At 40.7% G+C, this 1,144,016-nt stretch overlaps 57 protein-coding genes, 3 long non-coding RNA genes and 1 other non-coding gene across 114 annotated transcripts; 27 read left to right on the top strand and 34 right to left on the bottom strand.

Annotated features, from left to right (window-relative positions):
* The first annotated feature begins 12,208 nt into the window (after window positions 1-12,208).
* adssl (adenylosuccinate synthase, like) lies at window positions 12,209-19,797 on the top strand. Its single transcript, XM_026328093.1, has 13 exons — window positions 12,209-12,493; window positions 13,496-13,598; window positions 13,977-14,045; window positions 14,550-14,600; window positions 14,677-14,743; window positions 14,872-14,979; window positions 15,185-15,266; window positions 15,736-15,862; window positions 15,948-16,102; window positions 17,351-17,475; window positions 17,621-17,718; window positions 18,678-18,827; window positions 18,936-19,797. Exons 1-13 carry the CDS (start codon window positions 12,266-12,268, stop codon window positions 18,986-18,988), a joined length of 1,416 nt encoding a protein of 471 aa, XP_026183878.1. The 5' UTR covers window positions 12,209-12,265; the 3' UTR covers window positions 18,989-19,797.
* Window positions 19,798-25,967: 6,170 nt separating this feature from the next.
* On the top strand, window positions 25,968-37,356 carry kcnk4b (potassium channel, subfamily K, member 4b). The gene is made up of 8 exons (XM_026328092.2): window positions 25,968-26,223; window positions 27,602-27,722; window positions 28,014-28,290; window positions 33,060-33,174; window positions 33,284-33,444; window positions 33,544-33,730; window positions 35,906-36,048; window positions 36,134-37,356. Exons 3-8 carry the CDS (start codon window positions 28,102-28,104, stop codon window positions 36,740-36,742), a joined length of 1,404 nt encoding a protein of 467 aa, XP_026183877.1. The 5' UTR covers window positions 25,968-26,223; window positions 27,602-27,722; window positions 28,014-28,101; the 3' UTR covers window positions 36,743-37,356.
* A 3,553-nt stretch (window positions 37,357-40,909) lies between these two features.
* On the top strand, window positions 40,910-55,927 carry esrra (estrogen-related receptor alpha). 2 transcript variants are annotated; one of them, XM_026328305.1, is made up of 8 exons: window positions 40,910-41,168; window positions 42,725-42,826; window positions 47,208-47,591; window positions 50,102-50,218; window positions 50,362-50,475; window positions 51,419-51,586; window positions 52,102-52,371; window positions 52,900-55,927. In XM_026328305.1, exons 3-8 carry the CDS (start codon window positions 47,213-47,215, stop codon window positions 53,151-53,153), a joined length of 1,302 nt encoding a protein of 433 aa, XP_026184090.1. In that variant the 5' UTR covers window positions 40,910-41,168; window positions 42,725-42,826; window positions 47,208-47,212; the 3' UTR covers window positions 53,154-55,927. The 2 variants fall into 2 exon arrangements, with proteins under 2 accessions (XP_026184090.1, XP_026184093.1); XM_026328308.1 differs by lacking the exons at window positions 40,910-41,168; window positions 42,725-42,826 and adding an exon at window positions 43,862-44,013.
* Window positions 55,928-56,815: 888 nt separating this feature from the next.
* Window positions 56,816-59,435, top strand: prdx5 (peroxiredoxin 5). The gene is made up of 6 exons (XM_026328413.2): window positions 56,816-57,079; window positions 57,825-57,959; window positions 58,046-58,177; window positions 58,370-58,408; window positions 58,496-58,560; window positions 58,975-59,435. Exons 1-6 carry the CDS (start codon window positions 56,993-56,995, stop codon window positions 59,078-59,080), a joined length of 564 nt encoding a protein of 187 aa, XP_026184198.1. The 5' UTR covers window positions 56,816-56,992; the 3' UTR covers window positions 59,081-59,435.
* Window positions 59,436-60,125: 690 nt separating this feature from the next.
* On the top strand, window positions 60,126-64,038 carry banf1 (barrier to autointegration nuclear assembly factor 1). The gene is made up of 3 exons (XM_026329081.1): window positions 60,126-60,265; window positions 61,244-61,403; window positions 62,376-64,038. Exons 2-3 carry the CDS (start codon window positions 61,278-61,280, stop codon window positions 62,520-62,522), a joined length of 273 nt encoding a protein of 90 aa, XP_026184866.1. The 5' UTR covers window positions 60,126-60,265; window positions 61,244-61,277; the 3' UTR covers window positions 62,523-64,038.
* A 1,150-nt stretch (window positions 64,039-65,188) lies between these two features.
* On the bottom strand, window positions 65,189-69,011 carry gng3 (guanine nucleotide binding protein (G protein), gamma 3). Its single transcript, XM_026329026.1, has 3 exons — window positions 68,260-69,011; window positions 67,336-67,435; window positions 65,189-65,823 (listed from the first exon to the last, which is right to left on the bottom strand). Exons 2-3 carry the CDS (start codon window positions 67,432-67,434, stop codon window positions 65,695-65,697), a joined length of 228 nt encoding a protein of 75 aa, XP_026184811.1. The 5' UTR covers window position 67,435; window positions 68,260-69,011; the 3' UTR covers window positions 65,189-65,694.
* Window positions 69,012-78,793: 9,782 nt separating this feature from the next.
* On the bottom strand, window positions 78,794-93,544 carry LOC113143417 (uncharacterized). The gene is made up of 4 exons (XM_026329025.2): window positions 93,240-93,544; window positions 79,949-82,044; window positions 79,257-79,559; window positions 78,794-79,059 (listed from the first exon to the last, which is right to left on the bottom strand). Exons 2-4 carry the CDS (start codon window positions 82,026-82,028, stop codon window positions 78,794-78,796), a joined length of 2,649 nt encoding a protein of 882 aa, XP_026184810.1. The 5' UTR covers window positions 82,029-82,044; window positions 93,240-93,544.
* An 8,776-nt stretch (window positions 93,545-102,320) lies between these two features.
* On the bottom strand, window positions 102,321-115,371 carry slc8a4a (solute carrier family 8 member 4a). Of its 8 annotated transcripts, none has more exons than XM_026328309.1 (7): window positions 114,028-115,371; window positions 113,349-113,866; window positions 106,075-106,181; window positions 105,671-105,789; window positions 104,514-104,613; window positions 103,472-103,744; window positions 102,321-102,700 (listed from the first exon to the last, which is right to left on the bottom strand). In XM_026328309.1, the coding sequence occupies exons 1-7, from the start codon at window positions 115,369-115,371 to the stop codon at window positions 102,321-102,323; spliced, it is 2,841 nt and encodes a 946-aa protein (XP_026184094.1). The 8 variants fall into 8 exon arrangements, with proteins under 8 accessions (XP_026184094.1, XP_026184095.1, XP_026184098.1 ...); XM_026328310.1 differs by having other exon boundaries at window positions 105,671-105,814; window positions 106,040-106,181; window positions 114,028-115,203; XM_026328313.1 differs by having other exon boundaries at window positions 105,671-105,784; window positions 106,043-106,181; window positions 114,028-115,203.
* A 10,332-nt stretch (window positions 115,372-125,703) lies between these two features.
* On the top strand, window positions 125,704-135,155 carry cnih2 (cornichon family AMPA receptor auxiliary protein 2). Its single transcript, XM_026328769.1, has 7 exons — window positions 125,704-126,142; window positions 127,176-127,272; window positions 129,185-129,253; window positions 132,552-132,599; window positions 134,664-134,776; window positions 134,855-134,998; window positions 135,128-135,155. Exons 1-7 carry the CDS (start codon window positions 126,027-126,029, stop codon window positions 135,153-135,155), a joined length of 615 nt encoding a protein of 204 aa, XP_026184554.1. The 5' UTR covers window positions 125,704-126,026.
* Window positions 135,156-144,004: 8,849 nt separating this feature from the next.
* tm7sf2 (transmembrane 7 superfamily member 2) lies at window positions 144,005-152,927 on the bottom strand. Of its 2 annotated transcripts, none has more exons than XM_026327935.1 (11): window positions 152,647-152,927; window positions 151,010-151,092; window positions 150,129-150,325; window positions 149,961-150,015; window positions 149,297-149,491; window positions 148,636-148,739; window positions 147,191-147,310; window positions 146,923-147,091; window positions 146,758-146,838; window positions 146,489-146,611; window positions 144,005-144,724 (listed from the first exon to the last, which is right to left on the bottom strand). In XM_026327935.1, the coding sequence occupies exons 2-11, from the start codon at window positions 151,080-151,082 to the stop codon at window positions 144,564-144,566; spliced, it is 1,278 nt and encodes a 425-aa protein (XP_026183720.1). In that variant the 5' UTR covers window positions 151,083-151,092; window positions 152,647-152,927; the 3' UTR covers window positions 144,005-144,563. The 2 variants fall into 2 exon arrangements, with proteins under 2 accessions (XP_026183720.1, XP_026183719.1); XM_026327934.1 differs by having other exon boundaries at window positions 151,010-151,089.
* Window positions 152,928-152,976: 49 nt separating this feature from the next.
* Window positions 152,977-161,870, bottom strand: vps51 (VPS51 subunit of GARP complex). Its single transcript, XM_026327932.1, has 12 exons — window positions 161,767-161,870; window positions 159,025-159,232; window positions 158,406-158,535; window positions 158,150-158,296; window positions 157,829-158,048; window positions 156,511-157,429; window positions 156,070-156,285; window positions 155,768-155,851; window positions 155,526-155,660; window positions 155,297-155,418; window positions 154,029-154,116; window positions 152,977-153,944 (listed from the first exon to the last, which is right to left on the bottom strand). Exons 1-12 carry the CDS (start codon window positions 161,799-161,801, stop codon window positions 153,684-153,686), a joined length of 2,565 nt encoding a protein of 854 aa, XP_026183717.1. The 5' UTR covers window positions 161,802-161,870; the 3' UTR covers window positions 152,977-153,683.
* frmd8 (FERM domain containing 8) lies at window positions 160,129-168,946 on the bottom strand. Its single transcript, XM_026327933.1, has 11 exons — window positions 168,598-168,946; window positions 167,579-167,676; window positions 167,217-167,384; window positions 166,833-166,934; window positions 165,527-165,585; window positions 165,271-165,437; window positions 164,274-164,489; window positions 163,880-164,003; window positions 163,607-163,756; window positions 162,688-162,916; window positions 160,129-162,604 (listed from the first exon to the last, which is right to left on the bottom strand). The coding sequence occupies exons 2-11, from the start codon at window positions 167,667-167,669 to the stop codon at window positions 162,492-162,494; spliced, it is 1,419 nt and encodes a 472-aa protein (XP_026183718.1). The 5' UTR covers window positions 167,670-167,676; window positions 168,598-168,946; the 3' UTR covers window positions 160,129-162,491.
* A 1,812-nt stretch (window positions 168,947-170,758) lies between these two features.
* Window positions 170,759-173,846, bottom strand: rom1a (retinal outer segment membrane protein 1a). Its single transcript, XM_026328746.1, has 4 exons — window positions 173,697-173,846; window positions 171,665-172,095; window positions 171,277-171,523; window positions 170,759-171,007 (listed from the first exon to the last, which is right to left on the bottom strand). The coding sequence occupies exons 1-4, from the start codon at window positions 173,844-173,846 to the stop codon at window positions 170,792-170,794; spliced, it is 1,044 nt and encodes a 347-aa protein (XP_026184531.1). The 3' UTR covers window positions 170,759-170,791.
* An 11,532-nt stretch (window positions 173,847-185,378) lies between these two features.
* On the bottom strand, window positions 185,379-189,309 carry zfpl1 (zinc finger protein-like 1). The gene is made up of 8 exons (XM_026327509.1): window positions 189,165-189,309; window positions 188,438-188,545; window positions 188,234-188,345; window positions 187,870-188,063; window positions 187,621-187,699; window positions 187,288-187,479; window positions 187,008-187,131; window positions 185,379-186,892 (listed from the first exon to the last, which is right to left on the bottom strand). The coding sequence occupies exons 2-8, from the start codon at window positions 188,537-188,539 to the stop codon at window positions 186,706-186,708; spliced, it is 990 nt and encodes a 329-aa protein (XP_026183294.1). The 5' UTR covers window positions 188,540-188,545; window positions 189,165-189,309; the 3' UTR covers window positions 185,379-186,705.
* Window positions 189,310-203,183: 13,874 nt separating this feature from the next.
* Window positions 203,184-237,050, bottom strand: flrt1a (fibronectin leucine rich transmembrane protein 1a). 2 transcript variants are annotated; one of them, XM_026328667.1, is made up of 3 exons: window positions 236,498-237,050; window positions 214,840-215,086; window positions 203,184-205,588 (listed from the first exon to the last, which is right to left on the bottom strand). In XM_026328667.1, exon 3 carries the CDS (start codon window positions 205,503-205,505, stop codon window positions 203,445-203,447), a length of 2,061 nt encoding a protein of 686 aa, XP_026184452.1. In that variant the 5' UTR covers window positions 205,506-205,588; window positions 214,840-215,086; window positions 236,498-237,050; the 3' UTR covers window positions 203,184-203,444. The 2 variants fall into 2 exon arrangements, with proteins under 2 accessions (XP_026184452.1, XP_026184453.1); XM_026328668.1 differs by lacking the exon at window positions 236,498-237,050 and adding an exon at window positions 215,454-215,551.
* A 19,544-nt stretch (window positions 237,051-256,594) lies between these two features.
* Window positions 256,595-268,986, bottom strand: rps6ka4 (ribosomal protein S6 kinase, polypeptide 4). The gene is made up of 18 exons (XM_026328105.1): window positions 268,044-268,986; window positions 266,971-267,042; window positions 265,375-265,442; window positions 265,116-265,266; window positions 264,813-264,928; window positions 263,799-263,906; window positions 263,570-263,650; window positions 263,138-263,241; window positions 262,888-263,038; window positions 262,630-262,791; window positions 262,346-262,471; window positions 261,892-262,025; window positions 261,680-261,773; window positions 261,390-261,560; window positions 259,797-259,988; window positions 259,500-259,659; window positions 259,152-259,315; window positions 256,595-259,032 (listed from the first exon to the last, which is right to left on the bottom strand). The coding sequence occupies exons 1-18, from the start codon at window positions 268,129-268,131 to the stop codon at window positions 258,820-258,822; spliced, it is 2,355 nt and encodes a 784-aa protein (XP_026183890.1). The 5' UTR covers window positions 268,132-268,986; the 3' UTR covers window positions 256,595-258,819.
* Window positions 268,987-270,608: 1,622 nt separating this feature from the next.
* Window positions 270,609-278,170, bottom strand: stip1 (stress-induced phosphoprotein 1). The gene is made up of 14 exons (XM_026328964.1): window positions 278,025-278,170; window positions 275,669-275,878; window positions 275,438-275,579; window positions 275,060-275,201; window positions 274,512-274,677; window positions 274,277-274,403; window positions 273,799-273,901; window positions 272,709-272,829; window positions 272,502-272,598; window positions 272,279-272,403; window positions 272,132-272,168; window positions 271,916-272,019; window positions 271,229-271,401; window positions 270,609-271,129 (listed from the first exon to the last, which is right to left on the bottom strand). Exons 1-14 carry the CDS (start codon window positions 278,031-278,033, stop codon window positions 271,057-271,059), a joined length of 1,629 nt encoding a protein of 542 aa, XP_026184749.1. The 5' UTR covers window positions 278,034-278,170; the 3' UTR covers window positions 270,609-271,056.
* Window positions 278,171-280,666: 2,496 nt separating this feature from the next.
* Window positions 280,667-284,194, top strand: spata22 (spermatogenesis associated 22). The gene is made up of 7 exons (XM_026329028.1): window positions 280,667-280,706; window positions 281,803-281,940; window positions 282,315-282,504; window positions 282,791-283,142; window positions 283,270-283,390; window positions 283,474-283,571; window positions 284,003-284,194. The coding sequence occupies exons 1-7, from the start codon at window positions 280,667-280,669 to the stop codon at window positions 284,192-284,194; spliced, it is 1,131 nt and encodes a 376-aa protein (XP_026184813.1).
* Window positions 284,195-284,539: 345 nt separating this feature from the next.
* lhfpl7 (LHFPL tetraspan subfamily member 7) lies at window positions 284,540-373,196 on the bottom strand. Its single transcript, XM_026327552.1, has 4 exons — window positions 373,060-373,196; window positions 372,422-372,891; window positions 351,229-351,367; window positions 284,540-286,960 (listed from the first exon to the last, which is right to left on the bottom strand). The coding sequence occupies exons 2-4, from the start codon at window positions 372,767-372,769 to the stop codon at window positions 286,734-286,736; spliced, it is 714 nt and encodes a 237-aa protein (XP_026183337.1). The 5' UTR covers window positions 372,770-372,891; window positions 373,060-373,196; the 3' UTR covers window positions 284,540-286,733.
* Window positions 373,197-375,403: 2,207 nt separating this feature from the next.
* On the bottom strand, window positions 375,404-388,410 carry akap10 (A kinase (PRKA) anchor protein 10). 2 transcript variants are annotated; one of them, XM_026329092.1, is made up of 15 exons: window positions 388,184-388,410; window positions 385,006-385,053; window positions 384,319-384,504; window positions 381,759-382,250; window positions 380,814-380,912; window positions 380,644-380,728; window positions 380,349-380,472; window positions 379,743-379,879; window positions 379,085-379,229; window positions 378,498-378,665; window positions 378,159-378,268; window positions 376,823-376,905; window positions 376,265-376,317; window positions 376,012-376,104; window positions 375,404-375,928 (listed from the first exon to the last, which is right to left on the bottom strand). In XM_026329092.1, exons 1-15 carry the CDS (start codon window positions 388,203-388,205, stop codon window positions 375,923-375,925), a joined length of 1,851 nt encoding a protein of 616 aa, XP_026184877.1. In that variant the 5' UTR covers window positions 388,206-388,410; the 3' UTR covers window positions 375,404-375,922. The 2 variants fall into 2 exon arrangements, with proteins under 2 accessions (XP_026184877.1, XP_026184878.1); XM_026329093.1 differs by having other exon boundaries at window positions 378,159-378,265.
* Window positions 388,411-389,354: 944 nt separating this feature from the next.
* On the bottom strand, window positions 389,355-392,121 carry c14h11orf54 (chromosome 14 C11orf54 homolog). Its single transcript, XM_026327494.1, has 8 exons — window positions 391,708-392,121; window positions 391,511-391,609; window positions 391,289-391,362; window positions 391,093-391,194; window positions 390,488-390,664; window positions 390,058-390,207; window positions 389,858-389,974; window positions 389,355-389,742 (listed from the first exon to the last, which is right to left on the bottom strand). Exons 1-8 carry the CDS (start codon window positions 391,772-391,774, stop codon window positions 389,569-389,571), a joined length of 960 nt encoding a protein of 319 aa, XP_026183279.1. The 5' UTR covers window positions 391,775-392,121; the 3' UTR covers window positions 389,355-389,568.
* Window positions 392,122-392,296: 175 nt separating this feature from the next.
* On the top strand, window positions 392,297-397,072 carry pho (phoenix). Its single transcript, XM_026329419.2, has 5 exons — window positions 392,297-392,741; window positions 392,844-393,126; window positions 393,222-393,349; window positions 394,106-394,148; window positions 394,232-397,072. Exons 1-5 carry the CDS (start codon window positions 392,560-392,562, stop codon window positions 396,719-396,721), a joined length of 3,126 nt encoding a protein of 1,041 aa, XP_026185204.1. The 5' UTR covers window positions 392,297-392,559; the 3' UTR covers window positions 396,722-397,072.
* A 1,493-nt stretch (window positions 397,073-398,565) lies between these two features.
* Window positions 398,566-406,320, top strand: aspa (aspartoacylase). Its single transcript, XM_026329400.2, has 6 exons — window positions 398,566-398,904; window positions 400,849-401,044; window positions 401,640-401,733; window positions 401,892-401,999; window positions 404,943-405,052; window positions 405,228-406,320. The coding sequence occupies exons 1-6, from the start codon at window positions 398,663-398,665 to the stop codon at window positions 405,417-405,419; spliced, it is 942 nt and encodes a 313-aa protein (XP_026185185.1). The 5' UTR covers window positions 398,566-398,662; the 3' UTR covers window positions 405,420-406,320.
* On the bottom strand, window positions 402,348-405,045 carry LOC117152722 (uncharacterized). The gene is made up of 3 exons (XR_004463218.1): window positions 404,909-405,045; window positions 402,772-402,812; window positions 402,348-402,563 (listed from the first exon to the last, which is right to left on the bottom strand). It is a non-coding gene; the product is annotated as an uncharacterized LOC117152722 (long non-coding RNA).
* A 2,613-nt stretch (window positions 406,321-408,933) lies between the features above and the next one.
* On the top strand, window positions 408,934-520,159 carry abr (ABR activator of RhoGEF and GTPase). Of its 4 annotated transcripts, none has more exons than XM_026327748.1 (23): window positions 408,934-409,699; window positions 450,896-451,077; window positions 458,293-458,391; window positions 460,049-460,234; window positions 465,003-465,110; window positions 466,129-466,189; window positions 471,007-471,059; window positions 471,761-471,901; window positions 472,043-472,164; window positions 474,681-474,849; window positions 476,416-476,535; window positions 476,797-476,872; window positions 476,986-477,090; window positions 480,035-480,109; window positions 485,045-485,142; window positions 485,245-485,376; window positions 514,207-514,266; window positions 514,571-514,680; window positions 514,882-515,021; window positions 516,073-516,207; window positions 516,365-516,470; window positions 517,173-517,326; window positions 518,559-520,159. In XM_026327748.1, the coding sequence occupies exons 1-23, from the start codon at window positions 408,934-408,936 to the stop codon at window positions 518,646-518,648; spliced, it is 3,288 nt and encodes a 1,095-aa protein (XP_026183533.1). In that variant the 3' UTR covers window positions 518,649-520,159. The 4 variants fall into 4 exon arrangements, with proteins under 4 accessions (XP_026183533.1, XP_026183534.1, XP_026183535.1 ...); XM_026327749.1 differs by lacking the exon at window positions 408,934-409,699 and adding an exon at window positions 427,241-427,589 and having other exon boundaries at window positions 518,559-518,648; XM_026327750.2 differs by lacking the exons at window positions 408,934-409,699; window positions 450,896-451,077 and adding an exon at window positions 455,231-455,564 and having other exon boundaries at window positions 518,559-518,648.
* On the top strand, window positions 510,779-510,851 carry trnav-aac (transfer RNA valine (anticodon AAC)). The gene has a single exon. It is a non-coding gene; the product is annotated as a tRNA-Val (tRNA).
* A 575-nt stretch (window positions 520,160-520,734) lies between the features above and the next one.
* Window positions 520,735-523,919, bottom strand: timm22 (translocase of inner mitochondrial membrane 22 homolog (yeast)). Its single transcript, XM_026328593.2, has 4 exons — window positions 523,646-523,919; window positions 522,285-522,481; window positions 521,307-521,379; window positions 520,735-521,225 (listed from the first exon to the last, which is right to left on the bottom strand). The coding sequence occupies exons 1-4, from the start codon at window positions 523,917-523,919 to the stop codon at window positions 521,149-521,151; spliced, it is 621 nt and encodes a 206-aa protein (XP_026184378.1). The 3' UTR covers window positions 520,735-521,148.
* Window positions 523,920-524,596: 677 nt separating this feature from the next.
* specc1 (sperm antigen with calponin homology and coiled-coil domains 1) lies at window positions 524,597-589,135 on the top strand. Of its 3 annotated transcripts, none has more exons than XM_026327950.2 (15): window positions 524,597-524,791; window positions 537,908-538,089; window positions 538,236-538,371; window positions 555,748-557,303; window positions 558,701-558,908; window positions 559,453-559,526; window positions 560,880-561,055; window positions 565,083-565,246; window positions 565,981-566,081; window positions 566,177-566,252; window positions 566,714-566,858; window positions 568,695-568,797; window positions 581,942-582,058; window positions 584,492-584,551; window positions 587,456-589,135. In XM_026327950.2, exons 2-15 carry the CDS (start codon window positions 537,931-537,933, stop codon window positions 587,543-587,545), a joined length of 3,165 nt encoding a protein of 1,054 aa, XP_026183735.1. In that variant the 5' UTR covers window positions 524,597-524,791; window positions 537,908-537,930; the 3' UTR covers window positions 587,546-589,135. The 3 variants fall into 3 exon arrangements, with proteins under 3 accessions (XP_026183735.1, XP_026183736.1, XP_026183733.1); XM_026327951.1 differs by lacking the exon at window positions 524,597-524,791 and adding an exon at window positions 524,847-524,986; XM_026327948.2 differs by lacking the exon at window positions 524,597-524,791 and adding an exon at window positions 534,236-534,560.
* Window positions 589,136-592,284: 3,149 nt separating this feature from the next.
* adora2b (adenosine A2b receptor) lies at window positions 592,285-603,593 on the top strand. Of its 3 annotated transcripts, none has more exons than XM_026328838.2 (3): window positions 592,285-592,557; window positions 592,710-593,184; window positions 600,708-603,593. In XM_026328838.2, the coding sequence occupies exons 2-3, from the start codon at window positions 592,856-592,858 to the stop codon at window positions 601,435-601,437; spliced, it is 1,059 nt and encodes a 352-aa protein (XP_026184623.1). In that variant the 5' UTR covers window positions 592,285-592,557; window positions 592,710-592,855; the 3' UTR covers window positions 601,438-603,593. The 3 variants fall into 3 exon arrangements, with proteins under 3 accessions (XP_026184623.1, XP_026184624.1, XP_026184622.1); XM_026328839.2 differs by having other exon boundaries at window positions 592,707-593,184; XM_026328837.2 differs by having other exon boundaries at window positions 592,285-593,184.
* zswim7 (zinc finger, SWIM-type containing 7) lies at window positions 594,991-615,840 on the bottom strand. 3 transcript variants are annotated; one of them, XM_026328842.2, is made up of 6 exons: window positions 615,718-615,840; window positions 614,098-614,119; window positions 613,308-613,410; window positions 605,697-605,801; window positions 604,007-604,124; window positions 594,991-595,080 (listed from the first exon to the last, which is right to left on the bottom strand). In XM_026328842.2, exons 1-5 carry the CDS (start codon window positions 615,791-615,793, stop codon window positions 604,014-604,016), a joined length of 417 nt encoding a protein of 138 aa, XP_026184627.1. In that variant the 5' UTR covers window positions 615,794-615,840; the 3' UTR covers window positions 594,991-595,080; window positions 604,007-604,013. The 3 variants fall into 3 exon arrangements, with proteins under 3 accessions (XP_026184627.1, XP_026184626.1, XP_026184625.1); XM_026328841.1 differs by lacking the exon at window positions 594,991-595,080 and adding an exon at window positions 602,587-602,691; XM_026328840.2 differs by lacking the exon at window positions 594,991-595,080 and having other exon boundaries at window positions 603,547-604,124.
* A 1,220-nt stretch (window positions 615,841-617,060) lies between these two features.
* On the bottom strand, window positions 617,061-664,815 carry ncor1 (nuclear receptor corepressor 1). Of its 5 annotated transcripts, none has more exons than XM_026327705.1 (46): window positions 664,678-664,815; window positions 661,016-661,207; window positions 658,527-658,621; window positions 658,121-658,328; window positions 657,620-657,802; window positions 656,263-656,376; window positions 653,880-653,936; window positions 653,677-653,729; window positions 652,865-652,931; window positions 650,984-651,156; window positions 649,774-649,888; window positions 649,112-649,290; window positions 648,907-648,961; window positions 648,447-648,548; window positions 641,062-641,192; window positions 640,019-640,314; window positions 637,655-637,720; window positions 635,298-635,434; window positions 635,134-635,227; window positions 633,295-633,742; window positions 633,028-633,151; window positions 632,620-632,797; window positions 631,787-631,954; window positions 629,316-629,479; window positions 628,416-628,530; window positions 627,629-627,711; window positions 627,334-627,502; window positions 627,125-627,250; window positions 626,959-627,042; window positions 626,603-626,853; window positions 626,135-626,444; window positions 625,294-625,521; window positions 624,872-625,072; window positions 624,176-624,325; window positions 623,272-623,448; window positions 622,995-623,130; window positions 622,262-622,743; window positions 621,948-622,058; window positions 621,414-621,562; window positions 621,102-621,319; window positions 620,875-621,024; window positions 620,503-620,648; window positions 620,216-620,269; window positions 619,917-620,120; window positions 619,642-619,818; window positions 617,061-619,544 (listed from the first exon to the last, which is right to left on the bottom strand). In XM_026327705.1, the coding sequence occupies exons 2-46, from the start codon at window positions 661,124-661,126 to the stop codon at window positions 619,288-619,290; spliced, it is 7,296 nt and encodes a 2,431-aa protein (XP_026183490.1). In that variant the 5' UTR covers window positions 661,127-661,207; window positions 664,678-664,815; the 3' UTR covers window positions 617,061-619,287. The 5 variants fall into 5 exon arrangements, with proteins under 5 accessions (XP_026183490.1, XP_026183493.1, XP_026183489.1 ...); XM_026327708.1 differs by having other exon boundaries at window positions 622,478-622,743; XM_026327704.1 differs by having other exon boundaries at window positions 621,414-621,586; window positions 649,774-649,864.
* A 499-nt stretch (window positions 664,816-665,314) lies between these two features.
* pigl (phosphatidylinositol glycan anchor biosynthesis, class L) lies at window positions 665,315-676,511 on the top strand. Its single transcript, XM_026328320.2, has 7 exons — window positions 665,315-665,666; window positions 666,397-666,496; window positions 672,130-672,220; window positions 673,277-673,344; window positions 674,431-674,462; window positions 675,757-675,890; window positions 676,087-676,511. Exons 1-7 carry the CDS (start codon window positions 665,417-665,419, stop codon window positions 676,213-676,215), a joined length of 804 nt encoding a protein of 267 aa, XP_026184105.1. The 5' UTR covers window positions 665,315-665,416; the 3' UTR covers window positions 676,216-676,511.
* Window positions 676,482-679,909, bottom strand: cenpv (centromere protein V). 2 transcript variants are annotated; one of them, XM_026328322.2, is made up of 6 exons: window positions 679,593-679,681; window positions 677,585-677,731; window positions 677,404-677,496; window positions 677,187-677,256; window positions 676,998-677,112; window positions 676,482-676,666 (listed from the first exon to the last, which is right to left on the bottom strand). In XM_026328322.2, exons 3-6 carry the CDS (start codon window positions 677,493-677,495, stop codon window positions 676,518-676,520), a joined length of 426 nt encoding a protein of 141 aa, XP_026184107.1. In that variant the 5' UTR covers window position 677,496; window positions 677,585-677,731; window positions 679,593-679,681; the 3' UTR covers window positions 676,482-676,517. The 2 variants fall into 2 exon arrangements, with proteins under 2 accessions (XP_026184107.1, XP_026184106.1); XM_026328321.2 differs by lacking the exon at window positions 677,585-677,731 and having other exon boundaries at window positions 679,593-679,909.
* On the top strand, window positions 679,889-685,307 carry ubb (ubiquitin B). The gene is made up of 3 exons (XM_026328510.1): window positions 679,889-680,025; window positions 680,646-682,253; window positions 684,549-685,307. Exons 2-3 carry the CDS (start codon window positions 680,654-680,656, stop codon window positions 685,244-685,246), a joined length of 2,298 nt encoding a protein of 765 aa, XP_026184295.1. The 5' UTR covers window positions 679,889-680,025; window positions 680,646-680,653; the 3' UTR covers window positions 685,247-685,307.
* Window positions 685,308-686,762: 1,455 nt separating this feature from the next.
* p2rx5 (purinergic receptor P2X, ligand-gated ion channel, 5) lies at window positions 686,763-692,480 on the top strand. Of its 2 annotated transcripts, XM_026329009.2 has the most exons (12): window positions 686,763-687,105; window positions 687,889-688,039; window positions 688,357-688,428; window positions 688,562-688,637; window positions 688,936-689,020; window positions 689,187-689,267; window positions 690,243-690,384; window positions 691,339-691,472; window positions 691,585-691,678; window positions 691,770-691,835; window positions 692,010-692,098; window positions 692,204-692,480. In XM_026329009.2, the coding sequence occupies exons 1-12, from the start codon at window positions 686,897-686,899 to the stop codon at window positions 692,475-692,477; spliced, it is 1,473 nt and encodes a 490-aa protein (XP_026184794.1). In that variant the 5' UTR covers window positions 686,763-686,896; the 3' UTR covers window positions 692,478-692,480. The 2 variants fall into 2 exon arrangements, with proteins under 2 accessions (XP_026184794.1, XP_026184795.1); XM_026329010.2 differs by lacking the exon at window positions 689,187-689,267.
* A 1,029-nt stretch (window positions 692,481-693,509) lies between these two features.
* Window positions 693,510-695,522, bottom strand: emc6 (ER membrane protein complex subunit 6). 2 transcript variants are annotated; one of them, XM_026329011.2, is made up of 2 exons: window positions 695,391-695,522; window positions 693,510-694,360 (listed from the first exon to the last, which is right to left on the bottom strand). In XM_026329011.2, exon 2 carries the CDS (start codon window positions 694,324-694,326, stop codon window positions 693,994-693,996), a length of 333 nt encoding a protein of 110 aa, XP_026184796.1. In that variant the 5' UTR covers window positions 694,327-694,360; window positions 695,391-695,522; the 3' UTR covers window positions 693,510-693,993. The 2 variants fall into 2 exon arrangements, with proteins under 2 accessions (XP_026184796.1, XP_026184797.1); XM_026329012.2 differs by having other exon boundaries at window positions 693,510-694,357; window positions 695,391-695,513.
* Window positions 695,523-695,684: 162 nt separating this feature from the next.
* shpk (sedoheptulokinase) lies at window positions 695,685-699,691 on the top strand. Its single transcript, XM_026328404.2, has 7 exons — window positions 695,685-695,962; window positions 696,031-696,172; window positions 696,719-696,893; window positions 697,002-697,154; window positions 697,333-697,508; window positions 697,952-698,152; window positions 698,600-699,691. The coding sequence occupies exons 1-7, from the start codon at window positions 695,825-695,827 to the stop codon at window positions 698,992-698,994; spliced, it is 1,380 nt and encodes a 459-aa protein (XP_026184189.1). The 5' UTR covers window positions 695,685-695,824; the 3' UTR covers window positions 698,995-699,691.
* A 2,443-nt stretch (window positions 699,692-702,134) lies between these two features.
* Window positions 702,135-711,621, top strand: trpv1 (transient receptor potential cation channel, subfamily V, member 1). The gene is made up of 16 exons (XM_026328808.2): window positions 702,135-702,343; window positions 703,983-704,213; window positions 704,343-704,500; window positions 704,584-704,736; window positions 704,916-705,053; window positions 705,573-705,871; window positions 706,204-706,380; window positions 706,467-706,622; window positions 706,710-706,805; window positions 706,925-706,995; window positions 708,418-708,583; window positions 708,669-708,735; window positions 708,949-709,283; window positions 709,363-709,484; window positions 710,083-710,195; window positions 710,292-711,621. The coding sequence occupies exons 2-16, from the start codon at window positions 704,005-704,007 to the stop codon at window positions 710,384-710,386; spliced, it is 2,355 nt and encodes a 784-aa protein (XP_026184593.1). The 5' UTR covers window positions 702,135-702,343; window positions 703,983-704,004; the 3' UTR covers window positions 710,387-711,621.
* fam222ba (family with sequence similarity 222 member Ba) lies at window positions 711,603-742,958 on the bottom strand. Of its 9 annotated transcripts, XM_026328811.2 has the most exons (5): window positions 742,898-742,951; window positions 742,278-742,392; window positions 726,682-726,741; window positions 720,916-721,043; window positions 711,603-715,175 (listed from the first exon to the last, which is right to left on the bottom strand). In XM_026328811.2, the coding sequence occupies exons 4-5, from the start codon at window positions 720,995-720,997 to the stop codon at window positions 713,485-713,487; spliced, it is 1,773 nt and encodes a 590-aa protein (XP_026184596.1). In that variant the 5' UTR covers window positions 720,998-721,043; window positions 726,682-726,741; window positions 742,278-742,392; window positions 742,898-742,951; the 3' UTR covers window positions 711,603-713,484. The 9 variants fall into 9 exon arrangements, with proteins under 9 accessions (XP_026184596.1, XP_026184597.1, XP_026184595.1 ...); XM_026328812.2 differs by lacking the exon at window positions 726,682-726,741 and having other exon boundaries at window positions 742,278-742,396; window positions 742,898-742,958; XM_026328810.2 differs by lacking the exon at window positions 726,682-726,741.
* A 475-nt stretch (window positions 742,959-743,433) lies between these two features.
* On the top strand, window positions 743,434-748,992 carry eral1 (Era-like 12S mitochondrial rRNA chaperone 1). 2 transcript variants are annotated; one of them, XM_026328819.2, is made up of 11 exons: window positions 743,434-743,676; window positions 744,354-744,512; window positions 744,692-744,819; window positions 744,922-744,999; window positions 745,101-745,147; window positions 745,248-745,309; window positions 745,409-745,521; window positions 746,359-746,664; window positions 746,818-746,967; window positions 747,118-747,198; window positions 748,251-748,992. In XM_026328819.2, the coding sequence occupies exons 1-11, from the start codon at window positions 743,571-743,573 to the stop codon at window positions 748,371-748,373; spliced, it is 1,353 nt and encodes a 450-aa protein (XP_026184604.1). In that variant the 5' UTR covers window positions 743,434-743,570; the 3' UTR covers window positions 748,374-748,992. The 2 variants fall into 2 exon arrangements, with proteins under 2 accessions (XP_026184604.1, XP_026184605.1); XM_026328820.1 differs by lacking the exon at window positions 743,434-743,676 and adding an exon at window positions 743,742-744,138.
* A 1,138-nt stretch (window positions 748,993-750,130) lies between these two features.
* Window positions 750,131-750,798, bottom strand: LOC113143280 (uncharacterized). The gene is made up of 2 exons (XR_003297017.1): window positions 750,642-750,798; window positions 750,131-750,468 (listed from the first exon to the last, which is right to left on the bottom strand). It is a non-coding gene; the product is annotated as an uncharacterized LOC113143280 (long non-coding RNA).
* A 3,288-nt stretch (window positions 750,799-754,086) lies between these two features.
* On the bottom strand, window positions 754,087-770,354 carry LOC113142704 (flotillin-2a). Of its 3 annotated transcripts, none has more exons than XM_026327855.2 (11): window positions 770,167-770,354; window positions 767,844-767,925; window positions 764,718-764,808; window positions 760,457-760,580; window positions 759,706-759,824; window positions 759,456-759,569; window positions 759,242-759,361; window positions 758,940-759,154; window positions 758,325-758,508; window positions 757,836-757,985; window positions 754,087-756,861 (listed from the first exon to the last, which is right to left on the bottom strand). In XM_026327855.2, the coding sequence occupies exons 1-11, from the start codon at window positions 770,213-770,215 to the stop codon at window positions 756,811-756,813; spliced, it is 1,299 nt and encodes a 432-aa protein (XP_026183640.1). In that variant the 5' UTR covers window positions 770,216-770,354; the 3' UTR covers window positions 754,087-756,810. The 3 variants fall into 3 exon arrangements, with proteins under 3 accessions (XP_026183640.1, XP_026183639.1, XP_026183638.1); XM_026327854.2 differs by lacking the exon at window positions 764,718-764,808 and adding an exon at window positions 764,088-764,178; XM_026327853.2 differs by lacking the exons at window positions 754,087-756,861; window positions 764,718-764,808 and adding exons at window positions 756,936-757,763; window positions 764,088-764,178 and having other exon boundaries at window positions 757,798-757,985.
* A 13,662-nt stretch (window positions 770,355-784,016) lies between these two features.
* LOC113143040 (sodium- and chloride-dependent GABA transporter ine) lies at window positions 784,017-790,950 on the top strand. Of its 4 annotated transcripts, XM_026328496.1 has the most exons (15): window positions 784,017-784,227; window positions 785,305-785,427; window positions 785,845-786,002; window positions 786,425-786,559; window positions 786,640-786,844; window positions 787,597-787,729; window positions 787,815-787,949; window positions 788,456-788,559; window positions 788,667-788,791; window positions 789,019-789,131; window positions 789,252-789,392; window positions 789,472-789,571; window positions 789,705-789,805; window positions 789,891-790,058; window positions 790,153-790,950. In XM_026328496.1, the coding sequence occupies exons 3-15, from the start codon at window positions 785,876-785,878 to the stop codon at window positions 790,285-790,287; spliced, it is 1,722 nt and encodes a 573-aa protein (XP_026184281.1). In that variant the 5' UTR covers window positions 784,017-784,227; window positions 785,305-785,427; window positions 785,845-785,875; the 3' UTR covers window positions 790,288-790,950. The 4 variants fall into 4 exon arrangements, with proteins under 4 accessions (XP_026184281.1, XP_026184279.1, XP_026184282.1 ...); XM_026328494.1 differs by lacking the exon at window positions 785,305-785,427; XM_026328497.1 differs by lacking the exon at window positions 785,305-785,427 and having other exon boundaries at window positions 785,820-786,002.
* On the bottom strand, window positions 790,810-805,011 carry dhrs11a (dehydrogenase/reductase 11a). Its single transcript, XM_026328498.2, has 7 exons — window positions 804,628-805,011; window positions 793,932-794,141; window positions 793,007-793,101; window positions 792,488-792,617; window positions 792,245-792,337; window positions 792,085-792,150; window positions 790,810-791,960 (listed from the first exon to the last, which is right to left on the bottom strand). The coding sequence occupies exons 1-7, from the start codon at window positions 804,757-804,759 to the stop codon at window positions 791,919-791,921; spliced, it is 768 nt and encodes a 255-aa protein (XP_026184283.1). The 5' UTR covers window positions 804,760-805,011; the 3' UTR covers window positions 790,810-791,918.
* Window positions 805,012-806,031: 1,020 nt separating this feature from the next.
* ggnbp2 (gametogenetin binding protein 2) lies at window positions 806,032-811,969 on the bottom strand. The gene is made up of 14 exons (XM_026329257.1): window positions 811,855-811,969; window positions 810,961-811,087; window positions 810,514-810,594; window positions 810,111-810,364; window positions 809,647-809,745; window positions 809,042-809,155; window positions 808,682-808,891; window positions 808,347-808,521; window positions 808,054-808,242; window positions 807,800-807,932; window positions 807,551-807,676; window positions 807,321-807,466; window positions 807,027-807,236; window positions 806,032-806,810 (listed from the first exon to the last, which is right to left on the bottom strand). The coding sequence occupies exons 2-14, from the start codon at window positions 811,051-811,053 to the stop codon at window positions 806,607-806,609; spliced, it is 2,034 nt and encodes a 677-aa protein (XP_026185042.1). The 5' UTR covers window positions 811,054-811,087; window positions 811,855-811,969; the 3' UTR covers window positions 806,032-806,606.
* A 204-nt stretch (window positions 811,970-812,173) lies between these two features.
* pigw (phosphatidylinositol glycan anchor biosynthesis, class W) lies at window positions 812,174-814,362 on the bottom strand. 2 transcript variants are annotated; one of them, XM_026328415.1, is made up of 2 exons: window positions 814,292-814,362; window positions 812,174-813,840 (listed from the first exon to the last, which is right to left on the bottom strand). In XM_026328415.1, the coding sequence occupies exon 2, from the start codon at window positions 813,835-813,837 to the stop codon at window positions 812,350-812,352; it is 1,488 nt and encodes a 495-aa protein (XP_026184200.1). In that variant the 5' UTR covers window positions 813,838-813,840; window positions 814,292-814,362; the 3' UTR covers window positions 812,174-812,349. The 2 variants fall into 2 exon arrangements, with proteins under 2 accessions (XP_026184200.1, XP_026184199.1); XM_026328414.1 differs by having other exon boundaries at window positions 814,208-814,349.
* A 2,771-nt stretch (window positions 814,363-817,133) lies between these two features.
* On the bottom strand, window positions 817,134-819,298 carry znhit3 (zinc finger, HIT-type containing 3). The gene is made up of 5 exons (XM_026328671.1): window positions 819,123-819,298; window positions 818,556-818,587; window positions 818,351-818,416; window positions 817,714-817,791; window positions 817,134-817,582 (listed from the first exon to the last, which is right to left on the bottom strand). The coding sequence occupies exons 1-5, from the start codon at window positions 819,188-819,190 to the stop codon at window positions 817,410-817,412; spliced, it is 417 nt and encodes a 138-aa protein (XP_026184456.1). The 5' UTR covers window positions 819,191-819,298; the 3' UTR covers window positions 817,134-817,409.
* Window positions 819,299-821,733: 2,435 nt separating this feature from the next.
* On the top strand, window positions 821,734-829,037 carry vkorc1l1 (vitamin K epoxide reductase complex, subunit 1-like 1). Its single transcript, XM_026329421.1, has 3 exons — window positions 821,734-821,994; window positions 824,440-824,549; window positions 828,706-829,037. The coding sequence occupies exons 1-3, from the start codon at window positions 821,771-821,773 to the stop codon at window positions 828,930-828,932; spliced, it is 561 nt and encodes a 186-aa protein (XP_026185206.1). The 5' UTR covers window positions 821,734-821,770; the 3' UTR covers window positions 828,933-829,037.
* A 4,535-nt stretch (window positions 829,038-833,572) lies between these two features.
* Window positions 833,573-843,684, bottom strand: gusb (glucuronidase, beta). Its single transcript, XM_026329171.2, has 12 exons — window positions 843,410-843,684; window positions 842,090-842,275; window positions 841,733-841,914; window positions 841,213-841,355; window positions 840,848-841,035; window positions 839,683-839,835; window positions 839,329-839,507; window positions 837,729-837,875; window positions 837,418-837,502; window positions 836,154-836,330; window positions 835,790-835,925; window positions 833,573-834,974 (listed from the first exon to the last, which is right to left on the bottom strand). Exons 1-12 carry the CDS (start codon window positions 843,677-843,679, stop codon window positions 834,823-834,825), a joined length of 1,998 nt encoding a protein of 665 aa, XP_026184956.1. The 5' UTR covers window positions 843,680-843,684; the 3' UTR covers window positions 833,573-834,822.
* A 2,606-nt stretch (window positions 843,685-846,290) lies between these two features.
* Window positions 846,291-848,849, bottom strand: LOC113143346 (uncharacterized). The gene is made up of 4 exons (XM_026328926.2): window positions 848,731-848,849; window positions 848,284-848,499; window positions 846,933-847,271; window positions 846,291-846,741 (listed from the first exon to the last, which is right to left on the bottom strand). Exons 2-4 carry the CDS (start codon window positions 848,378-848,380, stop codon window positions 846,551-846,553), a joined length of 627 nt encoding a protein of 208 aa, XP_026184711.1. The 5' UTR covers window positions 848,381-848,499; window positions 848,731-848,849; the 3' UTR covers window positions 846,291-846,550.
* A 3,001-nt stretch (window positions 848,850-851,850) lies between these two features.
* Window positions 851,851-854,145, top strand: LOC113143340 (Fc receptor-like protein 4). Its single transcript, XM_026328912.1, has 6 exons — window positions 851,851-851,881; window positions 852,493-852,528; window positions 852,775-853,035; window positions 853,114-853,359; window positions 853,435-853,629; window positions 853,839-854,145. Exons 1-6 carry the CDS (start codon window positions 851,851-851,853, stop codon window positions 853,946-853,948), a joined length of 879 nt encoding a protein of 292 aa, XP_026184697.1. The 3' UTR covers window positions 853,949-854,145.
* A 25,795-nt stretch (window positions 854,146-879,940) lies between these two features.
* On the bottom strand, window positions 879,941-887,150 carry ca4a (carbonic anhydrase IV a). The gene is made up of 8 exons (XM_026328970.2): window positions 886,877-887,150; window positions 883,893-883,937; window positions 883,212-883,376; window positions 882,986-883,131; window positions 882,510-882,602; window positions 882,346-882,412; window positions 882,094-882,257; window positions 879,941-881,581 (listed from the first exon to the last, which is right to left on the bottom strand). The coding sequence occupies exons 1-8, from the start codon at window positions 886,938-886,940 to the stop codon at window positions 881,402-881,404; spliced, it is 924 nt and encodes a 307-aa protein (XP_026184755.1). The 5' UTR covers window positions 886,941-887,150; the 3' UTR covers window positions 879,941-881,401.
* A 6,775-nt stretch (window positions 887,151-893,925) lies between these two features.
* mtmr4 (myotubularin related protein 4) lies at window positions 893,926-930,599 on the bottom strand. Of its 4 annotated transcripts, none has more exons than XM_026327944.1 (20): window positions 930,536-930,599; window positions 926,971-927,059; window positions 913,940-914,029; window positions 909,396-909,512; window positions 908,400-908,429; window positions 907,729-907,811; window positions 904,853-905,019; window positions 904,643-904,739; window positions 902,649-902,762; window positions 902,361-902,560; window positions 901,438-901,566; window positions 900,571-900,682; window positions 899,892-900,087; window positions 899,618-899,803; window positions 899,296-899,466; window positions 898,720-898,874; window positions 897,128-898,541; window positions 896,864-896,974; window positions 896,520-896,608; window positions 893,926-895,757 (listed from the first exon to the last, which is right to left on the bottom strand). In XM_026327944.1, exons 2-20 carry the CDS (start codon window positions 926,971-926,973, stop codon window positions 895,580-895,582), a joined length of 3,642 nt encoding a protein of 1,213 aa, XP_026183729.1. In that variant the 5' UTR covers window positions 926,974-927,059; window positions 930,536-930,599; the 3' UTR covers window positions 893,926-895,579. The 4 variants fall into 4 exon arrangements, with proteins under 4 accessions (XP_026183729.1, XP_026183730.1, XP_026183728.1 ...); XM_026327945.2 differs by lacking the exon at window positions 930,536-930,599 and adding an exon at window positions 930,131-930,274 and having other exon boundaries at window positions 895,580-895,757; XM_026327943.1 differs by lacking the exon at window positions 930,536-930,599 and adding an exon at window positions 928,041-928,175 and having other exon boundaries at window positions 895,580-895,757.
* Window positions 930,600-932,582: 1,983 nt separating this feature from the next.
* On the top strand, window positions 932,583-938,886 carry hpda (4-hydroxyphenylpyruvate dioxygenase a). Its single transcript, XM_026328289.2, has 14 exons — window positions 932,583-932,680; window positions 932,887-932,913; window positions 933,104-933,166; window positions 933,654-933,758; window positions 933,877-933,919; window positions 934,025-934,107; window positions 935,145-935,234; window positions 935,325-935,434; window positions 936,433-936,510; window positions 936,794-936,956; window positions 937,187-937,258; window positions 937,399-937,521; window positions 937,605-937,721; window positions 938,400-938,886. Exons 1-14 carry the CDS (start codon window positions 932,678-932,680, stop codon window positions 938,511-938,513), a joined length of 1,191 nt encoding a protein of 396 aa, XP_026184074.1. The 5' UTR covers window positions 932,583-932,677; the 3' UTR covers window positions 938,514-938,886.
* A 414-nt stretch (window positions 938,887-939,300) lies between these two features.
* LOC113142923 (E3 ubiquitin-protein ligase RNF43-like) lies at window positions 939,301-1,018,118 on the bottom strand. Of its 2 annotated transcripts, XM_026328287.2 has the most exons (12): window positions 1,017,636-1,018,118; window positions 1,017,135-1,017,480; window positions 1,016,835-1,016,926; window positions 1,016,377-1,016,727; window positions 966,408-966,521; window positions 945,095-945,169; window positions 944,821-944,955; window positions 944,477-944,578; window positions 944,174-944,344; window positions 943,974-944,076; window positions 942,271-943,770; window positions 940,564-941,868 (listed from the first exon to the last, which is right to left on the bottom strand). In XM_026328287.2, the coding sequence occupies exons 1-12, from the start codon at window positions 1,018,116-1,018,118 to the stop codon at window positions 941,843-941,845; spliced, it is 3,498 nt and encodes a 1,165-aa protein (XP_026184072.1). In that variant the 3' UTR covers window positions 940,564-941,842. The 2 variants fall into 2 exon arrangements, with proteins under 2 accessions (XP_026184073.1, XP_026184072.1); XM_026328288.2 differs by lacking the exons at window positions 1,016,377-1,016,727; window positions 1,016,835-1,016,926; window positions 1,017,135-1,017,480; window positions 1,017,636-1,018,118 and adding an exon at window positions 1,013,239-1,014,775 and having other exon boundaries at window positions 939,301-941,868.
* A 2,319-nt stretch (window positions 1,018,119-1,020,437) lies between these two features.
* On the top strand, window positions 1,020,438-1,021,692 carry supt4h1 (SPT4 homolog, DSIF elongation factor subunit). Its single transcript, XM_026328689.1, has 5 exons — window positions 1,020,438-1,020,587; window positions 1,020,855-1,020,961; window positions 1,021,044-1,021,099; window positions 1,021,239-1,021,292; window positions 1,021,380-1,021,692. The coding sequence occupies exons 1-5, from the start codon at window positions 1,020,519-1,020,521 to the stop codon at window positions 1,021,445-1,021,447; spliced, it is 354 nt and encodes a 117-aa protein (XP_026184474.1). The 5' UTR covers window positions 1,020,438-1,020,518; the 3' UTR covers window positions 1,021,448-1,021,692.
* Window positions 1,021,693-1,029,760: 8,068 nt separating this feature from the next.
* On the top strand, window positions 1,029,761-1,030,965 carry LOC113142720 (uncharacterized). The gene is made up of 2 exons (XR_003296980.1): window positions 1,029,761-1,029,890; window positions 1,030,558-1,030,965. It is a non-coding gene; the product is annotated as an uncharacterized LOC113142720 (long non-coding RNA).
* A 104-nt stretch (window positions 1,030,966-1,031,069) lies between these two features.
* Window positions 1,031,070-1,093,744, bottom strand: tspoap1 (TSPO associated protein 1). 8 transcript variants are annotated; one of them, XM_026327883.1, is made up of 34 exons: window positions 1,093,532-1,093,744; window positions 1,091,905-1,092,887; window positions 1,067,514-1,067,621; window positions 1,067,116-1,067,244; window positions 1,066,357-1,066,533; window positions 1,065,374-1,065,556; window positions 1,059,772-1,059,873; window positions 1,057,732-1,057,899; window positions 1,055,780-1,055,863; window positions 1,055,545-1,055,634; window positions 1,055,150-1,055,272; window positions 1,054,962-1,055,066; window positions 1,054,662-1,054,712; window positions 1,053,882-1,053,914; window positions 1,051,720-1,051,900; window positions 1,050,827-1,050,916; window positions 1,050,175-1,050,380; window positions 1,048,622-1,048,728; window positions 1,048,420-1,048,529; window positions 1,047,456-1,048,331; window positions 1,045,629-1,045,780; window positions 1,044,995-1,045,474; window positions 1,044,501-1,044,884; window positions 1,043,680-1,043,835; window positions 1,042,539-1,043,369; window positions 1,041,765-1,041,861; window positions 1,039,641-1,039,783; window positions 1,039,118-1,039,286; window positions 1,038,326-1,038,394; window positions 1,036,672-1,036,719; window positions 1,035,813-1,035,922; window positions 1,035,643-1,035,714; window positions 1,034,836-1,034,955; window positions 1,031,070-1,034,232 (listed from the first exon to the last, which is right to left on the bottom strand). In XM_026327883.1, exons 2-34 carry the CDS (start codon window positions 1,092,763-1,092,765, stop codon window positions 1,033,870-1,033,872), a joined length of 6,978 nt encoding a protein of 2,325 aa, XP_026183668.1. In that variant the 5' UTR covers window positions 1,092,766-1,092,887; window positions 1,093,532-1,093,744; the 3' UTR covers window positions 1,031,070-1,033,869. The 8 variants fall into 8 exon arrangements, with proteins under 8 accessions (XP_026183668.1, XP_026183669.1, XP_026183675.1 ...); XM_026327884.1 differs by lacking the exon at window positions 1,038,326-1,038,394; XM_026327890.1 differs by lacking the exon at window positions 1,042,539-1,043,369.
* LOC113142719 (scavenger receptor cysteine-rich domain-containing group B protein) lies at window positions 1,093,275-1,109,581 on the top strand. Its single transcript, XM_026327892.2, is given in 11 exon segments — window positions 1,093,275-1,093,429; window positions 1,100,256-1,100,395; window positions 1,101,272-1,101,304; window positions 1,102,620-1,102,658; window positions 1,103,652-1,103,962; window positions 1,105,614-1,106,004; window positions 1,106,443-1,106,511; window positions 1,106,798-1,106,866; window positions 1,107,011-1,107,325; window positions 1,109,021-1,109,104; window positions 1,109,213-1,109,581. Coding segments are annotated over 11 exon segments (1,779 nt in total). The 5' UTR covers window positions 1,093,275-1,093,418; the 3' UTR covers window positions 1,109,530-1,109,581.
* Window positions 1,109,582-1,112,427: 2,846 nt separating this feature from the next.
* Window positions 1,112,428-1,129,398, top strand: ywhag1 (3-monooxygenase/tryptophan 5-monooxygenase activation protein, gamma polypeptide 1). Its single transcript, XM_026328157.1, has 2 exons — window positions 1,112,428-1,112,662; window positions 1,127,919-1,129,398. Exons 1-2 carry the CDS (start codon window positions 1,112,576-1,112,578, stop codon window positions 1,128,570-1,128,572), a joined length of 741 nt encoding a protein of 246 aa, XP_026183942.1. The 5' UTR covers window positions 1,112,428-1,112,575; the 3' UTR covers window positions 1,128,573-1,129,398.
* Window positions 1,129,399-1,137,023: 7,625 nt separating this feature from the next.
* hspb1 (heat shock protein, alpha-crystallin-related, 1) lies at window positions 1,137,024-1,140,833 on the bottom strand. Its single transcript, XM_026328159.2, has 3 exons — window positions 1,140,331-1,140,833; window positions 1,138,409-1,138,472; window positions 1,137,024-1,137,796 (listed from the first exon to the last, which is right to left on the bottom strand). Exons 1-3 carry the CDS (start codon window positions 1,140,701-1,140,703, stop codon window positions 1,137,640-1,137,642), a joined length of 594 nt encoding a protein of 197 aa, XP_026183944.1. The 5' UTR covers window positions 1,140,704-1,140,833; the 3' UTR covers window positions 1,137,024-1,137,639.
* Window positions 1,140,834-1,144,016: the final 3,183 nt, after the last annotated feature.

The raw sequence follows: 1,144,016 nt of genomic DNA, 5'->3' as shown, positions 1-1,144,016 counted from the left end.
CATTTGCCCCTTATGATATCGACTATCGGACCATATTTGTGGGTCCCCCTACTTTCAGTTTGTCCCATCCCTGATGGACTAAAAGTACCTCAACACAGACTATCTGCGGAGACGATCCTGAGTCCCGGACTCTTACGTCTAGGATCGAGTAGACTACAGCTGGAGGTTCCAAACCCCTTATTTAAATCTACAGCTGTTTAGACCCGTATTCTAAGGATAACACTAAAGCGCCTGGGTTCCTAACCCAATTCCTGACCCAATTGGCTTTAGATTGAAGGTTCCTAACCTAATCATCTTAGAGTACTGACTGTGAGAATGATTGTTTCCCCCAACAGGACAAAAGTAGTGACAAAACAGTTTTTCTTTTTTTTTCTTTAAATTAATATTAGAGGAAACTGCGTGCAGATAAATCACTTTGGATAAAACACTTTCAGTTGTCATATGCCACACTAAAAAGAAAGGTTTTTAGCTTGGACTTAAACATTGCCAGAGATGAGGCTTGTCTAATATCATCAGGAAGACCATTCCAGGTTTTAGCTGAATAGAACTGAAGCAACACTTCTCCCTGTTTAGTCCTGACTCTGGGCACGAGCGGAAGGCCTGTCCCTGATGTTCTCAGAGTTTGAGATGGTTCATAGGGCATCAACATGTCAGAGATGTAATGTGGTGCTGAGGCATGAAGAGACTTATACACAAGCAGTGCTGTTTTAGTCTATTCTCTGAGAGACAGGAAGCCAGTGCAGCAATCTGAGAACAGGAGTAATGTGGTTGTACTTCCTGGTTCTAGTCAGGACCCGAGCAGCAACGTTCTGAATGTACTGTAGCTGCCTTACAGCTTGTTTTAAGAGCCCCGTGAGCAGGCCATTACAGTAGTCTAACCTGCTGGGGATAAATGCATGGATGAGTCTTTCCAAGTTTGGTTTAGACATGATCCCTTTGATTCTGGCAATGTTTTTGAGATGGTAAAATGCGGGCGATGTTATTGATTTAATGTGCTGTTAAAATTCAAGTCTGATCCATGATTCCCCTTAGATTTCTAACTTGATTTTTAAATTTTAGAGAGACTCGAGGTGACTGCTGACACTTTCTCTTTGTTTCTGAGGCCCAAAGATTTCAGTCTCGTCACTGTTTATTTGGAGAGAGTTGTTTTGCATCCACAGAGTGATCTGTTGCACAGTGAATCGACTGGTCCATATTCACCGGCTGTGAGTGAAATGTAAATCTTAGTGTCATCTGCATAGTTATGGTAGGACACATTATTGCTGCATATTAACTGACCTAAAGGAAACATGTAAAGATTGAACAAAAGGGGTCCCAAGATGGACCCCTGGGGGACCCCACATGTCAATGCCATTTAGTCTGAGACACAGTTACCAACTTCAATGAAATACTTCCTGTCTTCAAGATAGGACTTAAACCATTTACCAGTACCAGAGATGCCTATCCAGTCCTCTAACCTTTCTAACAGGATCACATGGTCCACTGTGTCAAAAGCAGCACTTAGATCCAGCAGTACTAAGACAGAGACTATATCAGTGTTTCTTGGATGGCTGCAGAGTTGGTATCTGCCTTGTGCAATTTATTGTTTGTTTAATACCCTGAATCTTGTCATTAAAAAATAATGCAAATTCATTACATTTAGATGTTGAAATTAGTTCCAGTGGCAATGGAGATGGAGGGTTTGTTAATCTACTCACTGTAGCAAACAGGACACGTGAGTTGTTACTACTGTTGATTTCAGAGAAATACATTTCTCTCTTTCTATGTAGAGTTTCATTGAACACACACAACATCTGCTTATAAATGTCACAGTGAAGCTGCAGCTTTGATTTACGCCATTTTCGTTCGGCCTTCCGGCACTCTCTTTTCTGTGCCCTGACCGAGTCATTTCTCCACGGTGGCTTTTGCCTGTTCCTGATTAATTTATCTTTAACAGGAGCAATCACATCTATGACATTTAGAACACTTGAAGTATATGAATTCAACAAATCTTCAACATGAGAGAAAGTGGTATTTTCAAACCTAATCATCTCCATAAACAGTTTCCTGGTGTTATCATTTATGTGTCTTTTCTGAATAAGTGTAGGTCCAGTTGTATCTTTGGGAATTATGGACAGATCAAAAAAGACACAAAAATGATCAGACAAAGCAACATCAATCATAGTGACATTAGAAGCGTTAACACCCTTAGTAATGACAAGGTCCAGAGTGTGACCTCTGGTATTGGTCGGCTCCCTAACATGCTGACTAAGTCTGTACGTTTCAAGGACGGCAGAAGGTTCTTTGGCATATCTGTCACAGGTCTTATCCACGTGAATGTTAAAATCACCTGAAATAACCAAACAGTCAAACTCTGTGAGGACAACTGAAAGCATCTCAGTAAATTCATCAATAACATTTTGACAGCATTGGGGAAGTTTGTAAATGATTATAAAAAGTACAGAGGGAGATAATTTTTGCTCCATTTTAAAAGATACATGCTCAAATGATAAGAACTCCCCAAATGACAGCCTGTGGGGAACCATATTATCCCTAAAAAAGGCACAGACGCCACCACTTTTTTTGTTTTCTTGTGTTTCTGATAGAAATGTAAAATTAGGTGGAGTGGATTCAATAAGAACTGCATTTGCTGTTCTGCTATCTAACCATGTTTCTGTTAAAAACAAAAAATCAAGATTGTAAGAGGAAATAAAATTATTGATTAAAAATGATTTGTTGCATAATAACCTGACATTGAGCACTGCAAGTTTCAAATTAGTTTGAGTAGGAGTTTGAGTTCTATCTGTCTGCAAAGGATTTGAATTAGATTTCTCTGACATAAATTTGCAGAATGCATTGGGTAAATCTTATTTCTCTGTATTTACCAAACTTTTTCTGTTACCTATCAAGACTGGGATTGAAACAGCTACTTGCATACTGGGCCCTGGCTTTTCCTGGAGAGTGCCATGACTAACAGTATTGCAGCCTGGACCCAGCACATATCAGTTCGAGCTTACTGTGCTGTTATCAGGCTGTGGAGAAAAAGAATGATTTCGGTGACGGCGTGGAGAAGGGGGTGGTCGATGCTGCAGTTGTAATTATTGAAGCAGAGCTTGCATGCCGCTTTGATGGGCTTCTGGGTGTGAAAATGACACTGGGGGAGGAGGTCAGTTTGGGCCCAGTAGTGATGTGCTTCATCAGGTTGGCGAGGTTCTTGGTGATAGGGAATAGGATGCCCCGGGAAGATGGTGAACTAGGTAGGGTTTGCGGGGTTGTGGAAAGTGAATCCTCACAGACAGTGTCTGCTGGTGGAAGGGGTGTGGCCTCCTCATCTTTGCTCTGACTTCTCTCCATGTGAGAGTGTTGGTTCTGGATGTTTTGGTGTTTCTTCGTTTTGTTTAGATTCCCCTCGTATCTTGTCCTTGGCAGAGGGAAGATTGTGGTCAGGAAGAAAAATAGGTTGGAGGTGAAAGCTTTTACTCCTGATTTATTTAGGGACAATCCGTCTCCCTTAAAGAGATGCCTGTGATCCCAGAAATTGTTAAAATTGTCAATAAAATGTACTGAATGGACATCACATGCCGTTGTAGCTGTCAGTTCCTCCTCTGACTGGTGGTAGAGGTCCACTGATAAAAACTTCTGCCTTTAGCGACCTTACTGTTTAGCAGATTATTAATGTCCTTTTTGAGGATTTCGGACTGCTGCTTCACAATATCACTTGCCCCTGTGTGTAGTACGAGGTTTTTCACAGTTGGGTTTTCTGCAACAATGCTCAGGATTTTGTCAGTAGTGTCAGAGACCATATCTTTTGCGAAATACAGCACTTTTGTGTTGTTACTGCACATCCGTCTCACATCTTTTATGGCAGAGTCGCCCACAATCAGAGTCTGAGGCCCTGTTTGCTTTCTGTCTTCTGATGTGCTTTCAGACCTTACCCCTCTCTGTGGATATGGGGGATTGTCCAAGTGATCAGATGAAGATCCAGGGTCCTGCAGTAGTGGAGCGAATCTATTTTGTAGCTATACAGTTGGTTCCTTAGCAGTTTTGTTGCTCTTTTTCCCTTTGGCTGTTATCCATGGCTGTGCTTTCCTCTGCACAGGAGTTGAGGAGGATGATAATGATCTGTCGCATCACAGATCTCTGGGTGCTGAGTTCTGCCTGTTGCTTGTCCTCTCATGTCAGAGGGAAGTGATTTAGTCTTTGGCTTTGCCCCCAGAGAGCGTTCCAGGGAGGACTGATACCAGTAGTTTTATTTACCCGGACACAACCCTCCTGTTGCTCGGTCTTGTTAATGCTAGTTAGCTGTATACTAGCATGCTCTTGTCTGCTACTATGATAGAGTGGTAGAGAAGTGTCCTCTTTCCCAAATAGTCCATCAATAGTTCATCTCTAAGGATCATTTTACAGTTCAGAAATAAACTTGGTCTTTGTTAAACTACAGTGTTTCTAAATTGCATTTTATGTTTGTGGCATTACAGGATTTATGTTATTTGTCTGGATAAGGCAGCTGTGATAATAAGTAGTAATAATAATAGCAGTGCAACAATGAATATTTTTTTATCTTTCACTTTTTCCTGGAGGTTCTGCAGGGACTCTGATGGCAGATACAGCTGTACTTGAAATTATTCAACCCCCTTTGCAAATTAGGTGTACTGACAAAATGTGCAAACCTTCAGGTGTTTGCATTGAAGAAATCAAACAAGAGCAAATTAAATAGCTCAGCTAATGTTACAAGAGCGAGTTAAATATTACAGCTATAAGCCAGAAAATAAAGCTACAGGATGAGCAAATCTGCGTGAGAGTGAACCAGCAGAGAAAACAGACACATCCTGAGGGAAATTTTTTATGAAGTCTCCCTCCATGAATACTAAAACTGTTTATTTTGTTAAAACAGCAGCATCTGAGAATGAGGTAAAAGGGAAACGAAAGGTCGTCTCCATTTGGAAGAATCACACTGTCACCCAGAAGAGCTGAGGAGGCAAGGGCTTGGTTTAGAGTGTTTTGTTTAGAGTTTGAGAAAGAGAAGAAGGAGATGATGAGGTGTAACGGCAGGGCAGAGGAGCACAGTATCAGATACAGAAGATTGGAAAGTGAAATAATGATTAAAAGTTAGGCTTGGGAGCGCACAGTGACACATCACAGTATGATTTGTTTGGATGGAATATATATCACATACATATGCATCAGAGGCCTGCTGCTGTTGTTGTAATGCATGCTGGTCACCTATGGAAGGTGCCACAGGTCAAAATACATCTTTGAAGTCTGACGTGAGATCATTTCAGCTTCAGAGGATATCTCTGAGAGGAGCAGGAGAGAGGTTCTTGCTTTCATATCAATTCAACCTTTTTTTTTTACATAACACAAACAGCGGGCAGCTGAAAATAATCTGTTCAGCAAAAGACAAGTTTAATTATACTAAGAAATAAAATCCACTATACATAAACAAGTCTTTACTTTTTTTATTTAACTAATATTTATTCCCTTCACAGCAAATCCATAGCTTACAGTGGGTACATTACTTTTACGCATATGAACTTCCTATGTCCCACCCTGACTCATGGTCTGTATTTTTCTTACAAAAATGAAAATGTATTATATCTTTCAGTTGTTGTCTTTGCTTGCAGGAAGAACATAGTCTCATAACTGTTATATATAAGTTTTTTTTCCCATATAGATTTATTGGCAGCTGTTATGTAAATGTCATCCAGGAGACGTTCATGTCTTCTTCTTCTAAACATCTTTGCTTGCTGTATTTCAAGAAAGGTGAAATAACACGAAGACAACTCAAAAAGAAAAGTATAGATTAGTGAATACTGAGATTAGATTAGATTTAAATCCTAAAGATTAATGCCCTCGCTGATAATGGCCTTGTAGGAGATTTGCAGGTGTTTGGCGTTCTGTGCCACTGTGTACATTTTGAATTGTTCAAATACGCAGCGCTGGATATTAGCAGATAGGGTGCGTAAACTGCAGAGTTGCTTGTTGTTGGTTTTTGTTGGTCTTACATATGCATCAGACGTGGTCACACACAAATAAATGTCTCATGAACAACAAAGATGACTTGCCTTCATATGTTGGTGTTTTTCTCATTAAAAAGTCAGGACTAAAAAATGTTGCGACATTCATGTTTACTATTGATTTAGGAATTAAATACTAATCCAGTGTCGAAAGCAGAAACGTGTAGGTGTGTGTTGGATTGGAGTTACCTGAGAAAAACAAAACCATACACTCATCAAATTCTGATTCAAATGTTGCTACGTCCTGATTGGTGTGTGGATGTCTTCTGACGTCAGCTGTTTCTCAGCAGAGCCCGCCCCCTGCAAATCAGAGCGAAGACAAAGAAATGAAATACACACGAGAAAGTTGAACAACTCTTCCAACACTGGCAGAAAATAGCTTTATCATATAGAAACCCATTCTTCTTCTTACAGAGTATCTTACTGAAGGTTGTGTTTTCACATACAAATAGGCCGCTGTGATGATCCCAACATTTCAGCACATAAGAATATGAAGAAATATGGATTGCTCTAATATGATGTCTTATAGATTTATCTTGACTTAAGGATAGAAACACTGAACTAGTCAACTAAAATGTGAAACCAATCCTGTTTGTTCTTTATCTGAGAAACATTAGTCATCAGATATCTGAGGCCTGGCTGTGTAAAGTACAAATGTGTTCAAAAAGGCTTGAAGAAGCAAACAGGCATCGTATGCCGCCACAAAAACGAAACGACAAAAGGATCTAACTGACAGGAGCTACAGATTGATTCAATCTGAAATTAGATTGACAAACTCAGAGAACACAAACGTTAAAAAGAACAAGATCTAGTCGAACATTTCTAAAGTGAAACAAGCCCAGCCTCTGTCTGTGTGTGACCTTGTGCGTGAGATAATGTCATCCTCAGCAGATTGGTGTAGTTATCTGATCTAAATTGCAGCTGAAATTATTATGACCGTCGAGTCAAAAGGAACAAGAAACAACTTTATCTGCCTGTCAGATTAATACTGTGCACATATTCTCCGTGTTACAGACACTGGACTCTGCACTCAGGCACACCAATCCCTTCAGCGTCTCAGATAAGAGAGCTGGAGTATAAGAATCAAAGAGGAGGCAGAACATATAAAAATGCTGTGACTTAGAAAGAAATTGTTTAATATTTCATATTTATGCTGCAGTTTCATAGTGTCCTGCTTCGATACATTGTTTTCCTCAAAAACCTTTACACCTGTTAGATCCACGGATGGCATCTTTATCTTCTGTTTACTGCAGTTTACTACAAGTAATTTGTGTCATATGTCATGTGCCGTGATAGCCCTGTTTATAGTTAAAGAATGACACGTCTGGTAGAGTTTATCCTTCTGCCTCATTTAGCACTTATTCATTTGTTGCCTGTGCCTGTGTTTTCATCCCTGCCTGTTGCAGTTGAAGTTGAATGCAACAGTAAATGTAGACTGGATCCTCATGCTGATACTTCAGGCCGGAGCTTGTGTCATGTTGCGTTTTCAACACAAACACAGCACAAAAAAAAAAAAAAAAAAAAAAGATGTGTAAAGAGCAAAATATGTTTTAGGTTTCAGATTGTACAGGTTGGTACGTTCCAACTTCAGGAGAGGTGGTTTTCCAGCAGCTTTAAGGACACATGCTGAGCACTACTTGGCAAGGTTTCCTTCACTCTGGGGTCCAACTCACACAGAACCGTCTTATTCGAATTCAGGTCAGGTGATTGTGGAGTCATCACCCCCCTTCTTAGTCAAATCGGGCTTATAGAGTCTGGATGTGTGTTCTGGCTCATTGTCCTGGTCATACTACCCCCAACCTCAAGTCTGTACTCTTAAAGCTCAAAGGACAGATTTCCCCTGATCTAATGTCCATTCCTTGTGTTTCTTGGGCCAAGCAGTTCTCGTCTTCTTACTCGCCTCCATCAGCAGTTGTTTCTTAGCAGCAGTTTGCCTGTGAAGGCCTGATTCATGGAGTCTCCTCTGAACAGTTCATGTTGAGCTGTGTCTGCTGTTTGAACTCTGAGGAGCACTGATGTGGCCTCTAATCTGACATGCTGTTTGTTGGTGATTTCAGATTTCTACTCTTGGTCTTTCTTTCCTGGGGCGACCGTCACGACAGCCTGTTTCATCGTAGCATTTGATGGGTTAGAAAATCATTGCAGGCGACCACATCATGGCGCTGGTAAAGATGATGTCAATGTTATCTCTTAGGTACTTTGAGGAAAATCTAAACTATGAAACATATTTTACTACATGTTTTGCTTACCATATAATCACAAATGTGTTAGAAAACAATACAAACAAAGAAAAAGCATTGACTGATACTGTAGATTTCATTAATTTGTAAAAGTAATGTCTAGTTATGATGTGAATGAGCTGATGTTTTTCATATCCCATGTAAGTCTCAGAAAGAGTCCACCTCACAGGGGCTGCACTGGGTTTCTTTCTATGAGCCATGTGAGGCACTGGATACATATTTTGTGCATGGGGACAAAGGAGAGCGACACTGGCCCTACCCTCTGTGTCAGTCAATGTGGAATCAGGATGTTGGACTGAGGGGCAGGGCACTAGGCCTGTTAAATATTGACTGCGAGTGTAATAATTAACCTTCCACCAACTCCAGCTCTCTTAAACTGGCAGCTCTGCCTCTCTGCCAGTTCTTCTCTGCCACTTCTCACACTCACATCAGAAATGCGCCTCTCGTAGTTTGCCGTTTGCTGTCAGTGTCACCCTCTGGGTCTTCACCGGTCTTGGCCTTGCCTGCTGTGTTTCTACTTGTCTGAACTATACTCCCCCCCCATACCCTCTGCTGCTCTGTGCCAGCTGCCCGTGTCACGACACCCTGCTGCTCTTCAAACCTTTGGCCTCGTCCTGTGAAAACCACTTGGTCATGCACCTAAAGGTGAGTATGGCTGACAAGTGCACTGTAACACCTCCGATTTACTTTTTCTAAAGAATATTTACAAAATTCAAGTGATAAACAGCAAAAACATGTTTTTTACCTTTTGTATTTGATTTACCGCATGAAAAAATGTTCTTTGCAGGGAAACACATTCTGTACACATTTTGTAAAATTAAATATTTTTTAACTTTAATAGTGCACAACTAAACATTTATGCTTTTTACTCCTTTATAATATGTGTATTTGGCAGACTGAGACTATTATTAGGGTCTCTTAGAGCAGTGAGTGAATAAAAGAAATGAATTGTAAATCCAGTTATTTTTGAATTTGTAGAGGTAGAAAGTGATGGATACAGCCTGATTGGTCTATTCAACAGAATAAAAACCAACCAAGTGCAAGCAGAGATGGCCTGACGGAGCTGCTAGTCATTTAATTGCTTTATTGTTCTGTTTTTTCTGGGGTTTACTGCAAGGCAAAGTCTACGGTGTCATTACTCTGCAAGCTAAACCAGACAACAAAAAGATATTTCAGAATTTTAAAAAATCACTGACAAAGTATATGAAGCTGATCTTTAACTAATTATTAGGACAAATGTCAGTGTAATCAGGAAACACAGGACACGCAGGTACACATTTCAGGCACACCCATATAGTCACATATTGAAAAGCAGCCTCATGTTGACAGCCACCATAAAATCTGTGTTATCTGTACAGGCCTTGGCCCTTTGGCCGTGCTGTTGGAGGAGTGATGCCGTCTCTTCAGGCAATAAAACTGGGAGGAGGAAATTTCTGGGTCAAAGTCACTTGCAAGTGGAGACTCTTCATATACAAAAGCACCTGCCAGCAAGTCCAGATCAGGACTTAACTTGAGTCTAGTCTATTGTTCAGTTTCTCCTCTCACTTTTATCTCAGGTACATTTCCACACCAGCACCAAAACACCTTGAGGAAACTGGAGGTGAGATCTCATCGTAGGTTTGTCCATTTTTAACATGACTGATCTTAAGAGCAACTGGTGACGCAGCAGGGTTCACGACTCTTCTGGTGCTTGCCGGATGTAACAGCAACTCCATGTGGAATCTGTGCTCGTTCCAGTGGAGCTGCTGTTACTTGTGGAAAGCCACTGAACGCAACAATAATCTGGCACTCTAATGATGTTTCTCTTGCTATTTTGTGGATGAATAGCAAAGCTCACTGTGAATGTGTGCAGTGGTTTTTATGTGGAAGCAGCTGAAGAGCAAAAGGGAACAAGGTGATGACCTATGAATTGACAGCCAGTGACTGTCCCATCTGCCTGTCAGTTCTGTAGGCCACTGCTGCGTTGGTCCCTCTGAACATCTACAAGTTTTAATTTAGTGTATCTATGAGTCAGCTGTCACTTTTGTTCCTTTTATAAATAAAGTCTGAGAGTGTTGCTCCATGCATGGATGAGTCTGCCATTTGTCTGCTGTTAAATATGATTAATGTTACAATTACAAACAAATGCAGTTAATAACTAACCTACGTGCATAAACAAACACAACGATGCAGGGGAATAGTTAAGGTTTACAAATTCTTACACGACGATGTTACTTCAACACAAACATTTATGTGGCTTTGTGTTATGCAGAAACACTACAGAAATTGAAATTTCCTCATTGTGTTTAAATGAACTGGGTTGAGGAAGTGCAGACACCACAGCCTCATAGAGCCAAGTTCATGCTGTCTGCAGCAGACTCCCTATAATTAGCTTCATGTGAGAATGACACATAAGATACATGACTTTGACCGTGTGCAGTTTATACTGTATTGTATATGTTTTCTATCCAGCACAAAGTTCGATAGGATATTTCTTAATGTGCGTCTCATCAGTAGATCAATACTTAATCAATAGGTGACCTTGGGTGACCAGAAAGGCGCCTATATAAATAAAATGCATTATTAAAATGAAAAAAAAAAAAACTATAATAAACAAAATGTTAAGTTAGGGTCCATCCATGAAGATGGTAGGATCATGAGGAGGCTCACGCTGCAGTTTTAAACCAGTATTGTATTAGCTGTAGACCTGAACACACAAAGGTCACTTAGGTCAGCATGAAAGTAGATTAGATTAGATTAGATTAGATAAACTTTATTGGTCCACAAGGGAAATTACTTGGTCACAATAGCTCAGTTACATACAGACACTCTTGAAAACTATGAAATAATAAAAATGAAAAAGAATAGAAAAATACGAGCAGAAAATACAGCATTTGAATATGTACAATATACACAGTAATCTACAATTACTCTTAACATTTTGACACAGGGCCCCATAACAGGACAGGAAGACTCCAAATGCTGATTCACAGGTTAATAAGGACCAAATAATTTCTCTTTGTGTGCACGTTACCATCCACATTACTATAAATCAGTCGACATGACCATGGCTGTTGCAGCCTTGTCAGGTAAACATAATAATTTAATTTGAGCTGGTTAAAGGAAAAGTAAAATATGAAATAAGGAATAATAGTGAAAAGGTTTCCAAACCTACTCTGTATGAACGGTGCATAGAAATGAGCTTTTGCTCATGTTAATGACTGTGTCATTATTAATCAGTGAACATCCTCATATGACGGTGCTGTTTGTGCTGCTTTTCAGGGCAAATGGCTTCAGTTAATTAATTACAGCATCTGTATCCTATTGCAGTGTTTGCCCATTGGAGCAGAAAAACACTTAGTTAACACCCTTCATTGCCACCAATACCAGAAATGTGTAGAAAGCCCATGTTATGAGGATTTACAATGCAACCATGGGCAGCATATCGGGGTGGGGGACATCTGCAGAGACCTAGAACTAACAGGGGCCCTTGAAGAGTGTATTCAAGATTATGTAGAGGGCCCAGAATTACATTTTTACTGGGGCCTAAAATCAGCCATGATGCCCAGGATGACCACAGGCAATAAAAATGCACCGACAAACGTCAAAACAACCAAAAACAAACCCACGAATGCGACGTATAACATCAATAATATGATTATTGTGTGTTTATTGGTAGGAGTCTAATCATTTTAGTCTGATCTCTATACAAAAACAAGTTTTGTAGTCTACGCGTGAGAGAAAGCGAAGCCGGAAGTGGAGTGGAGTGAAACATGTCATAGTCGTCTACTCTTGGCTAATCGTAGCGTCTCTTACAAATCATCACTTATATGCAAAAAATCAAGGACTTAATAAAATATTCAAGTAGCTATTATAATACAGCCAGTCTAACATATTTATGTTGAGAATAAACCGGTGTGTTCCTACAGAGAAGCAGGTTTATAAAAGACAAACACTGTCGCCCCGTGGTGAGGCGGTAGAATAGTATTTCCTGTGACGCACCCTAACGCGGTAAAACGATTTTCCGGGTTGCAGAAGCACCGCAGCAGCATGGCATCCAACGACAACACGGATAATGGACGGGGGGCCGTGTCCCTGAATGGGGAGCCGGTCGTTAAGCGGCCGCGAGAGAGTGTCTCAGAGGAGTCGTCGCTCCGCGTCCCGAAGGAGCCTCACAACAAAGTCACCGTGGTGCTGGGAGCGCAGTGGGGCGACGAGGGCAAAGGGAAAGTTGTGGACCTGCTCGCAATGGATGCGGATATCGTGTGCAGGTGTCAGGTAGCTGAGTCTGTCCAGTTAGCTTCACACTCTTCACTCTGACTGGCTGTGTCACACCTGCGGCTGTCGTTAGTGTAACAAAGGGGATCACAAGGCGGCATTTTGATGAAAGTCGCCACTGTTCGCTACTCCTAAATATTCATGACGTAATTCATACGTCAGCAGTCTGGTCTGAAGCTCCCGGATGTGGAAATGCTAATCTTAGCTTGATGCTAGCGAGAAGTGCTAAATGGTTTCTCTCGGGGTTTTTTAAATTAAATTAAATTCCCCGATTTCACACACTGATGACAGTGAATGTGTCTTCTAGACTCTTACATTCACATTCGGTTTCCTACGCAGCTAGCTTTCTTCCTCTTCGCAGTCAGCCCAGTGGCGTTTAGCGAACAAGTTTCGTCTTGTGCCCCAAGCCCAGTGAAAACACTGACCGTGGCCCCTCGGTGCACACAGACACTCTGACCGTGGCCCCTCGGTGCACACAGACACTCTGACCGTGGCCCCTCGGTGCACACAGACACTCTGACCGTGGCCCCTCGGTGCACACAGTCACACTGATTGTGGCCCTCGGTGCACACAGACACTCTGACCGTGGCCCCCGGTGTGCGCAGACACACACACACACACACACTGATCGGTGCACACAGACACTCTGACCGTGGCCCCCGATGTGCGCAGACACACACACACACACTGATCGGTGCACACAGACACTCTGACCGTGGCCCCCGATGTGCGCAGACACACACACACACACACTGATCGGTGCACACAGACACTCTGACCGTGGCCCCCGGTGCACACAGACACTCTGACCGTGGCCCCCGGTGCGCGCGCGCACACACACACACACACATACACTGATCGGTGCACACAGACACTCTGACCGTGGCCCTCGATGCACACAGACACTCTGACCGTGGCCCTCGATGCACACAGACACTCTGACCGTGTCAATTTTTGCTGTTGTGTTTCTTGCCAGAAAATGGGATGTTTTGCTGTTTGCAGGGAGGCAACAATGCAGGTCACACTGTGGTTGTGGACTCAGTGGAGTATGATTTCCACCTGCTGCCCAGTGGAGTGCTCAACAAGAAGGCTGTATCCTTCATCGGTAGGACTATCCCTGTGCTTTATGATTTCAAAGATTTGGACGTGTGGTGGGATGACAGAGATCCTAATGAAGCAGCTAAAAACTGAACCTTGTAACCTTAAATGTGAAATGTAGCTAATAAACTGGAAATACATATAGAAGATGATTTCCTTGCACTGTTACTCTTCCCTAGTCTTAGTTTTACTTTGGCACTCAGTCTTAGTTGATGTCTTTGTCTTTGCATTTCCTCTTTTTAGAGGCTATTTTTCAATATCACGAAAACGGGAAGTGAGGAAACATTAATGTGGCCTACCAGCAAAAACCTCACTCATTAGAAGTGTTTTATTTGTGATAGAAATTTCCTATGAAGGTTGTCAGAGGTTTCATTGTACATTACAGGCAACGGAGTGGTGATACATCTTCCAGGTCTGTTTGAGGAGGCTGAAAAGAACCTGCAGAAAGGCAAAGGTAAGGTTGTCTGAACAGGAACACTGAAGTCATGTTGGCAGGTTGTCCCTTTCAGTCCAGTTGGTCTTTTTTTTTTTATAGAAGACATTTCATCATGTCATAGTGGGAAAGCACAGGTGTAAATAATAATGTTTCAGAACCCTTGTGTTGTGCATACTGGCTCACTGTCTCAGTCTCATGTCTTACTGAGACAGTGAGAAATAGAACAGAGCCAATGTTATTGTTGCTGGGATCACACATGGTCTCTACACTTCAATGTCTGCTGTAAATAAAAAAAAAAAAAAAAAAAGCTGGAAAGCTTAGTTATCGGATTTATTTTTTCTCGGTTATTTATCAAAAGAGGGATATCCAATAAGGGTTTTTGTATTCGCATTTTCTGTAAGATAAAAATAGGGACTTGCATGTTGACCTGCAGATAACATGCAGTACAGCCTGATAGGTGGATGGGGCAGAATAGATTTCAGATGCAAACACGTGATAAGGGACTTATTTTATCTTGTGTAGGATTGCAAGGATGGGAGGGGAGATTAAAGATTTCTGATCGAGCCCACATTGGTGAGTAAGATTTTTTTGTTGAAGTTCTTCAATTAGAAACATCACCTTATTGACAGTCCCCTCCATCCTCCTCCAGTGTTCAACTTCCATCAAGCTGTTGATGGAATCCAGGAGCAGCAGCGACAGCAGCAAGAAGGGAAAAAGTAAAATCTGTTCTAATTAGTTCAAACACTGTATTAACCTTTAACCCAGTTCTCGGGTGGGACTGAGAATAATGCTCCTAAATGGATGGCTAATTATTGCTATTAACTTTGTGTTATTTGCACTGTAGTTTGGGAACCACTAAAAAGGGCATCGGTCCGGCCTACTCCTCCAAAGCGGCTCGGAACGGTCTGCGAGTCTGTGATCTTGTCTCAGATTTCAAGGTTTTTGAAGAGAAGTGAGTGTTGGTCATTTTCTCTTGTAATAACGTGCTAGGACTGCTGATGGAAACCACAGATCAGTGATTGAAAGCACTATTACTCAAATATAAATTCTGTACCTTATCCTGCCAGTAGGTGGCACCGAGCAGTAGTACATGCAGAAACTGCTGCCATTCTGCTTTCGTGAAATGAATTTTTCACTCAACATTAAACTCCCTGCAGGTTTCGGATGTTGGCAGAACATTTCCTGACCATGTATCCAAACCTTAATGTCGACATCAAAGGTGAATTGGAGCAGCTGAAGGTGAGGACACGTTATCATGTGAAGCCACGGCTGCCAATCGTTTGTGACTCAGCTGCTTATTATTACTTGTCATTACATGTTACTATTAATACATGTCAAAGCAAGAATTGCAGAGGAGTAAAAAAGAAAAACTAATCAGTGAAAGTTTGTTTCCATGTTACTGCTTTGATTTTGTTCACTGTAACTAAAAAAAGCACAAAACTGTTATTATATGTAGTAACAGCTGTGCTTTCCTACTATGCCAGTATGTCTGCTGTGGAAAAGGTCTGTTTTATGTGAAAGTAATTGAACTTACATTTTAGATGACTAATCTAGTCGTTTGGGGAAAATAACATCTGTAATAGCTTAAAGGTTCCTCAACTGTAATGCAGCTTTTAACAGGCTTTTAAGGCAGAAAAGCTTGTTTTTGTTTTTGTTTTTTTTAGTTTTGAAATTTTTTTAAGAATTTCTCTCTGCGGCTGTTTGCCAGGGATATGCTGAGAGACTGCGTCCTCTGGTGACTGATGGTGTGTACTTCATGCACAAAGCTCTTACTGGACCCAGTAAGAAAATCCTGGTGGAGGGAGCGAATGCTGCTCTCCTGGATATTGACTTTGGTGAGCAACAAGGGGTTTTGTGGTTGATTCTGAACGTGGATGGATGTTTTTGCCTCCTCTTGTTAACAGATGTTCCTCTCCTCAGGGACGTATCCTTTCGTGACTTCCTCAAACTGCACCGTGGGAGGAGTGTGCACCGGCCTTGGCGTGCCGCCATCGTATGTTGGCCGAGTATATGGTGTCGTCAAAGCGTACACCACCAGGGTTGGTGTTGGTGCTTTCCCAACAGAGCAGGATAACGTGAGTAAAACTGAGGTTAAGGAGAAAGGTCCCACTGAATGAAGATAAATGTTGAGATTAAAGAACCAAATTCATAGGACTGGCTTCTTGGGTGTTCAGCAGCGGCTTGTTTTTACAAATCAGCAACACACTCCTCTGGGCTGAAAGAGATACAGCATGTGCTGTTATTGTCAGGTTAATTTTAAATGTCAGCACAGCCGATCTCACAGGACCGATGCTGTCATTAGACTGTATTTTGGTTAATTCATCAAGCAATGAAGTGATTTAAAAATATAAGGCAGTGGCTTGGTTCTGTCAGCAGTTTAATGTCACAGAGATTTCTGCCTCCCTCCCTCCTCACTTATATATATTATGTGTAGTGTGTGTAAGCGTGTCTATCACCATCACTGCATAGCACACCACCACTGTCAAGATTATCAGATGGACAAGGGAGCGGTTCTGACGCCATGCAGCCATGCGATTTTGACAGACCATAAATCCCACTTAACATCTGTCGAGTCTTCATTGGGTGGCAGGAACAGGATGTTTTCACATCTGTCCTTTGTTTTTTCTGTGAACAGTTAGTCACATGGCGTAACATGGCCCTGTCGTTTGTTGAAACAGAGACACAGGGTTTGTTGTATGGGAGTGATTAATAATGCAACCTATGTTTTTTAAAACACAAGTTTTTAAGACTTGGAACAAACTTTTACTAAATAAGGACACACTGCTGCAGACAGATGGTGAGGAGATCGTCTCCTGTTTGTCAGCTTTAGGATTAACAGGCTACACACAGGACCCAGCTGTCTCAGCGCTGCGTCTTGGATTGAGTGTTTTCTCAGTGTTCTCAGGTTAAAATGACGCCCTCTCACATAAAGGGCGTGTAAGTTCCAGTAATGCAGAGTCTCCCATAGGCCCAGCCGGCCTCAGTGGCTCATCAGTTGTGCAGGTGCTGTGGTCAGCTCCAGACTTGTGGAAAAAAAGCCAGACTTGTGGTCAGACTTAGGTCAATTCATATCTCTGGGATTGCTCAGAAAACCTTTGTGGGGATGGTGGGAAAAAAGATGTCTGCTAGTGATGCATCCTTTGACAAGACACTTTAACCCCAGCTGCTGTGGTCAGGCTGCTCAGTGGTGGAGCCTGGTCACAGAATGTTCCTGAAAAAATGGCTTTTGTGCTCAGATGACTTTTCCTATATTATTAAAGGTGTCAGAACCAAACTCCTGAGCTATGTGTCCATTGGCCATTTTTTTTTTTTTTTAATTTCAGGAGATCGGGGCCCTGTTGCAGTCCAGAGGGAGAGAGTTTGGTGTGACAACGGGCAGGAAGAGGCGTTGTGGTTGGCTGGACCTGATTTTGGTCAGATACGCCCACATGGTTAATGGCTTCTCTGCGTAAGGAACCATCACTCTGTTTCATATAATTACCTTCAGCCGCTGATGTATTTATTGGATTTTTGCTGTTACTGTGTAGAAATCAGCTTCATACTATGCTCTACCTTGTCATGAGAGTTGAACACAAGGATTTCTTTCTTTGTAGAATTGCTCTGACAAAGTTGGACATTTTGGACACACTGCCTGAGATTAAAGTTGGTGTGGCCTACAAGGTTGATGGACAATCTCTGCCAAGTTTTCCCGGTATGTTTTATAGATCTGCTCAATACACTGTTGCTTTGAAGACAATATGTTAATTAGTTTAAACAGTTCGGATTTGTCTTAGTGTTGCCCTAAAGCAAAGGCCAGGGTGTGATGACTGTAGGGTTGCAGCATTTATTATTTTTATTCTGTCATTTAGTTTTTGAATTCATTAATTTAAACACCTGAAAACAGAAGTAAATGCACTTCAAATGTTTCTGGAACTCACTGTAACATCTTTTAAACCACATTTTGTGTCTGATCCACAATAAAAAGCAGAAAATACAGAAATTTCAGAACAATAATATATACATCATAAAACAGTGATACTACAGCAGCAAATCTTCACATATTTGAAAAGCTAGAACCAGTAAATGTTAACATTCAAAGCTGCACATCTTCCCATCGTGTTGTAATACGTTTATTCAAAATATGAATTAAAAAAATTCTGTCAGCAGTTTCAATACCAGTAACATAATTTACTTATTTTACAGGAGAACCTCAGCTTGTTTAAATGTGTATTAGAACTACTACTTTGGTTTAGTAAAAGGCAAACAATCCTTGCTGAGACGCTCCTTAATGTCTTTTTTTAACATAGGTCAGCTTTTACACACAGGAAATGCAGCTTGAGTTTTGTAAAAAAAAAAAAAAAAGAAAAAAAAAAAACCTGTTTCACAGCACGTCTGAAGAGGCATTATCTTCTGTACGTTTCTCTCTGGGTGTGGAGCCAAATGGGGCAAATTGATTTAAGCTAATGAACCAGAGGATGATAAAACAACGTTTTTCTCTGCTCCTCATGGCACTGCAGCTGCACACAACCAGCATGTTTACACTCATTATACATTTATCATTGTTGTACTCGGTTTGAAGGGGCTCTTTTCCTGACTCAGGTTTAATTCTGCTCTGTGGTTGAACTGCAGTGGTTTCTGTTTCTCATTGTTACTGATCTGCTTCTGTTGTAGCAAACATGGACGTTTTGACGCGGGTGTCGGTGGAGTACGAGACGTTGCCCGGCTGGCGCTGCAGCACCGAGGCAGCTCGGAGCTTCGAGGAGCTGCCGTCACAGGCGCAAAGTTACATTCACTTCATCGAAAACTTCCTGCAAGTGCCAGGTCTGTAAAGAGACACCTGACTGTAATGGAAAGACTCCAGCCAAAGTGTTTTCATTTTGCCAAATCTGCCAGCCACACCCTAACATTCTTTTTTCTTTTTTTTTCCAGTGAAGTGGGTCGGAGTTGGCAAGTCCAGAGAGAGCATGATCAAATTGTTTTGACCCGTCTGCATTTTCCACATCTGTAGTCCTCCTCAGTGACCTCTCAGACAATAACTTCAGGTTTTCATACATCACCAGAGGAGTTTAAAGTGCAGGAAGTCACCCTCACTTCACCAGCTGAAGGATGTGTGAAACATTTACTTGCTGCTTGAGCTTAACATTTATGGTTTTTCATCGATACGCTTCTTGCATTCCAAACATTGCTTTCTATATTTATTAGGGAGTTCATTTTTAAAACCAGGTGTAAATGAGTTGATCATTCTTCATGCATTCCAAAGGAAAGCACACTGTTTATTTTTTTTAACATTTGAAGCAAATTAATCTTGACATTTGTTTTGTTTTTTTTTTGTTGTTTTTTTACAGATATTTAAAAACCAATTGATGAACTGATGTAGAAGCCTTCATGTTAAAGAGTCTCCCAGATTATTTTTCAGGATTTGCAAAGAGATGGAAAAATGATTTAAAGCCATTGTACAGTCTGTACGATTGTAAACTTTTCTATTGAACAGTTTTAAGCCACTTAAAATACATGAATGCTTCTCAGTTAAGTTTGTAACAGTATTTTCATAATGATTGTTGAAATAAACATAGTGCTTTTTAAATAATCCTTATGATGGATGAATCAACACTAAAGAATTTTCTTCATAATTGAAGAAAAGTGGAAATTCCACATTCACACAGACAGTGTTTTACATGCAAAGAAAAAGGCACACGCATTATCAATATGTTTTATGACCTTTCATTCATTCTGTCAATAATGTAAAAGACTAATTCGACTGGATATTATGAATAAAGGGTAACTAACATTAGTGTTTGGTTAATTTTGTTACTCTCACCCAGTAAATAGTTTTTGAGAATGTAAAACAATTCCTCTTTCTTAGGTTCTAATGTGAGGTTTAAGGTGTTGTGTTACAGAAACATCCTTAGATTCCTCTTATTTGATCTCTTATTTATAGGTTACACATATTTGATTCTCTAGTTCTATGTCTCTTAAAAAGTTGTCTGTGTCAAATTGGACTATTGAGAAATCCACCCGTGGATATGTGTAGTGGCCCATTTGAAATCTGCACGTTTAGAGATGTGTAATGCCAAGACATTTTCAGAGCAGGGTACTGTGTAGCTGGGAAACCTGTCAAACATATTGTTAAGCAGGTACAGTATAATTGGCATTTCTGTACTGCAGTATCTCGTTGCCCTGCATATATGCCAGTATAATAAAGAACATAGAAAATGCTCCCACACTGAGGCTTCAGTGCAGGCTAAACATCAAGCATCCTCTGATTGTGACTAATATTCTTGGTAATGTTAGTGTATTGAGGAGAGAAGGAATAATCTCATCAACCTGAAGCTTCCCTGACTCTATTCTACTACTAATAGTACTACTACTACTTTTACTACTACTACTAACAGTATTCTGACTGAACTGCTTGCACAGGTGTGAAACGCTGTCTGCAGAAACATCACTTGCTGAATTTGGACAGAGGGCGTACAGCAGAAATTATATCTCTATATTCACACACCTCTCAGGCAGTTGTCTAATGTTTTTCTCTCTCTTTCTTACTTTTCACCCTTCTAAGTTCATTTGACTTCCTCTCACAGTTTAAAAGCTTTTCAGGATCAGATTAGTGTAAAGTGGATTCCTTGGCAAATCAATTCGAGGTGTAACAGTGTACTGGAGCTTCTCTCTTATTCAGTCTTTTTAATGTGTTAGAGGCCCTGCACAGCCACACAGGTGTTCTCAGCTGATTCGACCGCTGATAGGGATGGTGCTGTGCTATGCTGGGAAATGGCATGAGGTCATCAAGGTCTGCAGGATATACTGATACCAATGGTAATAAATTGCACCAGTTTAGGAAACACTGTCTATACATGTCCACATAGTCCTGACAAAAGGTAAATATTAAGAACATACCTAATGTTTATTGGGTCTTTAGGTATTTGGGGTTTGTCTTTAAACAAATTTAAACTTCAATTAAATTCAATCAGGTTAAAATCTGAACCTGCAAAACTAAAGACACTCCCATCAGTCAGTACACAACACAACTGATAAAATCAAGATTATTGCATTACCTCAGCTACTACTCAAATAGACCTTTTTCAGTGCATTTTATACACTGAAGAATATTTTAGCAGTGTCAGTGGGAAGAGGTAATGTCATCGCTCGAGTGCATTAACATCAGAGCTGGTCTACTCAGCATGTTTTCTTTATATCAGCATGAATGAAGTCTCTTTCAAATAAAAACTGATTATATCCTCCTCTGAAGTAAAGTTTTAAATCACCACCTTAGTAATATATAGTTACTATATGCTTAATGTAAAAATATGAAAAATGAAAACAATGAATGGCTGTCACTTCACATTGCCTAAAATTTAGACAATGTGAAGAAAATTAAGTAAATGAAGCAATTTTGATTAAGACTCTAAAAATGTATTAATGTGCAGATGTTTTAGATTCTTATCACACAACACCATCAGGTGTCTGATTGATCCCAGGGCCCTGGGAACTGGTTTAAGGGCAAAAGGGAGAGCCCTAGATTTAGGTTTTGTTCCCTTTACTGCACTATGTATGACGTTAATTGATAAATAAAATTATTTATGTAATTAATTATTAATTAAAAGAAGCATCCCCTGTGTATTTTTAGTGTCTAAAACTTTTGCACAGTGCTGTATATCAGAGAAAGTAACACGTACCACTAAGTCACCACGGACCAACTGAAGCTCTGAATCATAAATAATAAAACGTGACCATTAGAACAACAGCTGTCTCTTGTGCTGCCTTTCTGTTATTTGCTGTGTCTTCTCTTTGTTTATTGTGTGTTGTGTTATGTGTAGTTTGGTTTGTTGCTAATTTTTTTTCCTGTGGACTCAGTGTCCCTGTCCTTGACATTGACCCTGTCAAAGAAATGCAGACCATTTAGCTGTTTTTGTCTCATGTCATTCATAACACAGCTTGTTTTTTTTGTTTTGCTGCTGACTGGTAAATTACAAAGGTTTTTTCAGATTTTTTTTTTTTTTTACTGTCCTGTACATTGAAAATGCATCTTCCCTTAAATGAGCAAAGTTGCCGACGTTTGCTAACCAGTCAATTTCCAGTCCAAGAAGTCCCTGCATCATCAAAAATGGCAGAAAGTGGAGCTTACAGTAGATGCAAGAAGGCTTAATTGAAAATAAAGTGCTCATAATAGCAGCATAGTCCCCCTCCTCCTTACTCCTTCTCCCTGTCTGTCCCCTCCCTCCCTTTAATTTACAACCACCTTCCTTTACTTGTAATTGTGAGCAGGTTAATCAATCTGGGCGTTTTGTTTCAGAGCAGCTTCTGAACAGATGCTCATCTGTGATCAGATGTTCTTCAACACAATCATTTTTTCTCCCCAGAATGGATCTTAATTAATCTACATATCGCAAACAAAACCACACCTAAAATTAAAAGGACACCTGGAACTGAAACTGCTGCTCATCAAGAAGTAAGGATTTTTCTAAATTTTACATTTCTTTGTGTGGATGAATGACTGTGTGACTTTATTTTGTGGATGAAAAACAATGACACGATGAAGAAATGTTGCTTTTATTTGTTGAGGATATCAGCTTCTCTGGCTGTGACTGATGCAGAAGGAAGACAACATTTTGTGTGACCAATGCATTAACAGCCAAGGTTTTACTTTCCCTGCAGCATTTCTCTCTCTGTATGCCACAGAGCTTTCTCTTAACACTGACGACTCACAATAAGTAATCATTCCTTTATCCGTTTCCGTAAACCATGCTCATACTGCACTGTGTCGTGATTTATGTGGCCAAAGTAATAAGACACCTGTTTCATTGCAGTTGGACTGTGTTCAGTTTTCATAAGAACAGAGACAGCAGCTCTCACACAGATTGAATTTGAGGAGCTAAATGTATTTAACAGTTTATTTGGTGAGTGCATAAAATAAATCCAATTCTGCTGCAGGTACAGATGAAGTACAAAGCATCTGCAGTAAAAGATGGAAAAAGACATGTCAGGCTCTATCTCACTGCAAACTACATATACCTATTTGACACATGCATCAGAGTCTATAACAACGTAATGTACTTGTCTCATGCAATGTCTTTCTCTGCTTCTCATTTGTTACTTAAACTCATAGCTACAGTAATGTGTGGTTTGTGATGCAACACTTTAAAGGAATTTGGTAATAGGCAACATGTGGACTATATACAAAGCTAGTAACGAATATAATGGAAGCATATACACAATATATTACATAAAATACATAAAATACATGTTTTTATATATGTTTATACATATATAAAAACTTCCTTTTCTACCCTACTCAGTCAGTATCTGTTATTACATGCCAAATGCTGATCAGAAGAACAACATGACGTATAACATGGGATAGATATTAGATGAATGGATGGATAGTGTGGATTAGATCGGTTTGGAAAAGTTACAAAGTTTTTTGATGGGTAATTGTATAGTGCACATGCAAACATACTTGCTACTTTAACTGTCTTCCAGTTTCATGGTATTTAAATGTAAATGTTAATTTATGTAAAGAATTTGTTTGAGTTCGGTCCCTGAATCAGACTTGAGATGTATAATCATACCTGGATTTTTAATAAATTAAATTATTAGGCAAAGTGTATAAAATCTGTAAAGTTCAACTTCACACAACTCTTTGACATTATTTTTACATCACCAAATGGAAGTGACTAGATGTTGAACATTAAACTGATGAGAAGAATCTGAAAGCAGATTTCCACTGCAGATGTTTTGTTGACAGCTTCAAAAGGCCCAAAAAGACAGTTGCAGTGACACAGCAGAACAGCTGCACAATCTCATCAGTCAGGAACGTCAACCTCACCATCGACCGCCACATCACTAAGCTAATGGGGTCACTCCGTCTGTTCAATCCCAACAACCTGCTCCATTTTCTTGGCCTGTCATGATCACTGCCTCCCACTTCACGGGTTGAACGTCACAGTCATTCAAATCACTTTCTATCTTTCCTCCAGCAGCTATCCGATGTTTGACTTTCCTGAACTCCAGCTTCTCTCAGCTGTTTCTCCAGGTTTCTCTCTCCTCAGAGCTAAAACTGACAATATTGTTCAGCCATGGCTGCCAGGGACTCCAGCAGACTATCAGCACAGCTTCTGGGCTGAAAAGCATTTGCCAGGACAGTATATCAGGCGAAATAAAATGAACTGAGTCATTGTTTAGAAAGGAACTTGGACTTGGATTCGGGGTGTAACAAGTAGCAGTACAAGACAATCCATAAACCTGTGAATACTTCCAATACTGATTAAAATGACCTTTGCTGAGAGAGTGTTATTACCGCTTTACTGATTCTGTCAGATCTAGCAGACCTGTCATTTAAAATCAAACGTTATATGCTACATGTTATGACTGACTGCATTCAAGAAATGTAGTGGGCTGTTTAGCATCAAGCGTCAGTTTGTGTTTTACTTCAATGTGCTTGTTTAGCTGAATATCACATTTGATCCCTGCAGACACTGATTGTTGGCTCTGATTGAACAGCACAAAAGCATCTCGAGTGTTTGCCAACTTGGCTTTATAATCTTATTTTCTGTCGTCCACCTGTCACTCTTTCAAGCAACAACAGTTTGTTCTTTAGTTTTTGTTTAATTTTTCTTGTTAGTTAAATATATATATAATTAGTTTATTTATTTCAACTTCAATGTTATTGCCCCCAAGGGTAAATTTGTCAGACAGCCCAGTAAAACACTAAGAATAAACTTAACATGCAATACATAAATAAAAACCACATAATAAAGATGTATCCAAAAAACAAATGCAGAGTCAACCTGAGCATTGCTCAGTTTGGTAACATGAATTGTTCACCTTCTACTCTTTGGTACTCTGAAAATGAAATATTTATGCAATGAAAGCAAATATTACATAGTATCTTTATGTATGATAATGTAACATAAACGCAGCTACAGTTGATATAACTGCACGACACTCTCTCTATTTTGTTTTTTCTTTGCAGTTGGAGAACATCTGTCCCCGGATGCAGGGACTGGAGTACAGTCAGTCAGTGGCTCTGTCACTTCACCTTTTTATTTAGCAAACACCTGCACATGTTGCACGTGTTAAAATGCTAACCAACCAAATTAAGATTGTCAAAATGGTACATCATATTTGCTTGTTATTAACATATTAGCATTGTCATTGAAAGCATGTTGATGCTGATGTGGACATCTGGCTAAAAACTGCTGTGCTGGAGTAAGGCCTCACAGAAATGCTGGCGTGGCTCTAGACTCCTCTCTTTTCTCACAAGTTACACAATAACCCGAGGATGATCATCTTACCGATATGGATGGAATGAACCAAATTACACTATTAAGCTTTGAAAGCAGGAATCTGAAATGTGTAGCAGAAATGTCCAGACCTGACTGATACTTATGATGTTGGACAGGAACATGTGGAGAGCTCCCTGCCTGAGAAACCTTAACCCCACTCTGTAACCCACACACACGTTTGTCATTCTATAGTTGTGAGGGTATTCGTGTATTGAATGCATCTGCTCGCCCTTTACCCAAACCTTAACCACCACATTTAAATGAGTAACCCTCACCCTAACCTAAATCCTAACCTCTAAAACCAAGTCTTAACCGTCAAACAGCCTTCTGAATTGTGAGGATCAGCAGAAATGTCCACACATTAATGGGTTCAAAGTATTTGCCCACACAACTGTACAGAGACATGTACACACACAGGCACACAGGCACACACACACTCACAGAAAGGGAGCAGCAGCAGTTCTGTCAAGCACCTTGTGAAAGGAAGATGGGATAGTGAAAGTGGGGTGACGGCTGACTGAGCTGGCTTCCCTCAGCTGACTCGGCAGTGTAACAGCAATCAGATCTCAATGAATCGTAAAAATTGATCTCATGGAAATATCAATAGCAATGTAAAGACTTCATATGCTATGGCTGTATGTTGTACAGTTTAACACTACTTCAGAGGAGAAGACAAAGGTCCATCTGAAAACCATCTCGTCTAACTGGAGTCAAGCTTTCATCACCATCTCCACCTTTATCTGTGCTGCTCTCTCCCTCCCTCTCTCCCTCTTTCACTCCCTATTTAAGGTCAGCTTGACTGAGTATCTTCTTCTCAGCCTCCCTCCTCACACACCCCTGCTCACACACACTGTCTCTATGCAGCTGGCTGAACTCATGAAACACTCTGCATGAGGCGACTGCCACTTTGGATTTTTATGACCCTTTATTTTGAGGTAAGCACACAGCAGCTGGACTGTCTGGTGCATTAGTAGGTACCATACGTCTTATGGATCCAGAGGGAATCTAAATGGTAATAAAACGGGATCACTATGGCTCAGCAGCGACAGCAGCAGCAGCAGCAGCAGCAGCAGCAGCAGCAGTAGCAGTACTACTGTTGGCACTTAATGCAAGCCATGTTACAATTTCCATTTGTCTAGTGGTGTGTAATCTGTCTGGCTTTCTGTAGGTCTGTCTGAGGTAGGTGCACAGCTGCATATTAACTGTTTGTGTTTGTTTGGTCTATGCTGGTAGATGATGGATGAACAGTTTGCACATTCAGATGTTTGTGTAGTTTTATCAACATATCCATAAAACAAAAATGTGGATCCCAGTGAATTCCAGTAACATACATGTAATGATCATACGTGTATGTTAATCCTACTTTTTATTTTGTGTGAGTGAACTGAACAATCTTACGTTGCGTGAGAGACTTCTGTAATGTAGGTGTGTGTACATACACATATACTTCTAATTTCTGGCTATGATGTGTTCAATTTTGTAAGTGGACAGTGTTTTTTTGCTTCCCAGAAACTGTAAAGCTGTTTTAAAGCTAGTGTATATTTTGCTGTCATTGTGTGTTTTATTGGATCAATAGCAATTACTCTGCTGACTGAAGAACTGCAGTCAACAAACTAACAACGGATCATAAAAATCGTCCATGTTAAATCATTTCTCAAATTTCCAGGACAAAGGGCGTGTTTGACACATCCTCAGCTCCATTTCTTTAACAAGATAAAGATGATTCACTGTGCAAAGCCTTGGCTCCAGTTTCAGTTTGAAATGAGAATACCTTCTTGGATCGAGCTGACAATGTCCAGCATCATCACAATGAATTGGGTTTCACAGCTTGACAACACTCATCCACTGCTGCTCCTTCTTTAACAGTCCATATCTGGAGGTACCTGCCCTTTATTATAGTCCTTCTTCGACTGGTGATTAGCATAACCCAAAGGCGTTGTTTTCTTCCAGAGGTCTTTTCTTCATCCACATTTTAGTTCTGTGTGTGTGTGTGTGTGTGTGTGGGCGAACAACAAAACTGAGCTGTCTCTCATCACAAACTCAAGCCTTTCATGCATGGATACAGACTATGTCATAAAAAAAAAAGAAAAAAGACCAACCAACAGGTGGCTTTGGTTCCACAGCATTAACATCTCTGTGTGTGACTCTGCCACGCCTGACAGCATCACCTTGTTGTTCACTGCTGCCTGCCAGGGAGGGTTTTTGACAATGCTGATAGCTTTTGTGTTTGTTCTGTTCTTCTTTCATTTCATATGATTGACGTATATGTTATGAATACTGAATTGCATGTTAAAATGTGTGTGTCCCCTCTAGTGTCCCCTCCTTCAGAGTGTGAGGTGGACGGGCTCCCCGCTGGTTACGGATCCAGGGACTCCATCCTCAGACCGGGTGCCAAGAGGGACTGGAAAAGACGAAGGCGTGGGCACATAAACAGGTGAGCTCAAGTGTTATGGGTGTGTCCTCATGTGTATAAATGACATGGGTGATTTATGTTTTATAGCCTTCTACACAGTCACATCAAAGTGTCAGGCAAGATAGACGACAGGTGTTTGATCTGGCATGTTGCATTTACTGAAAGTCAGCAGTGTGGTGAGGTCTGAGTCCATTTAATACCCCATGTGCAGCTGATAGGCCGACTGCTGCAGACGTGTGTAGAGCCTGTGCCTCTGTCAGGCACTGCAGTCAATATTAAACACTTGTGTTTCTGTGGTGGCTGATGTTTCAGCTGCAGCAGCTGGGATCCAGGTTGCCCCAGTGCTGAGCCTGGCAGAGGGAAACAGCAGTCTGCATTTGCACTGAGTGGAGGTGCAGCCATGCGCTGCTCCACCCTTCTCGCTATCTTCACGGGGGTGCTTCTCTACTTGGTGCTGGGTGCCGTGGTGTTCCGCGCCCTGGAGGCTCCACAAGAGGAGGGGAAGCACATGCAGCTGCAAGACACGCGCCGGGTCTTCCTGCTGAACTTCACCTGCATTGACCCTGACAACCTACAGACCTTTATAGAGGTAGAGCAGGGGGCAAGAGGCACTTATTACCTGGCTTTTATTAACAAAAAAAAACTGAAAGTGTTTAACAACCACCCGTCAACAATTTATTCCCTTCGGGGCAGCTTTTCCTCTGTGTTACAAAATTTTTCAATGGGCGGGGCATCAAGATGGGCAGATACTTATGTTCTGAGTCTATAAATGGACTTTATTATATCAGTGACACCGCGTTTACATCAGTTTTGACTGATTGTTTGACTGATCTGTTTGTGATGTCTCATCACAGTTCATTGCCTTGACATGAGCAGTTCAGCCACACAGTGCTTTTCCTTTCCTGTCATTTGAAGGGTTTTTACAGGCCTTCAGAGGTAAAAGTAAAGGTAAAGCTTAAAAGCCAAATTTGTCTATCAACCCCCAATGTCTTATTATTGGTCCCTTCGCTGAGAAGTAATCTAAACACAACCTGTGGCTGAGCATGACGCTGCATTAGCTCGTTTATTTCATTGTGCAAACTTCATAGATGTAGATGACTTTGCTCGCTAAAAATAGTTGCTCTTCTCTTATTTTTATATGCTAAATGAGCATCCAAGCAATGAAATTAATACCTGAAGTAGAATTTGGTGCTGATAATTTTAATGAACATTTTGATTGAAATTACACTGAGGGGGAATTTTGTGTCCACAATTTTTTCACTGTTTGCTCCCAAAATTATAAATGCAAAAATCTTGCAGGCTGTTCTTTTTTTATAAGTTAACAAACACCAAAGGGAATCTGAAGCTTACAGACTGACCACTAGCTAAAAATACACTTTGGCTGTGTGTCTCAAACATAACTGTCTCTGATTCTTATTTTATACTGATTTTGAGTCGAACAGTCCATCTTATCGTTCACTGAATCTTTTTTGTGGGTCCTGAGGGTGACCTTTCCGATGTATGTAGACTGTGGTACAGCGCGCCTGCCGGCCACATGACTGGTGTGGTCAGAGCAGCTATGTAATGATGGACCAGGTCTAGTGTGTGTATGTGTGTGCATGAAAGCTGAGCCATGCACAGGTTTAGTGTTATGAGCTGGCAACCATGCTGGGATCCCAAGATGTTTGTCCTTGCTCCAGAATGAACGTTGTAAATTACTGTTCTAGGCTGCAAAGTGATCTACAGATGCAGGGGCTGACATTTGTGAAAAGGTTAAAGGGGCTGAAGGACATAACAGAGGTAATGGTCTGGTCCATTTTTCAAGCAGGACATATTCCTATCCTGTTTTGAAAAAGACAGGAAAGATCATGAGAAGATAAGTATTATTATTCACAGTATCAGCAGTGAATTGACAGACATAATAAAATAAACAATTATATTAATAAATTATGTAAGATATGTAATATATAAAAATAAATGAAGCAATAGTTGGGAAATGATAAGATAAATTATTAATTGTGTTATTTCATCATTAATTGGTTTTAATCTTCTTCTTCTCCTTTGGGCTGCTCCCTTCAGGGGTCGCCACAGTGAATCATCTGCCTCCATTTAACCCTATCCTCTGTATCCTCCTCACCCACACCAACTATCCTCATGTCCTCCTTCACTACATCCAAGAACCTCCTCTTTGGTCTTCCTCTAGGCCTCCTTCCTGGCAGCTCTAACCTCAGCATCCTTTTACCAATGTATTCACTGTCCCTCCTCTGAACATGTCCAAACCATCTCAATCTGGCTTCCCTGGCTTTTTCTCCACCTGGTCCCTGCTCTCACTACAGATGACAATGTCATCTGCAAACATCATGGTCCACAGAGATTCCTGTCTAACCTCATCGCCCCACCTCCACCTTGAACTCCTCTGTCACCCCTACAGCACACCTCACCACTATCTTACAGCTCTCATACATGTCCTGCACCACTCGAACATACTCTGCCACTCCAGACTTCCTCATACAAAACTACAGCTCCTCTCTCAGCACCCTGTCATACGCTTTTTCCAAATCTACAAAGACACAATGCAGCTCCTTCTGGCCTTCTCTGTACTTCACCATCAGCATTCTCAAAGCAAAGGGTCCGATCCGAGGACCTCACTAAACCATCACTTCTGACCTCAGCCTAGCCTCCACTACTCTTTCCCATAACTTCATTGTGTGATTCATCAGCTTTATCTCCATATGGAGATGGAGCTTTATCTCCATCTACATATCTGCTTTCCTCTTTCCAGATGACACACCAAATACCCTCCTACCTGTCTCCCTGATCACTTTAGCTGTATCTGTCCAGTCATCTGGAAGAACCTCCTGACCTCCCACAGAGCCTGTTTCAGCTCCTCCCTGAAAGCCACACAACACTCTTCCTTTTTCAACTTCCACCACTTGGTCCTCTGCTCTGCCCTTGTCCTCTTCATCTTCCTCACCACCAGAATCATCCTACACACCACCATCCTATGCTGTCTGGCTACACTCTCCCCAGCCACTACTTTGCAGTCACTGATCTCTTTCAGGTTGAAACGTCTGCACAAGATGTAATCAGCTTGTGTGCTCCTGCCTCCACTCTTATATGTCACCCTATGCTCTTCCCTTTTCTGGAAAAATGTGTTCACTACAGCCATTTCCATCCTTTTTGAGAAGTCTACTACTTACCCATCACTTCCTCGTCACCTCTGTTTCCCTCACCAACATGTCCGTTGAAGTCTGCCCCAATCACCACTCTCTCACCACTAGGGATACCCTGATTCACCTCATCCATCTCCCTCCAGAATTTCTCCTTCTCTTCTAACTCACATCCTACCTGTGGGGCATAACCACTGACAACATTCAACTTCACACCTTCAACTTCCAGCTTCAGAATCAAAAAAAGGTTAAACAATACAATACTTTTTTATCTAATTATTACAGTAATAGAAATAAGCTCATGTAATAAGCACCTAGTTATTTGATGTCATCCACTACTGGGTGTTGTCAGAAAAAATATGGTAGAAATAAGCAGAAAAAGTAGAAATCCTTTGGAGTGTTTATCACTAGAGCACACATAGTGGACAGTTTACGTAAGACGTGCAGTCATCTTACTCAGGACTGAGGCAGTCATTCCTCAGATGTCGTGCTGTACAATAAGCAGCATTGTGGTCAGGTTTCATTGAACCGGTGCCAGCTGAGATTTCATCAGGTCTTCTAGAACTTCACAGTCTTCCTACTACAGTGTGTTCTTGAGTAATGTGAGATGTTAGATACCACATGCTGATGCCACTGGGGTATTGCTTGGTACATTTTCTGGTTGGTACAGTACTGATGTGGTAGACTTTCTGACCCAAAACCAAAGAAACTGATACACTTGGGAGACAGATAAAAGAGAGAAGTCTACAGCTGGACTGATCAGTCAGTTTATGCATTAGTGAGCACAAAATTAAATGTATCATCAACAAATGAATTGTCTAAGTCAATTATAACACAAAAATGACGTTCTCATGTTCCAGCTTTTCTCAGTCAGAGCTGGCTGTTGTTCCTCTGTCTTATGTCTTTGTGAAGTGAACACACTGGAGTTTTGGACTGTTGGCCTGACAAAACCAACCTGTCACCTAAACATGAGACTTTTAGCTCTGGTACAGGAAAGACAAGGGGCTTTTAAAAATCAATTAACATTATTATCATACTACATTTATATATCAAATGAAAAAATTAAAGTGGTCAGGCTGAATGCTGTTACAACATTGGTGTATTTTTGTAATTCTTTGTATTGTTACATCTGTGACTGCATGCTTAGATACTTAAACATGTAGCCATGCAAAGACAAAGTGCACTGCTCTCGCCTATGATTAGTGATATGTTCTACAATCTTATCTTCTCAGTCCTTTCTCAATATTATTGCACTAAAAGTCTACATAGACAGAGTCGTGAAAAAGGTTTGTTTTCCTGACACCAGATAGTTCAGACAAATTCCCTTCAGTGGTGAACAGACTACATGAAGGCTGAGGAGCAGATGACAAACCTCTAAACCTAACCACTGAACTAGAGGTCTTTAAAATTACCTTGAGCCAGCTGAGGAGTAAAAATAGCTTTCATTACAATTTACTGAACCATTTGGCTGTTCCTCTGGATAATGCACTCCTGTATTTACTGATATGCACATAACTACATGCACAGAGACCCCATTACTTAATGTCTTTCTCTTGTATAACAGTCAGCATTGCTGTTTAGTAATGAAGCTGGACAAACCATTGGCCATGCTTCCACTAATTTAGGCTTTCAGAGATTCAAGTTAATGCACAATTAGAATTGGAAAAGATAGAAATAAATCAATATGTGTCCAATCAGCTGGGAGAGACAGTTTTGGCAGTGGCATCAGTCCAACAGACAGGATGAAGCAGGCACAGTCCTGTCTGTGTAACCAGTGGCTTCTGATTTATTAGAAATAATGATGTCTACAGAGACCACGTTCAATCACAACTTCATCATATCAGCTTTAAATTCACAGTTAACAAATGTCTTCGAGTACCATCAGACACTAAACAGATAATTTGATCAGGGAATTAGATTATATGTGCTGCCTCTGGTTCGATATACTTGGGACAGAATGGAGTCATCACAGTTGAACATCACCAGTCACCTGCTAATTGTGACGGCTCATTTTCTGCAGAATTTCCAGCTGCCCTGCAACGACTTGTGAAATAACATACTGAGTAATATTTATTTGGACAAATAGTTAATTTATTCATATGTTTTTGGCTAATCCCTCTTTTAGTAGTCTAATTAAATAGCAAAGCTGTTGATATTTGTTTGGAGTAACCAATAAACTCTTTCCTTCTTCTCCATCATCCCATTCCAGGAGGTGGCGGAGGCCCTTGGTGCAGGTGTGGACCCCAGCAGCAACTCCACCTTTGTTAGCCAGTGGGATCTGGCCAGTGCCTTTTTTTTCTCAGGAACAATCATCACAACCATCGGTGGGTGTGTAGCAGAGCCATTAAGGCAACTAAATGTAATTCTTGTGATGTATTTGTGACTGGAATCTGTTTAGATTTTGTGTCTTTGACCTCTGACCCCATTTGTCAGGTTTTGGAAACATCTCTCCCAAGACAGAAGGAGGGCGGCTGTTCTGTATTTTCTATGCGCTGGTGGGAATCCCAATGTTTGGCATCCTGCTCGCTGGGGTCGGAGACCATCTGGGTACTGGCTTGAGGAAAGCTATTGCCAAGATAGAGACCCTCTTTCTGGTCAGACCCTTAAACAAAGCTTTCCGTGTCTTCTTTGTTTGCACTGTTCATGTACTTCCTTTTGTCTCATCCCACTGTGTTGTTTCGCCCTGCTGACAGAAATGGCGTGTTAGTCCCACTATTGTCCGAGTGATCTCAGCCGTCCTGTCCATCCTGCTGGGTTGCTTGCTTTTTGTTGCAGTGCCTATTCTAGTTTTCCAGGAGGTGGAGGGGTGGACTCTTCTGGAGTCGGCCTACTTTGTAGTTATCACCCTGACAACAGTGGGCTTTGGAGACTATGTTGCAGGTATACAACAGTTAATCACCACACAGTTATTGACATAGCTTGCAGTAGTGTGCACAGTTTCTGGAAAAAGAAGAACTTTGTCATTAGACAAGGTAGGTGATTGCATGAGGTGCCCAAAGGAGGTCCATAATTGCTGTAGTTAAAATAACAAACAATTATATGAGGTGAGAATGTGAATGTGAATGTGAATGTTTGTTTGTCTCTATGTGTCGGTCCTATGATAGACTGGTGATGTGTCCAGGTTTTACCCTGCTTCTCACCCAGATTGGCTCCAGCTCCCCTGTGACACTGGGTGTTCCAGGATGAGTGGTGGATGATAAATTGATGGATTGATATTTCCGTGCTAACACAATGCATATTTACACCGATCAGCCTTAACATTATGACCACCTTGTGTCACCCTTCACCTCACTGTGCATCTTCTGTGAATCTGTTCGCTTTCATGGTTCTACCGTCAGGAAGAGAAACACATTTGTCCATCCTTCAGTGAAAAACGTATCAAAAGGAGTGAAAACTGTGATCATGAGGACAAGTTAGATATGATTTTTTAAAACAAATTCAACATCCTCCCCACTCTAGTTATTATATCGCAACCACAGCCACTGAAGGTTTCTCTTCATAGACTTCAATGTGCACATTTTCAAACACTGCAACAAAGATTCAAACAAAATGGGATTTTTTTTAAAAGTCTAAATGAAATTTGAAAGTTTAATCAACAGTAGGTTAACCTCATCATCAGTGAGCCTTGGACACCCATGACCCTGTCGTCTGTTCACTGTTTGTCCTTCCTTAGACAACTTTTGGTCGGCACTAACAACTGCAGACCAGGAACATCCCACAAGACCTGCGGTCTGGGAGATGATGTGACCAAGTCATTCATCCATCACAGTTTGCTCCTTGTCAGATCCTTACATTTCTGCTTTTAACACATTAGCTTCAAGGACTGAGTGTTTACCTGCTGCCTAATATGCCCCATATACTGGCAGGAGCCACTGTAACAAGATAATCAGTATTATTCACTTTATCAGTCATCGGTCATAATGTTATGACTGATCGGTGTATATTATCTACTATAAGTTAGAAAATGCATATTTTTTGTCAATGTCTCTGAGCGTGCCACTGTCTACCTAAACCTGAACACTGCATCCCTGGTGTTGAAGCATGTAGATGCAACACACTGTTCTACATGACATCAAGAACTGACATAGAGTGACCTTGTCAGCTATTACAGCAGAAAATACTCTAGGGAGAGTGCAGCAATAATTGCAACACTCTCTGAGCTGACCCATGTATCCATTGCCAATATCATCTTAACATATTTTCCCTGCAGCATTGACTTAAAGCCGCCATTTATACTGCACCTCAGAGACAATTATGAAAGTACACAAAAGCAATAAAGAGGAAGAGGAAGAAGAAAGATGGTACAGTCTGTTCTTAAGTACTTCATTTGAGTAAAAGTAGGCTAAATTCCAAGTCCTACATTTTTCCTGAGGAAAAGTACAAGTGCTGTCAGCAAAATGTACTGAAAGTATCAAAAGTTGCCCATTCATTATGTAGATTGCACTCCGTCAAAGTGGGACAGGCAGCTGGTTGAGAGATTAAGCGTATTTCTACTACTTTATGTGCTGCTGTGGTATTTAGGCTCGATTGGTGCCTCATAAACAGAGCAAAAGACTATTATTTTTATGTGACTACAGTTGTCAAACATAATGGATTAGAAAGTGTGGAAGAACAGTAAAGGAATATTTTCTTTGAAATTGTTTAGTATAATGGGGTAGTGGTTTTAAATGGAAAGTACAAGTACCTCAAAATTTTACTCTGTGTACATGACCAAAGTGAAAACATAGTTTCTGTTCTTCTGCGCCTGTTTTTCTATATTTTTGCATTGAATTTATTGATCTGTAGATGAACTGCTGATAAGATATTAGACATTCATTAATTAGACATTCATAAATATAACTGTCAATTGCATTGCATTAAGTTCACTTAGCATGGACAATTTTCATTTACCTCATAAATTATTCAGGATGATTTTCTATGCTAAGAGAAAAATTATTGATTCTCTTATCTGCTATTTAGTATCTCCTGTCTTAAATGTTTATTTACTCTACAGAAAAGGATGAATGGACATCAATGTGTTGAACATTGGGTACTTGTCTTTGTGTTTTCTCAAAGGGGATTCTGGATTTGCGGGTAGTGACCACTGGTACAAGCCTTTGGTGTGGTTCTGGATCTTGCTGGGTCTTGCCTACTTTGCATCTATCTTGACAATGATTGGCAACTGGCTTCGAGTCTTTTTTAAGAAGACCAGAGCTGAGGTACTTCTTCTTTTCTGTCATCTGTTGCACTATGACTGGTCTCTACCATTCCCTTTCCATCACCTGTGGTTTTATTTTCTTCTAGATGGAAGAACTGCGGGCCCACGCCACCGACTGGACTCAGAACATCCAAAACATGTCAGTGGATTTTCGCATTCCAGGAAAAATTGACGACCCTTTTAAACGGCGTCGGCGAAAGCACCGTCATGGCTCTCGCAGCCATGGTCACAGCGTGTCAGCTACAGGGGCCCCCGAGGGGAAAGAAGATCTGCATGAAGGTCAAACAGATTCTGGATCTTACTCTTCTTCCTCTTCATCCTCTTCTAACGAATCAGGGTCTGGATCAGAAACAGACTCTCAGGTCACTCAGACGGAGCAGGTGCCTGAAGAAAAATGTGCAGACCTTGAAAAGGAGGAGGCTGCTCCAGATCCCCACCTGTCCCAGCCTCTGGATTACTTTGGAGAGAACCTTGCATTTATCGATGAGTCCTCAGATGCTCAGAGTGGTAAACTACATTTGGATCCTTTGCTGGATCCAACACAACCCAACTCTGAACATTCACGTCAGCCAAAGAGGAGGCGCCACAGAAGGCCTGTTCCACTGAGAAGCCCCAAAATGAACTCCTCCAACTCTAACAAGAAGGAGCCTAATGGAAACCCCAAACCACTTCCAGATCTGCCACTGAAGCCTTAGGATTTGAGCTGGTTTCAGAAACTCCACTGCTAGCACAAGTATGGACTTTAGAGATATGAGATGTGCTTAAAATCTGAGATTTTCAATTTAGCAATCTATGTATGTATATGTACTGCTTACTTACAGACACTTAAAATGAAAACATATTGTGGATGCCTTAGCCACTTCTGGTTTGCATTTAAAGCTCTTAGCATGTGAGTGTGTATGCCTCAATCAGATGATGAAATGTTTTTTATACCAATAGTACCTTTACTGTCTGAGGAGTTACTGCTCTCTAGTGGGGCAAGAAAGAAATACACTCAGGCTTTCTCAACATGAAGGTTCCCTGAACTGTGCCAGAGGCAAGAGAGACCAAACAGAGCCCATTTGGTCAGAGCATTGCCACAGCTTCATGTTGAAGAGACGTTGCTTTGGCCCGAGACAGTTACTCATGACTCATGCCAACAATTAAACAAGTACCAAACACACTCTGACATGTTTGGTATGTAAGGACACTTTTTTAAATACTTTGTGCAGCCATACTATTTGCATTTTGATGGCCAAATGCATCCATCCTGCTATACTGCATATATGTAATAATCCTTTTTAATAAAAGCAGCACTGTCTTACTAGCATGTTTAGCTTATTTTCACTAGTAGCTTATTCCAAAGATGCAGTTCCAGCCCATAAGCTACTCTGAGAAACATGATAATACAAGTTTCATGATCACATTCTGGGTTATTGTCCTGTTGCAACAGGATCAACACACGCTTAATGTTCTTATACGAAAAAGTAGGTCAATATTTATGATAATGCTGGGGTCAAGCACAATAACACAAACAGCCACTGAAAGGGAGAATCTGACTCCAGGACATGTGCCAAATGCATTGAGATTTGGTTTCAGTGCTCAGGGACACCAAACATGAAACCTCACTGGTTTATGTCTGCTAAGGGACCCTTGTTGCATGACATTCTCCAGCTCTCTCTCCTCATTTCATGTCATTTCTCTACTTTAGCAAAATGTAATCAAAAGACACAAATTCCCTAAGAAGAAATAAATAAAAAAATGCAGTGACTGCAGTGTTGAAACAATAGAATTTAACACAGAACCCTACGCACATACAGCATACAGCGCCACTACACAAAGTTTGTCTGCCCTGTATCAGATTGAATTACTCATGTCAAATTTATTTGGATCACCAAGCTGAGAAAAGTTCCACCTACATTTTTAGGTAGTAGTATGAGTGGTGTCCAAGACTGAAGCTTTAAATAAAATGTGCCTGAGGAGAAGAGGCAGGAATGTCTTCATTTCAATGCGAGGATATAAACATTCATTTAACATTTAAGCTTGTGCCTCAGCTGCTCAGCTGAAAACTCTACCTTGAGCTTTCAATCTCAAAATGGCTCCAAGGACAAACAAGGTGCAGCAGGAAGTTCTTTATTTTTTAAACAGCAAATGTGCCTCAATGTTAGAAAATATCTTATACATAAAATTGTTTAATTTGCACCTCTAAATAAATAAAACACAACCAGCAGATGGCACACACTGACACATTTTCCTACCTGCATCATTCCAAGACCTAAGTGGACAGTACAGCTCATTGTCTCTATGGTCTGTGACTGAAATTTCAGTAGACTGACATTTGTTTTTTGTGAAATTAGTCAAACTGTTGTCATGTTTTTATGTTGAGTGGGCAAAAGGCAGTGTTCTGGCATTGCGATCAGGAAGTCAGTGATGATGTGCAGTGGCAGTGGGTGACCTTTTACTGGAGGACACACACTCAGCTGCTCTAACGTCATCTGCACCGCTCTACTGCCGCTGGAGGGGGCCATAGAGTGCTGATGGTGGCTACGCTCCTAACCTGCAATTAAATGGAAAATCTATCCTAAAATAGAATTCAAACATGTCATTTCTACAGTGTCGTAGTCCAGATTTGAAGTAGTAATTTCATCAGCTGCATGGCAGAGACAAACTGCAGTGATCGTGTTATCCAGGAGTTGTTCCATAATGGAGAGGTTTACTACTGCACAGAGCTTAGCTTAGCTGGATGGATGGATCTTAGAGAAAACATCATAAGATTGTGGAGAATTTCAGCAGCAACACAGACATTAAGCTTTTGTTCCATTTCGCTCCTCTCAGTGTTTACTGCTGAGACATGTTCACCCATCTGTCAAGCCTTGTCTTATGGACCAAAACTAACTGAAGCCTGCCATACTGTTTAAATCCTTGAACTCATTAATAGTACCCAATGTAATATTGATAATGGTGTTTGTAGTATAGGTGGATACTATTTTCCAACGCTTGTGTTATCTATGACTCAGTGCATGCACTGCACTGATCCAATACCCAGTACTTTTTTGTATGCCTATAGAGCCAATGGAGCCGATCAGGGAACACCTGTCTGAGGTCACGACCTGCTGTAAGGAGCACCCTATGGACCCCAGCGCTGTGTTACTACTCTCTCACTATTCATCCTTTAAACACAGCATCGGCAGCTGCGCACATTCATTTCTTAGACAGTTACTCATGATACGGTAAGTCTGCAAACATAGCGTCTTTCTAATAAATCCAATTTTCTGCTTTCTGGGTGAATCTAATGAATAAGGTAGAGCATGGTCGGTTTCGCCTGTAACACGGTGATAATGCAGACTCTGCACCAGTGTGATGCAGCCCCGCAGAATTGCAGTGTCTGCAGCACAGACTCAATGACCTTGCTCCAAGGTCGCAATGACACTGCCGTCAGTTTTTCCTCTCATGCGCACCCCACGGAAATCCTGTCCCGAGCCCCGAGCCACATCAAGACGTAAACACACAGTTTGTCCTGCTTTGCTGACACAGTGAGGACAATGCAAATGAATCTTTAATGGTTTAAACGGACTAGACTAACATTTATTAGTCTGTAACGCTATAGGGTCTTTGGGGAGAGCAGCAGCAAATTACCCCAATCAAACTACATCTACTGCATTAATTTTTTTATCCAACCGTCCTGACTTTAATTATCGTTCTCTCTCTCTATTTGATTTTTTTTTTTTTAAGTCAGCGATCATGGCTGTCATCCTGTGTATTTCAACTTCTCTCCTCTCTGTGCCAGCTGTTACCAGGCGTGTTGGAGAGCAGGGGAAGCCTATTTCGAGAATCAGCAGGCTAGACAGAAAAGTGACACAGAAAAAAAAATCATTTAACCATTATCTGTAGGTTAAACACAAACAGAAACATAAACAGGATACACAGATGATGTCTCTGTTTGCTTCATAAAGCAGCTGACTGTCTGGTTTGTAGTTTACTGATCATTTTTCCCAGTTAAAATCCAGGAATATTTCACTCTCTCCTGTGGTTACAGCGCTCTCTGACTTCCTCCTAATTGGCTCCTGTCCTGGGAGCCGGGTCAGTGTCACAAGACGGGCAGCATGACTACATTTTCCACAGTGCGCTGCAAGTGACTCGCCTATTGTTTTGCAACAGTCTCCTGAAGATTTTGGTGTAATTTACATAAAACTCTCTTTGGGAATTATTCAAACTTTTGTGGTATTATGAGAGAAACTGCTACAACAACACTTCTATCCTATTAGTGAAATAAACATGTGCAACAAAGCGAAGAGATGCATGTGAACGTATAAAATAATATTAGTTAATCCCTCATTCTCTTTTGGTTTTGTTTCAGCAACATTTCCTTATTTTGTCTAGCTGCACGACATACTCGAAAACTGGTGTGAAAACGCGTTGCAGATGAACGAATAAAGACAAACTACATTTGGATTAGCATAGACTGGGTCGTATTTTTCACGATTTGCAGTCCATTATTATAATACCGATGACGCTGGAAGGTGCACACGGACGTAACGGAGACACAGCGGACGCAAACTGGGCAGAGGGAGGAGACAAGACACGGGATAGACAGCTACGTCACTGCGCTGCGTCAAGTTACCGAGAGAGAGCCAGGACGGAACCGGAAGTTACTCAGTTTGAACCGGTTAAAATAAAACCGCGTTTGTGTTCATTTAAGTGACACTAAGTGTAATTTGCTTCTGGGCAGTATCTGGATTTATCAATTCGTAGAGGGACGCTCTCTCATGCAGGAGCTCGTTTCGCTTTGGGGCGCTGTTCAGTGCGAGACAAGTTTAAATGTGATGTGAGTAGACATTGTTTTATTGTGAAACGATTTTCTTACCGGACATTCCGGTGATTTGACGCTGATATTCACGGACAGCCTCGGTTGTGAGGGCTGAAGAGGAGAAATTATAACACCAGTGTACGGAACCGAACAGGGGGATAAGACAGCGAGCCGCCGGTTGACGTTATGACCTTATTACACGGTGACGTAGCGATGCGAAGACAGACACCGTGCGAGGCTCGGACGGCGCCGTTAAACCGACTGTGAACTTGCCAGCTGCAACTTGACCGACTTCAGCTTCAAAAAACAACCCTGCGATGCGTTGACGTTTCCCAGTAAGTAGCTTTTCTCAGCCCGCACCGCAGAGCCCCGCACACCGCGGCTCTGGGCTGTTGTCAGTGTCGGTGCCGAGATGTCCGCGTCGGTAACGGTAACCTGGTGTGCGCGCACGATTCGCCCGGTAGAGCTAAGTTCGCGTGACCGTGCTATTGGGGGTAGAGGCACGAGCCGCTGAATCAAAATTTAGTACCTTGTGTAATAATGTGCAGCGCGAGCCTCCTGTCCAGGTTACACTCGGCTCATGAACTACCCTGGCTATGTGTTGTTAAATGTTGTTAAACGCTGTATTACTCTGTCATGATTAACGCTGTAGTCACCGGTAAATGTGTAAATAACCAGGATGGGTAGTTATTGTGTAAAAAATGCAGAATGCAGGGACAAGGTGGAAAATAAGATGCAGCTGCTGTTTAGCCCCCCCCCCCTCCACCTCTACCTCTAAACTTGTTCTTCTTTGTCTTAACACACTGAACTATGCTCGTCACCGAGTCTGCTGGACCTGGATTGAGATCACTGATCTTAAGGCATAATCCATTTTGGCAATTAACCTCTCACCGGTCCCAGATCAGTAGGCAAGGTCACCCCTGGGTGCTGTTCTCCCCGTCTCCACAGTGCACTGCTTTTAAAACCCTCAAACTGACTTTTATGTACAGTGTTCAGGGTGATGCATTATCGGTGACCAAATCCACTGGAGCTCTCTAACAAAAAGAAAGCTTTAAAACCATTTAAGAGAAGAAATGATCAACTGGTTTATGTGCCAGCAGCTGAGTTGTCATTTCTGGGTAAGACGTGATACAAATAATACAGAACATTGTGTAAAATGACTTATTTCAGTTTCACTTTCTATGTCTGATTTAAATGTCATTTTCTGATCACTAATAAACAGTATGACTAAACAAAATTTGTTTTAGATATTACATTGTTGCTCAAGGTTAAAGTAACTTCAAAAAACTGAAGAGGTCCGTCTTTGCTCCAGTTTGGCATTTAATGTTTACTTTATAATCTATCCAAAACTTGTATAATATTTGCATTTTAAAGAATAAAAATGTTTTTTTTTAAATTAAAACTAGTCCCCTTAATTATTTACAAAGAGTTATCACCAAACTTCAGCTTGTGACTTTGTATGAGTGAGACACAAGGTGTTGGCTTTACTCTGTCTGTCCTTCAAGCATTCCTGTAGCTGTGACCTTTGGAGTGTGTCATGCAGTGTAAGGGGGAGGGTACTCAAGCAGCGTGCAGAAATCTGGATAGATACAGTGAGTTATGTATTTTCAGAAGGAAATGTCAGTGTTATGAGTATACTCAACTTACCACAAAGAAAACAAAAATATTGCTAATATTGAAGTTTTCTCTGGCACACGTGAAGAGTGTCTCTGCTATTATTCAAAGAGCTTTTCAATAATTTAATATGTACAGCTACTTGTCAGACATTGTGGCCATTATGAGATTGGACACAATGTACCCATTGGGGTTTGGCCATTAAAATAACAAATGGAAGTTTTGGATTTCCTGTAAGTTCTGTGATGGCACTCAAAAAACTCTGCTTACCTTGCAGGTGTCCTGATAACTGCAGATATCAACCCAAACAATTGCACTTCATTGAGCTGCCACTGGGAGTGAGTGATATATAGGCGTCAAACTCCAGTTCACCAAGCAGGTAATCTGTTCACATATCACCTTTTATGTTGATGAAATATTACACTATTATGCTATACTTCAACTAGGGTTATGTCTGTTATTTGTGGTCTGGAGCCAGCCGCCTCACCTGCCTGACAGTTTATTCTTGTAAGACTGAGATGGACTTTAATGTCCTCTTTAGAAATACTCACAGGAGGGATGTAGATGGAGAACTGTGATTAAAAAAAAGTTATAGAGAACAGTTTTGTAGGTGTGGGTTCCTCGTTTCACATACAAAATATCAGGGGGGGCTACTAATAGAATATAACTTCCATGATTATGTTGCAATCATGCAATTTACAGGACTGTTTGTAAAAAGACCACAGATATCTGTTGTTCTGAAATGACTGTGCATGGACAGACTAGAAGCTTGAAAGAATGGGCTGTGATTGTCTGGCAAACCCAAACAGGACAAAAGTGGGCCAAGTGTTGGATGGATGTGAGTAAAGATTAGCTTTAGCCAATCGGTGTGAGAATGTCCAAAATCCTGTGTGAGGAGAAAAGAGCAATCAAGGTTCTCACTCTGTGATGCCTTAACTTTAAGGGCCTTTGTTCTGGGGATACTGTATTCAATCAGGGGGGAAATAAAAGCCTTGTGCAGCAGTTTCAGCTAAAATGAAATCAACATTTGTGCCTGAGCCAGTATAAAAGCACATTTCCTAAATGGCTGTGTCCCAAAATAAATGCCCAATTAAATTAATACCAGCCAGCAGTTAAATGTGTGTTGGCACTCATAAGGACTCTCTTTTGTATTAAGTCAGGTAAAATAAGTTAAGGCGTTGGATTTGTGTCTAAAACACTGACCATAACACCTCCTAACAACAAAGTTTTGTGATGTTCCTCCATCAAAAATGACAGTATGTTTTTCTGAACTCCTAATTCCCAGGTGTGTGACACAATTTAATGTCACAACTCCCCTCTATTAAAATGCCTGCCAACAGCTAGTTCATTTGGCAGCTAAGCAAAGATAAGGTGTATTTTGTGGGGTAACTAATGTGCTGTAGCTACAGCATGTCCACCCTCATCGTAGCCCGGCCCATCTGAACACACTACAGCCAACACGAGCTAGCAGGCGCTGCCAGTGTGGAAACTGATTTTCTGTCACACCTGTGCCATGTTCTCACACCTTAGAGAGACTTAAGTGCTGTCATTGGTCACCGTTAGCAGGTAAGACGCAGTCGAGTCCGGGTTAGAGAGCCAAAAATAAACCTCGGGCCCGGGAGGAGAGAGCTGGTCAGTCAGGATTAACGCTTGCTAGTGCTAGCTCAGTTAGCCAAAGCTAGCTAAGCCGCAGTTATCGTGATGTGTTGAGGCTAATGCTAACGCTAACCCAAAACATGCAGGCACATTAGTTTACAGTACACATGACACATTTCTTTGGTGAGCTAGATGGAAAACTAAACCCTTTAGCCGACCTCAGCTGCTTTTACGCGGAGTCTAATCTGCTTTAGCAAACAAAAAAGTGACAATATGAGTGAGGGTGATCGTTTGGTTTTCAACCCTTTCTTTACTGTTCATCGTTTGTCAGGACAGATGTCAAACTGGCCAGCGGTGCACAAAGCCTGAGCAAACTGAATAACGCTCTTGATTTCCTGGCTTCATGTACTAGTCCTGGTGTATTGGCCGATCCCGTTGTCTGACCTCATAAAGTCACTCCAAGTCAGCTAAACTTTAGACAGGCTATAGTTACTGTGACCCCCTGTTTCTTTGCTAAACAGTGCTACAATCAAGTCCAGAGGGGGCAAACTCCAAAGTATACGACTGCCAGCTACTATAGGACTGAATTATCTGCTTTAGCAATAAATATGATAAAGGCATACTTAGTTCGCAGTGAGTATTACCTGTTTAGTAGTAGGAAAGAAGTCTTTATGTATAATCACACTACTCTTTACTACATATTGTACTATATATATGTAAAGCACTGATACTTTCTCAGTGGCTGCCAGTTAATACACCTGATATTGATCAGCTTTGATCCCGTTGATGTGTATCTGGATGTAAAATTGTCAGTAGAGACCTGGTCATTATAGATGGGTGTTATAAACTATTAATTCTGCTGACTGACACTGACAACCAGCAGACAGCACAGGTCAGGGCTGAGCACTTATTGATTATATTCTATAAACTCACAGACAGTTGATAATTTTCTCATCAGGGTGGTAGTTCATGTGTTTAGAGAGTGCATGCCAATGTTTACCTTTAGTTATCTGGGGTGAATAAATTTGAAAATAAATCCTGAGTTTATCGGGCCAGCATTGTCCCTTTATCCCCCACTATTTTAGTATGTATAGAACATACACGTCTGTAATGTTGACACTGCAGGCGGGGTGAGGGATTACAAAACCTAAATGTACAGGCTGCAACTACATTGTCAGTCCACCTGATACACGAAAAGGGGAAAATTGGTGGTAGCTGCAGTGGACTGCCAGTATATGTGCATGAGAAAATTACAAGTCACTTTGGGTCTTAACTGGATTGAGGGTATTTAGACTGCAGAGATCTCATCTCATTGTACTCACACTGTGATCTGTTAAGTTGGAGAGCACAATTATTCAACTAAGGCTCTGCAGAAGTGTATCCACTGATGTGTTGAAACCAAGATACAGTCATGGCACAGGCATGCACCTTCTGTGTTGATCACACCATTTTTCAGCCCTTGAATGATATTCATAAAAATTAATTTTACAACAATGAAGGCTTTATTTCTGTCATCATATGCTGAGAAACCTAAAAAAACAAGTTAGCGTTAGACACCATCACAGAGCATGAACAACTTGTCTTTGTTTACATACTCAGTGTACCGACTGGGTCTAATTACAGGAGGCTACACCTACATTTCAAATGAATTATCCAAATTTGGGCAGGGTAGAATAGTAGTTACTTTGCTCGCACAACTATCCACCAACCATAATTGTGGTTGTTAGGCTATTTGACATATATTAAATGTACACAGTGTATGATTGACATTAAGGATTTAGTCATTTGGAATTTGGCTTCCTCTAAGTAAGTGGAAGGTGATGTTCACATTAGACCACTTTTCAGATCTGGTAACAGTTGGTAACACTAATCTTCAGACTGTGGTCATTGTATGTATTGTCTTTACTTCCAGGTTAAGGACGTATGTGAAACATCTACATTTTACATTTTGTAGTCGCCAGCATTGTCTACTGTCATGGCAGCAACAGAGGTTGTAGCCCACTATAACTTCACTAGGTGGCGGATACATACAACCACGAAGCAGTAATTCTTGTTTCTTTTTTTGATGATTCATGGATTAGCACTAAATCAGATTAGGTAATAATAAAAATTGCTAATAGTAGCTGTAATTTGGAATCATAAACACTTCACACATTTCATCACAATCATTGTTTTTTGTGGTTGTTTTCTTTGTTCTTGTTTTTCTATGGTCGATGGCCATAGCTTCTGTAATTACATTTAGAACTGCAGAAAGCAGGCCAGTAGTTTGATGCAGGGCCCTCAGTGTCTGACCTGAGGAAAAGTTGTGTCTCAATAGGGAAAAATACATTCTATTTGTGACTATGACTTCTTCCAGGTCCCCTTGTCTATTTTAAAGTCAAGAAATGTCACAGACAAAGCTGGGGATGATTCAGGGACTGCATGTTTTTTTTAAGGGATGAAACATTCTGCTTTGGTAATTATAAAGTGTTTCTGAAAGCTTAAAATGGAGCTGAGGAAAAAATAGCACACTCTACACATAGACTAAGTTCTGCTAAAGAACAAGAGAGGGAATAAGCAGGCCTCTGTAAGTAAAATTAAAATGACCATGATTTTATTGTGAATTAATCTCAGCGATTCTTAATTAGCTGCCACTTTTGACAGCATACTGTAGGTTAGTTGGGATTTAACCTGAGGCTACGGTTTGGTCTAATTGTACCAGTACATTTGTTTTCATCTGCATTAAGACACCACATACACTTCAGGTCAGATTTTTTTTCTTGTATCCATTATGTTTACACTCAAACTAGCCCACATGGATAAACTATAGGCTTAAGCACAAACAGTAATGGTTGGCACAAAAAATTGACAACTTCAGCATTTAGAGGGTTGGCTTACTGGTACTTCACCACCATGGTCTAGTAAAATGCCAAATAGCAAAACTATTGAATTATATAGACTGTGTTTATGAAAATATGAGATTCACTTTTTTTAAACTTATGTAAAAACCCCAAAACAGATTGAAAATATGAGATTACATATTCTCTTTTCTGTTGATACATAATTATAATACATATCTGACTGTCAGTTTTATTTAGTGGCAGTTTAAAAGACAAGGATTTGAGGTAGAGGTTGTACGCCTTTATTTGTTTGACCTTCCCTTGTCTGTATTTTTTCCCCTGCAGACACCATGTCTTCCAGGGAGCGTCGGTCAGACGTGTACATAAAGGCAGAACCGAGCAGTCCAGAGGGAGGCGGGGGAGGTCGGACCAGCCCTGGTGGGGCTTCCTCAGACTCGTCTCAAAGTGGAGGCGGAGGAACCAGAGGGGACAGCGCTAAACGTTACTCGCCCCCACTGTACACCCCAGCTCTGCGTTGCCACTTTAAAGATGAGGGTGGTGATGGAGCAGAGGAAAGCTCCACTGGAAATGGAGCAGGGCGCTGCAAGTACGCCCTGAGCACGCTACCCAAGCGACTGTGCTTAGTATGTGGGGATGTGGCTTCAGGTTACCACTATGGTGTGGCATCATGTGAGGCCTGCAAGGCATTCTTCAAGAGAACCATCCAAGGTGTGTGTTGTGGTGACACTTATGTGTGTGCAAAGCAGAAAAAACAGTTTACAGTAAATGTTGTCCTGTTACACCTTCTGTAATGTAACAGTTTGATGGGATCAACTCAGGTTAATTCAGGTTAAAAGTGACGCTGACTGCTATTCTTTCTAACGAATATTTTTGTCTTCAAAGAAAAAAAAAAACTGTGATTCTTTACAGTGGGTACGGAAAGTATTCAGACCCCTTTAAATTTTTCACTCTTTGTGTCATTGCAGCCATTTGCCAAAATCAAAAAAGTTCATTTTATTTCTCATTAATGTACACTCAGCACCCCATCTTGACAGAAAAAAACAGAAATTTTTGCAAATTTATTAAAAAAGAAAAACTGAAATATCACATGGTCATAAGTATTCAGACCCTTTGCAGTGACACTCATATTTAACTCACATGCTGTCCATTTCTTCTGATCCTCCTTGAGATGGTTCTGCTCCTTCAATGGAGTCCAGCTGTGTTTAATTAAACTGATTGGACTTGATTAGGAAAGGCACACACCTGTCTATATAAGACCTTACAGCTCACAGTGCATGTCAGAGCAAATGAGAATCATGAGGTCGAAGGAACTGTCCAAGGAGCTCAGAGACAGAATTGTGGCAAGGCTCAGATCTGGCTAAGGTTACAAAAGAATTTCTGCAGCACTCAAGGTTCCTAAGAGCACAGTGGCTTACATAATCCTCAAATGGAAAAAGTTTGGGACGACCAGAACTCTTCCTAGACCTGGCCGTCCAGCCAAACTGAGCAAACGTGGGAGAAGAGCCTTGGTGAGAGGTAAAGAAGAACCCAAAGATCACTGTGGCTGAGCTCCAGAGATGCAGTAGGGAGATGGGAGAAAGTTCCACAAAGTCAACTATCACTGCAGCCCTCCACTAGTCGGGGCTTTATGGCAGAGTGGCCCGACAGAAGCTTCTACTCAGTGCAAGACACATGAAAGCCTGCATAGAGTTTGCCAAAAAACACATGAAGGACTCCCAGACTATGAGAAATAAGATTCTCTGGTCTGATGAGACCAAGAACTGAACTTTTTGGCGTTAATTCTAAGTGGTATGTGTGGAGAAGACCAGGCACTGCTCATCCCCTGCCCAATACAATCCCTACAGTGAAACATGGTGGTGGGAGCATCATGTTGTGGGGGTGTTTTTCAGCTGCAGGGACAGGACGACTGGTTGCAATTGAAGGAAAGATGAATGCGGCCAAGTACAGAGATATCCTGGAAGAAAACCTCTTCCAGAGTGCTCAGGACCTCAGACTGGGCCGAAGGTTCACCTTTCAACAGGACAATGACCCTAAGCACACAGCTAAAATAACAAAGGAGTGGCTTCGGAACAACTCTGTGACCGTTCTTGACTGGCCCAGCCAGAGCCCTGACCTAAACCCAATTGAGCATCTCTGGAGAGACCTGAAAATGGCTGTCCACCAACGTTCACCATCCAACCTGACAGAACTGGAGAGGATCTGCAAGGAAGAATGGCAGAGGATCCCCAAATCCAGGTGTGAAAAACTTGTTGCATCATTCCCAAGAAGACTCATGGCTGTACTAGCTCAAAAGGGTGCTTCTACTCAATACTGAGCACAGGGTCTGAATACTTATGACCATGTGATATTTCAGTTTTTCTTTTTTAATAAATTTGCAAAAATGTCTACATTTCTGTTTTTTTCTGTCAAGATGGGGTGCTGAGTGTACATTAATGAGAAATAAAATGAACTTTTTTGATTTTGGCAAATGGCTGCAATGACACAAAGAATGAAAAATTTAAAGGGGTCTGAATACTTTCCGTACCCACTGTATATGCTTTTGAGAAACAGAATGACCATTAATATTCTAGAAAATGTGGCGCTGTGTCTGCATACAGCTTTACACTGATTGGACTGTTGTAGTCCACTAAAGCTTTCATTGACCTTTTTACCTTTCAAACGTAACAGTTACATTTGTTAAACCTGTAACTATGTTGTAAGTAATAAGTACAGATTTAAAATGTTTTTTTTAATTGTCAATGTGACGGTTCACTCATCTGAAAATATCTTGTATCATTGTACTCATTACATATTGTCCTTGTGTTTTAAGAGACCATAATAGGATCTTTATTATACCTATATGAGGGCTGCTGTAGCTGTAGTTGAGCTCATAAAAATAAACAAAGTATCCTACATTGGGCTGGCCCTAATTAAAACATACTTTCATCACCTTCAAATTTAATCTGCTGGAGATGTTCCTTGTCTCCGTTGTGTTGAAAATGTGAAATGCAGGAGTGATTATGGACCCACATGACATCCCAATGGTGTTATTCTTTAACATGCTTCAGTACATTATCACTACCACCATCCCATCTGGTTTTTACTGGTCTGTTAAACAAGGATGTTGTCCTGCATGGATGCTGGAAAACTTCAGTGAGCTGTGTGATTTTTGCTCATTTGTCTGTATTTCTTAATCATCTTCCAAACTGTTAAATGACATATTCTCTTATCGCATAAAGGTAACATTGAATACAGCTGTCCAGCATCAAATGAGTGTGAGATCACCAAAAGGCGCAGAAAGGCTTGCCAGGCATGTCGCTTCACCAAGTGCCTCAAAGTAGGCATGCTGAAAGAGGGTGCGTGTTTATGCTGTGCAGCAGTGTTCTAGCCAGTTTTTCATATTATATCTAAAGGCCGTTATTCTGGTCATTTAAATATGGTGTTTCTACTTTGTCTTTTCCCAGCATAAATCACAGTTACTTTATGTTGCCCACTATAGGCGTTCGTCTTGATAGGGTCCGAGGTGGAAGACAGAAGTACAAAAGACGCCCAGAAGTGGAGAACGCGACATATCAGAGTGCCCCACTACCACTGACAAAGGAGAGTGAAAAAGGTGAGAGTTAAATTCATGTCTTGTCATCAGTTTCTTGTTCTTTCTAATAGTATATTCTTGATTGATTTGTGCAAAAGAGGTGAAAAGTGGCTTTTTTGTTTAACTGTTCAATGGCAGCTGTCAGCCAAAGCTGTGGGTGCTGTATGTTGCTGTAGCAACTCTGTAAAGGTGTAGTTCACCACATCTGACACTAGGTTCTCATTAATGTCTGGGAGAGTTGTGCCTTGAGAGGCATTTATCTACTGGTAGACAAAACATAATTGGATGTACTTTTCTTCTGTAAACTGAATGTAACTAACAGCAGCAGCTACAGTATGCAGTATGTTTGGTCAAAAGCACAAGAATTAAGGAGAAATCTAAGCCTTCAGCAGCTGTTGATTTGTGAGGTCCCCTCCTTCATACCTCAGACTGGAGCTTTTTATATATTTTTTAACTTGAAGCAAAATGCAACATATGTTAGATAGTTGCAATATGAGATACCCAGACAATAGAAGTGAAAATGCTTCAAAACCATTAGAAGTGATGAACAGCGCTCTCTATTGGCAAGAAATTGGTAAACTATGATTGCTTATGTTTCAGTCATCTATAAAAAAGTGAAATATTGTAATTGTGCACATTTTAACAAATTTAGATAACCAAATTTAGAGTTCTTAAGACACGAAAACTGGCTGAGGAGTAGTTCAAAGAGCTTTCACAGAAAACAAGAATATGTATCTGTAAATAACAAGTTAGTTGGTCTTAGGACTTTATCGGAAAACGGGATATAGAAAATTGCACCATGGATATAGTGTAGTAATAACGTTATCACAAGCACACATCAGTATCTCATATTAAGCAAAATTTTAATTTACAAATGTAGATCATGACAGAGGATATTTTGGATTTAGATTTCCATGTGTGCATCATATTGATCCATTATTTGGTGTCTGTGTTTTGGACATAGGTTCCTCCAACATCATTGTGTCCCACCTCCTAGTGGCAGAGCCAGAAAAGTTATTTGCCATGCCTGACCCTCTGCAGCCTGACACAGCCCAGCGGACGCTCACTACCCTATGTGACCTTGCTGATCGTGAGCTGGTTGTGATCATTGGCTGGGCCAAACACATTCCAGGTAAGAGATTCGGAGGACAAAGGAGGAGAGGAGAAGCAATGATAGCGTGGTAACAGTGGAAAAAATGCAGTGATCTCATTGACCAGGAAGAAACATGTGTCATGTTTCACTCAGGCCCTGACTTTTGGATTTATTTTCACAGAAATAGATAACTGTTCATGATAAATGGGCAGTGTGAGCCTGATTCTAATGGCTCAACAGTTTGCTTTGTAGATAACAACAAAATTAATTGGTAAAACAAAATGTGTGGAATAAACCACATACTGTAGTCAACACTAATTATATTAATTGACTGGTGTACATGGTATATTGAGAGGTTTAACTGAACTGAGTCTGTCCATACCGTGACACAAGCTAGAGCTGCGTCACCAGCTACCAACATTACATATATTTACCCATTACAAAGACATGGGACCTGTATTTGTTGTCAGTTGACACCAAAATTGTGAACCCATTGCCAGTTTGCCTCCTCTGCACTGAAATTCTTATCTCTCTGCCTGTCTGTTCCCTTGCAGGTTTTCTGTCGCTATCCCTAGCAGACCAGATGTCTGTGCTGCAATCTGTTTGGCTGGAGGTGCTGGTGCTGGGTGTAGCATATCGCTCACTTGGCTGTGAAGACGAGGTGGTGTTTGCAGAGGATTTTGTCCTTGATGAAGAGATGTCACGTGTTGCAGGACTGACAGAGCTAAATGCAGCAATTAGTCAACTTGCTCGTCGTTTCCGAGCACTAAATGTGGACCGAGAGGAATTTGTCATGCTGAAAGCCATCGCACTCACTAACTCAGGTACTTACAATTGTGTAGTTGAAAAGTTGTGAAGACATACAGATTATACTGAGTATTATGACAATTCAACAGTTACCTACATCATGGACAACTGGTATTGGTTGTATGTTTCCATATCAAGTGCAATGGTTAGACCAAACAGACTGATTAGAAATGTTCCAGTGGTATTAATTAAGACACGCTACTCGATATTAAGAGGAAAGTTTAAAAAAATCTAATTATCTATTAGTCTTTGGCCAGCAGATCAACAATAAAACGTACATACAGTGTAGAAGCAATGAGTCCAGTGGCCACTTAAAACTCTTAGAGACCTGTGTTGAAATTACTCTAGATATGAGATAATCTGTCAGTTCCTGCTTGTGCTACAGCTTAAGCTCCACTGTTTGATTCAATGTAAAGCTGCCATTAGTGTTAATTTAATATGATTTTATTAGTTAACTGTTTGTGTTGAGTTCTTTTTGTGACAAAATCTGAGAAAACTTCAACACCCTACACTGTTTTAAGCCATATTCCCTGCTGTTCTGTCAGACTCTGTTTACATCGAGGACATGGAGGCTGTGCAGAAGCTACGGGACCTCCTCCACCAGGCCCTGCTGGAGCTGGAATGTCAGCGACGCCCAGATGACCCCCAGCGGGCAGGACGTCTCCTTTTAACATTGCCTCTCCTCCGACAGACTGCTGGTCGTGCTCTTACAACCTTCTACAGCATCAAGACCCGTGGAGGTGTACCCATGCACAAACTATTCCTGGAGATGCTGGAAGCCATGATGGACTCTCCCTAAAGTGGAAAGTAGCAGAAGTAAAGAGGATGCAGAGAGTCCTGATACACATCTAGTACAGTAGATAAGTGGTTTATGGGAAAGGACAGATTTTATTAGAGTTATTTGAGGAAAATGGTCCTTTTACCCTTTAGGCTAACTGAAGAAAGAATATGAGAAAAGAAAAAAATCATGTATTGTCCCTAATTGGGAATTGGTTATTGACAGCAACGTGTAACTGCCAGACGTCAGGAAAAGGTTCCAAGATCCAAGAGTTGAAAACATTTAACATGAATGCCAGAATACTTCTCAGTTTCAACTTGCCATGGTGTGTTCCATTACAGCATCCGTCTGCAGTTGCATAACCACTGAAGAACAACATTTAGGTAAATAAGAGCAGAGAGCAATCATGTGGCTTTTGAACTTTCTAAAATAATGCAACATCTACTCATGAAAGCCATAATAACATATCCGGCAAAAGACTTGTGGGTCCAGTAGAAGGTCAGATTGACATGCACACTTGCTTGTATTCACTATAGTTTAGTGTGCCACTGTAGGCAAATTTATAGGAATTACTTGCAATATGTTAAAAGCAATATAATGACTCGTTAATATTCTGTCACATTAAAAATGTGGATGAAATGGCATCTAGTTGTGTTTGAATATCAGTCGTTCTTCACTCTCAGGACCCCAAGTGCTATTTTGTTTTAAAGTCTGGCTTCTAGTAGAGACTGGGTTGGATTGAGGGTACCAGGGAAGTAGATTTAGTAACCTGGTAGTAAAAACAACCAGCAGCACTTTGGGAGTTGAACACTGGAGTTGGGAACCACTGGTGTGCATAGTAGGTGCAGGATTCTTTATAAAAGGTTGTGTAATTGATTTGTAGTCCAGGAGAGGAGCATATTAGGATTGTGCGCTCTGCTTGGAAGGTAATATATTCAGTGTTGTATGTAAAGCCTATTGGCACACAAAAACTGGCTTCCACATAAGCAAGCATGTGCAGTCAAAACCAGTGCATTACACTGAGATCAGGGAAGAACGCAAGTCTGACATTAAAGCCAGTCTGGCAACATCTGTGGTTAGAAAAGAAATGCATATGCCTCATCTGCTTTTTATACTATCCTCCACTAGATCTAACCACTGTTTTTAACTTCAGCAGCTGTAATACTGGTCTGACATATTTGACCTGTTTCATTTGTGGGCTGTAATGTGTAACACTAATCCATATGTACAATTGAGAAGTTTATAATGAGATATTGCTGCATTTTCTGCAGTAATGAAGAATGTTGCATAAAAGATCTCACTTGTTTAATTGTGAGATCTCTTCTTTCTGTATGTACATGTGTTAAAATTAAACTTGCCCATGAAGGGCTCAGGGCAACATGTAATGCAACATATGCAACATTTTTCTTTTGAATGCTGAAACCATGTGTGAAGGCATCTTAAAAGTCCTACTAATTATTCAGTAGGTCTGTATAGTTACAATATTAATGATCATTATAGTGCGCTTCACATGCAATGCAAAGGTACAGTATCTGATGTCAAAATCAGCTCCCTAAAAATAATATTTAGTGGCCAAAAAGCCATTAATCTTTTATCCATGTACAGTTTCATTTAAATAAACAGAAACATGCAATTTATAGTGGAACATAATAAAGCCAGCAAATGTGATATAAATTCCCCATTACAATTATATTTGTGCAGCTCACAGTGTATTCAAATTTGTAGACTTGAAACTTGCTTTTTCATACATCTTCCTTTCTAGTATTTAGGGTATTTTATCAACATTGTGACACACTGTTGTGGGTTTGGTCTTGGAATGAAGCATTCATGACATGAATGCTAATTGTTTTTTAAGTAAGCAGTTGTGTGTTTTCTGAAGGTGATGATTGTTATTTAGGGATCAATTTCCATGGCTCTATAGATCCAGCTGCATGGTGATGCTACAGAGGGCTACCTCAGGAGGCAGAGTAAGCCAGATGGCCAAATAACTAGGCAAATGTAATCCTTGAGTTTTTGATTTGTCAAGTCAAGTTTAGGTATTGGGTATATTGAATGTTCAGCATTTGTGCAGAAAACAGATCAATTTTTCTGTCTTCATAATTCTAGGTGCAGGTGTATATGGCTCATTAATCATGCTTAGTAATATGCCTCATGGTACCAAGTGTCTTGCACTGGTGGAGTCTGGATTCACAGGATTGATAGTGCAGCTTGAAAACACTGGCGGTCTTGACAACATGCATGTTATTTTAGCAACAACTAGCACTGTGGAGCAGGGATTGATGTATTAGGTACAATGTGACAGATTCATCTTTGGCTTTGGTTTCATATGTTACAACTTACAAATTCATGTCATCTAAAGGTCTTTGGTCTGTTTTTTTTTTTTTTTTTTTTAAACTGACCTAACTTTTCAAAACGTAAACAGATTTCTGAAGTGACTAGAGAAGCCTTGGCCAAGAGCCGTTAAAACTTCATTTACATATAAAGGTACATTTGTTTTCATAAGCATACAGGTATGTTTTGGGTGCAGTGGGTTGTTAGGAGGAAGGAAGGGTTATTTAAAGTGTCACTGTTAAAAATATACAGTCATTTGTAGTTTCTATTAAATATATGCGCATTAATATAAATGAGCAATACAATAAATTACCAAACCTCACATTTCCTTGTATAGCCACAGTGTACATTTAACATTGCCAGTTATGATGAATAGCTACTAAACGCTATATTATTTAGAGGTTCAAATCAATGTTTGTATTTTGAAAGACTATTTAAATGATTAAATTCTATTTTTTACTCAATTTACTGTTGTTTGTTGACACTGTTTTTTTTTTTTTGTGTGTGATTTTGGCTGTGAATTTCTGTGTGTAGGCTTTTTTTCCCATTTAGATAAAAAAAAGTTTGATGTCCTTGTCTAAACATGTCCATATAAAAATCACTGTGAAAAAAGTGAGATCTTCCACTGTCTGACACATCAGGGAGTGGATTACTGTAGGTGCTTTGTGTTGTGTAATAAACGAACACACCACCACCACCACATATCATTGGTCTCATCTCTTCCTGTGGATGTTTATGTGTTTGTTTTAGTGTGTGTGTGTTTTGCATTACATGGAGATGGGGGCTGTTTAGTGAAGTCTGAAAGTTCTCAATGCACATTTATCACTTTTGAATACAGTCTTAACTGTGACAGTGAGGGACTGTCACTCACAGCCTGTGCTACACCCAAATACTGAACACCCTTCACATGTAGCTCCTTACAATAATCACTTATAAAGATGGCCATATTATCTTTACCAACAATTCGCCACCAATTTGTGTTTGACTGCAGTGTCAGTGTCAGTGTGGTGAAGCTTAACCCTGAAGGACAACATTACCCTGAGGAGTCTTTATAGTTGCAATATGTTTTAGCTTTGGTATTAGGGTCACAGGTGAGTTAGCCAACCAGCATTTACAACCAGCTCTATAATGATGTTTTGTTTTTTTTTTTTTAACATTTCCACTACAGTGCAATATTTGATTGAAGCTCAGTGAGGCAGGCCAATTTTCTTTAATCAATCTGACAGGCTCCACCTGCACATCATAAATAATATGATATGGTTCGGCTTCAGTCCACAATCCTAGCACCCAGTCAGACGGTCTACATTATATATATGCTGCTAGCAGATGCTGTGTGGGTAAAGATTTAACAGGCCCAAATGTGGAAGCTGCATTCAAAAGCCAAACTAAGTGTGGGACAGCAGAGTAGGTGCCTGTAGTAAGCTGAAGGGGCAGTGACGTTAGGTCTGGCTGAGGTGTGTAAGTGTGTGTCATCTTACAAATCCTCCGTAGAATATTAGTTACTTAACACGGAACCAGTGGGAGCTGTGATGTTTTTCATCACAGCCAGTGTCATACGAAGCACCCGGTGTGTAAGGCGGCTACACATTTCAACAGCCATTGCAATGCCCATCAAGGTAAGGCTGCTTTAGCTCATGTTAGCCTCAGCTGCTACACAGCTTACGTCGTTTGTGGTAGTTTGCTGCGAAGCTCCTAAACTACACAGCTCAGGGTTTTCTCTGTAGCTCGTCGAGCTAACAGGCCCGTGTTGGGTCTGTTACGGCCCAGACCTCAGCTGCTGATTCTTCCACACCTGCTCGACTTCATGAAGCAACCTGTCAAAGATTAGCTACTCTGGTTACACACTGGCCACAGCCACAGACCCGTGTGGTGCTTATTTATTTTGGTATAGCGTTAACTCAAAATACCTTATTATGCACATAGCAAGTTACTTTAAGGCACGGGTGTATTTGGTAACTAACGCTGTCAAAGCGTAACATATATTACACATTGTTGAAACACCTCCTAACCACTCAGTGTGTCATAAGTTTGTTAATTATTAGCCTGATAATGTCGGCTATTTATTAATTAAAGGAAAATAAAATCAGTCATTCGGCCATTTTAATGAGAGCTCTGCATATCTTGGTGATTTGTCGCCCTCCCGTGGCCATCGACCTACACATATCAATCCTGCAGCGTGGCCTAAATGGAGAGTAAATGTAGAATTGAGAAGTGTGTTTATCTTTCCAATCGATTCAACTATTTACACGGCCGTGCACCACCTTAACAAATTTAGTTCTGATGCTTTACTCATCATATGACATGTGTAATTTGAGAAAGTAACTCTGCTTCCTTGTGTATTTTTGTATTCATCCCCATCAGGTTGGAGAGCATCTTCCTGCTGTTGAAGTCCAGGAAGGGGAGCCTGGAAATAAGGTGGCAATGGATCAGCTCTTCAAGGGGAAGAAAGGAGTGCTCTTTGCTGTACCTGGAGCTTTCACACCTGGCTGTTCCAAGGCGAGTTCAAGCTAACTCTGCTTGCCATGGCTTGTGCACAATGGTCTCTGCATCAGTTGACCTTATGTTTCTATTGCTTCTTTCAGACTCACCTCCCAGGTTTTGTGCAGCAGGCTGGAGACTTGAGGAGCAAAGGCATTCAGGAGGTTGCATGCATTTCTGTCAATGATGCTTTTGTCATGGCTGCGTGGGGAAAAGAGCATGGAACAGATGGCAAGGTCTGTACTATAATGGTTATGTATAAGCCATTTCTGTGAAAACAGACACAATAGAGGCATTTTAGAATCACTCTGAGTTTATCATTCTGTATACGCTCAATCACATTATCCTTGTGTCTGGTCCTGAAGGTACGACAGACATTGATATGTGAATTTTAAGAGTATTTCATATAATTCTGTGTCCTGCTGCAGGTTCGAATGCTGGCTGACCCAACTGGAGCATTTGCAAAGGTAAAATTAAATTTTTGGTATATATTTAGTATTGAAGTTACCTGGCTGTGTGTACTCATCAGTTTTTTTTTTTCTCTGCTTCTTAAGGCAGTTGACCTTTTACTTGACAATGATCAGATTGTGCAGGTACTTGGGAACAAACGATCCAAGAGGTAATAATTATTTTACCTATTTTAAGTTTTGCAGTAATAGGTTGTTTTTTTTTGTGTTTTTTTTTTCCAGGATTTCTTTTTTCATCATTTGAATCAAGATGAAACACTTTGACTTCGCTATAATTGTACACAATATTAAGTGTTATTTGAATATCTTAATTCTGCTTTACATTGTACCCTGAAAATGTCCTGCATGGGAATGTAGAATGGGGTGTTTTCTTCTAACAATCCCGGTATGCAATGCAATTTTATAGATTGGAGTGGGGGAGGTGTGGCTACAACTTGGATTATCTCTAAATGCAGAAAATAACGATAATGACAGTGTCATTTTTAAAAGTAGTTATATTAGACAGAGTCACTGTCTGGCTTTTGCTTAGATGTTCATAGCATTTTGTATGTTATCTTTTATTTCAGGTATGCCATGTTGGTGGAAGATGGCATTGTGAAGAAGATCAGTGTGGAGCCTGATGGCACCGGGCTGACCTGCAGTTTGGCTTCCAGTATTCTGTCTGAGCTGTAGACCTATTCAGAGCTCATTGAACCAAAATTCAAACCTCTAGTTACTGTAAAAGTTGCACTAAAAAAGCTAGGCACCAAGCAGCTTAAGCTTCCTCCCTTTCCCAAAGATGGATGCACATATGATGTGGATGTTAATGTGAAAAAAGAGCTCGAAGGTAATTAATGCGCCCAACTATGACATGAATGGCAGTCTAAAGTCACTTGCATCAATGTCTGTGTACTGTATGTGAGTAAACAAAATTCACCCTGAAAGCAGTAATCGGCAATTTCCTGTATTGTTCATAATGCGTTTAGCATTATTAGTGTATCAATAGTATAAAGCAGTGGTCTTATAATGAAAGATTCCATAAGACAAATTCCTGGTGTCATAATTTTATCATCTTTTGATTTACACTACACACAAGACATTTTGATGCATGATATAGATATAATCCATTAATTCATTCACTTTCTATACCTGCTTATTCTATTAACAGGGATCTGCTGGAGCCTATCCCAGCTCTCTTTGGGTGAAAGGCAGGGGTACACCCTGGACAGGTCATGAGTGCATCACAGGGCCCATATAATCCATCCTGTTAAATATAATTACAAGAAGCATCATGCTGAAATTCTTTCTTGACTGACTCTCACTGAGTTTGAGCACCAGACATGTCCTGCAATATATCTGGACTTATTTTCAAAGTTACAGTCTAACTTTAGATATTTGTAGTTTTCAAGATCATATAGTCAGTTGTATATATGATGATGAATGTTCTCACAGATATATGCAAATTTTGGATATGTTGTAAGATCACAATGTAGATACTGAGCTATCTAAAATGGACAGTGCAGATTAAAAGCTTTGGGTAGGGTTAGGTATTTACTGTATATGTAGAAACTTGAAGTCTTATTTTTAATTAATCACTTTTAAGTTAATCTTAGGTAACAACTGTTGCAGCTAACAGATTGATCACGTAAGTGACTCAAAGCTAGTAGGTCTGGACTGTTTATCCTGAGAGTCCACACTCAGGGTCAAAACCACAGTGGTACATAAAAGGAACGACACCACACGTCACACGTTGACGTCAGGACGCAAGAGGCGGCGCATTGCATTGTGGTCGCCGCCGGTGCCTGGGCAGAAACTGAAAGCATAGCGCGGCTCAACAGCTAACTACAGTAATATTCAGCGGGAATACGACTTTAAACGGTAAGTTAATACGCAGTCATAATGTGGTTGTGATTTTCCAGAATAGTGCATAAGAAAAACAGTAGCGGGGAATGTTAGAAAGCTGCAAAGTTAAAAGTAATTAGGTAGCTAACGTTTAGCTACATTAGCTTTAAGTTGGTGTCGATTGGAATGCGCCTATATTTTGAATTGTTACTCTCTTCATATCGCTAACGTCAGCTTCACAGATTGTGCTCACGTCAAGAGTATTTTGGGAACACTTCAAGCGAACACGTCTACTAACAATCACTGGCGGCTCGTATGTAAATATAGCTGTGCTACTCTGAAGCTAGTGCTAGCTAACTAGTGGCTAATGTTAAAGCGTAACGTATAGCCAGGGCTGCGCGCGCAATTCAACAGTGAGGTGACGATACGTTTACACGCGATCACATAGAAATATTACTATATTATCAATATTGTGTTGGCTGCTGGTGTTGGACACATGTTTTAACGTGAGGTTGTCAACTCTTTAGGGATGTAGCATTTAATCGTGTGTTTTCAGCTGTTGCTCAGCCTCTTTTTTGCAGTAGGCATGGTGTGCCACACACAGTGTTGTTATTCAGATCAGTCAGTGTCATACATGATTTAATGCTCCTGAACTTAGACGTGGAATTTGCAGTGAAATGAAAACTATTCCCAGAGAGGATCTCCAGAGTCTGCTGGGATCTGTGAAATGTATATTAGTCGCAAAACTTAAAGTCAGCAGTTGATTAAGATTTATTAATTTTATTTTATGTCAACATGTCCAGTGACCGTCTGTTTACGTTTAAAACTGCTACGTCGGTGGGTTAACGATTAACCCACCCCATAAGCCAAAAAATAAAACAAAACAAAAAACCCTCAGTTAGACAGGGCGTAAGAAAAACACTCCACGGCTGGAAATTTAAACTTTATTTCTATTTCTGTAGCATCACTTTTACTGCGTATAATTTCAGTTGTTGTCTTTGTCTTGCATCTCAGTTGTTGGTGATCTGTGACAGTCTACAAAGCAGCCATGTCGTCAACATCCCAAAAACATAAAGATTTTGTGGCCGAGCCTATGGGTGAGAAGCCTGTGATGGCTCTTGCAGGCATTGGAGAGGTCCTTGGCAAGAGACTGGAGGAGAAAGGTTTCGACAAGGTGACATATTTACATTTTTTTTTTTTGTGATAATGTAATGTGTAGCTATATTGGTAAAATACACTTGAAAGACATCATGTAAGACTAACATTTCCACTTATAACCAAATAACAGTTATTGTTAAATGAATATTATCTAGTCACAATACACTTAAATGTTACATAGGTCAACCATCAGTGACACTGGGCTGTAAATACAATTATAAGATGTTTTACTGTTATATAGCTATGTATCAATTTGGGTAATATGTTATTTCCTTACTGTAACATTGCACAGTAATGTCTACATGTAATGCAGCATGTCTGAACAAAAATATTACGTATTTACAAAAAAAAATGCAGAAAAAACATGCAGCTTTTTGGATATTTGTTGTACATGACACACATCAGACTGTAAACATTTAAATCAGTGTGTTGTAGTGCTTTGGCCCAAGCGTTAAACCCTGCTGTATGTTTAACAGTCCAACAGGTGTCACTGTTTGGGGCCCTAAAAGCTTTGAATATTTTTTTTGGCATAATGTTGTAAAGTCCTAAATCTTCATGAGACTTCATCTGCCCAATATTTTATTTATTTTATATATATATATATATATATATTTATTTTTTTTTTAACTGCTTATTTTTATTTTTTTTAATGACCTTGCAAAATTGCAATTTCCAGTAACATTGCTTCACTGTATGACTAACAGCAAGTACTATATCTGGGTGTCATTTTGTCATATTTTGACGTGTGTTTGTATATAAGTGTATGTGGCTAATTTTTATGGTATTCTGTCAAACCACCCATCAGTCATCACTGTAGAGTCATTAAGAAATATGTCTGGGGAAGAAAAAAACAAGCAATACTTGTCAGTGCTGTTTTTCAAGTTCTGATTAAAGCTCAAAGGACATCCCACATCAACGGCCCTGTGGGATGTCTTTGATGCTTACTTACCCTTCTTGCTTAGATTTGTGTGTTCCTCCACCTCCACAGGCATATGTTGTCCTTGGGCAGTTTCTGGTGCTAAAGAAAGATGAGGAGCTTTTCCGAGACTGGATAAAGGACACTTGTGGGGCAAATGCCAAACAACAAGGTGACTGCTATGGCTGTCTTAAAGAATGGTGTGACGCCTTCTTATAAAGCACTGTCATTGTTTTCTACTTCTCAAGTCCAAACTGTACACCACCTCTTCAGTGATTTTGATTCAATTCATCTATACCATATATATTTAAAAACCTACACTGTAGACACTGAGGTTTACTATTGTCAGCTTGTTTTTACTACACTGTAAGCTGTCATTTTGCTGAAGCCCTACAGTCCCCCCAGATAGAATTCACACATGCCCTTGGCATGGTCTTTGATGAGTAGCTTTAGAGTAATTGGAAACTTTCTCTCTCTAAATTGCCATTACATTTGTAAGTTGGCTGAATAAAATGTAACATTTACTCACTGTCATTAGACCTTTTCACTTATAGTTGTAAAGACACAGTTGTTACTCAACATTATTGATGGCTTCTTTCCATTTAAGTTTACCATTGAGTCATGTCACAGAGCCAGCATGCACAGTAGCGGGCTGTGACACTAGGATACCTAAATGTAATTCAGCCTTTTTTAATGTTATTACATCTGTGTTTGACAAGTCAGTTTGTGTGCTGTGAAAAGTTTCTGTAAAGGATTTGTGTGAAAAAGCTGCTGATGTTCATAATGTTAATTCTGCCCAAAATCATTGTAATATGATGTTTATCGTCTAAGATCAAATTTTAAATGTATGGCTCATTCATTGTTGGCCATGAAGAGATAGGCTACGATTTTTAAGCTCAGCATTGGCCTTCATCCCTTTGGCTCCTTACCCTGTTGCCCTGTTTTTAAAGCCATTGGAAAGTTTTTACAAGCTGTATTTTTTTAAATAGAACATTTATCACAGTTTACCAACCTATACTCAACTCCACCAACAGTGTAAGTGATGTCTTAAAGAGGTGGATTGTCTGTTGGATGTGATGTGATTGTGTCTAATGTGCTACTAAACAAAGTAAAGTAAACCTGAAAAACTGAACCTGATCTTTCCACAGATGTGTTCAAATGTCAAAATATATCACAGACATTTAGGTTGATGTGATTAGTTGGTGTGCTGAAATATACTGTGATTTACGGAAGGCATGAATTCTGCTTGAATTTAACAAGTTATATGGAAAGCATCCAAATAAAATGTCTTTCACCTCTAAATTGGACAATTTTTGATCTGAGCTTCCAGTGGCTTTAAATAAAGGTAGAACACAGTAAAACCATCAAAGCCTGATTTAGGTCAGGTCTTCATAGCTGAGCTTGATAATATCTTTGACTGTGAGATGCCTTAATGCATGCTAATTTAAATATTTTATTCAGTCAGAAAAGCTATAGTAGTGCATGTCTAGGATGCATTCACATCTTCCATTCACTGTTTGTACACCCTAACCACCAGCTTTATAAAGATGTAAACCATTGTGTTGCTAAAACATTGGCTGGTAAAAACTGTACAAACTTCAGTTTTTATATTGCTCTAGTTATTTAAAATAAGAGGCAAGTATCAGATTTGGACATGCTTTTTTTTACTACATGTTCATTAAATATTCGATTTTTCAAATAAAATATTCAAATAAAATCACAAATGAGAAACTTTGATGACAAGGGGTTTTATTTCAGTGTGTCATATTTCAAGTGTTTTTTTCTGCCAAAAGCTCCAAATTTGATATTTGCAAATACATTGAAATTGTACAGAGCAGAGGTTCCCAAAAACTTTATTTTGTCAAAGATGCTAAAAGAAGTACAGTTTGTAGGATATGACTTGGAAAGAGCTAAAGATTTGCCTGTATTGTAGGTGGAAAACTAACCATGGATAAAGTTAAACTCTTCATTATAATGTGAATTTCTGCATTGTTCTAGTCAGGCCTGTTTTCATAGGACTAAATGGGGACATTTGGTTGATTTTTGTACACCACTGAAGGACCTCACTGCTCTGGAGAACCTCGCTGATCTGATCATGTCAAACTGATGACGTATGCTCTGTAAAACACAGTAAAACATCTGTATTGATTGTTTTACTTTAAAGAAATAGAAAATCGTTCCTGACCAGACTACAATAACTGAATATGTGAATTTTGCTCCAATGACTTTGATTCTATACTGAATGTCTGTAACCCCTGGAATGTTTTTTTTGGGTCTGTGTGCTATTGAATTATAAAATCTTGATATGACAGTGATCAGATGCTCAGAATTGTTGCTTAGATTTCACATTAGCACCTATGCACACACACACACACATTTTCACATTCACACTACAGCAACAGTGTAAAATGCAAAATGCTAAAATCCTAATAAAACCTTGAAATAAACTGAGTATATGATTGTAATCCACTCATAAACAGCTGTTGTCCTTGGTAGATACAAGTAAGTGCCAAAACAGAGGAAACACCAGTGAATACAAAATATTTTAACAACACATGAGATGTGCCTCTAAAGGACAATCTAAATGTTGATGAAAGTATGAAGTATGATGATGCCCAATTGTAAGTGAAACATTTCAATTCTGATGGAAGAAGGCTATTATTACCTCCATCTACAAGGAGTCAACAGATGGAAACAGTGTCATTTATGGGAAATGGCATACCTAACATAGGCTTGTCTTTTTCCTCATACGTTTGAGTTGCCAGATCTCAAATGTATGGACAGTTTATATGGGAAGAACTGACAGCTCTGACCTATCAGAGCAGCATCTGAGGCATGTAGCACCACCATAATCCATAGACCTGTTGTAGGAATTTAGTGTCCCAGTTAAACGTTTCAAATGCTGCTGAATCCGTATGAATGTGTTCCTGTGGCTGGTGGAGCCTGTTTAGACACATGATGCTCAGAATGTCATCCTTTTTGGCAGTTACCTGTGGTATATGTGTATGAGCATGAGAGGCATGTGTATTCAACCAGATGGTAGCGCTTTTTAAAAATTATTTTCTTTAGACTGCTAGTCTTGTTTTTTTTTTTTATGGGCGGGGGGTCATGATAGTGACAACCAATTATTTATTTGAAGTTAAGATTTTGTTTCAGATTCCGATGTTATTTTTGTTCTTCCCCTTTACCACTGAGATAAGATTTTAGCAGTTAACGAATTTAGTTCAATACATTTCGTAGTTGTTGCTTATGTACTGTACATCGGCAGCTTTTATGCAAGGTTACTATAGTACATTGATGTCTTATTTTGATTGGAAGTACATGTGCACACTGTACATACATGTACATACTGTACAGTTGTACTTTTAATCACAACAATCCCTGATTTGTCTCAAAGCAGAGCGCAGAAGAATTTCTTCTCCCTGAAAGGGTTCTCTGAGGTGGGCACGGGCGTGATCAGGGGGTCATCACAGGCATGTGCGTCGCAGTATGCCATCAGGTCAGCCGCTGCTTTTGATACCTGGAGGTGAGGAGGATGATCACATTTAGAGCATAAATACATTACATAAAGTCAAAATCAAAATTCATTGTTTGTATTTTAATACTGTATATGTGGATAGATACTTGAACTACCCTCACAGGGGACCATTAGGGCACTGTATTACAGCTGTATTAGGGCTGGATATTATTTTCCACCTGATTCCCTTACTTTTCTATATTTTGATATATTTTTGCCAGCATAGATTCGTTTGTTTTTGTGTGATAGCCATTCAAGTCACTGTAATAGCCTTAGCTATTTGATTTTTATACATACACTCTTGAGTTTCAAGCATTGGGATCAGGATATCATGTGTTTCAGTGATATGGCTCAAATTTGATTCATAAAGAGCGAAAAGCAAGAAGATTACTAAAACTAAATTGCGTACTGTACATCACTCAAAACTGAAAATCAAATTAGATTGATGTTTCTCTACCATAGCTTGATAAAAATGAGAATGGACATGCTATTATAAATAATTCTAACAGGATGAGAGGATGAAACGTATTGATCCATTCCAAACCGGATGTCTGTGGCTGAGGTGGTATCACAGTACAGCCGTGAACACGGCTAACAGAACACGAGGACAAAAATAGACAATCACGACAATAAGAGAAATCAGTGACACACTGAGTGCAAAGTATGGCAAGCAGTTGGGATTACATAATTATGTAGAAAGTTTAAGTCAAAGAATCTGTTTTTGCTTCATAAAAGTATGTATTTTATATACATGTACATATTGTAGAGAGTTCTACAGTTGTATTTAAAGATTCACATTTAGTGGCTGATACATGTTAGACATTTATTCAAAGTCCACTCATCATCTTTAAAAGTCTATTACTCGATTCAGAGGGGAGTCTTATAAAGTTTTTGTTAACAGAAGAGAGTATCTTTCCAACAAGCTTCTCTCATTCAGAACTCTTAGCCCAGATTTTACCGTAAGGTTATGCTTTGCCAGAGGTGACAAGGGCTGGAAAAAAAGCACATTATTACTATTATAAGGTCCTGATGAACTGTTCTTCTTAAAGAGGCAAGGTGCCTCTGTGAAGCGGCTTTGAGGCCATTAGGAACATGAGAGAAGTCATCACCATTTGGAAACTCTCCAATGAGAAGCATTGACTTAAAGTGCATTTGTGAAGGTCACTGGTGCTTTTCTACATGCAAACTGATGTGGATGATGTTTGTCAGTACTGTTCTTTCAGCTTTGATTTGAAGCTTTATATGTAGAAAACAGGAGCAACTGCAAAATAAAATGTCTCCTTTAAAAGGATGGCAGGTTTAGTTTGTTATTACATCAACCTGTGCTTGTCAACATTGGAACATAACACATAAGATTTCAGTGTTGGAGACAAATTAAGGTGGAATATGATATTTACTCCGCTGCATTGCTTTTAGTTATCAATTGCTCCTGTTTCGCCTTTTGAATCACATGTGTTTTAGAGCATTGTGCTGTCATGTGTCATGTTTGAATCGGAGGCGTTCAGCTTATCGTACCTTTATCCTGCAGAAACTGGCCTCTATCTTCAGTTGCTCCACCAGTTTCCTGGCTTGGCCGACACTCATGGTGCTGTTCACTGGGGTGTCTCCTTTCATCCTGGCCACAAGCACAGTAACGTTTATGGATTTGAAGTAGATGGAAGCACAGTCTGTCATTTTTTTTAAAATTTTTTTTGCATTTCTTTCATTGAATAAGTTGTCGCACTGCTTCCACAGTGATTGATCCTCTACTCTTTGCTGTAGAAATACAATACTTCACATTGAATGTATTCCCATAACACTAACAATGGTAAGCTAACATGTATAGGTTCCATTAACTCATGGCTAAAATGTGTATTTCCTTTTCATGCACCTGGGTTTACGGAAAGCAAAACTAGCTTTGTAAAACACCACATGTGATTGATCAATATGTGAACTGTAACGGTTTAAAGATGAACACATTATATATTCTATAATATCAAAGCCATGTTCAGAAATGATAATATTGCATTGCTTATTTATATGTTCTGGCATTTTGGGATGCACAGCAAGCATGAAACCAGAAGTATAAATATCCATTAAGTCCATTTGGTGTCACAGAACTAACACAGCTATTACATTATGCCATTATATTTTTTCAAAGAAAGATGTAAACTGGGCCATACGGTTCAGATTTATTCACCATGGCCCACCGATTCTCCCACTGCGAGCAAGAATCTACAGAAATATCAACTGTGGACTGAAACCAGCACTGCAGCCAGACAGACGTTTATGAAATGATGAAGAAATATGCACATCACTGAAAAGATATGTCACAGATGGAAAAAGAATCAACAAGGGAAAAAAGCAGAGCAGCAAAGGAGCAAATCTATCTGAACCATTCTGGACCTTTCCCTATTGTCTTTTTTCCTTCTCCCTCCATCCACCCCCTTTTCTCCTTACCCGTATTATATTCTTCTTCAGGTACAATCTTCCCCCCTCTTCTCTTTTTTCTCTCCCTTTTTCTGCCTCTCTGTGTCCCTCTGAGAGCTTATGCTTGGTGGTATCAGTGTAGCCGGACCCCACCCCTCACAGACAACAGCCTGGATGGTACCCTGCTCTGTACAGTCCAGTGCACTGCAATTCTGCCACAATGAGCACTAGATTTGTGGTGGATGGATAGGATCACCCCCTTGGCAGTGAGTGGTACCTGCCAGACGGAGGGAGGGGGAAGCCACCGCTGAAGGCTTTCTCATCGGTGTGGACTGTACCATATTTGCTTTTGGGAAACTGGGGCCAGTGAGAATCTCACTGACACAGAACAGCATTGTCTTTGGGGTGTGTGTGGTTTTGGTTTTTAGTGCTAAAAGATTAAAAATAGCGTGAGATGTGAACTCCAGGGGTCTAATTGATTCCGTGTCTCTGTGCCTGTGATGTCCACCCTCTCCTCTGTTGCTATGGGGACTGCTGCAGTCTGCTGTGGTGGTTGACATCACAGATTAAATGGGAAAGTCCCTGCTGGTATACACATATTTGTACGACAGAATCAAAGAAAGCCTATTATCTCACACTGAACAGAAAGAAAAGCGAAACGTCTGGAAGGGAAAAGTAGACTGGATGTATTTTCGTCAATGGCAGGCTGCTATGACGCTCTCAGACCAAAGACCCTGTGGAGGAAAGAGAGGTCGCCATTAGCACTACATCTCCGCCTAGGTCGAAACGCCTTTTTCAAACAAATAGTAACCATTTGTCTGTGTTTGACTGTTTATTTCAAGCTTAATTACAAAAATACACTGCAGTAAATCAGATTCATACCATAATAGATAACTGAAGCCTCAAAAATGGCGCAACGCCATTTTTGCTAAGATAGTGTTTCATTGGCTTTAATGGCGCTACGCTGTTGTTCCTCCCGTCTCTTTTTAGGCGGTGACCTATCTTCTGCTTTTATTATCTTTGGTAACGAAAACGCAGTTTCGCGTTACTGCTAAATTGTCCTTTGTGCTTGCCGTAGTGTGATTCAACGCCTCACTGAGGCAAGACCATAGCCTGTATTAGTGTCATGGCACTTAGTGTCATGTGTTTCATTTAATTATTTAATCTCTTTTAAACACATGCCCAGGCCTTTATAATACCAGGATTGATTATTGTCTGCAGCCTAAACCAGGGGCGATTCTAGGATCAGACTTTAATGGGGGCTCAGCTCCTAAGCTGAATGTGACATTAATACACAGTGTCTGATGCCCAGTGCTGTTTCTGCTGACTCCATCCTGCTCCCTCTTTCTGCTGCCAACCAAATAGCTAAGTTAACATTCAATCACAGAATCTATAATCTAATAAGAGGTACAGTATAAAGGAATCCATATTGATTTATAACATTATTCTAGTTGAGTTATAGGCAATGCAGTCAGGTAATGTCATCACTTTTTCACCCAAACCTGTCTGTTTTCTTAAAAAAAAAAAAAAAAAAAAAAATCTATGGAAGAACAGATTTCCAATTAGCGAGGATCTGCTGAACACCACTAAAAAGTGTCTAAAATTGCCCCTGGCCTAAACATATTTTTCAGGAAAACAAAAAACACCATAGACTGCACACTTAGTTGATCAGGTGCACCTAACTCAAACTCAGCCTTTTTAAACCAACAGTCCTGCAGTAAATCCTCCTTCATGGAGGTGATAATGTTCAGTTTGTGCTCAGTTTCAGAGAGCTGTTGATTCAACTGAATGATCATTTTGGAGGTTGTGCTGTCTGTGTTGCAGCTGAACTGTACTGCATTACACAGGGAGTTGTTACTAACCTCACTGATATAATTGGGCAGAATATGTTTAATATCATTATACAATAAAAAAAAAAGAACAGAAAAATGCTCAGTTATTAGGATTGTGCACACTTTCTTAAATACTTTATTTTTTATGTGCTTATAGGAGTTGTTTGTTATTTGTGACAATAATTGAAGTGGAATGAAGTCCGGTGAATATGAGGCATGGATTTTCATGCTACTCCAGTCTGATTAAAAATAAACTTTTCCAGTGTGCTGTGAACATCAGAGAGCAAAACTCAGAGTTTTGGTTTTTACAGTTTGGACACGACTGACTTTAGTGTTGCTTATCTTGAATTGCAGATGGACCTTGTGAGGACAACTGAACAGCAGATTTATCTTTAGAAACTGCAGCTGTAGTATAAGGACTCCATCTGCTGGATGATGCTGAAATGTCTGGCTGCATCACATGTGTGAGGAGATATGGTGGGGACCTCCTTTGAGGTAAATTTGAATGAAATTCTCCTATGCTATGAATAGCTTGTCTAAAAGATCAAAATTAATCTAAAATGTAAAGAACATAATCACGTTTGAATCTCATGTGACTCAAGTGAACCTCAACTTCTGTTTTTAAAGGGTGCAGTTTGGCAAATCTACTATGGGCCATGCTGGTCTCCCAGTTTGACACAGTTAATTTTAAACATTCAACATTCAAAATTATTCATTTATTATATAAAACTATTCAAAAAACACTCAAAAAAGTGCTGTTTATAAATTATGAATGACAGAATCCCTGAAAATGAAAATGTAGACAAAATACCAGAGAAAAACAACAGCTGAAACCTCTTGGAGCAGCCTACAGCCACTCCATGGCAGGACATGGCCATGTTACCACACTGTTCACAGAACCTCAGTCAGCACTGCTAAGATAAATTCTAAACTACTTAGAGGCAAAATATCTGAAGTGTAAACTCACATTTTAATTCAACAGGGACTGTTGTCACATTGCTTATAATTTGTTATCCAGTTTTAATCCTTGTGAACTATTTTTTGTCCTGGCACAAATTCTGAAAACAGTGATAGCATGTACAAGTGCATTAATGGATGAGCCATGTCTATAATCCACGTGTATCCTCCTATAATCTATAATCTTTGCAGGATATGATGAGTTGTACTGTAATTAGTGTGGAGACATGGCATCCAGCAAATAAGTCATAATGATAATGTTAAAAGTGTAAAATATAAAGCAACACACAAATGAAATGTGGAAAAATAATGTGTTATATAGATATAAGACAAGTAAAAATGTTATATAAAAAAGAAAAAAATAAGAACATAATAGAGCAGTTTTACTCAGTCCTATGCATAATTATTTTTGAGCTATAAATATTATATTAATTACAATCAGTTAACTCTTATTACATTTCCTTTAACTTAATTAAGCTGAAAGTAATTACTGCTGTGGCACACTGGGGCCTCAGGAACAGCCTGAGTCTTCTCACCTGATTTCACTGACTGAATTTAAGACAATATGTTTTAGCCTGTGATTTAAATACCAAGGAACACAGGTACATTTGACAAGTGTTACTAACTAGAATGTTTGTATTTTCTCATGCAACATAGTGTACTACTACATTTAGTGTATTCAGTTCAATTCAATTCAATTCAATTCAGTTCAATTCAGTTCAATTCAGTTTTATTTGTATAGCACCAAATGACAATTCAGACATCGCAAGGCACTTTAGAAAAAGAAAAAGAAAACCCAACAAATCCCTTAAGAGCAGCACTTGGCAACAGTGCAGAGGAAAAACTCCCTTTAAAAGCAAAAACCTCCAGCAGAACCAGGCTCAGTTTGGGCGGCCACCTGCCTCGACCGGTTGGGGTGAGTGGATAGAGCAGAGAGAAAAGAACAGCAACAATAAACAACAAATAGACACTGAAGGTTGGTGGGGCCAGTAACTGCACATCAGGGATATACAGCTCCAGGACCAGGGACACCTGCAGAAGGTACAGAGAGAGAGAGAGAGAGAGAGAGGGAGAGAGAGCACAAACTAGGGGAGAGAGAGAGCACAAGGTTAGTGACATTCAATGGTGGAATATACATGTAAGGAGCAGAGGAGAGGGGGAGGGAAGGGAGGGGAGGGTTAGGGTAGGGGATCTCAGTGCACCAATGGTCCTCGGGCAGTCTAGGCCTATAGCAGCATAACTAATGGATGGTTCAGGGTTGCCTGAAGCCAGCCCTAACTATATGCTTTCTTAAAGAGGAAGGTTTTAAGTCTAGCCTTAAAAGTACAGAGAGTGTCTGCCTCCTGAACCCAGACCACAGGAGAGGAGCTTGATAACTAAAGGCTCTGCCTCCCATTCTGGTTTTGGAAGCTCTGGGAACCACAAGTAGACCTGCACTGTGAGAGTGAAGTGGTCTATTGGGATAATGAGGTCTTTAAGCTTTGAAGGAGCTTGATCATGAAGGGATTTGTATGTGAGAAGAAGGATTTTAAATTCTATTCAGGATTTTACAGGGAGCCAATGAAGAGAAGCTAATATAGGAGAAATATGATCTCTCTTGCTAGTTCCTGTCAGGACTCTGGCTGCGGCATTAACTGGAGGCTTTTTATGGAGATACTGGGACATCCAGATAGTAATGAGTTACAGTAATCTAGCCTTGAGGTAACAAATGCATGGACTAGTTTTTCATTTTGAGACAGGATGTTTGGGGATGTTAAGGCAATATTGCACAAGTGAAAGAAGCCAGTTCTAGAGATTTGATTTATGTGTGAATTAAAGGACATATCCAGGCCAAAAATAACTCCAAGGTTTTTCACAGTAGTGCTGGAGGCCCAAGCTATAGTAGCATAAAGTAGCTATAGTGTTAGAAAAGCTATTTCTGAGGTTTTTAGGCCCAAATACAATAACTTCTGTTGAATCATAATATGTCTGGAGGAAATGCCACTGGTACAATCAGATACATTACGGGTGATGTCTTACAACTTTATCTAGAGGTGTCCTTATCCTGTTAGAAACATACTGTTACCTTGGTAACGTTACCTTTGATCAGTGTAGCTGCTCTTTCAAATGAGTTGCTATGCTAAAATTATATCATTTGACAAAAAGATGGAGCTAGTGAAATACAAGGTTTAGACTAAAAAGGAAAATCTTGAGAAAAGTTATTTACTCTTAAATTTTCAAGTTCAAGAATGAGGAGTCATGAAGATATACTGGCCCACACTGCTAATGCCTTTTGTTTGCCAGCCAGATGCTGAGTTTGTTTTAGCCTCTTTGTGATTGATCCAGCCCTGGTTGCTCCACCACACTGCTGTGAATTTTCAAACATGTGCTTATGTAACAATAAGCAAAGCGGATCTGGGTGGGGTGATCATCTGAATCAGTCGCAATTGTCTGTTTGTATCGACAGTAATGCAGCTGCTCAATATTTTCCAAACGGACACTACTGACACCATTCAGTTGGAAGAGTGAGCCGTGAGTGAGATGTTTGAATTTGCCGAAGCGTTCAGCACATTCACACATCACAAATTAAAACAGATGCTTTCGTAATTGTTTCTCAGCTTTTTTAATTAAAAGAGCCAGTTCCAGTGTTTACTAGAAATTAACATAGAGTACAACTTCACAATCCAGCCATCAGGTTTTGTACTGCACACTTTAGGATGCTATTATTGTAACATTATCATATTTAGCTATAACCAACAAAAGAAAAGACAAGACAGCAATTAAATCACTTGATGGAGGTTCTTCAGTCATTTCACCAACACAGGAACCAGATTAATCAGATCTGCTGCTACATATGTAAGAAATGGAAGGGTAGGTACATGTGTGAACTGAGGTTGTCACTCATGCAAAGCAGTCACTGTCCACCGAGCACTTCCAGACAACATCTTGTTTTTCAAACCTCTTTATGCAGATAATGCGCCTATGTATCGCACTGTTCTGCCTGGAGCGAGGTTTGACATGATGACAACAAAGTTGACCTGACATGACTTTCCTTGACAAAGTATAGTCACATCTAAACCAATGGTCAATTTCATCTAAACCGATCATCAGTTTCTTTCTTTATGGGACGCCCTGGAAGCACAGAAGGCCTGTGTATTTGTATAATATTTGTATTTGTATTTGAGATAATAGTCCTGACACTGGATGACTTGCTACTTCTACAGATTCTCTGAAGAGTAATGCAATACAACTCCACTTCATGTTTTGCATAATATTTTGTGCTACAACATTATTTAGAAGAGCATTGTTTTACTTCAATGACTGGGATCTACTCGCAATTCTCAAGGTTTATAACCCTTAATGTTATGTGTACAGAGGCACGATAATCCAGGTCCAAACATATTCTAGTCTGTATCACTGACATATTTACTGGCAATATTGTTGTTTAGCATTAATTTTGTCAACCAATTTTATTTTAAAATGAACTATTATTACATCAGATCAACTGCATATACAATATAGATGCTATTAAAAAAAAAAGTTTGGTTAAATGTCAGTGTTGACGTTAAAGAATTACTTCTGGCAGATTGTTGCTTGATCAATCAGTCAAACCAATCACAGTAAGCAGTTTTATCTTAGCTAAAATCAACTTAAATGGTAAAAATAAAATTGTTGTGTAAGTATGGTAAAATCTAACATTTGTATCATACTAACGTTAATATGCACAGCGAAATTTGCTTGACAGAAATATCTAAAATTAATAATGCTGCAGATAAAGCAAACCCACAGTTTTATTTCCCCACAGTGACCAGTAAGAACGGGTTTTGTTTAAATACATTACTGCTACTTTTTACACTCTCTTTTCTTTCTATCATGCTTGTAAGGAAGACCAACAGGAACGGCTACACATCTTACGGTTGTGCACTAGTCACTCTGAGATTACCACTGCACCAAGGCAGCACAGTGAAGCCTGGATTGAACTGGAACAATGTAAGCCCATTTTGTATCCGTCATCTACTGATACCACTTTGCATCTGCAAAATGTGACGTACAAAATAAAAGTCCTTGTGATATAGCAGCATTGTATTAGTCACAGTGCACCTCAAAGAATTATGAAGAGTATACTTACTACATAAAGATGAAAATGTTGTCTAACTACAAGTTTAACTACAATATGAAAATAGTACATTTGTTTCAGAGAAACAATCCATTATGAAAAGGGAGGTGGCGACAGAAGAGCATCACAGGTTAAATAACATGAGTGTTTGGGTTTTGGGAGTAGGTGGGACAACAGTGTGGAACAGCACAGCATTACTATGATAGTCATACCTGAAGAGTTCTTACCCCCTTTAGAGAGGAAGGAGGTGATCTGCTTTTTTACTTGAATCATCTCATCATCATCACTCCTATGATGTATCATCTTTAAATTCAATATTTGGTACAGGAAATAACACAGTTTTTAAAAATGAACAGTAAAATACAAACAGGAATAATTAAGTTCCCACAAATATGCAATGCACAGATATACAGTATTCTCAAAAAGTTATCATACACACAGTAACAAGGTTCCCTTTTCAAGTGCAAAACACAGAAGATATTTTACACAGTTCACACACTTGAGTTTATATCAATTAAAGAGAAAGTGTTCAATTTCCTGCAATGTGTCTCTCAAGTACAAACGTCTGAGGTTAGCACTGACTCAACTGCACAGCGAGCCCCTACCATGTGGAATTAAAGAAATTGCTTCAACAGCCATTTTGCATATAAAGTCTGTATAAAATCAAGGAGAAATTGCAACAGGCCCTCTTCAAAAGTTAACACTACACCTACTTTCAGATGCACTGGAGTTTCTCCAGCTGAAATAAAGGCGGGAGATGAAAACAAGAATATGGCATGTTGACCCACATTTACTGAGGTGGAATAACAGTGAAAGTGTAATACTGCAACCCAAAGCACGGCTCAAGATCTAAACTGTCACTGCAGCGCTGGAAGATGTCATTCTGTACAAGCCTTTCATATAAAACAAAGAGTCATGTAAAAAACGGTAAATACACATATGTGCATACCCAACATGATGAAGTATGACTGTAGAAAAATATATAGCCTTTATCAAAGTCACTTAGCCAGAAAATAAATCCAACAAGCAATATTCAGCATCATTTTACAAAGTCATATTTATAGTGACAACACTGGAGGACCAAATTACACAAGGCATTTTGGCTTTAGAAAACTCTAGCAGGGCATTTTGTTAAGCATGAGTTAAAATCCAGAAAAAAGGGCAAACTAGGATTTGGTTAAACTTACAAGAAAGAAAAGAGCAACCATCACAAAACCTTGTCGAGCCTTAACTCAGGTATAGTTTTCAGTCACATACACTCAGCTTTTGATTTGTGTTTTTATAGCAACACAAGCCGGTACCTTCCCTCTTTAACGTGGTGTTGTCAAATCATAGATAATGGTAGTGTACCGAATACTTGAAATTACCCACAATTTGCCCACATACCCCATTGACTTTGCCCAACCATTTTATTTCCTCTGTTTTTTAAGGACTAAGAAAACAAAATAAATACTACTTCCCAGTGCACGTCATATTTGACACAGTTTTATAACTGATGCGAGCAAAAACATTTTTTAATATCTAAGAGTTATCTCACTGAATACATTAACAGCATGTTATCAAAAAATGTGAATGGCATCAGTTTAGAAAATGTGCAAAATGACTTTCATCCTACTAATAACTAATCAGCCATTCGTCACTAATTAATTGATATTATATGGATTGTAATGGGAAGCTATGATGCTATTAAAAATCCTGCAGATGAAAGAGGGATAAACTGCAGTTCGCATCACGTCGTTTCACACCATTTATAGCCCCAAACATAAGAGATTGCTGCACAACATCGAAGGCAATTAGCACTCTCGTTGTACAATATAATAGTGAATACCTTACATATTTCATCATTTTGTGAATGTTTTACAACAAGAAGAAACAAACTAATTTTCTTGAAGACAATCTAAATTGTTTCACATCTTTTTTTTTTTATGTCCAAACCTAACACAGAGGATTTAGTACAGGCTGGGCAGGACCCATAGGTGTTGCTGTATACTGGATAGGACCCAAGCTTGATCCATTGGAGAAAGAGTTCACAGTGAATCAAGTAAGCTTCTCTAATGAAACCAAAGCTTTCATAATAAAAATAATGCATAGTCATGAGGGGCACAGGTAAGGAGTTCAGTAGAGACAATAAGGCAAAAGAACAATTGGGAAGTAACAACAGACATCAGCTAAGACATTACTACCCATGAAAAACAGTGATGCTTTTTGACCCCTTCACAAAGGTATTAAACTAATAAAATAGAAAGCAGATTTGGACGCACGAGTATTTGTGATTAAGGTAAAACAGTGTAAAGTCATGAAAAAATACATTTTCTGCAGTAGTCCCTTTCTGGTTCTGTAAATTTGGGAGATAACGCTTGCAATCTGTTAAAGGACGTTAACACAAAAACAAAGATTAGTAATTAAGAGTTACAAAATTAAAGCTTATTGTGTCACACAGTTTTTTCACCACCAAAATAAATAGTTTGGCTCTTTGTTCCTGACCAGACAGATTAAGCAGGATGTTAAAGTTTATCTCGTTCTGTGCCATCTCCAATAAATACAACTACCATGTGCTCTTTAAACTTTAAGAAAAGTCAGTCCATGCACCATAACAGGACTGTCTCATGCTGAACATTAAACAGTTTTTTTTTACATTATAAAAGATGAATAAAATAATACATTTCTTCTATGAATAAACCATGAAATAAACAGTGCACAGTTGGAGAAGGTCTGTTGGTTTAAAGCACATTATAACAGCAGGACAGTACCTGCCAACCCAGTCAAATATACTGTAAATCATAGTGTGTATAAAAAAAATCTCAGAAAATTCTGTTAAGTTGTGGTTTCAGCTCAGTGGTAAATGTGTTTATGTTAAGTTTATCTCAGTGTATTAACCTGTGAATGCCTCACCCACGAGAGTGCACAGCACTGTTTTTTGACTTTTTCTTTGCTAATATACAGGCTGTTTCACTGAAATAAAACCGTCACAAGATATTTCTGGGAGCTGGTTGTCTGTTTTGAAATAGTTTTCCCAGGTTACTGCGATCCACATCTTTACTAGGTCCATGCTGCTCTATTGCACAGTTCCCAGATGGGAAAATAATCCATAGATGTGCCAAGATTAGCCGAAAACAGTGACTGAGGTCTGTGCGACAAGTCTTCTCTTCCTTGTGACATTTCAGTTGGTAATAATTAACTTTAAAAAATACATGGGAAGTAAAGTGCATTGCAATAACCTTTGTGTTGCTACATGTGGTTGACGCATCAAAACGATGTTGTAGATGAAATAGGACATTACCAGTCAAACCTTTCCATGTTTGCGCTCTTATTCTGCATGCATTCGTGATTAATGGCTACCGTGTTTCTGTGAGCGTCTGTGAATGTAAACGATGGGAACAAAAAGTAAGAGGCATCAGAAAAATAAAAAGAAATTAGATATCTGAGAGTAATGTTGGATCTATACAAAATATTGGCACATTATCTTATAAACAGTATACTGGATGAAGATCAAGTTGCCTAAGAGTTACTACTTAAACCATCCAGTCTTTTATCTCTTGTTTCACAGCATAAAAAGTGTACTAACATACCATCACTTTCCAGTTGTAATATTTATCACCTCTTTACTAAAATGTGCTGCACACTTTCTTTCATCCTTTTTAATGCCACTTTAATCTCTCAAGTTTCTGCTTACATGCTCTCACACTTGTGTCTCCACACCGTTAAGTTTAGGCATCAGGATGCGAGGAGTCACCCCAGAGTTGAGGTCCCTCTCGAACTCCAATAGCTGGCCCATGAAGTTTAGATTAGGGGACACCACGGGACGACGGCTCCGCACGTATTTGTAGGCATCTGTCATTGTCATGAGAGTGTGCTTCATAAGGTAGGCAATGACAATGGTTGCGGAACGGGACACGCCTGCCTGGCAGTGCACCAACACTCCCTGCCCACTCTGATACGCTTCCTCTGTGGAGGAGAACATACACACAGATGATGAGAAGCAGGAATTCACTTCAGACAGAGTGACATAGTAGTTAGCGCCACAGCTTGTTTTTCAACTATCCCTGCCAATACCTACAGTGGCCCTTGATAACCAGGATTGGGCAACCCTGCTGTACAACATACCATATATACAGCGCTATATATAAGAAGTGAGGACTCACCAATAAACTCAAAAACCTCCTCAAAGTACTGTCGCAGGTTTTGCTTGCTGTTGTCAGTGGCTGGCAGCCTTTTGTAGCGCAGTCCAGAGTTGACATGGTAGAGGGGCAGGTGTGTGGTCACGTTGACCACATAGCCAATGTTAAGGCGCAGCAGGAGGTCCAAGTCTTGGGCATCTCTCTCGTTCCCCAGAAACAGGAAGGGCAGTATAGGACTAATAACGGCATTTTCCGCATCAGGAGTCATCACAGTCTCATCGGACAGAGATGCCGGCAATGAAGAAGAGAGTGGCAGAGAAAGGTGCACTGGAAGAAGATATGACATGTTGATATGCTGATATGAGAAAAAATGTGGAGACAGACATTAAAGTTTAAAATACTGTTCCAGAACATTGAAAATATGAAAAGACAAAACAGCAAACAAAATTCGGTGTAAAAAAAATCACTAATAAAATCACTAAATCAAAAGCGGGCCATTTTATTCTGAGACATACCCACCAGTATTGATTCATATTTCAGTCACAGACAATTTGCACTCAAACAAGAAAACAGCAGTCACAAGTTGAAACTAGTTTGTGATGAAGGACTGAAAAATACTGTTTTAAATGGCAATCAACCTAACATGACTGAGCTTTATGTCAGTGATTGCTCTGGAAATTTAGCAACTTCATCATTATGTATATTTTACCACTTACTTCTGCTGTTCTCCTCATCTTGCTCTCGGTTCAGGGAGTTCAGGGCCAGGTGAAGTGACTGAGCTGATGGCAAAGAGTGCCCACCCTCCCGGTCTCTCTGCCAGGGTTTGGGCTTGATGAGTGTGGTAGGGGCGGAGGGTGGAGGTGAAAAGGACACAGGTGATGGTGGGGAGGCAGACCGGGGAGAGGGGGAACCAGGATATGCTACATCTCCATCTTGCTGCATGCCATCACCCATTCCTCCATCTTCCGTTTTATTCAACAGCCTCTTCAGAGAGCTCCGACCTTCGTCATACCCAGATCCTGACCTGCAGCCCATAAAATCAAGGGCAGACATTTTGCCCTGCTGGAGCCGGCGCCGGCCAGCATGGTCTGTTAGCTGAGGCTGTGCATATTCCTGGAGGTTTTGACAGTCCAAGAGAACAAGGCCTGTTCCGTTGCTGCCATTTTGGGCCTGGCTTGAGCAAGCCTTGCCAACTCCTGCTCCCATTGCTGCACAGTGATTCTTCTGGGCTTTGGAATAGGTCATCTTCTTGGCCAGTTCTTCAGGCCAGATAGTGCGCACACTGTAGTCATCATCATCAGCCTGGAACATACCCATTGTATGAGCTGCTCCAGCACCTCTTCCTGGGGGTTTTCCTCTGCGAGGGTTGAATGTCACCACTATGGGGTCACTGCTGCAGTAGCTGCAGGTGGAGCTGCCTGTCTGAGAGGCTTTGGGGTTGCAGCCCATGACACAGCTCTGTATTGCCCGGAGAGGGGCTGAAGAGGACAATGGGGTACAGGGCAGGCATCCTCCTACCAGTTTTTTGCGAAGAATAGCAGGACTCTCAAAGTTTCCAGCCTCACCGGAGCAGGAGGCACAGCGAAGAGGTTTGAATGGGTTTGCTCGGCAGTCAGATACGGTGCTATTCGAAGAGGAGGTGTTGGAGGTGGAGGCGGTGGAGAGACACCCACCAAGATTTCTCAGGCCCATGTCTTTGCTTCCTCTCTTCACTCCTCCAACATTGTGAACGCAGGAAAATGAGGTGGAAGAGCTTCCTCCACCTCCTTGGCAGCTAGCAGAGTGGGCCTTACACCTTCTGCATCTTACCAACCTCCAGCAGCCACAATTAAATGGGTGGGTGCAGTCAATGGTGCAGGTATGGTCAGGGCTGGGGAACCCTCCGGCATGGGAGGAGCAGGGGGAGAGGGGTAGACCATGAAGAATGTGGGGGTGGTGATCCCTGGTGTGAGACAAGTGTGACTGGCTGACTTGCTGAAATAAAATGGGGGTTTGGGAGGGAGCGGATGAGGGATAGTTGGAGTTTAGGATGGCAGCATGGGGCACAGGAACAGAGTTGTGGTGGTACGGCAGACTACGACTATTATGGCTTTGGTGGACAGTTCCCAGTTTGGAATTCTTCTTGTTTCCTAAAGAGGAAAATTCACTTCTGTTCAAAAAACTAGCATCTTCCTTCTCTTTCTCCTCCCTGAACTTATGCTGCTGCGCCTGAGCAGGGATGAATTGTAGCACCCCTCCAGGAGAAGATGACAGCTGACTATGGCGACTTCGATGCAACTTGTGTTCAGTTCCACCTGGTCTTCCTGTAGTTTCAGTTCTTTCACGTTGTCCTTGATCCAACTGTGAAGAGGCACATTTCCCTCTGCCACCCTTTACACTTCCGCTGCGCCCTAATGAGTTACTGAATCCTCCTGCTCGTCCTCCTTTGTCCACTGTCACCCTGATATCAATCGTATGTGTGTGGGAGGGCAGCCGTGGGCACAGGGTCACTGTTCCATTGCTATGACAGTGGCTAGGGATGTGTCTGACACCAGCTGGGATGAAAGGCTGGTCGCCCTTGATTTTCTGCGTGCGGGCAGATCTGCGCTTGCATTCCAGAGTCAGAGATTTACAGGAGGGTGAAGAGAAATGGGACTGAGAAAGGTGGAGGTGAGGAGGGTGGGCAACTTGTCCATTGGAAGAGGCTGAAATTTGAGAGGAATGCTGTGGAATGGTTTGTGGGGAAGCCTCACACAGGGCTAAGTTTTTAGGGCGCTGAATGACCACTATGCGCTCGTCAAGAGGGAGGGGAGGCATCTGGGTTTATGCAAAGCTGTGCATTGAAACAGAGACAGACAAACAGAAGAGAGGAGTCAGGAAACTTGCTGTAATTGCACAAACACCGAACATGTGGGGCACACTTTACATTCCATCAGGTCAGATATGAGCACTCTGATGCAAAACTGCCTTTATATGAAGCAGTGCACACACATAACCAACATTATATCTAGTAGAAATCACATTTTAAAAGAATGAAATCAATACTTGGTGAAATGTAAAGTAAAACCCCAAATCCACCCACTATAACATCACATGTTCACAACAACAACAGATTTTGATGTTTTGTATATTTTTCTAAGTCACCCATAAGGTGTCTTTTGCATACCAAAACATACTAAGAACAAATACAAAACCAACAACCAATAATGCTACATTTTTAACAGGTCACACATACTTCCTTTCACATTTGCTGCAAATGAAAGGAGAAATCATTTAAAGGAATTACCCACATTGTTTAAACATGCACCTCAGTTTCCTGCTTATACCAGGGCAACCTGCCAGACTTTGAATGCTCATCTATATTTATAGGAGTTTGACCTTTATTATATACTGCTCCCCAGTAATATCTTTGCCACTGGTGTTTAAAATTCAAAATCTTAAAGTGCAGAGTGTGTACCTTTTTGCTGTTAGAAGTGAATAATCCCAGCTAACCCTGATGGCAATGAGGCTTCAGAAAGCCCCGTCACAAAGGCTGCATCAAATGAGCTGCAACAACCGCCATCCCTCTTCTGAGTCCTCATTCTTCACAAGACGCGTTCAGTCACACGAAATAATAAGCCAGGTCATAGCTGATGGTAAAAATAGCTAAATATACGGCAAAATATTCTACTTGCAATGGATGCTTAGCCCTAATTGACCTTTTACACATTGAACTACTTATGTAAATGTTTTAGCATTGTGTGCAGTTTATTTATTTATTTTTTTTATATTAACCTTGGTAACGTTTTGCATTGCGGCTTTTGTACTGTTTTGTGCAAAAACAGCTCGGTTGAATTCTTCACTTTAAAGATGCTGAAGAGGATGAAATGAAACAGCTCCTGCCCTCAGCCATCTAGCCTGATCATTCTGCCTTTGGTATAAATGACATTAACTGAATCCTTTGGGCCAATTATAAATGAGCATTTGTCCAGGCCATGGTATAAACAGAAGGTCACCACATACACAATAATACAACTCAGCTGGAAACATTTGTCACCATGAAAAGAGATTAACTGAGCGTAGCTCATAAATATGCATGTTGTTGTGAGATAAATAAATATATTTTTTCACTGCATTAGCTTCATGATTAATGTTAAACTACCAGTAATTCCTGTATTTTTATTTTATTCATTTTTGTATTCATTTGGTACTAATTATCAATATGAGGCCACTCTCAAACATCAAGATGAAATATTATTGTGATTAAAGTAAAATCCACCCTCTGATACACACTGTTAAATACAATAACCCTGAGATGCTCAGTGAACCAAGAGCTTCTTTGGTTGATGAAGTACTTTAATTTTCTTTTTGCCAGTGGAATGGCCACAGAGAGGGCTATACGGGGCAACTGGGAGGATGTCAGCTTGTTGATATTATCATTCAGAGCACTTGTGTTTGAAGAAGAGTACGAGATTGGGCAAGAGAGAGGCAACACAGTCAGTCTACAGCTTGTTGAGCTTACATCAGACTTATCTGAATCCCTGTGTTATGCTTGATATCCTCACCTTGTGACTGTGGAGTTAAATGGAGAGTTCATGTTTCAAAGACACATGTGGGCCACCATAGAGGCATGCTCTAGGGATGACAATTTTCTCTGTCAGTGGTTCTTTCCAACAAATTGAGGTTCCCACTGACTTAGGTGATTCCTTGATTTCTCATCTAGCACCACTAGTAGCTTGACCTGTGGTTTTGACTGATGTCTTGGGCAACTATTGGACAGATTGCTGTGAATTTCCTTCATGTTCCCCCAAGGATGAGCTGTATTAATTTGGTGAACCCATAACGTTCGATCTAGCATTACCATCCAATTTTATTATCCAATACTTTAGTTTATAACTGTACACCCGCTAAACTAAAGACTTTCCAATCAGCCTCAGCACAGTGTGTAATCAGTGTAAGTATTAACATTAACATTATGCCTGCATAGCAGATTCACATTACAAAACAACATATTGTTCAGGCACTTCTGCTGATACCTAGTTATACAGATATTTTCTGCTTTTTTTGGTTCAGGATTTGAGGGCTCAGTTTCTGAGATTTATGTTGCAATCCCAGTGTTCAGGAGCAATGTCTCCAAAGCACAAATCTCAGAGATGGATATCTCATATCCTAATCTCTAAAGCAAAACCTACTTGAGATACCACAGGCTGTTGTTGCCATTTAGATAAAACAATCCCAAAACACCACTAAAAAAATATTTTTTTTATCCTTTGCGTATTACACACTATTTGTTAGGGTGGATTTTATTTAGATCAAGCTCTAAGACATATTTATCAAGAATCCCTTAGGGAGTGGAAGACCAAAAGGTTTAAAAGGTGACTGGGGGGAACAGATACTGAGGACAACACTGGTTGACAGAAACAAAGTAAAACACAGGAGGGCAGACCATAACGTGACACTGTAAACCACAGACTGCATGGGAGGACTGTCAAAAATAATCTGGGGATGCCTTCAGTCCCAGCACAACACAGATACCGACCCATGGAGAAAGCAAACCACGCTCCAGTGTCCCCATGCTTATATCCACGCACAGAGTCTGGTGATGGTATCCTCATCTCTTTTTTTTCCTTTTTCAGCCTTGCCTGTGGTGGAGGGGGGTGGGGGTTACATTGACCCAGTTTTATCATGGTGGAAGTCACTATCACTCTGATCACTTTTGGCTCACACACTATAAACTGAAGGCTTGCTAGTGGTCTTTTCACTCACTCATTGTCATGGCTTCAGCAGACAGTAAAAGCCACAGAAGATAAAGTTTCAGTGCTACATTTAACAAATTTCACAGCAACAATGAACCTATATCATCTGCTGGAAAACATACAAACAGGAAAGGCACTTATATACAGTCAAATCTGCAAAACTAAAGGACAAGCATAACAATTGTCTGTTTTGTCATTTCTGTTTGACAATGTTCCAGTCAAACATTGTGTCAAATCTTCATAATTAATCTCTGAGGTACAGTACTTTACTTACTGCTCAATACATTCTTTAGTTATTTGCTAAACATTATATATACTCCTACTCCTGGAGTAAGTAATCAAAACGTATTTGATTGAGTAATACTGCACATTTTACTGCACTAGAAAGATTTTGGCTAAAAACTATTTATAATAAAAAATTAAAAAAAGGATTCATTCCTTGGCTTCCAGTCTTTTGGCTTGTGATGCCTTATGACAAAGAAGTGACTGGTTGGGGAAACATTTCAGTTTTTCTCCAGTGGACTTATGTGTCAGCTGTGGGGATGTGCTTTAGCTTGGAGACAATAAAAGTATTTGATTGAATAATGCAAATATTCTGACTCCCATTTGCATTTGTTCTCTGTCGCCACAGTGCAGTTGCTTAGAGGATTCACCTGTGAGAATAAAATGTAAAATGATGAGAACACAGTTTATTTAAAGGCTAATTGAAACTGTGTTTATATGAAACCACCCCAGTTGGTTGATCCTAATTAATACGTCATCCTAACACATTAATAGAATCTGTTAAAAGGCTTTAAGCTACCTGCTCTGCCAACACAGTACATGCTGACTGCTGTTGTTTGCACTGTCTTTCAACAATGAGTTGCCTCCGTCTGCTTTACTTGGATGATACACTTAAACACTACAAAGTATATAGGCTTGTTTGGCACTTGTCAAATGAGGAATCTGTCACTTGTATTATCAAAGAAACAGACTTGTTCTTTACAGTTTCTCATTTGAGAGATTTCATTATCACCCCCCCTTGTTAATATCTTCAATTGCCAGATACCAGATTGCCTCGGAGGTGCGAGGCAATCTGACAACTCATTAAAAAACCACAACAGAGAGCAGAGTGTTACTGTAAAGTGGCAGAGACACACAGAATGAGTTTAATTCTGACGGAAAAATAGCTCTCCATCCCTATTAGAAATGTTTTAAGACATAATAAACATATGCAACTTGAGTAGTAATTTCTATCTGACATAGTTTTCCAAGACGTTTGATTAAAAATTCTTAATCATTGACAATGCAAATTTTGTTAATTTCAAATGTTCAATTATGGTCTATATGGTGCACGTCAGTAGGTTGTACACTGGGTCACGACTGGCTTCTAAACTAGTTGTGATGTTACAAAATCAGGCTGCATGTTTGCTCCAGTACTAAACCTACTGTATGTATGTCCATACCTCAGAGAGCTGATCCATTTTTAAGCTTTGAGTACATAACCGCAGCATATTATATATAGGACAATACATATTAATATCCAAGACTGCACAATATCTATGGCCTCAGACGTAGCCAGTAAAATGTGAATGAGTTTGAGAGCTTTTCATGGAAACTGAGATGTGACAACTTCTGAGGATTTGTTATAAAACTTTCAGGTTTAGTTCACCACTCAGGCAGAATAGAAAATGTTGCAGGTTGTATCAAGGAGAGGTGAGACAAATATTTATGCATGCTTAGGGATGTATTAATATTTAAACAAAAGGCTTACTCCTGCTGAATGTTGCAATTATGTTAGCTGCTTCAGAATTCATACATATGAATGTGAAAGGATGAAAAGATAAAAGGATTTACTAGCCCACACCTAATACCTCACTAATATCAGCATAGTTTTGTCATCTCATTTCTTCTGCTTAGCACCACTATACTGCTTAATGTTTTCTAAAACCAAATTCAGGAAGATTAATTTTATATATAAATAAACACATTTTGTCCTAAAAAGAGACAAAAACAACACAATACGTACAGATGCAAATGTATTGATGGGGCCTCACATACAAGACCCTATAAAAATATGACTACACACTACAGTAATCAGTCAGAGTGCAGGTTTTGGCAGTGTGGTGTACAGTCCGTCTCCAGCTGCAGAGGCGGTGCAGTGAGTGTTTTTGGGGACAAGCTGTTGAGGGGGCTGGTGTTTCTGAGAGCAGATGGTTGTCTGGCTGTGCAAGATTGATGGCAATCTTTCTGTTGCCTCTCTCCGCCCCAGCTTTCTGCAGCTCCTTCATCAAAAAAAGCACCTGACAGCCAAAAACACCCACACAGCAGAGCGGACAACACCAGAGCAAAAACCAAGCAATAACAAGAGGAGGTGCTATTCAATTCTTCTTCTTACTTGTAACTTTGCTTGACTTATAAAATTTCTACATGAAAAATATTTGTTTTGCATTATAATAAAAAAAACGATAGTGGACTGCTGAAGGCCCTCAGTCAAAGGACAATTCACACCTCCACATTTTTGTTTGTGCTTAGCCCTGAGTTGGCATCAAAGGCCAAAATGTGGTACACTTCTCTCTTTATGTGGTAATTCACATACATAACCAAACTGACAGAGCCAGATCTATGGGTGCCGGTCACAAAAGAGACGGGTTTTAGGATGTTAACAATAATAATATTAGCACGGAGGGCCATAGATCCCACAGGTGCTTCCACATCCACACACAGACTCAGGAGGCCTCCCACAGAGCTGCTGATGTGACAGAAAATCAATGAACACATTCCTACAGAAAAGACCACAGTGTCAACAGGTTTTGAGTGTAAAAAACTCTGTTGACTAATGTACAGTGTCAGCAAAGTAACCATGATTAGAGATTGGACAATAAAACACAGGAATGTAAAAGATGCTGTCTGTTGTTAAAGGTCATTGCACAGGGCTCTAACTACTGTAACATGGTCCACAGTAAAACTAGTGAAATCTTAATAAACGTCAGAAGTAAAGTGTGGTAGGTAGACACATGACCAGCACCCTTCCTAACTTAATGCCAACTGTAAGGAAGAACTGGAAAAGTTACTGTGCATGCTGTGACTGGAGGCTGCAGCTCTAAGCAAACATTAGTCTCATGAATGGAAAGGAAGACTTTCCTGGCCCACACAGATGCTGATATGAAGTAGCCAAATCTCAAATCAGCAGAGAGGCAGATTATCAGGATTTAAATACTCAAGCTTGATTTGGCATCAAACATAATAAACATTAGGAAACATATTCTCTAATGTATTTCAAAGCTTTGTGGGTAGCATTCAATTCAGAAACTAAGTACCACATCTTCAATTAAGGCTGAAGTCTACTTGTAAGAAACAAAATACTGCGTGTCCTTTGCAACATGTCATGAGTATGCATTGATGCTGGTGTCACAGCTGCATGAAGACTCTTCCCTTTGACAGCCACTTACTACTTATAGCTGCAGCAGAATAGGTTGTAGATTGGAAAAGGCAGTGGAGTGAAGTGTCTCCTGTCCATCCCAAATCGTCACTAAAGCATGTTGTACAGATGGCTGCTTACCAAACAAATGAAATTCAGCTTTGAATGGGACATTTAGCCCCAGATGTCTAACCTGAACCATTCAGTGAGGATGTAATAAGTAGTAATAAGACCCTGTAAATGTGAATGTCACATGACTCTGACAGAACCTCGTATGATCAACTTTATATAAATCAAAATTTAGTGAATAGTTATACCCACACTGCAGCTCTCAAATTAGACCAAGACCAGTTACACACTGAAATACTTGAAAAATAGAACAACTGGTTCCCCATTAAGATCTGAAGCATGTTTTGTATATTGTGTTTACATGTCAGGTGTTGCTATAAAATACCTTAAAGCTGAATATAGTCTTCTTAAAAATCTGGCCATTAGTGTGGAATTAGCAGAAAATAACAACCATTGTGTTTTCTTAACCTTAGAATGAGCCTTTTAAATCTACATAGGGAGCAGGTCTCCTTTCACAGAAGCAGCCATGTTCTGCCAACATGTTTCAACAGTAGCCCAGAAGAGACAAACCAAACACTGGCTCTAGACAGGGAATTGTGTTTTGCTTTAATTTGACCTGACACCTCACAGCCACAGTGTGGTGTCAGGTCAAATGCTAGATGCTGCTAAGCCTTTTGTATTGTATACATCTCTCCTTTAAAGGAAAATGTGAAAATGGGTGGAATTGTCGCCTCACAGCAAGGAAGTTCTGGGTTCGACTCCTGTTCGACCCTGGAGGTCTGTGTGGCATTTGCATGTTCTACCTGTGGGTTTTTTCTGGGTACTCCAGCTTCCTCACACAGTCCAAACACATCAGTTTGGAGTTAGTTTAACTGCTGACTTTATATTGCCCATAGGTCTGACTGTGAGTGTTGGTCTGTCTCTATGTGTCAGCCCTGTGATAGACTGGTGATCAGTCCAGGGTGTCCAACTCTTACCCAAAGTCATCTGGGATTGTCTCCAGCAACCCGTGACTCTGGATGTACAGAATATGTGTTAGATGATGGATGGAACATGTGAAAAAAGATCTGAATTGATATGAAGTGGATGTCATGTATAAACAAAATGAAATGAATATTACATGAATCCCACCACATGGAATGGGACAGCAGAAAATGAATAACAATAAATAAGCAAAGAATAAATCTGGTCAAGGAGAATTGCTTTGCCTGATAAATGAACAAAGGTGTGGGCTGAGAACATTATGACTCACTCTTCTCAAGCTTAAGTCACACATCTAATGACAGATAGGAAAATGACCTGCAACCTATGTGATGACTTAGCTGTGACTCAGATGCATAAATGAGAGGGTGTTTTATCAACAATAGTATGATAATGGTGCAATGATGACACACGAGGATGGGCCTTGTCTGTAAGCAATCCTAAATGGGACTTTGTTGTTTGTCTAAAATGACAGTCTAGTTCATTTAGTCTACTTGACTCTGACTGTATTTATCCTAAGTTATGTGTGAATTTCAATGAACCTATATGTTTTCTTTGCTAATCTGTCTTGGCCTATTTTGACATTTATTTTTTTTAGTGTAATCTACTTAGTTTGACCATCCCATCAGAGCTCACACCACTACAGGCTAGAGAGGGGAAGTCAAAATAATTACATCACTTAATCTCCACAGTCAGCGGACAGAAAGTGATGGAAGCAGCAGTATGAGCTGGCCAATCAGCAGGCAGCGTGGTAAGACATGTTCAGCAACTCCTTCTGTCCCTCCACTGTTCAGTCAGACTGATTTAACATGAGACAGAGACCTGACTGTAAGGACACGCAGTAATATAATCCCCACACATTATTATGTTTATTTCATTATTTTAGAGGTGAAAGATGGGGTCAAATATTTTATTCGAGGAGCTGAACCAATGAAAATTAGTTATGAGCAGCACATCTAATAAAGCAATAATATGTATTACTGTTTATTAAGAAAGCTATGCCAGGGCAATCTAATATTTCAAATGAGATGGGGGTTTAACCTCTGCATTTTGATAAGAAAGCCAAAAAAGAGACTTAAATCTTAAAATATAGTATTAAGAATAGAGACTGGCAGATTGTGTGGTTGATTGAGATTTGTGCCCTCTGTCACATAAAGATAAGAAAAGCAGCACTGTGCTTTGAATACATTTTCAAATCTTTGAGGAATGATCACTGCCATGATTGCTATGGAACTGCAATCAGCTGACAGTGGAAATACAAGAGCTGACCACCGTGGTCTGCTGCTAGTGCCAAAGCATTTCTGCTCACCAGACGTCATCCCAAACTGGATATATCTCACATACTGGATCTGGCAAACAAACTGTCAAAAGGAGACAGACAGGCTGGAAAAACAAAATCATTCTGATTAACCAGAACAGGCAAAAACTGATCAAACGTCTATTATTACACACTGAAAGCCCCTGTGACTTTTCTTTGGCAGCATTTGATCAGTGCTCGTTTCAGTGTATTTTGGGAAAGAGGAGGTGGAACTGCTTAAGAACTCAGATACACATAAAGTCCAGGATCTTGATGGATCAAACAAACACGGGTCTAAAGTTCCTTGTTGTTTCAGTCCCCAAACCATTTTGTCTCCTGCAGATCTTTGAGAAAAATAACACCAAAAATAACCTGACACTACCTTGACATGGGGTTGTTCAACTTGAGCAGAAAAACAGCTTTAACATCTGTTAACTGCAGTGTGGTAAGAACAACCTGTTTCTATTTCCCCTATGGAACTTATACCAAACCATATTTTCCTATACTTGGAAAAAAAATCTCAAAGAAAGTATGAAGAAAGTATGCAGACTGAGCATGGAAACAACAATAAACCTGAGGCTGTTGCAACTTTTCTGTCAGCGTCACTGCTGGCCTGCAGCATCAACATTTAGCAGAGGGGATGCTTAATGAAATGAACATTATTAATGTTCGGAGTTTGGACTAATTTAATATTTTATCATTCAAGAGCCTGCCAATGGCAGTTTTCCATCCAGGGTGGCATAACAACATGTTTGCATGTGTAAAATGCAATGCATTGTGGGATTATAACAGACATTGTACTGTACAAGTCGTGTACAATTTTGTTAGAGCAATATATGGAGCACAAATGCAGTGCAATATATATGAGGTGAATCTAGTCCACTTTGGACACAGCCAGAGTCATGTAGGGCATGCAGCACATTTTCCCAGCATGCAATGGGTAATGGTCAGGGCACTAGGTTATCACATGGCACACATAAACAAACACAGTTTATTCTGCAGGCAATTTCAAGCTTCTAATCTCCTGCCCTGTGTGTCTGCAGACTGTAGGAGTGAACTGGAGCCCTGAGAGATAAAAGTACAAAATGCAAACTAGAGCTGGAGCAAAAAAAAAAAAAACTTTACAAAAATTATGATGTGGCAAAGATTTTGATATTTCTCAAACATGAAGACATGCTGTTTGGACTAATTAAAATAATTTGCTGCCTTATTTCAAACTCTCCACAGAGAAGATCAAGGCTTATAATGTCTTGTTGACAACCTATAGTCAGACTGTTGCATTGTAGCTAATCCATTATGTCAATTTCCAAACATTGTCTTTGCAATCATGTAAACCCTGATAACATACAACGAATCTCTGCTCATAGGACCAGTCAGTTTAATCATTCACACTGAAGATTGAAATACTACACCATCATTATCATGGCTGCACATGGTTTTATGTGACAGAAGGCACTGAGTCAACTCCAACTATAAAGTAAAAGCAGCTTTAACATCTGAGCTGGATGATTAGTCACAACACTTGATTCTGTCTCATTGCAGAGCCACATTAACACTAACAACATTTGTAAATGAGGGTTGAAAGTGTTTTGTTCCTACATTGATTGGTTCTAAAAAAAAAAAATTCTTCCTGAAAATGCACTGCAGTGAATCTTCTGCATGTCTTGCCTTCAAAGTTAGAGCCTCTACATGAACAACCTGCCTGTTTCTCAGTCTAGTCATACTTCATATTTTCAGTTTTTCTGCTTTTTGAAAAAATAAGGAAGCTTCAGTATCTCTGTGTTTAATTCACTGTAATCCTCATCCATTTACTTTAACAGCTTTTGTTTTCTGCTGCATTTCCACACAACAGAGACCTGACAATGAAGTGTTTGCACTGACAGCAAATCACTGGCTATTTAAAATGTGTACAATATGGTGAGGTGCTGCATACCTCCCCGGATCTGCCGCTCACTGGCATCTCATCGAGCAGACACGGTGTATACCAGCTATCACTATTTACATTCGTCCTCTGCATTGTTGTGTATAGGGCTAATCTGCAGGCCGCTTAAGGAAAACCTGTCAGTTCCTGTTTGTAGAGTCGCTAGGTGGCGCACTGCCTGATTTCTATGTTTTTTTTTAAGCGCATCTCCGTATGACAGCGTTTGAACCTTTACTATGATGAGAAATAAAGCCGCTGTGGGCGACAGGGCCGAGCCATCAGGCCTGTACCTCCACCTGCTCATTCTGCTCAGGTGTGAAAACGTAGAGCTACGACTGGTGTGTTGTTGTGTACTTGGCACCGTCATGTCTGCAGTTGTTTATATCTCTGAAGCCAAAATTACACACGCGTTAAATGACCAGCGATGCTGACTGCTGACATCCTCTGGGCTGCGGTGAATAAGACGAGGATGAAGCGTTTTGGTTTTAACATGTGCCGGACATTTCGCTGCAAACGCAAACACACGAGAAGCATCATTCAGCAGGCGATTGGTCTGCGCTCCAAAACAGGCCAACCTGACCGAGCGTCACGATAAGTAACGTTAGTGAAAAGAAACATCACTTACATCAAGAGCGGCCGTCCCGTAGCGTGGTCATCATTTATGCGCAGCGCAATGAGAAATCCTCATGTCTGTGGTGGCCCGAGTAGCGCGGCCCGATGTGTGGCTCTGATCCAGATGTGTAACACCTTCCCTGCCTGCTCGTTTGTTCATGGATTTAAAAAAAAAAAAAAAGCAAAAGACTTCTACAGGACCTGGACTGGGTAAAAGCTGCACAGCTCTGCCGGGCTTCAAATAAACAGAGAAATGCATAAAAGTGATCGGAAGTGCTTGGTTAACTCAGCTGGCGTCACGTCTGAGCGTGTGTGACTCTGAGCTGCGATACGTGTGTGTGTGTGTTTGTGTGTGTGTGTATGTGTGTGAGGAGACACCGACGAGAGGGGGGGTGGGCTCTATTGTCTCTACTGTGGATGACATCATCCCAGACCAATGGCGACACACACGGGATGAAGGGCTCAGGGGCGAGCACGGAGCACGTGCGGCCTGTTGGGGGAGGAGGAAGAGGAGGAGGAGGAGGAAGATGTAATGATGATCACCCGACATACATCACTTTAACTTAGACAAAGTTTGCATGAGACGTCACATCGTTAAATCAAAAGACCTCATAGCTGACGATAGATGATTATTACGTATCAGTACGTAACCAAGCGCGTCAGAGCAGCCTATCAGCGGTGGAGGATGTGTTCAGATCCATTAGTAATAGTACAAATATATGAATGTAAAAATATTCTAATGCAAAAAGTCCTGCAGTCAAAATCATAAACGACCTAAAATTACAGATTGTATTTTACAGAAGTATCAGTAAACAAAGTATTAGTATGCAAAAAAAAAAAAAAAAAAATGAAACAATGTATCTAGAAAACCTATCAAATAAATATAAGGTAAAATATTTCCCTGTGAAATGTAGTGGGGTGAAATGGAAATAAAAGTAAATTACCTCCAAATTACACTGCAGGCTATACGGTACTTGAGTACAAATATATTTTATACTACTTTACACCTGTACCTCCATTGCTGTAACATAAAACACATTTTTATAATGATGGTAATTTTTAATAACTTGGGTTTTTAAAATTAGTTTACATAAGTTTTATAGCGGCATGGTGGGGCAGTGGTTAGCACTATCACTAAAACTCTTAGGGGGTTCAGCCCCTGAGGAGAATGTGGTATTTATACAGGACCCTATGTTCTGTAACCAGATGTAACCAAACAGCAAACTGAACTTCCAGTCATGCAAACAATAATCTAATAAGCAGCACGAACGGATCCATATCGATTTCTAACCTTATTCTAAAGGAATATTGGGTTGATATGAGCAATGCAGTCAGGTAGTGTTGTTTTGACCTCACTTTCTCACCTAAACCTGGTTGTTTTTGTTGGAAAAAAATCATATATTCATCTATGGACGTTCACCCAGCTCACAGTGCTGTCCACCTGTCAGTGGATCACCAGCTTCCTGACTGACACAAGGCAACAATTTCCCGGGACTTAAAAAGGACCTCCCACATAGACCACATCCACAAGAAGGCCCAGCAGAGACTGTATTTCTTGCAGCAGCTCAGGAAGTTTAATCTACAGGAGCTGCTGGTCACCCTCTTACACTGCCATCATACAGTCTGTCCTCTGCACCTCGATCACTGTCTGGTTTGGATCGGCCACCAAACTAGACAAGAACAGATTGCAACAAACAATCTTCTGATCGGCCCCAATGAACCTCTCTGCAGAGGATAATTGGGGTCGATCTTCCCTCCATCCAGAATTTGTACCGGTCCATGGTCCGGAAACGGTGAAGGAGCATCTCTGCAGACCCCTCACATGCTGAACACAAACTGTTCAGACTCCTTCCCTCTGGTAGGTGCTACAGAGCACTGTACGCCAAAACCACCAGGCACAGAGACAGTTTCTTCCCCCAGGCTGTCACTCTCATGAACTCTGATGTCATATAGTGGCAGAGATAACCACTGTACAATAATCACTGCATAGATACTTGCACATCTGCACCTTTATAGTTAAATCCTTGCACTGCTACTGCAATAGTTCCCACATTGTATACATTGTACATATTAAAATATAATTTTTTTTTGCCTTTTTTATTTTTATTTATTTAGTTTTGCCTTTTTTAATTTCAAACCTACAGTACCATCTTCCTTTCTTAAAAAGATGAACTTTATTTAATTCTTGTACATAGAGAGCCCTGTGATAGACTGGTGATCTGTCCAGGATGTACAGGATGTACCCCGCCTCTCGCCCAATGTCAGAAATTCATTCAGCAAATGCAGGGCACGATAACATGCTTTGTTACCTTAGGAATAAGTAACATTAGCTAGTGTTACGTTAAGGAAGTCAATATATGTGACACACCACCCACACATAAGTAAAAGTACTTGTTGTGCAGCATAGTGGCCCATTTAAGTCATACTAGTACAGAATTATATTAAACACTATATCCATGAAGACCGGGATTGGCAGACCGGGGTGGTGGTTCCTCTTTTTAAGAAGGGGGACCGGAGGGTGTGTTCCAACTACAGAGGGATCACACTCCTCAGCCACCCGGGGAAGGTCTATGCCAGGGTGCTGGTGAAGAAGATCCGGCCGGTGGTCGAACCTCGCATCCAGGAGCAACAATGCGGGCTTGGAACACTGGACCAGCTCTACACACTCTCGAGGGTGCTCGAGGGTTCATAGGAGTTTGCCCAACCAGTCCACATGTGTTTTGTGGACTTGGAGAAGGCATTCGACCGGGTCCCTCGTGACATCCTGTGGGAGGTGCTCCAGGAGTATGGGGTCCGGGGCCCTTTGCTGTGGGCTATCCGGTCTCTGTACAAACGGAGCAGGAGCTTGGTTCGCATTGCCGGTAGTAAGTCAGACCTGTTCCCAGTACACGTTGGACTCCGGCAGGGCTGCCCTTTGTCACCGGTTCTGTTCATTACTTTCATAGACAGAATTTCTAGGCGCAGACAGGGGCCGGAGGGAGTCCAGTTCGGGGACCACAGGATTTCATCGAGCTCCATCGCTCCATCGAGCCTGAACCTCCAGCGTGCGCTGGGGCGGTTTGCAACCGAGTGTGAAGCGGCTGGGATGAGAATCAGCACCTCCAAGTCCGAGGCCATGGTACTCAAAAAGGTGGCTTGCCATCTCCAGGCCAGGGGAGAGATCCTGCCTCAAGTGGAGGAGTTTAAGTATCTCGGGGTCTTGTTCACGAGTGAGGGAAGGACGGAACGTGAGATTGACAGACGGATCGGGGCAGTGGCAGCAGTAATGCTGTCGGTGTACCGGTCCGTTGTGGTGAAGAAGAAGCTGAGCCGGAAGGCGAAGCTCTCGATTTACAGGTCAATCTACGTTTCTACTCTCACCTATGGTCATGAGCTCTGGGTCATGACCGAAAGGACAAGGTCTCGGATACAAGTGGCTGAAATGAGCTTCCTCTGCAGGGTGGCCGGGCGCTCCCTTAGAGATAGGGTGAGGAGCTCGGTCACCCGGGAGGAGCTCGGAGTAGAGTCGCTGCTCCTCCACATCGAGAGGAGTCAGTTGAGGTGGCTCGGGCATCTGTTCCAGATGCCTCCTGGGCGCCTCCCTGGGGAGGTGTTCCGGGCATGTCCCACCGGGAGGAGGCCCCGGGGAAGACCCAGGACACGCTGGAGGGACTATGTCTCCCGGCTGGCCTGGGAACGCCTCGGTGTCCCACCGGAAGAGCTGGAGGAAGTGTCCAGGGAGAAGGAAGTCTGGGTATCCCTGATTCGGCTACTGCCCCCGCGACCCGGCCCCAGATAAGCGGTAGAAGATGGATGGATGGATGGACTATATCCATGAATGTATAAGCAATATTTTAATGTTTAATGCAGCTGGTGGTAAATGTCCATTGCAATTTATCACAGACCAAAGTAATAAAAGGAATTGGTCTCATCAGCAAAATAATAAACAAAGAGCTAATAAATCACTTGTCATCAGTTTAGCATATTAGCATCCTAAAACTTTCTGTCAGCTGATAAACTAATTACATTGGCACTCATTATACACTTGATATTGGGAATATTTATGATGTGAAAAATACACAGGTAGGCGTACATGTCACCCTCACTCTTTCTTCAATTTGACTTCCATTACTAATCTTCTAAAATATGCACAGACACATTCACACCATTAGCTGTTATTTCTGGCAAAGTCGATTTAGTTTGACTAAAAATCCACAGAGAAGATGACTGACGTGTGTCACGGTGACTAGGAAATTATCTTCTCATTGTGTGAAATTATGGACCCACCAATTACAGACAAACTTTAACAGTGAAAGCCATTTTAGCTGTCACTGTGCTGATGAAGGCAGCAAGCAGAGACATCAAGTCATGCCAGCAATAATACATTCAGATCTGATAAATGCTGGCTTGATAAAGACTTTAAAAAGTGTTGCCAAACAACAACTTTGGCAAACTGTATTGTAACTAACCAGCACTGTGAAGGCCTGTGCCCATTCGTAGCCCTTGAAAAAAGCCCTGGCTGAGGGTCACAGGGTCTGGCCCAGCCCATGCTAATATCTAAATTTACACCTCCCTATAATCAGAGCAGTCATTAACCGAGAAGCTGTAAAACATCTCCCAATGTCCCCTTTTGTAGCGTTTCCAACGTAACTTCTGAAATGTGTGAAATGAGAAGAATCACAGCTCATCCTCGCTACTACAAATAGTACACTTCACCCACCAGCCGGCCTCAATTCAGATCCATTTGCTGCAGTGACTCTAATATGTAAAGAAAGGTCTTCTAGATCCCCAACACTTAGTAACAGACTTATACCTGCTGCACTTGGTAATGTAATGTATATATCTGATCATCATATATTAACATTTGTTAATATATGTATTTTAAAATATTGTATTATTTTTGTAATATTTGTAATTATTATTGTAATATGTAATTGTAATTATTATTGTAATATTTTGTCTGAAATGTCTTGAGTAATAGAGGTTTTAATAGTGAGTGGTTCATATTTCTCTATTTCAGAGCAGCAAGAATGAAGGGAAAGTGTTGAATTTCAAGAGGCATCTCTAACGTCTTTTTATCTGTTCCTTCATCGTCTGCTGATGCATTCAATCCGTGAGGTGTCACTTACACTTCCTGTAAGCCTGTTGATTTAGCAGAACAGATCCTGTGTCAAGGATGTATGAGCGTCTTTGTGATGTTAACACTGAAACCAGTCCAGTCTTTCTCCGTCTCCAATCAACCCTACAGTGCAACAAAAAGAAACACTGTCTGAACCCAGTGGTATGCTAAGTTAACACCAGCAGCTCCTTAGTTTTGCACAATAACTGCAAACACAGGTAGCTGGGCTCTGTCCAAAGGTGACAACATATGTGCAAAACTATATCTCAGTTTGTCGAGATACCTTTGTTATCACTGTTGCCAGATTTGCCCCTTAAAACCATAATGTGTTATTTTTAAATTTGGTTTGGCTGCACAATAAACAAGATAAAATGTGTTAATTATGGAGCTTTAGATGTGCTAGTGAGAAAATGTTGCTATCTTTAACGGAGCTAGGGTTGGTGCTTCCTGCAGGTTTTCAGTCTTCATCCTTACCAAAAGCTTCTGCCTGCAACACTAGCTTTATTTAAAGATACGGACTTGACATGAACTCAATCTTTTTATCTCGCTCTGTTCAAGAAAGTAAAGAAGCATTTTCCCAAACTGTAAAACAATTCCTTTAAGCAGTGCGACGAGCTGTAAACACAAATACTGATGATCTTCTTTTAAAGCTGTTGTTGTGAGCTTGTTAGGAAACACAAACACAAACATCAGAAACAACAATATCATCATCTGAATTCGTGTCGTGCTTCTACCTGATGAACATACAGTAAGTCCAGTATTCATTCACACATTTAGATTGTGATATTTTATTTATGGGACAGAAAATTAGTGCTATAATTAAATAGGCTAAATGCAGCACTTTACTGCTGGAAATTGATGCTGTTTGTTGGTTTTGTTAAACCAATAGATTCTCAGGACTAATGCAATAGAGAGGAAATTCATAGGAACAAGTTCTGCAGCTTCATCTGCTCAATTGTTATTCACACCCACATTCAGGCCTCAGACCTTCATTATATACTGCAGGAGTGACCTTTTATACAAACCCTGCTAGAGAGTTGACAGTGTGTGGCATTCCTGTCTAGTTGTCCATAAAATGAAAACCTCATTTTTGAGTTACTGACCACAGCACAAGGTAGTCTCACAGTCCAGACATTTACAAAAGCAACTGTATTCCTATAAGAAATACTAATAAACTCTTGCAATACTGATGTTCTGTTCCCCACCAGTGTATTTGCAATTAATGCACCTTTATTTTCAGAATAAAACCAATAAAATGATTGAGATACAGTGTAAGCTCCAGTGAGGACAGTAACAAAATCATTTTTGTATGAATCTTCAAAGCCCTTTTTTCTTTCACGTTACCTTCTGTAATTTAATGCTGCTGCTAAACCTCAGGCTAAACAGTCATCAACATGATGAAACCAAACTCTAACTTTATTAAAAAGAGCTCAGACGTCATTTTCCTCAGCGACACACCTCAGCAGTGGCGCTTTCACTGACAGTAGTGTCACAGGAAGTGTTCGTTGAGCGATGGTTTCGCTCAGTGTCCATCATGTCTTACAGTTTCTCAGGAAAGTGAAATATTCTGCAATAATATTTTATTATTATATATTATTTGATGTGGCATCCAGCAGCTCACACTCAGAGATCTTTCCATGAGTGTGTTTATGCTTTACTGTGTCTGTGTTTCTATTATAGTCAATAGTCGGGAAAACAGAAAAAAAAAAATGGTTCTACTACAAATACCAGTGAAGCTTATTATTGCATTTCAGAGTGCAGTGGTGGAAAGTACCTAAATACATTTACACAGCTACTGCACTCTATGTTTGTACAGTTTAAATGTAATATAATATAATTTCTATCTATACTAGAATATACATTTTTTTATGGTATTCTACTTCACTACATTCTTTAGAGAAATATTGAACTTTTCACACCATTACATTAATTTGACAGTTACTTTTCAGAATATACAGCCCAAAAACTACAAAACCTTATTGTAGATCAAACCAGTTGTACCTGTCTGTTGTTGATGTCTGTCAGCTGTTGACAGGAGTTTGACCAGAGAGTGCTTTTAAGCTCTAAACTTCTCACGTGGTTTAGTAAAAATAACTATTCAGAGTGGCTTTCCAAATTTCCAAAAATATCCATATCCAAAAAACTGAATACAAATTTGTGTAGCAGAACGATCATGTTATGATCTACCTATCAGACATATGACATTGTGGAGGGGCCTGATCCCTAAGTTTGAAACAAACTAGCTCTGCAATAGTGAAATTATCATTAAATGGATCAGTATTAATAATCTAACCATGTAAACCCATAAACACAGATTTTTTGCAGGATTAAGGTGAACTCCAGAGCCGTCTGGTTGAATAACACTACATTTTTGGAAATTCCTGTTTTTGTGTTTATTCATGTCAAGGTCTGTGCTTAGTTTTCCAAACAACCAGCCAGCTGGTATTGTAATACCTCACACTTTTTTATTTTTCTGATGAGTCTCTAATTCTCCAAGGTATGTGTTTTAGTGTTGTGCAGGGATTGAGCCCCTCAAAATAGCAGTTTTTTTCTCACCATGTAAGATTAAGACAACAAAGCATCTTATGGCATCATAAATCAGCAACATTTATTTCCACTTTTTTTACATTAAACGTGCATATCAATAAAATTAAAAATAATCATATAAATATCTCTACTGTAATACCATTACAATAAATATGGCTCTAAGGATTCTAGGTTAAATAAAAAAAAGACTTCAATATCAACTGCTGTGCAACACAAGGAGACACTCAGGAAATACTGTACATGTCTTCTCTTTTAGCACATTTTTACCTCAAATATAATGGACCTGTTTGGCAACTGTGCTATTATAAGGACCTCACTCCTCCTTCAATCATTTGTAAAGTGAGCATTTGCTCTCTGCTGTGCTTTTTCTAAAAGTGTTGTTGAAAAATGTTCACAGTGTCAGCGTGACTGATAAGAAAGCCGGTGTCCTTTCCGTGTCCACACTCAGACTGCACCTTACCGTTTGTGGAGTCAGTGATGAGATTGTGTCATGCGTTTGACAATTTGTGCTGGAGAACAGAGGCACGCGCACACACACACACCACATACCGAACACACCTCACATATGCAAGCGCGCAAAAATCAGAAATGTGCTCAAAAAACTTCATAATACAATTAAAGGTTGACTTATGTTGGTTAAGAAAAGGTGTTTTTTTGTTTTGTTTTGTTTTGTTTTTTCAAACCCTGTGGCTATGTTGAACATGACATTGATTGAGAAAGCTTTGTGGGAAAGGGAACCAGGCAGTGAATTTGATACATGTACAGGAACACACCAACACATCAACAGCCATGTCAAAATATTACATACAATACTTTAAAATAGATTACCATTAAACTCTGCTAACGTGCAAAAATAAACACACCTACTCTTTCACAAAACTCCCACGCACGATTTTCATCTTTTACATGATATACAATGAGTAGTTAATGTGTAGATTGAGTAATAAATATCAACGCACAACTATGTTTTACAGATCATTTCCACCAGTCTCTTTTCTTTTATGTAAATGTCAAGTATAATGCCATCCCATGCACCATCTTTACTTTTCCTTAAACACCCTTCAAATCTTGCTTTAATCATGTGCTTAAAAACTCAAATAATTGTTATGATGAGGTTTTACTGTACATGTCAAGTGACAGAAAGGTTTGACGTGGTTTATGTTGATAACAACGATTAGATAAATGTTCAGTGGAATATACTGTTTCAAAAAAGGAAGAAAAGTTGAGAAAAAGTTCAATTTCAGTGGCTAAAGCTATCCTTCACAGCACTGTGGATGGTAGCATAGTTCCAAAATCCAAAGATTGAAAATCAGTCAGATATTGTGCAGTATCAATAATAACTAATGATACAAATAGTTATAAACGTTTGTGAAAAGAGACCAAAAACAGAGAGAAAACAATTCAGCAGACTGTAAAAACAAGGAGAGGAGTCATGTCTGTGCATTTCCCTCAGAAACCAGGCACATGGCAATACGCCTCCAAGGAGGCCAACAGGATGTAGATGAACCAGAGGGAGAGGAAGAGGAGGAAGGTGATGAGCTTGGCTGTCCGTGGGCCCCCGAGCTCTCCACCTGACACGCTGGAGCGGCGGCGGTACAGCAGCACCAGCACAACCAGCAGTGCCATGATGGTGAAGAGGGTGACGGAGAAGGCCAGGGAACCCGGGTGTACCTTGAACACCTTTCCTTTGGTCTGCCAGTAAACAGCGGCGATGGTCCACGCCACCCCGATGCCCAGGAACACATTCACTGCGTTACTGCCCGTCACGTTTCCGATGGAGGCGTCAGCATATTGGTCCTGGATGGCAGCCACTTTACTTGCAAATGTATCTGTAAAAGACATAGATATCAATTATAATATAATAGTATTAATTATATTCTAATATTACTGGTAGTGATCAGTGGTGTACACTGACTCTGACAGGGACAGAATTCTCTTAAGGCCCCCAGTTACAGCCCATCTCTACCAGGGACCTTTGAACAAAAATGAGGTATTTAAGTTCTTGCAACATGAAATTAAACAACTTTCAAATGTCCCTCTGAGTCACAAAAGATGCCACACAATTTAAAGTAAAATTCAGACACAGTGAAAGCTGGTGGTTAACAGTGCTATGGCTAATGGCTTTAGATTTTAAATTTTTAAATAATTTTATCATTTTGGAACAGCAACAGTAGGGAGAGATTAGTAACACAGATGTCCAGCCAGACTCAAACCAGGCACATTGTGATTCTCAGCATAACTTGTCTGCCAGCTTGAAGGATTGCGTGAAGCTCATTGACTGATTGTGTGGGGCTTACTGAGCTAAAACCTGCCAAAACCTCATTTTCATGCTCTTGTTTGTTCCTACGTGTGGCAGTGTTTAGGGTCATAAGGAAATAGAAATCAATTGGGCTGCATGGAAAGAATAACAAGTGAACCAGTGTTTGTCTTTGTTTACAGCTCGTAAACGTTCAAGACTAGAGCTCTGGAGAGAATTTCTCTGAAAGCACAGGTGGAGGCTTTGTGTTCCCAAGCAGCTGTTTCTACAGCACAGACAGGTTACCCAGAGGAAACCCAGGATAAGTGCGGTGTTAGAGATGGTAGACAGCACACATGCCCACCTGGAACAGAGGTACCGAGGGCTACGAACACCACAGCAGTGACTGAGTCTTTGAGGCCGATGGTGCAGCCGAAATGAGATGCCAAGTCCCCGGTCACAGCTGTTAGAATGCCAATGAGGGAAATGGACACAAAGAAGCAGGCCCAGCCATTCCAGTACTCAGTGGGGGGGACAAAGGCGAAGAGGACTTTCCAGAAAACTGTCAGGAAGTGCATAATGTAATCAAAGCAAGATGGCAAGCGCTCCTCTCCGCTCTCCTCTTCATCATCATCACCTGGCAAAAACACAAAAGAGATGCGTGGTTTGCAGAACACAGGCACAGAATTGCTGCAACTGCAGTATAATCCAGCCGGGACTGTACTAACCCCCAACACACTGAGGCCGGCCCTGTGACAAATATGTGGGTGCTAACCTTTTCAAATCATTACATTAAACCTGTAAATATACAGTCGCTATGACTCAGTGATGGTGACATACTTATTGGCAGGAAGCATACTTTCTATTTCTATATACATTCTCTGTGTGTAGCTGAGTGACCTCGACCAGAGAGAACCAGAGAAAAAAGAGCATATTAACAAAGTGACACATTTCTGTTGTGAAGGCCAACTATTAGCACAGATGCATATGCACATGTGCATTACCAAGTCAAATGCAAGGTTTTTGAGTTCAACATGCCATGTTGACATAAATTCTTCAGGCTGGCCACTTTAGTGAGCCACATAAGGATTTCACTGAGTCATTTATTTTTAATAAACTCAATAACAAGTAGGCAGCAATTAGCACAGAATTGCCAGGATATATCAAAACAGGCTTTCACTCATTATCTGCCTAATTAGGCTTTTTAAAATTCAGCCAATGGCAAATTGTAGCATTTGGGATTTTTTTAAGGAGGTATCTAAAATGCAGTACAAAACAAAACAGCAGAAACAGCGAGGCTGGTGAGCGGCAGCAGGTGGGCCAGATCCAGCCTGCAGGCTCAATCTTCCACAGGTCTGGTCTCAAAGCGATGAACAGATGAGACATTTTAGAGCACCACGACTCACCTGCGCTTACAGTGACGGCACTGACAAACTGCTCTCTCCAGCTGCTGCTCCCCACCACCAGAGCCAGGTTCGTCTTCTTGATCAGCTTGTCCACTGTGCTCTGCACACAGACCAAAAGATGAACAGCACAGGTTGGTGGTAGCCGTTTTTCTGTTTACATGTATTATTTTATCTCCATTTTACCTCTCCTATGACACTAGTCACTTATATGGTAAATTAAACTGGAATTGACTGTCTCTCCTCCCACTGTAGTGCACAGTGAGTCACCAAAAGGGATGTGGATCTTTGCCAGCCTAAAGCTGCTTTACAGCAATGCAAAAATGCAGCCACAATGAATCAGGAAATCATACTGCAGACCTGAATATCAATAATATCATGTAAAAAGTAGAATGGTTTTAAGGAGTACACATCACCAATTTCATACATGAAGATCAGTTTGCTCAGTTACTGCATGAGTTTTTCTTCATGGGTTTTTCTTCTGTGGCTCTTGACCATTTACAAGTCTGATGAATGAACTCTAATACCCTATAGACAGAGTCTAATGAAACACACTCTCAGCGTGTATTAAGGGAAACGTAGGATGCAGCATTAACTGGGGGTTCTTTCAGGATATTTCAGTCTCCCCTGCATCAGTTTTGATCTTTGTATGTTCCTTTCTGTCTTGTCATGTCATTTTATGGCAGTCTAAGACAGCACCGGTTTAGTACCCCTTTAAAGCTGTGTTACATTTATATTACACAAATTTCTCAACTTATTTTGTTATTAAAGGTGAAGGAGATGACAAGTGACTTACTCTACTGGCAGAACCATTAGTTGCATGCATAAAGCTAATAATTTATCACTCATTCCAGGTCAGATTAAACTTTAATGTCCAATACTTGTACTCAAAATAATATGAAATGACAGAAAGCAGGAGGTGCTGGTGGAGAAATATTGTTGTTTTTTGTCAGTAATAACCATGAACAAACCGAAAGTAAAAAACAACTTGCTGGGAAATAATTCAGACAGAGTCCAAATACAGAACTGATTATTAAGCGAACAGGTAAATCTAAATTCTGGGGTTCATCAGCTCTAGTTTGCTTATGAGATGTTCTAAAACAAACAAAAACAATACAATACCATGTGGTTTTTGCGTAAATGCAGTTTATTTGAATTACCTTGAATTCATAGGACTCCTCAATTACCACCTCCAGCTTAGTGTGCTCTCCCAGACAGGGGCAGCCCATCTTTGACACATCCTCAGGTCCCACCGCTGTCTTATTGTCATTAGTGTCTCCTGCAGCAGAGGAACAAGTGTGTAACCACCAGCCAGTATTTAGGAGGAATTTTATTACTAAATACGATACAGTAAAAAAGCAAAAGGGTGTTTTAAAATAACACACAAATGTTTATTTCATTGGCCTTATACCTTGAAATGTGAGAATTTGTGTTAATTAATATACCTTAAGAATTTAGGTAGAATATAGGAGATAGTGGATGCGGACTAAAATCTATTTTAAGCCATAAAATAATGAGAAAAATGACTCTATTGCTTGCTCATGCAGATGTGTCCTTAACTCACCGTGTCTTTGTCCCACCTCCAGCAGGATGGGTTCCTCCAACACGATGGTAAAAGTTTTGTTCTTCTCATACTCTTCATCATCGATGATCTTCACATTCAGCAGCTTCCTAAAAGTAAAAGAGCCAAAGAAGAGGGAACCAATGAAAGGTGGATGAATTAATTAATTCATTCATTTATTTTGTTTTATTTGGAAAATAAAAGCAGCTGTCTAATGAGCTAACCTGCAGTAAGCCTTTGTTACCTAAAATTACAAAAACATCACAGGCAACCAGCAAACGCAAATAAGATAATGCTTATGCTTCTTTCCAAATTCACATAAAGCCAGTGTAGCCAAGAGGTTGACTGCCTACACAATGAATCATGAATCAGAGCTGTTAGATAAGGAGATGGCAGCTCAGTATTTTAACAAACTAATATCCTGTAGTGCAGAACAGAACACTATGCACAATATTGAAGCATAAAATGTTTTTTTTCCAGCAGCCCACAAGAGGGCGGACTCCTTCTACAACATTAAATCCATTAGAGTACCAGTATAGTGGAATAACCCACACTCTTCCCACACACACAAGTTATAAGTCATAGGAAATTGATTTATTATTGTCTTGTTGTCTGAGGAATTTAAGCACTGCCTAAGAATGCATGCACATTAAAACAAACTCTTAAGACTTATTTAGAAATACAGTGGTACAATATGTGACCGACATATTTTAGTCAGCCTGCCTCATTCTCTTACACTGTCACAGTGAGTCTTTCTCTCCCTCTCCCTCCATCTCCCTAATGATATGTGGGTGGCTGTCTATTTCTGTCTACACACTCAGGATTCGACAACATGCAGGCAGAGCTTTTGCTTGCAGAAGAGAAGAAGTTTATTTTAAACATGAATCATACGTCATCGACTGTCTAACATCAGGTTAAGTCATGGCAGGAGGAGCAGAGGGAATTGCAGCGCCGCCTAAAGTGGAAACCAAAGCGCTTATTGTTTAAACAAGAGGTTATTTCAAGGGTGACGTGTACAGGAACATACTGAGCATCATGGAGAGGCCTTAAAATAAAATCAAATGCTTAGTTGGTATTAACTGTATTCACAGTATCTGCAATTTGATATTACATCACTCTTAGGGCAAATACTGTTAGTCCTGCTACGTAAATCAAGATGTACAGGATATTTCCATAGATGTGTAATACATCCTGGATGTAACTGCTCTGGATCAGAAAGAAAGAAAGGTAATGGTACGCCATGGACAGGTCAGTAGTCTAACACAAGGCTGATACAGACAAGCCCTTACACCTATGGGCAGTCACCAGGTAACCAAACCTGCAAGTCTTTGGACTATGGGAGGAAGGTGAAGTACCACGAGAGAACCCAATCAGTATCTGCAAAAACAGAAAAGCCCTGGTTTGCAGGTTTAAACCCAGACCCTTTTTGCTGTGAGGTGACAGTACTAACTGCTGCACATTCAGCCATGTTTAGACTTTATTTGACATTTTCAGCTAATTTGCATGAATAATAAGTTAACCTGGTTGCACCATAAATGTAACAAATGAGCAATATCTGGTTCAAAAAATAATCAAAAAGCCTCAATCCAACCAGTCCCTTGGTCAGGGTACATGAGCATTGCAGACTAAATAAATACAGAAGCTTAAATTCTGGATATGTTTTGAATCGATACAAATCAATGTGCATCAAGTGTAACCTCACAACAATGTGGAATTCATGGGTAGTGCACAGTGCTCTATAAAGCACAATTCAAAACACCAGACTAGTTACTGTTGAATGACCTAATTACCTCCTTTGTGCAATTACATTGTGGAACACAATGGTATAAAAAAAAATGCAATTCCCTGTCTAGAGCCAGTGTTTGGTTTGTCCATTCTAGGCTACTGTAGAAACATGGTAGTGCAACATGGCTGCCTCTCTGGAAGGAGACCTGCTCCCTATATAGATTTAAAGGTCTCACTGTAAGATTGAGAAAATGCAGCAGTTCATATTTTCCAGTGATTACAATACAATATCATTTCTGTTACTAGATCATACTAAATATTACGCACTGAACATTCAATTGGGTTTCTCAGATTTCATACATCTGTTTGGTTTGAGGTTTGGCCTAGTTCGCTGGTGATCTGGTAGCTAATAAACTAACAAAGTGCTTAAATCTAGACTGACACCTGTACACAAACAAAGTGCTGCCATACAACCTCAAGATGATGAGACTCCAGCAAGTCTCTGACCTGACTAATTATATTTCTATCATACAGGCTCCTGTCTCCTTACATATGAGTTTAAATCACCACCACCATAGCAGAACCAAGTTCTATTTTGTGAGCTCCTTATCTCTGTAGTTCATTGACACAGTTAAACTCTATTAAGACTGTAAAGCTATTGCCTGTTAAATATCAGATTTCTGTGTATCGACTCTCTCTTCATTCCTCAGATAGCTTCTGTGAAGTTAAAGTGGCTACCATGCCATGCTATATTATCTGTCACACAGAAACATCGAGGACAGACTGATCTCTGAAGACTGATCACTGTTCCACATGAAACAAACTGCTGCATGTGTGGAATACCTTGCAGACTGCAGAAAGGCTGGATGACTATAAAACTGTAGAGGGCATGTCACATTTTCAAATACTTTGTCTGTAAATGAATTATCTGGATTAACATGGATTAACCTGAGAAAAGAGAATATCAGCTGGGGTCCTCAGGCTGGTATGACTCTGTGACTGAGACTGTCAGCACTAGAAAGGAGGCAATTTAAATATCTCTTTTTTATTTTTTCAATTTTTTTCTGTTTGGAGTTTCCCTCTCCTCCACATTCTCTGTTGGTTTGGTAAGGATGCTCCAGTTTCCTCCCACAGTCAAAAGACATATAGAGTGGAGACTCCTCGCTGCTACAGGCAGCCTGGGTGATTTTATGCCTCTGTGTTCAACCTGGGAGAGAATCTCTGCTCTCTCCCCTCTGCATGCTGCAATAGGCTCCAGCCCTCTAGAGACCCTGACAAAAATGAAGCCAAGGGACAATAAGTGAACACATTTATGCATTACAGTATGTCAAATGCCTATGGCTGAGAGGGGCACTGCATTCACTTAAAGAACCATGGATCAAACTAGGGTGCAGTGCTGAAGTGTCCTTGAGCAATAATCTCAATTTCTACCAGCTCCAGAGAAACTGCAGTGTAGCTGAATATAAACACAAAGCTGCAGCATTGTGAAGAAATATGTTTTCCAATCTACAGCACATAAAATATGAACATTATTTTGGCTCCTCATTAATGTGTTCCTTGGTTATTATGTGCAGCATATTTTTATGGAAAATGAGAAAACGAGGGATTGTGACACTGATAATGATGGATACTCCAACCTTTGATAATGTGTATATGGCAAAACAACAGAGGACTGCTTAAAGCCATCTGAATGAATGAGTACAGGAAATGATGAGTGAGATGAAGAAAAATTCAACATATAAAACAAAGGCCTGTGCTTTAATTAGGCATGGTGGTAACATCAGCATGTTAACATGCTTGTACAGAAAATGCTAACAGGCTCATGTTTGGCAAGTATAATGTTTACCATGTTGAGTGTAGTTAATTTAGTGTCTTAAAATACTAACACAAAACCACAACAAATAGCATGAAGAATGAAAGTTGACCTGATACTGATGCTAGAATATTCATTCATTCATTCATTCATTCATTCATAATGCTTTATTTAGTGTTATACTACTCTGTAACCATGCAGTGTAGGGGGTTATGGGTAAGCACTGTTCACTGACAGTCACAGACAAGCCGACATGCACATCTCCAAAACCTTAGCTACATGTCTTCTGTGCATACCAATAGGCTGATTCCACTTCCTGTTGGGAGGCAAAACACCATTTTAAATTACCTATTAATTTAAGGGGACATTAATGTTTGTACCAAATTTCATGGTAATCCATTTGATATTTGTTAAGCTTCTTCATTCAAAACCACAAATGTCATGGTTGCACTGGAGAAAAGTCATAACATCAAAGCTGTAAGGAGTCATTATCTGGGAACCATGGATGCTTGTAAAACATGGCAACCCATCCAATAATTGACAGTCACAACTTCATCCAAGTTGGTGTGATCTACTCATCCATGCTAATGTACTGTAGCTAGAAGGTGTAGCCTCATCCTGAATAAAAAAAATAAAAAGAACCTCATTCAAATTCTCACTGCTGTGTTGAACTGTATCACAGACATTCATCTCGCAACACAAGAGGCAGGTCCATGAGCAAGTTGAGGAGTCAGAGCTAATGCAGACATGTCTGGAATAACAGCAGGACTGAGAAAACTTTTTCAACAACCAGAAAAATTAAAATTTCCATAGAGAAAGGAACATTAGTGAGTTCTATGGACATGGACGAAACCAAGTTACAATCAGAAAGGAACCAGTGGATGGTGTTAGAATTTGTCAACCTCAGGATCTCGAGTTAAAGAAGTGGAACAGAGGCCATGAAGTCGTGACTTTGACCCTATATCATGACACACAGTAATGAGATGAAAACGCAAGAATGGATGATCAACAACACGAAACCTCATATTATTGCTGCTTGAATGAAACACACCTTATCTTGTTGTTGTACCTTGATGAGTCTACAGAGGAAGCAAACACCTAACACCTCCATATGTGTTACCAACCCTGATTCTACAGCTCCTTTTATCCAGGTTTGTCAGAAAGTTCAGGATGTTACTGACTACGTTGGGCATGCGAAATAAAGACTATCATAGTATAGATTTCCCCTTTTCAGAAATGATCCCTCCATCCCTTTTATCTTAGCTTATGTAACTGCCCCCATTACCCACCTCAGCCTCCACTAGTGTATAGTGCCACACATTTGGGGGTGCTAACAAAAACCAATACAAGAGAAAGCTACACACAAACATCAAAGAGCCGATGCAGATTTTCCTTCAAGCCATAAACACAGAATGTAAAATGGTTCTCTATATCAGCCTGTCAATTTGGCTCAGAGGTTTGTGTCTGTACATCATAATCTATTTACTGCAGTGCAGAATGTAGAAGATAAATCATTATTTAACTGCACGCCTAGATTTTAAACCATTCCTGCTGGCGTTATGTTAAAAGCTTAAAAATGTGGCTCCCTCCTTCTTTTGCTCCTCTGCATACTCAAACATTGGCTGGGACAGGCAGACACACAAAGAAAGAGACACTTTAACAAATACAGACACACACAAAGACACAGGGGTGCCTGGAGGACTGCTGCTGAGTGTCAGCTCTTTGTCCTGAATGCCCAGAGAAACACTTGAGTAAGAAAAGCCAGCTCTCGTTGAAGGATGAACTATGGCAGCCTTACTGAGCAGTAAGGAGCACTGATATACATTTAACACGGAGCATGTGCAAGCTGATCTACTCAGCGACAAAAATACACACATAGATACATGCCAGCAAATCTGAATTGTTCTAAAGCAAACCCACATCAATGGGGTTTCACCTGCATCTTTTAACAGGATTGACTGAACAGTCCAAATTAAACAACCTCATAAAAAATTCAGTCTGACTTGAGCATCTGAGCAGCATAAAACAGGAACAAAATGTGAGCTTGCTAGAAGACATCTGTTCAACTGGGGAGCTCTGGCTCGATGGTGCCACACCAGCTTTGATAAATACCTTTACAGTAACAGATAGAGAGGATCGCGGCCCCATTTCTACAAGGACTTTCTCTAACAGTAGTCAGATCTTTTTACCGATGATCACAGTATTCCTGCATTCGCATTGAAGTTCTTGGTTGCTATTCAAAGAAGCACTGGAGCAGCTGCACACAGCTTTGGCATTTCCTGTTGTATTCAGGTTTTCCTTTCATCAGTTTTATGGTTAACAGACTGGTGCAAACTGCCCTTCCTCTCCTGTTGCACGGTAACTGTCGCAGGAATTCATGACTCCAGAAAATATAAAGCATGCAAATGTTTGTGTCATTATCAGCTTGCTACAGTGTAATGACCAGAGTCTTGGCTCAGTAGGTGGAAATATTGTCTAATGATCAGCCTCTATTTGAATGCAGATACAAGCTGCCTGCCTCTCATCTCACACTGCTACAGTATGTACTACTGTCTCATTAACTGTAGCTTCTTTGGCTCTCCGAGCTCTGTTGAAAACTTAGGGGACTCATTTAACCCCTCTTCACTCTCTATAATTGCTTTGGATGCTTAAGAAGCTCTTTTTAGTTCCCCTTTGGAGCATCATTTTGTTTGATGTGGGTGTAGTGGATCGAGGCACAGGCACACACCCATGTACACCCTCGAATTGCACACAGAGAAAAGCGAGCAAAAGCACAGATAAATGTGCAACAGCAAACTGACAAACACACAGACAAATATATTTAAATCTCACCTGCACCATGAGGCAAGAAAAGACGAATATCTGCATTCTCTTTGACACCATGTATTCACCTGCATTTCCTCCCACTCAGCCGTCCTACACAATACACCTACACACGAGCCCTGAAATCCTACTCGCACAGTTGGATTCATCTGACACATTTAATCCTTTGTTTGGTCCTCATCATTTTGTGATGAGTTTGATGTGGTTGGGGGCATTTTCAGTTTTGGAGTAAGAAAAACATCACCTCTGTGGATAATTGGCAGATGCATCTCATCATAAAAAAGTGTACTCATCATTCAGCCAACTCATCCACACAACAACTGAAAAACATCACACTTTCACCCTTCCTCCCTGCTCCTTTTTATCTGCCTCTGCTCTATCTATGAATTCTTTTGTTGAAATTATCACAGAAGCTTCATAGCATGTTTCAGTAGCAGCTCAGTTCTCCTCCCCTATTGCTACTGTGTAAGTCAAATGTCTGATTTTCTTTCCTCCACTCTGTTGCTCACACACACTTCCTTTGTTTCATGCAGTGGAGTTTTCAGTGCTATTTAATACAATGAACTCTCATGCAACCTCTATAAAATCTCAAAGGGCTGTGTGTTAATTCTGCAGTCATTCATATAAAACTGCTTCTCTGCATCTTCTTCTCCTTGTTCTTGTTCCTTTACATTTGCCACAATGTTTCATTATCTGCCTTACAATTATATCTTCTTATCCACCCACATCATCGCTCTGAAAGATCTAAACTTCTCAGTGAGCATATCTATGACTCATAAAAATAGTCTTTTTGTCCTTTGGAGTGGATAGACAACCTACAGTAAACTACCAGGACTGTTTAACACATCAACATGTGGGCTGTGACGTCTGATCAAATGATGAGAAGCAACGAGACATTACATCACACACCACTCACATGGTTTCATCATTTTGAAACTCCAGCTTCCCGGACACTTCCTCGTAGTCCTCCCCAGCCTTAGCGGTACCCTCGATGGTGTGGTAAGGCACCGCCACCTTCCCCCTCGCCCCGGACGTCCTGTGAACCTTCACCTGCATGTTGCCGATGCTCTCGCTCACCCTCGTGGAGTTACTCTCAAATGTGAAAATTCCAGCGTGGTCATCGTCGTAGATGGTGACTGTGGCGGTGTGAGCGTTGCCCAGGGCTGCCTTTGGAGGAATGTGGGGGGAGATGCCCACCATGCTGTTGCTGGAGGTGATAGAGCTTGGCTCTAGGATCGAGACCTCAGCTCGGTGCACAATACGTGGGTTACTAAGGCGCACATAGAAGTGCTCGTCCTCTTCAAAAATGTCATCATCAATGACGCCAACAGTAAATTCTTTTGTCGTCTCACCAGGCTTGAAGACCAACGTGCCCTCAGCAAACTCATAGTCCGAGCCCGCATTGGCAGTCCCATCCTCTGTCCGGTAGTCCACCTGTGTGGCACAGCCAAAGAAGGAAGGTTAATTAAATATTTAATGACTGGAGTTATAATAAAATGCTGAATTATTCATGTTTTTATCCCTCAAACTATTAAGGTAGATTTTAAATTGACCTCCAGCATTTACAATATTTCTATCATTAATTTACTGCTTACCTTCACAGTGCAGCCACTTTCTCCTCCATGCCGGCTCACTGACAGCTTTAATGAGCCACAGTTCTCAAAGCACTGGTAATGAGAGGGGTCAAACTGCAGGTAGATGGTGTTGGGATCTTCCTCTTGCCCACTGGCCTCATGACAGCTAACCACCTTCCTGGCCTGGTCAGCAGCATGCTTTTTCAGGATGTTCCCAGCTCCAATCATCATGCGGGTGGCCTGAATGCGATAGAAGGCCCGGCTCTTCTGTTGCTGGACCAGTACTTGGTAGTTTGCCATCTCAATCAGCTGCTCCATGTCCTTCTCTGGGTGCCTCTGTTTTAACTCTTTCAGAGTACGAGCCATCTCCCGTCGGGCCTCTTCCTCTTGATCTTGCTCTGTGGTCATCCCTCCACCTTCTTCCACCCCCTCCATCATCCCATCCAGAGCCTCTTTAGGGTGAGTGTGGGAGTTCACACCCTGGCCGTCCATCTCCAAGTCCATTTTAGTGAACATGGCATCACCCTCTGACTCGATGATAATCCCACGGGTCTTGTCAGCACGGTAACGCTTATGGACATACTTGTAAAAGAGCAGGCGTCTGTCTGCAATCCAGGCTTGCAGCACACAGAGAGGGAAGAAGAGGAAAGTGAGGACAGCCTCCCAAACCTCCACCTCCCCAGGGGAGAAGACAGATAGGATGAGATACAGCCAGATGTAGGCAAACACGCTCCAGGCTGCAGTGACAAAAAACACCCGTAGGTGCTTTATCTTGCGGGTTTCATTTTCTGGCACCACATTGACACAGATAGCGATGATGATGAACATGTTGAATGCAGCACTGCCCACAATGGTGCTGGGACCCAGAGATCCAGCCTCAAAATTATGGCCGACCACTTCAATGACAGACAGCAGAATCTCTGGTGCTGATGAGCCCAGTGCCATCAAGGTCAGGTTGGATACTGTCTCATTCCAGATGCGCACAGTAGTTGTTGTTGTCTCACCATTGGGCTTCTTGATTGTGATCTCCTTTTCCTGTGAGGTGATGACCTCGATAGAAGACATGAAGCGGTCTGCAATGATGGACATGCCAAGGAACATGTATATAAGTGCTGCAAAGTAAACAATGGCTCGCGCCACCTTGTCACCCACTGCAGGGTTTTGGGGGTTCCACATGGGCAACACCACACCATCAGAGCAGTTATCTTCACTGGAACAGTTGCCCGATGTGGTACCAGCATCTTCATGGTTGGCGCTGCCCTGGGAGAAATGAGTGACTCCTGGGAGCAGAACCAGTAGAAGAGAGATGAACGTATATGGGGTGACAGGTGGAGTGCAGTTCAGGATACGTTTGTGCAGTAACATGGTGAGGTGATGATTCTTCAGGTCTTCTGACGTTCAGTCCACGTCACATGTGAAAGTTCAAACCTCTGAGAGACAGGAGGAAAAGAAATTTGCATCGAGGATCAGATCATCACTCTGGTTACATCAGATTTGCATCCTTCAGATTTTTATTCTTTAAGTAACCTCTGCAAGGAAAGTGTTAACATCAGAAAGGTCCTCACAGTCATGCTCTTGTGTATGCTAATGATGTGGGATCCAACTATTAGGCTGATCTGAGTTTGGAAAGCCAAAAATATTGGCACCTACTAAATGCTGAATCACTAGTATTGAACTACCCTGTTGAACTCCCACACATATGATGTGGCCATTATGTGCTAAGCAGCAGTAAAAATGTCACCCTTTCTACCTGTAGTGCTGGGAGAAACACTGACTCAGTTCACCATGTACTGTGAAGTTACATGGGATTCCAAAAATAATCTTCACTGACACTCTGAGTAAAACAAGACGAAAGCAGTAATTCTGAGATCAGACCTAAGATTATTTAAGGAGCAACAACTGTGCAGTATGTCACACAAATTTAGTCTCTATTACACTGTTTAAAGCTTAAGTGAACATTTCAGGGTGTACAGGTCGGTGCTGTCCAGAGGACTCACATCTGCAAGAGCGTGAACAGAGAAAAAAGAAAATAAATGCCCATGTAATGTAATGTAGTGCATCCTAATTACAACTTTAAGGCCATCTCTGTGTCAAAAATAGGTTGCCTACCTACAGCAAAGAGATGAGACACAGCTTGATGTACAGCACATGCTCTCATTGACATGCAGCAGAGAAGAGCTGTAATCTCTAGTCTGAACCTCATAACAGAAGGGCACAGTTTCCATCAAGGCTATACAAGGTGAAGCAGCATGGCACAGCTGTAGTAATTAAGTTTTTTGTTACCTTATGAATAAGTGACAAACATATTGTATTTGTGCAGCCACAGCTTTATGCATTTACTCTGCACCTGTGTGTTGATTAGATTGGGGTGAAATCAGCAAGATCAGCACCATGGACAGAGACTCCAGCTACACGGCCATCCCATATTTAACAAAAACATGGCAGAAACCCCTGAGAGAGAGTCTGAAGCTTTTAAAGCTTTGAGAATAATCCCCCTGAAGTCCACAATATTTGAGCCAATTCATATGCAAGACTGCGTATGAATTATTTAGAAAGGGGTACCAGGGCACTGTCACATGATATCATTGATTCCTTCAACAACAATAAAAATAATTTAATATCGCTTTCCTCTAGCAAGCAATGCTGTACAAATTTTGAGTGGGTGACGTTTCTATGGCAAAATGAGCTCTCCAGCTGGTGGGGATGCAGGAATAAAACACGTTTTTTGACAATATTACAGAATGAAGACAGCAGATGTCTTTTTTACTGGTCTCATCTGTTGTTCACCAACATGCATTCCCCACTGAGATCACCAGGTAGCAACAAGCTAACAAGGTAACTTGGTATTAGTGGTAATCCCTGAAGAATACAGGATTTTTTTAGTGAACACAGCTCTAAGGCTGAAAGTTTTTCACCTCACTTTGAAATTTTGAGTCTTACCAAAGATAGATTCACAGCTACAGGTCCCTGCACTGCTGATTAACATCTGTTCTTCCTTTAAGGAACAATCTCAGTTCAGCTACCAACGATCTTCTGTTTCATGCAGTTATTCATATAGTCGGCTGTGACTCCAAAATTAACCAAATGTTTAAAAAACATGTCTGACTTGAATAAAATGTTCATGATTTAATCCCCAAATGTGTTCCTGTTGGGCAAGCAGAGGTCTCTGCTTGACAAGGAAACACTTGTACACAATGGAGTCACATTTTGATGCCAGCACTTTTTTTTTGTGAGAGAAGGTGTATTTCTTTTTTTCAAATGGTGTCAGTCTAATGAGACTCCTCATAACTGTCATTTGTAGTATCCTGGGAATCAAAAGTCCTAACAATGACAAACACAAGGAAAATGAAAGAGAAAAGTCCTGTAGACAGAAGAGGAGGCTGGCTGTTAGCACACACCAACCTGTGTTGAACAAAAAACACAACCAATAAGCTGAAATCTAGAAAAGAGTCCAGGTCCTGCAGGTGTGAGCTTCAGGTTGATGGGAAACCCCAAAGTGCATACTCAGGTATCAGCCTTGTTTTGGTAAATATTTCCCCCGTTTTGAATAAATCTAAGTAACTGCATTACTCACCTGGGTGCAGTTGTCAGCGAGCCAGCTCAGTGTGGAAGTTGTAGCCTCAGGAGATGAACTTGTCTTTCATATTGCTCTGTGGAAAGATGGGTTATCTTAAATTAACCGATTGTAAGGAGAGTTTTAATGCCACAGCGAAACAAGCCGGACATCAGGGAGTTTTAAGAGCCAGATGTGTAGGCCAGTAGATTTAGCAAATGGAATAAAAAAAAAATATATATCACTGTTGCAGAACAAATGCGACTCAAAATGTGAAGTTACAAATGGATTCTGAGACAACTCGATTATTGGAAATTATAGACGCAGGAAAAAGCGGTTATCCCATTAGCAGGCTGTTCACGGGGGGCAAATAGACTGGTCCGTTTGGTGCGCACAGCAGTCCCACAGATACTCCCAGAAATCCCTGGACCCTGGTCACAGCGCGGCTACCCTGCACCAGCACAACAGAAGAAGACAGCCCGTGTGCCAAGCACATCAGCAGGCTGGTGTAATGGTGCTGGCTTGTTGCGCTGGTGTCTTGGATATGACGCGTAGCTTTCTACGGTGCTTCTTCGCTATTTTTCCCTGACAGGTAAACCCTAACCTCAGCAAACTTAACACTGTCGGATTAGTTCCCTTTATTCCCCTCGTCCCACGCCGCCGACACGCAAACCTAAGCAATTGTTCAAAAAACCACGATGCGTTTTCAGGTTTATCCTCTCCGGCTACGTGCGCTTGTTGATGCATAAAATAATAAATTAATTTAAGGTCTCTGTCTTCATTCGTCCCGCTTGTACCAGTCAGAAATTCTTCAAAACTGTCTATTGGTAAAAGCCTTTAAGGGTGTTTTTTTTAAAGTGGGTGAAAAAAAATTCCCTTGCTTCTCTGGATAACGCACAGAACCAAACAGGACTGCACATGAGAGTAGGCGTGAATGAATGGTGAATGATTGAGAGGACAAACCACACATGTACACGGATCAGGACAAGATGAATATCGAGGAGAGGGATGGTGGCAGACGAGAAAGAGTGGTGTGTGGTGCTATGCAAATGGAAGTCTTGTCTTACTCTTGCGGTGGGCAGCACTGGCACAAGAAACGATGAGCGGCAAGGAAAAGCAGTAACACTGCAGAAACAGGGGAGGAGACGTTCAGAAACAGCGCTACACGCACGGCTGGTCCTCCTGACTGCGCATCAGAAGTGCAGGATAAATGACCATTTGACTCCTAAATCCTCTAATTCGCTCATTATCGCCGTCACTCATCGGCGCAGATGCAGCTGTAAGCAAAAGGCTACACATCCGCAGTTCGGTTTGAGACTCTTTTGTGGGTTGGAGGTTTGGTTTTTAGTTCAGTCTGGATGGTTATAGACAGAAATGCACTAGAGAAAAAAATGCACTCCTAAAGCTTTAACTGCACATACTTACACGTTTTACTCTGAAAGCATTTCTGCTTTGTGAATTCATGATACACATTATTATGAAACAAGTAGAAGACAAGAACAGGACCCAAACAAAAGTATAAGCTACCCTTTAGAAAATAGAAGGATAAAAGTGTGTCAGCCAGTTTCAGCAGCCTCATCCATACTGCTGATAAAGATTCTTGGACTCGGAGAAATGAAGAGGCAACTTTGCCATACTTTCCTCTAGTCAGTCTCTTTGTGTGTCTGCTGTGGCTCCTACAGCTTGTTCTAGTCTGACAAGACAACCCTGATGATGCCACAGTGATGGCATTGAGGTTTGTTGAGTTGCTTCACTTGAGACAAATACTTGACAGAAAATCTGTTGTAAACGGAAGAGATGAAAATTGAAAGATGAAGGCAAAGATCTATTGAAAGATGCTCCTGAGTTGCATTATGGGAATTGTAGGACCCAATGGTTTTGGCATTTTAACTGTATTTATGTCCAGTCAGGATATCCAGGAGTAGTCTCCAGAGTAATTAACCAAAAAACATTAATCTGTATTGTCAGACTTGACTACAATAACTAAACTACACTATGCAGTATTAAACTGTTTGAGCTAAACTACACCTTTCACATTATCCTAATGTTAGAATGCTAATATGTCCACAGGTAAATGTAAATGTATATTAACATTTACAATCATTCAATATAAGCATTTAGCATGTGACATTAATCACATTCGTTTCAAACTATGCTGGCTCTTTAGTCGTTTCTTTCAACATTATACAACTGGACCTGATGATCTGTCAGTAGTTCACCAGCCCTGTGGGTGCAGTCATCTACTAGCAGCACCTACTAGCTGTGAATTCTGTTGGACTACAGTGTGACAAAGCAACACTGGAATCCCTCTAGCCTCATTGCTAGCAAAGCAAAAAAAAAATATATATATAGCTTTCGTTTAGATAAAATTCATTTAGGTTTTATTGGTGGATGATTGCCTGTAATAATGGTGGAATGGAGGCTGTAGATTACCCACCTGAAGGGATGATCATGGAAAAACCTCAGAGAGAAATAAAAGAGATTAGACTGAGATCTCGAGGGCAGAAAGCAACAAAGGAGGAGAAACATCCTAAATACTATAAGAAGAAACAGCAGTGAAATGTTCTGCTCCTGCAGAGCAGACTCATATTATAACCACAAACTGAAACTTGAGGAATAAGCGAGTATAGATAATAGATGGATGGATGAAACTTGTGTTGGGTTATTTGTGTAGATGCTTCACTTAAATAGATCATTTAACTCACTTAAATTGCTTCCTATTCCAACACATAACTATCAAAAAGGTCATGGTCACCTAAAACCTTCTTTAACTTAACCAACTCTTAAAAAGTATATGTATAAGTATCACTCTAGATATTTCATTTAACATAGTCATAATCAGACAGTGATACTATGTCGTGTCCATAGATTAAGAGTTCAGTATGCTTATTATAACCCCTAGCATGGATGAGTCTTTAATAACGTCACCACCTATTCTTCATGTGATCACTGACATTCAGCACCACGGACTGTGCCGACTGGAACCCAGCTGGAAATGACAACAAACCTAAGAAAGGCCTGAAGTATAAAAAATGATAAAAGGGATTCATTTGAGTTCACTTACCTTGGCAAATGTGATGACCTCTCTTGTTTCATTATTCATGAGGGAAAGGTTTCTTCGATGTTAAAGATGTTTTAGGGGGCAGCATGAACGTCCAACAATTATCGTCCCCAGTTTTCTGCTATAGGAGAAATTCATGATGTTGTAGCCAGAAGAAGTGAGTCGTTGTCTATAAAGCAGCTACTTGGCCTGCTGTGATTTCTCCTCCTGCACCCTGTGGCCATGGACTCTGATACATTTTGTTGGGTTGCTCTTTGCATCAATAAAATAACATTGTTAAAAATGAATGTGTTTTCTCTCACTGACTGATACAGTCTGGTCATTTGGAAAAAACCTTTGGAAGTGATAAACATGTTTAAAAACAACTTCTCCTTACAGTGTTTGATGGTTTTTCATAATAAGGGTTTGGCTTCTTATGGATTTGGCAATATTCTCAAAATTCAAGTTCATTTTTTTAAGTGATACATAAACAATCACTATTCAAACCTAAGGAAGGCATAAAATGTCTACATTCCCCTGAAAACCCCTTTGCTTTCAAACACTTTCTTATTTTTTAAGTTAGTAACAGCCTCCTGGTGGGATGGAAATTAAATGTAATTATGAAAGTAATTACTATTTGTCTGGTGGAGTCCATAGGGTTCACTGTGGTGGTTGTTATTTTTAGAGAGACAGGAGCTGAAATGTATTTATTATTAACGCACGTTGTGATAATATGCATGGCGTTAGAGTTCCTCAGCCTCAGTAAAACGTGCTCAGGTTTTTTAGTGTTGTCTGGTTTTTTTCCAACTTATTGCACACCATTTTTTTATGTTGAAAAAAAAAAAGTCAAGCATTGTAACAGAGGAGACATCCGTTTTCTATAAAACAGTATAATTCCCCAAATTTCAAAACCATAAGTAGTGGTACCAAAGAGAGGCCACTGCACAACAACACTGACAAGAGAAAACATGTCAAGATGATCTGTACTGTATTTAAGAGGAACAAAACATTTGATTTCTGGTAAGAGGCTGAAAAACAACCCTACTGGATTTGTTTGTGTTGCTATGGTAACTGTTCATCGACATGGTATCCGTGGATGTCGAGGATGTTTTTATGGTTGTGGCCCTGCTGAGCTACTTGGCAGACACATGTACATTTTGTAGCTTGCAATAAATGAATCGAACATGAGAAAATGTGAACTGCTCTTGCTATTATGGATCGTTGTTGTTGTATCATTCTTTCACTGAAAGCTGCCTTTTACCTTTCATCTTTATGGTCAGTATGATCGACATAAAAGTGCTGCAGCCTCTTTGCTGCAAACATGAGATGACAGACACCACTAATGACATGATTGCTAGTTTTTGGCACGACGACCCAAAAGGGCATCATCTGCTAACTTGATGAGTAACCTGGTCAGCAGTACATGTGGCATCCTGTCGGACAGGAAGCACCATGATGTTATCGACCAGCAGACGCCGCACTGTTAATGCAAACATCTCCTCAGTCACAATATGGAGCTGTTTGGTGTTGAGCTTGTCAGTGAGGTGCTGTAGGAGAAAAAGTATACATTAGGTTTTAATGCCACATCATGCCCTTTGGGTGCTCCTTTCACTTACTTTGATTTTTTATTCATTGTTAAAGTGATCAATAAAGCTTTTAGGAAAAAAAAAAAACATTTCATTTAGGCCCAAAGGGCAGGAGACATGAAATTGATCCCACCTTGTTTTTATTGTAATGGTAGCATAGCTGATGATTTCCACACCCTTCTTACCCTTGGGATGGTCTCAATATCTAGTAATTGCTGCTATATCCCACTAAACACTGTCCTCAGCTGTTCATTGCATTGCTTCATCTGCGGCCAAGCTGTGCCTTAATTCCCACTGAGGTAATGTTGCTGGGGTTAATGAGTTATCAGGCCACACTGCATCCATAATGCTCCTGCTGTAGAGCTTTTAATGAATGATTTGACCTTCAATTTTTTACACTTAACAGTTGTTTTCTCTCAGTTTCTCTTCTGGATTATCAATGAAAATACCTTTTCTCCATCAAATGAATTAACAGGGGTGCCTCAAAGCCTCCATGCACATCAGATAAAACTAGTGGAGGAACTTCTGTTGAGTGAGTAATTTTGACATCAGTGCTGCTGTTGGACACCTAATGTGACCATCTGTTGCCACCTCTGCCTTTCATATGTTGCCATCTTGTGCTCAATTTAAAACCTGCCTGTCTTCATTTGCACTAATACCGCAATTACCATGTTCTTGGGTTCACACATACGGATGTGAACCATATGAGTTAAATGGATTATAATGTCAGTCTTCATTGCTGTAGAAGCTGTTAACAGTCCACACACAGGTAATTTTATATTATCATATTTTTAAGATCTGTATTTGTTGAAAAGCTGAAAAGCTCTGGTCAGTGGTGATTAGTAGATGCATGGTAATATGAAGAGTCACAGTAACGTTTTATTTCTAATACACAATATTTACATCAGCTTTAGTTACATGCTGCATTTTAATAAAATAAAAATGTATACATTCATATGTTAAGAAATATATTTTAAAGTATTTCCCTCTCATCACTGAAATATGAAAAATAAAAACATTGGTAATTTAATTATAGCTGTGATGTACATTGTGGTGGCATTTACATAATGTATTTGAGGGTTTGATGTGTCATGCCTTTGCAGTGTGACAGACAGGACTGTAAAACAGTTCAGGATCTGTAGTGTGTTACCATCACCACTAGTGGGCAGGCTAAATCCAGCCATGAGAGAACAGCAGGTTTCTATCCTCCTTCAAGGTTTCAGGAGGTTTTATTACTGTTTGTTTTGAAATAACATCTATTGCATGTAGTAAATTATGCACTGTCCTGGGAGTTTTCACATCCATATAATAACATAATATTCTTCTTTTGACCAGGGCACATTTTTCAGCTATCTTGCCTTCAGCAAGTCTGGCATCTGAGGCAGTTTTCACTTTTGTTAAACAGCACATTGTTCGGTCATGTGGCCAATAAATTACAATTACCTTCATCTTTATTAAACACGTTTTATAAAATATTATTCATTCTCAGTGGATGCAGAAACAAAATAAATATAAATGACCATACATGTAAAACATATGTGATATTGATACTTTCCATCCATCCATCATTCACTGCTTCTCCTCACACATTTAGGGTCATGTGTTGCTGGAGCTGACACTGGGTGAGAGGCAGGTTACACCCTGGACACTGGCCTATTACAAGGCGACACACAGAGAAACACCTACAGGCAATTTATAGTCACCAATTAACCTAACCCCAACCTGCATGTAACTGTGGGAGGAAGCCAGAGTACCTGGAGAAAACCAATGCAGACAAGGTGAGAACATCCAAACTCCACAGAGAAAGGCCCTGGAAAAAGGGGGGCTCCCCACTAACTTTATAAAAATTCAAACAATAACATATAAAAAAAAGTCCACGCTCACACTACATAGAAGCATATGTTTTAGGATGATAATAGCAGCCATCATGAGATCAGCAGGTGTGGATGTTGTTTTGGTTTATTTCTAACAGAAAATATGACAGTACCTTATCAAAGAAATCCACAAACACTGGCAGAACACATTTTAAATGGTTTAGTGTAGTTAAGAAATGTGGCTGTACATCAAGCATGATAGCTTTAATGAGAGCAAACTCAGGAGGTAAAGTCTGAGAGCCAGAAGACTAATCATCTTGGACATCTTTAGATGGTTTTGATCCAGGCACACACTAGATGGAGCCAAAGCCTCTTAGGCCTGGGCTGCCTGACAGCTCTCAGCACCTGTGGCGTCTAATTGCAGCTCATATGAAGAGTGAGGCCCCTCTCTCAGTTGTCAGACACAAAAACACTGAAGAGAGACTGACTGTAACTGATGCCAAATGATCAGCACAATATGACACAGGTGTTATATAGCTCCTGTTTTATTGTGGGTTTTATAGTTTAGCAGCACCAATTGATTTAGAAATAAAACATTTAAGGATGTGCTTTACATTAAAAATAACAACCTGACACAGTTAGACCAGACTGCCAGGAATCCCCAACCACTAACAACAAAGTAAACCACAAAAATAGACCACAACCTCTGCTTAACCATCAGATTGCTAACATACTAACCTAGATTGCTGAAAAAACACCCATTCACTGCTCTGTGCTACAACCCAGATTGTGTTTTCTATGGCATATTTCCATTTTTACATTGGAAATCTAAAAACCAATCACACATACCACACTAGCACATCTTAATTAAATATGAAAACAAACCTGCCTATCAATGTCCTTTTTATTTCTCAATTTTTACTATTTTTATTATGGTAATATAATCATTTGTTAAACTATATATAGCTATATATGTAAGTGAATTTATCACTACTGTTTGTCTATTACATTATTTTTATTAGCTAATTATTAGCTACTATTTACTAAACTCATTTAATAAGTAATGAATAAACTAAGAAAAAAAAGACCCAAAACTTTAAATCTTTGTTTGTGCATTTTATGTTTTTTGTGGTGCAGTTGATCCTCAGTGATTTTGGTATCTGTCAAACAAATAATGTGCAGAACAACGTGGAGAATCAGTGATAATTTTGGATAATTTAACAAAAGCACAGTAGATAGATGTTTTTGTGGGGTTAGAAAAATGTTAGAAAATGAAAAGAGTGAAATTCAGCAGTTTAACAGATGTTGAGAATGAGAGAATTGAATGAAATGACAGGTGAGTGAAAGCAACAACCTCGAAGAAACAGACATAAATTTCATAAAATGACAGATGACTGAGGCTTTAGTGAGAAGGCTTGATCGAGGGAGGGAGAGAGGTGGAGAGAGAGAGGTAGAGACAAAAGGAAAAACATTTGCTGCCTGCCCTGCCCCCTCATCAGTCTCTGGGGAACAAGGGATTATGGAAATATATAAAGGCAAGAGAGAGGGAGGCTGACAGACAGAGAGGAGGTAGAGACAAAGAGAGGGAGGAAGGAGAGAGCAAATAAGAGAGGGAGGGAGACAGAGCGATGCTATTGGTTGGCTGCTATAACATCAAGCGTGATAGAAATATTTCTCTCGGAGTCTAAGAAATAGGAGAAGAGACAGAGACTCCAGACTCAGGAAACACATTCAGGTCTGTTTTCAAAATCTGTGGAAGAGATTCAAAGACAGGGGACTTTAGGGAGACAAAGAGGGGCAAATGGGAAGGTGGAGACAATAGAAAAGTGGACTAATTAACTTGTGGCTCCTCCGTATGAGGGCTGTTGGTTTTTTTGCTTAGGAACAGAAAGGATTTCAAAATCAGAATAAATGCATCTCATCATGTAGATGTGCTGCAGGACTCTGGTTAAATTTTCTCATAATTAAATTATTTAGCCTGCACGTCTGCAAAGGCAAATCTAAATGTTTTTGGAGAAATCTGAGGGATGCGTCTGAGACAAAGATGCAGAGCAGAGAATTCTGACATGGTGCCGGCCCAAATTGACAGAGACGAGGACAGAGTGGACTGTTCAGTGGCAGACACGTCTCCAACCAGACACAGGTATTCTCTACTCGATATTAACAGCCGTCAAGATATTGACGTTATGCTAACTGAAACTGCCATCAATATTGTACTCTGATCTTGTATTTGTAAGTCCTCTTGGATGTGTAATATTGGAATTGTTATTTTAAATAGTTGTTCATTTGAACCTAATTCCAATATTTCTGGCTGAGTGATTTCTACTTCATTTTTTATTGCAAAACCAACAGGAGCAAACTAATCTGCTTTTTGAAAACTGACTAACGTGCAGAGCAATATCTTGCATCTTCAGCAAATTATAAGATAAATACGAAGGTAAATCATTTTTCAAAAATGTATCAGTAAAATCAGTAACATACCAAAAGACTGTCTCTATAAATAATAACTCACAGCTAATCTGCACATTGTGGTTGTTTACATATGTGTTAAATAAGATTTAGAAACATGCGTCATTAATGGTGTTCTTGAATTAGAGCAACAGATGAACTGAAAGCCATATGACAAAGTATTGAACTATCACAAGCCATAACCATCTTAGACTGTATTTATACGACACTGCCGTGCTTCGTATCGACAAGAATCCTGTGCTTCTGTTGTCAGCGTGTCAGTTGGACAATTTGTGGTTTGCATTACTGTGAGAAAAAAAAAATGTGTAGGTTTTGTCTAAAGCGAATGTACAGGGAGGAGGAGGAGACAGACATTTTGCCTGTCAGAGACTGAAAAGAGGAGCATCAGGCCAACGACAGACAACTGTGGCTGTGAACAGACTTGTAAGTGCTTCCTAAATCAAAGTGAGAAAGGGGGTCGTTCCTGCTGTCTGAAACACAAAAAGAAACAAAGACACAGCATGAGAGGAAACACTGAAGCCAGAGCTCAAGCTGATTATTGATTGTTACTAAAACTGAGTGCTTTACCTACCTGGACGAAAGAGACTCAGCTTGAAAACGGATAATAACCTCCACTAAAATAAAGAGGGAGAGTGAGCAATAGTCAGAGAGCGGCAGAGAGCAGGGGGAAAGTTTTCTTTCTCTGTCTCAACCCGTCTCGTTGTCAGACTGGCTGGCACAGCCATGGCGTTCACCTTTGCGGCCTTCTGCTACATGCTCACCTTGGTGCTGTGCGCCGGTCTCATCTTCATCGTCATATGGCAGGTGAGTAGACACCAGAACCACTGCACACACTGAGACTAAAATGGACACATGTATGGCCTGCAAACATCCACACTCCAGCCCACATAGGCAGTGAAACACATCCACCTACACACAGTTGTACAACACTGACAGGAACAAAGCATACACACACCTTGCCCAGGTCCTTTAGGAGTAGCCTAATGATAAGCACCAATGTGCCAGCTGAAGTAAACAACGTTCATGTATGACTTTATCATACTATAAATCACCTCTTAAAGGCCACCAAATGACATCTTCTCATTTTCAAACACCATGTGAAGACTTAATTAGCTGGATAGGTGGATGAAACGCCACAGTCAGAGTCAGAGGAGATGTATGAGCCTGTATGAACACAGGATGCTCAGATGAATTTGTGCAATTTTTTCATCCATTTCCACAGAGTGACTTTAAGTGACCTGGTTACTTGATAGATTATCACTGGTATAATTAAATAGAAATCATCTGACTCATTACTGCACAAACAAAAAGACAAATTCCAGCCAGCTCCATTGCTCAGCATTAAAGAAACGCATGAGTCCAGAGTGCTGAAAGTAAACAGTTCCTCTAACAAGATGTTCAGGCTCCAGAACTGCATGTAATGAGTAGAAGGAGGTGAAGAAAACACAATGTGCATAAATCTCTCTGCCACCAGACGTTTGTGAATCTGTCTTCCTGTGGCATTTTGAGAGGAATTTGCACAGATATCGCTGGAGACCACAGCTGGTTACTCAACAAACTCTAAAGCTTTGATCACACACCTTTAACATTCAATCCACGGATGCAGAAAAAATGTGAAATACAAAACACATCATTATAACATAAGACTTGAAATGACTAATGTACCAATTGACTAAGTGGGTGAGACTATATATGAGTCAGTCACTGTGTCTGTGTGTGAAAGGGATGGGGAGAATCATGTGTCTGGCTCAGCATTCACGCATGTGATTGAAGTGTTATCAGTTTTGCTCACCCGTTCCCCAAGTCTGCCTCCACCCAGAGGCACAGCCCCCTAATTCTAGGTGGCTCTCCACCAATCAGAACATTTGTTCACTGCTATAGTAACCGTGGTTCCCATTTAGGGGATAACCAAGTCACCATGGAAACTGCATCTGTTTACAACAGAGCTAAATGTGAAAGATGGGGGACAGCCCTATAAATTCATATGGAGAAATGACCACTGGAACTGGATCTGATTCAAACAGATACACAGGAGTTTCTTTTGTATTATCATCCATGTTGATGCAAGTCAGATGCTGATGCTCACTTATTTGCAAATAATGCCATTTAAAAAAAAAAAGCTTTTCAATGAGCTGTCAGAGTCAAACTCTGCTGTTTAAAAGCAGAACTGATGATAAGCACAGCAGGTGGCCTTTAGGAGGCAAATTATTTGTATTTTCATAGAGCTGTTAATCAGGGAGCTGGTGAGAAAAAGTATCACTTGTACTCGCCTCACAGAGAGCAGTTAGAGTGCTATCAGTGCAGTCTGAACATCGACATTGTTCCCTGTTTATTTTAATGTTTTGCTCAAAAGGCCAAAGAAATTAAATTACACAAGATTTTATAAAAACTTTTGGTATATGCTAAATGTCTTAAAAACATCCATCCATCCATCCATCCATTATCTATGCTGCCTTATTACTATTTAGGGTCACAGGGATCTGCTGGAGCCTATCCCAGCTCTCTTTGGGTGAAAGGCAGGGGTCCACCCTGGACAGGTCACCAGTCCATCACAGGGCCACATGTACACATTAACCATTTAATTGCACTGCGTGTTCAAGCAAAGGAAGCACTGTGGCTGCAGCAGTGTGATGTGTGTATACAATATGTGCATTCATTGGTGTTTTAAACATCATGAAAGGAAAACAAAGTCACTCCTGTCCTTTTTTTTTTTCAGATCATTGCATTTGATGAGCTTCGCACAGACTTCAAAAATCCCATTGATCAGAGCAATCCGACCAGAGCGGTAAGAACCCTGCTGTTTCACTTCTTTTCAAGAATGATCAAACAAATGATGTGCACGCAGAGAGAAACCCCTTCTTTTAGGGTTCAAGATCATTCAATCATTTACACAGCAAAGACAGACAGAAAATGAAGGGTCTCTCCCTAAATTTTTCACATGATCAATCACTGTTATTAATATTCAAACCACAGTTCATAAACTCAAGAGTATTAAAACAAATCAGACATTACATTATCCTTTACATAATAATCAGAAAAGCAAGCATCTTTTTATCGAAATAATTGTTTTGAGAATTTGTTTTTGGAATAAAACCTTATAAACGTTTTATCCAGCTACATTTTGTCTGTCAATTAACATCAAATATTTGTAGTGCTTTGAAAACAGCTCCTACTAATCCAAGCTCCCAGGTGATTGCAACAGTAGCACCCAGGCAGTGTTTTCCTTGAATACTCATTTGTATGCAGATTGAAGTAATCAGTCTTCTACAAAGATGCTGGTTCGTTGGCTTAATCAATTAAAGAGATTAATGCAAATTAAGCCACCACTTATACAGTGTGATTCTGTGCTGCTGCCACAATAAAAGCACACATACAAGTAACAAGCAACTTATTCACCTAAATCATATTTGAAAATTCATCCCATGCTTTAAAAGTGAAATAAACATTAATAATAAGTGGTCTAAAATAAGCATTTGTCTTCCAACAGTGGTGATCCTATGGATACGTTTTCCTTAGTGGTTTAAACCACATGCAGTAAAGTAACATTATTATGAGTCGGTAATGAGCGCCATTATTCACTTAGCAAGTTAACAGCAGCTGTGAATGTCTTTTTCACAAGTTAGCTAATGTTCTAGCTATCATGTGAACCTGCATCTGAACTGCAAAGTGAGAGTGATGAGGAGTGGGAGAGGAAACTGTGAAAGCAGACTGTGGGAGTGTGGAGGCATGCCAGCTACTGGGGGTGGACACAATAACTGCAACACCTGCATATGCAATAATCAAATACAGAAGCTGAATGTTCAGTTCATAGTGGAAGTGTTATTTCCCTCCTTCAGATGGCAGAGAGGTGGTTTCCCTGACAAACGCGTCAACAAATACTGAACATTACAGGAGTATTTTTATCAAGGCTTTGGCTCGCGGTACATTGCACAGGTGTTTTTTTAAATCTATAACGAACAACTTGTCATCTTATCTGATGTCAACATGTCAACACTTACTCAGAAATCCCACGGTCTGCCAGGAAATGATGCTGCCAGTCTCTCCCAAATTCAACAAGCAGCAGAGGCACAAGAAGACTTTCTGTTCTTCGTCACAGCCGTGGAAAATAAACAGCAATTACTTCTGATGTTAGCAGAGAGCAGTGCATGTTCGCTCAGCTGCCAGTGTCTACAGAAACAAAGCAGTTTGTCAGGAAGAGAGAAATTACAGAGGGTAAAAAATGGAAGGGACTGAAAGTGTTTCCAAATCAGGTTCATGAATCACAGTTTCATTCTCTAAAGTAGACATATCATCACTGTATAAAACACAGTGACTGACTGGCTGACAAAAAGTCACTTTGTTCTTGAAATACCTCAAAAGTTGAATAACTCCATAAAGAGCAAGTGGATTCTCACCATGAACACGTTACAGAACTCATCTTCTTGACATTTCTTTTATTTCAAGCCTTCATGAATGTTAATGGTTATAGAAAAATATAAGGCTGTTTGTCAGTGAAATCCATTATGTTATTATTAGCTGCTACAATATTTCAACTCCATGGTTCAGTGATTCAACTTGCATCTACATACTTGACAACATTCTTGTATTTGTTCTGTATAATGTGAAATGTCTGCTCTGCCTTTGATTAATGATTTCAGTTTCTCTCACTGGAACAATTAAATATTCAGAGTGAATTGGATGACCTGACATAAATTGGGGGCACCTCAGGGAGGCCGCAGGCTGTAGAACCCAATAGATTTACTGCAGGACAACAATTTATATGTGCAATAACAAACCACACGGTGTATAGTACAGTAGTGGCAGGTCCAGTACTGTGCTGTTTACATTTTAAAAGTCAGTGCAGTGAAAAATGTGGTGCACAAAGCAAAGTAAAAAAAAATACATAGACCAAACTAACAACTGCAAATAAACAGTGTCTGCCTGTAGATTCAGAGCTAAGTCCACTTTCAGGTCACCATGGGAGTTTATGGCCACGTATTAATAAAAGGTGCAGCCAGTGGCTCTGACTAAAATGAATGAAACATCCCAGAAGCCTAAATACTGGAAGCAATTATCCCGTAACCTGTAACCTGTAGCCCCCAGGTGCCATAAAAGGAGTATGAGAGTGTTTCCTGTTCGAGCATTATTGGATACACAGAAAAGAAACTGTGTGGTTTATACATGCTGGTGTGAAGCCCTTGACACTTGCCACATTCAGGCTGCTTACCTTATGAATGGTTCATAAAATAAATGAGGCAAAACAAATAGTATTTATTTGTACTTTTGTTTACCTGCTCGGTTAGCCTGGTGATGGAAGCAAAGTACTCTGAGAGAATGAACTACAGCAAAGTAGGCAATCCTATTTACCTCGCTAGCTAATCAATGCGCACCCAAATAAAACATCACCATCACAGACCATCGGCTGCTGGTGAGTAAATGCAGTAGAAGATGGATGGCTTTCATTTATAAGATTGATAATTGAGTCTTTCTTCATGGCTCACAGGAGACTTCATGGGTTTGTGCAAAGGGCTGTACCAGACAGCACTGGGCTAATTGCTTTGTTTTGGTAGTGATGAATGGTGTCAATCATTTAAGTTTTTTTTTTTTGTTTTTTTTTTTAGCTCACACTATTTTTCATATCTCTAAACACAACAAAACACATAAAATACATATTTTATATATATACAATGGAAAACAACTCAAGAGTTTCAGATAGAAATTGTTATTCAATTCAATCATAAATTATTAGCTACCAAGTTCTTTTCTATGCCAGTATTGTGTAAGGCAAATTAAAAAATTTAATATATGGTACTGATACGTGAATCAGAACCCAAACACTTTCTAATTAACCAAGAATATCTCTACTTCAAAGTCCTTCTCAGGTCTGCATCTATTTGTATTTCTGCTTTTGTTCTCTAAATTTTGTTATTAGCGTCATTGCAATGTGTCAAACGTCATCAGCTAAAGTCTGTCAAAACATAAATTTCTCAAACCAGAAAGTGTGTAATGCCTGCATGTGATTTATTAGTGTTAGACATGGCAGGAATAAAGGCTGTAGAGATGCACAAAGTTTAACAAGACTTTCTTTTATCCTATTCTCACAGAGGGAAAGGATTCTCAACATTGAAAGAATCTGCAACCTGCTTCGCAGAGTGAGTAATAGCTGTTTTAATGGATGTTTTTCACCTGCTGCTGGTGAATGACTAATACAGAGGTGCTTCAGACAACCACCACCGTTCCTCTTTCTGAGCATAGTGAGGATCACGATGCACATTTATTCATTTAACATATTTCAAGTAGCCTCTCCCCGCAGCTCACCAACCCTGCTCTGCTGAGACACAGCTAGGTTAGGTTTTGTGTGTGTTGTGACAATTTTTTAACATTTCAAGGCTTTTAGAAAAATAATTCAATGTTGAGGAAATCTATCATATTTTAGAGGCCATTTCTTGAACATGTGTGTTGGGAGTTAGTCAATAGCAGCTGGGTACCACAGCAGCAACAGTTAATACAATAATAAATAAACAAAGCAAAATTAGTGGTTTGATATACAACAGAAGGTAGAAAAATAAATGTGCTACCAGGGCCTGTTTATTCATGCAGTGAGCATTATTATCTTCAAGCTTTGGCTGGGTTCATATGGAGAGATAAAGAGTTTTTCATCTGTGAAAAGATAAATGTTTTATGACTCAATGAACAGCTAGTCAGTTCTGAAGGGCCGTTATGGGAATAAAGTCTATTAGGTTCAAAAGGAAAATGTTTTTTAGATTTTTGTAGTTCGTGATTGCAGAGGTTTTATGTTGATTGATAGTTTGATTTATTAATTATTTTTCACACTGGTGTACTACAAGGACCTTAACAGCCTCTGATACAGGTCCACTCCATCATCATATAACTGAAGAGGAAATTGGTTGATATATATATTTCAATATCTTTGCTGTATTCCGATGTCATTTACCTGCTGCAGAGATGCGTGGCTTTCTGCTTCAGTGTGCATTTATTAAGCCAAAACTATGAGTGTGCCACTTTATTTCACTTCATTATTCAGCATGACAGGTTGTTTATGCTAACACAGTCTGGAGGGATATTTTGCCCTAACCAATCAGTCGAAACCTACAGTATGTGTCCTATCAACGACATCTTCATTTAACATAGAAGCCATGGAGCACTAGAGGCCATCATGCCCATATGCTAATTCATCCATCCATCCATCCATCTATACCCACTTATTCCTAACCAGGGTAACAGGGATCTGCTGGATCCTATCCCAGCTCTCTTTGGGTGGAAGGCAGGGGTACACCCTGGACAGGTCACCAGTTATGTTGATTCAATTGTTGTTATTTCTTTAAAGCAGCTGTAATAAATATAATCACCAGAATAGTTCCCTGCAGCTCTATGGAGCCTTATGAACAATTTTAAGAATTTTTATTCACTCCCACTGCTTCCAATGCACAGTTTCTGACTACTAGAGGACATCTTCCTTTTCAAAATAACAGCCTCAAAAAATTAACACCTGCCTGACCAACAGAAAAAGTTTGCAACTGACTGGTGAACAAAGAGCATGTAGCAGCTTACATAAAGATCTAGTGATTTTTCTCTAGAATTGGTGAGAACTAAAAACTAGAGCTCTACAGATACTGGACCTAGATTTATCAGACTGGCATAAATACCGCTCTAACTCAAATGCAGCTTGTTTGCATGGAAAATAAGAGTTATTGCAGGTTCGAGGGCACCTACCGTATATAGGTGTGTCAGTTTTATTCACACTGGTGAATATTTTTCTTCCAGAAATTTCATTTCTTTGGCACATGAATTCCAGAAACAACCATCAAGCCCAATACCAGATCTATTACATTCACTAAAAAAAATAGCAGTGATTCAGAGATCTGGATCTGAGCAATTCGAACCATCTACATCAGAATACATTAAATTCTATTAACATCTAAAAACCCGTCTAAACAGTGTGTGTTTAAAACTGTACTGTGCCTGCACTAGTAACAGCAGCGAGCCATGAGTAACATTAACACCTTCTGTGTGAAAGTGTTTGCCTCGCAGTGTGATTTTGGTTGCGTAGATTGTAGTTATATCACATCATGAAACCTATGACTCTTTTAGCGTTTTCAGGAGACTTGCTGCAGCGTGATCACTTAATCATTTCACTTTGTAAATAATATGCAGGCTTCCAGTATGACCTGATTCCTTGTGTCTGTTCTGGTTAGTTGGTGGTACCGGAGTACTCCATCCATGGCCTGTTCTGCCTGATGTTCATGTGTGCTGGAGAGTGGGTCACGCTTGGCCTAAATATCCCGCTGCTCTTCTACCATCTGTGGAGGTACAGTCCCATAACAGATGTCTGACGAACTTCTGCTGGCGCGGTGGCCGAATGAGCCAAACATCTCTCCTTTTTCAGGTTTTTTCATCGGCCAGCTGACGGGTCAGAGGTCATGTATGATCCTGTCAGTGTGATGAATGCTGATATTCTCAACTATTGCCAGAAGGAGTCTTGGTGTAAGATGGGCTTTTATCTGCTCTCTTTCTTCTATTATCTCTACAGGTAACTATAAATTGACAAACTTTTCAGTTACACTATACAGTACCTTAGAGACTTGTTGCAAAAAATAGTGCAATTACTGTTTTCTCTCTATTTTTTTCATCTGTTGCCATGGTCTATTTCCTACTGAAGTATGGTCTACGCATTGGTGAGCTTCTAACACACAGGAGATTTGGAGGCAATATAAAACGAAATATCTGTAAGAAAGACTCAGAAGAATGAATGGAGACCTCAACTCTTCCTCTCTCCGTGTATCCTTCCCATCACTGGTTTGGGTTTTCAACAGTCTAACTTTGGACACAAGAAGAAGACCAATCTGAGTGATAATGTGAATGTAAACTAGTTGCCTCTGCTTGATTATATTTCTCTGTCCCAGACACTTCTGTCGGGTACCTGCTCGAATGTTTTCACCCCTTTAAATGGTCGTTGTTGGTCTGCCAGGGGGACCATTGATATGGATTATTAAGGCCCTATTTCACTACTTAGTCAGCTCAGTAGGCATCTATCAGTGACTCGGTGGGCCATGTACATTACAAGAGCATTGTCATTGTGGTTACAATGATAAATGTGGAGCATGCCAGATTTAGGCTGACAAGCTGTTTGGTTAGGTTTAGGGACAGCTCATGCTTTGGGTTAAAATAAGTAGGAAATGGTAAATAGGGCATCCTGTGTAAAAGTCCTGTGTTTCATTGCCCAATCTGGCAACCTGGCTGACGTCTTCACTATGTGCTGTTTTGTGCACTTTATACCAGTTACCAACAATAACTTTTACTCTGGTCATAATTACTATGGACAAGAGAGGTCATGTAATTATGACATGCTGGTTGGTGCAGTTTGCCCCTTCTGAAGCATAGTTGAGGCTGTGATAACAATTAATAATGGCCATTTAATGGGATGATAGCATTGCTAGCTGTGTTGATGGCTGGACAAAGCTTTGAAGGATTTCAATGACACAGAAAGAGGATGCAGCAGGTGTTTGTGTTGCCTTTGACGCATTATACGATTTAATATATTTTTGAAGGGCTGGAGTTTTCCCATGCTGCTTTTACTGATCCAGTTGCTCAGTTCACTGTGAATGTCCAAACACTGGAAAACAAAATTATACGTGTGTATTCTTTGACTGATGTACTACGAGAAGGATAGTTTTGGTATCATTCCATGTATATAAGGTGATATCAAACCAAACTTTGATTGTGTTACAGGTACATAAAACTGCAAGAACCAGTTTAAATTGTGCAGGAGGAGAACTTTAAAGTCTTCTAAGAAATGCAGGAGACATGGCACAGAAATACAGATTTTAACCAGGAACAGGAAAAAGCATAGACCAACACATCATCTGCCAAAAGTCAAATTTCACACTGTAACAGAAACAACAAAGAATGAATTGCTTTGACTTCAAGGGTTTACGCTCAATGTATTTTATGCTACATGCTAGGTTCTTGCTTTCCAGAGCTTTGTGCTCAGAAATGTAATTCCAGACGTTTCTATCTGAAAAACATTGTGCCACATTAAAAAGCCAATTAGGACGAGTGAAAAGAAAAGAGATGAGGTTGGAAGGTGCCTGCAGTATCAACATCTGCAAACTAGGGCACAAGTTTTATTTTCACTTTGTTTAACATATATTTGATTTTGGCACAATGTTTTTTTGTTTGTTTGTTTGTTTTTTGCAAAAAAATAAACAACAGAGTTCTGTGGTATGTTTCTAGTGTGCAGGGTGCACCTTATTTCTATTTCCAATGATGTTTACGCTTACTCATCTGCATCTATACTATAGTCATTTTAGCACAGCAACTTTTCTCTGGTCTGAAGTAGAATATAGAAATGCCATGTACAAAAAGCAATTAAAAACAGCAAACTATCAGTGTAATATGATTCATGGGACATATCAATGCAGTGTTATTCAGTGTATGTTATAACAGTGAGTGCGACACAAGTGGCATATGAGAAAATAATGACTGTGACAGTGTTATTCTAGAAGTGTAAAGACAGAGAAGTCATCTCAATATGTCTACGAGCATATACCACAGTTTCAAAGGGACAGACGTAATAAGATGTTAATGTTGCTGATGACCAAGATTTGTAAACAGCAGCCTTTCCTCAGCTGGTGCTGCCTGTGCTATCGTGCATTCATTAGTTTAATTTATTAGTAGATAAGTAATGGTTCAAGTGTGTGATTTTAACATCAGTAGAAAAACAGAAACTCTGGAGCCAGAGAACAAACTGTGATGGTTGTCATGCACTGACTCCACGTGTAGTAAATAGTGGCGCTGATACGGTCGATAAATAAACTGAGTAGATACTGATATTCATATATGGTTATTCCAGGATTAAAGGATGTGGCTGGCATGGTTCTGTGTTTTTCTTATGTAAACAGATCCAATGAAAAGACCAAACTCAATCTGTTACTTTGTCAATACTTTCTAGTTTCCCTATAGTACTCAGCCCCAATTCTATACATTGAACATGTAAATCTTTAGGACTGGGTCCCTAAAGGTTTCCCTAAAAGACTGAGCACTATAGTGCTATTAATCAAATGGGAGAAGAAACTGCTTTTCTTGGGGTACTACTTTCATCAATGTGTTAAATCCATTCGTGAAAATAGTTCCCAGTACATGTGGGTATACTTAAAAAAAAATTACTGTGATCTGATTGATCATCACCAGGGAACATGTCACTCAGTGCACCAGTGGCCATAGTTTATTTGACAGGAGCACAGCAGGAGTCCCTATAATAACAACCCATATCATGATCCAACCAAACCTTAGCTGCTGTCGTCACATCATCAGCAGCTATTTTGAAAAAACATAGAAAATGCCTGTCGTCCTGTTGGCCGAGGTGTCCAGTCAGAAAACACGTGTCATTTCAGAGGTCATGGGCAAACAACATATTTTATTGTTTGATTTGGCCACACAAGTAATTCTTAGTAGAATCACTTTAATGGATTTGCTCACAATAGCAAAAATGTAGATCACCACACCTGATTTTATTCCTAATATAAAACTGTAGTGATAACTTTCAAAACGATGTTTGATAGGATAAAACTATCTTTAATCTGTGTTCATACAGTACCTAACATGCTGTATGCTCTACATTTCAATAAGCTTCTTTTTGTCTTATTAAATTAAAGTATCGTGCAATAGCTTCACCCCAAAAACATTTTCAATTTAAAAAACTTTTGTCATGTAATTGCTGATTCAATGTGCTGAACCGCATCTGTATGTGACAAACTGTCTTGAAAAGAAATGCTCTGTGCTAGAAATTCACCACATACTCATGCGTTCACACATCTCTTGTGTCAGTCACAATCCTTTTAATGTCTGGTGGCTTTGGGGCTTAGAGGAAGCGACTGGCTGTGTGGTTTGAATTTGAACTAAATTGTTACCTGTACATTTACATGACTGAAGAAACTTTAACTTCAGTGCTCTTGGAGACACACACTAGACAGTACATGTCGTGCCAAATTACATTCCAGTGTAAGCTTCACAGGACAAAGCGACCCTAAGACTGCCAACAATGTGAGCGTGTCGAGTCTGGACAATCACCATTAAAGCACAGGAACACGAGGAAAGGAGGAGAAATACAGCTCGGTTGAATGTTATTATGTAGTTGCTCCAGATGAAACATTTTAGAAAACTGTATTTAAATATATCTCTTTGTATTAGTCTTTTATACATTTATCATCAATGTATGCTACAGTAAATTTGGTGGATTACTTTATATTAGATTACATGATGTACAATTAATAAACAGCAATTCACATGCCATATTCTAATAAAACAGTAATGACAAAATGATGATCTTCAGGTTTCTTATTTCCTGCCTGCTGAGGGTCAGTATTTTGCCCATCTGTGAGGAGCTGTGCAGACACGATGCTCTGCCAATACTGGAGATGGACAAGAGGAGAGAAATACTATGAAGGATAATAGGGAGGAATTTATAAGCAAAGATAATGGAGTGGTGCATTAGAGTATAAAAGAGGAGCTGCCACATTGAAAGCTGTCAAAAAAAACAGCTGCATTTAGAAGCAGTTTCAGAGACATTCACACATCCTCTTCACAAAATATCTGAAATCCATGGAAATGCTTTGAAAATGCAGCAAAGAGAGTATGATAGCCTTTAATTAAAGTGTGCACCTCCAGAATACTAACATATAAAATTATAGAGCACTGGATGCCTATTGGATTGCATGACAGATTTCATCTTCACAGGAAGAGATCGCCGATAAAAATGTCACTGCAGCTGTAAGCTGCAGATATAATTTTAACATGTGTGGCATTTTTTCCTTGCATTTTCTCTTCTGAAGCTGTGGGGGTATGGCTGGAAGCTAGCTCAGGGACTTATTTGTAAGGTTTGTAAGGCGTACTAGGTCATCACTTGTCTAAATAATGATTCAGGGAGAACAGAGCAACAACAAGGTTTCAAGCTGGCGTTTTCCCCTCTGTTTGAAGAGGACATATAATTCCCTGCTGTCACCATGGAAACTAAATTGTATTAGAGATTCCTGTTGACTCATGCTGAGACTCGCACTCAAAACACAGAAAAATCCATTTCAAGTTGGTTAACCATACTTTTTTTTTTAATTGACACATGTATGTAGCCCCAGCACTTCTATTCATGGCAGCCGCTTATCCCAGGATTTGGACACACACACACACAGACACACACACACACACACACACAGCAACATGCACACACAAATGCTTGCTCACACACAGCACATGCATCTGTTTCTCGTTCTATCGCATCCCACGGTTCACACTGTTTCACACTCATCATCCTGGGCTCTTCCTATTTCAGTACCCTCCACCACGATAATTGTCTCAACTCCTTTCCCCTCTCTCCTACGTCTGTGCTCTCAGAGAGATGTTGCCATGGAAACTGGCTACAACTGATGGGACTGAAACGTCACGATTGGCATACATAATTGGCAAGCACATGCACACGCAAAGGTGCATGTGCTAACATACACACACAAGGACACACATTTTTCTCATTCATTATTATGCAAGGCTTTTTAGATTGTGTTGTGGTTATTATGGCTGCACAGGCATGTATGCACAGGAAAGCCATAAGGACAAAAAGTATAAGGTCACACACTTGATAAACATGTAATTAAAGTTTCATGTTGAGTCTTATTGGCAGAATACCACAGCAGTGACAAAAAGACAGGACATACTGAGACATGATATGATTTCACTTCCACGTTCTCCAGCTGATTTATTTGCCCAGCAGCATCAGCAGCTTTCAGCAATCACACTGCATTTTCTCCAGGAAATTTTCTTCTGTATATGTACTGATGCGTTACTAGTCCAAATTGCTTACAGCTCCAGACATGTTTCCAATCATAAATCTTAGCCAAGACTGGGAGAGTCCTGCTATTACTTTTCATGCCGATATCTGGGTGATTTTTTTATGAATATTTGTATAAACACAAATTTTAAATGCTGGCCTAAAATGATAAAAATGATGAACACCATACTTCACAGTCTCAACAACAGCAGGAATAGGGCCACCATGTGGTGGGATATTGGTAAGAATGCCAAACCTTTTTGCTAATATCTAAATATGAGGCGCAGCAGGAAGCATCTGGTGGTTAACGATCTGGTGCATGATTCTGAAGAGATGTAGGCTCCACCCCTTTTCTGCCATTTTGAATTTTTCCCAAACACATTTTTTGCATCCTATTCTACATAGGCTATTTCTTCTGATCTCTACCAAACTTGGTATATACCATATTTAAATGACCCTAAATACTATCCATGCCTTTGATTTAGGATATCGCCAACGGTCTTTAATTGGTTGGCGAATGTTTGTGGGTAAATGTAAACAAACTCCCCTAGCTCTTGATTGGTTCATCCAGTTGAAGCAAAATTTGACTCACATGTACAAAACTGGAAGTTGAATGAGTCAGTACATTTTCATTTTGTTCCAAAACTAGGGTATGTTTAAAAATATAAAAAAGAAAAAAAAAACTAAATTAGTGACAACAAATCACTACAACTCCCATATACTTGCCTACATCTAGAAACATGTTTTCACTTGTAACATGTTAACCATATGTAGGACATATTCAGCTTGGCACAGTTGTGGTATTTCAATAAATATTTTGTTTCAGTAGTGGTAAACCAAAGAGTGCATTTCTTATGCTAAAGAAATCTTGCTTGGTACACAGATGTACTATGGGGAAGTGCGTAACATGTAACATTACAAATGTCTACACCTGTTAATTTTCAGTAATTTCATAGTCGCATATGCTTACATCTGGAAATATGCTTTCTTTAGGAAATATAGATTCTAGTTCTCATTTCTTTTTCTGCATTCTTTGTTTTTCCATTTTTCTTTTCATCCACTGAGAAAGGAGCAGATGTGCTTTCTTAACAGTGGCTGTCTCCAAGAACATGTCAAACCGTTCACACTTATGTTTTTATTTGGACTGTGGATTGTCCGTCCAGACACACATTTATGTGTGACTCACTGTGATTCTCAGCGGCTGTCTCATTTCTAAAAATATCCATGCTTCCTTCTCCAGCTAAATACCAACTTTATTTTCAATTAATGGTCTAATTTATTCCACAATTTGACCTTCCAAATGTCTTTTTGCCAACCAAATAATTAATAAACTGTGGTGGAAAAAATCATATTTGTCTATAGTTATACTGGTGTTTTTATAGACTTCTGTAACATTATGTGGAACAAGTCAAATAGTGGCTGATGTTATATTATTGTTGATATATGGTCAAATTCCTGAGGTATTTTTACAGTTATTTAATAAAAGAATCATTATTCAATTGTAATGGTCTTTTTAATCAAACAGGTCTGCTCACAACTAATTTTAAAATTAAATTTTAAGATCAAATCACAGTATATTTTTTATGAATGAGCCCCTGAGGCTTTAATATCTGCTGTTCTCCTTCTTCTCTTGTTAATGACCATCCATCCATCCATTAGCCTACTCCCACTTATCCTTTAGAAGACAACGAGGAAGGGAGGGGGCTTATCCCAGCTTACATGAGTGATAGACGGGGTACACCCTGCAGAGTCCATCTATCACAGGGCCTGTAATCAATCATGACAGTCTAATTTTACTCTTGCTGTAATTTAACTGGTTCAAGTGACACATGTTGGACGTTGAATTTATAGAATATTTAGGTAACAGTGTTATGTGGAGAATAAAAAAGGGGGTAGCCTTTCCTGCATAGTCTTTAGAGTTTTTGTTACGAACTATGAAAAATACCCCAATACCATTAAAAGTCTTGCACTCAAAATAATAGAGTGAAAATCATATTATCAGCAAAATATACTTAAAGTATCAATTAAAAGCACCAATTCTGCCGATAAATCCTTGTGACTGATCTATAACTCTATACAGAAATATTAGATTATTAAGACTAAGCTTGTGTAATAAGCTTGTGTAACTAATTTTGAATGCTTCACATACAATTTAGTTATCCCAGTGGTTACCAGCATTGTGTCACACAATCTTATGAGAACAGAGATGCAAATTTGTCGTAGTGGTCTCTCTGTGGCCCCAGTTCGGACTGAAATTCACACACAGTCTTTCTAAATAAAATTATTTTAGAGAGTTTTACACTGATGCACCTGATAAACTGAACTAAATGTTGAGAATACTACTGATCTGTAAGAAATCTCTGATGGCAAAATTTTTAACTAGTGAACCTAGAGAACTAGACAAACTGGATTACATTTCAACCTTCAGGTCAGACTTTTTTGTTTTGTTTATGAGAATTATTTTTTTTCCCCCCTTGTTTGTGTTTAGATGGTGTTAATTTTGTTTATGTAGTTTTTTCCCCCATTCTTAAGAATAATAATACGGTCTTCTTACAAACTTTTCTTTGATTTGATTATGAATTATGGACTATTTGACCAAGTAAAACAATTAGAAACTTGATCTTTACAAAGATATGAAATTTATGATCTTATGTTTTTAGTGTAAAATCTTAAGAAATCTTAATCTTAAAAGCAAATAGTATCTATAGGTAAGCAGGATAAATCAGCATGGAATAGCAATAATATAGAATAGAATTAAATTAGGTCAAGTACCTCAAAACTGTGCACTTAAAGTGATACATGAGCCATAAAATGAATCGACTAAAGGGGAGAGTGGGGGGGCGACATACATACATACACACATAAAGCCAATGAAGCTTATGTATTCAGCAATGGAGCATTAATCCAGCCACCATGTTGACAGCTATGGTATTATACAAACATCGTCCTAATTAGCACTTACCATATGAAAAAAAAAAAAAAACACAAAATAGCTTGAGCGCTGTGTAGGCGAGGCCGGAGGCCAGCCGCACTATAAATGGGCTTAAAAGGTGAAAAATGAAGCGGTGCATCTCAGAGGGGTCTGTCATTAGTATGCACAGACATGTCAGAGGAATATTGCTTACAATGTAAATGCAGGGTGCTTTATAACTGAAAGGGGCAAATATAATGTACATCATTTTCAGACAAACTGCACCGTCTCCTAATAGAGCTGGGGTGTAAAAGCTGTTTGAAAAAGAGGCAATAAACAAACAATCTGCAGCATTAAAATGCCATATGCATTACATTGCTGGTCATAAAACAGTCGAACGTGGAACAGTTTCTACACAGTGACCACCTGTTCAAAAACCTTTGCTCAAAGAGACATAGCAATCTATTCAAAATATGACCACGCTAACTTTTTCAGAAACATTCTGAGTAATCTGATTACTCACTTTACTTTTAGCAAAGGTGAACCCTGACATATGTTAAACAGGCCCAGAGGCTTGGTGAATATCTGCTATTAATCCCTGTATGCTGCAAAGAGAATCCATTTAAACAGGATAATGATAACAGGTTGGAAAAGGATATTAAACCCAGCTATTAGCTGCCATCTTCACAGACTAATAGCTGTTCTAGTCTTTCAGCTGCCTCTGTCATAGCTGCAAAGGTGTAGATTAAAGTCTTCATACAATGAAAAAAACATTTTCTCTGCATATAAAGTAATTGAGATCCATGATATCAAATCAATATCATTTTCTCTTTGTCACAATGTTCAGAGTGCTTATTTGTCCAGTAAATGCAATGTCGATGCATGGTCAATTGCTGCTTTGTATTTGTCTATTTCAAATGTGTTTCACATGTAAAAATACACTTCAGAACAAAGTCAGTGTAAAAAACATGGTAAAATGATGTGACCCAGTCTATTTCACTTTTAAGAGAAAAGAATCATTTTGTTTTAGACATGCAGTTTCAGCCTTTCGTGTTGGAATGTTTTAGCTGTGGAAACAGGAAAAGATCCATGTGCCATGTAGACTTACTTCACTTACAGTACATCAGATTGCTGTGAGCTTTCAAATTCAAAATGCAAGCAAATAGAAGTAGTGATCCATCAGCTTGCAACTGGACTTAGTCTTACAAATGAAAGGCGATTAAATCCTAAGCTCCTGCAGATCCCCAGTAGCACCACTTGCTGTTATGGATCCACACGCTGATTGATTTACATTTCAGGATTTTGTTGGGTTTGTGTGGAGGGTACTGTGTGACAGCTTGTTCCCATTCAACCAACCGGCTTCCTTTTTCAGTATATATAAGGGAAGATCCGGTAGGGGACGCGTCGACAGTAGGTGTCCCACGCTAGTCCATATTTGGCCCTGCACTGTCTCTCATCACGGGCCTCTCTGTGAATCAGCAGCACGGTGAAATATATAACATAGAAGTAAGGTAGAAGATGTGAGAACCCTGAAGAAAAGAAAGCATATATAAGCAAGAGGAAACGTGCATAAATTATAATTATTATATTCATGACTCACTGATGAGATTATGAATTTCAAATGCTTATCAAAACAGAAAACACCTTCTATTACTGACATCAATGTTTATGATGTGAATTGCATCAAACAGGCTGTGGTTCTTTTAAATTTCAAAACTCAGCAGTGAATACCACTCTGATTATGCTCATAATGCTCCGAGCGTCATCTCGATGGTTATTTTCTGAGACCACACATTACAGGTTGGAGCAAACACCTTTTCGTCTTTCTGTCATGTTTCCTCAGTCAGGGTCTACATGTGACCACCTTCCTCTTTATCACCAGCTTTTATCTGTCCACAATATGCCATAATGATTTCCTTTTGAGTGCATAATTTAGCCATTTGTCACTTTTGGTGCAGTAATTAAAGCAGAAACTACTGCACGTCTCAGTTACAAAGGCAGCTACACAAGTGAGTCACATAAAGTTGAATATCAATGAGAACTATGTGTCAGCCATAACAAAAGTCTGACAGTCACCATTTCCAGAAGTGAGTTTTCAAGGGAACATGAGGCAGTTTACAGAAGAACAAAGACAGACTGTTGCTGCCTTTACTGAAGCTACATCACATGATAACACGTTATAATCACAGTGCTAAGGACTGGAAACAGTCAATCATTGTCAGTATTGGAAGTTGCCAATAATTAGTGAACGTTGGTGCTGAAAGGTTAGTCAGATTTGCAATATTATTTCATTATTTTTGGCCATGCCAGCTGCTCTATGGATGAAAACCCTGATCTGTGACACGCTCAGTCCACCACTTTGGTCCAGACTGTACTTGACTTTTCCTATAGCGCCCCCTTTAGGTCAGCAAATATGGATTGCGTCAACACCAATTGGAAGAATTTCTGTGAAGTACTGTTTATCATGTTCGCCACAGGGTGAATGGAAACTTTTAGCTAGGTTAAAATTTCAGTCTGTCAGTAAAAATTATGACACTCTCATCAGCATCATGTAATTACATTACAGTTATTTTATTTTCGGTAATATTATGAAAACTCAATTATAGCTCCTCACTTTACCTAAAAGACACTTATAAGAATATTAACTTAATAGAGCAAACCACTGACTGTAAAGAAGAAGAAGAAAAAGAAGAAGAAGTACTTTATTACTCCCCAAGGGGAAATTCAATCGTTACAGCAGTTATTCTAATTTAAAGTTATTAAATTTAGTATTATTTAAATTATATAAATTAATAGTAATTAATAAAGTGATTAATAAAGTAATTAACTTGTATGTAGAAAAGTAAAGTCATTATTTATTTTTGGGGGTTTGTGTGTGTGTGTGTGTGTACGTGTGTGTGTGTGCGTGCACGCATGTGTATGTGTATGTAGTGTGTGTGTGTGTTATTGTTTATATTGTAAAATTATAGTCTTAAAGTGAATACGTAAACGTAGAGTGGTGACCATAGGATCTACAGACCGGTACATGCACACTTCTTAAAATGTGCTGTAGTCCAGCTGGACAGCAGGCACCAATCAGAGTGAACTAATATGTAATTCAGGTAAAAATGTGCAGCTCATATTATTAGAACACCAATGTATTCTGTGATAGATATGGCTGCAGATGATTAATACTCAGCCTGACATTCAGCTCTTATCAATATCACTTCATCCACATTTAATTATGTAATTGTGTTACGTCGCTGTGGCCTGCATGTAAAACAAGCCTTGCGGTGGCCTTTAAGCTGTCTTACCACATGGCAGGGACCAAGCCAGGGCCATGAGGAGGTCACCGAGATAATTGGGATGTCGAACGAGACCCCACCAGCCTGATACCAGCAGCCGCTTTCCTGTTGCTGTAGCGATGGTCTCTAGTCCTGCAAGTAGGCAGGCAGGACAAAGATAGTATTGAAATTTAGTCATTTTACAGATCAACTCCCTGTTTCCTCCTCTTCATACATGCAGCAGGAGTTGAGATTATTACATTATTAGAAAAGGGAAATTTTTTTGAGAAATTACTAACTTGCAACACTCGGATGTGTAGGGTCTCGTCTAAACTGGTTCTTCTGTGAGTTGGATTTCCTGAAAATATAATATCCAATACCTGATGGCCAAGAGAAGATGTTAACATCACCATGTTTTACCATGAAACATGGCACGTAATGAAAAAGAGCCAACACATGATTACCATTCAGTACAACTATAGTTGAGGCTCCAAGTGAACTTAGAGCTTGTGGGTGCATGACCAGAAAGGCTGCCTGCAGGCCATATGTGAAGGGAACCCAGGCCAGGTCTCCAAAGACCAGCATGAAGCCAAAACCATCATGTACAATGTCCATGGTAGTCAGCACAGCCTCCTGTTAGTTAAAAATTCAAAATTCGCTCCAGCTCCTTTCTTATTTTTTATTCAATGTTTGTGCAGCTAAAATGACAACTGAGGTACGTGAACCTCTCACCTCGTTCCACAGTGCATCCGCCACGTACAGCAGCTGGAAACCATTGACCAGTATCATGGCGAGGGAGGGGGAACCTCGAAGCTCCACCTCTTTCATCAGCATGCCGAAGTTTATGAGCACCTGAGGTGAAAAGGGGAGAAGTGAATACATTAATAAATCAGTAGTCAGGCACCTATACTTTCCACGTACTGCCAGACAAACTCATGATACAATCAAATCACTCAGAAATAGAAAAAGTAATTATTGATTAATTTGCTCTGTAAATTTGTTTTCTCCATGAAAAGTCAAAAAATTGTTTAATTTCCATAAAATCCATGTTGTCAAATTCAAATGTCATGTTTTGTCAGAGCAACAAAACTCAAAGTTTCTAATTATAGAGGTCTAAGAAAACCAGAAATTACATTTTGGGGCATTCTACCCTAAATAATAATAAATAATAGAAAAAGATGCAAATCAATTTTCAGCCAAATAACAAATCCATAAAGCTCTACATGTCACCTGTATCTCTTACGTCATGAACAAAAGTGCTAACAACGGTTTTGTCTAGTTGAATAAATGATACATTCAAATGCCCTGAGACAGTAAATATTTATACTCATCTGAAGAGGACTGAAACTCACACTGTGATCTTGGTTGCGAAGTTGAGAAAACCTATTTGGAGCAATCGTTCAATAATTTAAGACTCTTAAAATCCCTTAAAATATTTCATCATTTGGGAGATTATTAGGAATTGTAAGATGCTGAATGTTCAAAGTAAATAGTTTTAAGATTCACGAGGAAACCAGGAAAATCTCCTACACAGTGTCTGTAGCCAGCTGGTGGAGGCTTTTTCTGTCCTCTCCTACGCACATGGCTTTAAAACATTCAGATGTGCAAAGGTTTACTGTAAATACAGAGAAGGAAAAGTGCTTGCAACAAAGGAGCCATAATAACATTTCTCAATATGATTTGATTCCTTTACTGTCTCTATATTGTTTTTTACGTCTAGTAAAGATAGAGAGAAACTTTGTGTAATTTCAGGAAGAATTATTCTCATTGGAGGTTTATATTTTGTTTTCTTTCATCAGACGGATGATGATGTGCACTCCTGTCCTCAAACAGATCTCTCACTGTGTCAGGTCATCAGGGAGAAGTTTCTGATTCTGTGTCAGACTCACAGACTACAGATGATTGTGGACAATCAGAGGAGAACACCGCCACCTGTTGGCCATGGCTGGTTCTCATCACCGTTAATACATTTAGTGTTGTATGTGTCCTTAATAATTCAGAGGACTTACAAATAAGGCCTGATAAAATAAAAAGACAAAAAATAACCATTCCAGTGATATATTGTTTGTGCATCAGTCCAAGCCATGTGGTTGTGTACATGACTTTGAATGGAAAAATAGTTAGGACATCCCACGGGCGGGACAGATTGAATTGTTCCCTTCTGCTGGTCAACTCACCCAGCCAATCAGACCCGGTCTGAGCTCACAGAAATATTTAAGGTCAAAGTTTCCAATCCGGGGGTTCAGCTCCCGTCCGATGAAGAAGTCATACAGGGGATTACCTACACGGAACAGGTGCATCAGGTACATTTTTGAAATTTAAATACAATAAATTCACTATTATCACTTCATCTTCATGACAGCTATAGATCATTTTATTTTGATACTGATAAAAAATTTTAATTTAAAAGTTATCAAGATTATGGATTTACATTTTTTTTGACTGATTTGTGAAACAAATAGCAATGTTTTTTATTAAACGTAAATATTTAGGGGGGCTACTAGCTCATGTTTCCTTTTCACAAACTGGAATGAACAATCATCAGCTAGCAGAAGCTGAATCACAATACTGGCTGCTCTCAGGTCTCCACATTCAGATGCAGCAGAGCACAGTGTAGACACTGTAGCAGGGTCATTTTACTTGAAAGCGCATTTTCACTTTATGCCTGATGCCTGCAGGCTCCAGTAGAGCTTGGTTTTTAGATAATTACCCACAGGAATAGTAAAACCTCCACCAAACAATAAAACCGGCCTACAAATGTACAGTACATCACCAGTGGCTGTTGTAAAAAGTATTTTAGAGTGGATTCGTCCTTTAATGATGAATCATGACTCTCACCTGTGTTGCCCCCCAGAGCTAGAGTATGGGAAGGAGCCCAAAAAGAGCGGATGTAGAGGTAGATAGAGAAGAGGAACGACACTGCTATTGCACACACAGCCAGAGGCAACAGCAGCTCAAACAGATACCCCAGAGGAGCTCCGAGACCCAGCAACAGCATCAGCACCACACCGCTGATGCACAGGCCATGAAAACCTGAGGGGGAGAAACAAACAGAACTAAATGTTGTTGCAGAATGGCAGTGGTACCTTCAGGTTGTGCTACTTAAGTAAATTTTAGTTCAAAGTCAGAACAGTCAGAAAGTAGATGTTGAAGTTAAATGAAAAAAAAAACAAACATAAAAACGTGACTTTTGGATCTTTCCTAAAATAAAATGTCACAGCAGGTGAAAATGGGTGTCAAACTAAAGCTATAAAATATTACAAGCCATTTTACAGCACTACAGTACTATAATCAATAATGTTCCTGAGCACAATAATCCTCCATTATTCACATTTAAAAACCTGACATTTAAGCTATGACTCAAATGTAAAGCTGCTCCTTTAACTAATACCGATGCAATCCTAAAAATATATCATTATTATTTAAAAAATAAGCCACGATGTCATGTTTTACTGATCAACATCATAAAAGCAGATTATTGTGCCCCCGAAACCAACAGTACCATTTATGGGATACTTGAGGCGCGTTCCATCCCTCAGCACTAACCCTTCAGACACCTGCAGGAAAATATACACAACACACATAAGACAAAGTCCTCTCTTTATATTAATAACTGGAGCACAGCTGTACTTGAGTTTAACCTCACACCAGCCTGGTGAACATGTTATACCTTTCCTAATGGGACCATATAGAGGAGGGCGTGCAGAGCGATCCAGCCCAGCAGAAGCACGGGGGCCAGAGGTTCCCACAGCTGACCGGTGGAGGGGAGGGGAGGAGGCCACTGCAGCACACTAGCCTCAGGAGATTGACTCACACAGATCAGGAATAGCACCGTCAGTGGAAGAAAGATGGGAATGCATACAGCACCTGGGAGACGAATAAAGATTAAAGTGGGATTGAGAGCAGTAACCGCAAGCACCAAAGATATAAAAAAGAAGCAAAGCAGAGAAAACATAAGGGCAGAGCATGTCTGACCACTGAGATCATCTAATGCACTGCATCGTAGTGTAACACATTGCAACCATGAAAAACTAAAGCACCTGAAATAATTATTTAGCAGAAAAACAATAAAATGATCTATCAGTGTGGGTGTAATAAAACCTCTGGTGTATTTCAGCATTCACAGTTGTTTTAAAAACAACGGGAGAACAAATTGGATGTGATGATCAATTAATAGACCGCAGCACATAATGACTCACCACACACAAACACACACACACACACACACACACACACACACACACACACACACACCAGGAAGCTACGATGACTTTGTTTTCTCACTTTATTGTCTGCAACAAAAACATCAGAGCAGAAACAGCATGAAAACGAGCACTTAATTATTTTCTGTTCAACTGCAGCAAATGTTGATTGTTTCATTTAGTGCTACTGCTGCATATTCGTGTGGCTTGAATGAGTTGTTAGTAATCCGATGGCAAATGTTGCTATGCAAAGTAATGCTCATGATAATGCGAAGGCAAAGTGTTTGAAATAAAATGAAAGTGGGAGCTCTGTGGTGACGTCGGGGTCGGACGTCCTGCTGTGACTCACCCAGGGATCCTCCAAATTCCTTCTCTGTGTCCTGTAAGGATCTGTGCTTCAGTGCTTTACTGTTGGGCCTCATTATTGGTCTGCTGGGAAAATATCAGGGTAGGTGTATTTCAGTCAAATTAAAGACCACTGAGAAACTAATATATGGCAGTAATTAGATGGTACAGCCAATTAGTAAAACCTGACAGGAGAAACGCCAAAGTACCAGCATCTTCTGATCATTTTGGGCTGTTATTTGTTACAAATGCCACATACAGTATCATTTATTGCAATTAAATGAATCTTATACATAAATAATATATTTGACTTCAGCACAGCATAAACCTACTTACAGATGATGCCAAATCCTTGTTAAGAATCATGTGCTTATTGGATAAATGCAACATAGAGATAATTTACAAGAGAAAGATCTGGCATGATTGTTTACTGCACCACTGTTCCTAAGCTAAAAGTTTTAGAGGAGTTGTCTCATAGGGATAAACATATTTCTTTCATCTCATATTAACAGCTGGGAACGAGGTGTGATCTGGTATCCTCTATAGTGTATAGTGAGGTGTATCCTCTATATCTCAACTGAAATGTTAGGCACAAGCCAGAAATGTATAATGTTAATTTTTCCTATGGACATTTTTTTTTTTGTATCTAGGTTCCCAAAAGATTAGGTTCCCAAAAGTTAAGAGACAGGTGTGGACTGGAGCACTGAGGAGAGAGGGCGCTGACCCATATGACCTGTGTTTGCTGCTGTCATTAGAAGACTGACAGGACTGACAACATGTTAAAAGCAGCGTTTACACCATCTTTGCAAAGTTAAGAGTATTTAGCTGCAAGATTGCTTCATCAGAACAAACAAACCCTCCTCATACACTGCACACTGTATTTAAAAATCGCATCTAAAGGAACTGAAATAGCAAAATGACCATTTCATCAGAATGTAATTCAATAGATAATTGAATATTAACATGTTTAGCATATGTTGTATTATGTATGCTTTATTCACTCCAAAATTACATGTGCACTTCTCTTAGGGCAGCCATGCTACAGTGCAATAAGAACAAAAGATTGTACCTTTTTCAAATTAAAGCAAAAAAGCATTTTTGTTTTGTATTTTAAAGTGAAAATAAGAAAATAATAATTTGTTGACATGAATTGTGAGAACTAACTAGAAGTTTGTAGAGAGCTGACTTTTCACTGAAACCAAAGTCATTATATTACATTAGTTTCAGGTTTATAGGACTCCACTTCTGAATGAATCGAAATCACAATGTCAAATTAATTTATTCAGTTTAACAATCCCCAATTAAGTTGAGCAATTAAAATTCAATTGCAAGTTATTTTAAATTATTGTTCAAATATTTCTGGCCATAGGGAAAGCCCTATGTCTTAATTTCCATTATACCATTTTTAAGATTTGGTGAAACTGTGTTGAAGTGTTGAATTACTGCGATCGCTGCCATAAATCACCGAGTCAAAGGTAACTGCTGTTATTTATTGTGTCCATGCAGGGACGCTTCTGTTGTCAAACCTGAGACTAAAGGCCGGTCAGTCATACTGTCCCTTGTCTGAACAAACAGAGGCTTTGCAGTAAAACAGTCTGTGTAAAGAGCCGAGCTGTTAGTGTTGTAACGCAGGAGGCTTACCGCTGTATGTCACGCAGCTTCACACAGGAGTGTTGGCATTAACGCAGCTCTGTGCATCCGTCCACCAGCTCGCGCATAGAAACGCCCCGAGCTACTTTTGTCAAACAGGAAATGGTCCCTCAGCCAATCAGATCGCTCCGCGGTCATCAGAAGAGGCTGGAGAGAGGAGGGCTCAGCCAATCAAATGAGGTCTTCAGGTGGCGACAGTGAGCTGTACAGCAAAGGGCTGAACTATGGCTGCGAGGTGTTGCGAAACTCACCTGGATTACAGCCTGTCTGTGAACAACGTTGTTACTGTGCGTTTATACAAGAGGAAACACACATCTGCAGCTCACTTGCACACGTTTATTGTAGATGCATACATTTAAACCACTGCTAACCACCTGACGCGCAGGACACAGGATCAGCTGCTGCAGTTTATCTAGTGTTAAATATCAATTACACAATCAGATAACATTCAGACTGCAAATTATTCAGTGAATGAGCCCTAACAGAATTTATGAATACATGAGATTTCATCATACATGAGATTTTCTTGTTAGTCATTCATATTCTGCATTCACATTAAAACCATGGACGCACTAAGAAGTCTAGTCTTTATCATGGATTATTTGTCTTTGCAAATAACGCTTTCCCCTCTTGAAACTGAAACTGAAGTGCACTTTGTATGCTGAATGCACTGCAATGTAATTCAGATCTGCCCCAAATTCACATATCAGTCAATGACGATGAAAATCCAAATATGATTGTGTTTCATTTTCTTTCCATTGTGTTTTAGCTGACTTGTGACAGATGTACTGAGATCCTCACAAATCTTAATGAGCATGTGTGCACACATACTAGTAGTATGATTTAGACCCCGTAGACAGAGTTTTAAGAGAGAGTTTTTTGAGTCTAATAAATAAATCTGACATATAATAGTAATTGGGTTAGGTGTGTTTAAAATAAATGCACAATTCCTCTGTATGTGGTAATTCTGTTTGTATTTGTGATATGGGGCTTTACATGGACTTTCTGCCCGTGTTGCACTTTGAGCCTTAACCCCGTTCACAGATGACCTCGATCACACTCTGCTCCATCGGTGCAGGATCCAGACAGCGGTGGGCGGAGCTCCCCACTATCTCATCCAGCAGGAAGTGAACGAGGTTCTCGTCAGAGACAAAACGCCACAGGTACATTTGCAGGTAGTGGCAGTCCACCTGGATCTGCTGCAGCCCGTAGCGGCCAAAGGTGCGCAGGCGGACACACTCCAAGAATGTCTTTAAACTGATTTTTATGATTCCTGTCATCACTGAGACCTGTGACAGTGGAGGGAGGTGTGAGAGATATTTTTCTTTGAAGACTACACTTAAGATCTGATACAACGAAAAATCTGCACTTACCTTGTTGAACTCCACTGAGCTGAAGATGTCAATCCTCTCAGAAAACAGTTTGTGTATGTTACTTAGTAGATTGGTATCCATGGGAGCACTGCAAGCAGACAAAAGACAAATCAGTATGATTAGAGGCTGTCTAGTAACACTGCCCCCTGCCATGAAAGAGAAGGAGATAATACAAATTAGCTGCATGTGTCTACTTGCCAGTCACACAATATTTTAACAAACCGCTTCATTGGACTGTGTCATTAAAAATCGATCAAAAAGGAGAATGTGAATATTACTATAATTACATGCACATCATGTGTGAGAGGAATTTTCACGTAGACACAAGATGCCACTTCGTTCCTTCTGCCCCACTCTAAGAGTTCTAACTCTTCATGCAGACATTTGTAGAAAAAAAAACATGGTTTCAGCCACAAAAAAGGAATTTTACACATGGACTTATAACTTCATATATTTTGAGCTTCTATACATTACGTTAGTGCTCAATATACCCTGATTAAGGGTTAATTTGGGATATGCACTGGAGGCAGGAGATGGATCTCAGTTCCTTTAACTCATTGTTCCTGACTTGACCCAAAAGTCATTCCAGTCCTCCACAATGGAGGACGTTCCATTTCCATTACTGTTGTTCCAAGGAGTGAGGAGGCTGACTGTAGGAGACATGAGTGAGAACACAAGAGACCATCCTTCATGGAAGTCTTAATGGACTGACGCACCTCTTTAAAAAAAAAAAAAAAAAATCATCTGTGATTAGATACCTAAGATTAGATGCCCTGACAAAGATGATGGTTGGGGGAAGGTCATTTTATGTCTTTAAAAACTCTGCCTCATATTTTTCCTTCCCACGTCAGATGCAAGGAAAAATGCAAGGAAAGAGGAATCAAAGAAAGTTTCTTCCAAGAATCAAGTGAGCATAAATGCAGGTGCAAGTAAAGAAACTGAAGATGTACTCAGTATAGAGATGGAGTAAAGATGGATCATGGCTTTAGATTTGGAAAAGAGCTTGTGAGATTAAATTTAACACACTTTCTATCTCAAACTATGTATGTATTACACATCGGAGAAATAAGAGAAACTCACTCAAGTGTGCCAGACATCTGGAGATGCAAGACAAAACAGCAACAGCTAGTAACACCAATATTTGATCACTGTATTGCTGACTAGGTGTGCATGTTACAAATGTATTACAAATTCGTAATTAAAAACAAAACTACCAGATGGCTTTTCTGTGTCTCATCACTTCACCAGCCAGCGTGCAGCTTATTTACCTTGGAGTGTAGCTGGCAGCGTAGCGAGCTTGCTGCCTGGAGCTGCTGTAGACAGAGAAAGTCCTTTTGCTGGAATCACTGCTGTGTGCTTTCCTCACACCTTCTTCATACAAAAGACCCACCTACAACAGAGCCCACGATGCACATTACACAACATGATCCCACATGGGGATAAGAACACAATAACTGGACATACTGTAATGCGGGTAACAGCACTGTGACCATCCACCTGCACATCAATCGAGGTGGTGTCCTCTACTACTCTCTTCATCACAGCACGGACGTTTCGTGGCTCAATGGTGTTAACCCAGTCCCGTGTTTCGACGCTCTTTCTTAGCATCTGGGAGATGATCAGGCCTTGGACCTGCAAAAACACATGACAAAATCAGTGCATTTGTAAAAGTACTTTCCTGCACTGATGTGTGTTTTCCCTCAGTAAGAAAAGTAAATTGGTTAAAGGTGAAAACCTACTTTGACATAATGGTTGAGTAATTTCTGTGCTGCCTCTCTGGCTTCTGCACATAAAGTTGTGACGGGTGTTACGGGACTGTGGTGCTGAAAAGTATAAGAAGTAGTAGACATGTAGCAGTGACACTGGTTATCTTCAGGAGTAAAATATGTTCACTTCAAAGAGTTTAAGGCTTAACATTGTATTCTTATTTCTCAGGACTGACGGAGTAAAATGTAACATTCAAGAATCTATCTAAGTAAAGAAAACTCTAACTTGCTCATTTGTGCATGGTGCTCCATTTATAAGGTCAATAGCCATTTACCTGCACCAGAAACTGCTCATCTGTGAGAGTGAGTATGTAGGAGATTGTAGAGGTTTCATAGTCCAAGCAGAGGCGAGACAGCAGCAACAGAAGGGCTGGAGGAGTGGAACCTCCTTTGTCTCCTGCGCTCTCACAAAACTGGCGAGAAGATTGGCACACAAACTTTATAAAGCTCACAACCAGGCTTTCACGTACGCCCTGGCTGCAGAATTCACCCTACAAGGAGAGAAAGACAGTCAGACACGATCATTGTCACTGTGCAGAAGCAAAACACAATTAAAGAATTAGTTCATATTTACTACATACTTCGCTATTATGAAAAATCACTGATTTAAGCAGGCCCTGTGTGTGTTCACTAGTGAAGTTAATTAATAATGCAAAAAGATTTTGGATGGGGCAAACTCTTACTGTATTGGCAAATAAACAGTAAAAATAATTCACCTTGAAGTACGGCTTGTTGGAGAATGTAATGTCCTTAGCTGTGAATAGATGCACTGATGCCAGCACTGACTTAATCTGATTGAGAATCGAGGCCGACAGAGAGGAGAGGAGCTCTGGTAGGCTGGTTGGGGTATCTCTAACCGAAGCCGGCCCGCCAAGGAGAGCTCCGCCTCCAGCCACTGAAGCACCACCGGTCACAGAGAGTCGAGGCGTCGCCAGGGCCTGTCTCACATCTGTCAGGCTGTCCATGTAGAAGCTCTGCAGAGCGGAGAGGTACTGTTTGACTCGCTCTGTTGCTGCTCGTATCACAATCTCAGTCCCCCTGTTTGGCACGGCAGAGCCTGGCAGCAGTTTGGCCACAGCTTGAAGTCTGCGGTGGAAGCGGTCAAGCGCGCGGACCAAGAGGGAGTTATCTCCAACTCCTTTCTCCTCTTGTATCCTCCGCTCCACAAGCGAGAAATAATGAGCTGCTAAATCATCCACAAAGGCATGCAGCTTGCCAGTTGCCATCTGTGGGATATTTTTGGACACCAGCTCTCCTGTCTGAGCATTGTTGATAAAAAGTTCTTGATAGGATGTAATTACTAAACATAAGCTGCTGACAAATTCATTGCAGCCTCTGTCAATGAATTCCAGGATGTCAGTGTTTGAGGTGGGAGAAGTTAGAGTGGCAGCTTTAGGGGAGTTATCAGTCGAAGATCCAGCAGCTGCAGGAGATGACAGCCTGCGTGCAGAAGCATCTTTCACGGCTGAGGCGGAAGGGTACGGTCTTATCTCGGCTTCCAGACCATGGAGGTCTGATTCGAGTCGACATCGTGCATGGCTCAGGAATTTATCACAGAGCTCTTCTGCTGGCTCATCCAGCTGTAGCAGCAACTCCACACACTCGGATAAATCTTTGGCACTTGATCCACCATCTCTATAAGACAACAACAAAACAGGTAGAAACAGTCAATCTACAGAACATGTAAAAATTTCTATCTACGCAATTTAATTTAAATTTAAAACAGGTACAAAACATGACACAAATTATTTGTCAAACAACCTTCTTGTGGCCTTACTTGCAATACAGCAAATGCTGAAGTAGACAATAGAAAGACATTTTTATGGCCAAATTTCCATTGATATATTAGTGAAATGTCATTACAACATTACAGTGAAATAATGGGAATAGTCTGAAAACACAAAATGTAATGTTTATTTCTGTGGTTTACAGAATCTGGGTGTACTCTTGTCAAGCACATATTTTTCTAGGTGTAAACAGAAGCCTTTGGTGTGATATCTTTAATCTGAATATAGGAATATAAAAAATTCCCACCTGAACTTCTGTCGAAGCTCCTGGGCCAACTTTTCCATGATGGCATGACAATCATCCTGGATTCCCTTGAAGGAAGGCAGGTGGCTGTACTGCTGCAGCACACAGCGGGCACGACGGTGGGAGCTCACTGCCTGAGCATAGGCCTGCAGCTCCAGACACTTATTCAGTCTAGCAGGCAACTCAAACAGAAACTGTAGCTTTCTTAGCAGAGTGTGAACCCCTGAAGTGAAACATGGCAAAACAAAAAAAAAAAAAAATCATAATGGCCACAAAGCCCCCCAAGGCTGCATCAACAAAACAAACTGCCAGTTTTGATCTCACCTGAGAGCTTTGTAATCTGAGCGTGCTGATCCTGAAGAGTACCACTGATACAAGCACTGAAGTCAGTGATGGCCGCCATGTTGGCAGACAGGCAGTCCATTTCATCTTCCATCTTTTTAAAATCATTCTTCATTTTTCTTATGGTGTCTGGAAAAACATGAAAGAATTACTTAACTATCAGAGCATGCAGCATTCAGCAAAATCAACAATAGCACATTTCAACAGCAGTTCAGCCGTGAGTGAGACGCTCCCTCACCTGTAGCAGATATGAATTTGTTGTAGTTTTCATACACCAGTGTCTGCATGTCACTGTCCAAAGAGCGGATCTGCTTGACCATGCAGGTCTCCTGATCCATCAACTCCGCAAGAGAGCACTCCCTCCTAAGCTGCATTTGGAAACAAAACAGAGAAGGGTCACTGTCACGCTTAAAAACAATACAAGATCAAATTATTAGACACAACCAGGAGATGTGTGAACATTCAATAACTACCAAAGGAGTCCACAATATGTGGAAATAATGTATAAATTACTGTATGAACACTGGTCATTTATCAGAATCCTTTGAATGTGATGCCCAGTTCAGTTAACTAACATTAACTTTACTTAATGTGTGTATCTAAGAACTCAAACAACTAGAATCACACACATCCTCACTGGTGTTTCTGTCACACTGATATTATCATAATACAACAATACAGCACTCTGGGTGTTGTTATTTATATACAGTGATGGAAACAACAAAAGACACTCATCTGGATTCTAATGGAAAAAGCAGGTCCATGTAAGACTGAACCTGACTACAGCTTTGACAGAGTGCAGAGGTCATTACATGGATAGTATGACAGGGTACCCAGCTGACAGCAGCGGTCCTCACCTTGTTCAGGAAGAGCTCGGGGTCAAAATGCGGCCCATTGATGTCGCAGGGATCCAGGGACTCTTGCTGCTCCGCGGCCTTTCCTTCCTCGTTCAGGCCGTAGTAGAGCTTTAGCATGCCGTGCACCCTGCGCCTCCTGCCGGGGTCGGACCCCTCCGACACCGTCACCGAGCCGTCGGCTTCTCCGTCCATCAGGAAGTCCGGCCAGCTGAGAAAGGTACAAATGGACACGACGGTAAACAAAGACGACGGAGGAGACAAGTGTCTGAACACGGTAGCGTCTTTGCCTTAAGTAACTGTCTGAGGTCCACGCAGCTTTGCTGTCTGTTCGTGACCACACGGTGCTTCAGAATAATTCATTAGACAATGTAAATGTCTCCTAAATACAAGCAGGTTGCTTAAAAACCATCGTAAACGTTTCTGCTTCCGGGTTGGTAGCCTATCAGGTGGTACGTCATCGAAGAGTGTCAGTAGTCAAGAGAGTTACCGGATGTACGTTGTTGTTCCGGTTTGACAGACGGGAAGTACAACACTGCGCATGTCAGTGTATTAACTAGGACAGTTAATAGGACCGCCGAAAAATCATTATTCTCGATTTATAAATCAATGTTGGTGTTTTTTTGTTTCTAGATGTTCGAGAGGTGACTCCAATAAAACTGGACTGAATTAAAAATGAACATACAATCGAAATGAAACATTTGATGTCAGACAGAAACAAAGCTAAACAAAGGTAAAAAGCAACAGGTTTCAACGTCAATGAAAAGAAATAGCATTTTATTGGTCAAGGATTCAAAGTCTGACAAAAGTAGATATACTGCATTACGGACAATACTGTAACAGTGGGTTAGTATCCTGCGATTTTGTATATGCAAATGACTGGCATTTCTAATACATAAAATTATTTTAGGTGCATATAAAACAATTTCCACAATTGTGTATTGTAAAACTACAACACACTGCAAATCCAAGAGGTTGTTGCTTTAACTGCTAATTGCAGAACATATGGAACAGTTTAATGCTCAACACAAACATGTTAAAATGAGTATGGCTTCAGAACACTTAGGGTGTAGGTAGTGAAGTAGTAAAAACAGCTTTTCACAGATATTCTTTGAGAAACGGCCCCTTTGCATATGTTTATTTAAAAAAAACAGACATATGGAACCACAGTAGCATAGTGGCCCAACATATCAATACACTGACATCAGGTAGCAAAGGTGAGATGCAGTGTCAAGTCAAAAAATATGGGTAATGCATTACAAAACACAATTCAGTTTTTAAACCATAGCAATACCAAAATTTCTGGTTTCCAAGCACCAAGAAATGCCATTTTAGTACAAACAAAAAGGCACTTCATGCTTCTGCAAAGTGACTGCTTGAGTAGATGATGCTTAAAATGACCTACTTCTTCATACTAGTGTACAAACACTCACAAGTACATGAAAAAGAAAGTAAAAACTTCCGTAAAAGCCAACAAACATATACAAAAATGTTGCAGATGTAAAAGTTTATAAACAGTGTATTAATATTAATAGTGCAGTATCACATGATGTTTAGTCGGAATGCCTATTCTACAGTGTGACATGCATAGCACAAGTTAGCTAGTTAATTTACTGGACTGGGGCAGTCAAGTTACAGACAGTAGCTGATATACAAGTCAAAGCATAGTACAGTAAGAACATCCTGCTCTTTGCATGCTCAGAATCAGGAAGAATACAAAATGCCACCACATCTCACATGAGGACATACATTCATTTGGAAGGCTGTGTTTTGTAGAGATGAATATGTTGTTTGATGGCCATTAGTGAGGTGCGATTGTACAGCAAAGACAGAAACTGCCTGGATTAGGTGAGAACATGTGTTGAGGCTCTCTGTCTCTGGAGTGTTAAGGTACTGTAGCATACCGTGTTGCAGCATGATACACAGGCTTGCTTTGGTGTACTCTGAGATTTCAACAGCATAGTCGCATTTGTGAGTTGCTGTTCTACTTTCTGCCATTACTACTTAAATGATTTTCTCCAGAATAAACACACGGTATTTGAGAATATCATTTGTCACAAAAACTGGATCTTCTTTCAAATAATGTCATCTATGACTGTGGTTGCAATGAGCATGACCATTTTTAAATAGACCCAAACTGAAGACATGTAAGTTGCACTTGGTTTGTTTAGAGCTGTTAACAGTTAAATAGGAAGGCGTCTTTCATTACAGCCTCTATCATTTAAGGAGCAGCACAATTTCAGAACTGCATCAGTTTTGCTCAGGTCTGACCGAGCCAGTTATAGTCAGGTCCAGAGCTGTGCATTAATGTCACTTGTGGGGCTCATCTGGAGGTTTAACTGACTGTGACGCACTAACCAGACAACAACTACACACTGTTTAGTGGCAGGAATAACAGCATGGTATAATCACTGCCTCAGATGAAGATTTTATTCAGTTATATTAACTTACTAAATAGTCTACATAGTTTTTACTTTAATCTAATTGGTGAAAATCAAGTTCAGCTCCACAATGAGAACCTCTTACTGTGAACACACAACTTAGGCTTCTATAGTTGGATGCTGTAAATTGTTTATATTATAATTTTACTGAATTTGCACTATCTTGCTTTTACAAATAACAATGATATATATATATATATTTTTTGTTTTAAATGTGGGCTATGCCACCTGCACTGTCTTTCCATGATAACCAGCTGCCAATATCAGCACAGAGTATGCCAAACTCTTAAATACATGTACTTACAAGAAGCTTCCACAACACAGCCAGTGTGTTCCCATGCAGACTTTTTGTGATGAACATCCAATTTCTATCAGTACTTTTCTGAAGTGGCTCTACCCTTGTGTGAGAACAAGGCACTGGCGGTTTGAAAAAGCAGAATACAGAAAATACGCCCATAGACCGCCCCCCTGAAAATGTTTGTCATGCTGACTGTAAAGAGTTTGTGGTAACTCTTAACAGTTCTGAGGAGTAATGCAATGGTTAGTGTCAAGTAGGGGCAGATTGCAATGTTCTTGGTTTTTCAAACCTCCCAAGAAGAGTTAAGGTAAAAAGAGGTAATGCAGCAGTTTAACGTTTTTTGAATAATAGCAGTAAACCCTTGCCCAGAAAGGTTAAAAAGGTTATGAAATATTAGGCAATCATCGTCTGAGGATTTCTCTAAGGCTCATATCAGAGTTAAGCAGGAGGTCAATCAAGTGGTGCTCAGAGAATATTTTCTCTAATTAGTAGCCACTTCAGTTTAACTATGGAAGCATAGCTGTTAATAGATTATTTTGTTTTCACATTACTGTACTCTCTTAGTATACACAACTTCAGAAGATAAATATCATCACTCACACTTAGATTCCTTACTTGGTCCTTTGCATGTTTATATATCATCAAATGTCTCAAGCTTGTCTTTTAATCTCAGTGTAAAATGTTGCCATGTTTGGTCTCTGAGAGGAACGGGGCAGAGCTAATCAGCACATTTAACCCTGCTCCAGACTCTCTGTCACTTGCACAGCAGAGTATGTGGGTGCAGACGCCTGTCGGGTAAAGAACGATGCTGCCCTTTTTGGCTTCAAGCGCTTGATTTCTTTTCCTGAAAGACAAAAATGGACAAACATTTAGAAGGGGTTTATAGTCCAGGTGAGTGAGAACTGTTAAATACAACCATTAACTCACCATTGTCAACATAACTAATGGTATTAAGTGAATGGACCCGGCTGCACACGACACTGCTTTGCCTGCGCAACATGCCACGCCGTCCGCCACGTCCGTTCTTGTTGCTGCCGTCCTGCGCAGTGGGCTGCTGGGATGCACTCACTTCACCGTCTGTGTCGGCTGCAGCTCCTCCCTCAGACGCAGACTTCAGCTCCACACAGAACTCGATGAAGCCACTCATTAGTTCTGCCTGGTACCAGAGGGGAAAAAAAAAAGTCTGATCCTTAGAGCTACATGAAACAAACAGCTGTACTCTGCTTTTTGATGGTCCATTAGTGAACCGCAGGCATATAAGGATCATTGCCAGCCTTCTGCTAGAGCCTGGTGTGATTATGTGTGACTGCCTCCACCATGTATCATCACTTCAACATCTGGTGGCCCAAACAATCTTTTTCAACCCATCACTGTACATAAAATTATTTGACATCTTAACTCCAATATCTTATGCTTCACTAAGAACAAATGCGAACCACCGCTGCACCCAATCCAGAATCTCTCAAAAATACCAGGTGCAGTGCGCTCCATAGGGATATATCCTCCCTCCTTGTTGAAAACATTCAAAGTGAGGCACACGTAAGAGGACTACATCTGTCGCCTTGTCCAGCAGCAAGACACTGTTTAAACTGCAGCAGATATATGTCAACCAGGTCAGGACAGGTACAATCAAAAGACAATTAACTCTCCAATTAATACAGCAAATCCAACCTTTCTTGGGCAAGCTAAAGCCACAGTATAGTTGCTTGTTTGTCAGCTTCACCATACAAGTTTAAATGCATGTATAAATAAACAGAATAAAACAGAAACAATAAAACAAGAACATATAATACTGTATAAATTACATTGTGTGTTTTAATCAATTTCACATCTGACATTTTCTTACTTGTTTTGAGTAGATCTTTAGCAGCTTGTTGACAGGAGTTCCATCTTCCTCTCCATCAAACTCCAGCCACAGAATATGAGAGTCACCCTCCTCCTCGGGGTAGCTGTGGTCCCAGGAAAGCTCGCTGAAACGCAGGCCGAGCAGCACATGCTGTAGGAAGACACCAAATGAAAACTGCTTTCAACATTTCTGCAGCATGGACAATGATTAATGCACACATGCAAAGAACATGGCTGTCTCACACAGGTGTCAACAACAGAGACCTGTACTCACCTTCTCTTTGACATCCATCACATAAACTCCCTCCAAGCAGATCCCGACGTTGACAGCTTTGCGTTTTCCCCTTTGGAGGATCCCTTGCACCGGTTTGTCAATCTCCCCAAAAAAGAAAGCGCACCTAAATGTGCAGTTAATGTCAATTGAAAAATGAGTTTTATGAAGGTATGTCAAATATTTGAGGTACAGTGACTTTAGAAAGTCTAAATTGTAACCCACCATGCATGTGGGTTATTTATGTAAAGGTCCTTGGGGGGGGGGGGAAATACTATAGAGTGTAATGATCTCAGACTGGGGTGACAGCTCACCTAGCAGCACAACAATGACCTGAAGCAAATAATAGGGGTCTGGATACAAAATAACAAAAATAAGAGCATAAATGGCTCATTACCCATAATAAGGCAGAGTGTGGCACATGTTGAGGTACAGGTGCAGGAGCTGTGTGGACTCGACAGGGTTTCCAGAAGATGTGCTGATCTTCCTGTACTCCTCCAGCAGGCTCTGCTCCAGCCCTGCTTGGCGGCTCGACTTCCCTCTCAGAGTGGAGAGCAAACCACCACTCACCATGACAACGTGTGCAGGCAGGAAAGAGGACAACTTCTTTTCTCTGTCCAGGGCAGATGGGAGGAGTCTGTTTAATTTTCTGAACTTTTGGAATAAACAGTAACTACACTACAGTGTTGCAGCATTATATGTACACTGTACTGTATATTTTCAGCCTTTAATCACAATCACAATGTCTTACAAGGCTTTAAAGCGAATGAAGAAACAAGACTCCTACAATCATCCAACTCGAATCAAAACTGTCACTTGGCAATTACAAACCAACAAGTAGCTGAAAATGCCTGCAGTGGCACAGTGTGAGTGTTACTAACATAAGAACAAATGAAAGCCTTTTCAAACAAAAGAAGCGGTGTTGACCATTTTCACAAAGCCTGTGGATTTTCATCAAATTGCAGTGTGTCGTTGCTGATTGTGCTGAACTACTCAAAGCTGCTCCGTCAACCAACTGCCTTTTAAAATACGATGACTGAGTTGTGCTTTTTATAATGTTGCCTTTTTTTTCTAGCACATTAAGCTGCAGCGAGGTGTCGCCCCACCATTTGATAAAATCAACAGTAAAGCAATGTCGTGCGTCCTCATTTTCTCAAAGTGTGAACATCACAAAACGATATTTTAAGCAACTGCCAGAGTTAAACAAAAAGTCAAGTATGGTCAAATGATTAAAAAAAAAAACAAAAACAAAAACGTAAAATTATTTCCATCATGCAAAGTAATAATGATCTCACCAGGAATCAGAAGTGAAAACAAGTGAAAACTACAAAAAGCAAATAAACCAAACACGCAGAGTTTGGCCATTCATTTTTTAGCCAACCTGTTTAACATACCTCATAATAGCAGTACACTGTTGTCTGTCCAGACCAGTTCCCTCATCAAGAGCAAGGGACAAGGCTCCGAGGGCTGTCCAGTGCTCAGGATCACAAGGGTATCGACCTGTGAGGATGTTGCTCCTGGCCTCCTCATACAAGAGTTTCAGGACTCCCTCATCCTCTATCTGCTCAAGAGTGAGACAGTGAAGAGGAAAGTTGGCTCAAAGATGTTTCTGTTTTGTTTCTGTTTTGAGAATTTGAGTTTGAGTATTACCTGCAGTTCTTTGGATTTTGGATAAAACACATTCCGTCTGTATTGGAGACACGGTTCATCTGAAGAACAAGCAGAGGACAATGACGCATTAAGGTTAGGAGACAGTCTGCACTTTCAGCTCATTCAAATTGAAGAGATTCAGCCTCATCACCCAGAGTGGAGGAGTGAGGTTACAGAGAAAAAACACTGTGGTAGATCTGGGGGTAACATCAACTGTAACACTTGAGCCCCCTCCAACCCACTCTGCTCTGGCTCACAGTCTGGTACTGTGGGTGGTATCCCTACCTACTCTACAAAAACACATAACACCATTTATGTAACGCATGTTTGGCCCAAATTTGTCCTATTAGTAGCAAGTTGTCATTGTGTCACCAGTTCTAAAAAACACACGGCAGCGTGGGCTGGTCTACTTTGACTGGCATCCTAATGACTAACGCCACCAGATTTTCAGGAAGTCCCTGACACCTCATGTACAAAGCATGTAAATGGTGTTACGCTCAGCCCATTGTGGGTGATCATTTTCACAGAGCATTAACCAACAGTTCACTGAGAGTTGTACAGTACTTCTCTTCTGTGTCAACTCAGGTCTGTTGTCCTCAGTAATAATGTCACATACTAGTATCTTCTGTTTAAACACTAGAATGTAAACATGTCTAACTTCTGGGCTTTCTACTGTGGATAAGCTGACTACACATCCCTCATCATAAAACGCTTCAAAACAATATTTATATGATGTGAAAGACCTAAGGTTAAAAATCTCTGGGTGTAGTTTCACTTTCTACATGTTCCAGTCTTTTTTCCTGGTGCCAACTAACTTCCTTTTCCTTTTAGTTTTCCCAAACAAATGACAGCACATTTAACCATTGTTTACCCTGAATAAGCTACTCAGCACCAACAACTTATAAGTAAGTGACAAATCCTGAGGGAACAGCTGCAGAAAAAGAAACAGGATTTACTCTGACTCAACTGTGTTTTGACACGAGGAAGCAAATTCACAATTAAGGCAAGAAATGGAAAAAGCACAACTCGATAACCTTGTTGAGACCATATTTTACATACTGTAGTTGCTCTATATGGTGCAGCCTTGTCTCCTAAAATGCCATGTATGTACACGTTTAACTGAAATGTGAGCCACAAAGTGTTGCAATAACAAAGTCATTTGTGCATTAAATCATGCAATTTTGTCCAAACCTGCCTGGTGACTATAGGTTCCTTCCAGCTTGTTTAGGTGCTATGATTGTAGCAGACTATGTGAATGTTGCCTTTTTACTGCATGTGAACAGCAACATGCAGCCCAAACTCTCACCTTGTGAAATGTCTTCCTCAGAGGCCTCAGTGAAGCGATACAGCAGGTCCTGCCACTGCCGACACAGTTTGTAAGGTTGATGCCTTGTCTTTAACTGCAACTCTGAGGAATAATGAGCAGAAAAGACTCAGTGTGATGTGCCGGTTTCCCTGCTGATTATTGTACTATGCTGTATATATGGTCTATATGATTTGTGCCGAGTCATGTAGACACATATACTGCTGAACACCCTGCCCAAAATATAATTCATTACATAATATCAGGTAGACACTTCTATAAAGAAGCCTGTATATATACACACATGAACATCATCCTAACATCAGTGATAGTTTACCATGTGATCAGACAGAGTCACCTAAAGAGTGTGGGGAAAAACGTTCTTACCGAGCAGTGGAGAAGACAACCAGAAGGCAAAAGCATCCTGTGCAGACTCAGGAATATGGAGAGCCTCACGAACAATACGGCCCAACTCCTGCACGGTGATGCTGCCAAGCCCTTCTACAGATAAATGCACTGCGCTGTCGCCAAACAGGTATATAAGCACATCTTGAGCTGTGTGAACAATCACAATAATAGAAAATTAAACTAAATAAAGCAGCAATACAAAAACAAATTAGCTGAAGAGAAACATCTCATTGAAAGTAAAACTTTTTTCAATTAAATTTTCTACAAAAAATAATAATAATGTTGGAAAGACAGAGTGATTTTATCATGCATGAGTTGCGTTACTGTTTGCTGGAACGTACCACGGGAAAGTGTTGCAGAAGAAGCTACACTTCCTCTTTGTGAATGATCGTCTGATGAATCTGGAGGAAAACTGCAGTCATCTCCATCCATCTCTACTCTGAAAAACAAATGGCCAAACTATCACAGTATGTAGACTGCAACATAACATTTAAATTATATACATATACATATTTTAGAAAAAAAAAATCTGAAAGAGTCTGTAAGCCTGGATTGGAAAAGTAGTCCCCAGCTAATTTAATGTGTGAAGTGGATGAAAAGAAACTAACCTTTGCTTCCTAACCATAACTGAAGGGTCCTGGTCATAGGACCTGGAAGGACTACTCTGATCTACATGTGTTATTTAGTAGATCTAAGTTATCTCAGTGGTGTGTGTGTGTATGAGGCGCTCATCCTATTCATAGACCTACTGCCTCAGTGCCTTTAGCCTCGTGTACCTCAACATAAAAGCTTAGTAAAGGTGACCAAGCTGATTGTCTGGCCTTTCTCACTGACACACGTCTGCCAGCTCATGCCTTCTTTAGTCATGTTTCAGTAAACAAGCAACCAGGCTTCCACTCGTGTGCACCAGCGCCACCATGTGGTCTTAGACCGGAAACACCAGCAGCACATCCCAGTCGACTCCTGTTGACCCATTATCATTTATATTTATCCTCACCTCGGCGCTTACTATTATTCGGCCCCGTGTATCTGATATAAATCGGGCGTCGAGCCCTGCTAACAGCACAGAGCTACATACTGAGCTACAACAGCTACATCCCGAGGCCCATGAGGCGAAGCTCTGCTAACCGGACTGTCTTACAAATCCACATAATCCAGGGAACGACTGAAGGGAATCAGCCTCGTGACTATTACTAAACATTACTCTCACTGTGTTACTTTTCGACGCATTAAAACGTTTTAGTCAAGAGCTGGAAACGTTTTGGTAACTAAACCAGTCTGGTCAGGGGGCTAACTGCGTCCAAGGTCCAGCTAACGCTCCTGTTAGTCCTGGAGCCCAGTGTGTCTGTGGTCCACCTACCTGCTTATCCCAGACAGGGTCCTGCTAACTCTGTAAACACCGCCGCCAAATGCATGAGCTAATGGACGGTTCCCTGTTATTTCCCTTCCTGTGACTAGCCAGCTGCTTTCCGGGCAGCTGATACAGTGACAGAGTGCGACTGCGGAACGATCCGGTTTTCCTGACCCCTCTTAACTGGGCGTGACAGGACGTCTGGAGGATCTCAAACCCCTCATTAACGCCACCATTCACGACTGGTGCATATATTCATGTGTGTTCGTGTGGGGGCTCATATTAAATTAGACCTGCTGGAAGACTTTTACATTTTGAACGTATTAACACCGGACGACCTCGGAAAGTCTCGATCTCGAGTCGAAACGTACACGAGAAGTGGAGAGCGCCAGGTTGTCACGTGACCCAAGCGTCATCGCAGCTGTAATTACGCAGGGAGCGGGTTCGTGTTGCTTCAACCATGTTTAGAAATAGAAATTTGAATATCAAAATGTTAGTGAACAGACTCTGCTGTCCAGTTTTCCTTTGTTACAAGTACATTTTAGTAAACTGAGTCATGGTGATGTTTCACTACTGCACCACAGTGTGGAGATAACTTATAAAAGACATATTTATTGTATAGCTCTGAAATGGCTCAATTTGTGTTACTGTGTTATTCTAAACAATGATTCACAGCCACCATATGCAAATATTACATACCTTGACATTTTAAACAACAGCAATGAATGGGTTTCACTCTACAGTACACTGTACAGTGTAACCAAATGATGTGATGATAGTAGACATCTAGTGGTGAGCAAAACTAACACCCCTTATAAAATAAACAAAACAGTGCATAGGCTATATAACAGTAATTATTATAAACCTGATATCCTTACCAGTGTTGATGATCAGTTTTGACATAAATCTATCCTATAACAGCATTACTGGTGACCCTCATTTTACATTTAAAGGCAATACTCTTGTTTGTTTTGTTTGTTTTGTTTTTGTGTTTTTGTTTATCTGTGAAGGCCCAGAAAATTACTCTATATGTCCTCGTGTTTTTAAAAGGACATTTAATAAAGCTATTCACATGGATACACGTAGATTCCACAGATGAACCAGTTGTTTGTCTGATGTAGCTAATTAAGTAAGTATAAAATTTTTAAAACTTTTATGTTTAATGATTTACCCTGGGGCATGTCCAATTGTTTTTCAGTCTCCATATTATTATTTTTTTTCAGCATTTGAATTTTTATAAGCAGTCATAGTTCACTGCATCTTACGTCATGCATCTCACTGCAAGCTCAGCAGACAGAGAATTAGGAATAGGATTAACAGCTTTGACAAAGGTGTCCAAACAGAGGACACACTTGATGGCTTTCACTGCATTACTGACATCGATTAATCAGTCTTCTTAATCCTTTTCCCTTCGCTGGCAAGGAGAAGCGAGGTAAAAGGGAGAAAGTAGCTTCTTGAAGCGCCTATTTTGCAGAGGGACACATGAATTTTAATAATGTCTGCATGCATTGTATTTACAATAGAAAAGGAATAAGTGACTCCACTCCATAAGGCAATTAGTAACTTCAAACTTTACTAAGTCAATTTATTATATTAAGTGATAGTTCTGTTGTGCAGTAGAGCATTGTGCCTCATGCCTCTCTACAGTCAGCTTTACATCCTCGTTTTTCTAGGACCGTAAACCTGTTTTGTACACTGCCTCGTGAAATACTGTTTACCCTGTGATTGATTGATGACTGTTTCATTGCTTTTGACACAGACAATATCATGGGAAAGACAATGGCAATGCATGTCACGTCCAAAAGTAAAGCTGTGATATTGTGTATTTGTGGAACTGTAAAAAATATGACAATAAGTATTTTATCATTCATGTAAATAACAGGAAAGAAAAACTGAAAAGCAATAAAAAATAAAGAATTTGCTCAATTGTTTTGAGAATATTTTTCGTTGTAAAGAGTGCTAAAATATCTCAAAGAAAGTAAAGATATATCAGGGGTATCAATTTGCCTTTGGGATTTTAATGTGAAAATACAGCAATATCAACATTTACTTGTAATGGTGAACTGGCAAAAAAACAAACAAAAAAAAAACTCTCCCTGAAATTCATTATAATTTACATTTTAGGTTATTTTTCCAAAATGCATGATTGTTGATTTATGTTCCTCTGTGTAAAAACTATTTATATGTGTGTACATCATATAGTTTAGGCAGTAGCTGGGGCTGCAGCTTCTTCAGGACTACCCTCCTCCACCTGGTTTGTAAGGAGGAAGAACTTTAACACAGGGTTGAGGTACTCCATGATGGTGTCTTTCACACTTTTCTCCAGCAGGTAACCTTCTGTCTCGATTTCTGTATTTTCCTTCCCTGCCACCGCGTCCATGGCGGTCTGTAGGAACCGTAAGCTCACCAGCACAGAGCCCTAGAAAGAAAGAAGGTGAAGGAAAAAAAGGAAGAAGGTGGAGAAATGGGGCAATCGGTAGAGCCGATTCAATTAGATAGATTTCTCTAGAAGCACCAGGACTACCAGACAAAAGTGGTAATTGGATTGGTTGATATGCTCCCAGACATCTTTAAATCATACAACTCTAGAAACTGCATTTTTAATATGACACAGTGTTAAATTTTGCAGTGCTACGAAAACCTAAAAAGCCAATATTATACCTGAACAATCCTTCAAATGAAATATACCTGTAAGAGGAAGACAGAAAGTACTCCAGCCCCGATGGTGTTCATTAGTCCCATGTAGTAGTTGACCAGGGCCTCTCTGCAGCCTCGAAGGTAGATGTTGAGCTCCTCAGTCTGGTAGTCGTAGTTATAGTGAGCTGTGTTGTTGGTGAGCTGATACTGGATGCATGGGCGTGGAGAGCTGGGGTTGCAGCAACTGAATGGGACGCCATCTACCAAGTAACGGCCATCCACATTGCTTTTGATGCGACTGAAGAAACAAGTAAAAAATGTGTTCTGCTTTATGATTTAGGCACGGTAGTTAATCAGATACATTTGTTTTTTCATAAATAAGGACAGACATGAAACCCACTCCACTACAGTACATCCTGTAACACTGCCAACAACTTACTCTTTCACTTCCTTAGAGCTGAAATCAAGGTAGCGGTTGCTGATCCACTGGATTTCAAACCAGTCCCTGAAGTCATTGTTTCCACAACACTGAAACTCCATCTGCAGGCGATCGATGTTCTGTTTCTGGAAGCAGCGGCCTGGAGTGTCTGTGTCCTTGTAGAAGCGGATCCCGTTCCGCAGACCAACCTTCAAGGAAGACTCCAGACTGCCCTTCATTGCATAGCTCATGATGACAGCAAGCAGCATGAGGACAGTGAAGAAACAAGAGACAGCAAAGTAGGGCTTCAAGAAGTTCTTCCAGCGAGGAAATCGCCCAGCATCCAGGGCGTCCTGACAGATCTTTGAAGCAAAGTAGTTGATTCCCAAGGAGGCAAGACCAACTATCATGAGGGTATTGGGCACAACATGTATGTCAGTGTTATCCATTACCTGCAAGCAAGTCACAAGTCACAAATTGGTTTGACATGGAAAAAATACGTCAAAGTGAATCTTGTTTAAAGCAATCCACTAAACACATTATGTATTAATCCCTGACTAATGTATTTGCATAAAATTATCAGAAAATTTTAAATTCACTTGGAAATTTATGATAAAAGCCACAAACAAAATACAACCAAGTGTTCACTGGAAATATTTTCAGAAGCAAATTATGTTTTTTATTGTGGTTGCAGTTTTAAATGTATTTTCATAAGACACTTTTATTTCTAAATAGAAGATCTCCTAAATGCACATATAATTTTCATCATCAGTATTAGTCTGCCACAAATAGGTCCAATGAAGAGTTTCTTAGTTTAATCAGTTTCAGCCATGCCACTGTGCTTAAATGTGATGCAAACACACACCTACAGTCACTGAGGAGGCAAAACACGTCATTCACTTAGTTCCCTGTTAAATATGGTAATACCCTATGAACTGATAGAGTATATGAGACTTTTCATTGTGTACAAGTGGTTTTTGATTCTAGTTTTGTGTTTTTTTATGATTGCAGAACTGAAACAGCTAAAATGGATTAATACCTATAGTAAATATTCAGCAGGAAATCTGCATGCTCTACAACATTATTCTACTTTTGGCACAAGGATGGGATGAAAATATGTGACCTAAACCCCACTGAAATATAGATAATGGTGTATATATAATATGTCATGCAGATGCTGTAGTTAGTAGTAGCCTATGTATGTTATATGTATTATGCATTTAAGCATATGCCTTTCAGTTTCTTATTTTTCTATTTCTATTCAATGTGCACATCCATTTTCACTTTTTACAGCCATTACAGTGTGCAGACAAAACACTTTCTTAACCCCAGCCATCAAAGGGTGACATTATCATGTATGTCCAATAGTGCGCTTCTGTTATCAAAATCTTACAATTGGGAAAACTATTTTGTTACTCTGAAATAGTACGAAACAATGTGAATATGGACCACAGTAAGAGCTGGAATTGAATAGTTGATGCTGTAAATGAAGAAATTGTGCTCACTATTTAAATGTGAGAATAGCTCTTTTAGACTGTGGTTGTGATCACAGCCTGCAAAAATGGGGATTAGAGAGATTGAGACTGACAAAGCCTTGTTTATCAGATGATGAGTCACAGGTATATCTGCTGTACCTTTGGCTAGTCTCTAATTAACAAGGACATTTCTTTGACTCTGTCTGATATAATGAATCTTTTCACATTATTTCACATTATCATTCAAAATTATTTTGCCATCAAAAGTGAATGAACGCAGGTGGCATTCGCCTGGTGTAATTGATGCTATTCATGTAAATCAGTACATTAATATGTAATCAACATCACTCATATAATCAGGCCAAAGATAAAAAGGCATTTTGATTTCCTTCCCAGTATGAGTACAGTTTAATCACACATATTTCTATTACACAGAAGTAATATCATTACAAACAGTTTTAATAGCAATTACAATCATTATAAGTTTCTGTTAACTCATATGTGAAAAAATTGTCCAAAGCAACAAAACTATTGAAGTATGAGGGTCAAAGTCCGAGCATTTCAATTTTGAAAAGTACCTCTGCCCTCCTGCGGAGCTCCGTCTTGAGGATACAGCCCAGGGTGAAGGTAATGGCACCGGCCACAGTTGCACACCACGAAAGGAACCACAGTCCCTGGGCTAGCTTCACCCTTTTTTGAAAAGGGAACTTCATTTTCATCACCACCATTGTTGCAGCGAAAGGGTCTGAGTCTCACCGGGGGAATAGGGGAAGGAGAGTGATGAAGAAAACAACGGACAATGCTGTGCTCTCTCTGCGAAGGAGAAAAAGAGGTTGAAAGGCAAAGGCTCAGTGATGGAGATTACAAAAGTGAACGTCAGTACTCTGTTTGAAAAATAAAACATTAGCATTGGAAAAAGTACAATTAAAAACCCACTGAAAATAAATTCATTTTTGTGCTTTGTAAAATAAAAAAGTAAAATAGAAGGGAGAATAAAGTTTTAACACTTTATTCAATTGGTGCATCTTCAGTTTAACAAAGTTTACTGTGTCAAAGTTCACCTTATTTGTCTCCCCAAAAAGTGCCAAAAAGTCCAGTTATCTCCCGCGTACTGTCCAGTGTGCCACACAGTGGATTTGGCACACTGGATTTGGCAAACCTGGATGGCGGGAGCGTCTTACCATTAATGCCTACCTATCCTATTAAACTGGTCTGTGAATCCAGGCCATTGTCTGCTCAGCACACATCACTCATGCAGAGGGACATGGATGACAAAACTAATTGAACCTGACAGGGAGATAAATATATTTATAACACACTAACTGTGTAACACATATATCCTCGTAACACAAATTCCAATACACACATAAACTGGAGTACATTTGAGAGTAAAAGAAAATTAGGAGAAGTATATCAATGATGAATCTTGATAAATATCAAAGTCATTTTTTTCAGCTTACATTTCTGATTCTAATAAGCATATTTTAATTAAGAGGCAACATTTGAAAAAATCTATGGTCAGTGAAATAAAATTACGTTGATGAAATGTTCCTCTTCAGCGATGGCAGAAAGGAATGTAGCAGTAAGGGTACATGCTGATTATCCTATAATACCCAGAGTAACACAGATGGATATATATAACTGTGGTCCCTGTGATGGTCATACAGTGGGGTTGTCTGCAGAAGTTAAGAGCATTTAAGGTAAACCAGGGCCACAAGTAAACGATTTTTTGTAATCTTGAATCTATGCACAGGACAGCACAGTGCCTTGGTGGTTAGCACTGCTGCCTCACAGCAACAGGTTTACAACTGGTTTGAAACCCATCAGAGGCCTTTCTGTGTGGAGTCTGCATGTTCTCCCTGTGCTTGTGTGGGTTTTCTCCAGGTACTCTGGTGACTCTAAATTGCCCATAGGAGTGAGTGTGAGTGTGTGAGGTTGTTTGTCTCTATGTGGCCCTGTGATGGACTGGTGACCTGTCCAGGGTGGACCCCCCCTTTTGCCCAGAGAGAGTAAGTCCAAAGTACTATGAGGTCACCTGACACTGGCCCTCATGCACTGTGTAGGAGCACTGCGAGTAAATATGAAAATCACTTTGCTGATCAGACTCATTTCAGGTCATTTTAGATTTTTTCAATGACTACCCAATGTTCTAAGCTAAGTGTTTGTACCACTGTTCAAATGCAACACATCACCAGTTAAATGCACCACAGTATCCTCTACAGTTTACAGCAGCGGTTCCCAATCCTGGTCCTCAAGGTACACTGCTCTGGTTGTTTTCCAACCATCCCTGCCCTTCGCAATTCTAATTGTCTGAACACACCTGATCCAGGTAATCAGCTGTGGGTAGGGATAGAAAAGAAGGGCAGTGCAGGGCTGGGAACCACTGGTCTACAGCATCACCACTGATTCCAGCGCTATACTCATGTTGCAGATTTGCTGATAAAGATGTCTTTGTAATGAATGCCTGCACTGTGTGGTCATTACACTGCCTGACCAGTGCATCAAAATTTGCTTCTTTTTTTTTGCATTTTTGTCCAATTCTTTCAAACACATGGGCAGAACAGTAGCTAACTCTCATGGCATAAATATGAGAAAGCTGCTCTGCAAACTTGAAACAAAATTCATTCCTGAGCTACAGGAAAAATCCTGACATCTTTCTCTGCTACAATCACAGTGATCACCTTTAAGATGTCTGCCGTCTGAGCACATGGAGCCTTAGGTCATATCAATTGCAATAGCCTGTCAGTGTTCCCGAACTCCTATCTGACCCAACTTTATCTACTGCATATCTGCCAATCTTTAAAGTGGGCTAATTTAAAATGAAAGAAGTGCAGACAACAGAAACAGTCTCATTAATTCTTTATTTGGTTTATTAGAAGTTACAGTAAATGTACACAAGCTTGTGGAACTCGTTCAGTTACAAATCATTCTTTTGACAGGTTAATTATTGTTTCCTGAAGAAATAAATGTTTTTCACAAACACAAGACAATAGCTCTACACACACTTAATGCTATATCATAGCTATACTTTAAAATATACATATGTAGTACATGCCTACTGAGACTACTTTTAACAGAAGGAAAATTAACAGGAAAATGATTGTAAAACAATGTTTTGAGATATTTTTACATGTTCATAGCTTTAGAATATATATTCAACAATGCCCAATTGTCGCTATCTACATAAGTATACCTTACACAAATACATTATATTTAATAAATAAAGCAAAGAGAAAAACTACTTTTTGTTTTCAGCAGAGATACAATATCAAGAAAGGAAATGCCTAATTTGCTATCTACAGAACAGCACCTTTACATTTTACCATTAAATGAACAAATTTAAGCCGTAGAGGATGTTACAAGGTACAGAAAACTATTGTTTAGTTTTACCTAAGAGAAATTTGTTTTTGAGTGAGACTGTGTTGAATATTTTTAATGTGAATGTTCTTTTGAGTGTAGATTCCTGTAAAAAAAACAAAAACTTACAGTTTGAATTCAAAAGCTGAGTCTCCTCAAAACCTGTCAATTAATGAGCAAGTGAAAAAAACATCACTGAAACATCATAACGAAAGTAAATTATACAATTTCAGTGAACAATGTGCTTGTGTCACTGTCACAGCTGCGTGCGCTCCCCTTTCAACACTTCATCTGGAATTCCTCCTTTCCAGCCGCTTCCCTCACTGGACTGTGGTTCACATATTAAATGGCTGAGTATCTGTTCAGCTGACGGCAGGCAGGCCAGGCTGCTGTCCACTTCTGACATTCTGCTTTCTATTGGCCTTCCAGTAATGGCTTCCCTGTTGTTGCTTGTTCTCCAGTGATGAATGATCTCATTATCTAAGTCCTCAACAGCTTCATCCCTGGGGTGGTGCAGGTCCATCATGGCCTCTGTGCCTCTTAGCTCCATTTGCATGTGATGGCATGCCAGAGGAATTTCTTCCAGGCTAGCTGACCTGATCAGGATGGCAGAGCCAAGGTTCGGACTTGTGGTGATCCTGTAGTTAACCTCACTTGTCATGCCATCAGACAGATTCTTGTAGCCAGAGGGGCAAGCCTTGGATTGGGGAACCGGTATGATGTCATGGTGAATGTTGAACTGGAGATGGGGTATCTGGCGTGGCCGTGGAGAGGGTTGCCTGATCATTTCCTCACCTCCTGACTCACTGTCTTTGTCCATGTCTCCTGCTCTGTGTCTCCAGGCCTGACTTCTGTTTGACCCTGTCAGTATAAATCGTGGTGTTTCTTCTCCCATCTCTGACCCGTCAGATTCCTCCTCCTCTGGAACTGACCCCAGACATTGATCCTGCCTGCAGATGTTGGGCTTTTCATAGTTATGGCTGTCCATAAACTGAGCCGGAGGTGGTGTGATGGGGAGAACTACTTGATTAGCAGCATCATCTGACTGAAAATGGAGGTCTGTTTTGTGCAGCACTGATGTTACCTGCAGTAAGCAGCAGTTACAAAGTGTTCAATTTACATAAGTTTTGTATTAATAAAAAATACTGTTCTCCATATGCATTAAACAATTCCACAAATAACATTGTTTAATTTCATGTAGTTGGTTTGCCTATTCCATATTTGCTAACATTAACAGTAAGTAACATTATTATTACTAAAATACAGTATTTTTTTAATCATTATGGCAGTGACTTTTTCTGGCTTTCATCTGCTTCTGAATATCTTTGAGCAGCCATTGAGGGAGGTAAAGGCTTACATTGAATGTTTCCAAGTTGTTTGCATATTTTGCATCAGCAAGCTGCTCCATCAGTGCTGAAATACGTCTGTTTAACCTCTCACGTTCTTCTTCCATACTCTTAGCCTGATGCATGAAGCACATAAAGCATGGTTGTCATAGATATACTTTAAGTGGGAACTTTAATATGTCACAGTGACCCATCCAAACATTTTAATAAATTATAAGCCTCCTATGTATGTCAATATTTTTTCTATGTATTTATATTCATGCTTTTAAAAAATTAACAAAGGTACTTACATTTTGTAGCACATGTAAATGAAACAATAATGCATGTGATCTCACCACTGAGTGAAGCTTTTTCTCTAAAAGATTGTTGGTCTGTTGTGTGGAGGAGCAATTATCATGAAGTCTAAGGAAGAACCGACAGAGAAATGTTATTCATCAGTAGTATGGTATATTGCAGTATATATTCCATGAGATTAAGTAACATAAACATGCAGCTCATCATTGGCAGCAATCATCTTAAAAGTAAAACTGCATTTTTTTTACCCCTTTAATCTCTCTGTGAGGTTACTGAGCTCCATACGTGTCCTCTGAAGCTCTGTCTCCAGAAGCTTTTGGTTGCTCATGAATTCTTCTCCTAAGCACTCCATCCTCACTGCTGTCTTCAACAAACTTTGATGCAGGCCTTCATTCTGGTCCTGTAGTACTCTATCCCAGTGCATACACAAAATAGAAGCAAAAGACAGGATTTGTGAGCTTTGAATAATTTCTTTAATAAAATTCTTTCATTATTCTCATATTAAATATTGGGTGTAAAATTACACAGAACAGTTTTCCACAATATTTGATATATTATTGTAATGTGTACATGATAAGTTAATGATAAGTTAATGTACAATAATCTGGTCATGGTTGTCACACTTACATGATTTGACCCAGACCATGTGCCTTTTCCTGTATAAAAAACAAAATTTGTTTGACGACAAAAAACACATTCAGAAATATTGATACCAGAAAATATAGTTAAAACATTATCTGAAAAATGAAAGGAAAAAGAAACATTAATTAGGAAAGCCAATTTCACTATCAATAATTTGTGTGGGATGTCTAATCTATTGTTCTGTTATGACCAATCTATTGTCCACAGTGACATTTGCCCGGGTATCCAAATCAATAGGCAAATGAGTGGAACATTATTGCATAACCTATTAATTATGCATGTTAAACACAGGCTTTTATCGACCTGGCAATCATTTTCTAATGAACATACTGTAATAGGTGCCTTCATGAATAATATAGTCTTAAGTGTAATGCCATACTTTATGCAATGATGAGCCAGTGAAGCTTGTCTGGTCCTCATCCTGACTGGATGGGCCGCTACTATTCCTGGATGGATCCACCTTGCTGGAAAGAGACTTTTGCTCCCTGTGTGAAGGTAGACTGCCAGAACAATGCAGCTTTAAATGAGTTTGGTGGTCATCATGGCCAACATGATCAAAATCATTGGTTTTGGAGTGAGATTGATTGAGATGTTCAGGTTGATGTCCTTGGTGGTGACTAGTATTATAGTAATCTCCAGGATGCTGATAAAGTTCACTCAGGTGGTCTCCGAGGTGATGAGAGTCACTTTGGTGGTCTTCATGGTGATGCTTATGAGACTGATTTTGGTGATCTCCATGGTGATATTGTTGGCTTGGACTCTGGTGGTCTCCATGCTGATGCTGGTGGTCCAGAGTGTGGTGGTCAGCATGGTAATGCTGATGGTCTGAAGTTTGGTGCTCTCCATGGTGATGCTGATGAGACTCATTGTGGTGATCTACATGGTGATATTGTTGGCTTGGACTGTGGTGGTCTTCACATTGATGCTGGTCCAGAGTGTGGTGGTCTGCATGGTGAGGCTGATGAGTTTCACGGTCTCCATGTTGATGCTGATGGTCTGGACTTTGGTGGTCTCCAAGGTGATGCTGATGGCCTATACTGTGGTGGTCTCCATGGTGATGCTGATGAGAATCACTGTGGTGATCTCCATGGTGATGTAGATGGCCGGGACTGTGGTGGTCTCCATGGTGATGCTGGCGGTCCAGAATGTGGTGATCCAGACTGTGGTGGTCTCCATGTTGACGCTGATGGTCTGGACTTTGGTGGTCTCCAAGGTGATGCTGATGCCCTATACTATGGTGGTCTCCATGGTGATGCTGATGGGACTCATTGTGGTGATCTCCATGGTGATGTAAATGGCCGGGACTGTGGTGGTCTCCATGGTGATGCTGGTGGTCCAGAGTGTGGTGATCCAGAGTGTGGTGGTCTGCATGGTGAGGCTGATGATTGTCATGGTCTCCATGTTGATGCTGATGGTCTGGACTTTGGTGGTCTCCGTGGTGATGCTGATGGCCTACACTGTGGTGATCTCCATGGTGATGTAGATGGCCTAAACTGTGGTGGTCTCCATGGTGATGCTGATGAGGCTCCCTGTGGTGGTCTCCATGGTGATGCTGATGGCCTAAACTGTGTTGGTCTTCATGGTGATGCTGTTGAGGCTCACTGTGGTGATCTCCATGGTGATGATGATGAGGCTCACTGTGGTGATCTCCATGGTGATGTAGATGGCCGGGATTGTGGTGGTCTCCATGGTGATGCACATGAGCTTCACTGTGGTTGTCTTCATGGGGATGCTGATGAGGTTCGTTATGGTAGTGTTCATGCTTATGCAACTCACTGTGATGGTCTCTATGGTGACGCCTATGGTCTGAAGTTTGGTGGTCTCCATCATGGTGGTTATGGTCTGGACTGTGATGATCTCCATGCTGATGAGAGTCATGGTAGTGATCTTCATACTGAGGATGATGGCCTGAATTGTGGTGGTCTCTCTGATGATGTTGATGAGATTCCCCGTGGTTGTCTCCATGATGTTGTTCACGTCCTGGACTGTGGTGGTCTACATGGTGATAATGATGAGCTTCACGTTGACGATGATGGCCATAGCTGTGATGTTGTACAAGACTATGGTGGTCTCCATGGTGATGGAGATGTGTTGGGTTGTGGTGGTCTCTATGTGTATGATCACTGGATAGGCTGTGGTGTCCATGGTGGCGTGGTGTATTATGGCGGTCAGTGTTTGGGTGGTAGTTATGGTGGTTGTGACCTGAACTGTGATGGTCTCCACAGTGATGTGATGGGGTGGGATGACCTTCACATTGACTAACTAAACTGTGGTGGTCTCCATGGTGATGGCGATGAGTTATAATATTGTGATCTCGATGGTGATGCGCATGACCATGACAGTCTCCATGGAAAGGTTGACAAGCAGGGCCAGGATGGTCTCCATGGTCATAATGATGAGGTGCAATGAGGTGCTTCCCTTGGTTGCGTTGGGTTGGGTTGTAGTAGTCTCCATGATGACAGTCTCTATACTGATTGTGGCCTCTGTGTTGATGAGAAGTATTGCTATGGTGGTATGTGGGGCTATGGTGATTTCCATGATTGTAGTCTCCATGGTAATGCTGATGCTTTGTTTTGTGGTGGTCCTTGTGGTGATGGTGATCATTGGCCCTGTTGGAGTCTTCATGGTGATGATGATGGATACTTGAAGTGTGGCCTCCCTGGTGATGGTGGTGGGAGTGCTTATTAGAAGGGGAACAGGAGTGATGCTGAGGAGTTTGAGAACATGAGCGATGTCTTTTCAAACAGCCAGGATCTGTGGAGCTTCTGGACCTGTGACACATGTGATGACGTGAGTCTGTAGAATGGTGACTGTGATGGTGGTGAAAAGATTTGGAGTGAGAGAGTCGAGTAGTGTGCTCGCTGTTATGGGAGTACTTGCTGGCACTAACTGAGTCTCCACTAGTCGGCCGACTCCTCTGCTGTCCGTGTTTCTCAGTGCTACTGTCCTTACTGGATTTAATGGAGGGCTGTTGGGGGCTGCAGGGTCTTTGAGGATCTGTAACCCCAAGAGTGGTGAGTCTCATTGGGCTGAGCACCTGGCGAGTGATCTCATTAAGGAAGGCAGAGAACTTCATTTTTTCCTTCATTAAATTCTTCCTGGCTTCAATTTTTCTCTTTTGTTCATTTTCATCCACATTTCCATCCTCTTCTCTTTCTTTGGGTCTAGGCAGGGCCTCCATTGATTTGGCTTTGCGGAAACTTCCATCTTTTTCTGAGCCTCTTACTAGTGTCTGTGCCTTCCTCAAAATACCCTGGGTAGGGCCACTATCAGGGGACTTGCCTTTTTCCCTCTTCTTTTTAGCTGAGACACTGGAACCTCTTTTATCTATTAAAGGGGCTGTGTCATCTGCTTCTTCATGGTACCTGTGTTTCCCAGAAATGTCAGTGCAGGACTGTGAATGCTGAGGCTTCCTAAGTGGATATCTTTCGAAACACACACTGCTGGTCTCAGAGGACAGACTAGAGGAAGAGGAAGATGATGAAGATGAGGAAGAAAAGGAAGAGGGTGAGGAGGAGCAAGAAGATGAGGAGGATGCTGATGAAGAGGAAGAAGAGCAGGAGGAGGAAGAGGAACTTCTTGAGGAACTCAAGGTTTCTGAAAGAGAGACATGACGGTTTTCCTTGTGATGGTGATAGTGAGAGCGAGAATGATGAAACCTGTTGTGATCACACTGATGATGGTTGGAGTGATGATCACTGAAAAGGCTGTCATCTGCTGTTGAATGAGTGCTATTTAAAAAAAGAAAACATTGACGTAAATGTCACACTGGAGACTAAGATTTACTGTATTAACCTTCTCATGTAAACACTAAAACTAAATAAATACAAAATGTTGGCATATCCAACTCTACTGACAAATTAGACAGATTTCATAAATGATTTGGAGGACAGACATGTAATTACAATAGAATAAAATGTCAAACTTACTCATGGCTCTCATTGTCATCTGACTGATGTAACTTTTGCTGGTAATACTGATGACGATGGCCTTGATTTTGATGGTGATGCTTCATTTGTTGAGATTTGGAGTTAGACATTTTTCCACACTTCTGGTCTTTGTCTTGCTGGTCACACATTTCAGAGTTATGACCTTGCAAAGGTTGCAAAGGCCTGAAATATTTTTCCATCCGCTGAGAGACGTCCTCTAAAACTGAGAAAAACCCTGAGAAAGTATTTTATTTCTTTAAGCACATAATCCAGTCTGCCACAACTATTTCACTGTTTTTCAAAACTCAAAACAAAAATAAAACCATGGCAATGCCTTAAATTCATAAAATATATTTAAGTACTCATAATTATAGCTGTTTCTAGTTCAGAGCACATTTACAGAGAATGTAATGCTGATATTTAATAACAGCCAATATCTGTACTCACCTTTTCAAAGACGTCCCGGCAATGACACATGCAGAGATGTTCATTGATGTTGTGTACCAGAAACACACTGGTTGTCTCTCTGCAATGCACTTTCTAATTAAACTGTGAAGCACATGTCAAACACCCACAATCATACATCAATATATACTCGTGTCATCCAATGACAGATGGGCAGTTGTTGCATGCAACTACTTTGTACGTTATATGGAAACATAATATAGTGCAGTGCGCATAAGCACACACTAAGCATTTATACAGTTCTTTCTGTAGCTTCTGGTTGCACATAATAGTTAACATAAAAATATAAAGAGTAAAATATGCTTTCTTTAGAGCAATCCTTGGATAATGCTGCAGATATAGAGATCATTCTGTGGTTTTATTCAGTTAACCACTGCGACATCATGCCAGCATGATTTAATTTACTAAAGCAGCCAAAAAAACACTGGCTTCAAACACCATCCCTCAACACGTACAGGACTGCCTTCATGGTGGCACATAAAAATGAATAATACAGTGGCAGAGGTAAAAATGTTAAAGGTTAACTCAGAATAATTGAGGAAGGGTAGTGCGTGGGCAGCAGATGTCACCCACTATTCTTGTGTTACATACGTTTTTAGACCAGTACTCTCCAACTTGGAGGAATATGTGACTTTTGCTTTGCTCATGTGAAAATACTCCTGTGACAAGGCAAAACACTTTGGATTAGAAGGGCACAAAAATCCACTTCAGATGTAAAAGGCTCATTACAAAGATTTTTCTTCCACCAGTGATTGTCATTCAAGTATAAAGAGGTACATACTGTAAAAACTCTGCTGCTTACAGCATGCACGCTAACTACAAAGTTATTGATCAGGATGTCCCTATTGTGTCAGTGCAATGGGCAATATAAGAGTTACTGAGAAATACATTGAACTCCAATAGAGTGACAAAGTCAATTAAACATCATGACATAATGTCATATTAAACAACTTACAACTTAAGCCACTTTCAGATGTCAAGAAATACACCACACAATAAACAAATAATATATTTGGGGTTTACAGAAGTATAAGATCTCTCATATACATTTTAACTTTAAAGCATATTTAATCTTCATTGCCAACGGCAGCTTTCCCTGCATCAATATGGCTCAGATCCACTGACAATCAATGGAAAACCTAAGCTGCTGTGACTGTTTGGCAAATACAGTGGAAAGGTTAGAGGCACTAACACTCACATGCAAACATGTGACATATTGGTGAATATTTTTAACACTGATATCTATACTTGAAGGGGGTTATTAGGGGGATTTCCAAGAACAGCATGTGACAAAGTCCTAAAAAAATATTATAGGCAATTACAAATGCAGTAGCCTTCGTGCTGAAAGATGGTCATTGCCCTGTGGAATTACTTACTTACTGAATACATTTTAATAAAATTATTCTGTTTCTTTAAAGTAAAATTTGTGAGTAGGAAATATGACCACTACATGTATGATGTAACTTATAAAAGGGGCTTAGTGCACCACAGATGAAGCACAACAGCAAAAATCATACACCATCAAAAATAATGAGGAACCTCCACAATGGATCGACCATGTTTTCCATGGGTAGAACTTAAACTGTAAACTGAAGTGGTAAAAGTGAACTGTTCTATTGAGCTAATTCTATTATTGATCTGTGAGGATTTAAATGCCAGCTGTCTGTGACAGGCTCATATGATAAGAGCCTAAAAACAGGCGTTGTGAAGTATGAATAAAAACACAAAAAGTTAAACCTGTCTAAAACAAAGATTATTTTCTTAGGTTTAGTCATGCATGTTGAGTATTGTGCACCACAGTGTTATTAACAGAATGACTAGAACATATTTATTCTCCAAAATATGTATAGGAGACTATAGCCACTGAAAATGAATACAATGCAACCACTGCAGAATGTTGTGTGTTAAGCAGTTCAGAATATGACCACAGACTGCAGCCCTATTGCCACTGCCAACAGTGACACTTCTTCCACCAACCTGTCCACAAAGCTGTCCATGCCCTCTATTGCATTGCTGAACTCGACTTCAGCGCAGGATATTACAGAGCTGGATGCACTACCACTGGAGGTAGTGTCCAAAAATATTTGTAGTGTCATCAAAGAACACCGCTGTGAGTCCATTCATCGGGCTATATCTGGGGGGGCACATTAGATGTTTCTCTATTTACACTCCACTCTTCAACCTTTGTGCAATAACTTTAGATACAAAATATAACAATGTCACATTATGCACCAAAAATTATTTTTATGTCATTTGTTGTTTACACTTGAATAGTAAAGATATTTCTCATAGTTTCTCTTGCACTCTAGTTCAACACTGCACCTTTTGAAACTGTAGGCAATCTAAACACTTGAAAAGATTTTAAGACTGAACTGAAAGTGGGACTGCCCTTTACATAACAAGCAAAAACTTGACAACAAATAAGTCATGATGAAACTGATCTTATCTCAAGATGACAGGCCATTTTTCACATTAATGCAAATATTGCTCACAGCTATCAATCATATATACACCTGGCTGTATGTGAGCTTATATTTACAGCACAGCATTGTAGTTATTCAGAGATGGTCTGAAGTTATTCTGACCTGTGTGGTCTTTGTGTGATTTTGATAAATTATTCATACACTTTGTCACTTTTGGGCAAATATTGCTTTGAAAACAAGTGAAACTATTTACTGTGCACCCAGTTTGCAATAAGTTTATGCTCTCAGTTTTTACATTTCCAATTGTTTCACTATTTTTTGCATTTGATAATGATCACTAATCACGGTTTTTAAAAAGCATTAAAATGCTGCAATTCTGTAGGATTTCCATTTAATAGAAAGTCAAAAAACATCAGGAAAGTGTGCATACAGCATGTGTGGAAAATCTAAAAGCAATGCATTCAATTTCAGAAATAATGCAGACACCCATAAATAGTTGTGTATTAATTATGCACAGAAAATATTGGATTCCAGTTTTAGGGCCACCTCTTCTTTAAATGAGAAATGCACAAGGCCACTCAATTCTAATCTGCAAGTGGAAGCAGTTTTTAACCGTGTAAATGTTACTGAACCATTTGTTGTTTGTACACATTCTGACATTGCTGCCAGTGAAAGATGTTCTTTCAACATCAACAGCGTTTATTTACTTTATACTGAACTTTAAAAAAAAAATAACTTAGAAAGATTACTGACAAGTGTTAGCTGGAATTGTAAATATGAATTGTGCCCCTCTTTATCAATACATATTCAAAGCAACAATTACTGGATCTTTCGTCAACATATATATGTTGGGCCTTTGAAAGGCATTGAAAACCATCAGAAAACCCCCTGAATGTTGAGATATTTTGATGGTCTGTGAAGGACCCTGGTATGTTTCTAATGCCTGATGGAAATTAATGGAACTAGGAATTGCCTCCATTCTAAAGAGGTGCAGCTCCTCTTTCTTTTCCTTTCAAGTGGGATAAGCAGCTCCCTCTGTTGGGCTAACCATGAATTGGAAAGTCCCATTTCAGCTTGCTCTACACAGGCTTATTTTGTGTAACACAGAAAAGAAGGAATCAATGATGATTATCAGTTTTTCCCCACACGAATGTTGGGGTTAAGAAGGGGATCTAAATTTGGGTCTGAGCCAGCTGAGGCACGTCCAAGTTTAGCCATGATGATTATCAATGTAAAGAATCCCAGGACGCCAACCAGAAGAAGCATGAAGACCCTCTGTTTCCACGACAGAGATGACCTCTTTCCACCTGTGCGGTTCCTAAAAAAAAAAAAAAAAAAGTTTTAAAAATCAGAAATAAATTATATTCAACTATTTCTTATATTAAAATAGAAAAGAAAGCTCCAATTACACAACATAGTATCATAATACTAACTTGAGAATTTGAGCAAACCAGCTTAACGTTGGTCGTCGCCGGTACTTGTCGTCATCAAAGTCAATCTGTGTAACAGAGCTGTGACCAATGTCCCGTGTGTCATAGATTTTTCTTGGTGATGATGCTGGAGAAAAAAGCAAATTGTCTTGTTATTCTTCCAAAAAAGAAGGACACAATATGTTAAATATTCAGCACGTGCAAAAAGATGGCTTTTCTTCTGGATGTTTTGGGCTACATATAGAAATACAAAGCTCCACTTAGAGGGCATTTATTACCATACCTGTGTGTATTGTAATTGTGTCACCGGGCGTGGCACTGGTGAAATTAATCACAGAATGCTCCTGCATGTTTGGATCCCCATTCTTATGAGGATCTCCAAGCTCCACCTGCGCTGGAGGTGAAACAGAATTCGGTGGTGGGCTGAGATTAGTGTTGTAAGAGTGGCTGGGGTATATGCTGCTTTGTTCTCGTGCTGCAGACACAAAAAAAAGAGAGTTTGATTAGCTAAACATGTTGTGCACATCTTAATCCACTTATAGAAAATTGTCTAAATAAAACAATAAATATGCATAAATGTAATGTAATGTACTGAAAAGTAATCATTAAGGCTCACCTTCAAACGCTGACCAGTCAGTGTAATCTGTGACATCATTAGCTGTGCTCTCATCAAGTACCCCAATGGGCTCTTCAATCTGTCAGTCAAAGATCACATTTTGTCTTAGAACTCAGGACACTTTGCCTTTAAACACATCGGAAAATGCACAGTTCTGACTCTGTAATGTGTTCTCACTTTATTCTTAGTAAAACTGACTAATGGTTGCAAGACCACCAAAGAAGGCATTTAACAATAAAAGGGCTTTACCAGCGGCAGGCCCAAACCAGCTCTAGCCCAGTTAACAGTTGAAAGCTGCTGTTTCAACACATCAGCAACTGGGCTCGCAAGGTTTGAAGGGGGAAACACTGGGCCCTGACAGGTGGGACACTGATATCCTGCTGGGGCTGTATGGAGGGGCAGGCGAGATGCCAAGTTATTAAGACAGGACCAGTGGAACACATCTGTCAAAGAAAAGAATAAAATATGTTCTTTAATCACAGAAACATGGATGGGATGTCATTTTTCAGTGTAAGCACAACTAGCAAAATTCCACTCATCTACTTTGTTTTGTATTTCTAGATACAATTATGGGTAGATGAAAATATAGTCTGTGATTTATCTGAACTCTTACCATAGCAGATGAGTCTGACCGTGTCTTGAAGACTCAGAGGATTATTACAGAGAGCACAGTTAGGGTTGTAATCGCTGTCCTGAAGCCATTGCAAATATGACTGTACGATACACTGAAGGGCAGCAAGTGGAAATAAAAAACGTTAATGTAATGTCACAAGGTTTGTACAAATATTAATCATGTGATCCCTGTTCACCCACTGACCTTATTGTGGTTGGAGACAAGGCAGTGCTCACACACGTTTACACGATGTTCAAAGCAGAACAAATTGGTCACCTTTCTCTTGGGACACTTGCAGAGACCCATAGCCACCTGTGGTGTGACAACAACAAAACTAATTCAGGATGTTGTGGATGTGTTTAATATGAGCAATCAACAAGAATGTGTCAATGTTTACTAGCAAAAGTAAGTGACATTAAAAGATGTTCAGTATATCCTCTGGTCCTGAGGGCAATATTCTCTTTATGTCCATTTATATGTAAGTCTCATAGCACAGGTTGTCCTTCCCGAGCTTATAGGCTTATTAATCTTAAGTGACATTTGTTCTATCCAGGTTAAATGAATTACACGGGTCTTTTAATGGATGTTCATCTTATCCACTACACTAACGGCACCTTATTAGGTAGAGACAGGAGCCGCAGTTATTATTCTCCAGCCATGAATAAAGACAGAGCTGTGCTGCCATGCCAGCGTGTTATTAATGGCACTCAGCTCCAGATGCTCCTCATTTACAGTCAGCACCGCTAATGTTGTCGCCCTACACGTGTTAAAGGTCGTAGGTCAGCTTGACGACATGACTTAGTGTCAGCTCCAACTCAACAGCAGCTGTTAGCTTAGCTTCACTCAAGTTACCAACTGCGATAACGTTGGAGAGCTAATGTAGCTAACGTCAGCTAAATTTGCGTATACACCGACACAAATGATGAATTACCTGTCACGCAGACTTTACTGAAGTCCTGTTGGTTTCCGGTAGGAGCGTAGGGCTGTCATTTAAGCTTACATTGACAAGTGACTTGTGCTGTCAGCAGTAAAACTGCTGGTTAGCTACTTCCTTCTTCTGTTTATGTGCCACGTCTCTTCCGCCACTGCGTCTTCTTCGTGTCCTTTTCAACGAACCAATAAATGCTTTCTGCCACCTACCGCATCGGGGTGTATGTTCCTTAGATAGATGTTTTTAAAAAGGTAAGGTTAATATTATTTGCTTTAGCCCTTGTCTTTTACTATAGAAGTGACATGGTCTAGTTTACATCATTACATTTTGTTTTGTTTGTATAATGTTGAGTCCACAGCCTGTCCTTCTCTGTCACCATCCGTCCATCCTTCAGCTGTAGCCTGTATCCTTGAGATCTGTATCCTTCCACCAGGACAGGTCGCCAGTCAATCACAGGGCTGACATGTAAAGACATAAAACCATTCACACTCACACCTCTGAGCTGTTACACAGGTGCTTAATAGCATCCAGACTGTCTCTGCCAGACATGCAATGGCAGATGAGTTAAGATGTCATGCAACCTCCTATGTTTTGTGCTTCAGTCTGTCTTATAATAAAAGAAATGTGTATAACCCTCCATTGATTGAAGGCCTACCCCCTCATTAATATCTAGGACTAAAAGGTAGCCTGTTTACAAGGAATTCAATTATTCTAGTGGAGGTTACCTTCATTTTGCATTGTTTTAATATTCCTGTCTTGTCCTCCTATCCTAGACTTTAAGCCACATACACATACACATCATTGTTGTAATAAATTGACTCTAAAATGTTTATTTTCCTCCTTGGCATCCGTGCCCCTTTTCTACCTTGATCATGTTTCCTTTAAGTCAACTCATATTTAAAGACTTGTAACAGCTTCTTAAAACAACTATGTGCTTCATAGCAGCAAAGGGAAGTACAAAAACAGAGGCTACTGTAAATAAGTGACCTGTTTTATTCTGTAAGCGCATATAGCCAATAGTATACAATTTGTAGGTAGCATAAACAATAACAAAATATACATTTTTTGTAAATAGTTCTAGTCATCGTGATTTGTTGTAGAGAGATATCAAAGCTGTCATGATTTTCTGTTTTTTTATTCAGTCCAATGCGTTCACATTTTTTTCCTTTGATACAGCAGCAAAAAGCCTCCTTGCTTTGCTGGCGTCTTCCCTTTTTGTACTTGGCACTGTTTTGTCTGGCTGCAGTGAGTGTACTTAGACAGCAGATGGTGTACAAACTGATAGCCAAGAACACGTTGGCCATTATCAAAACAAAAATACTGGATTCAGTCAATCATTAAGGAGATAAAGATGTTAACCTTTAATCATCAGAACAGGCCACAAAATGCAGATGCAGATCTTATAGTCTATGTGTGGATTTTCTGACTAGACTTCATTAAAGGTAATAAATCATACAGAATAACAGATGTTATGGAATTCCTTCTGCACTTGTAACCACTGGAATGATTTGATTGCAAAAGAATGTGTTTTTCATTTAATCTGATGGTGTTAACGAGCAACATTTGAAGTCCGTCTGGAAGAGAGCGTATGCCAGATGTCATAAATGCACATTTAAATTGGCAAAAGGAGATCATAAGGTATTGTAAATATGGGAAATGACTGCCATAAAAACCTTGGCCATCCTTGATAGACATCAACATAATTACAATAATTAAGGGCCTCTTCTTTCCACAGTTAGGAGTTCATGACGTACACATGACTGCCATGTTCCCCATCCAGCCCCACACACAAAGCATTTTTAATTTTAAAGACCACCACCAGCAATAACACCAACAACAATAATAATACAAATACTAATACTAATACCATCCATCATCTATACCCGCTTATTCCTAACCAGGGTCACGGGGATCTGCTGGAGCCTATCCCAGCTCTCTTTGGGTGAAAGACAGGGGTCCACCCTGGACAGGTCACCAGTTCATCACAGGGCCACATAGAGACAAACAACCTCACACACTCACACTCACTCCTATGGGCAATTTAGAGTCACCAATCAACCTGACATACATGTTTTTGGACTGTGGGAGGAAACCAGAGTACCTGGAGAAAACCCACACAAGCACAGGGAGAACATGCAGACTCCACACAGAAAGGCCCCTGATGGGTTTCAAACCAGGTACCTTCTTGCTGTGAGGTAACAGTGCTAATCACCAAGTCCTCATGCTGCCTGTTACTAATACTAATAATAATGATGGTTATCATTATAATATACTGCCTTTATACTATGCATGTGTGCTTTGGTGTGTAAATGGCCATGGATGTATTTCAGAATCAGCGTACAAATGTTTTCCTTCACAGTTCACCGCACATTTGAATTGTATGTGAAAGGAAATGATGAGAGAAAAAAAGGGTAAAACAGGAAATAAAATAAGAAGCACCATCAGTTCTAGACATGGACCAACCACATCTATAAGGTCTTATGAACTGAGTCAGATTATGCTGCATGAAACAAAAAAGTTGTTTAATCTTGCATTGGTTGTGAAACGTTCTCATTTTTAAATGTAATAACTTTAACAAGTGGAGTGTACCAGTAGTGCAATTCAGTCTCATGGTGCAATTCAGTCTCATACATTTTTGCAGTAGATACATGTGGGATGTCACCCCCAGTGGTAAATTGTTTAATTTCTTAGAAGGAAAATATGAATATTAGACTAAATGACTTTGAGCACATGCACTTGTAGAGTCCTCAGTGATGACCAGGCACACATATAAATCACTGACAGTGGGTTAGGGCATGTGGAAAGGGCATTTGAAATGCACTGGAGCTATCAGATGGAAGGAAAATCTAAAGATAAATGACAGAGGCATTGGAGGACAAATCAGCCCTGGAAGTGAGGGCGCTGGGTCTGAAACACCAACTGGAGAGGTTGTCGGGATGGGCTGGGAGACATTGATTGATTGAGTCTGGCAACTATTGATCAGCTATCAACTCTATCTGTGAGGGAAAGCGTTAAGATTAAGGCATGGCTTGCTTAATGCATTAGTTTCCTGATGTTACTATAAAGAGACAGGCCTGTAAATCAGAGGGGTGCTGAAAATCCAGATAGTCTGTGGTGGCTGTTGCCTGCTTGAGTTATGACATTTTGGTCCATGATACCTTCCAGAGGCGTTGTATTTACAGTCCTGAAAAAGAAGACAGTAAGAACTCTAGACACTGTAAAACCATAGGCTGGCATCTACACCCTGTACTTTAGTTAGTTTTATGATTCAAGCCTCTTCACATTATTTTATGGCGTATTTTTAATTTACTGTATGAATCAGGTCCTAACATTTAGGGGCTCCTGCGGGTACTTAAATGTATTGGTACAGTGGCAGAAAACAAGGAGAAATGAATATACTCCTAAGCTAGGCTCCTTCAGGGTATAGTACTGAGAAGCAACACAACTGACTTATTAAAAATAAAATGTACAATACATTAATATTAGAAAAGTGCCATATCTGAGTACATAGCAACATAGAGCTGCTCTGGGGCTCCCAGTCTCTGAGGTAAAAGCTACTGTGTTCACACCATTTGACAATGAGCTTGAACATCTTTGTTTTTCTACATTTGTCTGAATGTGGTTTGTTGTTCCTCTTGTATTTTTGTGTGTGATAATTGAAAATGAAGTAAAATCCAATCCATGGTCATAACCACATCATCTAATTTGGAATGTAATTACTCTGTGGCTACTGTTACTTTATCAGGATGGTGACTCAGAAGCAAATCCATCAGGCTTTGCTCTGAATGAAATTGGACTAACTGATTGATTTATGTATGTCAAGTGAAGGGCAAAGAGACGAACACAAAGAAACCACAGTGTGAGAGTGGGTCAGGGGAGGGGAGTCGCAGATATATGTCTGAAGCATGGTCCCCTTATGGGGGAAGGAGAGTATTGAATCAGACAGAGACAAATGAGGTGTGAGAGACAGAGAGAAAGAAATTCAGACATATGCCTGCTGACCTCAACCCTTTTTTTCAGCAAATCGATAGATGGAAATGCACATGTGTGTTTGGGTGTGAGTGTGTGTGTGCGTGTGAGCTTGTTTGGAGGGAGGTTCGGTCTGTGTCACTCCTAATAAAGATCAGGAACACAGTGACATTACCACAGCCCTGTCTGAATGCTCCCTGGCCTTCCAACCTTTGCACATGCTTCTATTTAATTTTGGACCCTCTAATCATATAAGAGACTGAAAGGTCTGGAGCACTTAGACTTCTCCTCATCACTGAGCGCGGAAAGTGGGAGATAGAAAACATAAAACACCACTGCTTCCTCAGGTCATGCAAATAATGTGCATATAATCTGTATTTGTGCAAATATTTTTCTTGTGTTTCATTTGGTTTAACAAATAGACTGTGTTGCACTCTGGTACAAGATGATTAATAACACAATAAAAATGAATGGTTGGTTATTAGGTGTTTTTGTCTGACTGCCAGACTCTCTCCCCTGATTTGCTTCCAAACAAACACACGCTGGCAGAGAAAAGGCACCATCATTTTCAAAGGAATGATTTTCTAAGGAATCATTTCCTTGACAAGTGCCTGCTGTATTACTGTCCATTGCTCTGAACAGCACAGTTTCCAAGCAGAGAAATGAGCAAAAATGTCCTAAATTCCACCAAGGAACCTCCCCCTATGCGCTTTATTAATGGCTCCTCCTGCTGTATTCCATGCACATCTTCAGCCAATTAGAAAGAAACCTCAGCATGGCATTATTCAAATCCAAACTGCAGAAAAACCAGATCAACCCAACATTTGATGATACTGACTTCCTGAATTGACAGAAAAAATGTCAGCTTTGTGGATAAAAATGGAGACACTTTTTCCTGTTCTTTCTGTCAGATCAAGGCAGGAGACACCAGAACAGCAGCAGGGATCAGACAAAACAATGCATGGTGTTTACAGTGAAGCCTCATCCATGAAGGCAGAGAGCATCCAGGCAAAGATTAAATGCTCTGGCTGAAAGGGAGTGAAGGTTTGCAGAGGATGAAGGTATCCTCCTCCATCCCAGCTCTCAGCTGTTATTGGTTTTCTAGATGACTTGCTGTCATCGTTAACATCTCGATGGACCCTGCTTTATGAGACAGTAAATTAAATTGACACTCCCCAGTGTGATATTCTCAATAAGCATGAACAAAACTGCCATGAAGATCTCATGATGGACAAAGAAGACCTTAAATAGCAGTAGGTTGTCACAGACTGGGGCCCTTCCCAAGTGAGACTGATGGCTAACAAAATAAAACATAAATAGGAATACAATAAGACTATTTCAGTGAAAGACTGAACTTGTGCAGTTTATCATCAGTTTTTCAATTTACCATGCACATGTGTTACCATGTATTTGCTAATTAACACACATTAACAAACAAAGTAGGTTCCAACTGAGCCTGACAGTGGTCACAAGACTGTTAGTGCTGCAGGGGCAGACTGAGGCTGAAGAGCAGTCCTGAATTATGACCCAGCCCAGTGCAGCCTAACCCAGCTATGGGTTTTCCTTTGTTGGCTTGGAGTGTGTAATTATCCTAAAAGATGATGACAAATTCTAAAAAAGAAAAATGAATGATACATGCGTGGCATCTGTCAGCCACACTGGACTACCGGCTGTTCTGTGACTCTCCAAATTTCTACAGATGGCCAGTCCACCCGTGGATATTCAGCCATCAAAATTTTTATTTGTTGCAGTATTTTCATCCACACCTTGGTTAGGGTTATGTAACAAAGTGCTTTGATGACAGTGATTTTAACAAAATGTAAACAAACATATCGTGATTGAAGTCACTGTGACCTTCCGTTCATCCATCTATTTTCTATAGCACTTATCATGGAACATCCAGGGCTGCTTGGGGGTTGGAGACAATCCAGATGACTTTGGGTCAGAGTTGGGCTACACCAGTCTATCACAGGGCTGACACATAGAGACACACTCACATTCACACCGACAGACAATTTAGCATCAACAGCTAAGCTAGCACGGATGTGTTTGGACTGCAGGAGGAAACTGAAATACCCAGAGAAAACCCACACAGACAGTCCAACCTGGACCCCTCCTTTCACTGTACACCTTTTCTATATTAAACCAGAACAGCATATTTCCCTAAATAAGTACTGAGTGTCCAAATATAATCATTAAAAAGTTTAATAACATTGAAGTTACTACAAATGGACATTGTACAGTGAAATGAAATATTTTGGCAGAAAGTAAATGCACTCAGACACATAGACACATCTCAATGTCCTCATCACATTACACAATCTGGTTGCAATTACATTTTCTCATTAAATTATTGCTGTTGCAGTCTATGCTGCCATTATTCACAGGAGACACAGTTGGGATGAGATGTACCACTGGCTTCTTGATTTCTTCACACTGTAGTTTTACTCATGTGTTGGAAAGAACACATGCTGTGCAGAAGCTCACCAAAAAGACCCTCTGTTTCTATTTACTGTAGTGCTATTTCTGTCACATGAATCACAGTTTGTATCTTTTTATCTAGTTGCTGGGCACTGAACTTAAAAGATGTTTCTTATCGTGTAAGTACACTGGTACAGAAGCAATCGCTGCTTCCAGTGAATGTTCTTTCTACCTTTCAATCCACATAATAAATTTAAATTGGCTTCCAAAGGTTTTGTTCAGCCACTTCCTTTTTCATTAGTCTTGTTGTTGAAGGTGTGTAGTGACTCACACTCTGGAAACCTGTGTGCTTGATAAAGTCTGATCCTGATCCGTCAACAATCGGGCCAACGGTTTGAGCCCAGGTTTCTAAAGCAGGTTTCACCACCATGGTTGCTTACAGGTGAGGATGAAGAACAGAGGTGGGTTCTATTGATTATTACAATGGTTGCGTTGCTGTATCTCATCCTATATGACACAGTAGGAGCATTCAGAGCTTTGCTGACTGTGAATTCTCTGGTTGGGTGTAATGTCCAGCAGCTGTCTGTGAGTTAGTGAGCCATCTGTGGCTCACATCATACAGGCTCAGTTTAACCAAGCATAAATTGTACTTGACTATTCAATGTCAAACCGCAGTTCAAACATCAAAGACATCTGTCAAGCTAAAACCCCATTCATTTGTTTCAATACCATACACACCTTCTGTTGTTTAATGCAGTGTGCAGAGAGTAAAGGAGGAGAGGCCAAACCAGGGCTGAAGTTGTTTTTAGCATAGCTGGTGTAATGGATATGTTCAGTCAGTGCAGAAGGAGATGAAGTAATTTATCAGTCTCACCTACCTTTGAGGGCGGTTTGTTGACAATATCAGAGCATCATTCAAATCTCAAAAGACTGAACTTGGACCGGAGCTGTCTTGGATTGAATAACCTTTAATATAAAAATAAACATTCACTACAAATTTGTCACAACTATTTATAATAGCCTGTTTATCTCCAATGATATTTTGAATGGTGTTAAAACCTGTTAAAAATGTACATATATATACGCCTTTTAGATTTACAATGAATACAATCTTTTTAAAACACTGAGAAGAACAAGTCAGAGCCTAAAACTCTGGTATACAGTTTCAAATGGAAACAATTTGTTTTATTTTAGATATCCACTGCAGTTCACTCTCATGTCGAACACGACTGTTTGGAAGAATAATTATACTTGAATAATTTCAAATTTCTATCTGTGTTGGAACATACAAGAAATTAATAATATTAATAATAATAATCTCACAGGCTTGGTGAATTCCCTTGATTGTTCTTCTTATTCCCTAAAGCATTATCATATATGCTTATCAAGAATGAATAAGCAATTAATAAAACATATATAGTACTATATAATAATAAACTTACTGCATAGGTTAAGAGTCTACAGCCATGCTAAGCACCATTAAGCTATAATGTTAACATGCCGGTTTATAGCATGAGCCTGTATAATTGTTTAGCCCCTCGACTACTTTTATTTAGCAAGTCAACATGGTAACATTTGCATGACTGAAATCCATAAATATGAAATTATCATTAACATGTGTTGAATTTCCTCAGGATTAAACTTTGAGTGCTAAATTTCAGCTAACATTTATATCATAATTACAGTCGCATAGCAAGAAGACATCCTTTCTACAAAATATTTATTTTTCCCTTCAGTGTCACACAGAGTCCAACAAAGGGAGTCATTTACAAAAACACACAAGAAAATATGGTTGGACAAACAACATAAAATGATGACTTCCTAACATTCACATAGGCCATCTTTTTAAAGTTTGAGGGAAACTGTTGTCATCTGTCTGACTATTGAAATCACAGTCCTTTGACTGTGAGCTGTGGGTCGTCTGTGTGGAATGTGGAACACAAATAAAGACGTGACTATGACAGTGATGTGCATCGTCTCATAGAAATATTTTCAGATTGATACCAGCAGTTTGCTTCATTTGTGCTCTTCACTGTATTTTGGCCACAAATATGCACACACACACACACACACACACACATTGATTTTCATTCTTTATGGAGACATTCACTTCTTTAAGACTTACCCTAACCTTAACTATAGCCACTATCTGCCTAAACCTGGACTTTCATACCTTCAAACTGGAGGTTTGAAGTGTTCAAGTTGTGCAAATACTGCCAGCATCAACAAAAACATCTTTTTTAATGGTGTTAGTTTTATTTAAGTGGCTTCTGTAATAATGTAGGTCTGAGTCCATCCAGAACAACTGCATTAGTGAGATCGCTGTGATCTAATTGTAAAACAGCTAGACTAAATTGGTTTCACAAAATGTAATTTTATTCTAGTCTGGAACACCACCTCAGCAATTTGAGCCACATCACGGTGATTACTTCCACTTCAGAATAAATAGCACACTTCATAGAGATGTCAGGTGAGTACCTACAGTAGATTTGTGCCACAACAAATTCGTCTTTGATAGTACTCTGCCTGAATCCACTTTTGGAAAAAATCTCTCACACCTACACACCTACTGTTTCTCTCCTACATTAAAAAAAGAATGCACCCTTAATGAGAGAAAATTAAAAAAAAAATGATAGTGTTCGACTGTAGGGTTACAGCCGAACATGTTTCTGTAAAGCTCTGCTATGGACAGACTAATAACAGGACTAGGATGGTACAGTATTACTGTAGGATCATTGTGCAGTATTAAGATATCCCAGCCAAATGATGCTGAGGAAACACATAAAGACAGTAGAGTCACAGGCTAAAATAGTGAAAATACATACTGTAAGACCTTTAAAAATAAAAACTGCTTTATGGGTCTCTTCCATCTGGATGACTATGCAACTTTACTGATAACACAACTTCACACAGACTATAGTAATTAAAGCTTAGTTGATGCTTCAAAGGTTCAAGAGTATGTACTTTAATTCTTATATACATCACTGAGGTCCACTCCCTGCTCCAGTCACACCAATGAGCTCCAGCTAACAAGCACAGCTATGTCTCTCAGGGACAGGGATTATGACTAGCTTTCAATCTGAAGGGGCCGATTTGCGCACAGCTACCAAGGCTGTTGGTGCATAGCCAGTGTCAAAGAGTGAAATGGCAGTTCAAAGGGTAACATTTTAGTTTTGCTATGGCCATTGTCATGACTGGCACTTCTTCCTGCCTCATCCATCATTAGACTCAAAACAGAGGAAGTAGCTCCTCTAATGTTCTTCCATTCATATTTCTTTACAGATTTTCTTCCTGTTCAGTCTCTTACATGTATGTTTGTGCAATAATTTCCCAAGTGGCTTAGGAATATTTTTGAGACCTTGAATTGTTATCTCTGTTTAGACTGCAGGGTATTCTGAATGCTTACATAAAAATGTGTTACTTTGCTACAAGACAAAAAAGGGTCTCTACATGATATATAGCTACGAGTATTGGCTCAGAATGGCTTCTACTTCACAAAAACCCCGTACTGTTAGGGATTGTGTTGTGAATGTGGTCTATGCGGACTTCTTGGGATTTAAAGGGCCCTGACAAGATGTCCCTTCCTCGAGTATTATATGACGCTTATCCAAGATTATCAGATTGCCAGCTTATCAACCCAAAACTGTTGAAATCTTGGAAAAACATTAATAAACCATCTGTGTTAGAAACCAAGCAAGCCCATCTGCTGTGAGACTCCTCAGTGACTCCCATAGTTAACATCACCACAATCTCTCATTTCCAATATTGTATCTCTCATATTTCATTCTCCTCGTCCTCTTTTGCACTGCACAAAGCAATTTACAGGGGACAGTCTTAAATCGTCCAGGAGCGAGGCAAGAAATAGGTTACTGCCCAACCTTCAGGTCACAGTTATTTCAGCTGTGATCCAGCTGGCCATGACAATAGGATACTTTTTCATTTCTCAGAGCACAAAAGGTACTAGAGTGAGGGAGTGTGCTGTCTAGGAGCAGCAGAGACATACTGACTGTAATGCTGCCACTGAAGCTTTCTACAGTGACCATGAGGCTAGAGAGGAGACTTTTCCTCTAGACAAATGCTGCAATAAGCAAAGAATCGTCTTTTTTTTTAAGCTATCCTTCTTGATGTAATCTCAGTTTACAAAGTCCACCTCTCCACAGTGAACTGTGATCACTCTATTCAAGTGGACACATTCTTCTCAGTCTTTTCTAAACATTTTTGATTTACAAGTACCCACAATAAATCGGTGCTTTTAGAGAAAAAACTATGCTTATCCTTGTTTTCATTTCTGTGACATAAAAGATTTCACATGACATTGTCAGACTCACAGTACACAGTTAAAAAATATATCAGAACAGATGCAGCAGCATAAGAGATACCATCTCTTTAAGTTTTTACTATACATGACTAGTTATTCTTAAAACATGGTGCTCACATTACCCACACTGCAAATCTACAAACTGACCTGGAAAGTGGGACACTTGGGTGTTTTATGCTAGTAGTAGCCTTGCACCCCTAGCATCAAGCAAAAATGGAGCCTGGACTATGGAGGTCTTTTAAAGTAGTTATGTAGGAGAAGATACCTGCAGGTTGTAAAAGCATTCATGTATTTCTTTATACAGGCAGTTTTACTTCTGCAGACATGCTCAAAAGTATAGTGAAGACATGATGAAATGCTTCCAGGTGTCTTGGCTTTCAGTCAGAGTGTGACAACAACAGTATGTATAAACTTTATGTATTTCAATCACCCATGTGTCGGGGTTGACTCACAGCTCCAGCATGCTGAGTGGGGGTCTAATCCAATCAACTTCTGTTGCTCTGTCTGGGGAATTCAGTTGTCGTTACAAACTGTTGACAAGGCTTTGCAGCAGCAGTTACATTGTTGGTCTGGGGTGATACTCATTAAATCTCTCACAGACCCACCACACTCCCTAGATAGTAAAAACTGGCAACACATTGCAGTTCTATGGTAATTAAATGTGCGATGGCAAGAAATTCAACTTTCACTGAAGAAGGAAAATGAAACTGAACCAAACAAAACAAGATGAGTAAAGTAATAGAAGTTCACAGGTGGTGGTTCTCATGAACAGCTTTTCAGTCTAGCATGCACTATTTCTACTGTCCAGCCCACAGGCATTAGAACTAAGCTTTCCTCTGACACAATCAGACACAGCATGACTGAGGATGCTCAAAGGCTGCCAATAGATTCTCCAGTTCTACTTAATTAGTCTTCATTGTTTAGCAGGAGTTGTTTCTGTGGTGTACATCTTGCAATGACGTAACTGACAAATCGCTTTGTATCAGGTTATAGCAAAGAATGAATTGTGATAGTTTCATTACACATTAGTTAGTGCATCTGTTTTTTTGTTGTTTTTTTTCAGGCAAATTCTTCATTCCACTTAACAAGAGATTGAAATACACACTGTCACAGACAAATGTGAGGATCTGTATACTAGTTTGTTTAAAGAGTCATTTCAGCTCCGGTTTAAGTCCTGCTTTTTTTGGAGTAGTGTATTAGTGTATTGACTTCTCAACTTGACATACAGTAGACGTCAACTCCAGGGTGTGGCAGCACACTCAAGCGTTTGGCCTTAGGTTAGGGCTGGTTGTGGTTTATCCAGTGTTGTAGGTCTATCTGCTACCAATATCTCAAAGCTATTTTCAGTTCAATTATTATACTGGGATGGAAAATCAAACATATCTCATTTAGCATGTGGTGAAATGACAGGTTATAATGATAACAAGATTATAAAACTTTTTATTAAGCCCCTCTGAAGATGAATTTATGAAGCAAATTCCACAAATATCTCAGGTTTACATATTTTTTAAGCAAAGGTATGGCACCATTACTTTCTATAATTTTGACCAAAAAATATTCATGTAGCTGTGGTCATGGATTTACTTCTACAAATGATGTGGAACTACATGTCTCAAATATATTCACTGTAAAATAGCAATTACATTATATCAACATTTCCCAAAACAAAATTAGCCAGGCCATTAAGATGTTATTTGTTTAAACCAATGACTTTGGGTGCAACATAAAATATACATTCCACTGACATTTCTTCTGACACCAGTGCAAACCTCTGGCGGACAGAACAGTCAAGGAAGCACAATTGGTTTCCCCCTTTGGAAGCAACATAGTGGTAAACAACTGATGGACAATATTAAACCCAAGGGAAGAGAAGCTGAATATGAAAAACAAGATTTATGCATGGGTGAACTCCACTGTGCCACAGCCATCAATTCTGTATCTTTCTCAGTGCCTGGAGATCTTTCTCTACCCTTCGCAGGCCGTCATTGCATTTATCCCTGTCCTCTGCTAAGTGCTAATACATTTACATTTTTAGTGCTGCTCAGTAATAAAATAGGTGGAATGAGTGGAGGCCTTTTACCACTGCTTAAACAAACATCAATGAACTTGCCTCACTGAGGAGTCACTACACGTCCAAAACCAAAAAAAACAAACAAAAAAACTCCCCCTCTAGTCCATCCACTCACAGCCCCACAGTGCAGGTCGACAGTGTTGCGGTTTGAGTCTCCTCAGTTGCACTCACAGTTCTCACCCTCATTTCAAGGTTCACCCACAAGAGTCTGCCTCACACAAGAGGCTCCATGTTAATAATTTGTCCAGTCTGGATTCTCTGTGAACGTTGCCATCACTTTAAAAACATGGAGGAAACATTTTTTAACAAGAGTCAACAACTGAAGTCACACGTTATGCACACAGGCACAAAAGACGGGAAAAGGGGATTAAGGTTAGGCTCTATCTTTCATTGGACTGTCTTTGGGTGGGGTCAAATTTTCAAAATGACATATTATAAACACTTTTACTCAAGAATTCTCTGCTTCGTTTAAGAAAGCATGAACTTGGAGCCAGTCATCAGGATATTTTTTTCATTTTCATATTTTGCTGTTCAGATGAACCATATCCACTGTCTTCATCAAAGCTGGATTTCATCAGTAATGACAAACATGAGGGCGAAAACATAAAAGCCATTTTAGCAGAGACAAAAACATCACATAAGGAATAAAATAAATAAATAAGGAGAGCTGTGGATGTCATTACTAAACAAACCACTGATAAAAATAGCAAAGCATTTTTCAACCACAGCCCAGTCGGTATCTAAGTAAATTATCTACACGCTTGTGCTGCATCTCATCTGATGCAGCACTACAATGTTGATCTCAGGTGAATTATCTCAAGAGGTATAACCAAGGCCAACCAGCCCTGATAGGTTCTTCAACCTGCTAACTAATGAATAAGGTAATAATAACAAGCCTACTTTAAGACAAGTGGTTATTTGATCATTTGAAATAGAACAATTCACAGCTTTACAAAGCCCTTTCCTTGGATAGCTGGTAGGGCACATCAATATAGTTGAGGCATTTGGAACAATGAATTGATAAGACTACATACTGTGTATGACCAACGAGCAGGAAATGAGTACCAAACATTTCAGTTCCTCTGTCATTTCGTTCCACTTTGAGTTGACTACTGTGACTCCTGTATGTGAAAGAAGAACTCTGTCCGTACCTACTCTAGGTCTGACCTTTCCACAGTGAATACATTCTTTGTTTACATTTCACAAAGAAAGGGTTTAAAAGAAACATACACAAGCCATTACTAAGAGGGTGAAGAAACAGTCAGCTGTGCATTTACACCTTGGACATTGGCCGCTGCTTCCTGCAGTGAAAGGCTTCCACACAGTTTCAGTTCCAGGTAATCACATACAGTACTTTCAGTGCAGTGAACAGCAGGTCATTTGGAATGGGTGACCAGAAGAAAAAGGCACAGAGGGGTGCTTCAGAAGTGTCCATGCGAAGGGAAATTGTGCATCTATACAGTTTACCAATAACACTTTGAGCAGGATCTGGTATAGTACATCATGTGTAACAGTAGTCTATATCTGGGATTCCTCCTTCTCTATAGCCACGGTTGGTGCCATGTCCTGCATTAGAAACATGGTTGACACCTTTGTACAGGCCTGTGCCATTGGACGGGAATATGGTATGGATGATATAGTCCTCTCGTAGGGGTTTAGGCTGCATTGGCTGGCAAGCTGCCATAGGCGTCATCTGGAACCCAGGACCACGAATCTCCAAAATGGTATTGTCCTTCTTGGTGCCCGACTCAATGTAATCATCATAGTTTTTGCTTTTTCGAGAGCTGCTGCGAGTATAGTGATCACGGGAACACAAGTGTCCAGTTCTATGTCCATACCAACAGAAGATGCCAAAAATCAGAGCCAAAGATACAATGGCAGTAGCCCCACCAATAATCCCTGCCAAGGGTAGCACAGTCATCTGCTGTGGGTCTTCATCCTCTTCCTCCTCCTCCAATGGGCTGAGGTCTGACGTTTCAGCTTTTGCACACACAAGAGCTTCATCAGAGTCAGGATCTCCAGAAATTGCACCTTTGTTTTCTGAACTGGCAGGCAGGGGCACCATGCAGATGATGTAGCTTGAGCGTGGTTGCAATGAGGTGAGCAAGTACTCCCGACGATCACCTCGGACCAGCGTCTCTGTGATTGATCCCATGGCATTTCCAGTGCCCAGACGAAGCCAGCTGAGCCTAAAGGAGGAGCTGGGCTGGGCCACACTCCAGGTAACACGAACACTGCTGTGAGAGAGGGGCTTCACATTCAGAGCCAGGCTCTTCCCCACACCACTGCTGCTAAGAGTATAGTCTAAGCCAGAATCAGGAAACCCCAGGCCAGGCCGCTTTGAACGGAGGGTAAAAAGGGAGCCCTGTGGAGGGGTGTGGGTAGTGGGGCTATCGACTCCACCTCCACCCACTCTGTCTCGGGTCCCTGCTGTCCTTACCACTTCACATTCCTCCATCTCGCTGGTCAGTTCTGTCAAAGCCATGTCTCGCACTCTGTCAGGTCCATGGCAGGTGAGACCTCTGACAGTGATGGAATTACCACGGGCATGGAGCCAGTCATATAACCAGCGTAAATTACAGCCACAGTGCCAAGGATTACCTCGCACCAGCAGCTGACCCAGGCTGTCCAGGTCTTTGAACAGTCCCCTTGGTAAGGTAGTCAGGTTGTTTCCTGACAGATCTAGCCTTTGCAGTCGGCGCATGCCATCCAAAGAACCACGTGGCATATGAGTTAGGGCATTGTCCTGTAGCGACAGGCGCTGCAGATGAGCACTGGGCAGATTGACAGGTGGAGTCTGGAGTGAGTTACGAACTAGGGACAACTCGGTTAAGTTAGAAAGGCGGGAGAATGTGTCATCAGCAATGCGCTGGTTTGCCAAAAGGTTCCCATCCAGAACAAGACATCTAAGTGAGGTGAGGCCACGGAAAGCATGGGTTGGGATAGTGGAGATCCGGTTGTCATCCAGACGAAGTTCTTCCAGGGAGGCAGGGAGTCCTGAGGGGATACTCGACAAGTGGTTGCGTGAAAGGAAAAGCAGGCGCAACCGTGGGTTGTCAGCAAAGGCCTGATCCTCAATGCTGACAGTAGAAATAGAGTTGTCGTCCAAGTGCAGCTTCTCTAGCAAGGGCATTCGAGCCAGCGCGCTACGAGGAATAGTGCGGATGTTGTTGTCCTGCAAATGTAGTTCCCGTACAGATGGTGGAAGGTGCATGGGGAATTCATCCAGTTCATTATCATAGAGGTAGACCACACGGACAGCAAGATGGCGCTCCAAGGAGGTGGGCAAGCCTGGGTTGTTTATGTGGTTGTTTTGAAGATACAGAACGGATGCAGAAGGAGGCAGAGATGGGATGGAGTTCAGGCCACGATCATTGCAGTAGATAAAGTCCTCATCACACCTGCAAACAGATGGGCATATGATGTCCCTGTCTCCAATGTACCCTTGTATCGTGGCTGCAGCAAACTGAAGCATGTCGGCACGTAGTGTCAGCCAAAGAAACAGCAGGAAGAGCCGAGCCTGCAGTTTGGCCATGCCTACAGTTGCCATCATGGTGCACATAAGCACTGTCTCTGTTTCGCTTTTCCAGGTCTGTGGTTAATCCTCAAATTGTTCTAGTAAGCTGGAATCCTGTGACCTCCACCCTGAAAGAAAAGTAGAAATTAAAGTCAGCATTGATGATGAGAGAAAATCAGGCTGATTTCAGGAGAATTTGTATGAGCTGAAATATTTAACACACATCTCAGCGTACTTCCTTATGTCAAAACAATATTATAATCTAAGAATATTATATCTATCATATCTAAACAGAACCAACGGAGACATATTATATCTATCATATCTAAACAGAACCAACGGAGACATATTATATCTATTATATCTAAACAGAACCTACAGAGACATATTATATCTATTATATCTAAACAGAACCTACAGAGACATATTATATCTATTATATCTAAACAGAACCAACGGAGACATATTATATCTATTATATCTAAACAGAACCTACAGAGACATATTATATCTATTATATCTAAACAGAACCTACAGAGACATATTATATCTATTATATCTAAACAGAACCTACAGAGACATATTATATCTATTATATCTAAACAGAACCTGCAGAGACATATTATATCTATTATATCTAAACAGAACCTGCAGAGACATATTATATCTATTATATCTAAACAGAACCTGCAGAGACATATTATATCTATTATATCTAAACAGAACCTGCAGAGACATATTATATCTATTATATCTAAACAGAACCTGCAGAGACATATTATATCTATTATATCTAAACAGAACCTGCAGAGACATATTATATCTATTATATCTAAACAGAACCTGCAGAGACATATTATATCTATTATATCTAAACAGAACCTACAGAGACATATTATATCTATTATATCTAAACAGAACCTGCAGAGACATATTATATCTATTATATCTAAACAGAACCTGCAGAGACATATTATATCTATTATATCTAAACAGAACCTGCAGAGACATATTATATCTATTATATCTAAACAGAACCTGCAGAGACATATTATATCTATTATATCTAAACAGAACCTGCAGAGACATATTATATCTATTATATCTAAACAGAACCTGCAGAGACATATTATATCTATTATATCTAAACAGAACCTGCAGAGACATCTTGCACTCAAAACAAAATTGTTTTTTTCACAGTTAATAATCATATCATCAGGGGAATGTGCATGCATGGGTGGATCTGTGAGAACTCCCATCACAGCCTCTCACAACATTCTGCCATCCAGTCAAAGCCAAAAATACACAAAGATAACTGTACAGCCAGCAATCATTATGTTGAATTAGCAACCGTAATCCAAGATTACAGAAAGTTATAAAACTAAACTTTGGCTGTTGTACTGTACTGAATGTTCAAAGCAGAGTGAATATTTAGTCTTAAGAAAAGCAACTCTGGAACTGACAAATCCAATCTGACATTTAGAATTAAGACATGGATAAATATGAAGACTAGAGGATACTCCCCACTTCTAAATTATTTAAGAGACCTTGAGAGGCTCCTTAACTCCATTAGGAGTTGCCAGCAGATGGTTGCATTAGCCAGACAGAACTGAAGATACTTTTCATTATCAAAAAGAAACATGTTTTAGCTCAGAGCTGTTGTCTTGAAGAGCTAAATTCTCATCACGTAACCAGGATGGCACTATAAAAGTTCATAAAAACTACTCTACAAATCACTTCTTCTTTATTTAGTCTCAAATTTAAAAAGTACAATAAAACAGTAATGGAAAGTAATAATCTTCTGTCAAATGCAGATTAAGTGACAACCATCACTATTGTGCCGCATAAGTCTACTTGAGTTGTACTAAGAACTTGACTAATCGTGATTTGTTGCTGTTACTGATTAAGCGAGGGATGCCATAACATTAAGTAGACTATTGACTACTGAGATTTGGAATTGTAACACTCTGTCAGTGACAACTTCAGCCCATCGCAGTCCTCAATAACCAGGGCCATTAGACAAACCGTTAAGGCCCACTCGGCAGCAAACATAGTCAGGCAGGAATATTGATTTCCTCACAAATCCGAGATGATCTACCATAGCCAGTCGGCTCTCGTACAGATTATAGGATTCCCAGGAGTGTAAATTAGACAACACAATAATTAACCAACGAATGGAGTTGACTGTGTTAAATATATATTTGCAAATATTATGCTGCATGCACTTCTAACCAAAATATTGAATATTAGAAGAGCAGAACCAATGCAAAATAAAAACCACCAAATACCAACAGTTCTTCAGCTGTGACATTTAATGGAAAAGTAATTACTGTCAATCATCTGTCAATCAAAAGGTTTTGAAAAATAGTGGATGCTTCTACTCTCCACTGAGAGTTCATGTGGACATATTAATAATTCACTATCATGTTGAATTTGATTTGAGTGATATGTTAAAATTGATTAGAGTCCAACCATCAATCCTATCTAAACTTTTTATGGCTGATGGTCATAGCCATTAGATATTTCCACTAAAAAACAACATGTGTAGACAATGACAGTCTGCTGAGCCCTTAAGCATAAATATTCTCATCAAGATATAACACCGAAACATTACAGAAGGTGAAAAATGATTATAATCATACTGACACTCTTCTTCACGATCATGTAGTATTAATATATTTACTCACTGAATATCAATCTTGGGACTTCAAAATAACACTGACATAATGCAGATGTTATCAAATGTCATCATTTCATCATGCAAGTTAACACCTTCTATTATATTTATTGTTAAATTTATTTCCAAACAGCTTCCAACTCAGAGATCTCTGATCTCAAAACTCAGATCATAAGTAAAAGTAACATCTGCATTTTGTCTTGCAACCTCTACAATCTATTCACATTCAGTGTTAAGTATGTACAGAACAACCCACTAATCCTTTTTTTGTGTCGATTTCCACTTCAGTCCTCTTGATGCACTGCGGTGGTGTCAGTGAAACCTGGAGAATAAAATCACTTTAAAAAATAAAGAGCTCATATTGTTACATTCAGCAGTTTGATATTGACTCATTTTATGAATAGGGAAACTATTCAAATTATCCCACTGTGTTCAAGTTTGTGTGAGGCTGAGTGGTGCTAAAGAATGGATGACTTTTGACTCCCAGGAGCTTCAGCAGCGAGTCTCTCGAACACTGGAGGATTTGGGTCAGCCTTTTTAAAAAAAGATGTGGTATGAGATTGAAGTGGTGCAGAGAGCCAGAGGGATTAATAGATCATATTGAGCTGTGATTGTCCAGATTAAGCAGGTGCTACAGAGAGTACCAGACTGACATTTCAGAATTTTTTTGATTAATGGTTGATCATATTTCTTCCTTTATTACAGAATGAGTGAAAAGTATAAAGGGTACATGGCCTTTATGCTAATGTGTATGAATGTTTTTGCTTGGGAGGGACTGTGTGTTTGTCTGAAACATCAACCCATATGTGGACAATCTGTATGGTCGCAAGCTACAGTTCAGTTATCTGTAGAAGGGAGTGAAGAAGTGGTGTTGGGTAGTGTGTAAGCCAGACAGCTATTCCCCTCAGGCAGAGTACAGTACACACAACAACCCCCAATTCAATACTGAAACCCAAGACTGGATCGATTTACATAAAAAAACATGGAGGGAGAGAGAGAGCGAGAGTAGCAGAAAGGCAGCTTTAAATCCCACCTCCCCATTAAGACCCCCACACAGGAATAGGACAGGGAAATTTAGAAAACCAGATTTTGGATGACCAAAGGGGCTGCTGATGTATCAGAAAATCCACTTTACTGATGGGAGGGAAAAGATAATAGTGGCCCACGGCTTATCTGACATCCCATTGCCATGAATCATATTTTAGATTTGCAGATTGGACATGTGGAAACGATGATGCCAAACATGATGGTTACAGTGACGACAAAAATAAATCGAGGGATCTCAGAAAGGAAAAAAAATACAAAGCCAGACAAGCATGGCCTTTTCATTATGGTTAATCTTAATGTTGGAGGTGGTTAGAGTCATAAAGTGGTGGACTTGTATTCAAGACCCTGTCTTTGCAATAAAATACCGTAATCTTCAAGCTATTAAAACAAATAATCTCCAAAAAGAAGCCACTGTGCTACATGTCATGAAAAAAACATCATCTCTATTGGCATTACTGTCATCCACACAATAATGTTCAAGTGTTCACAATAATGCCATCTGTTTTCACTATCTGACAGATTTTTCAAACCAAATTAGTCTGTGCTTTTGTGGCTCACAAAATGTTATAATTGCAATTATTTGATGTACCGATACATTACAATCCTTTTAAACCTCTCCTCTTCTTGTAAACATGCCATGTAGCCGAAGAAGAAGAAGAATATGATGTTAAAAGCAAAATAAGTAATGGATTCGCCTCCATACTAAGTCAGTTCTTTTCTTGGTTTATGCATCAATTTCCTGGCATGAAGAAGTGATTGGATTTGCACTGAGCATTTTCTCATCTCAGCTGCTGACACAAAGACCTGGAATATGTGACATATATAAAGATTTATTTTTATATATATATGTTCATATAGTTTGTCATATAGTCTATATCAAAGATCTATATTTATTCTTCAGATTCACTTTTTTTTAACCAAGCGATTCAATACTTCAATTACATGTACAAATTTGATTCAATAATACATGTATAGTTGATAGTACATGGATCCAGATTACATCAAATACTTTCAAAATACATATTTAACTGTACATATACTTTCAGTGACCCTGCATGTTTGCATTTGCTTCCCATGCAAATATTAAAGAAAACAGATCATCAAATCAAATGAAGAGCATGATAAAAATATTAGAATAGCACACCTACAAATTCACAGTTCATAATATATACTATATCCAATAGTGCTTTGAAAATATGTGTAGCCAAAGTAATAGAGATAGTACAGCATCTGTGGAGAGCTTCACAATTCACAGCTGGGAATTCAGCTTTTGGGGGTGGGGGGTTGTTTGCTGGTGGATATGCTGCTCACAGGGAACTGAAGTGACTTGATATATAACAGTACAGCCCAATAACATGTTTTATCTTTACGACGCTATAATATCTTCTGTCATGCTACCAGTCTAATTCCCTGTCCTCTCCACTGCAGCTGCTTCTGCCCCTGTGTGCCTTTAGCTCAGTGTTTCTTCCTGAAGACAGACAGATTACAGGTAAATCCTTTCAGCCTTACACAAAAGGACCACAGCTCCTTGAAGCAGTGATCTCCTGTACTGTACACAAAGGTAAGGGTTTTGTGGAGGTTATCCCAAAATTTGCTCAAATTGCTCACATGGACCCTGATCAAGAGTGCAATGCAGCATGTTTCTCATGTTAGTGCAGTAATAAAATAAGTCATCTTTATTGAGCAAGAGAGGCCTATCCTTAACTCTTCAAGAAATAACATTTAAAAAAATAACAACAACTGGTAAACATTAAACCTGTCATCACTATGTTCATTGTACGGATGGCTACATCTGGAAAATACTGTTGTTGCATTTAGCTGCACTCACTAGAGATGGTAGCAGGGCTCTTATTTCATAATCAATTTCTAGAATTGATTATAATCAGAATTGATTTTAATAATAATATATAATAATCTCTCATATCAAACACTTGATTTTCTCAACCAAGCAGTCCCTGCTATTTGCTAATTAACAAAAAAAAAACAACAAACCTTCATGTCTACATATGTGATATGTAGTAGTGAGCCTGGCAGACTAGCTGGCAAATACAACTAAGATGTGTTACTGTGTCAGTGGTTATAATGCAGGCTTTGATCAGTGCATAACTGGCTCCTGAAATCACATGCACTGTGCTGTGTTTTCCCAGTAATGTTGTTAGCGTACAATACTGGATAGGGTTACATAAACAGAGGAAACGCTTTATTCTCAATAGGGTCTAACTTTAGACAAAAAACAACATACTTGATCATTTTGAATAGAACTTATAAAAGCAAATTTATCTACTGCCTTTAAGTCTTGGAGTCAGACTGTGGTTGCCACGCTTCAGCTAGGACTCTGATTGGATTTTTTTTTATTTGTGCGAAAAGGAGCGAGGGAGGTCGGTTAGCTTAATTGGTTAAGTTTGAATTCAAGCTTGACAAGTTGTAATATAAACACAGGACTGTGAGAGGCCCAGGCAGCTGAGTCACAAGACAACACTGTGCTCTCAAGGTGAAAATTAACCTCTGAATCAAAGGAACAACAGAGACAAGAGAAAAACGATACCATCAAACCTCTCTGTATCCCCGACACTTTCACAGCCCTGTTGAGTTATGCCCAGCAGCAATGAACACCAAAATAATGTGAGCACAAGTGTATGTGGACATCTGAGTGTGACCTGATCAATTTATTGCTGCTTACTGTCAGCACCAGTCAGTAGTTAAAGAGTAGCTAAATAAGTAAGCATCTTTATTTTTATTTTTTTTTTTAGGTGTTTTTGTAATTTATTTATGGGTTTTTATTCTTTTATTTCTGTCTGTTCCTATTTGCTGCTATATAATCCAATCTTACAGTTGCTTTTATTTTGTTTTAAATTTAACATTTACTCTTCCTGAAATTGATTTTTTATTTTAGGTTCACTTCAAGTCTGTATTATTTGTTTTCTGTATCTGGAATGAAAGTTAACATGCTTTGTACTTTTTCCATTTGAGGAGCACAGACGTTGTTTGGTTTGCATTTATGGGCTGAGTTCAGCTGAAACAGTTTTGGCATTATAATGACAATGAACAAAGGGGAAATGTGTTTTTTTTTGTTTTAACAACCAACATTTTATTACAGTTATTCTTTTAGGAAAGTTCAAGTTTGATGTTACACAGCTTTACACATAAAACCACAACATCTTAATCCAAACTAGTGACAACAGTGTGAGCAGTACAAATCCAGTATTGGCTGGGCTCTTGTGCGTTAAGGAAGTTCAAGTAACTATCAGTGTAAACTCCAGCACCTCCTCAAAATTGTAACTACTGTACATATTGAGGCTACGACGGCCATGATGACATGTGGGGACACAAGAATTATCATTGCTTCTGTTTCACTGCAAACCTTATAATCATTACTTTCTATGAATTAAAGACTGTAAACATATAATAGAAGTACTGCTTGTGCATAGCCCACAGTCCCTCATGATATGGCTCAGTCCCATTTGTACATGTCCTCTGCTATAAACGACCATGTCAGTTGTGTGTCCCCGCTCTCAGGTTTGACCCATAGGCGCGTACCAGCAACAGACTTAATGGACTTCTGTTGTCACAGTAACAGTAATACGACCCATAAGGACGCACCCACAGCAGGGGACCTGGTCCTACATTAGTTAGCTTTAGGCAAAAACAAAAGCTTCTTCATGGTTGGTGTTAGGGCCGTAAAGGTTAGGTAAGTCAGGTATGGTTACAGAAATGAATATGAAGTTAGAAGGCTGTGATGCCATCCTAGATACAAGAAACAAAACAGGCTAATAGTCTTACATGGCAGACATACAAAGTCCTGGCAAAGTCTTTGCCACCTAGTCCTAATTACTGTGGCCTTTGAATGAAATAATTAATGTCAGTTAAATCCACTTCTGTCTAATAAAATCTGATCCAAAGGAAAATTACAGCAGTAATGCAACTTAGACAATGATTTACTACAGAGCCATTAAGTAAATCTAATTTAAGTAAATGTGAGGAAACGTCTCCTCGTGCGATGGAATTGTACTCTTGGTTTTGAAGGCACCAGTGTATGCATGCAGGCTTCTGTTAATAATGAAATGAATGAAATAATTAAGTAAATATATGTTTTTGCACACATACAGTACATATAAGGTGCCTGCAGGGCTCAGAAACGATCCTGTGCAATGTACACTTGAAACTGACTTCTCAGCGTGTGTGGGTTTCTCCTGCATGAACTGGCAGCTGTAGGAGTGTTTGGATCCTAAGCAAAAGTTGGTTTGAATCCAGAGACACCTCACACAGTTCACACAATCTTTTGTCTCTTATGGCTCCACACTGAACTCACTTTCACCTCTGATATTGCAGTCAGACTTGGGTTCAAAATGCAGAAACAGCCATTATTCTTAGACAGATCTATGAACATGATGTATTGGTATCATTTTCCAAATGTAACCTTCCAAAAGGATTTGTGGTTTATATTTGGAAACCAGTAATACAGGAGGAAAAATGGCAAATCCAGCCTTTGTGAACAAATAGGTGTTGGTTTTGGAGCTGGAAAACAAACTGAGGCAGTCATGGTTTCAGTTGGTACAGTCGAGTTCAAAGCATTGACCAACAGCAGAGAGTTAGCATAGTTCATTAATGGGTGCTGCCTTTTAAAGCAACCTTTACTGATTGTTTTCTGTGGTCTCCTGCCCTAACAGAGAAAATGAGGGGGATAATCAGGCTTTGCTGTTTACTGTTAGGCAGTTAATAACTGTTAGTTTTCTAAATGGCTTCATTTATCTTTCATTTAATTACAGCCACATTTGAGAACCAGGTACAGTCAGGTGTTTTTTTTTTTCATTTGGTTTAGATTTGCTAACATCTTGTCATTTTTAGGTGAACCAGAGTGGTTCTTTTTTTTTTCCATAAAAATGCTCAAAGAGGCACACAGTCTTCTACACTTCTAACGAATAATTTCATTGCATTTTGTGCATTTCATTAAAGTGGGCCTGTTGTATGCTAATGCATTTGAGATTCTAATAGCCATGCACCTCATTTATAACTGGTTTAAAACACAGCACTTCTTCCTCTGAAAAATAGTCTGAAAATCCACGAGCAATATGGATATAAAGTTGTTCAACAACACGACTTCCAGACTTCCCCCAGCCAGGACTGCTCTAAGCATTTGGATCCTGTTTGCTGTTTTGTAAACCAGTATAATAAGTAGTATACTTAAATAAAATCTAATTTGAAACTGTGTGGCATATTGTACAAACTCAGCAAGAAGACGTCTTTCCGGCTTTGGACTGAGATAGACACAATCTCACACACACACATACAATTGAGCAAAAGTGTAAAAATCTTTGTTGTACAGTGGATATAGTACTTTTGCAGCCAGTTGGACAGTCTCTGGGAATATAATCAGAAAGCTCTTAACTGATGTTGCTGCATTTTTCAGAAGTCTGCAGGTCTTTATTTTTCTGAAGAAGTTACGTTTAGACTGAAAAGCAGTGGTAACACATACTGTAGAGACAGCACAAGGAAACATACATACATACTCAGTGACAATTTCAACCACAGAAGAAGAGACTTTGAATACACTACAGTTTAATCACATGGCAAAACATAGAGCATAAACTGCTCAAATATTCCCAATAAACAGACTAAAGCAAAGACTAAGTGAAAAAATCCATATTATAAGCTTACTTTCTGCAGTGGGGCTGACAGGGAAGGAGGTGCTGTGACACCATTTGCACAATTCTCCGGCACGACGTCTTCAGAGTGTGCAGACTGTATTTTGTCCAGGTCCTGTTGACATGCAGTCCATAAGCGGATGCTGGAGGTGGTGCGTAGGGCTGTGTTCTTAGCTTTCTCAGGAACAAGTCCGTCTTCTGTGGTTTTATGTTCAGCTTTAGTGTAGATTAGTTGTCACCTCTGGCTTCCGATTTATTCTCTGCAGAGAAGCAGACATAAAAATCACAAGGCATCAGCAGATGACCATCAATATCATCAAATGGAAAGATGTCACAGTGTCTGATTAAACTGTAATGGCATTTAAAAGTTTTTTCTACATGACTGTGTGTTGTTACTGTATGTCATGTATAGTATTCCACTTCTATTTTTATTGCTTTTCTTAATCTACTCTTGCTTAGAGGATTATATGATTTATTCTTCTTACCAAACTTTCATTACATGTATTCAAACTAAAAGCAATGCTTCTCACTCCATTTACTGACAATATTAAAAACACACAAGTCAGCATACTTTAGAGACCCATTACGTTTCCCCTGATGTCTTTTATTTTTGATTTAGTCACATACTTGGAAAAGAAAAGAGGTAAGCACCATCCACCTCTATTGTCCTCCCAGATGAGGCTCTGCAGCCTCTTCCAGCAGCCTCTTCCAACCCAATCTGACTGTCTTTCCTTCACATCGATGCTGGTCAGGTCTCCTTGTGGCAGCTAAAATGGCCTGCTCTGTGACATGACACAATGCTCCATCTTGTTTTGAGTCAGCTTAAGTTACTCCTCTTGTGGAGAAACCAAACCTCAGTACCTCAGGGGTTTTCAAATCCTGACACCCCCACTCTCTGACAAAACAACTGTGCCCCCCTCCCATTGCCCTCCTGTCAAATTGACCATTAAAAAATATGTTGAATAACCTTTTAGAAGTTCAGGGTGGTTTATTAGCCAGGGACATTACATGTAATGATATCCTTTGGAAGTAAACGTCATACTGAATCTAAACATCCATGTATCATGTCTGTTTGTATTCATTTGCCTGAGCTATAGCTCAGAGAAGGAGCACGGCTTTTTACGCTAATTGCAGCAGTCGGGTGCTTATGGTTTTAAAATACCTTAACTGCCTCCATGAGCTGCATGTCACAGCTGCTGCTGCTGCTCCAACTGCTGACTGTGTCGATAAGCAGGCCAAATCAGCCAGCCGGACTGCAATAACTACCTTGCCGCTTTCAGAACACCACCATGCCCCCTTTCCTTTTGCCTCATGCAGCATCTTTGTCATGTCTCTACCTTCGTGCTACCCCTGCAATTCTCCTGCACCCTGCAGGGAAAAGCATCTCACAGTTTGTAAACCTGTCGATAAATACTTAACACAGATGTTATGTGTGAATGAAAATCGGTGTTTCGAGTTAGACATATCATCTTGCCATTGGACTGGAACTGAAACATGTGCAATAGTTGCTAAATATGTTCGTGCTGAGCACACAGTGGGTTATGACTAAACAATCTGCCACGCCACGTGTCAGTGCAGCATACTGAGTCAAATCAAAGTGGCACAGGGACAAGATGATAACCTAGTTAACATGATACTCATGTTCAGCTTATACACCAGAGAAGAAAGTACCATTTTAGATAGACACAAACTAATGCAGAAACAGTTTCATTAACAATAGTGGCCGTAAAGAAGAGCACCTCTAATTTATTTCCCCTAAATCAGCACAGTGGCAGACTGTAGGAAGACACAGCAGAAGCAAGACATACAGTCCACTTCAACTTATTTCCCTAAAGTGCAGGTTCTTTTGTTTGAAGTAGAGGTAACTGTTTTGAGGAAAAAATGGAGACGGATTCGACTGGTGTTTTCTAGCAATCAATACAGCAATCAGGTTCAAGAGAATTGATTGAAGGCATGGTGCCGTCTGTCCAGCCACTGGCCACTGCTTGTGGAAAACATTGGAAATCTTTATTCAGAACAGGTATAAGATATAATGAAAAGAGAGCGCAGCTTCCTGTCCAAGGAGGTCCATAGGGCCAAACCCTCTTCTTTCTCTACAAAGAAACTCTTGGCTCTGTCACCACATCCCATAATTTTTCCTATCATTGCTATGACACGTAACTGACCTTTTGAGTCCCAGCTCTGACACAGAGGTTGAGTTGCATATCTCCAATTGTCTAGCTAAAATCTCATATTGGATGCCTGCCAACCACCTCCTGACTGACCTTGACAAGACTAAGCTGCTGTTCTCCTCTCAGAAATCCTGCCCTTAACAAGGACCGTCAATCACCATAACGCCCGCGCCTTCACTCCCGCCTAGACTGGCGTTTAGTTTGATCTAGCAGCCACAGCCACAGCTGCTACAGCAGATTTGCTCTGTGTAAAATCTGCTGACTCAGACCCAGATGCTTGTACAAACACTCTTTTGTCTCCCATCTGGACCGCTGCAGCTCAACCTGAAAATAACTACAACAAGACAGTTGTCACACCAAACCTCAACATGTACACAATTTTACTGTGTGCAGGTCTGATTGTTTGACGGTTCAGTCACTATGTAATTATTTAAGATGCCAACCATCTCTGACTTTTAATACTGGAATCACATTACATCTACATCTATGTTTGCTATTCCCTGCCAGTTTATTCTCTTTCTTAAACGCTAATTTCAGAGTCTGTGTTAACCAACAATAGCTGTCAACTGGACCTGACATAGTCACAAAGAATCGGTACATCACTAAGTAGAGGCTACCTCAAAGAAATCTTTATGCAAATGATAAAAAGCTCCTACTTTAATTACAGTTGATTTACTTGATCAAATAGCCAAAACAATCCAGATGTACTCAGATGTTAAAAACCAGTAGTACAGAAATAATCAACCAGATATTTCTCCTCCTGCTCTGTTTTGGCTAAATATCCAATCCCAACCTGCTTGGCATCTGAAAATAAAAATCCAAAAATCTCAAAAACAGTGTTGAGTGTTCAGACACTGGACTGTTCCCATGATGATCAATAACTGGAGTATCGACTATACTGCTGGTCAGGTGTCAAAGCCCCGGGCCTGAAGAGTATCCAGTTTTCCCATCTGATCCAGTGCCTTCTGTCAGAGTCCAGTGCTTCCTGTTGCTGGTTCAGCTTGTTGCATGTAGTAGGCTTTGTGTCTAGGTGTCACACCATACGTCCAATTCAAGCAAATCATATGTTCCTGATGCGCTTTTACCTCAGTCATTATCTGATATTTTGCTAATCATTGCAATGTTGTCATTGTATTTTTCATTGAAACGCTTCCCCTCAGCCTGGGCAACTTCCTGTCCAGGCTCTATTTTCACTCCGGCACATTACCTATTTTAAATCAACTCTTTAACACTATTCATTTTTATAAACCAGTCATTTTTTCTAAGACATCATCATCACCACTTTCAATATGTTTTTCTAGATTAAGCTTCAATAGCAGCACGTCCGATCATTAATCAGGAATCAGATTTCTTCCAGACTATAACACTTCAGTTATTAACATTAATATTGCACTTACATATTGCTTTTTCATTTTTCACAAATTATTTTCCAGTTTACCCTCTATGTCCCCTTACTGCTGTTTTCCAAGTGACATTCCTTCTCTTCCTCAGGACACTTTATGATCTTAAGGCGGAGATTCGGTGCTTAGATAGGCTGAAATTTCTCCACAAACACAGTGATTCACTATGTTATGAAGTGATGAATGTAAAATAAAAATAGTGGGGAAAGGAACTACCATACAGTTCACTGTAACAAAGAAACCAACTCTCTTTCCTGACATCTTCTGACTGAATGTCAATGTTAAGGAGAAAAAAACCTCTACTGATCATTTCCATAATCAAATTCAGCAAGAAATTCTAACTGCAAGTTTAAGACATGATGATATGTAAGACCAATTTCAGTTTTCTCAGCATAGCAAACAAGCCTACTTTAAAAAAGGAATAAAAATAATCAATAAGGCCATAATCTGTACATGCAAGCTTATGCATGTCTTGCCTGTGTGGAAGCTTCTGATGAGAACTCATAGCCTAAAAAATATCAGGCTTCCATGTTGATGCTCAGGCTTTGTCTCCTATTCATTGCTTTAGCACATCCATAAGTTACTGCCACTATGGAGGTACAAATAAAAGATTCAAACGAATGTGTGGGTGTGCACATTTTAAATTGTTTACACCTTACTGTGATTTAATAGTGAAAGACAGCAAAGGTGCAGAACCTGGCACTGAAACGATCTGACACACACACACACACACACACACTACTCTCACACACGGATACCCTACGATGTGATCAGACTTTCAATGCAGCTGCACATAATGTCTCTTCACTGACAGGGAGGTGGTGGAGAGCAGCATAGGGTGGGATGACAAAGACGACAGATAACTGAGACAAAACACACCAAATGAGATGATTTCACATGAGCCGTCAGGTCAGACTTTTCTTTATCGTCGTCCCAAAGTTGTCCTCGATCTTTTCCATTCAGTGCTTTGCTGTTTCACTTCTTCCTTTGAGGCCCATCTCAATGACAACTGAAAGAGCGTTCTCTCTTTCCTTGTTAAGTGAGGAGTGCATCAGTCCTAATAAGAAAGCTTTTACACGGTTAATTAAGAGACACTGTAATGCTGTATGTAATGCTCAATTTACTCTATCTCATTCTCCCCCTCGTCCTCTTTAATTTCATTCAGAATCAATCTGTCCGACTCTCTTTTTTCTCTATTATCTGGACTTTTCTACATCAAGACCCACTTCTGTGCTTATGACTGTCTAATTTGCTCGGCCAGCTCCATTTTGAGCCTTTCCAATAGTTTCCTCTTCCACTGTGCTCTCTGACTGGCCATTTTATTTCATTCTCAGCCTTGATGTTGCTAATTCGGGGCAGAGGGGAGGGGAGAAAAGGGACAGGAGGAAAAAAAATGGATATAGGAAAATAAATGAGCTGGTTGGGAGAGATATTAAGATGATAAAACGCTGGAAATCAGGGGTGGCATTCACCACAACACAAACACTGGAAGAGGCTGAGCCACAAGGAATTGTCAGTGAAACTAATGTAAACATGGAGGGAATATAGAGTGGAGAGGAAAGGGGAAGATGTGAAAATAAGTGTGAGATAGTGCTGAAGAGAAAGAGATGACTAAAGAAACCAACCACACATTTAAGGACCAAGAAGGAAAAGAAGAGAAGAAGGTGTGAACATCAGAAGTAAGCAAACAGAGCAGACACTTGAGAGCGGTGACTGTTTTAAAGGTCTGCATGTTTGAACATAATTAAAAGTTATCCACTGATGAATTGCCTTGTGATGAATTGTTTCCCTTACCATAAAAAACTGTGCATGCACCCCAGAGGGATAGAGGCAGGCCACTAAATCTGTCTTCCATGTTTTTCATGCTCTCTGCTTTTGACACTAATGAGCCAGGCCAGTATGATTGGCTGTTCGGGGGCTGATTAAAAGTAGTTTCTTCTAATACATGGATTTACTTTGACATTTCCTACACAGGAAACCAAATGGCTTCATAACAGTGATGAAAGTAATCATAATTTTAATCAACCATTCATCTCTTACTTCTTGTTTGATTAATAAATTAATCTTTTATTGTGAAAAATAACCAACGCAGTTTCATGAGCCCAAGGTGAACAGCCATAGATGATATTTTTATATAAGGAATTAAATTACGCGACTATGAGAAGGATCACGTACGGTGCCAAGCCAGCAAAGAATTATCAACTCAATCTGCATCCCCCCTCCGCTTTATGGCGCTTTACTGTGAGATGCAGATTGTTGTTTAGCAGTTCAACAACTTTTCTGTTCTGGTTCACTATCACTGCTCTCATAGTGTTGTTTTCTGCCCCAGCTACAGCTGTCTTAAGGGGAAAAAAAACACTCTACCTGCTCAGAAACACAAAGGCAGACAGTTAGCAACAGTTGACAGCATTTAGAAGCTGTGGAGGAAGATATTTCCCTCAGGAGGCGGTAGAGACCAAAAGCAGAGCTAAAAGTGATTTAATATTGGACTTAAATCCACCAGGTGGCCGGAAAACATCTGAAAATGAATGCTAATTTTACTCTGCAACTGCTGGGTGTGTGCTGACTACTTTACCATATTAATTTAGGATAAGGCCAGTGATTTTCTATATTGTTGTTATTGTGAAAATATCCTATGAAAACAGCAATGAAAGTATCCTTCTGTCTTCTAAATACCATCTGTGTAACCTGAACCTGATTTAATTTATTCATGGAGCTCCATTGTTGTCCAAAAACCATTAAAAATACATCAATGAGCCACACCATTACACTGGGTGACATGTTCTTCACGCCACATACTGTGGTATTGAAAGGCAAGGGCCCGTCCAGTACCTAAACAGACTGAAGTGGCATTTGCAGGTACGTTTACATGCCATTTAGTGTGCCGCAGCTGAGCAGCTAATTAGCTATCCAGCCTGCAATCTGACATTAACAGTTTCCTCAGTGAATGTTTGTTTGGCTGCTGGTTCTAAGCTACGGTGCAGGGTAACATGAAGGTTTGTACATTAGATAAGAAAAACACATTGGCTGGGTTGTTGTTCAGAGTCTGTTTGTTGTGTAGCAGGCTTCTGTGTGTGTGGCTGTTAATCAGTCTAATTAAGAAAATGAAGCAATTTGATTGGCTGCATAGACATACAGTAACTCAAGTTCTCCATCTACGTAGATGGCAATTTGATCAATTGACAGGTCAAATGACAGAAAATGACTACACCATTAATGGTTTGAGTAAAGCACAGTAATACAATGAATATCTCAGACACTTGGACAAAAACAGACATTTGAAGACAACAACTTAAACCGTGAGAAATTCTAACCAGATTTTTTCAGTATTTCCGGACATCTCAGAATCAATATGATACATCACTTATTCGAGAACATAATGTGGCAGATTAATAATCAGTAGTTGTCGCCCTACAGTTGACTAATCAATCAATCACCATTTCATTTCAGCACTTCTGTATGTCTGTCCCAGAGACACAGCTCTCCTGAGAAGAGTTTTTCCCCAACAAGCTTTTCTCTCTGCATTTAAAGCAAAATCACAGAAGTCACGTTGTATCTTTCTCCTATAAATAACCTTGTCCAGTAAATGTGTCAGTTTCTAACATCTCACAATTCATGAATTCAAATATACCTCGCCACAGGAGGCGTATTTCAGAAACGCACAAGGCAAGACAGTCGTGTATGTTGCTAATGTGCACGCAGGAGCCACACCAAGGCTGTTATATGACACGAAGTGGGAGACAAATTGCAGCGTTGCAGGCCCAAATGGTTCATGGCCTTAGCTGAGTCTGATAAATTCTGCCCGCTGAGCTCCACTAATCACTGCAGCCTGTCACAGAAACGCCCCTCTTCCCCGCCGATCACGCTCCTGATCTCAGGGCAGCCACTGGCCAACCCCACATCACACACACTTACGGACACACCCATGCAGCTCCATCCACACACACACACACACACACACACACACACACACACACACACACACACACACACACACACACACACACACAGACGTGCACTCTTTATGCATGAATTCACTGATTGTCAAACGGATCACAATCAAAATACAGCTTGAGGTTCTTTGCTTCTCTCCCTCCTAACAGAACATTAAAAAAAATCCCCCTGTGTGTTTTTGTGACCCATATGAAGCAGGAAATTGCAAAGTACAGCACAAAAATTTCTATATCTGACATTCTTAATTGTCTCCCTATTCCGCCCCCATCCCCTACATATAAACACTCAGCACACTCGTTTGTAAGCTGCATCAGTGTAATTGATGCATTGACTGGAAATAAACAGGCAATTTAAGTGCTGGACACCTCACTGCTCTCTCTCTCCTTCTCACCTCTTTGTCCCCTCACACACAGCCACACATACACACTTGGACTATCTCACTACTGAACAAGTTGGAATAAGGGACAAGGTCAGCATGCTGGAGAAAAAATGTATGAGACAGAGAGGAAATTAGGCAGAATAATAAAAGAGAGAGACAGCAGGCATGCAAAACAACTATTCTCACAGATGACGCATGTCTGGATAGACTAAAGACAAATTTGCAGCCCTCTCAGAGGGAGCTACAGTCCACGTTATTGCAAGCCCAACTACATTTTTAACAATTTTCTGTTTTTTCCAGCTTTGACCTACTGCCTGTTCATTCATGTTTGTCAGAAGCCTGCAGCTCACAGGAGGTGGAGTTCAGCAAGCGCTTCCACCTTACCAAAATGTTTCCTCTAAAAAGTCTTCTCTGTTTGCGTGATTGGTTGACCTCGCTCGACCATTCAGACGGATGTACAATGTTCCAACCTCTCCTGCCTGCAGCGAGCTCAGACCAAAGAAAAGACAGAAATAGCCCAGGCTGAGCCAGCTGGCCATGTCAATCTGACCAGACTGCTGCAAAACCACGGATTGTATCTTTTGACCGTTCACACTGTTCCACTGCAGTCCACCATACACAGCACCTACACACTGACCCATAACAGCACGACTTCTCAAGAAGCTGCATGTCAAAATGTGAACATACTTGTCTTTCCCTGCACGTACACATGACAGCATTAGTCCACTTGGTCCTGTTAACATCAGTTGGGAACAGTCATGATGCATGAATATTAAAAGGCTGCAGCCAATTGTGTATGCTACAGTGTTAATAATAAACGAGGTCTAATAATTTAATGGGTTTGCATGTTGACATATCCCATGGGCTGCCATACGGTCTGTACTCGAGGTAAAAAGAGATTAAGCATAAAATCATGGAGCAGGACCTGTCAAATGGAGAGTGGCAGAAACAAATAACACAAAGAGAGACACAGGAGGGCCAATTTCATCTCTTCCTTGAGACTTCCTCCATCCTTAATAGGAAAAACCTCTAGAGAATCCTCACATGACCCTGGGGACCCTAATTATACATACAGTATCAGACATGAAATACTTAGTTTAATCACTGTTTGCTTCACTAGGATTTGCATAGTATATGCTAAGTTCTTGAAGGGGTCAGTGTAGATGCACAGAGTGGACAATGGCAGTTGCACTGATGGTCATTGAATCACTAGAATTTGATAATATTCCCCCTGTAGTATAATATACTCACATATACTTTAAAATATTACTGTTTCTCCAACCATATGTACATATAGACATCTTACATGAGCATTCAATTCATATTTGTATGGCTGAACTCCAGTGTATTCAAATTCAAAATGGGAATAATTCATATGAAACCACACACCTAAGTCACAGATAATGTTTTCCACTGATTCTTATAGGTTTTTGAGAAAAAAAAAACTTAATACATGTTTTTTTGTTTTTTTTTTAGTGCGATCAATTTCACACTGAGTCATGCATAATTTAGTTTTCATTTTGGTCTTTTGCAGGTTTCCTTCATGTTATTCTTGATACTTTCTATTCCACTTTTCTCTCTCTCTCTCTCATCCTACTCATTCTCCCTTCAAAGTCTTAACCTCTTGATGGCAGCATTATCGCCACAACCTCCTGAAAAACAAACGCTGCTCGTACAACAAAGCACACTAATACACACACACAGCCGTACACGCTGTGTGCGTTTTCTGCAGTGCCTCTACCTCATTGACCACAGTATAATACTTCATTAGCTCTATAGCAGATTTTACCATTCTAAGTGAGATTAGCTTCCTTTGTCTCCGTTTAGCCTCTGAAAAGCTCCCTGCCATAAACCTTCTCCCGTCACAAAGCCAATAACCTCAGTGTCAAGAAATTTTATGTTTTCCTGGCATTTTTTTATTCGCACTTCACTCCTTTATTCTCAGAAAGTATGTGTGCTGGATGTGATCCATGGTCAGATGACGGATTGTGACTCTGACACTAAAACTGTGATGCTGTAAAAATACAAATGAAGGACTCAGAGGGCTCCAAAGTGCCTGCTGCATTACTGAAAAACACAGAAAATCCAAATACTTGCATAAAGAGGTTCCTAAAAAGATGCAGTTTTAAAAGAAATTGTAATATGTTTGTATATTTACCAACTATGTTGTATAACACTAAACACCTAGTGTAAATATTCAAACATATTATAGGTGTTTCATAAAGGGCAGCCATTTGTCTTTCTGCACATTAAAAAATTCAGGAGGCAGACCAGAGCACAGAACTCCATTTTAAACCTTCAGAGAAATTTTCAGCGCAATTGATCATCACACCTGATTTCACAAAGCACAAAGCCTGAAGTGCAGGGAGAGGACTGCTCAGCGGCAGGAGGAGGGAAGGAAATTAGAAACAGTAAACCTGTCCATCTGGGCCCCGTGTGTGTGGGCTGCCGGTTACTGCACCCTGACAGGGACGTCCACACTGCGAGCGGCTGGCGTATCGCTGTCATCTGACCTAGAGTGGGTGGTGCAACAGGCTCTGATTGCTTTCATGTTCTGGTCTCATGCAAACACAAAGTTTAGAACAGGCAAATTAATAATGTTTTTTTTTCCAGCTTTATCATAGCGATTACCGCCACTGAATAGACTCAAGCAATAAATTGGAACAAAGAATAAAATAAAGAAAATATAGCCTTGAGCAGATGTTTTTAACAAAAAAAAAATGTAAGACAGGAATAAATCTAAGAGCTACAAAATAATAAGGCAAGGTATCAAAACATATCAAAACATACTGAAAAACCTTCTACTAATGTTCACAGGTAGAGTAGTTTGGAGGTGTACTCCTTGCTCAACAAACTCTTTTTATAAAATTTGGATATTTTTAAACCTATTTAAGTTTTACCCAAAGGCCAGGACGGTTGAAAATGATTTGGGATGTGATGGCCTCAGTTCTGAGGCCTTTCTGGTCTGTGAGCCCGTCAGAAGAGACTTCATTCCCAAACAGGAGGTGCGTCACTTCCCTGAGCAGAGTAGTATGGAAATATTTTTCAGCGCATTTTCCCAAGAACATTTAAAGGTATTCAGTGGGTTGCATGACTAGACTGGCATTAGCCTTTATCATGTTAGAGCTCAGTAATAATCCTAACATTTTATTTTTATTTCACTGGATTAGCATATTAGTTTTTGGTATGATAAAATAAAAATAATCCTTCCTCCTTTTTCTGTCCCTTTCAGAGAAACTGCAGTGCACACTAAATATGCAGTTTTCTCTCAGCACTTTCTATAATTCTCCTCTCCTAATGTTGGTCGGTTAACATACAAAACCCTAAAACCTGGCTTAATATATTAATATAATTATTTTATAGAAAATATCCATGAAACATAAATTGGCAACAAAGTGAAAAATAAATCTTTGGATGTTATTTATTGACAACTTAAATCTAATCTGGTTCATCGCAATTCCCCAACTCTGAAAACATTTAGCATGCAGTATATTGATCAGACTTTGAAATAAACCACGCTATGTAAATCAGTTTGGCAGTTGAACAGTTGTTGACTCATTGGCCAAACAAACAGGTTTCTGTTGATCGTGCTGCTCACACGCCGACTGAACACGACACAGATGTTCGCATTGCTTTTAGACATTTTCCGTCTCATCTAGTTATAGATTTTTGACTGACTCCATTCAGGTCCTCTTGCACTTTGAGGGCGGCACCGAGCTTGTGAGCCATGTCCCTGAGCTTTCACTGATGGTTTGGGAATTATTCACTTAAACAGGGTATTGAATTACAGGACTGATTGATCACAGGGCCCATAAAAAGGAATCCCAGTGATCACTGAACCCTAAGTGTGACTTAAATGAGCAGAGGGCGGAGCAGCCTCAGCACGACAACATGCTCACTGCAGCATCACTTTCACTGCATAAAATCACATATACAGTGGTTGATCGCTGGGGACTAAGACAAAATCGAGAGAATGGACATCTGATGAAAATATGATGTGGGGATACCTTGAATGCTTCATGTTTTATTTTGCAGCATCTAATAAAAAGTATAAAAAAATGGCAGACACACTGGGCCTTGTGCTTCTATTGAAAAACTGTCACTTTACTGAAGAAGATAATGATCGGGGCTGCAGCCAGCCGTTATTTAAGGACAAATTAATCTACTGATTATTTTCTTGATGAACATATTAATTGTTTAGTCTATAAACTGTCAGCAAATTTTGATAAATGCACAACACTATCACTGAGTCCAAGATCTCAGTCAAATGACTATTTTTTTCTAAGAATCAGTCCAAAACCCCAAAGATATTCAGTTTACTATTACAGAACCCAAGAAGCCCAAAAAAGAAATATCTGAAAAGCTTTTACTTTAAAAATGAATGAATGAATTAACATTATTGACTAGTTAAGATAAATTAACAAATTGCTGCAGCATAACTTTTGTGCCTTCACAGGAAAAAATACTCTCTTCCTGCCCTGTGCAAACAACCACCAGTCCTCTATTTATGCTTCATTAATTAATTTAGTTTTCCAGCAAAAAGCCATGGCACATAACGTCATCTGTAGATTAAAGGCTTCTTGGTGGCTGTCCCATTTGTTCTGTTAATGCAACAAACGTCTCAGCTAATGGTAGAAATCACTGTTATGATGCTGCTGTTAACACCTTTAATGGTGCTAATACTACAGCGACTACAACATTCACGTAGAGAAGGGTGTTTTATAGAAACGTTCGTGAACTGTCTGGTGTTTCCAGGAGACTGTTGCTGGTGTTTTTGTCTCAGACTGTGATTCTCCCTTTTTGTGTGTCTCCTCCATCAAAGCAAAACAACAAATCTCTGTCTCCCTGATTTTTCATTACACCCTGTCTTGCTTTATCCCTTAAGGTTCAAGGCTGATGCTTGTGTTTTGTCTAGTTCTCTTCTCGATTTATTCATGAAATGCTGGTCGTGCCCTCACTGTGTACTGAAATAATCCCAGATTACACATAGATATTCAGTGCGTGTATATGCATGGCCTTCTATGGCACACATGTTGCTTTCTTTTAACTCTCTATGTATGTTTTATGTAATCTCATGTCCTGTAATTTCCTCTTTGCAACCACTGACCTCTGCACCTGGATAAATTGTAAAATTCAGCAATCCAGCCTCCAACAACACACTAATCAGATATTGGATTTTCAGTGCTGTTGTTCAGTCCACATCAGCTAGAGAACCTGACCTAAATGTCACTTCTCATTTAGGGTGGGGGAATGGAAAAAAAAAAAGCTGTCCTCCATTGGGAAGTTCTTGAAAAAATAGGTGGAAATTATAACAGAATGATCGTGGAAACTACTGCTCCTGTTCCATGTCTGGTCTTCCAGCAGCCCTTCATCGGGCAGAATTTCACATATTCAAGACTCTGCGCTGAACCGACTGTGCTGTAAGTAGTGGGACACTGAAGAATTTATATATGTCTGTGAGTGTTTTTGCACAGGGGGGAGCAGGAAGACACCTGCTGTTTGTATAATAAAAGATGCTGTTTGCATATTGCAGAGTCATTACAGGACATGTCTTCCTTTTCCTGTGTGATATAAAGCCCCTGAATTTAAAGGCAAAGCACCAGATGCCTTTCTAAGGAGAAGAAAACATCATCAGAATATTGTAATACATAGAGAATGGATTTAGAATATCTTAACATATTAAAAAACAATCTAAATTAAAAAGTCAGTCCACATTATAATTGCCTTTTTTCTAATCAGTTCTTCTACACGTACTGCTGCTTTCAATGATTGATTTTATGGCAGCTGCCTGCTTGGCCTCTGCCTCGCGCCTGTCCCACTGGATTCATTTACAGGCCTTGTATGAACGTACTGTTGCACGTTTTAATGACCACAAAGCTCCGTGGGCAGCAGGGAATGTAATGTGTGCTGCATGTGTTTCCGCTACCAAAAACACAGCAACAATAGTAGTCACAGTGCTACGACACGTTGGTGTTAGTCACATTCAAAATTTGTATTTTCTGAAGTCAGTTGGCAAATATCTGCATTTGGGTTGGCATGCCCACTGTGCCCTACTGGCTGCCAGCTGTCACTCAGGAAGACAAGAAAGATGGAGGATAGAGCATGAGAGGGTGGTGAGGAGAGAGAGAGATAAAGGGAGTGGTGATGATGTGAGGACATGAGCCCCGAGGCTTTCATTCTCTCTTGTTTCTCATTTGTCTCTCTGATGATAACAAAAAACATGGCAGCTTGAAAGAAGAGAGGTCGACATCAGTGGGAAAAAAGGAAGAAACTGCTGAAAGAAAAGAAAGAGAGAGCAAGTGCGATATGAAAAAGAAATATGACGACCCATTTTTCATGTTGATAGCAAAATTAGTAAACATGCAAGCCACAACATACACATTGCATTAGGCTAAATGAGTGTATCCCAGGATTCCCCATGACATTTACCATCCACAGCAACATGGTATTTTACCCATACTTTGACTAGCTTTGTTTGCAGAGGGGTACAGGTTTACCCTCCGCCTATTGCAGTATTCATTACACTGCTCCTCTGACTAATTAGGACAGACTAGGGAAAAATAAAGCTGCTCTGTACAAAGAGGGGGTCCTCATACAGGAACAAAAACAGGCATATTTTAGCCTGAACACAAAAACAGACAACCTTTTGGGTATAGGTTCATTTTTTCTCTCCAGTTATGGAGGCCCCAACTTATTATTCCTGTGATTAAAAAAAAAATTTCAAAATGTGATGAAAACACAAATTCATCAGTATAAGGGAAAAATGTGACAGGAAATATGTCTTTTTGGTGCAACATTTGGCCGTGCATCCAAGCAGACCACACAGGCTCCATGCAAATGGAGTCATTCTGATCATCCAGGTTTTTGTAGGTTTACTGTGCCCATTACCATCCAACCGCATGTAAACTACAATTACAGGTAAACAGCAGAAAAACAAACAGTCCATTTGGAAGAAAAGCTTTTCTACTCTTATATGACAAATGAAGACTGCTGCACACCCCTAATGGACCCTGCTGCACTGACAACACACTGTATAAAATCTGATGTTGTGACTTTTGGCTTTGGGACCATCAGTCAACCGACCGTATAGTCACAACGCTGCACAAAGAGAACCTCAGCTTAGTTACTCGAAGCATCAGCAGCGTGTGTGCAGGGGTTTGGGCTGAAAATCCTGTCTGTCGGCACACACTGTACATTGTGTATGACTTGAAGGTACTTTGAATTCTGTGCTCTACAACAGATTTACAGATTAATAGATTTCTTGAAGCCTGTTGTGTGACTGGGCATGATACAACTTGCTCATATTCCACCTCATGGGAAACATTAATATTTAAGACTTTGGCTCTTACTGAGCAGTGCCCTGTAGCTTGGACAATTCTTAACTTTTTTTTTTTTTTTTTTAATTTGTGGATATATTTTTGTCAACAACTGTCACATACGCTCTCTTACTAACAAGGCAAACTGAGTCTTAAAACAAGAGATCAGTAAATCATTAAAAGACAAGGCAGTGTCTTAGCTGGATTTAAACGTGTTAGTGTCTTTAAATGTCAATATTGGGCCTCAGAAAATCATCCTTTATGTCTCATTCAGAGTGTTAACATAATAAAGGCAAACCATCATTACTGTAAGTGCTGGCTATAGTTTTAGATGTGAAAGGTCTCAGCCTTTTAAATGTCTCTGTTTTTAAAATAAGAACACTGGTAACTTTCAAATGTATTCATGCAAATAATAGTTAGCAGCATGTAAGCTTTGCTTTAGAGTTCAAGATATTACAGTAACGACATTAGCAACACAAATCCACTCAGCATGTACATGCACAGGTTTGAATGGACATTTTTTCAAGGCTATGAGAGCATTGATGTTGGAGTACTTGCTGTAAATAGACAGTATTTTCTTGCAGCAGTTGAGCTTCATGATGTATAAAGTTATTAACTACATCTTGCTTAAAAGAAGCCGGTGTGTGTTGGACACATTAAATCAGGTTCACGTGTCATAAAACATATTTCCAATGGGAAAACGGTGCTCAGACAATAAGGCTCAAGGTTAGATTTTTATTACTGCATACATTTTCAACATTATATCTCCTGCACCTGCGTAGCCACATCCTGTTAGGAAAATGAAGGACAAATGAAAATTGAGAGAGGGTGTAGTTTGCTTTTTCAGCCTCTCAACGTGCCAATGTAATGTATAAAGCAGGAAATAATATTGTCTGTGGTAGAGCAACACAGGCTTTTTTGAGACAGACAAATTGTGATTTTATTCCAGCTCACTACCCTCTCACAAGCAGCTCCAAGCTATTGATGTCTGTTTCTGCAACCATTGTTATTCACCATTCACTTCAGGGCCACTAGGATGCCACTTTGTAAAGTAAATTCAGATATTGGACAATGTCAGTGCAATGGTGACCCCACATCCTCACATGGCTTTTATCCGCACATGGCTTTCATCTCTGGGTGAACTGGTCATTCTGCGATGTACAGTGGAAGAAAAGCATTTCTGCTGCTCATGGCCTTAAACCAGCTTTCTGGTTAAAAAAGAAAAAACTGGGACATAGATAAATTTTATTTTATAGCCTACACACTATTCAAAAAACACAATTAATGCAGGAAGCTAGGTTTCCTTACCCTGAAACCACAGTAAATGGTTACATCAGCATCACAGCTGATGTAATCAGCCAAAGATATGCACTGCACACACAGCGAGACTGAAGCATAGCAGGGGAGGAAGAGCAGTTCCTGTCTGGTCTTTTTAGTGATATCATAAAATTGTCAGTCTCTCATCTTTGCACCTGCACAGGCTTAGATTTGATTTTAGAATGCAAACCAAAACCTGACTTCTTCTTTTGCATATTCACAAAAGCCTGATATTTGATCATCAGCGTGTATATCTAATGTAGGGCTGGCTGTTAGAGTCAACGCTGTTGCTTCATCTTTTATAGCCACAGATCTGCAAGATGAGCTCAGGTACGTCTTCACCTGCCAACATGCCCCATGTGTTCATCTGTATTACAGGATGACGGTAGAAATTGTTCAACCTTATATCCATTACTTTTAGCTAAATATTCCAAGTGTTTATCCATTACTTTTAACTATTATTACTACTCATTTATTATCACCTTTACCTTATATATCTGTATTGGGCAGAATCCTATGCTTTTTTTATTATGTTGAATAACTAACAAACAATTTAATATTATATCATATGACAGTTACTAAACTAATATATTGTTGGGTATGCAGCAACAACAAAATCATAAGTTACTAGCCTATATAAATATTTTAAATTGATATTTAATAACATGGTATAGTATTTTCAGGTCATTGTTAGTTACTCAACTGGACCACAGTGTTGACAGAGCTATATTAAGAATAGTACTGTAATAGTATATGGGTCTTAAACAGATCAACTCAACTGGGTTCCGTTTTTTTATGATTCAGTAGACGCACTTTTGAAAATTTCCATATCATTTATAAACTATTATTGGATTTAGGCTAAATAGAACAAACAAACAAAGCTCTGTGCCCATTCTGTGAGTATAGGCCTGAGCCAGAACCATTTAAAATGAAAAAACAAAGCCAACACAAGAAAAGCACAAACCTGTGGTACTAACGTGAGGGTGTCCACCTTCAGATGTTTGACATTTCATTGTCTGGCTAGGGCTCTTAATACATTGAGAAGCTTGGCGCTCCCGCTGTTCACGCTGCCATCTTAATGAACTGATTTCCTGTTTATCAACACACATTAGGCATTGAATGAGAATGTTAAAATAAAGATGGCTTGTGTTTTTCTGTGTGCTATAACTGACTGTGGGGAATATTTTTATTATGAAACTGTTGATTCAAAAGCTGCATCTGCACTGATGAACATCGTGTCATAAGTGCTTGCACACTCTGCTCTGAATGTCCACTTTAGGAAGCTGCTGGAATATTTTGTTTTTATTTTTTACCAAAACCACTATTTTTATGAATTATTATTCAAAACTGATATAGTGAATACTTCTTGCTAATATGCAGTCCACATTACAACAATCAACAGCAATTAGAGAACAATTTGAAATGTTTTTGTGTCCATTTGTATTTTATTTGTCTTGGAAAGATTTGGGTTTGGAGAGTATGTGCTGATATCGCCATTCCTGCTCTGCCAAATAAATAGAGCTCATAAAACTCAGGCGTCTGCTGCACAGGATGGCAGGAAGTTTACAATAAATGTCTGGATAAATCCATGAAAGACAGTGTTGCCAACTCTTTGTCAATGAAATACACTAATGGCCGCTCAAAAAGTCACACAAAGAAGATGATGCAATACCATAATTTACATGTAAATTGAGTTAACATGTATTTATTACCAGAATACTAGAATTTACGACATGAAAAACAGAAAGATGGATGTTATGAGCTGGAGATGGTGCTAGGACTGGGCTATGAATATGCCCTTGCTCATTTAACTGGAGGTAGAACACATCCTGTCACAAGCTGCCCCTCTCTTGTCTCCCAGCCAGCTGACTGGTCCAGTGAACCTCAGATTTGTCAGCAGTAGTTCAACGTGCTGTTTACCCTGCAAATGTACAGCTAATTAATTTGCGGTCATGGCCAAAGATAGAGGCTGTCCAGCTCAGCGCAGGCCTGTGGCAAGGGTACCAACACTGAAGGCCACACTGGTTCCAGAAAGCCCTCCCTTCACCGCCTTTCCTTCCCTTCCTCCCCTCTAATGCTTTCACTGGAGAAGAGAGGGACAGTGTTCCTGTTCCTGGAGCTACAAATGGCAAGTGGCTCAAAAATGGCTTTCATTGAAACAGCAACACAATGGAGGCAAAATGCATTTTAACTATGATGTATTTAATTATGATCCATTCCTTAAAACTACTGCATGTCCATAGAAATTACATTTCTAAAAGAGGATGAAATTTGTCACCTGTACTGTTTCACCAGATAAACGTAGCTGTTTACTGTATTTGATCACAGGCATTTCATGTTTATACCTATCTTTTAAATATGTGCTCAAACATTTTCCATTTTCTTATTGAGTAGCACTCAAACATTTCCTTAATCAGCATTGTTATCCTCACTGTGGTGAAAATAACACACAGGGGGACTTCTTGGAATGACCTACCTTGCAAGTAATACCACAAGTCAATAGTGAGTATAGGTGATTTCCATCAAAATCAATCAGAATTTATTTTTTTGAGCCGTTTGAATCCTGTTTCTCAGTCCACCTCCAGTGTGTTCTGACAGGTTTCCACCTACTGCCCAACATCTGTGCAAACCATCAATGTTTTTAACTGTAACAGCAACAATGGGTAGCGGGAAGGCTGTCATTCCCTATAATGACTGTGCTGTCATGAATATAATGGCTATGCTGTTATGTTTTATAGACAAGAAGTTCACATATTCCCAGTGTGAGCAAAAAGTGCTGTAGCTGAGGGCAGTTAACTTGACTGGGCTGAAACTGCGTCGCCTGTCTTATTTCGGTTGTTTTGTGGCAACACTCAGCAATTCATGATGATTACAAAGAAAAAAATATTATGAAGTACAGGTGATCTGTTAGACTGTTGTAAGATTTCTATATGCAAATGTCATGCTGATGTTACAGCATGTGACGGATTTACAACTAATCTGTCCAATGACAAAATAAAATAGTCAAATGTCTATAACATCAATAGGTCAGATGTCATGGAGGAATATTACGTTGCATTCACAGCCAATTGAAATGACTAATAATGATTTGGGAGTGGCTTAACTCTGGCACCAAAAAGCTGAGTCCCTGATTTGCTACAGGTTGCCAAGTAAGGCCCATTTACAAAGAGCTGGCATTACTGAAAGTAAGCCCTAAGGCGAAATGCAATAATGAATGACTCCCTATACATTATCCTGCATATTACATAGCTGCTTACATAAATCATCTGACACTATATACAGACTTTAAATGTTTTCCCGTAATACAATAAAGTAATTAAGAAGGCAGATCAGTAGTGCAGCCAGAGAAATGTTTGTACTGTAACTGGTAACATGGATACACTGTTAAAGAAGTGAAGCACAACAGCAGCAGCACAGACAAATCCAGCACTGCTGTGATCTACAAATGAAACCTTCCAGCATTTCAAATCAATAAAGTGATTATAAAAAACGCCAGACAAAGGCCCTTAAAGTACAAAGTCTCCACTACCGGTCCACTATTTAAAACCATGTTAATGATATGATATCTAATGGTGCTGGAAGAGGCTGCATTGTTCCTGAGCTGGTCATCCAACTGCAAATCTCAATTGCTTGCATATCTTTTGATGTATGATGAAACCATGCAAATCAATTCAGTAACCCTCTGCAAGAGTGCAACTAGAGCTACAGTGCACCTAGAATGATTTTGGAGTGCGCCTACTTATTTATGTATCTATTTATTTGGTGGGTGGGGGTGGGAAGATGGAGCGATGTAATCAGTGAGTCCATTCACCATGACTGCCATCATTACTGCCAGACACAGGCCTCGGTGCCAGCAAGTCAGAGGGTAGCCCATCCAAGAATATCTCTTCCAAGTTTCAGATGAATTCCTTCGGAGATGCCATCTGTTTGTCTGTCACCTGTGTGCCATGGGCACAGGTTAGATAAGTTATTGCAGCAGGCGGATCTCAAGCCTCTGCAGTTCCTAATTCATATGAGTCTGCATCACCGTTTTGTTTCACCTCTATGAAGTGCCCCTCTGGGCTTTTGCAAAAGGTTACTCACGCCAAATCTACCTTCATTCTGATATACAGCACTTGAGATTATTCACTGAGCTGCAGTGGAAATGTGGCTGGGTTAGGTTAAGTACTTGAAGTCAACATCATTGCCCCAAATCCTCCCATGTTCAGAGAATTATGCCTGAAATGTGGTTTTCGTGGAGGCCAGTGGCATGGGCAAAACATCTACATGGAAGAGGTGCAAATTATGACACATAGCAAGATGCTGCAAAAGGATCTAAATGTTTGATGTTTTGTTTTTCTACATCATATTACCAATCTACAGCTATATGAGCAATTTCCCTGTTAGTATGAATCACAGCGTTTCTATTTACTTGTTTAAATTTGCTGCGTCTTGTCCTAATTACATGTGGTTCTCTCTAATGACAATATAATGTGCATTTCATTGAGGAAGGCGCTGCAGCAGGAGCAGGAGTGATATAAGCAGAAAGTCTGTCCACAGGTCTTTGTCAGACAAGTCAGTGGAAACCTACTAATGGTGGAGGGATTGAGGGTCAGCGTCACTCACCTACAAATCACAATGCTGGTTATTTAGGATGTAAACACCTGACGCTTAATAACAGACTGATGTTGTCCATTAAATACAAATTACACCTGCAAATAGGTCCATGTTGGATATATTGTAGTTATAAACTTACAATGTGCGGCTTCAATTCCTGCCATGGAGACATGCGCTAATAAATGTCTAATCCCCGTATATTTTGTGATGTGTCTTCTCCTTTGTTTGAATTTATATCCGGACTGGGCCTTCGAACCAGAATCCGCTGCTTACAGCCTGAATATCTGACTGCCAGCTATTCACTGAAACCCGCATCCTCAATCAAGTGGTTTGGCATTTGCAAAGAGTCGATTGTATTGTTTCTCAGACAGACCTAATTGTCTCTTGAACCGTGCCATAAACACAAGATCAAAAAATCTCAAACAGCCTACTTGTTGGGCTATAACGCGCGTAAAACCTCGATGAGCAGAGCGTTTTGCCAGATCGGATGATGAAAAGCATATTGGCAGTCCGTGCACATCAATCAAGGCTCACCTACCGGATGGTGCTTCGGGTGCCACGCTTTCTCTCTCGGCTCTGTTTGATGCAGGGTCCCTCGGATTTGGCCGCCGTGTCCCCGCACGGGTGCACCGGTGTCCTCCAGAACCAGGTGTGACCACAGTCTCGCCTTGTTGTATTCCCATATGTTGTCGCCAGCGCAATTATGAATGCTCCAGTTGATCAGTGACTGGGTAGCCTGTGCGATCATGTGCTGCCAGCTCCTCTCTCCCCCTCTCTTCTGTCTCCTCTCTGTAACTGCTCCCTCCGCCCGATTATCTCCCCGCTGCGGCACTGGCTACATGGTAATACGGAGAAATAAAACGTGTCTGACTCGCTGCCGAACTTGTGCGCTTTTTTATGGTAATTAGTCGCCGGACCGGTCCATACTTGCTCATCGCGAACCTTTGGAAATATGTTGGCTCCCAGCTCTGTCTATTTGCACTGAATAAATTGCTCCTGAGACGCTGAAACGTGTTTTATTTGCTCAAAGAGAGAAGGGGGGGAAAATCCCCAATCTGCAGACTGAGGCTGGAAAAGAGGAGAGAAGGACTGAGGCGAGAAGGATGGAGCGGATTGCAGGACGAGGAGGAGGCTGGAACACATTTGTGAAAACCTTTCCTCTATATGTCCTTTGGATAAGAGCGAGCTGTACGGCGCATAGTTCCCAAATGTGCCTCCACCCCCTTCTCTCTGTCTCTGGCTCCATTTCACTCAGCTGTTCATTTTGACTGTTTTGTGAACTTGTGCAAAAAAATCAAATGCAATAAAATGATTCGTTCACGCCAGTGTTGAAATTAACATTCAACTTTCTATCTATCTTTAAGAGAAGTCTCCTGCCCTGAACAAACCTGCACAGTATTTTTGTCTAATATCACATTGCTCTAGTTGGTTTCAGTGTGTGTGTGTGTGTGTGTGTGTGTGTGTGTGTGTGTGTGTGTGTGTTCTAATTAAAGCTCCTCGCAGCTCAGTGCAGCATGTTGGACAGGTTATGATTCTGTCCAATCATGGCAATGATAGTCCAGAGCCTTGACAGAGAGTGTTTTCAAAGCAGTCCTCAAATTAGTTGGACATCTGCTACAGTCCCCAGAGTGATTTGGACCGGTTCCTCCCACAGCGAGCCGTGTGAGGACTGAGTGTTGTGAATCCCACCGGTGGGGCTGAGCCCAGACCAGCTGCTTACATTTCAGCTGTGCATCAAAACCCAATACTTGTCAGCTTGAGAGCTTTGCAGAAATCAGCTGGGGTGATTACACGTGGCACAGCCTCAGTCCCTCTTTCCCTACCTACATAAGCACAAAACGTGATGCTTCTACTGATTTGGTCTGTGTCATGCCCATCCAACATGCTCTATGAAAAGCCAGGTTGTGATTTTTGTTCAAAAGCAAATTTTTATACATATAAGACAAAGGTGTAAGCAAAGATCCGTGGCTCCTGCAAGGGAGAGCATCAGCTTATCACAGTAATGATTCAGCAGGACCTTGAAAAATGTAAAGTGCAGTTACTCATAGTTTTCCATGCCATCATAGACTCTGGCAGTGCATTTGATGCAATTTTCTGCTCTTCAGCTCTGTCAGTGTTTCTCAGGGAAACAATTACTGTAACATCAGAGTGTTTCAGTGTGAACCTAACCTTTAGCCATTTGATCAGACAGAGGAGGTGACAGGATGTTGGGAGTAAGTTACCAAGTGCGGCTCCTCTCACTGAGAGATTATGCCTGACAGAAATCGTGGAGGTCTGTAAACTAAACCGAACCTGTTGGAGCAGTGTTGTATCAGCTTTGTCTCGTCACAGCCACCGCCTGCACGCATGGGAACGTTCAGCCTATACAGTTCCTAATCTGAATGATGTGCACCAAAGAGCCACTAAACATTTTAATTCGTCTGCCATGATTCCACTGGTGATTTTCATGTTTTGGTGTGTGAGTGGGGAGGCACGCTGGCAGCTGTTAGTTACATGTGGAAGGTTGCATGCCCCTCAAAAATCTGTGTGACATCAGCGCTGAGCTGCACATTTCTTAGACGCACAACAAGTAAGTGTTGCACTTAGTACAACACAAGTAGCATACCACACTATCAGAGGGGCTATCTGCCATTATGTGCATGCTGGTGTGTTTTGTTGTATAGTGGCTAATGTCAAAAACCTTGTTTGGGTGCGTAGCTCGCTGTCCGCTGATGCACGGCTGCAGGAGAGTGAACATTTTCAGAGGTGTTAATGAAATTTGCCTGGTTCTCATAATCCAGCCTAACTGTGATCTGTTAAATGCTCAGGCTGATGATGTTGCTCTATCTGGCTATTGTTACACTTTTACAATCTTTTGTGATAAAGTGCCTCTCAGTCTGTCCAATTAGCTATTATTCTGCTAAATGTGATTAGCCATTACCATGGCCATATTGTAATTAGACCGCAGATTGTGTGAGAGGTTAAATGTTTTTCACATTTTTCTGGAAATGAAAATGCACCAGGTCCAAGGGCTCAAACATTTTCCCAACTTTTCGACAAAGCATGCCTAACAAACTGGACTGAGGTAGCAACCTGTAACTCCTTAGAAAAGCTTTGCAGTATTTTAGAATTAGTTTGCAGTATTTTGCTTGATGTCATTAAGAGGTAATGAACGATACTGAGACCATGAGGTTCAAAGTCACCTTTCCCCCCTGCCTGTAGGAGTGCCTGGACCCCCTTTGTGACATTTTGTTCATCTTTTCTGCCTCCCACTGCCACTGCTCTCCATCTATGCTGCAGTTCTTTCCTTATCCTCCCTTTCCATGGCATCTCAGTGGGAGTGGAGTGTAATTATGGAGTCAGACAGTGTTTACAGACGCAAAAGCGCCTTAATTTATTCCAACAGTTAGCAGTAATTCCCCACTTTAATTTATAGCTCCTCCACCCAGTGGGAAAATGAAAGAAGCAGATAGTGAGAATGAGGGGAGAAGTAGCATATAGGCAATATATTACAGAACGGAGTTGAGCACAACTGGCACCACAAGGCGTCCGCTCACATGATAGCCATCACCGGCGGTTTTACTGCAGTCGGTGGTGGGTTTTAGATTTCTCTATGGAAGGAAGGCAAATAAAAAAAGATGTTCATGGCCGCTTTATTTGTAGCTGAAAATCATTTGCAGCGCTGCTGTTGGGTTATCATTTTCATCCTGTTCTTTTTCAAAACCACTCAGCAGACAGCCCACAGTGATATTCATATCAGGGCAGGCTGTAAACTATGGACCATGAAGGAGTGACGGGTGGTTTAGGCTGTCTTTACTCTCATTTAATCAGCACAGTGATGGGTAATGATTCACCTTTACCACTGTGTTACACGTCCCTTCTTGTAAACAGGTCTCAGCCTGTTTTGGTTGTGGATTAACACAAATAGAGAGTGAACACTGGTGCGAAAACTCACATTGATTACATTCATACTTTCACTTCACAACAGCTACAGTGGTTGTTATTGACTTTTAGGAAACCACTTGAGAGAAGATACTCACCTTAATGACCACACCAAACAACTTATGTCAAGCTACCCAAGAAAAACAACATAGGAAAACAACTGCAGCTGCTCGCTGTGGAAACATGCATCTCCATCCGCAGCATTGGATGCAGCTTTTGACAGTAATTTGAGAAAGGAAAAAGTTAGAATGGATAGAATGGCTACTGATTCCAGCATTACTCTAAATTGCATTCAGAATAATGCTAGAATAAGCTTAAAGTCCTGGAAGGCCACCACTAGAGCTCAGCATGAATAAGGCCGTTAGTAATGACAGAGTCAAAGCCACCAGGGCCCAATGATGAATATAACAAATCTTCCTGTGTAGCAAGAATGATCATTTTTATTAGAGGAACACTAATTAAAGAAACAAGGATTTCTGAGTGCAAGAGGCAGAGAGAGGATACACACAGCCAAGTGGGGGTGCCTTAGAGAGAGGACTGTAGTCAAGTGGACATGAGGTTCTTAGATTTTAGGTGAAAACAGAAAAAAATGATGAAGCACATGAAGCTGACTCCACGAACGAAAGCCTGATGTGATGCTGGATAGAGCCCTGGGTCTGTCACCAGCACCAGGTGCTAATCAAAGAGCAGACACACAAACAAGTCAGGTTCTGTATTGAAATAATCCTGCACTTCAGCAAATGAAATGCACCATGGGTCGCATGTGTCAACAGCAACATATCACATTATTAGTCAAGGAGTCAGCTCATCTGGTGTGTGTGTGTGTATTAAACAGATTTTTGTGCCTAACTAATAAACCTGTCAACATGGAGAGGAGAACCCAGGAAGAGACATGGGAGAGGTGAACACTGATCCATCCATCAGCTACACTGCTTATCCTGCAGAGGGCTGTGTGGTGGCTGGAGCTGATCCCAGCTGACACTGGGCAACACCATGCAGAGCTTGTCCATCACAGGGCTGTTAAACAGAGACAGAAGAACACTCACATTCACACCTATGGGTAAGTTAGAGTCACCAGTCAACCTAACCTGCATGTGTTTGGACTGTGGGAGGAGGAAACCCACATGGACACTGGGAGAATCTGCAGACTCTGCACAGGAAGGACACCAAGTCTGTTTTTTATATATAATATTTGCCATTAAAATCTTTTCCCCATTTGAATGATTTATTGCACATGAATATTTAGAAATTGAATCTAATAAAACAAACACACTAATTTCTGCACATTACATTAAAGAACTTTGTGGAGACTTCAGTTCTAAAACTTTGTTCATCTGATGAAAAACGACATGACTGAAGTCGATCGGTTCCTGAACATATTGGTGATACTGAACAGGAACACTAGACTCATTTTACAGAAGCCCATAAAAACTGTAGAGATTGAGTAGGATGAATCTTTGTGTCCAAGATTTAAATCGAAGATGATGAAACAAGGTTTTGCATATTGCGTTTCTAATTTTTCTTAACAGCCTTTTAGATGAACTCAGAAATTCGATAAAAAAAGAACAGGTATAAATCATTGCAGTCAATTTCCACAAACCCCCCTCAAGACCTGATGCAAGTACCTCATAAAACACAATCACAGAATAGTTTGTGGATAATAAATTTAGTGTAGAGTCTGGGAAGCTTGCGGCAGTGAGCCATATCACAAGCAGTTTTACTAAATGGCTCAAACCTTTCTTCATCCTATACACATTTACATATTCAGAATTGCTACAATATAAAGATTAAAGAAGTGAAAGTTGCTATTTCCCTACCTGTCGCATTATCCAATTTTAAACGATCAGATAAAACTCAAGCATGTAATGTTCAAAGGAGTCCTAATAACCACTGGAAATTTTACATTCATGAAAATAAATGGGTTTTGTGAGAACTGTAACAACGTCAGCTTTCCAGCCATATCACTTTTCTATAGAGCATCAAACTATAAATGCAGTTTTCCTGTCTGTCATTCACATGCTGTTCAAACCAATCATCTGGCTACATTTTCCCTTAATAGACACATAAAGTAAGCAGTCGGTGGGTAAACCTTGTCAGTCGGCAGAAACTAGAAGAATAGGAAATACATTGAAAAGAAGCATTGACAGAGCTGAGCAAAGAGTTAAAATGTTGGTTTTAGACTTGAATCTCCTGCCTTTTCTATTCATGCAATCAACAAACCATCTAACCGCACTGCAAAGGTTAGTGATCCATTACAACATGATAACAGTCATTTTGACTAGATGAACTGAATCAGAGCACTCAACTAAACCAGAAGCAGCTGTCAAGTTCCACTCAAGTGACATGGCCTGCTAACTAATAAATCCTAACACCTCAGTCGATTTTGTTTGTCCTTGTGTATAATTTAATTATATTTATAAAAGTGATGTCGGTCTCGTTCATTACATCTGTCCTCATTTGCCCTTCTTCCCTAAATACTCCTTTCCTGCCGGTGTTGTCAGGGGAGGGGAATTACTGTCACGCCGGACTCCTTCAATTTGCAGTGGGGGGGGTTACTGTCAAGAGTCAGTGCTCTGGTTATTATGCGTCAGAGTGGCATTTTCCCCCAGGAAACAACGAGATACAACCAAATATTTACATTCTTAAATCTGCATGGCAGCCATCACTTGGACCTTGCAAAGGCTTTCTTGGCACAGAGCAGGTTGGCACAGCCAGATGAGTGGAGGGAAGTGAAAGGAAGGGTAAGAGCAATTCAGGATTAAGGTGTTTGGGCGCAGCGTCAACACATGTAGGAGAGTCTTTAGCAGGAATAAGTCTGGTTTTAAGATTCTTAATTTTGTTTTCAACAAATGCTATGAAAAGACTAAATCCATAAATGGATTGCTCAAATTAAATACAGTATTGCCTGTGACTTTTTAAAAGAGTTAGATCTACAGGAATGTGTTGGCTTTGGACTGTTTGCCACAGACAAAATGGAGAAGTATATTATAGAGAGAATTAGACTAACAGATTGTTGGTTTTATTTTGTTCATGGGATTTGACAGAAAAAAAACCACACACACACAATATCACCAGCCTTATCCATTAATACACCATAGCGGGTGAGTAATTCTCAGCATAAGGCTCATCCCCCTCAGGCTTGTTAAATTACTTATCAAAGATACCTTGTTGATGATTCCCAATTAATGATCTAATTTTCCACACCACTGGGCTGCCTTTCTCTGTCCCACAGCATATGGGACAGAAATACTGGAGGCTGGGAACAGAGACAAAATCACCACAGATACATAATATTAGTGGGGGGTATAAACAGTACTGTCTGCACCACAGCATGAAACAGCAAAGAGAGGAGAGTATCCCACACAATACTTTTTACACATATGAACTACACAAACAAAAGGGAATCACTTAAATCACCCATTATATCTTTATGAACAAAATAATATTATTCAAGTTGAAAAATCTTTTCTATCATACATTGCATCAACTTCATCACTGCAACTCAGAATATGACTCAGAAATGTATATGGCCCCTGCCTGCCTGTACACACTCCAAGCAACATCTAGACAGTCTCCTGGTGAGTCAGCTTGCCGGTGAGTCCCAGTCCTGGATCAGGGCATCAGTGAGCTCCTGGACAGTCTGTGATAGTACTTGGTGGTGGATGTGCTGAGACAGAATGTCACATAGGTGTTCAGTTGGATTTAGGTCAGGGGAACATGAGGGCCAGTTAATGTCATCAATGCCTTCATCAGCCAGGAACTGCCTACACCCTCTATCCACATGAGGCCCAGCATTGTCCTGTCCCAGGAGGACCCAGGGCCCACTGCACCAGTGCCAGGTCTGACAGTCACTGAGGATTTTATCCGGTTACCAGTGATTGGTTGTTAAAAGTTCAAAAGTAAAGCCAGTGTTTACAGTTTCTACTATGTACTGGTGCAGATAATGTGGTGGTGGTAGTACTAAAACAACTGATTCAAGAATAAAAGTGAATTAGTTCAAATCTGACAAAAATGTAAGTAATTTATCAATTGAGTCGCCATCAGGGAAGAGTTGATTTTCTGTTTTATGTCATTAAAAACTGAAAGTATTGAGGCCTATGGCTGATGGAAAAGTTTTCTCAGATATCACCCTGAACTCTTGTAACTTGTGATGAGCAAACAAAAAAATCAAAAAAATATCTGAAACGCACAGATGGAAATATCTACATCAACTATTCTCTCACACAAAAGTGAAAACACCAAACATTCATTTGCTAAAGATGTACAAATCTAGTAATTAGAGATTAAGTTAAAAAAAATACTTTTGTCAAAAGCAAATATATTTTTACTTTTTATTTTAGTTTATTGTTCATTAACTTCGGTGCCTTATTTCTATTTTCTGGCCTTTGGACTAAAAGAAAGCAAAAGCAGAGAACTATCAAGGTTATTTGTACAGTGTGTGAATGAAGTAATGTTTGGCAAAAGAAATCATGAAAGTGGTCACAATAACAACCAATATAAATTATTGGTTACCCTGAGAGAAAGAGGGCACATTTACAGCAGAAACAGTAAAAATGAGTCCTGGGTTGCAGGTGATTGAAATATTAGCACCTTTAAAACTGCTTCATTTGAGGGAATAGTTTCAGTGTCACTGACAACCCTCACTTTTCCAGCGTGTGCCATGAACGGGAGAAAGCGACAGCATCTATTGCTCCAGCAATCTGTTCTGCATGCGGGCTGGGAGTCAAGAGTGCAATACAGTCCTTTATTTCTACTAACCTACATAAAATGGTTTTTATGGCAGAAGGAAGCAGAAAAGCCTCAGAGTCTGCACAGAGGTCAGAGCTGCGTCCAGCTCCCTGGTGCAGTAAGTGGCTTCACGCCAAGCTGTGAGAGCAGCCCAGTTGTTCATTTTCTGACAAATCTTTCACATCTGTCCTGCCCACTGCAACATTTGCCAAAATCTTAACAGGATCAGAAAGGTCATCAGGGACAGACGTTCCCCTTTTTATACCTGAGCATTTACAGTAAACACCTTTTTTTGCTGATACTGTGCACAATGTTGACTTTGCTAACTGGACTTTTTAAATTAAATTAATAATGACAAACGATAGAGAGGTTAGCCATTGTTCCCACAGCAATATAACATGAGGCTGCCATTGCCCAGTATGTTTTATACTGTCAGCAAAATGTTTGTGGCACTAAAGCACATTTGTTTTTACTAAAGATGTAAAGCCTTAAAACTAGAAATGTATAGTTTCATTAAAAAGGCTCAGGATAATTTTTTAGACAGCTGGGTATAATAACTCTTTAGGCAGTATCACTAAATTGTGCATTTCCTGGGGACTAATTTCAGCTGTGGATTCATACGTAACAGTATGTTTGTCTTTTCAGCTGCAGGACACCACATGTAGGATTGTTTTAAAATAAAATACAATGCACATTTCAATCATAATGAAACAACATGTCACCCTGTGCAACCATGTGGTCCACTGAAATGTTTCAGTCATTTTTAGACAAGAGAATAGGACAAATAAGTAACTTTATATTGGACTGTGGCTACACAAGGAATATTAAGACAAACCAGGCAGAGGGAGGATGTAAATGCTGACCCTCAGACAGACAGGTAGGTAGATAAAGCTTATCAGTTTATTAACAGAAAGGGGAAAACAAGACCTACTTAGTGTCCAGGCAAACAGGAGCAGGAAGGGATAACCAGAGCCTGAGTCTGTGTCCAAATGAAGGTCCAAGGCATACAAACGGTTCGTGCTTAAGCAATAAATCCAAAGGAATGGGCAAGAGTCCAAAACGAGCTGAGTCAGTACACGGAAAAAAAAAAACAGCAGGTGGCAAGGACACTGAGGCAGAGAAACAGAGGCTATAGTGCCCACATTAGATAGTCTGGGAACAAAACAAAGAAACAGACCAGTATATATATGATGGGAGAGTAGTTTGGTGATTTTGCGCATGCATGGTGTGAATTGCACCTGCATGTGCGCGTCCGTGAGTGTGCTTGTGAGTATGCACGTCCATGCATGTTTTAGCTATTTCCAATGGTGTCCAATGGGCTGAGTGGTTGTTACTAAGGGTGTTACTGTGGGTGGTTCCTAGAGTCTCCTAGAGAGTTCCTAGAGAGTGTGATATCTGGGTGTTGGCAATGTAGGCTGGTGTGATATCTCACTACTGCCTATATAGTGCCCTATTTAGGGAGCACGCCATTTTGTAGGGATGTCACAGGTTCCCGGTAGGGTGGGATCAGAGCAATATCCACCATCCCAAGAACATAGTAACATTCAGGTGGGTACAGGAGGGGAATAACTAAAGGGCTGTTCTACAGAGCCCTCACATCATGCACAGAACCAGGATATCCAACAAAAATGTCAAACTGACTCTGATGGTCACACACTGCTTGCATTTGTAATTAATAAAACAATTTCCTGTCAAAATAACACTGGGCATCTTTACTAGGGGGCTTAATACTGATGTGGCATCCTTCGACGCTGCCCACAACTCTGGTGAAAGCTCGAGGCCCAGCAAGGCGCTCAAACCCAGTGCTGATTGTTTTGAGATCCTCAAATGGTGGAAATGGACGGTTCTTGACAGCTGTGGAAGTTTCCAGTTGGTATAACCACGCAAGGTAAAAATCAATTCTCTCGTTAGCAACACTGAACTTACAACAAGGGAAACAGAAGCTGGAAAAACGCTGTATTGCAATATGGACCCAAATGTACATTTGGGGTAACTATTTGCATTATCGGTAACAGTGCATTTAAATTTAGGTCCAGTATTTCGCTTCCACTGGCAGCATGCATTTGGGTGGAGGAAGGTGGATTTATTTATGAAGGGGGAGGTGGGGAAGATGGAGTTTGTGAAACAACAGTAGCAGCATCGTGGCTGTCGGAGCCACTAACAGACTTCCTTATGGGCACCAATAATCTATGCATTGCACGCAAATGATGCTAAACCCACCCTTGCCCATGCCTAGATCCGGCCCTGGGTGGAAAGTGGACCGCCAGCACTTTGTCTGCAACCTTGTGGAGAATGTCATTCACAAAGGAGCATAGGAGACCAAATGCTTGGGACACAACTCTGCATGAGGCAGCACTGGCCAGCCAAAAGAGGAACATCAAAACATACAGGGCATGGCCCCAGCCATAATCCTCTGAGGAGCGCTGGATGTGGATGAGGTGTGTGATGGTGGGCCTGGACTGCCGAAGATTCTGTGACCCTGAGGTCACTTTGACCACTTTGAAGGCCAGCGGTGGAATTTGGTGGTTGACCCTGCAGTATTTTGTTTGTTCATGCTTGTGATGGCCACATGTGCTGCCACACCATAAACTGAATGTCTGTAACCCTCATACACTACACCTGAGTTTCTCTAGTTTACAAATGAGCTAGTTTCTTTCAGTTATGTTGACTATAAGTGGTGCACTTTGTTTCATTTTAGCACACAAAAAAAATTACATATTTTGTTTCAGGTAACATATTTGGTTTATTTGGTACTGACAGTACATTCATTTCTATGTGTACAACTCTAAATTTAGTTTACTATTGTACAGTCACATATTTGTTGTATTTTTAATTTGAGTAAATTGAATTATTTCATTTAAGTTACCAGTGCTGAGGTTGCTGGTCGGTGCTGCTGCTGGAGCGTCTTGTGGGGCCTGAATAAAAGACGCCATCCAGGAAGCAGAGGTTTTAAATACAGGAAGTGGCCAACAGACTGCACCAAGAGGGATTGAATATTTTTTGTTTTGGAAAATTGTTATTTTTATAGGTTATATTAGTATTTTCGTGTACTTGGTTTTGTTATTTGATTGTGCATTGTGTCTTTGCAACTGAAGGACTAGCTGTTATGTGTGTTTATAGTTTGTTAGTAATCTTTGTTTTGAGTTGCTCCCCTGTGTCTATAATGGTCTGATCAGCCATTATATATGTTCCCCTTTGTGTTTAGGTGGCAGCTCAGTTTGTCTTTATTAGTCAGTCCATTAGGTTAAATTAATTTGCCTGCTTTTGTTTTGTTGACCTCTTTTATGGGCCCAGTTTGAATGATTTGCCTCTTTTCTGTTAATCTACCTTCTCTGTGAGCCATGCAGTGTGAAGGAAGAGGTACGAGAAGTCGGACTGAGAACAAAGAGATGAAGAGACGTGCACTGGATATGGAGACCATGTGGAGAATGAAGAGGAGCAGGGGCCTGGAGCTTCAGGTGTGGCTATACAGGTACTGAGGGTGAAGAGATCAAGGTATCAACATTGAAAGATTGGACTGGTATTCTCCAGGCCTTAATTGGCAGCAGGAGGCCCGAGAGATGCAACTTCAGAAAGAAACAACACGGCAAGAGCATCGGTTTAAGGGATTGCAACATCAATTCCAGCTCCTGCAGATGGAAGTACAGGACCCAATCCTCTGGAGACTTCTGCATTGGATAACCAGCATCAGCAGGTTCAAATAACACCTTCACCAGAAAGTACACTGCCAGTTCAAGTAACAACAGGTCAGTCTCGCTTCACTATTAATCCCAGGTTAGAGAAACTCACAGAAAATGATGATGTTGAACATTTTACTTATTACATTTGAGAGGAGTGCAACAGCATGTAAGTGGGCAAAATCTCACTGGGTTTTTCGTCTCATTCCACTGCTCACTGGTAGAACTAGAGGCACCTATATGTCAATATGGACATAGATGATTCACTGGACTATGATAAAGTAAAAATGGCTATTCTGCAAAGATTTGACATCAACCCTGAGTCTTACAGGCATTTCACTCCTTAGAAAGCCCCAAGGAACTGTATCCCAGACTGAAGGAGCTGTATGATAAGTGGATTGAACCCAAAGGTAAAACAATCAAAGAGATTGGTGAAGTAATTATCATGGAACAATAGCTTCAGGTCTGGATAAAAGAACATGGACCTAAATCAGCAGCTGAGGCTGCCACACTGGCTTAAATGGAGTTGAAAAAAAGAAAAAACAATACATAGAGTTCACTCTGGACTTGTCTTCCAGAATAAAATACATGGATGTAATTTTTCACAAGAAATTTGTTTATTTTTGGGGTGAATCTAGCACTGTCTGGTGGGTTCCAAAACTGTCAAAGAAGTATCTGTACTTGTCACCTGTGAAATAAGCAGGCAGCCAGTGTTCGCCTGGTAATTATGAAAGATCTATGTTTACAATCAACATAGCAGGGTATTTAGTTATTTTGAGCTTTGCAAACTGATCAGAGGCTAGAACCTCCAGAAAATCTGTGCCCTTTATAATTCTTCTTTAAACAATACTAGTTAATTCAATAGTATTAATGATGTGTTTCATCAGATGTAAAATCACCTCAAAGATTCTGTCGTTATCCACGTGAATTCCATTTGCACGAATAAAGCCAGAAACTCCAGGTATAAAATTGTCTGACCAGATTCTCTTCATTACCAGATCAAAACAGTTCATGAGAAAGCCTGAAGGAAACATGGATGGATGAGATGGATTCATGGCCATCTTGCAATGGAGGCTCTGTGGAGCAAGCAGAACACCACACATAAACAATTTCAGGAGGCCCTGACTGCTCAAATTCCAGGCAGATCACAGGCAAAAAAGTCGCCAGTCTTTCACCAACATGTTGTGCGATCCACCAACCCCCCAACACTAGCCATCACTAACAGTGTAACACAGCGTAACTTTCCCCTCACAATACTTACATACCTGCCTGCACCCGTGAACACTTTCTCATATTGCAGCACTAATTTAGTCTCTACACGTCTGGCTTTGCGAGGATATGAAGGAGCGTTACCCCTCACAGTGCTTCCAGACATACTTTGTTATCCATGATCTCGTGATGGACGACGCACTCGCTGCTACCCATGACTGACAGTTACATGATAGACGACATAGCTTTTTGACAAAAAAAGCTTTAACTGAAGAGAAAATTCAACAGCCTTAATCCATCTCACAGGACCAGTAATACAGCCCATTTCACAGCCCATATGACCAATCGCTGCAGACCACACCCAGGACAGCACCCAGATATCATACCTAGGACTCAGCCACAGTAACAAGCACTCACCCCATTAGACACCATTGGACATACCCACCACATGCACGGATGTGCGCGATCATATGTACACTTGTGGATGTGCACATGTATGCGCATTTCACGCCACACACACATACTAGTGCTGGAATTATACTACTTGGGAGCTAACTAAGAGAGTGGAGACAAGTGTTGTGGGTGTAGTGGACAGGTACAGAGGAAATGGGAGGCAGGTGTGATGGGTCAGAGGGAAACATCAGGAACACCTGGATACTGGATTGGGACTGACAGTGCACAGAAAAGTCCAGAAGGTAACAGGCCCAAGAAAACATGAATTAGAGACAGGGGCTGTGACACAGTACTTTGCTACAAGGATTCGAGTTATTGTTGGTTTTAGTCAGATATATGATAAATAGCTTTTAAGCATTCTTTCAGATTTCAAGTGCTGCAGTGTGCAGTTACAGTTTTCTTAGCCAAATATTTGACTTTGACAAGCAAGCAAGCTACTGAGCATTCTGAATACTAAATATATATTGTCATCCTCAGTTTGGATGAGGACAGTGTATGTGTTTGTACTATCTCTGCAAGAAAGTCCAGGAACAATACATGAAAATAACTGTGAGGCGACATATAAACAGGGACTAAATTAACAACACTGCTATCCTAACACAATTTTCATCCTCCATTGTACAACTCCAGTATCAATTATTTTGCCATTGCTGTTTGTGCATAAGGGTCGTGTCCTTCTGCAGCACATACTGTATACTGCCTGTAAATGTGTTGCTGCTGTGAGGCTTGAGCAATAGCTCTAGGCACTCTGATAGTTGCCATACACATCCCCATCAGCTAAGAGAAATTTAGAGACCGTTAATAAAGAGCAACACACACTCCACAATAAGACTAGATTCTGTTTCCTCTGAAATGGGGGTCCTGCCTGTCATATGTGGCTTTTGTGTGCGCCTGCATTGTAAGGGCTTGACCCAGATCACAGATAGATGTAATAATGCATGACAGGTTGTCCTTTTGAAAGCTCTGTGTCCTAAAAGGCAGACTGGCCACTCACAGCCTCTGCGTCTGATACCCAGATGACAAAAGAAACAGTCTGCTATAAACATTGAATGAGAGCATAACCTGTCAGACAGTATATGATGCTTACTTTAAGTGAAATATTAAAACCCACCACACCATGTTTTTTTATTGCTGCACCATTACACGAAATGGAAGTCGATGTAAATGCCTTAAAAACATTTTCCTTCAAATCAGAATATATATTGTATCCTTGAGATCCATTGTAGTACATAAAGTAAATTTACATAAAGCCAACCTGGATGCTCACAACGAGCTTTTTAAAGGAGAGTTTAAGACAGAGCACAGAAATATATCCTCATATTAAGCACTAACATGGAAGATGTGTGGCTTTGACTTTGAACATGTAAACATAATAATCACAAAAAGCCCAGCCAAGATCTCATTCCACGTACAAGAAGCACTAAAAATACTCCTGGCATGTCAGCATGTCAACTTAAGCACAGTTTCCATGGCATCTGTGAGCGTATTGAGATTGTATTTATTCATAATACATGGGGAGCACTATATTAAAGATGCATATGACTTTAAAGACTTTAAAGGCACTCCATACCAAACAAACAAAGACGATGTATTATTCAACCACCCTCATGTTGTGAAACTGTACCAGAAATTCCTTTGCTTAGAGTTATTAATCGTTGATGAGGCTGAATTTATCCTCTGAATGGTGTCATCTGAAGGACACATATTCCATGTTGCATTTTATGGATCACGTAACACTGCAGCTTTGATGATCTTTAGTCAGCAGGATAGTAGTTATTTTGATTTTATGCCATTGTTAAAATCGAGGGCTAGTGGTGTAGAAATACCAGCAGCGACAGCAGGCCTGCATGGCAGCTAATATTAGAGGCCTCGGAGCCAACTTCTCTGGAGGTGCAGCCAGCATACATGGAGAGAAAGGCGTTCTGCTGAATGGGAATCATTTCAGATTCAGCTCATTGAAATGCTGAAGCTCAAACATTACAGCAGCTTTACTGTAATTTTCAATCAGCTGTTGTGCCTGAATATAGTGCAATTCAAAGGATCAATCACATGGCAGGCCACAGCTCTCATACCCAGCTGCTATTAGCTGTCTGGAATAACTGTAAACATAAACCACATTTATCCATGACTTTTCCTGATGCTCCAGCTGAATCTACTGTACTAGTTAATATTCATATCTCTCCATAATCGAGTCTCCTCTAGCGTTTAACCTTGTCAGAGATAGGCTGGGATCCATTAAGATTTCCTGAAAGGGTTGAGCATTACGGGCTCATTTAGAATGACTTCCATTTTTAATAAACTGCTCACAGCCATGCAGATCTGATACCAAGGAGGTGCACTTAACAATGCCGGAGAGATAGATACGCTTCATAATTTATATTACACAAAAGCTTCAGAAATCTGCACCCTTTTCCACCACACATATTCAACATGTTTAAAAGGCTGCCCTATCATCTTGTCAGGTTTTCTATGGTGACTTGATGTCTTTATATGTTGTAATAGTGTTTACCTTTTTTTAACAGACTTGGATTATTTGTTTGCACATTGCATCGCTGCTGCCAAATGACTCTATAACAGGCTTGTTAAAGAGGACTACTGGCAGGGAAACTGTCCTGCAGATGTTGCCGCAGGTGACTGTATGTCTTTTACAGGGCACTGAAGATTACAGTGGTATTTGTATCACTACACAATAATTTCTAAATATGGGTGTCTTTGGAAAGGTAATGATAATTCCATCACTGAACTAGAAATGATGAGATGAGAATAAAGTGGACGGGGTTAACGGACACTGAGAGGGGTGATGTGTGCCAGAGGGGAGGGTGAGGTTAATGGATTTGGTGGGGTAAAAAAGTGTAGGAGAGGCTCTTTAAATGGAACATGGATAGAAAATGCCTTTTAGATGCTGAATCAATACAGTTTATCTGTTCTGAGAACCTGTCAGTCAGTGAAGGCTCTTCTACTACAGAAGTGAGGGAGGTGTACGGCAGAGACACGCAAAGTAAAGACCTTTCTATCTACTACTACCAACTTATCCACTCAGAACAGAGATCCTATTGTGTCAACACACTCATAAGGCAGCTCAAGTTCACTCTCTTCCTTCTGTCATAGATCTAAATATGACAACTCCATTACTATTCTCCCAATTTAGCAAAGAAATATGCTACTGCAAAAATAGATTTCATCTTTCCCACATCTCTTGGATAGACCTGCATGATTAAGGGAAAGCAGTCCTGTGTGCACGGCATTAGTCAGTTTTCTGAGGTCTATGCACGACCCTGCTGCAAAATTAAAAGTAGCCTATGTAAATGCCACTGAGTGCAGGACGAAGGGAAGAGGGAGCCAGTAGACACAGTCCACACAACAAAGGATCGTTCTTAACTCGTTCTCAGACACAGGGTTATTGAGCTGCTGATGCATACATACTGCTGTTAATTTACAAACTGTCACTACCAGGTGAAAGCATCTCAAAGGGTTATTTTTAATTTCCATTAAAAGAAGCTATAAGCTGTGAAAGTGCATTGACCCCAGGGTTAATGAAACTTCAACATAAACTTAAATAAAAATGTATAAGGTCCACTATCTACTTCCAAACTTAGTCCCTGACATTTTGGTCACTATTTGACAGTGGTAATGTAAACAATGTGACGCATTTAATGTTCTTCCTTGTTTTCATGATCAGGGATTCATTTGTCCTAGTAAAGCAAAACTTAGAATAAATAAAACAGAATATGTTTTTTAAAATCTTATATTTTAATCATTTTTTCGTGTGCATCTGCATCATACAGTATGAGTCAATATAGTGCCATGATGCCCTTTACCTCACCCATGGTGATAAACAGCTCAATACAATATTGAGGTGTTTAAAAGAAGAAAAAATCTGTATGTATGATTTGCTCCTGAAATCCTTCAGCCTGGTGATTTTGCTGCTAAATGTTTCCCTCTTTTATGTGAGTGCACTGCTGACTGCAGGAAGTGCACTCAGTTCTTGGGCCACTTCCAAGCCACACAGATTGTAATTGACGATTTTGAGCAAGTGTTCTACCCAGATCTGGCTTTGTCATGCTCAATATATTACATTTCTTCCATGCAAATCATCCACCCAGGGATTGATCTGATTGATGGTTCAGTGACACATTGCATTCATGTTATCCATTGCTTCTCAATGGCTAACTGTGGCTCCTGTGCAGTCAGTTCCAAGAGCCCTACTGACACCAAGTGGTGTGGAACCTATGGTGCAGTGTTCAGGACCACGGACAGCGTCAGCTCATAAAACGTATCAGTGACTCTGTGACACATGTATCATAATGAACCATATCGTTTATTGCTAATGGCTATTAAATAATTCACCAAGCGTTTTCTTCACTTAAAAACCTGCACAGTTTTTAACATAAAGCTTAGTGCCTGTATTCAGTGCAGAACTGTAGGCTTGAGTGAAGCATCACATAACATTGCTTTATTCTTTAAAACTGCGAGGTCTCACACAATAAGGCAACGTAACACATTGCAGTGGAAGGTATTTTATGTTTAATACACTGCAGCTTGTAAGTCAAACGCTAGTAACAGCTTTTATTGCACATTGATGGGTGTCTGTAGAGCTGTTAATATGGTTAAGATTTTCTTATCATTTTTTTTTATTCCTTACTAAGTCTAAATACAATTTCAATTTACCATGCCAACAGTTTGCTGGCTTTGTTCTGTATGAAAGTGTGATTTTATGAGTAAACATTGGCTTCTTCCTTCGGAGACAAAATTCCTGCCGTTCAGAAAGTGCAGCTGTTTGTAAGCGATGCGATGCCAGTAACATCAGCCTGTGCTGCAGCACAGTCTGTAGAATATGTGAAGCGAAGAGTTTGATTAGCCCAGAGGCTCAGCAGGGGATTCATCTGCTGCCAGCGATCGATAAGCAGCCTGCAAAGCATGCCAATCAGTTTTATTGGTCTCTTCTTGCTTCTGTGTTATTACATGCATCGGCACCTCCAACATAATACCACCTCCACGGTGGTTATGTGAGTCTTTCAATCCAATATGTGGTTATGTGAGTCTGTCAATCCAATATTTCCAGATGGAAATATAACAACAACTGTTGGATTGATTGGCATGAAATTTGCTACATAAGTTTATGTCCCCAGAAGTAATAAATTAGAATAATTTGATTTCTTGACTTTTACTGTAGTGTCAACATTATGTCAGAATTAATTACTCCAATACTTTATGACCAAATATGTGAAAAACATATAGTGTTCTATTTGACTTAGCTTTACATTAGCTAACTAAACTAAGATGGGAAACATTATATATTCATATTAGCATTGTCATTATGAGCATGTTAGCACTTAGCATTTAACTGAAAGCAATGCTGTGCCAAAATACAGCCTCACCCATCATGACTACAGACGCCAACACAGTGCCATCAGCCTTTGTTTTCATCATTTCTCTCCGACCTTCAAACCTCATACTGTATAACACAGATGAATGAGGGATCAAAAGTTAGTGGGAAAATGTAAATTAGTGTAACAAAGGTCTTGTATCTTCAGGTAGATGCTGTGTCCTGTGCTGTTAATGAGCCTCCTCCTAGGCAATGTTTCAAACATTCATATGACCTAATGGGGAAATGTATCATGTAACGCTGTCACAGATGCGTCATGTAATACATCAGTTAGATTAGTACATGTATATAATGACCAAGCCTTTCAAAACCACATACATTGGCTTCCTATTGAGCACACAGGTATTTGAGTATCTTTCATAAATGATGAGGGAGGAGACACCTGATATGATACAAGATGCAGGGACAGATAAAGCCCACAGCAGCCATCTAATGGCACAATAAACTCATTACACAGAATAAGATCTTTTTAGCTACAGAGCAACAGAGAAACTGACTAAGAAACCACAGGATCATCAGGTCATCTGTGCCTACAGAAAAACCACCTGAGCGTAGTGTTCAAAGATTTCCTGTTTGTGCCACCAAACATATTCATGCTACACAATATTTTTGTTTTTAAAGATTAAAACAGTCATGAGGAAGATTAAGGTTAAAGAACGGGGATGAGGGTGTAGAACAAAGCTTATATTTGACTCTGGATAAAAAACAAGCAGCTCCATCAAAGAGGTCTGAGGTTGGTGAGTGTCAGAGGTAGTAATGTCGTTGGGGACAAAGACGAAGGAGCTGAAAGTAACACAGACTGCCTTGTTTATCGGAAAACATCTTTTATTGCAAACAAATATTGTTCAGCGCCTTGGGTAGGGAGTGAATTTGAAAAACACAATAGATACAGATTTTTAATGGCTGCACAATCTGAGTAACTGGTTGTACTTGTGCTAAAAATCTCCATCCTAGCAATTATATGATCATCATTTCAAGAGCAGACTGTTAAATTTTTATGTTGTTTTGACACTAAATGTCATTGTATTATAAACAACTCTTCCCTCCTTCTGTTAAGGAAATGGTATATTTGTCATGACTTTAGTCAAAACATTATGCGTTAATGTTATCCAACATTGGCACTTATATAGGTGTGTTTGTGTTTACCACCAATAATTCTCACCATCAGTATTCACAAATGTGGATCTCAGTGCTTACAGTGCTCAGACTAAACACAACCCAATCACAGTCATTTAATCACAACTTAAGACAAACACCGCCATCTATTTAAAAGTAATGTTTATTTTGCACCAAACAAAAAACTGGTGCAAAAAAATAAAATCCCAGTTACGACATCAGTGACAGTGCATCTCAGTAAAATAGTAATGCTCAACAAAAAAGAGAAAGATCATTTACTACACCAAAAGAATATCAACACCAATAAAAAGCAAAGTTTCTGAAGTAAAAATTCAATGTTCAAACACAACCAATTTTTATCTTTACACAGACAAAGGCAGCAAACATCAAAAAAATAATACAGTGACTAGTAATAACGCTTCATCTGGTACAGAAATATCAGTACAACCAATCCTCCCAAGGCTAATCATGCTTTCACACACACACGCACTCTCTCTCTCTCACACACACACACACACACACACACACACACACACACACACACACACACACACACAAGGTGTTGGTACACACCAGGAGCCAAATTATCTTAATCCCATTACCACAGCATTAAAATCAATTACATGTAATAAATATCGGTGAAAGCCCCTTTAAAGCTGAAATATGTTTAATTGATCAACTGACTGTGCAAGATGTAAAAAAAAAAAAGTTCAATACAAACATAATTACTTCAGGAGATTATTATACCATAAAAACAGTCAAATTTAAATCAATACATGTATCATTTTTTGCTCTTAATCAAGGATAAGTATTTACAAAACAGATCTCATTGGATGGCCTCCAAAGAGCCATTTTAAAGTCATGATTAAGTGTCTCAGTCTGTAAAATATTTAGCAAAGCCATACAATGTTTTAAAACCACTTCTGTAAAAAGACAAGTGACCTCTGTGGTCCAGGTGACAACAAGCTGAGCTCAACATCTAATCAGATTGTATTTGTCGTAGCTGCATATGGTGCTGGTCTGACGGGCCAACAGAAACTGCAAAGCCCTTTTAAAATTCACAAGGCCAAGGAAATGTGCACTCAAAATCACCAAAATTGATTTCACACCAATCTACACTTAGGGTGCATTTAGGAGCATAAAAAATACAATCTGAGTGACATTTCCTTAAAAAGACCAAGACACCAAAATATAGAAAAACATTCTTTATCAGCACAACAAATCAGCATGCTAGACGTTTTCAGACCGGCACAATAATGCAAGTAATTTACAGCAAGTGTGACAATAAAATCAGAGTGTGTATCATGACTGCATCTATGCCTTCATCTCTTTTTACAGGTGCTACTGTTGGACACGTGCTTAGTACTGTGACCACTTCAAGTCAAACTAATTATGAGAGCCACCTATCAAAGCATGTGTTCCACATGTTGTTCAGTGGGATCTGTGGCGTTGGTAGTGTACTGATGGTGCAACTACTCTGCAAAGACGTTTGGACTGAAGCTCTAGACCCAGTCAAATCTATATCAAATAGAGAAGATTTCCACTGTGCTGTTATTCATCCTATGTGATCTCCTATACACATCACAAGCATCCCCCCTTGCACTCTGTCTTTCAGAAATTTGCTTTTTTGACAATTTGATCATTCGCATTCTCTGCAGAAAGTGTAAACTTTAAGGATTCTGTGTGAACTAAGGATTCTGTGTGACCTAAAGAAATTTTAAAAAGTAGATTTAAACAAAACTGCTATCTTTACATAACACAGTGCCTACTTAGGCACAACACTTGTGGCCAAACCTTTACTTCTTTCTGCCAATCATTTCCATGTGTGAAAGTGAAAAATACCACAATCAAATGATTAGGTCTACCTGGAAAAACTGTTCATTTGCTATGTGCAAATCCATGGGTATTCACCATAGCCCAAATAAAAGACTCACTGCTTTGCTGTAGATATGGCTTCTGTTCAATTATGGCTCCTTTTTCCCTTTATCCCTATATAGGCACAGTTTCTTACCTTAGTGTGTGATGTCACCAAATTATGGTGAGTGAATACTGAATAAGTACTATTTTTAGAAATACCTCAGATTTCATTATATCCTGCCTAATTAGATTTCTACCATCTTCATTCCCACCCGCTCAAGGAAAATACATGTTTGGTTTTGGGTAGAATATAACATGATGAATGAAGATGTTCTGCAGTTAAAAAGTGGAATTCAATTTTGTATTGAATCTACACCAGTCTTTTGGTTTTTCAGTATGTGTTTTTTTTTTTTTTTTTTTTGGAACTGGGTGGCAATTCCCACTGGAGGGCTTCATGTTGCTGTATAAACACATACCACTTCAGTATTCTTTCTCTCTCCCATGCCGTTCAGGCTAGCTCTGCTTTGGGGCCACAGTTTGCTTTGGCTGTGTTTTGGAAACTGTTGCAGAAGCAGAGGAGGAAGTGGAAGAAGAGGAGGAGGAAGAGGATGAACTCCATCGGGTCTCTACACCGGTGCTTGTCATCTTTAGCTTCCGTCGTTTTGCAAGGGGAGCATTGTCGACGCTTTTCAAAAAGAAGCCCTCTCTCTTGCCCCGGTTGAAAGCCTGGTGGGGGAGGAAAACAACACAAGAAACAGGAATGACAATAAGTTGAAACACACTGAGTACATGAACCTCACATCTATTTTAAAAGCTCTAAGAAGGTTTGTTCGAAGTGCTATTACCTTGTATGTAGCATTGACATAAGTGCGGACAGTAGGCCCACTGGACTCTAAAACATCTGGAGTACACAAAGGCGTGGTGGACATGGATGCCCCACCCTGTAGCCAGCTGTTCTCTTTCAGATCAGAGAGTTTCAGACGCCTCTCTGGATCCACTGTCAGTAGGCCTTGAGTCACAAAGTGAGCAAATAAAACAGGAAAAAGGACACAAACCAGAAAATAAGTGGGGACGTGGAAAAATGTTTCTAAGTTTTCAAAAACAGTGGGATGCCCATAAATCATTACATCATTACACAGTGTGGTCCTTTAACAAAAACTAACATGTCAGTTAAACTAAAGCACATCCCACACCTTTAACAAGTTCTTTGGCATCCTCCGATACACCTTTCCAAGCCTCCCCATCCAGTGAGAAGTCTCCTTCTTTTATTTTTTGCATGATGTCAGCAGCAAATGATGAGGTCATCCCACGCTGCTCACTCTGAAACGGCACCTGGCCTGACAGCATGGTGTACTGATGTAAACACACACACACACACACACACATGCACGCACACACACGCACGCGCGCGCACACACACACACACAGTTATTAATACTTCAGACAGCGTAAAAGATGTGACTGAACGAACTGCTTTAAGCTGGAATTACCAGGATGACCCCAAGACTCCAGAGGTCACAGGCTTTGTCATATCCTGCACTCTCGAAGAGTTCAGGTGCAGCGTACTGCAGCGTGAAGCAGGGAGTCTGGAGGGGGGCGCTCCCTGCAGGGCACAGCCGGGCAAATCCAAAATCTATTACTTTCAGCATGGAGTCCTCTCCTTCATCTGCAAACAGCACGTTCTGTAACATAAACAACATCTATCATCACCCTTTTCTGTTTTTTTACACTCAGGATTCAATTTTCCTGCCAGAGCAAGGACTACCACTAGTAAGTACTATTACTTTTATTAATTACTCCAAGTAGGTATGTTCCTGAGTGTGATATATGCTGTGCATAGGTTGGAATAAAAGGCAAACAGATTCAAATGACACAATACAGATAAATTGTGGATATTTTGATGAAAATGTGATAAGATGCCAGTGGACAAGAGCTATGTCCCATCACTCATCTGACCATGCTTCATGATGCTGACTCTGACAACAAGCACCAACTCAATACTTAGGAAGAAGTGTGCAAAAACTGTGTTATAACGTAGATAAACAGTTCTGACCAAACTCTCTCTCCAACAAGTGAAGTGTTTATATAGGCCCCAGAAATAAAAGTGTTTTGCGATTAAGACAAGCATCTCAGTAAAACACTGTGCAGAACTATAAGTCAATGGGTGATTCTTGCCTGTCATTCACAGCTGCTTTCCACTATATGAAACCCTTCTCCTTCAGTTAATTAACTCCCACAGTGATCTGTATTTAGCAGGATACATTTGTGATAAATCTGCAGCCTTCATTTTGAAAAGTGCACCACTGAGACATTATACACCGCTGTCCAACTTTACTCAATAATAATTTCACACACCATGTCTTCTTTCCTACCTGCAAATGTTTAATTTTTTATTTGTACTGTAATTCTAATTGGAATGTGACATTACAGAATTTGAACTGTAATAGACTCATATGTGCTCCAGCAGATCCCTGTGACCCTGGTTAAGAAATAAGCGGGTATAGATAATGGATGGATGGCCTCATATGTGTCATTTCGTTGAGTAGTCACTAGCGTTAGATGATTTAACTGAAGATAATATCATACCACTGGAAAAGGTAAAAACAAATGAAAAAAGAAAAAGAAAGAGGTATACTACAGATTTCAAAGTGCAGGTAGTAAAGTCTGCAGCTTAAACAAAGTTTGGACTGAGTGTTGGCATTCAATCCACCTGAGAGAGGAGGAGGACACGCCACTTCACCTTCCCCCCAATGTTGGCACAGTTGTTTAATTTTACTTGACATGGATGAATGAATTTTATAATGCACATCTGCTTGTTGTTCTGCCTAGCTTATGTTCTTCATAGGCTAATTTGGACTATAATTAGTATAATTAGAAATGTAACTTATACACCTAAGCAAGTTTTTTTCTGTTCAACAAGAACATTTTTTCCTAATACTCCAGTGCAACTTATAGTCCAGAAAATACAGCAATTCTTTTTTTTTATGAAAACAGCACACCTGTGCACAAGATGCAGCTTGAGGTAAATGTGTTATTGAAGTGAAGGATTCTGTATATTTTCGGGAGGTACACATATAGCCCACCTCTGGTTTGAGGTCCCTGTGCACGACTCCTGCCTCGTGCATGAAGCTGACTGCCGAGACCAGGCTCTGTAACAGCTGACTGGCCTCTGCCTCACCAAAGAGTTTCTTCCTCTTGATCCTTTCCAGCAACTCTCCACCTCGCAGAAGCTCCATCACTAAATATGTGTGGTACTAATAGAGGGTGAAAACACAAGGGTTTATAGGACTACACAGTTGTTGTGCATGGCTTAATATACTACTTTGTTTTACTACTTGTATTCATGATGTGTCGTAATTGAATTTCATTGTACCTGATCAGTATATACTTCATGCAGCTGGACAATGTTGGGGTGAGTCTCACATTGCCTCAAAGCAGCAATCTCTCTCTGAGTGTTTGCCTCCATTCTAACACAGAAGAAACATCCAACATTAAAAAGGATGTTCTGCGAGTTAGACCATCAGATGACGCAGTGACACAGTCAAACACACAAACACACTGTAGCAGCATCACATCTTTACTCACCGGCGGCTCACGATCTTCACTGCATACTCATGACCACTTTGCTTGTGTCTGCATTTCCTGCACACGGAGAAACTACCCTCGCCTAGGGGTGGCCCATTTAGATACAGCTCATAGTGCTGAAAAAACTGTGATTCCTGAACAAAGAATGGGTGGTGTGAGTCACTGAGTTTTTATTGTCTAAGTCATGATAAAATTTTATAAAAATGCTGTTAAATTAGGTCAGCCAAATCTGGTTAATGACCTTGGCTAAATAAACTAAACTGTCTTCCTTCCTGCATGTCCTGATGTATGTCCAGATACTGGCACATGAGACACTTCATATTGGAGAGGCAGTCTTGGAAATCATTGTAAGAATAACCCTCCGCCATAAAGTAAACAACTTTTGCATAAGTCACTTTAAACCCCAACCAAAAGCAGCCTTATAAACCAACATCCTCTGGGTTAAGATCCGTACCTCCAACATTGCACTGCGTTGGACTGAGGCTGACCCTGGTCGGTCAGCACCAATCTGGGATTCTACAAAGTCTCCCATGACCGCATTCTTATTGAACAAGATGGAGGGAGCAATAAAGGAATAACCCTAAAAAAAAAAAAACAAGAAGAGTTGTTCTGTGTAATATGAGGAAATAGATTAGACCAGTCTATGGTCTGAGGTAGAGGGAAAGTGTATTAATAGGAAAAACATTTTGATGTTACTTCATTTTTATAAAGGTCAAGGGTGCGGAAGCAAGGACTGACCTGGAATAGCCGGTCAGTGCTTGGGGGCGTGCTTGCTGGAGAGTAGACGGGCTCCATCCCGGTGAACTCCTCAGCAAAGTTCCCCACATCAAGTTCACTCTTCAGCTCTGGCTTGAATGGACTTTGCACCTTCTTCTGTGCTAAGTCAGCCCAGTTCAGTCCCTGTTACAGGAAACACAAAGCAGATGGAAAGCGTTATGGATGAATAAAAATAACAACAGGACAAGTGACATATCTGAGTCAATGATAGCTAAGGACCTTGAAGAAGGAATGTGCCTTGATGTCTTCAGCTCCTCGTGGTCCAGAGCCCAGCCGCTTGTGAGGATCTTTTACCAACAACTTTCTTAGCAGGTCCTGGGCAGTTGGTCGAATTATAGAGGGGAACGGTGGATCACAGTGCAAAATACGTCTGAGTGAAGAAGTATAGAGAAGATGGAGAAGGAAATACAAAACTCCAATAAGGACGATTTATAGAACACTTTATAGCAATGGACTCAAAAGCACTTACTTTGACACCTCGCTCTGGGAGTTCCTCTCTCCCTCCAAGGTAAAAGGAGACGCTCCTGTCAGCAGCTCAAACATCAGGATCCCAAGACTCCACCAATCAACAGACTGCAGGAGGAGATAAGTTCAGAAACATTACATGACACTGAAATTGATAGTGAACATTCATAATTTTTTTTTTCTTAAATATGGTGCATCTGCCCATACACTGATGAAAGCACATTAGTTACTCAAAGTCAAGAAGCTTACAGCACTTAGTGTTTAACTTCAAGCTAAATGTTCAAGTCATAAGAAAGCTCCTTGTCATGCTGAAACACCCAAAAATATGGGATATAGAATTACTACATCACTTTACAGCTCCTAGTACATTACACTCCTGTAATCTTTAATATTACTAAAATTATCAGAACACTCAACACAACTCCTTGTTGTTTACTTTGCCATGGCCTGCTTTCCCCCTGATGATTTCAGGTGCCATGTACTCAATGGTGCCACAAAAAGAGTAGGTCCTTTCCTTCTGTAATGAGGAGAAACGGGAGATAAAGTATATTCATAAGTACAAATCTTATATGACCAAAATATTGCTATGATTTCAGGAACAAAGAACATACATTAAATGTATCACTGAAATAGACACATTTTTATCTCGTCTTGTTTAAACGTACCTCTTCCTCTAGAAACTCTTTACTGAGCCCAAAATCTGTCAATACCACGTGGCCTTCGCTGTCTAGAAGAATGTTTTCCAATTTGATATCTCTGTACACGATCCCAAGCTGTATAAAAACATGGTGAAAAATTGTCACATTCATGGTAAGTGCGGATGTTATGCACTATACACATAGTAAACATTTTCATAAACAAAGAGAGAAATGTGCTGTTGTCTACTGGTTATTTCCAGTTATCAAAGCAATTCAAAGCCTATTTAGTAATTCTAATCTTCTGTAGCTCTAATCCCTAACAAAAAAAGACAGACGGCAACACAAACTGAAGCACAACCCTTAACTGCAACAATACCACAGGAAATGAGAATACTTCTCACAAAGGTGCTGTTCCTTTGATTGTTTTATTTGATGCTGTCCAAAGGAAAATTGTGATTTTCAGCCTATTTGGACAGTTTATGTAAATTTTCTCCAAGCTGCAAGAATCTGCGACTAAAACAGGGTTTCCAGAAGAAAAGCTTTTCTTTAATGTACAGTGAATATGGTTGACCTGCACTGACAGATGCCTTATAGAATCACTGCTCACCTCTGGTGTGTATGCAATATGAAAATATAAAATGTGCACATTCTACCCTGCTTCCATACAACACACATCATGTAAGAATACAAGGATCTTTCAGTGCTGTAGTTGCAGTTCCGAATAAAATCAACAGCTACAGATAATTGTGAAACATTATTAGGTAACCACTAAGCAATGTTAGTGTGCTAAGAGAGTATTTCAGGCAGTAAAGTTAAAGCCCAGATGGGGGTTCCTCTTCAGGACCAAATGACAGACAAGGTTCCTGGTTATCTAAAGAAGGGAGCTGGTAGCAACTAAATCAGAGATAAAAGGTGTAAACGTCTTTCCACTTTATAAGGCGACATGTTAATTCGATCTCTTTAAGCTGGCTTTGTCTTCCTTCCTCCACCTAAAGTTCAGATATTAATAAATGTGGCTTTAAGTTATAGAGCAACACTCACTTTGTGCAGGTGCTCCAGAGCCAGGATTATTTCCCCAATATAAATCCGCACAGCATCCTCAGGAAAGTGATCCCGCTGGTACAAATGAGTGAACATTTCCCCACCGCTCACATAGTCTGTAGTCACATACACAAGATAGAGCTTAGATAGACATATTACAAAAATAACACAAACACACATCGTGCACAAATGGCCAACAGACCAACATACATTTTTAGAAACATAAAGAGGAAATCGACTCAGCTCTTCAAGAATGAAGAGACAGGAAGTTTCCATGTTGGGTACTTAGGTCCCACCACTTACCCAGGATTAGGTGTAGTTTGCTCTGCGTCTGGAAGGCATAGTGCAGCGTCACAAGGAAGGGAGACTGGCGGATGTGCTCCAGCACCTGCCTCTCAGTCCTAGTATGTTCTGTTGTCTTTGCTTTTTGGACAATTGCTGCTTTCTTTAATACCTACAATAGTAGTTAAATAAACAGAATTAAAATTTAAATATCCTGAATGGAGTTCATTCTAAAGATGAGATGAAGTAAAGTACTACACACATAAACTAACAGTCTTACCTTCATAGCATATAGCTGGCCCACATCATGACCACTGTTCTTCCTGACTAAAAACACTTTTCCATATGCTAGACAAAGACAAACAAATATTTCCTCATTTGAGTCATTCAAATACTGCTAATAGGAAGACAATCAAAAATATCAGGGAACAAACACCAACAGAATTATGCCCTAATGTAGACTGGGCACACTGAAAAACAGGTGCAAAAATTATTCCAGTGTCTGAAAATCAACAGAATATATGTAAAAACCACCCTGCACACAACATTTAATCAGAAGTTGTTGCGTTAATAGAAACAGCTTTTAGGATCTCACACAGGTAGTGAAAATGGATTAGATTAGACAGAATAATTCCAGCATGAAACCCTCTTTTTGAAACATTCAGATGATACTCATGCTGCCTTGACCTGAAACTTTCAAATCAGAAAATTAATGTAAACAAATGTTTTACTTAGAAATCCCAATAATTATGCAATCAATCAATGAACTTAATCAATTCAAAATATATTAACCAACTATGCAGAATAAGAGGACGACATAGATGGAAGAAAATGTGTTGCAGTTTGGTGTAGTACCTAGCTGCTCCACAAGATGGTGCCTCTTACTGTTTAATGTGATAATTACACATTTGCTGAAGGCTTATGAAGGCCACTCAAAATACAATAAATGAACCTCTTTGCCATCAAAAAAAAAAACAGACAGCAGTGCAGCCTTCTGTGTTCACTGTGGACATCAATTTGATGAATGCTGCAGCTTAAGTTATGAAACCTGGAGAGAGTCTGGCAGCTATCTGGTTTTAGCTAGATATCTGCGGTTTGTTCAGGACACACAGTACTCTGATTCAACATGTTTCAACATAATCAGCACAAAACTGATGAACAGTAGAAGTGACACCACCCTGTTCTGAGTGTAGTTATATTTCACCGGCGGCAGTAAATGTTGACTGATTTTTTTGGACTAAAAGTTGCTGCGACAGCATTTGTGCATCTGCATGACATCTGTCCCAGGTGAGCAGGTGCTTCCAACATCTGCATCAATTTGAAGGCTATAGCACTTTTGATTAATGAAAATGGGTCAGGCTGTATTTTAATGGTTGGCTACATTCCCCATGTTTAGTCTGATCTACTATAAAGTCTCCACTGAATCCTGGAAGTTGTACAGCACTATCTGCTGTGTTTAATCTGTGAATAGCAACAGATGTCAATGGAAGCTCCACAGTTTAAAACAAAGTCATTATTTTGTGTTGTTTAAATTCTAACTCACTTCACTAGGTATTTAAATGATGTGTTCTTCCAATTCCTAATTTACTTGAATTTTGCTGCCAACATAGATCACATCAGTAGTTAAACAGCTTCATTAAAGAGAAAGAGCACTGCATCATTGTTAATGTGATGGACTATCGATTAGGGAAACTTAAGGGCCACTTTCTCTTTATATGCTATGAACATCAATTAGAAACACAATGCTGTCAAAATATTTAACCATCTTGATAATGCATCCTGTCTGCTTAGTTTATACCTCATAATGACCTTCACTCAAACTGACTTCATATTTGACAGATGCATCATATATTTCATGAACCATGTAGACACTTACCTCCAGTGCCTAAAACTTTGAGCAGCTCAAAGTTCTCCATCCCAACCCTCTCAGTGTGTCCTGTCAAGTTCGCTAGTGACAGAAAGAAAACACATCAATTTAAACATTCAGTATACATACGTGCATTTTTTTGTGTTAAAAAAGGACAGACACATTTCAGAAATGCACATCGCTTAAAATATGCTCAGATCTGCGACGAACCTGAAATTTTCATCCCTGCACAGGAATATACCACAACAGTTCTCTGTGTAATGTGATTTTGTGTAGGTTTTCTTTATAAATTTACACTAGCTATAAATTATATTAAAGGATTAAGTATCCCTAAACAAACTACAAGGCAACAACAAATCTGGACCAAGTGATCCAACTTAAATGAGAGTAAACACATCATAACCACAAGCCTACTGTAGATTCCTCATTTAACAAAAGGATTATGCACTTTAGCTTACGCTGTATATATATTTCTTGTTTTAGTTTTACACACTATAATTCCAAAGTAATTAGAAACACCACTTCATATTATTACATTCACCGCTCCAACAGCAACAACACAAAATCCTCCAGTGATTTTGGCAACATTTCTTTCTGAAATTACTGCACATACCCATAGAAAACCTGAAAGGTTGTGGGTGATTAAGATATTTGCAAATGAGTTGCTTGAGTTTATACAAAAGACCATCAAGTCAATGAGCTAGAAAAGATAAAACAGTTTCACACCACATACACACACCTGCTAGAAACTTTTTATTAGAGATATTACTTTGTGTGTAAAAAAACAAAAGTAAAAGGGGTTAATATTATTTTTTACACTTTATAAAGAAGCAAACACTAGACAAATATTAAAAAGGGTGAATTCCAAAACCGCATTAGCAAAACTAAGCATCATAAATTAGCAGATGGTAATATTTAATTCAGCAGATTTGAACCACCACATCTGGCAAGGCTTCAACGATTAGAAATAAATGATTTATAGATGATGTGGTAATTACATGATGGAAATAAATATGTACAAATGTTTCTAGCTTCCGATTACGCGATGCGTGACTACAAGCAGCACCGTACAGTTGACTTACCATTGGTGATCTGATGCTTGACTGTGCAGGCCTTTTCATTTGTCTTTGCATCGGAGTCATCACTACTATCTGATGCGTCCCCAGGCATAACTTCAGAAAAATAGACAACAGCCTATACAGACTGTTTTAGATGCAGTGGGTAGGCAAATTGCTCGGTACTTACGAGATGTTACACTAAAAGCTTAGTAATAAAAAAAAAACCATCTATTTTAGCTGCATTAAGAATACAAGGATTATCGGTCTGACCGGACAGCTGTGTTTTCTAGACAATAACGCTGCCCTAACGTTAATCCCCATCCTGGGGTTTGGCATTGTTTACCTCGTGTGATTAATCACAAAACAGACGTATCTATACAGGCTCCAGGTGCTCACTGTTGTGTGCTTTATTTCTCTTTTAGCTGAAAGAAAATATCTTGAAACGATCGTAACTGTGTAGCTCAGTTACAGTGAAGTGTCAACACAGTTTAAGTGACCACCGTTAGCATTAGCTGCGGAGCACCAACGTTATTCATACTCATATTTGGGCTGATGTGACCGAGTAACAACATTAACGCCAGCTAAACGTGAATGACCAGTAGATAATGCGTTGTTAGTCGGTGTGTAAACAGCTGTAACGTTAGTTAGTTTGCGACGGCAACAATACATGTTATCTAGCTAACCGGTATGATAGTGGTACATCTGCAGACTAGCGGCTAACGCTAGCTACACGTCAAAGTTTGAACGCTGCTAAACGCTAAATTATAGTTAGCAGTGGTAACTAGCCTCTTCAGACAGCAGCTATCAGACCATGTTGGAAAAGGGCAGTTTAGGTAGTTCCTTATCTTCTTAGCTCCCACTACAGTCGAGTTAATGATTCGTCCATGATGAAAATATTTACACCCCACTTTGTATTTTTGTCAGCAGCTAGCTAACTGCTAACCAGGATGCTTTCCACACAACCTGGGCGACGGTCAGTCACGTGAGCCCTCTGAGGGGGCGGGCGACGTTGCCCGAGACCTGGTGTCTCATTTAGTCCAGTTTGTGCACAAACTGTACGTTTCTAAACAAATATTTACCTATATGGATGTCTTCATGGCTCACAAACAATGTAATGCGTACATAGTGCATTTCTAAGCAAAATTATTTAGATAAATCTGGATGATGAATCTCTTCATTGTACCTTTATCACTCCGTGTGCAATGCAAGGTGTTACAATCACTAAGGTCCACCTATAAAATATATGCCATTGGGTCAATGTTACCATTATCGATCTTGTGGGGAAAAAGCCACCACTGACCTTTAAAGTACATTCAGATACTGTATATTTCACAGTACAGCAGGTATCCATTAGTATATTACACTTCTTGGAACAGTTTCTTTCACATCATGAGTCCTCACATTTGTTACATGTAGTCCATGACTGCTAGATTTATTAGATAATTCCTGATACAGCAATTACACTGTAGAAACATGAAAACAAACGGTGCTACAATTAATTTCTAAGATTTTTGAGTCCCTTTTGGAAACCATAGCACAGAGCTACTATGACATTGTTTTGACTGAATTATCTTTAGCCACATGTGGCATAATGGATAAAAGCAATATTAACATATTGTAAGCATTTTGTCCAAAAACAGAAGGGGAGCAGTATGTTGCTGTGGGAGGACAATTTCTTTCACCATGTGAGAAGCAAACGATAGAATTTATACCAGAAAGCCTGGCACGATTCACCAATCGCTTTGCTTTTGTGAAACATGTTAGGATGAAGTTACAGGTAGTACTGGGTCTTCCATATTCCTAAGACAAGCAGATGGACATTAAAAATGCTGCAATAGCTGAGACTCCAATTACTCAACAAATAGTTGCAAGCTATGAGAGTAAATCTACCCCTTTACCTATCACAGTATTCATATTGTCTTAAAACACATAGACCAACCAAGTCTGGGGCTGACCAAAAGTTTCTCCTCCACTCTATTCCAGGGGCTAATTACTGTTTCACCTCTTCAACAATGCTAAAACCTGACCACCATGTGGGGACTGCTGTGCAAGGTCAACTTATCACACTGCTGCTTGCAGAATAGTGCATTACCAGCATTACTGTTGTGACATTACTGACAAGATGTGCCTAGCACAAATGCTCTGACTCCAGGTTTTACATAATTAACTAAGAGAGGCAAGAATGTGGCTGCTTAAATTGATTTCTGAACTTATTTAATAAATCATTATGGATCAATCGTTACTAACCTTATGGGAAAAAAAAAAAAAACATCCCCTTACTCTCAAAGCAAATTAATGGTATACTTCAATTCCCAGTTAAAAGTCTAGATCCATCCTCTCTCCCCTACAATCAAGAAAATGTGTTCCTGACATGAGCAGTACAGAAAAAATATTAACCAAACAAGGCTCAAAACAAATGTCAAATATTTTAAATAAATATAAAAATAACTAACATGCTTTGCACCTGAGGTGTGGGAGATGACCAGAGACCAATCACCCAGGAAAATAATTGTTACAATTCAAATTTAAAGCACCATGTTTAGTCAAGCCTGAAAGACAATTTCATAAACGTTAAGAAGAATGGTCGTGTTGACATTCAAAACTCTACAATCTTTATTGTGAGTGTAGAAATGACTTTTTGTTTCATTTCCTTAAACCACTTTCCATGAACCAATAGGAATATGTGAACCGCTTTAGGGTGGACTTCCCCTTTAAACACTTGAGCATGCTGGTGCAATGCACTGTGAACTTTTATTTTCAGATGTATTTCAAGCATCTGTACATAGGAACCCTTCCTTTTCGGAGAAAGATGTCTGGAGTCCTGATGTTTTCCTGATAACAACAAGATTTCTTTGATAAAATGTAAAAGTCATGAACTTAAAAAATATAACATACACACAAAGTCTCAGTGAGACTAAGGACAATATAATTTGAATGTGAAGGCAAGAAAAGAGAGGATGTAATATTTTGGTGGGATTTGCATGTTGTTCCACTGTAGCCTGGAGAATTTTTTCACACATCTGGCGCTTGTCTCTCATCAGCGTATGGCTATCAGCCCGACATCAATCAGTTTTTGAATCTTCTGGGCAATAACTGGATTCTTCAAGTGGCTGAGGATCAAATGGCAAAATACATTCAATTTTCTGCTCATCTGCACAAAAATGACTGCATGCAGAGAGAGAAATTGACACACAAGTTGGTAAACTTACTCGCTAAGTGCCTGAGGGTCTTTCTGCATTTGCTCAAGGATCATGCGCATTGCTGGGTCAGTCATAATCTGCTGCACCTCAGGATCGGCCATGGCCCTTTTCTTCACCTCCTCAGGACTGTCATTTCTCATGGCCTGACTGACCATACAGCGCTGCATGCCTTCTGTGGCTTCCTGAAGTCCCAAAATGTTAATGATTAAAAAAAAAAAGAAAATCTATCAAGACTTAATACACCATTTACACAAAATTTCAAAATGTCATGTTTTTTCCCCTAAGTTACTGGGTTTTGTGCTCAATATCTGGTCAGAGTTTGCCTCATTTTACCTCTAACAAAGCTACTGATACATAACTACCATGTCACAGTACTAAACAACTATTCTTTACATATGCGATCAAAAATTGTCACTACATTTAAGTTGAGCAGGGATAGCACAACTATCAAAAAGATGAAACTCAATCACAACACAATACAACTAATAAAAATCAAGTCATGCCTTATTGCTATACCTGTGATTAAACCAGAAACAGTTACGCCTCGTTTTGTATCAGGGAAATATAACATGGTAATATCAGTATCATGTACACTTTTCTGAAATTCTTTGTCACATATTTAAACTTTACAAGATACCAGTATGTCTTCCTTTTCTTTCTAGACTTTTCTGAACTCTGTAGAAGCCTATAAAATACCTTAGAGGAAGACTCAAGCTCCAGAGCCTTCTGGTATGCATCCATAGCTTTAGAATAATCTTTCATGGCCTCCAAAGCAGCGCCTTTGCGAGTGTAGCCTTTTACTGTGGAAATATATTATTAAAATGTTGCAAAATCAGAACAAGAATATAACATTAGCATATTTTACTTGCTTAAGTTAAAGGCAATAAAAAAAAAAAAACATTTACTACTTACTGAAGGTAGGCTCAAGTTTGATGCACTCTTCACAATCCTCACAAGAAAAAATTAAAAGGGATTTTATAAACATGCATTAAAATACAGGGACTTTTGTCAAGCTATAATCTCTACTGATTTATAAAAGTGCTGGCAAAAATTAACTACCTTAAGGGCAAGTTGAAACTCCAACAGCTTTGTGTAGCAGGCTGCTCTGTTACTGAACAATTTGGCATCATTGGGGTTTCTCTTGATGGCCTCGGTGTAATGTTTCATAGCTAAGGGATAGTCGCCTGTGGACAAGAAAAGGACTTCAGCTTCTTACAATTTTAAAAAAAGAAGAATCAAACCCAATCAATTAACAAGTGCTACAAATATTACGCATACACACCTTTCTGGAAGGCATCATTGCCCTTGTTTTTCTCTTCCAGGGCTAAGTCTGGGTTGATGTAGGCCAGCTTCTCCTGCTCCTTTAGTATCTTCTCAGCCTGTCAAAATAATTAGAATATTATCATCAACTGTCCACGCACCGATCTAATTCTGTTTAAAGGTCTGCATATACACAGAGCTGATATTAGGAATATCAAATGCACTGCACCTGTTGACACTTCTTCAAGACGTCAGGAGTACGATGTTCCGTTAAACTTTTGTTGAAATACTGAATTGCTTCTTTATATTTTTCCTGCTTGAAGTATGAGTTGCCAATCCTAGCCAAGGCCCTATAAAAAGCGTAGGGGAAGACAAATGAAGATTAACATGCTATTATAGCAGATGATCGGACATCAATGATTTTCTTAAACTAAAAGACGACAACTTCAGCAAAGAGAAACTGAATGGAGTGCGATTTATTTTTATTTATAAAAGAAATAAGACAAATTGCAGACATTTAAACACCTTTGTGAACTTGAAAAACATTCTTACGTAGAACAGACTTGTTGCCTGTTCACAAGGATCAGGGATGGATGTGCAGCATTGCGAGTAGAAAACACATTTCCACAGAATCATATAGCTTGTATATGGATAATTTCACCCATGACATTACTTTGCAGCATCAGCTCAGACACTGGATCATGGAAAGAAACTGTTACACCAGTTACATTTTTTTCTCCAGAAAAATGAAGTGATGTGCCTCATTTTGCTTATCTATCATCTATCACCTTCTTCCAAACTGAAACTCAACATGCATGTCAAACAGAGCCTTAACAATACCCACTATGAACATTTATTCCTGCAGTTTCGAAACTGAACTTGCTTCATAAAATGACGAGTTCTGACCAAATCATTGGAGCTAACAACTAAGCACACACAACAGGTGTCCTTCTTATGATATTGAATTTTTTCAACCTGTGTAGTTTTCAACACAGAAACAACTTTTCATGTTGATATTCCTACACACACACAGACACACACACACATCACAGAACCTATCAGACACACAGATCATTATGGCCTAACTTCACATCACTTCATCAAACTTGTCTGTTTCAAAGTGGAAAGCAGTAGAGCTACAACGCCACCTGGTGGGTCTTGTATACCACAGGAGGTGACCATTGTCAAATGCTTTTCAAGGTGCTCCAGAGGAAGAGCATCATTAGCTGTATGAATTTTCACCCAGATTAGAGGTATTTGCTCTGAATCCACAAAATGCAAAACCTGTCAGGGCAATTATGTAACCTTAAAGATCTCACTTTGCAATTTGTCGGTAGTCTTCACGGTTCTCTCTGCCAACGTCAATGGCCTTCTCACACAGCTCTCGGCACTTCTCAAAATCTCCCTTCTCAAAATACACAGCTGAAGGGAGAGCAAAAATTAAACAGGAGTACACATATAAAATACACAGTACACATCAGGTGAGCCAAGCTGTCATCAATAAAGGAGGACTGTTAGGCCTGTATTTCCATATTCAGGACTTATTTATGGTGTTCATCCCAGTGGTAGGGGACTCAAACATGTAACATTTGAAATTCTGAAAATACTGTTCTACAGTCACAACCAGGCTGATTTGGTCAGTCATTTTTCCATCCAAGAACCTTTCTGGGTGGATCAACCTAATTAGCACTTAAAATGTGGTGTATGAGGAATAATCTCTTTGGAGATTTTGTGGGTCAGTGAACTCAAATGTGTGAGTCTAAGTAATTTTGTTTCCCAGTATTTCATAATACATACCTGCTTGATTAGAAATGTAAGTCATGTTGGTGGGATCATGTTTGATTGCTTCTTCATAGTGTTTCAGTGCCATTTCAAAATCCTTTTTCTTATATGCAGCATTCCCAAGTTCTTTTTCCTTCAAAGCCTGTTAAGATTAAAATGTAAATGCTGGTTAAGTTTAACAAAAAAAGTACAATGACACATGAGAACAGGTAAAACAACTGAAAAAAGTAAATATAATGAACTGATTTACATTTCTCTTGTTTTCAGGAAGGTCTTCCTCTTTGGGAGGAGGTGGCTGAGTCTCTTTGGGCTTGGGAGGAGGAGGTGGAGTGGGCTCCTCCTCTTCTTCCATCTCAGATAAGTTCAGTCCCAGCAGCACAGAGAGTGTGGTCATCACTCTGGGATCCTGCAGCTTCCTATAAAACAGTCAAACAAATGTATTTATAAAATACTACAGTGTCTGGGGTTATTGCACATTTTCCAAACACATTTGAGATTTGTCACTCAACTTCATACATTCTATTTAGCTTTTGGGTCCCATCATTAGCAACAACAGAGGTGTTCTTTCAGAATATAAAATATATAGAATGGTGCTGCCTGGAGTGATGTGGCTTTCTGAAAATATAATGCAGTCATGTGCTCATACAATGCAGAAACATTCCTCATAACTTTAAGCACATTCTGTGTAGTTAGCAAACTAAAATTAGATACCTCTGACTCTCAGACCTTAATCTTGTCGCTATTTATTCCAGCCTCAAGATATTCTTATCAGAAAATGATTTTTAACAATGCACATACGTGCCAAGCTCCGATGGTTTGTTCCTGAGCTGCTCCAGCAGTTCCCTGTAGCTGGGATCTGACAAGAGTTCACGTGTCCGAGGATCACTCTCCAACTTCTGAAGCAAGTTGGGCATGGCAAAAGGGTTCATCATTGTTTTCTCTGGTTAAACAGAAATTGATGTTTATTAGTTTCACAAAGAAGCTCTCAAAATGCCCACCCACCCTGTACTGGTGCAGGATTCAACAGCATAGAGACTGTAACCGGTACTACTGTCTGAATGATTCACAGCACTCAAAACCCAAGTGGACTGCCTACTCGTCTTCTGAAAACTTGAACACAGTGTGATTTTGCTTTGATCCTATCAGCAGTCATCACTGAATCCTCTACCCACGTACCTGCAAGCCGAGCCTCAATGTTCTGTAAACCCTCCTTCAGCTGTTGATTGTTTGGCTCTTGCCGGAGTCCCTCCTGGTAAGTTGCTTTAGCGTCCTCAAATCGGCCAAGGAATTCCAATGCTGCTGCTTTACGGGAGTAACCCTGGTTGATCAAAATTGAAAAAACTGTAAACTGCAGTTTGAGGTTTAAATACAACATGCCTCGTCTACTGGATAAAAACACAATCTCACCTTGCCCCAGTCAGGCTTAATCTTGATGGTCTGACAGGCATCCTGGAGAGCATTTTCATAGTTGCCTTTCTTGGCATAGGCAGCTGAGCGGTTACTGAACAAGACATGGTTTGTGGGGTCGAGAGCCAAGGCTTCAGTGTAGCAACGTACCGCCTCGTCAATGTTTCCTGCACTTAGAGCCTTGTTGCCCTGGTCTTTCAATGCTGAAACCTATGCACCAGAAATATACAGTCAACAGAAAAACGTTCAATACTACAGCTCTACATTATCTGTCGCTCCAATACATGCTCAAACACACAAGCCGCAATATAAGACAGTCTACAGAGAAGACATCTGTGGCAGCTGCCACATGCAGAACTGAAATAGGAAATTGACATCCACTCAGCTGTTCATGTCAGACAGGTGTTAGAGAAGGAAGTAAAGGATGACAAAAAGGAGAGTATGCAGACTGTTTTCCAGCACCAGTGTCACTTGTTAAGTGTGATGTAGATTGAATAGTTATCATGCTGGGGTGCTATAGTAAGTGACAGAATCAGTTGAACATTGAGCAAAAAGATGCATCAGTGTGTTCTAAAAAAACTGACCCCCCATCTCTACCAGCTGCTTTTGATGATTGTGTGTTTGTGCTGATTGGAGTGATGTGGCTTTCCCTCCATAGTTAACAATCCTAATCCACTCTGAACACTTAAAGATTTGAAAACATACAAGGGAAATTTTTGAGTAAATGCTATTGTTTGACTAGTATTAGTAAAAAAAATAAAACTGTTAAAAGCTTATAACGTTTCTTGTACAAGTGCTGTATATTTCACAAGTCTTAGCTTAATAACTTCGAGACTATAAATCACTAAATTAAGTCACAATTAGTCTGATCCAAGCTGCTTATTTGGAAAACCAGGGCTGTATTCAAAAACATTATGAGAATATAATATAACAATATGTCGTTTAAAAATTCCAGCAAAGAGTGATTCAGAGAAGTTCTCAGATCAACTCAAAGGTTGGACAAGAACGTATCTCTCATTAAGGTGTGGTTTTTGATTGTTTATTTTTAGACATAGGCACTGATGTATTATGAAACCTAAGCACACTCCTAGAAACATACACACAATCAACAGCTTCAGCCAGAAGTGAAATTCGAGCATGTGAGGTGTAGTTATAAGACTATTGCACTATATATTGATGAGAACATGCTGGTCATGGAGACATGGTGGGTGTGTATAAAGTTCAAGCTGATCAGATTCAGTGAAATCCTATATGTGACCACGTTAAACGCGTTATAACTTTAAGATAACCACTGTCATAACGAGGCAAAAGTATATAACAACAGGCAGACCCAACACTGTTATTCTACTTGTTTGTTTTAGTAAACAACATTAAAACACAGAATTCCCCTCAGCAGCTGAATAATCCTAACAGGCTGTGCCCTCTTTTGACCTGAAAGGAGTAAGTTTAGGGCTAGTGGAGTTTCCAGAGAAGTTACAATGAGTGACTAACACAGGCATGACAATAATATCAGAAACATATGACCTAGCAGAGGTATTTATCACGGGTGAACCGCCTAAAGCACAGGGACTGCAGCAGACTGTCGGAAGCTGGAAATGACTGTAGCCATGACAGCGGCGCCGCGTGCATCTAGAAGGATCCTCGGTCAGAGAGCAGCTCGTGAGGACTCCCGCACCATGTGCCACACTGCCCGCACATTTTATTAAACTGCTGTAATTACTGCCTAATTCACGGTCAGTCGTCTTATTCACGAAAGCGTTCGGGCTGGGAGCTAATGTTAGCCGCTAACTCCGAAGTTACTTGTTAGGGGTGTTTGAGCCGTAATTTGGTAAAGCTTAGCGAAAAGCTTTGTCGTGTGGGTGCAGAGGGGAGAGCTACAGTGCGCAGTCAACCCGTACCGTGTCATTTCATTGATAAAGCTGCTGTGAAATGTCAAAACGTAACGTTACACGTTAGCTCAACCGCTCGCTAACTTCACCCTGTCGTGTAGCATTACAATCACAAATTAACCTTAGCCTCGACCGCTGACCAAACAGTTAACCCAGGCTAATGTGCATGTTTATATAACCACCTACGCTGCTAACTACTGCCGGGAAAACGCCGTGTGTGAGAAACATGAAAAAGCCCGAGACCATATCAAGCAAGCGTTACAACACATCGAACCGAGGCTACGGCAACAAGCTAACGTTAGCTAGCTGTCTGATTAACAGTGAAGTGCCCATGAAGAGAGGTGGCTTATTACACTGGCATTGACCTCCAAGCTGTAACTGACAACACTATCAAAGCAACGCGTCAATATTTCTTAGACGTGTAGCGTTAAATATGTCGATTATAAAGAGAGTTGCAGAACACTCACTTTCTCCATGGTGCAAGCATGAGGTTCCTTCCAGAAACTACTGCGGACTAGCGCCTCCTCTCCGACACGCAGGTTGCCAGCTACAGTTCTAGAAAATCCGTAATCAGCGTTCAGACTTACCCGTGAGGGTTTTTCGTGGGATAATTTATAGCTTGATAACTGAATCTTCCAGAAAATGAAGGAAAACCCAAGGACCTTTTACACAGGGTGTGGGAGCTGGGGAACTGGCTGACTGCTAACGCGTTAGTTGGAGACAGATGAGTTATCCTGGTCCGTAGCTCAACATCTTAATGTCAAACTATCTTATTGAGGTCAGTCAAGTCTTCAGTGTTGCAAGAGTTATGGTGACTGAGGCTTAATACATTCATGAGTAAAACCGATAAAATCTCAGAGCTGTTAAGCCAAAGCCACACGACAATATATGCGGACATTTGCAAATGAATACATCATTTATAATGTGAATTCAGGCAGCATAGGTCAGCACCTCCCTTGGAAAAAACAACTAGGGAGCAGATAAGTTTCATCCCACCACCAGTTTTGATTATTTCATTTTGTTTCTTTTTATCAGACAAACAGTATAAAAGATGTTGCTTTTACCTTGTCATGCTTCCTCAGAATATACATCTCCTAGACTATTTGTCTGATAAAAAGAAACAAATAATCAAAATAGAAGACAAAATGAATGTGCTTGATCTGCCAGTTTTGAGTTCTACCAAACTAAATCTTACCCTACTTATTAAAAACTACAGAATGCTACATGAACAGTTTTATTTGTGAAGATGCCAAACAAACCCCATAAAATGTCATATTTCTGATTTCAGGACATAAATTGTACTACTGCGATCAGGATTCAGTCACTTCATTATGGAGTCCAGAGCAGAGGTGAAAAAGGTTCAGAGGACGACACTGAGAAGCTGAAAGTGCTTCTTCTTTCCTCTTTTCCTTTGGGCTGCTCCCTTCAGGGGTCGCCACAGCCAATCATCTGCCTCCATTTAACCCTATCCTCTGTATCCTCCTCACCCACACCAACTATCCTCATGTCCTCCTTCACTACATCCAAGAACCTCCTCTTTGGTCTTCCTCTAGGCCTGCTTCCTGGCAGCTCTAACCTCAGCGTCCTTTTACCAATGTAAAGTTTTGCTTTTTCATCTGCAGTGAAGTTCAGTAAACAAAGCAATGTTTGTTGATCCATAGTTTTTTGTTTTGAGCCAGTGTAGGCCATTCGTACTGCTGTTGCCATGGATTCACAGACCTAGGAAACATGATTGTGTGATCGTGTCACAATCAAAGATTAGCCTCTCAGCAAGGACGCCACACAAACCCACAAAACAAAAGGCCGAGCTGGTAGTTCTGTACTCTTGCCCTTGGCTTTCCTTATAGACACATCAAGACAGACTCATCTATATCCACTTAAGTTTATCCCAGGAGAGAGGTAAATATTTTGTATTGCAGCTACACCTGAAGCTTGTAACATTTGACTGTGTTCTTAACGGATTTTACTACATGCCAGTTTTTTAATAAGGATTTGCAAGTGTGGGGTTGCTTTTAGGGATGAGTGACAGGGACTTGGGAACTTGATTGTGAAATCTCATAAGGAAGAAGGTAATGGTTTTCTCTCATTAATCTATCTCTTTCTATATTCTCCACTTTAAGAGCTTAGGAGAACTTATTATATTTTTCAGTCTCTTTTTTTCTGTCCTTGTAAAAGTCACATTTGAATAAGTGCTAATAGTGTGTTATTATTCTAGCATTTTCCCTCACACACAACTCCCACCTATTGTATTAAGATAGCAATTACACCTTTTATCAGACCCATGTTGTTTTCCACAGTCAAGTTTATGCCTCTTCCTCTTTTACAGTCATAAAGAGATGGCAACACTGCAGCTGTTGTAATATTGACAGCATTTTTCCATGTGCAGAATGAAACTCAGCATACCAAATCTTTAGGCAAATCACTCAGAGCCAGCACATTATGCTGTGAGACACACTCCTCAGACACATGATTCACATGCAGTAAAATGTGATTTCTGACAGTTCAGGTAAACTGTAAAGTTTTGTTATTCACAAGTAAGAAGAAAACGTGGTCACTGGTTATACATATTGAGTCTGTGTCTCATATGTTGAACGTACCACAAACAATTTCTGTGAGTCCCAAAAAGTCTGTCCTTATTTTTTTAGGCATAAACTTTTGATCTTCGACTTTACTGCGGGAACGTGAAGGCAACATCCGTTACCGCCGAGGTTTTGGCGCGCGTCTTTTTCCGAGGTGCTCAGCTGGACTTTTTTTGTTGGTTTGTGGTAGGTTTTGCTAACTTTCGCAAAGATATATGTACTAGTAACCAACTTACAGTAGTCACAGAACACAAATTGGTTCAGCAGCATATTACAGCTGTAACGACATGGTCGCCTCTATCCTGTCCTCTGTGCTGTAGCTAATGTTAGCTAGCGAGCTAACTTCGATTAGGTGCTTAAAACATATGAAAACACCAAAGCTGAGTTATGTGTACACAGGTGTAACTGGGCAAGTCTTTCCTAAAGAGTTAACCTTTCATTTCAACACTAGCCACGAAATGAGTTGTAAGAGCTTGTAATGTGGTTAATCTCTCCATGTAGCTAACACAAAGTGCTAAACTGGATGAACAATGAGGAGGCTGGAGCCCCAGGCAGCCAGGCCAGCTGCAGGTTGGTGACAGTATTATCATCCATTTGGTGTACTGGTGTGTTGTTTAGATTTCTGCCAGTTACAGAGGGGAAATAAACAGTCTGACAGGTTGGTGCACAGACAATAACCTCACACTGAATATAAAAAAGTCTAAAGACTTCAGGGGACACTGTAAGACTCAGACTGCTCTTACCATCTGAGGGGAGGAAGTAGAGGGAGTGTCCAGTTTTAAATTCCTCAGGACGTACATCACAGAGGACCTCACATGGACCATGAGCTCCACTGCCCTGGGAAAACAGGCTCAACAGCAGCTCTGTTTCTTGCAGATGATGAAGAAGGACAATCTGTCTGCTAAGAGCCTTTTATCACTGCTGCATAGAGAGCGCGTTGGCAGACTGCATAACAGCTTGGTATGTTAACTATACAGAGGCAGATCGGAAGAGTCCAAAGAGTCATAAACACATAAAACAATAACTTGACTCACACTGCCCTGTTTGAATGACATCTTCAGGACCACCACCATCCTAAAAAATGTTACACACCCCTGTCACCATCTTTGTCTCTGCTACCTTCTGGAAGCTGCTTCAGAGCAATAAAAGTGCAAACCTCCAGACTTAAGAACAGTTTTTTTTCCCCCCAGAGCCATCACTGTACTGAACTCTCACAATTTTGTTCTCTCCCTTTGTGGTAATAATAGGACTATATTGTGATAATTACACAATAACATTGTGGACATCATGTGCAATTCTTGTCTTAAATTATACAGTGTATTTATTCTTTTTAATTCAAGTTAAAGTGTGAATTTGTATTAGCCTATTTTACAAATGGATATTTTTAATATGAGGATTATTTCTCATTGAGAATGCATATCAAATTTCGTTGTACTTGTGCAATGACAATAAAGTTTAAATTTAATAATTTTATATAAAGTTTAAGATTAAAGACTAAAATCTGTTTGGTCTGTAAAATATGTAGTATAGCTCATATATGTGTGTGTGGGTGTCTATAGTGGTTCCTATTTGCAGAACCACATCCAAAGGTAAACATAGATCAAGTTTATGACATAATGTTGGTAAATCTTCAGTATATGTTCAGTGTGTTTCCTGTTTCCACCAGGCTGCCTCTCTGTCCCACTATTTAACCAGAAGAAAAGAAACAGAGTCCCTCTGACATCTGCTCCCTCTGAGAATGAATTCTTTTCCCACAGTGAATACATGACAAGCAGCGGCTCAGCGACACCTCACAGTACACCAGGTGAAGCACTCACTTAGGCTCTATAAGCTGCTACTGTTTTTTCGACACTAGGTGGCAGAACACCCAAAGAAAAATACACATGCATTTAAATAAATTACTTTCAACAATGCTACTGTGGGTTTGAGATGTTTTTATTCCAAGACTGTTCTAAATAACTTTCACTAGTGTAGCATTTAAATAAACTCAACTTCAATACTGTTTCATGTTTAATTGTTCAAAACAAAATCTTCTGCTGAATCACAGAACTGAGATAATTTTACATTGAACAAAGGACAACATTAGAAATTGTTTCACCATGAATTAGGATAGCTATTCACTGCTTAGACAGTGAAGGTTGCTGTAACATTTTCCATTGCAAATGTATCTTTATTCAGGTACCTATGGATGTTTCCAGGCCTCTGGCTCATTTTCTAGTAACCCGCAAAACCACCAGTGGAACAGACAAGGTATTCGACAAGAAACTCAGCCTCAGCAGTATGGCGGCACAAGACCTGCTCCTGGACCTGCCCCTAGGATGACGACCTACACACCCATGCCACATCCATACAAAGCTGGAAGCACAGGGTTCTGTATACTTTGACTTCTATTATAATGGTAGTCTGTTGTTTGACACACCTGTTACACTTAAAAAGGGAAACAGCTGAAAACCTTGAAGTGGCAAAGTCCAAAAGCTGTCTAAATTTGATTGTTTTTATATTTTGGTATTTCCCTGTCTTAAAGCGGTAGCAGTACACAAAACATGGACACCACTGAGTCATAAGTTTCAAATATCATCTCAAAAGCTTTCTGGTGTTAGTTTTTAATTTTACATATGTGAAACGTGAAAACAGGAACTTTTTTCTCATTTCAGTTCTAAGGTGGGACAGCCCAGCAACCCAGTCAGACAACATGATCCCAGACAGAACAAGTGTCAAACTCCTCACAGCACTGGAAGTGCTCAAAGCAAGCCCACACCTCATACTGGGTTCTCTCAGATCGGTCAGCAGGCATCTTACAGACCCACCAATCCCACACATCTGTATTCACAGCAGTCTAGACCATTGCCTCCTCCTCTCCCAGCTCCCAGTAGGAGCTCTGTTCCTGCAATAAAACCACAAGACACCTCCTGGAATTTCACTAACAGCTTTGGGCCACAGAGATCCACCTTCGAAGGAAAAAGGAACTTAAGTCAATCTCAAACTCCACAAACAGTCAAAACTCAGGTTGAGATCATATTTATAAATATATAGTATATAAAATCTACATTTATATACAGAGATTTAAAAAATTCCCATCAGTGTTTCATAGTATTGTTGGTAAGGAGTAATCATTAATACTTGTACTCAGCAGGAAACATTTCCAGTAAAACCAGCTATTGAGAACTCATTGAGGATTCTGACTGCAGTTATTGATGGCATGAGACACTGGAGCCAGTTTAAAGACAAAGTCTCATACTTATTTGAGATATTTGGTGAGTTGATTAGGAACTGTCTTTGTTATATAGTCCATCACTTTCAAAGAATATTCATCTGACAGGCCGTACAATTCTTCCAGCTACTCTAGACTCTGCAGTCACACTGGGTCGTCACGGAGCCAAGAACTTTCTCATGAGAAACGGAAAAACGGTTGTGCAGTGTGTCTTCTATGAAAATGTGAGGAAAAGAAATGTTTCCTTTTAAGAAGAGAATTCCAATCAATGTATTCTGAGTTTATTAAAGCCAATGACTGTCTTACTCTGACTCTGCTCAAAAGTTATAGCTTTTCATTAAATATTATGTATTATTTGTTCAGTATGCTGATGATAGATAGATAGATAGATAGATAGATAGATGATAGGTAGATAGATAGATAGATAGATAGATGATAGATAGATAGATAGATAGATAGATAGATAGATAGATAGATAGATAGATAGATAGATTTTGAATTTACAAGCTTTTTACATCTATCTAATCAAACTCAAAAACCTGGAGTAATTACTACATAGTGGCATTGCAGAAAACGTAAAATATTGCCAAAAACAAAAAATGACACAGGAATCATCTAAACTGAAGTTCATCTTCATATGTCTCCTCTCCAACAGGAACAGAAACTGCCCCGTCTCATTCGTGGTCAACTGCATCGCTGTGTGGGTAACTATGATCGCAGTAGGGATGTCCTGATGTGTGTGTCCATCAGGCCTGGCCTGCCCTCAGAGCTGCAGAATGCCCAGGAAGCTGTCAAAGCCTGTGATGCAGAAATGAGGGCGCTGGTCAAATCACTCAATGAAGTTTGAGTAGGTATCTTCAGCAGTATATGACTGACAGGATAAAAGTATACCTGTATTTGATGAGAGCGCAAACATGAGAACGAGGCTTAGAGTTCTATACTCACAGATAACTTGTTTTTGACCAGTAAAAAAGGCACTGTTGCCATGAGGTTATTGTATTGTAAAAAATCTACTTGTTCTTGTTGAATTCACTTACACATTCAGGTGTAAATGGTTTTGTATTTATTTGAAAGAAAGAAATATGTTGTTTCGTTTAACCAAACCGAAAGTAAAGCCTCTTTTTGCAATTTCTGAAATATTTTTTATTACAAAGGAAGTTCACAGGACAGCAAACACTGTTTAAGGGTTAAATCTCAAAATATATCTTTAAAAAATGGAGCAATTAGGAATAATGTGATATCAAGTACAGTTAGTTTATTTACAGTCAAACATCACAATGGAAAAAACAATAATTCTACTCTACCAAAACAGTTTCACCAGTGCTGAGACTTTACACACAATGGTTCAACAAATACAGGGAATAAGTCCAGTGCAGTCACGCCAGTCATTCCCCACAGTCAAGCACAGTATGAGGTCCAGTACAATACTAACATTTGTCTCCTGACCTTCTTTCAAAGATGGCAACATAATCACAGTAATGTCAGAATATGTTATCTAGGAACCAAAATGTTGGAAATACTTAAAGTTGAATCCATTAGTAGACTCCAACTCATTATTAAACACTAATACGCACATAAACACCCACTAGAAAAGGGAGCCGAGCTTGATGAAATTGGCAGTGTACAGGGAGACGTGGAGACGTAGACACTTTGTCCTTGGAACATGACAGGAATGGTGCCAGCGCTTAAAAGGAGTAGTGGTTTGACAAAAACACACCAACACATGAGCTTAATTCAGGAGCTAATTATTTTAAGCCACGTTTTACACATAATGTGAATAATGTGTCAGCTCAGTACAGATAACAAAAGGCGAAGTTCAATTTGTACAGCTCCTGCCACTACCACTCAAAGTCTAAATCTCATAAGACAAGAATGCCAGGAATTAATCTATTAGCTGGATGTCACAACCTTTTAATACAGTGAATCAAGTGAGTTAGCTCTTCTAGATAATTTGCAATAATGTTTCAGGGAATAATTGAACACATGTACATTGCTTTCCTTTTTTTGGTCTCCCTGCAATTACCTCCAAGGAGTAGAAGCCATCATCTTTATTTCCTCCAGAACATTTTCTCAAGTTAATGAGATCGAGCTGCATCAAGTACAGGAGACATACTTTACCACCAAAAGGAAAAACTATATTAGGAAAAATACACAGTTTTTCAGCAGAAAAAGATGATAACCTGATAATTATATTAAACACTTGTCTTGGTTGTGTTAAAAGGCACAAGTTGGTCAGATCATATTTAAATTCTAGATCAACAAAGCCATTAACAAAGCCCATCTTAACATGCCTTTTTAACAAAATTCCTACAACCCCTGCCTTCTGCAATCAATTTTTTCCTGAATTACAGTGTTTTAGTACCATGTGTCGTAGACAGAAAAAAAATTTACAAGCAAGTTACATTTTACAAACAATTTTGGGGAAAAGGTAAAAAAAAAACAAATGTAGTTCCCAACATCAAAATTTTTTCAGCAACACTGCTCTGGACCACTACATATTACTTTAAGTCACTTCATTATGCACCTCATTATGGGAAGAGATTTCCATTTATCATCTTGGGAGGGTTGATGGTGTGTTTATTGGCCTTTTCTTTGAGACAGGTACTAAGAGCCATGCCATCTTCTCAACACCCACTGGTTCACTGCCTGGCCACAAGATCGTGAGACAAAAAAAATGTCTGAAGAGCAAAAATCCTTCAAAGCGCCAGTTGTCTTTTTAATGTGTCATTTTCAGCTTTATTAATTCCAAACCATATGTACAGTCTAAACGCCTCAGCACAATAAATTGTTACTAGATGCAGCTCCTTGAGATGCACTTTGATCGCTTAGAGTTCTCTGAGTCTAAAATTGTTCAAAACCTCTTACTGAAACATCATTTGATCAGTCGACTCATACGGCCACATAATCGCATGCTTCCACTGTCTGTGCAGACAACTTCCAGTCTGTTTTGGAATGTTACACATTGTATGTTGACTTGTGTCCACAAAAGAAAGTAAGACTAAAATAATTTAAAAAATTAGGAAGTACTTAAGTTTGTAGTCATTTTCTGAAATCGTGAAATCAGTTGATCAGTCCTTGCATCATCTCCAGGGCTGACTCGAAGACAACAGGTCAAACTGTAAAAAGCTCATGATAGATTTGAAGGTAACAATTAGAACCACGTAGATTTATTATAACATAAATTATTCCACTTAAATGAAACAAATTCAAATTAATTACATAACATACGGGAAGACAGTGTTTGTTGTTGAGTGTCAGCTTCAGTTCTCACTGAGTGGGGCTTCCCAAACAGCATCGCCTTTAAAAATGGGATGCAGGTCTCTTCATGACATCAAGCCGAGGTTAGAAAGAATGGTCGAGGGTAAAAACAAGACTATTTCAGTGCACTATAACAGTGTGGGCAAAGGGGTGGGGGACAGCTGCTCCTTCGGTGCATATTTGGCAAAAAAGGGCAAGAAGACGGTGAGCATGACGCCAACAATAGCCAGCATGTAGCCCCAGCCGATCTGGCACTCGCCGGCATAGTAGATGTCAGAGTCACCGCAGAAGGACCTGACCAATGAGGAGTTTAGGCCAAAGGGGTAGACCAGTAGTCCGGCAGCCATGATGAACACTGCAGAGAAGATGAAAGTTGGAAAATGTGATTAAAAAACACAAGACGAAATGATGCTGAAACATCCTGTTTGACATCCTAATGGCCAGACATGTGTACTGTACTGATGTGCCAACTGAGAGCCACTTGGTGGCAGTAGAGGTTTAGCAGAAAACCAAATAGTCTGACTCAAAGTCATGTGTAATTTAGATCCTTCCTCAGTGCTGGAGTACCTCAATTTGCATTGAGACTTTTGATTTATTGCCTTGTGTTACATGTATAAACCTAAATCATGAAGTTGATAGTTTTATAAGTCCAACAGCTGCAGATCAGAGCTTGAAATTTATTGAATAACAAAAGCACTCATGACCTGTAATTACAACAAAAATAATTCATCCTTGCACTCGTCATTTCAAAACCGCAGGGGGTCAAAAAAAGGAGCTTGTTCTGCACTTCCACAGTGATCAGATTTCTTAGACACCATGCTCAGTGCCCATGCAACTCATTTTACAAATTGAGTCAAGTCACCCAGCCCACGTTGCCAAACAGTTATCGACTGTGCTACAGCCTATCGGTGCTGCTGTTAGTCATTCTGAGCGCCAGCTGGATTTCTATTACAATGCCAAGTGTCAGAGTTGTTTTAGCTTTGGAGAACCTGGGTTTCTGGGAAAACTTGAAGTTTTTATAGTGCGACCCTCTTTTAAAAAACACAACAAACATATCTTTTATTACGCTGTATTGACTTCAGGAGATGTTAGATTTCCTGCTTTCAAGGACATGTGCTTCATTGTCAGCAGGACATTGTGCACATATGAGAGTTACAATGCAATTGCTGTATGGGTATTGGATCGATGGCTGTGTGGGCAATGAAGGATTGACTTAGTTGAGCTTTCACTGATGTTCCAGTTGGAGACTGTGGGGACGACTGTTAGCTAGAGGAAAGCAAAATGGTGGCAAAGAACCAGAGAATTCTGTGTGAATAGGTCAAGGAGAGGTATCTCTTGAGAGTGGTTTGTCTAGCTGCCCACAGTGTCTCTCTGTGCAGTTCATTAAGTCTGGTCTTCATCTCAGCCTTGTATATCCATCCCTGTAACCACACCTCCCAGCTCTCAAAGCGGCCCCATGTTTTATCTGCACAGGCCCAGCACCTCAAAGCCCACTGCCTAATGACACTTTAATGACCTTCTTTATCAAACTATCCCCGGCTACTGTGGAAGAAACACAAAGACACAGGCACACAACCCAAGACCACGTCCCTCTCACATTGAAATAATGGTATTCAAAGCAAACTTGGGCACAAGACTATAGTGGGTAAATGATGAACAACACAGCGCAAACTCCACATCATCAATATAGGTATGGAATCTAGGCAGCTGTCTCTAATAAGTGTCAGGTAAGCAGGGTCAGGGTTGGATTTTATCAGTCAGACCTGGAAGATATGCAGGGAAGTTGTCTGGATCAGATAAGCTGTGGCTCAGACTGACTGGATCTCTGCAAGCCTTTAATGAGAGGTGACCTGTTGAAAAACTAAAATCGACTTTATATCAGAAACAAATCAATATTATCCTTCATATATTAGAGGGATGAATCCGAGATGAATTTATGTCTTTAAGAGGAACTCAATTTTGCACATCAAGTCTTTATCCAGGTTTCAGGGAGTGCATATATGAAAACTGTTGTATAAAGCCTTTTGTGGCTCCAAAGGGAGCTGTGTCACATGATGTCGCTTGAGTCAATGTCTGCTGACACTGAAGACAACAACTTTGGAAAAAATCTGGAGGTGTAGAGTTAGAAATAAGTGAGGTAACCAGACCTCTCTCCCTCCACTCCTTGTCTCTTCTGGAGACCAGAGGCTCCAGGCTACATTAGCCACTACTAGCATTACACAGTCTAATCTCTGGTGTCAAGTTGCATTGTAGCCAATGTATGATCATGGAAGAGCATGTGGAATAAAAAAGGGACTCTCTGGTTCTCCATGTTGATCACTTTTAACTATTGCAGGAGGAAAACGGAGTGAATAAGTGTGTTGGATTTCAGTTTTATCCAGCAGAGGGCAGTGTAAACACGACAAAATGAGGGCATGCACATATTTTGATATATCACCATTCAACCCTGCTGACAATTTTCCCAGTGGTCATTTCTGGTACTGCCACAGTGCAGGTTAAAAATATCTTCACAGGACACCTTAAACTACAAACAAGATCAATGATCACTGTTTTTATTATGAACAAAATTTATATTAGCTTTATATTTGTAAAATATTAACAGAATCATGGCCCAGGTGACCAATTTTTTATTCAAATGGGTGCTGTCTGAGTCTAATGTCCAGCTCCTATGATATATCCAAGATCAATAGGTGACAGAGCTAATAGCATCTATGTCAGGCAGCCTTTCCCACTAAAACAGATTCCCGTGCTACTTCTATTGTTTTAACTACTGTAGTTTAAAGAAATGCATTGTGCTGAGGCAGTACAAACACACATTTACAGGGATCATCTTGGCTAAATTCTCTCTAAGTGCAGATTATGAAGCTAATTAGTGCTAGCTGGCTAGCATAAGATTACAACAAATAGCTGCTTTAATGGACAATTGAGGAGTTAATGATGACAGATGTGTGCATGGTAGCTAACCCGGACAGATAGCTGAAGGGCTGGATGTGAGACTACAGGATGGATGAACGTTGCAATGCATAAAGTTACTATCTACTACTCAGGGCAACAATTCAATTACGAAGGACAAGAGCCTAAGTAATTCTCATTTAATATAAGTTTATTCATTTCATTATGACCAAATAAAGCAAATGCAACTCTATTTCACTTTATTTCTTCTGTTTGATTCTGTGTTTAATTTCAGATCTTACGTGTCTATGTCTTGTGGCAGATTTTTAATTAAGACCGGGAAAACATGAAGCAGGAGTCTAGTTCCCACAGCAGGGTGGACAAGCTTAATGTTAACAGTGTCTTACATGGCTTGCTGGTCTAATCCCATGGGGAATGGACAGAATGATGAAACAGGCTGACATGACACCAAGATCCCAAACAGGGAGACTGAAGCGTTAGATGTGTAACCAGAAGAGCAATATGCAAGTGGACGATCACTTAAAATGGCAACGTGCATGCCTCTGTGTTGTTGACATCAGTGACTAAGGTAATAAAGGGGTGACCATGCAGAGTTAGTAAGCAGGCGATGGCACATGCAAGTTAAATATACAAATAATTTGTCAGTATTATTGACATTTAGAAAAACAACTGAAAAACAATAAGATTGAGTTTGATATAGATGTATTAAAATAAGTACTGAGAGAAAAGAACGGGCTGGTCAGCACAGATAGACTTCCTCATTTAAAGGCAGTTAGGGGAGTTTTAAAGCGCTGTCCACGCTGCAGCCACCAGGCAGTAAAACAACTTCAGAGTGCGTCCATCATTTACCTCTTAATAGACCCAAGTATCAACCAGTTTTCTAATCTTCCAACCCCACAATCAGCTCTGACAGTGAGGACAGTCTAGCTTGGCCAGATCTTTCTCCACAGAGAGGAATAAAAGTGAAGCGTCTTGGGCGAGTGTGTCAACCCCAATCAGATGAGTGCCGTTGAGTACATGAGGCTACCATAATAACTCAGCAATGATGAGACAGTGAATAATAGAGATTCCTCAAGTCAGCCGGGCACTAATGTGTCCCACTTTTATTGCAAACTTTCTGCACAGTGCTGGAGAGGGGAGTTACGGACTTTTAGTGTGTGGTAAAATAGTTTCATATTTCAACCTGACACAGACATGAATCTAAATATGTTGATGTTATGAGAACCAACATTTGTTTCGAATGAATTTGTCACTCATACTTTAGTCCTTTAACATATGTACATTTTGTTCAAGCATCCTTGACTTTCCTTGTGGATTTATAATAACTGACAACCTGTTTGAGTGCGCACTTCGGAGGTCTTTGAGCATACACAGACTTCAGAGTGAGAGCAAGGTATCGATTTGGAAAGACAAAACAGTCAGAGTTTTCAAAGACAGATGCAAGGTTGCAGACGTCTTTGTGTACACTAATGAATAGAAAATGTCTTTATAAAGGTGTTTATGCTGTGTGTGTGCGTGTGTGTGTGTGTGTGTAGGAAGAAGCAAAATTAAATATAACAGGAGAAAGTGTTAAAGCACCATACAAAGACTCAGTGTAGCTCTTACCAACTAAATGAACTGAATTAACCTTGAATCACTTTCTCAGTGGTGTAGGAAAAAAAAAAAAGAAAAAAAAAGGAAAGCTGCTTACAGGGAACCAGGTTCACAGCAGTGAGAATGAGGCAGAGGGAGATTGAATAAATTTGTGGGCCAGGATGGTGGGTGATAACCCGCCGTCCAAGCGTAACACTGAATCAATTTCATCAGACACGTCTTACACAGAAACACACAAATCACGAGGATTACTCATGTGTCATATTTCAGTGAGAATGCCTGAGTTCAGCTGTAGAAATACATCAAGTCTGGAACTACTCTCGTCAGAAAATGTCAGAACTCCAATATACTGTAGGCCCAGACATTCACACTCGCTGTATCTATTCCTCAATTTTATTCCTCCCAAGATATTACAACAAAAAAAAATCCAATTCTGTGAGCTTGGAGCCCGTTTCATTACAAGGCTAAGACCTCTGCTCTGGTTCAAACTCAGCTGTCACCCTGTGCTGTCCGTCATATCTCTGTTAGCAACTCAACAGGAAATGGGTGGCTCTCCTGCTGTCCATGCATCTCTCTTTAAATCCTATTTTGCAGTGGTGTCATCTGTCTGTTTTCTCCTTCTGGCAGTTACGTAAAATCTATTAAATGCAGTGGTTATTGTTACCCAGGCCCAGACAGAGAGAGACGCCCGTCTACAGCAGATAGCTACCAGCCTGTGAAACCTGGAGCACAGTAGCCTTGTACCAAAGCAGAGTGACTCACTGTCTAAACAAGCTGGTATTGTTACAACTTCAGATAAGTGTGAGGAGGAACAGCAGCTCAGTTCACTGACATGCCGTCTCTGTGTTCTTCTATTGAGGACAGGCTATTTAAAGTGATTTATAATGAGAAGTCAGCAAGAGGAAGACACTGACATTGAAAAATAAGCCAAGACAGGTTATACAATATACATTCAAGTCTTACAGCCAGGAAAAAAAACAGAATATATTAGAAGAGACTAATGCCCTGCTTATCTTCTTTGACCTACGAGCAGGAAAGCCAGTCAGGTGGAGTCCACCAGCCCCACTGGGACGAGAGCAGTCAGACGTGTAAATACAAAAACATTAAGAAGAGGCACAGCACCACAGTGGACCTTTGGGTGTTGCTTGCATCCTCCATGTCACCAGCACCCACCGCTCTCTCTTTCTTACTCCCACTCACCAAAAGAAATATCTCATGTGGTGTGAGTCCAAACGGGGACATTATCTGCAGCTACTCCTCACTTCAAAGCTACATGAAAGCGCGCACACACATTAGACTGTGGCCTTACATAACCACAGACCTGTTTGATGTCACATTACCTCGCATGGTAATGTGACATCAGCCAGAGGAGAGAAAACACGTATTTTTGTTTTGTTCTAATGTCTTGCCTTGTTCCAGGTAAAGTTGCAGGCAAATGCAAAATAACAACAATAAATCTTGATTTGCCAGCACACCGCTTATTTGTTTGTGTTGCCGGCCATGTTTGTTATTGATGAAACTCAGTGACAGGAAACATATGCTGCGAAAAGCTAAGAAGTATTGCTTAATTACAGATGCGGGCCCAAAGCTATACATCAGAACCACTGCTCTTCTGCGGTGTCTTCCTCCACCATGTTCTTCATCATCTTGTCTCCACTTTTCCTTTTCCGTAAGCAAACATTTTCCACGAATAGAACAGGTGAGCTGATCTCTTGCTCCCATGTAGATGATAATAACCCAGATGTTTGGTGTAAATGAACTGCTGGTTCACAGGAACAGCCCAAGGCAATAAGCACTGACTGTGACCCACATACACTCATTGTTACATTGTGTATACAAAAGCAGATACAATTATGCATAGGCCTTTGCACATACACATAAATACATCCCACTCCTGGGGGAAACACCTGGGCGGTGGGGGGGTAAGTGCTTGGCTCAGTGGTGGTATCCTCCAGTGTGACCATGTATGTGTGTAATAATGAAAGCATAACAAAGGGCAGTACATAACAGTGGTGGGTCTCTAGGAAATTGGCTTTTCAGTGGCCACACACAAGAACTATTTCCATTCTCCCCTCTAACTACAGGCAAATGGAAATGAGGCCAGATAATTTCTGTTTCTCTCACACACTTGTGAACACACACTTTTTCCTCGACCTATAGTGAGGCAGCGTGGGGACGGAAGCAGAGAGACGTGAAGTGACAGTGCATTAAGGAGAGACCACAGTTAAAGATAAAGGAATGGGGAACAGGGAAATGAGATAATGTAGTGCCCCATCTGAAAAAAACCATCATCTTAAAGGAAAACGAGTCGAAATAACAGTGAGCAGTGTATACAGGCTGCAACAAATGGTCCACCAGAGAGCCCGGTGTTACGTGTGTGCATCGAGTTTTCTCCATCATTTGAAGCCCTCGCTGTGCTCAGGCTGAGGTATTGTAGCATGGAAGATGAAACTTCCTGAGTTGTTGGGAGTTGAGGTGTGCCAGCAATGAATCTCCAGGTAGTCAGCTGGGACCTGGTGGAGCGTGGGCATAAACAGCAGGGACTCCATCCTAATGTGATGAGCTGTGCTCTAGTCTGCATACAGCAATGTTGATAATTAGGCTCAGTGCACCTCTGGGAAATTATGCTAATGACGCTCCTCCAACTACCTGCATTTCTCGAAATGTTTGGCTTAAGGTGATCACATACACAGCAGCAACTAAAACACAACTCCCTAATAAATGTTTGTGGAGAAAGATTAAATGGAGAAAAAGGCGGCAGTGGGGAGAGAGGATGAGATTATGTGAAGTAGTTGTTGGAAAGGTCTGTAATTGCTAATATGTTCAGTACTTTATGTTTTTGAGCAAATTAAGAATGGTCCGACTGGAAAAGACACTATGAAGGGTGGAGGCTCAAATTGTTCGGGGAGAAATGCTCAGAATGTCTATGAGGCTGGTCTGAAACCATATGCGAGTTACTTGTCAGAGTCCATGTAAAAGTGACTTGTGAAGGAGGAAATCAAACAAATGGTCCTCTACTGTCAACGGAAGCAAAAACCTGTTGACCTTGAGAGATGCACAAAAAGAGATAAACGAGTGAGAGAGGCAAGGAAAGAGAAGTGAGGAAATAAAGTATGGGAGTTGGGAGAGATTAGCTGGGCAATAAAATAGCTTCTGCTATCTTTAGAGTGAGAGGGTCTGCCTGTGGACTGGTCAATCAGAGCTCAGTAATAGGTCTGTTTATCACTGAGTCATTCAGACTGCCCTAAGCTCACACAGAGGAGTGCAGGTGGGTAAAGCCCCTGGACCAGCTAGTATGTGAGGGTAAAAATACACTGCTTGTTTTCTACACATATAATGTTTTTAACATATACACACGTTAGATTCCCTGGAGATTACATTAGGTGATTGAATGGAGGCTTTAATAATTCTTTGTGTTGCAATACAGTAACAAACAAATCAGCATTTAAAGGATAAAAGTCCCATTTTTGCTTGGATTTGTGCTGAGATTTAGGTTAGAAGATCAATACATCCCCTGTATATGTTCATTAAAAATGAAGCCAGCAGCTGGTTAGCTTACAGTATCTTAGCATCACGACTGGAAACAGCTGGCCTGGTTTTGTTCAAAGGTAATAAGATCTGCCAACACCTCTAAATATCACTAATTACACTGTAAATAAAATGCAGTGTTACAGGGGGACTGTTTTTTTATTTCTGTTTCTTGGCCAGATGCAATGAATTCCTATATGAAAACCATTTAAACCACCAATAATCATCTTTACATGTTGTTTTTGCATAATTTAAATGTAGGTCTGACTGAACCAGGCCAGCTGTTTCCAGTCTATGTTAACACAACCTAATCATTTTTTGGTTCTGGCTTAAAAAAGTAATATCCATTTTCTCTCTAAAAAAGAAAAATTAGTAAGCACGTTTGGTTCATTCAAATTCAAATTACGTTTACAGTTCCTACCACAACAAACTATTTTTTTTACTGTTTTCTAGAAACAAAAACTGTTGACAGTGAGGTCAGTGGATTGTCCTCAGTAAGAAAAGAGAGATACTGCTGCTGAATTTTTCAACAGTAGGATAATGTTTGCCAATTACTGTGTGAGAATACAGGAAGGGACAGAAAACCACAAAAGAAACAAAATAATGAAAAGAGAAAACAGCATGTAGTTAGCTGAGGACTATTTTCTCCAAAACAAAATGACTTGTGCCTCTCAGCTCCAGGTGCATGCTGAGCCATCTAAACCCATGCTTATAACTGTGGATCTCCATCCTGGGAGCACTGTAGCGATGACACATGAATCTCACATGCTGCATCCAATCTATCATTTTAATTACTCCCATTTCCATATCCCCATCAATTTTTTTCATGTTGCAAATTAATTTACACCTCAGACAAATTGCTTGTCCTTGACTTCCTTATCCCTTATGAAGCAACACACGGTGCATGAGGGGTTGTGTCAGAGTACAGTCTAACCAAACCTAATCTGTCGCTTAATCCATCCATTCCACCTCGCAGACTGAATTAGCGTGGGAGACAAAATGCCTCACAAGCATGGACAGGACAATAAAAAATAATAATACAAGGCAGAAAGTGGCGATTAGATTGAGGACATCAATCAGCTGTCAGAAATTGTGCTCCCTGTGATGACGGCGTGCAGTGTAAGGAAACAGGCAATGAAGAAACAATGGCTTATAAGAAGGTCTGTCCCTGTGGTTACGGGCATGTGGACTGTGGCTAAAGGATCTGTCTCTGTCTGTGTGTGTGTGTGTGTGTTGTGTGTGACATTAACCTCATGATTGTGTTGACAGCCTCTGGCCCTGAGGCTAAACCCTTGAGCTGCACATCCCCTGAGCTCTGTAGCTGCCTCAGGTCCAACAGGGAATGTCAGCTGTGAAAGTCAGAACAACACGGCGAGACAGGTTGGTGCGTTGTTCATCCAGCTGTGCTTTGGCATCATATGTCACATCTGTGTGCCATAGACTCAGTTAGGAGAAAGGATGTAAAGTGGATGAAAGCTACTTATTAAGGAACTAGTTCAATGTTATTCAGGTTCTTTAGTAGTAATATACATTTTATTATTGACAAGAAGCAGGATTGAGTCCTAACACATTTTACAAATGTGCCCCCCTCTCTAAAACTGCAGGAGTCTGGCAATGCCCCCATTCAAAAGTTTGGAACCCCCCCCGCTAACCACGTGCATGAGAACAGCAGAGAAGATTTAATGAATCTTGTTGAATAAATTTACATTTATGCATAAACAGAGTACAGAGTGACAAAGAGGGTTTGCACACCAAAATCAATGAGATGTTCATGGATCCTACGTCAACCGCCCCTTTTTCATCTCTGGTCGAGTGCGACGTTCTTTAGTGCCACATAAACACAGTAACGGCACCAGCTATTTGATAGAATATACTGTAGAACTCATAACCTCGTACAGAACACCACGGGGATAATGAGAAGTGCACAATGCATGAATTCATGAGGAGAACTAAAAACGGGATACTTATTTTCCAAATGACTGCCACATAGAATATATTCTGAATAGGTTTCCTCTGTCCTGGTGTTATATAGCTCATTCAGTGCACAGACACCTCTGTAACTCAAGTGAGAAAATATGAAAAGACTTGCTACAGAAATCCATCTTTATTGTGTAAATTAATTTTTGCATCCATAGACGGTTTTAAAAAGTGTTGGCTTGGCAGCGCATTGTTTATAAAGCAGAGATTAAGAGAGAAAGGGGAACAGTATCAATGTGACATGCACAAGGCTGCAGTAGACAAAAGAAGATCAGGAGCCCTGCACCTGAACACAGCAACTATATACAAACTCCCACTAAATCAGTTGGTGTTGCAAATATGCTTCTTTGTGTTGCTTGTGTAATCTGTGCATATAACATCTGAAAATAATAAATGAATGTTGCTGTGCGTGAATCTAGATCGCTATCTTTGTACTTGTGTGTTGCTGTATGTGAGTGTTTTTCTGCTGGTGGTGCTGTTAGAGAAAGACAGTGCTGCTACGCACAGAAAACTGACTATACATGTGAAAAAGCTGATGCAGAAATGTGTTTTCAGGACTATGGATTTTTATGAAATATTAAGGGGCTTTTACAGTTCTGAAAAGATCTTTCCGATGTTGAGCCATCTAGGCACAATAAATAGAGAAAACCTTTATTTTTGCTTTGTCTGCAAGAGTTTAGCAGGTGGTGTGCCTGCTGTGGAAATGAATTGTGGCTGTTTTTAGAGTGAAAGGCCCAATCCAATAATGGTCCTAGACTCAGCAGTGTGCACAGACTTGCTGAGTGAAATTTTAGGGCACTGGCCACTTCTACGTTACAATGCTGTAAAGTATCATGTGATGAGCTGTGTTGTTGCATCGAAAACTGAAGAAGTTGTTTTCTGCTTTTAGTACAAGCCAATCAAACCTTAAAGTCTGAAAATACAAATATGGTTGGGCATTTTCTAAAAAAAAAAGCCATGAAGAGGAAGCTGCAGCCTCACAGCACTGAAGACCCTTAAGATACAAATGTAGACGATCACAATAAACACAAAATGATATGAAGAGCGCAGGATGTAGCTGGGTTGTGTGTGGGGGGTGGCAGCAACAACATAATGAATCCCTACAGGAGACATGGGGCCCTGCTGGGCTGCTGTAATGAAGCTCTGCCCTGCCGTTGCTCCCTGACCCACTGGCATTAAGGAAAAATGGAAACTATTACCTTCAGCCTTCACGACAACAACCTACCAAGTGGGAGAGCTAGAGCTGACACAGGTCTGTGTGTGTGTGTGTGTGTGTGTGTGTGTGTTGGTTGGGAATGCGAAGAAGAATAGGTAGATGCAGAGACAAGGCACAGCACGGTATGCAGAGAGCAGACAATACTCCTACCTATAAGAAGATTATATCTGTCACACGATTGAAGGCGACAGTCTAGTGTAGGTGAGTGTGTGCCATGTTAAACAAAGTCAAATAAGCCTGAGAAAAAGATATGGAAAAACAACTTTAGCCTGGTTTTAGGTGTTTTTTTCAAACACACACACTAGAGATGCAGAGGAAACATTTTAAAGACGACTAGATGTTGCTCCTCAATCACATTCCAGCAAAAGTCACTAAAACTGCCCAGGGATCTTAACAGCTTTGTGTGTGTGTGTGTGTGTGTGTGTGTGTGTGTGTACCCTGTTAAGCTTGCACTTGGTTCAATGCATCTTATTAAGAACCGTATTTGTTTCCAACTTCAGTGTGTGTGTGTGTGTGTGGTGACTTGGTGGTTCCTACTGCAGTCCTTCATATCACATTTCTCAGCTGCTACTACAAGCCATTGTTCAGAAGTCTAGAAATCAACACCACCCCAAGGGAACAAGAACAAAAGGGAGGCTTTTGTTTTAATTTTCAACAAATTATACTTTGTGGGTTTCGTGTGTCAATTGTAGCTGCGTCCTCCACTGTTGGCTGGTCTCTCAACTTGGAGTGCTACTGGCTGGACCTCATTTGATCAGCAGAACACTGGGATCACATTTATTACAAGAGATGGAGCGGCACGGCAGGCTGCCACAGATGAACCTTTTCGATAAGATGGGCTTCTTTCCTCCTGGCTCTACTTTTCCTTCCTTTATCTATTCATTAATCTTCGCTTTCCACTTCTCCTCCTTGTGTTAGTGTTTAAAAGGTTGAATGAGGCAATGAGAGAACAACTGATTGCTTAACAGGTGACTAACAAAACCCAGACTGTTAGTCATTTTATTCTGGACTTATATTTTCACATTTTACTACATTTACTTAGATTGCACATTTGAATGTAATACATCTCACATATATCTAATGTCTGGTAGTTGTAATGATAAAAAGTAGGATTTATATAATGTACATTTTTATAATGCTGACATAATTTAACCCATGCCACCCATTGATGATTTTGGGACACGCTGTTCATTTCTCTCTGTGTGTAGAGCCTTGGGAAGCAGTATTTATGCTACATGCTGCAGTTTCACATTGAAATTCTATGCATCATGGTAGATAGAGAGACTTCACAGATGTCTCTTAAAGCAGCTTGTAGCGAAGTATTTTAATAATACAACAATGAGTGCTGCATGCAAATTAGTCTCTAAAAAAATGGGTACTTTTTAATAAAAGCTATCAGGGCAAGTTGTCCTGGTGTTTGTAATTGGGAAAGTCTCTTTAATTTTCTTCATGGTTTGAATGAGCAGGAAAATACACTGGTTGAAATCGTCAGTCCAAAACACTGAGAACTACATTAGAGAACAACATTAGAACTGCTACATTAATAGTAGGCTGACAGTGTCAGCCCATATACAGTACATTAAAACTTAATGTAGAATTTAACTATGACTCTAATGGTGTATTTTGGCGAGAACACTGAATCACTTAAGTTTCTATGGGAAATTCGATAATACAGTCTGCAGTCTAAAAGAGTTCACTTTTAAATTTAACATTTAAATTTAACATTTACAGTATGTGTTTCTTTCTCAGTGTCTTTTCAGTTTGTCATCACGTGGCTCTGACCAGCCTGTTCTTCATGGCAACAGCAGCCAAGGCTCATGGGTACTGTAGGATTTACACCATGAATGTATCAATTGAACTCGATATGGCGACGCCACTAAGACCTGACCACTAGTTTTTTTTCAGTGGCCACATGTGGTACTGCAACAACACAATCCCCTGCAGTCCAAAAAGCATTTAGAGGTTTTATGTTTGTAGAAGTTCCCAGGAGGCTGTTATTGTGATTTTTATTTTTGTGACATTATTACAAAGTGTACAGCAGGAACGTGCGTGTGTGTGGAGAAACACTAATCCACACAGCAATGAAGCAAACCGACAAATTAGGACAAAAAAATGCTAATGAGCCAAGCGAGCAATTAAAATGAGTGGGCACCATATTTGAGTCCGGTAAGACAAACCCATGGGGCAGTTTCAGTTCTCATCGTGAGATAAACGTGAGCTGGTGTCTCAGTGGGTCCTTTTAAAAACTATTTGCTCTTTCATCTTTTACATTTTTAATGAGCATCTCCCCCTGTCAACATGAGTGTAGCACAAGTGGACACACACAAACACCAACACACCCAACCTGAAGTGCTGCCTGTGCTAATGGAGCAATAAGGAACAGGATCCGTTCCTCTCACCCTCACCCGCTGTCATTTATTGGACTTGTGAAGTTTCTTTCTAAAAGCAAAATGTTTTGCAACTACTCACATCTTTTCTTTAATCTCAGAGCCAATAAGAAATCTACCTTTAGCTCCTCTATGCTGATAAAGGGCTTCCATCTCCCCTTCGATCGATCACATGCTTTCAGATCTGTAAATGAAGACTGGGTAACAAGCATGTCCAGAGAGGTAATCAAGAAGACCACCGAGACACACGAGAGACGAGTGCTAATGTGGTGAAAGCATTTTCTTGGTTTCAGCAGCCTTTATGAAAGCAGCTGGAGCAGTGATGGTTGAGCCACACACACACACACACACACACACACACACACACACACAAACCTCTGTGTGGCTGTGTGACATTTGGCCCTTGGTAACAACAGTCTGCCTCACTCTCCTTTATTTAATCCTTTGTCATTTCCGTCACACACACACACACAAGCAGGGTGTCAGTGGCCAGGGTCAAAGTGTGACCTCTGTTCATCGAGGCGTGACTCTGGGTTTTTTTTTTTTAAAACATATTTATTGTTTCACCATCTAAGTATCTATCATAGAAAAAACAACAGCTCAGAAGACATGAAAGTGTCTAGAAATGGTGGCAACTCAGGAAATGCACACTTGGAAGTAGAGGTGGGAATAAATGTCTATTATTATTATTTATCGGCCATGTAGTTGAAGTTTGATGTTGCATTATTATGAAAATTTAAACACCTTTTACCGATTCAGTATCCTGATCTGCAATTTTGCTGACAGCTTACTTATTCTTCTTGAGTGTTAAGGGGAACTTAATGGCATCATTAATCATTTATAGTATTATATGTCAACACATGCACACATACAAGCGGGTCCAGTTCAATATCAAACACCACAGGCCTTTGATCGGTTCCACCCCTCTGGTTCACCCTACGAGGTTTTAATGCCCAAATTGAGCATGTTGTCACATCCCCTGACAAACACTCACAGACATGGCTTTGGCTCACAGCGATCACTACACACTGATAGGTGGAGTGGTCTCACTGTGAGAGGATGGGAGACTGCAATGGTTGTGTAGTCACAACAAGTTTGAGATCTTCATTCTCTTGAGTAGTAGGTCACACTGCCTTCTTCCCATCACATTTATATTTCTATTTTGACTATGTCTGATTTTCATGCAGGTCCAGACATGCAAAAAAAAAAATGGTATAGTGTATATAACCAGCCACCATGAAACACAAGCTTCAGTGCACTTGCAAGAATATTTGGTGTGGAAACGGGTGCAATCAATTTCTGTGATTCTCACCGCCTCTTGTCCAGACTGGCCTGCTGAGCAATTTCTCAGGAGAAGGAGAGGAACTCATCATCATCGCCCTGGGGATGTGAGGCCAGAGAAGTGAACTGGGTGGGTGGGAGACTGCCAGGTGTTAACACTGGGGATCAAAACCAACAGCCTGGCTGCAGAATATCATTTTTAGCCCCCTGCCTCCAGCTTGAATCCTACTGATCTTCCAAATCTGGATTTGGTTTCAAATGGAAAATAATGTGCTACAATTGCTTTGTATTTTTGTGGTTGAGTACAGATTTCCACTGGTTGCTGCTGGCACTGGATGCTCAACTATTAAAAGTTATCACAGAAAAAATGGTGAGGCAAACAGGGACGTGTAAGTGGAACTGTTAATCTTCCCCAGAAGCTGGGAAACAGTATGTGTTTTTATGACTGTACACAAACTGCACACAGAAGTTATGATACAAAACATCTAAATGCATGTATCCTGGATTGGATCTTGTACCTGCAAACACACTCAAAGAGACTGGAGGGCAACGTGGTCTCTGTGAGTATGAATAGGCAGAAGAGCCAGGTGCAAAACTGAGTGGTCACCCTTTAAAAACGAGGTGTAGACCTTGTTATTATGGACTTAAATCACTACTTTTCTACTGTGTACAAACATCCTCTCATCCCAAAAGCATCTCAAGCATGCCTGGAAGAACCACTCTGTGTGAGGATAGTGACGGCAAACCAAAAAAAGGTACACACACTCAAACCATATAGACACAATTGTACCCTACACACGTAAATACTATGCTGGACTCCCTGGAGTCCGATTGTTATGATAACTGGGACATTCATCACATGGCCAAAAGACTGGTTAACGTCTTCAGTGGTGACTCTATTAACAGCTTTATTGCTAAGCAACAGCAGAAAAAACCCAGACATACACACAAAAGCCAAGGGACACACACACTTTAAATGTAGTTGTGCTCTGTCTAATTTGGAGGGTGTTTGACAGACAGCATTTTAACAACCCAGAGCCTGGGTGAGGACTTAAGCTGACAGAAGCATATATGGCCTCTATCATTTCAGAGAAAAAGACTAAACCATCAAAAAAATAAGAAAAAAAAAAAAAATCATCTACAGAGTGAAATGGGGGTTATTATGCCACCATTACATCCAACTGCTGTGAATAACCAGCTAATACAGTTAGTGCTCAGAGGAAAAAAATACATAAAAGTACAAAGAATAAACTGGCAGATACAGTACTGAAAGCAAAGCCAGGCCATCTCCCCATCTGCAGCATAATGGTATGGCACTTTGGGAGTACTGAGTAGCATGTAATGAGAATAACCATGCCGCTTTAGTCGTGAAATGCCTAATTAGCCATTAGCATGCACTAAAAGCAGCTACTGTATGAGACCATCACTGTCGCTCCTTCTCAATCCCCCACTGAGCTGATACGATACAGCACAGACTCAGAGGACTCTCACTACTGGGAGACACTCAGCCTATCAGATGTCTCCTTCCTCAGTTCAGGTCCCAGCGAGGAGACCACAATAAGGTTTGCCTTTCATAGCAACGGTCCAGAACCCCCACACAAACTGTGCCCTCCTACTCCTCTAATTTTGTGGGTTAATTAAACTGAAGCTGCCCACTGTTTACAGGAATACAGCCATATGTAGACCAGATTATGTTCATCAACACTTTGTATTAGGAAGGATGGGCTTTAGCTAAACACACACAAAATATATGTGCGCACACAAAGTCACACACAAGTGTTTGTACGCATGCTCTGTTGTAATGTGGATCGGCTTTCCTGTCATTAGCAATTTTCTCCTTGCTGCGTTTTGGGATAATTAAGAAGCTCAATTTGGTGCCCATCTTGGCTAATGAGAGGCGATGTGCTGAGACTGTGCATGTGCAGGGAAGATTATAATAGGCAACACAAATCTATTATTGTGTCAAAATAATACCATTATCCCAAAAGGGAAGTGAACTTGTCTTTTCTTCCCACATCCACACGGAAGTCAGAGGTCAGGCTCAGGGCTGGCAGTCCTGTTCAAGGACAGTACGGCAGTGAGGATGTTGGTCCAACCGAATCCTGACCATCTGGATGTGGGACTATACTCCTCTGAGCTCACCGTTCCACCTTTCTGCCCTCCAACATTTCAGCCGGTGTGTGTAGGTTTACTCTGACTACATTTACATTCATTAGTGTTGACATTTGCAATTCTGGGGCATTGACTTGGCGTTTGGCTTGTGATTAGTTTATTGATGTCTGAGTTTGGGAACGACTGAGTGTGTGTGTTTTGTCTGTAATGACAGTGTAATTTTGCAGGAGCAAAAGCAGACAGAGGTGGTGATGGACTGATGCATCAGAGGTGAAAGACCCTGCCAGCACTGCCATTGATTGAACAGCAAAAATAAACTGAATATTCAGACCTGCACTCAGAGATCTGGACAGCAGGGTGTGATGAATGTGTGAACTAAATATCACCATAAAACCATCTGTAAAGCCCATCACTGTGAATGACCGGCCAATAACTGCCTGGCTGGATTCTTCTGTGCGAGTCAAACTAACTGAGCTCAGTTGGTATGAAAACTGACGTCATTTACACATTCAAGCCATAACTACGCATTTGTCAAACATTCATCCGAATTCATTTACTTGTAATATTTCAGTAAGCAAATGTTTGTTGTATGTGCTCCACTCCATTTCATCATTTCAAGTCCAGACTGTCAGAGGGAAGTGAGAGATTCCAAGGGGGAAATTTGACTGTGCCATGCTGAGTACAGTTTTCAAAGAACAGCCGTTGTAGTGTGCTAAACTCATACATATACCGTATTTTCCAGACTATAAGTAGCGATTTATGTGTTAATTTATTGTCATTTTGTTGAGTTGTCACTAGGGTTAGATGTCACTCTTGACTCAACTCAACATTAGAAAAAGCAAAAAAAAACTTATGTTGACGCTAAACTACATCTCCTAATGTAACACAAGTGAAAATACCACCCAAAGAAAGAGCTATACTGAAGACTTCAAACTGCAGGTCAAGTCTGCAGCTGAAACAAAGTTTGGACTGAGTGTTGGTGTTCAGGTAACATGAGAGGAGGAGGACACGCCGCTTCATCTTCTCCCCACCTCAATGTTGGCACAGTTGTTTAATGTTATTTGACACAGACGAATATCATAATCCACTTCTGCTTGTTGTTATGTCAAGCCTATGTGACTTATTGTCCAGAAAATACAGTTTTCTTACCATGTCTACACTGGGACAATTAGAACAATGATTAGACATTAGTCCTATTGTTTATACAGAGAAATATTAATTGAATGTCTTAATTATGAATTGACTGGTTTGTTCTTGTAGAAGAGGTTTATGATGTATAAAGTCAGAGTCAGAAGTTCTGCAGTTTGCTTGCTGGATGCCTGCTGCTGTGGCCTGTTTTGGCATTACTCTGTGTCCTTCTAAATTCATTCTTGTTTTGGGTTATTTTTTTTGGCTACAGTTTCCCCACAACCTCACCACAGCCAGTCTGAACTGTTTTGTCTGGTGAAAACTACAAATAAATCTCATAGCAGTCATCCACTGCTCGACCGATGAATGAGCAGTGTCTGAAGCATTCCAGATCATGGTGAATATTTTGTCAAACCACTTATGACAAGGCAAAAAAATTCTGTCGTGCTAGACCATGGGCCTCATGAGGCATGCTATAATATAATAGTTTGTTTTTGTCACAGTGCACAGGATTAAAGGACAAAAAGTAATTCCCAATGATGTTTGCCTGTTGGATAGGTCGATACTGTGTAGTCTGATCCCAGATTCACTCTGAAACTCTCCACAGGCTACCAATTCCCACATCCCCCGTATGTCTAGCCCTATAAAGTCACCCAAAATGCACATTCATGCTTCCCACATTACACTCCCTCACAAAGTAAATATGATGAGTATGCCCAGCACAAGCCAAAGCATGTCTGTGTGCTTCCATCACCCACATCACTGCCCATGCACATCTCATGCCCAGCCTGTACCCACGCATTGTACCATCTGTCTTGGCAGTCAGATTCACCAGACCAGACGAGACCATTGCTCCAAAGAGAGGTGGGTCAGTGAGGTGGGGGGGGGGGGGGGGGGCACCAGATGCTCTGAAAATACAGCTGTAGCCTGTTGCAATGTATACAGCCTGATGGCACACCTCTGGATTAATGTGCCCCCACACCCCACACCCCACAACACACACACCCCTGCCTCCCTCCTCTGCCTGCTCCTTGGGCTTCTGTCCCACTATCTGTGTGGTGCCTGCCAAGCCCATTATCCATGCACGGTTTAAGTCAAAATGCCACACGCTCACTAACTGATCGATGGGGTCTTAAACAGTGGGGAGCCATTTAAACAAGGAGTGGGGGTTTATGTGTGTGTGTGTGTATATGTGAAAGAGAGACAGTTTTCTTGCAGCCTAGGTTCCCGCTGCCATCACATCTTTCCCAACCATCCGTATGGATGTATTTCGGCTGGCCTGTGGGCCAGATTCCATCAATTACAAACAGCCATCCAATCCTGCTGACAGACAGCCTGGTTGAGGGCACACCTTGGCTTTTAATGTCCTGCACATGTTCTCATGGAAAGCAAAGAATTGATAGTGAAAATACTAAAAAAAAAAATACACACAGATTCCCAGCAGGCAGCCACTGTTACCTTGTGTATCTGCATAATGAGACAGACAAAGACATAGACACAGACAACCTCGAGTAGTCACAACACCACCACACACACTCACAGAACAAAAAAAAAAAAGCTTTTTTTTTATTTAAGCCTGAGCTTTCTTCTGCTTTTCCCTCTTCATGTGTGTCTCTGCTTTTCTGGTGGGGTAAGAGGCCCCTTAAAAAATGCAAATGACCTTGTCTCATCTCGAAGCAAACACTGGGAAATTAAATTAAAGTTCCCTGCGACTTGCTGTCGACTTATATTTGCTTTTTATGTGTGTGGGGATGGGTGGGTTACCCAGGCTGTGAGGACGTTTCTTAAAACCTTAACACCTATTTCACTTGTATAATTCTTTAAATTAGTATGAATAGTGATCAAATTTGGTCCAACAAAATAACATTTTCCAAAAATGTATGTCTTGTGATTATGAGAAAGCTTTCAGTACATCACAGCTGCTTCTCTGCTTTCTGCTTTGTGTGTGGGTGCTGTCTGTGAACCTACCTCTTTGTCTGGCCTGCTCCATTGTCACAACCACTAACAGGAATTCACAGCCATTTAATAATTCACACAGAGGTAGGCGGCTACAGTAAACTGTCAACAACACAAGCTCCTACTGAAATCCCATTAACTGCCAATGAATTATTCCCATATTACATCTGTCCATGCTTTCATATACACAAACACACATGATAAAACACAGATGTACATGTATCACACTTCCTCACATCATTCCTAACGGCCTAACACCGAGCAGGCTAAACCTGGAGGTCTCACAGGGCTCTGAGGCACTTTCCATTATTAAGGCAGTGAAATGGTGCCCCCACTGGGATGGGGTGGTAATGTGATGATGATAATAGGGATTGCGTGAAGAGTTGATGATCAGCCATACAGGCTGATGTGTTTTTGTGTCTAGTAATACAGTAACAGGTTAGGTTCACTGTTAATTTAATGTCATCTCATAGGTTTTGATTTATGACTGACTTTTTGGGAAGTGAGGAAGAAGAGCGACAGAGGGCAGGTGGCCATCTGAAGTGCAGGATAGAAGAGATTAATGTTTTGTGTTTGCACAAATGTTGACAAAATAAAACCAAATAAAACCAGTCATTAAATTTAATATTTATAAATCACTTTTCTCATTTCCAATTTTCTCAAGCAGTCAACATATGTTTAACTACTACCTGTATGATTTCTCGTATGATTGTATTATATTGTATGTCTGTTTGCTTGTCCTCCCCGAATGGCTTAGGTAACCTCTACTGTCTGGCTGAACTTTCATTATGTATACCAGCTTACATTGTTGTTACTGTAGTAAGTTTTAAACCCAACTAGAAAGTGGAATAGAGCCCAACTCATCCATATCTGTGGTTCCAATAACAACAGATAAAACCATTTAATATAGCATAATAGCATTGGAATCAGGCGCATTAGACACAAAGGAAGGAAAGACACCCTATGACATTGAGATGTAAATGCTGACCTCACAGGTCAAGGTTCTAGTTTTGAGTAGAGCTGAATGTCAGTCCCTCCTTCAAAACACACAGGCTGTGGAAAGGCGTGTTTCTGATATTGCAGCATGTACTGTAGTGATGCATATTTATGTAAGAAAAATCTGCTCTAAACGAACACAACAGCTTTCTAGCTATTGTCCACTTTTGGCGGACTGTTAGTCAGAAGTCAGAAGAACAAAAACCTTCATTATTAGTTGTTGAGAGAGTTGCTACCTATTCGAATTTAGACATTAGACATTGTGCATCACAGTTCCAGATATTAAAAAGTGCCCCATGATAGAAGAATAACAATAAAATGTCATATATTACATTCCCTGTGCTGTGGAATATTATTTTATTTTAGGAGACACAGCTGCAGTGTTTCAACATGGTGTGCATCTACACAACAGCCTTCAACAACCAGCAGGGAGTGGCTCTTTGTCTGTGTGTCTGCATTTAGCTCGCTGAGTTACAAATACACACACACACACGCGCGCACACACACACACACACACACACACACACACACACACACACACACACACAGTCACACATTAAAAACACTCCTCTGGCAGACAGACAACAGCCTCTATTTGTCAGTGAATCAGATTATGCGATTCATCAGCAGCCGTGCAGAGCTGATGTGAAAGCAATATGGATTTCTGTTATCAAACACGTAACGGTTCAGATACTCCTGGTTGCTCATGTGGAAAACTGGAAATGTTTGGAGAACCCTTCATTCCCCTTTCATCACTTGAAGGTAGATTAAGATATTTCAAAATCTCAAACTGGCACTGTACAACACTTTGGTTAAACCTTTTTCATTTTCAGTAATTGCTAATAGGGACCAAGCTATTAAGATGCTGCAGCTAAGCATTGAAATTAAATGTGTTTTATAATGTAACCAACTGCTTCGAAAGCCAAGAAATTCCACAATAACACAGTCCATTTACTGTAACTAACTGCATCAATTGAGATAATGGAGCAGAGGTGGAGGGGCAAGTTAACAGCCACCATCACAACACGTAGTCTCCCTGCAAAGACACCAAAACCTGTTTTCTTCAGCCGTTACTTAACATTTTTAGCCATACTGGCTTTTATTTTGGCTCATTTCAGTAGCTCTCCAAGGTCATTCACACAGTCTTTCCATTATTACTTTGGTTTATAGTCAGTGGGTGAGGTCTTAATGGACCTTGCAAGGCTGGTTTGGAAAATAAGCTTCACACGCTGTTTTAAGGATCAAGCAGAATCCAGAAGTGCATAGTACATACTTTATACATACACAGAAGCTGAAAATCAGCCTGGTACTTTAAAGGACTTGTACATTCTTAAAAAGACGAACACTACGGTTATAAGCTTGAAATGTGGTTATCCTGCCAACTAAACCTGCTGGAGCTGTAAAGAACCCACAGTTAAACTAACATAAATGCTGGACCTGCTGGCTTGCTGGAGGGTTTTGGTGACCCGGTCATAGCGTAACCTTTCTCTTTCTGTTACGGTTGACAAATCTCTCTGCACTCTACCCTGGGGCTGTTAGACATTTGTCACCCACCCTACCATGTTATGAAAAAGCTCGCTTTAGAGCAAACATGTAAAGCGTGAGCTGCTACCCTGTCAGGCAATCTCCACTCTCCGGTGACTGCAGCACAACATTAGCAACCATCTTTATTAGTGCTATTAGCACACGAGGCATTTTTCATATCCAGGCTGTGTTAATGTGAGGTTAGATTGATGAAGATGATGATGTTTGGCATGGAGATTTTGCATCTGATGACAATGAGGGCTTCATTTCCATAATGAATCCTCAGCACCTCTTTGATGAGCTGTTGACAGAGAAGAAAACAACAAGTGTCTTGGCTTCCCTAGATAAATAATGGAAGAGTGGGAAATGAGCCAGTCCAGTAAATGACTCCATCAGCACTTGTGTTTTCTTTTTTTCTTTCTTGGCTTACTAGTTTAACAAATTGTAACAAATCTAACAGAAGTTTAAAGGTTCCCGCTTACGGTCACAACTATTCAGCCTAAAGCTTTCTGTCAAAGAAGACAAAGCCTCGTCTCTCATCCACACATTTTTACGCCACCCTCCCCATCTCTGAACAGCCTTCCTTCTAGCTTTATTGCCAGAGAGCAACTCTGGCTAGATGAGATCCCCACACAGCTTAACATCTGGGCGCTTTGCCGCTGATGCCCTCATAAATAAAAGATAACTCCTGCCTACCGCGCACAGTCGCACTGGTATAAATCATGTATATGGATTTTCACTTGGCTTTCACCCGCTCTTTCTCTTACAGTCTTTCAACCCCCTTCCTTCATTCTTTTCTTTTCCATAATTCTTCCCACTCTTTCTGTCTTTACAACACACTGTGAAGTCCAAGGCACAAAGGAAGATGGCAGGTAATTAGAATCTGCATGATGTTGGGGAGAGAAGAGACCCTGTCCTTGTCCAGCTCTAATTCAAAATCATTACAGTTTGCTCTGTGGCCAGGATGCCTAAGGACTGCTGTTTGCATTCCAGGTGTAGCATCTTCAAATGAAGTTTGAAACAACATGAAAAAAATGTGGAAGTTTGTAGACTTCAATGCATGCAAGCAATGTGTAACACTGCTGGTGCAATGAAAGGTTACATGAACACATAAACAAGTAATATACTCTGTGTCTCAACACAGCACCCTCTCATAAAGATGTGTTCAAGGCATCCTGACAGACAAATAGTGTAATAAATCCCTCATAAATCATTCCAGTCTAACAAAAATAGTCCACTTCGGAGATGGGGGGAGTCTCAAAATGCTGTTGAGTTGCATTATGGGAAATAAGGACCCTGAAATTTTGGATTTTGATCGATCAATCAGAATAACTTGGCTTCTTCTGCTGTTACTGTGATTTGGTCTCACAGTATGACTCTTGGCCTCCAGAGTGATCTGTCCAGGCTTTACCCCTCCTCTCATCCGAGTCACCTGAGATTGCCTCCAGCACCCACCACAACCCCCAATAAGAAAATAGTGTAGATAAAGGATGGACTGGTAGAGCTGATGAAGACCAAAACCAAAACTAAAAGGAGAATGAATTATTATATTATACATTTGCAAATAGTATAACGACTGACATTCATCAAACACAATTCCAAATGAATGCTAATGATGCTCTGTGTCCACTTGAGGTGTAAATAAGCATGCGTTAGATTTGTATCAGCTAACAAATTTGGCAGCCTGATGTATTATCAACCTCACATCCTCTGATGTTCACGGTTTGTTTCTTGTAATGTGTCAGTTATTGTGGCTTTAACAAAGAAATGATGCTGGTAAAATCATCGAAGCTTTTATAATAGGTAATGGCTGTTAATTATGGGCAGTTATAGAAAATAGGCACTACAGAATTAAATTGTAAGAATGAGTTGGATTGTGTTTAGTAATAATAATAATAGGGCAACATGCAAATTTTTAAACATAAGAGCACAACAAAATAAAAATTGATTACTGCAGATGACAGCTATGTTGAAGGCTTTAAAAACATTTCTGGATGTAATATTTTACAGGAGTTTTAGGGCTCAGGTTTGAGACATGAGAACATATTACATGTCCATTTGAAAATGGAAACGTGAAAGTCACAAAGATGAACTATTGTGAAAATGATGACTGAGTAATGGGGCCTTGCCATTAATACCACAGCTTTTTTAATGTATGGCGTAATACTTTATTAATGCCTGAGGAGAAATTCTTTTTCCTTTCCATGCCCAAGCACTCAGACAATATGACTGTAGGCATGGAAGCATTGTATGTCAGGTCATGAAGACACAACACATACTGAAAAGTTTAAATGACAGGAGACAAGTGAGTGTATAAATTAAATCCCAAAGGACAGGAAGGCAAATCAGCTTCAAACAAAAAAAAAAAAAAAACAAAAAAAAAACATAATTATGTCAAGTCTCCTCTAGTTGATGATAAAGGATAATTACTTTTTTATCCCCCCTGCTAAGGCCAAATACGTTCCCTCAGATATGGCGACGTAACCTTTAACGCACACCACATGATTGATGAGACGCCTCATTTCCCCCCTCCAAATGATTACCGATCACTGTTTCCTCCTTACACACACCCACACACAATCTATTCTCCGTCTCAACCAGTTACAAACAAGTTTGTGCGTGACACTTGAAAAAGGAAAACATCTCATTTCAGGACTTTCATTACTCATATCTGATACTTACATCTCCAGTGCATGGAGACAGAATACAATTACAGAGGGAAGAGAGAGGGGGCTCTGCTTTATCTGTCCCGGGAATGAGACACATTCACATCCACAATGCTCGTGTCTGACAACGGTGTCAGCCTCAGACAATACTCTGCCATATCTATCTGTCTCTAGCAGAGAGACGCTCGGACAGTGGAAGCCAGTGATAAATGAGACATCGCCTTGTTTCTGATACATATTTCTCATTACCAGACCAAACAATACAGACATCTGAAACATATATTGTCAGATGAAGGAACAGGCAACACAGTTCACTTGGCAGGCAGGAGGAAACAGACAATTTGTACTCAAGATGGGCTTGATCCTATCCTATATCGGTATCGGGTCCGATAATGACATCATTTGTTCATGGGCTATCAGACAGACGGGACCGATCCACCGACCGATCCACATTCCAGTCCACAGCCTGCACTGGACCACGAACCCATCATAGCCTAACATACCTAACATGAGATATATCGCCATATCTAAATTCCACATCTCACCATAAACCAGTGGCAACTTCAATCTGTAACCAACATTAGCTGTTGGTTTGGAGATATTTTAGCCTGGGGATGTCAAAAAGCAAAACAGCTGGTTGCAATATGTCTAAAGCCAGTGTGCCGATGGGTTGAGGTACGGTTGCTGAGTAATTGGTACTGGTACTCTTTCACGTGGCAGGAGTTCAACCTAAAGAAAAAGAAGACACCACCAAGCAGCAGACTCTCACTGAGCCTTTCCAGAAAGGCAATAAACTTATAGCAACTCAAAAGCTACAGGAACTACAGAGAAGTTGCCTAAGTTCACTGGACTTATAACAAACCACTGTTTGTAGTGGAAACTGTTGGGGCATTGAGAGGCCATGTATAATCAGCCATGCAGCAAATACATTTCAGAGACCTGAACAATACTACAACCAAGTGTCATCACAGTTAGCAGCACAGTTAGCTAGAATGTGTTGGTAAAGAATACAATACTTCAATAAGACGTGGTGTGTGGTTTATTTGCACATTATGCTGTAACCTTGAGCACAATACTTCAACAACAATAGTGAAAATATTGAAGTCGAAAGAGCTCTTGTATCAGAATCTGTATCGGTATCAGCAGTTGTATAAGAAAACACTTCCTCTAATCTCTTCCACATTCTAACAGCGACACAATAATCAGTTTTTGGTAATCACACTCATGACAGTGGGTTGTTGTGACCCCGTTTCAGTGTTATTTGCCCAACCTATAATATAGTACTTTCAGTATGATTGTCAGCCTGATTTTTGGTGTCAGCGAACTAGTAGCAGCACTCAGAGAGATTACCTCCCTGATCCCTTTACACTTAAAATCTTCATTTCAGCTTAGGGAACCCTATTTACTTGTATTTCCAGCCTGACAGTAAATTAAATGAGATGGCTCCCCCCTCATCCTAACAGTTTGTGTGAATTCCTGTGAGACTACAGGGAGAGTGTACATGTATATCTGATGTTTGCACCTCAGCCCTGACACTTGACAAATGTGGTGCTCCCCTCTAAACCTGGTTACTAGCAGGTTGTCCAATGACAGCGGATATTTGCTGTTTAATGCCACTAAAATCCGATTATTTCCTATGGGGTTGCACTCTCCAGTCGACAGAGATGAATAGAGATTGTAAAGTAAGACCTGGCCGAGTAGAACATTTTTAAAAGGTTACAAAAGACATAAAAACAGCAGCACCCAAAGATATTTGTGCTTAAATAACCCAGCACCCAAGGTCAGCAATGAAGCAAGGCAGGCTTCTGGTACTTCATCCAACACCAGCCATAACTTCAGGAGACAGAGACCCTTATATGATGGACATACATCTTCTTCTGTCAGTATTTCCATGGTCAATATAAGTATGATCACAAAGAGAAAAAGGTAAAGAAAACGAGAAGAGGGGTAGACTTTTAGCAGGTGGGAGGTCTGTTTTCCAAAAGAAAAATCCACTGAGTCCTGGAAAGTTCATTAACCAAAGTAAGTTTGGCTCCAGGTGGTTAAATGAGCTAGAATATCACAGAAGTAAATACAGATTTCTATCATGGATCAGTACAAGGTAATCAAAATGTAAACATGACCATGGCTAAGACATTTTAGAGCTGAGCTGCGTATAACAGATTCATCCTTTGAATGTTGCACCACCACAAACTCAGCCAAGACAGTATCAGTTTCTCAAAACACCAGTGAACTCTTTCAACTCTGTGTTTGCCAACACAGTTTACTCTCTGGGAAAGAGATCCAATCCAATAATCACATTCCTCCTCTCATTTTGTCTTTCAACTAGGGCCCATTCAGAAACCAGGGGCCATTCTACTTTATCCTGAAAGGCTCCAAACCTGTGCCTCCACTCTTCAATGGCTGAGAACAGCCCGGCTTGGGTTTTCTCTGGGTAACACAATTAGCCATGGAGTCCGGCCTCCTTCACATTCAGCGTCTGTTTGATGGCCAGCCAGCCCCATGACTTCATCCATCTATTGCCATGCAAAACAGCAGTGTCTTCTCTAGTCCTGCAGCATCTCACATCGCAGCCTAAAAGAGGTCCCCCTCTTTAGGCCTGCTTTGTGCCACAGCTACTAAGGCGTGTAATTTTTGTGCGAATGAGGAACAGAGACTGTGAGCAAACACACCTCTTTCAGCTGGTGCTATTATAGGATTTAGCCCATGTGGTGGGAGGCAGATTTGTAATTGTGACCCACTGGGGAAACAGTGGGAAAACAAGGTTATAGAGAGAATATGGGAGGGCTGAGGAGTTTGTGGAACTTAGTTTATACTCACATTAGCCAGATTTCAACGTGTACACTAAACTGCCAGACAATTTCATGACTTTCAAGACCTTCAAGAATGTAAATACCTATAAGCCATTACACAAAAGTATGTGGTGGAAAGTATGTTCTAATATTGTGCAATAAGTGAAAAAGCTGAGACATAAGTTCTTCTGTCTGGAGGAATATAAGCTTTGAATCGTCAAGAAGTTTTCACTTTAAAGTGCTCACTGTCCCTCGTTCTCATAAAATATCCACATGATTCAAAACATTATTTCAGGCTCAGCAGCAAAGTGAGGCGTACAATATAAAGCCTGCATGCCTTCAGTAAAGGGCCAAGCCAGTTTCATATGATTAAAATTGACTGGCACATGGTACAGGCCTCCACACCCACCCATAATAGATTTTGAAGACCCCCCCGGGAGGACAAGCAGCCAGGGGCCTCCCTTAGCGAATGAGACAGGTTTGTAAAAAAGCACGAGGATGCCGCCACAATCAATTCTCTTACATTCAGCCCAAACGTGTGTGTTTTCTGAGTGTGTGTATATGTGGTCTGCCCTCGTATCACGGCACCAGTCACCAATTCCATTTATGTTAGCTCCTTAAAAACCACTCAAGCCCTCCTCACCATACCTCCCACCTTCTCCTCAAGAGGCATGGAAATACATATTTATCACATCACAGGAAGAGAGGAAGCTGGACAGAGAGGCAGGCAGAGCAAAACAGCAAAACATGAACAGAGAGAGAGAAAGCCAGAGACACTTGTGGTTATGATAACACACTTGGCTGAGGACAGAAACTGATGGAAATGGAGCAGATTAAAAAACAATGAGGAACAAGAAAATGGGCTGTGAAAAGTGGAGGGGGAGGAAAATAACAGCCAAAGCCTCAAAAGGTCCCCAGTGGTGGTCAGCGCCCATCTGGGTAATATGGACTCTGGTCAACTCCCCTCACTGAATTCTGGGAAAACAGGGTGATTTTCAGTTTAACTCGCTAAAAAAATGTCACAATACTGAGAACAATTTCACAGCTCACATTCCACTCACCTCCTCCACTACCAACAGAGAAATTCAAATAGTCCCTTCCACTGCAGACATCATAATACTAGCTGCTGTATTTAATAGTGTCTAGCAAGGAAGGAGAGTGATATTTATATAATAAAAGATTGTGTGCACAGCATAGTAATACTCAAGGTTACGGTGAATGCTGAGGATTTATAGGTGAGAAATCCATTTAGGATTCAATCAGAGAGGAGGATACACTGGAGCAGACCATGGAGGCTCCACAGGACACACTTAAAGCAGTCGTAAAAGAGATGTCCCTGGATGGTGCACCGACAGTAAACATTAGACATGTCCTCTGTCCTATCAGCGGGAGCACACACTGCAAACTGTCATGAGGCTGAGGGTCATGGGGATGTGACTGACTCACTTTATTTTAATGTCTATATATCATTTAGTCACATGCCACAGAGTTAATCTACGTTTGTAATAATGAATCGATTATTGATCGATGACATTTATTAGGCAAATCTGCCAAAAATATGACTATTTCTTTGCTTTTACATTGAATTGCGAACTGAATATTCTCTCACTTTGAACTTTGGGATGGACAAAAAAAAGTAATCTGAAATCATCTCATGAGGAGATGTAAGTCAAATTGCATTTGTAATCTCTTGAGTCCTCCAGCTTAATGGGAATGCAACGCTAGATCATTGGATTACCCGTTTAAGAGACTAGCTGATTAATTAATCAATAAAATAAATAAAGAATAATCAAAAATTAAAATAATCCTTAGCTCCAGCCTTGGTTTATTTTACTCACACTCACTAATTTATGCAAACAGATTAACATCTCTGCAACAGAAAATGTCTGAAATCACTTTTTGGTTTGATGAATTTCCATCATTGAGTTTGCCTGTCCCTTCAGGGTCTAAATCCCCTTTTATGTTAATAGACACTCTTCCTTTCTGTCTTTAATAGGGGCTTCAATAATGCAACAGTATTCCATGCAATTCTGTTAAATTCCATTGTGCAAATCATAGCCTGCAGCTTTCTTTTCCACGCACTTCTTCTCACTCCGGGTAGCCAACCTGGAAAGGTCTTTGGCAGTTGTATCCATAATTCTACAGTGGCCGTAGATAAAACCATTATCTCCTGCATTTGATCCACCTAAATCCTCTCTCAATATTATATTTCCTAATTAAGGAAGGTGTGGGGGAGTGCAGAGCTTTCCCTTCGGTCTTTTTTCTGGCTCAATTTCTTTTCTCTGCCATTATTTTACCTCCATCCACCGTGTCGCTGCATGTCTGTTTCATCCATACACATCAGTCTTACTTTCCTTTCTCCTTTGATGCTCTATTTGTCTGTTTCCTGTTCTTTATCACTCTGCCCAATAATCATCCATCTTTTTTGTGTCTGTCTACATCTTTTCACTTTCACTCCCACTTCCTCTATGTCTCTGCCTCTCTCTCTCTCTTTCAGGGGCAGTGGGTTCCAGAAGAAGAGCGGAGGAAAATTGTAAATCCCAGAGAAAGCAGCAGTGGAGCTGACATGGGTGGCAGGAAAGATGGAGTGATTTGGAGAGGAAAAAGTAGAGTGGGAGAGAAAACCCTAAAGTTCAATTTGCAGTAATTCTGTTATCTGTGTCAGGCAGGGCTGGGTCACGACTTCAGATACAACAGGTCCACTTAGTCCCGTGTTCCCCATGTCCAACACTCCACCTCAGTCTTACAACTCACTGCATTTATTTGTGTGTGTGTGTGTGTATATGTGTACATGAGCCCCTGTTTGTGTGCTTATTTGTGTCTATGTACAGGATAAGGATTCCCCTGGCTATCACGGTAATCCTCCAGAGCAAGGGTTCTGTCAACAACAAGAAGCAATGTGACAGAAGAGGCAGCTATTAGCAGTAATAGGACTATTCAGTCTTTTCAAAAATGAGATGTATATTTGGAGAAGGCACAGAGTATGCACAACATCCACCCCCATTGGGGCTGGGTGATATGGAAAGAAATCTTATCAAGATAAGTGTTTTCATATCAGTTAATATCAATATATATCACGATATAAACCAAAACAGTATTTCAGTGAAACTTAAAGGTTGTGCTCCTAATGATATATGATTAATTTAGATTTAAATATTATTTATTTTCTTTTAAAAATTGAACATGACAAACATAGTACATTATACAACTGTATTACAAAGAAATAAAATAGTTATATATAATAAACTAAAATCTTTATTCTTAACAGTCAAAACTTTAAGTGATACAGGAGAACACACTAAATCTGGTCAACTCCAAATAAATAAAACAAAATCTTATTTCTTATATCTTGAATCTACAACAAAAATGTTAAAGCTTTTATGTTTTACAGGAGAACAAAAACTAAATTCTTTGGTCACTTCCATATAAATAAACTAGGTCTGTTCTGCAGCAAATGTCACTCTTGTTTTAAGGGACCACCAACACTTGCTTGGGTCTGGGACTATAAAGTCTTGCATTGAATGAGGATGGCACAGCTTTAGGTAGTAAAAAAGATTGGTGGTATTACCTGTTTTTAGTGGAACATTTGTATATTCTTATCAAATATACATCTGTGATTTGCAGCGGATGCTACTCTACTTCTTGTCTGAAATATCTCCACACCACTGAAGTCCTCAGACCCTCGCTCCAACAATGCTCTAGTCTTTGGAGCCCTGGGCTGTGTTCATTTGGGTGTTTTCATCATTAACGCTGACACTTGTTGTCATCAACATGTTCTGTTCTGTTCATCTTCTCTTTAATCAGACCCCACTCCTGATGTACTGGCTTACACAGAGAGAGCAGCCCAAACATCAGCATGTGAGCTGCTGCTGGCTTCAGCGTGGCACTATTTTCATTATCATTGGCTGTTTCTGCTTTCTGTCAGAACAATGATGGAATGAGTTGTTACAGGGGTGTAACTTGGGTGGTAACTGTAAACACACTAAACTTGTGCCTCGCTGCTCAGTCTTGCTGCATGATTGGCTGGAATACCTGTCCATATCGAAGAAAAAATGGCCAGCTCCTATTGAGATTAACCTTAATCTTATTGCAGTGCAACATAAAATCCAATATTTGGCACAGCCCTAATTTGCAGATACTTATTATCATTGTAAGTTTAAAATTAAAAAGCTTATGCTTTTAATGAAGCCATAACCCATGTTATACTGCTCATGGTCGACAGTTCTTCTGCAATAATTACGACCCCATGTGGTTATTTTTATTGTTAGCGGCAGCGTCTGCCATTCCCACATTGGAGTCACACATATAAGGGATTCACATAGGAAACAAAGCATCCATGTAATACAGCCTAACTGTGCACAATATCATCTCCCTGCTAATGCTGTAAGTTCAACTAGTGAAACATGTGGCGTCTTTAATTGAATTACTGATTACTGATATCTCTACTGATTAGACGAAGCCAGAGAAAACACAAAATATTTGTATCTCAGTTCGCCGTGGCGTTTAAAAACAAGCATTTAAAAACACATACACAGAGCAGGACGAGGGTCATTTTAGGCAATTTTTGACAGCTTTGCATTTAAAGAAGCACTGAAACAAGAAGAAGCAGCCACAGTGAGCTGTTAGATAAAGAGCTATGGACAACGGGCTGCACACATCCAACGTCTCAGTCAGGCACTGTGTGTGGGAACAGCAGCATGAGATCAGACTGCCATTGCTAATAGGATGATGTAAAAAAGGTGATTATTGGCTCCAGATTTATTGTTGGTTTGGCTGCACTGTAAAGACATACACCAGTTTCCTATCTGTTGTATATCTGACAAACTAGCTGCAAAAGATGTTTTTGCTGTCCCCAGAATATTGGGACCAATAAGGGTGCTGTTACCGTGGTAACCACAGGTGTTGCCAAATCATCCAGGACTGAAATTTTTATGAGATACGCCAACAATTTTGCACTGAAAACTCATAAAGCCAGGGGGACTCTGGGAGTTTTATTACAAGTCAAGCACCAAAAAGCCCTTTGTTGCCAGTTTTTAAAAAAAAAATCTGTCCTACATCCAAGTTGAGATAACTCCTAATGAAGTCACTAGGTCGTTTTCTCAGCCTTGATAAAACTCATACAACAGGAAGGGCAGATCTAATCATATCATAAAATTATTTTGATGTGTGAAACGGGTGGAGGTAACCTTTGGAGATGGTACTGTAGTACAGTTTGTCCTGAAAGCAATGATGGAGAACAAATGTAAGTTCCACAATACACAGATCATCATTGTCTACAAGGTACTCAATAACCGCAATTGCTGTTTCTGAATTACATTCTTTCTGAATATGGTTATAGCTTTCATTAAGCCAGGCAGCCAACACAAAGGCACAGTATGACCTTCAATTACTCTTTTCCACTCCTCAAATTAACAGTTTTTAGCAGACAGTAAGAGAGAGAGAGACCTACATACAAAGAACAAATAGACAATGAGATACAACTATGCAAAAGTACAAAATCACACACAAATCAGTTTAATGCCTTAGTTCGTAGGCAGGCTTTAATGAGTCCAGGAATAAGCCATTTATATTTTAACCAGCAGGTCATAATTACAAAAGAGGCAGAGCTGTTAAATAAACAAATTAATAATTAATATAGACACAATGAGAATTTTTAAATGCATCACTATCGACCATATTTCCAACTTTCCTTTTTCTTTTAAATGTGTGTATCTCCATTTCAAGAAAAGATTCAGGGCCAGTCTTGAACCCATCAACTACAACCACACAAACAGGCCCACTGTGTTTTGAAGGTGGGGCAGTGTGAGCTTAGGGCAGCCTGGGGGTGTAGAACTGAGGCCTGGCTGGCCTGACCAATGTGTTGGAAAGACAGCCCACTGTGGAGCAGGGATTATTGAAATCTTCTCAGGCAGGACTGTTTTAAATGGGAAAGGAGCTGCTGGTGCTGATGCTGTATGTGTGTGTGTGTGTGTGTGTGTGTGTGTGTGTGTTTGGACAAGTCACAGACAAGCCTGAACGCTGCGGTTGATGACACCTCCATGAATGAGTAAATCTGCCGCTATCCCCTCTTCACATCACTGCTACTATACTTTTACTAGGAAGTGGAGGGGTAACAGCTGGTGCACTTCTCTCTCTGACACACACACTCGCACGGATACATGCACTACTGAGGGGGCTGAAAAAGCTGAAAATGACGGTGTGCAAGCTGTGACGGTGAACATTAATGGGGACAGCAGCTGTGGAATTAATGTGGCACATCTGGGAGGACGGAGCAGAGAGAAGACAGTGTCTCAGAGAAGGAGTGATGAGAGAGATACAAGCAGACAGACAGAGAGAGGGAGAGAAGGAACGGATGGTGGAAGTATGTTTGACTTGACTTTTAATGAGCTTCTCGCATCACTCTCTGTTGTCTCTCTTGCATTTTAGCATCTGGCTGAAGCAACAGATTTCTCAGACCTTCTTGTCCTTGAATCACCTGATAAAATAGTTTGATCGCTGACTTTTACTCATTTAATAAAACTGATCCAATACAATGACTCATTCATTAATTAATTTAACCATGCTAACATTCCCTAACCTGGACCTGCCCTCTTTGACCTCACCCTAACATAGCACCCCCCAAGCATTTTGCTAATGGTTTCACCCATTCCAACTTACAATAAATGTGGCAGGATAATAAGATATAAATCAATACACGAGGAGAATTGTAAAAAGCCTTGAAAATATGGCCATGGACAGCGTTTTTCAAAGGATGCTACAAAAAATAGAAAAGACTGCAACAAAATAATGTTTAGATAGAATCAAAAGGTGGGAACAGATTCATAACCAATATCACCTTCCTTTTACAAAAGCACAACTTCAGGGCAAGGTCTTCCTCTATCATACTATATACTAATACTATCCTGGAGCTGCATCGAACTGCATCGATGGGGGCGGCCTTGTAAGTCTCTTCTGCCTCTTGTCTTCCGGTCTTAACAGCTTCATTGAGCGCACTCAAAAGCAAGAGCAAGCTAGCTCCCTCTGCTCAGGATAGACACCTCTGCAAGATTTTACTCGGAGTTTATCGACACACAGACAGGCTTCAGCAGCCCACCAGTTGAAAGAACAAGGAAAAAGCTGCCTGGCTGTCTGTGTAATATATGTGTGCTCTATGAGAACCCACCACCATTCCTATCAGCCAGCTGAGGCACTTCTACAGGATTGGAAGAGCTCTGTAATGAGCCATCACAATCTTGGACATCCACTTCACATTTATAGCTGAGAATATGAGCTACAGGAGAGAAAGACAGAGAATGAGACAGGGAGTTGTCGATTGCCACAAAGAGAGAAAAACCATAAAATAAACTGCCGACAATCTCTAGATGCCCTTCAAAACAAAACATACGGCCTGATGTTGTTCATCAGCACCATGATAAATGAATAAGTCTCTTTATTGGATGCTCACAAATGCTCAGTATTCATCTCAGAACCCTCTGTACTCATTAAATTTTCACTCTGAGGCTGAACATGATTGATAAGAAAAAATTCAAACCAGATGGCTTGTACACAAAGTAAATGTCTGTCTTCCTGCAAAACAACAGTTTGAACCAGGACTGTCTGACTGAAGGATGATTTCTACAGCCATTGTCTGCAATGCATGGTAATACGTTTTAGTACAATGAAACAAACTAGCCAGCTTTACGTAATCTCGAGAGCAACATACAGTAGTGTAGCACTAGAAAATTTAACACTAAGACGTGAAAAGGGTACCAATGTTCTTGCTGTGCTGCATTAAGTTGATCAAAGGGCCGACTTCCAAAACCTCGGGGTTTGTCTTTAATATAGAGAAGAGTGCAGAGGAGGAGGATGAACTGAGGAATCACTCCGATTAAGACTTTGATTTTCCGACACTTGTCTATTTCCTTTTGGAGAGAAATATTGACACTAACGATCAAGTTAGTTATGAGGCATCTGCACAATTAAAACTGAGAAGAAGATATAGGAAGATGAACCTTACTAATGCTTTTTTTAATTGGCTGATTGTCTCTCAGACCTGACAAGGGGCTGCCATGAAGGCAAGGGGAGATGTTAGCAGTAAAACAAGCTGATATCCATCCTTCACACAGAGCTGAGGATAGAAATAGATGACCTCTCTCTTCTCTCCTGCTCTCTTTTCTCAGATATATTGCGCCATCAATCCCGCCGCAGTGGAAGCTGCACTAGGAAGATGAATAAATTAATCTGGAATAAATGGCCTCCTGCTTGACACATAATCACAGATTAGGTCGGTTCGGCTGGGAGTGATGGGCTGAACCAAGCTGGTGGGCAGTGGTGGTGAGGAGATGGAGGGCTGAGAGAGCAGAGGGTCACCAATGAGCTGAGAAGTGATTTAAGCAGATCTGGGGGCTCGTCCCCGAGGTGCGATTTTAATCATGTTAGGCTGTAGCTAATTGGAGGGTCAGCCCTTTGGACTAAACCATGTTAACTCTTTACTCTGCTACGACAAACTGTTGTTTGAATGACCCTGATAAAGGTCGATTAAACTCATCTCAGCACACTGTGCTGGTTCATACAGTTTAAACACATAAATCTCCGCAAGATGTATTGTCTATATCACAAAACAAAGCCACAACATTAAAATGGCAACAAAATCACAAATAAATTAAATTAAAATATATTAGTACAAAACATCAATTAAATAATGCACCAACAGGGTTGATCCAATAGCCCAATATCGTAGTAATACTGCATCTACATTTACCTTACAACAGATCTTTATTACAAAACATAAGCATTATCAGAATTAACAATACAGTACATAGCAATAAACTTACTGCTTAGATACATACTGCTTTCTAAAAGAACTCATGTTTGCATGAAATCTTGCATTTTGGCTTACAGAGTAAAAAAAAAAATTTTCCATGTAAAATATTTTTTCCAGCATGTTTCTTTCTCAATAAATATGATGCACATAAAATCCAATCAATAACAACTATGGTACATCACCTTTCCAAATGAGCAAAAGCATCCAACAGCGCCCCTGTCTGATTTTCTGCTGAGCGAAACACAATTAAGGTGAGCAGAGAGATTCGTCATGTTGATTTATCCCACACCTCACCTAATGAAATTTTCTCACATTCCCTTTTGAGCAAGTGGCTAAAGGGAAGGCGGGGGAAAAATGAGAAATTGAAGATGGGACGGCCCTCCGCACCCTTCTTTCCTCTATTTAGATGAATGAATCGTACCGCTGTCCCTTTCATTTTTCTCAATTAAGTGTTTGCCATTTGGATTGCTTCCCAGCTTCATGATCATTAAAACCTTTGCATGTCAGAGGAGGCAGAGGAGGAGGAGAAAAGGGGGGATTGAAGCCACGCTTAATTCAATTTCATGGGCAGAGAGAATGTGAGGGAGGGATGGTTGAAAGAGAGAGATAAATAATGGCAATAAACACACTATGCATCCGAGGGCAGCTGGCAACATGAAAAACTCTTAACAACAGTACAAATCGGTCCTACTTTGTCTGGTGATGAATCTTATAATTTTCTAAAGACAAGTGAAAACAAATCATATCATCTGAAGGTCAAACTTTTTTTTTTTAAATGACATTTCTACAGGGGTGACATAAAAAAAAGAAACATCTTCAGGTTAAACAAGTAGATTTTTTTTTTCAAGATGTCAAGATGTTAGAAATTCAGTTGAGAGGGAGGCATAAGGAAGGGCTTAGCCAAACATCCCTCTTCCTCAAAATCAGAATGGACTGTGCAGTTTCTTTATCTGCCCACTGATGCTGCACTGACCACTGCATAAACCCCTGACCAGGCCTGCTTCAGCAGTTAACATGATATATGCTTGTGTCAATAGCAGGAATGCAGGGGAGAAAATCAATGCTGATATAATAAACTCACATTAACATGGGGCAGGACAGCAAGGCTACTGAGGAACCCACACCACCCCCACCCCGCATGGAAAATGTCACATTCCTTCATAGTTGACATGTAGTGCACATATAGCAGATAAGAAAAAAAAGCTATGTTTATTCCACCCAATCCTCAAACATTTCAATTCCTGTGCAATAAAGGCTCTTCCAGGCAAGAGGTGTAAAATGTTGAAGAAGTGAATGGCTGTAGGCTGAATGATTATCATATCAAACAGAAAGCAGCAACTTATAATGAATATTTAAAATCTTGTGTTGTATGACTAATTATGTGTTTACACCAAAAGAGTGAGCTTATCTTTCAGCAAAGGGCTTTGAGTCCCTGAAACAGTGGCTTGTAAAATCCTTAAAAACTTTAGAGGGGGATGCAGTTCAAGCCAGTCAAACCAGGAAATGAGCGATATCCGTGGCTGCTGCAATCTCAATATCATCATGATCAGAGGAGGAGGTAACAGACAATCACAGTCACGGTTCTCAGCGTCAGCAATTTACAGCAAGTTGGCTGTTTGTATGCATAAGAGTGGTTTAGGTTAAAAACATCAACATGATAATCATGACATGCTCTAATGCTAATGTTCACAGGGTATAATGCTTAACATGTTTGTCCTTTGAGTTCAGCATTTGCTAATTAGCACTAAGTACAACAAAGGCTGCTGGGAATGCCATTAGTTTTGGCATAAACCAAAAACTGGAGTAACTGAAGGTTTACCCTGATGATGGTGTGAGAGAAGAAAATTTCAGTTCATCCTGGGTGGGACATGAATATCTAATATCTAAGTTTGATAATCCATCCTTTAATTGTTGGTGGCTCTATAAGAAAAATCACCAAAACCAGCAGGCTTTATCTTCTGGGTATCATGTCACAAATGCCGTGCGTGTCCACCTGGTAGATGTTGAGTGATTTCTGTGTATATGTGAGAAATTTAATCTGCTAGCGGTGCCCAAGAAAATGTCAGGGGATTGCCAAAATCAATACGCTTCTTCCACTGGGAACATAAATATATCCCCTGTAGACATATTTCAGTCTGTAGTACAGTGGACCAACTAGCAGTGTCCTCCCTCAGTCTGTGCTGCTTGGACCTGGCAAAAGCACATTATGCTGAAAATGAGGTGTACAAAAAGTCTCTCATCAAAGTTACTGCTTCTTGCTACAATTGTAAAGCATTTTTAAACATTTAGAGAGAATGTGGAGCAGTGACAACATATTTTTACACAGTCAGTGTATGTCCATGTAACCAAGGTGCATCTGTTATCGGTCCATAGTCAGACCTGCTGTCTGTTCAGAGGAGGAAAAAGTAAAAAAGATAGTTGTTTTGAGTGTATCAGCTTGATCCCAATGGGACTAAAAGTGTTTTGGAAGGAGACAACATAATGTGTCTGTTTCTCTTCTCACCGGGACCAACTCCAGTATCGAACGCAGTCACCCTGCCCACGTCAAGCCATTGATTTTTACTTTCACCCCCCCCCATCTTCTCCGCTCCTCTCTCCATCCCTCCGCCCTCCCCAGATGACTATACATTGGTGCTGTTGCCCGGGACGTGGATGGACTCTTAATACACGTCACACACACACCAACACGCTCAACACTCTCCCCACCAGGTTTGATTAATTTGGCTCGTAACGCATGTGAGCAGAGCTATCACCAGCATCCAGATGTTGCCTTTTTCTGTCTGCACCGCCACTACAAACACACACACTCCTCAAACACACATGTTGGGTACACACCTGCTTTCATCCCCTCCCTTTGCCTCCAGTAGTCGAGGATGTGATGCAGCATGTAGCATGCTGTTGTTTAATTATTTCTCCTTTGCTTCTCTGAGCTCTCTGTGAGCTGTGACTATCTGCTCTGCATCAGAAGAAGAAAGTGTGTTTTCACAGAGTATTGGGGAGATCGCATCAATGACCTAAAGGTTGTTATCAAAAGGAAAGAGGTGTTTTGTAAATACAACACACAAGCACACTCAAGCACAACTGCACATGCCTTCTCCTTCACCACAGTCGCCAAAAATCACACCCAGGCATCCTCATCCGCCGCAGAGAGTGGAATGTAAACTAACAAGCACAAAGTAAGACATGTTGAGGAGCAGGAGAGGATGCCTGAATCCAATTTCCCGGCTCTCTCCCTTAGAGTGGAGGAATAAAAGCAGCCAGCCAACCATAGTGAGTGCTGGCAGGGATCCTAAGACTATTCCTCACCTATGAACCTGCTCTTATCACACACCTAACTACCTCCACCTACAACCTCCCAGTTTGACCAACCCCAAAACTGAGGGGGAGTCTGGGAGTCTTGTTCATTTCCTTTACAGTGTGATTTGACTTCTTATGTGGTGATACTTCCTACTCATTTTTAAACAAGACAAAAAAAAAGCCTCCTGTTCACATAGAACAGAAAATGTTGCTTTGCTTTTCTACATGAACTGCTGTTCAGAACAGCAGTTCATGCAGGCAGCAGGCAATGAAAATGTCAGCTAGTTTAATTTGTGCTTGACTAAATAGCTTAATGCCCAAATATGTAATTTAGTTGACCACAAATGGCAATTCACATGACTTATAAATGGCAAATATGCACCCTGGGTGTGTTTCTCAACTGCCTATGAGCAACAGAAATTTGGCCTGTACATTCGTAAATAATGTTTTCAACAGTGAGTAAACAGGCAAAATATAGGCTTCATTTTTCTTAATGGGCCCACCCAAGCAGGACCAGGTCCAAATTATACTTGGGTATGATTGTTTTACTTCCACGGAGCTCAGGTCACATGGTGCATTACTGCAAAGAGAGAGGAAATCAATAGCCCATGTAAAAGATTTTTAATATTAAATTAAAATTATATTTTAGAATTTGAATTACAGATATTATATTGATTAGAAAATTATTATTTTCTGTTCATCTATACTCCAGCTGGCTACATGTTTAGTGTTGTTGGTGTATAAGGTCACTAGGATTTGTGGCGATGATGCCGTCAACATGGGACTGCATTACATCCCTTGTCCCATCTACATTACATCAGCTCAACTCAGCAGGGACTTACACGAGGATCCTGTTTGTGGACTTCAGTTCGGCGTTCAACACCATCATCGCTAAAATCCTCCACCAGAAGCTCGCAGTGCCTGCCTTCACCTGTCAGTGGATCACCAGCTTCCTGACTGACAGGAGGCAACAGGTGGGGCAGGGGAGCATCACATCCAGGACCTGGACCATCATCACTGCCATTCTCCCTCTGTACTAACAACTGCACATCAGGAGACCCTTCTGTGAAGCTCCTAATGTATAAGGATGACACCACAGTCACTGGTCTGATCCATGACAGTGATGAGTCCGCATACAGGCGGGAAGTAAAACCATCTCAAGACTGTGGAGATGATAGTGGACTACAGGTAAAGCACCCTGACTCCCTCCTCTCTCACCATCCTCAGCACCACTGTGGAAACCTTCAGGTTTCTGGGATCCACAATTTCCCAGGACTTGAAAAGGATCTCCCACATAGACAAGAAGGCCCAGCAGAGACTGCATTTCTTTGCAGCAGCTCAGGAAGCTTAATCTGCTACAGGAGCTGCTGGTCACCTTCTACACTGCCATCATACAGTCTGTCCTCTGCACCTCGATCACTGTCTGGTTCAGATCAGCCACCAAACTAGACAAGAACAGACTGCAATGGACAATCCAGTCTGCAGAGAGGAACATTGGGGCCGGTCAGGAAATGGAGAAGGAGCATCTCTGCAGACCCCTCACAGCCTGGACACAAACTGTTCAGACTCCTTCCCTCTGGTAGGTGCTACAGAGCACTATACGCCAAAACCACCAGGCACAGAGACAGTTTCTTCCCCCAGGCTGTCACTCTCATGAACTGTGAACACTCTCTTTCTCTCTCTCTCTCTCTCTCTCGATATATATATATATATATATAAAAAGGTGTTATAGTTAAATCCTTGCACTCCATTTTTGCACTAGTTCACAGATTATGTATCTATATAATATATATATATATATTTTTTTTTTTTTTCTGGTCTTTTTTTATTTTTTGCTTTCTTTTAACCTCCTTTTTTTGATTTATGAAGTTCAACTTTTATGTAAATTTTTGTAGATAGAGCGCTTAGTGAACTGGAGCCAAATTCCTTTGGAATTTTGTGTGCACAAACATGGCCAATAAAGTTGATTCTGAAATTAGTCAGTGAAGGACATACAGTCATTTTTGGATTATGTTATGTGATTTTAGTATTTCAGATTGGTTCTCTCATTTAAAAACTATTTATGCGCCACACCACACCACTAACACATGCAAGTGTGTTAGTGCTGTGGTGTGGTTCTAATATGGAAACACACACACACACACACACAAACATGTGAAGAAACCAACAGACCCTCACACAAATCCATGTACATATGCCCACACCCTCAGGGTATTTGCGTTTTGGAAACATATGCTTCCTTGTTTTTACCAGTTGCAGTTAATACGGCTCTATATCTCAATAAGCAGCTTTAGTCTGTTCTCTGACGATCTGAGGAAAACACTCATGATTAACATACAATAATGTGTGTGTGTGTGTGAAGCAGGGAGGGTGTGTAATTTTCTTAAATACAGATAAATACAAGGTCTCGGACCTTCCCTGTCTGTTTTTTTTTTTCAAGCAGACACAGAGAGAGGAGGTTAATCAGTGTGTTCATTGGGAAACAGTTGTCTTGACAGTAACATCTTGCTGCTTTAAAAGCTTTGCTGTTTGTGTGTGTTTGCATACAGAGCACACTGAAGCTTCCACAGACTGCAGCATTTACACAGATCCAAGGCAGCAAACATTAAGAGTCCCTGAATACACAGCGTGTTCATGTGTGGGCTGATTCTGAGACAAACCTGGGAACACACATCACGATGTGGCGAACAAATGTAGGCGCACACATTTGCTCACATACATAAACACACGCACAAGCAAAGGATGATGTGTGAAGCACAGCTTTACCATGAGTTATTTGTGTGACGTGTGAAAAGACTAAACCAGAGTCATGCCACCATCTGTCCTCCAGTTGGTGTTGGTCATCTTGAAACGAAATCAGTTCTGGTAATGGACTGATTTTGAGTCATTTGCCTTCTGGTTTCTGAAGGGTTTAAAAACAGGAATTAAAAAATAAGAGTGGATTTGACTCTACAGATGAAGAAAATTTGATTTGAGGGAACATACAGATATAAGAGTAGAGCTCCTCCATAAAAGTTTTTTGGTTTATTTCAAATTCATAAGGTCTCAGAAAACACCAAGTGTGCCAGCTAATTACTCAGTTGCATTAAGGAGGAAAGATTCACTGTATGAGGAAGGTTCTGCCAGTGGCTGCTTCTTCAACTAAATATTTAATTTGGTCCATGTCTTTATCTCCAACTCTGTTTCAGGTGTCCCCATTGAAGGAGCTCTAACTTAATCTGGAAATTAAGCAGCAGTTAGTTGCCAATGCCAATGTAATCAGCATTACCAGGACATTGTAGGAGCTATACAAAAGATTCTTTAAACGCTTTAGATGTAGGATCTTTAGTGGAAATAATTCATGTGAAGTCTTCTGGGAATCCCATATTGTCATGAACTTAATTTCACTGACAAAGAAATGGAAATAAAGCTGCAGAGTGGGGTAGTCTCATTCATCTTCTAGCATGGACAAAAAGCCTTCAGATGACCATCAGTTCTTCCAAGACTTGGACAGGCATGAAAATGTCCCATTTTAATCATCAGCGATAAGCGACTGCATTAAAAGTCACTGCCAAGGAGCACTTCAGCAGGAACTCTCTCTACCTTTAGATTCTGTTATGTGTCAGTGTGCCCAGTGGAAGATAAAGATTAAGCTTCATACCGATAAAACAAGATGTCTAGATTGTTAGTGCAAATAAATGTACCTGAATTGTCAATGTGTGTGTGTGTGTGGGAGGCGGGTGTAGAGATCTGTAATTGGTATGCTGTATATCGGACGTTGTTTGAAGTGTAGGTCATGCTGAGTTGATGGGGAAAAAATCATTACATACAGTAGACAACAAACATAGATGTGTACCTGTGTGAGTTAATACTGACAGATGGGGTGTTTTTGTTGGATGAACTGTGTGCAGCCCACACCAGGGCCCAAACAAAGGAGAGCTATTTATCCATCTTTGCTGTATAGACACTTCACTGCTGCACAATGAAGCTGCAATGGAAACTTACATTCAAACACACACACACACACACACACACACATCCAGAGAATACTGATCCGGTTGTTAAGTGCTTCACAGCCTTGGCACTGTTTGACAGGGAAAGTGTGTGACTGGCTTTGACTGTACATGACAGAGAGAATTTGCGTCACTGCCATAGCTGGGATGGGAGAGCATGTGTGTGTGTGTGTGTGTGTGTGTGTGTGTGTCCATATTTTTACAGCAATATTATACAACTCAGTCATTACCTGCTCACCACTCTGCGCTTCTCTTTTTAATATAAATGCTGATTTTACTCACTAATTAATTTCAGCAGCAACAGCACCTGCAGAACTGAAACCCAAGCTGGGCTCCGTGCACGGTTAGTAATAGCCAGTCAAGTGAGTGCTGCTGCAGGGGATTAGTGGAGTGAGTGCAGGAGCGCTGCAGGATTCAAGTATAAGGCCTCTTAAGACTTCATGTTACTGGAAACCAAGTGTATGCTGTGGCCTGTTACAGCTGGTACAGCCATAATGCTCATTGGAAATTAAATCCCATTGACCTGACAACAAATCATTGAACCAGACCTACCTGTGCTGCCAACAGCACAAGCTGAAGCTGGATTTCCTATATCGTAAATAGCAGCAAGCAGGCAGAAACAAGTGGGTTGCTAAGTCAGCACCAGAGTTTGACTGACAGCTTTCACATCAGCTTGGATGAAATCAAATAGGGAAACACAGCTGAGTTCATTAACTATAAACCACACCACAGTGGTCAGGACCCTGTAAGCACCCCGAGAGGCTTGCGGCAGGTCAATAGCTGCTGTAGTCATTTTACTTGGCCCCTGTTCAATTTTCATTGTGTGTGTGTGAACATCCCAGGTGAGGCAGAGCAAGACGGAGGATGCAGTTATACAGCCTGACACACACAAACTGATGAAGTTTTCCCACCTCATTACCCCTTTCAAAATGAATTTGAAACACACAACAACCACAACCACACACACTGAGCCCACAAACCACACATCAAGTCCTATTATTTACACTAAAACCACAGCCTTACACCTTAATGGAGGCCCTCACAAGCAGAAAAGCCACTCAGAGAGAAACTATGAAATGAAGCCTGCCGACCAAGTGAGAACAGTGTGCAGATCGCCTGTGCATGTGAGAAAACACACAGAATGAGGCCGAGCGATGCACCAAAGTAGAATAAACAAGAATAAAGCTTTTTGATCAATAACTCAAAGTTGGACAGAGAGAGCGAGCCAACAGGCAGTGAGAGGGTATAAGTTGATTATCTGTGAGCTTGGGGATTATCCCGCACCATTCATCCTCTGTAGTGAGCCCTCGTTACCTGGATAGAGAAATAACTGAGAACAGAGAGAGTGAAAAAAGAGCTAATCAACTCCTATCTAGGATTCAGATCTCGGAAGCAAACCACGGTCCTGTCTGCCTTTTGTCTCTCTGTGCTCTCCTTTATGTCGCAAATGTCTTTGTTGCTCTGTATTTTGTTTCTACCCACCCCTCCATCTCTCTCTCCTCAGGCTGGCATGGGCAGTAGGGAGGTTCAGATTTCAGATTGCTGGCATGACAGTCACATCTAGGCTGTGCCAAACCCACTGTGCCTCCAGTCATCAGGGGGAGAGAGTGAAGGGATACTGGCAGTGACACACAGATACACACAGTTCATCTATACACACACACACACACACACACACACACACACTAACACAAAAACAAATATGAATGCAAAGAGAGGGACTAAGACTATTTGAACTAGTAGTGAGTTTGTGTGTATGTGTGTGCGATGCATGGCTCAGCAAAGGAGTGTGTTTGCCAGTCATATTGCAGGGAGCACAGCTGTCCCAAACCTGCTAGCATCGCCTGACATCTTTATCCATGCAGCCTGCCCACCTCACCCAGTCTGCAGGGAGCTCATGTATCAGTCCTTCAAAAGTCAAAATCCCTATTGAGGAAATTCCTACTGAAAAATTACAGTTAATAGTTTATGGCTATTCTTGCAGCAAGCTGAAACAATTTGACTAGCTTGAAGGACTTTGGTATTAGCTATTAATCATGAAACGTTTAATCAGTAAACCCCACAGCTGACATACCGTATGAACATTCACTGTATACAGTTGATCAGTATAGTGTGAGGTCTGCATGCTCACCGCTACACTGCTGCCAGGGTTTATAAAGTTACTTGTCTCCATCTCACCAACATTTCAATACACTCTATGTCATTTTGAATATTCTTATAATGTTTACATGCTTATTAAATATATCTCAAGTCCTGCCAGGAGTATAACCCCATGCATGAGGAAGCATTGACTATGAATGATGAAGAAATGTCTGTTTTTTCTATTTTACATGAGACAGGACTAAAATGTTATTTGCCAAATATAGGACATTCAAATAGGCTTTATGGTCAGTCTACACTTAAGCAGTGCATCGATGTCATTGGACTGGGTAAGAAACGCATGCAGATGGGATCTGAGAAAGTCGACAGTACCATTAACAGCAGAGCTGCGAGCGGAGGACAGTTACCTGGATTCTACTCCTGTAGGAAGAAATGGCATTTTGACTAAAAGTGATGACTTTAAACTAAAACCATGAAAATGACTAAAATGTGAATTATCTACAATTTGCTGCCTAAATTAGCACTGCTACATACAGTACAGTCAGTGCACAAAAAAGATCACTGATTTACTTGTCTGGTGTGCAGACCCCTGCAGACATGTTAGGCACAAAGTGGCCTTAAGTGCAACATTAATTTACGATAAGAGTGGACAAAGCAGGCGTATGTCTGTCTGGTGCAGTTTGAAATGATGTTCACTGTAATTATTAGAGAGAACACAAACATGGTCAGCAGCTGGTCATTAAAATGATGTATCAACAACAGGTCTGAAAAGAAAGACAGTTACTGAACATCTGCACTGCTTTAAATGCTTGTGGTTTGCTTTCACTGTCAACTCATCTATGAAATAAACGGAGGTGTGGCAGTGCAAGGTACTGATTAAGAAGCTGCACAAGGTCACATGGCGAAGCACCTTGTGGCTCAGCTGACACACCTGTGTACATGTATGAAAGACCTACGGGCAGACATGCACAGAACCCGCAGCACTGAGGCGTACAGCTAACACATTCCTGCACAGTATCATTTCTGCAGCAGCCAGAGACACGTAACGACCTGACACACTGTAGTTTGACACATAATTGTAAGCATAAAAGTTGATGTTTCAAAAATAAAAAACAACCCCAAAAATCTTTCACTTAGACTCACTTCATTGCTCTTAATCACAGCTCAGCTGCTAAAACTGCTGAAACAATTGAGGCCTATGAAGCAGTGAGGTTGGATTCTCACTCTAGAGAAGACATTAATTACACTGGATCCCTCTAATAGAGTCACGCTGCACCAATTAAAGACAACAGAGACGCAGTGTGGATGTACAGACCTCATTACTCACACAACCACAGTTCTCATGGGACAAAAAGCACAAGCACTCCTCGTCCATAGCACATGCACAGTGTTTCTGTGGCGCAAATGCTCGCAGTGATGAAAGTGAAAACACTAGGACTAGGACACCCTTGCAGACAAGTCAATAAAAGAGAAAAGAAGTAGGCTTATTTTCAGTCTTTTGTCCTTGTTGTGGGGCAGGTCACCACAGCTATTAGTTTCAGAGGATTTCAAAGATTCTTGGAGGTGAAGGGGCGGTGAGGGAACAGAAGAGAAGCAGGGGTTAAAAGGAACAAAAGAAAGAATTGATCACAGAGGTGGCACATTTTTGAGAAAATTTTATGCCTGCATTATTTTCTTGTTACATTTCTCTTTGAGGAACAAGAAAGTCATTGTGGCAGTAATTGCCTCCACGCTCTTGATGTCATGGTTCTGGCCTCTCGCATGTCACTGCCATTTCACTTCCTCTCCGTCCAGCTATCGAGTGGAGGCCTGCTGTTGTAGAGACGAAGCAGAAAACATTATCAGGCCGCGTGACAGAGAAAACAACCCTCTTCTCTCACTGAAGGCCGACTTAGGCTGTTTCTCCTTTTTTCATTTTTGACAGGCTGCAATTCTACTTTAGGACATGAAAAAATGCTGCACCAAGCTCAGCAGTAGTCACTTTTTTTTCTGATGTCAGGTAAGTATTTCTACGAGGACTATTTCATAATCAGATGAAAATCGGGTCTCTCCTTGGTCATACAAAGGGCGGATTGTCCTCATGACCTCTCATGAGAGTCGCTGATTTCATCTGGTCTCTGCATGCCCAGACTGTGTTTAACAGCCTGGCTATAAAGGCAAACCAGAGATGATGATGAGAGGGATTATGGTCTCAGTGTCACTGCTGTGTCCCATCAAAAGCCTTATCTCCACTGCAGAAACCCCTGTGTTTGCAGGCGGACAACTAGCCACATACAGAATAATTCTTACATCAAATAAGTAAATCTGTCACAAACCATCATGATGTCAATTTTTTTTGTAATCATTGTGGAGTAATATTTTATTAAAATAATGTTGATGCCCTAGTTTTAATCTTTTTTTTTATTTTGCATCATATTTTTTTTATTACTGTTTACTAATTTATTACTGTTTATTACTGTAATTGGGAAATCTACCATTAAAAAATAAAAATCAAACATTTCATGTGTATATAACAACACAATATATTTTAAAGTTTTCCACTTTTACCTACACTCCTAACATGTTGTTAACATGCTGCTAATATGTTTTAGCAGAGTAAATATGGATTCATGTAAAAAGCTTTAGCACCTTTGCATTATAGCAAGCAATAAAATAATCCAACTGAACTGTCCTTGTTTTTGGCCTGGCTTTCAGCACTAGACAGTCTCCTTTCTCTGTTTAACTGTATTTTGGCCCAACTTGGAGTTGCTGATAAAGTGCTATATAAATAAAGACTGATTTGATTTAGTATTTACCAAGACCTTTCTTTTTCACATCAAATTGTATTATTTTCATGTGGCAGCATTAGTGTATGATTATGGCTGACACTTCTTGTCATATCAGAATAGAGGACAGAAATTGCCAAAAAAAAAAAAAAAATAGACAGCTTTTGCATGTCTCATAGAAAAAAGAAAACTTATTTTAGTGTGAGATCTCTATGGTGTGGTTGAGTGTGTGAATGTGTGGTGACAGATTGAGGGTGCTGGGACACTCTGGGCCGATGACGCTTCTTGCTCCTATGGCTCCTGCTGAATGTCAGCTGCACACTCAGATATGGCCGTCTCTGCCCCCAGCAGGAAGAAAAAACAAGATCGCACAGCTCTCCTAAATTTGACACTCTGCCTCTTTTCTCTCTCTCTCTCTCTCTCTCTCTCTCTCTCTTGCTCTGAATTGGTTTCCCCTGTTTGTCTTCCTCATTTGTCTTCTCAAAAGAGACAACTTGTATCACATAGATGTCTACTGACTGAGAACCTCTCTGGCATTAAATTGCTTCTGTGACAAAGAGAAAGGGGAGCAATTTGTAGCCACTTTCTACAACTCATATCTCATCACAAGAAGAGTAAAAGTACTGAATTTTTTGATAAAATGTGCGTTCTGTAAGAAACGCTACAGTGTAAGGCTGAGTAACTAATCCTTCTCTGTAAGTTTTACTTTTACAGTTAGCATCTGAATCAGCAGTCGTTCTGACATCTGAACAGCAGTGATTAATTGTCTGCTTTTACTCAAATTTACACTATCCTGGGTACTTACAGGTTGAAATTCAGGTCAAGGGTTCTGTTTGTACTCCAGCTAAAAACTCAGAAATTCCCCAGAAATGATCTTAAGGCTCTGAAGATGAGCACTGTTCAACTGCATTGGTCTGACAAGAGAAGAATGACAGCCTGTGTTTGAAATCTGCCAAAAATATACTTTTCTCTCCGTACTTCCCAACTCTTTGACACACTTTGGTTAGAAGTTGAGAACCAGGGGAATTCCAGCCATGATGAAAGGTTGCAGCTAACTCCAGAGTAAACAAGGCTCGACCGAACCAAGAAACCCGAGAGACAGGAGGAATCATTAATGCATCAAAGGCTGTCAAAAGAATACAGTGAAACCCTGAAAGTGTCAACACAGCAGATGATGAGCATCTCATCCTTGGAAGGGCAATTCAGCCCTGCTGACACAGTGTTAGCTCCTGCTTAGGTTGTTTGTATCTGCCCGTCAGTGAGAAGAGATAATGGAGAAAATAGCTGGACAGCTTGTGATTTAAGGCCATGAAGTCTTGACAAGAAAATCTGCGATTAACAAACATTCAGAGTCTCCAGCACCTCATCACATAAGAAAAGTGATTGATATTGCTATTACATTCACTCTCCGCACAAGAAAATCCTGGTTTATAAACATCTGTCTCAGTGTTGTAGTTTTGACCATAATTCCTTTTAGCATTGATAGTGTTGCACTCACCAAAGTAAATGCTGAACTCTGGAAACATGAAAACATATTTTCGTGAGGGAGAGAGGAGGGGGGGGCTTTGATGAGTGAGTTACTTCTCTGAGCTCAGACACTGACGGTCCAGGGGGTGGACCATCAGTGTGACGTCACCCATAGAATGAAGCCACTTCAGCCGCCATTTTCAGCCGTTATGGACGTCACCATGTTGCTTTTGTGGAGCCAGAAATACTATATTTGGACAAAAAGGTCAGATATTGTTCCCATGGCGACCAGTGAGCCAATCAGCAGCGAGCTTGATCAACGTACACAGCCCCCGGAGAGAGCGGCTCCTACCACGGAGGAGCAGGTAGCCTAAAGCCATAATGTGTATGGGTAAAGCAACCTGTCAATCAAACCTGTCAATAATCCCAACGTGGATAAAAAGGAGGCAGCTGATTGGTCAGTTATTTATCCTAATATCTTATGTTACAGAGCAAATATCGACATGAAAATTAGGAATATTCAGAGCGTGTTCAAACAAAGACAACAAATTTACAATGATTACTGTGGCAAGAATAGTGATGTAGTGATTGGCTCAGATTTTTCACTGGAAGTCAACAGGAGCCAGGGCTCGTTGGAGCCAGCAGCTACTTCCTATATGGTTTCAAACCTAGTGGTATGTCCACCCCTTCTACAGTCATTGGTGAGCACACCAATATTCACTGGCACCATACAGACCACTGTCAATTTTGAATAAACACACACCAAAATGTACAAATAACAGGCAGCCTCACTCCCATTACCTAATGCATCTCCCTTTTTTCCATGAGTATTTGGCACAACAGAGCTGAAGGGGCAGGTACAAAACAGACATGATACAAAGAAAGTGTGTGAGGTGAAAGAGAAAACAACAAGAAGTTATGTATTGTAGCTTGGCCCACTAATTTGGCTTCCAATACAACACAGTCAGCAGTTGCAGCTGCAGCAGTGACTGTGACACCCAGCTCAGAGCCAAGGTCTGCCAAGAATAAACGTCCATAGAGCTACATAAAATCATACAAAAATACGCTCCTAATATTTAGAGCTAATAATTAATTAGCCAATACAAGAAATGTAGGCTAAACTCAAAGTTAGGGGTGAGGCCCACAGTGTCAGACTATGGCGTTAAATCAACATCAAAACCAGAGGATGCAAAAACACAGGATGAAAAATGTAGACCTGCACGTTTTTACAGTCTGCGAGTGCAAACATCCCACACGGGTGCAAAAGTGAAATTTGCACACACAGAAAGAAGAGCTGCACATATGTTTAATAACATCATGCTCAGACTTTTGTATTTTTTCCTCCCCAAATGCTTTTTCCCCTCGACTGCTCTCTGTGCTCGACTGACATTTTTCTGCACAACATAACATGAGCAGCGGTTTTGACAGTTTGAGGGTGGGCTCAGGGATGATTCTGTCAGAAGGTCCTCTGTCTTCATCTTCTTCTTATTCTTCTTCTCCTTCTTTGGTGTTTAAAATCATTGTTACGAAGTACTGAAACAACAGTAGATTATTCAATAAGGTGATTAAAACAACAAATCAGAAGAATCTGCTGATAATTAACTAATTTATTCCCAAAAGCTAAATGATAATTAATATCTCTTCTTTTTGGTCTTTCAGTCTATTTATCCATCTTCCCTGCTGATGTCCTCTTAAACTTTCAGTTGAGGTCTCTGCGTGCTATCTAAGGTAGCAGCCTTAATCAGGCTTGGGCGGCCATGAAAGATGCATGTGGGCACACACTCGACACACAGTTTCCCAGTTACACACCCACGGTTTCCCAGTAATTGATATGTCCTGTGCATGTTGGGCTGCTCACGTGGCTCATGTTGATTGATCTGCTGATGGGGTGGATGCGCTTAAGCTTATGATCTGATCTGTTACAGCGAAGAAGTACACACATACTGAAGATAGAGAGGACAGGATGGAGAAGGAGTGAGACAGATATGCACCTTGTCTCTTCTCTCCCAACACATCCCTCACCTCACTCGCCTCTCTGTGATTACAGTTTAGAGAGGGCACCTCACAGGAGCAGACAGTCACGGGAAGAAGACAGATGGGGCGAGCAGTCAGTCTGGGACCAAACAGATTAAAGCCTCGTCTCCCCCGCCACTTTAACATGTTCATTTTACTTCTTTCACCGTGTGACTGCTGGGTCAAGACGAGGCTGTCGGACAGGAAGCGAAGCATAAATAAGATGGGATCACCTTGATGGACACATTCCTCATCCACACCCCTTACTGTCTGATTAGTCTTTGCACCAGACTGGCTCAGCTGTCACTTTGAAACTTGAGAGTTTCTACCGTTCTGAAGCTACTTTGGCTTAACGTCTTCAGTCATATTTGATTTTTAAAGGATGTTTCTGATTTATTACAACTTGGGCCTTGTTTCTATGATTTTCTCCATAATTTCTGTTGGTATTAAAATTATTATACTCTCTTATGATTAGTGACATTTGTTCACTTGCTCCCTAATAGGAAACATAATTTAACTTTTTTTTTTTTTTTGTGGATTCATCATTATATTTGAAGCACGCATGCATTATTCCATTTTATTTTGATCATATCACTCCATTACTGCATCTGAACTGAAGTGATCCCAAAAGTGTAGAAAATAGGATGGTGGTATATTATTCAGGGATCAGTTGGCAGTAATGCAACTTAAGGATGCCAGCTACCATTAATCACACACTCTGTAGCTAAGAAAATAATGCGATTTTCTTACTGACTGCAAAATAAAATAAATATAATGGACATATCATTTTCTAACTTCATACTGTAGCCTACATGTCAATTTTATGCAAATAACACATCTTCACGTACTGTACATCCAGAGATCCAGATCGATGACATAGGGCAGGGCGGATCAGCAGGTGAAAACACGAGCACAGACTGTATTAGGAAGGATCGATCAAATCAATAGATAATGTTTGTGTGTGAGTGCATGTGTATGTGCTGTCTGTGTAAGTCTGGTCATGATGGAGGATAAAAGATGTATCCAGAAATGAATCCTTTTATGACACTGATATGTCTGTGTGTGTGTGTGTGTGTGTGTGTGTGTGTGTGTGTGTGTGTGTGTGTGTGTGTGTGTGTGTGTGTGTGTGTGTGTGTGTGCATTTCAAGGACATGCACCTTTGCAGTTTTTCAATGGACAGAAAAGACAGAGCTGTATGTTAGAAACTGACATGGGGCTCCTAAAAATACACCTAAACTCCAGATTCAGTCAGCATCTATAATTTTAAAAAGCCACCTTTCTTTGGTGTCGTATACCACATCACCTCTCCATCCAAGAATGACTGGTGCACTGTGAGCTTTGTATGGAAACATAAAGACAGCAACTGTTTGCCATTTTAAGTGAAGTATCTGGTGTGTTCATGGAATCAAGTGAAGAGTTCTCAATGCCAAATTTAAACCAACAGCCTTAACAGAGCTGATAAACACTAGTCAGACACACTTGCATTAACGAACTGACAAGTTAGAGCAAACTGCTATAGCGTTAGATTTAGAGGGAATCTTTTTGAGAAGACCCCAGCAACAAATCATTCAGCTGGAAGAACTAAAACCTCTGTGGACAACAGTAACAACAACAGTAAAACTGCATAGCATAAGGAGAAGGTTGATAACTATAGGCTACAGCTGTCTTTAGAAAGTCATTAAATGCACCACAGGAAACAGAAGTCTGTCTGCTCAGTGAGATGCTCAAGTTACTGTGTCAATTGGCCTGAGAACTGAAAACATTTTACAGGATGACTGATTATCTGACAACATAACAGAAAAACTAGAGCAAGAAGGCTCCACCACTTTCCACATAACTGTAAAAACTGTTCAATTATGGAAAACGTGACTTTCACTCTTGTCCTCTTCTGCCATTTTCGTCTCCACAACTAGTCACTGTGTCACCACGTGCCGTTCCTAACAGCTACATCACTAAACCTAACTAAATACATTTGCTGCCAACTATTTTAATAATCGATTTTAATAGGTTAGTTGTAGCAGCCCTGTGGATTGGATCAAGATTGTACGTAACACAGCAAGTGACACAACATCAGCATCCAATTAAAAATAAATCAAGGTAATAAATGAACAAAGACTCATTAAGTGTAAACAGAATTTTTCAAATGATCACAGTTTATCATTGATGTACTCATGGGGCAAACCTCGGTGTCTGACTCAAAAGGCTCTTGTCAGTCCTGCGTTGTCTATACTATGATCCCATTACAGTATGTACTTTATATAGTGTATGTAATAATATATAGTGTGCACATAATCCCCAAAATAACATAGTTTATAATTTATCTCAGACTATGTAAATTTTTCATACATCTTGATTCATTACAAAATCAAAGGATTTTATAATGTTATCTTACGCAGCTTGGGTTTTGGTTCACTCCCACAATGAGAGGGAAAGAAACCCTGACCTGCTTTTGCTGCTGATCTGAAACTGACCACTGTGTCCACTTGCTCTTCAGCAGTCTCACTGAATCTACCTGATATGTGCTCTTAACCAGCAGACTCTGAATGTAGAGTCAGTTCCCAGCCACCCTGCTGCTATTGATATCCTTGTGAGAAAATATTCCCTCTGCTGTTTTCTCTGCCTTTGCTGCAGACATCTGAAAACTCAAACATGTCCAGGATCACTGCTGTTCTTTCCTTTTCATCTGTGCAGACCTGCGGGATCAGCATCTCTACATGCAGAGAATACAGTCCCTAACCAAAATGTTATTTTTTTTTAGATTGTATACATTTTTGCAGCAATTACTGGCAGTACAGAACTTCCAATAATTGCTGTTTTGAAGATGTAACTGTTTTGTATAGTTAACATAAATAGTACCACGTTTTGTGAAGCTTATTTGCTTTCTTCCCAAGAGTTAGCTGTAAAGAATGATACCTTAACCACTCTTACCACCTTGAAAGGTAAATATGAAGCTACAGCAGCAGCCAGTTAGCCAGCTTAGCACCAAAACTACAAACGGGTAAATAGCTAGCGTACAAATTGTAAAATAAATAAATAAAAGAAAAGAAAATAATTTGTTAGCTGAGAGTGGTAGCTATCATAAAATGTCAAACTATTCCTTTAAAATAAAAAATAAGTTTAGACTTTTGTCTAAAGGCAGATTATACTAAAACCTTTGAATTTCTTGAAAAAGCTTCTGCAAAGCTGTAAATGTCAATGAGAAGTTGACTTGAGCATGAACTGAAGTCTTTTTCAGCCTTTTGTTCCACAACTTGATTTTGACATACAGTATGTGTACAGGAATCCACAATCGGCTGGTCAGCATACATGTATGTACACGCCTTCACAAAATCCTCAGCTGAAGCATTTTAATTCTCTTAGTAGAGCAAACACATTAATTTCCCTCATGCAAATGAGAAAGTCATAAACACAAGCAAAGCAATAGCAATCGAGCAGCACTGCCTAATCAATCATGGTGCATGTGTGACAAGTACTCACAGTCTCAGCCCTTCATACTGCCTACAAAAACTAATTCCAAACTATACAGATGGCACAAACGAAAACATGACAACACAGCACAGGCTCTCACTCATCACCACACGCTCAAGAGCAGCCTCTGAGCAGAGGATCAATCACTGCATGAGAGGGAAGAGGACAGAACGACATAAGAGAAATGAAACTGAAAGGAAAACATGCATAAACACACAACACACCAACACTCATCCAAGTGTGTATTTACAGCTGAGGGCCCACTGCGGAGGACTAAAACAGCTGCAGTACGACAGACACAACAATGACTCATCCTGGCTGTTATTCTCATCAAACAGGCACTTGTGGGAATTCCTGGAAGACACACACACACACACACACACACTGTTAATTTGTATTACTGTGACTACAACAGATCCAGTCTGCTACTATGACATAGACATATGTCATATCTCATCCATCCATATATAATCTATACTGCTCATCCTGCAGTTGCAGGGGGGAGCTGAATCCCACCTGAGACTAAGCGAGAGACAGGATACATCTTTCACAGGGTTGACACATAGAGACAGACACACAGACACTCACATCCACACCTACAATCAACCTAACCTGCATATGTCTAGACTCTGGGAGGAGGTCAGCGTACCACAAAGACAGGACGTGGACTTGAACCCAGATAATTACTGCTGTGAGGCAACCACTGATGCCACACCATTAAACAGAGAGAAAACAGAGGGGCTCCAAGAGCTTCTGTGACTGGAAAGCACTAATTTCAGATTTGTTTTCTGACTGTAAACTATTTCCGACATGACAGCGTGCTATTAAGGTGTAAGGTATAAATGGTTCATATCCAGCCATCATCATTTGTCGCAGGTCTACCCTATTTCTTTCTTTTTGCACAGAGACTGTGCTAACTGCTGTTTGGCATACCAGTAAGAGTAAAACTACAGTAATACCTTCTTTTTGTACAGAAGGGTGAGGCAGAAAACTGGTATCAAACCGTCACCTTGAGTGGGTAGGGTAAAAGATGAGTAACATAATGTTAACACTTTCAGTGAAGCTAAGGAGAAGACATGCAGAGCAACACCAAGTAAGCAGGGATTACAAGATGGCAAACCTGCAGAGCTAAGAGAGACAAACACATCAACAGGCAATGGATTTCCTTAATTTCCTGGTCTCACCTGTGTAAAATCATTACAGAAATACATGAATTACATACAAGTGTTTTAAACCGCCGCACACAGCAGGAAGTCACAGGTCTCCTATAAACATCAGATGTTGGTTTCTGCAGTAAAGTGAGGAAACGGCCCTTAAGTGCAGGATTTGGCTTCCACCTCATCATCTCTGATGCAAGTTGCAAAATGAAAAAAGCAGAGAGGCCTTCAGAGGTGCAGGACTCATGTAATATGCATAGCCACTGCTTCTTTATGTGTGTTTGTGTGTGTGTGCCTGGTATTACTCACATCGTAGAGACAAAACTGGTTTAAACAGGACTCAGCTGTCCTCATGGGAATCAGGTTCTGGTCCCCTCCATGTAAATTATTGAATTTTAAGGTGACGATTTGGTCTCCAGGAAATGAATAGTAGTCAGTGTAAAGTTCCCACAAGAAATGAAAACAAATATATTTGAGGGTGTGTGTTTTTTAGTGTTTTCATGGCAGAATGACAGGGGAGCAGGAAGAGACGGAAGACAGAAGAAAAATAAATTCAGAAGATAGGTTAATTAATATTGTAAAAAAAAAAAACATTATCAGAGGAGAAATCTTTGAAACACACTGGTATTATTGCCTCATCACATTTGATGAGGAGGAAAATATCAAAGCACAAACTTTCAAAAAGCAAATTAAAGATAAAAATGATCTCAGATGGCTGCCTTAACACACAGTCTATAAGAGAACTCTTCTGTAAATAACATGAGGACAAGATGAAAATTCAACCTTTATTACAGTCCTGCTCTAATGGACTGGTAGGCCAATTACTGTGTTTTATTCTGAGCAATATATGAGCCAAGTGCTACTGTGCTCGTAATTACAGTAGACACCAGATTTGACCACTAAATGAGCTTAGCATATGCGAATACATACATACATACAGATATTAGGATGAGTTCAGCCATTTGGGTTTCCAGATAAGAGATGCTGCAATCCAAGAGCAGAACATACTAATAAACCAAACGTTTGCATGCTTGAAGATGCTTTGTCAAGTTTGCAAACTGACTAAGTAGTGTTTATCCACTAAATACTAAGAATTTCTCTGTAAATTTGCTGCTGTCCTGTTTAATTAATGAGATGCGACCAATCAGATGCAAATGTATAAAAAAGGAAAAACTGAAATATCACATTTACACAAGTATTCAGACTCTATGCAACAACATGAGAAAATTAGTTCAGGCACCTCCTATTTCTCTTGATTGTTGCTGAGATGCATCTACACCTTGATTGGAGTCCACCTGTGGTAAATTAAATTATATTTTTATTACATATCAGAGCAAAAACCAAACCATGAGGTCAAAGGACCTGCCTGCAGAGCTCAGAGACAGGATTGTTGCACTGGACTCCTGCTGCACTGAAGGTTCCCAGGATCACAGTGGCCTCCATAATACTCAAATGGAAGAAGGTTCACCTTCCAACATGACATCGACCCTAAGCACACAGCCAAGACAACACAGGAGTGGCTTAGGGACAACTGTCCTATAGTGGCCCAGTCGGAGCCCTGACTTGAACCCTGTTGAACATCTCTGGGGAGACCTAAAAATGTCGGTCCACCAACAGTCCCCATCCAACCTGACCGAACTTGAGAGGATTTGCAAAGAGGAATGGCAGAAAATCACCCAATCCACACGTGCAAAGCTTGTTAGATCAGACCCAAAAAGACTCGAGGCTGTAGTTGCTGCCTAAGGTGCTCCAACTAAGTACTGAGTAAAAGGTCTGAATACTTATGTAAATGTGATATTTGAGTTTTCCTGTTTAATAAATTTACAGACATTTCTATAATTCTGTTTTCACTTTGTCGTCATGTGGTACAGAGTGTAGATTATTGAGAAAAAAATTAATTTAAACAATTGTAGTATCAGGCTGCAACATAAGAAAATTGAAAAACGTGCAAAGGGTCTGAATAGTTTCTGAATGCACTGTATATAAAAGGTGACATACCTACATGCACAAATACTCTGACAAGACACACATCTGGTATTAGTGCTCAGTGCACTGTGAACGGCAAAGGAGAAGAGGTAACAACATCAGGATCACACTACATCTAACCCAGGTCACATGCCTTTAACACACACACACACACACACACAAAGAGAAAAAAAAATCATTGCAGGTATTCATGTGTAGACGCTAAATCGAATTTTCTGTCTCTGATTTCTTTGGGAGATTGGTAAGATTCTGTGGTGAACAAGTTCTTGCTGCAAAAAATGTACTTTTGAAGCATGCAACAGCCTCAAGCCAGCCAACTCATGATGAAACAGAATGAAATATCAGTAATCGACAGAAAACAAGAAAGAAAAAGAGGTTTGGGGCTCTGATTGTGATAAAGATGTACTAATGGGGAATGCTTTGCAAGAGGTGAGGAGCTAAGAGAAAAGAAAATGAAAGAAACTGGATGGAAGATAGAGGAGTGAGGGGTCAGAAAAGGGAGCATGGATTTACTACAGAGAAAAGTGGAAAACTGGACAGGAACGGCTACATTTTGTGCCTAGAGGCAGCTGGAAGGAGTTCAAAGATGGTAGAGATAATCAAACAATGTTTCAGTGATGTTTGCTCTCTAAGAAAAGTACTCTTAGTCTCAGACTTTGTCAAGGGCGACGCTCAGAATACTAATGGTGGTACGACTGATGGTCGTGCAGTGATGAAAGAAAAACTCACAAAGTGTAATTTAATTGTTGGAGGGATACGTTCTGCTAATAGAGTCTGCCACTCTAATCCAGCCTGATATGGAAAAACGTATTCATCTGTATCAGAGAAATGATTGACAGCTGGCGCAGGTACCATATGGGCTCTGGCAGCAACAGCAGAACTGAAATAACACAGCAGGTGCTTTGATCAAAGCAACTTCCTATTTTCATCACTATGCTTCAGAGGACATCTGCATAGCAGCTTTGCCCAAGGGAACGCTGACACAGCAGGCCAGGCTTCCTCAGCATCAGCACAGTGAAACTGGAGGGTGAATATGTTGGCAAGGGAACACACACACACACACACACAGGAATACACAGGAATACACACTCCCTTTCCATCGTCAAGCAGCCAGGGTCAGGAAAAAAAACACAAAACGACTCTCTGATGGAGATGCAGATAAGAGGGCACAGTTTCACAAGGATGCACAGGAGGAATCTTCAAAAGGAAATATTCATTGGGTACACTGGGTTGGATGGAGTTCAGCTGCAAATTAGAAACCCATTTTCAACCAGAAATTGCTCCACTGAGCAAATGATAACATTCCTTCACAGAATAATTTCCATTCATTCTGCTGTGACCACAAACGTCGTTCATTTATTGCAAAGCACAGCCAAAGTGGCACAGGTTGGATTGAAATACAGTCCTGAGGATGAAGTATAGGTCCTGTATAGCTCCGGTCACATTGTTGTGCTCACAGCTTGAAAAACTGCTGATTTCTGTGAGTTAAAGGGATTTCAATCGGATCTTGAAAGTTTGAAGAAAAACTAGAAAAATACCGCATCCTTTCGTAAAATAAAAATACCCACACATCATTTTGGCCTATAACTTTATAGTTATATATCTCAAAAACATCAAACATTTCTACCAACTTTACTTCTCAAAGTAAACCCAGATTTCACTTGTTGCTCTCCATTTACTGCTGAGTGACATACCTGTTCATTTATTTCTCCAAGTAATGAAAAACCACAAGCTGCTGCTGCTGCTCTAGACAGAGCCACACAAACATTGCAGACTGTAGAGGTAAGGAAAAAAAAAAAACACTCTGTGGTTCACATTTCTTTGAAGAGCAAGAAAACATAGCTTCAGGTGTATTCCTTTCAAATGTTCAACCCATGGAACTCCAGAAGAACATTTTGAAAAACCTTTTTTTGAACTTCAACGCTGCTCACTTGCAAGACAAATCAATAAAGAGAGAAAACAACATACAATCACTGTAGCGCATATAATCTTCAGGATATTTTTATGTAAGGACACAATGTAAATGAGCTCCATATGTTAGTTTGGCTACAACCCTGCAGGAAAACATCTGAGATTCAGCGTGTATGTGCAGTGAATGCTCCCTACACTCAGTGGTGTGTGACATGTCTTTAGTCATGAACAGATAACGGTGCTGTGACAATCTGCCTGAGCACTGTTGCACAACTAAACTCCAACACGGTCTTCAGCTTCTGTTTCTGGATCTGAGTAAAATGGACTGAAATCATAAGCAAGAATAAAGGTAACGCTGTTTTTCATTAACATGTTAGTTTGTCTGTCTGTGTGCACATCTTCTTCTAATCTCTGTCTCTCCACTCGCGCACATACACACACACACACACACACACACACACACACACCACCTGACCAAAGAGCTGTCCAATTCAATGGATCCTGACCACTAAAAAGAACAGGCCAATGAAATATGCATGGCAGGCTCTCCGCCTTAGCACACAGAAATGTTCTGCCTCCCTCTCTCGGAGTGTAAAACATTGATGGTGGCAGAGCTCTGTGGCTGAACCACTGGATGGAGCGCTGAGCTGAACCAGTAGAGGGTTAGCAAGTTCATATGTAATTTTGGACTTCCCCTACTGGGACCACCGGGCTGAGCTGACCAGAGCTGAGCAGTTTTACCTGGAAAAAGCCCAGCCCTCAACTGTGTGCGTGTGTTTGTACTGTATGTGTACACTGTATGTGTACATACTGTGTGAATGCATGCTTTAGAGAGAAAGATAATGATTGTCAGTCTGTCAGGGATGTCTGAGGAAACAGCTCAGTCATGAAGTCATTGGCAGCCACTAGCTCCCTTAATTATGGCTGAACAGGAATAGTGGAAAGAGTCAAAATCCTCAAGCGTCATAGAGAGTTTGTGTGAGCAAAATTTGCAACGTACAGTACATACATATTGTATCTACATAACATAAACACACAACCAGGGCAGTTGTACTGCTGTACTGAGCTGACTACCCAACAAATCTCATTTCATCTGGTGACATTTTCATTGTAAAATGTGAACTGTCCCTCTTGTTTCTTATCAGTGTGTGATTGTGTCATCTAACAAATTTCTAAGCCAATACTGGCCTAGTATCCAACTTGCACAAGTGTGATCTGGAAACTGCTGGGGGTTTTCAATAAAGTATGAGATGCTTTTTTTACATCGACACATACAGTACATAGATTCTTCAGTTAAAAAACAACAACACAAATTAGTTGAAGCAGAAAATTCTGTTGCAAAATCTTACTGGATGTTTAATCCTGCAAAAACTTATAAATACAACATACCAGAGTGCAACATTAGCTGTTTTTTAACTGTGTATATATATATATTTTTTTTTTCATTTTTAATATATTTTTATTGTAAATATGCTGTTGTTTTTTTTCTATTGTGCTCTCATTATTTTTTTTTTTTATCTTTTGCCATACTTGCTGCTGTGACAATGTAAATGTGGGACAAATAAAGGTATTTCTTATATTATCTTATCTTAAGCGGCGTTATATATGATGTTATATAGAACGTGTTTGTAGATCTACTGTCACCAGAATTGCAAGACTGAAGTTTTGAGTTCAGAGTGTTCAGTGCAAATAAACTGTCTACCCCATAAACCTGTGCCATTCATTTGTCTCCCTTGTCTTTCCAAGATACCGTAGAAAAAATAGGCATCAAACCAGGAGTCACTTCTGCCTGAAAAGGGGAAAAGAGACAAGCAGCTTCTCGTCAGCAGTTCATTTCACCCAATCTGCTAGAAAACACACACCTTTAAACACGATACAGATAATATGCAGACCACAAAGAAAACCATTGTTCTTAATCTGCTTGTTTCAGTTTATCAGCCCTCTTTGAAAGCACTCTCTCAACACACACACACGTACAAACTTGCAATTCTGGGAAAACAAACACTCCTCTGATCTGCCCTCCTCTGGGCTTTGTGGGCTCTCCGTCTATCTAGACAAGAGTCGACCTGGAAACGGAACAAAGGCCTGGCTCTTCATTTCACATTGTTATTTAGCAAAGCCTGTCGCCATGAAAGACACGCACACAACAGGATTTCACACAGTGAAGCGCACACACAGGAGGCTCAGTACTCTTGCTTTGCCACAGACGCCTTCTCATCTTCCCAAAGCCACACTGATTTGATTCTGAAGTCAGACAGAGAAGTATAAGAGTCAAGCTGTAAGCAGTAAGTGCCACTTTAAGCACATCGTTAACCATGCCCGGTGAAAGTTCCAGCTTTGTCAATAAAGATTTGACCTGCACAATGAATTCGGTCTCTAATTACACTTAGTTAAATGCCACATGCAGGGATTTAAATTAGCTACTCAATATGCTCAGTGATAGAGACTACGTAATTGCTACTGACACTAAACAAGTAAGAAAGGATAAAAAAAAAAATAATAAAAAAACAATTGAATGTTTGTGGCTTAGATGACCTGAACAATAAAACAGGCGAATGAAGTGACTTGATACTTACTATAGTAAAATGGCAGAAGAAGTGCTGGAAGAGATTCAGGCAGAAACAACAAAACCACGAAGCCGTACTGATCTGACTGAGCTGACATCAGCAGGCGAACACAATCACAGTGACCACTAACCTTTTCCCTGCTGTTTAGCACAGTCACCATTTTAGTTTGGTGTGTTACCATGCTAACATTTGCTTATCGGCTTTTAAAAATCATATTTTCATCTTGTTAAATTAGGGATTTGTTAAAGAGCCGTGTGCTTAAGCTGCCCTTTGACAGCTCTACACGCAGGATTATGTCATATTACCTTTAGCAGTGAAAATACGTAGTAGGAACACAGTGGTAATATAGTGGGAAATGGGAAGGTAAAAAAAATATATGTTGCTGTGACTAAAGCAGACATGAACCCTAACCTGGCATATAACAACAGAAAAATGCTTCACATCTGTACCAACTGCCATTAAAATGCTCCAGCGCACAAAGCAAGAGTGTGAAGGCCGGTACTGAGCAGTGACATGAGCCGTGGTGTATTATGGGTTTTTAAAGCCCAAGTGCTGACAAGACCACGCTTTGTTTACGAGACTACTTCTCTGTTTGAGTGAAAGCGGCAGCCTGATAAGTCACATGTAGCCCTGAACCAATGACCTGTGTTAAGGAGGCGTAATTGTCTTTTTACAGCAGGCTCTAAATCTATCCTCGCCTTCCCTTCACTGGTTCACCCCTACAAGTGCCATGCAGGCTCTGGTTGCCTAGCAGCAGCTATCCTCGAGTTGTTTCTTTTGTTTTTGTGTTTTTTTTTTGACTGATGGGCAACAAAGTCAGCTCCTTTTTATAGGTCTGGTAATAGGCAGAGCAATCAGCGGTTGTTGAGAGTGGCTCTAATGGTGAAAGGCAGGAAAGTGAAGAATGTCTTACAGTTAAGAGGCACATGGAGAGTGCAAAAGACTGTGCACTGCTGCAGAACTTTAGAAATTAGAAATATTCAACATATTAGCTGTTTGCGAGAAGGGTGTCAGCTATGTGTACCAACCTGCAGCCATCTGCATGTATCCAGCCAGGGTGCAGATCCTCCTCTCACATCCTCCACTGGGCAGGAAGATGGTGATGATGGCCAACAGAGAGCTGACAGCCAGCAGAGCGCAGCCTCCTGAGCACAGCACTGCGCTGGTCTGAAGAACACAAATACACACACAGAGCAATTCCATTTTAGTTTCACTGAAAGGAGACCAAACACAAACCTGAATAGCACCCATTCAGTTGCACATACATACAAAAAAAAAAAAAGCAAAAGAACATAAACACATGTAAATTGCATGTTTTCCTTGCAGTAGTTCTTCTGAATGTAAAGATTCATGATTCATTGCAATATTTGAAAACCCAAAAGTCAAATGTTTGTTCTCTGTTCAGGTCAGACCATGTAATCTCACAGTCGATCCTCCTCACAGGTTAATGGCTCTCTCAGCTGGAAAACAGCTCTCCACAGCCAAACAACAGCGACTGTCCCTATTGATTACATCCGCGATTATTCACACACACATGCTGCAAGCGTTCATTCATATTTTTCCTGTTGTGCTATGACTGCATCCATTTAACCATACTGGTAAATTTGTACAACATTCAGAATATGTAATTCTCCAGCTGTGAGGAAGTTACTTTACACTTTTTTGCCAGTGCTACATATTCACTCAAAGTTCGCTCTCTTCATCAAAATTGCCAGATTGGCCTCAAAGTGACATTGCAAAAGAAATGTGATTCTGAGACGTCTATTCTCAGTGCACCCAAATACCAAAAACTGGTTTCATGCTGCCTCATTTGAATGAGTCTCCCACCTGTTTGCACCTCTCCTCCCACCTGTACTCCATCCAGTCCGTGTTTGGCACCGGAATAACACACAGACAGGCAAAGTAAATTTCAAGGTCAGAAAAATGCAAAACAGACCACTGCTTGTGATGCGTTTCCCACAACCTGTGTGCCTTTGTGTTGTCTAATCTGTGCAGCCTCTCATTCTGACTCTTCAGCTTCAATAACTCTGCCACACATCCTCCTTGACTAATTTAAAATGTGTCCTTCTTGGACACAGTTAGAAAACAGTGCCACATTAATGATTAGTATGCAGGCAGGGGCAATCAGAGAGAAATGTCTAACATGCACAAGGGAATTACAGCCCTAAAACACGTGTCATTATGCATGTCCCTGATGTGACTGACGTGAATGAAGGGAGGATGAAAGCAGAGTGATTTCCATGCCTGACAGAAAATTTAATTAGCTTGTTCTGGGTGTTTGGCAGAAAAGCAGAGCAGAGCAGGGAAATACTGAAGTGCCCTTATGTTGGTGGCAATGATGATGATTATTCTTTTGACCTTTATTTGTCCAGGTTTGCTGAACATGTGTGGTCTTCTTCACCCACATATATAACCATTCCATATACGCACATTTACATCTAGGTTACAGATCAGCTCTTTGGTAACTGCGGAGAATTATGTCAATTGCACAAGGGCACTTTGGCCATAACATTTAAGCAAGGAATGAGCATGTGCAGAATAGGATCAACTCTTTCAGCAAAGTGATTTTATTGCTAGCCATTTTGAGAAAGGTTATAGGTTTAATTTGACTTAATTTATGATTTAGAGGTCATTATTATTCACCACAGTGAATGTTTCACAGTCCTTTAGCTGTACAGTGTCTGGTCACATTTTTGATGGCTGCTGAGCTAGTAACTAATAAAGCTGTGCTGAGTGGTGGTGAACCTCAGTATAAATTAATTTTAAAAAACTTTGTAATGTGTCCATGTGTTTTTAGTGCTAACTACTAGATATTGGCCATTCTCTCCATGACAAACTGAGACTTGAGCGTCATGGGGGCGGAAGAAACAAACTGATCACAACACTCATATCATCATTTTATTTTACTTCACATGGCGAAAATGTTAAATGATAAATGGATTGCACTTAAATGGACCAAGTGCTTTACAGTTTTGCCTTTTAATCTGCCATTCACACACTCACAGACAACAGAGGTGCCATGCAACGTGCTCGGCTCAGAGTTTAGTTCCTAATACATCCATGGTGTAGTGTCTTTTGGGTCACTTGATGAACTTAACTCTAAAAATCCACTCTCTTTTAGCTCTGTTTTTGGTCTCCATCAAAATAACAAGCCCTTTAGCTGCTAATGTACCAATATATTCACCAGGGATGAGTAAATTATGAAAAAAAACTGCATATTTTGGTATGTAGATTTTCAATATGAGTCACCCTTCACAGTGATCCATTGTTAACATAAAATATAGATTATAGCCACTTCAACATACCATAACAGAGACCTAACAATGAAATAAACATGCTGTTCATAAGTCCTCTTATTTCTCCTCCTGTCAGAGCTACTTTTTTAAAAATGTTTTAAACAATTACAAAAAGACACAGAAGCTGGAGAAATGCACTTCGAGATACAGAAAAGCCATTAACTTTAGTGGTCTTTGTTCTCCTTCCTCACTCACTAGAACAATATTCATGTATGCACAGTAATGTCTGCTTTCTCTCGACCGCTTGATCTTGGCGTGCCTTCTGGGCTCCCAGTGTGCCGCCTACCTCCCACCCTGATCTTCTCAATTCACTTTGACACATTAAAGGTACATCATGTGTCATATTGCAGTGAGGTGTTAGACAGGGACAACACAGCCATGTTCAGTGTGATAAAACAATAAAAGACCTCTTACAAGACACATCAGCTTAGACAAGTTCAATGATGATTAGCGACTAGAAAGTGAAAACTACATTTTTGCAAATGGCTGTAAATTTAAATATTTCCATATGTAAGCTTTAAATCTAATAGGTTTTGTATATTCTGTCCATTTTCCAGGCACTTAATTATCTCCAACAGTAATAGATTTATCCACATGACATTTTCTGTGTGCCATTTAAACACAGCCCAAGAGGCGTACAAAGGCCATTGCTACTCAGCTACAGAAAACAACCAACATTTCCATTAATGGTGTCCTAATCAATCAACTCCCAGCATTACGTCTGTCTGTGTGTGTGTGTGTGTGAGTGTGTGTGTTCAGATAAAACAAACTCATAATCGGCAGCAGTTTTACTTATAAACAGAAAAACTTCTTTCTTTGTCTTCAACAGTGTTTGTGCTGCTTGGAGCACAAGTTAATTTAGTAGAAAATGAGCCGCTAACAGCACTGGTCCTTTCAGTGATCATTCTAAATAGATTGTAATTATGTGTGAATAACTGGTTGAGCCACTGCAACAGCTGGAGTCAGAGAGAAAGCGGGGTGTGCTGAAATAGTGGAAAATTGTGAAGAGAAAAATATGTTTGTTGTTTTTTTTTTTAAGCAGGAGACAAAATGAGGCAGTCAGACTTGACTTAATCTCTTTGCCTTTCACTTTGATGCAGTTTGAGAACTCAAATTAGGAGGTAATCGTCTCAGGATATTGTGGTTTAAGGTATGCTGAAGCACAGAGACACCTCTTTTACAGCGCCACCATAATTGATACAGACAAATAACTATATAACACCATTTAATCCCACAATGCTAGCAAGGTAAGCAACACAAGTGCTGTTAAAACTGTAGGACTACCTGACTCAGGACCAGCTGCTTTGAGTAAGAAAGGCACAGTCTGAAGGTGACTTTTTTACTTCCAATTATATTAAGGAAGTCAGAGATTACACTGTACGGACCAGTGAAATTTCCCTGTCTCCTCATTTGGGAGTCACACATTGGAGATGGCAAGGAATGTCTCATTAAATGCACTTTGCCTTTCCAAGCCTGGACAGAATGGCTGAATATTTCAATGCAGGGCTGTGAAAAATTGAGAGTTTCTGCTCTTCAGAAGTACCAGGGAGAGGAGACAGTTAATGCTCATCACCGGCCCTTGACAGAAATAACCCCACCACTTTACAATCCAATGCCTCGCCTTTATGGAGGACAAGAGGTGAAGTGAGAGCATTGCAGATCCACCGATAACCAGACGTGACGAGTTTGTCGCATTGCTAAATGTGTGTAAGAGTGTGTGTGTGTGTGAAATTGTTTTAGTCTACATTGTAAATGTGGACAGGTCTCCCATATGCACACAACACTGTCTCATCTTCTATTTGCTTGCCTCAGCCCTGCCATCACTAATCAGCATTCGGCAGCATGAGAGCCCAGCGGTCAAACTGAAGCGCCAGCCTTGACATGTTCTGCTACTTGAAGCCCATTAGCACCATAATACAGCTCCCCAGAACATCTCTCTGAGCCACCAGAGGTGTTCCTGCTCCATCCACCTCACACACATACAGAATCAGCTGAAATTTGCCTGTAAACTATTTCCTTCCTCCTGTGCTCTTCCTCACTCGTAATGTCATCACCTTTCAGAGAAATGATAGGGATCCTTCTGTATCGCCCCCACTTCAATCCCTATATTCATATGAATGTGCTGAATAACACATCCGTCTTTCTCATTGATCTTCACTGGGAGGAGACCAGGAGAGAGAGTGTCGTAAGGATAAGCGGGCAAGTACGTGTATGTGTGTGTGTGTGTGTGTGTGTGTGTGTGTGTGTGTGTGTGTGTGTGTGTGTGAGAGACGGTCTTCTGAAGCTGCGTGTACAGAGTGAATACGAGATAGAGAGGAGATGACGGAGCTAGAGTAGCGGAGATTAATCACCTGACAAGTGGATGGAGTGTCCATTTGTGCCTTGGGGACAGGCTGCAGATAGGATGTGACATTCAGGAGCACTTAGGAGGACATGGGAACGCTAGCTGTTCACTCTCAAACGCACACAGGGACGCACATACAGAGGCACTCAGCGTTAGCATACAAACACATGTATATTCAGGGACAAATTCCTATTACTGCAACTCGTAAGGATATAAGGTTGTGACACAGTGTGAAATCCCTCAATCCCAGAGGGACTCATGCTGTGAGCAGTGATGACAGTCACCAGTTAGTGCCTTTCTTAAAATACTTTTAGTCTAGTAGGAAAACCCTCACATGTCATTTTCCTTAATTTCATGGTGTCAAGGTAAGGTAAGTAGCTTTTTAATATCATTGTGTAGCTTCTTTAATTATTATTAATTAGTAATGATCAGAAATGATCAAAAATCTGTGCTCTTTGGGATCAGAACATTGCAGAACATTTTAGAAGTCTAACAAAGTCAAATTTCTACATTAATCTCACCATATGGGCTCATGTACTGCAGCTGCTTTAGCCTCATGCTACTTTATCCCTGATGCTTGTTCTGCCAAATGCCACACAGACGGTACACGTCCTGCAGAGGGACATAGTGTAAATATTTTTACCATTGTCTTGAAATAACCTCTAACACAAACTTCCATTCTGTTTGGGTCATGGATTGTGACATTTCTTTTATTGCTTAAGTGTAAGTCTCTAAATATGTGCCCCATAAGAGCCAGGTCACAGTAGCATGAGAAAATCCCTTACTGTCATCAGACATACAGTTTCTTCCAGGATGCTCCTTTGATGCAGCGCGGTGCCTTAATGTGGTGTTCTCTGGTGTCTTGTCAAATGAAAACAAATTGAGAATCTCTTGTACAGACAAGGTTGCTGTGTTCACATGCACAGCTGTGACAGCTGAATGAAAGAGCAGGAATGCTCATGCAGGAAACACATCGCACTCGTGAAACGTGCACACCTTTGTAATGTACTTTCTGAGGCGTGTAATATATGCAGCATTCAGGGCTGTTTGATTTGGATCACAGTTCAGGAAGTTGGTTGAGAGTAACCAGAGGAACCGTTGACACCATCGCAACCTGTCATTTCTAGTCTTTCTCCAACTGCGCTCGGGTAGAGTGTATTTACCAACCACTCACAGCTTTGTTGTGTTTGGATCTGAAACAGAAACTGCATTGTGTATGAACATCCTTCCAGGCTCTGTCTACACAACCTATTGTGGAATACAAACTGCCCCGAGACACTACATTCACCCCATATGAACTGCTTGTACATAATTTGATTAACTGCACATTAATTTGCACCTCTGAAGTACGACATAAACTATGGGGGGCCCTTCATTACCTAATCTTAAGGCTGTTAAGCTGTACTCAAAAAACACCCTTGAATTAGCTCCTAACAGTCCACTTTAGGAGAAACTCAGAAATACAGGGTATGTCAGCCAAAACTGATAAACTCCTGTCAGTAATTTGGAAAAAAGGACTGTCCCCATCCAATGGAATATACCGATCAAAGGATGAAAAGGATGCTAGACAAGCCAGTACTTTACTTTGTATGACAGTTAAAAAAGATCTAAACATCTTAAATAAAATCTTTCCATTCTATTTTAATTTATTTTAATATGATTTGTGCATTCATATCTTGTGTTTTACAGGGATTTTCCCCTTTGTGATCTTCTGTGAATACAGCTGCTGGTTTTGCACGGAGGTGCTGTCAGAATCTAGCTTTTAAAATGTATTTTCAAAACTGTGTTTAATAATACTGCTCCAAAGTAACTGACACACAGAAAACCCAGAGCCAGGAAGTATTACTCCAGCATAGGATTACTGGTTGGTTTCAGGTGTACAAAGATGTATTATATAGTTTGTGTCAGTAGGGGCTCAACAAATTTAGCAGGTTAATCCAGCCATGCTCACGGCACTCCAGAGTAACTATCCTGATTCCAGTTTGTCCAGATCTGCAGACAGCTCCCTCCCTGCCAGGCTGCTAACTGCCACCTGCTGCACCACCTGGAGACCAGAGGGACTTCACTCTCACTTCAGGGCTCCAGGGTGATAAATAAACTCAACCTATACTTGATCAATGAGCCAAAGCTACACCATGACCTGTTGCTATGAATAACTCACTGTGTTTTCACTTATAGCAGCCACTGCAATGTCTCCTATGGAAATTAGCCCTGTGATTCAGTCAACTGTGAGTTGATTATAGCTGGTCACTGTGCAAATGCCCTTAATCAGAAATGTATGTGCAGACTGTGTAACTGTTTTACTGTTACCCTTTACTGTTAACTTGTTAGGGATCAGGCACTAATGTAGGTTTACTGATTAGCCATTTGTCATTATTCTGCAGGTTCTGAAGTCTACTCTCTGTTTGTTGCTATTTCTGTCTGTATCGGGTCTTCTTTTATGATTTTCAACATAGATTCTGCTGTTGCAACAATGCAGTTTCCCCATAGAGCTCATTAAAGTTTCTTTCATATCTTATCTGCTTTTAAACGAACTGTGCAGGCACAGTAACTGTGATGTGAAGGGCATGCAGAAACATTACAGGGCTGTTTACTGGTGGTGTTTAAAGGTAAAATTGCAGCCTAAATGTTTCCAGACCAACAAAAGGGAAAATGAGACCAATGATTACTCCTCAGAGAAATTACAAAAGCTTTCTGCACAGTAAAATCCATTATGTTCTATCATATTCTCCATTTCAAACAGACATTTAGAATAAGATTTATTTCATACTATGAATAGACACTGGATAAATATAAACTGCCTGAGGTACCTGCAAACCTGCCAAAAAACTTCAGTGAGACTGTGGTCCCAGAACTGCTGGAAGAATACATAAACCAGAGCTCTAGTTTCACATCAGCTGCGGTGCAGGAATGGGAAATAGATGCACGCTAGTATCGTCCCAAAGGAGAATCATCTTTATGAAACCCTCAGGTAGAGCAGCACCAACAATGACTCATATAGAGGAGACAGTTATGGAGGGCTATAGGACACAGACAAAAGCTTCTATTTTAGGCACATTGTTCTGAGAGAAACACCTTCCTTTTAAAACAACATAAAGCACTGTGGTCCTGCAGTTCCACTGATCCATATCAAAATAAACACTGAAAATCAAAAGCTAGAAAAACTGAAAGTGACAGGTAACCTCCCTCCATGAATTACTGATGATGATGATGATGATGACGACGACGATAATGATGATGAGGCCTTAAAGGGTTTTCTTTATGCTGTAATCGATAATTGTAGGAGCCCGGTTGGCATTGCTGAGCACCACCTGCCCACACACACACACACACACACACACTGCAGCAGTAAATGGCCAGTTCCTACTGTTCTCCCACAGTGCAGAGATTAGAGCAGGAGGCTTATCCAGAGCTGATATTCATAGCTAAACCTGACCAAAGCCAAGCATTTGCAGAGCTTCTGTATCCTCCAAGCTACAGCCTCAGATCTGAGTCCGATTCTACCTTGGGGCAATGCATCCAAATAGCAACCAGCTACACAAAAGTCTTTTATCCTGCTTCTCTTTATTTTTCTCTGCTCTTGATTAACAGGATGCTGATGTCCTGGGGGCGAGGGAAAGGGATGAAGGGGCGTACAGTGCTTCTCTCCATCACTCCCCCTTGTTCATAGTAGATCACAAAAATGGATAAGATCAGATAGAAAGCTCAAATAACTGAAATAAAATGTACAGGATGCCTCACAAGCTGGTTTAATGATGACATCCTCAGAAGCATGCCAGAGGTTTTTATTCAGCCTGTATAATAGGCTGCTGGTGGTGGGGGCTGATGGGTAGTCAAAAGAGGAACCCCAGGCAAAGTTTCTCCTTTCTCTTCTCTTTCAATAGATAGTGTAATTGAATTATAGTGCAAGTGATACTTTTGTATCCGACCTCTCCTCCTCCACTCTTCCCCATGTGAGTCTCTTCAAAAGATACCAGCTATTGAATTTGTCTTGTTTTGTTTCTTGGCTTTGAAACCAAATGCTAATAAAAATGGCTGAAAAGCATAATGTTAAAATTTGTAATGAAGTGGGAGAGGTGGTAACTGTTAATCAGCAGATTCGCTCATTAGAACGAATGTAAGTTTGGCATCCCAACAAACAGCAGAGCTTAATTAATGTGCAAAGAGGCCCGGTTCAGAATTACAGTTGATCTTTTTTACATCAAAAACTAGAGCACTGCAGAAGAGGGAGAGGGAGATCTGAGGGAGAAGCTGTGAGTGTGAGGGAGGGAGGAGCCCTCTGCCTTTTCAAAGTGAAAGAGAAATACTGTACTCCGGCACGCTGGTATAATCGCACTACAGTAAGGCTGCGTTTGTAGGTGTCTCACTTAGCCCTATTTGCAGGTAAACACAATGCATAATGAGTCAAGTCTTACCAATAAACCGCATCCACAGACTTACTGTCACAACTAAGAAAAAAAATGTGAGAAGCATGAAAACTCCACATTTATCTTTTTCTGTAAACTTTAGAATCTGTGCTGTAAACCGAACGCAAATTTGCAATTTCACAAATTCCAGCACCATTCTTATATATAAGATTTTATAGGCCTGCTTTAATATGCTATTATATAATTCAAAATTATATAGTCATGATTTTATATGAGAATAAACAAAGAAAGAGAGCTGTCAGTGTAGTCATTACAATGTAATTTTAATCATGCACACCCACTAAGACCAAATTTTCTGAAAAATATGCCTGCAATTAAAAGAATACATTTTGGAAAATAATTTTGACAAATAAGTATCTAATGTGAATATTTTAGGGCAGCGCTCACAGCAAGAAGGTTCCTGGCTCAAAACCCATCAGGGACCTTTCTGTGTGGAGTCTGCATGTTCTCCCTGTGCTTGTGTGGGTTTTCTCCAGGTACTCTGGTTTCCTCCCACAGTCCAAAAACATGTATGTCAGGTTGATTGGTGACTCTAAATTGCCCATAGGAGTGAGTGTGAGTGTGTGAGGTTGTTTGTCTCTATGTGGCCCTGTGATGGACTGGTGACCTGTCCAGGGTGTACCCCTGCCTTTCACCTGAGAGAGAGCTGGGATAGGCTCCAGCAGATCCCTGTGACCCTAAAGAGCAATATAGATAATGGATGAATGGGAACTTTTTATCCACTCACCCCAACCGGTCGAGGCAGATGGCCACCCAATCTGAGTCCAGTTCTGCTGGAGGTGTCTTTTGTTAAAGCAGGTTTTTCCTCTCCACTTGTTGGTTTTCTATGTAAAGTGCCTTGAGAGGATTGTATTGTGATTACAAATAAAATGAATTGAAATGAACATCCAGTTAGCTTAGCTTAGCAATATGGATGTAAACAGCTAGCCTGGCTGTCTCTTTTAAATTTACGCCTTATATACCATTTATAGCAGCCTTGATACTGGGACCAGGCTACATCTCTTATTAAAATGTGACACATCTGGCTCTCCAAAGCTTTCCAAAAGGACAGCAGTATTGCATTGTTGTCCTTCATTTACACTGCATTTCATTTACATTGACTCGTTATTGTAAGTCTGTTTTTAAATTTTATCCTAATAATATAATGTTTTCAGGCTAGACATCACAGTCTAGATAAATTCAGCTACATTAAAACAACAGTGCTGCTGCCATGTTGCCAGAAAACCATCACACAGCATTAGAGTGTAAAAAAGGGAAAGATTAATATCCTGAGAAATATTTATTTAGAAAATAGTGTGAAAGTGATTTAGTCTGTGTTTTGTAGAGAAGATAATCTTTTGCCAATAACAATCCAGTTTGCACCAGATTTGTGAGTTTGCAGAAAAGGAGGTAATTGAAATGTCATATATATGGATCTGGAAAATTTGTTTTGCTTTCAATTACAGACCGACTCCCAGTTTAAAAACATCAGTTTGATTGTGGTACAAATTCTAACGTATATAGGATGTTCAGCCTCCTGCACCTGTAATAGGAAAGTTGGAAGCTGAACATGTGGGCTTCAGTCAATCTCTCACACACACAAAAACTCACACAACCCAGCTTGCTCTTGCATTTATGCATGATCTGCACTACTGCTGGTCCCAAGTGCACATTTCATAATTCATGCATACTGTACTGTAGCAACTGGAAATGCTACTATCTCTGCCTCCACCACTCTGCTTCATTTCAGCAGTAAGTCAGACTGATCCATGTAACAGATGTTAGCAAACTCCCCATCCCCAAAAATGGACACGTACATATACAGTGATGTTCAAAGTTCTTTAGTAGTAAACCTTCTTAGTTTTTTTTTTCTCACTAATAAAGAAGTTGATTCCCACAGGGCTAAAAAATAAAGTGTGTTACCAGGTTTTGATCAGAGTTGCATCAGTCTGCAATATAGCATCATCGTCATGGTAGAAAGACCAGCTGTTGCATATTAAGGAGCACAGAGTCTGGTCTGTTGGGGATCAGGGTGAGAATGACGTAACTGGACAAAACCATGTTGCTGATCTGCTCCATCTTACATGATGACAGTATCATTACACAGCAGGTAACTAATTAAGCTCAGTTTTCACTGATGACTGTCAAGTGAGCTCAGCTTGTGTTTAACCATTAAATGTGTTTTCTTTAATGAGAACTCATTACATAACTCTGGAGATTTCATTTGCAAAGTAACCAACCTGCTCCTGTGGTTTAGAAAGGAGTTTTACAGGAATAATGTGGATCTGAACTGATCAACTGGAAGCTACTTTTTTTTTTTAAATAATTACCAAATGACACACACTTCTGCATTTATAAACACAAAGTCTTAAAATTAGAAATCCAGATCTTTATCTGATATTACACTGATGCAGAAATTGACTTACTAAATTACTTTGTTGTACATCTGCCTTTACCCATATCCTGCTGCATGCTCTCATCTTGTCTTTCCGCTCTGTAGAGCTGTGCACTAGCACAGCAGCAGCAATTCTTCACTTTGCAGAGGAGGAAATTAGATTTTTAGTGAGGAATATTTTTACCTCCTCAGCTTGTTTTAGCAGAAAATAAAGTGTGATGTAATAATGAAAAGAACAGCATTCAGTTATAGTAATACCTACTGTTGTCCATTTTTAAAAGCATAAGGGATAGAAAACTACAGAAAGATCAGATAATCTCATTAGATGTTGTACTTCCCTAAAGCTAAACAGAAACACTGGCAATTTATGTCCCAACCAGTGGCTATTTTTCTAATATCTGACATTTCTAAATTGCCTGAGAGCTTATAACAGTAAGATATGGAAAAGCTGAAATTCAGTGACATTTCCTTTTATGTAACACCAAAAAAACATCTACACACTGGGACTTGTGGATTTTCTTCTCTGAAGCTGCACAACTCACTTTGGGATTCGGCAGACATGTTATGTTTGGAAGCTTGGCTGGATCCCAGGAGCTTTATGTTCTAATGTTGCAGGCCTTGCAACAGTAGAGAAAAAGTGGAGTGGTAACACTAAATCAAGACAACAAGAAAAAAAAAAAAAATACAGTTGAGTTCATCAAACCACTAAAAATGTTCACTAGCATCATTTCCTTTACAGAATGTCAGCTCAAAGAAGTGAAGCAGACGTGGATTGAACATATTAAAATGTTGTTCTGTGACCTTTGTGCTTCGACTGTCGATGGAGACTGGTTTACATGGCTACAACCAGCTTCTGTGCATCAAGCCAAGTGAGCCATCATTTATGTTAAAAAATGGAGAAAGGCACCCTGTTAAATCAATACATAAACTACCCGCAGGATCCACAGTGTAGGCAATGGAAGTGACAGGTCGCTTAACAAATGGACGACAGCCTCCCAGAGCCCGCTGACTCAGCAGTACGTCAGTGGAGGAAACACTGCCCCCCCCCCCATATCAGTCAGTCCAGCTCACTGTGTCTACCTGGGAACTGCTGATCAGAGACTCTTAAATATCACCAAAGCAAAAAGTATAATTCATAAGAGAGATAAACACTCATGCTGTCAATGCATGTGCTGCTACTGGGAATTCAGCCAGTATCTGAATAAACATCCCCTGACTGCTGGTGCATTATATCATATTTTTGACCATCAGTATTTTTGAAGGTGCACATCAACACAGTCAGTGTTTTGGTGCACCCACTGCTTTGTGAATATCAAATATCAAGATATAAAAAGGAGCAGAAAATGATCACACACCGCAGGTAATGTTCATCCGTCAAAGCTGATGAGACCATAAATCCTTCTCCTCTTCAGTCCAACTGATTTCCTCTCTATTTCATCTAGATGGGTATAAAATGCAGATCAACATGTTCCCCCCTCCTCTCTCCTCCTCCTCATCTCTCACTTGCCACCTGTTCTATCCATCATCTGGACAGCTGTTCCTTTGCACTTTCCATTCCGCCCCTGTCTGCAGCAGTGACCTCTTGACCCCTGCTGCGCCAGTCGACACACTCCCTCTACAGCGTCCGACGCACGCTCTCCAAAGTCTTACAACTGCAAAGCAGGGACAAAACCTACCCACGCAGAGGATTTAATTTGCCATGAGGTATAGAGCAGATCCTGGCTGGAGGCAGAGAAGTAGTTAAGACCTAAAATATTAATATGTAGTTTTTTCTTCTCTGAGTATTCTATTTTTGAATCGTGGAAAAACCTTTAAAACATTTAGTGGGCGACTGCTGCTCAGGTGGTAGAGCGGCTCAGCCATTATTGTAAGGTCAGTCTCCACCTCCACATGTCAAAGCGTCCTTGAGCAAGATGATGACTGCCATAATAATCCCAATGTGTGCAGGTAAAAAAAAAAAAAAAAAAAAAAAAAAAAAAAAGGTGCTGCTTTCGACAGAAGCAACCGCCAAGTCACTGTAATATGTTTTTAAATCACAAGCCACAGTTGCTCTCTACAGCGAGCTTTGCAGCAGCCAGGCAGCCAACCAAACGTCTTTCTGGGTCCCATTTTTCCTCCCTGTGTAACTGAGTTTTCCAGATTAGAATCTGATGACTTCAAAATGGGACTTTTTTTCTACACAGCTTTAAAATGTGTCTGGAACATTATTGTTCTCCAGACGCTGTACTTCAGCACCTTCAATTCAAAATAAATAACAGAGCATTTTAAGTGCTGAGTGTCAACTTTAATTTCAGGAGGTCTACATCGAAATCAAAAGAACAGGTCATCAGTCAGACGTGGTGCTGGTTCTAACACAGCCCGGACATGTGTGGTTGCCAGAGGATCTGGGCCACTGGCATTTATGGATGATTTTGCTGCTAATGGAAGCAACAGGATGAATGCAGAGGTTTACAGGAGCTTTCTGTGTGCTCAGATTCAGACAAGTGCATCAAATCTCACAGTCCCTGCAGAACTGTAAAGCATAAGAATAGACATTTATCAGAAACTATATGTTGTCATGCAAAAACTACCAAATGGATGTGCAGAGATGGACTGAGTGAATTTGGTTGTTTTATGGATTAAAACCGTCTTCTGATCAGCAGCCAACTGAGATGTCACAGCATGCTTGAAGGCAGCAGCATGGAGAGCTTTGATAAAAGTCCCTGTTTGCAACTATACTTCCACATAATAATATAACTCAATCAAAAATAATTAATATCAGTAAAGAGACTGATTTCTCACTAATGTGAATTTAATTTCACAACAGGTATCATGTCGCTGTATGCAAATAATGTCCTGACTGAAACCAGCTGCCTAAATTAAAGAAAATCAGCTTGAAAACTCATGCTGTGCTTTTAACAATGGATTGCAGGTATATTAAGAATGAGTCATTTGCACCTATGCTGCAATAAACAAATTAACACTAAATACCAGCCTAACATATCAGCATAGCACATACTTCTAACCCATCCCAATGGACTGTTATCAAATTGCCTTATATGACTATAAACACAGGGGGAGTTTGGAAGGGGTTTTAGCTGAAACAAGACAAATTGTTGCTTGTGAAGGACTAAAAACGAGAATTGGGATGCCATCCAAATGGTTCATTCATTCCCAAATCTATCACTGTAAAATGCACCTCTGTATAAACACTGCCTACCATTAATTTTCTCAGCAGACAGTGGCCTTGAAGTAAATATGCGCTGTATGATAATAAGCCAGCACAACACATTTCATGCAACACTAGCTGTCAAAGCACTAAACATCTATCCATCTTTCCTGTTCCAGCACTTTGCTGCTCCTGCTCTTGTGTTTTTTGCAGTTAGTCTATTTATGTACATGGAATTACTCAAGATGAACCAAATACAAAATACTGCAAATTTATACCTGGGCAGCAGCTGTAGGCTTTTTTTTGGGCAGCAAACCACCAGCAGCAAAAAAAAAAAAAAGATGTGTAGCTCTGCTCCAAACCAGCCACCTGCAAAACAGCTCAGTGGAAGAGATGGTAGTAAAACACAACTCCTGACCTCCCCTTTCCATACACTTCGCTCTTTTCTTTGTTTCCTTTCTCTCTGGTTGCAGTGTGCAGTGAACAAGATGCTGGGCTAAAGGTCATGGGGAACCAGAGTGGGGAAATAGGCTGAGGTGGGCTCAGCATCATTACAGGTGGATTTCCTGTTATGATACCAGCTGAAAGGAAACTCTGTTCCATTTATTACTGTGAGTGTGAAAGTGGATGATGGCTGCTTTGTGCTGTGGGTGGGGGCAGTTCGCTCTGGCGCTGAGTTTGAGTGGATTAACTTGTTTTAGCATATGCGATCTCTTATAGGTGGGGCTTTTTCAGAGGGTATCAGCAGGGCTTTTATTGAAATAACTCACCGGGTTTACTTCTACTCTTCCTCTCCGCTCCACAACGTCCCTCAGCCTTCCCTCCCCCGAACCACCACTTACTGCATCAGTGCTGACATGGACAGCCACCGTACATCACATCAGTGTCACTTCTGATCCCACTCTGATGATGGAAGGATATTGTGTGTGTGTGTATGTGTGTGTGTGTGTGTATGCGTGTCACCCTACCTCTTCTCATCTCACTCTGTGCATGCGAAAAAATGGAATACATGGGTGTAAGGGTGTGCCACATCACTTTGTGAGCTGTAAAAAAATACTTGTGTGTGGTAAATGTGCGTCTGTGGAAAGCAGTGTAGTGAAGCTCTAAGAAGAATGAGGTCGGCAGGAAAAAGCAGCCAAACAAGTCTGCCTTTTGTCTCTCACGCACGCTGGGCAGTGGTGCCCCCACAGGAGAAGCAGGAATACATCATGTGCATTAGACCCCATAACATCATTTATAACAGTCCGAGACACTTCCATACAAATGGCTTTCACCACAGAGGTTCACCATTAGCATTAAAGGAGAGAAGCTGTGAGAGGCAGGGAGGGGAGAGAGCAGCTTTACTGCCACAGTAAATCTAAGGAGCGGCTCAAGCCTGCATCAAGGACAAAATGACGGCTTTCTGTTCAGTGGAGATTTCACAGCCCTCTGCAAGTCTGTTGAGCTGCTGTATTTGTCAGAAAGTGGCAGGGAATATATTGAGTCCCTCAGGAAAATGTGTGCGCGCGCCATTGGACCTTCTGGCCCCTGCAGTGGAGGTCGACTCACAGAGCAGACCCACCATTTGTCTCTCCCGTTGTTCAGACAGATAAAGACCAGACCTTGTCCATCATTCTGTTATTAGGGAACACACAGCCCGGTCAAACCCTGCCTGGACCTGCTTTCCTCTGAACACATACCATCATGCTCTGCTTGTCTTTCCTGGTTAAAGAAAAATACTTAATAATGCCACATTCTCATCATTGATCCCGCTGGAACTGATGTTTCTTCCTGGACTGAAATTATACTATTAAAAAATATGTTATGAAAAAAATGATATGGCAGAAATCGTTACTGTGTACACTGATATAAACTATATCATTGTAACTGTATCACAATGTGCAGGTTAATAAAGGCCTGACACAGAGACAGAAGTGTTTTTTGATATAAGTACACAGGAAATTTGAAAAGATGAGGAAAAAAAACCCTGCTCTCCCCAAAAAAGTTTGACTGCGTTAATACAAAGAAAAGCATGTCATTATTATTGTAATCGATTTTTATATAAAATAAAATCCTAACGGGGACTATGACGAACGTTTTCCTATTAACCTTTTTTTCACAGCGTAAGCTAAGGCAGAGACAAACAAAGGAATCATGAAAGGATTTCATTAAATGAGTTATCTATCTACGTAAAACTAGTTCTGGCTCAGTGAGTGGTGAAATGACATTTGGGGCATCTAGCAGAGTTTATGCACCAGTAAGTGTTCTTCATAGGTAGCTGGAAATTAGACTTAGTAAAACATCTCCAGTAAAGTCTACAATTCATCTTCTTGGCATGTGGCAAAGACAACATGGGCTGATTGTTTTGTCTCATGTGTCAGAGGATTTCAATGGAAGACAATCACATCCCATTTTTTCACCGCCCAGAATCTCCGCCTTGACGGACTGCCATTTTCTGTACAGACACACAAAAGATGTACACCAAGTCATACATTTTCCAAACAGCATTCCTGGACGATGGCCATGACTCATTTAGCCTACAGCACGACCTTGACATTCACTGGGCATGTACTGTACGAGAAGCCCGAACACACATGTACCACTACAGTGACGGCAAAACACATAGAGTGCATTCCAAGAGCACCCAGATACACCACCTCCTGTGTGCACACATACACGCCACCTGTCTGTATCTGAGCTGTTGGCTGGATACTGCAGAGGCCAAGCTAATCCAGTGCCAGTGTTTAGAGCTGTGAAGCAGCTGGAAGCACATAAGCTGTTAACAAGTTAAGGTGAAAATGTTTTCTGGCAGGTGCCTTCCCTCTCCTTCACACTTTACCTAGCAGCAGCTCACAGCACACCTCCTCCATGAACACGTCCAACCTGGCAACTTCTCACACTTCAACCGGCTTTTGCACACACATGCATGTGTACTCATGTGTACACAAACAAATGTTTTCACATTATTATCACTCTACAGCTGTTCTGACGCAGAAACAAACATAATCAATACAAGGAATAATTTATGTGGAAACCGCCACGTAAAAGAAGGGGACATTCAAGATACCCGAAGAAGGTTTACTTCAGCATAGGAAGAACTGCACAGGACATATAGCCCTTCAAACACACAGAGTGTAGGGGGTGAAAAATAACTGGACAGATTCACATGAAGTCAAACAATCATCTTATTTGATATTTTGTGGAAGGTTCTTTGCAGCACTGGCTGCCTGAAGTCTTCTACCCACAGACATCAGGCACGTTGTATCATCCCCTGGTGAAGTGTTCACTGCAGCCACCTTCAGCTCTTTTTGTTGTGGACTGTCTTTGCCTTTAGTCTGGTCCTCAGCTCGGTCACAGTCGGATCAGGTGGCTGACCCGCCCAGTCAAGGATATTTCACCTCTTCACCCTGAGAGGTCTTTGGCTGCATTGGCCGTTTGTTTCAGATGATTGTCCTGCTCAATGATTAAATATTGTCCAATGACACTTCAGTGTTTGGCTGAATCTGAGTGAACAGAAAGCTCTTGCAATCCTTGACATTCATCCTGCTGTTTCTCTCAGCAGTCACACATATCATCAATGAATTCCAGTGTGCTATCATTTTTATCAAGGTTGATCTTTGTTTCATCAGTTGACAGAACTCTCTTCCACATCTCTGCAGTTTTCTTTTTGTGTCTTTGTGAGCTGAAACTGGGCCTTTGTGTTTTTGAGGTCTGTGCCTTGGGCTGAATCCTATGAGGTTCCTCTCATGAAGTTTTGTTTTGATCATTGAATCTTCGAGGGCATTCTTGACTTGCTGTGCAGTCATACAGGAGTTTTTTTTTTAAACCAGATGGTTTTCTGCAAGATTAATCCTTCTGAGTCCATCAGGTTCTTTATTATTTTCTAGTTTCCCACTGTGTACCTGCTTTTTCAGAATGAACCCAACAGACCTTCGCTGATATCTCGTATTTATTTGCTTATTTTTCAGCCTTCTGAACTTATTTACTGCTATTGCAGCCTCTTTACTCCTCATGCTGATAGACAACACTCAGTCACCTGTGAGCCACGTGTGAGCTCTTTTGTGTGTGAGGTAACAGTGAAACAACACACAGCTGCACAATAAACATTCAGCAGCCAAATGTCCAAATACTCTGAACCCTTGCATTTTGGGCACTATTTGTTCAAATGGCTATGTCTCCCATGCCGTTCATTCAATGTTGATGTAAAAACTGTGTAGACCTTTCCCTTAAGTGTAATAGTCATTATTTTATTTCATATTGAATGTGCTGAAGCAAAACATGTGTAACTATCCTAATACTTACAGTCTTGACTGTACATGCAGATGTGTACTTAGTAGCTAGCTAAAAATAAATACTCCAAAATGTGTAGTATAATATCTGCCTCTAAAATGTACTACAGCATAAAGAATAAAACATAACATGGAATTACAAGCACGTCAAGACTGTATTTATGTAAATTATTTGGGTAAATGTACTTTCCACCATTGTTTAATTTTAAAATGGACAGAGATGCATAAAAGCTGTCATTTAGCAGTCTAATAGGAACAAATGACACAATGTAAAGGCTTTTGTGGCGTAAACATGGGCGACCTTCCCTTCTCAGCCACTCGTCCTACGTGACAGGAACATGGCATAGGCCCATGATTGTTCGCCACCCTCTTTAACATCTCACATGGGTTTCTGTCTGTGTCTGTGGCTAAACTGAGGCCCTGCCAGCCTGGCGATGGCCCACAGCACCAAGCTCCAGAGCGCCAGCAGTACTGGAAGGCAGTGCAGTCCAAGCAAAAGCTTTTCACAACATGTAGTGACAACAAAAAAAAACCCATAGAAACTACAGCACAAGTAGGCCAGCCTCTCAGGGAGCCTCTTCTTCTTCCTCTTCTTCCTCCTCCTCCTCCTATCCTCCTCCTATCCTCCTGTCCTTCCTCACACAGCATCAGCTCAGCTCAGCTCACACTACCTCACAGTGAGTGGAAGAGACCGCAGAGTTCAATATACAGCTAGAGCACAGCTTCTACTCCAAACACTAACGGCTGCACACACGTACACACGTGTACTCACAACCCTCCATGTAGAAAATTGTTGCTTAAGCTCATACTCACATATGTACTGTGCAGGTCTGTTTTTCTGTGTGCAGGTCTGTTGATAAAAAACAGAACGCATCAGCAAAACGATGCCTGCACCAGTGAGGAGTGGTTATAATAAAGTGGCTCTGATGAAAACTTAATGGCCCCTTCACCTTTATTAATGGCTCTGGGAGCAGGATCGCGTGCTCGGGTTCACCACCGTAATAACATGCGCAGCACTGCACAGGAAAACAGCTCCATCAGCCTCACACTCACTGAGCTAATAACTGGGAGAAAGACCCACAAATTAACTCACTGACAACTGGCTAACTGGCAAAATGACTCCTGGTTTAGCTCAATCAGCCTTAAACTACCACACTTGTGTTCAGTAAAGGGCACTCACTAGTTCACGTCTGAATATACATGAGATGAAACACACATGTAGAGATCCCCAAATCTGTTCTGTTTACTCCATCTGTCAGGTTTCAACACCTGTGCTTCCCTGTGAAGAGAAACCCAGACACTGCATTCTTCCCTCTTTGCAGATACTGGCAAATAATCACAGAAGCAGCCACTTATTAATATCTGTCTTTCAAATGCTAATTCTCTTTCATACATAAACCATAACTCCAGAGGCAGCTCATATTCTATAGCAGGCTTTTTAAAGATTATAAACACCAGTTGTTTTGCTTACAAGCTCACAAACTATATTTACCACAGTCAGAGCAACAATCTGTAACAACGCAGTCATTTCCAAACTTTCCTTGCAGATCCATTAGGCCTACCAGGGCTGCTGTGATGAAGTTCACCCTCAGTCCAAACCTGATGACTAGGTTCCTTTTGATGGAAAGATAGAAAATGGAAATTGCTGTTAGCAGGGAGCCCAGATCTGTGAGCCAAACTGTGCCACTTTCACAGCTTTGATGTATGTCTGCCATGCTGTGCTGCAGATGCTGCCCTGTAGGAAACGCCCCCCAGATCACGTCTGGTGACTGATCATGTTATGCCTTCACCACGTCACGTCTTCATGACTGACAATACACTGCATCATTGATAAAAAGGAAAATGAAAACAGTCAACCAGAGCCACAGCACGAGTAAGGTCATTCAGTTGACAATGACACGTGCGGCGTCTGTGGCCATACAGCTGCATCATGTAGTGTCAGTGACCCCTGAAGTCAGTCACTCCAGCTTTTGTCAGCTGCCACCAGCACTTCCAAAAGTTGCGCAGATGCTATACATGGAATAAAAGCTTCTGGATGAGTGGATATGCTGAAATGTAGAGTATACCAAGTCATTTGGACTGTTTTAAGGTCAGATTTGAAAGCTAAATGCTGTATTGTATGTGACACAGAGTAAATCTCTCACATCCAGTGTGTATCTCTTGAATGGGGTGTGACTGCCCTGGGTTTATTGCTCAGACTTCTTCATTTTGGCTGTTTAAAGATACTGCCCAGCCCATTCAGTCCTGGATCCTGTGATGCCCCACATGCTCTCACCGCCCACAGACAGACATGACAGTGTGTGTGTGTGTGTGTGTGTGTGTGTGTGTGTGTGTGTGTGTGTGTGTGTGTGTCTGGTGAGCTACCTGCCAGGAGCTGGAGGGGATCTCTGCAAATTTGCCCAGTCCTCCAAAGGTGTAGCATCGGTACATGTGATCCAGAGACTCCGAGCAGTGCCACAGCAAGCCGAAGCTCACCGAGTCCTTGTTGTTGTGGTGCTGGTGGTTGTTCCTCATCTGGTCCTTAACAATCCAGGCAGGAGAGATGAAGCTGAAACTGCAGACGGCGACCAGAGCGGAGGAGAGGAGCACCCAGAAGCAGCCCACACAGCTGAACATGGTGGCAGCTTGGGGCAGAAAGCCCGCAGACAGACCCAGATCGATCCCAAACCCGGCTTCTTCTTCTTTCTTCTCCCGGCCCAGGAGCGAATGCATTTGGAGCTCACGCCTTCAAGAGCAAGACTTCAACTTCAGCCCCCGACCCGCACTACACCAGCAAATAAATCACTTGACATCCGCAGCGGCTGCCCTGTACGTGTGCGTCCCGGGCATCTGGTCTGGAAAGACACAGCACTGAGAAAACGTCCAAAACACATCAGAAAGAAAGAGGGTGAGGGTACAGTAAAGTCAGGTCATCGGCGCGGGGGGCGGGTTGGGGGAGAAAAGCCCAAACCTGACAGACAAGATGTTTGTCACACCCAAAACTGGAGGCGCAGCAGTCATACCAGTGCAGGTGGAGGGGCGGTGTGGTTCAGAGGCATGACCCGGGGCCGCTGCTCCTCTCTGCTCCTCTCTGCTCCTCTCTGCACTCAGACACCAACAGCAGCGCACTGGGCATTTCAGAGAGTGCGGCTGGACCAAGTCGACCCCACTGAGGTGAGAATGAGGACATCCGGATGTGATTTTCAAAATTAAACCTTCGGTGAAGCTGGTGCTCTGTGTATACGACAACCTCACAATAGAACAGTCATCGTAGTTATTCTGTGCAGTATGTGGGGTGTGGGAAAGTGGAAGATGTGGGTTACACCAAAACCCAAACAGTAAAACAATACCGCCATGTGAGAATTTAACCATGTTTTCAGATCTATTTAAATAAAACCTGACTCGTCAAGTTTAAAAAAGCAAAATGAACTTGTTTCCAAAATGAATGTTTGCATTCTCCGTAGATTAGATGAAATTATTTAGTATGGTGCATGAATACACTACATGACCAGTCTATAGTATCAGTGCGTTAAGATGAGTTAAATGGTTGGATACATTATCATAACATTTTATCATAACATTATCCAGGTAGACAGGGTTGTTTTTGTGGATACAAAAACACAACATTGGTGATATTAACACTTCATCTTTAAGAATATGGGGTTGCATCTGTTGTAAATGTCAATAGTTGCGTTTGGACTTGTAGATAAAAATAACCAGTAAAAACAAGTTTCTAAGCCTAAGGCTGGTTATAACTTTTATTGTGAAGGCAAAGGCGCAGTCTTCCGGTGTTTCGCACGGTCTCTGTAAACTTGACAGTAACTTTGTTAACGCACTTCACGTGAATGGACCTGACTTTTACAGAGACGACAAAACACATCATTAACAAGTAGCTGTTAAACATTTAATGTTACTCTCCTCCTGTCACGACACCTTCGCACCGTGAAAAGTGGATTTTATAACTATTGATCAGGTACAGCTCTGATTAACCTCTCAGCCAATGAGAGCTCAGGGCGGGAACTCTCAGGCTGTCTCGAGGATCAGGTGAGCTCACCGTGGGAAAGCGGAGACGTCAATTAGTTACACAGCAAAACTTCACACAATGTAACATCTACCCTCTGCTGTCTCTAATACTACAACCCTGACACCTACAATTACATACAGCAGATAAATGAAAATGATTTAGACTGTACTAAAGGTGATATTTCAGCTCTTAAGAGTTGATCAATATAATATAATGTTGTGTTTGTTCCTGTAAAGCTGGTAGAAGAGAAGCCAGAGTAACTTTATTGTATAAAATATAGATGTGAGATAAAAATTTACTGAGTCAAATATTTTCTGCATTTTACCCTAACATCTAACATAACACAGTAAAACACTCAAGGACGCCCCCGCCTGGTCAAACCCTGAAGCTGTGGGCACTGGGCTCGTCACTTTGGCCATATTAACTACAATAATTCTGAAAATAATCATAAACTATTCTGCCTATAAACATTTTTCTGTATCAAAATAACCACAGTGGATTGAAACCACTATACTCCAGCACCTCAGCTAAAAAATATCAGGAGGGGGGGTAAAAAAAAAAAAAAAAAAGACAGGCCAGACCATGACATTTCATAATATATGTATTTAAATCAAACACAATTTAAATATATTATAGATTAATTACACATACATGTCAGAAAACATTAGTGGTACATAGTACCAAGAGTCTTTCCTGGTTCTTTTTCCACATGTTGGTAAGGCTCAAAAGAAAAACGTTTTAAAAAGTTGACTTCACTGAGCTCACCTTCCAGTTGAACAGCCCGGTCAATCACTGACATTTGTTTCAGCGGTGCTTAAAAAAAAAAAAAAAAAAAAAAAAAATATACAGATCACCATAAAAAAATGACTAGCTTCAATGTACGGGATAAACCAGAAATCTATATATACATATATATGTGTGTATATATATATCTATATATATATCTATATAGATATATAGATATATATATCTATATATATATCTATATAGATATATATATATATAGATATGTATATATATATAGATATATATATACATACACAGAACATTTATGACATGACGTCTGGAGTTTTCCAACATAACTGGAGCACTTAAGTAGAGAGTATTTCTTCAACACTCTGTGAAGGTGCCAGGAGGTTTGCAAAGGAGGTCAGCCAATCCATGAACTGAACCAGATCCTCTTCCTTTTCAGTGTCACATTTCCAAATGTTCTACAGTACGTAAACAGCCACGAAGGGACGACAGCTCACATGAGTGAACAGACAAAACTATTCCAGGCAGGCTGAGGAAAGCAGAATTAAAAACTTCACGATACTCCAAACCAATGATTTTCATCTGCCTGATCATTAAGCGTCTGACCCTTAACACAGAATTTAATCGAAGTAAAAAAGGAATGGTTATAAAAGGTTCGGGAGGCATGGGGTTTGAAGATAATTCAGTCTTTGTCATGTCCTCCATAAATCCAAACCATTTTTCTAAGTGGGACAGTCCTGACTGCTGCTGTGTTTTCATGCCAGTTTTTTCCAGCGTCACACGTCCTCTGGTCTGGTGCAAGCAGTGGACTTTCTCTTTTTGGAGACTAAATTTGTACCTTTATAGTGTTTTGGACTTAGAAGTATGGAACGATGATATACTTCAAGTTTTCCATCAGCCCATGCGTGAACACTCACTCAACCAAGCTCGTAGCAGCGCGCGCGCACACGCACACACACACACACACACACACACACACTGGGGAGATGATAAAACACCTTCTTCGCTCTCAGAGTAATGCATTTCATTGCAGAGTGAAAACTGTGCAGTTTGTCACTGGCTTGGTCAGCGACTACAGGGAGTGTAGGTCCTTTGGTTGCTCAGCAGGGTCATAGCTGCAGACAGACGAAAGCAGACATTCAGATAAGAACAGCAGTCATCCCACACATGAACCAGATTACCGGGTGAGGTTTTGTACCTTGGTGGCCTTGCTGGGGCTGTCATGATTTGACTGCTGGACGACATCATTGACAATCATCTTGGCAATCTGCCATGCCATCTCCTCCTGGGCCTGGTTAGCAAGAGTCAGAGCGCAATCAAAAACCTCAATTCATATCAAGCAATTATTTATATTTAAAGAAATCATATGTCATGAAGCGACATCACAAAGTGAGTATGAATACATGCCGCTGACCACTGTGCTGTGTGCCACTAACATCTTGCTTCCTCACCTCATCTGAGTTCCCTTGGACCCATTTCTTCATGGCTTGAGAAAACATTGAACCTAAATGAGAGGAGAAGGGAGGCTGACACAAATCATAAACATCACAGTTCACGGTTCTTTTAATCAAGTAGTTTGTTTTTAGACATTTGCCTCCATTGTTAAGTGGCTCGTGGCAACGTGCGCATGTACACAGTGCACCACCAAAACCAGCCGGTCATCAGGGCACCTGTCCTTTGTTCCTTTAACAGAACAAATGGCTTTAAATTAATGTGTATTCTGACAAAACATCTGATACTCTGTGCTAGACAGATAAATCGTTTTAGAAAGCATGACAAATATATTTTCTTTAAGTTTCTACATCTACAGAGTTTTTTTTTTTTTTTTAACATATTTCAGGAGACTGAGCTATAAGGAGAATGGAGGCAGCCACTGGATGAGGTTAATGATTGTGGGCACAGACAAGATGTTTTGAGCTGGCAAGATGAATGAGATAAAATCAAATTCCAAAAGACAAATGAGACAGGTGGAGGTTAAAGAGAAGACAGGAAGTGTGGGTGTAACGTGCCTTTGGATTTCTTCACATCCGGCTCTGGCTCTGCCTCCCTGATAAACTGGCCCAGCTCATTCACCTTCCCAAATGTCATCTTTCTGAGCAGACAGAGGAGAAGAGACGAATGAAGACAACAAGCTGAGCAAATGGGACAAACACTGCTTTGTGTGTATCCACTCAGTGACTGCAATTTCAGGGAGAGGGGGGGGCGACACTGCAGCTTTGTCTTTCAATAAAATCATTCCCCTGAATTATTTCTGGACATAATTTTTCAAAGCGCACTCATAAAAACACTTTACGACTCAGTCAATAAAAACTGAACCGATACAAGCATCGATTCCAAACGCCACTGTGGGCAATCAAAATAACATAAAAGAGGAACACAAATGTAAAAGGCAACAAGGAAACTTCAATGGAAATTAAAGCATAAATTAGATAAGAGCAATTCTGTGAAAAGTATATTTTAGGAGATGATTTAAAACAGGTGTAGCTAACTCATCAGCTACAAATCACACAATGTATATTCTTTACAGCTGACCATTTTAAGAGCAATCCATATATTTTCAGGCTCTCTACAGGTAGAAACAAGTTCAATTCAAGATTTTAAGACCTTTTTAATACCACTTTAAATGAGATCTAAGACCAAAGTTACGATGGAAATAAAAGCTACCAAAAGTGAAAATACTTCCATGTAAACACACTGAGATCAGTCCAAAAAGAATAGGACAGCAGGAGTTTAGGAGCATTGTCCAAATGTGTTTAATGTGAAAGGACAACCCCATTATTATTTCTGTCATAAAAGACAATACTCTCACAATATTAATTATCAACAGAAAATAAACTACTAACAGCCTAATATGTTCTATGAAGGAAAAATACTCAACAGATTGATATATCTTTTGTTCAGAACATATACTCCATTTTAAGCGATGCTTTTTTCCATTTGTTTCTTGTGTTTAACAATAGGCTTTATTCTCCAGTCCTGCACCAGACAAAACAATATTGTAGGTTTTTGGACGTAAATTTCGTTTCTCCTTGCAAGCTCCTTTCTGTGCTCTTTATAAACAAAGTGCTTATGATACAACTTGTTGTTACACTTATATAACTGGTTTATATAAAATAAAGACATTTTTGTGTTGACATAAATAAACAAAAAAGTTAAGACCCACACAATCTGAACTGACTGATTCGGACCCTTTGGACAATCATTGGTTTCATTTCACTACTACATATATGAGCTCCAAACATCTATGCACAGTGTAATGATTTCCATTATTTCTATTTTCTAATGATTTGTATTTATCCATTTTAAAGTAAAAAAAAAAAAAAACATTAACGCCACAATACTCACCCAGCATAGGGCCGCTGGTACAGGGACTCAGGGTCCAGGCTGGCAACGTCCACCGTAATAGCCTCGTCGAAGTTTTTCAGGATCTTGATGGCTGCCTTTCTGGCACCCTGCTACAGTGAAGATACCATGAGCTGAATGTTTAACAGCATTACAAGTCACTTAATTTTTTTTTTTTCTCTGAAGACAACTGAACGACAGGAATGATCACGACCCTTTGGCATTAACAAAAATATCTTCATTATTATTTCGTAATGAGATGGAGCAGGTATAAATGTCAGGAGACAGAAGAAAACCGCCACATGGGCTGAGGATGGGGGTTAAATTTGAGGGGGGTGTCACCTGAGTCTGACAGCACTCGCTGGCATTTGAATTGGAGCGGTCGTTGTCCGCAGGCCCACTCTGACCTGGAGTGCTGACATTCACAAACTCATCCGCTCGCACCGAGTTGATGAGGTCACTCAGGTATTTGTAGTAAAGGTTGCTGGACAGGAAGCCTGGCATGTAGACCTGAACAAATGCAAAAAAAATAAATATAAAAATTAAAAAAAAAATAAAAAAAACAGGGTCAAGTCTGTTAGAAAATAATGAGCTCTCTGATATATTTCTGGGCACCACTTACAAAAGCTTGTTTCTGACCTTTATGTGCTAACAGCACTGTAGAGCCTTTATTTCATTAATTTCAGCTAGGTGCATTTGTCAGTTGTGTAATAGGATAATTTGTCAGTGACTTACAACACAAAACCTTTAGGAGGACCTTATTAAACTCAACACAGCACTGAACTAAAGCCTTCATATTTCTGTGTCCTGGGGTCCTTTATCCCATACAGCCAACCATTCTGCATTCACTCATACAGTAAAACAACATGAGAGACGACCCACAGTAAATATTAAAGAGCCGTGGGCGGGTGGCTATCAGAGAACCTGACCTTCTCCATGGTCGTCCAGGCCTGTCTGAGTGGAGTGGTGAAGCAGTCGGGGAGTGGTCCTCCCTCCCGGCAGATATTCGACTCTATCTCCATCCGCACAGAGTCGCCGAAGCCCAGAGGGTTGGTGGCTTGGAGTGAGAAATACCTGGAAAGGAAACACAGAACTGATGAATGGCTGAGTTCAGATGAAGGAACCTGAAAAAAACTATTTAATCAATGTCCTTAATGCAATTTCTGGAGAAGCAAAAATTCTCTTACAGAAAAAAAAGTTAAAAAAAAAATGAATACAATGAAAAATAATATCACTATGATGGGTGATTGGGGATGTTTTTACTTGTTTTAAGAAAAGCTCTATTTGGAGAGCACATAATTGACTTATAAACACCATAGCAACTAATGATTATTTCATGAGCAATTAACTGAGTCTTTGGAGTATAAAGAAATGCACAAAAAGTCCATCACAATTCCAGTGGGATGACTTCAAATTGCTTCTTTTTTTCTAACCAAGAGTCTAAAACATAAATATTCAATTTTCTGACTTTTTTAAGAAAGAGGGGAAATTGTTATACTTGATTTTTTTTTTTTTAAACAAAAACATTAACAAAACAGCAGCTGATACGTGTCTGTGTAATTGTTTCAGGTCAAATGAAGTTCCTACTTGTCATAGAGGATCATGGCATCATTCTGGGCCTCTTGGCCATCATACTGCCCCTTTTTAGCTGCTAGCTGGTTCTGGAAGTTGTCTGCTGCCAACCAGAACTGCAGTACATTCATCGCCTCCTCCTTTTCCATGTACTGCAGGGGGGAAGACACAGAGTACAGGACAATTTAGCAAAAAGTCCCTGTGTGTTTCCGCAACATCTTTGTTTTATGATTGACAGAATGTCCTGTGTGACAGAAATTGTACTGTGGAGAGTTGAGTTTGACAAAACTCTGACACTGCTTGTGTACGTCAGTAGGTGAAGAGGAAAATACACACAGTTCTATGTATTTCATTATATTCCCCATTTCACCACTGTGCAGTTTTATTGCAGCTGTGACAGTAGAATTCCCGTGTAGAGTTTGTAAGTAAACTAACAGAACCCGTTTTGTAGTAGTGTCAAGAGGGGATAAGTGTATAACAAGCAGTCAAGTAGAGGCACAGATTGTGTGTGAAATAACAAAAAAAAAAAAAACCTTTAACACAAACAGTGAAGGTACGGTCTGTGTTTGTGGTGAGCCATCACAAATAAATAATGGTTCAGGAACCATCGAGCCCACTCACCTCAGAGAAGTAGAAGAGAGCTGACTCACAGAATAAGATGTCAGCCAGGAACACAGAGCCGCTAGTCAACACTTCAATCTGGTATTTACAGAAATGATGGCTCCGCAGGAATTCACTAAAGTGCCTGCAAATGAAAGGCCAAGTGGAAGATGAATGCAGCTGCTACTGGGAATGTTTAGGTGGAACCATGAGAAGGAGAACGGCAGCTATGCTTTAATCTTAATGTCAAAACACGGCAACGGGGAAACCTCGCAGTGGGAGTTAGACACGAGGAAACTAACAAACAGAAACTCACTGTTGTTCCAAGATGGCGAAGGCTACCGACTGTGCAATGACGAAGCAGTTTGGGTCGACCATGCCATCCTCTCCACATATCTTAGCTACACAAAGAAGGGCAGAGAGATTACAGCACAACAGTAATTCATTTCAGACTGATGGTCTACAGAGTCGGCACCTGTATCTTACCAACAATGTCGTTTCTGATCTGTTCTGTGATGGGGATGGGCCTCACAGCGTCTGGAGAGATGTACTTGGTGAAGATGGTAACCGCATCTTTCTCTATGCCTGACACACACGCAGAGACACACACACACACACACACACACACACACACACACACACACACACACACACACACACACACACACACACACACACACACACACACACACACACACACACACACACACACACACACACACACACACACACAGATCCATCCAGTGATGCTTTAGAAGAGTTTTAAGATTAACCGGCAGACAAAGTCGTGGCAACCTGACATGACATCATTTAAACACACCAGCCAATCCTTAACCAGCAGGACACAGTGTAGAAACAATAATGAAAATATGACATTTGTGTTGTTTTCATGTATTTGCACCACACAGCTGCCACACTTTTTGTGCTGTCATAGGAAGCAGGATGTTTAAATCGTGCCTCGTGTGTGACACTGAAAGCTTATTTAGGCCCCATGAGGTAAAACTAAACTCACCACTTAGTGACAGTTTGTGCATATTCACAACAAATCTGTCATAACATGAATATTTGCCCCTTTTTTCAGTTTCACACTCACAATTTTTTTCTTAGTGACTGACCCAATAGCGAAACAGCTCATAGAAGTCTGTTGTCAGGAAGGGCAGTAAGGTTTTCCCTGCTGACAGACAGAAGGTGCATGCTCAGTAGTGTGTGGCAGCAGTAGTTGAAGGTGGTGGTGGGGGTGTTTCTTGTCAGATAACATCTTCGTGACCCCACAGACAACACTGTGAGGAGCAGTGCTGGGTCACAGCCAAGGGGGGTGGGAATTACTGATTTAACATGTAATAAATGAACTTAGTTTGGTCCATTAAATATGTAAAACATCAAAACAATTTCAGAAATATAGATAGAAAAGACTGTTTAAAGCTGACTCACTTTTCATGAGTTTGTCTGAGAGGTCCCGCAGGGTGTTGTTTGACTGCCCCTTATAAGGAGTCGCTGTCCTGGACGGTGTCTGCCTGCTGGGGGTTTCTGCTCGAGGGGTGCTGGGTCTCCGGTCGGCTGCTGTGCTGGAGGAGTCCCGCCGCTCTGACGGCGCTGCAGGGCCTTCGTCGCTGCTGTCCCGGGTCAGGGAGTTATGCGAGTCTGGAGCTGTCTCCCAGAGCTCTCGGCCATCTGGAGAGGCAGGGACGGGCTCAGCCAACGAGCTGTGTTTGACAGAATTTAGGCTGTGCGCTCTGACTCGTGACCAGCTGGTGGAGCGGAAACTCTCGGCCTCCAACCAGAACCGAACCAGATGGTCGGCGCCCCGTAGTTCCATGAAATGCATAAAGTGGGGCATCGCCACGTTGTCCTGAAGGACCTGGTCCACTGTCTTAGACAGCCGAGAGCGGGTTTCCTGGGGCTGATAGTTCACACTGGAATGACCTGGAGCATAAAAAATAAACAACACACAGCTGAGGAATCCACTTAACTTAACATACAGTATCGGTTTCACACCGAAACACAGCATTCAAAACATTAAGGGGCTTGCTGGATGTGATTTGCATTGAGGCACAAATTTACAACAATTGTCACCAGTCTATCTCAATTATTAAAAGAAAGTCGGTGTGAAAGATTGAGTAAAAAGGTAAACACACAGATTTCATATAATTTAGGTACTTTTTCTGAAGGTTTGTACTAGAGTGTTACACCAGTTGTGTTAGACAAACTTCAGCAGGAATCAGAATTACAATTAGATTTACACTTTTTCTAAGTGCACATTAAAAGTATTCACCAATAATAGCAGGCTGAGCAGTACACTTTCGTTAGTGACAGCTTTCCACTGCCAAGCTAAGGAAGATAAAATGTGTTGGTGTGGGAAAATAAAATGAAAGATGTTTTTTTTTTGTTTTTTTTCCCCGTGAGTGGAATTCAAACTCCTAGATATTTGCTTTGAAGTATTGTAACCCCCAGCTCTCTGTCTTGTCTAAACGTGGCCTGAGACTACGCAATTTCACAGATGATTTAACCCAGAGAAACTTTTTTGAATCACACGTCAACAGCATCTGAGTGTCCTGTCCACCCTGGCATTCATGCGTGTATGAAGTGGTCAGCAGCGACGGTGGCACTCACAGCAACCTTAAGTCTCCAAACACCGGCTGTGTCTGCACACTGAAAGTAAAAAACTAAAATCCCGACTCCTGTAGGGATGGAATATTATTTTAATAAAGGATTTCTCAAATAGAGAGACTGCAGCTGCCAACAGGCACACACGCACAAAACAAAAACAACAGTGTGCTCATTGGCTACAAACACTTGCTGGATTTGGAATCAGAGGACATCATCTGCAGCTAGACCGAACCCACTGAGGCTTTGTGACGTTTGTTCAGGGTACGTTTGTGAAGTGCTTATCAGTCAGCCTCTTCACATGCCTTGAGCTCACACAGTTGAGGCCTTGTGAATTTTGCGATCTGTTATGGTCTGTACTACAGTACCAGTGCAGCATCTGTATGACCAAAGAATATTTTTCGCACACATCCACCAACACACGCATCAGCTGCTCTAAACTCTTGCAACAGCTATGAAGAGAGACCACGGAAATCAGACCATGCTCAACACTTCCTCCCTTTCTCTTCCTTATGTTACAAACGAGAGATAAGTGGCACCTGGTGAGTTTCATTCAGATTTTTTTTTTTTTTTTGTCTGGGCTGCAGCACAGGTTCCTCCACCTCCATCTGCCACACCCCAGATATCCCCAGGCTAACCTGCTCAAACAGTTCCTGTCACTGCCGTCACTCCAGACAATCAGCCACGCAACTTATCATGGCTCCTGCATTCACACAGAGGATCTAATTTTAGAGCCCTTCAGATAAATGTCTGTGAGACTAACTTCATGACAGGCTTGGGAATGTTTATAAGTTTGCTGAAACTGATGCGTGAAGCCATGCGAGGGCCTCACATGGGAACGGTGGCGAAGTGTTCAGTACTTGCATAAGACAGTCGGCTGTTTAAGCCATTTTAGTGATGCAAGAGTCACAGTCAGACACGCTGTAGCCACAGAAGACTATTACATGAAATGTAATTATCCCCATGAGATTAAACAGGAGCTTATGATTTAAACTTCTGGCAGATTAATCAATGATGACAATAATTAGTTGCAGCCCTACTCATTTTGCTTTGTTTCTCCCCTGCTGCTGTAACAACCATACTTTATTTTAATCAAACCTAAGACAAATGACTGCAAATTAAACTGGTAGTTCCACATGTAAACACAATGACAGCTCCTGTGCAAAACTCACATCTTTCACTCACTTTCTATCACAGGTCACAGATTCTCGTGAAACAAATAAATCTAAGCTAATAATGCACTCCTACATACTGAAGGATTGTAAACACTGAGGTAAACCAGATTAAGATTTAGAATTACAATCCATTTATAAAACAAACTCTAATCTACCTCACAGTTACAGTATATGGTCAAATATCTTGGCACTTGGACTTCAAATGTCATTACCAAGATCACCAAAGTGTGCAGCCTCCATATGGCTTGGCTGCTTCTTCAGGATGGCTGTGCGACCGCGGGCGAAGGAGTCCATGTTGGCAGAGATGGCGCTGATGGCCACATGGCTGGGCCCCGCCGCTTCCAGGATGGCATGGTGGTTCCTCTGTCCTGGTAAAGGAGACTGAGGGCTGACTGGAGCTGGGAGTGGAGAGTGAAAGGGCAGAACAAGAAGAAAGAGCACAATGATATTAAAGCTGTCTGGCCTGAGTGTACAGTAACCCTAGTGTGACTTCATGAAAAGGCCCTTTTATTGTTAGCTTCTGAAAGAGCTCCCAGCTGGTGTATAGAGGACTCAGGGTGTGAGACGTGTTGGAGAACACAGACTGATCACTGTTTATTTGACTGGGAGCTGAATGTGTTTCACTTAAGGTCACAACTTTGGTCCTTGTGACTATACATGCAGCAATGATTAAACAGTGAGAGCCAATTGAAGCACTGTATGAATCCCTTCCTTAAAAGGCTGCTGTTAGTTCAATGAGGACATATAAACGTGGCAAAAAGTAGAAAAAAATGCACCAATAATAATCACACTATTTCACATGAAACACCCATGTACATTCATAACATTTCAGAAGTCATTGGAACAAGGCATTTTCAATTCAACACTGTGTAACACTTCAGAGGTAAATGTGAACTAACCTTTTCTGACTTTAACATCTGCCACTCTCTCAGGTTCTTTGCTTTTGGCTGTGGGGAGAAAGACGAGTGCAAGGTTGTAACAGGTGCAGCACACAGTATATTTATTACAAACACAAAGCAAGAGCAACACGCCAAAAAAAAAAAAAAACTGACTGAGGGTTTAGATAAAGGGGTTCTAGCGTCACTGGACAAACTGAAAACCACAACATAGTTGCACAATGACATAATAAGAAAACTGATATACACTAGAAAAGCAAGAGTGATTAACTACACTATTCAAATAATTTATCGTAGGCCCTGCAGATGCACAGGAAAGCTGGTTTCTGATAATGCGTCTCAGCCCTGCTCATTATAGAGTTAGTCACTGATCTGTTATCTCGACTGGGTCAAGGCTTTTTAAAGTAAGATTTTGCTTTAGCTGAATGAGGCGGACTGCCTAACAGCTCAGACCTGACACCCACTGAGAGATCCTAATTGTTTGTTTAAAATGGCTGCAAATCGTGGACTGAACCAAAAGCATTTAACACCACAAATTCTTACTGCTGCTCCCAAAAAGATAATAATGAAATAGCCTGCAGCAATGGCAACCGTTAATATCTTCAGATAAGTCTGCTGCCGCAAACAGCAATCAGGCCAAGTATCAATTTCAAACACTGACGTTGCAAAACGGACTGAGAGGCCTGGACAAACGGTCCAGAAGATGCTCTTACGACAAGACATTTTGGACAGTGCTCCTTCTGAAAACATGTGTCAGCCAAGAGTCTGACTCAGCTGGCATTGACAGGCTGGCGGAAAAGAGTTGTCAGTTTTTAAAATTGTGAACTCCAAAAACCTCTGCTGAACCAAAGCTAGGCATGGAACAAGTAAGTCTTAGATCTAATACATTTTATGGTTATGAAAAAACTGGATGAACTACCAGACGTGTGGATTCATGACGAAACTGATAAAACTTGAAACTGTGACTCCTAAAACAATTAATGAACAAGGCGTAATAAGCCAATGTTGTAATGCTGAAAATATCTTCAGTGGCAAATTTCAGTAAAGATCTTGTCTGTGCATTTCAACAGTGCAGGTTTTAAGGAACACACTCACTTCCTGTCCGTCCCGTGTGTCATCCTACTTCAGAGCATTAGAAAAGCACTCTAACATTTCCTCTTTTTGGATAGCTGCTGTGTCAGCTGCTTTGACTGCTGCAGCGTAGGATGAACAACAAATCTAAAGATGAACAAACGCAAGGCCAGATTGGACAAGTACCTGTGATTTCAGTTGAAAATCCTTTTTGCAGTCACTGTCTCTCCACTCTGTCATCAATGTGTTTACTCTCAGTCAAAACTATGTACTTGTATGAGACGTCGCCCAGTTGTAATTTTACGAGGAAGCTACAGTATGTAAATGTGGTGCTTCTTCTTCAGACTCCAGTGTCAGTTTGTTAGGCTGACCTGGCTGAAACAAGTGCAGTCTACAGCACCTTGCCAGAAATACATGCTGCCTTCATGACGGATACAATGTCCAGTTTTGCTGAAAGTTTTAGAGGGGTGTGGATTTGACTTATGGGGAATTATATTATGTCGATGACCTTCAGATCTACTTTTCTTTGACACCCAGTGACGGTCATTCTTTTAGCTTTAATGGACTGCCTTAATGATGTGAAAATGTGGTTGTCTCAAAACTTCCTCAATTTGAATGAAAGCAAAACCGAATGCATTCTCTTTGGAAAACTTGACTCTCCTCCCCATTTGGATTTCAATTTCAGTTTAGTAGTCAAAAACATAGGTGTAGTTTTCAAAACATATTTTTTTAGTTCTGGTTGTTAATTTTTACCTTTTATGCTGTACTTTCTCTGTCTTTACTGTTTTTATATGATGAAGCACTTTGTTCAACTTGTGCTGTTTTAAGTGTGCTTTATAAATAAACTTTTATTTGACAACACTGAAGCATTAGACTGCATCAGTTTTATTGGGTCTGGAGCTACATACATTTCTTTATGATAGCTGACTAAATCTAAACCTGGGTCAGACAGCTATCAGCTTTATGATTAACTAAAACTAAACCTGAGTCAGACAGCTATCAGATTTATGATAAACTAAAACTAAACCTGAGTCAGACAGCTATCAGCTTTATAACTAAAACTAAACCTGGGTCAGACAGCTATCAGATTTATAATAAACTAAACCTGAGTCAGACAGCTATCAGCTTTATGATAAACTAAAACTAAACCTGGGTCAGACAGCTATCAGCTTTATGATAAACTAAAACTAAACCTGAGTCAGACAGCTATCAGCTTTATAACTAAAACTAAACCTGGGTCAGACAGCAATCAGATTTATAATAAACTAAACCTAAACCTGGGTCAGACAGCTATCAGCTTTATGATAAACTAAAACTAAACCTGAGTCAGACAGCTATCAGCTTTATAACTAAAACTAAACCTGAGTCAGACAGCTATCAGATTTATAATAAACTAAACCTGAGTCAGACAGCTATCAGCTTTATGATAAACTAAAACTAAACCTGGGTCAGACAGCTATCAGCTTTATGATAAACTAAAACTAAACCTGAGTCAGACAGCTATCAGCTTTATGATAAACTAAACCTAAACCTGGGTCAGACAGCTTTCAGCTTTATAACTAAAACTAAACCTGGGTCAGACAGCTATCAGATTTATAATAAACTAAACCTAAACCTGGGTCAGACAGCTATCAGCTTTATGATAAACTAAACCTAAACCTGGGTCAGACAGCTATCAGCTTTATGATAAACTAAAACTAAACCTGAGTCAGACAGCTATCAGCTTTATAGCTAAAACTGAACCTGAGTCAGACAGTTTATTTGCTAACACCACCTCAGCTAGCAGCCACAGCACAGATCAGTACAGTTATCATGGACAACAGTGGTCCTTGTGAGTTTTTAACATTAACACAGTATCATGCCGACACCACCGTAGTGATGTGCCTAATCTAATCGATGTATTGATGATACTGAGATATGCTGCAGCGGGCTAACATTAGCAGGCCGGCGCTGAGCTAACCAGTCCCTGCAGAGAAACATCGCGGTGTCTTGTCTCATCACTAGCGGCCTCAGTCTCGACCACATTAGGGACATGCTGTCCAGAACCAGCGTGTCCTCTGCTGGGCCCTGTGCTGCAGGGTTAGCTGTCGCTGACGGGACTCCTCCTCACCTTTCCTCTTGAAAAACGACATGTCGGGTTTCACACTGGTCGTTTCCTCAGCTCACTGACACCATCCCGTGGATTCACGGCTGGCTTCATTCAAATGCATCTGCTCTGTCCACTTCTGAGGGGGAAACGGGTTATGGTCGCAGCCCCGGTCAGTGCTGTCAAATTCAGATTTTCTCCAAATCCTGATCCAGCTCGGTGGCCATATTGTCAATAAACGTCTTACTTCCGGACTGGTGCGGCAGCAAGCATTGTGGGAAATAATGTATTACGCGCTCTGGTCCAAAGAGGGCGCTGTTTCTCCAAAAGCAGCATTAGAGATCACAGCATGTTGAAGACCAATGTATTTAACTGATTATTTCATTAGAGCATTGTATGTCCAGGCCTCCACTGTCATCAATAGCTAATATTCATTTCTATATTTCAAAGTCGAAAAATCCTTCAGCCACATTATTTTTATAATGAATTAATTTACACAAGTGCAAATGCACACAAGTAAACAAACACGCACAGGTCTGCTTAAACATTTTCAATAACCTTATTGATTGTGTTGTAAAATCCAAAGGATTTGGAAAGGTTTTGTTTTCAGTGAGAATAAGAAGTAAGGCAGCACAGTGAATCTGGGTTTATACTGATTTATCAACAAAAGTAAATCTGTCACAAGGGTAAACAAAACCACAGTAGTTACACATTGTCATGTCAGTGTAGATGTCATCATTTTCTTCTGGGTTCACACTTCAGAATGAGAGCAGGGCTTTGATCTATACAACTGTGGCCTGTTCTTTTCAACTTTCAGCTTCTTAATTAGCACCTAAGGAGTTTTCACTTCTGGTTGATAAAAACTTTGTTGCCAACCTCAGTAAGTCTGTGAGAGACATCAGGCACTTTCTGTTAACGCCTCATTGAAAGAAAGACATCAAATCAATAAAATAAGTGAAACCTCCCATCTGTGTGTAGCAAGATGATATCAGGCCTTTAAAAGTCAATGCAAATAGAGAATAAACATTCCTACTGTCTGGTCCGGTCTATCTTATACATTTTTTAATCACAATAGATTTGGAAGGCACGTCTGTATTTAAAGGTTCCAATCTTACTATTTATTTAGCAGTAACCCATATTGCCAGTAAGAACTGCATCATTAAAAGAAGAAAGATGTAAAAGACCTCAGAGAAGCTTTCTTACATAAAATTCAGTGATTTTATTGATAAGACCTGTTGCTTATAAGAAATGACAGATGTGATTTAAGAGCAAATGTTAAAACGCAAATCATTTTCAGTGTAAAATTGAGGTTTTGCAGGGTGTTAAAACATGTAAATCTTCACACAAATGACTGCTTGGTAAATTTAGACGCTCTGCTGCAAACATGACCTATTGATTACTTCAGTTTTTCAGTCTCGTCCAACTCTGTGGGTCTCTTTGGGTCTGTCGATGCGGTAGACAAACTGTGCAGGCATGAAGTAGCCCAAGTACTCTACGCTGTCTGGTGTGGTGTCTATGTAGTAATGGCCGCCTTCACCGTGGTGACTGAAGCAGTGAGTGTGCTCCACACGTAGGTCCAAACCCTTAAAATACACAGCAGACAAGTAAACAGGGCCATTATAAAACAGCGTACTGCTGAAAGGTGCTGATAATGTTTCATCTATCACACTGAGATGCGACTGTGTTTGTTTTACTTACTGGATCTCTGGACACAAGCACTGACTGGCAGATTAGTGGAGCGCTGACCTCAAAATGTTTGAGCCAGTTGTTGACCTCATCGTTGGTGTTGAGGGGGCAGACTGAGAACTCTCTTGGCTATGGAAAATCCAGCACAATGAAAATAAACAAACATATGGATCCTGACAATAACACTCAGATTGTCAACATCCAACATTTACCATGATGTGGATCTTAGCTTTCCCTTTCTGGATGACGAAGGTGCCTCCCAGAGCCAGGCTTTTATCAGGGTAGTGGTCTTCAAGAGTCTTCCTCAAAGCCGTCACAAGACTGTGACCTCCTGTTCTCTTTTTGGCCCTCACCTCTATGACCTGGAGGGCCACACAGGTGAAGAGGACGTGAAAGGTCAGCTTGTGTCGTCACTGTTTATTCTTTCAGATGTTAGGAGCACACGTGATATAGGGCTCAGGTTCATGTGCAAAAACAGTCAATAACTTTCAGATAATTGTGTTTAAGTTGATATATGACAGGGAACATTCATGATTTGCCAAAAGAAAAAAAATGAGAGTATTTTATAAATATCCCTAATGTAAGCATCATTGTTTGAGGCCAAAGGCTGCAGATTTTGTTTGATCAGATAAGACCGATTACCTTCCCTGCCTTCCCTTCACAAGCATACAGATTGCCCAGCAGTCCAAAGTTGCACTCGGAGAATTTGTCACTGTATTTTTCTTGCAGACACTGGCCATCAACTGGATTGATGGAGGAGAAGTAGCTGCTGTTCACTGCAGGTCTTCCCTCCGCTTCAGTCAGAACCAGAGGCATCAACTGTGGAAGAGAATATTGATTCTGTCTACATCTGTGTCACAACAACTTTTCTCAGTCTGCAATGACAGAATGACACTTAGCTGTAGGGAAATCCACTGATTTATTATCCATCCTCAGCGGAGACGATCAATGATCAGCATCTTACCAACAGACAGGATCAGTGAAAGAGACTTTTAACAATACACCTCCAAACCACTGTACATCAGGTTACAAGCTGTGGATATGCTGAAAGCCCAATTCCACATAGTTCAGTATTCGGAGAACCCACTGGTCTACAAGAGGAATACCTTGTCTTGCACATGAGCATCTTGAAAGTCTTGCTGTGTTCTAACTGAGGAAATTGTCAAGATATAATGGTTTGATCAAAGCTTATTTGGTTGTGGTTGTATATAATGTATATGTATATCATCTATGGTAAAGTGCATAACCTCTGCATTCATTCCAATGATCCTGGAGGGAGCAGCTGCTGCACCAAGGATGAAGGCTCCTGGCAGCTCCAGCTCCTTCGAAATAGTGTTCATGTTGTATTCCTAGAAGAAGAACATAATAATCCTATATACTTCAGGTTATGTCAGGTTATCTCTGTGCAGGAGTTTCATACAATGCACTGGATGAAAAAATTACCTTGTGCTTTTGGACCAAGGGAACCAGGTATGGCACACCACCAACATCAGTGATTCGAGGATTTCCACACAAGCCTAGAGTAAGAGTGTGGAGGTGACAAAAAATGACAAGTTCAATTACACCTCAAGTCATATTGTTTCATGAACTGACCATGCATCTCCCACCCAGGTGTAGAGTGTATATAGTTATTTGCCATGTGGATTGTGCATAATGGACTCTTACCTTTGACAGGAAACTGGAATGGCTCTTTGGTGAGATCTGGGCAGTCCACAACACTCACATGAACCTCTGCGAAGTTACTTTCCAGTCCGGCTTGCAATACTGCAACCAGCAAAAACGACTCTCCTTTTATGACCACCCTATTTTATAACCATGCCTTCTTTGCCGCTTTGCCTGTATATCACAGCGGAGGCTCTTACCACCACTCAGTTCCTGTAGACCTGGGCTGTGCAGCTGAACCCTCTCAGTTTTGCTGACATCTGCCATAACTGCACTTCTGAGTGAAGAGATGAACACACTGTTACCAACGCAGGAAAAGTCGACTGGCGAAGCTGGCACAGCTGGCACAGCCCGTGTGCTTAAAGTACAAACAAAGAGTAAATAGTGACAAGATAGTTCATTCCCCAGAGGAGGTTTTCTCACCCATGCAGCTAGTTTGTAAATGCTACTAATTTAAATAACTGTATTTTGTTATTGGCTAGTATTTTAATGTCGGTCTTAAGGAAGTAAACGTATTTTAAAACTTTGAATTTTTTTTTTTGATAGATGAAATATGAAATTAATTTGTAAAACGGTGTGGGAGTGTAGAGAATTATAGCCATATTAAATTAAAAATAAAAACTCAGTCCAGACGGGTAATAGCAATCATTTTCAACAATACATCTGTTATATGAACAAACCGACTGACAGGAAATCGCTAGAGCCGAAAACGGAAGTACGAAGAGTGAAACCTATTGTTTCCATCAGAGATTGGTCAGATGACTCTTCGTCACGTTGATGACGTTTAAACACTTCCTGGTTGGCTCGAAACCACATGTCCTCGCTTTATATATGTTGATTTTGGCACCACTAGTAAGATGTTTAGCAGTAGCTATGATGTTTAGCCAATATAATGATTATGGATCGACACCGGACCTTTAATCAAACAGAATCAACACTTCTCCACCATCCATTTGTCTCAGTCACACAGAGGATTCAGTGTTACACTGTTTCTGTTTGTTGACAAATACGGTCTCAGCTAACGCGACTTCAGTGGTTTGCTAAGCTGCACGATGACAGGAATGCATAACAACTCTCTAAACTGGGCTGCTGCCATAGAAGAGGTCGCCTCAGCAGAGTCGTGCCACTTCGTCCTGGAAACATCCCCTCCAGACTATGTGTCGAAGATATCGCGGTATCTGGGGTCACCTGTGGGACAGAGTGGGCAGGGTAATGACGCTGCTGGAGCAGAAAGGTAAGTGTGTTTCTTACATGTGACTGTGATGATTTAACAGCAGCAAAGGAGATGCTCCTGAACATGCCCCAGTTTGCCTTTCTAACTTCCTAATCTGTGCAGTGATTCAGGAGACAGCCTGTTCATCACTCAGAAGCCAGTACCCAAGCCTGTGAGATCAGGAAAACGGCAGCGCTACAGTGTGAGGTCAAGCTCAATATCTCCCAGACTTGTGGAAGAAAGTGAAGATGACCTGTCATCGTCTTCTTCCCCCGATGAATCCAGCACTGACAAAAAGAGGAGAAGAAAGAAGTTCAGACTACCAAAGTACAGCTTCCCTTTCCTCCCAGAGAGGAAGTGGAAGCTCAGTAGCACTCTATCTGTCCAGCAGAACATAAAGCTTCATGTAAGAACAAGCAAACCTTCAATACACTTTTTTTTTTTTTTTGCTGGCTGCTTGTAAATGTAATTTAGTGCTGTAGTCTTTTGTTCTTCGTACAGAATTCTGTGATGGGAGGCTTCTTTAAATGTGTCCAAGAGCAGCAGCTGGACCATCAAAGAGGACATGATCTGCAGCCTTCTCTACCAACACTGGACCAGGAAGGAGAGTGCTTATCTCCTTTGTCAGAGTAGGTTTATTTCAAGAGATAATTATTTGAAATCAAACGTTCAGTATAATTTTTTTTAATTCATTACCAATACACAACCACAAACTAGTTTTTTGAAATAGACTGATCACATTAGACTGACTGGGAATAGTTTTCTGCTGGTTATCTTTGTCAGAGCAAATGATAATGTTTCTAAACGCTCAGTGGGGCTCCCCAAGGATCACTTTATGGGCCTCTACGTTTTAATCTGTTCATCAGCCTTGTGTTCCCATAGATATGCTGATGGCAGCTTTTTTGTGACCCTGTCTCCTCATGACACAGGACTAGTTGAAGCTTTTTTTAAAAATGTATTTTAGATACGTGTGCCTAAATGTCACATAACGTTTTACTGCTCAAGCTGCATAAAACTGAATTTCAAGGTTATGGCTCAGGTAAAGAAACTGATGGCAGCATTGAAATTTCTAGGACTTTCCCTGAACTAGTCAGTAAAAAATAGCTCAAAACTCTACTGCTGTTGTGCCGACTATAGGACCAGAAGGAGAGCACACATTACGCATATTTTAAAGCTCTGTTCATTGGTTGATTTTGCACCAGCTCACCAAAGTGTGGGACAAAAACATTTGGTGAGGCATCCATAATATATTTATTTTATTGGTATCATTGCTCATGTGCATGTGTTTTATTGTACTGTCATTATATGTTTGAATTGCATTAGTATGTTTGAAATGAATGTATGGTTGATCGATTGGTGGTAAAAACACATGTATTCTATAATAGGGAAGAAGAAGAAAGATCAGAAGATGAGGACATCAAAGTGGTGGTAAGCATTCTGTCCAAACATGAAATAATGAATATCAATATCTCAGCTATAATTGCGAGCTTGACTGGTCTGTGTGTGTACAGGAAAGGAGAAGTTTTTTGGCACGATTGAAGGCAAAGTGCTCGAAACCTTGGTACACTCCAGAGGAGACAGACACGCGGGTGAAACAGCAGAGGAGGATGAGAGTTAGTAATGCCAGCCAAGAAATGTCACAGGGAAAACAAAACAAGGTGCTGCAGGAAACATCAACTAGGGCACCTATATCGAAGGTTACACTGTCTTCAGATACAGGGAGCTCCAATGATGTAGATCCTGTGTGCAGGGTTCCACCTAAGAGGGGAACCAGAGATAAATGCCTGACAAGTGACAGGAGCATCCCTGCCCACACTGAAACAGAGAAGATAAAGCCACATCTTACCAGAGGAAGCCAAAAGGGTCTTTTTCAGGAAGAAAAGTTGTGCAGTGACAGTGACAGCGATGCTACCGTGTGTGCGCCACTGCAAGGAAGTCCAATGGAAGACACACAGAATGGCAGCCGGGCTGTAACAGAGGCTCCAGCTGACGATCTAACACAGACAGGGGTACAGGATGAACCTGAAAGCCAGAATCTCACCCAAAGTTTCCCAGACGTTGCTAGTGATAATAACAGTGACAGTGTATTTAATAAAAAAAGGGTGAAGAAAAAGAACAAAGAAAAAAGACATTGTGAGTACGCAGAAGAAGAAAAGGGTCGGAGTTATGATGAGCCAGAGGGACTTCATGCTGCAGCATCTGTGCATGCTGAGGCAGAAGTGACCCCCAGCCCATGTGGGGATGATAAAGCAGACCCTCCGGCATCACAGGCCAGTGATGAGCCAGAGCTTAAAGACGGAAACTGGTCAGAGAACAGGTCACATGATGATAACATCCTGAGACAGGAGGAGAGAGTCATTTCTGATGCAAAACATATGAAAAAGAAGAGAAAACAAAAGTCTGCTGCAGAAAATGTTAGTTCAGGGATGGATGGAAACTCAGAGTCTGATGTGAGATTGGAGGATTTAAGCGTGAAAAAGAAGAAGAAGAAGAAAAGAAGTGCTGAGGAGGAAGATGGTGTTGAGCAGCTACAGTCTACCGAAGCTGCCGAACTTCTAAACCATGATGCTGAAACACAGAGGAAAAAGAAGAAAAGGAAAAAAGAGAAGAGGATAGACGTTACAGAGGCACATGAAGAAGAGGAAGCACCAGAACAGTCTGAAGGAGCTGGAAATATTTTAGAAAACACTGGAGCTTGTCATGAAACATCCAGATATGAAAAGAAAAGAAAAAAGCACAAAAAGAAGAAACACTCAGCTTCTAATGATGCCGCTCAAGTTGGAGAGGAAGACAGTCAAGACGTGAGCTTGTCTAATGACTTTGGAACCTTGGAAGAAAATACAGATTTTTCAGTAAAAAAGCAGAAGAAGAAGAAAAAACATATAGATATCTCTTACACTCCTGACAAAAACGTAGACAATGCAGAAAATTCCCAGGAAACAATGGAGGACCTTAAACAAGACACTGAACTGGTGCCTAAGAAAAAGAAGGAGAGAGGGAAAATGAGTGAAATGTACAGCAGAAATGTCTCAGAGGACGCCGCGGCACAAAGCGACCATTCAGTGTCTGTATGGAAAAAGGAAAAGAAGAGCACCTCCTCCTTCCTTGTCACTGATTCAGAAGAAGGAGCTCAGTCACACCATGATCAACGCTATCCTGCTGGATCTGACAGTGCGGAAAAACCTGATGCCAGCGCTGGTGAATTTGACACTGGATCAGCAGAAACCGCTGGAAGGTCTTGTGATGGGGGCAGGAAAAAGAAAAAGAAAAGGAGGAAGATGGAAAGTGTGGAAAAAGGCCTGAAGCCAGATTTTGAGGAACCAAGCAAAACCTGTGAGATTGCTTTGCCTGATGGAGCTGACACAGAGGTAAAGAAAAAAAAGAAACATAGGGGAACTGAAAGTGAGTCTGTGACCCCCATGGAAGGACTGGACAACACAGCTGACGCAGGATGTTTTCAAACTGATGAAGCTGTGATGGTAAAAAAGAAGAAGAAGAAGAAGAAAAAGTGTGAGGATGAGCCCTGCCCTGAGATACAGGAGAGTCCATCAACCGCCACTGAAGGTGCTGAATCAAAAAGAGCTACACTAAATGCAAATAGCTCAGTATCTGCAAAGAAAAAAGGTAAACTGCTAACCTCTCCTTTGGCTGCAAATGGAAAACATGATCACAGAACTACAGCGTCCCATGAGAGCAGCCAGGAGCCACTGAGCATCGCTGAGCATCCTTTGCCAACTTCAGAAACACCTGGAAATCAGGAGTTAACTGATGTGAAAGACAAGAAAAAGAAGAAAAAAGCTAAATCTATTGATGATGTTTTGTTGTCAGAATCTGCTGGACGTGAGGTCCAAAGTACCAAAAAGAACAAAAAGAAAGAGCGAAATAATCCAACAACTGTTCCTGAAATGTTTCAAACGTCCTCTTCAGACAGCGTCCTGAAAAAGAAGCCGCACAAGGCCAAGCGGAGGCTTCTCAATCCAAGTGAGGATTTCCTCACATAATGTTAATATGAACTCACTGTTGGGAGTTTGAGATATTTTCAACAGAGACGTAAATACACAAAGTAACTTACAGCTGCAGCTACAGCTATGGCATGAAGCCATCAATGTTTTTAAACTGAGTGCTAATGTCACAAGCAAAAATGTGACTGTGAGGCTTTCACAATTATTTATACATCTTGTTTTGTATCAAAGCATTTTTACATTTTTACTTATATGGTTCTCAGAGCCTCGTTGGACTTGAGAAAGATTGTGTGAATGTACAAATATATAGTTTTTTAGTAATTCCCAATTTGGGAACATTATATGAGTTACAGCTGTATTAAATAATTATAATAAATCTGTTAGTGAACACACTTTAGAGAGATGTATTTATTTGTAATTTGAATTTACACACATAGGAAACTACAAATTTGACTGGTGACCCTGCCTTTCACCCAAAGAGAGCTGGGATAGGCTCCAGCAGATCCCTGTGACCCTAAAGAGGAAGAAGCAGGTACAGATAATGGATGGATGGTCATGGATGGAAACTATAAATGTTTTTTCTCACCATCAGTAAGAGAAGACACGTTTACCCTTATCTGTTTGTTGCTTTTTGTGAAAAGTGAAGTGAAAGTGACTACTATTGTCAAGTATGGTGACCCATACTCAAAATTCCCCTCCGCATTTAACCCACCCAAAGTGCGCACACACACACACCCGGAGCAGTGGGCAGCCATTGCTGTGGTGCCTGGGGAGCAGTTGGGGGTTCGGTGCCTTGCTCAAGGGTCTCACGTCAGTCGCGGTACTGAAAGTGGAGAGAGAGCGCTGGCTGTTCACTCCCCCCCACCGACATTTCCTTCCGGTCCTGAGACTCGAACCCGCAACTTTGGGGTTACAAGTCCGACTCTCTATCCTTTAGATACTGCATTCAGCTGTTCCATTCATCTAAACGGCACACTCAGATTCAAAGTGAAAGTCCAGTTGCCATGACTTGACCTTTACATAACTTCACCTGGACGACGGAGAATCTTCACAGACATTCAAAGTTGTGTATAAAAGTTTCAATATTGCATCAGTAAAAAATGCTTTAGGGTTTTACATCATATTTACCCTGCAAAGGAAGTGCTGGTAGGATTCAGTCTGAACATTGATATAACTTCTGTAAATTACACAAAGAGCCAATGTTTCATTTTGTTTTCACTGTTTTTTTTTTTGTTTTGAATACAATTAGCCACATAGAGACAAACAACCACACACACACTCCTATGGGCAATTTAGAGTCACCAATCAACCTGACATACATGTTTTTGGACTGTGGGAGGAAACCAGAGTACCTGGAGAAAACCCACACAAGCACAGGGAGAACATGCAAACTCCACACAGAAAGGTCTCTGTCTGGTTGTGAACCCAGTCCCTTTTGTTATGAGGTAACAGTGCTAACCACTCAGCCACTGTGCTACATACATCAATCACTCATAATTTTAGATAATTTTCACGTCTGCAAATCAGATGCACTGGTTTCACTATATGGCCCTTCATTAAAAATTACCAAGCAAAACTATATTTTGACTGAATGTAACTTAATCTAAAACAGACATTGATGTTTAATGCGTTGTTGTCATGGTAATGGCTGTAGCTCTTTACTGTTGTAGGTAAAGGAGTTTTGGGTTGGGGGTATGTGGCAACGTTTTGTTTATTTATTTATGTTGTTTATTTTGAAAACAAGAGTTAATACGATGTTAAATCACAGCGGTGGTTAAAGTGTTGACGGAAGCTCGTTAACGTAGAGGTCAAGATGACATGCGCATCGCGCTTTACGCACGGTGTCAGCCTACGGGGGGGCGCGTTACGTAAGCGCGCAGCTACTACAACAGGCATTTAAACACAGTGAAGGCTGCGAAGCTCCTGTGCAAACTTTGTCTGTGCTGCTCTGGAACACCTGAGGCCCGCGGGACTCCAGACATGTCTTCCCACAGCAGCACTGCGCGCTTTGCCGAGGCCCGGAGAGTCGCTATATTCGGAGGGACGCACGGAAACGAGATGTCAGGCGTGACGCTTGTCAACCTGTGGATGAAGAACAGCACCGAGATTCGGAGGAAAGGGGTCGAGGTCAAACCCTTCATTACCAACCCGAAGGCTGTGGAGAAGTGCACCAGATATGTAGACACGGACCTGAACCGAGCCTTCACCCCTGAAAACCTCAGGTAAATACATTAGGTGTCACACAGGTCGAGGGGATGTTTTTACCTTGAATGGATCGACATTTAGCAAAACACTGATGACATTCTACAGGTTTGGGTTCAAGGCATGACCCATGTTCGCATTTGTACCTAAAGCTGTGACCTTTGTTGTTGTGGCTGATGTTTTGAGATCGAAGTGACAAAAAAATCGAACGATTAGACTCGAGGAGCGATTGTGATCCAGTGTTTGATCCTTGAAGATCAGGGTTACAGTGAGTGGAGATGTGTGTGTAATGTCGTGACATTACGTAAGAGAGAGAGAGAAATTAGGGAGATGTCAAAGGATCCCTTGCTTGGAGGACACATGACTGGAACCAACGCGGTCTGAACAGATGCCTGAGGGTCATACAGGATCAGCACTGATCGCCTCTGGATTCCCGCAGGAAGACGGTCACGTTGACATTTCCATCGGTCTGTTGTGACCACAGGTAGTATGTGTGTGTGTGTGTGAGAGTGTTTGTGAGTATGTGTGTGTTTACCGTCAGCGTCAGCCGTGTCTTCCCCCCAGCCCCTGTGCCAATAACAGCGGAGCAGCGCGGCCCCAGCTGTCAGCTACAGCCTGTAGGGGAAAACGTGAGCGAAACGTGACCGAGCAGGTTTTTTTTTTTTTTCCCCAGTATTTCTCTTTCGTGTGCAGTGTAGTGGAAGATAAAGTCTTACGCAAACGCTGGCTCATATACTTACTGAGCGTGCATGAAAGACACACAACAACCCACTAATGTGGTTAGATAACACCATTGTCTCCCAGCGCTCCTAAATCATTCCAGGGGTCCCCGGACATTCCCAGGGTTCCTGCAGGGTGTGTGGTGTGTACTCAGGTTACTGTACCTGTGAGGTTCTTTTCTCCATTGTTCCTACATGTTATACTTCTGCTAGTTACATAACAGGGGCTGGGTTACAGTCCACTGTGTTTATCTGACAGATATGCTTACTTTAAACCAACAGCACTGATAGTCACCATTTTCTACTGTTTATATATTAATATGTAAATCGTAAAGCTCAGATTGTACTGTGTTTCAGCATGCAGGTTTTTAAATAATATTTAAATATATAAATTCTCTTCAGCTTACAAACTGTGGTTTCTCTAAGGGCAGCATATAAGAAGATTAAGCACTTTCTAAAAATAGCTAATGGTGTCCTTTTCTTTAACCTAAATAGACTGACAGCTCTGGATTTCACCATATTTAGTGTTTGTAATGAATTTAGTATGTTGACTCTGCTTTGTCAGCTGCAGTTCACACTATATTGATGAAAATGGGATGTAAAAGCAAACATGAGAGAGGTGAGACAAAAATGCACAGCAGAGGCACTATTTAGTTTGCAGCAGCTTGGAGAACAGCCTACACTAATGGTTGTTTTGAAATGTCTTAATAGAGCTAAGAGAAAAAGGGGGGCAGCTCTCATTCTCTGCACAGAGCGTCTAGAACATCTGTCTGGGGGGTGAATAAAGCAAGTCTAGCCTGGGGACAAAACAAAGCTCACAGTGCAGACGTGTAAGGAACATGAATTCAGTTTCTTCTCAGTGCTCACAAAAGGAAGCCACTGTTCGGCTGAATCCAGCTTTTGTACTCCTGAAACAACTTAATAGCCACAATGACTGTTCACATCAGTAAAATAGGTTGTATCATGATAATCATTTGCAGGTACTAATATATTTCCATTATCCACATGTGGAGAACTGTAGTAAAGATGAACCACATGTTTACCACAGAAACAGAAAATATTGTTTTCCAGCTTTTGATACAAGGTGCACATAGTCTTCCACTACCGCCCACACTTAGGGCATGTAGAACACATTTGTATAAATCATTAACATGTTTCATAACCAATTATTCCTTTTGCTGAATTTGATCAACTTTGAATGTGCTGTTATCTGACTTGCTTTCTAATGCTGTGTGTGCCCCGCAGCACCATGGGAGAACATGACCTGCCCTACGAGGTGCACAGAGCCCAGGAGATCAACAAGATATTTGGCCCTAAAGGAAGCCCAGAGGCCTACGACGTGATCTTTGACCTCCACAATACGACGTCCAACATGGGCTGCACTCTGATTCTGGAAAGCTCCAAAGACCATTTCAACCTGCAGATGATGAACCACATCCAGGTGACACTGGATTTTACTGTGTTCCATGTGTTACACATATTACACACACAGCACTGTATGTGCACATTATATCAAGAAGGAGTTTGAGGCTGAATTGTAAAAATAAAAGAAAATAAATGATGGTGAACAGGTGTTAGGTTTCTTTAAAGGTTCAGTTCACCTGTGTCAATAACACAATGATCTGTTTATGTTGAATAACTGTCCAAAAACAGCAGAGGGGCAGCTGTTTAGTTTAGTTATCTGCTTTCAGCCTCAAATTCCTGCTCAACTTGAGACAAAACCTTCTTTGGCCGTTTTAATTAAGAGATGTGTTTCTAACTTTTAGATTAAAAATGTTGTGCAACATTACATGGATAAATGACTGATTTTAGGAATGACCCACTAACCAGCACAGTGTACTATCAGCAAAGACCTGTGCTGCAAATCAAACTGAACTTTGAGTTGTGTGACTGACTTTCTACTGTCAGCAGTAGTTCTTCAGTTCAGAAACTCACCCATGCTGAACCATCAGTAATGATTGAACAGCTTTTTGCAGAGCAGAACCTTAAAGCAGGCCCTCACAGTTTGGTCTGTGTTCGTTGGTTTTGTGTTACAGAAAGCCATCGCTCCAGCCAGTTGTCTTGTTCTGCTGAATGAACATCCTCTTCTCAAATATTCCACTTCACGCTCTGTAGCCAAACACCCTGTGGGTGAGTGCAGCCAAATTTCTGTGGAGCTTTTATGCTCAGTAATTCTCCCATGATAATAACATCTACCTATCTTTCCTGACTCTGGTGGGCTGCGGGGGCACCAAAACAGATTCAGTCAGGTGGCAGAACATACGTGTCTTCTGATTGTTTAATTGCAGGTCTTGAAGTGGGTCCACAGCCTCAAGGTGTATTAAGGAGTAACATCTTTGAAGCTATGAGGGTAATACTCAAACATGCTCTGGACTTCATCGAACTGTTCAATGAAGGTAAGTGCAGCTGAATGTGAAACATACATAACCACTGAATTAGTCCAAGGAGCTCAAAGATTGCAGGAAAGTATCTGTAGAATTTTGATTAGGGAATATTGTTATTATGACTTCTAACATGTTATGTAATGTTGTAATGTTTACAGACAGTCTGCCTGCTTGTTAACATCCGAATGTCAAGTAATGAATTGTGACAACATGCCCATGGGTGCTTCATCCAAAAGTACCCACATCTAAGTCTCTGAATGTATCTGGGTCACGCTCATCACGCCACCGCTCTGCCCCTTGTCTTCCCTGAGGCGTGCAACCGTGTGTGCGATGTTTGTGAAAGGCAGCTTTTCCTTCCTCTTTTACGTAAACAAGCAGCCTGTGCCAAGTGTGAGTTGCAGTCTGTTAGTTTCCCCTGGCTGGCCTGCGGTTGAATGGCCTGCTTGTTGGGTGTTGGTCGGGTTCCATGTCATTAGAGTCTGGCTGCCAATGCTGTGGTAATCTTCTGCCGTGGGGTCACACTGCTGCTCATGAAAGTTTGGGCCCAGTGATGAGCTGTGTTCCTGCATGTCGAAGCTGAGCAGCGTGAAGAAAGAACTGGTTTTAGCAGTGATCGTTATTACTGTTAAATATGACTTTCTCTGAAGAATAATCATCATAGGGATTCAGTGGGAAAACTACGGTGACCACTGGAAGACTCTTCCTTTTTGCCTTGTTATGCAACTTGTATATCAATCCATCTTAGTGGTCTGAGACTCACAGGCTAATTTGAGCATCTACTCACCTCATGTCCAAGCTCTGCCAAGAACCACTTCCTCTCTTGTTCTGAATAAGCTGAATAAGCAGAATAAGACCACTTTGGCAGTTTGTAGCATCTTCTAGTTTCTTATTCTACAGACTTACTGTAATGTAGGTATACAGTGGGTACGGAAAGTATTCAGACCCCTTTAAATTTTTCACTCTTTGTGTCATTGCAGCCATTTGCCAAAATCAAAAAAGTTCATTTTATTTCTCATTAATGTACACTCAGCACCCCATCTTGACAGAAAAAAACAGAAATGTAGAAATTTTTGCAAATTTATTAAAAAAGAAAAACTGAAATATCACATGGTCATAAGTATTCAGACCCTTTGCAGTGACACTCATATTTAACTCACATGCTGTCCATTTCTTCTGATCCTCCTTGAGATGGTTCTGCTCCTTCATTGGAGTCCAGCTGTGTTTAATTAAACTGATTGGACTTGATTAGGAAAGGCACACACCTGTCTATATAAGACCTTACAGCTCACAGTGCATGTCAGAGCAAATGAGAATCATGAGGTCGAAGGAACTGCCCAAGGAGCTCAGAGACAGAATTGTGGCAAGGCACAGATCTGGCCAAGGTTACAAAAGAATTTCTGCAGCACTCAAGGTTCCTAAGAGCACAGTGGCCTCCATAATCCTCAAATGGAAAAAGTTTGGGACGACCAGAACTCTTCCTAGACCTGGCCGTCCAGCCAAACTGAGCAATCGTGGGAGAAGAGCCTTGGTGAGAGAGGTAAAGAAGAACCCAAAGATCACTGTGGCTGAGCTCCAGAGATGCAGTAGGGAGATGGGAGAAAGTTCCACAGAGTCAACTATCACTGCAGCCCTCCACCAGTCGGGGCTTTATGGCAGAGTGGCCCGACGGATGCCTCTTCTCAGTGCAAGACACATGAAAACTCGCACAGAGTTTGCCAAAAACCACATGAAGGACTCCCAGACTATGAGAAATAAGATTCTCGGGTCTGATGAGACCAAGATTGAACTTTTTGGCGTTAATTCTAAGCGGTATGTGTGGAGAAAACCAGGCACTGCTCATCCCCTGTCCAATACAATCCCTACAGTGAAACATGGTGGTGGGAGCATCATGTTGTGGGGGTGTTTTTCAGCTGCAGGGACAGGACGACTGGTTGCAATTGAAGGAAAGATGAATGCGGCCAAGTACAGAGATATCCTGGAAGAAAACCTCTTCCAGAGTGCTCAGGACCTCAGACTGGGCCGAAGGTTCACCTTTCAACAGGACAATGACCCTAAGCACACAGCTAAAATAACAAAGGAGCGGCTTCGGAATAACTCTGTGACCGTTCTTGACTGGCCTAGCCAGAGCCCTGACCTAAAGCCAATTGAGCATCTCTGGAGAGACCTGAAAATGGCTGTCCACCAACGTTCACCATCCAACCTGACAGAACTGGAGAGGATCTGCAAGGAAGAATGGCAGAGGATCCCCAAATCCAGGTGTGAAAAACTTGTTGCATCATTCCCAAGAAGACTCATGGCTGTACTAGCTCAAAAGGGTGCTTCTACTCAATACTGAGCACAGGGTCTGAATACTTATGACCATGTGATATTTCAGTTTTTCTTTTTTAATAAATTTGCAAAAATTTCTACATTTCTGTTTTTTTCTGTCAAGATGGGGTGCTGAGTGTACATTAATGAGAAATAAAATGAACTTTTTTGATTTTGGCAAATGGCTGCAAAGACACAAAGAGTGAAAAATTTAAAGGGGTCTGAATACTTTCCGTACCCACTGTATGTAGCTATAAGATTAACTGTACTATATTAGAGACAGTCAGTCCCAAGAGCTTAACACGTACACATAGAAATAGGAGGTAAGAGAGAGAGATGCGTTCTTCACACAACAGAAACTTCATAAATAATTCAAATATGTTGATTTGAGTGCCTGATGTTATGTGCGTATAAAAATTGTACTCAGAGGTATTATAGCTACTTTAGCGTTAGGGCCGAGATTGCTTAAATCTTTTTTTTTTTTTTCCTAATTTCTTTTATTTTTCTTGATATTGGAAAACAATCATGCATCTTTGAACATTATTATTATAAGTCACATTTTTAATCAGTGGCCTCAACAGTTTATGCTATACAGGATTTTTCTTGATACTCACACTAATGGGGATGTTGTTGTCTGTGCATTTCTAGGCATGGAATTCCCTCCATGTACAGTGGAGGTCTTTCGGGTGTCAGAGAGGGTCGACTACCCCAGAGATGCCAATGGAAACATCATTGCAATGGTGCACCCAAATCTTCAGGTAAAAAAAAACAAACAAAAACAGTCTGAATTATCCTTGACTTCACTCTCTTTCTGATGTGTTGACCTGTAAATATGAGGTATGATGAAAGTGAAACCAAGATATATTTAAGTTTGAGCCACATACTGAAATTACAACACCCCCACCAAGTGTTTACTGCTTGTTGTTGTTTCAGGACTGTGACTGGGAGCCACTGAACCCCGGTGACCCTATGTTCCAAACATTTGACGGAAAGACCATCCACTACCAAGGCTCAGGCACCGTCTATCCCACTTTTATTAATGAGGCAGCCTATTATGAGAAACAACAGGCGTTCGTAACTACCAGGCGAGAAACCTTGGTAGCAAGTGCCCTCAGAAAAGCATGAGAACTGCTTCGTAAGGCTAGTGTATGTTAGCCCCAGGAACAATCTGTGTATAAGTTTTGCACTTTGTTCTGTTAGCAGATGACCGGTTTTATCCACACAATGACTAAATACAGTCTTTCACACAGTGATTTAGTTTTTTATGTATTTACTATCAGAAAATAATTTAACTATGCAAAGAAAAGTCATGTTAACAAAGAGTCACTGTGAAAGTCTTCGATCTGAAGATCGGTATACTGTTGTGGTACTGTAGGTATTTATGATACAGTTCTTCTTTTAAAATCTATTTACATTAAATCACCTTTGTTTTTATAATATGAAAGACCAGGCCTAATCATTGATGGCTTATGAATCACTATCTTTAAGTTTCTTACTACTCCTCAGGAAGGTGAAAATTTTGACCCAAAACTGTAGTTTGTCGTCTTTTCAAAATATATTTTTAACATCTTTTGAAAGGTGTTTGTGGCCTTTGATACTACCTACCTGTAACTTCACTGGTTGCATCGGTGGTGCTGTCCTATCTTTGCCTTAATAGAGATATCAGAGGAAATTGCACATGGACTTGTGAGTGGAATTTATAGATTATATATGTTGAATAAGAGGATATTTTGATAAGAAATTGTATATGTTTTGTTCCTCTGCACAATTAATACACTTTGAAACATGTTTTATAATGATATATTTGTGTCTATTTTGACATACTTGTGCCCGTGTTTGGATTTAAGTGATGTAGGACATGTCAAATTGTGGAAAGCATATGTACTTTCTAATGTTTTTACTTTATCTTTGTCGTCTCAGTGTATGGCATACTCTTTTGGTAGCACCATTTACACATTTAATAAAGGTCACAGTCCTTGACACCCTGTGGAAATGATCCAGTTAATAATAAAGTACTATGCTGTACTTGGCTATTTTACTGTTTTCTGATGCACTGTACTAGTCCTCATGCTTGTTCTGTCTGCAGCCACAAGAGGGCATCGAACAACCACTGATAGAAGCCTCACCCTGCTGCAGCATAGCACAGTATATGAATACTAGAATAGCCATGTGCAGATTCAGACTGCCGTGTAAAGTGTGCTATTGTACTGTAACAATGAATGAAAACATTTTGGGAATAAGCTCTAATTACCTTTTAATTATTGAACATCTACCAAAATGCTGTTTGTGCATAAAGACCCATGTACTGTTTCCCCAGTCAGCCCCCATTATGTTTGCACTAAAAACTTCCCTAACTAAACCTAGATGCTACATTACTGTTTTGCTCAAACAATCATAAGGGTAAAGAATGAGAAGCATGACTTAGTCACGCTCAGACTTCTCCATTTCGCAGGCAGACTGTAGCCTGTTGACCACTTGTAGACTAACCACAGATGTCCTTGCATCAGTTTCATGACTACAGGCTGGTCATAGCCTTTGTCTATTTATTAAAGTAACCCAATCAGAACTCACAGGCTAGCAAGGGAATCAATGACTCCTCCTGGCTACTGAAAGCTTTTAGGCAGACAGTGTTTTTGTTCTGGGCAGGAATCCAAATGAACACTCAAAAATACCAAGCGCCCATCTGCACCTCCACCCTCCCCAGTCATTGTCTGCCTGTAGTGATAGCTTTCTGCTCTGCTGTATAGCATTACAGCTCTGTTTTACTGGAAGGCTACTGCTTGGCTGCTTACCAAGTTTTATCTGGGCGCAGCTTGTATCCTGCTGAGATTAAGGTGATTGGGTTTTAGGTTTCTGTATTCATCAGTCGTGAATATCACCATGTAACTACTTTTCCCACTGCAAAATTTAAAAATGTTGGGACTACTGAATGTGAAGTGCCTGTCTGGTGTGCTATAAATCAAGTGGCTAAAAAAAGTTGAGCAAGAGTGACAGCAAATATCAGCAAATATTATTTTGCAATGATAAAATATTGTGCATCTAAACATGCAAGAGAATGGAGATGAAGATGTGTTTATCCTCTGTGAGTTATGACATATGCGTGTGCCCAATATGTACACACAAATGCATGTCCAAAGCACTAATGTGACAAAGGTGTTTCTAGGGCCAGCTAAGTGCTCTCTCAGTCCTGACAGCTGGTAGCCTGATAAATTAAAGCACAATCAAAACTAGTCTGTTCCTTAATGTCAAACCACTAAAACCACCAGCTGGAGGAAAGGAGAATGGTGTCAGACTCCTGTTTTGCAATAATGCAAGTTGGCAAATCACTACTCTGGGAAATGTTTGTCCTTATTGTGAAGAGACGTCTCTTAAAGTCACTGTCATAGTTTTCATTCTTCACTGAATATCATAATATGGGTATCCAAAAAGCCCTGACAAAAATCATCTGTGTCACTGTGTCAATAGGTAATGTACTACAAATATTAACCTGACTGTTGTAATGGATAAGTTCACTTCTTCTGTGCCTTCTGTGTTACTTCAAATTCTGGCTTTTCCCTAATGATGCAAAATCATTGGACACACACACACACACACACACACACACACGCACCATAAAATAGTGCATGCTTCAGGGCAATACAAAATTACAAAAGCAAACACGGAATTTGCTGATGGCAGTTAAATTAACAGTGATCATAAGACTAATGTTTGGCGTTTGGCTTTTAAAACGCTCTGTACATCCAAACAAAGAAGTAGACCTTGCAGCCTAATATTCAATATTATCTTTGAACAAATATTTATATATTAATATATACATTTATATTTATATATTAATATATTAATTAATTAATATTTCTATACTTCCCAGTGAAAAGACTAATTCAGCAGTCTACAGTTGAATCTGTCATTTACATGTGTACTATATTCTTTTCCAAAAATGTGAATAAAAGTGACTTGAAACAAACCAGGTGTGATCATTTAAGCACAAAGCCTGTTTGATTATTGACAGCGGAGGACGGCTGCAACTCCGCTAGGTGTAGTTGCATTCACTCACTGTCCGAGTTTTTATATTTAGCATGACGAGTAATTTTTTGTGGTAAAGTCATATTAAATAGTTCATCTAGGCGTACTGTAGAAATCAGAGTTTACACTAAATTATTATTGTATTTTAAGTTTCTATTTTGTGGACGATTGAATTTGTTTTCTCTTATGTATTTTAATTTAATTTGCAATTTGACCACGAACAGATCAGGCTACCATGCTAATCTAGGTAGGCACAAAGTAGGCACTGTCGTCAATTTATAGACCATAACGCTACTGGAGCACTGTCAGTGTTTTCTATTTTTTGCTTTAAAATCAGCTTCAGCGATTGTATTAAAACGTCATGTAACAGTCAAAACTCACTTTGTCCGAGCAGCACCTGAATGCAGCACGTCTCAATACAGGAAGTCTCGAAAGTTTTCAGCGCAGGGGTAAACTTGTAATCCGCATCACACGCACGGCACACACGTACGCTTGCTGTTTGTATGCGTGGGAGGCTGAGGATGGTGTGAAAGTGTCCGACTCAGTACCGACCGGCTGTTTGTTTTGGGCCAGGAGCCAGGAGAGATAGCTTCAGCTGCCCGGTGTGAACGGCGACATGTGGGAACAGGAGGAATTTGCGAAACACTGGAGGAACGAGTTTCCTGACGGAGAGGTGCCGCAAATGGACTTGCACTCGGTGGAGGACATCGAGTCGGAGCTGGAGACATGTAAAGCCAACCTGAAGAGGCTTCAGAGGGCTCTGGCCCACGAGAAATTTAAGATGATCTACCTGCAGACCACCGTGGCCCGACAGAGGAGAAACGAGCCGCAGGGGTTTGGAGGAAAGGATGAAAACTTCAACGCGGACTCGTTTGGCTTTTCCAAGACGGCAAATATTAGGACCAAGGCGGCCGACTCTGGAGGCGTGAAGCCTCATATCGCGGGGACCACAATGGGGTTAACCAGCTCCTTCGGCCAGGAACGGAGCAGGTTTAGCGGCAAGACAGGTAAACCAGTCCCCATCCCGGTCCCCCCACCGAAGTACATCTGCCAGAAAGCGGACACGGCCCCTGCCTCCATCCCTCGACCCAATGACAACGAGGAGAACAGCGACCGGGAGTACGAGGACGCCGAGCTGAACGAGAATTTCGTCAGGAATAACTTGCTGGCACCAAAGCCCATCTACAGGGACAGCCACAGGACCCCCCGGGACGCCCGGCGGCCTTTCCGTAACAGCAGGGACTTTGACTCCGGGGACGACGGCAGGCTGTCTCCGTGCTTCCAGGTTAACCGCAGAACCTCCCGGGGCTCCGGGTGCAGCACCCCCGACAGGAGAAGCGATGGGTACCTGAGCTCCGACCATGAGGACTCCTCATCTGCAGGTAATGTCAGCACCGCCCCTGCTACTGGTAATAAGGTGAGAAACAGCCTGTTTTACTAGATAGCAGGACATAGCATGGCATGACGGGATACAACACACCACAGGAGTGAAATCAACGACAGTGACCTCAATTCTAGATAATGGAAAAGTCAGAAAGGCCCTGGGTAAGGGTCTGAAGTAGAGCTACTGCAGTGTAATGATGGCATTAAAACATCTTTACATACTGCAAAGTGTTTTCATAGACAGGATGGGTTTTATCAACCAACGCAGTCTTGCACTGTGACTTTGACCACCTCAGTGTGCACAGAGCGACCATCTGGTCAATATATTCACTCTGCAGTACAGTCATTTTATTTGATGTGTGTTAGACGGCTTGTTTATTGCTGTTTGTAAAATGTTTCCTCCTGCTGTGAAGAGACAGAACCCCCATTTGGATTGGACATCATGAAAGGCTCCTAAGTTTGGCTCGGGACCAGACCTGAAGTGAACTCAGTGCTGGTGATGGTGTAGATATCAGACCCAAATGAACAAACACATTATCACACAGAACAAGTTACATTTCCGAGAGGGGCAAAACAGGAAAGTGGGCAGGAACTGCAGTGCAAACGCTGCTATAGCATTGCTTTTTCAATCACATAGATTAGTGGTTTACCTCAGACTAGGCCCAGGTATTGTCTATGTGCTCCTGGTGCAGTTTGTAAACAGAAAACTTAAATGAACCTGCATTAGTGTTTTTCTACAAAAAAAAAAACCCACATGCAGCCTGATCTTTTCAACACATTATCCACGTTCATATGTTTTGAAATATTGTTCAGATCGCATTTGTTGCCAGGTGAGTCCTTTTTTAATTATCAGATTAAAAGTGTTTCATCTGCATAATATGATGTTACGTTCAGCGGCCAAGAAATAGTCCAGCACTAGAGAAATGCAGCATGTTAAGCAGTGACTTTCCTGTTAGGGCGGACATTAATACTTTTGCACACAGCTTGGCTACATATAGTTTTACTCTCACTACCACCGTCAATGGTATCAGTCCTCTGTTATAGTTCTTGGTAAATATAGTTTTTAATATATTGAACTAATCCAGGAAATAGGATTCATAGAAATGCTGTAGCATAACCTTAAGACCTGAAGATTGTGTGGCAATATTGACTTTGTGTGCATGTCATGAGTCAAGAGTGAATGACTAAGTCGAGCATGTGAATAGAGGTAGGAAGGTGTTTGAGGAAACTGAATGTCTTTTGTGACCCGTTCTGGTCTGCTTTGTCCTTTTAATATCCGAGGGTCACGGTTGGCTTTGTGCTGATAGTTACCTCATGGTTTCATTTGTGGCTCTGTTGATGAATCACTGAAGTGACTTGCTGAATATCAACTGGTCTGATTTGACTTTTGAGAATTGGCAGGTTTAAATTGTAGGTGTTGAACCTCGACACACAAAAAGTCCAATAATGGCAACAACCAGGCACCAGTGAACTCTGACACTCAGAGGCCTTTTCTTCATGTGAAGGAGACAGAGGAAGGAGTGCAGTCTGATGTTGAAATCATGTATGTATGTACTATGTCAGGGCTGACACACCTTTGTGGAAATGTTTTTTTTTTTTTTAAATCAAGGAAACCTGAATGGCTTTGAAATTGTTTTACAAAAAAGTTATTGGTCATGATTCAATGTGGAAGTGTCTTAATCCTCATATTTCAATTCCCAAACTGGGGGAACCAAGGAAAAGTAGATAAAACGTCTGATGTGTTTCCTAATCAGGGACCACTCTTTGCTCTGCCATAGAAGTGGATGTATTTTCCCGTAAACCTGAAGGTCAGTGTGGATAAACACTTACACCAAGTCTCTTAATCTGTTCCATCTCTGTTGTCCAGCAGGATATTGATGTTTTGCTCTGACAACTGGGAAAATCAGTGGAAAGACTTGATTGTGGTTCAAACAATGGAGGGTGTGTAAAGCTGTGGGAAACAGACATTTTCAGTGCACTTGGCTTTAGTTGAAGTAACAGCAGTTATCTTGGCTCTTGGTCACTTGGCATTATGGGATGTGGCCCCCTCTTACTCCCACATGGACATAGACCCCAGCAGTGGACTCATGCCAGAGGTGTTGTGTAATGTGCATTGGCTGGGAAGAGGTCGTCCATCAGGTCATGTGAGTGTGAAGCCATAGGTCTGGCCTGTCTGTATGGTTCCTGATTCAGCTCTGATTCACAGCACAGTCTTGGCTAAATCTGGAGCAGTCCATTGTTATTGAGAGACTGCTGTAATAAGCTTCCTGTTGTTTTTAAAATGATTACATACTGCAAAATGTTTTCATAGACAGGATGGGTTTTATCAACCAACGCAGTGTTGCACTGTGGCTTTGACCACCTCAGTGTGCACAGAGCGACCATCTGGTCAATATATTCACTCTGCAGTACAGTCATTTTTATTTGATGTGTGTTAGACGGCTTGTTTATTGCTGTTCACACAGTGCTAGCCCAGTGCTAGAGAAATGCAACATGTTAAGTTGTTGTTGGGTGGACATTATACACACAAATGTATTATTATTATTATTATTAATACTTTTGCACACAGCTTCATCTCTCACCTCCAGTGTCAATGGTATCAGTGAATCTGGAACTGAGTAAAGTTTTCACAGGATTTTGTTTTGTGTTAGTTTGGTCATGCAGTCACGTTTAATAGCAGCGTACCTCAAACAGCTATTAGGAATAATGGACGGACTCTAGTTTTCAGCTATTCTAGCTATTGCAAGTATTTTGATGGAGAAATACCTTCCCTCTTTTTAACCCATAGGAATATAAATTAAATATGAAGTCATGCAGAAAACAGACATAAGCAAGGCTTAATATAGTGGTTATTTGAAAACCCTTGTAGGCAACATGTTAGGTTGAGTCACCACGTAAATAACGATAATTATAAGAGATAATTTGTGGTAACAAGTATTTTGGTTCTAAACTATGGAAGTATCATTTTGGACTTAAAGTCTTTGGTGTGAAGGCCTTGTCAAAACATAATTAGAGAACAATGTGTTCAATGTTAGCACTGCAGTCTATAGGTTATGTTTGAATAGTCTTAAAGAAGGCATATAGGTACGTGCACAACAGTACTTTTGGCCATGATGAACTACTGCTGTTGTTTACTAAATAAAACTGCTAGCAGACAAGCTTGACAGTGCCTGTCATAGGCTCAGTTTAATGTCTTTGTATATTGCAGACATAATGAAAAAAGAACATGCAGATTATTTTTATTTAAGCTGTAATAACTCGGCTTGATAAAGAATTATGTCAATGTGCTGACAAAGAAGAAGACTACTCAGTGATTATTAAATATGAAACACCACAGCTTGAAATTAACTCTGTCAATGGTATGTACTGCAGTTACTCCCACTAGCCACTGTAGTGTTTTGGATTTTGTATATATTTTTAATTGTAGTCTTCCCTTAAGGCATCTGAAACAATAAACCAATTGCTCTCTGACTCTACAATTCCCATGATCACTACCTGCTTGTAGTGTTTGTTCATTCATGAAGCCAGTTGTTCCGACAACACCTGACACTGTAAACAAGTCGTGCGTGAGGAGAACACCCGAGCAAACTTTCACCTGATTCAACCAGTCATGGGAATCGCTCTGTTTACCATCCAACCAGGAGTTATTTTAAAACATTTGAATGCTCTTAATAACTTCAGTCAAAAAATTACATATATTTTCATATTCATGACCTAAAGAAGCATCTAATATGATATCACACAATCTATCTATCTATCTCTCTATATATATATATATATAGAGAGATAGATAGATAGATAGATATATATATAGATATATATATATAGAGGTGGGTACGGAAAGTATTCAGACCCCTTTAGATTTTTCACTCTTTGTGTCATTGCAGCCATTTGCCAAAATCAAAAAAGTTCATTTTATTTCTCATTAATGTACACTCAGCACCCCATCTTGACAGAAAAAAACAGAAATGTAGAAATTTTTGCAAATTTATTAGAAAAAACTGAAATATCACATGGTCATAAGTATTCAGACCCTGTGCTCAGTATTGAGTAGAAGCACCCTTTTGAGCTAGTACAGCCATGAGTCTTCTTGGGAATGATGCAACAAGTTTTTCACACCTGGATTTGGGGATCCTCTGCCATTCTTCCTTGCAGATCCTCTCCAGTTCTGTCAGGTTGGATGGTGAACGTTGGTGGACAGCCATTTTCAGGTCTCTCCAGAGATGCTCAATTGGGTTTAGGTCAGGGCTCTGGCTGGGCCAGTCAAGAACGGTCACAGAGTTGTTCCGAAGCCACTCCTTTGTTAGTTTAGCTGTGTGCTTAGGGTCATTGTCCTGTTGAAAGGTGAACCTTCGGCCCAGTCTGAGGTCCTGAGCACTCTGGAAGAGGTTTTCTTCCAGGATATCTCTGTACTTGGCCGCATTCATCTTTCCTTCAATTGCAACCAGTCGTCCTGTCCCTGCAGCTGAAAAACACCCCCACAACATGATGCTCCCACCACCATGTTTCACTGTAGGGATTGTATTGGGCAGGTGATGAGCAGTGCCTGGTTTTCTCCACACATACCGCTTAGAATTAACGCCAAAAAGTTCAATCTTGGTCTCATCAGACCCGAGAATCTTATTTCTCATAGTCTGGGAGTCCTTCATGTGTTTTTTGGCAAACTCTATGCAGGCTTTCATGTGTCTTGCACTGAGGAGAGGCTTCCGTCGGGCCACTCTGCCATAAAGCCCCGACTGGTGGAGGGCTGCAGTGATAGTTGACTTTGTGGAACTTTCTCCCATCTCCCTACTGCATCTCTGGAGCTCAGCCACAGTGATCTTTGGGTTCTTCTTTACCTCTCACCAAGGCTCTTCTCCCACGACTGCTCAGTTTGGCTGGACGGCCAGGTCTAGGAAGAGTTCTGGTCGTCCCAAACTTTTTCCATTTGAGGATTATGGAGGCCACTGTGCTCTTAGGAACCTTGAGTGCTGCAGAAATTCTTTTGTAACCTTGGCCAGATCTGAGCCTTGCCACAATTCTGTCTCTGAGCTCCTTGGGCAGTTCCTTCGACCTCATGATTCTCATTTGCTCTGACATGCACTGTGAGCTGTAAGGTCTTATATAGACAGGTGTGTGCCTTTCCTAATCAAGTCCAGTCAGTTTAATTAAACACAGCTGGACTCCAATGAAGGAGCAGAACCATCTCAAGGAGGATCAGAAGAAATGGACAGCATGTGAGTTAAATATGAGTGTCACTGCAAAGGGTCTGAATACTTATGACCATGTGATATTTCAGTTTTTCTTTTGTAATAAATTTGCAAAAATTTCTACATTTCTGTTTTTTTCTGTCAAGATGGGGTGCTGAGTGTACATTAATGAGAAATAAAATGAACTTTTTTGATTTTGGCAAATGGCTGCAATGACACAAAGAGTGAAAAATTTAAAGGGGTCTGAATACTTTCCGTACCCACTGTATATGACCCTGAGTACTCATTTATGAAAAGCTGTGAACATTCCCAAACCCACAAACATCTTTACAGTATTTACTGCTGTTTGGAGTGTGTTTTTTGTGTCTAAGTTATTTTTTATTTTGTTTTTATCTTCATAATTAATCTTCCACACCCCTGCACTGCTGTTTACACTAAGAACCCACTCTTTTTATGTTGCTGTCTTAATAGACTGCATGTTTTCATAAAAAGCAGATTTATACACAACCTTATCAGAGCTAAATATTTGCTAATGACCTATAGTGTTAAACAGTTTATATAGCCTTGATTTTGGGTGTAGACAGTGGTCATTTGCTCTTACAGTGGTTGTAAATCTAGTTCAGGTGTTCAAATGTTAGCATTCTGTCGACATCTTTATTCTTTAAATGCAATTTCCCAGCAACAAAACTGTGGCTGGTCAAAATGCTAGTGGGTCATAACATTTGAAAACCGTTAACTCAGTTTGGTGAACAAAAAAATGTTAGTATCGAGTCCTGTCACACACATATTTCTCCTTTCCTCTGGGTAGTCTCTTTCTTCCCCTAGATAATCAGGGCGTGCCGAGGCCTGCCGTGAAGGTGCAACAGTGGAACTATGTGAGCTTGTCATATTGGTAGCATTTCAGGATGTAGAAATATTTGAAACTGAAATGCTGTTGTAGTTTTAATTTGATTTATTACGCCTTTGGAAAACATCCTGTGAGCTAGTGGGATCATTGAGAGTGTTTTTCACAAACATTTAATCTAAAACCTCTTAAAAGCCAAGGCAATAAAACTACACATGGCTTTAGATCCTGAAAACGAAAATGGTTTTTATTGTCTGAGTCATGTTACTTAGGAGGTGAACGTGTCATGGCAGTTTAGCGGGGAGTCAGACAGGATGTCACTGTTAGAAGAGGAGCAGGAGTGTTATGTGTGGTAAACAGTTGACCTTGCTTCTACACTAGAGGTGTGATGTGTAAGATGAGGAGATGCAGTGGAATGACGTGAGCTTTAAAGTTGTCTGGTGCTCTCTTATCTTGTAGGCATCTGCAGTAGCAGGCATGTGCGCAGTCACGCAAACAAAAAGCATGGCCAAGTGTTACTTCTCAGTTTGTTACATATGCACCTGCATGCCCTCTTTCCTCTAAAGCACTTGGAATCTACAGCTATAGCAATAAACTTGACTTGACCTGATGACCTGAACAAAAGTGTGGTTTCTTAAATCATACCAGGATTTCCCTTAGTGCAGTCTCAGGCTCACAACACTCACTGTGATATCTGTTTCTGAGTTGCGTCGCGTCTGGTGATGTAGACCTCAGATAAACTTTAAACATTCAGTCTATTTAGAGTTTAATTACATTTACTGCTAAGCAGAATAATAAATATTCTGACAATAAGGTTAGTCACTTCATCAAAGTACAATTAATGTGCTTGATAACATTATGAACTTAAAGCCATAAAAAGACATTAACTGCACTTGATTTCCCTTCATCTAATTGTTTAGTGGATATTGGCGTGCTGCCCTGTGTGTGTGTGTCTTTTCCTAGAATCAACAAAGGCAGGGACCTCCCTGGGGTTCATGATAAAAGTCATAGATGTGCTGGAAAGGTTTTCACGTTAACAGGAGCTGGGAAAGGCACCCGGTGACAGGAGGTAACGTCATCTAGACACAAACATGTACTCTGCATCCACTAACAAAACAAAGGCTGGACAAACAAACAGCAGCTATCTCATATTATGTGTTTCTAACAGATTATGGGTTGGAGGTAGGATTTTACATGGGGGCACTCAGCACAGGAATGGCAAACTTATTTCTTAAGGTGAAATTCACTCAGTTGAAATCAGGTGGAGATACGCAGCTGCAAGATTAAGAGGTGTCTGAGACTGGTGGTTTTCCTGTCAGTTAACTTATTCAAAACCTCTTGTACCGCTCTGCTAAATGAACAAACCACATTTTACATTAAAGCGTCATCAGTATCTTCATCTCACTGTAAGTCTCACATGTCACTGAAGAGAGCTCTCGCTACCCTTGTTAACCTACAAAAGAGACAAGGAAAGTAATGGGAAACATTGGTCACATTTAGCTACAACAATTCTACCACTGCTCTTCCCTTGCACTCAAAGAGAGAGAGAGACCCACTTCATCTTGTTCCCTCTAAAAGGTTTCCAGGTTGTATTTCCCCCTTGGGCTGCTGTTTTGGTTGCTAATAATGTGGCAACGATCTGTTGATATTTCACAATCCTACTCTTTGTAACTCTTTCTGCAACTGAGTCTCACCTACAGATTTATGATGAAAATGCTAAATGTGAATTCTTTTTCTAAGCCCAATTCAGTTCGTTTATTATGTTGCAGTTATTAATTATAGAGACATAAATGCACCTTGCATGCACAGAGTTATTTTTCCATTGTTGTTGACATTTAGAAAAGCTTCCTCTCCACTGTGAGGGCAGAGAAAACACCAGACCACTGCTCATAGGCTGATTGGTGACTGTGTGTATCTGTGTGGTAAAGAACTGGGGGTGCATGTGTGTGCTGCACAGACAGGCCCACAAGGTTCTGCATTTCATTACTGTCAGTGGGTATGCATGGGCAGATAAAGTGTTGGATCAAAATCATTTATTATCCTTTTTTTTTTTTTTTTTTTTTTTTTTTTTTTTAATTGCCCAAAATGCCAAAGATCTGTTTTTATTTCATAATAGTATTTTTTTTTCTTACCTTTGTTTCATGGTAAGGTTTCTTTAATAATCTTTTATTACGTAATGTGACTTTTCATGACTGTGGTCAACAACGGAAACCAGCCGTCTTAAATTAACAAGCTGAAACAGTAGGGCTATTAACTAATTGTTAAAATAAAATAGTTGGCAGTGAACACATTGAGTAGTTAGGTCTAGGGATGTAGCTGTTTGGTGACGCAGTGAGCAGCTACAAAGATGAAAATGGCAGAAACAGGAGTGAAAGTCATTTTTTCCATAATTAAACAACTGTTACACTGTTATGTGGAAAGTGGTGGAGCCTTAATTTAGTTTTTCTCTTATGTGGTCAGACAATCAGTCATCCAGTAAAATGTTTACGCTTCTCAGGCCAATTGATGCAGCAACTTGAGCATCTCACTGAGCAGACAGACTTCTGGTTTTTCTGATGTCAGTCTCAAGACAGGCGTTGAGACCTATGTCACCTCGACCTCCACGTTTTCTAGGCTTCACATCTATATTTCCTCTGGCACATTTAGTGAATTTCTAATTGCTTTAATTGCTAATTGTCCTGTGACAATGAAAACACACACATACACACCGCTGATGTGACCGACACAAGTCGGAGTTGACGTGGATTAAATGTTTCTGTTTTCACATAAAAACAATGTCATGAGAATCATGTCCAGAGACAGTCTGGAGTTGTTTCATTAACACAGTGGGAGATTGTCTGAGATGGGGTCTCACATGGGGAGAAAATCCAGTAGATTTCAGGAACTGGCAGTGTTGCCAGCTGGCAGACAGGATACAGCAAACCTTTAACAAGGGAGTAATGTCTGGTCTATGTTCATTGGACAATTACGTTCTTATAGGCAGCTCACCAGGATAATGTCTAGCAATGTTCAATTGCATTTCTAAAAGCATGTCGCTCCTTTAGGGTTAATAAGCCACTCATTTTTAATTTAAGTGTGAAGCTCCAGTAAACAAGTGCCTTTTTTTTTTTTATTGTAATAACATTTAAAATCTATTTAAATGTCCTCACACAAAACATTATTTGAGTTCATTTTATTTTTTATTGCATGTGTAGCAATAAAGTGTGAAATAGACTTTCTCTTTATCCTTTTTAAAAGTGCAATTAATAGAAAACATAATCAACTTATTAATCAATTATTAAAATAGCTGTTTGTTCCACCTCTACTCAGCAGCCAAATTTAGCCAGTCGGCACCTATTAGAAGCAGCAGTGTTAGTTCTTAAATAACATGAAGCTGCTGCTGTGGGCAAACACAGTACACACAATGTAACTAAACCTGTTTGGCTTTATTAGGCTGCATACTTCCTTCCTCTATCAGATGCTAACTGACCTACTGAAAGGTGAGAGGGTGGTGACAACACCTTCTTCCTGAAAAGTGTCAATATCCAATTGTTTTTAACATGAAATAAAAACTGATTTGGAGAAATGTCATTTAAAATAGAATAATTGTAGAATAATAAAGTTATGAACATGAGTGATGAAATAACATTTTAAAATAAGTTTTATTAATTGTTAGACCAATTTCCACATTTAACCACAGATGGTCTCATTTCCTAAACAATGTGTAATTAATGCATCATCCATGCAGTCCTTAAGCTTCTGTTTGAAGGTGTGAGCCTGAAATCTTCAGTACATTAAGAAGACATCAGAGCGGTGTAATGAAATGGTAATGAATGCAATTCATGACGGTACTGCAGTAAACTTCGCCAGAAAGAGGCAATAGTTGGCCAGTGCTGACTGCGGCTGGAGAAGTCCATTAAACCCCATCACAGTCCTAAACCATGATGATGTTAAATGACTTGCATTATTTGGTCTTATTTTGTCCCCCAGTGTTTTGCTCTTCTCACCCGTGCTGGTGTGTGAAGTTCTCATTGGTGACAGTGTTGCAGTGTCAGATGGCAGCAATGTTCAGATCAAAGCAAAATGTCGTCTTGGGCTGACCATCACTTCTCTCCAGGATGTATTGTCATCGACTAACTTTCTTTTGTCATAAACGCAGGTATTTTTTTTTATCAGCACTAGAAGTCATAATTTCTTTGTTGCTCTTTCCCTTCAGTGTCTTTATAAAGAAATCTATTTCTGTTATTGCCTGCACCTTTGGGAATAAATGGAAATGAGGTCTTCACTGAAGTATAACAGTTTTAAACACCTGTAAGGCATCATAGTTTTGTGTGCCCTGGTTTTCATCATTAGGACAACCTTTTTTACTCTCACCAGTTTCAGTTCCTCTTTCTTGGGGGGTAGAATCATAAACAGATGTACAAGTAATTAACCGGATTGAAAGTTTTGCTTAAATTACCTAATAATTTCCACAACATAGTCACAGTATCATGTATACTCTGTACTAACACAGTCATTGTCAGAGAGAAAGGAAAGAGGTGTTTGAGTTTCAGGTCACTCAATACTCCACATGGCGTATTGAGTGTTATTGTGTGTGTAATGGAAACATTAGCTACAACACAAAGCCTGTAAGTCAAAGGTTGAAAGCATATGCATAGCATTATAGATCATTCAAGTAGAAAGCTTCTATGAAGGACTTATTATATAGGATCACTGTTGGTTTTTTGGGGCACTATCATAACTGCTTTGTAGCCACCAGACCATGTCAAATGAGCTGAGGGTAATGCAAGGCAGTGCTCCTTGCTCTGAGGAGTTGATTTTAGGCCACAACAATTGTGCAGCTTTCACTGGCTTTGCTTAGTGTTGGAAACTAAACCTTCATTCATACTGACTGCAGTTGCAAGCATGACATGTTCTTAAGATACTTGAAGATCTTAATGCAAAAAATTATCATTCAAGCTGTGTTTTAGCTTGTTTTTGTATGTTTAAGGAGAACTGTAAAGGTGGTAGTAAGTGTGAGAAGTTCCCTGCTCTGGGGTTTTTAACAGGCCTTTCTGGGTCTGAGACAATCCATGCATTTAATAACAAGCTGAAAACAGATGTGGATTAATGGAGAGATCTGCCTCTATAGAGCGGCTTTTACTTTCTCGTGTGTGCAGATGATACAGTCACCCTGACATGGCAGTTGTGCCAACTGGCCGATCAGTCCCTTTGCAGCTCTGGCATCAAGCTCACTCACCTGTACTACATTTCAGTAGTAGAATTACCTTTTTAAATTTGAGCATTACTTTGACAAAGTACAAGGAACTGATCACATCTATTAATAAGATCTATTATTAACTTGTCCTTCCTTCCGTCTTCCACCGTGTCCCTGTTACTTTCAAGTTCCTCACTGTCCTGGAGTGCATCCAGGGTGATTGTGGGATGAGGAGATGGACACAGCACCCTCATGTGGAGATTTGTAACAGTGATTCAGATATTCAGAACTTTCATTATAATGGTTTGTGGATGTGATGTAATGATTTGGATTATGATCTATGGCCTAGAGCAGTGGCCTTTAAACTTTTTTGTCCCAGGCACACCAAAGGACAAGCCAAAATCTGAAGGCAGGACTGTATTCATTTAAAATATTACTGTTGCTTATGATTCTGTAAACATTTATATTTATTTACTAATGCCAAATAAAGTTTGACAAATCACTATGTTAGTCATGAAACATTTAAAAAAGTAATTCAAGAATTGATGTGAAATATCAAATCTGGAACATATAAAATTTAACCCAGACAGGTCACAACATTAAAGCTTAATGGAGCTGAAAAGAGGGAGAAATGGCATTGTAAAATGATGTGTGGTTGTCACAAAAGCCCATGGCACACTGTTTGGGAACTACTGGTCTATATAGTCAGGCAATGCCACTGCCTCCTACTTTTGATTTTGATCAGTCTTTTATTTTTCTTGGCAGCTGCCCATCTTTATGGAAGTGCTAAACAATATTGCTGGAGTGCTCCTTTAAGATAGTGTGTAAGCAGGACAGTATATCAGGAATTTGAGTGGAGCGTCTCATCCGGCTTTATAACTTTGTCCACTACACACACAAAATCTTTGCTTGATCCCTGTGTGCTTGTGTTGACAGACATGAAACACTAGAGTGCAGTAGTCCTTTATCTAGACATCAATGGCTTCAGTGTATTTCCTGTCCAGCTTGTTAAAGGTGTGTGTGTGTGTGAGAGAGAGAGACTAATACTTAACCTACTTAACCTTATAAATCAGAAATATGTTTGTGAAGTGGAAACTGTTTCTTTATTGCCTTAGTGTTCAGTTCAGACAGAAGCAGAGCACCAGACAAGCTCCCTGTACTGGTGTGGATCTTTGAAAAATAAAACTGGTCTGGGCAAGGAACAAACCATGAGCAAACAGCATAAATAATATGAGCTGGTTTACACACAGCCCTTCTTATCTGGTGTCTGTCCAATCACAGCATGACTCAGATGATTTCCACATTGACCTCAATAGATCAAAGTGAATTTAGCTGGCATGGGATGAATACACACTCTCTGTCTCTCTCTATTGCGCGCGCACACGCACACGCACACGCGTATATATATATATATATATATATATATATATATATATATATATCGTACATGCATATTCCTCATGTTCATCTCTTTGTGCCTTCCTTTGTCTTGCCCTTGACATAAAACAGGGAAGGAAAGGTTTGCATTTTAGGAGGGCCTGTGTTATCATAAATCAGAAGCTGGTTAAAAATATAGAAACACCAGACACACGCAGAGATATGTCACAGTGGTTGGCTAGACCTGATCGATCCACATAATTGGATGGTGAAGGTGTTAGGGTGGAGGTCCAGGGCAAATGAGGCGAGAGGGCATCTCGCCTGCCAGAGCATATGATGTGATGCACACACGCACCCGCACACAAATCCAATAAAACAGCTTGATGGTGAGAGTGTAATGGTCATAGGGAAGTGCTAACAATTGAAGTCTATAAAGAGCATTATTTTTCTAATTATTTTCTCATAGGAGTAGCTATAGAAGAAATCAGAGAACCAGGGTAGCAGTAATTGTTAGATGAATGAGTCACCTGTATTTTACCATTGATAAAACCCAATACATGGAACAGAGAGAAATTATTCAGATGAAATAAAAAAGAAAACCCAGGGGGCTTTTTACATCATTTCACTTACAAACACACACACACACACACAGAAAATAGCAGCCAAAAAAAAAAAAAGTCTCAGATGATTTCAGGCATTCCCATTTAACAGACAGACATTCATCACTGGTGCACTCAGGGCTTTTTAATAATGCATAGTCATTTTCTCCCTGCTGCCACCCCCCCCCAGCCCCCAAAATAAAGGGATATGTCAGAAAAACACAGATATCATCGTGAGTGACAATACGGTTAAATTCAGTTTGGCATTTCTGTTCTTCAGTTTTTTGATTCCTTTAGTGACAAGTATCACAATGCTGATGTATTGGTCTAGCTGTAATAAATCATTGTTGGTGGCACTGGTCTGATGCACCAAGTATCAAGGTCAGAATTTAGGATTGTCTCTTTGATATTTTACATTTCCTATTTCATGTTTTGAAGGACAAACCTACTTCAAGTTTACTATTTCAACAGCCGAGGGTGTCTAATTTTCCTATCTCACTTCCGTCCTTGTTGTTTTTGGTTAGCCTTACTTCATTTGTATATCTGTAATTTCTAGTGTTTTGTTAGGCTTTTCTGAAGCTACTCATGTGGAAACACATTCTACTTCCTGTCTGTGCAGCCTAACGCTCTCTGTCGCATACAAACCAACCAAACCAGCAGCGTTGGAAAACATTTTGAAGTGTGAGGTCATACAGGAGGTAGAAGGGACACACCATGCTTTTAACATTTGCAGTTTACTTTATTTTCATGTTCCATCTACTGTGGATGCTGAGATGGAGTGGGGGGTGGTGACTCCTCCCCCCTCCCACCCCATCCCATCAGTCCCCAGGCCTGTGTTTGGAGAAGGGCAATAGGGGTAAGTGGGTGGGGTGGGGTTGTAGTAGCGAGGTGGGGCAGGGGTATCTGGGTAGAATAGAAAGGATGAAGGAGTGGGGGTGTGTTGGATGGCAGTTTGATTGGCTGATGGGTGGCTCTGCTGCCCAATTATACAAACACAGACACACACTCGCACCGATTTGTCAATGACCACCCCACCTTCCTCCAGCCTGTTTGCCAAGTTATTTTACTTTGTAAAAATTTAATTCAGGCTTCGTTTTCCTTAAATAAATGTCTGTTTCCATCCATATTTGTTTGTTTATCTGTTAAGTATTTTAACGTGTTTGCGAAACACTGCTGCCCTGAACCTAGTGTTTGTTTCTGTTGCTATTAGGGACACAGAACATGTTTACTCCCTTTTTATTGTGTCTCCCTCAAGCAGAGGCAGGTTTTTAAATTCACCAAGCTTATTTGGTGCTCTTTCAGGAGAAGCACTGGCGAGGATAGTTTGATTTCCTGTATGAGTGGGTGGTGCAGAGAAAGACCTCTGACTCAAGTTTGAACTTTCCTTTGAGCATCATGCAGTCCAGTAATGCCCTCTTTTTCATGATCAGAGACAAGCATTGATTTATGGCTTATTTTTGTGCTCTAGTTCACATTTCTTGCTGTACTCACTGTTAATGTGTTGGCTTTGTGATGTGGGCATAAAATAGCCAGACAGACATACAGCTTGACTGCTTGTTAATTTTTGATAAATGCAGGTTTGTCTAACATCACCTTGGTGTGTTTGTATGCATTGTATGCATTGTGTGTGTGTGTGTGTGTGTGTGTGTGTGTGTGTGTGTGTGTGTGTGTGTGTGTGTGTGTGTGTGTGTGTGTGTGTGTGTGTGTGTGTGTGTGTGTGTGTGTGTGCGTGTGTGTGTGTGTGCGTGTGCGTGCGTGTGCGTGTGTGTGCTCTTTGTTTGGCTCTGCCCCTTGAATGATGAGGTATTTAGGCAGGGAAGGAAGTGGGCAGCTTTGCTCTCAAAACCATGAAAGACAGGTACGTACACACAGAGCTGCACACAATAAAAGTGCTGTGTGTGGGTGTAACGAAAGTGAGAGAGAGAAACACCCTATTGTCCCAGATTTAGGACAAAGGATGTGTAAAGCTGTACAGTAGATAAATCAATTTTTGATGAAGTGCCACTTGCCAGCCCTGTGTCTCTCTTTGTCTTTTGGCTTTCCATTTACTGAAATGTGTGTGTGTGTGTGTGTGTGTGTGTGTGTGTGTGTGTGTGTGTGTGTGTGTGTGTGTGTGTGTGTGTGTGTGTGTGTGTGTGTGTGTGTGTGTGTGTGTGTGTGTGTGTGTGTGTGTGTGTTTTTTCAAAGCTTGAGTTTCTGCATGTTTTTGTCATGCCAGTGTGATATTTCCTCTTTCATAATGAGCTTTTTCTATTCATTTATAACACTGACATACATCAACACACACAGGCTTACATTAAATGCCTCAACACACACTCACACACACATGCACATGTACACAGATATAACCTCTGGCTAGATGAGCTCTGGGGTTGCCCTGTCGTTGAGTATGTGTGTGTTTCCTCCAGCTGGCACATTAGAGCTCTGTAGCCAGACAAAGAGCAGTGCTGAGGGCCCGGTGCTCTGCGTGCGGGGGGGGGGGGGTGCGGGGGGGTGCAGGGGTTCCTCCTGTCAGCCTTTGTGTCCTAATTGAAGTTTTTCTGCCTCTCAAGCCTCCTGTCTTTCCTCCCCCATGCTGGTTAGAGGCACCCGAAGGGGGAGGAGTGGACCTGACAGCGGTTTGAGGGGAGAATTTCATATCATGCCTTGTTGCTGCTGTCATGATGTTGGCCTCTGATTGCTCTCCACATGTTCATGAGCACAGAGATCTGATTAGCTAAGTCTCATGAAAAGGCTGTTGTATGATTATGCTCTCAGCTGTGTTTCTGGAAATAGGGCACAGCAATAAAAGCTAACGTGTTAAATGGGCTAATGTGCCTATTAAATCTTAAGAGTTAATTTGAAAATCAATAAAGGAGACTGGAATTCTTCTTAAATTGGGTAATGAGTGTTTTCTTGAATTTTTGACTTGATGTTGTACTGTAACTTAATTCATGTGATGTTTTAATGCATTCAATAATAAATAGAGAGAAGCATAATAACTAGCAGTGCTGATCCTATTTCCTTTATTTTCCTGAAGATTACGCTTTCAGTTTCAGAGTTTTATTTTCTATAAATTAACCTGCTGACCTTTACTGGTAGTGTGCGTACTGTGGTACTACACAATACACATTTGTGGCACACAGAATCAGACACTCCGTCGTTGTCCAGGGTGGTTTTCACATTTACCAGGCCATACTGTGCCGTATCAGTTTTCTAACTCGGTACATTCACACATGCTCATGTTTGTGTGTCCCTGTTTTTGTTGTTCGAAAATGAGTCTGTGTAGATGAGGGGGGCAGAGCAAGTTGCCACGGGAACAGAAAGCTGGCATTACTTAAAACAGGACATCTGAACCAGTCTCCTCTCTCTCTCTCTCTCTCTCTCTCTCTCTCTCTCTCTCTCTCTCTCTCTCTCTCTCTCTCTCTCTCACTGAAAGACTGACTGTTGCACACACAGCAGCTCATTGTTGTGTGTGTGTGTGTGGCCGTCAAGAGGCAGTGATCTCGAACTCATCATGTAGTTCATTTCCTTCCATTGTGCATCTGAAGCCCTCAGACAAACTCCTCACTGTCCCCAGAAAATGAAGCCTTTTGTGTGATTAATACAGTTTCTCACTCTAACATACAAATTATGTTTCTGAAATCAAAATAAATATGTTGGGTTAGATTTCTGGGTTGGTTAGTTTAACTTTTAAGTACGCTGCCCTTTAAACCTGGAACAACGTACAGTACCACAGGGCGAAGGTTTTAAAGAATCTGGAAACTTAACTCACATGTCTCTAATTTATCTATTTCTTAATTTGAATAGTTCTCAATAATTCATATACTGTACTTGTGTGTCTTTTGTAGCATCTTTGCCTCACAGGATGAGGTTATACATTGGCATTTATTTTTACAGTTGTGTCTTTGTTCTGCATTTTTTTTTTGTCAAGTATGAATCACAATCTCTTCAACTAGTTTAAAAAAAAAAAGAGAGAACTGTAAGAAAATAGGAAGCAGTGACGGGAAACACAAAAATGGAGAATTTAAACTAGTTGTTAAATCAGTTTTACATGTACTTTACATGTAGAAAGGGAATTCAGTCAGTGTATTTAAGAGAAGAGCAGAAAGAGTAAGTAAATTCATATTTGACACAAGCTTTGTTTATACAGTCATCATGCATCGCTCCAGATTTTTTTTTTTTCTTTGCCTTGAAGACAGAAAGAAAGAAAGAGACATGTCAGGAGAGAGAGAGAGAGAGCCTGATGAGCCATTTGTGCGGAATTGAGAGAGAGAGAGGGGGCGTGGATGTGAGTGAGCAAGCCAAAGAGAGAGAGAGAGAGAGTGAGTGCTTCTCCCTTCCCCTAGCAACGCTCAGCGCTGGTTGTCTCCAGCCTGTTGTCTGTTCTCCATCTCTTCTATACACAGACACACACACACATACATACACCACTCTCTCATCCGCTCCTTCTCCGGCTCTTTTGCTCGCTCGTCTGCCTGTTGGACCCTGCGGTGTCTTTTGATGGTTTTTTCCCAAATGATCCTCTTTGCTTCTTCCTGCGAGATGAAGGCTGTTTTTCAAGGATAAGTACGAGAAAAGAGGTAACGGGGAAAGCAGCAACAGGAAAGGACAGAAGAAATAAGAAAGAAGCAGAGTGACTGAGACTGGGAGAGAAACAGAGGATGGAACCTCTCAGTGCTCGTGGCCTGCCCCGGCTCTCCTGGATCGACACCCTCTACAGCAGTACGTATCCCTCCATACGTCCGTTTACTCTCCTCCACACATCGCTTCCCATGTATCTCTCCACTCATCTTTAGCCTTTTTTACCCAGCACCCCCTTCCCTCTCCATCTCACTGGCTGCCCGTTTGTGTTACATGCACACAGTGAACACTTTGCATTTTGTCAGGATTTCCAATTAGAGTGCATCACCGTGGCTGTCCATAACAAGATGCGCAAACCTCCCACCCCTGATTCTTGTTTTAGCTTTCATTCTTCGATAGTGGTAACAGCTCTGGTCTGCCGTTGCCTGGCTGTTTGCTGGCCAGCGGGCACAGCAGCAGGGGGAAGTCTGGAGATATAGTGTACAGTACGGGAGAACGTGAGTCATGCTTACAACCTGAAGGTAGAACTTCATGTTCCAGCCTTTTGGGGGCACAGGCTGTCTGATGTTGAATTTTAAATTCATTATTTATTTATGAGCTTTATGCTGCGCTGCATACACAGTCATACTTTAAGTTGGTTCACTTTGGCTGTGTTTTCAGATCAAGCGTCCACAGTGCTTTCAGGATGAGAGACAACGAGTTAAAAACAATTCCCCTTGCATTCCCTCCTTAATATTTTCCTTTTCTGTTCAATAGAGATGATTTGCATACACACAGTGAACAATGGGGTTATGCTGTATTTCAGAAGTCAATAAGGAGTCAGTCAATACAAACATCCTGTCAAGTGCAACTGTGACTTCTGGTTTGTATGTGCATGTTGAAATACTGCGTGTGCGTTAGGAGTTTTGGACACATGACACAGCCTTCTGGGATTTGCTCTGCTTTGTTACCATTGTTGCCGTGCCTTAATCTGCAGAGAGGGAGGCAGTAGCAGAGGAAGAGGGAGTTGGTCTGGCAGTGTGTTTTGGAAGTACAAGTGTATTGTCAGTAGTGTATTCAGAGGGCAGCTGTTACTTAAGTGAGTCTCAAGCCTCACAAAGACACCAGAGAGAAATGTCTGCACTCATCTGCCCATGCATTTGGTAATTACAATAATCAGCGCAAGTGCTTGACTTTTAAAAAAATTGTGTAACATTGTGATGCACCTATTCTGCTGAGTGAAGTATGAAAATGCATAATTGCAAGATAAATCTGTGCGTGGTGTTCAGAATATGGATTGTACGTGTATTTTGCATGACAGGGATTAGCTGTTTCATCTCTAGAAAGTGTTTAAAAGAAGACTGACTCTTCTGGGATATGCTCATATATATTCACTTTCTTCAAAAGACATAGATGAGAAAATTGATACCACTCTCATGAAGCTGGAACCAGCAGGAAATTAGTTTAACTTAGAACAAAAGACTGGAAATAAGAGAAGCTTGCCTGGCTGCTGGTTTAAAAAAACAAAACAAAATGCCTTACAGCACACCTAAACGTGACTAAACTGAGCTTCAGCAGTTTAACCTTGTTCAAAGTGAGCTAACCTACTTTAGCTCTGTTTGGCCCAGCAGCAGTGATGCACTGAGACAAGTGCATTGTAAAGCCAACTTCAGCTCTGTTCTCAGATCCATCACCCTTTTCTTCTCATGGGACTTTGCAGGCCTGACGGCAAGACTTGTTATTTAACCTGACTATTTCTGTAATCAACCTTTTAATTGTGATTTTTAATCATTTAAAATCAGTGTCAGTGATGTGTTTGATCCACGTCAGAGGTCGACCTCCTGGGAAACTCAGGCCATTCAACATGGCAGCATTCACAGAAACTGGTTTTAAATGGTGAAAAAATTAATAAAACTCTTAAAATGGAGCAGATAACTGGCAAATAATCTGTTTTCATATTTAACATGCAGATATTATATTAGCTATCTCTAACAAAATGAATTGATGTATTTTCTTAGTTATCCGCTGTTCACTTTCTTTGTCTTATGGTTTAGTAGTGTTTCACCTAGACCCAGTATTTGAATGCATCATACTGTACATGTAGCACTGCATTGTCTCAGAATTTATGGATAGTCCACTTTATAAAAACGGACCATGGCAATGTAGAATACTGAACTGTAATCACCAGGTGATGTTTCCCTAATCCGTGTACTATTTTTAAATTACTATTTTGGTTCTGGTGTTGCTGTGAACAGAAGCAAAATACATCATAACACAGTGTCTAATGTGCTTTAACACATTTGAAATTCTGTGAGAGGCTGGGTGTGTACAATAGGAGACTATTAACATTACAAGAGGCTCAATCCAGCCTTTACCATGAGCTCCTGGGAGAGAAAAGGGCACAATTCTTTTATGCACCTGTCATTTCATCATCCCTCTGCTTTATCCTGCTCCAGTATGTGTGTGTGAGTGAGTGAGTGAGTGGTGGGGGGGTGGGGGGGTTAGTAGTGTGTGAGGACCTAGTCCCACCCTTCCTAAACCACAATACATCAGTACTAAAACGTCCTTGTTTATGTAGCCGATTACCAGACATGGGACTGTAATTGCATCCTTTCTCCTCAGCCACTAAAACTGTGTTAATGCAGTGACCACACATCCTTAACTTGCTGAGTAAAGTGGGAGTGACTGCTCAAAGCCACAGTTGTGTGAGTCCCCTAAAGAGACTCACAGCTTTCTGTTTGTCTCCACTGTTTGTATCTCTGTTCCTCATTGTCTTCTTGTAGCATTTTTTTTTTTTTTGTTGTAACAAGACGATCACACATTTTGCTGCATATACACTGCAATATCTAAAAAAAAATTAGCTTCTTGCCTGCACATGCTCACATCAGTGTAAGGACACAAACATATTTCCAAAGAAAATCATCAGCCCAGACCTCTTAATAGTCATCCTCTTCCCCACTTGTCTAGTCAGCAGCCTAAGTGGCCTGAGCACACAGCTGCTTGTGTGTGTGTGTGTGTGTGTGTGTGTGTGTGTGTGTGTGTGTGTGTGTGTGTGTGTGTGTGTGTGTGTGTGTGTGTGTGTGTGTGTGTGTGTGTGTGTGTGTGTGTGTGTGTGTCAGTTACAAATTCTTCAACAAAGCCCTCTTATGTTGGCCCTTTTCGTCTTTGCTCTTGTATTGATCAAAGTAGTTCAGCACTTTTTCCTCGAGTGGACTGCCTGGTTGGCTCTGAGTAAAAGAAAAAATATAGGTCAGGCGAAGGAAGGCAATAGTACTTGAGAAAGTGGTTGGTATTTAAAATAACATTAGGCCAGTACCTTAGTGCAGTGGAAGCATCTCAGCAATCCTCCAAGTTTAGGGGATTTTGTCAGGACTAACATGGATCAAAATGAAGGAGCGCTGAAGTGTAGGATCTTCAGTTGTAATGTGGAATATGTGTGTATGTGTTACATACTGTAAATAAACTGTGGTTGTCCTAAGGTGTGTTTTAGTCTCTAGTGTGATCCCAATTGCCTTTGATAAAGCTTTAAGCTGGCTCCAACTTGACCAACTACAGCAGTAAAATGCTACATACACGTTGTGTAATATGTAATAGTATAGGATACAGGGAGCACTTTTACTAGTAACAGAGTGTTTTTATAAAGCAGTACTGCAACATTTAGGGTTTAAATGGTTCCTTCAGCACTAATGAAAATATTTACCTGTTATACTTTGGAATAAAACTGCTATCTAACTTTTTGCTTGTGTCATTCACTCCTTCTGGCGATGCTTCTCCTTATAGCTCCCGTCATCTCTGTAATTGTTGTTTTTACTCGTCATTTGTTCTTCCGAAGTTTTGCCCTTCTTCCAGCCCTCCTCCCAGGCTTGGTGCAGAGTTAGGGTATTTGTGTTGCTTGTGTGGAGGCAAGGCCCTGAAGACTAAAGTCAGGGAACAAAAATCTTCTGTTTGTAATAAATGTGACCGCACAGAATACCACAGAATATTGTGGTATTTATTATGAAAGTCTTATGTTACAGTCTTTCATAAGTCTGTAACATTTTTGCCTGTAGCCTGCAAGATGTTCACTAACGTGGAGGTGTAGCAATTTTTAGTTGTGGGTATACATCCTATACTTGTATAAAAAATAAACCTGCGTTTTTGTACACTTTTACCCTATTACCTGTGTAAACTCACTGAATCACCTAGAGAGTTATTTTAGTTTTGCCTATTTTCTTTTTCCACATTAAATCTATGAGCTTTCAAGTACACATTTGCCACCAAGCTGATAATGTGTCTGCAGTGTTTCTATAGCCTGAGTGGCAGACTGACCCTGAGTTATGCCGTAACATTAAGAGAATTAGCCAGACTCCTTTCTGGCTTGCCTCAGTGCAACGTGATGCTGAAGCAGCATCAAAGGCAGGCTAGGTTATGTAAGAGAGAATATGGGCATTTTGGCATGGCAGAGCAGAGTTGTCACGTGCACATGCAGAGATTCAACGCATGCATGTACAGTATGTCAAAGTGATTTTCTGTAATCCTAGTCACAGTGAGGAAGGCTTTGTATGCTGCTCTGAGGGAGCATAAAAATTATCTTCATTTCTGTACACCCTGTCAGTACAGAGATGAGTTTGGAGAGTAATTCACATTCCACAGTGTAAGCCACTTACCAGGTTATAAAGGGTTAATTTGTGCTACACAATTCCCACTTTCTGCTGCCAGTGTTTGCCATTAGTAATGGGGACTAAACATGTTTTTCCATGAGAAGTAATCTGATGTTGTCATCGAATGGGGCTTTAATAATAAACTGTATGAAATCATGAATGTGCAATAGTATTGATACTACTCAATGATGTTATGAAACCTGCTGAGAAAACATGAGTCACTTTGAGGCACGCACAGTAGAGTTATGAAATTGTTTTAGGGTGAGAGGTAGTGGTTTAGATTTATCTAATACAGTAGTATAATTATGTGGAAGAGCAAATTTTGCTAGTAAACAAGCAGACCGTCATTGTGACCCTTGTATGATGGACAGATTGGCTGATGTGTCAGTGAACCTGTGACCTCCTGGGTATTGCTTGTGTTGACTTAATCTTTTAGACTGTTCTTATTTCCCATGAACCACGCTATGGAAATGGACCAGATTCTTTCCCGGTTCTGCCTCTACATTTCACCACAAAGTAAAGCGGGTTTATAGGCTGACAAACATTTTTTTTGTGTGGTTCCACTTTTTCCCTCTGCACATAAAGTGTAAAGAATGGAGCACATTTCACTGGTGACTAGCTGCTCCTGGCTGACTTCAACACAGTCCCAATTCTGTCTTTAAATGTTTAATGGTAGTAGTTAGTTGACTGTCACATGGCCTGCTTTAGCAAACAGAGGCACAGCAAAGTGATTGTGGATGACTTCCCAGCAGGTTGTCATAGGGGAGCTTAATACAACTAGGGATGTGTCATTTATCACACCTCACAAATCTATTTTGACCAAACAACCCACTTTTTGCTTCCTTTCTCACTCTGAAAAACTAATGACTCTACCCTCAGTGCCAACAGAAACGGGTCCAGATCAATCTGATCAATCTCCTACACTGAAGTAGGCGCTAAAAAGGTCCCCTAAAATGGCGTTTTAGAACGATTGTAGTTGTCGGTTCTCGCGTTCGGTTCTAAGAACAATGAAATTTTTCCCCTGACTGAAAGTGTCTATAGTCATTTATGTCAGAAAACATTCAGAGCCTAGATCTCTATGGATGGAAGAGCATGAATGACTGTGATTATAACATGATTAATCAATTAATTGTTAATCACTAGTCCTTCTACCACATCATGGCACAGTCAATAAAATAGTATTAATGTAGTCCACTAAATGTTGAAATGAGAATCGGTTTTGCTTTGTAGGAAGGGATGTTGTGTAATTGAGTTTGTGCAGCATGTGAAGTCTTGAATCACTCTTCTCCCACTATACAAGCTCCTGTGTTATTCTGATCAATAGATGAAGCCGTTCCTTCCCTTCTCCCTTCCTTCCCCGTATTATAGCTACAGAAACATTAAATCTGCCCTCACACAGAAAAGCAGAAAGATTCTGTCCAAGAGTCTGCCCAAAGCTCGCCCATGCTATGCCGCTCTGTGTGCTGCTCAACTGTCTTCCTCCCATTAGGCCAGTTAAGGGCTTCATGTAATGTAATGGGCTTCATACATTTCTGTCAGGAAACAGTTGTATAATGCTACTGAACAAAATGCTTAGCAGTCGCATATCTGATATAAAGAACCTTGAAAGTAATGAAGAATAAAAATTAGAATAAATATGTGTTGATATGGTTAACATCTCATTGCTTAAGTGATCAAAATTCATTTGAGTGAGTGATAGATATTTGGCACTAAGTCATAACAGTAACTCACCTACATCCCGCTGGGGTTCCTCTGAACCAGGGCCGCCCGGGTTCATTCACTGACATCCTCGTCAATAATAGATGAAGCTTTTGGCTCATCTGAGGATGTTGTTGTGGTTCCTTCACACACAGCAAACAGAGCAAAGATCTTGTGTGTTACTGTGACTGAATGACTTGGGGAAAGATTAGAATGTGTTTTAATCAATATTACAGTTGTAAAATATTATTTTGCCTTCATTAAAGTCCTTGCTACGTAGTTTTATAGCAACAATGACAAATTGCCACTTTGTGAGTAGCCTTACTGTAGATAAATGGTATTGCTCATCATGTTAGCTTCTAAACATAGTTTAAAAGTTAGACATCATTTTTGGGTGATACTGTGCTTTATAGTATATTTTGCAAGTTAAAAACAACCTGGCTACTTTCTGAAAATGATGTGATGCCTGTTTGCATAACTTAAGTTTAATGATAAGCCCGGCAAAATATTTCCAATGTCTTGGTATGTTTTGAATACTGCACAATCCACCCTATCTTCAATATATACTGTAGTTTCTTAAAGGAACATGTAATAGCCCAGAAGTCAACATAGAGCATGCTGAATGTTTCAGTAGCTAAACGCTTGTCTCTTTAACAGGCGAGCGAATCCTTTCTCACTTTTTAACTGTTGCTGTACTTTGTTGGTGATTGTGCTCATTTAGTTTACATTGCAATTTTGATATAAGAGAAAATGTGAGTTTGGTCCCAGGAAGTCACTGTGTGGAATTGGGGTTAACTCATCTGATCATTCCTCTGATCTTGTGTCTTAATGGGACTTTCCTGGCTAATTAACGGATAAATGAATAAATGGTTGGCTGTGTGTTTACAGCTTTTCTGTGCAGGTTTTTGTAACAATATTTTTTGTAGTCTGTTTGACCCTGAATCAATTGTGCAGTTATCGTTTTGAGTAGAAATGAATAAATTATGCATACTGAGCCTGAGTGTCCTTTTTAACATGAGAATCACTGCTTTAAGCTGAGCTATCTCATAGCTGTGAAACCTCAAATACCACCTGGTTTAGTGTTAAAACTCTTGCTATCTTCAAATGGATGAGGCAATAAAAATCCTTTGTTGTACTTGATATTAGAGGGTGTGTCGTGTGTCTGAGTGTGTTTGTGTTCTGTGAGGTCTGTGGGGACCTACATCATGTCCTGAGGGGCTAGAGCTGTGTGTGTGTGTGTGTGTGTGTGTGTGTGTGTGTGTGTGTGTGTGTGTGTGTGTGTGTGTGTGTGTGTGTGTGTGTGTGTGCGTGCGTGTGCGTGTGCGTGTGCGCGCGTCTGTCGGGTGTGTCACTATGGACAGCAGTCATCCTGTAGGGCGGTGGTAACCACCAACGGCTTCGTTCTCTGCCGCTCATGCTCCCTTCCCTTCCTCCAATCAGCGCGGAGTAACCCCTTTGCCTTGGCCAATGGTGATGCTGGTATGTTTACGTGCTCCCGGAAGGCAGGGGCCATGATTAAACATTCAGGTTAGTCGAGTGGAAGAGAGGAGAAGAGGGAAAAAAAAAGAAGAGAGGGGGAGACAGGAAACAGAGATGAGGCCATTATTGGTTGAGAGGGCAGACAAATGCACTCAAACAACGACCAGTCACCCAGACACACTGAGGTGAACAAACACACACAAGTTATATATTAGCTCAGGGTCGTCACATGGGCTCATAACACATTCCTAAATGTCTGATTGCATGTTTACTCTCTGTTTTAGAAGCTATCACAGTTAACCTGCAGGCCTTTGTCTGTCTCTCTGTTTTATGTGTGTGTGTGTGTGTGTGTGTTTACGTTTACATGTATGCTCTGTGTGTATCATTAAATATTAATGGCCCTGCTAAAGTTGGCCTTCTGATCGTGATACAGTAGGTTGTCTTTCTGTGGGGGTTAAATGTTGATCTTCATAATCAGTTTTTCCTTTGACACTATTGACACCCTCAGAGTGAAGCACAAACATCCAGGCAAGAGGACAGTTTGATACATCTGTTGAGAGATGGGAGCTGTGTGGATTACCGTGTATAGGGATGGAAATTTGGGACAATAGGGAAAATGGTGTATATTTTCAGCAGATGCTTATAGAGCTTGTAACCAACAGGATAATGAAATAACTGAAAAACTCATAGTGATAGCAGATGTTTATTTCTTTCCTCTACAAATGTAAGAGATAATTGATGTACATTTGTGAAGTTTATTAATTCATGGTTGCCCGTCATCTCACTGTTTTGTTTTATTTATTTTTTTCACTCTCCCTCTCTATAATATAAATAGGATGTTGTCACCATTACAGACTATAATTGCCTTGGCATGAGCCACTCTTTTAAATCACTGTCCACTTTTTATTCACCACTCAACTGTGACCTTTTGTAGATGGACCAAGCTCAAAATCAATGTAGTGATATCCACAAGGTCTCTCTCCACTCTGTCTGCCTGCCACATGGCCTTGTGGCTCTGAGTGCTCTCTGTTTATCAGGCATCGTGCTGTATCCCCCTTTTCTATCTTATGTCTCCTGTCAGTCGTTCCAAGGGCTCATTTAATGGCAGTCTCTTAAAATACACCTCTAAAACAAACACTGAGGCCAACCTCATTGTCTGTAAAGTCTGTGTGTAAAAACATGAAAACAAGAAGGCTGGTGACGCTCACAACACTTCAAAGTTTTTACTGGTTTTTGGCCAATGCTTGGTTAATATGAGAGATCAGTAAACCTTCACTGTACAACACTCTGCAGACAGGCCCATTTCCAATTAGGTTCACATTTTCCCTAGAAAAGTCATATTTATCTAGCTAATTTTCCCTTATGCAGGTGCGGCCCTCTACATGTGCACTATTGCCATTAGTTCTCCTGGGAAAGGGAACATGGGAGTGTCCCCTTTGTTTCTCAATACCATATGGGTTTTCTCAACTTGGTTTTTAATTTTATTCACTGTTGGATTAAGTATCTATTAAAATGTACATTTATTTATATTTTTTAAACCTTTATTTTACCAGGAAGTCCCTTGAGATTGAATCTCTAGTCCCTTGAGATTGAATTATTGCAGTTGTGTATTCAAAGCTGTTTCATTTGACAAGCTGGCACTAGCACAACTAAATGGGTTTTTTTTTTAACCCATATACCTCTGGTTTTAAAAGCAGTAACTGTCCTGTTTCTGTTTTACCATTTCAAAGTGATCATCAGTTTGTATTGAAGCTGTGTGTGAGAAGTGTTGATATGAGTGTATGTTGCCCTTTAAATTACCCACCTAGTCTGCCCATGGAAATTATAAAATGGGTAGTTTGAACCAGTAGAAGTTTTTATGTGTGTTTATGTTCTCACCCTCTCATGTACACCCACACACTGACAGTTAATTTGTGTCTCCATGTCTCTAATGCCTCCAAAATGTTCAGATTTTAGATTTCTTCTCTGTCACAAACTTGTTTTGAGTCTTGTAGGAGTCTCTCTTCATTTGGTAAATAAAGAGTAGCTCCTTCTGCTCTTCATACAAAGAAACTTTAATGGCATTACTGTCATGTGAAACATTTACATGACCTAACTGAGCTGTACCGCTACGGCTCAGGGAATTCTCCTATCAGTGTATCAAACTCACTGCCTGCTATCTGATTCATATTCTTCTAATTGGTGCAGGGAGTGCAATAAATAGACGCTACAATCACTGCCAGGGTAGCCCTGAGGGCTATTGACAGCCACTTGCATGTTAATAGCTTCACTCATTGTAGATCTTTTGTTTCACTGCACGGTTTGATGCCGTTTCCATTAGCACATGCCCACGAATGATCAGGGATGGTACTGCTGCACACCGAGGCGTGGATGCCCACACAGTAGAGCTGCTGTACTGTATGTTGTAGTGCTGAGCGTGGGTGTGTGTTGGCAGTGAATAGATCAGTAGTACGAGTGAAGGATGTATTTCCTCATATCTGCTGACAAACACAGGGAGGGAGGGCCAGGTAGGAAATGAGTGGTGTAGGTTATTGTGGATTGGTAGGGGTTGTGTTGATGTTGTTGTGTGTCCATAGGTGTTTCTGCACTTGAATCTGACCTCTTAGTTTGTGCAAGTGCAGTCAGACACGGCTTCAGGCCTCGTGTGCAACAGTGGTTGTCCTAATCTATGAAGTGGTGGGTTCTATCCCACCAGTCCAAGCCTTGGGAATTTAGGGCAGCTAATTACGATGTATGGTGGTCGGTTGGCATGGTAACGTTGGTTAGGTTTGGGGGCTGAAGGGAGCTGGGTAACAGCAATTCATGCATGTGGCTCTGCTGCAGTGGGGGTCCTTATCTCTCCCTGCTTACAGGCATGTGGCACATAAAGATATGCAGCTCTAGTAGAATTGTCATTCATTTGCAGTGCAAAGGGACACTATTGCCCTTTACTGGCTCTTCTCCAATGGGGAAGTGCTCTGGATGTTTGCGCACAGGCTGTGGAGTGGATAATAGGCACACATCTTCATTAGCATCAGAACATTTGTAGTGGAATCCATACACAGCACAAATCATTAAAGTCACATCTGTCTGCCTATCTTAGATGTTTCCCTGATGTTTTTGATTTCTGGCATCCCTCGTCTTTTGCCATTAAAGCTCTGAAACCAACTCTCCCTTTTTCCTCTTTGCCTTTCTTTCCACCTCTCTGTCTCTCTCTATCTCCAGGAACTAATGTGTAGGAGTCTTGCAGCTTATTGACCTTTAAAGTGTGCTCAGCCTGTTTCCTGAGCACAGTGCCTGGCTCTATTCAAGAAGCCAACCCATTATCATCTAGATCAGTCTGGATAAGGGAAAGGGGGGAAACAAAGACCCCGGGCTTAGCTGGATGACTCAGAGACTTTCAGACTGCAGCTGCCCACAGCTCTTGACACTAGCTAAGTTAGCATCATTTAACATTACTGTAACATCAAGCTGGTAGAAAGTGGTGTGGTGATGGTTCATACACTGACATTTAACTGAGAAAGGCTTGTTCTCTTTTTCACAGCTAGACAAAGAAATTGTGTATTATATCAATACAATTAAGCTCTGTGACAAGAATATATGTCATTATTTCAACAACAAATAAATAGGAGGAAAATGACTAATCAAAGACATTTTCATCTTTGGCAGAGACTTAGAACAATGAATCCATGTTGTGGGTTTTCAGGAACGTTGGCTCCATGCCGCTCCTTATCTTGATGCAGAAACTCCTCAATGAATGCTTATTTACTGCAGTTTTGTATCCTACTTATCACCAAAAACAAGTACCCCTAAACTAACAGAATAACAAAATAATAGCAAGAATATGCTGGGGTCTGTCTTTTCAGATGTGAATATGTGATGATAGTGCACTGAATATTATGTTTTTGAGCAGTTTTTCAGGTAAAACATGACATTCAATAAGTGGTCTACTTAACATATCTGATTTCTTCCTCTAGTCTTCAGTGCAGACTTTATCATTCTTTTCAGTGTGTTGCAGACATGCAAACCTCCTTTCAAGCCTATATTTTATTTAAGTACACTCTGCTTAGCTAATCTGTGAAGCTAATTACACATGTTCTTGAATGCAACCTCTGACTCTTCCTTGTCTAGGACTGTGTTATAAACAACTATTTTGCAGCAAACATAAGTTAACAGGACCGGCACTGCTGTTATGTCTGGACTATTGCTGAGCCTTCTTGTCAAATAAAATTCCAATTTAATGCTCAAATAACAAGCTTGACTGGAGTCTGTCATCACACAGTGAGACGTCTCTCTCCAAACATCTGCTGATTTGTCTCTGTGCGCACATGTAGCCGCATCATGATCACGTACCGGTACGTGTCTTCCAAGTGCAATTGAAGATGGGTTTGTCTGTGTATTGATCAGTACACAATCTGGATCAATCAAAGTTGAGATCTCTCCCTGGGGAGGTGTGCAGTGTGCGCAGTAAAACAACACAATCTGTCGCACTGCATCTGCCTCTCTGGCCAGTGGCTGTTGTCAGCTGTCAGGTTGGTCTTTGCACTGAAGCATCTGCATATGTTTTCCTGTGGTGGTGCATTTCTGCTGGGTCTTTCCTCAGACTCCCATGTCATACTGCTGCAGTTGAAATACTTTATGGTGAGTGGTCTACAGGCCCGGGTTGTAAAGATAGACCTTCATAAAGGCTTTAAATTTCCCCAGTGTCACCTCACGATTGATGACTGCATGACAGGGAGGTATGAAAGTCTGCATGTACACTATCAACACACACCATCCAACTGACAAGCCACTAATGTGCTGTCACACTGTCATTGCTCTGCAGGGCTGGGGAGGGTAGTTGCTGAGCAGGGTAATACAGGAGGCAGATAATTATTTTGTAGACCACCTACTGTAACACACACAAACACATATACAATAACATACAGACTGAGTTTAGTGTGAAAGAGCTACCTCACATACTTTTATAATTTATTTCCCTAAAGACAAATAAAGACTCACAGCAACCACGGCTTGTAAACACGCATCTTTACTGTAAAACTGAGTGTCTTTGGTGTGTGCGCGCGCGCGCTCAGTCACTACAGTCATGTTCCTTATGCAGTAGCAGTTCTCAGAGCTGATTCTCAGTACCCACATAGTGTTATTTGGCTGCAGGGCATGATGTAATCCCACTCCTCTCCAGAAAAATTGCTGAGCAAGGCAGCACAACTCACACTGCAGCATCAACTTTTCCTTCCTCCAGCTTTATTAGTTTGCAACCTTGCCCAGCCGCCTCCGAGCGCCTATAAATGGGCAAGAGAGAGGGCTGGCAGGATGTCCCAATAGAGGAAGGAGGACTGAACATATTTCTTGTTTTTGCTTTCTTTTTTTATTGTACATTTTAACACTGTACACTGGTCATCCATCTGCTGTAATCATGTACGATACTGTAGTATAAGGTAAATCACATCAGTACAATATACTGTAGTCACTTTACCTGGTATTTACTTATTTATCCATCGATGTCCATATACTGTATATACCCATAGACGCATATTGTACACACTTATAACTTTTGTAGCTTTATAGTTTTATTCCACTTAATATTTTTAATATTTTAGTTTCTTATTTGTCTCACATCTTTGCTACTTCTGGCACTCTGCTGCGTAATGTACTTTGCTGTTGCAACAAGCCCCCATTGTGGGACAAATAAAGGTATGGGGCTGGGCGATATAACGAATTAATGTGATTTATGTTTGCATGTTCGCGTCATCATCCTGAGCATGGCAAAAGAACCAGTGTGCCTCACTTCTGTTATCATGACTGTGGTCTCAATTCTGGTTAAGCCAAGAACGGTTGTACTCTTATGACATTTTTACCATTTGCATAGTGGCAAATTAGTGCTGGCTCACTTTTGAAGAACACCAGGTACTGTACACACGCTCTAATACCACTGCTGCTCCCTGATGAACTGCTGTCACAGTCAATACACTGCAACAAAACATGAGGAATCTCAATGTGCAGGTCCAGTGGCTGTGCAGAGGACAGTCATTTGAATACCAATATGTTCTCTGTGTTTCATGTTGCATGTAGCAGAATTATTAGATATACATTCTTTGTGTTATTTTCTTACAGATGCTTTTGTCTGACATATATGTGTATTCATGTATCTATTTACATTGCTGCTGCACTGCACATGTGGGTTAGTGTGATGGATGCCTCTGTCACTAGCCCAATGGACATGCTGGCTGTGTGATCTACACCTCAGACTGGACTCTGTGGTCCAACCTCTTATCTCCCATCACACACATGCAGCTGCAACCAATTCTTAAAAAGAAAGATTAAGCACCTTCTCTTATTTCTGATCGTAAAAGTAAGGCCATAGAATCAGCCATTTCCTTAGAAGCCTTACTTCACCTGAATACTGAATAACTGCTGTGCACATGCTGTGACTCATCTGACCTGTGTGGGCGTGTGGAGGTCTTTTTTTTTTTTTTTTTTAATTATTAATTTCTGTCTTTCTTATTTCTTCTTATTTGTGTGCAACATAAAGTTGTGTTTCTAACCTGAGAGTCAGTCTTTAAATTAGTGAGTTGCAGGTGGAATCCTGTCTCTGTGTAGCCCGCAGCTATTTTATGACTCGGGTTCATTAGTTTGAAAACTTATTCTTGTCCAGTGGTATAGGAATGGCACAGTCCTGCCAGGAGCACTGGCTACCTCCTGAGATGACCAAAAACCTTATCGGCAAGTACGAAGCATTTTCAACAACTTGGCTAGTTGTCATGGCAGCCTTTGTGCTTGCCATTGAAACAAGACTTGGTTATTGAGAGTGGCAGGTGAATTCGGAGCTGTCCATCAGGAGGAGCTAATAGTGACTAATGTGAGCCGACACTGGGTTGACATTGGCTGGGTAGCAGAAACAGGACTGTAGGTGTAACCAGGTGGTTAGGCAACTAAATCAGGCATTTATTTGCACATGGTGGACGATTGCCTATGACGTTGTGGCAGGGTCACACATGGCCAGGCGTGTTTTACCTTTTTAACTACTAATTACATACTGTGTCAAATTTTAGGTATTCTATTCAGTGAACAATTAGCCTGTTGTTTTGCATTTTGTCAAAGTCAAATAATTGTTACATAGAAATGCAGCTGTAAGCAGGGGAACCTCTTTGGTGTCAGAGTGGATTGTGGCACTGCAGTGGTTTGTGGTAAATGCCAGCATCGGCATGCTAACGTGCAAAGGTTTAACATGTATAACTGTATAATGTTTTCCATTTTAGTTTGGATTGTTAGCATGCACAGGTGTCATGACCGTGAGCCAGCATATGTCACATGCACATAAATAAGAATGAGCAGCATTTATTTAAAAGTAGACTCTAAGTAATGTCCAACCATATGTGTTGTTGCATAATAGCAGTGAAAAAAATCTTCCACCATATGTGGAACTAGCTGCACTGACACTATTGAGGGAGTTTTCCAAGCACAAGACAAACTCAGACACTTGGCTCTTGCACACTGTCACATAGATAAATGCAGTCGCTGGAGTGAGCAATTCTACAGTCACAGGTTTGTGTGCTTAGTGCGTATTTGTTTTTATGTAGTTACCTCATTTGAAAGGTTTTTCCGGTGCAAGCCATTTCTTATTAGCCGGAGCCTCATTGATCTATTCCCATCTACACACACCAGAGCCTGTGAGTAATTGTGTAGAGCATGCATCTGTGGTGTGAGCGACACAGTGTCTGTGTTTCCTCAGGGGCTGCACTGATTTCCCCAAGCATTATGCAGAGCGCAGAGGAAGCCTGGAGAGAAAGGAACATCAAACACGTGAAATAAACACACTGATGTGCCTGAGATTCAGAATAGTAGTAGGAAATAACAACCCTGAAACATTCATAATCTTATGTCTTTTGGATTTCTGGGTCGGTTTTGTTTGTTGTTTATTAAACCCACGAGTGACTGGCATGTGAAAAGAATGTAATGTTGATATTTTCAGTCTTTCAGTATTATAAAACTTCAGTAGAAATGTCAGGTTTTGGAATCTGGCCCTCAGATTCAATAATCATCTCGTCTGTGTTTTACATAGACACTTTACACAGGTTTCTCCAGGGTCAGTATTCAATACAGTTATAACTGTTTTGAGAAAGGGCTTACTGCATAAACTGGATTGTTCATATGTGCTACAATAATACTTTTACCAATATAATAACTCATTAACTGTTACAATTACTGTCTGGAAGTTGCAGAAAAGAAATGAGAGGGGAAAGTGAAAACAAGTCAGATGGCTTTCATTAGGCAGTTATGCACATGCAGCATGTACTTTACAGCTGTTTGAACCACTGTCAACATTAAGGCTTTGTTTTAAGCCAAGCTTTTCTTTAAAGCCCTCTGTGGGCAGCACTGCCTCTGTCAGTACATGCAGAATATGAACAGTGGTACCTGTGGTTTATTTTCTTCATATATCTGTGGTCGTCTTCACAGGTGGTGTCTATACAGTACTCTCTCTCTGTTCAGTTCATTTTACAGTAATGGCTGTTGGCACTAGCCCAGCATTTTAGTGGCACTGAAGGAGTATGTTTTATGTACGTAGGTGTTATTAGCTATTTGACTGTTAGGGCAGCCATGGGATCCATAAAGGTAGGTGTCCATGTTTCTGACACTGACCCCTCATATGCTCTTTTGGTATGACCTCCTCACTGTGAAAAACCTTTTTCTGCTGACTTCTTTGACTCCCACTAACGATGGTGTCATATTTTCACTATAGAGATTGGATCCAGCAGCAACACTGTTCACTGCAGTGGCTGCAGAACTGCTTACATAAACGTCTAGAGGCGGTTTTTGCTGTGTCTGGATGACAATGCATGTCCTCTTTTATAATGGATAGCGTGCCAGTGCATTAATGAATGTATGATGTAGAATACTGTGATGTATTTAAGTCGTCCTGTAGATGGTTCATTATTGTTCAGTTCATCACTTGATCACTGGATTTGTAGCTGCTCGCAGTGTTAGCTTGCAACAACATGATTTGAATCATTCCCAAATATGGAGACCACTAATCTGCAGTGTAGCTGCTTTTGGGTTTCAGCATTTGGTTTGATCATTTGGCTTTGCACTGAGTTCTTTGGCAAGTGGTTGAACTAGTGTGATCCAGTTTTGGTTGGTTCTACACGATACAGTAAATGGACCCACACTGCTGGTTTTTATGACCCACAAACAATGAGAGGACAGTGTTTTTTGTCCAACTGCAAAGTAACACGAAGTGTCCGGTGGACAGAGAGACTGACATTTCACTACGTTTTATTGCTTCCATGCCCTAACTGCTGTTTTTGTCCGTGTGTGTTTGTTGCTTCCTCCTAGGCTGTGGGTGTTTTTGAATACGACATTGTTAACTTCGTTTGAATGAGTTGTGTCTGAAAGGTTTACAGCAGTGGCCGTATTCAACAGTGACCAGCTCCCAACCGACTGTGTCATATCACAAAGCCATCAGTTTGTGCGGTTGAATCTGAGTCAAAGAAAGTGGGGCTGGAGTTGTGACCCGATGTTTGCCCAACTGCCTTGGTGATGGTGTTTCAGTGAAGCAACAGGCCAACACACTCATGGCTTTCTTTTTTGAGGCCGTGTGTGTCGTTCGTTCTCTCCTCTCCAGCAACGGTGAGTCAGGCCACCCTGTGTTGACTGTGTTGATGCGCGCGTGCGTGCGTGCGTGCGCGCGTGCGTGTGTGTGTGTGTGTGTGTGTGTGTGTGAGAGCGAATGTGGAATGTGGGTCGACCTTCACAGCCTTATGTGGGTTCACTTGACTGTAGTGATGTGCCAGACCAAGGCCGTATTGATTTCTCAATAGGATCTTCCTCCAGTGCACGTCAATCCTTTTTCTTGACGTTATGTCTTGTTTAACTGCGTGTCACGTTTTAACCCTGCGAAATCCATGGATGTGTGTCTGAGGACTTCTCATTGATATTCCTGTTTGTCACGCATGGTGATTGTCAGACTGCATTAGCTGACTGGGGCAGCCTACATTTTAGCCTGTTGGAGTGTGTGCAGAGAAACACGCACATGTGGCCTTCACTGTCACCGGCTGCTGCACATATGAGCCCTCTGACTAAAGTGGGGTTTTAAAAAAGCACAGCAATACTCAGGGATTGTTGGCGATATTTGTTTTCGGGACATAGCTTTGAATTTGCATTTGTAGCTCGTTTAGGATAACTTGTCTTACTGAATCATTTTCTAAAACTAATCAAAGAGAAATGAGAAGATTATATTGCTTTTCAGCAATGGTTGCAAATAGTAGATTGCAATACACAGTCAATTTCTAGATTCTTCACAGCTTCATTTAGAAAGTAGTGTAAGACTATAGTAGTGAAGCAGACATATAGGCAGTAAGCTATTCTACATTGGTGACTACCTAAGGAGTCATAGAAAAAAATTATGAACAGGAAACAAACAAGCAAAAAAAGAAAAAACACACCAAAACTTTCTTTTTAATTTTTCTCTCTCATAGGTTACTCAAATAAACCTGTTTTACAGGGAGCAGTCTCTTTTTGGTCATAACTCCTTGACATATGCAACATGTGAGGGGGGACCTCAAATAAACAGCTTTCTTTCAGACACTAACCCAAAGGCATGAAAAGCAATGAAAACATAATCAACTTGAACAGCTCGTTTGATTTCTCTTTCTCTCCTGCCAGTAGTTTGTATACAGACACAGCAAACACTCACACATTTTGTTGACACTTTGTCTCCGCTGATACAAAGCTAAGTGTTTGTGACGATCCTGGACAGACGTGCAATATGAGAGTCCCTTGGACCTCAACATTATAAACAAGAAAAAGCTGTGATCATTACACAGGATCTTGGTATCTTACTATTCAAATCAGACCCGTCATCCACAGACATTAAGTCTGATCAGCTCAGTTATCAGCTTATTGTAACCTCAGTGTTAGATAAAGCTGGAGCCACCTGTGTAGCCTCAGTGGAGCTGCACAATTCATCAGTAACTTTAGATTTTGCTATAAATGGGTTTGGGGGAACTATTGATGGCAAAATTTCACTTACCTTGTTTATTTTAGTTACAATGACAAATGTGTCGTAAAATGATTCTGTTCCTTTTAATTATTGAGCTAATACTATATCTCTGTCTGGAAAAGAGTCTTTATATGGGATAGTGAGAACATTGTTTTTAATAGAATTTATTAGAATTTAAGATTTTCTTTTCATAAAAGTTACTTAAAAAGGGAAATAATTTAAATAAAATTATTTTTCTAACTGATTTTTTTCCCCCTTTTTTCCTGAGTAATATGTAGACTAACGTGAATCTTGTAATTACAGAATCTTGTATTACAGAAATGGCTTTAGGGAAGGGAAGGTCTGTCTCTTGGTCGGTCAGACTGAAATATCTTGAATGGATTGCCATAAAAAATGATGACATACCCTTAAGCCTCAGCTGTACTTACTATGGACACATGCTAACCTTGCAAGTTGTACATGTTCAGAGCTCGCAAAATTTCAAAATCCCTGGTAGCCCTGTCAGAGGAATTGGTGCGCAAAGTGAAAGTAAAAACAAAAAACAAGCACGAATTCAAACGTAATTTCAACACTTCACATATTGACAGTGGCTCCCCGATGCCCGAATATTATATAATTACCCAACTATATTTAAGAAAGAATGCAGAAGCATTGAAATATATTTTTCCTCCCCACATGATAGCCCGACGGGCAGGGCTGAGAAAGATTTTGGTAGCCCGACTGGAAGACACAATAGCCCTGGGAAGTCGGGCTAGCGAATTTGCGAGCCCTGATGTTAAATCTTATATCTATGAAATAAATGGCTTATGACTGTCTTGAGTAACAAAAGTCAAAGTTTAACTTAGATTTGTTCAGTTTTAAAATGAACATGTCACATTTTTTGAAAGAGCCACATCTTGTTAGATGTGATAGACGTTGTGCTCAACATGGATTCTCTGTCATCCCTCCTTTGTATGTTTGACAGCCCTGATTGTGATGGATAGCTGCTGTTTGAGTTTGGCACACTGTGGCTGCCCTTCTTCTCTTTTTTAACAATAGGCTCATTCTCACTATACCCTTCTCCTCTTTTATCTCTACTGGTTTCTGCAGTATCCAGCCTTCATACCTACAGTAGTCCACTGTGTGATGTATGCCCATATAATGTAAACATGTTGTGAGTGCTCTCACTCTACTCAGGTATAGATGGATCTCAACTGAATTTGTAGGTGGATATTTTAGTGCTGACATTTACCCCTGGAATGAGTATCTTCTTTTCCTTTGGGCTGCTCCCTTCAGGGGTCTCCACAGCGAATCATCTGCCTCCATTTAACCCTATCCTCTGTATCCTCCTCACCCACACCAACTATCCTCATGTCCTCCTTCACTACATCCAAGAACCTCCTCTTTGGTCTTCCTCCAGGCCTCCTTCCCTACTCCTGGAATGAGTATGTCATATTGAAAAGACAGATGGTGCCATGTCTATTATATCTAAACTATTACACTTTTAAATCTTTATAATTGAGTCAGTTTTTTACTTTAAGATAATGACTGTAAAGACGCTTTATTGATTGGTATATGAAACTTCCAGTATTTACTCAATCCATTCAAGTTTCTGCCTACATAACGTATCAGTGTTGGAGTGATATCGGGTTTTGATGAGCCAGATATTAAATGAAATGTTAAATCAAGAAATATCAGTCATTTCATATTGCAGTCATATGCAATATAGCTGAAGGACACCAAGATTGATCTGTTAAATAACAAGTATAGACAGTAATTTACTATAGAGCAGCAGTTTCATTTAATCACTAGCAAATGTGGTGTTTTCTGCGTTACGTGCACTATGTGTGGCCATAATATAAGTCGGCCCTTCGCTGTGTGGCCAAGCAGCAGCAGCTCAGCCAAAGAAAGGAGGCACAGTTGCCCTTTTCTGTGGTCTTTGCTCGCTCCTGCCTGTGTGGCTGTATCTTGCATTAATATGGCTAATTGGACCTAATGAGGATAAATAACGCCATTCACAGACCAAAATGCACTCAGAGACGGCTGTATTGAGACCCATTAACAGTTTAATACACATTGCATATACAGTTGATATTAAACCAGCAAATGCATGAGAAGTAATCCAACTGGAAGTTTTCACAGAAACACAGAGTTGAGCCTATTCACAAATCCATGCAAGTTAGTTTCCATTTCACAAGCTTCCATGTCTCTGAGCCAAGTGAAGACAAAATGAGTTTCCTTCCCGCTTACAGTCAATTTTCAAGACATGAAATTTTAAGTTTTTGTAACTCTTCTATTGAGAGATAAGAACATCTGGTCTGCGATAAGAAAGACAGCCCTCTAGGGCTGCCGGTTTATGGGAGAAATCATAATCATGATTATTTTGGTCAATATTGGTTATTTAAAATGATAACCAACCTTCAGGTGGTCATAAAGACTTGTGGTGTTACCTAGTGGCGCAGCAAATGTTGCCTGTTGTATGTTTTTGATCCACATCGGATTCCTCGAAACCCAACTTTTCCCAGAAAACCATATTAGTTCTACTTTCTTTGCTGACCAAACGCTGCTGCTGCTCTCCTCCTGCCGTCTTCATTCCTAGTGATTTTCAAATACCACCAGATACCTCACACATGACTTGCCTTGCTGACAGTATAGGCTGAATGAGTTTAGGCTTTGGGAGGGGGTGGACACACATGGATTGTGGTACCTGATTACATTGTTTTTGTGATTGCTTGGTGCTAGAATTAGCCCTACAGTCCTCTGTTTTCCATGTGCTCTAATGCTGGCTTAACTTGGGACAGACTAGCCTGTCGGGATGCCAGAGGGAGTACAGAAGAGTCAGAGAGGGAGCAGATGGGAAAGAGAGAACAAACAAATGCACACACGTATATTGCAAGATGAGCTCTTTTCTGTGGCATGATCACAGCACAGTTGGAGTTGGATGGACAACCTTAGCTGAGCCTGTCTTCTGTTGTCTTTTGACAGGTTTTCTCATGTCATCCTGCTGTGCTTTAGCACACTGTCATGTTTTGGTGCATGCTTTGCAAGGTCAGCTCACGACCAAATGTACCATTTATCAGCTATTTGCCCAACAGCTATAGATAAACCATATGTCCACACGCATGAACGCATGCATGCAAACAGATGGAGTTTTTTTTCCTTTGGTTTGACAGGTGGGTGGTCTAGTGACTGTGGATTATGGTGCATGTCTGAAGGTGACAGACTGTGTGTGTGTGTGTGTGTGTGTGTGTGTGTGTGTGTGTGTGAGAGTGTGTGTGTGTGTGTGTGTGTGTGTGTGTGAGTGTGTGAGTGTGTGAGTGTGTGAGTGTGTGAGTGTGTGAGTGTGTGAGTGTGTGTGTGTGTGTGTGTGTGTGTGTGTGTGAGAGAGTGTGTGTGTGTGAGTGAGTGAGTGAGTGACCCATCAGCTTCAGCTTAAATATTGACCCCTTCAGTCATTGGTCCTTTGTGACTCAAATTGTCTGGTATTGTTACACACAAACATGCACACATGCCCCCTCTTGAGGACACACAGATCTATGCAAATGCTGATGAACTGACACTTTATAGCGGTGGTGTGAGCTCAGCGCTGGTCACATGCAGGCACATACAGTGGGCACACCCACACACTTCCCACATCATTCACTTGTTAAACATTCGGTTCCCCTTTTACACCAGCCCACTGTATATGATTTTTTTTTTTATGCTAGTTGCACAAGCATTGGTGCATACACTCCTACTGCAAGTTCATAAAAGCACAAAAGCAATATTCTGCAATGTGTCAAATATGTAAACAGGTTCTGTATCCTATCAGGGTCAAAACAAACTCAAATGTTACAATTATTGTGTAAATGTAAGCAATCCCTGTGTCCTATTGGGTCCAACATTCTGCCGTTTTTGCTATGTATTATTGTGTCATCCCTGACTATCCCTCTATATTACACCTGTCCACTCTAATAAGAAATCAGATGTAGGTCACATTTGTATTTCTGACACAGGCTTCTTATATCTCTCTATGCCTTTCTGTTGTTCTCCTGTTTCTTTATCAGGGCAGGAGTTGTTTCAGAGTTGTTGCCTGCTGCTGCAGCTGTCACTGCTGCTCAAGCTTGAACACCAGTGGTGTCACAGGACATGAATTTCAACCCCAGGACACTGACACTACAACTAACATATAAAATACTGAGACACTGACACCAAAAAGGATCAAAACAAAATATGTTTATAGATTTAAATAATTAGGTTCAGGTTTATGGTGCTGAAATTTCTGGTTTATGCTGTTGTTGGGATGTTTTCAGCTTGTCAATGCCAACTGTGCCGCCTCTGGTCCTCATTTAACCGTTAAAACGCCACATGCCCCCTGCTTGTATAAATTGTCTCCAGAAATGTAATCCTTTGTTTCACCCTTAGCTTAAATCCTTCTTCTAACGTTAAACCCGCCCATGCTTTTTGTTTTTTTTTTCCCTCTTGGTTGAACTTATTCCACAATATATTCCCTAAGCAGGTAACACAATAAGCGATGTGTAACAGGAGAATGCAGAGCTTGAAAATGGCATTGAGGAAGTACTGGATTGTTCTCACAAAGCTGTGGTTGTGAGTCACTGGAGCCCAGCAGTGGCTTCTGTGGTGTAATGCTAACCACCCTCAATCTCTCCTTTTCTTTTGTTCTGTCTCTCCCACTCTGCCACTCAATCCTCCAGACTTCAACTACAACACAGATGGCTATGACGGGGATGTGGCTGAGGACGGCAAGTCTCAGGATGGCTCAGAGACGCTGCCCTATATAGATGAATCACCCACCATGTCACCACAGCTGTGTGCACCACAAGGGCCTGATGGAGAAACCGTCTCCCCCACACCACCAGAGGGCCTGGTGCCTGGGGTAAGAAAACACACACACACACACACACACACACACACACACACACACAGATCTAGGTACAAATCAGTAACAGTCCTTCAACTTCTACATATAAGTTTATATTCTTAGACAATGGACAGGTGGGACGGAGAACAGAGTCGTGACTCATAATCTGGATGTTTCAGGTTAATTACATGTTAATGCATTTCTCCTCCAAGCAGGTTTGAAACCTGAAAGGTAGTTTTGTAGAATTGAGCTGCTCAACTATAACTGGTGTGTTATTAACTTCTTAAAATGTGAAGCTGCTCTTGACTAGAATTTGCTCCTAAACATGAGATGATGGAAAGCTTCATTTAAAGGATAGTTCCACATTTTTTCAAGTTTATTTTAATGCAGTACTCACATATGTGCACTGAAAGAAATATTGGCTACTGTGATCACTCCTCCTGTCCACAGTCTCAAGACACATTCTGAAGTTCAGCTAATGCAAGGTTTACTAGTCTGAGGTAATCACATCAGGTGGGTTTGTTTTAGAGTTACAGTCTTTCTAGTACAAAATTCCCTCTTTGTGTTTCCCTCTGCATTGTGTTTTTGCAGTGCTGTGGAGTAGGGATTGTGACCCAAAGATTTAACTTTATTAAAAATGTAAAGTAGTATGGACAGGAGGAGCAGTGACAGAGAAGAAGAAGTCCTCTCTGTGGACATATGTCCACTTATGGGTGCTGTAAATGGGATTTGTGTTGTGACATTTTAAAAATGGTGCTGTCCAGAGGAGTCATTAAAGCAGTTCATTTCAACCTAGTCATGGACCTGACGAGAAAACCTAATAGGTGACTAGATGTTCAGTAGATGACCATTTAATTGTCATCATTTAATCTAAACTCAGATCTTTAAAATGTCTGATGTGATTTTGGTCCATCTGTGATGACAGTCTTTTAGTATTTTCTGGGCTACTGATCAACCTGCCGTCTCTCCCTGAAGTTAGCCGCCGATCTTGACCCTCTGTAATGGTTAGCAATTAGCCACAATGGTGGGACTGCCTGCAGCACACTGCAAGTGGTGCATTCACAGCAGCAGGAAATGACCAGTAACAGATGGGGTTTGACGCCAGCAGCACCAGTCAGCCAGTCTGTGTGTGAAGGGACAATATGTTTGAAGGCTGTGTTTATTGTTTGAAATGTAGTTTAGTATTGATACGTTTTTAAGATGGAGTGATCATGTGTTCAGTCAATGTTTAAAGCTGCTGATACTGCAAGTGGCACATTTTTCTTTGCTGAGTTTGTTGCAGTGGCTGTTACTGTGCATCTGAGGAGGCAGAATATTTCAAATAAACTGCTGCTGCTGCTACAGAAATTAAAAAAAATAAATTTTCTGTAAATCTATCCTCTTAAAGCAGCACTGCATAGTTTATGGACCTCAAAATAATATCTCTAAAATAATTTCAGTGGTAGAACAACTCTTGACTCTTGACCAATTTTACTGCTGCAGCAGCCTGAGCAGGCTCACATCGGCTGCAGCAGCAGTATGTGGCTTTAGTGTTCAGGTAGGGTCACTCAGCCCTGCCCATCTGCTGCCAGCAGGAGAGACCTGCTTTATGGCACACGTCACATTTTACTCATAGCCTGGGTGGAGTTGACCCACAGCTCACTATAAGGCGAAACGATCTAACACCACATTCTCAAAACCAACACCATGGCAGAGCCAGCGAAGAAACCAAAGAGGGCTTTGTTAGAGGAAGTGAAGAAAAGAGAGAGAGAGAGATCGGACACGAGCCCGAACACGAATTAACATCGGACGGGCTTACACTCTGGATTCACCGGCTCCTTCACCTTGGCTGTCAAATTCAGTGTATTGCCCCGCCCACGGGAAGTTTATACAGCCACAATATTTATGACACTGGTGACGGCACTTCTCAACTAGATGGGGGGAACCGTGAGCAAAAGTGACAGTGTTGCTTTAAGTTGTACCTGACACCAAGCATTTAGTACACTGATACAATAGCTCTCATGAAATGGAAATAGATTGAGTGATTATTTATTTCTGTGAGAGAGTAGCTATGGACTGCTCAGATTAGTTTTCTAAATATTTTATTGCATATTTCAGTGTTTCTGGTCTTGTCACGTGCTCAATTCCTCCTTCACATCAGTATGTCACAGACACACTCACACTCACACACACACACACACACACACTGATGGAGCACAGTGAACAGAAAGTGAAAAAAACAGAATGTCCTGTCAATGACCTGCTTTCTTTCAGCACCTTTTCTAGAAATAGCTCCCCTCACCTTTCCCACGTGCACTCTGTCAGATCTTCCTCTACTATCTATCCCTGCTGTTGTTCTCTTGCCCTTTGATTTATCTCTACTTCAAACAGCTCTATGATCACTGCACTAACATAGTATTGTAAATATACTTTGGCCGTAATCAATGACCTTCTTGTAATAACAGTGATTTATGAATTATTAAACCTGTTACATTCATTGAGTCACTCAGTGTTGGGTCACCTCTTGTAAATGAAAGTGTCTCCATCTAGTGGTGAGTTGGAGTAAGGACAAATCAGGGAGGACTTTTCCACATGTTGAAACTTTATTTCAAATGTACTAACATTTGAGGTGAATAGGACATGTGGCTAGAGGCTAGATCTCAGGAATAATGACAACTGATGATGTTTTAATTAAAATAAAGACTTAAAGACGTGCAGTTTAAGAGCTCAGAGTATCTGAAACAGACTGAAAGATGAAATAAATTGAAAAATGATTCTTCAGGCACTTTTCGGTAAAGCAAAAACTAATAAATGTTTTGAATATGCTTTAGATATAATAAAATCATACTGATAATAATGACACTAATCCACTCTGTTTTTTATATTTGACCACAATATGTCAGCAGGAAATTGAGTTTTCTTTCATTCATAGTTGACGCTGTGTTCATAGAGAAGTGATGTCAGAAGCTGCTGCCTCATAGACTCTATGAAGCTGAAGCTCCTCTATCTACACATTCTTGTTAAGTTGGCCTTTCTTTCCACTGAGTTCACTCAGGCCTTTCGTCTGCTGACAAGGAATTTCTTAGCTGGAGAGTGTTATGTGAGGCAAATTTGTGATTTGGGACTATATAAATCAATTTGGGCTGATTGTTTTATGCTTTTGTTTCTTTCCTCTTTTTCTCCCCCTTGTGGGTTTCTTTTTCTCTTCTGTGTGTCTTTTTGGTCTGACTTTTTTATAATTTCCTTTCTCCTCCCCCCATTTATGTAATCCTTTTTCTGCCAATATACTTGTAGCAGACTTGTAATAGTGGTGACCTACAAACACACAGTTATAAATGTTTTCTTATTACTTATTACTTATTATATTATTTTAAGTCATCAGCCTGTAAAATAAGTCTGACGTACATAATGTAGGCTAAGGAGTTAAAAATCTGAAGAATTAGCTTGAAGTGTAAAATAAGCCTGGATTCATATGTGGCTGGCAAAAATGGGGCTTGACACTAAAATCTAAAATTTTTGACCAGAGAGAGGGAGAGTTGTTGAAGAAATTTAGAGCGAGGCTGATAGAGCAGTTGTGGGTGTCACGTCCTATGAAATGGCAACTAAGGGTCAGGAGCAGGGTGAGATGTCTTGATGACTGAATGGTTTATTCACAACTACACTCAAACCTGGAGTTGAATCCTTGAGTCTGATATGTAAATTGCTTTGGTGCACACCAAGGATCACCATTTAGTATTTGAACCTTGTCATCTACCTGTGTGAAAGTGCTTCAGTCTGGGAAATTATGTGACCTGTACTTAGAATCTGCCACACCAGCAGCACATTAGCTGGTCTCAGCTCAACATCCAGGGCTCTTGGCAGATCAATAAAAAGACAATGGCCAAAGAGGAGGAGCCAGGAATGAAGTCTGCAGTGCTCAGTGATGCAAGAAAGAGAAACTATAGGCTTGCTGATGAGGAAGTGGCTTTTGGCTGAAGAGAACAGAAGAAAGAAAGAGAGAATGAAGCAGACTGACTCTCCTAGTGAAGTGCTGACAGAAACAGCCCATGTTGGCACTGAGGAAGTGGCTGGATGGCATTTGTTGTGAGGGGAGGGGCAGATGTAAAGGGAGGGCAGACCTCATCGGCTGAGGTGGAACAGTATCTCTCTCTGTCTCACACACACACACTCACACACACACACACACACACACAATCAGAGTACACACATACCAGGAAGCCCGGCAGAGGAAGGAGGTGGGGTTTTGTAGGCGGGGCCCTCTCTTTTTCTCTTTCTCGGTGTCCAGACGACTTGCTCTGAAGGGAAAACACTGATGTGTCCACGCAGGCCCTAAAGAAGGGGCTGGCGGGCAGAAAGAGGAGAGGAGAGGAGGAGAAGAAGGAACAAAAAAGAAAGGAAGAATCATGGAGGAGGAAGAGGAGGAGGTGTTGGGCTACTTGGACAAGGTGCTGGAGGAGGAGGATGTATTTGATTATGGAGATGGGGAGCTGGATCCCATCACTCCAATGCATACACAGTTCAAGGTGAGACAGCGACTGGGCAGCTTAGCGCAGGGAAAATACACAATAACACACAGACATGAATAGGCTTTAGCAGTTGTAACACCCCGACTCGAGTTGAAAGCTTGGCTAAATATAGCAAAGTGGAAAGTCTCACTAGTGTCCTGACATGATGTGGCGTCACTATGTGCTGCTATGTGTGCCTATGAGCCATCTGTACTGCTGAGTGTGTGTCTCAGCATTGACTGATGAGGCAGCACATGTCTCCTTACTCTGCTGCTTTCCCTTTCTTACGGTAACTTCTGTACAATAAGGAGCTTTTGTGTATTTGCGTGTTTGTGTCTACTCCTCCCACTACTTAAATGCAGGGCTGCCTGCACTGTTCCTGGTCCACTCTAGATATCAGCTCCTTTATCACACAGAAAGAGAACAGAGGGCACAATAGAAAGGGAGAGTTTCTCTGTAACCTAGAAGTGCATGCACAGGAGCAGGTTGCCTTGGAAAAAGTCTTTCAGCGCTCATGTATTTCTCATCTCGCCCTCTGGTCACACAGTAACTCTTTGTACAGGAGCAGAAGGAAAATCGTCTCACTGTTGGAAAAAATAGTTTTTTCCCTTCCCTTCCTGTCTTTTTTTTTTTTTTTTTTTTTTTTTTCATCCTGCTCTGACGTATTTGTCACTGAAGGAGAAAGCTCAAAACTTAACCAATAAATACAGCTGTTGTGTACGTTTACTTTGATAATGAGATGCATTTCTATGTGCTGTTTAGATCAGAGAAGATCAGGGAATCTCCAGGGACCTGCCATCATATTCCAAAAGAAAGAGTTAAGAAATGTTGTGAAGTGTTTTTATATATAAAAAACAAGTTAGAAGCTGTGGAGATGCATGTGATTTGTGGTGCTTAAAACGAATAATTAGTGCTACAGCAGTACTTGCATATCAGAGGGTTTCTAAAGTGTGACTTATTTCTAGCCCTGCTTTTATGACTTTTAGGCATAAAGAAAATAAACCTTAAAGGAATACAAGCAGTCAAACAAGTTCAAAGGTCATGTCTCATAGGCTACATATGCTGGTTACAAATACTTCAGGGACTTACAGAAGCAATAATGTGAATGAAAACTGATACAAAGCAGCATAATCTATAGGAATCAGTCCAGGCTCACCTGAATTGCTTTAGACTGTCACTGTAACTTGATGGAACTGTCATCAAGATTGACATCATCATCATCATCATCACAAAGAGTGAGCACACATTTTTAGTATGTAGCATGTTTTATACTTAAGAAATGCATTTTGCATTCATCAAAACATGAGTTAAAAAAGATGCACTGTCTGTTGTGTTGTCTATAATGTATGTGTTCCCTGAGTAATAGTTTGTGCTAAATGTTCTCCAGCGAAATAACTGCTAATCTTATCAAAAGGAGGTTAAAGTATAGTATATAATGTCCAGATACTACATACACAGTACCTACTTATGCAGTGCAGCGTAACTTCAGCCTTGAGGCATAAAATCTGTGCCAGAAGATGGATGTCAGTCATGATTGGGTTAAAAGGATGAGGTCATGGCTGCTTCCTTGTCTTATCAGGCGGAGCTGGTGTGCTGATATCATTGTGAAGATCTGGCTGTGTCAATAATTAATCTTCCATTCTGCTCTCAGGGCTGTTCTTTGGCCTCCCTTAAAGTACATACTGTATGTGACACTTCGTCGCTCTGACTACAGTTCTCCTGGTTATTGCAGCAGATGTCTCTTTGGCGAACACAATTTTATACATTTTAATACTTTCGGTTAACACATATTTTAGTCAAAATCTGCTTTATTGTCAATTCTGCCACATACAGGGAATCAAAATGTCGTTACTCTCAGACCCTTGGTGGATACAGATAAATACATAAATACCTTGACCTGAGCTGATGTGCTTAAGATCATATTTAAATAGAGATTTATTAATGGCTTGGTGGCAGAGTGAGACGGCACAGGTGATAATATCTGGAGTATTTTTGTATACAAAAAAAATGGGTCTATATATATATATATATATATATATATATATTTAGGCTGTGCAGTGTTTCTGCTCTCTAAGTGCACCCAAAATAGATGAATGTGTGGCATTTAGATGGGGATCAAATTCCAAGAGATGTAAATGGAAGTGAGTCTGACTCTTCTGTCCACTGCTTTTTGTAAACTGCATGTAAGTATTCACCCTGTTTATCCCAACAGGAATAAACACAAGGAGGAATGAACGAGTTTCACTGTGCTATTTTATGACAATATTAGAAACATCTGGTGTAAGTCAATAATTTCAGCTGCATTTCTCACCTCTTTTTAAATTGTAAAAGAGTTTTCAGTCAAATTAATACTTTCCTTAGAATACGAGCAGTAAGTGCAAAGTATTTTGATAATGCTTGTTTCTCAAACAATATTGGGGTGGTGACTTCCTTGATATTGAAATCAAAATAGAACTGCCTGAAAGCACTTGGAGTAGACGTTTCCACAGAGGAAGCAAGCCATTTAGATGTTTTTAGATGAGTGCGGACTTCCTACTCATGCACTTTGGACGTGTTGGGTAATCTCATGTTTACCTGATGTGATAAATACAATAGCATCATGCAGGAAATGAGCGTGAGCCATGATACTGTAATGTGGCATTGGTAAGGAATGAATTTGTGATGCAAATATATATTCCTTGTTGTGTACACTTGCTGTGTGAAATGTGTAAAGCATTGCTACAGTCAGGTCTGCTGTATCTTGCAGGGTGACATAGAGAAAGGACTGGAAATGAAGAAGCTGGTGCTGTCTGGCTTCTTGGCCAGTGAGGAGATCTACATTAACCAGCTGGAGGCCCTGCTACTGGTGAGACACACAAACACACAGAAAAAAGAAATGGTCTTCTGCATGTGGCAATATATGTAAATTATTTCACTCTCTCCAAAGTGTTACAGAGAGTAATTTGCTTCTTTACTGGAACAATAACATGTCAGAGCAGCATGCACGTTGCAGTGCAGTGTGAGCTTGTGCAGACCCATGTGAACTGTTGGAACGTATTAGTGGTTAATGGTCATACTAAAAACAGGACCACAGTTTCCTGAAACATTAAGTCAACATGCTTCCCTTTACTCTGAGATACTCTGTCATATCCTGCAGCACTCAGCCACCTGCTGCACTTTGACCAAAATGTCATCAGGTTGACATCAAGTGCAACATTAACCCACACTGTAAAACTGTTTCGGTATCACAATGGTAGAATACCTCCACTGCTGAAACGGCGATATAAGAGTCACAGTTGGTAGCCATTCAGTTATATGAACTGCAAAATACACTGCAGTAATGCTGGCAGAAATTATGTAGTTTAGATTTGTCTGTTGCAGCCCTAGAAACAAGTCATTATACAATTTACCAGAGTTAGTTCCTGCTTGGCATCAAACTTTAGGAGGTTTAAGTTTGTACTGCTTAATTAATTCAAAGCAAGCCAAGACATGTATAAAGAAGTCACAAATAGCTCATGTCTTAGCTGACAGCTGAAAGTTTGGCATTAAGAGGTACAGTATGGTAGCAGACCCCTAATTTGAAATAGAAGCCTTCTCAGATGCCAAATTCCTAAATTAAAGGAGTAATAGGACACTGACTTGCAGTGAACTTAGACCGTGACCCAAGAACACACATCATTTCTTTCTAGGAACCTTATTTTGAAGTTGAGATATGAGGAATAACTTGACTGTACTACAATGGATCACTAAAGAGGTCCTCTCCTCTTCTCTCCTTTCCTTTTCTTTAATCTCCTCCCCTCCTGTCTCCTCTCTTATCTTTTCCTCCCCCGCCCTCATGTCCTAATGAATATGGAAGTATATGGGAGTGGGTGTCTCGTCTGCAAATTCATTCATTCATCTAACACATTGGTCAAACCTGATGAGGGCTTTTCAGTAGGTGCTTTGCCATCTATTATAGATCATGCTGGTAGTGTGAGTGTGTGTCTGCAGTCATTGTCAATGCTTTTAAATGAGCCAGCCTGTCTGATTAATTGTCAAACAGCCCCTGTTGTCAGTGGGAGACTGACTCATCATCAGCCCCAGAGAACGTTTGCTTCCATGACGTGAAAGCCTTTATGCTTTCACCGTAATGTACTGTGGGGTGCCCCCTCCCCACCATATCCATTCCACACGTCTATGACTAGAGTTGCTGTTCACTCTGACTTGTCTGAAGCAACATAGTGGAGAAGAGGCTGACATTACATGCTTATCACTAGGTGACAGATTGCAAGATTATAAACCTTTTTTAAATGTTCAATTAAACCATTTATTGTGAAATGAATTGGCTCAAATTATGCCCGTTATCAGTGTATACTCTTAAATTAGCATAAACTTCAACCCATTTTTATCTAAATTTCAGTGTAAATCAAACCTCATTATGTACTGTAGATAAAGTTTGATATTTAGTTAAGAAACTTAAGGTTTGTCTTCTCATTACAGTACCTGAGATGCTCATCTGTTCTTTCTGTCTCTTGCTTGTCCAGCCCATGCGCCCTTTGAAAGCCACAGCCACAACTTCCCAGCCCGTCCTGACCATCCAGCAGATAGAGACCATTTTCTACAAAATCCAGGACATCTTTGAGATCCATAAGGAGTTCTATGATGCCCTCTTACCCAACATCCAGCAGTGGGATGAGAAGGTCACTGTGGGACATTTGTTCCAGAAGCTGGTGAGTCAGAAATCAAGCTGTGTGGATCTTTTTATTTCCGTCCAAAATGTATAAATGTGAATGAGTGTTAAAAGTAGTATTGACAGGCTCTTACTATTTCGTACTTAGTAAGTGATGAGTAAGTAAGTGTTCTGAGTGCATTAGTAGAAATGTTTCACCCTCTGGTCTATCACACTTTTATATTTGCACTTGATTGTGTGGTTTAAACAGATGCTCTCAGTTCATAATGTAGCAGAATCATGGTTATGGGTATTTCCAGGCCTCAGCTAATTTTAAACTCATGTTCCCCTGTGTTAAATCACTCCATTGCAAGAAGAATATGAAAAGGGCTTTTTAGCACATAGCACATTATAATGTCATGTGGATGTACTGTACAATTTGCTTGGAATACTGTAGACCACCTGTAACAGATAATTTCAGCTGAGATGTAAGAAACTGGACTTCTAGTAGGTAAAATACTGTAATTAATGCCCATTTAGTGTGGACAATCCAGAGGCAGTCATCAGTACAAATTGGTAATATCAGTGGCCAATTTGAATTTCATTTGGTACTGCGAGTGTTAGTATAGCTGGTATAATTGAAATAAATAAACCATAGTATCCTCACATTTAGCCTGAGTACAGTATGTCCCCCGATGGGCAGGCAGTAACAGAATATTATCATTTATATTTTTTTTTCTGGATTGGAAACTACAGCAGGCAGACATGCTCTCTGGTTAGTGGCAGTGAGGCTTCTCACCATTGTTCTACAGCTATGCATTAAAGCACTGCGGCTGTTCAAGATGAATGTTGCTATGATTTGTTTTTTTTGTTTTTTTTAACGCTGAAGCTTTCTGCTATATCTACCCTCTGTTTGGAAAGATATGCTATGGCTGTAGTGTCAAACAACTATGTATTAGGATAATATTATATACAGTTTTAAAAATCTCCTGTAACATTTTTTTCCAGCAATCAGATAAACATGAATGCACATCAGTGATTAAATATCCACACATTTGGTTTATGCCATGGTTTTCTTAAAGAATGTGATTTATTCTTGCTAATGAGCTGTGAGTCAGATGGCCCATCATGACAGATCCTGTGACATCTTGCCAAGTTTTTCTTGTTTTGACTGCAGGACAAAAGTAAGTGTCATGCCAGCTCAGACGAATAAACACCTCCGAACTTTGGCTTCTATTTTAGTCTTTCGAAACAAGAAGTCGCTGCATGAAGTTGTAAATGTGTGCAGTGAGCTGGAACGTTTGATTTAGATCTGGAAGTTTTTTTTGTCTTTTGTTTTGAAGCCTTTGCCATGGACAGGAGCTCAGGCTTTTAAAATGTGGAACTACAGTAGGCCTACAGTATAGTGAGGTTCTGATTTTATTATCAAGTTGCGATTTGTGAATCATATATTTCTATGGGCATTATTTGTTAGGGTTGTACACAGGTAAAGCCACATTTACCTGTGTCATTTCTGTTCATTGACATCACAGTGACAGAATCAGAGCAGCATTGTGGTTTTATAAGAACTAACCAACAATAACTAAACAATTCTTGTGTTATCATTTTGATTCCTTTTATAATTTCTACCTTACTCCGGTATGACACGGAGCTCTTGCCTGTTGACGTCTTTCTCTTTTAGTGTTCAGGATCTCACACAGGGTTTTGGATACATTCTCTTTAATCAGGGGAGGGCACTGAGGGCCACAGCCCTGCTTGTTTTCCATCAATACCTGCCCTACCAATGCTGATTACCTGGGTGAGGTGTGTTCTGCCAATCAGAAGCTGGAAGGTACCAGGTCATTTTGTCTTCCCCCACTTCCACCCTCATCTGAGATGGTATCTTCCACCTTGTGATAAGCTGCACACACCTGATTCAGGTAATCAGCAGTGGGTAGGGCAGGTATAATTGTAAAACATGCGGGACAGTGGCCCTCGAGGAACATGGATTGGCCACCCATATTTAAATCCATGTTAACCAGAGTTATTATTAGCAGTACTGTACTTTCATTGAAGGATCCCAACTTCCATGGGTATTTATGACAACTGGGGCAATGTACATTTGACTTTTTGTTTAGCCTCTTATGACATATGTTATTAAAAAAGACATTGTTTTGATTTTGATGCTAAAAGTGAGCTATCATAAATGTTAATTTTTTTTTTTTAAATCATAACCATACTACTGTTGACCAAGAGATAAGGACTTTCAAAAACAATGCACCAAGTGATGTGTTTAAAAGAGGATTTAATGAAACATTTATTTTATTAAATATTCAATTCAGCATTCAAATAGGAAAAGCTTAGGAAGGTTAATTAGTGATGCTATGTTTAGGAGCAGAGAAAATGAACAGAGCTGTTTAGCTTTTAGAGGTTTAAGTATCCTCCCTCTTTGGGGACCCCAGGAATCACACCACTAAGTGAGACCTATTAGTGTAGTCATCAGCTCCCATCTGTGCTGCATATACAGTATGTGTGTATGAGCATGTCCTATGGCAGCTAAACATTTAGTCAGAGTGGCAGGATGAGCTTACAGATGGCACTGTAATTAGCTGGTCTGCTCCCTGCTGCTCATTGTCAGCAGCTAGGAGGCCAATAGAACAGCGCAGAGGGACAGAAAACAGGCAGGGGAAAAACAACTCAAAGTTCCAGGTTTTCCCACCTTTTTCAGTCAAGAGAAGAGCTCAGCTGCAGCCAGTGGCTGCCAGGATAGAATTTGACCAACCAGATTATCAGTGTCCCAATCAAAGCATAAAATAGGAAGGGTCTAATCTTGCTACAGTAATGGCTGTGAAGGAGGGCTTCTTGGCTAATCATAATCACCTGTAAACATCTCTAAATGCATGCTTCCAAATTTTTATACCGTTAACCGTATTCTTAGTGTCCCCTATTGATGGACTGTTGTATTTGTTCTCAGGGATGCATTTATTAATATTTGTCAGAATGTTAATTGTGATATTTAGAGCCCAGTTTAGGTTATTTTTGTCTCATTATGTAATCTGGATTTATGTTTTAATTTTGCTGCGACCACAGACAGACATTAGACATTGCGTCCTCAAGACTGGTTACTGCACTCTGCAGTCATTTGTCACATGACTGAAGTCTGGGCGTCAAGATCAATTGCAAACCATGTATGGAGGATGGCCTGTGCCTCATCACATGTATTGATGTAGTATTAGATTGTGCAATTTACTGGTGGTATTTCACTACAGGTCTGCTTTTTTTTTACTTCTTTGTCTAGAACTGATAACAATATAAACTGTAGTTTTAAACAAGGGCACATCTTCTAAAATAAATAAAAACCTTGAATAATACGCTGTATGCAGAAACTGTAGTTAGAAACATGGTATGAACTGCAGTCATCTGCTGTCCAACATGTCAGTCAGCATTTAAATGAGCTGTAGTCTTTTTTTAACCAGATAGTGTCTATTTGTAGCCAACACTTTCGTAATGTCTCAAATTTCCATTTCCCACCCTCACTCCTTTTTTCTTTGCCTCTTCATTTTCTCCTTCCCATCTCCAGTCTCAAAGCCAAGCTGTTGCTTTCCCACCCACCACGTCGACACATGAACTTGTTGTTTCAAGTGTAGGCACTTTGCACAGAGTGTTGCTCAAAGCCCTGCGTTGCAGTGTCAGGCGGAGCTTGAGAGGTTTCATTCTGATCACTGTGTGTTCAAGCAACACGATGAACTGATGAAATTCTTTAACGTCATTCTGCTCGATTTCTACTTTACTGCCAAGTCCAGAGTCTCTATCTTAGGAACTTGAGCAATCACACATGGTGGTTTCTCTCTTCCGTCCAAGGTTTTTGTTTGACATAAAATAAAGTTGGCAGTTAAGGTGAGATGATGTACAGATGTTGACATCTTGTCTGCTTAAGTCATTATGCTGTGAAATATATATCAGAATTGTGCTGAGCTAACTATTATCACAAAAATAACTGTTGGTTATTTCATTTATTTCCCCTTTCGTCTGCTCATACTATGAATGTATTGATATTCTAAATCTTCTAAAGTGTCAAATGATTGAGCGATTCCCTCACAGCTTCTCTCTTGAGCCCAACTCTCCACTTCACACTCTTAAAGGAAGTGGAAGGAGAGGAAATGAAAATACTTTAGGATGCATGGGTGAGGGGTAAGGACAAAAGTAACAAGTCTTACTCATTTGCTCTATTCAGCTGAATCCAATCTCATTGCTTTAATAGGGTGCTGTCAGCTCTTCAGTTTAGCCACTGAAGCATAGCTGTAGCAGGATGCATATTCATGCACTGCTGCTCTGCAGCTTGTATTACAATGCACATACACATGCTACAGTGAGGGGCTGTTAATGAAAAGGAAAAGGACAAAAAATTGAACTCTGTGACTCTGTTCTCGATCAGGAGGACTGTGTAGAGCCACCAGTAGTGTGGCATCATGGGAATGTAATTGGCTTGTGTGCACTGACTATTGTCAGTGCATGTATTTTAAAGTATGTGTTTAACTGTGTTTATGGGTTAACTTCATGTGTGCTTATGGTGCAAAAGAGTGACTGCAGCAGTCTATTCAACCATCCACTTCATACAAAATTCTGAAGGGAATATAAATTAATTCATCTGCCAAACCTGTATGTGAATGTTAATACAATGCTGTGATGTGCAGATGTATGGAGGTGCTAACAGAGTGAGTGTATGTTGGTAATCACACCACTGTATTTTGGTTTACTGCCTTTACTTAACTATCCATCAACACTATCAATGTCGCTATCTGGTTTGTTCTGTGCCTTATATGCTCTTATTCTGTTTTCATGTGACCCAGGCCAGCCAACTAGGAGTGTACAAGGCCTTTGTGGACAACTACAAGGTGGCGCTAGAGACAGCAGAGAAATGCAGCCAAGCCAATAGTCAGTTTCAGAAGATATCTGAGGTAAGTTACTCTTCTGATTAACATAACTGTAAGTTCATTAGTCAATAAACCACCTGGTCTCAAGTGTCACCTTCTTTTCAGTAAGGTGAAAAAAAAAACCAAATACCCAGCCAAGAGGGGAAGCTGGGGAAGCTCAACATCCTCTTTTTAGACAGAAAGCAACAGCGTTTATGGGAAATGTTGTCTTATTTTGAGGAACACTGGTTTAAAACACAATTAACAAATACTGCCTATTGATTGTTAAACATTCTGCACATATAAGCTTATTAATGTCTGAACAGATCTGCAGTGTGATTCACCACAGAAGGTTTGGACTACTGTAAGTCTACTTTATATTAGCACACAGTTCTGTAAGGAACATATATTTAGTCCTGGGAGCTGGTATGGAGAAGGGGTGTTGTGGGCTGCAAAAACGCCTCCTTATACATTCGAAGGTGTTAAAGATATTAATTAACAAAACATCTGTGACTGATAACCCTGATATTGCTAAACCCCCTCGTATCTCACCATGTTTGTACATGGCTGCACACCTAAAATTTGCACAAAAGATAATTACTGCTGGTAAATGTGCAGTACTGTGAAAAAAAATTCAGAAACAAATGAGCTATTGTAGTGTTGTAGTTTTTTGCGGTGTCCTCACAGGATGCCGTCACTATTGAACTTTTACGCAGTGCAAGCATTAAAGATTACATCAGTGTAAAATATAGTGTAATATGTCTATCCACAGATCACACTTTTGTCTTTTCTGCAGTTTCCACAGACAATGTCCTGTGGTTAGCACTAATGGAAGTACACTCCCATGTTCTGAAGGTTGCAACGTTTAGCCTCTTTCCGCTGTCTCAGTCAACACCTTTTCACAAGCAGTTTGCTTCAGCCGAGCAAGGACAAAACAGTGTTTTGTGTGTGTGTGTGTGTGCGCGCGCGCGCGCATTCATGTGCGTGTGCACTTGCTGGGGAGTGAGAACGTGGCTGTGTGTGGGCTTGTCAATTAATCAAATTTATCATTCACTTCTTTCAGAACCTCAAAGTCAAAGGTCCCAAAGACTCCAAAGACTGCACCACAACTGTCTCAATGGAGGGTAAGTTCGTCCTGCTGTGTGTGTGTATGTCTGGTCTGGCTTGGTGCTTTAAGACTCCAGTCCTGCCCCTTCTACTTGTGTATGCAATGGCGGGCTTTGGGAGACAATCCAATGTCTTGGGCTCTCTCTCCCTCTCTCTCTCATTCTCTCTCTCTTTCTCCCTTTTTCTCTCCCTCTCTCTCTCCCTATTTTCTCTCCCTCTCTCTCTTCCCTCTCCCTCTTTCTCTTTCTCCCTCTCTCTCTCATTTTCTCTCTCCCTCTCTTTCTCTCCCTCTCTCTCTCATTCTCTCCCTCTCTCCCTCTTTCCCTCTCTCTCTTCCCTCTCCCTCTCTCTCTCTCTCCCTCTCTCTCTCATTCTCTCTCTCCCTCTCTGTTTTTCTCTCTCCCTCTCCATCTTTCTCTCTCTCTCTCTCTCGCTCTCTCGCTCTCTCCCTCTCTCTGTCTGTCTCTGCCGGAGAAGAGAGGCAGTGAGCAGGAGAACAGAGTGAGGAGAGGAGAAGAGGGATATGGAGGTGCTTCTGATCCTCAGACTGTGTTGTAACTGCACATACGGTAACGACTGCATGATAAGAGCTGCTGCTGTTTGACAACTTCATGTGTTTGTTTTTCCTGTTTTTTTGTCATTTTTCTAAAAGCTGGGATGTTTCTGTTTGATTCAGAGGTACATTTTTAGCATAATGTGCTTTGCTGTAAAGTTTGCAGTTATTAATTAGCTGTCAGGTATTGATTTGGGATCCAGGGGATGTATGATTGATATTTGGACCTGTGTGAAAGGATTTTCTTGATGTCTTGAGGGCTGTCTGTTTGCTGATGATTGATGCTCTTAAATGGAGTTTGCCCTTTTCTGAAACTCATGAAGTCAGTGTGATTCAAATTAATATTTCTGTGTGGTGACTGAGATTACTGATGATCCTCTGGAATATGCTTCTCTCCAGGGCTGTTCATGTTTTCTAATATATAAGAGGAGAGCATCTTCTATCTGTGTGTTAGTTTAAAAGAGAGCCACGTTTAGTCTGTATAAGGACTGCTATCCCCAGGCTGTTCCTCATAGAGAATACTTATCACCAGAGGATCGGAATGAATTTGATCTGAGTGTGTGTGTGTGTGTGTGTCTCTGTTAGGGAGCTTAAACAGTACATGCCTTTATTCTGCTGGCATTTTGCAAACCTAAGCTGTTTTGGGGATTTGCTCAACTGAACCAGGGGCTAGACCTTATGCTGCAAGGAAAAGATGGAAATTGTAGGCTGCCCAAATTACGTAATAATGAGCAAATGGTGTGGTTTTGTTTTGGAGGGTGAGTGTTTATATACATTTGAATTATCAGCAGCATGTACCTGTAAAGTGTCTGTTAATTTATGCATTGTGAATGAGGAAGACTTCAAACATCCTTGTTTTTGAGCTCATTCTCCTCTCATCCTGAGGATAACTATATGATTTTTTCCCCCGTACACATAGGTTATCATAGTAATTAGGTAGCTTCATATAGCTTCAAACTAGCTTCATATTCCCTCAACAATCAGTGTTTGTCAGCACCCAGGGCATTTACCTTCATTACTAGTCGTATTGCAGTTCCTTAATTGCCCAGCAAGGCAGCCTCAGGATTTCTATACCTCACGTCTGAACCTATCACTTCATCTTTCTGTCTCCCATATTTCTTTTGTGATGCTTTCTACCTTTATTTGAACATGCCTTTTTCCCCTGGACTCATCTTTCCACCCTTACTGCTTTCCAGATAGTTTTACTTTGCCCCAGCCAAATGAACTGACACATGCTTTTGTTTTGTTTTTTCACTGAAATAAGTTAGTTGGTTAATTAGACAATTATAATTAAGTTTGCTGTTTCATTTTCCTGACATTTCCTGTTGAATTGATACAACAAGCACTAAATCACTAAAGCAACACAAGCACTAAATCAAGGAAACATCTGACGTCCCGTTTTATATGTAAAACTCTTTCTGCACATCACTACTTTTTACTCTCCTCCTGAATCCTTCAATGCCCTCTCTGTCATTCTGCCTTCTTTATTTTCCCTCTCTTATCCTTCTCATTCTGTGCTCCTTGTCCTTTTTCTCGGCTCATGCCTGGCGTTGGTAGCTAAATGTCTTGCCAAATACTGAGGGTTGAAAACTGGCAGTCCCTCTGTCCCAGCTTTAGCCCCGAAACAGTTTGTGTGTTGTTCCTGTTCAAAGACTTCACCCACATTGTCTGTCCCCTTGTTAGCAAAGATGAGACTCATCATCAGCCAAGTGAAGGAGGTGACCTTGAGATGAGGACTAATCAGAGGCACCTCACTGTGGCAGGGCATTGACTTCCAATAATCCTCCTCAGTCTGTCTGATTCTCTCTCTCTCCCTCTCTGTCGTCTTATCCTCGCTCGTCCTGACTTTTGATTGGACTTTCAACTTCTCTCCTCTTTCCAGATCAAATAAATAACATACTTCGAAAGTGTGTAGCCAGAAACCATCATGCATTAATCCTGCATTTGTAGGGCAGACACCTTTTAGACATTAGCAACCTGGCTTTACACCTTCTCCTGTCTTTGATTGTATTCGAGATATGTTTCTCGTGGAACACTCATTAGTCTCCTTATACATACAGTATCGCTGCATATATATTTATCATGTTATGTATGGAAGAAAAAGTAGTTTTCTCTCCCAGGTTCAGGACACTTCAGGATGAACCAAGACAGCACTTTCAGGTCTCTCAAAAGTATTAAAAGGTGCTGTCAAGGTTTCCATTATTTCCTAACTATTTGGTTACTTTGATTACTACATTTTAGAGAGATCAGAGGATCAATCCAGCTGACTTTGTTGATCAGGTCAAATTTTCTCCAGTAATTTGGTTTATGTGAAGAGGTACATGCAGAACTAATCATATCAGCATGTTAGCATTGTCACTGTGAGAGTAGTAGCTTGCTGATATTAGCATTTAACCCAAATTACCTCACACAGCTGCTAACACGGCTTAAACTGTTGTTTCCAAATAGGGCTCGGGTATAACAGTATTACAGACTTACAGCACAGCATACTCTACATATATAGTTATATAACCTATATAGTTTTTGTAATCAACACAGCTGAAGTGCTCGGAACTGAAGTACATGCATGTACCATCTGATGTTGTGTTGCACCCAAGGTGACCTGAAGTCACCCACACTTTCCCAAATTATCTCTGCTTGAGTTGCAAACAAACCTGTGCACACACAGAATTAGATGTGTTCGCAGCCCTTCTAGTCAGTGCAGGTCCTGTAGTAGATCCTTCAGGGGGTAACAGTATTGGTTCACTGAACCAGGACCATTGATAGAAGCTGCATTATTAATGATCGGAGGAGGAGGAACTTAAAAGTGCATCAGCAATGCCATCTGGAAGATTCTCTTTGGTCTCATGCAGTAGCTATGAGCCTGTGAGAGTGTGTGAAGTTTAATATGACAAGCCTTATCAGCACATCTGGCATTCATTTTAGTTGAAGAAAGGAGAATGAACTCCAATAAGTGAGAGTACAGTGTCAAGATCAAGATGGATAATATATCTGTGCTGCTGTACAGTTGAAAGGAGCAACATTCATAGTTTAGACAGATAAGTGTAACACTTCTGAGGAAGGGGAGCAGAGCATTATCTGCCTTGCATACAGAAGGCACAGCACCTCTCTGTTTCTGCAGCTTAGCTTTAAAAATCTGTTGCTTTAATACAGTTCTCACTGTAATAACTGGAGATTAGTTTGATCACACAGCATCAACTGGTTTTCGCATTAATGCCCTTGTGGGTTGGGTTTGTTTTTATTGCTTACCCTTTCTGTTTGCGTGCATGTGTAGAGCAACATTATCCCACGTTTTTAAAAATGCTTCATGACAGCAGAGAGGCATTATTATTTTGAGACCTTGAGACTTTTTTAGCATTTCATTACTTGCCTGCTAGATCCCGTTCTGACAAAGGAAATCAAGAACAAAACCCCTTCTCATCCCCCAAACCCTGATGTCTCTTCTTCTTTTATATCTATATGCGTTTTCTTCTCATATGTCTCCCCCCAGGGGTTGTCATGCCTGTCGTCTTGCCTGTCACCCATCTCCCCTCTGTCATTTTTTCCAATTTTCTCTTCATTTTTCCCTCCGTCCTCTTTGTGGGAGCTTCTCACCTAAAGCTGTCATATATGTCAGACCTACTGCTGTTCCCACTACCTCAACGGCAAAGCCATCTCAGGGGAAACCAGCCAAACCAAATGTGGTGGTGCAGATTTAAAGTGTGACTTAGAGCCGTAAGGGCACATGTCTTAATGCACTTTTTAAAGAAATTTAGTTAGAAATTTGTGCTGTTTTGTGTCTCAGAGACTCTCTTTAAATCTAGTGTCCAGGCTGTAGTTTACCTAGTAGCAGCCTAAATATGCAGTGGAAGCAAACTGTTTAGGAGCCAATAGGAGCCTGCAGCATCAACCCTGGAGATGGGCTGCATATAAAGCAGCCTGCACACAGACTTCTGTGTGTGTGTGGCCATCCTGTCATTGTGCCGTAACGTACTGTACTACTGCATGCCCTAACTTCAGTCTACAGGACGTTACACAAACAAATTGTCAAAAAAAAAGATGTGATCACGTGTTCGTCCCCACCTGCAAACTGTTTCTACTTGCTCCACCTCACAAAGTCAGGGTTTTGGCTTGGCTTCTTGTTCTAATTAGGTTGAATGTCAGTTGAAGAATCATCATCAGAAGCTGTAGGTGCTGTTTTTAACTGAGTTGAGTGGGAGTTTGTTCTTGTTTGAGCAGTGCATGTGTGCACGTGTCTGTGTGTGAGCGGCACTGATTCACTGAGCTTTTCTCTCTCCACAGCTCTCCTTTACAAGCCGATAGACCGCGTCACCAGAAGCACCCTGGTCCTTCATGTGAGTACATAGTTTCCCAATAAAAAAAAAAATGAGTTCATGCAAATTACCATAAAACATATCTATAGAGCTAAATTAGAAAACATGGGTTCTAGTCAGAATTGGGTAACTGCCTTTAATACACAACCACACCCAAAACAGAACAAACAGATCTAAAAAGACTTGACTTTGTAATTCTTCCCAACATATTCACTCTTGAGGTTTTAAATTCTCATGCACCTTAATTCTTGGTTATCTACCCCACACAGCAGTCCAAGTACTGAAAAGCCATTTTTATTGTTGGTCCTTAGGATGATTAATAATAAAGTGGAAAGTGCCAGTCAAGCAAGCAGACATACGTGGATGTGACTAGTTAAAGTGTTTACATAAGTGTATTGAATCAGTTTGCATAAAGCTGATTATTAAAAAAAAAAAAAACATGCCCAGTGCACTGTAGTATTTAACAAGAAAACTATGAATTTGTTTTGATTACGTTTTAGATTACAGTGTACATGGAAATTAAATCAATACTTGTTTATCATTTTTTGTTTCTAATGAGATAATAGGAATTACTTCAATGCACAATCAAAAATGCAGTTATACTTGTTGTTAAAAACAATTATTTCTGTGCTTTCACAGTGCAATTACTTATCACATGACTGTGATCATAACCCTCTATGTAACATTACATTATTACATTATTTTTTGTGCCCTTGTTTCAGGATTTGCTGAAACACACTCCTAAGGACCATCCGGATTTCCCGCTCCTGCAGGACGCCCTGCGGATATCTCAGAACTTCCTCTCCTCCATCAATGAGGAGATTGACCCTCGCAGGACCGCTGTCACCACGCCGAAGGGAGAGGTGTGTGCCATTGTTTTAGATCACAGTGCATATGATACAAATAGGGCTTGAATGTTTTTCTTTGACCAAGGAATCAGTTCACATATACAACTTAGCATTATTCGACCACTGTTGGGTCATCATCATTATGTCCTTTTTTAGGCTCGTCAGCTTGTGAAGGATGGTTTCCTGGTGGAGGTGTCGGAAAGCTCCAGAAAGCTTCGGCACGTCTTCCTCTTCACCGATCTACTGCTCTGTGCCAAGATGAAGAAGACAGCTGTGGGGTAAGGCCACGTTACATTTCAGTGTATTTATTAAATAGGTGTCTGAATGCGTCCCTTTAATTTTCCACCCTTTTAGGATTGTCTCTTTCATGTTTCTGTCGATATCTACAACAGAGAAACAAACTCTCTGACATTTTGCCTCTGGTATTTTAAACAGTGGAGGAGAGTTGCAGATATAGACATGATGGACAAACTGAGGCTAAAGGTGTTCTTCAGAAAAATGAGGGTTGGGTGTTTCAGGGACCAATCTGTTGAGCTGGAGACAAAGTAAAGAGTAATTGTATGACGCCACATCTAAAAGCTTGATACATGTCCATAAATTGTCACATTTACAGCACTGCATGTCACCCGCCTTGTCAGCAGAGTGGCTGCTGTTAGCCTGATTGGATCCTATTTTGGTTGACATTCAACGTTTGTCTGTGTCATTTGCAGCCGCCTCTCACTTGGAGGGACACATAGCGTTGCCATAACTACAGTACCAGACCTATAAATTAGACTGTTATGGTGTGTAGTGTTATCTCAGCGAGCCGCCTACAGACTACACACATAGATCAGAGCAAACAGAAATTCATTCACCTTGAGTTAAGTCACTGACGATCCTTAATCCCTCTGAGTCCTCTGATTATCTCTGTTGTTATGAGATTAGGCGTATTCACGTTGACTCAGCTGCCACATGTTCCACATCCTCAATAAATATTCTCATTTGCTCAACTTACATTTGCCTAGAAAGGTATTCAGAACCTTCTTATAATAATTTTATATATTATAATAATTCATAGTTATGTTATTTATAATAATTAATTGTGTTGTAAATGTAATTTTAAGTTGATAAAACATTCTACGGTTGATAACCCAGTTTCTAAACATTTTTACAAATGAATTAAAAATCCAAAACTCATTTAAAAACAGCATCAAAACTCTGTAAATCAGTACTTTGCACAAGCAGTTACAGCTTTAAGTCTTGGATAAGTCTATACAAGCTCTGCACACCTGGATTTTGAATTCATCCCATTATTCCTGTAAATCCTCTCAAACCCTGTCAGATTGAGCAGGAGCTGCCCATCCTCAAGTAACATGGGGCTTAACTCTGGGCACGGACATAGCACGATGCTGCCACCACCATGCTTCACTATACTGATGGTATTATCAGTTCAATGTGCTACAGATGGCCTCCACTGCAAAAAGTGTGAACATAAATTAGTATTTCAAGTGTTGCAAAAAACATGTTTTCACTGTCATTTTGGGTTAAGACTGATTGTCTGCTTCACTGTACAGTATACTGTATATTCCACCCATGTTATTGGTACTGAAGGGCTAGGAGATTAGATATCATGATATATTTATATTTTACCTGGCCATGTAGTTAATGTAGCCCCAACTCTTTATTCGTGTATCTGTGAACAGCATCTGAAAGGGTGTGTTTAAGTGTGATTGGAATAAAAAAAATGAATGGCTGCTCTGTAAAACAGATTTCCCAAAAGACCAAAGAGCACTGAGACACAAAGACAAGCCCTTTCTGCATCACCTGCAGAGGGAGGGGTGTAAGTGAAACAAAGGGAGGAGGTTTTTAAAACGAACGTACTTGAATGATATGATATGAAATGAATAGCCTGTCTTTTATATGCTGTCACAGAATGTGCTTTGAATTGAAAGATAAAACTTCACATTCAGAGGTGGATTTGTTCATAATGATGTAATAAACTGTTGTTAAACCTACAGTGGGTGAACAATAGGCGCTTTAGTTCCACCCTTTATAAAAGACAGTGTAGTTTAAATGAAATGACTTTCCCACAAACCAGAAGATGTCAAGGTAGATCTCATGACAGTGAAAGAAAGTATACTTTTGTGTTTGTTCACTTGTCTACGTGTTACCAAATATAGCCTACCCTTTTGCTGTAACACCGTCCTGTGTATGAACATCAGGAATACACAGTAATCTCTTTGTTGATGTTGTTAAATTAAGATCGCAATCATCAGTTATGTTCCATCACAGGTATGATCATTTGGTTTCCAGTATGGATTCGTGTCATTATCAGGCTGCTTTAATTGGCCTTCTGATGGAGGTATCGCACCATTAATGAGCTGGCTGTGCAACACCCAGGAACACAGATGAAATGCTCATTGCTAACAGTGAAAATCAGTCTGCTCAGACCTGGTAGAGGCAGCACTCATGCATTGTTTTCATTAATAAAGCTTTTAAAACTACACGAATAGGCTGCAAGTGGGGCATCATTTTGACATGTTCACATCTGAGGTCAATCAGTCAAAGTTCAATAGGAAAGTATGTTACAGTTCAATAGGAAGTTACAGTGCTCCTCAAGAGACCAGGTAGTGTCATCTGTGAGGGCGCCTGGCTGTTGTATGTTTTGCGTGTTAGTCTTGTACGTCTCTCTACGTTTGAATGTTTAACTATGGGTGTGTAAAAAAAGATTTACCTTTTGACTAATTTATTGTCATCATTTCCTCATTCTTTACTCCCACATCCTTTCATCGTTGGCTTTGTTGTCCATCGGCAGTCGTCACCAGCAGTATGAGTGCAAGTGGTACATCCCTCTGGCAGACCTGACTTTCCAGACCCTGGACGACTCGGACTCTTGCCCCAGCATCCAAGTCCTGCCAGAGCATGAGATCGAGGAGATGAAAATCAAGATCTCACTCTTAAAGAGTGAGATACAGAAGGAGAAGGTAATGGAGCCAAATGTATGCTCAGAAAACATGAGTGTAACACTTAGATAGGATTGAAATAACTTTTAATTAGTAGTGACTGACACTAATAAGCTAAGACGGATCAACTGAAAGAGTGACTCATTGAAAAGACAGGTTCAAAAGTATAAGACTGTGGTCATATGTTGTATTATCTGATGGGACTGATTTCACAGACATGTTTTGTGTAAAATCTTATATGTGAGACAATCTTTGACTGAGAGCTGTTGCACTAATGTATCTTGGGATGTTTTTAGAAAGATATGAAACATTGGGTGGTGACATACATCTTATTTTAAAACGTGTATGCGAAAACATTTCTTCTCTGACCTCCAAGTTCCCTGAGAATGAATGATTAGCTCTTACTGTTATGAGTAACACAAACACATACAAGTGACTCAGGAGGAAAGTTTTGATAGGTGCTTCCAGTAAAACTTTGGTAGCCATTTATTTATGGCATACACAGATTTTCATGGAAGACTCCTCTGATTCCTTACTTTTAATTCAGGATTTGTCACAAGCACTCTTATTTTTCTGACATTGCAACAAGGTAAATTTAATATGTCATGTATTGAAAAAAGTAAAAGCTGTAAAACTCAAAACAAAGCTTTACCTTTAATTCATATAAATGGTTTAAAGTGCCAATTTACACTTAATATTTGAAAATATTTACACCTTGTATTTGGTCATTGACCAGGAATAAATACTTTAAACAGTTAAAGTATGTATAGCAGCACGCCCCCGCTGGACACACAACAAAGTCTTCAGGAGCAGAGAGTTCCTGTTAATCCCCTCTCACACTGTTAAACTCGCCCACTCGAGGCACATCGAGTGACCATAGCTGATATTAGAGTCAGAGGAGAGCAGAGAAGGCAGAGATTCAGCTGGTTGTGCCCAGGCTCTGACTCATGGCTTCCTGGTGAGGCCTGTGAGGGTGTATTTGTTTTCCTTCAATGCTCACATAGAGCTGAGATCTATGATATAAAAAAACTCACGCAACTCGCCACACAGTCTCAGGGGCTAATCAGTGGACCTTCCTGGAAAATAGAGAAAAAATCTGATAAGCAGATTTCATGCTGATGAGAACTTGACAGCAGCTGTAATAACAGATTGCTGACAGTTTAGTCATAAAACATAAGTTCAATGTTAATAAATCATTATAAAGCTATGGTGTTGGTATTGATCTGGTATCCTCACTTTGTTTAAATGTCACTTTTTATGAAAAATATACTCCTGTTTTTTTAGTGGGCTACTTCATTATATTAAAAGCATATTAAAAACTTTAACCAGGGAGCACAAGTATGGATGCACAAACACATTTCAGTTCCTTATGCAGTATGTATTCCTTGATAATGTTATAATTAAACCTAGAGAGAAATAACACACACACTGATATTAATGACAAATACTACGAGCTATACACAACTATTACGAACTCACAGAAGAAAATAGTGTTGTGCTGCATATTACGGACTGTACATATTATATGTATATTTAATATTAGTTTTAACACTAAATGACATGCTAAATGTCCGTTTGCTTGTGCAGAAAGCACCAAAGGGCCAGAGTCGTGTGGAGCGCCTGAGGAAGAAGATGAATGAACAGGAGTCGTGGTTACTCCTGCATTCACCCACCATTCCCTTCCGAATCCACAACAAACATGGAAAGGTAATCTGTCTTTCCAGTCCTTTAGCTGCAGTGCTTAAGTCTAACCACTAGAGGGAGGCATATTCATTTCAAAGTGTGCTTTGTGGCGGATCAGAGAGTTACCAAAGTAAAAATTGCAACAAACAGTGAGATATAAGGGTGTCTTAGCTTTTCAGGTGTTGCATTTCCACATTATTGTATGAGAGTTTTGTTTTGCAGCACTTTCAGTAATGGTTATTGTGCATAGATGTCCTTGATGTGTGGTTTTCTGTGTGTATCCAGAGCTTCCTGTTCCTCCTCTCCTCTGACTATGAGAGGTCAGAGTGGAGGGAAAGCATCCAGAAACTTCAGAAGAAAGGTAACACTGACCTTGAGAGTAGTTCATCTGCTGTACTTCATTGTAACTCAAAACTACTTTTTTACACGCTGCAGCACAGAAAAGATTTGATCGTTGCTGTGTGTATTTTTCAGATCTCCAGGCGTGTGTGTTAAGTTCTGTCGAGCTCCAGGTCCTGACCAGCTCCTGTTTCAAGCTCCGAACTGTCCACAACATTCCTGTCACTAGTAACAAAGATGGTAAGAAATACTCACATACAAGATCTATTTTTATTCTTTGAGTTTTGGATGCTTTGTGTGTTTTTCTTGCTTTCTCCTTGTTTCCACAATCACAAACACACTCTCCCATCGCTCCTTCCTCTCTTCTCTGTTTTGGGTTTAAATTTGTACAAAAGTGCCTATTACATTCTCAGCACAAAAAAGCCACATAATGAGAGGGGGGCCTTGCAGGAGATGAATCTAGGTTACAATATGGTTCTCATCTAGCTCGTAGCAGTCGGTGCCATGCAGTGTGTCGGCAGTGGCCTGCACTGAGCTCTCAGCTCCTATATGTTTGTTTTTGCTCCAGATCTCCACGCTCCAAGCTCTTTCAGGGGCTGGTGGTGACATTAAAGCCATCTGGCCGACCTACTCTGATCTCCTCGCATGCCATAAGGGTCTCCGCTTTCACATGCACACACAGCACACCCGCATAGCCATAAAGCTGACGGAGATGTTTCAATACTGTGAAAGGCCCTTTGTCCTAATCTTTCTCATATGAAACAGAATGAAGATCCATGTTTGCTTCTTATACAATGGATTCTCTATGCAAGAGGGGCATTATTTTGACATTCAATACCTCTAAAGTGGGGAGCACGGAGATTTTTTCTTTTTGTATAAATTCGCAAAGCAAAAGGTCACTGCTTGACACTGGTAGTGTTTTTTGCACTGAACTTTACTGATGCCAGCTGAATAGTGAAACCAGCATTATGTTTTGTTTTTTTTTAAGGAGAGAGCTTCTTTTTGTCTTTTGTTAATCAAAGGGGTTTATCTGTAAGTTTCTTCCTTTAGTTATTCAAAACTAGACACAGCTCCAATTGAGTGTTTCAAAGTTTGATTCACGCTACACTTTATATGCATGTATATGTTTTATGTTTAGATGTGTAAACCTTAAAAATCATTACATGCAGTTTAGTTAAACCAACGTCTTAATCAGGGTTTCTGACAAGACACAGCGTGCAACGATTTTATAGGTTAACAATTCATTCATTGAGCTGATCACATCAGAGAAGTATTTTACACACATTTTACACAGTTACAAGTATAAGAATAATACATGTAAGATTTGAGTCCAGCAGGCAATATGCACTGGGTTGTCTGACTTCTTTTGGATTACGTGTTTTTTCTATATATATAGATGTCTATATATAGGGGATTGTATATGATTATTTTTTATGTGGAACATAAAATAAACACCTTTTATTTAAAAAAACAAAACACCAAAAAAAACAGATGCCAGCTTGTGGATGGATGGAGACTTTGCAGAGGAATATCAGGTTTAATCAGCAAATCCTTAATATTTCTAATTCAAATGTTTATTTCCTCTTCAGACCATTCCCAGTATTTATTTTAGAAAACTAAAAACTCATGATCTTCTTTCATGCACACTGATGTTTCTCTCATAAATGTATATAATAAAATTTCTCACTACATCTCAGTAATGTAACCACTCCAGGAGGTTTTTACTTGCATGTCGACTCACTCCCACGTCTTGTCTTAGACTTTTGACCCACAGCTCATTATAAAGCAAATGTAAACACACACACACACACACACACACACACACACACACACACACACACACCTTAGTCACATGAGATGCTGGGAGCACAGCAGGGGTTGAAATGGAGACCAGCTGGTGAAGTAATGCTTCTCACTTCTCATAACTAAAAAGATGGATGAAGAGGCCTCAGCATTTTTCCACTTTGATTTGACTTCAGTGACTGAATCATCACCAGGTATCACAAATTAGTTAATTGCTTTCTCTAAGTTTTCACAATTTATAGTTCAAGTGAGATGATAATTGAAAGAGCAGATTTTGGTTTCACTATAAAAGTAGCACATAGGCCACCTCGAAGCTGAGCCGTCTCCCTGTGAATCTCCCCTGTGGCTTTAGTACAACACACACACACAGTTAACCCCAGGGACTGACTGCTCTCCTCTCAGCTGTCTACAGTGGAGCTCCAAACAGTGCTGCAGCCTGCCATCAGAGTTTATTTATCAGAAACTGTGAGGCTTCACAGGCTTTAAGCAAAGCGAGATTGTATCCCCATCATGTGTTTGTCAGCGGGGCAGGGAGGTATATCAGGCCACCCAAAAAACATCCACCCACAGACCTCCAATTGCATCCAGCTCAGTTTTTATGGCAGAACACTGTTGATATGTGGTCTGATACGGATCTGACAAAAAGTAGGAATATCACTTCATTTTCACTCTGATCCACATTATATTCTATTTATTTTAGATAAATAAAATAAATAGAAACTTTCAGCTGCCATTTATCTTGTTCGTTGAATTCAAGTATTTGTCTAATGTCATTTAAAGTTGAATGTGTCTCTTCTCAAACATGAAGCACTGGAAGCTAATAACATTATTGTAGTGGACGTGAGAAATGATAATTGGAGGAAAAAAAATGACGCAATCATGAGATTGAGCGAATTGTTGTGCTGAAATAATCCAATAAAAATCGAGTCATCATGATAATGATTATCTATTAAACAGATTATTCATTTTGCAGTTTTAGTTTTTCATCATACTGACACTCCAAAGTTTGCACACGGCTGGTTTGAACCACATTGGAAAGTTTTGCCAAGAGAATGTTCTAGGTATCAGAAAATTGTTGAATGCCTAAACTTCTTTTAAATCCAACAAATCTGTTTCAGTGAGTGGTTCCCAAAACCGATTTAGACAGTGCATTAGCGTGATTACCTATTTCTTTGTTTCTGTCTGTGCATCTGTGTCTCATCTGCGTAATAGTGATATGAAGATATGGACAATATATAAGAACATTTGGTGTGTCATGAGTTTCTGTGATTTTTGTTTTATGAACACAAAATCCCACTTTGTTAAATCCAGTATCACAGTATTTACGGTATTTACAGTATACTTTGCACTGAACCAACTGCTCCATGTGCTTGTTTTCCAGATGACGAGACTCCTGGCCTGTACGGCTTTCTGCATGTGATCGTCCACTCTGCCAAAGGATTCAAGCAGTCAGCCAGTAAGTCAGCTAAAAATTTACTTTGTTTTTTTTTTTTTTTTAAACCACACTAGTGCGCACGCTCCCGTCAATCACTCCTGGCTGCACATGTAGTTTCTATCAGGCCAGTGCAAAGATGGTCAGATGGATGGAAGGATCGGGTAAAAGAAAAGAATAAGATGGAGGACAGGAGAGGGCGAGTCTCGGAGGACTGGTGGAGCCACTGTGGGATTCCCGCGGTTGTTTTGATTTGCAGACGTCAGTGACACAGCAGTTCAGGCACATGAAATGAAAAGGGAAAGAATGTTTAAAATCACATAAAGCAGCTTTTGAAGCACAACTGCTGGTCCTGTTGGCTATTGCCTATTTTTGACAAATGTTCCTTTGTATAACAATGTGCAGCAACAACTCTGTCAGTGTGTGTGTGTGTGTGTGTGTGTGTGTGTGTCTGTGTGTGTTGGCAGGACCATGCAGAGGCTGTTTCAGATGTGTCAGTAGTGGACAGCTGGCGTTTTGGTACACTTTGTGCCCTGTTGCACAAGCACCAGTTCAAATATCAAATATCTGGAAAAGTGACAGAGAGAAAGAAATATGATTTCCTCAGTTACCATGACAGCCTTCAGTATATGAAAGCAGGCCTGCTAGAATTTCCTGGGTAATGGATTGGAAAGCTCTCTCCTCTGAAAGCCTGTTTGATCCTCGATGGAGCGCAGAGAGCTGAGGGGTTTAAAAATGAAGAAGGTGCATGTTTGTGTGTGTGGAGAGGGAAGTTGGGTAGTTTCACTGATTCAGTTTGATGTCAGTGTGTGATGTGCACGCATGCAGGCCATGGAGGTAGCGTGGGGGAAGGTGGTGTGTAGTATTAGTGGTGCTAAGGATCACAGTGGTAGTGATGAGGATGATAATGGCCAGTACAGACGCATTTATCTTAATTTAAGTGATAAAGAGGCTTGGTGTGTGCTGTAATAATTTGTCAATATAAATTAAAATGTCCCTCTGAAGTTAACAAAAAAACAATTATGAGTGATTGAGTGAAAGCACACACACTAAATTCTATTTACCAAACTCCCAAAATCTAAAACAGCATTTATGTAGATCACTTGGGGTGTTTATGCTGTATTTACACAGTTAAATTCCTCTTTTTTTCTGGCGTAACTCAAAACCACCCAGTTGTTCCAGGTGGAAGGAAAGAAACAAATGCTCCAGACAGTGAGTGCAACAAAAGAGGTAACCAGGGATGAGTTATTCAAGGATAGAGGATACAAGACAGAGGTAGTCAGACAGCATGGATATCCTTTTTGCATTTACAGTAAAACACACATACATATGGAATTTTAATCTAATCAATAAAAAGATAATTATTACTATACAGAGAGAGGGCTTTAAGATGGTCACAAATTTGCTAAAGGAGAAAAAGACAAAATTTTTATATTCAGGCAATGCAATGCAAAAGACTGCTTGAATAATTCCATTTCCTCCAGATGTAGCTTAATGATGGCATCCGTGTTGCTGTTTTGTGTAGGTGTTGTGTAATGCAGTATCTGTGGTAGAGGTGTAATGCAGGCTCAAGTTGCATCATGGATCTCTCCTCCACTGTGTCTGCTTAAGTCTGTTTTCAGTGTGTTGATTTACCCTCCACGTCATGGATTTTGATTCAATTTGCTACTTGTTTGCGAGAAGGATTGTGTGTGTATATAGTTTCTATTTTTGCATATGGTAATTATCATATAAGAATGGAACTGTGTACGAATTGGAAACAACAGTCATTTGATGGTTCAGATGGTTAAGGGACATATTATCATCAACTCAATTCTTTCTTTTTTTTTGTTGTGATTGAAAAAAAAAAATCCTCACCCACCAGAAAATCTTATTGGAGCTCTGTTATTTATGTCACAACAACAATCTCCCCCCTGTGGGAAAGGGCTTTAAATTCAGCCCAGGGCAAAGTAGTCACAAACTGGGTCACTGAGGAGGAGCTGAGGTTGGAGCATCTCCCAAAAACTCTGTGGAAAACAGGACCCAGTACAGAGGTGCAAAACATGTCACTTCTGTTCGTGGTTCCCTTTACTGTATGTGTGAGTGTCACTGTGTGTGGGTTTTCCTGTACTGGATGTATTCAACAGCTGCTGCAACGTGATGCTGTAAAATGCAGTTGCCAATGCTGTATAGGAGCACGGAGTTGACCTGTGAATGAAATCACATTTGAATTAATCTGCAGTTATAGACAGGAGCTTGGCCAGTAGCACTTAAAGACATTTAAACTGAATTCATTTGATATGAATATCAAGATAATAATGACATAATGACATAGTGCAGGCGGTACATGACAAAGGAACATTATATAATAGTTTTCCTCTTCTAACTCAAACCAACAGCAGTTTGTATTTATTTATTGCAGGACGAACGTTTTTGTCACTCATCACTGTTCCCATAAAAATTAAGGCAAAACACTGCTTTAAGTGTTCACATATTCTCAGGATTCCTGCATGTAATCGGCCCCAGCCGGACCTGCAGCTTTTCCATTCATTGTTTGCCATGCTTTTATTTGTTTTCTCCTTCTGGATTCTATGAAAACAGTTCAGTCTTGCCTGTTTTCTTTTTCTTTTGTTCTCTTAGAAGATTTTCTCTTAAAGCCTCCAAGAAAAAACGAAAAACAAATATTCATTCTCGTGACTTGTAGATGTAGACGTTGATTAGTTTAGTTGATTATCAGTTTTCTTATGAATCTGTGAACCTGTAGTTTGACCCAGCATTCAACACAGCCTTGGGCAAAAATTAGCCTCCTGTATAAGAACACATGCTAACACTACAGGGGCTGCAGTCCTCTGCAGACTGAGATGGAAGAAGATAGTGTCCATTAACCCTTTCATTTAGGGGGTCAGAGACCCCATGCTGATCAATTACAACTTACATCTTTGAACCTGATGATGATGACTGCCAGGAAAATAGAAAATCATGGAGTTCTGCCTCTTTTTTCTGTCCTACTTACCGGAGCCCTGTGAAGGCCTCTAAATATGCTCTCTCTGGTCCTGATTTAGTTTTCGGTCTGGGCACATAAACTCATTTCAGCTGGAAAGGAAGTCAGCTTCCAGAAAAGTCTTGGAGGACTAGGAATACACACACATTGCTAGATTAAACTCACAGTAGTGTCTATAACAAATGCCTGTTCAACTTTTTTTGATAATTGAAAACAACTAACAGCAGTTAGAAAAAAAGTGCCCAATGAATCACAACTGTGTTCTTCACAACACAATAGCTAGATCCATTTTGATACCTCAAAATTAACACCCGAATCTCCTCACAGAAGTAGGCTCTGACTCGTAGTCTGTGTGTTTCTGGGAAGTCAAATGTCAAATCAGAAGTGATGGCCATGAGCTGATTTGCTTCCGTATGTAGAGGAAGCGTATTATAACTGCTTCATTTTATAAATATCCCCCAGATGGTCATACTGAATTCCCCTCTGCTGAACTTCCTTCGTACCACTGCCACTAATCTTTTCCTCATTGGGAGTAATTTTGCCAGAGCCTTTCAGGACGCTGAGAAAACAAACAGCAAAAAAAAAAAAAAAAGAAGCCAGATGTGATGAAATTCCACGATAATGTTAGCAGTAGTTAATGCATGTGAATATACAGTATATGTGAACATTTTCTCGAGTCACCCAGCTGGTAAGGTTGGTAGCGATATATAACGTTAACCAGTCATGTCAGGCTGTGGTTTTTTTATGCCATTGCTTTGGGGGTTGACATGTTCAGTGTGTTTTATCAGTATATGAGATTCAAGCAACCTTCCTGGTTCCCTCACTCAATCTTGTGACTCTCGAAGTGAAAGCTAAAACTGTACGTCCATCCATCATGCTGTCAGATGGAGGTGAACCCTCATGTTCAGGCTGTGGGACATAGTTTAGACACTTTACAGACAGCTGGGAGCAGGGTCTGCAGGAACAGCTACAGCAGCATTTAAAGAATCACATTAACAGACTTAATTGCTCTGTGTTAAAGTCGAGCATGAGCTGATCCCAGGAGGCGGTGGTATGAGATGGTAAAGATTGGATGGGGGCAGGTGGTGCTGACTGTTCACAGGCAGGAGGTTGATGTCTGTCAGCTGACAAACTACAACGTTTAAATGGGTTATTTCACTGCGAGGGAACGTAATTATTTTCATCCTACAATTGCGACATTTGTTACAAATCTGCTTGTTGAATAATCACTTACTGAAAACTAAAAAAAAAACATTTCTGCCAGAATGGTTGACAGTTTTGAAAAAGGATATCATTTTACCTAAATAATGTTGACTGCTGCTGCAGTTTGATGGCGATATGAATCAAAAGTAACAGTGAAATGTGGCATGTATCATTGCAAGTACAGAGCAAAAATTTTTAACATAAAATTTATTATTTAGTATTTTGATAATCAGTTATAAAAGTAAAAAGTATTTTTAAAGTAGAAAATAGACATTTAGTGGTTTCCAGCTTCTCACATTTGTTCTGGTTTTCTTAGTGTTTTATGTTAAAACGAATATCTGGGTTTTGGATTGGACTTTTTATATATTTGTCGTTCCTTCATTGACAAGTGAATGAATTTATTAATTAGGGAAATGAATTGTTTTAGTCCATAAGAATTACATAAAGCATGTATTTAACATAAAAAAATGACAATCAATTCTAGTGGCCTATAATAATATTGACTGTTTTATAGACATTATTATAGGGATTTATAGTTTGTGTTCTAATAGCTGTAATAACTATTTAATGATTATACCCTTAGTGCATACTGATAAAAGTGTGAGGCTCCTGGTTATTATGAGAGCTATAGTGTATATGCTCTAACAATGATATTCAGCAGTCTGCAAGGCTCCAGTGTTTAATTCTTAGTGCACTGATATTAATTTATTACTAAATCTGATGGATCTGTCAGTGTCATCTTTTTTTTTGTTTTTTTTTTGTTGTTTTTTTTAAAGATCTATACTGCACTCTTGAAGTGGATTCATATGGATACTTCGTAAGCAAGGCCAAGACCCGAGTCTTCAGAGACACCACAGAGCCACAGTGGAATGAGGTCAGTCAGCAAAACATCTCTGTTTACTGGGCATTTCTTCACTGATTTTTGTCGCTGTGCAAACTCGGATGTTTAATTCTTCTGTTCTGTGTATTCCAACAGGAGTTTGAAATCGAGCTGGAGGGATCCCAGTTTCTACGGATCCTGTGTTACGAGAAGTGTTATGATAAAAGCATGCTCAACAAAGACGACAACGAGATTGTGGACAAGATCATGGGAAAAGGGCAAGTCCAGGTAAGAGAACAGCTGCCAAAAGGCCATCAGAGAAATAAAGCATAAACAGAAAGACTTGACTACGTCCTCCTGGGAAGGTTCCCAACATGTGACTTGTTTTGATTAGCGTCCAGCTTCTGTTCAAAACTGACTTTGTCATGGCGGCCTCAACTGGCACTGCCTTTGTTAATAGTCTGACAGAGAATTTATTTAATGGGGTTCTGTTGTGGGAAATGTCCCAGTAAAACTCCCTTTAAGAGTCTTTTTAACTAGTTGCTGCCTACACAGTGGAATCTGTGGTTTCTTGGTATTGAGGCAAAAATGATCAACATTATTTAGGTTTTACAGAGGAATCATATTTCCATTTTTCCAGAACATCTTAGGAAAATTTGTTTAGTCAAGTGAAGCTTGACTCTTGTCGTTTTGCCGCATTTCAGTCTAATAGCAGCTGCTGCACCAAACATTTACTCTTCTGCTGCCCTGTAGTCAATAGAGCTGTGTGCATCAACCTTTATGGCTTTAGTTGTTCCAATATCTGTTAATGCCCTCAAATATTTCAAGTGATGCACGTGTCTGTGCCAGAGGGAAGCTTGTAGCAGGTTAGTTTTGCTTTTGCTTCAATAGCGACACTTTTTTACCTCTATGAATTTAACAGAACGTATATTTCAGCTGAAGCATTTCAGACTGTGTTGTTTGTTACTGCACATACCTTCACATTTGTAGTTGCAGGCAAAAAGCAGTATTAACTACAATTTGCAGAGGGAATACATATCTCTAACATAGAAGTGGGGTAAACATGAGTCACTGACTTAACTTTACGTTAAAAGACAGGATCCAGACAGGATTTGAGTGGATATAGTTTGTTCCCTTTAGACGCAAGTTTATAAAAATAAAAACACCCACAATTTATTTGACGCAGCGTTTCCTGTTTGTCGCCGCCGCTCTTCATGCTGTTCTCATTCCGTTTGAGGATTTGTGTTGTTGAACGTTGTCTTTGATTCTCTCTGTCGAGCTGGTGAGAGTGAGTGAGTGTGCATCACACAGTCACACTTCATAATGCACATGCATCCTATTGTGGCATCAATTTGTCTGTGTAAAGGCAGAAATATGACTTATTCAGTTATACTGTTAGCCCTTCATTTAAACAGGTAATCCTCAGTTGTCATAGTGAATGGATTTTTTTTCTTCTAGTTTTACTTCATAAAAGGTTCAGTAGTTCATCAGTGGGTCAACACTGTATGACATTTTATGATAGTAAAACCCACCCCTCTGGTATGGCTGCCAGCCTATGAGGCAAATACTGCTGCTGGGAACATCCATTTCCAGCCAGCGACAGCCAAACAAAACAAATAAATGCACCACATGTTCACTGGCTCACTGTAAGAGGGGGGTAGAAATGGAGAGGGAGTATGGCATGTTCTGTCCCAGACTGGGAATGGTGTGTGAGGTGGTACTGCAGAGTGGGTTGAAGGGACTGGGGGTTTGCTGATGGTAGAGAAAGATGTGGATGATTGTAGTGACAAAGAATCACGTCTGTCACAGGCTGAGCTTGCCCACATTTGTTAATAGTAGAAAAAGAAAAAACAAAAAAAATGGCTTTAGCTGCACATATTGTCACTGTCAAGCAATGTACCATCAGCCTATTAATATACATTAATCCTGAGGCTCTGAATTCAAGGTCACAGACTCTATTAAATAAGAGATTTTATGTTTTCATATTAAAGCTTTTATCACAGAAGTTCTAGAGTTGGTTTATTGTCACTAAGATGTAATGAAATCCAGAGCAGGCCTGATGTTTCATCACATTAACCATCAGTCATGTTATAAGGATATGGCAGCTAAGAAACCTGGACGGCTAATTCTCTGAAACCTATTTTCACAGATATGTCCAGAGTGCATGTCTAAAGGGACTTCCACTTGGACCTGAGCTGTTTTCTTTCCTGGTAAAACTGAGTTTAGAAGGAGCCTTCAGTGTTTTGCTTCCCCCTCTGGAGACCCTTAGATTTATTTAACAAGCTTGTGGAATACTGACTGACCGTAAATGGGCATATCAGGCCTGAAGTTCTCCCTTTTTTTTACTCACTGTTGTTGTTTCATTGTGTTACTGATGAGAAAGTTGATCGCTTTTGTCATCAGAAGATATTATGGTTCAGACCAGAGGCACTATTAAAATATAGTGCCTGAGGAAAATCTATAGGACTTTTGAGTTTTTATCTGTATTTGTGTGTTTCCACCAGTGAACAAATGCACACACAAACACAGTGAAGGAAAAGGGTAAGAGAAAGGCAACAGTAACACTCATGTTAGCTTGACTGAGTTGCTTGTCCACAGGGATAACACCAGCATTTATTTCTGGCAGCTCACTCTGCTGAAGTCCCTCAAGGAGATAACCTTTGGCCTCTGAGGTCACGTGGCTAATCTTCTATTATATGGCAACAGCAGTGGGGCTACACTCCCCCTCTCCTTCAAACTGGCAGCACAAATGGATTCTTCAATTAGGGAATTTGGAAAACTGATTTGCATCAGCTCCCAAAATTGCCAGTTTAAGAAAAGCACTGCCTCCAGTGTGTGATCTCTTTGCTGTGGTGTTGCTGATATGTTTCCTCTTCAACCACTGAATGTCCTCAGTGGCCAAGCAAAGTTTTGTAACGATGGTGTGACCCCAATTGCAACCAGAGAGTCATTTACATTACATTTTAAAAGCTTCAGTTTGATGTTTTTTAATTCTCTCTTCAGGATCAGACCTTCAAGTGCTGAACCTCTTACTAGTGGGAAGTGCACACAGTTTACAAATTCTCCTGAGTGACCCTTATGTGTCAACTGCAGCTTGTAACACTTGTCTTTAGAGGACTGGTTATGTAACAGTTTAGGTTAACAGCCCCAGTGCTTTGTGTAGCAGAAACACATCATATCACCCAGTGTTACGACCTCCCCTAAACACAACAAGAGGCCAACATTAAACACATCACAAAAACTCAAAGACACCATTTATTGATAAAATAAAGCTTTCTGACAACAGAAAGAGCACACAATTGTAGCTATTAAGTCACCAAACAAAAGACATAAGACGGTGATGGGTCGGCCAAACCAAACAAAAGAAGGAAACAAGCCAGGCCAGCCCGCCTTAGGACCGTCGTACCGGACTAGCCTCCTCTGTCCCTACCTAACATAATCTAACACCTAACATAAAATAATAACTTAGAAAAACAAACCACCGCGCCCAACACCTTAACAAATCTAACTCAGCAAATACAGACAGGAGCCGAAAGCCACAGGACTGCTGCGTCGTAACAGGAATCTAGACCAACGGGAGGCGGAGCCACGTTCTTCCTTGGCTTCCAGGCTTGCCGGGCCGCCGTATAGGACGCCCCCGAGCTAAGGTCCCACTCTCCTTTTTAAAGGGCACCAATCCACCAAGGGTTGACCCGCAGACGCACCTCCTCTTCCTGCAAAAAAAAGTCACACACAATCAATACATGGCAGATGTAACACCCAGAATCAGCTATTCTTTCTTCTAGCAGCTTAAACCCTGAACACCCCATTACAACCTCCCCTGAGCTCACCTTCAAGGGCTTTATGCCTTAGCAGGGAAAGTGTGTGTTGTCTTTCATACGTCCAACAGCACCTTCAGCAGTTTAGTCTGCATTTGTTTGCAGTTGACAAGAGGAAGTGTTTCCTTAGAGCTTAGAGATAAAACAAGTAACTGGGTGGTTGTCAGGTCATCCAGCTGTACCAGTTCTGAAGAGACTGTGTTAGACTTTGATGTCTAAACGAAATCAGCACATTGCTGGCATTGACCTCACTGTTGTGAGTCTGTCACATCCAGCAGCACTGGTGCTCTACTGAATGTGCTCTTCACAGTACTGAGGATCTCATTGGGCCTGGAGTGGAACTGCATGTTCTCTGCAGTGTCCTATACATAGATCATTGTTGCAGCCAGATTTGATGATCCTATTATTCCTTGGGAGTCATGTGACATCTCCACTAATGTCCCCATCAAAGGGACACCATCTCCACCCTTGAGCTCCTCACTCCTCATCATCCCTGGGGCTCTCCCACCCCCCTCTGCATGTTGCTGGGGGTTGTTTTTATTGGTTTGTAATGTGAGGTGAGTGCATGTCAACCCTCCACCTCAACAGTGTTACCAGGCATCAATTAGGAGTAACCTGATAGTTTTGAGCAGCTTCCCAGAGATAATGGTAGCCAGAAAAGAAGAAGAGAAAGGGGCAATGAAGCTGTTTGTTCCAGGCAGCTCTTAGCTCCCTCTCTGAAGATGAGGAGCTGCACAGGGGGTGCACGCATTAGCTGGTGTTACTATAAAACTACGGGTGCTGAGGGGTTGTAAAGTTTGAGGCATGTGCACTCTCATTATCACTTAAGAGTCTGTCTTTCCTCTACATGAAGCATTAGATTCAGAGTTTGACATTTACAGTACATGCAGTGTGAAGCTTTTATTGGTGATGTTGTTTGGTCTGATAGCTGACTGGAGGTAGGAAGGATTTGTTGTTTAGTGACCAGCACAAAAAGTGAGGTCACAAGCTCCTATCCAGTTTGTCAGTACGGTGAGAGTGAAAACATATCCATGTACACACTAATAATATGTATACAGCATGTAAAGACTGAAGGCAATCTTACCAAAAAACAAGAAATGAGCCAGGCAAACTGGCAAAATATTAACATATGATTACTGTTTTTAGGGATTCTTCTGTTTTTATTGTTATTTAAATAAAACCTTTCTAGGTTGTTTTTGCACTATAGCATATAATTAACACTGGGGGGAACAAAATTTGTCTTTTAGTTTTTATGGACAAAAACTGACTTCGCCTTCTTGTTTTCTGGGATGTAATTTCTGTTAAAAATGTTGTGCCTCTGGGGCATGAAGGGTGGTGGTGTTTCATATAGTGTTTGTTTTGAACATGGAGCTCAGTGATTTTAATGTGTGTGTTTGCGCGCACACTCGAGTACAACGATGTGTGTGAATGTGTGCTCCAGTGTGTGCGTATTAATATAAATTAGAGTCTAATAGATGGTGCCATCTATTTTACTCCTGCCCGCTGTCATTTAGGGCTGTGATCTGTCTTGTTTTCACCCTACACACCCCCTGTGGCCATACACATACAACAGAGAAATGAGACAGATGGGACTCTGCTGTGTGTGTGTGTTCGGTGCCTCTGGGGACAAATCAGAGTCACATACACACACAAATGGGTGATGGGCTAATGCATTGTAAGTGATATCAATAACTTCAGCCCGCTACATTACCTGGTGTTTAGCAGCTCATGTCTCCTTTGTTTAGCTAGGTGTGTGTGTGTGTGTGTGTGTGTGTGTGTGTGTGTGTGTGTGTGTGTGTGTGTGTGTGTGTGTGTGTGTGTGTGTGTTAGGGTGGGGGTAGTAGATGGAGTGTGTACATTCCTTCCGTAACAAAGATCATCTCAGCCTCTTATTTTATTCTTAATGTTCACTATACAGATTTTTTTTAATGAGGCTCATCCTTCATGGTGTGTCTGGGTTTGAGCATATGGTACTTTTTTTATTGATGAGTCCCAATTAAGTCGACTTCCTCATAAGACAATCCTTGATCAGTGGAGCTGATAGCAGCCTTTGATGGATTTTTAGTCTTTCCTTGTCATCTTCCCACAAAGAAGCTCCTCCGTCACATCCCTCACTTCGACAGCCTTTGTTCTCACTTAAAACATCCACTCTCTGCCACTTGGGATATGCATGTCCTAAATAACTACATGCTCACTTGTTAGCATTCTTGGATCGTACAAAGGTATAGATGGCAACATATTTTTCTTTTTGAGTTGAATAGGAAAATCCCCTGCCCTGCCAAGTCTAGTTTGTGTTTGACAAAACAGACACATTTGATCGTTTGTAATCCAGCTTTTAAAATATGAGGAATTATAATGTATTGTTAAAGTGGCATCTTCTTATACCATATACAGTGGGTACGGAAAGTATTCAGACCCCTTTAAATTTTTCACTCTTTGTGTCATTGCAGCCATTTGCCAAAATCAAAAAAGTTCATTTTATTTCTCATTAATGTACACTCAGCACCCCATCTTGACAGAAAAAAACAGAAATGTAGAAATTTTTGCAAATTTATTACAAAAGAAAAACTGAAATATCACATGGTCATAAGTATTCAGACCCTGTGCTCAGTATTGAGTAGAAGCACCCTTTTGAGCTAGTACAGCCATGAGTCTTCTTGGGAATGATGCAACAAGTTTTTCACACCTGGATTTGGGGATCCTCTGCCATTCTTCCTTGCAGATCCTCTCCAGTTCTGTCAGGTTGGATGGTGAACATTGGTGGACATCCATTTTCAGGTCTCTCCAGAGATGCTCAAATGGGTTTAGGTCAGGGCTCTGGCTGGGCCAGACAAGAACGGTCACAGAGTTGTTCCGAAGCCACTCCTTTGTTATTTTAGCTGTGTGCTTAGGGTCATTGTCCTGTTGAAAGGTGAACCTTCGGCCCAGTCTGAGGTCCTGAGCACTCTGGAAGAGGTTTTCTTCCAGGATATCTCTGTACTTGGCCGCATTCATCTTTCCTTCAATTGCAACCAGTCGTCCTGTCCCTGCAGCTGAAAAACACCCCCACAACATGATGCTCCCACCACCATGTTTCACTGTAGGGATTGTATTGGGCAGGTGAGGAGCAGTGCCTGGTTTTCTCCACACATACCGCTTAGAATTAACGCCAAAAAGTTCAATCTTGGTCTCATCAGACCAGAGAATCTTATTTCTCATAGTCTGGGAGTCCTTCATGTGTTTTTTGGCAAACTCTGTGCGAGTTTTCATGTGTCTTGCACTGAGGAGAGGCTTCCATCGGGCCATTCTGCCATAAAGCCCCGACTGGTGGAGGGCTGCAGTGATAGTTGACTTTGTGGAACTTTCTCCCATCTCCCTACAGCATCTCTGGAGCTCAGCCACAGTGATCTTTGGGTTCTTCTTTACCTCTCTCACCAAGGCTCTTCTCCCACGATTGCTCAGTTTGGCTGGACGGCCAGGTCTAGGAAGAGTTCTGGTCGTCCCAAACTTTTTCCATTGAGGATTATGGAGGCCACTGTGCTCTTAGGAACCTTGAGTGCTGCAGAAATTCTTGTGTAACCTTGGCCAGATATGTGCCTTGCCACAATTCTGTCTCTGAGCTCCTTGGGCAGTTCCTTCGACCTCATGATTCTCATTTGCTCTGACATGCACTGTGAGCTGTAAGGTCTTATATAGACAGGTGTGTGCCTTTCCTAATCAAGTCCAATCAGTTTAATTAAACACAGCTGGACTCCAATGAAGGAGCAGAACCATCTCAAGGAGGATCAGAAGAAATGGACAGCATGTGAGTTAAATATGAGTGTCACTGCAAAGGGTCTGAATACTTATGACCATGTGATATTTCAGTTTTTCTTTTGTAATAAATTTGCAAAAATGTCTACATTTCTGTTTTTTTCTGTCAAGATGGGGTGCTGAGTGTACATTAATGAGAAATAAAATGAACTTTTTTGATTTTGGCAAATGGCTGCAATGACACAAAGAGTGAAACATTTAAAGGGGTCTGAATACTTTCCGTACCCACTGTATGCAGGAGAATTTTAAACAGGTAAAGTCTTTGAGAGTTTGATAAAGTCCTGCATGGACTTCAACATCAGTGAAACAGTGTTAGTTATGTAAAGCAAGTAGCCCAAATACGTTTGTGTGTACTTAAACACAAGAGTATGTTGTAGCTAAATGCTAACACACTGATGTTAAAGAGGTTAGTGTATTTTCATTATAATGTCTCCTAATTAGTATTCAATCCAAAGTACAAATAGCACTGATGAGAAAGTTGTCAGTTTAGTATTAGTTAGTGATCAGCCAAAGAGTTGGACAGTGGAAATTTTGGCTTGGTGATAGTATTTGATGAAAAGCCAGATGATCACAATAGCTCATGGTGAATGGTCCAACTATTGTTGTGAAATGGAAAACCATGAGCAAAAGTGGATTAAATTCTAAATCTAATGTGGTACAAAGTGAGTAACGAGATGCCAGAGTTGTTTGAAATCTTAGCTGCTGGATTCTGTACAAGTTGGAGACGAGCAGACTTTAGATTCAGCCAAAGATAAAAAGTGAACTGTGTACCATGTAGGAAGAGCAGAGCAGCAAAGCTTTGCTGTAGTTGTTCAGTGACTGAAGATCCTGTGGAAGAGTAAAGTGAGACCATAAAAAGGCCATTTAAGGGCCAAAAAATCTCTGTGATCTCCTCCACATCATACTCTCTCTCAATTTACCTTGCCATCCCATCTATCCCACTGTCTTTTTCTGTTTTTACAGTAAGTACAAACACACTGCTCTATAATATACCTTTGAGATGTCGAGGGCAGCCCAGCTTGGTAATTGGTTCTCATTATAACGTTGCATAATCTTTCAGGGAGATGTAAGGGATTGACAACAGATGTATGATTTCCTACCATGAACATGCATATGCAGCACATATGGAGAGGGTGGGTGGTTAGACACAGAAGAGAAAGCAAAGGAAGGCGAGCCCCAGATGGTGACCAATTATATGATGCTGAGAGTTAAAGTGGATTAGAAAGACAACTATTAGAAAGACCTTCATATTTGAACACAGAGGCTGTTAATTCTGTGTTGAAACTGCGAGAGGAATGAAAATCTCGAATGTCCAACAAGAAGAGCTTCGTTTTTCAGCTAACTTAGTTGTTATTGTTATTTCCCAGTGCCTTTTCTTGTTCTCAGCTGTTTAATGGCAGTGGACCCCAGAGCTGCAGAGAATAATACAGAAGCTCTATAGTTGGAGACGAGAGCACAGAGAGAAGTGAGAAGTGGTCATTAGTAATGACAAGAAGACCCAGCCTCTCGCTGTCTTTGTCACCATGCTGTGTTTAAAACAATCAATTCTTCTTCAGTTTTCATGCCAGGGAGCTACTGTTAGCAGACTAAGTGTACTGGAAAAAATTACCTGTCCAGCAAAGACCCTCTCTCTTTGTTAGACAGTCCTATAAATTGAATTCAGTTTTCAGTCCCTTTGATCCAGGGTATTTCTCTTCTAGTCTCATTCTCATATAAACCTCACATACACACATTCCTTGGCTCTTCTCAAGCTGTGGATTTACAGACAACAGATAGGGGGGGGGGGGGGGGGGGATGCCTAATTTCATGCTTGGCTCAGCCTGCCAGTGCACTGCCAGGCTCAACTCAAGGACTGTCTAGGTCTCACCTCAGCAATGGGTCTGAAAAATCCCTTTGTGGTCGATGGATTATGCCACAGTGTATCTGCCTGAGACTGACACTTTGTTTCTGCTCCTCTGCTCTGTCCTATGATCTATTCCCAGGCTTCACCTGTTGTTTTAGGTTTTTTAAATCGCTATGATATGAAATTCATGTAAGCACGTTTGATGATGTGTGAATTAAGTTGACTGTGTACTTTAGGGGTAAGGCAGAACATAGGAAATTATAGAATCAATCTTCTCATGTAACTGGTAGAAAAAAAAGTGTTCCTGTTTCTTAAGAAAAAAAAAAAAGCCTTCACTCTCCCACACATTTTCCCTTCATCCTTGGTCGACTGGTGGGACATTGCTAAAGAGAAACACCCTCACTGTCTCTCTCTTAATCAGATTTTACTATGCAGTCGAAGTCTCTAAACACCCAAATTGGCTCTTTTTTTATCTCCAAAAACCTCATTGGGACCAGAATACCCCTGTAAGATGTAGTAAGATGTGATGGATATCAGCATGTAGCTAATGTTTACTCTGGGCTGCTGGGGTTGAACCCCACACCACCCCAGGACGAGGGTGATTACATTGGACAGTTGTGAAGCTGTGCCATTTACTCAGGTGCCACTTTTAAAACGCTTCTCTCAGCCACATCTTTAGACGTGAAGATTGTGCAAGAACTATGATGCTTTCCACATGGCCAAAGCTGGAGTCTTAGTGACCCTATGAAGGATGGTTGATGTGCAGTGTGGCATATATGAGGTTTGCTTTGTCACAGGAATTGGAAATACAGTATAGAAGACAGCTGGGCAGCAATCTACATCAGGAATAAAAATTATTGTCAGAATATTTTGTCGTTTTCTACTGAGTTGCATTAATTCAGAGTACATGCAGTAATTGCCTACCTTTCTAGTTTTGTAGATCTATGGCTAATGTCTTCAGGGACATTCTGCTTACTTAACCCTTCTGCAAGATACCTTGGTCAAAACAACGTGAGTACAACTGATGAGTACTTAGATTGCAGGATGATCTCCCAGTCATCACATTTCACTCCCACATCGTGTCTACTGTGTAGTTTTCACTCTAAATGTTTCTGCAGACGCGTCCAAAAGAATGTGTCAGGTAATATAATGTGTCAGAGGGATTGTTGGTTTTCCATTCTACAGTCTCAGGAGAAGCTTTGTAAAAACATCCATGATCCAGTGACAACATTTTGTGTCAACAGAAGTGATCTGCTCTAATGATATTTAGATGAAGTTAGAGGGAAACAGCAGAAAAACAGCAAATGGTTTCACCATCATGCTCATATGAGGTTTGGACATTGCCTGTTATTTTCCAGTCACATTTTCAGTTTTATTATTCATTCATTCCTTCTGAAAATTCCAGTGATTTTTGAAAGCCTCACCCCTGCTTTCAGCCTGGATCTACAAGTGCATATGTGTACTCACTACTAAGGTGCTGGCTGACCTTCAACCACACAGTGTTTGGTGAAGTACCTATAGACAGTATCTGTGTGTATGCCTCTGTACATGGTCGGATTTGTCTGTATTTGCTCTGCTGGGCTCCTCTCGGCGCCACTGTCGGTGAGTGGCGACAAAAGGTCATACCTGACATCTGCTGGTTACACGTTTGTAAACGAAGTGAGGGTCGACCACGCCAGACTGTTTCACAGATCTCTGGTTAATACCTTGCATTTAGCTTGTGTTTCCTCCACACCATATGAGGAGGGAACAGTAGCTGACTCTTAATCAGTAGCTTCAGGTACTACAGCTGTTATTTTTGGGTCGCTGCGTGCAGTTTCTGCATGCAAGAGTGTCCCAGAGGCATCTGTTCTGCTCCTGTAGTGATCCAACCATGCTCATGGGTGAGTCAGGAGAGAAGCCCGCAGCCACAAGTACACATACTGGATTTGGCTGCTAGACAGTAAGAAAAACAAGTGGACAGAAAAACTGCTGGCTGAGGAAAATACACTTATTAATACCATATTTCCTAGGCTTGTGGGTATTCTGAAAGTGAGTGAAAGGTCCCAAAATAGTGCTGTAGTCTTATCTACGCTGTGACCTTTAACCATAATGGAAGCTTGAGCTGATGCACAGTGGCAAAGATCTAATCGTAACAATATGTCATAAGCAAATAAAAAGCATCACTCATGTACAAAGCAGCTGAATGTATATATGCTTTCGTGTTTCTTTTCCCTTTTTACACATTTCAGCAAATTATGACGACCATCCCTGTGTTCCTTCAGCTCCACTTATCCAAGTGGGAAAAGGCTGCTCCATATTCTGTGTAGACTACCAGTCAAAGGTTTGGGCACAGTTGGGTGGGAAAGTGTGCTGCTGGGCAGTTAGCAGTGAACATCTGAGATGACTTCTGACTGATCATGTTGTAACTTCATGTAGAGTGTAGAGTCTACACTCTGCAGCACCAAGCTCTCTTCAAAGGATCAAGTTTTCATAACTTCAGTTATTGCAATAGCTTTGAATTGGGGTTGAGTTTATGACTTCCCATGATGTTATGGCGTTCATATGGCAGGACTGTGAGCAGTACCAGGCATTTGATCCTGCTTTATGACTTCCTGTGCCTTGGTGAGGGAGGGAGGCTGCCTATTTCCTGTACAGGCTGTGAGGCTGTGCAGACTGCATTATCTCCAAGCTTCCTGATGTATCGTACTGTTTTTCTGAGTAAATATTGCAAACCCATTGCATTCTCAAAAATTAAATACTCAAGATTTATTAAATCAGGTTTTGTGCTTTTAATTACATAGCTTATAATGTAGGCATTTTCCAGTTTGGCTTTCCAGATGCCATCAGACTGGTGTTTATCTTCACTTACGAAACAGAACACTCCTTGCTTGGCAGATACATTCCTGTAATGACTTAAAATGATGTGTACACATAATGGTTACAAGATGCTTCAGCATTTTGTTTAACTGTTTCTCCACCTTACAAACAAAGCTCTTTTTACTTGCTTCTTGAATTTCTCTCCTGGACCTCAGTATTTGTCCCTTTTGTCACCACAAATTAAAGTAATGATGATGCCGTTGTTTTCAAGTGGAGGTGTTTGTTTTGTCCCTCCAGACTACTCATGAAGATCTTATCTATCATTTATGGTCTCACCAAATCTGCAGCTGCAGAGTCGGCTGACGTGTAGCATGTCAACATCAAAGCATTTCAGCTTAAGCTTTTGCCTTTTTCACTCATGAAGGAATTTTAAACCTCTAGTGCTGCATAGATCAGCCCTTGACTTCTAAGCTTTTTTGCAATTAAAAAACACAGCAATAAAGTGTTCGATCTAATGTCGACAACTCAAGCAGTTTCTTTTCAACATTTTCTGCATTATCACTGTCGATCAAGTAATATATTTAACATTATTACTATAATAACAATATAATTTTTGGCTGTAAATGTACCATAAATGGATATTTTTGAGTAATTTACTTCGCTGAAGTTAAGGCAGCTTCACCTTAGGAGCAAAACTCTCCCCTGTGTTTGGCGACCACTGTCTGGAGGCTGAAGCAGGAAAAGTGAAAGTCATGTTAATTGAGCATAAAAAAAAAAAAAAGAGCAACATTTAAAGGAATTTGCATTAAGTCACTATTATTGTGTTAACTTTGACAACCCAAGTTATTTTGTAAAACCTGAACAAGACACAGTTTGATAATGGCGACTATAAAATCTGCTGCTACGAAATTAATCACTACAAAGTGCTAGTTTAAATAACCTCTGAGAACAATGCTGTTCTCTCCAGGTCTTAGTGTTTCTCTGTTTACGAGTGCTCCTGGTGCATTGCTTTGCTTGAAGCAGCCTATTACATAACCAGTGCACTGTGCTGAATTCATCTGTGCAATCTAGTTAAAAAACATCCCTGGCAGAAGCTTAAAATGTGTTGATCTGGCGGGGGCGCCGGCTCAAGTGTGTACCTGTTCCCTGTGCTGTTCCTGCTTTCAAAGAGCCGAGTGGGCGATTATGAAGGAGGGCACCTCAAAGGTCTATTTCACAGTCACAAATTTGAATTATGTAATGTGTGTTGTGTAATGACTGGGAGAAGGATGTGTGTTCCAGGAGCTGTGGAGGAGTTGTTTGGGTTGATTGCATCCCTGCCTACTTTTATCATCTCCACTCCCTTCAGTATAACCTGGTGATGTTTCACTCAGCCAGCCTGAAGGAGCCCGGTCAGCTGCTTAGCTAGAAGCCAGTGTGATTCAGCCACACTAATCCTAGCACTGGCTGCTTGGCATCACTCATTAGCGGAAAACACTATGGTTTAGTTTCTAATCCGTCTTCTTTTTCTGAGAATTGGAAGCGGATCAAAGCAGAGAGAAGGAGAAAGAGGCAGGAAAGAGAGTAGTGTGGAACATCACAGAGAAGCATTTAGCAGCATCTTCTCCTCATAAGCTTGAGGTAATTGATCTAGCTGCCCTGCTAACACTGTTACACAGGTTACACAGGTAACACAGGTCATCACGACAACTCTATCACCAGGTTGCTGACGCTGTTGTAGTCGTCACTGATCGACAGCTTGATTTTCCACTTAGATGTTAATGTTACACGTTGGCTCATTCACCTGCTAATGAGATTTTGACCCTTTTTCTATTTATTTTGGAAGGGGTGACTGAGAGGGCATGGAGGCTCTTGTGAATGAGTTAGAATAGCTAACACAGCTTTGTTGAAAAAGACAATGTCAGATGTCAGGACCAGATTTGTTGATGATATAGATTTTTTTTTTTTTTTTGTCCTTCATTATGTATTTTCTCTTGTCTCTCTATTCCCCCCACCCTCCCTTCCGTTTCTTGCATTTATACAAACATACTCAAAATTGTGCCCCAGCATCTCATCTTACCATAACCTCCAGTTGCATAATAGTTTCGCATCTCATTTGGTGTCATTTAAGATCATCCTGTCACCTCTTCTTCTCTGTTAGTCCTGCCTCCCTCCTCCCTACCGGTGTGATCTTCCAGGTGACTGCGTCCACTCAGCCCTGGATTTACAGTCTGGAGTGAATTATTCAAGCAGGTCAGCTGCGTTGTGGTCCTGTGAGGCTGCACTCTGTTCATCTCTGGAACTGGGTCACACTGTTCAGTTGTAACACAGCCTTGACCCAGTCAAGCAAAGAACACTACTTCAGTGTATTGGGTTCACATTAACATCAGAGCAAATGGTAGGATGGATTTTTATGAAGAAATCACATCCAGCGCCGGTATACACAGAAACTGTTAAATACAGAAAGAATATCTCATCTCCTTTGAGATGTAAAGGATTTACAACAACTAGAAATCTTGTCTGCCCACACCAACTACAAAAATTGAAATCAAAACACAGCAAGTGGCTGCTCTGTCCAGAAATTTGACGCTGTAAAATGAATAGAAAAACTTTTATATCATAGTCTCCTCCTCTAAGAAAAAAAAATTGATGCAGACACATCAAGTTTCTTGATGTTATGGAGGTTTCATGAGTAATTTCAAAAATTCCAGAAACTTCTTTTATACCACCACATGGGGTTTCAGAAATGCAAATTTGCTTGTGCAGCTTTAACTTCCTTTTGAGCCATTGGTATTTATTTAAAGCAAGCTCAAGCTTTATCTCAGCTCAGATTATGTGCTGTATTGTTGAGGGGTGGATCAGTTGTAATTAAAGAAAGTTTGCTGTGTTGATTAGCTATAATTATCTCCACAGAGAACGTTCTGTTGTTTGGTGAACAAATACTTTGAGCCAAGGAACAGCACATTTGAACTTTGGTGTTGACTCTGCATCTAATGTTTTTAAGGATTTTTTTTTTTCAGCTGTAACTAAAAGGTAAATTGACTTGATATCTGAATTTCAAATGTTGAGCTGACATGTTGCTGTTACTAATGATTTATACTTGCATTTAATTCCTCCTGAGTTATGAGATCAGGTTCAGTGCCTACACAGCATCAGCTGTGGTTAGACATCAGAGTGACTTAAATACTAATGAAAGCATATGATGAAAATAGACATTAGAATAAACCAAGAGAGGAGCCATAAACACAACAATTAGCCATTGGAGCAAATTGAATCAATCTGAATCAGTACAGATGAGAAGAGCATCCTGTATGCAGCCTGTGTCCTCACTGTCTGGATGGCGGTTTGTCATGCTGGACCTGCAGCGTTACTGCTTCACCATTTGCTCTTGCATCATCCTGCTTCTCAACTTCTCTTTGTGCTTTGTTTCCACTCCCTCAGTTTATCTCTTTGTATCGCTCTCCTTCCTTATCTGCATCCAAATGTACTGATCTGACTTAAACACATTCTTCAGTGAAAAACAGCCCCAGCTACAAAAGGCTTTTCTGTTGTCTATAAGTATGTTCTAAGGTTATAAATAGCTGGGTTTGTTGATAGCTTATCCTACATCCTGAATGTTTTATTTTTCCAGCAAATCTGCTTCTGAGAGGATACACACACTCCTCTCCTCTTCCCAACCACACCCAACAACACAGAACAGCTATTCCTCTTCTCTTCTCTCCTCACTCTCCATCACCACTTTTGTTCCAAAGTGCATAATAAGTGATGGAGCGGTTAATCGGAGGAAGATTGGCCCCCACAGGCTCAGATGAAAGAGAAGCAGGAATAATCTGTGGAGCACCCTAAGGCTGTGATTTCCCACCCTGCCAAACCCCCTCCTGCTTCTGCACTCTCGTCTTAGCACTCTCACTGTACCCTAAAGGACCCTACCTCGAAATCAACCCCTCACACACACACGCACACACACACGTACACACACATGCATACATACACGCATCCTTTTTTTCATTCTAGTTTGCCTTCCTCTTGCCTAAGCTGCAGTGAAAGCAGCAGGAAAGATCAAAGTGGTGGAGTTGGTCAGCGTACTTACAGAGACGCTTTTAAATCAGATTGATTTAACTGCTCACAACACGGCTTGTGGCAATCAGTGTCACTGAGCCTGTCACAGGCCTCAGAGAGATGCATGTGATGACAGCAGCATTTTTGTCATTTTTGATGAGAAAGTCCAATCCAGAGCCCACTTCCCCTTTCTTTTTGACTGCGTCAAGTCCCAAACGATGCCCTTTTTTTTCTAAGGTTGGCTGCTTCACAAACTAAAAACTTGTGTGTAATTATTGTTTTTAACTGGGAATTATGTGCTTGAACTGTTTTTATCTCTACATCCTTAATTCTCAAATTAGGTATATTGAGCTTTCAGAGGTGCTTCTCGTAGATTTCTGACCTTTGGATTGACCTGCTTTCAGTCTTGATGCAAAGCTAGGCTTATCAAAGTCTTAGCTCTGATTTAATTGTTAATTCTTGGCCAAAAAAGGGAAAGCATATTTCCTAAACATATACAAGCCACTCATACTTTATCTAGAGGACCGGAAGGACAAGGCTGAACATGCAAACTCTTGACTGTAGACTGGTTTCATCACTGATCATCAGGACCCTCTTATGTTCAATAGGCATGGATTCAGAGCTGCTCTACGTTCATGTCAGTGCACTGTAGCCATTAAATTGCTCATTAATACACCGCTGGTTCTCAAAGCTCTCTGTGATTGGCAGGGCAGTGCTGAAGTCCACAGGAGTGAAGGCTGAGAATCAACAGAATCATAGTGCTCTTCAGGGTGTTTAACACCCCCCCCCCCCCCCCCCCCCTTCATATGGAGCTGCTTTGCAAGAGGCTGTGCCACTCAGCCTATCTATAATAAAGAGCCAAGACCTGGTGTCACAGGCTAAACCATCTGCTCTCACACCTTTTCCTGTTTCATATGAAATTAACTCCTTCAACACTTCCATATAAATTGTATTCCCTTTTAATGGAAGAATGACTGGGTAGCTGATTTGGCCCAAAAGCAGAAAAACATCACTCTGAACAAATTCAGCATAATTAAACAGAAAATGCCGGTCAGCAGCCACACCGACACCACAGCCGTCAGTGTGAAGCAAAATATCTAAATACCCCGCTGAGTTCCCTCCTCCTCACCTGCTTGCATTGTTCCTTTTTTATTACTTCCTATGGCTCCCAAGCTCAAGACCACATATTGCTCATCCTCTCATACAGTTTTATTTTCACAAGGGCCTTTGAGTAAAAATGAAGGGGCTGTTACTCTTCTCTTCTTATGACACACAGTAAAACGTATCCACCCAACAAACCTAAAGTAGGTTCCTCCCCATCAGCCAAATGTTATTCTGGCACTTCACTGTCATGTAATTTCACATCTAAATGTGACGTATGGAGTAAGTTTGGCTTTTGGGGAACAGTGGCAATGAGTGTTCAGCCTGTGCAGAGCTGCTGTTCGTAATGGGTGTGGAGTTGTGTGAACCCACTGTTCTGGGTTAGCATGTCTGCATGTATGGTGGTCTGGTCCTAAAGCCATAAATAGTCCATGAGCTGACAGAAGAGACAGTGGACTACTCAGTGTATGACTTGTACAGTGTGTGTTCTGTTGGGCGAGCACACACAAGCTTGTGTGTTCGCTCCATGATTTTGTTTATGTGATGTGGTGACCCGGTCATATAGATACCAAGATGCTGCTACTCTAATGAACAACTGCACCTAAGAAAACTGGAGAAATTGAAGAAGGTAAAAAGAGGATTTGCTTTGTGTGAGGGGTTGCACAGCTCTGTGCCTTTTCTTTCAGGCTTTCTTGACTCTTAAAAGGGAAGACAAACCCCAAAGTGCAAAACATATGATACAGAAATACATGTACTGTGAAGAAAACACAGCAGACACTGACAAACCGAAGTAATGTCAGTTAAACAGCAATATTGACCTGTTCTGCTAAGATTGGCCTCACAACATCAAGAAAAGTGTAGTATCAGCAACTCTCCTGAGTGTATTGAATTGATGAAGAGCGGATTTCATTGCTTATATTATTTGTACCATTAGTGCAGAGTTGATTGAATGAGTAGTGATGCAGTGGATTGGCATCGGTGCTGATGCTGACCTCAGTAAACAGCATCGACCAAGATGTGTCAGATCTTCATTAGTGTCAAAATTAAACATTTCTGCTTCGTTCACTGCTAACTCATGTCACAGAGCGAAGTATACAGATTTTGAAATTAGGAATAAACAGAGCCCAGCTGTCAGATTGGCAGTGTGTATTGGCAGATAGAGAAATAGTTGGATTGCTGCATCACTGTTAGGCATAAATTGGCTCTTCTGGGAACAAAATGAAATGATCACTTGATGTTTTTTCTGCTTAGGTTGGTTTCTTGGATGAATGCTGTACTAGTAGAACACTATTACAACAAACAGGTTTAAAACACATATACTGTATAACACTGTTACAAAATATGCACAGTTGATATATACTCATCTATTGCTGTGTTCCCTTTCTCTCATCTTGCCCCAAAAATATCTCGTCTCCCCAAGGGGTTTTTCTTCTTCTCCTATTTCCAAAACATGGTTTTCCCAGACATTCTTTCCTAGATGTGACGCATGGAGTGTGTATGTCTCATAGTTACAAACCCTGGGAGTTAAAAATACTCTGTGGCGAGGGTTGGCTGAGGTCTCTTCCATACCAGCATCCCCCCTCTCTCCTACGCTGTTGGTCACAAAGTCAGACACACATGCTGTACAGCTCACCCTTCCTATCTGTTCACTGTTTTATCTTCACCACAAAACACACATAAAGTCATGTTTTTACAACATGGTATCACACTGTCTGCTGCTATCTATGGTGCCTCATCATGGCTGCTTTGTTAAGGTCTGTTCAGTGTACATCCGCTTAAAATTAACCACTGAAAACATTCCCTTATGCTTTCTCTGCTAATAACTGCTGCACTAAAGGAGTATACATTTCAGTCCAATAATAGATTGAAATTTATAATAATAATTAATTATTTTAATGACTTTAGTGACTTTAGTTTATTTACCATCTGTAGTTATAGTTTTCATATCATTCGCACCAGAAATGTTTGTTTAGTACGTGTTTGTATATGTCACTTTCCTGACCAGTAAACACAGCTATGTCCCTCCATTTCAGTGGATAAAGGAAATTATGAAGCATTCTCCTCTCTTCTTATCTAGCCCTTTTTATGAGCTACTGTACAGTCAGCAGCCATCAGAATACCTGCCAGAAGACACCAGCTCTGAATCACTACTACCATTCAGCCCCACAGGCTGTCCTACTGGGCCACAGGTTTTAAAATGCAGCCTCGTGTCTGTAACCTTTCCCCAGCAGAATATTTTTCTCCTCTAATTCAAATGGGGTAACACACGTTGGATGGAGATGGAGTTTGACAGGCGCACACACGCTCCTGTGGCCCATATCGATCCATAATACAGAGAAATACACCTCTTAAGAGCAGCCAGCTCAGGCTGCCCTGCTGAATAAAGATGGTCGCGCTGTATGTCTCCCTGGATGTACAGGCGGATGACTCCAATGTCAACAGACAGGATTAGTGAAAAAAAGGCTTTTAAGCATTGTAGCAGAAAAATGGACACACACACAGACTCAGAGAGGAGGAGCTGGGGTGTAAGAGCGTGCTGAGGACAAGTCATGTGCAGAGAATTGCACGATAACAGGCACAGAGAGCATGAGGGAGGTCACATTTCGAGGAGTTATTACAGCGTAGAGGCTTTTAGAGTTTTAGTCAGATTAGAGGTTTTTGTTTTAAACAGTTTATCCACATTAAAATGATGTTCAGATGTATTGTTCATTACCTGCCCACTTTAAAGTTTCACACCATCTCTGTCTCTTTCATCACATTCCTCCCTTCGCTCACTTCCTGTTCTGACCAGTGCTTGGGAAAGGTTGACAGGGGGTCAAAGTCCTGAACCAAACACAGTACAGCCCCCCACCCCCCACTCTTCTGCTCCTCAATTCTCATTCCCTGTTTCTTGCTCCCGCCCCGCGCCCCTCCCTCCTCTCTTTGGAGGTGTGTCCATCAACATCTGGACAAGCAGGCCTGCTCAGTGACAACAGGAGCTCATTCACTGCCCTGCTCTCCCTCCCTCTTCCCTCTCTCTCTCTCTCTCTCGCTCTCTCTCTCTCTCTCTCTCTCTCTCTCTCCCTGCCTCGCTCTAGCACGCTGTATCTGTGTTTGCCGTTGTGGAAGTCAGATTGCACAGCGAGGAGATGTTGGCAGCTGACTGGGGAATGAGCTTACAGAGAGAAGCACCAACGTGGAATTATTGTCAGGCTTATCAAGGAGACCATGGCAGCATCTTCTTCTGCTCCTTTTTATCACTCTTTTCTTATTTAGAGTGAATATCAGCTGTAGAAGACTGTTGAGTTCTTGGAGCAGCTTTCCAGCCATAAAATTTGCGAGAGGTTGGGTGGAGATCTATCTCCCCCTATTGTAAGCAGTGTACTTCCTCCACCTGTGTTTTGGTGGAAGAGGGAATCGGAGGCTTTGGGATGACGGAGATCCTGGTGTCGGATGTAAACTTGAACTCTGTGTGTGAGCGTCTGGAGCAGCACTGCTGCGTGGACCAGAACCAGCACAATCTGTCCAGTCAGCCTACAACCCCTGTGCTCAAGAGGCACACCAACACGGGGGCCAAGCTATGGGGCCGCGTCCGCAGCAAGCTGCTCAGACAAAAGGTCTCTGGCTGACACATGCACACACATCCACACACAAGCTGTGTTTCCTCTCTTTCATCTTTTTTTTCTTTTGTATTTTTCCTTTCCTATTTATCACTCTGTCACTTCCATCTGTTTGCCCTGAGCCTCTTTTATGTTCAGTGCATCCCTCTCCATGTGTGTATGCTTTCTCCCGGGGTGTTTTTGACTTGACTATTGTTCGTATCTGATGCGTCTGTTGACTGTGATAAAGACAGCAATGTAGTGCTAAATGAAAAGGTGCCTCTACACTGTGATCTGCAGTAACACCAACATCACTATACACACAGTATTTTCTAGAAAAGTGTGTATTTCTACTTTTTTCTTCGTTGAGGATTAATTTTTTTTTCGTGTTGAGTAATTATCTTCCATCACCAGTGTGTTTAGATATATATATTTTGATAAATACCACAGATAGTAAGAAGGCTTATTACTTCCCTAGTCCCTACTGGACTGTTCAATGTAAAAAGAGGTTTTAAAAAAAAAAAAAAAAAACACTGCCACTTTACAAACCATTGTCTGTTTAGCATGAAATAACAGTTTCCTCCTCGTTGTTGTCTCGTTCATATGCTCTTGCACCCACCAGCCTTTTGTTATTCCTCTTTTACAGCTTCTATTCATATTTCCAATAAAACTGCACTGGTTAGCAGAGATGTTTTGGTATCAGATTAGTGCCCTCTGCTGTTGATTTTAAGTACTGTCATCTTCTGGCTGAACTGATCTAATGCCCCTGTGGCATTTCAAGCACATATATTTTTTCTTCTACTAATTAACTGTCACATTATCCAAGTAGCTCTTGAGGCATATATGTCATTTGCATCATAGTTTTTTGTATGTAATTTGCACTGCAAGGATAAAGTTCTGAATAAAATTTGACATTTTTTCGTGTGTGTAGCCAATTATCTGCAGTTTCTCCACGGTGCTTTGTTACTGTTGGCATTCCCTTGTGTTTGCATGATTTTTAGAGCGTGGCCTGTTGTTACACTTCGTCATTCAGAGGCAGCAGGTTGTGGATGGAAAAAAAAGCAAACGAAGGAGTATTATGGGATTGAGGTTCATTGAGAAAGGGCAGTTTTTGTCATTTATTGAAATCATTCAGGTTGGACTGAATAACTGCTGTGTTGAGGGATCTGTTACCCATTTTATTCTTGAGATGCTGCTTGTGTTAAAGTGTTCATTCAACAGTCCTTCTCCATCGTCAGCGCATCATCATCATCATGTTGGGCTATAATTTGTGTGCATAATAAACCTGATCGGGACAAAGAATCCAGACTGAGAGTTAGTGTGACCTTTGCTTCAGTTCAGTTTCCATTATTCAGCAGAGGGCTGAGGAAGACTGACCACTAGTTGCATTGAGTGGGATAAAACAGGGATTACATGCTAAACCCAGACTTTACTGCACTGACCTACAGGTCCTGTATTGATTCATTGCCCTCCTCTCTGTACACATGTCCCCATGTCTTAAGTTCAAAGAATATGATCAAGCGGGGTTCTTTCATTCTGCCTTGATTTCATTACTGTCTGTGTTTGTCAGCATCACCTTTCGATGCCTCCCAGTTCTCACCGTGCAGAGCAATCCCCATTCACCCAGCTGCAATGTGAAATACTGCATTCATTCATGTGAGTGAGGTTTTGGATGCCAGGTTTTAGAAGTTGACTTGTGTTGCTTTTTTTTTATATATAATTACATTTTTTATACTTACATAATTCTCTTTTATTGTTTTTTTTTCTCATCCCATATTTGATTATTATAGAGATATACTGTAGGCACCTAAATTCAAAATAAGTTGTTTTAATTTGTCTTCATTTTGCTTTTTAAATAAATGAAATTTACTTACTTTGAATTTAAACCTTAAAAATATTCACTGCAGCTCTCTGAAACCTCCTGGTCCCAATTATGGGAAAGAGCGACTTCAGGTATTATTTTTCAAAGAATGATTGAATGGGACAGGGAGGGCAGACCTCTTTTGTTTGTGTACCTCTGCGGGATGTGTTGTGATAGTTGCAGGGTGTTTAGAAGAATGTGGATATTAAAGGAAGCATGAGGGTACGGAAGCACACCAGGGAATTGTCTCCACTCCTTCAGTGCCTAATTAAAAGACAGTGTGATGAGATGGGAGGCTGGCTGGGAACACTAATTTGCCTAGAACCAGAGATAATGTATCATATTTGTCCCAGCAACAAAACAAATGATTAAGCTGCTGCTGGGTTGGATCTTTAGGTTTTTCCTGTGTGTTCTAACATCATGTTTGGATTCATTTTTACTGAAGACCTATTTGCTGGGTAGGTTTGGTTTTATTTTATTTTTTTTGTAGACTTTCAGCCTGCTTAGCGAGAGAGAACAATGGAGCTGTCGGGGTGGCTTAACCATGGATGAGAATCAGATCCAACCATTATCATCTGCCTTGCTCATCCCACCTCTCGCCCCCGCTCCATCATTTTAGCCCACATATAAAATTATGCTCTTTCATTTTAGTATGTTGATTAGTGCATATTTGGTATTAGGGTTTCATCCTTCCTGCATGCCTAAAATGCCAGCCAGTCCCCTAACAGCCTTTTATATAGGCCACATAAATCTCCATCTGTCCCCACCGGAGAGTGTAGCCCTTTATTGGCCCCAGTCCACCCCCTAGTGCAGGATCTGTGATTGGTTAATGAGGTCCAGAAGGGGGTGCAGTAAGTCAGTAAAACCTTCTCAGGTTGATACCCAGAATGACCCCCCTCTCAGATGAGCTAGTGCCTTCTCTTCTTTGGTGGCTTTAATTATCTAATAACGTGGTGAGAGTCTGGTATGTTCATGACATGTGGTCTGACCTTAGCTAATGACAGGAAAGTTGTTAAGGCAAACGCTCCTACATAAATAGGGGTGACTCAGGAAAATTCATGGAATTATCTGAAATAATCGTGGATAATCAGTTTATGACTTGTTTTGCTTGTTTATTGCAGTAGATGTTGGTTTCTCAAAGTTTTCACAAACTGAGCTCAAAATAAGAAACTTGGAAGAAGTTGCATTTTGTGGCTCAGGGGAGTGCTCTAACTTGGCAATCAAAACTCGCTCCGTCTCTGAAAACGCTGTTGAACATCAGATCAGAGCTGAAGTGAAACCTCTTAGATCATGTACTGGCTCCTGCTTCAAAACAGACACATCATACCTAAACTTTTACAGTGACAGGTACTTTGTCAGCTCCACTGGATAAACATATGCAGAGTTGATCTAATGGCTTACGAATGGTACGTGCTGTTAGTCAAGATCAGAAATGTCCAAGACAAACATGAGGGTCATCACAGAACAGGAATGTGACGTGAATCCCAGTCTCTTGATACCATATGGGTTTTGTCACTGCTGCACTAGATTAAAGCTGAAAGTTGATGGTTGCTCTGTACAACAAAGAGGCTTTGTTTGCATCCATGACTTAGCCATGTGGAATTTATGTAATGGTTAAAGGCCTTTAAAGGGATTTGATAGTTATCAGTAACATTCAGGGAAGCAGGAGAGAATGTTTCTTACATAATTATTCATGCTGTGTTTTTGTTTTAGGGAAAAGTGTATTTAAATCAGAAAATTAAAGGGATGTTTCAGTCTTTTTTGTTCTTTCTCTGTTCTGCAGGATTATTCTTTTTTGGCGTCAGCAGGCAGAGTCATGTTGGATAAGCACAGTATGTGGTTACATCCCCTATAAGAAAATCAAACAATGCCTGCAGACATGCAGGACCACTCTGCAAATCACAACTCTCTGCCTGCTGAAAACCTCTGCCGATTGGCTCCAAGTAGGAAGTGAGGGGTCAAGGCCACATGGCAACTGAGTCTCACATGGCCATGGTGACATCAGCAGCTGTTGAGTAAAGATCCAGTCACTGATGCACAATATAAGCACAGTGCTTATGTGGTTCAGGAGTATAAAAATAGTTTAGCTATTGTATTATGTTTATATGTAAATGACTGCAGTGAGATAGAGAGTTAGGAATAAAAAAAAGCTTGAATCACTGCACAAACAGTTTCTGTAATCCTGCTAAATCCTAGGAGCCGAGCAGTTCGAGCTTCGTTCTAATTAAAGCACTAATAAAAAGCTTTCTTCGGCTGAATGAATATTTAATCAGCCAGAGAGCAGCAGTGGAAAATTGCAATAAAGCACAAAGGACAAATTAAATAGAAATTCATTAATTTAGCATATTAGAAGATCAAGATGTGTTGTTAATATTGTCGCCAGCATACTGTAACTCTACAGCACAGCTGCAGTGGGCTAATTAAGTGTGTAGGGCTTTCATTAATAAAAGCTTTGCACTTTATTACAGCTCCTGACTGACACAATGTGATCTGCTATTTTTGAAAACCATTACTTACATTATTTCTGTCTTGGATCTACATTCATGACCGATCACATTATAGTTGTATAGTCATAAGCAATAAGCGATGCTTACATATATAGTATAGAATCATGCTATTTGCCCCTGTGGCAAACAGGATCACATCAGACCTTGTTTGCATTTGGCACATATGAAGTGGTGTGGGTTGTGTGGGAAGTGTAAACGGCTCCAGAGGGGGGCAGACCTCTGACTGCCGTGTTGTGTTGGTCTGCTGTTGCTGTCAGTCTCATAATAGCTGCAGCGATGTGTGGATCACATGTCCCCTACTGGTGAATTAGGGCAGGAGTATGGTTGCAGAGCAGGGACTGAAGCACCAGCCAGTTCCTGTAGTGTAGTGGTTATCACATTCGCCTAACACGCGAAAGGTCCTCGGTTCGAAACCGGGCAGGAACAGCCCTTTTCATCTTATCTCTAAGATGCGTCATGACACAGAACACAAGTTGAAGTTACAGTAGCAGTGTTGAATGTGAATTCTGTTCTTTGTTGGATGCAGTGATTTAATGGTTGATAAAAGAAAAAGGCCCTAACAGTGACCAATTTATTAGAACAGGCAAAGCATTAGGCCAGTTTAAACTGTTTAATCCAAGAAGAACCAAACCATGGGCACCATCAAAAGAGGCATGGAGGTGGTCAAAACTAATTTAGCCAAGTTTTCAGAAAAGCTCATTTTCACTCAGAAGGAATTATAATGGCAAATAAAAGTTAGTCAAATAACTTTACCCCTCTTCCAAAACTCTGTTGCTGTCTTTGGTACAAAAAAAGGAAAGAGGGAAGCTAATGCCTGTTCTGCTGCGTGGTCTGTAAGAAAGATCATGTGGCAGCAAAACAGCATGACTTATTTTTTCTTATCTTCTTTGTTCTGTCCCTGTAGATCAGTCAGGCTGTACATCCTGGCTCATGGCTGACTGACAGTCAAGCTTTCAGTCATGATGTTTTATCTTGTGATCTGCTTGACTGATAGAGTCCAACCAGAAGCAGGAAAAGATACTGAAAGGGCCTGAGTGGCAGCTGCATGCCTCCTGTTGCATTTGTTTTTTAAACACACAGAAGAGCAGTGAGGTGCATTGAGGATGTCTGAGAGTGTGTGATCATACAGGAGTCAGGTTTAGTTCTCTCATACACTGTACACTGGGTTGGGAAGTATGGACAGCACTGGAACCAGCCAAGCCACAAATCTGGTGTGTATATCTATATCTGTACTGTATTGTATCTACACACACATGCAGTGAGCTTTTTAAATAACAGAGCAGTGAATTGGTTGAATTGCTCTGTCCTTGAACCACACACATACTTATTGTATTCTCTATGAGGAAAACGCTGTGTACACCGGCCCAGAAGATATGAAGTATTTCTGTGCTTTGCCTCAGGCTGTAATCTGTTCTGGCCTTTCTTAAATCTTGTGTTTTAAGTAGTTTTCATGGTCATACAAAGAGAACTTTGACACCAGAGTGATACGATCCTAATCTGAACCATATTAGCTGTGGGATGTCTCTTAGGAAATCCACGAGACAGTTTGACATGAGATACATGCATGAATGTGCACACACAGTAGATGCTTTTATCCTTTAATATCCTCTTCATGCATTCCCAGAAAGGGAAATGAGTCTTTTAACGTTAAACCTTTCTGGACTGAGATGAAAAGTGTGTTGGGCCTTAAACATTCTTCATATACAGTAAACCAGCTTCTGTAAAATGAATTTTTGCTCCTTAAGAACAACAGTGATTTCCTACTGTGTCCACCGATTATATTAGAGTACCTTATTAAACACCAAGAGGAAATTCTGGTATTGCAGTATAACAAGCTTTAGTGTTTTAGTTTGGTTTCTAAGTTGTAGGAGAATGATTGTGAAACCTACACATTACCTGCTGCCATCTCTCTGGATAAAACCTCTCCTCCTCCATCCAACTAGACACATCACAGCTCCCATCAATCACAATCCATTTCCACCTAAGCTGTTTCTTGTCATGCATGAATGTGTTCTTTATTCTGAGTGAAAAATTTAGTACAAACATCAGTCTGACTTTGCTTCGTGCAGGCCTCCCTAGCCAAGCTGTTTTCAGTCATCCCTTTAAACCAACTTATTTCTCCAGGAAAGGAACACAGGGGGAATAGGCCAAGTTCCTCTCAAAGTATTTTTAATAAAAAGGCAGCCAGTTGAGGATACAGTTTCAAGAAGGGTCACTGAGTGTAACTTCTGCCTGTAAAGGATCCTCTTTGTTTTTAAAACCCTATTCGAGTGCATTCATTTTTAATCAGGTTTTTTAGAAATTAGCAGAGTAATAGGGAGGAAATGGGTGGGAGGAACAGTTTTTGTTTTTCCAGTGAGTCTACATTGAGGGGTTTACGGGAGGCATTGTTTGAGAGTCCTGGATCTTTGCCCAGCTTGCTTATTGGCTGTAACGGTATAAAGACCCAGTTGTGGTGATTACCTGTCCCTGGTCTCAAACTCACACCCTGCTGGGAAAACAGGCTTTAACGATAATAGGAATGCGTGAAACCAATGCCAAATGGCCTTTTTACGAGTCAATGAAATACACTCACTGAGAATGTTTATTGGTGGATGCGTAATGCTGACGATGAGAGAAGTGTGCTGCCCTTGTGCTCACCCAGCAATCATTATTTTCCCCTAAGTTGAGCACATCACCGCACAGACATGTAATGATATAACTGTGTATTGCAGATGCTCAAACAGCCTATAAAAAAGACATTAGCTGCTGTGGCCTCACAGTGGACACCGACTCCAGGAGACTTGAAACAACAACAAGCTGCCATCTATCATAACTCAGAGGGCATCATGGGACATGTGATATAAACTTTGAGAGTCTGTCTTGCTGTTCAGTGGTCTGAGCCAATTAGGAGCCTTGTTGGGCCCTGGGGAGACTTCAGTGGGCATAAGTGGCACCATTCTTTCCCACAGTAGACATAGTGACCGTAAAGGAGTTTGTCTCTGTTCTGGTTCTGAGGTGGAACAAATGGGGCAGCACAAAGGTGAACTCTGGCCTTAGTGAATATCAGCCCCTTCCTTCAGTTTTAAACTTTGTTGGTTGCAGATTTGCCCTTCTTGTTCCACCATGGTCCAACATTTATGTGGTCATGTTTTGCAATAGGTACTGGCTCAGTCAATACATGATTTGAGGTTATGTTGCAGAGTGGGGGGAGCCAGCAGCCAGCCAGTTCCTGTAGTGTTGTGGTGATATCATTTGCCTGATATGCAGAGGTTCTTGGTTTGAAATCAGGTGGAAACAGCACTTTTTTTTTTCTGCTCTAAAAACAGGGACAAACGCAAGCATTGACTTTATAGAGATGTTTTGTAATTTGTAACTGAGTGGAAGTGAATTAGGTTGAGTTAGATGAGAATCAAGCCATGTTATTAAATCGGTGTGAATCTGATATGACGAGGCAAATATAATCCATCACCTCTCACATTACTGCTACTCCTTCACAAGGGTTTGCTTCAGTTTTCACGCCACCTGCTGCTGAACACTACCTAGAAAATGAAACAAGGCAATTCTAAAATTCCCTTTACTGCTTTTATTTTTATTTGTTTTAAATATTAACAAGCCTATCTGCAAATGTACACACAAAAAGTAAAAGCTGGACTCCTTCCATGTAGTAAAAACTTTCCACATGATTGTGTTGAAAGTGTTTGACTTTTTCTCTGTATGAATGAAGCCTGTGCCCTTATTTGGTCAAGGACTGCAAAAAATCTTACCATTAAATGTTTCTGTGTTTCTGCTTATCTTTCAGCTGGACCCTCAGACAGTGCAGTCCAAGAACTGGCACATGGATGTCATAGAGATGAATGGGGTAAGACCGAGTACAGTGATCTGTGTTGTGTTTGGCAAAGGCAATGTATGTTTGGCTAGCTTTTCTGATAACACAGTCAGTATCTTACAAACACAGGATCCCCTTACATCTCTGCTGGAAGTCTAAGTGAGAAATGCTGAGTCCTACGGACGTTTGTGCACACAGCTTGGAGATGCTGGGTGGTGTAATTGTGTTTAGTTGTTCAGACTTAAAATGTTCGCTGTCAATCAACAAAGCCCACATAAGGGCTTATGACGGTCCCAAAGTTCAGTTTACTTGATCTGTGTCATTCACTCATCATCAGATCAAAGTGGAATTCTCCATGAAGTTTACAAGTCGGGACCTTAGCTTGAAGAGAACGCCGTCCAAAAAACAGAGTGGGGTGTTTGGAGTCAAAATCAACGTGGTGACAAAGTAAGTATGATCCTGTAAATGAGATCAAAATTAGCATTATCTTAAACTCGTATTCTTAAGTACAAAATGAAATTTTACACTTCATTAAGTTACACAAGGTTTGCAAATAAGACATCGTCTGACATAGATATCATCAGCCAGTGAAAAGAACCAGAATTTTCACATCAACAAAGTAACCTGAGTATAACTGTTTGTCCACAGGCGTGAACGCTCCAAGGTGCCTTACATAGTCCGCCAGTGCATTGAGGAAGTGGAGAAGAGAGGGATTGATGAAGTAGGAATCTACAGGATCTCAGGGGTGGCCACTGACATCCAGGCCCTCAAAACAGCATTTGACACCAGTAAGACTCCACTCTCTGTCTTGTGTGTGACACAGGAGGACCATCAATGCCATTTAGTGCTTTGTCACTACTGTGCTATAGTGCTGGGAAACACATTTATGATGTTTTGCCCATATATATATCACAAAACAAGTGATTCTGTGATCCACAGTATATTACAGTGAGATCTGAGATATTTCATAATGTATCTCTGAATATAGCTTGAAGGCAAAAGATTTTTTCAAAATATGAGGAATGATCAGATGATGCATGTTCTTTATTAATAATATTATTAAACAGTCGATTAGGGTAAATAACCCCATAAACATATTTTAAAGCAAAATCTTATTTAGTGAAGCATCAAATAATTGATCATGTCCAATTATATATCATCAAGCACTGGCCTTATTGCCCCTAGGAATTTCCAAGAAATGCAGTGCGTGCATAGTGGCAGTATCTGTGGAAGATTAATGGTGGTTGTTTATGCCTCTGCTCTAACACTGTGGTTCCCAGACCATTTTCTGCAGGGGCCTCCTTTTTAGATAAGAATGATTTCAAGCCGTCCCCCACACTGATGCATACACATCTTTTGCTTCCAAACACCACATGGCATCTTAACCTGTTCACTTTAAACTGTCAGAAGCTAACATCAGTGTAATGTGACACATAACACTCTTTGGGCTCCCCTCATTACCCACTGTTGTGCTGGTGGAGCTTTTTCCACAATAGCTCCACAGCCCCCTCGGTGTAGAGAGCAGATTTGTGGGAACTGACTGCTAGGGAATCCAGACCAGATGAGGAGCAGCAGCTTTCAAGAGTTTGAGTTTTAAATTGCATGGGAGTGTCTCAGTGTTGGTCATGGCTGATTTTACCAAGATCCAACAGAGCAGAGCCCAGTGTCACCTTTCATATTTTTCTGCTCTTGTGAAGCATGTCTGCAATCTGCCTCCTTCTGGATGTAGAGCTGTTGTGAGATTACATCATTCCTGTAGACAAACAGACTCCACAGCAGCTGTGTTCCTTCAAACCTGTAGTAATGTGGACCTTCTTTCTTTTTGTGTTTGATTTGCAGATACCAAAGATATTCTGGTGATGCTGAGTGACATGGACATTAACGCCATCGCAGGGACTCTGAAGCTGTACTTCAGGGAGCTGCCGGAGCCTCTGCTCACTGACCGCCTCTACCCCGCCTTCATGGAGGGCATAGGTGTGGCCTTTATTCCAGGAAGTGTTTGTCATCAATAGCCAGTTTTTACAAAGTTTCACAAGGGAGTTAAAGTTGCCCAGCTAGAAGAGATAAAGGTAAAAGTTAACGAGCTGTCTTACAATGATTGAATCTGACATCTTTTTCCTCTCCCTTGCAGCGCTCTCAGACCCAGCAGCTAAGGAGAACTGCATGATGCATCTCCTGCGCTCGCTGCCTGACCCCAACCTCATGACCTTCCTCACTCTGCTGGAACACCTCAAACGGTAAACAGCCCCCCCCCCCCGGCCCCCTCACACACAGACACACACTCGTCCCAGTTAGGCCAAAGTAACCAACAACTATTGGTTTCTAAGTAAATTCATTTGCTGTCAAACACTGTTTTCACACTTCTTCATTATGCTTTTATTTTTCCTTTCTTATCCTAATCTGAAACGTACAACCTAAAAAAGTTCTTGTACCTCCTCAGTATATTAACGTCTTCTATATTTATCTCACAGACCGTTTCATGTCTCGTTTTCAACTATCTCACGTATTCGGTCAACCAGTCAGTCATGTAATGTTTATATTTTCAGTCAATGTTCAGTCAGATATTGGGGTCCTGAAATGAAAAATGGAAAACTCTCCTTCTCATTGGGCTAAAATGGCTCATTCAGTTCCCCAGAGCATATTTAGTAAGAGCGACTTTAATTTTTGTTTTGTTTTTGTTTTGTATATATTGTCATTGAGTGAAGCTTTACACTTTTTTTTTCTCCTCCCACACATTCATTTCAATAGTTTTTTGCACATCTGTTGTTTGATTTTAACCCGCTGTCACCTTGTTTTAAAGCTTCACACTCACATTCACAAGTTTCCCACATTCCCACGCGTGAGAAATTTAAGAGATGGAGCAGCGGACTATCTCGCTGTAGTATTAACCCCTTCCTGTCTTTACTGAGCAATGGGTCTGTTGCTGTGTGTTCCTGCAGGGTGGCTGAGAAGGAGCCTATCAACAAGATGTCGCTCCATAACCTAGCCACTGTGTTTGGCCCCACTCTGCTCAGGCCCTCAGAGTCAGAGAGCACAAAGGGACAGCACATCACCTCTGCCTCTGACATCTGGTCACATGACGTCATGGCCCAGGTACCTACACTCACCTGCATTTGAATTTGGTTTTGTTTCGTTATTTAATTATTATGTTGATTCCACATATTTACACAGCTCTGTTTTCTGTTAAAATCATATCGATAAATTGAAACTGAGTAGGCATCCCACTGTGCGTGTATGCAGTGGACTGCAGACTGGTGTGTACATGAATATTTCCTCGGTCGTTGCATGTGTTTTCCGGATGAATTGTACTCCCATGTCGCCAACTGACCCATGTCAGTGCGATCTATTCTCCCTGCTGTATTTGGCCTGCAGGCCAGCAATTTGTCTCTACCCAGAGACACGTTTCCTTTGCACAAATGTCTTTTCTTGGCAGAATAAGCAACATCTAGAATATATCATCATAAAACGGAGCAGCATACACATGCAGGAGGCCTTGGCTGGTCACTGCAGTGAAGCCCAGTGCTTCTACTTTGGTGTATTTAAATGTTTACTGCATAAGTATACAAAACGTCACACAGTAAAGAAACATGCTCCCTCTGAATATAATCTCAGTGAATTTTCACCTCTTTCTAATAAGGGACTCCATCTTGTAATTAAAGATAGGGGAGCTGACTGGTTCACTGAGAGACTAGTAACTGGATTTCCTGGTAAACTAGAAAAAAAACAAAAAGGAAAACAAGTGACATATGACATTATGGGGGAGATTAAGGGAAATTGTGCAGCAGTGTGATGTGGAGCATGAGACAGAGTCAGCTGCTTTCATAAAGACAATCTGGAGACATTTACATTCACTATGCTCAAAAGTAATTTTCCGCCTGCAGTTTATTGGCTGCCAGAACTTGCTATACATGTTAAATCAGCATGTTGTTAGCATTAAATCAGGAACGTGTATTTCTTGTGGAAGCTGTGGCTAAGCAGGAGGAGTAAAACATGCATGTCAGGCAAATATCATGAAGCTGTAACCAAAGGCAAAGTACAGTTATAGAAATACTGCCTTCATTAGTGACATTCAGGATGGTATGGATCAGTGGTCTCCAACTCTGGTCCTTGAGAGCTACTGTCCTGCAGGTTTTCCAACTATCCCTGTCGTTCCAGTTTCTGTTTGGCTGAACACACTTGATCCAGGTAATCAGCGGTGAGTAGGGCAGGGATCTGGAAAACAAACAGGACAGTAGCTCTCGAGGACCAGGGTTGGAGACCACTGGTATAGATTAATTTTGATTAAATTCATGGAAATTGTGACTAAACTAATTCTCTTCTTTTAGGTCCAGGTGCTGCTGTACTACCTGCAGCATCCTCCCATCTCCTTTGCCGAACTGAAGCGCAACACGCTCTACTTTTCCACTGACGTTTAATCCACACCCACCTTTCTCCGGGTGGCGCCTGGAGAAAAGAGAGTGAGAGACTCCATACAGGCCTTGTTCCCCACCACTCGGTCCTTTCCACTCACCTCTCCCCCCAGCAGGCAGCTCATCTCGACTGTACAGCCCCCTCCTCCTCATCTCTCCTGTCTACACCTCCAAACCCCTCCCCCCTGCAGAGAGATGGAGCTGAACACATAGGGAGGTGGTGAAGGAAATTTCCTGGTCGTCTAGTAGTCACGTGTCCTGTTTGTAATGTGAGGAGAGCAGAGCATCCTCCTGCCTCCCGCTGACAAAATTACCAGGCATTCTGGGACCACAATGGGAAAGGTTGGGGTGTCTGGAGGCCACAGCCTGGCGCGGTGGTACACGATCATGTCCAAAAGTGTGTGGTGGTGTTTTTTAGTGAGCCCTTTGCAGACTGGTTTATTGATCTCAGAAACCAGTCGACTCAACCTCCAGCTTTTCTTTCCTTATCATTGGCATTCCAGAGAAATGGCATTTACATGTTTTCTTTTTTTATTTTGTTCTACAGCTGTTTCCTTTTTCTGTATTTCTGGCTTTGTGCATGTGTTGGGGAAGGCTGAGTGACGATGTAGTTGAACTTAAGTGAGGTGTGTGTGCGTGTGTGTGTGCGTGTGTGCGTTTGTTTGTGTGTTTGTTTAAGGGACTGAGAAATTGTGAGGTTTATAAATGGCTGAGAAGCCATCGTAAGTGGCTGGCGATGTCTCTGTACAGATAAACGAGAGAACTGCCCTGCCCAGTGAGTCTTGGCCAAATTAGCCCTATTTATTTTAAATATATATGTGTGCCTGTACAGTTCTGTGCAACTAGAGAAATGCTCTAAGGAGTCTGTTTTTTGAAGTTTATTCAGGTAGTGATGTTATTTTTTAGTCTGATTTTCGCATTCACCAGGTGTATGGTTGGTAAGCTGTACTGAAAAGATCACCAGAAAGTCTGCCAGTAAACTTCAGATCACTGTGTAGAGAAGAAAGGCCACTTTGTGACGTGAAGGTTGTTGTGGCAAAAAAAAACAACAAAAAAAAAAATAAATAAAAAAATAAAGAAAAACAATGAATGGAACATTTAGCTTTTTTCCCCTTGTTGTTGCATTGCAAGCTTGTTGCAAGTGTCTTACTGCACCGGTATAATCTATAGGATGATTTGTGTAGTTGCCCTCATTGCATGTTCAGCTTGTCAGTCAAGCCAGGTCGGGTAACACAAAGGTAGGTTGACTCTGCTAGGCCCTCAGTATAACTGGCAAACACCCATCTCTGCTCTGCACAAAGCCAACCTTTCTGCTATCAAGCCTGCAACATATCTTAAAATACTGTAAGCACTGCTAGATGAGTACTATTTGATATTTTTAATATAAGATTAAAATAAAACTGTTGTATTTTACTTCCCTTGAGAAGAATTTCAGTATACTGTAATATTGAGGCTAAATGTCAATGTGAACTTTTCCCCCTTTTTTTAGTAAAATAAAAGTTACCAAAATATTCTCACTTTGTGTCTGTCTGCAGTTTAAGACCTATGATATCAATAATCCTGTCAGTGGCTCGATAACATAACTAATTACAAAAACATGTTGATTGCTGAATAAAGCCAGCACATGCTCCTTATTCTCTCAGTGTAAAGAGCTGAGCGCAACTATAGTGTATTGTATTGTTCATTTATTATACATCATATTCAGTGTTATGTTTGAATTGGGACTTCATTTTATATTCTGTCAATTATCACACCTAAGTCAGCATCACAGCAAATCATCATTACATCAAATCCTAAGATCTGAAAGATCAACCTGCATCTGTGAAAACAGTTTCAGGTCTTTGCATATTGCGCCACCTGGAGGCCAGTTTTGCACAACACTAACCATGACTTCCAGTCAATGTTTAATTCTCAAGGCTGTAAATGTGCAGTACACAAGTGCACTTCACCCCTTGATATGTTGAAAAATGTGGGTAGTAGTAGGTCAAATCTGATGAAATCTGTATATGTAGATGAGTAGCTTGCATGACCTACAAAAGTTCCTGTAGTCCTGCAAACATTACCTCTGTAAACATCAAGAAAGACTTGAATGCTCATGTTAATTAAAAACATCTTTAATATAAATAATCCTGATGCTAATTAGATACAGACACATCACAGTAATGTTCTACAGCAAGAACAGTGATTATCTGATTTCAGCACTTCCATCTCATCATTATACCTCCATCATAGAAGCAGACCCACTCTGCTTGGTTTCTTCATTCAACATCTGAAGTTGGTTTGTTTTACTCACTCAGACATAAGAGGAAAATACAGACAGGTCTTTTTCAGTCCACTGTGGTGTCACTTTCCACCAGTGAATACAAACAGGAACCTGTCACTTCCACCAAACGCATCAGTTCTGCTTTTACAACAGCCCTCTATGTGCAGGTCTACGGTGTATTCACATGGTTGGATTTCTCACAGTGCGAGTCTCCAAGTGTCCACAGAGCCGCTCTTAAATGGTTCATCGCAAATAATATTCAATGGCAGCGGAGAACGCAGCAAAGCCTCCGCATCCCAGGACACCAGCCTTCAGACCAGCTACAAAACAGAAACAAATACATAACAAATACAGTACTTTTACTTTAAAACATTAAAGTAAATACACACCAAGTTACATACCGCGAAATCCAATGGCTCCTCCAGTTACACAACCACTGTACACTGCATTCTTCCAGTCAGATTTGCCTCTGTGCTGCAAATGAAAAAAGAATTTACAATTGATGTGTTTGCAAAGGCCTGAAGAAAAGAAAAAAGGCAGGGAACAGTGAGAGTTTCCAATCTGAATTACCCATTAGCATGGTGCTGTGCCTGAACTGTAACAATCTGGATTATTACTTTGGAGTTTAACACGATCATCAGTAAAGAAAAAAATCAAAAACTGCAGGTTTGCACCAGGGGGTGCTGCCAGACCACTCTGAGGAGGCTAAATCCACAGAACAGAACCATTATGAACTCAGCCATTCAATACAAGGTACTGAATAGCAAAAAAATAACAGTATGGAGATTTGCATTAAATAGTCCGAGAATAAAGAATGGATGAAGCCTCATTACATCATCCCTGCGCACTTTTACTGGAAAAGTGACTATAACCCTGCCCTCTAGTCAATCAGGACACACAAAGTACACAACTCCTGAGAGATGCGTTGGTAATCAAAGTTACAAACACTGCAGCAAATGTGCTCCATAGAGGTTTTTGTGTTATTCATCACACTTGTTTCAACTTTAAAACCACATTTTCTCTTTGCTGATAAGATTACTGGTTCTGACCATCGTCTGCTGTGATTTCTCTAACTCCACCACAAATGTCTGCATCATTTTGGAGCTGAGTTAGTTAGTCACCAAAAAAAAAAAAAAAAAAAATCCCATCACACCTAATATGATGAAGATTGTCGGAGTGTTCTTCAAACCGTGATTATTATACCAGAGCTTCATTTTTAAGTGTTTACATTATTTTGTCTGTTTCTTGAGTTGTTACAGAAAATAGGGGACATATAAAATCCTGATGTATCACAGTCACACAGTAACGCTGTTTTGTTTGTGTGGACTCATCCAACATCATCTGATGCCAGCAGCCCACACAGCAGAGCTGTGACGTACTGATTCTATGATGCACTCTGTACAGGAGAACATGGCGCCCACGATGGCGAAGTTCTTGGCGTAGGACATCCCCCGCTGGCCCATGTCTTTGAGGACTTCTCGTGCTGTTGGAGTCCTCAGAGGGTCTTTGGGGTCAAAGCCAACGTTAGTATCAATGCCAGCCGTGAAGACACCAAAAGCTCCACCGAGGACAAATCCTGTGGAAAACAAAAACACAAACATGACTGTCTGAACAATAAAACAACTGAAGAATGTTAAATATCTGCAGCATCATATTTTTTTCCATCAATAATTTCAGGTCTACGTCAGGAGCGATTTTAGACCCATTTTAGGGCTGCTCAAGATAATCATTAGGCCTGTTATTATATAACTAACTTATATAACTAATATCAGATTTTGTGAACGTTCATTTTGTGAACTCGTTTTGTAATCTGCCACACACGTAAAAACAATGTAGAAGAAGAAGGTGGAGGTGGATTTCATGGAGGAGATTAAATCCAGAAGTTAGAAAGCAAACACTGGATCATTATTACTGTGACTTAGAAAGTGTGTGGTTACAGCTCCATGTGTGAATATTGTTTATTATTTATATTTATTTAACTTAACTACTATGAAATAGCAATAGTCTGTAGTGTTATGAAGCACTGCAATTATTCTTTTTCATTAACAAATGAAGGAAAAATCAAACCACTGCTAAGCTGTCTTTAGTTTTTATGATGGGATTACACATATTGGCTGTGCAGTTACACAGAGAATTTATTGACACATTCATGGACAGTGAATCCAGCCACTGGGCAAAACCTCAATAACTGCAAATCCGTTCTTCCATAGATAGATATCCCTTTTTTCCAAAGAAAACAACCGGGTTCAGGTGAGAAAGTGAGGTCAAAATGACACTACCTGACTGCATTACTCATATCAATCCAATGTTCCATTAAGGTTATAAATCTGAATGATGGTCTACGTTATACAAAATCATCCACAGCCCACCAAGAATGATCCGAGTCTCAGTGTCTTCACCAGATCCCACCCACAGCCTGGGGCTGGCGCCAGGTAAAGATGACGTTCAGACAGAGATATGAGCAGGTGAGGTGTGTTTCTCACGTTTACTCCAGGTACTCTGGTTTCCTCCCACAGTCCAAAAACATGTATGTCAGGTTGATTGGTGACTCTAAATTGCCCATAGGAGTGAGTGTGAGTGTGTGAGGTTGTTTGTCTCTATGTGGCCCTGTGATGGACTGGTGACCTGTCCAGGGTGGACCCCTGCCTTTCACCCGAGAGAGCTGGGATAGGCTCCAGCAGATCCCTGGGACCCTGGTTAAGGAATAAGCGGTTACAGATGATGGATGGATGTTTCTCACCTCCCACGCAGGCCAGCAGGGACTTGAAGGCGCAGCTCTCCATCCCCCTCTCGATCATCTTCTGCTCGTCGGTTTTTGGGGGTATCGGCAGACCCCCCATCACGGCGGGGTTCAGGTCTTTTACGCGCCTCCTGTCCCCGATAAGATGTTCCATGATCATACTGTACTGAATCATTGGGCTATCCACACTCTGGTCAGCCGGGGCCGGACCCTGCGAGTCGGGGGCAGCAGCGTTTGCTGTTCCCGTGGAGGCGGCCATGTTTGTCAATGACATTCCTGTTGGGTAAATGTAGTCAAAAAGCTGCGGCTGCAGATTCGTCACAGTTTCCACAGCGGAAACACAGTTCGGATGTATTTATATGCACAATTACATCCTGATAGGTGAAAACATACAGATTTTAAAATAAGAATTAAAACATCGTTTTGCCTAAAAAAAGGTTTTTAAAATACATGTCCGCACATTCGACACAAAGTCCACTTGAGCTGCGACCTGAGCGCCAGCCCAGCAGAGAAGCTGGTTGTGTTGTTAAATTGTATTAGTTATACTTAGTGTGTCCAACATTAGAAATAGAATAGAGTGGTATGTTTTAAATCTTACATCAAAACACATATAAAACACATATCGATCCTGCATTTGTGCTACTTAAATCTATACGTTTTGTTGCCTGGTCGGGTGATGTTTCCCACTATTTAAACGTAGCCGGGTCCAATAAAAACCCTGTAGTCCTGGTGAAATATTACATGTGGATAAACGTCCCATTTACATCTTTAATCGTCTCATCATGGGTTGGTTGGATAAATTTAAACTTTCCTTTTGTTTTCCTTTTTTTTAAAAGTGTTTTAACATAAAGACTACATTTCCCAGAAATCTCCCCGTGCACTGCGCCAAAGTCGCTTCACGCGCTCCACCTACCGGCTCCAGCACGAGCAGGCGGTGACACTAATGAGTCGCATGCGTGTGGCGGCAGCAGCAGCATCCCGGCGAAGCAGCAGCAGCGACAGCGGCTACTGAACAAGTGAGCTGAGGCTGGCGGCTAATTGTGGCTGGTGCTGACAGTCTGTATCGGGTTTTCTTCTGGTCCCCCTTTTATTGGCTCAGTGTAAACTTCAGCGTCAACGCTTCTCTGCTGTCGGAGGAGATTGAAGGTGAGAGAGAGAGAGAGAGTCGCTCGGGACCAGCGGGGTTTGGCCAGTTGGCACAAACTGATGTTGATGTTATTTTAACGTCACTTCAGACGGGTCTGCTCTTTCGGTGACTAAGTCCTGAAGCGGATGTGGGTCTGGTCATACGATAACGTCTGTCAGAAAATTAGCCAGAGGACTTGCTGCTTTCACGCTCAGGTATGTCGGACTGTAACGTCCGATAACAGAAAGTCATATTTCACGTCGTCTACGTGATGTTATCTTTTATTTAACAGCCACACGGTTTCACACATTCATCCCGGTTTCTCCTCACTTGCTAACGCTGCACCGAGCCGAGTCGTGAGTTCAACAGGATTTCTTCGATCAGCACCACATCTGCTCTGTAAACCGCGTTTTTATGGGCTCCGTCTTTATCCGTCCATGGTCACAAGTAAAGCTTGTACTACAGTGTCAAACCGTTTTTGACGGGGTAACCTTTACCTTGTATGGCGGGGACAGGTCAGTGAACATTCAGCCTTAAACCAGGGGCAGAGCCACTGCCCTCCTTGTTTTCCTACCTGCCTTACCCACAGCTGATTACCTGGATCAGGTGTGTTCAGCCAATCAGAAAGTGGAAGAGCAGCGATAGATGGAAAACAAGCAGGGCAGTGTCTCTGGAGGACCAGGCTTGGCTGCCCCTGGCCTAAACAATCAACACTCTGACCAGAATTTTACAAACGGGCAACTCAGGTCATAAGTGCCTTCAGTGCCGCCCACACCAACCTTAGAAAAAACTGACAAGAAACACAAAAATATCTTTAAAATGTATCATATTAATTATTATTAATCTATTATTACATTTTGAATGTAATGTTTTATTTACCAAGGACTGTTGAGTAATGCTGTTTCTAAACCTTTCCTGCACTGCTAGTAGTAAATACCTGGAGGAAAAATGCTGTGGCCTTTATTAATTCATAATTTTGTTGGCCTACCACCAGACTTAAACATGTAAGCATACAAACAGTAAGATGTGAAGTCCCCTCCAGGTTGCTAAAAAAGGAAGCAAACATATTCCCCACAAAACCGCTAAGGAGCGCCTGGCCTCAGCGTCCTCAATGGCAGCTCTAGCCCCGCACTCCAAGCTACATATATTATATCATTACATTAGTTTTCTATCAGAGGTGCTGTTTATCACCTGCTTCTTACATAATAACCTCATTTTTGTCCTCCCTGACAGAAACCTGACGATGTGCTGGCAGAACAAATTCCAAATGAATTTATCGAATTAAGTGTACTGCTAAAGTTTCCCTGTGTTTTATTTAAAGTTCACAATTTGCTGCCAATGGCAAGTTTCCTTTGGAACCACTTCAGTAGCGTTTTTTTCTTCACATGATCAGCCAGCCATTTGTTCCTCATTAGATCAGTGCCATGTGAAGCAGTCAGACAAGGCTTTGTTGTGTTGAGCGTAGTTATCTGTGAAGGTTTGTTGTTTTTGTCTTTAATAGGTTCTTAAATGCTTCATTATGGAAGACTATCCTGACTAAGCTGTTGTGTGTAATTCTATTCTTGCCACATATTATTGGCTTGTAACCTACATTACCCGAGTGTTTCAGATCACTCTAAAATAGGAAAGATGAATAACAAACCTTTGCTATTTTGGTCATGTTTACTGTGCGGAATAATTGGACACCTCAATAATGACAAAAGCAAAAACGAAGCTGTAACAGATCCTAATTGTAGAGCTTACAGTCTTGTGTTTATAGAAGAGAAAGGCCTTGCAGTGGTACATGCATGGGTCCTTTGGGGGAAACCAAATAATAGCTTTCACTTTTATCTGTTCCTTTTGATTATGCGGGGCCCAAAGTTCAAATGTGAGCGCGCTGCTCAGTCATTTATGATGCGTTCAAGGGGCTGTTGTTTGTAGGTAATTACAGTCTGTTTTTCTCGTGGTTAAACATCCAAAAAAGGAGAAATGGCTGGAAATCTGTCTGTGGCCTATGCGCTGTGTGCAGGTCAGGCGGTGTTAGACACAAGAACGCACAGAGGGAAGTCGTCTTGTGTCAGTGTAGTGTCAGTCAGACTACATGTCCTGCCCAGAGCACTGAATCACCCTTGTTATTTCTAAAGCTGCTCTCATCTTCTGTTCAACTCTTTATACAGCTGGTTCTTGTCATTGCCTTGCTATATATAGCCAAAGGTTACGTAGGGAGCACTCACATCCAGTTGTACAGCAGTGGAGTGGCTTTTGTTCAAGAAGAGAACAATACCTGCTGATCACCTCCACCACTCTCTTCAATGGGAAGAATTTAAATGTGTATGAATGTGAGATGTTCCAAAGGGAATTCAAAGTCTCCTGTGTGTTGCAGCACACACTCAGGAATATGTCCTGCCAGTACTGGTGTCCTGGATTTACTTTGGTTAACTAAATGCCAAGAGACAGCGAGTAGAAAAGCAGCAGTAGCACAGGAGTCTTTCATCTACATGCTGGAACTGACATATGAAATGAGTCAAGGTGGAGTAACAACATTTGGATTGACCTTGTGTTGCTGTGATACAATAAGAAGGTTGAAAGGCAGACAATGCTGTGATGTAGTCCTCTCACTGCTCCCTTCAGATGCTCACTTTACCCAACAGGTATAACCCCTGTGTCATCGCTCTGTGTCTCACACTTTCAGGAATGGGATAATTGGACACTTTTCAAACGTCCAGTTCCACAATATAACCAGCAAGAAATGTGCTTAGGCTGTGAATAGTCTAAAAGCTGTGTAAAGATACAGTCATTTTCATGTGCAAATAAGTAGCCATATCGCTCTTTAGTTTATAGAGATAAAAATAACTGGACACATAAGCTAAAGTCATAATTTAATTTTAAGCTCCACAGTGTCTGGTGTTTATTGGTGGTAGCAATTTTGAAATGGGAGGAATTGAGAAATAGATTGAAAATGACTATCACCAAATTGAGCTATCATGAAACTTTGACCTCAGGGACTCTACAACTGAGCCTGTAGGTGATGAGTTCCTAGAGTCCACTAGTTGCTGTGTATTGTTAGTCTGTAATGGCCTGTTGTTCAATGTGGAGTGCCAAATGTCTGTTTTTAGTTTTGTTAAAGGGGAAACCAAAATGTATGCATATGTATGTGCAAAATATTGTGCCGGTCTCTTCACAATGCAAATGGCCTCAATATAAAATGGATTTCTGGTCAAATTTAAGCTTGAGTAATGATAAGCAGTAGTCTTTGTTGATATAAAATGTGGTTTAGGGTGGAAATGACCTTATCTCTAAACAAACTAGACTAGATCATTTCCTGCTGGCTTCAATGTGCTAAAGTAATACAGTTTTGGAAGTCTGTACAGGTCAGCAAGTGCACAAAGTGTACTTTGTGTGCAGGAATCAATTTAGCACCTAGTGTGTTAAGATGGAAATTGTGTTCTTGTGACCCAAGATCTTGTATATTGATTCTAAGTGAGCTGACATGGAAATCCACCCTAGCCTGGTGGGTTGTAGATGTGGTCTCACAGAAGGGATTTGGTTGTATGATTTATGATTCCTGAGCAGCAGCAGCACTGCCCGGTGGGACTCTGCAGAGTATAGATATCGCAACAGCTAAGGCACTGCATCCGTATATGTAGCATGTCTTCTAATTTTGTGGTCTGAGGTCAGCTTGCCAGAGCTCTTCTGCGTGTAACTCTTTATTGATCCTTCATTGCTGTCAAAGTTGGTCCTGTCTTTTAACAAGAAGCTTTCACACTCTAAATACTCACATACTAACACACACCCGTTCAGATCAGAGTGAACTGAAAAGAAAGAGTTGTTATCTGTCCTCAAGAGGCAAGGTCTGGTCTGGATACAGTTGGAGTGGCACGTCCTTTACTGCAGTGGAGGAGGCTTTAATTGAGGAGATAAGATGAGATGGGCTGATAAAAGCAGGAATGAAAACTGGAGTGGCATTCAGTCACTTGAATAATACACCTCTGAGAGAAAATAAGACTCCTCATTTTTCTGTCAATAGGGTGCAGCTACTTTTAGCATGATATTCTAACCCTATAGTCAATAGACTTGTATAGGCACAAATGTTCCCCAGGCTGCATAGCATTGCCAGACTGCATTCCATTTTTATCTCCTGAAGTGTCATCTATGAAAAGGGCTCTGGAGAAAAATGCATTGCGCTATGTTCTGTCTAAGAGGTGTAGGTAGATGTCAGCGGTGAAGGACGGCAGCTCCAAGCATCATCTTCCTACTTGTTCTGTTTTTAGTTAGGGAACGTCCAGGAAATAGACTGCATACTTGACAAGCATCACAGTCTAACTCACTGGCTCCCAGGAATGCTACTGTTTCTATAAATGGGTCATTTGTGCCACGTAGTAAAGCAAAGATATGATTTTTACATATAAATGTCAGACTTATTTTGCCCCTTAGACTGCAACCTAAGAGCAAGAATAATATCTGGAGGAAATTCAATATACAAGTCTAGAATGAAACTGATTATTATTGAGGTATCCTATCCAGGTTAACAGGATAGGCAAGTTTACACATGTGACATTTACACATGTGGGGAGTGTCAATAAAATGTTTGCTTGTTAGCTGAAAGATGCCTAACCCATGGTGATCTTTCTTTCACACACAGGTTGCATTGAACACACCCACAGTGCACATCAAATAGCTCTCATACCACAAGTCTGTGTATTGTTGGACACCCAAATGCTACACAGTAGAGAGCACGTCTTTGGGGTTGGACAGCAATTGTATGCAGTGGAACTAACACTATGATGTTCCATTGTGAGTGAAACACTGAGCTCTGCTTCGTGGTTGCCTTTTTATTCCATCACAGTTCTCATGGATGCTATGCTTGTGTTTCTATGGAGTCCACCCACTCACTGTACATGTAGCCAGCCAGGCAGACAGGAAGGCAGCTGAAGTTTCTGCAACGTGGCTCTGTCTGACTGTTTATCGAGCAAGAACTTTGACACCATCAGAGCAGGAAGTATGGCCCACGAGGGAGCCCAGCTCTGAGAAAGATGAAACAGATGAAATATTCATGAAGCTCCTGCTACTGGTGAATCACACAGTGATTGTTGAGAGATAATGGATGGATGTGACTGCTTCAGGGTGGCACAGTTCAATACATCAGTAATTCCTTGATTGAATAGGGCCAAAGAGGAGTTGATATCCAAAACTATATTTGAAAGCGCCGATGTTGTTTTATCCAAGAAGGTAGTCATTTCCACATATAGGAGAGCAGCAGACAGTTTTATGAGCAGTCATCTTTATAGGACTGCTAATATAAAATGTAACACATTCTTTTTCAAAACTATATATTGGAAAGAGTTTAGTTGTTCAGTGGTACAAAAGTGAGCAGTACAGGTAAAAAATAGTTTTTGTTAACTTCACTTACACAACTAGATGAAAATATTTAGTGGTTGTCAAGGTTGCTGTATAGCAAACTTTTCCTTTGAAGCTTCATAGTACATAGTCTTATTTCAGATGGGGGAATTTAACTTCCTAGACACTCTCTCTGATGTGAGCCACCACAGGTGATGAGCCAGGATCCCATACTGAACCATTGTAATTTTGAAAGTTTAAGATCCCCTGCTGTTTTGGTCACATTTTGTTCAAACAACCTATTGATCTTGTGTGGATCAAAGGAAATCACCACCTCAGCACTTTCCTTCTGCTTTCTTCTCATAACTTATTGAACTAAAAGATGCTGATTTAGGCATTAATTATCACATTTTAGGGTGTTCCATATTAAGATGCTGAGCAGTGGTTTTGCTTGAAAAAAATTTTAGTGTTATACTAAGATGCTTATGGTTCCTTCTACCAATGAGTCTAATCAGTGAGACTGTATTTGAAGTCAGTTAGCAGAATAGCCAATAACCTCAAACACAATATTGAAAAGTGTTGAAAAGTATACACTACACAGCATTTTGGAACTATTGCATTCTGGCTGTAGATTCAAGTTTTCCATTCCCAGGAGTACAGATTGAACCCTTTATATTAATATTTATACAGCTGTAGATATTCAAGTGTGTTTGGCATATTTGCTTACCTGATGTTCTGCCACTCTGACAGTTACTTTGTGTTTTGTGTGAAGCAAGGCTGCAACTTCCTCAGTATAGCTTTTGGGAAGGAAGTTTGTCATTTTGTGTACTAGTTTCAGATCCCTCCAGACTCAGTGGGGAACCTAGAGGGAGAGCAGAGACCGTCTCACAGCATGGGATACAGACTAATCCCACACTCTTTCTCTTTAGCGGAGATAATGAGTCTGCTCATGCCACTTCCCTAGAACCAGGTGCTGTACAGATGCTGTAGAGCTGCCGACGTGGTCAGGCAGAATTAATACATTAATGTGTGCATGTTAGTGCACACATTTGCCTTTCACACATATTGCCTATTGCATTATTATTGACTCTAATTATTAAACATTTTTTTACTGGGGTTTTAGTCTCCTATGCTTCACAGAAGCATGGATGAATGAACTGATTCCTGACTCTTGAAACCTTGGGTGGCTTTTAGCTAGTCAGGAAAGGAAAAAAGGAGTATGGACACTTTGGGTGGTGCATTGGCAGCGGGCTGCTACACCCACAGTGTGTGAAGTAGCTAACACACATATTTTATCCCTGCTGCCATCAGACTCAATGGCTGCCACTGAATTTGTCATTGTTTACTGACAAAACCTGACACTGGTAACTTACTGACTTACCTTACTGTTTATTCACACACATACTTGTACATATTGTACATGTTATTGCTCTGTTTTTCTTTCCAAGCTCTGTTTTGCTATTGTGTGTGTGTGTGTGTGTGTGTGTGTGTGTGTGTGTGTGTGTGTGTGTGTGTGTGTGTGTGTGTGTGTGTGTGTGTGTGTGTGTGTGTGTGTGTATTTTTTTGTTGTTTTTTTGCTGTGGCACCTGAATTTCCCTGCCAGGGGATCAATAATGTTGTCTAATCTAAATGAAACTTAATCTTAAACTATCCCTGATTTTTTTTTTTTTTTTTGTTGTTGTTGTTTTTATGGCTAAGAGGCTTATATATAGTTTGAGGCTAAATTACACTTAAATAGCAAGTAATTCATTTGTGTTTTTCATAACAATCCCATTTTAATTCCACTTAATAGTTTCCTGCTAATATTTATGCCATGTTGATGCTAGTCTGAATGTTAACTATATCAGACCCAAGATTGTCAGGGAAAACAAAATGGCAGGGTTTTTTAAAAATACTGCTTTTCCTGCACATTGGCCAGAAGATTTGATTTTTGATTTTCATATTTTGTTAAATTATTTTTAGAGCTTAAAAATAGAGACCCAGGCTTTTTAAATGGATATTTATCATCTAATCGATATTAAGTCATATGTTTATTATGAGGACAAGTACATAGCAAAGATCAGTGCCACATGTCACAACAACGGCAAATACTGTACACTGGAAGCAAAGCATTTATGTTCTGTCCAAATAGTGCTCAATACTCAAAGATATTTGGAACTTAATATCCACAGTCAGTATGACTGTATGATTTAAATGATGCATAGAAATGCCACTTGGGATTTAATCTTTACAGTTTATTCAAATTTTGAGAACAGCTTTCTCAATAGTGAAAAAAGCAGTATACACTCAGCTGAATCACCATCATTGCACATTTGACATTTCTTCTCACATCCAATGTAATTGTGTTGTGTCTATGTGGGGAGTCTGATTCATTGCTTTTTCCTGTGGACAGAAGGCGGAAAAGCAGCAGGACTAAGAAGCAGGCAGCACTTGGGAACTTTAGTGTGCCTGTATGTGGCATTCAGGGCTCTGCACACAATGGCAGAAATCCCCTGAGAGCCACCACACTTAGTGAGGATCCAGCCACGTGGTGTCATTTTTTTAATTAATGTTTGGCCTGTTTTATACTTGAGGGGTCTGTTACCTACTTCCTAATTCACTCTCTCTGTAAATGTTGTTCTTAGAGTGAAATGCTATATGTGAAATTCTTAGAAGTGCTCTTATATGTAAGTTGACTGTTGTTGGGGTTTAGAAATGGTCAGTATACTGATACATACTAGTCTAACGTTGTGGTGCTTATGAGTGAGGTGGACATGGGGGGTTTGTTGTTTCCTCCATTTCCTCCAAGTACATGTTCTGTGTTGATACATCTTTAAGGACTTACCTCAAAGATGTGTTTATACTATAGCCACTAGTGAAAGGAAACAAAAGGCTATCTACGCACTTTCTAGGAAGTAGTATTTTTTGCATGGAAGAGTAGCGATGCTAGTGATAGAGTCACAATCAGGTCAGGACTTTTTAAAACAAATATCCATAATACCCAGAGCACAACATCCTAATGAATTTGATGATGCCAAATAATTTTAATTATTGTATCTTAATGTCCCCTGATTAGCACCAATCTTGTTGTGATGAAAAAGTAATTTTACATATTGTTCACCGATATTCCCTAACAACTATAGCAAGGCTTTCTTAAATTTGAACAGCTTCAGCAGGCTCGCCACACCTGGCCTTTGGGGGTTTATTCTAATATGAAGTACTCTGCTTCCTTGTGTGATTTGGAATAATGACAAATTGAGTCATGGGTTGTATTTTCTTGGATATTGCTCCCATCAGGCATGTTATACATCCGTAATGCGGAGACTGGAATAGATGACAAAGTCACCTTTGTCTAATCTGTACAGATAGCTTCTATGGCTAACCTATGAAAAAACAGCTTAAAACAATTATTCTGTTAACATGAACTTATGTATGAAATGTAATGATATAAAATTCCATTCAACATCCTCTAATCCAAAGTCACCACACTTTTATTGTTCACAGGAATGGTGCAGTATTTTAACAGCATTCAACAAGTTTGTGGTTAATAATAACACGGCAACATTACAGATTCAGTATAGTTGAAATGGTGGGAAATAGTTGGCAGTATCTAAGAAAGCATTCTGAATTGTTTGTCAACCCTGTGCAGCGCTCTTTTAAAAAGCACTTTGTGTGGTGATGTAGGGGTGTGGTCAGACCAAGTTCTCCAGTTTACCACTTGCCACAAACTGAAGCCTGTTTAATCGTGACCCAGAATGCTGTACACTCTCTACCCACATGCTCTACGGCCTTGGCATGCCATACGTTGTGGGATCCAAATTAGACCAGTATGGGAGAGCATAAAATGCAAACTGCTCCACAAATGATCCACCCTCACATTAAACACTGTGTCTGAGACAAAGGTTGTTTTTGTCAGTGTGGTGTCCAACCAGTCCACAGGCCATTTGGAAATAAAGAACTCATAACAATGTCATAAATCAATCTTTACTTTTCAGGATTTACTTTACTTAACTGTAGCACAAGTATTCCTTTATGCAGTTATGTTTGTTTGCATTTAAATCAAATTGAAAGCTCCCATCCTGTGAACAAAGTACAGGAACCAGCTTTTCGATCAGCGACGGCTGCAACGTGTTCCTACTAAACTGTTTCTGGGTCCATTCTCCCTCTTTGACTGTCTGAGCTTCACTAGTGTGGAAAAAAATTTAGGGAAAGAGTAAGAGGAAAAAAATCTTGCCCATGGCTGAGATTCTGGCGCTCTTTCTTTTAGTATGAGAGAGTGAAAGAGGCAACAACAGTCACAGTGCCGTGGTTGGCAGCCTGTAGTACTTCCTCATCCTGACTGCTGTACAGTCATTTGAACTGTTCCTCCCTCACCCTTCATTTTTACCCTAAGAATTCTCTCAGAGCTCAGCAAAGGACGGATATTTTGGTCAGTTGTGCTTCGGGGCACTCAGGCAGAGGGCAGGCTGAAGGACAGCATTCAGTACCAAACACGTGAGTAAACTGCACCACTGTTATTTTGGGGTTTTTTTTTCTTTACCAGTTTCTGTATGTCATCAATCTGTAGCTACCGTTTCTCATTCTCACTACCTTAAGCTGTTGGACAATACAGAGAGATATTATTGTACAGATATAAAGGGACAGTGGAATTTGTTTTGGATCGAAGAAATAATTAGTGGCTGTAGGACTGGAATAGCAAAGTTTGAAATAGGAAAAACTGAAGTAATTTTATAACATATTACGAAGAAAGCGGCTGAGAACATCTGCTGCTGATGGTTCTGCCAGATTTCCCACATTTCTCTCAACCACCAAAAGTACATATTTTAGAGGGAAATGTGGCCTGGGCTAAACTTTGCAAACTGTTAAGTAATATGAACAACAGTACAATATGTTGTACAATATGTACAACAGAGATGTCTTTAAATAAGGGTTTACAACAGTGGCCATCCATATTGGTAGACTTTTATGCTATATTATGCTTACTCCATGTTATATTAAGGTTTAAGTTAGCCTTTTAACTGAGCCAGACGGGGACAAAAAATAAGAAAGGATGTGATAACCACATTGACATTTAACTTAGAGCTGAATGTCTTTTTTTTAATATGCTGTAGTTATTGCAGTCAGAGTATAGGCCAATGAGTTACTTAAAAGTTTAATCCCTAGCATTTCTTTATTGCTTTATTTGTGTTTGCTGTAATGCTTCCGTGATAAAGCTGATATTTTAATGCCAGTGATATCCTAGTAAAGTAAAGACGTTTTGCAGATACCTTTTTGCAGAACTATAGTTTCCTCTCTCATCGCTGTTTTTTTTTTTTTTTTTTTTTTTAACATCCGAGGAAACTGCATTGACAGGATGTTGATGCTTATACACATATAGTTTGTAGAGATGGGCAGATGCATTTTGCACTTGTCTTAAAGTGGAAACTGTTCATGGCCTGTCCTGCCCTGTACCTGATCTGGGGTGCTTTGTGGTTCAAGCTGAACTAGCCAAGTTACATATGAATGTGTATGAATGAAATTTATTTCTTATGTCACTGTACAGTAGCAGATTTATACACATAAAGAGTAATTATATTATTGGTGTTGTCCCAACATCTGTTCAACTTTGTCATGAGCAGTGATTCTGATGAATGCTGCACCTTAAGAAATTCAAATACATGTACTTTTCTGTATAACCTCCTAGTGTATGTAATGAATCAATTACTGCTAGGTTATTGGACAGACTGAGGGAGGTGTGGTAATGTCTTGACATGTCAAACTTGTTGAAATATTTTAGAGGCTCTGTTGATTTTATTTTGTAAGCTATTCATATTATTTATCAGTGTTGATCTTGATTATGTAAGCACAATGTGTTCTCCCTCAGTTTTGTATCAGATCACCTGATGGCCAAGAGATTGTTTCACACAGGCCCAAAATGATAACTGCTGTCAGTTAGTCTTGACTCCATATGATTTCTCCTTATCTCATTTAAGCAGTTCAGTCTAGTAACAACCGTCAGAAATTCTCAGAGAAACTCCTCCACCACCCTGTCCTATAGTCAGCCCTTACATTTCTTTTGCTGTTTTTGGAAGCAATATAACTGAAGCAGATGGCAACCCGTTACTTTTAGCTGTGGAGACTACAAATTATGTTTGGTTTTCTAATTTGGTCGTTTTTAGAGCAAGATCCATATTTAGCTTTTTGCCAGCCATGTTTAAACCACAGTGTCGTCATCCTCCATGTTCTGTCAAAACTGTGAAGACTGAAGTGTAGTACAACTAAATGTATATCTTTGTTGCGAAGTTTCTTTTACGATAAAATTCAAGTTACAGTCCTAGTTAATTATGTTTAAAGTACAACCCTGCTGTCTCTCAAAGACATTTGGGTTTTGTAACTAGGCCGTTGTACATTAAGTAGGGCACAGATCTGACTCCTGAGAATCGTGTCTTCAGAGGAACATAGAGAGGTCAAAATTCTCTGTGTTCCTGCAGTGGTCCAGAGACGCTGAAAACAAAATGGAATTACTCTTCTACAACATGTTTGGTTAATTCTTAGTTCCTTTCTATTTCATCTCATGGGTGACATCCTCAATTTTGCCTCACTTCCTCATTTAATCCACACAAAGATCAGAGCAGGCTGAGAAGCCAGTGGAACATGTGCTTGCCAGTGAGTGGTGGTATAACCAGGTTAACTAATCTTAGTGGAGATGAGCCATCAGAGATGAAGGGTTAGACTTGTGGGCCAGGCAGGAGTTAGTCACAGGATCTTGCCTAGAGAGGTCTTAGTATCAGATGATGGGCCAACAGGAGACACACACTCTTGTACAGGCAAAAAATAGTGCAGTGTGTTCTAAATAAATTATGTCCTTAAGCATCCACAGGCATCCTCTAATAAATTTCAGTGTAAAATGTACCAAACAGGATGTCCTCAGATGAGAACTTTATACCCATGTAGATCCTCTGTACACATACAGTGTGTTTGCGTGTCTTGTTTGCATTCTTACAGAGAAGAGGGTATCCCTTTGCCTCTTAGAGACAGAAGATCAGGTTACCCTTGTCCTGATCAGTGAGTCAGCCAGTCCTCTGGGAGCTGAAGACCTCTTTAGTAGTCCACACGCTCCCTGGTTAAGTGCACTCCAACCTCCTTCATGTTTCCTTCACCTACTCTTAGTTTAAATGAGTGCATTTTCTACTGGACATCAAATATACATCTGTAACAGTCTCAGTGAGCACATCCTGTTGGAGTTGGAAAAATTAAGGCATTATTTAGATGCTTTTAACAATTTTTCTTATGGAGGAGTGACTGTTTTGGCTGTAGTTGGCTGCATACCTCCTGCTAGATATGTTAAGATACTGCAGTGTGTTGGTCAGTGCTGCTCGTTTGAACAAATAGATAAGAGCGTCTGTTCTTTCTCCTCCCTCTAACAGGAAGTAGTTCAATGGTGTTGTGTATGGAATAACCTTAGCCGCCCTCAGACACAACTCTTGGCCTGTATGTTTTGGAACAGCCACAAATGCCACTGGGCAGAGTTAAAAAAGTACAGTATTTACCCAAAAGTACTGCTTCTTAAAATTGATCATTGGTAATTGTTTTAATGGAATTATGTACTGTTTAATAAAGGTATTGACTGTACTCAGCAAGGCTAAAAAGTAGTTATTAATGAATTAAATTTTTATTAAGAGGCAGACATTCAGGTACCCAAGCCCTTCAAAATGCTTTTATAGGGAAATCATATATTTATTTTTCAGCAATACCTGCTGCTGACTTAGGGTCACAGACAGTGGAGCAGTGTGGTAAAAAAGACCAACCTTCATTGAGATGATACTGACCTTCTCTTTCTCTCTTCTCTGGTCTTCTCTCAGGTGTAATTAATTGATTTGCAGCCATGATGAAAGCGGGCGCCACTAAGGTGGGGCTGCCCAAGCCAGGACTCCAGGAGCGGGCCCGACAAGCCTCCTTACCTCCCTCTTCCACCTCCACCACCACAGCCATGAGGACCTCCAGATCCTCCAACATGTTGGCCTCAGATCAGCGCCTCAGCAGGGTGAGTCAAGCACACTGCAGTCTGGCACTAATATTGTGATATACTGTAGTTGTATGAGTGACGTTAATTAGATTAAATCACTTGAAATCATTATTCTAATACCACTACCCCTATGATGTTGACATTAACATTAAATGTGTTTTTAGTTGAAAAGAGCCAGCAGTGATGATGCCTTGACTAAGCCTCCACTGGGAGCCACTGCCTCCAGCTCCCGAATGAAGAAGACTGTGACCACTGGAGCTATCTCAGACCTTGCTGAGGCCCGCCCAAGTAGCCTGTCTGGTAAGGCACCACAACTCTTGTCACATTATCAGATAGCTGGTTTGAAAAAACTATATAAATTCATAGGAAACACTATGAAAATAGGTGCAACTCACCTCTTCATGCCACTAGAGGGCCACAGTACATCACTAAAGCTGTGTGTTTCAGCTCTGAAAGTGCTGGTGATATCCAGCAGCTTGAGAGATGCTTCTCTTTACTTGTTTTTCCTGTCTCTGTTTACTCTTGTTTGGCTGGCATTAGTGGGGTGCAGGTGGTTATTCTCCCAGGTTTGGTCCAGCACTGAGACAGTGGTTTCATTCATAGTTTTCTCCTCAAATAACATCTGCTCAGCTATGTGAACAGTCGGACATGTTTTGGGTAACAAGTGAGAAGAACTCAAAGTGTTTGGTGGGTTTTTTTGTTATCCTTTGTTGTTTTGGTTTAGTGGGTGTTTGTGTGTGTACAGCATGTACAGTAACTGCTGATATATGTGTTAGTTTAGCTTACAGTGCTGCATAATGGTCTTTGTGTGTTCAGTGATGAGTTACCACTCAGATCCAAAGGCATTAAGATAAAGGAGGATTATTTCACAGTATAGTAATGCTGGTAGAGTTTTGCTATTATGTCCATCTTTGTTAATTCTAGTTGCTGTTTTTAATTAAGATGCTTTAACATTTGCTTTAAGTTAACTTCGATTACGAGATCATTTACCAAGACGCTGTCTAAAGGTTTGCCAGGTCAAAAAGTACACCAGCAATAAAGGAGATACCTAATACCAGAGATACATGCTGAGTCAGAGATACCAGACTGGAACTCTGTGATAATGAACCAATGCTTTTCCATTCACTGAAACTGCTCTATCTCCTCAACATTTGACATTGTGGTAAATCTTTCTTAATCATTTTATTATCTGTGTCAGTATTGCACTTTGTATGAGCTAGGTGGGCTACTAGATAAACAGATCCACTACAAATAGTCTTTATAGGCAGCTGATAATGACAGGGATTTGTTAGTAGTAAATAATGTTGTTCACAATACACCCTTGGAAAATCCTCAGAGTGATTACTGTAATTGTTAATGGTAGCTCATCTACACAGTGTGCGGATTCTCTGCTCTGGTGAAATTGCTGTTCTAACAGCTGTCATACTGAAGTGAAGGTAATCCAATTCTACTTGACAAAAGACTCCAGAGGAGCTGGGAAACCAGGGCCAACTGAGGCTTTGGCTCTTTCACATCAAATAAGCTTTCAATGGACTCAGCTCTAATTAACCAAAGTTTGTTTTTTCAAGGTGTTTTACACACCAGAGGATAAGAACTGATTCCCGCTTTGTGCTGTTGAAGATAAATTCATTGTTCTTCACATACTTGGCCTAGTTTTGCTTGGCAGTTTCTGGGAGCCAAACAAACCACAGGAATATTGTTAAATAATTCTTGCTGATAAAGAAAGCCATCTTTAAATAGGGCACATTGTGATTCTGTTATGTAGCTGCATTTTGAATCACAGAGAATGGCATCCTTTATATCAAATAAGCTCATTTTAAAAGGGTGTGCAGCAAAAGAATCATCAGTCATGAGGCATTTGTTTTAGTTTCAGAAGTTTCTTTTCTTGTATGTTACAGAAATATTCATGTTTTGATCTCATCTAGCATATTTAATCTATACAATTTGTATGCATTTGCAGTTATTCATTTGATATGAAAATTACATTTCTTAACGTACCACCATCCAGCCTATACTAACTGACATATTTTGTGTTTGCATAGGATACTTATGGCAAGAGTGTGGGTTTTGCTCATTATGACGTCCCTGTGAGGTTGTATACCTGGGATAGGACTCAATTTAAGACATATATAGACAGACAGTGAGTCAAACAGGTTTCAAAAAGCAAACTTAAATGAAAGTGAAAAATCAAATCAGACTCCTGAAAGAGCGGTGATGGTTAACCATGCATGTGAGCACTGAGAATTGTCATTTATCCTGCTGCTCACAGTAATGAGTTACAATGTCTGACCTGAGAGTTCTGCTCAAAAGTCCACACATGCGAAATGCCATGATTTTAATACAGATTGGGGTGGTGATCTGTGGTATTTTGAACTCTTTGAGATGTAATACTTTGAAATATCTAGTGTGTTTGTCTTTTTGATGTAGAATGAACAGTGAGTTTATGGGCCAAGAAAGGAAAAACCTAGAATTTGCGTGATGACATTTGGGATAGACATATTCACTGGAAAGCTTGTCTTACTGATATTATCACTCACCAGTGTGGTCAAAAACAGGATGATATTTTCCCTAGTTGATATGTGACATACACAGTGACAGGAACAATCAGGACCTACTGGGCTTTAAGACACAGTGCAGCAGAACAGTCATCATACCCATCAGACAGTAATTGAGTCTTTTCTCTGAGACTGCCCAAAGACGTTTTGTGAACTGACTGTGGATGCATGACAGAATGCTTACTGAACAGTGAAAAAATACTTTAATGAAGTTGTCTGCAGTAAGAAAAATTATTAGGCAATGCACCATTATTTGGCCCTCACAAATTATGCACTCTACTCCTGTGCAACACCACTCACAGTATGTAATTTTGTTATAAACTGCAATTGTAGCCACATCCCTGATAATTAAATTGCATGAGGACTGCAGTAGAGAGAAGTTTTATCAGAACAGTCAGATATGCTATACGTTAGATATCAAAACAACATCCAGGACTGCTGTGTTGTGTTAAAATTACTTCAGCACTGTAGGGAAATATAGTTTCCCACATTTCTTAAATTCTCTTTAGTGCAACACTCTTCAGTCGTGAAGCTGATCTCTACTACCCTCTTTTTTTCCCCAGATGAAATAAAGTTTTCCTTATCATCTCAATTTCCAACTAGAAAATCATCTATGGACGGTGTACTGCCAATGACAGATTTCATCATTATTATTTGTTCATGATAAGTCTTTTATGTTTTTGAAGACTATAGATAGTATCTATAAAAACAATTGTCAAACACCATAACTATAGTTTTATTAGGCAGTAACAACAGTAACAGTAATGCAACCACAGTAGGTTTGAAGGCTATTGAACCACTACTTGCCTAAGCCTAACTCTTAGGCTAATCCCAACTTTAATCTAAATCTTGTACCATGTCGGCATCCTAAGGTTGAGTGATTTACATGGTGGGGACCAGGAGGAGTCCCTACAATGTGAGCACAAGGCCCCAGTGATTAATACTAGGGCCATGCACACACATACCAACAGTATTGGCTAGAAAGGTCAGCTAACTGACAGTCTGACCCCACCTTCTCCTGTCCTCACAGCATGCTGTCAGAACTGTTATTTTTACTAATGGAGTCTTGTCCTTATCCCAGTTGGCACTTTACTAACTCTACCGTGCTGTCAGACAATGGTTTAAAAGCTAGCTTCATGCTGATAACTTATTTAAAACACCTCATCTATAATTCAGTAAAGCTTTCAGTCAGAGAGGACTCCCTGTGGAGCGTACAAGGAGAAGAGGCAGTTGGAGATAAGACTGACCTGCTCTATAAATAACAAGCTTGGTCAGGGTGACTGCAGAGCATCATTTTATAAACCAGCACTTCATTATAAACCAGCGCTTTATTGACAGGCATGTTACTTCACCGTAGTTTAGCTAATGTTTCCCCATTACTTTACATTAACATTAAAATCCTTCTGTGGGTCATTTCTGTAGTGGATTCACCTAAATGACTGTAGTGAAAAGACAATTCTGTCACATGAAGAGTCAACACATGCAAATTTTGTGATGTTTAGTGGTACGTTTGTTGGTTCAGTAGTGATATCTCAAATGATACACGCACATATTATGTTAAATTATATATATATATATATTTCTTAAATATACATAGTTAATTATTATACATGTAGATTTAAAATTTTGAACATAGAAGTTCATAATTGAAAATCCAATACAAACATTCACAAGTATATCATATTAAATTCACCTGTGACTTGTAGGGTTCAGTCAAGATCTGTAGCTCTGTCCCATTTATAGTGTATTCTGTGCTCCATCTGTGTAAAACTGGTAGTATCAAGCATCATTTTTTGTTTTTTAGGTAGCGTTAGATGTAACGTGGAGTTTTTGTCAAGAGCTAGCAGATTTGTCAGTTGGTGTATGTCTGCAGCAAGGTGTCCTTCCTGGGTGATCAGGTTTAACTTAATTGTACCAAAAATGTCAAATGCCTCAGCATTCACTTTTCTATCTTTCTCACCTGTGAGGAACACTGATCACAAACAGTGACTGTAAACATTGCTGACATGGTATCTCATACAAAGCTAACGTTTTCTCAGTCCCTCAGTCTTGATTACCACTTGTCAGTGAGGTTGTTACATGATGTTTACTACATGCTGATTCAGCTGTATCTTACAAGGGACCAATGTTACTTTTTTGCTGTGTCATTCCCCCAGTATCCATCAAGTAGGCCATTGTTTTTGTTAACCTCCAGCCTGTGCTTTATGAAAGGTTTGCTCTCAGTGAGCGATAGACTTGACGCTGTTCTCAGATTGTTTGCCATATATGAGGTTTGCTAGCAACAGCAGATGCCTTTCAGTTCCCTATTAATCAGCCCATAGCACCAGTTCTCTGTCAGGAGTGAGGGATGGATGTGTGATGGAAGTGTCAGTTGACCTTAGTGTTGTCAGTAAAGAATAAGCAGAGCAGAGAGACTGTGTTGCACCAGTAGTATGGCTCCAAAGTGCGTGTGCATGTGTGTGTGAGTGAGTTTTACTATGCATAACTCAGACATCACTAACATGGTCTCAGCAGGGCCCTGTCTGGGTGTGTCAGTGTTTGGTGGGCAGAAGGAGAGAGAAGTATGGTCCTTGAGCTCATACCTGTCAGATGAATTCATCAAATGTGCGTCAGTCCACTGGGAAGTCTCAACATGCATAAGCACTCAGCCATGGCAGACACACACTGGCATAATGGTAAGGAGACATAGATGCAAAATTATCCACACCTTTAACTTTGATTTCTTCCATACCACCCTAACATTATATTACATTACAGTATATACAGTATGATAATGTTGTTATAATTTTTATTGTGCATATAGCATACAAAGGGTGACAATAAGTGGGAATAGCTCTACTCCCACTTACTACAGTATATCTAAAGGGTCTGCATAAAATGCCAGGTTTTTACACTTCATCTATGGTATACATCTGGCATCAACTGAGAAAAATACCGATCTATCATTATTTATTATTATTTATATTGATTTATTCTGTGCACACAATATCTGTCGCACATCTGTGTATCCATTTATCAATTTGTCTTTCATTCTTTCACCCCTCGTTAGCCTTTTTAGGGGGGGAAGGGTGGTCTATTGTTTTGTGATATTAGGCTATAAAAATAAGATTTCACTTGACCTGACAACTTAGTCCTTTAAGGTTTGTTGACCAGAGTTTTGGCTCAAGTTTAAAATTACTCTTTTTAGAAGTTTGGGAACCTAGCAAATCTTCTAAGTCCTCTAAGATGCAAAATCTTCCCAGATCTTGAGAGAGGCCTGTTCTGTTGAGCCCACAGAGATTAGACACTCTTAGCTGGAACAGAGACATGCTTTTTACCATGGTGGATGCAATGCTTCAAGATGAAGAGCAAGGAACATATTAAGAAAGGAAGGCGACAAATGTGCCAACAGTTTATGCAGCATTGATAAGATATGAAATTCTTGGAAATGGTCATGTTGTCTCAGTGTTGTCTCAAAGGGTTTTCATATTTTGCCTGATGTGGGCAGAATTGTGCATCAAACTGGGCCTTTCTTACAGCCAGATTTTCAGGCTGGAACTGGAGTATTTTTTGCAACAAACACATATTGAGAAAAAAATGCATCTACATTTTTATTATTCTGCCTATTAGTTTTTAATTTTCGTGGATCTTTTCAGCAGTGAGCATGACGGAAAAAAGCTGATGCTCTGAGCTTATGCAACGGAGATGCTTATACTACTAAAAATATCAGTGCTTATCTGTAGGGGTTTAAAAATTGATGATGCTGTTAAGATGAATTAAAATTTTTGACAAATGGTATGTTATACTGGTCTGTGCTTTTGGCACAGATTTCTTTTTGAATCAATCTATCATTACAGAAAGGTACAAATAATAAAAGAAACAGCTTGATAAAGTCACTGCAGTTTTGAATAACATAATGTGGTGGTAAACCCCCTGCACTCGTAACTACACACACCAAAAGTAGGTATTTTTGGCCTTTAGATAAGGTGTAATGTTTGTTTGTTTTTTGTTTTTTTTACATGATTTAATGATGACAATATGCCTGTAGTATATAGTAGTAGTTTCTGACTTTGCTTTGGTCAGACTTCGCTACAGTTGCACAGATGAGCACTTACCAAAAAACAACACTGAATATTGTTGACCCAAAAATCGATACATGCTCAACTTAAAAATCACACATCATATTCCTTTCCAACTTGGTTTATTTCTGTCTCTTGCCATATTGAATATATGCATACATTGTGAACGAAATAGGACAGAGGAAATCAAGGCATCTTCACATTAACTTCACACAACCCCACCAAAAGCAACACACCATGTAAGTGCACTCACATGTGTACAAATGTTTTTGTTGCAGGGAAAATGGTACTGAAAGAAAGGGTTGGCTTCCACAGCCTACTGTAGCATCTCATCTCTTCATTTATGAAGAGTTTTGTTAGAAAATATGTGTGGGAGGGGAGGCACAGGAGACCAAGATGTAAGTTCACTTGAAAAGACAAGAGCTGCACTGTCACACTCTGCAAATATAAATGGTGCCTTTCCTTTCCTCCTCTTTCTCTTTCCTTCCTCTCTCCCTCCACCCTCCTCTTTCTCTCTTGTCCTCTCAGTACCAGTGAGAGGGACGGTTCACTTCCCCATTGTTCAGCTGGCATTGCTGAGAGTAAACTAGCTGGCAGAAGTAGTAGGAGGTGTGTTTTTGTGTGTGTGCGTGTGTGCGTGTGGCCTGGGAAGCCACGCCTCCTCTGAGCCGATTCTAGTCATCACAGTGATAATGAAGTGCACACGACGCTGCCTGCCTGTCCGCCCAGCAGTGTGGCACACTGTCACAGTTCTGGAGGACACGCACACTTGCACACATTCACACTCACTCGGAGTCATTCACTGACAGGACCCACAGCCCACCTCCTCACATATGCACACACACTCGTGTAGCCCTTGAAGGGAGTGGAGAAAAGAAAAGAAGTCCAGGAGGAAGGAAGAATAAGAAGATTTTTTTTTTTTTTTTTTTTTTTTTTTTTTAAGGTTGCTTATGGTTTCTTCTCTGTGACTGACTGCTGGTCTTTGCTGGTCTTTTGCTGAATAGAGGCAACTATCTCAATATACACACACACACACCTCTCCCCCGCAGCCACGGATTCTTGGATTAGTCTGCCCCGAAGCAGAGTGTGGGAGTCGTGGAGCAGACCAACATGGGGAACCAGGCAGGGAGACCGGAGGAAACAGAGTCAGGTCTGCTTCTATTGTGTCGTGGTTTTTCTCAGCATCACTTACCCATCTTTGTGTCTCTTTTGCTGTTGATGTAAAAGGCAAAGACATTCATTTGATAAGTACAATTGATATGAGCTCAATCTCCTGTCATGTCATGTCTGAGTGCATCTTTGAGAGACAAGCCCTGGCTAATCAGTACTGACTGAGATGTGCAGTGATTGATGAGCACTATGCCTTACAGTTAATGAAGCTGTTAACCATGTTAGAAGTTCATTGTTGTGCTCTCTACTTCTGCCATTATTTGTATGTCCACACCTTTTGTGTATGTGATTAGGGGTTTAATGTGCAGTGTTTCTCTATTCAGTTAGAACAAGTCTATTTTTGTATACCTGTTTGCACCTGTGTGTAGTTATTGTGAGTTGGGTAGGGGAAAGTGCTGAGTTTTCCCCAACAGTAAGCGTAGAGAAAGTATCCTTAGTCTCACGTTCACATCCCTCCACTGCCCTCGGCTCACTTCGCCTCCACAAGATTTCCATTTCAAAGTCCCTATGATCTGCACTCAGCAGCAACTTCACACTCATCAAAAAACAACCAAGCTCTTTCATTCCTTTGTAACCTCTCTGAATGTTTTTAGTAATAGGAGCATTTCCATCTTAATATACATCTACCTGTGTATGTACAGACCCTTCTTGTTGTGTACGTATACATACAGACAGTCATGTTTTTGTGCTGTAATGTGATTACATTGTCATGTTTTTATCCCAATAAAAATAGACTTAGAAAACCTGACTTGCTAGCGCAATAAGCAAAAAACACAGATACATATGAAAATACAGTGGTGTAATGTATCAGTAGTGGGTGTTTAAGCTCCATCATTTAATACTAGTGGTGTGTGTTGCTTCAAGTGCACAGGAGGCTCAGACTGCAAGGCAATATTAGCAAGCTGCTGCATGCTTGGAAAGATGAAATCCTAGTTTTTTCCTCTCTGTGCATAAACACATGCATACTGTATACAGAATACAGTGCACACTTAATACATTATGCATAAAACAAAATATCAAGTGCTGAAGCAAAAGGTAGGAACAAATGTGGCTAATATATTCTGTGATGAAAGTGGTCATTTTGAATTTGTGCTGCTTGAAGTTGTGCTGCTTGTTAATAAATGTTGCTGTTGGTACAAAGTAATTGAGTTTAGTACATATAGGTGATATATGGAGTATGTGGGTTTACAGATCAAATGAGCTAGAGTAGATTGCTTGCCATATAATCAATCATGTTATGAAACACTATGAAAAGTATTTCAACTGTGCTTGGTACAGTACTCCATGTTTCTTGGTGCAGCCTCCCACGTGAACCTTCATTATGAAATGAAGCAGTCGGCTATATTGTTAATACATGACCTGATATACAAATTCAGCCTTCAATGAGAATTTGTCATAAAATTGCTGGATTTTTCGCTATTCACCCTCATGATATGAAAATGTAGATCTAAAAATGTTGAGGTCAAGGACATCAAAGCCAATCTATTTTAACAAGATAGTATTACTGTTATAACATGCATACAGACTTTTCAGCTTTTAATTGGACCAGGGCATCATGATCTTCTTTGCTCTGATGAACAGCAATGGATGTGATTGACAAGAACAATTAAGTTTTTGGTAGTTTAGCCTCTATTCCACCCAGGCAGTGAAACTGCTTTAGCTGAGGTTCGACAGACTTTGGGCTTGGAAAGTAATGGAACAACTCTGTTGCTCAAAGTGGGGAAAGAAACGTGGGAACAGGAGGAACTCGTTCAGATTTGATTGATGATGTTATCTCAGAAGTGGCAGGCTAAGGAGTTAGCTTTCTGCTGCAGTGATAAGGGGGTTGTTATCAGCATCAAACTATACTGATGGCTACTACGCTGCATTTCCTGTCTGCCCACTGACTCACCAGGAGAGCAGCCAAGAGCAGAGCATGTGGCCAATGTGTTGTCAACTGTTCATGAACTGTCAGTAAAATGTAGTCCAGTAACTGTAGGTCTATTTTCAGGGCTACAACCCAGTCATTCATACCCATTTTGGGTCCAGGGTTAAAGAGAAAGCATGTTTGGGTAGTGAGATAAAATAGATTGTTGCACTTTCACACAGTCAGAAATGGGATATTTCACACACTAGTGGTTTCTCTAGAAGTGTGATTGGGATGCTTGTAGCTAACTGTAATGTTCAAGGGTGTTGCCAAAAAAGCTGTGGGTTTTTTTTTTTGAAAGTACAGTAGGTAATCCCATTAATTTATGAGTTGGCAGGTTGTCATTGGAACAACATTGTAATAACATTGATCTTTCTATTCACACATACCTGCAGCACTAAATTATTTTAATGAATGTTATTGTTGGTTATGTGTTATTTTACAGTACATATATATAGCTCATAATTTACTTCATGTGTTTACTTTCATGCCTGGATACATTTGTTTGGCTTGTTTTGTAAAGCCCCTGCACAGCCATGCCCCAACAACACAGGTGCTTTTCCTCATTCTGCCAGATTAGAGCTTTTCCCAGGGCTGCATGGGTGTGTACACTGTACAGACTGTCTTTGACATATCCCGGACATATCCTCTGTTAGTTTTGTTCCATGTGTTGGGGCGTGACGACTAATGCCTTTATCATTTTAATTGGTACAAGGAGTTTGGTGGCCTCGTGACATTCCCATCATAGCTTTGCCCATCATTAATCTGATCATCCAGGATGTGTGAAGGACCATAAAAAGGTTGTATTTGCTTGCTTGCCTAATTAAGTGCCAGTTCAGTTTCCACTAGACAACAGTGTCTGTGCAAGCTAAGTCAGGAAACCATGTTTTCATGTTGTGCTTAAGTAGTATTAAGTTCCACATGTCTTCTGAGTGGTGCACCCCAGTGTTTAAGCAATTCTCCTCCTTAAATGATTTCAACTTTGGCTGCTTCTCAGAGATGTGCCAAAATCTTTATTCCTTTGACTGGAGGAGCACAGATTCATTGTACATGGCTTTTATACAGCACAGACAGCAACAAACTAAAGAGTAGTGAAATGTGTAGATTACTGTGCCATCCCAGCAACATATGAGAGCAAATTGATGTTGAGCAGGGATTCAAAATGAGGAAGCAAGACTGTCCAACTTCTGATAGCTGGGACACTGTGAGGAAGTTAGATCAGTCATATTTTCCATGCCACTTGGTACAGTAAACACACCAGCAGTGCTTTGTGTTTGCAGAGGGAGGTGTGTGCTGTTTAAATGTCCTGTTTGTGTAACTACAGACTAAAACCTGGACATCGATGTTGGGTCATGGCCTCTGTATGTCCTTCATCCTTGAGGTGATAAAAGTGACTAAATTTATGGTATAGATCAAACAATGGGTGGCCCGTGATTGCCTGCACAACGCATAATCAACCTTGGCCTGATGTTTTTTGCATCTGTTATCAGCTTAGGGGAAGGGAATCTTTTCATGGATATTGGTTCTAACTGGCTGTTACTCAGCTATGTTTTGGCACTGAGAGCAACGGCCCAAAGAAACATCATACCAGTATCACCTCCTGAGAATAAAGTGTTGGCCTGGTGATAAGGTAATGTTTCTTAGAACTGAGAAAGTAACTGAGAAAGTGGCACCATGACATTCATTAATACATCCTTGTGAAAAGATGGTGCTAGAAGCTGGATGACAGAGGGCAGTCTGTCTAATGGATAGGGAGTCAGACTTGTAACCCAAAAGTTGCGGGTTCGAGTCTCTCGACCAGTCACAGGGAATTGTCGGTGGGGCGGATTGGATAGCCTTCCCCCCCACCCCAAAACTGCTCCCCGGGCACACCCACCGTTTTGTGTGTGTGCATTTCGGGTGGGTTAAAAGCAGAGCATTACTATACTTGACAAAGAATAGTCACTTTCACTTCACTTGAAGTGAGGTGGCCTGAGATTTGGGGCTTTTTGTCCTTTTGCCAACTCTTCTCGTATTTGCAGCTTTATCTTTCCAGAGTATAAAGCTAGGATGGAAGGAATCTAAGCAATACTCCTTATAACCTGTTACTTATCACATATGCTGATCTTATTAATGTGCACTGATGGAAAATGTCACATTATTCCTTTAGTGAGTCCTACATTAAACTGCTCTATTTGGAGCATAAAGAAGAAATCCTGACACTCACTTGCCTGGGTCATGGCCTGTGCCTTTGGATATCTGTGGATATTGACTCCATAAATATTGTCAAACAGACTGGATCAACATAAGGACACTGTGTTAAAAGTCTTAGCATGCAGGCCAGTTAAAATGATTCAATCAAAATGATTAAAAGAGCCAAAGAACTGAAGCCAAGTGGCCCTCTGTGGCTTGCCAGCTCTCATGCTGCACTTTCATGTCGTGCTGCAGAGGAAGCACAGAGCTTTTTGCTTTTCAGGCTATAACAAGCAGCTCACTTTAAACACACAGTGAAGTCTTGCATACTGTAGGTCTTTTATTTTTAAGGCTGAATGAAAGGTTTGTGAAAGGTCTCCTCATTTGTCAGCATAATTGATTAACATGCCACCTGCTGTCAAGAGAATCACAGCAGTACTTCAAACTACAATTTATGAATTGTACTGCACACCTGCCAAAAGGGAAAGTTGGGTATTTGTTATTATTCAGAAGACTTGAGATACAGTAAATAAGTAATCCTTTGCTTTTAATTTCAGTCCAATAATGATCTTTGTATTTTATAAGTCAACATTAAAAACTGCAATTAAAACGCATGTCAATGCTTAATTTTCTGTAGTTTTTCTCACAGTCTTGTTGGACTCACCACAACCAAAATATTTGCTTTTTTATTTTCTTTTGTGATATTGAGAAATCCCAAGAGAAGTATCACCTCAGTTATTGAGCATATTTGCCCTTCTCCTCTTCATCTCAGCCACTTAAATCAGCAACAAATCACCTGACTCTCATTGCTGAATTACCTCAACAAAAATATGTTCACATTTTGTTAACAGAAACCTAACTTTTAGGATTTTAATTTTTATTGTTTGATGAACATATCCAAACAGCAGACAGCCATTCAAATCCTCTTTGTGGTCAGACCCTAAACTCAGTTTTCAGGTGCTTTCTGTCAGTGGCCTTCAGTAAAAGTCTGAAGCATTTATTAATTTGGTTTACATAGCTGATGGTCGACAATTGAGAGTGTCTTATTGCAGTATTGCGTATTTTCAGTGGGACATTGGACTGTTGGGATGCAGTTCACAGTACCATGTGGGCTAATCTCTGCTCAGTCACTGTGGCAGTCATGGAGCCTCAGTTCTGTCCTTTCCAATAAAAGGAAAGGAATGCATGCAAGTCCCAGGGATTGGCGCCTGTTGACCTTCTGCATGCCGTGTCAGTTGGACAACAGGAAGGCCAGAAAGACAAAGTGGATTTTCTGTCTCTCCTTTCCACTTCCACCTAACTAAAAAACTGCATACCACATTTCCTGGAACCCAGAAGGGAAGACAGAGGACTGGCAAAGAGAAATTCCCATCCAGCACTTGTCTGTGATGGTGTTGATGTCTGTGCGTCATTTCAGACACCAGTTTACTGACACTTTCTGACCACCTGCAGCCCTTTGTTCAATATGACCCCTCACCCATGATCCTCCTGTTGTGTAAATTAAAGACTTTGTGCACTTTGTCTACAATACACTCTGTCCCCTCATGGCTGGCTGGCAGGCTGTCTGCAGTTAACTGACTGGTACTGGACTGTGTCCAGCCACATGGCTCCTGCTGTGATTTAAAAGCTTATCTTCATTAGTAAGAAAAAAGCGAGCACAACAATCAGGGAGCTGACTTCCCATGAAATAAGCGAATGCCTTTGGATTACTGGAAGTCAGTCTGTGTTATTTATTTAGATAATTAGCAAATGTAAACATTGCCCTCATTTCATAAACTGAGTCTCTTCACCTGAGTCTATTATGTTTGGTTATGTTTGTTTGCTTTTGTGGATACTGTGTAACTGGTAAATGTGACTTTATTTTAAAAATCTACTTTAATCCATATATATCAATAACCCTTCTTATTTGAGAAGGTGCAGTAAAACATTTCCTATGACACTGACCATTTCATTGGTAATGATGATCCCTGCTATCAATAAGAGACCCCTCTCAGACTAGATGAGGATTTATTCCTTCTCAGAGGAGGAAAGCTGTTTGACTGCCCATTCTACTCCTTTTCACAGATTTAGTACTTCCCAGAGGTAGATATAGTGTACAGCAAATAGCTGAGCTGGCCTACAAGGAAGATAACACTAAATTAAGACCGCTCTAGCCCGTAAGTCTTCAGTGTTTTAGTTTTGATGTACATGTCCACACCCATAGTTCATGCGAGTTTCTGTAAAGACCGTAAACACTTACACACTCTATAGGTAAATGATACTGATCATCAGTGAAGTTTCCAAACGCCCTCCACAAATTTACTACTAAAGAAATTTGTGTTGGGATATTTGACATACACTCCATTATCTTTCCCTTTCTTTACAATGTTTTCACATCCACAAATATTTCAATGTAGTGTTTCGTATGATTAAGTGGATAAAGTTAGAGAAAAGATTTCTGCATAGTCACAGTGGACAGTATGGTGAGTTCACAAAAATGTTGTTTGCATGCATGGAGTTTGCATGTTCCACTCGTAGGTGGATAGAGTTTCTCCAGGTACTCCAGCTTCCTCCCACAGTGTAAAGATGTGCAGATTAGGTTCATTGTTGTCTGTAGGTGTGAATGTGCTGTAAGTGCAAGTGTTGGTCTGTCTCTGTGTGTCAGCCTTGTGATAGACTGATGATCTGTCCAGGGTGTACCCCTCAGCTGCATCCTCAAGGGTATGTCAGTGTAGTTAAGGAATGAATGTGTATTGCAGTTTGTTGTTATTCGTTAACCCCACATTTAGATGCATCTTCTGTTGTTTTTATTCAAGAAAAAAAGCTAAGCAAGCAATGTAATTTTCAACTGTGCACTGCTACAAAATGCACTCACCCACATTCTCTCCTGGAGGTTTTCTTTTTTTTTTTTTTACAGGCAGTCACTGAGCAGCTCTGCCAGAAAAAAATGGGCACAAGTATCTCTTTTATGGGCATCACAATTTAGGTGTGTGAATAAGGGAAAATCGTATCTATCTTCAGTCCACCCTCATTGTTCATTTGAGATTGTTCAAAATACTTTTTCACTAGTTTTTCAAATGTTGTTTGTCCTTCTTTTATTTTATTCTGCTTTGTTAATTTTTTTTATGTTGCCTTACTTTTTGTGGGGTTGGGAGGTTGCATTGATGGCGCAGACTGCCCCTCTAATTGAATAGTGTCAGTGGTGTACTGGTATCTTCCTGCTGTCTTTAGTGTCTTTAGCGTCATTTTCCATAGAATCTAGACGCACATCTTTCTCCCTGGCACAGGCTTGCCTTTCTTTGTGCACTGTGTCTGTCAAAGCAGTGGGTACTTGATGATGTGAAAATGCTGTAGCTGTCTTAGAAACATGTTGTCTAACCGTGGTGGTGTTTTTATCTCCAGGAGACACACTGATACAGTGTCAGATGTATCAAAAACACTGTTGTTATGGTCAGATGTTTATAGGCAACATCAGGCCAACTGTGGAATTGGTTATAATTTTTCTTTATTGGGCTATGTCACTTAATCCATCAGTCAGTAGAGTCGTTGTGTTTTAAAAATGCTCAACTTCCTTAAGAAAGTGTAGCCTGTTCTGCACCTGTACTTGTACTTCCAACATGCATTTGGCTGACACACATGGAAAATACAAGTGGTTTTGGATGAAAGAAATTGGATGAACTGTATCCAAACTCTGTTTTCAGAGCCAGTCTTATTACAAGGCTTTGGTATCCTTTAGAGACTATATGACACTCTATTCTAATGGCTCTTTAGGACTCTGCAATCTTGTATGTGCTGGCTCCTGCCATCTAAACTGGTGTCATCTCTCTGTGCACATTCAGCAGCTGTGGTGATGTCATGGTTAAAGAGGTGGGCGATCTAAAGACAAGTGAGTTCATGTGCTCCATCTGGGTTTTATTCACTAAGAGCAAAAGGAAAACTGAGTCTGAAAAAACAGCAAAGGAAAAGACTGTCCCACAGTCCCACTCCTGGCATCATCCTGGGCTGACCTTAATCACATCGAACTTCTATCTCTCTCATTTTTTTTTTTTTTTTTTTTAACAAGAACCTATAGTCCATAATGGATGTATGACAAGTGGCTATAAAACAGGAATGACCTGTTAGATGTTTCTTCTGTCTGGGTGATGCTTCTTGCAGTATGTAGTATATAGTCATTTATAGCACACAGTTCTGATTTGGTGTAAACATCTTCTATGTGACAGTACATAATTTAGGAATGCATGCTGTCCTCATTCTGTCACTGATGGATTCACCTTCTGTGAAATGCAGAGAAAAATTAGGATTTTTAGTGGATTTTTGTGAAGTGCAGGCCTGGTCAGTAGCAAATTCATGATTGGGGTGAAGTGCTATGTTTGTGAATTTAAACAGCATCATTTTATTCTAAGCAGGTTATAGTTCTTTTTTTAAAATAACAGTAATATTCAGAGCTAATGAGGCTGAGGGTCATTCTGCCATTCTGTCTCTTTACAGACCCTGATTCACCTTTGTGTCTGAACCTTTATGCTTTTGTTATCATTATACAGTTGAACCCTTCAATTAGATTTCAATCTTTATATTTGTATTTTTACATTTATACCAATAGTGTGTCTTTACTGAAAGCACCTAATTTTCTCAACCATGGCTGCACACTCTGGGAATTTTAAACAACTTTGTATCCCAGAAATTGTGCCAATGTTGGCAGCTCCTGCCACGGTCATCAGTTTATTCTGTAAGAGGATAGTCTGTGCAAAGTGCCTATCAGTGGACGAGTACTTAAAGAACCCACAGGGGTATTGGATTTCCATTTCAAACTAGGTCATTTGTTTGTGGAATGTGTGTGTGTGCATGAACACTCAGGGTGATGCACAGTCTATCTCCTCATACAGGCTGTCTGTTTAGCCTCTGCTCTGTGGGTTTGATGATGATGTATGCATGTAAGTGACACAGAGCTGTCTTTATGCTCTGCTTAAGCTGCTTTGTGCCCAAATGCTCCACGTGCACAGGGACGACCTTGTCATCCTTTGAAACAAGCGACCCCCTTGTGTCAGCTTTGCTCTTTGCTGATGATCTGAAAACAAACAACAAAATGTTTTCAGGCAAAACCCAGCGCGCACACCAGGCATCTTTAAATACTCATCATATTTGAGAGGGGTCTGGAAAAAACTCGTGCCAGTGGCCCACGCTGATGCCTTTTCAAATGCTACAATTAAGCTCTGCTACAGCAATGAATGACAACAGGCACCAACATACAAACCATGCCGGTCAGATGCTCTGTTGTCTAAACAGAGAACAATATATGAAAAGGGTACATTGACCAGCAGCATGAAAATGCTGAATAATACAAACATGTGAATGTGACACACTGTCTGTTCAGTTATTGTCACTACAGGCTGTTAACAAATTTGTGGTCTCAGCATGGCATTAGTCTGCCTGCTGTTGTATTAAGAAAAGTTTTATCTTTGAAACTTGAGTTGATAATTTTCTGACCAAGATTATGTTTGTTAATTTAATAAACAGAATTGCATACTTTACTTACTTTATAATTAACATATTATGACTTATGAAGTATGTAATATCATATGGTTTTGCAAATAGTACACTAATATTTGCTTTTTTATGCAACGTCATAGTTTGTCATTTAAAAAGCCTTTGTGATTCATTAACCTGGAGTCAGTCTGCAAAAAAGGCACTTGTTGGTGGCTAGTTAGCTGAAATAATGAAATGGGTGAAAAACCTAAACTAACATTACATTTCTATAATTCATAGAGCTCCATCAGCTGCACTGAGAATGGACTAAATTCTGATTTGATTACTTAAATATTTGTTTTCTGTGTTACAGGTGCACAGGCAACCAAGAAGTCTGGTATCCCTGGTCCTAAAGAAATCCCTTCTGCCATAACAAGAGATCGCATTTCTCCAAGGTTCAATCTGCGGAGTGCTTCCACTAAGAGGATGGTTTCTAGTGCGAGCACTTCCAGCCTGACCACCTTGACAAAGCAGACGCGTAGTACAACCAAGTCCCGGGGAGATGCAGAAGGCCATGAAAAAGGTCTTCTGGAGTCTCAGGTACAGGAGCTGCTAGCTGAGGCCAAGTCTAAGGACTTAGTAATCAGCAATCTCAGAATGGAGTTGCAACGCTGTAAGGGTAAAACCTCTTCCTCTGTACCCCCACCTAACTCACACCATGAGCCTGCTGCAGATCAAGAACAGGGACAAGTGGCAGAGGCCCTTGTGCTGGTTGGGGAGCTGAGGGAGAAGAACGGCAAGTTTCAGAGAGAGCTGGCAGCCCTGAGGGAAGAGAACCAAGTGCTCAAGGAAAAGCTACTTTGCTTGGAGGCTTCTCCTTTGTCAAGTACAAATACCTGCGTCCCCCCTAAGCCTTGGATGAATGGCTTACCCTCAGACTCCAACTCCTCAGCTCCACAAGAGGACAGTCTCCCTTCTTCTACCAGCCCAATCAAAACTTCTCTCTCTTCCAGCTCTGACATCACCAAAGGCTCACCATCACCTGACTCCTCCGAGTTTGAGAAGATACCATCACGCTCAGAATCAGTGAGCAGTGTTGTCAGTGGTGAAGCCATTGCAGCTAGGACAATAACCATGGCAGTGGGGCATGATGTGTCACTTCAGAGTCTAACAGAAAAGATCCACAAGATGGAGGAGAGCCACCACAGCACAGCAGAGGAGCTGCAGGCAACTCTGCAGGAGTTGGCTGATCAGCAGCAAGTAGTGCAGGAACTGACGGCTGAGAATGAGCGTCTGGCAGAGGAGAAGCGCCTTCTGCAGACGTCACTTCAACAGCAGAGAGAGCGTCTGGAGGTGCTGGCCCAAAAGAATGAGACACTCGTTGCCAGAATTCAGGAGCAAACTCAAGCTCAAGCCCAGAGGGAGGAAGAACTTGGTAGCCAAGGGCCGCGGCTTGCCGAGCTTGAGCAGAGGTACACTGAGCTGGTGGAGAGCTCTCGCTTTGAACGGGAGAAACTGGTGGACATCCAGCAGCAACTGACAGGCAGCCTACGGGCTCTGGAGGAGGAGCACCAGAAGGCCCAAGGTCAGGTATGCTGCTTCAGAGAGGAGGTGGACAAGCTGCAGACCCAGCTGGACAGGGAGCAAGAAGTTGGAGGTCAGGCAGCACAAGTCGCAAAGGAACAGAAGTCGACAGCAGACTGTCTCAGACTGGAAAACAGTAGGCTGAAGGCACAGGTGGACATTGAGAGACAAAAGGTGGGTGAGCTGAAGGCTTTGCAGAGTGCCAGTGACAGCACGGAGTTGCAGAACCTGCTGAAGACAGCCCACACTGAGAGAGACAGGCTGGAGGTGGAGCTGACAGAGCTGAGGCAGGAGCTGCTTCAGGCCCAGGCTGAGACTGAACATGTGCGAGCCACAATGTCCAAGGTAGGAGGAATCCAAGGTTACAACTCAGTTTCTATGTTTTTCTTTGTAAGAAAAACTTGCATATGTGAATTGAGTCAAAATACCACAGAAAGCTTTCATGTCATTATCACATATGACCTGTAATAATTATTGATCTGCTATTAATGCTAATGAATGTTACGAGGTGAGTCAAGTGTCAGTGAAATGGACATCTTCGTAATTCCTGGCTCAGTCACTCCCTGTTGAAAGAACAAGAGGGGCATCTCCCACGATGGCTTGAATGTCTGCATTAGACAGAGTTTACAGCTTACAGGCTGGTATTGGTTATCTTTCTGCACCACCACTGCACATGAACTCATGTTCACTCAAATTGTTTTCTTATGTTTTTCAGTAGTCACTTGGGTTTTCCCCTTAAACACCACAAACACTACAGAGACTGAAGAAGTATGGTTTTGGATCACTTTGATTATCGTTGCTCCAAAGTAAGGCGGGTCACCATTAGCTTAGCGATGTTGTCATTGTTGGACTATAGCTGTGGTGCCAACAGAAGCGTGCTCCACCAGTGTGTGGCCCTATGAGTCACTCCTGCCACATGGGTGTGAGGGTGAGGCCACTCCATAACTTCACTCACAAACATCTGAACTTATTAGAGCCACATGGTGTCAGTTGAAAAGTGCCCTGCATAACTAGATCACTTACCTTATTTTAGTGCGGTTTATTATGCGCACAAGATCTGCTTTGCTGTGTCATCTCTCAGGAAAACAGCGCTCATCATGGTACACTGACTTCAGCTTCAATAGTTGGAGCAAAGTCAGGCCTAATCCAGGCTGAAGTATTATTTCCATGAGTCACAGTCACTTTGCATGACACCATAGGATTGCCAAATGGTCATTTACAGACAGTGTAAATGATAATGCGTGGACTTGTTTATGCACATTTACCCTTATTTGTATTTGCTTTCCCTCATAATTAAAAACCAGGACTTGAAAAGTCTAAATTAAATGGCAGATGTGGAATCAAGGGAGAAAAATCAATCAACATTACAAATCATGTAGTGTGTTAAGGTCAATTGTAAATTGCTACAGTTGCATTTTGCTTTTTGATAGTAATTAAAAACCAATTTTCTTTTCATCAGATCAATCTAATATACCATGAGATAACTGAGCCTCCTTTTTTCCCCTCACTTACTGATGCTCAAAAATGTATGTATAAAAGCATCATTAAGATTAAATGGAAACACTTCACAACAAACATGACTGGAAGATATTGTAAATTGCCCTGTCTTGAACCAAAGGTGACTTGAGTGTATCCACCTAATCAGAATAGTGACAGCCAGTAATGAATTTACAATGAAACAGTGCATCTTTCATGTCTGCACTAAACCCTCCATAATGTCACAAATGTGCACTGATACACAGGTGGAGGCCAAATGCCAGCAGGTTCAAGAGCGGGCCGAGAGGAAGGAGCAGGAGCTCAGCAGCCGGGTGACTGCCCTGGAGGATGCTGGGATTCAGGCCGACAACCAGGTGAAGGAGCTGAAGGAAACCATCTTTGAACTGGAGGACCAGGTGGAGCAGCAGAGGGCTGTGAACTGCCACACCAACCAAGCCGTCCTGGACATGGAGAGTATGTTTCGTTTTGTTGTCATTCAGTTTTCTGTGGCTCTGAGGAGTCTTGACCCTGCAGTCTTGAATAAACTCTAGAAGGAATAATCAGCCAGTTCTTATTTAGATAAATGGAGGGGCACAATATTAGAGACACCTTCAGACTGATCATGATGTTTAGTCAATCCCTCTTTAAAGCATTCTAACAAAAACTGAATTGTATAACCTTTGTAAAGGTCAAATTTAATGCAGAGTGAAGCTTGTTGTACCATGTAACTATTCTTATGAACTGCAAAATATGACACATCTTCTAGCTTCACTGAAATTGGCAAATGTTGTATGAATGGGAATGGGCACTTACAGTAACATTGCAATTCCACAGGCCATTACACAGATCGGATTGGCTTGTAATTTTAATAAGAAACCCTTTTAGAAAGATCTGATATGGTCCAGAAATAATTGCTACTTTTATATTAGCCATTATGGTATACAATAAACTATTTTAATTTGTAAAATTCTATAATGCAGAGGTTGGGGGAGCAGATCTCAAAATTCTGTCATTACAGATCTTGTCAAAAAGCTGGACGAACAAAAAGCTGAAGTAGAGCGACAACTGAAAGTCTTGAGTAGACAGCTGAAGGTAAGAAAGCTTCAAACAGAACCACAAAGCTGCTTTATAACATCTGCGATGATGTGATTTATATTGTTTAATCAGTAAATTACAGCAGTTTGGAGATCATTGGTTCAAGATACAGACAAAATAAATAAAACTAAGTGATTCAGTTTACTTTAAATATAGAATAAACTTTTTAGAAGTTCAAACCAAGGACATCCTGCTAACACGTCACACTGTGACATCCTGAGAGCAGGTCTACCTTCGTCAAACATTGTCAAGCATTAAGTCTCCCCTTCTCTGTTCAATAAATAATAAAAGAATATTTGCTGTAGAAATGATTTGCCTCAAAGCTTTGAGCAGGGCTTATTTCATGGAACAGAAGCAGTGAATTTCTGTGAAACTATGAAATGATGGGGGAAATATAATAGAGTATAGATAGAGACATGTGGATTGTTTCAGTTGTGGTTTGAAACGTTGACAGCTGGCACAGAGGGTTGTATGCCTTTTTCTGCCCTGACCATCTTCTTAAGCAGCCTTGCTCATTCCAGCTGGTGTGAATTAGGGACACTCAAATGATAGATTTTTGGTGAAGCACTTTTAAGTTCAGGACAATATACTCCCCCAATATTCAGCTCATTTTTGTCCTGTCTTTTTACCAAAATGTTTGACCTTGGAGGCATCTTTCTACTGTGTATTGTTTCAGTAGCACTGGGGAACCTGCAGGTTGGCTGTTCAACAATGGCAGGGATTTTTTCTGTGGTGTGACCATTGCATCTGTTTAATGGTTTTCTTTATAACAGCTATCTGTTGGAACTTCATTTTATTATTTTTCTTTTGTATAGTAGTACTGTAGATGTTGAAAACAATTTGAAAAGACAAAAAGTTTAAAAAATGGATCCAATACCAGCTTTTAATGTAGTAGCCATGTAGTCAAAAACAAATCAGTACTGAATGCTTATGTTTTCTTTTCCTTTAGGGTACCGGTTGTAGGTCAGATCCAGTGAGCGTTTTCTGTTTTTTCTATGTTGAGGTGGTTCTTTCTAGCTTTTTTCCAGTTCTTTCTGAGGTTTGCTGAAATTTGGTACATGTTTTATTTCCACAATTCTCTATTTATTATTATTATTACTATTAGGAATAGATGCTGCTCTTAACAAAATTTGGATTTTGGGATAAAACAGTCATAGTTACATCAAAGTAATATCTTAGAGGTTTATATAGTTTTTAATCTAAACTGTAAATGATTTTCCAGTGTCTAACATAAATACACAATTCAGTCATTTTATTTGTCCATCAGTGATTACTGACTGCATGAATTATCTTGCATGTGTTTATATTTGCATCTACCTGTACAGTGTATATCATATTGTCTGTCTTTAGGATGAAAAAGAGGAGTGGCGGCGGTTCCAGGCAGACCTCCAGACGGCAGTGGTGGTTGCCAATGACATTAAGGTGGAGGCTCAGCAGGAGCTGCGGACAGTCCGTAGACAGTTGCAGGAGGAGCAGGATCGCAATGCCAAGCTTTCTGCAGAACTAGAGGCCCTGCAGGGAATCAGGTACCATTTCACTGTATTCCACCTTTCAGTTCCTCCCTTCCCTCAGCTCCCCTTGTTTAGCATCGGGCTGCAGATCCTTCCTCTTTAAACATGATGTGGACATGATACTGCCAGAGTTTTGCCATATCCTCATTTTAATGATATGTTCTATTTATGTGATTCAAACAGTCATACAATTTTAACTGTATCTCTTCCTTAAGAGGATTCCAATATTCCTGTCTAGTATTGTCAAACGGGATAGCTTGTGATGTAGATGTTGTTTGGTTTATATCTTCGTATTTCGCAATATTACTTGTAAAAATCCTCATAGTTTCAGAGTTTGGTTTCCTAGGATTTGGCAGACTCTGATGGTAAATGAGCAGTCTCCTGTGGTATTTTCCTCTATGTATTCTACTCCTTGAAGCTGCTTCCCTCTCTGTCTCCCTTTTCCACACTGACGATTGCACTATAGTAACATTCAAACCTTGTACTCCACAATAGACTACCCTATACTGATGACAGTCAGATTATTATTATATGAGATTATAGACATTGTGGCAGACATGCACAATGCACAGATGCTAATTTGACTATGTGTTACAACACTGCAGCCAATGTAGTGAAGCAGGACATGAGGATAGTTGGTGTGGGTGAGGAGGATAGAGAGGATAGGGTTAAATGGAGGCAGATGATTCACTGTGGCGACCCCTGAAGGTAGCAGCCCAAAGGAAAAGAAGAAGAAGTAGTTACAACACTGCAGCCAGTATAACAGTGTCCTCTCTGCACTTTTCAGTGAAAATATTCCACTGAAATATATCCTACTTTTTAAGATTTCTTGTAGTGTTGTTGCTCTGTGGCCATGCAGTATTGTGATTGATTCATTTATCAAGAGCGTTGCATTGGTTTGTGTGTAACTGTACATAAGTGTGTTTGAGCATGCAAATACCATGGTATTTTTGACAGTGTTGTCCTCTTTCATTATCATGCCAGGTCAAATACTCGTACCTGTGGCAGTCTGCTTAGATCTGCTATTATAAAGCACTCTGTGTGGCCAGTCAAGGTCAAAACCTTTAAGCTAACAAATGATTTCTGAGTCCTATTTGAAACATTTTCATTCATACTAGATCACTTCACAGTACCTCATAAGAACAGTTTTTAGTATTTAAGAAATACTATTTGGTTTAAAACCAAATATGTTTTTGTTGAAGTTCCATGTAGTACATTAACATTACTGGTTTTAGTCTATGGCTAAATCCGTGGACTTTCCCCAAGATTAGCTGTTACACTGCGTCCACTCCCCACCTCCAGCAGCTCCCTGTGATGACTATCAAAGATGTCCCTCTGACAAGCTTCCCTATGTAAAATCCAGGTGAGTTCCCTGTCCTGCCAGCCCTCTCTGTCAGCTTGCCTTTCCCTGCCCTGTGTGCTGCTGCTCACTGACCTTCCTGTCTGTGTTTGGCTTCATGTTGCTGCTTCAGCCTGCCTGACTCCTGCTGGCATTCTGTGTGCTGGCTGATTGCCCTTCAGGCATATCTTACATTTTTGATTTGGGTCGCCTGGTTCTTTAAATCTGCCCAAAAGATGTATCTGGTGCCACCTGCTGTTCTGTGAATGAATAACCCGTCTACCTTTACGGTCATAGCAGGATGGTCTGCACAGCATGACTGGACTGAATTCATGCTATGCATCATCTGCTTTAGATACATTTGCATAGCCTCTCCATCACCAGGTGATTTACTCAAATGTGACGTTATGAAAGACCTTATTAATCCAGTGACGTATGCATGGATGAGAGTCAAAAATTGCCCAGAGAGGCTGTGTTTCATAATAACAATGTCATAAAGAAATGACATGAATCTAGTTCTGCTCCACATTCATATGTAAACATTTAAACATTTAGTCTTGGCACTGTAGCTATAAAAAAGCAGTTAATCTTCCCTCTTTTCTTTTCAGAATAAGCACCGGAGCCACTTTTGATACCAAGACTGCAGTAGAAGGACACTAAAGAAGTGCCCTCCGCTTCAGCACCACATGAAGACAGTGTTATTGTTGCACTTATTAGCTTTCTGTGTTATTTAAAATGTAATCTGGGAAACAGGTCTGATTTTAAGCCACACTGACCAGTGTAGATGCAGAACACATACAGTCTCATGACAGAGTCTAGTTTCCTTTTCTCCATTTCTTTGGAACCTTAGATTATAATACTGTATTGAATGAATGTACTCTGTCATGTAACTTATGTTAAATAAATGCCATATTTGAGAGACTTTTTTAAAACTGTGCAAAGCTGCTTTGTGCCTTTTGTTTTTTTTTTTTTTTTTAGAGAAGATAGAAATTGTACATCCTGTTACAAATGTATCAAGTCAAAAAGGTAAAGGTGAAGTATGAAAACTACTGGTAACTGTTCAGCCAGTGGTAAAGCTGACACACGACACATTTGAAATGTCAGAAAATCCATATTTCAAGGCAGGAGAAACTAGGTGGCTCTTTTTCTTACTGTTTCTATATCGGTCAAATTACTTTCACTTTGTCCTCTGTTATTACTGTAAAACTAGACATTTATGTGTAAAAAAATGTTTTAAGGCTTTGTTTTTTGGTTATTGTTGGAAAACACAATGCATTGCCACATTTAGCCATTAGATGGCAGTATGGAATACACAATTCCTATAAATGGGTCACTTCTGCAATGACACACTGATATCATCTGCTTTGTTTCTGTTTGTCATTCTAAAATAAACATGGTAATGTAAATTATTTTTTCTTTCTGCCAGATAGAATAACCAGGATGATTTTGAGGTTAGCCATGCTGGCAGATGATCCAGAGCACTGCCATTAGTAGATATTAGGACTGCCACAAACACAGACAGATGTACCTCTTGTTTTTTTTGTTTTTTTTTCTCTTCTCCTCAAACCAACATAGAGGTTTATGGTCCATTTCAACTCAAAGACCAAGAAGACTGTGTTACTGGTTCCTGAATGGATTGATATTTTTATTAAATATATCCCTTAGGAAAGTTAAACATAGTCAACCACATAGACTTTGTATTTGAAACTTAAAGGTGAATCAGCTCTTCTTTCATGTTAATCGCTCTTGTAATGTATGTAACATATCAGATATTCGAATTTTGTGATGTCACTTATTTTGAAAGATATGTCACTTATCACATGGTTGATTTATTTTGTATTTGAGCCAAACTCCTACTGAAATATTCTATGTTGCTGTAGTATAATAATATGTGGTTGCAGGATCTCAGGTTCTACTTACACTCCAGCTTTTATCACAGATGTCCAGTTTGTGCATTTTTATTAAAAGCCATGTTGTTATACCAGATAATAAGGCACTGGTCCTCAAAATGTAAACATTTGCATAGGCTGAAAAAACTCTAGAAATTGGGGCAAAGATGAGAAGATAGTGTTATCGCCCATTTTTTGTCTTAGTAAAACTTAATGAACAATACAGTGAATGTCCTGTTAAGTTTTTATTCAGAGACTTAAAAAGGCTTTTTTTATGCCTGAAAAGGAACACATATACTGTAAGTGTACTGTATGCCTGTTTGACTGTCAATGGTAGGTCAATGAATAAATGAAATGTGGTAGAGTGCAGAAATTCCCTACTTCTTTGTTATTCATTTGTCATCTGCCACTATCTTTGTGTCACACTCTAAATCCCTCACTCTAGAGCCTAAAGTCCAATGTTCACAAGGGCCAATGGTTAGAAAGTGTCTTGATGATTGGCTTACTCAGATGTTCAGATTTTGTGTTCTAAATTTAGATCTGTGTATCTGCAACTGGTCATCAGTTGTTGACAGTTCTTTAGTTCAAACTTTTAACTGTGGTCACATGTTCTTGTCAATATATCTAACAAACAACTAATTTGAAAGCATTCATTCTAATCAGCAGGTAATCTCAGAAGAAAAGTGCTAAAGGGAGGGTTTTGAAAGTCCACTCCTCAGTTCACAAATGCACATGCTGTATCATCAGATTTTTCTCTGCCCAGGTGTATGTATCTATGTCTCTACACAGAAACTTTGTTCGTTTTCTTTGTTAGGTCTCAAGGTGATGAGGTGAGAGTGTCTGATTCTGATAACAACCGTCACTGGTGTGGCATCCCCATGATCCCAACCACGCCCAACGAAGCCAGCGGAGATACTGACTCAGAGCCCGGCGCTACTGTCAAATCCCTCATTAAGTCCTTTGATACTGTTGGACAAAGTGAGCACAGAGCACTTCAACACACACACACATACTCTTACAAGAAATCCCACTACATTCCTGTAACCATAAAGGGAGCAGCTGGTGAGATGTCCGGCATGGATATGTCATTTCTATGCAGCAAAGTTCTGTGCAGGCGTGTGGGATTGTTCGGCATTAAATGACCGCAGGTTAGAGGTCAGTAGCTGATACCAGTGAAAACCTAATGTGACTGTTCAAGCGGTGCTTTAAACAATAAGTATTATATATAGGCATTGTAAAAGTTGACCTTATAATCAAATAGTTGTATAGGATTACATTGTACTGTAGAGGGCTATCTGGAAAAAGTGTATAGTTAAAGAATAAGTAAATAAGACTAAGAATTTGTCCCCAAAATAAATACTATTTATGGGTACTTGACAATTGTCAATAGTGAATCAAAAAACATTTACTGTTCAAAAAGTATTTTGGTTTTAATATCTCATTATTGTTGTATGTTCATACTGCACTCACTTTATTGCCTTCGTACACTTATGTATTATCTTTGACGATACTGAAATTCTGTTGCTTCCATCCTGTGCCACTGCAGAGAGCTGCTTTAAATGTTCTTTGCACTGGACGAGCAATGCTCCCTTTACATATATATTCTCAGGCAGAATAACGGCTGCCACATACTGCACGTCTTCTCTACAGCATTCTCAGAACTACTTTTTATAGAGTTGTCAAGGGCCATTGTATATTATTTGGTCTCTCAGATGGACCAAGCCACGCACTTCAACTGCATTCCACACCAAGAAGTCCGCTGAGTGGGATCCCCGTGCGCACGGCACCTGCTGCTGCTGTCTCCCCTATCCAGGTATATGACAGTTGTTAGAAAACATGGTTTTGTTAAAGCTTAAAAAAGACTTCCTGATTATGGTATGATACTTGTACTGTTTTGTCTTCTCTTAGAGGCACTCATACATAAAGCCGCTGTCAAAGACTCTGGAGAAACGAATCAGTCGTGGAGAATTCTCTCATCCTCATGGTATGTAAGACAGAGACGGATTCAGGTTTGAGTTGTGGTGGTTTATATTCTCGTGTGTGTATTTTTCATTTAGCGGTCATATTTGACTAACGAAGGGCCTTGTGCCAGCGAAGAACTACTCAAGTCAGTGCCTTTATACGTTAGCATGGCTGATGTGATTTGTTAGTTGTCCACAAAGTGAAATGTATAGTATTTGAGCATTAACTCACTGATGAGAAATTACTTTTAAATTCACTGAGCTGTTTTTTTGCTTTCAGGTTTGTCTTTGAACAGACAACAACCCTCAGGCAGGGGATTTTAGAGTGTTTTAGTAGATTAGACTGAAAAAAGTTAGAGGGTATTGGTCCAGACAGGTAGAATCAGCAATTTTTGACAGTCATTTCTTGTACATCAAGAATGCCTGACTGACTCTTTACGTTCTAATGTGCCTCATACAACTTCCTGCATCTTTCATACTCTAGATAAATTGTCGGGCTGCGGGGAAGACCTAAAATCTAACAGCCTTATGAGGAAAAGCCCTTCCCTGGAGTCCGTAATCAAAACCCCGGCCTCGCTCAGTAGCCGCACGTCATCCTTCAGCTACAACCAAGGCAACAGCAAGCTAAGGTGGGAATACCCAAATTATTTTGTTTGGCTATGCAGTTTTCCTGTGGAACTGATGATATGTTTTGAAAGCAGGAACATGTTTGTTCTGAAATGCTAAAAGCATCTTAGCACAGATTTTTAACATAACTTGTTAATTCAGAATAGAATACAGATTCTTATCCAAGACATCAAACATTATACTGAAATTCTGTTTTCAATATTTGACTTCCAGCTAAGCGGTTTTGGAGTAGGACAGCTATTGGTGTTGAGTCAACACCGATGGTTTTAACACAGAAAATAGATAAGTGTTTGCTTATTAATAAGGAAATAAGACAGGTGTTAAACAAACATGTTTTCATCATCTGGTATTATTGGCTCTTCTGTCCCTGTGCAGACCACTCCTGCCTGTGTACACTCAAAAATGACTCATTGTGGCACTTACATTCATTAGCCTTATGAACACATGCTACTGCAAGGTTTCATTTGAGGTGACTCAGTGTTCAGGTTTACATTTGTGTTGGCACAGTGAGACAGTGAAGTTGGTTGAAGCAGTCAAATACAGGACAACACCCTCAGTGTCAACCAAGCGATTGTTGACATTAATAAAGACTACATCCATGCAGTCTTAAAGTGTTGTATAAATAAACATTAAGGCTGTCTGTCCAACCTCATCTTCTCCTCCTCTAGTGCCCAGACATTATTGTGCTTTCTGCTCATTATGGGCACTCAGTATTTTATAGTGGTGCAATAAATTGCTCAAGATCACACACACAGCCATAGATGTGTGTAAATGCTCTTGCATATTAACTTATTTTCCTGTGACTACTGTAAATGTGCATGCACACCTTCAATCAAAAATTCTCTAATAAACACCAGCATGTTCTAAGGATCCAATCTAGCTGCTGAGTCAGATAAATACACACACTCTCCATCTGTGCAAAATTTCTTTGGACAGGATCTTGTTGCTGCTGGCCTTCTTACGTGACGTGTGAAATGTTGACTATGTTCAGAGCAGTGACCGTGTCTTGTGGTCTTCCCATGGCCTCAGCTACAGCACAAACCCCAGGGAGCAGACCCTCCGAAAAATGCCACAGATTTAATCAGTCTCTTGTAATTTCTATTTTATCTCTCTTGTGCATTGTAACCGTGTAGCCCGTATACTGTTAGTGAGAGTTGCTTTTCAGAGAGGGAACATTTGGGAATTAGATAAACTATGCAGCAAAATAAAGGAGTATGAAACCTCTTAGTAGTATTGTACATGCTACAGCATTTGGACCATTATTTGACATCATCTTCTTTTCCTCTTTATGTTTCTATAGCCACACTATGAAGTTACAGCCGTAATATTAATGCTACTTATATGTTATTTTAAAGCAAGAAAACCTTTGCTGTCATTATGTGGGAAATATTTAATGAACAGTTTACCTGATGGTCTTATTATAATCATTTGAATGTGGTGATGTTTATTTTACAGCTCTTTTCTCTCTGGAGTGCAAATTATTTTGATCTAAAAATTTATATTTACAAATAGAGAGAAGTACAAATCTGAGGTCCCTGTAGGATTCCTACATTCATTGTAAAAATTCATGTCCTTTTTACATCAATACCAACAATGAACCAGTTTCCTATACAGCGAAATTGTTTTTACAGAGTATTTTCATCTTGGAAATGCTTGCACAGAAGAACACAGTCTTACGCTATGCTATGAGACCAACAAAACGTAAATGTCTATGTGCATGCAAGTTTATCGGTGTCGTGGTGTAATCAAACACAAGCCTTATCATATCACAGACGACATACTGTAACTCTCCCTGTCTCTGTCTCTCTCCTTGTGTGATTGCGGTTCCCTGGTGACAGTGTGGAAAGAAAGGACCCCTTGGCTGCACTGGCGCGGGAGTATGGAGGATCTAAGAGAAACGCTCTACTGAAGTGGTGCCAGAAGAAAACAGAAGGCTATCCGGTAGGGATCACAGGCCAGAGTTCTTGCTCAAGTACAGGGCAGGCTCGTTCACTTTCGCACCCTGTTTTTCTCTCTACAGCTTTTATTTCACTCCCATACTCTCCAGGTTTTCATTTAAAAGTGAGATGACAGCTCCTCTCCATCCCCAATTTATATTGCATGGATGCAGTATTGGTGTGTCTGTGCCCTCAGGTTCAGTAGTTATTTCTTTTTTTCAGCCATCACTGAGGTATTAGACTGTAGTAGCACATTACTGTTTGCAGACACCATTCCCCCACCTGTCACCTTAGTGTAATGGAAACAATGAAGCAAAGCACTTAGTGTTATAGACATGTTGGATTCATACATGTGTGTATTTATATGTCCAGCTTGTTTTTATGCATGTCCATTTGTGTATGCATTGTTATTGTGTTGTGTTCCCATCTGTGTTTCCTGTGTCCATGGAGCCAAGTACTGACAATCACCTGGCTTATCTGCTCTCCTAATACCCAGTTTAAGTAGCCCATTAAACCCAGTGTGATTAGAGATTTGCCCCTGTAATCTTCATGTTTGTCTGCCAGCATGCCAGCTAGCAAATGCTAAAACTCTTAGCAGCACACAGACTGGTCCTAGCCTGCAAACTCCAGTTTAGGAGGAAGAGGTCATTAAAGCCCTCCCCATTCTGATAGAAGCTTAATTAGAGTTATAAACATAAATTAGTTTTTGTCCTGTTTAGTGTCAGTCTAACAGCAACTAACCCTAGCTTGACACATATAACAGGGCACAGGTGGTGATAACTGCTAAAAATAGACCCAGCTTTTCCCAGTGATAAATGGTCGGAATAACTGAGTTGTAAGATCAATAACTTTGCTTGAGTGCTGCTCAGTGAACTTTGAGTCACCCTCCTTTCATCTGAAATTTGGTGTTTGATAGTTACACGGCACATGTTGATAAAACACACAGCAGATCCTCTGTGGTGGAAACATCTGACCAGATGAGATAAAATTTCAGTTCACCAACAGTCAGATATCTGTCTGATAAGACGTTGGACCTGTATACAGAGTGTTGTGGCTCAAATAACAGACCGTTTTGACAAGTGTTTGGGCAGCCAGCATGTATTTAAAGACTCTGGAAGGTTACTGCTTTAGTGCAAATAATTATCTAATTATCTAATTAAAGCTTTAGTACAGATTTCTAATTTTATGACTAAAGCTTTAGTACAATTTTCTAATTACCGTTTTAGTAATTATTTCTAATTATCTAATTCAAGCTTTAATACAAATTTCTAATTATCTAATTAAAACTTTTGTATTAATTCTAATAATCTAATTAAAGCTTCAGTACTAATTTCTAATTAGGTAATTAAAGCTTTAGTGCTAATATTTAATTTTCTAATTACTGTTTTAGTACTAATTTCTAATTATGTAATTAAAGCTTTAGTATTAATTTTCAATTATCTAATTAATGCTTTAGTACTAATTTCTAATTTTCTAATTACTCCTCATTTCTGCCAGACTGTCCACCAGTGTGTAAAAAGTTAGATTTAGAAAAGGCTAAACAAAGTCACTCACGCCTTCAGTCAGTTCACCCTCGTGAGAGTAACACTGCACCCTCCCTGTGCAAACTGAGTATCTGGACCATGTAAAAGTCCTAAATTCGCTAGTGAAACTAATACCACATTGAAAACTACACTTACTGTGTCATTATAACACAGAATGTAAATTATATATTTTGAGTTATTTTAAATAATTTGTCAGGTATTTTGCAGTCATTTGCAATAACTGAAAATGTTTCAACCATTTTAATAAAGCAGAAATCTCATATTTCAGAAATTGGAACAAGAAAAGTTTTTGCATTTTCTTTGCAAGTCTTACATCATTATTAGATTATTCAATAATCAATAATATCAGTATCAAATCAATATTATAGATACTCTAATGTGTAATAATTATTTTAATGTTCTAGCTGGTCAATGTGGAGATCATTTTAACTGCATTATTTCTCATGTATCATAATGCATTTGTCATGTTTTGTATCTAAAATCGTATTCTTGCCCTAAGAAATGTAGAGGAGTACAGGTATAATGCAGCATATAAATATACTCGACATTCAAAAACAGTTAAGTACAATATTTGAGTAAATGTGTGGTTACTTGTGTCTAAAGTTCCAAATAGAATTTCAGATCTCAGTCTATTTCAGGACATTGGGAACAGCAACATGAAGCCTTAAAAGAGCCTCATACCTGCTGGTCTGGATTTAACTATGGGACCTATGATCCCCTCCTACAAAGAGCTTAACAACACAGTGTGATTATTTGCAAGTTATCAGGAATGCAGTAAGAAGATTGGGCTCCTAGAAGTGTTTTGGTCTGTGGCATAATCAGCCCCTTCCTGAAGAACTGTTGTTGAGTCTTGCTGTGATCTTTCATACAGTGGCAAGAAAAAGTATGTGAACCCCTTGGAATTAACTGGTTTTCTGCATTAACTAGCCATAAATTGTGATCTGGTCTTCATCTAAGTCACAGCATTACAACCACAATGTGCTTAAGCTGATAACACACAAACGTTTCTAGTTTCTCATGTCCCTCATGTTTCTGTGTATTTTCTTCAGGTGTGCCATACACCTGAACTATAACTGGACATGTCCAAAGATTTTGGAGTAGTTTGCCTGAAAAATGTCAGTGTTCAAAAATGTTGTCAGATGTCTGACTGCCCTTCACTGCATGGCCTTGACCCTAGTGATTTGTTTACTGATGTGATGAATATCTGTTACCAGAAAACTGGCAGCATTTTATATCTGTTTATCATACCAAATTTCCATGGAACATCTTAGTATTGTGTAAGCCCATAGTTACTTTCTGTGTAACTATGGGCTTACAAACTCACCGGTCGCATTCCCCACACTCCTTTGAACCCTTTAGCCCCTCCCTAAGGGTTTATCAACTTATAAAAAATTACTGGTGTCTCTCAGTTTTATTTCTAGTATTCCTTTATGATAAATGGTCTGATAAATGTTTAGTGCTTTTATCAAGTATATCACTCAATGCACTTATACACTATTTGGCCATTCACCCATTCATGCGCACACAATCAGTCGCACACTCATACATGGAACAGCCACCTGGGGCAACTTGGGGTTCAGTGTCTTGCCTGAGGACACTGTGGTAGGTGGACTAATGAAGCCAGGGATGGAACCACAAACCCTTTTATGGGTGACTTGCACTTCCACCTGAGTCACACCTGCCCCCATGTCTGTATAGTTCTTGGGGGGAGAATATAAATTTAAAGATGTATGTTGCTTTAATCTCCTAAACAGCATACAATCAAAATAAATTTACACAAAAAAATAAACTACAGAGCAGAAAAATGACTATTCAACAATGAAAGATAATAATGCTATAGGCTAATGGCCACCGTATTTCTACTGTAGGAAACTATTAAAACTTATATGATGTGGTGGATGTAGTTGTATATATGGGTGTTGGTGTGTTTGTGTGTGTGCACACGCTATTTGCGGTTACTATTGAGCATGCTCCGTCACATCTCGTCTCATCTAGGGCCGGTAGTCTGCCCCACACTGGTCTTGCCTGAGCAGTTCAGGATAGTGTCTACCTTATCCATTGACTGACTATGCCAAATGTTGAATTTATAGGGTTGCAGGGAAAGATACAACCAGACGTATCTGTTATGGTAGTTCATGGAGTAAAGCAAGTGCTATGGGATCTGTCTCCAAATCCAAACTACCTGCACAACAAGTAGAAACTTACCCTCTCCAAAGCCCACTTAATGGCCACCCTCCTTCTCTACCACAGAGTACCTCGTTTCCCTTGGTAGACGCTTGTGACTCAGGTACAGCACAGGTTGCTCATTTCCTTGAGCTATGTCTGCCTCAAGGCTCACAGCTGATGCATCCACCTGGACTAGGAACTTCTTGATGAAATCAGGACTCTTGAGAACTGGAGAAGAAAAGAGGCTTTGAGAGCTGCCTTACACTCCTCTGTCCAGTGTACAGTGTTCCTCTTGTCCTTGACAGTTAAGGCTGTGAGGGGACACAAATCTCCTGTACCACCAGGAATGACCATATGTCCTTCTTTATGCATACACAAAGGCTGTTCAGGATGGCTTCTACCTTATCCACTTAGGGTTGCACCTCCCCACCTCACAGATGGTAACCCAGATACCATGTTTCTTGCCTTGCCTCACAATTACTAATGTTGAGTGGCCTTCTGGATTTGTCCCAGGACTTCTCTCAGGTGCTGAACATACTTCTGTCAGGAGTTGCTGAATGTGGCAACATCATCGAAGTAGGCTGCACCTCAATCTGTCAACATTGGTTAGGCATCAAATTTGAAGATGGTGTTCAGCTTCCAGAAGTCAATGAAAGAGTGGATGGAACCATCTTTCTTAAAGACAGTCACTACTAGATTGCTCCATTCTGATGTTGATTTTCAGGAGTAAGGTGAGAGGGTTCTAGCTTTGCCTTCTTCATCAACTTAATACCTGTATCCACCTCCTCGTCCATGTCTACACCTAAATCTATTTTTGTTGCTTCTTATCAGGATGTTGTATTTCATATGTGACAGGGCTTGTCTTCTGCAAGATGACCTACAGATCTTGCCGTTTAGCTACCAACTTGCTAATGGAAGTGGGCAGAAGAAGGAGGACCTAGGAGAAGGAGGACCTGCTGGTCATACCGCACCTTTTGGGCCACACATATGTATACTTCTGCCTCCTCTTTTTCTTGGATAGCCAATCTCTCATTTCCAGGACAATCTGGACCACCCCTCTGTCACTGGAAGATGTCGCCATTTCCCATGTCTTCTTAAGGAAGTCTATAGATCCCAGGGACTTCCCATCCATACAACAGCTCACAGGGGGACAATCCAGTGGAAACCTGGGGAACCATCCAGTAAGCAGAAAATAGGAAAGGTAGTCATCAGTCCCAGTCTTGTCAACCACAAACTCTTGAGAATCTGGTTAAGCTGTTCCACTACCCCATCCGTCTGTGGATGCTATGGCGAGATCACTAATTGCTGGTGAAACAGCTGCATCAACTGGGAGGTCTTTCAAAAGAATACATACAGTGCCAATAAAATCATGAGCTGACATAAAGATAGGTTTTATGGAGGCCTAAATGCCTGCCCCAGGGGATTGTGTGCATCAAATGCATAATTTGTTGTCTTCAACTAGTTGGGATTACAAGACATCTGTGAGCCCTATTAGCTTCACATAGCTTCACGTCCAAAGTGCCTTCGCTACACAGTTTGTCTCCCCTTTATCAACCACTTTAGCAAACAGCAATTTTAACTGTGTACAGTATTTTCAGGTTGCACTTTTGAGCTGCAGCTGTAGGAAACCAGTATTGGTTATATGGTGTGGTGGATGTAGCTGTATGCGTGCGTGCATGCTACTCACACTTAGTGACAAGCATGCTCTGTCACATATTCTGTACAAAATGTGTGTTCACTGTATGACTATACCTTTGTACTGAGCACAAAAGAAAAGTTGATAAGTTAAAAAATCCTATCTGCATCTGAATCTGACATCTGACATGCATCTGAAATGTAGTTTGATCAAAGTGCTCTGTAACTTAGATTCGGAAGGATTTTCCCAATATATTGTGCATTTGGTGTTTTTCTCAGCAAACATTTATGAGAAGGGCTGTCATTTTCCTCTTGAGCATCCTCCCTCTGAATTCTACTATCTCCCACGAGGATTTCTGTTTTCAAGGGTGCATGCATACATACTGCATATTTCATGTGTGACATATAGTGTTCATGCATCAGTTACAGTAGGTTGAGTTCCCAACACCAGAAAATATGCATCCACAGGCCACCCTTGAGTCTTGTGACAAGCTAAAGGAAAATGTTAGAGCACACTTCCTATGTCTGGTGGGAGGTCAGATTGTTAAATTGTTATTCGTCCTCTGTCCAGATAGAAGCCACTAATTATGGGCCTAATGCCCAGAGAGGCTGACAGATCTGTCACATAGTTTGTAGCTCCAGGACAGCAACGCACATGGATTATGACTAATCCCCAAAATACAGCCACATTTGAGTTGCTTAGTTTTCTTTTCCTTCTCTCTGTCATGTTCTACGCTGATAAAGGTTAGTGAGGTTCACTTTTGTGAAAATATCCACATACACTTTGTTGCTTTTCTCTGCTGTTTACTAAGTCTAAAGAGCTGATAGCTGAACACAAATTGGTTGTTTTGTGTGGTATCACCCAGTTGTAATTGTAGGTAATCAATGGTCACTATGAAGAAGCAGCCTTGACCGTTGCTGTTCACTCTCCACCCTGTCTCTCTGACAGTGGGGTCAGGCTCACACATCATGCTCATCAGCCAGCACCAAGTCTGAAAAGCCACTGTGTGAGCCAGAACAAAGCCAAGGGGAAGTCAGCCCCATGCCAGTTGTTATTACAGTCCTATTATTGGTGGACCTCTTGGTCCAACAGCAGCCTAATTAAAGTGAAACAAAAAATGGGACCTACTGTAAGCGTGCCAGTACATTATTTTAGATGTTTAATGTTCAAGTAGCTGCTAAGGATATGGCAAAAAAAAATTGTGTGGTTAGAGCTGGACTCAAAGCCCCATGTCACAGTGTTTACTGTGATAAATAAAGAAAGGAGAAGGATATTTTCCTGTGATTAGCACAAGGGAGGCTGTGTGGATGTGGATGTGGATCTGTGAACCGCTAACACAGTTAGAGAAAGAAAATGGAAGCGTGGCAAAGGACATGCATGTAAACACACACACACATGAAGGATGTGTGCGCTATCACCATGGAGAAGAGCCCCTGAGGGACAGTGTGGTGTTTTTACCTACCAGCTGCCTCTATACCCCACTAATGCACAGGTCCAGATTTGTGTTAAACTCTCAGCGGAGGATGAGATGTGAGTCTGACAGGCTCCATCGCACTTCACATGTCAGATTCTGGGAAGCAAAGATCGATCAACGAAGACCTTAAGCTGCCTCTGATTTTCTCTGCCCTGTGGGAGAAACTGAAGGGGCCTCTGACAGGAAATTAGTATTCACATGGGATCCTGTGCACGTCAGCACTGGACTGGACACAAGACTTGAAACACAAAACTGCTTTTGTACAACTTCTGTTCACACTGGTTTTCAAGGCAGTTTGGAAGATCTGACTCTAAAGAGCAGGTTGCTCAATGGGCTGCGCTGGTAATTTTGCGTTTCCTGTGTGTACACCTTTTTCCTTCTCTCTCTCAAAACTTTACATTGCTTGAATGGACATTGTGGTTTGACCAGACTAGGAAATGCAGTCACAACTTAAGATTTTATTTATTTTATGTCAAAACTTTAACATACACTAGGAATCCTATTAACTTATTTGGAAAATAAGCTGTTCCCTTGTTTTCATAAGCAAAATGCCTACTGTCTGTTTACACTGTTTGAAAAGCAAAGGCTTTCTTGAATGTCTGGTCTGTTAGAAAATACTTGCCTCCCACTGTATATTTATCAGGCCCTTTGATGTCTTAATTTAGGATAGCTCCGGACACTTTTTCAACCTTTTTTTTCTCAATTAACCATAAAAGCCAAACAAAAATAAATGTGCTGTTTGTTCAAGATGGGAACAATGAGCAAAGACTCTGAACATTAGGCTCAGCTGGGCCTGACAGAGCAGAGCTCATCCGGCCTTGTCTGGGAAACTCACACACAGACACACACACAGAGACACACAGACACACACACACAAAGCCATTGAAGAGACAGGAATGGACCCCTTGGTGAGTGTGGAATGGAGGTCAGACATCGAGGAGTTGAAGAGGGTTCAAAGAATAACCATTATTGTAAGTTCTAATAATCTAGGATTAACAGTAACGGTGCTGAGAGTGAGATCATCAGTGTAAAATAACAGATTATAAGTGATGACAGCTCCAGGGCCCCAATATTTTAAATGATTGTCATCATTGTGGAGCTATACATACATACATATATACATACACGTGTTATATTCCATTCATTTGAAGTTAGATACAAAAAGACCTAGATGTGCAAAAACTATGTATCCCTTTTAAACAAACAGCTTAACATCTTTAGTCATACTGTATAAATGGATCATGGTTCACATTATTCATTTAGGAAGCTAAATAATTAATATACAGCATGCATTCATAAATTGTATGTGAATACTACAAACACGCACAGTAAGTGGAGTAGATCTTACCCTGCTACACAGATGCACAATTCATTATAGTCTAATTATCTTTTATATAATAAACATTCCTATATTCATGCAGGCTGTGTCTAAGATACTGTAGGTGAGTATTTTAAAGAAAGGCTGTTAAAATCCTAAAGCATCAGCACAGTTGATCAGTGTGCACTCCTACCCTTTTTGACCCCAGTCCTTTCCACACTCTTTATCCCGTCTTGTGTGCAGAATGGGTCCATTAAATCATATCTAGAGACAGGTTGAATCTATGAAGTGCAGCAGTCCCCAGCTCTACAAGCTCTATGACCTTCCAGGTTGCCTTGTCCTCATTTCCATCATCACCCCTGCTTGGGATTTCAGCCTGTTATTGCTCATCCCTACAATTCATAGCAAGATCCATTAGGGCGTTGTCCCCCTCTCTCCCATCTTCTCTCGTCTTTTGTCCCTTCATTTCTTACTTTTTCACGTTTTTTGTTTTCTTTTCCCTTTCTCTTCCTCTGCTCTTCCTTACTCTCAGTATTTCGTTTTTACCACTTTTTCTTTCTCCTATCATTCTTGGTTCTCAGTCTTCTTGTTGCCCTATTCCTTCAGCTGCGGTGAGGTAGAGGGATTCAGTGACAAGAAATATACCGAGATGAGCTCATCAGTCAGATGACTCTCTCAAGCTTGACATGTCCTATTTTCACCCTTTAGACTGATGGATTTTTTAACAAACGGGCTTTGCGTGTGTGTCTCGGTTATCCACCATCCCTCTCTAATCCCTCGCTCGCTGCATGTTGCATTGTGCCTTTGGTTTTTACATTCTTGATCTGTGACTAAGAGCTCAATATTCCAATAATGGCACGTTGACATCTGGGTGTCAAGTGTCATTAAAGCATAATAACAGCTGCTGGACCTGACACCAGTCCAGTGGCTTTTACATGTGGCAGAGAGCGCACTACTGATGCACACAGTGTTAGACTGCTGCCTGTGCGGTCTTTAGCACCTGGCTCGTGTCCAGCTCGAATCTGAATTCCTTTTCTGAATGCTTTACAAATCTGAGGATATGTTGTCCTTGGCCTGTAATGTTCCCTATAGTCGAACAAGTAGGGCCTAAACAGTTAGTTGATTAATTGATCAACACAATAACAATCAGTTAATCATGAAAGCAAAAAATTATTTGCTGTTTCTAACGTCTCCAATGTGGGAATCTGTATATCCTTGGATTTTGGACTGTTGGTCAGACAAAGCATGTTGGTGTCAAGGAAATTTTAACAGGCATGTTTCACTCTTTTCTGGATCAATAGTGGGAAGTACTCAGTTACATTGCGAGCGAGTCAATTTTTTGGTTAACTATGTAAAATGTAACATTACCTTAAATCAGGCTAATAAAATCAAGCTAACTCCAGCCACAGAGTCCCCTCAGGGGCTCCACCTCCAGCTGTTCGCTCTCAGCTAATGTAGGAATCAAGAGCTTGTTAGCATGAGTCAAACATTGCAATGTCTTCCAGCAGCTAATACCTGCTTGACGTGTCAGTACGAGAGGAGAAATAGGCTGGAAGCTTGTTTACGTGTTTACATCTGTGAACCCCCTCCCCTTGCTTTGGCCTCCTGTGACTGGTTGGAAGGGTTAGGCTCGCTCAGAGCTTTAGAGGGGAGTATCTGTGCTAGACTGCTTTTGACAGAACTCATTGACAGCACCTCTCAGTGTTTAAAATGTTTTTAGCAGAGTATGTAATATGACAAAATGTCATTTTCATCTTAATTTAGCTTCTGATGCTGTCATAGATCTTATCTGCGTTATACTTGATTATTTTTCTCTGTTCAGGCCTCTCTCTGTACAAGCCTCTCTTTCTCTCTCACACTCTTTCTCGGAGCCCTAAAAAGCAACAGCTCTGCCTTTTGTGAGTGAGACACTTCCTGTTGCTTGATGCTGTGTTTGCTTTTCTGTGCCGGCTCCCAGAGCGCTGTTGTTGTCCACTGCTGTTTTAGCATTCATGCCTCCCCCTCTCTTTCTCCCCTGAACGAACTGCGCCACTCAAACCCCTTCCTCTCCCGCTCCCACCCTGAGCACCAGCATAACGAACACATGTTCATCCTGGAGTCGAACATGTGTTCTCCTCAGACCGCCACAACACAGAGACACGCTCTCTAACGCACATACACAAACTGCCCTCTGCAACTTCTTTTTATCAGCTTATTTGTCATTGTCTATCTTTGTCTCTGAGTCTGTGGGGTCTGACTAACCCCATATCACCCCCCTGTATATGTGTGTGTCAGTCTGCACATACATCACACACACACGCTCACAGTGCTATACTGGTGGTGCTGCTGAGCCAGCTAAGAGAGAGAAGGGGGAGTTATGAGAGGAATCTGGACTGACATGACTGTACAGGTCTGTCCTCCAGATATAACAGACAGGCAGTGACTGATGGAAGAGAGACATCAGAGACTCTTTGCTTTCAGCCTCTGCTATCCCATTAAAGTTGTTATTAATGTATATAATGACAGGAATTTCTTCATTTGTTTGACTCTATTGGTGATTGTTTTGGTTACAGTAATCATAAGTTAATGTGACTGATAAGGCCACAATATATTTCATGACAAATAATAGTCAACAAAGCCTGAACCCAGGACTAAGCATCCTGTTTGGTTTCTCTCAGATGAAGCAGCTGCTCCTTCAGATCCCTTTGTGACTACAAAAGCTCTTTGGCTTTTCCTGGTGATTCAAGTTGAACAATAATAGTCTACACTTTTCTGTGTTATGTTTTATTAGTATTCTGACAAATCACATTTAAGATCCTTGATGGTCATTGACATCGACATTAAATCAGATCCACAGTAGGAACGTGATTAAGAGGAACATAATAATACTGAGAGTGTGGAAATATTAATTACATCAAATGGGAAAATCTTTTGACAGTATCTTTCAACGAAAGTACAGCTGTGTCTGCAGCTAAGCCAGCAGCTCTGTGATGTTAAAGGCCAATGTCAGCGTATTGAAATGGTCACGTTCACGTTTCAGTCCATTCAATGTCAATTGAGATATTACAGCTTCAACCAAGATGGTGGACTGACCAATCCACTGACATCCAAAGAGCCACGCCGACACAGGGCTAAGCTGTAGGTAAAAATAAGTGAGGGATCAATATAGCTAAAGACACATTTTCATACCAGTGTCCAGGAATGGCCACAGCAACTGTCAGGTCACATCAATGAGTGTCAACTCCACAACAACAGACCAACCCTTTCTTTTGAAACAGGACATGTGTCGATGCCGCAGTTACAGTTACATCAGCTCATCTTGAAACTACGGCTGGCTTTAAGTGTAGGTAATGAGCATCCATCACACCAAAGCAGAAAAGAAAAAAGAAAATCAGAAATAACACTTGTTTTCAGCACTTTTATATAGCTCAGGCAATATTCATTACTGGAGTTTTAATTCTTGTCCTCAGGTGGTTAATTACATTCACCAAGCTTCACATGTATGGATCAGTCAGTGATTTGATTTAAAGGATGAAACTCAGCAGAGCTAGGGTCCCCAGGGCCAGGATTGACCAGTAAACACATGGCTGCACGTCCAATCTTTAGAATCACTGGAGCTTATTCTATGTGTGCACACACACAAACATACCCAGAGATATTTCATTTTAGCTCATTTTAGCTCATTTCCTTGTATCTTTCTGCTTTGTGCAAAACAGTGACAGTACAGCAGGACATCTTGTCTCATCTGGAGTAGAAAGATACAAGATCTCACCCAGGGCTGCATCACACAGCAAATACAGTATGCCCCTAAATATTCAGAACATCAGTAGAGTAAAGTCCCATGCTCCCATGGGGCCACAACAATGTCATTGTTAGAGCAAAGGAAATTTCTGTCTCTCGTCTGTGTCCACACTGAAACATCTCAACAACGACTGAATTAACATGAAATTCTGTACAAACATTCGTGGTCCACACAGAATAATCACTGCTGACTTCAGTGATTCTTTGAAATAAGTGATAATAATTGAATGACTGCAGGACAGTCCTCCCCCTGCACTGTTCTGACGTCAGATTTAAACAGCTCTGTGTCCTCCTGTAACTTTCTGAAACCAACAATGCCCACTTCACACCAAAAATGCGTTTCTAAGGCAGACTATCTGACAATGGGAGTTTGGCTTATGACCAAATACCTGCACATTAATGACACGATCACACCTGTCTTCTCATAAATCATTTCAAGTTACAACTTATAAACTTTAATGCAGTTTCAATTAATTTTGTTATATCTTAACATTTTGAACCAAATGTACATGTGTCTGCTTCGTAGGAGCTCTGAGTGTTTCCACCTGTACTTGTCAAAACACTGTAACTTTGCAGGTATATTGTGTGAATGAGTACAAGTGGCATATAGAGGCCTATGAAACCTCACAGACACATATCCGTGTGTCAGTGAGCCTCCTTAGCTATGAGCTCTACTCCCAAAGCTCATGAGAGGGATAAAAGACAAAGATACCGGAAACAACTTATCTACCTAACGGGGAGCCTGCAACGCCAAACAATGGCCCGGAGGAAGTGTTTCCTCCAAACCCTGTACTATTATCAGACCCTGAATACCCTGAATACGGTGTACAAGGTGACGATGATCTGTAAATCACAGACACACAAAAAAACTACTACTACGTGCTAATATGCATGTTGTTTACCCAGAGGAGAGATCAGAGAGTCACTGGAGGTTTAAAGTGGATCTAGTAAGAAGACCCTCCTAAAGGAAACATGACCAGGCATTAATGGACTCTGAAAGAGCCAGAACAGCATAAAATTGCATTAAATTTTAATTTTCATGTTGTTTCCTGCAGATCTATGAGTTAATGGCTTTTTCATGGGCTGTTCATGTTGTCAAAAGGCTGTTAGCACTCCAACCCAAATTACAGGCACTTTAAGCTCATTATTGTGGGTTGATATTGACTTTGTCTTGTTTGTGACTACTGTTTCTTCTCTGTGTCTGTTCCCTCCTCTTTTCTCTTTCTATAGAATATTGATGTCACCAACTTCAGCAGCAGTTGGAGTGATGGCCTGGCTTTCTGTGCCCTCTTGCACACATATCTTCCCGCCCATATCCCCTACCAGGAACTCATCAGTCAAGATAAGGTAGAAAACTGCAGGAAGACTGAACACACACACACACACACACACACACACACACACAGAGTCTCCTATACATGTAAGTTAGTGCTCAAACTAAGCTCAATAAACTATGTAAATTCAATCAGAAATCAGTGCATTTCTAGAAAAGTCGCACACCTACAACACGTTGCACACAAACTCTCTCCTTAAACCTGATATTGCACTCCTTCCACATTAGCTTCAAATCCTGGCTCACTCACTTGCTCAGATTCAGTCATCACTGAGTCATGACCCACACAAGCTTATGCATACATCCATATATAAGAAATCCTGTGTTTTGTGTCAGTTTGTATCAGTAGCTCACATGAACTGCACAGTGCATGGTGCAGATGTTGCAGGGCCCTACAAAGGTTACCCCAAGACTTTCTGACTGAATGCTTTCCTGAGAAAAGCCTTTCCTGTGTATGAGGTTGAGCTGATACAAAAACTGACTTTATTAGGACATTTATCTTTCAGGCCTCGAGCACGAATGCACAGAAGGCAGTTGCAGTTGTTTAGTGAGGTGAATTGTTCACAGTAGCTTGGCAGTGTTTACTTTGCCCCCATTTTATTATTTCTTCAATTTTGCTACAATTTTCTCTCAGATGTATAGTCTGATTGTCTGCATGTTCAGCCTCAACTCAGTCTCCCTGACTAAAAGAACTGTGTCTCCAGAAAATACCGCACATAAATCCACTATAGTGTGAGCCCGTAAATGGTGGAAATGGTCTCCTTATACAGTGTAACAGGAGGACTGAGAGGGGAACATAGAAACCCTGTAGTGCCTTGAAGCCATTTTGCCTGGGCTCATTTTTTTTTACTATAATGCTGAATATTACAGACATTATTATGGCACTGTATACATTTTATTAATAGACACTCTGAATAATGAATGTAAAATTCATATAGTCATACAATAACCGATCCTAAGCACAGGGCAGCAGCTATAGCTCTGTGCTGTCATCTTAGTAATGCAGACATGCAGGTGGTATATACATTAACTTTGCTAACAATATGGTTCCTCTCTTTCATCCTGCTACAGCATTAAAACAATAGGCAAACACCTTCGACCAGGCCTGAGACATCCTACGTGACAAATTAGCCATGTCGTGTCGGTGTGAGTGTGTAACATTAAGCTGATGACAGAGACATTGCGTGGCCCATCTCTCTGAATAATTCAATAGACGCATGTTGGCTTTAATAACTCTTGCTGAGTGACTTTCCCTGGGGCCCAAACACCCACCCACCTCCTCCCAGTATAATCTGTCCTTCCAATAATCCCATTACTGCCCTCCTTCTTTATCATAGATGGTTTTCACAAAACAGCATCATAGGTGGACTTTAGGTGCACCAGGGGAAATTTGTTCCCTCACTTAGCAGTCTACAGCTCCAAAGCTAATTATTAAGAATTTATAATTTATTAATCCATCATTCCAGCTGTGCTGATGTCCCGAGGCAGTTAATATGGTTGGTTGGCTTGGTTGTGATTGTCACGATCGGCAACCCAAGGACCTGCATGCAATTTAAAAGGCAGAGAGACTTCAACAGGCTCAAGAAATAGTGTTGATGAGTTCAGGTTTTTACCGACAGTGCTCAAATAATAATAATACTAATCATTTTTAAATTCGTCTGTTCAGTTCTCTGGGGACAAGTGATTCACCAAACCAGATTCAGTTATTATTTGATTCTACTCTCAGCCAATCAGTTTAAGTTATTCCAATGCAGCTTTATTTTGTTCTGGTGCCACAGTTTTATAAGTCAAATATGAGGATTAAATTCATGAGGGGGGCAGCATGGTGGGTGAGTGGTTAGCACTGTTGCCTCACATCAAGAAGGTTCCTGGTTTGAAACCCATCAGGGGCCTTTCTGTGTGGAGTTTGCATGTTCTCCCTGTGCTTGTGTGGGTTTTCTCCAGGTCCTCTGGTTTCCTCCCACAGTCCAAAAACATGTATGTCAGGTTGATTGGTGACTCTAAATTGCCCATAGGAGTGAGTGTGAGTGTGTGAGGTTGTTTGTCTCTATGTGGCCCTGTGATGGACTGGTGACCTGTCCAGGGTGGACCCCTGCCTTTCACCCAAAGAGAGCTGGGATAGGCTCCACCAGATCCCTGTGACCCTGGTTTAGGAATAAGCAGGTATAGATGATGGATGGATGGATGGAAATTCATGAGGTTGTTGATGAGGCTCACTGACAGGTTTGTTTTTACACAAGGTTTTTGCCCAGTATAGCTTTATACAAATGAAATATTCAGAGCATATATTATTTAACACTTTCATACTCACACAAACAAGCCAAGGCTTACAGTCTTGATTGCTTGTTCATAAATGTATCTGTGGGCTTGTTGTTGCTGTTTGGACCTCCATGTGTGGTGCAGGGACACGCAGCGTCTGAGCGTGAAATGGTTTGTTTTTTCTTCAGGTTCGGAATCTGACCCTGGCTTTCCAGGCTGCCGAGAGCATTGGCATCAAATCCTCCCTGGTGAGTTGAGCTACCACAGAACTCACGCACGCACATAACAAAGAAGGACCCTTTGATTAGACCAGTTGGAAAAAATACTCTTTGATTTGTAAACCTTCAGGATGTGAGGTTTTTAGAACAGCAATGCTCCACAACTATTTTATTTTATTGATGGTTTGCCTGTGTTATAGCACCGTGGGCTGAAAATCTACAACAATTTGCTCCAAGAGAAAATATAACCTTATATATAATTCAGCTTTGACTCTGATTAGCTTAGTTGGTTTGTGAAAACCTGAGAAATGGCTGAGTAACAAGCAGCTGCTCCATTGAAGTAATTAGACCTTGTAAGAAAATCCCTCCATGGCGTAAACAAAGCCACTTTTAACACAGTGCATCGATGATAGCAAATCTAAAGTAACAGCTAGTTTTTTTTAAAGGAATAGCTAGACGTTTTGGAAAATACACTAACAGGCCTTGCTGCATGGAGCTCCCATCTCTGCCCACTATATCTGAAACTGAGGCCTGGAGACGGTTATTTCAGCCAGACTGGACTGGACACAAGGGCATCAGCTAGTTTGCCTCTCTTAAAAAACAACACAGACATATAGGTTTTTATAAAATAAGACATCACAAAACATGACATTAACAGCATTTGCATTTGCAAGAGTCTTCAGCTGTGCAGAGGAAAAACTCCCTTTAAAAGCAAAAACCTCCAGCAGAACCGGACTCAGTTAGGGCGGCCACCTGCCTCGACCGGTTGGGGTGAGTGGATAGAGGAGAGCGAAAGGAACAGCAACAATAAACAACAAATAGACACTGCAGGTTGGTGGGACCAGTAACTGCACATCAGGGATATACAGCACCAGGACCAGGGACACCTGCAGAAGGTACAGAGAGAACAGAGAGAGAGGGAGAGAGAGGGAGAGAGCACAAAGTTAAGTTGTCCAAGAGCTTGTTTTAATACGAAGTATTTCTCCATAACTATTCAAGACAAGATAACTCATCAGTTATATTTTAGAAAAAGCATGCTTAGTGGCTGTTTATTCAACTCTTAACTGAGGCCTGTGTGAGTGAGGATCGATCAGATTTGACTGACTGTGTCCTGGCTGTCATCACACTCTAAATCCTTTTGACTAAATGTTGGTTAGTACAGGGAAATATGTCAAATCCACTTTTTTAGCAGTATTCTGCCTGCTTCACACTATTCACTGAGAAATATACAAAACTTTAAAAAGACTTTTTACACATCTGTCACACAAAATAACCAAAACTGTTCAAACTCTGGTGAACAGTGGTGTTTTCTCCCATCACTCATAGGAAGAAGCTGATTGTAAAAATATTTTTCAGGACCTTTATAAAAGTTGTTCTCCATCTCTCACACAGGTTTTGATGTGCTCTTCATTTAATTTCTTTTTTTTTTTGTTTGTTTTACTGTTTCTCCCATTCTCATATGAATATTTATATCATTACCAGTAAGACTGTGGACACTGTCCAGGTCATGTGACCAGGTCATGTGACCAGGTCATGTGAACGCCTGACACACAAACATAAGAAGCACTAGACCTTAAGGAAAAATCTGCCGCAGTCTTCCAGCCAGATGAGGACTGATGTTTTTCAGCTCAGACCCACTTTTATTGGCACTGTACATACCTGTGGCAATTATTGTCCATTTGTTAGCAGTGGCTGTGAAATACCTGAGACATGTGAGGTTTAAACTAATGTAACCACTTCTCCTCTCTGTTCTACATCTGTGCGTTTGCCCTTGTTGCTCTCTCTGTATACATGATGGCAGCTTTATGTTTTGCTGAACATAATGAAGATGAATGTATTTGGGTTTCTGCAGTTTGACTTTCTAAAGCCCAGTGAAAATCACTGCTCTGAGATGACTCTAAAAATATACAAAACAGTCCATTTGCTCTAAATGTGGACGAGCCAGCTGGAAGTGAATTAGACTTAAATTTGTCACTGAGACCAAAGTTCACATTTCTTTGTCTTATTAGTTCTCCATTACGTTCTTGTGGTTGCAAGATTGGACGTGGCAAACTTGTTCCCATGTCAGTGACTTAAAAATGCTGTAAACAAACCCGTACTGTCTCTGGCTCCCTCGCTCTAGTCCCCAGTGACACACTTTCATTTTTCACTCTTCCTTTATATGCTGCATTAAATTAACAAAACCCTTGGACAGCCCGCAGAGCAGTTCATCATCCTCCTGTAGGGAGGTTGAGACATTGTGGAAGTGGTTGTGCCGAAGCTTCTGTGTAAATCTGAGCTAATGGAAGCTGCCGTGACGCTGGCTCGATGGGAAGTCACGTGAAACCTCAGTTCACTGTCTGACTCATCACGGTCAGCTATGATTTGTCTCTGGGCGGCTGACCTGCGGCTCACACAGCTAACTGGAGATTACACTTTTTCTCAATAGTCTGAGTATCTGTTCTCAAAACACTGTGAATAATAATCACATCATTTGATACTGACCGTCAGAAAACGCCCAGTTAACCTGCAAAAGCTCAACATGTAAGTAAATATCTTTATCAGCAAGTTCAACACTGCCAGAAAAACACCACTGTCCCATAGATGTGGTCTCTGCATTTCATCTGATCTTTTACAATGCACACTAAAATCTTACTATGTATATTTGCAGAAGTTAGTTAAAGCAATCACAGTTATATTCATTGCACTTATCATGAACGACCTAATTATAATACAGCTTACCTTTATGACCACACATGTATTACAGATTTACATAAAAAACTGAATTTAAGTTAATACAATATTTGCAAAAGCTAAAGTTCAGACACAGTTGGTGAAATCTGAACAAACCAGAGGTGAAAGCTGCAGTTTTAACATTAAAACTGATTTTTTTTTTTTTTTTTTTTTTTAATACATTTGCAAACCTTCAAACTCCACTCTTTTTGTTCCTAACAGGACATTGAGGAACTCATGCAGACCGACAGGCCGGACTGGCAGAGCGTCATGCAGTACGTGTCTCAGATCTATAAGTACTTTGAGACCTGACCAGTGAGGAAGAGGAGCAGGACACAGCTGAAGAGGAGGCACTGCAGCTCTTTTTACCCCGTCGGTCAGCAGTTCGTTCACCTTCCAGACAGACTGAAGGCTGCTGCTTTAACACTCTCCCCTGTAGGAAAATGAACAGTCCTGAACCTGCTGTTTTTTGCCTCAGTTCTTGACAGTGTGCTGAGGCTCTAATTAAACAACAGTGCAGTCAAGCAACACACTGCCCTGTTCACTTTTACAAGCTTAAAGTATTGATTGAGTATCTGATCTACAGACAAATGAAAGCAGTCAGGCAGATAATGGTGCAAAATACTATTCATGCCTCGTGAGCAGTTGACAGCACAGCTGAATGGGGATTAAGAGCCGGCTCAGTATGCGTCATCCATTGGTATTGATTTAGAAAGATCAAGAAGATTTAGAAAATAATGTGACAAAAATGCAATGAAAGTTTTTTTTGTTTTGTTTTTTTCAAACATTATTTGTCAGCCGTGTCCGAACCAAGTCCCCTTGTCACCCTGTGCTGCCAATACTTTTCTGAGAGCTATTTGCTTATTATCAGTCTCTTGTGAGTCTAGTGCTCTGTGGAAATGGTCTGACCTTTGTGTTTTACACAACTTAGTGTCGTGTTCTGTCTCAGTGTGCAGTGTGGTGCCTCCTGTCAGCATGCAGTCGTGAGTGAACCACAACTGGGCCTGGTTGCTGAAATCCTGCTAAAACACACTGATCACTTCTCATACCAAGTGCTTATTGTAAACACGCTGGAGTTCAACATTGACTTCTACTTTGCAGAGCAGAGAGTATTTTGGAATGACTGATATTTTCCATCTATATTATATGTCCTGGTTTGTTCTCAAAAACAGACCGGCCGTCGCTGCCATCTGTGATGCAACACTAAAAGAATCTAACAGTGTGAGAGTCGTGGAATAGTTTTGTAGAAATATTTTTATGAATACAGATTGATCTTTATGTTTGGATTGTTTACAGCATTAAGGGTTTACTGCGCCCTCCTGTGTGGTTCCTTTTTCATCAAGCCCCAACACCTATTGTACCACAAGCTGCTTTGCAAAGTGTGTAATATCTATACGCACTTTTACATCTGAGAGTTGAGGCATGTTCTCCCTGACAGGGTTAATTTAGCCACCAAAAATCACAGAATCTAATCGTCATCGGTGACATTTTAGCTTCATTTCAGTCGGTGCATTTTTAATATTTATATCTTCTAAGCATTTTGAGGATCCAGATGTTGCCAAATTTGTTGTGTACAAGTTACCATGGTTACGTGTCTATGACAAGGAAAAAGCAGTTTATTTGTCCTTGTGCTCTGGATTCACTCCCATTTTGACTGAAATACTGATGACTGGGCTCAGTCTGAGAATTAACTCGATGGAGAACATTACTACAGCTAAATGTCTGCAGCGGAGATTTCGATGGTTGGCTGCCAACATTGATCTTCAAACCTAATCATTTCTGATGATAGCAACACAAAATCTATCCTTTAATGTTGCATCCACAGCACAACATTTTAAATGACTTTACTTTTTCATGCATGTCAGTTTTTTCATAAAAATCATTTGGTGTTTTGTTTTTGTTTTGGGGTTTTTTTTTTTTTTTTATTGCATTGTATGGTTCCATTGTCGACAAATGTGGTTCCTAAACCTGCTTTTTCCAAGAAGCTGGAATCCGACGACACAGGCAGGATGTTAATGTGAGAGACTTGATGGTGGTGCATCAGGTCAAGCAGCTAAAGCAACGTTTGAGTAAGATATTATTGCCTGCTAGAGGAAACTGATCACGAGCTGCAGCTTGTGTTTTCACAGATTCTGTACAATGTTGAGTAAAACGTAACGTTTTAAAACAAGAATTATTTTGTCTGTGTTCAGTGATTTTAAAAAAAAATGTAACACATTTCCTCATTTTCAAATTTTCTTTTCATTTGGCTTTATTGTTTTTGTCATCAATAAATATTTTCGCCATAGTTTTCATTGAAGAAATGAACACTGCTCTGTAGTGAGATTTAGACAAGCCTCCAGAGGCAGATGCTTTGAAAGACAAAAGAGCTGTTTATTTATTTACCAGATGTGCATCCTGGAGCTTGAGAATGTGGACAGAAATGTATGCACTTTTCTATTTCTGGATGTCAGCTTTGGAGGACTGTTGGATGAATATTGCTCAATAAAGGATTGTTTTTATTTTCATTAATTCCCCAGATAGGAAATAATTATGAGTCAAAACACTGATGTTTTGTCAGGCAGAAACGCTGAATCTACTCTTGTGCCTGATGTTGAAACCAAACTCAAAGCGCTCATTGTGCTTATTATTGAATAAATGTCAACTTTTCAATCATTATCTAAAAGGTTACATAGGATTGAATTTTTGTTCTTGTCCTGGAACAAAAGCAAATGACCACAGCAAATGGCTGTGATTAAAACCTATATAAATGGTAATTACATGTTTAAAGCTTGATTATACAGGTACTGGGTATTTTAAGATGTTGGATAACATTAACATCCATGTTTGACACCTGATGGAACCAGCCTTACACTAAGGCATTTGTTGAAAAATGACAAAACTACATGTTTCTAGAGTAGTTTAGACCTCTTTAAAAAGGTTAGCTGGAATGACAAAGGAGGATTTGGTGTGAAACACTGCCTTGGAGAGCATTGAAGGGGACAGGGGTTCAAATTGGTCAAACACAGCTGGGCCTGCAAATACACCACAAGTTATTTCTGAGGTCCTTTTTGGTTCCCCAGAGAAACATTTGACTGGTGAAACCTTTTTTATGAAATGGTTGAGAAATTCCTAATAGATCACGAGGGACATATCTGAGAAGATGGAAGAGATGGGCTAACTACAGAACAGATGGTGGTCCATTCATTATCTATACCCATTTATTCCTATTTAGGGTCACTGGGATCTGTCCAGTGCTGTGTGTCGCTGGTTGGACTGACACAAACTTGCTGTGAGTAGAGGCAACTCACTGATGGTGTTAAGCTCTATATAGGCAGTGCTGAACATAGATACTGCTAATATATAAAAGACAAGCCCAGTCCTTCAAAGTTTGTCAACTTACTTTCTCTGGTTACACCTTGGTCCCCAATTCACTGAGCAGGACTGTGGTGAACATTCTGCTTTAGTACGGTAAGGTGTGAAAATGATGCCTTACTATAGTATGTGGTGAAAAATAGTGCCAAAGTATAATATGTCATGAAATCTACTATTTAATCCAGTATGACAAAAAAATAACAATGTGGTGAAAATTATGGATAAGTATAGTATGTTATTAAATAATTCATTATAATATGTCGTTATTTTTCCTTGAGATAATGTCACATAAAAATCATACCTCACTAGAGTATGTGGTGAAAATGATGTATCAATACAAATATGTGTTGGTGCAGTATGTTTCCTTATAGTACTATGGTATGAAAAGTCTTACTATAGTATGTGGTGAGGGTCTGCCTTAGCACATGCCACTGAAATGACGCCATCGTACAGTATGGCATGAAAATCATGCCTGAGCTGATGAAAACACATGTAGGCTACATTAGTATGGTGCAACATGAAAACTGGATTATGTGGGGACATTATGTCTTTGTGCTTGAGGAACATTAGACTTTACTGCAGCATGTCTTCATATTTTATACTAAAAGTCACCACTTTCTGCACAAGCTGCTGTTGGTAAATGTGTGTTTTAGTGTGTTTTACAGTTAGAGCAGTAAAGTGCTCTTGTGGTTTTACTCCAAAAGTGACTTTCACATGTTCTCCTCATTACAAATATGAGTGTAGGCTATTACTTTATCTTTGTCGTGTATCCAGTGAATTTCAATGCCTTGCAATGAAAAAAGTCCATTATGCAAAGTAAATGTCTCATACCTTCAAAGGGCTTTTCCCAGTTCTCATTTAAATCGAAACATCTGAGTGAGAAAGTTAAGAGCTGACGCACCAAGTCAGTATTAATTAGATACATCCTGATGTCGTAAACATGCCCCTTTTGTTGACAGTAAGACACATCGGAGTCACTTCTGGCCTCAACACAAAGACGCTGGGTTGGATCGGTGCGTATTGTGTGAACACTGTGTTGGGAATGTGTTCCTGTGAGGTTTAACTGCTTTTCCGCTGTGCCAATTAAAGCTCGGAGCCAGGTCTGTAAATCATGTGTGAACACTGGGCGGAACAGAGAGGCCTGCTTGCACCCGGCTCACCTTCTCTGCTCTTCTCAGGGCCCATGAAGCGGCCAGACCCCCGAACTGTAACGAAGAGAAGTAAAATGAGTCAAAGGTTTGCTGGAGTTTAGTGATCACCCAATAATAACGCGCGTCTTGTCAGAAACACTCTGCATTTTCTCACATATAACTTTACTGTCATGTCGTCACGTGCAGACGTCGGGCGCGTGAGGTAAACCATGCTCCACTGATCCTTTCTTTACCTGAGCTCAACAAAATACCGTTTTCGTGTATGCGCGTGCTGTGCACAAACGGGGCTCGGTATCGAACGGAGAGCACGTGGTGGCGTCGTTGGATGCCGTGGAATTACGCACGGTGACGTTGACCCCTGTGACGCGCTGGGGATTCACCCGCCTCGGCACTTGTAACCCCAGGTGTGCGTGTGCGTGTGCGTGCGTTGGCGCGCCGCGGGTGAGCACTGGCATCACCAGTGTTGTTGACCCCAAGTCCGCGTAACGTCATTTATTCCGAGTTAGGGGAAGACTCGGTTTAGTGCGTCTCCAGGAAATGAATGTAAGGCAGTGTAGTGTCCTCTGGAGAAATGGAAACACCGTGTGTGTGTGCGTGTGTGTTTACGTGCACGCGTGTTTTGGGGCGTGGTTTCTCTGTGAAATTAGAGTTTTTTTTCTGCCCCTTTTCTTCGTGGGCTTCTCCCTCCACTTCAAAACCGCTGTGGTGAAGTTGTGCGACTCTGCCCGCGCTCCAGGTTTACACCCGCGGCTTGAACGCTCCGCAGCTCGGTCGCTGTTGACGTGAAAACATCCAGAGACGATTTGCAGGTTAATTAAGGTGAGCGGAAACAATGCTCACTGACTTACTGCCTGTTTTATGGCTACACTTACGCAGGCTGCGTGGAGGATTGGTGTGCTGTTACGCATGGACCGTGATTCAGGGACAGTGAAATAATATGAAGTTGAAGTAAACTACTTTCTTTCCAGCAGATGGTCGCGTCTGCAGCTCACACTTGTGGAGTACTCCTGGACTACAGCAAAGAGACTCCTCTACTCCTCTGGGACTAGAGCCAGTGTTAAGGGAGCCCGTTTTCTCTGAACAGCCTGCAGGTTTTAGTCCTTTAACACACTTTGCGATGAATGGCCTAAATACGTTGTACATCGTGATTGAAGTAGTAATTGCTATTCTCTCCATATCCGGCAACATACTGGTGTGCTGGGCTGTCGCCATCAACACCACTTTGAAGAACGCCACCAACTATTTCTTGGTGTCCTTGGCTGTGGCTGATATTCTGGTCGGTTGCCTCGCCATCCCCTTTGCCATAACCATCAGCGTCGGGATACATCTGGACTTTTATGGATGCCTCTTCCTGGCCTGCTTTGTCTTGGTACTGACACAGAGCTCCATCTTCAGTCTTCTTGCTATTGCGATTGACAGATATCTGGCCGTCAAGATTCCTCTGAGGTGAGTGGCCTGTTGTTTGTTTTTTTTTTCTGTTAGAAAAATGATGTTTCTTTGTTTTTTCTCTGAATATCAAATAAGAAACTGGGGATAGTGAAGCCTCTCACTAGAATAGTCATGTTTCCACCTTATCTCATGTTAACTAATTTAATCAAAGTTAAACCAGCTCATTTTTAGGGGACCTGTTTGATCCTGATGGGTTTAGGAAAACCTCTCACCCCTGTACCAACAGGACCGTAACTCTGAAAGAAATCCTCTCTTCCTTCTTTGTCTGTCTTTACAAAACTGCCTGAGCTCATTTTCTCAAAGTCTCTACATGTTGCCATTCGGCTCTTATGGAAGGAAACTAACTGAATTCAGGACCTGGAAAATCAGTATCAGCTCAATGATCTCATGAATCAGCTTCCTGTGGGGCTTAATGCTTCGTGTAAAAACAGCAGGGTTCATGTCTAAACTGAGCACGATAATCCAATAATACCTCTCTAAACATTGTTTAGGTCTGGTGTTAGAGACAGACTTGGAAAACACTTTAAAGTGACTATTTATGACCTTCATTGCATAAGGTCCTGTCAAATTCATATATATATCCACCTATCTCTCTCTCTCTCTTCTCTCTCTCTCATGTGTGTATACATATATATATATATATATATATATATATGTGTGTGTGTATGTATGTATGTGTTTGTGTGTGCATATATATATACACATGAGAGAGAGAGAGATATACTATATATATATATATATATATATATATATGTGTATGTATATATGTGTGTGTGTGTGTGTGTGTGTGTGTGTGTGTGTGTGTGTGTATGGGCTGGAAGTCCCAAGGTCAAAATGGGAAACGCCCTCAAAGGTGGTGGAGAACGACTGAGCTAAGATCCTGTGGGACTTCCAGATACAGACTGGTGATGGCTAATTGACAGGACATAGTAGTGATGGACAAACAGGAGAACAGCCGTAGTGGTAGATGTAGCGATCCTAAGTGATAGCGACATCAGAGAGAAGGAACATGAGAAACTCTAGAAATACCAGGGGCTAAAAGAAGAGCTAGAAAAGATGTGGAAGGTGAAGGCAACACTGGTCCTCATGGTAATCTGAACACACGGGGCTGTGACCCCCAGACTGGGAGAGTGGCTCCATCAGATTCCAGGAACAACATCAGAGCTCTCGGTTCAGAAGAGCACAGCCCTACTGAAGGAACAGCTAAGATACTGTGAAGAACCCTCAATCTCCCAGTCCTCTGAGCCTGAAGGAGAAAAAGAGTCAGGAATCCTTTTTTATAAACTAATCAATATCTGGCTGGACAACAGATCACAGTAAACAAAACACATTGCAACATTAGTGTCAGTGCAATAACTGTGAAACCATCAATTATTTTAAATTATTATTAAATATACAAACACTCGTCTGGAAGCCCTTCTTCTCACTTAATCCATTTTTTTCTGTATATATGTACATATGACCGTTTAGTGCGTGCTGCCAGTGGCCATCTCTAGGTGCTTAGAAGGCTGTGCACCTTTCATCCGGCTCTCCTGCAGCTCATAAAAGATGCAAAGATGTGTCAGTCACCTTTGTGATGTAAAACAGCAGGAGAAGCCATTGGATCAATAACTGGCCAGTTTGTCACTTCCATTGATGTTGATAGCAAAGGCCACAGAAATTAACTGCATCCTGTGAGCGTGTGAGCAGTCCGCCTGAGGAAGCAGAAAGGGGCAGAGACAGCACAGTACTGCTTGATATTTCCGCGCTTCCAGGTAATGCATTATTATCGGATGGGAACTGTCTGTCTCTAGGTGGTGTTGTATTTGGCTGTTCTCTGTGTCGGAGGGTTGTTTGTGTCAGTGGATGTTGTGGGTCCTGCGTGTGGTTTTGGGGGATGTTCGTGTGCAGGTGCTGTTTTTGAGAGAGAGAGAGAGAGAGAGAGAGAGATGTGCTGTCATTTCCATTATGCTCAAACACTGGCAAGAAAGGACAGTTTGACACTAGTCTGGGGTGAATACTGTGCACCACTAACCAAGTGATTTGTAAAATCCCCATTTGCACTTCTTTGTTTGACGGGTGGATAGAAACCAAGCCTCAGCTCGCCTCATCCTACCTCCTCACACAGAAAAGACTGTGACTGCCTATAAATGGACAACATCCTCATGACGTTCCCTGAAAAAGTTTACAGCACGGCACTGCAAATTTTGCCCTGAAAGCCCAGCTCCCTAACTCACACCTACACACATCTGATAAGAAGTGTGTGCATGTTCATCTGTGGTATGTGTGTGAGAGAGAGTTTGACCAGTCTGCAGCCCCTGTGAGGCTGTGATTATCTCTCTAAGTGATTCCATAGATGCTTTTGTTGGGAGTGAAAGGCCAGTGCCACATGTTTTATACCCTGAGAGTGTACACCATCTCAACACTCTGCTCAAGCCCCTGTCCTCCCTGTCCACATGTCTCAGAAATTACCCTCTGGCTATTTTGTCACTCTCTCCTGACGGAGCTTTCATGTTACCTTTAACAACGTCCCTGACCATGAACAATTGTCCCCGTCGGCCTCCGCAGCAGCAGCAGCAGCAGCAGCAGCAGCACTGCCTCACTGTGGTGAGGGAAAGTGAGCATCCTCTCGCCTCAGACTGCTGATTTAGCAGATTTCAGCTCTATCACTTTAATGGTCTGTTTCCTCCGGTCTTTGTTTCAGCATGTGTGCTCGGTGTAAGGGTGGAGTAGTGTGTTAAATCCTGCTCTAGAGTTTCACAAATGATGAGAAACATTGAAAACTTCATGTGATATTAGAGCTGAAGAACCAGGCGAGGCTCTGTTCAAACAAGTGATCCGTTGGTTATGGAGCGATACGAAAATCATTTGGAAAACAATGTTCTTGCACAGTCCAACAATGACATACTTTAGGAGCAGCTTTGGAGAGTAGAGGAGGCATAGATAGACAGACAGACTTAGAACTAGATGTCGTCGTGTGTTTATTGTATCATTGTATTTATAAGAGCAACAACAGTGACAAGTGAAGGTTTACTCTGATCAAACCAAGCTTGTCGAGCTGGTTGAGCATCACAGATGTATTATTACAATCTGGGATAGCAAGTCCATCTTCTCTGTGGTAATGTACCCAGAGATTATATACATCTACAGCTTATTTGCTTATTTACATTTCCCTCTTCTGTCAACAGTTCCTGCACGATCATATCACTAACCGAACATGAAGCGATTCAAATTTATGTTAGTGTTTTATCCTTGTTACCATGCTATACAGCTTGTTTTTTAGAGAGCTACTCCACCCATACAGTTGATAGTTACAACACCGTACAGCTCTGCCTGCCTACACACAGCGGCAGGCTGGGTGAAGTATAAAGTCGCCATGTGCTGTCGGTCTGAACCTGTTGGACTGTGTTTGAAACTGAGCTGCAGATAGTGCTGGACATGTAAGAGGACGTTTAGTGTGTGTGTGGGGAATAGAGCAGGGGAAGAAAGCAAAACAAAGCCAGATGCCAGCGTACTGTTGTCAGCGCCACAACTAATCCATTCAGCCGCTCACCCGTTCCCTGCCACCAAAGACACAAAGAGAGAGCAGGGGGTGCTGTGCAGGACATGGACCCGGCTCTAACTGCTGTGCTTGTGACTGACAGATTGGAAGATGGAGAAGAGCAGGGGGAAGGTGGGGGAACATGAGCCAGTGTGAAGGCCACAGTGCAGTGTCCTCTCCCCCCTCCATGGGCAGAGTTGCTGTGTTATTACCTCCACAGAGGGGGCTGCAGAGACTGGGCTCACACACCACTCATCAATAATTGACCATTGGGATTATTAGAACTATTAGAATAGGCTGCTATGAGGAATGAAGGTTAGCCACAGTGAAACAGAGTACATGTGTGTAAATGAGAGGGATTCAAGTAGAACAGTGAGGTTACAGGGATTAGTGGTGAAGAAGGTGGAGGATTTTAAGGACCTAGGGTCAACAGTCCAGAGCAACGGAGAGTGTGGAAAAGAAGTGAAGAGACGTGTGCAAGCAGGTTGGAACGGGTGGAGGAAAGTGTCAGGTGTGATGTGTGACAAAAAAGTGTCAGCAAGAATGAAAGGAAAGGTGGACAAGACAGTGGTGAGACCAGCCATGTTGTCTGGTTTAGAGACAGTGGCACTGAGACAAAGACAGGAGGCAGAGCTGGAGGTAGCAGAGCTGAAGATGTTGAGGTTCTCTCTGGGAGTGACGAGGATGGATAGGATCAGGAATGAGTCCATCAGAGGGACAGCTCATGTTAGATGTTTTGGAGAAAAAGCCAGGGAAGCCAGATTGAGATGGTTTGGACATGTTCAGAGGAGGGACAGTGAATACATTGGTAAAAGGCTGCTGAGGTTAGAGCTGCCAGGAAGGAGGCCTAGAGGAAGACCAAAGAGGAGGTTCTTGGATGTAGTGAAGGAGGACATGAGGATAGTTGGTGTGGGTGAGGAGGATACAGAGGATAGGGTTAAATGGAGGCAGATGATTCGCTGTGGCGACCCCTGAAGGGAACAGCCGAAAGGAAAAGAAGAAGAAGAATAGGCTGCTGTGAACACCCACTCACAGACACACTGGGCTCATGATTACAAAGTCTCGTTGCTGAGGTAATGTGACTTTCATTTTACTAACAAATTGTTTGCATCTGAAAGCAGGTCTCTGACAGAACTGATTTCCTGCCTGAGCCCTCAGTCAGTCATTTACTGTATACTGAACCCACTTCCTCATAATCTGGGTTCTCTTTAACAGCCTTTTATAAAGGAGATCACTGTATCATTTATTTATAAATCCCACAACCAAAAGACCAAAACCAACAAAGAGCAGTTTTGTGCTATAACAGGTATTGACCAACTACCCACAGAAAGTAGTGATTCTGTTGCACTGGGTGACTTTTGCTTCCTTAACAGTAAACTCATGTCTCTTTCCATCCTCACAGCATCATCTGCACCTGCCACTTCATGCCATGTTTATGTTTATCTGAACAATCATTTGTCAGCACAAAAGGAACAGCAACAATAATGCATATTTACAAATGTCTTACCTAACGTTAACATTTTAGGCTAAACAAGTTGTACACAAATAGCATCGATGATATCTCATTCATCACATACAGGCCATTTTCTGCATTAGGTGGATGTCTCTTCCTGAAATAGCACAACCATTTCCTCAATTTCGTTTCCCCACTGGCTATTTCTGGTCCCCTGATAGTCTGTGGTTGCGTCTGCACAGACGTGATCTCTGCGTCGGACCGTTCTGAGCATCCAGTTTTTGTTCCTGGGTGCATGGTCCTAACAATATGTAAGACAGGACAGTAAAGTAAAGCGCCAGACAGGCAAGATCAAGCCTGCTCAGGAGACTGACTGTAGGTAACGTCAGGAAGCACATTCAAGAGTCAGACAAGAGTCTGAAGAGAAGGAGGAACTTTGTGAATATTACTCAGTAAGTCAGTGCTTGAGCAACAGTGTTATAGTTTTCAGTGAGCTTTAACAAAGTTCACAGTATGTGATCTAAATGACCACACATAGGTACCATTTTTCACATATTCTTAATTTTTAGTTCACATTTTTCATTCAAAGACTTACTGGTCTGTCTAAGTGTTGCTCCTGTCCATACTGGGCATGAAGTGATCCTCTCCCAGTGTTACTCCACTGTGAACTACTACTACTGCTGAAAAAACTAAGATTTTTGCAGACCTGTATATTTAGTTCCATATCCCACAGTGGAGCTTCATTAAAAAGCAGTCACACCCACAGGGAAATGCCTTATTACTAACACAGTAAGGTACAAAAATGGTTTATTAATAATTCATTGATGAGAATTCTACCGTTCACTTGTTGATGCCCTCCAACCAGAAACTGTTCTGATATGGTGTGATCATGTACTGTGCAGCTGTAGAGATCAGACTGTTTGTGGCAACGGCAGGTTGTGTGCTTGTCGGCATGTATATGAGTCATTAGCATGCGGTCGCTCGACTGAATAACTTTGAGGAAAGTGTTCTTTGCGCCTGGAGCTCTGTGCATATGATGGGTCAGTCAGGATGGCAGTCAGCCCTGCATCTCAATATTCAGCCTCTCTGCACCTGCTGCTAATAATTTCATATCATATTTCAGTCAGGCACTGTCCCCACAGACAGCATACTCAGTCAGAGGGGGTGGGGGGAAGGTATATAGCACAAAGCTCAGACAATAAAAAAAGTGAAGACCATTGTCTCTTTCACTGGCTTCTTTTATTTTCGAGTCTTTAGGCTCTGCTCCTGTGGTCACTCATAGTATTTGAATATATAAATATATAACCAGTCTGGCATGTGTAATTTTGTTGTTAGTCTAAGAGCAGCAGGATATGAGATGGTGTCAGAGATAGCAGCAAACTTAATGCTTTGATTTTGCACCTGATAAAGTCCACAGGAATAACATTAAAGTAGGCCTGACGGATGGTGTTACAGCTGAGCAAGAACTTCATGGTTCAAAGATGTAATTAATGGTGCATGACTCCTCTCAGTTATCTTTTTTGTCTTGTTTACGAGCTGTTTTAACTAAATTTAGCTTAGTTTCCACTGGCATACGCAGCACAGACGCAGCACACATGCCCTCCCCTCCAAGTCCACACGTCAGGCTGAGAGGATTCACTGGGATGATAGAAGTCCGGATACATTCAAGGTTGAGTCAGGATTTGTGTGTGCTCAGACCAGGTGGTGTGGAATAAATATGTTTACATCTTTATGTAGCAGTCATCATAATATACTACATGTCAGGGGGAAATACTGTGGTTCACAACACCACTACATTTATCTTATAGCTATAGATTCTGTGAAGATCAAGATTGTACATACAGAACATACAGTATGAGCATCCAGTGATGGAAGAAGTACTCCGATCCCTAAATAAAAAATACAGTAGTATAATGCTGCAAGTAAAAATCTTCTATAAAAAATTTATGAGCAATACTTGAATATCCAAAAGTACTCAATGGGACATTCCATACTATTTGTTGTATGTTACCGATTTAATAAATAGATAATGATAACAAATAATAAAGTTGCTTGAAGTTATAAGTATGATACAATGACACCAAAGCAGCAGCAACTTTGATGCAAGATGCAAACTGAGCTTAAAAATGTCAATGCCTGAAATCAAACAACCTAAACATTACACTAAAGATCTACTTACTTATCTTTTCCCAGTAACAAAAGCAAACAAATAATATCTACTGCAATTCACAGTCCACCCGGGTTTGTTCTTAATGTCTGGCAGATTCTTTGTTGTTAATTCACGTTGCATGATTTTAAGAAATCAAGAACATAAAAAGGCAGGCATGTAACATCGTGAGAGGAACAGTGGCACTTATCAGAAAATTGACAAGTAGTTTGTGGAGAAACTGTTTGGTTCAGTTATTGCAAAGCTTCATTCATGCTCACACTGTTTTGCCATGTTTGTGTATCTATTATAGCTGAACCTTTTGCCACCTGTTTTCAGACTGACACGTTTCAAACCTCCACATCGGGAACTAACACTAACCAGTGCTGTGTTTTCTCCAGGTACAAGGAATTAATGTCAGGAAAGACTGCCAGAAAGATCATTGCTATTTTATGGATCCTCTCCTTTATCATTGGCCTCATCCCCTTCTTTGGCTGGAACTTGAAGTACTCCAGCTGCAGGAACAGCTCTGGGCTAGCAAACACTACGAATGCTGGTCTCACCCAAGGGCTGAGTGGCGAAGGAGACTCACTATGGAGTTGCAAACTCAAGTGTTATTTTGAGAGTGTGGTGGACATGCACTATATGGTCTACTTTAATTTCTTTGTGTGTGTGCTGCTGCCACTGCTCATCATGCTGGGCATCTACCTGAAGATCTTCACCGTGGCCAGGAAGCAGCTGAGACAGATCGAGCTCAAGTGCGTGGGCAACGGGGACAGCCATCACCACGGGCTGCTGCAGAAGGAGATCCGAGCCGCCAAATCCCTCTCAATCATCGTGGGACTGTTCGCCATCTGCTGGCTGCCCGTCCACATCCTCAACTGCCTCACGTTGTTTTACAAGGAGCTGCAGAAGCCAGGTGTTGTCATGTACGTGGCCATCATTCTGTCACATGCCAACTCTGCGGTCAACCCCATCATCTACGCTTACCGCATCCAGGACTTCAGGAATACCTTCCGTAAGATCCTGGCGCGGTACATCCTGTGCCGCAGGGAGGAGCTGTACCTCAGCTCCAACGGCAGCAGACGCAACAAAGACCAGATCCACATGACCATCGACCCTCTGCTGTAGAGAGTCACACGGGGGAGGAGCGTTATCTGTGTCAGCGCTGTTGTTTCAGCCCTGAATTTTATGTTCACTAAGGTTTATTATGTTTACAGATGGGATATGTGAAGACAAACTGATGTCAAACACGCCTTCAACGTGGACATTTATTTATGAATTGTGCTGTGTATCAGGGGTCAGGCAGTGACATGATGAATGGTGAGTCTTACATACCTGTATGGTGAAGGATTTTAGATTTTAAAAAGCCTGATGAAGCTAACTGGATTTGCAGGACTGAACACTTCAAACTTAATTTCTTTATTTATCCCTGATCAGCTCTGTTCTAACCAGAAACACTGCCAGTGTTTGGTAATTTATTTATTACATGACCTACCTTTGAGAATGTAAAGATCAAAAAAAAAAAAAACAAAAACAAAAAAAAACCTTTGTGTGGCTATATCTGTACTTGTGGACCTAGAAAGGTACAATGGTAGCAGTCCAAAACCATCCAAGAATCACAGGTTGAATATAGAGAAAGTACAGTCCTTTTATTTGAGGCAGCCTGAGAAGCAGAAAATTGATATTTTTCATATCAATAGCCAAAATAAAATATAAACCTAATACCTTTGTATATTAGAAAAGGTCTTGAGCTGCTGCTTCAGCGAAGTCTCTGCCCCTGCACTAGAAAATTCTCCATGAATAATGTGCACAGGCAGAGGAACATGGCATCTATAGATGGATCAGAAGCAACTGAACTTGCCAGTAACTAAAGCAGAAGAAAAGGGGGGAAATGTAAGCATGTAATTTAAAAAAAAAAAAGAGAGAGAGAGAGAGAGAAAAAGAAATGCTTATCCTGTCTCATGAATGGTCTCTGCAGAAGGGTATTTTTGTGGCTCTGAGACAAACAGCATGATTTGAGTCAGTCACACAGACCTGGAAATAAGTAGTTGTTTGGTAAAACACACCTGCAGTGGTGCTCCATATCATTTCCATGTCTTTTAAGACAAACGCTCAGGAAGAGGAAAACTAACTGTACCCTTTATAGATGATTGCGTTGGCACAGAGCATCTTCAGCTGTTTTCATTCGAGCCAAGTGACGACACACTGTAAGTAGTCGAAAATCTGACACACTAAATCAATGCAACTTTAATTTCTCCTGGTACACATGTTTTTGTGGCTTAGGTAACATAAAGCACCGATGCTTTGATTCACTTGCTTTAGGAGTCAAGCTGACAACATCCCCTCCCTTCAAGAGCCTCAGCTGGGTCAGTCCTCTCCAGCCTGTTTCATATGAGAAAACAATTCGCTTTAAGGGTAAAACATATGTAATTTGTTGCACTCTGGACTCCTAATACTCCAAGTCCAATGGACGCCGGAAAAAATGACAATTTTTTATTGCACTCATAGTGCAGCATCATAGGACGGACACAGTTGTAGCACCACCTTGTACTGAGTGATGCTCTGCTCCTAACCTGCAGGGGGTTTGGTGCTCAGCATCTTTGTGAACGTTCCTGCTTTTGAAAAGAGGGGTGAGAGCTGATAAGTCACAAAGAGGTCTTAGTAAAGTTTTTTGTTTTGGGGGGGTGTTGTAATCTGTGCAAAAATTAGGATGTTTTGGACACTCTGGAGCCATTGCTACACAAATGAAAACACATTGCACTGATATTTTAGGTTACTTCCTGTTTCGTGTGCTTCGTTGGTGTGTTGGTGTTTGCCTCCACTGCTTCACTATCTCCCCTCACGTGCTGATGTGTCCAGTGTACCACCTCTGAATAGTTTCAAGGGCTAAAATACAGGAGTGTGCCAACGTTTTAGTACATTCCAATGGAGACATCTACACTGTAACTGCACTTTATTGTACTATTGTCTTTGTTGACTGTAAAAAGTACTGTAGGTGTCTGGCTTTCTACAAAGTATTGATTGATGTCAAACTATTGCCTTCTTTTGTGATTTTACAGATAAAATGGACATTAACATTCCTGCCTTTCATTCCGAAGTAAATATCTGTCAGTGAGCTATGGTGTCGTTACTAATCAGGAAAAACATCCACTGTGGTCAAGCTAATGTTCAAGCTTTCTTCATTCAAGAAAACTACAACTGCAAACTGATATTGCTATTTAACATGATACAACCTGTATGTACGGTGAATTATTTTATTAATAAAGGTGATGTTTATATTGTTACTGATCAGCCTTTATTCCTAACATTCAATTCATATGACAATTTATATTTCCAAAGATACACTGGAGAAGAAACAGTTTCTGAAGCAATTTCAACATCCTGGCACGCACTACTTCCCTAACTGATGCAACGACAGATAAATAGAACCTAAATATAAAGCAGCACGCATTCAGTGAACAGATGTTATTTCCGTGGAAGTCGATTAAGAACCATTCCAAAAGAAAAAAAATAACTAAAGCAACATCTGGTGTATTTCAGAGAAACACAGCACAGCCCAGGAATCATGTTAGAGTTCCCGTGCTGCCGTCCTCTCTGCAGTGACCCAAAAAGTCTGTTTAAAATATGGGCCCTCATCCAGGAGGGTCCACGCTGTCCGTGGGGGCGCAGGTGTGCTGGTCCACAGCAATGAACATACCTGTGTGTCAGGGGGCTGCTGTCCCACTGAGCAGCATGGACATCTGCTGATCAGACACACTCTCCTGCAGAGCCACACCCATGGCCTGACAAAGGTAGATGGCCAGGATGTGTTTGCACTGGGACAAAAGAGCACAGACACTGGTGTGATTAATGGCACAGATATTAAGCCCTAACCACAATCCACCAATTTAAATTCTAAGACCCCATGTAAGCACCAGACTAGACTAGCTCTGATCTGCTGGAAGTTTTTCACTGAGAAAAACATCAGTCTGAAATATTAGTCATCATGCAAATGCCGGAACAATTTCCAGTAATTACGGTAAGCACATGTGACGAAGAGGGTTATGAGTGTGTTGTTTTCCAAATGGAGTTCAGTGTGTGCTGAATGACAAGTTGTCCTGTGGTTTTGGTATTTGTGCACAAGTCACTGAACACGTTCAGAAGCTCGTCTCATTTTTACCAATATTTCCAGTTAATCATTAACTTGTTTCGCCTTCAGCCTGTTCCATAGATTATAAACGAGATTTCTCCACATTAACATACCTGTGGATTACCAAACACAAAGTGTGGGGAAAAGGATACAGATACACAAGTTTGTTTACTAGCGGCTCTTGCTGACTGGCTGGTGCTGGTGGGAGAGCTCCTTTATCTGTACTTTGACTGACTTGTCAGAGCAGCTTGGACCTGGTCTGACCTTATCCAGTCATGCTGGAATCTACAAAGCCCCTCAATGAACAGAGTGGCTCCAGCGTGGGAGGGCTGCAGACAGCATGATCATACTTACAGAGTCTCCTGGGTATTGTATAGTTTTGACTGTGGGATAAGGGAGTTGTGTTAAAATCTGATTCACCCTAAGCCTTAATCCATCCATCCATCCATTTATCTATACCTGCTGCTGGAGCCTATCCCAGCTCTCTCTGGGTGGAAGGCAGGGGTACACCCTGGACAGGTCCCCAGTCCATCACAGGGCCACATAGAGACAAACAACCTCACACACTCACACTCACTCCTATGGGCAATTTAGAGTCACCAATCAACCTGACATACATGTTTTTGGACTGTGGGAGGAAACCAGAGTACCTGGAGAAAACCCACACAAGCATGCTTTGATGAATCAGTGAGCAGTTTTATTTCTCAGTCTTTAGTCTGTTTTCATGGGGAATATATCAGTGGCGCTAATGTGCTCACGAAGAATGTCCACGGTCTGCTGCACGGTCTGCGTTTCTCACACTGATTTTAGCAGCATCCTCCAGGGAAAGAACTCTTGGAGCAATTGCTTACAGATATTTAGGGCCAGTCAGAGTGAAGACACAAAAACATGACCTGACCCCAAAACATCTACACAAAGAATGTGGGCTCTCTCTCACTTTTGACTGGGTGACAGCTTTCACGAGGATTCACACCTGACTGACAAGACACATCTGTGTGAAGGGTCAGGTATTTTTTCAACTTTTTTTTTTTTATTTTTATTTTTTAAATCAGCAGTGAGTCCTGAGTTTCATGATATTTTTTAGATCTTACTTGCAGGAACAAAATTTTCAGTAAAATTAAACCACGATCTCAAACTAGAAAAAAGTCTTTAGATTGTATGTTTGTCTAAAAGTAGAGTATGAATCTGATCTGACCAAAGAAGGACTATGGTTCTATATGCAGCCTGACATGTGTGTAATAGTTTGCATGAAACTCACCAGCAGAGCCTCATTTCTGCGGAGCACAGCATAGGCGAAGGCCGGGCATGGGCAGTAGTGACAGGACACAAAACAAGTGTACAGACACCCCGAGCCTCCCATTACCTGCAACAGATTCATGGAAAGTATGTTTCAGTATGTGGCACTATTTAAAAAATTATAAACAGAGATGAGCTGCAGTGCAAGTATGATCACAACACTGTTTGTATTGGCTGAGGAGCAGTGAAGACGGTCAAATAGTGCATAGGCATGAAGGAAAAACAGCTCTTACCACATGTCTGTGAACAAGTCCAGACATAACTGCTGTGCAGAACAGTAAAGACTTGAAAATGTCTCCAGGTCCATCTCTCTCTTTTTTTAAAGTCACTATTTCTTCCATCTCACACCTCACCCTTGATTTCCCTCAATGTTCATTATTTTTTATAAAATAATGCTGACTTGACATCAACCAGTAGTTAAAAAAAAATCTTAGTTACAAGTATAAACAAGTCACTTCATTTTTTCCTACATTTTCATATCATTTCTATAATTCAATATTTTGTGAGCTTGAGCCAAAGTGAAACCATGCAGGTCAGTCATGGCGTTTTACTGCAATATGAAAATATTACTATAAATCATAGTAAATCAATACTCCATTCAATTACAGTAGTCTGGCTGGAATATGCCAAAGCGCACCGAGTCTGTTGCTCCTACGGCGTTACTGCACCAGCTAATGTTAGCTGCAATTATCAGGAATTAAGGTCAGGAGGTGACTGTGACTTCCAGTTTGCAGATCCACATGTGCATCTACTGACTTCACAGTCTGAATTTACAGAAGTATCCCAATATTTTTAATGTTTCATAAATGTGTCAGAATAGTGGATGTGTTGTGGGTGAGACTGGATCCACCAACCCCATCATTTTGCATTAGTTATTTGTAGGAGACAACATAGAAATAATGCATTTTTAAGCAACCTGTATGTGGGGTCTAATGGCCTTGGCTGACAGCATGCACATGACACATGAGGGTATTAAGTCGGTGGATTAGCTTGACACTTCCCAGTAACTAATGCCTCCCAAGATGACAGAGCAAGCTTCATTATTCCCCAGAGCTTTGATAGATTACCTTTCTCTGTGACCTACTGAAGCAAAAATATCTCATTTGTTCACAGTGACACTTCATTAGAAATCAGCCACAAAAGAGACAATTATATGTACTTAAAGCACCTCAGTAAAGATGAATAAAACACCATGCACAGCAGGAGGAGAACAGAAACTGAATAACTCTGAAGACCAAGCCAAAGACCGCTACACTTTCTAAAGAGCGGAGTTTATTGAAAACCAAGTCACACTGTGGAACTTTTTGTTGTCTGCTAACATCATGGCTTTACATGGCTGTGCTGCAGTTAACAGTCCTCTGTGCTGCAGAGCTGCCTGCTAATATCATTATAACATAAACTATAGGTCTCCACTGCCTGGCAGGAATCCAGGTTTCCTCACCCAAACACTGGACACTGAGCTCTGCTATTCAGGCACTGCAGATGGAGCAGTGAGAGTTAAAGCCTGAGCAAAGCTCTGGCTCCACCTCAGCCTGAAATTCTGCCTCTCATAGGGATATTTCTGGGGAAATCACCATGAGACAAAGGGTCAGGAGTTTGGACGTCCCTATGTCCACTGGTTACTCACCAGGACTTCAGGGACATGTAAAGTTCTGGGAAGTCAAAGACACAGATCACGTATCTGTACATCAACATACTGTTTATTTGCATCAACAGTCACCACTGATTTGATGCATTTAGTTTGACTGACTCTGGCTGCCTGATGCAGCATCAGAGTGCTTCAAGATCAGCCTATCTCTTACAGTGTGTCTGCACCAATCAGCTTCTTCAAGTGGTAAAAACCTGCCTCCACAAAGAGTGTTTTACAATCCAGGCAGGACTAGCACTCACAGTACAGCTCAGCGTCACCACCATCTTCTTTCACCACCTCATGAAGTCACAATTACAGTAACTACTCTGAGAGGTCCAACATGATCTAGGTAAAGAAAAAAAAAAAAAAAAAAATCAAGCTCCTTGCTGGTATTTTACTGTCCCTGCTCTATCCGGAAACTGTAGTGAAGAACACTAAGCTGTCCAAACACACAGTATTTTAGCATGTACAATGACAAAAAATAAAAAAAGTATTAAGATTGTTTGTTTTAGTCAACCAACAGTCCAAAACCTAATTTATTCAGTTTACAGTAACCCAAAACAAAAAAATACAGGCGCACTTACACAAAACACACGTTACAGGCATATCATGATACTGGACAGACAATACAAGACAGGACAGTAAGACATACTAAGATGGGTGTACTTACACAATTATGCACAAAACATAAGAGGAAGCAAGCAGCAGGTATGGGAGGGCGAGGTGAGAAGGAAAATTAAATTGGGAGAAGGAAAGAAGAAAAAAAATAGTAATAGTAATAAATAAATAAAGATAATTTAATAACAGGACATTGTCTTGAGAGATAATAAGATACCAACATATAATAGATAATAAAAGAAAAAAGTCAACACTCAACAACAAGTATTAATATTTTGTTGCGTAAAAGACTGAACTCTATCATCCAGAGGGTTGATGATCAAGTTCATTACTGTTGACAATACACTTACTCACTACTGTGTCCCCACAGGCCTAGGTATGCCATTCCCTACATAAAGGTCACTGAATGTTAGGAATGCGATAAGGTGAAAAGCAGTGAAATGCCAAGATATTCATTCCTTCTGAGGAAAGTAGAGACCGACGACATGTGACAGGGGAAATTCAATTCTAACCCTGGGAAATAAAAAAATGATGGAATTTGTTAATTTATCAACTATCACACAAATCAATGTAAGTCCAAACTCAGTACTTCATGGTCAAGAATACAGCTTGAATTCCAAACATGGGTCTAACGAGTTTCTGGAAGCCATTTCAGAAAACTAATGTCTACTCATTTAAGCTTATTTTGACGAGAGAAATGTGCTCTGTCAACTTCTTCCTGCCTTACAGGAAATTTGTGAGGACTCTTGACAAATGGATGAGAGGGGAGGGGTTATATTTTGTAAATGAGCCACTGCTCCTGAAAATGTCATCACTGCCTTCTCAAGTTTATGATGTCTTACTAACCAAGATTTGACCTCCTCGTCCCCTCCAATCATGCAATTTCAATTTCTTACCAGACGGAGACCTGGTGTGATAACATTTAGCTAATATGCTACCTCTGGCATGGCATTTCAGGCACTTAGAGCTCGGGTTGCTTTTAACAGCTGCCCACTGAAGCACTCAGGGTAGAGTAAGCTAAATATTTGTGGCACGGCTTGGAGACAGCATTTGAACAGACACTATGTAAACAAAAGTCTCACTTAATGGATTTGAAACTGTTAAAACATAAAACAGTCCTGTCAGGATCAGAGGAGCTGAACTGACAGCTGTTATCCTGGAAAATAAACTCAATATTTTAACATTTGACAAAGAATAATGTTATTAATTAATTATTATTATGCTGTTTATGTAGTAGAGCCTCCTATGAATGCATGTGATTTACAGCATAATGTAACACTACTACACAGGAACTATTAGAAGATTTTCAATCAGGATTTAGAGCACATCATAGGATAGAAACAGCACTATTAAAAATCACCGAAATGTGAGTCTCTTAGATCTTAGTGCTACTTTTGACGCTTTCGACCACAGAATTACAGAGACAGCATGTGATTGGGATCAAAAGAACAGCATTACAGTGGTTTCAATCTTATTTATCAAACAGATTCTAACTTCTTCATGTTTAGGATGAACCTTCCACACACACAAAAGTTAGTTATGGAGTTCCACAAGGTTCTATTCTAGGACCGATTCTCTTCATCTTATACATGCTTCCCTTAGATAATGTTATTAGTAAACACTCTATTAATTACCATTGCTATGTAGATGACATAACCTAATGAAACAAATCACATAGCTAGACTTCAAGCATGTCTGAGGGACATAAAGGCCTGGATGACAAGTAAGTTACTACTTTCAATAGCTTACCTATAAAGGTACTTTAAATGGAATACCTTTGGCTTACAGCACTAATGTGAAAAACCTTGGCGTTATTTTTGACCAAGATATGTCTAATTCACACATAAAACAAATGCCTTCTTTAACTTGCACAAAATTGCCTTAACATCCCCAAACATCCTGTCTCAAAATGAAAAACTAGTCCATGCATTTGTTACTTCAAGGCTAGATTTGTAACTCATTACTATCAGGATGTCCCAGTAACTCCATTAAAAGCCTCCAGTTAATCCAAAATGCTGCAGCCAGAGTCCTGACAAGAACTAGCAAGAGAGATCATATTTCTCCTATATTAGCTTCTCTTCATTGGCTCCCTGTAAAATCCTGAATAGAATTTAAAATCCTTCTCCTCACATACAAATCCCTTCAGGATCAAGCTCCTTCAAAGCTTAAAGACCTCATAGTACCATATTATCCCAATAGACCACTTCGCTCTCAGAGTGCAGGTCTACTTGTAGCTCCCAGACTTTCCAAAAGTAGAATGGGAGACAGAGCCTTTACATATCAAGCTCCTCTCCTGTGGAACCAGCACCCAGTCTGGGTTCAGGAGGCAGACACACTCTGTACATTTGACGCTAGACTTATATCCTTCCTTTTCGACAAAGCTCAGGGCTGGCTTCAGGTAACCCTGAACCATCCTTCAGTTATGCTGCCATAGGCCTAGACTGCCTGAGGACCATCGGTGCACTGAGCTCCTCTCTTTTCTCCTCTACCTCCCTTTCTCCTCCCCTTCTGCCCACCTGCCATTTGATGGAAAACTTCATGATTATTTAATTTGACAAATCTCACTAATCTGCTTTTTGCAGATGATGTTGTCCTGTTGGCTCCATCGAGCCAGGCTCTCCAGCGTGCGCTGGGTCTGTTTGCAACTGAGTGTGAAGCGGCTGGGATGAGAATCAGCACCTCCAAGTCCGAGGCCATGGTACTCAACCGGAAAAAGGTGGCTTGCCATCTCCAGGCCAGGGGAGAGATCCTGCCTCAAGTGGAGGAGTTTAAGTATCTCGGGGTCTTGTTCACGAGTGAGGGAAGGACGGAACGCGAGATGGACAGACGGATCGGGGCATCGGCAGCAGTAATGCTGTCGGTGTACCGGTCCGTTGTGGTGAAGAAGGAGCTGAGCCGGAAGGCGAAGCTCTCGATTTACCGGTCAATCTACGTTCCTACTCTCACCTATGGTCATGAGCTCTGGGTCATGACTGAAAGAACAAGATCGCGGATACAAGCCGCTGAAATGAGCTTCCTCCGCAGGGTGGCCGGGCGCTCCCTTAGAGATAGGGTGAGGAGCTCGGTCACCCGGGAGGAGCTCGGAGTAGAGCCGCTGCTCCTCCACATCGAGAGGAGTCAGTTGAGGTGGCTCGGGCATCTGTATCGGATGCCTCCTGGGCGCCTTCCTGGGGAGGTGTTCCGGGCATGAGTAGCCCGGGAGGAGACCCCGGGGAAGACCCAGGACACGCTGGAGGGACTATGTCTCCCGGCTGGCCTGGGAACGCCTTGGTGTCCCCCCGGAAGAGCTGGAGGAAGTGTCCAGGGAGAAGGAAGTCTGGGTATCCCTGATTCGGCTACTGCCCCCGCGACCCGGCCCCAGATAAGCGGAAGAAGATGGATGGATGGATGGAAATCTGACTAATGGTTGAAAAGTTATCTGTAAAATAGTGACAGATTCCCAATTACATTGAAATTTTTGAGTAGAGGGAGTCCTTGTCCAAAGAGATTTTTGGTGGGACTGACTTAAATTTATGTTCCAAAAAATGCTAATATTCCTGTCACTGCATAAGAACAAACACATTTTTGACCTGAAGCAACTGGATTATCTACAGTAATTTAAAAGCTGAGTACAATACATCGTTTTTTTCATTATTAGGAAACAATTTGTTGGCTTAAATTTTATTTATCTCAGTAACTAAGTTCTATATTTATAGTAAAGCTGCAGATGTTATTGTATTTAAGGAACAAACCTAAAAAATCTCCATTATAAACCACTTATCAAGGCAGAACAATACTGTGATTCTATTGTCACAATAATGTAGCAACAGCTTTGATGGTGCTGGAGTCATCCTGAGCTGTGATGTGTTAGCTTCCCTGTTTGCTTTGTAGAAAATCATTTAGGGTAATAAAGCTACAGCCAAATCATGTCAAAGACTTAAATCAATGAATTTACAAGATGAGTATTGATCTTGTTGCTGTGCTGCTGCCACAATAATCTCGTAAAATTAAAAGCGTTGCATTTTACATTTGTTTTGCTCAGCATGAGACAATGCCTGAAAGCAAATATTCCAAGTCACTAAATAACAGTTACCAATACTGAGAAGCTGAAGCACATAGAGCTGAGCTCTGGCAGGGTATCATTTGGATGTCAGGAGGCAGAGCTCAGCTCAACTTAACCCCTACATAGTCCATCAAGTACAAAACCTGATGATATGGTAACAATGCTTGGTTGTGTTAGTCTTAACTAGATCTAGTCACTTTCAGTCAGATGTAAAAAGGAGGGTGTATTTCCAGGAATGCACAACCATCTAAATCTTCCTCTTGATGTTCACTAAAGAAATATCACTGTATTAATGGTGTCTTCAACTAAAGTGTTGCAGAGAAGAATGTAAACAGTGGAGCAATAAAGCAGAGATGGTGAGGTGTGTAACCTTCCCAGAGGAAAAGGACAAACTGCATATAAGGTTAAAACCTACATAAGGTAGCTCATGTAAAAAAAAAAAAAAAACTAAAACAAAAAAACTGGCAACACATTTGTTTTTGTTTTTTAAAAGGACTGTGGAAATTTCTTTTCCCTTGTGAACAAAAATAAATACTTGTCATATTGTCATGATAAGAAATGGAGTTTGAAAAAAGCCATTTCCAGAACACAATAAAAAGACTACTATATTAATCACACATTCTGCTCGACCATGGACGTCAGACAGCCTTGAGCAAAAATGAAGTAAAACAATTAATACACCAACAACTGAACTGAAATGTCCCAACAGAATCCATGTCTTTATTTAGCTGTATTGTATTTCACAGTTCCTTTTACAAAACTGCAGGGCCCTGGAGGAGTTTACAGGAAATTTGGGTCACAATGACCACAACCTCAGTGGACGGCCTTATTTCTCCCACCACAAGTCACTGCACATCCTACTCAGGTTAACCTTTAACTCTGAGGACGGCGTGACTTAGGTCAGTTTTACAAGTATGGAATAATATCATTTGGTATGACTTACTCAAAGACCCAACAAATTCTCTGTCAGTTCCTATTTATAACAGGTCTAATGATACTTTATATTAAAAAAATAAATACCTGACGCATTCACACAGTACTTCCACAAGTTATGTCACAATCTGGGATCTTACAGTCACAATAGTGTGCGTTTCTGGGATGTGGGGCTGGATGTATCCCAAAATGAAAATAAGTCAAACATTCACCAGAAAATTAAGATCCAACAAACTGAGGTGATTTTCACATTCAAACACCCCTGAATCAGAAACAGTACACACACACATCGTATCTGTAATGTGTCACAGCTTTTCTTAAATAGCACATGCAATAGATACATAACACACCTGGAACGCCTTACGTCCACTAGGAGATGACAGACAGGTGACTGATCGCTGGTCGACCAGGTCCAAAGCCTGCAACGCACAAGGCCCGAAGACAAACTTCAGACTGAAAGACAAGAAAAAAAAAAAAAAAGAGAGAGATTAAGATTGCTACGTTTGTTTCTAAAATAGGCCAATTTATTTATGACCACTCTGGTGTGTCTGTAGTGGAGTGACATTATTATTCAACAATTAATATATACTATATTCTACATACTGTATATAAACTATATTTTCATGTCAGCTTGTTTGTTAGTTTTTAATTCCATTTCGCTTGCATTTAAGTGGCCAGCATGCCAAGATGAAACTGAAGGAGAGAATATAAAAATGTTATGGCTTGTTGTGAATTAGCACAAAGTGTCATAAGGAGCACCTAAACCAGAGGCTTGCTGAGAAGCAGACAGGATGTGGCCATGCTGACCCAGACAAGGAGCACCCCTCCACTCTCAGACCACTTTGCCAGGAAATGTCTCAGTAAAGACAGAGAGCAGCATCACTGTGTCTCAGTGCTAGACACTTTGGCAAAGCCAGATTGTAAAAATGCCTCCCTCATCCTCCTCAGTGTGGTTTCTGCAATCACATCCTCTCAGATCCGACCATGGGCAGATCTTTGTACTCCATGATGATAACTTCATGACAGGGTTAAAGTCAAGTGTTTCATAAATGACAGCAACATATCATCAGTTTGAGAATTACTAATAAACATCTGTGATCAAAGTCGAGGTGTAATGAGAATAAACAGATTAACACTTACGCAATAAGCAGGTCATCAGGAACTGAAAAAATAAGGAAATTGTGTTAAATGTGTGTTCATGTTTTCTTTTTAACAAAAAAATCCATATATTTAAGAATTAACTATTGGTTACAGGCAGGTACAGCACAGCTCTTCATGCCACTTTGAGTGATTGTGTAACAAGTTTCACAATGTTTATACTTGTTTGGTTTGACTTCGCATCTTAAAAAAGTATTTGAGCCACTGGAGAAACTGCTCAGACATGAGTGCCTGATGTTTCCACTCTGTGACACATGAAAGTGCTGTTTATTTTAACTGAAACCACTTAATTTGCTCCACTCCAGTGCTGTAGAGCACAGTGGCCTCTGGGGACACAGGTGAGAACAAACAGTAAGGAAGGTGTTTCTATGTGCTTTGTTCCTACAGACCACTGAAATAATGATCAGTCATGTGATCACTCAACCAAAAATGAAAGCAGCACATATTGAAATGAATGAAAATTAGATTAAGCAATAATGAATTTAATGATCGGCTGCAGACCTTTGACATTTCACTACACGTTGATCTAGAAGTTGCAATTTAAGGTTTTTATATACAACAAAAAGTTAGCATTTTTATTTTACCTTCACACAGACAAAGGTTACTTTAGATTCTAGTGAAATAAAAACACTTCACACTTGTTTTTATCAAACTTGTGGTTTATATGTACTGCTGGTGAGGTGGCAACAGACATGTCTTGTGTCAATGGGGCTAAAGCCGGACATAATCAGGACAAAAAGAACAGCTGGGATAGTCTGTGTCGACTACTCAGACTGAGGATGTATGTACGAGACCACAATCACAGACTAATAAAAACACTCCACTGACACAAACAGAGTTTGGCAGCAATCAGTTCTTTTCTGTGGATAACATACACAAAACTTTGCAGGTTTTAGTGGCATAAGATTTTAATGTGTTAAATCGTGAAACAACTGTATCATGGGTAAGTGTGATGAAGAATGATTAGGGATGTGTGAATTATGTCTGTCTCTTGTTCTTCACACTATAACAAGCCCTCCTTTTTCTAAACAGCCAACAAGGGCTGGTGCAATCTGTGCAGCGTGGGACCCGTCTGTGCTTAGACCCTGGGGTTAGACTAACAGGTGATGAAGCCTGTGGATGCCCTCTGGCTGTGACCAGTCAAAGTGCTCCTGAGGATAAAGTCTCCACCAGGACTTTGGAGGTGGACACCAAAACAGAAGAGCTATTCTTCAAAAGGCTGCTGTGTAAAACCAGGTCTGTGTTTTCAGGTGTGGACCCTCACAAAGGCAGGTCCAGTAACAGGAGGACTGCCCCTGTGCTGCAGGAGCGCCCCCTACAGACCATTCGTTCAACTCCATTCTGGCAAAACACAGTACTTCAGACGAAAAGCAGCCGCACTAACATCACCCTGGAGCTGGGACAGCTGCGTCTAACTCTAATCAAAAAGAGAAGGAAGCTACTCGGTCCTGACGAAGGACAAAGTTATTGCCAAGTTTGCTCAGAAATCAAGCGACTTTGTCACACGCTGCGACAACGTTAGCCAGCTGCTAGCTAGCGGCGCTACAGCTGCATTACACTGTCCAGCGGCCAACAGCTGTCACATCTGTCTCCTGTACTTACTCTGAGAGGACTCCTGGTGTGTTTTCTGTATGTCTCTAAAAAGTTGTTCAGCCACGGCGGGTAAAAATGAGCGCATTTTCACGCTGCTTCTTTCAGGACGTCATCGACTCTTCCAGCCAATCGGGTACGACCAAAATATTACAACTTCCGGTCGAGGTTAACTTTTCCCTCGAAAATAAAATTAGCCTGTTGCTCTGGACTCACGTCCTAGTAGGCCCCTTTAATAAACTGCTATCAGACCAATCTGTTCATCTTGTGCCCAATCTCCTGTAATTGCTGCTTCAATGAGGGTCGCATCAATTTGCAGCTGTACATAAATCAGCTGGCCATACTTTAAAATACATTAAAAAAATAATAAAATGTTTGTCCGTCCTAATACACGAGGGAAGGAGAACATACAGGACAAACGTCTTCATGACTGACCTGTCACATATTTAGAGATGTTATATATACATATATATATATGTTCATATTACAGACTGGCGCTATAACCATGTTACACAACAAATAAAAACTCCTAAATGAAAGTTACATTTCTACATGTAATGATGATAGCTCTTAGATCATAGGAGCAATGTATTTCCCAGGATTATCTCACGGTTTTGCAGTCAGTGAGAGAAAGTGTGGATATAATATGTAGAAGTGGGACACATGGGCCATAATAATGGACCAGTTATGTGAAGTGCATTATAAGGATTTAGATTATAATCTAAGACTTGGTATTGAGAATTATAGGTCACCGAATATATTCGATCACCATGTTTGGTTTTCCTGCAGAGAAGTCAAAGTATCTGCTGTGAAACAGACCAATACCAGACACTGGCAGACCTCAGTGCAAAGCCGCCTTTATAATGTTATTTTTACTTTGACAAGCCGTGTCTGCTGTGCCTTTTATTAACCTGCATAATGGCAGTTAAGGACTCATGAGACAAATCAAAGGCTCCTAACAAAATGATAATGTAAATACATCAACACACACACATTACTGCAGGAAGCTTCTTCAAATCGTGAACATTTATAAGTACAAAGGATATACAGTGGCAAGCCTGCTCTAAAGTGAACCCACAATGTACTTCAACAGTGTTTAACCCAGGTGCAGTAGAAATGGGGGATGCAGCATAGCCTGTGTGTGTATATATATATATATATATATATATATATGAAGGACAAGGTGCACTTCCTACACACTGTACATTGAAATAATTTCAGTTTAGAATGCAATAGTTCACAAATGAAAACACATTTTCCACTTCTTAAATTTTGGATCACCTGAGTCACTGAACAATCTACAAATGGTAGTAGTTAAAAAGACAAGGCACCTATTAAGAACCTACACATTTTTCAGTTGTGGAGAACTGATCCACTTTATTTGATTGGTCTGAACTCTTGTAATAGCCTACTAATAGACATTGTGCGATACAAACATTGCATTTCAACATCATAGGATACACTGGTTTTCAAGTCTCAATTTCAAAAAGACAACAAAGTCACCACTGTGTGTTTGATAGAGAGCTGAAAAGATGCTCCAATTCTTTTTCGGCTTCATGTCAGATTTCTTTAAGATTAAAGTTTGTAAACTTTTTTTGTCATTGCCTTTGTAAACACGTAACATCCCATAAAAATCGGATGAATATCAAAGATGTTGAAAAGGATGAAAAACAAAAACCTGAACATGTGCTGTGACAAATAATTCAAAATTAAAATAAAGAAAGGAAGGAAATGTCAAGTTTAGAGCAGAATGGATTAGCTGATGGAGCAAAGTCAGTTGAAAAAGCTAAAATATGGTATTTTTAATATATAAATATATATATTTATATATTAAAGATGGCATTGCAAAGAAATGTTACTGCCAGTTATGCTGTTTATATAGTATAATTCATATTCAAAGCTTTATGCCTGTTGATTGACACAAAACACAATGAAAGCAGAGATTAAGTGGTCATGGTATTGAATCATCATGACAGCAAGCTCCTTTAACATTTAACAGTACCATACACTTAAAACTGTAACTGTGATGCAAGTGTCACGCATGAGTATTTATGTACCAGCTATAAGGAAAGAGGAAGTCAAAACATCAGATTTCTGAGAGTGGTGGGAAAATGTTAAAGCACATCTTAGTATCCTCCTGTGCCGGAGGTTGAATAAGTTACACAGCAGGTAGAATGCTTTTTGTTGTCAAAAGCTACAAAGCAAAAAAGTGCAACGATGGTGCAGACCATTCTTTATGTTTGGTTAGTTTAGTCTTTTTGTGTAATGAAAAGACAATTTACAGAGTTCAGATTTTTGTCAGGAAAGTATCAAAAAAAGAGGGACTACAGAAACAAATACAAACATCAAACACCAATGTATATCTCTGAGAAAATTAGTTAAAGCTGCCTTCTTTCTCAAGTCACAAGGCTTGGCAAAACTGTCCGACAAAAATAAAAAGTTCCTGACATAAATTTTTTTTTTTGTTTTTTTTTTTTTTAAACCATGACAATCTTGCAGAGCAGATCATTCTGGACAGGTTAGAAACTGCAGAGAGAGACAGCTACATGTGACACACCATGGTCAGCTCTATTGAAAAAAAAAAAAAAAAAAAAAAAATATATCATTGGCTCACTTTCATTATTCAGATGGGGTTCAGGAGTAGTCATAAAATATATTTTCTGGCAAAATTAAGCTTATATCAGACTTTTCACCTTTCTGCTATGACACCAGTGTTCACAACTTTGTTTTGAAGACATTGTTCTGTCCAGAATGGGGTGAGAAGTTACATCTACCATCTAACAATTACGATTCGTACATCATCTCCACAGTGTGGCAAAGACAGGCATCAGATATCAAAGCTGTTTGAAATGTTATTCTGTGTTTTCTGTCCTGTCCTCAAATGTCCATGATGTTCAGGCTCTGGTGGTGCTTGATGGATGGTGCACAGAGTAACACAATCTCTGGGCTCCACTAATGGTCAAGTACAACCACAGGTCTGGTCTCTCTTTGCATTGCTATGATAAAAATATTGAAATGGGGGAGGGGGTCAGGTGACATGGGGTGGAGGTGGGCTGGGAGAGACCAACTGTGATATTAAAGATTATATCCCCTACTCTTCCCATTTAAAGTGGATCAATTTAAAAGCAACATTAAAATAAGAAATAATCAAGTTAAGAAAAACACTGCAAAAGGTTACTCTATTTACATACAATGATTTTCTTAAAGACAAAGTGTATCTTTACAGAAATCAAACAAGATTGAGAAATAGTCTCTTATGTTGTTTCTTTTTACACGTTAAGTTCTTCATCTTTACTAGAGCTCATGTCATCCCCACAGTCCATTTTTGTTAATTTTCCCAACAGGCAGGGTGAGTGCTTCCGGACCAAAAGCGAGTCCTTTTTTGGAGAGCCCCTACCTGCCACAGGCTGCTGCTTGTACTGTTAGCAACAGCCAGGGGGTGCCATAGCACCAAAATGAAAAACGACACCACCCCATCTACTTGTCACACTCAGTAGTGAGCAAGGTTAGTTCTAGGAGAGGGGGGTGAACAGACAAGCCTCAGTGCAGGCATCTTATAACTGGAGCTGTGGCAAGCAGGGCTCAATCGTCACTATCAGACAGGGTCTCATACTGCTCTGACAGCAGAGACTGCCACACGCGCTGCTGGGCCACTGGGGCTCCAGCTGGAGGAGGCTGTTGCTGCTGTTGCTGTTGCTGCTGCTGCTGTTGCTGTTGCTGTTGCTGCTGCTGCTGCTGCTGTTGCTGCTGGCTCTGTATAGAGGGGGAGGCTATAGAGGTGGGTGGCGTGCTGCTCAGTATGCGCATGGTCAGTGGGTTATAAGGGAACTGCATGGATCCTGGAAAAAGACAAAGGAACATTTTTAAAATGAGGATTAACAGCATCGAGGCTCTTCTGTGGCCTGATTCTAACAGTTGACAGGTTTTGCAGTTCACCTGTGGATGAGGGTCGGTCATCCCAGTTCCACTGGGGTTGGGCTTGGGCTTGTCTGTGATAATCTCCCTCAGAGTGGACGGAGGACACCGAAGAAGGACGTTCCCCTCCAGTGTAGGCCTGGCCCAGGTTAGGGGACTTGGACTTCCGACTGTTGGCCTTTCCCTGTTTCTGCTTCCCTGTAGATTCAAATAGGAAGAATGTGTCAACAACCAACACATTAAATACAGGACCTCTTCTGAACATGCATTTTGTTTGGAAATGTGATCTCGCCTACCCATACTGGGTGATGAGTTGGCCTCCTGGCGGGTGTCACTCCCTATGCCGGGTGTGTTGTTGATGCCACACTGAGCCCCTAACAACCCCTGGTGCTCGTCCGGTCTCTCCTCCAAGTTGCCCATTAAGGCCTTGCGAATGATGTCCTCCAGGCCCAGGTTACTGGCTGGGTCATTAAAAGAGTGATTCCTGGGGTTGATGGTGCCTACAAACCACAACATAGCAAAATACAAAAGGAGGTGAGAAAGGAGACATCAACCGCGGTGAAACATTAAGGATCTGAGCTTCAGTGCTACTTACTGGAGGTGGTAACAGCAGGCAAGTTGAAAATCTCTGTGCCTGGCTGTGCATTTCCTGCAAGACAATTGTTAGTTGTTGAGAAACACCTGACCATGTCTGACAAGAAAGAGTTAAAAGGTCAAGTTATTCCAATGGTACCACATGCTTAATGATCTTGAAAAATTAAGACGAAAATAACTAAACACAGAAGTCTTACATGCACACACATTGAGAGTTTGTTTCCTCATTTCATCATCTCATGCATACATGTTAGTTTGAAGGAATAAGGTAAGAGAAGACCCACTTACCAACATCAGAATCACCGACACCAGAGGTAGAGCTCAACTTACGAAATATCTCCTGCTTCTTGGATTTCACCATTGGCGAAGTGTTCTCCAGCTTGGTGAAGAAGGAGGGATGATAGCCGACACTCCCTGGGGACCTGGACTCACTTCTTCAACCAGACAAAATGTAGAGGGTCAAGCAGTAAAGTTAAATCGGAAAACAAGGCATCAGCAGGATTAAGCGCTTTCACCCCCAGTGCATGCCAAACATTCTATCCCTCCCTATCCTTTCTCCGGTCAGAATTTTACTGTAAACTATTATTGCAAACATTTAAAGTGTCCCTGCTGGGCTGACAGGGGGCATCCCTGGGCATCCAAACTGTGCAGGGGCAGTACCTGATGTCAGAGTTGTCAGCCTCCCGCCTTTGAAGTGGAGGCCCGCCAGCCTCCTGTTTGTCCATGCCTTGGTAACTCTGAGGAGGAGGAGGAGAGATGGGTTCGTAGTTCTCCATCGGCCTGCCTCCTCGTTCTGGAGACTTACCAGGCCTGGACAGGAAGAAGACACAGTAATGTTAGGCAGATGATTACGGTAGTAGTAAGTCAGACTCATGCCTAGTCTGTACCTGGCTCTGGGCTTGTCAGGGACATTCTCTGGTGAAACTCGACTGGAGGGCCTCTGGTGGTGTGGGACCTGAGCCTGATTCTCAGGACTATAACGGCTGGGCAACTTGGCTCGACCTGAAGAGGACACGGGTGGCACCACGCTCTGGAATGTGGCAGAGGCTGAGGAACAGACGGGAGGAGGGTCCTGATTCCTGGCAAAGTCCTGGGTTATGATATGCTGCATGAAAGGTAGCACAAACACCAGGTTTCTTAGGTATAATATAATGATGTATACTATACATTATTTTACCAGATTATCAAGCATTTCTTACTGAAATGTGGTCTGCCAAGGTCATGACCCGGTGAGTCTTGGGGACCTGCGAGTAGCTGTCTGCCTGGGAGGAGGGGGACTGCTGAGAACTGGGCTGTGGGGGCTCCCCTGAAGGCCGGTAACGACTCATGTTGTAGGGCCGCATGCCAGCTGGTGAAGTTTGACCAGGGAATGCTTTAGAGAGAGAGAGATACAAGTTGAGATGAGGGGTGATAAGAAGGGGGAGGGGGGCTAACACATCCTACGCTTACTTTCAGGAAACGAGGATAACATCAAGTGGAGCCTGTTGGACCAAACTGGTTCACAGTAATGGTGTTTGACAGTCTCAAAAGAAAAGGTCAGTCAGGGCTAAGTATTTTCACTTATGGTACATTTAATCCGCTAGCACCAAAATATAGTCTTTACATGGCCAGTTCTGTCTCCCCATTGTTACATGTCACCTTTGAATGAAATACAAAATCTTTGAAATGGAAGTTGAACACACTGAAACAGTATTCTACTTCCAAGAATGCTTAACCTGAATTTGTGTTTATACCTGTTTGTGATTGCCCATCTTCTGGTTTGTCCTGTTGGGGTTGAACTGGGGAACTAGCAGGGCTGATCACCTCAATGGCTCCACCGCTGGCATTGTCATACCGACTGGACACTACAGGACAAGTATGGACAGAGTTATTTTTGTAAGGAAAGGACACAAGTTATTAAGGTTGGGTGATGTTATACATTTTAGGTTTGCTTATTGTGTGCTAATCCACTCAGCTAACTAATGATGTCACTCTGTCAGAGTGCACTTATGTGCAGGTTTAATAAGGTTCAGCTATCTCCTAAGCCATGTGTATCCAATACACTTACAGCTGCTAGAGGAGTCAGAGCTCTGAGAGCCTCGCTCTCGTGAGTCTTTGTCAGAGGCTATCTGCCGTGTGATGATGACATCAATGAAGTTAGCGGCTGTGATAGTCGTCTTTCCACGAGTCCGAAGTTCCTCTTCAATACGGGACTTTGGGGTTTGAGGGCCCTTATCCTTAACCCCGATGCCAGGGCCCTCAGAGTAAGCTGGATGGGGCTTACCTCCTGGCAGAGACATAGCACTGTATGGTGACTGCATGGATCGTCTTTCTGCCTCCTGTTGCTGCTGTTCGGAGAGGCTGGCCGCCTGCCGAGCTGCAGCTGATGAAGACATGTCCTCCTCCCGTTCATGCTTGCTCTCCTTCACCTTGGCCACATCCAGCTGTGGGGCAGAGGTTGCAGCATCCACCAGCGCAGCCAGAGCATCAGCTGCACTGTAGCCGCGAGAGTTACTCTGTGCCACCGCTGTTGCTGCTGCTGAATGGGGCCTGAAGAGGCAAAAAAAAAAAAAACAAAAAAAAAAAACAAAAACCAATTTGACATTTGACAAAGGGTTCAGTTGTTGTCGTTTGTCTAATGATGTGCCTGAGTTGTAGTGCAAACTATGTACATCTGACACAAACACACACACAGCTTCCCAAAATGGTATTAAACTGTAAAAATCTAGACAAACTGACAGACACACACAGAAGGTAAGTAAGATGATGTAAAGACAAGGTTAGAGCAGGACTAGATTTACATTAGCGATTTGATGACACCCTTTCCCTGGAAAATGCTTGGCCGCTGCTGAACCACTACATCCTGAGTCCTGAGTGAAGGAGAGGGGGAGTGCAAATAACCTCGACTCCCAGGCCGACCTGGCTGCTCTGGTCCCCCTGATACACATGAAAACAGCATTTCAAATTAAAGTGTTCAAGAGCATGGGCTCTTGTATTACAGAGATACTGCTACAATAAAATTATATTTTGAATTTCGTAACACCTACTACTGTTTTAAATAGCACCAAAACAACTCACCTCCCCGGATGTATTCATTGGTTCGCTCCCTGTCTCGCTCTCGTTCTCGCATCTCACGCTCCCTCTCTCTTTCCCGTTCCTTTTCCCTCTCTTTCTCTTGATGCTCCCGGTCACGCTCCCTCTCCCGTTCCCTCTCTGCACTGGCAGCGGCGGCAGCAGCAAGGTGAGCCGGGTGGCCTGAGGAAAACAATGACAAACACCACAGACATAGGATTTACACACACCAATCATGTGGACTCAGGATGGTACAGAGCCTTGCTGGCAAGTTGTGAACCTATCACAGCACAAACCAGGGTAATATTCTGCCCTGGGAATATTACCATATATATGACTTCTTATGAAACTTCAGGAGCAACAGTGCTGCTGCTTTAGCTCCATAAATACTTACATAAATCATTTGAAGCAGTCAAATTACAAGGACTTTAAAGAACATCAGTGTTGCACTTTAAAATGGAAACAAAACAACCACGTTTCAACATAAATGAACTCATTTCCAAAGTTGGAACCCATTTTTTGTGCCAATTTTCTTAATTTGAGTCAAGGCATAAAAGAGTGCTGAGTTTAGATAATGACTTTACAAAGCTTTAGTTTAGACGTTAAAGGTTGATAATTCAATTAACATTTCAGACCTACTTTTGTGCACCTAGAAATGACGTTATGGAGCAAACTTCTTTAGTGGAAATAAAACACTCCATTGCTGTGCAACAGTCACACAGCTTTGTAAGAAATGCTTCCCATTATGACTGCACTCAACATGATCTATGACTGGACAGGCAGAACTGACCTTTGACTCCTCAGGCCAGTGCAGGGCTGCACTCTTATAGAGGTGTGAGGGAATATGGAGACCATGGTAAGAAGATAAGGGAACACGGGGTGTAGGGATGGGGGAGGGAGGGGTCCTCACCTGGCGATATGGAGGTTGGGTTGAAAGCCCTAGGAGGGAAAGGGGGCTGAGCTCCAGGGAGGTAGGCGATGCGTTCCAAAGTGGGAGTACCTGTTCCCCCAGGGTGAGGCAACAGGATAGTTGGAGGCATCTGGGCTAGATCAATAATCCCTTTTACAGACAGAAGCAAAGGGCCAACGGTGAACAACAAGAACCAATCCATCAATTTCTGAATGTATGAACACCGTATACATTTAGCTGTAACCCATCACCTTCAACTGTTAGTGCTCCCAAGTACAGATTAATCAGTAAGCAACAGGGCTGCAAAGAGAGTGGAATAGTGGTCAACTTGTAAGAGGCAACCACTCAGCAAATGGAGATTTGGATGACCATACCCAGTCGATAAATTTAGTTTAACAGCCCAATCAGTTGCAGCCCCAATATAAAGAGCAAATCAGATAAATTTGTCTAGGTCATTTGCTTCTGGGCGTCTGGAAAAGGTAGCCACTACTACACACACACACACACACACACACACACACACACACACACACACACACACACACCCTCACACACACACACACACACACACACACACACACACACACACACACACACACACACACACAGTCTGCACACTACTGCCCCTCCCGCCCAAGGCCTCTCTCCTTGCCTGTTGTGGCAAGTGAGAGAGGGTCAGCTGGTGGAGGGCCGTACCTCGAGCTCCGGCTGCATAAGGGAGTGAGACGGGTTGCTCCCGTGGTGACAACCCTCGGGCCATGTCCGGCCGAGGGATGACTTGCATCTGCTGGGAAGTGATATAATCGTTGAGGATGGTCTGCCGTGTGTTCTCCATGGTGTACAGCTGGTACGTATTGTGGTAGCTTGTTGGAGATGGCTGCCTGGAGAACATGAATGCTGCAGCACAGGACAGGAAGAAAAAAAAAGAAAGAAAGCAAAGAAAAGACAAACAGAAAATGCATGAACAGAAGGTTCACAGATACTGATCGCAACTGCTGATGTCAGTAGCTGGATATACAATGCCTATGAATTACAGGTCCTGAGTCGCTACCTCATCAATTTAATCCAGACTATTATCTTTCTCTTTGTAGAGAGTGGATAGGGTTTAAACACTGTACCAGGTTCCAGCACTCTGTGAAAGGGCATGCCGGGGTCGATGTGTGGTGGCAGGTGGGCTCGGTACACTTCTCCAGGACCGACAGGCCGGTGGTGGGGGTCGAAGGGGCTGTGAGAGGCTACTGGATCACCACCTGACACTGGGGACTTGGCTGGGACACTGTCCCTCTGTGTTGGGGTCATGGCACTCTTTCTTTCATGTGCAGCAGATTTTGTAGCGCTCATGCCACCTTTGTAGGAAAGAGGAATACATGTAGCACATCTGATTAATCTCTAGTTCAGGGGGGTCCAATCTTTTCCTCAAGGGTCTAGCCTGCTTGTTTTCCCACTGTCCCTGCCCTACCCACTGCTGATTACCTGGTTCCAATGTGTTACTCAATTGTGGAACGCTGCAAGACAGCATCTCATATGAGGGTGGAAGGGTGTAGAGGTGGTTGGGGGAGTGGAGTGAACCAGTATCTGCCAGCTGCTGATTGGCTGAACACACCCGGGTAATCAGCAATGGGGAAAGTAGGAATAGTTGGAAAACAAACAGGACAGTGGCCTTCGAGGAGCAGGGTTGGGCACCTTTTGCCTAGTTAACAATTTTGTCTCATCTGTCACAGATTACATATCCAAGAGTAAGAGTTAACTCAAGACCCTCATCAGTGGGGTCATACTACATATTACTCTCACTTTTCTTATTTGGGACAATAAGATGATCTGACTTAGCAAGATAACTGTCTAATTCAACTTTGCCTGACGCTACAGTAGTTGTAATTACAACTGACAGTATAGTAATGGAATATTATAATGTTCAACTAAGAAGTCAACAGTTGTGAACAAAATGATTATTGAATATACCCTCTGAAGCACGTCCTAGCATGGGTGATCCTCTAGAAACAGGATTGGTGCTGTAGTTGACAGGGGTCCTACGAGAATTGGCATCCTCATACATGCCTGGGCTAAGCTGGGATTTGCCAGCCTCCTGGTGTGTGGAGCGGAGAACAGAGGTGGTGGAGTTGACCACAGAAGTGTGGCGTACTGCCTTGCCCTCCTCGTATTTGGCTCTTTCCATGGCCTCCAGCTGGGGCATGTTGTGTGGAAGCTTAGTGGGACTGTTGATTAGGGACTTCACATTGTGCTTGATAGTTGGCTGGTTGAGACAATGAATCTGGTAAATAGAAAGTACATTTCTAATCAGCAATAGCAACAACCAGTACGTATACTTTTCATTTTGCATAGTATCAACAAGTTCAAAGAAACTTATGAGGTTTAAAAAATGTCAGTGTTCCACAACAAATGCGGGCTAGCCCTTTAAAAGTGTCTTACCTGAGAGATGGAGCTTTCCATAACCCTCCTGTCTGACATGTCAGGGGTCTTGCAGATCTCCTGGCCAGACGGGTCTTGTCGAGGGATTTCATGAATGGAGCGCCCCATCTCTTTGATGGTACTCACTCCCTCATAGGGTTTGCCTTTGCCAATACCACCTTCAAATGAGCGAATTGGCGGACTCTCTCGCTTTATCTGTTTTCCATATTTAATGGCATCTTCATAGGTTTCTGCAGCAGTTCTAGGTGTTCCTGGAAAAATATGAGATGTATTTCAGCTTTTTTTTGGTTTTTATTTGACACTACTATTAACTGTTAGTGGCCTATGACAATGTGGAGAGTTTTACATTTAGCTACCTTGCATGATGGATCCAGCGATCAGTGGTCTTTCCTGTGAATCTCCATGGAGACCTTCCCTTGGCAAGGCTCTGCTAATTAACCCTGAGAAAGGAATAAGCACTGTCACCTTGCTGAATCAGAATAAACCAGGACACCTACTGTATACTCAGGGGTACATAATTACCCTCGAATGGAGGCCCATCCCTGCCAGGGTGTCCTCTGCCCAGGGATCCTTCCATCATATCATAAGTTCGTTTCATCTCATGGCCTGTTCTGGGGCTGCGGGTGTTTTCCCTGGGGCTCTTGATAGCTTTTGGACATAAAACTCAGGATCAGGTTTATATGAAGACATACATAGCAGTTGTCTGATATATAAATAATAGAAGCACTTACCATCATAGGAGAGGATGTGGCCACTCTTGCCTTCATAGATGACATGAGCTTTGGGCACCTGTTCTCCTCTGGACTTGTCTGGGCTGTTCAGGTCCTCTGTGGCCAGTTTTGTGATTGTCCCTTTCAGGAGGTCAGCAGCAATGCTGGACTGGGGCAGTGCTGGTGTGCCCTATTTTAGAAAAGAACAAACATAAAAAGCTAAAGCACACACCTTCCAATTCATCATATATTCAACTACAGCTTCTATAATTCAGTTAGCTTTATAAGCAAAAAACAAATTTCATCCAGTCAGTACCTGAGTGATTGAGCCTCTAAAAGACAGACTCTCAGCCACCTTTGCTGGGTTTCTGCCATCCTGTATGGATGGACCTACAGATCCTTGAGGAGTTACAAAGAGAAGGAAAATAAGTCGTATGACTGGTGCCATCTAGTGGAGTTCCACCAAAAACTTGATTTTCATAGTAATACTGGTTAGCTGTCAAAACCTCAAATCTAAAACAAAAGAAAAAATTATTTCCACAGACCAGTTTTAATTTTGGTTTTCTTCCAATAAAAACACAGACCTTTCATAGTAATGCATTTGGTGCAAACTGAAATATAGACAGCATACTACTATTCACTAGTACAGATCAGTATTTCCTATTGATGTGGTATGTTGTGGTAAGAATACCTATAATCTGAGACCAAAAAATGTTCAGACACAACCTGTGTGGAAATTTCTCACACACCTCGACATCAGTCTCACATTGTGTCAGTTTTGCAGTAACACAAAAGAGCTCTGTTCCACAGGTCCAAAGAATGTTTTAATCATCAACCTTTCCTTCCTGGTCAAGAGCATCTTGACCAAGAAACAACAAATCCCTTTGAGGATGTTATATACTATCCAAGGTGGCTCATGCAGCATTTGCTGACAATGTGAATGTGACCTCAGACTGGAGGGATATAACAACGGGGGTGCACTGTTGTTAATGTACCATTCAAATTATATTAATCCTCAGGTATATAATGCTTACTTGAACTGTGATCTGTTTGAACCACACAATGGAGAAACAGTGCAGTAATGTGACCATGCTTTGTCCTACCAGGCTTGTTAGGATCCTGCTGTCGAGGCAGGCCCAGAGAGATGGAGCCTACAGTGCTCTTAGTCCCCTCTGGCCCATAGACAGCATGAGACGGCAGGTATGTGCCAGGAGTTCCCTGGAAAAGCAGGGACAAAGAATAAATTTTAAAGTCAGGTCACTGCGTTCATGAAAACATATAAGTGGTGTCAAATGATGTTGTTGTTTTACAAGTCATTCAAACATAACCTGTGTTACGTGATCACAGTCAATAAACAAATCAAGCTGTTACTTTTCCCGACTAATACACCTTTTACAAGAATCCAGTGACCCTGGATAACCCTGCGTTGACTGTGCTCACACCATGAGACACTGGACAAGTGAAAAAGAATTTGATTATGACTTGAAAGTCTACAAAAAGGCCTCTGTCTACCATTGAGCTGCAATCAATACTGTGTCCCTAATCTGTTGTGATTTGTTGAAATTTTTTTCTAAAATACTATGGTGTATCTTTCTGGGTCAAAGCTTCTGAGACACTTTTCCTGAATATAAACTGAGTTGGATAGACCAAGGATTTGTGCTAACAAACTCAAGTCAGCAAAATGTTACTATTGAGATTCAGGTCTAGTTACACTACGCTTCACTTTTTTAATTTAGCACTAAAAGTAACCCCCATGATGTTACTACAGCTCCTTGGTAATTGATAGAACAGTGTTTAATGTGCTATGGAAATGGTTGACTAATGCTAATGTGGAAAGCATTTCATCCTGAAACTCAGATGTGTTAACTTTAAGTGACTGCTCACATAAAACTGATGATTAAAGAATTATGTTTGTCCTCACTGCTTCGTCTGAAAGGCAGTGGGGTTAGAGTGCTGCAGCAGACCATCAACAGAGCAATGCCATAATCCCAAAGGTGTCTTACCTGGGAGATGGAGCCTCCTTGGATGAAGGAGGGCTTGTCTGTTGGCTTGGTGGTTGGAATGAGTGGAGGAGGTGAGGGAATGTTGGGAGGTCGACTGGGCCTGTATGGCACGCGGACTGCATCTGACATATTCTGGACAAGCTGGTTGGGAGCTGGATGGAGGACTGGTAGGAATACAACACAAAAAAAAAAAAAAAAAGAGGAGGAAAAATTATTCACATACATAAATATCTTAGACCCAACAGATTGCTAAGCATTCCAAATGGAAAAAAAAAAAAATCATGTCACATAGAAACCTAAGTCTAAATACGTCAATGAAATGTCTTATGTCTGCAAGTCATCACACCGCACCCACCCAACCCATGGGTTCCATTAAGATTTATTTTCCATCAGAGACTGCATGAAAAAATATTCACTTGCATTCTGACAAACTCCAGTGAGTTGTCACAGAAATACTGAAGACTTCACTTAATAGCCTGTTCGTCAGTCTGAGGAAACCTTGACCAATGCCTGCTGTCTGCTTTAATGTCTCTTGGGAAAGCTGAGTAGATGAAATGGATCATAACACACACACACACAAACAACAGCATACATGTCTCATGCCCTGCACTCTACAAAATCAAAAATGCAAATGGCAGTGAGTTCCTCCAGCAGGCATGTACGCCATCATTGTGCAGGCTCATACAGGGGCTGATGAGAAAACAAGCCACTCGATGATGAATTTATAAATCCCTGTTTCAGGGAGATTGTGTGTGGACAATTTTTACACGGAATGTTTTCCTTGAAACTCAATTTGGTGGATCGCATCCCTCAGGCCTCCACTGCCTTTCCTTCAATTATAATTCATAAAAACAGTAAATCAACACTTGCAGGATCGGCATCAATATTGTTTATTTTTTTGATCCTCCTACTGCTAGGAAGCTTACTATATGAATGAAAGAGATTTTATTGTGACGTCAAATGATATACAGCCAAAAACTGAACACATAGTGAAACTAGGCAAAATATAATTATAGCTTGCTGGGCAGTCTCACCTAAGAAAGCAACATTTTATTATATGAATAACAGATTCACAATTGTACGGAGGTTCAGAGGATCTTAAAACTTGAAAGGTTACACCAATGTACAAGTGTAACAGTGTCAAATAACTGCAAATATAGAAATATTACCTGATGACAGAGCTCTGATTAGAGAGGCCAGTATACGATAGTTGGAGCATTGTTCATTCAGTCAAAAGCTAATTTGTTTCAACCTGACAGGGATTTCTAGTCATGTGCTCATTTATGAGCAGTAGTGAGTGATAACACGACAGCTGCAAACACTTTTTTCACTGCTATTGTTTGCCTTGTAGGAAGTCTGTTCATTATAGTAATAACATGACATTGTCCCTATGTATGCCGCTGTGTGTTATAATTTCTCATTTTATTACTGCACAGAAGTGAGATGTAGGTGAGTTTTTGCTATACATTAATAAATTAGTATAGGTGACTGAATCCAGCATTAAGACATCTGGTCATCATAGTCATAGAAATGGAATGAGACGATAATTTCATTGTTATGTGCAACTAAGAAAATTAAAAGTCAAAGTGGTGAAGATGGCAATGACTGACTAGCAGTGATTCTTGACTTCTTTTTGATACAAGAATGTAGGCCCAGATTAATGGTGTAGAAACTGTGCTAGTTTTCTTGATGCACTAGTGGACAGACCAAAAATATCCAATTCATGCACTGATGTACACGCTGGACTGCTAAAATTACCATTATGACAAAAAAAAGTGCAAAAAAAAAGCATAAAAAGTGCCAGTAATCAGTAATCCTACCCATTATGGAAAGAAAACCCAACACACACACACCTACTGAAGTACCTATTAATCACCAACTTTTCCTTTATATAACTGACTACCCAGAAAATGACTCATTCTTAGAATAAAACAATTTGAGCATTTATTTATTCAGAATTTGTCTGATTCAATATTTCTCAAAGAAAACTGGCAAAAGTTTCAAAATGCATTTCTCAGGTATATACTGACAAAACACATCTGGTATGTAGTCCAACGCCAGTAAGGACACACTAGACTTCTCTAATTCACAAGTGCTCTGAAACACCAAAACCTGAGTTACAAAATAACACAATATATACAAAAAACTTCCTCTGCTCCAACATTAACTTCAAATAAAGAAAATCAAACATATATTTTCAGATATAAAAATGGGCAAATATAAAAGACTGTAAGAGAGTAAAATATAGATATCCAAACATGTAAAACTGAAAATTTAAGAGTGCATCAAACATGAGGGATACTGTATTTCAATCCAAAATATATAGTATTCTGACAAACAGTCAACAGACAACAGTCAAAACAGCGCTGTACACCAAGGACTCAAGGGGAGTCAGTCAAGGCTAGTGTGTATCAGCAAGGGAAGGAAGGAGGCAAGAAGGGAGGGGAGGAGGTGAAGATGTGTGCTTTTACCTGGCGGCACACTGTAGCGGGAGGCATTGGGGGCGTTGGGGTCAGGCTGGGGTGAGAACTTGCTCAGCTCCCTGGGAGAGAGTCTGTAGGGAGAGCCTGGCCGACCAGAGTAGGCCTCCTGGTCCAGAGCCAGCTTCATGTCATAAGGTATGTAGGGTAAGAGCTTACCTGCAGTACACAGGCATAAGGACAAAGGGAAGACAACCACTATTAAAACAAGAACTCAATGCCAGTGAGCATTGAGCTGATCCAGCTAACACCGCCATCTGGACACACACCCACTGAAACCTATGTAATAAATATCTTGGTGTCAAAGCTCAGGAGCTTACTGACAGCTGCTCTACTCTTCACACCACCCTGACTAAAAGGTGCTAAAAGCTTTGCAAAAAGTAATGCAGTCTGCCTAGCAACCTTCCCACTCCCCCTTATGAGGCTAAGTGGTTGAACTCTGACGGCCCAGCAGCAGCGTCCTAACTCTGACAAGCTCAAGTCATACAACTTCAAATATCAAAACACCACAGTCCCCTTCTTCTTCCAAAGGCTTTTCAGGAGAAGCAACAACAACTTCAGCTTCCCATTTGCATCAAATAGAAAACAGGGTCAGCTAATTTTTTTCGTCTTGGCTCAGACTAAACCACATAACGACAGTCCAGATCACCATCAAACATTTCCTTTTAGAAACTGTACAAAAACTAATGGACCCTAAAAAAATAAATAAATCTATTAGTTATACAAAATCCAGTTCTTGCAGTACCAGGGAACAAGGTTGACGGAGTGATGAACAGAAAGAGGGAGAGATGATGACAGAATGAGAATGGTTATTTATCTCTTACCATCTCTGTCTAGTACTGTGGGGCTGCGTGTGTTGAAAGGAGGTCTGCGTTCCAGATCTCCCTGATCCTGCCTCTGCTTCTCCTCCTGGTGCGCAGACTCATGCACAGCTTTGATCTGATGTTGCAACATGGCAAAACCACTGATGGGCACACCACCAGGGCCAAAAGGACCAGGCACCTAGATGGGTTAAAGAGAGAAAAGGTCCAGATGAGCTGGAATGCCAGATATGAACCAGGTAAGATACTGATCACTTTATCTGAGTAGTGAGGCACGCACCAAGTTTCAAATAACTCTTTTGCTCAAGATAAACTGTATGCACATGCAACAGCTGTAGTTTCTTAACACATAACGACTGGTGTCCAGCCATTGTAGCGGTCTAAATTGATCAGCCTGAAACTGTGACTAACCATAGGTGGGATGGCAGCTGCCCGCTGTTGCAGCTGCTGGATGTTGAGTTGCGCTTGCTTGGGTGAGGACACCAGCACCGAGCCTGGAGGGCTGAGCAATGATGGTTTTTCCATGGAAAACATTCTGCAGAGGTACAAAGCAAATATATCTGTAAAAATTATGTTCTGCTTTTGTAAAACAAAATTATGGTTACATGACAGCATTAAGACTGCAATTATTTAAAAATGAAAAAAAATAAAAATAAAAAAAAAAAAAAACAGACACACCTCTGTCTTTCAGGTTCTGCTTCAATATCCTCATCAGCACTGCAGGTGGCGCTAGAGTCATTATCTGAATTGAGGTCTTTCTGCCTCTCACCATGATCTCCCTTTTCTCCTTTCTCCTTGATTTCAGGCTCCATCTTGACCTGAACCTCTCCAGTCTTCATGTCCACGTCCTGAGGCTCAGGTTTGGGATGCACTGAGCCTGAATAAGGAGACACCCTGGCCTTTTCCTCCTGAGATCCAGCATCACTCTCTGGGCTTTTCTCTTCCTTGACACAGAGTTCCCCATATGAGGACTCAAGGGCCTTTCCATTACTGCTCTGACCTTTGTCCTGGTCAGAGCATTGAGAATCTCCTGCAGCACTGTCTGTCTTCTTGGAGTCACCAGACTTTGAGGAATCAGCCTGAGAGGGGGAGGGAGCACTCTCCGTATCAGAGCTGTTGTCACCACCTGAGGAACCACAAGAAAATGAATTACTAAACGTCAATCAATGAATGAAATCCAAGGAAACCCGTAAGACTTTTGAGCCAATTGTATTGGCACTTAGGAATAAAAGGACTCTCAGAAATAATTAAGAAAAAATAAAATAAAGGTAAACCTGTCACATCTTAAATCTAGATAAGACAACCAGGAAAATAATACTGATGAGAGATGAGATACACTTACATTGAGGTACCTTCACTTGATCGATTATAAGTTTCTTTCCTACGTATCTGGAAATTAGCCACTGTTCTGTTTTGCTCCAACACACACAGTAATTACCAGCTGCTACCATATCTAATCTATAAACAACATTATTTTACACCACTGAGGAATGCATAAGACGTTAGGCATCAAAGATACATAAAAGGAAATAGCTTGTCAATATTCAAACTAATCTGTTTTTAACTGCATTTAAGGTCTTTCAAATGTCAAATTGTAGTCAGACAAAAAGAATCGACAGACAAGACACATAATTTTTACTGCTTACAAGTTTCTTCTGTCTAAAACCCATAAAATCTCATAGAAACTCTGTATAAAATCTGCCCGTCTCTGGTCTACATATTGTCTATGGCTGCAGCTGTTGTCATGGTGATGGGAGTCTAGATGGTATATCTATGCAAAAGACAATTTGCAGATGCATTAACTGCATCAAACATAAAAACAGAGAAGCAATAAGACTAAATATCCAAAGGCCAAATAACATTAAGTTTGTAAGTACACTTTAATAGAGCTCTACTAATGCCTCTTATTGCTTGATTTATCATGTGGGATCGGCAGGCTGCAGATTACCCACATAGCCGTTTTTGGTTTCCAAAATAAGAAAAGCCAAATAAGCATGACAGAAAACCTTATGACCTCCTGTTGTCACCGCTATTACCCGTGAACTAGAGGTTTGCTAAGCATTACCATTGTCCAGTGAAATGCTAAATCAATCTGTTGTTAAAAAGACAATGTTGATGTTGATTCTGCAAATCAGTACTATTCAGGGCTAATTAAGAAACACTTAAAATAATCGCTATCCTCACATGTATCATGGTTCCATGTTTTTGGTAGACTGCCCTCACCATTTAAGAAAAATAATGACTGCAGGAGAGGAGGGAGGTGACAGAACAGGCTGGATCAAGCTTTGCACCACACTTATCACTTTTTCTACGCAGCCTTTTAATACATGGTGATATCAGGCACACAACTTCATGAGGCAAGGACAAAACTTGGATACAAAAACTTATCAGCTTGTTGTGTGTCCTTCACCTAGGACTTGAACCTCTGATAAACAGGAAGAAAGTCTAAACCATATGTGTTTGGCCATGTGTGTGTTTAATGATGAGCACATGCTGCCTATCAGCCATCTCCCTTACCTTCACTGTCATCTGCATTGTCCTCCTCATCATCAGGTGATGCTGTGGCTAGCCCGTCACCTTGAGACCGATCAGCACGAGCCCGCCGTGTATCCTGCAGAACAGAAAAACAGAGTAGCTTCTTGCATTCATGCATTCGAGATACAGAAACAGAAACAGCTTACCTGCTTATGCTGCTGGAGCAGATTATCCAAGTTGTGTCGTCTCTTGTAGTTGAAATAGAAGTTCTTACACTGTGCCTCGCTTTTCGTGCCTACCATTTTGGCAATGGCTGTCCAGTTTCGCCCGTGTTCAACTAGCCCTGGTGAAGGACGAGAGATAATTCAGAATTATTATCTTCCTTTTGAAAATGAACAGGATACAAGATCATGCTATATGAAGGTTATTTTTTTTCATTTTTGCATTGCATTAAATTGTAGGTATCTATCCTGATATCCTATTTTAATTTATTATTCAAGCAGATCAAATTAAAAAGGTATTAACAGTGTCTCTTTACATCCAAATGTTACTACAGTTGTTGTAATTGAATGTCAACTTCTGGTACTCCTTTACTCTGGGGTTCTGCTGCTATGGATTTTGGTCATCCTCTGCCTGATAAACACCAAGTTGAGCATACAATCAGCTTTGATAGGCTCTTTCTGAACTCTGAAACTACTCTGCCAAGGTGCAGTGACCTGGAAGACTGCCATTTACCTTTGATATTAGGGCGTGTCCTCCCTAAATCTTGTAACTCCTGTTACCTCCCACTCCCTCACAGCCCTACTGAGATGAGGGATACTGCCAGTTTGACAAATCAGAGCAGAGCTAAACACAAAGCCCTAGTAGTGATCCACTTAAACGAGGGAATGAGGGCATTGGAACTGTTCATAACTCATGTCTTATTTAGAGTCACTGAAATAGAAAATCCAAAAATGTCAGGCGCAATTGTATTGTGTATTGTATGATATACAGAAAACGTTAAAGTGTTCTCCGATATGTTAAATAGTCTAGCTACACATCACACATTTAACAAGATAGTCCAAACAAGTTTTGGCATCCAGGCCTTCACCTAAATGTCTTTATATTAATTTACACTTGGCTGCTCAGCTGTTGAGACAGTTGCATGAAGAATGACAGTAATCAGAACGGCAGAGAAATCAAAAAGGCAAATGTTCAAATATTTAATGCCGCAAATCTACAAAGATGTTATCACCTTAATTTTCTACTCTTTTTTGGGCAGATACTTGGCATTGCATGACACATTATAATTATTAATACTGTAAGAGTTCCCAACGTAATAACAGAGATATTATATAACACAGTAACCCTACAATAAAAGGCCATCTTTGTGGAGCTCATAATGTTAAATCTCTGTAACAGTTGTTAAAGATGAGTTGATTAATTTTATGGCATTTTGGAAAGTAACTGTAAGTTGTGCTTTTTATTACAAGGGATTATTATGTACAAGTGTCTTTGAAACAATAGCTCTGCACACAGACAAACCAGGGAAATAATATGACCTGCAAGCTTAAATATAACAATATTAGGCTGTAAAATTGAAAATCATTATGATAAAATCCAATTTGATCATATATTTGTTTGTAAGGTGAGAAGAACATTGATCCATTATATTTCTGACAGTATGTTTAATGACAAGAACAATGAAAAACTACTGGTTCCTTCTAGTTCAATTAGACCACAGCTTCGAACTTTCACCAACTCCAACATTTTTTGTTTTCCATTTCTCATCATAGAGCCAAATTCCTTTTCCCTCTGGGGAACCTTTGATTTGACTACCATGCCTGGGATGTCTTAGCTTTGTTTTAACACAGAGGCTGTTACGGCAGGTTACAACTATGACTTAGAGGAGACTGTGCATGCACCCTGAACCAATCTCCAAAATCCACACAAGAGAGACTTAATTAATCCATATTAATCCCTTTATTTATCCCCCACCCCCAAGTCTATGGTTCTTGGCACACAGGGAACCCTACACAAGAGCCTATAGCAACAAAGCCAACAATAAAATGGGAGAGAGACACTTGAGTGACATAAGAACTGACTAATGACTGCAGCAGTGCAGTCTGAGACCAAGCACACTATGCAATGGACGTTTTAAAGAATTTACAAGACCAAAGTAACAGACAAAGTGTTTGAATGTGAATAATAGATACTGGTCTTGGAGAAATCCACAAATGCCATGCTCTGTTGCTTAATGGAAGGCCTTAATAGATCACTTCTGAGAAGCCAGCTGCTAAAAGGAAAAAAAAAAGAAAAAAAAAACCTCCCTGAAACCCTTCCAGCTTCCAGTAAAGCAGCAGCACAAGTTTCTATTTGTGTGAACACATGTGCACATTCATTTCTGTGTGCATGTAAGAAACAGGCACAGCCAGGCAGTATCAGCTCAGAATAAGAAAAGGAAAAGAGAAAGACAGGGGAGGGTGGAAACAAGGAAAGATTCTAAAAAGCAGAGGAGCCACAGCAACACAGAAATACTGGCTACAGTGAGATAAAGCAAGAAGGAAATGAATTAAAACACTACCTTTTTTGGCGACCTCCATCTCCTCCTCGGTCCAGCGAGAAGTTTCTCCAGTTTCACCAGCACTAGCTAAATGACAAAGAAAAGAGACACAGCCCCATCAGCATTGACAGAAGGAAGGAAAGAGAGAGGGAGAGCGACTAAGAGGGAGGGAGAGCAAGAGAGACGGCCGACTTCTTCTCATGGCCACTAATCTAATAATCTGTTTACATTCAGAGGCTGCTGAGACCTGCTCCCTCACTTACACTCTTGCTCCAGCTCGCTCCCCTCCTCACTCTCCTCCCATGTCTCTTTCTCTCTCCTACCCCACAGCCGAGAACAAGCCGTCCTCCTCTCTAATCCACAAGGGAGGGCTTGGTCACCTGATGTAGCACCAGACAGCAGAAGAGTTGAGAGTCGTGCCTCCCTCTGTGGGAAGTGGCCTTGGATGGAGAGAAGTACATAGAAGAGCCAGCCCAAAACCTCCCCAGCCATTCTACTGTGACGCAGCCCATCTCATCCACACTCCTCCTTCCTCCCTCAGCTTGGCTACACAGTTCCACACCACCCACGCAAAATTCACAGAAATGCACAGTTAGTGTGGACGGGGCCAAATGAACTGTAGCCCACTTTCCTCTATGGCAACCACTGAGACTGTGTAAACATTTGGACTATTATAGCAGCAGATGTACCCTTGACATTAACAGGAGGCTTGCCCCCCCTCTCCTCCCTGAAGATGAGGAGATCAATTCTCACTGTTTAGACGGCTTCTTCCAAAGGTCCCCCAGCCACACACTCTGTTACACAGTTAAACAAATGCCTACTGGACTGGTGTCCCTTCTCCAGTTGCAAAACTCACATGTCCTCCCTATGACAAATTAGACCCTTCTAGGGTGGTCATCATATCTGGGCTATGAAAACAGGCAGGGTGTCTGCCTACAATTCAGCTCCTCACTTAAAGTGACACACACATATACACATACACACACACACACACAATCACCCACAGCTTCAAACAAGACCAAACCCGCACCTTTGGTCCCCACTGAATCGGCAGCTTCCTAAACTTGTCTGGCACCACTGCAACAGCACTTAACCTGGTAATTTCTAAGAAACACCACAGCTGCAGGGGTTACAACAGAGCAAGCAAACACATGTGAGCGCACACACACACACACCACAATGTAGCCAGTAGTGGAGATTACAGTTGACACAGTCCTATGTAAATCATGATATGCCCAGAACAGGACCAAAGGGGCAGAGGGTTGAAAGGATAGAAGAACACACTGTCGAAGGTTAATTAATCACATTATAGGGCAGACCTTGCATAACGCAGACTGTTGAGAGAGGCAGAGTTCAACAGACGGCAGCAGGAGCAGGTGGTGGAACAGCACAGCAGACTTACAAAACAGTGAAGTAATAATACAGATTAACACCACAATAAGCTTAACACACAGCACCTTGGATACCTGAAACCCTGCTGCCACTGTCAGAGTGACTTCACAGGGTGGGGGAGTGTGACAGACTACCATGACAACAGCTCAAGCAGAGCAGTGGATTGCCATGGTGATGGACGGACGACTTCCTGAGAGGAATTTAGTGCAGACACTGGGCAATGATTGTCTGAACCCACTGAATCAAATGTCACTGTGAAGCTAAAAACAGCTTAAGTGTCTGAATATTTTAAAAGAGTGAAATCTAAGCGCAGTTACATTCTGTATATATGTGTGGTGAGAGTTATTCTATTCTTTGAGCTTATAATACAAGAAATGTCTGATGCCTGCCCTTTACAAAAGCACAGTGAGTGACAACACCTGATTATCCATGACAGGGAAATAAAAATAGCTTTCAGCTTACTGTGACATTTAAGGTAAATGAACTGCCAGAGATTGGACGCGTGACAGTAACTGTTGTAGTTAATGATGTGGGTTGCTGTTTGCGTTACAGTATGTTGTATTAACATATTAACTAATATAATGTGAATATTAAAATAAAAAATTATGGTTACTAATAGAAAAACACCACTCAATTTTAAATGTCTCTAAATGTGCAAAGTCTATATAAACTGACGAAGTACTGTGTAAAGGAAAATGAAAAAAAAAAAAAAAATACAAGAACTGACAGACATATAGAAAATATGTTAGGTTCAATGCATAACCAAAAACTAATACCAGCATTAGTGCTACTGTAACTTTAATAAGCTTTAAACATGCTCTAGTTGGTCAATCATCAGTCTGATACTCTTACACATTCTCTTCCTTGCATATTTTGTTACTGTTTATGCTTGTGAAGTCACTTTACAGTGAAACCTAAACCACTGTGTTGGGAACATGTGTTGCAAAATAAGATTTTCAACAATTTTGACAGAGCATGCCCAAGAGGATTCACCTTTATTGGCATCCATGTTAGCTACCATAGACTGAGCTTTTGCAGGCTCCTTCATGGCCTTCTGTGCTGGATCAGCTTTAGGGAGCTGTGGAGGATCTGGCAAGGCAGGCTCAGAGGCAGGGGGAGGTGCTTCCTCAGCCGCCACAGATGCAGCCTCATTGGCCATGGACCGTGTGGTGATCCTTCCCTTACGGCGGCCCTGACTGTTGGCTGTCTTCCTGCCACGCGGCGTGTTTTGCTCCTTTCCGTCCTCGTCCTCCCCACCGTCACACTTGTCTTTGTCCTTGCCAATGTCCCTGTGGTTTTGCAGAGGGAAAACACAGCTTTAGAGATCGTTGGTACAGCAAATATCTATTCCCTTTTGACTCAGCAGTAACAGCTCTTTTTTTGCCCTGTTCTGTTCGTCCATGACTGAACACAAAAGACAAGTATGTAAGAGTTTGTCTACACTTCAGTTGAACACACTTGTTAACAAGTTAGCAAGCTGTCTAGTTCACAGCAAAGCACCAGAACAGACACGGCTATACCCCTTCCAAGTCTTCTCTAGACCACATCCATGCATCAAGCTACTGGCAGCCTGAGCCTGTGAAATCTTCATCACAGCACCCATTCTGGCTTACTGACTCCTACGGGGCAAGCTCTTTCTGGGCCTGAGCTGGTAAAGCTGAATGTGAATTCTTCACTGTCATTCAATGTCAACAGGTTGGGCCCAGGAACAAATGCTTCATTAACAGGACAACCTACAGTCTTATCTTCTGTTTATAGGTTGACACAACATTGTTGATATATACACTGTAACTACACAGTGTTAACGGACGGTGAAAATGAAATATTTACAATTTGGTTTTCAAATACAAGCGTCTAAAAAAAAAATAAAAAAATAGACACCCATATAGGTTACTGAAAACACTTGAAATACAGTATATTGTATATGTTTAAAACACTTTCATGAATTATTAAGTGCATGGACTTTGATAGTAGCTTTGTCTGAGAGCCTTAATGGACCAGAGTGACACCAGGACAATTAACTATTCATAACTTACCTAGAATCCTCCTTTTCATCTTTCTCTTCCTCGTCCTTCTTTTCCTCGTCCTCTTTTTTCTCAGATTTGTCAGATTTGTCCTCTTCGTTTTTGTCGTCTGACTTGTCTTCTTGTGAGGGACGTGTTATTTGCTGGGGTCAAAAAACAAACGGAAATTATTTAGTTGTTTCCTCTCAGTTTATAAATGACAAACACCTAAGGCAACTTTGTGGAGAATAAGAGACACCTGGTGACAGTGTCCCTTATTTAAATGTTTATGTCCCACCAGTTTACCCTCCTGATTTCAGTTTTCCCTGTTTTCAGAGTGAACTGTGGAATGCTGTGTGACTGCAGACGACTTTAACTGCTGTCCCAAACCTCGACCGAACAGGCTGCAGGCTGCAGTCACTCTCTCACACACACACACACACACACACACACACACACACACACACACACACACACACACACACACACACACACACACACACACACACACACACACACACACACACACACACACACACACACACACACACACACACACACACACACACACACACACACACACACACCCCCAACATTATAACACTTGGTGCCTGCCGAGTGTTGTTTCATGGACCAGTGAGACAACGTAACACAATGCATTAAGTCAACTTGAAGGAACAAATTTGTTTGAAACCTAATCCTACACACAGCACAGCACTCTGTGACACTAAAAGAGAATTGTATAACTTTTACAAAGTTATCATGGCAGCAACTGTTCTCAATCTTGTGGTAAAAAGCAGAAACACGGCGTTCACGTTACAAAATACCCCACCAGTTTCTATGCAACTGGCCAACGCAACACCTTGTTGGATCATTTTGGGCATCCCCACCTCAATGTCCCCCACACTGCATCAGCATCCTTCCACAACCCCAGTGAATGATAAAGGCAGCATTTTTTTTTTCCAACGAAGAGTGGACGTCTGTGTAAATACAAATTTAGTCACTCCTTATCAAGTTGCTGTAGTGACTCAGCCTTTATTAAAACGTGGAAAACCACTCCTCCCACAGAGATCGTATACTTTCTATGCCAAAGTCCATAAATCCTCCTCAACAGGCAAGTACTTCTTTACACCTAAAAATACCGTCCAAAAAGTGATGCCAGCAAAATTTTCTTCTGAAAAATGTTTACAGGACTTTGTGCCTTATAAAGCCCTCTCCTAGATGCAGCCAGAAAACGTTTAGCACAAATTTTGGCTAAAACATTACAATAGTCTCCCAGATCTCAACCTAGTAAAACAGACACGTTTTAGTACACAGCTCCTGTAACAATGTCAGGAGACTACAGAACCATTTACATTATGGCAAAACCTGCACACTAAGCTGTGGTGTTTTCTACTGTTGCTCAGAAGGCCTTTGATAGAGCTGTGAGGCCATTTTTACCACGTGTTCTCCCCCAGTTTACTCTGAAAGATAACACTAAATTAAATGGGTCTTGATGATTTTTCCTTTTTAAATAACAATTAAAGGTCTCCATTACAAGACTTTCAGGGGAACCAGGGCACCTTACGGGGTTTATGTACCCTGTTGTGCATGTCACTCCCTTTATGGTCTTTATACAGCACACATTACAGCTTAAATTGATAAACTGGCACAATGAACTGACATTACTTCTCCATAAATGTTGAGTAAGCCTTTTCAAGAGTGCCCTCACATAACTGCTTTGTTTTCCAGATGGCACCAGCACTTTTGAGCAGAAAATCACTCTCAGCCTTAAACAACTCACAACCCTCTTTCTTAAGGAAGGTCTAGAGTAAAATTGCAACAGCTATAAATTGTCTAGTGTAAAATTGCAACAGCTATAACTCAGTTTTGGAGAGTGTAATTTGGCCCTGCTAAATATAAAACATTACCAGTTGCTTTGTTGCTCTTAGGATTTCCAGGAATTGTTTCAAAATGACCCCTGACCACATGGCTTAGCTTGTAGTGGGCTCCCCCAGATCCAAACAGTGTTTGTAATATTTTCTAAATGATAAAACAATTGGAATTTTTTCCTACACAAATAAATAAATAAATAACTAAGAGCTATTATTATGAAGGTGGCAACTCTATCTCACTCCCACTCATATTTCCCCCCTGGCCAGTGCTTTTCTCTATGGTTTGTGAAGAGTATCTGGCACTGGGGGCTGATGGTACTGTTAAATTTAAAACAGTAAAACATTCATTGCTCTGGAATATACGACAAATGAACCCAAGGAGAAACCTTCAATGTTGTTCAGAATTTGAAACAGCTTTTTGGATCATACTGGTATAAAGGGGCAAAGACTTTGAAGACAGGCCACTATGGTCCTACCTGGACTGAAATCCAAGCTCACGAGTCCCAGTCGGGTGGTGTAACATTTCAATATCACTGAAGTGTGCATATATGCTCTTATTTTGGAAATTTTACATTTTATTTGATTGTACTTTTATATATTTTTGTACAACCCTCATGTTGGGAATCTTGTTTAGATTGTTCTTTGAAGAATAATTTATTTTTGTGTGTTATTTCTTTAATGTTTCCTTTTACTTTAAAAATGAAAAACTAACAAAATTATAAAAAACTAAAGATATTACAATTGAAATGCCTAAACAGAAGACAAAGACCCCAGTTGTACAACCTGCACAGATAAGTTGAAGGTTTTGCCATATGTTGATCTTGATCATGATACTGATCATAGTTCAGTATCATCAGAAGCATGTGAGACACAAACCACACTTCAGATAATGTTCTCTGATCTGTCTGCCTTGATCTGGACCGTGGCCAGTTCGCATGTAATATTTGTCTCACTAAATCAGTGAGACAGAAAGGGGTTTGACACGACACTAGCTATGAACCTGATCCCACACTCCAGCAGATACAAAAGTAGCATGTAGAAGAAAAAGTGACCCTAGCATTTTAAAATAAAGAAGGGTTAAAGGCTAAGTACAGACTCACATAACATCATATAAAGAGTGAAGAGATCATTTAAAAACGAATAAAAGAGAAACGGGTCAGACAGAGTGAGTGAAGACAGAGCAACATTCTTTATCATCAGTGCTGGCGCGGTGCACCACAGAATACTTCCTCCTGTCTGTTCCATGAAAGCGCTGTGCTGGAACAAGTCTGGCTATGCCAAGCCAAACATCCCATGCTGGTACCAGATGGGGCCAAGGAACAAACTTCACTCAATGATAAAGGCAAAAGAGAACGAAGACAAAATACATAAAGAAATTCTTGACATCTCTCTAGAAACACACAATAAGCAACTGCCAGTTTGGGAGTCACTCGTAGCTGGTGACCATGTCTTCTGATTTACAGAATTAGTGGCTGTTCTAGCCAGCTCTAATCAAAGACAGGAAATAATCAGAGATTTAACCTTCCAGGAGTACAGGAGGATGACTAGCGAAATGAAATCTACATTGTTCAAAGTAAAACTCAATATGATACATTAAATGTTCATCCCATACGCTTTCTTCATTCAGTGCACATCTGCATTCTTGCGATCAACACTAGGCAAAACTGAAACATTGGATTTGGTGATGGACTCGCTGTAATAGCTCATATTGACTACCATGTAGGATAACATAGCACACAAATATGAATGAATGCAGCAGTATTTTGAAAATGTTATGGGGGGTTCTACATATGCAACAGCACTGTGCAGTTTGTTCAGGAAAGCCCAGCACACTTAGAGCTCACATTGTAGTTTGACATATACACACAGGACCATGTTAGACCTGGAACAGGATGTCAACTCCTGCCTGCAGCTGTCTGAAAAGCATGTTTTTGGCACTCACTCATTTAGAGACCCTTTTTCAGTAGAAGCCTGTTTTAGAGCAGTTATTCTCCCCATACATGTCCTTCATTGAGATGCTGTTCTGGTTGGGTCTGGGAGAGCTCATGTTTGCTTTGGAGGTGGTCAGAGCCATGGCATTCCTACCTCCTCTCCCACACAGTTTAAAGAGCCTCTACACAGATGTTCTCCAATGTGGCCCTGTGGTTCTTCAGTGTTTTTAAATGAAGCTCTTCCCTGACCTGCCTTGAATATTTTGAGAGTTTTAATTTCTCCCCTCTTTTGCTGATTCACAAGTCCTGTTTGATTTAGGAAATGACAGAGCCACAAGTCAATCTTCCCCTTCCTACCACAGAAACTCAACCACCAGAGGAATCTCCCACTCTTGCTTCAAGCAATTCCTCTACAGGAATAGGAAATGAAAAAAAGACTTTTTAATTATAATAAATGCCACTATGCATCATCTCTATTACTGTAATTTCCATCCAACGACACAATTAGCCGAAGAATGTCACTAGTACAGGAATCCTCAAAAGTAAAAAAAGAATAGGAATTAAATTTAATTCATTACATTTAACAGCAGCATTTCTGAGAGTATATAGCTTGCATTTATTTAGTCCAAAATGCAGTAGCCAGCTGATCTAGCCAATGGCTTGATAAACAATACTGCCAGGAAATTAAGAAAGGGGCTCTCAAGGAACAGTTTGCCTTCATGGATGCCCATAAAAAAAAAAAGAACAGAGTTGTGTGACACACTATGATCATACACGTACAATATATCATTGTAAAACCTTCAGGGTATAGGGTAAAAGATGACTGTCAGCCTATGTGGCTACCTTGCATTGTATATCATGTGTTCTTAGCAATATCTTAGTAGAAGAAACATTTGACAACTTAAAAATTTCATACCAGGATCCATAAAAATATTGTATTCTACCACAAACTTTTAATTAGTGTTTTGCTCTTATGTTAAATGTGTTAGCATGAACACCAAAATGACCTGGGCCATAGCTGCTGTTGCGGATAAGATTAACAGTAGATAAATATAAAAAAATTAAACTGATACAAATGTGGTACAACTGGATTTTTTGCATCAGTGCACTGGAAGTGGGAATTTCTGTGCTGTCGTCCTCTCATGGTACACAGTCTCAGACATTTGTTCTTCATTGCCCTGACATGGCTGATGAACAGATAAGCAGATTCTTTTCATTTCAGTGACTACGAAATTGAAGTTCTGGCTCATGTACAAATACTGTACGACAGAGAGAATAACAACAACAAACTCTATATGCAAACTCTAAATAATGACAATTCTGAAAATAGCTAATAATCACATCTCTAAAATCTGGCTGGCAGGGAATGCTGGTGAACCAGCACTCCAAGACAACGACTACATTACCACAACACCAGGCTGCGTGAACTGCCAAAATAAACCAAAAATGCAGAGCAAAAAAAAAAAAAAACAAAGAAACTAAGAAAAACATATTTAACATTCTCAAACTGAAGTAAGAAAATAATGTCTTTAGTAAAGCCCTAGACGTTCACTAAAATCAAAGTCAATGTTACAGTATCAAGTTTTAATCACTATAATCACTGCACCTCCTATAATTCTAATGTAGACAAGTATTACACAATGTCAGTCACTATCAGGAAGCTGGTCCTACATTCTGGTGCAAACATTTATACAAAACTGCATAAAAAAAATACTAATGAGTTGACCAGACCAGACTGAGCAATATGTCTGTCTGATGTAAGCATGGAGTAAAGTAAAGTTTGGGAATAACCAATCAAATGGTTGCAGAGGCAGTGGAGGGTGTTGCCTGTGTAGGGCAGTACTGTCGAGGTGTTTACTGATGTTTATTGTTGTTTTCTTTGTGTGTTCACAAGCTGACATAGATTCATTTAGATCATGTTTAGAATTAATGAGGTTCAGCTGCCATGGGGAGCATAAACTTTAATGTTAAAAGCCTACTAACTCAAGAAATGCACTGCACTATAAAATTTTGAAATTTAAAAATTGTCAACCATCTCTAAACTTCATACCCCAAATTATAAATACATATGTACTGCAAGATGGCAAAGTCTTGGCTTGACTATTAAATTAAAAACCATGCCATTGATGTCCTAGAAAAAAATACCCAAAAATAGTTCAGTTTGATAGCCTTCAAGCTTCAAATAAATATCTAGGTTAAGAAATGAACTTCCCAAGCAAAAACGAAACAGAAACTACAACGGAGATACAAAAGATAAAATACAGGGCAAAATAAAATAAAATGAGTTTAGTGTGGTAACAACTAAAAACAAAATCAGGTTTCAGAGCTAGTGACATACCTGCAAGCTCATTTGCTGGACATAAAAACCCGTTTGCTCTGCTGTGAGCCACAGCTTACTGGTACTGCAAATGTGAGTTTACCCTCCAGTACTTCCATAGTGGTGGTAACGATAGCAGTAGAGGGGCAGGGCGCCACCATAGCAGAGCTCCTTAGAAGGGCTGCCGGGCCATGGCACCACCGCACATATTCCAGGAAAACGTGTCATCAGGCCGCTTAAGCCGCGCAAAGAATTGTCCATCTCACATGCACACACTAATCTATGCAGGGTCACTCAAGGTAATCCCTGCCGTGCACTCCTCTTTGATTGGCACTCACAGCAGCACAGTGAGTTTTTTGGGCCTGTCAGATGGCTGGGCTGTACCAACTCAGCTGTTACAGAGAGGGGTGCCTTTCTCAGTGTGTGTGTGTGTCTCTCTCTCTCTCAGGAGTAGAAGAAAGAGGAAACGGAAAATGGAAAAAAACAACAGCACACATTCAAGGCGATAAGCTGCCAGCGCTGACTCAGTCTCACTGAGCATTTTTTCACTCACTCAGCCTACTTTCCACTGCTTCTAGTTTTGCTCACTCTGTCCTCCTCCTTTCCTCTCTAATGACTCATTCTACTCATAAAAAAACTGCAGTTAAGTCACTAGCTCAGAGAACCACTACATCCTGATGTGTATTACTCCAAGTAGCAAAAAAACAACCACAAGACTGTCTGGAAAAAGCACTAGACCCTTTTAAGCAACAGACCTGACTCGTAAGAGGGAGACCATTTTGCATTCAAGACACTACCTGTGTGAAACCTATGTTGTTGTGTGATAACTGCAAAGATAATATCATAGGAACTAGCTTTAGCAATTATGAAACATGACATGTTAAGCTATGCAGTACAGATCCTGAACAAGATCTTGTATGAACACTGATAATCTGGTATTTGTCAGTAGCCCCTGTTACATTTCCCATTCAAGTCAGTACACAGGGTATTGTATTGGTGTGTGTGTGTGTATATGTGGGTGTTATATATGTAGCAGACATACAGTATATCTGTCACATGGAAAACACACTGCCTGATGAGGAACCTGTGGGAAGTCACACAAACAAATGCTGCAAAAGTGGCATGTGAAACACTGACTCCTCACAACCACCAGACAGTTTTCCACGTTTCTCTGTAAAGTCTTGGCAGATACACAGTTGTACTGCTCTTCTTTATTATTTAAATTAGATTATTGTGAGAAAGTCCTCCATACTAGTGACAAACTGTGAAGAGATGTTTAATAGTCTAAAAACAAACCTGATTTCTTCCTCTCCGTCTTCCAAAGTTACGCCTCACCAATGTCTTGTAGTTGTGGTTCTTCTTGGTTAAATAGTAGTATAGGACACAGTCAGCAACACACTGAAATAAGAAATCACAACATATTGTTTATCTTTTGCCCCTGTGCATTACAATATTTTCACAACAGCAGTCTCGCTAGAACCCACCCAACAATTGATTAATAACAATATATAGCATTTAGAGCTGAAATGTGTACAGCCAACAGGCCCCGAGGACAGATTTTAATATTTCAGGTCATTATAAACAATTTATAAAGATATTAATCTTTATGAAAGGGTGATTATAGAGGTTTAAGGTCATAAATCCAACAGAATCAAATGTTTCCGACTTGGGTAGTACTTGTAAACTTGCTAACAACATTAAACCCTGCATTATATTGCAAAAATGAGCACATGTGAAAATACAATCGGCATTTTACCTTTCTCTCTAAATAGGAGGCAATTAGGCCAAAATTCTTGGGATGTTGGACAAACCTGCAAAGAGATGCCAGACATTATTTATGCTCAAAAGCCACAAATTTGGCCACATTAAGGTCTGCAAACCATATATCTGTAAACTATGACAAAGCAGGTTGCCCCAGCAAATTTAAAAAAAAAACAAACAAAAAAACAAAAAACACTCACTTCTCCTTAAAGATCTCCTTTTCATGTTCAGTCCAAACATTCATGAAATGCCGGGCTTTGTACACTTTCATTGGGTCATCCATCAGGCCGTTCATGTTGATAAACTTCACTCGCCTCTGCTCTGAGTCATACATCATGGGAGGGATGACTGACAGCTGTCTCATCTGTTTCTCATTGTTCTGGAGAATATGGAAAGAAAGTGGCCACAGTTTCAGATCTGCTCCCACCCTTTGTGACTTCATTTTCCAAATGTTATAAAAACCATAATGTCTCAATTACTCTAAGTCCCTTTTTTAATTGTCTTTCTCACCAATATAATAGTAAAATACAGTCCTGCATCATGTTGTGCTATATTGTAAAAATAATGCTTCGGGGGCATAGGAACAGTCTTTTCAAACATTGCATGTACATAGACGGCTTGTTGTATGTATCCAGCAATTGCTGAGACACCTGTAGTGCAAACAATTGCACTAATTTTCAAGGTTTCATTTACTGCTGCAGAAAAGATATAAGTAACCTAATACTTGATCTCTGAAATTTACGGGCCAAAAAAACGGGGGAGGCCCCTATTATAAAAACCCCTCTTAAAAAAAGATTATCTGGGCCATGTCACCTAAGTATGTAGTTTCATATCCACATTGTAATATACTTGAGAGACCCACCTCCTGCTCAGAAAGGCCATCTATGATTTCAGAAATCTCATGCTCGCTTCTTGCGATTGTTGCTGAAAGACCTGTACCTCTTTGTCCAACCCTGTTGAAAACAAGGACATATTGTCTTAGAAATGTTAAATTTGATTCTTTTTTAAACACATGATGCACACAGCCAATATTAATTATGATCCATTATTATCAATGGAAATAAAAATTCCAAGGCTTATTGGTTTATTCACATTTATTTCTTTTCCAGTGGAAGCAAAATCAAATTGTTAATATGGGCAACAACAAACAGAATCATTGTACCCAGTTTTTAAGAATGAGTCTCTCTGGCCAGTTAGTACTTGCTTCCTCCTTCACGCTTCAGCAGTCTACATAAACAGTGCTGACATGTAAACTCACATGAAGATTGTAATGAAAGTACAAAGCACCGGGAACAACCAGACACTGGACATTGACCCTGACTCCCACCCTTCTCCTGAGCAACCGAGACAGCCAGCGTCTCCAAAGTAGGTCACCACACACACCATCTAGGCCTCCATTTACGTGATAACTGAATACACATCCTCAAAATGGAGGAGACTATTGTAATGTCTGGGTGTGGCTGCAGTTCTTGTCAACATAATTAAAGCATCAAAACATTGCCAGAGTGACAAAGATTTCACTCAAATGCCTCGATGTGTTACCTTTGAAATAAACATGAAAAATTAATACTGTTACTGTTTTATTTTATCACCGCTGTACATGACAGTACCATAGAGAAATTTTATGCACTTTAGATGTTTTAGGTTCTTACCACACAACAACATCAGGGGTCTGATTTATCCCAGGTCCCATTGTGCAACCCACTGTGCACGGAAACAAGCTCATAAAGAACCAACTATAATTCATGAAGAATTATTATCAAAGGCAAGAGGAACCAGGAGTCCTGCGGCAGCTCTGCTCTACATTTCATTTTAGGCCTCCATCATACAATCTGTTCTCGTGAAGCAATAGTTTACAGAACAATTAGCTATCAAATGGCAATAATACTGACTTATATAACGTCGAGACAAGAGCCATCTCAATATAATTTTCTCAGGAACGAAATATAAATTCATAATTTTTTTATGAAAAACCAATTGCACTACTGAGGAAGACTGTAAAGCAAATATGTGAATTGTACCACAGATACAGTGTATCACTGTGTTGGCCGGTCACAGGTTAAGACCGTTACCTCTGGAAACGTTCCTGCTGCTCTCTCTGTTTGCGAATCTCAGGGAATTGCCTTTCATAATACTCCCGTGTTCTGCTCTCCTTGGCTTTGCGTCTGGGGTTGTTCTCCATTCGTTCCACCTTTTTCTCCCACGCTTCCATTAGTTGGTCATAGCGCTGGCAGATCTTCTGTTCCTGTGCATACCGCATGGAAAAATGCAAGGTCAAAAGAACTTCTTCCCACAGTAATAAGCAGCAGATCAACAAAGAATATATCTTTGGATATTATGAGTGATGTTATATTTAGCATTTACTTCTTCTGTTAATATGTAAAATAAGGACTATTTTGATCAAATCTTTAACCACCATTATTATAACATGTACAGTGGCAAAGAACCCTAGATGTGAACAATTCTAACATTTTCACTTAAGCAATGGATAGACCTTAGTTTGTTGAAAGGACAATTAATACACTGCTAGGTCATTCTAGGTCACAAAAGAGGTGGCAAAAATAGATGCAAAGAAATGAAAACACAATTGCTAAAATTGAACTTCAGGCTAACTTGCAACAACCACGGCAATGCACTGCATTTTTTTCCTGCAGGTAAATGTATTACCTTTGAAAGTAAACATGAAAAATTAATACTGTTACTGTTTTATTTTTACAGTGCATATGTGGAAAGACTTTGGAATTGGAAGAACAATACAGCCTCATTTCCACTCTTTGCAGCAAGGGACAAACAATTCAATTTCCTCTTGGTATGAAGCCATATGCTATTGTTTGGCGTCCAAAAGGCCTGTCTGACCCAGACAGAACAGCCAGAGTAAGGTGGGGCTCAGTGAACTTCAAATTCAAAAGAAGAGGTCAGTGTTTGAACATAGCGTGATTCTGAAATATTAAAAATCAAGGGTTACCGAGACAGCATATAAACTGGCTCAATGTATTACAAACTGGAGAAACATTACTACCAGCAAGGGATGGTGATATTAATCAGTTGGTCCACTTGTCTGGCTGAGCGTTTAATACTTTAAATACAGCTGGACAGACTGTCATGAAATTGTGTTCAGATATTCATGGTCAGCCTGCCTGACTTTTCCTCTAGCTCCACCATGAGGCTGACGTTTTCAGGTTTTAAGTGAAATGTCTTGACAACTATTGATTAGCATACGTTATGCTGCTACCAGACTAGATAAACATGCTGGATATGATTAACATCATAATCTTTAACATCAGCATGCTAGTACTGTCACTGTAAGGATGTTATAATGCTGACATTAGTATTTCGACCAAAGTAAAACTGTGCCTACGTACAGCAGTCCACAATTTCTTGATTTCACACCACATGCCCAAAGACCTAATAATTACAAGAGCTTCTTATGTTAATAATTACATAAACCCATTAGATGTTCACTGAGCTCCAGTGTTTTTCTTTCTGTCTAATAACGTTGACAATCAAGCAACTACAACTTTTTTTCTGAACCAAATCTCAGTATCCATGCACTGTTTATGTGTAATATTAATACCACTATCTCCCAAGTCACACTCAGCTATTTACTGTACTTTTTGATATAATTAATTATATACAAATTACAGACAACAGACAGATAACTACAGACAAATGTAAAAGCCTGAATTTGCTTTGTTGAATGTGTGCAAAGTACCCAGAGCGTGTAAATATTCAGTAACTGTAGGTAAACAGAAAAAAGATACCCCATATCAAAAGCTTTAGCGATCCCAATAATATTCCCCCTGCTCAGCTGCGGTCATCTGAGTCCAAACAGTCAGGTGATATGATATTCCCGTCACAGTGACCATGAGAATGTGTGGCACCGCTAATGTTGTGTCCAGAACACAGATAAATACATGGATCTTCCACCATGCTTTCCTAACAGAGACACTTACCCTTTGTTTACGAGCATGGTTCCTCCTCTTAAAAAATAAAATCAGCTTCTTCCTCATGACTTGGTTCCTGAAATAGAACAACACTTATTCAGAGAAATGAAGATATTACTTTGATTGTTGACAAAATTAATGTGGTATTTTCCAGAAATCACACAAAACTGTAGCACATAAAAAAAGCAATGCCCTAGTAAGAACCTATTATTTGAGCAAAGAAGATCTAGTCAGTACAAAGCTTGTACAGAAGTACCTTTGCAAATTAGACATTTTTTTGAGGTTAGAGCTTAATTTATTTTAAGACCCCTGCCAAAAATATCACAAACATATCACTGTTTATTTGCAATGTGGCAGATACAGTATACTGGGAAACTGTGGGGAGAAAACAGTGAGAAAGCTGACCCTGAGAGTGTGGTCTATACAGCAGATTCACACATAGTGTCTGTCTTGATTAAAGGAAAAAAAAAACTGAGCCAGATGCACGGCTCCCATTGTACACAGTGATAAGGGCTAGACACCATGGCCTTCAGCCCCCATCACAGCCCGACTTTTAACACACCTGCTGACACGTTCGTTCTTTCACTTCCTATCTGAATCACTCGCCTCTGTGTCAGTGGGGTAACCCAATCAGGTGACTCAGCAGATTAGACAGAATTATCATCTGTGTTTATCCTCCTGAGGTCAGCATTACCTCTAACACTCTGCTCAGCTCAGATGGTTCCTATACTGTAAGTGTGGTAGCACCATCCCTGCTGCAGTGTCCATGTACTTTACATGTGTTGTTGAAATGAGTCTGTGGAACAAATGTAGATACTCACGTCTTGATGTTGTCATGGTACACCTTTGTGTCTGATGGCTGATTATATAAGGGCTAAGAAAAATAAGAAAAGAAGGCTTAGGTTAAGAAAAAAAACAGATCAGGAACATGTAGTGGGTTAATCCCTGGTAGCTACAGTATCTACCTTGCAACTGAACTTAGAATTACTGATAAAGATTTTGTATTAACCATTAAATTGCATACCAGCTCAACCTTGGGACCAAGACCTTCCAGTATTTTATGGGCCTCTTCAGCTTTTTTCTAGAAAAAGATGACAGGAGTTGCTAACTTAATCACAAGGCCCAACAAAAGCAAATAGTACAATGTGAGCACTTCCAAAAGACAAAACATTTTCATATAAAATTATATCTGAATTTAAGTATAATATCTGGGTTACCAATGATCTTCAGAAAATATATTTTACATTTATGAGATATTTTTAGTGGCTACAGTATAAAAGCAAGCATCACTTAAAAACAACTAAACAGCAATGCGTTGGTTAAAACATTCAACCATCTATAACTGGTGATTATATTTTCTTTCCTTCTTTCCAAAAATCCCATATACAGACTTGCTTAAGCTTTTGTCCACCGCTCATTACAGCCAAATTTGAAGTTATATAAATTATTAGCATTTGGAGCTCTATTGTAACAAAAAAAAAAAAGCCATCCATTACATTTTGTGCAGGGCTACTGCCACAAAGAACATAGACTGGGCCCTGGATTCACAGACATTGTGGTGAATACCCAAAATGCTTTACTGGTTTTAGCCTGTGCATGGGATTTGTGGAAAATGGAAAATCACAGCCCTTTAACTTTAAAATTAAACTTAAAATATAAAAGAAAGCAAGGCCTACTCCTCCTCCACCAACATGTTCCACTCAGACCTTCGTGGTGTTCCCTGTCCAAGCTAATGAAGGAATGAAAGTTTGCTAGCCTGTGCACTCACCATAGAAACTAATACTAGTTTGAAGCCTTGTAAGGATCTGCACCAGTATTAAAAAGGAGCAACACAGGATACAAGGAAAAAAAAAAAAAAAAACATTCATATAAATGGTAAGGACAGTTTTCTTAGATGAGTGGACACTCAACTTATTCAAAGTCATCAGAATGACACTGAATAACCTTTTTCAATTTTCATTACCCTAAATCTACAGAATGGCAAAAATCAGCCCTGGCCTCCAGACTAAATGCCATACACAGAGCTGAAACAGCTTTAAAGCCTCAAGGGTTAATGGCTGACAGAGAGAAGGCGTGTCTCGGCGCTCGCCTACCACAACACTGTCTGACAGACATGAACTCCCATGACCTCTATAATCTCTCACACACATTCCTGTATTCTTCAGCAGAAGAATAAATAATATGGCCAGCCTCTGACCTTGACTGTTTGGTTACATGTATTTGAAGGCTGCAACTCTCATTATTTTTGAATAGGTAGGAAATGCCCATCATAATATCTAAGAATACAAGTTAATGTTGTCAAATGTCTTCTTTTATTCAAAATTCTCCCACAGAAAACCTAAAATATCATTTGGATTTTTGCTGAAAAAATAACTTAAAGTTGAACTAAAAATTTTACACACCATCTGATAACTCATATGAAAACCAGAGAGCACATGGTGTTGCTCAGCTGTACTAGCCACGTCAATGACACTTTTGAATCTCACTAGACCCTCTTTACAAATTAGTTCCATATTTTCTTCGAATTACCTGCATAATTAACTAATAGTTGCAGCGCTAATGTATAAAATTATTTTTAAAAAAGACAAATATTAAATATTTAGCAAACTACACTGCAGTAAAAACATTCTCATGCTAGTGCCTTCAAAACATCAGACTAACTTGAATATTATGTCTGAGGATTAATCCATCGCTATATAGCAGGGGTGGGGTGGGGATACTCACATGGATCTGAGCCTTGAGCAACAGCAAGCATTGTCTTTTTATTGAAGAATAAAAACCTTCCATTAACTCTATGAGAAAAACACTGAGTTTTCTAGAGAAACTCCACACCTACCACTCAATGGCCAGGAAAGCTTAAAAGTGAAGCAGCAGTAGCAAGAAATACTCAGCTTGCATCAGCAGTAATCAGCAATATAAAGCTGACCTGACAGTGAAGCTAAACGCCAAACTACAGATTCAGGTAGAACTGATAAAAATAAAGAGTGCTGGATACAGAGGCATAACGATATGTTCGGCCACCAGTTCAGAGCAAGACGGCTTGGTGTGAGTGAAGAAACTGTCGCTGGTTGGCTGTGGTCACCACAGTCATGCCTGCTGTGAGGACACAGAAGCTGTACAGATTATTCTGTACAAACTCTATACAGACTCGAGCACAACATTTTTTGAACTCATCTGAAGGTTTTTGCTACCAAACTGAGAATACAGCTCAGTTTGGTACAGCACAAACTAAGCAGAATAAACTGGTCCGTTAGAACAACAGAAATAACTTTTCAGCTTTGAGGTGACACAGAGAATATAGCTGAAAGAATAGCTGCAGCTGTTTAGAGCATTTAACAACCAAGGAGAACCAAGAAGAACTAATGCTTGTTGTCTGTGTGTCTTGGTGTTTGCAGCAGATGACTAACCCTGTTCTCGTCGTAGATGATCTGGACTATGCTGCGGTGCTTGTGCTCCACTGGAGGCGGGGTCACTGGCTTTTCTGGCTCCACTGGCTTTGCTGCTTCTTCCTCCAGTTGTTGCTAGGAGACAGCACCAATACACAACATTTTAATCAATAGCATACAACAAGAGACACACAAAATATAGCCTCCTTTCTCCTTTTATTCTCTATCATGTTAGACACTTTTTAATCAAACCTCATTTTCACATGAAACAGATGGTGGAAATCAAGGACTGCTCGGTGTTGATCTGATATCTGAGGCCCATGCGAACATTAATAGTTTATTCTGTACAGACTCAAACAACATTTTTTAACTCATCTGAAGGTTTTTGCCACTAAGGTCAGGCACAATCTGACAGACAAGCAGAAATACTAAGTGCTTAGTATGTCAATGTTTGCAAGTTAAAGGTTATGTAAACTACCAGGTTACAGGGATGAGATAAGGAGTTCCTGAAATACCTCAAATAAACAAAAAACCCTGAAAATCTGTGGAAAAGACAGACTGAAATATATAGAGGTGTTCTCTCCCAGCAAAACGCAGCTTACATTCCTATGTAATGTGTTGAAATTCCAACGCAGATAGCAGTGGGAAATTAGCCACAAACTAGATTGAATAACAACTTAATCCAGACAGGAAGGTGGGTGGGTGTCGGTATTAGACAGCAGCCCTAGAAATAAAACTTTTATTGAGAAATGACAGGCACAAGCTTGTTAGGACATAGATCTGAAAAATAATCCTATGGGCTAGCTGAATTGCTTTCAAACACCAATGAGGAAAACTGTCAGAAATATAGATTATGTTAACTGCGAGCTAAATGTGCTATGCTCAAATTCAGCTGACTGAGACAACATGTTGCATGTGAAGCCCAATGTTTCAGTTGTGATTAAACACTGTGCACGCACCTTTGGTCTGTTATGACTCTCCTGCAGACAACTTTATGACAAAATGTCACTTTTTTATCTAAACAGTACTTCACCTTTCAGGCACAGCCACTGTCAGACCAGGTCTTTGAAAACATAATTATGACGCTAAATATAAATCAACTGCATAACCTTTATAAGCTCTACTATGGTGGCTTATAATTACATATTTTATTTTCTACACATTCTTATTTAATCTAATACATTTATCAAAGTATAGCTCTCCTCACTGCTCTTCCAAAAATGGCTACCACAGGGAACATCACCTCAGTGTCTCATGGACATTTGCTAAATTTAAAAAAAAAAATTAATGAAATTGTTACATGTGGCAAGTTTACTTGCACAACATCTGTTGTGTCTGAAGAGTGTTCAAAGACAAAATGGGTCACAGAGTAACCAACCTGCTTTTTCTTCAGTTTGCAAATCTGTTGCTCCACTTTAGCAATCTCCCGGTCCACACGGTCCATACTCTGGATCAGCTCCTCCTTGGATAGTTTAGAAGGAGAGGTGTCCTGCTCTTCCCCCAAGTGTAATGTAGGTCCTCCTGGAGATGGGGACTCCACTTTGACAGTGAACTGAGACTCCTGGCACAGACAGAAAAGTGTTATTGAGCATGCAAAAAAAGCTACGCCACAAAATGTGTACATAACTAAATTATTGCATCAATTACTGCAATCAATTCAGCAAACTTCAAAAATCTGCCACTTAGCTTGGCTCAGAAGATCTTTCTTATTATGGTGAATAGGGCTGTTTACAAGGACAATTTACAAGTAACATAAGCTATTGTGCAGCACAGTAGTCCACAACTAAGTCAAGTGTCACCTAACTCAGACTGTCTCTCTGAGGATAGAAAACTGTGACTTGTGGGTTTGCAAAAGCATGTTAATAGGAACAGGGCCCACCTTCTTGACCTCCACAGTGGCTCTTAGGCTGTCCTGCATTGTATGAGGCATGGGCAGGATAATACTCCCAGCAGTGGGAGGAGTGCGGGTGATGTGGGCCTCAGCAACAGTCTCCATGCGCGGGCGTTTAGCCTCCAAGGCCTCATGCTCAGCCTGGGCTGTGACGGAGTGAAACTGCTGTTCGTAACCATGGCGTCTCTCTGGAGGCCTGAAGAACCAAACAAGAGTATCAGAAGCTACATCTTTGCATCTTGACCCATCAGTCCCAAACTGCAATCTGATCCATCCATCCTTGACTGGATTCAAACCGTAAAGTTTACTTTTTTTTTTTTAAAAGGAGCCTAATCTAGTTGGCACAGATGCACTTATGTGTCATTTAGCCAGATATCTAAAGCGTGGCCCTTACCTTTCAGTGCCAGGGTGGAATTCAGACAGTAAAGATGGTCTTCTCCGACCCTGTGGATCCTGCATGTGAGTCCGATAGTCTGGGATGGCGAAATCCTAAGGGAAAGATGTATACACCACAAGCAACTTTGTAAAGCAATCTGATCAAGATCATGACGGTATGAAAAGGGGTGATCTGGGTGTAAAGCAATAGATAGGTCAGCTGACCCAGAGACAATAAAGAAAAATGAACACGAGTTTCCAAAAAGCCACAACAGAGTATTTCACAGATGAAGCAACCAAATCATGCTCACTAAGAAGCAAAGTCCTGTCTAAACCAGTCTGAGACATGTTTTCCAGTTGTATGTGTGTCATCAATGTGATCCAATGGACCCACTTCACTTTTAATCAATACATCTATCTACTGTGACTGCTTCATTAACACATATTAATGACCTGTAACATGTTTTGGCCCCCACCTTGTCTAATTACATCGACTATGTGTTGGGCTGTGTGCTCTGTTAAAACAGTTACCAAAAACACAACACCCCCATTGTGGGTGCAGCCATGGACCTTTGTCGTCTGTCACGGCCCCTTCACTTCCTGGAAGCTCTTTGCTGCCTGCATCTTCTACAGGCCAAATTCCTGAATTAATTCATTCAGCATTTTTACCGTTTAACATGTTGCACCTCAGCATAAGATACAATGGAGGTCTGACTTAGTTTTTAATAATAACTTACTAAACTAAAAGGTGCCTAAAATAACAAGGTGTTTAAAATAACAAGGTACACACATTTATCTCCAAGTACAGGAGGAAATGACCATGCTGTACCAAAAAGATAAAAGAACAATATCACTATCCGTAGGGCACTAGAGGTCATTGAAAGGTATGAAAATCATCATACACTATGGCCTTTGCAGTCACCTCACTAAACACTGATATGTCATCTGTCTGTATGAAAGTAGACTGTGGAACCAGGACTGGCCCAGAACAGGGGAAAGGTTTTGCCCCTCTTCAGTCAGTGCACAATTCCTGAAACCAGTCTTAGTATCCCACCTGACAAACAAAAATTAATTTTGATGATTAAAAAAAAAAAAAAAAAAAAACTTGATTAAAACCTTTAAAAAAAAAGCTTTAATCAAAAAGGTATTGGTTAAATACCGCATAAATGTTATCAGAACTGTGACCTCCAAACAAATCAGTTACAGGAAATATTTCCAAACCCCTGTTTCATCCCAGACTTAAGTAAACAATCCAAATGCTCAGAAAAGCAATGCTCATGGTTTTCTGTGAAAGTGAGCTTCTAAGAAACACATCAACCAAAATGGCTAACAAACTTTATCCATCATTCTCATCAGCCAAATGGAGATGCGGCATACAGACCTGCGTTAACTGTGACACGAACATTCAAATATTAAACGTACAAACATTTGTTCACCATGATTATCACAAGCATTAATCTTAATTTCATTATAAACTGCCAAAAAACAAAGTTTTTGAGTTTAATTCTTAAACCTGCAAAAAGTCATTCATTGTACACATTATTTTGTCTGTACATGAAACAAGCGTCTTCTTAAGAGTTGAAATATAATATAAAACCTGGATCAATAATAAAATAACAATAATAATAATGCCACCAGCAAAAGCAAGTTAAATTTAACTTGCAAGGTTATACGTCGTGAAAATAAAGCTGCAGCTGAAGCTGGGATTGATCAACAGAGAGCCCTTTAACCCAAGCTACTGTGAACATTGTGAGTTAGGCCGAGTGGTGACTTCTCTGCATGAAGCTGCAAATCAATCACTAAGAGGGCAACAGGTCAGTTACCTACAGATTCACTGCCAACACGAGTTTAGGGTGCAGCTTTAATTTGTACTTGCACTTCATTGCAAGAGACTCTGCACCCAGGCAATTATCAGTAATACTCCGAATAACCCTGGATTTAAAGGCCTGAAACCTGCCAAACTCATAACTAACTGCAAATCTAACCTCATTGTTCTTTTCTTGTCTGTCTCACCAAAGTCTCAAATCACAATTAAGAGTTAAAGGCAATGATCCATTTTTTAGATTCTAGCCTGCATGGTTGTTTACCACACACACAACTGAACACGGCTGTTCAGAAAAGCCAAAGCAGAAGTACTACAAGAGTGTGCAGCTCTTAAAACAAAACCCATAGGATTAATCACATGCAAAACCATAAATTTAGTCAGCAAAAAAAAGTGCAGCAGAGGCCAACCCAGTGTCAATGTTTTGACTAGAGAAAAAAAAACAAAAAAAAAAAGAAACTCTGGCTGAATCTGGCTTGAGATGTCTGTCAGGATAGATTCCTCCACCACAGCATACTGCTCTGAATAAAACCCGGTCAGTGATAGTTAAACAGCAGTAAACATGTATAGCCTGCAGCTAATCACTAAAAACTTTAGAGCAAATTTCTGATTTCATGATACATGGGATTATTGTTCACTATTATAGCATTTAAATATAATGCAACAATGCAAAAGCAAGGCTTTACCTGTTGGTGGCGTGTGCCAGGGAAGGTGTACTGGGCAGAATGTGGTGGGTATCGACTCTGCTCGCTGCTGAAGCTCCCCTGACTGGGGGGGTAGCCCGAGCTACTGGACATCGTGGCTCAGTGCTAGCGGGCAGCTGCCTCTCTTCACAGATCAGAGATTTTAGCTAGACCATATTCAGAGATACGAACCACCTGCACCAACAGAGACATAAATAACATGTTTTAAAAGTCAAATTTCAGACATTAAAATGAACACATCATCAACAGCAGCAAGATCTGCACAATCTTCCATATGATAGTAAAATAGTTAAAATACTGTATCTGGTCAAGACAGTCTGTGCAATTCATCACCTGGTATTACCTTTGTGAAATATTTCACAGTGCATGCAGGTGAGTATAGGTGTAAAGCACAGCTTTACTTCAGCTGCCAGGTCCAATGAGGTCAGAATCAAATCCAAAATAGGTAAGAAATAAGTTCTTACTTAGGGTGTTAATTTAAGTCACAGCTTTTAAAGCAAATGTGCAAAGATGATTTTGGAACAACGTGTGGATAAAAAAAAAAAAACAAAGAAATAAAAGTAACACTCCAAAACCCCAAAACAGTCTTTCTTTGGGTGGAAAAACAAGGGGCTGTTCTTTGAACACAGATATCTGAGTTAACTTGATTTTACTGTTAATGATTTGTCATTAGTCTGGACTTGTTTGTTTAAAAAAATGAATGTGGCACTGCTTCCACGTTAATGAGCAAAGAACCTACAAAAACCCAGGCTTTTTCAGAGTGGTTGATATCAGCACTAACGCTGTTAAAATCTCCTTCATTCATTAAACTTATCAGACCTTCCCAAACCTTAAAGTAGTTTAAGTTGTCCTAACCTCATCATGCCTTAGTATCATCACATTTTGGAAACTATAATTGCAGATAATGAACATTTTACAGATCTGTTCAATATATCATATCAGCAAAAATGTTGTAATGGGTTCGCAGGTATATTACATCTAATAATTTACTCACCAGCAAAAAAATGTATGCAGGGCTATAGGTAGGCATGTTTATTTAAAAGATTTGACACACACGAATGCAGTTAATAGGAGATAACAAAATGAAGACTTGAAAACCAACCAGTAGCATTTGAATGAGATTCAGTTTTAGTTATATGGTTAATATTTATTTTTAACAATGAAGACATAAAAGGGTATGTTATATTGAAAACAACATACTGTTACTACTGATACATAATAATAATTAAAACAATCCAAATATTCAAGACAGACTTCAGCCTCAAAAGTATCTTAAGGCTAGTGTGAGCTGGACAAAACAAATCATTTAAATACAGTTACTTTAATTTATTTTAATGTATTGAGATATAAAATATATCAACATTATTATTTATATCATTTTTGGCATCATCATCATTATCATCAGGCCTTCAGTTTCATGTCATCTAAAAACAGTATGCTGCCTCTTAAAGGGATTGGTAGGGTGTGTCATTTTATGGTTGGAATATTTTTCAGAAAAGAAAAAGTTTCTCAGATTGTAATCCTGCTGTGCAGCTGCGATAAAAAAGTGCCGTCTTTATTCTTTCATGTCACGCCAACCAATCATATACACACTGATCAGTTCCCCATTCATCTTGCTATTCCATAAGAATAACATTCAATTGTTATGCAATATAATTTTAGAAAAATCAATCCCATTCCCTTGAATTTAAATAATCATGTTAGTTGGATGAGGATTAGCAAGTTTATTTTTGCTGCTTAATATAATCTCAGACTGACTCAGCTGAGCAGTGTTCGGAGAAGAAAACCCAGGACATTTTATTTATCTATGACAAAAATATGCTAGTAAACCCCCAGAGGAAACTTTTGTGGGTTCAAAACAAACACATCACAGGATATATGTTTTTATAAATATATATATATATATATATATATATATATATTTTTTTTCTATGTCTTTTTGTCAATGTTCAGAGGGATCCATTGTACGAATATGTGTTCTGCTTGCTCATTTATTCTGATTGTAGGTCCGCAAGATTTACAACCTGACCACCATGCCAAGACATTATGACGTTAACTTCAGAGTTGGAAAAGCTACAGGGCTGGGAAGCTGTTTCATTTATTTAAAATTTTTCAATCTGCAGCCCACAGTGTTCGATGGCTTTCACAAATTCAGAAACACTACACATATCAGTGTCTTGACAAAGTGACTTATAACACAGTACCTGCTATCAACACTGCCGGTCTTTTTTTCTCCCACTAACATAAGAGCTGCTTTAATAATTACTATTTTCTATTTAAAATAATATAACTTTGTATTATATCTGAGTAAACAAGACAAGCAGAAGAAAATGTCCCATACCTGACAGTTCATGAATCTGGCTTTTCAATATAAAAGACTGTTGCATTTTCAGCTGTAACTTTAAACTTTGAACACACTGTAATATGTTCAGCCAAAACAACAACTGGCCAATGTACTGATATGATAGTGATTAAATTAAATTGCTTAAAAATGTAGGAACTGTGCTGTGCTGAGAGGAGGGCCAGGTGTTTACCAGTATTGCTACTAATGATTGAAATGGCAAATTAAACTAGTTGCACAGATGCCTCTACAGTAGGAAGGACTTATGTTTTAACTAAGGTCTTGCTCATTGGTAAATGATCTACAACTTTTTCCCCAACTATTAAAAAGACATTATTTGTTCCCCTGTGCTCCCATTCATTAGAACAAGAACCAAACAGAGACGTTCTCTCACAGCAGCCCTGTATCGCAGCCCTAGTAAGACGTGAAGGCCTTGCAGATTCATCATTAGTCTGAGGAAGTGAACATGTAAGATAACATTAATATGCTTATCATGGAAATCAGCTTCTGCAACCCTCACTGGTGACCATAGGTTTTGTGCCTGTTTATATAATGACTTCAGATAAATCCATGATGGTAATCAGTGATTAGACCTGTTCACCATATAACTTCAAATGTGTGTCTCTCATCCTTTGGCACAGGAAAGTAGATTAAAGAAACTGTGGGTACACTCATTCCTGGATCCTCACCTACCTCTATAATTTGCATTTAAGCAGTGTTTAATTGTATTTTATAGTTGAAAGCATTTCATCAGAGCAGAGGGATGCAGTTTTCGTTTATTATAAGTTAGAAACATTGCTTTTGTCGTTTCCTTGTAAGTTCTTAATGAATTTAATGTTGGAAAGCATTACAAGCAGTGGTCTTGCTGATTCAACCATGCAATAGCCGCAGCCAAGGTCCACTTCATGGTCCCATAGGCACACTAACATGACACTATAGTGCTGCTAAGTGTTGTTGTTGTTGTATTTTGTCACTATAATGTCACATAAACGCCACTGGAGTCGCAGCTTTATCTTGGGGGATGGGTCTACTTCCACAACACAGAGCTTTTCCGGAAATGCAGCACAAACGTGCGCGATAATAAACATAAAGTCAGACATGTGCTACTTTACACTCCAACGTAGTAACACGGAGTGTAAGATGTTGTTGTTGTCGCTAGCTGGCTAACGTAGCATATAATTCACCTTTGGATTCACAACCACGTCGCCATCTTGCAAGGCAGATTTCAAGCGTAGACCGGGGAGCGTACATAGCGTGCTAATTACACATGTTGCTTTGCTGCATATTAACGATTTTTACTCACCTCATGTTTTGAAAATATATCGATGGGAAAGAAAGAGATCCCTGGGCAGAAATGTGTATCAATTACTGCCTGTAAATCCGCGGGTTACGGACTGTGGACGACTGGGTACACCGATGGCTGCGCCGCATTTGTCGGTCGATGTCCTGACAGGGGAAAATAAATGGTCCCTATCCGGGTGAATATATGAGGGTATTGGCATTCTTCGACCAATGTGTATGTAGTAAGAAAATTATAACTTGCGGATTTACAAAGTAAGCGGGCTGATATATACCTGCTTTGATAAAATTATTATTTTTTCTTTTTAGATGTTATATACCTGTCAGGATAACGCAGTGTGACAGTTAAACGTTCCCCTCAAACACTGTAATGTTTCTGGTGTTTAGAAATTTCGAAAAATACTGCAATTTAAAACTGCAAATTTCGTATATTTTTTCTACAGTATCCATGTCATCCTTATTCATATGCGCCAGAAATTTATTTTCTATCGCAGTCATTTCTTCCTTTTGCTAATACGGTGATTTTAATTCAGTTGAACTAAGAAACGACATTGACTATTTTGGGGCAAAAAATGTGCTCCTATTAGTTTTTTAAACATAGTTAAAAATGTGTGCCCTTTTCATAACATTACTGAGTAAGGTTGACTATATCGGACTGCGGGCTGTACCCGTTTTGCCGGTGGAACCATGTTCACGCGTTTCTTTTGTCTTTGCACGGATTGTTTAAGGCAACGGTCAAAACAATGAGTCTTTACCTGATTATCTGCTTGGCCGTGTCCTATGTTGTTGGGATAAAATGCATTTACTACCGACATCGGCGGACTTTGGTGCAGTCGTTGAAACATATAATGACCGCGGTATCAGGTATCGGCTGTGACATCACAGCTTTGATTGTAACTGCGCATCCGGACGATGAATGTATGTTCTTCGCCCCAGCGATCATACGACTCGTTGAGTCAAACGCCAGCGTTCATTTGCTGTGTTTGTCTGAAGGTACGGTAACAGCACATCACTTTAGCTGTGAGGACAGGTCCGTTTAACGCTAAACGAAGAATATGAATCCCCTGGCTTGCTAACAGCTGTAGATGTGGTCACAGAGTTTATTCGTGATTACTCATCACAGAAAATCTCAAAATATAAATGTCTTTAAAAGGGAAGAGACTGGACTGGATGGAAAGGTGTTATGGGGTTGAGGTTCTTTTTACCTGGAGATTGCAGCTCACACACACACACACACACACACACACAGCGACGTGGCTTTGTCAATCGCTGAGAGAAACATTGTATAAACATCTGCTTCAAACTCCTGTATAGTATCGAGTTTAAAGGCTCATAGCAATGAATTGAGCGGCTGTGTCAGACTGTACTACACAACACACTTGCAATAGAAATGTTTAATCTCAATGAGTTTATTTCCTCGTTAAATAAAAATAAATAAAAACCATTAACCTACTCTGTTTACTCTGGTTGGGTAGAGGTTGTAGGTTGTAGAAGAGATTGTGTGCTGACGAGTAGCTTGCACTAATCACTCTCTCACCTCTTGGGAAGCAAGATTTACAGTGTTTTAGTTTTTTTCCACTGTAATTTGGGAAGATGTCATGAGGCCAAGAGTTGTTAAAGATTGGTTATGTTTTAGACATAATCTACTGACAGAATCTAGATTTTACCTTAATTATGGAAAACCTACAGTATTAGCCTAATTTGTCCTTCAAACTTTTAACAGGAAACTATTACGACCAAGGAACCCAGCGTAAACAGGAACTTATCAACAGCTGTGCCGTGTTGGGAATCCCAGCCTCCAGAATCACCATAGTAGACCATAAGTAAGATACAATCTTCGCAAAATGCACAACATCCAGACTACAACATTACACCTCAGTATTCTCATTTGGGTATTAAACACATTTGTACTTTACATATTGATTGCAGACTTGATATGATTTAAAGCTGAGGCTATTTCAGCTAATGTTAGCAAAAAATATATATAATTTAGCAAACAGTAAAGTTGCTTTTGGTTCAGGATTCAGTCTTCAAAATTCCTAACTGGCATAAATCTATTTACAGCACATCTCTGCATGCCTCTTTAAATGTGCATCTCAATAAACATAGTTAAGAAAGTTGTGCTGACCTATTTTACAAATTAGTTGAAGGGTGATATTTGATTTTGCTCATAATATTTGCCCACCTGAGCTGTTTGTATGGTCTGAACAATCTTACCAACCTGTTGGAGCAGATACATTTGATTAGTCAAAGTCAATGATTCCTGAGGGAAAATTACATACATTTGAATGACTAAAGCTTGTAACTTTATTTTTGAGAGGTACTTGTTTATCAATGAAATGACTTGTCTTCATACTACATTGAAGTTTTATTTTGATGCTACACAAACACAGTCCCTCATTCATGAATTACCTCGTTGAGGTCTGGTGAACACAAGGCTCAGACTTGGATAGTATTTTTGCATTATGTACAAACGTGACAATAAATCTTTTATTGATGTTTATTGTATTGGAAAGCTTTTGAATCCATCAGCTTCACTGAACTTTGAAACTAAGGGAGTGCTACTCTGCATCTGTGGTTCTGTAACAATGTTTTACCCCTGGCTTTGTTGCAGGAGCAGAACAGTTCAAAGAAAATTATTCAAAGTAACAGATGCTACTGTTAAAACAGGCTTCACTTATAATCATTGTCATTTCACATTCACATTGGCAAGTAGAAGTTCAGACACTATTGTTCTCCAAATTCTTGTGGAAATCGTTCTTCTTCTGTTTTCTTCTATATTTGTTTTGTTGTTGATGCAGCTGTAAGACTTTCATTCCCCTGGCTCTGACTCCTGGCAAGGTCAAGTTACAGAGAAAATAGTGGTAAAAGGTGATGTTAAAATGGGTCCTGTGGATCAACCCTAGAGCTTCCTTTGAAAATGCTTGAGGTTTCTAAGAATCTCAGGGCTGCCTACGTTTCTACATGTTGGTTCACCGGGAGAGCTGCATGAACTCTGACACTAACCTGGAACTCACAGTAATAAGCTGGCAGTCTGCCGAGGTTTTCAGCCCTAGAGAACATTGTTCGTGTGTGTGTTTTAAAACACACAAGCACAGGCTTCACAGTTTTATCATCTTGTGCACACAGAATATAGCTGAACTTTGATCTTAGTGCTGTCTGGACTTCTGTTGAACTGGAGTGTAGCCCATTTTCCTTTTCTGTGTATTCTGTTGTTTGCCCAAAACACACACCTAATCAGCACTCTGAGAGCCACAGCCACTCAGTCACAGCCAAGCTCCCTCTCTCTCCCCCTCTGTTCCACCCTCCTCCTCTTGTCCATGTCTGCTCTAACCAACTGCCAAGGACTGTGGGATACATTTTGGCAGCACTCTGAGCACTGCTAATGTAGGTCATTCCAAACTGTTTTTCTCTCTGTGTGTTTGTCCACGGCCATGCTTTGGCTTTGCGCTTAACCTTTTCTGCCCAAGTATGTGCAAATGGACATCCTTGACTTGACCTCTTCTGTTTTTTTTTTTGCTTGTTTTTTTTTTTTAAAGTGATCTTTTTCTTGTGCACAAACAAAGAAAAGGCTGCAATGCATTCCACTTTTCATATTTATAATGCAGAAACTATACCAAAGAAGTACTGAATTATAGCCATCTGCTGTTTGAGCTATTTGAATAGAAACAAAAGAACAATTTGAAAACAGCATTTCCACATTTCTTCTCCAAACTATCAATCTTAACACGACTATTGGAGCACTGTAATTTTGCATTGCTCTTGTGTAGAAAGGTAATTTTACACAACAATAGGTAAAACTCTTGTGTTTCAAAGTGTTTTATATGGAAAATAATTGCAATGTTCAATTTCATACCTCATTATTTCCTATATTTTCTCCCTGACAACTCCTGGGGAGGTGTGAACCTACTGAGCTGTTGTAAATGAGGAAACTGTAGAAAATGTAGCAAAAAAAATTGGATTTTGGATCTTTATAGCCATCATTCAGCCACATAATGTTTATGCTGTGTTTTCAGCTGTGAAACAATGGTCCTGTAAGCTTCAATACTTTGGGAAATGACTGTTGTATAAAACTGCAGCAGCTAAATCACTGTTTATTTAGGTTTTCTACCAACGCAATCATGTTTTGATGGTCAGTGGGTTGTACAATAATGACAGGAGGTGAGTAAGCATAATAAGCTGACATACAGCTGTGGCCATACTGATGTCAAATATTTAAGAGGCTTTCAGTGAAGTAGCACCTTGACTCAAGACCTGAGTTTTGTGTTATCGAAGGATAAAACCTCAAGCCAATCCGTAGGGCTTGGACGTTTGGCTGCCAAGTGGGGTATTATGTTTTTGTACTATAAACACCTGCTGGGACATGTGCTCTACCTTGAAAATCAGTTTTGAGACTTGTCACTGTTGCCTAAGTTGAAGTTCAGAACACTTGTTTCTTTTTCAGTACAGTTTTTTCCATAATGAGTCAGTTGGAATTGATAAGAAAAATCTTGTCATGGTTCAAATTAATGCAACCCCAACTGTGGATTTATCTGAGAACCATTGCAATTCAGATCATCTTGTAATAATCATTAATTAACATCTGTTTTAATAAAGTAGAGGCACATGAATATATTGAGGATTTGTTGTACTCATTCATCAGGCTAATGAGATGCACTGTCCTTTTGTTATCAGGCTGAGGTCCCGACTTCTCGACAGAAGTCTAGCGCAATGTTTGGTTTGTGTTCATGATGCCAGATCTGGGTGAAACTTGGCTCACTCACAACTATAACCTAGGTCTCCAGAATGACAGCAATGGATTCTGAGTTAAAATAGGACTTTAATTCTCACTGAATAGGAAAGCTGTGTTGACAGTATTTGGGGCCCAGTGCATGTTGGGGCCTTTGTGATCAAGCTCGATCTGAGCACGCTCTACTGCCTCTCCACTTGCACTGGCTTGACCTCTGTCTGCTCCCTGGACTCAATTATAGCTGCTCACTGCCCAAATCCAACCACGGCGCTTCTTCATCACATTATCTATCAGACTGAACTGATGCCTCTTTATCTCACCGCATTTCTTTGAAGCTTTAATAATTTGACTCTGTCCTCAATAGCCAATGTGAGATTTACTTTATTTAAGTAATTTCAACTCCAAAGTAAATCACAAATGTAAAGCTTTTGTTTTGGATTGGATTCATGTAATACCCTGTATAGATAGATAGCACAGACCTCAGCACAGGTATCGGGAAAAGAAAACCATATTTGCTGCAGTAATACTCCATCTACACACAATGTTTAAGTATACATCGATCAGTGGTAAAAATAGCCCTTGCTGATTTATAAGCACATGGCAGGGTGCAGTAAAGTTAGATGTTCCAGCCCTGCCACTGACCTCTGGCTGTGCTTTTATCCTAGATGCATTTGTCACAGCCAGACACTGGTCTGTGCATAGTAAAACAGTTGCTTTTCCCATTTACTGGATCCCGCAGCCAGCAAGAAACTTCTTCTGCATAGCTATATTTCAAACCACTAACGGCATTATTTCCATTGTTATCAGAATTATTTCCATAGTTACTTATAAGTTCAAATTGTTACACTTTATTACCTCACCGTAGATGATATTGGCAAACCTGAAACCACAAAATTCTGTAAATTTTTGTGAAACGGGTGTCTATTGGTTTTGTTGCTATAGTTGTAACTGCCTTATTACACTGTGATATTGTGGGTACACTGTTGGCATGTAGTGGTATCTCAGCCGTTCCCAGCAGGACATATAATCTGACAGTGTGGACAGAAGTCTGGCAGTTCCACAGGCTTGTGGTCCATGTGACCAGACTAAACAAGCCCTCTCTGACACACACACAGACACACACACACACACACACACACACACACACACACACACAGAGAATTCCCCTAACTGGGCCAAAGTTCAACAACTGCATACAGATGCCTGCAAGCAATTAGACATCCACATGCAAAGCTACAAAAGGGAGCTGGTGAGGTTACTTTAGGACATTTTGTACTGTTACCATAGCGAAGCTCACACTCAGCCCGCATCCTGCTTGAGAAAGGTCAGGTGTCTTATGTCTTTTGTTCATTTTTCTCCCCCCTCCCCTCCTGGCAGGTTTGTGCTTAGCTACGGTTGTCAGGCTCTAAGGCATAAAGTCTAACATAATAAATGAATGAATCCAGCAGTAGGAAAAAATGTAATTTTAAAAACATGGATAGGGCTACAGTTTTGCCAAGCTGTTAACTCAGTTTGATATTATTCTAATTAATATTGAAGCACTTCAGCCAGATTCTCCCAAAATCCTCTGTTTGTTTTTCTAAAGCTTTCAGTCTGAAACTTTATTAACACAGGTACCATTAAATAAGATAAGTGGTTTCACAGCACCATCCCATTCCAGAAAAAAGCAGACTCACACACAGCCCTTATGATATGTAGGTCACTGGTATCAGTGTCCCATCAGTGCATTCACACGATGACGGACACTTTTAAACTATCTCTGAACTCCCAACACCCAGCTCCCCCCTCCTGCCTGTGACATAGCCGACCCTCCCACCCCTTACACCAAAACCTTACCCTCAGATCACTGGCCACCAATAGATTTGTGGCCTAATTCATCACTTCCCTCTTCTAGCTCAACTGTCGTGGTTCATTGTTAGAAACAAAGGGGAGGGGTACAACTCTTGACAACCCCCCAGCCCTACTCCATCTCATCAATCCAGCTCCCCACACTTTAGTATTTTAAGCTGTTGTGTTCTCATTTCTTTTTTTGGTTGGTTTTTCATCAGCATAAAGCAGGAAAAAATTGTCTGGTGAACAACCTACTCACTCTACTTGAATTGCAACCCTGTGTGTTGTTTTTTTAAATGAACCGTGTTGGCCCGACTTGTGTTTGTGTAGGTTTTAAGCACATATCTCTTCTTATTTTTAGTGATTGATTTCTCTTGAGAAGACGAATGTTACAAAATCAGGGAAAGCAATACTTTAACATTCTAAACCAAGAAGGGGGGGAAAAAATCAGCACTATTGCCAAAAAGGAAGTTTGTGTGTGTTTAGTTGACAATTGTGTGTGATGTATGCTGTGTTGTCTCCAGGCTGTAGTTTCAGATGAACAGGATGCTCTGGGCCATAATCCCTCCCCATACTTCCCAGTGTTCCCGCATGTTTGCATTCCACAATAAACAGCCTTAGTTTCAAAGGCTGGGTTAAATCATTTTATAACAAAAAGAGATTACCAACCAAAAAATAGAAGAACCCAGCTGTACTCTTCAGTCATCTACCCTAAAGAACTGTGTTTTTTTATTCTTTGCAAAAATCTTGTGCCTGGGACAGATAATAATATTGTTCAGCATCACGTTTATCAGGCTTGTGTTGGGTAGAGTGCTCATCACAGACCAGATTGACTCAATAAAACACACTTTAATATTATCTGGAGAGATAACCATTGTCCCTTTCTTTGCTCTACAGGAAACTTCCAGATGATCCCAAAGCTGAATGGAGTGTCTCTTTGGTCTCTTCTTTAATTGAGAAGCATATAAGAACCCACTCCTTCAACATGGTATGCTCAGCTCTGAGTTAAATTATTGCCTTTCAAAACAATGGTTTCTCTGTTATTTCCTGTTTGATATTAATACACAATTTCCCATTCTGTGTAAGAAATTCATGGATTTTATTGTTTTGGCCATATGTTTTAGCACCACAGCTTCCTACCTCATTATCTCAGTTCCACTGTGGTCTGTGTAGTAATTCTGACAGCCACCATCTCTTTTTGTCCAACCCAGACTGTGTTTTATGCCTCCCTAAAAATGTGGGGGAAATGGCTTCTGCCACAGTAGAAAATGTGGATTCAGTTTCTGTGTTTACCCACAGATTGTTATCGGCCCCAGAGCAGTTCCGCGCTATTAGCTAATGGGAATGTGGCAAATTTAGAATCAAACAGTTATCATCTGGTCTGTCTTAACAAGAGCAAAAATAGATCGAATTTCGGACAAACAGAAAGTGCAGCAGCAATGGGGGAAAACACTTCTTTAGGGTACATGATCAAAAAGTAGTGTTGGGTTCTTCTATCCTTTAGTTGCTGATCTCTTTTCTCTCCAAACACATGCATTGTCTCCTCCCTTCCTGTCAAACCCAGGAGCAAGAAATAAAGAATTGTTGGTCACATTTAAACATTTTCTCTAATGATTATAGGCAAGAACTAGAAAAAAATATTGTTTATTTGATCTAACACAATATTATTCTCATTCTTTTACAAATGCAAGTTTACAAATTACTCAAAACATGTGTTGGATGGGATCTTAACCTATGCTTGATTGCAAAGACATGGTCATGGTAAAATACACCTGAGCATATCAAATGCCAAATCTTTAGTTAAGCACTTTTTCTTTCTCTTCGACCAGATTTTTTTCCTTGTTTGCTTCCGCTGGTGTGCAAGCATGCACCGAAAAGGGCTTTTTAAATATCAGTTGTCAGCTGCCAAGCAGCTTGACAGTCAGACACAGAAACCCAAAAAAATTTCTCCCTCAATTTTTTTTCCATAGTTTATTAAAATTCACTTTTAGATACACAGACCCTGACTTTTCACCCAAACAGTGAGATATTTTTGTTGTTTCAGGTGCTGACCTTCGATGGAAGAGGAGTGAGCGGCCATGCCAATCACACAGCCATACATAAAGCTGTCAGGTACAGCCTGAACGTTAAGGCTTTGCTGTCAGAAAAAAGCCTATATATAATTTAAATCTGTCAACACAAAGATGCTGTCCTGTTGATGTTATGTTGCTGACACGTGCACAGAGAAAGCAGCCTGCTGCACAGTCATAAAACACTCTCCAGGAAAATGCAGAACATTTAGACTCACATCAACATCCATCTCTCCAAATGAATCCCTACAAACACACACACACACACACACTCACACACTCACACACTCACACACTCACACTCACACTCACACTCACACACCATGTTTTTCAGAATTGGTCTGTTACATAGCTGAGAGGTCATCCAAACAGAGTCCTCAGAGGCACTCGGCTCTGCTCCCAGAGAGCAGCAGTAAATCCTGTCCCTGAAGTGGTGAGGTGGGAGGGCAGCTCTGGTTTGGAGAGGCCAACCAAGCAAGTTGCATCAGACTGTTGGTTTAAAAAAATGTGTTTTGCACTGTGAAGTATACTTTGCTGTCCCCATATTGCACTGGTTTTCCTCACTGAGCCTATTAGGCTCTCTGTCAATCTGTGGGCTTCATCTGTTAAGATGTGAACTCCAAATAGCATCTCATGATTGTCATTAGCCTGGAACCCATAGGGCCTTTGTACTAGTTTCACTGTGTTCTGAAGGCTTTGATGTTTGGTTTGTCAACATTTTAAAAGCTACTGCATATCGAAATACATGTTAATATGGAACAAATGTGTTCCCACCAATGTTTACAGAGAAGTTACTGTAGTGACTTCCCACGCTAGAAGAACATTCAATACAACATAAACAAAACAAAAACACACATAACCCGAGACATATAGCAGCAGCTTGACTGCAACACAGCATGACCTTTTCTGTGGGCTTACAGTCATTGACTTGTTACCCATTTATGTTGTAATCATTGTCACAGGAACTCTAATCTTTGGTAAGTATTGGCAAGTAGAAACATGACATTAGCTTTTTGCACCACTTGCCAACACAAACCATGTCAGCAAGATGTATCATCTCTTTCACAACAATGTTTGCATCCCTGAGACTTTCAGCAGGTAACACTGTTTTTTTTCTCTCCATGTACAGCCATCTCGCTTTCACTGGACAAGTACCCAATGGTAGGTTTGACAAAGAAAACTTTCAATACGTTTTTCTTTTCAAAAAAAATGTGTAATGAAAGCATTACCGGTCAGATTCACAGGTTACTCTTAAAACACTTGTCTGACTTTTCACTAGATATTTAAAGTGCGTTGACGAGTACATATGCCCAAAGTTGTATTCATTTGTAAGTTTTAGGTAGCTCTTTAAAGATACAGACAGCTCCACAATCAGATCAGACAGAAATGACTTCCTCTCAAGAGAAGCACCAACCCCCCAGTCTGCATATTTCACATTGAGAACCTTGGAAAGTACTGTAAACACTGCCTCAGTCTGGGTGGTTTTGTTAAAGTACAGCACCCTCTTCTGTTCAGCAGGGTTGCATAGGTTTTGTGTCTTGTATACTTTTTGGTCCACTGGTGGCAGCACAAGGCCAGTTGGAAATGAGCAACACTTCCTAATAGTTTCTTTTTTAAACGCATGCCCTCAAACTACGTGATTGAATTTCAGATGCTGATAGTTTTTGAGGTGTTCTCTTAAAATCTCTGTCTCTCTTTATGTCCTTACTGTCTTAGACATCATCAACACTTATGCCAATTTGTCTTTTAATTTCAACCCGGTTGTACAGAATTTTTACTTTCAGTCTGAATGGTCTTATGATGATGCCAACCATCATAAGAATTTCTTAAACAGAATGTAAAAGTAGGACAGTGAGGGGGAAGCAACAGGCCAGTTGCTTTATTGGTTTAGTAAATATTCAGGCCCCCACACAACACACCCACATTAAACTCTGAAAGCAGGATGATAAGAAGCAAACTTCACAGACCCATGTAGTTAATCATATATGAGATGTAATCTGTTGCACCATACAGTGGAATAGCATTGTCATCTGTGATGAAGCCATAGCACATTTTATTAAGGACAAAATGAGCCAGCCCTGTCCTCTGTATTCTGCAATGAGCACTCTTTAAAACAGTGAAGTCTTCATTAATCACGCTTGGTGGTTATTTACCAGACATTTACACATGACTGGTCTTATCTGTATACAGCAAAGATCTCTGTTCATCACCAACAGCTTTAAGGGTTTTGTGCCATATTGAGAAGGTATGTGTTCAGTAAATATAATGTGATATTTTGTAATGAATGTGCCAGTTTTTCTAGGATTTCCTGATACTGCATAAGCGCTTAAGAAACTGCTGTACAGGATGAACAGCTTGTGCATGCTGTCTGTAGAATGGCCTAATTAGTTGCCTAGGGCTGTAGTGACTGTTTAACAAGATTAACAGCGAACTGGGTTTGTGTCTGTTCGCCCAGACTGCTGTTTGCTCTCCCTGGTGACTGTTGGCCTCCTCAGGAAGTACATCTCCTTTCTGGAGCTTCCCCTCAGCTGGCTGCTGCCCTCATGTCTCTGCTGCATCATAGGCTCACAAGGCTACAGGCAAGCCAAAGTAAGCCTCGACATAGACAGCTTGTTGGCCAGATGCAGTATATAGTGGCTTCAGAAATCATTCAGACTTACTGTGCTGTATTATACACTCTAGATCTAATTTGAACTTATAATAAACACATTTACATGAAGCATTAGATTTTGACCACTTGATATGTCACCCAGGTATAGCATATATAATCTGTCTTTTCTTTCAGGCTGCTATGCTTTGCCATCGCACTCAACTCCTGTGGTTTCGTTACCTGTACATCACCTTCTCACGCTACATGTTCATAAACACATTCCAAATGATCCCACAAGGACCAAAGAACCTGAAGATCTATTAAAGGTTTGTCCTATCCTGATGCACTGATTGTTACAGTTAGGCATCCCACTGCCTAACTACTTGAATCTTTTACTGTCTTAAAGTATCTGGAATATTTTCCTGAGAACTTTCCATAAATATAGCTGACAGAGAGTTTGAAAAAACAGTAATAAACCTTTGACTTTTTGCTAGAGAAAGGTCTTTATTATTTTCAGTCATTACACTGTATAAAAACACCACTTGGGTCCTGGGATCTGCTTTAAAATACTGTACTGTATTGTTGTTGCTGCTAATTAAATGATGATGATGATTCTTACAATGGTGTTATTCCTTCAGCTGTGACTTTCCCACAGATTTTGACATGTCTCTGATGCTCTTGTGAGCTTGCATGCTTTCTTCCCACTTCTCCCCACAAAACTTCTCAACTGTGACACTACGCACAGTACCTGGATCCAAACAGTGTGGAGCAACACCTGAGGGGAAAACAGTAGCAACAACAGACCATTCATTGATTTGAATATTGCCAACACAGCCCATTGTTTCCAGCATATTTCAATGACAACCTGGCTTTACCAGTTCAGTAATGCAAAATATTCCATGCATCATTGTTTTCCTGATACCACTTTTGGATCATGTTCGTGAACATTTCTGCTTCTTAGAAGTACTATAGAAGTATGGCATTAATGGGCAGACATTGCAGGTTATTTTATAGTAAACAGTTTGGAGTAAACAGCAGGATGATGAAATCAGTTGACAACATGAGAATAGTGTGACTGCCTTGTGTCAGCTGCTTGATGGTCTTACCATATCCATCAGGGTTGGAACGTGGTGTGTAGAAACTCTGTACTCCACAGGTTTTACAGAAGGTGTGTTTAGCAACATGAGTGTTAAATGTGTATGAGGTCAGATTATCTATCCCCTGGGAAGAAAAAAAACATCCTTACTTAAAATCATCTTATGATTTTTAACTTAAATTGTGAAGCTGTTTCCTACCTGTAAGAGTCTGAAGTTATTTTTTGGAACAATGAAATGATGGTTTTGTTTCTTTGTGCAAAGGCTACAGCTGGAGAAAAAAAAAATCGGTTTATACTGATTTGTGTACAAGTGTTTGGTATCTCCTTACCATGGTAATAATTTGGTGATGAACTTTGTTGACATTCTTTGTATTCATATAATAATGAAATATTATCATTGAATGAATTATCCATACTTGCAATGAAAAACATGGAGGTCTGGGGTACTAAAGACTTCAAATCTAACAGCCCCACAGTGGCAGCCACCTGTATGTTTGACGAGATCCATCCTGAAGAAAGAAAATCAGTATGAAGAAAATCAGAAAGTACAATGTTAAAGACATTCATGTTGGTGCATTCTGGGATGATAAGCCTTACTAGTATATCACCAAGTGAAAAGAACTGGAAATTTATCCCACTCCCTTCATCAATCTCTGGTGAAAGTAGTGTGACGTGTTTGTTATAACACTGGCTGACGTGGCACTGGCTGTCCCACCCAGTGCCAACTCGACAGTTCAAATCTCCCTGCCAAGAAAAGGCAATGGCCCTGATCAAAGTCCATCACTTCATTTGCACAAAAAGCCACTCATCTACTTCAAGAATTTGTCTAATTCACAGCTATTAATGTGGTCATTGTACATATCGATTCAATTCATAGGTAGGCAACTCTAAGAACACCCCCACGCTGTCCTGGGCCATGAATCATTTTAGTTTCGTGTGAATATAATGTCTGCTTCCACAGTGCTCAGCTAGACCTGTTTTCTAAGGTTGTTTTTCCTGGAACATTTTCAGAGACATAATAATTCAAAGCAATGGGCAGGGCAAAGTACAGCAGAATTGCACAAACACATTCCTCAGAGACTGAAGTAGTTCAGCCAGACACCCAGCTCTGAGCCTCATGCATCACGGGTTGGGTGTCATATGACAGGCTGCTGGAGGGGTGGGATCAGGCAATGTTGTGACCCAGATTCATAAAATAGGAAAACAGGACTCGTTGAACTGTATCATATCTATGAGCCAGAAATATAAACTCAGCAGGCAACTGACCTCCCCCCACCCCCTCATCTAATGATCTAATTTAGTTCACAATGTCACAAACAATGCCAAATAACTACTGGTTGTGAAATTTTACCGAAAACTCAATATCCTACTAGGCCCCTGTGTTGGTTCCCACAACCACCTTTGAGACCTCTCATCCACATGTCACATTTTCAGTAAGTTTGCATTGTTGGACCTCTTCTCTCCAGAGACACATCACATTGTCTGTGGGATGTTAAAGAAAAGATCTACAGTCATACCAGTCAACCTTTAATCAGCAACTTGTGAAAGCATTTAATATCACCTGAAACACTGACATCATGCCAGGCGTTGTTAGATTCACACCCATGATCACAAGTTCAAGCATTTTCCCGTAACTTCAAGATTAAAAATACAATAGCTCCTTCTTCTATATTAGCATAAATTATTCAGGGGATTAAAAAGGGAAGTATAAAAACAGAAACTAACTTTACCTATGAAAATGAATGGTCAGATAAGATAATGTGCTTATAGGTTATAGGTTCTAATCACATGATCTTCTGTCAGGGAACTGATTCTTGAAAGTTTTCAGAACTGCTCTCACACAGGACTTTGTTAGGCTGCTCTCTAGACATTATGTGCATTATGATAAATTATGATGATGAAATAAAATTCTGTGCCACTTGCTATTTTTTACTATTATTATTTTAACATGTGTTGTAACATGTGGACATCTAGATTCAAACAACCTCAGTGACACACGGATTAAGTGTTTAAATCTATTTATACTGGTTGAGACTAAATATGGTCTTACTAATTTAGCTCTTACACATCACTCGATCATGACCATACAGTTTTTGGTCACAGCTAACAGCATGCCTGCCATCAGAATCAGCAATTTGTCCTTATTACATTACATATTTTGCAGTGGTGTGCAATAAACCCTGAATAGATGCCTATTCTTGATTTAGATGACCTGTGTAATAAGAAACCGTTTGGATGGCGATTACATGAAATGAGGTGGCTAAAGAAGGCAGTGTTATCTGCTTCTGCTTTCGGGACAACAGCTGGTAACAAGTTTACCGAGCACGTTTCCATCTGTTAACACGTGAAATTGAAACCGACGGGATTCCTGTCAGCACTTGCTCTGCTTGTGTGCCAGCATAGTCACGCAGGTCCGTAATGTAACGTTTATGATGTTTTTGTATACACAGAACAAAAATTGAAAAGTCATTGCGTATGTAACACGTGAGCATTCTGACATTAATCCGAATTATACAATACATTGTTTATTTCGGTCTTTTTAGGATTTTCTTGTATGGTAATCATACAGTCATGACAAAACAGTTAGTCATCAAACGCTACTTACTGTAACACGGCAACCAATCGCTGCTCAAACAAACAACTGTGCCGCCCAATCAGAAGCCTGGGGAAGTTTCTGTTGCTGTGGTTATTCTGGCAAATTCTGGAGCCAGAGCCGTAGTGCGATGATATATTATTCCGCGCGGAGAATATCTCAAAAACATAATTTTCAATCATGCTATTTTGGCTACACATTTATGTTTAGTCGTATATATCATTATTGCACAGAACAACAGAGTATAAGTGAAATAAGTATGTTAAAACAGTGCGCTTTTGACCAATGGGGACTATTTTCAAATGCGGACGGACATTGACAGATGACGTATGCAACTCGTGTATATAAGACTTTGTTCGGCTTTGCTGCACTAGTTCTACGGAAGGCGAACACAAGAAACCTTTTGGAAGAAACGCGTGCGTTTTACAACGCTACTTACTTAGTCGTAAGTACATTTTTCATACTGTCTTTCTTATTATTTACATATCTTGTTTACATTTGAATGTTGAAGAGTTATTTGTAGTGTAACGTTGAAAAGAAACGTTGACATTGCTCTTTGTTGGTGTGTGTGTTGCCATATTAAAAGTAAAATTTAGTAGATTTTCTACGCGATTCAGCTCTTTACAGACCGTTTCGTCATCAAAGAATTTACCAATTTCGGCGAAGCTGTAACATAGTCGTGGTTAGCAAACGTTAGTTACAGGAATGACTCGACATTTCCAGTATCGTCCATTAGCGGGTAACGTTAGCGGAACAAAAGGAACGAAGGTCAATAGGAGCTCAAAATGGCGCTCTGCCCGCAGTCGCTGCGGAACTGTCGCATTTCAGGGCTTCTCATTAATATTCTCAAAAATTTTGTTTTTAGTTTAGACAATATGAGCCTTATTCGCAATATAGCCTACTTTTAAGTGTCTTTTTTACATACTGTCACTGTGAACTCCTCTTCTTTATAGAAGACATATTCAATAAAACATAATAGATGTGTGTTGCAGATATAAGTGCTTGGGTTTTTTTTTTTTTTTTTTTTTTTTTCTCCCCACTGATTTTATGTATGAATTTTCACAGGTGCAAACATGCAGATCTTTGTGAAGACCCTCACCGGTAAGACCATCACCCTGGAGGTTGAGCCCAGCGACACTATTGAGAATGTCAAGGCCAAGATCCAGGACAAGGAAGGCATTCCCCCTGACCAGCAGAGGCTGATCTTTGCTGGCAAGCAGCTGGAAGATGGCCGCACCCTCTCTGACTACAATATCCAGAAGGAGTCCACCCTCCACCTGGTGCTGCGTCTGAGGGGTGGCATGCAGATCTTTGTCAAAACCCTCACCGGTAAGACCATCACTCTGGAGGTTGAGCCCAGCGACACCATTGAGAACGTCAAGGCCAAGATCCAGGACAAGGAAGGCATTCCCCCTGACCAGCAGAGGCTGATCTTTGCTGGCAAGCAGCTGGAAGATGGCCGCACCCTCTCTGACTACAATATCCAGAAGGAGTCCACCCTCCACCTGGTGCTGCGTCTGAGGGGTGGCATGCAGATCTTTGTGAAAACCCTCACCGGTAAGACCATCACCCTGGAGGTTGAGCCCAGCGACACTATTGAGAATGTCAAGGCCAAGATCCAGGACAAGGAAGGCATTCCCCCTGACCAGCAGAGGCTGATCTTTGCTGGCAAGCAGCTAGAAGATGGCCGCACCCTCTCTGACTACAATATCCAGAAGGAGTCCACCCTCCACCTGGTCCTGCGTCTGAGGGGGGGCATGCAGATCTTTGTGAAGACCCTCACCGGTAAGACCATCACCCTGGAGGTTGAGCCCAGCGACACCATTGAGAATGTTAAGGCCAAGATCCAGGACAAGGAAGGCATTCCCCCTGACCAGCAGAGGCTGATCTTTGCTGGCAAGCAGCTAGAAGATGGCCGCACCCTCTCTGACTACAATATCCAGAAGGAGTCCACCCTCCACCTGGTGCTGCGTCTGAGGGGTGGCATGCAGATCTTTGTCAAAACCCTCACCGGTAAGACCATCACCCTGGAGGTTGAGCCCAGCGACACTATTGAGAATGTCAAGGCCAAGATCCAGGACAAGGAAGGCATTCCCCCTGACCAGCAGAGGCTGATCTTTGCTGGCAAGCAGCTGGAAGATGGCCGCACCCTCTCTGACTACAATATCCAGAAGGAGTCCACCCTCCACCTGGTGCTGCGTCTGAGGGGTGGCATGCAGATCTTTGTCAAAACCCTCACCGGTAAGACCATCACTCTGGAGGTTGAGCCCAGCGACACCATTGAGAACGTCAAGGCCAAGATCCAGGACAAGGAAGGCATTCCCCCTGACCAGCAGAGGCTGATCTTTGCTGGCAAGCAGCTGGAAGATGGCCGCACCCTCTCTGACTACAATATCCAGAAGGAGTCCACCCTCCACCTGGTGCTGCGTCTGAGGGGTGGCATGCAGATCTTTGTGAAAACCCTCACCGGTAAGACCATCACCCTGGAGGTTGAGCCCAGCGACACTATTGAGAATGTCAAGGCCAAGATCCAGGACAAGGAAGGCATTCCCCCTGACCAGCAGAGGCTGATCTTTGCTGGCAAACAGCTGGAAGATGGCCGCACCCTCTCTGACTACAATATCCAGAAGGAGTCCACCCTCCACCTGGTCCTTCGTTTGAGGGGGGGGCAGTAAAGTGATTCATATTCCATGTTCTCAACATTATTTCTTAAGTTAATGTGATGTATGATAAAATTCAATAGAAATTCTGATTTTAACCTTATGACCAAACATTTGATGCAAGTCACCTAATAAAGGGTTAAAACTTACCCATCTTGTGTGGTTTTTTTTTTTTTTTGTTCTTCTCCTTGTCTCTTGGTACAAACCATTAATAAAACATGGAGAAACACATTGAATGGGAGGAATAGTAATAAGATGACAAAATGGATATTGCAGACAAACTAATGCTTGAGGGGAATTTCCAGTGTAAGTTTGCACAATAGCTGATTTCTAAGTTGTGTTCTGTACACTTTCTTCTATATTATGTTGGAACATTTTTAAAGTTCAGTAAGAGAAGAAGCACATTGAGACTTGAGTACTAAATATTCCCTGAGGGAATGTAGACAGGAACTATCAAAATTAATGATGCACAGTAATTTCCTTGTTTTAGGTTTGTAGTGACTGGAAAAGGTGCTTCTCTTATGGAAGCTGGATATTTAGTGACTTTTACTACCCCACCAAAATTGTAAACTACTAAGCCCTTATCCAAGTTCCCTGCTGTCTGAACAATAGTGTTCTTTACCACAAGACAGATTTATGGGGTAAGCATGATGGACAGACAAAACGGTAACTTTAAAATCAATGTAATCTGAATTTCCCACATTATGTTCTGTACATTCAGTATCTGTGCAGGTTTATGGAAGACCCAACAACATAAATACCTGAAAATCACTTGCATTGGAGGGTCTGTAAAACTGGAGGTTTCTGAGTGTATGGAGCACAGAAGGTTGTAGGAAGGTTTATTCATGACATTATAGCACCATCTATTGTTGATCAAGGGATTGACAGGTGACAGAGGAAAGAAGGATCTCAACCAAAGGAGGTGGAAATATTTCAAAATTTAAAGCAGAGGGGAAAGGGTGGTGTATAGCTGATACAGAAGCATTGGCATAACAGAAAAGTTTGCTTTGAATTGACAGGTCAGACACAATACTGTATGATAAAATTGTACATGGAAGACATAAAACGCATTTTGTGTTGAAGGTCGGGAAGACACTATAACAATGAGTCTGTGGCAGAAATGCATCTGTTTTGGTTTTACTATGTGCAGCGTATTCGTTCATACGTGACTAAAATGCATGGTTTCGTTGTTTAATTACTTTGTAAAGCATTATCAGAGATGTCCTGCATCCCCGAGGCTAATGCAAGACAAACCTCGCATAACGATTCAAACATTGTAATAAATATATCGGTTTTTAATTGAATATTTATAATACTGTTGGAATAAACTACATTAACACACTCCTATTTTCCTGCCTTGATACCGTTAAATTATCTGTTGCGCTGCATTTCACCTAAATTAATAGCAGCTGTCAGTCAAGTCAAGTTTTCCTTTCGGTAGTAACTTTCAGTTACTGTTCATTCTATGAGCAAATTAAATTGTTGTTCTTGTAGTTTTACGTGTATAACACGGTGAAATGTTAATGTACCTAAACCAACTAAGGTCAGTGTTCATTACGCGATGCAATTGGGACTATTTTGAGTTGCGGATGAATATTGTGCCATGACGCGCCTCGAGTATAAATGATCCAGTCCTGGTCAGAGACGTAGTCAGAGGCGAGTCCATTTTCTTCTTCAGTAAGACAACAAAAAAGTAGCCGTAAGTATGATGTTTGGTTTTAAAATGTCACTAGTAGCAGGTTAAATAGTTAAAGTGCGGCTGTTCTTTGATTCTTCCACAGATGGAAACTGGTTGTATTTGTTCGCTTTTTGCCAGTTAGCTAACTGTTAGTGTTGTCGTTCCCAGTGGTTGTAATGGCTACCCAGCTCTCAACAATAACCTTTGTTAAATGACTAACATCTTAAACGTACGGCAGAAATAACATGCGAAAATTGCAAAACGTGTCGATCTTGAACATAAACAATAATGTGAAAGGTATTTGGTAGTGTAGTTTACTAACAAAGGCACAGTATTTGTAGCTGTATCGTCCATTAGCCGGTAACGTTGGCTAAATAATGGCCTATTTTAAAATGGCGCTGACAGTCGAATCATCAGCGTCTTACCAGTATGTTCATGTGGCATAGTAATATTCAGCTCGATTTATGTCTTGTGGTAAACTAAGATAACGATGACTGTGTGTATCAACCATATGAATCATTTGACAGTGTAACTCATGAAGTACATGGTGATGCATTCATGTAAGATGAAGAAATGTTTGCTGTAGGTTTCAATGAAGAGTGTTGGTAAAGAATCCTTGTTTTTCCTCAGGTGCAAACATGCAGATCTTTGTGAAGACCCTCACCGGTAAGACCATCACCCTGGAGGTTGAGCCCAGTGACACCATTGAGAATGTCAAGGCCAAGATCCAGGACAAGGAAGGCATTCCCCCTGACCAGCAGAGGCTGATCTTTGCTGGCAAGCAGCTGGAAGATGGCCGCACCCTCTCTGACTACAACATCCAGAAGGAGTCCACCCTCCACCTGGTCCTGCGCCTGAGGGGTGGCATGCAGATCTTTGTGAAAACCCTCACCGGTAAGACCATCACCCTGGAGGTTGAGCCCAGCGACACCATTGAGAACGTCAAGGCCAAGATCCAGGACAAGGAAGGCATTCCCCCTGACCAGCAGAGGCTGATCTTTGCTGGCAAGCAGCTGGAAGATGGCCGCACCCTCTCTGACTACAATATCCAGAAGGAGTCCACCCTCCACCTGGTCCTGCGTCTGAGGGGTGGCATGCAGATCTTTGTGAAAACCCTCACCGGTAAGACCATCACCCTGGAGGTTGAGCCCAGTGACACCATTGAGAATGTCAAGGCCAAGATCCAGGACAAGGAAGGCATTCCCCCTGACCAGCAGAGGCTGATCTTTGCTGGCAAGCAGCTGGAAGATGGCCGTACCCTCTCTGACTACAATATCCAGAAGGAGTCCACCCTCCACCTGGTCCTGCGTCTGAGGGGTGGTCAATAAAAACAATTTCATGTTTTTACCCGATTTAAATGACAACCAAATAAAAGATGAGAGTAAATTATGTGGTGGTAGTTTTTCTTTTGCATGACTAGAATATAAACCTAAGCTGATGGATTTTGAAATTTTTCCCTGCTAAAATGAAGTTGCTATTAAAGAGTACTTCTCTATTGCAGTGAGTGTTGTGGTTTTATATATTATATTTGAAGTAGAATGAACCAAATTACACAGGCCTTTGATGACCTAATGTAAAGTGCTTTTTCCTACCTTTTACAGTTTGCCAATAATTCTCAAGATTCTTCAGAGTACAGCAGTGTTTTGTTTTGTTTTTTTTGGCTTCATGAAATCAGCTGATGTTACTGAAGCATATGGCTGTAAGTACTTCAGATGTACTTTGATGTAATGCTCAGTGCTTCTCATGTTTTTCTTTGTTCTAAAAAGTAGATTAACAGTAAACCAGATAAATTTGGCTGTGTAATCTCAGGGTTCTTGTCAATTGTGAAACATGGGTTGGTGTAAAAAGCCAGATTTCAATGTTACTGAGATATGTCTAACAAGCATAAAGAAAGGTATTAGTGTTGGCCAGAGTCATCTCATTAAATGACATTGTACCAAGAGGGAAAGCTTGTGGTTGAAGGTTAGTTATCTTACTGAACATCCCAGGTTTGCACTCATAAGTTAGGGTGCTGGTTGAAAAACCCAGTAGCTTTACAAGACTTCAAGAATAATGAAGGGGACCACAAGAGGTCACTAGCCCACTGGTAGTATTCCCAGCCTTGGGTAGTTTCAGGTACCCACTGCTTTCACACTGTATAAGTTTGGTTAGAAGAAAATGCATATGCAACAAGCTGCGTTAAGGAAATGTTTTAATTTTGAAATTGATTTATTCTGACACAGGATCTAGTTTATGGTAAGAATCTAAACATTTAAAGTCCAATGCAGCAGACATCTGCCACGGGGTCTCAAGGCCACTACGGCTCCAAAACTCTGGATTCAGTTACATCAACTTAGACAAATTTTAACTTCAAGCACCTTAAGCCTATACATTAGCTGATATGAGCTTTAATAAAACCCCGAAACTCATGTCTGAAATGAAGATGACTGGCGGGTTGCATTATGGGTAATGTAGGTCCCAGGGTTTAGCGTGGGAAATGAATACACGGATTGAAGAACAGAGCTATGCGTGTTTCAGATGCATTAGTTCGGATTATAAACTCAATTGTCAGTCCAATAATATTATTGGAGTGCATTACTAAACATGGTTTTATATAGTCAAACAGTACTCTACTGAAAGTATGGAGAAGTAGGTAAAAAGACTATAATACTACTATACTAATAATCACAGTACTAACTAGCCACTAAGGTCAAATGCATTTTTTTCATTGTTTGACAACAACATGACCACGTGACCTACAAAATACTGTGTTTCCCAAGTATAAAATAGTAACCATACTATTTTTAGAGGAGCACCTGTTACTAATTTTATAGCAACAAGTAGCATTTAGAGTTAGGCTACTATAAAGTCATCGTGGCCATAGACTACTACATAGACTTGTTATGTTGTGTTCTACAGGTGTTTGTGTAAAGTGAAATCAGTGAAATGACTGACATTAAAGCGGACGTCTGTCTGTGGTCCGTGGGTTTTCCCGTTACATGACGAGTGCAGCAGCTGTCTATATGAGTCGGGGGCCTGGGAGCTGCTCTGTCACTCCGGTTCAGAGTGTGGGAGGAATGGCAGGCTGGGGAGGCTTCTTCTTCTCTCTCCTCAACTACAAGACAGAGAAATATGTCATCGCTGAAAACAAGAGAATTGGAATATTGTTTCGACTCTACCAGCTGGCAGTGCTGAGCTATATAATCGGGTGAGCTGGATTGCACAACCCCGTTTCAAGCATGATTATAAAAGTAACCTTTTATAAAGTTAAAAATAGGTGAGCTCGTCAAAGGTTCTTACTTTGCTGGTGTTAAAAGTGGCAGGGGCCTGTTGTTTTCAGTCTTGGAAAGGTCTTGTCTCCTGAAGTGTTTCTGCTGGTGAATTCATTCATGTGTACAGAGGGAAGGTTGTTTTTTCCCCAGCCAGGACTGTATGAAGTCAGGCTGAGCAGGTACCTGGGAAACATACTAGAAACAGGTATTGACCCTCACCATACTGGGTGAGGGTCAATACCTGTTTCTGGTTTGACCTCACTATAATGAATAATGTTGTGGCTGCAGTGTGACTGCTGAAGGTCGGTTAACAAATCAGATCTGTCTACGTGGCACTACATAGTGAGGAAATGGCCATGTTTGTGTGCACTGCATGGTCACATTGGAGACTGTGTGGTATTTTTGAGTGTTTTAGCCTGCTCATTAGATGCTATCATCACTCATGCATGTGTATCTGTAAAACATATATATTTCAGTATAGAGAATAAGTCATTTGTGACACAGTGGAGCATACTGTGTCTTTACACATTAAATTCACTCCTTTCACCTAATGACTGTTATAATGTGTGTGCTGTCGACTTGGACCACAGGTGCTTAAATAGGTTGGGTCACAATACACATTCTGCACTGCACCCATTCTGACTTGCATAACATACAGAAACCAGCAAGGCACTTTAAAACAATGACTTTTGAAGTTTTGATGACTGTGACTGTCCCAGGTGGGTGTTTGTGGTAAAGAAGGGGTACCAGGAGAAAGAAGAGGCCATCCAGACCTCAGTCATCACCAAGCTTAAAGGTGTGACACTGACCAACAGCTCTGAGACAGGGCTACACCTGTGGAGTGCAGAGGATTACGTCATACCACCAAATGTAAGAATATCTATCTATCTATCTATCTATCTATCTATCTATCTGTCCGTCTGTCCGCCTGTCCGTCTGTCCGTCCGTCCGTCCGTCCGTCCGTCCGTCCGTCCGTCTATCAAGACCATAGCTGTAAAAGACCGTCTCAGCTTGCATACCCCAATAACACTTCTGTCAAGACATGTTATTGATAGTCTGCCTTTGTGGATATCATTAGCTTCAGCATCTGTCTCAACAGATTTAATGATACTGAACTTTCCGTGGAGTGTAATTTGTGTAACCTTTTGCTTATTGTTCTTATTGTCTGGACCTAATTTTATCTTTAGGGTGAGCAGGTGTTCTTCATAGTAACCAATTACATTGAGACCCCCAATCAGAGACTGGGCTTCTGTGCTGAGGTGAGTATACAGAAAAAAGGAGGCATCTCCTTAGCCATTTAAGTGTGTACCTAACATCAACCCCAATATCTGAAATTACTGTGAACACAGTGTTACAGATGTCATATTCAGCAGCTTTAATTTTACCTCACAGAGTTGGAAGGTGCCAAAGGGACGATGTCTAAGTGATGATGACTGTGTCAACGGGGAGACTGTAATATCTGGCCATGGTAAAGAGCATTCATCACACTATAGTTATTTGAAATCCTGATTTTATAAGTTTGGTCCTCCATATGTGTTCTTTTGTCACGGTTCAGTTACTTCAGTGAACTATGTGCCATCGAAATGTTGTGAATAACACTAGACTTTCATCACTCTTATAATTTTAGTTTTAACTCTGCTGTAACATATAATATCTAATCATATCTAATCACGCATGATTCACACCAAAGTATTTCAGTAAGTTTCATTTCAGACTAAAGTCTCTTGAAGCTGCACTTAGCCAAGAATCTTTGCTTTCTCTGTCAGGAATCAAGACGGGCTCGTGCTTGAACAGCACTGGGACCTGTGAGATTCACGCCTGGTGTCCTGTTGAATACAGCAGAAGACCTGCGTAAGAATCCGTCCTCTCTTGCAGGATTTTGGAAATTTGCACTACACCATTCACATTCACTATGATCCCTCGCAGGGACCGAGATATTTCACAGGTTCTATTTATTACTAATACGGCCTGTCAGCTCCACTTGTTTATTTTATGTCTGCCTGTCTGTCATTTCCAGAGAGCCCTTGCTGGGTGATGCAGAAAACTTCACCATCTACATCAAGAATTTTATTAGGTTTCCAAAGTTTGAATTCTCCAAGTGAGTGTTGCTGAATTCTGTTGCACTTCTGTTGCACTCAAGGCGTCCTGAGACCAGTCACTGAATGAGCTGAGTGGTCTACATGTTCCAATAGCTGCTTAAAATAGCTTTAGAGTGCAGTGAGCCTACTATTTATACCAGCCTGTGTATAGCAGTCAGTGAGACAGTGAACCAGTCATCTGAGACGTCCTTGACAGCAGGCCTTGCCCTGGACAGGTGTCAGATCAAATGGAGCTACTCCAGCAGGCTCTGCTGCTGCCCTCTATGTTGCTGTCTGTGCAAGACCCACAGGAAAGCACAGAGATGCCACAAGCATGGCTAATTCCTCAGTCAGGCTCTTATTCTAATTGCTGTCATCTCTAGTATGTTTCCTCACTAACTGTGATTCTCTTATGTTTAATGGGGATTGGCAGGTAATGGAAATCCCTCCTAATGGGTTCTACTTAAAATTGCTGGCAACACTACACATCTTACAGCTGACACATGGGGTTAGCCGACACTGTTCTCAGAGCAAGTAGGTGGTGAAGGTGTAGCTTGATTGACATACACATACTGTGTATGCTGCTGCAGAGGAGAACTTTCAAACAAAGCCAAAGTCCTTTTACTCAAAGCCGAATCATCATACTCTGTCAAGGTTTGACATGAAGGTCTGGGTATCTAAACTCACATTTGAATCAGAGTCTGAGAGCATTCTAATGTTGAGCTGTGGTAGTGTCTAAGATAGGGGCTAAAAAGGTCAATGCCAATATGGGAAGTATGAGAAGCGTATTCTGTGATGCTTACATGACAGGGGCAGCTGTTTTTTTTTAGTTTGTTTCCTTCTCTGACAACTAGACTGTGGTGATGTTCAGTTGAAGGTTTTTATGTTTGGGAAAACATAATCCATACATTTAATAACAATTTGAATAAGAATGGTTTCCATAATTCCTGACCATCTGACACGAGTTACTTGGTTTTTGTGTCTTAACCTCTTAGGTCTAACGTCCTTGAAACCTCTGATGACAGCTACCTGAAGAGTTGCTCCTATGACAGAGAGAACCATCCTTACTGCCCCATCTTCCGTCTTGGAGACCTGGTCAGCTGGGCTGGACATGACTTCCAGGACATGGCAGTTAAGGTAAAAAGTGTAAAGGGATTTCTCTTCCTGGCTTCCTCACAGGAAGAGAGAGAGAGATTTGATAATCAGCCATAACAGACATACAGAATAGATGTGGAAATCCAACTCCTTGTAACATAATCAAAGGATTTCCTTACCAAAACAACATGACATAATACAGTTTGAAATTTATCATTTATTGGCCATTATATTTATATTTATTATATATTTTTGTCAGGCTGTACTTGTCATTGCAATAATAACTGGAACAGCACATGTGCTCACTGTTGAATCACATCCAACTCATACTTCTTATTTGACAAGGAGGCATGATGGCTGTCTTGAAGGAAATCAAAATAAAAGCAGCCTGTTGTCATCACTCTATTATGGTAGATAAGAGATCACAAACTCTTCTTACATCCAATATGGAAGCAGTTTGATTGGCTTTAGGAGTGATTGGCTTGTACTGCAAAGATAATATGTTCTGTGGTTGTAATAAATCCAAATTCTGCATAAAAAAGGGGCATTGCTATGCATTATGGTCATATACTGTACAGCTGTTTGTTAACTAATAACCACACTCTTTGGACAAAATCTATCCCACATTACACTGCAGTAAAGAACATTTCTGCATAATTCATTTTCAAGACACTAGGACAAACAATGACACAAACCAGGCCACAGGTCAGAGGATTATATTGTTTCTCTGAATCTCACAAATGATCAGTAGATTTCAGGTGGATAGTGGATTTCTGCTTCATTGGCAAACAAAAACATTTCTGCATAATAATAAAACAATCTTTCAGACAAATCACAGGATGAGAGGCCTGTCTTTATTAAACGACACAATGTCAAACAAGAGATCACATCACTCCCTTTTAATGGTTTTCCACTGGCTGCTGGTATAACAAGGACTGGTTTAGACAAGTGTTACATAAAAACACTTTTTCAAAAGTCTCTGTGTTTGTCCACCAGGGTGGGTGTATTGCTATTCGTATTGAGTGGAACTGCGACCTGGATAAGGACACTTCACAGTGTAATCCACAGTACAGCTTCACCCGTTTAGACATGAAATTAAACAACTCAGTCACATCAGGATACAACTTCAGGTAAGTCCTTTCCAGCATTTATTGAGAAATAATCTGTCATACCCACTGCCTCCACTCTGTTCTCTATTTTCAAATACTTCACTTTAAATCAGCTGATTGTTTCCCGAAACAGATATGCCAGGTATTACAGAGATGAAAATGGTGAAACCTATCGCACTTTGTATAAAGTGTATGGAATTCGCTTCGATATAATGATCAATGGCCAGGTACAGGGGTGATATGAGCACAATTTTATCAAGAGGGAAGTGCATGATAATGGAAATAGATCTGCAGTGAATGCTTGTTATTATTTTGCAGGCTGGGAAATTCAGTATCATTCCCACAATAATTGCCATTGGCTCTGGTGTTGCTCTTCTGGGTGCAGTGAGTAATTTACTAGAATATTATGGTGATGTAAGTGGATAATTGTGTAGTTACTAAAGTCCCTTGGGTTACAATAGTGTCATATTATAGTAGGTGATCGATGAAGAAGCCAGTCACAGAAATAATGATTCTCTACAGGTGGTGAAAATCCAGTTGATATTGTTTTTCTTTCAGGGAGCCTTTGCATGTGACATGATACTACTATACATGATGAACACAAGCTCCTATTACCGAGAGAGGAAGTTTGAAATCATCAACTTCAAGTATGACTAACAGTTTTTACAAACTTTAATGATAGGGCTTTTAAATTAGTCATTTCCCAAATCTTATCAGATATTGGCACATCTCTCTCATGCTCTATGTACCAGGGAAGACCAGACCAAACCCAAAGACGGGAAAGCAGGACACCGGGAAAGGAGATCTAGGAAACCGGCTGCAGACAAAGGGGCTATCAACTCCATCAGAAAGCCAGAGGAAAGTGAACCCACTAAGGGATCTTCTCCCCCTGCAGGGCAGCAGCCAGCAGTGGAAGAAGGTCGTGGTCCCACCATTCCCCGCAACACAGGACAGAGATACTCCGCCTTTCACTCTTCGCAAAGTGCAGAGCCGAAGCATCACATCACTTTCTCTTCACACAATTAAGTTCAGAGGCAGAGCAAAACAAATCACCCACAGTGGTCTCAGATATGTTGCAGGGGTGGAAAAAGAAGTTGGACCGATGTCCACTTCTCACCTACTGGGATGGCTGCTGGCACGCAACTAGCTTGAGTGATGCTTGCCCTGACTAAAGATATTTTGGTCCAGGGAAATGTACTTGTTCTGCACTGTGCAGGTGGGCCAGGACACTGGCGTAGAGACATATATGAGGCTGGTGTTGAGTGGCTGGGTCAGGAACTGAAGGTGAGATGTGGAAGATTCAGGTCCATAAATAATGATACTGTGATAAACCTAATGCAGTTAGAAGAGTGACAGAAAAAAATATTCATCTAAGACTTAAGAGTGAGTTTCCAAATATTTGTAAGTTACTGATTTACAAATGCACACAATCCATTGTTTCATATCATAAAATCAATGTTTTAGCTTCTTAGACTGTTGATCATACTAATTAAGCATGACTTCAAGATCTAGTAATGTATGCGGGGGCCTTAAAGTCGTTTTATGGACAAAGTTATAAAAACAGAAAAAATGTCTGCATCAAACATATATATATATATATATATATATATATATATATATATATGGCCACATCTGTATCAGTGTTGTCAAACAAAAAACTTGAATTAGGTACAATAAACACTGTATACCAATAAATAAAAGTGAAGTGAATTCTTTTAAATTAGTATAAAAATACATTCTAAATTCAGCCAAGGCTGACTGAGACAGATGATTATGTATGAACACAGTCAAAAAATATACATTTTAAAAACAGCACTAAGACAAATGCATCAACAGTCTTAACTGCTGTGCTATGACAGGCAAACACTGTTAAACACTGAAGCCTTTGATGCTGTATATCAAGTTGTCTGTGCCGATTGTGACTTTGATATCTACACTTCAACACAGTGATTCACAACTCCCATGTGAAACTGTACACTGATGTGTGTCATGTGCTACAGGTGAAATGTGAGTGGACTGGTGATGTACACACTGACTGTTAATGAATGGACTTTAAAGTGCAAGGACTCTTTCCCGTTTCTATTTATTGTTTCCGGGTGGACACACGTATTTGTCATGTTAATTTCATCATGTCATCAAGTAAACCTGCCAAACCGATTAATAATGTATACAAACAATGTGTAGAGGTATATCTAACTAATCACATTTGTTCTAATCTAACTACAGTACTACACATGAAATGAAATGCCACATCTTCTTAGCTTGTAATCTCTCTTCATCTATGTTAAACCACAACTCTCATTATAATAACTGTGCCTCTCATTCTGGCACAGAGGATACAGGTTTAAAAAAGTTCATAACAGACAGGAATAAAGGAGGACAGTTTATTCTGCATACAGAAATTACTGACATCCTCCAATATATCAACAGTTCATAATGCTAGAATTAAGTCACTAATTGCTTATCTACAAACAGTAGGGCAGACAAATATTATTGGTTTATGTAGCAGTAGACAATGTTTTGTTATTTGTGGCAGAATATTTCAGTACACATGCACCATTCCATAGAGGAAAGTCCAAAACAGAATGTAAGTAAAAAGACCTCCGACAAGGCCTCCGGTGAACAGCAGTCGCCGTGATTTAAAACATTTGTTCCACCGTCGTCCGGCTTTGAGAATAAGTAGCAGAGAGAGGAGAAATGAGGATAGGAAATAAAAAATGAAGCCATAGAGTCCCGTCAGCCCGAGGATGCCAGCTGTTGCTCCGGACAGAGCGGATACAGAGGTGCGGCAGTAGTCCAACACAGCAGCGTTGCCTCTCACAGCCACTTCACTGATGAAATGTGGCCCCTCACGCTTGGCTAGAACTCCTGCCATGTTGGCTCTGGACAGCTATCACAGGAAGGTGCTGCTGCAGGACAGATTCAGACATGTTTACGATACAAAATACATTATTATTATTATCAGTATCCATAATTAAACTTTAAAGCACTTGTACTTTCATTTTGTGCTTTCCTCTATTACACTGTATTTCTAAGGCAAATATCTTAATTGTACCACTACATTTATTTCAAAACTACAGAGAACAGCTACCCCTGCCTTTCACCCAAAGAGAGCTGAGATAGGCTCAGCAGATCCCTGTGACCCCAATTAGAAATAACCAGGTATAGATGACGGATGGATGGATGGAGAACAGTTATGATGCAGCCTAGCGTTTTAAGTATAAACCCTGTGAGAAAACGAAATGTGAGAGGTAGTTTAACGAATAGTTTAATAGACTTAAGTACTAACAGTTTAAAAGAATAGTTTAATAGATTGAAGTACTAATAGTTTAAAAGAATAGTTTAATGGATTGAAGTACTAATAGTTTAAAAGAATAGTTTAATGGATTGAAGTACTAATAGTTTAAAAGAATAGTTTAATAGACTGAAGTACTAATAGTTTAAAACGAAACAGCAAAGATGGTCAAATCAACTGTACCTCGACCTGCTACATGACGCTGCTGACACGGTACTGTGTCTGTAGTAGTAGCGATAATACTCCCCTGTGATATTACTACACGTTTCAAACAAACATCGTGATGTCTTCAGCTCCGAGGCTCCTCTAATGCATCAAACACAGACATTAAAGCCCATAACCTGCCTGAAAACGACACAAAGAGAGGCACTGGCCGAGATTCGCCATCTGCTGAGCACAATGAGACGACCTGACACCAGATAACAATTACACTCTGGTGACGAAACAGAAGTATAACCCTGACCCTGAGTTAGTCTCAGCAGCACGGCCGCTGTACCTTAACACCACTGATGCTAACTCATTAGCGCTGTTAGCTCCTCGGGCTGCTCGCTGAAAGAAGCTGAACCGTGTCTCGGGAGATAAACACCGGGGCCCGTCGGCTGCTCACACTGAAATGACCAAGACATAGTGTGTGTGAAAGTCACCTCTCAGACTTGGACGCTGGGTAGTTTCTAATGAATGTCAGCTGGGATGGCACCGAGACACCACATTCATTCTCGTCTGGATGACACTGCTCGACCAGAGTCCGCCATACTCAATGAGCACGCAATGCATGGTGGGAACAGGAAGCCAGATGTGGTGCGTTCCTTGCACATCAAAGAGTAGGAAATCCTAGCTTGCTAACAGAGAGATGGGTGTTTTACGGTTATCTCTTGGTGATCATGTGCCACCTTTTGGTCCATGGTATTGCCTCATTCAAATAAACCCAAAAATCTTCTTGGGATCTAACGCTTAGGGCGGAATGAATCCACCGGGGTTATTCATTACAACAACTAATCGTAAAAACTTGGTTTGATGTGAACGCAGCACTGTTGACTTTATCTTGTCCAGCTGAGCGTTCACGGTGCCACTCGCAGTCATGTTCACCTACATCCTGGGTCTAGATGTGGGCACCACTTCGGTAAAAGCCGTGTTGTTAGAAACCGGCTCCAGATCGGTGGCTGCGAGTCACTCTTTGCCTACCGCGTCTGATATACCCGACACTGGCGGGGTAAAGGTGAGTGTGTGCATGTGCCAAACTAAAGAACGCGTCCCGTGTCCAAACCCTCTTTTCTCTCCACGCAGGCGAAGGAGCAGGACACTGGTCTGATCATAGACGCCGTGAACCGGTGCGTGAGCCTGCTGCCCAGAGACCAGCTGCAGCATGTCAGCCGCATCGGCCTGTCCGGACAGATGCACGGGGCTTTATTCTGGAAAGCCAAGAGCGGTACGACTTCGACCTGCATGTCATAACAGTGTGTGTGTGTGTGTGTGTGTGTGTGTGTGTGTGTGTGTGTGAGAGAGAGAGAGAGAGCGAGACCTAGGGATTTAAACATTGACCAGTAAAAAGTTGCAGTCTGCAGGAATGTGAAGATGCTTTGTAGAAATGGAGGGTGGTTAGTTATAAACCATGAGCTTTTCCTCTTAAACACCTGCCCGTTGTACCTCTTATGCTGCCCCCTGCTGGTTGCGCCTAAGACTAGATTTTAGAACAGGATTGAATTGATAGAAATATAGTTGTGCTCATACATTTACACACACTTGGCACAATCCGAGAAATACTGGCCATTTGTAATATGATCACTCAGACGACTTTTCTCTTTTAGTAGTTTTCGTTATGATTTTAAAAAGGCAGACAGATGCTCTGTATGTTCAGTTATATTTCCTTCCTAAATTGTGCCAGGGCTGTATATCATACAGGGATGTTTTTGTACAGTACAAAACTAAAATGCAAAACCGTGAAACAAACATTACTTTTTTTTGTGCCTCATAGGTTGTGACTGGTCAAACAGAGACTCCTTTACAGCCAGAGACGCCAGTCAGCTGATCACCTGGCAGGATGGACGCTGCAGCAGTGACTTCCTTCACTCTCTTCCTAAACCAGACTCACATCTCAGTGTGGCCACAGGCTTCGGCTGTGCAACAATCTTCTGGTACATGAGAAACAGGTCAGCGTGTGCTTTTTTTTTTTTTTTAAACTGTGCATTGCGCCGACTGAACCCACTTTGTCTTTAAGGCATGAAAATAAACTCGAAAGACGTGTTGTTTCACTGCAGACCTGAGTTCCTTGAAGACTTCACAGTTGCAGGTACCATCCAGGACTATGTGGTGTCCATGCTGTGCGGTCTGAATGGGTGTGTGATGACACCTCAGAACGCAGCCAGCTGGGGTTTCTTCAACACATCTTCTAACCAGTGGAATATAGACATGTATGTAAAGTCTATATATTAATCATTTCTGTGCTGAAGCTGGCAGAGCAGTGGCTTATTATGGCAGCTGAAGAATTGAATGCATGAAAAATGTTTTATACAGCAAAATCACCAGTGTCATTTAACAGTCAGTTAAATAGTTTCAGTGTCAGTGCTGCTGTGTGTGTGCATGCTGCAGTCTGAAGGGTGCTGGCTTCCCTGTGCACCTGCTTCCTCGGTGTGTACCTTCCGGTGACTGGGCGGGACAGACGTGCTCAGACTGGCATGGTATTCCGGCTGGTACTCCAGTAGGGGCTGCCCTGGGAGACTTCCAGTGCTCTGTCTACTCCTGCATGAGTGCACCAACAGATGCAGGTGAAGCAGAAGGTCCAGTCGTCTCTCTCAGGAGGGGATTGCTCTTAATGCACTTGATGTATAAGAGCACTCCATTATAGCTGTACCCAATAGTTGCTTTATAATCACATGTGCCATCCATTAGATTTTTTTCTGCTAATGCATTACTGACAATGCTTCAGTTTACAGTAGATGACTGAAGTTTTTGATCATAATTCTGAGGGAAACATGATAATAGTTTTACTTTTGCTGTATTTTCTAATAATTAACAATGTTTTGCAGCTAAACAGAATAATAGCAAAGCAAAGCAACAGTTTAACATGATTGAATAAAAAACACAGTTTGAGCTCATGTGGGAAACAGATATATTACAGATTAAGTGAAATCCAACCATCAGTGTCTCTTTGTTTGTTGCTGTTATTCATATGCCCCATACTGTCCTTCTCCCGATTCTGATTTACCAGTTCTTAACATAAGCACGTCAGCTCAGCTTACCTTCGCCATGCCAGCTGGCTTCAAACCTCCAGATTCTCCCCAGCCTGCGTCCTCCATCTCCTACTTCCCTTACTTTGACTCCTCATACCTGGCAGTGGCAGCTTCGCTCAACGGAGGGAACGTACTCGCCACTTTTGTGGAGATGCTCAGTGCGTGGATGCAAGAGCTTGGTATGTATTTATTTTTATCAGCTTATTTACACTATTTAAACTGAATGTTGGTGAAATTCCAGGAGATGAAATACAACTCAGGGATGAAGTTTGTCTAAACCCACTATTGACTGAGGAGCACTAATGAATCCTGATGACTTATGGTTGACTCACAGTAGTGAAATGTTTGCAGAGAGATTGTGATGGTATTTCTAAGATATCCATGCTGTAAAAAATGTAAACTGCCCTTAATCTTCTGCACGGCGACTTCAAAGTCCATTTCAAGTTAATTTATCCATAAACCCAGACTACAGTGAACAAAATGGAAATTGACCTCTTGTTTCTGTTGTACTGAGAGATAGTTTAAGTAAGTAACATACAGTAATTTATCTTTATGAAGTGATTGCAAAATGACCTATATATTGTTTCCTTTCCATTTGTTTATTTGCCCCTTTAAATCCCTCACAGGGGCAGAGCTGAGTGAATCACGCTTATATGAGAAGCTGATTGGTTGTGCCCTGAACCAGGAAACCAGCGACCTGAGGGTGAGTCCTACCATCCTGGGAGAGAGGCACGACCCTCTGTGCCTCGCTCAGGTAACCAACATCTCCGCCTCCAATCTCTCCCTGGGTCATGTGACCAGGGCACTGTGCCGCGGAGTCCTGGACAACATCACCTCCATGATGCCTGCCAGGCGCCTGCAGCAGGCGGGGGTCAGCCGGATTGTGGGCAGTGGGAGTGCACTCACTCGCAATGAGGTGCTGCGGCGGGAAGTGGAGAAGGTGTTTTCTCAGCCGGTGGTATACGGACAGAACGCAGACTCTGCTGTCGGCGTAACCATGGTCCTCTGTGACCGACTCTGAATGAGACTGATGCACAGGGGAATCCCTGTGTGTTTACATGAGTCATTGAGAACCAAGCACAAATTTGAAAAGAGGAATCAGGCAAATGATTCACACCCTGACTGAAAATAGCTGCCGACTGCACCTATTGCACCAAATCTGCTTTCAGACCCTTGAATTCACTGTGACTGAATAACTCTTAGCAATCCCCTACACATTTGAGTTTCTTTTTATTTAGCTGTGCAAAGTTTTAGCATCAAAGTTGCTCAGCGTAAAATCTCTGCTGTTGAAAAGTAGAGACTGCAGCTTCATTGGTGCAGTTCAGTCAGAAATAATCCCCGTTCTGCTGTTGCTTTGCTTTACAGCTGGTGAGTTTGGCACCAGCAGATGTAATGAGAGCTGGAAGCAACAACGTCATGCTCATAGCTTCTATGAGGTTACCTGAGCCTGACATATCCCTGGATAATCTCTATCATTTCCAATCCACCTGTGAACTATGAGACGGAGGAGTATTTTTGAGACATAACATGATAATCATGTTTTTATTATAGGCAAACTAATCACACAGCGAGAGCAGAATAAGTTGACCAGTAATAAAAATAATAATAATAATAGAAATAATGTCCAAACACAGCAACAAGAACTATGGGAAGAATTTGAAGAAGTAGGAATAACTGGATATTAAATACACTTGAGGGACTTCAGTCTAATGAAGTGTGTGATTTTTTTTTTTTTTTTACACAAATTTTATGAACGTAAGGTACAGGCAATGTGTTCACACAGTGGCCTAAAGAAAAGAAATCCATGTTCCATGTTTACTGGAATTAACACTGTGTGGTTTTCTTTTTTTTTTTTTTTTCTAATAAAAAGCCACACAATATATTTTTTTCCCTGCTATCATCTCATTGACTCTAAAAAGATTTGACAGGAAAACATTATCTCGTTATTCAGAGCTGGAGTACAGGAACCTAATGTTCTTACTTTCAGCAATACTGTAGGAAATAAAAGAAACTGTGGACAATTAATCTTAACCCCCCGTGTTGTTGCTTAAAGCTTAATTTTAACACCAGAGTGGACACACATTCCTCTGATATCATGGAAAGCAAAGCAGTTCTACTGATCTAAAGAAAAATCTATGCTTTTTATTACTCAGCACTTTATTGTAAGCTCAGTAGTTACAGTGGGTACGGAAAGTATTCAGACCCCTTTAAATTTTTCACTCTTTGTGTCATTGCAGCCATTTGCCAAAATCAAAAAAGTTCATTTTATTTCTCATTAATGTACACTCAGCACCCCATCTTGACAGAAAAAAACAGAAATGTAGAAATTTTTGCAAATTTATTAAAAAAGAAAAACTGAAATATCACATGGTCATAAGTATTCAGACCCTTTGCAGTGACACTCATATTTAACTCACATGCTGTCCATTTCTTCTGATCCTCCTTGAGATGGTTCTGCTCCTTCATTGGAGTCCAGCTGTGTTTAATTAAACTGATTGGACTTGATTAGGAAAGGCACACACCTGTCTATATAAGACCTTACAGCTCACAGTGCATGTCAGAGCAAATGAGAATCATGAGGTCGAAGGAACTGCCCAAGGAGCTCAGAGACAGAATTGTGGCAAGGCACAGATCTGGCCAAGGTTACAAAAGAATTTCTGCAGCACTCAAGGTTCCTAAGAGCACAGTGGCCTCCATAATCCTCAAATGGAAAAAGTTTGGAATGACCAGAACTCTTCCTAGACCTGGCCGTCCAGCCAAACTGAGCAATTGTGGGAGAAGAGCCTTGGTGAGAGAGGTAAAGAAGAACCCAAAGATCACTGTGGCTGAGCCCCAGAGATGCAGTAGGGAGATGGGAGAAAGTTCCACAGAGTCAACTATCACTGCAGCCCTCCACCAGTCGGGGCTTTATGGCAGAGTGGCCCGACGGAAGCCTCTCCTCAGTGCAAGACACATGAAAGCCTGCATAGAGTTTGCCAAAAAACACATGAAGGACTCCCAGACCATGAGAAATAAGATTCTCGGGTCTGATGAGACCAAGATTGAACTTTTTGGCGTTAATTCTAAGCGGTATGTGTGGAGAAAACCAGGCACTGCTCATCACCTGCCCAATACAATCCCTACAGTGAAACATGGTGGTGGGAGCATCATGTTGTGGGGGTGTTTTTCAGCTGCAGGGACAGGACGACTGGTTGCAATTGAAGGAAAGATGAATGCGGCCAAGTACAGAGATATCCTGGAAGAAAACCTCTTCCAGAGTGCTCAGGACCTCAGACTGGGCCGAAGGTTCACCTTTCAACAGGACAATGACCCTAAGCACACAGCTAAAATAACAAAGGAGTGGCTTCGGAACAACTCTGTGACCGTTCTTGACTGGCCCAGCCAGAGTCCCTGACCTAAACCCAATTGAGCATCTCTGGAGAGACCTGAAAATGGCTGTCCACCAACGTTCACCATCCAACCTGACAGAACTGGAGAGGATCTGCAAGGAAGAATGGCAGAGGATCCCCAAATCCAGGTGTGAAACACTTGTTGCATCATTCCCAAGAAGACTCATGGCTGTACTAGCTCAAAAGGGTGCTTCTACTCAATACTGAGCACAGGGTCTGAATACTTATGACCATGTGATATTTCAGTTTTTCTTTTTTAATAAATTTGCAAAAATTTCTACATTTCTGTTTTTTTCTGTCAAGATGGGGTGCTGAGTGTACATTAATGAGAAATAAAATGAACTTTTTTGATTTTGGCAAATGGCTGCAATGACACAAAGAGTGAAAAATCTAAAGGGGTCTGAATACTTTCCGTACCCACTGTATGTCATGATAGCGAAGAGTTAATTTTTTTATTTTATTTTTTTACTGAAACCACTAAATATGCAAATGTGTTTCTGTCAGTGGGCCAGTCGTTCATAACTTAAGAAAGGCTGTTGTGGTTAAAAAAATAAAAGCAGTATTGATTCATTTGTCTTGAATTTTTAATATTTTAATGTCACAATGTTTAATGTAATGTTATTCTACTTAGTCTACAAACCTATTGTACCTCTTTAGGTGACATCCTGTGTTAAAAGTAATCATATCACCATGTGAAGACGCCTGTTTTGTGCCTTGTGTAACAGAAAAAGGAAGTAATCTCAAGAAGGAAATCGTCAGATCTCATGAACAGAGATCTGTCGGGCAGAAGCTCTGCAAACGCACGCACAGTCACAGGACCACAGCAGCACTGACTAACATACACACCCATTAAAGTGAAACTGTGAAGAGGCAAATGATATACAGGAAACACTTCAGTGTCATTATGGACTAAAAAAAAAGAAGAAATATTTTACACAGGTGACAAAACCCTGAGCAAGAAGTTCATCATTTTAGAAGGGGGTAAGTTTCTTTACATGTTTTTATTTTCACAGACATCAGGATATTTTATTTGTTTGTCGTGCCTGTGGTCTTTCCTTGACAGGAGCTTCTTTTCAGAGCTTCAGTAGACAGTGCTGTTGTGGGGTAGCTCTTCAGCTCTTCTCTGATGAACTCATCATGAAACACATTTGCGTGTCAGACAATGTACTGTTATTCTGCTGCATAATTGTTTTATTCTGTCTTGGTATGAGCAGAACAGTCAATACAGCATCCTGTTAAGCACTCAGGGTTCCAGTAATGTGCTCTGATATTCTCTAGGGTACGTCACTCTATCTCTCATCTCTGTTACATGTAGTGAGCATCTTAGGGTGCAGCACACACTGGAATCTCTGCTGGACACTCTACTGTGGACCGTTTTGTTTTTGATTAGTTCAGATTTTTTTGATAAGTAGGCAGTCTGGATTTGGTGTTTGTGGTGAGTCAAAGGTTGTGTTATTGCTTCCAATTAATTATTACATTGATTCATAGGAAAAATTTGTAAAGCATCTTGAGTGTCGTGAGCAAAATCCTGAGTTGGAATATGTATGTCTTTTGTTCCATGACTTTGTTTGTTTAAAAATCATGTGATTTGTACCCACATCCGTACAGCCTTGCAAACCAAGACATCACTGTGGGTCGTGAATCAGTCAGTCCATAAATAATAGAACAGGACATAACATGATGTTGAGCAAGTGCCTTCTGTAAATATATATCAGCAACACAAGGGTTCATGTCGGTTTTTACATTCAAAATACTGTAACTAATCCTGCATCTGTTAAAGCAAATGTTAAATCTGTCTTTTAAATGAGGTACAATTAAACTTTACAAAGTATAGGGGTAAAAATAGATATGCTCACTTCTCTGTTTCCACCATTTGTAGCCTCCTGTGTTTTATTCCTCTTGTGATAATCTTGGAGTCTGGAGAGTTTCCACTGAGTTACTAATTCCCCATTTTCTGACTGAAAAGAGGAACATGGAGGAACATATCGTTATATGTGTTGGTTCCCACTAGTCAGAACATGTCTTTCTTTACATCAGAATAATCGTCTTTTCATTTTGATCAGCCGAACTTTCCAAGAATATTTGCACTTCACTCACTGTGTTTCTGTATCATCCATACACTACACGATTTAATTGTACTTGTGCACAGAAATGGCTACCAGATCAAGTGCTCTGTCTGTTGCTGTCATGGCAATCTTGCACTAAATACACTCCTTTGTTAGTCACCGAGGCTGAGGCATCACATGTCTGAAAATATATCTGTGCCTTTAAAGGCCAGTGCGGTGTTGCCCTGTGGTAAACAGATCTGAGCTGATACAAACATGTTTTAACTAATGTTAAAACACCTTGTCCAATACAATATGCATATGTATTGACACAGTTGAGAGTGGTTCAGTATATTTATTGCTTCTCAGATTGTTTGATTAGAGCATTTTGTGTCATAGAAATTATTTTTTTTTTTGCTAAAGCAAACTAAACTAAACTAAAGCAGATATGAAGGGACAGGTTTTACCTGGAAATCTGTGACTGGTGGTCACTAATTCACTATTTGTGAATTTGCTTCACTGGTTCTGTTGGTTGTTGTCTGAGTCACACACACTTGTGCCCTATATTGATACAGACCCCTGGAGCAAGAACCAAAGATGAGGAAGTCGGAGATGTTCGGCTTCTCCTTGGAGACAGACGACAGGACGGAGGAGGAGAAATCTCAGCAAAAAGCAACAAAGAAGGATGGCTTCGGCTCTCCTTTTGGTTTTGGTCTAGAGGCCCCCAAGGCTCCCATGGACACTGATTACCAGGAGGAAATGGAGAAGACCAAACCTCAACTCAGATTCAATCTCAACTTTGACAAGTGAGCGTTTCCATGCAGTGACAACATGGTCACTGGCTTTTTAAAGGCTCATTACATCACAGGTGCTGTGTGTTATCAAGGTCCAGTGTTGATCAGTGCTGCTGTCTGTGCAATACGTGTTGTTTGCAGAGGCATCCGAGGTCTTGAGCAGAACAACCGGAAGAGAGAGAGCAATACTTTTAACATCAACAAGTTGTTTGAAGCAGTGGCCAGCGGGGACGTCAGATGCCTGGACGGCCTGTACCAGTACCTGCACCAAAACATGAAGAAACTCTCCGACTCTTTATGTGAGTGTGAGAGGACCCACAATGCAATAGATGAAGCTGCTGATCTGAGCGTTAACTCACTGAATGTTTGGTTACACCTGCAGATCAGTCCTATGGTAAAACCACCCTGATGAAGGCTCTGCTGCACCTCAAAGACGGCAAGAACGAGACTGTGGATGTGTTGATCGACATCTCAGAGAAGCTGGGCGACATCAAAGAGTTTGTGAACGCAGCATACACCAATAGCTATTACAAAGGTAAAGTTGTTTGTGAGTCTGGGAGCTTGAATTTCACACTATCCTCTCTTGTTTGACACCAGTCCTGTTTGCAGCAGCAGTCCTTCCATCATGTATATAACGCAGCAATGCAGTCAGAATAGTCTTTCCACCGCCGGTTGTTTTTGAACATAAACAAAAAGTGTGTTGATGTATGGCAGGTCAAACAGCTCTCCATATAGCCATTGAGAGGAGGAGTCTTTCCTATGTGAAGCTGCTGGTCAGTAAAGGAGCAAATGTCCATGCCAAAGCCTGTGGGAAATTCTTCCAGCCACATGATGGCCCCAGCTTCTACTTTGGTGAGTCCTTCTGCCAAAGACAGGAGCCCCCACCTCTGGAACCTCACACAAGATCCTCTGTGAGGATTTAGGGAGCATCTTCGTTGCTGTGATTGCTGGGTTGTTTCTAGACTGTACTTCCACAGACTTTCTGCCAGTCAGACAATGACAGCCTTATGGTTTAAGTTAAGTTCATTTTCCAAAATGGTTTTATCATTTTGCCTTGAAATTGTTTAATTACAGTTACATTCATAGTCAGTGCACTGTTGAATGACAGGCTCATACTGAGATGTGCTATTATTTTCAGTATGAAAGGACATACCATCTGCAGTAATCAATACACTGAACCTCAGCCCCTTTAAAACAAGCATCATGTTTAGACTATTACAGTTTTTTTATTGGCACTTTGCTCCCTGGTAAATATTGTCAGCCCAGCAGTTAAGGTCGTACTTTGATGAAGTGACTGTAGACATCAGAGTTCAGAGTTGTAAATAAAGATGAGCCACTGACAGGAGTCATTTCTCATATTGTTGTTACCAGGTGAGCTGCCTCTGTCTCTGGCAGCCTGCACCAACCAGCCCAATGTGGTGGACTTCCTGTTGGAGAACGAATACCTGCGAGCAGACCCAACGCTGACAGACTCTCAGGGAAACATGGTGCTGCACGCTCTGGTGATGGTGGCTGACAACACCGAGGATAACACAGAGTTCATCACCAAGATGTACGACCGCATCCTCAAGACCACTGCCCGACTGCATCCAAATCTGAAGCTGGAGGACATCGAGAACCATAATAGGCTAACGCCTCTAAAAATGGCTGCCAGGATGGGCAAGATAGGGGTCAGTACAGACACAACTAGTTTAAAATGTAATTGCTCTCCACTGTGTGCAGGTCTGTTAATAATGTCAGTAATGTCAGTTTCTTGATGAAGATGTTTCAAACCTTTAAACATGACAAATTGTTAGGACCTTTGATGTTCTGGTGACCCAGTGAAACTGCCTCACTTGCCCTATGGGTAATTCGCATGAAGGCAAAATGATGATCCATTAGACAGAAGTTGAAGGTTTGACAACATGAAATTATTCAAGATGAGACAAGACTACAGTTGCATTCTTGATGTTGAATTGCCTGGATGATGACACTGAGCCTCCTGACTTTCATTTGTTTGCAGCTTTTTTCACATATCCTGAAACGGGAGTTCCATGAGAGTCACACCAAACATTTGTCCCGCAAATTCACTGAATGGGTTTACGGGCCCGTCCACTGCTTCCTGTACGACCTGGCCTCTGTGGACTCGTGTGAGGAGAACTCCGTTGTGGAGATACTGATCTACGGCAGTGACATTCCTGTGAGTCACAGCAACACAAGCCCAGTCAGAGCAGCTGCTGTGTCTTTCCTGTACTCAAACATCTGTCTCCTCCTGTACCCCCTTAGAACCGGCACGAGATGCTCCAGACTGAGCCTCTGAGCCGACTGCTGGAAGATAAGTGGAAGAGGTTTGCAGGTCAAATGTTTTTCTTCAACTTTGTGGCCTACCTCCTGTACCTGATTGTTTTCACAATAGTGTCTTACAATAAGAAGGATGGAAAGGTGAGATGACTGCATACACAAACTGCGCCACTGAACTGTATAACCATCCCAACAGATACATGCTGATGTTTGTTCTCTGTTCCACAGCCGCCGTTTCCCCTTGAACACAGCACAGTGGGCTACCTCTATCTTTCAGGCCAGCTGCTGATAGCAGTGGCAAACTGCTATTTCTTTTCCATAGGGGTATGTAAATACTCTGGTGTTTTAAATAAATAGCCAGTGGCTCATAGCCCATGGCCATCTTGTTGAAGTTCTGTTCCCATCATGTGATTTATCAAAAAACTTTACGTCTGAATCTCTAGATCATAGACATGAAGAGGAAGCGCCCGAAGCTGCAGACACTGGTGATTGATGGATATTATGAGATTCTTTTGTAAGTAAAAAAACTAATTTCCTAGACTTGTCAAGTCAAAGTCAAAGCTGCCCTGTGGAGTTTTCTCCTGAACAAATGTGTGTGTGCTGAAAGCCTATCCTAAACAGTGCGTTGCATTTGTAAGGGCTAATTAGGAGCCTTTTTCTTCACCTCTATGAAACAGTGTGAACCCGCAGCTGGAGGATAAATTGCGTGACCCAGGTGCAGACTGCTCTTTGCACAGGCCCACAAAAACTGGAATGGGCACCAGTGGATAAAGACACTGCTCCATAACACAAATCTTTAATCACAGTCTTGTGTGATATCAGTGACCACAGTGTGTGTGGATGAAGTGTAACACAACACTGGGATTAAAAGTGAATGTTTCGCTGCAGTCTCTGGTCAATACTGTCTGTTTCTCCTGGGTGTGGTCATAGATGTGTTCTGCTGCAGCTTGGCCACAGGATACTGCCACACCCTGAACTACACGTCTACTGCCAGGAGAGAAACTAAACCACTGGGGGTCAGCAGAAACCAGATTTTAACAGGGTGTTCGAGTTCCTCTTTGAAAATATGGATATGGGGATTTAGGAGCAACTTCCAATGTGTTCATGGGAAGCACCTGGTTCTGTGATTGATGTTTTTAGAGATTAGTCAGAAAAACAGTTTCAAAAGAAAAGAAGTAAAAAGAGTTTTTACATCAAAAGGCAGATTTACATATAGTACATAGAAAAGTATTCAAGTCCTAGGAGGTTTTCTTAATATAGTTAATACAATATTGAATCCAAAAATGATATGGTTTAATTTTTTAAGTAAGTTTCACATATCCAAGTAGATCAATGCAACCATTAACACAGTAACAGATAAATAAGACTTAAGATGAGGAGAAAATACAATATGAGTCTATGTGACATTCAATCTGTGCATTCACAATTGAATTCATTTTTATTTGTATACCACCAAATCATAATAAAATAATATCAAGGCACTTTACATAGAAACCCAACAAATCCATTATGAGCAAGCAATATACAGGAGAGGAGAGGAAAGGAGCTCAGTGCAGTCCAGACCTGTAGACATGTACTCTTTAAGTCTTTAATATTTGGTTGGATCACTTCAGTGTACATCACTTTGCACAGATCTGTTTTCTCTTCCACATTAAAGGTTAAAGGTGAAATTCATGTCCATTGATCCACAGAGGATCAACACATTTTATAGACCCTGTATAATTTGAATACAGTGATGATAAAACAGGCCGACATTGTCGAATAACAGTGCAGACTAGATGTAAACACTATTCTGAGCATTATGACTATAAAATGTGTCATTTTGCTCTTGTACTTATACTCTAAAACATATAAAAAATATACAATACTACATTGTCTAGTTATAACTTAGTTGTAAAGCTGCACAGGCTGACAGTGGCTTCTCTGCTGTTCGTAGTTTCGTGCAGGGCATCCTCTTCCTGGTCTCGGCAGGGCTGTATCTGTGTGGACAGCACGAGTACCTCAGCTTCCTGGTGCTCTGTCTTGCTCTCAGCTGGGTGAACCTGCTCTACTACTCCAGGGGCGACAGACACATGGGCATCTACAGTGTCATGATACAGAAGGTAGTTCACACAGGACGCACTGCAACACACACAGCAGCAGGCAACTCATCTCTGACATCATTTGTCTTTTCCCACTTCTACGTAGATGATCCTCAGTGATATTCTGCGATTTCTTTTTGTCTACTGCGTCTTCCTGTTTGGATTTTCAGCAGGTAATTAAACATCTGCTCTCTGACTTAAAAATATAACTTAGAATATATCAAGGTTTTTAATTAGTTTCCATTAATTTAAAAGTCTATATCTTTAAAAAATGTTACTTTCCACAACAAAAGGCATTTGCTATAAAAAAAACTTGGAACACCAAGACCAATATTTATTGAATTGAGGATGCAGTGTGTGTAATCTGTTTTTATCTCCTGTCACAGCGGTGGTCACCCTGCTCATAGAGCCTCCAGTGAAAAACACCACCGAAATTACAGGGAAAGGGCGCAGTATATTTGAGACCGGTGACCCTAATAAGGAGTGTGTCAAACCCAGCTTCAAAAACATCTCCTACACCACGCTGGAGCTTTTCAAGTTCACCATCGGCATGGGTGACATGGAGTTTACTGAGGATTACAAGTACAAGGAGGTCTTCTACTTGCTCCTCATCGGCTACATCATACTCACCTACATCCTGCTGCTGAACATGCTCATCGCCCTCATGAACCGCACCGTGGAGAAGATCACCATGGAGAGCACCAGCATCTGGAAGCTGCAGGTGAGGTGTCCAGGTTGCTCTGAGTTCATGCGAGTGTCCATTCACAGTGGCTGTGCTAAAGTGCTGTGACTGCTTTCAGAGGGCCATCACTATCCTGGACATGGAGAAAAGGCTGCCTTCCTGTCTGAGGAGGCGGCTTCGTTGTGGGGTGGAGAAAAACCTGGGCACTGTTCTTGGGGACAGCCATCGCTGGTGTTTCAGGTTTGAGTGTTTTAGTTTGACTTCAGTGATCCCCTGAACTTTCCTCTAGCAACATGTTGGACATTTGTGTTTTTGAGTTAGATGTAATGCACAAATTTCTATCATCAGCTGGAATTGCTTGGTTGTGTAGTGCTGTGGTTTCTGACCAAACACCTGTACAACTAACGACATACCCAGCAGCCCTAGCTGCACCTTTACTTTAGTACTAATTAGCAAGTGTTTATCATGCTAATCTAATACAATGGACACTGTAAACATTACACTTGACATAGCATTGGCAAAGATATAGCACTATATCCTTGCCAATCTGGCAATCTGGCCCTCAAGTCCAAGCATGTTGACTTGAGCATTGTTTTGTTACACACATCTAAGTATTTTAGATTTTTAACATGGAGTAAATATCCTTTGCATCAAAAGTGTTCAAGCTCTACGGAAAAGTAGTAATAAAGCAAAAACAAAGGTTTAGGCTGCAGCTGTGTGAGCAGCATCGGCTGATGTGCAGTACATTGTGTTCTTCACTCATTTGCCTTGTCTGACAGCTGATTGATGCCTCACACAGCAGACAGTAATTGGAGCATGTGTCCTCTTGTTGTCTCAGAGTGGAGGAAGTCAACTGGAACAAATGGAACATCAACCTGGGCAAAATCAATGAGGATCCGGGCTGCTGCGAACGGCCTTCATCAGACACCCCGGCAAGCAGACAGAACAGAGGTGCAAAAACATGGAAGCAGGCTTAAAGTTTCTAGAGTAGAAAAGCCATTTACTCTCCATGACAGGAGAATAATTCATTTCCTCATTTTTCCACAGGGAGGAGCTGGAGAGGCTTATTCATGGACAGCAACCAGCGATGGCAGACGGATCAGTCCACAGAGATGATTCCTCTGAGCACCACACCAGTCTGAAGAGGCAAGAGTGAGCTTCACTCTGGCTGCTCAGCCTGACTGACCTGAGCAATGAGGCTTTCAGCCCTAAAGACAGTATTCAGTTTCACTTCTCCAAGAAATTCAAATGCCAAATGGCTGAACTGTCATCCTGACTGACTAACACTCTAGTGTGAGGTTGATTTTTAATGTAGTTGCTGAGATAGTCAGATGAGATAGGTGAAGAAGATATAGGAAAGATTTGTTCATTTGACTGACATAATGGTGTAAAAATAGAATCTATTAGTGCTCCAACAAGTGCTGCCTGAATGCCATAAATCATGCATTTGAAACGTTAAACATTTAATCCATAGACTTCTGTATCTGCCATTTCCACCACCTCCTAACAGGAAGGACATCCTCTCTGCAGGAAGGCCATAACCTGCTGGCACCTCTGCCACTGCTCAAAATCCTTTGAGTAATACTGATCACACCAGTGTTGATCCTGCCCTCCCGCTGTGTGCCCAACACAGCCACACAAGCTACAGTAAATCTACTGCAGCCAGATAGTCCTGGGGATTTCACAGCTTGCTTTGTCTACTGCACTTCCTGTTTGTATTTGGGAAAGACAGGCTCAGATAACCGCCCTGGAAGCACAGCAATTTGTGCACCGATTGCCACCTTCAGCACTCGCTGTCACAGTTACAGATTATGTGGTTTAGACAGTGAATTTAGACCATTCAGCCACTTGTCAGACTGATAATGTAAGAAACAAATGTGTGAGTAGTAACAGACAGGATGACAATACTTATTGTATCAAATCTAGCTCTTGCAAAAAGAGAAAGCTGCAGTTAAACTCCTATGAGTTTAGACATGTAAACCAACTACGGCTCAGACTCACTTCAAAGCATAAATTAGAACTTTATTTTATTATTACAATATTACAAAAAGAGTAGCACAACTCTCACGCTCTTGCCTCTTATCTGTCGTACAGATGACACAAAGGAAAGGCTTCTGGACCTTCTTCCATTTCACAGCAATAGTACAAGATGAAAATAAAATTTAAATAAAAAGCAAATCAAGTATTATAAATAGTCACAACTGCAAACTGAAGCTTTGAAACTTGGAAAAAATGTTACAGCTCCGTAACTACACATTGCTAAAATATATAATTACAAAATATTACTCCTTTTCCTGCTTTTCATAATAAAGAATCTCTAAGGAATTGCTCTTCTATTCAACAAAACTTCATTAAAATAAAAAGACCAGAAAAGAAATGCTGTTTTTGTGTATCTTTAGCGTCTCCTTTCTCCCGATTGTTTGGGGTGTTTATTAAACCATGCTCATTTTCAAAGGAAAGTCCAAGGACCAAACACTTAAGGCTTTTTAAGGGCTGTTAGGGAGTTGGGTGAACAAAACATGGGCGTCATTGTGTTTATACACACACATGTGCTCTCTCTCTCTCTCTCTCTCACTCTCTTACTCACTCACACTCATACACACGCACACACACACCCTTAATTGTACCCACATGAGCAGGCAACGTTCACACACAATCACTGAACTTTAAAGTTACAGTAGTCTAGTAGGTAAGCCAGTGTACAATAAAATAAACAATGCATTTGCTGCTTCGCTTTAAACTTAAAAGTCAGTTTTGTAATCTTGCAAGTGATCAACTGGGTCTTTTCAAACAGACTTCACGTATCAGTAGCAACTACACACACTTTAATTCACTCAAGTTCTTGTTGTCAGGGTCAAAACTCCAGTTAGATTCTACACGACATTAGTAACACTATTATTTCTTCTAATCCAGAGTTTTGTCCTCATAACTAGTCTATCCCCTTCAATACCTGCAAAAGAAATGATCTCAACATTAAAGTAATGCATTTGTCATGGTTACAGAAAGAAGACAAAAACAAAATGGCACAACATCATAACAGTATGTTGACTTGGCTTTGGCCATTTTAAAGTATGACAGTTAAGCTTTCATGACTTCTGCACTCAACATTTCACAGTCTTGTTGCCAAACCTTCCTGGCATTGACAAATGTTTTCTGAAACACCTGAATTACAGTAACTGCATTTTAAGCAGAACAGAGCATCATATTTTCTTCCTGCAGGTTCTCTATTGTGTCCAACCTGGTTTCATTTAAAAAGTATAGATCTGCTGTGTGCAGGTGCAGACCACATGCTTTTTGAGCTGTCCTATGTAGTCTTCAGTGTGTGACGCCTTTGCACTGAAACAAGATCATTGCTTTCTCTTCTGGCATCAGACGACTGTGTTCACGCTTTATTTAAGCAATACTAAATTCAAAACTAGTCACTTGTCTAATAAAACCCTAATAACCGATGTCCATCCATCCATCCATCATATATATCTCCTATTCCTCCAGGGTTGCCACGGGGCTAGAGCCAATCCTAGCTGACGCTGGGCAAGAGGCGGGCTACACCCTGGACAAATTGCCAGTCTATCACAGGACAGAAAAACACTCACATTCACACATATGAGACAATACAAAAAGTAGTTAGCCTAATCCCATCCTGAATGTGTTCGGACTGTGGGAGAACACCCACGCAGGCACAGGGAGAACATGTAAACTCCACACAGAAAGATTATGGAGTTGAACAGGATTCAAACCTGGAACCTTCTTGATGTGAGGCAGTGGTGCTAACCACTGTTCCAATGTGCTGTCCTAATTCCTGACAAGACACTGTAAAATTAATTTGTCACTAGATTTCTTAGGGTGGGATCGGTTTTTCTTTCTTTCTCACATGCACAAGAAAACTTTACCGGCGGGTGTGTAGTACAAACAACACAGGATCTGTTTAGATCCAGGCACAACGAAATGTGACAGGGGAAGAAGCAGAGAATGACACAGTACAAACATGGACACACGTGAACACAACACAAGTTCCCTAAAGTGCCACATAAAAGCACTAATTAAAAATAAAAGCAGGATTGATCACTTGCAAGATTAGAAAAGGAACAAAAAAAGTACTGTTCTTCATTAAATATATTAATTTACCCTCTTTAACATTATCAGTCATTTGTTTAAGTTATCAATTTAAGTTTTACTCATGTTTCCTTTCTTAAGACTAAACAAAGGGGTTTGATAACTGTTGTGTAGACAAGGCCATAGCTTATCTGTACCCTGGGTGCTGGATGAGAGCAGCTCTGCCATCCCCAACCTCTGGACCTACCCTCAGAGGAGGCCTGTGCATCTTGCCCATCAGGCCAAGATTCTGATCGCGGAAGTAGGGCGTCTGGAAGTCCCCACCCAAGTAATCTGCCGTTTGCATCAGAGAAGATGAGGAGGAGGAGCTTGTTCCTAGCCTGTAATGGGGAGCCCCAGGGGGCCCACAATCAACCGTGGTGCACCCACCTGGGCCCGCGCCATGGATTGGCACGGCTACGTCCTGAGACCCGGAGCTGTCACTGTTGGGTGTGGGTAGGATGTTGCTGTTCCAAAGGTGGGACTGGAAGTAGTGACCATTAGTGTAGTGGGCCATGGGACCTGGCATGCTGTTGATGACAGGAGGGGAGGGGGTGGGCCTTTCTACAGGGGGTTTCAGTGTGCAAGGCTGGCCCACACACACCTCTGCAGGGTAGCCCATAGCCTTAAAATGAAAGGTAGGGTCCCTGGAAGGCTGCTTGCAGAGGTGGGTCCCACCGTTCTGAATTTGGGGTACATGAACCAACTGGTGCTGATTCCAAGGTCGTATCTTCTGCTGTGTGTTATGTTGCATCTGTTGTGGTGGTGGATTCTGTTGTGGATGCAGGTGCTGCTGCAAGTGGTGCTGCTGCTTGAGATCAGTGTGGCTGGAAGGCAAGTGGTTCATAGCAGCCACGCTGGGGGGAGGATGAGTGCCCACTGGGGCCGTGGCTTTCTCTTGAGGGCCAATAATGCAGTTGGGTGGGGGGAAGCCAGGGGTGGCAGGATTGCTGTGCATGGACACCCTGGAGCAGGCGCTGATGAGCAGATTGCGGCTGATCGGGCTGGGGTTGGCAATCTGGCCCTCGCACATGGAGGTGGCTCCTGCACCTTGGGCTCGAGCTTGACAGAACTGGTTGATCTGATGCACAATAGTGCTCAGGTCAGCCTGGCTGCCATGGTGTAGCCCAGCAGCCATGGAGAGGGGAATAGTTGAGGTAGAGACGGTAACATTTGGCGGTGCTTCGCCATCTGGCAGCTTTCTGCCCCCCTGCAGACCGGGTGGTGGCTGCTGCTGAAGGTGCTGCTGCTGAAGCATGACAGTAGGGGGCCCCTGTGGGTGGCCAAGGGCCGGGTGCTGAGACACAGTCTGAAGTCTGGGAGGGCCCGGAGGGTGCTGGGTCATGGGGGGAGGGTGTCTGAGGCTCTGAGTGTGACCCTGCTGCTGAGTTAGGGGTATCTGCAGAGTCTGAGGTGCGTCCTGTGGTTGAAGGGGTAAGCTCTGCTGGGGCCGGGGAAGGTTTGGCAGAGGTGGGTGGTGGTTTAAAGTGCTGGTCGAAGCCACTTGGTAGGGTCCAGAGAGAGGGTTCATGATAACTTCAGGGTGCAAGCGAGCCCGACTGCCGTCAAAATCTTTTAGGATGCCTTTGACTGTGGGCACCTTGACGATAGCGAGGAGACCTGTCTTGGCACTGGCCTGAGAGGAGGGGTAAGGGCTGTAGCGCTGGCCTGACGTATCCAGCCCGTTGACTGTACGGCGCACGTGGTTTCGCTGAGGGACCTTGATGCTGTTGGGGAAGATCTTGATGGTGAGTGGATTGTTGGCAACCTTCTTAGCATATGCATCCAATTCTGCAGGGGTTGGAAACGGAGTGGATCTCATCCTTTGTGTGGTGTCCCCTGGGGTGGAGGACAGGACAGGTCAAAAGTGAGACAGAGATCAGGAAGAGAGAAATGGGGAAAAGAAGAGAATGGGGAAAAAGACAACTTAATCCAGGCAGAAGCGTATATGACACAAAAGAGCACATCAAATGAAATCTGAGCTGCTGAGGGGCAGCTGATTTGGACTCTTGTATTCCATGCTTCACTGTTTTTCTTCTAAAGCTCTCATAGCTCCCATGTCATGAAGCCAAAGAGTGAGATTTCATTCTCAGCTGACACAGCCCCAATCTAAAATCTAATTTTGTGGTAGCACCGGTGACTTTGAGGTCAGGCGCTTTTAGTAGCCTTAATTGACATAGCATCCAGGCAAACAACAAGTATTCGGTTGGGGGTTTTCGCTACTGAATCCCAAACAAAACAAAGAACGAGTGAGGCAGTGATGGTCCCCTGTGGCTGCTTTGGGGAGAGGGAGAGAAAAGAGACGCAGAGAGCGGAGCTCCATGACAGCAGACAAGTAATCAGACACAGCAGCAGCGTCTCTGATCTGCAGGAACACCTCCCAGGCCTCTGCTCGCAGACATTTGTTACACCTGCTAAGCACTGTGGATAAATTTAACAATGCCAAAGTGACAATGATTATGTGTATATGCACGTGTGAGTGTGAGAGTGTGTTTTATTTATGAACCTCTTTAGAATCTGCAATAAGACCATGCAGGTGTTGGCTTAAGTGTCAGCGTCTTGTACGTAATGTACCCATTTTCAGTATTGGTAGGTGTGATTGTGTTATTCATTTTAACGCAGTGTGCTCACTTCCACTTCCTTTACTAACACAATAAAAGTCAATGATAATTGTTTTAGAGAATCACTGGCTTGTCTCTCTGCTTTTCTCCATCTCACTGTCCCGATCACCTCGGCCCTGCCTGTCTGACCTACTTACACCACAGCTTTTGGAGTGATGTACATGAGTGCAGCTTATCTGTGGGAAGGATCACTAGTTACTGAGAAAGATTTAATTACTTTCTCATTATTTTTGAGGAAGGGATTTTTTATTTCAGGTAAAATAGATGTCAATGCTACTTCTCACTGTTCCTGTCAGCAGTAATTTGAAATGTCTGAGTTGCCGGCAGAGGTCTGTGGTTTGATGTGGCCATAGTGGTTACGCTCAGTCTCACAGGAGGCAGACTGGGCATGAGGGATGAGGCACAGAGCTGAACTGTGAGTGCTGACACGGCAGCACCAAGAGTTGTGCCAAATGGCTAATTAATTCCCGCTTTATTTGTGGAAAGGAAACAATGGGCAGTGATGTGCGGGGCCGGTATGGGGCGGCACAAAAGGGGCTGCTGTGACTAAGTGCTCAGCCTGCTGATGGCAGCCTCATTAATGCAGGGGTCTGGGCCAAGGAGCTGGAGCTCGACACCCACCATCACCGATGCCGGATATCTGTCGTCGAATAAATGCCAGGGTAAGCAAAGACAAATAAATGAGCGCACATACACGCACACACACACAAACGCTGAGGATGGACTTCACCTGTCAACTACAGGTGATGATTAATAGCCTAGTAGGTAATGATGCACCATATAGTGACATAAAGACAGACTAAATAAACACAAACGCACTTATGCCACCCGGTTGTCAGGGTATCAGTGGGTTATATTTACCAAACAAAGCATAATATTTTAAGCAATAAAACTACACTTCGATAAATGCAACTTGTTTGCTATCAGTATTCAAGATATATTTAGGGTTTGTGAGATTCTGGCACAGTTTCTGCTCTGTTGTCAAAGCCCTCATGTCAGCGTAGCTGTAGAAAGGGTTCTGAGTAGGTGGGAAGAGAGTGCCAACAGCTGTTGCAATGAATAAAACATCTTTTATCATTTCTTGGGAATGAGATCTTCTGGATAAAACCAGGATTGTGGACAGCATGAATGAATGTTAAAGACCACAGTAACTTTGTACGCAACATCACCTTTCAGGGTTTGCTCTGTTCAGAGGAACAGGGCAGCTTTGTGGGGATAAAGGGGTATATCCCGAGCCAGCTGGGAAGGGTGGGGATGCAGTGGTAATTCATATAAGCATGCAAGAGTGATTGATCAAAATTGTTACACTCAAAAGAGCTTTAAAAGATATAAGAATAACTTTTAGTTTTCTGCACAGGTCTTTAATTTTGTGTCAGACTGGAAATACTGAGATCTATTTTCACCAACTGCTCCCATGATAGGTTTAGTCCTGTATGAAGCAAAAGACCCAAATGAACCTCTGTCCACTAATAAAATGAACCAGGCTTTATATAACAGAAGATATTGGGGACATGATGAGATGATAGTAAGATGTATACATTTAATATAATGCATAAAATGAATGGTTTATGTTTAGTGTTTAGGTCTATATTGTTATTTAATCAAAAATGAAACAATGTGCTATTACAAAGATAGTGAGAAAAATAGCTTTTACCAGCCTTTAGACTGAAAAGAAAAAGAGCAGCAAGTTATTTCTCTGCCTGTGGCTCTTAAGTAATAAGTTTTATAAGTTGTAGGGCTCAGGCAAGCAACAAAGAAAGCAATGTCAGTGTTTGGAAACTGACCAATATCCATTAAATGGGAAAAGGGATTACACATTGTTAACAAAGCTCAGGCAGGCATTTTGGGGAAAAACAGAAAAATCAGAATGAAACTTTAGCAGGTCTGCCATGAAGTTTGTAATGAAAATCAGTAAATTAGTGTAGAATAGTTTCCCCTAACAGTGGATAAAATCGTTCATGCTGTTTACATGTGTTCAAGGGTGTGGACAGCTTCAGATTAGGTGTTCTAGTGAGGAAGTGTTACTTAGTTGTTCAACCTTAACCTGGAACCTGGATTAGTTGAAGAGCTTAAAGCATAAAGCGAGGGTTAATGAGGATATGAGTGAAGTCTGTAGGCGGCTGCTGGTGCCTACGAGCATATCATCTCTCAGATCTCCAGCTAAGCATGTTCCCAGGGTGAGAGCAGAGGAAAGAGGCCAGTCTGGCCAAGCATTAATTACCCTGCTGCTAGCTAGCTAGCTGGAACACAAGTGCACAGTCAGCAGGCACTAATTAGGCTTTCTTTTATTCAAACTACTGTTTTTATTGAACAAGGTTTAAGCGGCAGGGGGCAGGGGATCATGCTGCTGTAAATTGCAATTTTCACACAAGAGCAGGAAATTAAGTCTGAAGCTTCAGAGTCAAATTAGACACGTGAAACCTCTGTATGTTTTTGCAGAACAGAGCATCCAATGCTGATAGATCAACATTGCAAGACCTTTGAAAAATAAAAAATACTATGGGGGGAGGAAGAAAAGAAGGCTGCTTTTGATTTCAGCAGGGACTAAGGTGTGAAAATCAGGCAAGTGGCCCGACTTTATTAACTGTTTGTTCTTCCTGTTAGAACAGAGGACCAAAAGAAACTCCTTGCTACTTCAGTCATCTTGCCTGGGGGATGAATGCTTTTCTCTGTGACCCGCTGTCCTTTTTGCGTACCTGATCTGCTCCTCTGTCAGCCTTCGTCCCAGCCATCGTCTGTTACCAGTCGGTCCCTGATGATAAATAGAGCAGCTGCTCTGGCCTTGCCTCTGACAGAAACCTGCAAGCTCGTAACTTTAAAAGACTCTGCTATGCACAGATTCACCCGCAGGAGAGTAGTCAGTGTACGGTGAGCCTGGCGATATGGAGCTCTTGATGAAAATAAAGGGAGGGGAAAATGTCAAGGACAAGATTCTGAAGTGCCACACTCAGCAATACAGTGCACTAAGCAGCTGAAAGGATGGAGGTCAAGGATAGACCAACTGGAACACAAACTGGAGCTAATTATGTAAACTCCCCATCTGTTTTTATGTGGGAACTCACCGGAGTATTAAATAATGGTTTCAAGCGACAACTAGGTTACGGATTGCACCTAAAAGCAGTGAAGTACATCCCTCATGGAGTTAAACTGTCACTGTCATTATCTCTCATGCTGGGTACATGACAACCAGTCCTGTGGACAGCCAAGAGCAAGATGGCAAAGTGTCACTTGAGGTTTGAGGCCAGGTACTGGCTGTGTTTGGCAGCACACGGGGAGCTAATGCCTCAAAACATGACAACTGCATAGCCTGCAGACATACAGAGGGTAATCAAAAGGGGCTGGATATGCACAGCTTCACCTGCAGAAGAGAAGGCAGTGGACAGATAATAGGCAGCTTGGGATCATACAGATTTTTGTTTTTGCTTCCTTTTTTCTAAGGTGCTTTGGTAAAAAGGATTTGGTCTAAATACAGTACTGAATACAGTTCTATGGATTTTGATGTAACACCATGTCTGTTAATAGTACTTTGAAGAGCAGATGAAAAGAAAAAAGCATCATGGGGGAAAAAAAAAAGGAACAGATTGAAATTACACTTCTAGGAACGGATGTGCTGCAGGAAGCACACTCCATCAGCAAAATGAATTACAGTGTTGAGCAGAAAAACAAATTGAACTCCAGTTGCGCCTCATGCTCTGATGTGTCTTAGTGTGTCACATAAAGGAAGAGCAGAGAAACCGTCTTGCTGATGGCTGCACCATGTCACAAGCCTGCCTGAGTGAGGCAACAGACGCTGGCACTTAGCAGACTCCCTCACGCTCGCTGATCTCCCGGGGGTTGGCTGATTACTGTGATTCTGAAATTACAGTCTTGATGAGCTGGAGCATTTTACAACGAAAAAAAAAACCTGCAGAAATGGGTCAGACTGGGGGCTGAGTTTCTACTCAGACAGGAACAGGCAAAGGGAAAAGAGATTTTTTTTTATGACTGAACAAAAAGATGATGGCCAAATGGAAAGGACCACAATCTTTGTCCGGAACGTGACTGATAATTTGGGTATATTTAAAAAAGCTTGCTGTAGGAAGCAATTGTCAATACAAATATGTGAAATGAAAATGTACATTAGCATTACAAATGTATAAATGACAAAATTATTTTACATTAATGTAAGTATTTAAAAACAGAAATGGTCATTTGCAGTTTTGAAAATGTCAGTTTAAATGTGTTTAGGATGAAAAGACAACAGGTACAACAGAACAAATCAATACTGACATATAGTTACCATTTCCATTCATCAACTTGTCATGCATTAATTTCCTGCAGAGTAATAAGTCTCAGCTTTCACTGGCAATTACTGACTTCAGCTCTCCATTTGTGCTGCCGTGCCTCTCACCCCAAAGAGTCCAACTTTGTCAGCCGTCGAGATGTAACATCCAAACGCTTGAATTAACTGGGCCAGCAGTGACTAGCCTGCCATTAAACCGGGGCAGCAGATTGCTTCTTAAATTCACTCACATTACAAGATCATCACGGCAAAACCACTCAGCCGCAATCTGTCGGCAAGTCTGACAGTAACTGACTCTTCCTGATGGTGAAAAGGAAGTGAGATGGTCAGATCTAACACATACATGTGGCGATGGTGCCATGGTAAGCACATAGGACCACAGATCTTCAGGGGTGATGAGAGAGGGAGGGAGATAAAGAAGGGAGGGAGCCAGTTCACTGTTCATCAGCAAATTAATGGTGCAGTTCATCCTAATTTCCCTTTAAGACAGATCTGTGGGCCTGGAGAACAAAAATATTCTCTCCCTCATTCTGGTTTCAACACAGAGCTGCAGATGGCTAGAGCGGGCAGGGGGATGTGACATGGGGCAGGCAGCAGGATTGCAACAGCTTTTGGTTTTGTATGGGATGGTGGTCGTAGTTAACAGTGTGGTGTATGTACTGAGATCAGTACTTACATTTCTGAAGTCCAGTGTTCATCTGCGTGTGGGGGAGAAGCTGGAGGGGGAGGTCACCTGGCCCTGGCAGACAGGCCAGCATTTCACACAGACACTAATGCAACATGGGACGCGCACGTCTCCTCACACTGCAGAGAGAGAAGGAGAGAGGGGGGTGGGGGTGAGGGTGGGAGAGGTCAACAGTCAGACATAACTCCAAGGCAGCACATGGTGTGTGGTGATACAGAGGCTGGGTCTGAACTAATAGAACTCTCTGGACGATCCCCGGAGGCACAGGGCTGAGGGAGACATAGTTACCTTCCAATTAAAAACTGATTCACACCTGGAGCATCAGGTAAGGTGACATTTGATGCCAATAACAACTTCAATTTAACATCAAACAGCTGAAGTAAAACGGGCAGACTGGGCCTGAGGGGCTGGCAGCTTTTAAATCGACTCAGTCCCTCCTCCTCCTCCTCGCCCTGCATGTTAGTCAGTTAGTAGGACCCTGCTACCTGCGCTTTACCTTTCCGCCTCCACCAGACCATGGCGGAGGAAATTAATGACTCCTGTAGACTTGGAAAGAACACACTCGAGAGGCCTGGTGCTGACAAGTTAGTGAGTCTCTGATCAATACTGCAGTCCTCTAGACCTCAAGAAGGCCTTTATTTTGGGGACATTAAACAATAGAGCCATCTCCGAATGTGGTAAAAAGAAGTGAATAAACAGCTCCAATAAACGCCTGCCACTTTGTGCAATAACCTGATGTAACAGAGAGGGAGAAAGCGTTAGCCATGCTCCACTTGGCTTACTGCTGTATTCAAAACACCACAGATGCTTGCTTAATCAGCACTGAAGAACAGTCAGGGAGCAAATTAAGTCTACAGAGTCCATGCCCTCCCTGTTTGCTGCGTGGCATCAGAAGAGGGTGGCAAGTGTACGCAGACAAACAGCGTCTATGAGAGAGGCAATTACCCACAAAACAACCTTGGCATGCCTGTCTGCCGCAGGGTGATGGCTTAAAAGTATCTTCCCCCCTGCAGGGATAAGACACATGTGGAGGAAAGAGTGACACAGTGAGAGAGAGAGAAAGGTGGAAAGAGAGAAAGACGAGGGTAGGGGTGGTGGGGGGCCTGAACTTGCTTTTAAAAGCAGGAGCTCAAAAAGGTCAGGGTGACAGCTCATTTAAATCCTCCCAGCAAGAGGAGAAAAAAAACAAGCCTTAATGAAGCTGCCAGTTCTACACAGATACCTGAAAGTGTTGCACCTTGGGGTGCTGCAGGGGCAGGGTGGCAGGAGGGCAGAAAGGTGTAGAGAGAGGGGAGGAGACCAGTGGGTGGCAGTGCTGCAGTCTTGAGACAGATCTCAGGATTTTGGGGGTGGTTTGTGCCACTGATGCTGCGTCACTCTTTCTGATGCCCAGCCTCCCACTCCTTTCATCCTCCTCCCTTTCCCCTGCTTTCTGATTTACAGCCTGGACCGCCATATGGCACCAATCCCTGCCCTCGATTCAGCATGTCACCATGCATTAACTTTAATTGGCCTGATATGTTATTCTTTTCCTTCGGCATTGGAAGGATTTAAGGTACATAGCGCCTTGATGTCAGCAGGCAAGATTTCCAGCTCTCTCTCTCATTTTTCAGGGTGCCAAGATTTCACACAAAGATAACAGCAATCTCTTTGACAACAGGCAGGTTTGGGGTGGAGGAAAATTAAATATCAAATACAACAGTGTCTTTGCTAGGGGTTTCAAAGGCAAAACAGTGGCAGGAGAGTGAAATGATATGGGAAAAAGAATTTTTAAAAAACAACAACACCAGCATAAACTGTCAGTTCACTTGTTATAAAAACGCACACATCAACACACTACAGCAAAAAAAAAAAAAAAAAAAAAAAAAAAAAAAAACAGCCAACAGGCCATCAGCCCACCCTCTTCCTACCTCCCCCACAACACCCCTGAATGTCAGAAAACTGTGCAGTGGGGAGTGTAGCGGCAAAGGTCAGCCTATGGTAATGCCCCAGCTGACACTCTGCTTTACAGAGTGGAGCAGGAGGAGATGAAACATAACAGAAGCCTGACGTCTACTGACTCGCCTATCAGCACCGCTGCCACAGCAGCTTCAAATGCACCAAGTATCACATGCCAAATGCTGGCGCTTTCTTCAAAGGCACACAAGTCTACAGAGGCTTTTTCCAGCAGTTGTATCATGAGCAGGATGACTGCACCAGACACAGACTGAGCTCACTAAAGTTTGAGGTGCCTTCCACAGCGGCTGGCTGCCCCTCTGACCACAAGGCAGAGGGGTTTAGGACTTGAACCCCCCAACCATCCAGGCATATAGGTGATACACAGCCCCACCTGTCCTGAGCGGAAACAACGTTGTGTCCATAGAGCCCCAGCAGAGTCAGCTGGGCAGGCATGTGAAGCACGGATTGGTGGGGTTTAGCCAGGCGTCTCACACTATCAGCCCTGTGCAGACACACACCACAGGGTTCTCAGAGTATTATGGGGTCCCCATGGCTCGGCAACTCTCCACTTACAAAACTGCTAGAAAAGTGTGCAAATAACTCTGTGGCTTTCATTACAGACAAATGAAGGTGAGCAGACAGAGTTGGTCTTGAGCAAGTGTTGAGCATGGCTTGTGTTATGTGTCAAACTGCTCCCACAAAAGCTGACCTATATTTTCTTTTCATTCCTCAGGAGAAAAGAGAAAGACAACTAGAATGAAAGACATCTAAAAGGGCAAAAAAAAGAGCACAAAAGAGAAAGATGAATAGCGAAGACAGAAGCCATTTAGGAAATTAGACAAGCTGATGCTTGATGTTTTCATCAATATCCTCTCCATCAACCATGATCTGGATGTGTTACAAAATACGGACCTGTATCAGGCTGGTTGCATAGGAAATCATCTATTAAAATATCCACCCAGAGTAATGCATCAAGGACAAGCAATCAAAAGTGAAATGAAGTGCATGAAAAATAAACTCATTAGAAGAAAACATGTGGAACAATAATAAGAAAAAAAACAAGGTGAGAAAATATGTTTGGTTTCTGGTTGAATATTAGCAGCTTTTCTATACCAATTAAAAACAAAAGCAATTAGAGGAACCAAGCCACCATGTTGTACATTGCTTGTGCTAAGGGCTGAAAGAGAGGAGAGTGGAGAAGAAAGCAGGCTGCTGTTATTTTAATTGCATGTTTACCCCCAGGTTATGGCTCTGAAATAGAGCCAAGAAAAAATGTTGCAGTAAAAATTCAATGCAACTTCACCATGTTGATTCTCTCAGGGACAGAGAGTGAAATTACTTTTCTTTGCAAGAGGAGTCTCTGAATAGGAGGTAAAGAAAGAAAAAGGACCAGAAAGAAGAAAGCAGCTTTTTACCCTTTAATACCAAGTCAGAGAGGTCTGTGAAAAAGCAATGGGGAAAAGCCTTGAACACATCAGGAAGAAATGATACATCAATATGGCCTTCATGAAGCCATCAGGCCTTACAAACAACAGAGGCAGAAAAAAAACTCTATTGCAAGCAATGGGCATGGGCATGTTAGGCTGTCCAGGCTGGTTCATGGTCTCACAATGGATCCTGATGACTCCAGCACATCCTGAGCTGTTTGGGACGGGGCCTTTTGCTTTTTCCCCTCATCAACCTGGACAGGTTTCTCACACCAAAACGAAAAGGGTGAGCGAGTGGGGCGGCGGTCATGATGGCGAGAGAAGTGAGAAAACAAAGAGGAGGGAATAGGAGGGAAGGGCAGAGAAGAGGAGAGAAGAGAAGAGAATGCAACCAATCCGAATCCAACCTGCACATAAATTGAGAGTCGGTAAAATAGTGGTTCCCAATTTGCGAGACACTGTGTGCCAGGGATGAAACTGTCAAAGAAGGAAACTGCTGTGCTAGTGTGGGAGAGAAGAAGACAGCTGCTGAAACTCTTCTTTAGAGGGAGGAGTCTGCAAAAGAACTGGGAGACTGCACGAACGCTCAGTAACTAACTGATGAAAAAGTGACAGTTCCCTAAGGTGAGATGGTGGATATGGAGCGAAGAGAGACAATATGCCCCTAGAATAATGCTTGTCCACAGCTGGATTGGCTAAGTCTTTGCATACACGTCAGACACAGAGAGTTGGTTTCACCATGAGAACAGAGTTTCATGCTACACAGAGCTGTGTAGCATGAAACTAAGCAAAGGAAACAAACTTGGAAAGTATGAGGCCTCTTCATATCTGAGTGACCTCATTCCTGGACTCTTGTCTTTACGTCAGCGGTTTGGAGCCTGTGGCCCAGCCTCTTGGATGATGTCCCTGGCTGCTCACTGAGAAGAAGATGACAGTAATGATGGCGAGATGAGAGGATGAGAACGAGAACATTTCAGGCAGCGAGTGTCCTGGCCTGGTCTGGCTATCTTTGCCTTGTCTATGTCTCGGTCATTACCCGTCCACGACGTCACCGCTGCGACGACAGCCAGTCAAGGTCCATTCTTCGACTTAGGGTCAGCTTCACTAACAGCCACTTAAGCCCACTTGGCTTCCTGAAGGGCCCTACAAATGCGCAAGGCAGAGCTAAGTAAGCTCAGTGATGTCAAGCCTGGCCAAGGTCAGGCAGGCAGACAGGAAAGTGCTGGCAGCGCCGCATGTGTGGCGTCATGAATGCCAAAATGCTGGGGCCCCTGGCTGTGCCGTTTGACAGACATGTTTACACCTGATAGAAAATGCAGGGTGGATGGCCTGCCAAAACAGAGGGGATCCAAAGTGAGGGGTGCCAGCCTAGTTATTTATTTATCTGCTGCAAATCCATCCACAGTGCAGCCGGAGAGTCTTAAACCGTTTGAAGGTGAAAAAACATATCTGACATAAGTTAAAAGAAAAGGAAAGCAAGGACGTCATGAGGCAACGCTATAGACTGGATCTGATTTACTCCCTTTGATATAATTCAGACTAGTTCTGATTAACACATGTAATGACTGAAATTAATCAGACGCTGTCGTGAAATCGTTCGTGACAGAGAGAGAGAGGGCCAGTCCATCCTCAGCACAGCTATTAAAACTGTTTTGGAAGCAAATGGCAACATTTTAACGTGCTAACATTTGCTAATTAGTACTAAAACCAACAGCTGAGGCTGATGGGAATGTCATTAGCTTTGCAGGTATTTGGTCATAAATAAAAGCATTAACAAATTTAAACCTGCTGATGGTAACAGATGCAAGGCTGCTACAGTCATTACATCAGATCGCACAACAGCGCTCATGCAACACTACTACTTTCAGCTCTTTCATGGTGCCACCACATCTGTGTTATCTTCACATCGCACCAGACAACAATGTCCTCAAGACTTTGGGGTTTGGTTCAGGACTGGAATGGCACGATTAGAACAGCACAGATATACAGATACAGGACTTCTGTAATATCTCTAGTATCTGATAGACTAAACCTAAACATATGTAGTGAGCCTTAAGTTCACTGATTGATTCAGTATCACTTATGGATTTCATGTTTTGCTCCATAAAATCTAAAGACAGGAGTTTTGTAATTCTGAAAATGCACTGTGGTTGAGAGGAAATTATGAAATTAGACTGTTACATTGAATTCCTTTAAGGTCTGAAACTGTTGGTCTGTTCTGACTATAAGTCAGCCAAACCTTCTCCCTGGTTAGTGAGAAATAACTCAATGTTCTGAGAGCGAAAGCACTGCAGCATTGTTCCAGCTGGCGAAAAAAGGGGAAATGAAGACAGAGTGGTTTGATTTCATTTGTTAGCAGGTGCATCCATTTTGTGTTCTTCCCCACACCCACCTTGCCTGTCTCAGTCAAAGCGCTCATCAGAAATTGGACACCCCAGTGACAAAATTGAGCCTGCGATTAAAGGGAGAAAGAGGAAAGCTTTGTTAAGTGCTGCTGATTGGGATCCCAGGCTGCCCTCACACATCTGAGGTGTGTATGTATGCGTGCACACATGTATGCTTGGTACTGAGCCAATAGCAGAGCTGACACCACCACTACCACCAACTCTTCTCCCATTTTCCCCTCTCTCCAGGTGTTCCCACGGCTTACATTTCTGCTCTGAGTACTCTGCAAACAAAACCAAATCAATGCAGCTGTTCCCCCCCATCTCTCTCTCTCTCTCTCTCTATCTCACACACACACGCACGTGTGCACACACGCACATACAAGAAACTACAAGCAAATGTACATATACACCAATGCCTTTCCCCTGCAGGAATAATGACCTCCTCTAGTATTCCACTGCCTTCATATTGACATATACACTGTGTTTAACAGAGAAAAAAAGTTAAGTCTATGTGTATTTGTCCCGCAAAGACCCATATTATTGACCCAGCATTAACCAGCCCTGGCCTGTTTGTGAGCCAGCTGAGCTGATTTAAGAGGGGGTCAGAGCAGCTCTACTAGGCAGAACTGTGTGAGCGCGGACTCTCACAAATCATCCTAAAAGGGCTTAACGTACAAAAACAGCTTCCAGTGTTACACAGGCCTGCTGTGAGAGATTTATCCACTATGCCGTTATACTAACTGGCCTCTCTCCCACATCAGCTGTATATATGCACACAACAGACACTCACAAAGAAAAGAAGCCCCAATTGCACATATGCCTGGTACATTATATTCTGCATTAAACCCTAATATTCTTTACCATTAGTCTTCTTATTTCCTTGTTCACATCCTGCTGGTTTAAAACGGTCCATGGCTTTGCTGTGATTCATGACATTATCAGAGTGTGAGCCGTGCCTACATCTGTGACAATACCTTCAATTTTAAGAATTTGGATGCTGTAATAGCTCGGTCGATCAATCATTTATGGGCATAAACCTCCGATTGAATTCGAGTGAACCAGAGCTTCATCTTTAACTGTGTGCTATTTTATATACAGTTTGTTAGTGTTAGTACACAAGGCCCCTGTGACTGGCATCACTGTTCAGATTTTATGGCAGATATTTTAATGCAGATCACAGAATCACATTGTTTCAGTTTATAAGAATAAATTCTTGAGACATAGGGCTAGTGAATGTGATGCACAGAACTGATGGATATATTCTGCTGCACTAAGAAGTGTGGCAGTACAAGTCAAAAACAAATCTCTGCATGCCCAGTCCAAACCCTGCTGTGTATGCGTTCGATAAAAGCGGATCCGCCTCTGTACTGTGCCTGTGGAAGGTTGGTAAGGTCAGCCGCCTCTCCATGGCGGCTCTGACATTCAGTCTGGCCTCCAGCGAGACCAAACGAGTCCCCCTTGCTTCTACAGACCGGCAGAGGAATAAAAGAGATCTTTCTCCACTGGACAGGATTGTGTGAGATGTGTTCATTTTGCCCCTGGCGACACACAAGACATTTGTGGTCTCTCCTTCATCTCCTGTGTATATGTGAGCACTCTCCACCCCCGCCTCTTACCCCAGCAGACACTGGCTCAGGGCACCAAGCAGCCAACCGGTGACTCTGTGGTGAGCCAGGCAAACACAGGCCTGGCATGGCAAACATCTCACCTCTGTGCCTGCATGGGAACATCTGGCCTTCCCAGGCTCGCAGGGCCCTCCGTCTGTCTGCCTGTCTGCCTGTGAGCTGACACACACTCTGTGTGTGTACTGGTGTTGTCATGGCACCAGAATTTTTCCTCCTACGCAGGCATGACTTTAATATACAAAAGCAACCACTACAACACCAAAGCAAACAATCCAAATGTCACATAACAGCCACAGCACTATTATGATTATTAAATCACTGATTTAGCAGCTCTGTCTGGATCTTTAGCTCAGTGATTCTACCATGCTGGGATGTAAAACTGATCAAATAAGATAAAGAGTTTTACATTTTACTCTTAGCCATCGTTTTATCAACAAGTCTAGGTGGATTGAGATTTCGTTCACAATTTTATTATCGAATCTCTATTTTTTGGTACAGATCATTTTTTGTGGTCAAAAACTGTAAAATCACCAAAAACAAAATTCAAATGTTGGATCCGATTTGTTATCCTGATCAAGTAACTCCCACTTTAAATCAAAATCACGCCAATTTTATTTAGATAAAGTTTGTCATAATTTGGACTATTTTATTTAAGAAAAATGAAGTTTTGAAAAACACACAACAAATGTCAAACAATACTGGCCCTGGATTTAACTGTGGTTGATATCTGATTGAATTCTGCACTGGCTGCTGCAGATCGTCTGGTTAAAGTATCAATACTAAAACAATTCATTACTCAAAGTAACAACACCAGTGTATGAGGCTAGTCCTGAATGTCCAAAGTCTAATTAAAATATTCAATCTCTACTTCTGGCCTGTGCCAGGCAGACAGATTCAAATGAGAACAGAATTAGCTCAGCTGATAAAAACTCTTTTCCTATGGTTCTCTCTTGCTCTTCTCTTTCTTGCATCATGTCCGCTCATACAGATCTCCTGTGGCCATCCAATGATTCAAGACTGATGAGGCATGCTCAAAGGTCTATGCCACTGAACGCAGCATTAATGCACCCAGCAGCAAATTTTTTGCCATCGACCCCCACTCCCTGCAATAAGGACAGAATCATCAATCAGGCTGAGAGAGCCGACACCAGACACAGGCTGATGAAGTAGGGAACTTTGGAGCTAATGACAAATGCATTTCTCACATACGGTCACAGTACACTATGGCAGTCTGCTGAGAACACTTGACCTTTAATAAAAGCCACTTTTTGCCAACACTCTATGATGCAAAAAATGGAGAATATGCAAAAAGCTGTTAAGAAAGTGTGGCTATTGTGTGAGAACTCCTGGGTCCGGCTGAGTCTCAGCCCCATCACTCTCAGGGCTGCCCCTGACCGGCCCAGCCCTCCTCTTTTCTCACACTAAAGCTCTGGGTGTGACCTTCAGCAGGCCTGCTAGTCCTGCTAATTGGGGTCTCTACAGAGCACACTGCTCCAGCCACCCCCTCCACACTACAATGGGATGGACTAGAGGGCAAAAGGAGCAACAGATAGCAGTGGCCTGTGCTAACAGGCCTGTCTGTGGGAACCTGAAGTTTGAAATGCTGAATGAAACCTGGGCTGCACTGAAAAACACTATAATAATGGTGTTAGACACATCAGGCTGGTCAAAAATAAATAAATAAATCTATCTTTAAACAATCTCACACAAGTATAGTTTATTATCAATATCAAGCATATTACAAATTGTGAAAGAAGTGGAAAATCACATGTCCAGCTATGTACACTGCACTGAGAGAACTGTGTTTAGCAGCAGTGACTGAACTTAATCAACACATAAATAAAACTATGAAAAAACATCACTATTCTAAAAAGGCAAAATGGTTTTCAGAAAGGGGGACATGGGTCAGACAGGTCAGTGTTAACTAGGGGCTAGGGGGATCAGTGCTCTGCCTCGGGAACCTGAAGGAGATGGTAACACAGGTAATTTAGAGCAGACTTAGGCTGGATGCAGTTGTGCACTTAGCCTGCCAACACATCATCATGTCAGGGCCTCTTCTTATCAGTGTGATCAGCACTGAGTAATAAAAAGGGGGTGAAAATGTACAGGAAATGCTTGTGCAAAAACAAGATAGAGCCTGTATGTTAGGAAAGAGCCAACGCTCAGGATAAAAAATACACTTTTCTGAAGGAACTAAAAGACAAACAGTGAACCTTATAACCATTTCAAAGTAGATCCAGTGAATCAGACTTTTAGCGGGGATGGCCATGAATAGAAAGGTCTACATTTAATCTGGTAATCCGTCATTCCAATTGTACTCTGCAACAAAGAGAGTGGAGAGTGGTGGGGCATTCGGAGGCAATGGAGCATGCTGAGGGGTGAGTGTGTGGTTCTCCAAGGAGCCAGAGAGGCCGTGGTGCTTGACCATAAAAGCCCGGCCAGCGCTGGGAAGAATGGGTTCTGATGAGCTCAATGCGGGCAAGACTAATCCCTTCATGTCCAAAGAATTATTTAACTATGTTTGACTGATTAACCCAAACCCCTCGATTCCACTTACAATCTATTTGTTCAATCAAATCAGTCTCCCGTGCTCACCATGCTACGGTGTGTGGGTGGTAATGGTAAAAGAGAAAGGATGATAGAGTAAGAGAGAAACAAAGGGGCTGCAAAACAATCCTTTTGGAAGCAGCATACAGAAGCCAAAAGGACAGCTTTTTTGTTCTACTTGCTATTCTCCAAATGCACATAGCACATAAGCTCCTGCAAACCAGCTGTTGCTAGCATTCAAAGGTCAGAGAACTATTGCCTTGAGATATTTCAAGCAGAAAGTCAGCCTTAGTGTTTTAGCACACCACTCTGGAATGGTGGTTTTTACCAGCTTCATGGGAAAAGGAAATTTAAAGCCACTCTCCCCTGCGTGGAAAAGAGGTTGCCAGGAAGATTAACCCAGCTTCCTTTTATAGCCTCTGACAAGAGGTTAAATCACACATTACACTGCCTGAAATGTCTCCTAGTAATTAGATCAAGAATATTACTCTCTCTTCTTCCCCTTGCAGACTGCAGCTGATCAAAGCCTAATGATGGTGTCAGTGCTATTGGCAGTGCCGGCTGGGTAAATCTCCCCATCGGGATGGCAATCTGTCAGGGCCGCAAGCCCCGTTAAACAGCACAGGACATGAGTACAATGGTGCTTGACACAAAATACACTAAATGAACCTGATTTTTTTTCAACCAATAAGCTATCCATCAGTGGGGCACCATTAAAATTCATAGTAATGATTAAGCATCTCTTTGTTTTGAGACTAGAGCTGCATGTTTATAGTACACACTCAGCTGAGATGAGAGATTTCAGTGACACCAGTGAATTTTTTTTTTTTTTTACAATAACAGCGAAATCCACCAGCAGCAGCATATCTGCCGTCTCTCCATGGCAGAGCAGATCTAAGCAGCACCTGGTCCCTTGATGGGGTGAGAGGGCTACCGGCTATTAATTACAGCAAGCCGACACGCCGCGCAGGCAAACCCTCGCAACAAGACCCTGGGACATCAAATCCACAGCAAGACGAATGCTTCTCTGTCACACAGCAACATGACCTGCCTCAGGAGTCTTTACATACAAGTACTTTCAAGTATGCCTTTCAAATTGCGGCACACCCTCCTTCCTCCCCCCCACATCTCAATCACATTCTGCGGATGTTACGCTACTTCAGGGGACATTTTCCGACTAATGCAAAATGGTTGTGCAGTAGCACGATAAAAGTTGACATTTTCCTTTTCTAATTCAATGCTTCCTTTGTAAACAGCCTCGCCTTATAATGTGTGCACACATACACACACGCGCGAGCTGCAAACACATCACACATAATGGTCAATTTTATTATTTGCGCTCAAACTCAACAGCTGCAAACAAAAGGGGGAAATGGCAGGAGATATGCCAATCATTTATCGTTGAAAGATGCCTGACAAAAGAGGCCTTAAGGACATGACAGCTTTTCTTGTCTACGTCAGTCCCCCGGCGCAACCAGCTCTTGAAAGAGAGGTCCCAGACAACAGACTCCAGCAAGAGGTCTGACCCCAAACTTAACCCCATACAGGTGGCACAGCGCTAACACAGGAAGCAGGACTGCTATTCACAAGGCAGAGGGAGAAAACAGTTTAAACAGGCGCACAGACAGTTCAGTGACAGTTAAGTGTATTCTAACATGCTGAAAAGCAAATAATCCTGTTGAACACATTCATGTTAAAGACTTGTTCTTAGTGTGGACTAAAAGCATCTGGTTAAGGGGGGGTTGAGATAAAACTCTACACTGTTTAACGCTGTAATATGCTGTGAAGGCTGTTGTGCAATGTAAGAAATGTGGTTCAGAGTTTAAGCAGCGAGTTTTAAACCTCTTAAAGTAACCTCTTAGAGGAAAAAGGACATCTGCTGTGTAATGTGATCAAAACCTTGTAAAGAAGATCTCAATGCACAATAACAGAAGGTCAGATTTGGTCTTCTAGTCCAGGAGAATGTGTGACTCCTGTCTGACTGCTGTTTAGTTAAGTCCAACTACAGAGCTGAACTATGAACTGTGATTACAGCCAACATCCCCCCACAGAGCGACAACTGCATCTCCGCACATTCCAGGAAACGCAGCCAGCTGAAGACAGCAAATACACCAGAGAGGAGGAGACATAAACAATATAAGCCAGTTTGAGCGCTGCCCCGATGTTTACTGTCTCACTAAGTGCATTTCATGCCATCCCTGCTTTCACAGCAGCGGTGGTATTTCTGCATGCAGTGTGCAGTACAGAGGGGCTGCTGATGCCACAGGTTTGTGTACAGAGGGTTCAGTCACAGGCTGGAGAGACTGTTTGGACAATGCAGGTATCGGACACACTGCCTGTTTGGAATAATGATTCAGTTCAGTCACTACAAAACACTCTCTGGTTGCTTTATAGTGATGGTCCAATAAAAAAACTTGACTCTTTTTCTTTTTGAAGTGTATCTTTATTCTGAGGAATTTCTGCATTGTTTGACTTGGTACATTGCTATCAGGGAAAAAACTCTGCATCTGCTTCAAACAGGCAGTGAATGACATGCCAGAGATTAGAAGGTCACAGTCTTAGCCTATCCATTCAGCTGCTTTTCAAAACACAACCCTGGGCCCTTTTGAACAACAGGAAGAATGTCATCTGGTTACTTTTCAAGGCACGGAGATACCATTCACTGAAGCCAACAATGGCTGCAAACAGGACCAGAGGGTTAGGAGGTTATAAAGGGCCCCATTCTAAGCGCCGCTCGCTCTCCAGTGCACTGGATGAACACAGAAAAAACACACCCACACACTAAGGCCTGGAGAAGTGGTGCAACCGATGATAAGCTGTGGAGGGTCGCAGCAAAGTGCCGTGCACTGACCGGTCACCTCGGCAGCTATTTCAACTCACTCTCTGTCCCTCCCCAGCACAGATCTTTTCACCAGGCATTCAGATCCATTTACTGTTCTGTCATTCATGAGAAGGTAACTGTATGACACCCTAAACCCCATCCTTCAGGTTACTGTGTCCTGTTAAAGACAGCAAACAGAACAATTTCACACAGGTACCAAGTAAGAATATAAAAAACTGATTTAAAGTAGATCAAATACATGAATTTCAGAGAGAATGTAAGAAAACTGGGCATGCAGGCAAGAATTCTAAAACTAAACCATGTACCTTAAACAAAAGTAGTATTTCAACTAAAAACACATTATATGCTGCCTTCAATGACAAGACATCAACAAAGATTATCTGTCATCATTCAGGTTCTAAGGCTTACCCAAAAAGGCTCTCAGACTACACAGCCAGAGCTGAAATCCTTCATCAATTTACTCTCTAATGAAGCCTCTGAAATATTTAAAATAAAGCCCAATTAGTTGATAGCATTTTACATCTCCTCCCCGTCTAATCTGCCAGTAGCTCAGCCTTATCTAATGTCTGAGCCAACTATGACACTCTCCCCTTATCCCCTGCACTTGATAGCCCCTACAGCTTTGCTGGTGCTTTGTTGTGGCATTCTTTCTGACCCCACAGTCTGGGTCAGACTCTGAGCCTCTCCAGTGGTGTTTAATGATGCCCTGATATGTACACTTGGCACGGACGTTGGAAAACTGCAGCAATAACCATGGACATGCTAATGGCATCTATCAGGATTACTTAAGAGTGATATGGGACTTGCCTGGCAACCTCTTATTACACAAGGTTTGGTATTGGGTGGAGATTGTACGTGGAGGATCAGTGATCCAAGTGAGATGGCCTTATCTTGTGCCATAAAAAGATAACAGTATCTCCCCTGCTCTTCTACTGTTCCTGTGAGATGGAGGTGGAAAAACAACCGTCTCCAGTGCCTGATCAGACAGATGCTGTCCTAAACCAAGCCCTGTTTCTCCAGCTGCTGTGACTGCTGTTTTATTTATTTATTTATTTATTTTTTGCTGTCAATGTCACCAGGAGGCTTAGATTCTTCCCCGATTGCCCTCAAGCTGAAGACACAACAATTTCAAAAAGCCCTTTGGTCTTGATGTTTGCAACATTAAGTTGCAGCACTCCCTGGATTAAGGCCTCAGGTTTGCTGATTACGCAAACTACCTAGCAACAACTGAGCTTTTTGCCTTAATTGGGCCTGCCGGCTAACATGCAAATCCATGCAAAAAAAAAAAAGAGTCACAAAAACGTAGCAAACAAAGACACAATGTGTATCTTTAAATAAAGCTCATCGCCTGCAGTTAGTTGGCATAACATAAAACAACCCATGAGAACCAAACTAAATGCCATGTAACAGCTGACCCATAGCCTCAGCCCTGCAGGTCAGCCGCTTGCTCTCAGAGGGATCCAGAAGTTGCCTGTGATGTCCTAAACACCTGATCTGGATGTATCATGTGGCTGCAGTCCTTTACTCCAGCCTGACCTGCGTTTGACCCTCATACTGTCTTCTGACTTTGCCCACTCACACAAAGGCTACCAAACATCTGCTCCCCATCTGAAACCACACTAATGCAGCTGAGAAGGCATCGCGTGGCCTCGCAGAGAGTTCATCCAAGTGGTGGGTGGCTGAGTGGGTGAGTGTGAGCTGACAGCTGTACCGGTGACTGGAGCACTGAAAGGTGGAGCGGGTTGGCAGATCACTGGTACCTGGGAAATCTCTGTCCTGCTGTCTGGGACAGGGGGGGCAGCCTCATTTAGCAAATGGATGATATTCAACAAATGCTGCTCATCTAAAATGACCAGGGTGAGGAAAATAAAAATCTGCTATGCACACAGAATCCACACACAACACCTGCAAGAAATTTAACACACACAGGTCACGGTCAGAATATGAAAGGAACAAATATATTGCTTTGGGAAAGTGCTTGGTTACCCATTTCCAATTCAAGTACCATCTCTAAAATGCTACATCAAATGACTGGCTTTGAAAAAACTAAAATGAGCATCAGCCAAGTGGCTCATTCCAGCACAGAAAATCAAAAAATATGCCGGTTAACTGAGCCATTTCACAGTCAACAATCACAGAATCAGAACTGTTACTAATCAATGTATTTTAATGAGCTCCCTGTGAATCCCAACAACAGCTGAAACATAAAAGCTGCTCAAGTTCTCTGGTTCACTCTTTGTACCTTGTGATCTGTTATTCATAGTCTTGCTCTGAAGTCTCTGAGAAATAAAGCAGAGCTTTGATGTTATCCTCTTATTACTGCTGTCTGAAACAAGCCTAATCTTGGGAATCGGATCGTTCGGCTGTCACATGGAAAACCTTCTGAAACACAAAACATCCGGGCTCCGGTGTAAGGTGCTCAGAACGATCGATTTAGCTCTGTGAAACCAATCATTACTCAATAATATCTGCTTTGCCATTTGCTTACAAGAAGAAAGTTTGGTTGAGTAAGATTACTATCTACAAAACTGTGTGGGTGTGCAAATTAGAATCACACTGTACGCTACTCACCACTCTACTGTAAAGCTGAAACTAGTAAGCTTAAACACGTAGGTGTGTACATTCTCTACAATATGTATTTTTTCTGCAATAGTTTAACCTCATCCGCATGCAACTGTAGACTGCAGCCAAGATAGTATTTTGGAACAAACCTCCTCTGTCCACAATACAAATCAGTATGTTCCTATATATTTGTCAGTGGTTGGGTTAAAAAAAAACAAGACAAACTTGCTTTCCTGTCAGTCTGCCCTCAGTGGGTTTGTGGTGACGGGTCAAAGAGTCAGCACATGACTCATGGGCAGAGGAGGAGAGACACTTTGAAAAGCCATGCAGAGATCTAATTAACACATGCATTCTAGTGGTATTTCAATTTGGTGGAATGGTGTAATTTTATACAACGCTCACCAGCACGACATAAACAAATGAACCAGGTGCTCCTGACATACAGGCTTATCTGCTGCTGCCTTTGTAAGTCACAGGAAAGACACACACACACAAACACACGCACGCAAATACAAACACGCACACACAAACACACACAGTCTTTTGCAGACTTTTGCATAGCACACACATTCATTAACTAATGCACCAAAGTCAAAGTTTTATTTCAAACAAACGACAACGTACTGTGTTACTGTTGCTGGCTTATATCTGACAGTATCACTGATGCCTTTTACTTTCATTACCTGTCAGTTTACTGTCATTAGAGGCAAACTGACTTTACAGATGGGGAAAGGTCTTACAGTCATTTGTATCTAAGACCTAATTAATCTTCATAGTGCTGGGAAACATAGCACCCCAGTGCAAAAAGGGTTCCTTCTGAACGATAATTGCAGAGAGTCTAGGGGCCCGAGTTTCCCAGACAACAGGGTCTGAAATTTAATTATCTGCTCATTGGAAAATGTAGGGGAAGAAAGCTACATTGCAAAACGGCACTTTTGGGAAAATAATGTCAGGCTCTTGTTTGAGTAAGCACAATATATCATAGAGCACATCCTCCCTCCTGTCATAAACGAAGCAGTCTCGCCTTTGTTATAGTAAGGAAAAGATAATGGATTTCTATATTTAGACAGATTTTTTTTTAACTTCCAAGTATCACGCAAATGTAGACGGACCAGTTCTTATCTTGGACACTTCTGTTTTGTCATCTTACCATGTGCAGACCAAACCCGATCACTTCCATAGTCCGTTTAGTCACAGCAGAGTTGCATTACTGTGTTATGTTTTTTAATCATATCCGTCAAGCTCCATGCCACTACAGACCGACTACAACAATAAATCCAGAGCCGGAGCAGCCAAAGACAGCACGGACAGGCTGTGGCATTAACATTAACATTCTGCCGTGTAAAGATCAGCCTTGCCGGGGGAGAAACATCGATAGGATCCCATTAGTTAAGTGCGCCCTTAGGATACCCGAAATTTGATCAGAGAGAGAGACCTTCTCCTTTCAGACACGAACCATTAGACGTTATAGCGAAAAGCTGCTCCCCTCCTCTGAAACGGCTCCTCCGGCACTCCCCCTGCACCTCCTCTGTGGTCGAGGTTGTGCGGCAGCATCGGGATGAGTCCGGTGACGTCAACCTTTTGTTATCACCTTTAACACTTGTCTTCGCAGGTGGAAACACTTTGCTCTGTCCTTATAATAAAGGAGCGTGGCCAACACCTGTGCCACGGGTGAAGACGACTTACACTCTAAACCTGGATTTACGCGTGCATGCATGCCCCGATGAGTCTATCGCATACTAACAACTTGGTGACAGCTGGAACACACTTCGGCAGCTTAACATAACAACTAACAACTTCATCCACAGCTGCTGCTGCTGGGAAAAGAAGTTCCACTCACTGTTAGGATGAGGCACACAGCTACGCACATACCGTTAAAGACAATGGTCATAAAGAGCATACCGGGATGACACGACATGCAAACGCAGCTCTACATAAGCACATAACCCTCACTGCCTTGTTGTCTTAATCCTTACTGCTAGCTAACCAGCTCAACAACACAAGCACAGTTTCATTCAGCGCTCAACAACAATTAAAGGCTCCTTGAGTTCCTGGGCTCTTGCGAGGCGGCTAAGCAGTAAGGACCTAGAGGAGACGTACATGCAGCACGGGGGGCCAGTACGGCGGCTATAAATCCGCTGCCAGTCAGTGCCAGCTGACTGCCCAGGCTCCTGGAGAGCTAACCTAGCCAGCCAGTCTGAAACATACACAATCCTATTGTTGCCCTCTCAGCCTTTCCTAACATTCATGCCACAGTATGAGAGCATGTCACACAGTATCGGACAGCAGGCGTGTTATTAAAATACAACTACTTACTCTCCGTTTACCTCTGCGAAAGGCATCGTTTAATACGTCGCCATGGTTTAAAACGCACAGATTTTCTCCCGTTGCCCTGCGCTGCCGAATCACTGCTGCTGTCTGCGGCAGCAACTTCCCGCGCATGCGCAGTGCCTGGGACCGTTCAGGCTGCGCGATGCGCTGCGCAGGACAGCCGAGAGGTTTAAAGGTACAGTCCGTGAGAAAGTGGACCATGGGAGGGAAAACTGGAATTAAACAGAGTGCACGTCGATGGTTTATCGTTGTGCCAGCTGTGTAATATCACAATACCTGTGAAATGTCTTTATCTATGCTAACTCCTACTCAGTCAGCCACCTGCCTAATATTTGTTATGTTTGTACAGTTATTTATTCAGACATTTCCCTGCATGTGTTACACTTGTCCAAGAAGTGAGTCACAAATCTGTATATTAAGTTTTGTGTAACAAACCTTATGTCTGCACACCACCATAAAGCCTACATCCCTTAAACTACTGTACCATGTATCCGGTGTTGCAGAAAGGTGGGATATCAGAAACAAAATATAGGATTGCTGTCCATGTTTTTTTTTTTTTGACTCATTAATAAATAAAGTCAAAACTAGCGGTATGGATCAGCGCAGCATAGGGCCTCCACAGGGGACTGTTTTGGCTCCATTTCTGTACACACTGTACACAGCAGACTTCACTTACACACGTTGCATTATACTGCGACTGTTGCATGTATCAGAAATGGACATGAAAAGAGGAGTACACAGACCTGATAAAATCCTTCAGTGACCAGAGTCACAAAAACTGCCTCCTACTGAACACCTCTAAAGCCAAGGAGATGGGAGTGCATTTTTGAAGGTCTAAGTACCCTCCTTATCCAGTCAACATCTGTGGTGCAGACATTTAAGTGGTGCCAGCCTACAAATATCTAGACATGAACCAGGTCAATAAGTTGGACTGGTCACTGAACACTGATGTACAATATAAAAAAGGTCAGAGATGACTTTTCCTCCTAAGGCGGCTTAGGTCTGCAGGAAGATGCTGCACCTGTTTTACTAAACTATGGCAGCAAGTGTGCTGTTTTATGCTGCAGTCTGCTGGGGAGGCAGCATAAAACAGAAGGATGCAAGGCAGCTGGACAAACTGGTGCTAAAACCTGGTTCATTGACTGGAATGAGGCTGGACTCACTGGAGGCTGTGGTGGAGAGATACACACAGAAGCCATCCTGGAATACACTGATCATCCCCTTCACAACATCCTGATGGAGCAGAGAAGCAGCTGCAGTGGACGACTCACATCACTGTGGTGCAGGATTGAACGATACAGGAGATCCTTCATCCCCACTGGCATCAGGCTCTACAAGACTTTAGACAATGGCAGATGGCTACTGACTATTGACTACTCTTACTACTGACTATAAGACTACCTGAATTTCCCTGTGAGGATGAATAAAGTTGATCTTATTTTATCTTATCTTGTCTTATCTTATCTTATATAACACTATGGGTGTGTAGTTGTAATACAGATGAAAATATAGGTTAAATGTGGAAAAATTCAGAGCTTGAATGCAGGAAAAACACCCACTGAGCAGACATCAGACTTGTGGCAATCATACATTTCTAGCACACCCATTTTGTCATTTAATAATGATAATTATTATTATCATTTAGCATCTACAGTTTACCTTTCAAAAGTACAGCTTGTTGAGGTATTTTCCTGGCACAAATCTAACACTGATCTGGTACATGAAACGGTTGCCTTCAGTTGTATTACTCTTGAATCCTGCTGGGGAAGATAAAACCCAGTGCGAAGACTCTGTGGTCAATAATGTCACATGCTATGTGATTTGATGAAAGGTTCTATTTGTGCAGCCTGATGTGTATAGCTCCCTAATCAAAGACTTATATTTCTGTGACAACTAAAATAAATTACTCCATTACACCCACCCACCTGCCCTCTCCACAGTATTGATACCATTTTATTACCAGAGAGAGACAGATGGACAACAGCAAAGACTGCAGCGAGTTATGGGAATGCTTGAAATTGTTTGCTCATGACCATGTAATGTCATGTCAGGTTAGAACCCGTACAAAAGTAATCAAAGAAGATGATTAGTAAGAAAATTAGAAATATTCAGCTACACAAGCATTTCTAAAACACAGCACTGTGGAGTGTAACTCTATTGCCCTGGGTTAAAGTATGGTCTGGGCTTATTACAATACTCTATCCAGTTTAGGCCTGCAAGCTTCACTTCCCCCATCAGCAAGTGAAAGAGGGGAGAATTTGGTCTGAAAGCCCAATCACACACAGCGCTCTGAGTTCAGCAGGTGGGGAAGTAGCAGCAGCAGGCTCCATCAGGCAATAATACAAAGTTAATGATGCAGAATGGTGTCTTTCTCCATACCAAAGAAGATGTCAATACAGGATGTTTAAGAACGCTGTTCCTAATTATGCTTTTTAAATTCACTGCTGACGTGATTGATGATTTCAAAGGGAGGCATTATTGATCCACTTCACAGACAAGTCCCATCGATTGCAAGTCTAGAATGAATAAAAGTTTTTTTTTTGCCTTTATGTCCCCCACTGAGAGAGAGATTGTACAATCAGAGCATCAGTATGACCTATATGGGTAGTTTGGGAGCTAAATCACCTCTTTTAAAAAGCAGTCTGAGCAAAAACCTATGGAGCAGTGATTGCTGAATCGAGGAACCTTGGGGGACCTTCAGGGCATCGTGTAAGAAATAACAGTTAAATCTCACTGCTTTCTCATTTATCAGATGTCATCCATCCATTCATTAATCTGTGGGATACTTTGCAAATAACCTGTCTGTGTTGGAGTCCTCAGCATGAAAAAGTTCAGGAGCGGCTGTTTTATAGACAGTCAGCCAGCTGTGCAGCATCACGCCTGGAGTGATGGATGCTCCGACACACTGACAGATTGTTTTTTTTTCCCACCACTGTTCCCTGTTGACATGCCCCCTGGCTCATGCTTATTATTCCATCAACTTTGTTATTCCTCATGAGCAGTGAGGTCTTATTATTAGAGAAGCCACGCTAGTCATTGTATGTCTGATCCCAGCTAGTGTTATTATCAAATCAACAAGAGAGGACTCCAGAGCAAAACATGATGTGGCAGAAATTCTGCATCTGACATTACCTGGTTCAGTGCAGAAAAAAGATCTGCATTTTAAGGGAGATTTGACCTATTCCCGATCAATACAGTATGTTTGAATTACAGTAAACAAGATTGATTAGGAATCAGCAGCACACTGAATCGCAGCAGCGGAGAGTGGTTTTCCATCACACTGCTGAATCTCATTGGCAAGTGCACTTCAAATGGCAAAAGTGGGCTACGGCTTATGATTAAATGGTCTGCAGGCGAAGCCTTTTTGTCTTTTTTAGAGAGAGAGAGAGCTCTTTCTGAAGGCCAGAGTTAATGCAGTCATAGAAATAACTGTGATACTCTCCCACGTGAAATAGCCATGTGAGGAAAGCCCGGAGGGAGAAAAGGCCTTGAATGAATTTGAGAGGGAGAAAGACAGAGAGAGTATGTGAGGGAGGCAGATAGAGAGAAAGTTCAAAGATTACTGATCCTCAAATGTCCTTTTGGTTTCTGGTTCAACTGGATTTCGGCAGTAAGTGTCGGGTAAAAGCTCCATTTTTGTTGCCCTTCCATTGCTGCTGAGCTTTTAGTTAGATGATGACAGATTGTGAGCTACCTGATATCCTTCATCATCCTTCCCAGTGGAGGTGTTTGTTCCGCCCAGAGCAAGTCCTGGAGGACTAACAAACAGCCGGTGCATTTGATGGACTATGGGGAGACATCTGCTGTGCCTGGCTTTGCCATACAGAGTGAAAACAACATGTTACAGTAATCAATCAATATGCAAACTGTGTCCTTTTAGTCTGATGATTAACCTTACAGACTTTATGGTTATCCAGTTATTATATCAGCTTGTCATAGTGAATTAGTACTGAAGAGTCACAGGGTGTGTGAGAGCATGCTGTGTTTATTTCAGGTTGGCATAGTGCTTTAAGCCTGGATGCTCGATATATCCTCCACAGCATTGTCACAAATGTGCTTCAAGCACCCTCTGGGATAAGCTCTGTCGTGTGGCCTCAAGAGACCAGAGGGAAAGGAAAAGTCTACGAAGTGCAATCTGATTTGTGGTTATAGGCACACCATCTCTCACAAAGCAATCTAGAGAATATCACCCAAGCCAAAAGATCCTCTGAGCGCTGTCATCCATTTTAAACTGTGAGTTGCTCATGTCGGCAGATGTGTTTGTGCATTGTGATGAGCTGATTTGGAATCGCTGTTGGCCTCTGAATATCCTACCTGCTGTAAACAGGTGGTTTCCAAACTGGGGCCTCAGGGATCTTGACCAAGTTAGATTTTGTTGCAAAATGATGAATGAGTGTTAGTTTATTTGGTTATGTTACAAATTAGTGTAGAGATAATAAATGCAAAATAAGTCATTAGTTTTCTAAATGATTTCATAAACTTCATTTACTTGAATGATTTCCTCTTTACAGCTCATCTAAATTAAATTCTAGCTCATTCATTAGCTCTTAGTTTACTTCTTTGTTCCTATGCAATAATTTTATAGTTATGCTTTTATAGTAACTTAGACCCTGATCTGTCATTTTGTAAATTAGGATCTGGAGCTTAATCCACTGTATGTATTATTCTAGATAGGAGTGTCAGGCAAAGACTAACAAGGTCAGTATAAATAGCCCAATTCAAGTCAAGTCAAACATGAGGCGCCTCTGACTTGGTTCCTTTTCAGGAAGCTGCCAAGTCAGCTGTGAGGACCCCCAGGTTTATGGGCAGCAGGGGGCGCTGCAGCCTGCACTCAAACCTCTGCGGGACACTCTTCAGAGCGGAAGCCGGTTGTCTTTGGTGAGAGCAACATGGTTTCACCGTGTAGATAATGTGGACGTAAACAAGGGCTGTCCTTAAACGATAGACACTGTCATACAGGCTTATCGGGACCCGCAGGTTCAGCTCGATGGCTTCCAGGCTGTGTGCTCGGCTTCTCCGAGGCTCCGCCGTCCTCTCCAGGCGGCTCGGCGCGTCCGCTCCTCAGGACAGCGCGTCATGGTGTCTGTCATCGGGTCAGTGCTGTTTCCTCCTGCGCATTTATATTACTCCCAGCATGCAAGCATAGTGGTCTGCCAGTAAAGCCTGGGATAAATACAAAACGGCGAAAGTGCCGTTCAGTTTTGGTAACGTTACGTACACTGATGTTTTGAGGGGCGGGGCGACGGAACAACCCAGGGCCCCTGTGCTCCTCTGGGGCCCAGGCTCTGTGTAACTAACACTATATAATCAAACTTTGGTGTTTTTCTCATTGTTCACTCCAGCAGAGATGGCGAGTGCAATTAGAGCCGGGACACAGACTAGACACTGAGTAAATGACAGATAATGGCATTACACGAGAGGAAAAGCAGAGAGAGGATTTTATTTTGAAAGGCAGTCATCAGCAGTGTGCAAAGTGTGGCTTGGATTTTACTTTGAAAGGCCGTCATCAGCAGTGTGCAAAGTGTGGCGTGGTACCCAGAGCTTAGCCTGCTGAAGTGAGCAGTGTTGAAGTATTCATGTAATATTTTAAAAAAGTGGTAAAAAAAAACTGGACAACACTGTAATGTTTGTGTGTTCCCCTAACATTTTGACAAGAGCCACCTAAATGCAGAACAACACTGTGTGTGTGTAATCTTCAACATAAAGCATAATCACTGTTACGTGCAGCTCTGCTTGCAGTGAAGTGATTGAGATGTTGATGTCTTTTCAGGAAAGGCTGCCTGCAGCAGAGGAGCGAGGGACGGTTTTATCTTCACTCCTGCTTGTTTTATTACATCGCAGGCGTTCCTTGACAGACTGATGAAAGGCAAAGCAGCAGAGGCAGACGGCAGCTTGTATCGCATCACAGCCTCGGTTCCTCCGGACAGCGGTAACCAGACCACTGCCTCTGAGATTTACATCCTTAGACTCATCTCATCATAATGGCTGAGCCTTTTTCCAAATACTGCAGGCGTCGTCCTGCCACCAATATAGTACTTCCTGTTTTTACTGTAATCACATTCCCTTTTTTGTATGCCTAATGATTAATTGGATTTGTACGTTTTTCAGGTGAACAACTATCTTTGTTACTGAGACATCCAGATCAGCCCGACAACTCTAAAGTTTTGAAAGTGGCTATAATCGGTGCCCCGAATGCTGGGAAGTCCACATTGTCCAACCAGCTCCTTGGCAGAAAGGTCTCTGCCTTTAACTCTCCGTTTTAAATGTGAAAACTCATCGTACTTGTGCTTGTGGCGGAGGAGGTGCTGATAATAAGTAAACTATCATTTTTTTTAAAGGTGTTTGCTGTGTCCAAGAAAGTACACACCACACGATCACGCTCCTTGGGAGTCCTAACAGAAGACGATACACAGATAGTAAGAGTTTTTTTTTTTTTTTTTTTTACGTTTCTTCTTTTGTCTTCTAATAGTCTTCAAAACAAAAATGCTGAAGTCCATACCTGTCTGTATTTTTATAGATTTTACTGGACACTCCTGGTCTTACCACTCCATCAAAGGTTAAAAGGTACTTGTTTTTTTTAGCTTGTTGGCCTTATTATAAGTCTGTAGTCTCCACACATGATTGAATACGATCTGATACATGAACGGACCCTCTGTTTGCACAGACACCACCTGGAGACGTCTTTGCTTGTCGATCCATGGAACACAGTCAAAGAAGCTGACCTAAGTATGACTTAAATTTACACCAGGTCACCGATTAGTTGTGTTGTTTGGTTTGGTGCTTTTAGTTTAGTTTTGCTGGGCTAATAGTCAAAACTGTTTCCAGTGGTCGTCATGGTGGATGTGGCAGACAGATGGATGTGCAACAGGCTTGACTTTGAGGTGCTCAAATGCCTGGCCCAGCACCCAGACATCCCAGCCATCCTGGTCCTCAATAAGGTATTTCTCCACTGAGTCACAGGTTATTATTGTTGCTCTATTATCAATATCCTTCTTACAACCAGGAAGCCATTGTCTTGTTTGAATATTTTAAGCTTAGACCCGATTTGCTCCGCATATCATCCACAATGATTCACAGATTCAGTCACAGTGATGCAGTGTCCTTTTGTATTGCAAAGGTTGACCACCTTAGTTTGAACCTCTAATAACCTCTATGAATTTCTTGTTATATTAACACTGATGTTAAGGGATAAAGATGCTCAGCTATTCTGTATTTTTCTATTTTCAACAAATCCCATAAAAACGACTCAAATCACAACGAGCCTCTTAACAACTTCCTCATCCTGTATATTCATCTCCAGCCCTTTTTGTGCCACTATAAACAATTATAAATGTGTCATGCCTGTATGAGTCCATGTTTTCAAAAGGCTCAATCGTTTCTGAAAGCTGGGCACTGTGACTTTCACTGCATTTGTTTGGGAGCATTTCAGACACAGATAAACTGTAGCTTTGGTGTTTTAGTGAGTGTTTCCAGCAGCAGGACAGTAGATGTTAGATTGGATCAAATAAACTACTGTGCGCGTCATCGTGTTCGTGCTAAAGACGGAAGCCGCTTACAGAGTGGCTCGCTGATGTGTTTTTAATAGTTTTTGGACAACAATGGGGCTCTGTGCCTCTGAGGACTAACATATACAGTATCAGGCTTTGACTAAACAGGCAAGGACTTTGCTTTTGGGTGTTTTATGGGATTTCAAGATAGTCCTGTTCAAGACTAAAAAAAAGTTCACCAGTGCTGCACTGCACTGATATAATCACTAAAGCTCTTCTCATGTTAAGGTGGACCTGGTGAAGGCTAAAGACAGGCTGCTGGATATTACAGCACAGCTGACATGTGGAGTGGTGAATGGGCAGAGAATGAGAGTCAGACCAGTTATCAAGCCTCCGTGGGCCGAAAGGAGGCCAGAGAGGGATTCACAGTTTTCCCTTGATGAAGGCAACGTGGGCCATGATGGCAACCATGAGCTAAACTCTGTGCTGAGCAAGGAGCAGCTGAAGGCACTCAGTAGCCAGCGGGGGTGGCCTCATTTCAAGGATGTCTTCATGCTGTCCTCTGTGGACAGAGAGGACGTGGAGACACTGAAGGTACATAGATTACAGTCAGAGCAGGAGTGTGTGTACATACATAAAGTTACTGCATATAAGATAGCCTTAGTTTAGGATTCACAAGGCTTCATTTTTTGGTAGGTAAGTTGTGTTTTATTTACGCAAAAACCATGATTTTTCACAACCTTGCAGAGCTACTTTATGGTTGCGGCCAAGCCAGGATCGTGGCAGTACCACAGTGGGGTCCTGACTGATCAGAGTCCAGAGGACCTTTGCACCAACATCATCAGAGAGAAGCTTCTGGAGTATCTCCCCCAGGAGGTGCCCTATTCAATGACACAGGTGGTTCACCAACCAGTTCTATGGCTCTTTATATTCACTTTAACTCTACATGCTGACACGTGCTCTGTCCTTCCCATTCTACCACTAGTATTTGCGAATGATTGACTTTTTGAGAGATTCATACATTAATCCCATTTAAATGTCTTTCAGGCTGTTGAATTCTGGCAAGAAGGAGAAAGTGGTGAGCTCAATATTTCTGTGAAACTTTATGCCACAAAAGACACTCATATGGTAAGTGTTCTCCATGCATTTACATCTTTACATGCCTGTGACTCAGTTCTGTGTGTGAATATACATTTTGACTCATATGTAAACACCGTGTTTCCATTTGGTTATTTAAAGTACGTTACTTTCTTCATTACTGTATTTAGTTTTATACCTACCTGCTGCTATAACACGTCACTGCAGTCACTTTGGGATTAGTAAAGTCCTCTGCCTGTCGAACATGTAACCTGCTGGATGAATCGACAAATTTAGGCTTTTCACCTTTGGCTTCAAGTACCATCAGACAATGATCAAACCCTGCAAAACGTCCCATACAGCATGTGTATTATCTGAACGAGAGCACCCAAATGAAGGTGATTACCGTCAGACTAAGTGAAATTGCTCCATGCTGATTGAAGTGAGGAGTCTGAAGACCGAAGCTTCTCTGATGGCTTCTCATATGTATTTTCCGTACTCCCCCAATATCTCTAGACTTGTCTTGTTTTAACTTGTAAATGTTTGAGTGGCTTTTCTAAACTATACATATTTGATGACAACAAACATTTAAAGCTACATCTGTGCCACTGAAATGTCTCCAAGGCCTGTGACCCTGAAGAAGAGTGACTCAGACAAATAGTATTTTCTAGCTTTTAAGTTCAACACAGGGATGGATACAGAAATAGAAGAAATCACAAAGCTCGTTTTTAATGAACAATTCCTGGAACAAATTGTGTATTGGTTGCTATGGTTTCTAAATCAACACTGACATTTTGTGAATACAACAACACAATATTTTAGGTGGAAAACCAGCAAGGTAGTCAAAGTAAACATCCTTTATGAGAAACACTAGATGCAGTGTGGGTGAATATATAAAATAGTAGTTCTGTGTCAGAAGTATTTCATCATATGTTTTGACATGACAGGGGGTAATAAGGATGCATTTCATTTTCTAAAATTTTCTCAGTAAAAGCTTCTAACATACTGTTTTGGTCTTTTGTTTATCAGTATCATGAGCCTGTTAAAGGCTAAAGCTGATGTCTGCTCGTTGATACCTGATGTGCTGTGTTTCCTGTGTTTAGAAGATGGTTATTGGCGCAGCCGGCCAGATGGTGGCACAGATCGCCAAAGAGGCAGGCGAGGACCTGAGTCGAGTCTTTCTGAGGGAAGTAAAGCTTAAGCTCTCAGTCAAGCTGAGGAAATGAAGAGGATGGGGAGGACTTAAATGGTGGCGTCCCGCAGAGCCGGAAACAGATTTTGCTGGATTTGAGATGACTCTTGTATTTTTCTCTGCAAAGACTTGAAGAGTTGAACAAAGGACAGGATCTCATCAGGAGTCTGACGTGGAGCTGTTACGTGACATGTTCTGGATCCACAGTCCCAGAGCTGCCACTGAGCTCGTATCTATTTGAGGAAAAGAAATTGTACTGTAAATTTTGATTCTTGCATTCTTTCATGCAGTCCCATATGACATTATTAAAGATTTATGTAAATATGTCACCTATAAAATGCTGTCAGTGTATTGGTGGAAAACAATATTTACAACAATGACAGATTTTTAGGGGGAATTTTATGGCTTTATGTGGTGGCTGACAGTAGAGAGGTGACATGAAATGAGGGGAAAGAAAGATTGGTAGTGACACGGTATGGGTCCCCAGCTGGGCATAAATTAGGTGATGTCGTGGGTCATTGTAAGGCCTTAACCTGTAGGCCATCAGAATACACAGACTCCATGCAAAACAATTGATGTGCATTGGCTAGAGAAAGTGTGTGGCGCCTGTATAATGCTGTGGTTTTTAGCATCAGTTGGTAAGAAAAGGTGAATGTGGAGACAAACGCAGTGATATTAATCTAATAATACAGAATTTGGACCATGCTTCAGCACAGCCATACTCTTGGTGTCTGGTCTATAGTGTTAAATCGTCCCTATTCCTAGACAGCGTGGATTATCTACACTCCCTGTTTCATTGATTAGCTGATTTTGTTGTTTTTCCAGCCTGTGACTGTTCCAAAGAACAAAGACACAAATATTATAGTGATTTATCTGTTATTAATTATTGTAGCATAGATGAAGATATTGCCCCAAAAAGTGATACATTAATGCAGACATGATTGATTCAAAGCAACTTACACTAGTTACAAAATAAAGGTCATGAATTATGGCCATTTATTTAGCAATAATATATTTTAGGTAAAAAACATGATACAAATGGATGTTTTGACCAGTGGGACAGTGTGTTTATGGCTGAGCAGGTTTGGCGAGCTGTGGAAAGCCTGATGGTTTATCTTTAGCTCTCAGAGCTTTTTACTTGGCGGGCGCCCTGCGCAAAAATGTGCTGTAGATAAACTGAAGCAGGACCCGCTCAGTCATGTTCACTCAAATGTCCCTGATGTACCTTGCACTCCCACATCACTTTAGCCTTCTCGACTGCCTTTAAGATGTGGCCATTCATCCCTTTGACTATCACTTTTTGTTTCTTTGCTTTCTTCTCTTTTTTCTCCCTCCCCCACCCTGCCTCTGCGTTTTTGGCTTTTATAAAGCCCAGCTCTGCCCCTGAGGGCTGAATTGTCTCCCTAATGGATGGCAAAATGGAGCACTAACCTGATGCTAAAATGGGTCATATAATGGTGATTAGATTCCTGCCTGCTGCCTGTGAGTTAAGTCAGTGGTTACTCTATCTGAGGCATCTTGATGAATAACCAGCCAGTGGTCTAAAGTGAGGAGAGGGGGAGAGGCCTTGAATATCTCACAGAAGCTGTGTCGACCCCTCAAGCTCCCACTGCAGCGGCTGCTTCCAAGTGATTAGACAAGCCAGTTGTGCAGCAGAGATCACCACTTAGACAAGCCAACTGCTGCTTGGAAATATTATAGCTGATCTACATCATCCTGCACATTCAAGTGATCCTTCAAACAAACTTTTTAGGATCCTGATACCTTCCCTACCAAGTAATGAGACACTCATTTGTTTGGGAGCCATGAGCTTTATTTTACATGCATCCACAAATACATTGAACTGAAAGATGTCCTTCAGAAACTCATGAATAAAACATTCATCTCAAATGTTTCCTTTGGTTCATCCTGCGGGTCCAGATGACAGTGAGTGAGGGCCATATAACCCTTACCATTACTAAAACTCAGTAATGGTAACGGTTTGACGGCCCTCCTCTGCAGTGGCTGCAGCCTACAGTCGGTTAGACCCGAGTGTGTGCTGATAGCGCCGGAGGAGGAATGAGACCCTGGATAGTACATCATCTATACTGTAGTGTCTCTATAATAAACTTACAGTATAAGATGATATCCTGTCCAGGGCACAAGACGAAAATGTTAGATGAAGGCTCCAATGAAGATGTGATAATGTAATAAAAATGCTATTTAAAAAAGCATTAAAAAACGTGAAGGAAATTCAGTAAGACAAGCAACATTTCTTCACCTCCTGCAGGGGCCTTGGCGACCTCCTCTGCCACATACTCACCTTTTTTCATTCAGTGCTGCGTCTTTCATGTCTTGCTCCTCCACAACATGTTTTATAGCTGCTATGTGTCTCCTGATAGACCTGACAGCTGGGCTCGGGCTCTTAAAGGCCCCTGGCTAATTAGCATACACTGATGACATCTGGGCTGGACCGAAGAGAACGGGTTGAACTTTTTTCTTATCTTGTCCTAACCCGACTGCCTCTGTCCAGTGACAGTCCACACCCTCATAATACCCAGCTGGATTTTGCAAAAACACGTACACATGAATCCATTTTTATTTTTTGCTGCAGATTCTGTATGCTGTTATTTGAAAAGAAAAGAAAAGCAAGAAGCTAAGCAGACAGGACTTCTTAAATAAAATAAAAGTACTCTTTGATATCATAGGAAAAAGTGAGATCATTTGCCAATTCCAGTGTTATCATTTAGTAAGTTGATTTTTAGCAACAGCAGCATTATACACAAGACACCCTCAGTCTTCTCTCACTGCCCAAATTGTTGTGTACAAAGACATTTGGCAGAATTTATTAGTGACTTTTGACCTTTCTACACATCTAATTAAAACGAACTCAGCAGTAAGCCAAAACAGGGTTTCTCCATCATCTATTATAAAAGCCCACTGTGGTAATAAATCAAATGTTCACCATCTCTGAAGCCTTCCGAATCTCATAGCGCCTTGGATTTATGTGTGATAGTTTCATGGATTGGAATTTAATACTACGATATGTCAGCTGATGTCAGGTTATCTGACTTTTAAAACTCGGTGGATTTCTTTTTCATGCGTCTAGCTCGACTCTAGGATATGGAGAGCCAAGATCTATTTTTTATTAGATATATCTCACACACACACACACATACACACACTCACACACACACACTGTACATCAAATTATGCCTAGACGGAGCAGGCTGCCTGCTATAGTTTGTATTTAATCCCTGACAGTTTGGCTACATCCTTTAAAAACAGGGAAAAGGAGACTTCCTGAGGATTTTGGACCTTTGTCTAGAAACTCTGGACTCATTTAATTTAAATGCCAAAATTGCTGCAAAAGTTGATGATGTGATAATAGAACTGGATTAGAGTCATATAATGAAGGAAATACATGAGTATACAACCTAGACCCCTCTTCTTAAGGTATCGTGACTTCTCCAACAGCACAGACAAATGAATGTGCTCCAGCACCAAGTCATTAACATAGATATATTCACAGTCCGCTGACATCTTACCACTACACCACTATTTTAAGGTCAGGTTCATTTATCACAGTTACACATATATTGAGGAAAGGCCGGGATTCTCAATCCTTTAGCAATAACAAATAACCCAGTTCAGTAATTATGTCTGTTTATGGATGCTATATGTGAGCAGCCTCACGCTCCTTTGGAAGGTGGCCTTAGGTGGGGCATGGCAGTTGCCATGGCAACGCACTCCCTAGTTAGGGTGTGGGAGCCGGTTCAGGGTGTGAGGGGTCCTCCTGTGGGCACTGATAAAGATGGAGGTAGGACTATCTGCATGCTCTGGTTTCCCTCCAACTCTTTATCTGCAGCAGCAACGCTTCTACTTTTTCTACAAAATTCCATTTGCATTCACAGATAAGGTTTTTTTTTTTATTCTTTAGTGCTCAAAGAGATAGAAAGGGAGGAAGCTCTCATTGTGCAACAAGCCGGGTTTATCATGAGAAATCTCTTGGGGTAAGTTATTGGGGTTTGATTAAACTGTTTGCAGTTAGCAGAAGGGAAGAAATCACTCAAATGTGTGGGTTCTGCATATACCACATACAGCATTAAATGAAATTTAATACCATGACATCATGTCTCCTATCTCTCATTTCTATACCTCATACTTCAAGCTTTTTCTAGTCTCAATATACCAACCCTCTCCCTCCTCGCCCAAATAACATTGTGGAAATAATTTTTTGATTTTGATCATCCTCTGAGGCAATACAAGTTTTAACAAAAATCCATCCATCCATCCATTATCTGTACCTGCTTATTCCTAACCAGGGTCACAGGGATCAGCTGGAGCCTGTCCCAGCTCTCTTTGGGTGAAAGGCAGGGGTCCACCCTGGACAGGTCACCAGTCCATCACAGGGCCACATAGAGACAAACAACCTCACACACTCACACTCACTCCTATGGGCAATTTAGAGTCACCAATCAACCTGACATACATGTTTTTGGACTGTGGGAGGAAACCAGAGTACCTGGAGAAAACCCACACAAGCACAGGGAGAACATGCAGACTCCACACAGAAAGGTCCCTGATGGGTTTCAAACCTTCTTGCTGTGAGGCAATGGTGCCAACCACTAATCCACTGTGCTGCCCTGTTTTAACAAAAATGACAGAGTATTTCATCTTTTCTTTTCCATTTGAATGTTTTTATTTTTTCTGTCTGTAACTAACTGAAGTTGGTTCATGCTTCTAGTTCCGAAGTGTGAAACATCTGGCCTGGAGTGATCATTTATTGTTAAATGGGCGACTGTGTCCTCTGGGAAGGCCACAAACATGGCTGTACATGAGTTTGGCTTAATCAGCACACAGCTAGTACGTCTCTGAAGAGTCTGTACATATTTCCCAGAATGTCATCGGGTCCAGGACATGAGCAGGCAGCAGCTGAATGCTTGTAATTCTTTTACACTTATTTCTTATTTATGGAAAGAAAAGTGCATTGAGCTGTGAGTGAGAGCGAGTTAAATGTTAGGGGGATCTGTGCCAATAACAATCTTAAACATCAGGCAGGCATCATTAATAAAGTTTCCTTATTAAAGACATTTTATTTGCTTGGGCTGTTGCACGTGTGAGAGCAGTGAGAACTATGAACTATGAGAACCTGCTTGTGCAGAGAAAAATGGACTTAAGGGTTATACATCTACGCAGCAAACTGAAATATGATTTTTCTCCTGTGCAGGCAGTGAACAAGGTCTGGGGATATGGGGAAATATAAAATAAATTTATGTATGGAACATTCATTGCCTTAAGTTATAGTTTTGCTACTGTATTAGTGAGGCAGTTTCTTATATACCTACATTAATGGTACCATGATGACAAACCTCTGGTAATGAGGACGTCCAGTCTTGTAGAGGTTACTGGCCAGAGGACACATGTGCTCACACTGACCCTCAGTTTTTAATCTCTCAGCCGTCATGTCCTTGGAGTCTGCAGCCATTAGGTTGCCAAGAGGGACCTTGGACACTAAAACATGCAGCATATTCCCCTTGTGATGATGATGGGCATGGTGCTTATCCTCATATTAAGCTTAATCTCAAATATTTAGACACACAATTACTGTTGTTGGGTTTGCTTTTGACTTTCCATATCTGCTACGTTTTTGCACTGGAAGCATTTAAGCTAAATTTGCATATACAGAATATGTTGCAGTTTGATTTTTCTCATGTGCAGGCAGTGAAATATTTCTCATTGTGAAATGATAGACGCCGAGGCCAACAGGAGTTGATTTAACATTTAATATAGGGTGAAACACAACACAGAATAACATGACTTGTGCCATGCTGCATCAGTTTCCAAAGGCCACTGTTACATGAGAGGCCACAATATAATTTTAATTTAGACTGCAGATTATTTCCATTAGACAAGAGATGGACAGACAAAAGTTAAAATGCAGGTTGATATTTGGTCTTGCAAAAGTTGCCAGTATTGTAATTAGATTGGAAATCAAGGAAACATATTTTAAGACACAATATATTTGCCAAAATAATGAATACAAATTCAGGAAACCCTAAGTCTACAGGAATAGCTGTTAGATACTAGATTCATATTTATCATCTAATTAGATACATGTATGTGTGTTCCCTTGCACAATTTTTCGTACTCAACGTCATAAAGTACATAAAAGAGAAAGGGGCAAAACTTATAGCTAGACAGTACAAATATGTATAAAGTTCACATATTCTTCAATTCTTTGTCCTACAGTAAATCCATGATCCTGTTTTATAACCAGATATTTTTGGTTTAAAATCTGGACAGCCAGAAACAGTCATTAAATCTGGTGTGTGAAGGCTCCATGATCATGAGCAAAAAAGAGGTCTGTCACTCATCTATTGTGACTTAAAAGGGTGTTTGTTATAATCTCAGCCTTCCACAGTCCTACCAGACCACAGTGATCTGAAAAACTGGAAGTCTCTGCCAAGCTGCAGGGTATTTTCATAGCTTGATAATGGGACAGTGTGTCCATGATCAGGTGACCTATAGCACAACTGAAAGACTAATCAATACTAGCAGCTACTAATCACTTAAAAACTACTGGCTTTTTAAAGCTATGGTAAAGAATATAACATCAACAGGTTATTTATAATGTTTTCACACACTCTTGCTGCAGATTGAATAGCTAGAGAAAGATTAACATGATTACAACATTTATGTCAAAAACAGAAACATGATATATTTTGAAAACAAGACCAAGCAAGCAAACAAGTTTAATTCACAGAAAATTAAAAAAAAATGGCACGGCTGTTATTTTTTATAATGGAATAATCAAAGTCACAAACTGGAAAGTGGTTAATGATCATTCATGTGATTTACCAGATGCCAAACACAAAACGAAAAAATTCACATATAACTGTGTGCATAGTAGGCAGGTTGGGCAGTTTGATATAAAACCATGTTTCAATTTACTATGCAACAAAAGGCTCATTCAGTTTAAGGAGTAACTTCAAGGTTTACAAAATTACACACAGTGTCACTGCAACACAAATAATGATCCAACATTAAACCATTTTGTTAAACTTTGACTGTTATATTGCTTTTAATGGTTAAATGATTGTAACAGACTACGTGTATTAATTAAAGTAATGTCATTTTGATTCAAATATTGTAGTATACGGTAAAGGTCAAGGTATAACTTGACCTATACTTAATGTTCCAGCATTTAACGTTTACCAAACTGCATGCACGAAGAGTGTGTGCAGTATTTAAGACCTGATCAGATACCAATTCTCCAACATCTCACTGGATATCAAATTATTCCTGCTTTGTCATCACAGATGTGATGTGATCAACACACGGGCAACAGTCAGCCAACAGCAGTGTAACTATGTTTTTCTGCACAGGGTTACTCTTTAAAAATACAAAATATGGTCACCATCTGCATAAGTAAATATTTCAAACAGTATCTGAGTAGAATGAGGACGAACAGCTCATCTCAGGATGAGGCCAGAAAGAGGAGTAACAATATAACTCGAGGTAATATGGAAATGCTCAGTCAGCCTGGCAGGCATCCAGGGTCTCTATTAAGGCTAATCTTTTCTAAGTATGGCCTCGTGTTACATGTTTGTTAGCATTTATATTTGCCTATGTGTATATATCTGCCAAACGTATGACAAACGTTAAGAGTAAATATGCTTTTTTAATATAAGGAGGTGTTATGAGAACAGGGAGCATTTTTTAAACATCATCCATCTACAACAGTGATGCCGTGACATAAACCCTACTAAAGCCAAACCACTGTCCTCAGGTTTGGGCACTTAAGTGGTGAACAGGCACTGCACATCAGAAGGAGAAGACAGGCAACATGACAATATACCATGAGGTAAGAATATCATACAAGTGATTCAAATATCACTGATACTGTAAGCTACTGTAAATTTTATAATCAAAGTGGGTGAGGATCTGGTGATGGTAGGAAGGGCCGCAGAAAAGGTTTGAGAGCCACTGGATTAGCCTAACTAATCTAAAATAAGCACATTTGTAAAAGTAAAGAGGAAATAAAAGCTACTGAATTCACACTGTGCTCAGTTTTTTGCAAGCTACTTTCACTAACTGGCACACCTTATGCTGTTAAAAAATAAAATAAATGTCAGCTATAGATAATGTTTATCTACATCCAAAGACTTTTGACTCAAAAATACTCAACTCTGCTTTGGATGACTAAACAAGACAGCAGCATATTATCCTGACTGATCAAGATCAGTGCCTATAAAACAAGACCTAAGAACAAGAGGACATACATATAGTCTTGCCCTAAGTAAGGCCCAGCTTGTTTTCCCTTGAGAAAATGAAAACCTCTTAAAAAATATAAAAACTCTCCTGGTTGGTTCAAAGTGTTTCTGGTCAAAGGCAGTTGCATAAGGGGACACAGGCTGAAACACATTTTTTCACGCTTGCGGCAGATACACATAGTAGGATTCAGAGGAATGAGTCTCTGGCCTGATTTGTCACATCGCTGTTTGGCACTGTGGGCTGGTCATCTTCTGGAGCAGAGGGATCTGTGGATCGGTGAACAGGAGGATTAACTGGTTTAAACAGACAGGTATGAACATAAAGGCCTAATGCAGTGCTGTCACACACCCAGAAACTACACCAATATATTACATTACGCTGCCACTGCACCTTTTTTCGCTTTGGAATGAAATATGAAACTAGAAAAGATATTTTATGATGAAATTACCCAAACCGTAGATTGGTGACAGACATGTGCAGTTTTAATGGGCACATCAATCTTCTGAATTCCACTACAGTTCTATAGGTAAAGTACAGCTTTGTCACAGAGAGATTTTTTAAGAGTAACTTCAGCACCCCCTGATGGCTAACCATGGGTAGCAAGCAGCTGTTTAATAGTTTCACATTTCTGTAATTTTGCAGAATTAAAACAATGTGTATGTGTGTCTGTGTGTTAGTTTGCCACTGTATCATGCCCTTACAAAATTAAAATGGAAAATGCCTCAGGTAGCATCAGCGCTTTGCTTATGCTTACTCTTCAAGCTATATTAACTATATTTTTAGCCAATACGGCACTAACGTACAGTATAATCACATATTAAAGCTGCTCCAGCGACTGTATTAACAATAAAAATGGCAGTTTTTAGTTACAGCTATTGTATTTCGTGTGAGTGGTGTGATCTCCATGTGACTTTCCCAGGCTGCTGCTGAACTACACTGCATGTTTGTGCTATTTTGTTGGAGGTCCCTGAAAATGTGAAAGATAAACCATCATGAAGGCTGAATCATGGCAGAACGGAGGATTGTTAAGCGTTGGCAGACCTTTTTATTCTATTAAATAGTGTCTGGTCATTAATGATGTTTTTCATTTCTGGCAAACAAGAACAATAACAGTATTATGGTTTTGTATTCTATTTTTCATTCATGATGTTCCAATACTGAAATCTTCCAACATACAACTGAGTTTAAAGACTACAGTATAAAGTATATTAACTGTTGTCAGAAACAGTGCCACTCTCACCTTAGTCAGATCCACCCCAGTGAGAGCATTGACGGACACAGGGAGCTCAGCTAACAGACGGGTCACCTCTCCAGTCACGCGGCTGCCTTCTCCGCTCAGGATGACAATCTCGTTGGTCTTGGACAGCGGTGCAGCCACCTTAGCTGCAATCTGATACAACCAGGGGAGCGTACACATGTTATTTACTGACACCATCTACACACCTAAGGACTGTCATTCACTCTATTCTACTTATTACAATGTGTGTGATTGTTTGCATTCACGGAGATGACTGGTCATCCATTGGTGAAGTCATTGGGTAATACTTATTCCTAACCAGGGTCACAGGGATCAGCTGGAGCCTATCCCAGCTCTCTTTGGGTGAAAGGCAGGGGTACACCCTGGACAGGTCACCAGTCCATCACAGGGCCACAAAACTCCCCAAATATCAGTATTATAGTATAGTAGAAATATTTTAAAAGCACTGCTGTATAAATGCAAACCACAGACCTTAGGCAGAGCCTCCAGGACCAGAGCTGTCTTGGCTGCCTCGCCATACTGCTGGTAGGCTTCAGCTTTCAGCCTCATCTTCTCAGCCTCTGCCTTGCCCACCGCTTCAATAGAGGCAGCCTCTGCCTCACCAATACAGCGGATCTTCTCAGCCTCTGCCTGAGCTGTCAGCACCTTCTTTATCCTGGAGTAAGGTCAGATACGCATCAAAAGGACTGTTTAGGGTTTACTTCCTTTATCAGTCAGTCATGTACTTTTATGAAACATGTGTAATGTGCTACTTAAAGTTATTGCCATCAATGTTTGATGTAAAAGTCACAGATGAAAATATAATTTTGATTTACAAGTGAAAAATGTCCAACTGATTATTAAACTGGTTTGCTCATTTGTAGGGATTTTTACTGTGCACTGATGTAAACAAACCATTACAGGGCTTATGGGCATGTCATTCTGTCTGAACAGGAACTAAACACAGCTTGGATTATGGCACAGGTTTAGGGACTAGTGTTGAAATAAATGGCAATATCTTAATTTATGTAGAATGGGATTAGCATTTTCCCCACAGGTATAGAAATGTTACATTAGCATGAGAGATCTTCTGTGGTGCCAACTTACTTCTGCCCCTCAGCCAGCTGCTGCATCTTGTAGGCTTCAGCCTCAGCAGGCCTCTTCACAGTAGCGATGAGCTCTTTGTCAGTGCGGTCGATCTCCTTCTCCTCAATAGTGATCTGCTTCTTCCTCTGCACCACCTCAATTTCGATCTCCTCCAGGCGGATCTTCTGCTGCTCTTTGGCTGCCTGCAGTTCATATGCAAGCTGGGCCTCTGCTTTCTGGGAAATGCAGGAGCTTTTAGTAACACTCTGCTCTAACATTTCATTGTTGAAAATATATTTAAACCAGCATATTCAACTGGATACCTTTGTGTTCACTTCCTGGTTGAAGGAAGCTTTCTGCATTTCCAGCTCTCGTTTGGAGTCGGCCATTTTTGTGTCAGCTAAGAATTTAACATCCATCATTTCTTTCTTACACTCAGCTTCCTGTAAAAGAAAAAGATAAAGAGCAGTTCACTTTTTACCCAACAGCCACTTTACTTCATCAGCGAAATCACTTGTGTTGTAATTTCCCTCTTACCCTGATGCCCGCGTCTCTCTCTGCCTCTGCCACACCTATATCTGCATCCCTCTGTACTGCAGCTGTCTGAGTTTTCCCCAGTGAGCTCAGGTAGTCCACTTTATCATAGACATCCTGCCAGAAACACAAATAAATTAGAGGCAGAGTATGGTAAATTATTAAATTAATCTAACTTCAATTAGCAACAGGAGACAAATTTTCAAAAGCTAAATGCAGAATAAAGAAAATGTAATGTTAATGTGACTCAGACCTTTATGGTGAAGCTAAGGATCTCGATGCCCATGCGGCAAACATCAGGTGATGCCACCTCTCGCACCAGGGTGGCAAATTTGTCTCTATCTTGGTAAATCTGCTCAACAGTTAAGGTGCCTATATGATTAAACAGAGGTTAGTTTCATGTGATCCAAACCTCTGTTTCTACTACTTGTCATATAAGAGGTTTTATTTAGCACATTCACAAAGTTGGCCAAGAAAGCAAAACGGCCAAATTATCAATAATGCTGCCAACAAATGAGCATCCCCATTTTTTGATGTTTTAAATGCCTCCTCAGACTTGAGAAGAAATTTTACATTTCATATTTGCAACAACAGAAGCAGCACCTGCCATTGCATTTCAATATATGTCCTCATATATTCCCTGCATTCCTGTTTGCCATAAGAGAGAAGCCCATCACGTTGATTTGTTGCTGTGCATACTGACATCTGCTCAGTAATATCACACATGATGTGCTGACATTTCACCAGAATGGAAATTAAACTGTGCAATTAACTCAACCTGACTCTGGTCTACTGACACCATTTACTCCCAACAGGCAAAACCGCTTCATACAGCAGCTTGATCCCATTCATGGTGAGGTTCTCATCTCTTACTGAAAAAGCACTGAAAGCTAAATGGATCTACATGTAGAAAATTGACATTCAGAGTCCTTCGCATGCTACAGAGAGCAAAAATGATCATGATGAACAAACGGACGAAGAAGCAGCTTTGAGAAGCTACCCACCAAGGATGGCACGCAGGTGACCCTCCAGGGTCTGCAGGATGACACTCTTGATCTCTGCGACTGACTTTCCCAGGAACTGTTCACAGGCATATCCCAGCAGTTCCTTTTCTGTCATCACCTTCACCTGGTGCCAATATGGACAAAGATCGTCAGCTGAACACACAAACACTGGCGTAGCACCATAATAATAAATAGGTGTGGCACATGTAAAACACAACACACACTGGATTTGTGTTATCCAACAATTCTTTGCCGCACACAATTCTACACACACAAAATATAGAAAACAGGTACAAAGTCTAATATTTAGAATGAGAAATCAATACACACGACAATCTGTGCATTATGTATATATTATTAGTTATACAAATGCATAAAGCATGAAAAACTGTTCAGGTCCAGTTGCATTATTGTAACATGCATCATCAATTTGGAAAAATGAATATCAATGAAAATGCTTACATATACAGAGAAGAATAAATCAATAGCCCTGTTCAGCACAACAAATGCTGGGGATGGAGGGCTGCACACAATCACCTTGACATTTCACTGATTAAATAAGGGCTTAGACAATACTGGTCCTTACTGATATGGAGCAAATTTTATATGGCCAGATAATTAATAATTAACTACCAGTTCATGCTGAAGTTCTTGATAAGTTTACATTTCTCAAAAACTAAAACTTCCTGTTCAAATGCCTATCCCACTGTATTTTTCATCTTTTCCATACATTATTCTAGTCTACTATCTCGTATCATTTGTTTGTTGTCTGTGGACAGATCTGTTTCGTTTTTATCGTCGATGAATGATCACAACAATATTGACTGTAGTCACACTGATATTGCAGACAGCAACAACCTTGTGGCAAATCTGTTCTTCACATCAAACCTAATCAGTCATTAGATGTGATCAGAGAAATTTGGCCTAAATTCTGAGCTTATATTAAACAAAGTATGTACTTGTAATGACATGTTACTCCATTACTTCTTGATGCACAGATTTAAATGCAATGACGTGCTCTCTGTTTAGTTCCACATTTAAGTCAAGAAAATCCAACATGATAATGTTGTGGCCATAACAATGTAGAAATCTACAGTCTGTTCCTGTTGGAAGTTAAAAAAATGAACAGGATAAATAAAAACTGAGGCGATTGAATGAGAAAAAAAATAATAATCACAGATAAATATCAATAAAATAAAATGCTGGGAGAATCAAGACAATGACCTGAGGTTTACAGAACAAACACAAGGGTGACAGTAAGTAATGTTATTTACGCAGTCAAGACATTTATGCAAGACAGTAGGTTTTGGGTGACTCCACTTCAGCTGTAAGAAAAGAGTGAACTGGGTCCTTAGGCGAGAAGTTTCCACATGGGTTTGTTCAGCAACATGCAATCATACCGGGAATAAGGACAACACAAGGGAAGACCATAAAGACCAGGGAAGATTTTACTCTAAGGAAATGCACGTCTGAAAATAGAAAAGGCTGCAGGGCAGCGACACAACCACAAACAAGCCAGCTCAAACAGTCAGCAGGGGGAGCCGTGCTGCAGCTCAGACTAGGTATATTCCTTGTGTGCAATTAATCACTTGCTCTTAATTCCTGACAATACCACCTTTCCTCCTGCTTTCACCAAACACATGCTCCAAGACACAAAACTCAAAAGGACAAATACAGGAAATGTCTTTGAAAAACAATAGCGTTCAAAATGTGACGGAATTTAAAATGTGCGATTTGTATCAAACTGACACTTCAGCAGTGATAATAAAATATTCCAGATTGTTTTACCCTGGTGTCCTTTAATCTGCTGTGTGCATCTCTCTGAGTCTAAACATATGGTGGGCACACTACTCCTGCTGTCATGGGGCAGAATAAATTTGGCTTAGACCAATCAAGCAGTGACATGATGAACCACTCTGTGAATCGAACTGTGTGAGAGTGAGGTTGTGTTCACTTCCTAACAGTGGGCTCATTGTCAGCATGCATATAGGAAAACAGAGAAGGGGAACACGACCAGACTATGGCCAAAACACAGAACTGATAGTGCTGCTTCTTTGGGACATGAAAAGAAATACTGGCAACCAAACAGAAACAGGAAATGAATAACAACAGAAAAGCAGAAGACTGTGGTATTTTATATTCTTAAGGAGAAAATCCACGCTTTTTTTTTTTACACTCATTTCAAACTTCTTGTTTCAACACTTAGTTATAAGAACAGTAAAGCTAGATATGCATGACTTGACTTAGTTACTGGCAGAGAAGGTTAGATAACAGATGGAAATGCAGTTAGTAAGATGGATTTATGTAGGTTTGTATTTGTACTTCTGCAGTTTTGGCGATATGAACATGCAGGGTCAGTCACTACTGTGCTTCGACTATATTATAATACAGAGCAGTCCATAAATCCTATTCCTAATTACGATCACTGCTTATCTCTTTTCAGTCATTGTAATGAAGAGCAACAAATACATCGAGCAGGGGTAAACTTGTCTTGTCTTGATCATTGCATTAACAACACTCTCCACCACTCTCCGAAACTTGAAGAAAAAGACCAGGCTGAACCATCACTGTTCTTGCTACCAGCAGCTCAATATTTACTTCCATATTAGAGGAGGCGCCTGCCAGTTATGGTGCAGCCTATAACGCTGCTACAGTTGCTATGACAGAATCAAATGCTAAACTAACATCTAAAAACTAAAATTTGGTACTTTTCTCTATTCAGTCCTTGGAGGCGTGCGCCATTCTCTCCTCCATCTTTAACTGCTGTAACATACAATGTGCTGGTCTTAGCAGGAGAAATATAAACTAACTGCAGCTTGTGCTGACGATCACAAAAAAAGACTGTTTTATCACTTTTCATGATTTGTTAAGTCCAATGAATGTTTGTTGGTGCATTTTTTTAACAGCGTATTTCTTTCCACTATAACTTGCTAGTAATCATCTGCTGCAGGTTTCTGTATTCATATGCTGTAAATACCATGGATATCTATTTACTGCTCAAGTTTTCATACTGCTAACTTTTATTGTGTTAGTCGTCTGTGGAGACGTTAAAGATATATAGTCAGTTTTATTGTAAGGTGGATTTTCTCTTTGACATCTCAAAGCTGTCAATCCTAAAAACACATTTATTCATTTTATTTTGGCACTGCACAGGAGCAAACAACAAATAGCAGACACACATAAAAAACAGACTCAATTATACCACAGACCCCATTCCTGTCACAGTAGGATCAAGTTCAGACTGAAAACAACACTGTAAACAACATGCAAGGGGCTACGCTGGTGTGGGCGATGAAATGATGTCTAGTCTGACGGCTTATGAGCGTGTGCGAGCTCAACTGTGCCAACTCCTTGAGGTGAACGAGGACTTGTCTGACAGTGTTACTGTCAGTCTGACAGAGTGTTGGGTCAGTTAACACTAACTAGGTATATTCTGACAAGACAGGAGATTAAATGCAGACACTGGCTGAACATCTTAGTGTCTTAGTCAAAAACGCAGGCATCCATCTTAACTTGAGCCCTGTGTATCAAATACTATTGCTGCTGTGAATAATGGGTGATGCCAGAGAAAAGGTATTGTGTGGGTTAGCGAAGTCTGAACTGGCATTCCCAGAAAAATGTAGTGATTTACCTGAGCCACCCCAGTGACAGTAATAGCTACACCCTCCGCTGTCTCTACATCCTCACACTTGGGTTGCAGGGTCATAATCTCAAGCGTTATCCTGTGAAGAACGTGGAAAAAAACAAAATAAAAAATGACATGTTTGGAAGGAAAGCAAATGAAGGGAAGGGCAAGGAGAAATGGGGGAAAATAAAAACAGGACAAAGTGAAACCATTCACCCAAGGACTCCAGATCACTAACAACGGAGCAAAATGACATGTTATCCACAATACAAATGTTGTAGGATTTAGATTTTTTTTTTCGTAATAATTTTTATATGCCGCTTTATTCAAATAACACAATCTGTATTTTGAGCTGGGTTTCTCAGATCCTCTTTTTTCTATGCAGTTTCTCCAGCATTCATTTAGTGACCCCCGTTGCTAACAGTGATTCAGAGTTCAGTTTTATGGCAAAGCCCAGGTTATTGACGGCCGACTGTCTCCTTTTGACTGCAAAAGAAAAAAAGCCATGAGGATGAGAAAGACCAAACACACACAGTCATTAGATTTTGAGTTGAACCTGTGTCCTCCTTTGGTCTCGAGCACCAGCCACTGCTGATTGTTTTTTTTGTTTTTTTTTGTCTTTGATAAATTTATTACCTGAGCCACCCCTGTCACATCCAGGGGAACACCCTCCGAGGTTTCGATATTCTCACAACGACAGAGGATGGTCATAACCTCCAGAGACATTCTACGCAGGCAGGCAGGCAGGCAGGCAGCGGGAATAGCAGAGGCAAACAGTAAGTTGGACAATAGCTGTTAGGAACGTCAGTAACCAACATCAAGAGGAAGAAAGACGGGGATGAGACACAACCTGACCTGCTGTGGTGGTTTGAGCCCTGAAGGTTGTTTATGTGTGAAGTGCTGCTGCAGGCACCTCTTAGGAAACCAGAACTATCTGTAACAAGAAGGTTTTGCTTGTCTTTCTCCGTTAATAAAGTTTAAAGTAAAATTTTAAACTGGGACACAGACCAAGATCTAAGTCTGCGTTGACAGGATTCTTAATCCCCATGACTCTCCAAGATTACATTTATATGAAGACAGGAATGTCATCTACAAACATTCATTATCCTCCACTTCAGAACTGGTCCAGCTTGACTGTTTATGTGAGATTATGTTTCCAAGCTGATAAAACAGCCAGAGCCGTTTCTTTTTTTTTCTTCCAACAATATTAACTTAAATTTGTTGCTGCTGAGTCCAAGACATGAGAGACTGACTGCAGCAACACTTAGATAAAGAGGCTCTATGGGCAACTGCTGCACCTCCCCCATCTTTTCAGAAAACTGGATCAATGAGTCACAGGGCTGGGTAGTAACATGATTACAGTGTGGTAAGACACAGAGCCCCCCCCTCCCTCCCTCCCTCCCTCCCTCTGTTTGTATAATGCTATCTACTGGCTACTGGCTTATGCACATAGAGCTTTTAGCTGAAGTGGTCACTAGTGCAGAGAGGAGCCAAAGCATCTCTTCTGCTCTCATCCTCCACAATAGCATCTGAAATCTTGATCAAACCGCAAGTGAACAAAATGCTAAATAAAAATAGACTGGGGGGAGGTGGGGTTGGGGGTTGTTCCTGGAATGCCTCGCCTGTGAACGTCTAAATTGGGATTTTTAAATCCTGTCTCACATCAACTTCATTTTGCCATTAAGATCTACTGTTATGTTTCCTCACAACCAGGACAGAAGACAGCACTTAATGGGAAAAGGGCTGACGCAGGGTGAGATCAACACCAGACAAAGCAAAGCAGTTTAGCAAAGATGAAACAGTGGCAGGCAAACGACAAATAACATATTCTTTAAAGCCAGAAGCTCCTCAGACAAAAAACACTGTCAATTTTTAGTTGATTTGAACTATATACTAGATGTGTCACAGATAGTTTCACAACAGCTACAGCAGATGTTTTAGGTTAAAAAAAATGTAAAAACACACCTCAAACACCAGTGGCTTGGGACTTTTAATTGAAAAATAGATACTATTTAAAAAATGCCATCACTTAGCTGACACTTTGATGAAAACTATACAGTGGGTTAAAAGATCAGGTTCTGTTTGAGTCAGTGTTTCAACTGCAGAATTAATTTCTCTTGATTAACGGTTGTTTTGTAAATTAGATTTTTGAGATCGTAACTCTCCCCGACCTCGTTATTATGTGCCATCTGTTTATCTTTCCAGTGTTGACCCAGAAGCTGCTCTGTTGAGTTGAATTTAAAAGCAGCAGACAGCGATGAACTGCTATGTTTACACATCTGTTAAGCTTTAGCTTTTAATACTGATGTTTCAACATGACTGACTTGTATATTCTTCGCTGAACTGTCTATGGGCATAAAAAACGAGAAAAAAAACATTCTTGCCTTATGTAGTTTCACAGTAAAATGCAACAAACCCACATTTATGTACTCAAAACAAAACAAAAAAAAATTAATAAAATAAGTCAGGCATTGTGCTGTATTTTCCTTATTGCCAACAAACCCAAGGAAAAGGCCAAAACCAGCAATGTGACATTGTTATTGTATTCCTCAAGACATATCTAGAGCCTGACTGGATCCACCTGCAGCAAACTGAATAGTTCATCTGTGTATATGACGTCCTACAACTCACTTTGCATGCCAAGACAAAAAACAACTTTCTGTTGACCTCTTAAAACTGTGGTGAGGCATGGATCCGGACATGGCTACAAACAGCTTCTAAAGCCCTGAGTGTTCCCAGGAGCACAGCGGGTTCAGTAACTATGAACTGGAAGAGATCAGGAACCACTAAGATTCTTCCTGGATTTGGCTGTCCATCAATCTGGTGTTTACGGTAGAGCTGCTAGACGGAAATTACTTTGAGCAAAGGGCATGTGGAAGGACACAAGGAAAAAGGTTTTCTTGTCTGAAGAGACAAAGACCTGCACTGCTCATTGCCTGCTCATAAGATCCCTCTGGCGCAGCATGAAGGTGGGTGCCCAAGAGATTAAGGACATAAATACAAATACAGGTGTTGATGTTTTGATCTTTACAATAATCATTGGAAAGATTTTAAATATTAACAGATTAAAATGTACAACACAACAAAGTTGGCAAAAAGTGAGGTGGTCTAAATACTTTCTGAAGTGCATGTCTGGTTACACAGCACATACACAGGAGCAGGATCAATTCATCTTTGGTTGGTTCTTTTTACTGGATTTGTTGACAGTAAGATAAAACACAATAACACCAGCCTTATACTTTATTTCATAATTTATAAAGCGGATTTAAATATACTGTGGTATTGCGTGCATGTGAAGTTGAGGCTGATGCTTGAGAAAAGCTCATGAAGCATCAAAAATAAAGACATCAACTGCTGAGGAGCAAAAACACACTTCAAAGAAATTTAGGTGGTAGTAGAAAAGTCAGGAGTTCAGCAAAACATTGGGTAGCATCATTTTGGAGTCCTTAGCATTTACATGAAAATTTGTGGCAGTCTGATTGTACAGATTTCTCTCTGTGGGCAAAACTGATGGACAGACAGTAGCAGGCCAAGAGGGAAAAACTATAAATTGAAAAAGATATGTGGAATCATATTGTGTATGTGTGTGTGTGTGTGTATATATATACACACATACACACACATATACATACACACACACACACTATACACACACACACACACATACATATATATATGGTGTATATAAATAGCATCGTGAGAAGCAGTAGACATTTGTCCAGTGTACTACAGATCCAGTTTCCCAGGGCAGACATGTCTTACCTCTGGATGTCAGAGATGAGCCACCAGGCCCACGCCCAGCCTCCAACAACATATGTCTTCTGATCTGAGCCACAGCAGCCACCTTTGGAACAACACAGATTAATGTCGGATCATTTAATGAAAGAACATTTAGCCTGTAGCTGGATGCAATAGACTAGCCCATTACAGCAGCAATTTGGATTGTTTAGCCTGTTTACATTAGCAGCTAACAGCCTCCACTGACTACTTTCTTTAATAGAGAAAAAACAATATTCTGTATGGAGGTAATTTAACACATGAGGTGAGCATGTGCACAACGTGGCTGAATTCATATAACACAGCTGTGCCTTTATAATAATATATCAAAACATGGCCCTACATATCCCTGCAGCATCAGATTTGATTTTAAACCCAAATCAATGTAGATAGGCTAAGACCTATCAGGCAGTGACCCAGTTTTCATGTTCTGCAAGTGGTTATGGAAAAAGCTCCTTTGCTGTTTAGACAGTCATAACAACACCACGCTCTTCCAACCACAGACCACACAATTTCTGCTCCTCTGGTGTTACACTACTAACTGGTGCACATCTCTGCCTTCCGGTGCCACTTTCCAGTCTTTTGATTTGATGTCACCCCTGTCTCTCTCACACTGGTAGGTTACTGTAAGAGCTGTATTAATCTTTCCAGATAAGTCACACATATCTCAGGCCCATACTGTGGCTCATAGTTTAATCTCCAGCCATGAGTGAGACATTCCCAGCTGTCACCTATACACCCCCCACCCCGAACAATCAAACACTACAGCAGGCCCTACTGACCCACATCCCAAACTCTACCAGTGTCTTTTTAACATCCCAATCAACAGGATTATTATTAAACTCTTTGGGCTCATGCTGTGAAATTTCAAGATTAAAGTAGACATGAGAGGCCACTCATATGTTTCTTAAGTTTAACACTAATAATATTAATTACTAATAAAGTATTTTCCTTGTGTGACTGAACAATATCTCACAGGAAACAGTACTATTACAATACGCAGGTGAGAAAACTGAACAATACTCCAAACTAGAATTAATGATGACCTACTGACCTAGTCTGTCATGTGTTTAATGAGTCAACTAACTTTCATGCTTTATCTTTGCCTTCTTGAACCATGAAACCCTTAACCAGAAAAGCTCATGGCCTATAACATGACAAGATATTTTTTGATATTCCAACTAACGACATGATCTGATTCATACATTTTACAGAGTGAATTCCAGCGCACACAAGACATGTCGAGATCAACCTCCTTTACTGACTACAACCATGTGAGCAATGTTTTTAGAGTTTGATTTCTTTCACACTGTGGAATGAACCCATCTTGGGATCTTCCTCTATGTGGTGACTGACATTTTTTGGTTTATCAGAATAAGACAGAATAAGACATGTAAGACAGATATAGTTGTATGACAATGCTAGAAATCTTTGGCACTGCTAACCCACAACCCACATCAGCAGGGACCAGGTTGAGGGATTCATAAAAGCAGTCTGTAGGTGATCCATATCAGATCAATAAACACACCAACATGACAAATTATTTTGAACGCACTGTTAGTTGATGGCATAGAATTGAGCGCACAGATTACAGTTACAGACGAAAATCCCATGCATGCCTGTGGGACCAAACATTGACAGGAAAGGGGACCCTGGCCTCTGAGTTTTTTACAGAGGCCCCTGAGATTAATAAAGTCCTGGATGTGGAGTCTGAGAAACATTATAAGATGATGCTCTGTTCAAAACAGTGTGAGAACAGGCCCAGATCAGGTCAGTGTTTCCCCTGTAATTGAATTTACTTATCTTTATTTCCTGTGCAGCAGAGAGCCACCATATCTACAGCCACTGTCCGGCCCAGTTTCAGTAAATCTCGATTATACTGAACCAGATACTGGTTGATTTATTAGAATAAAGTGTCTAAGTGAAAGAAAAGGCTCCACTTCAAACCAAAATAAAAGCAAAGGCCACTTGAACCAAATCTGGAAACTGGAAAAAAGAAGGTGGATCTGTAATGTGATCATACAAATCTGTATCATACGGTGCCAGTAAAACAGGAATCGTCTCCCAGCCGTCATTAGGAGCATACACGACATATCTTTCCAAATAAAGGCAGAGTAAGTCACAATTTGTGGGAAAACATGGAAATTTGGTTTGTTTTCTTTCGGGGGGACGGCGGACCCGCTAAATATCGATGCTACAGCAGTAATGTTTAGGCACTTTGTTGTATTATTAACATTAGACGTCATGTTGTCGCCTGTGGGTTAAGAGAGTTTAGTAATGATTGGTGATGTAGAAGCGTCTGTGTTACCTGAAACCACGAGAGCCTCGTTTGGTCCGACCGTGTGGCAGTTTCCCATTTTATCACGCGTATACACACCTACTCAAAGCACGTGAACCTAATTTCACTTATAAACACGGTTTTCCACCTTATTTTTCTCCAACTCTCAATTTTCTTCCTCGCACAACGACGTAGGATACGCCCCTAAAAGGACGCAGCGCTTTCCGGGTAGGACTTTCAAAATAAAACTCACACGTGTTTAAGCAGTAGTTGTGGTTTTATTTTGAAGACTACTCTGGCATATTTAAGCGATTGGCTTTCTGTCACTTGACCCAGCTGATCAGCTACCCCTCCTCTCTCTGCTGCCCCTCCTCCACAGTAAACCATACCGTGTCACAATAATAAAATAGGCGTGGTTGCTGAAGTGTACCTCTCACTCGAGTAACCCAAACAAAACTCGCTCTCGTTTTTCTGAGCTGCTTCAGGCTTTAGTGAGTCAATCCCAGCTCTTTATCTCCACTAATATCACCGACATGTTCATAGATAAGCTCTACAGTGTAGTCATGCATCATGATGACATGATGTAATGTAGAGGGAGTATTACTGGTATATTGTCTGCAAATATATCCAAGGCTTTGAAATGCTTTCGGTATTTCCTCTATTTCTAAATCATTAGTGACAGGAAGAGCTTTAGGAAGTATCCAGTCCAGTACAAGCACAAAGCAGCCCAAAGCTCTACATATTCAATCAGACATTAATTGTAATCAAAACAGAAAACCTGCATGACTACTTGCAGGGGAACTCTAAATTGTACCTTAGTGGTTGCCTTTTGGGGGCAGCATGAAAACAGGTGCAAGTTTATCACATTAGACCAGGGGTGTCCAATCCTGGTCCTCAAGGGCTACTGTCCTGCTTGTTTTCAGAACAATCAATCCATTCAATCCATTAGAATCTGGAAGATATCATCTCAGACAAGGGTGGAAGTGAAGGAAGACAAAGTCCTGATTGGCTGAACCCACCTGATCCAGGTAATGAGCAGTGGGTAGTGCAGGGATAGTTGGAAAACAAGCAGGACAGTGGCCCTCGAGGACCAGGATTGGCCACCCCTGCATTAGACCCATCACAACAGCAGATGGATCACAACACTTTTACCCTGCAAGTGCAGACAAGGCTCCCAACTAATGTGTCCCTGGCCCAAACTCCTACAGCTTCACTGTTCTCTTCCATCATCCAGATTTTTCACTGCACCATGTTCCTTCTCCCAGCAGGATTAGATCTGGCACAGAGGCTGCAGACATGTTTGTCTGCCTGCTGCAGCTTTGTCTTTACTTGGTTGTATTTCCTTTAACCCAATTCCTCTGGGAATATTTTAAACTGGTTTCTTTCTTGCTGCCTTCATGTGCCCTGGTGAATCTTGCCATATTTCACTTTCAGTCTGTGTTTACATGTTATGTGTGCTGACACTGTTGTCATCAGTTGCCTTTCTTTACATAGATAACTGTCTGCAACTACAGGTATTGTGATTTCTTTGGATATTGTGGGACATTTATTCTAAAAATGTTTATTTCCCCCTCTGCCAAACTGAGTCATTTCAATATTATCAATGGGAAATTGAGAATTTATTCAATATTGTTATTATTTTGATGTTGTTAATAATGACTGTATGAAAAGGATGCAAGAATGTAAAAAGGGAAGTCCTAATACTCTCAGGATCCTCACCATGCTTCCTGTTCTGGGAGTGTATTTTGAAGAGACTTCCTGTTTGTCAGAAGTGGAAAGAATACCAAAATAGTAATGGTTTACGAGTAAAAGTACCGTTTACTTAAGTACAAGTAAAATTATCATTGGAAAAATCTACTCAGGTAAAAGTAAAAAGTAGTTAAAAGTTTTAAAAAGTTACTTAGTTACTTTGCAGTGCATATAAAATAAGGCATGTTGACACGTGACATTTAGGAAACTACATTTTATTTATTTCACTACTCTGTTTAACAAACATTCGAAATTAAAGTGCCATAAAAATAACATGATATGACATTTAAAACATATTGGGAATTCATGTAATGTATTTTTGTGCATCCTTCTTTTCATCAACCCTAATATTGCAATTCTGCAAATAAACAGGTCACTAACTCAAATAAAACCAAACTCTTAAAGTGCATCAGGTATCATACTGCTCTACCTGCCAAATAACCAAAAACTGTTAAATACAGCCAGGGGTGCTCGTCAGTCATTTCATCTGCATTTGGCTCAATGTCCTCTTCAACCAGTGCACCAGGAGGGTCAGTGTTGATCGACGCACCCAGTTTGACTGTTGTCTTACTATTGAATAGGCGTTATCAGTGTACATCAGTCCTATTTATATAGATCAGTAGGTTCCTACTCACCTACTGGAACCTACTGGTAGGTTCAGAAGATTGTTTTAATCCTACAGATCTTCAGCGTCGTCATTACATACAAAACGTAAGTTACGTCCTTAAGTTTAAGCACAACAACTACTCAGATATATTTAGGCATTAAAACATGTTGATTAGATTTACGAAATAAAACATGTTGGTTCGGTTTAGGAAATAAAACATCTGGATTAGGTTTAGGAAATAAAACATCTTGATTAGGTTTATAACTTTTTACAAAAAAATGATATTGCCAGAGGAAACATTAACATTAACAACCAATGTCAAATGTTTTAATAATATAACATAAGTTAATACAGCCTTAACAGGATATAACAAAAATACTATAATAAAGAAATTATCCATTAACTAACAGGGATAATAAATAATAAATAAATCAAACAATAAAAATCAGGAATGTCATTGAATGTCAGTGGGGAAATATTTTAAGATGTCAGATAATTTTTGTGCTTCTTTCCCTTGCACTATTTTTAGGGACCGACTATTTTTAAGGACAGACAGCAAATTTAGGGGACAATTTCAGGGTTCTATTTTTGTGTATGAAAGATTTTGCAAGAGAATTACATAGTTTGTCATTCTTGTTTTCCATGAGCATACCCAATGTTATGTTGTCTCTTGTGATGGAAGCTGGAAATGAAGCGATACCTTGCTTGAACATTAAGCCAAAAGGTATTTGTAACATACATGACATTGTAAAAAGTAGCAGCCGTTCACTACACAGGCACAATACGCCGTCACGCATTGTGTGGATGAAAAAATGGTGGAAAGGCCTGAAAGTTATAAATATAAATTCAAGATTGTAGCTGAAAATTATGAACAGATGGTTAAGTTATACCTTTTAAGAAAATATTCAGGATGAGATAAATTAATTTTATCCACTAAATTATTAAAATAATAAAAATAATTAGTTTGAAACAGGAAGTGACATCTACATGGAGGCCCATGCTACGCCATAATTGGTGACAGAAAAAAAGTAGTGAGTGAGTGTCTGAAACTGTTAGCTAATTGAGTGTACTTGTCATGTACTGTGTGTTTTATTGTGTTAGTGTTCGGTTAGTCAGTTCCTGTTTTATTATTATTATTTCACACATGTGTCTTCCCTAATTGGTTCCACCTGTGTCTTGTTAACGTTACCCCTGTCTGTATATATACTCCCTGTGTTCAGTGCCAGTTTGTTTGTTACCTCTGTGTGTCAGGAGTGTCTTTCCTAGGATGTGTTGTTTCCAGGGGTATCTTACAGATGGATCCTGAGAAGGTAAGGGCTATCAAGGAGTGACCCATCCCTAAGACCTGCCAACAGGTGCAGAGATTCCTAGGATTTGCAAATCCATCCATCCATCCATTTTCTATACTCGCTTTTTCCTGGATCAGGGTCACGGGGATCTGCTGGAGCCTATCCCAGCTCTCTCTCGGGTGGAAGGCAGGGGTACACCCTGGACAGGTCACCAGTCCATCGCAGGGCCACATAGAGACACACAAAGACAGACAACCTCACACACTCACACTCACTCCTACTGGCAATTTTAGAGTCAATCAACCTAACATGCATGTTTTTGGACTGTGGGAGGAAACCAGAGTACCCGGAGTAAACCCACACAAGCACAGGGAGAACATGCAAACTCCACACAGAAAGGCCGGGATGCGAACCCACGATCTTCTTGCTGTGAGGCAACAGTGCTAACCACTCAGTCACCATGCTGCCCCGGATTTGCAAATTTCTATAGAAAATTCATTCGAAATTTCAGCTCTGTGGCCGCACCATTACACACTCTTACCTCTCCTAAGTGCAGGTTTGCTCGTTAGGCGTAGGCGGAGACGGCATTTCAAAGGCTCAAGGAATACTTCATCACAGCACCAGTTCTCTCTCCGGTCCAGACCCCGGCCGTCAATTCGTAGTCGAGACATACGCTTCTGAGACAGGAGTTGGCGCAGTTTTGTGTCCCAAGCGCAGCCCAAAGGACAGTCACATGCATCCCTGTGCCTGTCTGTCCTGTAAGCTGTCTCCCGCCAAACGTAAATATGACATTGATAAACAGGAGCTCCTAGCAGTAAAGGTTTGCTCTGGAGGGTGGCGCCACTGGTTGGAAGGTATGGAACAACCTTTCCTAATATGGACTGATCAGAAAAACCTAGAGTACATGAAGTCTGCCAAGAGACTTAACTCTCGCCAGGCCAGATGGACAGTTTCTCTCCAGATTTAACTTTCACCTGTCCTATCGACCGGGTTCCAAGAACACCAAACCAGACGCACTTTTCCGCACAACCCCGATGACCCCACGACTGATCCAGAACCGATCCTTCTGGCAACCTGCCTAGTCAGGGCTGTTACCTGGGCGGTAGAGTCGAGAGTCAAGCAAGCCCTGAGGGGCAGGTCGATTCCTGCCTCTTGTCCACCAAACCATCTCTACGTTCCTCCTGAGCTCAGAAGTTAGGTAATCCATTGGGCCCACACCTCTACTTTTAGATGCCGCCCTGGGGTGATGAGAACTATCTTTGTGAGTTGAACTATCTTTGTCCTCTGCCAAAGGTTCAGGTGGCCAGCCATCCATAAGTATGTGGCCAAATAAGTTGCTGCTTGTCCCGTCTGTTGTAGAAACAAGTCCTCCCATTGACCACCAGTTGGTTACCTATGCCCTCTACCTGTGTTTTTAGACTTCATGGTTTTCCCCATGATGTGGTATCTGACCACAGGCCCCAGTTTGTCTCCCGTTTCTGGCAGGAGTTCTGCGCACTGCTGGGGTCCAAGGTCAGCTTGTCATCGGGTTACCATCCTCAGTCTAACGGCCAAACAGAACGCACTAACTAGGAGTTGGAGACCGTACTCCATGTGTTGGCTTCTCACAACCCCTCTTCCTGGAGTAAGCAGTTGGTCTGGATAGAGTTTGCTCATAACACTTTACCTTTCTCCTCAACGGGACTCACACCCTTCCAGTGTGCCTACAGCTATCAGCCTCCCCTGTTTCCAGCACTGGAGAAGGAAGTGATCATACCCTCTGCCCATGCTCTAGTCCGTCTCCACACCTGGGTGCGAGCCCACCAAGTCTTCATCCACAACCTCGCCAAATATAAGGCAGCCCTCCCTCCCTCCTCCTCCTCCCCATGTCATCAATGGGGGACCTACATACACGGTCTGGAGACTGCTAGCAGTGCGTCGATGTGGTAGGGGACGCCAATACCTTGTGGATAGGGAGGGTTATGGTCCGGAGGAACGGTCGTGGGTGTCTGCGGGAAATATCCTGGACCTCGACCTTATTACAGACTTCCATAGACTGCATCCCGAGGAACCTGGGCCATCTGGTATCCGTTCCTAAGGGGGAGGGGTAATGTCATGTACTGTGTTTTATTGTGTTAGTGTTCGGCTAGTCAGTTCCTGTTTTATTATTATTATTTCACACGTGTGTCTTCCCTAATTGGTTCCACCTGTGTCTTGTTAACGTTAGCCCTGTCTGTATATATACTCCCTGTGTTCCTTTGTCCAGTGCCAGTTTGTTTGTTACCTCTGTGTGCAACTTACCAGTCTTACTTCTCATGACTTGATAGTCCCTCATGTATTAACTGATTGCTTATTTTCTGACCTGATTTTGCCTGTGTCCATCTGGTTACCTTCGCCTGCCTCTGCTCTACTTGTATAGAGCAGTTAAATAAAGACCCCATCTATTTAACTCCGGCTCTGTGCTGTGCTTTTGGGTTCTACCACATCACCATCCTGACAGCACAAACTGGCCACAGTGGACCCAGCCAGTTTGGAGCCGGTCCGTACTGCGGTACAATTACAAGTACAACGACTACATGGAGTGACTCGAAGTTCTTCACCTTCACTATATAGTGCAGCACTACAATGCCTTGCAAACGTATTCATACCCCCTATGTCATAGACCAACACAAAGTGGCACATAACTGTGAAGGGGAAGTAAAATGATCGGGATCTACGTTCCTACTCTCACCTATGGTCATGACCGAAAGGACAAGATCTCGGATACAAGTGGCTGAAATGAACTTCCTTCGCAGGGTGGCTGGGCGCTCCCTCAGAGATAAGGTGAGGAGCTCGGTCACCTGGAAGAAGCTCGGAGTAGAGCTGCTGCTCCTCCACATTGAGAGGAGCCAGCTGAGGTGGCTCGGGCATCTGTACCAGATACCTCCTGGGCACCTCCCTGATAAGGTATTCCAGGCATGTCTCACTGGGAGGAGGCCCTGGGGAAGACCCAGGACATGCTGGAGGGACTATATCTCTCGGCTGGCCTGGGAACACCTCTGTGCCACCCAGAAGAGCTGGAGGAAGTGACCAGGGAAAAGGAAGTTTGGGCATCCCTGCTTAGGCTACTGCCCCACAACCTGGACCGGGATAAGCAGCAGAAGAAGAAGATGGATGGATGGATGGATGGATGGATTGTAGTTTAAACTCTAAAGCAGCTTGATAAACAGGTACACTTATCTATTAAACATAGCAGATACTCTGCTGACTGGGCGGGGGGGAGGAGGGACTCAAATCAGCGGTGGCAGCTCATCATCGTAACATCTGTCAGCCTTCAGTGAAGGAAGCTTATGGTTTGCCCATTGGCCAAGCCCTAAGCTAAACAAACACACAAATGTTTTTTTCCCCATTGAAAATGTTTCTTCTTTTTGCTTTGCTGATACACTTTGTCCCTGCACTTCCAAATATTCATATTCTATTTTGTTTTGTTTGCTGACTTTATTTACTACATTAAGCTAAGAATATGGTACTTAAACAGATGGAGGTGGGGAGTGCAGAGTGACATAAAGTAATAATCCAGAAATGGCATTTATTGTCATTTTCAGCCCTACTGCATGCATGGCTCAAAGGCCGTTCAGCAAAATAAATGAATCATTCATGTATGACATCCCTATTTTTATGATGGGGTAGTTTTGATTTCTTGTATGAGCTTTTTTTTTTGGTTTCTGAGTGTTGAGTTCAGGTAGCTTAAAGTCTCATTAGTCTGGATTCACATGTGTTTAATTAGTCTTGTGCTCCAATGTATACATACCCCTCTGTTCCCTTTGTCCGTGTTGGAGGATTTATGTATGATAATGCTTATGCTTGCACTTACATTTGTGGAGGATTGCCCGAGTTTACTCAGAGTGGCGCAGTTTAGCTATTTAGGTTTTATGGCAAGCGGTGGAGTTGTCTATAGGACCGTTTGTTATGTACCTGAGGCTGATATCCTGCATTTGGGTGTGTCTTCATTTGAGTCCTGCTCTGATCCTACACCTCACCATCAACACCAACACTTAAACTATTACAGTTCATATGGAGCCAGATTTTTTTTTTTTTGTTGCAAGTGTTTTAATTCTAATACAATCTGCAAAGTTGTTGTACTTCACTTCTATAACTAAAGGTCTGTTTTCGAGACATCTGACATTGTACTGCATCGAAGAACATCATCTCTGGAAGGTCTACCCATAATTGTTTGAGAATTTAACAAAACTTTTCCTGATGTGCCTGGTGAGTACAATATGGGCTTTTTCCTCCATCATGGCTGCATATTAACTGGCATGCACATAGCATTAAACTTTGGCTACACCTGTGATCTTGTGTAAGAAATTTGCTTTAAAAAATAGAGAATCTCAAGAAAAACACTAGACTTGCAAACAAACTTAGTGGGAAAAGGCAGGCTTCCCATCATTTAAAGTAAATAGTGGAACAGGATATGTTCTCTTTTGTACTTTTTATTTTTTAATGTAATTCAGTGTAATTTATTTGATGAAAGGACACCAGAAAGGCTTCAATGTTATTTTGGAAACATTTTGTGGCTCCTCAAGTAGAAGTACTGAAGTACTAGAAGTATTGTGTTTTGTTGTGTCATGTTTACAATAAACATGTTCATTTAAATGTTTTATCTTAAAAATTTGTTTGTCCAGTTTCATTTGGAGTATGTTAAACTCAAATTTTGAAGTTTTTATTCATATCAAAGATACATTTAAATTGTAAGCTGGCATAATGTTGAAAATTTAGGAGTCTGAGTTAGCCTCAGAACCCAAAATTAGTGCAGTAAGTTGCCTTGAAATTTTAAGGCAACTTACCAACTTTTTCGTTTTTACAGTGTACTTGTTCCCTTTGAGTCCACTGTCCAGGGCAGTGGACTCAAAGGCAATACACTGTCCTCCCAGAGTATTGCTAAGCATTCCAAAGACTGCCTGCACACTTGGGTCCAGAGCACCATTATTGCTAAACCTTGATAGAACAATCTAGCCACCATGGACCCAGCAGACCTGGGGAGTTTCTAGCGAGCTCTTTCCAGTCAAGGCATGCTCCTGGGACAATGTGAACAACAAATTCCCTGGCTGAAAGTCAACTCAGTCTCACCCAGCAAGTGTCTTAACTTGTGCAGCAATTACTGCACAAGTTAAGATACAATTACTCGCTCCCAGCAGGTCCAGGCTTGGCTTACCCCTTTGTGGGTAACCCAGACTCATTCTGGGGTTTTTACTCCAGTATTCATTCATCGTTCAATGGCAGAAGGTAATGTACAGCTGTGATGATGCCAAGATATCTTACCTGGGTGGTCCACTAAGAGGTAGAGCTCTGGATTGGATTATGTAAACCATCACCCCATGGCAAACTTAACATCACTCTTTTCTCTGAATTCAAACTAGGGGTGTGCAATACTACAAAATTTGGTATCAACCTAGAATAGTTTTTCAGGACCACTAAATGATACCTACTTAATGAGCATGTTAAATTCCAGGAATTAATTAAGAAGCTTTTGTTTTTTTTAAATTACTGTAATGAACTGAATTTCCTTGTTAAAATGAGATATAGGCAGGATTGTTTTTCTTCTGATGGCAGCAATATGCTCTGTGGGTTTGAGTCTGTTGGTGTCCCTCCTCTGTTTCCTTTGCAGCTCGGAGTTCTCTTTTTGTGGTACTTCATACATTTATAGATTGGTGGGGTTGCCACACTAATGTACTGATACCAAAGTTGGTGTCGATATTATCAATATTTGGATTGATTCGCTATCGGCTCATTTCTGCGACAGCCATGTCACCTCACCCCTCTCCTCCCATAGGTCTAGTTGAGGTCTGGTCTGTAGAGGATTCTGGCAAGGAACCAATGCTGATTGGTCGAACTCTGTTACCTTCCAAGGAAAGAGAGAAGCACTTTATGGTCTAGGAAATGTCTTTACTTTGGGGAAAAGGGACATTTTTCATAAATACAAATATTACATTTTTGAACTAGAACAAGTGTAAGTTAATCTATCAAAATTATATTTTTTACTCTTGAATATGAAAAATGGCAAATTGGTCCTCACCTCAGTTAAGTGTGCTTTGCATGTCCCAGACAGGATATGACATCAGACCATAGAAAGGCACAAAACTAGTATTCCACTTTTATGTAGCACCCTGTTGAAGTGCAATTATTAACAATATGACAACTAACCCATTTGACAAGAAGCCCTGGTCTCCCCTACAACTGTGACAGCTTACATGAGGTAGGTATGGATGTGCAAATATGCATGTAATATTGCACAGTGGTCATTTCTATCACTCTGTGATATCAGAGTTCATGAGAGTGACAGCCTGGGGGAAGAAACTGTCTCTGTGCCTGGTGGTTTTGGCGTACAGTGCTCTGTAGCACCTACCAGAGGGAAGGAGTCTGAACAGTTTGTGTGAGGGGTGTGAAGGGTCTGCAAAGATGCTGCTTCTCTGTTTCCTGACCATGGACCGGTACAAGCTCTGGATGGAGGGAAGATCAGCCCTGATGATCCTCTCTGCAGACCGGGATGTCTGTTTTAGTGATTGAGGTGCAGAGGACAGACTGCATGATGGCCGTGTTGAACTTCCTGAGCTGCCACAGGAACAGTCTCTGCTGGTCCTTCTTCTAGATGTGGTCTATGTGGAAAGTCCATATCAGGTTCCAGGAAATTGTGGATCCCAGAATCCTGAATGTTTCCCCAGTAGACACGGTGGTGCTGAGGATGGTGAGATGGGGAGGGAGTCAGGGGGGTTTACCTCCACTATTATCTCCACAGTCTTGAGCGGATTCAGCTCCAGACAGTTTTGACTGCACCGATAGACTATCTGTTCCACTTCCCACCTGTATGCTGGACTCATCATCTCAGACCAGTGACTGTGGTGTAATCCACATACTTTACAGAGCTTCACAGAAGAGTCTCCGAATATGCAGTCGTTAGTGTAGAGAGAAAGACACTGTCAGGTCCTGGAGCCTTCCTGATGTTTTGTCTCTGAAAGAGCTGTCAAACATCATCTTTACAGAAGCTACTTGGATGAGTAGTGAAAAGTTTCAACCTAAAAACTAGAAGTCCAATTGCCATGAGAATATTCACAAAGTTGGCATTTATTTTTGCTTAGGTGAGGGGTAACGAGTGGTTCCCTAAGCATTAACTCACTCACATATGTCCACTAATAGAGGAAAGGAGATATCAGTTCTGTCCACAGTTCGTCTGTTGCTGACTGTGAGGCACTGACTGACATCATTCAAGAAACTGGGATCTGAATGGATGAATCCTTCATGACATTGCCGCCCCCAAATATGCTTTGCATATTTGTACTTTATAAAACTAGTCAGCCTCAGGACTAAGACTCCTCTTGATCTGTGAATGCACAAAGGTGGATCAGGCGAGTAACAGGTCGGATGTAGGTTTTGTCATTAACCTGAATCTCTGCGGCTCTGATATGGCCATCAGAACCTGGGAATGTCTTTCCAACTTTGCCTACTAGCCATAATGATCGTGGTAGTTGTGGATTGATTAACATTACAATGGATCCAGTGGAAAGGTCATTGACATCTGTGTGCCACTTGTTGCGGGTCTGTAGTGAAGGCAGGTAGTGATGGATGAAACTTAACCAAAGCTGATCAGCAAGAACTTGACAGAAGATTCCTTTGTGCTCTTCTGTCTTGATTTCTGGTGGTTGTATGAGGGGGTGACAGGCCACAGTGATTCAGACTCAAGTAAGAATTATGGTCCTTGGCTCCATCTGTTGAACATTTGAATTTTGGCTATCCTGGTGCCAACAAACATCTTGAATCGGTACAATTCAAAGTTGAGCCAGGCTAGAATGGTGGTGGAACGTGTATTCAACCCCGTGTTGAATATGTTTGGTGTTGTGAGAATTATCAATACCTGAGGATGTGAAACAGCGAGGTAGTGAGATACTTGCCAACATAGGCAATTCTGCCTCCCATTTACTCCAGGATCTTAAAAGTTCATCAGGTAGATTTGGGTTATCCCAGTCTCGTTGCTTGTCCCATAATTTCTGGACTAAAATCTTGGCTTGCATTGTGAATTGGACTATGAATCCCTTCCCATCCTAGGATGTCTGATTTGAAGTGCCACCTTAAACCTAGCGCAGATTCTTGCAAATCAGAACTATCTTAAGATAGCCATAATTCTGTACTGGTGGATCTCGCTTCTGGCGGTAAGTGATCTACTACATTTGGGTCATTACTTGCAAAGTTCAAAACCACCGCTGGCAAAGAGGGCTTAGAATTTGTCTACAAGCTGCTTGGCCTCTTGAGGTGATGCAAGGCTCTTCAAGCAATTATCCACGAGGAAATTCCTTTCTACAGTGGTTCTGATATTGTCATCAGGCGTGCTCCATAATATGTTTTTGTACAGCATAAATGGCACAACAAGGACTACATGTAGTGCCGAAAAGTAGCACTTGCCATTCATAAATGTCTGGTGGGCTAGATATGTCAAAGTCTCGCTATATACAGTGGACAGTGGTCATCTGGGAGGAGACGAACCTAATGGAACATCCCTTTGTCGCTGCTCATTACCACTGGGTGTTCATGAAAGCATAGGAGTACACCTAACAGGGATGGGCCTAAGGCTGGTCCTAGGAGGAAATAGTCATTCAGGTTATGGCCTTTAAAGATGAATGAACAGTTAAAAACCACTAGGTGCTTATTATTGTGCTGCATGACGTGGTAAAGGATGAACCATGACTCACTCTGTAAATGAACTGTATCATGTGGAAGTTTGACGACATAACCCAAGGTCTCCAGTTTCTTCATCTCCTGTTGGTAGGTGGCCGCTGTGATGGGGTCTTTCTCCAAGTGTTTCTCTGTGTTCCTAAGGTTAGAAAGCACTGCCTCTGTGGGAGGTTGAAGAATGGGTGCATATCCTTCTTACGCAAGAGAGGAGTGGCATAGCGACTCACGCCATCAATTATTACTCGGACAGTCTTTGACTGGAGCAACTCAAGGACTTCTTGGTCGTGCTTAGACCGAGTGACAGATTTCTCTGATCTGTTGGGAATCACAATCAGTGGTGGGAGTTTCCATTATCTCAGAGGACTGTTGCTGGGCCTTGTAAAGACCAACCTAATTTTGTCCTGACTGCTGCCGGACCTCCAGGTGGCCCAAGTTGAATTGGTTCGATAAGAGTGATCTGCTCCAATCAGTAACAGGGGACAGGCTTTGGGAACAGGCTGTAATGGTAAGCCTCTCAAATGTCAGTAATGTCGCTGAAGCTCTGCAACAAGGTAAATATGTTCAATCAAGCTCAGCTGTTTTGCAGTGAAGGCTCCAGTTATTTTGTAGCTCCTACCTGGCTGGGATAGAGTTGAAATCTGAAAGGACACTGAGGCACCGTGAAACTTAGTGATGTCTTACCATATAGTTTGCAAGGCTAAATCCTCTACCTGGCCTGTGAGTCCCAGCTTTCTGGCTGCCAATAGTAATAGCATAGTTCGTTCAGAACCATCATCAAGTACAGTGTAGGTATCTAGGCTCTGCCCCTTGTGCTTCAGAATGACTCTGATCACTTTTAGGAGTACACTGCTGAATCCTGGAGGGCGGTCTAGGTACAGAATTTTGGTAGTTGAACTGACTAAACAAGTACATTCATTTACTGTTGAGATCATGGAGAATCTGGAGGTGCTTCCCATTACACAAATAGCAGAGTTTCTTAAGAGTGCATTGTGCAGCTCTATGGTTGCGTCCACACTTCCAACATCAGTTATTATTCTTAATCCAGTCAATCACTTGGATCCTGGCACCAAGATTCAAACTTAAGTCATTTTGCTAGGTCAAGGAACGTGTATACTGAGCCTGGTTCATAACTCATGTGCTTGCAGAAGGATGCTTTTTGTTCTGGAGGGAGCTTGGACAAAAGACGAGCCACATGAGATCCACATTGCAATTCAACATCTCCTTCATCTCCTAATGTTTTAAGGAATCCTACTAGGGCTTGTATCTGGAGCGCGAAGTGCTCAAAACCTACAGTGTCACCTGACTGAACATCCATAATGGCAGCAATCTTGCTCAAAGCAAGCTGGTGAGGTTGACTGAACCATTCAGTAAGGACTACTAGGCAACTCTAGGCAAAGGAACTGGAGGAGTTAATACTTGGGGCTGGGGTTAATACCTGTGGCTGAGGAATAGGTGTCAACTTCTGACTTTGCGACTGGTTAATCAGTATCTCCTGCATGCTTTTCTGGATCTCTATAAGTCGGCTGATCTCTTTCCTCATGGATAACTGAGCAGCACGGAGGTGTCTATTCTCTTGTTGGAGATTATGCACTGCACTTTGGACATCAGAAGGCAAAGAATGTGCAGTCCTGTGAAGGCTGTGTTCCTCTCTCTCACTCCAGTGATCCGTGGTCTGTTGAACTTACATTCTGGTCCTCTGAGATCATTAGCCCAGTGTAGACACAGGATCCACCTTGAACGACCAAAATTATATTGGAGAATTAGGTAAGGACTGTATTTGTGCTGGAACAGGATTTGCATCCGCACTGGTGTGTTGGTAAGAACACAAGACTCAAATTTGGTGTTTACTTTTGCTTAGGTTGAGGGGTAACAGTGAGTGGTTCCTGAGTTTGGGTGTGAACAAAAACTGATGTAGCATGTCACAGTGAGTTTGTTAAGATCTGTGGCTGCAGCTTCAGAAACACTTCAATTACTGCAGTCAAAGCAGACCTGTAACTCCAGCTTTGACTTCGTTGTCATTTCTTCACAGTCCTGACCACAGGCTTAGGGGATTTTAACTTCTGTCTGTAGGTCGGGATGAGATGAAGCAGACATGTAACAGTAGTCCAGTGTGTCTGTGTCCCTGGTGAGACAATTATATGCTGTATTTGGGAAGTTGATGGGTGAGGTTTTCTCTGTTAAAATCCCCCAGAATGATGAGCAGTGAGTCTGGGTGTTTTTTCTCCACATTTGTGACCTGCTCAGTTGTTCGGACCTCGGTGAAGATACTTTGACAGTTTGATGTTCCACATTCGACCCTGCCAAAACATAGAGTTTTATTCAATAGCTTCCAGGTCATGTAAAATTTTGACTCGAAGATTCTTACGATTTGTAGGACTACAGCAGGATCATCAGACGCACTTCTTACAATTAAATTATATCTCTTCATTAATTTTAGATTAATTTTTACATTCAATATTGAAGGTTTTGCTTCAACAGATTCCAGATCATGTGATCTGATGATTCAAAATTATGCATAATTTATAAGCCTGGTCTGTCCGCACAAGACACACCTCTTACAATGTAAATATATCACTTAATTATTTTTATATGAATTTTTATTTTCAATATTGAAGATTTTGGCTCAATAGCTCCCAGATCATGTGACCTGATGACTCCAAATGACTCATAATGTATACGCCTCATGCGGGCACAGGAGACACACCCCATATAATTCAAATTTAGAGAGATATTTGAATTTTAAGAGGTGTGTCTTCTGAAGCCTATAAATGGTGCATAATTAGGAGTCATCAGGTCACATGACCCCATGTGTTTCCACCTTTGGTACCCTGTGGTTCTTAGCTTCTTCCCTAGAGTCGACTCCTGAGGCCCAGCCCTTGACTCCCACAGAGGCTGGTGTTGAAAACCCCAAAACCATCCAGCAGCTGGTGCTGCAGACGATTCAAATAAATTCCACTGAAAAAGGTCAGCCACAGCAGGGTCGCCATGCGACCGTGGCAAATGGAAAGAAAAGAAAGAAATGAATATAACATCCAGTTTGAAGATTAAATTAAATCATATTCATTTATTATAATTGTTATTTGGCATCAATAGACTAAGTAATGCTGTCTATACTGTGAAATATTGTTTTAAAGAAGACAATAAATTAAAAAAATGTGCTCTGTTCATTAGATAGCTATTTTCATTGTGTTCATCAGCTTTTCAAAATTCAAGGTATTTTTTTTTAACCTTTGAGTTAAACTGTTTATGACGCTTGTAAACTAAGACAAACTTCTATCGCTGCGTTTTTCTGCTAAGCTAATCATTAAGGATAATAAAGAGGAAGGTTAAATCACCTGGAGTCATTTAAATTCCAGTCAACATTTCTTTAATTGGGCCCAGTGAAGAGACAGTGGTGACACAAGAGGCAGACATGGATTTACAGCTCAACAGACCAACATGGACCAGACAGATAGAGTTCACTCTGGCTGGGATCGGCTGCGCTGTGGGTCTGGGCAACATTTGGAGGTTTCCTTATCTCTGCTACAGAAGTGGAGGAGGTGAGAAAACAAGTATTCGTCCTCAAACAGAATTATGAATCCAAGACCCCTCAGTACATGCAGTACTATACAAATACACAGGTTTTACATCTGATGCCGAAGGTTAGTAAATGTGTTTTCACTGAACCCTACATCAAACACGATCGGCAGTAATACTGATATTGTTGTTCAACTTGGATTGTTACAATCACATGTTCTGATACAAGTGTGTGCCATATAAGAATGTGTTGTAAACCCATAGTGATGCATGTGCAGCTGGTGTGAATATTGGCTTGCAATAAAAACATAACATTTTGTGGTGGGACACCTCACCTGCCTTTACTAATGATGTCAGATAAGTTCAAGTTTAGAGGATACCACAAAATGAGCACGTCTTTGCCAGTAAAATGTGTGACAGTTAACTCACTGCCACTTCCTGCCAGGTGCCTTTCTGGTGCCATACCTGCTCATGCTGGTTGTGCTGGGGATCCCTCTGCTCTACATGGAGCTGACTGTGGGTCAGTACATGAGGCGAGGGCCTGTCCATGCTCTGGCTAATGTCTGCCCACTGTTAAAAGGTACTGGCATGTCTCTAGTCACTAAATGGTATCCAAACTGAAACACAGACATTTGACATTTTATTTTGGTCTGTCCTCAGGAGTGGGCATGGCGTCAGTGGCAATCTCCTTCATCATGTGCACCTACTACAATGTTGTCATCACCTGGGCTCTTTACTATCTCTTCAGCTCCTTCCAGGCACCTCTGCCCTGGCAGAACTGCAACAACACCTGGAACACACCTCACTGTACTGCTCACGCGACCAACAGCAGCTACTCGTCCACAGCTAGCCAGGAGTTCTTCAAGTATGTTTCATGAAGTGGGAGAAACCAAACTGGTTCTCAGAATTATAGAAGCAGACTAGATAATGATTAGATGATAGCAGGCTTATAAAATGACTGTAACTTTACAAGTGTGTTACATAACACAAACTCTCATGCTCCTACTACTGGTGAAATTTTTTTTTTTAATGCACAACGTGAAATTGAATTGAAACTAAATCTTATCAGGCATGTGGGGGATATCAGACAAAGTGAAGGTTAGTGATAGACAAACAGATAAACTAACTAGTCACTGTTAACCTTTATTACCTTTTACCTTTATTCATTTTTTTAATGTGAAAGTTTAATATGTAGTAAATATGCATCTTGCTTCTGTAAGCAGCAGTTTTAAGATTTATACAGTCAAACAGATGCTGGTTCTGTGCACTTGATTTGGATAAATATTGGGATTAGTTTTTCGTTATGTAATGGTTTCATGTTGAAGACTAAAACCTAAATTATTCATTGTGGCTTACTGTTTAAACAGTAGAGTGTTTTTGCAGTGGCTTACTTATTCACTTGTTGTGTGAATGTAATGTTAAATTTATGTTTGATGATTTGATAGTGAATACCACATGTCCAGGCCTGCACAGTAGACCAACACATTCAGGTTCCTGCTGACAAGTGATCCAAACTGGTGGACAGACTATTTTCACATCATCTGTTTACTATTGCCAGACATAAATAGATAATGCAGAATGTAACCGACTCTTTCTATTTGTTTGGCTTCTTTGAAGATATAAGATGCTGGAGCAGACAAGTGGAGTGGAGGAGACAGGAGTGTTGCGCTGGGACCTTTTCCTTATCCTCCTTCTGGCTTGGATCCTTATTTATCTTTGCATCTTCAAGGGGGTGAAATCAACAGGCAAAGTGAGGGAAAAGAGAAAGAAATGGAGGTCGAGGCAAGGAGAGAGATGGTGAAAAACAATCCCTTGTTTTCTTTCCGTGTGTGTAGGTGGTGTACTTTACGGCTGTGTTCCCGTACGTTATCCTGATTGCCCTGCTGGTCAACAATACACAGCTGCCTGGGGCATTGAATGGGATAACCTTCTTCATTGTGCCGGAATGGGACAAGCTGCTCTCAGTGGAGGTAAGAAAGAAGAAAGCTGAGAAAGGTGGAAACAAATAGTAATAATAATGAGATGGGTACAGGCAGGGGCAGCATGGTGGCTGAGTGGTTAGCACTGTTGCCTCACAGCAAGAAGGTCGTGGGTTCGCATCCCGGCCTTTCTGTGTGGAGTTTGCATGTTCTCCCTGTGCTTGCGTGGGTTTACTCCGGGTACTCCGGTTTCCTCCCACAGTCCAAAAACATGCATGTCAGGTTGATTGGTGACTCTAAAATTGCCCGTAGGAGTGAGTGTGAGTGTGTGAGGTTGTCTGTCTTTGTGTGTCTATATGTGGCCCTGCGACAGACTGGTGACCTGTCTAGGGTGTACCCCTGCCTTCCACCCGAGAGAGAGCTGGGATAGGCTCCAGCGGATCCCCGTGACCCTGAACAGGAAAAGCGGGTATAGAAGATGGATGGATGGATGGATGGGTACAGGCAGTGTTCAGTAGCGATCAGATGTTTTGAGTGAACATCAATCTGTGTGGCAGGTGTGGGTGAATGCTGCAGCTCAGATCTTTAACTCCATTGGGATCGGTTTCGGCTCCCTCTTGGCCATGTCCAGCTACAACGCCTTCAACAACAACGTTCTGAAGTAATAAGTCAGACATCCTCATCCACTCATTTCTTCCCCACAGCAGTGGCGATAATGATCTCCGTGTGGGCTGAAAATGATATAAAGAACCTTGTCTCTCCCCACAGGGACACCCTGACTATATCCATCATTAACTCCCTCACCAGTATCCTGGCAGGTTTTGTCATTTTCTCTGCTTTTGGATACATGTCTCATCTGCAGGGCATTCCTGTCAGTGAGCTGGCTGTGGATGGTAAGAAAACAAAACAAGTCAATATGCCAATTTCAAATGCATGAGCATAGCTGAGAACTTTAATTTAAAAACTAACCTTATGTATATTTACTGTTAACTCTCACTAAGCGATTCTGCTCTTTCTACAATTTGTTCTGATTTACTGTCAGAGTTCATTCTCTAGGAAGGTCAAGATTTACCTTTTCAGTCAGCAGTGCTGCAATGACCATGTGTGCTTCCGTGTCTAGGTCCAGGGCTGGTTTATGTTGTTTATCCACAAGCCTTCGCTAACATGCCAGTGGCTCAGCTCTGGGCTGTGATGTTCTTCTTCATGTTGCTTTGCCTTGGCTTGGACAGCGAGGTAGTCAGGGGAACAGCTTTGCAACTCTAGTGATAATCTATGGAAAAAACTCCTTTGATTACTCACCTGAATCCAATAGAGCCCCAGAATAACTCAGAAATCCTTTTTGCTTTTTGACAGTTTGCGATGGTGGAAGTGATGGTGACCAGTCTCATGGATGAATTCTATCAACATCTGTTTAAATTTTTCAAGCGGAAGGAGTTGTTTGTTCTTGCTGTTTGTGGTGTGGCTTTCTTTTTAGGAATTCCTTGTGTCATGCAGGTACAGCCTCTCACTTTACTGCATGACTTTTATCCAAATTTTTACAAAACTTCAGGATCCAGTTGTTTTCTCTGTCCAGGTGGGAATCTATGTTTTCCAGCTGATGGACCATTACACTGCCATAGTGTCCATCATGTTTCTTGCATTCTTTGAGGTTATAGCCATCTGTTGGAGCTACGGTGAGAACATACACTCAGAATATACTCAATATACGTTTCGGTTGCCAGTTAATGTGATGACGTATAGTATCTCCGTCCACAAGCAAATAAAGTATGTATTTCTATCAGTGAAGGTTTGTCTTCCCTTGAGCAGGTGCGAAGCGACTATCAGACAACCTAGAAGAGATGACTGGAAAAAGAGCAAACATCTTTTTCAGGATATGTTGGATAATAGTTGCTCCTGTGATGACTGCTGTAAGTCAGCTAGCTATTTTCACATCAACATGATTTTATTTATGATCCTGAAAAATATCACCACTTCTGTTTTTTCGTGTGGCAGGTTCTCCTTGTTTTTTCCATCATCCAGTTCAAACCAGCCCGCTATGAGAACTATGTCTTCCCTTCCTGGGCTCAGGGTGTCGGCTGGGTTATTGCCTTGACCTCCATCATCTGGATTCCTTTGGGTGCCATTCACACACTGTGGGTGCTACCTGGCTCATTCATGCAGGTAACATATATTTACCTTGTTTCCCCCCATGAAGACACTGTAGGTACTACTCATAAAATTCCAGTTATAAGTATTTGGTGCATTTCTCTAACAGAAACTGAAACAGTCCATCACACCACATGCACTGGATGAGAATTCAAAAATGCCATATTATGAGACGGAAGGAAAAGATGGATGTCCTGTCACAGCTGTCAACATCCATCTACCAGTAAAAGCTCCTATTCAGTGAAACTTCATAATTCTCACTTAGACATCTTCAGTGGCAAATTTCTGCAAGTTTGAAAATAATCTAAGATTGACTGCAATTGGCTTTAAATCTTAACCAAAGTTCTGGTAAGAAAATCGAACAGAAGTAATGTAAACAATCGATTACATGAGTGTGAAGACGTGACTCTGCCATGCAGATAACTTTGTGAGACTGAGAATATGTGATATTTTGTTGAACTTCTGTTTACTTTTAACATGGTAAGTTGTTGGACAGATAAGTATTATCTGTAGCTTGTTGTTGATTATAATGGCCATCTGGCAGGCACTTCCTCTGTTGTGAGAGCTCCTAAACAATGGCACTCAGGACTAATCGCTTATTTCACGGTGCTCATTGTGGATTTTACTTTGGTAAGACTGCCATCTTTTGGCCATGTTTGCTGATGCATTGGTGAGTGTTGGATTAGGAGTTTTATTTAGTAATAAACTGACAAAGTGTGACTGTATATAAAAGTATCTCCTAGAAACATAAAGCACTGTGGACCAATTCATAGTGGCTGACTCATTTATTAGGTCAAATGCAACAGGGCACTGCTGATACAAACAATACATGCTAGTGGTTAACATTTGAGTACATGGGCCATGCAACCCTTCTGTCTGTAAGGTGTAATAAAAACATGCCAAAGTCCACAGTTTGTGTCTTACTTCTGTGATGAGCAGCTGATGTTAACAGTGCGTTTGGTGAACACAGCAAAAATATAACAATTCTGGGCAAACGTTTTTATTTATTCAATTAATGAGAAATTTCCACTGACAGGTACACTTTGCTAAGGTATACATGTGCACGAAGTTAGTTTCCTCTCATACAAAAGTTGCCACTGCTTTCTTCTTGTAACTCCACAAATGAATCCCATATGCCATACTGAAATTACACAGGCAAAAAGAGGTGGATTATAGAAAGCCATGAGACAATGGCATGTCTCCTCCTCATTACTTACATGGGGTTGAAAATTGAATAGACCCCAATAAGGGTAACTAAATGTGTTTGTGTAAAAAAGGTGAAAACGGGGGGCAGGACGGACAGACTGCTGATGGACCTAGTTAGTTACAGTGAGTATGAAATAGTGTTGTTTCTGGTATGAGCCTACAACTATGATCAAAACTTAAAATATTTATAAAAACAGAAATTAAAACAAAGAATTATCACTCTTATAAACAGCTATTACTCTTACCATTTAATTTTAAAAAGATATGTCATATGACCTACAACAACAACACAAAAAAAAAAAAAAAAAAGTGCAATCAATGGCATACCCCTCCATGTGAAGTGATGGTCGAGCAGATGACCAGGTAGCGCAGCAGCAACTCTCTCCTGTATTTGTTCCTACTGTAGTTTGGAGTCAGCCTGGTGCACGACTGGGCTCAGCAACTCACAAACACCAGGTTGCTGCATTCAGTAGTATTTTTGTACTGGTTTACTAAGTCCCTTTATTTCCTTGCACAGCCTCGTTAAGGCTCCAGCCCTCTTTGATTGCCTCTTTGCAGATCCAACACAGCTGTAGTTGATTTGTTTTTTACCCCCCCCCCCCCCCATGCCCAGCAGAGGTCGCTAAGGAGTCACCATGTCTGCCCCTCCTGCAGCTTCCTGTTTCGGTGCTATAACACCTGCTCTACTGGCCTCATCTGCACATCTCCAATCTGACGATACAAACAAACGGAGAGCATTACAGAAACCACCCAGCATTCATTACTGATGCACCTCTCCATAACCTATATGGGGTAAGCTGTTTTATGGTTAAAAAAAAAAAAAAAAGACAGATACCTGGACGTGAGGTGGGGCACTCAGGACAAAGGTGACTGCACTGGCTATATCTTCTGCTTTCAAACACTGAAAAGTGAAGAAAAGACGTTGTGGCAAAGATACTTGGTTTATTTTTGTTTCTGAGATACATTCACAGTTTCAGTCAAATGTGCAGTCTTACTTTCATACTCTCGTATACTGCAGCTGCTTTCTCTGGATCGCTGTTGTGGTGCCGGAAGGCAAACTCAGTCTCTACTATTCCAGGAGATATACACTGCAGGTGAGAGAAGTGCATGAGAAATGTATGGCTTACTGTCACATTAATGCACAGCAAAACACACTGGCTTACTGTATATGGAGTAATTTATGTGATCCAGTATCACCAATAGCACAGACCTGCTCAATCTGCTGACAACTAACCTACCGTGGCTCTGATGTGAGTGTTTGCTTCTCGAAGCTCTTGTCGTATCCCCTCTGTCAGAGCAGTCACAGCATATTTAGTGGCACAGTAGAAATGCTCATCAGCACTTGGCACCACCCGGTGCCCACCCATACTGTAACGGGTAGAAGAAGAGGTGGAGACTGATTTGATTCAAGGCCAAATCAAAGTATTCAATTTTTAATCTGCACATTTAGCTGTCATGTCAGCTACACACTGACAAAGACTTCTCACAAATCAACTTCATTTGTTTAATATCATATACAGTGTCACAGTGGGATTTACGGGCTCACACCAGCAACATAAATAATACTATTAATTTATATAAATTCAAGTTGGAAAAAAATCCACTAATATGATTAAGATTCAATTGAATGCTGATTTTCTATTAATGCCAATGAAATTATATCAGTTTTTCACACTGTTCCATGTCCACCAGGGGCCAGCTGACAAGCTTGTTGAAGCATTTTTAGATTAATCATAGTTTTGTTCTGTATTGCTTACCTGTTAATATTGATGATGTGGCCATCGTCCACATTCCTCTCCTTCATTGATTTGTATGCCTCACGGGTGCAGATAGACAAGGCTAACACATTGACCTGCAGTGGAGGCAAAGAGTGACTTCATTGAACCATTCATGTATCAGTCAATACTGAATGACTGTCAATCCAATATACTAAAAATAGAAGAAAAGGCACCAAATGCATGGTGCATTTGTTATTAAGTTATTAGGTTGAAAATCATTTGCATGAACTTATTTGTGTGTCAGTTTAAATCAAATAAAATTTTTCCAGTTTCAGCTGATCGTTCACTGGGTCAGTGTGAGCAAATGAACCTACTGCTGCAGTCCAGCTTGTGGCCTCTAAGCTGCTCTTGTAGTGATACTGATAGATGGTAGAGCCAACATGGTGGCAAGACACAGGGAGGTGACCAAACAACAGTGTATAGATTAAACACTGGCTAAAAATACACTGCTGCCATGACAACAGATGGACAAGTGTTACGAATGCAGGACTCTGGAGACTTTAGAGCAGGGGGTCTTCAACGGTCAAGAGCTCAATGAATCAGAATGTAAAGTCCCAACAAAAGAAAATCGTCGGGCTTTCATTAGTGTGGCTCTGCAGTGCCAGAGCTTCTCCTCAGAGCCAATGAAGCCGCCTCTGTGAAATGAAGAGATCAAAGTGTGTGTGCAGACCCGAGCAGTCACACATTACTGCTTTAACTATTACTCTACAAATACACAACTCCTACTAACACTGGACAGCCATTTCAGCTCCTCCCTCTGCTTCTCTATGCGAACACAGCAAATATAAAAATCAATATAATGTACAACATAAGATGGTAATTGCATCTTACTGCATACATGCAGTAAAAAAAACTGCATTTGTTTCTGCCTTGGAATCAATGTGTGTGACTGCGAACCACATACATCAATCATGTTCCTCCAGCCCTCTGTCTTTCCACTGAGCAAGGGCTCATTGTGGGCCAGTCCAGCATTGTTAATGCAGACGTCCACACCCTTGTGCAGTGTCTTGATTGCTGAAAACATGGACAAAATCTCCTCCTCATTGGACAGGTCACACTTGTAAGGAATCAGTGTACCACTGTAGCCTGCACTCTGACATTCTGCCGCCAGCTTCTGAAAAACACAAATCACATAAATTTGATGATGCGTGTAATGCAATAGACACATAATTTTAAGTTGTCACCAATTAATTATCGGGTATAAGACACTGTTAAGCATGAGATAGAACTGATGAGCCTGCAGCTGCCAAGTGAGAGAGTCCTAACCTACATCCTACTGACTCTAGACACAGGGAACAGTGAGAACATGCAGCCATAAAAATCAACATCATATCAGTGGAGGGTCAGAGATAAACCCTCATTATCAGTGTAGTGAAAACCACTTCACTCTGGAGACATTTTTTCTGATAATAAAAAGAATATTCATTTAAATCCCACTTTCTCCAAACCACGAGCTTCAATGTGAAGGAGCGAGCTTTGCTCTGATATGAGGCCCCTTCTTTTGGGATACAGCTGGGCTGAGGCTGCTGCAGGATGAGCAGGCTGTACTCCAACCAGGTCAGCAGGCTGTCCAGCACGGTGGGGTCTGATACAAACTGACACAGATCCCCTTGCCAGGCACAGCTGCACCAGTCACCTGATGTCTCATTCTGGACAGGAACAGGGACATTCAGACAGGAGGGGCATGAGTGGCGAGGGTGGGGGTGGTGTCAGGCAGAGATGATGCACAGCACTGTATAACACACTGCCTGAGTGAGTGTTTGTGCAGCCAAAAAGATTATATGTTTCAAAAGTTGACCCTGTAAACATCCTTAAGGAAAAACAGACCTTCTAAGGTTTTAACATATAGATACAAACATAGATATAACATGTATTTACTATCTACTGTGTGTGCAAAAATGGATCCATTCTGTGTTGCTCTTATTTGATACAAAGATGTTTTTCAAAACAGTGGTTCTTCAAAATTATGCCACGTTCTTAATATCTTCTCGTGAAAGGATGGTCAAGTTTACATGCAAAGCACTGTTACCTATTTAATGCTTTAATCTAACTAACTGTGATGCAACTACAGCCAGAACAAAGGCAGTATGATCTAATGCTATGGAACGTATAGGTCATCAGTTAATCCACTGAGGGATTTTTGCTGAAATGTCTTGACAGCTTTCAGCCAAATATAAATGTGGACAAATGTAGGATTTTGTGTTAAAGTGCTACAGTATATCTGCACCCAGTGAGGGCACTAATCATGCTTGTAAAGAGTGCTTTTAAGAATCAAGATGAATTTTAATTCAGGGATAATTTGGACTTGTTAGTGAGTGAATGCACCTTTTCCTTCGACTCTGGTTTCCTCCCACAGTCCAAAAACATGTATGTCAGGTTGATTGGTGACTCTAAATTGCCCATAGGAGTGAGTGTGAGTGTGTGAGGTTGTTTGTCTCTATGTGGCCCTGTGATGGACTGGGGACCTGTGACCTTGCACCTTTTCCTCACACTCGGAGTGTGCACATTTCTCTGCTCTCTTTCTAAACTGTTTAACTCAGATTATCTAGAGAGAAGGCCTTACCTGAGTTAAGATGTCAAAATGCTAAAACTCTAAAAACACTTGCCTCACCTGTAAAGGTTAAAACTAACTCTTACAAGCCTGCTATAGAAAGGTGAACCATTCTGTCCTGTCCATTCCCTTTAATGTGAGGCTGTGATCACTGGACTGTCCAGCTGCTATAACGCCTTTAAAGTTAATTATCACATGTCCCTTTAAACCAAAGCACTTTACTTCACACTTGTCTGAATCTCTTGGAGAGACTGGCTCTCAGGCAGAAAGGAGCAGGCAGACAGACTGCTCTTTTATATTCAGAACAAAGGTTAATGTCAGTGGCAAGCCAGGCCAGTTGTTTGTTAGAGGTGGAGAATTAGTTGTGTTGCTGAAGTAAATGTGGGAGCAGCAGAGCAAACAGGCTGTGATCTTGGTCCAGCTACAGGAAGTCTCAGGCTGTGAATCTGTGTGTGTGTGTGTGTGTGTGTGTGTGTGTGTGTGTGTGTGTGTGTGGGTGGGTGAATTCTGGCACCAGTACCAGTGCCATGGCCAGTACCAGCCCCCATACTGGGCACACCTACAGAAATGGCACTGGCCCACAGATAAGCAACTACGTCTGATAATGCAACAGCAGCTCAAAGGCACACATGATTCATTGATCACAATCCAAACTAAACTGATATCTTCAGGATTTGGCACCGCACCTTTAAAACATAAGGACTAAAACAAAAAGTGATATTGAGACAAGCACAGAGCATGAGTCACTCAGTGGTGCTGCTAAACGAGCCTCAGGGAAACACGAAATAAAACTGCAGTTACGTTTATGAGAAGGTGTACTGCAGGTGGACTCAACAATTCAGTCAAATGCAGAAACCACATTTAAAAAATTTTTACATTACTTTTGTCAATGCAGTATTACCATTCTGAAATACTATGTGCATAATTTTACCTCTCCATCTTCCCAATGTGTCTACAAACAATATTTACATGATTTTAAATATTATATGTAAAAACACATTTTCAGATCACCTGTATTATTAGTTGCTTTCATATAGTTTTGCTCTTGAGCAGTTATAAAGGATTACACCGACATACACACTGTCATACACACTGTCATACACACTGTCATACACACTGTCATACACACAGTTCTCTAGGTCAGACAAAACCACTGTTTGCAATCACCCAGTCTTGATGGGACCAATACTGAAGGTAAAAAAAAAAAAAAATCTTAACAGTTGAAGAGAAATAATGTTACAAGTCAGAAAGCTTTTACATGTTAAATGTGTGTACATGAACTAATAGCCACATTTACAACAGGGCGTTGTAAACAGTAGGTTTACAATGCAAGAGACACCATTGTACTGCACCACGCTCATCAATCATTTACCCAGTCACATGGCACTGGCATAAATGGACCAGCAAAACAGGTTGTTGGAGAATTGGAATGAGATAAAAATAAGGCAGTGAGGGTGAGCCAGATCAATAGCACAAGGCAGCAGCCATCAACGGAGAGAGCAGAGGGATTAGATTTGTGGCAGGTTGACTCGGGAGCTCTCCCAGACAAAAGCAGGATTGTGTTAGAGAGCACTGTGCCTCCTCTTATTCTCTGAAAAGACGGGTAGGTGGTTAAAAAAATAAATTAAAGAAGTAATGCAGCCATAATTCAGCCCCTAACCACTCCCCTCTTTATCCTTCCTGCCCTGCCTCTTAAGTACCTGACACCCACAAAACCATTTCACCTGTCATAATGCATTTTCATCCTCATTACCCACACTGTCCAGCAATCACAAGAAGTGTGCTGCAGGGGGCGGAAGGGAGGGCTGGCAGCCAGAACGTAAAACAGAAGTAGAGAACACAAAACACGAGGGGCATTACATGTAAGCAGATGACAATAGAATCAGATTTCACTATGTTGTACTTTATAAGAAGGCTTGGAAACAGAAGCGCAGGACAGACTGTAAAAATCCAGATTACTGTAGAATCCATGCCAAGGTACCGGTGACACGCCATGGCCCAAAACCTTATTGACACCCTAAACCCTGTCACTGCAGCCACTAGGATGGCAGGGCAGAAAAATTAGTTCACTCTGAACACAATCACGCCAAGTCTGGGGTCAAAGGTGACAGGAGGCCGTATAATTGGACTGTAGAAGGATGGTTGTGTGATTATCTCCTCACATACTGAAAAATCCAGAAGGTCTAAAGGTTGAAGTGGGTGGTGCTACCACAAATTCTTCAGGACAGTCTATCAATACACAGTTAAAGAAAATAATTACAGTCTTTGTTAGTAGCTACATTCATTCACACCATGGGATTTTCCATGCAGCAAGGTTTCCCAGCCACTACATTAATAACTATATTTAGGGCTGGGTGATATGTAAACTGAAAAACATTGTAATTACAACTACATGAAAAGACCTTTACAACAATGACAGACTAAAGATAAAGCAGCAGTTGGGTGTTGTGTAAGACTGGTGCAACCAGTGTGGTTGGATTTTATTTTCCAAAACAAAGTGATAAAAATCAGGGAGAAGCAAGAGCAGACCTTTATTCTAAGTCTGAAAAATTTTTCATGACATTTCTGTCAGCAATATTTCAGTACTAGATTAAGTACAGAGAGCAGCTTTTATTTCATGCTCCCATGGGCATCAGAGGATTAAAAAAATGGATCTTGTCTGTAGTTGGAACATGCTGTGGGGTGAAGCTTCCTTCTCGTGAACGAGTGTGTATCAGGTGCCAACCTCTACATCATGTGATGTGCTATTTCTGCACTAGATGTCAGCCATTGCTACAACAACTTTGCTCTCGCCACAGGCCTGAGGGTGGCCCTGACGCCAGCTTCCAGCCACATCATTATGCGTGCTAAGTTTTTGTGAGTAGACGACAAAAACACGCACAGAGAGCCTCATCAAGATGGTGCTGATCTGATGTGTCCAAAATAAAAACCTTTTAAACTGGGCCAGCCTGAACTGGTCTATTCAGCATGCCAGCTCAGAGTAGCCATAACACATTTCAATATCCAACAAACACTCAGCACCAAATCCAATTTGGCTGCGATTGACAATCCAAATTGCATTCTTCCTTGTCAACCCCTTTTTTGAAAACACTGAACATGTTCGTGCTCTAAATTCACAAAATCCTTTCACCACAAGGTGCTTTCCTCTGTCATTACAGTTTCTCTCTCTCTCATACACCTATATATTCTAATGCAGGCCGGCTGCTGCGTTTTTCATTTACATTACACTTTTTTGTCCCTTGGCTAACACATCAGGCTTCGTCTCACACATATGCACACACAATCTCTCATACTGTCCACACAGAGAAGAGCTTTCCAAAAAGTCCAACATGACAGGGTGGGAAGTGCCCTATCTATAATAGCAGGAGGCCCAGGGAAGGAACGTCAATGCCAGCAAACCCTACACCTTGAAAAGGGATAAGTACAGAGAGGACAGCACAGCGGTGGTGCAGGGGAAATGGTTCACAGGGGCCACTGAGCTGTCTAAACAAATCACAGTGTTAACTGTATGAGACTCAGGTAGGGTAATTAAAAACATCTTTAGGAGCTTTAGGCAATTTACTAAAAATGCAACTGTTGTAAAGATTATTTCAACTTACATGCAATAATATTAATATAATATAAAGATGTGAAACCTATTTCCTAATGAGTTACGGAGAAAAAAAGTTACAATTGTATACAAGCCCCTTCAGTTTCTGCACACTTGATTGTGTTGTGCTGAATATTTGATTTTAAATGGATAACATTTCAATCGTTTCCCATTATCAAAGTTCAACGTTTTTAAATTTTTTGTAAAAATCAAAACAGAAATATCTCATATACAAAAGCATTCAGACTCTTTGCTATTGTGCTACATCAATCTTATACCTACTGTAATGGCCATTTTTGCAGTGAGGGTTCAGGTATACCAAGCAATATTTATGTGCAACCTGCACAAAGCCACCAATATAGAATAGATACATGTTGAGTTGCAAATGTATTTTAAGATATAGTAGTGTTGGTACACTTGGAAGCATTACAGAAAAAAATAGACTGGATTCTTATCAGCATCACCTACCCTTATTTTCTAAATCTGTGTCTACATACCTGTATGTTATTGATATCCTCAAAACAATCTGGACTGCTGCTTCGTGAAATGTTGTTCTTTGTCATGTTGGTGTAAACGCTGCTTCGGTTGGAGGCAGACTTCGTGGAATTATGGCCAATTATTACTTAGTCTTTGCCAGCTCACAGCCCAGGTGGAAAACATGCAGTCAGTGGAAAAGCTTTCTGCATGGCTAAGACAAGAGAAGCCCTGAGGTAACTCGATGAGCTCGGGAGAAATCTGACACGGGGAAAGAAAATAACACGTGTGCAGGTGAAAACTGCAGTGTTGTGATTTCACTCACAGCTGATGACAAGTGACACAGCAAAATGCACAATATCTTAAAACGCAGCTATTTGCCTATTCATCATAGATAGTGCACTTAATGTGCATGGACTACAGTGGGTTTTCTTTGATCGTTATGTGTGTTGACGACAACACATAGCAGACAAACACATATAAAGTGGAATGAGGACACAGAAGGTTGGACACACACAGTAAAGCTTTGAATTCTTTCTGGTCGAAGTTTATTCACTGTGATACAACAGCACGGACTGTGCAGACACAACCTACAGGAAGTGGCTGAGACAGCTTCTGATTTGCAGACAGAGAGACACGGATGTCACCTCAGCCTTTAAAGCATGACTGAGCACCTTTCTGTTCTTTTCGGAATGGGCACCAACTCTAAGATAGTCAGCCAAGGTCTGAAATTAGCCTTCTGGCTCACCTGCCAAGGGCTTAAGAGTTTTAATTTAAGATTCACTCACTCAAATGAAAGATGCTTAGGCTAGGTGAAAACGCATAAAGGCTTCTGCTTTGTGCAGAGCTGCATTAACAGCCAGCCAATCGGTACACTGTTTGATAGAAACCAGCTGGAAACAAACGGGTGTAGTATTAAAAGTATTAAAACAGGTTAAAAACAATCAGAAGCTGAATATTAAAAAAAAAAAAAAGAGTTCAAATGCTACTATTTAAAAAATGCACCTGCCAGATGGATGGATGAGCCATACAGATTTAGCATCTGATGGGAATTTCAAAAACAGTGGACAGCTTTATACATCTCTGCTGGATCAGATCTAAAGGCCTCAGTGCTGTGTGTCACTTGTTCTCATATTCTCAGTCTATATGCCAACCACAAATCTGTTTAGTACTAAAAATCCACAAAATATGATGGCTAAATATATCTGATCTAAGATCACAGCAGCCAAAGCTTTGAACTGACAGTCACCTCTTCTGTGGGTAGCCTGAAAAAACCCTGGAAATGTCGTTTTCATTTTTTCAGTTTTAAATGGACTTACAATACAAACAAGGTTATTTGTTAGATAAAAGGCAATGCTTCTGTTTCTGTTATCACTTAAGCCACACACACACGGTGACACAAACTATACTATGCACAGGTGACCACAGGTTAGATTGTGACCCCACCCTATCCCATTCTCTGCCTCTCCTGCCCCAGACCAACACCAGTGCAAACAGCACCCTCCTCCTTAAACCTGCAAAATAATTCATATGCAATTTATAGTTCTTACATTTAAAAGTGTCAGTGTATTCTGAAACATCAGCAACCAGATTATGAGGGATTCAGACAGCAAATACATTTCAGTACAGCTTGTCTTGATGCATTTGTGAAGTTACGTTTAGCAAACAAATGTAAAATCATTTGGAACTGACCTCAAATGTGCCAAAAGAAAGCAAATGATTATTGTTCTTAAATCTAGTATTTGTGTTTTTAAAGAAGGGATTATATGAGTTGCAGTGATAAGCAACAGGAGTTCATAACTGTGTATTCACCAGTGCATCTCATTGTCCTAGGTGAGCAGTTATTAATTCACAACTATGATCTCTGTGGGCCGCCTTAAAAGTCTAATTTTAAAACAAGCAATCAGTATCGAGGTGTCCATTGATGAGAGATATGACTTTAAATCCTTCTACCATGGCTCTTAATGATACACTTTTGGACTGCACTACCCTACACTCAGAGGCCACTTTTAAACCTTTTGTATGCTCAAAGAATACATTGTGAGCACAGTGAAGAGATTTTTTTTCTCCAGCTACATAAAAGCTTCGTCCGCTGCGTTTGGAAGATTTCACTAGAGTTAATGAGAAGCTGTGTAGCTGCTACTTGGATGCGGCCCTGTTGTCTCCATTCCTGCACAGAGCCCATGGTGACCACACGTCTCCTTCCAGCTTGCTGCTCCCCCACGTCCTACTACACAGTCTCAGAGAAAACTAAACAATACTGCTGCCACAACGCTGCACCCCGCATTCTCTGGGTTTTCTTTACACAGATAAACAGAAACCTATTCCATCTGAATATATCTGGGCTGCTACAAGTCAAATTACTGCAGTTGGAAAAAGTGACCCTTAAAAGATTTATTTTACCAAGTAAAGAAATAAACACCAAAACGGAAGTCAAGAACAATTGCTCAGTGATGGAAAGTGATGGACACTTACATCCCCCACTAGCAGCATGCCAGGTTTGGCACAGCTACAGCAAGAACCCAGTTTACACAGCAGAGAGAGTACAATACTTGCTTTGTCCCTCAGCTCACACAGACATGTCTCTAAGGTCTTGTACAAGGGATGAAATGTGTCACACAGTGGAAGATACTGAAACCTTTTGCTCTGTAGCTTGGCCAAAAATTCAGTTAAATCAAAGCTTTGGCTTCATGTTTCCATAAAAACAGAACAGCTGAGGCTGCTCTCACTGTAATGTAGTCAGCTCTTTAAGGCTGACCGATGTTGCTATCATTTAATATCATTGTAAAGCTTTTAAATGTTGTGACCTTGTTTTAGTCTTGCACAAGTCACAGGCAGAGGCTGAAACAAGCTGCTACAGTTAACTATTGACAGGAGGGACCATGTGACCAGAGTATGCATGGAGGGAGGCTATCTGCTGTGCAATTCACGCACATGTTGTCATGGTGGGCACAATGGATGCATCTCAAAAAGAAAACCTGACTCATACATGTTGCAAATTCTTTTTTTAAGTCACAAGAAAGAAAACACACACATACCGCTATTTGTAACTCATGCTTTCACAGTACCATCATCAACAGAGCTCTGAATCTGATCTTGCTTTCAACCTCGATGAGGTTTTACAAACTATGTTACTGCAAACTGTAGAGTGCAGCAGCATAAATGAGAATAAAGCCTAAATGCTATAAAGTTGAAATGATTATTTGATTAATCATTAGTATGCAGGTGATCAAGTCTGATGTAACACAGTATCACATGGATGAATGGGCTGAAAGGAAGCTGTCTTTGCCATGCTTCTTTACTTAGCCATGAATCAACCATCCATCCATCCATCCATCCATCCATCCATCATCAACTGCTTATCCTGGAACATCCAGGGTCACGGGGGGCTGGAGTCAATCCTAGCTGACACTAGGAGAAAGGCAGGTACACCCCAGATAGATCACCAGTCTATCACAGGGCTGACACAGACAGACCAACACTCACATTCACTCTTACAGGCAATTTAGAGTCACCGTGTAACGCAAGCCCAAACTGTACATGTTTGGACTGTGGGAGGAAGCTGGAGTGACGTGAACATGCAAATGCCACACAAAAGGTCCCTGGGTTTAACTGGATTTAAACCCAGAACCTTCTAGCTGTGAAACAGCGCTAACCACTTATGGTGCTTAAATATGCTTATAAACAGTGTTGTTAACAACCTCTGACATGCCAAACACCACTGCCTGACTAAAAGCTGCCTAAACATACTGTAGATGTACTAAGCAGCTCAGGAGCTAGAAAAAGTGTGAAATGAGGAGAACCGGCTAAAGTACCTAATAACTTATAGTCACATTAGAGTTAATAGGGTGGGGCCACTGACACCTATCCCTAGAGGAAGCTCTGCCTGCAAGTCACACACCAGCAAAGTGCAAGAATACATCACAGAAGTGGAAATGTAGCATATGCATTGAGTCTGCATTATGCACTAATGCACATTAATGTTTTAAATGACAAATCACTCACAGTGTATAGTTCAAACACAATCACCGCTGGCAATCATTACTTTCCAAGCCGCAAAGAGAGCAACACTTATATAATGATTGGGCTTGTCTTCTATTATCATAGTGGATGTGATTTAAGCACAAAAATGTGATGTTTGCATCAGATTGTTATGATGTTTGTCCCAAACTGTTGAGCAATTCTGTTGTTGAGCCTTTAGAGGTTGAGACTGTAGAAATGTATGATAAGGGAAGACATTTGGACATTTTATAGACTCCTGAAGGACCCATGGGCACCTCGTGACACCTCTGGAAACTGTGCCCAGGTAAGGTGACCCTACCTGGACAGGTTGTTTTCTGGTATTGGCGGAAGATGAACTAAGTCTCATTTAGCTGAATCCCTGCCGTGGGTGTGTTAGGAGAGCTCACATAATACACCTGTGATCCCTGGCTGCTGTGTGAAAGCTGCTCTCCTGGTGCTGACCCTGACCTCTGACCTCACTGCAGAAGGTCATCCCAAACAAAGACAGGTGATAACAGATTAACACAGATTAAGGGTGTGGTGGGGTTTGTGGGTACAGGTGCATCATTACTGTTGTACTATGAAGTACTTCCTGAAAGCGCAGTACAATCTGGCTGTAAAGCTAACTAGTACCTAACGTTACACATCAGTCCCGGTGTAACGTCTCTCATGGCACTAATCGCCCGAATACACCGTTACCGTTAGTAATCTGGGCTGTGGTAGGAGTAATACGTTACCTTGTAAAACTAGTAGGATGAAAAGAGCAGTTTTCCTAAACGCCCTGCCCTTGGTAGGTCTGACCGGTGCTACTGATAACGAGCGGTACCGGCGCCGTTAAACGTCCAGTAACGGTGAACGGAGCCAACGTCTGAAGTTGCAAGCTAACGTTAGCTAACGTCCCTTAGCTAGTTTGTCGCGGCTCCACAAACAGCTAGCTCCTCTTTGTGCTGCTTTATGTCAGGGATTTCCAGTCAGATTACCCACCTCTATTTTGTCCACATTCCTAGCACAGCCGACCACCCTCATGCCTTGCTGGACCAGTGCCCGGACTACAGCCGCTCCGATCCCCACCGACGCTCCGGTCACCAGGGCCACTCTGCCTTTCCACCGCTCCATCCCCACCGTCCTGTCTCCGCCGGTCACCGTGTACGAGACTGTACAGCTCCTGATCCGCACCTCTCTGCTCAGGTTGGACTGTCACGGCTGCAGCTGTCAGTACCGTCTGATGAAGGGTGCACCTGCTAACGTTACAGCCTCCGGTGTCGGTGTGTGCAGCATCCAGGACAGCCAGTGTGCGTCAGCCCGGACCCATGCGCTCCGCTGGACAAAATATAAAGAAGCGTTTGGTTCACTTCACCTCCCACTTACTGTTTCAGTCACGGTCTGTGTGTGTGCTTACTCAGCGCCACCTAACGGAAAGTACTAAAACAACACAACAGCGTTAGGCCTACCTGCTTTTGTGTTGCCTTCAGGTGTTCCCGGTAATCAAAAGCTTCTCTTGTTAGAAAAGCACACGTGGGAGAAAAGCAGCGCTAGTTTTGACAACTGCTGTGGTATAGGGATTTTTTCAATTAGGGAAAGTAATAAAATATACAACAGTAATCATTAACATATGGTATAAAATCATTACATTTATGTTGGCACAGAAAATATAACACTATCAAAATGTATTTATCTAAGACACCTTACTGAAGTCAAGTTAACTAAGAACTCTAAAATTTCGGGGAGAGAAATTGAAGAATAGTATCTCCACACATTTGCTGAACTTAATTCCAGGCACCGTGAAGCATAAATTTGAGAATTTGTCCCATTATTACTTATATTCATAGTAAATTATACATGGGGTTAATAGAAATGTCTCATCTATAGTATACAATTGGTACCTGCTGAATCAGATCAATCCTTTACTTATTTCTCCTCTTCCTTTCCCTGTGTTCCTGTTGTACTTCTGCAAAGGCACTTGTATTTGCTTTGTGCTGTTTAAAATGACTTACATCAAACGTAAAATTCAATTTTTTCAAGTAATTTCCAAACAGTTTGATAGAAAAACCTTATAAAATGACTATTCAGAAAAGGCCAGTGTTCTGACCAGTTTCTCCTTATGTTGCATCAACATTGCTGACAGTGGATGCTTCCATCCTAGACTACCACTTTTTTTTTGCTAAAACTAAAATTCCAGGCTATCCATACTTGTATAGAGATGTTCATTAAAGATGTTTTCATCTCAGGAGTAGGCTTATTATCTGCTGAATTTATCCAGTGTTTAATGGACCAAGACCAAATGTTCACAGAAGAGCTCTATTGTTCAGGTATCTTCTATGATCTATGTGATCTATGTATATTTTATACATGAACTCCTATGAGGTCAACAAAAAAAAAACAACTGTATAATGCATATTAATAAATATTTATTTAGTAAATCTTGCACATTGCGCTCTTAACATCACACCCAAATCCTTATTACAAATGGATGTTTATTCTCTGTAAAATCTTTATATTTAGAATTTCTGTACACATTGAATGGTACAACCTTTACCACTATACTGAAGTGTCACCAAAGACAAACAAAATGGAAATTTTAAGAAAAAAAAAAAAAAAAAAAAAGGAAAAAAAAATAAGACTTGTAAAATTCATCCCTAATATCACCGCTTACAAAGCTTGATTACAGATTCCACTGTGCTCTTATCCAACAACCCTACAAGAAAACCAACAACAAATAGCTAGGCTCGGTCAGAGAGAACAATTACAGGTGAAAAAGTGGCCAAGAAATGAGATGAAAAAGTTTGTTGTGTACAAGTGCAAAAGAGGTGACCAACCGAAAGCAAGAACCACATTTACTCTAAAGAAGAAATGATTGAACAAGTCACCAAATGTATTTCTGATTTTTTTTCCTTTTTTTTCTTTTACATGTTGCAGCAGTGGTCATGAGTGTTTTTTTCCAGGGGAAGATGGCATTAGTGCAATTATTTGACGCTGGTGGTGGCAAACCACTTTCCACACACTGGCTTACTCCGCTCTGTAGCGCGGCAGTAGTTGGTGAATTTCTCTTTCAGGAGCTGTCGGTACTGGTGACGGTTGTTGTAGAAAGACTGGTTTCTTTCTAAAAACGCCTGGATTTCATCCTGTGTCAGACAATTCTCTTCATCTGAAGTCACCTCTGAATCATCCTGTATGAAGAAACAACAGTACAGGAAATTATACATGTAGCAGAACCAAACACCATCATGCTTCTTTGTGTGCACAATGGTACTAACAAAGCAAAACATAAGAGTGCTTTCTACATATGGCTGATTCTTTCAAATGTGCCTGTGTCGTACAAAATCCTACAGTTTCTTCAGGGAAATGTCTATTTTTCATTAATGTAAACAACTTTTTTCACTGACCAGAAGTTCCACAAGACTCATATTTGCCTCTGGTGGTCTCACATGGAGGCTGACGGTTTTTTGATGTACTGTCCATGGTAGCCGTAGCGCAATGCTGGCAAACGTATCTCCACATAGAGAGGAAAAGATTTCTTTGGTTCGGCACGTGTGAGGTGATGGTGGACTGTGGCCTGTTGTGTTCCCCTCTGACATGCAGTCATCTTTTTTCCCCTGTTGAAATGCGTATACTTCAATTTGCATACAGCTTGGTATATAGAGCTTATAGTTTGCAAATTCTCCAGAATGTTTTCTCACCTGACTGTTGCATAAACCCTTTCCCTTCCTTTTCTTTTTTTTACTCTTGCATTGACTGCCTTCCTCAGAGCGCTGCCAGCAGTTCACACAACTGTCTACTCCTTCCTCTTTTTCTTCAGCACAGTGATGAACCCTCGGGTCATCTCCTTTAGAAGGTGAACAAAAACACGCTGTGTGACAAAAAAAAAAGCAAAGACGTCTTCAGTATCTAAGAGCTACTCAAGCCTGACCTGCTTCATAATGATTGCAAATTCCCTCAGAGCAGGCAATGTCAGAGCCTTCTCGTGATCCTGTTTCACTGCCCTCCATACTTGAGGAGTAGCCACAGTCGCTGCCATTGCTGTGTGAGGACAAATCTGGAGAAATACATTTAGAAACACTTTTTTAGGCTTGTTGTTTGATCTTGCCATATTCATACTAATGCAGTAACCTGGAAATCAGGTTAACTGACTTTTGGGGTTGTCCATGTGCATCTTTACCTTGTTTAGTGTTGTCTGGGCAGCTACAGGAGGTGCCTCCATTGGTGCCGATGCCCTCCTCACAGCCTGCCTCTTCCTCCTCATCATGACTACCACAAGCCTTGCAAATGCCCTCCACAGAATCAAGAGAACCCTGCAACACACCAAACGAGCCAGACTGAAATCCAGGCCAACAAATGTGTGGATGCAGAAAACACATTTCAAATAATGTACAAGCTCTATGTCCCAAACTCTTAATGTTAGTGGAGAATTACCTCATCCAGAGTTTTATCCTTGTCCTCTGCTTCCTGCTCAGTTACGTCAAAGCCACACTTGTTTTTGCGTCGATTTTTCCGTTTTTGCCGCTTTTTCTCCTGCTTCAGTTCTTTGGCTCTCTCCTCTTCAGACAGCTCCTCGACAAACTGCTCTAGTCGACTGATCCCCTGCATCTTCTCCACCGCCATCTAGGAGAATGCCATAGATACATTATTACACAGGTATAACGCATTTATTATCTGATAAATGAGCCTAAAATGATACAATAAGTACCATGGCTTGAAAACGGTACCTCAAAACTTTTGCGTAGTGCATCAATTCCCAAATGGAACAATATCTGCCAGGTCTGCTCCTCTGCTCGTAATTTCTGCCAGATCCTGTGCAGCCGCTCATAGAGGTGAATACCTAGACAGGTCAGGACCTCCTCTTGTGCAACGTCAATGGTCTTAGCATGTCTCTCCCTGCGTCTAGAAATAAATAAAACAAACAAAGAAAATGTTTATATGTTAATAATTAATAAATGATGTAAACATAAAAGGTATATGGTCTGATAGAAAATAACTCAGAGAGATTTCTTCGATGGTGAATGTGAGCTCTGCAGCAGCCATTGTAAAATCTTTGACTTACTCATAGCCCCCTGCAAACTCAGGCTCTGCCCGGCCAAGCAGATGAGCAATGAAGTCTGTTTCACAGCACACATGGATGTGGCCTTCATGGGGGCAACAGCATAGTCCCTCATACAAGGCAGCACAGTAACCCTTCTCTTTACTAGAGTCCAGTTCTCCCACCAGGATGTTATATGCCCTCAGCACTTTATTCTTACAGTCAGTGCAAAACCTGTGCACAGGAAAGTAAAGTGCAGTTAATCAATTTTCTTTTAACCTTTTAACAAAAAAAAAAAAAAAAAAAAAAAAAAAAAAAAAAAAAACAAACAAACAAAAAAAACAGGATAATTTGGAAATCAAAGCTATGACAATCACACATTACCTGTGTTTACACAAGTATGTCTCCAGTGTCTCTAGGAGACAGGCACTATCAATGACAACCACCTCATCCCTGCACTCCTGAGACATCAGCTCCCACACATCCATCCAGCTGCCCCTGTAAGCAAACATACACACACACACACATATATAAAATGTGTATACACCACAAAGTTTTAATTAAACCCTGGTAGGGAAACTGTCTAATTTTACATCTATTAGCAATAACAAAAAAAAAAAACATTAAAAAACTATGTTACACACTGAAATTCTGGGTATGTATATTATTAGGTGTCAAGGGAAAAAAGAAACAAATGATACAAAATGATGACATTCTAGAGGCTGGAGTTAAACTGTTTTTTTCAAACTTATGCCTACCTACAGAGTGACACAAACTTCTCAAAAGGAAAATAAAATGCTTCCAGATTAATTCTTAACCTGCCACTCTCTATGTGCCTCTTTCACTACAGTTTGACAAAAAAAAAAAACCATTTTAAACTGTTACCAACACGATCTGTCTGCTAGAGGCACTGTTCAATTTCAATTGCAGCCTCTAAACAAAACTTTCATTAAAAAAAAACAAACAAAAAAAACAGAAACATTACTCACCCCAAGGGTTTAGGTTTATGTGTATCTAAGGAGTGCAACTGGCAGCGCTTGTTCTTTTTGCTTTTTGGAATGGCATCAATCATGTCATTCAACTTTGACCTGTAAAAAAAAAAAAAAAAAAAAAAAAAAAAAAAAAGAACAAAAACTTTTATAAAAATATTGTTTTAAAGAGTTGATAAGAATGCAACAGTATTACCTTCGTAACTAGCACTGAACTAGAAACATGTTGGCATAAAATACTTAAGTATTTGTATTATATTTAAGTATTTTAAAAAGGACAGTAGTGAGTAGTGCTTCATCTTGGTATAACATTATCCTTACAGTATTCAACAACCCCCAAAAAATGTCTTGGATGTTGGCACTCGCAACATAGGCATTATTCATCCTTTGATGCACAATTCAATTAATTTTGCAGTGGCAATTAAAGAAACATTTTTTTTTTTCTGTTTTCTCATTTTTCTTACCCATGGATGTAGAAGAGAGTGTAGAGCTTCTTTACATCTGCTAAACAGGTCTTGGTGACCGACAGCATTCCTGTGGGTTTCACTGTGAGGGGCTCCAGGGCTGGGTTCCCTGATTCCACCAAATGTGAGAAGAGGCGCTCCACACTTCGTCTGCAGCCCACGCAGGGCACCAGCTGAGATAACGCACCATACACCTCTCTAGATGTCACCATCAGAGCAATGTTCAAGTCCTGTTGCTTCATCTTGGAGTGGTACTAAAGGCCAAGGAATCACACAACTATCATCACTTTGTTGACTATCGACTTATCAGCACAGCTTATGCATATAAAAATACACAAATAAAAATTACATGCTTCCAAAGATTGTATGACGGGCCACTATGTACCAACTCAAAATGACTCACCTCAGAAAATTGCTTCCAATGGTAAGTGTTTATATCATGGCAGTCTACGTCCATGACACTATCAGAAAATTCCATCACCATCTGACAGCATGCAATAACAAAAACGGTTAATGTACATTAATGTCTGTGGGATGGCTCCTTGGCTGGAAATTGGATATTATATTATTAAAACATACCGTATAAACAAACCTCCATCATCTAATATGCCTTGTAACATTAAAGAAACATGGCTTTGCTGTGTCATATCAGTATTGCACCTGCATCGACCTATGATCTAAAGACGGTCAAGCTGGTTTAAAACATTTAGACAGCATGTGTAAGGCATGCGAGCTCTCAAATGTACTAATTTGTCTAAACTGTAAGTTCTCTTTGTCGGTTTGATTCAGTTTCCTCACTCCTGTGATCTTCATCGTCATTGTGGTCACAAATATGGGAAAGCTTTCTTACCGTTAGAGTATCATCGATATACAGAGGAATCTGTCTGGCGAGAAATGGGTAGTCCTCTTCCCCTTCCCTGCAAACTGCTACCAGCCGTGCCATGGCTTAATTCAGCGTTGGTTGTAATGCAGCTTACCTGTAGGTAACACACAAGGCTATTCAAGCTAATGCTCGTCTATTTCGGTTCACCACAAGCTAGCTACAACATGGCCTAGTCACTACAATAATACAACCATTCATATGTCAACCATTTTATACGATTTTACGTTACTAGCACTAGTGTAGCACGTAGAGATTTACCTGGAAGCAGATTTAACCAGCTAATGCTACGTTAACAGAACATCACAGGAAACAATCGACTGGAGGGGGAAGGGCATATTGTTTCAGTTTGTAAGGTCTGTGAGTGATTTCACTTAAAGTTTTCAAGTTATGAAGATCCATTCAGTCAGACTAGTTAAGGTTAATGTCTAAGTAATGGTCTGTATAGGATAAACTGTAACGTTAAGCGGCAATTAGCCAGGTAACGTTAGCTTGGTCGCTTATTTCATTTGCCAGTACTGTTGAGAAACTGGGGAAGCCGGGCAGCGTATTCTGTACACACTACTCTCTAGTTAGCGATTATTATGCACTGCCGTTTCTAAGGCCTTACCAAATGTCAAACAATCATGATATAGTTTGTCTGCTCCCTGTCAATACTCGTTAACCTACCTTACTTAGCTACTAGTTAGCATTGCTACCGCAGAGCTAACGTTAGCCAGCCTGAATGTGGCTAATGTAAAGTTAAACCGGGGGACTGGCTGCTTAGCGACCGGGACCTTCATCGTCTTAACCTAAGAAGACTCACATAAACGTTCACCGCGCTAAAGTAACATCGGACAAACAATAATTATTGACTGCACTTACCCGTTTCTAAAAGTTGTCCTTAAAAAAATAAACAAGTACGACGGCGAGTGAGACTGCTACGGTGGCGGAATCTACATAACTGATATGACCTTTACCCTCCATACGTAGTAGCTGACGTAATACGTATGTTCCGGTAGGTTCTCCTCCCCCATTAATAAATAAATTTTAAAAAAAGCTAATTTAATGTAACGCTATCAGAAATTTGTTATTGTTTGAAAAAAATAACCAAATCCCAAACACCCCACTTCTTAGTTTTTATGGGCATGTTCTTTGTACCGAGAAATTAGAGATGACACTACAGGCAATACTCAATTTCCACATCGGTTTAAATGTTTTTTTATGAAGATATGTAATTATTTGCATAACCACATCATGGACAGTTGTCTCTTTAGAAATACAGATCATATAACAATAACAGCTCAGCTTTTATTGTTCTGAATACCACTCTCTATCTAGTTCCATGCAAACCTTCAAGTTACAAAACCAAACCTTGTTTTACCAGAATTTTACTGTAATTCCCCAGAGATGTAAAACATATATTACAAAGCAATTCATAAACATGTACAACAGCAAAACACACACTGAAAATGAACTGCTACAGCTTAGTGTGTCCACCATTGAGTTGGTGAATCCAGTCAGGACATTTGCAAGCAAGAAAAACAACAACTGATTCCTGCTGACTGCTTGAATGAGGCAGAGTCTTTCTATTTCAACTGCTTTTTTGTTGGACACTGAGTCTGATTGCTTTTTATGCAAAGTCCATGATGTAGGTACAAAATGACAGTCTGATGTTCTTTTGGAAAACAGTAAAACCATGTCAGCTATACCAAGCCAGGAAGTAAAAAACAAGGACTGGGCTACACTCCAGATGCAGAAAGGTAAATTAGCTAAGCGGCGAGACACTGGTTCCACCAGTGTCTGACATAAGTACAAAGCAGTGTACAACACAAAACTTCCCAACAAGAGATTAAAAAGTGCTTTGAGCCACTCTCTAACGTGGGATCTCGGCTGCATCACATAGAGACCAACTTGAACTCCTGCCATGTAGATAGCTACATATCCCACTACAGAGAATATACCCTCTTTGTTAGCATGCAGAAAGTCCTTGTCTCTATCATTGTTGTGGATAATGAAAACCTTCAGCCCTGATGTCTCCAGAAAGTACTGATAAAGAGCACTGATCAGAAGGGCAAAAACCCAAGACCTACTAGCTGGTAAAACAGCCAGAAGCACTGAAGCTACAACTCTGACAATGGCTAGTGTGAAGAAGAAATTCCAGTGCACACCATATTCTGTCACGTGTTCATGGTAGTTGGCTATTTTGACGCTCAATAGTCTTCCGATACCTAGAACAACTAGGGGCCAGACGGACAGGAGCTGTTTGGTGATATGATTCATCTTGGAGCTGGAGATGTTCTTCCTCCGTGCCTCTGGACATACTAGAGCATTTGCAAAGACATATGCGCCAACGCCAAAGTCCATAACCCCAGTCCCATAGGTTTCTGTTTTAGCGTATCGCCTTGGGAAGACAGCGAAGTCTACAGCGAGAATGCTGATGGCTGTTTTCACATTTACAAACACTCTGAAGACAGTCAAAAAAGGAACCTGTCTGAACTGAACATGACTCTGCATAAAGGTACTGATGGTGGTCTTTGGGTGCTGAGCAGAAGGACGACTGTTGGTGTAACAGATAGAGCAAAACATACAAGCTGAAACAAAGATTAGGCCCATGACAACCTGGTGAAGAACGCTGCTCAGGACGGTGCATGACACGGCGAGGGGAAGAATTAATACAGAGAAGTCTAGAAGCAGCTGAGAAATCCATGGAAGTGGCAGAGTCCCCTTGGCCTGTTGGTATAGGATCAAGACCAGTCCTCTGCTGACTAGGCATACTGGGGCGAGAAATGAGCCCAGGGCCACCTCCTGAAGACTGGTTCCATTGAGATTACTGACAAAGGCTTCCTTCACTTCCCTCTGAGACATGGCCTGAAAACAGGAAAATTAACTACATGAGAAACAAAACCAACATATTTAGAGACAAATAAATCTTAGTACTCGGCAGACACCTGCCACATGAGAACATTAGGCAAATGTGTTAGTTATATGGACACAGGAGCTCATTGTGATTTGAAGCTAAAAAAATAAATAAAATAAAAAGCACCTCCATGTACCAATAAAAGAGTCTTTGTAGACCCCAGCTTCACTGTACAAATCATAGTAAAACAGCAATGTAAACTGTAAACTCAGGTAACTTAGGGTTTTATTAAGTCGCACTGATCCTGAGCCAATGAAGCCTTCCAGGCGACACTGTTGCCTTTTATGACGTTACTAACGTAGTTTAGTGTCTAGTTACCTGTAAATAACGCGAATAAAAACACAGATTTGTCGCCTAAGTGTTGGAAATGCTGTTTCACAAAAATACAGCGCAGATATTTACAGTTCAAGTCCACTGGATAATTCAACCATGATGCCCACAGGAACGTGAACGCGCCCCTGCTTATTTCCGCATGCCGTACAATGACGCATTCAGGACAGCTCGTATTTTTTATAACTTCCACCCATATAAGGCGGAGTTTAAAATATCAGTAAATGGCAGGATTAGTACTAATATTAGTATGTTTTATGAGCCAGGCGAAGATGGCCCCTATGAGAATTGGATTAAATGGCGCCAAACCTAATAGAAAATTTTGTCAACACGTTTTTTTTTTGAGATTATGAAAATTAACACACATCCCTGCATGGGAACATGAATGAAACCTGTCAGATAGTTTTCTTTTCCTTGAGCCAGTGGTTATTTCCGTAAATTTCGTTTTGTGCATTTCGTGGCATTATTTAGAAAATTCTTGTAGTGGGGTTGCTGCCAGTTTGTCAGTGTATACAGAAACACCTAAGTGCTGGATTTTTGACTGGAGTTTGATGATGAAGGCTACTCACAAAACACTAATGTGTTGTTCCTTATTTACCTATATATGTTTAACAGGATTTATACCTGCTTTCTGTTTTCCAAAATCACAATAGGCTATGTGTGCTATCATATGCTACTGTATTTGTGTACTATTAGGTATTAAATTCGTAACATTAAGACTATTTACATGTATTACACGGCTTACATGATGAGATGTAGACTAATTGCTATTGGATTAGATCTGTCTGTCTCTAGTACATACAGTAGACAGCCCTCACACAGGCTGCAAGCCTGAAAGATAAAGAAGACTGTCAGTCTTAATTTATTGTGACAGTAAATTACACCTGTGGCATTAACCTGGTTCTACAAACATACATATAGGGGTTACCTGGGTAAGACTGTTTTGGCCAGACATAAAAGGTCTGAGCACAGCTGTCTGGATTTTGACATCTAGAAAAGGACGTTTATGTAATAAAAAGCTCATTAAACATAAGACATAATTCACTGGCTTGTGTTTAACCATGTAGTTCTTTTCTATCTGTAATGTACACATTCCTAATATGGTGAGGCCAAAACAAGTAAATACGAAGGATAGTATTTCAAAATGTCTCTATGCAATGCTTTTTTGTCATTTTTACTCTCAAGTGTTTGTCTAGACAAATAATTCAGTGTAATTGGCATTATGTACGTGAGCACCAGTATTTGTTGTTGTTACTGTGTGAAGAGTTTAATTTCCAGGTGTTAACAGCAGAGGTCAGGCTGATAGCATGGAACTGCTGTGGAAGATTTTCTTCCAGCTCTGAATATGTGGCATCCCCAGTATGAATTGTGTTATTTTCTATGGTCTAACAATATTATTATATCTAAACACATTTCTGCCACGTCAATGCTGATAATGAAGCTTCCCTGGCATTCTCTTGTTCTTGCTTCTGGTGCTAATCATCTATTAAATATAGGCTTGCCGCGTTTGTTTATCTTATCTTAAATGTTATCTAAATTGAGACAGCGTTCCCTTTATTTTTCCTTCAATATTCATAATTTCTATTTGTTGTTCTTTGCATAATGCAGTCAATTCAACATACTGACATGGTCTATACCCCCAAAAATGGCAGTAGATTTTTGAAGGTCTAAACCCTGTCCTTATCCAGTCAACTTCAGTGGTGCGGATACTGAAGTGGTGCCTACAAATATCAAGGTCTACACCTTGACAACAAGTTGGACTGGTCACTTGTACACAGATGTACAATATAAAAAAGGTCAGAGATGACTTTCCTTCCTGTTTTATCACCAATTCATTTAAATGTCTGATTGTAGAGCTCTTTGCACAGCCTGATGAAGATTCTCCACACCACAACTCCTCACTACACTCGCTGCATCAATCCAAACTAAATTTGAATTTCTGCTCTCCTTGGACCTTTTCAATGTGATGAATAAAAACAGGACTTTCCAGCAAAATGTGCAACTCCTCATGCACCTTTAAGGTAATTGCATGTGACTCTGACTATAAGGACTAGAAGATAGCTCAACATGGGATTTTATGCTGTGTAATGTGTTAAACTTCTCTAACCATTCTTGACTTTATTTTTTTTTGTCTGTTGAGCTGTTTATTGTGGCCAGTGAAAAAACACAATTCATCGGTCCACTGTGGAGGGACTAAAGTTTTTCTCACCAAGTCAAAGGTGAGCCAGGCTTTCAAACATAAATTTAGTGCATAATACAAAGAATTTCTAATTCATTGTGGTCATATAGTCCTCAGTGGGTGTTGTATACTGAATTACTCTTCATGACTTGTTTGTACTGACTTGCCTGTGCCTCTTCTCGCAGCTTGTTGAATGAACAGTAGAAGAAGGCCCTAGCTCAGTGTACCTACAACATTCAGTGCTGCATATGCCACATCCACTGCCAGTGTGCTACTATGATCCAAGCAGGTGAACTGTGCAGGTACATCTGAGCGAAATCAGCACAGCTCTGTGGCCTTGCTCCCACTGTGTGACACTTCTGACTTTAAGAACTAAGGTTACCAAATAAAAATGATAAATGATAATTAAACACAGTATTGAACATATAATGAACATTAAATTACTTGTAGATTGTAGATTCAGATTAGATTCAGGTAAACAGGTGTTAGGGTCATTATCCTTTGTTTTTTTTTTTTTTTTCATTAGTGGTACTAATAAATCTATGTATAATTAATTTAATTTAGCTAATATTTAATTGGTTCTTTTGCTGAAATAAATGTCATTGTTCTAAAATCATTCTTTCTTCCAAACTGTCCATGTGATCAGCCATTGCACTGTTAACTATTTGCATTCTTAACTACTTAACTCCGTCTAACCTAACTACTGCAAATAATTTATTTTTAACTCAGGAATGGATGTTTTAAAAAGGTTTCAACATTTATTTCAACACTACACAAATACTGTGGCATGACATGACATGGGACAGGAAGTCAGCAAAAATTATCGTTAACTACATAACATGTGAAAGGTGTGGACTATTCCAAGACATTATATATATATATATATATATATATATATATATACATATAAAAAGAAATGTTTTCCCTATTACAAAACATATATATATGTAAAAAATCGGACAGATGAAGACAGGCATGATTTGACAGATTACCAGCTGAATTCAATGTCAATTATTTTGCTTCATTTTCTACAATTTTCAAACACTGATCAGAAAACTCAACAAACAGAGGCTCCTGCATCGCAGCCTTCATTTCACTGTCTTTGCTGTCTGCACTGTCAATGGAGCATAGTAACTGTCTCAGATGGGGGTTGCAAAGAAGATCTCTTAATTCTTTTGACTGACCTGTAAAGAAAACAGAACATGATTTAAACACATCTGACTTTTCTGAAAATACATTTATGTGGTCATTGGTAAATACAAGTTTTGGCCGTGGGAATATTTGACATATGATGCAGCTGGTGCTGTGTTAGTACCTAACAGCTGTAGCCGATCCAGAGGCACTTTGTCAATTATGTCATCTTCATGCAGAAGGTCATCAACAGTCCATGGCTCTGCAAAGAAAAGCAAAAGTGCTTGTCACACAAAAGGTCCAGAAAGTTCTTGGTATTCTAATCAAATTCATCTCACGGTCTTTGCTGTGAGCAAATCTCCTAAAGAAACAAATGAATAAAAACACTTTTAAGATTGTTAGGTAACACAAACATTTCTCTCCATTTGTCCTACCCACTCTAACTAGTGTAAGGTGGACTGTGAGTTGCTTGGCTTGGTAACAAGCTGCTGGACATTAGGTATTATAGATTACTGCAGTAGTATATGGTTTATTATCTTGCTATATAAAGCAACAATTCACAGCTCTCATGGCTAAATGGATGTAGGTGTACTGAAATCAAAAACAATAAGCATGTGTATTTTAATGTTTAGGCTTTTATTTAAATAGTATAAAAACTTAATTCATAACACAAATGTGATGGTCTCTGTGAATTTGTGTTTTATTAAGCTAAATTGTCCCTGTTGCTCTCCAACAATGTATGCGATAAGTTATGATTTGTTGACAGACATGTACACACTACATGAATAAACACAGGGATGCTGAGAGAAATAGCACCATACCAGAACTGACACCATTCTTTGCTTCAGGAACAGAGGGTGTAGGCTGCTCAGCTGGAAGGCAAGTGTCTGTGGAGAGCATGAAATAAGATATATAGATATATCAGTCGATAAGAAGTGTAATATCTCCTATGAGTATGTCCACAGTTTGCATAAACATTAAAATAATATTTCTGCACAATGCGATTCTCAGAACAAGCTCATTTACCTTTATGCCTCTTGTAACAACCAAGTGAACAACTGCAGGAGAATAACAGATAGATTAATCTTTCACACGAATAAGGTCAACATTTTGCAGGGTGATATTGGCTCTATAGACCATGGCAAGTTCTCTACGAGTCACAACACCAGAGCGAAGCGCAAACCGTTTTGACCGCTGTGAGGTGCCGTAACATGTGGTCATGTCCAAAATTGTGTTCACGTGTAATTTTAAAAACATTCACTCAGAGTTGGTCACATTCAACTCTGTTTAGAAAAGTCAGTTACATGTTAATTATTACAGTGTTATATTTGCAAACGTACGTTACTGCGCTGTAAGTGAACCATAATTTAGCTTTAGCGTTATCGGCTAACAGATATCGCTGTTATTTGTTTTTTCTATTATTGATATGCCTCAACAGAAAAACGCCTCTGAGACACCGGGATGTATCTTCTATTCTCAATTAACAGTTTAACTTTAGACCAATTAACGCCTAGCTAGCTAAACATTCGGTAGCTAACTCTAGCTTAGCTATCGTGCTAGTTATCTTTCCAACAGTCAGTTATAGTTACTTACTATCTTATTTTGCAGGCTGGACATCTGTATTTTGGCGTCTCTTCATTGCACACATTACACAGCTGCATGATCCCAGTGCGTGGAAAAAATAAAAGACAAAGTGTTAAACCCGTGTAGTAACAATATTAAAAACAGGAAGGACGTGGGGTCGATTCCGGTTTAATAGTCCTTCCTTCAAAATAAAAGCAGGCAAATTCACCAAAGGTTCTGCCAGTAGTCTAGGAATGATAAAATGCAAACACCGGTGTAAGTATTGCTAATTTTCAGAAGTACACAAAATAATTAATTATAGTGTCCTTTCCACAACTTCCATTGTTTCTTCACCAACCAGCTCAAGGCACTGATTAAGATTTGTTGTCAGTTTGGTGCACTAAAGCCAAGTGGGTAATGGCTAAAATTACTATACAATATAAAAACACTTGCACAAAACTGTTTTTCTAGGCTGCAGACCATATCCTTGAGCACTGCTGAAAAAACTATGTCCTGGTGTTTGGGTGTGGATGCCACTCCTCTTTCCTGCAAAAAGTAAACAACAGCTCCCACATTCCTACAGAGAAAGTATTGACACAAGGAGAAACAACTGAAAACAGAGGTAAAGAAACAGAGGAAAGAAAGTTAGAGCCTTAGATCACATAAACCACAATGAGAGGGATGGAGGATGACAAACCTGGAGTGAGCAGTAGAAATAAAATAACTACAAAATGGTTTTGTTGCCACCAGTTTTATTGAATTAAAATACAGCATAACATTTTCTACACCCACAGAGATGACTATCTATCCATATATTTATATTTACCAGGCATACACCACTGACCTATATAAGCTCAACACAAACTATTCTTGCACAGCTGTAACTAGAGAGTAGCAGGTCTTGTTATACGGTAAACTATGGCATGAAGAGCTGCCTCGTGACTCATGAGTGGGCACGTTCCTGAGGTCACAGCACTACATTCACTGGGACAGGAAAGGTAGAGACACTGGGCCATGGTCAACATCAGAAATGTGTCTGAATCTGTGTGGAAAACAGAATGAAATGATCAGCACAAAGCATACCCCTCAACTGTTTTCATGGTCAGTTCATCTGTTATTTCATCAATGGATCATTTGGTGTATAAAATGCTAGAAATTCCATCACTGCCAAAGCCCACATACTGTACTTGGATGTTTTGTCGGAAGCAAATGCAATTTCTAATCAATGCTACACAATAAGAAACGAGGAACAGTTGAGAAGCTGGAACCAGTGAATGTCATTTTTGCTTACAAACGATAACATGCCAACAAAAATATGGTCACCTATTTATTTCCTTTGGGTTGACTAATCGTTTCCAGCTTTTATTTTGTAATGTTGTTTGCTATGCTTGAGTGAGTTATGATGAAAACGAAAAAATAACCCTAAGGATCATATTTTTTCCGACAAAGAAATACAGTATTTTCACTTTGGTACCCGTAAACATCGAGCAGAGCCATCAAGACGAAGAGCTCTTGGTTCTCCTGCGTTTCATCTCGCTGTTGTGATATTTCTCTGCAATCTTCCTCTCGTGTCCTGCGGGGCAATGGCGGTTTGTGTTCAGCTCGATTTCTCTCTTGGATCTCCCTTTGCCTCCTGCGTGGCACGGATATTCATGCAGATTGTAGTAGTCGTACTGATCGTAATATGCTTCCTCGAAGGAAACAAATCTTTCCATGTCTGTCGCCATTTGGAAACGAATTGCTGCAGTTTAGGGCAGATGAGTCTCGGTGCAAGTAAACAGATGAGGTCACCCTGTGTTTATATACGGCGAAGTCACGTGATCACATGGCTGCGCCGTTTAGACGGAGGAAGTGGGAAATATGGACTTCATGCTTTTATTGTCATTGTCGGTTAGCAGTAAATATGACCATTCATACTTTGTTCAATGTCATTTTTTCTTTTGGTCTATGTGCCAGGTTGGATTTAAGTTTTCTTGATCCTTTTCTGTTTTCCCTGTTTATTTTTTAAATATTGGACAAGTGTCATGTATGTAACAAATAAACATTATGTCCAACCCACGTTGTGAACTGAATTTATTGAAATGGTAACAAATAAGAATAGATAGTGTTGATGTTATTTTGTGATTAAAGTACGTTTAAGGGCCTTCAGTGAGTGAAAATGTGGTTGTGCTATGGAAATACACAAAATATAGATGAACTATTGATCACTGCAAGTTTGCATATTTACCTGCATACATGTCAGATGATTATCGCAAGTCAAATAGATTTCACTTTAATACCCGTAATTACATTTCAGATATCTAAAACTACATTTAGACTAGTCAAAAGTCACATTTAAGATATCCACAATGCATTTTTTAAAGTCAGAACTCAAATTTTAGATATATACAATTGAATTGTGACTAGTAACATATTCGTTTTTGACATCCAAAAATTGTAGTAATTGTAGATATCTGGTATACAGTGTCATTGTAGATATCTCACAGTTGTGGGCAGTCATAAATACAGACACCTTAAAAGTAAATCCTGGCCACCCATTTGATGTTCAAACGGCCTGCCCTACACTATGAGACCGTGTCCACGTACAAAGCCATGCTCGGTGCCCGCCCCTGACGGTGTAGCGCGTCGTGACGTTTTCCACGTCGCCGCTCGGTGTCGGCAGCAGCAGCCTCCTTCGTATGTATGCGTGTCTCCAGCTAGGCCACAGAGTGATGGCGGCTCCCGTCCTGAGAGTGTCCACCCCTCGGTGGGAAAGAATAGCCAGGCTCCTGGTTTGCCTGCTGGGCATACTGCTGTCCCTCTATGCCTTTCACGTGGAGAGGGAAAAGGCTCGGGACCCGACTTACACGGCTGTGTGCGACGTCAGTAGCTCCATCAGCTGTTCAAAAGTGTTCAGCTCAAGGTAATTTGAATTCAGCAAAGAGCGCCCAGTGGAGCAGGCTGCTGCTGTGGCAAATGCTCATCTGACTGTGGAGCTGCGGTCTGAATGTTGGCCGAATAGCCCGCCTGAAATAAGCCCACTTACCGTCTCATTAGCACAACATTAGCTGCGTGGTTAGCTCGGTGAAGCTAACTTTGCTAATGGTTAGCGGGTTACTCCTTAGCCAGTTGGCCGTCAACAGTCGAGTTGTGGGTTGCTGATGGTAACCGCTCGTAGGGTTATTCTCTAGTTTAGTCCAAGGAGAACATGTATAAACCAGCTTTAGCACAAAGTGGATGTGTTGTTGTTCTATGTACCCATTCATTCCGCCGACCGCAACTAGGATGTGTGGGGGTTAGCTGGCTCAGTGTTTATAGCTTTGGCTAACGTAACTTTTTAGCCTAGCTTGCTAACAGCTAGTGCCGTGACACTGTCAGGCTGCTGTCGTGTTACCGTCACCTGGCCGGGGGTTCAGCCCTGATCCTGGCAGCCCTGAGGGTCAGTGGTCGCACTGTGGCTGCTCCAGAAGTCAGTAGAAAGGACCTGGCATTGTTTCATGGTGCTCACCATCACACACTGTTGGATGTGCAATAGGTAGCTTCACAGATGAAGCAGCTGCTGGGATTCGGCTTGGATTTGTTTCTGATGGGGCAAGAAGGCTTGAAGTGGTTTACTCGCAAAGATGAGTGTGCAAGCAGTCATTTCAAATATGATACTGTATAAGTCCAGTTCTTTGCAGCTGCCACAGCTGATTTAGTGTTACTATTAATGAATGAAATTAATTCATCCTCTTTGAGTTTTTACTGGCCTTGCACATACTTATGGTGTAACAGGAATGCAACCTGTCTATGGCGGATTACATATTTGTTAGATGAGTAAGTTGATTCTAGGAGTATTACATGTAGTCTGGCCAATGCCTCCTAAACCATCATTTTGAGCAACTTTGTACTTCAGGAAACTAAACTGAATGAGTGAATACCACAAACCCCTCTCCGTCTAAATGAAGAATCATTGTGGTTGGTGTTGGTCTAAATATTCTTGGGTTTCCAGCAGTCTAATCTCTACCAGCATCAACATCTAAGATAAAGTGACTACTCCAGGCGTATAGCTGATAATGCAGCTTGGTCCATTTGTTCTCTGTGTTGAAATGCCTGTTTTGTGAGTGTATCCTTAAGTACTTGTTTTAAGATAAAGCCTTGAGACTCCAGTCAGAATGCCTTCAGTGGTGTGGTTATTGATATAAGGAGAATAAGCTCCCAAAAAGTGGTCAATTAAATGAGATCGTTATTCATATTGCACATAAAGGTTTATTGTCCCGTGCTGTTTTTTATTCTTTAAAAATGGCAACATTCTTGCATGGAGACTTGTATCATCCCTAGCTCTTACTACCATTCGTCTAATATAGAACGCTATTAAGAAGTTGCCTGGGGCCTCCATTGACTCTTAGAACAGTTACTCAAAGGCACAGTCGTCCATGTTGTGTGAAGAAAGAAATCAAAGGTCTGAGTTATTGAAACACCCTCTTATCTCTGTGCTCCTGCTGAATAACCTCAGATGAAACATGAAGAAAATTCTTATTGGATTATTTCAAATGTTCAATTAAATGCAAATCTAAAATATGACCAGTGATGTGCCTGTACATAATAGTCATATTTTTTATGTTGCACTTTTAGAAGGTATAGTTCTGTATTTTAAGTCATATGTCAGGTGTATCAAGTAAGATGATTACATGCACCATTTTGGACATTTTATAATTTGTTACTTTATGCAGGAAATTAAAGACACACTGAAATGTTTGGAGCACTGTAGAGCAGAAAGACCTATTCAGACTGATACTATTTGTTTGACCATGAAAAAAAGAATTCACATTGTCTTTTAGTGTGCTTGATGCTCTGGTTTCACTTGGGGGTGAAAAAAAAACTATCAGCACATAAGAAAAGATGTTAAAATTTGCCATAAATAGAATCTCATCAAACTTAAGAAAGACGGCCGCACTGCAAGGCAAGAACTTCAGTTTTACTAGGGCACGAAGTGGAATGAGCCCTAATGTGGTACATAATGTGGTGCATAGGCTTAAAGCTGATGGTTGTGCCACTTAGACTCACACCAATAAATTTGTACTATATTGAGACAGTTCATAGAAAGTTATAAAAATCAATCATTTTTGCTAAAAAAAACACTTACCTGGTATATTAGGTTCCAGGAAAACAAACATTGGCAAATATTTGAATTTATCATCTGCCCTCGGTCTGGTTGCTGTATATTGTTGTTTTCGTTCACACTCATTTAGTGAGACTCATTGGACTCATTTTGTAGTGCAAAGCTATGATCCAGTTTTTGTAGTTTCCTGCAGGTTTCTTCTTTTGTTCTTGAAGTTGTAATTACTTTCTTCTTTGCTGTTTTTCTTGTTCTGTTTGTGTGGCTCAGGTGGGGTCGAGGATTTGGACTCCTGGGCTCAATTTTTGGAAATCACAGCGCACTGAACCAACCCAATAGTGTCTATGGGATTGTCTTTTATGCCTTTCAGCTCTTGCTAGGTAAGATGTCATTTTATTCTGAAGAATCTGTTAAACTGAATTAGTCAACAGGTGCTGACTCAACACATCCTCTGTTTAGCTTATATTTGAATGAACCTGACTCGCATGACTCTGACATCATCTTCAGTGGCCTTGTATAAATAGAATGATCTAGTTAATCAAAGACTCATATTTTCAACCTCATTGTGCTCAACTGCAGTCTGTTTTTTTTTTCTTTTTTATAATTTAATAAAAATACAGTTCTAGCGATACTGATAAACCTCTTCTTTTGTGTGACTTTTTCCATTTGTTTACATGTATAACCATGCTATTCTCCTCTCGGTACAGTGATGATGATGCTAACTTATTTATACTTTCTTGACATATTTGCCTGTTGAGTGGCCTGTAGGCATCCCTGGCCACCTGGCATTGGCACAGAACAAGAGGTCCTTTTAGCAGTGCAGCAGTTAGTACTCATTTGACTAACACAATAGCAGCCCAGTTAAGCCAAAGTGCTGCAGCGGGTCAAAATTTCCATGTAAGGCCATGCAGTTTCTGAACTTGCATTATTCTCAAAGTCTTAGATTGTCCAATCTTTGGTAGTAGACGTGACTCCAGAATCTGTATAACTGGGGTTTTAGCTCAGATTACTGCCACTGTATGTCTTGAAGCTGTTGTTAAAATGGATTTTACTGTTGAACCAAATTTCATATCTGTGTGAAATTACTGCTCTAGTCGTGCCTTTTCTCCAGTCATTCTGTACGGTCTCTGTGTAGTATGTTTGAGCAGTTTTTCCTTTATTACAATGATGTTTTGTGAAGAAAGTAGAGAATGGTGGACAATGTGTATAATATCTGGATTAAATAGACAATAATGCCAGTGTTTAGAAGAAACACCAAATTGAATACCTCGTAGGGCTGAGCGATTACATTGCATTTGCATTTAAATTGCAATTTGAAAAAACTGTGATTACACTTGGTCACGTGACATGTGAGAGTTTAGCAGGCTGTAGAGGAAGAATAAAGTCGGCACGCTACACTACAACTTAATCTGTTAAACAATGGCTTCAGCATCAACAGAACCTGACACTGCGGAAACTGCTTTAGTGTCAAAGAAGAGCAGTACGTCCGTTGTATGGAACTATTTTGGCTTTAAAAAAGAAGATGCTGCGCAGCGTCAGGTATTGTGCAAAACCTGCCTTGCTAAGGTTGCTACCTCATGGGGCAATACTACCAACCTGATTCAGCATTTAAAAAAACACCACAAAGTACTGTATGATAGTTGCATGGACAAAATGTTGACCAGCAGTGTTAAATAAGCCAAACTTTGTTGTAAGTTTTACATGCTTACAAGGCTGGAAGTTCAACAAATCAGTCATTATAGTACTACTGTGACTGTAGTTGATAAATACACATTTAATTTATATCAATTCTCGCATCACAGGATTTCATTGTAACATATAGGCCTGGTCTACAGAGAAGAACATTTATGTTTAATCTATCTAAATATTGCTTTGTTCATACTTCAATGATTTATTGCTTGTCATTGTCGAAACATACAGAACAAAAAGCTTTGAAAAAATAATCGCATTGTAAATCGCCATCGCAATATTGGTAAAAAAAACAAAAAAAATCGCAATTAGATTATTTTCCAAAATCGTTCGGCCCTATTACCTGGCAAATTACAAAAATCCCAAAATAGAATATGTCTATAATGCACTCTGGCTTATTGATTTGAAACATTGCCAGTGGTTTACCAGACGAGAATATAATGCCACACAGAGAAAAATGTTTATGTTCAATGTTAGAAGAAAGGAAGGAGATAAATAGTAATTGTACCATGTGGGACTTGTAAAACACTTAGAACTTCAACTTGTTAGGCCTTAATTCACTTGTGCAACCATGGGCTTCCCTAAACAGCTGACTGAAGATCTAAAATTAAGCTAGCTAATGCATGTCCACTATGCATGTCCAAAATGTTAAGGAATGGAAGTTAAGGGAAACTGTGGAAGATGAGGCAAGATCTGGTAGATCAAGAACACTAAGAAAAAACTGTGCAGGCGCTGGGCAGAAAGGCTAAGGAGAAGCCCCATATGACTGCAAAGGAGCTGTAGGAAGGTTCAGACGGCACAGGAGAGGTGATGTATCGTCCCGCTGAGAAGCATGACTCTGTAGAAGACTCTTCAGACGAAAACCTTACCTGCAGCTACATCAGTAAAGTCAGTGACTGAAGTATGCAAAGCAACATCTGGACAGGTTTGAAAGGGGTCAGATGATGTTTTGTAAAATGTGAAAACCTTTTCAGAAACCGCATACAGAATTTGATTCGTGAAGCTGTTGCTGAGTACTCATCCTTCTCAAGTTATCACTCATGAAAAGAAAACCTTTCTAACGGTTGAGGGTGGGGTGGAAATATTGTGCTTCAGGCAGCCAGAGGCCCAGGAAAGAATAGATTCCAGTTATGAAGCAGCAAGGTCAGTCAAGAGTGAAACTTAGCAGCAGCTGGCCTCAGGATCCAAAGCAGACTTCAAAATCTACCACGAGTCACTTCAAGAAACCTTAGCTGAAACTTTTAAAATGGCCACGAGTTGAACATCAGAGTTGGTAGATATTAAACATGTTTTGTGCCCAGGACAGCCTAAAAATTTCCCAGAACAGGACAAGTGGATGAAAAATACAAAAGTAAGAATAGAAAAATATTCTTAGCTGCCATCTGCTAAAGGGGAGTTGCTAAATACAGACTTAGTGGGCTGTCTGCACTTGTTTCTGCAATTACTGTCTAATTTTTTCTGTTGAGATTAATAGAAAAAACTAACAGTGCATTTTTACATTCATGCTCATAAAGTGATATGTATATGCAATGTGGTAAATGCTGTAACCAGCAGATCAGATCTCTAGCAAAGCTGTGGTCTGCATTACAGTGGTTTTGTTGTGTGCATATTTTTACGTGATTTGTGCAAACTCATTTGCACAAATGAGTTTTTTATATGCACAAAATGCTACATATACGCTTTTATATGCACAAAACATGCTACTTGCTCTGTCCTATTTGGTTGCAGTTCTATAGGCTTTTAATAATAGATATGCTAATGAGATCATGGTCGCTCCTGTCGTTTTAAAAGGGTTTAGTATGGGGCTCCTGGCGGTGAAGCGGTTAGTGTGCCATCCATGAACAACGCGGAGATACCGGCTAAACCCCTGGACCAGCCGTTGCGTGTTCCACGTCTCCCCTTGCTCTCTCTCTCTGTATCTCCTGTCACTCTCTCCACTGTCCTGTCAAATAAAGGCAAAACTGCCCATAAAAAACAACTTAAAAAAAAAAAAAAGTAGCATAAGTAAATATTACAACGTATAAAAATCTGTTAGAAAAGATACGTTTTGTCATACTAGCCAACCCCAGAAAAATCTTAATGTATGAATCACTTTATTGGTGCTACCGCTTGGTACTTTATAACAGTACACCAGCATTTATTTGTGGATTTTATTTCAAGTGACTAAAGTAGACAAATGTTGAGGTAAAAAATACGAATTTGGAAGTTGAATAAAATGGAAATAATCCAGTAACAAGTACCTGAGAGTAATACTTAATATAGTGTATAAGTGAATGAACACAGTAATCACTTTCTACTGCATTGTACATATGTAATGTCAGTGTTCTAGCAAAGTAAAGTAATGCCCCTCTTTGCATCACAGTGAGCACTATGAGCCGAAACAGCCATCAGGAGTGCAGTGCATTCATGGCTTTAGAGCCATGAGTTTGTGTGGCTTAAGCATATGGAATGATACCTGAAACACTTTACGTGGAGGTTTTGCCAACAGCAGCCAAAGGTTTTAGAATAATGGATAAGTAAAGTTCATATCAAGTACTGTATGTGTCAGGTAGAACGGGACGCTCTGCCTAATGACAAGACAGAAGAGATAACTATTGTGCAGTGATTAGAAACATGATATAATATCTGAAGCACAAACATTGAGGAAACTCAGCCTTCGAACTATGACTGCAGTTCATGTGACAACAGAGCAGTAGGACCAGTCTGTTCAGTGTTTCAACTGGATGTCATCACGAGGAGGCTGATCACATAAATAGACCTGGAAGCTCTGTGAAAAGAGCAGACTCATCAGATTGTCTGTGTGTTGCAAGGTTGTGTCTAAGCCTTAGTTTGTGTTTCTTGCTGTAGGAATGACTGTCAGTGCAATGGCCGCCCTCATTCTCATGACGACATCCATCTTGTCCGTGGTGGGTTCGCTGTACCTGGGCTACATCCTCTATTTTGTCCTAAAGGACTTCTGCATCATCTGCATCACCACATATGCGCTGAACTTCATTCTCTTTATTCTCAACTACAAGCGACTGGTTTACTTGAACGAGGCCTGGAAGCAGCAGCTCCAGGCCAAGCAGGACTAAACTGTCGAACTGCAAGAAAAACACAACAAACAAGAAAAGATATGTGACCTCTGAACATTTGACTTGCCACCAGGAGACCTTGCTTCCAAACAATGTTTATTCTGCTGTGTGTTCAAAAAAATGAAGAAATTTACCTTAAATGTTGGGCCTGACATCTCAGTGTTGATTGCAGACATGGAAGGATTTGTAACTGAACAATAATTTCCTTTAAATTTCTTTCTTCCTTGTTTGACATTCTACTCACCTAAAGGCAGTGGTTGTTTGTGTGTGTGAGAGAGTGTGTGAGTGAGTGAGTGTGTGTGAGAGAACTGGGAAAGATAACCCAAAAGGTAGAAGGCCACAATACTGAATGATGGAGGACAGCGCTCTTTTGAATAAAAAGGATGCAGAATGGAAGAAAACATAGGGCATCAAAGGGGTTTTTATCTGACACGGTTAGAAATGTCCTGTTACTGCACAGTAGGTCTGCACTGAAACCCAGACCCCAATAATGGCTCCCAAAATTAGAAAAATGCTCATTAGGTTGTCCTACAGCTTGCAGATTAGGTTCTATGGCAGGGTGGGCAGTGGGGGTGGGGCTTGGGGGTAAAATGATTAACATTTATACAGATTTTCTTTCATGTTTACAATTTGTAGTACTTTTCTTTTTGAAGAGGACCACTAAAAATAAACACAGGACAGTATGAGACATTGTGTGTAGATCCAATTGTTTGTTTTGCAATTCTGTAAATAGCTGCTGAGCAATATTCCAGGCTAGATTGTGATATAGTGTTGACAGAAATCTTTAAGGACATATAATAATAAAACAGAAAACATCAGGAGAAATCATCAGTAAATCTGCAACAAGGTCACAGTTAGGTGGCTGAGTCAGAAGATGTGCACGGAACAGCTTCTGTTCCATAATCCAGGCATGCATTTCAGAGTCGTATGGATTTCTTTGTTGTAAGTGGTTACTGTTCCCTCTGCAGCCACCGACACAAGTCTTTTCAACAGAACTATAGGTTTCTTTCACCAAGTTTGCATAAAGGCATCCTCACCCTCCTTTTTTTTTTTTTTCAAAAATATATGTGTGTGAAAAACATTTCCTGACCACCACACAAGTGGGATCCATAATGACTTATGTGCCTAAATGAGTGATCAAGTGAATTACCTTCTTTTTTTTTTTTTTCTTTCTTTTTTTTAAAAAATATTTTGGGGGGTGGGGGGTGCTATGTTAATAGTTTTTGCTCATGATTTCATTGTCGTAGGTCTAAGGCTTTATTTTTATGATCACAGTTTTTTAAATTGAAATACCACTGAAGTGTTTTCTCCCTTCCTAATGCCCTCATGCGGTAGCAAAGGCTGCTACACTGTGATTGTCTGCTCAAAAGTAGAGGGGCTTGGTGGCAGGAGCATCTCTGATCTTTCTGTTTCAGTTGTGTTAACGCTCATCTGGCTTTTGTTCACTGGCCGACCTGTATAGATTTGATGACAGTTGAACAGTACTGATGATCTTGCCAAGCTGAGTTACAGTTTATGTGCAGGATTTGAAGAAAACCTGGAAAATGTAATGCTTTGGTGACATAAATGGCAGAAGTATAACAAATTAGAAGAGTCTGTAAGAAAACAAAACATGTTAAGCCATAGGTGGAGTTGGTGAGATTTTTTTAATTTTTTATTTTTTTTTGGCTCCAGTATAAAATATGTCCAGGCTGCTGTTTTCTGTCACACTGAAGCTTTGTTTATTAAGTTGATCTCACATTTGGTTTGTACAGAGGTAGATCACAGTGTGGGAAAAGCAAACATGGCATGTAGTGGTTTTGCTAGAAATTCGCAGTATTGTCCATTCAGTGATGGAGTAGGGCCTTTGTCTCTTTTCCACCCAGAAGGCTCTGATTAAAGTATCCTACTTGTCAGATGCATGGTACACTATCTCCTGGCTTTAATTATATGTGGGCCATCGGACAATCTTACACACACCGTCAAAGATCTGTAACGGTCATAGTAATACCTGTAGTAATGTGATTCATCTGTGGTGTCAAACCGACTTGTTAATAGTTTCCATCACTGCTAGTCTCTATGCCCCTTCATGTTTTAATAGAATACAAGTTCTCCTCTGCAGTAATTTTGTGGGTTGAGGGTTGTTAAATAGTGATGCTGATAGTAACAGTAATTTCAGCAGTGCTTTCAACATACAAAGTCCCCAGCTGTGTATTAAAATGGAAATTGAGATGAGATTGAGATTTTCAGGGTAAGGAAAATTGTTTCCATTTACTAGTTTACTACTCATTTACAGGCTGATGTCACTGTTGACTATTTTTGAAGCATAACATATTTAGATTTTTTTTTTTTTGAACCACATTTCAGGCAGACAGTGGTTTCCATTAGTTTCCCATGACATGAACATCCACCTATTAGTCCTTCACAGTAATGACAGTTGGTCACTGTGTGATGCAGTTTGGCAGCCCAACAGCCACATCGACACCTGACAGGGTAACACTTCTTTGGCTTTGTACTTCTGTATTTTGGCACTCTTGGTGGACAGTATAAAAAGGGATCATAATAGATGCACTAAAATATCTTTTTCATTCCATGTACTGTTCTTCCCTTTCATAAACAGCTGCCTACATCACTCAAAATTCACCTCATCTCAGTTCACTTGACTGTATGATTTGGGGGTGTTATGAAGGTAGTTTTAAGCTCAACCTCAGTTTCTTTCATTTTCAAATCTGTCTTTACCTGCCAGTGGCTCAAAGTATGTTACCTGTTAGTTTCCCTTTAAACATACATCAGCACCTTGTACAAAGAATGGGAACCAGTGTCTGCCTGGAAGAAACAGTATAGATTGCTTTGGTGTCAGTTCCCAGTTGACTTGACTGGCTGTAAAATGGAAATATCATGCAAAACCAGCACAGTCCAAATGGTATGGTCCTTGATTAGAATAGCATTATGTTTCCATAATTTCTTAGCAAATAATCGTTTAGATGTTCTGTAGGCAGTATTGCCTTTTTGGGCTTAGGGCAGGTTTTAAACTTGTGATTTACAACCACACTGTCTTTTTTTTTTTTAATCCTTTTTTCTGCACTCAAATGTAAGACAAGCCTATTATTGGTTCACTTGTACAAGTCCAAGTTTTGTTTTTTTTTGTTTTTTTTTTTACAAAAGTTAAACTGACATGACTTTCTAGATGTTTGGCAACAGCAATGGGTCCTGCGAGTACTGACCATAGAACGCACTAGTGTACAGTAGGTAGCCTGTCATTATGTACATGATTCCAGTCATATGCAAGCCCATTACATTAGCTATGTGCAGTTACTTTAAAGACGTGGGTAGGGAATTTGGATGTTAAGTGCTTGAAAAATTTAGTGGGTAGAAGGATGATGATTTGATGTCAAAAGAAGGTCAAAACTCAAATACTGCTTTGTCATGAATATTCATTTAGGCCCTGATGTATAACTGCCATGTTAGTTGCATCACCAATGCCAACAAAAGTGCCTTCTGTTTGATCACCAGGCCTTGAGCCAAAGACGAGCAACAGTAATAGCCTTGTAGAACAGAGAATGGTAACTGCAACAGGCACTTCCACTTGCCTTCCTTAAAATGTAATCTGATAAATTGGTAATTCCTAAAGATTGAATACCCAGCATCAGAAAATAATTCCAACTAGAAATTGCCAGACAAAATGTCCTGTCAAATCAATGGCTGCTCCTTCTTTCCTTTGTGAACTCCACTGTGTAATTATCTTTATTTTGTCTAGCCAGGACATGTTAGCTACAATTACACTCTACTACATGATTGTAATGTTCAGTTTCATCATTAAACATGCCCTTTAGCTGTATAGACTGTTAACATTCTGGGTTATTTTAGTAAAAAATAAAAAAGTTGAGGGGTTGGAGGGCTAGGAATCCATGTGTCAGCATAAAATGTTTATTAAATTTGTCTGTGGAGGAAAACTTAACTGGGTTTGCTTCTGTATTGCCAAATATGTTTTAAAATGCTGTATTTTCTTACATGGAAAAGTGTTACATGAATGGTAGGATGATGTGGGAAAAAAAAGTAATCTGTCTAAATCCAGAAAACTGTGGAAAAGCTTGACATGAGAACATTTTTAATTGTGTCATTGTCATGTGGAATCTACCATTAAAACATTCCCTCTGAAAGCACCTGTCAGTTTGAGTTATTTGAACGAAATTAAATGCAATTATAATTATGTACAGTAATAGTGACTAACAGGATTACTGCTGATCGCTGTCATTCAAAGTGAGAGCAGTGAGCCTGCTGTCCATAAATGGTCTACTACTGGAAAGCTCCTCCAGAGCCACAGAAATCATTATTTTACAGGCTCAGTTTCACTCCCTGTGAGCAATAAACTCAAATTCATGTGGAAAATTGGTAAGCAAATCAAATTATCAGGCGTTTTGTTTTTTGTTTTAAATAGCAAAGAACAACATATCAAACTTTTGGGCCTTAAATTAACTAAAAAAAAAAAGTTAGACAGCGTTTTGGTGTGAATACCCTAAATATCATCTTATTGTAGGTTTAGGATTATTTTAACATTAGTATTTATCTTCTGAGCCCTAAACCATACTAAGGGTTTGAAGAATCTGAATATTTTGATTCATCAACCAACTAATTGCATATGTAATAAAACACTACTGAACATCGAAAGCAGCATCTTTAATGATCTCCAGGTATACAACACAAATATTGCTGGGCCAAATACAAACAATAAAAATACAAGAAAAAAAAAAAGATTTTATTGCTTGTTTCGTGTTTTGTTACGACAAATTACAGGTTTTAATAAAATGTCTACAATACATTGATAGTAGGTCTGCTCCCAGATACTGCATGTTTGAAAGAAAACAAGCAGAGTCTAAGTATTCAAGATTTGTCCTGTTGTTAACACAAAGGTCAATAGTGTGATGAGGACATGAGCGGAGTCTCTGATAGCATCAGATTGCAGTCACGCCACAATAAACAGTCAACACATCAGTTAACCCTTCAAGTGTATGCTGAGTTTTGGAAAACGCAAATAGTCCTAAGGCTGCAAGGTTTTCTTCAGGGTTCTCTATAGAGCCACTGAATTTATGAAACAGAATTTAAAACTACAGCATCATGACTACATGTTTAGTCTTTAACACCCTGATTCATATCAAAGATTTTTTTCTGTTCATTCTCATATATAAAAATAAAGATCTTCTGATCAGAATCAGCATTTTAGTTTACAATGTTACATGTAAATCATGCTTTTATTTAAAAACAAAAACACTGTTAGCTAACATTTTTACAATCAACTGTGTTCAATGCTGTGTCTTTAAACCACAGAGAAAAACAAAATGGAGGTGCTAGGGTGTTAACTTCTTTCCCTTACTTATTCTTTATTCTGTGGTGTGCTTCCCCTGCTAGGTGAATCTATCTCACCTAAGTGGGGAAAGGTTGCAGCTAATCGCTGATGAAGAAACAGTTCTTGGTTTTTCACCCGATCTTTTTTATGACAGAAGCAGAAACATAACACCTCACTATTCTGTATCAGGATATCCTGTAACGGCTAAATAAAATCCCTCAGTGAAGAGTGGCAGTGTCCGAGATGTATTTTAACAAAAGCATATCGTAGATTTGAACTATTATAAAAAGTTAATTGCACATGAGGTAATTTTTACTAAGCACTGAAAATTGCTCATACATTCTTTAAAATTGTCCATATTCCTGGAAATGCTTGATTACAGTGTTGGTGATTTTGTTCAAAGATGCAGATGGCAGGAATAACAGATATTTTTTTGTGGTGGTATGATCCTACATACACACAATAAAAATTGTTTTCAAAGAAAGTGTTCAATAATGTAAAAGAAATAGATTTTTACCAGCATTGGTCCTTAAAACATAGAGAATCAAGTGGGTCCTGGACTCTGTGTCAGAGAGAGCAGGGGTACTTGGTCCATGGAGGAAGTCTACCTGTTTCATTTGCAAGTCTCCAGTATCTCTCCTTCAGGATGAATGCTGCTGCTTTGGGCTGCCTTTGCCTTGTGAAAATACCCTTTTTGTTCCCTACCACACGGGTGACCCCTGCAAATACAAGATCAGCAAAACAACATGTGAACAGATTGTTAAGAGCTATAGATGGGAGCAGTTAGAAGTGAGTAAAAATGGCTCTGAAGCTTTATTCGACTTCACTCAACTTTTGCTACATGTGACCAACATCATGACAGAAAATGCAGAATGATCCCTATTTTGACTTATCCTGCCTTCCATCATGCTATGCAAATGTTATGGTACATAACACTAACAAATCCTGCTTATTAATAATATTCCTGACAGTCTTAGTTTTCTGTTCATCTGAATCACCAGTCTCATTTGGATTCTGAGCTGCAGATATTATCACTACAAGGCTTTCACTCTTTCCATCATTATAAAACTGAAAATGTACATTTTGTGGTTACTATTTAAGCAGGTTGTACAGCTGAACAGTTCTGCATTAAGAAAACATCGTCAGTTTTCTGTAAGATTCTGTATGGTGGATTTAGTATTTTCTACAGCATATTTAGTATTTTCTACAGTATATACACTACCCTTCTACGATATCAAGGTCTTTCCAGTGGAGGTGCAGAGAACATTATGATGTTTGGATGGACCATGAATTCATGGGATACTAATCCAAATGACAGCAGGGTGACAGTACATCACAGCTAATGAGAAGTATCTGCCCCCAACAAAGTGTACCTCTGAAGTCTACCTGTACTCCCCTCTCAGGTGTTTAATGCAAAGTGTGCACTGTTTGTTTTTTGACCATTTAACGTCAGTGTGATGTGTGAAGTTAGAAACTGTGGAGAAAAGGCAGCAGTTCTGATTCTACAGGTTGTTGTGTACTGCAGCTGTGTTACCTTGGGCAGTCATGAAGTCTGCAAAGTTCCAGATGAGTTCACCAATAACATACTGCTTCCTTTTCTGGTCAAACACGTCGTGATAGTTCTGCAGGACTACTTTCTGGTACTCCTCAGTGAACATCATGGGCGGATCCTGCAAAGTGAAAAGAACCTGTGCGTTCATATTTTTGTGGGAAAATGTTTTACAGTCACAAAACAGAAGACAGTTGTGGTCTGACTTAGTGTTTAGCAACATCTGAAATACAGCAAAGCCTGTGAATTCTACCAGAAAAAAACAAAAAAAACAAAAAAACAAAAAAAACAGGAATATAACTGGTGGTGCACAACGGTTAATTGAATGCATATGTGTGTGAATCCTTACACTGTGAAGCCCCGACACCACATCTGCTCCATATTCACTCTGGATGATGGGTTTCTCGTACTTTCCAAACCAGTTCTCAAACTGAGTGTGGAGCTGGATGGGGATGACCTCCACATGGCCTGGGTCATGGTACCAGGAAAAATAGCTGTTTACACAGATTACATCCACATAAGGAGCCTACATACGGGACAAAAGACAAAATATGACTCTTCAACTTGCCCATGACGTTCACTGTTAAACACACACTGACTATTTTATGAATACAAATTACAAATAAAGATGATCATTTTACCTTCTTACATATTTGCTTTTTTAAATTTATATAGGTGCAAGAAATTTCCAGTAGTAGCAATTATTAAGCAAAATATTATTTCTCAAACTGTGGAAAAGGTTATATTCACCTTTTACAACATTTCAAATGTTAGGAACTATGTGGTGGCAGCCTTCAATCTGTCAAACAGTGAATTCATAGGTACTGTTTTCACCAGGCTAGAGACATGTAGAAATGAGTTGCTGCAAATGAATCAGTACCTTCATGATAACAAACATCACCCTCAGAGATATTCCTCCCAGCACAGGAATGTGAAAATGTCATGTCATTAAAGTAGTCAACAAGAGCTTCAGAACTGCAAACGATGACCTGCTCAAGGATATTTTAACAATTTGACTTGCAGCGCTGACAAGTTCTTACAATATTTCAGAATAATGTGTCTGATAGTGTTATCAGTATGTGTCCTTGAATGCCTTGATATGTTCCTACGTGTATTTTCTGCCAAACGTTCTGTTTTTTTTATGTCTGATGTTGAAAAGGTTGTTTTACTTACTTTTGTGTTTGCTAAGAGTTGCATCATTTATGATAAAAATAAATATATGACCTTAGAAATGTAAGTTGTAAGCATCTGATATTCTGCTACTGGGTAACGAACATGTTTTTTTGTTTAAATTCACTCTAAAGTGAATGTAAGTGAAGTGTTTTGCTGCTCTCTCATGCTCCTGTTTCTAGAGAGATATTCTGACCACATCTGACTTCACTGACTTTGGTGGCTGGCTTTGGCCAGAAGTGAAGGCTATTGCCTCTGTAACCACACAAACAGTGTCACAGTGAAGTGACACACCCTGGAGTACACAGCACAAAGTTATTTTCTCCCATTATGTAGTCTCCCCAAAAAAACAGTTGTAGTGATATGTAGTTATAATGTGTCAACAGATGCAACAATCAATGTGCCTGCAAATTTGACATTCTGCTGAAACTGTAAATATTCACCCCTCTGTCTCTGGCATAGTTGCTGTCTGTGATATATGTGACGGGCCGGGTAGGATCCAGAGCTTTGGTATATTTTATCAAGGTCCTGTAAGAAAACAAATGCGACTGAGTTGCAAATGTACAGTCTTCATCTATTCATAAAAGTATAAAACTGGTCCTTATCGCTGTAAACAAGTGACATACTTGGTGTAGAAAACAGATTGATCATCATTCACAACTGACTTTATATATGACTGTATGAATGATCATTTGATGAATGGATACAGTCCACACGGTGCAGTGCTTCATGTTAAAAAAAGATCAATACTTACTTGAAATAGTTTTCAGCAGGGGGCATCTCTGCAGCTGGCTCGTTGGCTACTGACCACATGACCACAGAGGGATGGTTCTTATCCCGACGAACAAGCTCATCCATGACATCCAGGTGATGGGCGAGGGAGGTGTTTCCAAAACTGCGACTAGATCATCAAAGCAAAAGAGACACATGCTAAGACGACAGACAGACACCAGACCCAGCCACCGTGTCAGGATACACACCAGCCCACACACCTGGTAATGGTTCTGCTTGTCAGTAACAGGCTAGCATGCTAATATCTGCAGGCTAACATGCCAACAATGACAATGCAAACATGTTGATGTTTACCAGGTATATTATTTTCTGAATTTACTATATTACTTTAGCTTGTTAGCATGTTAACCCTTAATATCCTAACACATTTGTCCCTAATGACAAAAAATGTCACCTTCCCAAAAGCTGCTGTAAAAACATTACATAATATTTTTTTCCACTTTAAACAAGTAAATCTTTTATAACTACTTCAGGCTGAAATATACATATAAGATATTAATTATATTTTTGAGGTTTTTAACCCTTTAAAAGGCCAGTATGTTTACATAGCTCCACAGTTTTTAATTGAACAAAATCACAAAAACTTAAATAAAATCCATAAAATACAATTCAAGGATTATCAGATGGGTCAATAATTGGCAGCAACATTGATTTTGATACATCATTATTTTTTCTGCAGTGTCAGATTAATCTTGGACACTATATTGATATATGACGATTTTCACTAGGTCTTGTCCTACTACAAGTAAAAGTTTTTTTCCCCACTAAATGCTTATTAACTTGAAAATAAAAAACTAAATGGCCACATCTTCCTAGGATCTCCTAAGGGTTAACATTAGCACTTAACCCAAAATGCAGTGGAGGCTTATAAGAATGACATTAGTTTGAGTCTATTTGATCATAAACCAACATATTGGACAAACAAAAAAATTTGACCCAGTGATGACAAAAGGTGAAGGGAATCATTATACACGTGTGAACCAAATGTCATGGCAATCCACCCTGCAGAAGTTGACATGCTTTAAATAAAAAGGTTTGACCAGTAGCTTAAACCTGGGGTCATGAATGTTTGAACAAAATTTTACCATATAACAGTTGTTGAGATATTTGTAACTAGACTAAAATGTTAGACCTGAACATATAGATCAACACTGCCAACCATACTGCTTTCATGCCTTTAAATTTTCTTACAACAAAAAGAGTAAGAATCACAACTAAACTGGAATATGAAAGATCTTTCTCTGGTTTCTCCTATGATGCTGACCTGTTTTCATTCAAATCAAACATAAATAAATAAACTAGATGTCAGATTTCACAATGAACTGGTGCTTAATGAAAACTGGCTCAATTCAATAATTAATCTATGTCTCGATTCTGCAGTTTTCCCTTCACTTCATGTTACATTTGGTTCAGATAACTAGCATTCGTTGCAGTTTTGCATCAGACTGTCTTCACTTAGACATGGCAGTTTTGGCATATATATATAGACAGTATATATAATATATACATATGTTTACACCACTGCACCTGAAGGTCACAGTGATCTGAGTGATCACACCTACATGTCTTTAATGCCCACCCCTGGGCACTCATCTATCACCACAATGCCATGTCGGTCGCACATCTGCAGGATCTCCTCAGCGTAGGGGTAATGGCTGGTGCGGAATGAGTTGGCCCCCAGCCACTTCAATAAGTTAAAGTCCTTGACAATCAGGGGCCAGTCTAAGCCTTTACCTCGAATCTACCACACAAGGTAAACAGAGGAAGAGAAGACAGGATTACTGGATTTACTTTATCCAGCTCACGTTATCATATATATTTATCAGAAATTGTCTGAATGTTAGCTCTGTAAATGTTAGAGCAGCTTCAAAGCCAAAGGAGACGGAGTCTCTCATTAAAGGTGCTGTTGTACTCACATCAGAGTCCTCATGTTTATTGACCCCATGGAAATAGAAGGGCTTGTTGTTGATCAGGAACTGGGTGCTGGTAACATTAACTCTGCGAATGCCAACTGGTAGTGTATACACATCTTCATACGTGCGTCTGTGATCGGCTGCCATTAAACGAACCTGGATGTCAAAGTAAACAAAGTAACTTTTTGTTGAGAACTCTGCCAAATGCAGCTCTTGTGGTGCAAGAATCTCACCTAGGAAAAACTGAGAAGCAAAAGCAATCAACATGTGACATCCTGTGAGAATATACAAGATAAAGTTATTAGCAAAAAGTTGTTTCTAGTAAGCATCCAAAACCTTTGGTACTGCAGGTTACAGTCTCTGTTCCTGTTATCAGGCTGCAACAGATCTAGGAAGAAGGTGAAGAGAAACTTCAACTAATGCACAGTGTATGAAAATGTACCATACACCAAAGGTAAACATTAAGCATTGATATTAAATTAGTTAATGAAGTTAGTTACCAAAATGTTCATGAGTTGTAAACATCTATAAAGGTCTTTGACACAATTACCATCTTTTATATATTTATTCTAAACACACACTAAACTAACATCTAGCAGGTGTCACTTGATAAACCAGAGAATTGACAGAAAGGATTAAATGTGAGAAAAAAGAAAGAAAAAAAAACTCAGGCAGGAATCATTTAACTCTTAGATCATGCAGCTGTGGTATCAGAAACAGTTTTATATTTCAGTGATGGTACATCCTGTTCCTCTTACTCATCATCTTAGGAAATACAAAACCACTTTTTACTTGTGTTACCTAATCACATAAATGGGGTAACATCAAAATAATACATAGAAATGAATTAATGCATTCAACCATCATGATATCAAACTATCCATCACTTAAGAAAATGTCTTCTATACTCTTCTTATAAAAAATATAAATTTGGTGGCTTTACATTATTGTATAATTATATACACATTAACTTCTCATGACTTTAGCTTCAACAAAAAACAGTGGATGTATTCAGTGTGTTATCTTATTGGTGGTAAATGTTCCACTAAGTGTGCTGTTCTCCCTCACGAATCAACTATAATTAATAAAAATATTCTTTACTTCATCTGCTTTCCTAACTACTCTCATAAAAGGTCACTTTGACATGTGTGTAAGGACGCTGTCTTACCTCCATAGAGTAAAGATAACCCGGGGTGTCATGCATCAAGTACGGCCACCACAGCTTGACATCGACTACTTTGAGCACTCCAGATGGCTCGCTGGAGGAGACCACACAGTGTCCATCTTTGTCCACTAAAGTGACCTTCAGGGTGGCTGGAGCGGCACCTTGGACTGATACTTTGTATCTGACTAAACCTAAAAAGCAGGGAAACAAGGATGCTTAACAAACAGACATGAACAATAAGAGAGCTGTTGTGTGTGATACATATGATGCCTTTTTATAATTTGGTAGTTTACTGTTTTACAAATGCTAGCGAGGTGTCGAAAGGGAACACATTAGTTGTTTCATAGTTTTTAGCTGCATTCATTTACCAGTGTTATCCGAGAAGTCAGTCACCACAGTGATGTCATCTACATAAGCCTTGGGGGTAGTGTAGAGCAATACAGGACGATGTATCCCAGCATAGTTGAAGAAATCAAAGTAGATGTTTTGCACAAAAAAACCATCAGGGTACCTGTTGGGTAATTACATATTACAGTTTTTCCCATTATCTGACACTCACAGGACACTACGGATTTTAATTTTACCCAAACACGATATAAAACTAGGAAGGTTATGTTGTCTGAAACAAAATCAGCTCATATCTCTTTAACAACAACTATTGCAGCTTCCTAAATGTGTCAGCATGACAGTAACAGTTAAAGTCCTAAAGTCCTGTTTATCAGACAAAACCAAACAATTAGAAGAAGTCATGTTGGGTGCAGAGGAACTGTGGTGTCTGTTTTCACACTAGTTTCTCAAATTCACCAATTACTCATTATTAATTTATACACTTTAGAAAATGTTTTTATCAAGTCAGGGAGTAAAACTAAGAAGAGTGAGGATGGTTACATGGTGCGGTCGGTCATGTGCTGGATTGTTCCTGGAGGAAGAGTCTGCAGGGTCAGGGTGTTGTTGACGGCGATGGTGATCCTGCACAGCATAGTGGGGTCCTTGCGGATTAAGCTGCCTATCTCAGCCTCAAATGGAAGATGGCCACCTTCATGCTCTGTCACTTTCACCCCATTCACCCACTGCAAAGGTACAGTCAGTGAGTGGATATAGAGGCACTGACTGCATATTTAACAGAAACAAAAAGTGCTCTGGCTCATGTGGTAGGTATATACAGAGGGTCTATGTGTCATATCTCAAAACTGCAACGAGTGACGCAGATGATTTTCATTTAGAGTCGAGTCCTGAGTTACTCACCACCACTGAATAATAGTGAGCACTTCCCACTCTGAGAACCACTCTTGTTCCCTCATCGGCGATCCAGCGTGTAGGCACCACTACCTCTCGCTCATACCACACCCAGCCAATGAAATCTCTCAGTGTGTAGTCCTGTGTGATGTCATTGTAGCTGGCTGGAACTGGCATGTCAATCACCGGGCCAGTCTAGGGAAGACAGAGCTCCAGTGAAAACACAGTATTTTAAGATTAAGATTAAGTTACCCTTATTAGTCCCACAAATGGAGAAATTCCATTACCACCCAAAGTGAACACACACACCGTGAACACACACCTGGGGCGGTGGGCAGGCTGTGCTGCGGCACCTGGGGGGCAGTTGGGGGCCCGGTACCTTGCTAGAGGGTCTCACCTTACTCGTGGTATTGAAGCTGGACTGGCTATTGGACTGCTGGCTATTGGACTGCTGGCTATTGGACTGCTGGCTATTGGACTGCTGGCTATTGGACTGCTGGCTATTGGACTGCTGGCTATTGGACTGCTGGCTATTGGACTGCTGGCTATTGGACTGGCTATTCACTCCATCCCACCGACAATTCCTGCTGGACCTGAGACTCATACCTGCAATTTTCAGGTTATAAGTCCGACTCCCTATCCATTAGTCCACGGCTCGCTGCAATTTCTGTCTAACAGTATCTATAGTTTTATTCAGGAGTGAGCTTGTAGTCAGTGGTAGAATAATAATCACATAAATGAAAACACCATGATAATAACAAGTGCTTAATATTTACTGGATTTTACTGAACCTTCATTATTTACTCCTGTGGTAATGGTTAATCCCATATTGGTCAGGACCACACAAAATAAATCTGGGTTACAAATCTGGGCCTATATATTTTTGGGACTTTTTTCTATATATGTGTTTTTCTTAGTTATAATTTTCCATCTTCAGGCATCAAAACAGCAGGAAAAATCACTTCCCTGCTCTGAGTGAGTATTCACATTATAATGACCTGACAAAGTAGACTTTACTGTGAGTATTAACTTCACTAACTGGAAACACTGGAAACACTGCACCATGGTATAATAATAGTTTCAGTAATTAGATAAACCTGACACCTGCTGACAGCAGCAATCCGTGTCCTCACTGCTCTAATATTCCTACAGCACAGGGAGCTTTCACACTAAAGCAGTAACTTTCTGCAGACTTTCATTTTCTTATACCATTATAAGCGACTGCGGTTCTCGTTTGCAGCGCCGGTATAAGATCTAACCAGAACGACCAAACAAACAAACAGCCAGAAAAACAAAGCGCTTTGTTTTGTTAGCTAGTGCCCCGCTCACCTGCTCCAGGCGGCTTTTGTACCATGCCTCGTCGAAGCCCTGGTTCCTGTCTGGGGACTTATCCGCCCTGAAGACCCACAGCCCGCTGAGGTCCTTCACCTCTCTGGACGAAGACTCTCGGGGGAAGAGCATCCCGGTGTTCAGCACACAGACCGCGTCCGACACAACGCAAAACAGGCACAAAACACGGATCGCCCAGTGTCTACCGGAGGAAGGCATCTTTGACCGCTCGGTAAATAACTCCACGCGGCTCGTTCCTGATTTTGTCATATGACCTTGGCTGTGGTCATGTGACGCCGAGCGGCTTCCCAGGGGCGGGGCCAAGGGGGCGCTAGCTCAGCTGATTGGTCCATCCAAGTTCCTACTCATTTTAAATACAATTTACATTTAGTGCTTTATGGTAAGACTTAAAGAAATACATTAACAATATAAAATCTTATCTGCTAAAACGGAATAACAATAGCTGGGTGATCTACAGGTATGAAGACTGGTCAGTGTGGAGGTGGAATGGACTAAAGGAAGTACCCATAAAGTAGTGGACATTAAAATGAACAGCTTTCCAAACAGCACCTGACAAAACAGCACAGGTGTCTGTCATTGCTGACTCAGTGACACTGGGAGTTTCTGAGAAGTTTAACGCTCAAAAATGTCTTCACCAAAACCCACAAAAGAGCCTACATATTCAGCTTTAACTAAAAGGTAGGACATTATTTTTATTTAGCCCCTCTCTACATCTCTGAGCTGTATTATGTGCCTGTCCTTGAACATACATGAATGCATTAGCCACTGGGATGCTGGTGTCTTTTTGTGGTGTCTCATGTCTCTTTGTGGTTGTCTTGTGTCTCTTTAGGGTCGTCTCATGTCTCTTTGGGGTCTTTTAGGTGAACACATTGGAACTAGAAACATTAACCCTCAGAAGTCTAGGTTTATTTCCTATCTATCTATTGATCATGCTGGTGTGACCGTAGACTCCTAAAGGTTAATGATACATGATCATGATGGTACATGAATTTAATGTTTAAAACTTATATAAATAAAGTTAATTAACTCCTCTGTAAAACGGCTGGCAACATGTGGGACACTTGGACAAAATGAAGGTGGAATCAATTTATGATTCTACACATTGAATGGCAGAACAATTTCATATTAATGGATTAAAAATAAAAACATTTCAAGTGAAAGTCTGGTTTTAGTTTGCACTCCATGGTGTATTTAGTCTCTTTCCAAACGCAGCTCAGTAGTTACAGTGGAGACGCTGTCAGACACAGAAACAAAACCACCTCCATCTCACTTGCTCTCAACTAAAGAACTGGAGCAACGTTCAAGAAGGGAGAAGTTTTAATAAATCTGTCACTCAAGTTTTACCAGAAATCTTCTTCACAAAAATAAAGTTGCACGAAACAAACTACAAAATAGTCTGAGCTGCCTACATATGTATTTCTGGCCAGATTCAACTCAACCTGGCCCCACTCCCACGAGCACCGTAAAGAGGAGAAAGTTACAATTCAGGGTCCAGGACTGATAGGGGCCCATGATATATATATACCACATTATGTAGGAGCCACACAATTATATTTTTTCATGGGGCTGTAAACCACTAGTGTCTCCTCAGCTCACTCAGTTCAACCTGACTCCAGCTCTCATACAAGACTCACTGCTTTTGACTCTTATTCACATCATTAAAGAAACACAACTTTTGTGTGCATCTTGTTATTGTTGTGTATTGCTTAAACTGACAAGCCAGTATTTAGTTTACTTGTGTTTTTAAATTTCCTGTACAATAATAAATTACCTTCATATCCAACCTACTCAAACACAGACTACTAACTGGCAAAATACTGGCAGGCAGGGTTACCAAAATTGTCTCTCAGACTCAAAAAGCTTTTACTATCTACATTAGTTGCAGCTAAAGTGGCACCGTTTTTTGTACAGTGCCCCCAGGAGTTTGGGGGTAAAAACTGCACTGACACACAGTTCCAGACTTTACCTTTACACTGAAAAATGCCAGAGAAGCTTGTTGCTGCAGTTTGGTCAGTTTACACTAGTAACATATCTGGTACTATCATGATACTACATGCATGCAAGTTGGTAGATTATTGTTTATTAACTTTATCATATTCATTCACAGGTAAAGTGCCAAAAGTTGGGCTGCTTTTCTTAAGGAAATAGTAAATATTGACTGGCTACAGCCAGTCTCACCCTGTATTTGGCTAAACTGCTGTGGCTGGCCTCAGTGGGTTGGGTAGCTGGTAAACATCAACACAATAATCACACTTCATGTAGCCTGCATCTTCATACAAAACATACAGTGTTACTTCTACTTGTTAGCCACATATCACAATAGTGTGCCAGTCATCACTACGTCACACCCCTGCGTTTATGTGGAAATTTCATGAACATGTGACAGTGTAACAGCTGGGTTTCGAACCAGGAACCGTTTTGCTGTGAGGCAACAGCGCTAAACACGAATCCACCATGCTGTCCTCCAATACTATCATAAACATTAATATGCCATTGTGGAGAATCACTACTTTTACTGTTGCTACTTCAAGTACATTTTGATGCTGATACCTTTGTGCTGCAGTAACATTTCAAAAGGATTTCTACTGTTACTGCAGTAAAGAACCTCAGTACTTCTTTAACTGCTGGTGACTGTGTGGGTGTGACATATGTATACATATATGTAAATGGATAAAAACTGCTTATGAACACAGTCCATACAATGGGAAGAAACAACCACCAGGTGGCAGCATAGTTAAGCTCTTTGTCTTGTGGCCTGCTGTTGCTTGGTAAACGCTGAGGTGTGTTTGTGATGTGGTTTGTCTGGAACAGGTTCAGCAGCATTCAGGTAACATCAGGTGTGTATCAACAGGTCTACTGCTGAGATTTTATGCTTTTTTATTTTTAGTTTTTAGTGTCACTGCAAAAAACAACCAAACAATGAATCCAACAATTTCTATACAAACCCTTAATAATTAATACATAGATTTGATTCATCTTTAATTCCAACCCATCACAATAACATAAACAGATGTACTACAGTCCAATATTAATAATTCAGCAGCTCGCCCAAGAACACTTCAACACCTGGACTGGAGAGACTGGGGATCGAACCACCGACCCTGTTGTTGGCAAACAATATCAAACTTCATCAGCAGGACGTTGGTATGAACTCTGCTCTTGTTTTCTTCTTAGTTTTGTATAGATCACCACACCAACAGCAGCAAACAGTAACAGGCTAGCTGCACGTCCACCATATTTACGCTCGTCTCCTACATCGTTGTTTCCTCCACCCTTGTCTCCTCCATCCTTGATGTGTTCATCAGTGTGTCCTGCAGACAAGAACAAGTGTGAGGGCTGATTTGTCAGGTAGGTGATGACTGAAGAACAGAACAAACTCCTGTCAGACATTATCTCCTGCACTTTCACCTCATCACTCATCCAGCTGTTTTCTACAAAGTCTCAACAACATCTGGAAAATAAAAAAACCAGCTGGTCGCACATCAGACAAACACGCACTCACCTGGTGAAACAACTGTCAGGTGGATGGTTCTGATGAGTTTCTGTGCTTTTGTTTGACTGTGGGCGACACAACACTTGTATGTTCCAGTGTCATTAAATGTCACATCCTTCAGAATCACAGACACGTCTCCATCCTTCATCTGTGTGTCCATCAGCTCCACCCGTTCCTTAAAAAACGGATGCTGGTTTTCTGGATCAGACTGATGGTCCCGGTACATAAACACATATTCTGGTTCCAGGTCATCTCTGACCCACTGTGAAACTCTGATCTCTGTGCTGTTGGGAGCTCGACATAACAGAGTGACAGCCTCTCCAGGTTTAGCTCTGATGTTTATCTGATCTGAAGAATAGAGGAACAGACAGAGGTTCAGAACAATGTTACTCTACACTTCTTCGTCGTCCCAAAACAACAGGATACCATCACATTTGGCACACATTAGATTGTGTTCATGTGGAAACATGACACCATCAGAAATATTTATTTACATTTAGGCTGCGGGGAGTCTGCAGTACCATACTGATTATGTTTGTATACACAACAGTTTCCCAAAAATAAAGAAGAAATAATGAAATAAGTGTCAACATGATATTAAAGACATCAGTCGGACCTTTAACATTTCCTACAGTGTTTAAGTTCAGCTTCAACAGCAGCTCCCGCAGCAAGTACTTAACCCAAGTGAAAGTTACACTGTTGCACCAATTACTGCTCATTTCCCAAGTGAAAAAAATATACATCTTAAATCTATATCTTTGAATATTTTCTAAAAGTGTATTGAGTATACTTTTCAAATGTTTCATTGTACTTGAAGTTGTGTTAAAATGAAACCACTTAAGTTGCACTTAATACACTGGAAGCTGCATTAGAAATCTGTTTTGGTACATTAAAAACATTTTTCACCTATTGTTGGTACTTTACAAGAAAATATCATCATCATTCGTTGTTTTACGCGCTGCCATATTTAATGAAGTCATTAGTCGGCTAATTTTCACAGAAAATACCAAAAGACTTTAAAAAATACACTTTATGTATTTGTTTCAAATTTCAAACACCATTGATCTGTATTTCATACATACTTAAAGTGAGTTCAGAGAATATTTCAAGTACATTTACTTTGGCTCAAAGTGTATTAGTGATACACTGTAAGTTTAATGCCAGTATATATGTTTTACATTTGCAGCAAGTATAGGTGAAACGTTTCAAGTATATTTTAACAGTAGTGTACTACTTTGGTAAGCAGAAGTACCCAGGTATACTCAATATACTTTTAGAAAATATACAAAAACATATTTTTGTCACTTGGGAATATATTCTCTCTATCTAAAACAACAGTGTGAATAAACATTGAGCTCACCTCCACAGCTGGAGACAGACAAACTCCAAAACCAAATCCACCCATAGACACGTGACATCCAGCGTAGTGGCATACGTCGTTTGGCACAACCCCCCATCCGTGCTCATTGTGCATATTGCCATCTTCACTGTTGATATAGCCCCATTTCTCGGCAAGTCAAGAGTTTCTCGGTTAGCAGCAGGAGGTGGAGCTCCAACTCTTGAGAGGCCCCTCCCACTGCAGCACACGTCACACGCGCTAAGCATTTTCGGAATGTGATACTACAATACAGCGGATAAGAACATCGGTGTTGCCAACTTAGCGACTTTGTCGCTATATTTACCGAGTATTCAGACCCCTCTAGCGACACATTTTTTAAAAAGCGACTAGCGCCAAATCGGGCGACTTTTTCTGGTGTTACTGGAGACTTTTGGAGACTCTGATGTGTCTGCACTGCACCGGGCTTACACTTCTCAAGTTGCCGCATCAGCTGCAGCCGCTGTCCCAAAGCACTTACAGGCGGCCCAGTCCTCTCGCAGCAATCCCTCCGAGCTGCAGTCACAGCAGGAGACGTTCACACATCCGTGTTCCTACTGCGAATGAATCGCGCATGCGCGTAGCAGCCCTGGCTGATCCCGCCCTGGCTGATCCCGCCCTGGCTGATCCCGCCCTGGCTGATCCCGCCCTGGCTGATCCCGCCCTGGCTGATCCCGCCCTGGCTGATCCCGCCCTGGCTGATCCCGCTGCAAAAGAGAAACGCTGCAAGCGTTTCTCTCTTGCAGCGCGTTTGCCCTTGTCGGCCACCGTACATAATGAATATATTTACATAATATTTTTACTCCTAACGGGTTCTTAAACTTGGACCTCATTATTGAAGTAGTTACAAATCCAGAAGCAGCCCACACTCTCTTAAGTTTTTATTAATTGAAAAATGAGCATTTTCGCTCATTCATGGTTCAAATAAAATTTAGTTTAAAAATGTAGGCTAATGTTGGGGAAATAAATTTTACACATTTACTAACTTCATTTATAATTGTTTGGAAATAAAATCTTACTAATTTCACTTATGATTATTGGGAAATAAATTTACATATTTTCTTATTTCATTTATAATATCATTACTCTTATAAACGTTTATACATTGTTACAAAGACTTTTCTTGGGTTGAAAGAAACCCAGTAACCGTTCGGGCCAGTGAGTGTCACTAAAATAGGGTTAAGTTCCTTGAGTTGAAAAAGACTCAGAAATCGTTTAGAAAATGACACTTCAGTAATGAACCAATTGCCTACTGGACATAGAAAAAGTATAAATGTCCATATTACTGTGTGTCTGTCTGTGTCTGTCTTCTGTGTTTCTCGTGTGAATCAGCGGGAGGGTGGAAACCTGACAGTGATAACACAAGCCCTCTGTCTGTTGAAGTAGCACGTAGAAGTGTGTGTCCTGAAATTGCTGTTTGGTTGTGTTTATTTGAAATGTTCTAAATTGATAAACAATATTAATTCATAACCCTGCCATAGAAAATTAAGAGTGTATGTGTGTGTGTTCTGACAGGAGACAGTAGGAAAAGTGAGAAGTATAGCTGAAAAAGTTGATATTGGGCGTTGGCCCAGCATTGGCTGAGAGAAGCAGATAAGGAATTGTAACAAAACAGGGACAGAGCTAGAGGAGTGAGAACAGAGTGTGCCTGAGTGATTGATTGTGCTCAAGTCAAGGAGGTGCCTGTGGAGGGAGGGAGAGAGGCAACGCCACCCACTGTAAGTGCTTTGTTTTACATTGTGCACAGCAGGACACTGGAGAAGCACTAGAATCAGACACACTCTAGTTGCATGCATACAACACACATATTAGACATTGCCCAAGAATATTCTTATTACCCATTACCTAAAAAAAAATAAAATAAAATAAAATAAATAAATAATAAATAATAATAATAATTAGACAATAAACAGTTGCATGCCCATACAACACACCTACTAGGCACTGACATACATTGGGGTATTCCAATATTACTTGACACTGACATAAATTGAGTTATTCTTTCATTACCTGTCAAAACGAAACAAAAATATAAATAAATAATTAATTTTAAAAAAACAAAACAGGTATTGCCATGTCTTACGACAGACGCGCTCCTCCGTATGCAACGTATTGTCTGTCTACAAGTTATTTGCCATTTGTGTGTCTTCATATGGAACAAACTTTTTTCTTCTTCTCGCCACCTCGAGAAAACCAACAAATTTCTCGCTTCTCATCGAGTATGTATTAGGCTTTAGTCTCTCACCACATTAGTTCAGTGGTTGAAGCAGAGAGAGCAACCTGGGCTTCCGAGGAACCCTGACCTATTGAGTTCTGTACCTGTTCATACTTTCCAGTAGTCCAACACTTCTGTGTTAAAAATCAGTAAGTCTTAAGTAATATTCACATTTTCTGAGATGCTGAATTTGGGGTTTTCATTAGCTGTAGGTTGCAATAATCAAAATTAAAAGAAACAAACTCTTGGAATATATCAGAGTCTGTAATGAATCTATGTGTTTCACTTTTTTGAACTGAAATACTGAAATAAATCAACTTTTTGATGATATTCTAATTTTAATTAATTCTAAGTAATTTCACTGGTTCACTTCTGTCTGCACAGAAACAAGTGTGCTGAGACTGCTGGGTCAGTTTGGACATCACACCAGTTCAAAGATTCAAAACACGTCATTTCGATTTGATGGGATTAGATGAATCGTCTAATCACACAAAGACACACTGAAAACTAAAATACCTTCCTCCTATGTGTCTCATTGTTGGTAAACCTATCTATCATAACCAGAGAGTCCAGTATGTGCTAATAAAAGCAAAAGATCTGAGGTTTGGGAGCTGCTGCTTCAATTGTTCACACGGTGGAAATAAAAAAAATAAAAAAATAAAATGGAAATTTAAAAAAATGTACTTACAAGTACCTGAGTAAGTGAGTAACAGCCATATTTGTGCATGTGTAAAATGTGAATGGGAAAGCATGCATTAAATATTAAGCATGTAACAGTTGGTACATGTACAAGTCTAAGACTTGCAGATGAAGATGCAGCATGTGTCTTGGACATTTACAATAACGTGTGCATTCAGTCTCTAACCACATTAGTTCAGTGGTTGAAGCAGAGAGATCCTGCCACTTCCTCTCAGCTCTACAACCACTGTCATCTACAGATTTTTCAATTAATACTGAATATTTAGAACAGCCACTATTTCACGGAAACAGGCAGACATTTAATTAAACTCTGTCTTTGAATAATTAAATGTAAGAACAAAAATCCTATTATGCCTGTGGTCAGAGCAGCAGGAACACACTCATCCATCAAGGATAGTTTCACTGTCAGTCCACATTTCATGCACATCTTTATCTTCTGTTTTACATTTTGGTTGTTTTTCCTCATGAAACTCAAGTTTTCTCTGTGACTTTCTTAGAATTTTGTTGCAACTGAACAAAGAAATGTTCTTCTTGTGTGGGGGTCAGAGGAAAAGAGCAGTCACACAGGAAGGAGGAGGTTTTACTTTCCGTCACCATGAACTGATTTAAGATCAGACCTCATGTCACTGGGTGTGAGGATGGAGGACATGTCTCTGCTCTGTCTGATCTGTAAGTAACTCTCTCTGTGCTTATGTTAACAGGTTCAGACAGTTTGATCAGAACTTCAGACATTTCTGTTCCACCAGTGTCTGCTTGGGGACCAAGTCTGCACAGTTTGGTTGCAGTTTGGTTCTGACAATGTCTTTCGAACATTTGCAGTGGGAAGAGCAGTATTTTAGAACAATGTTCAAAAGAACAGTCTAATTGTTTTACACCAAAAACAAGAACCAGTGTAAAATAGACTTTGACACAGTTAACAGCCATAAAACATGAATATTGGACATCCAATGTTCTCTATATATTGCAGGGATGTTATTAGAGGTTATAAAGGCACTTCCTGTAGTTAGAATTACTTTATATTTTATAGAGTGGCTCATAGGAATACATCAGCAGCAGCTGGATCCAGACACTCTGTGATTATCTGATCTCACTCTGGGTCAGAGTGATGAAGACGTCCCAGTATAACGTCCCAGTGCAGAACATCACACAGAGCTGTTTCCTCCTGTCTGTGTTCATTCTGCACCAGTTTAACCAGCATCGCTCTGTGTTCACTTGTCAGTGTTTGTCCTGTTTTATCTGGTCCATGTTAAACCTCACACTGATCTGACTCTTCTTTGTAGCTGTGATGTCAGTGCTGAGCTGGACAACAGACCAAGGTCAGTGAACTTTTTTTTACAGTAGTATAAGTAGCAGTATAAGTAGTAGTACAATAGCAGTATAGTATAACCTATATGTATATAGTACATACATGTATATAGTATATATAATATATCTCTTAGAATTTTAATTGTATCTAGAATGTTTTCAAAGTTGTTGAGAAGCTGCAGCAGGTGTCTGGTTTCACAGACTATTTAGTTTCACTGAGAAGGTCCTGAGCACATGTCCTCCCCTGTTCCCCACAGCTCATCTGACTGTGAGTCCCAGCAGCTCCCAGATGTTTGAAGGAGAGTTTGTGTCTCTGATCTGTAAGGAGGACAACAGCTTTGCTGGATGGACACTGAGGAGGAACACAACCAGACGACAGTCTCAATGTGGAGCTGGGTGGGGAAAACCAGCTGGTTCCTCATGTACCATCAGCTACATCCTCCATCAGGACAGTGGAGTTTACTGGTGTGAGTCCAGAGAGGGAGCAAGAAGTAACAGCATCACCATCACTGTCAGTGGTAAGATGAGCCTGTGGAGTTAGTATTGATGAAGCTGTATGGAAATGGATGAAATGCTTAGTTTGTCTCTTTGTTGAGGTGGAGCAGTGATCCTGCAGAGTCCAGTCCTCCCTGTGATGGGGGGACATGATGTTACTCTGCACTGTAAAACAAAGAGCCCCCCCTCCAACCTCCCAGCTGATTTCTATAAACATGGATCCCTTATCAGGGCTGAGCCTTACGGTCACATGACCATCCACAATGTTTCCAAGGCTGATGAAGGCATCTACAAGTGTAACATCAGCGGTCATGGAGAGTCTCCACCCAGCTGGATCTCTGTCACAGGTCAGCAGCTTCACTTTGATTTAAACTCTTATTTTATCCACATATGCACCTGATCAGGTAAACTTCTGTCTGCAGAAAAACCTACAACCACAGCCCTGTCCTCTACCACAGCTCTGCCTTCCTCAACAGCCCTGTCATCTACTACAGCCCCACCCCCTGTCTCCACCCAGCTCCAGCAGGTGTTCACAGTGGTCCATTACCTGGTGGTGTTCTGTCCGTACTTTATCTCTACTCTCCTCATGGTGTCTTTATATCGACACAGACCCACAGGTAACAAACACGCTGAATCTGACCTGACAGACACCAATTAATCAATCAACCAACCATCAATCAATCAATCAATCAATCAATCAATCAATCAATCCACAGCATCACAGTTATATACTGTACATATATTATTTATAACATTAAAATGTTTTGACTCTTTTTAAAGTTGTTTATAAATTGTCTGCACATTATATGATTGTTTCCTCTGACAGGAAATGATGTGCCTGTCTCCATGGTGACAGCAACACCTGCCCAGGCTGAGCAGCAATTGGCTGAGGACTTTGATGATGTCATCACAGTCACCACTGAGCATCACTTCTGAACCGTGTTTCTCTTTCTCTAAACTCTGCACATTTTAAACGAAGGTCCAAAAACCTGACAAACTCCAGAAGTACTCTGATATTTGTGTGTACTGTCAGAGTACAACAACAGTAGGAGTCCTCTCTACAGTTTTATACAGTGGTACTGAAAGTACCAAGATCATGTGTTTTGTACAAACCTGTCACTCAAATCAACATAGCAGAAATAAAAAGTATTAGAGTAAATGTCCTGGTTACTTTAAACATCTGTCTCTATATGAAGCCTTTTGTGCCGACAGGCAGAAAACCTTATTTTCCACATTGCTGGTGTGAAAAGTTTCATGAGAGTCTAAAGAAAAGTTTCGGAATTCAGCACCAAGGACAGTACACACTGCTACAACTTTTACTGGCCACTGACACATCAGAACCACTGACTGTGCTGACTGGTACTGGATGATGAACCCTGCCCCTGTTACCTGCATGGAGCTGTGTCAGTTCTGCATCTGGTCAGTTCTGTAGTTCTGGATCTTGTGTTTATTTCCCTTTTGGTTCTTTGTTTACAATATAATGTAAAAATCACACATACACACACACACTCAGTGGTGTTAATTTCAAAACAAAATGGAACAAAATTCAGTTTCTTCAAATATTGTCACAATCTGAAAAATATCCTAACATATCAAAAAGGTCTGGTGATTTATTTTTAATGAATGAAATCCCCTGTACCAACATGGCTAAATCTTCCATTACTAACCTAATTTCGCCAATTTTCCTCTGATTTCTGTAGATTTTACCATCATATTATTTATTTGTATATTTTTTTGACCAAAGGGAAGAAAGGACACCACTTACAATTTTTTAGCTCTGGTGTCGCAACTCCTGACTCATGATGACTTTCTCTTTTCTTCACTGAACTTTATTTATCATCTTACAAAGTTTAACAGTGCATAGCAGCATATTGCCAAAGGAGTGGCTGAAGCATATATGTATAAATATACAAATTATATATATACAGATGCAGTGGTCAGTTTATTATGTAGACCTACAACTGAAACATCACAGCTTACAACTTTGGGCAGTTTTTGCCCTTATTTCTTATAGGACAGTGGAGAGAGACAAGAAATGTGCGAAGGAGAGCAAGGGAGGATATGCAGTGCAGGTCAACTGGTCTAGGAGTTGAAGCAGTGTCACCACATTCATGGTCAGGCACACTACACCACATACAGCCCCTGAAGTGCAGATGTTTAAACTCAAAATAAGTAGATCAAGTGCAGAGTCACAGATCAGTGTAGCAAAGCTATGTTGTTTCCAGTGTTTATGCTAAGCTAAGCTAACCTTGTTGCCCTCATAGGAAAAATCATATGAATTAAATTAATTTTTTAAAAAACTAAAAGGTAGACTAAATGTCATTAAACTTCAATTGGTAACTATTCCACAGACAGAAGTTGTGTTTAATGTGAACCGGTATATAAAATCAGACCAGTGCAGACCCTTATGCTAAGCTAAACTAACTGCTTCCAGTCTTTATACTAAGCTGACCTAACTGTTTTCAGTCTTTATGCTAAGCTAAGCTTAGCTCTTTCCAGACTTTATGCTAAGATGTGCTAACCGTTTCCAGTCTTTTTGCTAAGCTAAGATGTTTCCATTACACTGGATGTCAGATACAGAAAACGTACAACATACAAGAGCGAGGCTGATAATCTCCTAATTTTTAAGGGATAAACACAAAATCAGATTAGGATCTCAGCTGCTCCATCAACACTAACACCACAGCCATGATATCCCAGCAGCGCCTCCATCACAGGCATTTACATCACATGCTGCACCTGCAAAGCCACAAGCATTGTGGGTGACAACACACCCCTTACATACACTCTTTACTTTACCTGTCATCTGGAAAAAGTATTGAAGCATCTGGGCTCCCACAAACAGACTGGAACAGTCAGACTTCTGAATACCCAAGGACTAGACTGACACACGCACACTAATCTGGACTTCACTTAATTTCCAGTCCTTCTTGCAAGTTTTCTCTTTTTTTGAACATTTTGAATGGCTTGAAGCTGTCCTGCTGTCACTGAGTAAGATTAACTGTACCAGTGGATTTTAGTTAATTAGTTAATTTGCTTTGTTTGGCTGTTAATTACTCAAAAATACTGCACATTCTCATTGTTGATGTGAGCTCTTCGCGTTGCCATCATTTTTAGCCTTTGTTCTATCTCCAGGTTTTTCTAAATATTAGCTACCTGGTTTGTAAAGTGAGAAGGCCTGAGCAGTAGAACAGAAACAGCTGTTGTGTTAAATGACTGAACGTTTGTGTGTTTGAGGTTCAGCCTGTGTGTCGTTTATCTGCTAAATAAATGAGAATAGTGGGGCAAATAATTCCATGTGAACATTAACAGCAGTAAATGAGCCAGGATGTCTTCACACGGCAAGGAACGAGGCCAACTGAGTCAGCTCCATCGACTCTGCCTTTTTCGCCTCCCTCTCCTTCTCCCTGCTGGTATGTTCATGTTTATTTAGCCTGGTTCTGACTCAGGCTGCTCTGTCTAACATTAAAGCCAGTTGGAGATTTTTAGGTCATCATCATATTGTGTCAAATATTAAATTCCTATAATTCAATATTAAATCATTCAAACTTGTTCTTCATGTATCAGCTCATTTATTGATTTGAATGAAGTGAATGTTAAATTAATTGCTTCTAAAACTGTTTGCGATAATGCGTGGTGGTTGTGCAGGGAAAATCTTTACTAATTCTTGGTTGATTTTTCAATGAGTAAATGGTTGAGGTACCAGGGAAGTGTTTTAAAAGTTTTTTTCTCATTTGGACACCAGAATTACTTAATGTTGTCAAGTCAATAAATGAAAATGTATATAAAGTCATTTTAGTATTAACAAACACACCTGATAAAAATATTTTGGAGTCATCCAGTTTTTGCTGAAGTTGTGAGGATTTGAGGTGAAGCTGGTGTCAGCCAGAGGTCATACTAGGTATGATCAGGCTCAGGGTGGACTTTTCTAAGAGTTTGAGACCCAGCTAGCTAACAGTAAAGTAAATCAAAAATGTTTTCAGATTTTCCTTATTTGTGACACCAGAATTACTTATTGTGTTGTCAAGTCAATTCATCAAATATGTGTAATAAGTAATTTTCATATTAATAAAAATCACATACCTGAAACAAATATTTAGGAAACCACCAATAGCCTGAAGAAGATGTGAATTCAAAGGTTCCAGTTTTTGCTGGAGTTATGACGATTTCAGGTGAAGCTGGTGCCAGCCAGAGGACTGAGGAATGAGAGGGCGGGACTTGAGGAGGCTTTTCTCAGTAGAGGAGACCAGGTGTGTTCAGATTCTAGGTCTGGGCGATATGGCCTAAAAAAAATTCCCTGATTTAAGATAGTCCTGTTTTTAGGGTCCATGGTTCAGTGTCTTTTAAATATCTGATATCCGCTGATAACTGTGTTACAGTATCATTCTGGTTTTTACTGCAGTCTCTGTCTTTCTCTCTGTCGTCTTCACATTTTCCAGGATAGTGGGCTGTGAATGGGATGATGAGACTGGTGAGGTTGATGGATATTTGCTTTTGGGTTATGATGGAGAAGACTTCATATCATTGGATGGGAAGACACACAACAGGCTGCAACCTACTAACACGAGTGGGAAAGAGACAAAACTCAATTTGACTTCCATATTAACGTCCTCACCGACAGTTACCCTCCTTGGTTGAGGAACTATTTGAACTATGGGAACAGCTCTTTGTAGAAAAAAGGTAGTCAAGACAAACAGTTTTTGACTCGCTGAGGACATCTAGTGGATGTAAACCGCACTGCAGTCTCTCACCTCTATATTTGGAAGAACTCCAGGGCCCGTATTCACAAAAATTTCCCCTTAAATTTAGGACTAAATCTTAGTAAAGATAAAAATGATTCACGAAACATCTTAGCCCTAAAAACAACTCCTCAGGTAAAAATTGTTAAGAATAGAGAGGAGGACTTTTAAGAGGCTTAAGAGTTTGTGGTTGAACTTATTAGGGTTGCGCTCACATCTCCTACCCAACGTGGTAATGCCATAACACCAGAAATGAAAGTGATTACAACACTGAGGTATTTGGCAACTGGAAAAATGCAACAGTGAAGTAGTGGTGACTTGTGTCTGTCACAACTTTCCATCAGCAGAGTGATCGCACAAACTATTGAAGCCTTTCACAGCCTCATATAGTGACACAGAAATCTTCTGGTTTCCCAGTCTCTTCTGTCCAATTTGGTTTTCTTGTTCTTTTACTTCCTTCCATCTGTCTTGGGTTGGTGGCTACATGCCATCCAAAAGTGCAACTTAAACAGACATGGTAGGAAACGAGCCGTCTCAAGAAGAAGAGGCAGCTCCGCCCTTTTCTGTACACTGCATCCACATTAGCAGACCACAGTTTTTTGCCCAGTACCACCCCCAGATACTTGAAGGTCTGCACAGTCTCATTCTCCTGTCCATCAATGCAGACTGACTGACATGGTGCTTTTGATGTCCTGATATCAACCACTAGCTCCTTAGTCCTGGTGGTGTATGGGCCAATAAACTATGTGAATTTATCTTATTTATCTTTTGAAGACAATAGCGATGGACAATAAGTACACAGTGTAAAAAAAAAACTTTATGTATAACATGAAGTCTGTGAAGGTAGTGAAGGTATTTAGTCTGTGTATGTATGAGTTAGTGTATATGTTTCTGCACATTTGTAACTATATGATTATCTGTGTCCTCTGTGTGTGTGTGCAGGTGAATTTTGTTACATGTTTAAGTCGTCACTGTGTGTGTTGTAATTTTCATTGAGCTTCCTTGAAGTAGTTTCAGTGTGGCACAAAGCAGATTAGTGTTGCACTTGTCCCAGAAGGCGTGTGTTTTTCCTGTGCCTACAAGATCTAGGAAGACAATTCTCTAAAGAAAATTTTGATTTTTTAATTGATGACAAGATCACATTATAACCATGACATGTCCAGAAAGGTCCCAACCACAGCAGACTGATCCTAAACAATCTGGTTCCTTCTGTTGTCTCCTAATCCTGACGTCCACTGGGACGAACATTAAACTTCAAAAAGTCCTGTGCTCCACAAATTTGAATTATCTTCAAATTTGCTTTAGATATTATCATTTGATGATAAGATTATGCCCACTGCAAGTGGATGAATCAACCATGAACATTAAATAGTATTTAATAAGTAAAAAGGGTGCTTTTTCCTCCTCTGGTGTAGTCAGTGAGCCATGTCTGTGTTGTGTGACTCTCACAGATTAAGTTATGGGTGGTTATTCCTTTGTGTCAGAGACCTTGCATTGTTTACATTATGAAAGGCTGCATTTTTATTGGTTTTATGTAGAAAAACATGCCATGTCCAACCTTATTCCTTAACCAGGGTCATAGGGATCTGCTGGAGCCTGTCCCAGCTCTCTTTGGGTGAAAGGCAGGGGTACACCCTGGACAGGTCACCAGTCCATCACAGGGCCACATAGAGACAAACAACCTCACACACTCACACTCACTCCTATGGGCAATTTAGAGTCACCAATCAACCTGACATACATGTTTTTGGACTGTGGGAGGAAACCAGAGTACCTGGAGAAAACCCACACAAGCACAGGGAGAACATGCAAACTCCACACAGAAAGGCCTCTGATGGGTTTCAAACCAGGAACCTTCTTGCTGTGAGGCAGCAGTGCTAACCACCAATCAACTGAGCTGCCCCTCACCAAGAACCTTTTTCCTAAATCACGTTATTTTCTCGTCACATTGTTGTCATCACTCAGTGATGAACCACCTAATAAATGACAGTAGATGGTGCCAGACACATGTTTATGAATGTCTGGTTTTGTGTAATGCAGAACCTCAATCCTCACATTTCCTTTCGGCTTACAGTGGACATGCTGGATGACTCAAGGAAATTGCTATATCGGTTTAGAAATATCCAATTTTAAGTAGCTTCGCAAATATGTGAATGGTTTGGTGCTCGATGTTCCCCTTAGAAATTGGCAATTAATCAAATTACCACATGGTCAAATTGTAATCCAACCATTTGGGTGGAGTCATTTCAGAAGTGAGATGTTAGGATATTCTGCAATATGGCCTGTGACACAATCACTGAACTTAATTTGAATTGACTGTAAAACTCAGAAAATCATCCACTTTACAGCACATGATATTGACCAGTTCATAAAGTACTGGTTATTGGTGTGGTTTCGCAAGAGGATCTGTTCTGAATCAGATGCAGGTTTAACTGTAAACTTCCAAAGAGCCAAGGTACACCAACCATGGACTGCAGTGTCCCTGGTTCAGGTCTCTGGGCTGGAGACCCTTGTTGTTTGTCATTTCCCATCTGTTTCATCACTCGTGCTGTCACCTCTTTACAGCCAAATTGCTATAAAAAAAAAAAAAGCATAGCATTACAAAAATACTTTGTTTTTTGGTGGACCAGTGTGATTGAGTAATAAGGGAAGTATTGGGACTGCCCTCTAAGTGTGTTTGGAGACAGTGGTTTGTTATGATCTCATAATAGCTTGTGAGTAGTGAGAGTAACCCTAACCCATGTGTGAAAAAGGAATTCGGTAACCAAATTTCTGCAGATTAAGGCTGTAGTCTCACCATGCACACTTCAATCCAGTTTTAATTGGAAATGCATGGGTATACTTATCTATCCAGATATATCTCTCATCTGTGATTGCAATAAATTAAGATATATATTCTTTTCCCACAGAACATCTTAATCCCAGAGGAAGTGCTTCTGCAAATTCTTGCAGACTGAACAGCAGTGTACTTTCTCTGTAATACTTTTACTATTATTTTTAAGTATCTGATTCATTCTTTGGGAAAACATTTCACATTGACCAAGTGATATACTGAAGTTGGAAGGCTAATTAAAGTTATGTTGCCAAAGAGTCGAGATCTAAAGCATAAACAAGGCAGATTTGTAGGAAAGGATGATCCAAATGATCCATAGCGCTGCCATTTTCCTAAAATTAATGCAAGGTTAATGGTGAGTTCAGTATTAATTTCCTGTCCCTATTCATTTTCCCACCATTTCATTTGGGATGTTTCAAAATAAAAGTACTTTTAATCTATTTTTGGAGCTATCAACCATCATTTGGTTCCTACCTTATGTCAGTGTTGTCTTGCTCAACAAACCTCTTCTTGGATCACAGGAGCACAGTCAAACCAGGATAGTTTAAAAAGCATTCAAGTTTAAAACGTATGAAAATCTGTTGTTACTGTCATGGCTCACTCGTTTCTTTCGTCAAATCCTGAATGTTTTGAACATTTCCACATCAGTTCATTTAGGTCAATGCAAAGCTTTAATGATGCAGATTAGTTATAGACCAATGTATGACTTAAATTATGCCATCAATTCTCAAGCAGTTCAGATTTCTGCTGTTACTTGTAAAAAAAAGTCATGGCCACATTAGACTGGATTGAGACAACGAATGCTTCACATTTGGAAAACATGCCGATGGCTTGGTTGTCTAAAATTCGTGCCTGTCCTTTTCTGCCTGTAGGATTTTAGGCTGGATGTGATTGTGTGGTTAATGTTAACGGTTGCTGATACATACCGTTCCTGTATATTGTACTAATTAAAGTAACTACCACAGGATGATAACAAAGTGGCATGTAGGTGTTTCTACATTACTGAGAATGTGTTTCATTACTTGAATATTAGTGAATCAAATAGCACATTAGCTCCAGGAGTCCTGACTGCAAAGATTTAGGTTTAGGGAACATGGTGCTCTTTAGTTGTCATTTAATCTGACCTTGTATTTTCCTTCACAGATCAATAAACCTTATCTTACCTGATTTTTATGATTTTCAGAATCACAGTTATTTGATTTCCTGCTATGTTAACAAGCACTGTTTCATTCACCCCATCTCCATCTATCACTACCATTCTTAAGCTCCAGTTATTTTCCTAGTTGGCCTATAGTTTTTTTAAGAGAAAAATTTGTTAAACAACAAATAAAAAACAGTCGGCTGTGAAAACAGTTTTGAAAGGGTGTTCAAAGGGTTGCATTGTTGATGGGTAACCCAGTGGGAAGTGATAAATATAAAGAGCCAGAAAAAGAGAATACAGAATTTCTGCTGATGTAGTTCTCGGTCCTCCTGTGCCTGTGTTGCCACTGCAGCTTTGACTTGCTCACATTGGTCAGTAAAATAAGCCACCAAAACCCCGACATACACAAAAAAACTAAATAAAAGGAAACAGAATAACCTGCCCAAACCGCAAAATACAGCCAGTACTGCATATTCTGTTAGTATCATATTATGTTAAAATCCTGTTAAAAATCTGAAATGCATGCAGATTTAGTTAATAATGGAGCATGCTATTAACCCTCTGATATCGTCCACAGTTGATTAGGTTTATCAATGAACTGGAGCACAACATGATTACATACCTTAGCAGTCAGTTATCAGGCAGTGGATTTTTTGTGGGACAATACAAAGTTTAGGCTTTAATCAAACAGTGGGTGTACTTCTGATTAAATCACTCCTCTGAGAAAACATTGCCACAGCATAGTGCCATGGTGACATGGTCTAAATGATTTAACTGTTTGTATAGTTCATTTATTTGTATAACATGTAGTAAAAATAAATTCATAATCCTGTCCTTTTTCATAGTTGAGTGTCCTCTGTGCTATAATGCACCTCTGCTGCATTATAGCACTTTCATTATGTGGCTTTTGCCATTTAAAATGCAAATGAGAACAGAAAGAAGAGACTTTTTTCACTGTGGCTTTTGTCCTACTGAGCAATGTTAGACAATCAGAAGGAAGGAAGTTCTCTTTGTCTGTCTGTGTCTACTAAGTTGTGCCCATTGAACATGCTTTACAAGTTGAAAGTGGTCTTGCTGCATGTATGCTTTTTCACGCCAAAGTTCTTAGGTCAACACAGATGTTTTGATCTGAAATATTTAAGCAACTCCTAATTTCTGAAACAAGTGTCTAATGCAACATAAAGCTAAATAAAACCTATAATGAAAGAATATGTAGTAAAATACTGCGGGCATATCACTGCTATAGTGCTTTGGCAGACAGTCTCATTAGGCATTGTGCCTAATATTAGTCACTAATAAATTATGGAGTGAGTTGAACATTAGGCTATAAATGGATGTGTGAATGTGTTGCTAAAGAGGTAAAGTCAGTTGTCTGACCTTCTGGCAGCAAAGCCCAGACTTTAATGAAGGAAATTTAAAAGGGATACAAAAAAGAAATTCATTTAATATTTTCTAAACCACATATTTTAATTTTTGTTTGCTGACATTTTGTAGCTTGTTATATTCATAGCAGGATTTTTTAATAAAATTAAATTTCTGGGTTCTGACTTGGCATATTATAGGTCTTTTAATGTGTCAATTTTTTTGTCTCCCTCCATAAATATGAGTGTGGAGCATAGAGTGGAAGCCCAACTAAGGGTGTAGCTGCACTGAGCGTCCATGGAGGCTGAGCCAGATAGAAGTAGTGGCAGATTGTGTGAGTGGGCACAAACATGACAGAGTAGGAAGTCATCTCTTAAGTCCTGCTGTGCCTCCCTCTGTGCCAGGGTTTCGCAGTGCCAAAGCCCTGGCTGTGATCAGGAGCCTGCAGAAGCATCACCACCTCAGCAGAGATCTGTGCTTTCCTCCATGCTTTATTCCCGGCTTCTGCAGTAATGCTGAGTTTGAGGGGTTATTTTTGTTTCAGTGGTAGACTGATTATTACCTGGACCACAAAAAAAAAAAAAAAAAAACCTGTCAACGGGTGTGTCAGGTGGACTGGAACCTGGACTAATGTGGTTTAAAATAAAAATCAAAGAGAGAAACCATCCTTTTCCTGACTGGTGCAGATTGCTCCCAGTTGACAAAATAATACAAATATCTATGAGCAACTTCTGACCGTATAATATGTAAGATGTAAGAGCTTCAGCATCATAGCCACACAGAGCGATCGATTTTAATTCCAATTTCTAATCTTCTTCCTGTCCACACAGGGTGAAGAATGTGTACTGCATGACAGCTGTGTCACAGCAGAGCCTGAGAAACAGGGACACTGATTTACAACATTTTTCACATCTCAGCAGAATTACAACATACAGCGTCAATATTCATTCAGTAGTCTTGTTTTCACAGGAAGAAAACAGCTAAAGCTAAAGACGAATGATTTCACTTCCACCCGTTAATGGCTGTCACAGGTCGTATGCCTGGAGCCGTGGAGAGAAGTGTAATGGTAATGGGAGCAGGGCAGAGCAGGGGCCAGTGACCTTTTCTGTTGATTTGTGCCTAATCACTTGGTAACAGCGGGAAGCAGGTGTACTTTTGCTGCTCCCATTTAAAGCGAAGCACTCCTGATATTTTAAAGACTCACATTTCATGCATCATGACTGCTGTTTTGCTATGCACATAAGCAAAATCGTTCTTTTCTAAAATATCATTTTCTGCTTTAAACATGTACTGTGATTGGATGCAGGTGATTTCTTAATTTCTTTGTCTCTGCTCTGCCAGAGGGACAATGGCGCATGAGAGAGGGAGAGTATGCCAGAGGGAAGAGGGAGATGATGATCCTGATGATGCACGGGAGGAGACAAGAGGAGTAAAGACAAGGAGCGAGCATTCTTTGTGTCTTCTCTCGCTGTTTTCATGTGGAAATTTGAGTTGAATAATTCATAGCCTGTGGGAAGTGAATAATAAATATGCGCAAGTGATTAAAGGATAAATGATGATGCGAGAGAGAGAGAGAGAGAGAGAGAGAGAGAGAGAGAGAGAGAGAGACAGAGGGCTTCCCCACTGTGAGATCTCTCACCTGCTTCACCCAGATGAACAATGCGTGGCAGCAGAACCACACAGAGCTGTGAATTCATGCTGGAGTTTCCTATGCAAGGAGGGGTGGGATGGGAGCCAGTGCCTCTGGGTTTATCTCTCTCTCAATAATGCTCTCACTGTGTGTGTGTGCATGTGAATGAGTCCCTGTGGAGTTGTGCATGTGGCTGTGCTGAGTGCTGACACATCTGAGCCCATGCGTGTGTGGTTGGTTTTGCGGAACATGGGTCATTGTTTCCAGCATTAAAAGTAAATCCTCACATCGACCCACACAACACCTGCAGTTACACACACCTATTCTAAATATACACCTCACATGTATATGAAGAAACAGCACACCCCCAAGCAAGACAATAAAACATGCTGAGCTTCTTACTGAAGTGATGTAGGAGGGAATTACTAGATGTGTGAAAAAGAGCTGCCAGTTTCTTTGAAGCTGTGGTAAAACACCAGGGAGCAGCTCGGCTTGTGAGCTGCAGATGCTTCTGTAGGATGCATACTAAGCCTAGATTGTCTTGTTGGTGAATGTGTATTATGACAATATGAAGGGCTCATTTAAGGCAATGCTCAGGGTGACACCAAGCAGCTGGGTCTCCATTAAGCAGGTACTGCAGGAATAATTTGTGCTCTGCATTTTAACCCAATTCCAAAGTGCACACACATGGTCCGGTGCATTGCTCAAGGGCCTCACCTCAGTCGTGGTATTGAAGGTGGACAGGGGGCTGGTTATTCACTCTGTGCTACTGACCTGAGACTCAAACCTGCAATTTTCAGGTTACAAGTCCAACTCCCTATCCATTAGACCACGACTGTAAAGGCTTGCAGTTATGATTAGATATTGTGATTTCATCTACTATGGCTCAGGGTGAAAATGGCAGTCATGCTGATGTTATGATAAATACTGCAGTTACTGTAAAAAATGTAAAAAGATGTTTGCACTAACTGAGTATTTAAAAATATAGTACAGTCCCACTTTTTTATTTTTGAGCCAATTAGAAAGCCCAAATCAGCGCTGATCAGTATTATTTGTTTTGTTAGCAGGATAGTGGCAGCTCTGCTGGATAGAGTATTGATGAGAGCAGTGAAATTGAAACAGAACAGTGAAGTGGACCATAAAAAAAAGAAAATTAGCTTAAAGATCCTAAAACTCCTTGGGGATTGCATAGCTTAGTCATAACTTCTTTGATTATATATCACTACGAGTAACTCCCTTCACATAACAAATAGTCATTTGACTCATTATTCTTGTGAAAATATTAATAGGTGAAGCGTCGAAGCCATGGCTAAGCCCAAATCTGACTTGTTTTCTGTGCATGTGTGTGTCCTGTACTGATTGGTCTAGTCTTGACAGAGCAGAGGTCATGTCCTAGTGTGGGTCAGGATTCTCCAGATCAGCATCCTGGGTTCTTCAGCTGAGAAAACAAATCAATGTTCCATTGCTCTTTTCCTTGAATCATCAACATTGACTAACACAATTCTCTAGTCCTTAACATGGCCTGCAGATAAAAAGACAACTAACAAATGTGTCATTTCACAAGAAGAAATGTAATGGATAGTAGTGTGACGTAACAGAAGAAAGGGTGACATGCCTAAAAATAAGCACCGTCATAGACTGTTGTGTGAGCATGTTTTCACATACTGATCACGGCTGTACCACATGTCACATTTGTCTACGCTTATGACACAATTTGTTATTAGAGATGTGATAATATGGAGAGGTTCTGGTCAGTGTTTGGCTCATACACACAATCTTCCTCTTCCTGAGACAGATATGGAGGATGTCTGGGGGGGGGGGGCATTTCTTATGAGACCACACATTCCTTTGCTGGGAGGTCTATGTGTCACAGACCTGAGGTATCAGGATTCAAGAGCTCGCACGACAGCGGGCATTGTTTTGGAAGTGCAACAATCCAGATAGATAGTGATCTTTACAAATAAGGCTTTTTTAGGATGAGCATGTACCCCCATGTTTCCATCCATCCATCCATTATCTATACCTGCTTATTCCTAACCAGGGTCACAGGGATCTACTGGAGCCTATCCCAGCTCTCTTTGGGTGAAAGGCAGGGGTACACCCTGGACAGGTCACCAGTCCATCACAGGGCCACATAGAGACACTCACACTCACTCCTATGGGCAGTTTAGAGTCACCAATCAACCTGACATACATAATGCAACCACAAGAGGGCATAATCCAGTGTCTTCATGTACTGGTCCCAAGTCCGGTAAATACAGAGGGTTGTGTCAGGAAGGGCATCCGAAATAAAATGTAACCAAAATCAAACATGTCAATCACAAATATGACTTCCGTACCGGATCGGTCGTCACCCTTGTTAACAACGACCGCCACTGGTGCTGTTGACCTACAGGGTGCCAGTGGAAATTGGACTACTGTTGGTCGAAGAAGGAGAGGAGGAAGGCGTGTTCGTAGGCAAAGAGAGAAGAGGAAGGGCAGGCGTGTAGGACTTAGAGTAGGGACTTTGAATGTAGGGACTTTGTCAAGGGAAAAACAAGAGAGCTGGCTGATATGATGGAGAGAAGAAAGGTGGATATCTTGTGTGTTCAGGAGACCAGGTGGAAAGGTAACAAGGCCTATAGATTAGGAGCAGGGTTCAAGCTGTTTTATCATGGTGTGGCTGGAAAGAGGAATGGAGTAGGAGTTATCCTGAAGGAGGATTTCGCCAGGAATGTTCTGGAGGTGAAGAGAGTGTCTGATAGGGTGATGAGTCTGAAGCTGGAAGTTGAAGGTGTGATGTTGAATGTTGTCAGTGGTTATGCCCCACAGGTAGGATGTGAGTTAGAAGAGAAGGAGAAATTCTGGAGGGAGATGGATGAGGTGATCCAGGGTATCCCTAGTGGTGAGAGAGTGGTGATTGGGGAAGACTTCAACAGACATGTTGGTGAGGGAAACAGAGGTGACGAGGAAGTGATGGGTACGTTTGGTATGTAGGACAGATGGTGGTAGACTTCTCAAAAAGGATGAAAATGGATGTAGTGAACACATTTTTCTAGAAAAGGGAGGAGCATAGGGCAACATATAAGAGTCGAGGCAGGAGCACACAAGTTGATCACATCTTGTGCAGACGTTTCAACCTGAAAGAGATCAGTGACTGCAAAGTAGTGGCTGGGAAGAGTGTAGCCAGACAGCATAGGATGGTGATGTGTAGGATGACTCTGGTGGTGAGGAAGATGAAGAGGACAAGGGCTGAGCAGAGGACCAAGTGGTGGAAGTTGAAACAGGAAGAGTGTTGTGTGGCTTTCAGGGAGGAGCTGAAACAGGCTCTGGGAGGTCAGTTCTTCTTCCAGATGACTGGACAGATACAACTAAAGTGATCAGGGAGACAGGTAGGAGGGTACTTGGTGTGTCATCTGGAAAGAGGAAAGCAGATAAGGAGACTTGGTGGTGGAATAAGGAAGTTCAGGAGTGTGTTAAGAGGAGAAGGTTAGCTAAGAAGAAGTGGGACACAGAGAGGACAGAAGAGAACAGACAGGAATACAGGGAGATGCAGCGTAAAGTGAAGATAGAGGTGGCAAAGGCCAAACAAAGGGCATATGAGGATTTGTATGATAGGTTGGACACTAAGGAGGGTGGATTTGGTTGGCGAGGCAGAGAGACAGAGATGGGAAGGGTGTGCAGCAGGTTAGGGTGATCAAGGACAGGGATGGAAATGTGTTGACAGGTGCCACAAGTGTGATGGAAAGATGGAAGGAATACTTTGAAGAGTTGATGAATGAGGAAAATATTAGAGAGCACAGAGTAGAAGAGGTGACTGTTATGGAGCAGGAAGTAGCAAAGATCAGTAAGGATGAAGCGAAGAAGGCGTTGAAGAGGATGAAGAGTGGAGAGGCAGTTGGTCCTGATGACATACCTGTGGAGGTATGGAAGTGTTTAGGAGAGGTGGCTGTAGAGTTTTTGACTGGGCTACTTAATAAGATCTTGGAGAGTGAGAGGATGCCTGAGGAAGGGAGGAGAAGTGTCCTGGTGCCCAGCTTTAAGAACAAGGGAGACGTGCAGAGTTGTGGAAACTACAGAGGAATAAAGCTGATGAGTCACACAATGAAGTTATGGGAAAGAGTAGAGGAGGCTAGGCTGAGGTCAGAAGTGAGCATTTGTGAGCAGCAGTATGGTTTCATGCCAAGAAAGAGAACCACAGATGCAATATTTGCTTTGAGAATGCTGATGGAGAAGTACAGAGAAGGCCAGAAGGAGCTGCACTGTGTCTTTGTAGATTTGGAAAAAGCGTATGACAGGGTGCTGAGAGAGGAGCTGTAGTTTTGCATGAGGAAGTCTGGAGTGGCAGAGAAGTTGTCATGAGGCGGCAGTATCATCCTCCTGCCACAAGGTTGGAGCTGAGGGGGTGAAGCGAGCCAAGAAGACCCACATCTGCTCTGTGAGCTGGGAGACCTGGGCGAGTAGCTGGTTGTTCGTTTCCATTAAGTTTTAGAGTGCGTGGTCGTGAACTCCCAGCAGAACTCCCTGGCGGGATAGGGCCTCTCAAAGATCGTTGAGGGCACCCTCAGGCTTGTGATCCGCTGGGTCCATCGTGGCCAGTTCTTTCTGTTATGTGTAAATGAAGGAAGGCCCAAATGCAGATCAGGAAAGGGAAGGTTTCTTTATTCACAATAATAGTAGACAATGGTGAGAGAGGAGTGGTATCCGGGAGTCGGGACTCCATGCCGGCGATGACCCCATGGAGACCGGGAGTGATCGCCGTTGAGAAGAGTGGTTCTGGCAAAGAGGGGTTTAGTTGGTCTACTTCATACCTACTGTTGGTGTCTAGCGTGCATCCTCCTCGCCAGGATTACCGCCAGACCATCGCCTGGATGGACTGTGGGAGGAAACCAGAGTACCTGGAGTAAACCTTCTTGCTGTGAGGCAACAGTGCTAACCACTCAGCTACCATTCTGCCCCACCCATGTTTACTCTCCTAAAAACATTATTTTCTAGAAACACAATCAATCAGCAATGTCTCAGAGCTGTTTATACAGGAAATCAAAATGTTTAGCAACGCGGTTGACACATTCTTTTTTGTCTCTTGTGAAATTATTGAAAATTTCTACTGTAAAGCCTTTTCAGCTGAAATGCTATTGCGGTATACTCTGCAGAATTCAACTTCCTTTGTCATCGCTCACACGTTTTTTACTGCAGGCATCACCATTTTCCAGCTTTTTTCTTGTGCTTGCAACAACGGGTTTTGTGGTCTTCAGAAATTGGTGTCTGCCCAAATGGGGTCACTAGTCAGCTCCACCATGCACCATGAGGCAGGACAAAGGTCCTAGCAGAGGGGTAAGTCAGTGACATGACACATACACTGACTCACCGACTACCTATCTGGCTTGACTCAGCATCATTGTCCTTCCTTCTCGTTGATTCCTGGTGAACTAATAATGATTCTGTGCCATGACGTGACATAGTTTTGCTTGTTATTGTCCAAGGTTGGACAAGGTGTCTCTGTCGTTTCCCCCATGAGTCTTTATGAGGTTGTGTCAAACAAATTGTATCTCTGCACTTTCCTGTACTTTTCCATTGGGCAGCCTGCCACCCTCACATGAGGTCTGTTTATGGAATAAATAGTCTGCAGCCATGGCTTCACCACAACATTAATCATCTAAAAAAACCTGGGAAAGTAATGAGACATTCAATGACCCCACCAGCAGAGGAATGGGTGGCGATGCATTCCCTGTCCAGCCTTCCAACTCAGTGACACACCTTGACAGATATTAAAAGAGACGCTAAAAGTGATGTTTTCCAAAAATGCTCCTGTGCCAAGTCAGCATCTCAAAAAAGTCTGCTCCATTAAAATTTCTGGTCAAAGTTTGCATAGGTTATACAATCCTAATCCTAGAGGAAAGAGTACATGCAAAAATGACATTAGAATCATTGGAAATAAACAAAAAGCTGACTTTAATGATGTTTAACACACATCCACTTTTGTAGAAAATAAAACAATAATGTCATATTTTAGACAATTCGTTGGATATTTAACAAAATTCTTGACTTGTTGAGAAGGTATTCAGTTCACATTAAGGAGACATAACAGTTACCCAAAGGAATAATGTACAGGTTATGTCACAACCCCAGTATGCAGGGCCAGTACAAAAATAACAAATCAACTTAGTTATACATCCTTGACACAGATTTTAGGTCAAAACATTTGAACACATACTGTACAGGACATTTTCTTCTTCTCCTGATAAACTCCTGCAGTTAACAGTGGCAGACAAGACCGTCCTTCCCAGAGAAAGAAATGTATGCAGGATAGCGGCAACAAATTCAATCTAAATAGAAGGGTTTGTACTACAAACTCAGTTGTGATCCCTGCTACGAGCTCTATGTATAGGCTGTGTAGACTCACACATGGATGTAGATGGATGTGTTGGGGTCAGTAAGGGGAGACAATAACCGTCAGAGAGCTGTGGCCTTGCACAACAACCACGCACAACAGACAAATCATAATGAAACATCTGGATCTGCATCTAATGTCACCAAGGTTTTAGGCTACAAATGTAACAGACCTGTGAAATATCTCAACAGATTTGTCCTTTAAAAACTAACTTTACTCCGATATACAAAGAATGACAATTCAATTCAATTCAATTCAATTTTATTTGTATAGCGCCAAATCACAATACAAATCATCTCAAGGCACTTTACAAAAACTAAAACTAAAAACCCAACAATTCCCTTATGAGCAGCACTTGGCGACAATGGAGAGGAAAAAACTCCCTTTAACGGAAGAAAAAAAACCTCCAGCAGAACCGGGCTCAGACCATAATTTTATCTATACTGCTCATTCTGTCAGGTGTCAGTTTTCCCACACATTCAATGATCTAACTCTGAAATCAGCAGATGAAGTATTGTTTCTCCCTTTCTCTAGTTAATTCCCTCCCCTAAACTGAAAACAGAGACTATCAGTGTCTATTTCACATCCCCCTTTGGTGTGTGTGTGTGTGTGTGTGTATGTGTGTGTGTCATTGTCCCCGATAGTCCACTCCTATAAACTCATCACCTGTCATCTGGCGTTAGCTCGAGTCCTTTTCTCTGTTCCTCCTTGCACAGTGTGACCTGTGGGTCAGGGTCAACAGTTCAGATCATCTCCTACAAAACAGTAATTTGGATGATGGAATTACGGTGTATGACATTTATGTTGATGTTGTGTAGTGTTTATTGTGAAACTTTGAATACTTTACAAGTATTTTTTTTATTTTTACTCTTAAATGAAGTAATGTTACAACTCATCAACACCCTAAAACATACTTTATCTACTTTATACTTACATACGTTATATTCTTTTCTAAAATATACTTTATTAGAAGGTGGCACAGACCTTTTAAACCTTTCATAAGCTGTCAGAGAGTGCACACAAGTGTGCTCAGTCATCGTTCATCATATCCATGCTAACACGTCTCTCTGTGGAGGTGTAGTTCTCAAAACTCATGTGATTGAATCATCAATGACTGTTGGGCTCATAAGGAAAATTAAGTGGGGGAACCTGAAGCTGTGTGGCAGGTTGGCAGCCTTCCCGCTGTTGGAATAGAGCTAGACAAGGATAGTGGGTAAACACAAACGTTCCTCGTCTTACAGGCGATTAAGCTCGGCTAATTAAGAACTCCTCTATAGTGGAAGTGAAATGTAATGAGCAGCTTGTAGTGCCTCGGGTTCATCTACGTGACCTGTTTTAAATGACTTTCAGCAAAGTTATTCCGTCAGAGACAGTGGGGGAGAGCATGAGTCGATGTCCCCTCAACACACACAGAGTCTAATTGTTGACTATGACATCATCATCATCTGAGTCAAAGGTCGCGGCCAGGGTGGGTGAAGCACAAATAATGTCCCCTCCAGTGGCGCCCCTGTTTTTATAAATAAACAACAACTTATTTTCTTCAGCTACTGACACAATCACATCCCATTTTGGAGAATAATTCATGGCAGGATGTGTGAATGATAAATATTAATAATCCAGGGGCCCGATGTTTTGAGAGCCTCTCACTGGGGAGAGAATTTAGGATCAGAAAAACCCAAACATGCTTCGACAACAGCCAACATGGTGAATGGAAAACATTTGATATGACAGATTCAGGAAACGTGAACGGATTCAATTTGGATACAAGTTAATCTGCTTGTTCAAAGATCATGTCTTATAACTGTAGTTGATGGTTAAAGTATGTAGAAGTACACATCAAATGTAGATAATTAAATTGACAATCAAAAGTAAAGTGTAAGGGGGCTAAAGGTAAGAGAAAGAGCTTGAGACCGGAAGGTTCCTGGTTTATTCCAAAGGCTGGTATTATTAAATCTGGCTAGGACAAGTGCAAAAAGTCACTATTGCCAGGAGCTCAGACCGTGGTTGTACTGGGCAGTTTACACATGTGATTGTCTGTAACTGTAAATGTGGAGAGGGTGTTTCTGAAAAGGAGTGGTGGCCTCTCAGTGAACCTAATCTGAACAGAAAAAGGTTGGGAAGTACCATCAGCTCTCACCTACCACAAAAATTGCATCAAATTGTTTAGGTCTGAAGGTTTCTTACTTTATTTATACAAATTACACAGAGAGTATTATTAGATGCTTTAGAGTAATTTACACATGCTGCATAATTTCAGTCTTCCAGGAGCAACATTTTTTTCTTCTCCAGTGCAGATGTGTATTATAGAGTCAGTGTTCTGCAGCATGATATGCTCGAGGCTTTGGTGTCTTATTGGGTTTGTATATGCTGAGAAATCCCCCGATCAACAGCCATGCAGCTTTCTGATGTTGACAAATTTTGTCATCTGCATAAGATCATTCAGGGCAGAATGAGGACACCCACTTGCAGCTGATCACACAGAAAAACAAATAAATGCGGCTGGGGGTATATGTGGAGCAGGCGGGGGTAGATAAAATGAGAGGGGAGCAGAGATTCACCCCGTGGGGTGCCTACAGACTCCTTTGAAAAGTTTTCTGCTTCTCATTCGAAATCAGCACAGAGTCAGCAGAACCAAGGGAAAGAGAAGCCCCTTGTCCCCTTTTAGGGCAGCAGGAAAAAAGCTGAATGAACTTAAAGCAGACATCTGAGAGGCTAAAAGTGTCCCAGACCGTGCAGCACAAGAACAAGCTGCCCAGAGTGCCAGGAGGACTGAGTGTGCATGATTGATGCATGGTGATAAGGATATTTGATATGTTACAGCACCGCCTTAGTTAACAACACATCAAGGGTGTCAGTTTTAAATTTTAACCCTTTCAGTGTTTGTGACTGATTGACTTGACCATAATAACAGTCAGTAATGCTTCCCTCCAAATCACGTTGCCGCATTCAATGTGAAACTGGAGTGCTTGTCTAATTCAGCGTAAAATTGAAGAGGCTGAATATGATCTGCACCTCTGGGCCGCAGCACACAAACATCCCTGACCCTCATTCAGCTGTGAAATGGGTGCCCGATGAGGAAACGTTCTCTTGTTTTAATGGATTGCCACACACTAATGATGACCTGCTGAAAGTTCACTAACAGGAAGAAAAAGAAAGGGAAGGCTCTGATACTTCGTCTTTCCTTCCTGTGTTATGAGGCGTCAGAGGTGAGGGCTCACTCAGTCTGCGCAGTGTGCAGAGTTGGCAGTCACTGAGCTGCTTTGCCTGCTATAGCTCCTTAGGGAAATGTGGTGAGGTTGTGTAACAATATATGGAAGATATTCACCAGCTTCAGGAAAGGTCAGAGCACTTAGCTGCAGAAAAAGAGGTATCACAACTGTCCCAATGACCTGCAGCACACATCCCATAAAAGCCTGCTTCAATATATCTGCAATCACCATGAACAAGCAGAAAAATCTGCAAACATGAAAGAACTGTGGACACTTTTTATTATTATTATGTTATTTTTAAGTTATTGGACCAAGCAGTATTAGGGAATCAGCTCCTAGGAACTACCCCACTGAAGAACTGACCAGAGAACTGCAAGAGACTTTTTTCTGTTTGCATTCAGACTGTTAGCAGGAACGTTGAAGTCTGTTTCACTTTGATTCATCAAGTTCTCTGAATTTTCTCTGTTGCGTAGGCTCAATGCGCGAAAACAGAGGAACTTCCTCCAAAGGTTCTAAGAAACATGAAAAAGTTTCTCCAGTCAGAAAGTGTCTATTGTTAGCTGGTGAAGGAAGTGCGACTTCTGTGTTAACAATGCCTTAAATTTACCCTTAAAGGAATAATACACTCCTACATAAACTAGAATTTAATACAAGTAGGCCTTTTATTTGGACAAATGGCAAAAAAAGTTATTGCCATATCACTGAAGAAAACTTTGGAAAAGGACATGTTATTCCCAAAAGCTCCCAGGACTACAGCACCCAGGGAGCATTGTGCCTATTACATCCCAGTGTTTGTTGTAGTTACGTTTCCTGCCTAAATTTTGAAGCAGAGAAACAAGCTATGATCAGCAATCTTTGGACTTCCACTGAAGATGCAACTAATCATCAACGAATATTTTAGTCATCACCATGATGACTAAAATATTCATCTGGGTGGGACTTTCACTTGAATTTGGGTTTTTGATGTGTCAGATGGAAGTGTTCACAAAATAACTCGTTGTGAAGTTGCTCTACCCCTTAAAAATTTTGTTCAATAGATTTAACAGCAATTTATATAGTAATGTGATTAAAGTGTGTATCAAATCAGATTATGTCCAGAGTGTTAGTTTGTCATGCGTTCACCTTATAGGATCAGATTTATAAGCTACAGCCACAGAAATGTCAGAACTTACTTTACAACATGTATTATTTGATATACGTGTGAACAGAAATGGTTGCATGTCAAGTGCATGAGTGGATTGATTGTATATGTGATTATCATGTATCATGTAGGAGGGGAGAAAAAATGTAGAGCCGTTCACAAAGACTGCTATATGATATTATTTGTGTCTTACTGTTTTTAATATATTACACTTGAATCATGTAAAGGTCAACCATCGGCAGGAATGTAAACCCTCACTTGCATGTTTTGCTCATGTCTTAGTCCCACCCACATAAGACATAAGAAAAAGAAGGAAGGACAGAGGAGATAGGAGACGTCTGTTTCTCCAATCCTTAGTGTGCAGCGTCCAGTCACAAACTGATCTATGATAAAGGATCTTTGGTTATAGCTAATCCAGGCAGACTCCTCACTCCTTGATCCTCACTTCCCAGAGCAAACAGGAATTTTGGGACATCCTTCATCATGGGGGACCAAAACAACGTCAGGGTCAAAATAAGGGAATAGAGTTTCAGCCAGTGACTATTTCTTTACTGTTCTTGAGGGGACTATTATCTAAATATCTGTTTGTTAAAGTAAAAGGCTAAATGCACCTTTTTTACACCTTGTAGCCACAGGCACCCAAAGTAAATAATCCTTGGCTATAATGTTTTGTTGAATGCTTTCTGAAATAAAATGTGTGTTGGTGAAGAACAATGAAAAAGCATTAAAAAAAAATTGCTTGGTGCTATTTAGTTATGCCAATGTACATTATATCAGCATATACCATATATGAGTTATTGTTGAATTTTTTAGGTATATTTACATCATATATTTGATGGTGGACCAAAACATGGCTCTTTTTGTTCCTGTGTAGCATTATTTGCATTCAGAAAGTAGTTGAGCTCTGAGTGGGAGGTTGGTGGCGGGTGGGGGGCTGTTTGTCATGATGTACCAGCAGGCAGGAACCTCCCACTGTCATTATGACTGTCCAAAATAACTCATGAAATTCAATGTGAATGCGTCCGGGTGAACAGGGTGTATCACTACCCAGAGCAAAGACAGTGGCAGTAGTGGAAGAGTGGTTGGAGAGCAGTTAGATGCATCGTAGAACATGTGCAATATTACATGGTTGTGTGAATCTTGGGTTTGAATGGTGAAAATTTTTAAGTGTCCAGATGATTTATCCTGTTAAAAAGGATATGGGGGCATATGCTGTACCATCCTGCAGGACTTTTGTGGCTGCTGACTCATTTTCTTCTCTTAGAATTGCTCATCAAAAAAGCACAAAGAAATGTTGACAAGAACATAAATATTTTCATTGAGAATATTTAAACCCTGATGATCAGCGGTTCTTTGGGAAAACCCACTGTAAATGTAGTTCATCAGCGAATGTAACGTCAACCTGAGGCTGTACATCAGTTTTCACTTTTTACAAGACCTATCACCTCATGCACTGGCCTGTGCCTTGAGAACTATGCAGCCAAATAATATTGTTGTCAAAAATAGAAAGACTTCATCTTTGTCTGCCTCCGGATCTTTGTGAGTGCTGGTACTTAAAGAACCTTTGTTCTGTTAGAATGGGCCTGTCTTTCACGCCAGCCGCAGCCTTCTTCCTGTTGATGGAGGCCACTACAGTCCAAGTCTGCACTCAGGTCATGATGGAGTATCACTTTCATTCCATGACATCAGCTTTATCAGTTGACTTTGTGCATACATACTGATTTTCTTCCAGGAAATCACAAAGATATTTGACAGTTGGGAGCAAATTTACTTAGCTAGGGTTTGTTGGAGTCAAAGTTAACGTATCGTTTCTATGACTCTCAGACAATGCACTTGTCTGTCACTTATCTGTGGCCATCTTGTAATCTTCTTAATAATAAGGCCTTCCTGATGGTCAAGTGGGGTAAAACGTTTTCTTTTCAAAGCTGCACAGTCTCAGACTTTTAGGCACCTATTATAGGCTGACACACACACACAAACACACACACACAAAACTTAATCTTATTTATTTTCTGTCTGTATCTGTGCTGTATCTTATCAATATGTGCACATAAACAGCTATCCACAAGAGAACTGGAGGTTATGCTGCTATATCAATATCATCACTGTAAGATGCCGTGTATATCAGCGGTGGAAAGAAAAACATGCCTTACTTTAGACAGCATTTGAGTGTTTCTATAGACAAAAAGAGTCCATGGCAGCTTTAAGATAAGAACCTTTATTTTTGACTCCACAGCTGGGAAATTTACATCACCACAGCAGCAAGAGAGGCACAAGATAAAAAATGATTAGGAGCAGCACATAAAAAACAAGGTATTTACAATAAAACGTATTAAAAATGCATTTATATATATTTATCTATATATGCAGACAATTTTGCACTCTGATAAATTATATATTTACAAGTTTTTACGGGGTTTTTACAGTCAATACATGAAAAGTTTTAAGAAAAAAATGATTAAAAGCACTGGAAAGCAATGTACATAGTTAGTGTTGTGGAAAAGGTGATGGTGCACGTGTTTCTGAGTGGAGTATGCTAACAACCTATACATATATCCAGGGGCTCTCTTTCAACATTATAATTTATCTGTCTACAAATGTGATTTTTTAAAATTGAGTGAGTTTTCTTCTATTAGTGCTACAGGCTTTCTTTCCTGTCTGTGCATTCATCTCTCATCTCCCTTGGTGAAGTGCTGTCTACAGCAGGCCGGACTAATCCAGATCACTTTCTCAAAGCTGCTGCTCCTGAAAGGGATTATAGTGGTTTAAGTGACTGTGTCAGAACAGCCTCAGTGCCATGTCCATCCTCTTTACTGACTCCACTTTCAAGGGTCTGACACTAGGAGCACAGAGCTGCCTTGGTAGCAGCTGAACTCATCACCTCTTAAACAGATGCCACTTTACTCCTCCAACACTTCAGAGCAGTGGAGGCCAGATCAGGATGCAAATGAGGCTGACAGATCAGGATATCCTGCTAGCTGTGGTACTGTTGTGTTAATTTTGAAAACAATCACCTCTTACCCCCTGCACAACTGAAGCTCAAGTGTTGTTGAAATGGAGAATTAAGCTTTGAAAAGGCTATTCAAAACCAGTGATTTACTCTTCTTCTTCTACTCTTTGAGATCAAAAAGCTTTAAGCTGCTTCCCATTCTTTCTCCTCATCTATCATGGGGCTGGATGTAAACCAATGTCAACTGCTAATGGCTGTAACACTGTCTGTGCTGTGATAGGAAGGATCCTAAAAAGATGTTTCCAGTTAATGATCCGTGGTTTGTGTGCTTTTGAATAAAAATGTAAAGGACTATCTCTACTGAGTTTAATTTAACAGGAAATGATGTTTGATGGCTTCCTGCAGATTCTCATCCTTGTGAAAACACCAGTAAGAACAGCTGGCTGCTGCTGCATTACCTCACAAGAAAGGGGTTGGTTTTCTACCTCTAATTATGAGTCCTGACACCTCTGTGACTTATATTACTGACAGCACAATAACTAGGTTAGCAGGTGTATCAACTGGATTAGGTGTCACAAATATCTTTTGTTGACAGCTTGGTGTAAAGATGCGCACATTGCAGCATCAATCAACAGGATGGGGTTGGTGTTATTTCAAGCTTGTGATACAGGAAGCCAGATCACATAGAGAAGCAGTAAAGGTGACACTGTTTGTTTTTTCACTCTAGACCACATAGACAAAGACCAGCCTGGTGACCTTTAACTGCAGCTGGCTATCTGATGGGTTGTTGTGTGTGTTTCAGGGAAGGTCACGTTCAATATGGGGATGCCTCTGGTTTCTCCCAGGGAGAAAGGCACCCTTTGTCCCTGAGACCCCTAGAGACATGGGGCATTTGAAGAGAAATTGAGGAGTACATGCAGTTGTATGGGTGCTGTCTTGTTGATTAGAAGACCAGGGTAGCACAGCCAGAAATTAAGCATTCACCCCTTGACCCCTGGTCCCTCTTGATGCTTAACTGGAGAAGCAATCAAATCCTGAGCAGGGGAATGAACGAGAGGGCTTTGTGTACTGTCTGTCTCCATGTAGGTCTGAGAAAAGATGATGTCTTCCTAGGCCGGTCCATCACAATAAGCTGTTTTATTCCTTAATTACAGGGAGAAAGCAAAAGAAGGGAGGACAGGGATGTAAAGTAACTTGAAAGGGGAAGGAATCTGAAAAAAACACTGCCTTATGAGGTTTAGTGTTACTCCTAGTGTTACTCCACATAGTGAGCTGTGTATTATGCAACACCCTCACACAACTGTGTGTTTAAGTGAACTCTAGCCAAAAACTTCTTCTATAAAATCAAGAACAAGTCAATTAGAAAAGGATTAAAAGATTGAGGTCCATGAGCGCTCTCAGGCTCTCCTGACGGACTGAAGGGGAGTTGGGCAGAAAAGTGAGAAGCTTGTCTGTTGGCTTTGTTGCTTATGTGCTAGCTCAGTGTATTTTCTGATATCAGTTTTTACAATACAGAGATGCTGGGGCGGGACTGATATTGAATTCAAATTGAATTGTCATTTAAAGGCATGTAAGTAGTTTATTGTTCAGTTGAAACACATTCTCCATTTTATTTTATGATATTTTCAAGCATTAAAACAATCTCATACACTTGAACATCATAAGTAAACTTGATTGGTCATGAACTTCATGTGTTACATGCATTCAGGACTATAGAAACTTTGCAATACATAAATAACAGTAACTGTGCATCTCATATCAATATACACATTTGGTAAATAAATACGTGTGCAGTGAAACAGTATAGAAATATAAGTTGATGCCTTATGAAAAAATGGAAAATTTACAGCTTCCCTGCTTCTCACAATACATTACACACATCTCTCACTAGAATACATAGTGTAACAAGTCCTCCTGAATAAGTGGATGGGAACTCAGTGGGATGTACAGTAATTCACAGTCAATAACACTGAGTGAATGTTCTTAAGATCAGCTCACTGAACTTAGCGGGTCAGTGACGGAGGTGTGTGTGTATGGCAAGCACAGTTTTAAGTGTGAAGCTTTAATCCAGCAGCCATGTACATGTAGCTCATAATAAACTGGATCATCAATACATGCAGATTCATTGATGGTTTGGAAAATGATGCTGTTGGTTTTAAAAGAAAATTGATACTTCATATGCTGGTTGATTCACAAAAGCATTGCGGTCTTCTCATGCTGCAGAGGCTCTTTGCTCCCTGACCTGTCACTGATTTTGTAATCCACTATTTGCCTTAAAATCAATAAATCAACATGTCTGTCTCAGGTATCAGTAGCCTTTGACAATAGGAAGAGTAATACTGCAGCCCTGTGCCAGCACAGCATAGTGGCGGTGATGGGTTCTCCTGACTCCTGGACTTTGAAAGAAAGGACAAACAGCTCGCTGACTCCTTTGACCGCTAGTTTGAAAATGGAGTTTGTTTTTGTGACTCAGTTCTGCTATTAATAGCTCCATGCCATTCACATGCTCCATTCAAAATAACACGCCATGTGCCAAAATGATATCAGCACTCAGAGCGCAAACCATAGGCAATTCACACTGACATTAGCAGAGACTAAATTTACCTGACATTGAACAAGGTGGATGAAGTCTAAAGTGTATGAGGTGTGTGTGTGGGTGCTAGTGTTTAATAGGATGATGCTGTGAGAAATTAGGGCATGACTGAGGGGTCTGGTGTTGAATTCAGCTGTGTGCTTGGTAACCTGCTTTATGGCACATTCTTAATGCTGAAAAAAGACCTATGCATGCACAAACGCTGATCAAACCCTTATGGCACCTTTCATAAAGCATCCTCTGAATGCCTTTGTCATCCGTGTCATTAGGGAAGAACACTAGGTGAGTCAAGACTGCGCTATGACGTGGGTGATCGTCTCAGCAACCATGTGATGAGGATGTTACAAACCAGGTTTCAGCTGAAGAGTCATACAACACTCTGTGCTTGTGGATGTCACAGTGCAGCATGGGATGCCTCGCTCTAGTTGTGCTGGGACAGTCCCAAGGCCATGGTGATGGCAGCTCCAAGAAGGGCGGAGCTGGCCAAGGTCATTGCACTTCCAGAACGGAAAACCTGCCGGCCGTTCAGAGGCTGGACCGGTCTGAAGGTCCGCACCATTGGCTTTCCATCATGGAACTTGATGTCAGAGAAAGCCTTCAGCTGGAGGAACAAAATATAAACATAAATGGTTTCACAGTGGAGTCAGTACATACTGATGTGTTTTTGCCTAAACTTGCACATTCAGAACCAGTGGTGGAAAAACACTCAATATATGTGCTCATATAATGTAGTAGAGTACAATTTGGAGTACTTGTACTTAAGTATTCCTACATCACAACTTTGCAAATGAAGTATTTATTTAAGAAACATTTCACAGGCTTATAAAATACAGCACATTATTAAAGATTAAACAAGTGGTTTCCAGCCTTTTTGGCTTGTTACCCATTACATAAAAGCAGTGTCTAGTTGATAGTTGGAGGCTCTTGTCCTATATTAGGTGGCTGAGTTATTTTCAGGGCCCAGGCATTTTCTGTTAGAATACATTGTGTTGATATTTTACCTAAGTACATGATAATAAATTAGTTTTTGAAACCGTTCCTTTGTTAACAAAAAACAGAAAGTAATTTTTATCATATTAATTTTCTTTGAATGTTCTGGTCTTTTATCCTAACCTGATCCATGCTCAGGGGGATGGGCGTCTCAAACACAGTCCAGATCACAGACTCAGTGCATCCCGGTGTGGTCAGAGACCCTTTGTAGCGATAGTAGGAGGTTAGATTCTTCTCAGAGGGGATCAGCTGTGCCATGGAAATGGGAAGCAGAGATGTGTTGGCATCTGAAAACAGAAAAGCCACAGAAAAAATGTTAGCAGCAGTTCTATGCAGCCAAGTTTTACTTTGTTTATGCTGAGCTTCAATACCCACTTGTAGCTTTGATGCTCTGCAGTGCACTAATGATGGGCTCATACTTTCGGTTTGCACTGTTGGACTTCTGAAAATGCAGGGAGACATCAGCACTGTTTCATGCAAACTTGAGCTCTTTTGTGCAATAGTACTATTGGTTTGATTTAGAAATTAAAAATGGTTACCTCATAGAAAAACCCTAGGACTGCAACTCCTTCTGGGTCTGCCAGTGCTGTTGTCAGATCAGTGTAATGCTGTTTCATATGAACGATGTGCAGCTGTAGACAAAATATTACATACGTTACAATTTTCTCATGATATTGTTAATGGTAGAGGAAGTACTAGTCTCATTTATGATCAGCATTATAATTCCAGTTACTGGCCTCTCTGACTTCAGAGTTTTCAACTGTTACTAATGTGAACAAACCATTAATTGTATCAGTTATTAATTGGATTCAAGGAGGATCCAAAGTTATGAGACATATTTTACTTCTATACTAAATAAACAAAACTATCATGCTTCAGTCAATGGACAGTGAGCACTGTGCAACACAATTAAAGTTTCTTCTTCATATTATATATGCTGTTCAGTGTCACTGTCTATCCAGCTGCCTTGATGCGATCTTAGAGACAGACTGTGTGTTTTGTATGTTTAAGATACCTCCATGGGATATTGCTCCCCATCAATGGTGTGTTCAGAGCCGGGCCCTCCATTATTGCCCCAGTGCAGGTGGAACTGCAAGGCCTTGTAGACAGCTGGCAGGTCTCCCCCTGAGATTGTGCTGAGGTGAGAAACTCCAACCTGAACTGGTGGACACACATGCCAAGCATAAAGAATTTAAACAACAGAGTCAAAGCACCAGATATTTAGTGGAAAATATGCTCACCTGAGTGGCCATTGTTCTTGATAGTGCCTTTGAAGCTCTGCTGGTAGTTGGTGAACTGTAAAGGAGTGAGATTCTCATCTTTCAAAGTCTTTCTGGTGACAATGTTGATGGGCGACTGTTGTTTTCCACCACAGTTGCTGTTGACGTGGCTCCACTCATCTGGGACTAAGACAAAAAAACAAAACAAACAAAAAAACAGTGTTAACCATTCACTGCATTCACTGAAATACTTGAGTACCATTATTGGAGGAAACTTTTTGTTTATTTTTTTTCTTTATATTGCAAATTAGTTAACACCAGTTAACTCCTGGAGTACCTCAGGGATCAGCCTGGGGTCCTTTACTATTTTTTTAATAAATGTGTCATTTTGGTCAAATAATTCAAAGGAATTAAAACAGGTTTCATTTTTATGCAGATGATTCTCAGATCTACTTGTTCTTTGATTCCAGTAATATGATGCAATGGTCTGTTGTACAGAAGTAACTGGTAACCAACAACTGGTTATCTCAGAACATGGTCAGCCTGTAACAAATTAACTTATTATTACAGGTTCAGACCCTGCATTTGGTGAAATTTCTTAACATGTAGGATTCTCATCTTCAAACATTAACCCTCATTACAGAAATCTGTGTCACATTTACTTTTAATCATCAAGTGAACTCAGTATTTAAATGAACTTACCTTTGCACTGATGTTCGCAGGTAAACTGGGACTGATAGCACCAATCTGAAAAACAGAGAAGGCTTCCATTGGCAAGGTACTTCTGACTCATTTATGTTCCAATTTGATGTCTTTAGCAATTAATGTCCATGGCATGATCACACACTCAATGCCAGTGACAGTATGCGTCATTTCCCTACATTGTTCACTTCTGGCTGACACTAACAAGCCTCGCTCTGTTGTGAAAGTACAATGGGATGTTTCTGGTTAACATATATACTGGCAAGTGTCCAGCTGGATTTGATGTGAATTTACAAATATGTAATTTTTTTAATAGTTTATTTTTTTTTCCTTCACTGCAAACAATGAATTGTTCTACTATAGGTTTAAGCCAGATGTTATTACCGGCTATACAAAAAGCCCTAATACACAGGAATTGTCTTTCTATTTACAAAGAGTTCGTGCTTTATCTTTTTGTGCTATTAGAATAAATACTGTACAGCCAATGTTTTGCATCAGCGAGGACCCATTCTCACAAGGTTGTATGAAGGTCAATTAATATTTCACAATCGGTTTTGATGTTTCCACCCTGTACTCAGATACAAATATTTGCAGCTATTTCACAAATCAAATATTTCTGAAAAGCACAGATTGAGAAAAGATGGGGATTATCTGCTCTGTTATTAGAATTGTATGACTTCTCTCCCTGTCCGTGAAGGAATTCAGTGCTTGCTTTCTTTGTCATGTTGGTAAAGCTTTTTCCTCCTGCTCTGGCATGATAATGAGTACTATAAATAAACAAGCCAGGGGGGCAAACATTTGTGGGGGTTCAGACTGTATTTGCTGATGCCATCATTAATAATAGGCTATATAGACTCTTCTGTTTGTGTTTATTTATTGATGAAGTTTTTGTTGCATGTGTGTGAGTGGAGTGTGAACACTGCAGAAGATATTAAAAGATTATGATTAATTTCAAACCTTGACACATTCTTGCGTTTGAGCCCTGACACCATGGGAGGTAACTGAACGTGTGTCACTTTCTGTTCTCAGAAACCTGCAGTGATGCAGCAGTTAAAGTCAGTCATGTATAGGAACAACCAGCATCATGGCTGCTTAACCAGTGTTTCATACAAATGTGATGTACCTATCTACATAACTAGAAATTACAACCTAGTTAAAGTTAGTTTCACCTCCTAATATGTAAGAATAGTCTGACCATAAGGGCCATTTCCTCTGCACTGAGTCCTTTTAAGTACTTTTGGTTATTGCAAGTACAGGACTTATGAAGGAGTATTTTCACAATGTGGTCTTATAGTTTGTTAAATTTGAAACATCAGTTGATAGGGATCACAGCCAGTTGTTCTCAGCTCAGCCTATCAGATCTCTGTCCGCAGAAGAAAGGCGATAATATGAATGGGTTCACTGGAGCCGCCGAGGAAACTGACCAAAGAAAACAAAATGCAGCCAAGGAACAACAGAGAGGCCTGCAGAGCTGAAAAGAAAAGTAATGTGATTTTATGTCATTGTGTTGTCGTGTCGAGCTGCACACGCCGCATTTCCAATGTTCAGAGGAAGAGATGCTCCTGAGACGGTGCCAACTGCGCCAGTCTCAGCCCCTCACTCATCTTTCGTGAGGCCACTTTCATTCGGGGTCCGTAACAAAATCGGGACCAATTTCGTTGTAAAACTGACTCCTGATCAGATTTCCCTTCCCTTCTTTGCTTTCATGCACACTCCTGGCACAAGACGCATCTACCGTGGCTCTGTGCGCACTGCTGCGGGTGCTTGGCGTGAAGACAGCGCGCTGGAGGTGGTCCATGCACACAGGGCTTACATCAAACGCTGCCGGTCGACGTCAGTAAATAGTTATTATTGAAATATCCAGGAGCCCACAGCAGAAATGCGTTTGGTTTCATCCGATGCAGGGAGAGCAAACCAATGTGATCTACGGTCTAGACAAATACAGTGAAACCATAATTTACTCTGTGATTGTTATATTTGTTTTAAAGGGCTACAGAGGGTTCTGAATAGTACAAACATGATCACCTTTTAAAACTAAATAAAACCAAGTCAGGGAACCGATTGTGACATTTCGTATTACTTTCCTTCCTTGGGCATTTCTTCACCATTGACTAATAACTGGGCGCTCTTACCAAACTACCCTAATTATCTAATTTGCGCCATCGAAGTCTTGACGCCAGCCCTGGGGGCTTTTCTGTGAAACGAACGCCTCAGGATGAGCCGCTGTGAATTTGGAGACTGTGCATCTTAACGCGTAATTGGCTGCGCCTGGGTCTGAGCAGGTGCACGGGAGAGAGAGAGAGAGAGAGAGAGAGAGAGAGAGAGAGAGAGAGGGAAAGAGAGAGAGAGAGGCTCTTGCTCTACTTTTTGTGGTCTCCGCGGATAGAGGATCTCTGTGTCCTTTGCTGGCTGCAGATGAGCATGTCGGACGCACGGACCAAAGCCCAGATGGACAGGGCAGGTGGAGCGTCACGCAGACGTTTTTTTCCCCCATTTTTTGTGGTGAGGGGGATCCTTGCTCCTCTCTTTCCACAAAACACCTTTCTTTCTATATTTTCGAGATTCCCTTCGTTTTATTTAGTGTGTCAACTTTGTGACCGCCACCGTTGGAATAAACCCGGTAAAGAGCAACTTCTACCTGCTGGTCTCACCGAAAAGCTTTCTGATGTATTTATATATCCTGCTTCATATTTATCCTGTAGTGTAAAAGGGCATAGAAAACCCTATATGACATAAATGTTAATAAGCTATCAACTGCATGATTAGATGTAAATAACATCAGATATTGATCAGAAACATGTTAAAGTCCAGGGTGAAATGTTGCAGAAAAAGACAGTTTCAGCAGATAGAAAAAACAAAACATCTATTTTCTTTCACAGTGTATATATAGTATATATTTAGCACCAGTATTAAAGGAAGACAGAGTAAAACAGAGCCACTAGTTGTTTTGCATATTTTCCAGCTATGGATGAAAACAGACTCACCTCCGGTCCCTGTGCAGACTGTCCAAAACGATGCCAGGAGAATGGGCAGGATTAGTTGCTGCATTTTGGAGCGCCTCTGACTGGAGCCAGGGAAGGCAACACAATGGCTTGTTTTTTTCTGTGTGATCGCATTCTTGCAGAGAGTCTTTATACTTATCTATCACCAGGAAAGAAAGTGTGTCCCCTCCCCCTTTGGGCATCTCCTCTAATAAAGCTCTCCACTGGTAAAAGATCTAATGAGGGGGCCTACTGGGCTCCTGGTGTGTGGGAGCCAGATGCACTCATGGCTGTCCTAGTGTTGGTAGGCAAATGCTCTCTCATGATGTGACAGTGCTATAAAATGATTTTTGGCACTGGGGCAGAAGTTACTCATCATAGCAGGCAGCTGTTTCCTTCACAGGTAACTGAAGGGGGTCCTGAGAGGATTTCCTGTGGTGAAAGAGAAACCCAGCACCTTGAAGCTTCAAATGTCCCTTTACATTTAAGCTCAGAGATATCATCTCCATCAGCTTGTTCCCATACTTTATATGATATTTAATCAGTGAAATAGCAAAACCTAAGAGGCTGTACCATTTAATCAGACAGATAATCACTTTAGCACTGGTAGACTAACTTTTATTCTTTTACTGTTTACATTCACAGTCTTATTATCAGCCTGTCACTTATCTGTATAGCACTTATCTGCATTAGTTAGTTTGATTGATTAAAATAACACGTTCTGCTTCAAATTTAAAGTTACAGTGCTCATTTACCAAGTGATGCCTATTAGGTATTTGTTTGTTGTTTTCGGTCATTAACATTGTTGATGTGTGTATATGTAAAAGGTACTTTAATATTTTCATTTCTGGGTAGTTTATAGTTCTGCATCATAATTTCTAACCCAATCCATTCATCCTTTTTCTCCACCAGTGGAGCCAACCCCAGCTGACATTGGGCAAGAGGCAGGGTCCAGCCTGGACAGATCACCAGTCTATCACAGGGTTAATCAGAAATGGACTGTTAAATAAATGTAGTAAAGAAATAAAAATATTTTCCACTAGAACACAAAATAAAGATCTGTGAGTTTGAAAACCACGAGGCACAGCACACACACACACACACACACACACACACACACACACACACACACACCCTCACACACACACACACACACACCTAAAGGGCCTCACATTTATTATAAAATAACAGGTGAGAACCTAATGAACCGACCCACCCTGTTCAGAAATCCTGTCCAGTCAGTACAAAGCTGACTGGGCATCTCTCTTCAACTTTTCCACAGAAAAGTCAGAGCTGTCACCTTTATTTTCTGTTCAGTGGGTGGAAGCCTTGAATAGCCTTGGCCTGAATTATTGATCATGCTGAGTGAGTACGGTGAGGGGACACGCACAAGTTGTCCCCCCCCAAAAAACACAAATTAACTTGTATTGCTCTTCTTGATAACTTTTTCTGACTTGATGGTGTGTGAAGATTTTTTCTCCATACGAGCTGGTGCATGTGTGTGTATAGGGGAAGCATTAGAGAAACAAAGCAGTATGTATAACATTAAAATGTAGGTTCAGTGTCACCTTCAACAGTTGTAAAAGGAAGGAAGGAAATGAAAGTTTGCTCATTCTTTACCAATGAAATTTTATCAGAAAGAAGTTAAGAAATCTACTACTGAAATTAAACAAATATCTCCTGATTTGATTGGCTGAGAGGGCTGGTCTTTTTTCAGAAGTCCTCGTTTGTTGATGAAAAAGCGCCATCTGGTGGACAAATGGATTTATGCGTTTCCCCATGCTTTAGGAAATATTCCAATCGTTGACTTAAAGTAGTTTTTGCTTATTATTACCTCACATCTGTTCGAGCTTCACTGAAGAAGGATGGACTTCAGGACTGCAGAATGATGGATGTGTGCAGTCTGACAGGAAGACCTTGTGCTTACCTTGACTCGTATGTCTGAGCAGGTCAATCATGCAACCCACGGGTGGTGGACTGGGCCAATTTTTTTTTTTTCTAAACAAAATGGACCATGGGTGAGTTACATGTCTCCCTGTGGTCTTCCACTAATGATCCATCGTCTGCACCTTAAGCTTGGTTCTGTGTGATGTAGGGTAGCTGCATTTACTGTGCATTCATGGATCACATTTTAAATGTATATGTTATAGGTTTAAAGGTTTAAAGGTAAAGGTTTAAAACCTTTTTTTTAGTTAAGGGGAAACAACTCTAGTAATTGTCTCTTACCTTAAAATTGAAATACTTAAAAACAGAATGAGTATTTAAGGAGTTTAGAGAGGGGGTGTAGAGACCTTGAAAGGATTTGTTGCCTGTTCGCTAAGATACAATCTATTAAACTTACACTGCACTATGACTTTGCAACTAGAACACAAAATACATTTTGTACATTTTGTACAATACCAAGTGAGTTTAACTTCAGGGATGTCACTCTGTCCACTCAGGAAGCACAATTGTATGTGACTCAGCCACAGACAACATAAAATAAGCCTCATATACTTTCATTTCATTTCAAACACGATATTTGGTGCAATGAACATAGTTTTGACTGTAAGTATAATCATTAGAACAAGTGTAATCTTGAACATTTTGCATGTTTTTCTTAACCAACAGTTGAACACGTTAACAATCAATTATTGATTAATCGTCAATAAGTTATTGCACCTCTTGAGGGGATGCCTGGCTCGGTGTAGTTCAGGAGCTCATGAAAGCCTGCACCGTCGACCACGTTCATAGGCATCATGTGTTCTTCAACCACAGAGCTGAATAACTGCCTCTGCTTCTCTGAGCTAACACTGACATGATAGTTTGCTAAGAGGCTGCAGTTCCACCTTCATCCTGCTTTGCAACTGTCTAGTGTTGATTTTTCATATGGTACAACATTGACGTAGTACTCCACTTGTACTTTAATACAATGTAGTCTCTCCATTTCCCATGGGCAGCTGTAAGTACACCCTCTCAGAGAAGTGTTATGCTAAACATTGGCAGTTAAATTCTTAACACTTAATGAATTAATGATTAATGATTAACACCCATAATGGAAAGAATAATGGTGAAGAAAACAATGTGAAAAAATGTAAATAAATAAAACTTCCCTTGAATAATTTCAGCAGGCTGAGGCTACATAGATAATGAGCAGCACTCTGAAGGCATGACTTTGCATTGTACCAGGGCTGCCATTACTGACTATTTTCTGGTGTTTTTCATCACCTAGTTTGCATATTAGCTGGTTAATCTAACCAAATAATTTCCCTTCAAAAATATCCATTGGAAACTATGGTATGTTAGCAGGTGGTTTAATAATGTTAACGAGATTAGCAGCTACAAGCAAAAGATATTACAAAGCTTCCCTTCACTTAGCACTAGTGCTGCTGTGATATGCCAACCAAACTTTGCACAATGTACAAAGCAGCTTTTTGTTTTATGATAATTTCAGGGGTTCCCATAATTTGGAAGCCTTTGGGATTTGGAAACTGCACCTCTTTTACAAATGAATCACCCTCTGGAAATACATAATGATCCTTTCCATTTTGTGGCCTTTGAAATGTGACTATATGAAAAAAGTTATTTTTGGGACATTGAAGAATTTATTCTTAAATCTTCCTTAATTCATCTTCCTACAACATATCCCACCTTTCCTTTCTTTTTCTGCACATTTTAAAAAGGCTAACATCCAGATTCTATCTTTTGTCATTTTACATGGATTTTGATGGATTTAATTTGGCTTGGCAGTGGTACAGGAGGATGAATGCTGCAGTAGTCTGTTGCTGAAACAATGCCAATAATATCTGTATAAAGCAAATGAGACAGCACTGTCCAGTTTACATGTTTAGCTTTCTAAAGGTGCTGGCCCTGTGCTATGCCCATGTGATTAGACTTCTACCATATTTTTTATGATTGAATTGCACATCTTCCACTATGCAATTACACAAGTATGGACAGTGAGTTGCAGTAGTAGACAAACTCTCACTAACTGGAACTCTGTGGTGACGTATTTATGATTTGTTTTTTGTGTTTTAAGAAAACAACCAGATTCAGGTGAGAAAGTAATGACATCTGACTGAGTTGCCCATAGCAACTCAATATTCAATTAGAATAATTGAGTTGATCAATATGGATCAAATTATACTTATTAGATTAAAGAGTCTGTGATTTGATGTTAACTTTGCTATTTCGCTGACAGCAAAAAGGAAAGAGAGGAGGATAACGAGGAGAGAAGGGGATGGAGCAGGATGGAGTCAGCAGAAACAGCACTGGGCATATGGTGCTGGATAAATGTCACATTCAGTTTAGGAGCTGACCCCCCGCATTAAAGCCTGTTCCTAGAATCGCCCCACGTTTAGGAAGAAAATACGAATGCCCAGTAAAAAGAAAATTGTCCCATATTGACCAAAATAAATAAATAAACCAACTAGAAAGAAAAACTTGCATCATATACTGGTTCTTGGCTGCCCTAAAAAAATCAACGTCGGTCATATAAAAACTCTGGTACTGGTCGATCTCTAGCCAGCACACGTTCCAAAACAATTTTGAAACTTCTTTTAAAAGATCACGAGAACAGGAAGAGATTTTCATTTCCCATGTAGGAAAAAATATTAAAGGTGCTGTACACTGTGTTTTTCAGCTGATAACCCAGGTGCTTGTTCGGTCAGTGGCCTAGTTGAAAGGTTTAGTAGGCCATATTTTTGTCTTCCGAATACCAGACCCAGGAAGAGACAAAGGAGAACCATCATTTGCATGTGAGGACGGTGCAGGAAAAAACAAATTTGACACATTTCTTCGGCATAAAGCGATCATGTCTATTGACGGAAACATTAGAACACCTTCACTGTTTCTGAGTACGCACCAGTTTTTCTTCATTCTTTATTAAGGCACCATCCCCAGAGAACCTGCTTTGTGTTTTCAGGTTTTCACAAAGAAGTACTTCAGTTTGAGTGAATCAATACATTAATTACACACTTGTCATACAAGGGCACAGACAAAACCAACAGCCCCCATCAGCTCCACAAAACTACACTGATCACAGAACTATAGGTGGAAATGCACGTGAAGATTAGGTCCTTATGTTTATTGCCACTCATTGGGTCATCAGTACCTCAAGGTGATCACCTACCTTGAGACACATTCTAATGACTTTTAAAAATGACTTTTAAAGACATAGTGGAATTGGTGACTGGCAGGGCCGATTCTAGGATCAGACTCTTAGGGGTCTCAGCCCCCGAGGAGGATGTGGTACTTATATAGGGCCCTACGCTCTGTCTCCATCACTGTCCTCCTCTCGCCTTCTCTGTGCTGTCAACCAAATAGCAAACCTAACATCCAGTCACACAATCTGTCAGCTAATGAAAGGAAAAATTGAATCATACAGACTTATATTACTTTAATTGAATACTGAGTTGTTATGGGTAATGTAGTCAGGTAGTGTTATTTTACCTCACTTTCTCACCTGAACCTGAGTGTTTTCTTTAAAAAAAATCCTACCTTTAATGTAAATATAAAACTTTAAAAGCCAAAATTTATGAATGTTTATCTATATCCCAATCTCACTTTATTTATAGATCACTGTATAAAACAACACTAGGCTGATCCTAAGTGCTTCACATACAGCAAGAAAACAAAAACGCATACAATTATTTGTTTTAACCCCAAAAAACCAGGTAAACATACTTGAAAAAATTAGTAGCATTAAGCAGCATTAGTAATATTAGTAATTTCAATCTTATTCAATAAATAATTAGTAAATAGAAATTAATTTAAACATATTTAATAAAAATCTTAATTTTAACCAAACATTTTAATTAACTTCAGCCAGGAAGTATGTGGAAAGTATCAATTACATCAACTCACGATTTACTATATTATTAGTAAATGCAAAACATTGTAACTACTGGTTTTAACACAATGAACTTAATGTTTTTTAATTATATTTGAATATTTTTGTGTGTTTTATTCAAAACGTACAGCAATTAAAATCTATTTTAAGTGCTGTGATTCCGTTATGGATCACTTTGTTGCCTCATTTTTAAATCAGATTATTTTGGGTGAATTCCCTGCAGCTGTCCCCAGCAGAGTGGAATTATGACACTGGCAATGTGGAGCGGCTTTGCCATGGAGGAATGGCGACATCAGCTGGAGGGGGCTGAGGCCAAGGCCCCTGCAGGACTTCTACATCCTTTGGAGCAGGGGTCACCAACCCTAGTCCTCGAGGCCCGCTGTCCTACTTGTTTTCCACATATCCCTGCCCTACACCCTGCTGATTACCTGGGTCAGGTTTGTTTAGCCAATCGGAAACAAGAAGAGCAGCGATAGTTGAAAAACCAGCAGGGCAGTGGGCCTTGAGGACCAGGGTTGGTGACCCCTGCTTTGGAGATCACTCTCCACCCTTGGTCCCATCTCGTTCTGGACTAATCCGATCTGTAAGAAATGGTAAACAGTCTTACCCAGTACTCACACCACTCACACACCAATAGGAGTCTCTCTCTCTCTCTCACTCACCTGGACGGGCCAGTGGGAGAAACCTGGGGCTCTTGCTCGAAGACACTTTAACATGAACTAGAGAATCCAGGGATCAAACCACCGACCAGTTAGTTCAGTTTGTGCTGTTCATTTTGAACTGTTTTGACAAGGAGCAGAAAGTGTGTGATAATTCAATGCTGTTTGTGCTGCTGTTGAATATTATTGCTTAATATTGACAAGTGGTCCTATTCTTTTTATCCAACCCATGTATAGACATGGGGCTGGGTTAAATACAGGCCAACAGCAGAATAAACTCCAGCCTCTTAAACGATCGTTCTGATGAATCAACAGCTAAAACTGTTTGAACAAACACTGATCACCTTCATGAAGGAGAATTTAACTCCGGACTGCTGGATTAAAGTTAAATTAAGTTATGAATATGTCAGATAAAATAAATTATTAAATACATACTAACGTTAAGTTAATCAAGTGCAACGATCTCAAAATTTTAATTAAGTTAGATTTACTTTCCATCACTTTCATTTTTGAAATGGTGCAACGTCAGTGAGACCCTTTCAGAGTAAACTATCAGACTGGGAAACAGATCCATGATCTCTTTTATTGTAACCAATAGGATTTAACTTTTACAGTGCATTTCTTTACAACAATTAATTATTAAGTGACAGGTTTTAGCCACCACTACGAATCAGATAACTATGTAGGTTACATTTCTGTGTTCCTCTTTAAGATTTTGACTTCATGGACACCTTGAGAAAAGTCCCAAACATTAGATGATGAATAATCGCACAGATCATTTAACTAATTCATTGACATCTCATCATCCACTGAAACAGTTAGCCTCATTACCAAACCGAACCATCTGTTAGTTTGTGTTTGTGTCAGTGTTATTAAGCAGCTATTTGTACCATTACAACATACAGGGAAGTGGCCCATTAGAAACCTGCTGCCAACCATAAGAAAAAAAAAAAGGCTTTAAAAATAGACAAAACAAAATATGGCACTATTGTCTCAAGGAACAACCATTAGACACAAACATTTTTAAAAGGGACTGTGGCCAAACTCCTCTAAACAGAATGAGAAACCCCAAGCACTTTGTTCAGTCTTATCCCGAGCACTTTTGCCACCCACAACGTGAGGAGTCATCAGCCAGATGGAGGTCAAGCTTCATGTGGACATTAAGTCACTCATTCACAAGCATCACAACAGAAACCTTTAGCAAAACCCAACATCAGAGAATGCCAACAGTACCTGCAAATGAGTTTTTCACGACGACGTTACAGAAATGTGCAGTTCCAGCATTAGGTTCTCTTCCTCTTGACATCTCTAGCACACATCTCACAACACGATGCACAGCTTTGCGTCAGTCTGTCCATATGCATCTCTCAGAATGTCTATAATGATGCAACATGGCCATACTGCAAAAAAGCATTGATAAGGACAGAACCACATTGACTGTGCATATCCATAATAGCACATTGCAGCAATGAACACATATGTACGACCCACCAAATGCACAAGAACGTAATCTCAGTCCAGTTACCCATTACATATTACATTCAGGCTCTACGAAAAAATGCAATGGCAAAGTAAACAGCAGATTTCTCCCTTTTGCTCTGTTTGGTCTTAAATTCCCTCAAATACACAACAGCTAGTAGTGCACAAAATAAGAATATAAAATTAGACTTTTAGATACCGTAGCAGCAATTCCTTTCTTTTAAAGTTGAAAGCCTCCAGTGTTACAGATAAAGGCTTTAAAGTCCCCGACACGTGGAAGGGTGAGCGATTGTCCTCTGAACTGCGAGACAGTGTCTGTAAAGAAGGTGCCAGTGTTTGGTACTAAAATGTAGGCAACTCTGCTCGGGTGGTCAGGTTGGAGATGTGTCTCAGACAGGGCGCCACTAGAGGACTGGACAGTTTGGAGGCAGCAGGATGCTGCAGCGCTCCAGGTTGAAAATGTCTTTGAACAGAAGGGGCTTGTTCTGTAGGAAAACCTCTCGTGCTGACACACCTCCACCTCAGACTCAGACCTTTTCTACCTCTGGCTCTCATACAGTCTCACAGTACGTCTCCATTTTTAAGCCAAGCCACCTTGAGTGTAACAATTCCTCCTCACCTCTCCCCCCACCACCCAACCAAAATCACAGTAGGTCGGGGTTACAATGGGACACTCAGCTCATCAGTCCAAAGCAAGTAGGACAAAGCCTGCGTGGGCTGTGCTACACGGTGCTTCTCTCAGCTGGAGGCTGTGGCGATGGCCTTCTTGAACTGTTGGCAGCGGATCTCGCGGGTGCGGGACTCAAGGAGCAGGTCGTAGCAGGTGTTGCAGACCAGCACTGGGTCATACAGCTGCTGGTCTGGGATGGGCAGCTTCAGATGACAACAGTCTTTACAGAACACATTGCCACAGTTCCTGAAAATGCACACAGAAATTCAGATTCTTTTTAGATAGAGGATTTCATTCATCCTGAACAGAAACTGCTTCACATACATCACAAACACAACTGTGATATATGACAAGTAATTAAAAGAGCAAATTAAACATCTAAAATAATCTACACAAAACTATGACATAAAAACTGAACAGAGTACAGATACAAGTAATATATACTACACAATCGAGGTTGTGTATTGTAGTTATAGTAATTACCTTAATTTAAATAATTATACAAATGCACAATTAAATTGCCTTCCCTCTCCAAAGTATATGTTCAAACAGTGTTTCAGGGAAATCTGCATGAAACTCAAACAGCAAGAGGGGCTTGTACACTTCCCACTTAATTTTTTGAGGCAGGTCAATTATCAAATCTCAGTCTATAAGAAACTTTCCTTCATGCTTAGTCAGTAATGTCAAGGAATATAATATCTATACTTAACCGTTTAGTCAACATGGGACATTTTTCTCTTTAAAACACACATACAAAAATAATCCAAATCTGAGCTAGTCAGTTCTTCAGATCTACCAGAAGAGGGGTGCTGGCTTGAGGCGTTTCCAACAGTATGTACTTGCATCCACATCTATTCAGTCACTGTGTTTGTGAACAAACCTCCATAAACTCTTTGATATTTCACCCCCAACCTGTGCCATTATCAATTACTAGTCTCTAGTCTGTGAAATATTAGACTCATTGTGTTCTGTGTTGATTAATGAAGGAAAACCACAGTGAAGCCCCACCTGCAGTGGTGACGTCTCTTGGCTATCCAGAACTCACAGTCACAGTTGAAACAATGGGAGGCCATGTGGTCGGGCACCCACCTTGTGACCTACACACACAGACACACACAGACACACACAGACACACACAGACACACACAGACACACACAGACACACACAGACACACACAGACACACACAGACACACACAGACACACACAGACACACACAGACACACACATTGCAAGAAGATTGTGCATTAAGAAGAGGTGCCCCTAGCCAATCAGGTGAGGAGAAGGAAAGAGGGTGTGGGAGACAGTATAGATCATTACAGGGTGACTATAAGGATTTAAAAGGATGCTGACCTCTGTGTCCTTGCGCTCCACTCTGTCCCAGCTTCCCTCAGACAGACGGTCTTCACTGTGGGTGGACAGAGAATCCTCATCGTTGCTGTTGTCTGACTCCCGCAGACATGTCTGGCAGAGTGATTAAAGATTGGCAGACAGTCAGGAATAATAGAAGAGAAACACTTGGATAGTCAGAGAGAATCAAAATCAAAAAAAAGAAAACTTCTCGTCTGCCATTAACGTCACAGCCCCACCTCCCAAAACAAAAAACAAAACACTCACAATGTCATCCTCATAGTCAATGTCTGGCTCTGATGGAGGGGTGCCGTACTCTTTACTCTCCAGCCTCATCTGCAGCTGTCGGACCTGCTGCCGCAGGACCTCCACCTCCTGCTTGTAACCCGCCTCGATCTGCCGCAGTCTCTGCTGCACGGCATCCATTGGCACTGGCAGCCCGTCGTCGTCAAGGTAAGCAGGAGCCTGTGGTGGGGGAGGAGAGCTAGAAGCAGAGGGTGAGGAGTACGACACTGGCTGAAGCTGATGGCCTGCCAGGGAGTAGCTGTTGAGAGCAGAGGTAGCGGGTCCAAACAGGCCATTGTAGCCTGCATTCCTGGCAGAAGACAGCCATCCAGACTGCAGGGGGCTGCTGGGACAACAAAGAGCTTCTCTACGGCAGCACTGGGATCCGTTGGTGATGGCGAAGCCCTGGGAACGCAGCACCTTACTGGCAAGCCGGCGACTCTGGTAAGTGTTGGCTTGCAAGGTCCGGGTGACACCAGCATGATTGGCACTGCTGCAGGCGGACTGGACCAAGCCCTGGACACTCTCCCAGCGGGAGCCGAGGAAAGAGAGCTGGCTCTGGGAGTTCATTTGGTGAGGTGTTATCACTGTTAACATGCGCTCTCTTCCTTTACCTGTATCTATCCTAATATCCTCTTTCTCTTTCTGGGGCTGTGACTCATTGTGATGCTGGGCAAGATCCTGGCTCTCCATGTGCAGCACGGCAGAGGGACGTTCTCCCTCATCTGTGAGAGTTTCAGTGGAGTCCTCCATGGGTAGGAGTGGTGTTAGCTGCTTCAGAGCCAACAGGCCTGCAGATTCTGGGAGGAGGTTTGCTTGGCTGTCAGTGTAGCCATTAAGTTGCGAGGTGGGTGTGGTGACTGCAGGTTGAGTGCTATTGCATGGGAGAGGCAAACATGGCTCTGATTCATGAGTGGGTGATGTGGTATTGTCAGCAGTCCTACAAGGGCTCTCAGCCTCCACAAGAGGTGTTGGGAGTGGAGGATTTGGGATCTGAGGTGAAGCCTGTTGGAGCACAGGAGTAGGGGAGGGAGTGTGAGCAAGTGTGACGTCCTTACTGACAGGTACAGGAGGAAGGGGAAGAGACGGCAGGGGCTGTGTGGTGAGACAGGGCTCCTCCATTGTGTCTTCACAGGTCTCTCCACCTGGGACACTCTCTGTGGCCATGGCAGAGCTTTGATGTAGAGGTCCCCCTTCACTGCTGTCCAGTCCAGTGTGAGGTATGACCACCTCAGAGCAGTCTGCAGCGGTTTCTTCCATGGTGGGTGAGGGGTCGAGGGCAGAGCGTCCATCCTGGCAGTGCTTATTGAGATTAGGGTCACTGGATGTACGAGTCAGGGGCACCCCATTCTCAAGAGCTGACAGCAGGTTGTCCATGGAGCGTGTCTTGGGAAGTCTGAATGAGAAATGAGAATTAATTTTTTTCTTATGTGCATGACATCTGCTTGGGCCTCTAGAGGGCAGTCTTACTCTCTAATGTGTGGATTTGGAATTGGTGTAAATCTCTGCTCAGGCACTGCTAAGAACAGTAGAGATACAGAAAAACAAATCAGATTTGCATTAAACAGCCGAACCTGTCCAGGGAACGGGAAGTGAGTTCATCTCCTGCGATGCTTGGAGGGAGGTACAGCTCCACAGAATCATCCACAGCAGTGCAAGGGGAGGAGGTGGGCAGGTAAACAGCTGTCCATAGCTGTAACGCACGAGTGTGGCAGACTGGCTGCAGCACCTGGCAACCAAACAAGTGATGAGGACAATCCAAGAAGGTCAATATACAATTAAAACCACATCTATTAGTCCATCAGAGCTAAAATATCATCACTCCTGTGCTTAGACAGCATGGAGCAGAAAGGGTGGCAGAGAAAGTGGGACAGATTTAATCTTCTACTTTAAATCATGATCAAAAAGACAGTTTGGACATTATAGTTAAAAATGGAGTCATGAGATCTATTAATCATTCATAAAGCTAGTTATTCTGCTCTGGATTTAAGAAGACTGGAGAGCTGCTCTTTTACACTATGATCCTAAAATATCACCATCCTATTCAGCAAGTCACCTTGCCCTCAGTACCTGAAAGCCTCAGTCACAGTCCATTTAAATGCTAGCTCTACTATTAAGGCATAAATAATACTGGAAGAACTGGCGGGTACCATATCATGACTGGGGATGTAGAGGAAGTTCTGGAAATTCTTGTTTCCTGTGCGGAGCAGGGACCAGACAGAGCAGGTGCGTTTGTAGATGTTCCTCACCTCCCTCTCATGAGCATTGTTGCACAGAAACGTGCCATAAAGACATGAGTATGTGTGCTGCACCAACTTGACCTGGACATGTGAGGAGAACAAAAATGGTTCACTGCAAAAAGATTAACTTGGTTTCATGTGTGCTCCATGTAATGCCTCATACGACCTCCCACGTCTGAGACAGTCATAAGAAAATATATATAATCACACAGACAGAAGTATGACCACCCACCAGGAAGGCCTCGTTGAACTCAAACAGGCAGGGGAACTGTTTGAGCAGCTGGTGAACACAGTCCAGCCACTGCAGGAAGACTGGACACTGCTCGCTCACATCATCAGCATTCTCTTGATGGCCACACCGGTCCCCAAACTTATGACCATAGTCCAACCACTCTGTCTCTACAAGCACCTGGAATCCCTGTGGATAACATCAGTAGTGAAAGCTATATTTTAATACAGGCCTGTCTTAAAAAAACAAAAGGGACTAACCCCAAACAGACTCTCACCTCTAATGTCCTGTAATAGGGGTCTAGCAGTATCTTGGCAAGGGCTACAATCTGTGGTGTGCGATCCCAGCCATCAGAACAGTGCACAAGGACAGGACGACCTTCCCTCTCCACTGCTGAACAGACCAGAGTGGCTGCCTTCAGCATGACAGACAGGTGCTGCAGCCAGCGGGTGCTCTCAAGAGCCGACAGCCAGCTAGAATGACCAGAGGGGAGTGATTAGATACTTTCAAATGTATACACCACAGGCCTCAGCTGATGAAGTGATGTACAGCCCAGGTACTGTATGAACTAGTCAGGTTAATATGACTGTTAGGGTTAAGCAGAGACATACTGTACATCTCTGGAGGCCTCCCTGCATCATTACGTACCAACAACATGCTACACAGCACACAGTGACATCACAGAAGTTGGGTTAACCTATATACTGCACATTTACCTACACATGTAATGGACACAGACAACCTCACATATGTGAACACGTAAGGAAAACACATACAATTGTCCCACTGAAAATGTAAATGTAAACACCAGATCAAATGGAAACACATGACACACATATGCACTGTTGGTGTGTACAGAAAGTTGGCCAACCCAGCAGGAATGAGCCATTAAACGGGGAGGAGGCACAAACAAGGACAGAGCTGCTTGCTGAGAAAGGTCAAAGAGATCGACTTACTTTCCTGGATCCGGGATCTGGCTGCAGACGGCCCTCAGAGCCTGGAAGCTGTTTCGGATGGCGTGGATGTTGGCCATTCCCATGAACATCACCTCACAGTTGGGGTAGTACTCTAAACACAAACAAACATAAACAAAGCTTAGTTTGCAAGACACAGCAGCATCACATATTCAAATGGTAGTGTTATCTCAAACATGCATAATAACCATTTATATCTTCATATGGATTCTGTCACCAGTGAAAGTCACTGTGTGCAGTAATCCTTTCTATTTTGTTTACTGAATATCACATGTCAAACTGGACTGACACTGTTCAGAATAAGGACACTGAAATCTAGAACAGGGCAGTGTTTACTTAAACCATTGGATGACAAAAAAGCAACACACACAAAACTTGGTATTTATAACATTAGGACTGATTTAAAGTTGTGTCAGTAGCTAAATACAAGACGCTTTAGCTGCTCAATTGAATTTCTTTAACTAGTTGCTACCTTTCCACTGGCTTTTTCAGAAAAGACTATTAAGCTCCACAGAGGTGAGAGGAACTGTGGTTATATGCTACAGTAGATTTTTTTTGTGCCTATGTCATTTTGAGCCAAAGCCTTCACATAAGTCTTGATTCAGTCGTAATGTAAAAATAGTTTTGTGCAGTTATGTTGAATAAATGAAACAAAATCAGAAGCAAACAAGTTGTAATCGCACTCCAGAGGGAGCATTTTGTCATCGCATGACAAAGTATTATAGGTGCTAATGAAAATGTGATGAATTGATGTTGACAAACACAATGTCAGTTGACTGGACATTTCACATGTTACTAAAATTAGATTCATTGAATTGTTAAAGACTTTAACTGTCTGACCACACTAACCTTCACATTCGCAGCCTCCGCCCTTGGCTCGATTCGCCACTGCAGCAGTGTAAGATCGAGCATCCAGAATCAGAAGCTTCTGTGGCACAGTGTTGTCATCGCAGCCAGAGCCGCCTGTTAGCGAGGAGTCTGGAGACACAGAGAGTGGGAGGGTGAAGAGAAGACTTTTGTTGTTATGAGAGGACAGTGTTACAGTACTTGAACTGCTGGGGATAGGTAAAGAACGTTTGGGGAAAAAAGGAAGGAAAGAGAGAATTGCCAGGGACATGATTAAGAGAAACTGTTTATGAACTAACACAAATCAATCTCTCTCCCTGATAACACAATCACAGTGTTGTTATCAAGCTTTCAACAGTTGCCACTGAGAAAGACAAGTAATTACTCTGAGGCTGCAGCTGAACTAACTCTCTGCACCCATGATGTGCTGTCACTCACTTTCCAGCCTGTTGCTCTTCACAATGATGTTAAGGCCCCTCTCACACTTCTCTGTCAAAGTACTTTGTCATTTTCTACAACGTACTGGCATTATGATGTAGAAACAGAATAAAGCTGGACTGACAGTTATCCTACTTGGATATGTCTTGAATGAATGAATACATTCATTAATTAACATTGTATTTACTACTTCTTAAAACAGAACGTGTAAGAAATGTAATAATAAAAGCATGTAACTAATTGCTAGCTTGGCTACTACTGTATAAATTGTTGACAATCTATTTGTTGAACATGACCACTGTATGTAGCCATACCTGAATTATTATTGTGTATTGTTGGTAATTAATCTTAGCATTAACATCTCTAGGCAGTCCACTTTAAAAGTAGGAAAAATTAACGTCATGTATATTAGGACATTTACATAAATTAGAAGCCCAGGTCTGAAAGCATGTTGAGAACTACAGCAAACATAAATCAAATAGCTTTACCAAAATCACTATCCGAAGAATCAGGAGCTTCCCCCCGCTGTCGGCAGGCTGGAGGTCCACAGGTACCCCTGGCTCCGGCATCCATCTGACAGGCCTTGGCGATTGAGGTGACCAGATACTCATCATCTGTGTTCCTCCAGCCCCACCAGCTGATCTCTGGCTGGCTGCACCGGGCGATCACTGCCCCGTTTCTCTGGTGCCTGCATTTAAAGGTTAGAGTTAATAAACACAAATATAGATTTAAATTTAAAAGACATGCTGCTGCGCATAATGGAGAAAACATGCTACCTGTAGACCACCACTGGGATCCTCTTCCAGGATCTGAAGGAAGCCACACTCTCCAACTCTTTGTCAGTGATCCATATTGGGACCAAAAGTTTCTGTGGATAGCTGGAGCAGAGCCTGTGGACAGGAAGGACAGAGACACAAAGTTATTAGAGGAAGAGTAACAGCAGATTATAATGCTATAATACTACCATACATTAGGGCTGACTTCAGAGAACTGTGTAAGCAACAAGAATTTTAAATGAGACAAGTTGGAATTGTGCTTCTAGCCGCCGCGCCACACACACACACACACACACACACACACACACACACACACACACACACACACACACACACACACACACACACACACACACTGATGTGAGACAAATAATTGTGTTTTCAGGGTCACTGCTGCATCAATAACTCTGGCAAAGAACCAAATCATTGTGCCACTACCCAGCTCCATCTATCTCTGTTCTCCTCCTCCTCTCCCACGATACTTTTCTCAATTTTTATTCACCTGCTGACTGTCTGAGGAGGGAGGACGAAGCAGACACAATGTGTGATTGTGTTTGTGCGTGACAGAGGAAAGTGAAATGCTGTGCTGAGTCATGGGCCTCAGCAGGCTGTCGCTTGTTTAATTAGCCAGTTGTCCTGTATGTCTGGCTCCCTCAGCATGATGTGCTCTCCTGGGCCTTCTGAGCAGACTGACCTTTTTTTTGGTAGCCCAGACAGCAAAAGAGACACAAGAGTCTGAGGTACAGACACGGTACACCATTTCTGCTTGGTGCAGTGTTTCGGCTTGAGTGGGTGGTACAGTGTTATTTATGGGTGTGTGTGAGAGAGAGAGACTGAACTTGGAGAGAATAACGATGGCAAATCTATCAGTATATATGAAGGCATTTAAAGGAATGGCCCAGTGAAAATCTAGTATTATATACAGTATATGAAAAGAAGGACAATTCAGAAACATTGTCAGCTGTAATCACCGTGGATTCATTGTGGCAACACAGACCCAAGGCAGAAATATCACAACAGGTATTCCATGTGTTCAGTGTTGATCTGATAAACTGATAAATGAACTACTTATAGTAAAGCTTCAGTGCTAATGGGGAGCCAGCTGCTTACAGTGGTGGTAGTGTTTTTAGTGATTTATTGGTAGAGTGTAGATTGTTTGGAACATATTCAACATATACATTATTGGAAGAGAAAATGGATTATTCTGCAGACGTGGTTTGGAAATGCCTATGAGCATTTTCATACAAAGTGATTCATGATTCAAGTGTTTATGAATAAAATATATTATTATTATTATTGATGTTGACACTTTTTTGTCATGAATCACCATAACAAACACCTAAGCTAGGGGTTTCACTATGGGGGCTCCCCATCAAAATAGAGACTGTAGACTGTTTTGAGCCATTGGCTGTTCCTTTTTGCTTAGTATGTGTGTAAAGACAAATACCTCTGGAAGACTGATAATGAAGACAACTTAAAAACCTTCGATTATCAGGCAAATTCTGGAGTGCGATTCACCATAAATTCAAAACTCCTATTATCAACAGTGCTGAGATAGTCTGGCCAGCCAGACCCAGTCCATTTTAGCAAAAGAATGTGGGTCTGGACCTCCTGCAACAGAGGTTTTTCCTCTGACATTTTTTTCCCTCAGAACTGGTGATAACACCATGTGTTCTCATGTTTTTACAATAAAAACAACAACTAGTGTGTGGTGGTGTTTCTACACTACCGCAAGTCATTTGCTTGCGTCATACCATTTGTTTCTCTGATTGGGTTATTCTGGCTGGCCAGGCTAATGCTGAGACGCAACAAACACACAAACTGTACAGTTTGACAGCACTTTGGATACAGTCCTGCTTAAATGCAGCTTTACTTTACTACTCTCAATGCTCTTTGAAACCTCACTTTCTAAAACGTAATGAGCATGACAGAGTGTTTGATATATCTGCTACAATAGAAGTGCTGTTTTTTATGGTGACGGTTTGGGAACATACTTGTAGTTGCAGTTTATGTCTGACACTCTCCAGATGTTCTGTGTGTCAAAGCCCATCCTTCTGACCTCCATTTCTGTTCTCTGACGCACATGATCACCTGCACACAGAGCATAGAGGATTATTTTAGGATGTTAATTAAAAAAAAAAAAAAAAACAACCCCAGAGACATAACTGCTCTTAAGTCAGTTAAAGTCAGTCTTTAGTGTGGACCTGGGCGACAGAGATGAACATGCTGGTCCTCGTCGTCAGCGCTTCCTCCCAGACACCACGCATGATAGGCCAAGGCAAACAGGTCCTCCAGCCGAGACGGGTGGGCTATGGCTCGGTTCAGACGCTTCACCCACTCCTGACACTGCTTGAACGTCGCAAAGTGGCATCTGTAAAGATCAGTAGGATACATCAACAAAATATCTCCTTACAACTTCATGCACTGGCATTTGGGAGAAAAGACACCAGGATGGCATATTTGCAATTATAAATTCTATATAAAACAGCAGAGATGTCACAGATTTTATGAGCTGTAGCCAATAAATGGTTCATGAGTTTTCATGACTGATAAGAACCAATGACATCACAAATGAATTGAAATATCTGCTGCCTGACTAATCAATTTACTGAATAACGAACTCAGCACTAGAGCACACTATAGGGTTGGAAAAATCTTATCATGCTATCACATATTTATACTAACAGAAAAATTTTAAACAAAAAGCAGAAATGAAAACTTCCATTTTCCATCTTTGAATCATCACTGATGCTAAGTTTGTTTTTTCTTTTCTTCTTCTTCTTTTCCTTTCGGCTGCTCCCTTCAGGGGTCGCCACAGCCAATCATCCGCCTCCATTCAACTCTATCCTCTGTATCCTCCTCATCCACAACAACTATCCTCATGTCCTCCTTCACTACATCCAAGAACCTCCTCTTTGGTCTTCCCCTAGGCCTCTTTCCTGACAGTTCTAACCTCAGCATCCTTCGGTTCCAATCCTATTTATCGGACAGATTCAAGTTTGTTCATGTCCATGATGAACCTTCCATGTGCACAAAAGTTAGTTATGGAGTTCCACAAGGCTCTGTGCTAGGACCGATTCTGTTCACCTTGTACATGCTTCATTTAGGCAATGTTATTAGGAAGCACTCTATTAATTACCACTGCTATGCAGATGACACTCAGCTGTATCTATCTATGAAACCTGTTAACACAAACCAGTTAACCAGACTTCAAGCGTGTCTAACTGACATAAAGGCCTGGATGACCGGTAACTTTCTACTTTTAAATTCAGAGAAAACAGACGTTATTGTATTTGGGCCTAAAAACCTCAGAAATAGCTTTTCTAAAATTATAGTTACTTTGGATGGCATAGCCCTGGCCTCCAGCACTACTGTGAAAAGCCTTGGAGTTATCTTTGACCAGGACATGTCCTTTAACTCACACATAAATCAAATCTCTAGAACTGCATTCTTTCACCTGCACAACATTGCCAAAATTAGGAACATCCTGTCTCAAAATGATGCAGAAAAACTAGTCCATGCATTCATTACCTCAAGGCTAGATTACTGTAACTCATTACTAACTGGATGTTCCAGTAACACCATTAAAAGCCTCCAGTTAATCCAGAATTCTGCATCCAGAGTCCTAACAGGAACTAGCAAGAGAGATCATATTTCTCCTATATTAGCTTCTCTGCATTGTCTCCCTGTAAAATCCAGAATAGAATTTAAAATCCTTCTTCTCACATACAAAGAGTTTCCAAAAGTAAAATGGGAGGCAGAGCCTTTAGCTTTCACACGCCTCTCTTGTGGAACCAGCTCCCAGTCTGGGTTCAGGAGGCAGAAACACTCTGTACTTTTAAGGCTAGACTTAAAACCTTCCTTTTTGACAAAGCTTATAGTTAGAGCTGGTTCAGGTAACCCTGAAGCTCCCTTATGCTGCTATAGACCTAGACTGCCCGAGGACCATCGGTACACTGAGCTCCCCTACCCTAACCTTCCCTTCCCCTCTCCTCCCCCCTCACATGTATATTCCACCACTGAATGTCACTAACTTTGTGCTCTCTCTCTCCCCTAGTTTGTGCTCTCTCCCTCTCTCCGTACCTTCTGCAGGTGTCCCTGGTCCTGGTGCTGTATATTGCTGATGTGCAGTCACTGGTCCCACCAACCTGCAGTGTCTATTTGTTGTTTATTGTTGCTGTTCTTTTCTCTCTGCTCTATCCACTCACCCCAACCGGTCGAGGCAGACGGCCGCCCAAACTGAGCCTGGTTCTGCTGGAGGTTTTTTCTTCCGTTAAAGGGAGTTTTTCCTCTCCACTGTTGCCAAGTGCTTGCTCATAGGGTTTTAATTTTTTCTTTTCTTTTTTTTTTTGTTAAGTGCCTTGAGCTGATTGTATTGTGATTTGGCGCTATACAAATAAATGTATAAATGTATTCACTGTCCCTCCTCTGAACATGTCCAAACCATCTCAATCTGGCTTCCCTGGCTTTTTCTCCAAAACATCTAACATGAGCTGTCCCTCTGATGTTCTCATTCCTGATCCTATCCATCCTCGTCACTCCCAGAGAGAACCTCAACATCTTCAGCTCTGCTACCTCCAGCTCTGCCTCCTGTCTTTCTCTCAGTGCCACTGTCTCTAAACCATAAGTTTGTTTTTCTTTTAACATCTGAATACGCCCTATTTCCACCCTGGAGTTCATGGTACTTTAACAGGAGTAACCCTATTAAACTGAGTGAATATAAGACATCATATAATTCCACAGATGAGAGGATGGAAAATCCACCACAGGAATTATATTCCTGCAATTCTGTAAGGACTATTTTTACACCTTAAAAAACTGATTAGTGGCTTGGCGTGGTGTGTGGCATAAATTGGCTGCTCACAGCCAGACAGAATTTAACTACTGCATTGTTCATGCAAATGAGAAACAGTACTACATTTCCTCTGGTCAAAAGCATGAACTGCTTTTGACCTGTCCAGGGTGTACCCCTGCCTTCCACCCAAAGAGAGCTGGGACAGGCTCCAGCAGATCCCCGTAACCCTGCTTAAGGAATAAGCGGCTATAGATAATGGATAGAGGGATGAAATGCTTTCCTTACCTGACAACTTTGGAGTCTTTGCAGATGATGTGCAGCTGAAACATATCTCTGCTTTCAACACTCTCGATCAGCCTCAGAGGCACCTGTAGGGGGAGACAGAGGGCACGTGTGATCAGCCTGATGGCCCACTGTCACAGCATAAAGCACATCTGCAAAAAGGTTACCACCCCCTGGTCTAGTACAGACTGAATCCAGGCTAGACACAAATAACAGAGTTTTAACCTGCTTGTAGAGGAGAAGGCCTCTAGTATTTTAACTTTGTCATTAAGCCTCTGTCAAGCTACCATACAGCAGCTATAAAACTATTGGCTATTCTGCTGCTGAGCTTTTAAGTGATACCATGAACTGAGGTATTAATCAAGATGCCACCATGACTTACAGTCACCCACATAACTTTACTTTTAGACAAACCTTTAAAGAACAATGTGCAGATGACCACCTTGTATGACGAGAGAAAATAACTATTTCAACTATTGTGCATAATTATTTAACAATTATGAAGTCTCAAGGTCAGCCAACACGTTGCACCACAATCAGAACTTTGTAATAAACATCAGATAAAAGTTACAATTTGCCCTCCGTGCTCTGCAATCGTGTACAGTTACGAAAATCTAAATTACTAAGCTGTCTAGACTGTGGCAGAGGGTGGTGTTTTATCATATGGTACTCACAGATATCTCATTGTCCACACCTGGGTAGGTCTAAAACACAGTGACCCCATGGAGCACACACAGAGGAAGAAGGAGGGAGGGAAGACAAGACAGAGGGAAGTGGAAAAAGACTATTAAACCAAAAAATTCAGGAGACAAAGGAAAATGAAGAGTTAAAATGGAAAGAAAAAACATCAAAGAGGTTGAAAGATGAAAAATAACCGAGTGGATCACACAATGTGCTACTTGCAGCACATGAACGGGTCAGATGAAAAGAATGGAGAAAAAGACAAACATGGATGGGAGCAAAGGCCAAGAAAACAGTTAAGAAGTATGGGATGAGTTGTGAGGGGGGTGTGGGTGAGAGGTTGTGGCCTGTTGGCATTCACACAAGGTTCATTCTGTGCTGCTGGGGTCAAGGCAGGACTCTGACCGGTACTTTGACACAGACTGTCAGCTGATGCTGTTTGAACTCAGTGCATTAATCAGTACACTATACTAACTTAAGTCAAGGCTGGGCAGCGTCCAGAAAATCCTGTGGTCTGCCTTCAGCTCCTCCTTCACTGCCAGTGAATTCAAACAATTGGCCTGTTTGTGTTTGGACAAGGCCTGACATCAGCAGGGGTGAGCAGGTGGACAACATTGGCAGAAGGGGGCCGGGGCCTCGGGGCAACTTTAAACATCTCCTGCCTGAAGATCAAAGGGGCCGCCACTTCTCGGGTACAAGCTTGGTACAAACAATTTCATGTCAGCTAGGCTGGGAGATGACGCAAATCACTTTTTGGGTTATCGCATGTAAAATACTTACAAACCAGTACTGTTTGTTTATGTTTGTTTATAAAGCTGGTACGGTTTAAAGGGAAAACACAGATGGGCATCCAAACTAAACATACTAACATCCTTTCTCCTGCTGTTGGCTTCTGTAGTGGTGTGTCATGGCACCCGTAGTGACAGCTGTGCTATTTGGATTGAAGTGAAACTTATGTGGTTCGTGGACTGTCTTTGACATGCACTTACATTGATGACAGAGTCCTTGAACTTGATGTGAAGCCTGTAGTTAGAGATGGCAATGATGGATTCATCAGCATGGCCAAGATATTCCACCCCTTCCCCCTGAAGAACTGGGAATGGCACCTGGGGGAGACAAAACAACAAGACCGCTAACACCTGTTTACTGTCGGGCTTTACTATGTCTACTGAGAGAACAATCATTACATCCACATTGCTATTTTTAAAGTTGTGTTGAGATATTTCACTAGATAAATAAAAACTGTGACCTGCCAAGAGAGAAAGAAAAAGAAAAGTCTGGGATCACAAGAGGCACCATGCCGAATGCAGAAAGAGACAGAGATAGAGAAAGAAAGCGAGAGAGATGAGTGAGAGAGTAGATGAGATATAGCGAGAGAGAGGAGAGAGAAGATAGAGAGAGATATAGAAAGCGAGAAGAGAGAAGAGAGAGAGGAGAATAGAGAGATAAGAGATATAATAGAGAGAAAGATAAAGATAGAGAGATAGATATAAAAAAGATATATATATAGAAAAAATAAATAGATATATATATAGAATAAAAATATATATATATATATAAATATATAGATATATAAATATATATATATAAATATATATATATATATAAATATATATATATATAAATATATATATATATTTATATATATATATATTTATATATATATACACACATACATACAACATCAAATAGTTGTTGAAATTCTTCAGTCTGGATTTACTATTTTCTGATTTTAAATAGCAACTATGCTAAAATGTAAGACTGCATTCAGCTAAGGGTACGTCAGCTATGTAGTAAGACAAAATTAAACACAGACTGAAAGGGAAGTATCATATTGGCACCAGTACTGAATTTCTTTTCCAAACAATAACCAGGGAACAGGCAAGGTTCATGCTCATAATGAAAAAGGGGGGAGGACCTGTGTGTATCTGTAGTGGTCCAATTAGAACACAGCAGAAGAACCTTTGTAAGCGCTCGCTGCTGAGGCTGAATGAGCACGCAGAGGCAGTGCTGACGCTACAGTGTGGCATCCAAAACTGTCCATTAACATTTTTACTTGTGCTCAGTTTATTACAGACACAGCCAACCCAGGCTTTGGCTGCAATGAGTTCCCTGCATTAAGAAAATTGGTTTCCAGCAGAGGTTAAAAGAAACATCTTTCAACTCATTCTGAGGCAGGGCATTAGCTTTTATAGAAGAGGCACAGAGCTACAGATGCCAGCTCCTAATTTAACTCACATACAATAAAAAACTGGGGCGTCCAGCCAATTTCAGGAGCGGTCGACTTCACAGTGACCACTCGGGTAAAAGTGATTAGCGTACTGTTTGCCATTTCAGTGAAATACAAGATCTTTTATGCATGCCACTGTTCTGGAGGATTTGAACTATAACATTATGCAGTAACATAAAGTGATTTTCAATCAGCTGGCATAAAATGTTTCTTCTGGCTGACAGCAAAGTGTGTTGGGGATTATTGCTTGAATATCGCTATCCCTTATCTGACAAATTAAGGATTGTGCTAACACACTTCAGTTTCTCTGAGTCATCACTTGTGTGTGACCACATGCACTCATGTTAGTTCTTACTGCTTAAACATAATCATATCACAGAGGACCAGAAATTACTACTCAGCTCTCATTGTGCAGCTTCCAGTAAGTGAGGACAACAGTGTTGCTTAGAGACATTACCTCATTCTGCATTAGCATGCACTGCTGAGTCATGCAGAAGAGGACCCCCTGAATCACATTAAAAGAGGGCATGCAGCACGGCAGATGGGGGATTATGGTGAGAGGTCAGAAAATCAGGCAGAAAGATGTCAGGGACATTCAACATCTAGTCAGTCAGCTTACCATTTAACACTCACAACAACAACATAGAGACAATAGATCTAATAAATCAAAAACAAAACAAAAAATTATTTGCGTTTTAATAAAGTGGAGCATTGTCGATTTTCATAAGGTCAAAGGCAATGAGTGCGCTACACTGTTGGTCCAGAGACCTTACCAGTATGTTAATAAATTGAAACCTCTGACATTTATCCCTGCACCTGCTGGTGCTCATCTCTAACTGAAACTGTGTGAGAGCCTGGACAGGAAGCATGATGAGAGGAAGAGTACAGCTTAACCTGTTAATCTGCACGCAGACACCATCAAAGCCAAATTTAGTAAGCAGGCCCCCTGGCACCCTGCAGCAGGAATTCAAATACTGGAATATTTAAAACAATATCACACCGATTAAGAACTCAACAGACTTGTGTGAAGTGAGGAGTACACTAAGAGCAACAAAATGTTTGCTGTTGACAGAAAAGAGTGTGAATAAGTGTTACTATATAAATAAGGTGAGAAAAGTAATGTAAAGATGGATGTAAAGCATTTTTGCAGCAGTTGCGTGATAAGGCCAGGTTGCATTAAACACCGTATCAATGTCAAAATAAATGGCGTAAATGAGAACATGCATCCACTGAGTCTGTGTGCTGCTCTGCTGTGGTGGAGACCAAACACGTCCTGCCAAGAGTGTCATAGCTAGCATGCTGTACAGACTGGGAGCTGCACTAAACAAGCTGTGCTCCAAAAGTAGGTGCATGAGTCACCAGCAGCCAGCAGAACATACTGTGTCACGTTTCATCTAGGAAGCCTTCAGCAGCAGAATTAAAAAGATTTAAGGACAAAAAAGAGAGCACGAGAGAAAGAGAGAGAGAGACAGAGAGAGTGAGAGAGAGGAAAGATCTGTGAATAATGCTGACATGTGAGTCGTGACTTCCGGTTCAAGCAGCCTGTTTGTGAGGACATGCACACACTGCAAGCATGCAGCACTGCTTGCACGTACACAGCAGGGAAGGCGGCAGGGAGAAAAAAACATGGTGGGGAATGCCTGTAATTTGCCTGCGGGAAAGCTGTGGTAAGAGACATCAGCTGTCAGGAAAACTAACAAGGGAGTGCCTGCACACAAAGACACTCAAAAGCAGACACAATATGTGACTGCATGTGCAAATGCGGGGGGAGGGGAAACATAGGGGTGTATTAACACAGAAACTGTTGCAAGGTGTCTAAAATGAGAACAACTACAAAGCATTCAGCACAGAAACAGTCATGCTGTTTGGCTCCAGAGATTAAAATGTCAGAGACCATGTTACAGATCCATGCCAGTATTTATAATCTGCATGGCTGCAAGTAGGGAAAAGTGCCAGGACATTTAAAGCACAGCCCTGCAACAGGAAAATAGTAAAAACTATTTTGAACAGATTGAAACTCCCCCAGGGCACAACAACCCAAATGGAAACATACTTAAATTGAAAGCCACAAATGAAACAGCTAGTGACCCTAGGCTGGGCAGATCCCTCCTCCTTCCACCTTTCCTCTGTCCAGTTTTCCAGACACATGATGCTCAGCTCCATTAACCACAGACAGCCAGACAGCACAAACACCGTGGAGGGCACCAGCACAAGTGGCCCATCACAGTTTTGCTATAGTCCTTTAAAAGGTACACTTTAAAAGAACTCACACCATAAACCCTTCCTTATCACCTTATCATAGCCCCTCCCAGACTATCCTGTTTCCTAACTACAACATAAACTACAGATGGCCTGGTTGCAACAAATTACAAAAAGCAGCCTCCAGTCGAAAGGTACCTGGCGTGGTTCGGGAATGGCGAACTATAAAAGCTTTTGCTGCAAAAGCTGGAATAACAACAGAAGGGCTGTTGGTGGTAGTATAGCTGAGAGACATTTCCCTTGATTTACCAGACAGTAGGTAAAACTTTAGTTGTACTGACTCAAATTGATCTTTAGAGGGATGACCAATTAAATGATTTTTGAGGTGGACAACAAGACATAATGTTATATTTATAATGTTATATTTATAAGACACGAGTTGAAAAATAGGGCTTTCAACTTAATGTGGTGCCAGCAGTAGTATTGTGTGGGTGATACTGTTTATGGACTGCTAACTCAATTTGGAGTTTGAGGACCACTTTGTGTATAAATATCAAGCATATAGCTTTCTTTTGCAGAAGAGTGGACATAATTTGATTTATTGTGTTTTTTTCATTTCCCTGGTTTAAATAATTAGATAAAATCTCTGCAAACCATTCACACAGGCCTACAGGAGGATCAGCCAACCAGAACAAAAAAAAAAAAGGTATGAGAAGCACTGTGGTCTCGCTTAGGCTGTCATATTGATCAGACCTTTGGAGCTTTAATACGGCCCTCGTTCAAAACTTTTATCCTACATTAACAGCTCATCTCAGTGTAGGAGACTTTCAAATTCAGAATATATTTTCAAAATAAATAAAGAAAATGTGTTTCCTTTAGACGTATGATGTCTCATCTGTAGAGAGTGCGGGCAGCGGTTGAATTCAAATGCTTTGAGCATCACCAGAGGAACACTCTGAACTGACTGAAGCTGACGTCATATTTGGTTTTAGCACCAGTTTTTCACGGTCTGCTCCACAGACTTCTGGCTGGGTGTCAGTGCGGGTCAGAGTGTAGCAGTTAGACTTGTAGTTGTTAAGGGTTAATGAAGACTGTCCAGCTCACCTGAAGGCTTTCATCCTCCTTCACCAGCTCCTTCTGGGGGAACAGGTCCTTGGCCTTGATGTACTCCAGACTGGGAGGCCCCTCTTCACCCTGTCAGGTATAAACATGTTGCAGAGGTGTTCAGATAAAATGCTGTGAATGCATACTTAATTTAGGTCAACACAGAAAAATAGAACAATCAAATAAAGCAACACAAAAAAGGAACAACAAAGCCTCAATCCAATGCAGTTTAATGATACTTATGTCAAAAGAATAAAAACAAAATAAAATGAAAAAAGTGAGTTAATGTTCTCACTGTTCTTGCATTACACATTTCTCAGTATAATAAATCCTCTGGTTTAAGATACATGCCAGGTGGGATTTCACAATCCCAGCTAACTCACAGCCAGCACGTAGGAGATTAAATATTGACTACAATACCTAAAGATTCACTTTAAATGAGTGTGTTAGATTAATGAGGCAAGCTATTAAAATGTATACCACTCAATCCTAAACATTACTTACCCTGACTGATTAATAATAATGCTGATGAATGAACACAACCTTTACATGTTCTTATTCTGTTTGCTACTCTGCTCATGGTTATTGTTGGGAATGGTGCCAAAAACTAGTAGACTTTGTGCCTGGGTGTTACAGTCTTGAGTAAACAAAGATACTGAAACTTGGTAAAATATTTTAACGCACTTGATCAGTTTTTCCATGGGAAATACACTGACACTGAGTTAGAGTATAAATCATTTCTTTCTTGGTTTACTTGTTATATCTAGTTTCTATGACCATGCAAGCTAATTTAACGGTTAACTTCTAAGGTTGCTAATAAGACTGCACTTGGATGTTCCATTTATCAAGTGCACACCTGTTCTAATGGATGGTGAGCTAAAATTAGACAGCAATACCTCAAGAAGCAGCAGAGATGAGAGAGAGACGAACAAAGAGCGTGCAGACCCGTCCTTGCAGCTTTTGGAGCCACTGCCCTCACCGATTGAGCAAACACTTTCAATAGGTCCTACTTCAATACGTGGCAAAAAGGGGGTACAAGGTAACCAAATGATGAAACTGAAGGACAGGTCCATGAGCTTTATTAACTTTCACCTATTTGTAAAAATCTCCTGTGAATGTTTTAGCCAGTAAATAAACATTTTTTCCCAAGAAAAATATATATATGTGTGTGTGTGTGTGAATGCTTTTCTGTCTTATCTTTGTTTTTGTTCATATTTGAGATGCAATTTGTGCAATGGAAACGATACAAGCCTGCTCCCTGTAAGCTACGTGACTCTGACCTTATCCATGTTATGATGGTCTGCTATGTCATGTGCAGGCATGTCTTTCATTCCTCCACAGCCTCTGTTATTTCTGCAGCAGCTGACTTGCCTCCATGTTTGAGGAAGAACCCAGTTTGGTTTCTAGCTGCCTGAATACTGCTACCTTTACTACTCTGACACATTTGGTGTTTTTATCTGCAGAATGACCATATGTCAGTGCTGTTCCTTAATGAAAACACAAATGGAGTCCTGGTGGGGGACCAGAAGGAGGGATAATATAGTTATCTGTGGTTTCTATCAGTGACCACATAATACAGTCAGCCATGGTTAATGTAAGTGACCACATACACTGACTGAGGTTGTTCTTTTCTTATGTTTCACGACTAAGGACAAAGAAACGTGATACATTATAGTGGGAATCCTCCAGAGGTCTAACCATGCAGGCCTTCTGCCATGTTTACAATCGTTACATCTGTAATCCAAAGGGTCCTAACCTTTGGATTACAGATTAGACCTTATGATAAGCATACCACTCATGGCGTGACTGGTAAAGATGGAGACAGTTGTTCTACTGTAACAACCCCTCTGCTACAAGCCACCAACTTGTTACCATCTGATTTCCCAGGCACTGAGATTAACAGGAATGACACTCAAAGCATCATTCATCAGATTCCATGACACAACTCTAACAGACGTCCATGTCTATAGACCCAACATCTGACATGACCTACAAATCTTTGAACGTAAATGTGAGTATTGTGTTGAAAACAGGCTTAGTATATTGATATATTTTGGCCCCTTACCTTTTTTCTGCAGTCACATCAAACAATAAACAGAAAGCAGATTGATCAGTGACTACAGAGTCTAGTTGCTACTTTTACACCACAAATTGTAATAAATAGCAGTACTGATGATGGCAACCATGGAGGTGGTTGTGAAGACTATGCTGAACTTAGGTGTCCACAGTCCTTAAAACACAGGTCTTCAAATTATCCCTTTATGTTCATGCTAATGTATCCATCACCATGTAAGACACACTCAAGGTGAAGGAGAGATGGAAAATGCTATATAGCATAATAACAAAGTGACTAAGCCACCAAATCTCCTTGTAAAATGCTCTCAACAGTGCATGCCTGGGAAGACTCGTAAACTCTCCTCCTAAACCTTCTCTAATCGAATGCCACTCATCTTTTGACTTTTGACCTTAGCCAGCCTTCAGCATCAGACTGGCAAGTTAGCTGTGCATCATCAGTTTAACTTATTTTCACTAGAGAATGGATGGATCATGAGAGTGGCCATCAATCAGTGGCATCCTGCAAAGGTCAGGTCAGTACAGGTTGATCTCATACACTGTTGCTGGGCCACCAGCTTGCTACCCAGGCTCAGACTCGTTTCCCTTTTTTTTTTTTTTTTTAACGGGATTAAAGTTGCCAGACAGCAGTCATAAATTACTGGAGAAGTTATCATAGTACAGCTTCCCTGCAAGAAATAAATTCAAAGATAATCTGAAGAAAGGCCCATGCCAATAATCCGTACATGTACACACAGACATGCATGCACACTACGCCAATAATACCTCAGCTCTCTTGGTTCCTATGCGTCTTGTGCTACACTACCAGGTGAACACTTGGCACCACTTACTCAGTTCTCTCATGGAGCAGTCCTGACATTGCGTTCCTCTGAGAGACCCTGCTAGAACACAGTGTGCTTTCAAGGCAAAAAGCAAATAACTAAAAGTTGTGCAGACGATGTATTGCACCTTATATGTGTGACATAGGCTACATACACAGAGATTCACAGATGTATTAGTTATTAGCCATACTCCAAATACATGAAAGGTTTAATTAGACAACAAAAGGGAAAAAATATGAGGTATAGCTACATTAAAGCAAGGACATCAGTATAGCTGGATTAGTGGGAAAACTTGTATTGCCCAAAAGCTGTCCTGCAGACAACCTTGACATTTCAGGTTCATCAGTCACTTCACAAACAAACAAGACACGGACGAAAACTCTGCTGTTCCATTTAAAAATAAACATAAGCAAAGACTCTTTTCTGAATTTTGGTCCAGTGCACTAAAGGGAAAGAGAAACGGACTCAAAGATGGAGCACAGCTTGTCCTGCGCCCAGTGTGTTTTTGCTTCGTCACTGCTGTGAGACTGTGCACCCTCCCCCACCTTTGTTCAACCGGCAATCAAAAAAGGAGCTGATAGGCATGCGCACGTACACATGGGCCTCCATGCATTTATCGAATATAAATGTCAGGGTTGATTGCACATGTGATATCTTGATAACATGTATTGCAATAGCAGCCAGCAGCTGAGTAGACAACCCTAACACTGCTGCTAAAGAAAATGCATGTAGAGGTAAAAATACACAAAAGCCAGGTTTCAAGGTTTCGACCAGGAAAGCATGTGTGTGCATGTGTGTGAATGGAAAAATGAACAAGACAGTGCACACACACATAGAATAGGTAAAGACGTAAAAAGACAAGCTTCATGAATAAGTGTCTGGTTGCCATGGATACAACAACCTCTTTTAGAGAAAGTCCTTTTCTCTCCACAGCTTTTAGAAACAATTTGCTGTCCTTACTCACCAGATTATTTACTTAATCTGACTGGGGCTTTGTCCTAGAGTTGTGCAGATTAGAGCCACATGATGCAGAGGTGACCTTCTAACTGTGTGGGCAACGTGCACTAAAGTCTGCTTTTCAGTATCCAGATATTTGTGGTTTTCAACACATGAAATGAAGCAGACACAGTTTGGCACATTGTCTAAATAGTGAGTGACCCCACAGGAGGACCTCAAAGAGAAGAACAAGGGCGAATGGAAAACAGAGGAAGCAATGTCATGCCAGAATGAAACGCAGCAATAAGAGATAAAAACATGAGCAAGACAACTTAGGTTGTGCAGAAAAGTAAGTAAGGGTTCAAGCTCAAACCTGGCAGAGTAGGACAGATCTCTTTAATGCACTTCTCTTTCTCCCTGTCCTCTCTCTGCCTATGTTAATATTTCATAGACCCCGGTGTTCTAAATGATCAGTCCCATTTTCGGTTTATAACTGGGCTGCACTCCGACAGTAGGCTTTCAACTGAAACATGCGAAGTGGGATTAACATTTCTGCAGTTTTTAAGTTGCTCTTAAAAACAAATAAATGACCACTGAAATAACTGACAAAAACACAATTTGCTCTGTCATTTTCTTCATCTCTCAGGATGCTGCTGTCATGATAGCGTAGCTAGGAGGGTCTTCAAAAACAAATAAATGGAAAGGGACTGGAATGACCTGTGAGTGAGGATGAAGGCGTGAGGACCAATCAGTTGAGGGAATTTGGATCGTTCCATCGACTGTGTCACCTGTCACCTGGTTGGTGTTGTGATACCAGACTTTTCACAGGTACCAAAGAGGGTGCAAATAAAGTAAACCTCATTCCCAAAAAGCTTTGCCTGCACTTACACTGATTCATTTAACTGGTGGGTATAATAGAATCTGAGTCACAAAAACTCCTAACCAGCTCAATTATGCTTTTTATGGTTCCATTTAGTGCAGATAACATATCACAGAGGGAAATTAACATACTGCAACAGTAGCAAAAGATGTTTTTCTGCAGCTATCTCACAACAACAGTGACAATGATGCAAACTTGGCACAGTGCTGCAGCCCACTGCCACACGATAAGACTGACACAGCTGTGATCTATTCAAGTAACAGAGGACGTGGATCCTGAATTATACAGACACTGACGCAGAAGAACTGCCAACTCAGCTGCAGTACAGAGAGAGACCGTAAAGAGAGGTCATGAATTGTGTAGCATCGGTCCAAGTGTAGTCAGAGAAAACAGAACAGGACCCAACAGCTGCACACTGAGCAGATTACTTTATAATGGGTTCTTTAGAAAGATGGAATTTAAAGGTTTCCCAATATTATAAACACAAACTATTTAGTACCACAACCAAGTAATCTCTTAGCAAACAGTAACTGTGTGACCTGTGTTGGTAAAGTGACAGGAGAGCACCCTTGATGTTCCTTGGTTTAATAGTAAACATCTAGACTACTGCCTACTGTTTTTCTGCTACATTACTGCTACTGTCTGGATATTTTTCATTATGTTAGCAGAACAGCTGTTGGGGGTGCTGGAGTTAGTGTGTCAGTACGTCCATCACTCAGTTCAAACTGGCTTATCAAATTATATATTTCCATGAAATGTTGTACGGTCATTCATGCTGCCTATCCTACTTTTCATCTACAGGACTAGGCAAAAGTTTTAGGCACTTTAGATTTTTGAGATTCTTATCACACAACACCATCAGGAGTCTGAGTGATCACAAGTTCATAAAGAACCTACTAGAGGAAGAACTGTTTTCAGAGGCAAGAAGAACCAGGAGCCCTGCAGCAGACGGTCTGACCCCCACAGAACCCTGAGCTCAGCAGTCTGTCAGTCTGGGACCGAGAGACAGAAACACTAGGACAGGCTGAATCTACAGAAGAACTGCAGTAGTTTTTCCAAATACATTGTTTTTTTAAACAGTGTAAAACATTTTGTAACCATTGATTATTTAATTTTAATCTAATGACATGATTCAGAAAAATCCTGAGCCAGTTTAATGATCTTGTTACCAAGTTTGGAAGGCCAATATTACATTTTGTGGACCAACATTGTGAGGGGCAGGTGAAGAATTGACTGTTTTAAGTGAAAAAAAAAAAAAAGTGCTGAAAGTTAAAATTAAAGCAATTAGTGGGCTGATACAGCAGTGAAAGGTCAACTCGCGAACCATCAGCTAATTCAAACCCAGAGACGTGAAGCTCAGATGTGCACACTCTCGGCAGCAAATGCATTTTACACTTCCTATCTCTGATAGACCCCCTGCCAATCAACATACCGGCAGCTCCAACCCCTTCATACAACAGAGGAGATTAATGACAGCAATAAAGTAGCTTTTCATTAGGACACACACGAGAAGACACTGAGGTAATTCAATTATTTGTATGTGGAGTCAGCGTTGGTTAATAACTGCAGCACTCACGTGTATCGACCAACACCCCCCACCCCCATCCCTCACTGACTGGCAGGCAAGGCAGCCGACGTACAGAAGGCAGGGTTTTTAATACGCATCCATAACAAACAAAATGAACACCAAAATGAAAGCCTGTGTACTTACAAAGCAGTTCAGTATGGAGCAGGACACCCTTCCTGCGAGGCTCATGTCGAGGAGAGGTAGGGCTGTACCTGAATGACACGCAGCCTATGGAGCAGCAACACGACTAGAGCACGAGGACCCGGCATAACCATTCTTCTCACAGCCGGAGCCTCTCCACCCCTCTTCTACGCCGAACCCCTCTGCCTGACACCCCTTTCTCCCCCCACCTTCTGCACGTGCCCCCTTCTTAAGAGGTGCTATGGGACAACACACAGGTTCTCATTCAGGAACCCACCCCACCCACTCCCCACTTCTTCCAGATTGAGGGGAGTGAGCACGCTGGTGTCTGAAGACAGCCCCTGTTGCACTGCTGAGAGAAGGATAGTCCAAGGTACAATCGAGAACAGCAGCCCACCCAATACGCTGAATTTGAATGAAAGGGAAAGCAAGAGTGATGAAATGACTGCAGATGTGCCTTCCCAGCTGTAGCGAGTGGATGGAGGAAACTGCAATAAGAGAGAGCAGGAGAGAAAGAAAGACAGAGGGAACTGTCTGATGCTAAGCTCCACCCTCTGCATGCGCATCTACCTCCCTCTCTCACATTCACATGCTCACATTTCTTCCATCTCCCTCTCATCTCTTATTCCCCCCCCACCACCCACCCCCTTGTTCACCCTTCACCGACATCTCCTCATAAATACACTTCTCCCTCAGCAAAGAAGCGGTAAAGCCTAGAGTGCACTGCCTGCAAGCAGAAGATGCTCTGGCTGCTATGTATGCATCACTGACTGCATCAGTCACAGTATACTGGGGCTCATGCTGTCTGGTCATAGCTTTGTGCTGTGGTCTATACTGAAGATAAAAACACAACCTGAGGCAGACTCATACACACAGACCGACAGCAGAGACACTCTCCACCCGACGGTTACATGGAATAATATCACAAAACTGTTGCACTGGCAGCAATCGATCTAGAATAGGAGACAACTGCGTGGCAGAGGACAGAGGGAGGGAGGGTGCGGAGAAGAGTGAGTCTATGCAGAGAGCTCTGGTGACACAGCATTCCACAAACTCTTCCTCTCCCTCATCTTGGACTGTCTTCTTGGCAGTGTTTCATACAAGTGCAGCACATTTTGGCAGTAAGCAGTGTGTAGCTGCATCGGCCTGCACTTGTTTATGGAAGGTCACCTGATGTATATGCTGTATACACTGTCCCGTATACTACAAGGGGACACACAGCCCTCCCTCCCTTACCCCAACCTCCTCCAGAGTCCAGAGTCGTGACACTCAGCCTCAGCTGTATAACCCTCATTATGTAACACGTACAACGTAGTAAATACAGCACTGTTAAAAAACGATGGAAGGGGGGGTACTGTGATTAACTTTGGGGTGGGGACTGTACTTCATCCAGTAGAATGCATTTTCCCAGGTCACCTGGTTTATGGATGAACCTCTGTGAGTGCCAGTGAGAGTACAATGTCATTTGTGTCTGTAAAAAGAAAGGGGAACTGACACACTGAATAATGAAGTGCACTATATATCTATTTACATTTTCTCACAAAATTACACCCCTCCGAGAAATTTTCCCACCTTCTTTTACAAGATATGTGCCAATAGAAATTTTAAAAAATGAGCGCATGTACAGACAACCCAGGTTTCTGTCGGATTAAAAATACAGATACCATGGTAACAACTACAGAACACATACTGGAAATAATCCAGTATTGACAGATTTCACAAATCATTTATCTCAAGGGTGTAGTTATGTAAGAGCAAGACTTGTCATTCAACTTCTTTGCAAGGGCCTATCCCACAGCTTCAGGAGTTGTAAATGAAACTGGCATTTGGTTTTAATTACACAATTTAGTTTTCACATTAAATGGACTATTTTAGTTCTTTTACTTTTTTGCTCATCTTGTTTCGGGCTTAATTAATTTAAGACAGCTGCAGGAAGAACTTAAATGAATGTTACAGCATCCATCAAACACAAATAAATACAAAACAAGGCCTATTTATGCAGTGTGAATAGATTAAGCCCCTATTTCTTAAAGCTTGGTCTCATACTCTTTCTACATCTATACATTCAAAAAGAGAAGCAGCTGCAGGAAATGTGATACATCCCTTCCATCTCATCAGCTGAATGGGCTTATGCACCTGCTGCCATAAGATGCATGTCCACAAATCAAGTAGAACCTTTGAGAATCATTTTCATGTCACATGACAGGCCTGAGACTCGTTATATTTATCTTCCTCAGGCAAAAGGAAGAAGTGAAAACAGGCACCATGAAAAAAAAACAAAAAAAACAAAGCACATCCTTGCTGCCATATGGGCGTTTGTTAGTGAACAAATGCCTTAGTGCCTATTATACTGAGAAGGTAGACTAACAGCTCTGCCAGCTTCTTGGTCTTGTGATGTTGGCTGACAAAAATCTTTCAACTCCTCCTCCCCCCTAAAGTGTTTATTTCTTTAGCAAAATCCCAGGGATTAAGACTTCTCCTACCCTGGTATAAATTCAAGGGTTTATTGTTCAGATGGAATATGATTTGTGTAAAAAAATGTACCTAAATATCTTTGCTTTGGCAGTTTCTCAGGTGTAAACATGCTCTTTAGGGTTCTTTTATTATTTCATCATTTCAAGCTAGGGCTGAACGATTAATTGCATTTGCAATTAAATCGCGATTTATGAAAACACACGATTTTTAAACCGCAGAGACTGCGATTACACTCCATCACATGACATGCGAGAGTTTAGCAGGCTGTAGAGGAAGAATAAAGTCGGCACGCTACACTACAACTTAATCTGTTAAACAATGGCTTCAGCATCAACAGAACCTGACACTGCAGAAACTGCTTTAGTGTCAAAGAAGAGCAGTACGTCCGTTGTATGGAACTATTTTGGCTTTAAAAAAGAAGATGCTGCGCAGCGTCAGGTATTGTGCAAAACCTGCCTTGCTAAGGTTGCTACCTCACGGGGCAATACTACCAACCTGATTCAGCATTTAAAAAAACACCACAAAGTACTGTATGATAGTTGCATGGACAAAATGTTGACCACCAGTGTTAAATAAGCCAAACTTTGTTGTAAGTTTTACATGCTTACAAGGCTGGAAGTTCAACAAATCAGTCATTATAGTACTACTGTGACTGTAGTTGATAAATACACATTTAATTTATATCAATTCTCGCATCACAGGATTTCATTGTAACATATAGGCCTGGTCTACAGAGAAGAACATTTATGTTTAATCTATCTAAATATTGTTTTGTTCATACTTCAATGATTTATTGCTTGTCATTGTCGAAAAATACAGAACAGAAAAAATAATCGCATTGTAAATCGCGATCGCAAAAAATTCACAATTAGATTATTTTCCATTCGTTCGGCCCTATTTCAGGCTCGGGTTTTCAAATAATTTTCCCATTTATTCATATTCAACCATATACAAAAAAAATTGATTTTAAGAATTTCTGATGAGTAGGCCCACAGTCCAAAAACTGGGCTTTAAGTTCTCTCTTTCTGCCTCCCTAACTCTGCCCAAACCCACTGCAAAAGAGAATACCAGATTTGGCCCCCCTCTGTGTCATCTCACATTTTATTTTAGGAAAGCAGGGCACCAAGTCACCAATGCAGAGTGTTGACACACAGTTATAGTAGGACCTGAATAAGATGTTGGGAAATGTCTCTAAGCGTTTGTCTGTAAACGCAATGCAAATGTTTGTATCCATTTTATAAGTTGAAACCATACAAGCCATAACAGGTAGCTTCTACAAGTATGTTTTCCAATCAACTACAATAATTCTGCAGTTAAAGTGACAGCAGTCTCTTGCGCAGCCACACAGTAAATCTGAACTTTCTATGTAGTATATCTGAACATCTTAAACATACTGCAGTGTTGGTCAGGACTCTAATATATACAGCTGAAAACACTGGACAAAACAACAAACCATTATTTAAACTGAATCGGAAGGAGGAACAGTGAAGCAGACACTGACAGCTAAACTTCAGGAACCAGGACAAGGTCAGAAAGTGCTAGAAGCTAAATTCCCTTCAAGGAGAGCCACGTGAACTAGTCAGTCAGTCAGTCAGTCATTCATTCACAGTCAGTAATCATTAACAATAACCTGGAATGGACCCTCTGGCTTTAACTACACCCTCATTAAAGAGCTTCTGGTGTCAAGTCAGTGTACTTAGAAAAAAGACAAAAGCCGCACACATCCAGACGACCTAATCCTTATGTACACAGGTGACATCATATGGGACAGCAACACAGACACACCCATCTTTGCATGTTGTTGGCAAACTAAATTTTGTCACTAATTCTGCACAATCTTTACAAGGCAACATTGTAGTGCACAATGCATTGTGGTTGCTGAAGGCAGGGTAAAACAACCACATCGCTCTGTTTTCCACACTTGCATTATGTTGCTAACAATACAGCAGCAGGAGAGGACAACAAAGTAAATCAGTACTTCCTGTTTTGTTTCAGTGAAAAAGCTGGAGGCTGGGAAGCAATTAAACGCTGCTTCACAAGACAGGATTAAAGAGGATCAGGTTACCTGGAACAAATGTATCACAAGCCCATCTGACAAAATAACCCTCAGATCAACAACTGAGGAAAGACAGAGATATCATTAGCTCTGGCCACAAAACAACTTAAAAAAGTCCCACTAATGTAGATCTAGACCATACTTATAAAAATAAAATAATTAAAAAAAACAAACAAAACACAATGAGGTCAGTGTTCGTGCCTTATGTGCTTCAGTGGGCACATTATTTGTTCATCAGCCCTGGCATCAATTAGGCTCAGAGGTCCACTGTATGTCCCATAAAAAGGCTAAGAGCTGGGCACCAAGCCACAGTGGTATTATGTGAGCCCAGCTGACCAGAACCGACACATCCTCCTGTTACACTTCCTATTTTTGTCTTACAGAAGCTGGGCCCATTAGTTTGAATTTGTGTGGTCACTGCTTCCCCTCTCTCCTAAGGAACTGCCTCTCAAGGCTGACATTTACTGTACATTCACTGAGAAAAAGTAAACCATCATGTGCCCAATGTTCTCCCAAAAGTGGTTAGGTTACTGGTACTGTTACATTGAAGCTATCTGATAACACGTATACTATATTGCCTGCTAATTAGTTGAATAACATGCATTTAATGCTTAATTTGAGAAGCCTTGATAATCTACTCACATATCTCTAAGCATTTCCATCAACTATACTGTTTATACTGATCAGATCACTCTCAGCCTAAATGCAATAATTACTGGAAAATAAATGGCACTGCTCATCAGAAATGTAGGTGGAGTTAACTACAAATAGTGTGGTTTGCTGTGCTTCAGTACAATTACAACCCTCAGGCCCACAACTATATCATCATTAGACAAACCAGTACTTGCCTCATGGAGGCTACAGCAGAATGTCAGACTCAGCATGCTCAAAGAAAGAGAGACTCTAGCAAAAGTGCATGAAGAAAGTTATTTTACTTTCATGATGGGGTTACATAACACACACCCCCCTCAAAAAAAAAAAAAAAAACAATTTAATATTAGTTTTGCCACAACTTAAAAGGCAGTAGCTTCCACTAGTAGGCAATTAAGGCAGAGCTCTACCCAGTACCTACTAACCTACTATAGGAAGCTGTGCTTTGATCGTCTTGGGTGGATATGTTCACTCCATACGTTCATCCTGAGTTGGACAGCAACTGAATATGCATGTTGGGGCACAGGTATTGCTTATTAAGGATGCACATATTCAATACTTATGATATGCACAGAATACCATGAGACTATTAATGTGAACAGCAGGTCAACAGGGTCTGGATATACACCAAAACAAAGTCTTGTACAAGAAACGTGTGGCACAGGCCCACATCAAAGATATACAACATCTGTTAGCTGCTACACAGCACTTTTTCCTGAAGGAGCAGCATGTTCCTGAAAGAAACAAACTGGGCAATAAAACCATAACCCTGCTGTGAAAACTACTTATGGCTTGTAAAGAGTGGTTTCCTCCAGTTTGATGAACTTTCCCTCAAACTGGTGTCCCACATTCCCTTGTTTAGTGGCTACACTGACTAAATTGTTTAATGACATATTTGCTTATCTCAAAAGAAGCTACCTTCCCTCCACCATGCAAGCTTTGTGAACAACCAGCAGGAGTCACTAATGCAGCAACCAATACTGACATCTCTGTGGGCCTTCCCAACCCCAAAAAACATGGCCAGTGTGATTGTTAGCCATCAGTGTCACATATGAATAATAATTCATATGGATGTATGTGCTGTTTCACAAAAAATATTATAACATATAATATGAAATTAATAAACCTGAACTGGATGTAATGTTAAATGAACAACCCAGTTTAGTTAACAGTACAACCTTAAAAAAGTGACAGCAATTTGAGAAGTGTATTCTGTTGTTAAACATGTTGCAACACCGTGCATTTTGTTTCAGCCTGTGAAAGTATTGTCCCATTCCCTGTGTGAGAGGGAGTCCTAACTTGCCATTTTCCCTTCAGAAAACATGTCTCGGGGTTCAGAGCAGCACCTGGTTTAGCAATCAGAAGCCTATAGCAGAGAATATATAAACATGCACAAACCCCTCCCTAGGGGTAGGGGCGCAATTGGCTCACCATGTTGACAGCCAGTTGGTCAGGGCACTCCTCTTCAGGTCCCTCCCTCTCCTCCTGTCTACCGGGCTCTGCCGTGCCAGCGATCGTTCCTGCCAACATAAAAACACAATGTTCAGACACGGTGTGTGGGTGTGGGTGTGTGTGTGTGTGTGACCTTTTTGATCTAAAATGCAGCTTTCAGAATGAAAACTGATGCTAAATTCATTAAATGAATTCTTTTCAAAAATGCTGAGTATGAATGGGCTTTTCATTTTATACAACCAACCACAACACCACCAGGAGCCAAGCCAAGTCCACACAGCCCAACAGCTCTCTGAAGAATGTGGGGGTATACTGAGCAGGACAAGGAGTACTCTCTACAAATCATGTCAAGTCAATGTAAACACACACTACACGCATTCAATGCTGCACACAGACATGTAGGCTCGAGTGTGAAGTCCACAGCCACAATGGGAACCTTGGAGCAGATCAGCTGACCTGAGCTGATGGGAGAAACTTTGATTTACAGGAAATGCAAACTCAACATTCTTCATTCTGATTATGAGCAGCTAAATAGATAACCGCAGAAGCCAACGTCACACCTGGGCAAACTCCACACAATGATATGTACTGAGGTGCATATACTAAGCTACGAACATCAGGACCAAGAGGTTTGGAAATCTGTTGTTATACTGGATATCTGGCTAAAACCTTTAAATATTTTTAAAAGAACACACAGATAAAACCTCGAGTTACTAAATACCTGTATGAACAGGAGGCTCAAACTGATATCACACTGTGGTCAGAAGGGAGTGGAGGACGCTCAGTGCAACTTTACTATAAAGACAGGATAACATACACACACACACAATAAAAAAAACAAAACAAAAAAAAAACAAACTGTTTATTTGTATGTTTGTTTTGAAGGACCAAATACTATGACATGACTTGAAGCTGAGTTGAAGTGCTGTCGTCTCACTTCCCCACACTTTTTTTTCCCCCAGACACACCCCCTTCTGCACACAGCTCCATAAAAAGAAAGAAAAAAAAATTACTCACAAAATACTATTCTCAGAGTGGCCTTTTCTTACCTGATCAAAGTGCTAAACCAAACGTCCTGTTGAAACTTTTCTCGACCTTTAAGGCTCTAATAAAAGCTTGATGCCTTCAAAGTAGGAGCAGTCGCCGTCTCCCAAACACACACTGGTTGTAATCCAGTGCATGACATACCTCCCTCCCTCCCTCTCTCTCTCTCTGTCTCTATTGCGTACTCTTTTTCCCTCCCACTCTGTGAGAGCCAGGCTTCTCAAAGTGAAAGAAGCCATACGACGGAGCACGCACTCTCTACTTTCACTTATCTACAGTACACTCATGAGTCATTTTATTAGAAGAGGTGGCTTTCATCACCAATCAGTCATGGATATACAAATTTCCACCTGTAGGTAATTGCTTTCAAAAATGAACAATAATACAGTCAAAGCAATATCAGCCACCTACTGACTCAACAAAAATAGTGTCAGATTATTTAACAAGATGCAGTGGAAAGTCAAATGTGACAAGACGCTGATTGTAATAATGTTTTTGCTGTTCGTTTAGTACCAAACCCTAAGAAATATCTCTAGAGCTTTATGGAGGTGTTTGCTGCAAACAGCTGCCTGTTTGGGAACCAGGCTGATGAGAGATGTGACACTGAACCATATAGTACATTTGTGGGCTGTGCAACCAAAACAATGGATCTAACAATACAACTCATAACATGTTTTCAAATCACGCAAGAGCATTTATTTCTCAAACAACCGCCCTGCCACCATTTATCAAATTTTTAAAAGCAAACTTAGAAAATGAAAAGCAATGCTGTTATTTTCTTCTGTCAAGATAAATACACAACTGGGTGGATAAAGACAGGTCCATTTGTCTCAAGTTTCATCCAGAATTCCTCCCTTTTATTCGCTCTTTCAGCATATGAAAACTCAAAACAAACAATGGCACAGGCTGTGACAGCCCGTCTGCGATCATTCTGCTCCCACCTCCGTATGCAATACACATGCTGCCACATGTCAAAGCCTCTTCAGACACATTATCACTGTGACTGCCGTGTACTACACGGTACTCTTTCATTAAAAAAATGACTCTCAATTTTAAGGCCTCGTCAAAATTTCCATGATAACTTTTCTCAGTGCCATCTGCTCACTAAGGGTTTCAGGTCAAGCAGTAATGAGTTCAATTAGTATAGTTACAGAGCTGAACATTGCTCAAAACATTTTATGCTTGTATTGATACAAAACCTGTGTTTAGGAAAAGGTTATGACTCCAAACTTCCAATCCAAGGATTCAGACTTACTAAGCAGATTGAGAACTGGATTCCAACTTGACAAAAAGGCTATTATTCAACCAGATTCCAACCTGAGTCACAGCTGTTACTACCAATACATGTTTTGATATTTAACTCTGAGGTCTATAAACATGTTTCTATGCAAAAACCATTTTTACACTAAAAGATGCCAAGTGTGACCTAACACAAGCCTGATAAATAATTTACCTAAATAAAATAAAACACACCAAGATGTACAGGAATCTAAGCATACGCAAGCTGCCAATGACAGGACACATTTGGGTCAATGTCAAAAAATACTTAAGTCTGATTATACTGAGCCCATTCTTCTTTTTAAACACACCAGAGTGACACGTCTTACACAGCCAGTACACTAATGTCTACTACTGACAGTCGGGCGAGGACTAGTTCAAGGACTTCTGTTGTGAAATGTGCGGACTGAGAAATTAGTAACTGCAGTAATGATAAGACACCAAGTTTTAACTCAACAAAACAGAGAAGGTCTGGGGAAGAGTCTTTTATAAAGATGTGCCTTTTGTTTAGGTGGCATCAGATAAAATCATTTGCAATGTAACGCAATGACAAAAACAAAATCATATTTTATAAACCACGCTTACACGAGAAACCAACCTGTAAAAAAAAAAAAAAATTTAAATTCTGAATAAAATGGGGGGTTTTTTAAATATATGAGCTTTTGTCGCACAGGAACAGAAATGTTATTTAAGAGGAAAAACACAAATAGCTGTCAGAGGAGCACTTCTGCAAAACCAGTTTCTTTTCCTCAGAAAATAAGTATCAGATCATCGTACAATGCAGTCACTGGGGACTTCCAGGGAGTTTTCCTCTCACCTGCACATTTCCAGCACTCCCAGTGAGACTGAGCTGCAATTAGACCTGGTCTCTGAGACCCCCCAACAACAACAGGTGTGCGCGACGAGAGCAGGAGGAAAGTTACAGAAAGTGAAAGTACACAAGAGAGAGCCCACTAGAGACTGGTCCTGTGCTGGTAGCCCCTGTTTGACAAACCCACTCCGTGCGTGTGTCTGTGCACTATTTGCGCACGTTAGCCTCGTGCTAGCTAGCAGATAGCATCGAATCTAGGATGGTGACTGAAACTCGCTCATTTACCAACAGAAAGCGACCAGCGACTCAAGGTTCACACGTCCAACAGGAGTCTGGCAGCCCGAAAGCAGGTCACACACAGCACATTATGTACAAGTTAGCAATTTTTAAAGATTATACCGAGTTACTCACTCAGAAACAATCAGCTGACACAACGGTGACTCAGTAGACTACACAACTTCCGCATTCTTGTGCGATGACTACAACGCTAGCCAATAGTGAGAAAGGAAACTGGACGTTCTGGACCAATGGCGACGCATCATTTGGACCGGCTAATGAGGACTGTCGACAGTGAAACAAGTGACGCTGACACGCCCACAGCAGAGCCAATCAGGTGCCACCGAATTCATTGAGCGCACCAATAGAAAATCACAGCGCGGCACAAACGGGAAACACACGTACACAGTGTGGTGCGTGCAGCGTGCGCGCCACGTAGTGACCACAGTCTTGAGCTGAAAATACTGAGCAATAAGAAAACCGTTTTGTGTCAGAGCTGGGCTCAGCAGCGCTGAACCACGTCCATGTAAAATCCGTAAATGTCCCTAAAACAGGCGAACATCAGAAGCATAAGGGAAGTCTTCGTTTGGGAAAATGTGTTTTAAGAGCTGTTTTCATGCACATGTGCCGGACCATCCGGACCTCCAGAGCAGCGCACTGAAACCATTAGTCGATTAATCGACCGACAGAAAAATAATTTTGATAACTGATTGATCAGAAATCGACTAACAAGCAAAGATTCCGAAATTCTCTTCATTCATTTGGGTCTGGACACATGTGGTGGTTAATTTCTGACGTTTGATTATAATCCATCCATCATCTATACCTGCTTATTCCTAACCAGGGTCACGGGGATCAGCTGGAGCCTATCCCAGCTCTCTTTGGGTGAAAGACAGGGGTACACCCTGGACAGGTCACCAGTCCATCACAGGGCCACATAGAGACAGACAACCTCACACACTCACACTCACTCCTATGGGCAATTTAGAGTCACCAATCAACCTGACATACATGTTTTTGGACTGTGGGAGGAAACCAGAGTACCTGGAGAAAACCCACACAAGCACAGGGAGAACATGCAAACTCCACACAGAAAGGCCCCTGATTATAATTAAAAAACAAACAAAAAAATCAACCACATTAATAATAATTAAAAAAAAACAACACACACAATAAGAGAAATAGTCAGACCCTGTCTGTTCACTTTTTATTTTGAATGTACATTCTTATGCAAACCTGAAGAAGGCATACGTGCACAGATCTTGTTCTCATATGAGGCTGTCACACAGTGTGATGTATGTATACGTGCATATGCAGTGTACAGCACGTAGCTGTGGGCAGACACTGTTTTTGTTCAGCAGCCTGGCCTGTAACAGCCTGGAACTGACCTCATATGCTCTCCAATACCAGTCACCATCACCAGCCACACGTGTGACATTTTTCCCTGCACGCTTGACAAAACATGACTCCTCTAATGTGAATTGTTTTAGAATCTGACATGACTGGAAAGAGATTGCATGTGTGCATTTTTGTCATCATGCATTATGCAGTTTTTTATTTTTCAGATATGTTCCCAGGTATGCTGCAGTCAATAAGATGTTTAGCTCCCCATTACACCCTGTTCTTTAATCCTTTGTTCAATTCTTAGATAAAGAAAATCAACCAAGTTATTCGGTCAGTCTATGCAGATAGAAAGTTCTGGCTTTAATGATCTCATAGTACATCACACATTATTGCTCCCTCTGGTGGTGGAAATTAGAAAGAAGTGAGGGAGAGGGTCTGGTGTGGATGAGCAAGAGCTTATTTTTTATCCTCAGCAATACCTAGTCCTATGGCCCAGTGCAGAGATCACTAATCAGTTTTTCACATTCTGGATATACCATGTTTGCTTCCTGTGTTAATCAGACTCTAAATAAAAATGTCTTCACCTAAGCTGCATGTTAGGTAACAGGTGCATTAAGTGTCTGAGGAAAAACATCCCAGACTGGAGCAGCTCGAATAATAGTATATTCACTGAGCTGAGGTGTGTCTATATTTCTATGACAACAGGTTCTGAGGACTGATTAGACAATGGACCCAAGACAGCATGGACCGCTGCTGTTGAATATTTTACCTCAAGCGCAGCAGGAAGTGAGGAGGTGGACAGGTGGGTGTAGATCCCAGAGGACCAATCACAGTTGGTCATCAGGTCAGTATTTATCTACATGCTGTCAGGCTGGACACGGATTTTGATCTCTCTTTCTCTTCTATGAACTGTGATCCATCTATAACAACAGCATGGTAAGATACTTCACTGTTATCAGAGCCAGTTATATTGAGCAGGTGGGACATTGGGTGGTTTTCCAGCTGAGTAACTGAGCAGATAATTGCATCTTCAGTGAATAAAAACCAATTAAATCGGAGCAGAAATATGAGAGCTGACTCCTGGTTATTCTGGGCATTTTCAGATGAAGTTTTAATAATTTGTGTCTTTTCTTTCTTTTTAGACAAGCTACACAGATAAAGGGGAGAAGGTAAGACTAAAGCTGCCTCGTGTTTATGGACAGGAGTCTGTTCTGCAGTTTGATGTGTGCATTTAACAGTGCTGTTAGTTCTGCAGAAGAAGGCTTAATGTTACAGGAATCATTTCTCATCAGTATGAGATTTAAAAATGCTTCCTCCTGTTTTTTTTTAGTCAAGTTCTGTTGTATTTGAACCTTTTAGCCTACAAGGGGAAAGTTCGTCAAGTTTCATCATATCACCTTCTGGGTCGGCAATGCCAAACAGGTCAGCATTCACACACTGTTATACAGAAAGAATAAAGGTTTACGTTGTCATTTTCAGGCGCTTGGAATCAATCAGAGCACAATGCATTCTTTTCCACATTGTTAATATTTAAATTTATTTTTTTAGATGTCAGAGACAAAATTTAATTTAAAAATATCACATTTTAAGAACTATTGTCTTGATCACACTTCTTTAGACATAATACTGGTTAAAGGAGGTCAGAGACTGCACTCAGCTGTCAGTATATGAACCCACAGATACATGAAGTGGTTTAGTAATAATAAATTATGACATTTATTGTTCTAGTCGTTGTTTTTTTACTACAGAAGACTCCAGTGACGGTAATTTATGAGTAACAGATGCACTCTGCATCCTAAAGATTTATTAATTCCTTAATTAACCAATAACAGAAAACAGAAAAATAATCTGCAATGACGAGTTCATCAGAAATTCTCTTCACACTCAAGACGGTCTAACCACTTTGCAGGCGGCCTCGTTCTACTGTGATAAGCTGGGCTTCGAGCCTTTCGGCTATAAGGGTCTGGAGACCGGCAACCGCAACGTGGTATGTCATGCCATCAGGCAGGATAAGGTATGCAGTTCAACATCCTGCACTGAACACATTAAATAAAGACTCAAAAGCACTACAGTTAACAATATGTCCATAATCTGTTGTCCTCTGTGTAAACACAATCCCTCTTCCCTCACAGATTATATTTTTATTTGAATCTCCACTAAATCCTGGAAATAAAGGCAAGTTTTTTTTTTCATCAGGAAACTTGAGACTTTATGGAAGATGAAATTCTTTGAAAACATACATGCATGTCAGCATTTCTAATTGGTTTCATTTTTTCTCAGAGATGGGAGAGCACCTAATTAAGCATGGAGACGGAGTCAAAGACATTGCTTTCCAAGTAGAGGACTGTGACTTCTTAATCAAGGTAACATTGATGTGCTGCAGAATTTACTCTGAACTGGCTCTGAACTGGCCACACTCTGCAGGAAGTTTGAACTGGAACTGACTTGCAAGAAGCAGAAATTCTTTCATACTTTCTCAGAGGTCAGATAAGGACAGTTCACTGTACTATTTTTTTATACTTACACTTTTTACACGTAGTAGTGATTACCATTACACACAGCTATATGTATGTGTACAACAAATATGTATGTATATATTGATATAGTGTGTTTAGCTTAAGTGAACGTAGTGATGCCAAAGCACATTCAACACTAAGAACACTAGTATTCTGCAATCTAATGAAGCTTAAAGTACCAAAAGCCAAAGCACCAAGTGTGTGGAATAGCCCTTTCAGAAAATGGATTATTGAATTCTAATTATTGATGCATTAATGTGCACATTACGTCAGAGCTGCAGCTGGTGACGATGGTGCTAATTTGTATTACTCTGTATATAGCTGAGTAGCTTATAATGGACATTTATCAATTTATTTCATCTTATCTTAACCTATAAAGTCAGAATTTGTTTTTTGATTATGGCCAAAGTACCTATGAAATAAAAAAAGTAACAGTTGCACCAATCACTTCTACAAACTTGGATTCCTCTTTAAAATGTCAATTCTGTTTCAACTGAAATTCAGCTCAGTTTGATGTGAACTGTGTGACTAATCACTGTACTACTGTGCGTCATGCTGTACTGTGCATACACAGATGGGGTCAAATGTGTGTGGTACATTAAGTGGGGCGACAGAGTACAGCTCTTTACCCCAGTCAAGGTCAGCAGGGAGGTTTTGACAACCTCCCTGCTGACCCTGGGGCAGCTGCAAATACACAGTCACCACTGACTTAATGCACACATCATTTCATCATCATTTCATCCATGTGGATTAGTATATCTCAGACTTTGTAAAAATATATTCTCTCTTCAACCACCGGAGGGCCTCCATCAGCTATCTGCACAGAAACAGTGTTTTGAAGCCCTTGTATGTCCAAACTAATGCCAGCCACACTCCTCTGACAGACAGCTAAGGAGCGAGGAGCTGTAATCGTCAAGGAACCCTGGGTGGAGCAGGACAGCCATGGCAAGGTCAAATATGCTGTGGTTCAAACGGTACGCAAAGAGTAACGCACCTTAGAAAGGCTCATGATAATACACACATGAAACTGGAAACAAATAATTGTGTGAATGTTTTGTCCTCAGTATGGAGATACAACACACACACTCATTGAATACCTGACCGGACCCTATAAAGGCCTTTTCCTGCCCGGCTACAAAGAGCCTCTGTTTAGGGATCCTGTGTTAGCCAAGCTGTGAGTCTCTTACATTACATAACACATTTTCCTGCTGTACAACATTTAGCCAATTTCCATTTTTGGGGCATTTATTGTGTTATAAATTTTTGCTAAGGACTTTTATTAGCCAAAGCAAAATCCATTCTGTTTACAGTGAGGCTCAGTGGAAGAACTCAGATCCTTTCTTCTAACTAAAAGTAGCACTACTACAGTATGTCAGGACACCACACACAAGTAACGGTGCTGCATTTGAAAATGCTACTGAAGTAAAAGTGCAGAAGTATTAATAGTAAGAATGTACTTTAAAATATCAAAAGTAAAAGTACTCACTACTGGGGTAATTTACCCAGCACCAAAGGGGGAATAACCAGTGAAACTCAGCACAATGGGGCCACAGTGATGTAAAATATATTTATCTGACCCTGTATTTTAGTTATAGTTTAAATAATACAAGTGTTTTGGGGTAAATAGAAGATAATAATTCAACAGTTACATTAAAAAAAGGTACATAAAAATAACACTGAGTCAAAAGAATCCATTGGGTACTCTGTGAAGTTAACTCAGTAATGCGACAGTGTGATACTGAACCAAATTAGATTTTAACTTGATTTTAGGTGCATAAAAATGTAGTATTACCACAAATATTACTGGATTTTTTTAGTTGTGCATCAATGTATCACCATCATTTTATGTTTCTGCTAGTGCACGTAAAGATAACTGTTACTGATACACTGTGGGCTGCAGTACACCGCGCAGTGCTCTGCAGTTAAAAAACTCCATCATAGGTTTTGAAACTTGATCTGGTTGCTTTAAAGCTCTTCGTAGGGTTTTACTCATTATTATGAAGTTTGACACCATTTTTTTGGCACAGTGTTTGGCACGAGTGTCAGTGATTGATGGTGTTTTATTCCAGTTTCTAGACTGTTCTTTGTGGTATCTTCCTCCTGCAGTGAAACCCTGTAAAACTGGGCACTGAAAGACCTGATCAAAAGTATTTATTCTATTTTTCTTTGCAGTCCACCTGTATATTTACACTTCATTGATCACATTGTGGGAAACCAGCCAGATGACCAAATGGTGCCAATTTCAGACTGGTAAGATTCCTGTTTGAGCACACGTACACACGCAGTGGGCACAGCAGACACACGGGGCAAAAGGACAAGTAAACACAGCACAAACTCCACCTCTGTCGCAGGTGAAATGTTAGTGCAGATAATGAAAAGCTGGTTCCAGTACAACATGAATAAAACCTCAAGACCAAATTTTCTTTGAAAACAAGTGACCCACAGAAAAGGAGACATATTCAGACCCAAATATGGCATGGGTTGTTTGTTTAGCTTATCATCAGACTTTCTGTTTGTGTTCTCCAAATTCCAGGTATCAGAAGTGTTTGATGTTCCACCGGTTCTGGTCGATAGATGACAAGCAGATCCATACGCAGTACAGTGCACTGAGGTCAATAGTGGTGACCAACTATGAAGAGACCATCAAGATGCCTATCAATGAGCCTGCCATGGGCAAGAAAAAGTCACAAATCCAGGTGTGACTTTTAGAGCTTATTATTTTATAGCATATTTTAGTATTTTTTTTATGTCTTAATATCATTGATATATTTCACACAGTAAATTTCTTTCGCACAAAGGATTGTTCTATAAATAAATATCCCTTAGGGATCCTTAGGGACTTTAGGAGCAGTTGTGCCAAATGAACTTTAGTCCACGTATTTGCATGTGTGGTGCATTTTTCTGTCATGCACCTCCGTCTTTACAGGAATACGTGGACTATAACGGGGGACCAGGTGTTCAGCACATCGCGCTCAACACATCAAACATTATCGAAACTGTGAGTGCCTCATATTTAATTATCATCCAAATTCCAAGTGAATCCGCAGACTCTGGCTTCATCTTTAGACAGCTTCCCCAAATACACAAGTAAAGGCAAGTTTGAGAACCCACTTTTTTTCTCCGATTGCCTTTAAACAGATAGTGAACCTGCGAGCCCGAGGGATGGAGTTCCTCTCTGCACCTGACACATACTACGAGACCCTGAGGGAGAAACTAAAAACTGCCAAGATCAAGGTGAAGGAAGACCTTAACCGTTTACAGGTGAGGAGACGTATGAATCTGTGTAATTATTTACATCCTTTTTGCTTGTGTGCTAAAATATTAACCACCTTTTTCCTTTTAAGGAATTGAAAATCTTGGTTGACTTTGATGACAAGGGCTACCTCCTCCAAATCTTTACCAAACCTGTGCAGGACAGACCAACCCTTTTCCTGGAGGTCATTCAGCGGAACAACCACTATGTAAGTGATCAGTTAGGAGATCTGTTGATCTGCTGAGGGTAATCTATTAGCATTTATGTCTTAGCTCCGCTCAACCTGTCACTGATGGGATTTACAGGCCCCTGGCCCTGTTTAAGAAGCTGAGACAGAGCTCCCTGAACACCTGTTCACAGCTGCTTCCCAGTATCCCACAGTAGCCCACTTGTAGAAACTCGGTAAATCTATCACCAATACAGATTAAAAGGCTCATTGCTTCACAGCGAGGGGGATCTTTGGATTGGGTTGCACCCTGTGGCACTTAGTTTTTAACACCCATGGCCCATTTTGCTTGTCAGAACAGGCACAACTTGTCACTCTCCAGCATTTCACCGAGGCTACAGATGTGGATACAATGCATGAAAGTGAGAAACCAAATCTCAACCACAGCAAAGAATTTCACAGAGCAACCACCAACATTTGATCTTTTGATTATGAAAATATTTACATGATGAATTTATGATGTCTTGGTGAGCGCAGCTCCCAGCCAGAGTGGAGTGGATGTTTGAACCCTGTGAGAACATTTATGTCGTTTGTGATCCAACATCAAAGTGCTGAACACTGAACAGTGTGAGAGAAGATCCTCAGAGCCATAACAAATGACACAGAAGAAGGCAGATTTCTGGGTAATTAGCCATCTGCCTGTGTCTGTTCTTTCTCCAGGGCTTTGGGGCAGGAAACTTCAAGTCTCTCTTTGAGGCCATTGAGATGGACCAAGATGCCAGAGGCAACCTCACTGCGCTGACACCTGAGGGGCAAACCAAGGCCTTCTACTGATCCTCTGCTGCTGCCAAACTACACTTACACTGTTTTACTGTATATGGCTGTGTATTTCAGAGGCAACACCCACCACAACCACACTACATCAAACACATATACAGTGTTGAATATATTCATGTGACAAGCTGCAAGCATGTGAGCAGATATGCTTTAAGCTGTCAGTAGATTGTAGGCTGTATGGCTAAATAAAGAAACTCATGTTCATGAGGGCTGTCCTGTGTGACTGAGAAATGGGTACAGATATGAAAGGTTTTAGGAAAAATGCTGATTTGATGTCTTGCTGAGAGTTGGAGGAGAAATGGATATTTTGTGTACACTGTAAATGTTTGGCAAAGGTTAAATAAAAAACCAGCCTACTAGCATCTTTAAAGCTCCGTTCCCACATTATATCTTGTTTGTTTAATCTGTGCAAAAAGCAAAGAAGGAGTGACTGCACTTAGCCCAGGAATAATCAGACACATATGCCTGTAAAATCATAGCTTGTCAGTTTCACACTGCTGTTTTATACATATTGCTCTAGAGGTGCTGGTAGGTGGGTTCTCTTGCCTTTGGACAGAACCAGGCTAGCTGTTTCACTGTTTATCATGCTAAGCTAAGCTAACTTTGGGTGAACTATTCCTTTAACAAAACTTACACAATAACACAAATGTAGTTTAAACCAGATTCCACTGCAGAAAAAAAGTAATCATCACATTATTTCAAAATAATTTATTTGCATATAATTGGAATGAAGACAGGTTGATACATCTGTGATGGCACTGGTCAGTTTCCATATAGGAACATTCAGTCTATATAGAAATCACTCTTTTCAAACCTGGACAAAATGGATAAATATATTAGTAAATAAATATATTAGTGACATGTCACTATATTGAAATGTTCTATTATATATAAAATACAATGCTATTTCATTTGTTTGTTTTTTTTTCTCTTTTTGTACACAAAGTATCCAAAATATACTGACACATCCCTTAAAGTTCTGGAGGGATTTCTTTTACTTTTACTCTATTAGAAAAGGCAGTTTCAGCTCATTATTCTTGCAGAACATAAAACAAACACATTAACATTGTAAAGAGAGAGATCTTGACCAGGATGAAATTACATCAGATCTTCCGCTGCATCACCAAATGCTATTTCTCATGTGTTGATGGTTCTGGGCTTGTTTTACAATAATACTATAAGATTTATGTTCTTTATCTTTTTTTTTTTTTTTTTTTTATAGAAAATCTTCTTAAGCCAAAGTGCTGTTTGTAAATTCAGTCGTTTCTGCCTCAGTCTCAGATACTGTTTGGGCATGAAAAATAACAGACAAGGAAACTCTGATACTTGAGTGAGAGGATAATGTGTTGACACATTCAAAGTGAGGTATTGGTTAGTTAAACTGCAGGTGAAAATTTCTGCATGATTGTCTAAAGTTATTGAATCCAAAGTGATTTCTACTTCAATTCTACTGAAAGTACAGTTAATTCTGAGAATGAAGGACACGGTTGATGCAGGAAAAAAGGCACAACACTTAAGTTCACTGTGTTCACGATGTCGCCTCTTTGGTTAGACAGGAAAGAGCTTAGTGTGTTGGGAGGTTCTGATTTAAGATTAAGAACGTTTTAAAATAATAACACACATTTAAGGCTTTAGTAAGTGCTACTAGTTGCATTGCATTACCCACGAGCTGTTCGTGCTAAGCTAAACTATATCTACAGTCTGACTGCAAAGAAAAATCCTTTCACATTTTTACTGAGCCTTTAGGGGAAAGTCCACACTAAAGCAGAATTCCTGTTCCTCTGATCTCAGACTTTTTTTTTTTAGTTGAATCTGTGTGAGCATGAAGATAGCTGTGGTTAAGCTGAGTACAACAGAGCCTTCTGTGACGGCACAATCAGACTGACTTTTACCTCACATTAAGTGTACACAGTAGTTTTCTTAAATAACAAAAACATTTTTTGACTATCAATTAAAAAAAATCGACAGTTAAAATTGAGGGATAACATGGGGGATAACATAGATTCAGAGTTTTGAGAGAAACAATTTTAAATATCATTACTTGGGACTGTATTTGATTTCTGATTTATGGTGGATTTTCCTTCTAGTGGCATCAGCTCAAAAGCAGGGATTGGCAATGCCTGTTTACCACAATGATGTTTTAACAGAATAAATTCTTCCCATTTTTTGTTTGATTGTTCCTGAATCATTTCTCAGACTTGCCCATTATTATAGCTTCAAATCATGGGAAAAGCAGACCAAGGATTCATTGAACTGATGACAGCAGACTGAGCTGATGCTTTGACTGTAGAGTCTATCTAGCATGGCTTTATTCCAGTTACATTATTTTATGGTCACTGTGTTTTTGCTATGGCTGCAAAGTAGAACATTCTCCTACAGCTTTAGGCGCCGGAAGGCAAAAGGAGGGTATATCCTTTTTGGAGGATAATAGAGCACTGTAATGAAGTAGGCAATAAAACAGAGGATTTGGCTTCTGGTGAGGCCTGTTCACTGTCAAGGGGTTTAACAACACTGAGGTCAAAAGTGAAGTAACTACTGGCAAGAAAATTGACAAGAACAAGACAATAGCTTGTAATGACAACAACGTAATTCAGTCAAACTGGTTCATTTTGAAAGTTGAAAAAAAAAAAAAAAACAGACCAAAAAAGAAGAGAAAAGAAAAGAAAAAGATCCAAAACACAAATATTTTGAAAACAGCTGCCATTATTGAAGTGAAAATAAGGCCCATGCAAGGCTCAGCAACCTCAATGAAGGCTGAGCATCAACCTCTCTCTCCATTTGGACAGGTCAGACTGCCAATAGGATCAATTTTAGTTGAGTTTATGGGAGCTACTTGGTTGTGACACAAACAAAAATGACTACAGCAGTACCTTTAAAGACCCCGTATGTGAGGCATGTTAAGAAATCTGAGCTGAGGTAGGCTGGAGAGAAAAGCTTCTCTCAGCTGAGGCTGGACTCAGCGAAGGAAGACCAGGATCACACAAGTGAAAGTTAAGTACCTCTAAGATAAACCAAGTTATCTTGTAATACAGAGAGCAAAGCCATGACAGAGACTCACTTCATGAGGGCTCGACACCCTAAGCAAGGATCATTTCTTAATTGTCACCGTGGACCATGGAACTTGTGATGTCATGTCAGTAATGATTGTTTTTTTCCTATAACTGTTAAATAAAGCATTTCAGGGTCTTGCAGGGGCAGCGGGGAATCATCTGAACAAAGGTATTGATGGTGGAATTACATGGAAGACGTGACAGCGTTTAGCCAATGAGAGTCAAGTCTATTCTGGCTCCGGTGTAGCAGCGTGGCAGTGAGGATACAACAAGTTCTCACACACCAGACTCCTCTTCTGATCCTGTGGACACAAAAACAGCTCAAATCAGTTACAACAGTAGCAGAATCACGACTTACATTTCCCACTGCAATTTGTATCCAGTGCGCACACTGGATTATACTGGTTCACTTAAGCTGACAGTACTCTGCTCATGGCAAACACCAGCGACTGTGTATTCTAATAATAAAGATATGTTTTGCTAATTAAACTGGGTTTCATTCAGGTTATAGTAGTTTAGAAAATATGCTAAATTCTGAGCTTGTTTATAAATTCTCTGAGGGTCTGATTACTTGTTTGTCACCACTTTGTTACAATGACGTCACTTTGCACAAGATCTGCACAGATACTCTGCAGTGTCATCAGAATCAACATGAATGATGCCTAATTATCATACCCCGAATTATACGTAAAGATCAAACCTACCCTGATTGTGGTGTAATGTTTGGCAGTATAAACAAATGTCTGTGTTGTGGTCAGCAGCAGGCCCGTGGTGGCGTCTGCATGGTGACCTGTCCATAGAAGTCCCAGGCCCCAGAAGCTGAGGCTCTGAGTGGGCCTGCTGCACCCGTTTTTGCCACACAACATGGGTCCCAGCACAGCAAGGCCAGTCCTCCATCCCTCCAGTGTCCAGAATGAGGGGCACGGGGAGCAAGGCAGGGTGCAGCTCAGGAGGAGAGCAGCAGAAGCCTGGGCCCTGGCTGTAGTGAATGTGGATGCTATGGTCATCCTGAAGATCCAGGCTCTGGTGGAATCGAACAGAGGGGCCATCAAGTACACAGCCACCCACTCGGCCACGAGTAGTGGGAGGGTGTCCATGTCCCTGGTGGCAGCAGTGGGGCGAGATCTGTAATGGGACTGAAGACACCAGGACAGGAGGTCCTGCAGGGCTCTCAGGGTCATGTTCCTGACACTCTGTCTGTCCTGGGCTGGGCCGATCTATGGGCTCTGGTTTTGGACACTGGCAGGGACTGTGTTTCGAAGGGCATACAGGTGAGTTTTTTTCCAGGACGAGAGGAGCAGCTGCAGCAGCAGCTCCCTGCTCCTCATCTGAGCCTCTGCTTGGGCCCTGGCTATGTTCCCCCTCATCATAGTGGTGGTGTCTGTGGCGATGGTAGTGGATGTGACTGAACACAGTCTGTGGCTGTTCTTCAGGGCAGCCTGCTTTATTCACCACAGAATCCAGAGACCTGGGTCGGGCCTGGGCACTAGTCTCCAGACTGTTCCTCCGGGGGGCGTTCCCAGGCCCTGGCCCGTAATAAACAAATGGATCATAGTCACTGCTCAGAGAGCTACGGAACGTGGACCAGCTGCCATAAACACCCTGCAGGGACACATCAGTACAGTTGAGAACTGAGTCACTGGAGGAGCCATGGCAGGGTCCTGAGCTTGAGTCACTTGCTGGCCCATCGGCCAAGTAGCCACTGCGTTCTGTGTGGTAGCTGCCACCAGAACAGCTGCCATCATCCTGCCGGCTGTGAGCTGGTGCTCCACGGGTCTGTGGCGTGACGGAGGTGGCGTGGTGCAGTCTGGAGCTGGATGCACTGCGCTGAGCTGTACAGGATGAGCGATAGTTGTGGCAGGTACGACGAGGTGTGTAGTGATGAGTTGAAGTCCTGCAGTTACCTCCAATCCTGTAGGGTCTTCCGGGACCCTCTGCAGGAAAGTGGTACCCGCATGTGGAGCCAAGCGGCCTGCTAGTAAGGCACCGTAATGTTTGAGTTTCCATGGGGGAAGAGCCGCTGTAGTGGCCCAGAGAAGGATAGGGTCCTGAGGGTCCACGAGGATAGTGGGGCCTCATAGAGAAGGGGATAGCATGCTGGGGGAAGGGGTGGTTATGAGGGGTGCTGTAAGACTGAGGGTGCAGGAAGCCTTGGCTTTGTTCTGGACTCTGCTGGACTCTCCTCTGGGCCTGCCGCTCTGTCCCTGTGGACCACAGGCACAGTTAGAATATACAGAACTGTACAGGGTTACAGTAGTTATAATTATAATATATATAATATATATAATTATAATTATTATATATTAGTTATATATATAATATATAACGATATCATATATATAGTTAATAGTATAATAGTTAACTAATGAGTTTTTTAAAACTTAAGTGGAAACATGCTTGTCCTCACCCATGATGTTGTGCATGCAGAGGGGACAGGTGCGGTGCTGCAGCAGCCAGGGGTCGACACAGTCTTTATGGAACTCATGAGCGCAAGAGATGATCCTCAGATGCTGAAATGGAAATGACAACCACAGCAAGATTCAAGAATAAATAGCTAGCAAGTACTGTCACATCTACTGATACGTTCCTCATTCTCTCTCCTCCTACCTGCCCATCCTGGAACTCCTCCAGGCAGATGGCACAGACAGGGCTCGAGTTGGAGCTGCTTGCTGACCCCCAAGCAGCACGGTGGTGCTGAGAGCCCGAGCAGCCCTGTGAGCTGTAGGTTTTGGTCTCTAGTCGACTAATGGCCCGCATGGTCTGCTGATGGACAGAATCCTGCACACACAGTGGGGTGGATAGTTAGAAAACCTTTGAAAAAGCTGATCTGAAGATGCAAATCGTCCATAGTCACTGATACATTTGCCTCTGCAGGCTTCACACATCTACCAGTTTTGTTCCTTTCCTCACCCAGGTTCTGTTGGACTTGCACTTGTAGCGGAAGGCGAAGATTACGACAATAGTCAGAATAGCCAGGACAATGGTGAGCAGAATGCCCACATCATAATGTGGCTGAGAAGGGAAAAGGAAATAGAAGAAGAGCAAAATTTAATCATTATTTATAGTAAGCACTTTACAATATCTTTGTGCTGCATATTAAGTCTTTTAATTACCAGAAAAAAAGTCTACACAACTCCCATTTTGTTTTGCTTTTTCCTAGTGTTTTCTTCTTCTACCAGACAGTGAAAGGAAAGCTTTTGAGTGCTCGGTTTAGATGTGTGTGTGTGTGTGTGTGTGTGTGCTGCAGTGCTTACCCATCTAGGCTGCTCCACCATGACCTCAATACGAACTTTGGCCTCTTCATTCTTGTTGACCAAACCCATCAGCTCCTCAGCATCATTAGCCTCCACCAGCACGACTGGACGGGGAAGGGAGTCTGTCTCGCGCAGCTGTGTGTGTGTTTTGTGCAAACAGGGTAGCAACCAAAGTAGAAGGCAGAAGACACAGTGACATGATGAGACAAATGACCATCTTCTGTGTGTAAATTCATATAACACCCTTTATTAATTGAGGTGCATGCCCACTCACCTCAGCAGCAGCATTGGCATCGTCGCTCACATCAAAGATAACAGCCTGAGCGCCTTTGTCCAGTGCCATGCGTGCCTGAAGGAGACAACACAGAGGAGAGGCTACAGTTAAAATCCTACAGGAATCATGTGTCAAACTCACATCAGGACATGTGTGTGATCTAAGTCATGGAGAAAACATCAGTCCTTTAGAGGCCATCTACACAGTGTCAGTGTGTGAAATCATCACTAGGTGGCAGTCACAGTGTGAGCCTCAGGCTGCACAACAAAGACCAAAGTACAGCTCCTCCTGCCACTCTTCCACCTGACTCTGGATGGCAGACACACTGAATACGGAGTTTGTTAATGCAAAGAACATACCAATAAGTGCTCAGTAGGCATTAACCTACATACTGTCTGGCAACAGCTAGACAGGGACAAAAGAGCATTTGCTTACTATTATATTATCAGCATTTATTCATTTACATGCACACTTGTTATTGAACCCAAGAGTGAGTTATTCTGCAGCTGTACAATTTGTGGAAGTGAGAGAAAGATGATAGAAAAGAGGTCTGTGTCAAAGAAACATTTTAATGTACAGGTTAAATAAAAAGACCTTACAGCCAATTAATGAAAAGTTCCCATAAACCTGCAATAACATATCTGTTACCCCTTTCTGGGGAGCAGCAACAAAATATAAGCACAACTTTGACATATCACCAGCCTTTAAGGTGATAATGGCAAATGTGTGGACTGTGGTGTTTTTGCCTCTCCAGCTGACGAGAAGAACATTAGGATTAATTTCTGACATCATAATGAATCTAAGTCAAATACCCATTCTCCCCGTCACTCTGGTTTTGCTCCTGAAACAAATATCTTGACTTTTTAGCTGCTAAGTGCTTCACTATGTTCACTAACTAGTTGTTAACTTTGACTGTCAGCTGCCTGTCACAGCCTAAAATCAATGCTATGAAGCAACAATAAAGTTTGCCCAGACAGAAAAACATCATTCAACTCTTTTGTTTGGCAAAACAAACTTTCAAAAGTTACACACAGTTATCTTTAATAGAGACCACCTGTAATTTACTGTATAATATGTTCCAAAAGCTGGAAACTGCACATTTTAAAAAGCATAAATGCCATGGAAACTGTCCAACTCAGACAGTCAGTAAATCAGCAAAACACAGTAGAGAAACAAAAGGTCTGATATGAAAAAAATTCTTTAAAAAAAAAAAAAAAAATCAAGGCCATGAGATTCACCGTGTATTCAAAAACTAAAGGAGAAGTTAAGACTGAGACATGTCATCATAAGTTTTGCGGAGTGTGTTGTCTGGCTGATGTCTGGCTGACCTGCAGAGAACTTAACGTGTCTGACTTTCTAACATCGTTAACACTCTTTAATAGCATAGAGAAAATGGCATTTTCACAAGCTGTAGGCTGTGCTTTGGTTCATGAGTGTGTGTGTGTATGTGTGTGTGTGTGTGTGTGTGTGCGTGTGTGTGTGTGTGTGTACTTCCGCTGCTACTGACCAGCTGTTCCAAGACAGGAGCAGGGTTGACCTGACTTCTTATTGTATGATACAAAAAAACCCAGAAATGCTTTCACCAGCAAGTCTGGAAGACAGTAAGAAAACCAAGCAGCCTTTTCATCAGTATCTCATCACATGCTCTGTTATCTGCCAACGCTTCGTGGGTAGGAGACATAAGTTTACACCCGTAATCACCCTGGTCGAACACAATGCTAAGCAGTAATTCAGAGCTTACTGCTCACAGTCCAGGGCAGGGAGGTGTGCTTGCACTTGCACACAAGACAAAAGAAATCCAGGGAAAAGCATCACTCAGTTAATCCATTAATCAAGTTAATAAGAAACCTCCTTTGTGGAGAGGCGGCATTGGCCACGGATCACTTTTTAACACTTTAAAAAGAGAAAGTCAATGCATGACAAAGGAAGAAACAGACATTTCCTTTGAGTGCGTAAAAAGTCAAAGGCTTACCTCACCTCTATTTATTTTCTCAAAGCGTACACTAAATTGCCATCTATGTGTGTGCCTACTGTATGTGTGCATATTGCAACACTGCACCACAGGTGGTATTCAGAGGCCATAGCACTGACGGTCAGAGAGAGGTCAAATAAAAAATTAACACATCCCCTTTGATCTGGCTTCCTGCTCTCATGCAACAGCCCTTTTCCCTGTTTTATCAGAACAGTAATTGTAGTACATGCACAGGCCTAAATGGGGTGCGGTCACATGGGAGGAAAGAAAAGCTGGATCTTTGACATGTGGGAATTTGTTTTACACACACACAGAAGAAGTTTTAAACAGCTTCCTAAAGTTCAGACAGTGGTCAAATCAAAAATATATCAAAATAGAGTCTATTTCTCAAATGACTGCTGCTGTGGTCTCATTATATCTGAATGCTACTACAGTGTGGTGTTGCCACACACATGGATAAAGCCTGAGAGTGGTAATTCTATGATAAATAGCAAATATGTCTAATCTTTAATGAGTCAATAAAAAGTGCAGGTCTGATACTCAGAGTTAAGTGTCTCCAGGTTTGTTATGCTCAGAACTGACACAGACACAGCTGTGTCTAGATAAACACCCATCCTCATGAAGTGCAACGTGACACGTGTGATTAAACAATATTTGGCATTTGAGGAAAAACAATTGCTGCATGGGAAGTGACTGTGGTTTACAGAGTTACACAATGTAGACATCATCAGTGAAAAACACAACGCACATACCACAATAATCTGCTGCTACTTTTACATTGAGGAACTCTTAAAGTAGGGCGTGGGCAATGTGGGTGTGTTTTGCTGTGTTTTGTGAAACCGAGGGGGATTAGTTTAGATGGTGAGGCCGAGTAGCAGGTGGCAGAGCTTTGTACAAAACAAGATGTCACAAACATAAACAGGTACAGAGCCTTGTGTGAGGTCACACAGAAGCAGGTATGCATTCACTTTAACATGCACAATCCTTCACTTACAATCTAATCAGGATTTTCTGACATGAATTCAGCTGTGGTGACCAACCATAACTAAAGAATGTAAATACAATACATTAGAATCTGTCTTATTATTGAGCTTGTCTGAAGTCCTTTTTCCAAAGCGACCTTTTTGACCTCTAGTTCTATTCAAGTGTCCCAGTAAGCCTGACAGTGTGACAATGAGCCAGCATGCACTATACCACGACCCTGAAACTGAAGCAGCTAAATGGAATTCAAAAATCCTTCATTATTCACACCTGGGCTTTTCTTTCTGTGATATAATAGATAAGATTTCTATTTGATTGTTATAGTCTTTTGTGTCAGAGTTAAAACTTTGCAACTCTGGCACAGCTCTGGACTGTATACCAGAAAATGCACTCTAGGTGTGTATTCTGTATTATATTTGTTTTATACAGCACGCAGTATGTTGTTTTGCAGTTAGCAGAAAGAGACAGAAACATTTTATATAAAAAAAAAAAAACTTCCATAAATGTCACACACAGCAACCTAACTGCAATTTTGGAGTCCTATAGCCAATAAAAATCAACAAAACACACAGAAACACAAAAATTAACTTTTCCCACAGAATCAATACTTATTTTTTGACTTTCCTCAAACTGTTTAACTCCCTAGTGCAATTTAGTCACATTTAGCAACAATAGCACACTCAGAAATCAAAAAGTGCTGCTTCTTCGATAACAACATATCCAATTTACAGGATAACTTCCTATATCTAGTAAATGAAAATACAGTATCTATATATCTGTAAAATATTGTTGCTCTCTCTGTTTGTGTCATATCCCTCTATAATATGCCTATATTACACAGAGTTTGACTTTCCTCAAACTGTGTAAACCCCCCACCAAGATAGATATATATATAGATATATATATAGATATATATATCTATATATATATAGATATATATATAGATATATATATATATATATATATAGATATATATATATATATATATATATATATCTATATATATATATATATATATATATCTATAGATATATATATATATATATATATATATATATCTATCTATCTATCTTGGTGGGGGGTTTACACAGTTATATATATATCCATCAGGATGTTGTGAAGGGGATGATCAGTGTATTCCAGGATGGCTTCTGTGTGTATCTCTCCACCACAGCCTCCAGTGAGTCCAGCCTCATTCCAGTCACTGAATCAGCTTTTTCCAACAGTTTGTCCAGCTGCCTTAGATCCTTCTGTTTTATGCTGCCTCCCCAACAGACTGCAGCATAAAACAGCACACTTGCTGCCATAATTTGGTGAAACAGTTGCAGCATCTTCCTGCAGACGTCTAAGGAGACGTCTCTGATCCTTTTTATATTGTACATCTGTGTTCAGTGACCAGTCCAACTTACTGTTATATATATATTTTTATATACTATTACTACCTTCATTTTTTAAAATTTGCACCTAAAAACTGCTACACTAGAACTAAACTAAGCTCCATATTCTGATGATGGATGAGAGCACCATAAAATCTAGGTAAGTGGCTTGTTTAGATACTTTTTTTTGTCCAGCTGCCTACAATTAGGATCCCTGCATCCCCTTCTCTCTAAAGACATTTGGCTAAAAACACTACATCATGTGCACCAGCCTTCACCAACATTATTATTTCAACATGCAAAAACTTTGGCCGTCACAACAATCTGAAAGATGTGAAACTCACATAATCACAGTGGATTTGATTTATACAAACAAACCAATTAAGATTCTGTGCATGCGCCACCTTACTAGAGGATGCTCATAGTTGTACAGTATCAGCCTCCTTACATAAACTCCAGCCAGCGATGTGCCCTCTCCAGCAGTGGGTGGGCTGTTCAGGACTAGCTAGTGTTTGTTTTTAATCCCTGCTGAAGCGCTGTCTGTGAGCCGGGCTTGGCATGGCAGTTCTTGACTGGCCAGAAACGGTGCTGCAATGTCTTCATTTCACATAAGGAATAGGCTAAGCTTTTTCCGTCGCCTGACAAGATGACTTTGCCTGCTAATGTCTCAGGGTTTGTCATGGGTTTAATGTGGTGCAGATGGCACAGCCAGGCCAGTGGGCCAACTCCCTTCATCTGCAGCCATGTTCCGACGTAACGAAATGAAAAAGAACAGTACAATAATGAAAATATTACACACGTACACACACTCAGCCTTGCGATGGAGAAACATCTGCTAAATTAGTTGAAGATCTATAATTAAAGAACTATATTCAGAGTGACCCAGTACCTTCATAACCTTTGACTTTTGATTGTACATCTTGTATTCATGTAATCTTCAGCAGTGACCAATTAAAATGCAGTTTTTATAATATATTTATACCTGTATTGAGTCATCCACAGTTAATATAAAGAAAACAGGAATCTGCCACTAGACTGAGATAATTTCATTTGTTCCAGAAGTGGCTACAATTTCTCCTGTTTCAAAAATTTTCTAGCAGTTCAGCTTTAAATAAACCAGACCAAGGCAGTGCACTGGCAGCAGGCAAACAGCAGTTTTTAGAAAACCCTTGAGAAATGTTGCTTTGAATTGGAACCAGATGAAATAAGATAATTGATTTTTCCTAAAACAAGTTTTTTTTACTTCTTCAATGACTCAGATTTTAGCAGTGCAACCAGCAAGTAAGAGTAAACATTGACATTTATATTGTAAAAGTCTATTACACATAATTACAAACCACCACCACTAATCCTGCAAGAAACCTGACCATTTCCTTGGTCTCTGCTAGTCCTCAATGCCTGTTTAAAACATTGCACTGGACTCCATTTAACACAATCGAACTTTATAGTGCTGGTGGGGACCCAGTTGGCCTATTTTTCCTGATGTGACTATCCACATCAGTCGGTGCATGAGTAAAATACACTATGGAATAAGGAATGAGAGTGAAAGAAGTAAAGAAAAAAAGAGAAAGGGGAAGGGAGAGGAGTGAGGCGAGTGGGCTGTGGTGCTGCTGCATTAGAGCGTCTAATGACAGGGTGCAGAGCTCTGGGCCTACAGGTTTGAGGCTGACTCTGCTCTGTTATTTCTCCTGACCAGCCTGGCACACTGGAACCATTACAGAAGCATGGGGACACACCGCATGGCTAAATGAGGAGTAGACAGTCAGGGGGGCTGGTGACAATAAGGGGGGAAATATGCCATTGAAAACAGGTGCAATGTGTATTGATGTTTCATTAGCCCTTTATAGTATCCTCTGGCATTTTTATGCCTGCATTACACAGAGCAGACAGATTAAGGCAACAGTGAAGAGAGATATATAACAAAGGTCCCTGGTGAGGCTTGAACCAGACACATTGTTGTTGATGATTAGCGTTTTAACCCCTAAGCCATGGGGATGCCCCATTACTCAACATTTTGAGTCTACAGGATATATGCATCTCTGCTTGTCTGCTGGCAACAGATGATTTCTGATGTAGATCAATGAAAGCAATACACACACAGAGAAGATGTGCCCACTGCTCAGTTTACCTGCTAAGTGATGAGAACAGACTCATCTGTCACTGTATATTGTTGTTCTAACGTTGGGATGTAGGAGCAATGTTAAAATGCTGATTTTTGGAAGGTAATGTTTACAGTGTGCATAAAACCGCTAACATCTGGTAACACTAAACACAAAGTGCAGCTAAGGCTGCTGGGAATGTTAAAAATTCAAATTTTGGTCTGATGATGGCGCTAGATGGAAAGTGGAGGGATTCAATTCTGAGGGGGACATGAACATCCAATCCAAACAATCAAATGCAATTCAATGCAATTGATTAAAATGATGCTGAAACATTACAATCTGAATCACAGACCCATCAACAACGAAAAAAACCACCAGTATCTGAAAATAACCACAACTATGCTGTATTTATGTACTTCTGAAGTTATGTATATATGATGTAGCTACATACAAATAAACAGCCTATAATATAAAGAATTACTTAATCTTAGATCATAACACACTAATACATTACGATAACAGAGATGACTTTTTTCCCTTGCTTGTTTTTAGACCTTTTAACCTGATAAACAAATCATTGTCATCTAATACCTAAATTAATGACCTTTCACCTGCTAGTGATGTGGGTCGTTCTAAGTATGCTGAGCAAAAGGCCAATTTCAATAGTAGAATGAGTGTTGTTGTAAAATCACTATTTTATTGCTTCAACTTTTATATTTTTATTATATATTTTCCATTCCATTTATATAAATGTTGAAGCCATTTGGTCAATTGCATCAAAAAGAAGCAGAGCTACACAGCACTGTATTTAAATATTATTTACATTGGTTTGAATCAGTATATTTAGATCTAATTGGGTGTGAATAATTGCTGTATGTGAGTGTGCTGTGTGATTGCCACTGGCTGAGCGGCAGTTAAGTTGGTTAGAGGAGGGAAGGGTGTGGCCATGCTGGGTATCCATTACTCACAGGGGTACTTTGATGTGGGCCCGCAAGGGAGGGGGGCACATACTGTATGAAGAGAAGGGGAGGTGGAGGGTGGGCAAGTCAGAGCAGGTGAGCAGATTCTACGCTCTCAGGAAAAGTATTGAGCCTGAGGGGGTGGGCCTGAATTACACACACCTCCTCCTACTTTTAGTTCCCATTCATCCTGGCATTCACTCACACACTCACACACACACGCACACGCACATTAAATCCAGAGCTTGGGCTTGGCTACCTCTCTCATGCAGAGGAGAGAGACATACTGGAAAACATTGAACCTGATCTGCCTGTCTGGAGGTAAGAGAGGTCATTTAGAGAACGTACAGTTCAGCCCGCCTTTCTCTCTGCACCCCCCTTGTCTCTTGCCCCCTCTCATTAGCAGACGCTGTACTGTGACACATATTTGAAATGCAACACACAACTTAAGAGAAAAAGACCAGTGTCATCTGATACACTATCGCTTGCTAAACACATCCTCGAAACATCAAAGATTTGGGCAGTAAGCCCCAGCAGCCTGGGGGGCAGATGAGACTCATGTGTCCACCAGTGACAGCCGTGATGATGGAAGCAAGAGGACCGACATGGTCACAGAAACTCCACCATGTGACCTTACATATCACTCTGTAAAGTCAGAGGCCAGTGCCTGGGCACTAAAAGTGTTAGAGGTTTAATATCTGGTACACATGTCAAGAAGATGACAAAGTAAAATAAGCATTTATGTATTAAAGCCTTGTTGGGAGCCACTAAAACTTTGCATTTTAGGAAAAAAAATGTACTTCCTTTTTTTTATGAATGTAAAAAGAGATCAATAACACCTGCCTCCCTGGATGCCAGATATGATTAGCTTAGCACGAGTGAAAACAGTAAAAATTTATAGACGTTTAAAGTTAAAAGACAACACATCAGTTTGCCAGCACCTCTAAAGCTCATTAACACATCACATCTAGTCTGTAAAAGTATGAAAACAAGTCCCTTATAAATGTGACAGTAACACTGTTGGCTCACAGCACGGAGGTTCCGGTTTCAAATCCCATTCGACCTTGGGGCCTTTCTATGTGGAGCTTGTATGTTCTTGCCATGTCTGTGTGGGTTTTCTCCAGGAACTCTGGCTTCCTCAAAGTCCAAACACATGCAGGTTGGGATTAGGTTAACTGGTGACTCTAAATTGCCTGTAGGGTGCCTGAGGTGAGTGTGGCTGTGTGTGTTTGTCTGTCTCTATGTGGCAGCCCTGTGATAGACTGGTGAGAGGGTGTACCCCGCCTTGCTTACTCCAGCCCCCTCACCCCCACCCTGTGATACTGGATAGCAGGAATAAGCAGTGAATAAAGGATGGATAGATGGATGTGACAGTAGTATCAATTTTCACATCTAAAGTTGCACTATTCCTCAAAGTGTCAAACTGAAATTTAACCAAGCTGGACAACCACTAGCATCTTTACCTTTGCAGGTTAAAGATGCACTACACACAGTACACTGCAAGTGTACTACATATGCATATTTATATTATATCCTGACCATTCCTCCACTGCCTGTATAACAATCACTAAGACTAAGTTCTCAAAAATGCTCTTCCAAACACCAGTGTGAGAGCCCCACCCTGTATAACGAGGTGTACTGCTGTGACAGTAAATAAAATTATGGATTTTTTTCTTTTCAGTTCAACCCTGCATTGTCAAAATAGACTCCTGCTATAGTGAACCATCACTATAATTAACTAACGCTGTGTACGCATGTGAAATACTTTTAAAATTAATTAAGCCAGTAGCTATCATGATATACTTTAATTATAGTAATACTTGACTGTAATAAGTATAATTAGGTAAACCACCTGGGTTAGATGGCAAGGAGAGAAATGTAAAGAGAGTGACTGTACAGACTCTTCTGATCTCACAGGGAATGCAAACATACCAAACCCCACCTCTGACGCTTTCTTGTCACTTCTCCAAACATCTAGAGGGCCTTTTGAAAAAAAACCTAACCTGTGAAAGGTGCCACATGAGAAAGCGTCTGATGCCACAGAGAAGTCACTATCTCTGTATTGTTTGTATTGCAGTCAATCAACAGATTCAGGTTAGCATAATCTTCCTTTGAGTGAAAAGTCACCCTTTTTGTATGCTTGGTCTCGGTACGTTGATACATTCCTGTAGTACTGATGAGAGTCTAGTTAGAGGTAGGAGAAAAAGAATCCTGAGTAACTTCTCTCAGTTTGTGGCAAGCAGAGGATTTTTTTCTCTCACCGACGGGCGGCAACACAGAGGCTTAGGGGAAGCCAATTAGAGGGCCTTTCCCGGCCTTTTAAGGGGCAGATAATGTTCTTGTTTTCATAAAGCATCCTGTTATTTAATCAGGCCTGTAAGTGAGAGCCTGACACCCCTCCTATAGTGTATAGCAGCCTCCCTCCTCTCCCTCCCTCCCATCATTCCTGCCCTGAGCCCTCCATCTCATTCAACAGCTCTTGTAAGCCTCCAGGAATTCAATCTTGGAACAGGCCATGCAGTAAGCCGTGTCTTTCTGAAGAGCAAACACACACACACACACACAGAAAGACTCACACACGCATACACAATGTAAACGAGGTAAACCTAGACACAAATAGTTAAACAAGTTAAACAAATGCACCGCTGACTTTACATTACAAGAATACCATACACAACAATATAATTACTGTAAATGAAGTTTCAGAGAAGTCAATGGGACATTCCTCTATGATAGCCATTTAGAAGAAGTGAAAAAACACATTTTACTGCTTCACATTCAAGGTGTTTGCATCTCCAATTACTGACAGCAGAGATATGTTGCTCTACAACAATGTATCATAAAAACCCTGCACTATGACATAATCATAATGGTCAAAACGTGATTTAAAAAGCATAATATACATCAGCTTCAGGATGTATTCTGTCCTCATCACCTTTTACACACTTTTTTGTACATAACAAACATAAAGGCAAAAACATGTTACAGAAAATTAGAAATCCAAAACTGAAATGTCTAATTTTAAAATTCAAGGAGAGCTACAGATTTGATGGGAGCATTAAGTTTTCGACCTGATGATGGTGCTCGGTTAATGTGAATTTTACTATACTTTATAGCTGTTGACATATCTGACTGAACCCTCGTAGAGAAAAAGTCAGGTCAGTAGGACTTTCTTTCTTTCAGGTTTATTTGTGATTATGCGTGGAATAACAATTACCCATCTTAACTCCCAACTTGCATTCCCAAACTGTCTTGAAAACTGAGTTTAATGTTGCTATTGTCTACCCTTCTGTCATCATGTCATATATCAGTTATGCAAAAAGCACAGCTACACAGGTATCTGCAGTCCACATTCAACACATTGAACCTGATGTGAGATATGAAAGTGCAATGTTTGTGCAAAAGAAGAAGTCAGAAAAGGTCCCAACATTTCAAAGCACTCTTTACAGCACTCTAGAAAAAGGTGAATGTTTTCCAGCCCCACGCCAAGGGCCATGAAAGACCATGTAGATTAGCAAGGCCTCTGCTGTCTTACATCTCACAGCTAGTTTTAGTTTAGAAACATGAATGCAGTGTCCAATGCTGACCCAGATAAGCAAATGACATGCTTCCATAAAGGAAGAGACTATCCCCTAACCCCTGCCATAAGTGTCTTGATTGATTATCCACTTTTAAGCAGTATACTAGTCTAACAGTTGACTTACATCTAGGGTAAAATGGCTCGAAAATAAAAAAAAGATGATTAAATACAAATTTAGCTCCCACTAGCTGTACGACAGACATGCCACATAATGTAGGTATGTTACATTGACCACTTTAATCAGCATCATTCAAACAAATTCACAAGTCTTTAAGACTTTTCTTATAAAATATGGGTCATTCCAAAAAACAGAAAAATCAAATTCACTATGCTATATGGCTATTAGGTATTTGCCCTATGCAAATCTAAGTCTAAGTGGTCTCATTGTATCCTGGTGAATTACACGGAGAACACTATCTGCCATGTGAATCTGTTTTGTCAAACCCCTGTTAAAAGTCAGAGAGGGGGGCACTTGGCACTAACCTACCTGAGTCAGAGTTAAACAGGTTCATACTGGAGAGGAACCGAGTCCCTCCGCCTGCAGGACTCAAAGGATCTGTTTGCTGGTTTGCCTAAACTCTGGAAGATGCTTAGTGCTCACTTTCCTGCCTGGGGAAGTAGTTATTGATAACACAAACCTGCCTACGTTCCACTTTACTTTCAGCAGTAGTGTGCCCTTGCCCAAGCCTAAGGCAAGCCAGGAAAAAAATGTACAAGAGACAAAAATGAAGACAGAAAGAAGAAGAGTAAGACAGAGAGTGAGACAGTGAAGAGACGGGGGGAAATGTCTTTTTTATGGGAATGTTTTACTTAATCTCATAAAGGCAGCGTGAAAACCTCCATCTGTTTGCTGAGCAGTTCAAAAGAGACTCCACATGCCTCCGCTTGCTGCTATATAAAAACAACATTCTAATGCAGATCTCAAAGAGGGCCAGCGGCTCAGCCTGCACAATGAGAACTGGGATGTGCCCGATGAACTGATGGAGGATGGGAGGGTGGAAGGAGAATTAGGTAGGTAAACAGGGGGAGACAGCGAGGAGCAGAGAAAGAATGGCGATAACAACAAGGGTGGAGAAAGATGTGAGTCAAACCAAAGCAACACATTTTCCTGTCAACAGTCCTGTTTCTGACCTGCTAGACCTGACCTTGAAGCAGCAGACAAAACTGGTGCGGTTTGCCCTCTGGTCTTCTCTGCTACTCCCATGAATCAACCCAGTCACCTCTATGACTCTCTCCTGCCTTCTGTTCCCTTCTCTTTTCCTCTTCATGTTTCAATATGAGGCTAACCATTCGCCTTTGTCATTAGTAGAGGAATGTCTTGGCAAGAACGGCACCTTGTGTTTTATTGTGGCTACAAAGCAGAGATTCAGGAGCAGCACCTTTTAAGTTCAGGGACTGTGAAGATAAAACTTCTCCTTTCAGTAAAAGCTATCATCACTGTGAAAATGCACAAAATACCACAGATTATATGGTATTAAATGATTTAGTTGATCCATTCAAACACTAAGACCCAATGGTGACTGCAGTGTGATGCCTCTGTAGTCAGGTTTTCCTTCCTCTGCACACCTCCAGGCCTCCTCTCCCCATAGCCAGGGCAAGACCAGGCCCGATTCCATCTGTAAAGCTATTTTGACGAGGCACCCCTCTAAAAATCTCCAGGGTTCAAACTGCTGGAAGATCAAAGGACTAATACTGCAGTAATAATAAGTTACTGCCCTATGAACGCCTCATTCATCAGGGAGAGGCAGTGATATAGGACAGTTGTAACTGCAGGGCCATTAAGCACTCATCATATGATCCTATTTGCCATCCCCATGTGGAAAAACATCTTCAGCTCAGGAACAGTGAGAGGGAGGGATGAACTCCCACCGGTAATGCCAAAAACGTGAACTGATAAGGATGTGCACAAATGCTGTCTTTGTGATGACATCTCCAACACCTGTTCTAACTCATCCCCACTCCACTTCATTTTCAAGGCAGCACCAGCCCACGGCTGCTGCAGCCAGCTCAAGGTATCTCCCAAACATTTGAGATGGCAGTATTTTAATAATAGCATTTTGGCACAGATTTGTACCATCTGGGCTCAGTCTCTCTTCAGGAGCATGACACCGGATTCTATTTTTAGCACGGCACTTGTCTCTGATCAACACAGACGACAGACTGGTGAAACCTTGGCTCCTGCATGCTTCCTTTGAAGTGACAAGTGAGAGATATTTTGTCCTAATTTGAACGCCTTGAGATGCAGTCTCATATACAATGAGCAGCAGTCCTGCAAGAGGATTGTGTGCCTGCCCTTAGGGAGCAGATAAGCAGCCTAGCATGCACAGATGCTCTGCAACTGTCCTAGTCTGTTGCTGTCACTGGTGCTTACTTATTTGTTTCACCTTGCAGCTAATACGTCCGGTGGACCTACTTGGATGAACAGGGGTTCACCTGGGTCCAATATTCTACAGCACCTATGAGCTGCACTCATTCCAGGGGGTAGCTTTCCTACACAGCTTATTTGTTTGTCTTTTTTCCCCAACACACATCGATGACTTTAGCTATTCACACATCTTATTCCATTTTGATCCCATTCAGTATATTTTTCTACCTAGTTTCCTAATTAATTAATTAGTTTATTATTTAATTAAGTATTAAATATTTGCCTTGTAAACTAAATCAAAATACTTTTTCTCAGTCACAGAGCACATAAATATAGAAATCACAAAAGATGTCACCTTCAAGTTATAAACACCAGAACTTACCCGACAAGTAAGTTGTCACTCATCAAGTTTTCTATAGTACCAAACTAATCTGGCGATACTTGTCTGCATCCAAGAGTTCACTGCAAACAGGAACTGCTATTAGCTCATTCGGCATATTATAATACTAATTTGTTTCCAATTTCAAAACTGAAAGCTTTCAGCGGTATATTCATATAGGAACCATTTAAAGTAAAGTGAACTCATGTTTGTAAGTTCTGATGTAATCACAAAATAAAATTTTAAGAAAGAAAGAAAGAAAAATAGGACTCCAGACAAAATATTAGCTGGAACTTTTATGAGGGACATATTTTACAATCCACACATACACACACTCAGGTGACATTCCAGCAGCTTCTATTTTGGAGAGGTACTCCCCCCCCCCAAGCAGCCCTGTAGACTCTCTCGCTGTTTGTGTATAGAAGTTTTGTGGTGATGCTGCCAAAGTTAAACTGCACTGCAGATTTAGAGAAGATGGTATTGCTTACCATGCAGCCTACAGTAATTATGTGTAGCCAGTAAAGACACCATGTGTAATTTCAGTTAGGGGGCAAAAGATGGAGAAAATGTTCATCTCCAGTCACTGGGAAAAGAGAGCCACCATCTGAAAACATCACCTTTCAGAGCAAACAACACATCATCTAGGGTGGGGAGGATAGTTTGTTGTGCCATCAGCTCACAGTCAATGTTTAGCTTAGCAACGTTGGCATCAGGCAAGAAACCAACAAGACATGTGGATGAGAGCTGTGGCCACAGCTGGGATGCGTTATGCTGAAAATATCCACAAGAAGTAGCACATGCACCTTTAGGCCAGAGAATTTTCCACCTACTTAAGGTGATAGGATGAGTAAAGAGGATGCAGGACCCTCAGCAAATCACTCACACTTTGTTTGACAGGATTGACAGAGTGATAACAGCGCTGAACAGAGCTGAACGATAACAATGCTGCGGGTCAAGGTGACACCTTTTAGCTGTGACCTGCAGGCCTGTCTAACTTCTGAGTTTCAAACCACATTGTGTTATAATCCTCTCAGTTTGAACACATGCAGTTAAATGCTCCTGGGCACTTGCAGGACAAAATTTGTGTGATTGATTATTAATAAACTAGCACAGTAGGCATACTTGTTTGTTTACACACATTTGTAACAGCACTGGACCAACAAATGCTGTCTTGAAAATGCACAAATCCAATGGTAAGATAGTGTACTGTACTGATGAAAGCACTTAAATTCGTCCATCCATTGACTTTCAAAACTTTCTACATCCCACCTGCACACCTGAACAGACAAGTTATTATTAATTCAATACTTTTTTTTGCCTCACACAGGTCACTAAAACCACTGTTCCAAAAACTAAATGACTGAAATGCAAAGCACACCACTTGTTTTTGAAGTGATTACAAAAAGGGGAATGCACTTTCCCATTGAGAAGAAAAACCTGAAGTATTTCTCTCATTGTTCAGTCACTCACAAAGCCAAGCACACTGTGAAAGGCCTCCCCCAGTGATAAAGGCTTGTTACTAAGCTTGAAACCCCCCTGCCCCCAGCTGACAGAGCTTGTGTTAAAAGTATACAGCTGTAAAGTATAATTAATGCCCCATCCCTGTCAACATATTCATGTCTATGAACTTGCACCGTAACCAGCCAGAGACCTCAGTAGGAACCAGGTTTCCCTCAGATAACTCAGCACACAGGTGGCAAAGGTAGGGCACAGTCATCAACAAACAGTATGAATACAGCAACTGTCTCTACCCAATGAACAGAAAATCTGAGTTGTGCACCAGCCTTCACAGACAAGATGAGGTGACCGAGCAGCAACACAAGGTGTATTTTGGTGGCTGGAATGTGAATGACATTGCTCAGGACTCTTCCTTGTCCAAAACATTCTTTGGCTGGGTCCCATGGGAATGCGCTCTCCAATTTGTATGACGACAGCAGAAGACTTATTGCCCCGTTATGTTGTCCTTGGACTTCTAACATGGAAGCTACTTCATGAACATCCAATGACAACTGGCTGCTGACTCTGTGACTGTGTTTAAGCGCAGCAGTAGATTGGGATAACTGCTAACCTTATCATGTTAATATATTGGTGCTAACATGCTTTTGTTTACAGTACCAGGTGTGATGTTTGCCACCTAAGTTTAGCATGTTAGCACATTAACACTGGCTAATTATGACTAAACACAGCAGACAATCCAACTTCGGTGCTTATCAGGGACTTACAGACACAGAAAGCATCATGTCACTGTCACATCCATCATCGCACAATCCAAATTACGGTATAACACATAGCGTTAAAACTTATGTAGCCGTATGTATATTGTGTTAAATTATAAACAGGGTATTGTAAATGACTATAAAAATCCCATGGATTAAAGAAGGTTACTAATTTGAAGTATACTGTTCAATACTTTCAGACTTCTGTTCTCCTGTTTTTAAAGTATTTCAAATGTATTCAATGTAACTAAATAAGCTCCATTGTAAAAAATGGAAAATGCATAACACTTCTGTTCATTGATGAAAAAAAGACTGTAGCAGTCTTGAGAGCTGGGAAACAGCCCTGACTAACATGCCAGCAACACAAAAGTAACAAAGTAAAACTCTGCTAGTTGCCTTTCAGCTCGCCATTCAGAAGCTATTGGTAAGACAAAAATAGCATCTTCAATTCACTAGCTAAAAGTATTATTTTCAATGATACTTAACTTTAAAACGAACTTTTAGAGTATTTTTAACTGTCCATTAGTTGAACAGTGAGAAAAGAGTCAGCGAACTATTTTGAATTATATTTCTAATTTTCACATAAATTATATTTAAATGTAGTTTTGAATACCTAATTTATTTTGGATTTTTTTGGGCCAGTTTGAAAACATCTGTTACTATGGGAAAATGTTTTTTGACACATTAGTACTGACATGTTCAATAATCAAAAAGATAAAAAATATACACAGACTTATTGTAGACACAGGCAAACAAATGCATAGCGTTATTACAAGCACAAACTCCATCACAGCACCACCAGGAAGAAAGGAAACTGCAGCTGATATTAATGCCGTTTACCATCCTGCTTTTGTAGGACAGTGGATAAGAGCCTGACAAAAATGCCCATTGTTTAGCTGTACTGAAAACTCTGTGAGCATTGCTTCCCTTTTAATATCTTGATTATGATAAAAGGAACAAGAGACAAAGGACTTTAGCTCCTGAAATCAAACTACAAATTAAATACATGGGTATGGTAAGAACCATAATGAGTGCACTGACTGAAAAGAAGGCAGTCATTAGGCTACTGGACTCCAAACTAAGTGTTTCCTACTGACTTATCTTTACTCTGATATGGTAAGCTAAGACAGTGGGGGGAAAGACAGTGTCGTCAGGGTCAAACAGGCACAAAAAGAGGGATGTGATTTGTCAGTCTTGTTGTTCATAAAGAGAAATGACAGTGCTAAAGAGAGGAAATACTGGAAAAAGCATAGCAAAACTGAGTACACATAGAAAGGCTTGAGTAAGATAAGCCCAAAGCTACACCTACATCAGTTTTGGGGCAATTGTATTGAAAATGCAATGACCAAAGTGGTGTAAACCTATCTGACAAAGAGCACAAGGAATACGACCCTCAGGATAACACAGGGAAAGGGCTTTTTCAACCTTTTTTATGCAGTGATGTGCATGTTTTTTGTATACTTCATTCATACAATTCACATTAAACAGAACAATCTAAGGTGCATGGAATAGTTTTAAGAGGTGCATGGTGCATGGCCAAGTTGAAAAAGTCCAACTGTGACTATCAGAAAGTCATACTTTATCCTTTTGAAGACAACTGTGTAACTGCCTGGCACATACAAGCAAATAATGAATTTTCTTTGGAGAGAAATCAAAGTGAACCCAGAAGTCTGCTAACACTGACGCATTTCATACTGGCCAAAATGTCCATTGTGTACCTGCTGCTTTTTGCATTTACACTCAAAAGCTTAAATATCTCCCTTTTTCCAGATGTTCCCCTGTGTTCCTCCTGCTCGATTCGTCTCTGATGAATTGGAGACGTTGGACCTGACTACCAAAGAAAAAGAAGCCAAAGACTGCTGCCATTGCATTTCCAGCTCCTGTCTCTGCTAAAAAACAGCAGGCAGGAATAGTCAGTGTCACCACTACAGACAATTAGATATGAGGAGACAAAAACATTGTCATGAGGGCCATGATTTATTCCTCCCTCAGTGGGTTTCCCCTGTTCTTAACCACTTCCTGTCCATGGGACTAATCTTCCTGGCCTAGAACTTTACGCCACAGTGGGAGACAAATGTGACCATTTGGACTTTCATATGTCGTGCTAGACAAAGCAATATACAGTAGTGCAGTCTTCTATTTTTACTCCTATAGCCACAAAGCTATATACACAGTATATATATATATATACTGTAAATATAAGTGGTTACACCAATTAATAATACCATTAGCTAAATGACAGTCAGTTAAATAATTAAAATACTGTCGAAAAAAAACTCCAATAAGTTTACTTCTTTACCTCAAATACACAAATTTATCTTTCATATAGAAATCCAAAGAAAGAAAAAATGATTCATTTCCGGTAATTCCTGTTGATCAAAAGAAATTTCAAGCTGCAGGCTTTTTGGAAACACTAATAACTAAAACTTATAATACCTTTAGTCTTAAAGGGATGCTGCCAATCATCTTGGTTTAGAGCAATTATCCTGAGGTATCATATTCAATTTGACAATGCTATTACAAATGCTAGACACACACTATCAGTGTCGTTTGCCTCTTGATCCCTTTGACTAATGCTGCTTTGGATCCCCAAGTTTGCCTCTACACAAAGTGGCTACCTTTTTAATGGATTGAGAATAAAAAAAAGGAAAAACACATGAAGTAATGGGAACCAATAACACCCGCACACTACTGTATGTGCTCACAGAGGCACATGCATACAAAACCCTTAGGTACAAGGAAACAGGCTTACTGCACATTCAGGTCAAAAACCTTTTTCATCTGAGAGCAGCAGAATCAATAAGCAAGGCTTTCTATGAGAATCAACAAGTTCAGACATGGGCCAAAGAATCACTGTGAGAGTTGCTGTCACAAAGCCATGTATTCTTATTGACGGTGGTTCACAGGGCTGAAGGGTAAGTGGTGAAAATTCAGCTCAGTATCTCAAAAAGCACAGATTACAGCATTTATTTAGAACTAAGTAAGCCTCATGTGGTCTTCAGAGTAGCCCTTCTGGCACCACTGCTGATGCTCAGTGAGTCATGTGTTGTTCTGTGACTTAGCTTCAGAAGCTTTCCACAGCTTCAGTGTAAACAGAAAAGCCAAGCTGGCTGGTTCACTTCTAGCACAACATGCTGGCAGAGAAAGCCTGTGGCCTCTGTGTGTGTTGTGTAATGATGCAAAACCACTGGAGGGGTGGAGGCTATTAAGTCAGGCATTTTGCATAGAGAGAGCTGTATCTGAAATAACTGTACAAAGTGAAGATTTGCATACTTTATACATTTTTCTAGTTAACTTTGTAAAGTCATGTAAAAAAACTAAACCACATGAGTACAATAAAGCAATATCATTGTGGTGACTTCTTTTTCTTCTTCCACCCTTCATATGTGCCTGCCTGATGTCTTGTGTTAAAAATTTGAGCCAATTAAATTTGTTAATTAATTTCAAAAAACTATTTCAAAAAAGCTTAACTTCAATGAAGTGCATATGAGTTCATATAGATTCATTACATGCAATTAAATAAGCTTTTTTGCCCCAGGCCCTCAGACTACATATAGGCCATACCTTATGGAGGTTGCTGAGCTGCAGAAAATTTTCAAATAAAAATTAATCTACATTTTTTTTTTATTGAATTTTCTCTTGAATATACAGTAAAAATACAAATACAACATTATTGTCACAAACTAATTATGGTTTTGGAAATTTAAAGTGAATTTAGGTAGGGGTAAAGTAATCCTCCCTGACTTCTGAAACCAAACCTATGCCTTTGTAAATTATTAAAATTCAGAAAATGTCTCATCTGACACAAGGGGGTAAATGAGTGAGGGGTGAGCAGAAGTGCATATTATACCAGGAGAGGGCGATGATTAAAGAGTATTTTTTTTTAGAGTAAATCACTGCAAATCAGGAAAGAAATCTCCCCGCGATGCCGGGGGTAGGAAACTCTGAAAACCAAAATAAAAATGACAACAATGAAACTTTATTCTTCAAAGTTTTGAGCTTTACTTTGTTTGGTTTGCAGTCTATTCTGAGTGCATGTGGTGCAACATGAACCCTCTGTGGCCATTGGAATATCTATAGATCAGCGGGGCGGGTTACAGTCAGACTAAACTGTAAACAAGTCCCATCCAGAGAGCATGGCTGGCCCAACACCGCACATCCCAAACCATCTGATTCATCCTTTTCAAAAGGCTGAGAGCAAACTCCTCAACAGCTGCATCATGAATCCCTAATAAATCCACCACGACCAAAAGCTTTGAATCCCACTAAGGAAGCAAGGATCCAGGTGGCTGGAGTGGAGTTTATTGCAACGCATACTTTCCAGACGGCCAAAACAACAAGAAAGTCCCCTCTCCCCTCCTCCCTCCTTCCCTCCTCACTTCTCCCAATTTCAAAGGCAATCTGCAGTGAGGGAGAAAGCACTCGGAAGCAACAGCCTTTTGTTCACGGGTACTTTTGCATGAGAGAGAGAGAGACTGTGTTTTGTTTATGGGACAACACAGTGTTGCCATTAAGGCTTTAATCAAAACTGTTTTCTAGAGTCTTCCCCCCAGTTTGGTTCCCACTGAGGGAGCAACAGGAGGAGGAAGAAAGGAGCAGGGAAGTGTGGGAATGTTCCTGCATCCTTGCCACGGCGGGTAGCTCCTAAACATGGCTTTAAATTAAGGGAAAAGAAAACACGGGCTAAAAAAAGGCAGTTCCCTAACTATATTCCTGCCTGCTAATTTGTCACCACTTGAAAAAAGAGGAAAAAATAGCAACAGTTTTAAATCACACTACTTTAAAGTTAAGATATGCCAGACAGTGTGTATGGTAGAATACTTAAACATAAGGGAGATTTAGGTCAAATCCACTGCAGTTATACATACGTCTAAACCATTGTGGGTGGAATGCATTTATATTAGAGGGAACAAGAAATGGAGAACACCAAGTGTCTGGTTCTGGCTGGCTGGCTGGCTGGGATCGGACCAGTGACAGCTGGGGCTTGAAAGCCTTACATCCAAAGCCAGGGCTCAATGCCACTTGCTACATAGCAACACTGAGTTAAGTCCATCCCCTCCTGTCCAAGCCCTCCCTCTGAAAGATCAGTGTCCTGAGCAAAACATTAAGCTTCTGCCAAATAATTCCCTCTAAAACCAACTTCTCTTTAAAGTCTGAATCCAAGAGCGGAAGGGGTGCTGGAGAGAAGACAAGATGGCAGCATGGTTTATCTGTCTGCTACCATGTCTGAGAGGGGAAGAGGTCACAGAGAGGGGAGTTTCTCAGACAGTGTAACTAGGAGAAACACATTAAGCGTTCAAAGCCATGTGTGTATGTTAATGTATGTGTTAATATGTGTGTGTGTGTGTGTGTGTGTGTGTGTGTGTGTGTGTGTGATTTGTACCTTATCGTGCAACGCCAGACAGCGGGGTACCCTGTGCTCCAGTTTGACAATGGTGATGAAGTCACTCTCTTGCCGTTCATCCTCGCTTGTGTTGCACAGAGATAAAGGGTGATACTGCAAAAAGCATCAGAGAGAGAACAAGGTTATAATCTGATGAAAGGACAATAGAAATTTAAAACAACCCAGATGTTTCTGCTGGGATCGTTTTTCTGTGTGGGAGACTGAAGAACACATTTTTGTGGTGGCTGCTGCGTTTAGGTGTGCAGCCTTCATGTGCAGTGCATGAAGCACAAATGTCCAGGTACACAAAGCACACAACTACAGCTCCTTCCATTTAATCACACCATGTATCACTACATCACTCTTTGTAAACTGACCTGAAAATGCTCACTCATAATCTACAGTATATATAATAATGTATCTCTATATAAAATGTTCTTCAAATAGTAAAAGCTAACTAACTAACTAAAAAAAAAAAAGAAATGAAAAGCTAAAATGAGGACCATGATGGATTCCGAAGGACCCAGTACATAAGAAAAATTACAGCTGGTATTTTTGTACAGTGGAAATCACACACATGGTAACAGATGGGAAAAAGGTCATGGGATCAGTTCAAATATTTGAATATACTTTGGTGGAGACATGCTCTTCTTTTCTTCACTATTTCCAAGGCATTCAATTTTGTTGATTTTATTTTTTTGAGTTAAGCTTTGTAATTAGAGTAGCTAAAAGAGAAAAGGCCAATTTTTAAAACTAGCTGTTGTAAATATAGTTTTCCTGTGATGAAGGAAGGTGGGGGTGTGCCAAAAACAAATGGCAAACTGACACCTACAAAGCAATGATTGAGACACAGGCAGCACTGATTTCTATCTGTTCACTGTTCTTTTTTAGAGATTATAGATTATATAGCATATCACATAAATGTTTTCAAATGTCCCAAAAACCCTTCAGTACATGTAACTTAGTGTGTGATCTTACAGACCTTAACAAAACCAAGATGAGACAACCATTTAAAAGACAGTCTAGACAAGAATCCAAAGCTGGTTTTCACATCATTAGAGAACAACAGTTGCAGCCGATAGAAGCTTTTGTGTGTTAAATTAAGGCGTTTCCTTGCTAAACCATACCCAGTTACACTCAGGAGGAAAAACTTTGGCACCCTACAAAATCAATTACATGGATGTGATGTTCGCTCCCACTCAAAGCCTTGAGGACTGAAAGAATGAGAGATAGTCTTTGGCAGGAACATTTGATCCCCTCTGAAAGAGAGGAAATTCGTAGCTGCTGAAAGGCTGCATTTAAGAGCTCAAGGGATAGCAACAGTGTTTGCAAGTCACAGACATGCTGTCACGGGTACAAGGGGTTGCGAGGCAGTCAAGGAGGGAGCAAACCATTCCCGACACCCCCACACATCATTGCAAGCACCCACATTTTCCAATTAGTCCTTGTTACAGCTCACAGATCACCCAGCAGTGGCCACTGCCTGTGCTCACCCACACCCCAACAGAGCGGTTCCACTCTGCCTTGCCCTGCCCTGCCCTAAACAGGCCCATCCCACCACGGTTCTGCCCCGGTGGGCTTCTTCATGTGGCTATGGGCTGAGGTCATGGGGCTCCCCCTCATCTCACCCAGCGGAAATCCCTAAATTAAAAACACCCAAGGGTGACATCAACAGCTGGCACCTTGGTCCAGGGGAATTGACGTAATGTGCTGCTAAGGGCTGGTGCACGTCTGTCAGAAGGAGAGAGGAGAGGAGAAAGAAAGCAGACTTGGGGGACAAGGGCAGGCAGAGAGATAAAACAAAATGAGACGGCGTTTCAATAAGAGGGAGGCACCTTTTGTGTAGCAATTGTGTAGTGCTCAATTCGCATATCAAGTATTTAATACGATTTCTGCCATAAATGTGTGAATAATTAAAAACAACACTGATTATGAGAAAACAGCCAATTCTTACTGCACAAACACTAAATTAAAAATGTATTCATAAGCTATAAACCAGCAACATACCAGGTACTCCAGGGGATTGTCCTGCAGCTGCCAGGTAAAATTCTGCAGTACCTCAACTAATCTGAAGAAATAGAAATTATGACTGAACCAAGAAATATCCACATATCTGTGGAAAAATCTAATCTGAATAGAATAACAGTACAATTAGTAAATTTAATGTAACAGTACAAATAACCATTAAGCAGAGTCAGCCATGTGTAATGATCGAGAGTGCAGTAAAGCTGGTTAGCAAACAAGACAAAAGTCAAAACGTTAAGCCTAATCTAATGGCAAGGATAAAATCGATTCACAAACAGTTCAAATAGCTGAAAGTAAGGCATAAACAAGACTGACTGCTAAAAGTAACAAATTGTAATGTGGTCATATGAACGCAAATGAGACAACTGAGCAAAACGTGCTATTCACTTGTATCACAACAATACCAATTTTTATGCAGTGTTATTGCATATCAGCTTTACAGTCTCATGAGATGAACACATCTTGAACACGACATGTGATGCTGAAGGTCACGTGCTCGTCTGGCGGTGATGTGGAGGAACATCGGACAAAAAAGGTTAGGAACCACCACCACACAGTATTGAAGACAGGGTCATATGCACTCAGCTAACAAAACATCCTGGGAATAAAGCTGAAATGTTTATCTTCAGCTAAAGGTGGAGGAGATATTGACTAACACTGACACTTGACTGAGGATTCGGCCTTGAATAATGTTTTTAGATCCTCACGTGTATTAAATGGCAGCCCCTGTTCAGGAAGGAAGCAGAGAGCACAACAGCATGAACCCATGGCCTGGCCTATATGCTGCACTGCCAGCTGCCTTCACCAGTCTGCATTTTCTAGGTCCAAATTAGAGGCCTAAAGCTGAACTTGGCCCTTAACAAATAAAAGGAAAGACCATTTTTAAAACATCCAGATTTCACTGGATCTGTTGCTATGACCTCTTTCTCGTTTTGCTGTTTGTGGGAAATATTTAGAAAGAGAAACATCAGGAGTTTAAAGCCGATTTTCCGTTAAAGTACAATATTTATATGAGTCTTTAGGCTTTCTTGATTGTGTTTGGATCTTGCTGTAGCCTTAAACATGTTCATGCATGGAGCTGTGCACTCATACCTAATAAAGCAGATAATAATCCTAAAGCTGAGCCAAACAGGCTCAGAAGGAGCGGCTGCTTTTAGTTTGCTCTGGCTTTCTGAGGACAGCCACCTCAGTGCGTCTATGTTTTGCATTGTTGACAAAACTAAACATTATCTTCTATTTTAGATATACCCACACCATTTACAATCAGATGGCTGTGAACATTCTCCATGTGGCACCAATGGTGCCATCTACCACTTAGAAACATGTTGTCACTGGACTATAAATGGCTAAGCGGGACTGACTGAAGCGTCTTTGGTTTTTGTATAGCCCTGAGAAAAAGGGGCCTGGGAAACCAAATCACTGAGTCTCCATTTCACAGGGACTAGAAACCACAGAGCATGCAAACAGCTCCCCACAGACTGTTAACAATGCTTACTCCTCTGTTCCGCCTCCTCATCCTCATCTGTCTAGATCTGTTGCAAAACTGATGGGGACATGTCCCTCGGTTCCTTTGTAGCAACGATTAAAGGCATTCCTTTCCAGCTCAATCAAAGACTATCCTAAAAATATTCCAAGGCAAGAATCTAACAGACTCAAAAACAAATACATTGACAGAAAAAGGGGAAAATAAATAGTAGCTGTGGTGAGAAGTCAATAATATTTTTTTCCCTTCACTTAACCCTGCAGATCTTCTTTTTTCATCTGCCAATAATCAGCAAGAGAGCTTTCTAGTTCATCTGTTGCCAGCAGGGAACCAGGCCCAGGCAGTTATGTCAGCAGGGGGAAGCAAAAAGAGCCTGCACCTCTTAAACTGCACCACTCAGTTATCAGCTGCTCAGGTCAGAGGGCTTCTGAAAAACTGTAGGCTGAAATGCAATGTGGAACATTATTAAAATGAAGCAGAGTGGTTTAGTAGGAGATTAAACAAATATGTGTGATTATTCTATCATACAGCATAAATCAATACTGAGAGTAAAGAGGGCTTCTTAAAAAGCACTCTGCCCTGAGGGCTGGAAAGCCTGCCAGGTTAGCACATAGCAGGGATGAATTCAATCAGCCCCGTCTCGCTTACTCACACACTCACACACTCACACACTCACACACTCACACACTCACACACTCACACACTCACACACTCACACACTCACACACTCACACACTCACACACTCACACACTCACACACTCACACACCAATCTGTCGGTTGGGTTCTGACCCACTTGTTCAGTGAGTGAGTCGGCCTCTGAGCTCTAAACCTAATGCCATATCCGTGTCTCTCTCAATCTGTGGAAACTCCACCTGTTCAGTGCACACAAATACTTGCACTTATATACACATGGCAAATCATCATGCAGGCTGGTAGGGTGGGAAAAGAGTCAGCTGCAGCAAAACAGCAGCAGCAGACAGTTGCATAAACGATGACCAGTCTGGCAACCAGGCAGAAGATTTTAGTTGCTAAAGTGAAGGCTGAAAACAACATTCAATATTGGCATGATATTCCGTATAATTAGACTCTCGGATTCAGTAAAATAAAGTCCTGTATTGTAAAATAGATTTCTGTAGAATCTCTAAAAGAGACAGGGTGCAAAAAGTCATCTGGCCTCAACACAAAATAAATGAATGAGCTTCAGTCAGTTTCGTCCAGATTCTGTATCACATTTTGCTCTCTCTGGAGGTATAAATCAAAGCTTTTGCTTATTCAGATTGGCACAAGACTCTACAATGAGGGCAATTTTTTTTTTTAATAAAGGCTGGAAAAGTCATTGCCAAAAGGAGCAACAACACCACATGCAATAGTTAACAGAGATCAGAATCTGGTTGCAACACTTGCTGAGGATCTCTGGTCCATGAGTCCGTATTTGTTAAAGGATGGAGGAGCCTGAGGTGTCACAGCAGGTTGAGACACTGACCTCTTGCTTTTATTTCTACCACCTTAGAAACACATCAGGTAACGAGTCAGAGAGTAAGAAGCATATGGAACATGGGTTAGGGCACAGCTATGTACTGCTGCTGGAGGCACATGTACTTGAATATATATATACACGTGTGGGCGAATGTGCATCCACTGAGCTACTTGTGCAAAAAGGCCCTCTATGGTTCTGCAGGGGAATGAGTTACTGAGTGCTGAGTGTGTCTTTAAATCTTAGTGGTTACTTCGGGGGGCAGCTGAAATCCAAGGCACCGAGCCTTTTCTCAAATGTCATATCCGTCCTTGGACCAATAATCAAACTGGCTTCAACACACACACTATGCTCCAGCTGTCAGTGCCATAGATGACACACATACACACTCCTCATACCACACTCCTCAGTCAAACAGGATTGTATCTCATGGCCCTGCACTAAGTAGATTTACATGAAAGGCTGATATCAGAGTGACGCAGGACTGCCCAGTACAAGGGGAGGGGAGCAGAGGGTCTTTCTCTGTCGGAGCATATGGAAAAGTGGGCTCTGAGGCCCTTTTTCTCGCATTGAAAATGCAAACGAACAGGAGCCATTACTGGTCCTGTCAAAACAAAAGGCGTGTCATCTTTCCCTCTACTTTATTGACAGTGTCAGTCCCATATCCAGTAACGTTACCACAGAGAACAACTTGGAGAAACGTGATCCCATAATGAGGCCCAAATAATTACCACCAGCCCCAAAATTTGCCTGGGCACTTTCTTTAAGTATGAGTACTTCCCCCCAGCTCCAGTCCCGTCAGACTGTCTCTGTTCTATGAAAGGGATTAGACAGAGAAGAAAGAACCTGGAGTGCGAAGAGGAATTGGTCTTAAAGAAAGAACGATGTGGAATGAGCTGAGTGCTAGTACTACTGGAATGATGAGTGAAAAATTGTGACATTTCTTTCAAAATGCAAAACACTTCTACAAACCGCACTATTGATGATAGAGAATCACTCTTCCTGACATCCATCTTTTGCTCACTAGCTACTTCCCTTGTTTCTAGAAAATGTATAAGGATTTCATCATAACACGCAGCACAAAAGTTCAACTGGGATGAACTTTGTGCACCAAGGCGCCAAGCTGGTTACAGCCACACCTGTGCTTTGATCAGTGCTGCAGATTTTCACTGAGGCACGGTGAAAGTAACTGACAGTAATTGATTGTAGAGCAGTGTGGGTGAGTGTGTGAGTTATGATTCCCTATCTGAAAACAGGTTTGCATATCAAAATGTATTGTGAATGCATGTACTTTACTCAACCTTTAAAGTCATGTTGGTCTGTTACTGTGTAACGTCTCTAATGCTACACCATATGCAGCAAACAAGTTACTGAAATAGTCGAACAGGATTTGATTTTAGATCCAAAGGATGAAAGGAAAACATAGCCTAAAAACAACACTGACCTGTATTTAAAACTTGGAACGGGAAAAAAAGAAACACAAATTTTCCTTATTTCACAATAAAGAAAATTTGTATTTTTTTTGTTGTCACTGAACAAGTTCACAAAAATCTCAATATGACATTTATGAGACAAAATCAAATATAGGGATGTCGCAACAAGCCTGACATACTGTACTAAACATTGTCCTGGTACGGATTATTTAAAGCAGACTGTCCGTGAGCCCACAAGAAGGTATGTTGTTATCACAGCAGAACGACCAATCACTGTGTATCTGATACCAGGACATTCAGAGCCACTCAACAGGCAAAATGTGATAGCTGCACTGGTTTCACCATGGAAATGGTTTAAAGATGGAGTCCTTTGCCCTTTCCACACTTCCTGCACAGGTTCTGTGGTCTTACTAATACAAACATGAGTTTGCATATACACACAGCTAAACATACATATCACCAACAACTATGGCCACTCCATCAGCCTCAGGCCAGCTCCTCCACTATACATTTCAAAGCTTTGAGTTCAACATAAACACAGCACTTCCCTGTCATAACAAGTCAGTGACTTGGTAACCCAGCAGTTTGTTAGTATTGCAGTGATCCATCTTCCCTGTAGACACGGCAACCACATGCACACGTCCTCCAGGCTTCCTCCGGCCAGTCCATAGTCTGTAGGAGAGATTTCAAAGTCTCTCAGGTTCCACAACATCAGTCAGAGAGAAAACCCACACCTTTCTAAATGTCAATCACTTTTAGTTGGGAACTTAAGGTCAGTTATGTGGAAAGAGATTAGCCAGGAGAAGAGGAAGGGGATTCACAGAAGGCAACAAATCATATGAGGAGGAGAGACAAACACACAACAATGAAATGTGATGTGAAGAAAATGGGGGGACAGCTGTGTGGAATAAGGTAATATAGCTAAAGACTTCACCCTCAGGAACTGGTGCTTTATTGAAGAATATGGTCTAATTGTAGATCAGTTCAAACCCAGTAAGGTGTGTGGGGAGGGGGGCCTATCCAAATGTAAAGCTACTGCATAAAAATGAACAGTCCCCCTCTGTAAGGGACACCAGAGCAGACTTTCAGAGTGGTTCTCTTTAACAAGAGACAGGTGCCCTTTTTACACACTTGCACATAAAATAAAAACAGTAGGCTGCTGTGGGAAGGGGGGTGAGGGGAGTTAAAGCACTTTTTTACTTGGAAATGCAATCGCACGTCCTTCTCCAAAGCTTGGTTGCTAAAATGTTTCTTTTGTAGCAATATGGCATAAAGCCATATGGACAAGCACAGCCTGATACTGTGACGTGAAAACTGCCATTTAAGTAATACACTGGTATATGCCTCATATAGATAGATATATTTTTTAATTCATTCTCAAATAGAAACATTATATAATTGTTGTTTCATTTTATTTGAAATATAAGGCCTGGCACGATAATCTGTATAAAAGTCTTTTTCGTCTTATCTGTGTGGCAGCAGTAGGTGTGGTTCACCTGTTGGCCACTGAACACAATTGGCATGAATTAACTATAAATGATTGCGGACTAATACAAAGCTCTGTTATTCAATCAGAGTTAAGGTTTACACCTTAAATCATTGTCTTGAAATATCATCTGAGGCATCCTCATCTTACCATCTGCGCAGAACAATTGACAGACAAACACGAATTAAGTCACTGACTTCTTCCGTCCTCACAGCTGATTCCTTTACCATCTGGCCCCAAGTATGTACACTTGCTGTATGCCGGCGGGAGATTTTCATACTAACAAGTCATGTCGTCACATGCTCAACTATAAATCTTCTCTTTCTAGAAAGAGGATATCTGCCATAAAATAAATGTGATTATTCAACAGGTGGCTAAAAAAAAAAAAAATCCCTCTCCAGGAACAGAGAATTTTACTGTTCACAACTAGATGAAAGCAGCCTTTGAGATGGGTATTTCTCCTGTACAGTTGTCAGTAGCTACTACACTGTCACGAAGATCTCCAATTTAATCCAATGGAGGATCGAATAGGAACGGAATAGGAACGGAAAAAACAGCAACAGAGTGACATATTGGATGTCACTGCCTGCCACCACTCCACCCCACTGGGAATCCCATAATCACCTGTGGTGGATAAATGCAGTCATAAAAGCAAACAGCAGGTAAACACAGCAGATTAATTTAGGGCTTCTCCATGTTATTTTTACTCTTTGCAAATAATTATGTGACCATATTGCATGGGGACATATACATGCTACATCCTTAGCAACCCTGCCAGTAAATAGTCCTAAAAACATCAGCAGAGAACTTGTCTGATGTAGCCGCTGACTGCTTGCAACACACCTTGTAATTGGCAGCATAATTGTTTTCTTTTTAGCTGCTATATTTCACTTTGGCTATGAGGCAGGCATTGAAGCTGTCTGATTTATGGTAAGGGAATGTGCTGAGAGCTTTTCAAGACAAACCACTGCATGTTTCTGTCCGCTGGAAGGCTTAGTCTCTTGCCCCCCTGTAGTTCTAGGGTGCATGTGATCTCTCTCTCCTTTGCTCTGAAGGTGCCCTGCTGATGGGTTCTACATACTCCAGTCCCAGCTGGGTCCTGTCTCATTTTAGTGGCCAAATCGAATGTGCAGTTGTGCATACAGAAGTACACATGTATGTACTATGTGGGTTGACGGGGAGGGAGGGGTGGTGGGGTAAATGTTGGTGGGCACGAAGCCAGGAGCATGGAGCTCCTTGTGGAATGCCATGGAAAAATGAGACAGAGGAATGCAGACTCTACTGAGCAGTGTAAACAGACAGGGCTGAGAGAATGCTGCCATGCTGCTTTGAAGTCACTTCATCTGCCTGTCTCTCTCTCTCTCACACACTCACACACAGAGACACACACACACACACAAAATCACTGCTCTCATGGTTTTTACTACTGAACAGCACACTTAGCTTTGTTTGGGCAGCTATACGAATGTGACCTGAAAACCCTGCCTTCTTTTGTCCGTTTAACTGAGTGTCAGGCCAGAACACACACCTTTTAATTCTCAAACTCGGACGAACTCAAACTCCTCAACATGAGTACACACATGTACCCATGCTCATGCCTGCACAGTCCTGTACAGTTTGCCCACACACAAACATATATACTGGTCTCCCTTGACAACTATGACACTGCTGATAATAATGAACTTCATGATGCTGCTCCATGTCCCCCCACACACAGCAAGCCAACCACCACTGCCTCCACACCCAGTCCTGTCTCAATGTGGCCTTTCAATATCTTTGTTGAGTGTGTGGCAGCGATATCAGGCTAAGAATGTTTCCAGTGTAGACAGTAGACACGCAGGCACCGCAGTCCTCTACCTCAGCGAGTCAGTCGGCTGTGGAATCCACTCAAGTAGGCAGGTAAACACGGGTGCCCTTTGGAACACCACTCTCTCTTACTACCAGTGTGTGTGTGAGAGAGAAAATGAGGCTGTGAATGTAAACAAGCTTCATATCTCTGTGATGGAATTCAAATTGAGTCTTTAACATAAACCATGGTTTTGGGATTATGGTTTAAAATGCTTTACATACTGTCAGAGAAATAATTACACCTCATTTCAGTTAATTTGGCTCACTCTGATTTACCCTCTGCTCCGGTTTCTCATTTGCATTGACATAAAGATGATTCCAGCTAAACAGACTGGGCTTACCTGACAGTCACTAATAGACAAGCTGCCACAACTTTCTTTTGAAATGTTCCTCATTTGTCAAACTATAAACACTAAATCGTAGGAGATTCCAAAGACTGCTAGTGGATTTAACCTAAACAAGTCATGCATCAAATGCCCTGTACCCATGGCTTTAGTATAGCACCATGAGAGAATGCTGCCACATTTCCTCTGCAAATCTGACTGAACTGAAAGCAGGATCTGAGGATCTTCCAACAGTCAGACATAGTTCTGTAAATACATCACAAACAGTGTTTTCTGTCAGTGACTACTCCAACCATATATATACTCAAATGTCTCTGTAGTGTATGTACATATGAATCAGTATGTATAGAGTACACAGAGACTGTGTAATGTCAAACTGTGCCTGCTGCTACTGTCTGCCATTGGAGGGTTTTCATTTTCACAGAGCTGTGCCACATCAGTAGGAGGAGTCTAAATGTCTCTGAATATCAGCACACTGGCCCTGGTCTGATGAATGAACTCTGCTACATTCACCCACTGTAGTTATGTCTGGGCACCCTTGGAAAGAAACTATTTAGCTATTGTAACATCTAAAATATCCACCAACAGCTCAAGAGAACAGAATGGCTTGCACAAATGACATTTATAGAGACATCATTTCTAATTAAAATATATTTGGGGCATAATTACAGAAGGGGAAGCACATGTTCAGTGTACTGAGCCAGACAACAAAACGCAAGGCATTTTTCTACCACAGCAGCAACCTTATGGTGCAGTACTTTGAGACTTTGAGCAGTCTTCCGCTCTCCCTCTTTATTCGGTGGGATGAAAGGTAGGGGAGCCCGGAACAGAGCGTGGCCTGTCATCAACTCTGATATCATAGGGAAGCTTTTAAATTGGTACTTGTGCTGCTTTGGCAGGCCAGATTTGCTGGTACACAAATCTCTTCAGCGGGGACAGTATCTCTGTGTTCAGAGGCCAGCTTAACACCACTACTAAGGCACCTTGGTCAGGAGGTAAAGGTTTATAATAAAACCCCAGCAGCAGTTGATCTACAGTGGGTACGGAAAGTATTCAGACCCCTTTAAATTTTTCACTCTTTGTGTCATTGCAGCCATTTGCCAAAATCAAAAAAGTTCATTTTATTTCTCATTAATGTACACTCAGCACCCCATCTTGACAGAAAAAAACAGAAATGTAGAAATTTTTGCAAATTTATTAAAAAAGAAAAACTGAAATATCACATGGTCATAAGTATTCAGACCCTTTGCAGTGACACTCATATTTAACTCACATGCTGTCCATTTCTTCTGATCCTCCTTGAGATGGTTCTGCTCCTTCATTGGAGTCCAGCTGTGTTTAATTAAACTGATTGGACTTGATTAGGAAAGGCACATACCTGTCTATATAAGACCTTACAGCTCACAGTGCATGTCAGAGCAAATGAGAATCATGAGGTCGAAGGAACTGCCCAAGGAGCTCAGAGACAGAATTGTGGCAAGGCACAGATCTGGCCAAGGTTACAAAAGAATTTCTGCAGCACTCAAAGTTCCTAAGAGCACAGTGGCTTCCATAATCCTCAAATGGAAAAAGTTTGGGACGACCAGAACTCTTCCTAGACCTGGCCGTCCAGCCAAACTGAGCAATTGTGGGAGAAGAGCCTTGGTGAGAGGTAAAGAAGAACCCAAAGATCACTGTGGCTGAGCTCCAGAGATGCAGTAGGGAGATGGGAGAAAGTTCCACAAAGTCAACTATCACTGCAGCCCTCCACCAGTCGGGGCTTTATGGCAGAGTGGCCCGATGGAAGCCTCTCCTCAGTGCAAGACACATGAAAGCCCGCATAGAGGTTGCCAAAAAACACATAAAGGACTCCTAGAATATGAGAAATAAGATTCTCTGGTCTGATGAGACCAAGATTGAACTTGTTGGCTTTAATTCTAAGCGGTATGTGTGGAGAAAACCAGGCACTGCTCATCCCCTGTCCAATACAATCCCTACAGTGAAACATGGTGGTGGGAACATCATGTTGTGGGGGTGTTTTTCAGCTGCAGGGACAGGACGACTGGTTGCAATTGAAGGAAAGATGAATGTGGCCAAGTACAGAGATATCCTGGAAGAAAACATCTTCCAAGAGTGCTCAGGACCTCAGACTGGGCCGAAGGTTCACCTTTCAACAGGACAATGACCCTAAGCACACAGCTAAAATAACAAAGGAGCGGCTTCGGGACAACTCTGTGACCGTTCTTGACTGGCCCAGCCAGAGCCCTGACCTAAACCCAATTGAGCATCTCTGGAGAGACCTGAAAATGGCTGTCCACCAACGTTCACCATCCAACCTGACAGAACTGGAGAGGATCTGCAAGGAAGAATGGCAGAGGATCCCCAAATCCAGGTGTGAGACACTTGTTGCATCATTCCCAAGAAGACTCATGGCTGTACTAGCTCAAAAGGGTGCTTCTACTCAATACTGAGCACAGGGTCTGAATACTTATGACCATGTGATATTTCAGTTTTTCTTTTGTAATAAATTTGCAAAAATTTCTACATTTCTGTTTTTTTCTGTCAAGATGGGGTGCTGAGTGTACATTAATGAGAAATAAAATGAACTTTTTTGATTTTGGCAAATGGCTGCAATGACACAAAGAGTGAAAAATTTAAAGGGGTCTGAATACTTTCCGTACCCACTGTACTTCAGTCACACCTTGTACTCTCCTCCTAACCTGGAAGCTCTGTGGCTCTGCTCCTTTTCTGTAAATTCCTGGCAGCGAGAATCCCTCTCAATTCAGTCACAGGTAATCCCAGATTGTACTGCAAGTTTGCATGCGTTTTTTCAGAATCTTTAATGTTATGTCCTCTGTAGAAAAGAGAAGGTTCGTCACTGATAGAAAGTGCACCGTCCTTATTTTATGACTGACTTTTAGCTTCTGGCAAATGACAAAAGGTCTGGGGTCAGTCCCAGGGAGTTCTTTAAGCTATTTAAATATTTAGTTAAACTTTAAAAACAAAATTAAGAGAGCACTAAATCATTACAGCATAATGCCAAGTCAGTAAAGTTTTACTAAAATCTGTTCGTTTAGGAAGCACAAGTGACTGTGAATCAGTGTCACCTGCTTTGGTGCAAATGAAAGTCGAGAGGCAAATGCAAGTCAATCCCCCCAAAAGGGAATGGCTTTACATGTGGTGGCCACAGACAAATGCTCTCTCCTCATCCTTCTTGATTTATTCTTAAGTTTTGTGTGTTCCTAGTGTCCTTGTTGTATCATGAGGTACTACCTGCAGCCCAGTCAGGTTGCACAGGTAGTCCAATGTCTCCAAGATGGCAACATACACATGTACAGTCACAAGAAGGTTTGCTGTGGAGAGGCCCCAGGAGGATGGTTGTTATACCAGAAGAACTGGACAGGGCTGTAGAAAGGCAACAACCCAGGAACAGGAACTACCTCAGCTCCTTTGTGCAGGTAGGAACAGGAGAAGTTTGGCGGTGGGCCAGTAATGTTTGGGAAGGTATATCCTTGGAGGGCCTCACAGACCTCCATGTCATTTGCCAACAGTGCCTTGGCTTCTGTGAGGTGCCAGGATAAAATCCTCAGTGACTGTCAGACCTGGCACTGGTGCAGTGGGCCCTGGATAGAGTGTGTAGGCAGTTACTGGCTGATGAAGGCATTGATGCCATTAACTGGCCCTCATGTTCCCCTGACCCAAATCCAATTGAACACCTATGTGACATTCTGTCTCAGCACATCCACCACCACCAAGTACTATCACAGAGCATTCACCCTGATCCAGGTCTGGGAAGAGACCCCCAGGACATCATTCACCATATATTTATGTCTGGCACTCCTTTGTTTCCTAATATGGTACCTACCTCATGCAACTGGACATTTGTCCAAGTCATGATACACAGACACAGAAAGCACTGGTTGTCCTTTGTCCTCAGCCTTCACCTACAATTCCACATGGTCCATCAGCTACTGTAGCTGTGAGCATGTAAACGGCAACAGGCTGCCACCAGGAGTGCTGGAGTCACATGGAGACTTTACTCATAAAGCAGGGATCCTGCAGCTGGCAGACACAGTGCCAGAGACAGAGGAAATCTGCATAGCTGCACATTATAAAGTATTTAGATAATTGTATATTTCTGGTTCCTCCACATCACCTAATTATAATAAATAACAAGGCAAAATGTTTAGCCAAGAGGACCAATACTGAACCTTAACTGTCTAAAAATGAGATGCCCATTCAAAAACAGGCTTTACCATTTTTCATGAACCTAGCAACCTCTCTTTAATAAAACTTTAAAGTTCTACCAAAACATTCTGATTGTCAAAAAGGCACAAAATTACTATGTCATTTATTATTTTGTCTAGTATCATTTTTGAGGAAAAAAAACAAAACAAAAAAAATCATCAACACCATTCATACAAAGGAATTTAAATTTCCACTGTTGCATTCTGCGGTTAGTGCCTATGGGCAAACAGGGGATCAACAACACAAACAGGACTCTAGTGATGGCGACAAGGCCTATTCACCAAGACAGATCAACTCTTCTTTACAATGCAGACCTGGCTGGCCCTGCAACCTGATCCAGTATCCTTCCAGAGTCACTCACTGGTGTCAGTTTAGACCTTTACACTTCCTCTGCTGGGTCTCCTTCCTCAGGCCCCGAGGGTGTGAAGACCATAAGTATCTGTGAGTCTCTGTGACGGTGTGTGTGTGTAAAACACAAAAGAGAGTGACCTCATATGACATGAAAGGAGACTCCAGGATCCTGTCTCAACTGGAGTCAACAGGAGGGTTCACAATGCTGACAATCCTTCAGTTGTCCATTAACTGTCACCTGAATCCTACAGCACAAAGAAAAAAACTGAATGTCATGCTTGTCCTGCTTTCTGTCAGGCTGATCAAATTATTAAAGTTTGGAGTTAACTGAAGCCCATTAAGAGGTGACAACAAGAATCACCCTTTCCTGCAGCTCTAAGTTAGAGGGTTGGCTTGTGGCATTTACTGCCATGTGAGGGGAGGGACTCAGTGTAAAGTGGAACCAGAATTTCCAGATCCATTTTTGTGTTGGAACCTTTGATGACAAGCCAACATATCTCCTCGGTTGAGTGCACACACACCTGCAACCAGGAGAAAGGAGGAGAGAGGAAAAACGCAATGGAACTGAAAATGTAGACCACAGTAAATAACTGCATAAAATTAAACTCCTTGCAGGGAAATGATAAAGACTGAGCGGGGAAGCACAGCATTCACTCAGATAGGCCCATTCAAGTTGTGCTGCTATGTGGGTGGGCTGCAAATCAGAACCAGCTTTTACAGGCCTGTCCCTTAGAGGAATCAGTGCACTGTGGCAAAGGCCAGCTGTCACTGTGCCAGACTGCATCACACTCCAGCTCTCTCCTGGTAAAACCACATCACAGCCAAACCATGAGCAACCCTGACCTTTTAGACCACTCATCACCTACCAATTTCACATCCCTACCATTCACATTCACACCTACTTATCATTGCAGGATAATGGTGGAATAACAACATTAGGCACTTTGACTAAACAGCTCAATACAAACCCCTGTGGGTGTTATAACAATGTTCAACATCTGTTTGGGTGCTCAAAGAAAATCAGTGAAAGAAAAACATGCCTATTCAGATCATATTCATCAAAGAATCTATGGCTTTGTTAGATATGTGTAAAGGGAATATAGGAAAAACCTTTCAGAACAGAACCGATCAAAAATAAATAATAGAGGCTCGAATAAGATTGTGTGGATGTCGACCCTGATGGTATACAGAGATGTCGAGAGAAATTGTTTCTTCTTTAGACATGTGGAGTCAATATACCTTGTATTTATTAGTTTAATTATTTGTTATTTTTGACATCCAGGTCACTCATCAATCTAAAAGCCAAAGACATTAAATTGACAATGATATCAAAAAGCAACAAAGCCACACATGACAAGTTGCAACTAAAACTGCCAACATTTTGTGATTTAATAAAAAAACATTAATAAATTGTTAACACTTTTGCTGATTAATTTAAGGTCAACAGATTAATCATCTGATTGTTGCAGCTTTATTTGTGTCCATACTGGGAAAAGTAAACAAGCCACGTGCAATGCTATTGGCCTAATGTGATTAAAAAAAAATATCTATAAAGATCATCCACCTACTTTGTGACCCAAAATGGAATAGGTGGGTATAGATAATAAATGGATGCATGGATGATCCATCTATTATCTGCTGTGAGGCAACCACTGCACTACCATGCCATCCCTATAAAGATCATAGAAACTAAAATATCAATGAAAGATAAACAAACAATCAACAGACTCCAACGGTGTACACATCTTCTGTGCATTTTTTCTGAAGTGTTGTTTATGACAATTTTACTCTAGTAGGTTTTTTCACTATAACTATGTGCCACAGTGAATGAAACTAATGTAGGAAGTCATGTTGGTCTTGCCATAGAACAGTATCACATCTTACCGCTCAGGAGATGTTACCTCATGACGCAAAGAAAGAACACATATGCATAATTACAAAACTTAATTTTCTGTACAGGATTCCTTGTATAGTAACACAAGGCCTAAGGACAATCTGAACATACTGACTGTGCTTTCCCCTATTTAGTCTAGCTGATTTCATCTGCCTCTGTGAAGGCGTGACTCAAGGGATCCAGTAAGCTCAGTAATTGCAGAGGAATTAATTCGGTCTAATTAGGTAAGCATTAGGTAAGATGTAGGTGTGTCCCTCTATATATTTCAGTTTTGAGAGCAATTCTGCAGCCCACAATGAATTATTAAATCAATACCAGCAGATTTTTACTCATCCTGACACTCTGCCAGCCTATTATTATTGCAAGCCCGATGTGAGTCATTCCAATAGACTGTTGAAGTCTTCAAGCTTAGGCGGTGTTACTATGAACTTAAGTGGTTATCTCTAGTCCCTCTGTGATTCTTGGCACACAAACACAAACATGTCACTCAGATTAACAAAACAGTGAAATATCATTAGTCCCACTGTCCTACTCCTAATACATTCATAAACAATACCAAACACATATAATACTGAGATTATTTGTTTGATTTTAACTGGCTTAATGTGCCAGTAAGAATCTTAAATCTAACTTTTTTGTAGATTTTCTATTTTACCTTATCACAATTGCTGTTTTATTAAATGGGCAAAAGGGGGGGATCTACAACAAAAACAGGACTCTAGTGATGGCGACAAGGCCTGGAGTGAAATGAAAATAAATCATCAAAATGTTCTTGACAAAGACCAGGCTCTCATGTTGTTTTGCTTAGTACTTCTTAGCCCTGGGGTGTCATTTTGAGTGATGGCTCTTTTACTGTGACTTCTTAATTCTTCAAAGCAAGACCTTCAGGAGTTACCAGGCAATGTGCGACTACTGTGCTAGAGAAAGCTCTCAAACCACTCTGTCGTTCCCTCTGTTTTTAGACTAATCAATTATTAACACGCTGGTATTTAATAAGGGTTAGGGCAGAACCTCAGCCCAACCATCTAGACCTCCCACACAGGAAAAGATTTATCACTTCCCCTCAAGGTATACCGCCAAAGCCCCAGCTGCTCAAACTAAATACTGTAGCTCATTATTTAGCTGAATAATAAAACACAGTTGGTAGTTACTGGATACAACCAAGCAATTTAGACTGCTTCAAGTAACAAAACTCTATATGAAAGGTCTGCCTTCTTGGCTGATTGGACACTGTCTTAAAGGTACAGTTCGGCATTTTGGGAAATACAGTATATTTGCATTTTTTGCCAGATGAAATAACCAACACCACTCTCATGTCTGTCCATTTAATATAAAGCTGGTGCCAGCAGCCAGTAGGCTTAGCATAAGGGCTGGCAATGGGGAATGAGAGGCATAAGAGCACGAGGGAATCTCACTACTATGAAGAGGTGAAGTTATGTTGATGGGGCTATGCAGGAGAGATGGGACTGTTGCCTTCAGAGACATAGATGGGCTGGGAGATCAGTGCAAGGGGTGTGAAGGGAAGGTAAGAAGGAGGGAGGGGTGTGTCTCAACATGCAGCCCCTCTGGGTAGACGGGCAATAACATCCAAAGCACTTCCTCCCCTGTACTCCCTCTAAAGAAACATGTTGTTAAGGTAGAGAGACAGACTGAGAGTCTGAGACACTCATCAGAAGGGAGCGCCATATCAGTGGCCCAGAGGAAAATATGTTCATCAGGCCCCACCTACATGGTCAGTGAGTTGGTGAGGCATCCTTACACAAGACTTTCCAGTCTTACCACAGATTTTCTTTTAAATGAGCCACCTTGACTTTGGATGTGGTGGATGTGAAGAGCATGAGAAGCAAACCAAAAAAAAAAAAAAAACAAAACAAAAAAACAAAAATCTAATGTGAAGCTGTGTTTGTTGCTGATTTGATGCTGATGTGATCTTTAAAAAAAAACAGTGATGGGGAAATATTTAAAATAGCTAAGGTTGGACTCAAATTTGAGTACAAATCTCAAGGGGATTATGAAAAACAACTGCCATGTGAAACCCATATCGTCTGAGGAGGAAGTGGAGCTGGGCCCAGGGTGTTTTCCACATTACATGCAGCCCTAATTTCAAAGGTGATAACAATTCCAGCTGCGTTGCTGTGGCTGCTACACACAGGCTCATCTGGAGGAGCCATCCCCCACCACAGGCTACAGCCCCCCCACCCCCTCCATCCACCACTACTACTATCAAACATGACACAAAAGCACAATTACAATCTGTACACTTAATCTTCTTAAACACAAGTATGAGGTTGAAACAGTGTCTAAATGGACGACATCTTTCATTTAGCTTCCTGCCTTCCTCGCAGCTGGGGTGAGATACACTTATGAAGTGAAAGAGGAAACTGTTGTACACTGGCTTACATCTCTATTCTTAATAAAGGCTGTCGCTCCCTTCTGAAGTTTAATTAGAGACTGAAATGGTTGCACGCAATGGATCAGGCCCTAGGCAAAGACCAGGGACAACTGCACTCATAAGGTGTGGATCCACTCATAAGCGTGCCGTCTATTTGGCCCTCCAGGCCAATCAGACAGAACGTGGGAGAGGAATAGGCAGGTAGCTCAGGTGTAAATCAAAAACATGCCTGTCAAAGTGAGGGACCCCCCAAGGCGAGCACGATTGATGGTAGAAGCATCTTGTGTTCTCCTCACGCATTAGTGGTTCAGTGTATGGTGAAACTTGAAATTCTGGGAAACACACTTATTTGCTTTTTTTGGTCAAAAGTTAGATAAGATGATCAAAACCATTGTCCTGTGTGCCAGGTTACAGTTAGCTTAAAGACAGTGGTGTGAAACAGCTAACCTGGCTCTATGGAAAAAGTAACAGAAAACTGCAACTCTAAGGTCTCATTATTATTACACATTACATTCCCTGCTTTAATACACACAAAAACAGACAGATGTGGTTTTACAGGGAGTCATGCACTACAATATTTCTTGACTAGTGTAAACTACTTGTGACCATGGAGCTGCAGATTTCACAAACTATATAATGTTTTGAAAATGGACCCCTCCACCAACAAGGCCAACAAGGCAGATTATCTGCACAAACAGAGGCAGTAAATCTGACTGATAATGTTATATGACTGAGGTCATTTCAGTGTTGACCTGTTATCAGACAGTTCATAAACAGTGTAGGAAATCATCTGTAGCATTGAGCTCAAAATAGTGCATCAAATTCTTTCAAGAACAAAAACAAAACTGTATCTTATCTTAAAACTGAGATATAAACCACTACCATTTGTTTTTATTTTTGTACAAACACATCTAAATCAACCACCACAGCATCTCAAACTATACATTTTTTATTTGCAAACGTGGATTTGACAGTGATGCCTAGCAGGTTGGCCATCTGTAAACATGGAGTCCAACATGTCTGCAGAGAGAGGGCACCAGAGATCTCTCACACACTGATGTCGTCAGTGCAGCCAAACAGTGAAGTACAGGTGGATTTTGGCCAGTAAATCCCTCTGAATTGTTTTTCACTGTACCACACACTGAATCCATGTCAAGAGAGACAACCGGGGGCACACTGTAGAGTTATCTCACATAGGAGACCATGTAACGATGATATGGCACTTAAATTGACATCTCAAATTGTTACATGAGGAAAACAATGTATGCAGTCGAAGTACATCACCTTTATTTTGGAATTAATTTTCCAAAATTTTCTACAGCTAACTTGTGATCCATAAAACCTTTACACATATGCCAAGCTGCTCCGCAAAACACACTTTCATCTGTAAAAGCCACATGGGGACTTAAAGGGGAACTTCATTGATTGTACACTGCTGTGTTTAAAGCTGGCTTACCATGGTGGCACAACTAGCATTTAGTCGCCCGAATGCTGTGAGACGTAGACTTTTGTTTGATGGTGTAAAAACAAAAACACCATAATATAACGGAGGGTCAGGTGACTGATTGGTTAAGAGGCCTAACGGCAACATCCATTGTTTGATTCCTGGCTGGGGGACCTTTGTTTTATGTCATGAGGAAAAAAAAAGTGAGTCTACAGACTAAAAGTTCGTAAAATGAAGAAACTCTTAACTCTGCAAAGTTACAAAGAAGCGAGCTTATCTAACCTCTATACTTTGCTCCTCAAATCTGACTGAGGCTTGAGGCTGAATTAGCTGCCCAGTGTTGGGCAAGTTATTTCCAAAATGTAATAAATTATATATTACTAGTTACTGCCATTGAAAGTAATTAGTTACTTTACATTATTGCTCTTTCTGAATTTAATGTGTTACACTTCTTTTGTTACATTTGCATTAGTTTAACCAAACTAACTACAGAAGTCTAGTTATTCTAAAATTTTGTTTAAACATCCAGTGGATGTCGTGCTATTTTCCCATGTAGACAGATCGCATGTAGATTGCACCTGACAATTACATTCTTGTCTTTTTCTGACGAGTTGAAAATAATTTGAGTATATCCACTTTACAAATGTAGAATCCACCTCTGCCGTCATCTCAACCATTGAATAGCAACTGGAAATAGACCAATTTATTTTACCTCTGGGATTTTTCTCTGGCATTGGAACATCTTACAGTGTTTGTACATTCCTGATGGAACATGTGTTACTGAGATTGTTGCAGGCACAATGTTATATTTCTGTCTCACATCAAAAAATGACCATATTAATGCAGTATATTAGTTTTGTAATACATTACTCTCAACACTGGCTGCTACTAAAATAATACCTCAACCTCTTACACTACTTAGTTGATAAAATAGCATTATAGCATTATGGGCAACGTAGGCACCAGGTTCTGACATATAAGGAGTATGCATGGAATTTAAAATATCTCTGGTTCTTCTGCATCGATTTTAATCTTATTTGTTGTCCATTGTGAGTCTGACAACATGAAAGGAGTGTGATCATACTATTTTCAGAATTCATGTACGCATAGGAACAAAAGCTCCCGCTCCTGAGCAAACCCTACTGCTACAACTAACGCTCATCTCTCTCTTCTCATATTAACAACATACTTCACACCAAAAAACATGGGAAAAAAATGTGATTCAAGCTGTATTGTTCCAGGTATTTTCCTGAAGTGCAAACATGGAGGAAAGATTCATACTACATTTTCTTTTCACTATACATTTGTAGCTCATGAGGGGCCTCAGTGGGTCACTTCTGTTTCAAGCTGTCTCGTCTCTCTGTAAGACATCATCGGTCTTGGAGCAAGACCTTTCTATGAAGGACTTTATTATGAGCAACTGTGGAAAAATAAAAGCATGGCAACAACAGACAAAGGAAAAAGGAAAAAAAAAAACTTGTGCATAAAAGGGGACTGATAAGCAAGGTAGACTGGTGATAACAGACAAAGAGTGTACATGCAGAAACGCGCCAAGAACAGGGAGATGGGGGCTAACGATAAAATACACAGAGCTGAAGGTGGCGAAACACAAACTTCTGAAACGGAGACAGGAAGAGAAAAAGACTAAGGTATAGAGGGCAAGACAGGGAGGCAGCGAGATCGAGGGTGAAGATGGAAGTGTGAATGTGTGTATTGCACCTGTGAGTAATCTTGAGCTTGTCAGTGTGCTTTAACAGGCATCTCTGTAGGCTTCACTTCCTCTAAATGGGCCAGAAGAATATGTAATCTGTGCTCTTTCATCCCAGTCCTTTATATCTACACTGGTCACTTGCAGAAGGCTGTTCTGCTGCTGATCAGTGCGGCATGAAAACTTCACAGACACTATCTACTGTACACAAGCCACAAAAAAGACAAGTCACAGGGTCAGATCTCCTCCTGCAGCCACACTACTAAACCTGACAACAACCCAAACTTTTATCAGTGTAAAGGGCTTTATAATGCCCATATCTACACACACACACACACACACGAAACATTTAAAAAAAGAATGCTAATTTAACTTAACACTAAATTCTAACTGATGAGCACAAAACAGCAAAATGTTATTAATGCTAATACCAATGACTCAACAATTACTTCCCCAGGTGTTTCCATTTTGTGTCTTTTCAAACCAACTTTCTGTTCAGCCCATACTCTGTTTTGGAACAAAAAAATACATAAAAAAATCTCTCCAGCTTTTGGAAATTTAAGATTCTCCAAACACACATTCTGCAGTGCGTTCAACGAGATCCTCCATAATCCACCTCCTATTCCACATTTGGGCTATTTATTTTAGAGGACCGAGAGAGAAGCAAACAGTACATGGCATTTTTGTAACAAAGGTTAAAAAAATATAATGGTCACTCATGGTAGCTCTCTAAGGTTTTCAGTGAAAGATGACATGACAGATGAATGGTGGTCATATTAATCAGTTAACTGGTCCAGTAAAGTAACCTATCACAGCTAACACACCTATGGCATTTATAAAAATAATGGTTTCAGGAGAACTAGCAATTAACTCCTTCAAGGCTGATCAGATGTGTAATTTTACATTAGAGCCATTTTGGGTGAATTACAGTGCAATTATAGATGATCATCTTACAGTCTTATAAGATTCAATTCCAGACAAATACAGTATAACTCAAACAGGGTGGACGTTGTGTCTGGGCTTCCACAGTGAGGCTTAGAGAGCTCAGTGAAGTTCAACAAAAGATTCTGTAGGTGACACATTACATATTATCTGATGTGGTTGATGTGTAGCATGGCAGTTCTGAGACATCACCTACAGCCAGCTAATCCTCAGATACATGAGCATTATGGGACCCTCAGCTGATGTCAGAGATGATTTATGCACAAAGGTTCCAAAAATACCAGGAAAGCTTATGACAAACTAACCCAACTGGGCCAAACAAAGTAATGCATCAAGGACATGAAATGATAAGAGATCTTAGTGTTGTGACTGTCAGCAGCATCTGCTATGCCATGAGAGGATAGTGGAGCCCACAGGTTAAGGTGGAGTTTATGCTGCAGTTTGATGCTGTCACATTTTCCTGCATGAAAACTGTACAAGAAGATTATATGGGCTGTGGAAAACAAGCAAAACATCAGAGACAGAATATGGAAGAGCCACTGACAAAAAAAAAAAAAAAATCAACAAAGGGTTACTTTCACTTCAACTCATGTTCACCAATCTCTCATCTACTGTAACTCCCTGTCTTTCTCCACCAGCATTTGGTTTCCATGGATTCCTGTCTAAGTAGATTAGGAGAGCACTCTCGTTTTCCTGGAGACATGGCAAGCTGTCTGCTGTCCATCAGTCCACATCAAGCACATCCAATGTGTTGGCTTCCGTCTCCTCCTCCTGTTAGAAAAGTGAGGCCAAAGATGGGCGCCACGCCAAATACACCAGATAGTTTTATCCACAGCTGCAAGCAGTAACAATGGAGTCTACTCATTAAAACCCAGCTCTAAGAAAAAGATGTAAAAGCAGAGCAGGAACAAACCATATCAAAAATGAAAGGCATATTACAATACAATACTTAACCACATTTATTCAAGAAGTATTAACCTTGGGCAGATAACAGAACTCAAATAGTCAAACTGTTTCGGCGTGAAGGAAAGACAGTAACACATGCCCTAGATGGACGAAACTTAAGAACTAACTGACTTCAGATCCAAGAGATACTTGGTTTTGTACCCTCAGGCTATGCAACGCATGTCTCCCACAAACAGAAATAAAAGCAATCTCTCCACTCCATCAAAACACAACTATTTGTAACAACACTGTGATATCAGCCGACTAAATGCCATTTTGTTGTCATGCATGTAAAAGAACTGACAGCTACCTTGTGCCTATTACAAAAACTAACAGCGGCGTGAGGTGGTACTGAGCTAAATCCTAGCATCAGAATAGACACAGTGATAAATGCTAGCATGCTGATATTTATTACGTATACCGTTTAACATGTCCACCCTCTTTAGCGTTTCAGTGTGTGCTAACATTTGATAATTATTAAACAACAAACAAAACAAGAAAACCTAATGTGTATATTTTGTAAGCATTTAGCCATTCTGCACACAGATAAAATCAAAAAAATGAAAATAATACTCTAATGTACTATATGAGTGTCAAGTGTTATTGTGGTTGAAGCTAATAATGACTGAAAATGTGATGTAGCATCAGTTATAATTATATTTCATTTTCAGCACAGGCTGTTTATTCCCTGCTGAGATATTCCTCCAAACTCTGTTTGATTAACCACAACTTCAAAACAGTCTCTTCTCTTGCAGTAACACATGAGCTGGCCACATAAGCCTTCATTTATTCCAAGGGATCCCACCAGCAGCCTATGTTTTCTTGAGGAGACTAACATTAAAGACTGCTGCCTTCTATTTCAGTCATATGGTTAAGTTTTACAGAATTGTCCTCCGACAGCGACTGGCCTTGACTCTGTGTGTGTGTGTGTGTGTGTGTGTGTGTGTGTGTGTGTGTGTGTGTGAAAAACGGAGAGTGCAGAGCAATAGTGCAACGCTGTTAGCATGTAATGTCTAAGTTTCTCACCACATCCTTCGTTAGGGGACATAGTGCTGCGGCCACGTAACCTGACGCCTGCTGCTAATGGCATTTCATGCTTTCACACGGGCCTTGGCTGTCTGTGTTTTTGTGAGAGCGTGTATGAGGGTGGGGGGATCGAACATTGAAGCGACCATCAAACAGAGGCCTGCACAGGCCAGTAGAGGGCAGAGAACAGCTGGCCTTTCGGTGACAGGCTTCGAGTGCTGGCAGTTAAGATTTCCCTCCAAAGAGTGGAGCAGAGGAGCTGGGGGTGCAGTGGTAACATGGCTCCAACGGGACACAACTGTGTTTGGAAAACAACATAAATATAAATATGCTTTAAAAAAAAAAAAAAAAAAAAAAAAAAAAAATCAATGGCCTGGAAGAATGTTAGTGATTTTGTATTGTCAAGCAGGGAGATAGCGTTAAAAGAGTTACAGCGTTAAAACAATGGTAATGCATGAGATTTCTAAAGGAAGGCAAAGGCTAACCATTATTTGTAAGCAATGCTAATGGTGGCAAAGCGAAAAATGACTGAACCAACACAGCATTGACCAACCCATAATTAACCGAAAATTAGTCGGTGCACTATCACTTCTAAGTGAAGCATCCAATAAAGCTTGATAAGAAGACAAATTAATTTAGAATCACATGAATGATGACAAGCAAGTGGGTGGCTAACAATAGCAATGACAGAAAATAGACCATTAAGGTTAAGTGTTAATGTTAAGAGCCATCACTGCTTCCCACCTCAAAACAGCAGTGCCACTAATGGTAACTGCACCATAGGTTTCTGCATATATTCTTGTCAGAGTTAAAATTTAAAAGGGACATTTGTACATCAGATTTGCTGAATAAATGATTTGCTTGAGGAAGTCTAACCAGATTCAAATCCTGTGGCATTAAAACCCTCCTTATGCGATTCCAGACGATATTCTACAAAACATTTACCTTATCTTCTGACCCACCCCCATCTGCTGCGCAATGGCCAGTTGTTTCCCACAGTCCTCTTCTCTAGCACATGTCACTGCTTATGACCTTAGCCCCACAAAAAGTCCAATGAGCAGTGACCTCACAAGATAGAGGCACCAGTGCACAACTTCTCGCATGTTTTGTGACAAGCACACAAGTCCTTCTAAGTCCTGGACACACACCTACTATACATCAAGGCCATCATCCTCCTCTCCTACAATGGCAATGTCATTTACCCTATTCAGTATAACCAGAATTCCTTTACATTAGGTAAATCACAATGACATGTACAACCAGACAGATAAAGTAAACGTGTATTCATTCACAATTGCTACAGAAGTGCCTCTTGTGTAAATGAGTAATATGATGGTTCGCCTTCAAATCTAAACACCAAAATGTGAACTGTCTTAGAAATACAGCTGCAAAAGAAGCTGTATGATGATATTTATCTCGTGAAAATGGTGACGTGCTCTTAAATAGAGAAAAGAAGCAGTGAAATAGCATACATTTGGTTAGGGCTCATGATTTCCAGAGTCATAAATTCTATCACTATTACGATCATTTTAGCAGCAGCACTTTAGAGGTGTGGTTCACCTGTAAAATGTCACTGAAACAGACAGAAAGGCGGTTAGCAAGGATAGGTGACTGGGATGGTGCCAAGGACAACTACAATGTTCCACCTGGCAGCACCAAAAACAAATGTTTGTTTATATAAACACAGTTTTATGAATGAAAAGAAAACTGATACTCTTGGGGTGAAGTTCTATCTTTTTCCTTCAAGGGCAACATTTATTTCAGTCACAAGCTCCACAGTTGGCAGGCTATAAAAGACAGCACTAGTGTGTAAAATCGAAAGCTTACACTGCCAGTCACAAGTTTGATTGACACATCTTCTCCTTCAGTGTTTCAACTCCCCAGAATATGTTTTAGATTATCGAAAGTAACTACATTTGGCTTTGATGCCAGCTTGGCACACTCATGGCATTCTGCCAGTGATTCACACGGTAGTCACCTGGAATGGTTTTCAGTTCACAGGTGTGTTTTGTCAAGAGTTTAATTTGTGACATTTCCTGCCTTCTTAATGTGCTTTGTGCAGAGGAAGAGTGGGTACTGAGTCAATAGCTAGTGCTACTACAACTGCTGAAGAAGACAGTCCATCATTACTTTAAGAAATTAAGGTCAGTCAATCTAAAAAAATCTCAAGAACATTGAATGTATCCCCAAGTGCATTCTCCAAAACCATCAAATGCTATGATGAAACTTGCTCTCACGAGGATCGTCACAGGAAAAGAAAACCAAGAGCTACCTCCGCTTCAGAGGATAGATGTATTAGAATTACCAGCCTCTGAAACCGATGATTTACAGATTAGAGTCCACATAAATGCTTCTTGGAGTTTAAGTAGCACAGACATCTGCTGTTCAGAAGAGACTGCGTGAGTCAGGCCTTCGTGATCCAATTGCAGTAAAGAAACCATTACTTCACAAGGAACAGACATTAGATCAGCAGAAAACTGTACTTTGGTCTGATTAGTACAAATCAGAGTTTTTTAGTTCTAACCGTTGTGCCTATGTTAGACGTAGAACGCACCGTTCCTGAATGTGTGGTTCCCATTGTGAACCATGGAGAAGGAGGTGTGATGGTGTGGGGATACTTTGCTGGTGAAACCGTGACTTTGTCAAAACTGAGGGCACACTTAACCAGCACGGATACCACGGCATTTTGCAGTGACATGCTATCCCGTTTGTTTTGGACTTAGTAGGATCATCATTTGTTTTCCAAGAGGACAACAACCCCAAACACACCTCTAGTTTATGTATTTGTCCAAGGAGAGTGGTGGAGCACTGCAGCCAACACAATCACCTGATCTAAATCCAATGAAGATGGTTTGGTAAGCATTGGACTGGAGAGCAAAGGAAAAGCATAAAAAAACTCAACACCTTTGGGAACCCCTTAAAGACTGTTGAAAAACCATTCCAGGTGACTACTGATTTTCAGATTGAAAACATATTCTCAGTTTTGCAACACATTTTAGGTAGTGGTAAATGCTAGAAATGTACTAGAATTTAGCCATGTTGACTAAGGAGGCATAGGGCTTAGCTAATTGTGACATCCGATGCTCACTTTCTTTCCCAACGCCCCACATCTGTCAGCTCAGGCCATTATCAGATATTGTGCAGTGTGAACCAGGCATTATAGATACTTCAAGGTCAGTTCAGTAAAAACTCAGAAACTCTGCCAACAATTGTAAGCTGTGCTTTTTTTCTCTCCTCGCATTCAGGCAAACAACTGCTGCTCTGGCTGCTTCATTGTCGTTCCAGCCCTCTCCTGGCTTCTCAAGCTTCTTGGCAGAATAAAAGGCTTCTCTGATCAAAGGAGATCCAGAGACAGGTTCCAACTGAAAAACCAGCAGCTATCAAAATGGTTTGTTTATTCTGCATTGCCATGACAATATCAGATAAGAGATCTAAAAATATAAGGGGCTAAAGAAGCAGGTAGATGAAGACAGAGTAAAGCGTGCAGGTTACAATGACTGCACCTCTATAGCAGAGGAAACAGAGGGAGATAAAACGGGGAAATGCCAGTTTCCATTGCTGTTGGATACAAACAGTAGCAACAACAACACATGCCTAGGGTCAGTGCCTCGGTTAACTTTGCCATGGATTAAAGACTGTAAATGTGGATTACCCTTCTGTGAACTGAAACCTCTGCATGACTCCCTATTTATAGCTGCCAATTTCATATAGAAATACAACTAAATGCCAAAAATCAATACATTTTCATTATTAATATAATTTTTTTTTTTTTTTTTTAAATAAAGGAGGCATAGCTGCCTATTTCCACTGTTGGAAAAACAAACTGACGCTTTAAAATAGCTGACTGATATAAAGAACCTTCCATCTATTTACATTAGATAAAGCAAGTTAATAACATTTAAACACAGAACAATGCAAAGTTTCCAAGTCATATCTTGAGTATAGTAAACAAAGAGTTTTATTGCTTGCAATAATGTAAATTAATACAACTGATTTTCTTATACTGTTTTGCAGTAGGTCTAAAATATATTCTTTTTCTTTCAGAGCCTCTGCTGAAATCCTCATTCTTAACAGTACTGACCTTTTTGTTTTTTTTAGGTAGTGATTAGTGTATTTCTAAGCAAATGTATGCTTCGATTATATGACCAGTGAAACAGATTCCTAAACAAAAACAGGTTGTTTTGTTTCCACCACACAACAACACTTAACTGAAGCAATAGATGGGGCTGAGAGGGAGAACTTGTGGCAGGAACACACCCCTTCGTTGAGTGGCCAATGATCTCCAAGCCAACTGTCACCCTGAAAATGATTGACAAACCACAGCTTTGACTGCTGGTGAATGCAAAGGAGGGAACAAGTATTGCATACCCGTGTAGCTAGGGGAACATAACTCACAGCTAGGGTTGCCTCCCATGTCTCCAGTGCCTCCCATTCAGACCACAGCCATGCAATACTACACCTGCTAACAAGGCAGCCTGACATTCTGCCTCCACTATTTACTTTCCACCATATTTATGATCTCTTGTCTATTCTGGAGCCAACCCTTCTTGTATTCCCTTTTTATTTCTCAGCACATTTCCTTCCATTAAAGTGGTGTCACTTTACTGTGTCAATGATTGCCTGGCCCTGTGTCTGAACTTTGAACCTACAAAGCAAAGGTGCTCTGTCTTGACATTATAGGGAGGTGAAGCATGGAGACAGGGATCAGGGTTGGGGGTTAACCTGTTTATGATTTGCACCATAAAACCTCCTAAAAGGTTCTTAGTGCTGAATAGGAATGGATAAGTTAATCTTCTCATGCACCACCACCGTAGAGTTACAGGAAATGGCTACATGAGGGTGCGTGTTTTTCTGAACTTGCGTTTGTTTGACACAATGTATGTGAAAAGGCATCTAGACATGTTTTTCTCCTCCTAAAGACCAGGTGTTTGTGCAAGTTGTCCCAGGAGAGGCTACCTGGCTACAGTGTTGTGAGGTCGCTCCCATCTGTGAAGATCAAATATGAGACATTTATTATACAGGGGGGACTTATCTAGGCCTTCCTATCTGATGGGCTATGTAATGGAGAGGCCCTGGACAGATCTACTTTCACTGCCCTGAAAGGCTGGAGAGGTGACCCAAAAGGAAATCATTATGCGAGAAAACAAAGGCGTTGTAGGCGTGGAGGAGAAACCCTCTGAAGGGTACTGCCCTCTCTCCCCCTGCTCGCCATGTAGACTGGAAACATTGGGTCACTGCAGGGCATATTATGTCTCTATGAGTGTAAGCGTGTGGGTGGTGTGCTTAAGATGCTACTAGTCACAAATTTACACGTTGTGCATAATTAAACTGTTTAATGCAATAACTCTGAGTTCAGTGATGGAATTACTCTCTATTTTACATATAATTATATCCTGGCAACTGCAGACATAACTGGGGAGCTGTAATTTAACCATATTGTGGCCTGTGCATTGTTATGCATATTGTATTGTGAAAATGTGTAGCAATACACAGCTTTAAAGTGCTGCCACTGTTTACCCTGTGGGCACCAATCAGACACCAGTTTAATGATGCCAGTCTACTGGCTTACCCGCCATCAGCAAAGGTCCTATGTACTGAAATTGTATTAAGAGCTCAGGTTGAAATTTACTTTGTTGTTTCTTGCTACACACTTGCAAAACAAATGACCTTACCATCAGTATCAGCTTGGTCTAGTGCTAATTAGCAAATGCTTGCATGCTAACATGCCATAATAAAATAATGAACTACAAAGCTGCTAAACAGATCACTTTGTAGATCACAAAGTTACTAGCATAACTTCAGGCTCCTATGTATAACGTGTTTGGTTATTAAAAGCTGGCACAATTTAAGTGAACGGCATGTTAAGACTATGCAAAAACAATATATAAATATATATATATATATATATAATATTTATGCACAAGCTGAGGCTTAAGGCACTTTTTCATGTTTATAGTGAATATGAATGTAAGAATTTTAGCATGTAAGCATTTTATTATGTTACTCAGTGTTTAACATAGTGGAAAATTTTGTTTTTCTCCTGACTGCAATCTTCTGTGCATGAGATGAAGCTTAAGGCACTTTTTTTATGTTAGTAAATTTCTATGTAAGAATGCTTACATGCAATTTATTTTCCTGTTTACAGCATATACGAATGTAAGAACACTTGCACTTTTGATTTTTATAGCATATATGAATGTCAGAACACTGACATATGTACTTTAGTTTCATTTTCATACTGTAGAATTATGCCCTCTTCAAATCAATAAGAACACAAAAATTCATCAAAATAGTTGAACTCACAGCACAATGGTACACAGCAAGTTGTATTTTCAACACCATTTTGAAAATGATGTTGAGTATTGTGATATATGGCATTATATATTGATATTGTATCGCATTGCATCGGATCAAACTGCATTGTATCATATCGTACCGTACCACACTGTATCAAGGTACATATCGTATGTTGCCCATGTATTGAGGTATGTATCATATCGTGACATCCTTAACGATACCCAGCCCTACTGCATGTTGCTCCATTACACAAGGACGGATGCTAGAGAATTGCAGATCTGTAAAGTAAATGAATGAACCACATTTGGGTCAAGGACCAAAACAACAGTACTGTAAGTGCTGCGATTGTGTGGGTGATCATTTCCATCCATCCCAGGATTAAAAAACAGGGATGACAGGACAGAGAGTAAACACTTCAGAGTTAATTAAAAGCTGCAGAGAAAAAGCTCAGATGAGAAGCTACTGTCTCCACTTTGTCAGGGTATAAAGGGCCAGACTTCCTGCTGGGGTGAGTGTGAGATTATCTCTTCACATGAACTGGCTCCACTGAACCAACAGAGCAGCGTATGGCCTGAGGTTATCTGACGTCACACTTTCAGATACAGTCTGTGCCACACATACATTAAAAGTGCTTTGTGTTTACATATCATTTACACAGAATCAAATTCCCAGTTCAATACACTTACAGTTTTCCACACTTCAAAGTGTGATATGTTTACATGCCATCAAGAGTGCCATGGGTTCAGACAGATTCAACCTAATATGGGTGAGCACCTGGTTCAAGTATGAGGCTGCCACCTGATCAAATAAGCAACATAATACACTAATACACACATTCACAGTACTCACCTGGCTGCCGTCAGCGCCTCTCACCTACCTTGAACAAAGCTCTAGTAAATGCAAAAATGGAATATAATCAACACACACACACACACACACGTTATGACAGTGACAGTCTGACACTGACACCAAGTTCCAGTTTTCGGAGGTGGCGTGACTCATTTGTTTACATCTGGATCACAGATGGTGCTTTTAGGATGTGATATGAGAGAACTGGCAAATGGATGAACTACACCAGCTCTCAGCACGGGTATGGAACAACAACGTCAATAATATTGTTATCTGTCATCTAATTATTTTACACCTGTATGCAAATATGTGTGGTTTAACATTATTTTTAAGTTGTGTTCATTTAATGTTAAAACTGTGCCTAGCAACATTTTACATCAATGATAAAGGAAATAAAGGATACTGTGATACAAATATCACACACTGCCAAAGAAATACTGGTACTAGAAATGAAATGACACCACTAAATGATTAATAAATAATAATCAAATAATTGAGTCATTTTTCCCCAAACATCAAAGCTAAATTTAATGTTTACCGCTTCTTAATGTAACATTTATGTTTGAATTTATCTGTAGGTAATGTGTTTTTTTGAAGTGCAGCTGTTAAATTGCTTAATAATTATTTACATGGTATTATAACTACACATTTTGTGGTTTTGGTTCCTGGGAAGCATGTAGCTTAAGAAGGCTATCCATTTGTCATATCCAACCGATCAACACATTAGATAAGCAATTAGAATCCATGAACTTTGCTATGTTCAACCCAAATGCATGTTTTTGCTATTTTATAGACCTAATGTAGTCGATTAATCAAGAAAATAACTGGCAAATGAATGGACAAGACCAAAAACAAGTTGCAATCATATTCTTAGGCTGTACTGTATGAAATATTACATTTCAGCTTTATGATATGAAGATAATAAAAACTCTCATGCTGCTACTAAAACATATGGCAATGTGTAGAGGAGTAGCATAATTACAGAATCACAGATATTTTTAATAGTACAAAACTAAAGAAGAATACTTCAAATCATAAAAAACAGCTATTTTAATTTTGGGGTTAAGCTGAAATACTGTGTTATTACTCTTTCCATGTTTTTATAGTGTAACCAAAACAATATATAAGAAATGCAAAGCTAAAAGGAATTACAAAAAGTAGTGTTTATGTTGAAGCAAGGGGATTAGGAGAAAGAGAAAGAATAGGAGTAGGAGGTAGAGAGTGAGTGAGAGATGGAGATAAAAAAAGAGCGAGAGAGGGAGACAAACTAGGAGGGAGTGCTTAGATAGTGCTGCAGTTCTGGGATAGGTCTTCAAGCAGAAACTGTGGCTGTGGCCTTTTTGGAAGGGCTCCAGGGCTTGTAGTGCAGGTCTCCTTTGATAATGGGCCACAGTATGTGTAAGAGTGTTGGGCTGCAGCCAATGTACACAGCCTTTCGGTAATAGTTAACAGAGTGGGCAAACAGTGGAAGTCAGCGGCATGGAGGTAGGTCAGGGAACTGCAGTAGACACAGTGCTGCCCCCCCTCCAAAGCCTTGCTCCCTCTCCCTCTCCCTCAGATAGATCTGGCATTGCACTGGGACACTTGGCTCAACTCCTGGCTCTTAGCTTTGGACTGGAGCTTCATAAACATGCTGTTGACTCATATGGGACAAAATGTTGTAAGAGCATTCAACAGGACGTTGTTCATAAAATACTGTGGATGTAAACAGCCCTCTAACAGGATCACAGATCTAACAAACCCAACTTTTTGATTCTGCAGTTACAAAGTCGATGGACAAAGCTTAAAATTAATGTAAGCCTCCAATTCTCATTACAGTTTTTAGTTCTGGCACTGCCACTACGACATTATTTTTACTAATGTATTACTGGCCACTACACTTTACCTCTCATGCTCCACTGCTTTATTTTCATACTGTTATATACATTCAAAAAGACTTAACACTGTGGAAAATATGATTTTCACTCAGTGACATGAGTGGAACATTATGTGTCATCTTAGTGGGTGACCATATCACATCTCATTTGGTAGAGATTGTTGATGCTCTGTGGTTACTGTAAACACAATGTTGGCCCGGTCTTGGTGGTTCTTCATTTACCCTGTTGGAGAAAGAAGTACTACATTGTGCGTGTGCGTGTGTGTGTGTGTGTGTGTGTGTGTGTGTGTATATAGGTGTGCATCTTGCTTTCAAGTATAGTAACCTTGCAGTCCCAGACAATCCAAGGACTCTAGAGCAGCAGACGTGTCATTATCCAATCCTCTGCCAACCTGCCGCTCTAATCTCAGCGTGAGCAGACCAAACACCAAACCACACACAGTTCTGCTTTAGTCTTCAGAGCTGCTTTGGTGTAATGCTTTGCTAACCCTAACCTAGGGCCCAGAACAAAGAACAACACCATGTTCCACACCATTCCCCCACACCAGTCTGGGGGTTTAAATTGCAGTCTGTGAGGGAATGGGGCTTGGCAGCTTGAGTCGCAACAGACGCTCTATACAGTATGACATTATAGAGCCCAAAAAATGTGTTGGGAGCTGTCAAGCTTTACTTTTTTTGCTGTTTTGGAGCAGCTCCCACTCAGGGGATTATCAGGTGAACGGCCCTGATGAGACATCATGGCCCTGTTCTCTCAAACACAGACTGCCTTTTGATCTGCCCGCCTGATTCCAGTCAACGGCTGCACACCAAGGGCAGCTGACATTGAAACTGCAAGGATCCGGTTTTTTTTTTTTGTTTGTTTTTTTTACTTGGAGGCTGCAAGAAGCCTAATGCTGGAGTAAATGTAAACACAAATTATGTAACACAGATATAGTTGATATTCCACTGGTGCTATCACTTGCCCACAAAGTGATGGTCAAAGGGCCATTTGAAAATGAAAATCTGAAAGCATTCCAACTGTAAAATGTCAATAATAGTAATGCATATTTTCAGAGAGCTCAACAATGAGATCATTTGTGTTTATGTTGCCAACTGGTATTAGCTGTTAGTGCTGGCTGAACTACACTCCACAGGGTTAAACATGAGGGGAGTCAGTGACTGTCCAAGCCTCTCTTAGAGCACCCTAAACAGCAGCCTGTCAGCATTCCTGCTGGGTGCCAAGGTATTTACTTTGGACAAGAGAAGGAGGCACTGTGAGGGGCAGCTTCTAATTAGGAGCAGCCAGTCGAGAGGTCACGGCCAATTGGAACGGGTCTCCTAGATATGCAGTCCTCTCCTGAGCACTGTTGGACAGTACACCAGGCACAGTCTAGCCTGACTTTGGTTGTTTTTGGAGCAGGCAGCAAGATCAGTGCATGGTTGCACTGAATCAGTTATTCCACCTGAGGTATTACTCATAAGAAGGTCTTGGCAGCATTGTTATCACATGCGAAAAAGAAAGAGTTCAAATGAAGTCATCAGATTATAAAGCTCTAAAATGGTATTAAAATGGCTTTGAAAACATTGTTATGAAGGGCATGCAGTGCCAAATAAGTTTTTCTGAAGGTTTGACTAAATCCATATCATTGCATCTCCAGCGTGAAAGGAAGACAAGGTAAAACACGAGGTTAGTAGGCATTCAACGATTCCATTCACAAAGCTACTTCAGCGGGGTGAGACTGTGCTGGCTCTGGTATTTGACTGTATGGTGCAGAACAAGTACTAAATAAAAATGACAACTGAGGGTGAGAAGCTAGAAATTGCTCTAGTACCTCATAAAATAAATGAAGTAAATACAAGTTTAGCAGGTTACTAAGTCTTAATAGCAAAACTATTGATTCCCAGACCTAATCCAAAATGCGCCAAACACAAATGAACCCGAATAGACAGAGAATCCCAACACAGCATAATGTGCTCTGAATTAACAAGAAACCTTGATCTAAAAAAGGAACACTATAATAAAATGTTCTGTGAATGAATGTAATTTGTTATGTCATTTATTTGGAAAAAAAAAAAACAACAAAAAAAAAAAACTCCTGCACCAACAATAAAACCTTTTGCAGCCAACTGGGCAATAAACAGCAAAAGATAAGAAAAATTCCAACCAATTAATATTGGTGTATGAAATACATTCAAAAAAGTATTTTAATAGCAAGTTGATTTAAAAGGAACAGAGTATCTTCTAACATTTTCACCAAAAACTGCCTGAAGGGAAAGAAAACACTCCCTGCAGGTGAACAGAGACAAACACATTAGTTAAATACACTTGTCTGACTAGCCCTTTGTCTAACTCAAAGGCATGCACTTTTCATTTACTCCAACTGAGAGAACAGCCATCTCTCATGCTGCTGAGCATGTGACCGGTTGTATGATGATCAGTCATGTTTACAGAGAAGAGTCATTCATGTCATGCTCAAACAGTAATAATTAGGACCAGACAACTACAAAGAGCAAAAACACAGCTTTCTTTCAAGCTAACAAAGAAAACAAAATTGTATTTTTCCATTTAATTTGTGATACACCATTTTTGTCCTAGATGACAATGCAACACTCTCTAAAAGGTGATACCTCTTCACCAGGTTTTTCTGTATAGGTCTATTGAGAGGTTATGGTAAACTACATTAATAACAACCCATTTTGATTCAAGAACAAAAAAATGCAAACAATTTCTAACAATGATCTGAAGAGATATACCTGAACTCCTAAGACAGAAAACTCAGTTTTCAAAGGCTCAGTGGAGGAAACGGATCAGTCTTTCCAGAGTACAACCTTAAATTAACAACCCATGAAATTAAACCTCTTAACAATCCACATTTATTCAGTGGCGGGGCCCACATTTTCTGTTGCCTAATGCAAAAATAATTTGAAGGAAATTGTACAAACATGCAGTCCAGTATTGTGGTTTGTAATTGTATCTCATTGAGATCAGCCTCAATGTTTACATTTGAGTCTCCTAACACCGCTGCTAGATTAAAACTTTTATTGTGAAGTATTCAGGTACCCAATGTATTTGTCCCAAAAACCTGCAAATCTGATCTTTCTTGGACATATAAGGAGGAATGTTGATATAACTATGATTTTACCACAACTACCACTTAAAAAACTGTGCATACAGAACCTCAAATGCCATGAACCAACTTTTTCACATTCATTGGAAACATTTCATGGTAATAGTAATGAAAGTGTGGCAACAGTAGAAACATGTCAAAGCACAATGTCAAAACAACAGCAACAACCATAAAATGCAGAAACAGATAAAAATCACTATTAACCCAGTGCATGCTGGGAGGGTTTCTAACAGGCCTAACTCAAGTACCACAGTCACATGATCTAAACTCAGCCAATCAAATCAATGCTGATCATAATTTCAACTATTTACCGGTACTCTGCTTTTATTTAAAGCACAAGCAGCAGATAATTTGATCCAGGATTGACAATCATTCCTTAAACTGCTCTAAGAAAATTAGCTGGATGACAGGATTAACAGGATAATTTTAGACTTACATCAGCATGTTTGCTTGAATTCCTGCAATTGAGTAATATGGCCTGATGTCTTCATTCATTCATTCATTCATTCATTCACAGATCTGAATTTTCCTTCAGGATTAATAAAGTTTATCTCATCTGTTCTTATCTTATCTACATAATTTCACTACACTAATCAAGATGGGGGGGGGCATGTGGTCTTCATGAGACTGGCAGTGTGTACTACAGCACTACAAAGTATTATCAGAACTGTATTACAGCTAAATATTTGACATCACTTGTTCATTGTCAAAATATGTACATAGTAAAATCGGACTTTTGTTTTAATTTTTTTTTTCAAATTCAACGAATTAAACTCTACATGAAGCAGAGATGTATGAGGGCCATTGTTGCAACTAACCCTGAAGCCACTCTGAAAAGAAGGCAAAAGAAAAAGGGTCAAAACCAGGACATGCTGTTTGTTGTTTGGTAGTGACCATGTGACTTTTGGAGACATAAAGCATTTTTTGTCAGCAGCGTTATCTCCCTGGACCTGGGGTTACAATATGGCTTTTGTAGTCATGCAGCACTGAAAGATCTAAGTCACTTTGATCCCACTTAATAGAGTTTGGTAAATGATCTCAGTATGGAAGCTCCGCCTCCTGTGCGCACACGAGCACACACACAGACACAATGAACACAACTCATTGCTTGTACACACATATATAAGGAATCAGACTGTCACACAGGTGAAAACCTTTCTTAGAGATCACTCAGTCAAGCATTAAAGCAGAAAAATAGAAAATTTGCTTCAGCAGACTGCAAATTTTACTTTTTACTATAATGACTATTTGGCTCTAATGCAAATGTTTCTATTATAAATATGTAGCCAAAATACTTTTCAGCTTGTCATACTAAATATCTTAAGGCCATTCTTAACTTACAAAATTGCATTGCTAAGAGGTGCCATTGCTATATTTGTCCAAGTGGTAAGCAAAAAGCCCTGCAAACAAATATTGCAGAGAGTCAGTGGAGGAGCCACAGGGAGCCGGGGAGGAGGGAGTTTTTCAGAGTATTTATCTGTGGTATGGTGATGACTCTTTTCCTCCAACCTCTCAGCAAACTAAGCGCTTCCTGCCTTTTGAGTACATGTAGTCATTTTTGTCCTTGAAACTAAAGCACATGCAATGACTTATAACCATTTTAAAGAGCTGTCAAGAAACAAGAGAGTGCTGGTTAGAGGTGAGGAGGAGGAATCTGAAGCCGAGGGAGACAAGCAGAGAAATGAGAAACTGCAGAGAAGTATCTCAGCCTTTGATGTTCAGGAGAGAAGAAAAGGCTGCTCTCGCCACTACAGGCGGGGCAGACGTTATTAGTGACTGCATGATAACGTCAACACTTATACTATCTATGAAGAGATTTGGCTGAGGATTCTGTTCAACACCACATCACAAACTGCACATGCAAACAAAACACAGAATCACACAATCATCCATCCTCAAACTGTGCATACATGCTAGTCTTTGCAAAGACAGTATTATCTATGGGATAATCTGCGCAATAGAGTAACTCTGCTAAAGGTCAATGTTTGTTCAAGTTTGAAAAAAAATACAAAAAGTTTTACTCTGAATCATGTAAAATCTTGTCTGTCTAGAAGCCAAAGTTCCATAGTCCCATTGTTGAGGACTGCTCCTATTCCCCTGTCCTCTGATCTTGGCACATTTAAAGAAAACAGACACTGAGCTATATGATTTAAAAGAAGAGGAAAGAATCCATTTTTCTTTCGTATTGCACATAGGATGATGATTTAATATCAAACATTTTAATGTAATTGTAGTCGAAACCACAAAAGATTTCAGGGTACAGATGGCTAACAAGAGTGCTAAGAAACTAGAGTCTAGTATGTTATCAACAAATAGAAAGTACAGCTAATGCTGGTGGGAATGCCATAAACCATGAACCAAATACTGCACCAATTTGAATTTTAAGTGATAACAATAACATGACTGGCAGTCCACTCAAAACCAAAAATGTCAGTCAGCATTTTGTAACATCCCACGGACAAGATGTAGATATTTCACAAGATAAATTGAAATTTCTACCTGATGCCCTCATGTATGACTTATATGTGGTATACCAGAGTTTGTGGTACATTAATAAAACTTTCATCATTACACTATACTAATGGCGTTAGAGCAGGGTATCTAAGTACTTAACTTACCCCAGTCATTAACTGGGATAACCTTTCAGCTGGTGGAGAGAAGCCACAGCCAACACTCCTACCAGTAGCATTTAAATTCTCATGTCCTATGCTGCAATTGTCATCTGTTGCAACATGGTTCCCTGCAATAATGTGGCCTTGATCCCCAGGGAAGGGATAGCTTGGCCTCCGCACCCGCTATGGATCAGCAGGCTTTCCTATGTACTCCCAGTGGATCGGTTTCAGCTGGAAAGAGACAGGTGCTTCACTTGACCTGCACTGTCGGGACAAATTCAGAAAAGGTCGCACAGGATAGCTATCTCACTGGGAATGCAAAAATGTCGAGGTACCCTCAACTGTTTAATCTCGGACGTTTTACATCATTAAATTTCACTGACCCTGACTGCACCCTGGCCCCGCCTAGCCTCATGTCACATGCAGTGCCATCAAAGAAAAATATAGGTATGTGTGTGAGCGCATGTATATGCTCTTTTATAGAGAGCAGTGACTCATTCAACTCCAAAATAATGGATGCGTGGCTTTACAATGGCATGACTTAAAAGAGCGGCATACATTTGAAGGTCCTCAGGCACTCTGGTGGTTTTGCAGAGAGACAGACAATAAAAGTGCTCAAACAAAAGAGCAAGACACAGCCGGTATCATTAACATTTCATTTAAATGTTTGTTTATGTGTGTTCAGCTTTTCCACCCCTCCATCTGAGACTGATGAAGTGTGTGAACGTCAAAGTAATAAACAGTGGCGTAGGAGGACAAGCCCTCACTTTTGTTAAATTATGTTTTAAAATGCTGTTTGTTTGTGCTGTAGTGTTCCTTTTTTCCTCTCCTGTGCTGTTCAACTCACCCTGTCTGTGGCCCAGTGCAAGGATAAAGTCCAGTAGTGATGCATTTACCATGCTACAGTGTTATGCATGTGTGTACTTGCCATATGGGTTCACATGAGAACATAGAATTAAGTATTTAACTCTTGCACAAATGAACAAGGTAGTGAGTGGATGTACAGAAGTGTCAGAGTGTACACTGGAGTAGTAGAGACCTTTCCTGGGTGTTTGCATTAGACAACGATAAAAAGTAGACAGGAATGTGCTGTATAACTTTCAAGAATTCCAGACGTGGTCTAATGACTTAAAAAGAAGGGGGCCGGCAGGATTAGGAGATTTGCCATGTTTCCTCTACCTGCCTTTCCCGTCTTTGCAGTGCCCTGGGAAACTTTTTAAGGGCCATCTCTTGTAGAAGAGGGTGGACAGGACAGCACTAGCCCCTGCTTCCTGTGCTGCTTGCACAGGAGAAACCATTAGTCGAGAGCTTGTCTGATAGCTTGGACACACGTGGGGTTCTGGTCAAGGCAAGAGCCAGAGGCAACATAGGAGTGTAGTCTCAGATCACTAGAGGCTGGGCATAATAGAAAAGCAATAGCAGGCAGGCTGATCTGATGACCATTTTGAAATACATAAGACAAAGACATCTTGATGGCAGATCTGTATAAGCTGGCCACATAAAGGAATGTCAATAATCTCTGCATCAACAGCACTAAATATGTTTCTTATGTTATATGGATGCTTTAAATTTGATGTTTGATCCTGAAGGTCTGCCTCTCCTGCATAAACAGAAGTGAATCACGAAAAAGCCAGCAATCTGTTTAACAGGCAAAGCACAGGGAAATTGTGAAATTACAGTGATCTGATTCATTCCTTTATATAGCTGCCAGCACTGCCAAGAACCAGGTAGGATGAATGGGGACATGATTCTTCAGCTGTGTATATTGAGGTTTCAGAGCAGAGCTTACAGAGCAAGGCATGATCTCTGCAAATGTGAACTGAGGTCTGGAGCAAAATTTAGAGCAGGCATACTGCTGCTCTGTTATTGTATTGAAGGAAAACATAAGAATCAGACTTTGAGTGCATCTGTTCAGCTAAATATGAGGCTTTATTGTCTGAAATTTCTTCCAGATTAATTAGCAATCAAATAACTGCAGATTTTTCTAAGCATGATAATAGAAGGGACAGAAAAGCACTAAATTTGTAGTGAAAGTTTAGCCATTATTAATAACAATAACCCTATAATAATCAAGTTTTTACTGGCCGTATATTTTTTCCCAACACTACAATTCTTCTGCACACTTGTCGCTATATTTGTCAAATCCTCCAAAAACCTCATGGATTAGGAATTACACATATTTTCAAAGAATACAACACATTTCTGAAGATATTCATTAATATAAAGTTATATTAAATCTTCACCTATTTTATTTAAAGTGCTCACACAAAGACTTCAGAGTTAATACGCTATACTGCTAAAACAAAAAGGGAAAATTGAAAGAGTTGAAAATCTTTTCTGTCACACATTGAATAATTTCTTCAGAACAAAGTGGTTTAAGGTTTAACAACAATCAGTGCAAACCATAATCATCAATCCATGGAAGGCTGTATTCAAAATCACACTGAAAATCAAAGTGAAAAAATAAATAAATAAATAATCACAAGTTGCATCATTTTCATCACTGCAACTCAGAATATGACTCACACACTTCAAGCAATATCTAGACAGTCTCCTGGTGAGTCAGCTTGCCGGTGAGTCCCAGTCCTGGATCAGGGCATCAGTGAGCTCCTGGACAGTCTGTGATAGTACTTGGTGGTGGATGTGCTGAGACAGAATGTCACATAGGTGTTCAGTTGGATTTAGGTCAGGGGAACATGAGGGCCAGTTAATGTCATCAATGCCTTCATCAGCCAGGAACTGCCTACACCCTCTATCCACATGAGGCCCAGCATTGTCCTGTCCCAGGAGGACCCAGGGCCCACTGCACCAGTGCCAGGTCTGACAGTCACTGAGGATTTTATCCTGGCACCTCACAGAAGCCAAGGTACTGTTGGCTATGACATGGAGGTCTGTGAGGCCCTCCAAGGATATACCTTCTCAAACCTACAACCAAACTGGTTATGCTTGATGATGTTACAGGTAGCATAATTTTCACCACCGTGGCTCTAGACTCACATGTGTCACATGTGCTCAGTGTGAACCTGCTCTCATCTGTGAAGAGAACGGGGCAAGTGAATGCCAATCGAGCTGTATGGTGCTGGGCTGTGAGCACAGGTTGTACTAGAGGACTTCACGCCTTCATACCACAGTCATGGTTTACTCTGGTCAGAATCTTTTAGACCAGTAGGCTGCTAGAGGACATTTTGTAGGGCTCTCTCAGTGTTTCTCCTGTTCCTCCCTGCACAAAGGAGCTGAGGTAGTTCCTGTTCCTGGGTTGTTGCCTTTCTACGGCCCTGTCCAGTTCTTCTGGTATAACAACCATCCTCCTGGGGCCTCTCCACAGCAAACCTTCTTGTGACTGTACATGTGTATGTTGCCATCTTGGAGACATTGGACTACCTGTGCTACCTGAATGGGCTGCAGGTAGTACCTCATGATACAAGAAGGGACAAGGACACTAGGAACACACAAAACTGAATGACGATTCAGTCAGGAAGGATGAGGAGAAAGCATTTGTCTGTGACCACCACATGTAAAACCATTCCCTTTCGGAGGGGGGGTTGCATTTGCCTTTCAAGTTTAATTTGCACCAAAGCAGGTGAAACTGATTCACTTGATGTTATGTATTCACTTGTGCACTGTGACACTGTGTTGCAGTGGCAACCACAGCAATGGAAAGCAGTGAGGAGCCCTGAGGAGCCCTGGACAGGCTGTTATCTCATCCAGGGAGATAGGAAGTATGGACAGGAAATCTAGAGGGAGGGGGAGGAGAAGGCCCATATGGGAAGTGCAGTGTAAACAGTCTCGGTTTTTAATCATCCCAGCTCACGTTCAGAACTGGACTCACTTTGATGTGCTCCCTGAGCGCCCCCTCCACCCTCCCATCCCTTGTTCCCAAACGGCCGTGTTGGGGGCCAGCTGGGGGGGAAACATGCAGACAGTGTCCTTGGACAGTCGAGGGCTCAGGGAGAGACGGAGAGGCATTCAGTACCTTGTGGGACACTAAGAAGGGAGATGAAAGAATGTGAAGTGGTGCAGAGTTAACTGGTGTTCACTCAATTGCCTGCCCTGCCTTAATTATAGCTGATGTATTTAAGGGAGCTCTCAAAGGTCAATTCAACATTTCTAAGTAGAATGATCCAAAAATACAGCACGAGGCACAAAAAGAAAGTCAAGAAGACTCTAAATGAAAATAGGTGGAGCTTTGGTAATGTCCTTAAACTTGCCACAATGCCTGTTGGAAGATAAACTCCAGCTCTTTTGCCAAATAGAGGCCAGAGAACAGTTGACAATCCTTTCAAGCTCAAAATTATCCCAAACGCCTTTGCATTTCTCATCTGGTCACTATGCAAGAGTCATTTGAAAGCGGGAGAGAGTCAAAATTCCTCAGCACTTGAATTTGTCCAAATAGTGCTGGCCAGACCCCAGCCAGTGTTCCAATGAACGTGTTCATTCAGAGGACAGGGCATACTTCCAGGGAGATCACAGTTTAATAAATCAGAGAGAGATACCTGCCAAAGCAAAGCCTCATGACTTGAAAACACCAAAGAAAACTGAGAATTTCTTCTATACTATGTACTCTGAGTTTATTCCTTATGTGTTAGCAAACATGACCGAAAAAGGATCTCATGGTAAGTAAGGAACCCCAGCACTATCTTTGATTTAAATTAAATATTTAAATTTAATATACAGAAACATCAGTATCTGAACTTATGGTGTTTTAACAGTACACTAAATATGATACATTTGTCATTATTAAATGACTGGTGTAACATTGCTGAACTTGCAGACAGAAATTTAGCCTTGAACACTTTGGTTTTGTGGTTAAAATAATACATTAAGAGGCTGGACAAAGGAAAGAGAGGAGAGAGTGTTATCTGTAATTGAGGAGGACTAAGGCAATGAGAGGCAGAAAATCTATCTATGGGAAGACATGAACATAAAGCGGGAACTGTGAAGCAGCCTACAAAGGCAATAACAACCTGTTGGAACAGGCCTAAGCTGCAACAAAGAGCATCCTGCAGCATAACACCACTTCTGTGGGAACAGCTCGGGAAGAGAGAATCCATCTAAAATATTTCCTACTTTTGGACAGAATCACAGGCAACTGTCTGGTTTGGGAAAACAAGAAGCAGAGATTACCACCTCTGCCTTTCAAACAAGCAAAAAGAAAGAAAATGGGAGCTCTAATAGCAGAAGCTCTTGTCTGACTGTAGCAAAGACAACAATATTAGCTGACTATGGTACTGGTGCACCTTCAATCAAGGCAATACAAGCAGACATCACTTTTACACCCCATCGCTCATACACTGCACCCTAATATAGCATGCATAGTACACTGATGAAACCGACTGCTGTGACCTGGTGAGTGCTTTTATGTATTATCAAGATTGCTGATATATATTTTGTGACAGGAATCTGTATAAGGTTTTATGGGATGGGATGGGGTGGAAGTGTCTTTGATCTCAGCGACACTGTGTTATGCATCCATAATATGTTGCCAACATCACACACAGACACATTAAGGTCTATTGGCTTTAACTGGAAAGGAAAACAGCAATGGATTTTTACCATGTCGAATACTGGGGTTTCTATTGGAGAAGTCATGTAAATCCTTATCAGTTATGACAAACTGCAGCATCTGGCTTGCCATTCATAAAATCTCCCACACCTGGTGAGTGAAGAGAGAGTGGATCCTACAATACCTCATCTCTACTGGCCTGTTTCTTTGGAAAAGGCAAATAAATTGACACAGCTGAAGCGTTACGGCCCTGGAACCTTAATCCACTCCTGAATCCTAAATAGGCACAATGAATTTGCCGTTATAAAATTTTTTCCCAATTGCCATTATTAAAAAAAAAAAAAAAAAAAAAAAAAAACACACACACACACACACACACACACACACACACTCACTTTCTCTTAAATTACAGGTTTGAATGGGTCTAAACATGATTTGGTGTTTTGTTTAACAGTCTTTGACCACACCTTGAAATGAAAACTGTTGGAAGAACATTAGGTGCCATAAATAGTTACTACAAAATAAAGCTGTCACCCTTGAAAAGATACACCTACAAAAGTTGGCAACCTCAACCAAACCCATGTTTTTCAGGGATACATAAAAATAGTTTGAAAACAAACTAACCTCAATAACACCTGTATGTCATCACTAAAAGGAATTTAGATATTCTGTCATCGCATGCTGGGTGCTGAGTGGGAAGTGTGGTACTGTGAGCAGCTCTTGGAGAGATACAGTGTACTGAAACCCATGGTCACTATAATATATGAATGTCGTATAGCTACAAGAACACGTGTTAACATCATTTAGTTTATTAGACAGTGGATGATGTGCAAACTGTTGTTTAGGTTAGTGAAATGTGTGGCCAGTGGACTGATTCACTGAAACATGGGACAGTGTGTTCTTAAAATTAATGCTTTTTACATAAAACCCTTCATACATACATAGAACCTATGGGCTTTGAGCATTGAATTGAATTTTTCCTCTTCAGTTGGTATAATCTAATTGTGATAGTGGTAGAGATAAAGCCAATGGATCTCACAAAGCACAACACAGATTTAAAAAAAAAAAAAAAAAAAAGTTTAAGATCTTAGTCTGAAATTATCTGTTCATTTATACTGGTTACAGAACCCTGTAACATCTTCTTCAATGTGAGGGTCCTCTGGGAGAATAGGGCTATTAGAGCAACAGGCCACTGCAGATGTACAGTAGATCAAGGCATAAAGGATGCCAAGTAGTAGGGCACACATCTAATAAAATACATGGGCTGAATATCAAATATTCACACAGATCCACATTGCTCAAGTCTGTATGAGCAAGGCAATAAATCCCTAACCGCTTTGTGGCCACTATTCACATTACTGGGGAGCCTGGAAACTTTGGGCCCCGTGAAACAGTTGGAGTGACAACAGGTGCCCAGCCCTGTAGCTCTGCCCATTGGAAAAATAAGGCAATTTCTCTTTGTTTTTGTTTGTTTGTTTTTGTTATTTTTTTAAGTTGGTGGGAGGTGAATAATAAATGTCTGGTGTGGTCAAACAAAACAGATACACTTTGCTGACACCTTACCTGCATTAGTTTTCCCTCCGCGTAGCCGGCACTGCCTCCCACGAACACCCCTTCCAGCGTGATGGGCTTCCCCGCCGGCTCGTGCTTCAGCAGCGTCACCTTGATGAGCGCTCGGAGGGCCGGTCGCTCGGACTCCAGGCCCGGCTGGCCCAGCACCACCTGCAGGGCCGCCATGAGCAGCCACGGCCAGAGCCCGGCCAGGCGCCGCTGGGGGACGGTCATGGCCTCGGCTGTAGCGGCGGTGCCCGACCGCACATGGTGGACTTCAAAGCAGGGAAGCACCGCGGATAAACAAAACGGGCAAAGTATTTATGTATCTATGGCCCACTCCTCCTTTCTGCCTCGGCGACTACTGCGAAACGGATAAAATCCAAACTTTTAAAGCTGGAGGACTGCCATCATAACTGGCTGAATGTCCTAAAACTTCAATTCAAGCACCAGAGTTCCTAATCAGACACAGCGCTCAGTGCCCACATGGAGCCAAGCGCTTCGTTTCCGAAAACCGATATCTTCTGAGAATAAAACAAGCTCTGATGAACTTGTATCCAGTGTCATTAATAGGCCTAGGGGTGGCGAAGCATTGCGTGCACAAATGCACCACGAAGGCACGCAGTGTTATGATAGAGCCTCAAGTGTGCACTGCTTTCCAACAGCCTGCTCTTCATTTGATAGACAACAAATGTCCTCATTTGTTATGTGTTTTCCTTATAACTGAATAGTTGTATCCTCTCCCAGAAGGGCAGGTCCTGGCAGCGATGTATCGGTCCTCATCTGTATCCGACCTGATATTAATATCACAGGGCTCAGCAGTCACTGTACTTTACACTCACATTTTTCGGCCGCGGACGAGTTGACAAACAGCGTCAACAGACAGCACGTCCAGTGGCCTCCACACTTTCTGGATAAATCCGCCGAAAACGCTGCAGAGCGACTACTTGAACTTCAAAGGCTGGGTTACAGGTTGCCGCCGGAAAGTTAGAAGGCATGCTGACAGATAACGCAATGCCAGAAAGTTGGGTAATATTTTTACAACCTGGGAGTTGCGAAAAATAATCCTCGCAGAAGTTGTTAAATGCAGCACAGCGCTCTAATTATTAACCAAAGCAAGTGGGCCATTCCCTTACTTCCAACTTGATAATTATACGGGCTCCAAAAGCAAAGCGACTCGTTTAACAGACCCATCAACTGATTCTCTACAGCCGGTCCTCATTTCAACCCGCATTAAGAAAGAAAACCAACCAAACAAACAAACAAACAAACCCGAGTTCAGTGTCTCCGCTGGACTGTGAGAAGTTAGATACGACCCTCCTGAAACCACCGAGGGGGAAAATGAATGGTTTATCAAAACCGTCAACGGATACAGAGAGGAGACAGGACAAAAAGTACGGAAATGGTGGTCCAAACTTCATACAACCCCTAGTTAACGTTAATAAAGTAGAGAGAGACCGTGTACAGTTACAACACCGTCCCAAAAATCTACCTCCGGGACTCTCTCGCTCCCCGGGGATCTCATTGACAACCTCTACCTGCTCACTCTTCTGCTGCCTTCACGTACTGTCGGACATTGGCCCTTCATAAAAACTACGCACCCCAACACCAACCTCGCACGCCCAGCGTTTGGTGGGGTAGGGACAGCGGGGTAGTTGTCTTTCTCTGAAATCTAATACATCCAAAAATAAATACATAAATAAAAACTGTGGTAGTGCTGGTGCTATATTTTATGATTAGAATGCAACTCTCGAGAAATGCAAGGTAAATGTTACTAATGGCATTTGATGAATTTTTAGTCAGATTAACCTAAATGATAAACAGCCATCAAACAGTACTTTTCTCGTGTGTCCACCAAAACGCTCTTAAATGCTCTAGAAGACAACGTTTAAGAAATAAAATAGCAAATATAAGAATGTCCTGAAGGCAGCATCAGAAGCTGAGGGCGGAGCAGATGTACAGCAGCGGCGCTGATCAAAAACGAGGGCGTGGCTCCCCCTGCTGGGCAGTAGAGGCAGTCTGCACCGAGCTGCAGTGCTGACAAAAAAGGATGAAGCACTACATTTCAATTTTAATGATAAAAATTCTACACAGTTACATTTTTTAAAAACACTGCACATTTGAAAAGACGCAGCAAAGACCACTACAATTTCACTATCTCAAAGCAAACAATTTTTAATAGATTAAACGATTAATTTTCATAAGCCATAAAATATTTGCCCTCATTACTGCAGCTTTTTACAACTTAATATAAAAAAACACTGCCATTTGTTTTAAAAAGAGTCAAAAATCTGCTCAGTAAAACGGGGAGCCTAGGTTTAGGCTATAGGCCCCGGCTGCAAATATGTATAAATACTTAAAATTACAATTCTTTAAAATCAACACAAATTTCAGAGAATACTCTTAAAATGTTGAAGTAAAATACTGTTTTACAATGTTAAAAATGTTCTGTGGTACAAATATTTCTAATTCTTAAGAGAAACAAAAAAAATATGACCTGGCAGATACTCTATGTATGAAGCAAACAATAAGGTAAACAGTACTATGAAAATAAGTTAATATCTACAATATTTAAATACTTCTTTGTAAAATGTTTTAAATAAGATTTAAATTAAAACAAAAGATACTTCTACACAAATAAATATCATTTAAGTGGAGAATTATATACGAAAACTCAAGATCACATCCTGGAGTGAGAAAGGACTCCCTGTCGTGCCAATCATATCAACATGCTGAGATCTAGAACAAAAAGTATAACCAGCTATCAGTGAACCTGCTGCAGTGATGACTTACAAAAACATTTAATAGTAATTTTGTAATTTCTCCGCTTACCCAAGTTTTATTCTGAATGTGCTGTTGAAATATCTGATAGTCTTACCTAAAGATTTGGAGTACTTCTTTTGCAGCAGCTGTTCTAAGCCTGACTAGGCTCCGTCTGAGTGCTGCAAAATTCGATATTTATGATCTCAGTGTCCTTTGCTTCTTCACTGGCAACCTTACCAGGGCACAAAGGAAACAACAGCAAACAATGTACAAGTCTTCTGCTAAGCTGTTACACTTTCTCTTCTCCCTCTCATTCTGGTGAAGTTCCTTGTCTTTACAAATAATGAAGCTAAACACCTTCAGGAAGTCTACACTGTAAAAGCTTACCTCAAATATGGCATCTTCAGGCATTTGCTCAGGTACTGAAACCACATATTCCTCCTGCTGTTTTTGTGTAACTACATCAAAACTGCCTGAGGGGTTAGCTTTGATAGTGCTGCCAGGGGTGTTACATAGCATGGCATTATTGGTGTTAAAGGGCACCTCTAACACAGGGCCTGTCTTCTCTGGGGTCACAGCTTTGACCAGACAGTTATTGTTTGGAGTCTGCATCACTTCATCAGCAATCTTGAAAATAGCATCTAAATTAACGTCACATTTTTTCTCTTCCTGGTTTTCCTTGGTCTGTAAGTCATGGTTGTAGTCCCCGTGACAGAACATATTCACAGGATATCCTGCCTAAAAGTAAAAGCAAAATATGTTAGTCCCTCTAGACCAGTCACAGATTTGTTGTGAGCAGAGACACGTGTTACATGACAGGAATAGATGTACTTCACTTCACCTACCTGGTAAATACTATGGGGAAAGAACAACCTTGTCTGAAGACCACCAAATGGCATGTGTGGAGGCACAAGGTTTGGATGGTAGCACTGGCAAACTTTAAGCAGATGGACAAAATGATAGTTTACATTATAAAATGCAGTGTTTTGATTTGGGATCAAAATTCTACAATGTACTAATAATAATACTAAATTTTTAAGAAAACATTATCTACTCATGTATAATTTAAATAAGGTGATGGAACAGTTGTGGTTTCTGACTTGGTCTACCCATATTCCTAAGACATTAACAGATGACCCGCTCACCTGGGGAATAGAAGTCAGGTTGAAATTGTGTACTATGAGGATTAAAAGTGGGGATATTTGGATTTTCCTGGTTTGCAGTACCCAGTAAACTCTGCTGGACATGCATAGTATTAGTGCTTGAAGCTAATTCACTGTAGTGCTGGCTTATGGATACTGGTATTCCTTTGTCTGTAGCATGGACAGAAGGAGAAAGCGCTGCACCGGGACCCCTTACTAGATACCGTGGCGGCACCGGAGTTCCAGCCTGAGTTTTATTTGGATAGTAAGGGGGAGGTGGCTCCTGATGTTTGGGGCTAAGCAAGGAAGAACTGCCTGCAGACACACGAAACACATAGATGACAACAACCTGTCAGACAGTGATTATTAAACCTTAATTCATTACATTGTGAAATTAAACTTGTAATATAGAAACATATGTGACTATTACTATAGGTCTCCACTATTTAAAGATGCTTGTCCACAGCCATGATGAGTAATGCAGTGACACTTGCCTCTTTTTACATTTTTATCTTTGCCATCAACATCCAAACAGAATCGCTGGTATCGACTTGGGGGCCGACAGTTCACGTTCAGACCAGCTTGTATCTTGGCCTTATTGTCTACCGTGAGTCTCCTCAGACTGGCGACAAGTTCAGGGTGGTTTCGTTTGAAGTTTGGGTTGTAAAAATAGTGATATCGCCCACTGTCCCAGATGTAGTGGTGGATGGCTTTAGCTGCTGGATCTACCTTCCTGAAGCCATACAGGTTGAGCTGGCGGACAAAGCTCGAGAAGTTGGTTGTTTTGAAGATGTCAGCGTTGTCTGAGGCCGTGGTACTAGGATTCAGGATGTGACACTCAAAGAGCTTTTGATCAATGATGATGACCTCGCCAAGGCTGTCCCAGGAGATGGCTCTATTGTCCGGGTTGTTGACCAATCGCCACAGTTTGGCAGGGAAGTTGTTAGGGTTGATGGTGTCAGGGAGCGAACTTTCACCAGCATCCATGCTTTAGTCTGTAGAGTGGGAAACAGAGCTAATGCAAGCAAATACTGGTGTTCTGACAATTTGTGCTCCCCTGTCAAAAAATGCTACTGCAATGCAAATACACCTGACCTGACCCCTCACACTCCCTAGACTAACTCTAATAATTACAAATATGTGCATGCATAGGACTACTAGCACAAATGATCATAACACCGGTTTAATTTAATCTGATCATGATGCAAACTGCCAACAGTCAACTAACTTAATTCACTGTGACAGTTTAACTTCCAACAACAGCAACATTTAGTTATGATCTAGTTAATATCGCACATCACAACATTAGCTAATGCTAACATTAAAAAAAACAACACATGTAACTAGTTAACGCTACTCAGTTTATAAAACACCGGAAACGTCCATCAGATTGACGAAGCACACTTTTTCTAACTTCTAACTTTACTGACACAATAAACTTTAGCGTTAAATCAAAATGCTGCAACTTTCTGGTTGAGTTTCAGGTCACATTAGTTACCTTTAGCATTACCCGAGCTAACGTTAGCGATGAGCGTCAACTGGACTAGTTAACCTTAATGAAACGAGCTCACCTCTGACCCAGTAGGTTATTGGGCCTTGTTTTTACACAGTAACGTGAAATCAAGGTTACATCAAATTATTTCGATCTTGCCTTGAGAGACTGTCGCTGATATGCCCGTAAATAAAACAGTAACGTACCTGGATCCAGAGGACCTTGTGCTGTCATAACCGTTAAGTTTCCGTTGGAGTCCAAACTGCCAAACCGTGACCCGGAGACCGTTTGTCCATAAAACAGGTCCAAATGTCACCATCAGTGACAAAGTGATTTTATTTTCATACATTAAATGAATGGTTTTCCGTAATGGCTGGAGCAGGATCATGGAAGAGGTGGCAGCTGGTCAAACTGGAGATCATTTTCATGGTAACAATATATTAACGTCACTCCATCTAAGATCAAGTGGAGTATAAATGGAAATGATCTAGCACAAGCACCAATGTATGTATCACTTACCTACAATCAGCTTCAATGCCCTCATGAGAAAGGTTTGAAAGACCAGGTTTATTAAATCAGGGAGCTTTGGAGAGGTAGGAAAAATGCTTGTTTGTTGTTGATGGCCTAGGACACATTAGTCTCCAGCCTGACTGCTGTGCACACTAAACAAAAGTAGGCTAACCATTTTAATAACATCAGCCTAAGCTCAGTGCCAACAGGCCATGAGGATGTCTGCTGAGAACTGTTCCTCAGGTGAATGGTACGAGCTGTCTTAGCTGAAACTAATGAGAAATACAATTACTGAAGCCAAAATGTCCTTAAACAAAGTGAACATCATGTAATTTACATGTGTTTGGACAGATCTAATTTAAATGGAAGCTCTTTATCCTTGTTTGTATTTATATTAAAATGCATTTGTGTTTTAAATGTAAATCTTTGTTGACTATAAAGCACACTGAGAGCTGCTGTACCGGAGTCAAATTTCTTGTGTTCAACATACGTGGCCAGTAAAGCTGATTCTGAATTTAAACATTTGACCATGCTTACAAATGCAACACCTGAATACAAAATAAACATATAAAACAATAAAACAGACAACGTAAGAAGCGCGAATTTAAAATGCATAAAATAGAAAATTAGAAAGTCGCAGCACTTTATTTTTCATTCGTGCTTTGGGCTGCTGGAGAAGGTGGGATGCGTCTGAATGGTCAGCTCAACTTAATTTCTCAGGCCTAAGAAACAGATCATATACATAAATATATACTATTTTATATACTATAAGCAATATTTTTTGCTTCACCTAACCACTGGATGACAGGGATATTGTATTTCTATGAGTATTTATAATTTTCACACATTAAATAGATGGTGCTGATAAAACTAGAATTTACTATAATGAAATTTTTAAAATGTCTCCCCCTACTGCTTGCAATCAATATTTACCAAGGGGAAATAATATACTCGGTATACATATATGAGTCCTATACATAGTATGTATACCGCATGGATACTATATTTTACTATATTATACTATTTTATTTTAACTGAACCTATCGTTACAGAAAGGATCATAATTATCTATAAAACTAGGCCGCTTTGATTAAACCTGGGCGCATAAAATACTTAGATGGTCTTATTTGGAGAAACAAATAAAAGGCACCACTCACCCTCCATCCCTAACCTATAACTGTAACGTTATATGAATATTTTGTATTTTAGTATAAAGTTTTCACAGGTTTGGAGAAGGCTGTAGATTTGTATGCAGGCAGCCTAGTGGGGCGCCTTTACGCTGGGCATTAGGTCCCCATTAGTGACGCATTTCCCCAGCGACAGGAACAAAACATCTGTTTGTTGGTTTGGTGTCTGTGCAGCATTTTGTCCAAGAGCGCAGGACTATGGCACTGGAAACAGTCCCCAAGGATCTTCGCCATCTACGAGCCTGTCTCCTTTGTTCGCTAGTGAAGGTAAAGTGAGGACTGAAGCTGAAAACAGCCTCTGTTTTACGGCGTAGCCGCTTTCTGAGCGTTATTTTGTTGTGTCTCCCGCATGAACTAAAGCTTTAGGCAGCGGTTTCATGATGACTTGTTTACTAAACGCCGCTGACAGACTGAGCAGAGTCTGTGTGTTTGCTCACACTAAGGTAGTTGATCATAAGGTGTTCGCACAGTAACGAGCTACACAAACGTAAATACGTTGTTGTGGTAAGTTACCTGCTCCTCTTTCATCTCCAGACTATTGACCAGTTTGAATATGACGGCTGTGACAACTGCGAGTCGTACCTTCAGATGAAGGGGAACCGAGAGATGGTCTATGAATGTACAAGTTCCTCGTTTGATGGGTAAACACTGATTGCTGCCCACAGATTTACCACTGAAATGTCACATATTGTGTTTTCTGAATGTTGTCCATAATGTCCACAGGGTGGTAGCCATGATGAGTCCCGAGGACAGTTGGGTCGCTAAATGGCAGAGGATTGGTAAGGACGCTAAGAGGCACACAGTCCAGCCTGAATCACGACCACACTGCGTTTATTGAAATATTGTCTCAAGTCATGAGCGGCTTCAATTAACAAGTGAGCTCTGACAGCTGTGATTATTCTGTACTCCATCCTACAGGCAACTTCAAGCCAGGTGTCTATGCAGTGTCAGTGACAGGCAGACTGCCCCCAGGTACGCTGTTTCTAACTGTACTGTCTCAGTATAAAGCACGTCACATTCTACGTTTGACTGACTTTCTGTTCCCATCATCTTTTTCAGGTGTGGTGAGAGAATTGAAAAGCAGAGGAGTGATCTACAAATCCAGAGATACAGCAGTGAAGACATAAACCTGATGCCTTCCAGTTTATGTCGTCAGATTAGCTAAGACCATATGAGTATATTACTGCAGCACCAACTCCAAAGCAGAAATAACAATGGTGGGACTAAATGTGTGATGTCTTAGTGAACTGTCCTGTATTTGTCCAGTTTTTTTTTTTGTGTGTGTGATTAGAAATCCTAGCATTTTATGTGAGAGAAAGTGGATATTTCTTTAAACAACTGATGAAAAATAAATGTCTGTTTTCTAAGAAAAGTGTTTCAATTAAAATGTGGTTTATTTTGGATTTTCATGCTTCTTTAAGGTGTAAACAGTGAGATTTGCTAATTCAAGTTTAATGCTCAAAAGGCTATGAACTGCCACTGGGAGTCAGATATGATCAAGCCTGTCCCAGTGTCAGAATTGAAAACAGCACAGTAGCTGTTGCCCAGAACAATACGCCTGGCAAAAAAAAATAATATGATGCCCTGAATTATAAAAAAGTCAGTGATGAATTCTCTGGAGGATGTAGGGTTTGTTTGGTACACAGACTGTAGAATAACACAGCATTCAGAGTCCCTGAGCGACAGACTATGATTAACCTCAGCACTCAGGCTGAAGCCCAAACTTCATTTACAAATGAATGGTTTTAATGATGTCAATGTTTCCTGGTCCACACTGGTCCAAAGTGAAACACCTCATCAACTATTGGATCTATTGTTTGTACAGACAATCACATCTTCCTCAATGATCCCCCTCCCCCAAGACAAAGTCAATTAAAAATCCTAACCAATCTGTTTACAGGTGTCTGGCCTGGCATCAGCTTTGACTTTAAGTTTAGCTGTTTTTCCACCAGCAGGAGCTGTGGTCTCTTCTGAGGGGAGTAAACCCTCTATCCCATCTGTTTTTCAACTTTGTAATTCAGTCAGCTGATGCTTCCCTTTGTTAACAATGATAAAAATCAAAACATATACCCAGTAATGCGTGTTCAGAGCTGCAGGACTGAGCCATCTATTGTTATTAAAGGGAGACAGAGCCACAGTGGGCTGTGTAGCGTCTACACATCATGACATTGCAGTTATTCAGAACTGGTTTGATTTCACTTGGATTTCACCACTGTGGATATTGAATTTAACAGGGACAAGTGTCAAATTTAGTGTTTACTTCATCACTTTTACTGTCCTTACTGTGAAATCACAGCAGACTCAATACTCCACCAGCAACTGTTTTTTGAAAAAACAGAGATGGAGACCTAATCAGTAAAGTCTGCTTCCATTTCTAGTTTGAATAAGACATTTCTGTACATATTAATTTGGGCCACATGATGGAGCCTTTTACTGAGTACCAGAGTTACATGCAGTACCATAGGCTGATAGCAGGGGGAACTTTAAGCCATGTTATTAGTGGTGTAAATATATTCTCACCCACTTTCTAAAATGCGTCTCCAATTAAAGTGAATGTGATTGAAATGTGGTTTTCATTTACAGTACCTGCTTTGGCCTCTGTTTCATTCTCCATCAGCCTGTAAAATATAACAGGTTTCTGGGTTATCATCCTGTGCTGCTGTGTAGACCTGTGTCTGTTGGCCTATTTTACTATTTTGGAAGATACAACATTCATTTATTGCCAGAGGGTCACACATTGTCTGATTAGACTGTAACCTGATGGATTGGGGTCATCCACACTGAGGACTCTAAATCTCTGTAAGTGAGCACAGGAAGCTCTTGCTGTTGCCTAAATAGATGCAGGTAGTTGCTATTTGATCTGGTGCTGATATTTTGTTGCAAAGTCACAGTTAATCAAGCCAAACTCTGAATAAAGAGCTGCAGATATGATTTAGTGGAGTGAAGCTTTACCTTAGGATCATCTATCACACTACCAGGTCCCAACTGAGTGGGCACTAATATAATAAAATAAAGAGAAATAAGTATACACTTACTGCTAGCAGTGCTGTGATATATACAGGACAGTTGTCCCTGTTTCACATGCACAGCAAAACTGCTCACTAGAGATGAGACAGCTGAAATGATGTGCAACAAATGTCATTGTGTAAATAATGTTAAAATTTAACATAACATATTATTTAAACAATGACAGGGGTGTCAAACTATTTTTTAAAATAATGCTGATATATGAGGAAGGTATTTTATGCATCTGGTCTTAATGACAAGCATTTATTATCTAATGCAACATAAAGAAACATGCACATATTTTCAAAGTAGATTATACATCAAACAAAAACGCCAGTGAAATTCAAAGCTGTAAATACTATAGTTGTGTCTCACACTATATTCTCTGTAAGTGCTGCTACACTGCAGGATGTGTAGACTGGTCACATGGCCCTATACGGGCCGTTAAACTGTAACCTGGGTTTTATTAGGAGCAGGTTACACAAATGTGTGAGGACTCTTAGTCCTGTTCACTGAAATTGTATGTGTACTAAATGATAGTAGAACAAGAGCGTATTCCACTTCTCTACTTAAGTACAAGTATTAATACTACATGATAAACATATTTAGATACAAGTGTAAATCATGCAACCAAAATTTCAAAAGTAAAAATACTCATTATACAGAAGCCATGGTACATATATATATTTATATTATTTTTTTTTCTGATGCATTAATATGTAAGCAGATTTTTAATGATATTTTGACATTGACTGTTTTGGATGCCAAGCTTTACTCATTAAATGTGGTGAAATAAAAGTATAAATCCAAAGGAAATGAAAATACTGCAGTACATTTGTCTTCAAAGTGTACTCATGTGCAGTACTTGAGTAATCATATGTGTAAGCACTTGCAGATAGATGTGTTTTAGGAAACTAGCTCATAAAAATACTAAGTTGGTTTGTAAATGTTATGAGGTTCTGTCACTGATTTCATTATCACAGACACACAGAATAAATACGTTTCTCAAATATACTAATTTAACTAGACAGACATTTAAGATTAGCAGCAAAACTTCTTTCTTTTCTTTTATTATCTTTCTGCTGCCACAATCAGGTCAGCGTCAATAACCAAACACCAGCTGAACTAAAGACACTAACTGTGAGCCCTTTTTTTGACTCCAGGTTTATTTCACTTTAGTCCATTTTTTACATTTCTTTCTCTCGCTCCATTCCTCCACTCATCCCATTTCTTACTTCTGACACATCATGTTTACTGAAAACAAATCTTTGGTCATACTGAGGACCTTATACATTTGTTTAATCATGCTGCAGGACTAAAGTGTATTATTAATATTATAAATGATGTCCTGATGAATCAGTGTGAAAGTTGGAAGAAGAAACTGAACAGGAAAACATGGATTTTAAGAAATTCCTCCCATGCAACCACATAATCCTCATTCTACTCTAAGGAAGCCATGTGATGTGAAATTTCTTACACGCCAGCACCAATAATGTCTCTTTCCTTTTGAAATGAACTTTGATACAGTTAGCCTCATATTTCCCCTCCTCTAAAACTGATTTAAAAACATGCATATCAAATGTTAAGTGTTTGTCATTTTTTCCATCACAAGCGGAACAGAGACTTTTTGAACTGAGAATCTGCCTTCAGAGGTTGAAGACAGTTGATAATGAAATGAGAAATAAACCACAAACATTAGTCTGTACGCCTCCATGTGGGTTTTTACCTCAGTGAACCACTGAGTTGTTGTAAAGGTGTGCAGCAACTCTGACCTGTTCAGTTTGAGCTTTTTAAGCCCAGTTTTGCTCTTTGTAATGAGACACAAACCCACGCTCAAGTGCATTTTTTGAAAAATCACTTTTTTTCCTATGTGACTTGCACCTCTGTCCTCAGCCCACCACATGTGGCTGCAGTCATTTCATGAGCGCTGCAAACTAAAAACAAAACCAAAAACTCGGCTCAATGCTGCAAGACATCCACGACCACAGGCGTTGTCAGGAAGGCTTTCGGCTCCTCCCATGCCCTCTCCCCTGCACATCAGAGCTGTCGTACCAGCGTCTGAGCGAAGCACGCCTTTCATTTTCACACACACGGGGACACAGAGCGGCCTGCTTGCCACGGCCTCATTGGTGCTCATAACCACAGCATGGCTTTTGTCCTTATTTGGATATGTCACGGCTTTAAGCTAAAGGGAAAGAATCTAATCAGAAAACAAGGTGCTGACAAAAGGTTTACACCGTCTTGGCTGCCTGCTGTTTAAAAAAACAAAAACCAAGAGGAGGTTTCTTCAACCCAGTGTTGAAATGTGCTCTGTCTGCAGGGATAAAGTGGTGATAGGGAAGTAAGAGGATGTGTTTTATATGGGAGGGGGGGACATTATCAACAGGAGGCCACACATTTTCAAACTGGCGTGTGTGCGTGTTTCATAAGGCTGACAAAACTTCCTCTCTTTCACAGACTAGAAATCAGCTACAGAACTGAGAGCTGCTCGTCATATTTGAGGATTTCATTTCCTTTCACAAATGAGGGCATGCTCAGTGTTGCCATGTGTAGGTGTATGGTATGTACATTGGCTCTGGAAGAAGAGCTCCGATTCTTAAACTCATCTAAAAAAATACACATACAACAATGTACAATTCTCCAGTGTGAGTTAAGCTGCAACATGCAGCAGGTTGTAGATACATATCAACAGCACAAACACTCATTCTGCAATAAAAGACTCAAATGTTGTTATACCCTGTATTAACCTATTTAATACTGATGCATCAGTGTTGAAATAGCATTTTACTGTTGTAGCTTCTCAATGTGGAGCTAGCTCAACTGCTTTAACTAGATGTGTCCACTGGTTTCCAACTTTGGGGTCGGTGCATCATTAATGTTAGAGAAAAGAAAAAAGCAAAGCTAAGTTCAGATGTAACTATACATTTGTAGTCATTGTTTTCACTTTGCTTTGTCATGAATGAACAAACAGTCATTGAATAGAGATTCTGAGACTATGAATGTTTTATTTATAGTAACATAACTCTATATGTTACATAGCTGTAGCTGAAGCGAGAAGCAGAAACTCAAGGTAAATGAAACTGAAGGTAAAATGTTACTTTTTTTGTGATTTTAGATTTACAAAAAAAATTCCTCTATAAACAGGATATATTGTAGTTTAATGGATTATATTTATTCTCCTGTATTTCTGTGTATAAATAGTGAAGCGGTATTTTTCTGTTCTACCAGAATAATTTGTGGTATTATCAATAAGCCTTTGAAAAGTACATGCTCAATGTGAAAACTATCTTAAGCACAGTTCTTGCGTAATTCTACTATCCAGAGACCAGTTAGGAGCATCTCAGGCCCCTGCAGAGCTTACGAGGCTGGGAGGGACCTGTCGGTGGTGTCGACCGTGGCCCAGGAGGAGCTCAGAGAGAGCACGCAGGGAGGGGAAATGGCTGCCAGCCCAGATAAGGTCTATCACAAGAGGCAGTGTGGGCTCGGGAAGGCCCCAGCTTTAGTGTGCTCTTTTTACAGGGAGTTAGGATCACTTCCTCTTTGGCACATGCAGAGATGATAGAATGCCACTGGTCATCTGCCAGATGAAGGCTGGTGTATACTCCGTAAACTGTAAGCTGGTGAGCCCAAATGCTAAGGAGGGCAGGGATTAGGAAAATGCAGGGCAGGGGTCAGGAGACCAGACTGAAGGTTTCTCAGCTTCAGCACGTTGAGTGTCGAAGTATTTTCTGATCATCTGCCTGGTACACCGGCTGATGCCAATGCCTTGTCCTTTAGGAACTTTGTATTGCAACAGTGTGATGTTTTCTCCAGTGCTTTTGTTGTGCAGTGGACACACACACACACATTTACTAGTTGTAGGCAGAGGAAGTTTTTTCTGACATCCACCACCCTCAAAGGTGCTGATGTCAGGATGACATTTTAATTCACTGTTTAAGGGGTCAAATAATCCAATATTTCATAAAAACATAGCAAAACACTAATGTCCTAAAAAAGATGAATGAATGCATGAGTGTTAAAACTTCAATGGCATATCTAAGAATATATGAGTCACAGGAAAAGCAAGCGCTTTTACTGTGACACTGTGAACTAGAATAATAACAATAGATATAGTAATAGATTATTGTTAGGCTGTTTTGTATTTCATGTAATTAAAGGGTCTGAGTACTGCTTTAATCCATGCTGCAACCACAGCACTACAGAGAGTAGATTTCAAACAGCACACATTAAATGATCGTACAGTGATACAGGGTTTTCTAAGAACAGATTTCAAAAAAAAGCCTGTAACAGGAAGAAAAACGCAGGTATGGTACAAAATCCAAGTGTCTGTGCTAAAAGTAATCATTTAATGATTTGTTATAAAATTGTCATACCATTATCAGTCATACCATTTTTATCATAAGCAAAGCAAAAAAACATTCCACAGTAAATAATACACTATGATCAAACCATTTTAACTATTCAATGTGTAGTATCTGTTAACTACTCTGACTAACTCTATGAAGGTGTGCTCATTTATTTACTATAATGTCAATCATTTCCTGTTTATTCAGCAGGTGCTAGTTAATGGACATGAGAAGGGTTAAAATTGTTCAGACTGTTCAGTCCTTTAATTAATAAACTAGTTGAGGTGCTTATTATGTTATTAACTGTGTGTAGAAGGAGCTTAGAGTGATCACTGCTGTGCTGAGCCAGTTCAAAATCAGTATGTCACAGTGCACACAGGCCTGTTCTCTGCTGCAGCAGCAGCTTCTTCACAGTCGGTTTTTTTTTTTCTCACCTTTTTCGTTGACCCAAATCAGACAGTCAACTACTACAGAAGCAAGAAAAGAATTACCATGATCTCAGTATACTCAGCTTTGGAAGAAGTAGTCCAATACCTTACATACGCAGTATAAATACTCTGTTACAAGTAAAGGCCTTTCACTGACAGTGTTGCTCAAGTAAATAGATAAGTACTCCCAGTAAAATGTACTAAAAGTCTAAACAGCAAGAATTCCATCTGTATTATGGTGTTATTATTATTCTTATCACATAAGAAGCATTTTAACATTGTAGTTTATTGGTAATTTTGGGTCATATAAAGAAAAAAAAATGCTCAGGCCTATCAGGTATTGGATTGTACTTCAAAATTGTACAAAAACAGTGCAGTACTGGAGTAAATGTATTTAGCTGTTTTTCAGCTTGTACTCTGCATTCATAGCACCATGTTCAACATTTCAGGGATCTCTCTTCAGTGCAGCTTTATTCCATCATCCACGGTGTGCTGGGCTGGTGGGGGGACTCACCCGACTCCAGTGCAGGTTAGCAAAATGAGAAACAGCTCAGTTACAGTTGAACATTTGCATATACAGGGAATTGAAACCTGTGGCCTTTCACTTTTGAAAACCAGCAGCAAGATAACGGCGATGAACAGTGACGAAAATGGGGCTAAACATGCAAATGAGTCGCCTTCTTGAGCAAGAAATGCCATTAGCTTACACATTAAAGGATCATTTCAGCGTTTTTTTAGATTTTAATGTAAAATAATGCTCAGTTGCCCACTGTTAGAATTAAGGTCTGGTATTCATAGTGGCCACAAACATATTTAATGTAAGTGAAAAGGGAGAAAATCCACAGTCTGTGTAAAAATGGATTCTAAAGTGAGGACTGTGGATTTTCTCCCTCATCACTGACAGAAATTGAGTTGACTGCTTTGTGGCCCATGTGAACAGGAGGATTCACTACAGAGACCAGTAACACTGTACATACAGGCATAAAGCTATACTTTAATGACATGTGTTGGTGTTTGACAACTGATTTCAGGAGGTTTTGTTCTGAACAGACCTTTTTGTTTTTAAACTAGAATAGTTTATCATTCATGTTGAACTCATCTAATAGTAATTTGCTATTTCTAGTAAAGGAAAGTCAGATTATCAGTGTAACCATCTTCTCACAGGAAATGCTCCTTTTTACTCATCAGCACTTCATGTACTTAACCAAACCTTCCTCCACCTATCTCCCATCAGCTTTATGTAGTCTCCTGCACAGGCATGTGTGCTTCATATACACATGTCAGGTCATATACATAAAAAGCAACTGTGAAGAATAAATGGGAATAGCTGACATTCACCTGATGAGAACCCCAGAGAGATGTTCACACTTTGTATGATAATATCCCTCCACTTCATTCAGGGCTTATTACCCAACATCACATTACAACATGAGTATAAAAGACACCATCGTCAGTGTCTGGGATGTTTTAGTGTTTGTACTTCGGGTTAAAAATCATCCAGTGTTTCACACTGAATTTGTGTCAATATCAAAACGTGGCGCCTGAAAAACCTTCTTAGTTGCAGTCGGTGTTTTTTAAAAAGCTCCTGCAGCAAGCAGAGGGTTGAGACGGAAGAAGAGAAAGAGAGCGGCTGTGACTGTTAGACCTCTTCCTGTGGTTACATCACGTGGTTGAGGAGGGTTCAAAAGGAGACAGCTTCTTGTTCTTCTTCACCCACTCCTTGGACAGACAGAAGACACCTGTGAGGCTGCTGGACAATTGTCTCTTAAAAGAGAAAAATGGAGGTTGAGGTAAAGTATGATGGAGGACGCTGCTTTTTTAATGCTAGAATCATTTGTGACGACATGATAAAAATGGTAAAAAGACTGAATGCATTTGATGTCTCAGATAATTAAAAGTAAGTCAGTTTTAACTCTGAATTTCTTTGATTTTTGAACATTTAGTGTATTCAGAGATCCATTTAGAATGTGGATAAATAACGTTGTACCTAAAAATGGAGTTTGTTCAGTGTATTATAGTTATTTAAGTGTTTATTGTCTTGATAGGACATTTGCATTCGCCTAAATTGAAATCTGAACCAATATCAAATGTCTGCAGGTACTATTTAATTTATTTTATGTGACTTCTAAATGTCCCAAGTTGCCTGTTGCTCAGGCAGAAAAGCTTACTCATGCCTGCCAACATGGCTTCCTCAAGATAGCACTTCCTCTGGTAGTTTAGTTATGACTTTTGCCTCCAAAAATTTCAGACAGATTTTTCTCTCGGACAAAAGTGTTAGCGTGGCCTTCCTTTAATTTCAACGAGTTAACGTGAAAAACTCTGCATGCAAATGCTCCAAGACAAATCAGGAAGTGTGCATTTTCTGTGAGGGCTGTGAGAGTGTTGGGTGTGCACTGGGCTGTTTCAGTTTGGTGTAAAAGTGTCTCTCTGGGTGGGGGTTGGTGTGTGTGTGTGCAGCTGCAAACGCTGGTGCAGGTGCAGAAGAGAGAAGTGGCGAAAAGACAGAAGACGAAAGAAGAGCCGTGGATGTACAGTGCAGTCATCCATAAAGTAGAAAGCACTACTAAACTCCTTACCACAGTGTAGTGTTTCCTACTTTATGGATGAGTGTACTGTTGGCTTCAGGGAGAGGACAGGCCCGACATGGCGCCCACACAGGAAGTTAGAAAAGAGGAAGCTGCTTTGTCTCGCAAGGCTGTGCATTACCCAGAGTGTTACCCCATTCAGTTCACATGGGCGATGTGTGGCGCGGAGCAAAGCTTCTACATATTTCCTCTATTTTATAATTCATCTTGATTTAACTGTCCTGAAAAAGAGATAATGATAATCTGTACAATACGCAATAAAGATGGAATTTTAAAAATACCTTGTTTTATCTTCCTTTTTCCAGGAACATTACACACAGTTTTCTGTGAAAATATACATCCTTTATTCCTGTAAAAAGATCCATATTGAAACAAACCTTCACAATTCAAGTCAATGAGTCTTGTGGTTACTACTTTAGTTACTGTTTCCCATCGACACTGCATTGGGCATGCAAAAAAAACAAAAAACAAACAAACTGAAAATTAATTTTAACAAAAATATTTACAGATGAGCTTCCAAAAGGGTAATAAAAACAATAATATATAAAAAGGACAGTCTTCCACTAGCTTCAAACAATAAATGCAGATCAGGAAAGAAAAAAAAGAAAAAAGTAAATTTCCCACGCTGTATGAAAATATACCCAACATTGTTCCTTATATACAGAAATCTCCTACAGCTTCTCTTCCACTGCATCAACAATCTACAAGTCAAATAGTGTAGACAAGTGAGCCTAGAAAAACAGAAATATGACAGTAATATAAATAAGGCCCAATAACATTGGTACGCATGCAGTCAAAAAACATCCTGTAAACAACATGTTAAGACTAAACAAGGTTTTGTCTTAAGGCTAAATATGATCAGCTGAACTAAAACACTAGCTATGTGGGTCTAGGTCCGTCTACTCACTACACAGCAGGTAGAGGAATACTTGTGCATTAAAGGCCGTCAAATACAATATCAGTACAAATGTTCGCTGTACAATTCCAACCCCTACCTTAAAAAATAAAACAAATAAATAAAACAATATTACAGTCTTGCCTCGATCCCGGCTATGTCACATCTAAAGTGTCTCTGCTGAACTACCCTCCTTTCTCGTACTTGGCATCATCGTGCTCCCTTTATGTGACAAATTAACACATTCAGGACAAGAATAACATCACGGCCTCCAACTTTGTCATCAGGTGCGACTCGGTTTACCTAGGCAGCAAACTACAACAATGTGAGTGAGATCTTCCATTCAAACCTCCACACCTCAAACTACACTGCAGGATGCTTGGTCTCTCAGAACTAACAGCCAGAGCACCTAAGGGTTTGGCATATTTTGCAGTTCTTGAAAGCCAGTGGCTCAGCATGATAAGAAACTACAAGTAAAAACCTGAGAAGTTACCTAACAGCCCTGTGTCACACATATGCAAGATCCAATCAGACTGAGTCAACATTCACTGCTATATTGTATAACTGCATACTAAGGCCCAGTCCACACATCCATATCCAAACTGAATACTGGAATACATTTACTTAGAACAGTCACAAATCAGTAAAAGTATGGTTGTTTTTTTTTTCTAGTATTGCACTGCACAATATACTGTATTACTAAAGTCGTATTACTTACACCACTACATCTCTTGGACTGATAACGATGGTGCAACCTTCTTCAGCCTGCCTGAGCCAATAATCACACACCTTAAGCTGAACCTCATTAAACTCTTCCCATGGAGGCAAAAGAAATGATACATAACTGTACCATTCACAGTAGAGTAGTGCCACAAACCTCCAGTGTTACTTGTGTTATATGTAAAAACACCCAACATGCTACGTTCACAACACACTGGGCCCTGTATGTCTCTGCTTCATCTGTCTAGATTAGCCAATCAAGAGAATAAGTGGCAACGGTTTGATGACCAATTAACCCTTTAAGCAAAAACGGCAAATATCTGATGGATTTATTAGAATTATAGTAAATTTGTGACAAAACAAGACATTTAATTTCATTATCTAAGGATGAGGGAAACTGTGATGGGTATTTTTCATTGTTTTTTTATGTTTTATAGACCAAAGGATTCAGAGAGTAATCAAGAGTATAATGGAATGAAAATTATTTGATACCTAAAATAATCTTTACTTGCAGCTAAAACTGCATTTATCTAACAGAGCAGCCAATAAGAGCAGCCAATCACAATATACTACATCGTTGCCAAAAAGCATTTCTCTCATGCACAGAAAATACACAGTGCGGAACATTTAGGCCAGTTGTGTCAGTGGTCACAAATAGAGTTCCTGTGGTAATGTCTGAGAAAGGCATCTGTTTTCAGTCTCACCAGGGGACTGGGCAGCTTCGTCTATACCGACACACACATTCTACATTTAACAGAACGTTCAACGTCATCAAACACCTCTGACCATTAACCTCAAACCACCAAATTAATTTGAACTAAACTACACATATCAAAGTGGATCAACGGTGTCTCTGACAGCTTTGTATGACTCTCCTCCTGCCCTGATGTCACTTCATGCAATGCAGTGATCAGGGCAAGTCTCTGATACAAATAAATACCATGTACTATACAAAGTACTGTATAAATACTCTTAGAGACAAGAAACACACACGAGGGATCAAGCAGACCTATTTCAAATACTGTACTTCCATTCAGCATGTATAGTGCATTCTTTATAGTTACAGTTGCTGCTGCTGTTTGTTTGCTTTAAATAAATAATGTGGCACCAGCACATGAGCATCAATGCTAATATTTTATTAGCTGTGTCTGGGTTGGGCTGAAGCCTGATCTGCTGTGTAACCTCATTCTGCACCAGCCTCTTCTGGAAAAAATCCAATTGACAGAGACTGCTGAGAGTTTTGTATTAAGCATTAAAGCCTCTATTGAAAATTTGCAGACGCATAGATAATTAGGTAGTATTAGGTAGTATTTCAAGAATATATTTATGAGTTTGCACACTTGGGCATGCATGTCTACATGCTCTTGTGTTGCTGTAAGATGATGTTTGAATGTACTCTAACAGCTGGTCTAGCAGTGCTCTAAGGCAAATGTATGATTACTGATGGTTAAAGCATCGCTCATTAGATCTGTCGGCCACTATACACATTGACTACCAATTGAGTTTAAGAGAGAAGATTTAAAAAGTGCTTTTAATGTGATGGGACTATTTGGAGTTAGATGTCCTGACTCATTGTTTCTTGCTGGAGCCCAGCTTTTTAAACAGCTTCTTGCCTTTAGAGAAAAAGCCTTTCTTCTTCTTGCCTTGTGCAGAGCAGTCTGTCGGTGCTGGGCTCTCTACTTGATGGGGAGGTGGGGGGGAGCAGCAGGCCTCCACTGCAGCTGGAGTAACAGCTGGACCCGCAGCAGGACCTGGAGCCAGACCCAGGTCTGGTGTTTGGGCTGCAGTGGGTACCAGACTGGGTGGTAGGTCTGCTGGGTCAGGTAAAGGAGGCTCTGTTTGAGGGTGCAAAGCATCTTCTAGTGCTGAGGGCCCAGGATCTCTGGAGCTCTTGTGTAGCTCTTGTAGCTCTGTGGAAGACGTCCAGGTTCCCTTCAGGAGGAAAATAAAAGTTTTAGAATAAGTGTGACATAGTTCACTCTCAGTGTGCGAATATCTAACTATTAGTAACTGGGTTCTACCTTTAAACTCTATGTACCCAGCATTTGCTGCAGTATAAACTAATGTTTCAAATTGTAATAAAAAGAAAACACAAGGATAATATTTAAATGAGGAGGCAGTGGATAAAAATCAATAAAATCGAACTATAGGTTTGTACAGGAACCTTTACACAGGAGCAGTGTAGAACCAGAGGTAAAAGCAGAGACAAGGACATAAACAGGGAGTGAACAGGGGACACTAGTGGAGATAACTGAGCTGCTACAGCGCTGCCAAAAAACACTTACGATCAAGTCTCAAAGTGTACAGTTCGTTTCTGCTTCTGCAAAAGACCATGCAGGAAACAGCAGGGCAGGAGGGCAGAATTAAAGAAACACAACACAAAATGACTGGAAGTACTTCAAGTGACAAAAAAAAACAGTGAAAGAAAATGTTTTTGCTGTCATCGGCTCCAGAAAATGACACATTGTCTGCAGGTGAGGAGGTTTCCCACACTCCCATATAGGAGTACACACTAAAGAGACAGAAATGAGCTACCTGCAATTCCTTTCTGGGTTCTGATGCAGGCTGAGCAGAGAGATGTTCTGCTGCAGCGTCCTCTGGTATGGCCTGCAGGAAGTTGGAGGGCACTAAGCCTCTGTGTCCATTCAAGTCTCCCTAGAGCACAAACGCAACATCAGAAACACGGACATGTAACTCGACTAAATCCATAATTTACAATAATGTATGTATTGGAACTGTTAGAAATCCAAACTTGAGGCCTTCCACAGTTGTTGTTCTGAACATTGAGAACACATTTTAATTTACCAATACAACAATAACAGTATATAACAACTGCATTGTTGTCATTCTGTTTTACATTACATTCTTACCTACTTTTTGCAATATCTATTATAAATATTTACATATATTTCATTGAATTTAAATACTTGTAACATTTTATATATGTGTGTGTGTGTCGTATATTGTAAAGAGTATACATCTGTGCTGCCTCTAAATTTCAGAATGTTTAAAAAATTTGACTTGGATTTATTTTATTCAAGTAGTTCCTTATCCGTTTTAATATTTATATTATGCCTGACTATAATATTATAGTCTTGTATTACTGTAGGACAAATCAATAAAATGAAAACATCTGATCTGTGTAAGTTTATTCTCTGAAAACTGCATTTATTTATTATTTTACACAGTAATATATGTGTACTGTATTTCAATTAGTCCACAGCTGCAACAATCATTTCTGAATAAATACAAGATGAGCTCGATATTTCAAGAACATCAAGAACAATAACTGCTTATCTGTAAAATGTGGTAAGACACAGATCACTTCATGTTAATGCTTACGTAAAAGAAGCCATCTTCGTCCATGTCACCAAACACATGTATGATGTCTCCTGCACTGAAGGTCAGCTCGGCCTGAACAGTCATAACAAACACATAAAGAACACACTGACTACTAAACGTACAGGACCTTCTCTTGAAAAAAAAAACTATTATGCATTTGTGAGCCTAACCTCTATGTCAGTGTTGGGGGAGCTTTCCCTTGGATCATAATCAAAGATGGCAACCATCCTACGAGCTCCTGGGGCTGGGTTTCCCACCGCTGGAGCAGACTGGCTGGGATCTGTCAGTCAAACAGAGAGGGCCAAACATTTCAGTCTGGCATACTGAGGATTAAAAGAGTGGGCCGTCTCTGTAGTTCCAGTCAGCTCATCAGCATGCAGTTCATCATGTCCGCATGTCTGACCCACTCAGCATCATGCAAAGCTGAGGAAAAGTCACACCACTGCAAACAGTTCAAATAAAAATAAAGCAACAGAAATTAGCAGTCAGAGCATTTTGTATTTCTATTAAGAAGGTCACAGCTGTATGAACTGTGCAACACGATGGAAAAATAAAGACAAACGCAAATGTTAGATGATTAACTGATGCCAGTTGAACTGTGAAATGAAAGGAGGATTTAGGAGCAGAGACTGAAGGGAATATGAAGGAACATATTCATATAAAGACAAGACAGTTCTTAAATTTATGCTACTCTCTAACACTCTTATGCAAATCTTTTCTAACAGAATAAAGGTGAAAGGTGAAGGTAAAAACATTCTTACACCTTTTGTGGATGTTTAAAAGGCTCCTCAAGTCTTTAGTATACACCCAAGGAAGATACTCTTACAGACATATGGCAGTAAAGAAGTAAATGATGTTATTGTCAGTTAGAATATAATCCTTGTGTTTCTGACCATTACAAAACAAGAAGGCACAAAACAGTACACATACAAAATCAGGTGAACACATGCTGGCCCCCAGGGGACATGTAAACTTTTGATCATGCAGATGCAAGCAGAGAAGTAGAGGGTCAAAGGGCTAACTACAGACCTTGACTGGAGGAGTCTATGCTCTCCTCCCAGAGTGCTGCGGACTCCACTGGAAAAGATGAGGTGAAGGAAAAGAGCATAAACACAATCACAGAATGATAGGAGACAGATGAGAGTCTGAAGTTACAGTATGTCTCAGCCATCACACTGGATTACACAAAGTCACAGATGGAGATCAGAGGGGAATGGAAGTTTCAAAAAGTGGCCCCAAGGCAATCATGTATTTCTGTTATTATTTTGTTGTTCTGGCCCTGTGCTTCAGCACATTCAATTTAAAATAAAAAATGGATACTATATTATAAGGCAAGGGTCTCCAACTCTGGTCCTTGAGAGCTACTATCCTGCAGGTTTTCCTGGTATCCCTGCCCTTCCAGTTTCTGATTGGCTGAACACACCTGACCAAGGTAATCAGCAGTGCACAGGGCAAGGATATCTGGAAAACAAGCATCACGGTACCACTCGAGGACCAGGGGTGGAGAGCCTCGCTATAAGGGATAAATCCCAGTTTTCATTTGAGTAGGTTTACCTGGGTATTGAAAAAACTGTGTGAGAGATATAGCCCTGACTAGCTGGACACAAAAGAGATCACACATGACTGGTGGAGACTGGCTGTTTGGACTGGCAATGGAAGTGAAGACAATAATAACACGGCTCAAAAACAAAACCATCGTAGATATTTAAAAAAAAAAAAAAAAAGGTACACACAGGAAAATTAGAAAATGTTAACCTGGAGGACTGGAGCACAGGCCTTGTGGAAAAGCTTTACATGCTGAAGAAAAACCACTTTCATGACAGGTTGAGAGTGGAGGTGTCACTGCTGAGAGAAACAGCAGGATGAATGTCAAGGATTGCAAGAGCTTTCTGTGCACTCAGATTCAGCCAAACACTGAAGTGTCATTGGACAATATTTAATCATTGAGCAGGACAATCATCTGAAACAAACGGCCAATGCAGCCAAAGACCTCTCAGGGTGAAGAGGTGAAATATCCTTGACTGGGCGGGTCAGCCACCTGATCCGACTGTGACCGAGCTGAGGACCAGACTAAAGGCAAAGACAGTCCACAACAAAAAGAGCTGAAGGTGGCTGCAGTGAACACTTCACCAGGGGATGATACAACGTGCCTGATGTCTGTGGGTAGAAGACTTCAGGCTGTCCAAATTATTATTATTTCACCCCCTACACTCTGTGTGTTTGAAGGGCTATATGTCCTGTGCAGTTCTTCCTATGCTGAAGTAAACCTTCTTCAATTACAGCTGAGACGTGGTAGTAGTACTAGTATTATTTCAAACTGAATATGTGGAAGCCAAGAGTCTTGTGGTCTGGACTACAATCTACAATGAATATCCAATGAAAACTGTACTGACTCAGAACTCAAGTATGTCCGTTCTAACAGTTGTGACGTCCCTGCATGTCATAAATTACAAGCCCAGGCCTTAACTACAGTTTATATTATGCAGAGAAGACCTCCTCATAGTAGTAATATTGTCCATAATGTTAAGAAGCTGTCTGTTCTGATTACTGCAACACCTGATTTAAAATCCCCCACTGGTCACAGACTGAGAAGCAGCAACTAAAAGAGCAAAACCTAAAGTGAAAGAGACAGAGAAGCAAACCAGAGAGGAGAAGAAAGGAGTCAATCTGCAGCAAGACACACCTTTCTTGGATCGTCTCGGTTTCGGCGGTGGAACAGGGCGACGTGGAAGCTGTGCATGTGTGCGAGTGCCTTTACAGAGTTTTAGAAAAAGGAAAACCAAAAGAAAAATGAAGCCAAAAAGAAACACAGAAATGCCATTTTGAAAGCAGCAGACCAGACCAAATAGACAATGAAAAGCAACAGTGGAGCTATTTAAAAATGACAACCAGTGAACAGCAGGCATAGTGAGAACAAGTGGAAGTGAAGAGGTTAATCCATCAGCAAGTACGGCTCTGTGTAGAAAACAGGAAACACGAGCAAAATGTTTAATCTCACTGAGTGGCTCATAACCACTCTACACAGGTGAGCACTGAGGTTTATCCTAAAGACATGCATGAAAATGCAGTCACCATCTGAAAATATGTGGGCTGTGATTTCCTTAATGGAAATACCAAGAAAGTCTTAAATCATACAAAATTTATGAGATCATTTTAATGTAGTTGAACGGAAACGTGCTTGGATTTGGTGGCTTAGATTTTTGTTTCCTGCTGGTTCGGAAGGACACAGGCCAGAGGGAGCTTTTAATTCTCTCGTGGAGAAACGGCCTGCAGACAAAATATGCCAATGAGTGGATTCTCCTATTTTCACTTACCACTTAAACAGGAACAGTGGTGATATAATGAGTAAAACAACAATTTACACATACGGTACTTTGAAGTGTAGTAGAACTCATTTGAGAGCAAACAACAAAATCAGGAACTGACACAGAATTTGGTCTGAAATCTGCCAATCTGTGGCAACGGTATCACATACCTATCTTCTCCATAGAGGCTCCTGTGGACAAGAAGCCCTGCTGCAGTAGCTGCTGCCGGGTCTCATCATCCTCTACCTGGATCTCAGACACCATGTTACACGGCACGTAGCCCAGACGACCACCAGACTCCCCTCGGTAGAATCCATCTGCATCTTTGTCTCCATAAACCTGAGAGAAGTGTACAAGTGTGTCGATTGAACTGGAATCAGGTAAATTCTCCTTCACACATGGAAACTGTAACATCAACACTGGCTCAAATAGTGGCTTTTGGCCTTCATAACGAGTCAGTCTAGTCAAGTTTTAAAAATGTTCCACAATGGATCGTGATTTCTCTGTCTCAAAAGCAGGTTCAACAATGTGTGCTGAAGCCCCATCAGTGTTTGAAGGATTAACTAGAAATATGTTCAATATGTTGTCAGGATAATAGATATTTGGCACAGTTCTCATCAAAGATATTTCGAATTAAAAACCTGCATGATGGTCAATGTTATTCCAGTGGTGCCTGAGCTGTGAAAGACATACCTTGATGATCTGTCCTTCACTGAAGGGCAGCTCCTCTTCAGCAGCATCAGGATTGGGGGACATGGTGGCAGGATCATAAGGGAAGAGGGCCACAAAGATTCGTATGTCACTGTCTCCTTTCATCTTCGGTGAATCAACACCACCTAGACACACACACACACACACACACACACAGAGGTCTGTTATATTTAAATTATGCCTACAGTCCACAGCTGGTTTATATACCATTCACACACATCTTTCCTGTGTTCCAAGGATTTAAGAAGTTAAACTCGTGCATGCATTGTAGAGTATATAGATAAGTTTCTCTTCATTATTTGAATAAGGCAACTGATCTGTAACTATTGTGATAATCAGACAGTTGTTTCATTCATCCATCTTCTACACCCGCTTATTCCTAACCAGGGTCCCAGGGATCTGCTGGAGCCTATCCCAGCTCTCTTTGGGTGAAAGGCAGGGGTCCACCCTGGACAGGTCACCAGTCCATCACAGGGCCACATAGAGACAAACAACCTCACACACTCACACTCACTCCTATGGGCAATTTAGAGTCACCAATCAACCTGACATACATGTTTTTGGACTGTGGGAGGAAACCAGAGGACCTGGAGAAAACCCACACAAGCACAGGGAGAACATGCAGACTCCACACAGAAAGGTCCCTGACAGGTTGTGAACCCAGGACCTTCTTGCTGTGAAGCAACAGTGCTAACCACTCCATGCTGCCCAAGTTGTTTCAGCCATCACTCAGAAATGAGAAACATCTACTGGATCAAACTTCTCAAATCACAGGATTTAAAGCCATTTCTGTTTTATAGTTAACAGATTAATCATTTTTGGTTTCGGACTATTGGCCAAAACAAACATTTGAAGATGTTACTTTGGGCTGATGAAAAACAATTAATTGAGAAAATAATTAACAGATCGATAATCACAGCCCTAATTCATCCATTATTTAACACTTTGGAACTCCTGTGTTCAATTTATTGATTGTTCATATTCTTACTTATGTGCTTTGTAAACCTTAAATGCAATTTACAGTTACAGGCACCTTAGCTATTTCACACAACAAATCTGCTGCAAAGGAGCCATGCATGGCTTGCAGACTTCTGCAAATAGCATGGCCAGCCTGCCCCTCCCCCACTGCCCACCAACTGCAGTGAACAGTGCATGCCCAGCACAGGCATGTCCTTAAAAGAGGTAATCAAGCTAAACCGCTGATCCTAATCTTTGTGAACCATTTGACAAATGTGCAGCCGCTCATGATCTGCAGCAACTGAGCAACAGGAGAAACATTTTGACCTACCCTGTTATCAACTGTGATTTTAATACCTCTCACGTCACAGATCATGCAAAGCACGATGGTATGGCCCCTTATATGTAATTGAAGGACCACCCTAGTATGATTAAAATAACTGTAACCTATTTGACAGCAAGAGTTTTGAGCTCTTGGTGAGATTTCCAGCTGCACTGAAGAGACCTTCAACTCATCAGGGAGAATCAGCCCATCTGTGGCAAGAGCCATGCGCAGACAACTTACATACTTTCACATCCTCACTGATTTTCAAGTAGATAGGACGGAACTTCTCTCTGCTCCCTTCCTCTATCTGTGTGCACGTGTACGCTTAAGTATTTGTGTGTGTAGTCAACTGTGCACCCACACATACACCATAAAAGGTCAGGTTTGTCAAAAGAATGCACGGTCTGTGCCATTAAGACAACTGACAAAGAAAGAAGACAGGAAAGCTTTGGTTGAAGGAAGAAACAGAGAAGGACTCATCTGTCCACACTGCAGGTCGTTTCTTTGCTGGCTAATCGAGGTTACTATTTTAACGTCTGTCACTTCCTCCTGTCATGACAAGCCACTTTGGGCTAAGCTGGTTCTCAGCTTAGCAGGCTTTCTCCCTCTTCTCCACTGCAGCTACAGCACCTCCTCCCCTCTGACTCCCCTCCCTTGCTTCATAGGGCACTAATCTCACTATCATCATGTGAGGGTGGAGGAACCTTGCCAATAGAAAGCACAGGTGTGTCAGCATTGCCTCATATTTCCAGTTGCTGCATATCTGCATAGCTAAAACAGGAAGGGACAGAAACAAGAAGCCAAAACAGGAAGGAGTGGCTGACCTTTGAGATGCCTGGCCTGCAAGCATGCTGGTTTAGACAAGAGCTCAGCCTGGCCTCCCCACGATGGACCTGCCTCAGCCGGGATTTGGCTTTGCCCCTGATCAGGATCAATAGATCAATAGAGGAAAAAAACAAAACAATAAGAAAAATGTCTAACATTGAAACTGAATCATTACTGGGGAGGACAGGACACCTTGGGGTTCAGGAAAGAAATACCTAAATGCAGCTGTTCAATTTTCCAAACAGTATTTTAAAAACTCTTACTTAATTACTTACTTCACTTACTTACTGCAGTAGAGCTCAAAGCCTCATTAAGTAAGAGAAACCCCAGGGCCTCCGATATTCTACTGTTTCAACATAAACTTCTTCCTTTTTTGCATTGTGATGGTGTTAACAGGCACACACACACATCAAAGGACAACCACAGTAAGCTTAAGCAGGACAAAGTGGTGACTAATTTAAGACAAGAGCTGAGTGGTTTTCCAAGCTGTAGGAGAATTACGTGCAGTCAGACAGAGGGAGGACAGGCCACATCTCGGCAACTCAACCAACATGCTATTGCTGAATAATATCGTATAGGGTGTTTGCTTTTGTAAAATAAGGCTACCTGGCCTCCCTCTGACCACTGCAGTCATGATGATTTAAAAGTAAATTGTTGTCTATTGAGCAGTGGAATTAAGTGACCTTCACTAAAGATTAGATCCACACTGATACAGGGGTGAGGAGCAGGCTGGGACAACAAACCCAATGATGCTGGTCTGTAGTGCTTTTTACCATTGGTTCAACCTTCTGCCCTGGGCCATGAGGAAGTCTGCAGTGCTCCATTTGGGCTCCCTCCACCCACCACTCGGAGCTCATCTGCTCCACCACCACTTCCCCAGGATTGTATTCAACTGGATCCTCATTGTCATCTGTGCCATACTCCACGTCGATCTCCATCCCGCAACCAATAGGTGACTTCAGTGTCCGTACTGTTTTGCTGACTGGGTAGGGTCTTGGCGGGGTAAGGCCATGGCTGAGGTTTGCTGCAGCAGTGACAGCCATCTGACTCCTGAGCATGGCCTCCCTCCTAAGGCGATCCCCTAGCCCTCTGAGTAGTACTCTGTCTCTACTGTTGGGGGTTGGCTGCGGAGGACAGCGGGCTGAGACCCGCTTGCTGGTGGGACCCTCATATAGACTTATGTCATCTTCTTCAGGATAACTGATGGTATCAACTGTTTCTGCGTAGTGCACCCTGTGCTGCGTCTTAGGCTTTGCATGCAAGGTTCCGTGTCTGGGTAAAGGCTCTTTGGTTAAGGATCTGGGATCCCTGTTGAAGTGGTGATGGTTGGGGGGGATATGTTGGTGTGGGTTGGGGCTGTGATGATGTGTGTGTTGCTGGGAGATAAGATGCGGCCGTTCTGAATCTCTGGGGTGAAGGTGGCTGTGGCTGGGCCTGGGCCTAGGCTGACCGCGGTGGCTTAAAGGCTCTTCTTGACTGCTATCTTCCTCCTCTGTCACCTCAGGAATGCTGAACAGCTGCTTGCTGTTGTATGCCTGGGGGGGCAATTTAAGGATCCTCTCAAGAACCTCCTCATCACTGTCTGGAGGCTCCAACTTACATGACTACAAGGAGCCCAGGTCAAAGGAAACAAGAGTGGTTTGGTGAAGGTGAGATGAAATATCATATTGTTCAGTGAAAATAATTGAAGCAAAACAGATGACAACCCGGCCATGCAAAGAAGAGAGAAAAAAAAGAGGAAGAAAAAACAAAAATAATCAAACACAATCAGAAATATGACAGAAAATGTCACTACACGAGAACTATGCAAAACAAATTGAAGGAAGCATATTTCATTCTAACAGCAGAAATCACTAAGTGACTATGCAAATATGACTATGCATGACTGCAACACAAGTGCACTCATTCCTTTACCCTGTTTGCTCCGACTGTATATCCCCGGGCTTGTGCTTCCCCAAGTTGGTCGGAGTAGAGGTCTTCCTCCTCCTCCTCCAGGATGTCAGATAGGTCTGAGCGGCTGTTGTCTGCATGGTAGTCACTCGGAGGCTCCACAAGCCCTCTGCCATAACTCTGTCAAAAGATAGGTAAACACTTTGAAATAAGCCATCCAATATGAATTTATACTGATTAAACCACCAAAAATGTTCTAATTCAAAAAAAATAGACAGTTCATTTTGTTGTATAGTGAGTAAAAGAAATACAATTTTAAGTTTGACAATACAGTACAGGTTGCAGGTACAAATGCGCACTTGTAAGAAAAACACAAAGCTGCATTTCTTAGTATTTCTATTTGATGTACATGTCTTGGCTTTGTATAACCAGTACTTCCAAAGGGCCAGAGAGCCTCTAGACACTGCACACTGTATCAGCGTTTGAAAAGCAGCTTTGCCAACACTTTCCTTGATTTAGTAGGAGTTCTTTATATTTGAACAAAATATTATGATGCCCAAACTAAAAACTATGCATTGTACATTGCCTCCATTAATTCATCAGGATAAAGTGACATTATAACAAGTTACTTTACAAGCAACAGATAATACGAATATATTTAGGATCTGCTTCCTTCAAAGCTAATAGATTCGATGAACAAGGTTGATTGAGTCCAGAATAAACTGTTACTATAAATACAAATTGGTGAGTCAGACAATGCCACTGGAGGGATCAATGAAAAACTTAGGCACCTTACAATCCCCACAACTACCCTGTGTAGAGTTACACAATGAATTAGGTCCGACCTGTTGCCTACTCCAGAACGCTGGTTCATGGTCCTGTCTTAAGAACTCCTCAATGGACACCAAGCGGGTATTTTCTTGTTCTTCCTCTACCTCTGACTCCAGAGGTGAAGTACTGGGTGGTCGGAGGACATTAGTGTCCTGAGGGTTAAGGAGGTCTGAAATCGGCGCTTTGGGAGGGGTAGGGATTCGCTCAGGGGTCTCCAGCTTGGCACTGGGGTCCTCGATGAATTCTGTGATGGATGGGAAAGGACGTATGGTTCCAGGGCTGTCTGTGTCTCTGCGCAACTCTGATACCATTACTGTTGTTACCGGTCCATGTGCAGGTGCTGTTGCTGCTGCTGAAGATAGTTGAGGTGCTGACGTGGTGGAGGAAGTCACACTAACCTGAAGATAAGAAAGACAATCTGAAATGCTCTTTCAGGAAGTTTATTACTGTACTAAGATAAACATGTAGTAGTGTCTTATATCTAAGAGGATGGGAGAGTAAGGGTTACCCCTGGAGTGATGGTGGAGGCTACTGGCATTGTGGCCTCACACACAGCCAAGGAAGCAGAAGACGTGGGGTTGGCCCAGGCCTTTACATATGAGGCAGATGAGAGAAAATCTTCTGAGTGGAGAGCATGAGGAGGGTTGGCAGCAGCCTCCACTGTGAGGCCAGTGATGTGTGTATCTGATGGCAAAGTGCTGGGCAGCACAGAGACTTTGGCAGCTGAGTTCATGTAGGATGGTGATGAGGGCAAATTACTGGAAGCTAGTGGGGTGCATGGTAGTGGGGGTGGCACAACTTGGGTGGAGACAGCTGGGCCTGCCATGATGGCAGCCAGCTTGGAGGGCACATTGACTGGCAAAGAGTCACAGGACTCCCCATGGGCGGACATGGTGCGAACAGTGAGCTCCTGAGCTGCCTGCAGGGACTGGATCTGAGAGGGGCCCAGTAGGGCACTGCCAGCTGTTGGGGAAGATACCTCCAGAACCTTGAAAAGGAGAACCATAAAATTCCCAAGTCACATGTACATTAAAAAAATATAAACACAAACAAGTATATACTGAATTGTAACATCAATTTGATGTTGATAAAAATATTTGTTTTTGAAATTGAACTTTCAAGTTCAACTGAAAATTTCTTGCCTTTTTCTTATCAGCATATATCGTGTACCCAGTGACACGGACTCCATTGGAGGTCCCGGCAGCATCTATAGTGACCGGCAGCCAACTGATGAGAGCAATCCCTGGAGAGGGACCCTGCTCTAGCTGTACATCCAGAGGAGCATCAGGGGGGCCTGCAGGGATTATAAGGATCACACCACAGCCAGTGGCATGCAAATTATAGAGGAGCATGTTTATAAACAGGCGAGTCATTCATACAGAAAACGCACTGCTTGGAATAAGAAATAATAATCACAATGCGGATATTATTCTACCAGGTAAGTTGCCATCTAACACTGTAAATGAACAGTTAAAAATTTAAAAACCATATACCTGGCTTCCCAGAGCGTGGGCTTGAAACTTAAGGAAATTTGAATAATTATAGAATGAGCTGAAATCCAATATGTCCCTGATAACAAATATGGTTCTGACAGACCTTAAGGATTATTTTAACTAAAATATTGTTTACTAGGAGGAGCAGGAGAAGGGAGAAACTGGTAGCACAGACTGACAGTAAAAAACACAACAGAAAAAAATCAATCCATCCATTATCTATACCCGCTTATTCCTAACCAGGGTCACAGGGATCTGCTGGAGTCTATCCCAGCTCTCTTTGGGTGAAAGGCAGGGGTCCACCCTGGACAGGTCACCAGTCCATCACAGGGCCACATAGAGACAAACAACCTCACACACTCACACTCACTCCTATGGGCAATTTAGAGTCACCAATCAACCTGACATACATGTTTTTGGACTGTGGGAGGAAACCAGAGTACCTGGAGAAAACCCACACAAGCACAGGGAGAACATGCAAACTCCACACAGAAAGGTTCCTGCTGGGTTGCGAACCCTGGTTCTTTTTGCTGTGAGGCAACAGTGCTAACCACTCAGCCACTGTGCTGCCTTCAACATAAAAATATCAAAGAAAATAACAATAGCGAAAAAGGGGAAGGTGTGCTTTAAGATCCAGAAAATGCCAATTTCCTAGAAAGGTACTCCACTTCCCTCTTCCATTCAAATACTTGACCAGCAGGTGAGCTTATGATGGCAACTCTCATGAGTTGAGTAATCATTTTGCCTGTTTTCCTTCCTTTTACATACAGTGCATTCTGTGCCAAAGATCTCTTCATTTTTTATTACAGGGAAGGCAGTTTAGAGCAGCTTGCAAAAGCTCTGACACCCCCATGGCCTATGTAGGACGTAAGCACTACAGTCATTCATGGTTAGATTACAAATCTTTCAGGAAACTGCTTATGATATTATCAATACCAAGGTCTGGTATGCTCACACACACACACCAAGCCTATAGAAATATCTTGGATGAGTTGAATGCACTTTTAGGCGTGTGTATACCAGTTCAAGGAATAAAATCATCCAACAAAAATGTCTGAAATGTTTTGCATACTTAAAAGTAGCTAATCTAATCTAATTTTAGGTCCAGTCACTTTATTTTTACTGTTAGTGAATATGATTAAATATACTGTACTTACATTCCCACATTAATGTGCTGTGTGGGTTGAAATAAGTGTGTCTAAATTAAAACATCTGTTCTCGCAGAGCAACAGTGTCCCACATCAAGTATTATTTTGACAGCTTCTCAGTGTGTGAAATCTTTAATCTGGATCAAACATTTGACCCAGACTGAGCCTCATTTTCATCCAACTTGAACATCTGACCCGACTTGATTTTGAATGGGGAAAAGATGAAAGTCTTATTGATTTATGACCCATAGACTACAGTATGTGTCAGTGTACTTAGCATGGCACCTTTAGGGAGCATCTGATATTAGATAAAATACTAAAGCCTGACCTGCCATTAGTGTAGTGAAGGTGACTGTAGTGCTTCTGTGTTCACGTCGCTCCACAGGTAACTCCCATGGTGTGCGGTGCGGCCGTGCCTCCACTTTGACTGTATACTGCAGGCTAGGCAAGAGGTTATTGAGGCACAGCGAGTAGCAGCCAGCCTTCACCAGCTCACACTCCTCTTCATTCAAGGACACAATGTGCACATAGTTACTGTTACTGGGCAGCCAGGTCAGGTTGGCAGAGGTGGCGGAGATGCTCTCCACACGCAGCTGAGTGGGTGCCACACACACATCCCGACCAACCAGCATGCTACAGCGTAGCTGGTCTGAGAGGCCCTTCTCTGTCAGACTTTGCACTGATACACGATAGGTCTTGAGGTTTATGTCCAATCGCTCTAGCACCGCTTTGGTCTGGGCACCGAAGGGCACATTGAGCCGTAGCTCCTGGTCCACATAGACATTATAGCTCCACACATTGCCCCACCCAGCCGGCACCAACGGAGGGTCCCAGCCAATGATGATGCTCTTCGCAAGCTGCTTGATGAGGGTGAGCTTACGTGGGTAAGGCACAATGTCCACTCCCACCTCGTCCAAATCCAGGTCCAGGCCGTTGGTGAGGGGAGCTGGGACAGCCAAGGCCGATGCTGGATCTGAGAGGGCTGAGGCAGGGCCAGAGGTAGCAGAGGCCTCTGTCCTTTCTGAGGCGCTGATGCCCATGTGGAGGTGATGCTGGTGGCTGGCACTGTGCAGGCTGCTGTCTAGCAGGGAGGTGTGGGACATGTCTCCTGTCTCTGGATGGTGAGTACTCATAACATCATCATCTGATACACGTTCAACAAAGTTAGAGGGTACCAGCCCTCTCCGTCCGTCCATTAGCTCGCCTGAAAGGAGCCACAGTAAAATACTGAACCCCACATACAGGCAGGAACATGAAAATATAAAAACCAAACAAATATACTCTAGACTTACCTTCATAGAAGCCGTCCTCATCCATGTCTCCATACACATAGATGTATTCTCCAGCAGTGAGTGGTAGCTCTACTTCAGGGTTGTCGTTGGGGCCATCATAAGGATTATAGCTGTTGAAAGTAAATTTGCCAGGAAGTTGTCATGTCATGTTAACAAACTACTGATGCAGTGAGTTTGACTTCTGTCTTGATATAATATTTACCTGTATCTTGCAATGAAAACCTGAAGCTTTGCTGCTCCTCTGCTGGCTGTGTAAGGGGCTGGAGCTACGTCAATGTCAAGCTCCTCTACTTCACTGGCAGTGTCTACCTGAGAACACCATGAATCACAAAAGCTTTCAGGTTTTCATATAAATACAAGCAATTTTTACTAGTAAATTGCTTATATTTATATCAGAGTGTTAAAAGGGGAATATAAAGAAAGAAAAAACATTTGTTTTATAAGTAATTGAATGGAGGGTCTTAACGATATACATCAATCATTATTTAAATGAAAGGTAGAAATAGAGGAATCGTTGAGAAATGGCTTAAAAAAACATGTAATCCTGCCTCTATCAGAAAGTATTAATGTACAGTAGCACTATTAGATTCAGTGTTATATTAAGTGTAAATTTCACATATAAACAAATATTATATTGAAAGACCATGACTGTGTTTAAATCACTATAAAGGAAATCACTGTTGCCCTGTGATGGACTGGTGACCTGTCCAGGGTGTACCCCTGCCTTTCACCCAAAGAGAGCTGGGATAGGCTCCAGCTGATCCCTGTGACCCTGATTAAGGAATAAGCAGGTATAGATGATGGATGGATGGAAATAATTGTCATAAGATGTTACATTGAATTGAATTTCGTTACCTTACGTAATGGTATGTTATCTTAGATACCATGAAAATTCAAAATTCTTGTTATACTGTGATTATATTAAGGAGTCTGTGATTAGTAGAGGATCACTACTACACTACACTACACTACACTATACTATACTATACTATACTATACTATATAGTAGTTGCTGTGGTGTTTAATTTGTATCAGCTACAAACACTACATAAGTGAGGTTGTATATTTATAGCTCAGTGGAGAAACCTTTTTAAGGATAATCATTTACAACTACTACTGTAAAACCTTCATAATCCACAGTGGCCAGTGGATTATTTCACTAAATATGAGATTTACTGAAGTGTGGGTACACAAGCAACTGGTGAAAAAAAAAAACACCAACCATCCAAAAGTCTTTTGAGACATGGCACAACAGAATAACTAAATCAGCACAGCAGTCTGTAATGTGCTCAGACATGGTGTATCAGTATTCTTAATAAGAGGACTGCAGCAGAGTAGCAGTACTAAATAACGGCAAAACCTACAGCCGCCAGGTCTTCAAATTAACACTTGCCCAACAAACACATGTGAAAATCAAAATGTATTAACTACCAGAGAGTTAGATGTTCTGCTAGCTTCCAAAGATTTAAGTCATTTTAAGTCATGTTTACAAACTTTATTAGTGTGAGAGGTGACCAATTGTGTGTTAATATTTTCAGTGACAGCATCTGCTCCCAAGAAATAGCAATCATGAAAAAATCTGAATTAGCAAGTAAAACACTTATCTGTACTGAGGAAAATCTTTCAGGTAAATATGACATTTTCATCATATTAATGTCAATAAATGTGCACTGGCCCTTATAAATACACCAATTAATAGTATTGTGTATAAAATGAATAATCAGGGATATACAAATGCATTCTTGTGGCTGGTACCTCGTGTGTTGGGCTTGATTTGTGCGGACTGAGGTGAGTGTCAGACTTGGGAGTGAGGTGTGTGGTCTCTGACTTGCTGGAGGAGGAGGCTGACTTGCTGACACTGATGGTGGGCAGCTCTCGATGCTTGGTGACAGGTGAGCGCTCCACCCTGGACAGCCCTGCAGCATGAGGCGTGGCCCCCATCCGCAGTGCAGCGGCCACATCTAGCAGAAGAGAAAGAAAAAGAGGATAATACATGATGCGCGATTTTAAAAGACACTTCCAGACCTCTCACTGGTTACACTGGTTGCATCAGTGAGAAGCGAGGGGGATATGGCCACTGGTTGACATGCACAAGGCTCAAGGATGAACCTGGCTGATTAAACAGTGGACGAAAAATCCTGTCTCCATCTGTCTGAGGTCAGAGGTTACACTACCTTGTGGCAAAGTGTGTCACACCACCGCTCTTAAGGTGCTTAACTGGTTCCAAGGTTTAGAGACACATCTCTGACTCTCATGTGATGGAGAGAATTACAAGGAAGCTCTGTCTCCGTGTTGGACAGTGATGGTATAGGTGAAATGACAGGTTAGAACATGCTGTGCTTTTGTGACTGTGCCCAACACATATCATGAGTAACAGAGACACAGAGAGTACCGAGCGGATCATTACCCTCAGGGCAGGAGAGAGTGTCACCTCCCTCGAGACTCCAGAAGGCTATTTCACCCAGAGACACCATGTCCCATGAGTCACCAATGCAGTCTAAAAACACATGAACAGTTCAGGAGAAAGAGGTTGGATAAATTTGTGGGATACATACAGTAGGAAAGATGTGGATTAGATTGTACTGTTGTTGTATTCAAAGCAGCTCTGGATTGGATTGCATTTTGCATTTTGAAAATGCCTGTGCATGCACACACATACATACGGGTACAAGTGGCAGTAAGACCATTTTAGGCCTCATTTCATGTGCCCCTACCGTGTAAAAGGAACCTTCAAAGTCAAATTTACAAAATCCCCATGTGTAATACAGATATACTAAACCCTGGAAAGATGCAGACCTGATAGGACAGTTTAAAGAAATGCTTTTTGCCAATATGTTGGATGATGCAGTTAGGCTGTATTTTAATCTTCATTTCTATGTTTTGTGCCAGGATTCAATCCTCTTCAAGCGACAAGACTTCGGTTGGAAAAGAAATAATTTAAGAACACTAACAAATATGAAATACCAGTCGGTGATAGAGTATTATTTTGAAATAAGACAGAATAAGACAAACAGCTCATCTCAAAGTGTCAAAGTTAACTTTGGCTGTTACTGTTACTGTGTATTTACAATCTATTAAACCTAATCATTTACCACTGCCACTTTGTTAATATGCATCTGGTTGTTTAATATCCTTTAAAACACCAACTACCACAAAAAATGAATCACAAGAATCCTAAGAAGTACTGCTGAATGCACTGACACTTCTATCGTGGCCTAAAGCAGGCAACAACTACTCTTCTCTCAGCTGTATAGGTTATGCTTTGGAGTGTGAGTATATGTCATTGGTGGTGTGGCTCACCTCGTTCACTAGTCAGGCTCACACCATTGGTCAAAACAGAGAGGCTGGGGTTGTTGAGGAGGCTTGAGCCAGCAAGATCAACCTTAGAGGCCTGCAGTCGAAACTTCTCCAACTCTTGGGACAGCAAGCCAAACTGCTCACTCTGACTGCGACATTTCTCCTCCAGTTCTCGAACCTTTGACTATATAAAAGGTGTAACAAACAGAACAGATACAGAGTTTTTATCAATAACAGAACAATGGGAAAATCCACCTTTCAAGTTTATTTTACCATCAATTTGAGACACTCAGTACATGTCAATGGTAACTGTGTTTGTAAAACTATCATTATATTGCTTTTGTACAAATCTGAACTCAATGCGCCTTTGTAAAGACACAAACAATTAAGCTAAGCTTTGCTTATAAAGGCAGTAGGTTAAGTAGTATATGAATGTAGGGGCATTTAGTTTTTAGAGGTAGATTTCACCTTCAATAGAATCACACCTGTTTTGCTGTAATAAATAAGTCATTTACAAGGATCTAACACTGAGTAAATACTTTTATAACTTGTCAGTGTCATGCAGAAACATTTTATGCCCATACATCTGATGTTTTGATAAATTATAAATGAAAAGCTATCAAGCTATCAACCAATTACCTAATCAAATATCACATTGGATCTTATGCAGCTGTGATCAAGACAGCTAATTGGACCAACACAATATTGCAAATATCACATATAAAAATGCATTATAAAATTAAGTATTACAAGGTCAGGTTTCTGCAAGACAGATGTCAGTAAATCATTTGTTAAGGTTGTATACATTTGGCAAGGAATTACAGGGCCAGTGGAAAGAAAACAAGAGGGAAAAAGGCAGGTAGTTTTCTGGTAAGATGGGAAACAGGAGTAAAAGTGAGAATTGGAGGTAGTTTAGATCATGAAGAGTTATAAGATGTGCTTCTGTTTTACACTGCATTCACTTGAACAAAGCCACTTGACAGCTGGGTTATTTGCCAGAAGACTACAGAGGTTTGTCTTAGCTCCACTGCATTTCTATATGTGGCTGATTTCACTTCCGGTTGCGGTGGGAGTTTCCTGGCAGGCTGATCTGACAAAGGCCTCTGCTCGAAACTGTCTGAACAACATTTCCTGTTAGCTCTCACCTACGCAAAGCCGGGTCTGCAGCAACTGTTATCTAGCTACAATGAGCTAAAGTGGTATTGAATACTAAAACACAGGAATCAATCAGAAACCTTAAATGGATACTCAGCTACAAACAGCAGTCGAAGTTCTGTGTTGTGTATGGACAAACTGAAACTGTACCTCAGTATCATGAGATCAAATAGCAAGCTGAATTCATATACATGATAAATGTGCTCAATGCAGCTGGGAGTGATAAATGTGCCACTTCTATCTAGCCTCAAGTGAATGACCTGATTTACTGACACTCTAGTAACCTAAAAATAAGCATCTGCATCAAATGAGCCTCTATGAACAACGCTAATGAAAGCATTAATATTCTTAAACATTTATGAAAGATGGTTTTACAGTAATTACTGCATGGCTATTAGTCCTACTTCCAATTTAAGGACATACAGACATAAATGTACAAACCAGTCTAGGTTCTCTCAAATTCAAGGACTTAAATAAAATTTACCAGGGTTTGGTGGTTTTATCTACAGGACCTACGTAAGGTATGGTGCAGGAAGACATATAATGTAGCCCAGGAGGTTGAGCAGGCTAAAGGTTAACAGTACCTGCATGCAGTCCAGTGTACTCTGGTTAGCAAAAAGACAACACATAAGACAAAAAAGGTATACAAAAGTAAACACATGCTTGTCAAACTCTGAATCTGGGAAAAACAAAACAAATCAGTAGAGTCGCAGCAGTCTGAGTCCAGGTCAGCAAGAAAACCCTGTCAGGAGCCGGCATCACTAGAATGTCTCTTGGCCCTCTGTAGCCAACACCTGCCTTTTGACACACATATTCTGTTTAATTTTTCAAAAAAAGTTATGAACAGATTGAGAAAGGCAGTTTGTTGAATTGGTAACGTCAGGCTCTCAAGAGGGAAAGAGACTTTCTCCTGTAATGCTTTGGGTTTAAACACAGAGGCAGAAAGTCAGAGAAAAAGCAAGATGAAGGAAAAACCTTTTTATAAAACAACTGGAGCATCTATACTCTACCAGCTCCCTCTGCAACACCAGCTGAGTCAACTCCTAAAATAAAATACACACTTTATTTAGGAACCAACAAAATAGACAGTGTGAAGAAAAGAGCACAGATATATACACAGTCACCAGTTCTGGATGATGACTTTTTGAATTTTCTCTTGCAGGCTCTAAAATCTTCTGGATCTTTTTATTTCATTTCTTAGAATCAACAGCAAAGGAGACAGATGGGGACTTCCACTGTCACAGGGTGTCAGGAGTCATTTTGAACTTAGTGAGTGTTACACTCACTGAGAGCAAGCAGAAACGTCACACAGCGGCAGACAAGCCATCTGTTCAAACGGTTTTCCAGGCCCATGGGTTGTACAAAAATATAAGTATTTTCTGCAACAGCCTCTGTACCAGGTGTTAAGATAAGAATAAAGGGCCATATGTTGCTTCAGTGGCAGCGAGATGTCTTTTGTCAACTGAGAAAAGGGACAAAAATGAATACTTATGCCCTTTGCATGTCTTTTGACACCTCCAGTAATAAATTAGAGAGAAGAATCCAGTAGTGGATGACAGAAATACTGAGGAAGTTTGAAAGGAAAACCCTCACATCTCTACTGTTTTAAGTTTTGCTCTCCTGTGTAACACTTGCAGCTTTGATTTTGATTTTTGGTAAGTCATCCTAAACTCTTCAAAGCATCTTAAGTCCTTACTGTACAGTAATAAAAGGACTGCATAAAAATCATTATTAATTCTCTTGTCTGATGAGTAGTTATAAGTGGCCACAGTGGTGAAACACAAACTCACCTCCAGCATCTGAACCACTCCCTCGTGTTCCCTCTTGGCAAATAACTGAGCCTGATAATTCAAAAGATATTAAAGTCGGTGAAATGATGGTTATTTTCTTATAAAATACTAATTCACAGCACACAAAACTCTGCTGACAAAAACTCAATGTTTTATTGGTGCCCTAAGGTTGCCTCCTGCTGGGCAAAGCACCCCATTTCCCATAACAGAAACAGACCTTTAGGCCACCAGTGGTTGATTTTAGCACAAGAAATATTTCTGTATTTCATTGTAGAATATACAAAGGGCTGTAGCTCTCACCCGCTGTAACCGTTTGATTTCATCCTGTTTGAACTTAAGGATAGCCAGTGCCTGCTCATGTTCCAATTCCAGCTGCTGCCTTCGCTCAGCGACCTCTCGCATATGCTGTTCAGAACAAAACATCGGATTATAGTTTTTATAAGAAGCATAAAATCAATCAGACACATTGGACCTAACCCAAACTCTACCTTTAGGACCTGCTCTAGGTTCTCCAGTTTGGCACGGAGTCTCTGGTTCTCCTCGAGAACTAAATTGTGTTGAGCAGTCACTTCAGAGAGATCTTCCTTCAGCGCCTCATTCTCAGCCCGAGTCTTGGGAAACAACACTGGGTTAACTGACTGGATCATTTTAAAGGAAATTCATCATTATTCCCATCAGTCATTTTAGACCTAAACAAAATTAAACCAGGAAGTCGTTAAGCTCTTTAATTCCATAAGGCTTGGGGTGCTAAAGCTCTGTTTTAATATCACAGTGTAGCCAGATCTCAGCAATTTTGGGGGATAAAATAATATTATAAACTGACAGTTCTGATTCAGTTTATAAAACAAAAAGTGACAGCTCAACAGGACAGGGAAACACTGACCTGGTCGAGCAGCTGTGCCTTCCTCCTGAGGAGATTTGCCTCCTCTTTTAGTTGCTCATTCTTGCCTTGCTCATCCTCGAGCTGGCTCTCCTGTTACAAAACCACAAGTTCAGATAAAACTGAGCAAATCCATATCTTCCCCAAACTTATGCCTGCTACAGTAATGCTTTCAACAGACTGGAGGGTGCCCAGAAAGCACAAGAGAAGAAAATACTGGAGCAAGAAGATTGCTTACCAAATCCAGACATCTCTTCTGCCGCTTCTTTACTTCATGCTCAAGGTTTTCACATTCTTTTCTCTTCTTTCTCAGCTCACTTTCCTGAACCAACAATGATTAGAAAGCAAAGACAGTTATTCTAAATCTGTATTTTGAAATCTGAAAGTGGCTCTGAAGCTACGTCAACTGTGGTTCTTTACTGTACATAGTTCCAAATCAAACAAGCTCTTAAAGAAAGAGCAGGATATACTGTACAAGAGCATAAGCTTAAAAAATAGGCAATAAAATGATTTGCATTTACATTTAACAATGCAATGCAGAATATAATAGTTCTGATACTGACCTCTGACATGACACCAATGAGGTATTATCCTTTAATTATTATAAATGCAGCTTACATGCAGGACCATTGGAGAAATCAGCTTATTTCAGCACAGCCACAGGACTTTAATCAAGTATTACCTCTGTCACAGTGTGGGGGAAGCCACAGAACAGACAGGCTAATTGCAGACCACCAGCAGCTGACTAGAAGAGATGCTGTACTCTCACCAGTGATGAAACAACAAGACAATAATGATAATTAAACTGCAATCTGTGGTCTGATTTGCTTCGACGACCTGAATAATGTTTATCGAATAAGAATATTCTGTTGTGTTGACAAATTATGACTGCAAAGACAGAGTACCATGTCTGGGTGTGCTGACTGGAATTTAAATGTCCTATCAGCCATTTCACATTTAACAAAAACACATCTCACTAAACTCTTCATTTGCTGTGGCTCCAACTTAATTTTTTTCTCCCAGTATCCAATTTTCCATATCTAAATGTGTCTGTTGGCCAGGACAACCACAAAGACAGAGTCACCAATCGCTTTGTTTTCTAAACCATACACAGAGGTCAGTGGAGATTCTCAGTTGACCAGGTGAGGTTTTCTAGAAGCTGAGTCATGCAACTCATTTTAGCCATTAGCCATTTCCTCCAATAACTCAGCCACATTCTACACAATACAATAATTTATCTATGATGTAAGAGCCTCCCAACAAACCAAAGATAAAAATGTTCAGCCTTATAGTAGCTATTTTCCACTTTGTTAAACTGAAAGTTGCTTATTGTCTAGCCAGAAAGAGTGAAGCACAGCACACATATAATACCATCAGTTGCCATCTCAGCAGCACATTCTGACTGTCTTCATTCCTTTTTTGCAGCTTTAATTAGCACCTGCAGCGTATACAGAAAGTTTGTGTTTGAGCAAACCAAGCACATTGGAGAATGAAATAAAGGCATAGGTCCTGATAGCATTTCTATTTTATAATGAGCTGTCTCCCTAGTGCAAGTTATTTCAGCTAATTATAAGGCATGAAGCAAAATAACATCCATGACAATCTCAGATTCACATTTTTTTCATTTTACATGAAAATCTATGCAAAGCTGAAAGGGACAATGGTCTATTTAAGCCAAAAGACCTACATACAGATTCAGCAAGGCCAATGTGCCACTCTTCTGTTTCCAAGAGACAAGATCAAAATAATCCCAGCATTACATAACAAATCAGTGGTATTCAGCTCAATCACAGCACCGAAACTCAAGCTTCGACTTCACAATAAAATGCAAAGTACACAGCAAAGTGTATTTCCTGCAATTAAATCATATGTGATAGTTTCTGCTAAGAGGTATGCACTCTCTCTTCACTGATTAGAAGGTCATACTGGTGACATCTAATAACCCTCTGTATTAATAACATCAAATTTTAGCAAAAAACTACAAAGCTCTAATTATTAGTACTAACTATACATTGCATTTGCTAATGTAGAAGAATAATTCATGCTTTCATTAGCTGTTTTGTCCCAATAAAATCTGCAAGAAAAAGGTGTGGTGTGTTAGAAAAAACCTGCATGGTCTTGCTCTAAATGTTCACCTGTATGACAGGGACATTTTGAAGTAAGAGCTAAGTGAGTACTACATGTTCTTACCAAAAACTTTAGGTGCTGCTCCTCTGTGTGTTCCTCCTGACGGGAGAGGGTCGGGCTGAGGCCCGGGGGGGGCGTCACTTGCAGCCCCAACTCCTCCTCCTCTCCAGGAATCTTCTCACACCTGGATGGAGCTTCATCTAATGCCACACACGGGGTCTGTCCTACAACCTGACAGGGCCAGGAAGAATCATTCAGTCAGGACTTCACATTTACAGAGGGTATCCTGGAAAAGCCAAGATCGAGTGTGATGTACCACTGTGTCAACACTAGATACAATATAAGTTTAATGTGCTTTGTGGAAAATAGATCCAGTATTTATGTCAGTTACTGGGGTGAAGGAATCAGCCATTATTTGTGCTCACATTCACTTTTCCCATTGGAGCAAACAGACTCAGGACTTAAAGCATCAGGGCAGTACTGAAACCAGTGTGGCATAGTTAAAGGTAATGACTCTTCTGCTGACCACGTGGTTGTACTAAATTAACCACTTCTGGTGCAAAAACATTGACCACTACTGAGATGTGTGTGTCTGTTAGACTGTACATTATATTAACCTCCACCGTGACAGATTAGCAGCAAACTTTCTTTCCAGTGGTCCAACTACAATCACGAAATAATCCAAGGGGAATCCCTTGAGCCTACAACATGATTGGAGCATTTCAGCAGAAAGCCTTTGCTTTCTAATTAGGCTGCATGTATCAACTTGAATATTTCAAAGTAGACTACTTGCACTGACCAATTGCTGTTACACATTCGTTTTTATAAATTGTAAGATTTGTCTACCTGGGATTGAAGTGGTGGACAGGCTGACATTGGTTAAGGGTTAAGAGTTGGAAATCAATATCTAATTTTAGAGCAAACCTACTTATGCTCAGAGTAGAACTGCCAAGTGCTGCCAAGGCCATAACCCAATAACAGGATCAAAGGTGCTCTGCCATGTGCTGCAACAGGGCTCTCTCCATCAGTAAAGGTGCAACACTCAAGACCTCAATGACAGTTTCCACTTGTTAGAGGAGAGATTTGTCTAAGGACTCCCAGAACACGGCATTGAGATTTATTTACTATTGTGACAATTTCTGTGCTTAGGAACTTTGAAAACAAGCCAAACCTATAAAAAGATGCATGTCATGATAGTTTGCAAAGAGACATCAGTGTAAATTTGTTCCTAATGTTTCCATTAGCTGCTAAATATATAAACAAACTTAGGATACACTGGCTTCTTTATTTCTAAGTATTTCATATTTTTTAAGAAGTGTGTTACATTTCTCTATTCTATTAAGAATTTTACAGCTTCACACACTAGATGTGTATAACACCAAGTATGCATCCATGTAATTAAAACCTGTTGTCACCAATTTGGGGACCCTGATTTTAAATTTGACAAGCAGGTTAATTCCATTGTAAAGAAGAGTTTCTTTCAACTATGGTAAATAGCCAAAGTGAAACACATTTATGCCCTTGAAAAACTCACCCATGCTTTTATTACAACTCGTGTAGATTACTGCAACGCACTTTATACTGGGATTAGTCCGGCTTCTGTTGCTCGCCTTCATCTGCTGCAAAGAGCTGCAGCTCCATTTTTAACAGGAACACGCAGACATCACATCACCCCCATTTTGGCTTCCCTTCACTGGCTCCCAGTGCACTATAAGGTCTATTTTAAAATTTGTTATTTGCATATAAATGCCTCCAAATGTCCCCACCCCCCACCCCCCTCTAATCATTATTGTACAGCACTTTGGCCAACTTTATTGTCTGCAAATGTGCTTTATAAATACAATTTGATTTGTATTTGATTTGATTTGATAATTACAGTTGAAGATTTAAAAACTGCCAATGAATTGACACCGAGCTAATTTCCTGTTATTGGAGGGACTGTATTGTGAAAGTCAAAGTCTGTCACATGTAGAGCACATACAGTGAATCAAAATTGTGTTATTCTCAGACCCTTGGTGCATACAGATAAAGTGAAGAGGATGAAGCATCAGAGAGACAACAAACTGACATGATTCTGAGTTAATTAGAAAACAGTGCTTTCACCTTGGCTGTTCTCAGGCCTTCATCTTTTGGGGTTAACTCCTGTTGCTGATGTGAGCGGTCATTGTTATTTTCAGAAACCACCACGCTGTCAATAAAACCAACCTGGCAATAACAAAACAGAAGGACATCTCTGAAAGACCACTCCTCATTTCATCGAGCAGCTGATTCCCAGTGATATAATTTAATAATATCACACCATTTTGCAGAATCATTTAATTGTGTTCTAGATGTTACTTCGATTCATACATGAAAAAGATGTGAGAGTTTTCTGGCACCACACTGTTAAAAGACTGGTAAATACCTGTTTGTTAGCCAAGAAGATGCTTAATGCTGTAGCCTGTCGCAAGTGCAGCAGCTTGCATCAGGGAGGAAGGGTGACGGTTTGTTATTTCTAAGCAGTATAATCAAGAGTCATGGTGGATACAAAAGACCTTAATAAGGGATGATAACTCTCTGGCTATTCAGCACTAAATCGTTGGCATGTCTGTGAAGTTAAGCAAGGATATCCCTGGTTTATCTTTTGGATAGAGGACCAGATGGTGTAAGTAGTGGTGACGAAAGGCCAGCAGGAGGCACTAATACCATTGGCCTCTGTACAAAACAGTAGACAGAAATGAGGGCTTTAAACAAGTACTCTGCTGATTTTTCTGCCCCTGATTCTTTTTGATGGTCTTTAAAGATCCTGTCATATCCATCTGGCACATAAATACTGTCTGATTTCAACATCCTGAAAAAATTCCCATCCTTATGTTGGGTCACTCATGGCTAAACCTGTCAGTCTTGTGACTCCTAATTAGCTTGCAGCACTTCATACCCATCCACTGGGCTGACTTAAGTATGAAGAATTTGCTGCTACAATCTGGCAGCGATGCAGCACATGGGAGTGACATATTAATGGTGATCAACACAAGATCCCTACACAAATTTCAACAAACTCCACCCTTTTATCATTATGTTGCTACTGATTAAACATTTTAGAAAACTTGGAAAAACTTTACCTTTATTTCAAAGTTTAACTATTTTGATAAAAATAACTACACAGTGATAACATATTGTAAAAATGTGTCTTACCTCACTAGCAGTCTATAGGTCAAAGCTATTAAAAAAAAAACTGTTTTTGTAAAGGGACTTTGAGAGTCTACAATGATGAGTTCAAACCAAATATAATCAGGGTTCAGGCGATGTGTGATATAATTCTGACATGATTTAGACAAATTGGCACAGAAAGGGAATATTACATAATTCCTCACTTATACAATGTTGTGAGGAATAGAGGGACTGTCATAGAGAGCATTAGACCAAGGCTTAGAGTTTATGAATCATTTTAAAGGTTTATGTGCCAACACACTGACCTAAGACAACTTAATGTGACCTAACAATCTGTGCATGTTTTAAAGATTTGAACTGATCATAGTTCATAATTCTCTTCTCATGTGGACAATTAAGAGAAAAGATCAACTAAGTCAAATGTTAGTTCTACAGCAAAGTAATAAAGTACAAACCTTACATTTTTAAGGAAAAACAGTAATGCATTCTGGGCCCATATATGCCAGTAAAATTACAATATATCTAGAATCATATTTGATGCTGCATTATTGCTCTTTTAGCAAAGGCCTATTTTGATTTAGTGTTATTGTAATGCATTACTGTGTTATACATGTGCTTATAAGTCAGAGGTTAAGGGTACAAATAGCATCATAACTCTTTATTATCATGGGGCCCATGTTGCATTCTTCTACCCACTTAACAATTTAACTCATATGTCTGGTAGTAATACAGTTCTTTTCTTGCAAGAGTCAACGTACTTTAAATGCATTTTAGTTTTGGGTTGATTTTTTTCCTATGAATTATAATGAATTTTTAAGCACATTTAAACAACCCTTATTCTAAAACATATATAAATATCCCGCCAAATGACAAAATCATTTTTCAGTTAGGGAAGCAGCAATTATTTCAATCTATCACCCAAACTAAGAAATGTCAATGACCTTGCACTTTCTCATGGTTCAAATATGTGACATGAAATATTAAATAAAATGTAAATGATATCTTGTCAGAGTACAATTAGAATAAGATGTACATATTTGCATATATATTTGTATAGAGTCACCAAAATATAACTATGAGAGTTAACAATCTAGTATATATAAAAAGCACTTTTAAATTAGATAAGTCATCCAGTATATGGGGAAACAATTGCATTGACAGTGGCCCCAAATAGTGACCTGCTACATGTATGTACACATACACACAGGCATCATAGTCTAAACTGTACTATATGTGTTAAAGTAGATTTATTATGTGTTGAATCATTTTAACATTTGGATAATATTTCTAATATAGTCTCATGTAAGGGAACATAGTTTAAGGATAAAATGTAAACAGCTGTAATTTATCAAATAGCATATTGTTTATGTTTGGAATGGATTCTTTAAAGCTTTTACAAAATAATGCACTGATATATACTTTGCTGCTTTATTGCATCCATGTTAGTCTTTTTAAATATCTTCTATCTATCTATCTTCTATCAATGTCATGCTGTTGGATTAGTGAGAGGGTAAAAGGTCAAATTATTTATTTTATTTTATAAGCATTTTTGCCTTTATTCAACAGTAGATCAAGGAGAGGCGAACAGAAAACAGGAGAAGACAAATGAGAGAGACCTGTGACGGTAGCCACACCTGAACATCACACATGGAGCATCCCCACAACTACTCGTCTATTGCAGCCCTCCAAATGACCAAATTCAAAGATGCAATGATTTGTATCTATTTGAATTATAATATAGTGATAGCATACTTTAAAAGTTAATTATTAAATTCCACCAAACTCAAAGTGTGATAAATACTTAGATGTTTCTGCTAATATTTTATTATTTATACTTATATAGTATAATTAATGCAATTTGTGCTCAGTCAGTAGCACAGAGCAGTCAGGCACACTTACACATACTGTAGATAAATGAAATCATGAATGGGAATTAGTCGACAGGAGAGGTTGGCGTAAATATGTGCAGGGTCCATACAACACTGCAAATAATTTATCATCAACTTCAGCTAACACAAAATGTTCTACAGATTATTGTTAAATTAGGAGCTGGGATACTAAATTTGCTGGCTTGCAAATGTGTTTCATTTAATATAGGAATGAAACTTTAAAAAAAACATCTTTAAACTTAAGTGGCACTAGTTTATTAGTGAACATGTACAGTACGTTAAGTTTACAAGCTGGATTAAATTCACAGGAGTATATACACATATATACATATGAGTTTTGGCTATTATATAGATGTATGATGATGTACATTTGGCCTTGAGGAACGGTTCCAGATTGAGTGAAAATTTTGCCCACTGCTTAAATTCCTGTGCTGTTCTAATTCAGTACAGATTTTCCCTTAAGATTTTATAGATTATATGTTATGGAAGCATAAAAAATAAAGCATTGCTTTATTTTGGCTTGTCTGGGTTATAACAGAGAGAACAATAGGTCATAATGTGACAACAGAGAACCCTCACATGGACCCCACAGCAGATGGTGCTGTATGTGTTTTTACCAGTCAAGTTCCTAGTTTAGAAACTCACCTCTACTTGCATATTGAGGTGCCACTGTATGCACTTCACACCAATGTGGTTCATGTATACTAAAGGATCAAGTACACTCTGGGCCCATGAATACTAAAGCAGGGTCAGATCCCATTCAGCAGGCCCTGAATGCCCTAAGCACATTGGTGTAATCCCTGCAGACTACTGAAACGGGTAACTGGATCACTTCTTTTAAAAGCACCTTAATGGATTGGCATGGCCCTTGATTTTCTTTTTAATATAAAGCATATCGATGTCCACCAATCAAACACTCTACAACCCTTTCACTAAGTCGGCCTGCATAAATTCTACGTCGGAGGCTCCAAAATATGACTGTTACAAAACCAGGTTTCTGACAGGCTGTCCTTGACTAGGCCTCATGGATGTCCCATCTTTCTAATTTGTAGAAAGTGGTAGTCCCATCACAGACAAGGGTGGGATTTACCACAGGATTTACTGAAATGAATATTAAAAAACAACAGCTATGAGACCTAAAAGAAAAATCGCCTTACCTGCAAGTCATATTGTACTACTAATATGAGGCACGTACCATACTAATAATCTTTCAGCATAAACTGGTGGTTTTAATATCTAACACAAATGCAACATGCACTGGCTTGAGTAAATGCTATCCTCATTTGTGACCGATCATGACATTGATTAGTTTTCTGTGTCAAGTCTCAACTTTGACTCCTGCACACTTCATTCTTACATGCAAGCAGACACATTTGAGGTTAGACACAGAGACGACACACAGAAACAACAAAATGCATGGCATGACCTACCCCCTTTTGTGTGATCTGTGGCAACGTCAAGGCTTTCCTTGGCCTGCTAGTTATCCAGAGATAGAGAAGTCTTTACTGCCGCTCAAGTCTTACCTACCACCCGAAACCCTCTCACCGCTGCCACAGCAACAGAGAGCGGATTACTGGACTGTACCATTCTGTTGTTAGAGGGGATTAGAGTTCACACAACATGGCCCCTTTCTGGTGTGCGTGTGTTATTGGGAGTGCATGTGTGCGTTCCACAAATGAGAGATTACCACAGTCGGCATTCTCATTTGAGCTCTGCAGGCAGATAATTTTACTTCTTTTACTTTACTTCTCAGGCAGTGGAGGAATTTACAGGAAAAAAAATTAAAATATATGCTTTTAAAGAAATGTAAACATCAAAACTGCACTTCTCATGGTGATACAAGGGGAAACTATATTTTATATTTAGTTCCCCTTTCATCCTGTTTCTCAGGTTATCTGTGCATTTTTCTCTTAGTCTTTTAGTTTTTTTGTAGCATTTCTGTAGCATTTATGTTTACTGTTTGACCCTTTGTAGCATTTGTATTTATGTCTGTTTGCACTGGAGTACCCCCCCCCCCCCCCCCCCCTGTACCAAAACAAATTCCTTGTGTGTGTGTGTGTGCACACTCACTTGGCAATAAAGCTCATTCTAATTCTAATCTAATAACTATATTGTCCTCTTTTACAGATGGTTACTGGTGTGGCTAAAGAAAATTTTACAGTTACAAATAATACTGATTCTGCATAATGCAATCCATACATATATTTATGTGTGGGAACGTTTTTGTACAGTGGCTGATATCTCTGAGCATCACTTCACTGCTGCACTATTTCTAAGATTTGAATACAGAGGAGATTAGTATTAAATGCAGAGAGGATCAGAGCGTGTGACTTTGGTATCTTTGATCAGGCCCAAGTTCAAGACAGGGAATCATCTCATTATGGCTTGTGGCAGATTAGTATCGGGTCCAACGACAACTCATTATATAACACTGCAAAACAGCATCCATGCCAACATAAACATACACTGGGTTTCAGAAAAATTTTACCATATCAAGCAAACCATAATCATTACGGCAGAGCAACAATCATGGAATTTGCTTATTCATTGCATTTTTGTTCTATGGTCTAAAAATTACAGTTCTTTAAATGCCATCAGTTTGATTAGCCATGTTATACCAACAGGGGTCAGCATAGAGTTGTGCTGTGTACTTGAGGGTGACTTACCTTCTCCACCCCCTCATTCTTCTCAGTTTCCCCACACTTCTCTGGGCCACCAGGGTCGGGACAATGGTTGTGCTGTGGTCTAGATGACGTGACAGACAGTTGCCTCTGGAGCCGAAGCACCTCCCTCTGAGACTCCCTGAGAAGCTTCTCAATTTCCACTCTGCCAGATGGAACAGCAGAGCCCTACACAAACATATATACACATGCATCAAAGACACCCATAAGAAAATGATGTCCTCAGTTGACATTATCATTATTGTTATTTTAAATTTAGTCACATAAAGTTTAGCATCCCTAATGACAAAATTATTATTTATTTCTGTGATCCAGCAGTGAATATTTTTCTTGCAGTTTCTAACTGAAACTCTATAAAATAGTGTTTAATAACTCCCTATCAATGTAAACATACAACAATAAAGGCCTAAATGCAGTGAAATTGATTTTGGTTCTTCAAAATCTACTGGATTGATTTGGATGATATATTTACATGTTCAAACACATTTTGACTAAGACATTTAAGGATGCCTCCTTGTCATCATTATGGCACGGTGAAAATGTATTTAGGTTGAATAGGAAACTGACATTTCCACTCCATAAATGCACAGGGCATTATTAAACACAACAGTTGCTCGCATTCAGCCAAATTAACTGATAGTCACTGGATCAGTAATTAAAAACAGGCACTTGGGAAAGTGACCAATTCCTGCACTGTCATCTAGACATCGGCAGTGGTGCTGCCTTTGTAATATGGGCTTAGGAGGGAGTGGAGATAAGTAGTACCCATGTTGTCCAGCAGGGAGCGAGCTTGTTACATAATGAGCTTGTGCAGGAATAATCAGTAGGGTTATGTGGCACAATGGAGCAAAACATGTAGGAAAAATGACAATTGGTCAAAACTTGATCAGGCTTTCAGTCAACAATGAGTCTAAAACAGTTTGCAGGTCAATGCTGGGTAAGTGAACAAGTTACTTTGTTATGACTACCTTAGCAGTACCAAGCTGAGCCTCCAGCTCTCTGCACTCCTGCTGTAGGGCAGCTATCTCTTTGTCCTTAGACAGCAGTACATCGGCATGTTGAGCGAGGTCACGTGCTCGCTGACGGGCAAATGCCCTCTTGTAATGTTCAACAGACCCAGGTCTCATCAGTGATGGAGAATTCACCTGTGCAAGATAAAAAGTTAATATTTATTCATCAACAGAAAGGATTACAAAGAAGTCTGGAATACACTGTTAGCGACAGTTTGCATTAGTTCAAACTGAGGGGATGAAGAATAAAAAAAAACAATGGTACTGGTACACATACTGTAGCATCAGACAAACGGCAGTGTTATAAGCAAACATCTGTAAAGTAGTGAAATACTACTGTTCAGTCCACGCTAGACAAACTTTTAAAGAAAGATACAGACATGCAACTTTTCATTACACTTCTCTTACAAGACAATGCACTATAAACTTTAGATTGCTTTGTGTTCATTCTTTGTCACATCTCTTTTGAAAAACAGATGTCTTGGACTTTGAATTAAAACTGTGCTCTAGCAGCCATTCTAGTGATGCATTCAGCTATCCAGTGAGGTGCTACAATTTTTTAGCAGGGATCCCAATCGTCACATGCTCATCTATTTCATTTAACTCACTACCAAACATTGCTGTGATGTGGCGATTTGGTGGTAGTGCTGCCTGAAAAAGACTCACTCTGCATTTGGGTCTTGCGAAAATGTTAAGTTTTTTATTTGTGCGTCATACCACTCTGAGGTTGGCCTCCTGCAGTTTTCGCGCTCTCTCTTCCAGCCTCTTAGCAAGAACAGCCAGCTCTGTATTCTTTCTCCTCAACCTCCTGACCTTCTCTTCAGTCTCTGGGGCGCTGCTCTTCCGCTAAACATAAGGGAAACAAACATCATCAGCAGACAATTCCTGCAGCAAATACCAATATAGCAATGAAAAACAAAGGAAGTCATACAAACAATTATTCAGGAAGGTTAAGAGGCAGTCTATAACATACTTCCTGGTTTTCTATCATCTGCCAGTGTCAGTGGAAATTCAGAAAATATGTGTGGAAAGATCAACACATTAGCAATTATCTATTTATGAACTGAATAAAAGACAAGAACAAGTGAAACTGCACCTAATTGAAACAATCTTACCAACAGGCCATTCTCCTCCCTCAGTGTGGTGCAAGTCTTCTCCAGCTCATCGAGGGCTCGCAAGAGTTCTGAGTTCTGACGCACCAGGAACCCATAGTCCGTGCCATTCTGAAAAAAAGCGCAACAAAAACAGCTGTGGCGTTTACCGGCTTTTTTTTTTTTTTAAACACCAGGGCATGCAAGAGTATCAATGTTATGTAGTGTTTGAGTAAAATTTGGATTTTTTTCAGCAAAACTGCTTAAACCACACACCATCTCTGAGTTACAGAAAAGCCTTCCTCTGCTCTCAGCCAATGTTTACACAGAGCTAGCTAATGGTGGCTGATGACAGTCCACTGAAAAGGCTTTTCATTAAACCAACTCAATCAGGCACAGAACACCCATTATTCAGCACTAACTCAGTCAGCATAAGAGGAAGGAGAGCTGTCTCACATTGTGTTGTAAGCAGAGGAGGAGACAGCACAAGAGGGCAAGAACATACTCTTAAATTTACATGTCACTTACACACCTGATACAAATCTGTCCTCAATATTTTGTACAACCAGGGAAGCCAGAAATTATAGTTATGACAGCAATTACACACTGATTAATTTAGGTTCTTTCTCCAATGTGCCACAATGCTTTTAGAACTGTCTAGAGAAGAACAAGAATTAACTGTGATTTCAGGAATTTTAATAGACTTTGGTTTGAGTTCAAGTCCAGTTTTTATTCATCCCTCTAGAGAACATTAGGTGAAATGTCCCATAGCTATTTCAGGGCTCTTTTAGCTGCGTGCCCTGGCTTGGTCTCATGCTTCGGGTCTTGGATTAAGGGCAGTTGTTTGTTTAAAAACAAAGAGGTAAGAGAAGGCATCCAACTTTTCCCGAAAGATTCTACACACTTTGAGTTTTTTAGTAGTTTAATTGTGTAATCCTCCCGAGTGGTGCACTAATAAGCAGCAGTTAATTTGACTGACAGTCAATGTGGCAATCATTATTGGAAAACTCATACTGGTCCTTCATTTAATGCCACTCTGATATGGATAAGTCCTCAGGATCAGAGGGAGAGTAGACCTGGCACATGTGAATGCAATGGCTGCAGTGAGAGCAGATGGGCAGACAGAACGGACAGATAAGTTGGAGGTGAGGGGAGGATTTGTCCTCACAGTAAAACACATACACACAGTCACTTACACTGACCTTGGCTGCTTATATATGATGCCAAAGTTACAGTCCTTACCCACATCTGATAAAGAAAGGAATAAGGAAAGTGTTTTTCTCTGTCAGAGTATCTTAGCATGACTAAAGCACACAGATGGCTGAAATACCACTGTTCAAATGTGTTCCATCAGTTATGCTCTTGGGACCTCATTATTAACCAGAAATTGTCATCTGCTGCAGTGACACTTCTGTAACAGCATAAAGACTAACTATTACATATCCGGACATAGAAATCATGTCATCTAGTGAGATTATGTTGTCTTGGTAACCGCAGATGATGGGCAATTTTACGGCTCCCTGAAGAGATCATGCTCCTGTACCTGTTATTTAAGTCAACACTAATGACCAGCTGTTTACTAGATCAGCAGCTGAGTCTTCTGTGTGTTCATTTTCCAGTACTGTTGTGATAGTGACATTGGACGTCTGAATATACAGTCAGTAGTCAGTTACAAAATAGTGCCAGAAAAAGCATATGGTTTCAGTTTAAGACCATACAAACAGCAGACACAATATTTTGATTGAAATGATTAACATCTCACATAGTGAAGAAAATAATTTTTTAAAAAAATCTGTTAAAACTGTAAAAGTAGGAGGTATAAAAATCCATCCATCCATTATCTGTACCCATTTATTCCTATTTAGGGTCACAGGGATCTGCTGGAGCCTATCCCAGCTCTCTTTGGGTGAAAGGCAGGGGTCCACCCTGGACAGGTCACCAGTCCATCACACGTATATAAATATCTTCCCAAACGTCTATATCAAAGGGGAAGAATTTTCAGACAGGTGAGGGAGACATAGCTGCTATAAAAGCAATATTGCTGTACTTTACTTGGTGATGGCCAAACCCACTACAGTTTCCTCGAACTTAGCGCGTTTTAGTTTCCAATACTGTTTTAAATTAGCAGTGAAAACCTTGCAATCGAAGCAAAGATGTGATTACTGTTTGTCACTGTAGGCAAAAAAGAAGCTTCATGGACGATATTTTTTTTAATCAATACAGGCACACGGTCAGCAAGTACATTCTCCTTAAACCTGAATGCTGTTTTTGGGTGCAGCTTGCTAAAGCTATCACAAGTTATGTCACAAACATTTTATGGTTGTCATTTTTGTAATAACCATTCAATGTGTTTACATACAGTAGAAAGATGAGTAATCATCTCTATAATTTTTATGGGTAGTGGTGGGAGTTACCAACACTGCATCAAGAGTGAAACAATGCGTACTTATAATCCAGTGCTAACTAACTGATGTCAGCTTCACTCTTTACTGTTCACTCTACAGAATGTAGGAGCTGTATAAAGTTACTGTGGATGAAGAAGGATCATCCTGCTACTGCTGACTCATACTAAAAGCATACATCTGGCAAAACACACTCATTCTGTCACATATGGGACCACAAACAAGGGCAGAGACACACCAAGCAGATGTTAAAGAACTAGCAGCAATGAAGGCCGACTCATGCCTCACATAACATTGCCCTAATCCGGTCCAAAGAGTTGCATTTCAACACAACATATAGACTACAGCTAATGGCCAAGTAGCTTGTAGCACCAGCATGAGAGTAAGTCTCCATACTAGCAGGTGGCAAAAGTCTGTATTCAAAGGTGAAAAACCTACATTGTGGCTATACGAACCATAAGCAAAGCAGCGTTTGCTTACCACTTTTATACCACTCTCGCTCACTACAGAGAATTCATAGCCATTTCTAAATGAGAGTACATCTGATAAGAAGTTGCAAACGACACTATTTGTCAGCCCTCGTAAGAGAAAGAAGAATGTAAGAGGCTGAGGAAAACAAGAGGATAAACTACACTAACTGAGTGAAATCAAATCTGACCCAGTCAAAGTGACTGATCTGTCTCACTGACAGATTCACCACTGATTCAACAGATCAATTTGGTCAAAAAGCCACAGACAGTGGTCTCACTAGTGCTACAGGTGTGGGACAAAATGTAAAGACTAGGGCAACAGAAGGTCACCAACAGCCCGACACTAGCCAAGTTAATAGATGGAACACATACACCCTAACCCTATAACACAGTATGTGAATCCCTCTCTTCTCATCCTTGTTAGATGATGTAGTTGGAGACAGACACACTACACACAATTTGTTTTGTTGATGATGCACTGCAATTTTTCTGGGATCACATGGATGCTGCCTACTTAGTTGTCTTGCTTTGATTTATCTCTTGTGCAATGTTATGGATAAGCAAGTGCTTGAAGTAAAAATGTGACATTTCTTGTATTTAATGTGATTATGATATAAATGTAGATATAAAACAGTTAGTTCCTACGGTAACTGTAACTCCCAACTAACTCAGAAATCGCTTCTTTAGGACGTCTTCTGGGCTAAACATGAAGATCTGAATGCAGACGGAAAGCTTTGTACATGAGGCGGCAGCACAAATGTGAATTTGATTTGTCAATTTCTAGCACAGCAGCAGACTTAATGACTGCTCTCACAGTACAGCAAAGGAGAGCTGATCAGGAAACGGTGATGCCAATATTTCCTCCTATTTCCTAGAACAGGAATAAAGAACTGACACTAAATTACAGTCCAAAGTCCTATGTCCTAAGTCCTATGTTACACAGATAGAAAAAAATATTTTAAAAATTGTAATATCTAGTTGACTTTATAATGCACAGACCACTTACACTTAACGACATAACACTACTCTAAGCAGAAATTGTTCCAACTCAGAGGTACTGGAAAAACATTAATACCACAATTAGTTGCCTTGCTAAACATAGAGTGGCAGGCTGGTGGCAAAAAATCCTTTAACCTCTTAAAAGGAGGTACTGCAGCCTCAGCTTTCACATGAACTTCTGTGTCCTTGAGAGTTATTCTGCCATTTGTTAGAGGAGTCAGTCAGTCCCTGTGTCCTGGGCTCCCTCTCAGAGCAGCGATGATAAAGCCCAATCAATCACCTCAGTGGAAGGCCAGCCAGAGTGAACTCAGTGTCCGCCTGCCTCCATTCTGATTCTAATCATCTTGGAGTCTGTCCATGTCTTGTAATTGTTCCCTGGGAATCATACTGAAATACACCAGAGGCTTTTCTTTAGGCATGAGGTAATGCTGGCTTCTTACAAACTAAAACCAATTCTGCCACAGAAAATGGCTGCAGGTGGTGAGGTCTACTCAAGGCCACTGTATTAGCATTCAGCCAGATCTCCTCTCTCACACCAGTGCTGTTGTCACATGGGCCTGGCTCAGTTAGCAAGACAGATGTAACTCAGTAGCAGCAGGGCAGGGGTCTCTTCACAAACGTCTGTCAGGGGGAGCCTGAGCCTTGGGCAGGGCAGACAGGTTTAATGTAACCATCTCCCTATGCTCTTTTTGAATCTGTCCACAATAATTGCACATACAAGCAAAAAACTGAAGGGAGGGTTGATTAGAAAACAAACACACACTCACCTCATACACACAAGCTGACACTGCTTATCATAATGATACTGTCTACAGCCTGCAAGGTCACGAAAACACCAATATGTAACTAAATGTGAACTTATCTGCATTCCAATTTCATCATTATTGTTTTGTATGACCACTGTATTGTATTGTATCACTGTGATAGCTGACAATATAGAAAACACTGACACTAATCTATCTAGCTGAACCCAACAATGCTTTAGGTTCCACTTATGAAAAGGCAATACCTAAACTTAAAAGCACATTCACACAAGGACAAACTCTGCTAATCCATGGCTGTCAAATTTGGCAAGCACAGCAGATGCCCCAGCACCAACCTACAGTGTGTTAGTGACCTTGAAAATAGGAACAACTTGTACAACTTATACAATGATCTTAATATTAACAACAAAAAAAATCAGACATGAAAAACAACTGGAGTTAAATAGTAAAACAAACAAGGAACATTAAAGTGAAACATCACAAGTGACTTGTCCCAAAATCAACTCATTTTTATTGTTAGTAACAAGCTGACACTGAGCTTTGCAAAAAGAGGGGGCTGAAGTACGTCTTGATTATCTGGGTCAGCGGCTGTTTTATATGCCTCTGATGGCCTAAATCAAAATGTCTTAGGGGTTTTTGGGAATTCTTACTCTTTGTAGCAATTTATTGGTAACCATATAAAATGGGGCAGTGAGAAACAACTGGTTATGACAAAACTGGTCAGTAAAGATGCTAATGCAGGAAGAATTACTATATACTACAAGGTGGGATTTAAATCAATGTAATTAATACAAAAGCAAGACATTTATAATTGTTCTTTTGGTGCAATCAAGACATGGATGAGCAAGAATACACGGGACAGACCTTATAATATAACACACTTCGTACAGTTTCAGGTGCTTCTTTTGTTAGAGCTAGCAGCAAATTTATATTCAAGTCATTCATCTACCTAAGAGATAATAGCATTTATTTTCATTTGTTTGTCATGAGCGAGTTGGTCAAATGAGCTTTTAAACAGTTTATAAAAACACTGCAAACATAAGAATATGTCTTTACATTAGTATTTATCTAGAAGGTAACCAAAGTAGGAAAAAATACAAATGCATGATCAATTGGCATAAAATGGAACTATATTATACTTGGACAAAATAGTGGACTTTAGTTAGCTGTGAATGAAGATTTGAATATATCAGTAGATATTCAGGGGCTAATTCTTAGATATTCATCAGGTCACACACCGGATTATCCTTTTGTCTGGGATCCAGAGCAAGCCTTTGTAAGGCGTATGGAAATGTCTTCAGTCTGGCGCCCACAGAAACACCAACATCAGCATTTTTAGCTGACAGCTAGAAATCCCCCACTACAAGCCTCTAAGGAGAGTGCAGACAAATACACAGACATACATGTAAGCGCACAAAGAGACATATGTTTCACCATTACTAAAGCTTTGTTGGGCATAATAATTGAGGTATTGTTAGAAAAAGGTAGAAATTCCCACTAGTGTACATCATCATTTCACGTCCATTCAGCCTGTACTTCGGTACTGGGTGCGCTGCTAAAGCAATGCATCAACAAACCACTAATCAGACACACCGGATTTGTTCTTGAAAAAAATAAAAATAAAAAATGAAACCTTTACACTGGTTTAATTTGCTAAAGGTCTCCTGATGTTCCCACAGAAATAGCACAAATCTAGCTAGTCTTGGATGGAAAAAAGATAACACACAGTAGTAACTGAATACAAAACAGTGACTTACATGGTTGCAAATTTAGCAGGTCTGTTGCCTGCATTGCCAAAAAAAGCATCATGGCTCAGCAGTAACAAAATATTTGAACATCAAAAGACAATTTTACAATAGAGTAACGACTGTTGCAATGTGATGTATCTCTTACTGGTAAACTATTCTACTTAAATTATCTTGGTTCTGGTCATTCCTGCATTATAGCAGTGTTGCTCAAGGACTGACATGTTGGAGACAGTCTGCTGAATCTCGTAACGTGCCTTAATTAATCCAGGCCTTGTCTGCTTCCAGCACTAATGGAAGGGAGAAAGCCTCCTCCCAGAGCCCAAACAGCACATGCAACACAGCTTTAATTACCAGCACAGGTGAGGTTCATTAGTATCCACTGTAATGGACACTAATGGACAGTATCACAGCACTTCACATTATCAGTGAAGTGTTACAATTTAGGGTAAAATCAATGACACTCTATCTCTTTCTACAGCATCAGTGGTTTTCTAATGACATTTGGGGAAGTGCTCTGCTGTGAGAAATCCTCAAAAGAAAAGCTGAAGAATTAATATGCTCTTATAAAAAACAATACATACTGTAGTCTTACATTGTAGTACTGTAGACTTTTTTACTCAGTTACCACCGACATCTCTTGTAGATTTACACTGCATTGCAAAGAATGCTCAGAAATGATTTTATGTGCTATTTGAAACCCTTTCCATGTCTGTGCTTGTTCATAACTATTTTGATAAAGGTAGCAATATCCACATTATTCACAGGACAAAAGGTAGGTTATAGCTATGCTTTCATACTTTCTTATAGTTAGGGAACAGGGAGGTTATCTACAACTGTCTTAAACAAAGCAGAGAAATATCTACATATGAAAAGCACCACAAAGCTGTTTGTGGCCTGAGGTCCTTTATTAACAGCAGCACTTTCCTTATAGTCATATATAAATCATGAAGAAGCCCTCTTAAGTGTCCTCTCAAATCCCCTTCTGTATTTATCACAACTCTTCTCCCCAGGGTAGCTGACAGTGACCGATTAGGGGGGTCTCACATACTGGGTTAGAGAACAAAGAGCCAACATGAGATACCCCTTCGCCCCCCCTCCCTCTAGGCCTCCAGCAATCTACCTCCACCACGCCTCATGCAAAGGTCCTCTGGGCGAGCTTGGTCAAAATGAAAATGCATTGTCTAAAAATGCTTGTTAGTGGCTTTTCCCAAATATACAGTAAGATGTGAATAAATTACAGTGCAAAATATTTATGTGGTACAAACTGTCTAGTTTACAACCACTGATGGGACATAATCTAAACACTTCATACTGTCTCATTTACAGTAGTTTCTGGAAGTTATGACGTAGACATAGTCTCCATTACAAATCCATTAAAACACTGCTGTAGTGATAAAGTATTAAATCCATACTAACATGGCTGCCTCATCATCTTATAGTCCACAAATAAAAATGTCACAATCCCAGAGACTACAAGGGCTTAATGAGGTGTTAGACATGCAGAAGACATCTGGCCTTTTAAAAGTCAGAAGCTGAACAGAAGGGGAGGGGTCATCAAATTATTCAATTTAGTGCAGTGTCAGCGGAAAAGGGGAAGAAGGGAGACAAAATGTAGTAGGGATGATTTGCTTCTCTGCTGACCCTTTGCAAGCACAACCCTGACAGCTTCAAAAGAATACAGCCCTTAATCATGTCAAGGAGAAGTGCATATGCATACAACCCCTCGACCCTTGCCTTCCTAAAAGCAACAGATTCATATTTGGCCTAACACAACAGACACATTTAAGAACAGTTACCTGCTTTAACATTAAAAATACATCAATCATCCAAGGAAAAAAAACTAATTTTAGTTTTATTAAGTGTGATGAAGACAAATGCACAAATGCCCACAGCTGCTTTGCTTATGCACTATAATGCTTCATTAAATTACGTACTGACTCACACTAAATACTGTATTTCTCTATAAACTTTTTTCACATGGCTGCATGTTCACAGTAGAAAAACAGAAATGAAGTAACCCTACAATGGAATCACAGTGTTTTTATTTAATTCTTTTTTTTTTTTTTTTCCAATTTCACAGATTCAATTTGGAACAATGAAAGTAAGAAAAATGACAAATATGGCGACAACATTTAGCCAATTTCATTCTACAGATTGGTCTGACCCACACAAGCCACAATGAAGTGGACCAGAGGTGATAATGCATAACATTGATTAAGAAAATGCATCCAGCCAGTCCCACAAGGACCTTGTCACCACTGTTGAAGTTGCCAAAAATCACTTGTCACTGTCGTCATTGAAACAACTAATGCAACACTGGGTTTACTGACACTGGCTGAGCTATCATCAGTATGGAGAAAAATTCTTAGTGAACACTGGGAGCTCCCATGTGTGTATCAGCAGTACTCTACCAATTAATTAAATGTCTGCTACTTTACATCCTTATTTTAATATACTACCAAATGATTAAATATTATTAAGAGTTTAAATTTAAATATTTGTGTTTAATATTACAATATATTGGGTGGCCTGGGGTTGACACTGGGATTTAACACCACATTAAAACTTAATCAATTAGGACATTAAATCAGGCTAAATATCATTTAAAGGCAATAATTAAAATAAAGAAACTGGCCTTATAAACACATGGTCTCTCTACATAGTACAGATCATATGATGTCATGTTCTAGACACAAGCTTTGCCTCAAAGCAGACATATCTAACATATTCAGAAGAATACGGGGCAGAGGCTTGAAGTTTAGTTTCCAGAAGACAGAACCATTTACAATACAGACACAGACACACACGCACACTCTCTACCAGAGAGTCCAGACAGTCAATAAATCTTTTAATGTTGCACAATTCAGACAACCAAACACCATTACAGTGTTCCACAAGAAACCTATACAAGTCACATTCAATAAATGTATATCTGGTAGAGGCACCTCAGTTATAAAAGCCCAGAGTGACCTTTCTTGACATTAAATGTATCAACAGAATGAGTCTCCCTTTCCTCCTCCAGGCAAAAACATTTCCCATTGTGAGGGGAAGCCCAGGTAATCACGGGTTTAATCGAGCCAGCAGTTTGGGAGCAGGACCAGAAATGTCACAGAGTGGAGAGCTCTTCGTGGACACCAATTCAGAAGAGTCTGTGTACAGGCCAGTGAATGTAAACATGAGGACATTTTCAACTGTGCATTATAACATTTTTATTAACAATTCAGTCTTTGCCACAGCAAATCAGGGCATGACATGTAAATCCCTAAATATCTGCCCTACAGTATATTTCCCACATCAAGTATATGGCATGAAACTGAATCCCAATTTCATGCTCACACTGTTTCCCAGAGGTCAGAGGTTAGACATGGTTGCAACCAGACTGCAGACAGTCAGACAGGGATGCTTGGGTAGGGTAAAAGACCAGTATTCCAGAGATTCACCTCTTATTGCTCTATTTGTTATTCACAGAACACCAGCTATAACATAGCTGGACAAGAAAACACACTCATACACGCTCACATTGGCCTGTTAAATGATTTTAGGAGTTTAAATCAAATTCTGTGACTTTTTGCATTTGAGCTGCATCAAAACAGTTGATCATTTCTCTGTTTTAAATCATTGCAAATGGAACCGTTTGTATGCATATTATCTTTTGCATGATCAAATATGACCGACAAAATACAATTTTTCAAAGACATGTAGAAAAGTTTAACAGATTACTAGAAAAGAGCCATAAACCTTACAAGTCTTCCACATAAGCGCGTGTGAAAATGTGGTTATTGTGCGAATACATCACAACTTCATATCTTATCATCACTGCCAATATAATATTCTGCATAACCTAAGTTGCCTGTTTTTGGTGTCACTGTATATAAGAATTTATTGATTTGCCAAGAAAGAAATCATTTTAATAATGTAAGTAAAGACAAAATCCTAAAAAAAAAAAACAAAAAAAAAAAACAGCCAATTAATCAACCTAAAACATGTCTAACACAGTATGTTGCTATAGTTAATCATCATATGATTCAGAGGACACAGAACAATTAGAGGATAATTGGTTATTCAAATTTCAGAAAATAATGTGCAAAGTCGTGGTAAAATCTAACCATGACATCATTGAGATTGCTCCCAAGGGTGCAAAATAGGTCAGTGGTATAACTTTTTGGGCTGACATTACTGCATCAAATATCCAACCCTCAACATTTAGGTGTAGATTAGAACCAAAATCTTTAACCAGTGTAGCACATAAAAATTGTCACTTGATACGTCAACAAGTGAATGAGCATTCTGATTTGTTAATGTAAATTAAGATGTTTTTTCCATTTAACTGTCTAATCAACCTTGCCAGGTGCATATACGAAATAAAATCACCTACCCTACACAACCATCCATTTATATAACAAACTAATTAAAACATACCCTCTTCTGTTATACCCAAACAATTAGCCTGCCTTTGGTTTCTTTGAAGAAACTCATGAAAAAACATGCTAAAATCACACACATTATATTCATATGCAATCATGCAATAATATAATATCATCAGATTAATTTCAATTGATAAGTGTAAATATAAAAACACTGAAATAACTTCAGTACTTAACTTTTAATACTGTCTTTTACCCTGAGAAATCTGGGAACCCTTTTCACTGAGCATCAGATAATCCATTATATCCAAAGTAGAGTAAATGATATTGAAAAAGTCAATTGGTCAGACTAAGTGACAACTCCACAAATTTGGGCTACTTTATAAAGCAGGAATGCCCCTGCTAATTGCATTACATGTGGTAAAGTTAATCCCTCTGTGAACATATATAACTCTTCATGTACTGTATAATAAAGCACCAGTGCACTGTGTAAGCTAAAGAATCCTTGACATCATTGCAGCACCACTGTTGTGTTGTGAATTTAAATGATACTTTTAACAGAGCTTGGGTGAAGCGAACAAGAGTTCTTTCTATTGGTACAGCATTAGACAAAAGACTGTTTTCAAAGCATCTCAGACTGTGCCAGGCTAGTCTTAGCTCTATAATGTCCCAGGCTCTACCAGTGATCACAGGCACGTAAATACAGACTCAGATAAAATACCTGTCCTCAGTTTGCCATCTATCTCTCTGTACAAAAGCTCCATTTGGAACTGACACTGTGTAAAGCTAACAATCATTAGGCATGCCACCATATGGTATGGAGACAGGTTATAAAGAGCTGAGATCACAGAAGACCACACGGTCAACAAACTCATTAGCCCAGAGAGGAATCAAGCTTCATTCTTCTGTAAAGTGGTAAGACTGACTGCTTGTCTGCCTCAAGTAATACGTTTTCTATAATGCGTACACATGACAGACTGTAGTCACTGAAAGACTAATACTTGGCAACTGTAACAAACTGTACAGAAATATAAGTGTTAACATCTTCACTCACCTGGATACTGAAACCTGATTAGTAAGAGTGCTAGGCCACTGTTCATTGAAGCTTTTCCAGCAAAACAAATTTTACGTAATGAATAAAAATAATCATAAGAGTAATATGTAGGCATCAAAATAGCAACTTACAAACCCCACCTTGTTTCATGTCAGTAGAGACACATGTTTAATGGATACCTAAAATAAGATTCTAATAAATTCTCCAATTTGAGGTTCATCTAACTTTAAGCAGTTTAAGTGATTAATGCAACACCATATACAGGAAATACACACAACAGAGCTGCTCCTTTTTGTTAACAGACATGCTCATGCTTCTTAAAGCTTAATTCCTATTGTGTGCTAGTCAAATACCCCCCACAGTCATGTAATTAAGAAGAAAAAAAATGTTCATTAGTTATTACGAATACATAAAGACAAATCAACATTTTAAAAACAAACATTTCCAAAAACTAACAAATCTAAATGAGTCTTTCAAAGCTTTATCTGGGATACAGTATAAGCACTAAATATGTACTCCATGGGTTAAGCCACACTGGATCAAGATCTAATGATTACCAGCAAAACCAGCTTTCTTTCAATATATTCCATTTCCTGAAACTGGTTCATGTGGGAGTTTGCTGAACATTGTTGCAATTTCCCAGTTACATTTTTATTCATGTTCCTGCTCAGTCTTCAACATTATTTTTTTACTCCTGTTATATTACAGAAAAATGTAACTCCTATATGAACACAACCCTTCTCCCCCTTTATGGGTGGAACTAGTGATATAGAAACAAAAGAATGATCATGGTACCAACCACCTCAAATAATTGCGTAATTATAAACTATAATCTAGAGTGCAAGGGGGCTCCCTGCTGAAAAAACAGAACAACCAGAAGTGCCCCAATGATCTGAAATGGTTAAATAATAATTTTTAATGCTTTGTTCAATGTTGCTTCTCAGCGTTTGTTGGTACAGATCTTCTCCTAGGTTGGCGTTCACAGTTCATTTGGGGTTTTTACTTCACTGTGGTTGTGGTGATTAGGTAATAAAGTGATGGGGGTGGGGAAGACAGCAGGCAATGTTGCACACAGATTACTACCTTGCTGAGATGATGAAATCCTGTCTCAGCTAAGCATACACTCTATACACTCACCACAACATATTAAAGAAAAAACCCCAAGGGTTTATGACAAAGCTGTAGCACATTCTCTGTAGTAGCACCTATAGTGAAAAGATGACCTAAAATGCTAACAACTATTAGTTGGTATTCCTTCCTCTGCCATGTACTCTATGATTCAAATTAGCTACAGTAATTAGCTAACCAGAGTTTCTTCTGAGAATTAATATAATCTGATACTAAAATAAGAATGACAGTGGAAAGACTGCCACTCAACATGGCTCAGGTTGATTCAGCTGCTTCATCTACAACCTTTAAACAGTACTGTATCTACTAACTGAAAATAAAGATATACAATTTGTTATTGGTAAATTTCAAAAATGACTTTTTGATGGAGTAATCAAAGCAAGTTATTCTGAACGTTTCTTAGACTGATATACCTTTTGTTGTAAAAGATATTTGAGCCTCCAATTACATGAATGTTTCAATGATTCCTTTCTGATTTTCAGTTGTCTATCATTAAAAGGCTACTCTGTACTTCAAATAAATATTTAAGAATTAAGGTTTACATAAAAACCAGTTGGTCATGAAATTTGTGATTTAAGGTCCAATTTAAGGTCCATTTAAGGTAAATTAAGAACCAATCTCAAGACGTGCATGACAATAACACTAATAGAAACTACTGAAATTACCTTTTAAACATAAACCATGGACATTGTGCTGAGATGGAAGGCTTTCAATTAATTAGTCCCTGCTCTGTGACATTAACTATGTCTAATTTTTCATTTTTCTGTGTTTGAACCTACAGATGGCACAGAAGCTAACAAGCAAAGTAAAAATAACACAATAAAAATAATAATTTTGCTTTATTCTTCTGTGAATTTCAGATACAAAATACTGTAACATCCCCTGTGCACTTTCAGGGGAACATAATGATGCACTGCTACAGGTCACAGAATCAGTGCAACACTTGTATTTCTGAAGTTATCAAAAATTAAGTGTTTTTAACCTGTTGGACAGTAGATAAATGTTAAAACAAAGGACTATTTCTTTCCCCATTTGATGCAACTAATTTCCTGGAACTGTTTTGCATTTGTTTGACTTCGAGCATTTCAGTTTGTCTGCTATGTTTACAACAGCATTGCTGAGTGTATTTGTCATTTTTTTGTTTGTCAGTGCCTGTAGTGTCAAGAGTCAAAACAGACTAAAGGCTAAATAGAATGAAAGACATAGAAGATTGGTTTGGCCATGGATCTTAATAAATCCTTTTATTGTACCAACTCTGAACCACAACTAATACAGAACAGGCTATTGGAACCCATCCCTACCTCTAATACACTACACTATGTACATTGCAAAAATTCTCTCATGTGTTTCATGTCAATTATCAAGAAAAATATTGAAATGCTCACCAAATGCTCCACACTCACCTTTCGTATCCCTTCCACTTCAAAACCACTAAGGTTTGCGTAGAGCGAATGGTGCCTCTTTCCTAACAACGATGCTGTGGTTGGGACTGCCTTGTCCAAGAGCCTGTGTTGTGTATTACCCTGTTCCACCGACCCTCTAAACTCATGCTGTTGTCCAGGAGCTTCCGCCTCCTCATGGTTCTCCATCTCTGTGTGTGCCGTGGCAGCCTCAGTCTGCTCAGGCCAAGTGCACAGGTCATACATCACTCCTTGTCAAACAGCCAAGATGGAATCAATATGATCAAAAGAGGTGTCCGGCCAAGACCAAGCCATCACATACTTTCTTTTCTTTCTTTTTTTTTGCCTTGAGGAGTTTAACACGGATCAGCTTTGGCAGGTTGATAAAGATGTCACTGTCCTCTCTTTCTTCAACAGTTCATAGGCATGGGCAGCTTAGGTGAAGCTTCTAAAATCAAGCAATGGACTGTTTTGCCATTTTTGTCAGTAACAACACAAGTGCACATTTATAAAAACATAAAATGTGGGTTAAAGATAACATAAATAGTACTACTGGAGGCTACGTAGCTTGCTTAAAATCTGTCACAGTAAGAGTCTATGTGGCATCTCCCAGAAAAACACAGTTACAGCCAGGAGTTGTAAAGTACCTCCTCCCTCTCTGCACTATGACGTTTTCCAAAATGGGGACAATCAGCACTAAAGGGATATTACATATTTTCAGCCTTGGCTTCTACCAGTAATTCAATGGATGTCATTGTCCTGGTAGCATTCTTTAGCATACTGGTATTAGTATTTGTCAAACTGTAGCATTTAGATTCAAAGCCCTGCTCTCTGCACTGGGATAGCCTGTTCCATCATGCTTTACCGCTCTGTCGTCTGAGCGGATTTTCATAAGCACTTGTCCAGAAAATAGGAAAATACACACTATTTCTATCATATATAACACTGATATAGCACATGTAGGCCTAACTAAAATAGCAACCAAGAGGAGATGTAGTGTAGAAAAAAAAACAAGACTACGATCTAACTAACAGGTCTCCACTCCAGTTCCCATTTTCTAGTATGGCTGAGATGCAGGTTGGCATGTTGACTCTTCAGCTGTGAGTCTGTCCTTATCGCTGTGTCAAAAAGCATATCATCCAGATGCAATAAGACTCGACAGGGCTGCTTAATCCCATCTTGCTTACAGCGCCATATAGGTGAAGAAAGAGGACAAACGAAAAAATGTGTGTGTGAGACGGTGAGTGTTGGTCAGAGGAGGGGGTAGGGAAGACTGCTTCCATCGTCCTATCACAAATAGGCAGGCTTTGAGACGGGGCCAATCATCACCACGACTAGAGCTCGTTTCCATGGAGATGACGCTGGAATGATGTTGGCTGCCTATTGATTCTTCAAGAGGCAGTGCACACTGCAATACAGAGAGGCTGCAGGAGGCAGACCGAGAAAAAAAGTGTGTCCGATCCAGATTAATTGTAATGTTGCACTGTAGTTGTGCACAATAAAAACAAATAACATGTCAAACAAGGCAGTGAATGCTAAACTGATTAAGTTTTTAGTACAGTTAAAAAAGGTATAAAACTGTAGGTCTGACGTGACAAAAATCACATCATGTGTGGTGTGTTCTTAATTTTACTGTTGCTATTAACCTAAATGGTACCTGTGTACTATATTTAAATAAAATGTTCTGGATCGACAATAAAAACATTCTTATCCTCCTTATTTATTTCATAATAAACCCCAAAACACCCTGTGAACTAACTTCTATTTACATTGTAACACACCAAAATACAATCTGTATCTTTGAGGCCAAATAAATATTTTAGTGTTTCCTTCCTTGTTAATGATAAATATATATATTGATAATTAACAACATCGATCAATATAAAATATTTTCAGCCATATCATTCATGTCATACATGAGAGAAACTGAATATATTTGGGTTTTGGATCATTAGCTGAAATTTTAAAATCTCACATTGGGTCGTGGAAGGTTATGAAGGGCATTTTTGAGAACTTTCCAGCACCTGCACACTGGCTGGATGAACCTTAAGGGTTATAACTGCATCCACAAGAGAACATGCATTATGTATCATGAGTTTCTTGTACAGATTAAGACAGATTATTCCTTTTTTTTTTCTTATACACTGTATTTCTGTTGTTATGTTGCAAAAAAAATAAAATAAAATTACAAATATACATGTACCAAATAATTCATACTGCCTGCCATGAACATACATACAGTAGTATGTACAGTGGCCGACAAGGGCAAACACGCCGCAACGGCCAAAACACATGCAAGAGAGAAAACACTCACAAGAGAGAAAACACAACGGAAGCGCGCCAGTTTGATAGGGGGACCCCGAACTGAGGGATGCTAAGAACAAAGTTTGCCTAAGTTTTACAGAGGCGCGAGAGACACATGTAGTGATATAAGCCATAATAATCTCATTTCTGAGGCTGCGTAATGAGATGCAGCTACAGTTTTGAATTGCAACAGAATGAGCATCCTCTGATGATTGTTCTCATGCGCTAATATGTGCTAACAATGTTCTACTACATTGGGGCGGGGGGGTTGTTTTTGGAGGGTGGGACATCTGAAGGTACGCTTTCCATTTATTACTTTTTAAACAATTGGCGGTCATCTTTTACAATACTGTACTTTTATATTGTAAAACGTGATGGCCAAGTGTTTAAAAAGAAATAAATGGAAAAAGTACCTTTATATGTTGCCTCTGTAAAAGTTATCCAAACTTTGTTCATAGCATCCCTCAGTTTGGGGTCCCCTTATCGGCCTGGCGCACTTCTGTTGCGTTTTCTCTCTTGCGTGTGTTTTCGCCGTTGTGGCACGTTTGCCCTTATCGGCCACCATAGCTATGTGACTGCTTTGCTGCAACCATAAAGCTTGCTTTGAGTGTAGCTACTGTGTTTCTTAAAAAGTCAGTGTTGGTCACTGTATTTTGGTGCAGCACAGTTAAAAATACATTTTGATTTAATTTCTTGGATTTTTTCTGCTTCTCCCTGTGCTTGCGTCAGTTTTCTCCAGGTACTCTGGTTTCCTCACACAGTCCATGCATGTTAGGTTGATTGGTGACTCTAAATTGCCCATAGGAGTGAGTGTGAGTGTGTGAGGTTGTTTGTCTCTATGTGGCCCTGTGATGGACTGGTGACCTGTCCAGAGTGTACCCCTGCCTTTCACCCAAAGAGAGCTGGGATAGGCTCCAGCAGATCCCTGTGACCCTGGTTAAGGAATAAGCAGGTATAGATGATGGATGGATGGATGGATGGATGGATGGATGGATGGATGGATTTTTTCTGCTATGCTGACAGTACAGTCAACGCCAAGTGTCCTTTAACAAAGGCCCATTCTTTATACAAAAAATAAATAAATTTTACTTAAACTGTCATACAGGCATTTACTGTATGTATACCCTCATTTTGAAGGGCAGAAAGACTAAAAAACAAAAGTCATGACCAGACAGATCCAGCTTGTACACATTCTGTCTGAACAGACATGTCCTTATACTCCATTTCACTGCTTCAGTCTATCCACAGTGTCATTCAGGTTAAATTTTAGACCACTAGGAGTGCAATTTTTAAGACATATGTCACATCATTACTGTCAAAAAAACTATGAGGAATATAACCACCGCATGACATGCATCAAAAAGACATTTTAATGAACTTGGACTTATGTTTTGCCTCTACACATCAAGTGCACTCAAAGCACTTACACTATATACCCGTATCAACCTATGTGTACACACACTAACTGGTGTCATATAATCATTCATACACCAGGAGCAACATAGGGTTCAATGTGTTGCTCAAGGATAGTTTGACATGTGGACCAGAGAACCAGGGATTGACCCGTTGACCCTATGGCTGGTGAACAACCTGGTCTACCTTCAATAGATACTATTTAGATTCTTTTTTTACAGCAATGACAAACAAAGATTTAGTATAATTTACTATTTTTTAGAAGAGAATACAGAGCAGGAGTGAAATGTTGCAAAAAAGGATATTACAATCCTCAGTCAACATACTGAATGTACAATCTGACCCCAATAAAAATGGTAGTAGTGCTGATGAAGGACCAGAGAGCTTACTGGGATTTCAGCCTGCTATGCTTCATGTGGACAAATAAGCCACCACTTACACAGGAATGAACTATTTGAAGATTTCCAATCAGGATTTAGAGCACATCATAGTACAGAAACAGCACTGTTGAAAGTTACCAACGATCTTCTCTTAGCCTCAGATAATGGACTTGTTTCGATACTTGTCCTCCTAGACCTTAGTGCAGCATTCGACACCATTGACCACAACATCTTATTACAGAGACTGGAGCATTTGATTGGTATCAGAGGAACAGCGTTAAAGTGGTTCCAATCCTATTTATCCTTTATCCTTATCCTTATTATCATGTCCATGATGAACCTTCCACACGAACAAAAGTTAGTTATGGAGTTCCACAAGGTTCTGTGATAGGACCGATTCTGTTCACCCTGTACATGCTTCCTTTAGGATATATCATTAGGAAGCACTCTATTAATTACCACTGCTATGCGGATGACACTCAGTTATATCTACAGTGGGTACGGAAAGTATTCAGACCCCTTTAAATTTTTCACTCTTTGTGTCATTGCAGCCATTTGCCAAAATCCAAAAAGTTCATTTTATTTCTCATTAATGTACACTCAGCACCCCATCTTGACAGAAAAAAACAGAAATGTAGAAATTTTTGCAAATTTATTAAAAAAGAAAAACTGAAATATCACATGGTCATTAGTATTCAGACCCTTTGCAGTGACGCTCATATTTAACTCACATGCTGTCCATTTCTTCTGATCCTCCTTGAGATGGTTCTGCTCCTTCATTGGAGTCCAGCTGTGTTTAATTAAACTGATTGGACTTGATTAGGAAAGGCACACACCTGTCTATATAAGACCTTACAGCTCACAGTGCATGTCAGAGCAAATGAGAATCATGAGGTCGAGGGAACTGCCCAAGGAGCTCAGAGACAGAATTGTGGCAAGGCACAGATCTGGCCAAGGTTACAAAAGAATTTCTGCAGCACTCAAGGTTCCTAAGAGCACAGTGGCCTCCATAATCCTCAAATGGAAAAAGTTTGGGACGACCAGAACTCTTCCTAGACCTGGCCGTCCAGCCAAACTGAGCAATCGTGGGAGAAGAGCCTTGGTGAGAGAGGTAAAGAAGAACCCAAAGATCACTGTGGCTGAGCTCCAGAGATGCAGTAGGGAGTTGGGAGAAAGTTCCACAAAGTCAACTATCACTGCAGCCCTCCACCAGTCGGGGCTGTATGGCAGAGTGGCCCGACGGAAGCCTCTCCTCAGTGCAAGACACATGAAAGCCTGCATAGAGTTTGCCAAGAAACACATGAAGGACTCCCAGACTATGAGAAATAAGATTCTCTGGTCTGATGAGACCAAGATTGAACTTTTTGGCGTTAATTCTAAGCAGTATGTGTGGAGAAAACCAGGCACTGCTCATCACCTGCCCAATACAATCCCTACAGTGAAACATGTTGGTGGGAGCATCATGTTGTGGGGGTGTTTTCAGCTGCAGGGACAGGACGACTGGTTGCAATTGAAGGAAAGATGAATGCGGCCAAGTACAGAGATATCCTGGAAGAAAACCTCTTCCAGAGTGCTCAGGACCTCAGACTGGGCTGAAGGTTCACCTTTCAACAGGACAATGACCCTAAGCACACAGCTAAAATAACAAAGGAGTAGCTTCGGAACAACTCTGTGACCGTTCTTGACTGGCCCAGCCAGAGCCCTGACCTAAACCCAATTGAGCATCTCTGGAGAGACCTGAAAATGGCTGTCCACCAACGTTCACCATCCAACCTGACAGAACTGGAGAGGATCTGCAAGGAAGAATGGCAGAGGATCCCCAAATCCAGGTGTGAAAAACTTGTGGCATCATTCCCAAGAAGACTCATGGCTGTACTAGCTCAAAAGGGTGCTTCTACTCAATACTGAGCACAGGGTCTGAATATTTATGACCATGTGATATTTCAGCTTTTCTTTTTTAATAAATTTGCAAAAATTTCTACATTTCTGTTTTTTTCTGTCAAGATGGGGTGCTGAGTGTACATGAATGAGAAATAAAATGAACTTTTTTGATTTTGGCAAATGGCTGCAATGACACAAAGAGTGAGAAATTTAAAGGGGTCTGAATACTTTCCGTACCCACTGTATCTATTAAACCTGTTAACACAAACCAGTTAACCAGACTTCAAGCCTGTCTAACTGACATAAAGGCTTGGATGACCAGTAACTTTTTACTTTTAAACTGGGAGAAAACAGAAGTCATTATATTTGGGCCTAAAAATCTCAGAAATAACTTTCTAAAATTAGAGCTACTCTAGATGGCATAGCCCTGGCCTCCAGCAGTACTGTAAAAAACCTTGGAGTTATTTTTGACCAGGACATGTCCTTTAACTCACACATAAAACAAATTTCTAGAACTGCATTCTTTCACCTGCGCAACATTTCCAAAATTAGGAACATCCTGTCTCAAAATGATGCAGAAAAACTAGTCCATGCATTTGTTTCCTCAAGGCTAGATTACTGTAACTCATTACTATCTGGATGTCCTAATATCTTAATAAAAAGCCTCCAATTAATCCAGAATGCCGCAGCCAGAGTCCTGACAGGAACTAGCAAGAGAGATCATATTTCTCCTATATTGGCTTCTCTTCATTGGCTCCCTGTAAAATATAGAATAGAATTTAAAATCCTTCTTCTCACATACAAATCCCTTCATAATCAAGCTCCTTCATACCTTAAAGACCTCATAGTACCATATTATCCCAATAGACCACTTCGCTCTCAGAGTGCAGGCCTACTTGTGGTTCCCAGAGTTCTCAAAAGCAGAATGGGAGGCAGAGCCTTTAGCTATCAAGCTCCTCTCCTGTGGAACCAGCTCTCAGCCTGGGTTCAGGAGGCAGACACTCTCTGTACTTTTAAGGCTAGACTTAAAACCTTCCTCTTTGACAAAGCTTATAGTTAGGGCTGGCTTCAGGCAACCCTGAACCATCCCTTAGTTAGTTATGCTGCTATAGGCCTAGACTGCCCGAGGACCATCGGTGCACTGAGCTCCCCCCCCCCCCCCCCCTTCTCTCCCACCTCATGTATATTCCACCATTGAATGTTACTAACCTTGTGCTCTCTCTCTCCCCTAGTTTGTGCTCTCTCCCTCTCTCTCTCCCCCTCTCTCTCTGTACCTTCTGCAGGTGTCCCTGGTCCTGGAGCTGTATATCGCTGATGTGCAGTTACTGGCCCCACCAACTTGCAGTGTCTATTTGTTGTTTATTGTTGCTGTTCTTTTCTCTCTGCTCTATCCACTCACCCCAACCGGTCGAGGCAGATGGCCGCCCAAACTGAGCCCGGTTCTGCTGGAGGTTTTTTTCTTCCGTTAAAGGGAGTTTTTTCCTCTCCACTGTCGCCAAGTGCTTGCTCATAAGGGAATTGTTGGGTTTTTAGTTTTAGTTTTTGTAAAGTGCCTTGAGATGATTTGTATTGTGATTTGGCGCTATACAAATAAATTGAATTGAATTAAGCTCATTACCGACTCTTGAAATTCTGGGTGATTTTCAGCAGGTGAGACCAGACAGAAAAGTTAAGGAGTAAGATGAAGGTGGTGCCTTCGGCCTGTGAACCTGTGAAGGAGCTACTGCACATCCTTTATCCCTGCTGCCATCAGACTCTAAAGGAGTCACTGAATTTGTCATTGCTCACCTGTGTATTTGTTGGCTACAGACCGACACCATCTGACACTGACAACTTACTGACTCACTTCACTATTTATTTGCACATTTGCAATTTTTTAAATTATTGCTATTATTATGGGTGTTTATTAAAGCTTAAGATTTTTTGCTGAATTTCCCTGCGAGTGGATCAATAAAGTGTGATCTAATCTAATTTCATTAATAATTACAGTTAGCAGTCATAATACCATGGCTTTATTAAACCTAAAGACTATAACCCTCCATGCTGTGACCAGCACTAAACACTATTTCTATTCTTCTTCCACTCCTTTAATAATGAATCTAGACCCTGATTGAGAACAGACATGATGACAGCAAAACAGGCAACCGAGAAGAAAATATGTAAGATTACTGCAGCGCACATGCTCACTGCAACCAGTAAATAAAAGACAATTCAGTGGGAGTAAAATTAAGAAAAGCATCCAATGAGTGTAAGTTCATAATTGTCAAACAGGAATTTGCTTTGCATCAAATTAGGCTGTAGCCAGGTCTGTCATAGCTCAGTGGTATTGACATCCAACCACACTGACATATTTTTCCCATCTACCCATCATATAATGTACAATACAGTAACAAATTTACACACTAATACCAATGAGCAAGTAACATGCAAATTCCAAAAACACTTATGTAGGACTCATCCTACGTAAATTGTACTTGTTGTGAAGCCTTTGCAAAAGCAAAAGAAGCTGAACTTGTAACTAACGAAGAATGTGTTTTTCCAAGTGAACTGCATAAGAACATTTTGTCAAGTACAGTACATATTTTACCTCGTACACAGCATGTACATTACAGCAAATGGAATGAAAAATCAGGTAGATTTGTGTTAAACAAGAACTAGTGTACATGCACTTTTTACACACTTGCATGATACCTGACATGATTCAGAGAAACCAGTTTAGCCTAGTGCATTCCCATTTTGGTACAGCTGAAAATACCTACTCCACTCCAGCCCCAGTTGCTGTGGTAACAGCAGTGATGCTTCAGCACTGCTGCGCAAGAAATTTGAACCAACCAGGACGCTGGGCAACTGTGTAGAGCTGTTTAGTCAATCTTTGATTAATTATGAAAACTTGATCCAGAACTTAACAGACAGGATTACACTGACCCACTTCTGTCACTCCAAAAAAATAACAAAAGCATGAAGAGCCCCACCCATAGTTATGCCTCCTCTCTGCTCCTATCCTTCAGAGTTCACCCTCTCTGGAAACAGCACAACAGAAATTCTTTCTGTTTCTACATCAGTCATAATAGAAATATTAGCCATTGCTCTCCTTTTTGTCACAATATAGTGGACAAATGTCCATGTGCAGTCGCTAAAAAAATAGAAACTCTGCAGAAATGTTCCCAGTTGTTCTCTATGTTACTGCTGCTGTCTAAGCACCACTGCTGCCTTTTTAAAAATAATTTGTCTGTGAACTGTGCCACACACTAAGCTTAGCTCACATAGCAGGGAGTTACTGTATTTCACAGGCACTTGACTGAGACAACATGATATACGGAAAGTACTAAGACGGCACAAGCTTGGCTATGAATGCATAAATGCTTTATGCCACAACAGTTGTGTAGATAAATTCCAACAGTATAATGATCAACTGATAACAACTGGTCATCAATATGAAATTAATACAGATTAAACTATTCATTATTATACGATGAACCCATGTATGTTAACTCAACATGAATATCAATTTTGATTAAGAGATTATAGTGCTATGTGGCAGGTCAGTATCTGTGACGCTACCTTCCAGTATGGTTACTGTGATGATGAGGTTATGTTTGGATACCTCTAAACTAAGGTTAACAAACAATAGTTAATGCTTCTTTAAAACATGGAAACATGAAGCTATTGCAAGTGACGCTTGTCAACCTTTCAATTCAAGGCCAAATGAAACTGCATTTTAATAGACACTGTATAGTGCTAAGTGTTCCTTCTGATGTTTGTGACCTCCAGTACTGCTATGGAGCTGTTTTCCTATGAGTGGATCATTATCTGTTTATCTCTTTTATAAGCATAAGGACACAGGCACATTACACAGTATTTACACCCTACACAAAGATGAACAAGACAAAACATCACTGCCCTCCAAAACAAAATGTATGTTGACAAACATACTGCAACACAGCATTCAGTATCTTATAATCTGCAAAGGCAAACTACCAAAGAGGAGTGTTACAATTTCAATACACACCTGATTTTTCCCCATTCAATTAGGTCACACTGACCTGCTTTCTGAATGAACAAGCAGTAAAAATGTTAAAGGTTAATTCAGACATACTGGATAGCCTACCTCCATATTTCTGTCCTTGCATTCGTCAGGCGTTGTCTTGAAGGACCCACAGGACTCCGCGCAGCCTGCATGGGGAGTGTTGTGAGGGTGACAAAGTTTCTGAGAGCTGCTCTGACAGGTGTCCACGACTGCAGCAGTGGCGCTGGGGTCAGCTGCACACTGGCCCCTGCCTGAAGGCTGCTTTTGCTCGCCTTGTTGGGTGCTCTTAGTTAAGTGGGAAGCACGATGGTTTCTTTGAGGCAGTTGACAGGAGTTCCCACAGTCTTCCTGAGCTGACTCAGTTGGGAAACTTTTCAAAATGTAGCTGGAGTCTCCAGCTCTCTGCCTTCCCTGCAACAGTCTTCCCTGGGTCTCTAGCAGGTGACGGAGGAAGATGGCCTTTTCTAGCTCAAATTCCTGCCTGTGATACAATTTATAGACCGCCTGCTCACCATTTATTGTCTCATACAGCGTCAGCAGCAACTGCTCCAGTTTTGTATATGTTTCTCCACTGCACAAACAAAAAGAGTCCTTCCCTGTGGACTCAACCTTACTGTATTGTCCACTGTCTTGTATATTTACGTCCTTAGCCAGCAGACGCCAGTGTCTATTAGAGTGCCTGTCCTTTTGGCACCCACGCCTTGCCGTCAGCTCCCTCACAGCCCTCTGCTGTTCCCTCTCTGCTTCTTCCCGCAGGCGCCTCAGCTCCACAGAGAGGTGTCCGTGGGCCAGATGTGTCTGGTTCTTCACCGCTTCCAAATCAGCATGCAGCCTCTGTAGCTCTCGTCTGTAGTCCGACTGGCTCTGGCATGGTTCTTTGGATGACATTGCCTGACAGTTATCTCCGTCTTTCCTCATGACGCCACATTCACAGCACAACATGCAAGGTGAGGCACATTCATTTCTCAAGAAGGGACATGCATCAGAAGTGAGAGGACGAGCAGGTGGGTGATGGGTGCTTGTCACACATGCATCATGCAAGCATCGCACCGGGTCACAGATCACTGGAAACATAAGACGGTGCAGGATGTCAGAGAAACAGAACACATGGTCAGGAAATGTTGTTTTAGATGAATGTACTGACAAGAAATGCAGTGTTCCTAACATGGTAAAAGCTTGTTAGGATCAAAGAATCACTCCAGCTACCTCAGAAAGATTCAGAAAAGAAATGATGGTGGCACCCAGAGCTTTTGCAAAGCACACACAACTAAAATCATGTGATTTGTCTGTTAAAAGAAAACCTCTAGAAATGATCACTATGCTTTGAAGAGCGAATAAGTCTGTCATTACCTGAACATTTCACATCAAGCAGACGTGTGTTACAACTAACGGCTCTGTAACAGCCAACAGCCAATGGATACAGCTCAGACAGAAGCAGCCTAGTTAGCACTGAGAGGAGGACGCAACAAGTGGACTGGTGCAAACCGCCGTCAGCTGTCACTACTGTCCGACACAGCACCAGCTCAAACTAGATCAGTGAGGAGCTAATTAACTAGCGTTAGCTTACTTTAGCAAACCGTATGGTCTAGTGGGCGATGCTGAAATGGTAAGTTAACGTTGTTTGACAGTAAGAGCTTGTAGCATCCCGGAGCTAAGACGAGCCCGGACCCACCGGGCTCCCAGCTCGTGTTAGCCAGTGTTAGCTTACCGTTACCGTTATAACTTTTCTACGTTGGACACAACTCCGTTAAACTCAGCTCTCAGCTGTTTGTTGTATTTCCATCCTCTTTCAACCAGGATGCGTCTGCCGACCGGAGCCGAGCCGACTAAGGCTGGTCTGTAAAGGCAAACAGAGCCATGGGAGCAGGGTTTGTTTATGTGCGGCTCCAGTGTACAAACACAGGACGAGTCCAGCGTCACTCTGCTGGCCCTTCCGCGGACAGTGCTGCCTTCACGGCCCTGCGCCCCTTTCTCACCGTAAACAGTTTGCATACATAGTTGCTTCTAACTGCATCTTCCTATGCCCATCAACTATACAGGGCCCCCCTTCCTAATTAGTAATTCTCATTTTATCTTCGCTGTTTATTATTAGTCTGTTTTTATTATTGTGTTATTTTCTACTTTTTTGGCTCGCATATCTAAATCGCGAAATGAATACTTTGTTTCTGTGGTGATAAATTAGAGAGTGCATTTCTCATACAGTATAATAGGCGACTGTTTAACATATTGTAACAAGTTATCAGCGGTCAGTTACAAATCTATAAATCTTAATTTTCCATAGTTTCTTACTCTCATATGCTTACAGATAGAAATATGCTTTCACTTCCACATTTTCCATCCGAATAATTCTCCCAGCATAAGCAATCAGATTTATTTGAGCTGCTTCAACAACTGGGACAACTACTGACAGTCCATGAAGGCAACGTAATCTCTGCCTCCAGTCGATTTATGTGAGACGTATGACCACTAGTGGCTACAGGCTGCTAGTAGGGGGTTTGCTTGCTTTATGAATACATTTTGATACCATGATGTGAGGAGGAGTTCCACTAAATCATTTTCTAAAAATGTATCATAAAAAGTGGTTACTTTTAAATATTCTCCTAAAGTACTAAACTCCCAATGTTAAAGTCACAGAAAACAGCGGGCACAACCTGTACTCTGTTTGAGGGTTACTATATGTTTATGTCCCACAAAGAATTTCATTGTATAAAACCAGTGTCCTTGAAAAGAATCAAAGTATTATTAAATACCCTTTCTAAAAAGAAAAAATATTTCTTATTTTAGGATATGAAAAGCAGAGGTATAAATAATAGCATTATTTAGCAGCTTCAGTTTCAGTGTCCTGGTTGTGTATGCTGGCTCTCTGCCACACAGGAATACTTTAAAACAATGAAGTTACACTGCCTATGCTTTTTCTATATGACACATCAACATGTCTGCTGCCTCACATCATGTTTGCACATGTGTTGAATGAGAGAATAAATACTATGGTGCATGTATGCATGTGGTTTATAACACAAAATATCGTTCACCACCGTCAGAATGTCACAGTGTTGTATAACAGGAAGGAGGAAATGCAGGCTGGGGGAAATCCATCCATCCATTATCTGTAGTGCTTATCCATTAAGGAAAGTGGTGTCCAACACCTGTTCCTTGAGGGACGCTGCCCTGCTTGTTTTCAACTATCCAAACTCTACCCACTGCTGATTACCCGGATCAGGTGTGTTCTGTCAATCAGAAGCTGATCTGGGTAATCAGCAGTGGGTAGAGCAGGGATTGTTTGAAAACAAGCAGGACTTTGAGGACCAGGTTTGGGTGCCCCTGCTGTAGACGGTGACAGGGGGGCTGGAGCTGATCCCAGCTGATATTGGATAACAGGGAGGGTTCATCCTGGACACACCACCAGTCTATCACAGAGCTGACACATTCACATTCACACCTGTGGACAATTTACAGTCAAAAATTAAACAAACGCCAAACTGCCTCTGTGTGGACTGAGATTAAGATGGAGTACCCAATGAAAACCCAGGGAGAACATGCAAAGTCCACACAGATGTGAAGGACAGGTTACCTAAAAAAAACAAGCAAACTATGTAAATCATCCCAGTGCTACAACCAAATCAATGGTATATCTTTTTTTTTGTTTTGTTTTGGTTTGGTTTTTTTGCACATGTGAGAACCAAAAACAATGCAGAGTTTATTATGATCCCTGGGGCCTTGATGAAATGATTTGATAAAAGTTGGAAAGGCAACAATATAGAAATGTATAAATGTTCTACATACGTTTTCAATATCATGTTGCCAAAATCCATCAGAAGCAAAGTATAATATATCTGACCACTGGGTGGCATTTATATAAACAGAGAGCTCGACATTTACTCAATGTTTTTGTATTCCTTCTTAAAAGCTTTACTAAAAACGCATACTTTCTGTCCTTGTATTTCCAGGAAATGTTAAGAATAAATTCAAGTTGCTTTTTATTTCTTTTTTCAATCATCAGTAATGCAAGTGCTTTAGTTGAGAGCATCTCTAATGGTTTGTGATCATGGTGAAAGGGTCAAAGAGCCTGAGATAGGCAGAAAGAGACAGATTCAGCATACCACTCTCTGTTATCAGGGTGTCCTTGGGCTGATCCCTCTCTCATTTCCATCTCTATCTGCTCATGTGTGGCAGAGTGGTGGAAAGAGGCAAAAATATAGACCAAATGCCCTGCAAATACCACAGTTGTTGCTGCTACATTTCCTTAATCATTGAACACATTTTACTTTTGAGTATTTTATGTGTATAGAAATGATATTCTTAAAGACATTCCTGCATAAAGGCCAGATTACCAGTCTATCACAGTGCTCTGCTGCTTTCATTTATTTCTAATTTTAAAAAATGTAAGAATTGCTTTGCATTACAGGAATTAATTTGAAGCCTTGATGTGTTCTTGATATTAGACATCTTCATGACCCACTTGGAAATGTCATACTCTGTCAAGACCCTTGTAACTAGGGAACAACAGCATTTAGAGTGTATTTGTTTGTTTGTGTATTCTGAGTGGGAAATGACCACACTGATCTGAGTCTTTTACTTCATATTCAGTTTTTATTATAATTTCATGTATTTGTATACATTAAAAAACAAAATATTCTCATCCTCCCAGACCATTACTAGTGCAACGTCAAAATAACCATAAATAATATCTAAATGTTTCTAATAAATACATCCTTAATTAATTCTTAATTCCAGAAAAGTTGGAACGCTATGTAAAATCCACTACAAAAATGTACCATTTTAAGAAAATAATTATTTTATTATTAATAATAATAATAATAATCATCATTTTGTAATTGATGGCAGCAACATATCTCTAAAAAGCTGGGACAGGGACAACAAAAGGCTAGAAAAGTAAGTGGTACTAACAAGGAAGAGCTGGAATAACATCTTGCAACTAATTAGGTTAATTGGCAACAGGTCAGTAACATGATTGGGTATAAAAAGAGCATCTTAGAGAGTCCGAGTCTCTCAGAAGTAAAGAGGGGCAGAGGCTTATAGAAAATGTATGTAACAGGATCCCCATAGTTTAGCTTAACCACTAAATTGGGTGACACTGCAAATTGCTATCAGTCAGTGGCCCAGGCTTTACCTCATCGGGAGACATATAACCATAAAATATAGAATATTTTTGAAAATATAATCACAGCAAGACATATGAAGCCTTTGAAAACAAATAGTAATACATTTGAGTGCAGATATTCACAGAATAAGGAATTTTAATTTATTACCAGTTATTAAGAAATAATATTTCTTTCAGGGATGTACCAGACATGCTGAGATTGACAATATGTTGGTTTCACAGGAAAATTAGAATCTTTAAGACAGTATCCAAGTGTTGAAATATAGATGATTGTGGAGGTGCAGTGGAAACTTTAATGAATATATGCACTATACTGAGCAAAAACTGAATATAATTTAGTGTCTTCTGACAAATATATATATATACATATATATATAAAAACTTGTTTAAAGCTGCATTATTAATCAGTCAGCCAAGATTCTACTGTATTAATTGCCCTGTGCTTTCACTCCCCTCTCGTCAGTCTGGTATTATTTGTTAGTCATTTGTTTTCTGTGGGACCTAATGAGCACTGGAGGATTTTTAAAGCCTACAACACTGTGCGCCTATGTTCAACATTCTCATTTAAAATTTTCATTGCTTCATTGTGGTACAGTCTTTTTATTTACAGTATTTTTGTATGGAAGAGTCCTATGCGCACACGCACACACACACACACACACACACGCACACACACGCGTGTGCACACACACACACACACACACACACACAAAGGACCTGCGCCACAACCTCATCTCCCTTTGCGAGTGCGTGCAGAGATGAGCAGGACTGCACCTTCTGAGAATGCTACCTGAAACTGGAGATGCAGGACTGCCACTGAAGGATTAACTTTCATTGTCTTTGTCTTTTTATGCCCCTCCTGCTTCTTTTAAGTATAGGCAGGACAGGGTGTTACAATATTACCATACAATGCTGAAGTATTTAGCTTTATGTAATCTGTGTCACTGAACCCAGGTATTTAAAGTCAAGCAGGGTTAAGGAGATGAAAGACCTAAAGACACGTAGCGCTGGATGCTCTAAGTTCACCATTTCCATTTCTACACAAAGTTTCTGTGTTTTCTGTGTGAATTGTGGATTATAACTACCTACTATACGAAGATCTGAGGACATTCTTAGTACTTTTTGGGGGGGAGGAAACCTTTTTTTTTTTTTATTGTGGGTAAACACTCTCACAACAGGTATGTATTTTTAAAATGAGATACCAGGCTGTTTTTGCATTATTTAATTGCTTTTTCATTTTCATTATGAATCTGGCTCTATGACAAATCACTTTTTAAAAATTTTTTAATCTGCTGTACTTTTTCTCTGCATGCATTTGTTTTCCTTAAAACTATGCATTTATCACTATGTAAAAAAAAGTTAGCCCTTATTTCAGATGTTCATTATGTACAACACTACATTATACAATGTCAAACATTCAGGCATTTCTTTTTTAAAACTGTCATTCTCTTTTGTCACATCTTACAAAAGATATTTGACAGAAAATAAATACACTGCTCATAAAAAGCTATGGTCAGAGACACATGCTGACAAATGCAATGATTCTCTGTTTAAATGGCCCACAATTCTCTCAGTTAAAGGGACTGACAGTGTTATTCTCTGGTTTATCTCAGGCATTAAGGGGTATTTTTGCGGGGCCAAGATCTTTCAGCTATTTCTCAGCACAGGGAGGTGAGAAGGGAGGGGAAGCAGAGTGGACACAAAAGGCAACATTATTCCCCAGCGGATCTGCACTACATCCTACTATGAATGGAGTATTGAAAAACATAACATTGGGGACTAGATTATTTTTCATCCCTCATAACGGAACCATTTGTCCCGGGGTTTTGAGAGGTTTGTTGGTACAGTCTACAAATTGGGACAGCAGTGGTTCTCGAGCGCAGTGCTGGTGTTAAAATCCCTACCTCCCAATTGGATGTAGAATGACTTCTCTGTGGACCGCTGGCCTTGTGCGCCATAGAGAGACAATGTGACAGTCCAGTGAAAATGGACTTGACTGTCCTGAGCTCTTTCTTTGGCTGTTGTGTAGTGTTGTAACGGCACTAATAGTTCAAAATGAGTGAATGACAGTGTGGTAAATTTACCTCCACAGTTCAGGATTATCTCATGTACACACTACAGTGGCTGAAGATTTTAAACCCATAACCACCTCCACCCATCAAGGAGACGAGAGGCGCCCCTGTAGTGTCATCAGGTGCCTAAGCGTTTTGGAGGTTTCTAGTGACAGATTGCAGGAAGCAGTGTTTATGCCTGACGATGGGGGCTGCAGAAAGCAGAAATGTCTTTTTGTGCCCCCTGGGCCCGGAATGTCCACTATCTCGAGGGGCTAATATCAAATTCTCCCCTCATCATCCCCTAATACACATTCCTGTGTAAGGTCAGGGGGAATTCTGCATGAGCGAAAAGACAAACAAACCCAAGGGCTCCTAATGACATTAGGCTTCTAATAACACACACTCATTTAATCTTTTCCATGAAAATGTTATAATACATGGTATAAATTTAACTTTCTATTATTTTTGCCACATCTTCTTAATAAAGCACGTTACAACTTAAAATAATTGAATTCTTAAATGCATAGGGGAAAAAGTCATTAATTCCAATGAATACAGGGTATTTGGTGTCTGCCACATCACTAACTTTTATTAATGGGTGATTGTCAGTGAATCCCAGTACTCTCTGTCTGAAAGAAAATCCCCTGAGAACTCACAACACAGGTGCCTGCCTCTGTCTGTAAATCAAACCTTCCCCAGCTGTTGATGCTGGGAATCTTGGAAATTACCTTCCTCAGCTCTGACCCTCAGCAAAACAGATTTCACCCTGATATCGCCTGTTGCCAGGCTGGTGCACAGCAGCCATTTTGTGCAGTGATGTAGCTTCACGCCCTGTTCCTAATGGTTTATTGACAGCAGCACTAGTCTGTGGCACATGCCCACGTCTGTGAAGCCAGAGTGAATTTATGTTTATAATGTGTTTCTGGTTTGTGCCGATAAGTTTTTGTGTGCCATATGATCTGGACTGATGTGCATCCCATGGTCTGTGGAAATTAATTATTTTTTGACCTCCACATTTTCCAAGCCTGACCCCAAACTACATCAGTACTTACTACAGCACAACAACACAAAAACAACTACAGGCTCCATCACAGACAAGAATCCAATATTATAATCAGGCTCCAGGACAAAAAACACAGTCATTGCTTTGTAGTAGAAGAAAAGTGACTGCTACATTCCAGCCTATTACATTTAGAAGAGTGTTTGCATACAGTCTGATGAGAACAACTGAGAGTGTGTAAATGTCTATGTTGTAGGCGGATGGGCTGTCAGGCAGCCATGCGAGGCCAGCGTGTGGTGGAGAATGAATGTAGGTGCTGGAACCTGGCTGTCTGGCTCCTGGTGTCATTTCTGGGATCCTTAGTCTTGGTGGCCCTGAGTGTGTTGCTGCGACTCGGTGAGTGTGGGTAGCGGGTTGGGGTGTGGGGCTGGGGCTGCTGCACTGAATTTATCCAAATTCTACAATAAGTCAAATCCCTCCAACTATCCCTTGACTTTACAATCACTCTGTGTTATTAATATTATGTATTTTTTTGTTATAATTGCAAAACGTGATATATATTAATAAGTAATAACATAATATAACTTGGAAGATAAATGACCAAAGTACAGTTCTATAGTGCTATTTGTGGTGTGTTAACATTTTTAAACAAAACGTTGTCAAACATAAGCCCTTAAAGATTAGTACACTTGTTTCAGTTCATAATATCCTAAAGAAGTAATGCACAAATTATTTCAGGACCAGATTTTATATATATATATATATATAAAATGATTAAACTATTTCCCAAGCTTTATCTAAAGCTACTTTGTAATAGGGTTAAATTCAATCCAGCCTCCTGCAGAATAACCTTACTTTTTAAACTCTTAAATATGGTGTTTTTTTGGAAGTGCAGTTTTTAAAAATAGACCACCAACATTTTCCTGGCCATGCCAGTAGCATATTTTGCCAGCATAAATTACTTACAAGGGAAAAGATTACTGCTGCCTATAAAGTGAAACAGACTGTAGCACATGAGATGATTTCTTTTGTGTCAGTGCCTAGCCACAAGTCTGAGGTGTTCGTAATGCCCAAAGAACTGGGTGTACCTGCAAGTGAACTCCCTGTAGATGAGTGTTTTTGTGTACACAGTCTACCAGTAAAAGCTGACTAAAAGCCCTGCAGTTATATTGAAGAGAGCCAGAACTGGTCCACTCAGGGGTGTTTTATCTTCTAATAGGGTCAATATTAAAATGTCTGCCTTACTAACACATTTTTGTATTACAATTTCAGGAGACATGAAAATAAACCGACGCACTTTACCGAGTAAGTAATATGTATGTTAATGAAACTGTACTTCTCTTATTCTCTTTAGAATAGTATCTCCTCTACCAGGGTGTAACCAACATGTGACACTCTAAACAGGTATAATACTGGTCTTTGGAGATAAAGCAGGTGGTCATATGTGTATACAAAATGACACACATGAATGGGTGATGCCTGTGAATTGTCACACATTGTATGTGATACAATGAAAAAAATCTGTCTGATGTCTTTGTGAGTTATTGAAACCTGAGATATTTGTTTTCAGACACAAGCCCAGAAACATTTTCCAATATGCCTCTGGGAAAAATTTAAAACACTCTTATTTAAGACAAAGGTCACAGCTCAGATCTACACTGCACCAATTTCCTTTTGATCAATCTGGCAAACATAAAAGATAAGCATTACATAAAGGTGCTATGATAGAGAGAACATTTTGATTAGATATTGCATTTCTGAAGTCATGGAGAAGAGTTCATCCGATTTGTCCCTCACTTTTAAAATAACATCACTGAGTCGAAAGCCATGCTGCCATGAGGCTGTAGGAAATGCACCAACATGCTAATATACTCACAATGACAATGCTAATATTCTGATGCTTAATTATGAGAGATAATAGTTACCACAATAACCAGCTTAATGCCATTAGTTTTCTGTGTATTAGGTCATGTGTTAGGTCATGAAACAATCTACAGCACTGGACAATTTTTGACCTGGTTGTCCTACATAAACATCCAGGCTATCAACACAGTGACAATCCATCTTGTGTGGAAGGAATGCCCACCTCAAATGTCAGGATAATTCATCCAATAGTTAATAATAATAATAATACATTTTATTTCATGGCGCCTTTCAAAGTCTCAAGGTCACCTTACAGATAGAAAAGGAAGCATACAGCATGATATACATAGAGTGCATTAAAACAACAGTAACAAGAATACTGAGTTTTAAGCTGAGTTCACTCAAAGCACAAAATATTCAGCTCGTGGATGGTGGTAAATCAAAAGTCAGAAGATCATCAAAGTTTAATGACTAATAATTAACTGTTCATTTCCCCTCCTTCTCCATGCCTCAAACCTGGCTAAAAAAATAAATTAAAAGAATGGGCTATGATACTTCTGTTGTAGACGAGGCAGTACATGGTCTGAACAGGCCTTCTGTTGTGGTTTCAGTCTGGCTCTAGTGTTACAGCGAAATCGATATAGTAGATTACAGGTATAGTAGAGTACAGTAAGTATGGAAGGCCAGGAACCTCCTTTCAACAAATAACTTAACCATACTTTCTGTCTCCTATATACCCTCCCCCAACCCGTTTCAGCCAATGACGTGCAAAGCTTAGTAAGGACACAGTATCAAGGTAAGCATGAGCTATACATCTGCCTCCACAGCCACACCTGCCCTGGTGTTCATGTTCAGTTAAAAACATGTTTGCATCCAGGTCATGCCCAGCACATCAAGTCTGACTGTGTCTCAGTGAAACAGAGTACTGAGGGTAGATCAGTGCCTGGGGCTTTTTTAAATAAGGTCATTTTCCCAGCTCTCCATTTCCCTAACCCACACTTCTTTGCTATGTAACATCCTACCTTCCTGCATCCACCTGTCTACCTTCCAAGGAGTCATATGGCTTTATTGTGTGCCGTAACCTGGTCATGGTGCTATTTCAAAAGGTTTCGTTTCCTTGCTATCCACTGTCAATATATAAGAACCATGCCAGTCTGTGTTCTCAGCAATTATTTTTTAAAATGGAATCCGATGTTGTTACAATGTCCCTCAGACATTGTATTTGTTGACATTGTCTGTTCCTAAGGTAAGAACAGAGCTGGGCAAGAAGGCTTTTAAATATGCTGCTCCCTCGGCCTGAAATAGTTTGCAAATCAATCTGAAATTAAAGGAGCTGGTCTCATTAAATACATTTAAAGAAAGATTGCATAACTTGTTAATTGGAAATTCTGGCTGTATATGTTTTAACTAATGGATGCTTTAGGAACACTGCAGACTACACTTGTTGGTACCTAGTATTACATGTATGTTTTATTGTGATGTTTTGCACTGTGCTCTATTGTTTGGATAAATGGTTAAAATGTCTATTTTGAACTGATCTTAGTAATGCTGCTGTCTTGACCAGGACACTCTTGCAAAGGAGATTTTTAATCTTTAGTTATTTCCTGGTTAAATAAAAATAAAAATTAAAGCAATATTTAAGCTTCAGGTTTATCAGTTAACACAACCAAAAAACTTAAACCTCTTCACCTCAAGCAAAAGCATATAGTAGAGTTGTGTTTAAACGCTGATATCAAAATGAGTCTGAGAGAGAAACCCTGATAGATCTTGCCTGCTTATCGTTCCTAAGTACGACTGGTGAATGGACGTAATAGGTGTGAGGGCAGAGTGGAGGTGCACTACAATGACTCATGGGGCACAGTGTGTGATGACGAGTGGGACATGGTGGACGCCAACGTGGTGTGTCGACAACTGAACTGTGGGGTGGCTGTGGCCGTGGGCAGCAGCTCTCAGTTTGGACAAGGTACAGGGCTCATACTGCTGGATAATGTGGACTGCAGAGGGAGTGAAACAGACCTCAGCCAGTGCCGAAGTCTGGAGTGGGGTGTCCACAACTGTTACCACTATGAGGACGTGGGTGTTACCTGCAGAGGTAAGGCTGTTATACAATTTTAAATTGACTGCCCTACAAGTGAATTCCTTTTCGTTTCATTTTAATTCCTGTCTCTTTTTGATTTTGCTGCTAGAACCAGCAGTGGTGGGGGGGAAAGGTTTTGTGGATCTCCCCACACCACCTCAGGAGAACTTTGGATTACGTAAGTGCCCCCTGCTTTTATCTAAATGAGACTGGTCTTCTGCCAATTTGAGATGGATGAATTAGCCTTTGAAAAAACATTAGGACAAAATGTCAAAATATAGCAACAACTATGGTTAATGAAGGACTGGCTGGTGAGATCAGGAGTTAGTGGAGACCAAATCAGAAATAAAAATAAAACCAATCTTCGACTTTATTCATTAGGTGCCTAGGAAAGTCCTTCAGAATTGAATGCTAATGTAGCGCCATTTCTGCTAGGTGTGCAGATATATAACTGTTTGTTAGTCGTATTAGTCATATCAACTAAAAAAGTGCTACATTAATGCTTTGCTTGTTAGCACTGCCCCCAAGTGGTTCATCATTGCAAGTCTAAGTATTTTACCCAGCATCAAATATGCACTTTCAATGCCACAATCAACACCTGTATGTGGTATTAATCTTCAGTAACCAAAACTAATGAAATTACTGGTCCACCTCCAAAAAAGGAATCATGTCATCTGGCTGGTTTCCATTATAGAGAAAGGGCAGATGCTGCATTGGCTCTCTGCTAAATAAATAGATAAGCTCATTATTCATGCACACATCTCATTCCAATGCAAATGTAAATAAAACACTTTCTTGACTGTAGAAGCAAATAGGTTGTATAATTGTAGGAATTAAAATTCAGACCAGTTTTTCTGTGATTGTTTGATTAGATTAAATGAGATTTTTATGTTCCGGGATTAAACTCAAAAGCACAGGTAGCAGGCAGGTGTCACGCCAGATGTTACTATAAAATGCAAAGGCAGGTTTCATTAAATAATAAATGATGGCTTATTTTGTCATTGTGTGGTTAGAAAATTGCAAGATATTTTCAGAAATTGGATTACTTAAAAGCATACAAGTGCTGTGAATAATAATAATAATTATTATTATTATTATTATTGTTGTTGTTATCATAATGATAAAATAGATTATTATTTCTGATGTGAACATTTTGAAAGGCTTTTAAGCTCAGTGGAAAGTTCGGGGAAACTGTGCAGCACACCCCAGGGTCCTCTTAGGTTTCAAACCATTCTTATTGTTAACTAGTTTTACCTTCATTGTCGTCATCCTTGGTTCTGAAAACGAGAAGTGATATTTATAGTTAATTCTTTGGTGATGATCATGAAACCCACTGGGAATGTAGCAAAAACTTTGAGATGTATAGTTTCCTTGAATGATGGCCACATGAGAATACCTGTTGTCCCTATTAAAGGTGTGTTTTTGTCTCAGCTGAAGCACTGGGTGATAACATCTGTGCATGATGCAACATGAGATATTCACCTTAACCTTTACTCTACTTTTTCCTTTTTTTTCTTTTCTCTTTTTTTCTGGGGCCACATTTCGTTTCCTGGTATCAGTGTCAGTGTTTCCATGTTCTTCAACTCACAGACAAATTCTAGCAGCTACAGTTTCCCCAAATAAAAACATAAATAAAATAAATTAAGAAAGATTGTAATAAAAAAAACTGCTAAGCCTAAAAAGATGTGGTAGAGAAATATGAATTTCACCCTCAGTCCCTATAAATTCTTCCCTCTCCCTCTTGGTTTAGGAGATGGCACCATTCGTCTGGTGAATGGACGGAACACCTGCCAGGGGCGGGTAGAGATTTACTACCAGGGAAACTGGGGGACAGTGTGTGATGATGACTGGGTCCTAAATAATGCCCAGGTGGTGTGCCAACAGACAGGCTGTGGTAGTGCTGTCTCTGCACACACCAACTCCTACTTTGGTTACGGTACTGGCCTGATCCTTCTGGACAATGTCAATTGCTATGGCACGGAGCAGGACCTGACTAAATGCAAAAGTTTGGGCTGGGGCAAACACAACTGTGGCCATCATGAAGATGCTGGAGTCACCTGCACTGGTACACTGCTCTAAGTCAGAGAACTGTCATTAACAAGTCATATCAGTGTAAAGCAGAAATTATTATTTTTTATTTAAAAACAATAGCCTATAGCCATGCTAACAGCTCTGTCAGATTGTATTCATAGCACTGCTTTGAGCTAAATGCTAAATAGCATTAACATGCTGATGTTAAGCATGCAAGATATTTGCCATGTACTTAATCATGCTAGTATGCTTAACATTTGCTAATCAGGAGTAATTAAGTAGTTAATGATTGTGGTACTAACAGGAAATGCTAGTGGTAAAAATAATTGATCAGATTTTGAGAATAAATCAGTAATGTTGACAAGCTAAAGGAGGTAGATTGTGGCACATATCTATGTTAGTAATAAGCAGGAGTATTATTAGTAGAAACAGAAGTTATTAAATATTTATTTTCCATTTCTATGCACTTCAGGATCCAGTACTACACCTCCTGTGGTAACACAAAACCAGCGAGCGCTCTGGGTAACATCTAACACTGAAGGTATAGAATCAGAACATGTAGCAGAGTAACAGACACACACTTGTTACTCCATTTCATCAGCACATCCAGCTTGTATTGCTGGATTGTGTTTTCCACAGTAGAAATGAAATGTGTACTTTTGGCAAATGAACAATAAGGAGAGACATATCTTTGCTTGCCTTTAAAACTGTTGTATCACAGTAGCTAAAGTGTCCAAAGACCAACCTCTCTATGATCATGATAAACAGGTAGTCTGGTGTACTGAGCCATCAAGTAATTTTGCCACATCTTTCTATCTTCATTCTAGCAACAGTAAATGTTCCTGTGACCACATCACCAAGTACAACAACTGTTACCACAACTGCCCAGACAAAAGGTAACAATATTAAACTATTAACACTATTAAACCAGATTTTTATTATGGCCTTTTATACAATTATCAACTATGCAGATCTTACCAGAAAAGACACTCCTACTCTAACATTGCAATAATGATCCTGTCTATCTGTTCCTTGTGCAGACAAACCAACCATTCGTGTGGTGAATGGTAACAGTAGCTGCCAGGGTCGTGTTGAGGTCCTCTACATGAACATCTGGGGGACAGTGTGTGATGATGACTGGGACATGGTTGACGCCAATGTGGTGTGTAGGCAACTTGGCTGTGGTCCAGCTATTGAGGCCAAGAGCCAAGCCTTCTTTGGCTATGGTTCGGGCCCAATCTTGCTGGACAATGTGGACTGTAGTGGCTCTGAACTTGCTCTGTCTCACTGCTTTAACCTGGGTTGGGGTCAGCACAACTGTGGACATCATGAGGATGCTGGCGTCATCTGTGCACGTAAGACTTGACTGAAACTCATTCATGTGGAGCCAAAGCAGGCTGATATGTTTATGAAATGCACATATGCAATACTGAACTAGTTATGATTGCATCTATAATCATACAAGCTTCTATATTCAATCACTGAATATAGAGAGTTCAACCTTCCCATTTGTTCAGTCATCTACGCCCGTCCTACTGAGCTGTCTTGTTGCAATGTATGACTGTAGTAATCTGAGGAGGAGACAGCCCAAAGGCCATTAAAAAAAAGAGTGGACGAGCCAAGGCACGTCACTGCATGCCCACAGGCCAAATCTTATTTCTTTGAGGCTAAATAAATAATGCACACAAGCCCTCCTTTATACAGACAGCACATCCTTGGTTTCAGGTTGATATCAAAATATGTGTATCTTACATTTGTTTTCAAAATACAGCAGTTTAAACCAGCGCTTATTGAGTAATTTTGCCATTAGCAAGTAAGTAGAGTTGCCAAAGATGACATGATCTATGAAGACTGTAAGTATCAGATGCATCACAATAAGCAACAGGGGCAGAATTCCAAAAACTTCCAAGATTCCTCTCAGACAGCTCCTAACTAGCCTAAAAACTTTTAGCCTGGAGTCTTAACTTAAGAGTGACTTAGGACTGATCTTAGAGCAACACTGAGCAAGGAAAAGACAAAAACTTAACTCAGTGAGCAGATGGGGCTGACCACATTAGTAGGTGTGATGCATCCTTATGAAGACTGTGATTGGTTGCCAAAATAAAAGGCCTCCACAAACAAAAGTGCATTGTAAACCTTTACTTTGAAAAAAGGAGTCCTATTTTGTATATTTTACCCTAATCACATTTGAAAGTAACTGGAGAAAAATGGCCGTGCTGTTTGTTGCCCACAATGGAAACAATGTTGATGCCGTTTTACCTCTGTCTATTTACATAAACCTCTGTGATCTGTCAATTACACTGCTAAGCCTACTATGTCCCTAAATGCCTTTTTGTCAGCCTGCAAGGTGTGAATGGCTGGTGGAAACAGAATTAACCCAATATGAGGATCTGAGATGCTGTACTAATTATTTGCATGATCACATTTCTGATAGAAGATTGTAGCAGACCCAAGTCATCACTGCGGTTACAGTGTTGCATTTTCCCAGTTTCCAAATATCTCAGTATTGCAATGACTGTCCTTTCTGGTGTTGTGACATGTTAGGAGATGTGACTGGATCTGTAGTAAGATCAACATGAAACAAAATTCCCACATGATCTAACCTGTAACATTCGATTAACTCACTATCATTTAGTTCCGAGCACATTTCTTTTCCCTCTTCATCTTTCTGCTATTTTCTCCTCTGCTTAAAAACTCCTAAGTGACTTAAAAGTCCTTCTTCCTAGTCCTAACAGTTTTCCACCATAGGAGCTCTTTAAAGGACTAAGATGCTTCATAAATAACGTTTATCTTTACTATGATCTACCCTTGAAGTTAAAGGGAAATTGTTGGGAAACACAAACATTCTAATAATTTCCTTAGAATTTAATCACTCGGAGCTATAAGAATTAGAGCAATCACAATAAGATATTTTACAAAGAGTTGAAGTTGTTCAATAATGCCTCTGCAAAGCGTGTCTTTTGATGAGTAATTATAAGGGAACCATTTTGCCCTGATTTGTCTTGCCCATGATGCTGATCATCATTCTGCTTTCCTTTATTTCCCCGTAGCTTTTGAATACTACATTGCATTTGGCCGTGACTTTAGGGTAACAGAAAGGATACCTGCTACCACCACCACACAACCCCTTGAAGGTAGGTCAAATATATCTTAATCTAGCTCAAAAATAAACCCATTTCCTTTAAACTGGGTCTCAAAAATAGTTCAATAGCTCTGAATCTACATGACTCTTCTTTGTTAAGGGATGCTGAGATTGGTGGGTGGCCAGCATCAATGCGAGGGTCGGGTGGAGATATACTTAAACTCTGGATGGGGCACGGTGTGTGATGATGCTTGGGACCTCCCTGATGCTCGGGTTGTGTGTCGTCAGCTGGGCTGTGGAGAGGCCACAGTGGCTTGGGGAGAAGCTTTCTTTGGGCCCGGAACAGGAACAATCCAGCTGGACAATCTAAAGTGCAGTGGTGCTGAAGCCTCCCTGCAGGAGTGCTCCCATATATCCTGGAATGTGCACAACTGTGACCACTCTGAAGATGCTGGCGTCACCTGCTCACTGTTGTGATTTCAGCAAACCCACACTTCCATCTCCACAATGGGTAGGAAGTGGACGTATCAACCTGGGACTTGTATACATAATGTAAATTAAAATGACAATATATGACTACATACTATGACTATCTATAACTATGTCTAGTAAGCACTTTATAAATAAATAAATATGCAATATAATATACAATGTACACAGTTTTCAAAAAAATGTATGCAAAGAAAAACAAAGCTTTTAATTGTCTGGCTCTTTTTCTCTTGCCCAAAAATGTTAAAATATTTACTATACCTGTAAACTTGGCATAAGGAATATACTAAATGATAAAGTTCAATTTTAAAATATTTGGTTAAAGAAAACAGGACTTCAGAGCCATGATTCATAAATATTTACAACACAACAAATAAAAATGCAAATGTTACAAAATCATTACACCACAAGAATAAAAGCAAACAGCAGCATATAAATGTGTTCTATCTTGTGAATACACAGCATCTCTCTGTCAACAACTAAATAATGCGTTGCTTGTGCTCTGTAAGCCATCATATAGATAAATGTAACTAAAAATCCTCTGTGACAAAATAAATATTATTTTTAGTATATATTTTTTTGGTGTAAAAAAGGTAACATTGGCATTGTTGTGCATCAGATGCACCAGGATGTTTTTAAATCTTATATGTGGAAAAGTAAATAATGTTCCTATTTTGCCTAATTCATAGTAATAACATAACTTAGTTGAGTAGTTCTCAAATGAAACAAGCCAGCACCCAAACTGGACAATACAAAGTAGCACTAACATTAATAACAAGACATTGGTAAATGCCAATGATAAGAGGTGGTGATTTAAAGTTTTCTAACATTAGCTGGCATTATACACACTTAAGGGCGTGAAGCAGAATGTAACTACAATTTCAAAAGTTACACACATTGTACTTTAAAAGGTAAATGCTCTGTGTCATAAGAGCTAGATTGTTATATTACACTGTGTGAAAGAATGTGAGTGAACTGGTGAAGCACCATAATAAGCATTTCAAATTTCAGTCCTCTCTCCACACTGCTCCACCCCAGTTTGTGATGTCACTGTGATAGTGCTCATGTAATTTTGTAACGAATTTCATCAAAGGTAAAATGAAAACTGAGAAGAATAAAAATGAGCTGCATATGTACAAGATCTCTGTTTGAGTCACAGCTGCCCAAAATGTAGCACTTACTCAAAACAATGTCACACTGGATGATTGTAGAGCTTTGAAATGGGCCAAAAATAGCTTTAAAAAATGGTTTTTGACTTGACACTTCTATGTGGATACTATAAATAGACTTTAAACAAATTCACACTTTCTTGATGTCAGTCCTGACTGCTCATAACTTCAGTTCAGTGCAGAGCTGCTTCCTTCTTATGGAAATGTCATGTCTGCACAAGGAAACTGGATGAGACAACATTTTCAGTAAATTACTAAAATATTTACTTTAAGATTGAAAATAATTCTAATTGCAACAATCCTTAGCTCCTGCTCAGACAAACTATTAGCTTGCAAACATGGACTCTTAACTCTGACTTGAAAACATAATGTAGTGAACAGCAGAAAGAAGCTATAATGGCTTTCCATAATCTGGCAGTCAGAGCATAGTAAAAACTGATTGATCCATTTCATAAACAACCCCTGTCTACAGGGACAGGGAAACAGAATGGCCTGTGTAAGAGGGTGTGTTTGGTGACTCATGATAAAATGACTCAGCATATCCGCATTATGAGCCTGTTTCATACCTATAATCACTACAGTCAACCTGTGATCCCTACAAACAACAGAAACCATCTAGCCCATATGTACAATAGCACAAAAAAGTGGACCAGTGCAAATGTTATGACAAATTCTACATCTGTGATAATGTAATAATAAAATGACGACAGGGTTGCTGCTGTGCTTCTCCACTGCTAAACACTGATGTTGTCAGACATCTGATATGAACTGCGCCGGTGTGTGTGTGTGTTTTCTTCATAAGCTACACAGGCTGTGAGGGTGACTCAGCCAATCAGACCTGAGGACATGAAATCTGTTTCACTGACTACAACCATAATTTGGAAAGTCAAACACAAAACATCTATTCTTCTTTAAATACCATCTGTCACCGATACTGTACAACGAACAGCAGTTAATGTGTGTCACTGCAGTATTTTTTTTTTTAGCTCAGACGCTACAGGACTTGCATGCACAACCTCTGCTGGGTCGCTGCATTACAGATCTTCAAGTTTCTCATTCTCCAAAGCAACACAGAAATGGCATTATGTGTCTCATGATGCCATTGATATTCCACAGTGACAGCACGCTGATATATCTGCAAAGATCTCGTGATGGTATGTTGTTGGAGAGAAAGGAAGCTGTGCCCCATTAACCTTAACCTGCTCATCCCTCTCCCTCAGTATATGAGTATGCCTGAACATTACTTCTAAATGTAATCTGATTATATACACAATAATCCACTGTGTGAGCATGATGTCTGAGATAATTCAGCTCTTAAAGGTAGATTTTGATCCAGAGTAATTTTCGAGACATGGACTGAAGATGAGAGAAGGCCCCTCACGTGCCAGTGTGTGCGGTGCTGTAATAGTACATATTCCCAAAGTCAGGCTTGTGGAGGGGCCCATGGGGCTCTGGGGCCCAGGGTAATTGGCCTGTGCCTGGTTGGTAGCCAGGCTCTGTATCTGGTTGGTGAGTAGGCATACACGGGCGGTGTGAAAGAACAATCCTTAACCATACTAAAATGCACTGCATGAAAACCCCTAAGTAAAAAGGTGAAGTGCAGAGTTGCCTGGTGTAGGGGCAATGGGCTGTCATGGTGTCCGGGCTGCCAGGATCGTTACATCACTCCGTGAAGACACGCCTTTTTGGGTGGTGACACAACCGAGGGAAAGTGGTCGGAGGGGGAGGGGTGTCCCGTCGGCAGGCGCACAGACAGCAGGCAGCAGCTGCAGAGAGAGGACCCGGTACCGTTAGTCTGCATTAAAAGAGCCAGATTACCGCTTTTAGCCCCGAAACACACGGACGGCAACACATCGACATCTAAAATGGTAGACCGCGAGCAACTGGTGCAGAAAGCCCGGCTGGCCGAGCAGGCAGAGCGGTATGATGATATGGCAGCTGCCATGAAATCGGTAAGTTGGCTTCCTCTCTCATGACCTTTCTGTTCTGGACCAGTTTTAGGGTAAAAACCCTCTTCGGTCTGCGCCTGTGTCGGCGAGAAATGTATGCGGGCTGGCTGCACTGGCACCGGGGCAGCATTACGCAGTCAGGGGACCTTGGCTCCGCGTTAGAGCAGTTTGACTTCAGCGGAGGAGCCACGTAAAACTGGTGTATGAAAGTTATGATTAAAGGCTGCGTTTATGACAAACACATAACCGGGGGCTTAAGAAAGGACGGCTTTGGTACCATTTGGGCACCACCGTTTTGATCAGGACTGCAAGGCCCGTAAAGCCTATGGTCACATTCAGCCGTCTCCACGTATTTCACAGGTACAGGTTAGGGTGGTCTCGGTGTAATGAGGTTCCTGTGGGGTCGTGAATTTCCAGTAAATCTCAGGGTTTTGTTGTCGGTGATGCGGCGGACTGTGCTCGTCTGAAATGCGGACTGTTTGATCTTGGGGCGGTGCCTTTCCAGAGGCTCCTTTATAGTCGGCCAGGCTCCTTGGCTGTGAATGAGCCGTGGGAAACAAAGCACATATCAAACGACACGACGTGTTTTAATCGTCCGAGTGGATCAAACGAGCCGTGAAATGGTGGAAGGATCAGGTCTCGAGATGCGCATAGTGGCGGAGCAGAGGACGAGCTAGGTGGTGCCGTGATGAGGAGTGACATCGTGGGCTGTGTGGTGCCGCTCCGCTCCGAAAGAACGAGCCATCGATTTACAGTGAAATGCCTCTTTTTCTTGAGCATGATGCGGAGAAACCACCAGGCAGTGCCCCCCTCATTGCGACCTTTGTGGCGCATTGCAAAGAGCAATGCTGACTGAAGGATGCTCGCAATCGATTTGCGCAGAAGCAGCGCACGAAATCCGGACCGTTCACCTTTCAGACGTGGGTGTTGGTGGACGGACAGCTTTCCAGAAGGCTCTGTGGATGTCATATTGCAGCACAGTGCTGTTTTTTTTTCACACTGCAAACTGTAGCATGACGGACTATCAGTCGATGCTGTGTAGCAACCGCATCCCTGCGTCCTCGACCTCTTACGGCAGGTTCCCACACAGAGGCGTGCCGCAGCATCTGCCAAGATGCAGCACAGGCCCACCCGTAGTGCACCATTTCACAGGCAGCCTCACAAAGGCTGCATCTCACTACACCATCACTGTGTGGAGAGTAAGATGATGGAGGAGTGGAGAAACACGCCAGTGACTGGTGTGATGTGTGACAGTGCCCACTCTCCTTTATTTCCAAGACTGGCTGGAACATCCTAGTGGAGGATCACAATATGTCTGTGTTTAGTGATAATACAAGAATCTCTGACCAACTTTACAATATGTTTTTATTTTAGATTCAAAGGCTGGTAGTTTAGGTGCGACATGGCTAGAATATTCACAGTTTTCATGTGAAACCATCACAGTCTTACCTAAGAGTCATGTCTGTTTGCTTTGTTAGAAAGGCCACTCCTACCAGCAGCAGTCTGAGTGCACGCCCAGGCTGTTTGGGGCAGTGGTTGTGTTTAATAGTAGACAAAGCAAACTTTTCCTACATTGGCTTCCAGTCCAGGAGTCAACAAGTAAGATGTCAGCATGTTTAAAGGCCAAAGTGTGCACTGCTGTGAGGGACCAGAGGGGGTCCGGCTCCACCCCTTCCAATTTATGCCGAGTCAGAGGGAGAGCTGCCCCTCACCCAGCCGGTCTCTGCAGCACTGGGCAGCGGGGTGTGTCTGCTGCCTCGCCCATCATTTGAGGGGAATCCCTTGCCACTGCAGACATGGCAACCGCCCCGGTGGCAACAGAGCCAAATAACCAGGATGTCAGAACACGACGCTGCACCCATCCCCAGGAGGACCGAAACCCTACAGAGTCAGGAGCCAGGCCCTGCCAAAATGAATGATAATGTTGACAGGCTGGTGTTTTAAGCACTGCCTTTAAAAGGTACATCTTATGTAGACAGAAAAGCATGTCTCACCAGCAGCTATATCTGCAGCACCAATAACAAGAGTTCCTCCTTTCTTTTGGAGGTAATCAGACTTACTGAAGTAAATCTTATTATCTGGGACAATGTTTTCATTATATGCAAACTGGATACAGGCTTTTAGCCTTTGATTTCATTTCAACAGTAAATCAGAGACTTTTGCTCTTATGATTTGTCTGAATTTCCAAGCAAATTGAACCAAAATGTTGTACCTAGGTCATTTTCAGAGCTCCCATGTTTCTCCAAATTCAGTTTTAGGAGCCACATGTGACATCATACATTTTAGAGCACCCTTAGATTCTGCTCATCCTCATTGTATGGGTGACAGGAAATGCAGATCTATGGTGATGTCATTTGACACCTTTGTTGTGTTTCCTCAATCTACACAGCACATAGTTTGCTATGTGTCGTTCTCCAGTTTGCATTGAATTTTGCTTTGTACCTTTATTAGCCCTGGACAGAGAGTTGGGAAATAAAATCAGAGTCCTGGACTTCTAAAAGAAAAGGCCATATTATTTGAGAATGAGATTTTAATTGTTCAATAAATACTTCTCAGTGATTCAAAGGCAGGGTAAGAAGCCAAAGAAGATCAGATAAATATCTCTCAAAAATAAATGATATGTGCCATAAACAGTTGGTATCACTCTGCAGCTCAAACGTCTGACACTTAAATACCACTAAAGAAGATGACTGCCAAAGTCAAGGTGCTTGCAGCCTGTGTGGGCTTTATCTGGAGAGCACTGCCAAGCTCCGGTAACTGCCACAAAACTGCCCATGTCTCCATACTCCTCATGTCACACAGCCCCACTGCACAGCTCTTTGTTACTCTACTGTATAGTTATACCGTTTATATTACAAGTATATACATATGGGCATGAATGATGAATTAGTTTTAAGGGTCACTTTGGAGAGTGACTGCAAATTTTGAATATTCATGTAAAAAGATGTCATGTATACATATCTGATGAAGCTATTACATCATAATATCCACATGGGCACAGTGCCCCAGTGCTTTGATAGACAAAGTCTGAATCATTCTTAAAGGCTGAGCTGATCAGCCCAGATACACATGTAAATGTAGGAAATGCCCTGCAGAGATTGTTAGGAAAATACAGTTCTTCACCATCTTCAAAGACCCCAACACTGTTTTTGCATACCAACATCGTACCTCGCAGGAGCAAACCTAAAATATTTAAATTAAGTAAATGATAAAAGAAAATCTATTGAAATGTATTTTTTCAAACCATGTACGTCTGTTTTAATAACTGAATTTAAAAAAACAAAACTGATTCTTGTAAAAAATAACATTGCATTTCTCAGTTTGAGGAATGATGTTATTTTTTGAAGCCAATGAAAAAGCAAAACCAAACAGTGCCTGTTTGTAAGCTAAACAATGCTTATACTCCCTTCACACAAACCTTGGTCTGACCTGTGGTCGTTCCCAGGTTGGATGTGGTTCCTGGCAGACCACTGTCACAAGTCACTGTCCACAGAGACATCAGTCTGTAGCTCCACACAAATGACGGCTAAATCACACAGTTAGATTATGTAAAGAAATCGCACAATAAAGGGTACATGTCAATTTCTGTTCATGTTCTGTCTCTGTCTGTCGGTTCTTATATGCCATTTTCTAAACTAGTCAGGTCATACACATGTTCAAAATAACATTAGCTGAAATCCCCATGTTGATTATGAAAGCAACATAGTGTCCAACCCAAGCTGGTCCATGTTGGGAGAAACCATTTGGGACAAGACTCACTGCCCCATTCAGACAACCACACATGTTGGTTTGGCCTCTTTAACAGAACAATACAGAATGAAAGATCCCAGCATCTGACATCAAGTTCCATAGCAACAGCGGCTAAAAGACAGGTTTTATCGTAAGTTTATACTGTGCTTCACCACAATAAATAACCCACTATAGAATTCATCAATAATCACTGTTCAGCACATCTTCCCTAATTATCTCTAATGATATTCCTTAAATTGGCCTCATAGTCATCTCAGAATTACTGCTATTACCAGTTTCTGACGTGTAATAATACTGTTCACGTCAATGTTTTAGCCATAGATACAACAGATAAAAACTGATATCTGTTTGTCAGTCAGGTTATGCTGTTAACTTTAGTGACACATTATCATTTTTAACCCTCACTTGACCAATAACACAACCAGTCGTGAGTTCTGAAATAATGTCAACACTGGTATGGCAAGAACATCTCTACTCAGCAGAAAAGCTTATAAACCAATGGCCGTCATTTCAGTTGTTTTAAGATAAGCTGTAAAAACAGATTTGTTTGTTAAACAGATGGCTTTTCCACACAGGAATAATCACAGGTACATGTAAATGTATTGATAAATGTAGTGGCAGGGTGCTCTATATCTGTACTAGTAGTAAGTGATCCTGGAGGTCTCACAGGACCCAACACAAATGTTGTCAGTGCACAATATGTTTACTCCAGTGTGGGTGGAACTGAGTGGTCAGCATCATTCACTGCAGAAATGTAATATATGAAAATACACTGCATAATGTGTTATAAAATAACAGACTAGCCCCATTAATGGCTTCAATTCCTCCTGTAGCTTATATTAAAACATTCATAAAACTGGTTAAATGTGCCATCCCTGGTACAATCTGATCTGTAAAAAAAACACCACCACTGCTACTCTGAAGTCTGATTTGTCTGTTGCTATGGGAAAAAACACAAGTTAGCAGAAAAACAGGGACTAGCTCCAGAACATTTTAACCGCTTGGAGTTCTCACCACTTAAATGAAACTCCTTGGGCTAACTGTGTTGTATTTTTGCTACAGGACACATTTTCAATAAAAGACACTGTTGTATGCAGGAGTGATTGAAACCTCCACAGCAGTGGGCGTGAGTGGGATGGTGTATCTTGTGGGAGATATCTTCAAGATCAAAGGAGATTTAAAGTCTCAAAATGTCCCTGTGATGTGAATGGAAGACAAAGGCTTTTTTTTTTTTTTAGTTTGACACCTCTGCTGAGCTTCATTTCAGATACCATGAGTGTACTAAACTAGGAAATGGGGTTATAGCCCCAGAAAATGGCTTCTCTCAATCTCTATTTCCTATTTTCTAGTTCATCCTCATTTTGCAGTTTTTGTCCAGCGGGCATGAGATGCATCAAATGTCTTTTTCTTTAATTCTGAAGTAGGAACATGCTCCAAAGGTTCAATCCAATTATTATTCAGGACATTTCAGGATGTCCTGAGATGAGTCCCGACTCAGTGGCGAGTCACAAAAGTAATACAAAAAACACCCACCATAAAAACAGTACCTTATGATCTTGTAGCAGTCTATGATGGCAGCTTTTCCTTTTTCTTACTCACTGTTAGGGAGTGCAGTGAAATGCAGGTCGCATTATAAGGCACCACATGACACATCTAGCCTGACGTGCAGCTGTATCATTGTACATTAAAAGGAATGACAGCTAATAAAATTAACAAGCATTCATGTAGCTACCCTGCAGCTACTGAAAACATCCTCTCAGTGTGAAAACATGTGCTGACTGACTGGTGTCTGTATTTAGGATATTCACATTTCTCTTCCAGGTACCATTTCTTACAAAATTTCACCCTACATTTATTTATAGCAAATTACATGACACAAACAAAACAGAGGCCCACCCACCATAGCCCTACTAAACTCCACAGAATACCTTTGAAAGGCCCCTTTACACTAGGAGATTTAGGCCTTCTAAAATCTACGGTAGGTTAACTCTCATGATGGAAGTTAGGTAAAATCGGTTAGTCCTCCTTAGAGGTCGACCGATATGGGTTTTCTCTGGCCAATGCCGATGCTGATATTTAGAAATCAGGGCAGCCAATGGCCGATATATGATGCCGATTCTTTTGGCCGATTTTAATTATACCCCTTCATCTTACAAGGTATAAAAGTGCCCAGGAATAAAAAGTGTATTATTGTAGTATTTTTTGTCCTTGCTTTTTCTGCTCCCATGCTCAGCAACTTCTGGCAGATATTGCACTTCCCTGATGTTGGCTGAGTGAAATACTGCCATACTGGGTTCAATTTCTTTTCAGCCATCAGACTATAATTATAAAAAAAACATATATATATACGAGATTTGTCATTTTAAACTCACTTTTTCTATAATTACATTATTCCATTAACATCACAATCCTAATATGTTGTGGAAAAAAAACAGGCTTGATTTATTGCAGGGTACCTGTCACGATCCTTATGTTTGTTGACAGACACTGCTATAACTCAAAGGGCCATAGTCTAAGAATATGTGTAAACAAATATGTGCAACAAGTCATTTGCATGTGAAAGTAGAAACGTGCACATTAATTTTCCTCATTAAAGTGTATTTTGTGGTGGGAGCATCGTGCCCGTGTTGCGTGTGTCGGACACACAGACACATTTTTATTGAGGAACGTTTTCCTGCGTGTTTTAACGAGAATATTCTTCTGAATTTCACACTTTTCTACTTTCACATTTGTTGCACACATGACGGTCAGCGTCAATTCTAATAGGCTACAATGTAATTATGCGTTGGAAACGAAAGGTTTTCCCCTGCCATCATTAGCTGAAGCCGCGTGTGTATGGACTACAATAATTTAGCCGCTGGGCTTGTTAGCATGTTTTGGTACCTGTGCCTACAGCCTAAACTACTGCTCGCTAACAATACAGACCAGACAGTCGCTCTCCAAAAGTAGCTTCACATTCAACCAATGAAATGTATAAGGCTAAATTAAAAACTAAAGATAAGTACTTTCTTACCGTTTCTGGACGCTTTTCACCTCACTAAACACCGGTGGTGACAACCTGCTTGTCGCAACACGTCTTCACGTGTTCCACAACAACACTTAGCTGGTCGCAGATGTGCCTGCCTATAAATCGGCCTAATGTGCAGGGAAATGAGCCGATGCCGATTAAATAAAATGTGCAAAAAATCGGCCGATAGATCGGTCGACGTCTAGTCTAGATTAGTTTTCACACTATATACAGTTTTAGAAATTAAGGACCAAATTTTCATAGTGCAGCTGTTGCTGTGACCTACATCCCCAAACCAACCAACCAGAACACGACATGAAATATACATAGAAGTGTCACAGTGCTATTATTCACAGTCAGGTGGACACCAGTAAATTTACACTGTAATTGTCACAAAGTCTAAAGGTACCTTATAAGATAAAGGATGTTCATGTTATCTGACCAGCACAGTCTGTAACTCCTCCAAATCTCCTGGGGGTGCTGTGCTAAACACCTTAGTGACAAAGCTGTTACCAAGCTGTACAAACACGACTGTAACACTTAATACAGTCATACAAGATATATTAAATCTTCAACATAATGTAATGTCATCCTCCAAAGCACTGTGGTGAATCAACACATGCAAAGACATGTTCCTGACAGATTACTTTGTACTATAAACGAATAACAGTTACATGCTGATTGCGATCCTTTATTTGCATTACTCTGGTGTACAAACTGAACTGCCTGGATTGTATATTGTCGTCTCCCCAGTACTGAAGCAACATGCTCGCACTACGCAGACTAGTCAAAATTGCCCATAGGAGTGAGTGTGAGTGTGAGTGTGTGAGGTTGTTTGTCTCTATGTGGCCCTGTGATGGACTGGTGACCTGTCCAGGGTGGACCCCTGCCTTTCACCCAAAGAGAGCTGGGATAGGCTCCAGCAGATCCCCATGACCCTAAAGAGGAATAAGCAGGTATAGATGATGGAAGTTGGATCAGCTTTAAAAATAGGGTGAAATATCCACCTGTGTTCTTGAGATAATAACCAAGTATTAGTACTGCAATAATTGCAGTACTGTCCTTATTATTAATAGTTTTAGTCGATATGCGATGAGACTGTAATAACTCCAAATTGTGGTTTATAAATGAAGAATGTAATGAAACCCAATGTTATCATGGTTTCTCATCTAATGCGAATTAAGAGTAAAAGTCAATCACGTAACCAAAAACAAGTATCCTAATGATAGAATATTATTACATCCATTAAACTATTTAATTTTTCTCTGTTGTGCTAAAAATGAATGGGCAGCTCTGATCTCCTTAACCTATTTGACAGCCACAATTATGGAGGAAAAAAATACAGGTGTTTTTAACAAGCCATGACTTACAGTATTATTTGACCAATGTGTCATGTAATAGGGCTGATCTTTTAATTTCCCTGTTGGTAACATTGTATGTCTCTTTGTTTTTCCCCCCAGTACAGCAGAGTACTAACAGATGTCCTGAAGCTTATACTAACTTCCCTCTCTTCATACCAGTCCACTAGCCTAATTAGGTCTACACATCTTTCTCATTCCTTTTTACTGATCACCCTTTTATGTGCTATTTTTGAATATTTGCTGTGATCACAGGAAAAACTACTGTCATGCAGTGGCTTCAAATCATATTCAGACCCCTTCACTTTTTGCATACTTTACTGTGCACTGTAGATTTATTTTGATATGGATAAAATTGTCATTTCTGTTGCATCTTGGGACGAATGTAAGGCTTTACATACCTGGATTAAGTAGTTTATGTTATTCTTCCTATGAAGTTATGTCATATTGTCAAATTTAATGGAATTGTCTGTGAACTGCTATCTTCAAGTCTGGTTAAATCTGGGCTTTGTCTGGACCACTGAAAACACTCCTACATTGTCTTGGCTATATGAGTTCATCGATGAACATCTATATATTAGGTCCTATGCACTCTGGAGCAGGTTTTTATCCCTCCCTCAATTCTGACCCTACTGCTGAAAACACTTGACTATAGAGATGAAGTTAGCCAGGGAATAAGTAGTGCCAGGTCTTTGCCACACATAATGGATGGTCGTCCTTCCAGCAGGTACCTCCATCTCTGCAGAGGAGTTCAGCAACTGCGTTAGAATGACTTGCTCTCTTCCCTGACCAAGAACTGTCTTGTCAGATTATTCAGTTCAGTCAAATGGGCAAATCGAGGAAGAGTCGTGGTGGTTCCAAATTTCCTTATTATTGAGGCCATTGTGCTCCATGGAACACTCAGTGCTTTAGAAATGGCTTTATACCATTGCTCTGATATATGCCTGACAACAGTTGTATCCCAGAGGTTAACAGAAAGTTGAGCTTTGGGACCTTTCTAAACGATGTTGAATTAGTTCAATTTGCCAACAGTGGATCCAGTCACACATTGCAAGGACAATTAAAGCAAAAAGGATGCACTTATCCCAGCCATAACATAGGGACTGGATTCTTTTGAAAAAAGAGATTTCAGTTTTTCCTTGTGATGGACTGGTGACCTGTCCAGGGTGTACCCCTGCCTTACACCCAAAGAGAGCTGGGATAGGCTCCAGCAGATCCCTGTGACCCTAAATAGGAATAAACTGATATAGATAATGGATGGATTTCTGTTTTTGATCTTTTTAATAAATTTGCCATTGGTCATTATGTGTTATTTCATGTAGAGCAGGGGTACCCAGTCCTGGTCCTTGAGGGCCACTGTCCTGCTTATTTTATCCCTGCCCTACCCACTGCTGATTACCTGGATAAGGTGTCTTCAGTCGATTAGAATCTGGAAGATACCATTTCAGATTAAAGTGGAAGTGAGGGAAGACAAAGTGAAATGGTATCCCCCAACTTCTGATTGGCTGAACACCCCTGATCCAGGTTATCAGCAGTGGGTAGGGCAGAGATAGTTGAAAAAACAAGCAGGACTGTGGCCCTCGAGGACCAGGATTGGGCACCCCTGATGTAGAGTAATATTTAATTATTTAAAAACAGCTGTGTCCCAATTCAGGGGCAGCAACTTTGAAGGCTGCATTTAAAAGCCGACTGTGTCACTGTGTCGTGACAAAGCTGTCCCATTTTGAAGGCTCCTTTACAGGTATCCTTCATTCTCCTGTATCCTTAGCGGTCCAGCATATCCCAACATTCTTTGTGAAAGTTGACACAAAAACGGACATGGCATATACAAGTGGCGAGGTGTTCAAAATGAAAACACAGATACCTGAATTAAAACACTATTACTTTAGTAAAGTAATGTTACCTAAAATTTATACTGTTGGTCAAAAGTAATGTTACACAACGAGATACATTCCTCGCAAACGCCGGCGGCGAAGCATCTCGTTTTCTTCCAAATCAAGAAAAACAAAATCAAAAATTCTGGCTCCATCATTAGTCATCACTTTAACATAGCTGTGAAGGTTGCTAGGCAACAGAAGTGGAGCTTCATGACTCGGTAGGGGCGGGAACAGTTGGTGACGCAAACAGGAAGAGACTAGACCATCTCATTTCGGCTCAGCCTATTGTTCAGCATATGTGGTCTACGTAGGCTATGAAGGCTGCGCCTTTGTAGGATGCGGCCCCCGAAATGGGACCCAGCTAAAGTAAGAAGAGAAAGGACTGCTGTATTGTATGTGGTAGTGTAACAACAAAGCACTCCTTGAAACTCCCTCTGCACCAGCATGACAAGACACACAGATGTGCTGCCTTTCACTCCCTTTCTCTTAGTACCAGGCTCATTGTGGCTAAACCTGCTAACCCTATTTGCACTGCTAGTGACGTCATGTAGTGCACAGTGCCTTTGTGCTCTGTTGCCTGAAAGAGGGTCGGCAGGGGGGTTGTCACATCAGGTTAAGAGAGACTGGGAAGTGAGAGCAAATGAGCAAGGAAAAGACAGAAGGAACACATGGAACAGGAAGACAAATGGAGAACTGTGAGGCTGTGTCAAGCTTTAACCTATTAAATAGAAATGTAAGACAGCAGGCACAGAGACCTAACTCAGCCTCTACTTAAATCCTCTCACTCTCCCAGCCCCACGCTCTTACTGTGTCTCTCCTTTGGATATTAATGGCCATGCAGAGAGCTGTCAAAGAGGAAGTTATTGATTGTCCTGCTTGGCCTTTGTTTGTATTAACACTCACTGTTTGGGAGTTTGACTGCCTTGTGTAAGGATGAGTCACGAGAGAGCAGGCGCGATTGATGAGCTTTATGAGTAGACAGAGCTCTATTGTCATCACAGTACCACAGCTTCCGTCAGGGCTTTCTGTTCACTCTGCAGCCTTCTGAAACAAAGGCAGCCATGTTTTTACAGACGGGTTGTTTAGGCCTTGCTTTTCTGGCCTCTCCGTTGCTCCAGCATTGACCCACTATGTTGGTTGCATTTGCTGCAGGTCAGATACCCACTTACACTAATTGTTAATTAATGGGCTGAGGTATAGAGTGGTATAGATCTGAGACTTTGCTTCAGAAATGACTAATGGAGGGCAGGGTGACTTTCTCCTAGACTTTGAAATGGATTTATTATATAACAAATGTTATTTTATCATTAGCGTGCCTTCTCTTCCAGTACAGGGGTTATTTTATTTATGACAATTGTCAATGTTACATCATATTACCCACTAACATGATGTGAAATCAAAATTTGTGCTTAACACAAAGTAGAGCTAAGTCTGGTGGGAATCTCATTAGTGTTTCGTCATAAAGCAAAATATTTGACCATCCTCAGGCACTGCATGCCACTCACCAGCAGGATTAGGGTGAAAAGGTTGCTTGTGATGGCAAGTGGCTTGTTTGCACTTAGCCCCGCCCCCACAGTGCTGCAGCTTTTTCCATACCATCAGCCATGTCAGTATCTTTGCTATTAAGAGCTTTTGTCCAGGGTCTCCAGCAAATATCATGGCTCTCAAAAACAAAGTGGATTTTGCAGTTGCCATGGATATGGAAGAAAGCCTTAAAGATTGTGAAGATTCTCAGTCATCCAGGTGAAGCTATCTAGAGGTTGAATCATGACAACTGGACTTGAAATGTTTCACCACTCATCCGAGCAACTTCATCAGTCTGCCTTAAAGCTTGCACTTTGCCCTCCGCTTGCTCCCTTTTAGAGTTCAAATAATGTTATTGATGCTTTGATCACTACTTTGCTCTTCTCCGAACACAAAGAATTAAAGTGAAAGTTGGGTGTAGATGTTTGTAAGGGCTTATGTATGCAAAAAAGAATAAGCTCATCAGATGATGACATGGTTAGTCATTTATTTGTATCAATAGAGACTGCAGTAACAACTGGAAAAGGGATTAGCAACTTCTGTGTGCTTCTGCAGGCAAAGCAAAGCGGAGTGATATAGTATGAAGCCAGAACATTTTTTCTGAAAAGAAAAGCATTGGCATTGAAAAAAGTATTAATGCTGATTACAAATTTCAGTTTTTGTTAATGTAAGTATTTTTCAGTGCAACAGTTAATTTTTTCAATGACCATTTTCTGATTTTCAGTCACAGTTTTGGTGTGGAGGGGAGGGCTCTGAGGGGCCAGGCTAAGGGACTATGTTGCTACATGTTCTGCATATACTATCCTGTAAACGTCACCAAATACAGTTTGTACTAGTAGGAATGTTTTAATTTTATCATTCTGAGTATTGAAAATACACGTGACTAGGAGAAATGTCATTATATTTATCTAAAATTTAATTACAGACAATAGTGTGGTTCCTTTACATGATAAAATGGCTCGCCATTCATGACTCTCGCTACCTAGCATGGCTGTAGACCAGCATGAAATTAGCAGTAGCTCCCAAATAGCAAGTCTGTCTCTGTCCCATTTTTTCCACATGCATTTGGGCTGAAGTTAGCGTTACCTTTTAACCAGCTATTAATGTTATATTGGTTTTTGGCCGAGGTCTGCTGGAGCAAGTTCACTGCAGCAGTTACATGAGCAGCATTAAGCTGACACAGGTATTTAAAAATTAACTTTAAAGGAGCTCAATTCTGTGTGGAAAAACACAACAGGACAAAGACAGGCTTACGTGCTCATGGCAGTCTGTGGTCACGAGAGAGTCGTCGGACTGGACCACAGTATGAGCCAGACCCTCTCCTTGTTGTGCAGATGCTGCTGAATATGCAGTAATACTCTTTTTAGCCCCGCCCCTCAGTACCCTCCCCTCCACGTCAACAGTGGCAGAAATCTAAAACTGAAAAGAAAATAATTTTGTGGCATTGAAATAGACATCGACTGAAAATCAGATGATCATCACTGAAAAAAATAACTGAGGAGATTGTAATTATTTTCAGTAGTAACACTTTTCTCAGGGCCAGTGTTTTCTTTTCAACACAAATGTTTCAATGCCAAAGTTCTGATTATGGTTTCAGTGCCAAGTGTTATTTTTCCGTGCCAAGGTTTAACCCTTACTGTTCTGGCTCCATTATATAGCTGCTTGCTCATAATGACTGTGATGCACCTCAGAGGTCACAGGATTAAGCTTTTCACTCTCTGTCCTTAAGGAAGACACTGATGTTCCACAGGTGTTGAGGACACTGCATATAGTCTATCACGCAGTACATTCTCTGTATTTGTCTTACTGTGTAATTTTAAAAACTGGCTGTATATACAAACAGCAAACAGATTAACCTACAATAAAACAAACATAAGAAAAAACAAAAATCATTTTTAGACACTTTATCAATGGGACACCAGGGAGGACCATGTTCCCACTTTGGTCTGAAATATAATTTACATAATACCCACAGTGAAGGTGACTTTTGGTTTTGAGTGAAATGTCTTAACAATTACTGGATGGGTTGTCATAACACTCCTGTTCTCCTCATGATGAACTCTAATAACCTTAGTGATCTCTTTTCTTCTGGTATCATATCTGGAGAAAGTCTGTCCAGTATTCGGGTGAATGACTCCCATTAGCGTCATAACTGTGTGATCAGTACTAATGAGCAAATATTAGCATGCAAACATGGTAAGTTAAGGTAGTGAACATAGTAAATAGAAACCTGTTTAACCTAATCATATGTAGTCACTGTATGCAGCACTCACATAGCACTGTTGTACCTAAGTATTCCTGTCATGGAGGAGCTAGAATGGCTGACTGTAAGACTCTTCATTTGGTACCTAGATAGGGAGGCACTGCCAAAGCAATATTACTGAATTTTTTAAAGTTTTCACTGAAGGTATAGTACTGTTATCAGAAATGTTCTTTAAAGATCCAGCCTCTACAGATATTGTTTTTGAAATTAAGATCTACTAGCCTCTTCTAACAGTTCATTTTTTCATATTATATTAGTGATAATACCTTGAATATCCGGAGACATACAACATCCTAAGTTGCTTTCTATCTTACTGATGTTACCAGTTACATTTCCCAGAAGACTAAATTCAAAAGCCCTGTGGAGTTTCTGTTTGGGTCATCAGGTGAGCACCCTCTCAGTAATGGGGTTTGTTGAGTTAGGCCTACAAGACTGCGAAGTCTCAACAGTGTACTCATATGTCCTACATTTGCTAGCAGCCTGGACTTTATGATCAAATCAGCAGTGGCACCCTATCCACTGCAATATTCTGTCTTAGCAAGCACACTCATCCAAACCAGACAACACTCCTCTATAATCTCATGTAAGATTTCTGATGCTATCACAGCACTACCTGCAAACACTGCTACCTCAAAACAAGTAGATGTCAAACCTGCCTCATGCAACAGCTAACAACGTTTTACCTCAATTTAGAATTCGTAGCAAATACTGAACCAGTCCTGTCACTTTTAAATGCAGAATTTAGTTTTTTGTTGGCTGACATAGTACTGAGAAAAGGCATTGTGAAGAGCTGTTTCATGTGATTGGCTGGAGCCCCCTGCTTTGGTATGTGCATGGAACTGAATTCTGTGCTGAAAAAGAAAGTAACAACAGGCTTTATACTCAGACAGGGTGTGTAAAGATGCCTCTGCTGCAGTCCCAGTGTGGTATAAAGGATTAAATCCTTCAGCCAGACACAGGCCTGTCAAAACAAAACAAAACCAGCTTTCAGAGAAAGAGCCAAGAAGAGCCAATCAGGAGTCACCTCAGAGGATGACATCAGTGGGCTAGGGGCGTAGCCTATCCCCGTGAATACAGTGACTGGTGTCTTGGGTGGTGTAGAGTTTGCCCAGAACCCTGTGTGGCAGTTTTTAAAGTTGCTGTTTAAATCGCTTTGCACTTTATTGCATATGCTGTCCAGCTCCTTGGAACTCCTGTAGTTTGACATGTATACAGATGTTTAGAATATAGTTACTTCATTGTCCCAGAAGGGAAATTTGTCTTGGACTCAGAACTATCAACTGCCACATATGTGATAAAACTATAACACAAATAAAAACAAATTGCAGCACATTCAATCCACAGTTAAAAACACATACGGTATGAATATGTTATGTGTTTGTTGTATGTTCAGTTGTATGCTGTGCCATATATTTTACATATATTTTGTTTGGCATATGCTAATTCCTCCATGTTCTACTTGTGCTCTTGTTTTTTTTAGGTCACAGAGCTGAATGAAGCACTATCCAATGAGGAGAGGAACCTGCTCTCTGTGGCCTATAAGAACGTGGTTGGGGCAAGGCGTTCATCCTGGCGTGTCATCTCCAGCATTGAGCAGAAGACATCGGCTGACGGCAATGAGAAGAAGATTGAGATGGTGCGTGCCTACCGGGAAAAGATTGAGAAAGAGCTAGAGGCTGTCTGCCAGGATGTGCTTAACCTCCTTGACAACTTCCTGATCAAGAATTGCAATGAGACGCAGCACGAGAGCAAAGTGTTCTACCTGAAGATGAAGGGCGACTACTACCGCTACCTGGCTGAGGTGGCCACAGGGGAGAAGAGAGCCTCAGTGGTGGAGTCCTCTGAGAAGTCCTACAGTGAGGCCCATGAAATCAGCAAGGAGCACATGCAGCCCACCCATCCCATCCGCCTGGGCCTGGCTCTTAATTACTCCGTCTTCTACTACGAGATCCAGAACGCCCCAGAGCAGGCATGCCACCTGGCCAAGACCGCCTTCGATGATGCCATCGCCGAGCTGGACACCCTCAATGAGGACTCCTACAAAGACTCCACTCTGATCATGCAGCTGCTACGAGACAACTTGACGCTGTGGACGAGCGACCAACAGGATGACGAGGGAGGAGAGGGCAATTAAAGAGTCCAAAATCTCATTCTGCCAAAACAACACAACACGCTCGCTCACAAATGATGACAAAATAATAATAGTTAAAAAATTCTTAGAAATGTAAAGAAAAAAGGGAGGGGGTTGGGTGGGGGGGGGGCGAACATCGGTGGCCAATTTAACCGATGGTACTAACGCGGCTGCTATTCTTTATTTTTCCACAAATTAAAAGTGAAAAAAAGTAGGAGGAGGGGATACAATTTTAGTTTAAGAAACAACCTACAATTAAAAAAAACATAAGAACGAAACCCCCTCCTTGATAGCCTCTGCAGCATTTGCCAAAATACTACTTTAGAAGCAAGAGGTATGTCATTCATCACAGTGTGACTATTGGGTAGTGATACCTTCACACTGGCAGAGACTGGTCTTGTCACGCAAATGAAGCTGAGCTGTCTTACTGTATTTGGTGAGGGGAGGAGCATTCAGAAATGCTTGAGCAACAAGAAAATTAGAGTAACCCTGAATGTCATGGCCTTGTTTAGTGAGAGAGAAAGACAGACAGAGAGAGTGAGTGAGATGAAGACAGGCTTTTAGGGGTGTCGGATTTCATTGTGTAACTTCAACTGTACCCAACATCTTTAGTTGCACCACACTATGGTCTTTGATTGAGAAGTAAGTTGTCTCTGTTATTGAAGATAACATAAAAATGTTTATGTTTGCTTTGTGTCAGGTATGTGTCCAGCTCAGTCACACAGTCATACTGTAACTAAAAATACAAATTCATAAAAGTTAGTGCAGCTTGTCCCTCTCATGTGCTGATGTGCTTTCTTGAATAAATTAACTGTTTTTGGACACCTAATCCATATTGTCAGTATTGTCGTTACTACAACTTATATTGCCTCCTAGTGCTTCAAGGAAACAATTTGTTCCACAAAAATCCAGACAGCTAAATGAAAATAATTGGAAACTTTAAAATGTCATAACAAACTAATAAGTGAGTCCACCCTTATTCACCAATTATGCTATCTTCATAACAATCAATAAGATCTCTGAAACAGCACCTGGAACCACAGACTTGATCAGTGAACTAAGTATAATTTGTGGACAGAGCACATGCAATGTTAAATGGAAGCTCTAAAAGCAGATTTGAGGTTTGTGGATTTACTTTGTCTTCAGTTTCTTCTTGGTCAAGAAATGCACTTGCCTATTATACTGTTTCTTCAGTGTAAGATGATAACTGCTCCAATATTCTCCATAATACAATATTGTGCATGCTGGTGATGTATTTATACAGTAGCTTCAATTTATTAACTTATACTGTAGATGTTATGTATTCATATGAACCTGACCTTAATCGGATTATTTTCTATTTATTTCTTTTTATTGCAGTTGTTAGCTAGACCTTATTTTATTGTGTTTTCTCTACTCCATTTGCTGAAGTACGCTATACCAAAACAGTGATTGTTAACAATAAATTGATCTGTTACAGACATTGCTATGGTGACATGCAATTTTTGGTAATGGTGGCAGAAAGTGAAGACAACATACTGTGATACAGGCTTGTGACATTTGACAGTGGGAGTATCAGGTGTTCTCTGACTTATTAGACAAGCAAACAAATAATGATTAATAAAATACACTAGGTAAAATGAACCAGGAAAACTGCAAAATTCACCTGGCTACATTTGGTGTATAAAAAACACACCAAATCAAATTGTCTCTTAGGAAAGGAAATGTTTTTAATGCAGCGTGTTTAATGTGTAAAGTGCTAACAAATAGCTAACAAAAAACATGTACTTGATTGTACAAACATATTACCATCAAATGAATGATCCCTTTCAAATAGTTACATTGCAAAACGTGTATTTTCATGCTAACAGACTGAGGCTACCAATAACAGGTCGTGGGTCATCATACTAACAGAGTGAGGGTATGGCTAACAGGTCAAAGGTCATTATACTAACAGACATACTAACATGTCACAGGCCATCATGCTACCAGACTGAGGCCATGGCTAACAGGTCAAAGGTCATCATGCTAACAGACAGAGGCTACAGCTAACAGGTCAAAGATCATCATGCCAACAGAGTGAGGCTATGGCTAACAGGTCAAAGGTCATCATGCTAACAGACTGAGACTACAGCTAACAGGTCAAAGGTCATCATGCTAACAGACTGAGACTACAGCTAACAGGTCAAAGGTCATCATGCTAACAGACTGAGACTACAGCTAACAGGTCAAAGGTCATCATGCTAACAGACAGACTACAGCTAACAGGTCACAGGTCATCATGCTAACAGGTTACTATAAGCTTTGTCAGAATGGAAAGTATTAAGTCTAACCTTAAAAGTACAGAGAGTGTCTGCCTCCTGAACCCAGACTGGGAGCTGGTTCCATAGGAGAGGAGCTTGATAGCTAAAGGCTCTGCCTCCCATTCTGCTTTTGGAAACTCTGGGAACCACAGGTAGACCTGCACTCTGAGAGCGAAGTGGTCTATTGGGATAATATGGTACTATGAGGTCTTTAAGGTATGAAGGAGCTTGATCATTAGGGGTCTGTATGTGAGGAGAAGGATTTTAAATTCTATTCTGGATTTTACAGGGAGACAATAAAGCGAATATAAGATAAATATGATCTCTCTTGCTAGTTCCTGTCAGGACACTGGTTGCAGCATTCTGGATTAACAGGAGGCTTTTTATGGAGATACTGGGACATCCAGATAAGTAAACTGTCGTAGTGAAGTAATAAATGCATGGGCTAGTTTTTTTCATCATTTTGCACAAGTGAAAGATGGCAGTTCAGGAGATTTAAGATGTGTTAATTATAGGACATATCTTGGTCAAAAATAACTCAAAGGTTTTTCACCATACATATAGAATAACTTCTGTTTTCTTTGGTCATCCAGGCCTTTATGTCTTAAGACATGCTTGAAGTCTAGCTATGTGGTTTGTTTCATTAGGTTTCATAGATAGATACAGCTGAGTGTCATATGCATAGCAATGGTAAATAATAATGCTTTCTAATAACATTATCTAAGGGAAGCATGTATAAGGTGAAGCGAATCGGTCCTAGAACAGAACATTGTGGAACTCCACAACTAACTTCTGTGCGTGTGGAAGGTTCATCATGGACATGAATAAACTAGAATCTGTCCGATAAATAAGATTGGAACCACTTTAACGCTGTTCCTTTGATCCCAGTCACATGCTCCAGTCTCTGTAATAAGATGTTGTGGTCAATAGTGTTGAATGCAGCACTAAGGTCTAGGAGGACAAGTATAGAAACAAGTCCATTATCTGAGGCTAAGAGAAGATTCGTTGGTGACTTGTAATAGTGCTGTTTCTGTACTATGGTGTGCTCTAAATCCTGATTGAAAATCTTCAAATAGTTCATTCCTGTGTAAGTGGTCTGATAGCTGCTTAGCAACAGCTTTTTCAAGGATTTTAGAAATAAATGGTAGGTTGCATATTGGTCTATAATTACCCAGAATTCCTGAATCGAGGCTTTTTGAGCCACAGTTTGGTTACTGCAGTCTTAAAAGCCTGAAGTACGTAGCCTGTTCCTAGAGATTGATCAGGTCAAATGAAGATGAGCCAACTAATGGCAGGGTGTCTTTAAGCAGTCTAGTCTGGATGGGGTCTAAGAGACACGTTGATGATTTAGATGAAGCAACTGATGTGAATTCAGAGAGATCTATGGGAGAGAAGCAGTCTAAACATAACTGAGGTCTTACAGATGATTCAAGAGCTACTGTGGTAGAAGATTAGTCTGTGGCAGCTATAGGAAGCATCTGATGACTTTTATCTCTAATAGTTGTGATTTTATTTGTAAAGAAACTCATAAAGTCATCACGGCTGAGAGCTGAGGGAACACTGGGCTCAACAGAGCTGTGACTTTCTGTCACCTTGGCTACAGTGCTTATTTAGTTTTATTTTTATTTTCTGTATTGTTTTTTTTTTTCAGTTAATCCCTGGGTCGCCATCCAGACATTTACAAAAAGTCAAAGTCTTTTTCATGTTTTACCCTAAGTCCTCTTTAAATGCCTATACAGTGTCGCCTGGAATCCCATCATGCTTTGCGAAGTGACTGACGTGTGGTATGTCCCGTAGAAATTGAAAGGCGTTGACCTTGCATGCGTTGACACACCCATTGCAAAATGATGATGCATTCGCTTCAGTGGGTGGTTATTTTATAGCTCTTCCATGATGTGTTAATATCACATTGTCCAAGATTTATTTATGGTAATTACTTGGTAATTATGGTCATTTTCATAAAGGCGACTCAACTTGGTAAAATAACAAAGAAGACTCATTTTGTATTATAAATAAATACATTAATCAAATCCAGAAAAGTTGTGCTGAAACACTTGGAACTAATGTCAGTCAAGCAGCAATTTGGATGAACATCTACAATTGCAGAGGGAGAGTTATATTTTAGGAACAGCTAGTGAGTGCTAATTGTTTGAAAAGCAATCAACACTCTTACATATGACTGCCGAAGGTGTTGTTGCTAGCCACTTCTGGTCTGTGTTAAAGAGAAAAAAGCCCACCACCTGCTCTCATCAGCTCACTGCTCAGAGGTCACCACGTCACACTCACTGCAGATATGACACATCTAATAGATCTTGGTCCTTATATATTTACAATGATATGCTGGCCTTTAATGAGCCTGGTGCCATAGGTTAGTGACAGCTTTACTGTTTTAGAGATAGTCATTAGTGTGGGAACAGGAAAGCACAGTTAGTCTTTAGGTTGTACTGTGGGGTCAGGTCAAAGAGGGTGATTTATTACACTTTACATCTTAAATGCTATTACAGGCAGTCAAACTTTAACTTGGCCTGCCGTCTTGTCAGATCAGGTCAGAATGTACAATATGGTGGTGGGAGGTTCCTAAACTCTGCTTATTGTCCATTTTGTTCACTGATGTCAGTTCGTTCGTTCCTGTGTAATTAAACCAAAACAAAGATCAGCCCACTTTTTTAATCACGATTACTGAGAAATTGAAGGATTCATCAGTGTTTAATAGATAAAAGGAAGGAAATCATTCATGTTTATCTGTTGTGTTTGTGTTTTGTGACACTCACTTAGAGAATTATATTTTGCTGCCAAGTCTTAGTGCATCCTATTCTGAGCCCTGACTATTCCTGTTGTTTCATGTGTATGACTTTTGGACTTTGCTCCCTATTCCTGCTGTAGTAAGAGTGTATCAGCAGGCCTTATCAACAAACACAGGGTATTGTGCTAAATCTGCAGTGTAGTTGTAATTATATAAGATGCATGTTGCATAATTTACTAAAGTAATGGCAATATTTCCCTCAGTGAGATGTCGCGTAGAATGTGTAACACACACAAATGACATGCTTTCTCTGAGTTGGGCAATCTTAATGAAATCCCAAATAGCCTTTTCCTACTTATTCTTAATATTTGACAAATTGTACAACCTCAGAAAAATTATGCACAGAATTTGCATGAAAAATTGTGTCAAGAGAGCTAATTGAATTCCAACATGGAAAAACATTTTGCCTGTCACAGTCGTCCACTGAAAAGAACAAGCATCAACCATAAAGGTATGGGCTTTTTCCCACAGAGGACATTGTGCAGGTAATTGTTGTATTTAATGCTGTCTGCATTTGTTTCAGGGTCTTGCTAGTGTACTGTACATGCTGAGTCATTGTCACAACTTGCTGTGACACATCAATTATATTAACTGTGAAAAAGGCCAATTAAAAATAGCACACTATGCAATAACGATGGATTGCACACAATTAAAGTTGACAGTAATATTCATGTTGTTGACAAAATTATGGTTCAGAGATGGGACTGGAGAGAATCAAAACCATGCTCTGTGGAGTGAAGAACACAATGCTGTTGCCAAACTAATACATGTTACCTCCAACACAGATCATATTCTGTAATATTAGGTCTTTTGATATCTCTTCAAGTGACATTTGTTGAATTGTTTTTTTTTTTAATTATCTGTCCCGACTATGCTTCAAGATCCCCGCCAGTGTCTTTGGGAAAGCCGGCCCTCTTCAGCCTGTCAGCTGTCAGTAGAACGCAGCGATCCGAGCTGTCCGATCTGCACCATGGTAGCTAACAGTACATGAGGCACTTCCCTGGTTTTGGAGGATACATGGTTCCTGGATTGATGGGGATTGGCATGAATAATTTAGGCCTGCACTAGACTGGAAGGAAATGGTGACTCATAAAAGAGGAAAGGCTGAAGTACTAAATGGTTTAGAGACTGCAGTGCTGCCTTGTCCGTGAATGGCAGAGCTTCCACTATGCTGAATGTGTACCACATACAAGCAGTGAACACACACACACACACACACACACACACACACACACACACACACACATACATATATATATGTTGAATATGATGTTCAGCAAATGGACATCTGCTCTGGCAGCTGTTTGGACCTCTCTGTCATACACACACACTTTATATCTTGTACTTATGTGTGTTAATATACACATATGGTTTGGATGATAGCTGATAAGCAGCTTATTAGTCACTACAACTCTGGAACCATAGAAATAAAAGGCCTCCACCAGTTCTCGTCCTGCCCTGTGTAACTACAACATGCGGGAGGCTCAGTGCATAGCAGAGTGCTCTATAAATAGATCTCCCCTGCAGCTTTGGAGTCAAGAGTAGAGTTAGTATGTGCATTAGCAGGCTGGCATGCAACATGAATGACTCGAAGTTGACAGGGAGGAAAAAAAAGAAGTGATGAAATCAACCAGCCACTCTGTATGTCACCAGTTGTGTTTCTGCATATTTCATTTCACCCTGCAGTGACAGATGATGAACAGGAGGGAGATGAGCATTAATGGAAATTCATGTAGAATAAGCCTCATACATGCAGCTGAACAGCGTATTGATTGCACCAGGGCCTCCAGCTCATGGTTTGCTGATGTAATTTTTAAATGCTGCCTCTGGCCTAGTTCACCTGTTTATATCCTGACCATTGTGTTTTTCTACCTGTACTTCTCTGAACTGCATTAAAACCTGCAGGATGTTATGACATTTCATAATGCTGGACAAATTTCTTTACCAGGCTTCCCTTTGATAACAAATATAATGAATGAACTCAATGAGTCAATGAGTGAACTCAATCAGCGCATTTTGAGATATGTCATGGCAGTGATAAAGACCAGGGGTCGTATTCATAAACATTCCTAGTACAAAGAGTAGCTCCTAGTAAAGAAAATCTAAGGAAATTCTTAGAAGTGTGGGAGTTTACCAACAATTTCCCTTAAAATTTAAGGGTACATCTTCGTAAAGTTATTCATGAAGCATCTTAACCCTTAAGAAGAAAGATGAAGATGGAGAAGAAAATGTGCTTGGAACTTTGATTGACAGTGAGTTAATCAAATATTAGAGACTAATATTAGAGATTGTGCAGCAATGGTATATATGGTTGATCTTTTTACAGATGCACTCACATCTGTTACTGACTACTTTACTACTTACTCCTTATTACTTTGGCTACAAGACTACCTGAATTTCCCTTCAGGGACTAATAAAGTTTATCTTATCTCCTACCCAGCACAAACAGGCCACAACACTAGAAATAAAAGTCATCACAACTCAGAGATCTAATTGCAACTGGGGAAATGCAACACTGCAGCAGTAATGACTTGGTTCTGTCACAATCTTCCATCAGAAAAATGATTACAAACAATGAATACAGCATCTCAGATCCTTATATTGTGTTTTATTTTGGCAACCAATCACAGTCTTCAGAAGGATGCGTCACACCTAGCAATGGGGTCAGGCCCATCTCCTCAATGAGATACATTTTTGTCTTTTCCTTGCTCAGTCCTAAGTCACTCTTAAGTTAAGACTCCAGGCTAAAAGTTTTTAGGCTAAGTTAGGAGCTGTCTGAGAGGAATTATGGAATTTTTTTGAATTTGGCCCCTTACCTTTCTGACATGTTAGTATGGTATAGCATATATAATGGTTGCTATGTTCACAATTGTAGTTTACACACTAATATTAATTAGTGCAGTGTAGAGCTGAGGCTAATGAAAGAGGCTTACACATGTTACATCATAAATGAAACGTATGGGACAACTTAAAATTCTGACCTGATGCTGATGCTAGACAAAATTCAGTTACCACCAAGAAGCTCTAAACTGAATAAGTCCTGGGAGTCATTTAAAACGATTTGGAATAATTTATAAAATCTGAAGATACAATATTGTATACAATATTGTATACAGTAATCCAGGTCCATTGTGGCACGGTCCCAGGCACGTGTTTCTTGCTCCCTTTTGCATGAATGATCATCAGATGCATGACTTAGCATGAGATACTGTAACGTTAACATGCTCAGCATTTAGTTATTACTAACCTGTCTCCAGACCTACAACAGACACAGCTCAGAGGATGCTGTTGCCATGAAGAGGAAGACCATTCATTTTATCACACCAGCATGCAAATAAACAGCAGAATAAGTAACTCAGAGACAGAAAAGACTCAATATGTTGTTTGTTCTTTATTCTCTGTTTGCATGACTGCATAGTTTGCTTCCAAAGGCAATTGCAGATGAAACAAGTCTATTTCCAGTCCAGGGAGACCACAGTGTGATTGCTAAGAGGCATAATTCTGCACATAGAGCAGTGTGTAAGCTCTCCTGGGATCTTAGTTCCTTAGCTTAGAAGATCGCGACTATCACAGTCCTCTTTGCTGTTCTTCAGTGTGTCTGTGGGAGCAGCATGAAGGGGATTGGCTAAACAGAAGTTAGTGTGTGTATATGTGTCTGTGTATAGATGAGGGACCAAAAAAAGAAAAGTGGTAAGCAGAGTTAAGCTGAGATTTCTTACTGTCAGATGAGTGTAATTACAACAGAAAGATCACACATATGACACTGGTGCAGATGTGTTTACACAGTGCACTTAACTGGGATTGGGTCATTATCAGAGACAGAAGAGCTAAGGCAGTCTCTTGCTTCCCTGTGTGTGGTGTGTGAATAATCCTGCCTTAGTGAGAGTAATAAGATGCTTTTTCACCTTTCTAAAGCAGTGTGGAGAAATAAAGTGCTTATTTGAATGTGTGTGTTTGTGTGGGAGATGCTGTGCTGTTTTTCTCCCTACTTCTTCACCACTCCACCTTTGCTGTCCACTGTGACAGGTATTGTGGTCGCTGAAGACTCGATGGCCGGTCTGATCAAAGGAGCCTCAACAGTCAGCACCCCCTCAGGAGACAGGGAGGAAGTCACCTTTTCAATGTTAGTTGTCGGAGGCAGTCTGACAGGGAGCGATACAACACAGTTAGGTTTGAAATGTGAAAAAACATGATAGGGAATGTATAAAAAGCTCCAGGCTCGATGAAAAAAGCATCACTGTCACTACTCATAGACCGGCTGGATTATCAATTCTTCAAAGTAGTGAACTCAGGAACATGACAAGTTCAACTTGTCCACTCAGTGTGTATTGTGGCCCCTTGATGGCAGCAGAGCCCCATGAAGCTAAGAAATCAGACAGAGGACGGGCATGAAAGCTGAAGCAGAGGATGCTGCTGCATTTCAGAGCATGAAATTCAGCTATCAGCAGCAGGCAGCCCTCTGCAGGCTGGACTAACCCAGAACCAAAACGACTCACAGCAGTACAGCCATGATAAGAGAATCACATTTATTCCATGAAAATTCACTGAAAGGCCACAATCAAACAGCCTCAACAGCTCATCTTAAAAGGAAATCTGTTTTTAAGTAAGTTGTTGACATGCTGCATATCTGGTAGCCTTTTTTTTTTCACTTTCTACAAACTCGAAAAAGTATTCAAGAACAAAACCGATTTGGGTTAAATTGAATTCTGCAAGCTTGTCATTTGATAAAAATTGAGATTAAAAGTTAGACTCACGTGTATTTCCTGGTGAAGCTTCTGGACACAAAACCATGCTCGTCCTTCCTCTCTTCATGCTTGCCTATGGACACAAACACACAAACAGTCTTTTAATGTGGTGCTTTTTCTGAACCACTATAACTCACTATATTATGGTGCAAGAAGACATCTTGTATGTATTTGTAAAATGGATATAAAGTAGCAGTAAACAGTGACGAGGGCTACAAATGCACTACTTTCCCCAAAATTATGTTTAACATAAAAACTAAATCTAAATGAGAGGTTTTGCCAGTCTCAGGTCTGCATACTAAACATGTCTATGCCAGCAGCCAGTTACCTTGCCTTAGTACTGTGACCTCCCATTAGGTTCTCTGGCATTTCTTGTGTAAAGAAATAGTCCCGTACATAATCCCCATGACTCACAAAATAATAATAAACATGAAGCTATAGCCAAGAGCTGCTTTGGCCTGGCACAAACCTAGTAACAGGGGGAGCTACGAGCCTGGGTCTGTATGAAACCTACAAAATCTGCATTAGCACCTCCAAGAGTCCTTTTTACATTTACATTTTTGTACCAATTTACAAAGATATAATGTGTTAATAAGTTACTGTTTGTGGTGTAGATGTATTTACTTCTTGTGTCTACCTTCATATTTAGCACACAGACACAGATCTTCCCATCTAACTCTTGTCTAGAAACCAAATGAAGATATTTTCTAAATCTTAGATAAACATGCTTATCTAATGCCATAGTGCACAGTAACAGTAAAGAATGTGACATTGTATAATGCAATGACAGTGGAGGTCTTTAGAGCAGCCACAGAAGATCCTCAACAGTCAATTATGTGCTGTCAGGTCTGTCACAGGCCCTCGGATGCCTGGCTTCACAGTAATATGTTTGTTATGACAACCAGCTGATAAAGGTTGCAGTCCGCTGGGAGCTGGCCTCTCTTCAGGACTGTGGCACTGCCTGTGTCTCTGTGTGTGTCTGGGCCAGGCAGACACTTTTTCAACTGATACATGAAGGGTCATTAGTTATAGATATGCATGATGATGACTGAGAATAGGCCTGTAGCACAAGTGTTTGCACAGTGGTGTGTATTCATAACTGTTCACTCAGGCCTATGATATCATCTTTAAACATATCCTTGTTCTCTGGTGACATCTGAGACACATGAGCTGGCAAATTCCACTTGGACTGAATTCCATGGTTTGTTTATCTTTGTTGTTCCTGACTGTCTGGTCTCTCACACTGAGATATTGGCCATAGTCAGGCCTGGTACCCTGTGCATGGAAAAGATCCAGCAACCCTTTTAAAGTAGCAGGCACACTGGCTGAGTCACAGATAAATCCTCTATTCTGAGAAGGCCTTTCTTTATGAAAAGGCAGACAGGATGCTGGAAATAAGAAAAATGTGAAAAGGTAGCTCAAGGCTTCAGAGAGCTAGGCTATTATATGACCCATTCCACACCTTCCTCAGGTTTGCACATTTTGCTGTACTCCAAGCATGGATGGACAATGAAACCATTTCATGCCTAAAATTGAAAGCTGACAGTCTTCACAGTGTTTTATCCATGAGCTGCTGTAAAAGTCCACTCCCACATGTTTAATTGTGTTGTTTTGCATCTAGCAGGCATGCATCCAAAAGCCTCCGCCCCCCAGTGCTGCAACTTGTTACATTGTCTCAAGATATTATGTAACTCTGCAGAAATTCATCTGCTTTGTACTTGGCCTAGCAATACGATTTCCTGCCTTTTTGTGTTTTTTGCTGTCTAAACCTAAACACAGTAGATCAGTTTTGATCAATTAATGATCAGTAGAGGTTCTGTTATGTCTCTGCCAATTATCTGTCCTGAAATTGCTGTCCACCCCCCCCCCCAGTTTTTTAATCTATGAGATTATTAATGCTGTCCTTAATTAGGTAAAGTTAAAGGACTCACCACTGATTTCCACCACACCATCCTTGGTCTTCACCACCAGCTCCTCAGGTGAGAAGTGGTTCACATCAAGGGATACTTTCCAGTTGTCTTGAGTCTGCTTAATCTCTGACATGCCGCTGCTCATCTGGCGGGACAGGGCACGAGCCTGCTGGGCCATCACGGCACCAGGGTACATCATGGTGGCCATATCTGGGGCCAGGATGGTGGGCCGTATGTACCCTGGCCAATGGGTGCTAGGGAATGTGGCGAGGTCCTCTGGCAGGACGGGCATGCCGAAGGCCTGGTCGAAGATGCGACTGCTCTGGGGCCAGTCACGGAATGGGTCCCAACTCGGAGTGCGGAGCAGGGTGAAAGGAATATGTCTCTCAGCCATGGCTGCTGTGCAGGTGAAAAGATGCTGTAACAGAGAGCTGCTGGCTGCAAATGAAGAGGACTCTGGCCTCTGAAAAAGTTTTCCTAATGTGCTGTCTGCCTCTCAGCTGAGAGCTTTTATACACACTGAGACCACCTCCTGCAAGCCCCTTCTGCTCACACCCCCAGCACAGTTATAGAAAGTACTAGACTGTCTATTTGTGGGAGACATAGCATTCAAATGGAATTTGAGGAAGCCCCTCCCCAGTAACAGCTGCCCAGTGCACTGTAAGCCTCCCTCCCTTTCCCTTCCCAAAGAAAGGAAAGAATCTGGGAGGCTGCTGGAGGTCAACAGGGCCTGTGTAATACACACAAACACAAACTCAGAGTAACAACAACTTGTATTGGCCATAATGCGATATAGACAAGCACACCATTAAAGATTTAAAAGCCACAAAAACACACGGTTCATTGGTGAACTGCTGCTCCAAAGATTCTTTCATGTCCATAATGAGATCACAGGATAATGTGGTACAGGAACTCAAGAGACACACTAACTGGTCTAGATGTAACCGTCAGCACTAAGCACAAATATAAAAATGAATAACCTGTGGTTTTGGAAAGATACTGACAGCCTGACAGATTTTTACTACTTTGCTGCATGTTTGCCTGCTGTATGTATGTTCTTACATCACACTGACAATCTCCTCAGATGTCCTGTATCTGTAAAAGGCCTTGTCATTGTGGTGGCTTAAGATGTATTTATCTCTTTGTGTTGTATTTGGCAGAACAATAAAAAAAACTCTTTCCAAGAGTTAGAAGTATTTGTCTTTGTACTACCTTTAAGACAAATTATGTGGAGAGTCCTCACCCTGTATGGCCTATCTTCAAGATGGGCTGCGATCTGTTTTCTGCAGTGCGCTTGTAATGCATACAGTCCGATGATCAGGTTGTTGAAATTTCACTGATCGGCACCGACTTTGTGCAAGAGCACCTGGTTGCAGAAAAGATGATAGGCTACTGAACTTAGGAGGGAGTAGGAAACCTTGGGTAGAAGTTGTTAAGCTTGGCGGTTTTATGGTTAGATTTACCAGGTTAGTGTAAGAGTAAGTGTAATCCTACTTGAGACCATCTGCAGTGAGGTCCCTCTCTGGCCATGGCCATCTCTGTTGACTACTGCTTGAACTTAAAAGATGGGAGTAAAAAACAACTAGGTTTGGAAAAACACTGTCTGAATTGTCTATGTACAATATTGACAGTGTGGTAAACACTTTGTGCAATATGCAGTGCAGGACCCTTGTTGTTCCACTCTTCAGTGACTCAGCCTTCACAGTGGGCTGTGGATGAGGCCACATGGACGAATCAATGAGCAGACCTGCTTCACAGCAGCCACACTTAGTGTGTCACTGCATGGACAGCACAGATGTAACAACCAATTTTGATGTAGTTTTTGCTTTTAAGGCCATATTTGGTGACTGCTTTATTTTTTTATTTGATTTATGCATATCAAAGGAAGAACTATCTGGTGTTGATAAAGCTGTTCCCTAAAATAGACCTCCTCCTCCCCTCGGTCCTGCCCTTTGGTTTGACTGGAGGTCTGTAACAGTGTAGCAGAGCTGGAGAACATTCTAGCCCATTTTTGTGAGGTTTCAAATTTTCAGTCATGAGTGACTGATTCTGGAAAGCTCTCATCAGTGCCATCTGTAGGCTAATAGATGCACTGGGCCTGTATGGTAACATGCTGCACGTGGAGTTTGGAGGAAAAAGAATACAAGAGGAGAGTTATTTCCCCATTAGTGTCTGTTTATTGTCAGGTATAATAACTTGTACATTACAAAGAATGAACTGTACAACCAAAGGGGAAATGCTATACTTGGAATAAATTAACAGGTTTGCAGAGTATCATAGTCGGGTTAAGTCTGGTTATACTGGGAATGCAACACTGTGTGGGTGACATGAGACTGAACGAATGGTAAGGAAGGAAGACTTAGGGTGATCCCTGATTGTCTCACCAGTTTCCTTACTGTACTAGTAAAGCGAGAGACAGAGGAGGTATTACAGAGCCTGCAGGTGTCTTTGCTAACTATGTTACATCACATATACCCTCCTTTTGAAGCTGATAACCAGGGAAATTTCAGAAACATGGTGGAGCCATTGCACATGGGATTAGAGTATGCAGTGTCTGGAAACATACAGTACTGAAGAGATGTTCTGGTTCTGTTCAGGGCTCCTCAGTACCTACAGAGCCACAGTGGCTTGCATTAAAGTGAACCATTACAATAGGCTGGGGATGCCATAGTGGCGGTTGTGGGACTAACTGTGGGTGACGACTCAGTTCTGCTGGCTAAAATCAGCATCAGCATCTTAAACACACAGCAGTGAATCGACACACTGCTTGTTATAAGCCTTTGCCACAATAAGAAACTGATTTTCAAATGGGAAGACATCTGCAGCCATCCCATCCTCAGAGCATGTTCCAACTGCTTAACAGCTCATTGTGAAATAATAAATAAATAAATAAATAAATACATTACAAATAACCCAATAAATAACCTAATAAATACAGCAGATCCTTAAATAGCTATGGTAAACACAAATGTGTGCATGGAGACTTTTTGCAGACAGTTTTCCTGTACAGTACCGTCCAGCAGCTTTAACTGCAGGCTACAGGACACACAAACAGCTACCTCACTGGTCATTGCAGAGGAGGTACACACACACACACACACACACACACACACACACACACACACACACATTCTCACACACTCTCACTCAGCATTAGAAGAATCAACATAATGTTTTAAAGAGGGAAGAGAGTAAAAGTACATAATACATTGTTTTTTTCCCATCCCATTCACCTCTGTATGCAGGGGTCTGACAGACTGTATAGGTCAGAGGGGAGCACAGATGCACCCTGGCACCCTTCATTTTGGCCAGGTACTCACCTATAAGCAGCAGGTCTCTCCTGATGCATCATGCTAAACAAACCTCCTATACGGAATATACAGTGCATAGTTTACAAAGCTAGAACTTAAAAGGGTTTACATCTATACACAGAAACTATACAATAAGTTTTATCTTAAAAAAGGTTCCTATTTTTGTTTCCTGCTTTTATCCACCAACCCATCTTTTGTTCTTATTTTTGTTGATCTCTGCGCTCTGCTGAAATGAAGTCTTTTGGGAGATGAGTACATGATAAGGAAAAGAAAAGTCTCTGAAATGTACAGCAAGCCTTTGATGTGTTCTCTTTTTGTTTTCTACTCAGATCCTATTTTTAGGATATATATTTCTGTAGTATATAGATTTTGATGAATTTGTTTATGGTTGTTTTG

This window comes from Mastacembelus armatus, chromosome 14 (assembly GCF_900324485.2).
Source record: "Mastacembelus armatus chromosome 14, fMasArm1.2, whole genome shotgun sequence".
Classification (NCBI taxonomy): Eukaryota; Metazoa; Chordata; class Actinopteri; order Synbranchiformes; family Mastacembelidae; genus Mastacembelus; species Mastacembelus armatus.
Note: the sequence above shows the minus strand (reverse complement) of the source record. Positions and strands in the feature narration are given on the sequence as shown.

Coding starts and splice junctions, on each gene's coding strand:
- tm7sf2 (XM_026327935.1), bottom strand. CDS start 151,082: ATGAGGCCCAACAGTAAAGCACTGAAGCACAGATCCTTACAGGACACA. Junction 146,839..146,922: donor AACTATAGTTGTACTGAATG/GTAATCATGTGT, acceptor CTTGGCCATCAG/GTATTGGATATTATATTTTC. Junction 146,612..146,757: donor TACACATCCGAGTGTTGCAA/GTTAGTAATTTC, acceptor GCCTACTTGCAG/GACTAGAGACCATCGCTACA.
- znhit3 (XM_026328671.1), bottom strand. CDS start 819,190: ATGCAGCTGTGTAATGTGTGCAATGAAGAGACGCCAAAATACAGATGT. Junction 818,588..819,122: donor CCAGCCTGCAAAATAAGATA/GTAAGTAACTAT, acceptor ATTCTCCTGCAG/TTGTTCACTTGGTTGTTACA. Junction 817,792..818,350: donor AAAGAATGGTGTCAGTTCTG/GTATGGTGCTAT, acceptor TTTTCTTTGCAG/AGCCATGGACTGTTGATGAC.
- gng3 (XM_026329026.1), bottom strand. CDS start 67,434: ATGAAAGGAGACACCCCAGTGAACAGCACCATGAGTGTCGGCCAAGCC. Junction 65,824..67,335: donor CCAGTTTCTGCAGGATAAAG/GTACGATAAGCT, acceptor CCTCACCTCCAG/GTATCAAAAGCAGCGGCTGA.
- p2rx5 (XM_026329009.2), top strand. CDS start 686,897: ATGACGAGTGCAGCAGCTGTCTATATGAGTCGGGGGCCTGGGAGCTGC. Junction 688,429..688,561: donor GACTGGGCTTCTGTGCTGAG/GTGAGTATACAG, acceptor TTTACCTCACAG/AGTTGGAAGGTGCCAAAGGG. Junction 692,099..692,203: donor TTTGAAATCATCAACTTCAA/GTATGACTAACA, acceptor TCTATGTACCAG/GGAAGACCAGACCAAACCCA.
- ywhag1 (XM_026328157.1), top strand. CDS start 1,112,576: ATGGTAGACCGCGAGCAACTGGTGCAGAAAGCCCGGCTGGCCGAGCAG. Junction 1,112,663..1,127,918: donor TGGCAGCTGCCATGAAATCG/GTAAGTTGGCTT, acceptor TGTTTTTTTTAG/GTCACAGAGCTGAATGAAGC.
- kcnk4b (XM_026328092.2), top strand. CDS start 28,102: ATGCGCTGCTCCACCCTTCTCGCTATCTTCACGGGGGTGCTTCTCTAC. Junction 33,445..33,543: donor AGATAGAGACCCTCTTTCTG/GTCAGACCCTTA, acceptor CCCTGCTGACAG/AAATGGCGTGTTAGTCCCAC. Junction 33,731..35,905: donor CTTTGGAGACTATGTTGCAG/GTATACAACAGT, acceptor GTTTTCTCAAAG/GGGATTCTGGATTTGCGGGT.
- frmd8 (XM_026327933.1), bottom strand. CDS start 167,669: ATGGATGGAGATGACTGCAGTTTTCCTCCAGATTCATCAGACGATCAT. Junction 165,438..165,526: donor CAAAATCCAAAGAACTGCAG/GTAATACTCAAA, acceptor ACTCTTGAGCAG/ATAGAGGATGAGGGAGTCCT. Junction 162,917..163,606: donor TAAAGATCTACTCAAAACAA/GTAAGAAAATGT, acceptor CTCTGGTACCAG/GCAGAACTAATGAGTGGCTT.
- flrt1a (XM_026328667.1), bottom strand. CDS start 205,505: ATGTGCACCATGATGGCAACTGTAGGCATGGCCAAACTGCAGGCTCGG.
- emc6 (XM_026329011.2), bottom strand. CDS start 694,326: ATGGCAGGAGTTCTAGCCAAGCGTGAGGGGCCACATTTCATCAGTGAA.
- ncor1 (XM_026327705.1), bottom strand. CDS start 661,126: ATGTCCAGTAGCTCGGGCTACCCCCCCAGTCAGGGGAGCTTCAGCAGC. Junction 640,315..641,061: donor GATGAAAAGGAGGATTCTAG/GTAAGTTATGAA, acceptor GCAAAACCACAG/GGACATTGGCAAGGACAAAG. Junction 621,320..621,413: donor CCTTGGCAGACCACATTTCA/GTAAGAAATGCT, acceptor CCTTTCATGCAG/CATATCATAACCCAGGACTT.
- abr (XM_026327748.1), top strand. CDS start 408,934: ATGTGGGAACAGGAGGAATTTGCGAAACACTGGAGGAACGAGTTTCCT. Junction 466,190..471,006: donor CACAACTGTCTCAATGGAGG/GTAAGTTCGTCC, acceptor CTCTCTCCACAG/CTCTCCTTTACAAGCCGATA. Junction 472,165..474,680: donor ATGAAGAAGACAGCTGTGGG/GTAAGGCCACGT, acceptor GTCCATCGGCAG/TCGTCACCAGCAGTATGAGT.
- adssl (XM_026328093.1), top strand. CDS start 12,266: ATGGCATCCAACGACAACACGGATAATGGACGGGGGGCCGTGTCCCTG. Junction 14,744..14,871: donor CAGCAGCAAGAAGGGAAAAA/GTAAAATCTGTT, acceptor TTTGCACTGTAG/TTTGGGAACCACTAAAAAGG. Junction 16,103..17,350: donor TCCCAACAGAGCAGGATAAC/GTGAGTAAAACT, acceptor TTTTAATTTCAG/GAGATCGGGGCCCTGTTGCA.
- banf1 (XM_026329081.1), top strand. CDS start 61,278: ATGTCGTCAACATCCCAAAAACATAAAGATTTTGTGGCCGAGCCTATG. Junction 61,404..62,375: donor AGGAGAAAGGTTTCGACAAG/GTGACATATTTA, acceptor CCACCTCCACAG/GCATATGTTGTCCTTGGGCA.
- LOC113143340 (XM_026328912.1), top strand. CDS start 851,851: ATGGAGGACATGTCTCTGCTCTGTCTGATCT. Junction 851,882..852,492: donor GTCTCTGCTCTGTCTGATCT/GTAAGTAACTCT, acceptor TCTTCTTTGTAG/CTGTGATGTCAGTGCTGAGC. Junction 853,036..853,113: donor CATCACCATCACTGTCAGTG/GTAAGATGAGCC, acceptor CTCTTTGTTGAG/GTGGAGCAGTGATCCTGCAG.
- trpv1 (XM_026328808.2), top strand. CDS start 704,005: ATGAGGAAGTCGGAGATGTTCGGCTTCTCCTTGGAGACAGACGACAGG. Junction 704,214..704,342: donor TTCAATCTCAACTTTGACAA/GTGAGCGTTTCC, acceptor TGTTGTTTGCAG/AGGCATCCGAGGTCTTGAGC. Junction 706,996..708,417: donor GGATATTATGAGATTCTTTT/GTAAGTAAAAAA, acceptor TGCTGTTCGTAG/TTTCGTGCAGGGCATCCTCT.
- zfpl1 (XM_026327509.1), bottom strand. CDS start 188,539: ATGGGTCTCTGCAAGTGTCCCAAGAGAAAGGTGACCAATTTGTTCTGC. Junction 188,064..188,233: donor GGTCAGACTCATCTGCTATG/GTAAGAGTTCAG, acceptor TTTCTTTGACAG/ATGTGTTCCACTGGTCCTGT. Junction 187,132..187,287: donor CACAATTACAATACACACAG/GTATGGTAATAA, acceptor TTTTTTCTCCAG/CATCATCACCAAGAAAAATC.
- fam222ba (XM_026328812.2), bottom strand. CDS start 720,997: ATGCTGGCCTGTCTGCCAGGGCCAGGTGACCTCCCCCTCCAGCTTCTC. Junction 715,176..720,915: donor GAACACTGGACTTCAGAAAT/GTAAGTACTGAT, acceptor CCTCCACCCCAG/GGGACACCACACAAAGGATG.
- ggnbp2 (XM_026329257.1), bottom strand. CDS start 811,053: ATGGCACGGCTGGTAGCAGTTTGCAGGGAAGGGGAAGAGGACTACCCA. Junction 809,156..809,646: donor CATAAACCTAAACCCTTGGG/GTGAGTAATGTT, acceptor GTTTGCTTACAG/GGGCAGCTGGATGGATGTGT. Junction 808,522..808,681: donor GAGTTTGCAGGGGGCTATGA/GTAAGTCAAAGA, acceptor ATTTATTTCTAG/ACGCAGGGAGAGACATGCTA.
- eral1 (XM_026328819.2), top strand. CDS start 743,571: ATGGCTTCCAGGCTGTGTGCTCGGCTTCTCCGAGGCTCCGCCGTCCTC. Junction 744,513..744,691: donor CTCGGTTCCTCCGGACAGCG/GTAACCAGACCA, acceptor TACGTTTTTCAG/GTGAACAACTATCTTTGTTA. Junction 746,665..746,817: donor AGGACGTGGAGACACTGAAG/GTACATAGATTA, acceptor ACAACCTTGCAG/AGCTACTTTATGGTTGCGGC.
- LOC113143346 (XM_026328926.2), bottom strand. CDS start 848,380: ATGGGGGGTTGTGCCAAACGACGTATGCCACTACGCTGGATGTCACGT. Junction 847,272..848,283: donor GTCTGTCTCCAGCTGTGGAG/GTGAGCTCAATG, acceptor TCTATTCTTCAG/ATCAGATAAACATCAGAGCT. Junction 846,742..846,932: donor CCTGACAGTTGTTTCACCAG/GTGAGTGCGTGT, acceptor TCTTGTCTGCAG/GACACACTGATGAACACATC.
- LOC113142704 (XM_026327853.2), bottom strand. CDS start 770,215: ATGGGAAACTGCCACACGGTCGGACCAAACGAGGCTCTCGTGGTTTCA. Junction 759,570..759,705: donor TCCTTAGCTTCACCATAAAG/GTCTGAGTCACA, acceptor TGTTTCTGGCAG/GATGTCTATGATAAAGTGGA. Junction 758,509..758,939: donor CAGCTGGCTGAGGGGCAGAA/GTAAGTTGGCAC, acceptor ACCTTACTCCAG/GATAAAGAAGGTGCTGACAG.
- dhrs11a (XM_026328498.2), bottom strand. CDS start 804,759: ATGGAGCGGTGGAAAGGCAGAGTGGCCCTGGTGACCGGAGCGTCGGTG. Junction 794,142..804,627: donor GGAATGTGGACAAAATAGAG/GTGGGTAATCTG, acceptor TGTGTTTTTCAG/AAGCTGGCGGCAGAATGTCA. Junction 792,151..792,244: donor CAGTATACGAGAGTATGAAA/GTAAGACTGCAC, acceptor TTCACTTTTCAG/TGTTTGAAAGCAGAAGATAT.
- cnih2 (XM_026328769.1), top strand. CDS start 126,027: ATGCGTCTGAGACAAAGATGCAGAGCAGAGAATTCTGACATGGTGCCG. Junction 134,777..134,854: donor CTCTTCTACCATCTGTGGAG/GTACAGTCCCAT, acceptor CTCCTTTTTCAG/GTTTTTTCATCGGCCAGCTG. Junction 134,999..135,127: donor TTCTTCTATTATCTCTACAG/GTAACTATAAAT, acceptor TTCCTACTGAAG/TATGGTCTACGCATTGGTGA.
- prdx5 (XM_026328413.2), top strand. CDS start 56,993: ATGTTTTTCATCACAGCCAGTGTCATACGAAGCACCCGGTGTGTAAGG. Junction 57,080..57,824: donor CCATTGCAATGCCCATCAAG/GTAAGGCTGCTT, acceptor CATCCCCATCAG/GTTGGAGAGCATCTTCCTGC. Junction 58,409..58,495: donor CAACTGGAGCATTTGCAAAG/GTAAAATTAAAT, acceptor CTGCTTCTTAAG/GCAGTTGACCTTTTACTTGA.
- mtmr4 (XM_026327944.1), bottom strand. Junction 905,020..907,728: donor AAAGACTCCAAAGTTGTCAG/GTAAGGAAAGCA, acceptor TGATCTTTACAG/ATGCCACTTTGCGACGTTCA. Junction 898,542..898,719: donor ACTTCCCGTTCCCTGGACAG/GTTCGGCTGTTT, acceptor TTTCTCATTCAG/ACTTCCCAAGACACGCTCCA.
- ca4a (XM_026328970.2), bottom strand. CDS start 886,940: ATGCAGCAACTAATCCTGCCCATTCTCCTGGCATCGTTTTGGACAGTC. Junction 883,938..886,876: donor AGTCTGCACAGGGACCGGAG/GTGAGTCTGTTT, acceptor TCTGTTTTTCAG/ATTGGTGCTATCAGTCCCAG. Junction 883,377..883,892: donor CTGCGAACATCAGTGCAAAG/GTAAGTTCATTT, acceptor TTTTTGTCTTAG/TCCCAGATGAGTGGAGCCAC.
- slc8a4a (XM_026328309.1), bottom strand. CDS start 115,371: ATGTTACTGCACAAACGTATCCTGAACTGCACTCCACCTGTCACCCCA. Junction 106,182..113,348: donor TTTCAAAATGATGAAACCAT/GTGAGTGGTGTG, acceptor TTTTACTTTTAG/GAAGCTGCTGAATGTGAAGA. Junction 105,790..106,074: donor GGAGGTGGGACAAAGACACG/GTGAGTTAAGGA, acceptor CCTCTGCTGCAG/GAGACACTAATGACAATAAG.
- adora2b (XM_026328838.2), top strand. CDS start 592,856: ATGAATGGCCTAAATACGTTGTACATCGTGATTGAAGTAGTAATTGCT. Junction 593,185..600,707: donor GCCGTCAAGATTCCTCTGAG/GTGAGTGGCCTG, acceptor TGTTTTCTCCAG/GTACAAGGAATTAATGTCAG.
- akap10 (XM_026329092.1), bottom strand. CDS start 388,205: ATGTCGTTTTTCAAGAGGAAAG. Junction 380,729..380,813: donor GATCAGAAACGACATTGTTG/GTAAGATACAGG, acceptor TTCTTTGTGTAG/CTAAGATATGTGGAGAGGAT. Junction 376,906..378,158: donor TACCAGCGGCCCTATGCTGG/GTGAGTATTGTG, acceptor CTGTCTGCTCAG/AAAGATGACATTTGGGAAGG.
- esrra (XM_026328305.1), top strand. CDS start 47,213: ATGTCTTCCAGGGAGCGTCGGTCAGACGTGTACATAAAGGCAGAACCG. Junction 47,592..50,101: donor CTTCAAGAGAACCATCCAAG/GTGTGTGTTGTG, acceptor TATCGCATAAAG/GTAACATTGAATACAGCTGT. Junction 52,372..52,899: donor CATCGCACTCACTAACTCAG/GTACTTACAATT, acceptor CTGTTCTGTCAG/ACTCTGTTTACATCGAGGAC.
- lhfpl7 (XM_026327552.1), bottom strand. CDS start 372,769: ATGCATTCGCTCCTGGGCCGGGAGAAGAAAGAAGAAGAAGCCGGGTTT. Junction 351,368..372,421: donor TCCCCTCCAGCTCCTGGCAG/GTAGCTCACCAG, acceptor TGTGTTCTTCAG/ACCAGCGCAGTGCTGTGCTC. Junction 286,961..351,228: donor ATACATGCAGATGGCTGCAG/GTTGGTACACAT, acceptor TCTTCTCTGCAG/TGTTCATCATGGCTGCCGGA.
- specc1 (XM_026327950.2), top strand. CDS start 537,931: ATGATGAAAGCGGGCGCCACTAAGGTGGGGCTGCCCAAGCCAGGACTC. Junction 582,059..584,491: donor AACTCATCAGTCAAGATAAG/GTAGAAAACTGC, acceptor TTTTTTCTTCAG/GTTCGGAATCTGACCCTGGC. Junction 584,552..587,455: donor TTGGCATCAAATCCTCCCTG/GTGAGTTGAGCT, acceptor TGTTCCTAACAG/GACATTGAGGAACTCATGCA.
- pho (XM_026329419.2), top strand. CDS start 392,560: ATGACAGGAATGCATAACAACTCTCTAAACTGGGCTGCTGCCATAGAA. Junction 393,350..394,105: donor TGCTTATCTCCTTTGTCAGA/GTAGGTTTATTT, acceptor ATTCTATAATAG/GGAAGAAGAAGAAAGATCAG. Junction 394,149..394,231: donor ATGAGGACATCAAAGTGGTG/GTAAGCATTCTG, acceptor GTGTGTGTACAG/GAAAGGAGAAGTTTTTTGGC.
- shpk (XM_026328404.2), top strand. CDS start 695,825: ATGTTCACCTACATCCTGGGTCTAGATGTGGGCACCACTTCGGTAAAA. Junction 695,963..696,030: donor CCGACACTGGCGGGGTAAAG/GTGAGTGTGTGC, acceptor CTCTCCACGCAG/GCGAAGGAGCAGGACACTGG. Junction 697,155..697,332: donor AACCAGTGGAATATAGACAT/GTATGTAAAGTC, acceptor TGCATGCTGCAG/TCTGAAGGGTGCTGGCTTCC.
- LOC113143040 (XM_026328494.1), top strand. CDS start 784,049: ATGCACTGCACTTTGGACATCAGAAGGCAAAGAATGTGCAGTCCTGTG. Junction 786,003..786,424: donor CTGCTACAGAAGTGGAGGAG/GTGAGAAAACAA, acceptor ACTTCCTGCCAG/GTGCCTTTCTGGTGCCATAC. Junction 790,059..790,152: donor TACCTGGCTCATTCATGCAG/GTAACATATATT, acceptor TTTCTCTAACAG/AAACTGAAACAGTCCATCAC.
- stip1 (XM_026328964.1), bottom strand. Junction 274,678..275,059: donor AAACCATCGGAGCTTGGCAC/GTATGTGCATTG, acceptor ACTGTTTTATAG/GAAGCTGCAGGATCCCAGAG. Junction 272,404..272,501: donor CAATGATGCCTTCCAGAAAG/GTGTGTATGCGT, acceptor TCTTGTCCACAG/GCGACTATCCCTTAGCTATG.
- hspb1 (XM_026328159.2), bottom strand. CDS start 1,140,703: ATGGCTGAGAGACATATTCCTTTCACCCTGCTCCGCACTCCGAGTTGG. Junction 1,138,473..1,140,330: donor TGGTGTGGTGGAAATCAGTG/GTGAGTCCTTTA, acceptor TTGTGTCCATAG/GCAAGCATGAAGAGAGGAAG. Junction 1,137,797..1,138,408: donor AGCTTCACCAGGAAATACAC/GTGAGTCTAACT, acceptor GCTCCCTGTCAG/ACTGCCTCCGACAACTAACA.
- zswim7 (XM_026328842.2), bottom strand. CDS start 615,793: ATGCGCTCATTTTTACCCGCCGTGGCTGAACAACTTTTTAGAGACATA. Junction 614,120..615,717: donor ACACCAGGAGTCCTCTCAGA/GTAAGTACAGGA, acceptor TTATTTTTTCAG/TTCCTGATGACCTGCTTATT. Junction 613,411..614,097: donor CCTGATGACCTGCTTATTGC/GTAAGTGTTAAT, acceptor CTTGTCTTTCAG/TCTGAAGTTTGTCTTCGGGC.
- vkorc1l1 (XM_026329421.1), top strand. CDS start 821,771: ATGTATGCGTGTCTCCAGCTAGGCCACAGAGTGATGGCGGCTCCCGTC. Junction 821,995..824,439: donor TCAAAAGTGTTCAGCTCAAG/GTAATTTGAATT, acceptor TGTGTGGCTCAG/GTGGGGTCGAGGATTTGGAC. Junction 824,550..828,705: donor TGCCTTTCAGCTCTTGCTAG/GTAAGATGTCAT, acceptor TTCTTGCTGTAG/GAATGACTGTCAGTGCAATG.
- aspa (XM_026329400.2), top strand. CDS start 398,663: ATGTCTTCCCACAGCAGCACTGCGCGCTTTGCCGAGGCCCGGAGAGTC. Junction 401,734..401,891: donor TGTAGCCAAACACCCTGTGG/GTGAGTGCAGCC, acceptor GTTTAATTGCAG/GTCTTGAAGTGGGTCCACAG. Junction 405,053..405,227: donor TGGTGCACCCAAATCTTCAG/GTAAAAAAAAAC, acceptor TTGTTGTTTCAG/GACTGTGACTGGGAGCCACT.
- rps6ka4 (XM_026328105.1), bottom strand. CDS start 268,131: ATGCCTGGGGACGCATCAGATAGTAGTGATGACTCCGATGCAAAGACA. Junction 259,660..259,796: donor GGAGTCTTGGGGTCATCCTG/GTAATTCCAGCT, acceptor TGTTTACATCAG/TACACCATGCTGTCAGGCCA. Junction 259,033..259,151: donor ATGTCAATGCTACATACAAG/GTAATAGCACTT, acceptor CTCCCCCACCAG/GCTTTCAACCGGGGCAAGAG.
- pigw (XM_026328415.1), bottom strand. CDS start 813,837: ATGTCTCAGAGGGAAGTGAAGGAAGCCTTTGTCAGTAATCTCAATGGA.
- cenpv (XM_026328321.2), bottom strand. CDS start 679,780: ATGTGTAGCCAAAATAGCATGATTGAAAATTATGTTTTTGAGATATTC. Junction 677,257..677,403: donor CTCCATGTTTTTCATTGCAA/GTATGGATAATT, acceptor TTTTTTCTCCAG/CTGTAGCCTTTGCACAAAGA. Junction 677,113..677,186: donor ATAACTTCAGACTCTTACAG/GTAGGAAACAGC, acceptor TTTTCTTCCCAG/GGGATAGATAATCTGACCTC.
- supt4h1 (XM_026328689.1), top strand. CDS start 1,020,519: ATGGCACTGGAAACAGTCCCCAAGGATCTTCGCCATCTACGAGCCTGT. Junction 1,021,100..1,021,238: donor CGCTAAATGGCAGAGGATTG/GTAAGGACGCTA, acceptor TCCATCCTACAG/GCAACTTCAAGCCAGGTGTC. Junction 1,021,293..1,021,379: donor GACAGGCAGACTGCCCCCAG/GTACGCTGTTTC, acceptor CATCTTTTTCAG/GTGTGGTGAGAGAATTGAAA.
- tspoap1 (XM_026327883.1), bottom strand. CDS start 1,092,765: ATGTTGTGCTGTGAATGTGGCGTCATGAGGAAAGACGGAGATAACTGT. Junction 1,066,534..1,067,115: donor AGGAGGCCAACCTCAGAGTG/GTATGACGCACA, acceptor TATCTTGCACAG/GTGAATTCTCCATCACTGAT. Junction 1,034,956..1,035,642: donor ACGAAGATGGCTTCTTTTAC/GTAAGCATTAAC, acceptor TTTGTGCTCTAG/GGAGACTTGAATGGACACAG.
- ubb (XM_026328510.1), top strand. CDS start 680,654: ATGCAGATCTTTGTGAAGACCCTCACCGGTAAGACCATCACCCTGGAG. Junction 682,254..684,548: donor TCGTTTGAGGGGGGGGCAGT/AAAGTGATTCAT, acceptor GTTTTTCCTCAG/GTGCAAACATGCAGATCTTT.
- vps51 (XM_026327932.1), bottom strand. CDS start 161,801: ATGGGAACACACTGGCTGTGTTGTGGAAGCTTCTT. Junction 158,049..158,149: donor TCAGATTACAAAGCTCTCAG/GTGAGATCAAAA, acceptor GTTTCACTTCAG/GGGTTCACACTCTGCTAAGA. Junction 153,945..154,028: donor GCTCAGTGGAGTTCAACAAG/GTAAGTGCAGAT, acceptor CCACTGTCACAG/GTCTCAGTGATGACAGGAAT.
- gusb (XM_026329171.2), bottom strand. CDS start 843,679: ATGACAAAATCAGGAACGAGCCGCGTGGAGTTATTTACCGAGCGGTCA. Junction 841,036..841,212: donor TGACTTCTCGGATAACACTG/GTAAATGAATGC, acceptor CCTGCTTTTTAG/GTTTAGTCAGATACAAAGTA. Junction 839,836..840,847: donor GTTATCTTTACTCTATGGAG/GTAAGACAGCGT, acceptor TTTGACATCCAG/GTTCGTTTAATGGCAGCCGA.
- LOC113143417 (XM_026329025.2), bottom strand. CDS start 82,028: ATGCCTCCCCTCCCTCTTGACGAGCGCATAGTGGTCATTCAGCGCCCT. Junction 79,560..79,948: donor AGATGAGGAGAACAGCAGAA/GTAAGTGGTAAA, acceptor ATCTTCTTCCAG/TGCACCTTTCTCTGCCACTC. Junction 79,060..79,256: donor GGAGGTTTTTGAGTTTATTG/GTGAGTCCTCAC, acceptor TCTCCTCCACAG/AGGAAGCGTATCAGAGTGGG.
- pigl (XM_026328320.2), top strand. CDS start 665,417: ATGAGTCTTTACCTGATTATCTGCTTGGCCGTGTCCTATGTTGTTGGG. Junction 673,345..674,430: donor GCCATACATAAAGCTGTCAG/GTACAGCCTGAA, acceptor CTCCATGTACAG/CCATCTCGCTTTCACTGGAC. Junction 674,463..675,756: donor CACTGGACAAGTACCCAATG/GTAGGTTTGACA, acceptor CTGTTCGCCCAG/ACTGCTGTTTGCTCTCCCTG.
- hpda (XM_026328289.2), top strand. Junction 933,920..934,024: donor ACTAAATCCTGGAAATAAAG/GCAAGTTTTTTT, acceptor ATTTTTTCTCAG/AGATGGGAGAGCACCTAATT. Junction 937,722..938,399: donor TTCAGCGGAACAACCACTAT/GTAAGTGATCAG, acceptor TTCTTTCTCCAG/GGCTTTGGGGCAGGAAACTT.
- timm22 (XM_026328593.2), bottom strand. CDS start 523,919: ATGTCATTGACAAACATGGCCGCCTCCACGGGAACAGCAAACGCTGCT. Junction 521,380..522,284: donor CAGAGTGCATCATAGAATCA/GTACGTCACAGC, acceptor TTTCATTTGCAG/CACAGAGGCAAATCTGACTG. Junction 521,226..521,306: donor AGGAGCCATTGGATTTCGCG/GTATGTAACTTG, acceptor TCTGTTTTGTAG/CTGGTCTGAAGGCTGGTGTC.
- spata22 (XM_026329028.1), top strand. CDS start 280,667: ATGAGGAGGCTGGAGCCCCAGGCAGCCAGGCCAGCTGCAG. Junction 280,707..281,802: donor GGCAGCCAGGCCAGCTGCAG/GTTGGTGACAGT, acceptor TGTTTCCACCAG/GCTGCCTCTCTGTCCCACTA. Junction 283,143..283,269: donor CACAAACAGTCAAAACTCAG/GTTGAGATCATA, acceptor TGTACTCAGCAG/GAAACATTTCCAGTAAAACC.
- LOC113142923 (XM_026328287.2), bottom strand. CDS start 1,018,118: ATGGATGCTGGTGAAAGTTCGCTCCCTGACACCATCAACCCTAACAAC. Junction 1,016,728..1,016,834: donor TTCCCCATAGTATTTACCAG/GTAGGTGAAGTG, acceptor TTTTACTTTTAG/GCAGGATATCCTGTGAATAT. Junction 944,077..944,173: donor AGGAGTTCCAGGATGGGCAG/GTAGGAGGAGAG, acceptor TTTCCATTTCAG/CATCTGAGGATCATCTCTTG.
- rom1a (XM_026328746.1), bottom strand. CDS start 173,846: ATGGTGGTGATGAAAATGAAGTTCCCTTTTCAAAAAAGGGTGAAGCTA. Junction 171,524..171,664: donor AGCTCTAAGGAAGTGAAAGA/GTAAGTTGTTGG, acceptor TTGTTTCTTCAG/TCGCATCAAAAGCAATGTGG. Junction 171,008..171,276: donor TTTCTGTCTTCCTCTTACAG/GTATATTTCATT, acceptor CTTTCTTTCTAG/GGCTCTGTGCTGGTGAGCTT.
- c14h11orf54 (XM_026327494.1), bottom strand. CDS start 391,774: ATGGCAGATGTCAGCAAAACTGAGAGGGTTCAGCTGCACAGCCCAGGT. Junction 389,975..390,057: donor AAGCTAAGATCCACATCATG/GTAAATGTTGGA, acceptor GATTTTCCATAG/CCAAGAGAGTTCTCAGTCTG. Junction 389,743..389,857: donor TGCTTGTGTCCAGAGATCCA/GTAAGTAAAACA, acceptor GTGTATTTTAAG/GGTTTGGACCTACGTGTGGA.